The sequence below is a fragment of the Bemisia tabaci genome, chromosome 4 (genome assembly GCF_918797505.1).
Source record: "Bemisia tabaci chromosome 4, PGI_BMITA_v3".
In the NCBI taxonomy this organism is placed as follows: Eukaryota; Metazoa; Arthropoda; class Insecta; order Hemiptera; family Aleyrodidae; genus Bemisia; species Bemisia tabaci.
Genome location: NC_092796.1, coordinates 46,933,523 through 48,049,240, shown reverse-complemented (window position 1 = coordinate 48,049,240; position 1,115,718 = coordinate 46,933,523). Strand labels below are relative to the sequence as shown.

General features: G+C 39.5%; 34 protein-coding genes and 2 long non-coding RNA genes across 61 annotated transcripts; 18 read left to right on the top strand and 18 right to left on the bottom strand.

Moving 5' to 3' along the window:
- Window positions 1-5,976: 5,976 nt before the first annotated feature.
- hoka lies at window positions 5,977-13,939 on the top strand. Of its 2 annotated transcripts, none has more exons than XM_072299977.1 (3): window positions 5,977-6,166; window positions 10,799-10,886; window positions 12,805-13,939. In XM_072299977.1, the coding sequence occupies exons 1-3, from the start codon at window positions 6,121-6,123 to the stop codon at window positions 12,944-12,946; spliced, it is 276 nt and encodes a 91-aa protein (XP_072156078.1). In that variant the 5' UTR covers window positions 5,977-6,120; the 3' UTR covers window positions 12,947-13,939. The 2 variants fall into 2 exon arrangements, with proteins under 2 accessions (XP_072156078.1, XP_018916634.1); XM_019061089.2 differs by having other exon boundaries at window positions 5,986-6,166; window positions 10,799-10,882.
- Window positions 13,940-18,056: 4,117 nt separating this feature from the next.
- Window positions 18,057-35,191, top strand: LOC109043734 (uncharacterized). Of its 2 annotated transcripts, none has more exons than XM_019061025.2 (4): window positions 18,057-18,578; window positions 22,680-23,117; window positions 26,563-26,932; window positions 34,521-35,191. In XM_019061025.2, exons 1-4 carry the CDS (start codon window positions 18,531-18,533, stop codon window positions 34,637-34,639), a joined length of 975 nt encoding a protein of 324 aa, XP_018916570.2. In that variant the 5' UTR covers window positions 18,057-18,530; the 3' UTR covers window positions 34,640-35,191. The 2 variants fall into 2 exon arrangements, with proteins under 2 accessions (XP_018916570.2, XP_018916569.2); XM_019061024.2 differs by having other exon boundaries at window positions 26,563-27,155.
- Snr1 (SWI/SNF related, matrix associated, actin dependent regulator of chromatin, subfamily b, member 1) lies at window positions 35,157-48,160 on the bottom strand. Of its 4 annotated transcripts, none has more exons than XM_019061026.2 (8): window positions 47,943-48,160; window positions 47,362-47,476; window positions 46,273-46,402; window positions 45,117-45,379; window positions 44,630-44,796; window positions 43,663-43,853; window positions 42,217-42,348; window positions 35,157-36,885 (listed from the first exon to the last, which is right to left on the bottom strand). In XM_019061026.2, the coding sequence occupies exons 1-8, from the start codon at window positions 48,021-48,023 to the stop codon at window positions 36,837-36,839; spliced, it is 1,128 nt and encodes a 375-aa protein (XP_018916571.1). In that variant the 5' UTR covers window positions 48,024-48,160; the 3' UTR covers window positions 35,157-36,836. The 4 variants fall into 4 exon arrangements, with proteins under 4 accessions (XP_018916571.1, XP_018916573.1, XP_018916572.1 ...); XM_019061028.2 differs by having other exon boundaries at window positions 47,371-47,476; XM_019061027.2 differs by having other exon boundaries at window positions 35,157-36,746; window positions 47,943-48,158.
- Window positions 48,161-49,514: 1,354 nt separating this feature from the next.
- Window positions 49,515-66,592, top strand: Upf1 (Upf1 RNA helicase). The gene is made up of 15 exons (XM_019061023.2): window positions 49,515-49,907; window positions 50,887-50,994; window positions 51,933-52,082; window positions 52,769-52,941; window positions 53,516-53,728; window positions 54,257-54,429; window positions 55,221-55,428; window positions 55,702-55,861; window positions 56,685-56,879; window positions 57,761-57,849; window positions 58,405-58,769; window positions 59,430-60,056; window positions 60,452-60,832; window positions 61,765-62,069; window positions 63,021-66,592. The coding sequence occupies exons 1-15, from the start codon at window positions 49,728-49,730 to the stop codon at window positions 63,030-63,032; spliced, it is 3,339 nt and encodes a 1,112-aa protein (XP_018916568.1). The 5' UTR covers window positions 49,515-49,727; the 3' UTR covers window positions 63,033-66,592.
- A 1,957-nt stretch (window positions 66,593-68,549) lies between these two features.
- On the bottom strand, window positions 68,550-81,153 carry LOC109043731 (uncharacterized). Its single transcript, XM_019061022.2, has 6 exons — window positions 80,708-81,153; window positions 79,473-79,857; window positions 78,634-78,694; window positions 78,100-78,218; window positions 77,073-77,129; window positions 68,550-75,841 (listed from the first exon to the last, which is right to left on the bottom strand). The coding sequence occupies exons 1-6, from the start codon at window positions 80,882-80,884 to the stop codon at window positions 75,786-75,788; spliced, it is 855 nt and encodes a 284-aa protein (XP_018916567.2). The 5' UTR covers window positions 80,885-81,153; the 3' UTR covers window positions 68,550-75,785.
- Window positions 81,154-107,969: 26,816 nt separating this feature from the next.
- On the bottom strand, window positions 107,970-115,867 carry LOC109043774 (facilitated trehalose transporter Tret1). Of its 2 annotated transcripts, none has more exons than XM_019061086.2 (4): window positions 115,468-115,867; window positions 113,447-113,582; window positions 112,389-112,574; window positions 107,970-110,991 (listed from the first exon to the last, which is right to left on the bottom strand). In XM_019061086.2, the coding sequence occupies exons 1-4, from the start codon at window positions 115,468-115,470 to the stop codon at window positions 109,904-109,906; spliced, it is 1,413 nt and encodes a 470-aa protein (XP_018916631.2). In that variant the 5' UTR covers window positions 115,471-115,867; the 3' UTR covers window positions 107,970-109,903. The 2 variants fall into 2 exon arrangements, with proteins under 2 accessions (XP_018916631.2, XP_018916630.2); XM_019061085.2 differs by having other exon boundaries at window positions 115,473-115,757.
- Window positions 115,868-118,847: 2,980 nt separating this feature from the next.
- LOC109043725 (uncharacterized) lies at window positions 118,848-120,881 on the bottom strand. The gene has a single exon (XM_072299976.1). It carries the CDS (start codon window positions 120,879-120,881, stop codon window positions 119,613-119,615), a length of 1,269 nt encoding a protein of 422 aa, XP_072156077.1. The 3' UTR covers window positions 118,848-119,612.
- Window positions 120,882-121,985: 1,104 nt separating this feature from the next.
- LOC109043754 (facilitated trehalose transporter Tret1) lies at window positions 121,986-153,302 on the top strand. Of its 3 annotated transcripts, none has more exons than XM_072299975.1 (5): window positions 121,986-122,113; window positions 143,081-143,216; window positions 144,149-144,334; window positions 149,505-149,857; window positions 151,852-153,302. In XM_072299975.1, the coding sequence occupies exons 2-5, from the start codon at window positions 143,081-143,083 to the stop codon at window positions 152,566-152,568; spliced, it is 1,392 nt and encodes a 463-aa protein (XP_072156076.1). In that variant the 5' UTR covers window positions 121,986-122,113; the 3' UTR covers window positions 152,569-153,302. The 3 variants fall into 3 exon arrangements, with proteins under 3 accessions (XP_072156076.1, XP_018916605.2, XP_018916604.2); XM_019061060.2 differs by lacking the exon at window positions 121,986-122,113 and adding an exon at window positions 135,787-137,369; XM_019061059.2 differs by lacking the exon at window positions 121,986-122,113 and adding an exon at window positions 140,574-140,942.
- On the bottom strand, window positions 124,091-139,373 carry LOC109043756 (cathepsin F). The gene is made up of 8 exons (XM_019061061.2): window positions 139,237-139,373; window positions 135,539-135,746; window positions 133,105-133,259; window positions 132,771-132,867; window positions 131,939-132,207; window positions 126,429-126,528; window positions 125,467-125,546; window positions 124,091-124,289 (listed from the first exon to the last, which is right to left on the bottom strand). Exons 1-8 carry the CDS (start codon window positions 139,342-139,344, stop codon window positions 124,215-124,217), a joined length of 1,092 nt encoding a protein of 363 aa, XP_018916606.2. The 5' UTR covers window positions 139,345-139,373; the 3' UTR covers window positions 124,091-124,214.
- A 1,837-nt stretch (window positions 153,303-155,139) lies between the features above and the next one.
- LOC109043770 (facilitated trehalose transporter Tret1) lies at window positions 155,140-163,281 on the top strand. Its single transcript, XM_072299637.1, has 3 exons — window positions 155,140-156,508; window positions 161,001-161,353; window positions 162,745-163,281. Exons 1-3 carry the CDS (start codon window positions 156,340-156,342, stop codon window positions 163,279-163,281), a joined length of 1,059 nt encoding a protein of 352 aa, XP_072155738.1. The 5' UTR covers window positions 155,140-156,339.
- A 3,796-nt stretch (window positions 163,282-167,077) lies between these two features.
- On the top strand, window positions 167,078-185,479 carry LOC109043765 (facilitated trehalose transporter Tret1). Of its 3 annotated transcripts, XR_011899798.1 has the most exons (7): window positions 167,080-167,748; window positions 168,625-168,760; window positions 169,485-169,670; window positions 174,724-175,076; window positions 176,378-176,806; window positions 180,511-180,891; window positions 184,712-185,479. XR_011899798.1 is itself a non-coding variant. In XM_072299974.1 (6 exons), the coding sequence occupies exons 1-6, from the start codon at window positions 167,714-167,716 to the stop codon at window positions 180,820-180,822; spliced, it is 1,437 nt and encodes a 478-aa protein (XP_072156075.1). In that variant the 5' UTR covers window positions 167,078-167,713; the 3' UTR covers window positions 180,823-185,479. The 3 variants fall into 3 exon arrangements, 2 of the variants coding, with proteins under 2 accessions (XP_072156075.1, XP_072156074.1); XM_072299974.1 differs by having other exon boundaries at window positions 167,078-167,748; window positions 168,639-168,760; window positions 180,511-185,479; XM_072299973.1 differs by having other exon boundaries at window positions 180,511-185,479.
- An 8,819-nt stretch (window positions 185,480-194,298) lies between these two features.
- On the bottom strand, window positions 194,299-222,730 carry LOC109043724 (chitin-binding domain protein thawb; the record flags this gene model as incomplete). The annotated part of the gene is given in 7 exon segments (XM_072299636.1): window positions 194,299-194,812; window positions 195,493-195,625; window positions 195,627-199,347; window positions 201,465-201,583; window positions 202,836-202,923; window positions 202,925-203,050; window positions 222,623-222,730. Coding segments are annotated over 7 exon segments (4,764 nt in total), but the record flags the coding sequence as incomplete, so codon positions are not given.
- A 54,744-nt stretch (window positions 222,731-277,474) lies between these two features.
- LOC140224527 (uncharacterized) lies at window positions 277,475-497,400 on the bottom strand. The gene is made up of 2 exons (XM_072299972.1): window positions 495,163-497,400; window positions 277,475-277,709 (listed from the first exon to the last, which is right to left on the bottom strand). Exon 1 carries the CDS (start codon window positions 497,008-497,010, stop codon window positions 496,246-496,248), a length of 765 nt encoding a protein of 254 aa, XP_072156073.1. The 5' UTR covers window positions 497,011-497,400; the 3' UTR covers window positions 277,475-277,709; window positions 495,163-496,245.
- Window positions 281,007-282,816, top strand: LOC109043730 (uncharacterized). Its single transcript, XM_019061021.2, has 2 exons — window positions 281,007-281,215; window positions 282,382-282,816. Exons 1-2 carry the CDS (start codon window positions 281,036-281,038, stop codon window positions 282,697-282,699), a joined length of 498 nt encoding a protein of 165 aa, XP_018916566.2. The 5' UTR covers window positions 281,007-281,035; the 3' UTR covers window positions 282,700-282,816.
- On the top strand, window positions 288,947-290,458 carry LOC140224478 (tigger transposable element-derived protein 6-like). The gene has a single exon (XM_072299635.1). The coding sequence runs from the start codon at window positions 288,947-288,949 to the stop codon at window positions 290,456-290,458; it is 1,512 nt and encodes a 503-aa protein (XP_072155736.1).
- On the bottom strand, window positions 412,867-427,151 carry LOC109043775 (gamma-glutamyl hydrolase). Its single transcript, XM_019061088.2, has 5 exons — window positions 426,856-427,151; window positions 419,385-419,611; window positions 418,469-418,580; window positions 416,860-417,086; window positions 412,867-414,930 (listed from the first exon to the last, which is right to left on the bottom strand). The coding sequence occupies exons 1-5, from the start codon at window positions 426,871-426,873 to the stop codon at window positions 414,516-414,518; spliced, it is 999 nt and encodes a 332-aa protein (XP_018916633.2). The 5' UTR covers window positions 426,874-427,151; the 3' UTR covers window positions 412,867-414,515.
- eIF2gamma (eukaryotic translation initiation factor 2 subunit gamma) lies at window positions 433,929-445,173 on the bottom strand. The gene is made up of 10 exons (XM_019061081.2): window positions 444,997-445,173; window positions 443,524-443,587; window positions 443,081-443,191; window positions 441,493-441,726; window positions 440,503-440,661; window positions 438,961-439,190; window positions 437,895-438,039; window positions 436,641-436,810; window positions 434,894-435,066; window positions 433,929-434,093 (listed from the first exon to the last, which is right to left on the bottom strand). The coding sequence occupies exons 1-10, from the start codon at window positions 445,039-445,041 to the stop codon at window positions 434,039-434,041; spliced, it is 1,386 nt and encodes a 461-aa protein (XP_018916626.1). The 5' UTR covers window positions 445,042-445,173; the 3' UTR covers window positions 433,929-434,038.
- Prp16 (ATP-dependent RNA helicase l(1)G0007) lies at window positions 463,658-492,211 on the bottom strand. Its single transcript, XM_019061044.2, has 22 exons — window positions 491,810-492,211; window positions 489,671-489,816; window positions 488,185-488,329; window positions 487,182-487,453; window positions 486,463-486,565; window positions 485,424-485,653; window positions 484,385-484,599; window positions 483,191-483,376; window positions 482,259-482,417; window positions 481,468-481,626; window positions 480,305-480,547; window positions 479,186-479,332; window positions 478,269-478,479; window positions 476,829-477,047; window positions 475,861-476,020; window positions 468,792-468,942; window positions 467,779-467,950; window positions 466,707-466,848; window positions 466,422-466,582; window positions 465,956-466,110; window positions 465,019-465,236; window positions 463,658-464,018 (listed from the first exon to the last, which is right to left on the bottom strand). Exons 2-22 carry the CDS (start codon window positions 489,807-489,809, stop codon window positions 463,937-463,939), a joined length of 3,669 nt encoding a protein of 1,222 aa, XP_018916589.2. The 5' UTR covers window positions 489,810-489,816; window positions 491,810-492,211; the 3' UTR covers window positions 463,658-463,936.
- On the top strand, window positions 470,466-475,835 carry LOC109043747 (uncharacterized). Of its 3 annotated transcripts, none has more exons than XM_019061045.2 (6): window positions 470,466-470,877; window positions 471,465-471,656; window positions 472,465-472,560; window positions 473,424-473,641; window positions 474,114-474,239; window positions 475,246-475,835. In XM_019061045.2, exons 1-6 carry the CDS (start codon window positions 470,815-470,817, stop codon window positions 475,325-475,327), a joined length of 777 nt encoding a protein of 258 aa, XP_018916590.2. In that variant the 5' UTR covers window positions 470,466-470,814; the 3' UTR covers window positions 475,328-475,835. The 3 variants fall into 3 exon arrangements, with proteins under 3 accessions (XP_018916590.2, XP_072156071.1, XP_072156072.1); XM_072299970.1 differs by having other exon boundaries at window positions 470,469-470,877; window positions 475,251-475,835; XM_072299971.1 differs by having other exon boundaries at window positions 470,477-470,877; window positions 474,114-474,271.
- Window positions 492,481-499,288, top strand: Glo1 (Glyoxalase 1). The gene is made up of 5 exons (XM_019061043.2): window positions 492,481-492,891; window positions 493,955-494,178; window positions 494,663-494,730; window positions 498,217-498,306; window positions 498,972-499,288. The coding sequence occupies exons 1-5, from the start codon at window positions 492,820-492,822 to the stop codon at window positions 499,058-499,060; spliced, it is 543 nt and encodes a 180-aa protein (XP_018916588.1). The 5' UTR covers window positions 492,481-492,819; the 3' UTR covers window positions 499,061-499,288.
- Window positions 499,289-499,867: 579 nt separating this feature from the next.
- Window positions 499,868-511,258, bottom strand: RsfS312 (ribosomal silencing factor RsfS-like protein, 312). 4 transcript variants are annotated; one of them, XM_019061041.2, is made up of 6 exons: window positions 510,999-511,258; window positions 510,266-510,582; window positions 508,560-508,820; window positions 507,024-507,228; window positions 502,153-502,179; window positions 499,868-499,980 (listed from the first exon to the last, which is right to left on the bottom strand). In XM_019061041.2, the coding sequence occupies exons 2-5, from the start codon at window positions 510,525-510,527 to the stop codon at window positions 502,173-502,175; spliced, it is 735 nt and encodes a 244-aa protein (XP_018916586.2). In that variant the 5' UTR covers window positions 510,528-510,582; window positions 510,999-511,258; the 3' UTR covers window positions 499,868-499,980; window positions 502,153-502,172. The 4 variants fall into 4 exon arrangements, with proteins under 4 accessions (XP_018916586.2, XP_018916583.2, XP_072156070.1 ...); XM_019061038.2 differs by having other exon boundaries at window positions 510,266-511,257; XM_072299969.1 differs by lacking the exon at window positions 499,868-499,980 and having other exon boundaries at window positions 501,362-502,179; window positions 510,266-511,257.
- Window positions 511,259-512,837: 1,579 nt separating this feature from the next.
- Window positions 512,838-562,850, bottom strand: stet (stem cell tumor). Of its 2 annotated transcripts, XM_072299967.1 has the most exons (12): window positions 562,680-562,850; window positions 557,767-558,082; window positions 555,491-556,040; window positions 554,252-554,275; window positions 552,614-552,778; window positions 530,102-530,214; window positions 524,635-524,752; window positions 522,980-523,122; window positions 521,800-521,912; window positions 518,877-518,977; window positions 518,372-518,426; window positions 512,838-517,137 (listed from the first exon to the last, which is right to left on the bottom strand). In XM_072299967.1, exons 3-12 carry the CDS (start codon window positions 555,752-555,754, stop codon window positions 516,875-516,877), a joined length of 1,359 nt encoding a protein of 452 aa, XP_072156068.1. In that variant the 5' UTR covers window positions 555,755-556,040; window positions 557,767-558,082; window positions 562,680-562,850; the 3' UTR covers window positions 512,838-516,874. The 2 variants fall into 2 exon arrangements, with proteins under 2 accessions (XP_072156068.1, XP_072156069.1); XM_072299968.1 differs by lacking the exons at window positions 552,614-552,778; window positions 554,252-554,275; window positions 555,491-556,040; window positions 557,767-558,082; window positions 562,680-562,850 and adding an exon at window positions 544,616-545,149.
- Window positions 562,851-565,385: 2,535 nt separating this feature from the next.
- LOC109043760 (lysophosphatidylserine lipase ABHD12) lies at window positions 565,386-608,415 on the bottom strand. 2 transcript variants are annotated; one of them, XM_019061068.2, is made up of 10 exons: window positions 608,115-608,415; window positions 603,435-603,507; window positions 580,741-580,859; window positions 574,669-574,774; window positions 573,901-574,109; window positions 573,123-573,255; window positions 572,313-572,430; window positions 571,196-571,357; window positions 568,987-569,108; window positions 565,386-568,113 (listed from the first exon to the last, which is right to left on the bottom strand). In XM_019061068.2, the coding sequence occupies exons 1-10, from the start codon at window positions 608,146-608,148 to the stop codon at window positions 568,065-568,067; spliced, it is 1,125 nt and encodes a 374-aa protein (XP_018916613.2). In that variant the 5' UTR covers window positions 608,149-608,415; the 3' UTR covers window positions 565,386-568,064. The 2 variants fall into 2 exon arrangements, with proteins under 2 accessions (XP_018916613.2, XP_018916614.2); XM_019061069.2 differs by lacking the exons at window positions 603,435-603,507; window positions 608,115-608,415 and adding an exon at window positions 599,926-600,163.
- Window positions 608,416-608,602: 187 nt separating this feature from the next.
- On the top strand, window positions 608,603-612,652 carry mRpL12 (mitochondrial ribosomal protein L12). Its single transcript, XM_019061070.2, has 4 exons — window positions 608,603-608,928; window positions 609,742-609,955; window positions 610,851-610,988; window positions 612,428-612,652. Exons 1-4 carry the CDS (start codon window positions 608,867-608,869, stop codon window positions 612,542-612,544), a joined length of 531 nt encoding a protein of 176 aa, XP_018916615.2. The 5' UTR covers window positions 608,603-608,866; the 3' UTR covers window positions 612,545-612,652.
- Window positions 612,653-614,428: 1,776 nt separating this feature from the next.
- Window positions 614,429-632,440, top strand: LOC109043736 (prominin-like protein; the record flags this gene model as incomplete). Its single annotated transcript, XM_019061030.2, is given in 17 exon segments — window positions 614,429-615,205; window positions 616,165-616,438; window positions 616,978-617,098; window positions 617,720-617,786; window positions 619,298-619,462; window positions 620,122-620,249; window positions 621,620-621,643; window positions 625,424-625,589; window positions 626,426-626,555; window positions 627,330-627,707; window positions 629,030-629,186; window positions 629,189-629,275; window positions 629,916-630,233; window positions 630,502-630,660; window positions 631,348-631,469; window positions 631,814-631,867; window positions 632,293-632,440. Coding segments are annotated over 17 exon segments (2,847 nt in total), but the record flags the coding sequence as incomplete, so codon positions are not given.
- A 12-nt stretch (window positions 632,441-632,452) lies between these two features.
- Window positions 632,453-637,377, top strand: LOC140224525 (uncharacterized). The gene is made up of 2 exons (XR_011899796.1): window positions 632,453-632,499; window positions 633,022-637,377. It is a non-coding gene; the product is annotated as an uncharacterized lncRNA (long non-coding RNA).
- Window positions 637,039-643,170, bottom strand: Fib (rRNA 2'-O-methyltransferase fibrillarin). The gene is made up of 6 exons (XM_019061035.2): window positions 643,012-643,170; window positions 641,442-641,636; window positions 640,617-640,759; window positions 639,347-639,517; window positions 638,080-638,325; window positions 637,039-637,632 (listed from the first exon to the last, which is right to left on the bottom strand). The coding sequence occupies exons 1-6, from the start codon at window positions 643,022-643,024 to the stop codon at window positions 637,465-637,467; spliced, it is 936 nt and encodes a 311-aa protein (XP_018916580.1). The 5' UTR covers window positions 643,025-643,170; the 3' UTR covers window positions 637,039-637,464.
- Window positions 643,171-644,141: 971 nt separating this feature from the next.
- On the top strand, window positions 644,142-646,033 carry Tim10 (translocase of inner membrane 10). Its single transcript, XM_072299966.1, has 2 exons — window positions 644,142-644,293; window positions 645,466-646,033. Exon 2 carries the CDS (start codon window positions 645,518-645,520, stop codon window positions 645,797-645,799), a length of 282 nt encoding a protein of 93 aa, XP_072156067.1. The 5' UTR covers window positions 644,142-644,293; window positions 645,466-645,517; the 3' UTR covers window positions 645,800-646,033.
- Window positions 646,034-646,592: 559 nt separating this feature from the next.
- Window positions 646,593-656,739, bottom strand: Rcc1 (Regulator of chromosome condensation 1). The gene is made up of 8 exons (XM_019061033.2): window positions 656,481-656,739; window positions 655,731-655,848; window positions 653,537-653,736; window positions 652,389-652,785; window positions 651,294-651,443; window positions 650,114-650,227; window positions 648,803-648,961; window positions 646,593-647,658 (listed from the first exon to the last, which is right to left on the bottom strand). Exons 1-8 carry the CDS (start codon window positions 656,481-656,483, stop codon window positions 647,492-647,494), a joined length of 1,308 nt encoding a protein of 435 aa, XP_018916578.1. The 5' UTR covers window positions 656,484-656,739; the 3' UTR covers window positions 646,593-647,491.
- A 309-nt stretch (window positions 656,740-657,048) lies between these two features.
- ArgRS-m (arginyl-tRNA synthetase, mitochondrial) lies at window positions 657,049-668,021 on the top strand. The gene is made up of 9 exons (XM_019061032.2): window positions 657,049-657,346; window positions 658,481-658,800; window positions 659,226-659,458; window positions 659,986-660,251; window positions 661,826-662,159; window positions 662,954-663,072; window positions 664,592-664,740; window positions 666,810-666,884; window positions 667,816-668,021. Exons 1-9 carry the CDS (start codon window positions 657,311-657,313, stop codon window positions 667,964-667,966), a joined length of 1,683 nt encoding a protein of 560 aa, XP_018916577.2. The 5' UTR covers window positions 657,049-657,310; the 3' UTR covers window positions 667,967-668,021.
- On the bottom strand, window positions 660,258-666,801 carry LOC140224526 (uncharacterized). Its single transcript, XR_011899797.1, has 3 exons — window positions 666,316-666,801; window positions 664,846-664,955; window positions 660,258-661,206 (listed from the first exon to the last, which is right to left on the bottom strand). It is a non-coding gene; the product is annotated as an uncharacterized lncRNA (long non-coding RNA).
- A 1,481-nt stretch (window positions 668,022-669,502) lies between the features above and the next one.
- LOC109043741 (1-acyl-sn-glycerol-3-phosphate acyltransferase beta) lies at window positions 669,503-683,610 on the bottom strand. The gene is made up of 6 exons (XM_019061036.2): window positions 683,186-683,610; window positions 673,534-673,721; window positions 672,841-672,974; window positions 671,802-671,983; window positions 671,036-671,201; window positions 669,503-670,295 (listed from the first exon to the last, which is right to left on the bottom strand). Exons 2-6 carry the CDS (start codon window positions 673,716-673,718, stop codon window positions 670,108-670,110), a joined length of 855 nt encoding a protein of 284 aa, XP_018916581.1. The 5' UTR covers window positions 673,719-673,721; window positions 683,186-683,610; the 3' UTR covers window positions 669,503-670,107.
- A 6,113-nt stretch (window positions 683,611-689,723) lies between these two features.
- Window positions 689,724-745,043, top strand: LOC109043751 (transcription factor HNF-4 homolog). 7 transcript variants are annotated; one of them, XM_072299962.1, is made up of 11 exons: window positions 703,401-703,620; window positions 706,998-707,252; window positions 726,895-727,120; window positions 728,448-728,542; window positions 729,889-730,022; window positions 730,580-730,717; window positions 731,765-731,885; window positions 733,154-733,291; window positions 734,920-735,156; window positions 742,283-742,527; window positions 742,568-745,043. In XM_072299962.1, exons 2-10 carry the CDS (start codon window positions 707,165-707,167, stop codon window positions 742,495-742,497), a joined length of 1,392 nt encoding a protein of 463 aa, XP_072156063.1. In that variant the 5' UTR covers window positions 703,401-703,620; window positions 706,998-707,164; the 3' UTR covers window positions 742,498-742,527; window positions 742,568-745,043. The 7 variants fall into 7 exon arrangements, with proteins under 7 accessions (XP_072156064.1, XP_072156061.1, XP_072156065.1 ...); XM_072299961.1 differs by having other exon boundaries at window positions 703,401-703,718; XM_072299963.1 differs by lacking the exons at window positions 703,401-703,620; window positions 706,998-707,252 and adding an exon at window positions 689,724-689,873.
- An 8,420-nt stretch (window positions 745,044-753,463) lies between these two features.
- Window positions 753,464-777,989, top strand: LOC109043749 (transcription factor HNF-4 homolog). Its single transcript, XM_019061046.2, has 9 exons — window positions 753,464-754,023; window positions 755,345-755,609; window positions 760,345-760,597; window positions 761,630-761,724; window positions 762,454-762,584; window positions 771,041-771,178; window positions 772,356-772,476; window positions 775,731-775,868; window positions 777,095-777,989. Exons 2-9 carry the CDS (start codon window positions 755,447-755,449, stop codon window positions 777,358-777,360), a joined length of 1,305 nt encoding a protein of 434 aa, XP_018916591.2. The 5' UTR covers window positions 753,464-754,023; window positions 755,345-755,446; the 3' UTR covers window positions 777,361-777,989.
- A 1,956-nt stretch (window positions 777,990-779,945) lies between these two features.
- On the bottom strand, window positions 779,946-1,090,645 carry LOC109043763 (cell adhesion molecule Dscam2). Of its 3 annotated transcripts, none has more exons than XM_019061073.2 (30): window positions 1,090,556-1,090,645; window positions 859,012-859,323; window positions 821,032-821,196; window positions 813,277-813,426; window positions 807,582-807,696; window positions 804,015-804,487; window positions 802,495-802,639; window positions 800,548-800,699; window positions 800,051-800,161; window positions 799,204-799,365; window positions 798,294-798,572; window positions 796,061-796,180; window positions 795,199-795,375; window positions 794,617-794,764; window positions 793,944-794,092; window positions 793,471-793,602; window positions 792,589-792,886; window positions 792,133-792,311; window positions 791,470-791,622; window positions 790,637-790,792; window positions 789,674-789,970; window positions 788,543-788,794; window positions 787,502-787,936; window positions 787,023-787,163; window positions 785,254-785,397; window positions 784,512-784,673; window positions 783,319-783,413; window positions 782,800-782,932; window positions 782,232-782,316; window positions 779,946-781,026 (listed from the first exon to the last, which is right to left on the bottom strand). In XM_019061073.2, the coding sequence occupies exons 1-30, from the start codon at window positions 1,090,635-1,090,637 to the stop codon at window positions 780,807-780,809; spliced, it is 5,622 nt and encodes a 1,873-aa protein (XP_018916618.2). In that variant the 5' UTR covers window positions 1,090,638-1,090,645; the 3' UTR covers window positions 779,946-780,806. The 3 variants fall into 3 exon arrangements, with proteins under 3 accessions (XP_018916618.2, XP_018916617.2, XP_018916619.2); XM_019061072.2 differs by lacking the exon at window positions 798,294-798,572 and adding an exon at window positions 797,760-798,041; XM_019061074.2 differs by lacking the exon at window positions 798,294-798,572 and adding an exon at window positions 797,760-798,041 and having other exon boundaries at window positions 780,848-781,026; window positions 782,225-782,316.
- Window positions 1,090,646-1,099,728: 9,083 nt separating this feature from the next.
- LOC140224477 (uncharacterized) lies at window positions 1,099,729-1,100,928 on the top strand. Its single transcript, XM_072299634.1, has one exon. The coding sequence runs from the start codon at window positions 1,099,729-1,099,731 to the stop codon at window positions 1,100,926-1,100,928; it is 1,200 nt and encodes a 399-aa protein (XP_072155735.1).
- The last annotated feature ends 14,790 nt before the right edge of the window (window positions 1,100,929-1,115,718 follow it).

Below are 1,115,718 nucleotides of genomic sequence, written 5' to 3'. Positions count from 1 at the left end.
TTGCCAATAGCTGATTTGGCTTGGTTCTTTTCTGTTTAGCACAGTCCATTTTTCTCGTCCCTTTCAGGAAATGTGAAGGATTCAGCAAAATTATTGCGTGATATTTCTTATATCTTTGATATTCTCTTTTAATAAGTTTTTCGGCAAGAACAGCGCAAAATTGCTCCTGAAACGTATGAGAATTTCCCCGGGGAGGCTTCCAGACCCCTTTCAATGCTGGGGAAACGCGAAGTCCAAGACAAAAAGGATTTTAGAGCCCTTCTCTAACGCTGGGGAAAAACGCCGTATGAACCTCCAAGCGTCGCCAAATTTCCTTGGATAAAACACGAATTAACTGGTAAACTTATGAATATTTTCCTTCTAATTTTTCAAGTAATTTTTTCCGCAATTTCACTTGAAGTTCGTGAACATTTCAAGGAAAAATATTTATAATTTTCCCCAGAAATAAACATTATATCGAAGGAAATTTGGCAACGCTCGAATGTTCATACTGCGTTCTTCCTTAGCACGGCAGTATAGGAAGGTAGGTAGAACTTATGCAGGATACCTTCGTAATTGGACGTATTTATGCTAAAAGGAACTATGTTACATGCGAATCCTAAGCACATAGTTCATTTTAGCACATACATACGTTCAATTTCGCTCCCCTGACGTGAGGGCCCTGGTAAAAATTGGCGATAGGAGCTGCGTTTCAAAATACCATAGGAGTTCTTATAGCCGACTGAAGAGGGCGATAGAAAATCATATAGATGGCTGTAGAAAGTGGAAAAAATCATACGGCCGGGCTAAACAAAGCGATAAAAAATTATACAGCCGGGCTATAGTTCCTGTCGCCGGGCTTTGCACTTTATCGCCTGGCTGTTGCTTTTTCGCCATCGGCTATAAAAGGCTATAAGAAATTGTGTAGAAATTCTTGTGCTTTGTAAATCCTAAGTTTGTACAGAATCACCTTAATATTTACAAAACGCACATTATATTTTCCTTTACCACAACTTTTTTTTCATCAATTAAAATGAGAATAATCCATACAGAGTGTGCAAATATTTCAAAGTCATGAGTTGAAAAACGCTGACTCCGCAAATATTAGAGCCTAACACAAAGCGGAGCGGCGGCGCACTGGCGCCTACAAACCTAACTGGGATACTTCACGCATTGCGCAATGCGCGAAGTATCCCAGTTAGGTCTGTAGGCGCCAATTCGCGTTCAGCTGGCTGCCCGCCCGCCGCGCCGCAGCATACCGCGGCGCTTGAAGCAACTATTTCACACCAGATGTGTTGCACAGTATCATACGAAATTGAAGGCGCTCCAACATATTAGGAATGGCAGGCATCCTTCAAAAGTATACGGAGCTTTCCTCGCAAAATAAATCAAGATACTGCGGCCCAAAAAGAGAGCGGTAGTCCAAAAACTCACTAAGTCCTAGCATCCGTAATTCGTAACGTTTAGCATACACTTTATCGCCAGGCTGTTGCTTAATCGCCATTGGCTATAAAAGGCTATAATAAATTGTGTTGCCGGCTATAGAAGCTATTGGAAATCTTACAGCCGGCTGTAGGTCTATGGTATTTTGGAGCACAGATTCTACTGCCAATTTTTACCAGGGAGGATATTGATATTTTTAAAGTTTTGTCAATTACTTCAACATTTTAACGACTGCACGGTCCGCCGGTTCCTGTTGCTCCCTACAGAAAATAGAGGCGTGAGTCGATGCCGAACAACCCTCTTTCAGACCTCCCTTGCGCATCGCATACAGGGTGTCCGGAAGTTAACGTACTTAACTTTCAGGATCGCTTTTTCGGCTCAAAATAAGACTTTTTTTTCCTATACACATATGCCCGAAAACGCTTCAAACGTGAGCTATGCGCTTACAAAGTTGCCATTATTTTTCGTTCAAATTAATATAGCTCCTCGTCATTTTTTCATAGGTGGCTGAAACTTTGCATAGGGGGGTATTTTTTAGCGCTCTATTCATGTTTTGTGTTTTCAAGGACGTACGTCTTCGAAAAATGACGTCACAAGCTTTCCCGAATTTGAAAATTGCGAAAACTTTTTTGGTAGATGATATTTCGAAAAACGGATTACGGCACGTGAAAGAGCGTAAAAAATCAAGGGGTCTAAGTACTGCACAAAATTTTCCAGAAACGCGTTATTTCGACGCAAAAGAACTTTGAAAAATTTTAAGATTTTCGAAGCTCCATTTGAAACCATGTTTTCGATAAGCCTCCAAGTATGATTTTTCGGTGGATATTTGATACCAAAAATATCGCCGCCTAACCGCGATTTTAGTAAGATGATGCTCGGGCCAGTCCCAAGCCTGGAAAAAGTGTGAGGGAAAGGTCAAGAGCCGTCTCAATAGCGTCGAGGTTTTCGAAGCCCCTTGCTCTGTAGGCAATTTTTCAATCCTTGCAGTAAAAATTGCCTACACAGCAAGGAGCTTCGAAAATCTTAAAATTTTTCAAAGTTCTTTTGCGTCGAAATAACGCGTTTCTGGAAAATTTTGTGCAGTACTTGGACCCCTTGATTTTTTACGCTCTTTCACGTGCCGTAATCCGTTTTTCGAAATATCATCTACCAAAAAAGTTTTCGCAATTTTCAAATCCGGGAAAGCTTGTGACGTCATTTTTCGAAGACGTACGTCCTTGAAAACACAAAACATGAATAGAGCGCTAAAAAATACCCCCCTATGCAAAGTTTCAGCCACCTATGAAAAAATGACGAGGAGCTATATTAATTTGAACGAAAAATAATGGCAACTTTGTAAGCGCATAGCTCACGTATGAAGCGTTTTCGCGCATATGTGTATAGGAAAAAAAGTCTTATTTTGAGCCGAAATAGCGATCCTGAAAGTTAAATACGTTAACTTCCGGACACCCTGTATATCAAGTGAAACCACTAAACAATAGGCCTTTGTGTGCGTTGCTCGAAAATTTCCTCTCCTATTTAATTTTTTCAAGACAATACTTAGGTACTGCTCAACATGTTTGTGCGCAATTTTCTCGGGCCAACTCGGATAACTAGGTTTTGGTTTTTTAACGGAAAACTCTTCAAGGTTCGACGGATTGGGTTGCGATCGGGTTTTTAAATGTTTTGTGCAATATAAAAAGACCCACAAGGAATATAAACGCGGAGTGTTCTGATCAATTCAAACTGACCTTACCCAATGTGAGCTAACTTCGTATAGCAGATTGCGGTATCCACTTAAGAAGTGAATGTACTTACTTACCCGAACAGATCAACAGTACCAATGGTGAATCATGTAATCTACATGTAAATAAAAACGGGAGCAATAAGTTGGGTGCATGAGTACCCTATACGGCGAACGTACAGCGTACACACACATGTACCTAAGTATTTATCTTAAACAATTTCTGAGGTGAACTGTAAGTGAGAATGGTGAACTAATAAGGGCAAGATAAAATAAGCTAAATAGGACGTTCGATCATTTGTAAGAAATAAGTGATCCTCCAAAACATGCTGACTTGGAGGATGTAGAAATCCGTTTCCTTCATTTATATATTAACTGGGACTTTAAAACCAAGAAATGGCGACACATTTTGATGAAAGGAGAGGGGCCTGAGCTGAGGAGCAAGGGATAGGTAAGAGCTGAATAAGTTGCTAACATATCCAGCAATTTCAGTGTCTCGCGGTTTAAAATATCAAGATGTAACGCATAAAACAGGTTTGATAACTGAGTAAACATGCCTTATTGAGAAAGTATAATACAAGCGAAAGAAACGGCGATGCAAGCGAAGAAAACAACGTTTCTCGTCAATGCACCCTCGTGTTGTAACGCAGCTTTTAACGACCCCTCCGCCTATTACGTCCTCGTAACTTTGGTCTAGACTCCTCTCCCTGCAGAGCGTTATGTATTTACACATACATATTTTATTTTACACATATAATACGCACGACAAAAAAGTCCATTAAGGTACCTATACTCTAGATAGGTACTCCAGAGGGAAATTGCAGGCCTGGGAGTTAACCATATCGAGATCGGCGGGAAATTAGAAAATATCTTCGAGCCTATATCTGAGGTTTATCTGGAGCCTTTTCATCTGTACTGTGCTTGTCTCCCACGTCCCTACCGGTAATCGAGAATTGCGCGAAAGGTGTACCTAAGAAAATATATGAGGATTGCGCGAAAAAGGCACAAGGATTGTGCGAGTAGAAAACTTAACATCTGCTTCAGGAATGCGCGAATTCAAAATGAAGTTAATTTAAGGTAGAAGTTCGGCAAAAAAGGAAACAGTTGGAAAATAAACGCATTTTTATGTTAACGCTAGTTTACGTTAGTTTGTTGACCAGTCATCGATGTCTTACCCTCTGATGATAAATGAAGTGAAAAGATTGAATAATGATCGTGGGTACAAAGAACTTTCCTAACTCTTCTTGGAAAAAAATATTTTATCGGGAGAAACGAGGCAACGTTGGAAATGCTGCGTCGAAATACAACATAGGCCTTTTAAGCTCTATAATTCGATGCCACGATTATTTAAACGGGAGTTCAAATAATCCCGCCAAACGCAGTGCGGCCGGCGTTAACCGTGTATTAGCGCCTGCAAGACTCTAGGAACACTTCACGCATTGCGCCAAACAGTGCGCGCCCATATCAGCGCCTACAAGACTGCATGAATACTTCTTGCATTGCGCCAAACGTAGTGCAGTCGGTCAGTTGGCGTGAAACACATATTATCGCTTACAAGACATATACGTGCAGTCTTTTTCATTTGTTAGCGGCCGCGTAGCGGCCACAGGCCCCTAGTTCACTTTTTAAATTTCTATAAAAGCTCTCTGGGTCATTCGTGCTGCGAGGGCATCGAGGAGAGACATGCCCGTAAGTGAGGAGGGAATGAACAGTCTTCCGCGATGTAGTTATCTACCACGAACTACTAAGGTTGCCAGATTGAAGCTTCCTCGTTGAATAATGAATATTCGTGCAAATAAACGAGTTTTTACTAACCATAACAATTCGCGCAATCCTATGCATCTCCAAAAAGGTAAAAAAAGGGGCATTCGCGCAATCCTATCACAGCCGTCCCCACGTGCTTATTGCAACGATTTCGTCCCTGCGGACTGCGGGGTCCTGAATTCGGGAGCTTCAAGCTGCCACAGCCTTGCTGCATAAGTTTATGCGTCGAGACGAGCATACCTAGAGTACCTGTATGCGGGAGAGTATTGCCGTCTCAATCCTTTTACCACAAAAAAAGTGTGCCGCTTCCTGACTGGTCGGCTATCATGGAGCCCCAAAGTTGGACCAATGCAAACAAACCCCAGCCCCAGCCCCTACGCTCCGCTCCTAGTTTGGCCCAATGGAAACAAACAAGATTGCGGAAAAATTCTATAAAGTTCTAGACGTGATTTTGGGTGTGATAGAAATTTCATATCCAACTTCTGAATTGAATTCGGATTGAACTTCGATGAATATTTTTGCCGAAAATTAAGCTTTGAGTGTGATTATCATTCATTTCTCAGCCGATGACACGTGTTCCTCTGGGTTGGGTTTGTTTCCATTGGTCCAACTTTGGAGCTCCATGATAGCGTAAAACTGATGAACCAATCAGAGAGCGGCACGGAGACAGTGATGCCAGGCGTACGGATTTATCCGTGCCGCGCGGACATTCCCTATACCGACACGGACCGCGTACGGACAAAAACCTTATGGGAAAAACGCTTCCCTATCTTAAAATATCCGTACGCGTGACGTCACAGAATGACGCTCAGCCAATAGCAGCACGGAGAACGGTAGAGCGTACGGATCTCGCACATTGAGCACCCCGGGAACACTGCACGGAGATGGCAATACTCTCCCGTATAGGTACAGGTACTCTAAGCATACCCACCTTTTGCCGGGTCTACCATGGTAAGAATGCCGTGGCTCCGACGGCGACGATCCACCGATTGAGCCACTTCTGAGGGATTAGGCGACGGCGCTATCTCGGGTGATAAGGATAGTAACCGGGCAACGGGCGCACCTCGGCGGGTAAATATTCGGGTGACGGCGCTCAAACGTCCCGCCTCGTCGATTCCCGTCATGTCACCTGGAGCCAAGATGCATTCGAGTAGACCGCGCTCTTCCTGACGACATCGCATCCGATTCGCTCCCCGACCCATTTTCGAACCATGGACAAAATGCGTAGATTCCTCGTCTATTTCGTCATCGTCACAAGTAAGTCGCAGGCATCCTACCATTCTCGGGTATCTAAGAGCTCTTACCAGAGAACGTCTTTTTCATGGGTAGACTAATTAATTGACGGAATATTCTATATAAAAATATCATGGAAACAATTACCGTATTGCCATCACAGAGATCCTTGTCATATTTGGACTACATTTCGCAAGAGGGAAGTACTATTTTTAACTCATTTTAGAAACAACATTTCTGTCAGTCTGCCTTTAGTTTCCCTGCGCAGGTAGGTGGTTTTAAATCAGAAATCTTGGTCCCTTGTTGTTAAATGCAGTCCATTTGTTCCACGGGACTCCACGAGGAGATTTAAGAAAGACGTTAAGTACATACATATACAGATATCCTACACTCTGGGGCTATCTCAGAATGACGATATTTCCATAACCGTAGGTAGGTATAACAATACTTAGATGCTCCCAACAAGGCAATCTAGCTTTAGCGTGGATAACAAGGATCTTCATTATGGTATAACAGGACTGTTTTTTCGTGCCGTTTGATTCACACAATGGTCGATGATAATTTTTCGTAAAAATTCTCAGATCGTTGAATTTAACATTTTCTCCTCTCGCAATGGATTTTTGAGTAGTTTGGAGGAACCGTTTAAATGAGACAAAATCGAAAATGTTTAAAAATAAAAATGCTTAAGTGTAGGTGCGAGTGAGATGTTTATTTCAAATGCTTAGTTTGTCACAACCCATTAATTGCGCGAGAACATGTTTTTTCTTCATAGGAAAGTCTCATAAACTGTCTCTACATAAAAAAGTGACAAGGATACCTTGATGACATATCGACGGTGAAACTACCAAACCACGTATCTCGGTTTGCGACGTCGCAGACTTCCTGTCATACTTTATTTTTTAAATGAAAAACTACTTAACATCCAGTCTTGAAAATTTCTGTGATTTTTCCTCTTTGTGAGGAGAAAATTCCGTGAAAATTTCAAGGAAAGATATTGATTTGGTCTACTTCAAAAAAATAAAATGTGAGCGTAGATTTTTAAACACCGCAAACGAGATACGTGGTTTGGTAGTTTCACCGTCGATATCCTTTTACCAGTCGGCTTTTCGATAAAAAAAAATATATGTTTGTATCTAATTGATTCCCTACCTGGAGAGAGGGTATTAGACATATTGCCTGTGCTTTCATTGCATCTTCTTTCTGGGTAAATTTTCGTGAGGAAAGCTCTATTGCGAGTTTCTTTTGTCCAAAATATAACTATTTCCTACCATTTACCACCTATATAGATTTCTTGCCGATTTACTCTAAAAATTCTGTTTCTGGCGTGGCTATTTCTTTATTAGAAAAATCGATCATAATGTTATTTAAAGGGAGAAGGGAGGAAACTGCACCTACTGAGGTGGATATAAACCTTGATCTAAAAGCCGGCTGTTTCTGCAAAATTATAAAAACGGTACAGAATAAAAAGGGTGCACTTTCGCGTATTCTCTGCCAAGGGATGGACGCATAAATATTAAGTAGGTAGTCCTAAATTTCAGCATCGCGAATTTTTTCCTAAGGAATCCCAATGCTATTCTGAAAATTTTATGTTTTGCGGAATAATATTTGGGAATTCGATCTTAGGAAAAATGTGGTCTCCTGCTGTATTACAAGTAAACAGTTGTAATATTTAATAACAATTAATCAAAGTAAATTCAATCTAAAAAAGCGCACACAATAGATTTTTATAAGCTTAATCACCACAGCACGACGTAAAAGTGACGAAATGAGATAAAAACGAATTCTAGTGTGAGTCATTTCGTCACAGCTCCACGAGAGGAGTGGCCTCTCATGCTGTGCTGCAGGGCCGGAACTCAGGAAGTATGAGTGCGATATCCATGCCAAACGTGTTGCGGAAATACGCACTTTAGGGATGAGTCGGAGCACTGGTAACAGTCAGGCGTTTGTACATTCGTGACCTTCGATGAAAACTGCACATGACTGAATTTCTCGTATCTTTTTTTTCTTTTTTCCCTCTTTTTTTAATTATTTTTTTTTTCCTGCAGACACATTTTGAAAGCCAGACGATGAGTTTCGATGAGGAGGCTGGTAAGGAGCCGTCCAAAACACGTAACGATCTAGGGAGAGAGACAGAAGGAGGGAGGGAGGGAGGGAGGGAGGAGGGGAGGGTTGTGTATGCGTTACCGGGAAGGGAGCGAAAGGTGGCCATTTTTCATCCCAAATTAATGAAAAACACTAATGTGGCGGGGAGGGGGATTCGCACTGAGCGTTTCGTAATTTTTTTGAGAGGTTTAGACCTGTTCCACGGATGTATTTAGAGGGGGAGAGGTGGAGTAAAAAAATCCGATTTTCAGCGTTACGTATGTTATGAACGGCCCCTGAACAAAACGATTTTCCCTTTACATTTTGAAATCTCTTCTATTTGTAAACTGAACCCTACGCTGAAAAAAAGAAGAAAATAGAGTAAGATTATTTACACGAGCGAAAGATTTGAGCATGCACGCAGGAGGTCAAACGACGAAATTAAAGTTTATCTGGATAAGCACTTCATCAGTGAAATGCGTCGAGGTACTGTAAACTTTACCTAAACAAAGAATGAAATTTTAAACGATTCCTCTTAGTTACTCAGGGATTTGTGAATGCTGGCGAATCGATTTTATGGATTAAATGGAAAATATTGATGCAACGAAAAAGAAAAATATTAAATATTAGCATCCAAAACAGAAATTTAACTTTTGAATTTTGACACCATGCTGCACTCGCTGAGAAATAAATTACGATCACCACGGGGACGGATTTTCGAGCGAATGTACAAATTTCGTAAACAACATGCTCTTTTAAGTCATCCTTAAATATATTGATCCAGATTTGCGGTATCTGTGTGTCCCTGAATTACTGTTCGAAATTAATACTTTTCTGAGAGGGTGCACGGAACTAACAAGGAAAAATTAGTGTGATAAAATAAAGAGGTATTAATGTAAGGGGATTAGATATTGTGTTATGATGTCGGCTTAAAGCTATGATCAACTATAAAGATGTACTGTCTACGTTGATCGTGTGGACTTTCACTTGAAAATGGATTAATCATTAAGTAGCTCACTCTCTACTTTAAAATGATAATCATAGTATATTACCTAGGAAATGCTTAAATGTAAACGGATTTTTTCATTCCTTGATAGTACCTATCAATCATTTTTTTTAACGTTTATATACCCCAGACTTTTTTCATATACGAGGTGCTAAATCAGGTCAAATTGAGCCGTGTGTAAATGAATTGATTTTGGCAGTTTTTGAAGTATCATTTTTGTTATGTCCATGTTTTTGAAGATAATAATTTTTTTTCACCTTTTTGGTGATATATTGACCCTTCTTCAGCCTCCTCCTCATCCGACATATGTAACTTCTCTAGATAGGAGAGATAGTAGGACCCGGCATGGGATTTCTTGGGGTATGCAGTCGTCAAAAAAAATTCCCAAACACGACACAACTCTTGCAAAAATATCAATTTTAGATGAGCGCCATTTAGGGCACTTCAGAGAGACTCCTAAACGTGTTTTTAGTCCATTTGTTTCTCCTTAAATTTTTTTATTGATTTGCACACATCGTAGTATATTTTGAGCAAACTCGACCTTAACTTTTCTCAAATAATTTAAAAAAGAAAAACCGCCCCTACGCGACTTGATGCCAGCGCAGAGATATAACTATTCGTGCTTGACGAATGCGTTTGAAGCATCACCACCATTAAAACAAACGAGAAAAAACGCAATATGGAAATAGGACGAGGGGAAGGATGCGCGTTGATGACGGCGTAGAGATACAACTATTCGTACTTGATGGATGTCCGTGTTGCGTCTGCAAAATTGAAGGCGCGATGACGCTAGGCGTGAACTCGCAATGCTCCGCTCTTGGTTGCTAATAAGGTGTTGCTCGGATTCGGGGAAAAAGTTAAAAAACGAGGCCCGATTTTGGCTGTGTCGACACGCAATTGTTGTTGTTTCTTTTTCAATTTGTCGTCTGCTTTTTTTTTTTTTTTTTTTTTTTTTTTTTTTTTTTAGATGTATTTGTAGACCTATATTTATAGTTCGTATAGTTTTCAGCAAGCCTCAGGTCAATATGACCAGGCTTGGTCATCTATGGGTTATTGTATCTCCATTGAAAATCATCAATTTTCAAGAAATTTACCTCTAGAATTTTAATGCCCTCTTGGCTCCCATAAAACGTAGATTCCCATAAACATATGTTCTTTTTGCATTGTTGATCCTACCTCCTCTATTATCACTCTTATCCTTGTTTTCGATCAAATTTTTACAATTTTGGTAGGTGCATTGGAGAGGTGTATCAAATTTAAATTTTCATTGTGGAGCTTAGATAGTTTTTTTGGATGTATGTATAAATTATGTCAGTGAAAATAAAATATTATTAACCTGAAACACGTGACAAACCAAAAACAAATGAAAAAACGAAGTTAAAACCAAGACAATTTTTTCTCAAAAAATTGAAAAACTAATTTTAAAAAGATACATTACCAAAAATAAATCATGGTAAGGAATGCAATTTATTGTAATGGAAATGCAAATTGATTCCCTCGCTGCTTGCATGTTTAATTTTTTAGGGTATATTTCCATGAATCTAGCATTGACATCTTTATAATTTCAGTTATCATGGCTGTCATGTTCACGGAGGTTGAAGGTAGACGCAAAATACTCCGTGGAAGAAAAACCATCACCAGAACGTATTACCGTAAGTACGTATTAAATACACTTTGGGTAGTAAGTTATGGTATCGGAAAATTTTAAACGTAGGTAGGTACCTCTGCAGGTAACAGCTAAGCACAAGAGCGGTGTATGAAACGCACAGGCTACTGGTGTATTTTTTCTTCCCTTTGTTTTCCACTGAAAATTCCTTGAGCCAACGAGCGGGCTGAAAATTTTGATGGAATACAGTCATGTATAGTGCTTACTCTTGCAAAATAATGTCTATTTAACCCAAGACATCCAGTCGCCGATAGAGAAAGCATTGGTACATATTCTCGTCCTTGCAACACCCGTCAAGACGCTTAGGATATACGGGACGCTTTTTTCAAGCTCCATATTATTATAGGATTTCATTCATTGCCTGAATTTGGTTAAATTCATCAAGTTCTTAAAGCCAGACTAAGAGCATATTCTAGTCACTGTTCAAAAAAGCCCTCCTGACAGTAGTTTTCCGATTTTTAAACGAGTAGAAATGGAAAAAGAAAAAAACCCATTCTGTGCGAGTTATTAAGAAACTATTATCATTGTTTTTACGACGAGCGTTAAAGAAAAACACATATTTAAATTATTTATATTGTCAATATTTATATCAAAATAAGCAACATTTGAAACAAATTATGCACGCATTATGAATCTAATTTGGTTTCACTTCGTTAAAATGATTATATGCCTGAAACACTATGGGAAGGCAACAATCTTGAGTTAAGAAATAATAAAAAAGGAATAAATGTATTAAAGCTTTTTTTTTCACTTTAATTCGATACTTTATTTTACTGGGTTGCGTCTGATTCTCAATCGCGTTTGGTTCCGATATCAACGAATTGATAGTTTGAGCGTAACTCAAATCCATTCATAGTGCAGCGGGCTCGCGGAAGTAACGAATCCTGGAACGCCTTCAAAGCCGGGCACTGCAACTCTAACAGCACAGCTACGATGCAGCTGTGAGGGATGGGCGGGGCGGGGAAGGGCGCGAGGATGCAGCGAGAGGGGCGAGGGGGATCGGGAGCCGGGTTCCTGGGATCGAGCGACCTGCTGACGGGCGCTGGTTTCCTGGGAGCGGAGTGCTCCCGATTCGTGGGCGGCTGCATATGTCGCGTGTCGTGTGTGGACGGTGTGGACACCGGGGCCGGGCGTGTGTGCTGTGAAAAGCGGCGGGGCGTGGAGCGAGGGGCGAGGGGTGGGCGCAGCCGCTGCAGGGGTGCCGCGGGAGGCGGAGGGTAGGGGTGGAGCGAGGGTCGAGCCAGGCCGCCATCGGGATCCTCCGCGCTGCATCGCGGGGCGCGAGACGCGGGAGGGGGGAGGGGGGAGGGGAGGGCTCAAGAAAAGCCGGCCAGACAACTTGTTGCCTTCGTTCCCGGCTTTAGTGCATGCTCATCGTAAATGCGCACGTAAATAGTTTGAGATTATTCTTTATCCTCAGCACGCCTCACTTCGGGTAATACTGCCGTGCTGAGGGAGAACGCCGTATGAACATTCGAGAGTTGCCAAAATCCCTCCGGTGAAATGTTTAGTTGAAGAGGGACGCAAACCCTTGAGATAACTATTGCTGCACGGATGATGTTTTTTGCCTATCCAAAAAATTGAAGGCGAAATAGCAATGAGCGCAATCTCGAAATACTTTTTTCGTGTCAATAGAACATTTTGGATTAGGTAAAGCACACTGTGCATGATTTAAAATGCCCAAATGCCCTGTTGAATGTCCTATTCAAAACGTTGATAGGTCCATTCAGAGACCTTTATATAAAAAAAAGAACAAACGTGAAAAACTTAACAGTTCTTCAGAATTGGATCACTATTAGACAAAATGCCTAGTAGGCCATAATCAGCGTACAACATTTGTTGAATGATATTGATATTGAGAAGTTCTTTATTATGATGATAATTTTGTGTGTATTTATCTGTTTGCAGGAAGTTTGGGAATCCCTTCGTGGGTGTTATTGACAATAATCGGCTTCGTTACGTTAGGTGTAAACGGTATTGTATATGCCGTGCTAAGAAAATTCATTTTGTCCGACGATGCGTATATGTTCAGCAGAGTAGTGGAGCATGAAGTTTAGCACAAACAGTTCCAGGAACCACTTAAAACGCACGCAGATTGGTTTGGGCGTAAGGAACCCCCTCCCACGCATTCTGTTTCTGTGTGCGCTCGCAGAACATTAAGCACAGTGTCATATCCACGAAAAACATGTGAACTTTAGAAGTCTTTTTTTCTTCATCATTCTTGACGTACTAAAACCTCACGCGCAGATCCTTCGTGATTGATCCAAGCCCCATTAGTGGTTGTCTCCTATTTGAAAGTAGGAGATACCGCCTCTAACGAATCACTTCTAGAAAAAAGGTTGTCAGATTTTGGAAGCAGAGATTTTTTTGGGTCAACATCAAAACGGAAAGCTTTCATTTTCTTTGACTTAATTCGCAAAAAAATCATCCTCTCAGGTTATAAAATGTATTAAGCACAGAATAGAATATTTAAATCAGTTTCTATAAAAAATTGCGATGTTGCAATTTTAGAAGATAATATCGACTTATTCAAATATAGTCAATTGAATTTTATCCTCAATTCATTTAAAATTAGGGACTCGAATCTATTTAAATGTAACGTGGATTGGTCCGTTTCGAATTGTGCCTCATCTTGTGAGACCATTCAGCATGGAAGCGAAAAAAATCACTTCTGAAAAATTCAACCACTTCTAGAGTAAATTTACGCAGCTTTGAATGTAGGTATTAGAACATACATCAGTGGAAAATATTGTACCTCACCCAGTACATCTAACCAACCGTTCCGATCATTTGTAAAAACTATTATGCATGCTTGTCGAATTACCTGTGTAGATTGTATCTGCATTACGATCTTATTTAAAATTTCCCAGGACCAATCATAACTAGCCACCCATTAAATTGATAATCCCGTAACCTTACTCTACCTAAATTTAAGGAAAAAGTATCAGCGATCTTACATGTATACATGTCTCCTTAGACTTAAGTTTTTATACAACAATATAATTTTAAAAAGAAAAAAGAAATACATTTGTTTTCAACTATTCTCTTATTGTATTTTTCTTCTATTCTGTTACTTTCGGTGAAGGTATTCATATATGAAAAAAATAAAAATAATAATACAATTGAGAAACCCCATAGTCGCACACGTCGTGAATTGCAAAGATTTTTTTTTTACCAACAGACCCGTGAAAAAATTGTAGATTGGACAAAAAAAAGAAATATAGGTGCCTCGCAATATTTTTTCAGAATATATAGCACGAAATTTAGCTCTCTCTTTCTCTCTCAACTATTTTTATCTCCTGACTCACGAATTTGTACGTAAAATTCTTGTAGAATGATCATTGATGACATTTTCATGAGATTTTTTCAAGTGTAACTTTTAAACTAAAAAAACTCATCAGTCTCTTATTTTTCCAATCATTTTTTAAGCTGTGCCGCTAGGGAAAAGTTCTGATTTTTTTCTTTCCTCTGCAGCGGACCTAGAATATTAATGATTGAAACTCGTTATTCAAATCTCGATAGTGCGAGTAAATATGCTGAAACTAGAAAAACAACGATACACACCGAGCACCCTTTTTGTGTTCTAAAAGTCAGTGCTCAGTTTTCGTTTTTCCTAGCAGCTACAATTTGACAAAATTCAATCTGAAAAACTTTCAATACCACTTCAATTCGGCTCAAAAAGCACCTTTTCCCTCCAGAAAAAAGGGTGGCTTTGCTCATGGTGATTGCATAAAAAAAGTATGTCATATAGGAGCACTTATCCATTTTTTGCCACACTTCAGTAAAAAGAAGCAAAAATTCAAAATCGTCGAAAATTTTGAAAAAAGTACAGACAGTTATTTCAGTTACGTTTGCTTGCAGCAAGAGCGTGAAAATAGATTTTCAGATAAGGTCAGCAGATTTATTCTTGAATTTGATAGACGCAGCGATTGACAAAGAAGTCAACAAGAAAATGGAGCAACCCTATTGGTTGAAACGGGTGGTTGTTGGCCTATACTCCTACCTTCCTTTGTCCATTGCGAACACCAGCGCTTCTATGCACCAACAGGATCACTTCATTTTCACTTCGTCTTTTTTGTCCACTGCTTCGTCTGTACCAATTTCAGTAATCTGCCCGCAGTCGTACATGCTGCCTTGCTAAGGAAAAACACCGCATGAATCTTCCGATGCAGCCAAATTCTTTGATAAAGGAAACATTTTTCGGAGAACTTGTTGATATTTTCCTCCAACTGTTTTGCAGCAAGTCTTACTTGTGGTTCAACCTAAAATATCTGAAAATTTCACAGAAAAAATTCACTTTTTTAAGTTTTTTTAAGTATGCTCCTGCGACGTTGCGTTCTTCCTCTAAACGGCAGCGTACCTATGACTTCACGTTTTTCGTGCCTCACGTAAAAACGGGGTTAGGCCTTTACGTCAGCAAAGCACGAAAATACAGTCAAGACTCGATCCGGAACTTTTTTGAATTTCCCTCACCCTATGACGCGCAACTGCTGACATGCAATACTTCGAAGCTACAGGACTAATTGATGTGGGGAAATGCGTCGTTCAGGGTGGAAAAAAAGACAGATTGGAGAAGGAAATAAATTGACGCTAATGGAGCAACGTAACGTGCTTAGATAACGTTGACAGGAAACATGCACTGTCGATTCCGTATCGAGGGAAACTAGCATAGAAATGATAATTTTCACACTACAGAGCAACCCTATGTAAATGGTTCATTTTTATTTTTTTAAAATGTTTTAATCTTTCAATTTTAAAACATTCCGCGATCAGGAATCACTATTTCTGGTTCACGTTAAAGAAAGAAAAAAATGAGGAAAAACCCGTAAGTGCGATTGAATTCTTTGTGTAAATAGACGATTTTATGGATGAGCCCGAAATATTGATCCCTCGTGGCAAAATGTAATCCTAATTTATGGGCCTTTCGAAGAACATTTCAGTCCGTCTATACTGAAAACACCTTTCCTCGAAATCGGAAATTGAAATTTAACAACTTCTGCCCTTCAAACGAGTCTCTTCGATACCGCACAGCCATATTAATGTTAAAACGTAGAAAAGCTGTAAATACTATATTGGTTATCATTAGTGGAATAGGTGAAATGAGTTATACCATTTTTATAATTAGATCAATTCGATGCAATGAGAGGAATAAGTAGACTGCACTTCCTATGAGGCTTTCGGGCTTATCTGGTAAAACCACTTTCTGCATGGGATAACTTATGGCACGTAAGGCACGTAAGTGCTCGTAAGAACTCATTGTCATAAAAGCATAAAGGAAGCTACAACAATAGTTTCTCTTTGCAGATCGTTACTTTCATGGATGACTTGTCGAGTTAACCAACTCTGGCAAGTCTTTCTCACTGCAAAATTTAGTCTGATTGCGAGTTTAATGAAGAGTTCCCACCTCTCACGCACAGTATAAAGCACTACGGAAAAACTGTACAACTTCGTTAGTATATGCGACAGACATAATTATAGTTCTTTTGTGTGATATTTTCGTGGAAAAAATGGTAGCTGTCTACAATCATTTGTACCACGTAGACATGTTCGGGCACAGTGATTTTTCCAAGAAAACGATCATAGTCAAGTTGGGATGAAAAATCAGATGTTTAAAGCCGATGATGAGGTGAAGGAGAAATGACCAAACAACGTATCTTGATTTACGACTTTACAAATCTCCTGTCACATTGCACTATCCAAAGGAGGCCTAGTTGTAGTTTTTTCCCAACATACTGTTTGTTTTTCTTCGTTTTCTGACAAAATATTGTCTAAACATTTAGCGCAAAAAAGTCGAGCAGTATACATGACAAAGTGATAAACGAGTTAAAATTTTTAAACCCAAAAATCTATGGCATTTGAGGTCAGCGATTCGATATTTTCGCCACCGTTGAGGTCACTGAGCACCGGCGCGGCGCAACTTGGTGCAAGCAAGAGAACCTAGGGCGCCTTCAAATTTTTCCATGCAACACGCGCATCCATGGAGTACGAATAGTTGCATCCAGGCGCTATGATCAACTTTAGACTCTTTTCGCGTATCTGTCGGCTGCAAAAGTGAGGGAAATGGAGAACGGATTGATGGTGAAGGTGAAATTACCATACCACGTATCTCGATTTGCGACTTTACATATCTCCTATCACATTTCACTATCTAAAGAAGGCCTAATTGAGGGGCTTGGAGGACATAAGTGAAGTTTTTGCTACTTCGAGAAATACGTGTTTGAAGTTTCGAAATTACATGGAGCCTTATGGCGGAAAGAAAGTTCATACTGACTTTTTAGTGCTTAAAAAGTAGAATTTGGGAGCGAATTATTCATAGGATATGCATTGAGACTAGTTTTACTTGAAATCAATGATATCTCAATTTTTCCAAGGACTGCACTTATGCGTCATGTCCTCCAAGCCCCTTAATTATCGTTTTCTCTGAATATTGATTAGTTTTTCTTTGTTCCTTGACGATATTTTCTAAAAATTTACCGCAAATATGTCGAGCAGTATTGTCATGAAAACAGGGAAAAAGTGAAGATTTTCAAACCGAAATACGTTCCGTATTAGAATTTCGTGGTTCGATTTTCAGCACTGTTGTTGTCGGTAAGCACTGGCGCGGCGCAACATGCACATTGCGAGTATTTCGTTGCGGACTTAGGGTCAATTTTCTTGCGGATCGTCACCAGTTCTGCCGTCAAATTTCTTCCGATAAAGTGTTTATTTTGAGGAACGTTGTGAACATTTAGCCTTGAAATTTTTACACTATTTGGATCAAATTACGAACAAAATTCTCTGAAAAATCGGAAGAAAAATATTTTTTAAATATTTCCATGAATTCTTGATTTATAAAGGGAATTTGGCAACGCTTAAAGGCTCATACGGCGTTCTTCCTTAGCACGGCAGAATGATTTTTCTTCTCCCTAATACATTACACACTGCTGAGACTATCAATCGTGCGTTTCTATTTTTACGGAAAAGAGGGGAAGTCAGAAGTGCGCGATTTGACATCCGGGTTAGGAAAAAAAAAAAAAAAAAAAACTTCAAAAGAGGCAGAGGAGTGAAGAGAGGTAAAAAAGGTTTGATGTCATTCAAGAGTCTACTCCGCAGCAATTTTCCGTTGACGACATTCGAATTTCGATATCCGCATACATACTGACGATAGAACTGACATTTTGAGAGCTCAAAAAACGCGCAGCTCATAAAAACTCCGGTCTTATAAAAGCGAAACCTTAAACTGATCTGATCGTTTAGAGGATCGCGCTCCTTTTAGTGCTCTTGAAATATTCTTTCTTATTTCTCAACGCGGCTTCAGCTTTTCAACCAGAATCTATACCATACCTTGCCATTTTTGCAGTGACTCATATATATCAGTAGGTAATCATAAGATAAGTACCAGAATATTATTCTTACATTGTCAGTGCGCATGTTTCGCTTACAATCAGTGTGAATTTAAGTCGGAGATAATCGTAAGGAAACAAATTCAGGCAGCTAAAGATTGACACGCGACATTGGTGGAGGAAAAGGGGGTTTTCAGAAATGGCAAGGAGTGCGAAATCGGGCTGCAGTGAAGCTCAGTGACACTGAAAGAAAAGCGTCACGACCAGAAAAAGTTAGGGGAGCTTCAACACGACACAACGGATCAGTCAACCATGTGGACCGTTTCTGTGATCTTCCTCGCGCTGGGTTTTGTTGCTTCGGTGAGTTGTTTTTAGAGACATCATTGATTGTAATAATGTCGGGCTAAAGGGTCCTTAAAAAAGAAATTCAGATTAATAAGTTCAGTGAAAAATCCAATTTGAGGCCAAATTTATGTTTTCAGTTTTCTTTGCCAACAATTACCTATAAGTACGTTGAGTCGGAATTTCAAACTATAATTAACCCTACTGAAGATCTTGATTCATTTATAAAGCCAACACTGCCGTGCTAAGGAAGAACGCCGTATGAACCTTCAGGCGTTGCCAAAATGCCTTTGATAAAACAGGAATTTCCTGGTAAACTTATGAATATTTGCCTTCCAATTTTTCGGATAATTTTGTTCGCAATTTTACCTGAAGTTCCTGAAAATTTCGAAGAAAAATATGCATACCTTATTCGCAAAAATAAAAATGTTATCGAAGGAAATTTGGCAACTCTCGAATGTTTATACGGTGTTCTTCCTTAGCACAGCAGAACACGGCACGATGGGAAAACTTGCGATCTGTTTATTTACTTATCTATTTCCATTTATAAATTCTCCGTTTATCGTCTTGGAATTCCTCTGGAAAGGGACAATTTTTAGATGTTCTTTGCGTCAAACGATGCAAACCCTGGTCAAAATTGGCGATAGGAGCTGCGTTTCAAAATACTATAAGAATTCTTATGGCCGGCCAAAGGAGGCGATAGAAAATCATATAGCTGGCTGTAGAAAGCGGAGAAAATCATAGAGCTGGGCTATACGAAGCGATAAAAAATTATGAAGGCGGGCTATAGTTCCTATCGCCGGATTATACACCTTATATCGCTATCTGCCATGAAAGGCTATAAGAAATTGTGTAGGAATTCGTGTGTTTTGAAAATCATTAAGTTTGATACGGAACCACTTTAATATTTACAAAACACACATTATATATTCCTTTGATACATATTTTTTTTAATCAATTAAAATGAGAATAATCCATACAGAGCGTGCAAACATTTCAAAATCATGAGTTGAAAAACGCTGACTCCGCCAGATTAAATATTAGAGCCTAACACAAAGCGGAGCGGCGACGCACTGGCGGCGCCTACAAACCTAACAGGGATGGTCACGTGAAAGTCACGCATTGCGCAACGCGTGAAGTATCCCTGTTAGGTTTGTAGGCGCCAATGCGCGTCTCGCGCTGGCTGCCCGCCTGCCGCGCCGCAGCGTGCCACGGCGCTTGAAGCAACTATTTCACACTAGAGGTATTGCACAGTATCATACGAAATTGAAGGCGCGCTAACATATTAGGAATGGCAGGCATCCATCAAAAGTACGGAGCTTTCCTCGCAAAATAAATCAACATACTACGGCCCAAAAAGAGAGCGGTAGTCCAAAAACTCACTAAGTCCTAGCATCCGTAATTAGTAACATTTAGTATACACTTTATCGCCTGGCTGTTGCTTAATCGCCATCGGCTATAAAAGGCTGTAAGAAATTGTGTAGCCAGCTATAGAAGCTATTGAAAATCTTACAGCTGGCTGTAGGTCTATGGTATTTTGGAACACAGATTCTACTGCAAATTTTTACCAGGAAAATTAACTCCTCAGAGCCATGCATAGTTTTCTCGTTTTATTTTTTTCCCACCTCAAGAGCCACCCTCTTGCCTCCGTTTGAAAGCATGAACACTCCAGGCCAGTGGTAGAGAGCTGTCAAATTTTTCAAGTTAAATACTTTTTTTTTCTCTTTCTCTCACCCACGCCAGGAACTTTCATTGCTGATTCGCGTCGCTTGCAAAGTATTTTACTACTACGTAACTGAATTTAATTCGCGAATTTTCCAATAGAAGCAATTTCAGTGGAAAAACTGCCTGAAGCATGCGAAAAGTAGAGACATTTTGAGATTTTGACCATCCTTGTGTATATTTGGGCTTCAAATAATGGTCCGGCAATACCTATCTCTCTTCATGCTTGTGCGAATCAAAGTTTTATGAGCTCCGAGAACTTACCAGTTTTGTACTCAGAGCAAGCGTTCTCAAGGAAAACCAGTAAAACCGCGGAGATTGGGAGGGAGGGTGGGGGTTTATGTCGTAATAGTAAAGAGCTTCAAGAAAATCAGCGCCTGCAAAGATCCTTTCGGAGAGGGTTACCGTAGCTGATTCACGGACGGGCAAGATACCGGTGGTGAAACTATCAAACCACTGATATTCATTGCTGCGTTTGAAAATTTTCGTCCTAATTTATGTCCACAATGGAATTCTGCTCGATATTTTTGCACGAAATTTCAAGATTACGTTATAGACATGGCGAGGAAAACCCCGAAGACACTGTGTGCAAAAAGGATAATGAGGCCCACCTTAGAAAATTAAAATGTGTTAGAAGATTTGCATGAATTCAAACCGAATTATGTGGTTTTGGCACTATAAGGATTGATTTTTCATTCTATATAGGGGAAAACAAGCAAATCTTGCGCTCGTAATCAAATTATATCGAGTCCGTCGAAAAATTAGAGAGTGAGAGTCGGGCGCGCGACGATAGGAGTAGACTCCTAACTTCGATCATCCAGTGCTACCTTCATTATGCGATACAACTGCTTAAAAACTGAATCAGAGTCCAAATGTCATGATGCTAAAAAATGAAATTTAACACGTAGAAACTTTTTGTTCGAGCATTTTTAATTTCAGGTCTACGAGAGGCCGTGATGGGCATTTGCCCTTTCGTTATTCCAATTTTACTGGAGTTTTTTGTTTCAAACGCAAAGAGCAAATCTCGACGATGCGGACATGATCCTGTCAAATGCTTTTGTATGCGCACTCATGGGAGTAATTGAGGGGGTGGGAGGGCGGGAGGGCCTTCTCCTCCCACAAATCTATTTGGCCTCTTCCAAAAATGGGAGGGGGTTTGCTGAAAGAATGCGTCACACTACTTTTATTTTTAAAATTGTAATTCGATCGATTTTTTGTCGAGCGAACCGCTCAAAATTGCCTCCGAGACGATTCAATTTCACAAATTTTTCCCGGGAGGAGATCTTGGCCCCTCTTCTGGAGCTAAAGAAAACCCCCGGATCCCCCTTAGGAGTTCGGAAAATCCCCCCAACCCTCCTTAAGAGCTAAAGGAGTCCTGATGACCCCTCTGATGGTGTGCTTTTTGATGCCACCTAGACTCCCTTTGATGAGGTGTCCCTTCGCCCCCCTCCCCCACAAAAAGTTAATAGTTCCACTCATGTACGCACTTGACACAGTAGCCAAAATCCGAAAGATTGGCGGCCTTTACATTGAAAACAATTATCAGATTTTACTGAAACTAGGGGGTAGGATACGCTCCCTGACCCTAGCGTTATTGGTTAGGATTTCAGGCGTTGCGGCTATCTGAACTTACCTCTTGTACAGTAAAAGCTCGTTAAGACGAAATACGGTTAAGACGAAAATCTGCTTAAGACGAAATTTTTTTCGGTCCCATGACACTTCCATAAGAGTCAATGTAAAAAAAATACGGATAAGACGAAATTTCGAAATTTTGACCCGTAACCAAAGCCGGTTGAGACGAAGAAAAATTTCCGATTTTTCTCCCTGAAATTGGGTAAAAACGACAAAAAAGAGCCAATTCTTAGGGGAAATAGACTTAGTTTTACGTACCTTGACATAAAAAGAGTAGGTTGAGAGTAGATCGTGGGTATCCTCTGTTTTGCTGAATGACTGAGATGCAATCGACAGTTCACGATAAACTAATTTGCGTATTTTAAAAAAATTCAAAATTTGGATTTCGTATTGTATAAAATTTAAAAATTTAAAACTGATAGATAATAATCTTTCAGAAAGTCATTCACTTAAGATAATCTTTAATTTTAGTTTGTGCGGATTTTGAAAGCTGTCCGGATATTAAAACTGCTTCCAAATTTTGGAGGCTGTTGAAAACTGTATCGTCCACGTCATTTTCCCGCTTATGCCGAAAAATTTCGTCTTAAGGGGAGAACGGTTAAGATGAAAAGCCGCTTATGACGAAATTTTTTTCGGTCCCTTCATTTTTCGTCTTAACGAGCTTTTACCGTATAGAGTAGATTGGCTTAGTTTTGACTCTACTCTTAATCTCTAAAATCGCACATATATTGAGACTATTGGTTTTCATCTCTCCTTTCCGAACAGACTCGCGGTCATCCAGCATCAGGGTCAATCGCTCGTCTTCCAGAAGCTCTCTCCATTGCCGGCGCTTGGACACCACAAACTCTCCCGGACGAAGATGCATTCGGCAACGACCCGCTAACCGTGGAACCGCCAACATCCGGAAACAAATCCGTCGCATCGGAAGCGGTAAAACATGAAACCGGGGAAGCATTGAGCAAGACGGGCGTACCTGCAATCGGAGGGCTGAAAGGAACCCTGGGGTTCTTAGTAGAACCCGAAAAAATCCAAGCGGAACCGGAGAGGGAGAGTTTGAAACCCACGGTTCCCCCGGAGCTGTGGACGGAGCAAACTGGTTGGCACCCTGGCAGAGGGGCAGCAACTGATACGATGACGTCTGTGGTTGGTCTGGTTGAGCAAGAAGACACCCGCTCGGAGCCGGAACCCAACAGCGATCTGAAGGTAATTTTGACCGAAAGGTTCGGTTCAGGGTTTGGTTCATACAGGGTGATCCAAAAGTCCCTTCCACCCCCTCTAACTTTTTACCTAATTGAGGTACAGATTTGAAACTTGGGGGATATTCCTAGGTAAAAGGGAGCTACTTTTTGGCCCCCCTAAAACTTTTAGGGGGCCCCCCTTGGGGGGCAACGGCCCCCAACTTTTAATTTTCAAATGGGAAGACCCCCTTTGTGATAGCTCGTTCGAAAGAGCATAAAAAAAGAAAACTTTTCGCGCAAACCCGAAGTCAATATCTCAAACCGTTTCAAAATGGCGGCCGGTTAAAGTTCAAAATGGCCGAAAATTCACACCGGTTATTTGTCGATGGATTTGCGCGAAAATCGGTATGTAGGGGTATTTTGACACGAGAAAAACGAATTTGACGTTAGATTTTCAAAAAAAACCGAAATTTCCAAAATGGCCGCCGGTTAAAGTTTAAAATGGCCAAAAATTGTCACCTCGGTTTTTTGCTGATGGATTTGCCTAAAACTTGGAATTTGAGAGTATTTTGGCATAAGATAAACAAATTTGAACTTAGATTTCTAAAAAAAAAAACAGTTTTTGGTCATTTTGAACTTTAGCCAGCGGCCATTTTGGAAATTCAGATTTTTTTTGAAAATCTAACGTCAAGTTCGTTTTTCTTGTGTCAAAATACCTCTAATTACTGGTTTTCGCGCAAATCCATCGACAAATAACCAGTGTGAATTTTCGGCCATTTTGAACTTTAACCGGCCGCCATTTTGAAACGGTTTGAGATATTGACTTCGGGTTTGCGCGAAAAGTTTTCTTTTTTTATGCTCTTTCGAACGAGCTATCACAAAGGGGGTCTTCCCATTTGAAAATTAAAAGTTGGGGGCCGTTGCCCCCCCAAGGGGGGCCCCCTGAAAATTTTAGGGGGGCCAAAAAGTAGCTCCCTTTTACCTAGGAATATCCCCCAAGTTTCAAATCTGTACCTCAATTAGGTAAAAAGTTAGAGGGGGTGGAAGGGACTTTTGGATCACCCTGTATATGGCATGTTCGTGCGAAGTTGAGGTCATACACTGAAAAATAATTCTCGGCGTTTTTACCACGGTCCGTTGGTACCTTTACCATCTCACTTTTTTACCAATTATTGGTAATTTCACCAAGACAGACCGGTAAGCTTACCTAAAAACCGGTATTTTTACTGTTTTTTTCAGGTAAGAATACCACTTGTATTGGTAATCGATTCCCGGTAACTTTACCATTTTATCTTGGTAATTCTACCACAGTCGATAAAAAATATTGGCATTATTACCAAGGTCCAGTAAAATTACCAAGAAAGTTCAATAATTTTACCGGAGATTTCTCGGTAAAATTACCAATTCCATAAACGGTAATTTTACCAAGAAAAAACTGGGATCGAATAGAACCCTGAATTCTAGGTAATTTAACCTTTTTCTTAGTAAATACACCGAGATTTTTTTTCCAGTGTATAGATCTCTGAAGTTTTCGGATCACGTATTTGAAAACTTGAGGTCCGGCTGCCGAAGTTCGGGTCAGACATCGAGGCACTTCGGTAAGTACCGGAGTACTTCCGATGTGTGACCCGAACCTTTCGGTATGTATCGAAGTACTTCAGATGTCTGACCCGAACTTCGGCAGCTGGACCTCAAGTTTTCAGTTACGTGATCCGAAACCTTCAGAGATCCATATGACCTCAACATCGGGTCCCATGCACGAACTTTTTTCTCCGTGTATATTTTCTTTCCAGGTGTAGAGAGTACGGAACTGGGTCCCACGAAAACTCTAAAGCCCGCAATTCAGACAGTCAAACTTTACATCAGACAAAAGCGGAGGAAAAGTTGGATGGAAGGTTGAAAGCAACACAATTTTATTCAATTATTGTTGCCATGGGCTGTGGAATATCGTCAAACGGTATCACAAATCCGGCTTGCCGAGGTTCAGCTTCGGCTAGTGTCGGTCGGAGGATTTCGTTCCAACTTTCCGTTCAACTTTCCACCCAATTGGCGCTATGATGTGCAGGACAAAAAAAGAGGATAAAGGGAAAATGGAGGGATTCTGATGGTTAAAATGGGTGGCTGTTGTAGACTACGGGGCCTCTGTGGGTCGTCGTTAGTTAGTCCATTACTTACCTCCTTTTTCCGATGCAACTTCCCGCTTCCACCGATAGGATTCCTCCATTTTTCTGTCTTCTTTGTATCTAGCTATATATCTTTATCTACCTACCAGTTTCAATAATCAGCCCGTGGATGAGTGTAATCTCGCTTCTTTAATTTTTTTCTCTAGAGCGTAATGTTAATCATCATTTTATGATATTTACGAATTATTCTGATGTTATGTAGTAGCTACTGCGGGTTAATTAAAGCGCTGGGTGCTGGAAGGGCATTTCTTGGTTGCAGTATGGCTCAAAATCTCCGCTAACGTTTCATCCATTATGATTAAAGCAAATTGATGTAATTTTTTGTAACTTTTACTGAATATATCCTTCATGATTTCACGGTGTTGAAACGTTATAAATTTCAGAAAATTCACGCCACAGTTTCCTCTGTAAAATAAAAATTAGCACTGGAGGGTCTGAAACACCGCAACCAAAAATGCCCTTTTTGCACCCAACGCATCAATTATTGAAGTTTTTGGACAAAGTAATAAAGCCTCTTCGTCAATCTTGTCTATCCATCGAGGGACTTGGAGGACAAGGTGCAGAGAGTACCTATATTGAGAGAGTATGGCCACTGGGCCCCATGGAGAGGCTTAGGACCCAAAAATGGCGGTGCTTTGTTTTGGTTTTTGTGGATTGGAGGGGGGTCATTGCCAACTTTTGACGGTTATCACCAACCGCACTTGCTGCCAACCTTACTACATCTAAGATAATTTTTCTCAAAAATTGCACACGATTAGCCTTAAAAATATGTAAAGATGTCGCAATAGTGCATTTGAGTAAATTTCTCGTTACGATAAGCAAAGAAAACTACATTTTGAGTCATTTTGCATTAGATTAATTTATGGCGTCCGCCATTTTTGGGTCCTAAGGGCTCCATTTAGCCTAAGATGGCTGAGCCAAACAGAGATGGTAACCCCAGTGGCCATACTCTCTCAATATACGTACTCTAAAGGTGCATAAGTGCAGTTGTTGAAAAAATTGAACTATTAAAGATTTTAAGTAAAATTAGTCTTGATGTATATCTGTGAAAAATTCGCTCGCAAATTCCAATTTTTAAGCATCAGAAAGTCAGTTTGAACTTTCTTTCCGCCATGAGGATCCGTGTAATTTCGAAACTTAAAACACGTACTCCTCGAAACAGCAAAACCTGCACTTATGCGCCTTGTCCTCCAAGCCCCTCAATTTCAATAATCAGCCCGCAGGTTGCTATGGAGGCTGATTTATATACGTTCACTACTGATTCTCTAACATTCCTCCTTTCTTCAGATGCGTATGAACGCTAGCCCGGTTCAACATGTCGGATTTACAATCGAGCGACAAAGGCTTGAGCTGAAGCCCGGAAAAACTCCAACTGCAACGGAGCAGGAGGGAGTCAGTCAGGAACCTGAGGCAGGACATCGTCTGGAACCGCGAGCAGCGAGCAGGACCGCCATCGTCCAAGTCCATATTCCCGTGCCCAACCTGAGCCCCGTGATACAACGCGTACATCAGGCTAGTAATAACCTGCAGCGAGACGCCCTAAACGGAATCACTAACGTAGCTACACACAAACCCGTGATAAACGGGCGTGTTCACGGGGGAAATGCCTTCTGGTTGCTCCATAGAGGGAAGAGATGGATTAAAAGGCTCTTAACCGGTAAGAAAGATCTCCGGCCGTACGACTATAATAAATTGGGGGTTGCGCCACCGAAAGAAACTCCATCGTTGGGAGCTTGGTACCTTCAACAGGCCCGGCTGCAGAAGCAGCAACTTCCGCCTCAGCAGCATCTTCCGCCTCAACAGCATCTTCCGCCTCAGCAGCAGTGGCAGTGGGGGTGGCCTCAACCGGCGCCTCCTCATGGCGTTTTTCATGGCAAACGGTAATCAAGCTCTCCAAGCAAATATTCGTTAGAGAAGAATATCAATGGCCAAACTCGGTAAACACGCACCTATCTCAAAAAGTCCACTTTACAAGGGGGGGGGGGGGGGGAGTCCTGGCCAGTGTTCGAAACTCGCAGGCGCCAACGCGCCAAATGCGCCTAAGAAATCGGGCATGGTGCCTAAAAAATGAAGGCTGTGCGCCAACGTGGCCCCTACAAACTGCCCCTATCCCCTCCTCCCCCAAAAATCCTAATTTATCTTTTTGATGAATTTTCGAAGTTTCCCCCAAGGTTACAGTTACTAGTTCTGTGACTGAAACATCTTGCGTCTAACTTTTCACTAAATGCGCCGTGATGTATGGGCAAAAAGTCAATCTATTGGCCCCTAAAAAATCTTCAATGGCCCCTAAAAATCGAGCTTGATGCGCCACATGGCTCCTAAAACTCAAAGGTGAGTTTCGAACTCTGGTCCTGGCCTTCGAACGAGACTTCCTTTTTTTTTTAATTTTTATTTTTATTTTTTTTTTTTATTTTTTTTTATAAATACCGACGTTGACTTTCGCTGAACTTCACACGACATTTTCGGCTCTGGAGATTCAAATTAAGTATGGGAATAAGCTCCTTGAAGTTGTTTGCACTCTAACCTGTAGCGAGGCGAACTTAGCGATGAATTGACTGATCTGTCATTCGAACCAACGGAAAAGAATCGGTTATCAGGGCGTGCGCGACGAACACCGTAATAATCGATTCTTTGGTGTGGCTTTAATTATAGGAAAATATCATTAGTCGATTATCACACTCCTGACTCTGTACTGGAATAGCACCGGCTTGAGTTGCCAAAGTCGGCACGTTGCTCTCGAGCAGATCACCCAAACTTTTTGTGAATGATCGATTATCGATACTTCCCCATTTGAATCCATGGTAAAGAATCGATTACTAAGGTGTTCGCTGCGAACACCCTGTTAATCGATCCTTTTCCATAGGTTTAAATGGCAGATTAATCGATAGATCGCGAATCGCGCCACGCCACTGAACTTGAGTCGTAATGTAAATGGGAGAGATGACACCATGTTCTGCTCGACGAGTTCCGAACCCGGTGTGCGCCGAGCTTCGGTCACTTTTTCGATACATGTTCGGTCTAAAATGGTGGTGTGGAATACGTGGTGATTCTTGCCTTCTTTGTTTACATCGGATGGCCGGGTACTCGTGTGTCGAAAACAATCGATCATGTATCGATAAAGTAACCCGGCGTCACACGGGAGTCTCGGAATTCGGGACCTGGAAATCGCTTGAAAGTGGCGCCAGCTCTATCACTTACACTACGACTTTATGTACTCTGTGGGTCCTCCAGACGTGGGCCAAACAGTTTGGCGACTTTAAAAAAATCCCTAAATTAACAACCCTAAAAATTGAAAACTTTGGCCTCGAAAAAGAGGAATGCATGCCTGCAGACTGCAGAGCTTACCACGACTCTGATCTGAGGGGAACCCGTTAAACGCGGTTTTATCGAGTGGATATGGTACGAGAACCTCGAGTTAGATACAAGTTAAAATCTCAACTTAACATTTTAATCAATAATCTATAACGATAAAAGAAAACTCAGTCTAATAATATTTGTACATCTTGAAAAGTATCACTTAAATCCATAGGTACCTAACTAAAAATGAATGAGCTGGAAAAAAATTCGCTACGTAAAAATAAGTGGATTGTACCGAGGGAATCATATATTCGGCTAACAGCAGATTCACAATTTAAGTAAAATAAGAGAAAATCCTGTATTACTAGGTATAAAAAATATATAATTAGTTATTTTTATTTTTCTTTAAACTAGGAACTGTAGTAACTAGTGGTACATTTTATTGTAGAACAAATAGGTAACATTTTTCTTATGATTTTGCGATTCTTACTATTATTATCTATTTTATTACTTTAATCTAGTGGTTTTCATAGTGTAAGTGTGTTAAGATTTGTTCAAAATTTTAATACGTTAGGAATATATTTAACTTCCATCAATAAAACAAAAAATATTATCATAGTTCTGTGTGAATCAAATTAGTTCAGCCACGGATTTTCTGATATTACAAGTGATGTTCTTTGGTTATTACTACATTTTCTAACGATCAAAATAAAGATATTCAATTTTTCAGTGTTTTCAATAAGTCTCCGAGGTAGTTTTTCATTTGCCTCTTAGGAGGCATCACTTCAAATTGCATCCATCGGATTGAAGGCGAACTTGATTTCTCGTTACTGTTTTTAGTTATTAGAATAGGAGCGCGAGAGAGGGCTACATTTTAACTTTTGCGACTCATCTCTATGTCAATAACAAAAAATCTTTTTTCTGAGAGGAGAATGGAGTAGAAGTTACAGAACGATCCGCTGCAACTAAACATTCGAAGATCGTAACGAAAGTCACTCCGTTGGATGTCCTCCGGACATCACGCTGAGCTAAAATGCGTGATACAACTATTTCAACTCCTGAGCCGCTCAAATTGCATTCATCGAGTTGAAGGCGAACTTAATCTCTCATTCCCGTTTCCGATTGTTCCGGAGCGTGTGAAAGGGTCTATATTCTAACTTTTGCAACCTATCTCGATGTCAGTTTTAAAAGAAATTTCTGTGGAGAGAATCGAGTAAAACCTATTAGACGTTTCGCTGCGATAGTCCATTAAACATTAACACGAAGATTACAACAGCCACTCGTCCCTGGACATCACACTGATTGTGAGCTAAAATGCGAGATATAACTATTTGATACTTGATTGAGCCGCTCAAATGCCATCCCAGGGTTGCAAGTTTAACCAAATTTCAAAATTTCCTGACTTTTCCCTGATATTCTCTATGACTTACTCATTGGATAAATTTGTAACCGACGGCGCTGAAATTCTTTGACGCATTTCCCTGACTTTTTTCAAATAAATAAGCAAAAGGTTCATCGAGGGGCTTGGAGGACAAGGCGCATAAGTGCAGTTTTTGGTGTACGTTTTGAAATATGTGTTTGAATTTTCGAAATTACACGTATCCTTATGGCGGAAAGAAATTTCAAACTGACTTTTTGATACTTAAACATCCCTGGTAAAAATTGCCAGTAGAATCTGTGTTCCAAAATATCATAGACCTACAGCCGGCTGTAAGATTTCCAATAGCTTCTATAGCCGGCAACACAATCTCTTATAGCCTTTTATAGCCGATGGCGATTAAGCAACAGCCTGGCGATAAAGTGTATCGACGGTGTAAGTCCGCAATCACATAACTCGTTTGCGGTGTCTGAAAATCTCCGCCTCTATGTTATTATTTTAAAGCAGAACAAATTGACATCATTCTTTGAAGTTTATGCAGAATTTTCTTCGCATAGAGAAGGAAAATCACGGCTGTTTTGAAGAATGGCCGCTGAGTAGTTTTCCGTTTAAAAAATAAAGTATGACAGGAAGTCTGCGACGTCGCAAACCGAGTTATGTGATTGCCGACTTACACCGTCGGTGTGCTAAACGTTACTAATTACGGATGCTAGGACTTAGTGAGTTTTTGGACTACCGCTCTTTTTTTGGGCCGCAGTATCTTGATTTAATTTGGGAGGAAAGCTCTGTACTTTTGAAGGATGCCTGCCATTCCTAATATGTTGGAGCGCCTTCAATTACGTATGATACTGTGCAATACTTCTGGTGTGAAATAGTTGCGGCGGACAGGCAGCCAGCGCTGAACGTGCATTGGCGCCTACAAACCAAACATAGATACTTCACGCATTGCGCAATGCGTGAAGTATCCCTGTTAGGTTTGTAGGCGCCAGTGCGCCGCCGCTCCGCTTTGTGTTAGGCTCTAATATTTAATCTCGCAGAGTCAGCGTTTTTCAACTCATGGCTTTGAAATGTTCGCACACTCTGTATGGATTATTCTCATTTTAAAAAGAGGAAAATATAATGTGCGTTTTGTAAATATTAAGGTGATTCCGTACAAACTTAAAGATTTACAAAGCGCATAAGAATTTCTACACAATTTCTTATAGCCTTTTATAGCCGATGGCGAAAAAGCAACAGCCAGGTGATAAAGTGTAAAGCCCGGCGATAGGAACTATAGCCCGGCTGTATAATTTTTTATCGCTTCGTGTAGCCCGGCCGTAGGATTTTTTCCACTTTCTACAGCCAGCTATATGATTTTCTATCGCCCTCTTCAGTCGTCTATAAGAACTCCTATGGTATTTTGAAACGCAGCTCCTATCGCCAATTTTTACCAGGGATTGGACTTTGGAAGCGAATATTTCACAGAGTATACCTTGAGACTAGTTTTACTTAAAATAATTAACATCTCAATTTTTTCGAAAACTGCAATTATGCCCCTTGTCCTCCGAGCCCTTCAATTAAAAAAGAAACAGCGACGCAAACTTTGAAGCACCGGAATCGTATGCCTGGAGTTGAAACTTGCAAATAACCCGGCTACGACAATATACAGACTGTTTAGAAATTTTGCAAAATACTTCACGCCAGAATTGGAAGAAAAGGTAGAAAAACTAATCAAGAACAGATCGGTGTTAATACTTATTTGCCAAGACAAAGCGTCGATATATTGAGATTACGATATTTTCGTATCGTAGAGACTGCCGCGGTAACGTTAAGTGTGCGATTATGGACCCACGTAGACCATTGCGTTTTCATGGGCGGGAGGTTTGAATTCACGCGTCGAGAAACATTAAATCGGCAGAGCACAGGAGAAGGAGAGCATTCCATGAGCCGCCCTGCGCCGTCTTCAACGCGCATGGCGCACGACTCGCCTTTCATTATTACACTTTAACTAGCGTTGAGAGTTCACTAATTACTTCACACGGCCAGCAGCCTGATTGTTGAAATTTTTTGTTTGTCGTGACGACATAGATGACATAGGTCAAAGGGCGGAACGTGATTGGTCGGCTATGTCTTATTGCTGCTTTGTCGTGCCTATGTCGCGTCGGGCTGAACTCGCGACAAGCTAACGGCTTCTCTTGAGTTTCCGACGGTATGTCGTCCATTCCACCTGACAAAGGCACGGCAAAGCAGCGATAAAGACATAGCCGACCAATCACGCTCCGCCTTTCAACCTATGTCGTCCCGACAAACAAAAAATTTCAACAATCAGGCTGCAGTGTGTAATTTTAAAAGTCGAAAATAAAAAGGAAAATTTACACGATATACGAGTTTCTCCGCCAGGGAGCTCTCCCCACAAGAAAGCGTTCAGCACCCGCCCGTTCGGGGCGCCGTGGGCGTGCTGCCAGCTAGTGCGGAACGCGCACTGGCCCCTACAAACCTGAGGGGATACTTCACGCATTGCGCAATGCTTGAAGTATCCCCTTAGGTTTGTAGGCGTCAGTGCGGGTTTCGAGCTGGCAGCGGCAGCACGCCGCGCCGCAGCGTGCCATAAACTTTCCGTCAGTTAATAATAGGTCAGGGTGTTAAAATGTAGGCAATTTGACATCAAATTCTAAATTAGCAACTCAAAACAATATAGGTTTGGAAACTTTCGTGATCTTTCAGTCGTTATCCGACTTATTTCTTCCTATTCTTGAGTTTTGGACCACAGTGCGCCGCGGGTTGGCGGCTGCTCATGAAATTCTCCCCTGTGCTCAGCCGACATTAAATATTTTGGTTAGGAGTCAATTTCAGTGATTTCCGCTGCACAAATCATATTCTACGTTAAATTATAATTTTAATTTAGAAATGTGTATCAAAATGCTTAACTTCGTACCTTGTCTAGTGGTTCATTTTGTTTCTATGTATACAAGAATTAGTATCTGTGTCACAAAAGCGTCACGAGGGTGAGCGTCGAAAGATCCTGAAATCGTACCGTGTTTTATAAACGGCCCGCCCTCACTCAAATTACGGTTATTATTTAAGTATGCTTTTTGAATTAAAGCGACATTTTTCTAAATGATGGCAATGCTCAGTACGGCACGATGACTGGATCGTCCACAGAGCTAACAGAGTGAAGATGTAGCATTTGCATACGAAAAAGTTAATTGAAGCGCGGTACCGATTAATTTTCAGCTCAACAATATCCCAAGTAGCGTTTCTCAACGGAGAAAATCGCTATATATTACGATTTTATCGGCGATAAAATCGCTAAGGGCCGAATTTTATCGGTCCTTCCATCGCACTTAAATATAAGATACTTAGGACGGGTCTCGACTGCACTTAAGTCCGGCTTAGCGCTTCTGATTGGCCGGTGGTGCGGTTTGAACTCATCGATGGATGTTGCACTCCGTGCGAAAGAGCCGACAAAATTCGGCCCCTGGATCGAGGATCATCACATCTGAGTGATTATCCGCGATCTTGCGCGATAATTATCGCGCTTTTATCGCCCGACAATAAATCGCGATATTTTCGAAATAAAAATCGCGATAAATGGCGATTAATCTCGATCTTATCGGCAAAAATTGATCACGATTTTATCGAACCAAAAATTGCGATGTGTAGCGATTTAATCGCCATATGTCGCAATTTTTAATGCTATAATATCTCAATATATTACCACCGATATAATCGCGATAACCAAACCGATAAAATCGCTATTTATCGCGATCACTGCTACTTGGTATGGAGATCAACGCAAATCAGACCCCACTTGCACCCTGTTAAGTCCGATTAAGACCTTTCATGCTCAGGGGTCAGGGTAGACATGATACAGGGTTATTCAAAAGTCACGCACCACTGGCCATAACTTGAGTTCTAATTTAGATATCGATATGCGGTTTGTGGCGTTTTTTCTCATATTGAAAGGCAAACTTTTTCAGGTACTTTCCAGTTTTGGAGCCCCTCAGGGGGAGGGAGGGGGGTGGGATGCAACTCAAAAATTTCAAATGGCCGCCCCTCTCATGGCCAGTGGTGCGTGACTTCTGAATAAGAATAACCATGAAGACCTATGAAGTCAATGAAAAAATTTAACTGGCACGGGATTCCTGCTGTTACATGTGCTTTGTCCTTCGGTCTTGAAACATAAAGCTCATAATGGATGAAAACTTTTATTGACTTTGAAAATTTCTCACTTGTTAAGAAGGTTAAACATAATTATTTCTTCGTTTTTTTACGAATTTTTAAGTCAAGTCCCTTAAAAGTGAATGAAATGCAAAATTTCGGTGCTTGGAGGCAGAAGCTGCTTTTCACAAACCTGCATTTGGTATACATAAAATAAGACATTTGCAGAAGAAGAAATTTTTAATTCATTTGTCTTGTTCTGATATTGATTTAGATTTTGATCAGACGAACTTTTGAGTAATATTTATTGAAGAATAAATTGATCACAAAAGAGTATAAAGAATGATCAAAACCTAGGGGTAAAATTTCGAGGTTCAATGAGAATATTATCTGAATTTCCACCACTGAATTAAATTCTCGATTTTTCCAGGTTTCGTCTTACTCTTCCAGCTCCAGTACAAGGGGCCCTCAAAACTGCCAAAGCTGCTCTTGAGATCATTTAATGAAATGTGGCAATATCATCTTGAACTTGGAGGGAGTGCAGCGTAACAGGTGGAGAGTATAGAAGAGGCGGCCACTTAAGCGGAAATCTGAATTTAACTCTCTCCGAGATCTGTCTTAATACAACCTACTAAACTAATTTTAAACTTGAATAATAAAGTAATATCTTCCTTATTAAGGAGCATTTACTTGAAGATAACCCTTTAGGCCCATTGGAAGTTTAAAGCACATCTATCCTCTGAAAACTATACCTTGTAACATTTGATTTGTTCTTTTAATCTGCAATTACAGATGTCTCAAATGTACCTCAGCCCTTCAGGGGCCATGTGGCAAAAGTATGTTCAATTGTAGTCAGTTATTTATTAACAAAAAAGGTTCCAAAATTTCACCAGCCTGACCATAGAAAAAATTCAATGCAGGTATTACTTACATGATTATTATTTTATGCAGTTATTATATAGTAAGTGGTGACCCTGCAGACTATGCACAAAGTTTTACTGTTGCAAAATTAGACTCTTATGCAAGAATCAGTAGGGTGCATAAAAAAGAGAAATAACAGGAAAAATTTGCATTGAAGCATTTATATTTTGTTGAAAAATTGAGAAAGAAAATAACAACGTATAGCTAGGAATCTGTACAAAAATTAACATGTAAATTTTGACTTTTATACAAATGTTCTATCTGCTAATGGTGACAAAGCAAACATCGATTTCATGTTGGAATATTTTTTTTTTTCAATACTCAGATTACAATGATATGTAGGACTGTTGACTGAATATTTTGAGTTTAAGTTACCCTCTTATTGGACAAGATCATGCTAAATTAAACTTTAATGGAGCATCAATAACTATTTTCATTCTGAATGATAAGGAATATAGGTTGGTTTTTGAATTTGTATCCTTTACACTGTCATTATATCCTGATCGTAAATGTTCATGGAAGATTAAATTTTTGTTAATTTTAGGTCTGTGGAAAGAGGATTTGAAAACTGTGTAATTAGTTTGATTTTCTCGGTGTTTAGAGTCAATTACTATTCAAAAAGTTACCCTGTCATTAACAGTTTTTGCAGATCTTATTGATTATTTAACACACAGAAATTTACCTGTAAACATTTACTTACATTTATGTTCTACCATTTTGAATTAATTATTTTTCCTGGTTTAGTGATAATCTTGTAGTTAAAAGACAATATTATTAATAATAATATTCTTTAATATTATTTCTGGAGACATTTTCCTTACAGTTATAGGTGCAGATCCTGAGTGCCTACTACTGAGGAAAATTGACTTTCAAAACTGAATAAATCAACAATACATCAGAGTCTTTTAGACATTGCAACTTTAAGAGGAAAATTTAATTTTGATCGCAGATTGGTCCCTGAAAACTTACGATTAGAATTGTACTAGAAACCCATTTTCAGGAGCTATTTTTTATTTCATTTTTAAAATTCTAGACAAGCAATTTCAAGTAAAAGTATGTCTTCAAAAGATTGAGAAATTAAAATTTTTTTACAATAATATCAATGACTGAAAACAGTTCCTTACGATTAAAACTACATGGAATTTTCTTAAAAAAAGTTGAGGTTCTCTGGAAATTTCTTCACAATTTAAGTGGCGAAAAGATGAGATGATCGAAGGATATTGCAGGTAACAGAGTTACTTATTTTTTTTTTTTATTTTGTGTTAAAAGTAAAAAAATTGCAAGGAGGCTTGGGGCACAAACACACTTTAACCTAAATACTCAGGCAAAAAATAAAGCTCTTTGCAAAGGATACCCTGAGATAAGTTTTACTTGAAATGCCCAATATCATATTCTTATTAAAATTGTTACTCAACTTTTATATCCTCACTACCCTTCAATCATTGAGGCTGATGCTTCCATTATTTAAATTTGACCATTAAACTACTCATATTGTAGCGGAATACAAGGTTAAAGTGTAAAATGGTTTAAAAGAAATAGCTTTGACTTCAGAATCATTACCTACTCCATGAGATATTCGATTGAATGAAAAAATTGATCAAACGACTGTAGGTGTGTGAAAAACTAAAAAATCCAACAGGTTCAAGCAACTTTGAGTTAAAACAACAACAATAAAGTTATCGGTGGGAATTCCACTCACCATCCTGATCCGGTGTTTGCCAGACGGCGCATTCGGCTGCAAAAGAGAAAAAATAGGAATGATCAATTTGTAGCGCTAGCTAGGAAAGAGCGAGATCAAAGGAAAAAATGAAATTAATCCTTTAAATTAAGGTTTTTTAAATCCCGGTGTGGTGTTAGCCAACCTTCGCATTCGGCTGAAAACAAAGAAAAAAACAATTATTAGCTCTTGAACGGAGAGGATTCTTTGATATCATGCAAAAGGAGAAATAGTGGAAGGCAACTACTTGCAGAATAACTTAAGTATTTTTCGAAGTGTTAGTTATTACTACATATTAGATATCAGTGACTCATCCTCAAGGCTTTTGAAGAGAGTGTGTTGCAATTCGATGGCAAAAACAACAAGACCATAAATCTTGGTTGAAAAAATTCAAAATTTCTGCCAACATTACTTTTTAACTAGAGAATGCCTGCTCAGTAAAAAAAGAAAAAAGTAAAAAATGGAAGGGTGCTGCCATAAACGATGTGTGAAAACATCGTTGCAACGTTTTCGCAAACGCTTTGCCTGGCAGTTAGATTATGATTTAAAATTATAACAGCATAGTCATAGAACGGTGAAGAAATAAAAGGGGAAATTTCAAGTAGGTGCAGGAATTTTGAAATTGTTCTAGTGTTATACTTGATTTTGAGGTTCCACCATCGAATATCTGCACAAAAGATATGTCGAGAGGAAGACAGGATTAGGCATGAAAAAAAAAAGTTACTGAATGAAATTAGACGTGAGTAAAAAAAAATATTGAAAGTGCTTGGAAAAAGTAAAAGATGTGAGGGATAAGTTACTCAGTTATTATTTGCAGGGATAAGCATTTAAGCTATTCATGTTAGTTGTAAGCATTATATAGTTGCATCTATTACATGATCTATCTATTAGAATCTCAGTTGCAATGATATTTGTGATGATGTTTATTTCCATTAGAAAAATTAACGAGATATTGATAGCTCATAATTCACGTAACCGAACTTTTTTTGCTCAATGCACAATGAGGACCCATTACCAACAGAGTACAAGACAAGATTGCTTCTGTTAATGTTTAATTATAAGGCGCACAATTATGAACTTTGAATTAGGAACTGAGAAAATCTTTAGGACACATCTGACATTCAAAAACAACTGTGGATGGATGTGGCCTGTGCATACCTCAACTTCAATAATCAGTATTGAGCTTGTATATCTTTGTAAAAATGCATAAATTTCTGAATAAATGTAACCAAGAACAGCTACTAAAATTAGCATTCATTAAAAAGAATTGCAGGTGTCCATCTACTACATTCAAAGCATTGTGTATTGTAAAATCATGCAGGAAAAAACACGCGAACAAGAAAAAAAGGAAGAACCAAGACAAATATGCTAAATATCCTTTCTTGAACTTACATGCAATAAAAATTAACTATTCAAGGAGACTGATAACAAATGGGAGAAGAAAGACACTCTCCAGGAGGTTTTTTTCCCCCAAAAATGCTGGAAAAAAAGCTTCAGAGCACCTTACAGGATTAATTCTATCATTAGTAATCAGAATTAAATCTGTTATTAGATATTTGCTTGTGTGAGAGTGTGTGAAGGATTCACAAGAATTAGGGGGGGGGGGGAATCCCTAGAATTTGAGGGTTTTTACTGACAAAAAAAAAAGAAGAGCTCTGATGTAAAATAATAGTACAAGAGAGAGAGAAAGAGGGGGGGGGGGAAGAAAGAAAAATGTCACAAATATAAAAAATTTCTCAGCGTTGAAGTTAGTTATAGACCCTCCGAGATCTTGTAGCAATATTATGTGAATTTCTACCATGTATTCAACCTTGAATAAATCCAATTAATGAAAAATAGATTGGTCACTGAATAAGGAGTAAATCAAATCATTATTTCCTGGGGAGATTTCTGAGGAATGACACAAAAAGAGAAATTAATCATTCCTGTGATGAAATGAGAGGAATTACTGAGACATGAGAGTAGGCTTCCCACTGCAATAGTGACATGCGTGAAAGGTCTCAAAAAAGGCGTGTCACTCCGTCTGTGAGGCACCTGATTGAAAAGATTTCTGTTATTTAAAGAATTTTAAGGCATGACAGGCAGTAAGGAAGTGTTTTATGTTATGCTCCTCTTAACACATCTTGTTCACACAGACACCGATACCAGAAAAGAGAAACTGCCCTTTCAAAATTATAAGACAGTATCATCGTTTTCCAAACGATATATAGGAAAATAACTACATTCTAACATCTCAAAACTAACCCAAGCAATACGAGAAAGACTGCAAAATTTTGCAAATCTTTGCGAATCATTGAAGGAAAAATCAATAAAATTTTCAGCTTAAAATGTCCGGTTTCCTGGTAAAAATACGATTTGTGATTGAAAATCTTACAGCTAAGAGATGTAGTTATTTTCATATATTTGAGAAACAATGATATATCACATTTAATTTTCAAGATTGTAAGCACTGAAAATTGTAGACATGCAAGGCAATGGGGGCCCAGGCACCTCGATAGTTATACTCTCGCCCAACACTCAACTAAGTTACTAAAAGTTTGTTTTTTTCTCTGTTGATTCCATTTTATACTACTCACGGAGTACAGTTTTTTAGATTGGCTATTATACAGCAAAAAAATCAGAAATGCAAAAGGCATCAAGATAGAGGCACAAAGACACCTAAATTGCTGATGCAGAATCAATCAAAATTAAAACAGACGAAACCTTTGAATACCATGAAAAATCTCTCGCAATAACACTGATTTTTACATGAACTCCAGAATCTGCCACTATTTTACCTGCGGGTGTACTAACTTTGATATGATTAGACAGAGTAAGAAAAAAAAATAAAGAGATTCTTAATCACCTCGAGAGATTATTCAAGGATCCTGAAAAAAGAAATTATAAAACTGCGCATTTACGAGGGGATGAAATGAGGGAAACAGTGTGTATTTCCATGTAGAGATTTCTGCAAAACTCCAACATGGATAGGTTGGCTAGTGACAAGTGAACAAAATGGAAATGGAAATAAAAGGAAAAATTGCGACAAATAATACATAGATTAAAACAATGATATCCAAGTAAATTTCCAGGCTGTGCGAATCATTTGAATACACTTAATGCCTTTAAGGAAGTTACAAATTAACCTCATCCATTAAGATCTGCAAAAAAGTTGAAATTACTGACATATGAAAATGAACAAAACACCAGATTTCATCCCCATTGTAAACCTGAATAAATTTTTAGAGAAGCATGCTTTTAAATGACTGTTTACAGGAAATAGTGCCTTCAGTAAGTTCTTTCTGTTAGTTTGTGTTCATTTTTTTTCATTGCCCTTAAAGGGCCTTAATGTTGGCAAACTAAAAATCGAGATACTTGAACCACTACTTGTGTAAGCTTTTTCACAACACTTCGGCACAAAAACCATCCAAAAATGTTAAACTCAATTGGATTTAGGATAGTTTGACGCTTGTAACTAAAATAATGGAGCTTTCAAAAAGGCTTTTTGAGGATAGAATCTGCCATTTTCTGGGCCAAAGTGATAGTGTGAACTTAAGCGCTCACTTGGCTTAAAAGAGAACAGAGCTGCTTACAATTGTTTTTTGAGGAACCAGGGAATTCCCATTATAAAGTCAATATTCAAATTTTAGATTTAAACAAAATTTCCATAAAGAAAAAAAAAAAAAAAAAAAAAAAAAAACGCAAAAAACCACAAAAAAACTCAGTACACTAAGGTCGTTTCCTCTGTAAACAGTCCTGTATTAAGGTCACACAAATTGGTACATTTTAAATATCTGTAATGCACCTACAGAAATAATAAAAATAGCATAAACATTAAAACGCTTGAAAAACACAACACAAGCTGCAGCTTTCCTCTGACTCCTGGATATTATGATGGCTTCAGAATCACATGAGATAAAGGTTTCGGAAAAAATCAATGTCATATTCCAATTCTGTGAAGACATGGCGAAAACCAGTTAATGTGAATCTTCAAAAACTCGTAGTAAGAAATTTTTCCATTCAGGGACACTACCACTATGTTGTGACTTTTGCGATAACGATGTTTGAGTTTACTAGGTATGAGTCCTTCAGTTAATGCAAAAATTAGAGGCAGTTTCGTTAAAATTGAAGAAATATAAGTTAGAGCTCTAGCAATTTTATTCCTTTTGACATCGAAAGAATAAGAAATGCTATCTTTGCAGCTCCAAAAAATTATCCCAGAAAAAACAGAGTTGAATGAAATGATCTTGATTTAAACATTCATGAGTCATCTCTCTTAGCAGAAATGGATATATTTATGGCACTCACACTCTTATAGAGTCCCTATAGAAAAACTGAGATTAATTTCTAGTCTTCACTGCTGAATGTTTGAAACTCGTCTTTAATTTTATATACAGATTCAGAGATGCGCTGCTAGAACTTGAAAGTATCAGATTCCAACAGATCTGTCATAATGTGAAAATAACCGCTACTTTTGGAGTCAGATTTTAGCAGTCAAGAAGGTTGTTTCTACCATATCCAACACTGAAGATTCACCTTAACTAATATTTCTTAAGCCATTTCTAAGTTCTGAGACTTCTTTCTTTGGGCGAGACATTTAATTAAAAATCTACTCGCACTTACAAAAAAGCATCAATCGTCCTTTCGTTCTCTTTTCGAAAAATGACAAAAAAAAAAAAAAAAAAAAAAAAAAAAAACTGGCAAGTTCCACCTTGTCCAGGACCTGACTATCGGTCAAACTTCTGTAAAACTAATTCGATGAGCCACATTCAGCTTAGCGAAAACTTTTTCCACTGAACAGCACAGTTGACAAAAAGTTTGACTGTCTGGATTCGCTTAGCTTGGTAGGAAAAAATTACAAAAATTAAAGGGACTAACAACTCTCTTCTTCGAATTGAAATATGACTTATCTGAAACTTTTTTTTGACTTTCCAAGGGCCAAACTCAGGGATGCAGAAACTTTTCAACCACACAGCCAGCAAGTGGCATACAAAAATGAGAAGGCCCTAGAAATGGGTTTTGAAAATTTGGAGACCTTTGAGGGGCAAAGACCTTGAAAATGGGAAGAACTGCTGACGTCAGCAGGGAAAATTACATCATTCTTGCAGCAATGCATGAACACAGGCAAGAAAGTTCCCTACTGAGAAAATTTTTGGAGAAAAAGGGAGTTTATACAATGGAAGGGACGATGAAAAAACTAGGAGGGCTAAGAACTTTCTGCATCCCTGGCCAAACTGATAACTTGAAGCATACGAGTCAAACAAAACCAATGAGAGAAAATAAAAGAAAACAACAAACACAAACAAAACAAATGAAGGCTAAGGATTTCCAGGTGCTTTCTCCACAAAGTACATACATCAGTCCTCAAGAAAATAAATTAAATAGCTGGGATTTACTAGCTTGGTTCACATGATTCAGGGGTATAGCTGCATCCTTTCACAATTTTTTTACCAGTCACAAAAGAAAGAACAGAAAAAAAAATATTATGTAAAATGACAAGAAAGCATACCGGGTGTTTCGGTCCTGATCACGAATTTTCTTTTCCATTTCTGCATCGGTGAGTGTTTCTAAGAATGGCGACCATTGGTCTGACTCTGATGGTGGTCTAAAGGGCACTTCAATGACCGGTAGTGGTGTTTCACTGTTGACAAAATTTGGAAAAAAACATGATACTTCAAATGATTATACTGGTGAAATTCTTTTCATCTGTTAGAAGAGAGTTTTCATCTTGAGAACTGGAGGCATTACACTGGGAATAAAAATCTTAAAGTGAAGGTTAAAATGAATTCCACGAACATACAGTTCTTCAAATTTTACCTTAACTTCTTTTTATTTTGGGGATTTCAAAAGGACCGTTTTCACAATTTCTGGAAACAGCAGAATAAGGAGAGGAAAAAAATGTGGAAATCGGTGCTTTTAACTGATGCTTTAAATATTTAAAAAAATATGAGGGATTTTCAGCATATTTTTCTTAATGGTCTATTTTCTGAAACTTTTTTTTGCCCAGAGAAGCCGCTTTGCTCATTTATTACATTATTGATCAATTTTTTATGATTTGCAAATCAATATGCTCTGAGTAAATCTGCTGTCACAAAATTTAGGCTCTTTGGGATTCCATAAATCAAAATTTCCAGCCAAGTTGGAATTGATACAAATCAAACAAATCTGATTGCACACGGCCCATGCCTATGACCATAGGTTCTATACTTTTTCAAACAAACTCTCAAACTTAGCTTGATAAAATTAGATTTTTTCAAGTGCTTATGCACATGGCTTAATTTGACAGCATAACCCAAACTCCTAATCCTGTAATCACTTTTTCAATTGTTCGACTTTCTCCTTCGACCTTGACCATGATTCTCGACTTCGCTGTAAATCTCTGACTTGTAATCCTGTACTTCATAAAATTGCAGCACTCAGATAGCTTCGTGTAGCGCTATCTCAAGTGCTGCTTGTTTGTTTGGGTTAAGACACAGATATCTAAAATTAATTACCAAATGTCTCGTAATGTCCAACATTACATGCAATGTACATAAAAAATTAATTGGCACTTTTCAGACCATGTTCGGTAACACCTGCTGCATTAAGAAGTCAAGTGCTTGTTGAATAATCTTGAACTTCAGAGGGTACAGTGCTGTTCCATTTTAAAAAACCCAAGCAAATGAAAACATTTTAACAAAAAAAAAAAAAGTATGGTGGATCATTCGTTAATCTTAAATTCTGTATTCTACTCAGTGAGCATGTCATATATTAAATATATCAATGGTAGAGCTCCCCAACTGGATATCTCGGTCAATCATTGGTGAAAATCCAGAGGGAGAGGAATTTGGTTGATTTCAATTACACCAGTTCATAAAAGAGGCTTCACAGCAATTTATAGATTTACACAATATAAATTGAGGAAAAGAGAACCTAGGATGAAAAAACGAAAAGAGAAGAGAAAATTTGGACCAACCTGAAGGCGTACGTTCTCTGGTGCCAGCTGAGTTGACCCCGTATAGAATAAGCAATTGCTGTGACGAATTCTCCTCCTAAACCAAGTTCCGCACATAACTTCAAAGCGAATTGTTCTGGAGAGTTTTCTTTCTCGCTCATGTCCCATTCAACTTGATCGACAAGAGAAGTGTTCCCAACATGGATGTTGAGCTGGAAAATATTAAGAAATAACTAATAATAAAATAGACACTTAAAGCAATGCCCTGAGAAAAAACTGTTTTCAGCAAACGAGAAAATGAAACCTTCAAAATGAGACTACCCTTTCATTCAATGCGTCTTTATTAAAATAATATCTATCAGATACACGACCAAGACTGTTTGGTTGAAGATAAAACCAAAACTGGACTGGACATTGACAAACAGACATTCAATTAAGAAACCAAAAGTTATTGTGATCATACGAGTAATTGATTTGAGAAAATAATCCAATATTTTTTGCTATGCTGGCTTTTTGATGTGCTTCACTTTGTAAACCATATTCCTATTTTTGTGGCTCACCTTGAAAAAAAGGATGAAAAGCGGATTAGAAAATTCCAGAAACATGCATTGTTTTTTAATTAGTAACACCTCCTCAAAGTCTGGGAAAATTCTAGTGAGTTCTGGAGAAGACACTAAATGGCCTCCTAAACTAACTGGGCACCACATTATGGTCTGTTGAAAGAGGAAAATCAGGAATTGGGAGGAAAGGTGGTATGACAAGGATAGAATGGTGCAGAAGAGGAAGCCAGGGGTAGAGCAAAAAATATAGGAAGGGCAACTAAAAGGCAGAAAAAATGAAAAGCAATAGTCAGTACAAGGTGAGGAGGAGACTGCCTCTGGGTCACACAAAGGAGGAAAATTTAAGGCCGCATATTCTTCAACACAACACCTCTTTTACAAATACGATGGGCAAGGCAGGAATATTTCCTGTCCATCAGAGTCTTTACCTTAATAACTACTCGTTGGTCAGACTGATTTTTAAAAATATTTTCTACTGGAAATGCATCAACTTGCTGCCTAATGGCTGCAGCTACAGCAGGTACAAACACCACAGGATTCAAATCAAGGTCGTCACATAGTACTTCAGCAAACTGCTCTGGTGTAATCAATGATTCTGTAAAAAAAGAAAAGAAATTCATGAAGACATATTTTCATCTTATTCTTCCTGAGATAAAGCTTCCATACCTTGCTACACCACACATCAACATTAAGTATTACCTTGGGGTACAAGAAGTTCTACGTCTTAGGATTTTTTGAGGCAGTACTCACATAGATTGTATCCGATACATCAAACAGGTGAGATTGAATTTATATCGATTGGTTAAACAGTAATGTCCCTATTTTGACCCAATAAATATGTAATTAAGGTAATGTATTTCAAGACGTCCATTGAAAATTCTACATGTATAAAGATTAAAAGAAGAAAATGAGTACCATTTTTATTCCATGTAAAAGTGTCTCTAAGTTTCTGGCCCTCGATCTCCATGTCAAGCCTTATCGGCACCAGTAGTTCCTGTTGCGTTGCATTCTCGTGGAAGGCGACCGGATCAGCATCGTCAAAACACAGTGGGAACGTGCGCACCTTTTTCATATTGACTCGATTGCGATTTATGGGTGTTGCTTGAGGTACAGCATCCAGATGAGAACTGTTCGGCAATGATGGTACCCATGGCGCTGATTTTTTGGCTTTATTATCTCTGCAAAAGATAAAGAAAATACATAAAAACTCTCTGGATATTAGGCCTAGCAAAGGAACAGTGTCAAGAAAAATGAAATAGATGATTAAAAGTTTCTGTCACTTTATTTTTCATTTCCTTCGATGGTGTTCGCAAGATGTATATTCTTTTCTTAGAGCGCCTGCAATTTTTATGACAGAAAAAATAATTTTTGGGAGAGTAAAGAAAAATTCTTTCTTTCAAAACATTACAAACTTTGCCACTTTTGAGGAAATCAGTCAAAGAAAGAATGTAAATTTGAACTCATGAAAAGTTCAGTGATAATTTAATAACAATTAAATTTAATTTACCTTTTAATGACTTCTTTCATTGCTTTTTTTCAACTTGCTCTAATTGTTTATTTTTAAAAATTGGATACATATAACAGATACACACATCCTACAAGGCCGTCTTTGAGAGAGGGAACCTCGGTACATGACAGTGCTATTGAAAGAAGAGCCATTTTTGCTACTTCGGGTTGAAAATTTGAATTCTGCTCACAACAGAATATACTCTTCAGTATTTCAAAGAGGCAGTTGAACATTTCAGTACATTTTGGTGCTAACGAAGGGCATCAATCTAAGAATTTTGAGCACCAAGCGTGTTAGATTAAAATTTTAAACAGCTATTTCTTGCAACTAGGTTTTTTAAACTATAAACTTTACATCACTATAATTCTGCTTACGCTTGAAACATTTAAGTCTTTCATGTAAAAATGTTTGTAAAGGCTTGAAGAGGACGTATCATGGAGTAGAAGTACTCCAAGATACCAATGCATTAATTTTTAAGTTGTGAGCAACAAGTGAGTTAAGCAGTAATCTTGTGGGAAACTGCTTAAATAGGATGTAATGAGAGTAAAAATTAATGTTAATTACCTTGGAACTAAAGGCTCTGAGGTATGAACAGAAACTGCTTTATATTTGTCATCATTTCCTTCTATTATGTCTTCAACCTCTGACGCGCGGAGCAAAGATACACTTGATGCGAGGCAGTGAGCACTTAATCCTTTATAAAAATACAAAAATATTAGGTAATGCAGAAAAAGACGGTATGAAAGGAAAGAATTGGTGGAGGAGTATTAAAAAGCTCAGTAAAAGATTAAAAAAAGAAAATTTGAGTAGTTAAACTGCTCATCTGGAGTTTTTTGAAATTTTACTCATAGTCCTTCATAAGCAGGAACAAACAGAAGTTTAACATTCAATTTAGGGCCAATTTTTTGAGATTCTCATTAGAAATGGCCTAGTTTTAAAATTCAGGGATGCGAATACTAAGGCCACCATTACTTATGAATACAGGAATCGAATGAGTGGCACAGATTTAAACTTCCAGATAATGAAAGAGTGCAAGGCCAGGGGCACGTCAATGGCCCAGAATATTCAATGCATGTACGTCAGCAATACTTGGCAGAAAGGTAGATAAATTGTATCCTCACACTGCATGAGGTCTTGCTCCTCATTGCATTCTTTATCTTAGATTGCACTTGGTTTGGTTGGCATACCTCTAAACAGCAAAGCATACTTAAAAGGAAAAAATATAATTAAAAGGGGAGAGAGTGACCACCTTAGGAAATTTTGTCTCATGTGTCAAATTGCTCGATTGTACAATATTTGGAAACATCTCAAACAAGTTTTTTTCCTCCTGCACATTTACTTCAGCATCAATGCAGCTTTGACTGATAAGTTTGAGAATAAAATCACTCAAAACAAGTAGAACAACTAATCAGGATAGAACCGGATAATACTGCTGTCCTGAGCAAAAGAGTTGAGTATTACCTACATTATGTTTAAAATCCATTACATTTACATTTTTAAAACTATTAAACTGCATCCTGCACAAATTCTTAATGTTCATACCATGAAAAAGATTCTATTTTGAATTTCAAAGGAGACTAAAAAATTGATAGCTTGAAATGAAATAATCACTCTTTTCTTTAGGACAGCAGTAAAATTCAGCAAAAATATTACCCGGACTACCTAGCTCTAACAATTTCTTCCTTTCTTCATTGGCGATGGTACGGCGGTACATGCCAGGGTATTTCTTGTACAAGGAACCCCGGAAGAGGCGGAGATAATTTCCAACCTGGGGAAGAAAAGACAAAGTTAGGATAAGAATAACAAAACCATTGCATTTTTCAATGTGGTTCAGATTGAATTCTAGTTTATTTGCGATTGAAATCTGCAGGTGGAACTTGCGTCTGATATGTAAGCAGTTGTTTACTTCTGGCTATCACCGGCGGTAGACCGAATTACAGTTCTTCGGTAGCAGTGACGCCTGTGGTCAATTCTTGACAGTTATTGGAGGTTTGCAACGAACTTACATGCAAAGGGAAAGAAAACAACTGTCAATTCATCTCATGCAAGTTCCAGTTATTGAACAGACGAACGCAATGTTTACAAGTTATTCTTTGTAAATTTTCGTTCAACACTTCATGAGTTGGACTTGCGATACATCTAATCTTTATGATAATAAGGCGTTTTCCTCTAAAATTTGAGGGAATCAAGTATATTAAAATGCACAAAATCTTGAGTTAGCAATGTATACAAACCTCAGAACCGATGCAGTAATACTCCCCATTTTCCTCGATTTGAAAACTAATCGGTTTATCTCCGTACGTGCGGACAGCCATATCGGCGATTTTTGGTCACTCCTAGCAAAAAATGTGGAAAATAATAACTGATAAACTATTAAATTATAGTGAGAAAAGCCGGGATGGCGAGTAATCAATTCACGTCAAATGGAATTTCTGAGAAACCAAAATGGCGGAGAACGACGCTTTGTTTACGTCCCACGCAGGGATGCTGATATTGAAACAGAATTGAAAATCAGTATCAACTATCCATTCTGCTAAATTTTGAAACACTTTAAAGAAGGTAATTAGAAAATTTCTGAGCAGTTTAAGCATGAAAATTGAGAAAAACTATCACTCGCATACAGAGAAAGTAAGAAAAATACGGAGATCAGCAGGAAAAAGTCCACTATGCCTTCCTCCTCTCTTGGAGAAAATTGGGAGAAACTGATTCGAGAGAGTAGCGCGAAATGCTCAAGTAGTTTAAAAATGCGGGGATTTTACATTTTTGTCAAATACTTAAAGCGTTACAATGCATAAGTGGCTTTGGTCCGGAAGACTTTTAAAATCCCCTCATGTTAGGGCCACAGGTGGCCTCCTTCATTTGTGTAAAACTGGCCCTGACGGCCCTGACCTCACACAGTTATAATTTAATTATAATGCTTCGTACCTAACCATTATTAGCTGCAAAAATGTACACCCTCAAAATGCCCATCTCTTGCATATTTTGACAATCATCGAAACATTTGAAGCTCGTGAAATATCATATATAGCTTAGACCTAAAGGAGCACGTGCCTGAAAATATTTTTACAAGTAAGGTCATGTCGAAACTATATTTTACTTACACTTTCAAGAACCGACCCAAGACAGAAAAAATCAAGAATCATATAAGGCATCTTGTTATATCAAGTTCTGCAAACAATAGTAATTGTGACTATTTAAAATTTGAAGAATATTCAAGATAAGTGTCCGCTCATTTTCCACAAATTTTAATACTCGAAAAAAAGGGAGAAAAGATCATCCCTTAAGTTTGAACTTGAAATGAGGAGGCAACTTGCATTATACCTTATGCTGAAAGTCGTTGATTCTTCTCTCTTTATCAGGGTGACACGATCAATTTTTTTTTTAAAAAAAATTAATATTACCGTAGAAATTTCCTTGCGTGTCATAGAAAAATGGGACCAAGACCTGAAACGAAGTTTGTTTTTATCCATACATTTATGCGCACGTTTATAGCCCTTATAAAAAGAAACCTCACTCGATCTATCACAGTTGCTCAGCAGATTTCAAGCAAATAATGATAGAAATAAACCTACTGAGTCCTCGTCCATTTCTGACTTGAAATGAGAGTTTAAGAGAAAAAACACAAAATAAAGTATTAAAAATTACACAAGAAAATCTCCAACTTTTATTAGTGCAGGGTTCACGGAACGCCGTGAATTACATAGATAGGCAACACGCTGTACAGTTTTGCGTAAGGCAGCTAATCGGTGTGGTGCAGCGCGAACCTTATTCTTCGCTGTTTTCGCTGCGTTTGTGTGGTGATAGTGTGAGGTTGTGTGCGTGTCGTGTGCTCGCTCGAAGTTAGTGTCGAAGTGCTATCATCATGGCGAATTGAGGCAAGTTCGTGTTCGTTCCCGTTTTACGCCGTGGCCTCTTTGTTCTTCGTCCTAAGTAAAAGGTTTTTCATCGATCAAAATTGTGCACCCTATGTGATTTCACTTTGAAGTGATCTCTTTCCCTGTGTTTTTGAGTCCCTCAAAATGAGTGTTGACGCGTACGGACCTAGTTCGCAAACCCTAACGTTTTTAGAAACCGAAGATGCCGACTTGATCGGAGCCGATACTCAGGGCTCCGAATTCGATTTCACGGACTTTACTCTTCCTTCCCAAAGCCAAACTCAAGCCTCACAGCTTGATTCAGCTCCCAACCAGAAAACTCAGGTTTGTACCATGCCATGTTTTTGGGCATTTCAGGTCGCTTCCTCCAACAGCTGGCCGAAGCGAGCCATGTGGACAACTTTTAGAAATTTTGAAAATTAAATTCCATAGCCATTAGTTAGCTGAGTAGCCTAAATATAATTTACCTCGAGCAGAGAGGACAATGGTACTTTCACCTCTCCGAAGGTTTGCTTCATGTTTTAGGTTAAGTCGTGTGTTGCACAACGAGAAAGTCACCTTGCTACCATTCTTATCTCCTTAATGGGGAGACATCAACTGAAGCTATCAAAATTATGTCACTTTTATTCCTCCCCAAGAATCGTGACTGGCATCTCACACTGTGTTCCTGGTGTTTTTGCCCGAATATTAGGTCTGTGAGGAGGCTCCTGGTTACCTTAGAAATAGCAGTCACCCGCATTGAAATGCATAACTATCGCGGTTATGTTTCGTTGATTCTGCTCTATTGCTTTCAAATCTGGTAGAAGAATTTTCTTCTTAGTTTTTTTTCAGTTGCAAAGTATACTATTTGCTGCATGAGAGATTTTCTCACATCATGCCGTGCTCAATTCTGAAAACCCTAGAGGATTGTTCCAAGGTAACAGTAAACGTACCTTTCGAAGTCAAACCTCTGTGCTCCAAACCTTCTTTCATTATTAACCGGGTCTTTAGTACCATTATTTATCCTTTAATGCCAGCTTTTCCCTTAGTGTGCTAAATTCCACACTTTTTACTGATTTTAATCCTTTGAAAATCTATTAAATTTGAGCACAGCAACTTTAAAGCTGATGTTAATCAAAAATTTATACTTAAATCAATTGAAATCAGGATAAAACTTACTCGCAGACTGGCATTTCAACACTGTCTCACTGGACATCTTATCAAGGTGTCGCTGGCGATTTTTAAGAGTAATTTTAATTGAAAAACCATTGTGTATACTGTCCTCTCCTTTCATATTTGAACATTCTTAAAAATTTTGTTGCAGATCAATGGTAAAATTAGCAGCGAGACTATCACATCAGTCAACGGTGTCGCAACCAAGCTCCGAGAACTGCAATTTGAAGAAGAGGAGGATGATGCCTTTTACAACAAGGTTAACCCTTACTTTCATTCTCTTGGAAAATTTTAAATTATTTTCCATCTAATTGTTGATCCATGCTGATGACCTCTATGTTTGTCGTAACGTTTTGATTCTATTTGCTAGCTGTTGCATAGCAATTTTGAAAGGGCAGTCCTAAGAGGTTCAGTTAGGAAATTTTAACAGTTAGACCTTTTTTAATATTATTGATGCAGGGAAACTGAGAATGATTAATTTTTCTGAGTAACTGCATGGCGAGGCTTTCTAATATAATCATTCTGAAACTTGCCTTCCAAGAAGTTGCAGTTGTAACCTTGCCATTTTTTATATTGAGGTACAAAATATGAAGTTCGGAACACTTCACTTCAATCTTGTCATCCAAGCATGTTAATAAAATGTTTTGCCGTAGGTATTCTTGCGAGGAGGTTTTTAATAAATGAGTGTCAGCTTTAAAATAACAAGTTAGCCCAGGAAACGGCCACTGTAAGATATTGATGGTTCAAAATATGTGGCGATATCATTTTTAATCAGAAAAATTGAAATTAAATATATCCTTAATCTGCTGTCATTGGGAGATCAAGACACAAACCTCTGGCTCAGTGTATTAATAATTTTGGATCAGCAATTCAATTTATTCAGTTTTTCCTGATTAAAATTGAGATTTTCTCACTTTTTGAAATGTCAATATTTTGCAGCAGCCTTTCCCTGGATTGGGTTATTATTTTACTGTGTGTTTTGGCTGATAGAGTGTCAGTACTGTCTCACTTTAAGCAAGTGACATAAGTTTCTCAATAGAAATTCACATTTTTCAGGATTGTCTCATTTAGCTCGGTAAGAAGTTACCAATGGAATTGAATTTTTTAAAGAAGAGATCTTCATTGAGAAATGCTTTCAAGGAGGTTTAGTAAATTTTTTGTTTGACGATAATTTTATTTTTTTTTAAAAAATTTCAGGAGCTCCCACCTTATGCATGTAAATATTGTGCCATTCATGACCCAAGCTGTGTCGTTATGTGCAACATTTGCAAGAAATGGTTCTGTAATGGACGTGGGAACACATCAGGCTCTCACATTATCAACCATCTTGTCCGAGCAAAGCATAAGGTAATCATTCATCCAATTAATACTTCCATTCACAGTGGGCTATTCGAAAAATAAGACCTTTTTATTTTTTACTAAACGCTGGCAACTAAGGAAAGCAGTAAACACACCAATCTGGCCCATCAGCTAGAATGTGGACGGTTGCGTCTTGCTCAACATGCGAAACAATGATCGCGGGCAAACAAACACGTTCCAGCTCCGCTCGGCTACGTTTGGCTCCTAGATAACAACCTTGCTCGAAAAGCAAGATTTCAGGCGGAGCAATGGGAGCTGGATGCCTCTGCCTCCCGCAGCTGCGCCATTGTTTGCGTAGTTTATCTTCCGCTTAGGGTTGCCATTTGAATTTTTAGGGAAGTTCTATCATTGAAAATTATAACTACTTTTCAGTTATTTAACGGATGCGTGGTAGATATGTAATTATACATGATTCACAAGATAAATATTGATCAGGAAGTTGTTTAAATGAGCAATGATTCTCCGTTCGTGATTTAGCCTTCAATTAGCAAGAATACTTCCCACGAAACATGGAATTCATCTGTTTTTTATGTCTTTCAAGCATTTAAGTAAAATTCTCTGTCAGACTCATTCTAATTTTTTCGTTTGAGATTCTAAGTAATCTTTTTTCTGCCCCCCCCCCCCCCCCCCCCCCCCCCGGGAGGTAAATCTTAATTTTCTTTTATCTTTTCCAGGAAGTAACTTTGCACAAAGATGGACCCCTGGGTGAAACAATCCTAGAATGCTACGCTTGCGGAGTGCGTAACGTTTTTGTTCTTGGTTTTATTCCTGCCAAAGCCGATTCTGTGGTAGTGCTCCTCTGCCGGCAGCCATGTGCATCTCAGAATTCTTTGAAGGACATGAACTGGTTTGTATTTATCAGCAAGTCATGCTCTACCTGGAAAATGATTGATAGTGTACGTGGTATGTTAGAAGCTAATGAAGACCTTGCAACGTCCCCAGTCAGCCCTTAAAGCAACTTGTCATTATGTGAAATTACATGAAATTGTTTCAAGCGTGAATTTTCTCAAAAAAGGTGATTTCAAGTTAGGGTATTTACAAGAATTAATCTGAAAAGTGAGCGTAATGTCTAATGAGAGAGAATTCATACCCTTGTTAGACAAGTATTGCTTCAACAGAAATTAGTGCACTCCATGCATATCCCTATTTTTGTATCATCAAAGGCAGCAAAAATCTGACAACAGTCCGTGTAAAAAGGAAATCTTGGTGATGGACAAAATGAGATAGTGAGGGAATTTTCCTAGATTTTTTTGAACAATAATGAACTTCAATAAATGAGCGCAAAGTCTGGTATTATATTTAATCTTTCCTCTTTGTTTTCTGAAGTTGGAGCATTTTTTAAAAGTTTATTTTACGCATGCTTATTTTTTTCTGAATCTGGAATATACTCTTCATTAATTTGATTTTTTCTCATCCTTCAGGGATCAAGAACAATGGAAGCCCCTGATTGCAGACCGTTGCTTTTTGTCATGGTTGGTGAAAATTCCAACAGACCAAGAGCAGTTAAGGGCTCGTCAAGTCTCGGCAACACAGATCGCCAAGTTGGAAGAACTTTGGAAGGATAATGTCGATGCAACGCTCACTGATCTGGAGAAACCAGGAATTGATGAAGAACCACAACAAGTTTTGCTGAGGTATTGATGAGTTTTAAAAAATAAAAAGTGTAATTTTAGATCATTGTAAGTAACAATTCAGTACCCACCTCTAGGATTAAAAAAAGTCCCAAGTCGCAGTTGCTTGCTGTAATGTAACAAAGTTTTCCAAACTGCGATGTGGTTTGACAGAGGGTAGTGGAGGTTAGGTGTTTTGGAAGGCCAGGGAGTGCTGTAAAGCGACTTACATACATACATTTCCAAAGGCTGTTTTTCTCAAAACGTTTGCTATACCTAATTTCCTAATTTCTGCCAAAATTCCCAAGTTTTTATATTTCATCTACTAGCTTATTGTGCTCTCTTCGTTCATTGCAATTCATGAATCATGAAGTTGAGCATACTCTACACCCATTGTGAACTCCTAACCGCAAATTTTCCCACATAAACCACAGTACATCTATTACTTTCCCATAAAATAAATTCAATTTTTCTCTTTTTTTTTATCCTGATTTCTGCCACATTTTCATACATCAAGAAAAATATAAAACATGTTTTATTGCTCTTGATTAGGTATGAAGATGGATACCAGTATCAGAATATCTTTGGCCCCCTGGTAAAACTGGAAGCTGATTATGACAAGCGTTTAAAGGAGTCCCAAACTCAAGAAGGCGTTGAAGTGCGCTGGGATGTTGGTCTGAACAAAAAGATCATCGCATACTTGAATCTTGCTAAAACTGATGGAGGTAAAATGCTACATGGTTCTGAAACTCTCAAATTTCTAATTTTTTGTTACTACTGATTACTGTATTGTAATAAACACAGCCAATTAGTTCATTCTACCTCACTGACAAGTGCGCATCAGTGAAGCTGTGAGGTAGATCGATAGTATCTAAGTAGACCTTATGAAAATTCTAAAAAAAAAAAAAAGTGCAATTAATAAATGATGGCTCTTGAAATTATTAGCCAGTGAGTTTGGATGCATTTTTGAAACGAAAATGTTTAAGCAGAAAAAAATGTAAAAAATTCTATACCCGGCACTCTCTTGCAATGCGTAATGAAGAATAATAGAGCTCTTTACAAATGGCTGACTTAAACAGTTGTTTTTTTTAATTGAAATTTCTGTTACAAATGTTTTTCTCTTAAGTTTTGAATATGAAAATTAGTCTACTGGCATAACTGTACTCTAGTGTAGAAAGATACCTGAAGAAAACCACAAAAGAAGTAATTATTAAACTCTTTTAATCCTGAAAAATTTTAATTCTTGTTAACCGAGTGATCAAGGACATCGAAAGAGAATGTATCTAAGACATGAACCAATTGTAGCCTATTTAGACCATGAAACACGCACTTCAAGGAATGCAGGAACTAATCAGATTTGTTTGTGAAATTGTTTTATTGCATAAGAAATTTTTTGACATGTCATTTATCTAACTCCATTGCATTCAAGGATGCATTCTGAACCCTATATAACATATTCGCATATCAATGTTTCAAATTGTAATTAATTTACACTGCAAACTGCTCTGTTAAACAGATATGCGTTTGATGCATGGTGATGAATTGAGACTGCGATATCTTGGCGAACAACATAAATCTTGGTCAGGTATCGGTCATGTCATCAAAATCCCTGACAATTTCGGAGAGGAGGTTGGTATTGAACTAAAGTCGTCCAGTGGTGCTCCGACAGAATGCACGTCTAATTTTGTTGTCGATTTCATATGGAAATCCACTTCCTTTGACAGGTGTGTAGTAATTGTTTGTAGTCTGTTTGGTAATTAGTAACAGTTCAACTATCGTCTGTTTTAATAATTTTATTCTAGTTAAACAATACAAATTATTGGTCGATTCTACTAAAAAACAATAGACTATTCCATGCTCTCCTCCTTTTTTCTAGAAGACAAAAAGGGGAGGGGATCGAGAGAAAGAGGAAACCCTAATAAGTTTTGCGACCAAATTTTCAATGACTGTTCCTCAACTTGTTCTGACCGCGTCTCTTTTGACTTGTATGTTACCAGGATGCAATTGGCATTGCGGAAATTTGCGGTTGATGAGAATTCCGTGTCACCTTACATCTATCACCGATTACTCGGCCATGATGTGGATGAGGTCTTATTCAGGTGCCATCTTCCAAAACATTTTTCTGCTCCCAACTTGCCTGACCTCAATAGATCACAAGTAAGTCCTACTCTTAAATTTTCCCTTAAAAATTCCTGATTGCCATTTTGGGATGCTTTGTACCGAAACTCTTCAAAAACATTAAAAACAACATCTTTGAATAGTCAAATAAGTAAGTAAGTAAGTAAGGCCGGGCTGACCGGTGAGGCGCCCTCAAGGGGCGAAGGCAACTGGCAGGAACCCTGCCATCGTACACCCCGAAGTTGGACCGTGCTCCTTAACCTCAAATCATTGACACATTGTGTATGCGCTATATTTTCGCTAGGCTCAGTGGCCCTCCAATAGCCAACGGTAGGTCTTATCAAAGACTGGCAGACGCTGCAGAGCACGGATTTTCGGAGCACGGCCATGCCTCCACCGAGTTGGACTGTGTTGTTGCAATTTCCACTGATAGTTAGCGTTGGGAGTCGCGCACACTACCAATGATCGCTGATCAGGGCCTATGTCCCTCCAGCATCCTGTTACCTCGAAGGGTCAGGTTATTGGAGTGGCATAGTCGTCCACGGTCACGATGGTCACCTCCGGGGATTGAACCTGGGACCTCAGTGTTGGCAGCAAACTGCCTTGACCACTACACCACTGAGGCTGACTGAACAACCAAATACCTATATTTTATTTTTTTAAAAATAGGCATAGTTAAGTAATTTTCCGCAACTTTAAGTCTACTCATATTTTTTGATATTTTAAAAAAAAATAATGTTTGAAATTTAGCACATCTACTCTGTAAATAAACATATTATATTTTATATCATAGAAGCACCTACAGTTGGTTTTCAGCGCTTTTCTATCATACATATTATTAACCCTCTGCATTATGGTATAGGTGTATGCGGTGAAACACGCATTGCAAAGACCCCTATCACTGATTCAAGGACCCCCAGGAACAGGAAAAACTGTAACATCAGCAACGATAGTTTACCAGTTGGTCAAACAAAGTGGTGGAGCTGTCTTGGTCTGCGCCCCCTCCAATATTGCCGTTGATCAGCTTACGGAAAAAATTCATCGCACTGGCCTGAAGGTATGATTAATTTTGTTGAAGGAGTCGATACATATTTTTTTGTAGTACTGTTGCTCGCTATAGGTAGATGCAATGATTGAAATAATGCAGTTCATCTTAAAATTATTGGAGCTTGAAACATTTATGTGGATTCAACTTATTTTTTTTCATGCAATTAACTCTCTCCCACAGATATTTGGATAACTCTGGTGCAGTTTCAACCCTTAAAGTGCCAGGTTAGGAATGTAGACACAGCACCTCTCAGCTAGGTCAGGAGTGAAAAATCACATGAGTTTTATTCTCTTAGCTTTCAACTTTTGTTGGATTGTAGCCCGCCAGAGTATACTGGCATTCCTGAACTTGTTTGAATTTTCGGCCACGGGTTTTAGCGGGAAATCTAAAAGACTCCAAAAATGCAAGTTTATTGAATGCTGCTCCTAGGAGCGGTTTCTCCACTAAATGCACTTTTGGCTGTAACAAGTAAAGGGTCAAGTAAAAATCAGGGTAATAGTTTAAAATCTTTTTTTGGTTGTTAGGTAAGTGGAAAGGCAAAAATACCTTTTCAATCATTTTCACCCTCACAAAATGCAGCGCAATCGTCAGTAGAAAATAATTAGAAAGAAAGAGAAATATGACTAATGAATGAACAATCTCATGTTACAAGTGTCTCACATGAACAAGAAATTAAATACTTAATGCTGCATCCTGATTCTAATTCATACATTTTATGTTATTTTTCCAAAGGTAAACAATAGACAAAAGCTCTTAGCATCTGCACGCCTTTTCAACTCAATAAAATTAGGATTTTTGTCATTCCAGTGTGCTTTTTTAACTCTCCTATTGTACCACTCTTTGTCTCATCCTGTAATATTAAGGAACTTACTTCACTTATTCTCTTGTAGGTCGTGAGAGTGTGTGCTAAATCGCGAGAAGCTATCGACTCACCTGTATCGTTCTTGGCCCTACACAATCAGATTCGCAATATGGATGTGTAAGTACTTCCTATTGTAAACTCTTTCATTATCCTTACTGTCATCCTCCTCAGAGTGTGGATAATTTGTATCTTTAGAGTCCACACTAAACAAGCTAACCACTTATAGAGTGCAAAAGAAGATCCACTATCTCGATTCTTGTATTCACTTTCAATGCCAAACTGAAGACATCTGATCTTCCGTTCCTCTCAAAAATTATGTAACATTATTCAGTGTGAACTCTGCCTATCTCAAGCCTTTTGTGAACTGAAAATGTTTGCCAAGTCCTGAAGGAATGTCTTTTATTTATTCTCTCTTCGTTTCTACGTTTCAACGATCTTAGGGATTTTATACTCATGTTAGCAATGAAATACCTTCTGAAGATACTTTGTGCTTGGTGAGTTAGTGAGCAAGAATTTTTACTTGATCTCGTTTTTCTTTCCGAACAACAGCAGAAATCTTTAAAAATAAACAAAAATGAAATTTTCAACCATTAAAATACGAAATTAATTAAATTTAATGCTTAAAGTTAGGCATTATTTGAGGTTAATTATTTCATCAATTTTTCTCCCCAGTAACTCTGAATTGCAAAAACTCCAACAACTGAAAGATGAAACTGGAGAGCTTTCGTCAGCGGACGAAAAACGTTACCGCATGCTCAAGAAGGCTGAAGAGAAAGAGCTATTGGACGCAGCAGATGTTGTCTGTTGTACCTGTGTCGGTGCCGGTGACCCTCGTCTCGCACGTCTCAAGTTCCACTCAATTCTCATTGATGAGTCGATGCAAGCCACGGAACCCGAGTGCATGGTGCCTGTCGTCCTCGGGGCCAAGCAACTCATCTTAGTCGGAGATCACTGCCAACTGGGACCTGTCGTCATGTGCAAAAAGGCGTCCAGGGCTGGACTCTCGCAGTCACTGTTTGAACGGCTTGTTGTTTTAGGTACTCATCTCTAATTGTTCACGCCACCTTTTTTCTAGTACCTTATCAGTTTTAATGATATCAAATATTTAAATCTTCCCGCTAGGACTCCTGATGGTTTGATAAGCCCTTGTACTTTGTGTTTAAAAATTTTACTTATGTACGAACGAGTCTTCAGTCACAACGCACTCAGATTTACTCTATTTTAATCAATTTTTTTGAAGTGTTTTACTTGGATCTGTGATGCCTCCTTTCCTTGATTGCAAAGTTGCTTTTATCACTTTGGTGTCATTACATAGTAACCATCAAGAAAAATTAAATAATTATCAAGAATTCTCGAAGACTAAACGCTCATCACCGAAAATTCAAGAAAGAATCAATTTTTTTTTTTGATCCAGAGCTCAGATAATCCGCTCATGATAGCATCAAAATTTCAGGAACTTTCTGAAAGAGAACCATTTTCAATTATGTCATTAGCAGATCTAGCTAATTGGAAAAGGAGGAACAAATCCTTCAAGCATCAACTGAAGAAATTTTTCTCCCCTCATCTCAATCCCTCCTCTCTCTACACTTTCCCTAACTTTTTTTGACAACTTGCAACCACTCTTTCTACCTTATCTGAGTAGTAGTTGTGTTTTCCATTTAAATGCAAATTACTAAATCTGCTTTTAATTGCTGCAGGTATTCGTCCATTCCGGCTGGAAGTACAGTACCGTATGCATCCAGAACTTTCTCGCTTCCCATCCAACTTCTTCTACGAAGGTTCACTTCAAAATGGTGTTTGTGCTGATGAGCGTAAACTTCCGAAAATCGAGTTCCCTTGGCCAGTCCCCGACAAACCCATGTTGTTCTATGTCACACAGGGCCAAGAAGAAATCGCCGGGTCCGGAACATCATATTTGAACAGAACAGAAGCTGTGAACGTGGAAAAAATGACAACCAGATTTTTGAAGTGTGGAGTGAAGCCAGAACAGATAGGTGTCATCACACCCTACGAAGGCCAGCGTGCATTTTTGGTACAGCACATGCAGTATCAAGGGGCTCTCCACTCGAAGTTGTATCAAGAAATCGAGGTTGCATCCGTGGATGCGTTCCAAGGGCGAGAGAAGGATTTGATTATCATGTCTTGTGTACGTTCAAACGAACATCAAGGTATCGGTTTTTTGAACGATCCAAGGCGTTTGAATGTAGCTTTAACGCGAGCTAAGTATGGAATTATAATTGTCGGCAATCCAAAGGTTTTGTCAAAGCAGCCCTTGTGGAACCACTTGCTAAACTTTTACAAGGAACAGAAGGTCCTCGTTGAAGGTAAGTGATCATTCATTTCTGGTTATTTGGATATTGCAAGTGACTAGGTTGTTTTCAAACAGGATTTGAGATTTGCAACAACCGTTTTTGACATAAGTCATGAAGAATCTAGTTGAGGTTTCTTATCCTGTTGATTAATTCAGTTTTAATAGTTCATTTAGTTCTTTTAATGTTAGTTTATCATTCATAGTTTAATAGCTCATTTAATAGTAATTCAGTTCAGTAATTATGTGCTTACATTCATGAAAATTATCATTACAATCATAAAAGAAAAAAAAATTGCAAGTAGCAGCAAGTAGCAGATTATACCTCACATCCTGTAAAATTTTAAATAAGGAAGTATTCTTTTAATTACCAACTCTTGCATTTTAACTAAGCATTTTTCTCACCTTCAGGTCCTTTGAACAATTTGAAAGAGTCCTTGATCCAGTTCTCAAAACCAAAGCAACTGGTCAACACAGTGAATCCTGGCAGCCACTTCATGTCGACCACTGTTTACGATGCTCGTGAAGCGTTGATACCAGGTAGCGTCTACGACCGCAGCGGAAATCACCCAGGACAAATGTTCCCCCGGCCAACCCTTGATATGTTTGCCCGCACGCATGATCCCATCGGATATATTTCCCCGGAAAGAGCACAAGCAGCCATGACCAATGTCCCTGTTCCAGTAGGCTTGCTCATGAATATGGCCCATATTCCACCACGATTCTATAATCAACAGCAACAGGCAATGCAAACACGAGACTCATCCAGGATGAACGGTAACTTGTCTCAAGGTTAGTTTGTAAATCCAAGTTACTCTTTTCTAAACCATGAATCTTTTTTGGGAAAAGAGGCTCTTGAGTCGCGAGAGAAGCCTTAAATTGGGTTAACCTGTTGGTTGTCCTCCAAAAATTTGAGGGTGGTGTCTCCCCGTTTCTTAGCATGAGTCATTCACTTCAAGCTTTTAAAATCAAGTTATCTCTTTAAAACGAAGTTTTTCAAGGCTGCCTATAAAAAGATAATGCATAGTCAATGAATTTTAAGGCCACAATGACCCTATTCCCACCTCAAGAGATCACTGAGAATTTAAAATAGTAAAATCTTCCAGGTAAAAATGATTCGACGACAAAAATTTCAAAACTAAGTTAAATTAGTTTTAGGGTTGGTAACTTCCATTTTTTTTTCAAAACATTTTAAATCTCTCATAAATTTATCGTTGAAGATTTTAGGTCAGCGGGGAAATAATGTATGTGTGGAGCTTCAATTGCTTGTATTTCCAAGACGAAAAAAGTGAAAACTTCACAACTTCACTCAACTTATTTGTAACAGCTTCAGAACATGAACCATAAATATTTTCAAAACAAAAAATTTTTTGTCTCTTTTTTTTTTTTTCACTTTCTCTCCTGTGAGTCGAGTTTTTTTTTTTTATATTTGGATTGAACAATTCAATTTTTACTAATCAATGATAACAATGATATCCTGGAATTTTCTCCATTATATTCCTTAATTTTCTGCTATGTGCAGTTGTTTATCTGTTGTCTATATCTCAGTGATCTGTAAATTTGGTTATGAAACCAAGTATCAACAATAATCAGCTCTTCATGAAAGAACAATCGTTAATAGTCTCAAGTACTGAAATAACTCGGCAGGTACTAAATCATTAATAATCATAGTTTAAAGTAAGTGTAAGCAATTTTATATCAGTTTTTCAACTTTATTTTCTCAGGTCGAATGAATCCTGTGGCTGGAAACCGGGCCCGCAAACCGCGCAATAAGCTTCAGTCGAACATGGTGAGCCAGAATTCCCAGGATCTTCCGCAGCCTTATTCACAGGGTATGTCGCAAGGAATGTCGCAGCCAGGCTTCAGTCTATCTCAACCAGGATTATCCCTGTCCCAACCAGAATTATCTCAGGACAGCTACATGGTTGGAGAGTTCCAGTCCCAGATGGATGGTCTCTTATCACAAGATTCAACTTACCAGGGTGATCGCTCAGCTTTCTTCAATCCACCACATCCACATTTCTCACAGGTTAGTTGCAATTTTTTTTTTTTGCCTCCTGTACTTAGTCTATTCATGTCCAGTCAATAAAGCTGGGAAGCACCTTTTTTTTCTTTTCTTTTTTCAACCGGTGTCAGTTCCAGTAGAATTGAGAATTGATCGACAAGTGGAATCAAGTGTCAATGAACCAGTTGAATCCTAACATGACTTATGATACAAGTATCTTACAATCGATGGATGACTAGTTTATTAACTGGCAGAAAGTCAGAGAAAGTCAGGGAACTTACAACAGCCTGAAAAAGACAGGGCATTTCCGGGGAAATGAGGGAATTTTTCCTTCAGGACATCAGCTCAGTGATTTCAGCCAGTGCCATCCATGAGAGTGCAAACAACGCCTGAGTGCCTATTTCCTTACTTCGAATCCCTAGAAGTGGAGATTGTTCTCAGTTTAGCAAAAGTCAGTGTAAACAAAAGTAAAACAATTTAGGTGGAGGTTTTAATGGAAGGGTGGGAAAAGTCAAGGAATTGGTCAATTTTGGAGTCTGAGAAAATCAAAAAAAGTCGGGGAAAGTTAAGGAATCAGAAAATGAAGTGTAAAGTGTTGCACCACTGATGATGGTGCGTACAGTCTGAAACACGCCTGGCTCTGTCATATCCTTGCCTGCAAGCAAGTCTTTAAACAACTTGAATTTACATTTTAAGATTCTATGTGCAGTCCAGCTCCCCTCCTGTTGATTGTATGAAAACCTTTCTTGTGTCACTTTTTACATTTTTAGCCTGACAGATCATCCTTATCATACAAAATTTTGTGGGATTTGTGTTCTTTTTTATGGAATATTTTCAGGAAACACTGGGAAAAAAAATCCTCAAAAAATCGAATAAGAGCAAATATTTTGAAATGCTCAAATGGAAAAACAGTTTCAGTGCAGCTGAAAGTAGACTTTGACAGTCTGTATAATTCTTGGTGTTTTTCTTTTTCAGCAACCATACTGAGAAGCCAAGGCGAATGAAACTTCTATTATGACCGCGGGAGCGTTATAATGGTGCCATTCACCAAGGCATGTTGGTCTTACGTTGAAGAAACTGGCTATCCGCCACAACTCGGGATTCACGGAGATTTAAGTCTAAAAAAACTCGATCAGCTCTGATCGAAACAGTCTACAACAGCAGTGGCACTGCTGTTTGGTCACGTTCATGCATTGTTCGTGTTCTCATCGACAACTGTATTCCTTTCGTACTCTTCTTCTTTATACTATTTTTTTTTTTTTTTTTTGTCCTCTTTCAAAGCTGTTGCTTCTATCTTTCTCCTCTGAAATCTTTTATTTTGTTCTTTTACTCGATTAAACTTCTTGTATTTAGATTTTGTGTAACCAAAGGTTCTATTTCAGGAGTACTGGCATGCTTTGTTACGTAATTTCATTTTTTAGTGTTGCCTCTAATGTGACTAAATTCATGATTTCACCCAAAATTATTTTAAATTTTTAAAAATCGAGCAAGTTTTTCTTTTCTTTTAAAATGCCTTCTTACTCATTTCATTTGAAACTCTTGTTGGAAAACTCTGGTGCCAATTCTTCTGAAATACTTCCATGTATAAGTACTTTTGTCATTTTTTCAAATCATCTTTTTTTAATTTTGTTCTCTTTATCATACTAATAGCTTTTGCTGTATTTAATTTCGGCATTTTAACACTAAGGAAAATTTTTGCAGAAGAGGACTGCAAGCATCTTTTTGGCGATTGCTTTTTTCATCATTTCTTTCACTACATCCTATTTTCTTCTTTTTACTTTTGACCCATTATCTTGAAGTGAGGAAACATTTGATCATTGTTTCTTTGATTACATTTGTGAAATTTAAAAGATTAAAAGGATGGAACTTTCAAGCAAGCAAAGTAGGTCTAATGATCAATTTTATGCTCATCATTATTGTATCAGGTGTTTGCATAAATTGAAGCATCTGTGATTTATCAAAGCAGTACATCTTCTCTCTGTAGTAGAAGTTAGAAAGATATCATGTCTCATTGGAAGATGGAGTGGTCTAAATTAGAGCTTTAAGTTTGCATCTTTTTTTTAATTTTTTTTTTTTTTTTTGATTGTCCAATAATTCAAGTCTTTTTAATGAAAAATGTCTCTTAGTGCTCTTCAGTGAGCTTTACTTGGAAGATATCAGAATGATTTTCAGCAAAAATATAATTATGGCCCCTGCTCAATTAAGTTTTGATGCAATAGGGAAAATTTTAAGCTTCTATCTTACGGGTTTTCTTGCCTCAGAGCGAAATACATCATTACAATCTCAATAGATAGCTCCAAACCAGCGCTGAGTATGCTCAAGCTTGCAAATTGTGCCAGCAGGAAGTGGAATAAGTGAAAAAGTTTAGTAATCAAAATATTAGAACCTTTTAGGGTATTAACTACGGTAACTAGTTCAGACCTTCTTCAGTGGCCCATTGCGCTAAAGGCAGAAATAGTAATGATTAAGTTACCCTTTTTGAAACTTGACCCAAGAAATTGTTAATTTCACTGACACCATGAAGTTATTGACCACTATCAATGTTTTTCTGATAGTATGTCCATGGAATTACATGATATTTAGAACTAGAATAAAGTGCTGAATTCCAATTCTTTTCACTGAAAAGCAAGGAGCAAAAGGTTGTCTCAAAAAGAATACACAATTCCACTCGCATCTCTTATCCTCCAGTTATCTAAAACTGAGTTTTGACTCAGAAATAATTTTTTTCTCTCTCATGTATGTGGTCAATTGAATGTGAGCCTTCAACTTTCTGCATGTTTGTACCATAGTAAGCCGAGCCGTCATATCATAAGACCCTCAGTAGAAATTGTTACGCGGCAAGTCAGAGAACCTATTCAGTATGGATGATGTATGGACACAGATAAGTCTTGTCCTTGTCTATTTTTGAGTCCTACAAATCATTAGATACAGCAAGCTCTTGCAGTTTCATTTAAGCTGTTGAGGGCTTTTTTTTGTTAGCATTTTCCACAATGTGTTGCTGACCGCAGTTGATGCTGTATTTTTTTTTTTATTCGGTGCAGCGCAGAGCGATTTATGGTGGGGCTCCCAATCCTGCGGTAAGCAGCTTTTACACATGCATTTTAAAGAAAATGGGTGTCATGGTTACTGCATTCCACACCATAAGGTTATTTTTCCATTGCATTAACAGATCCTCTGAGATATATGTATTTTAAAGTATATTGAAAATGGGTCAATGAAAGCTAACTCTGTACTACGATGTTGAAAACATTTGAAGTGCTCATCTTTTATTAAAATTACCTATCAAGTTAAAGGTTGAATTTAAAAGATTCAAAGCCCCTATAGAGAATTCTAATTCAATAATTTTCTCTTGGAGGACGAGAAGAAAGTGTTACTAAATAAAAGAAATTCTGTTTACAATGAACAAGTGCGTTTGAGTTCTCTTGAGTTTGAGAAACCGACTCATTGCAGTGTTTTAATTTTTGTTTTTTACGCAAATATTCATTTTCTGTCAAACTCAAGGATGTATTAATCTAAAGCCAGGCATTTTTAATATTAGTATTCTGTCCAGAGTATATCATAGAGGTAGATGAACCATGACTTTTCTCTCTCAATTATCTTGATTGATTAGGAGAATCGGTCATTTTTAAATGATGTCAGCTTATATCTTTCCAATGATAAGTTGAACTAAATCCTCATTCATCAGCAAAACTCTATTGTTTAAGCATAGCGAACAATATCATAGAAGTTATGGAAAGCTGTGTGCTGTCACTTTTGTTTTGTGCTGCAGCCTACGTTTAACACTAGTTTCCGCAAGAACTCAGTTTGTGTCAGTCATTTTTGCTGATTTTTAGGGAGTCAGTTTAATAAGATAGTCCGAGTATGAGAATATAAATAATTTTTCAAGGACAAAATTTTCCACCAAAATGAAAATAGCTGAATGCCACGTAAAGTAAAGAAAGTAACAAAAATTGAAACACCATTAAAATTCAGACAAACAGCTCCTTTTGTTCTGGGTGCTTTGAATCGTCTACACCATGACCATTACTAAATTTTCATTTAGCATCGTTCGAAAATGTCCTGATAATCGTTTTTCTCATTGATCATTCATCAGAATGATATCACACAGGTGGATGAACTCTACTTTTGCCTTTCTCTAAGGCGGAGGTATAAGTTCTTAGCAATAGGTACAGATTAATGCAGGAAATGAAAGTCTTGAAATGAATGTTAAAAATTACTCCGAATTAGATGAACAAAAGGAAATAATTTGAAGAACATCTGTGGCTTGGGTGTAACTTCTTTTAAGTGTACTTCATTTTTTGTTGATTATTTTGGGTAATGAGTCACCCTAAAATTCTAAGTGCTACTGTGTCTGTCATCAATGTTGATTTATCTTGTTTTTTTTCTCTTTCTTCTTATTCTTTTTTTTGTAAGGGAAGCTGTTTAATTTCTAATCTGGCCCGTTAATTTTTATCCCTGTTTATGTATTTTCTGTTAAAAGTACGCAGGTGTTTCATGCGTTTTATTTTTATAAGAAAAATGACTTAGTAAACTCGTTTCAAATCCTACCCCTTGAAGTTTTTCATGTATGTCTAGACACCGATCATTGGACTTTGGTATTCTCTATAATGCTGCTATTAACACAAGGAAATCAGCGTAGGCTGTGCTCCCATGGAAAGTTTGGCGAGAAAACTGAGAAGTAAAAACTTTTTATTTTTGAAGCAGAAACTCTTCTCTCCTCAAGAAATCTCAGTTTTGCCCATGTCAGCTTTGTTTGATTCTCCTGGAATTGAGGACACCGCACCAAGAACAGCCTATAGGCGTATAGGTCGTTATTACGCCCATCTGCTTTTCGGATTCTACGTACCCTGGACTATGCTGTGGTAGAACATAGATAGGTAACGGCTCAAGGTCGAAAAACCTTTTTTTTCCGAGTTAAGTCAGGCGTCTGGATCGATGGGTGCAGGAACAATCTATACGCGCGGCCTTATCATTCTCGGTTTGCGGGCATCGCCGCGGTGCGGCGATAGTGATGGCTCGATTTTTTTATCTAATTTTATAAAGATTTGGTTTTATTTCAGAAAAACGAGCTATTGAAGTAATTTATTCTCCTCTCAAAGTATCCATTCCTCCAAAAATGTATACTTCGCATATTGCAACCGAAATGACTGTTGCGCGTAAAACGGGCCTATAAGGTGCTAGTTACCCCTTTCTTTACTCAGTATCGATATTCTTTCATTTTGCGTTAATCATGCGTGATTAAAATTATTTATACTTCATATTGCCACCAAAATGACTGTTGGGCGTAATAATGGCTCTATAAACCACTTTTTTAAATCAAATATATTAGAAAGTAAACCCTAATTGTATCGCAAAATCTACCCGGCATCCTTCAATAGAAGGGTTCGGTCACCCAAAAACACCAAAACAGGGTGCCTGCATAGAAAAGTCTGCGCAGTACATCAAAAACAATCCTTTAAATCCGATTTTCTCGAAACGCGGTTTCCAGTTATAGGCTGTTCTTGCTGCGGTGTCCTCAATTGTTTTGCAATATACTGTTGATTTGAGTTCCTTTTATTATTTAGTTAAATTACTCCTGCTTCTTAATTTTTAATTACTCTGCAAAAAGCATCCCTCCATTTGCGAAATACAATCCTGGCTTTAGCGCCCTTAAACTACGGCCTGAACGGTCGAAACTGCAGTAGCGGCACTGGAAAACCGAAAAACCAAGCGGTGACGCTACTTCAATATTAAGCGTCCATCGCCTTGCTAAGGCGCAGGCATACAACTATTTGAACTCTCTGGAACGCGTGGGGTATCACGCCTCAATTGAAGGCGTTTTCGAATGTTTTGTATTTGCATGACGAGATTTCCCAAATTTATTATTACATTCAACTTTTTTAAACGTAGAAAAAAGTATTTTCTTTTTTTGATACATAGAAAAAAGTATCTTTTTCTAAACATAGAAAGTAGGAAAGAAGTTTTTTTTCTCTGAACACAAGAAAAAGTATCTATACTCTTTTTTTCTCTTTAAATAAAACTGATGATGATTCTCTTCTGATTCATTCTCATGAATTGCGTGATGCATAGTAGGCCGACAGGAAGATAATTCCCACTTAGAGACGATGTGGAAGATTTGAAACTGCTGAGAATGAATGCGACAATTGTGATCTTTGGTTTATCATCAACGGATCTTGTTTCGACAGGGAACAAAAAGAAGGTACCACGAAGCACTCGCTTTAAGTGACCATGAAATTTACTCTATCATAATTTTTTTATGAATAATCGTCACATGAAGAAATGAGTTCATAATTCAATACAGGATTTTGGAATAATCACCTGCAGTTGACCTCATGATTTTATAGGTTACATTCCGATATACTGCAGTTTTATTCTCGACTTGTAGATCCGCCTAGCATGTGGTCAGTTAAGAGACTGTTCAGCAGGTAATACTTATGAGTGGTTTTTCAGAAAACCATACCATATCTTCTTAACTGGTGTGTCAGGCGAATAAATCAAAAAAAATTGTAAAGAGAGGATAAAAATATATTCTTCAAAGTTAACAATACATGAATTACTAGAAGAAAATAAATAATTTTTAAAACTATAAAATCTTTCACGAGAAATTACAGAGAAAACTGACGGCTGAAAAAAAAGAGAGAATAATACAGAGTTAAAATCAATCTTGGAAATAATAAATATTGTTTCTATGTTTGTGGATAGAAATTTTAGGGAATTTAAACGTATTTTATTTCCAAAGATTAATAGATAAATCCTCGTCGACATAGTAAATATGTGAATTATACATATTTTTTTAAAAATTAAGTGTGCTGAATAACACATCTTTGAGATCTGTCTCTGAATATACTTTAGAAAAGCTGAAGACTGATGAGCAAGAATTGGAAGGCAGGAGAGGGAGTGTTTTGTTTCTGTCGGATACGAATTCTAAAATGTAAGGACTCACTATGTCGGGAGACAAATATTCCTTTTACAAATAGGATTTTAAGTGGATTTTCTATGCAACTACAAAGAAATTTGCCAAGACAGAAGACAAAAAGCTTAATCAGTCTCTAAAAACGATGGAATAATGTAGTGAATTTCCTTTGCAATTAAATAAACAATATGGCATGGCAAATTCCTTGTGTGAAACCTGACCTAATAAAAGTCCACTGTACTGCCGTGCTAAGGAAGAACGCTGTCTGAGCCCTCAAGAAGTTGCCTAATTTCTATTGAAAAAATATGAATTTTCAGGAAAATCAGTGAATATTTTTCCACCAATTTTTCAGAGAAATTTATTCGCAATTAGATCTAATTTACGAAACGATTTCAAGAGACAATTTTCAAAACATTCAACAATAAATTTTTTATTGGAGGAAATTTGGCAACTCTCGATCATATCTCGTTCATAAGTGTTTCCCCTAAGTATTGCAGTATAATAAAGCTGCAATTCAGACATTAATATTTCAATTGTGGGTAGCCAAAGAAAGCAAATTCAAGATTTCTTGGGTATCATCAGGCTCTCCGGTTGATTGAGACATTATCAATGATTATTGTGGCGTTACTTTAGAATTTGGTATACATTTCAGCCTAAAAAGACAAATAATGATTTCAACAAAGACTCTGCTTAAGCCTGAAAGCTGAGCGATGAAGAACACGTTAAACCATCCAAAAGGTGAGTCATGGATAAATTACCTCTCTGGAGTAGAAATTTTAATTGCTTGTCTTAAATTGCTTAGCTAAATTAGTACTACAAAATGGTAACAGCAAGATGAGGAGGAAAAGAGGAGGGAAAATTAAGTTTGAATAATGACGCATGTGTGAATAAAAAACTGATACCCATTTTTTGATCGTGGGCACAGTGGAGAATCTTATTCAATTTCTCAGGCAATATTAAGAAATGAACATCAATCTGTAGATTTTCGTGTTGAACAATTTGCAATTTAAAATAAGGTAACTGAAGAGGGAATTCTGTACCTGCGTACCTTTTGTGTCTTCATTACATGAGAGGCTGAAGTTCTCTCCAAAAAGAGGAAGAAAAATGGAAAACTTCAAGCTTGAAAGCATAGAAACTCTACCTAAAAAGTCAGGAGTTAAGTATTTATCTAGAATGGATCACAATTTAACATGAAGAGTGAAAAATAACGCAAGAGGTCTTGGATATGTCCACTCTTGTTTTCAGTGTCTGAACCTCCAAGATAAACATTCAAAATCTGCGATCACTCCACATTTCAGCACTACATTACATCAGAGAAATGTGTGTATTACAGATTTACTTTTTAGAGAGAGAAAAGTATAAGTATTATACACTAATTCTTTTACAATCGATTTTATCTAGGTATTTCCAACAGTTTAGCAAAAATAGACTAAATGATATAAAACAAAATCACAGAGAAGTAATATTTCACAACAAGGAGTAGTGCTCCTACGGTAAGAGCCTCGATTTTGAAACTCTTGACAGAATATTGTTGAATGACTCTCTCCTTGCTTCGTCTTCCCCTTTCTCTGGAACCTAAGAATATCCAACAAGGAATGAGAAAACTAAATTTTACTTCAAAACAATTTCTCGAAGCAGGGGAATCGGGAAAGGAAAGCACAAAAGTTTTAGCTATAATTTTTGAAAAAATATTCAATTAAGACTTTAAAATTTGCCTTCGTTCTGAGAGTTTAAATATTTTGTTGAAGCACACCTTTGAAACAATTGGCCAATAGATGAGATAAAATTTTGGAGACATTTTTTTCCTTGCTCTAAATTTAGTAGGATAAAAAATACCCATCTGAATAAGTTGGAGAAGTAACTCCTTCGAATTAAAGAAATGACTGATATATAAAAAAAAGGGTTAACCTTCAGACATTTCTATTTCTTCTATTGCGTTAACTCATAGTAGATTAACGAACATATTGATAGAACTTGGCTGATTCTGCTTAAACCTGTTCATTTGAATATATGAGGAATTATTTTACATTGGGTTGCGTTGTTACGTTCATGATAGCTTAATTTCAGTGGTGAGGCGTGAATGATCGATTATGGATATGTTTCCATTTGAAGCAATGGTAAAAAATCGATTACTAAGGTGCTTGTATCGAACACCCTATTCATTGATCCTTTTCCATACCTTTAAATGGCAGATCAATTGATAAATCACAAAGCACGCCACGCCACTGCTTTATTTGTAATTCTCAAGTGATTTCACTATCACCTTGGAATTTGAAAAAGAGGAGAATAAAATTTTGAAAATTTTGCAACACTCAGCTCGTTGAGTATTTTTGTAAAGAAGCACATCATGACTTAAAATGAAAAATGTTGTGATGATGTAAAATTTTAATAAAATGGATGCGATACATACATTGAACAGAGACACAATTTGAATTGAAATCCTATCTACTGGCCTGCTAAAAAACTATATATTAAGAGCAGCTATTCACTCGTTAAAATGTCTTCGCTATAAATTATGTCTCAAAGATTGGCTCTTAACCAAATAATTTTTGTGAGTGATAAAATTTCTGAACAAAACATAAAATTTATAATCAATAACAAATACTCTACGAAAAGGGAGATGCAATACACTCGAACCCTTCTTTTTCACTAAGTAAAAAAATTAAAATAATAAAATACATTTTGATATGCATCTACAAACAAAGAATTCTTTATAATTATACACTAAAAACTCTTAACATTCCGTAACAGTGAAATCATGTACAGCATAAAACAATGTTCTTAAAAACTATCCAAACAAATGTTATTTCATTAAAAAGAGGAAATAGGCTGCAATCAACTGGGGTGAATATAGCCTAGGACGAGTGCCTACACTGTAAAATTTTCATGATGATAGTGCAGGAATAAAAACTGAAGGACTTGCGCTTAAGGAGGACGATTCAGGATTAAGTAAAAAGATTTCAGAATTCAATCTGTCTAGGAAAAGTAAGACTTGTTTGCTAGTGTAATGTTTTATCTAAAGCAGTTTACCTTACAGGTTATAGCAGGAGGTTTTTATGTGATACCTGAAGTTTCAGGAAATATACATTCTTTTAATATTTTGACAACATTCATAAATGAAATCAAGTGAAAGTTGATATTTGGAAGATAATTTCAAGTGCTTTTCTCATTTTTAATCTAAAAAAAAAAGGAATGGCAAATTCATTCTGTGTGTATGTGTGTCGGTGAGAGGGGGATGGTATCAAACCTTTGATTCACCAAAATTAGTTAGTGTAGAATGCATATATCCAGAGACCTCCAAATTGAGTTTACCCATTTATTAAATTACAGTAAGTGCAAAACTTTTAGAAAACAGTGTAATTTAATGCATAAAGAATGCCATGGTTAAAGATGGGGGGGGGGGGGGGGGGGATAAATACTCTCAAACTTTGGGGCTAAATGCCTGGAAAAAAGAATCCATCAACATAGGTTCTGGAGAAAGGATCTGTTTAGGTTTGGGAAAAAAAGGATATGCCATACTGAGGTCTTATTTTCACTCGAAAGATGAACTCATAAAATTTTTTCCCATAATCTTGAATCACCCTGCTCATCGAGAGAAAAGAGGAATAATTGTTGATGCGCCTCTGCAAAACAAGAAATATTTTAAACCTTACAAAATTAAAGAGTGGTTTTTCTAATGTTTATTCATTGAAGGAAAATATCAAAACACACAAAAACTAGACATGCATGAGAGCAGAAGAAAGAGGAATTGAAATGGGAGACATGAACACGGGAGCAGAAATCCTCATTGATAACGAGAGAGACTTCTCAATTTCGATATGGAATTCATTCGCAAGAGAATGACTTTAGTGAGGTGTGCAGATGTAACTAACACATTGGTTTTTTCAAGAAAAGTGCTGAAGAACAAAGTATAATGTTGTGGAAAAGGAGAAGAAAACGTCTTAATATCATTCCCAAAAGTTGTTACAAAAACTTCATCGCCGAACAAGGTGAAGGGTTAAAACAAGTGTATCACACTGCATTGTAGGTTACAGGCTTATATCATCTATTACTAAGACCGAATCTTTGGAAATGAAGAAAGGACTCAGTCCGTCCTATCATCCATTGTAAGACAAGCTATTTTTTCCTGCTTCTAGGGGGCATAAAATACCCACTCTACTAATTAGATGAGAGAAAATGAAGGTGTCTGATAAATACAAACTCAATGAGAGTTGGAAACATTTCCTGGGTACAGTGCAGAATGCTCAAGAGACATTCATTTTCCATTTTAATCAGAAACAATTCGGAAAGAACGTAATAACATTTTTTCCTGTACACCAACGAGAAATAAAGGATAGCTGAAAAAAAATCAAGGCCCTGAGAAATGGCCAGAGAGGGTTATACATGGAGAAATCTCCCGCTTAAATGCATAAAATTCCGTCATAATTTGAGTTTCCTGTTTAAAATTAAAAGAAGCTTAATAAAGTTTAAAAAATATTAAGTCTGGTCTGCAAGATAATTGTACCTATTTTGAAACTTTTGATCTTCCGTTTTGTCCATTATGGGTGATGAAAAAATCTTGAGTAATAGAGTGCCGATAGATCCAGTCTAATAATATTTTGTTTGGATTTCCTTGGTTCAGATGCATTAATGTTCAAAGGTTAATAGAGGCGTGCATGAATCTTTTTACTGTGCCTGGGAAAAGCTGAACTTCACACAGGATACAGCTGATAAAATTGTATTACCAAACAAAGGAAAATATAATTACAAGACTTAAAATAATGAGCAATTGTTTTAAAAACACTCTAGTTTATGACTAGTTAGTTAGTACTGATACCCTTTACATTAAAGAAAAAAAAATTAAAAATAAAGTAACACTGCCAGAAAGGTATGATGAACCTGCTCTCTTTTTGGGGAAGTTATCAACTCTATAAGTCCAACACTTTTTTGAGAAGATCATTTGTGACAACCTTGTACCACTAGAGAAGGCATGGAGATCTCTTGAGTGAGAGAGGAGACCGCGCCATCTCATTAATAAGAAAGAAGCTGGATAAAATGAGCCATCTGTAGACCAGGCGAACTGTGTTACATTCTGAGGGCTTAATGTGCTCTGCAACGTGGCACGATTAGCAGAACTGCAAGCCCCTGACCATATTAAAATAAGAATACAATTCATGACTAACAAAGATTGCAAAAACAATTGGGGTTATTTTAGGGAGAAAATATTACAGCTGCATAATTTAGCATCCACTGACTGATGCTGTAAATACTTGCAATTCAGTAAGGGCAGGATACGATTGTTTTTGTTTGGTCTGGTTTGCTGTTATTTAAGAGGCTTTATCAATCTATATCTCAACACACATTGCCTGGTGCTTACATCTTGGCGCAAAAGTGTAAATACAAAGTTGACCGATAAGATGCATACTTTTATTGTTGATTGAGTGCTCACTCAAAAAGACTTCATTTCGGATGTGACCTTTCTCCTTAATTGTGACTCCTTTTTACCACCGTATTTGTCCTTAAGTGAGGGGAAGTAAAAAGACTCATGTAAGCAATGGAGATCAGCAAAAGTTTCTGCAGAACTTAGGAGCCGTTCATAAAATATGTGACGCTCTGAAGGAGGGGTCGAAAAGAGCGTAACAACATTTGTTTTTACATGATTAAGGACAGGACGTAAATAATAAAAGCGTTAAGGGTGGGAATGGGTGCTTCTTGAAAAATCCTAGATTGGGCATTACATATTTTATGAGTGGCTTCTGAACCAATGCTTGCAAATGACTGGTCAGGTTTGGTGCTATGAAATGAAAATAGAAAAATCCACTCAAGTGGCTTCACCAATCAAAAATAAAAGTAAGCCTATGCATTACACTTCGTTACTGCAGGACCAAAACAAAAAACAAAAAAAAGGGGGCAGTTAGTAGCCATGCAAAAAGTGGAACAACTGCGAACAAAAGAAAGAATGTATGAACTGGGAAATTTCCCAATTACACATAATTCTGTACGAAAAGCAAACTTTCAATGAAGTCAATAGCACAAAGTAGAAAGATACATAGGGATATTAACTGTCCGACAAACAGAGGGGAAATTTGCAAACTTTTAAAATTATGCTTATAAACAACTGTACAGAGTGTAAAAGTAGCGAAGACCACTGCTCTGAAAATTACAGTTTGAGATGGAACATCAAAAAATAAAAGAGATGTTAAACTGAGGTAGGTTGATGATTTTATCTCGATGAGAGATAATTTTACTTTCTCTCATAAAACATGAACATGAGAGAAGGTTTCCTTCCTTCTGAGAGAACAACACCTCAAATTTTGGTTTAGTGTTTCGTTTGATGAAGGTATAGGTTGGTCCCTTTTGACTGAGTTCAGTCCAATTACGTATACTACATCTGGAGAGGTTTTGTAACAATTACGCTGGAGGTAAAATAAAAAAAAAAATAGTTGAATCACCTCGACATGCAGTGGATCCTGTGTTCAAGAATGAACATCTGCCGAAATCTAACTGAAAAACCAAGCTACACTTTGCAAATTTCAGTTAGTTCAAATACCTAGTAGGATAATATATCCAACTAGGTTGTCACAGAACAGTGGTCCGTCGCCTTGCCCTCAAAAAACTAAAATCAACAAGACAGTCTTAGATGACTTGAAAAATAAAGTATCATCACATTAAACAGAATCGTAGATACATTTTTTATCACTATTAAAAATTCTAATTAAAAGAAATACGATTGAGATGAACAGCCAGCTCACCGGAAGAAGCTGAAAACACTTGCGGAGCTCTCGTAGATGCTGTCTTTAGTGAGGTTTTCTCCTCAAATGCCGGCTCCAACATTGATTCTTACTTCATCATTCTTTACGCACACGTTTCTTGATTGCTTTTTTTGATGGCTCTTTGAAAACCTCTGAAAAAGTCAGCAAATTAATTATGAGGATAACTAGGATTTTTTTTTTTTTTTTTTTTTTGAGTTTTTTTGATTTTGTGTGTGGTATTTCATCAGTACATTAGAAAAATTTGAGAGCTGCACACTTTGATTATTGTGGAAAGCAAGGAAATAAAATATTGTTTTCACTTTGAACTAAAAGGGTCAGAAAAAATGAAAACTAAAGAGTACTCCAAGAATAAAGATAGTCTCTTAATTTTGTGGTAAAATTGCATGTACATAGTCATTAAAATATGCAAATGCACAAGACACCTATGTAAAATGTACATACATGTCGCTGGCTCTACAGGAATACTTTTAGAAGCAAAGAAATAGTGATTATGCATTAAAAACAGTTAATGAAGGAAGCAAACAAGACTAAAGTTTTAAGAATAGATGAAAAGATCACCTTACTGCCAAAACTCAAGGAGACACAGCTTTATGAACTCAGGAATTCATTTATTTAAGTGTATCATTAGGAATTTATATCATTTATATAGTAGGAATATCAGCTTCAAAAGGGCCGACAGATACCAATATAGATTTCCTTGACGAAGTGTGAATCACACACAAGTAGGGGTGTTCAAACGAATTCTTGCCGGAACACTACCGACATCGTCTCTTATTGAAACTGGCGGCAGTACCGACAGTGGCCATGATATCGACAACAGCCGGCCTTATCGGAGTTTTGAGAGCTTGCACTCAATACATTGTTGCCCCGTGTGTCGGTTTATCAGATTGCCTGGCGCGGCGGCGCGTAAAATAGATGTACAATTGGCAACAGCTTATTTTCGCCAGCTCCGAAAACTCTGATCGCTATCGGCAAGAGCGCTCTTATCGTAACTTTTTCATAACGGAACTGTTTCGGTGGCTTACCGACAACCGATTGAACAGCCCTACACACAAGAGGAACCGTTTAAAAATGCACAGCCATTATAATATTCCTAAATTTTGTAGAGAATTTGTCGAAAGGGAACGCACAAGTGACCTGATCTGTGAAAAGGGAACTTATCTTCTGGGTGCAAAATTTTCCTTAACTTTTTGCAAATACTTAAACCACGTTTTTCTACAACTTAAAAATATTTGTCTTGAAACCTAAGAAGTGATATCTCCTTCAACTTTTGAGATTTTAAGATCAGATTGACTGGTCAAATCTTGAACTATGATTTTTTGCAATTTTTCCGACAGTATTTTAGTATTGAATTGAACATACCTGCAAACTCATCATAGACAGTTGAACTTCCCACTGGCGGTTCATCGGCAGAAGAAGCTGAAAAAAAAAATGAAAATATATCATATAGGTGCAAATTCCACTATATTTTGAGTTGCCAAAAACAAGGAAAAGACCATGGACTAATTGAGGACAAAAGCCTCATCAGCTTGAGAGAGAGATTAAGAGTTGACAGCATTGAAAATCAAAACAATGCTGATCATATTGTAACAACATTCATTTTTAAAATAGATAAAAATAAGAATTAGTATCTGCTTGAGGAAACATAGGATTTTAGTCTTATAAGAAAATTTGCCTAGACACAAAAAATAATCATAAAACAAATCTGCGAATTGCAGCAAATGGAAGGTAGGGCTTTGTATTTTTTTTCATACATCATGTCATATTCAAAAATAAGGAAAAACAAAAATATTCACATGAGGCAAAAATCTTGAGTTGAAAGGAAAGGTCGAAGTTCTGAAACTTTTGGTACCCCTAAAGGAAGTTAATGATAGGTACTGAATACGATACTTTTTTAGAATGATGTTGCAAATTGGAATGTAAAACTGTGGGTCAGAGACTTTATTCTGATTGGAGATTGAGAGAATGGAAATCTTTGAGATGAGGGATATTGAAAAATACTTTTAAGAGTCGGCCACAACAAAATTCATAATTCTGATGACCCATAACCCAGGTAATTCATTGGAATATAGCTGCACGGAGAGGCACAGCATTACAGCACTTTCCTTACGCAGTCGCTACCGATATAGGAGGCTCTTGATAAGACAACCGCCATCAAATTATGGTGTATTGTTGTCAAAGTGGGAATCAGTGCACTTGATATTAATTATGAAAATAACCATCAGTGGGCGGTAATTTTGAGACGCTCAAATGATGCGATGCTTTAGACTCAAAATCAGCTAATAATTTATGACCTTGAAAATAAAAGGCATTCGCGCATCCGCCAGCCGACCAAAATTTTGTGTTTTGGATCTGTTTTTCTATGATTTAGTCGAATATTGTAACTCACATTGGCTTTTCTTTGCTTCTACATTCTTCTTTGATGGTGCTGGTGCAACCACATTGTTGTCCAAGCTGGTGTTGTTTTTGTTGTTGGCTTCATCCGAGGCTCCTTTTAACGCACTAGATCTGCAAAAAAATTAAGACATCAGTGGGTAAAAGTGAGTTGAGTAAAGACTTCGATTTTACTGGAATCACAATATTGAGCCAAAAAATATCATGCTGAGATTTCACAACATTCTAGAACATTTTACTTCAAGGAAGATGATTAACTGTGTCCTACAGAAATTCAAACATTTTTTAATCCTCCTCCCTTCTCCATCCACACAGATCTTAACTCTTCTTGAAACATTACTCCATCTATAAGAGACCGATCATCCCCCAGTTTAAGGAAAAAAATAATATGTAAAATTGAATAAGACTATGCTGCCTTCATTGCTATAATACGTCTCAAACTCAATCTACAGTTAAGTAAAATACAATATTAAAGACGAAAACTGAGATATTAAAATATAAAAAAATGCAACTGGAAATATATACTCACTTGGATGATTCCTTATCCTTCTTGCTTCCTTTTTCCTCTGTTATCTTCGTAACGTTTCCATCTGTTGGCAAAAAATAAATACTTAAAGAATAAAAAGAAGAGAAGATTAAGACCGTTGTCTTCTTATTGATAAACCAAGGCCAGTCACAAAACCATGAGCAATGTAGATGCAGGAGACTAGGGGGTATTTATTGTACTATCGACCGATAAGAAATGCATAACAGAAACGGTTACAATAAGTTTACAGTGCTGCAAGGAGACATTTAACAGTCAGTTGATCAATTGACAATGGGCCTGCTGTAAATTTTTGCCAGAGCAAGAAGACACACCTTCCATACATAATTGCTCAAGACTTCCGATTAACGCATGCTAGACCAATCCACACTGGTCAGTTGTTCCTACGATCAAATTTAGACACCATATTGTACAGTAATGACGAGAAGTTTGTATGTAATGCATTTCTTACGCAGTCTTCTTGAGATGTGCCCATTTTTTGTTATACAGGTCACAACAGAGCAGAGGAGTTAGCACAACCAAACAAGCAGGGAATTAAAAAAAGCACAAACTTTTGGCGCAGTCTGTGAGGTAAGAAAAGAATTTTAGACTTTTCTCATACCCCTGTGTGATTTCCAAGTAATTTTAGAAGAGAAGCAACTTTTCTCTGCATTCTAGGTAGCTAGAGTTTTAGACAGGCCTATTTCTGAATTGAATATTTTTTTATAATAACTATGGAAGAGGGCCCTCCCTGGCAGCTGTGCGGTCCATCACACTGAGGCACAGTGCACCTTTTATGTGTGAGTTCAGAATACTTGCATACTTTTTCTCTTCTTATCACTTACCGGCATTGTAGTTGGCATTTGGGTCTTCAAGTAAGGCTTTGCGTGCTCGACGTTCTTTACGAGATATCGCTTGCTCCCAACCACCATTCTCTTCTTTGGATTTGAGAGGTAACAGCCTGATCAACCTTTTGTTTTTTCCCTCCACGTTTTCTTTGCCTTTGCCTGGAGACTTGGTTGCTTTTTCTTTCGGTGAATTGGTAGTTTCAGTTTTCTTGTCTTTGGCATTCACCTTCTCCTTCACAACTTTCTTCTCTGCAGGTTTCTCTTTCGGCTCATTCTGTTTCTTCTCACTCTTGGTCGGTGATTTTGGTGTTTCTTTCTTGGCATCTGACTTTGTCTGCTTTTCTACTGGCTTTTCAGTGACTGCATGACCATTTTGACTTTTCTGTGGACAGAGAAAAATTCAACTTAACATTTTTCAATTAAATAAATAATAATGATCGATTCATTTTGTTAGCGTTAAAAACTGTACTGCTAGATGACACTGAAGCAATTAGGAGGAAGTTTTCTGTAATGAAAGCAATCACAGGTTTTTACTAACACAAGATCCTCATGTCACAATGTTTACTTCTCGGTAATGAGTAAAAATAAATATAAACTATAGTACCTAGTTGCCAACCTGAAACAATCTCAGTATTTTAAAATAAAAAGGTGAAAGCAGCTCTCCTAACTGTGCATAAGCTGTAGAACAGTATCATAAGAGTACTCCGTCTTTAGGAAGTTCAAATCATCAACTGATGTTTTGAAAAGAATAATAACTTACCTCTGTAAAACAAGCATGGCTCATGAAAGTTATCCTGTACTGCACAACCAGACAGTGTATTTAATATCACACGATAAGAGAACTCTTGAAGTGGGCCAATCCTTGAAAATATGTTGGCTTGAGAAGATGAGAAAAAGCTGAGACCCATTCTAGCCATAGAGTCGATGGCATTCCCATGTCTTGTCGTGCAGATATGAAATTTCAGTGAATGACCTGCAGTGTACTGTCTTGTGGCATGAAATGCATCTTGCTTGCTCTTTCACACGAACTAACTTATACAGTTGTCGGGCAAAATCTAACCTAACAAGGCGCTAAGATAAGCCTCAAGATAGGCGCTAATGATATGGTAAGTTAAAGCTTTGGATAGCAGAATTGGAACAGCTTGACTTTAAAGAGTTCCACTCTGTGATTTCAGAACAATATGAGACAGGCTGCTGAATTCTTCTGGGTAAAATGTGTTAAACATACGTACCTTTTCTTTAGGTTGTTTTTTCTTCTTATTTGCTGACTTCTTCTCACTAAAAGGTGGTTCGCCAATATTTCTAAAACTAAAAACGAATACTAAGACTGCACTTAGAACTACGGTCGCTAATAAAACTGCGTGAAGCGCGTAAGGAGGTAAATAATTGATTATTTGGTAAAATTCCATTTTGACAACTAAACTGTAGTACCTAAATCTTAACTGAATTGCACTGAAAACTAAGCACTAAAGATTTTCATGCCAACTCAACGAAGAACTTGCTAGCATGTAAAATAAGGGCACTTCAGCAAAATTCCCCGAGGCTTTTTTTTCCTTTTCAAACAACGGGTCATACAAAAATTTAGAGTAATCAGGTAATCTTGACCCCGTAATAACACGTAACAATTTTTCAACGTAGTAAAATTGCGCAATTAAACAAAACATTCCACATTTAAAACTTGAATATCTTGCGGTGTATAGCGAAAGACCAGACCAAATAATTTTTTATTTGAATATTTTTATTTTTAGATCTAAATTTTTTCAGGAAAAAGCATTCTTTATATTTAAAAAAGATGAGAAAAAAATAGAATAAAATTCGACGACAAGACAACGGCGATTAGTTGAACGTCTGATGAGTGGTGAATTTTACTGGTGACGCAACAGAGCAACGTTGGCATATAAGATGTTGCAAAATGTTTCAATAAATTGATGCAAGAGCTGTTGCCGTTTGGAATATGTTTTTTTTAGCCTACCCAATGAATTGAAGGCGAAATAATAATGTGTGGCCAGCCTCCATAAGTATGTTCATTCTATTTCCGCTTTTTATGAAAAAATCAAAACCCATTCATTAAGTATACTCGGTGAGGAAAAAAGACAAAAAAAAAAAAAAAAAAAAAAAATTATTACCTATATAAAGAAATATATTGATCGTAAGAGATTGAAGACTGCATAGACTGCATACAGACAAAGTACAAACAAAAAATTATATGTATATAAATGAATAAATAAATAAAAAATACACACGAACCCTTGGCCGGATTCACGTAATTGTGGCCCCCATACGCGACTTATCGCCGCGAGGGTAGGGGGGAAGGGGGGGTTTATGCTTTTCATAAATTGCATACCCATCACTCTATTTTAGGCAGAGTTTCAGCTTCAGCCTCTCATCCCCTATTATTTCGACCTATACTGCCGTGCTTAGGAAGAACGCCGTATGAACATTCGAGAGTTGCCAAATTTCCTCTCTGAAAATATTCATTTTTTAAGACTAGGGTTATCAATATTTTTCCTTGAAATTTTCGATCAAATTGCAAACCAAACCTGAGACATTGGAGGAAAAATATTCACAAATTATCTCGAAAATTAGTGATTTTTCGAAGGAAATTTGGCAACGTCTGAAGGTTCATACGGCCTTTTTCCTTTGGACGGCAGTAAGTCGCATCATCTTGCATGGATTGAATCGCCACGTTGCCGCGCCGCCCTTCCGGCGACAGGACGTGGGCGTTTGCAGCGGCGCCAAATTTTCGTTTTCCTCCTCGTAAATTTTGCCGCCCTCCAAAATTTGCCGCTCCGGTCCAGGCCTCAACGATCTGTGTATAAATCCGGCCAGGCACAAACCAAACCACTTAGGCCACTTAATTATTTTCGGTATGGTGCATAAGTATATCATAAAATAATTCTCTGAAGATGTAGATGAATTAGTTTACAAATACCGCGTACAAGAGCAGGAATGAATGTGTTGTATAATACAAAATTATAGTTATTTGATGAACAATAAGTTCATTTCCAGCGACCGACTCGCCCTACGCTGCTTCTAGTTTCTTCTAAAGCGTAGCCAGAAATTTTCATATGGGGATATGGTATTCTTCGGTCTGAAAATTCTCGGGGAGGGGGGGGGGGAGATTGTAGAAAAATCCTGAAAATTGCGAAAAATAAGGTTTTGGCGGAAATTTTCCAGCAAAGGAGGATCCGCAGCCACAAAGAACAACCCCCCACCGGGCTATGCCACTGGTTTTTTCCCGGTTGCAAAATTTTAGTTTACTGAGTTAATATAAAAACTGAAAACTCTGATTTCACAGATTCATTAATTTTGAACTTTTTAAACAGTTTTAACGGTAATCGCCCTAATTTTCCATGAGAAAACGTACCTTACAGCACAGTCTTCCAGTTTTTGTCTCGTCTAGTGGTCGAGCATAGCTCAAATTTTAAAAGCTTTTTGGGAGCTTTGGAGATAAGCAAGACAAAACCAAGGCACAATTACGTTTCTAAAGAAATTTCACGCGAAAAGGACATTTCGTTTGATTTCAAATTCCTGACTTTGTCGGAAGAAGTTCCCTGCCTCCCTTTGTTCCTGTCATTACGCTCCCGCTCATGGGAGACAAATTTATTCAGTAATTTAATTGTTACGTCACGTCGCGTGAATTTTATGTCTATAGATGAAGGCAAGAAATGCCAGAGCGCCTTCAATATTTCCTCTATGCAACATTGGCAGCCATCGATCACGATAAGTTGCATCCATCAGCCCTAGTAAAAATTGGCAGTAGAATCTGTGTTCCAAAATACCATAGACCTAAAGCCGGCTGTAAGACTTCCAATAGCTTCTGTTGCCGGTTGTACAATTTCTTATAGCCTTTTATAGCCGATGGCGATTAAGTAACAGCCAGACGATAAAGTGTATGCTAAACGTTACTAATTACGGATGCTAGGACTTGGTGAGTTTTTTGAATACAGCTCTCTTTTTGGGCCGTAGTATCTTGATTTATTTTGCGAGGAAAGCTCCGTACTTTTGATGGATGCCTGCCATTACTAATATATTAGAGCGCCTTCAGTTTCGTATGATACTGTGCAATACCTCTGTTGTGTAATAGTTGCTTCAAGCGCCGTGGCAGGCGGGCAGCCAGCGCGAAACACGCATTGGCGCCTACAAACCTAACAGGGATAGTTACGCGTTGCGCAATGCGTGAAGTATCCCTGTTAGGTTTGTAGGCGCCAGTGCGTCGCCGCTCCGCTTTGTGTTAGGCTCTAATATTTAATCTGGCGGAGTCAGCATTATTCAACTCATGATTTTGAAATATTTGCACATCCTGTATGGATTATTCTCATTTTAATTGATGAAAAAAAATATGTATTAAAGGAAAATGTAATGTGTGTTTTGTAAATAATAAGGTGGTTCCGTATCAAACTTAATGATTTCCAAAGCACACGAATTTCTACACAATTTCTTATAGCCTTTTATAAACGATGGCGAAAAAGCAACAGCCAGGCGATAAAGTGTACAGCCCGGCGATAGGAACTATAGCCCAGCTGCATAATTTTGTATCACCTTGTATAGCCCGGCCGTATGATTTTATCCGCATTCTACAGCCAGCTATTTGATTTTCTGCAGCCTTCTTTTGCCGGCTATAAGAATTCCTATGGTATTTTGAAGCGCAGCTCTTATCGCCAATTTTTACCAGGGAGGAGTTATACTGCGATAGCGTTGTCTGCCGGTTACAATACTTAATTCTATCTGGCCAAGCTGACTTTTACAAGAAAGCACCAACTGACGTGTGAATTTAATTTGAGAAACGACATAACTGACTGTATTTTTCTGCATAGATAGAGGCTTTTGAAATGGTTTCTTCATTCTTTTTTCCATGTTTTTTTTCTTACTCCAGTGGCATATTTTAACTCAGGCTTTGTCTCCACGGGACGTTTTCATGGGATTTGTCCCAAGTTCAAATCGCAGGAATGGAACTTCTGGAATTTTTCCCAGTTACCGTCTCCACGGGACGGGGCTCATACAGTCCTGCGACTAGTTTGCGCGGGAAGATAAAGTAGTTAAAGTCGAGTACTTAACCGGGATTATAATAATAAATGCACTCAATCGACAATTAGACACATTATTTTAACTAAGCAAACATTAACAATGTAGTAATGAATAAAATATCGCACAATTCGTTTTCACTTCTTCTTCTTCTTCTCTCAGTAGGTCCTAGGGGTACAAGTACCATACTTGGTATTGGGAAAAATATTGATTAACTCAATATTTTTCCCAACTTCGAAAAATATTGATTAACTCAATATTTTTCCCAACTTCGTAAGTGGGATTTTTCCCTGGGACAAATCTCGTGAAACGGCTCGTGGAGACAAGGCCTCAGACTCTATTTGCCAGGTTTGATCCAAATGAAATACCTTAGTGCTATCCTTCGTAAGGTGTTAGGATAGGTACATGGATCATTCCAGCATTAAAGTCTGAAGATAGCTTTCAAGTTTTTGCTTCGACAAAAGGTTGGGGTTGATCAGAGGTGGTAGAGCTGGCTCTCGACAGAATGAGGGATGGTCCGATGGAAAATCCCTGGTGCATGCAAAAATTCTATTCTCAGTAGATACATACATTAAGTCGCTTTCACGGCGCCGCCTCGCGCTCTGCGACGCCCAATCGCCATTACCCCCTATCCTCCCAGAGATCATCAGGCAATGGGCCTGTTGCATGCAAGAGATACAGCCGCGCGAATAGACTTTTTAGAGGTTAAATGACACGAAAAGTACGATGGTCACATTAAAAAAGTCTGAAATACACTCCTTACTGCGCAATTTGCGTTGTTAGGAACGCGCTTTTTCAAATTTCCCGCGTCTGGGGGCAGTTTTCTAATCACCGGAAACGAGCAAACGGCGGGCTCGGTGATTTCCGGAAGATGCCGAGTCGTTGTTGTTGTTGTTGTTATTTTTTCCTTCAGTTTGTTTACAAGCCCAACGTGATCTCTTATAGTGGTCCATGTACGCTTTATGCGGTAACCAAATCGATCAACTTTTAAATATCCAACGCAATCCTTCTACATTTCATTTCACGATATCACGAGCTCCGATTTTTAGGTTATGTTGTCAGTTTTAGTTGACCGGAAATGCCGCGAGTTGCCGTTAATTGTTTCCGTTAGAAAACTGCCCTCAGACGCGGGAAATTTGAAAAAACGCGTCCCTAACAACGCAAATTGCGCAGTAAGGAGTGTATTTCAGACTTTTTTAATGTGACCATCGTAATTTTCGTGTCATTTAACCTCTTAAAAGTCTATTCGCACAGCTGTATCTCTTGCATGCAACAGGCCCATTGGCACTTTCTGATCTCCTCCTCAGCCCCTTGTCGCCAACCTTTTACAGGACGTCCACGCCGTCGCGTTCCGGGAGGAACCCAATCGAAAACCTACTTGGGCAACCGATCGTCTACCATCCTTCGCAAAATCGCAAAGTTCTTAATTTTTTTAGTTGTTTTTACAACTGCAAATCAATGGATAAATCCAGAAACCACGTATCTCAATTACAATGTTTCAAACTTTTATTGCATGTATCATTTTTTTGAAGACAAGTAGATTGACTCGGAAGTTCTAGGATCTATTCCTGTAAAAAGTATAATCAATATGGACATAGAGTTGAACAAGGACGAGACACATCAGCTACTTATTGCCATTTCATTGAACAATTTTTTTTTTTTTTTTTTTTTTTTTTTTTTTTTTTTTTTTTTAACAGGAGAACGGTTATACGGACTCTCTTGAGAAGTTCGGGGAATTTGCTTCACCGCGCCCTCCTCCCACTAAATTTTTAAAAGTATCCACTCTACCGATCTTCCGTGATAAAATGAACCATTCAATGAAATTTTGCAATAGCTGATATAATTGGGTCCTTTCTGCTCAATGCAGTTTAACTAGCAGTGCATTGAGGCCAGTGGCAAAATGGAAAATCTGAGGAAGTTAGGCAACACTTGCCTACAATACTGCCCAGCTAAGGAAAAACGCCGTATGAAAATTCGAGAGTTGCCAAATTTCCTTTGATGAAATGTTTACTTTCGAGAAAAATTATGGATATTTTTCTTTGAAATTGTCAGACTTTTTAGATCCAATTACGAATGGAATCCTCTGTAAAATTGGAAGAGAAATAATCACAAATTTTCCTTTAATTCGTGATTTGTCGGGGGAAATTTGGCAGCGCCTGATGGCTTATACGGCGTTTTTCCTTGGCTCGGCAGTAAAATACTTCCATGACCCGATGACTTGAGGACCTCACACTTTATAATCAGCATTGTGCTAGCGGCGCGACGTGAATGATCGATTATCGATATTTGCCCATTCGAAGCTATGGCAAAAAATCGATGATTAAAGGTGCTCGTCGCGAACTTCCTGTTTATCGATCCTTTTCTATAGGTTTAAATGGCAGAGCAATCGATACATCGCAAAGCAAGCGTCGCCAATGATTGTGCCAGTAGGCCTTAAATGACCAACAAAATCGGCTAATCCATTCAGAATCAATGTAAATGTCCCAAGCAATGTGTTGGTTCAGTCCGTTAGAGCGTCGCTCACTTTCCTGGGGCCTCTGACGGTCTCACAAAGTTTTTTCGATGGAGCAAGTTGGCGTGTGTATGCTTAAAGGCGGGATTGTGCACCGACCAATACAAATAACCTGCCATTTTCTGTTATAGAGTTATTCAATCCTATAAATCTACCAAAAACTGAGAAAATTTAATCATAAAGTGATATACTACATTTCAGGAGAGAGAGAGTAAAACACAATATATAGTTTTACTAATATAAGTCTTATATTTACGAAACTCTATGTATTGCGCTACAGTTCTTCGTTGCATATCGATGGTGAAATTGCCAGACCACTTATCTCGGTTTGCAACGTTGGAGACTTCAAATCATATTCCATTTTTTAAATAGAAAACCACTCAACGTTAATTCGTGAGAACTGCTGTGATTTTTATCCTCTGTGCGAAGATAATTCCGTGGAAACTTTGAGGGATGATACTGCTTATTTGTTTTCCTTTGAAGAAATAAATTGACGCCTTGAACGAGATAGGTACGTGGTCTGTTTATTCACCGTCGATATTAGAAAGCATATAGGGACGTGTATTTAGACTTCTGATGTTGCAGATATTTCTTGTCGTATTTCATTTTTTCGATAGACGAATGTTCATCGTTTTTGTTTAAAATTTTGTGAAATTCATCAGGACTGTTCAGTGTTGCAATTAGAATTTCAAAATTAGTTTTACCGAGGAAAAAAGCAAATCCAAATAGTGGGCTACTTATTACAGTAGGTTAAAGAGATCTGTACATATCATGCTCTGATATCTCATTATTTTGGGAACTCGAGGACCGGAAACATTATAATACTTTTAAGTAAAGCATTCCTCGGAAAATTGACAATGTCGCGATAAAAACCAGTAATGGTTTATTTTATAGGCACAATAGGCAACGCCGGAATCAAGTCACGGTATAAGAAAAATAATCGACGCCTCAGTTAGTGTCACATGCGACGGATACTAAGCGAATTGTATTATGACGCCTGAATGCAACTATTCGGGCTCCATGGATGTCCGTGTTGCATACACACCCAAGTGAAGGCGTTTTGACTTCAGACACCAATCGCCTCACTGCACAACAACAACAACAACCAAGATATTCTCTGAAAAGATTGTTTCACGGTGCGGCGGGCTTCATTGAAAAGATCTGAAAAGACAGTATCACAGTGTCAGAGTGTTCTTGATTCTTGATTTATACTTCGAAGACATCTCTTGCAAATGAATAGTGGCACTACAAATCATGTGCAGAAAATTGCGATGTTCGAATTGAAGCACAAAAGGCACTCACATCCTACGCCTGTGTGGAACTATTCTTGCCTAGGAGATATCTTTGAAGTAACGAAGAATTGAAATCGCTTTGCCATTTTGGGACTTCGCAGTAAAGCCCAGCGCGGGCCGTGGGGAAATGGCCTGTGCCTGGACAGTGAAAACGCCTTCATTTCCACGTGTATGCAACGTGGTCATTCATGAGGCCCGAATAGTTGCATCTAGAAATATGATAGGATGCGTCCCACTATGGAGAGTTTTTTGGCCCAAAAGATTTGAGATTCGTCGCATGATGATGATATGATGCCTTAGTGCAGACCCTAAAACATTAAGGAATATCCATATTATAGGAGAGTTAGTTTTTTATACTGCCATGCAACGGGGAACGTTTTATGAACATTCGGATGTTGCCAAATGGACGTATTTCTATCAAACGGAACTATGTGCATTAATACATGAGCCCTGAGACCCATAAGAATATTGTGCATAATAGGGCTCACGTCATAATGCACATAGTTCCGTTTGATAGAAATACGTCCAAATGTCTCTATATAAAGTACTATTTTACAAGACACTTATGAATATTTTTCCTTAACCCCCTCAGATGATTTCGATAAAATTACGAACAAACTTTTTTGAAAAATTGGAGAGCAATATTCCAAAATTACTCAGAAAATCTGTATTTTATCAAGGTAAATTTGTCAACACCCGCAGGTCCACACGGCGTTTTGCCAAAATAAGGATGATTTTAAATCGGACAAATCGAGGGCTGCAATCTTGTGAGATTAGACCGCTACAGACAGGACCAGGAACTAGGCAAGCATTTTGGACTTTATACCGACTAACAATTACTGATTTCACTTACCATTATTTTTTTGCCCCGCGAGTAGGAAGTTTAGATTCTCTGACTCTAAATCGAAAAAGTAAAGGTTGATCTTTCTCCTAGTATTGACTTGAATCATTATTAGTAGGTTTAACGTGTTCCGCATGAAATGATGATGGCATTTTTTGACTCGCGGGCTAACCATTGAAATTGACAGACAGGGTGATAGACAAAAGAGACAAAGGGGGAATCGAACCAAGCGATCTCATTGGTTAAAACGGGAAATAGCTATAGATTAAGGGACAAAATGATGGAATACTTTATGGCCTTGGGGGGGTTGCCGTTAGTTATCCTATGCCGTCATGTCGATGCAAAAGTGCGTATCTCGGTAGCAGTGTTTCAAGATCTCCGCCCCTACATTATTTTTTACAACGAGACCGAAGCAACATCATGGCTTGAAAATTTCGAAGAATATTCTTCACAAAGAGAAGAAAAATCAGCGAAGTTTTGAAGAAAAGCCGTTACTAAACGGGTTTTCTTCAAAACTTCGCTGATTTTTCTTTAAAATTTCGCTGATTTTAATTTAAAACTTTGCTGATTTTTCTTTAAAACTTCGCTGATTTTTCTTTAAAACTTCGCTGATTTTTCTTTGAACCTTCGCTGATTTTTCTTTAAAACTTCGCTGATTTTTCTTTCCACGTGGGAACTAAAATATGACGGGAAGTCTGCAACGCCGCAAACCGAGATACGCATTTCTGCAGTTTCACCATCGATGTACCTTCTTTGTTCATTGCAACCACCCGTTCACCCGCTCCACCAACAGGACAGCTTCTCTTTCTCTTTGTCATCTCGGTACATCTCTTTGTCTGCCAATTCCAATGATCAGCCAACTGGGGTGCTGCAATCCTTGTCCTGTCAGATGATCCATTGCCATTGCACTACATTTTTTACGGGCCCATCATTTTTTATCATGATATCCACTCCGTCTGCCCATATTTCTTGCGAGTCTGGGTTTGGACGGATCGGACAAGCTCCGAGACACGTCGACGGAACCTTCCCTGGACGACTTCGACTTAGACGGGATCCCGGTGATAGCTCGTTGATAATCTTTCTCTTCCTCTCTCTTATTCTGTTCGTGTTCCTCCTCGGTGGCGGGCCTGGAGTTTTTCCAATAGCGGACCCCGAACAGGGTCGTGTACTCGATGTGGATCCAGAGTGGGTCGCCAGGGTCCTCGTTAGCGGAGATTTTATAGAGCTTGCAACTTTTGCCCACCGGGAAGTAGGGGAAGTCGCGGAAGGACCCGCCCGGCTTTCCTGTGACCCAGTAGAAGACCCAGTGCTGGCAGGAACACGAGAGCCCGTGGTAGTAGACGACATGACGCCACCATCGGAAGGCCCGCTCGACAGCCTTAACTCCGTCGTAGCCGCCGCTGCCCAGGTTCAGGCACTTCTCGGTGTTGTAGCCCAGGTTGGTGGCTTCCTTCTTCACTATCTGCCCCCATCAAATTACAACAGGGTAATCAGTAAATAAAGGAGACAATTCGTCACCTTCCAGGCAAAGTATCACAAGCGCCATGCGACGTTTAAAAATTTCCGCCGCCATTATATTTTTTTACAGAGAAATTGTTCAACGAAGCTGTCCGAAAATTTCACTGAATTTCCTTTGTGCTGTCGATAAAATTTAGTGAAATTTCCAAACAGATTCAACCAACAATTTCTCAGTAAAGAAATAAATTGGCGGCGGAAATTTTTAAACGTCGCATGGCGCTTGTGATACTTTGCCTGGAAGGTGACGAATTCGTCTACTGGAAAGAAAAGCACATTGGATCTGGAGTCCAGACTCTTGAAAACATTGACAAAAAGATGGACTCTTGATTCAATCAGATTTAAGCTTAAATCAAAAAGAAATTCGCTCAAATCAAGAGGCTGGGTTCTTGATTTGAGCTGAAATCTGATTGAATCAAGAGTATTTTTTCTTCTCGATGTTTTTAAGAGTCTGGATTCTAGATCCAATGTGTTTTTTTTTCCTGAGTCGTTTCCCGCACGAAGGAACGTAACTGCATTTCAATGTTGCCATATTTCCTTGCGCAGATTGCATTTTTACCAGGAGGATTTTGGGCATTTCTGACTGAAAAATTCACTGATTTTTCTTCTGCTTTCATGCGAAAATCAGACCAATTCTCGACATAAATTGCACGGGTCTATTCTTGTTAAATTTTGAATTGTTTGAGTCAATTTAGCAACCTTGGAATGGAGTTACGTTCTTTCGTCCGGGGTGTCCGGACTTTTCGGCGCGACCGTTTCGGCGCCGGACTTTTCGGCGCGAGCGATTCGGCACAGGATTGTTCGGCGCAGGATTTTTCGGCGCGCGTGCTATACTTTTAAGAATACAAAAAGGGATTGCTTACCTTACTCTCCAGAACGATTTCCAGTCAAAATATTCCGGAGACAGGAGGACAAAGAAAGTGGAAGTTGTGGGTGTGGTTGACGAAAAATTCCAAAAATTTGCTACATAAATGGTTTCAGATAGTCAAGTCTTGGAAGTTTTCACCCCCTTTTTGCCTGATAAGTGTCCAAACAACGATGAGATAGGAAGGGAACGAGAGAAGGAGGAGAGGAAGGAGAAGGAATGAAACTTCACCAGCTCGGCCCACTAGCTGGACTTAATTGAATAGAAGGCCATGGAAGTGTAAAAAGTGTATTTATTCCTTGGCACTAAAAAATTGATAAATTCCTAAAAATTGCTAAAATTAGCTAAAGAGTGAAAAAAGCTAAAAAAAAAAAAAAAATAAAGACGAAACACCTATGTGTGTGAAACACCTATGAAATTATGAGCGACAGCCCGCCTCTGTCACTAAAAACAAAGACAAAACACCTAAAAAGTGAAATTATGAGCGATAGCCCGAAAGAAGTCAAGGGTTGGAGTGTCTGCAAATTCCTTACAAATAGCTTCAAGACGATTCGTGAGAAGGACATATTTTTTCCTCTGTGTCTGAATTTCTTTTTTAGAAACAAAGCCCTCAATTTTAACTCGAGTGAGGCCCTCTTATTTTTTAAAAGCGTTTATGAGCTTCCAAATGGTTGGATGAGCAGACATCAAGAGAGAATGAAGAGCATGATGCCACCCCTCGACACACATCGGTCCTAGGGAGACCAAAAATTCCGTTCGCCGAAAAGCCCTGTGCCGAAAAGCCCTGCGCCAAAAGCCCCCCGTGCCGAAACACCCGCGCTGGAAAGTCCGGCGCCGAAACGGTCGCGCCGAAAAGTCCGAGAACCCGTCCGGGAGACGACGAATTAGGACGCTTTTTACATGCGATCGAATCAAGAGGTATGTCGAGTTAAGTCGACGGTGAAAGTCGGCAATCACATGACTCGGTTTGCGACGTCGCAGACTACCTGTCAAACTTTATTTTTTAAACGGAAAACTACTCAACGGCAATTCTTTAAAACTGGCGTGATTTTTCTTCTCTGTGCGAAGAAACATGTTGCAAAAACTTAAAGTAATGATGTCAATTTGTTCTCCTTTTAAACAAATAATATAGCGGCGGAGATTTGGAGACACCGCAAACGAGAAATGTGATTGCGGACTTACGCCGTCGAAGTACAATTTGTACACCATATTAATAAAACATGCTAATATTTTGCAACTCTGCGCATGATTTCTAAGAGCAAAGCTAGAGGGGTCCCAGGGGAGGGGGCTGCCCCCCCCCCCCCGGAAGACTTGTACTTGTATTTGCATATATGGTTGCTCGGTATGCAGGCAGTATGTCTACAGAAAAAAGGGCTACAAAAAAAAGGGCTATCTTTTTTAGTCTACAGTCAAAACGTCTACATTAAAGTGCCTACTAAAATTATGTCTACAGTCAAATATGTCTACGCTATTAAAATGTCTACGGTTTGATTGCCCACTTAGAAAATGTCAAAATATTTATGTTTGCTACTAAAAATTTATAAATTTTATGTATAAAATAAAAAAAATAAATACAAAAATAAATAAAATGTATATAAAATATACATGTTTATATTTATAGGATCAATTATTCGCGAAATGTGACTCACAATTTTTACGTATCAGCTCCTGCAGCATCCGCAGCCTCAAATGAGTTCAACAGTTTAAATGAGAGTCTTATTAGACGACATAAATACGTACTTTGACATTTTTGGAGTAGGCAGTCAAACCGTAGACATTTTAATACCGCAGACATATTTTACTATAGACATTATTTTAATAGGCATTTTCATGTAGACATTTTGACTGTAGACCAAAAAAGGTAGCCCTTTTTTTTGTAGCCGTTTTTCTTGTAGACCTACTGTCCGTAAACCGGTTGCTCGGTGCCAATGGACTCCAGTGAGGGGTAATGGGCCCCTCGCCCCCTCCTCCCCAAAAAAATTTTGCCGCATCTATGATGATTTGGACTGTGTTTCTGGAAAAGGAACCAAGTGATATAATTTGCTGCCTTTGATGAAAAAATTTGTTCTTATTTTTCAATTAAAATTGGGTTGTACAAATTCTTCTGATAATTTTATGAAATTTTAAGTACGGAATTTTATCCGTGGCATAAAGCAAATTCCTTAATATTATGTAAAGAAATGATACAGCTTTTCTTCGGTTATAAAAAAGAGTTGACATGAGTACATTCGGCAACAGTTGATTTTACTCGGTCCCTTTTGGAGAAACACCTCTCGTTTTTGTAGCGAAAAAAATAAACACTTATACGATTAAGTCTGTGGGGAATATAAGTGAAAAAAGGACAATTTTAGCTAGCATTTTGCGTCGGCCCTCAGACAGCTCACCTGCACGTAGACTACATTTTGCAATAAGGAACTACAATTTCTGTCTTATCTGCACAGGCACCTATCTAAATAGGGAAATTACTGATAAATTTGCTGTTTTTAAAATCAGCTAGAAATATAGTAGCTCTTCTTCGCAAGATGTAGTCTGAGTGATGCACCGAGTCGTACACTCGTGTAGCAGCGCTGGAAAACTTTTACATGCTTGCTCTGCAAAAAACTCCTTGGTTATTATAGAAACTTAGGTGACGGATGGGTGATCACCAACACGGCGAAGGATGAGAAACGACAATAAAGAGAAATTTTACTGCCTTGCTAATAAAAAGTGCAATCAGATAAATTTCACAGGATATTATTAGAGAACGTTACAGCATGCATTGCTGGATCCATGCTGTTCTGAGGGAACACCAACCAAAATATACGAAAATAAAAATGAGTGCTTTCAGAGCTGTAAAGCTTGATTTCAAACTTACTAAGGGGAGTGGGAGTGTTCAGCTCACGATCAGACAGGTGCATTTGACATGTCTTACCGGGGTCACGCCAGCAAGCGTAGCACTCCACCCGTTTTTCTCTATTTAACAAATAGCAGCAAGTTATATCCAGGATCCTGGATGGATCCCCAGGTGCAAGCCTGAGGTGAATGCTCCCTGTCGCCACCCGTCCCCCGCCTTAATTTAAAGCCGTTTACAAGTTGGAGCCTTCAATGTAGAGCTTTAATTTTTAATTACTCTACTTTGCTGGAATTGTATCATCCTATGAAACAGAATATCGTGAGCTAATCGCCGTTCCTGCACCCTCTTGAACAGTTTTCGGATCAAAATTTGTCGTTTCCCAGACGAAAGAACGTAACTATATTACAACGTTGCAAAAAATCCATTCACAAATTATATTTTACTAAAAAATCATCGAGTCGTTTTAACTGAAACTTTCATTTATTTTTTTCTAACCCTGTTGATGTATTTGCATGTTCCCTGTGCATAGAGAGTTTGACCGGAAGTAGAGGCGGACTCTCAACATCCTCTCCACTATACGACCTCAACTTTTAGAGCTTTTTTGTGAGCTTGGGAGTTCCTTTTAGAGGAGACCAGAAGCACCATTGTGTTTCTCGCGGAATCAACTTAATGGGAAGCACTTAAATCAGACATTTTGGATGCATGCAAGACAGAGGCGGATCCAGCAATTCGGCAACACCCGGTTCCCTCCATTTAAACCTATGTCAAACAATCGATTCTTGTCGGAGCACCTGGTCCCTCTAAGAATCGCTACAGTTCCGTACGTTTAAATGGAGAAACACAATGTTGCCAATTTGCTGGATCCGCCAGTGATTGCAAGAGCTTGTCAAACCTAGAGTACCTATATAGGGAGTGTATGGACAAATCGAAATATGTAGCTCTTAGGGCCCAAAAGGGTAGGTAACCTTTGAAAACGAAAAATATCACTGTCAATCTTTAGACTCCAATATTAAACGAAAATGGACAAGAAAATTCATAAGTAAGCATTCTTCCGCAAAAATGAGTAAGTTTATGCAAAAATCAAGTCAAATATACGTACTTTGCTAACGACAGTTCCCAACAATGGACCATTAGACAAGGTACGAATTTAAACAATCTGATACATGTTTCTTAACAAGAATTTCACGTAGAACACGATTCACACAACGAAAATTACTGAAACCAACTCCTAACGAAGATATTAACGTTTTCATTTCACATTGGTTACGAGGAATTTGAACTGCCCGCTCACAAGAAACTCAATGCTCTACGTGAGTCAAATCGCGCGCTACAACGGTTTCAGCAAGCTTCTCAACCGAGCAATGTTCATTTCCCGCCATATGTTTTTCAAACGATAAGCAATTTGCTATAGCTGAGCCAAAGCGTCAAGATTGAGGTTGCCAGACTTTTATATCGCAGAGACTGTCATGATAACGCTTAGCGCGCGATGTGAATCACGTAGAGCATTGAGTTTTCATGAGCGGGTGGTTTGAATTCACGCATCAGGAATCATTAAATATCTTCGTAAGGAGTTGATTTCGGTAATTTTCGTTGTGCGTATTGTATTTTACGTGAAATTTTGGTTGAGTAACATACATCAGAATGCTGAAATTCGTACCTTGTCTAGTGGTCCATTGTGATTATAAATCTCTCTGGATAATTTGAGTTCATAGATTGCCTACCCTTTTGGGGTCTATGAGCTCCATCACCAAACCTCAAAATTTTTGACACGTCCATACTCTCTCTATTTAGGTACTCTAGTCAAACCTTCTAAATTAATTAATTTGTACAGCCCTTGTTTGTGGACCGGACTCCAGAGACCAGCCAAAAATGAAAAAGGGCAGTGACATACCTCGATAGCACCAACGTAATTCGTCTTGGGTGGGTTGGCGACGTGCATAAGTTCCCGATCATTGATGGCCATGAGCCAGTGCGGGATCCTGATGAAGGAGCCTAAGATGCGACCACTGAGCAAGCAAGCGACGATGTCACCTTTTTCTATTTCGAAGCTAGACATATCCACCCAGTTATGACTCTTGAAGTGCTTGTACTCGAGTGCGGGGTATCTTTTCATACTGTTCGTCGATATATCAGAACGGAAACTTCCCTCTCTGCTCAGACTGCATACCGATGATGCTGTTTTACGGACACTCCCTTTCGATCCTGAGTTACTGAGACTCCCTTTTTTGAAAATTTTCCTCGATATTACTTTATGGAAACTTCCGGGGGCCACAACCAGCATTGCCTCATGGAGTAGCAACATTGGCACGAGCAGGCCGGTCCTAGACAGAGACAGAAAGACATTTCAGAGACACACAAAGACCCTCAACTATAATTCTGCCGTGCCACAGTGGATCGAATCATTAGAAGAGGTCGGACAAAATTTGGACACTTTAAACGCTTATAACTCCGTTTATACACAACTTTAAGGTTCCAAAAGTGGTTTCATTGGTTTCATCGTGAAATTTTTTTTCAGAAGCAGCCCTTAAAATTTAAAATGTGACGAAGTAAACATCAAAATTCGCAGTTTTAGTCAAAAAATATATATCCGACCTCTTTGATTGACTCGATCCACTGTGCGTGCTTAGCAAAAACGCCATAAATCTATTACGATTTTCCTCCGTTTTTTGGAACTTAGCACTTTATGAAATAAAAACTGTTTTACCCATGCACCTCAAATTTTCATGTTAAATTCTTGATAGTATTCAAGAGAGAATTCTGTAAAAACACTGTCTCAAAGTACACAAGTTTTTCTGCTATGATACATTGTTTCCAAAAAATTCAAAATGGTGTTTACAGCGTTTTTGCGTTGCTCGGCAGAATTCAGGGAATGGTAGAAACGTTTATAAGAAGAGTATGACATGAGAATTAAGTTACACGGAGACCCTTAGGGTCCAAAACAAAGGTGGCGATCTGGGTTGGAGCGTGTGATGTTACCAGTCTTTGCCGTTTATCACCTACTCCATTCGTTATCAATCTTACCATGGGGAGGGTCCAAGTTTATCAAAAGATTTTTTCAAAGGCAATGCGCAAACTTGGTTTGAAAACTGAGGAAATAAACCCGCCTCCGAAAATAGCACAGTAGAACGAAAATATTTAAACACTTTTGCAGTTTAATGCAAGAAAATTGCAATTTTTTACCATGTCTCTACTTCATTTGGTTGGAAAATGCAAATTTTAACCTTCAAATGCCAAAGCTGGATTAAATTGACCCGAGGCTTACTAAAAAAGGCGGCTTGCGAGTTGTACGGGGCAAGGGTTGCACGAGTGAAATGAAAACTATGAAATATTGAAAATTTCCGTGAAACATTTCATGAAATTTCACAAAATTGTGAAAAATATGAAACATATTTTCAGAGACTGGGCATGCAACACACACAAAAAACACCAAAGAGCAAAAACCAGCCACCTTTCATTTAATTTTGCATTTAATTTCGAAAAATATTTTCCAATATTTTTCATATTTTTCAATATTTTTCATATTTTTCAATATTTTTCATACTTTTCAATATTTTTCATACTTTTCAACATTTTTCATATTTATCAATATTTTTCATGTTTTTCAATATTTTTCATATTTTTCAATATTTTTCATATTTTTCAATATTTTTCATATTTTTCAATATTTTTCATATTTTTCAATATTTTTCATCTTTTTCAATATTTTTCATATTTTTCTGAAAATTCAAGATTTTATTTTTCATTGAAAATTGCAACCCTGTACGGGGCCGGCTCATGCGAGCTCTGAAGCTTGTATTTGTAGACCTGTATCTTGAAATCGGTCTACGAATACGTCCATAAAAAAATAACCAGACATCTGATTCAAAAAAAAAGAAAAAACCGAGTGTCAACATAACCGAAGGTACAAAAGACGTGCTCGGGCCTTGTTTTTGAAATTTTCCTCTGGATCTCACAATCAGCGACACCTCATCGGCAGCATAGAACGGAGCATTACGAGTTCACGCCTCGTGTCATCGCACCCTCAATCTACGATAAATATCCTGACGTAAGGACGTATCTCGATTTCCACATGAACCCTGGAGGGCATGGATTTATATGGACAAGAGGGTCCTCGTGGAGATCAAGATATGCCCAACGTCAGAGGATACGAGAAATACGTCAGCGGAGTAACGATTTTTGTGTATTTTTTTTTTTTTTTTTTTTTTTTTTTTTTTTTTATGGATATGGCGCATTTGGTGGTTCTTGATATGAATTCAGTTGTCTTTCTTCTTTTCCAGGAAAGCCTTTTACTGTTCATAAATATCGTGCTCATACAGTGAAAGCTGACGACGGAGGCATGATCGATGTATCAATGCCGATACAAAAAAGAAAAAGTCCGCTAATGGACTTACGATGGAAAATACGTAAATCGTTCGTGTGGTAGACTTCCCGGAAAGGGGCGTTCTCTCAACATTAGGGTGATTCGATGGACGCCATATTTTGTGTCAATACGACATGCGATCTGTTCTTGACATGAATTTAGTTGTCTTTCTTCTTTTCCAGGAAAGCCTTTTACTGTTCATAGATATCGTGCTCATACAGTGAAAGCTGACGACGGAGGCATGATCGATGTATCAATGCCGATACAAAAAAGAAAAAGTCCGCTAATGGACTTACGATGGAAAATACGCAAATCGTTCGTGTGGTAGACTTCCCGGAAAGGGGCGTTCTCTCAACATTAGGGTGATTCGATGGACGCCATATTTTGTGTCAATACGACATGCGATCTGTTCTTGACATGAATTTAGTTGTCTTTCTTCTTTTCCAGGAAAGCCTTTTACTGTTCATAGATATCATACACTGAAAGCTGACGACGCAGGCATAATCAATGTATCAATGCCGATAAAAAATAAAAAAAAAAAAAATAAATAAAAAAAACCAGCAAATGGAACCAGCACGATGGAAAAAGCGCGAATCGTTCGTGTGGTAGTCTTCCCGGAAAGAGGCGTTCTCTCAACATTCAAGGTGATTCGTTGGACGCAATATTTTGTGTCAGAACGGCATGCGATATATCGCATCAATTAGTTCCATTTTTTCAGCTACTCGTCATTTTTCTCGAATTTTGAGATCGCAATTCTGTTTTCAGGAGACTAAGGCACTCACTTACCAATTTTACCAAAGAAATTCAATGTAACAAAGACGTGGTTTTTTTTAGAGAGAAAACATCGCATCCGATACTGATATCGGAACTGCACTTGAATGCGATATTTTCTCTCTCTAAAAAAAACACGCCTCTTTTACGTTGAATTTCTTTGGTAAAATTGGTAAGTGAGTGTTTTAGTCTCCTGACAACAGAATTGCGATCTCAAAATTCGAGAGAAATGACGAGTAGCTGAAAACATGGAACCAATTGATGCGATATATCGCATGCCGTTCTGACACAAAATATGGCGTCCATCGAATCACACCTTAATTGAAGATACGAATAAAAGAAAGTGCGTATTTTAGTTTTAAATTTTCATATTTCGTCATATAAATAGTTTGTATTGACGCCGCAATTCATGATTTTGAGGCTATCAGCAGTGTAACTCCTGAATGAGCCCGTTCTCTTAAAATGTTTAAAATATGACGCAGGGAGCGCCCAGCTTCGAGGGCGCGAAGCGTCCTCCGGGAGTTGGGCCACTTAGTGGCCACAGGGCGTACATCTATATTTGGAATTTATCACTAGGGAAGACTTGCATATGTCAGAGCAATCGCCGGCAATTTGCAAGTGGTTTGCGTCGTTTGTATAAATCACAATGATGCACATTCACGAAATGAAGATTTGATTAGTAATGGTCGTTGAAAGCGTAAACTCGGCTTGTAGCGCCTTCAATTGCCGCGATACTTCGCGGTCTGTCACGGAGTTAGTTTAGTTGCCTGTCCGATCCGAACCCAAGTAGGGTCTCGTATTTCACTAAACGCTCTACTGAGTGTGCCAGTTCCCACCATGTTATTACGAGGGAAAATTCATCTATTCCAATTAATGCAAAATGATCAATGTTCTCATTTTCCCCCTTTGTTCCTGAATTTTGTGTATTTCCATTCTTTGCAGGTGGCTTGCAAAATTCCGGTAATTGCTAATTCCCTGCGATACATACAATACACAATTGAATCCGGGGGTGCGAAAACCACTAATGTCCATTTTTCCAGTCTTATTTTTTGTTGGGTTTATAATAGTCGTATTTTGTTTGGAGACAACACTCGCAGCATGTTGTGAAAACAAGCAACAATCGCATTTTGTTCGAAGTTTTGCGTTGTAGTGGCGCGGCTTATTTTCGCGCGCAAAATTTGGGAACCCCTACAGAAACATTGTTGTACAACAACTGCAACGTGCTCAAAGCAGGTCATTTTTATTTTGTTCAAAAAAGCAACGCTGTTCTCTAACCTAAAAGTGGAAGTTGCTCTCTCATAGGTTGTTCAGAATCGCGTAAAGAAAAAACAAGAAAAAAAACGGAAACATTTTGTTGTTTCGAACAAAAGACGACTAATCCTTTACAACCGTAAAAGTGATGGAATAACTCGTTTTGGGATTAAGAAATCCCGAAGACGAGTTTTAACGCCACTTTCGTGGTTGCAACCAACTCCGAAAAGTATTATATGAGTTCCAAAAAACTTAAGACTGGAAAAATGGACATTAGCGGTTTTCGCACGTTTCGATTCAATTGCAAATCCTGAAAGAGAAACCCTGGTGCTGCACTGAGTATGTTCCCCAGTTACCTCGAAAATTGAAGGTAAAATGATAAAGTGCGTAACTTCCACACTTTTTTCATGTCAATTTGACATAGTTTTTGGTGCGTCAGAAAAACACCACCGTTAGTCGATCCTAAAATTCGGGATGGAAAGGAAAAAGGGAGATACACGATTGTTTAGTTCTATACGCAATTTTCCATCAGTACAAGTATTTGTCACAAATTTAATATTGAATTTTTTATGCACTGAAACAACGTTGAAGAATATTTTGATTATTTTGGAAACGCTATCAACGAAGCTAGTGGTGCAGGCAACAACAGAATCTCGAGAAATGACGTCTTCTGGTAGTTTTTCGCTCAATGCAGGAAAATACTCGCGTTGCGTCAAGAAAGCAACTATGTAAAATTCGAGTTCCGTGTCAAATAAACTTTGCCGTGACGAAATTTTTCCGGTTCTGTCGCAAATAAAATAAAAATAAGAAATCTTTTTTCGTGACGACTAAAAATTTACTCGGCGTTACGAATCACTTTTTCAACACAACGAGTACACCAATGGCTAATCTAAAAAAATTCATATTCTCGGTTGCGCCGTTACAAAGCTCCGTGCATACCTTTCTTTTTTTCTTAAAAGGTAGCACAGATTGAAAGTTTTTCTTCAAATCCGCGAATTTTCTCATTACATTTGGATATAAATAATTTCCCAGACATATTCTGGTCAATTTGCTTTGGAGAAAACCACACTCGATTGGATTTTGAAACATTGCAATTTTAGAGATACATATCTTTAGACTTCAGCTATTGATATTCTCTAGCGCTGGGAAAAACTACATGGGAACCGTATTCTTCCTTAGGCCCTGTCCACAGGAGCGTGGTTCGAGGAACTTATTCGACGAACTGCTCTGTTTCCCGCAACTTGTTCCTTAAAACGAGGCATGCTGTCCACAAGTGTTCGCGCGAACTGGAACCGGAACTTCAATATAAAACTATACAATTATTCCAAAATAATATATTACTACGGCCGCGAGAGTAACAAAAACAAACGTCAAGACAGTAAGAACGTGAAAAACAAAAGCAAAAAAAAAAGCAAAAAAAAAAGAGATACAGAAGATCGGAGTTCGGGGGAAGTTTCTGGGTTTGGAGGAATAAGTTTTAGCTCAGCTAAAACTTGTTCCGGGAACTAATTCCCCGAACTAAGTTCCGCGAACCGCGCTCGTGTGGACAGGGCCTTTAAAGTCTCTGCTTAAAATAAATATGATCTGTCTGGTGTGATCAAATAGCTCCTAAATGTTTGAAGGACGTTACTTACAACATTGACTATTTTACTAGCGAGAAACACAGATTGTATTTGAAGAATTTATTACTCACAAATTCGTATTTTTGAGCTTCATATTATAGAGTCCAGTCGATCCTAATTCTCACAGCGTCTCACTCCTGCAGCACATGAGTTCTCGTCATGTTTTACCTACTCCGCGATTCTGACACTTTGCGCGAGACCGAAATTCTGCCACACCACGTGTGATGGACCATTCCCGTTCGGGAATTTTCAGCGCTCACGGGTCGAGGATTCCCGGAGCAATTTATTTTAATTCACGATGAATGCGGAATGTATGTTGAAATGCCATGAGCGACGGATGAAAACTGGGATTTGCGCTGCGAGTGTTGCGTCTGACGTGCAATTTCCATTTAGTTCATTCGAGGCTAAAAGACAAAAATGACAGTGTTGCAAAATTTCGTACAAGAATCATTATCACTGTATGTTTTTTCCCCCAAATGCATACATTACACAACGAAGGACCTATCTTATATGCCAAAGATATTTTGAGCAGACAAAAAAAAAAAAAAAAAAAAAAAAAAAAAAAAAAAAAAAAAAAAAAAAAAAAAAAAAAAAAAAACTCCGCCATTTTTACCGCTTGAGTTTTTCCAGAATTATTCGAACACAGCTGCTGTGTTAAGGTACTTATGGAGCACACAAAAAAGGGTGTTACAGACATACATTGCGAATAAGCCGCATTTTTTTCCTCTTTCTAGGAACCTTGACATTTTACCAACCTACAGCTAGAATGATAAAAGTCTTTGGTAAAAATTTGAGCTTAGAAACGGTTTTAATGATACAGCATTGCAAATTTTACGATGTTTCGCACTGCAATATGCCTTTGAATATATGCTTAAAACTTAAACCTTGCCTGACTGTGTTACAAAACCTGGCTTTGAGCTCAGACTAAAAATTTCAACAGAGGCTTCTCTCATTACGTGGTTTTATTTTGACTCAATATGTCAAGCAATTCCCCGGGTGCTGGAAGAAGGGTCCAGAATAGGTGCCAGATCCCAGAGGATTTCATTTAACATCATTATAGCCTTCCTTGTTACGGTGTTTCATTCCTTGATATCTTGACCCGTCCTTCCATCCTGGGACAACCGAACTCCCAAGTATTTATAAGCCAAGCAGCCTCTAAATTGCTGCCCATCCTCCAACTCAATGCTTCACTGATCACCTCCCAGAGTCAGTTTCTCAGATTTGGATGTACTGACCTCCTAACCCCACTTTCGATACTCCTCCGTCGTACTAGCTTACGCATCATGTGCTCAGTGCGCAGTGTCATCTTTGATTATGAGCAATTACCACGCGATCATCAGCAAATCACAGAGTGAACAGAGTTTCAAAATTATCCAAGAGGACACTCATACTCTTTTCCACTCTTTTAGCACGCCTTTGAGATATAAAATACATCGATGATGACGGTGAAAAATAATCTCTGCATTGTCACGCGAGAATTGCGCAAGTAAAACCAGACGCAGCTGTAAATTCGACTTGCTGTATATAAAAAAGGATAAAATAAAGGACGAGGCTGCGAATGAAAAAGTGCGTGCTGGAGAAATTCATCCTCTCATGACCCTCGCACAGAGAATGACACTTTGACTAATGACAGAAAATTGTTAAATTTTCACAGTGAAGAATTCCATTAATTATAATAAATTTGATTCGCACATTTTTTTTCTTTTCATTCATCGGAAAAAAATATTGGGTATTTTTCCATATTAACGAAGACGGTAGTTAATTTCAGGAATGCAATTTTGAGAAAATTAGCCTCGCAGCGTCCGAACGGAACATTTTATTGAGCAAAAAAATCCTCCAATTTACGTAGGTAAAGCAATCCCAATCACGCAACTTCTATGGCTGCTTTTCTGGCGTTGTCCTGTTAATATGCCCATACCACACTAGCTGCTTCTGTGCTAAAGCATGAGCATGCGGAGGGGGGAGCACATTTGTCCGGTGCGCTTATATTGAATGATATGGACGAGTGTGTTGAACTGGATTGTGACAGATTTAAAAGGCAACCGTAAAATTGGCAACACCAGAGTAAAATAAAGCCTCGAAGCTAAATACGGTTAAAATGCAACTTATGACATTTCTAATTGATTTTTGAAAAGTTGTTATTATATCCATGCCTTAAGTTTGAAAATTTGAAAAGCAAAAAAAAAAAAAAAAAACAGAGAAACTGTTGATCCGGCATTTTCGGTCATTCTATTGTCTTTATTATTTTCATTAAAAAAAAAAAAAAAAAAAAAAAAAAAAAAAAAAAAAATTGAACATCTTCCGAGTTTCTGAGTCGCAGCAATTAAGATCAGAAGCGGACTGGCTCCACGTAGCAGCCCAGGAAATCATAGCAACAGACCAGTCCATCGCAGTGCCGCGGTGGACTCCCTCCGCCCCCTCCCATAATTTTTCGAGATTAGCCATAGGCGTACTTAGGTCATTTTGCAAAAATTTCCGAAGTTACGTTAGATTGCTAGAGCTTAATTTTGTGTGAATGTGATGCCGAAAATATCTCCCCGGAAATTTTTCCACATTTGTGTTAATAAATTCCTAAAACTCCCCCCCCCCCCCTGGAGGTTAAGTTAGTTCAGCGTTCACCGGACGATAGAACTTCACAGTATTTCAACCTCAAAAATGTCCACTCGTAAATTATATTTTCACCGGAAAAAATACAAGGATTGCAAAATCTTTACAATCCGATGATCCTCGGATTGCAAGCGCGCGGTGTGCACTAATCGGAAGTAGTACACCGTACGACATCAAGAAAATACGCCTTTTTCAACAATTTGAACGCGCACCGGCGCACCGTGCTGTACGCGCAATGCATGAAGTATCCTGCAGACTTGTAAGGCGCTATACTACGCGTCGCGCGCACCGTGCTGTACGCGCAATGCATGAAGTATCCTGCAGACTTGTAAGGCGCTACTCTACGCGTCGCGCGCACCGTGCTGTGCGCGTAATGCATGAAGTATCCTGCGATCTTGTAAGGCGCTATACGTTTCGAGCCGTGCGCGCCAGCCGCCACTGCCGCCAGCCTCGCGCCGGTCGCGCTGTGTTTGATGCGATTACTCAAACTTGCGGTGTCAGCGGCTTTCAACTTTAATAAAATTTGTTGGAATTCTTGTCATTACACATGATAAAACATTACAGGAACCAAACTAATTTTCTCCTCTACATTTACATATTTTTATAAAAAGAAGCCAGAATTTTGTATTATTTTTGTTCTTTTGACTTCGCCGTATGATTATTTCGCAAATCACGTGAATTTAAAAAGAGAAACACTGAATTAAATTACTCAAATAAAACAAAACGTCGGAGTCGTATCAACAACAATAAACATGAAGTTTTCTTTGACTCCAATGATTGCTTCACAAATTATCTAACGTCATGAATTTAGAAGGAAACACACCGAAATTTGTCGAATTAAATGAAACGTCCGAGTTGCGTTAAGAACAGTTAAAATATACTAACTAACTAACTAACTAACTAACTAACTAACTAACTAACTAACTGACTAACTAAGTAACTAACTAACTAACTAACTAACTAACTAACTAACTAACTAACTAACTAACTAACTAACTAACTAACTGAACAAAAAACAGCTGATGATGAGTGAGGTTTAGTTCTTCATTCATGCTCTGTGTCGACGCAGCCCGCGTTAATCGAGCGATGACATTGACGTGTTATATTTCTCATCTCCATAAAAGTTTCTAAGAATATTTTTGATTGAATAAAAAACAGTTATACAGATAGTTACTTTAAAAAAAAATCCAATATTGTTTTTTTTTTTTTTTCATGAAAATAAGACATGAGCAAAGATACCTGTAACGTCGCGACCGAAGATAAGCCTTTTTCAAATTCTGTCATCATACTTTAGAAACAAAATTATTGATTTATATGCTGATGCTCCCTTCATTCCAAAATACAGAAAATCACTTCATGACAGATTTTTAGTTTTATCATGCGGCATATGGAAATACCGCTGATGTACCGGGGGCCACCCCCAACGATGATACGTGACAAAAGATCAATTTACACTGACTCAGATTTGCAATCATCTGGCTTATGATAAAACCCATGCAGGGATAAAAAACCACGATAGTAAACAAAGATGAAGAGTTTATTGACAGAATATTTATAGAGTTGTTTGAGATGATTCGATATGGAGATCAGATTAGACTGCAAATCTCATACTAAGCGCTTACTCGAGGTAAGAATACATAAAATTCAATACAGTGACGAAAAAATCTTAATATCGCAGTGCGAATTATAAAGCTCTTTTTAATGTTCCATTAAGAGAGAGGTATAGTATAAGTATGAATTTCATCAGCCTTCTCTCTCTGCCACTACAATATTCTTTCTCATTGTCCGCTCACGGGCTGTGCGGTTGAGTTTCATATCTAGATAAATATTTTCCACCAGCAAAATATCCTCTAAATAAATATTAAATTATCTGAAAGACTGTAAATAGAAAAACACCTGAGAAAAACCGTGAAAACAGTCACGCTCTTCGGTTTAATCTCCTATACTACTCTATCACACAATGTTGCAAAATTCTTCTTACTTTTAGGGTTAAGTTTTCACTCTTCATTAATTGTTGAATAAACAGGTAAATTATCGCTACAATTGGCAACTCTCAGATCCTCGAGAGGCATCCTAACAGATTAAGAATATTTGCGCTCCTTTTGTTGTGTTTATACATCATAACTGACGGGGAAAGAGAGCCAAAAATCGGTGGTAGAGAATTATGACTGAAAGAAACACATTATAGGGGCTTGGAGGACAAGGCTCAAAAGTGCAGTTTTTGCTATCCCGAAAAATACGTGTTTGAAGTTTCGAAATTCTATGGATCTTTACGCAGTGAGAAATTTCAAACTGACTCTCTGATGCGTAAAAATTGGAATTTGGGAGCGAATTTTTTACAGAATATGTATTAAGACTTCCCAACTCTTGAGGAAACGGCTGCACGGTCATACGTACAACCGACAAGAAAAGACAGCTCTACGCCAACATGAAGATGAATTGGGGCACCATTTTGATTTCGATTCGCCCAAAATTTTGGCTGTTGAGTCCCGGGACTTTGCCAGAAGGTGTGTTGGAGATGATAAACATCGTCAAGAATAGAGGTGAACTATGCAACTTCAGAGCTGACATAAATGTATTGAGCGCATCCTATCACCAGTTTTTCTGTTTCCTCTTTTTAATTTTTACGTTTTTTAGCCTCTGTTCCAGTTGATAATGGGCATGTAATTGGTCCGGACGCTCTGGTTTGTTTGATTTCTCCTTAGCCGGGTATATACCCATTTGTTTTTTGTATTTTAATGTGTTTCTATTGTTGTCTGCATTTGGGTTATTGTGTCTCATATCTCTCTCCTCATTATGACTAGTTTCACTTGAATTTATCTCAATTATTGTATCTCAATTTTCTCCGAAACTGCACTTTTGCGCCTTGGCATCTAAGCCCGTCGTATGTAAGTGGTTGTGTATATTGGTAAGTTATGCAAATTGTAGTTGCGATAATCGAACGCATAAACCTCAGGGTACATGGATACGGAACTGAGATTGTAAAAAAAACAAGCATGTGTGAATAATTTGTTTTACAGCCTCAAGGGACATCTAAAATATTTGTTCTAAGTTTGTGAATAGGTGAGAAGTGAAAAAATAGAGCGAGATTACAAGAAAAATTGCGAAAAAAATATTCCTTCTTTTCTCGGGATTGTTCATCACCGTATTTTTTACATCGGAGTTTGACTAGAATAACAAACATTCATACAGAAACATTGCGAGATTAATTACTTTACATTTCCAGTCTGGATTAGTAGACGGTATGCATTTCTCGCCCGGAGAGCATTTCAACAACGGATTACAAACTAAGACGAGGATCTTATTGTTAATAAGAATTGAAGAACTTTAGTGCAGAATTTTTCATCAGAATTGCATGCAAAATACGGTGAGTACATTGGAAACTATAATAATCTGGATTTAAAAATGTATGTTCGTATTTTAAGGTAAATTAATCAATTCAAATCGACTTCAAGCAATCTAAAACGTCAGAATGCAAGGGGCATTTTACATCAAATGACGTCTACCTGCTCACAGTTATGATACATAAATATTTAACATTTTCTTTCACATAATGCCTAAAATTTCACGAAATTCATTGAATCAACTTTGAAAAGTTTGCGGACTTATAAACTATTGACAGATCTTACGAACAGTAATCTTGATGAAGACAGCAAAAATCACCAAAGTATTTGAGAAGTGACACTCATTAAGTAGTTTCTTAAATATTATCCAACAAATAAATACCCAATATCGATCGAGAAACGTGTCTTTAGGGTAAAAGCATCAGTTTAGACTCTCGTCCGTTTGTTAAAGTGCGGTAATAGTTAGAATTCGCTCAATTACATTAGACGTTGCTTAATTTCTACTAATATTTAATTTTTCTACAAGGAAACGAAGCGAATATTCTGCCTGAGCATTTTACGATCATATGTTTCACACACAGGGAGAAATTCAGGGGGAGTTAAGTAGGTGCATTTCTCTGAAAAAAAATAAGAAAGGGGAGAGAAAAAGGCAATTTTAAATGCATTTTGGCTGATTCTGTTTAGATTCCTCCCTTTGACACACTCGACATAAAGAATGAATGTTGGTGTTTGGACGTCAGTTATTGTCTCACAATTTTCATAAGCGGCGCTATGCTTAATGTCGATGTAACTAATAAAATAATCAGTCTATAATTATACGCACTGAAGGACAAAGAAGAACCCGTGCCTACATTGCTGTGCCAAGGAATAGCGCCGTATGAAAAGTCTCACGCTGCCAAATTCACCCAAATAAAACATTCACTCTACAGAAAAATGATGAACAATTCCCCTCAAAATTTTCAGACACTCTTAAGTAAAGTACCAATAACATTCTTGGAGGAATTTAATAACAGATGTTCACACGTTACCCCAAAAATTTACATTCAATGAAAGGAAACTTGATAACATCTGGAGGCTTATACGGCGGTCTCCCTCATCATGTCAGTGCGCCACACAGAGGGATCGAGTCAATAGGAGAGTTCGGACAAAGTTTGGAACCTTTAAACGCTTATAACTCCGTTATTCACAACTTTAGGGTTCTAAAAGTGGTTTCATTGGTTTCATCGCACTGGAAAAAAAAACGCATTGGATCTAGAGTTCAGACTCTTGAAAACATTGACAAGAAAAAGGACTCTTAATTCAATCAGATTTAAGCTTAAATCAAAAGGAAATCCGCTCAAATTAAGGGGCTTGGTCTTCATGTAAGCTTAAATCTGATTGAATCAAGAGTATTTTTTCTTGTCGATGTTTTTAAGAGTCTGGACTCTAGATTCAATGTGATTTTTTTTCCAGTGCGTGAAATTTTCTTAGAGTAGCACCCCTTGAACTTTAAAATGTGACGAAATAAACATAAAAATCCGCAGTTCTTGTCGCAAATTCCATGTCCGACCTCTCTAATTGACTCGATCCACCGTGCGCCAGGCCGGAATTTCAACCCTGACCAGACGCCATTTCCCTCTGAGCCTCTTCATTGATATCCGGTTTCTGGACTGTCCACTCAGTGGCGACCCTCTTACTCTTCGACATGAAACCCCGTTCTATCTCGTACAGCGTCTTGTTCTGCGTCTCGGGCAAGAAGAACGCCCCGAGGAAGATGCCGAGGAAGGACATGGCGGCGAAGGTGAAGAGCAAGCCGGACATCCCGAGGGCCTCGATGGACCAATCGTAGCTCTTGATGAAGACGAACATACTCCCAGTGGCAACGACGAAGACGGCGCCGGACATCGACCCGCGGACCCGGAGTGGGAACACCTCGCCCGACATCAACCACGGCAGCGTCGTCACGCCGATGATCCCGAAGATGATGTACAAGTTGAGGAGGACGATCGGGAACCACTCGTAGTTGCGGGCGCCGACCGGCGTGTCGCGGTAGACGTGCTCCCACACGCCCATCCCTATCAGGGACGCGCACATCCCCACGGACGAGATCACCGTCGCCAACCGCCGGCTCATCCGCGCCGTGATCCACATCCCCAGGGTAGCGTTGATCACGACCCGGATGACGGACAAGATAAGCGAGACGGTCAAGGGATCGTAGGTCGTTCCCAGCCGCTCGATGAAGTCGAGGGTGTAGTACATGAAGTGGTAGACGCCGGTTGCCGCCTGGAGGAAGTGGTAGAAGGACAGGATGAGGAAGGGCTTCCAGACGGTGGGCTCGAGGAAGACTCTGAGCTGGAACTTCTCGGACTGTTCCTTGGAGGAGAGGCGGAGCATTTCCAGCTCGCGGGCGATTCCCTCGGGACTCCGCCCGAGTTTCTGGAGGCTCCGGGTGGAGGCGTCGGGGCGGCCGCGTTTGTAGAGCCAGGCGGGGGACTCGGGCGCCAGGAGCTGGATGAGGAAGTTGAGGAAGCACATGAGGGAGAGGATGGCCGAGGCGATGTTCCACGGGAGGTAGCCGCCGACGACGTAGGCCAGGAGGACGCCGATGACGAAGGCAGCTGAAATGAAGGCCAGGAGAACGCTCCGTTGCTTCTTCGTGCAGGTCTCCGCTAAGTAGACCACCGCTACCACCTCCAAACCTGCAACCAAGATATGGTATAGGAGTTTTACTATGCAGGGGATCATTATCTATGACAAAAATAATACAACGAGAATATCACGAAGGAGCTCTACATGTGCGGATATCTGAATGCAAAGCTATATTTTCTGCAGCTATGGAAAGTGTAAGCTTTTTGTAATTTATTCGTATCACCATGTTTTATCCACGCCAAAAATAAGTGTCGCTGAACATCGAAAAATGCTCGGGCTTACAATACAATGAGAGGATCAATACATTTCAATTACAATTGTACTTACAGTACATTGAACGATTTTTATTTTTGGCCGAATGCTCATAGGTTCTGTCGGAACTTAATAAATGGTATTATTAAGTAATTATCCGTTGTCATTCCGTTGTCTTGTTGCCATTTGTATGATTTACTGTGTTTTTTCTCTAACAATCCTAATTTCCTCCATTCTCAATACGTGTTATTTCTGCTACAAACTGGTCTATTTCCCCCTTCAACGTGTACAATGTCAATAGTCCAAGATGAATTGCTGGGTGAGAGGAAACCTGTAGACCGGTAAAACTGATGCAAGTGATCGGCCCAATATTCTATACGAGTACTTTAACATTAATACATTTTGATGAATTATGCAAAATCAGCCTAACTGACTTTCCCGTCGTCAAATGTTCTCGAATATGTTATTTTTCAACAGAAAACTGTAAAATACAGGTGACACTTTGTAATTTTTTCTCGATTATCAAGGATACTTTCTCAAAAAGAAGGGTACTGATGAGGACCGTTCTTGGGTCCGCCCTGAATTTCCTGAACCATACGATTTTTTGCGCTTTTAAATTTTGCAGAATGCAGCAGGATTTTGTCATTTTTAGTCTCATTTGGGTTTAAACTGGCCTAAACATGAGTGATCTGTGGGTCGATTTTGGCCAAAAATGCGGGTTTGCGGTTTAATGCCGAAGAATCCGTATCTTTTTTTTTCCTTCCCGAAATTGGCCTTCAGGCCCAAGTTTGGGCCAGCATTGGACTGAAAAGAGACAAAAAATTATCAAATCATGCTGCTTTCCGTAAAGTATACACTTTCAATAAGCAAAACAGCGTGGAATTGAGAAAATTCAGCTAAGGTGGGCCCTAAAACGGCCCTTATAAATACCCCTCCGCCTCCATTTAAGTTAGAATGTCATTCGGTTTTCCGTAAAAAAAATCACAATATGAGAGAAAATTAGGCAACGTCTGACGTAATTAGGCAAATTCTTGTTACATTTGTCCAACTTTGCCATGTTAAGGAGGAACGCCGCAAGAGCCTTCAGACATTGCCAGATCTCTTTCGACAAATCACGAATTTTCTGGAAAATTTAAATAAATTTTTCTTCCAATTTTTCCAGGGAATTTCGCAAGTAATTTGGTCTAATACTCACCTAGAGCAAATCCGCATATGCAACGTCCCGCATAAATGTGCCAGACTTCGGTGGCAAAAGCGATGATGCCAAAACCCAGACCCATGCAGATGTGGAAACTCAACAGTCCTAATTTTCGTCCGAACACATCAACGATTGTTCCGATGAGTAAAGATGACACTGGAGATAACAGAATACCCAGACTTGCTGCAACATAAAATCAAAATCATGTACCAAATGTGTGCATCAAAGTATTAGAATAATACTTATCCTATGAGCTAATAACTTGAAACTAAAGAAAAACATACCAAGATGCAATTGGATTACATTTTGCAATAAGGAACTACTATCTCTGGCTCTTCCATAAAAACACCTTTCTGCATAGGGAAACCAATGGAACATACTCATTCATGCACCCTTCCAGGGACGGACTGGTAATCGAAAAGTTAGGAGGCGATCTAAACGTGGGGGGGCCCTTCTGTCGTTTGGGGGCCCCTCTAAGAAAGTTCGGGGGTTCCCCCCCGGGGAGGGGGGGAACTATGCAAAACGATTATCTGGATATCAGAACTTGGCTGTTTTTAAAACGCCTTCAAATGCGCCGTGATAACTCACGCATTCCGGAGAGTTCAAATAGTTGTAACATTGCGCCGTGAGAATGTGACGGAAGATTACAACTGAAATAGCCTTCATACACAATGGCTTTGTCGATTTCTTTTGACATTTTAGCAGTCGTGAATGCATAGTTGGAGTGCGCTCCAGCTAGAATTGTATTTAGCAAATGGGTGGTTTTTATACGAGGATTAAAAATAAATAAGTGATTCGGAATATAACAAAAGAATATGAACTATGCAAAACGATAATCCGGGTATCGGAACTTGGCTGTTTTGAAAACGCCTTCAAATGCGGCGTGATACCTCACGCATTCTGGGGAGTTCAAATAGTTGTATCATTGCGCCTTAGAAATGCAACGGAAGATTACAATTGAAATAGCCTTCATACACGCTGGCTTTGTCGATTTCCTTTGACATTTTAGCACCCTTCGATCAAAAATATTTGAGCTACGCCCATGAGCAACCCACCAATCCACGTCTCCTCCTCGGCAGTTACGGGAATCAAACTGTCTTTTTGCTTGAGTTGGGGCAGGAGCACAGCTGACTGTCCCTCAGTCGTTCCGTTAAAGATGAATACCATCATCGCTCCGTAACCGCACAACATCTGCAAAAAATTGAGCGGTGTTTGTAAACTATATTATCTCATCAGTCCACTCTACAAGGTACTTGACGGATGGCAATGAGACCCACAGATATTTAAAAATTATTTCAGATTTAAAGGAATAATACACGCGCTCCAAGAACCCCCATTGTTGCAGTTGAATTGCAAGGAATGTAATTGCTTTAATATCGAAAAGCAACTTTGTTTTAGAGAAACTGTTTAAAGAAATGTTCTCATTGAAAGCAAAAGTTGCTGCAATATCGCGAAAGCAAGTGAACAAAAATACAACGAACTGTGCATACATTTTCAACAAACTGGAGCGGTCAAACGAGTTTTAATGAAATTTTTTGTTCAGATTGAAGTCTAAAAATATTGTTAGATATAACGATCGAAAATGTCCCGGGAAGTCGCTGTTGGACGATGTTGGGCAATATTACCGGCAACCTTGCCAAAAATATTTCAGCAATGTTGCTATGCAATGTGTCGAAGTTTTTTTTTTTTTTTTTTTTTTTTTTTTTTTTTTTTTTTTAAAATATGTTGCCACATTGTTTTTGCAATATTATCATGCTATATTTCTATTAGATACTGCTAAGCAAAACTATATTTTACATCTAGAAATCCTCTTTGCAGGGTGGCTAGAATAATAATGGAATGCCATGAACGCAAACAACAGCAGAGCGATTTTTGTTCTATTGCCGGTTCTATTTGAAGTGACCAAAATCTAAATTTTTTCTAAGTTATTTGGCGTGAACTTTCCAATCATCACATCGATGACTGGAAACAGCAATATATATGTTCCGTATTTAGAATGCTTTAAAGTCTCTATGCATACCATATTTTTAAGCACATAGAAAAACCTATATCAAAACTTAAAATTTTCTCGGATATTTCATGTTTCTCCCTATCCGATAGTTATATACTGTATAAATATCAAGCCGTGATGTCGTTTATGTATGGTGAACACGACATTTTTTAACGCAGTAAATCAAATGCGTAGCTTTAGACTTCAGGCATCGGCATTCGCCACCTATAATTGAAGAACCGAGGTAAGTATTATGGTTTGTTTTTATGAATTAAACAAACTTATTTTCGGGACATTGTGAAAAAAATTCTCTGATCGCATCACCATTGGATTAATACCACGGGCAAATGTATGTTACATATCAAACATTAACTCTACATGGCAGTGAATAATACATTTGCCAGCTTAATAATCAAAATGATTCATAAAAAAAAATCAACATGAAAATTACAATTCTCATGATGATTGTGATAAAAAAATTGAGAAACTATATCAGGCTCTGTAAATGTGAAAATTTGTCTAAAACGACACAGTTTTCCATGCCTATTTTTAAAAAGCCACTAAAATAGATCAACCACCAAAATGAAACTTTTGAAACCAACTTAAAAACAAAGAATAAGTTCTAAAAAGAAATTACTTACTGTCACCCAAAGGAAATTTGAGTACATAAGTGACTTCATAATGACGTTCTCCTATAAAAGTGCGGTGATTTCAAATTTTTAAAAATATGACTGGCCCTAATGCAGGGTGTCTACAAGTCCGAAATTTCCGGAAAGTCCGGAAATAATGCTGATTTTTTAAGGGCGGTCCGGAAGTGCTGAAAAAGTGCGGAAATTCCAAAAGAAAGTCCGGAATGTGTTTTCATTATAGTTGCAATTTGAGCGAGAATTTAAAATTTTCGAATTTCGTCGAATGGAGGTACTGAGAAAGTACGGAATTTTTCTTTTAAGGAGGTACTGAATTTGATGGGAATGTACTGAAAAAGTACTGTGAAAGTACTGATTTTTGGCCAGCCTGTTTTAGTAGACTCCCTGTAATGGCATATTTTGAGTGATTTAAATTTCACATGACTAATGAAAATCATACCATACCGTTTTGAGCCAGCAGCTCCAGCTGACCTCTTCATCCTCCTCTTCTTTCTCCATCCTCGCCGAGACAGCCAGAATAAATCGTGGATCTCTCAGAAATAACACCGAGACGCTCCTCGCACAACGAAGCCGGCCGGCAACTCAGTGGCAGCCATAAGGCACGCACCTCGTGAAACAGTCAGAAACCCTCGCGAGGCCCTTCTCACTACATCAAATCGCGTGATTCGCGACCAATTACTCGAGTCAAGTATCCCTCCTCTTCAGAGCGATTCGAGAAGTAGTCAATAACTTAAATAAACGCGTCGAGACAAAATCCGAGGCACTCATTAATTAGCTCAGATTAATTGCTAGTCGCTGGGTTCCAACGACTGCGGCAGGAGCTTTATTTGTGAACTTTATACTAGAGCTTGCGATGGACCGCAGAACAGGGTAACAATAAGAATTAGGGCCGTATTCGTCGTTCTTTCTTAAACAGCTCCTCTCTGAAGGAGACCCCGTTATGATGAAATTAGTCATTTAATTAGATTACAATTTTAGTTGAGTTCCTTTATTTTTAATTATTTAAATTTTAAAATGATCAATTTTCTGTAAAAAAAAAAATAAAAATAATAATTTGCCTTTCCTCCTTATCACCCGGAAAAAGGCAACGGGGACGTTCCATGAAGGGGTGGCGGCAAGGCGTTGACGAAGAGATGTTGCGATATCGCCCGATTACGTCTGGGAAAATAGGCACATGTGGCGTTTGGGGGTCGCAGAACGCCAGAGAGTGTTATAGGAGCCAATTTTATGTTATGTAATAATTTTCTTTAGTTATCACCTTTGAGACTAATTTATCTTGTTTTCGTGCTTATCTTCTAAAAATAAACTATATGGTGAAATTCATGGTGAATTTTACTGCCGAATTTATGGTGATCAAGGGAGGCTTAAGGTGGTTTTTTTTACATTCCATCAAGTAAAGGATGAGCTCAATAACGAACCTCGGGTGAAATCAATCGGCATAACTCTGAAAATAGACTTTTGTGAGAAATTTCGAAGATTTGCTTCCATAAAAAATTAAAATTACAAAAAAATTTGCAGGGGAGGGTGGGCATTGAAAAATTTCGAGGGAGGTTCTCAGCTACCCTACAGTTTGTGAAAATCAGGAACTTTCTCCTCCCACATTTTTATTTCTTTGCAGTCGCAGCTTATTGTAATCTTTGCAAGGGTCCATTTACAAAGCTATAATGCTGGCTTTTACTTAAAATTTGTTCAAATTGTTCAGTTGATGCTTTGTCAAGGATTCCCTTAAATATCCCTTAATCACAATTTTCAACTAGCATTCGGGACCATTACGGCCCAAAAAGTTATACTATGTTCTTATAAGAAGTTTTTGCAAAATACCTTGAATATATCAATGTTCCCTAAATTAAGTCATAGGTGAAATATTAACCCTGTGGCTGGTAAAAAAGAAAAAAAAAATCAGCACTCACCAGGGGCGGACTGGCCATGGGGGCGGGGAGGCGATCCCCTCCTAACAATTTCGAATTTTTTTCAAGTCATCGTTTTTTTCCATGTAATGTTGTCATTTTCCTATCCTTTTCAGTCACTAAAATAACCCAAAATCCGTGAAAATTTGTCCCTAAGAAACATGAAAGGTCGCCTAATGCTTATGTGATGGAGGGGCCCCCGAAGAACCTTGAAAATGGGTTATTTTGAAGTTCAAATGCTGTAGAATTTAACTCCAATAATGCTTAAAATTGCGTTTATAAAGTGTGAAATTTTCAAAATTTTCCGGAGAGAGCCCCCGGACCTTCTTAGAGGGGCCTCCACATTTAGGTCGCCTCCTAACTTTTCGACTACCAGTCCGCCCCTGGCACTCACGGAAATCGATTCATTGAAAAAAGTTTACCGAAATCACCTGAATTGATACGGGGCCAGGTTAAAAAAATCACGGCACCTTAAAGCTGCAGTTCCTTGCCTCCTCTCTCTGATGCATACGCAACCATTGTTGCAAAACTTTTGGCACATGCATATCAGACGTTTGGCACATATTTGCAATGTATCTCTCGTTCCAGCATCTCATCATTGAAATGCCAAACTGTATAAACCGATAGCGATATCTGATCAACTCGGTCAGACATCAATTGATTAAGTGTCTTCTTAATTGGACTACATTTTGTAACAAGGAACCACTATCTCTGACTCATTTTTTCATGTTCTGCTAGTTACCCTATGCACACAGGTGCCTTTAGCCAGATTGGTACTTTTATGCAAAATATTGCCAAATTGTATTGTACGATCTGTCTATGACAGAGACGAGCTTTTCTGAAGTTGTCTGTACACCGTCATAATCTCAATGATTATAATGGTACCAGACTCATGTGCCTCTTGGATATCTTGTAATTTGCACGTGTAAACTCCTTGAGACCAACCTGGCTTTGAATGCCATGATTTTGTATAATTAAAGATAAAAGTAAGTTATATCCATATCATCGGAGCTCAGAAAAAACCATCAATGGTCAAATATTCAATAAATTTTTGTGTGTGTAAGATCACTCACTTCAAACGTTAGAAGCAGCAATAGAGAATTTGCATGTGTCTGAAATTTGATGAATTTCGTGTTTAAATGGAAACTACTGAGTGAACTGAACATGAGAATACCCTAGGTTCATGAATTGAACAATTATTGGAGAAGATATGACAAAATGATCTAATCTGCTAAAATACATGTGTTTAAATGAGAAATGCCGCCTGATGACGTCACTAGGCGGTGCATTTTTTCGCTTTTAAATCTATTTTTATACTTTTACCCATATCAGAAAAATATTATAGAAAATACGGTGAAATCAGCTCTTTAAGCACTCTCAGATGGAGCAATAAAAAATTTGCATGCAAATCCTCCATTAGTCGCATGACGCATGGATCCAGAATATAATTTTTTTTATTCGCTATTATAGGGTACAGTCCTTTTTTATAATTTTTTTTTAAGGGTCAAAAATTAATATAAAAGCATGAGGATAATAAAATGTGTACTCAATTGTACTTTTCGTTTATGCAACCGAGCCTTTTTGATAGTTTAGCATGGTTTGAAAGTTCGGTTGAACCAAGGATACGGTTCCTAGTGCCTAGAGAACCGTAACGTGACCCGATTAGCATGACTGATAAAGAACACCCTAATTACGGTTCAGATGATCAAACTATTTTTCTCGGTATACTCTAAAAAGGTAATGCACCGAAAAAAAGTGATGCTTTACATCTTGCTAGATTTACATCTTGACATTGCTGAAGTAACTGCTGTAATGGTTAATTCAACGTTTTTAGAATTCTCGCACACTTTTTTACATCCAGAATGTTGAATCAGCATCACTTTTTCTTCGGTGTGATGACACTTAAAACACATTTTTTTATAATTTGTATTGTTTTATTTATGATGAAACATGGCGTATTATAATTTCTACAGCAAATATGTTCCAGGATACCAAAATTGCAAATGAAATCGCAACACATTCAACAATAAATATTCTCAAAATGTTAATAACGTCGCCCTCCTTACATGAGGGTGTAAATACACCCTGCAATGAACTCTGTCTTCCCGTATAATTCAATGAATTCCTGGGCTCATCTCAATGTGTGATTATGCCCTTTTGGTAGCCGGGCGACGATATATCCTCACCTTCCGGCCAAAGTATCGCACGCTCCATGCGACGTTCAAAAATTTCCGCCGCCATTTTATTTTTTCCAGAGAAATTGTTCAACGAAGCTGTCCGAAAAGTTCACTGAATTTTTCTTGTGCTGCCGATAAAATTCAGTGAAATTTTCAAACAGATTCAACCAACAACTTCTCTGTAAAGAATAAAATGACGGCGGAAATTAAACGCCACACGGCATGGCGCTTGTGATACTCAAGTCGGAAGGTGACGATATTTGGACGTATTTCTGTCAAACGGAACTAAGCGCCAATTTGAGTTCCTTTTAAGGAATTTAGAATGCCGGATAACGCGTTCTGTAAAACGGAACTAAGCGCCATGGAAAAACATTGCGAGTATAGGACGGAATGAGCCTGACGCCATGTTCCGCCGCCAATCCAAAGCCCCCTCTACCTTCCTCCCCCTATGGCGCTTAGTTCCGTTTGACAGAAATACGTCCATTTCATAGTCGTATCGATTATTCATACTGAATGCTATTGATAAAGCTGAAATCAAATTGTTTATCGATCATGTGTTTTACAATTTCAACGACGTAACGAGTAGCCCGCTCGCCACCCCATCTCAACCGAAGCTCAATCAATTCCTCGACGGTGAAAGTCCACCACTTTTCCAACTCTTCCTCCTGCAACAGGATCGGTAGCCAGTAAGCAGCGTGGACGTACCCGTAAAGACCCCGCCTTTGAAAGTCCACAGTAACTTCCTCCAAGGAGGGGAAATCTCGGGGACCCAGATCGGGATTCGATCGCAGAGCCGAATGATAAATCGAGAGCATATCCTCCCAGAACTGAGATCTCAGGTCAGGCGAGGCATGAACGAGCAAGAAGAACGAAAGGTCGATGACGGGTGAAGCGTGACGGATCATACCGAAGTCGAAGAAAATCACGGCAGAGGGCGAGCCACTCGAGTCGTATCTGTAGAAAATGTTGTTGCAGCCCAAGTCACCGTGGCAGATGACGGCTAGAGGCTCTGCAGGTGTCACTATCTTCGCCATCGAGAGATCGGCTTCCTGGATGGCTGTGGAAATACCCTCTAATCTATCTCTATAGTTCGGGTCGTTCTGAAGAGGTAGGATTCCTCGTTTACCCTGCTCGACGTAAAACTTATCCCATCGCTCCAGGACCCTCCGTCTCGTCCAGAGCATCTCCTGGATTCTACCGCCGAGCTCCTGGAACTCTCTCGGGAATCTCTTCTTGCACACGTAAGACAGAGCGTGAAATCTCGCGGTCCATTCCAGAGTCAATTTGATGTGCTCGTAGTCGACGAAAACTTTCGCGTCGGCGTGTTTGAACCCGAGTTTTTGGACGTTCTCGATGATAATAATGTTGTCCACGGATGACCCTCCAGGTTTGATCGAGCCGTGAAAGAACTTTGGGAAGATTCTCGTGACCTCGCCGTCACGATCACATTTTCTGAGCAAAGGGAGGATTTCGGAATAGAAGAGGAGCTCATTCTGAAATTGGAGGTCAGTGTGCCTTTCCAACGACCATGCAACAGTCTCAGAGAGACGTTCAGGGAGGGTTTTGATCATCACGCTTTGGGTGGACGTGTCCCCGTTTTTCGTCTCCATGACGACGTTGCCAAAGTAGACACTCGATTGGTATTGTATTCCTGCACTTGTCGATTCGTCATTTTCGTACTCGATAAGTCTCACTTTGTCCGTTCCAAAAGTTCCGTTTCCGACCAGACGTGGCAGAACGTCAGATTTGAGGCTTTGAAGCACGGACATCGTTCAATCACCTCTTGAGATTGCGACTACTTCAGATCAAGATCGAATAGCTAATGCGGAACGAGTACGTGTATTATGCGTGGGAGATAACGATATCGGTTTCTCTATCTTCAAGAACGATGATGCACTAGTTTCTTTGATTTAATGTTTGGTGCTTGAAAATATTGCCGGAAGTTTACAAGCCTTTGAGTCTGATGCAATTATTTTCTGGTAAAATTGTCGCCAGATATCGTTCCTATCCGTATGATTTTCATAGCGACCGATGAAACTGATGACGTATCCACTGATTCACTCCTACAAGCAAGTATCTTATACGGGCGAGGCAAAAATACCGCACGGTTTATTGTTTTCATTCATTCAAAAACTATCACGTAAGAGTAATTTTAAAATTTGTGCATATTTTCACCTTTCAAGTACTGTCATAGAGCGCAATTCATTGTTTTCTGCACTTTGATTGAACCACTGAGCTTTTATTTGGCTAAGGGACAAAATGTTATATTGCTTCTTGTATTTATTTTGAAGTATCCGTTCGAGAAATATTGCAGGATCGCTAGATGAGGTTAGGAATTAACCATCATACATCGTATACATTGCACTCAATCAAAATTTGACATTTCTGTCCACTACTATAAAGACCAACGTAGTTTTTTTTTTTCGTGAGCGGGAATTTTGATTTGACTGATGTGATAATAAGAAAACCGCTAACCTCTCGCGTGTAGGTGATTTTGGAAATTGCATAAATATAATTATGGTGTTTCTGCATTAAAATTATCCGATGTAACATGTATTTTGATTATTCAAGTCTCACCCTGTCTTGTAAATGATGGACCATTGAGATCAATGCTTGGAAAAATAAATATTCCAGATCGTTTTTTCACATTTAAAGAAGGTCTCGCACAAATACGAATAACTGATTACGTGTAAGAACAGGAGGAGAGGGGGAGGAGAGACCGGTAACAAAATCAGCGATACGCACGAGACTAGGAGGAAAATAATAATTTTATAATCGATGGCGGCACACGAGATCACTAACGTTCCGCACTATTATTTACTTTTTGATTCGCAGAGCTTTGATACGAGCCGGCTTCACCGTCAACGATCACTGAGAATGCTCAGTGCAAAGAGTAGAGTAGAACTTAAAGGATAGTAAAGAGTTTTCTATCATTTTCAAAGTGCGCGCACCCGACAATGGAGGCGGATCGTATGCACGCTTCATTATCAATAATTGGAAGGTAGGTCAAGCCTCGGTCACACTATCAATATTCTCGTTGAAATCTCAAGGTCACGAAATCAGTGTAAGGTGGACGTAACGAATATCGATAACGAATAAGTAACGGTCCATCAATATTTAGCAAGCCGTTAAATATTGAATGCAGTGAATAGATATGACGTCATATGTTCAACGCGTAATCTCGAGATACTGACAAAAATATTGGTGGTGTGAACGAGGCTCAATTCAAATTCCGCGAAGACAGACGGAGAGAGCATTGTTGCCGGTCTCATACAATCCGTGCAAATGTCTGTACCTATCTCCATCACGGGTTAGTTAAATCGCTGAAAATGCCTAGAAAGCGCGAGAAGGTATGAGTGCTACACTTTGTGTAAACTATCAAATCTTGGGAAGATCAAATTTTTAAAATTCTAATTTCTAATTTAACGTCAAGCACCGGTTTATTTTCAACTTGAAAAATGTTTTATTCTCTTGCAAGTAGACAGAAAAATATAACATTGTAATTAGCAGCCGCATTTAAACGTGGATTCTATGATCTCTCAGCAATGAGCGTCAAGGAGAGATTGTAAGAAAAATAGCACAAAAATTACAAGATCTCAAATGATAATATTTCAGAAGGATGTCTTATTTTTCTACGTTAAAATCACTTAATATTGACTTGAAATATCCCAATTGAATCGATGTATGCGAAAACGTCCGATGTCTAAGACAGTGTTTCAGAATTTGAGTGGACAATTTCGTTGTAACTTAACGACTCAAGGTGGTTTAAGACGTTAGGAATGTAGAAACATTTTATGAATTCCCTAAGAGTAATTAAACGTTTACAAAAGAGATCGATCTTTCATCAATGTCGTAGGTCAAAAGAAGCCCACTGCAATTATGAAACCCTGTACTGGACAACGTACGTTTTTGCATACTTCGATTCAATTAGAGGCGGATATGAAGAGCACTAAACAAGATAGCGTCTGGATGCAACTATTCGGGCTCGGCGGATGTCCGGGTTGCATACGCACGGAATTGAAGGCGTTTTGATTCTCCACGTACTCACCGCTTCACCTGCGGCGGCGGCGGGCTTCACAGCGAGGATTCAAAATGTTAGAGCGCCTTCAATTCATTGTTAGCACTGCAAAGGCATCTCTTGGTCAGGAATAGTTGTGCACAGGCGTAGGATGTGCGCATCTTCTGTGATTCAGTTTTGATCCCGCGATGTGCTGAGGATAATTTGTTGAGCAACTGTTCGTGCTTAAGAGAAGTCTATGTGGTGTATACGGAAAATTGAATGGCTACCGCCATCAGTGTAAAACTTGAGGAGGGTATAGATTCGATCGAAAAATTTAAACGTGAATCGATCGACAGTGATTCAATCGACAAATTGTTAAAAAAACCGGTGTCGATTCGATCGACATGAATCGATCGACAAATGAAAACGAGAATCGATCGGCATGAATCGATCGACACCGATTCGATCGACAAATTATTGAAAAACCGGTGTCGATTATCTCGACATGAGTGGAAACTCATGACTCAAAACTTGAATCGATCGACAAACCTGTGAATCGATCGACAAATGCGTGAATCGATCGACAAACCCGTGAGTCGATCGACAAGCCCGTGAATCAATCGAATTTTGTCGATCAAATCGGTGTCGATTGATTCATGTCGATCGATTCAAATTTTCATTTTTCGATCGATTCATGTCGATCGAATTCATACCTTTCAAATTGGAGGGGTTATTTAGACGTATTTCAGCTTATTTTGCCTGATGATGTCTGGAAGGTTAGGCGGCAATGGCGATTGGGCATCGTCAAGCAAGAGGTTGCGCTGTGAAAGCGGCTTCATGTACCTATGTATTTCTGCTGAACGGATTGCTATGAACGAGTGAGAGAGATGGAGTATGGATTGTGCCTTGGAAAGCTGCATAAAGCATATGCATACCTTTTTAAAAAATAAATTGATTTCTGTGAATTAAAATCAAACATTCTTCCTGCAAAAGTTATTTTATTGATGTATTTCTAATTAATACAAATAGGCTTCTAGGAAGAAAATAAATGGTGATTTTCTGCAGCTATTTTCAGACTCTTTGGATCCTCCTCCGTCTTTTCTCACAGGAGGACAGCTGAGCTCGGGAGATTGGCCACTCCACACGTGTTATCACCTCTGTACACGTAGAAGTAGCCCTGCAATCAGGAATAAAACAAGTTATGAAATATGAACGTTTAAAAGCGTTTATCGTGTAAAAGAAGGGAAACAATTTACATACATATCCGACGGACATATTATTTCAGACTTCTGAATCCATGAAATTTGTATTTCTTTACCAGAGAAACAAGCAAAGTAAAATCTTAAAACTTCCGGAATTTTTGTCGGATTAGAAAGAATACACTCAATGTATAAGAGATTTAATTAGTTTTTTGTTGAAAAATTAAATGCTCAGAGTAAATTAGGCAAGGCACAGTTAAGCTGATTCTAGCTGAATGTTTTCAATATAATGAGAGGCAGGAATCCACAAGAGGGTTCTGAAATCATGCACATTGCTGTTTTGCCTTAAATTTTCGAGATGGCGGGACAGTGATTTAGATTAAAACTAAATTAATTATTTTGATGCCAACTCTATTTCTCTACTCATTCAATTTTCCAAGAATGATGATAAATAAAAATAACTGTACAATCTTAAATTTCTTTACACTGGAATGAATTCTTAAATTTGCTGCCAAAAATGTTTTTATCTTGAGTCAAGAAAAGCTGCTTAAATTGAGCTACTTTCAGCTTAACTCCAGCATTTTCTTCTTGTCCCAGGAGTAATTCAGCGTTATATGCAGTGTTCGAAACCCACAGGCGCCAACGCTCCAAATGCGCCTAAGAAATCGGTCTTGGCGCCTATAAAATGAAGGCTCCGCGCCAACGTTGCTCCTAAAAATTGCCCCCGTCTCCCCCCCCCCCCCCTCTCAAAAAAATCCTAATTTTTCTGTTTGGTGATTTTTCGAAATCTCCTGTAAGTTACAGCAATTTGTAACTAAAACATCTTGCGTCTAACTTTTCACTAAATCACGCCGTAATATGGACAAAAAGTTAATTTGGCCCCTAAAAAATCTTCAGTGGCCCCTAATTATCAAGCTTCGTGCGCCACACGGCTCCTAAAACTCAAAGGTGAGTTCTAAGCACTGGTTATATGTGACCAAAAAAAAAAAAAAAAAAAAAAAAAAAAAAAACTTCGCGGTGGAAAATTCATCTAGATTAGACTGAGCGCTTGTTTTTTCAGTGATTGGCAAAGCCGTTCTTCGCACCGTAAATGCAGGAGAGGAAATTTCGTGGAAAAAATAATTAGAGACAGAGCTAGATGTGACGTTAACTCACCTTGTCGCACAATTGCGTACCCCAGCTATTTTTCCCGATCCAGAATGGAGTGCGTTTGACTTTTCCTTGTACCTTATCCACTGCAAAAAGGAGTGAGAGCGAATGATTAAATTATTTCTACAAAGCTAGCTTGCTCTGTCAGAGAACCTGCTTTTCTATAAGAATATCCTCATGTTGGCACCCAGGCACCTACTTAAGGCAACTAAAACAATAGGTCAGTCGTGCCGGTCACAGAATCGCATTTGATGTTTGATCGGCTAAAAATAATAAGATCTGTACAAACAGCAACTCTCTGCGTTCATTATTAACCGAGGAATCGCGCATTGGCAAATTCGTTTAATGACGTCATCCACTCCGGTAGTGACACCCTTGGTTTCTTCCATCTTGCTTTTATCTATCAGGGAGACACACATTTTCAATTGTCACGTTACTTAACGTGAAATTCGAATGAAAGCAAGGTGGAAGGAACCAAGATGGTCACTACCGCGGTGGATGACATTTTAAACCGAATTTTTCAAAGTGCGATATCTCGGTTTATTGAACGCATAGAAAGTTGATATTTGAACGGATCTTATTATTTTTCGCTGATCTACAAGAATCAAAACAGGATTCTGTGACCAGCGCAACAGACCATTTTGCAACATTTCACAGTGCACGATAGTTGAAATCGCAGTTGCCGCAGTGAAACGTCGCATGGTGAGGCCACTATACTTAAGGCTCTAACCAACAAATTTTCATTGCTTGTCACAGTTCGTTTTATCGCTCTGTTGGGCCGCTTTCCATGCTTTTTGCGGCTTTTGGCAGGCCATAGTTCTTGGATGAGCCCGCTCTTTTCAGATTTTGGAGACTTAACTGAAGGGTAACCCGCATGCGGACTTCAGAGGGACTGATGCCCCGTCTTTGGACTGGGCCGCGTGGCTCCTTAGTCCCTACTATCCCTAAATCGATTAAAAGATACGTACCCTGTACTCCATAGCCGACAAATGCAATTCCATGGTCAGCTAATTTCAGGTCTTTGCTACAACCGCTTTCAGAAGGATGTGCAATCCCACCACGGTAGCCCTAGAATTGATAAAAAAGAAGTTGCGCCATGAAATATTGCATTTTACAAAAAAAGAAAGTGTCGACACGAGGAAATGTCTGAGTGCAGGATTTTAGTTACATGTATGATGAAACTAATAGTAGGAATGTGAGGCACGGGCAGTTTGAGGTGAAACAAGTAACATCCAATGATCACAAGCTCAATATGTGAGCCCGTATACCTAGTTTGCACCGTACCTAGTCCATTATTTTGAGAAAAAATGAACTAACACTATTCCTTAAAATTTTTACAGAGTATACAGAGCACAGTTTACCCAATGAAAGAGAATGAAAAAGAAAATCGGAGCTAGAGGTTTTCAAGAAATAACGTCGAGCAATTTTTCATTTAAAAAATTACGTGTGCAGCATGTCGCGTGCAAACCGCGGTACGCTTTGCGCCGTCCCACCGTCGATGTGCTGTAACATTTTTTTTGCAACAAATAGCATATTTCTTTGAGGACATGTTGTGCTTGAATAAGTTTTTTCCCTGCATTGCGCAGATTTTCAATTTTATGCTGGGAACGCACGATCAACGTTTCTGTGCAACTAACGTACGTAGAATCGTAATATGTTTGTATTCCATAATTGCAACTTATCCAAAAAAAAGGATCTGGTGGTAAGTGCAAAAAAAATTGCGATTATTCGGTTACGACGTTATCCGTTCCCCGAATTGTTCGGACTTCAGATATATCTGGCAAGAACGCACGATCGGGGTAAGTCAATTTGACGTATTTCTGCCAAACAGAACTATGTGCATAAAGACATGAGCCCCGAGACCCGTAAGAAGATATGCATAACAGGGCTCGCGTCATAATACACATAGTTCCGTTTGGCAGAAATACGTTCAATTTTGGACTTACCGGTACCAGTTTCGATTGAAATTTTCGGTACATTTGGATTCTGACTGAACTATAAGACTGGGAAAGGTGTTGTTGATTATTTGAATTTTTTCGTCATTCGGATCGGTACGGTTCTAATCAATATTCGCAACTCTTGCGTGCGCTGGAATGTTAATGGAATGATAAGAGCTTTCATTCGTGTTAAACTTTAGTGCAATATTAAGGATAGCTTAAAATTGACCACCCTGAAGAGTGAGTGAGGGGCGGGAGGCAGAGTTCCGTGTTGTGGCGTAGGTTAAATACTTGTAGCTTTTGGTGCATGAAAAATGAAGGAGCTGAGGATGGATTTGATATTGGACATATATGCATAATAAAAAATTGTGCAAAAGCAGCGTGTCTATTTATTTCATTTTTTTTATATTTTCATTTTTTAAACTCGTTTCATGGAACAGATTAATGATTTTGTTGTTGCGTGAAAGAAAAATTCCGGAGACTCGAAAAGGAAATTAAAATTTGGAACTCTAAAAAATGGATAAATAATCGTACTGAAAACTCGAAAAAAATTACGACATGCGATACAGGTGTGAAAGTATGCTTTTTTGTGAGGGGCGGGGGAGAGAACACGCAATGCTGTCCTGATTTTTAAAATGAGGCAGGAGCCCTTGTGAGCTTCTCTCAGATTTCATGCCCAATTGCATTATACCACGTGATGCCATATTTCATACGCACTGAAACGATTGTACATGTTTAAGTCTTTAAAAAAATAAGAATTAAACGCTAAACGTTTCACAAAAATAAGATGCCCATTGATAAATCATCGTTCCTTTTCAATTTTTCCTCAATCTCATCGAGTTGTTACTGTATGAGTCAACAGCGCAACAGTTATTGCTGCAACACCGTTCATATCATACAATAATGTTTTGAGTTTAGGTATGTGAAATACACTTTGTTTATTTGTGTCGTTGAAAAAAAGAAATCTCAAATGTAATACATTCTCGGCCGGAAGAAAATTACTCCCATGAAACATATGAAATCCTCAATTTGATTCACAGGTTCACTCAATTGTCAATGACGAGGCAAAAACACGCATGTAATATAACTTGACGTGAAAAATCGCAAATAGAAGCACATATTTTTTTTTTTTTTTTTTTTTTTTTTTTTTTTTTTTTTTTGCATTTCCTGATGGTGTTTGCCAGTTTTGTAATCATGGACAAAGAATATTTCTTGTTAGCCATAAGTTTTGGAGAGGAGGCATTTTTATCTCAATTTTTTGGCGTCTTTAATCTGCTATAGTTTTTTAAGGATTTTAGAAATGAAAGTGTACGAGGTACCTTGTTTTAGCCTTCGCTCTTTGCCTGTAAATGCCATGAAAACCTTTGTTGATGTTTCAAAGGGGTAGGAATCATGTGTGTGCATTCAATAAGAGAAAAATTCTGTTGGAATACCAAGCATTACGATCAGCACTTTCTGTCTTGGATTTTCATTTTAGAATGTTTACATTTTTATATTCAACACATATAGAATATAATTTTCCGGCGGCTCATAAAAGTTTACATGGAATACCTACTATTGGTTAAAAAATATCCTGGCTTAAAATTTCTTCACTAATCATACTTATGAGTGTGAAGTTGCTATGTTTGAAGAAGCGGGTTACTTGTTCCTGCGAAAAATAGTTTTTCATAACCCGCCATACAATGCTCTGGTTTCTAGCAATCGTGATTTTCAAATTTTGAAGATTTGACTGGAAAGAGTTACCCTAATACTACGTTTCACAAAAACCGACAGGAGCCGATATGACATTTTGGGCCACGGCCGCCATCTTGGGTTTACGAATTTTGGAAATTTGACTAGAAATTTGAGTTTCCCGTCGAAAAATACCCCGCGATACCGAGTTGCAGCGAACTCGAACGAAGAGGAACCGAGATAGCATATTAGGCCACGTCCGCCATCTTGGATTTGAGAATTTTCAAAAATCGACTAAAAATTCGAGTTTCCCGTCGAAAAGTACCCCTGATCCCGCGGTTCACACAGCTCTAACGAACAGAAACGGATGCCAGAACCGGGGCTCATTTTAGGCCACATCCAACATTTTGGAGTTGAGAATTTTAAAAAATTGACTAAAAATTCGAGTTTTCCGTTGAAAAATACCGTGTGATACCGCGTTTCACAAGACTCGAACAAACAGAAACCGAGATAGCATTTTAGCCCACGTCCGCCATCTTCAATTTGAGAATTTTAAAAAATGGACTAAAAATTCGAGTTTCCCGTCGAAAAATGCCTCCTGACACCGAATTTCAGAAAAATCTATCGAACAGGAGCCGAGATAGCATTTTAAGCCATTTCGGATTTTCGAATTTTGAATTTTTTGAATTTTGACAGATTTTGATTTAAAACGCGTGATCCCCAAAATCGAAGCTCAGATTCGGATTCCTCGTAAAAAATCGATGCGATTTCATGTATCATACCCTGACACCGAATTTCAGGAGAATCCATCGAACAGGAGCCGAGATGGCATTTTAAGCCACTTCAGTCATTTCGGATTTTTGAAGTTGAAAAATTTTACTTAAAACGCGTGATACCCAAAATCGAAGTTCAGATTCGGATTCCTCGTAAAAAATCGATGCGATTTCATGTATCATACCCGAGCATAGCGTGAAGGAAAGAGACGTAACGTAGACATACTGATTCGAGCATATGAATCCAACGTGGCAACATGGGTACTGCTCAGTAGATCAGCGGAGGAGGAAGAATAAGAATTTATCGTAAGGAATTCCTCGCGACGAAACTGAACGCTAGCGCCGGCCGGCGCCTCCCCGTTCGGTTTCACTCGGGCGACCCGCGCGGCGGCGTAGTTCAAACGGGTAGTACGACAGAATCTATACGCGTCGTTAAACCTTTTTCCTTCACGCTATTTTAACATATGATACATGATATCTCATCAATTTTTCACGAGGAATCCGAATCTGAGCTTAGATTTTGGATATTACGCGTTTTAATCTATTTAAAATTGTAAGAGAATTTACAGAATTGTCCTTGAAAATTGATCACACATTAGTGTTTTTTTACGACATTAAACCTCTTTCCTTCACGCTATTCTAACATATTATGCATAAAATCTCATCAATTTCTCACGAGGAATCCGAATCTGAGCTTAGATTTTGGATATTACGCGTTTTAATCTATTTAAAATTGTAAGAGAATTTACAGAATTGTCCTTGAAAATTGATCACACATTAGTGTTTTTTTTACGACATTAAACCTCTTTCCTTCACGCTATTCTAACATATTATGCATAAAATCTCATCAATTTTTCACGAGGAATCCGAATCTGAGCTTAGATTTTCGATATTACGCGTTTTAATCTATTTAAAATCGTAGGAGAATTTACAGAATTGTCCTTGAAAATTGATCACACATTAGTGTTTTTTTACGACATTAAACCTCTTTCCTTCACGCTATTCTAACATATTATGCATAAAATCTCATCAATTTTTCACGAGGAATCCGAATCTGAGCTTAGATTTTCGATATTACGCGTTTTAATCTATTTAAAATCGTAGGAGAAATTACAGAATTGTCCTTGAAAATTGATCACACATTAGTGATTTTTTACCCCGTTTTTCTTCTACGTTCACGTAATGAAATTAGATCAACAGTTGACTCACTGACTAGTCTAGCCTAACCCCCCAGAATCGGTCTAAAGGGCGAACGATTTTATCAGATAAGATTTGCGGTCCTAGTTTCCGGGCAATTGCGGTTTGATGGAAGCTGCGATGAGGAGAAACGGAAGATATGCGAAACTCGGGCGGATATTAAGTGAGAAACCAGGTAGGGGAAAGGCTTTCTTCCCGAAAAGTTAGTGCTCAGGGCCAACTTACATGGTCACTGGAGCATTGTATAGCAGGTTGTGGGAAACTATTTTTTTGCAGCAACAACCAATTGGATTGCATTTTGCAAAAATGAACTAAGAGCATTTCAATGTTGCTGGGATTGTGCAACTTAGGTACATTCTTTGCAAAAAGTAAACTTTGCGACGGTAATTTTCGTCTTGAATTCATAGTTTATTGGGAGTAGAGGTGAAACTAGTTTAGATGATCGTTAATGTTTGCAAGGTTAGCGACATTGGAATGCTCTTGCACAGGTACAAATTTGCACCATCAGAACTAAATTGGACGTATGTGTGCTAGAGGGAAGTATGTTGCACGTAAACCCCATGCACATAGTTCCTTTTATCATAAATATACGTCCATATTTCCAATTCCGATAAAATTTTATTTTTTTACTCAATATAACCACTAGGAATCCCGGGCAGAATTTTTTTTATCCAAAACTTTTTTTTTGTACTCGTAGTCATTCCTTATCTTTCTTTTCAAATCGAAAATATAGATAGCCATAGACGTTACGGCTATGTTCGTAACTACTACCACCAGATGGAACCTTTCTAATAATTTCAATCTAATGAACGACACACAAAACTTCAACAAAAGACAAAACTTTCAACAAACTTTCAACAACAACAACTTTCAACAAAATCTCACGCAAGGAGCACTCACCCACATTCCGAATGAATCAAGAGCGATAGAGATGGGCCCATTTTTGAAAAGATAAGCTGCCATTTTTTTTTCTTTCCGTGGGGGCAGCATAACGTTTTTCTTCACTTTGAGAACGGCCAGATTCTTGTCAAAACGGCATGTCTGGTCGCGGGCCACGTAGGGGTAGGTTGCGTTGAGCTGCAACCCGCCAGCATCTTTTATGTAGTTGACGGCGTCCTCCATAAAACCTCCCTTGCACCCATCCGACTTAGGATCACAGTCAACGAGTTCTGAACATATGCAAATTGTAAAATAAGATTACTTAGGTAAAGTTTTGGGAGTCGCTCGGCTTACACTACTGTCATAGTCGTTTCTTGGGCAGCTCCTTTCCTCAGGGAGGCCCTAAAAGGCTTACATTCTGATTTCAGAGGCTTTAAACTGAGCATCATAAATAGGTCAATATTTAGGATCTTGTATAAGCACGATTCAAAATAACTTTAAATAGGCCCTTTTAGGGATTATAATGATACGCCATTATAATACGTTCAAAACTCAAAAGGAAAATATTGCAAATTTGGAGATTTTAAGTTAGTTAGCGCTGCCTTACACTGGAAAAAAACACATTGGATCTAGAGTCCAGACTCTTAAAAATATCGACAAGAAAAAATACTCTTAATTCAATCGGATTTCTGCTTAAATCAAAAAGAAATCGGCTCAAATTAAGAGGCTTAGTTCTCGATTTAAGTAAAAATCCGATTGAATCAAGAGTATTTTTTCCTGTCAATGTTTTTAAGAGTCTGGACTCTAGATCCAAGCGACTTTTTTTTCAGTGTAGGACGAGAGGTAGACTTACGTTGTTCTGAAAAAGTTTCCAAAGTTTTGTACTTAATTTGGTACAGTCCTTCTAAGTTAGCCACTGTTGAGAAGGCCCAACACGAACCACACGATCCCTGCGGATGAAAGGAATAAGATTAATCAAATAGAAACAAAAATAAAAATAAAGGATGAATAGATTCGTATGGTCTAGTGTAAGAACAATGCTGAAAACCCTGTTTTCTTCTTTCTCTTCCTCTTTTTTAAACAGAAAAATCTGTTTGAAATTGAGAAATGAAGCGCAGGCTTTTGTTCTAAGCAAAAACTATACCGGTTTATTTTCTTGAAATGGTTTAAATGGAAATTACACAAACCTGAGCTTTGATCGGGGTCACAGCTCCTTTCTCTCTCCAGTCGAAGTTTTTAGGAGCTCTCACATTTTCGAGTGATGGATCGTCGTATGTTTCACTCACACCTTCCTTCAGCGCTTTCACATTTAACCTCGCCATTTTTTGCTTGAATTCTTCATCTTTGCGTAAAACGAAAAAGAAAGTAATTTAAAAGTTGTATACGATGATTTGTGTAAAAGCTATCATAATCCAAACATATAACACTATAGTTTAAAAAATAAATCGAGACTAAGATTTACCCGACTAGAAATCTTAATTTTATAACTTCACCCCTTTTGTGTCCTTTAATTCCGGGTTACTGAGATTAAATTGATCAAATGCGAAATAGATCAATTAAGATTTTAGGTTCAATTCACTATTTTTGTTAGAAAAAAATATGCGTTCAAGTAAAATTACTAATTTTTTGGTGTTAGGAAGATTGAATAAATGAATACGTATCAATAAAATCTTTATCAATTTGAAGGAACAGACTAGGTAATTATTTCCCATTAAAAGATTCCTTTTCAACAAACGATGCTAATTTAAATTACAACCTAGTTTAAGATACAAACTAGGTACAAGATTAAATCAAGAGTATATTTTACCACTTTGGTAAAGTTCCTCGTGGGAGATGAGGCAGGGATGTTACTATATAGGTAGAAAGAAAAGTCTAGTACAGCGAGAGTGAGCTTTAGAAGTTTGAAGTTCTCGTAGATTAGAAAGAATGATTTACCAGGGGTGTCAGATAACGGAGGATATATCGTGTTAGGTACAAGTTTTAATAGGAGATGCAGACCCTTTCGATCCCAGTCTTCTTAGTTACGTTACTACACTGAAAAAAATAATCGGTGGGATTTACCAGAGTTTGGGTGTTATTTACCATACTGTCTACTTGATTTTTTACACAGTGAAGCTGCAGCATAGTTACCAATATACCGGTATGGTAAATAACACGATACGGCTGACACTATGCGACACAGTGCCAGTGTGGCGTTCCCGACTGACTAGTATGGTAATTTCAAGCATCCAGATGCTGCGACAAACCTTGTAGATTCTAAAATCCACTCATCTTATATTATTAAATGCTTTTGATGAAAGTCGTGGATATTTTACTTACATCTTACTTTTAGAAATTCCGTTACATACACAATCAATGGCAGTTAAAGACAGTTTCAACGAGAAATAGCAGATAATTGCTTCACTGATTTCAAGTAAATGATACCAAAACCATACTTGTTATTCGCGTTAAGGTATCATTTACAGACTAAATCAGATCCACGGAAAATTTAATTGCATATAATAAATAGATAGTTCAAAATATACCCACAAAAAGACACTACATGAAAATCCAATCGCACGGTTCACGGTGGGGCAGAAGCTGCCAAATTTTGCTTAAAGTTACAGTTAAACATCAATCCCACGCACATTTGTCTCTTCATCTGAGTATGTTGAGCTTCGAAAATTTTAACAAGAATATAGATAGTACCTACGAACGAAGTATTCAAAAATCACTTCTAGTCGATTATTTTCAAATTACTTCCGCACTTTTATGTTTTCGAAATGACTTTACACAGAACCGATATTCACTGGATTGCAGAACAACTTTGCGAAGGTTTTCAAATTTTCAGGATTCCTTCACTTTGCAAGCCAGATTCATTGTAGCAACTCCTAACCTCCAGAAATTGGTCGATACGAATAACGAAAAAATCTCAGAAAATGTATGTGGCAGATCAATATAGATAGATTCGAAGAGAAGACGGTAGCTTTAGGGACAATTCGAACACAAATTTGGGCAAATTACGCGTGGATTCACATGGATTAATATGGATCAATAAAACACAGCCACGGACTCCGACCCTCAACGTGATAAATTTATAACTGACAAACAGACAAACGAAAAATGGCGGACCACAGACCGCAGCGCAGTCAAGCGGGAGCTCTCACCACGCTGACTATACCAGTATGGTAAATTTAACCTACCAACACCATGACCAGTCGCATACAGATGCCTACAGATATCAAACGCAAGTGTTACCATGTTATTCCATACTTTTAACTCATCGTATGGTAAAAAATACCCAGCTGATGGTGAGAAATACCTAAACGATGGACAGACACACCTAACTGATATTTACAATCCGGGTATGGTAATTTTTATATCGAGTATGATTCTCACTTTCATCTAGATGCTTAAATCGACCATTATTTGGCTTTTTATCACCATATTTTTTTTTACTATACCATTATGGTCAATCCCACTTCCACTTTTTTTTCAGTGTATGGACAGGACAGACAATAATTATAATTTGGTTTTCGCTACAAACTCCAAATCGCATGAATCTATGATCCATTATGTCTTATACACTGGTATACAGCAACTAGGTACAAGTAAATAGAATATGGTGAACTGGGTACTTACAAGTCCAATCGGAGAACTTGTCGATGCCATAGACGGCCGATCCTTTCTCTGCAGCATTCTTCGCGTCATACTGCTTTAAATTTTCTCTAAAAATTTCGAATCTCTTCTCCTTATGTGCCCGACTGACATATGATTTGCCATACTGGTCAGCAAAACTTTCGAAGAGCGATCTGGTGGCTTCCAGGCTGAGAGACCCATAGTGAACTCTCTGCAATGAAGATTTGCTTGTAAAGCTAAATATCAATACAAATACCTAGAACCTAGAATTAGGAAGTACCTAATTTTTATTTTGAGAAAAACCAAGAGAAAATGTGGTAGCCATTCTCACTCATTCCACTGTAAATCGGAATTTCGTTGTCATATCCGATAGGGGAGAGAGCGACGAAATTTCTTTCACATGAGGACCCTTTATCGAAAGGATCTCAAACGTCATTGACTCGTCATTACTCTGAAAATGAGAGGTAAGTACCTTTTCACCCTGGGGTATTGATTTTCAATCGTGCTTTTAAATGTTAATCCGCGTAGAATAAATTCATGAGTAATCACTCGCGGGATGAAAGAACGCAGTGAGTACGCCAAGCCAAATATTTCAGAGAGAAAATGATTGTCAAGTGATATTGAAATATCAGGATGAAGTTTCTTATGAAAAGCACTCTCTTGCGTGTTTCAAATAATGGCTTTCGAGCAATTTTGTTCATTTCTATTTTTTTTTTTTAAAAAAAAAAAGCTTTTTTGTTCTAAAGTTGAATTGTAATTCTGAGAATCGGTTAAAATTTTAAACGGCCATCTCTGAGTCATGCGTAGCTTGAACTTTATTTCCCAGGCTTCTTTTCCAGTCAAACGCTTAACATAATTTCCTCCAAGCAGCAGCACACATATTTCAATGGCTCTTAAGTCAAAAAGTGCCTGACTCTGAAAAAAAATTCCTCAAAAATGGAGAAGAATTGACAATCCTTAGAATTTGGATTTTATTCAGCTCCCAAACAGAGCTCCGTAGTCAAAAACATGAAACTTTTCGGTCTCTACACAACATAATTTGAGCGTTTTTAAACCTTGGAGTTGGGCTCATTGCGGAACTAACAGACATGCGTGCCTATCTTTTCAATGAAAAAAAGAGGGAGAAAAAAAAAATTCGTAGAATCCTAAAAAAAACTTTCCTGGAATAATGCATACCTTTCCGTTTTTTTCCAATTTGGGCAGTTTTCGAAGCAAGACATTCAATTTTGAGTTTTTCGGCAATGAGGTCCCTTTCTTTGTGAACGGCAACACAAGTAAAAAAAAAGAAGCCAGAGACAAAATGACAGGTCTATGCATGTTGCCGAAAATACTGCAATTGGACGTATTTCTGCCAAATGCAACCAGGTGCATTCAGACAAGAGCCCTGAGACCCATAAAAATATATGTCATAATGCACATAGTTCCGTTAGGCAGAAATACGTCCAATTCTTTTCCACATCACCGTGATTTATGGAACTTCCCCCGTAGCTTGAGTTTTCCAAGTGAGGCAGTCAAAGCTGTCATACGGGTCCTTAACTTTGAGCAATATTATACTGATGTGGTTTTGAAAGTTTGCCAACCGTAAACATTTACTTATCGCCGATAGCGAATGATGATTGAGAGCTTTCAACAATTTTCTCGTACTTTTAAACGCTGTCGGCAAGTTTGTCCTGCACACAGCGTGTTTCTATATTATTTTTAATGAGATATATAATTTCTTCATATTCTTACATTATTCTTGCCGGGAAATAAAATTTCTGTTATATGGTCAAAGGGAGGAAACCATTGTTGGAAAGTAAACTAGGCCTGTGTGAAATCAGCTCATTTTATAAAGGTAATCTCATTTTTATCTTGCTAATCTAAGAATAAGTACTTATATATACAAAACAAAAATGGAATCATGACGCAATTAACTTAGAAACTTTCATCAATATTTTGAGATTCACTCTCGGTAGTATGTGGTGGCGTGGCGTGCTTGGCGATATATCGATTGAACTGCCATTTGATCCTATGAAAAGGATCGGTAAGTAGGGTGCTGTCAACGAACTCTTTAATAATCGATTCCTTACCATAGCTCCAAATGGGGAAATATCAATATTCAATCATTCACGCCTCGCCGTAGTGGGTATTTTCAAAATCGATTAAAAACTGAAAGGATAAACTTCCTGTTTTTAAGCAACTTCGCAAATTATGAATCCTTGAAAGTTCAAGCTCTAACTTGTTTTGATTAACTTTGTTCGACATAAAGATATAGGTATCTCACAATTGGAGGATTTGTGACATTTTACCAAATTCGTTAGTTCTAACTCGACTAAAATACACTAAGATAAAAATTTTAGACACAAAATATTTCTTCAAGTAAATTAATTTGAAACTCTACCCATGCCAACCGCTTGCAACGAGCAGACTCTTTCTGCACCAATTAAGTTGGTTCCCTTCTACTAAACGCTCCTCAGTTAACGATTGTTTTTGTCACTGTGACAAATGTTCAAGGTGTTGAATTATCACCGCCCGACAATTTTCTCACAACGAAGATTGAGCGACAAATGTATCTTGCGATTCGAACCTCACGCATTGTTGCAAAACTCACCAAAGCTGGATCTACAATTTAGGCGCATTATAGATGTGCGCCTTGTGGTTCGCACCAAAAGGACCTGCGGGTTGATTATTGAAATTGATAGAGGAGACAATAGACAAAGAAGACAAAGAGAAAACGGAACGATCCAATTTGTGGAAGCGGGTGGTTGCAACGGACAAGGGCGGTAAACAGCAACTCACGAGAGACCCTATAGTTAGTCCATCATTTCCCCATTGTCTGTAAAAACTACCCGTTTCAACCAACAGGATCGCTCCATTTTCCCTTTGCATTCTTCGTCTATTGATTTGCCTATCAATTTCAATAATCAGTCATCTGGACTACAAAGTTGTTCACCCCTTCCCTTCGGAGATACAAATTTTTATAGAGCAGCCCGAGACAATAAATTGGACGTATTTCTGTCAAACGGAACTATGTGCATTATAACGTGAGCCCTGCTATGCATATATTCTCATGGGTCTCAGGGCTCATGTCTCAATGCACATAGTTCCATTTGACAGAAATACGTCCAATTGTAACAGAAGGAAAACAAGAGGGGGACGGGAAACAAGGCTAAAACACACAATTTAAAAAAAAAAAAAAAAAAAAAAAAAAAAAAAAAAAAAAAAACCGAGACGTTTCGACTCAAAACTGAGTCATTTTCAATGGGAAATGTTACGATGAAAATTTAAAAAAACGATTTAAAACCTGAGCCCTACATGGTGGTGGCCGGAATCTCAGAAAAATGACCCCCTCCCCTTTTCGACATGAGCTATTAAATTTTTTTAAGCCCAAATTATTACTTTTTTGTTTCTTATGGGCTTACAGTTTAGTCTGTAAGGAGCCCTCTCTCCTTTTAATAATCCTTTTAATATTCCTCCCTCCCTAACATTTTAAAATTTTCTGGAAAAGGCTCTCCAGAACCCTTCTCTTGGGTAAGGTCACAACACGGCTCCCTCATTATCATTAGTGATTATTATGATTATCATTAGATATTATCATTAGTGATTTTATATGATCTCTCATTATCATTAATACTTATCATTAGTGATAAGTATTTCCGGTAGCTTGCACAGAAAACTGCGCGCAAGTGTAAAAAAATCCCTAATTCGGCTCTGAGACTCACCTGGGGTTTCGAAATCGTGAACTCAGAATCCAAAATTCCACCACTCCCGAAATTCACGAGACACACGAGGAATAAAATCCCCCATAACAAGGAACTCACGGGAGACATTATAATTAAGTGGGGCGTTCAAACTGTCCTCGAGAATTAGCCTTACGGCGTTTAAATACGAGGTCCATGTCCCTATCTTGGACTATCTTGAGTAGTACCCTGAATTTCTGCAGTAGGTACCGGCGCTTCGGAGAATGCAGCGGCAAAGAATTGTGAATTAATCACGTTTGTTTACAATTTGTCTGATGCAAACGTAGCTTCAATAACGTTTCAGAGAAGCTATTGAACGTAAACTACGTTTCATTAAATGTTTAATTGGATAGTAAACGGTAAGTGATGAACTCATCTTGAGTACTTCATTTCAGCGTCTTCAAAAGTGGGAGAGCGATTTTAATTCGCTGAAAAAACTCTCCGTATCTGAGAACCGCAGGGCAGAATACATTGAACACACTAAACCACCAAAAATTAGCACTTGAGAGAGGAATAAGCGTTTAGTGATCACGCCACAGTTCGAAGATTTTAACTTCCGCTTGCGGAAAAAACCAAAGTCTCCTTGTTAAATTTGTTAGTGAAAACAAACTTACCTTTCGGGGAATAATTTGATTTTGGTTTCTTAAAAATATTTCTTCATTCTTTGAACATCAAGGAACTTGCTAAAAGGAGCCCGCACAAAGAAGACATTATTTAAGCAAAAGTCGGAAAATACGAAGGTAACTCCGATCGCGCATTTACTCATTCAAGAAAGTTCAGTCGAGAAAATTAACTAACAGTTTTCCTAAAAATATTCTATAAAATTAACTCACTCAAAAAAAATATTCACAAGAACATCCATGTATCGCCTTTTGCATAAAATGCATATGTATAGAAAATACAGTGATTGTTCATCCCTCTCCGTTTATCTCAAAATGAAAATGCTCATAATGACTTACATCCAACCGCAATGAATTGAAGGATCAGGCTTAGCTGATATCAGTGGCGTGGCGTGAATGATCGAGTATCGATATTTCCCCATTTGAAGCTGTGGTAAATAATCGATTATTAAGATGTTCGCTGCGAACACCCTATACATCGATCCTGTCCCAAATATTAAATGGCAGATCAATCGAGATATCGTAAAAGACGCCACGCCTCAGGTTGATATCTTTTAAACTGTGCTACTATCAGGCCATATCATTCTGTATCAAACTTATACTCCTCATTTTCATGAAAGAATAATTCGGCTTGTCGAAGAATACTTTTACTTCATAGCCTACAACCAGCAGCTACCAAAGTCTTGCCTTGTCTAAACAGTGTGCGAGGACAACATCGAGGATATGCCGTACATATGGCAGCATTGCGTTTGACTGATGTCTAAAAACCATTAAAAGTGTACGTGTGCGTTAAGAACGACTGGAGCCACGGTAAACATTTTTAGCACGACAGAGAGAGTTTTTTCTTTAGAAAAGTCATCGGCACAAGCTTCTAGCGTGAGTTTAGAGTACGTGTCTACGGGTAAAAACTGTTGTATCGTTCAGCGACTGTTTTGTTATTTGCGTCAAATTTCAATTTACTGCAGTGTCGTGTTTCATTCCCCGAAATGTGAACTTTTATCGATACAGTGAACGATGGAGAAAGATGACGAGGATGAGAAACTCAGCTGGAGCTGCTGGTTCCGAACGGTATGTCACCAACCACGCACTGCGCAGAGGAGTAATTATTAGTAATTAGGAGTAACTAGGGCAGGGAGACAATCAGGGACAATATATTTTAGACACCCCAAACTGTTATCATCCCGATCATGTAAAATTTATTTTTGAAGGTCAATTTTCAGGTCCGCTTAACCTGAGATGCCCAAGTCGGGTCAAATGGACCACTAGATAAGGTACGAATTTCAGCATTCTGATACATGTTTCTTCACCAAAATTTCACGTAAAACACGATGCACACAACGAAAATTACCGAAATTAACCCCTTACGAAGATATTTAATGATTCTTAATGCGTGAATTCAGACCACCCGCTCATGAAAACTCAATGCTCTACGTGATTCACATCGCGCGCTAAACGTTATCATGACAGTCTCTGCGATATAAAAATCTGGCAACCTTAATCTTGACGCTTTGGCTCAGTTATAGCAAATTGCTAATAGTTTGAACAACACATGATGGGAAATGAACATTACTCGATTGAGAAGCTTGTTGAAACCGTTAAAGTGTGCGATTTGACTCACGTAAAGCTTTGAGTTTCTTGTCAGCGGGCAGTTCAGATTCCTCGTAACCAATGTGAAATAGAAACATTAATATCTTCGTTTGGAGCTTGTTCCGTTAGTTTTCGTTGCGCGAATCGTGTTCAACGTGAAATTCCGGTTAAGAAACATGTATCAGAATGCTTAAATTCGTACCTTGTCTAGTGTTCCATTAGGAGTAATTAGGGCAGGGAGACGATCAGGGACAATATATTTTAGACGCCCCATACTGTTATCATCCCTATCATGTAAAAATTACTTTTGAGGGTCAATTTTCAGGTCCGCTTAACCGGAGATGCCCAAGTCGGGTCAAATTGACCCGCGGCTTCCCATAAACACGTGATCCGCGGGTTGCATGGGGCCGGCGCATACTAGTTTAAGATAAAGGTCTACAAATACATCCTAAAAAAAAAATCCAACATCACTAATTTAAAAAAAAGGAAATAATTCGAGTTTCAATACAGCCGAAGATAGGATAGACGTATTACAGCCTCGTTCTTTAACTTTTCTTTCGAATCTGAGCGACACCTTATTGGCAGCATGGAGCGGAGCATTGCAAGTTCACGCCTCGCGCACAGCGCCTTCAATTTTGTAAATTCAACACGGACATCCACCAAGCACGTATAGTTGTATCTCTGCGCCGTCATCAACGCGCGTCCTTTCCCTTTCTCTGTTTCCATTTTGTGTTCGCTGCGTCTGTCCGATTTGCCGTGGTGATCATTAGACAAACAGTAGCTTTGAAGCCCGGACTGAACTTTTGCTTCACTCGATCAGGTTGCTCACGAGTTTCACATAAGTTCAAAGTGAAGCTCAGAGTGTTGGATGTTTAGCCAAAAGTGGACATCGATCCAATCGATACCAAAATAGATTGGGCCGCTTGCTTTCCATTCTATTTTTCCTGCGCACATAACCACGCATGTCTTGACGATAGCATTACGAATGGAGACAACTAACGTCAATTGGACTGCATTTTGCAATTTGGAACTATAAATTCTGGCCCGGTTTAAAAATAGCGTATGTGCCATTAATTTTCCTACGCACATAAGTGTTTTTTCAAATGAGCCAGAATTTATAGTTCCAAATTGCAAAATGCAGTCCAATTGTTCGTCCATTCCGATTTTAATCGATGAAAGTAAGTCTTTGATTTAGCATTAAAAATCCCAATTTTCACATCTGGATTACGACTGGATTTGCAAGAAAAGCTTATGATACCGGAAAACCATTTTTCCTCATAGGCTCGGGACTGTGATTTGGCACCAGTGACAAAATTCAATATAGATCGGTGAACAAAACATAAAGGGACCAAATTCATTGAATAGGAATTCCTTAGTTCTTACTCTCACTTCTTACTACAGTCTTTTCCAATTTATTAAAAATCCTCCAGTATTTAGTGTAATTGTCTTTACATATATTGAGAGGTTGGAAGAAGAAGTGTTTTTTCCCAAGTTTTCAACTTGACTTCTGAGACCTTCTCGACCTTTATCCGTAGGTACATATATATACCAATGAGCTCGTTCATGTTTCAAGTTTTTAGTTGAAGTATAACATTTTGAATTTTCTTTTGCCTTTTTAGATGTTTGCCTGCAGTGGGGCGATGATGCTATTCGTTTTCACGGGTGTGACGGAGGCCCAATCGGCTGTGCTGCTGCCCCAACTTAAAGAGAGGGACAGCACAATTCACACCACACTGGAGGAAGAAACGTGGATAGGTGAGAACTAAGAATTTTAATGGAGTGCGTGACTTTATTGTGGTGAAACATGACTTATTCATGACCATGATCAAACGTTTAGCTCAGATTATGTTGATAAAATAGTGGAAGAAAGGCTGTCAAAGAATATATTTGATTGGTTTCTTCCTGATGGGATATGAAGAAGACGCTCAGTGAGAGGGTCGTAACAGGAGGTTGAAGAAGAAATGAAATAGTGCAAATTCACCGAAAGAACTTTAAGAAAGATAGGGAACTGTGCTACCCGTGCTGAGGAAAAACACCGTATGCGGTGAAAACGCAAGAAAAAAAACGCAACATTCGCATGTTGCCGAATTTCCTCTCAGCCAATATTTATCTTCGAAGAAAGTTATGAATATTTACCATCTCAATTTTCCGACTATTTATATCAAATTACGAACGAAATTGAATATCGGAGGAAAGATGTTTATAAATATCCCCGAAAATTCGTGATTTATCAAAGGAAAATGGCGATTGGGCGTCGCAGAGCGCGAGGCTGCGCGGCTTAATGCATGTATCAAAGGAAATTTGGCAACGCCTAAAGACTTGTACGTCATTTTTTCCATAGCACGGCAGTATGGGTGTAGGACGTCACGAGGCACTAGGGATCGATTTAAGAGCATCTCTAATGTGCGTATGTTGAGGCATGATTTTGCGTGATATATGTTAATTCTTCTCTCAAGAGGTTTTCAACATACGTCATACAATACCAGGTTCGGAAAAATTATCTTTCCTTAATTATAATTTCATTTTACTACATCATTTGCAAATTCTCTCCTTACAGGCTCAATATACTGACCATGGGCAAGCTGTTGAGTACCGATGTAGCGTATGTTATCGCCCCTTGGGGATATGCAACTTCCGTGAAGGGCAAAAACGGTTGTTTATCTGTACGCAAATCGTTTTCGTTTCAGCTAGTCTTGGTATTTTGCTGTCGCCTGTCTCAGGGGTCATCGTCGGGCCGACTATAGATGCAATCGGACGAAAAAAAGGACTTCTTTTCTTTTTTATCAATATGGGCCTTGGTTTTGGTATAATAGCTTGTGCAACGAAATTATGGCATCTGTACGTGGGCCGTTGTATCTGTTCATTTGCTGTCGGTAAGTACTTGTTCGTAAAAAAAAGTGTGTTTTTTTTTAGTGGAAAACAAAATGTTAGGAACAAACGTTCATTCAGAGCCTGGCTGCGAGTACAGCATCGTCCAATGATAAAAAACGTAGAGATCCGCAAAAGAGAGAGAGAGAGAGAGCAAAAAAATGAGGCCTGAGACAAAAAATAAAAAATATCATTCATTTTTGTTATTAACATGGCTGGAACGGACTAATCGAAAAAAACCTCAAACATTTTGGTTTTTCAAAGTTCCCAGCTTTTCCCTTTACGTATTCTATTAAAGGAATATTGGTAATTGTTGTGCAAAATATTGTGTAATTTTTCTTCCCTCCAAAAAAAAGACAAGAAAAAGAAAAAAAATCTAAAATTTAAAGTAGATTGGTCAGTTATTCTTTATAAATAATGAACGTAAATGCAGCTCAGGTCATTCTATATTAGTGGAAAAATAAACTAGACCAACCGCAACATGTTCCTTGGGATATTAGAGGGTTCGCTCCCCATCGAAAATTCAATCAGTAGACAATTTCAAACCTAACGTGATGTAATGACTGTCCTGAAAAATTGGCATCCAATCATCGCGTCGAGGTTTCTCCTGTCAAGGACCACCAAAAAAGTATGAAACAAGCGACCCGCTGTCAACACACTCGCGAATGTAATGAGGAAAATATGACAAACTGAAGCAGTGCTTAAAAACTAGAAATCAGAGATTCGTTTGCCTACATTTTCGGCAGGAAGGCAAAGTGCTTCCAAATTTAGAACTAAAGGTCAAAGGTTTCGACTTTAATCGCAAGTACTGAACATATGCGAGTATGGTCCATCAATTAAAGAATGAACATCACATAGGTAACACTTCTGAGAGTGATGAAGCTCAGTGATCATTTAATGTTTGACGAATTGGACTGCATTTTGCAATTTGGAACTATAAATTCTGGCTCATCTGAAAAAACACTTATGTGCATAGGGAAACTAACGACGCATACGTTGTTTTTAAACCGGGACAGAATTTATAGTTCCAAATTGCAAAATGTAGTCCAATTATCCACCGATGGCTTTCCATCCGGTCGTAGCTCGAAGTCGGGTAATTTAGAATTGAGTGCCGAGGTGGATTGATTTTGAACCGAAAGGTGTTATTCCATACATCGCATTTGGCTGTGGGTGGATTTAACCAGGATCAACAGCTTTTCACATTGCCTCAATCAGCATTGCCTAGTTTTTCTGTGTTTTATATATTTAACAAACAACTAAACTATACAACGCCTTGAATCTTTCTGTGAATTTACCCATGATTATAAAGAAGATTTCAAATGAAAATTTTGCTTAGTTTTCTGTTGAAAAAATTATACACGAAAGGAAATAAGGCACCGCCTCATGTAGTTAAGCTGGTTCGGGGGCTCCGTCGATGTTCTAATTGCTAATTGTGCTTTGCACTTAAGTGTCAAACACAAATGGACGTATTTCTATCAAACGGAACTAAGCGCCAATTTGAGTTCCTTTTGAGGAATTTAGAATCCCGGATAGCGCGTTCTGTCAAACGGACCTAAGCGTCATGGAAAAGCATTGCGAGTATAGGATGGAATAAGCCGGACGCCCGATTCCGCCGCTAATCTAACAATAAGCCCCCCTCTACCTTCCTCACCCTATGGCACTTAGGTCCATTTGATAGAAATACGTCCAAATGGGGTGAGCTCGTGAGTCGCCTAGAAATAGTTATAGCTAAACCTCAAATACGATCAGTTGATCCGAGTGCGATTGATCTGTCCACGATTTGGACTATCTGCAGATGATTCAGAGGGAATTTTTCACTTTAAAATAGGTATAAATGAGATTAATTAGTTGTAATCTCCAGGGCCCGATTTATCTACTTGCCGCCCATGGGCCGCCTGTATTTTGCCACCCCCTTCTCATCCGTTTTGAAACATCAATAAAAACCATCAAATGAACGTGCCAGCGGGGGAGGGGTGCATAAGACGCGTTTACTCGTATTGGAAGCATTTTTTGGGAAAGCCCCGTCGACACTACTATCAAAAGTTCACAAAACTTTGCGCGAAAGTTAAGTTTCGTGAACCTATCTCTGTGTGGACAAGGCCTTCCATTCCTAAGAAATGAACGAAAAAATTATGAAAGAACAAACATAAAATGTGGATTAATGATTTTAACTTCCGCCGCCGCGCCGCGCAGACAGCATTGTGTTTTACGCAATGCGTGAAGTATTCTCGCAGTCTTGAAGGCGCTATGCGTTTCACGCTGACCGCGCTGTGTTTAGCGCAATGCGTGAGGTATTCATGCATTCTTGTAGGCGCTATCCGTTTCACGCTGACCGCAATGACCGCACTGTGTTTGATGCAGTGCGTGAAGTATTCGTGCAGTCTTGTAGGCGCTAATATGTGTCACATGCCGATCGCCGCATCGAGGACTTCTCCTTTTCATCTCAAGTCCTCGTCATCATTTCTCTCTAAGTCGCGCCGTTCCAGGCCAAATTGCGTGTTTGGTTTCTCCCTTAACTCGACTAATTAAAGGTGCTGTCTCTTGTATCACTGAAAGACGACAAAATTAGAAATTACTATACTCTCAGGAAATAAGAGATTTGGTCGCCTTTTCTCGTCTGTATTTTTTTTTCTAAATCTGATTTTTTTTTTATACCTACATGTAAAAAAATTGCAAAATTTGCCGCCCCCTACTTTTGGAGCCATGGGCCGCGGCCCATGTGGCCACCCCCTTAATCCGGCCCTGGTAATCTTCAGATTCTGATATCACTCCGTCTGTATCAGAAAAATGTTACAGACCCCGCACCAATGTTCTCATGGTGCATACTGGTTTATTTCGGATAATTATGAAGGAGCAATATTTTTACAACACTGTAACTGCGCTGGTTCCTTTTTGCCAAATTCGATCCATTTTCTGAGATCTCATCTATACAATTTCTCACCTGTAAAAGAAAACTAATGATTTATATGTTGTTTTTAAAATGAAAGTAGTAGAGGAAAAAGAAGAAACTGTAGCTCCACATTGCTGAATGAAGACCATTCAGAGTTTTTTGAACAAATCACACAGGTCGCACAGAGACTTTTTAAATATCCACAATGTAGATAATACTGGAATACTTAACGCTTAACGCTATCAATTCGAAACCTGGTGGCTGGAGCTTGATGTCTTAAGCAGTCTGTAGGTATAGCGAATGGGATCTAAGTAGTCAAACTCTAGGCAAACCGCTCGACTCCTTAGTTTCAACTAAGCCGAGATGACTAAAGCTGCTCGTAAAAAAAAAACTGTTAATCTCCGCTTAACACTGTCACTTCATCCACCTACATTGCTTTGTTTGCTGGTGTGGAGTTTGTAAAACACTGTGTGCCGAGTGTGACTGATAACGATCACTCGAAATGTAATACTCTCAATTGAGTATGACATAAAGTTTATTTTAAACACAGAAGACAAAAGGAATGAGACTTTTCATGTTTCATTCTGATTATGAGTGTTAACATGCTCTATATCCTTGAATAAATTAGGAAAACACCTACTCCAATCGCGGTACCCATTACACTGAGACCCATGAAATCCATTACAATGCTTTAATAATTCGTTTTTTTCATAATCTTTGCAAATGTAAAGTAGCCATGCTTACATATTTTGTCATGTAATTTTAAAAAAATATTATTAGATAGATAAGGGTAAATTATACAAAGGCACCTATATAAAATTTGGAAAGTTTGGATTTTGAATGTTATAAGAGGGTGGAGGACTTGTTTGTCAAGAATCAGGCAAAGGCACACATGGAGCTACGGGTAGGTGTTCCTAGTTTCTCATACGTAGGACCCCATCTTATCTGTCACAGCTGAAAATACATACTTCAATTTTGTATAAGCAAAATAGAGGTACAAAATCGAAGATATATGCTTTGTAATTTTTTACATTTCCATATTTTGTCCACATAATTTCTCGAAGTCCGTGGGCCTGAGTTTCATCATTATTGAGGTATCTACAGGTGTTGTATGTAAGTGCATATACGCCATTTTTTTATCAAAATTTTTTTGGGCTCAAAATTCAATAGAATCATCTCTCCTCCAAAGAATTGCAGAAAACACTTACTTTCTTTCTCGCAAATCGGCAGAAATGGTTCATCGGGCAAGGTGCATGCGAGCTTGAGCAATTCGTCGCTTGGCTGGCATAAGAGCGTATCTACACATTGAGATGAGCCCTGAAAAACACTGAATTGTATGGAAGACAAGGTTCATGTCAGAGTGTAGTTACGCCCTTATGTCAGGTAGGCGACGAATTGAGCATTATGCTGTGTTTTCTCATCAAAACATGTGAAACGGCACAGAGTGTATCGAGTCAACGGGAAAGAATGGATATTAAATTTCAGACTTAAAACTGCCAATTTTGATGTTCATTATGTCATATTTTAAATTGTAAGAGATGTCTCGTTAAGAAAATTTCACGAGGAAACCGATGGAGCCACTTTTAGAACCTCAAATTTTCATCAAAATGGAGTTACAGGGTTTTTAAGTTTCCACATTTTCCGAACGACTCGATCCACATGTACGGCGGAAGCAAACGTAATGCAGCTGAAATTATTTAAGGTACCTCCTAACTAGGAGGGTAACGTTATAAAATGCCTAAATTCAAACTTCGGTAAAACCATAACTTGTGTTTAAATCGCACACCAGAGAGTAAACGTTACCGTACCGTAATCGTGTATTGTCCATTCTTTTGCCTTTCTATTTCTGTCCTCCGTTGAATCCTTCTTTGGCACTGACCTAACTCACATTTGGATGTATTTCTACCAAACAGACCTATGTGGAGGTGAGAAATATGGGGTGTGCTCGTTAGTTCTTTGGCCGTAAGAGTGAATAAGAATAATAAAGCGCCAGTGACGTCAGCGGCAATGATCGAGCTCCCGCGAGAGGGGGATATCGTCGTCGGGGCGCTGTAACTCATGAGCCCTGTCCACAACGCTCTCTTGCCATGCCCGCGGCTCATGAGTTCCGCATTCAGTTGGCACATAGGTCTGTTTGATAGAATGTAAAACCCCGGTTTTCCAATTCTTCAAAAGGAATCACGCCCACTTTTACATTGCTTCTTATGCAGCTTTCTAGAGCACACCCCATATTTCTCACCTGCACATAGGTCTGTTTGGTAGAAATACGTCCATTTCATTTACAGGTATGGAGGTAGCAGCCATAGTCTACCTGGCAGAGACCTGCACGAAGAAGCAGCGCAGTATGCTGCTGTCCATGGTAGCGGCCTCCTTTACAACTGGCTGCTCCATCACCTACGTCGTCGGCGGCTACCTCCCTTGGAACATCGCTTCGGCCATATTCGCACTGTGCTGCTTCCTTTACTTCCTCGTCCAGCTCCTGGCCCCCGAGTCCCCTGCCTGGCTCTACAAACAGGGTCGAATTGATGCCTCTACTCGGAGCCTCCAGAAACTCGGGCGGAGTCCCGAGGGAATCGCCCGCGAGCTGGAAATGCTCCGTCTCTCCTCCAAAGAACAGTCCGAGAAGTTCCAGCTCAAGGTTAGTCTGGAGGTTCACTGAAAAAAAAATCTCGGTGTATTTACTAAGAAAAGGGTAAAATTACCAAGAATTCAGGGTTCTATTTGATCCCAATTTTTTCTTGGTAAAATTACCATTTATGGAATTGGTAATTTTACCGAGAAATCTCGGTAAAATTATTGAACTTTCTCGGTAATTTTACTGGACCTTGGTAAAAACGCCAATATTTTTTGTCGACTGTGGTAGAATTACCGAGATGAAATGGCAAAGTTACCGGGAATTGATTACCAATAAAAGTGGTATTCTTATCTCGAAAAAACAGTAAAAATACCGGTTTTTAGGTAACCTTACAAGTCTGTCTTGGTAAAATTACCAATAATTGGTAAAAAATTGAGATGGTAATGGTACCAACGGACCTTGGTAAAAACGCCGAGAATTTTTTTTCAGTGTTTGTTAGGTATCTTGAACATGAAAAACCGAACAACTGGACTACATTTTGCAACGTGCAAATACTATTTCTGGCTTACCCATAAAACCCTTATCTGCATCAGTGGCGTGGCGTCCTTCGCGATATATGGTTTGATCCGTCATTTAAACCTATGGAATAGGATCGATAAATAGGGTGTTCGCAACGATCACCTTAATAATCAATTCTTCACCATAGCTTCAAAATGAGAAATATCGACGATCGATCGTTCACACCCCGCCACTGATCTGCATAGGGAAACTAGGGGAACACGCGTTGTTTCTGAAATAAGCCAGAATTAGTGGTTCTCGTTGCAAATTGGACGGGTTTTACTGGAATCAGCTTATTTACATTGCGTATTTTAACGACAGACCATGTTTCACGTTTCCTTTTCAAAATTTTACCAAGAGAACTATTTTTGCGACGGACAGGAGCGTTTTCTGCCTGAAAATTTAAAAGAAGTAAAATTGGCCCTGGAAGGATGTTGAAGTTACACACATTGCTGCTATGGCTTCATAGTCCAGGCAAATAAGCCATGAAAAGGGCTATAGCCTGCAAAAATCCCGGGTAGCAATGTTTTCATCGATTCCTGTGTAATTTTTGACACTGAATCCGAATTTCAACTTTGCGCCATTAAAGTCGGACCGGAAAGTTGCCAAATTTGGCAAAAATGGCCTAAAATCGGCCTTTTTTCTGGATTATGACCTGTAACTTGCTAATAATTGATCTGACGATAAAATTAGTTATTTTCAGAAAATAAAGCTCGTTAAATTTCCTGTAAAAATGTCCCATACATTTTTTTGCTCAATGCAAAATCAAGCGCGCTGGCGGGCTCCGAACTTTGAAAAATGAGCAAAAATTGTGTTTTTCGCGGTTTTTGCCCGATGTGTCCTGTTTTAATCGTCCGACGAGTAATTTCTGGACAAATTAAGTGAAGATGATAAAAATTACACTTAGTGAAATGAATTGATGTAAATAATAAGGATAACCCAACACATTACAGTATGCGCAATTTTCGCACATTTTACAAAGTTCGGAGCCCGCCAGCGCGCTTGATTTTAGGAGCTTTTTAGATTTTTAGCTTCCTATAGGAACTTTTTTATAGGAAATTTAACGAGCTTTACTTCTGAAAATAACTAATTTTATCGTCAGATCAATTTTTGGCAAGTTACAGGCCATAATCCGGAAAAAAGTCCGATTTTAGGCCATTTTTGCCAAATTTGGCAACTTTCCAGTCCGAATTTAATGGCGCAAAGTTGAAATTCGGATTCAGCGTCAAAAATTACATAAGAATCGATGAAAAAATTGCTACCCGGGATTTTTGCAGGCTCTTTTCCGTGTTTGCCTGGACTATCAATTTTTGAGGTGGGCAAGAACTCATCCACCGAGAGGCAATTACTCGAGGATTTGCGTTTGGTGTGGTATGCAAACCTTTTCTTACTGCAGCTGATTATATCAAACTCCACCTGACGACCTAGCTGTTGGCTCTGTTATCCTATACAAGTCTCTAATTGAACACTGATAGAACAAATCCCTCACTTTGTTTAAGGTCCTTCTTGAACCGACCGTCTGGAAACCGTTTATCATACTATGCACCTACCATTTCCTCCAGTGCGCAACGGGGGTTTTCCAAATCCTCTACTACACCCTGGACTTCATCGACCGCCTCGGCACATCCTACAACCCCCTACGCGTCTCGATCATCATCTCCATCGTCCGGGTGATCGCCAACAGCACCCTCGGCATATACGCCACCGCCTACGTCGGCCGAAAACCAGCGACGGTCACTTCAGGGATCCTGATGACGATCTCCTTCCTGGGCGCGGGCGCCTACGAGTACATCTACCGGACCACGCCCGTCGGACATCGACCCTGCGAGTGGGTGCCGATCGTCCTGCTCATCGTCAACATCGTCGGCGGGATCCTGGGCGTGTGCATCCTCCCGTGGTTGATGTCCGGCGAGGTGTTCCCACTCCGGGTCCGCGGGTCCATGTCAGGCGCCGTCTTCGTCGTCGGGTCTGCTATCATGTTCGTGTCCGTCAAGATCTACGCCGCGGCGATGGAGGTGCTTGCCATGTGGGGCATGCTTTTCGTTTATGCTGCTGCGTCGTTTCTGGCCGTGCTCTTGGGGGCCTTTTTCCTGCCCGAGACCCAGAATAAGACGTTGTATGAGATCGAGCGGGGGTTTCTGCCGAGGGATCGTAGGGATTCAAGGGTCCAGGCGACTGAGAGATCCGAGATCGAGAATGCTGAAAGAACAGTGTGAAGGGAGGTTAATGATCGACAGAACCCTGTTTTCCAGAGATAGGTAAGTACACATGAGGGTTGGTGAGCAATGAGTTTTTTCCTTCAATTAGGAGTCGCCAGTTCTTTCGACCTTTCAGTCCGACTCAGAAAAACCCTTTCAGTTCGGTTGACCGATATGGTTGGTTTTCGATGTCGGACTTTAAGGTCTAAGTTCATCAGTCTAAGTTTTAGATCGACGGTCATACTAAGACTTGAATTTTTATTCGAGACTGTATTTATTTGAACCGGAGTATATAATTCGGCTGCTTGAACCATGGAATCGAAGTATGGCTGTTGTAATCGTAGATTTTTCTTTGAGTATGACTTTAAAAATTGATGTCTGCTGTCCGTAGAGGGTACCGAGAGAGAATATCCTGTAGATTTTTGTCTCTCGGAGAGACAACTGAAGGACATTTGTCACATTCTAATCGATGTCAAGCTGTTTTGTGATATACCTCATTGTAAGCTCAATTTTGATACAATATAATTTGTACGTATCATGTACGTATTCTAGAGGGCGTAGCTAGTCCCCTGACCGCTTCGCGGTACAACCACCCGATGTTCGAAGCGCCTCGCAACTCAGGCGTTATGCGTCACGTGTTTCTCTCATGATTTTATAACATCGAGTAAGATTAGTATGTGTAAGTAATTAGTGCGTATGTGTGATTAGTAGTGTGTGTGTAAGATTAGTAAGATTAGTTCGTGAAAACTTGTTTTTTGTGCCATTCTAATTTCTTTTGTAACTTTAACTCTATATAGACGGTAAAACTCAACAGCCATGTATCCCAGTTTGCAACGTTGCAGACTTACTGTTAAACTTCATTTTTAAAAAGTAATGTACTCAAATTCTTAAAAACTTCCGCGATTTTTGTTTTCTGAGAAAAAATCCTTGAAAATTTTAAAAAATGATGTTGATTTATTTGCTTACAAAAAATTAACATAAAAGCGGAGATCTCTAAATACCCTAACGGGCTGCGCGGTTTGGAAGTTTCATTGTTGACAAACTGTTTGGGCTATATCACTCTTTATTGAAAAAACATTTTTTTCTCCCACAACAAATATTAGTCAATAAAAAATCACGAAAAATTGGAAACTGAGCCCTTTTTTTAAAATTTTAAAATGAGTCTTGTAGAGCCTCCCTCAGTTTCCAACGTTCTATTCGAGAGGATTTTTAATCGGCTGTGGGGTGAGAGATACTTTTTTATGGGATGAGTAAGAAAAGAAAGAAAAGCCCTGGTAAAAATTGGCCATAGGATCTGTGGTCCAAAATACCATAGACCTATAGCCCACCATAAAATTTCTTATAGCTTCTACATATAGCCGGCTAAAGAATTTCTTAAAGCCTTCTGTAGCCGGTGGCGATAAAGGTATTGCCCAGCAATAAATTGTGTAGCTCGGGTATATAATTTTTTATCGCTTCGCATAGCTTGACTGTATGATTTTCTTCGCTTTCCATAGCCAGTCATATGATTTTCTATAGCTTTCTATAGCCGGTTATAAGAATTCATATAGTATTTTGAAACACATCTCCGGCAGCCAATTTTTACCAGGGGGACGATAAAAAGTCCATTCCCTTTCAATATCATGTTGCATTTGAGTTAAGAGAATAAAATACCTACCTGAGGAGTTTGTCGGACAGAGAGTTCGCCTTCTACTCTGGAGATATGCAATTCTACATTCCTGTATTGAATTGCTGTTCCGCACAATTCCAATACGATGACGGGACAGAAAATAATAATTACATCGATGACTAAAACTTTAAAACGATATGTTTTAACTGCAAAAACTTGCATGTAGTTCATGGATCCACCGGTTGTTTTGTCGTTTTATTTCTGGGTATGCTATTTCGAGATGAACGCTTGCGAAATACAGAGTATACACATCCGATATGGGACAGACAATTTTCAGATAAGAAAGAGTTCAGTAGCAATTGGTGTCTAAGTGCCATGACGCAGTGCATGTGGTATTCACTATAGTTAAGTTTTTGGACGTCCATTTGAGCATTTGACTGTAATACATGTGACAGCTTCCGGATTTGGGGGATCCTATTTTGAGGTTCACAGTCTATTTTTCCTCATCATTTTTTTTTTACGTCAGCACCGAATAAAATGGAGCAAGAGGATGATGACAAACTTGGCTGTCGCTGCTGGGTACGCACGGTAAGATTCTGATTCATACTACCCGCCATTCCGTTTTCACTGAGTCTGACGCGGTCGAAAGAAAAAAAAATTATTTTTTGCTCCTCAAAAGTCAGAATAGGTGCGTGTCGGATTCTAAACCCGCAAAATGGCCGGAACAGCAAAAACAAGATTTGACGTTCGTTTGTAACGTGGTTGTCTCTCAGCGCCCCTAAAATAGGCCCAGACGTAAGAATAGGAAAAAAAGAAGAGAAAATTAAGCAACTTGGGAAAAAAGTAGAGCGAAAAAAGGCTAAATTTAATAATATCAAGTAAAATACGCAAAAAATCCGGTTCTCCGTCGTTTCCTTTTTTTTTTTTTTTTTTTTTTTTTTACTTCACCTTATTAAAACCAAACTACACCAATTTTTTGCTTAAAATTCTTGAACACTGATTGTGTACAAGTTTCTCTTTCTTTTTTTCCATTTCTGTAGAACTTTTGAACCTCAAAAATACCAATTTTACATACTTTTCACGATTTACTTACAAGCTGCGCTATATTCAGTGGTCTGGAAGCCATTTTTTACGTCATTGAATGATGAAATTTGAAATTGATGTTTACCCTAACACGTCTCATCTAGATTGAAAATATTGCGATTTAGAAGAAGACACATCGACGGAAAACTGCAAAAATACGCATCTCAATTGAAGTGTTTCAAAATTTCCGCTTCGTTCCCATTGTCCCAAAAATCCAATGACAACTCAAGCAATGCCTAATCTCACGCATTTAGACATTTGCCTACTTTTGGACTTATTTGTCTGCTGGACATTACTGATATTTGGCCTTTTGAGATTTTTGGGCATTTAGGGTTTGGACATTTTTTTTTGGGACATTTTGACCTATCACCTGCGTGAGTCAAATCGCACACTGGACGTTACCGTGGCAGTCTCTGCGATATAAAAATGGACTACATTTTGCAATTAGGAGCTCCATCATTGCTCCATCAGTAAAAACACACATGTGCATAGGGAAAATGATGGTGCACACGTCGTTTCTAAACTGAGCCAGATATTGTAGTTCCAAATTGCAAAGTGCAGTCCAAGTATAGTAGCCTCAATCATGACGCTTTGGCTCAGCTGTAGTAAATTGTTTACACTTTGAACAATAAAGGGTTGGAAAGGAACACTGCTCGATTGAGAAGCCTGTGAAATACCCTTAATGTAAGGCGCGATTTGACTCACGTAGAGTTTCGAGTTTCTTGTGACCGCGCGCTTCAAATTTCCCGTAGCCGATGCACAATAAAAACGTTAATATCTCAGTTAGAAGTTAATTTCAGTAATTTTCGGTGAGAGAATCTGGTTCTACGTGAGATTCTGGTTCAGTAACATGTAACAGAGTGCTTAAATTCGTACCTTGACCATTTGTCCATTGTCAGATTTGAAGGTAAAAAGGAGAGTAATTCCATCCCTCGCCCACCTATTAAACTATTGCTTCAAGTTAGGCACGCTCTCTTCTAGGTCGTCCCTACTCTTGAGTTGTCATATCGTTTAGGAAAACATATTTCAGATTAAGGTAAATCACCTATATGACATCGGATTCATGAATTTCCGTTTCAGCTAGTCTTGGCATCTTGATGGCACCAATCGCATCATTGGTCGTCGGCCCAACTATAGATCTGATTGGACGGAAAAAAGGGCTGCTGTTCTTCTACCTCGACATGGGTGTTGGTTTCAGCATAATTGCATGCGCCACGGAAGTGTGGCATATCTGCGTGGGTCGGTGTGTTTGCTCTTTTGCTATTGGTGAGTTGTTAAAGAGGTATCTCTCTTTTTTATCGCAGTTATAAGGGTGAGAAAAACTGGAGCGCGGTGACAATGCTCTAACCGAGAAAAGCTCGACAGCTGAAATATCGGTCTAATAACCAAAATTCGGTAATACTGCCAAAAACTAGCCGCAGACTACCAAAATTTCGCCATTTTGGAGGCCGGGGCCGAAAATCTCAGCTCTCCACGCCATGTGGGTGTGAGAATCGCCAAAAATTTCGTCACTGAGCAGCTTGCGTACGCACTCAAACATTTGAGTAAAATATGCAAAAGTTTTCTAAACTTACACTCGTTTGAACTTTGCAAAACATACTACTTCTCATTCTATTGTATCGTATTGTATTCTGATGCAAGTGGATTTTGTGGTATTGAAAAGTGAAAAAGTGTATGACTGAGTTGTTGACATTGACAGAAACATTGCAACCTACTTCTCTATTCCAGTAACTTAAAAACAAGCAGGAAGCTCCAACGCATTGGCGTCGGAGAGCGGCTCTGGGGGCAGTAGTTGTAGTCAAGAATGAGGGCCTAGACACATTTTGTCATTGATGTACAATCCGACAACTGTCGATTCATGTTTTGTAACTTAGCAGATTTACGTAGCCGGTGTATAAATGTGTATTGGGCTTTGATATGGCGAATACATGGCATTATCACTTGTTGTATACTTTTAATTTTGAAAGCTCTTTGGAGGTCCGCTTCCTAAAAAATCTCTGGTTGATAAGTCGTTTAGCGAGGTTGCAAAAAATTTGCATTTTTATATCTGAAAGTGTAGGTATTGGTTTTTTGTATAATTGTTTTTTTGGATTGCTGGAAAAGTAACGCATACTTCTATAATTTAGGACTGAGTCAGGGAAATATAAGGTTCGTTAAATAGTAAATATTCCTAGTACCGTGTGACACTATTGTTAACGAAAAGTTTTTGCAACTTGTCAAAGAGGTTGTTGAATGATCTTCGAATAACTTTTGATGAGCTAGAGGTAATGGTTCTATCTGCAGCTCGTGGACTTCTGTACGATATTGTCCAGAATCATCTGAATTTTCAAAAAGTGTCCGCTTGTTCGATACCCAATTTGCTCATTCATGCATACAAGGAGAAGCGCATGAAAGCTTTAGCAGACATTTTGGAGATGAATCAAGAATTAGATGAAGAATTTATGACTTAAATCACGGCACCTTAATCACGGGATGACCTTAATTACGGCAACTATTTATTGTCCATGAGATGCAGATGGTTCCATTTCCCTAGCTCATCAAAAGGTATTCGAAGATCAATTTCATCAGCCACCCGTACGAACCACGTTTCTAGTGACCCGTACTTGCTTCGCACGTATGAAACATACAATCAGAGAAAACAGAATTCATCTTACAATAATCAATAATCAGTAGGACATGAATCGTTGCGATGTATAATACGACATTATAATGCGGCATTACTATTGTAATTCATTTTAATGGATTAGGGGCATTATAAATCATTATTGCCACGTCGGAATGAAATGTTGTAGACTGAATTGAAAAGCATGTTGGCAAAATTTATTATAAAAATAGTATAACATGTAGGTACATAACATAAAGGTAATACAAATTAAATGATTAGAGCGTGTATATTTCATTACATTATAGGTATATTACAATCATTTTTGTCATTGTTGGAAATTTTGATAGTTTGAAATTTGATAGTTGATAGTTGATAGTTTGAGAGTTGAAAATTTGGTTATTTTATTTAGTTAAGGTGATTCGATAGACGCCATATTTTGTGTCAGAATGGCATGCGACATATCCCATCAATTGGTTCCATTTTTTCATTTACTCATCATTTTTCTCCAATTTTAAGTTTCGCAATTCTGTTTTCAGGAGACTAAAGCACTCACTTATCAATTTGTATATTTATATTGAGTTAAGGGTAGAGACGTATTCCTCACCGGAATTGAGGAATGGAGGTGTTACAGTAAGTCCGGCATTAGGTTCCATTTCGACATCAGCGACGATCAACGCTACGATACTGGAAGCCAGTCTTCCGATATTAAATCCCTAGCGGGGAAGAAAAAAAATGCCTAGATTTCGCTAAAAATCCCTAAATCCCCAGATTTGCTCAAATATACTTAAAAAATCCCTAGATTTTGCAAAAAGCGCCATTTTTAACGAAGAATCATGATGTCATTCGATGTAGCGATTTGCAATATTTAAATCTGATTGGCTCGTTTGAATTTTGGCGCTCTCTGAAAGCAGTGCTAATCCAGACCAATAAAATGAAAGAATATTAGTTGATTTCTTATTATTAACAGGTTGAATGCAGTTGAATGTCAAGTACATCGAAGGACGCAATCGTTTTAATTTCCGGCTTATTTGCGGGGAAAATAGTGTTGCCAAAAAGGCCTACAAAATATAGATGAAAAAATGTTTTCGATTGTCGAAGCTAGAATTGAGGTTAAAAAGTTGATTTTTGGTAACTTTACCTCATCAAAAAAAAATCCCTAGATTTCCTGAAAAATCCCTAAATCCCTGGAAATTCCGGAAAATCCCTAAATCTAGGGATAAACCCTTAGACATCGGATGGCTGTTGGAAGCATTAGAGTCAACATTTGAAACGCTGCTGCAGAATTTGCCGGGAGTATAATCGAGTGTTGAAAGTCAGTAGAATTGAACAATGTAATAATTGCTTTCCGAAATAAGCGTTATAATAAAAAAACCACGAATCTGAACTGTTAATACTGGAACACACCTTCTGTAAATGTACCTTGCGAGAGATAAGTAAAAAAATAGATGTACTGGAGGAGAAGTGCTTCTCCACAGAGTTTGAAGAAGGAAAAAAAATGCCCAAATTTACTTACTTCAGCATTTTCGGCAAAATCACTGCAATTTCCGAACCTTTTTCTGGCCAGGGGCCAAAATTAAATGATTATGAAGGGCCACTTAGATGTTGTAGATAAAAATAGGACTGTTGAAAAAGTCGCCGTTTTCAATAAATATGTTCCCGGAATGGAAAAAACAGCTCACAAATAAAAGCAAATTGCCATAGAAACTTCTTCACGAAATCACACACACAACGAAGAACGAGGCGCTACAGACGAGTCCGTCCAGGACAAGTTAAAAAATTCCCATGAGCCGAGTGCCGTAGGTTAAGGGCCCGTTCGCCAAAACTAATCGGAACTGTATGAATGAATTGCTCCTTTTAAAAATCAAAACAATATCGAATTGCGATATATTACACAGTTAAGATAGGGCTATGTCCTGTCGTAAGCGGCGACATACAGTCGATATCATTTCAATAATCGCCCCAATGGCCACGATAGTTGTTAGACGTTTACGGTTTCCCTGGTAACCTTTGTTTGCTATCAGCTGATATCGAGTAATTAACTAGGAAGCTCCAACCCAGTGGTTAAAGCTTCCTTAACCGCGAAAACTTTAAAATTCAAATTTTCAAATATTGAACGTAAAGTACATTTTTTCCATCACGAGATAAAAGCACAAACAAGTTTTGAATTATTGACTGTATCACCATGATTCCAAAAATACAATACACAACATAGCATTGACTAACAATAAAACAGTATGCAATAAAATAAAGTCATGACAAGGAACATAGCCGAAAATGGCGCCGATTCCCATCAACCAACGCGCGGTCTCTACAATGTAACATGCTGCATTGATACTCCCCAGCTGGGACCGTCCGGAATAGCAGCTCTAGTGCAAGCACCAGAGCCGCTAAAAGTGATGCTCCTTCAATTAGCAGATAGGCAGCACGCACGACACAAGGATGCGGCGCCTATAATTTTACACCATGTGATGCCGATGTACATATTGGAACCTTTAGGGCTTGCGTTTATCTTTCATATAGCTTAGTTTGCAGGTCAATCATATATCATAATCAGGATGAATACAAATCAGTGCTCCCATTTCATGTCCCTCAAAAGTTCCGGGATTCGGAACACTTTTATTCCAATTTCTACCACTCCATGGCCGTCAAAACTTCCGGGATTCCTTTTAGATTTTTTCAAAAGTTCCGAGAAAGTTCAAAATATTCGAAACACTTAGAGCACATATACAGGGAGAGTATGGACAGCTCGAATTAGGTAGCTCTTAGGGCCCAAAAGGGTAGGTAACCTTTGAAAGCGAAAAATGTCATTGTCAATCTTTAGACTCTAGTATCAAACGAAAATGGACAAGAAAATTCATAAGTAAGTATTCCTCCGCAATACGTGCTTTACCAACGACAGTTCCCAACAATTGTGATTATAAATCATGCACTCTGGATAATTTGAATTCATAGATTGCCTACCTTTTGGGGTCTGAGAGCTCTATCATCTAACCTCAAAATTTTCGACATGTCCATACTCTCGTTATATAGGTATTCTAGAGACACTTCGGGAATTTCAAAAGTTCCGGAATTCGGATCTAGCTCCGGGAAATGGGAGCACTGATACAAATGGGTTGTTGTTGTTGTTTTTTTACATGTTTATTTTAAATAAAGGTATGGAGGTGGCAGCGGTAGTCTACATCGCGGAGACGTGCACGAAGAAGCAGCGGAGCGTGCTGCTCTCGATCCTCACGGTGTCGTTCACGTTCGGGGTGTCCCTGACGTACTTCGTCGGCGGCTACCTCCCCTGGAAAGTCGCCTCGGGTGTCTTCGCCACTGGCTGCTACCTCTACTTCTTCATCCAGCTCTTCGTCCCGGAGTCCCCCGCCTGGCTCTACAAGAAGGGCGACGTCGACGCCTCCAAGCGGAGTCTCCAGAGACTCGGACGTAGTCCCGAAGGAACTGACCGGGAACTCGAGATACTCCGCCTCTCCGCAAAGGAGCTCTCCGAGAAATTTCGCTTCAAGGTAGAGTGATGACAGTGACACCTATACTGCCGTGCTAAGGAAGAACGGCGTAGGAACATTCGAGAGTTGCCAAATTTCCCGAATAAAACATGTATTTTTGAGGAAGCTGATGCATATTTTTCATTGATATTTTAAGATATTTTAGATAAAATTGAGAACAAAATTGCCTGAAAAACTGGAAGAGAAATATTAATAAACTTTCCCAATAATTCGTGATTTAACGAAGGAAATTTGGCAACGCCTGGAGGTTCATACGGCGTTCTTCCTCAGCACGGCAGTGCAGTATATTGGATCGCATTTAGCAAAAAGGAACCAGCAAGACGACAGTGCCTTAAAAATCGTGCAATTCCTCTTTCTTTTTAAATAATACTTAATACATGTACAGTATTAAAATTTACAAAATTATTTTCCTCTAAAATCAACAATTTTTTAGCGGTAAGCCAAAACTATTTGCTATTCTGGAAGAATTTTTGCATAATTATGAAGATGCAACATTTTTACAACACGGTAATCGCGCTGCTTCTTTTTTGCTTAGTGCGATCCAATTATAGCAGAATATCATGGAAGAAAATATTTGTTTGTGGCGGGTTTTCCTTTATGAGCAGGTCCATTTACATGAATTTGCTTTTATCAGAATCTTACGGAGAGATTACATTTTTTCATTCTTGGGTGAAGCGAGTGCCTCAGAGACTTCAAGAATTGGTCCAAAGATGGGCGACTGTTGCCTTTCTGGTAGTCGTTAATCCGTGGTTCGGTAAAACGATGGTTACGACTGATCAAAGACGGTACATGCGGGTTGATAATCTAAATTGATAGACAATATTCCTCTTCTCTTTCACAATCTTTTGTTCGTTTCACAATATGATTTGCCTTGATTTGAAGGCATTCTTGGGCTTTTTCCACACGAGCGCGGTTCGCGGAACTTAGTTCGAGAAACTTGTTCCCGGACCAAGTTTTAGCTGAGCTAAAACTTATTCCTCCAAAACCCGGAACATCCCCCGTACTCCGAGCTTCTACATATGCATGGTTTCTTTTGATGTGAATTTGTTTGTTTTTGTTTTTTACGTCCTTTGCATATCTTGACATTTATTTTTGTTACTTTGACGGCCGTAATAATCTATTATTTTGCAATAATTGTATAGTTTGATTGAAGTTCCGATTCCAGTTCGGGCGAACTCGTGTGGACAGCATGTCTCGTTTTAAGGAACAAGTTCCGGGAACTGAGCAGTTCGTCGAATAAGTTCCTCAAACCATGCTCGTATGGACAGGGCTTTTGAGCCGAACGTGTTGTGGAAACCACGTGAGAAAGCCCTGGGAGCCCCTCTTATACCTAATACCTCCTCGAAAATCTGTTGCTCACCTTGTAATAAATCATTCGCTTTATCCTGAAGGTATTCCTGGAGCCGACCGTGTGGAAGCCCTTCCTCATTATGTCCACCTTCCACCTCCTGCAGAACCTGTCCGGCGTCTTCCACATCATGAACTACACCCTAGACTTCATCGAGCGGCTTGGCACCTCCTACGATCCCCTGAGCATCTCGATCATCATCGCAGTGTCGAGGGTGATCACATGCTGCACGGCCGGCATGTACGCCACCGCCTCCGTCGGGCGGAAACCGGCCACCGTCGTCTCTAGCATCCTCATGACCCTCTCCTTCCTGGGTGCAGGCGTGTACGAGTACGTTTTCCGAGACACACCCGTCGGACAGAAACCCTTCGAGTGGGTGCCCATCGTCCTCCTTATCGTCAACATCATCAGCGGCAGCCTGGCTGTATCGATCCTCCCGTGGTTGATGTCCAGCGAGCTCTTTCCGCTTCAGGTGACTTTTTTACATAAAACGATGGAAGTATTCATAAATATAAACCTGGGGAGCGAGAGATCTATCGGCCAAAATCTACGGCGGGAGCCATGGACAAGCCACACATGAAAGAAGAATAGTTCACAGGATATTCTAGGTTAAACCTACTTCTCAGTTCGTGGTTACAATTTTACTAGGCATTGTGGTGACAAATAGTTTGGTGCCCGTGATAAAAATGATTTGGACCCGATGACAATAATGAAATTTTACCGGAACCGAGGCAATGGTAACCACAAAAGTAATAAAAGTGTAATCACAACTGGTCAAAATAAATATTGGTTACAACGGACATCAGGTATAACGACAGCAGTTAAAAAATGATCCCTTAAAATAATGTTGTTGTAACGCTATCCTCGTTGTGTTAGTGTTTTAATTTTCAACTGATAATTTTTTAATTAATAAATATGTATGTGACTTATTTAATACCTACCCGACACAATGTGGGCAGAGGCTGGTCCTTTTTTTTAAAAAAAAAATATCCAAATGTTTCCCTTCCATGCTATTTTTGTCTTTTTAAAAAAAATGTTCATATAACGCACTAAAGTTCTCGGCCCCGGCAACTGAATTTTTGACTAACAGCAACTTAAAATCAGCCCAGGTAAATAAATGTTCTGTTTACCTTACTAATGCACGTACTTATTACCGAATGATGCGCTTGTCTGAATCAAACTTTGGTTTCTGGGACCGAAAAATTCAGTTGCCCGACCTAAAAATTATAATCGAAGTTTTTTTCCGTTCCAAGGAAGGCAGATGTAGATACATACATATCAAGCCGCTACCTCGGCACTAGAGCGCCCTGCGACTCCAAATCGCCATCGGAATCGATCCTCCCACAAATCATCGGGCAGATTACACCGTCTGATCTCCCCCTCCACTCCCTCCTGCCAACCTTTTACTTTTACAGATGTAGATTAATTTAAATTTCTTGTGTGTTGTCAGGTCCGCGGATCGATGAACGGGGCTGTATACGTAGTTGGGACGTATCCATCAAGCTCTACGCCGTATGTTTGGAGGTCTTCCAGATGTGGGGGCTGCTTCTGGTGTATTCCTTGGGGTCCTTTTTGGCGGTTCTCTTCGGGACATTCGTCCTGCCTGAGACACAGAACAAGACTCTGCTCGGAGGTCGAGAGAAGTTTTCTGCCCAAAAATCGCAGGAACATCGCAAGTAGCCCGGATGCGGAAGCCACGAGGAATTCAGAGGATGCTGGTCAAATTGAAGCGGGGTCAGAAGGAGATAAAAGCAGAGAATAACGTGGCAAGGATGCACTGCGTCGCACTGCATGATGTGGACTGAATTCTGTGATAAGAATCTAAGATCTGGACGTATTAGTGCTAAGAGCTATGTGAAAATAAACTAAACCAAAAGGAACTATACTGAACGAAGATCTATGCGAATCATTCCTCTTAATTTAGTTCATTTTCACATGGTTCTTTTCGGTATAAATCCTTCCATTTCGGGCTACTTTTGATGTTACCATAAAAGTAACATCGTAACTTTCCATAGAGAAGGAGGTCGGATCGCAATCATTGGCGGATCCAGCAAAGTGGCAACATTATATCTCTCCTCCATTTAAACACATGAAAATGTATCGATTCTTGGAGGGGCCAGGTGCTCCGATAAGAATCGATATTTAGCATACCTAGGTTTCAATGGAGGAAATCCGGTGTTGTCAAATTGCTGGATCCGCCTCTGATCGCAATCGATAGCAAAGGATCTGATTTTAAAATGAGACCAACATGATTGTTCTAGCCCTACTTTAGTTTAATCAGGGCAGCATCAGTTTATCTCTTTTTGGCATAAGCTACGTATCTGATTGTTTATTTTAAGATTCACGAGGAACTAATTGAGATAATGATCGCCTAATGAATTAGCTGGCGTCCCCCAATGATGTCGATCAGCCAGCTGCTCCCGACAATCTTCCTGATATAAATATTGGTGGCAGAGGTCCCAAGTAGCAAGGATACCTATAGATGGACATAAAATCGTAGGAATGTTGCTATAATATATTTGCCATGCGTATTGCCTACTCCCTCATTTGAAGGCGCGGAAATTATTGCTATATTGTTGCTATGATGTAGCAATAAATTCCAATTATTGGTTGTGTCACCTGTTGCCAATCTGCTAATTGCAAGGCGCAAAAATTATCGCAATAATCTTGCTATTAAGTATGATAAAAAACTCCCGCGTGTTCCTTTCCGTAACTTGTTTTCAAATCTCTAGCATGAATGCAGGAATGTATCGCAACAATTTGATGAAACAACCATTTTTCCTCAATTTAGTCTTCTCGAAATAGCTCAAACTCGATAAATCTGAAACTTTAAAAATTTCAATGCTTTTTTAAAAGGCTTGAATTTCCAGTCAATCAAAATAAATATCGTCTACGCTTTTAACCAAGTTCTGGGAAATTTAATTTTACTTCTTTCATGCCTTTCTTTCCTCCTTTTATTTCGTTTCTGTTTTTGTTACTTTTAATTCTTTGAATTTTTTATTTCATGCAAATGCGCCGGTAAGGGTTTCGTTTCATGTCGGAGCTATATAATGTGTGAAAAGTGAGGCACCCGACAGGTAGCCTGGCTAGCCCAATCGGTAAAGGCGGCGCATGGCAGTAATCCGGAGGTTGCGCGTTCAAATCCCGCCTCGGACAGAAGAATTTAAAGGGTACTGGATGATTGAATCATAAATTTCCTGTCAATTCCGGCAAAATCGGATTTTCGAATGGATTCTGCAACGTTGTAAATATTAGGGTAGACTGATAAATTCCTCAATTTTCCTAAAACCATTTGGCACCGCCACAAATAGCAATGACATTGCTATTAAGTATAGATTTTTTTTATCGATCTGACCTGACGAAATCGGGAAAAATCGTCCAAATGTTGACTGAGAATTGCTATTTTATAGCTATATTATTGCAATATTTTTTACAACCTTATACCTATAAATTGAAACATTATATCAATTTTTACGTTGAAAAATGCTACTTGGGGTAGAGCATGTTTCAGAAGCTTGCTTATCACCCTCTTTGACCTTTGACACGTTGGTAGGGGGCACTGTACCCGTGGAGAGAAGGAGGTACAAATACATGCATTAAAGTTAGTGAAACCTGGGAACTCCGCGTACTTTGAATACGGGTCTAAAAAGGCTCCGGTTGGGAATTTGAGGGGTGGCAATGAATAAAAATTTCCCGTGGTAACAATTTTTTTTTTTTTAAGTTTTTTTTTTTTTTTCAAAACCGCGTTAGAATCCGATGCTAGAGAGGTTTTGTGGATCACAGCATAGTAGATGGAAAAATGGGTATTTGACGAACATTTTTATGAGCCACCGGGCCTGTTTTGACCTGTTTGATAAAGCTATACACTGGAAAAAAAAACACATTGGATCTAGAGTCCAGACTCTTAAAAACATCGACAAGAAAAAGCTCTTTTGATTCGATCAGAATATAGCTTGAATCAAGAACCAAGCCTCTTAATTTAAGCGAATTTCGTTTTGGTTCAAGAAAAAATCCGATTGAATCAAGAGTATTTTTTCTTGTCAATGTTTTCAAGAGTCTGGACTCTAGATCCAATGTGTTTTTTTTTCAGTGTATAGTTAAACTGCGAAAGAGAATCATTCGTAAGTTGTTGAGAGTTTCCCTGGAAATTTCGTGACACGCCCATTTTTCAGGAATCGACAAGGATCCAAAAATATCGATTTGCTTGAATGAATTTTGACAAGAAAAACTCTTCACGAAGTTCCAACCATCGAAAAAACTATTAATAGCTCCTATTTGCAGCGTGTGAACTCAGCATGTAGAAATTTCGCAACATTCTGATACTCATACAGTTTTATTTCTAGGCACGACAATCTTGAGGAGCACCGCAATGTTATAAATCGAGTGTATTGCTTAGATAGATTGTTTTTTGTAGAGCCTTAGTGTTGTTTACGCCGCCGAGAGGTTCGCGAAACGAGATCGGAGCGGTGCCCAAGGGAACACCGGGCGTCATGCCCCCGAAACTTTTTCCTTTAGATCTCAGTGGAGTGCTACAAAATAGTGGGTCTCTTGATAAACATTTTTTATCTTTACCGGCGAGAATGATGTGTAATCTGAATAGACAATTTTCTGGACCTAAAATTTAACGTATCCTCATACTCATACGGTTTTATTCTTAAGCACGACAATCTTGAAGAGCACCGTAATTTTATAAATTGAGTGAATTGCTTGGATAGATTGTTTTTTGAAGAGCATCAGTGTTGTTTACGCCGCGAAGGGGTTCGCGAAACTAGATCGGAGTGGTGCCCAAGGGTACACCGGCCGGCTCACGGTCATACTACCTCTGTCCGATTATTGTCTCTCATACCGTCTAATTATACATTGAATGTGTGGAATAATAATGTATATTGAGTAATAGTGATAATAGTTATATAGTGTATTTTAGTTCCGAGGGTGGAATATATCTATAGTCTCTCTATTAGTTTACATTTTAGTTTAATCGAGTAACTGAAAAATGAATAAAGAAGAGGAGGATGAGAAAATTACATGGAGCTGCTGGCTCCGAACGGTAAGTAAACCGACTTTTCGCCAAATATTATTCGAGAGAAGGACGAATACACATTGGACTGCATTTTGCAATTTGGAACTATAGATTCTGGCTCATCTGAAAAAAACACTTATGTGCATAGGGAAACCAATGGCACATACGTTGTTTTTAAACTAGGCCAGACCCTATAGTTCCAAATTGCAAAATGCAGTCCCATTCGTCCACACTTTACTTCGTACACAAACATCAAGGATGCATTTTTATGAATATTTTTAATACAATCAATGGTCTAAAGATCTTATTCATACACAATTTTCTCCAAGTGTTTGTTGGTATATTGCTTTAAAGTCATACAAATTAAAAACCAGCACAAATCATATGTTAATTGACATTTTTGGAAACAATGGACTTGTTTTTATCAATTGGAACTATCGCCATTGTCCATGAGTCCTGGCATACATGCATTCTTAAGAGTATAAGAGCTCAAGTCCCAATGGAGATAATTCCATTTGATCTCAATACGTCAAATTGAGAGATTGTTTATTTGTATATATGAGAGCAAATCATTAAGTGTTACAAGGAAAACATTTAAGAGCATCACATAATTATTTATCTCAAACCACTAGTTTTTCCAGAAGAGGTGACGAGTTTATTTTCGAATGATTTGTAGAGAATATTTCCTTACGCGCGAAGAAAATTCTTTCAAAATTTCACGGATGAAAAATGGTTGATTTTTCTTCATTAGATGCTGAATGGCGGTAAGTTTGAAAAAAAGCAAGCAAGGGACAGCCCAGGGTCTTAATTATTCACCATCGATATATGCGGAAAATAAGTAACATACATATTATTCATAGCAAATCATTTTTTCCTACAGACGGTTTTATTTTATATTTGTAGCTATTCGCCTGCAGCGGAGCGATGTTGTGCTTCATTTTTTCGGGAGTAACAGAGGCTCAATCATCTACTCTCTTGCCTCAACTCAAAGAAAAGGACAGTATAATCCATGCTACGCCAGAGGAGGAAACCTGGATAGGTAGGTGCCATCAAGGCATTTTTCACCCTTTGGTTAAGGTGATTCGTCAAGCTCAAGTGGCGTGGTCGAACTGGCATGCGATAAATCGCATCGATCAGGTCAAAATTCTCGGCTAATTTGGATTTTTTAGCGAATAAATGGACGATAGCCCAAGCCTACAGAATTATTCTAAACCCAAAAATTGGCAAAATTGAGAGAAATGAAAGCAAAATAAGGTTAGGATAAAAATCTCGCATTCGATACAGAAATCGAAAGCTGTATCGAATGCGTGGTTTTTTCCCTTTGCTTGCCCATTTGCCATTTGGGGTGCAAATCTTGGCACCTGAAGAGCCGAGATTTTGGCTGTAGCTGCGGAATTTCTAGAGTGTTGTTACCGCTAAAACCGTCTTACCATATAAATGTCTTGCATCGTTTTGTTAACGACTACAAAACAGAGGGTACACAACCAGGATAATGCAAATGCTCCTCCTAAAACTTGAGACTAAAGCTAAATCGCCTAAAAGGCATTTATTATTATCAGCTCGCAAACTATACCTCTATAGATCTTTATTAGTTTTTACTTTACAGGTTTATTCCTGATTGGTATCATCGTTTTTATCCCGCTAGATGAATCGATGGAAAATTCATAATAAATCGATGTCTTATCAGTCATGGATGGCTAGAAAAACACATCAGTTGAAGGTAAATCGCTCATTCGTCTTCACCCTCACAATTTTCGTTTCAGCTAGTCTTGGCATCTTGATGGCACCAATCGCATCAGTGGTTGTCGGTCCAACTATAGATCTGATTGGACGAAAAAAAGGGCTACTGTTCTTCTACCTCGATATGGGTGTTGGTTTCACCATAATAGCTTGCGCCACGGAAGTGTGGCATATTTACGTGGGTCGGTGTGTTTGCTCTTTTGCCATTGGTGAGTAGTCGTGAAGATATCTTCTGTCTCTTATTGCAGTTATACATGGTAACGGAACAAAGGTAAAAATTAAAAAAAAATGGCAATGTCCGTCCCGAAGAAAGATTTGCAGCTGGAGTCGAGATTCATCAGAGTTTGTCAAAATCTTGGCCAAGTGTACGCAAATTTTAACTATTTTACCGAATTTTGGCAGGCAGAACCAAGAAACCGAGAATCGTAGCTCCTCCTAAATTTAACGCCATTGTTAATCCTTTTTTTTCGTCTAGCGTGCAAAATATTTTATTTAGGTATAAAAAACTATTTGAATTTTAACTCTTACAAACTTTGAGAACAATCTTTCTCAGGACACACCTCCACGGAAACCTATTGACTTTATTTCGGTTCTTGCATATAAAATTTCTGTTTCAAGAGATCGTTATAGCCTTCAAAAGTGAGAAACAGTACAACTGTGATGTTGGCATTCATAGCATGCGAGCGGCAGGAGTGTACCTGAAAAAGCGCACTTCTGAATGGAGGAAAAAAAACCACTTGGAGACATTTGAAATTATGAAATTGTGTATCACTCCTCACAGAATAATGAGCTTTTATGCCTGGAACATGCAAAAAATACTTTTCAGAGACGAAAATAATTAACTTCGGGATGCATGATCCCAATAACAGTCGTGCAACATGCAGGGGTTTTTCACAGAAGATAAGGTTCCGAATAGATCAGTACTGCGTTTGTAAAATACAATAACTATAGTGAGCTCATTTTACTAAATTGATATGTGTCAGATCTTGAATTGTCTCTTGATTGCTTTGCAAGGGACTAATCCGGGTCAGAAATTGGATTCTTTCAAATACTTGATTTCTGCCATTTTAACTGAGTCTTATAAAGTAGGCATATGCAAGAAAACATAATGTCACGTGAGGTTAAATAACATTGTCCAAGAGTGTCTACACGAAGTTCAATCTTTAAATCCAAGAGAGGATAAGTGCGTGCCACACTCCCCCTAAAATGGTATCTCCAGGATTAGCATTGATTGTTTCATGTCAAGCACTTGGCAACGTTAGATACACTGCATGAACTTGACAAGCAGATATGTAGGCACACTTAAAGATACTATGTTGTGGAGTAGGTCTGGGACATGTTTATGGGCAAAAAATGTTTACTTAATGGATAGATTGAGAACAATTGTGTCATATGAGTTGGCACAGATAATGTGGCAGTCATTGCATAATATGATTATTGTATTCCGAGTTCATGATTATTTTCCGCTCTTGTATGGTTCATCAAAAGATTCAGCTATGACAGAGACACAGCCTAGGGGCAGAGTATCTCAGAAAGTCTGAGCTCCTTCGGCACTTTTCAGTTCATTTCAGGCCATTTTTTTCCATCCCTAAGCTCTCTTTCAAACTTTTGATCAAATGAACTTTACTGAGGAGCAGGGCCGGATTTAGGAGATGGCCACATGGGCAGCTGCCCATGGTGGCAAATTTTGCAATTTTCTTAAATGTAGGTATAAAAAAAATTGGATTGAGGAAAAAAAATTCAAAGAAAAAAGGCGACCAAATCTCTCATTTTCTGAGAGTATAGTAATTTCTAATTTTGTCGTCTTTCGGTGACACAAGAGAGAGCACCTTTAATTAGTCGAGTTAAAGGAGAAACCAAACACGCAACTTGGCCTGGAGCGACGCGACGCAGAGAGCAATGATGACGAGGACTTGAGATGAAAAGGAGAAGCCCTCGGCGCGGCGGTCGGCATGCAACACATATCAGCGCCTACAAGACTGCATGAATACTTCACGCATTGTGTCGTCAAACAGTGCGTTCAGCATCAGTCGGCTCGCGCTCGAACCCATAGCGCCTACAAGACTGCATGAATACTTCACGCATTGCGCCAAACAGTGCGGTCAGCGCGGCGCGGCGGCGGAAGTTAAAATTATCAAACCACAATTCTGTTTGTTCTTTCATAATATTTTATAAATGGAAGGCCTACACTAAGATAGGATTTCGGAACTTAAATTTTGCGCAAAGTTCCGTGAACTTTTGCTAGTAGTGTCGACAGGGCTTTCGCAAAACATGTGTCCAATACGAGTAAACGCGTCTTATTCAACCCCTCCAGTACATTCCTTTTATGTTTTTATTGATGAATCAAACCGAATGAGAAGGGGGCGGCAAAATACAAGCGGCCCATGGGTGGCAAGTAGGTAAATCCGGCCCTGCTTGGGTGTTCAGAGATTTCAAGTGTGCGAATTTTGAGGTTTAATGACACTGCACGCTGAGATTTGGTTGGATAGACTAGACAACATTGTAACTTCAAATGAAAATCAAGAGTGAGTTAACGTAGCACTCGAGAAGTGTAAAATTGTATCTGTATATCCGAGCATATGGACGTATTTCTATCAAACGGGATTAAAACATAAGCCCTGAGGTCCATAAGAATATATGCATTACAGGGTTCACGTCACAATCAACATAGTTCCGTTTGATGAAAATACGTCCATATCATGCCTTGACAAATGCTAAATTTGTAGGTGCCTTATCTGTTATGAAAGAAAATAAACAATGAGCACTTCACTTCAGAGCAGAGAGCCTGTGCTTGCAATCATGATCTATTTCCGAGTTCTCCCGGTGATTTTCCGATTTCTTCACCGCCTTTGCTTCGGCGCGATTTTTAAGTAGATTTTGCCGCCGACCCTTTCAATCATATAGCTAAAACCTTGGAAAAATTATTTGAAGGCATATTCTCACGCTTACTCGTATGAAAAGTTCTTCTGTATAGCGTTCATTAGTTTCCCAAGTGCTACAAACAAGTGGGCCTTTTGATGAAACATTGTTATCTTTTTCGGCGAGGATAGTGTGTAATCGGAATCGAAAAATATTTTCGACGTGCACTGGAAAAAAGAACACATTGGATTTAGAGTCCAGACTCTTAAAAACATCCACAAGAAAAAGTACTCAAGATTCAATCAGAATCTAGCTGAAATCGAGAACCAAGCCTCTTAATTTAAGAGGATTTCGTTTTGATTCAAGCAAAAATCCGATTGAATCAAGAGTATTTTTTCTTGTCAATGTTTTCAAGAGTCTGGACTCTAGATCCAATGTGTTTTTTTCCAGTCTGGAATTAGACGTATTTATGCCAATACAAACCCTTTGAAAAAGATTTAGATCAAAAGGTGCTATGTTAGATACAAATAACATACAAATATCGACGGTGTAAGTCCGCAAACACGTATCTCGGTTTGCGACTTCACAGACTTCCTGTTATACTTTATTTTTTGAACAAAAACTACTCAACGGCAATTCTTCAAAACTGCCGTGATTTTTCTTCTCTGTGTGGAGAAAATTCTGCAAAAACTTCAAGGAATGATGTCAATTTGTTCTCCTTTAAAAGAATAATATAGAGGCGGAGATTTTCAAACGCTGCAAACAAGATACGTCGTATGAAGTATGAGGTGAGATGCCTGTCTAAACCAAAAGTGTGTCATAACTACACTGCCGTGCTAAGGAAGAACGCAGTATGAACCTTCAGGTGCCCAATTTCCTTCGATAAAACGCGAATTTCCTGGTCAACTTATGAATACTTTCCTCCAAATTTTTCAAATAATCTTGTTCGCAATTTCACCTAAAGATTTTGAAAATTTAAAGGAAAAATATTCATAACTTTCCTCAAAAATGAACATTTTTATCGAAGGAAATTTGGCAACTCTCGAATTTTCAGGCGCCGACGCATTGGCCCCCCCCCTCCCCCATACTCGTGAAAAACGTTGAAGTTTTTCGTTTCTATACCCTCTACCTGTGCTTTGGAATATGAGAAAATTAATGAGTTTTCTCCTCCAAGTCACGTTATTCACGCTGATGACGCATTACGACTGAAAGGTGTAAGAGGGGTGACTTAGAGGTGTGACATGACCTCAGCATAAATTTATATTTAGCTGGAGGCCAGAACTTTTTTGAGCTTTCCAAGGTTAAACCTAATGAAAAATGGCCTAGAGAACATATCTTTTTATACTGCTGCTTCTTTACCAACATGTTTAACGACGCATCGTATGCAGTGCGTTCTGCTGCGTTCTTATGAGCCGAAATACGATGTACCACTTTGGCAAATTTTGATGAAAATGTAAAAATTTTGGCTGATTGTTATCAACCCTCTTTTTTCACTGTAAGATACCGATTAAACCACTTCGCACCCTCTCTCCCTTTTGACTTGAATCCCTACCCCAATGTTTCCAAAGAGTAACTATGTAAGAAAACATTATAAAATGCAAGAAAAAACATTGTTTTTATTTATATATTTGTTTTAAAGTGAAATCGTACGTATTCCTAAACATGAATTACCCTCCATCCCTGTAAGACTCCGTGATCTGAGCTCAGACCCCTTTCCTCTGAAAGGGACCAGCCGCGCCTGCGTTTGGCGCAATGCGTGAAGTATTCCTGCAGTCTCGTAGGCGCTAATATGCGTGAAGCGCCGACCGGCGGCCGCACTGTGTTTGGCGAGATCAGAAACGATGATACAGTATTACATATGAAATAAACTATAGAAACAGAGTGGATATACTATGCTTTGAAAATGGCTGGGTAAAATCGATGAAATAGTTCATGCAGAGTGCATGCAAAAGTATTTGAATAAAAGGTCTATCAAAAATTAAATAAAAACAACAAGAAGATGAATCTAACGAGCGACGACGACTAGGTCGTCAGTCTTCAACTCGTGAGCCCTGTGCACAACGCTCCTGTCACATGCCCACGGCTCACGAGTTAGCGCTCAGACCTTTTGGATTTAATACCAAATCCCGCTTTTCCATTTTCTCAAAAGGAACTATATCCACTTTTACATTGTCTCTTATGCAGCCTCCACGAGCACACCCCATCTTTCTACTTCCATATAGTTCCTTTTAGCATAAATACGTCCAATTGGATGTATTTCTGTCAAACGGAACTAAGTGCATTAACACATTAGCCCTGAGACCCATAAGAATACATGCATAACAGGGCTCACGTCATGATACACATAGTTCCGTTTGACAGAAAGGCGTCCACTTAAAAATCTACGTGTATGTTTTTCTAAAGGTATGGAGGTGGCAGCGGTAGTGTATTTCGCGGAGACGTGCACGAAAAAGCAACGGAGCGTGCTGCTCTCGATCATCTCGGCGTCGTTCACGTTCGGGGTGTCCCTGACGTACTTCGTCGGCGGCTACCTCCCCTGGAACGTCGCCTCGGGTGTCTTCGCTCTCGGCTGCTTCCTCTACTTCCTCATCCAGCTCCTCGCCCCGGAGTCACCCGCCTGGCTCTACAAACAGGGCGACGTCGACGCCTCCAAGCGGAGCCTCCAGAGGCTCGGGAGGAGCCCCTCCGGCATCCTCCGGGAACTGGAGATGCTCCGGCTATCCTCCAAGGAGCAGTCTGAAAAGTTCCAATTTAAGGTAGAGTAATGACAGTCACATAATTAAGACCCGCTCATCTCCGTTTGCGACGGCCGTTGAGATGAATCATCACAACGTGTGTGGCGTGTGGCGCGCATGGGGCGTGGGGCGTGGTACCCGTTAGAGTCCCTTTATACCCAGAGTTAAGACAACTCAATTATCAGCTGACTGGCAGTCGGCCTTGGCTGGCCATGGAGGCCAAAACGAGTGCACCCAAACGAACGATATTGAAGGATAAGGATCAGGAATCCTGCGATGTCTTCACACAAAAACAACAACATCAACAAATTGATCAATTAAAAAGAAAACGAGATTGGTTTGTGAATAATTTCTTAATCTATTTTCATTTTGGACCGATGGTAATAACAATTTACTTTTGATAAACCACAATTAGGTAATATTTTCATTATTCTTGTTCACATTCGAGGTACCGCCATCTTGGTGCACTTGTTTCGGCCTCCATGAGCGAGAGCCAATCAGAATTGGATTTTTTTGGGCCGCACTTTCAGCCCAACCAAAAGTGAGTTGTCTTAACTCTGGGTATAAAGGGACTCTAGTACCCGTGTAAGCAAGGGAAGCACTGCTTACCCTATCTCCTTTCAATACATATGGATGGTGAAACTGCAGAAATGCATCTCGGTTTTCGGAGTTGCAGACTTCCTGTCATACTGCATTTTCCACATGGGAAACTAAGTACTGAGCTCAATTTTTGAAAATTTCAATGATTTTTCTTCTCTTTATATGAATAATAAATAATATTCTGTAAAAATCTCGAGGCATGATGTTGGATGGGTCGGACTCCTTTAAAATATAAAATTGGAGCGAGATTTCGGGACACTGCAACCGGGATGCGCATTTTTACCGTTTCACCGTTAATATATTGTAAAGCTAATTACTTATATATTCCAAGTGCTGATACTATAAAAGACAGACAGAAGAAAGGATTAAGTCTAAGATTCGAAAAAACAATAAATAAATAAATAATAGAAATTTTAGTTATTTCACCTAAACTAGTCTCGGAGAATACCATTTGAAAAAAATGAGCTCCGGACTTCATTTTTTCTTCTTATTTGTAATGTTTTTTTGTGTCATACGGTGGACGGCACCCAAAAACTCAAAATTCCATAAGTGCAAACTTCAAAAGTGAGAAACACTTAGCCTCATAAATACATAGATAGAAATACAAAGATACAATTCACGCTGACGGAAGATCCAAAAAACCCTAACTCAGACCGCAGCAATCCCTTTATTTTCCATCACGCCACGCCTTTGTAAAACGATTCGTTCACTTTGATTTGAAGGTATTCCTGGAGCCGACCGTGTGGAAACCGTTCCTTATCATGTGCATCTTCCACATCCTCCTGAACCTATCAGGCGTCTTCCACATCATGTACTACACCCTGGACTTCATCGAGCGGCTGGGCACGAGCTACGACCCTCTCACCGTCTCGATCATCATCTCCGTGACGAGGGTGATCTCATGCAGCACGGTCGGCATTTACTCCACCGCTTACGTCGGGCGGAAACCGGCCACCATCGTCTCTAGCATCCTCATGACCCTCTCCTTCCTGAGTGCAGGCGTGTACGAGTACGTTTTCCGAGACACGCCCGTCGGAGAGAAACCCTTCGAGTGGGTGCCCATCGTCCTCCTCATCGTCAACATCATCAGCGGCATCCTGGCTGTGGCCATACTCCCGTGGCTCATTTCTGGAGAGCTCTTTCCGCTCCAGGTGAGTGGTACACTCGGAGCAGTTTTCGAAACTCACTGGCGCCAACGCGCCAAATGCGCCTAAAAAATGAAGGCTCTGCGCCAACGTGGCCCCTATAAATTGCCTCCTCTCTCCCCCCCCCCACCCTCATTTTTCTGTTTGGTGATTTTTGAAGCCTTTCTCTTCTTCAAAGACAGATCGCTTGATGGAGAGCTTAGGACCCAAAAGTGCAGCCACCCTTCTGAGCAACTTCTAGCACACGAAATTCCACTACCAGCCTACAGATTTCAAATCTAACCAAGATGGCCAAGAATGTACATAAATGAGCGTTCTGTCGCAAAAATAAGTAAAATTATGCAAAAAGTAAGCCAATCACATGCTTTATAAACGACGGTTCGTAAAAATTGTATTTGTAAATCACTCTGGACATTTGAAATTCATAGGTTGGCTGCATTTCTGGGCCCTAACTTTATTCGCGAAGGCATCGGTGAAGGCCTGGTGAATTTTCGGAGTTTCACATCTGTCTATACTCTCGCTATACAGGCACTCTAGGTATAGCTACTAGCTCTGCAACTAAAACATCTTGCGTCTAACTTTTCACTAAATGCGCCGTGATATATAGGCACAAAGTCAATTTGGTCCCTAAAAAATCTTCAATGGCCCCTAAAAATCGAGCTTGATGGGCCATATGAGTCCTGAAACTCAAAGGTGAGTTTTGAAAACTGACTCGGAGCCGATGAATTTTATAGACTCGTTGCTATTATCTTCATAGAGTACATTTACATAGAATCTTTATGTAAATAAAGGAGTTGGCGCCACTTCTAAGCATATTCCAGATCCCGAATTCCGAGACTCCTGTGTCACGCCGGGTCACTTTTTCGATACATTATCGAATGTTTTCGGTACACAGGGACCCGGTCATCAGATGGAAACAAAGAGGATAGGAATTACTACGTATTCTACATCGCCATTTTGGATCGAAGATGTATCGGAAAAGTGACCGAAGCTCGGCGCACACCAGGCTTGGAACTCGTCAGAACATGGCGCCAGCTCTCCCACTTACATTACGACTCTACCTTTTACGTAAAGGGTATCACTGAGAGGCAACTCTTAGATTCGTCAACTGATGACTCATGATGGTAAAAGTATTGAGCAACGGCTGCTGGGATACGTCCAAGTAAAGGTAATAGTACATAGATAGAACGTATTTATGCTAAAATACTTACGTATGGACTAAACCAAAAAGAACTACAGATCACGCAAATTCTGCGCACATAATTTCTTTGAATTTAATGTATTTAGGAATCTAGTTTTTCTCAGCTCAGGAACGTTTAACATACAAGGTGAGCGAAAAATTCATCATGAACACCCATACCTGAAAGTGAGTGTCGCGGAGATGCGAAACTAGATTTGCGAGGACGTAAACTTTGCGTTACAATGTACTGTCTCACAGAAACACTGATGAGCGCTATTTCTTGGAATTTTTACTGATTTACTTCCATTCTCTATATAGCACTCGGGGAAAATTTCAGACTATAATACTCATTCTTTTTTCTTTTCTTTTTTTTAAAAAAATCATGGGCCTGACGTTGCACGCAAGAGATAGGTGAAATACATGTTCTCTTTGCAGGTAAACTCGCACGAAAGTCACGTTATTCACGTCAAAGAAGTCTGAAATCCATTTCTCAGCGAGCAATCTACGTAGTTTGTATCGCACTTTTCCAAGTTCCCCGCGGCTGCAGGCAGTTTTTTTCCGGCACCGCTGACCAGCTTTACACAGGCAGATAAGTAAGAAGAATTATCTTACGTAAGCACAGGGTCGGACTGGCTCGCATCTGAGGGCGTAGACCCTTGGCTGGTTAAAGGGGCGTAATGTGATATTTCCTGGTAGGGCATTCCCTACGTGGAGAAGGGTTCAGAAAATTTAGGCAAATCAGCACAAGTTTACGCTATTTTCAGATTCAAAGTTTATTGATCGCACGAAGTAAAAATTGCAAAATTGAACGTGAAGCACTAGCATTGAGAGCTCACGGTTCGCGTCATCGCGCCTTCAATTTTTCAGATGCAGCACGGACGTCCATCAAGTACGAATAGTTGTATCTCTGCGCCGTCGTTCATTTCCCTCGCTTTATTTCCATATTGTGTTTGTTTGCGTTTGTCTTATTTGTAATGTTGCTTCAAACTAGAGCAGAGCATTGCGAGTTCACGACTCACGGCATCGCGTCTTACATTTTTCATATGCAATGTGGACATCCATCTTGCACGAATAGTTTTATCGCGTTTACATTTTAGATGTCTTTTATTTTTGATATTCGAGATAAATTAAGGTTAAGTTTGCTCGAGCTATGCTATGGTATATCCAAATCAATAGTCATTTGAAAAGGAGGAAATATGTTTAAAGGTCTCTTAAGAGGTCTATGAAGGATGCGTATGTCTAAAAATCGAACCGACCATCGCTTCTAAGGGAGTTACACATAGCGAAGAAGGAGGGGAATGATAAAGCGCCTGTATGTCAAGAAGAAGGTGAAAATTTCACAGAAAATTTTTTACGCTTCAGAACGTAGTTCTTGGACCTCTGTTCACCACTATCATGCGTTATAGCACCTTTCTTTACTCCTAACTCTCTTCTCTCCCGTTCATTTAAGAAATTTTTCTCACATATTCTCGGTCGTATTTTTTTTTTTTTTTTTTTTTTTTTTTATATTTTGCTATCTGTAAGAGGGGCGCGTATTCGGCGCGCAAAGGGGGCGTATCTGCCAATAGCAGATTGGCCTTATGGCCAGTCCGAGCCTGCGTAAGCAAACAATTTCACAAACGTTTTTTCTTGTATTATTTCAATTTTTCGTTCCCTTTTTCTTTCCTTATTTTGCAAAAACAAAAGCATTGAATCAATGAAAATCTTACGCAAGGAGATAGTTTAACAGTTCGCGAGATTGTTTGTTTATTTAGGTTAGGTCTCTCTCCGGGCAAACATGACTGCCGGCCACCAAGCGAAACTGCCCGCAAACGCGGTGAATTTGAAAAAGCGTGTTACAAACGTTTTGACGGCTAGGTGTCGCAGAGCGCTAGAGACCTCTATTAGAGCGACGTTATATGGATCGAATTTTGCAAAAAAGAACCAGAAGCTTTGCAATGTTGTTTAGATTGTGCGACCTGTTTATTGTCTTGGAAGAAAAATCTGACTATCTATAAACAGTTTATTTTTTCCTCTCTAAAAACTGTATATTTAAGACAAAAATTACCATGTAAACATCCTTCTTCAGGATTTCAGTAGTTTTATTGCATAGGATGAAGTTGCACAATCTTAGCAACATTGCAATGCTTCTGGTTCCTTTTTGCAAAATGCAATCCATATGTGTTATATCCGTACACATTGTATCCGTATATATAATTATATATCCGTATGTGTTACAAACTACGCAGATATCGCGCTAAGGAGTGGATTTCAGACTTTTTTTATGTACCCCCTTAATTTTACTCTTAAAAAGCGTACTCAGTTGGCTGTACCTCTTGCGTGCAACAGACCCGCTCCTTTGACGTAAGAGATAGAGTATCCACACGAGCCGCGAGAGGCATAGAGGTATACGGAGCGCAGGACTTACGTGGAAATTGAGTTACGCCCTTTTGTCAGAGGAGCGACGAAATAGGGGGAAAAGTAGTGATAAGTTTATCGAGAAAAGAAGTAACAAAAAGAGGGTAGAAATAACTTAATTTTGAATTTGCAGATCCGCGGATCGATGAACGGGGCTGTATACGTATTTGGGACGAGTCTCATGTTCGTATCCATCAAGCTCTACGCCGTGTGTTTGGAGGTCTTCCAGATGTGGGGACTGCTTCTGGTGTATTCCTTGGGGTCCTTTTTGGCGATTCTCTTCGGGATATTCGTCCTGCCTGAGACACAGAACAAGACTCTGCTGGAGGTCGAGAGAGGGTTCCTGCCCAAAAATCGCAGGAACATCGCACCTAGCCCGAATGCGGAAGCCACGAAGAATTGCGGGGATGCTAGTCAAAGCGAGGCGGGGTCGGAAAGGAGATGATGTTGCAAGGAATACAAAAATGCAGCACTGTGTCTCACTGCATTTGGATCAACTTAGCCGCTAGAATAGGTCTGAACTAGAAATTAAGTAATAGAATGATAGAACAGTGCTGGGCCTACACTATTCTGCGGGAAAATCGTCAAGACGAAAATTTTCAAAAATTAGCGTGGATTTCCCCGGAGAATATTGTGGATCCAATACCTATAGCACGTTTCTACCATCTTGTCACTCACATTATTTGGGTCACATTTTTAATGCTGTTTTGTTCTCCAGATATCAAGATTGCAGGTTTTCTTTTCAAAATATTACGTAGAAGATGACTCTGGGAACGAAAAGTTTCGAGATCAACCTCGAAACGAGACACTAACAAATATTTTCAACACAGATCAATTGAAAGGTGGATCATTCAACTGACGGGAAGGAGTTGAATTTAGGACTTTCCGCTGTGCGATTCGTTTTTCTCGGGAAATTTTGAAGAGAAAACATGTTGCTTGCCTCTTTAATTCTTATCTTTGTCTAGAGGCTAATTATTCAGTAAGGAACTGCTCGTCTGTACTGCCATGCTAAGGAAGAACGCCGTATGGCTCATAGGTCTGTTTGATAGAATGTAAAATCCCGCTTTTCCAATTCTTCAAAAGAAATCACGCCCACTTTTACATTGCTTCCTATGCAGCTTCCTAGAGCACACCCCATATTTCTCACCTCCACATAGGTCTGTTTGGTAGAAATACGTCCAATTGAGCCAGGAATGGTGATTCCGTTTCACTAAATTTGGTCCATTTTAAACAAGTTGTAAACAAACATGAGGAAAAAACATCAAATTAACAAAGATCACAGCTTGTGAAAATTACTCATTAAAAATGAAGAGCTGGTAATTCTTCCAAGTTGAAAATCACGCGTGAAAAAACTAGCTTGCGAAGAAAAACTAGCGTGCGCCAGAAAACTAACTCGCGACGCAAATACTAGTTTGCGAAGAAATAACTTCGAATACAAGCACTGAAATTCAGTTCATGGCACACCTAAATTTCGGTCCTTGTAACCGAAGACTTCGGTCCTAAGAACCAAATTTCAGTTCAGATATCCGAAATCTCTAGTGGTAAAAACGAGAACTAAAAACTGGCCAATGTGAAAATTCGATTACCTAGACTGAAGTTCCATTTTAGGACTGATAACTTCAGTTACATGGACTTACAAAAGCGTCCGTATGAACCCAATTTATTTCGCCGTGCAGGCACATAATGAGAAAGATAATTATTTGTGGAAAATTCGAAATGAGAACTGGATTTTTTTGCCTTTGTAAAAAATACTATACAGCATTCCCTTTCTTTTGGTTTTTTTTTACTTACTTTTTTTGCCTTTTTTTCTATTCCTCGTTGCATATCGACGGTGAAACTACCAAACCACGTATCTCGTTTGCGGTGTTTAAAAATCTACGCTCACATTTTATTTTTTTGAAGTAGACCAAATCAATATCATTCCTTGAAATTTTCACGGAATTTTCTCCGCACAAAGAGGAAAAATCACAGAAATTTTTAAGACTGTATGTTAAGTAGTTTTTCATTTAAAAAATAAAGTATGACAGGAAGTCTGCGACGTCGCAAACCGAGATACGTGGTTTGGTAGTTTCACCGTCGATATTTGATGCCGTGTTCTGCCTAGGAGAGCGAAAAAGAGGTGTGGACCTCTTTCGAAGAGGGCTTGTCGGGTAGAGCTTTTTAATGGAAATTCTGTGCCTTTTTGCGTCATTTTCATTTTAATGCGCATGCATTAAACAGCATGAAGTTTAGTTTCATTTTTACTCTCGTCTGTTCCATTTTTTCTGTCTGTTGTGCGATGCGGAGTCGGTATCCCGAAGTTGTGAGTATTGATCACGCAAAACTTTTGTGTAGTTGTTCCGAGCTTCGTCAGGATTTTAGTAACAAAAATATTCCATAAAAAATCGATAAACATACGAGGTAGAGATTTTAAAAGTAAAACGAAATCTAGTAGAGTAAAGTTTGAATATCTGTTCGGATTCCTCATTCCATCCTTCCTTTATCTTATGCTATTCGGACCGCGTTTGGCAGAAAGGAACCAAGTCACATCAACTACTGCCAACTTCAACCGGGCGAATTAATTTTTTACGAGAGAACGTTTGCGCAGGTTCTTTTGAAAAATTTAGAGAATTTGCATTTTACTATACAGAAAATTCACTAACATTTGCACAAAAATCCGCACGACCGTTTTCATGTAAAAAAATTCCGAGATCAACTTTTTGCTCCCAGCAAATGGTGACAATTAAATCGGTACTTCTGATGTAAACGTAGATTGCATTATATATAGGTATCAATGTCGCTTAGAAAGTAAGTTTCCCTCCAACTCTAGAAGAATAGAATTTTAAAACTGGACCAAACGAGGGGTAAGAAATGAGGCACAAGATAGATTCCTGATCACAATCTGATAGATTAGAATTACTACTACTGTTTTTGGCTCATTTTAAAAACTACATGCGTTGTATTGGTTTCCGTTGTATGGAGATTGATGATTTTTTAGATGTGGCGGAAATAAAAATTCATAGTTGCGAAATGTTTGGTCCAAATTACGTAGAGGACCTTTAAAGGGAGGGTATGCACGGCCATTGAAACATTCTATTTTTGATTAGCTTAGCCATCTTTCGCTGAAATTAATTAATGCCCCAGGGCAGTGCCGCCAGCGTGTCTTCCTCAAAGGTGGAATAGTTTTTAGCTAGTGAGCACAGGTGGATCGCATAAAGCAAAAAGGAACCAGCGTGATTACAGTGTTTTAAAAATGCTGCTTCCTCATGATTATCTAAAAAAATCTTTCTGAATAGGGAATATTTTTTTCTTCCCACCAAAAAAGTATTAATTTTAAAGGGAAATAACTGTGTGGGTTTGAATACCGACAAATACTAAGTATTTTTGAACAAAAAGAAGAAGAGGCACGATTTTGAAAATACTGTAATCACGCTGGTTCCTTTTTGCTAAATGTAACCTAGATCATCGTCGATCAACCCGGAGTCCAGCATAACCCCATACCCGGCGCGCAGTGGATTGAGTCAACAGGAGAGGTCGAACGAAATTTTGGAATCTTTAAACGCTTACAACTCCACTTATACAAAATTTTGAGGTTATCATAGCGGTTCCATTGGTTTTCTAGTGAAATTGCACTCAATAAGCACCCCTCGAAATTTAAAATGTGACGAAATAAACATCAAAATTTGCAGTTTTAGTCAAAAATTTCATGTCCGACCTCTCTAATTGACTCGATCCATTGTGCGGAGGGGTCTGCTACTCTTGCAACCTTTTTTTTTTTTTTTTTTTTTTTTTTTTTCTGCTGGTTTAATGGCTTCGTGTCTATTGCACCTTCAGCCAACTTTAGACAATGTTTAGGGTCCGTAGACATCAGGCTCCATGCTCCAGGCTTTTCTAATTTTCAGGGATTAGGGCCGAGGAGAATCTGTTTCAGCAGATCTACTCGTCAATTCCGTGAAAATAAGACGCCACCACCGGGATTCGAACCCGGGACCTACTCTTGCAACTTCGTATGACGGATTTGCCCCGGTTCAATAAACTCATCTCTTCCATCTCTCATTTCTCGCGTGTTTCGTTGTGGGGCGGGTAAAAATTTTCATCCTGAGTGTCTCCGTAAGAATCAGCTCTCCCTACAAAGGACCTTTGCGGCCAAGATACACTTGCGAGTTATAAGGGTTTGTTGAATGTGAAACACCAATAGGAAACCAGGGTTTCGATCGCTCGGTCGAGATCCTGGTCTCCAATTGGTGTTCCACTCTTAACAAGCGCTTGTAACTCGCAGGTGTATCTGCGTCTTTAGACTGAAAGAGTCAAATGCAGTGATGCTGCACACAGTTACCCCAAACTTGTTTTCTCAGGACAGGCAGAATTCGGCTACCCTCGAAGCGGCCAGAGAGAACATACGCAAAGTCAAAGAACCATGCTCATTTCGTTTCACGAGTGTCTTCTCCTTCAATTCTAGACGACGCAATCAGCAAAGCACCCCAAGCGCCGACACCAACAAAGCCTGCAGGGACGCCTTCAAGCTCCTGTCGCCATTTTCCATATATCAAATCGGTGAATGCGCCCATGCTAAAAACCCGCGTTGTATGTGGGCCGGCTGCGGCAAAAAATGTTACGCCGAATTCGAATTGACGTACACAGGAAGGGGAGAAAAGACTCTGATCGAATTCGCCGAGTGCGCTAGCAGGGCTATATATGGCTGGGCGGGTGCCACTTTCCCGCGAGATAGACCATCCTTCAATATGGACGACGTCGGACATTGAAAGTAAGCCCGTATTAAAGTTGGATGTTTCTTTTTTTTTTTTTTTTTTTTTTTTTTTTATCCTCGCGGGAAAGGGACTGCTGTCAACGGCATCAAACGGCTGGATTGAAAAGTTTAATTTTCATCTTTGGACAGAATAATCTATCCACCGTTATTAAGAATAAGTTTTGACATCATGTATTATATTAACTGGATATGGATAATGACCCTCACATTAAACATATTTTACACATACGATTTACTTTGGTGAAATGCTCGTAATTTGAATATGCTCGTTTCGGCTGGTTTTTTTTTACATGAAATATAATTATTTACATGATGTACACAAATAAGTGCAATAAAATTGAATCCTTGATAAAAATCGCATTATAATATTTATTTTTCTCCCTCTAAAAGAATTCGAATAAAATCTTCCCTATTATTCCACATATTCTTTTATTCATCTTTGAGAAAAATATATTTTTCCGTGAATTATTTCTTAGATCATTTAAAGTTTAAAAAAAAAAAAAAAAAAGAAAAAAAAAAAGAAAGAACGTGAAGTGATAAAGAAATGACGTGGCATTGATCGAGAGGAATACTTCATGATTTGGGTGAATTTGACGCTTGCCAATTAAACGTCTTAAGAGATGATCAGATGAGAAAGGAATTATTTGCTGCAACTATGCCTTGAGCTTTTTTTTATTTATTTGAATATTTCATTACAATATAAATTTACATAGAACTTAAAATATATTTACAAAGACATGTTTACGTAAGGTAAAGACCTTGAATGTTATGGTCAATAGTTGCAGTAAAAGGCATTGTCATTTTGTATTATGATATAAAATATAAATTCACAATTCATGAAGCTGAAAAGGGGTGATGTAAAACAGCTGATGTCAGACTGAGGATTTCAGACGTAAAAAAAATGGAAAATTGTAATGATAATATCAATAAGTACTCAGAGCCTCTGTCTATCGTGCGACAATAAAGGTGAACATTTCAGAGCGACAAGCCCATTTAAAGTTTTAGATTGACAATTTCACGGTTGAGGATAAATTCTTCACCCTCTCCAATTTTTCCTGCATACCTTTTTATTTTTTAATGTCTATATTTTGCGCTGAAAGAACTAATTGAACTTATTGTACATAAACGTGGAGATAATTAATCATGGCGATCTTCATCCCCAGGAACTTTGATCCTGCTAACAGTATGGTAATTATAATAGTATAGTAATGACAGGTAACCTTTTTTGACAGTTTTTATTGCGAATCATTGATTTGAATTACAAGTAAGTTGAACGAAAAATATCTGTGAATAGCACGCATTGATATATTTTCAAGGTTTTTAAATATGGTGAGAATTTATTGTTCACATTGAAAATCATGGTTTTTTGGAGCTTCAATTGAAGTGAATTTTTGACTGACACAATGGAGTAAGAGTTCACAGCCATGGAAAATGTCAAAATTTGGGTCTGATATGAAGTATAATGAAAGAGCTAATCAAGGTTGGAGTCAACAGACAAAAGCCCAACTGATGGTTTATCGAGGCAATTTTTTTTTCTTTTCTTTTTTTCAAATTGGCCTCCTTCTTGTTCCAATTGGAGTACTGCGTCGCGTTTAAAAGATTACTAAACGGCTTCATGTCTGAAATTTTACAGATTTTCGTTTCCTTTTAGGGTACAAACAAGTTTTAGAGACTGTGCGTGCCATGTGCAGTATCACAGTCGTGTGAGTATAAAATGACAAAAAAAAAAATGAATAAATGCAAGTATAAAAATGGTAAAACAAAACGGTACGATACGGTTGATTGGCTACAAATGGTATCGACGATGTCATATTATCAAAAATTGGCAATATTTCTTCCAGCCTACCAATCTTCGCATCATTAACTTTGGAGCAATGCAGATCTCAATTATACCTATAGTGCAAGATGCAATTGTGGTTCTTGGTAAAGTAAATATAATGAAAAATAGAACTAAATCAAATGGAAATAAAAATTGCAGGGGCCCATGAACAAAAATTTGTAAAGAAAAATATTAACAAGAAAAAAAAACATAAACTTTTCCTTTCTTTCTTAAAAAAGATGTGATAATTATGATTAATTACAGGCATTTTGAGATAAAGATTCCTGTGCTTTGCATAAATTGCAATTGCCGCTCCTGAGATAAGTAGAAGCTACTTACAAAATCTTTAACTGAAAAAAAAAATTTCATTGATCACGAGGGCAATTGTTGCGCATATTTGTGTATTATGCAGTCTAAAGTTTTAATACGCCAATTTTCTCAATACACAATATTTTTTGCGTCAAACTTCTCATTAATACATTTTATGAAAATATGCTTTTTTCATCCTTCGTAGACAGATTACGTCAACGATTCAGGATTAAAAAAAGAAATTCAATTTAACTTTAAAAAAAGAAACAAATTTATACATTGGCACAATGATAACTATATAACTCTGTTAGTTTCAGTCTAGATAAAATTTTGCCCACACCGATAAAAATTTGTCGGTTCTTTGGAATTATTGTGCGTGTTTTGGTAACATAACTTTCAAAATAGGTAATTCTTTTACAAACGAGTACAAGAGGCAGAATTTTTCATTCTTTTCTTCTCTCTTTCATACGATGGCCGACACTACGAAATTCCGTGCAGCTTTTCCGTCGATCCAAAAATTTTGTTTTTCTACCTACAAAATTTAGAGGAGGATACATTTAACAATTGACTAGCGAGTACCAACAATACTCTTCATGGGGATCGCTGCAAATGTAGCTTGTCATGGTCCGGATCTATCCCATTTCGATGGAAAAATAATGCAGCAGGGTTGTGATTACGAGATATTCTAGTAATAAATGAGCGGCATTTTTTTCACCAGACTTTCCGGAAGTTTCAAAATGTACGATATTAGGTTAATAATGTACTTCCGTTTAAAACTTAGTTCTGCACTGTGTAATTAAAAACTCTGATGCAGCAAAAGAAAAGCTGACAAGTTTGTCAGTTTTTTTGCCTATGAAAAACTAGATGAACTACCATACTTGCGATTCCTCGCAAACATTTCATTTAATGCAAAAAATGGCGCTAATCATATTAAAACAGAATCTCGTCTATAAGAGATTTTGACAAGACGTTGCTCACCAGACAGAGGTAATGATAAGGTTTCGAACCTGCAATTTTACCGGTTTAAAATATGCCTCAGTTTATGTTTCAAAATTTGGCATCAAAATAAAACCGGAAAGTAAGGTTGAGTAAATCTTATAGTCTTTGCATCTTGAGAATATGTTCTTAAAATTAGGCTGTTTTTTGAGTCAGATTTAAAATTTGCCGTACATTTAAACTAGAACATCCTAGTGCTATCACAATTGCTTTGAGGAGAGACATTTAAAGAATTGTCATTGAATTCACAAATTGGGTCTCGTCGAGCTTAAGATAGTCCGAGGTCTTCATGCGGGGCTAAGTTCGTTCAAAACACAGAAGGGCTTTGCAAAGAGCATAACAGCGGAAGTACAAAATTGAGTTTTACTTGCCTCTCTCTTCTCTTATCAAGCTCTTCTATGAATAAAGTCAAGCTCGATGGACTCATTTCAACAGACATAGGAATTAAAGGTGATAAAAAATATTGAATGAAATTGAGTTGTGGCTTGGTATCTCAAATTTTTTTGAATCAAAATGCAAGCATCCCCAAATTCAACTGATGACAAAAAATGCATGTCGACAGTGTAAGTCGGCAATCACATAATTCGGTTTGCGACGTCGCAAACTTCATGTCATACTTTATTTTTCAAACAGAAAACTACTCAACGGCAGGCAATTCTTTCAAACTGCGGTGATTTTTTTTCTCTGTGCGAAGTAAATTCTGCATAAACTTCAAGGAATGATGTCAATTTGTTCTCTTTTAAAAAAATAACAGAGAGGCGGAGATTTTCAGCCGCCGAAAACGAGTTTTGTGATTGCCGACTTACACCGTCGATGTGTGTGATATGCCCGGGAAGCTCCTAAGTCTCTCGGAAATACAGGGCCCAAATCTTGTTGGTTTACGCCCGCGACCGCAAGTTGAGAACCTAACATCAAAATCCAACTTTAAATTGCAATCATTATATTCTGAACTCAAGCTGTGCGCAAGTTGAGCTTTTTTCACAGCAAAGTAGAGCCATCCTTTGTTTCCCAACGGTGCAAACCATTAATCAGCGATCGAATAACAACATTCAGCATTCTTGCCTGAACTTGAGGCCGACCGTAACTCTGCCATAAAAATTCGGGAACATGAAAACAAGGTATAATTTCACGATGTGTCAAAGGGTTCAAGGATACATCGTACAGAATTTTCCGTGCCATCTGGTGCTACAGACATTCATACTCACATCACTCAGCACTTATCTCTGACATCTCTCTTTTCCTGCTTTCTCTCGTATCTCGCATTGGGACGAGTCGCAGACTCCGATAGAATGGGAAATGAGCGAATTCATTTTTGACACCACTTTGGGTCAGACTGAACCCAAAAAAAGAAAGAAAAAAAGTCACTCAACATCACAGTGTTCAGTGGAAAGATCGTGTTCAAACTAAAATGGTATTAGTGGCGAGGCGTGAACAATCGATTAGCGATATTTTCCCATTTAAAACTACTTTGAAGAATCGATTGCTGCGGTGTGCGCGGTGTTCGTTGCGAATACCCTGTTTATCGATCATTTTCCATGCGTTTAAATGGCAGATCGATCTATATATCGCAAAGCACGCCACGCCACTGAATGGTGTTTATCTGCAGCTCAGCAATCCGCCACTGAGAAATTTTCCGGTAGAATCAAGATGACATGACTCGGAAACTGTGCACACCGATTTGCGAGGTTGTAGATTTCTCGTAATATTTTTGCTTGAAAATGAAACACTCCTGCTCTGTTTGAAGAATATTCTGTCAAAAAGTCAAGTAATAAAGTTGCCTCGTTTCCTTTCAAAAAAATAAAATACGAGCAGAAATTTTGAACTAGATTCTTCTATCCGTGGATTCCAAGTTTAAAAATACACGCAAAAGAGGACGGGGAAAATAGCATTTTGAGATGGGAGAACGCTAAAAGCACATTTTACTTTTTCCCATTTCACTGTCACGTTCCGTGCAATCTCACGAAATGTCAAAGTTCGTGCGTTTCTCTCGCATGCCATTCTTTTCTTCTCCTTTCCTCATGGTAATGACATCTTTGCATCCACCGCTGAATTTTATGGTGCTCTGTAAAAAGGGGATTCTATTATGGAAGGAAGCGGGAAAATGATACTTTTTGCGACACCGCTGATTAAATATGGATGGTGAAACAACAGAAATGTGTACATCGGTTTGCAGCATCGCAAACTTCCTGCCGTACATTATTTTCTGGATGGCAAGCTACTAAATATCATTTCTTGAAAACCCTGGTAATTTTTCTATTTAGGTATATGAGTGATATTTTGTGAAAATTTCGAACCAATTTGTTGATTCTTTCTTCTCTAAAAAATAAAATAGGATCAGAGTTTTTGAAACACCGCAACCGAGAGACGCATTTTTGCAATTATACCGTCGATGAGGGTCTCAGTAACTTAAAAATCTGATGGAATGATTTAGATCAATTCGACTTGCAATTGTAGTTCGATAATTGTATATTGCAGAGTAGCAAAACATGAACAGACCAGTTCTAGTGCCCTCCCATTTACGCTATTAATATAGATACCCCCCTGCAAAAAATACAAATGATGACTTCCTCCGTATACTTGCGAACTGTGACACCATTCTTCTCTCCGAAAGCTCTGTTTCCTTGATCAAAATGGGGCATGGATGTGACAATTGATCGGTGTTCCCCATCAAAATTTTAAGGCGCCTCTCTTAGTTGATCTAAATATATTGCAAACTGAGGATAAAAATATGTCTTTTAATACTCTGTTCGCAATTTATATTGATTAAAAATATAGGCGAGGCGTCTCTGAATTGTGTCGGGTAACGCTCAGCTAGAGCATGAATGCGGCATCTCTCATTTTAAGAGCAAAGAAATGATTCGTCTCCTATTGTCTGACGGTTCCCACCGCAATTTTTAGGTCGGCTAGTGTCAAATGGTTTTGCTCTTAACGAGACGGTATTCGTCGCTATAAATAACTTCAAAAAAAGAGAGGCATTCAGAAAATTCAACAATCAATTTTTGGGGACACATGCGATGCTCTTTCTTTAAACTCCTCAAAATAGTGAACTGTGCGATGGATTTTGAGTGACAATTGCGCCATTGTTCATTATTTTAGGCATAGACAAATGGACTGAATTTTGCAATTTGGAGCTATAAATTCTGGCTCTTCTGGAAAAACATTTACGTGCATAGGGAAACTAATGGCACATACGTTGTTTTTAAGCCGGGCTAGAATTTATAGTTCCAAATTGCAACAAGTTGGATTTTGCAATCGCTAGCGATAGCAATATTCGTCATGGGAACGTTAGCTTCTGGGATATGAAAATGTTAAGGTACAGTTCGTTTGTAGTATCTTCTGAATTGAAGGGGCTATGTAATTTTGTGTTGACATCTCTTTTTTAACATTTTTAATTATTTTCTTTGCATACAAGAAAGCTGTTATGTACCAATTATTTATTTTCGTTGGATTATATATGGTTTTCGGAAGTTAACGCATTTAAGTTTCAGGTTCGCTTTTTCGGCGTAAAGTATACATAAGGTGTCCCAAAAGCACCGGGACTTGTTCTGTAACTTCGAAAGTAAGATAGATACAGACATGATCTTGATTTCATTTTAAAGATCAACTCAATACCTATCGATTAAAACCAAGATCAGCTCAATCGGATAAAAATTGACCGAGTTATGGCAATTTGAAATCAGCGAGGAAAGTTTACGCCTACGGTTTTTAAGGAAGATTCTTCATCGCCGTAAATCGAAAAGTCGGCCGATAAAGTGATGCTTATTGTGTTTTTTTTATTTTCGAGGTGTCATTTATCAACATTTTGTACCATCAAACACAACAGTTGACAGTGCGTATTATTGCAAAGTACTAAAGGAGTTGAGAATGCACATTTCCCGGAAACGGTCGGACTTGAAAGCTTCGTGGATACTCCATCAAGACAATGCGCGGCCTCACACATCGAGCTTAACACGTGAATTTATGAGTAAAAATGGAGTTGAAACAATCCCTCATCCCCCTTATAGCCCTGACTTGGCTCCATGTGATTTTTGGATGTTTCCTGCGCTTAAAAAGGAGCTTCGCGGACGAAGATTCGTATCGAAGACAAAAATCCAGAATGCAATTCAAAACTTCTTCAACTCCATCCCAGAGGAAGAATTCAGGAAAACAATGTTGGATAAGTGGCAAGAGCGCATGAAAAAGTGCATCCGGTTTGATGGACGGTACTTTGAAAAGCAAAAGGAAGTTATGGAAGATTCGGAGGAAAGTGGATACGAATATTAACTTTTTGAATCCTGGTAAGCGAAAAATCTTCCTAAAAACCGTAGGGGTAAACTTTCCTCACTAATTTCAAATTGTCATAACTCGGTCAATTTTTATTCGATTGAGCTGATCTTGGTTTTAATCGATAGGTATTGAGTTGATCTTTAAAATGAGACCAAAATCATGTCTGTATCTATCTTACTTTTGAAGTTACAGAACCAGTCCCGGTACTTTTGGGACACCCTACGTATGATATTTTTACTCTACACATATGCCCGAATACGCATCGTAAGGGACCTATGTGCTTCCTAAGTTGCCAAGTATTAATTATTGTTAGATGATTGGTCTAAAACATTCAATACAACCAGTAAAAATTAGCTGTCCCCTACGAGATTCGAACCCCCGCTCGCACAAAAAGTGACGCTCTCCCAGAATCAGAACAGTGGCGTAGCTAACTGAGCTATCTCACCGCTCGGATGATGATGGAGAAAAAGAGAACAGTTAAGTGATCTCGGACGCTGAGCGGGGCTTCACAAAAGACGTCCTTGAGATTTCAACGGTTCGGCCACTGGCGTGATAAGAGACAAATGGATCAAGCGCATTACTCTGTGAGACATTGTTTACCTATGCGGTCATGTGTCACAAGGTTCATCTCAGTATGCATTGCGATCGCGGCAGTAAGCTGAGGCAATATTTCTGTATTCATGGATTAAATCCATCAATCGAGTTCTGATTTTGGCTCATATATCCGTAACGGGTCCTCCAGAGCAATTTTCCACCTTGTACGATGGTTATTATTTCTTTACATCTATGTTTAAAATTTGAGGTGGGATAATGGCGGCTTCTCAAGAGCAACGAGGTAGGCGATCTTTTGCACCAACGAACAGAAAACTGATGGCGAAAAATAGCCAATGAAAACCTCCCAAAAAAAAGAATTTGCCTAAAAACGGAACTTCGTGGTTCTGCGCAGATTTACCAGTCAGACACGACATCTCAAAGTGGAAAAAAACTCGCTGAAAGCGAATTTTAGAAATCAACACAACTTGACGTAGAGACATGATTGGCTAAAAAATACAACGGTTTTTGATACATCGGAAAATCAACCAAAAATCGGAGACTGGGCGAAACGCTCAAGGTCGCAGACGTATAGGGAATCCCATAGCGAAAGCAACGGAACGATTGTAATATCATGGGGAACTCCGTTCCCATGACAAAATGTAGTTTAAATAATACAATCCGGACGCGCATAAGACGTGACTTTAGGTGGATGAAGGAAGACAGGTAGAGGGGTAAAGACACGCCTTTCACGTGACCCCACTGAAACCCGGCATACATGAAGAACCGCGATTGTATGTGCGCGGCCCTGCGTCTTTTTTGCCCAAAGGTGCAACTGGTTCCTCGAATTTGCCGGTAATTCATGCAATCCACGTAACCTACCTATCTTCTCACCAAGTAATCCGTATGCGCGGTCTAAATTGTCTTACATGACTTTGACTTTATTACCTATGACTCTTCCCTTCAGCCCTGCATACACGATCAAATTCCGAACCAATTCCGATCAAAGTAGACATGCTGATGACTGGTGGTCACCATCTACCATCAAATTTTGAAGGGCCGCACTTTTTTAAAGTAAGATCAGAACGGAGTGCCACCATTCATCATTTCCTGCCACAGGAAAAATTTCTGCCAAGTTTTCATTTTAAAATGAAGCAAATTAATGAGTTTAAGACTGATGACTCCCGACACTTTGATGATACTTTGATCGGAATTGGTTCGGGAATTTCATCGTCTATCGAAGCCTCTCCCGCGCAGATGACCCTTGGACTAGCTCAAACTCAACGTGGACTTGGGCCTCAGCCCCACCTAGCGGCGAGCGTATACAGGGACTTCAGCAGCTCGACGGCGCGTGAATCCGAGTCTGTTGCCAGATCGTTGGTCGACTGGTATTTGGCCCGGGGACTCGTCGTCGTGGTGGTCGTCGACGCCGTCCGCCTTGACGTCCGCGTCGACCAGGCGTCGCCGTTCGTCGTCGTCGGCCTCGGCGTCGTTGTCGTCGTCGTCGACGCCGGGCTGGGCGACTGGGCGTGGGTGGTGGCCGTGAATCGGGAGGTGGCCCGGGCCGTGAGCTCGTCTCGCCGGGGTTCTTTCCTGTGCTTCGTCTGTTTGTCGGAGGTTGACGGTGCCGCCACTTTGGGGTGGATGACCGAGGCTGAGGAGGACTTCTCCGAGGTCTTGAGCAGGGCCTCGATCAGCTGCGAGCGGGACTCTGTTGTTGTCTTCTTGTTTCGGCTGCCTTTGTCGTTCACCAGCAGGAGCACCAGTCTGAAACCCGAGGAAAATTAGTTAGGCATGTGGAATTCAAGTGATGGGGTTCCTCCTGAGAGGGTCCGCCCAGCAAAGGGTGATAAAGGGGCCCAGAAGAAAAGAGGGAGGGTAGGGGGACTATGGCGGTTTGGCGTCGCAGAGCGCTAGAAAGAGTTGTGACAGCGACTCTAATATATCGATGGCAAACGTGCGAAACCACGTATCTCCATTACGGTGTTTCAAAATTTCCATTCCTGTTTTACATTTTCGACGAGAGACAAGCCAACTTGAATGCTTGAAATGTATACAGAATATTCTGCTAACAGTGCAAAAAAATCAAGACAGTTACCAAGAGAGTACGTTGACTAGTTTTCCAGAGAAAGAATAAAGTAATCAGGAATACTGCAACGTTGCAAACAGAGATGCGTGATTTCGCATTTTTGCCATCGATATGTGCGTTGGATCCATGTTCGTAACTAGTAAAATTTCGAAGGGGACGCCAAGAGCACGAGCTCTTTTCACGAGGGTCTACCTCTACTGATTCTAACTGAGCGAGTACATACGATCACAACGTTTTTGGGAGAGCCAGAAACCTTTGGAGGAGGGGACGGGACCCCTCACTTGGGTCACTTACTTAGGTTACTTAAACATGATCCTGAGAGAAGTGTAACTAATCTACTACGAAAATGTTCCCTTACCTCCTCAATGTAACGTTTGACTCTGCTTGGTTCATCACATCCATCAGTCTATCAGCAGAAGTCTCGTTCAGGTTGCCGAACATCTCTTTGGCCTTGGCCTCGAAGCCGACGGAAGAGTTTGCGAAGCCTCGCGTAGTGGATGGCACGGGTGTGGAGGCAGACTGCGCCGTGGATGGCGCTAAAGTCGACTGCGTGTATCGCCTGAACGACGTGTGGACCATAATCAGGTTTAGCCGTCGCTGACACCCACCTGGTTGACTGTGTCTCGTAGTTCCTCGACGTGATTCTCGTCGACTGAGTGGCACTTGGCACACTATCGGACGGACGCGATGCTACGTTGGATATCCGCGGCGATCCACCCCCTTTAACCGTTACGGACATCCTCTGAGACTGAGTCATTCTGAGGACGGTAGTGGTTGGTGGGTGGTATGTGGTCGGTTGCACGGACGACGGCGTTGAGGACCAGAAGGTTGTCGGAGCCTCTGTAGCGTCCACGTCGTTGGCTGTTGGCGTGTAATACGACCGCAGTTCGTTGTTTATCCTGGCTGCGTTGATGGAGGGTGTCAGTGGAGAAGAGTAAGCGGGAGCTGCTGTGAAGTAAGTCTCAGGTTTCCTCTGTTGAGCACTCTTGTACCTTTGGTCTAATTCAGCTTCTTTGGGTAGTGTCCTGTACGTATTGGAGGGGCCTTGGAGTTGATTTCTCGGCTGCTGCTGCCCGAAGCCATTTTGATATTGCAGGTAGTTGTCTCTGGAGACGAACGACTGGCTACCTGATGCGATGAGGTTTTCATTTTTGCCACTAGGTGTTGCGCGCGTCGGTGAGGTTTCTGCCCCAGTGAAACCGGCGTTGTTATAGCTCGCGTAGTCGACATTTTGATCGTAATTGAAGTTCGATACCAGGTTGTTTACGTCTTGAGCGCCGACATAAGAATTAGGAGTGGCGGGGTAGGTAGTCTGAATCTCGGTTCCAGTTTCGGTGAAGTCCAGCATTGGGGAAACCGTGAATTGAGGGGTGGTTGCCTCAGATATGGGCTGACCCGTGCGCTGTTTGGCAACTCCAACTCCATATGGTGAATACGAGGGGGTGACTGGCGCCGAGTTGTTGTGGAAGCCACCGTAGCGTGGCCGGCTTTGGTCGCTTGCACCTCCAGCAGTGGGAAAATAAGAGGTTTCGGACGCTTCTCCTTGTCGAGACAAGTTGTCGTACTCTGGGCCTGTGGCAGAGACATTGCCGATAAAGTTATTAATATCCGAGGCAAAAAGAATGGGGGCCTCTGTGTCCGTCAGCGAGTTAGAGCCGTCATAGGAAACGAAAGGTGGGGTCAACTCATTAGATAGTTGTGGTATGGCTGTTTTGTTATTGTTCTCAAATTTGTAATTTCGTCCACTTTCACTTCTTGTACTATCTGAGTTTGTGCTTGCAAAATCTCCATAGACCGTTGGCGTGATCTCAGCAGTGGGCCTTTGAGGGAAGGATTTTGTGTCTTCGGAGAATGCCAATACTTCGTCCTCCGAGGAGGTCAGCTCGGCGGGAGTTACAAGGGTGGTGGGCTCGGTTGGCCGGACCTCAGACAAGACGCGTCGGAAATTCTCGGGATCCTCGAGGTATGCTGAAAGCGCGCGGCTGAAGACTTTCGCCAGCTCCCTCAAGTCTACCGAGTCTCTAATTTTGGCAGTCTCGGACGAGACTTTGTCCTCTGACGTATTGGGTGAGCCTCCCTGAACCAAACCGCGAGTTTCGCTGTACTCAAGTCCATTGTTCGACGGTTCTTTCAACGTTCGTACGGAATCTAAGTCACTCGCTGAGGAATTATAGGTGTTGTACGTGTTGTAAGGTGTTTCATACGTGCTATTATCTCGTTTGTTGAAAAGGTATGAATACGAGTCCTTCGTGGTTTTTGTCAGCAGGGGAGGTAAGTCATCTGCAGGAGTCAATTCCGTTGATGCCGCCGTTGTGCTATCAGTGGCAGTAGTTTGAGAGAAAACACCAGATATTGAAAGGCCATCACCGGGAAGATTAGTCGTAATTTCAGTTTTGACCCAACTGACAGTCGGTGGTGTATCGCCATCAGCGTTCGTATTTGCTGTTGCAAAGTACAGAGCTAATGAGTGCAGGAGTTTGGGATCCGATGGAGTTGGAGTCGGTTTCTTCCCCGTGTCATACAACAAAATATCGTCTGAGAAAGGCTGCAATCCATTGATCAAGGGGAGGTCGGTGTTGCTGACACCACTGGGCGTTGGATAGTAGTTAGGGTAGTCTAAGTTCAAATCGTCGACTAGACGTTGGTTGATCGCTGCTGGAAGATTGACCTGAGACGTCCTGGCCACGGTTGGCACGGAGGGCTTAAGGTCGAAACTGACTGAGGAGTCAGTGGGAGTGGCATTGAAGTGGTAGGTCCGATTTGGTGGGACGGTCCTCAGTAGTTCGACGAATGAATACTGTTCCTCCGGTAACACTTTTGCTGAGAAGACGGGTGTCTCTGTTGAGGCAGAGAAGTTGTCCGGTTCGTTGACGGAGTTGTGGTTTGTTGCATAACTGTAGTAGACGTTTCCAGATGGAGTGGTAGCACTGTCTCTTGAGGTGGATTTCAGCTTTTGTTGGTACACTCGACTGTAAGCGGAGCCACTGCTGCTAGCGAAGCCGGCTGTTTCTGCTAACTGTTGGTGCTCATTGATGTCGTTGAACTGGAATGTAGGCTCTGTTGTAGAAGAAACGTACTGTGACGAAGGGCTTGGAGGCGCAGGGGACGTGTAAGAGTTGTAAAGGGGCCCGTGGGTGGTGGAGACACTGTTCACTGGGTTTTGAGAGAACTGAGCCTGAGTGTGTGTCGGCACAGGGTGTGGACTCCTTGTTGAGAAAACATTCTGACTATTGGCACCGGGTTGTGGCTGCTGGACCAACGGAGCTGCGTACTGAGATTGAGCAACCGGTTGGGGTTGCTGGTTCAAAACGCCAATTTGTGGACTTAATACCTCGCCGGAGCCTATGGCAGATTTTGCTTCAAGAACGGGTTGCTGGTAATTTAGTTGGTTATTGTCCACAGCTTGTTGGTAATTGTTCCCTACTTGTTGGTGAGTCTGTAGATTATTCTTCTCCGATTGCTGGTAAGCGGGTTGGTTATTATTACTCGCTTGTTGGTATTGGTAGTTGCTTTGCGGAGTTTGAGATTGAGCAGGCTGGTTGTTGGTATTAACCTGCTGGTACTGGTAGTTGTTCTGCAGGTTTTGGGATTGAGTGGGTTGATTATTGCTACTAGCCTGCTGGTATTGATAGGTACTCTGCAGGTTTTGGGATTGAGCGGGTTGATTGCCTGGCTGGGCTGACTGTTGGTATTGGTAGTTTTCGGGGAGTCGTTGTGAATTCAGATGCGCAGCCATCTCTTGCGCAGATACCACGTGGATAGGTTTTGAGAAAGGCGACGGAGTCGAAGAGAAGTTCGCGATTTGCGATGTCTCTGAACTAGAGAATGGTGTTGTATTGCTTTTCACGAAACTCCGAGGTCGATATAAACCCGGGTTGTCAACGAAATATTGAGCCTGCTGTTTACTATCGTCACCGGCGTATTGGTCTGTTTGAGAGGTGTTTGACGGAGAACTTGCATCCGCCTGAATTGCTGGTGGGTCTGAGGGCTTCTGTCCACTGAGTTGATTCATAGCTTTGGCGATAGCTTCAGCACGTGCCTGGTAGATCTTTTGGTCAGCTGCCAGCTGTTCTGCGCTTTCCTCGTAGTGATCAATTGATCTTTCACACTCCACTTTGAACCACCAGTCACATATTAAATGGGACTGTCGAAAGATAGTTCCGTTAGGACATAGGAACGAGATCTTGCGACCACCGTCACAGATGTGGAAAACCTAGAAACAGAAAATCATAGTCGTAAACAAACAAATGTATTGAAATAAATATTTATCTCGTGTACTCACTTGTGACCAAGTTTAATTATTGCATAAATGTATTGATAATGACAAGAAAGTATAGGTACGCAAGTTAAAAAAAAAAAAAAAAAAAAAAAAAAAAAAAAAAAAAAAAAAAAAAAAAAAATCACCTCACTGATGTCTACTAAAAAAGACTGAAATGCTTGCCGGGAAGGGATTTAAAAAATAACTAAATTTTTTTAAGACAAGAGTTAGGAGTACCTACTCGATGAATCTTTGTTTCCGATGCAGAAAATTTGATGAGGAACTATTCAGTTACTGATGACATCTCAAATCAGCTATACCTAAATACACTGCATATTCACTCAGTCGACAATTTGCATGATTTAACTGTAGTTAACGTTCCTATCGCCTACCACGTTCCACGTTCCGGAGCAAATCGATGGCAAATGTGCGAAACCACGTATATCCATTGCGATGTTTCAAAATTTCTGATCTTATTTTATTTTTCAAAAAGAAACAAGCCAGCTTCATAACTTGAAATCTATACCTATTATTCTGGTAAGAGAATAGGAAAATCCAGGAAATTTTCAAGAACTTACGTTGACTAATTTTCCTGAGAAAAAGTAAAGTAAAATAGGAAGTCTACAACTTTGTAAACGACCATGCATGGTTTTGCACGTTAGCCATTGATATTGTTGAATCTCTCGCGCTTGAAGCGATCTTTGGGAGATTAATCGATAAAATTCTCATCAAAATACGAAAAGCTGTATATCTTAATTAGAAAAAACAATTCTCCCGACCAATTGAAATTCGTCGTTTTCCGCACGAAGGAACGTAACTCCATTCAAAGGTTTCAAAATTGATCCAAATCTTTCAATTTTTACGAAAAGAGGCCAGAATAGTTTTCGTTGTGTCAAAATTTGTCTGAATTTTCCATGGAATCAGAGGAAAAATTTGTGAAATTTTCATGTAGAAATCCCCAAAATTCCTGTGATAAAAATGCAATTTGCGCCAGTAAATTTTGCACATTGAAATGTAGACCCTGGTAAAAATTGGCGAAAAGAGCTGCGTTTCAAAATACCATAGGAATTCTTATAGCCGACTGAAGAAGGCTACAGAAAATCATATAGCTGGCTGTAGAATGCGGAGAAAATCATACGGCCGGGCTATACGAAGCGATAAAAAATTATGCAGCCGGGCTATAGTTCCTATCGCCGGGCTTTACACTTTATCGCCTGGCTATTGCTTTTTCGCCATCGATTATAGTAGACTAATAGAAATTCGTGTGCTTTGGAAATCATTAAGTTTGATACGGAACCACCTTAATATTTACAAAACACACATTATATTTTCCTTTAATACATATTTTTTTTTCCTCAATTAAAATGAGAATAATTCATACAGGATGTGCAAACATTTCAAAATCATGAGTTGAATAACGCTGACTCCGCCAGATTAAATATTAGAGCCTAACAAAAAGCGGAGCGGCGACGCACTGGCGCCTACAAACCTAACAGGGATACTTCCCGCATTGCGCAACGCGTGAAGTATTCCTGTTAGGTTTATAGGCGCCAATGCGCGTTTCGAGCTGGCTGCCCGCCTGCCGCGCCGCAGCGTGCCACCCACGGCGCTTGAAGCAACTATTTCACACCAGAGGTATTGCACAGTATCATACGAAACTGAAGGCGCTCTATAATATATTAGGAATGGCAGGCATCCATCAAAAGTACGGAGCTTTCCTCGCAAAATAAATCAAGATACTACGGCCCAAAAAGAGAGCAGTAGTCCAAAAACTCACTAAGTCCTAGCGTTCGTAATTAGTAACGTTTAGCATACACTTTATCGCGTGGCTGTTGCTTAATCGCCATCGGCAATAAAAGGCTATAAGAAATTGTGTAGCCGGCTATAGAAGCTATTGGAAATCTTACAGCCAGCTGTAGGTCTATGGTATTTTGGAACACAGATTCTACTGCCAATTTTTACCAGGGATACGTAAGAGAGACAACGAATGGCATGTCGACGCACGATGAGTATAAATAGGTATAGTTTGTACTACACCTTGTCCTCGGATCGTCGCCAGATTTATAACATACCTGACAATCTGTCGACAAGTCAGCATAGTACCCAGAACTCCTCACTTTGCGGCAGCTGAAATCCGTAATTGGTATACTTTGTAATACAGGAAAGTCAACTCCAGGTCGACCGATCACCCCTGAAAAAGCAGGAGATAAAATTATTTCAAAGTAATGTTATTTTTTGCTGAAGAAATGAAACTGTGCGGATATTATTACAATTTTAGAAGTAAGAAGATGCGTTTAGGTACTAAGTTTTGTAACAGAATTGTACAAATAAAATCTGATTTGTTTTTGAAAAATTTGGAGATAGACGGACAAAACCGACATAATTAGGCATAAAATCTGCACGCCAGGTCAGTCACGGTTGATGACGATTTTACCTTAAAAATGTACTTCGGTACTTTTGGACATGTTACCGGCTGCAACCGGTAACTATGTCCTCAGGAAATTCTTTCCGCATATGGTGACAATTTTTCTGTACCAATAGAGTCAAGTAGACTGTTGATGCAAATATAATTTAATTTCTTTTGTAACATAGTATATCGACGGTGAAACTCCCAAACCACGTATATCTCGTTTGCGGCCTTTCAAAATCTCCGCTCCTGTTTTACCTTTGAAAAGAGAGCAAGTCAATATCGTTCCTCGAAGTGTTCTCAGTATTTCCTTCACAAAAAGAAGAAAATTCACGGACGTTTCTAAATTTTGACGTTGAGTAGTTTTCTACTTACAAAATAAAGTATGACAGGAAATCTGCAACGTTGCGAACCGAGATACGGGGTTTCACGATAACTGGAATAGTTTTGTCGCCGAAATCGATAATACATTTTTTGGTCATATTTTTAGTAGTAGTGAAAATCACTCGAATTTGTTTGCATTAATATACACTGGGTTACATGTCATATCGCTTTTCAAAGATTTATCGCTCTATTTTTCAATTTTAATATATAAATGACCGAAAATGTGCTGTCTGTTACGCTGACTTTTTACCGCGTAACAGACAGCACATTTTCGGAATTTACATAATTAATGAGAATTAGAGCAATAAAACATTGGATCTAGAGTCCAGACTACTTAAAACCCATCGAAGATCAAGCGAAAAAATACTCGAGTGATTCAATCAGATTCCTATAGCTTAAATCAAGAACCGAAAAATGTGTAATCTGTTACGGCGACAAAACTATTCCAGTTATCTGAAACCACCCATACGCGGTTTGAAAGTTTCATCATTGACATGCTGAAATCGTCAAAAATCAAGTTGCTGAAGTTTCAGATTTTGACCGTGATTGAAAAGAATGTTTAGATGTGCAGTTGAAGAGCTCTCATTTGAAAACTTTTAAAACTTGATTATAATAAGAAAGCTCTCTGATATTGTTAGAGAGCGATGCAAACCTTGATATTCTTGGAGCTCTGTGCTGGCGTCCAATTCATCGGTGGTTCCTGTGGCGAGTTTCCTGATGACGCGTTTGGATCCAGACTCGGTCTCGCCATCCCCTTCCGACTTCTTCCCCTCCGCCATCGTCCAGAGACTCAACAAAAGAGGCAGCGCCCAATTCCTCAGCCACTAGCGGCAGCGTATCCTTCGTTGGCATCGCCAACCGAGCTCCCTGAAATCAAAATCGTAAAAATCGAGGGTATGGTCACACAGAAAGATTGTTTTGATCATTACAGAACACGATGCGAGGGTAGAAAACGACCCTTAAATTCTCAATGGAAGAGTCGTCTCCCAAAGAAGGGCGGCCTTCTGTAGTGGAATGGTTGTAGCATTGCCAGGGTGGCATGGAACATAAGAAGGATTGAAAGATTGGAAATTTCAGTGAAATATTTCATGAAATTTCACGAGGCTGTGAGATATTTCATATTTTTCAGGGGCTAGAGTATGCAACCCGCACTTAAACATACAAAAATGGAAGAAAGTCCCAATTTTTAAATTTGGCGAAACATGAAAAGGAACCGGTATTTTTCAATATCTTTCATAAATTTCTGAAATTTCATGAAATATTTCACGTGAAATTCCAAGATTTCATTTTTCATGAAATTTTGCAACTCTGAGCATTGCCTCTATGTTCAAGAGGTACGGGGATAGATTCCCGGCTAGGCGACTCAAGTTTGATGTTCTCAAACAACGGTTGCCTAGTGCTAGCTACGCAGTAGGAACTGAGACGAATGGGCCTTCAACTGCAAAAATGTGGGGGATTACCACTTGCGCGGTACATAAAGTAGTAAAAGAAGGCAAGTTTTTTTACTCCATTTTTTGGAAACCTAGAAATTGTATTAACTTATGGCTTAAAGTAACCTTAGCACGAGCAGAACTTGGAATTTTTGTAGGAGGAGGATACGGCGAGGCATCTTATTGAGGGCGTCTGGGAACCATAAATAGATATCCCACCAAGAGTAATTTATGAGGGCTCTCGCAGTTCCAAAGAGGACCGCTGAGAAAATATTGAAAATTAGACGCAGCGAGAGCAATTTTTAAGTGTTACGAAAAGGTTGATTTGAAATTTAATGTCAAAGATATAAGAAATGTCGCCTCTTATTTCGCAAAAAACCTTTCATTTTCTGGTGGAGAAAAATATTTCCCTCGCACCCTACTGCAACCTTTGGCTTTCTTCCCCTTCTTAGTTTCGTATGAAGTCATATTTGAGTTTCAATTCATAAACGTCACTTTAGATGTGGATTTTTTTCGTTTTTGTTTTCTAGATAAAAGTTTGAATCTAGCACTATTTAGACATCTGAGTTGGGTTTCAGGATAATTTGTCAACGATTTTTTGTCCGCGGCCCCTTTTTGTCCAGTAGTTTACGCCCACGCGTAAAATAAGCAACAGTGACTTGATCCAAGCGTTATATTTTAGTCGGTATGTAAAATTATATTGACAATATGGAAATGAGAAATTAAGAGAGAAGGAGGTGTTGTTATGGTTGCTCATTTTGTAAATGAAATTTTATTACTTTATCCTTTTGAATCATCATTTTAAATCGTCATTGGTGAATATTTGGTTTAATTTCTATCCTTAAAACATTACCTATAATGTGTACCGAATGGTATACCTTATATATGTTTACGTATTTTTTTTTTTAATTTTTATTTTTTCATTACAAAATTATTACTTCATTTTGAAAACATTTATATTTTTAAAACGTGACAAATATTTGTAAAACCTTTCCAAGCGACATTAATCTCGATGAGCCGCAGTTGTGCCGACAGAAACTGCAAAAATGAATAAAAGAGGGAAAAAACCAAGAAGCACGCAATCTTTAGTTTTAACCCATTTGTGCATCGATCTTTTAGAGTCAAATAGTCAAATTTTGAGCTTTCGTTGCGCGCACACCTCGCTGCAGCATAATAAAATCACTAAATGTAAAAGAAAAAATTAAAGTGCTTTGGAAATCATTAAATTTGACACGGAACCACCAATATTTAAAAAACACACATTATATTATTATTCTCCTTTGATAAATTGATACATATTTTTTTCCCATCAATTTAAATGAGAATAATCAATGCAGAGTGTGCTAACATTTCAAAATCATGAGTTAAGAAACGCTGACTATGCGAGTATAAATATTAAAGCCTAACAGAGCGGAGCGGCGTGCTGCCAGCGCGAGAGGCTTACTGGCGCCTACAAACCTAAGTGGATACTTCAGGCATTGCACAATGCTTGAAGTATCCACTTAGGTTTGTAGGCGCCAATGCGGCCGTACGCCCGCCGTGCGGCGGCGCCTGAAGCAACTATTTCACAACAGAGGTGTTGCACCGTACCTATTATACGAAATTAAACGTATTAAGAATGACAGGCATCCTCTAAAAGTACAGATCTTTTTTCGCAAAATAAATCAAGATACTTAGCGTACACTGGAAACATCTAAGAGCCTTTAGCTGAGGCAAATATAGAGAGGTTTATCCGGTTCAGATATAACAAGGTGGGAATTTCTTGAAAGATAATTACTTCCTGTTACACCAAAGAGGTGTAGAGAGTTTTAATGACTTTTGTCTCATGGAATTGATGCTCCCCCATTTTTACCAAAACTCAACTATGTATTATTCTCTGTTGGACCAAACAGACAAAACAAAAAAACAAGCAAACCCTCATTCTTCCAAGACATTATATATTTTCATCTAAAAACGTCGTGAGCAATTGTCGTTTGTATTTACATGTGGGCCAATTAATTTTGGGTCTCAACTGGCACGTGGACCAAAACTCCCGTGCCGAAAAAACGCGTGGACTTGAATTACTGGAAAAAACAGGTGCGCGGACAAAAGATCGTTGACGAAGTGTTCTATAACCTTGAGTTGGAGAAATATTCCGGCCATCACTTCAGGTTTTTGTATTTGAATAAAACAGTGATAAAATATGAAAATTTGGGCTTAAAGAATGAAAATTGTTAAAGAATGCACGCTGTGCTGCTTGCAACGAAGAAAATTCCCAGTCAATGAGGAGGAATAAAATAGAGTACCTATATTGAGGGAGTATAGCCACTGGGCCCCATGGAGAGACTTAGTTTGGTTTTTGTGGATGGGAGGGGGGTCATTGCCAACTTTTGACGGTTATCACCAACCGCACTTGCTGCCAACCTTACTACATCCAAGATAATTTTTCTCGAAAATTGCACACGGTTAGCCTTAAAAATATGTAAAGATGTCGCAATAGTGCATTTGGGTAAATTTCTCCTTACGATAAGCAAAGGAAACTATATTTTGGAGTCATTTTGCATTACATTTATTTATGGCGTCCGCCATTTTCGGGTCCTAAGGGCTCCATTCAGCCTAAGATGGCTGAGCCAATCAGAGGTGGTAACACCAGTGGCCATACTCTCTCAATATAGGTACTCTAGAATAAAAGGTAGGTTGAATCGACTTCGACTTAGGCGCTGGAAAACGTCGGGGAGGGATGTGACAAAAGTAGGACGACGCCGGGGCCGACAAAAGAGCGAACATCGAAGTTCGCACATCTCGGATCTGGCTCGGTTTCAGTTCTCATGGATTATCCGGGACCGGGGCCCGCCGTGACTCCAAAGTGCAACGAGGCCAAGGCTCAGGCTCTTCGTCCTGGGCCCCGACTGCCCCGGTTGTGTCACCCGGTCCCAGCGGCGACCGTCGACCGTCGTACGCGCCAACTTGCCGTTCCGTTTCCATCCTCATCCCAATTCGCCGGTTCCGACCCGAGACAATATATTCAACGGGATCAGCAGCACTTTCAGCCAGCATCACATGATCAAAAGCCCTGGATAAACGATCAAATTCCCGAACCAATTCCGATCAAAGTAGCATCAAAGTGTCGGGAGTCGTCAGTCTTAAACTCATTAATTTGCTTAATTTTAAAATGAATACTTAGCAGAAATGTTTCCTGAGGCAGGAAATGATGAATGGTGGCACTCTATTCTGATCTTACTTAGAAAGGCCTGCATAGACGATCAAATTCCCAACCAATTCCGATCAAAGTAGACATGCTGATGACTGGTGGTCACCATCTATCATCAAATTTTGACGAGCCGCACTATTTTGATCAAAGTAAGATCAGACCGGAGCACCACCATTCATCATTTCCTGCCACAGGAAACAATTCTGACAAGTTTTCATTTTAAAATGAAGCAAATTATTGAGTTTCAGACTGATGATTCCCGACACTTTGATGCTACTTTGATCGGAATTTTTTCGGGAATTTGATCGTCTATGCAGGCCTGAACAAAATAGTGCGGCTCGTCAAAATTTGATGGTAGATGGTGACCATCAGTCATCAGCATGTCTACTTTGATCGGAATTGGTTCGGAATTTGATCGTCTCTCCAGGGCTTTAAAGGTGAGGGATGGGTTCGGGACACATCATACATCTCATCTAAAAATTTTCATGAAGTGTTGTGCACAACTGACTGAGAAATTAAATGAAGCTCTACTTTAATCGTGTAATGCTGACCTTAGAGAACGACCCGATATTGATCGATTAACAGATTATGTCCGGATTTTATGACATTTCTTTAGAGCTTTTGGGCATCACATCACGCTGTAAAACGCCAGCGAGTTCTTTATTTAGATTAGACAAATTGATAGACAAAGAAGACAAAGAAAAATGGTGCGATCCCATTGGTTGATATGGGTGGTTGCTATAGACTAAAGGGGAAAATGATAGACTAACTAAAGGGCCGCTCGTGGGTTGCCGTTGGTTAGTCCATTATTTCCGTACTTCGCCCATCGCAACTACGTACTTCCACCAATAGGTTCGCTCCATTTGCCCTTTGTCTGTTTTGTCTATGGCTTTGTCTATTAATTTTATTAATCAGCCCGCAGGTATTTGCGCTTATAATTTGACAAGGAAGTGAATACTTCAAATCGGAAGATGAAACGATTTGTGATGTTCACTCGAGAGGTATTTTAGGAGTTATTTCGAGGAATTCGAAGATTAAATTTTGTGTGCGAGTACCTAACATACTTTAGCGGGACAAGATGCTGGGAAATTCTTAATAAATACACTAAAATCTAGACTTTATTCATTAATCACTTGACTATGAAATCGTCCCGGAAAGTGCCACAGGACCACCTAAAACTATTATCCTCTAGCTCCTCCTTGAACTTAAATATGTAAAATAAATGTAAATAATATGTGTAATAAAATCATCGGGGCCGTTTTTTTAAAAAAAAAACAAACAATAATTGGTTAAAAACAAACAAAACATTCGCTATTTCAGGCAATTATTTTTATAGATAAAGATGAAAATGCACGATTTTTGCGACACGGAAATCGATTTGTTACCCCAATACTGTTGAATGCAATCAATTTTGCCTCGCTCTATATCACATATCATCTCTCTTCGGCTCCCTCCAAACAATAAAGGTACCTCGAGTAAACGCCTATTTTAATTTGATGCTTCCCGACTATTATGGTAAAGGCACATCCCTCAAATAGACCATTACTTCCTCCGTCCGGAATAATGAAACGAAGTGAGCGTGCACGAGAGAATTCTTCTGAATTCAGACACCTCCGGTGAACTGGGATGAGCAAGACGGTCACGACGCGTGTCGCTAATAGAATGCTCTTGATTAATGAGGAGACTTTCGCTCAATGACCGTCCTCATGCACTACCATAGTCGCGTCGTGTCTAGACGAGTCAAAACACATAAAGAACACGTGTACACACATCTCTCTGGAAACCAACTGCAAAAATGAACACCTCAAGGGACTAATTTAGTGGCCGCGGCACGAATTCATGTTGGATCGAGGAATTTTAAGTTTAGTAATAACCGATTTAGATGGATTTTGGATTTAGCGTCAGGTGGATCTCTGCAGGAGGCTTACAGGGATTTCTAGATTCTAGAAGGGTCCAGTTCGTAATGATCGAGTACTTCCGACGGAAGATGACGTCATATTTGACGTCAAGACCAAACAGTTAGTCTGGTTTGGTCATGTTAATCGTATGACCGAGGAAGGCTGCCAAAAAGATGTTTGATCAGGATCTTCTTGGAGGATACGAAAAAGCCGCACAAGAAAATGGTAGTGACAAGAGGGTTATAGGACATTTTGTCAACGATTTTTTGTCCGCTTACCTGTTTTTTCCAGTAATGTACGTCCACGCGTTTTTTCGGCACGGAAGTTTTGGTCCACGTGCCAGTTGAGACCCAAAGTTAATTGTCCCACAAAAACGACAACGTTGTAAATACAAACGACAATTGCTCACGACGTTTTTTGATGAAAATGTATAATGTCTCGGAAGAATGAGGGTTTGCTTGTTTCTTTGTTTTGTCTGTTTGGTCCAACGGAGAATAATATATAGTTGAGAGTTTTGGTAAAAATGGGGAAGCGTCAATTCCATGAGAAAAAATTCACTAAAATTCTCTACACCTCTTTGGTGTAACAGGACTTAATTATCTTTCAAGAAATTTCCACCTTATTATACCTGAACCGGATAAACCTCTGTATTTGCCTCAGCTAAAGGCTCTTAGATTTTTCCTGTGTACGATAAGTATCTTGATTTATTTTGCGAAAAAAGATCTGTACTTTTAGAGGATGCCTGTCATTCTTAATACGTTTAATTTCGTATAATAGGTACGGTGCAACACCTCTGTTGTGAAATAGTTGCTTTAGGCGCCACCGCACGGCGGGCGGGCGGTCAGCGCGGAACGCGCATTGGCGCCTACAAACCTAAGTGGATACCTCAAGCATTGTGCAATGCGTGAAGTATCCACTTAGGTTTGTAGGCGCCAGTGAGCCTCTCGCGCTGGCAGCAGTGCACGCCGCGCAGCTTAGCTCTGTTAGGCTTTAACATTTATACTCGCATAGTCAGCGTTTTTTAACTCATGATTTTGAAACGTTTGCACACTCTGCATTGATTATTCTCATTTAAATTGATGGGGAAAAAATATGTATCAATTTATCAAAGGAGAATAATAATATAATGTGTGTTTTTTAAATATTGGTGGTTCCGTGTCAAATTTAATGATTTCCAAAACGCTTTAATTTTTACTTTTACATTTTGTGCTTTTATCGTGCTGCAGCGAGGTGTACGCACAACCAAACGCTCAAAATTTCACGTATTTTACTCTAATTGATCGATGTGCAAATGGGTTAAAACTAAAGATTGCGTGCTTCGTGGTTTTTTCCCCTCTTTTATTCATTTTTCCAGTTTCTGTCGGCACAACTGCGGCTCACTGAGATTAATGTCGCTTGGAAAAGGTTTTACAAATATTTGTCACGTTTTAAAAATATAATTTTTTTCAAAATGAAGTAATAATTTCGTAAAGAAAAAATTTAAAAAAGAAAAAAAAGTACTATAAATATATAAGGTATATTGTACATCGAATATTTTCAGGATAAAAATAAAACCAAATATTCACCAATGACAATTTAAAAAGATGATTCAAAAGGAGAAAGGAGCTCTGTCTTTATTATGTTGGATTTCTTTGTCAAATTTGATACATGAATTCATTAGTCTCATGACAACTGAGGTGCGATCTCAAATTCGAAAAAAATGACAAGTAGCTGACATTATGGAAAAAATCAATGCGATATATCGCACGTCGCTCTGACACAAAAAATGGCGTCCGTCGAATCACCTTAAGGGTGTATGTTTTCTCTTGAAAAGTTCATGTAAAACACGATGAAAACATAAACGATTCCAAATCCAGCTTTAAAAGTGAGAAATAAGTATTTCTGATACAAATTTACCATGACCACATGAGCAACGATTACTTTTCCTCCGCGTTTGTTCAGAAAGATGGTAACGCAAAAATTAATCGAGGGAGGAGTGAAATTTTCGGTCTAGTATTCTTAAAACCCTACAGTAAAATCTTGTGAAAAAAGAGGGTCAAAAACTTAACCTAACTCGAGGGTGTGTTCCAATTCAAGTTTAAAAAGAAGCGAACACTTATGAGAGTCAAAGGAACTAAGAAAATTCTCGGTAGGAAAGGCCAACGAGAAAAAAGGCACTCCGCACCTCACAAATTTAAAAGAACTCGACAAAACGAAGAGAGATAGCCTTTTCGCAGGGAAAATTTTCAGCAATGGAAGGATGTCTGTTCCGTGGATTACCTCAGTTACGGCGCTGAAAGTGACGCTAGGGACTTCAAGGCGCTATCTACGAAATAACTTCAATAACATGAGACTAAAATAGTCTACACGTTAGAGTAGTCAACACTCCTCTCCCGGACCAAAATAACGATGTGGTGGATCTTTATCAGTTTTTAAAAATTATATCGATACCCTCTTTAAAGCATGAGCCACGCGGAACACAACGCTGATTAGTTTTCATTATGACCCCCTTCCCACCAGGTAGTCGCGATCAAAATCGTGGGTTCAGCAACGTCATCAAGTGGAGAGCTATAGCAAGCTTGATAGAGAAACAGACCATTTTCAGGGTAACTTGTTCGAAAGAATAGAGAGATTGGCAACGCTCTTCGCATCTAGCCGGGCTGTAAAACTACAGGCAGATACTGAGGCTTCCTTCGCGTTGAGTGTCTGTTTGGGGGCGACAAAACTTTAAACTATCGGAGATAATCCGCGCCGTAAATGGACGGCGACACGTGTTAAACGATAGTAATGAACGCCGTAAAATCCTGTGTGTGGCGTGCTGAGCGGTAATGGGTAGTAATGGACGGATTCAGCGGCGCTGTAATGAAGCCGGTATACATTCCCCTGACACACGTCCGCTGGATTTGTTGGTGACTACACGGAGGGTAGACCTTTATCTAGATCCTCATGGTATAGTCGCGGTATTGAGACAACTAGGTAGTATAACTTCGTCGTTCTCCTTACGGAAGAACGTTACGTGGTTTCAACGTATTTCACCTTGCAAATTGCATTTCTACCAGAGGAATTTTGGGCATTTATAACTGAAAATTTCACGTGTTTTTTCTGATTTCATGCAAAAGCAGAAAAATTTTGTGGGCAAATTTCAGATACGTTCATGTCAGAAATGGAGGTGTTGCATGTGTGAGAAATTTGCGATTTGACTATTGATTCTTCTGTAAAAGTTCGCGAGAAACGCGATGGTGTCACTGGTTTTCTCTGACAATGAAATCAACTCCCAAGCTCAAAAAAAGCTCTCAATTTGGGGTCAAAATGGAGGAGATGTCCCACGCTGTCCTGAGAGTCCACCTCTACATCAAGACGAACTCTCCAGCATGCAAAGATAGGAAGCAAATATATTGACAGGGCTACCACTTTGTTTGGGGACTCTTAAACTGAAAACACGGCATCCCTGCAAATGTATTTGATCCCTATCTTTGCATGGAGAGTTCGTCTTGATGCAGAGGTGAACTCTCAGGACAGCGTGGGATATCCTCTCCATTTTGGCCTCAACTTGAGAGCTTTTTTTGAGCTTGGGAGTTGATTTTAGAGAAAACCAGTGGTACCATCGTGTTTCTCGCAAACTTTTACATAAGAATCAACAGTCAAATCGCAAATCCCTCACACATGCAACATATCCATTGAATGACATTGTTTGGCAGAAATACGTCCAATTGATCATCCAAAAATCCAAAAATTCGACAAATCGATTAATCGACTCATCGAAAAACTCCACCGAAGCTCCTTGCTAGGCGCAACCCGGGGTGGATGTCCCAGTAGCCGTCGAAGGATCTGATAGCCGGACCGGGGGGGGGGGGGGGGGGGAAGCGTCACCGAAATCGAAATCAGCGCTGATCCCTCTAATCCGCGTGGCGGGTCGGCGTCGGGGCGCTGACGCGGTGGCGTCGCGTCGCAATCCCGGAGCCCGGAGCCCGGTGCCCCGGCTCGGGAGGATGTACCATTGTTCCAGTCTTCCGGATTCTCACCGACCAACAATTGGTTAGCATCCCACTTGCCGGTGTTAATTACCACTCTCGTCCGATACGATAACTCTTACGTCACGCCCGCTACCGCCACCAACGAGGGATCTGGGTCACCGCGAGACAGGCCGAAGCCCCGCGCGCCTCATCCAGATGAAGCACCCGTCATGCAAAATGAGTCTATCGAAATTCCAGGTTTTAAGGAAATCCGTATCTGCGGGTCGATTATTGAAATTGATAGACAAAGAAGACAAAAGGGATTTGGAGGGATCCTATTGGTGGAAGCGGGTGGTTGTAATGGACAAAGGACGTGGGTGATAGACTAACTAACGGCAACCCACGAGAGACCCGATATTTGGACCACATTTTGCAATTTGGAACTACAATTTCTAGCTCTTCCGTAAGACACTTATGTGTAAAGGGAAAATAATGGTACATACGCTGCTTCTAAACTGAGCCAGAAATTATAGTTCCAAATTGCAAAATGTGGTCCAATTAGTCCATCATTTTCTCCCTTAGTCTATAAGAGCCACCCGTTTCCACTTGTATGATCGCTTCTTACTCTCTATGTCTTGTTTGTCAATCGCTTTGTCTATCAATTTCAATAATCAGTCCGCAGCTTGAGGGATGGGTTACTTCGTGGAGGCGGAAGCTGGAAGGTGGCGCCGAGCTTTTTGAGCAGGGGCCTGCCGAAGGGACAGGAGATTGACATTTTCGGATTGAAGAATGCGGATACTGGCTCGATATTTCCTACCCAGGGATGGACTTCCTTTTCAGATTGAGGTCTAAAGCTGGGTTGGGGCTTTTTGCCCAGGATCTTGCTAAAGAAATTGCTCAAATTGTTGGATACCAGTACGAAAATTGGCTCAGTGCTTCAAGTCGAAGCACTTGCTACGGCTGAGGGGATATATCAGATTTTAGGATTAAAGTTTGGGAGCTAGCTCAGTACTTTCTGCCCTAGCATGCTAGCCGACGGGATAGATTATGTTTTAGGATTCCAGTCTATGCGCTGGTTTCGAATAGACTGCCCAAGGGCTCCCCTAAAGGATGTCCATTATATTTTAGGATTGGAGGCTGGAAGCTGGCTCAAGGTTTCCTGCCCGAGGGCTACCATAAACTAAGGACGTAAACATTAAAAAAAAAAGCTTTACTTGTCCCTGAGCAAATGGAGGGTTTCCTACAAAAATCTCACGTAAAACGACTTCTTTGACGTAATACCGCTCAGTCAAGTACGCGTATTTAAGCGGCAGGGGGCCAAGGACTGGCAGATAAATCCCTTTTTCTGATAGTGGGAGAGGAAGAGGATATCTGACACTGGTTTAAGGTCGAGTAAAAATATCAGACATAAAGCCCAATGTCCCAACGTTATTCTTAAAAAACCCTCAAGTGCTTTGTGAATTATATTCTGCAGAAGGAATCTATCTGTGGTGTAATTTACCCCCAACCATCCTTGTAAATGAAAATTACTAAAGTCCGAAATCAAAGTACCTCGATTGGTCGAAAATCGAAACTGCGAATTCGGAGTATAACAAATAGGTATTGTTACACTTCCTGAATTGTTCTTGCGGACAGTTCGGGGTGTGGTTTTCTCCTTCTGGGAACCACGTAATGTAATCACTCCGAGTGACTTTCGTTTATCTGAAACGGTTTGAAGTCGGAGCCACTGCTTTGCTGGAAAAAGGAGGCACCTGGCGAGCGAAACACCTATTTCGTTGTCCGCTGATTGAGTGTTAGTATATCCAGCTCGGCTCGGACCCGCTTGACCCGCTGACCCATTGGTCATCCGTTTCTTTTCAAATAGTCACTTTCCGAGCTCTTTTTTCCTCTGTCCCACTTACGTCCCTCTGGACCTATTGCATAAAACTGAAAGCTGTGAAAAAATCGTCCCGCTTGTTTTTATCTGGTAAAAAAAGCGTGACGCTTCTGACCAAAAATAGCTCTTATCTTTACGCGGAATGGACGCTAAGGACCTATGAAATCAATACAAGAAAACATTTGCACGAATATTGTAAGTAGCCACCGTTTAATTTTTAGAAAGATGTGAGTTAACTCATAAGTTCTGCGGAGACATAGAATCGCGGTGTTCAAAGTAGAAAATTGTCAATCATTATTTTCCAAAGACCAATTTCTTTTTAAAAGGTAAACTTTTTTATAACTGGAATTTTGTTTTAAAAAAAAACTTGGTATTTCACTTGCTTTTATTTCAAAACGTTAATATTGCAGGAAATATTATAATTTTTTTTTGGCTGTGTAATTTCTCCAATTTGGTAATATTAATCTATGAGCTATGTTAAGTTTTTGAAATCTTTCCTAGGAGACAAATATAGGTATGTACTCGTAAATGACTAAAAATGTGTTTCTATTCGCGATATGTTTTAATAATTAATAGCTGACGTAGGTCACCAAGTTCACCAACGTATCTGATAATGAGGAAACAAAATAGAGATAATGGCTCTTATTGATTCCAAAAATCGCTCGGAATGCTAAAAGATATTGGCGTGAAGCAATTGGAAGTGTCAACTGACTCAAAATTAAAAGTCTACTCTTTGATGTTATTATTTATCATAAGCTTTCTTTTACGTTCGGCATTAATGATTAAGGATCCCAAAACTTCATCAAATGAACAAAACTATTGTTAGACATTTGCAAGTTTGATATTTATTAAGTGTTATTTGTGAGATCGAATCGAACTGTTACGCAGGTTGAGGACTACTTTACTTTAAAACATTAATTAATTTTTACCTAACATTATTGTATAATGAAACGAGAGAAAAGTACGAATGAAACGATTAAATGAAACGATTGGACTCTCTAGCTTCCGTAAGACTTGCCGCCCGTCTCAAATGATTGAATATGCTACGCCGGAAGTTTCTACGTTGAATGAAGGCGCTTTGAAATTGCATCGCCAAGAGCTCTGAACCGTGAGTCGGAAAACATAGATGATTATCGGACTCTTTTCATATAGGTAGAGACTGTTCGGAAAACAGATGAGCTTATTGATATGTGAGCATTTTTATTAATAATTGACTATTATCGATTAACTTTATTTATAGTATCTGATTATTAATATTTTACTACATGATTTAATTCCATAATTTTGCGGAGAGTGCGATTCACAAAATGAAAAGTTTTCGGATAAATTCGGGAAGGGATACTAGTTTCCATCGAGTATGAAATGTAAAAAATCAAATAAACTGGATCGCGTCCTGCTTAAAAATGTATTTGAAAAAATCGATCAGTATTGAAAGCGCGAGTTTCCTTACAACAAAAATTCAACAAAAATTTGCTCTCAGCCCTCATCTACATCAATTTACTTTAAACAACTAACTTGACCCACACGGCTTGTGAAATAAGGGGCTTGGAGAACAAGGCGCATAGGGACAATTTTTGAAAGAATTTGAGATATTAATGATTTCAAGTAAAACTAGTCTTAATGCATATTCTGTGAAAAGCTCTCTCCCAAATTCCAATTTTCAATAATCAAAAAGTCAATTTGAACTTTCTTTACGCCGCCGTAAGGATCCATGTAATTTCGAAACTTCAAAGTCGTATCCCTCAAAATAGCAAAAACTGCACCTATGGCCCTTGTCCTCCAAGCCCCTCAAACTCTGACTAGCAACGTCAACATGTACTTTGATTAGATGCTGACTTAAGAACGCGCTTCATTGTGAAAATCATATTTTGGACGGACCCTTATTAAGCGCTCAGCCGACAGGTGAGCGCTTCTTGTTTTCACTATGTTGTAGCATACTGCACAATTTTTAACATTTTATCGGCACTATGAACACTTATTTTCTGTACAAACTAAACTTTTTCAAAAACCGATCATAGTTGATGACCACCTGATGAGACCAGGGAGTCACCTGAACATGGGCAGCCTGCCCGAAATGGCCATTGTGCGTAAAGAATAATAAAAAAGTAAGTCATTTAACTATAATCAGTTTTCGAAAAAGTTTAATTTGTACAGAAAATAAGTCTTCTTGTTTTCGTTTTGCCACTTGAGTTCTCCTATGGTAGGGCGCTCAAGCGATTGAATGGCTCATTAACTCTACAAAACATGGCCGATGAGTTCCTCAGAATTTTTTTTACTAGCTAATAATACCCCCTATAATGTTATTAAACATAAATTAGCCGATGAAATAAATAAAATTCTCAAAATTTTCTTCACTAGGAAGTTTATAATTATTTTATTACTATGCCTGAAAGTCCAGTTACTGATTTCTTTTCATCAGAACTTTTTGCCACCGGTAATGACTTTTTCTGAACCTGTTAAAATTCGCCTCCATATGACACAGCTGTTTCGTCATCGTTACCATAAAAGGGCAGCTTTTGAGCCGCGTCCTTTTTTTCAATCCTGTCTTTGTGCTTTGTGTATCGTACTTTCCCCCAAAAAAATCTAACTACTGAGCGCCTCTCTAATACCTACTATTAGAGCTTTCCCACTGTTTTACAATGCTATGACAAAGACTATTTTACACAAGGATTCTCTGATGATGAAGTAACGTAAACATGGCGACGTTGAGATTCGTAAGGGGAGGCAAAGATCAGGCGACCCAGCTGCGGTCGCCGCTGAACTTCCGGAGCCGGTTGTGCCGCGGCCGGCCCACCGAGTGGTCCCCGTTCGTCCCCGTTCGTCGAGTTCGGGTTAGAGGTCACTGAAAATTAATATCCGGCCGCTTGCCATGCGGATCCCTCACCAGACTATTGTTTGGCTTCCTTATCAATGAGATTAGTCCGGTCCGCGTGCGCGAAGTCGTGGAGGCTTGCGTCGGAGACTCTCGAAAATCGCGGGTAAATAAATTGAACCGACCTCCTGCGCGCCTAATTACAAAAACGGACCCCTAGTTGCCATGTTAACGCACACTGGAAAAAAACACATTGGATCTAGAGTCCAGACTCTTAAAAACATCGACAATAAAAAATACTCTTGATTCAATCGGAATTTTGCTTGAATCAAGAACCAAGCCTCTTAATTTGAGCGGATTTCCTTTTGATTTAAGCTTAAATCTGATTGAATCAAGAGTCCTTTTTCTTGTCAATGTTTTCAAGAGTCTGGACTCTAGATTGGACTCTGGACTCTGCAACACCCAGCCGTCAAATCACCCTATCCTCCAAAAGCCCTTCAGGGAGTTGGCACTCTCCCATTTCCTCTAAAACCTCCTATCACCACCCTTTCACTGGGCGTCCTTTTCGTCTCCTCCCAGGAGGAACCCGATCAAGAATCTTTTTCGGCAGCCTTTCTCCCGAGAAGAGAGGCCGAGAAGAGAGCTTTACCGGCGAGTTGTCAAATGGCGCCCGGGGAAGGTGGGACACAGCCTCCCATATTACCGCAAAACGGTTACTTTTCCTTACCACGTGCTCCCGGAGCTAGACTACAATAATCTACCCTGTCCACTGGTCGATTCTCGCTGTCTGCAAGAACTAAGTTGGGCGGGGACAATGGCGATGGTGTGATTTTACGAAGCTGCAACGGCGCGGCGCAGTGTGGACTAGAGGTGAGAGGCAGCATAAATCTCATAAATTGAATTCTGTTGAGGGTCAGCGTGGTGGCGACGACGGCGGCGGGGCGCGGAGCGGAGGGCGATGTATCGGAATCGGAACCTGTTACGCGCTGCGACGAAGATGCGGTCACATGCTGCAGTGCCCAGTGTCCGCCCTGGCGTCCAACCCGGCGCCCCGGCTCCCAAGTACAACCTTGCCACATGAGCTCCACTTCAAATTTCCACTCTAGAATTTTTCGATCGCCAATTAGTAGATCGATGGATTGAATGTCTTTCGATTCGATTAAATAATCGATTCTTGAAATTTCGATTAATTAGTTGATAGTTAGTAGTAGTAGTATAGTTGATTATTAGTAGTTAGTTAATTAGATCAATTGTTTAAATCTCAATCAATTGCTCAATCGCTAATTCATACTACCGATTAATTAAAGGTTAACAATTAATGAAATCCCAAGGAAATTTCTATGAATCGGCAAAACTTTGTATAATTTTACGAATTACCTTTCTACTCTTTCGTTAGTCTCCGAGTAGCTTTGGAACGCCTTCACGTCTCCGTATACGCAACTTGGCTACTCACTAATGAGTTCACTACCGCACAGAGAGAGAAAAAAAACACGGTTATTCGACGGTTACCACGGTAATAATGTTCCACGGGATTCCACGGTAGTAGAACCGTGGATTTTGGTAATATTATTGATGAGCACAGTAGAATAGCCATGCTCATAATAGTATGTCTGTGCCCACAGTAATATTGCGGTGAACACGATCATCACCGTGCTCATTGTTACAAGAATCAAATACCACGGTTTTACTACCATGGAATCCCGTGTGACATTACTACCGTTGTAACGGTAGAACAACTGTGTTTCTTTTCTCGGTTGCACACATTGCAATGTGTTCACTACCAATTAACTGTTTAATCGTTTATTTACTACCGATTAATTGAAAGTTAACAATGAATAAATTCCAAGTCAAATCCTTACAATTCGCAAAAGTTTTTCTAATTTTACGAATTATGTTTCTACTTTTTCGTTAAAGTCTCCGCGTAGCTGTGGAACGCCTTCATGTCTCCGCATATGCAACTTGGCTACTCACTAAGGAGGTGAAAAAATAGACATAATCACTTTGTGAGCCTTCAATTGAATTCGCTATTTTAAAGTTTTGCATCTCGCTTTTAGTGTTAGGTATCATCACCGACTTGTTCAAGCATGTAGAGCCATTCCTTACCGAGCATATTTAGAGCGCAAACGACTCGATTACCTCAAAATATGTTAGTTGCGGCCCTGCTGCTTGAAACTACTGTATGTCTCAACTCGCTTAAGTTACTGCCTCTCATTCAACTCAACTCCCTTCTAAAGGAATTCACTGGGGAAAAAAACCACATTGGATCTAGAGTCCAGACTCTTAAAAACATTGACAAGAAAAAGTAATCTTGATTCAATCAGAATCTAACTTAAATCAAGAACAAAGCCTCTTAATTTAAGCGGATTTCGTTTTGATTCAAGCAAAAATCCGATTGAATGAAGAGTATTTCTTCTTATCAATGTTTTCAAGAGTCTTAACTGTGAATCCAATGTGTTTTTTTTTTCCAGTGTTCTAATTTCAATATTTACACATTCACCAGATCAATATGTGTTGTACATTTGGTGACGAAAAGTGGCAATGCCGGCAGAGGTCGTTACCGGCGATTATCAGTATCAGTAGGTGTTGAGGCGACTAAACGTGCCCCAAGCTCGCGTCGTCCCCCCGGTCGCCCCGCGAATAGTCACACTGTGTCCGGAACCGGTTTCAAACGAAAACGAAACCGATTTGCGACTTGTATTAGGCGATTCCATGTTACCCGAGTATTGGACTAATCCGGTGATTCCACGTGACTTTCTGAAACAAGATGCTGTGACGAACTTGCTCGCCATTTTGGAAGTCGCCGTGGGCCGGGAGTGAGGGGGAGGCGACTCAAGTTCGTATTTCTGCTGAAACTGACATGGTGTTCGTTCATGATAGGATCGGACTAGATCGAGGATTTAATTTTATCTAATTTTTCATGAATCATGTTTCTACGCATTCGTTAAAGTCCCCGCGTAACAGTGAAATGCCCTCAGAATTGCAATGCAACTTGGCTGGTCGCTGAGGAAGAATAGGTGCATCTAACTAAATTGATGAGTTTCTCTAATTTATCACAAACTATGTTCCTACTCTTTCGTTAAAGTCTCCGTATAGCTGTGGAACGCCTTCATGTTTCCGCGGATGCAACTTGGCTCACTGAGGAAGAATAGTTGCATCCAAGCATTGTTATCTACATTTCAACGTTGTGTTCTTTGGCACTGACACGAATTGAGCCATGTACCCTGTTCAAAGGGCGGACTGGCTCTATAAAAGCTAATTTCTCACTTGAGATCTCACATCGGAAATTTTCGAGATTCCACAGACTTGTATAAGTAAAGAACAAAAGGGACGACATTATTCCTGGTATTAATCAGTGGAAAGATACACATCTTCTAATGTCAGACGAAGAAAGTTGGCACTCGGGTATTCCGACAACTTGACCCAATGACTTTAATTTATTGTTATACTTATTGACCCTCTATGACTTAACCCCTTGAACCGCGAATGTGACACGCACAAATCAACATCGTCCTCGTTAAGGGATCGAGTCACAAGTCTCTACCCTCCCTTTGTTCCGCCGCACCGGCGCACAGTGGATCGAGTCAATAGGGGAGGTCGGACAGAATTTGGAAACTTTAAACGCTTATAACTCCGTTTATACAAAACTTCAGGGTTCTAAAAGTGGTTCCAATGGTTTCCTCATAAAATTATCTACTCAAAGCACCCCTTGAAATGTAAAATGTGACGGAATAAACACCAAAATTCGCAGTTTTGGTCAACAATTTCATGTCCGACCTCTATCATGGAATCGATCCACCGTGCGGCGGCTGAACTTGCAGTGTCAACACGTTCTACATATAATGAAGCACAGAACATAACCTCCCTCGCTTGGACTACAGGCGCCCATAACTCTTGACTGCGGGGAGACAACGGCCCGTTTTCCTGGCGTTACCCAACGCTGGAGCCCATCCAATGAGCACCCGGATGAAATGAGCGGCGTCCGATCGGCGTAAAACACCGCGTCTCTCTGCAAACAAATGCACTTCCTATCGTGCGAGTTGCGGCTTCGGGTCGCAACGACACTCTTCGCGCCGACGCACGAAGCGACGACGAAGCCGCAAGCGGAAAAATGGCCGAGTCACGCATAACGCGTCGCGTCATTTCAGCAAAACTGCACACAGTCACGCGAATGAAGTAATTGAAAAAGCCCCCCGCGCCATTGTTTTCTCTTTTCATCTCTGCTCCGTTGTGAGGTGTCGACAGGCATGATAGGTCCTGGGATTTAATAGGGGATTTTTCCGTTCCCGGAAACGAAAGCTTTTCTGGGAAATTTTCAACTTATATCTACTTCCCCGGGAAGCTATAGAGGGGAAACACTTACCCATGCAGATAATATATGGATTGCATTTTGCAAAAAGGAACCACTAGCATTGCAATGATTCTAAGATTGTGCAACCTTCATCTTTTGCAATAAAATTACGGAAATCGTGAAAAACTATGAAATTCAGATGGTAATTTCTGTCTTAAATTTACAGTTTTTAGCGAGTAAAATAGAAACTATTAATGGATAATCGGGTTTTTCCTCCAAGACAAAAGAGGTTGCACAATCTTAGCAACATTGCAATGCTAGTGGTTCCTTTTTGCAAAATGCAATCCATATAGCATTCACTCATACTTTGAAAAGCTACCAGGTGTAACCTAATACCTTCAGAGATCCAAATACAGTAAACCTAGGAGTATCCGAACTAATGTGGCGATCGGCCAGTTCGGATGACGGAATAACTTCGGATAATCCGGAGTCAGTCCTACTTCTCGTAGCATGAATGGAAAGTCGATGGAATCAATCAAACTACTTTAATTTTATACTTTGGCGTACACATATTTAGTAAACTTGTAAGTATGCAAAAGTCTGTTGGGTATTTTTGTTTTGGAGGGGGGAAAACAAAAAACAAATTGTCAGAAAAAAAGCTGAAAAAAACTAAGGGACAAGGGTTAGGTTTTGACTTTCTTGTTTCTGACATCAAAGCCTAGAGACTTTGGCTTCAAAGTGAACAGGCCCTCAGCCAAATTGACAATCAGATATTTTTCGGGCTTTTTTCTCCTTCTATGCATCTACTACTTCTTCTCTTCCTAAATCGTCGCTCCTCTGACATAAGGGCGTATCTTAATTTCCACGTGAGCCCTATTTTCCGTACAGCTCCATGCGTTCCGGGGCTCATGTGGAAACTGAGATAAGCCCTTACGTCAGAGAAGCGACGAAATGAGCGCACCTAATAGTGTAATTACATTTTTTACAAGAACTTAATATAAATGATTCCTTACCCGATGTTGTCTCCTTGCAGCATGACAGGGGATGGATACCAGAAGCAGACAAAATAAGCCTGAAAACAAAAATGTTAAAGGAAAATTAACAGACAAAGCATAGTGTTTTTTTCAAATTTCAAGAGGTAAGTTGCAAATTAAGTTTTGAAAAATTCAAATTTTCTAACAGGCAAGCGTTTGTAAAGATTTGCGAAGATCCGATCTCGGAGCACAGGATGAGGGTAAGATTAATCATCACACGTATGCACTGAATAAACATTGTCCAAGTGTGAACAGAGTTAACAGTGAAGACTTTAACGCACGGGTAGAAAAGTTGCGCAACATTTTTCAATCGGAAAGCATTATTTCCAGCTCATCCATGATATTTTTTATCCACATAGGGGAATGAATATTCCATGTATACGTTGTTTCTAAAACGAGCCCATAAAAAACAATTCCTTATTGCAAAATGACACTCTAAGGGCAGTGTATACGGGATTTATACATTTTAGGTTTAAATAACTTAAATTTGGAGTTTAGAAGCTGTTACTCCGATTACTTATTCTGGAACACTCGATAGCCTTTATGGGCACAAAAATGACCATTTGACGCTGATTTTCCCTTTTAATTAGGGCCTTAATAGCCTTTTTATTTCTAAACCAACAATTTCGTCAAATACTGGTGATATCTATGTATAATTAATTGTAAAACATGCGGCGCTGGTTTCTGAATGAATTTTAGTATTTTTTCGTATTAATACCCTGATATATGCGCAACGGCGCCGCATACCAACCGATTTTCAAGTCTATTGGTTACATTTAGGTTTTAACGACCCAAAACGGACGTAGAAAGTTCAAAATAATGATTCGATAGATTCTTCACGGGCCGAAAATTTTTTCGAGTGAAAGTAGCTCGATTTGAGCGTGCAGCGGGGGAGGAAATCACTCCTTACTATTACTGATTGGAAGGATTTACGGGGAGCTGAACGAGAGAACAGATTAGCCATTGACCAGGTCATGCGGGGCGTGAAATCAGCTGATCACTCGTCGACGAAAGGTGCTGGCTGTACAGACACAGACGCCGACGGAATGACGAATCCAGAACGCGGTTGCCAGGTTCAAAGCTCGTGGTGCTCAGACTATGGCCGTGTACAGGAAGCTCAATTTCTTGTTTCTCAAATAAACCACTTTTTTCGGTGTACCTTGGTGGTCATTTTATATTATGACGAAAACTAATAGGATCTATTCTGACGTTAGATTTTCATGTCTAGTTTTTGCGCCCTTCGAGAAATGCGATGACGTCATATACTTCAGCAGTGCATGTAACCGAAGTTTTCATCAGCCATATCAGGAATCATTCTTCACCGAAGTTCGGTTTCTCCAGCAAACTTTGGTTACATGAATTCAATGTGGAGGAGGCCGTAGCATGTTCATTCACGGTCGGTGACATAAAAACCATTATTCCCATAGGATAATATTCTCATTGGGATTTGAAGCATAATTAATTATATAGCATGGCGTTTGGACTAATTATGATATTACTGTCCACATCTCGAGAATTAATAACCAAAACAGGATTCCGTCACCAGCAAAACGACTCATCGAGATTCACAGAAGAAGCATAAGGATTCCGATGTTTTTCAGAGCTTTATCGGGGAAAATATGCTCTCAATACATATATGTAGAATAACATGAGAGGCAATGTCTACTGTTTCAAACTTGAGGCGATGTAGAGAGTTAAAGGCGCGTGTGACCCCCCGTGAAAATTGTATCTTGAAGAGAATTTTTTTTTAAATCCAAGTCGTGCATATTTGGATCAGGAAGTGCCTTGATTCTAAACTGTTTCCGCAACCATGTAAAGATACTGGGTGTAAAAAGAAGAAAATAAAAATGTAACAACTTCTGAATGCTGATTAACCTCCTGCACAACCTGCTTTGCTCACATCCGAGGGTATAAATTTTAAGGCCTGAGGTTCGAATTCAACCGTTGGTGTAGTTAATCAGCATTTGGGCGCTGTTGCAGTTTTTCAACATCCTAAATGTTCGAATAGAACGCAAATTCCCGATGTATCCATATTATTTTCTCTTTTTTTTGGCAACGTGGCTGTAGCGAACACTGGGTCCTCGCCCGATGGCGTCAATCAAAATGCCCCTTAAGTCGAAGCCGAGCTCCTTCTCGATCTATTTCCGACTCACCGGTGCGATTCATCACGAATTACTCAGCTTTGAACCCACGACCTTGTGATTACACTGCCGCCGAAAAGGATTTACCGGTTAGTAAGGTGGAGTAGGGTGGGGGAGGGGGAGCTCCTGGCGTGAAATGAAAGCAAGGATGCTGCCACGGGGCACCCAGCTCATCGATTCGATCCTCGCGGGACGAGGTGCGGTTTCATTCTGTTTCACTTTTGACGTTACGAGCAGGCCTGGATACTACCAGAGTCAAATAGTCTGCTTTGCTACAGAAGATATCAGTAACTTTAGAGATGATGTTTTGAGAGAATTAACTTACACTGGAAAATAAACACATTGGATCTAGAGTGCAGACTCTTAAAAACATCGAAAAGAAAAAATACTCTTGATTCAATCAGATTTAAGCTTAAATCAAGGACCAAGCCTCTTAATTTGAGCGGATTTCCTTTTGATTTAAGCTTAAATCTGATTGAATCAAGAGTCCTTTTTCTTGTGAATGTTTTCAAGAGTCTGGACTCTAGATCCAATGAGTTTTTTTCCCCAGTGTAACCAAATCTTTCAATTTTCATGAATATCATGACTTTAGCGTTAATATAGAAATAAGAGTGTCCGCATTCCTTCAGCAGGACACTTTTTTCATGCCCGAACGTCTCGAGTAACCAATGCGGTTTTTGTCGATTTAACTATGAATTTTGTCGTTCAATCAAGCCCTTTTGACTGACAAGGAGATTTTTAATCGTGCAGTGCATCAAATAGTGCTGTAGGCTTTGTTTGAAAGTATGCCCTACAAGTTTGCCGAAAAATCGCTCCATACCTCGTCCTCGTCATGCACGCATTCAAACGTGGCATTAAAGGTAATCTCAATGGTCGAGGGGTTGACCATCGACATGATAGTCAGAATATTATCGGTGAAACTTCACACCACGTTTGTGGTGTTCAAAATCTTCCGATCATTTTTTTAAAAAGAACAAACCAACATCATTCCTTGAGGTTTTCACATAATTTCCTTTGCATGGCGAAGAAAAATCACAGAAGTTCTTTTTTAAGAAGTGACGTTGAGTGGTTGCCATGTAAAAATAAACGATGACAGAATTTCTGTAATGTTTGAAACCGAGATAGATGGCCCGGGAGTTTCACCGTCTATCTAAGATTTAGACTTGATACGTAAAAATGGGCGAATTACACACAAGAGGACGACTAACGATTCAAAGCAGTACCATATCTACACAGCCATGGTAAGGAAGAACGCCGTATGAGCCATCAGACGTTGCCAAGTTTCCTCCGATAAAAACCGAATTTACTTGGAAAATATTAAGTACCTCTCTTCAAAGTTTCAGACAATTTTGTACGCAATTTACTCCAAAATATCTGATAATTTCGAGGAAAAATATGCATGAATGTTGTCAAAAATACATGATTTATCGAGGAAAATTTAGCAACTCTCGAATGTTCATACGGCATTTTTCCGTAGCACGGCAGTACTGCTAGTGTAATGCGAGGTGGTAACAATCAGCTTCCAGTCTCGTAATAATAAGAGATCGTTAATCAGTCAATCAGCGCCAATCTATTGCCGCGTTTCTTTGCCGCCGGTCATTCAGCGGAGCCATGAATGATCGATTATCGATATTTCCCCATTTGAAATTATGGCAAAGAATCGATTATTAAGGTGTTCGCTGCGAACACCCTGATTATTGATCCTTTTCCATAGATTTAAATGGCAGATCGATCGATACATCGCAAAGCACGCCACGTCACTGCGGTCATTATTCTCGACTTGTTAGTTTTGCTGATTTTTTCCCTCTTATAATTCAATGTGCCGTCGCAAAACTAAGTTGTCATACTGCTTTGAATACAATTTTCTTGTACGCAGATCGGTGAGAAACATTAGACAGCTTTTAACAAACCGGCGAGTATGCGTAGAAAGTGGAGGTAAGTTGACGACCCGTTCTAGTGGATTACACGAGCATCACTGACATCAGTTGCAACGAGAATTTGATTTAATTTACAAAGGGGAATTCATGTCATAACCCTAAAATGTTATCTCATCTTCCTTTCTTCGATGAAACATTTGATTTTTATTGAATTTTTATTGAATTTTTAAGTGAATTGCGTAGTGTAAATAAAAATGAATGTAAAGGGAAAAATCCCAAATCATTTGAACTAGTTTATAAAATTTCATTTTTAGCGTGCCTTACGTATTCATATGTAGGCTCGCTTTTGAGTTACTTTCGATGCAGAGTGTACAGCCTCCCCTGTTTCTATACTTTCAATGGGTTTCGTGCTGTGTTTTTTTTTTTTTTTTTTTTTTTTTTTTTTTTTTTTTAAGTTTAAAAATGGTTAGCTTATTGTAGAAAGAAATAAGTTACAATTTAGAAGTTCTGCCTCATGGTAGGATGTTTTAAAATTTTTACAGTCCAATCATTGGTTGTAGTCAGGAAATTATAACCGTCCAAGGAGGATCCATTTTTTCGTGGATACGTTGTTTTTTTTATTATTTTTTTTCGTCATTTTTTCTCTCTTTTTCAAACCCACATTAATTTTACGTGGTTTGAGTTTCTGAATCGATTCAATTAAGATTCATATTTTTCCTTCAATTAATCTTAACAACCAGGCAAAGAATTAGAAGTGCCAAACTGATGTCTAAGAAAATCAAAGAAAACGACCCGATATTTTTGTTTATACTACTTTCTTTATTATTTTCGTCCAAAAAAAAATAAATCGTCCGCAATTCTGAATCCCTGAATTAAGATCAGAAGGGGACTGGCTCATCGAAGCGGCCGGGGAAATTATATTTTCACCAGATCATACAGGATTACAAATCTCTACAATCCTTTGATCTTGGGAATGCAGGGTCGTGGTGTGCACTGTTCGGAAATTTTGTTCACCGGGGTAGGTTCGACACCAAGAAAATACGACTCTTCAAAAACTTGAGCGCGCACCGTGGTATACACGCAATGCTTGAAGTATCTTGCAGGCTTGTAAGGCGCTATGCATGTGCGGGTTCCGCGCGGCTTGCTCTACGCGTATTGCATGAAGTATCCTGCGGTCCTGTAAGGCGCTACCAAGTGTTTCGCGCCGTATGCGCTGCCCAGCCTCGCGCTGGCCGTGCCGTGTTTGATGCGATTATTCAAACTTGCGGCGTCAGCACGTTTTCAACTATGATTTTGAAGTTTATGTAAATTTTGTTGGAATTATTGTCGATATTGTTCGATAAAAATATCACTTACAACCCAACAAATTCTTTTGAATTTTTTTGAAATCAATGAACCCTTTTGAAACGTAAGGTATGGATTCGACGAAGCAAAGGGTATGGGTTTGATCGAAAAGTAAAAACCCGAATTGATCGAAAAACTCGTGAATCGATCGAATCGACGCCGGTATTTTAATAATTTGTCGGTTGAATTGGTGTCGATCGGTTCACGGCCATCAGTAAGGCAGTGAAGATTTGAAAATTTATTATTGTAACATTTTCTGCCGATTTTTTCTCGTTTGACAATCCAACATCTCAACAATCTCATTTTACAATTGTTTCCATAATTAATTATATTCATATGTGATTTTTAAGTGTTGTTTCATTTATAATCTTAAATTATTGAAAATGAAATAAAATACCAATTTTAGTAAAATAACTTTTCTCCTGGGAACGCTAATGTAACACTTATAATGTGTTGCAATTGACAACCTGTTCATTTTACCCTCACTTAAATCGATGAAATTTTGATTCATGGCCTTGACTAACGTTCGGTATTTTTCTCTTCAATGTAACTGTAGTGTACTTCGTGCATCCTATTTCCAAGTTTCACAGCCTTACTTGGATTGCATTTTGCAAAAAGGAACCACTAGCATTGCAATGATGCTAAGATTGTGCAACTTCATTTTTTGCAATAAAATTGCGGAAATCGTGAAAAACAATGAAATTTAGATGGTAATTTTAGTCTTAAATTTACAGTTTTTGGCGAGTAAAATAGAAACTATTAATGGATAATCGGGGTTTTCCTCCAAGATAAAAGAAGTTGCACAATCTTAGCAACATTGCAGTGCTAGTGGTTCCTTTTTGCAAAATGCAATCCACTTATCGTTTACATTCATTACCTTGCGATACAACTTATCTGTAACAATCTCTACGTTTCTGTCCTGTGTTCAAGTCACCAAAGCAATGCTGTGAAATCCTTACTGATTATTTGCTTGGGCATTGAGAGTATAACACACAATCAATGTAAAGGCGCCAATTTAAGGAACGGATTGAAACAAGGAAGAAAAAACCGATAATCACGATGTATTCCATGTATGAACGACCGTCTCAACAGTATTGTCACCCTGAAAACCCAAATGTACAAGTAACGCCTGAATGTTATGATATAATCCCGTGTCTTTAACAACGCCACGCTGTTGCGAAGATAACCACGTATTATTGTGATCAAGGGTTGGATCGTACTTTATGCATATTTCATTTTAAGCGAATTTAATGCCGTCCGTAAGAGTGCTCGCAAAACATTTGATTTAGTAGTTCCTGGGTCGATTGTGTGGGGGAAAACGGGAACCGCTCGGGTCATTCCATATGCACATATGTCATAACATACTTTTGGTTACCGGCTTTTACTTCTAAACCAATAGTGTTTTGAGGAAGCTCTACCAAACTTTTTAGCTTGGAAGTGCTGGTGGAAGCATGTTTTTCCTATTCCCGATGAGCGCCAACGATATCAGCGCTAAAATTCTTCTGCAAGCTCGTGCGGTGTTGCCTGACGTATCTAGAATCACTCTTTTTAAAATTACTCAATGGATGAACTCATTGCTCGGGCAAAATACGAGTAATAGACGGTAATTCGGTTAAAATTTGACCCATCAGTATTTTGTATGTGTTTTTCGGCTTTTACTGATTTTCATTGAATAGCCTCTGTTGAATGAGGGCATATGATTAGCGTGTTTTTAATAGGAAAAGCTGCAGTTCAGGTATCTGATTTTCCCTTACACTGAAAAAAATTGTAGCTTGGCTCAAGCATGATGATTCTCGAATTTGCCGCCAAGAATTTTTTTTATCTTGCTGTAAGCTGAATTATTCTTGATACAAGAAAAATGATGCTTGGGTTAAGCAGAAAAGTAGTTTATATTGATCAGAAAAATTCTTGATTTAAGAAGAAATACATCTTGGCGGCAAATTTAAGGGGTTTTTTTTTCAGTGTAAAAATCTGGCACTTTTTAAACACCACCTACTTTTCGAACTTTTCGCAATCTCTAGGCGACTAGTGTTTCAGCGAATCTAAAGACACTCAGAATTGCAATATATTTACCAAAATTCTATGTTCAGTTGAAATTTCTTAGGAGGTCTCTGATGAGTAGCTTCGTTAACTAAAACGTGAAGTAAATAATGCTGAAACATTGAAACCTTCCATGAAAAAATTGGGAAGAAAAAAAGAAAGAAAATGATCAAAATTTCGAAAGCCTCCTTAGTCATTTCTGAAAAGATACAATTAAAAAAGGTTATAATAAAAAATTCAAATAAAACAGTAAAAGGCCGACCTTTGGCTCGCCTTTAAAGTCCAGCTAAATCAGGGGCTGTGTCTGAAATTTCTAAAAGTTTAATCTAAAAAGCATCTTATCATGTCCTCCACCAGGAAATATTTAAAATTTAAAATTCGAAAGACATTGGTTCTGATTCCTGGTGGGGGCATATCCCATAAAATCCCAAAAATCTGGCAACGGGTCGATGAATGAGTATAAAGGAGGCGTTGGGGAGTGTGTAGAACAGTTCGGAAGCTGCTCTCTGCCGAACATACCTCGGTCCCTTTCCGTGTCACGACTGAAAGACAGACGAAACAATGAGAGGTTAAGGTGAGTGAGGTACATCCTTTGTGTATGATAAACGGCGTTAAAGTTTACGGTAAAGTCATCGTGCACAATACTATAAATGGAGCAAACTTCTCATCTCCTTTCATTCAATACCCGCTTGCCTAATTTCTTGCGTTTTCAGTCTTACCAAAAGATTTTTTTGGGTGAAGAAAGTAACATTCATTTCTCTCTTACAAACTTCATCCTTTCTTTGATAAAATTTCGTGAGTTTCCAACAGGTAGAAGGTAGATATTTTCTTCACTTCAAGATATCCCATCCTCTAATAGAATATTACCAGGAAATCTCGAATGTATAGAAAGTTAGGTTTATTGATCAGAGTTCTACTCAAACTTAGACTTCTGTTGACTAAAATAGCTGAATGTATAGACACGCTGTGTGTGTAATGAGGGGACCCTGAAGCAAGCTCATCATTAAATCTGGCTTCGTCCAATCGAAAACAACGCTTAAGCATATTTTAAGAATATGCCGAATAAAAGTTGTATAAAACAATAGAGCAAAAGGGTCGTCTTCATGCAATACCTATGAATGTTACGAAAGAGATCGACGACTCAAAACACCGCAGCACTCTCTTCCTCAAGCGGGCCAATGTTGATTCATAGCGACATATTTGACGACTACGGGCTGGGAAAGAAGATGACGCTTTTGCATGGGGAAGAGAAATGTGGCTAGGAAGGGAGTCCGACAGCCAAAGATTTACAGGCGACAACCGGGTCGCCAATATTCAACATGGATGCAAAATCATACGGAAATATGTTCGAGTATGATTTCATGCCACGTACCAAATTATCAGAATATGGGCCGTTGGACACGGTTAGAAATTAAGCATGGATTGTGATGATTTTCTTCGTCATCAAAATGGATCATTACGAAGATTCAGCGACAAAAATTACAGATCATGCTTTCTCATCAAAATTTCACTCGACACGCTGAAAGTATCGAATATTTTCAAAATCAACTTGTAAGAGAGAAATAAAAGTTCGTTATTCGCATTGTAAACACAAACTTCTCACTCACGAAAAATGTCTAATTTCCCATGTAATCTATAATTGATCGTTATAATTTCTTCATGATGAAATCGAAGTATCGTTCCCAAAATTCGAGATATGATCTCATTTGTACCTTGCATTATGACTTTCCATCTTTACCTACGATAAGATCGCTCAGATTCCTCAAGTTTTCATTTCTTGCCCGAGTTGCTTTGAGATCTCCCGGGCCGATTCCTGTGATTTTCGGCAAGTGTCTGCTAATGACCGTCAGCCAATCTTATTCTCCTCAAATGTTTGGTTGAATCGATTCTATCCACAGAGGCGTCAGTCCAATGGAACGTTTTACAATCGCACTAAAATTTACTTTTACATAGCTGGACACCTAAGAATGACTCGCGCTCTGAAGTTCATCAAGAAGGTTCCCAGTAACTTTGTCAGGATCTTTGAACTATGCCAGGGTATTAATATTTCAAAGATTACTTTCAATGCTTTCCGGGAAATACCTCTTCAAAACCCCTAAGGAGCTTTGTAAACCTCCCAAACCCTTCTTTGAGCTGAAGGCTCCCACAGATCCCCTTAGTGTGTCTTATGGTGCCTCATCAGGGTGGCATGAAACATAAGAAAGAAATGAAATATAGGAAATTTCAGTGAAATATTTCGTGAAATTTCACGAGGCTGTGAAATATTTCATATTTTAAGGGGCTCGAGTATGCAACCCGCACTCAAACACACAAAAATAGAAGAAAGTCACAATTTTTACATTTTGCGGAACATGAAGAGGAACTGGTATTTTTCAAGATCTTTCGTAGATATCTGAAATTTCATGAGATATTTCTCGTGGGATTTCATGATTTTATTTTTCATGAAGTTTTTCCACCATGTGCCTCAACTGTCACAACCCCGTCGATGCCACTGAAAAAAAAGTTACGGGCTATATAGACACATCGTACGTTTCGGGCTCAGAGACCGAAACTTCCGGGTGCTGGAGCCGTAGATTCGATTGCTCCGGATGCTTTGCCCGGAACTTTCGACCTCTGAGCCCGAAACGCGGACGGTATGTCTACAGAGCCCGTCAGTACGGCTTGCGGGGCCGGAGTTTTTTTTTCTGTGTGAGAAGCTCTTCAGCCGCAACCCCCTCCTCTCAAAAAGTTCACAGCTTATTCACTCAGACTCTTAAGCGTGCGAGGATATCCCGTCACAATTGGCAAGAGTGGCTCAAAGCTGAGGGCCTGAGTTATCCGGGGCCCGCGGCCGAGGCCAGGGGGCGGGGGTGTAGGGGGGGGGGGGGCGATGATCCGGCCGGCGAGCGGATTTATCGCGCCATCGCTCGATCGATGATCATCCCGCTCGGATTTAATGTTTTCGCGCTCGGCGTCCACGACTCCCCCGCGTCCCGCGGGCTCCTCCACCCCCAGCGGACACCCGCAACGCCTTTTACAGCGCCTCCGAGATCGTGAGGAAAGTGAGGTCGCATCGTCCCGCCACGCGCCACCCGCCACCCTCACATGCCTCCCGGGCACCGCACACCGGAAATGGATCACTATCGGATTCGCCGCTCCGCTCCGATCCCGGCCAACAGCTGTACTTGTGCTTGCACCGGCCCGAATTCGTTCCCGTTCGCCGTGACTCGCTTCTTCGGGGACAAAAAGGTAAGTGGTTCCGGAGCTGAATCTCGTCCGATGGCTTGGGGATCTGAATGGAATCGAATATTAAGATCATATGTATACGTGGAGAGTGGTGGAAAAAACATTTGTGCAACAACATAGAACTCCGAACGCGGGTCACATGGGAACACGGCAAAAATCGAAAGACAAAGAGGATGAAGATGGTGAAGACAAAGAAGATGAAGAAGAAGAAATAGAGAAGGAAGAAGATGAAGAAATTAATATATATGGACACCCCACACGAAGAAAAAAACTTCGTGCATGGGACCCGAAGTTGAGGTCATGTGGATCTCTGAAGTTTTCAGGTCTCGCATCCGAAAACTTGAGGTCCAGCTACCGAAGTTCGGGTCAGACATCTGACGTACTCAGATATGTACCGGATACTTTAGATGTGTGACCCGAACCCTTGGGTATGTACCTATGTGCTTTAGATGTCTGACCCGAACTTCGGCAGCTGGACCTCAAGTTTTCGGATGCGAGACCCGAAAACTTCAGAGATCCATGTTACTTCAACTTTCGGTCCCATGCACGAAGTTTTTTTCTCCGTGCAAATTTGCAGGACTTGGAATTCTAAACATATGTCCGATGGGAACGCAAGATAAAGCAGAAAAGGAAAAGGAAGAAGAAGAAGAAAAACAACTAATTATATTTAGGCACCCAAAATTTTCAGGTCTACCTTATCTTAACTCAGGCTTCATCCTAAATTATTGCTGAGAAAAATTAATCTTTTCGGACGAAATTGTGTCTTTTAAAGTCGATTGTCTACAGAGTAATTTTGTGTGATTTGAACCCTAAATGCCTTAAACTGAAACCTTTGGTTTTTTTTTGGTTACTTGACTTTAATGATATTTAAATAAATTGATGGATTAATCGACGGCGTAAGTCCGCAATCACATATCTCGTTTGTGGTGTTTGCAAATCACCGCCTCTATGTTATTTTTTAAAGGAGAACAAAGTGACATCATTCCTGGAAGTTTTTGCAGAATTTTCTTCGCACACAGAAGAAAAATCACGGCAGTTTTAAAGAATTGCCGTTGAGTAGTTTTCCGTTTAAAGAATAAGGTATGACAGGAAGTCTGCGACAACGTCGCAAACCGAGTTATGAGCCTGCCGATTTACACCGTCGTAATGTTACATTACGGTGGTCCAAGTCTGAAATATTTTGCTACAATTTCTTGGTATAGTAATTTATTTTTACATCAAATCTCACAGAATTCTCTTAACTTTTTAATTTTTGAAATTTCATGGAGATAGATGACACGAATGTCTTCACCAAATCAAAAGAAGGCACACCAGTAACGCTGTAAAAACAGATGCATATTGTGGTTCACTCTTTTTGTCATAACCGTTTCTTCCAAAGTTTTTCGGGAATCGTCCAAAGTTGTAGCTCCGATAGCGAGGAGAAACGGTACTTAGAATTTCTTTCACAAACTTCAGACCGCTCTGATACTGAATGTTAAAGGTTGGGCAAATTCTTGAGATCTCGAGAAGATTTCAATTAAAGACAGCTCAACATTCCAGCCGCCAACGACGAGATGCTTGACATTTTGATCCGGGGGAATAAAAGTTATGGAGCCAATTTCGCAAATCCGACTGAAAAATAAAAGGGATCGCTCGGAGGTGGCACCGAAAGAGGCTGCGGGGGGGAACGAAGTTTCACGGAACATTTGCTGTTCAAGTAAGCGAGGAGTCATAACAATTATGAAGCCACTTATTCTGCTATCCGCGGAGCTTCCAGGCTTGTTTTATGGTAGCACGCCACGTCTGTCTCGGCTGCTTTATGGCGATCCACTCGGCTGAATTCGCGATAATCTATTCGGGCTCAGATTGAAACTACGTACGTGTGTGTCAATCAAATCTCGAGTCTCATCGAGAGCACCCAACGCGGTTTCCGTGTCGATCTAATTTAATTATCGAGCGATTGACACACTCAATTTTTAACTGGATCAAACTTCGAGACCCAGAATTGGCGACTGGATAAAGTCTGATCTAGGAGAATGCGTCATACGTTCCCTCATCCGACTAGTCAAGTTGCATATACGGATTTATGAAGGCGTTCTACACCTGAGCGGAGACTTGAACGAAAGAGTAGAAACATGATTCATGAAACAATAGAAGTAATCTTCGACCTAATGGTATTAACAATTCTTCTCTGAATCTGTGAGTATGTCTGTGTCCAACTCTATATGTGATAAAATGGGCCAATATATGAGGTCTAAACTAGAGCAAAATTTTACATACTTCCGCTTCAAATTCTCACATAGAAAACGATTCATATGAAGTAGAAGTTATGTAAAGTTGCTAAGATCATACAATTTTTTGCTAGATTGCGACTAAACTGCATAAAAGCCCCTCTGAAATTCTCATCCCGAATTTCTACCCAATTTCAGTTGTTTGCTCTATAAAAGTAATTCACAGACAGATGTTTTTCATGTACTAGCGTGATATATTTTTTCATCTTTGACGACGTTGTAATTCGATTAATTTTATGGCTAGAACAGCCCATAATTACTCTTACCATAACTTAATTTTACAAAATTTTCCCGTAGAGGGCCCCTCTTGGAACTACATAAATCTCCCGATCACTCCTTTGGAGCTGAGAGAGTCTCACTGATCTCCCTTTGTGGGGTGATTTTTAGTGCCCTCCCCCCTCTCCCCCGGTTATGGTGCCCTTTCACCCCCGACTCCTCAAAAAGTTTACTGTCCCACTTATGAAAGAATGAGTGGTGGGATGAACGAGAGAGGGGGATTAATTATTACGTGCACTATCATGATATCTCGTGTCGAAGCGCTGTCAGGATGTATACTGCCGTGCTAAGGAAGAACGCCGTATGAGCATTCGAGGGTTGCCAAATGTCCGTCAATAAAATGTTGATTTTTGAGGAAAGATATAAACATTTTTCCTAGAATTTTTACCGGGACTTAAGGTTAAATTACGAACAAAATTATCTGAAAAATGGGAAGACAAATATTCATAAGTTTACCAGGAAACTCAGTTTCATATTGGTACGTATTAGAGTTCAAAAAATTTAATTTTGACTCTAATTTTAATTTTTGGAATTTCTTGGCTTTGTTTTCCCCACGAAATGGTGTGGACCCAGCGTCATTTCTCCACCTTGTTACATACAGTTCGGGCCACTTCTTGGTGTTTTTTTTTTTCATTTTTACCAGGAATTTTTTGCTTTATCAAAGGAAATTTGGCAACGCCTGAAGGTTCATACGGCGTTCTTCCTTAGCACGGCGGTATATACCGCGGCCGTGCGGTGCGTCGCATCCTCGCGATGCATCTCGAAGCACGGGCACGTAATGCCGAAAATTGCTTTCGGATTAGATTTAATTTCTCGCCTCGACCCGCGGGCCCCCGAGTCCTGGGTCTCGACCGCACGCGCGGTCTCGCATAATTAAGTGAGCGGGTTGCGGCCTCCAAGTCGCGATCCCCCGACGTCGTCGTCGTCGTGAGAGTTAACCCGCGCCCCCTCCCCGACCCCCTCGCCCGAGAGCTGAGAGGGACGATGTTTGCACTTCGAAAGCGGCAAATTGGTTTTTGACAATTTTCGTGTCTCTGGGTCGCCAATCTCGGGACATGACTAGGTTCGTTGCAAGGTGTACAATACGCACTCACGTGGGGCGCCAACCGCGGGGGCGCTAAGATTTCTCGCGTTTATTTTATGTCGAATGGAGATGTTGCATGTGTGAGGGATTTGAGATTTGACCATTGATTCTTATGTAATGGTTCGCGAGAAACACGATGGTGCCACTGATTTTCTCTGAAATCATCTCCCAAGCTCAAAAAAAGCTCTCAAGTTGAGGCCAAAATGGAGGAGATATCCCACGATATCCTGAGAGCCCACCTCTACATCAAGATGAACTCTCTATGCAAAGATAGGGAGCAAATACATTAGCAGGGTTGCCATGTTTTTAGTTTTGGAGTCCCCAAATAAAGTGGCAGCCCTGTCAATGTACTTGTTCCCTATCTTTGCATGGAGAGTTTGTCTTGATGTGGAGGTGGACTCTCAGGATAGCGTGGGATATCCCCTCCATTTTGGCCTCACTTTGAGACCTTTTTTTGAGCTTCGGAGATGATTTCAGAGAAAACCAGTAGCACCATCGTGTTTCTCGCAAACTTTTACATAAGAATCAATGGTCAAATCGAAAATCCCTCAAACATGCAACATCTCCATTGTCTCAGAGAATCCAATATATTCTTATCTTCTACTTCCTCTTTTCCCTGTTCTTCTCCTTTCCCTTGGTTCCTTATCCTTCCTCTTCTTTGTAATCATTTTCTCGCCTGTCTTTTCTTCTCCTCAATTCTTCCGATAAACAAATAGGCTCTTTTTAAAATTAAGAAAGCCTAAACTTGGTTCCCATAAAGATATGACTGATTTGCTCAATGCATAATGACGCGGCGTATCCAAAAAAATCTACCGTCAAAAACTTATCATTGGGAGGGCTCAATGGTAATAATTACCTAACAATCAGGGAAAAGGACCTCTTTTGGGCAAATCTGTCAGTCATTGGGGGCAGGTCCAGGGTATCTGGACTTCTCCACTGACTTAGCAACAGAGATAAAAGCTCCTCCACTGGTCTCTTGGTGACAAATGGAAACCTCTACTTCCGATGATTCAACACTTCCTCATGGACAATAATTATAAGGGAGCATCAACTATCACCCTTTTTTGGCTGTTGACCTACCCTCTAGGTGGATGACGCGCTTAGAGTGGCGTTATGAGCCAAAGAAGTTTCTCAAACCTCAGTTTGTTTGCAAAACGATACTCCCAACACGTTATTAACCATCGATCTAGTAGATATGTCAACAGTTGATTGCTGGAGTCCCGAAGGTAAAAGCTCCCACCATTAACATAATACCAATGGATGGTCTGTTGTCTCTGCTTAGCACATTACCGTCCACTAGAAAAAAAACACATTGGATCTAGGGTCCAGACTCTTAAAAACATCGACAAGAAAAAGTACTCTGGATTCAATCAGAATCTAGCTTGAATCAAGAACCAAGCCTCTTAATTTAAGCGGATTTCGTTTTGATTCAAGCAAAAATCCGATTGAATCAAGAGTATTTTTTCTTGTCAATGTTTTCAAGAGTCTGGGCTCCAGATCCAATGTGTTTTTTTCCCAGTGTCCAAATATACTCTTTTCGGGTGCAAGGATCCGATTTTTCCGTTTCCACTTTTCAGTTACCTCATTGTTAAGCTATATTCCATTAAGATTACAATTCAGTGTCGATGCTTGTCTAGCCTTATTAGCGGAGCCGAGTAGTGCGCGATGTCTAATCGTAAGGCGTTGCGGGGAAAAGCAGAAGGCCGCTCGCTCGTCGCCAGATTAGCATCTAGTTATTAGATATTATGAAATCGGAAGTGTCCAGCTCACTCATTCGGAGAACAAACTCGATTACCGCGCCCGGGCCGGTCACTGCCCGCCTCAATTCAGCGGGAACAAAGCGCCGGGCTTAATCATCGCTCCCGAAGCTACGCCCGAAATCTCCCGAAAGGGGTCGAACATCAATCTTACACTTCTTGCGCAGATAGAATGGAAAGGGTCAAAGATTTATTATTGACTCTGTACTCGGAGGCGGAAAAAATGTCGGTGATGTGAACCGATGAAGTGCAGTTGCCAATTTTTAATCCAGAAGAACCCTCACTGGAAAAAAAAAAACACATTAGATCTAGAGTCCAGACTCTTAAAAACATCGACAAGAAGAAGTACTCGTTATTCAATCAGAATCTAGCTTAAATCAAGAACCAAGCCTCTTAATTTAAGCGGATTTCGTTTTGATTCAAGAAAAAATCCGATTGAATTAAGAGTATTTTTACTTGTCAATGTTTTCAAGAGTCTGGGCTCTAGATCCAATGTGTGTGTTTTTTTTCTAGTACTTGATGTTTAGAGCGGAACACAATCTCCTCTTCTAGCGGACACAAATCGTCGTCCCTCGAATGGAGGAACCGATCATAGAGAGATATTTCAACACAAAGTTTTACGCTTCTGCAGTTGCCTTCCTGAATGGTCGTAACGAGTGTTGCACCAAATAGCGTATCTCTTTGAGGGAAAATTGTACTCGAATGAGCTTTTTCCCTCTGTATTGAGATTTCCAGTTTTCTTTCTTTTTAAACGTACATTGCTTAAAAAATTCCAACTTACTGTCTATAAAAGTTTGGTTGATACGGGAGGTAAAACACAAAATAACCTAGCCTCCGGTTGACAACCGACAAAAATGTTAGCTAATTTTCTTGAAGGACTTTAATTATAAAAACGAGTGGTGAATGCCAATGTTGCAATCAGAGGAATGCATTTTCCCAGCCTCTCCATTTTGGCTCGCTAAATTCACCTCAAACTGTGCCAAAATCAACACAAAATTTGTTTTGATTTGTTTATCACAACCTTCATTAACAAAAAGTAACACAAGAACACACATAATTTTATCAATGTATCGATTGCGGTTTTCAAGTGACACTTTTGACACACGCTCAAGTGACACACGCTTTCTCACTGACATTTTGTATTTTTTAAGGAGGAACTCAATGAGCTGTTGCTGTCCCATGAATTAGCCTGCAATTTCCAGATGTTAAAACCATCTACACAGTTCCAATGCATATGCAACTGATTTCACCGATCACTTCTTTTGCCTCACGTCGTTGAATCCAAACCCAGATTAGGAGAAAAAGCAAAAATGGAGAGTGTTCGGATTCCTCGAAATCTATACCAAAATCGGTGCATCCATCGAACGAAACTCTCGGTTATTTGAATGTCGCGGAAAAATGAAAGGAAAACAAGCTTCAAGCCTCGGATCATTGTTTGCATGTTGAACGCCAATTACGTGGACTGGACCGAACAGTGCAGTTTAGAAACCAATCTTGCCACATTTCATGTTACGTTTTCATGTTCAACTCTTAATTTTGTCAAAATTTAGGATGTACATACTACTCTACAACTTTTCAGAATTCAGGAAAGTGAGGATATCATGATGAATATATAGAGTTTAAGAGAGTGAGACCAAATTCGTGGACAAACAAGTCACACCCTTGTTAATTACTTAAAAAACGTCCGAGAGCAGCGGTATACAGTTGGTTATTTTCCTGATTTAATTTCACCTGTAGAAAATCTGAGGACAAATGTACTAGGCATTCAATTCCATTCCCGGATTGGTTTGGCCCTCTTTCAATTTAGAAAAGTGGGACCAGGAAGTGGGACTAGGAAGTTATTCAATATTCGAAAAAAAAATCATTTTTATTCAAAAAGTGAATGTCATGATCGGACATCAAGGATGAAAATACAAAATAAGTGTAATCTATTTGTGTTGATAAACAAACATATAGAAATTCAGAAGTAGATAAACAAGATGGGAACCGGAGAGTGCTGATTCTCCTGTTTGGGATTCAAACAGGCGTGTTTTCTTCTTCTGTCAGCCAGCACACTCGCGAGCGCGTATAGTGGAATTGGTGAACTTGGTTGGGTTTGGTTCGGGTAGGCAACTAAACTAACTGTATGGCAACGCGGAGAGTATGATTTGGATTTGAAGGCGCTCCAAGCCGTTGTCGTGGTTTGGAAGTTCTTAACCAATGAAACCTTTGCTATGCCGGCCGATACGAATTATGGAATTTGACAAGGTTCAATATGCATGCCGCATGAAAATATCCGGCGATCAGGTATGTCTATATACTTTGTGCCTTTTTTTCAGCAGTATTTCTAGTCGTAACTATTTAGAGGCGCAAATTCCCAAAAGCGCAAAAACGGTAGTCCATAAGCGCAAAAACGCAAACGCAAAACGCAAAAACAATGTTCCTTCGTTTGGGAGACGTTCATACCTTATCAATTATCGCTTTCCATCAACACCAGTGGTATCTTCTCCATGATTCCTTCTCCTTAACTTCTGCCTCTTCTCTCCTTTCTCCGTATCTCTATCCCGCATTAAAACCATACCACCATCAGCGCAAACGAGCCACCACCCAAAAGCGCATATGGACGATTTGCGCTTTTGGGTGTCTTCGATTTCCAGTAACATCAGCAATAGAACTGGAATCTCAGTCCCAGTAAGATTATTTGACTACCCGCCTAGGCGATAGAGGAAATTAGAGATTATGTTCCGGTGACATATTCGTCTCAGGAGTTCCATTTAAATTTGAAAATGATGTGATTTTCTGGTGGAAACGACAGCTATGCGCTTTGGCTGGCGAGGTGCGCTACGATTCGGCGGTGGAGGCAGGGAAAGGATTCATATGAATAGGGGACAAATTGATGACTTGATGAGGCCCCAAATTGATGCTTGGTGGACGACGAACCGACGACGACGCAGAAGGATCCGCTTCATCGGACTCATCAGTCATGGCTCGCTGAGTTATCGACCACTCGCGCCACACGCTGCTCATAAGGTCCTATTGACAAGAGTATTTTTATAGAGAGAGTATATGGCCACTAGGTCCCGTGAACACTCTCATGAACAAGAATAATAGAAACAAGCAAAATAACTCCAATACGTTTGCATTAGAGAAGCGCTTGGCTGTGTCAGTCTACGTAGGCGCGTTTTTCAGTTCCCCGAAGAGGATGAGCACCTTCAACTATCAATTTTGAGGAAACTACGCTACCACAAAAAAAAAAATTATTTTTGAAAAACGATTATCTTCTTCCGTGCTTTGACGTCAGAGGCACTAAATGAAGGAATCTATTCTAAATATTTTAGGTCCCTCTCCGCTTTCTTGTCGTTGAGCTGGTGCAATATTTGAACGCATTGCCACTAGTATACTAGAATTCTATAGAGGCGGGTTGAAATCAGGAAACTCCCCCTATCGGCAGAGCACTTAAAAGGCGGGGGTTCAAAGTTATATTATCAACTCTATGCTCGGAGTATAAAACGTTGGTTATGCGAAGCAGTGGAGCCGAATTTCCAATAATCGGTTCCTAGGGTGGAGCAGACTTGTTTCTTGGATGTCGTGACCCTTTTTTAGTGGAGACCTGACTTTAAATGTGCACGTATGGACACAGAGTCTTATGGATACATTTAGGAACCAAAATATATTGGCGAATATAGGTGCGGATAAGAGGGGGTTGTTATTAAAGCCTTTGAAGGTTATCACGTGCGCTCGACCGAGGGTTCAGGCCTCCAAATTAAGATACACCTACCAAATATATCGGTTCTTGTAACCAGATTTAGGCATCAAACGTGAATACTCTTTAAGACGATGTCAGAGTTTTAAAAGTAAAATATCGTAGAAAAGATCAATCAAAAATTTGCTAGGCACTTATTGACTTTACATGTACTTTTAAGCACAGGCGCTTTTTGCTCAAAACCCATCCATACTAAGAAATTCCGGACGTATAGTATATGTTTTGGGTTCAAGTTAGCGTTCTGCATCCATTGTGTCAACATGCCTTGGACCATTCATTTCATTTCGTTGAAACGGTTTCGTATATTCTCCTTGGGCACCCTGTGGCCAGTGCAAATACGTAAAATAATAGCTCTATTGTTTGTGCTTGACGTGTGCAAGCTTGTTAATTTTCTGTTGTTTTTTATTGCTTTTTCATTTATTTTTTCCCTTCGGTGGCGTGCCGACGCGAGTAATGACCTGTAATTTCAGCTCTCGATGCTTCTATCATACTTCCGGCTGAAAAGTAGCAGAGATGAGAGCTCCATGCAGACAGAATTACCTCGCAATACAATCACCTTTGCAATTCGAGTCGATGAGCCGCCCCTTTCATTCGCAAAAAAAGGGGACCATGATTGTAACACTTATTTTTTCAAGAGCTTTCCAAGAGGGTGTATTGTTCATTGTTGAAAGACAATAATGACTTGTTTTATTTTTTCCTATGGAAACTTATCATCAATTGGATTGCATTTTGCAAAGAGGAACCACTAGCATTGCAATGATGCTAAGATTGTGCATCTTCATCCTTTGCAATAAAATTGTGGAAACCATGAAAAACTATGAAATTTAGATAGTAATTTTTGTCTCAAATTCACAGTTTTTAGCGAGTAAAATAGAAACTATTAATGGATAATCGGGTTTTTCCTCCAAGACAAAAGAAGTTGCACAATCTTAGCAACATTGCAATGCTAGTGGTTCCTTTTTGCAAAATGCTGTTGGGATCTAGACTATGCTAGTGTCCCAAAACAAGAGAGAAAAAAAAAGGGTCCAACACGAAAGATGGATGTCTAAGAATAAATATATATATATTGAACTTGAATCAAACAATGCACAAAAAAATGACAGAACGGAAGAACCAAGAATTGCGCCTTGACTCGTGGTCGCGGGGTAACACAGGAGTAATCGCTAATGCTAGAACAATCTCTTTTAAATCGATCGATCTAATGAGCTTATGGGCCTAGGTGTTTGGGAGAAAATGAAGATGAGGTAATCATCTGCAAATAGGTAGCCGGACCCGGCTCATGGCCGGTCATTAGGCTGGGCCGCGAAGTGTCGTCAGACCGGACATGAACCGGATACGAACTGTATCAGGTGATATGACTGAGAATAGTCGTAAGATATAGGTGTAAGGTATGTTAGGTATGTTGGACGCACAACAATGCAATCCAATTGATCATTTCTGTAGGTTGCCTACCTATTGCTACCTCTAGTCTGATTTGTATGAAGAGAATTGGGGAAATATTAGAACATATACTGTAGAAACTGCTTATTTTTGAAGATAAAACTCCTTTTCCTCCACTCCTGGAATTAATGGACCAGTTTACATGAAAATTGTCATCTGAAGATGATTTTAAGAGCTTTCCTTACGAAGTTTCATGCATGAGGGACAAACTCTTCATTGAGGTTTTGTTATATTGAACATCAAAGAGGACAATAATGATAATTCTTGGGAAAAAAACCCTCCCCCAACAAAAAAATTTCAGTTATCAGCTTGCTGTGGATCTCTATAGAAAACCATAAAATTTGAGGGGTCAAAAGCCTATGTCTCTCGATCAACCCGTGCTATCAATACATCAAGTTCAAAAGCTTTGATCGGTCCAATAAGTCATCGAATAAGCCAATCACAACTCCTGGCCTTCATGTATATTGACAGCACGGTTTGATCGTGTGACATCAGCTAGAGAGCTTGTAAGTACATATGCTTCGGAAATCCAGGAGGAATGACGGAAAATATGACGTAAGGTGAACGCAAAGAGATCCTCAACTTTCAAACGTGAACAAGGAGTATTTAGCGGGAGGACGACAGGGGATCACTAAAAGGGCTGTCGTGAGGAGGAGCATTATGAAAGTTAACGACTGGTGGAAACAATACGGAAAGGCAGCGGGAGCGGGCAGGAAGCACACTGCCGTGCTGAGGAAGAACGCCGTATGGCCATTCGATAGTTGCCAAATTTCCTTCAGTAAAATGTTCATTTTTGAGGAAAGATACAAAATTTTTCCTGGAAATTTACAGGAACTTTAGGTGAAACTGCGAACAAAATTATCTGAAAAATTGGAAGAAAAATATTCATAAGTTTACCACACTGAAAAAAATTCTTGGCGTTTTCACCACGGTCCGTTGGTATACATTTACCATCTCACTTTTTTACCAACTATTGGTAATTTTACCAAGACAGACTGGTAAGCTTACCTAAAAATCGGTATTTTTACTGTTTTTTTCAGGTAAGAATACCACTTTTATTGGTAATCAATTCCCGGTAACTTTGCCATTTTATCTCGGTAATTCTACCACAGTCGATAAAAAATATTGGCGTTTTTACCGAGGTCCAGTAAAATTACCGAAAAAGTTCAATAATTTTACCGAGAAAAAACTGGGATCAAATAGAACCCTGAATTCCTGGTAATTTTACCCTTTTCTTAGTAAATACACCGAGATTTTTTTCAGTGTTTTTCCTAGAAATTTTCAGAGACTTTAAAGTTGCGAACAAAATTATCTGAAAAACTGGAAGAAAAATATTCATAAGTTTACTAGAAAATTCGTGTTTTATCAGAGGAAATTTGGCAACGCCTGGAGGTTCGTACGGCGTTTTTCCTTAGCACGGGAGACAGGGACCCAGGACCCCGGATCCGTCACGTTTAACTAGGAGTGAGCACTCGGTTGGGTGAGGATTATCCGTTGCGTCTTTGTCTTGTTTGCCGGATCCGAGAGTCCGAGGATTCGAGTGCATTAGCGATGGGTGTAATGACCACTGTCGATCGCTTTATGACGGATGATTGCGCTGCGCCTTGGCAGTGATCATTCCGTTTGACATTCAGACTGAGGAAGAGGGCAAGAGCAGACGGCTCGACGCGAAGACCCGAGCTAGAGGTCAGTATGAAGTTGAGGGCGGATCTGCCGATGTGGGAGGGTTCTTGATGGCTGACGAACAATACTGACTATTTGCAAACTGACGATTTTGCAGAACGAGGAGAAATCGCAATTTTTGTAATTTTAAGGTTGTATTTGTGATTTTCTCATATATTGCAGCGTCTTCAAGCGACTTTTATGTCGAGGTTCGGTACTACTTTGGCGCTCGAACCTCCGAGAGGCCATTTTATTTGAGTTCCGAACTTTCGATTCGGCGACTCAGGCCTTGTCCACATGAGCGCGGTTCGCGGAACTTAGTTCGAGGAACTTGTTCCCGGAACAAGTTTTAGCTGAGCTAAAAACTTATTCCTCCAAAACCCGGAACTTCCCCCGTACCCCGGAGATTCTACATATGCTTCTTTTGATGTAAATTTGTTTCTTTTTGTTTTTTACGTCCTTCACATGTTTTGACATTTATTTTTGATACTTTGGCGGCCGTAATAATCTATAATTTTGCAATAATTATATGTAGTTTTATTGAAGTTCCGGTTCCGGTTCGGGCGAGCTCGTGTGGACAGCATGCCACATCACACCACAATCATTGGATTCAGAGTTACAAAGTTATAGAAAACACCCATACTTGAAACATTTACAAAAACACAAAAAGAACTTACCAAGTCTGAAACCATAGACACAGCACAGCTTTGAAATTAATCGACGCTGAATCATCGTGCCTTGTCGAGTCTGTAAAAAAACAAGAAAGCAAAAGTTATTCAATCGCACAGAAATTTAAAATGTGAGACTGAATTAAGTAATGTTTCAATTATTAAAATCACAGAAAAACAACGATAAAACTTAACTGGAGCAAAAGATACCAATAAATTAGTTCAAATTAAACATTAGATTCTCTTATGATTTTTTTTTACAATTATGTCAATTAAGGTACATAAAAATAAGTCTGAAATTTACAAGAAACTTCATTGAAGGGTTTGGGGCTGAAGCAGTTGATGACACCGTACGAAAGCGCAACGATTCGTAAACGTGCCGATCAAGTAGGTCAAATCATTACTGAACAGCAAATTGTCTGTTAGACGTTATGCGTGAAAAATGGTAATGTTACGAAAAAATTTGAATCAATAACTTTCAAATTTTTCAATATTATAAAGAAGTAAATCGATAGCTACGTTGATTTGGAGAGTGCATATAAGAATAAAGGCGGGCATAGCGAAATAATATGTAAGTTCCCGAGAATGGATTTTTAAACGATTCACCCCCAAAAATATTTTTTTCATGCGAGTAAAAACTAAATATAGTGTTGATCATGCCGCATGTACTGACTACTTACAGGGATGAAGTTTTTCATAAAATTATAGATCATTTTACGAATGAAAAAAAAAATAATGTTACGTTTAAAACTGACACCCCTAAAAACTAATTTCATTTGAATGTAACTTCATTAAAAATAGAAGTAGACGAAGAAATCGCCGATTGATCTACTCCGGTTTTAAGCCAAAACACCAGATATCAAGCCATTAGTTGCGCACACCTCAGGCCTCGAGAGATTTCAATGACACTCTGCTATCCGTTTCTTCTTTTTACATATTGCCTCCTTCTGAGAGGAGATTGCCATCCTAAATGAGTATAATTACGGCGGCGCACAGTGCGGCAAGTTAATCGGAGAGGTCGGGCACGATGTAGAAACTTTAAAAGCTCATATCTCCGTCGATATGAAACGCAGAGTGTCAAAAGTGGTTTACTCGGAACATTTCATTTGAAACATTCCTTACCATATTACGAAAAAAGTATCAAAGTGTGTAATTTTAATAAAAGCTTTCATGGTCAACTTTTTTTGTTGATTCATTCCACTGTGCGGCGTCTCATCTCAATTGGTTCATAGTTCACGACGCGCTCCGTGTTTGCGTGTCAAGAGAAGGTTTCCAAATTCGATGGAACGCAACTCGTTCAGTGGCGTGGCGTGCTATTCGATATATCGATTGTTCTGCCATTAAAACCCATAGAAAATGATCGATTAAAAGGGTGTTCGCAGCGAAAACCTTGATAGTCGATGCTTTACCATAGGTTTAAATGACATAACAATCGATATATCGCAATTCACGCCACGCCACTGAACTCGTTATTACCAGTCAGAGGGGAAATTGACCGCTTATTCATAAATATAAGCCTAAGTATAAGCTTCAGCAGAGGTGCTGATTTTAATGGATGATACCGATTGGAGAATTTCCACGAAACTTCAATCCAAGGTTGCAAAATTGACCAAGACATTCCTCCTTTTAACAAAAATATAACGATGCAAAGTCTGTTCACAACTTCACTGATTTTTACGCCTAGAGGAGAAAATCAGTGAAATTATTCTAGTTGAAAATTTTCTACAGTCTCCTTTTAAGAATTAAATAAACCTTTCGAGTGGAAATTTAGCAACGTCAAAACATAGTTCTTTCCTCTGGAACGCAAGAAACACTATTGATTATTATAGAATTGTGCTGATTTTCAAACTCAAGAAGGAAACAAATTACATCCATCTACATAGACAATACTGCAAAAGAAATCATTTTACGGGCGGTTCTACGGTTTCCTTCACGAAAATTCGCTCAAAATCATTTTATTGAGTTAAGAATAGAAGGTTATACAAAAATTTCTCTTAAAGTATCCAAACCAAAGGTCACGAGGACGAAATGTAGACTACAAGGGTTGGATGCAACTATTTTGCCTTAGTAACCGGCCAAATTGCATATGCTGCAGCGTGAAGGCGTTTTAAAGCCGCGCGGAGACTTCAACGAAAGAGTAGAAACGAAACTCGTAAACAATAAAAATACTCCTCGATCGAGTGGCATTATTATTGTTCCCCTAACGACGATATAATTACTCGAAAATTACCGATACGTCTTCTCCTTTGATTTTATAAAATCTTAACTGTGCTTTGCCTGCAGACTTGGGGTAACAGGGTGCGATCACCCTGTAACTCCGTTCCAAAGGGTTACCCGTGCAACAAGGCACTTCCTCATTTGACACCTGCGGGCTGATTCTTAAAATTGATAGAGGAAGCAATAGAAAAAGAAGACATACGGAGCATGGAGTGATCTTATTGGTTAAAATGGGTGGTTCTTATAGACTAAGGGAGAAAACGATGGACGAACTAAATGGTCTCATCGTGGATTGCTGTTAGTTAGTCTATTACCTACCTTCTTCGTCCATTGCAACCGACCGCTTCCACCAATAGGATCCTTCCATATCTTTCTTGTCCTTTGTCTATCGCTTTGCCTAACAATCAACCTGCTGCTGTTCGGCGCGTGAAGTGGTTACGGTTTCTCTCCACCAGTGGTGCCCAACCCGGGTTTTTCATACGAGCAACTATTCACTTTTGAAATAGGGGGGGGGGGGGAGCTCTGGTTTTTTTCCCCCCAGAATTGTGACTTCCCCCTAGAATTTTGAATCCCCCCCTAGAGTTTTAACTTCCCCCCCAGGATTGTGACTTCGCCCCCTGGAATTTTCACTCCTCCCAGAATTTTGACTCCCCTCCCCTAGAATTTTCACTTCTCTCCCTAGAATTTTAACTGTCCCCCTAGAATTTCATACAAAAATAAACTGAATTGAAAATAAGCAGAATTTACATGAAAACCTGTAAGAAATGCCTCAAATTGCCCCCAAATAACATCAAAACTGTCAACATTTTCGGGGGAGGCCCCCCTTACCCCCCCCCTCAGATCGCCCGGTGGGGGGCGAAGAAATTCAGATTGGGGGGGGGGAACTCGTATGAATTCAAAATTTTTCAGGGGGGATGGGCACCACTGCTCTCCACTCCCTAAGATCCCCTCTTCGATGGGTGCTCTTCGAGGGTCCAAGATTCTCCGTTCCCGCACTCGAGGAAGCCGATTTCCTAATTCCTCGGGGGAATTTGTGAGTTTGTCAACGCTGCGTGGTGGCCGCAAGTCACGAGCGGTGCGGCTCATCCGACATGAACATCCCGCTGTTTTCTCCCAACGTGGTCCATCGCATCGCCAGCCACAGCCACACACGCTCCTGATAACACACGAGCCCCCCCCCCCCCCCCCATCTCCTTTCCCGCGCCACCCCCACCGCGGCCGGCCGAGCCCCAATTTTCCTTCCTCCCGACTCGCAACCACAGCACTCCCACGCCGCTAATCTATGTTTGTCCGGGAACATCGTGTAGTCTGTCACTTAGCTGATATTTGTTGCCCCGGCCGCCAGGAAACCGCCGTTGTCGCTTCGCCGGGAAATATCATATTTTGCGTGCATTTGTAGTGGAACCGAGGAAAAGAAAACTCAATTCGGCAATTTATCCTCTGCACTTGGATGAAGCGATCGGGACTAGCGAAAATGTGTGTGACCGGACAACCCTTAGGGAGATGATTACTTGAACGACCGCCTAAGAGATGGTCACGAAGCTAGCTCTCTTCTCCTGGGGGTCGATTATTGACATTGCCAGATAAAGCTATAGACAAAGAGGACAAAAGGGGTAAGGAGGGATCCTATTGGTGGAAGCGGGTGGTTGCAATGGCCAAAGGGGTTAGGATATAAACTAACTAACGGCAACCCACGAGAGACCCTATAGTTTGTCCATCATTTTTTCCTATAGAAACCACCCACTTCAACCAATAGGATTGCTCCGTACTCTGTATGTCTTCTTTGTCTATACCTTTGTCAATCAATTTCAATAATCAGCCCGCTGAGGATTTTATTGCTGTTTTATTGATTGACCGAGTCCTTTTTTTCTTTTTTTTTCTTAACCCCAGGGAAAACTCATACAGAGCCACAAAAAGTTACTATGTTGATTATTTTTCGGTCACAAAAAACACGGGAAAAAAAAATGGGTAGCATATACGATTCTCCGGTTAAAAACCGGCACAACCAGACGGTGTGGTAACTTCCACCAAATTGATTGTCACAATAAGGAAAAATCTTGTTACTCTCACATTAAATTTGATGAAAGATACCATGCTCTCTGGTTGAGCCATTAATTAACCAGAATATAATATGTGCTACCTACTTTTTTCCCGTGAAAGACGCATAAGAGAGGAAATTAGAAACGTGCTATATAGTTTGGCTGATTCTGGCTAAAATCTCTCATATGAGGACAAACTTTCCTCGTTAAAATCGATCCAATTTGTTCTCACAGATTATGCAGCACGAAGAATGGCGCCACCAGTATTGTCCGCTGCACAGGGGTACCGATCAAAACGCATCAATGCTAGAAATCACGGTTGTGGGTCATTTCTGAAGGCATATCAGCTATCTCTGCCGGATGATGGGCTGAGGCTTAAACCGGGGGTCACGATCTCCATCCGTTACGGGTGGCTTTCTCAACTCATCCATAACAACAAGAATGACATGATCTAGGTTACATATCATTGCTGAGAAGATTTCTTAAGATTATACTTTTTCCTGAAAAGTGCCCCCCCCCCCCCCCCATGTTTACTGAGGCCGACTTTCCGAGGGTTCAAGTTTTTTGTGGTGCTACTCATTTTTAATTATTGTATGTTTTCTTTGACTAAAATTTTACGAACACATTAACCCTTTGTTGCATGAGCTAATCGTTGATTTTGGAGAGAAAATCTACATTGTACAGTATTTTTTTGACACTAGAGTCGGTTGGAATCGATTTTTATGGTTTTTTCTAAGCAAGGAGATCAGACATATAATGTTCCCCAAAAGTGATTTCTTGCTTTGATTCAATTTAATACTCCAGCATAGAAATAAAGCTGAAAAACATTTGTTGCTTTCATGCAATAAAGGGTTAACATGATAAAAGCTTTTTTATGGGCTTTCATGTCAGGTAATGATCGTTGCACATGGAATCTGCAGTTGGTCGTATTTACGCTGAAAGGAATTCCGTGGACCGAATGAAATCACGATGAGCCATGATGCATGTATCTGCTAGAGCATAGTTCTCTTTGAGTTTGTTCAATTTCAGTTTCTATGAGCCTAAATGCGGCCAGTTCACTGAACAAAATACTGCAAAATAGTATTCTAATTCGTTCAAATAACGCTCCCCGAAAGTATGAAATCGATTACTTAGGAAAATATTGGATTCAGAACGTTCTTTTATAGTAGGTAGTGTATGTTAGAACCTCAACATGATGATCTATAAAAATAATGTTCATCTTTGCACTATGAAACATGCATTTTGTCACGACCAAATTTTATGAAAAGATCGAAACTTGACTATTCGTCAAGTATGGAATCATATTTAAAAATGAGATGTGTTAACTTTGGATGTATATATGCTGAAAAGAACTATGTTGCACAGGAGCCCTATTCGTATATTTCCTTACAGCAAGATTGAGTCCAATTAACGGCAAAAGCAACGATGAGTATAGACATCTGGTTCCCCTGCATTCCCATCCATGTTATATTTCTACCCTTTCGTTAAAGTCTCCGCGTTGCTGCACGTGCAAAGGCTGAGATTGAAGTTGCCATAGGGCATGGAGCTTTTAAGCAGAGACAAGAGACCCTCCACTGGCCTCTCGGCGACAAGTGGAAGCTTGTACTTTTGGGGACTCAACACTTCCTTGTGGACAAATATAAGGGAGCAACAGTTATTTGCAAACCACAGAGGCTGTTACAGGCCGTTCGGTTTGCGGTTTACTCTTTTTAACTCAAACTTCGTTTGGATCTGACTTTGTTAAACTATGTTTGGGACTTTGTTTGATGATGTTTGTTGGCTTTTCGTAAGTGCTTGACTCTGTTAAAATCTTTGTAACTCAAACGTGACTTCTCTTTTTGACTCAAGTTGATCATTTTCTTCTTTTTTTTCTTTTTTAGTGTAAGAAGTTTGAATTTATGCGTAAAAAAAGTTCATATCTCGGTTAGGAGTCACTTTCAATAGGTCGTACGGCAAATATCGTGTCTTACGTGATATTTCAATGAAAAAACATACAGGGTGTCCCAAAAGTCCGTACCCCCTGTAACTTTCGCAACTGATCTAGATAGACAAACAGAAATTTGGGAATGTTTTTATCTCAATGGGACATCTTCTAGAGGGTTTTCGGGATCCCTAGAGGATGGTCCCCTTTGAGATAAAAACATTCGTTTTTCTATCTCCAACCGTTCAAAAGTTACCAGGGGGAGGTACGGACTTTTGGGACACCCTGTATATTATCATGCTTAAATGCTGAAATTCGCATCATATCCAGTAGTCAATCAGTATATTTTTTGTCGTCGTTTAATTTTCAGAAGTCGTGGAGTGAACCAACAGTGAATACTGTGAACGAGAGTCCATTGGCTCGGAAGCGCGGGAAACCACAGGCGAAGAGCCGTCGGCGTCGGTGTCCTGCCGAAAGGCGTCGAAGCGTGCGCGCGAGGCCGAGGGCGGTGGGCGGCGCCGGCGTCGCGTCGGTAGGTGTGAGCTTCGCCTTGACCGTCGTGGCGTCGCGACGCGCGCAGACATTGCGGGAAGAAATTGTACAATTATCGCATATCGACGACATCATCACACGTTTGGCGCTGACTCGAGCCCGGGGAGAAAGCGGCGTGACTATTGACTGACCGCCCCCCCCCCCCCCCGCCTGGCCGCTGATCGTCTCTTTGCCTATTCGACGTATGCTCATGTTCCGCACTGGCTCCTTGTTGCCACCGCCCTCAACTAATCCGACGGCGGTCACTCAAGATCAAGAACGTTCCTTCCGGCCACTGAGGGTCGTCTTCGTAGATGTTCTTTAAGCAGGTTCTTACCTTAGGGGGTCGCTGCATGTTCCCATTGTGATTAGGGGAGGTGCGAGGAAATATTTTACAAAGCATCGTAAGAGAGAAAAGATGAAATTACGGGATGCAATTTACCAGATGACCTCTGGGTCGATAGACAAGAACGGCGGTTAGGTGTCGCAGAGCGCCCGGGCGCACTTTAAAAGCGATTTGTATGTATGAATCGTATGAAAAGACAACTTTTGTCAACTTTGAGTAAAATTCAGCAGTACAACTTTGAAAATGGTTTTTTTTGCAAGGGGTTACGAAAATGTGCCACTGCAACAAAGTAAAATATATGGAAGGAAAAATTCTATGATCGACAGACCTCAAGGTAGAAGCGAACCCACCCTAAATTTGACCTCAGAGAGAAACCTTTTGTAGGGGGAAATTTGGTGACGTCCGAATGTTCACACGACAGTTTTCCTTAGTATGGTTTATGGTATTTTGGGAACGGGGCCTACGAGGAGGGTGCGTGGAAGGAGAAAACAAACGCAGATTATCTAATTTAAAGATTGAGTAGCACCTCTCGCTGTTTCAAAGTGGGAAAACTGATCGTTAGATTTCTCTAAAAAAAAACATGAGCGAAGATTTGCAAAGTTGCAACAGAATGTATACGCATTTTCCGACTTTATTTATCGATGTAGGCATTTACTCGGCCTTCGAAGACACAATCTTGTGGTTCTCATGCGCAGAATATGCGTTGTTGCATGCAACTATCTTCGAGTGACAAGGCTTGAATGATAAATTATCGATATCTCCCATTTGAAGCTATGGCAAAGAATCAAATATTACGGTACGTGTATTAAAAATCCGGTATATCGGTGCTTTTGCGTAGATTTAAATAGCATATCAATCAATACATATATCACAAAGCACGCCACGCCAGTACCATCTTCATAATACGAAAAAAGAAACAAAACGAAAAAGAAAGTTACACAACAAATGGTCTTCATCTGGAAAGACCTTCATTTACCATGAGTTTCAACGGTGCACCTCAAAATTGTGTCTTTTGATTGATGTTGTATTTGCGCGTCGCGCTACTCGATATCACGTCGAGAGTCATTCGTCAAAAAGTTCGTTTGCATAATTTTATCGGTAATGTCAGCATGGTCAAAAAACGGATACTATCATAAATTGCCCAGGACATTTTCAGTGAGGACACTGAGAAAAAACTATGGCTTATAAACCTATTAGAGGTAAATATGGAACACCACTAATAGTAGTACCTCTACATATAATAATAGCACATATACCTTAGTTATGGTACGGGGTACCTTAATTAGGTACAGAGACCTTAGTATGGTTCACAGACCGAGAATCATTAGTTTATTTACGACTATTATAGGTGTTCCATATTTACCTCTAATAGGTTTATAAACCATAGTTTTTTCTCAGTGAGGATGACAAACACCTCGTCACAACAGACAAAGAGAGACTGGGTCAATATCTAGTTCATCTCACAAGCATTTTAATAGCCTTCATTGCATCGATTAGACAACCCGCGTCGCATCGGAAGATCGAGGCCCGAGATTATTCGGAGAGCCCAAAATCAATCGTGTCATCATCGAGCTCGCCGCAGAGATCGTGACCCCTACGACAGCGCTCAGCAAAAACCACTCATCAACATAGGTTTCCAATTGGAGATATGTCGTTTTTGCTTGGTGCGGTAGCCTCCGAGCTTGTCGCGTTGACTCAGCACACAGTAACAGGATTGTCCATATCTACAAAGGATTCCTCAATATTTGAATTATTCAAACCTGCTGAAAACAGATGGGTTCATGGATGAACTCTGACAACGCTGTTCTGTAAATGCAGTTATGCAAACGCACTGTTTGGTAAGTGAACATTGCGTTGCATATGGCACCAAGAAATAATTCCTCCATCATGTTCGTCCATATGGATCAAGATATGGGGTAGTGAAACTGGAATCTTTCTGAGATCAGAGGCTAGGATCGTGGTCGTCATCACTATACTTAAAATTCTAGGCATGGTCCTATTAAAAAGAAACAAATTAAAACTGAACGTCTGTGAGTGTTTCGAAATTATTTATTTTGGGATTTTTTCGAAGAGTTAATCTAAGTGGCAGATAATTTTTACCTACTAATTCCACGGAGGCTGAGTTGAGAGTAATTCTGGAGATCCATCACTGATAAATTAAGTTCGATTGTAGGGATAGAGCTTCGGTTCATGTTGAACTTCGAACTTCTCTGGTCACCTGAACAGAACTTTTTCTCCATGGCAAGCAGAGGCGAATCCAGCAATTTGGCAACACCGGATTTCCTCCATTTAAACCTATGCTAAATAATCGATTCTTGTCAGAGCACCTGGCACCTCCAAAAATCGATTCACTTCCTTAGGTTTAAATGGAGAAAAGACAATGTTGCCAATTTTCTGGATCCGCCAATGATGGCAAGTTGGATCATTTCCGTTCCTGGGAACGGCATCTTTCTATGGAAGTTCCCTGGGATTTTTTATGGAAATGTAAAAATCATAAAAGGGATTTTCTTGAACGTCAATGCTTGGACTGCCTTGTCACGTCATTTGCTAGCAAATTCCTTTCGCGATTTTAAGTTTCGTGCGTAATTTTACCAGTGCGGTTTTATGCTCCAATCGGGTTTTCTGAAGTTCCCAGCACTAATCTACGTTCCATGGAAACTTTGAGAGAGGAACATACACAAATGCACGGTGCACGGTATCCAATCACGTACACTTGGAGCAGCCATCGGAAGCGAGCCAGGGAGCTACTTCAGATAGTGCCGTTTAAAATCCGGCGCTAGTCTTTTCCGGAAAAATTTTCATCTCCTAGTGATTGAGCGAGCGCCTTGGTGCAAATTGAAGATCAAACGTTAAATACCCTGGATACTAGACTTTTGCAATTAGACAGTTTTTCTTTGATATTTTCTCAGATAGGTCGTCCAACTAAATGGTGCATAGGCGAGAATCGTATTCAACAAAGCAGATCTTTCTAAAAAAAATGAAGGTTGAAAAGAATCATCAAAGTGAATTTTGGAGTTAAATGAAATCTTGCATTTTGAATTCTCTTCTGGCCTCGAGCATTGTGAATTGTGTATTCCCTGATATTTATTGTTAGTACGAATTATTGGTTCCAAATAGATATACTTTTCTCAAAACGTGCGATTCCGGCGTTCGGGGGGCAGAGATAAATTTTTCACCATTCGATGGTAAAAACTTTGCGCATCATCTTGAACATCAACCGAGTGTATACGAGATGCATGATGAAAAAATAAACATAAAATGAACTCCAAGTATACACGTGCGCGAGATCCACCGTTCAGCGACTGCCGTGGAACCGTGCATGCTCTCCTCGCTTCATTATCTAATAAACAGAGTTACGTAGGTATGGTGTCTAGTGTCCGCAGTCCGCTAGGAATACGTAAATTTTGATGATTTTGGTCGGAATCACTGTTTTAGTGCTTTCGCTTTTTGATTGAGCATTATTTCACACGTAGAAGGGTTACATCATATGCACAAACAGGTAATGTACAAAAATGGCGTTTTGCTGCTACTTAATAGAGTCTTCGGCGATAGGTCAACATCTATAACTAATCTAGTGTTATTTAATTATTAGGGAGGGTGCTGTTTATTAATCAAGTAATAAGTGCTCAACTTTAAGCTTAATCAGACTATAAAATACAATGAATCGGTCTTTGCATGAGAGATACCTAAGTACCTAGATCGGATCATGAATTGCTGCTCATACCAAAATGAAAATGCAGCATATCTGGGGTTATATCCCAAAAGTTAAGAAGTAGTGGTTAAAGTAAAGAAATGCGTATCTTAAATTGCGAAGTTGTCAGTTTCCACTCATATTTTAAGTTTAATGAAAAACGAACCAAAAGTTCTTACAGAAATTCCCTCTGAATTGCCTTGACTCATTTCAAAAAATAAAAAAACACAGAATTGCGAGGAAATATTTTGATCAGGTAGCCCTGAATAAAATAAAACACAAACGAAGATTTTAAACGTTGCTATCGAGATATACATTTTTCGCATAGAAGCCATCCATATGTCAGTGTAATTAGCGAGGAACCATTGGAAATAACAATAAAATTTCACTTTCCAAGTTTTTTGGAAACAAAAGTTTTGTAAGAATTAAACTTTTTTTCCCCTTGTAAGAGGCTCCTTTTTTAAAGGTGTATTCAGAGCCGCGCATGACTTGATATTTTCTAGTTTTTGTTTTTTGCCTCGAAAACAAATCCTGAAAGGGACAAAAGAGGAAGCTGGGCAAGAGCCCGCGGTTGCTGTATTCTGTAAAAAAAAACACATATTGAAAGTCATCGTCTTACATTAATGCAGTTGCGCATACAGAAAAATCTGTTAATATTTACGTAATCAATAAAACAATGCTTCTTAACGGCCAGGGGCCTGAGCGCTGCGGGTATGACGCGGCGATCGAGAAGTTCGTCGGCCAACAAATCGGTCTTACGATCGCATCATTGCAGAAAACTTTTCATAACCGGGTTTGCCACATTGCGTCAATCAAATCAGATTTCTGAAGAATGATACGTCGTTTAAAACATCAATATAAAATGAAATCATCACCAAAAATTAGTTAGTTATATCCATTCCAGATGACAACTCTACAGTTATTGATCCATGATCTCTGTGTACTGCATGCAGTTATTATCTAAGTACCCTGGTGGCATTTCCCGGAACGCTGATGGTTCTAAGTTACGCACGTTGCTATTCCGCCTTCAAATTCCGAGGTAAGTCAAAGATCATCCTCCAAGCGGCAAAAAGTATCTATCCGAGAATTTATGTGCTTCGTGCTCTCCCTTAAAACACTCCCTCGCAGTATGCATAAGTCAAATTTCAATGTTTGCTCAGTATGCGCAGTCCAATGGACCACTAGACAAGGAACGAATTTCAGCATTCTGATGCATGTTTCTTAACCAAAATTTCACGTAAAATACGATACGCACAACGAAAATTACCGAAATCAACTCCTTACGAAGATATTTAATGATTCCTGATGCGTGAATTCAAACCACCCGCTCATGAAAACTCAATGCTCTACGTGATTCATATCGCGCGCTAAACGTTATCATGACAATGACAGTCTCTGCGATATACAAATCTGGCAACCTCAATCTTGACGCTTTGGCTCAGCTATAGCAAATTGCTTATCGTTTGAAAAACACATTGCGGGAAATTGCTCGGTTGAGACGCTTGCTGAAACCGTTGTAGTGCGCGATTTGACTCACGCAGAGCTTTGAGTTTCTTGTGAGCGGGCAGTTCAAATTTCTCGTAACCAATGTGAAATAAAAACGTTAATATCTTCGTTAGGGGTTGGTTTCAGTAATTTTCGTTGTGTGAATCGTGTTCTACGTGAAATTCTTGTTAAGAAACATGTATCAGATTGTTTAAATTCGTACCTTGTCTAGTGGTCCATTGCACATAATAGGTCTATTTTTCTGTGCAGGTCTCAATAACTGATAATATGAACAAAGAACATGAAGATTCGTTCTAAAATATTTTTGAGGAAGTATTGCTTCCTCAGTATACACACAGAATAAAAGACCACTGTATGCAGGATAAGTGATGTTCTGTTCCATTATATGAATCACCAATGGACCACTACTTACAGGTAGAACAGGAAAGTAACCACAATGCAAAACTTGCTCTCATCAAAATTTCGGGCAGTGCACGGTGGACTATGAACGTTTCCAAAATGAATGTCTAGGTCTCCGGTTTGAATTCACCGATTCTAATACATATACATTGATTTCGAACTTTTAAAATACGTATGACGTGTCCCGCACGGAAAAAAATAGATTGCTGATGTAACTATTAAATTGTTGAAAAATATGTCCGACATAAAGTGGAGAGGTAATTTAACCACGGGGGTGGTTAAATTAACATTTTTCATCGTAAAATCTACAATGAAACACGTCGGTCACTTTTCTTAACAACACAACTGTTAAATCAGTAGTATCATATTTTCCGTGCACAGGTGAAATTTTTAAGAGAAATTACTTACATTCCTAGGGGTGCCTTAGCCCATACTCTATCTAGTTGACAGTATCTTCAGTGCCCTTTAATATTCCTCATATTTAGATTTGATTCTTTTCTTCACCTCCTTTCTTTTCCGAATTCCATATTATTATTTTCACAAGAGGGATCTGACTTTTCAGCCGGGTCACCGAGCAAGGCAGAGTCTGAGGAGTAGAAGTTCAAAGAGCCACCTCGATCCAGTCGTGGTCGGTTATCGATCGTTCATATCTGTGAGAAAAAATAACGAAAAAACCCCCGGTGTGGTCTTCCCTGACACCCTGGCCCTCCTCCCCGAACCCCTCCGCAACAAAGTTAGAGCCAATCGGTTGCGCAACTCGGATCATCGATGAGTCTCGACCCATTTCGCGCCGTTTCGTGAGCGCTTCGTCGCCCGCTTTTTACGATATTAATTTAAGTGTCGCTGAAAAAAGAGTAACGCCAACATTCAATTATTTCCGCGGGAGAACGAGGACAGTTCTCGCCGTGCTAAGGAAAAACGCCGTATGAGAATTCTGCAGTTGTCAAATTTCCTTCGATAAAATATTTATTTTTCAGGAAAGTTATAGATTTTTTCCCTTCACATTATCAGATGTTTTAGATTAAATTCTGAACAAAATTGCCTGAACATTGGAGGGGAAATATTCAGAATTTTTCCAGCAATTCCGTGTTTTATTACAGGGAAATACGGCAACGTCCGAAGGCTCATACGGCGTTCTTCCTTGGCACGGCAGAGTTCTCGCCTCTCGCTGTTCTCACTCATTCCAGGACACACTCACCCTCCTGACTCCCAAGCACCTCACCGAGAAACAGTGGCGACCCTTGAAAGTTGGTAACTATTTTTTTCCTCCATTTAAATACATGTAAAACAATCGATTCTTCAAAGGCAAGATATGCTTCACCTAAAAGCGATATTTTTAATGGATTTAAATGGAAAAACAGTGATGCTATATCGAAATTCCGGTGAAACTGCGATGGCGATACGTGGCGGACGTGGCCATCCACAGTCATACGTGGCCCCTGGACAAGGTCTGAGCTAGAATAGTTTTCTCCTCAAAATCTCGCGTAAAAAACGAGTTACGGACGAAAAGGTTGAAAATAAACAACTGAACGAGAAATTATTGACACGCATTTGTAACAGGGACCAAATTGAAGTCAGATATCCATGGCGTAAGTGCAAAACCACGTATATTCATTTGCGAAGTTGCAGACTTCCCGTCATACTTAATTTTTTCTTAGAAAAGCTAATCAGCATAATAATTTGAAATCTTCTTTTATTTTTCTTCCCTATTATAGCAGAACATTTTGCATAAATTTCGAGCTATATATTCGGCTTCTTCCTCTTTCAAAAACATAAAATGTGCCTGGAAATTTTGAAACACCAGAATGGAGATGCGTGGTTTTACAGGTCAGGCACATTTGATGAGGAAGTGCAGCGCTCTTCTGACCAGAGTTCAGAGGTTGATCGCTCCCTAGCCCGATGAGTATATAGGTCCAAGTCTGCAGGCCAGGCCAAATTAAGTTATACTTACAAAATTAAAGAAGAGACACGCCGATGATTTACGTGTAGTTGGGTGAATTCAAATAAGGGTCAAATTCCAGGTTCTATTTCCTCCCAAAATTTTTTTGTGAATTTTTGGGCAAACCAAACTTTATTTTGACTATCATTAGGTGTAGACTTAGGAAATATAGCTCGTCGAGCTTAATAGTTGGGCTTAAACCCGAATTTCCACCGTCAAGTGTATCACTTCCCAAAATTTGCTCTAATTTTGCCTGATTTCCCAAATTTTCGTCCCAGAGGTGACATATGATACTTTTAATTGAAAATTGAACACAATTGTCATAAAAGCACCATCGAGCCTTAAATTAAAGCATAATTGAAAACATTTAACCCTTTCATATCTTGCAGAACCAAAAAAATTTAGGAAAAATCATCCGTCATGAAAGATATCTGGAGCTTATTCTGCTTGTCTTTTAGACAGTTCCGTCTGTTATCAAAATGCGCACTGTTTTCCTTTAACACGAGAAGAAGCTTTTATTTCTTGGAATATTGCAATACAAAATGGATCAAAAACATCGAATTTTAAAACTTCGAGTGGGCGTGTACCCGCTGAAGTGGAGATAAAGCCAGGAAAAGTTTGAGGACTAACACCGGTCAACTTTTTTCTTTTTTTTTTTTGATTTTCCGAAGATTTGCCAATGGTTTTGGAGTAGATTTTTGGCGCTGATTCTGAAGAACACCTCCATTTAACTGTATCAGTGCGATTTATCCTGGGAAAGTTCGGAATTTTTCCGGAGAAATCGGAATTTTCCTTAAAAATCTAGCTTTTCCAGTAGAGTCAATTTTCCGGAAGAATCTATGCACGATGGAAAAAACCCAGGAATTTTTCGATTTCGTAGCTTAAGATACATAAGAAACCCTATTGCACCCCTATTAAAATTTCCTTTCTTTTCCTAATACCAAGGTTTTCCGGTCCAGTTTCATTAAAATCAATTAGTTAGTCACCGAGATAGTGTTTTAAGCCACGACCACCATCTTAGATTTTCGAATCTTGGAAATTTGACTAAAATTCGAGTTCCCCATTCAAAAATACCCGCGGGTACCAAGTTTCGCGTAAATCGCTTGATTAGGCGCTGAGGTAGCATTTTAGGCCATGTCCGCCATCTTGGATTTTTGAATTTTGGAAATTCGACTAAAAATTCAAGTTCCCCATTGAAAAATACCCTCGGGTACCAAATTTCACTTTAATCGACTGATTAGGTGCTAAGATAGCATTTTAGGCCACGTCCGCCATCTTGGATTTTCGAATTTTGAAAATTCGACTAAAAATTCGAGTTTCCCATTTCAAAATACCCCCGGGTACCAAGTTTCGCGTAAATCGATTGATTAGGCGCTGAGATAGCATTTTAGGTCATGTCCGCCATCTTGGATTTTCGAATTTTGAAAATTCGACTAAAAATTCAAGTTCCCCATCAAAAAATACCCCCGTGTACCAAGTTTCACTTAAATCGGTCGAAAAGAGCGTCTACAGGGCTTAAACAAACAAGTCTCAGTTGATTAGGCGCTGCGATAGCATTTTCGGTCATGTCCGCCATCTTGGATTTTTGAATTTTCAAAATTCGACTAAAAATTCGAGTTCCCCGTTGAAAAATACCCCCGAGTACCAAGTTTCACTTAAATCGGTAGAAAAGAGCGCCTACAGGGCTTAAACAAGCAAGTCTCAGTTGTAACAGTTTTCCACTCTGTCCCACTTAACTGGGACATGGGACAGGATGGAAACATATGGGACAGGATGGAACGGGACAAGATGGAACGGGACAGGATGGAATAAGCTGTTTTTTAAGCTTATCTCTAACAGTAAAGACAATTTTGGTGTTTTTTTTCACGGAATATTTAGTAGCACATCCTAGAGGATCGGAATAAGAGAAAATTTTCCCTAACGCACACTTCGAAAGTATTTTACGAGCTGATATTAGTGTGTGTGTGTATGCTTGACGCCCTGTTAGTTATCGTGTATAGAATTCTGTTTGGCACCGTTAATGGCGTTAATCTTGCACAAAAATTTGCGAATTTCAGAATTTTTGCCATCTACGACGTGTGAACTATTCAATCAAAACAAAAAAAGTCGTTTTTGGAAAAACCTCAAGGTTACGGCAATCATTTAGAGCTTATTACATCGTTGCCATGTCTCTCCTGACTGTTGCTGACTGTTGCTCGGGACAATGATTCTAGGGCGTGAAAAAGTTATTGATGGAGCAAAAAAAAAATTGACATATTTTTTTTCTCAAATTCAAAAGCATTACCTATCATCTCCGATAAAGTTTTCTCAAATAATCACTCTGGTTATGCTGCAACATCGATTTAAAGTCAAGAACCAGGCACGGGGGACACGCAAATTTGGGACAAATATAGGCAATTTGCACATTCAAAGTTCTCCTAAATTTTTATTTCAGTCCAAATAAAGTGGGAAATAGCATGTAATAGTCAACAATAGTGTGGAAAATGAGAAAAAAAATTGATTTGCCCATGTTTCTCAGATTATGACGATTAAAACAGCTCGGGACACCAGATTAGACGCTTATTTGAACTCACCCAGTTATCCGTCGCCGTTAGTCGAGCAATAAAAACGCCACTCAATCGAGGGTTTTTTTTCTTTTGTTACTTTGTTATGTTTCTATACTCTATCGTTAAAGTCGCCGCGTGGCTTCAAAACGCCTTCATGCTTCAGCATTATGCTATTTGGCCAGTCACTAAGGCGAAATAGTTGCATCCAATCTCTGTAGTCTGCATTTTATCCTCGTGATCTTTGATTCGCATAATAATCTGAGAAAAAATGTTATACAACCTTTTATTCTAAACTCAATGAAATGATTTTTAACAAACTTTCATGAGGGATACCGTAATTGTCCGGAAAATGACTTCTTTCTTAGTGCTATCCATACATTGATGTAATTTGTTCCCTATTCTTGAATTTGAAATAATTAATACATTTCTTTTATGCTTATGATCATTCCTCTATAGTTTTTCAGAGGAAAGCTGATATTTAACTCTACAAAATTTTCACTCGAAAGTTATGTTCTTAAAAGGAGCCTGTTGGGAATTTGTTATTGAAATAAGCTCACTGATTTTTCTTCTAGTTAGAAGTAAAATTCAGCAAAGTTTCGACAGACGTTGCGCATCGTTATATTTTTGTGAAAATAAGGAATTGATTCCGTAAATTTTGCGACCTCGGATTATAGAGTTACGTTCCTACGTCCGGAAAACGATAAATTGACAGTGGAGACTAATTGCTTTTCTCTTTTGGTTACAGATAACCGTATTTTCACTGTTAAAAAGCATTAATGCTTGCGTTGAAGACAGAGAAAAGCCTCCTACTACCGAAATGTTGGTCGGGAACCTCTCACCAGCGCAATCCGATGGGCATAAATTTCACCAACAGCTATAAATATTCTTCATTGCCAACTGGGAGGGGGAAAACGGTAGCCTGTCATGTTCGAAGGCAAAACATAAGTCAAAAAAGGTGAATGAAGGTCTATTTTAGACACAATAAAACCGTACCTGTCCGTCAGTCGCGGAGACAAAAAATTGATTTTTTATGACAAAGTTCGTGTAAATGCGTTTTTACATTGTTTCCTCCCGAAGGTGCCGAAAAATCCGCGGAACGAGGGAATTTAGGAGGAAAATGGGAAAAATTTAAAACTGGGGCAAAAAATGTTTTACCTCCATTCCTGCACGCAACCATTATAAACCATCAGTTCGCGGAACGTCAGTCAACCGGGGTTGACCTCAATCACACAAAAAGTACATACCTTATAGGAACTAGCGGGAAATCGTACATTTCTCAAAAAGTTGGATCACTCACGGTTTGCCTCCCGCTAGAGCGTTATTTTTGATAAAGGAGAGGCTTTGCATTGAAAAAACGATTAACGATATAATCGAGTGAGGCAAGAGTTTTAGAGGTCAACGCTATTTTTCGGCTAATGATACTTGATGGGCAATTTGTTGAGCAAAATAACGAATAAAAAGCCCCCAAAGATTACCACTGAATGTTGAGGTGAGCACGTAAACAAATGTTTGCTAATTAGGTTAGAACTGCTAAACATTTTGCTCAATTTCTAGATCATCAGACATCACTGGAAGAATCTGTCCGGTGATCTAGAAAAGTAACTTAAACACTATTAGGTATGATAGCAGCGAGGGCTCTCCAAAATATATTGCCTCTGAGCCCATTGCACCAACTATAACTGGTGGTATGCTCGTAGTGTACATGAGACAACAGCGCTGAGCCTTAACACTTTAGGTAAAATAGCGCCATCTACAGGCTGTAGTAGAATTGAGCCTGTCAAGAACCTGTAGCCTGTGGTGCTGGACCATAAAGCTGTGTGGCTCAGCACTACTGCCTGTAGTTGGTGCTATTTTACCTAAAATGTTAGGGCTCAGCGCTAAGTTATTTTTTCCGCGCACAGCACCAAAGACGCTGAGAAAAAAAGTTCGGTCATATAAGCCGAATATCGGCGTTCAATATCGGTCATATTGTTCGGTTCATGGGCCCGTTCTTCCGGTTCTGGGAACCGTATCCTTGGTTCATGCAACCGAGCCTTTTCGTTAGCTCTGTTCTGTTTGAATGCTCGATTGCATGAACCGAGAGAGCGGTCACATTAACCGAAAAGTACGGCCGATATTGAGCACCGTGCATTCGGTCTATATGACTGAACTTTTTTTCTCATTGTAGGTATAGCTAAGTTAGCAGGACCAACTTTCTCTCCCGATGTATTTTCGGCGATGCGGAATTGGCGACACTCAGGCGTAATCATAGCCATATTTCAAAACCCACAAAACTTAATTCAGATTGGACACTTTTAAGGCTCAATCCATGTCACCGACGTATCGCGATGTCTATCTCGCGGAATGTTCTACGCGACTTTTATGTTCAAATCTCTTGAGCGAAAACTTGCGAAAGCCTCATTGTTGCTCGGCCCGAAGAGTAAAATCCGGCGAGGCTCTCCTGCGGTCGGATGCACTAGGTGACGCGAAGGAACCGGTGTTAGATGAGCGCCGTGTTTTATGGTGAATTCGACCGTAAAACTGGTCATAACCTCTCATCTTCCCATTTGCGGGATTTCGGCCGTGCTTCCGGGCTCGCTTCGTATCAGTCTGGCATTTCACGTCGCCTCACGCCTTCGCATCAGCCACTCTTACCGAATACCGAATGTCGGCTCAAGTCGCATTCTTAGCCTCGATTTTTGGTGTACGAATACTTTATTTTTTTCTGAAACTTGGGTTTAATTCAGAGGAGACATACATATGTAAGTTCATTTTTGTTCAAAATCAAGTAGAGTTGAAATCTGCGCTTAAAAAAAAAATAAGTATATTTTCCGAGGGTAAATACACTTGCCACACTGCCATTCTGCCGCGCTAAGGAAGAACATACATACATAAAGTCGCTTCTATAGCGCCGCCTCGCGCTCTGCGACGCCCAATCGCCATTGCCCCCTATCCTCCCAGAGATCATCAGGCAATTGGCACCTTCTGATCTCCTCCTCCACCCCTTGTCGCCAACCTTTCACAGGACGTCCACGCCGTCGCCTTCCGGGAGGAACCCAATCGAAGACCTGCTTGGGCAACCGATCATCTGCCATCCTTCGCACATGTCCATACCAGACCAACTGCTTGGACCTGATATCGTGCACGATGTCCTTCTCCACACCCATTATCTCGCGTACCTTTTCATTGCGGATACGCTCTCTTCTCGATATCCCAGCAGACCTTCGCCAAAAGTCCATCTCAGTTGCCCTAAGCATGTCTTCAGTTCTTTTCTTGAGTTGCCAGACCTCACTCCCGTAGGTTACGATACTCTTTACGATGACGTTGTAAATTTGTCTTATAGTCTCCTTGGAGATCCTCTGGTCCCAGAGAACCCCATTCAGCATCGCGATAGCTTTCCTGCCTTGCACTTTCCGCTCTTTAATAGCTCGATCCAAATTTCCGTCCTTAGTTAACAAAACTCCTAGATATTTATACTCTTCACAGTCCAGAATCTTCCGGCCATCCTCCAGTTCAATGCTTTGCTGATCACCACCGATAACCAACTTCTCCGTCTTAACCACATTTACTTCCATTCCCCACTTTCGGTATACTTCCACTAACTTACGCGTCATGTAATTCGCATCTTCTTCGTCCTGAGCTATTACCACCTGATCATCAGCAAAGCACAGAGTATAAAGGGTGCCATCTTCACGTAGCGGGACGCCCATTCCCGAAAAGCATCTTTTCCATTCTTTTAAAACTTCTTCCAGGTACACTTTAGATAAGGTTGGCGACAAACAACACCCTTGTTTCAGTCCTTTAGTAATTAAAAACCCCAACGATAACTCCCCATGCGATTTAACCCTTGAAAAAGCCCCACCATAAAATTCTAAGGGAGAACGCCGTATGAAATTCGAAAGTTACCTTTCCTTCGATAAAATGATCCTTTTAAGGAGAGTTATGAATAATTTCTCTTGGTATTTTGAGATAATTTAGATCTGATCGTAAATGAAATTCTCTGAAAAAGTGGAGGGAAAATATTCAGAAATTTCCCTGAAAATTCGCATTTTACCCAAGGAAATTTAGCAATGTCTGAAAGTTCATACTTCATTAGCACGGCAGCATTGGTGATGCCAATGGCATCTGGAGCATAGAGACAAAGTAAAGAGACGATCATAGTTGTACCTGATGCCTCAGACGTCATTAATACCGAAAAATCATAAAAAAATTTTGATTGGACAGGTTGTCATCTTGAAATTCTACTCCACCGCAACCAGAACGAAAGTACTTTCTCCATTTCAAGGACTGCTTGTTACGTTTTGCTAATTGCCTACAGTAAATGATTCGTAGCAAACCAGACGAACACATACAGGAATACTTTTACGGTAGATTAAACAAAAATGGGGTAGATTTTTGAAATGGAGATCTCAGAAGTCCTCGGTTATTCGTTAACTTAGCAGAAAGTTCCACTGTCCGCTCATACGCCATTTTAGAAAGAAATAACTCAAATGCTACTTGAGGTCACGCTAAGGGTGAAATATTTCGTTAAAATTATCCAGCGGAAGCAGCCAATCGGCGCCAGGTAATACACGAGATGCGCATTGTTTCGAAGAGTCCCTGGCACAGGTTACACTCTGAGGCAAATTTAATCCACTATTACAAGACGGGAATGATAATGCAAATGGGAATACACGTTTCCACCGGCAGAAACAGTGACCGCCCACGGATTACCGTTGGGATTAACATGGTAATTGGTAATCTCATAAAAGCGGGAGTAGGAACCCCCAGGCGGCGGGGGGGGGGGGGGCAGGGGGCACTGGGAAACGCAACTTCCTTCCGCGGAGAGCGATACTGCTATGGAGCTCGCATCTTCACTCGAGTGTAACACAATTACACGAATTCGAATTTCGGCGTGAGGCGCTTCGTTTGGCGCCTTGTTGCCTTACAGTGCTGGAAAATAAACTTGTTTCTATAATTTGCCACATGTAATATATCGGACAATTATCGCACGATCTGGGAACTTTGGTTTGGCGAGAAGGAGTCACAAGATTCAATTCTGAGAGGATCTTAAGTGTGAGAGATGGAGGGACCAAAGTAATATATATAGAATCCGCAAGAACAATAATTTGAAAATCTATGATCCCTGTTATGGATATCTTATGGCTTGAAAGATTTGGACCACATTTTGCAATTAGGAACTTTAGCTTCTGACTCATTTCACAAACAACAAATATAGTCAAGCTTTTCTACTCGTGCGTTGAAGAGTCAAAAGATAACCACTGTTCCAGGCCCGTGGGCACGAGGGTCGGATTAAGGGGGTGGCCACATGGGCCGCGGCCCATGGCGGCAAATTTAGGGGGCGGCAAATTTAGGGGGCGGCAAATTTTGCAGTTTTTTTTTAATGTAGGTATAAAAAAAATCGGATTCAGAAAAAAAAATTAGCAATGAGAAAAGGGGACAAAATCTCTCTTTCCTGAGAGTATAGTAATTTTGAATTTTTTCGTTTTTCGGTGATGCAAGAGACAGCATCTTTAATTAGTCGAGTTAAGAGAGGAACTAAACACGCAATTTGGCCTGGAGCTCAGCGCAGAGAGAAATGATGACGAGGACTTGAAAAGAAAAGGACAAGCCCTCAGCTCGGCGCGGCGGTCGGCATGTAACACATATTAGCGCCTACAAGTCTGCATGAATACTTCACACATTGCGTCAAACACAGTGCGGTTAGGAGCGGTTGGCGTGAAAAGCATAGCGCCTGCAAGACTGCAGGAATACTTCACGCATTGCGCCAAACACAGTGCTATCAGCGCTGCGCATTGGCGGCGGAATAAGTTAAAATTATTCAACCACATTCATGTTTGTTCTTTCATAATTTTTTGGTTCATTTCTTTTAAATGGAGGACCTTGTCCACATAGAGACAGGTTTATGGAACTTAACTTTCGCGCAAAGTTCCGTGAAATTTTACCAGTAGTGTTGACAGGGCTTTCGCAAAAAATGTATCCAACATGAGTAGGTAAACGCGTCTTATGCACCCCTCCCCCTCCGGCATGTTCACTTGATGGTTTTTATTGATGTTTCAAAATGAATGAGAAGGGTGCGGCAAGTAGGTAAATCCGGCCCTGCTGGGCACAATTGGACTACATTTTACAATGAGGAAATGATGTTTCTTGTTCTTTGTAGAAACAACGTACGTGCCATTATTTCTTCACATCAGATAAGTGCTTTTTGGATGAGCCAGAAATAGTAGTTCTGAATTGCAAAATGTAGTTGAAAATGGTGTAAATTTAAATACAGCTACTAAAATTCTTGGGAGGGGGGGAGAGAATATTTCTCCAAGACACCAAAAAAAACTCACCCCCCTCCTTTTTTCAAAGTTGAGGAGTAGTTCCTCAGAAAACCCCTCACTGGGCACCCCTGGCGCTTGGACTCTTTCGTAAATAAACGGTTTGCTCAACTTCGAGGACATGGTTGCTCTACAAGTCTTCAGATCGGTTTTCGAGGGCCCGATTTTGTCCATCATAACAGTGCATATTCCACGACCTCTCCTTCCTCCGGGGCTGACGCTTTAGAGATGATCGCGATGGAATCAGCGGTCTCACGGCCCTTCGACCCACATGCATCGCCCTGTGATCAGCGCTGATCGGCGCCATCAGATAGGAGCCCTTCTTTATCGACAGCATCATTTTTGACCCGGATAATTTTTCCACGTCGTGCAGGTCGGCGATGGGGTCTCCGGGGTCAACGAGCGAGCACCCCTGCCGATTAGCAGGTCCTCCGCTCCACCTGATTCACCTGATTGTGTCGCCGAAATCGCCGAAACCCGCCCGTCTTGACTAGTGTATTATAGGAAGCTGACGAGAAGACGCCGCGAATTATAATTTTAGTAGGTGTTTACAATATTGCCGCGCTCAGGAAAGTTACTTTTCAACTGCGTGATAGGATCCTCATGTAATTTGGCCACTCATAAACCTGCCCATTTTGCTGTATCTTTTTTGTAAGTCAAATTTACTGTTAATAAAAATAGTTGAAAAATTCAAAGAGCTCGACCACCCAATAGTTTTCCCAAAAATTCGTATCACCCCACTCTCGCATGGGCGAATCCAGACAATCCGAGCGATGGAGCGATTGGAGGGGGTGAGAGGCTCAAACTCCCAGAAACTTTTCGAAATTTTATTGCGCATCTAATAGCGTGAGTCAATTTCGTCATGAATAATTTCCAAATTCAAGCACGTTCTTCCTTCTTCTCTCCTCCATTCCTTCCTTCTTTCTTTCCTTTTCCACTCTCATTTCAGGATTGCCAAAGAGTTTGATAGATGACATTTCCTAAAATTTCCCTGATTTCCTTGCTATACATTTAAGTGAAATTTCCTGACAATTGGAGGTATGCCAGATGGTTAAAAAGACATAATTTGAAATAGCTTTCAGGCAAAATTTGTTGTTCAAAAAGTCAACCCCATTCTGAAAAGCAATTAGAGGTGAATTAAAGATTTTTCTCTCACACTATCATCATTTTCCCTGACATTTCCTGGTAATCCCTGACATTTCCAGGTTTTCTCTGACTTTTCCAGGTTTTCCCTGATTTTTTAAAATTCCCTGACATTTCCAGGTTTTCCTGGTATTCCCTGTCTGTGGCAACCCTGTCCTTTTTTCGGTGAGCGGGGAGGAGGCGTGCGTCACCCTGCTCGCATAGGCATCCCTTCTCGTGTGCGCATGCGCGTGAACGACTTCCAATCGCGGAAAAGCGAGACGTGCACGTACGTCCGTTAACCCGCGTGGGGAAGCGATGACTCGTCTGTGGTTCTCGGGGGCCCGGGTCGTCGACGGAAGCTTCCCTGTGAGAAATGCGGGTGTTGGGTGCCGGGATCGTGGCAGAGCACCCCGTTGGCGGTGATCCGCGTGGCGTTGATTAGTCTCGACTCCCCCGGGTCCCGGCTCCGGGTCTTCCTCGACATGATCACGTTTCGCCTTTTTCGTCGTCCCCGGCGACACTTCAACATCCGCCACAGAGCGCCACAGTGTCACAGTCACGATGACAACAACGCCGCGACTCCAACCCCGGCTGCCCGTTTGCAATTGAAATCCGCTATTTTTAAGAATTTTACCCACCTTGTAAAAGCGAATTTTATTTGAATACTGGAAAAAAAAACACATTGGATATTGGATCCAGAGTCCAGACTCTTGAAAACATTGACAAGAAAAAATACTCTTGATCCAATCGGATTTTTGCTTCAATCAAAACGAAATCCGCTTAAATTAAGAGGCTTGGTTCTTGATTTAAGCTAGATTCTGATTGAATCAAGAATACTTCTTCTTGTCGATGTTTTTAAGAGTCTGGAGTCTAGATCCAATGTGTTTTTTTTTTTTTCTCCAGTGAAGTTCCGAACCTCTTTGGGAAGTTCTATCCCGGTTCGTCTCATCAATCACCAACACCAGTGGACACCGTTATTACCAGATCCGACCAATTAGATCCGTTGGTCTTCGATGGGTCGAACCTTTTTTATGCCGCGATCACACGCTGAATATGGGAGCTGAATGTGGCTTGAATGTGGAAGACAGGCCCGATGCCTGAATTTTGCTCGTGTCGCGCAAAATTCAGAAACGATTCTCAGGGATCGGATAATGTCGGATTTGTCTGAACTATTCTAATAGATTTGATACACATTTGGATGACAGTAACTTGAATTAGCGAAATTTCAGCTGTTGAGCGATATACTGTTGACTTCCATATTCAGCTGCCATTAAGATCCAGTTACACGATCAAATTGAGCCATCAAATTGGGCCTCTCATTGGTCGCATCCTCACCTCAGGTGTTTTTCCACCAATCAGAGCTTCAATATGATGGCTCAATTTGATCGTGTAATTGAACCATTAGAACCACCTCGCGAGGTGGTACCAAAATTACACACCAACGTTGCGATTCGTTAGTTACTGAATCGGAAGTTCCGGAAATAAAATGGCAGCTCGGAGGTTCGGACACAAAAGTGGTGCCGAACCTCTAAATAAAATTTGCTCTAAAAGGTGATTATGCAAGTCCGGCGATCCGGCGCCTCTTGGATTCCTACAATGAAAAAAAAAAAACTCCGGCCTTGAAAACCGTGCTTGCGGGCTATATAGACATAACGTCCACGTGCCGGGCCGAGTGACTGAAAGTTCCGGGCGTAGCACCCGTGAGCACCCCGCAGAGCACCCCGTGTCTCCGAGCCCGGAACGGACGGTGTGTCTATATGGCCCGTAAATTTTTTTTCTAATTACAAAAGTGACGATTGTTCCTGAAAAAGCGATGCCTGTGGAAGTGATTTTGCTCTGTACGGATGGATTTATCACGTAAAAGGAAAAAAGAGGTCGGGATAAGGTCTCAACTTAGAAATTTCCAATTACTAGGCAATAAATTAGGCAAAAATAGGCATTCCCCAATAAATTAGGCAACTAGCCCATATGTTGCGTTACTATCCCGACTTGAGTTGCGGTACCACCAAAATTAATTGGGATATCTACATCATTCAACTAATTAGGGTAGTGCCAGGATTTTAGGGGATAGCTCCTGACACCTTTTTTTTCGAGTAATTTGAACAGTATCAACGGAGTTGAGTAGAATTATAAACAAATTACTTACATAGAAGGCGCTTTAACAGCGCTTTTTAGCGCTCTGCGACACCTAACCACCTCATTCCCCTATCTTCCCGAAGCTCTTCAGGAAGTTGTCACATATTTCGACAAGTCTCTAGTCTTCCTATATACATGCTCTAAGACAAACAACTTGGTGCATTAAAGTGCACGTATGATGCACACGGTGGGAGTTGGTGCGCAGTACCATCTAGTTATGGTATAATGCAGAGCAGTGGCGTGGCGTGCTTTGCGATATATCGATTGATCGGTCATTTAAACCTATGGAGAAGTATCGATTAACAGGGTGTTCGCAGCGAACACCTTATTAATCGATTATTTACCACAGCTTCAAAAGGGGAAATATCGATTGATCACAAAGCACACCACGCCACTGATGCAGAGATTTGATTGATGCACAGCAAGAACCAAATGGGAAGTAGCTGGCTCAGCAACGTTACATTTTTCTTTTTAGCATGCTTGACTCATTGCAAGTCGTCATCTCCAAAATTCCCTTCTCTTTCACTGGAAAAAAAACGCATTGGATCTAGAGTCCAGACTCTTGAAAACATCAACGAGAAAAAATACTCTTGATTCAATCAGATTTAAGCTTAAATCAAGAGCCAAGCCTCTTAATTTGAGCGAATTTCTTTTTGATTTAAGCTTGAATCTGATTGAATCAAGAGTCCTTTTTCTTGTCAATGTTTTCAAGAGTCTGGACTCTAGATCCAAAGTGGTGTTTTTTTTTCAATGCGTGTTTATTTTCCAATTTCTTTCCGCTTCATCTCCTTCGGAGCTGAGTTGCTTTCGAACTGGACATACTGAAAAAAAATTCTCGGCGGTTTTACCAAGGTCCGTTAGTACCTTTACCATCTTACTTTTTTTACCAATTATTGGTAATTTTACCAATACAGTCTGGTAAGCTTACCTAAAAACCGGTATTTTTACTGTTTTTTTTTTCAGGTAAGTATACCACTTTTATTGGTAATCAATTCCCGGTAACTTTGCCATTTTATCTCGGTAATTCTACCACAGTCGATAAAAAATATTGGCATTTTTACCAAGGTCCAGTAAAATTACCGAGAGAGTTCAATAACTTTACCGAGAAGACTCGGTAAAATTACCAATTCTATAAATGGTAATTTTACCCAGAAAAAACTGGGATCAAATAGAACCCTGAATTCTTGGTAATTTTACCCTTTTCTTGGTAAATATACCGAGATTTTTTTTTTTCAGTGAAATCCACCCATTCTTACAATTTCCTGACCTGGGGCTGAAGCCGGAGGAGCCACTATCACGTTCTGTTCCTTCAACAGTACAACACTGCAACCCAGGGTGCAGTAACTCGGCTGGTGCCGTGGACGCGCACGAGAACGAAACCGCGACAACACCCGCACCCGGGTCGCGTCGCGTCACCCGCGCCGCCACGGTTGCCAAAACGTCCGCCGAGAAACGGATCCTCGCATGGGAATCCCAATGATAGACGTTAAATCTGGCAGCTAGGTGTCGGTATTAGGGCTGTGGGAAGCCACTGTGGGACCTGGTTATTATTGGCACCGCCAATCGTCCATTTCCCGCATCCAGGCGCTCGGAGCATCCTCGCTCCCCGATTGAGCAATTCAATTTGTGAGCCGAGGAAAAGTGTAGTTTCACTGCCACGTTGCAGAGTTTTGAATGAAATCAAATGAACAGGTAATATTTTTTTGTGTAACGAAGCTCATTCAAACAATGGACCACTAGACAAGGCACGAATTTCCAGGCATTCTGATTACGATGGAAATATCGTAACTGAAATTTTCACGTATATAGAGCACGATAGCGCACATACATAGAAGGTATTCATGACGCCATGTGCAGAACGTCATATACGCATGGTTCCATTTTTCAGACTGCATTTCTCATTTGAGAACAGTGCGTGTCAGAGACTAAAGCACCACTCACCATTAACAAGAAATTCAACGTAATAAGCGTGGATTCTACATCGCGCGCAAACACGCATTCGATGACATCGAATGCCCTGCGATATGATAATCTTGCAAAACCACGCCTTAACACTTGAATTCTTTGTTAAAATTGGTAAGTGAGTGCTTAGTCTCTGACAACAGAATTGCGATCTCAAAATTGGAGAAAAATGACGAGTAACTGAAAAATGGAACCATTGATACGACTATCGTATCCGTTCTGACACAAAAGTGGCGTCGATCGACTCACCGTATCAGATTTTTCCGACAGTATGTCCTTGTGAGCCAGGGAGCAGCAGTTACAAATTCATCTTGTGAACTCAATGTGAAAGTAAAAAAGTTCATGTAATTGATGCATTAGTTATTTAGAGTTCGGTTATCACGCTAACTAGTTTCTTCCACGCAAGTAGTCGCAGACCGTATGACTTACCCGTGAAACGTTAATGGTAAGAAACCAATGTATCATCCTGCTTCGAACTTGGAAAATCCCTGAAACGTCTAGTGGAGCCATTTGATAAGTGACATTCCGCGGGGAAGGGGACCTTAGTTTTCAGTGGAGTGGCGTGATTTGCGATCTATCGATTGATCTGCCATTTAAATCTATGGAGAAGGATCGATAAACAGGGTGCTCGCGACGACCTCTTTCATGATCGATTCTTTACCACAGCTTTAAATGGGATGTTGTAATTTTGTCAAGGTTTTCGGGAAAATAATGTAGTTTGCCGTGTTTACCGCGTGACGAGGTGCGTCTGAAATGTCATGTCTGACGTTGTAGGTAGCTTTTTATAGATACGAGTGCACGAATATAACGGACTGGATTTAACTTTTCTCACAGAATAACTTTGCTTTCTTCTTTTTTTTACAAGTGAAGTCGTATAGGTATTACTTCAATCATACTGATGGAACGTATGTCTCGCGTGCTCACTCCGTAACTTCGAACGCAAATTCTGCGAAATTTCATCATAAACTTGGCATAAAAAACCTAGATTAATGTGACGCGCCGATGATTTTAAAATTTTAAAGGTCACGACTTTTTTTATACTGCGCACGAGTAATTTTTACAGCGCCTCAGGGCAAAAAGCAAATTCACGCCATTTTAGTCATTTAGATGCATCACAAAAAGAGTGCTCACTAATACTCCGATGTGAATTGCAATGTTTCGAAGTCCATATACCTCAGAACCTGTGCTAGATATGGCGGCTAATTCACATTATCAAACCAAGCTTATACCTAATTTCAAAGGGTGGAGGGGGGGGGGGGAGTTTGGCTACGATCGTGCCTTAAAAGTAAGGGAGAGTAGGGGGTCAAAAAGTAAGCAAAAATGGGCTACAAAATATTTGAATGACCCCCTATCTCAAAACATCCGACGAATAGGAAATTTTTTTGGTAGTCAAGTCGCAAAGTTTGATGATCTCCTTGATCCTTCGTTTAGAATAGGGGTCCTCGCTCGTGGCTGCGGAGAAAAAACTCTCTGTCCTCATCAGTGGCGAGGCGTGAGTGATCGATTATCGATAGCTCCGCGTTTGAAGCTGTGGTGAAGAATCGATTATTAAGGTGTTCGTTGCGAACCAGTAGCGTGGCGTAAATTGCGATTTATCGATTGCTATGCCATTTAAACCTATGGTAAAGAATCGATTATTAAGGTGTTCGCTGCGAACACCCTGTCTATCGATCCTTTTCCATAGGTTTAAATGGTAGATCAATCGATATATCGCAAAGCACGCAACGCCACTGTTGCGAACACTCTATTTATCGATCCATTTCCATGGGTTTCAATGGCAGATCAATCGATTTATCGCAAAGTGCGCCACGCCACTGGTCTCGTGCATTCAAGGTTGTTTCATGCATCGCATTTTCTCAGTCTATCGCTTTTCGTTCAACATTTCCGAGAAGCATAAAAGTTTGACACTAAACAATTGTCTTTTACAGTGAGGGTTTTTTCATATTTTTGAATTCGAAAATAAAATTGAATCTGCTTCAAAGAAAGCATTGCCGTGGAAATTTCCATCGCCAACGATTCCGACGCGGTACCCATCATTTTTTTTACACGCAGCACAAAAAATTCAGCGATCGTCCAGGAGCATGCCTTTTTTTTTCCCTCGGTCTCTGATGATAACTGTCTCGCACTCATTTTCAATTTCAGCTCTCGAGTTAGGGATGAGGTGTCATGATGTTAAGGATCTCCTTAGACCTTTCCCTAATCACTGTGCACACTATACATGAGGAGCTTGGAGGACAAGGCGCATAAGTGTAGTTTTCGCTACTTCGAGGAAAACGAATTTGAAGTTTCAAGATTACATGGATCCTTATGGCGGAAAGAAAGTTCAAACTGAATTTTTGATGCTTAAAAATTGGTATTTGGAAGCGAATTTTCCCCAAAATATGCATTAGGACTAGTTTTACTTGAAATCATTGATATCTCAATATTTGCAAAAACTGCACTTATGTGTCTTGTCCTCCAAGCCCCTCATAATAATACGACCTCTTAGGGAAATGAGTTGTTTAAGAAAGAACTTTGATTACGGTCCTCAGTCCTCCGAACCAAAAAACATCTCCTGAACTTTCCGGTCATATGATCGAGGTTTTTCCTCCGTGTAAAAAGTAGCTGGGCTGATTCAGCTTTAAATATATCTTATCGCCTAATGGACCACTAGATAAGGTACGAATTTCAGCATTCTGATACATGTTTCTTAACCAAAATTTTACGTAAAACACGATGCTCACAACGAAAATTACCGAAATTAACTCCTTACGAAGATATTTAATGATTCTTAATGCGTGAATTCAAACCACCCGCTCATGAAAACACAATGCTCTACGTGATTCACATCGCGCGCTAAACGCTATCATGACAGTCTCTGCGATATAAAAATCTGGCAACCTTAATCTTGAAGCTTTGGCTCAGTCATAGCAAATTGCTAATAGTTTGAACAACACATGATGGGAAATGAACATTGCTCGATTGAGAAGCTTGCTGAAACCGTTGTAGTGGGCGATTTGACTCACGTAGAGTTTTGAGTTTCTTGTGAGCGGGCAGTTCAAATTCCTCGTAACCGATGTGAAATAAAAACGTTAATATCTTCGTTAGGAGTTGGTTTCCGTAATTTTCATTGTGTGAATCGTTTTCCACGTGAAATTCTGGTTAAGAAACATGTATCAGATCGCTTAAATTCGTACCTTGTCTAGTGGTCCATTGTATTCGCACTTATGAAATTCTCGGTGGTGGATGATCTTCAAATGAAATGTGTTGAAGAAAATAAGCACAGGCCTCTCGGCTGTCTTCCTTCTCGGCGAGGTAACCACCTGACTGAATGTTTAATTAAGTTGTGTAAGAGGTTACAGTCACATCAAGACACGCAGAACATTCTCGGATCGGATGTCTGTTACTCTGGAGAGTCTGAGGGTGACGTCACAGCACCTCCGTCTCAATCGGCGTGTGATTGGCCCATTTAAATAATCCGGACGTGGAGAGATGATTCCATTGGCTATTCGGTGACCTCCGGCCATTTTTTTTATCATGTTTTTCAATGGACTACTAGACATGGTGTTCTCTCCAGCAGAGAACTTTAGGTTCAGGATATGGTTCTTTCATTGGAAAATTCGTGCAAAAAGTTGTATTGCTCCTTCGAAGAGTGCTTGGTGAGCTGAATTCGCAGTGTTCATTAAATTTTTTCTCTGGTGCGAGAAAAAATAGATTAAAAATGTTGGAAATATATCGCCGTATGTGATGTCATCGCGCGGCATTTCCCTCTTGAGCATATGATGTATCTTAGCAGAGTAGGTTTTTATATCTCCTTCAATAGTTGTTCAATTCAGAAACCAAAGAATTCATGTGCCCAGTTCACTCGGTAGTTTTCTTTTGAACATAAAAATTCGTAAATTTTTGGACACCTGCAGCCTGATCGATAAAATGTTATGTTTGTCGACCGGTTAAGGCAAGATTGAGGAGAATGAAGTCCTGTGATTGGTCGGTGCTCTAAGCCGTGAGCCTTGCCGTTCCGATTAAAGTGGATTTGAGAAGGATGAGATTTGGAAGGATGAACCCAGTATCGGCAACTTAAGAGGTAGGCCTTTCGTTGATAAGATCCTTTATTGGCACCACAAGACGTACATCTCAGAGCATCGACCAATCATATAACTCCATTTTCTTTGATCTTTTTTTACCCGGTTGACCAACGCAAAATTTCAACAGTCAGGTTGCTGGAAATTCTCCAAGGTTAGGGGTCGCTCTTAAAAAAAAGAAAAAAAACTTAGGTCAACCAAGTAATCTTCACGAAGTTTTACAGTTCGTTCATTATTACTCCAACGCTGGACTACAAGAAAGGGTAAAAACTTGAGAAGCACAGCACCTGGTGATTCCTATTGCAACTTAAGAAATTGTTACTACATGAAAACCTCCAAATTCAGATTGAAAATCAGGAATTAGCAGTAATGAATACTGAGTATACATGGTACTACCGACGTTTCTTGACCATTTTTCTGCTTGGATTTTTTACGGCTACACAAACGTGCAATAATATTGTAACTTGTGGGGAAAAATTCACTGTATACTTATATGTACACTTTTTTTTTTATTCAGTACTATATCAGGTTAAAATATAATACAATGATGTGATCAGACCCTGTATGTACAATGATAAAAATATTTGTGCTTTTGTGTTACTTTTGGTTAATATAGGAAGTGAAACATACAAACCAACAAAAATTCTGTGTTGATTTTGTTACGGTTTGCGGTGAATTTAGCGCAGAAAACAATAGAGATACTATGGGAAAATGCATTTCACCGATTGTGACGTTGGTATCCACGACTCATTTTTATTAAATTTCCTCATGAAAACTAGCTGGCATTTGCTCTAGAAATCGTCTACTGAAGGATAGGATTATTTTGTGTTTTACTTCCCAGGTTGACCAAAATTTTATGTTGACATTTCTCTCTGTGTATGAGGTATTCAGTGATCCTTGAAATCCCTTTAAAAAAAATCAATCATTAAAATGCGTTGACGGTGCAACGCAATCTATGTGAGTTATCCCAATGTTACTGAGTATATCGCACACTGTGCTCTATAAAATTTCAACGGTGAACATATTTTTCCATATAAAAATTAAATCCGTGTTTCCGCGAGGTCGAGTCGTGCTGTGAATGATCCAGGAATCTTTCCGATAATGCAGAATATTCCAATCGTTACACAATGCACATCTCACGGTGCGGGTGCTAACAATTAGAGTACCTGTATAGCGAGAGTATGGACAGATCGCTTCATGGAGGGCTTAGGGCCCAAAAGTGCAGCCACCCTTCTAACCTACTTCTAACGCACAAAATTTCACTGCCAGTCTGCAGGTTCCAATTCTAACCAAGATGGCCAAGAATGTACATAAATGAGCGTTCTTCCGCAAAATTGAGTAAATTTATGCAAAAACTGAGTCAAACACGTGCTTAATAAACGACAGTTCGTAACAATAGTATCAGTAAATCGTCCTTGATAATTGAAATTCATAGGTTGGCTGCATTTCTGGGCCCTAACTTTATTCGTGGAGGCATCGGTGAAGGCCTGATGGACTTTCGGAGTTTCACATCTGTCCATACTCTCGCTATACAGGTACTCTACTAACAATGGCATCCTCGGTGCGTTTTAGGATCGGTTGAATTCACCCAGAACCGAAGTCCGAGGTGCATTCCTTACTCACTCGGTGGGCACAAACAATAAATAATCCCGGAGATATCCGAGGAAACTAGGCGATTTTAAAAATGCCAACTCTATACACTCCGTCGGGTGACAAAATTCTCCATAATTTAAGGAGGCTTGAACAAAGATTTGAAGTCAGAGGCAAAAGAGGAGATACGGATTGGTGGACGTGAACGATCCTAAAGTGGTTATTTCGTTGTCGAATATAGACTCTCGCTTGCATATCGAATATTCCACGCAGATCTGCTCAGCCAAACCAGGGAAAACTTAGCACCGCGGAGGGGAAAAAAACCTTCTAACAAAAGGTCACTCATAATTCCTTTCTAACGTCATATTTTCACGCACTTTTCCTCAATTTTTGCACTTCTAGCAGTGATGAACAGCATTGCGAAGGAAAATAGGCGTGAAAGCTGTACCTAGCTAATGGGAAGGCAAAAAATATTAAACCATCGCGGCTAAAACACAGACAGACAACACAAAATTTTCCTCCTAGGTAGCTACACCTTTTTTTTTGGGGGCCGAAATGATGGAAAGTGCGCAAAAATTACCTCACGTGATAGAACATCTATGCTGGATCTTACGCGATAACGAGTCGGAATCATATTTTCATGTAGTTGACTTCCTCCATTCGGTGATGGCAGTCAAGCGGTGCTGCGTTATAATTTTGTTGGTGATCTTGCTCATGGCAATCCAGTGTTCGGAGGTAATATTTGAAATTGTGATATTTTTAAAATAAGCTCATTTTTCGTTTTTCCCCTTTCAATGGGCGAAATAACTGTTAAAACCAATTGGTTTGCTACTTCGCAACATAATGATGGTTTCCCCTTTTCTTCTAAAGCGGTAGTAGCGTAGACTCTGGATGAATTCGCCTCATACTTTTAAGTCGCATTTTCCAGAATGCAAACATATGCCAAAATGCGGAACCACGCGTCTCTACTTCGGCATTTCAAAATGTCCACTCCTATTTAATTTTATTTGATGAGAGACAAGCTAACTCTCCATCTCGAAATTGTTACGTAAAATTCTGTTGACATAGAAAAAAAAAATCAAGGAAGTTATCGATAAATTACGTTGACTATTTTTCCAAGGAAAAAAATATCTGAAAATTATACGGAAAAATATACATTAATTTTGTCAAAAATACAAGTTTTATCCGAGAAAATTTGGCAACTTTCGTGTGTTCATACCACTGAGTACATAGAGTCGTGTAATGTAAATATTGTAAATGGGAGAGCTGGCGCCATGTTCTGCTCGACGAGTTCCGAGCCCGGTGTGCGGGCCACTTTTTTGACACATATTCGATCCAAAATGGCGGTGTGGAATATGTAGTAATTCCATGGCCGGGTTCCCGTGTATCGCAAACAATCGATTATGTATCGAAAAAGTGACCCGGTTCCGCACAGGAGTCTCGGAATTCGGGAGCTGGATATTGCTTGAAAGTGGCGCCAGCTCTCCCACTTACATTACGACTCTATGTACTCTATGGTTCATATGGCGTTTTTCCTTAGCAACGCAGATTAGTTATATGTGTGAAGGGTAATCTAGTCAAACCGGGTAATGTCGACATTACCCGGGTAATGGCGGCAATAATTGACATTACCCAGGCCGTTTTGGTTAGGTTAGGTTAGGTTAGGTTAGGTCCAGCCGGTCCCGTCTGCGGCCCTCCCTGACGACTGAGGGGTGGGATGGCGGGTATTATAACCTAACCTAACCTAACCTAACCTAACCTAACCTAACCTAACCAAAACGGCCTGGGTAATGTCAATTATTGCCGACATTACCCGGTTTGACTAGATTACCCGTAACATACGCACCTTCAGACTCGTCACAATGCAGTTAACCCTTTCCATTTGATTTCTTTTATTTCAGTCACAAACAACACAGGAGATCTTGAATGAATATTTACAGTCGGATCCGTGTCGCAGAGGCCGCGGGTCACCATGTCTCGAGCCTCCAGAATTCTCTTTCCAAGGATGCGATGAGGCATTCTCGTCCATCATCACGCTAGCCCAGGCGGGAGCAGGGAATGTCCACGGGCACTGCAAGAGTGTGAAGTATTCTGCGTGTCGAAAGACAGTAGGGTGCTTATATGTTTATCACAAATGCACCGCCGAGGTCACTTTGTCTACCGGGACGAAGAAGTTGGTCGCTCTCAAAGACTGTATGAAATCGATAAGAGGGCAATGACGCTAAAAAGCTGTTAAAATAACTCTAAATGCTTTAATGCCGTTAGTATTAATGCCTGGTACTTGCTTAAATCAACGAGATAGATGACTTGAATGTTATGATACTCCTTTGTTTAATGTGTACCCTGATATCAATGAATTTAAAAAAAAAAGAAAAAAAAAAAAATTATCGAAAAACTTAAAAACATTCGTACGTGTTTTTTTTTCAAAAATGTCGATGAAACATTTCGAAAACTACTTTGAATCCTTTAGAAAAAAAGTTTTGATGACATTAATGCGTTTTCAATGTATTTTGAAGTCAATTTGTAGATCACTGAAAAAAAAGGTTTTAAATATTTTAAAAGCCATTAAAATACAATGAGAGATTTCAGGTCATTTTTATAGTCATCCTTTATACGTGGGTATCTAAAACTTTTTATGAAAATATGTTTTTGAATTATATATAAAGGTGATTATACCTTTATTCAATATTTGAATATGGTTTGAAATGAAACGCTTTCTGCAAAAATACAATACGTGAGCACATCTATAAGTGAACCTTGCCCACCGTCCACACTAGCGTAAAAATGCACCGGAGAGAGTCTTCGTCGGCCATTTTCAAAGTAGCTTTGGCGAGACCTGACACTTCAGATTTGCCCATTGTAGGCCAAATACAAATTAGAAGGTACGACTAAAAGCAAAATGTATTGAAATTACAAGATGTCAGAGCATTTTACTTTGCTTAAATGGCTCGGATGTGAGATGCACTTTTCTGTATTGTTCTACTTCTTTATTTTATTTGGGTGATTTTTGCGGGAAAAAAAAAAAAGTAAGGCGTTGCTCAGGTCAGGTAAGGCTCCGCGCCAAATAAATTTTCAAACTTTTAGACTGCGACAGAAGACTATTTGACATCTCTTTAGCATTGAGAGTAACCGAAAGAATCAAGATGGCATATCTTCTGTCGCAGTCTTGAAATGTGTAAAATCATTTTGAGTGGACTCTAATACGCGGTGTAAATTGAAAATAAAAAGACCGTGTTCAACGGAAAGGAACTATTCACATCAGTCATTACCAAATTTCATGGAGCAATTTATTTTATATACAGAAGAGCAATTGTATGGATTATTTTGAAAATATTATGGAATTCGCTTCACGTTGCAGAGGAAATCCTCTGAAAACAACAGAATTTACATTACCGTTCTCCTGTGAAATAATACACCGTCCGGCAAAACTTGGCAAAGGCTAATGTGACTTGGTTTCTGCTTTTCTGCTTAGGGCGGCCCAAGGAAAGCTCATAAGGTCTTGAGTTATGATGCAGGGTGGTTTTCACATTTGCCAACTCTTGCTGGATGAATAATTCGAGAGCCTTTATTCGTATATACCAGTTCAGAGTAGTCAAATTTAGTACGTAGATCATTATTTCCTCTTACATTTCAAGAGCGTGGTTCCTCTCTCCCAAATATAAAACGAGCCAAATTAATGCAAAGAGAGGAACCAGGTGCCGTGGTGCTCACTTGGTTCTCTCACGGATTCCCTAATTATTATAATTATGAAATTAATTCAAAGAAAGAGACCACCTACATCGTGATGCTTTTTGAGTCTTTCCAGTCAATAAATAAGGAACAAAGCAGACCCTTGTTCGCCAAAAATGTAAACGGTTTCTCACAACTAAACTCAGCCCGCTAATATCATGTTTTTGAAAGCCACCAAATGCTTAAGATAATGCCTCCAAAATCAAGGAACTTATGATCAAATTAGCGTTATTGTCTCACAAGCCCTGTATACTGTCTGTGATTGCTGGATCTATGGGATATTTGGCATACATTTAATAATAAGGAGCTACTACTTATGGACGTACAAAGGGGGCCAAGGGGGCCTGGCCCCCCTGAAAATATATTAATTGAAAGTAGTATCATCAGCCTCCCCCGGATATTCTGGATGGAGGGAAAAAACCGTCGTCGCATGGGTCCAAATACATTTAAAATTCCAAAAATTTTCCGGACGCGCTCCAAACTTTAGGGTTCTACACAGCAAAGCTCGCGAGGAAATAGGAAGACCTCAAATGTGGTTAATATCATGTTGCGAAAGTAGGAGGGGGACCAGGGCCGGATTTACCTACTTGCCGCCCATGGGCCGCCTGTATTTTGCCGCCCCCTTCTCATTCGTTTTGAAATACCAATAAAAACCATCAAGTAAGCGTGCCAGCGGGAGAGGGGTGCATAAGAATCGTTTACTCTTGTTGGACATATTTTTTGGGAAAGCCCTGTTAATACTACTAGCAAAAGTTCACGGAACTGTGCGCGAAAGTTAAGTTCCGTAAACCTATCTCTGTGTGGACAAGGCCTTCCATTCATAAGAAATGGACGAACAAATTATGAAAGAACAAACATAGATGTAGTTTAATGATTTTAACTTCCGCCGCCGCGCCGCGCGCGCAGACTGCACTGTGTTTGACGCAATGCGTGAAGTATTCACGCAGTCTTGTAGGCGCTAAGCGACTCTCGCTGACCGCACTGTCTTTGGCGCAATGCGTGAAATATTCATGCATTCTTGTAGGTGATATCCGTTTCACGCTGACCGCAGTGACCGCACTGTGTTTGATGCAAGGCGTGAAGTATTCGTGCAGTCTTGTAGGCGCTAATATATGTTACATGCCGACCGCCGCGCCGAGGGCTTCTCCTTTTCATCTCAAGTCCTCGTCATCATTTCTCTCTAAGTCGCGCCGTTCCAGGCCAAATTGCGTGTTCGGTTTCTCTCTTAACTCGATTAATGAAAGGTGATGTCTCTTTTATCACTACAAGACAACAAAATTAGAAATCACTATACTCTCAGGAAATGAGAGATTTTGTCACCTTTTCTCGTTTGTAATTTTTTTTCAAAATTCGATTTTTTTTTATAAAATTGCAAAATTTGCCGCCCCCTTGATTTGCCGCCATGGGCCGCGGCCCATGTGGCCACCGCCTTAATCCGGCCCTGAAGGGGACCGCTCTATAGTTTACAACGTCACGTGATTTAAGGCGGCCTCACATTCAGAACAATTTTCTATGAAATGGAAGAATCGTTATCCATCTCACTAAATCCCCACTGCCGTCATGTTTGAACTTGTACCTACTCTCGTTCTATTTTCGCAACTTCTTGCAGTGACTGACAGTATTGCGTCAGAGAAAAAGGTGTGAAAGCAATATTCAGTGACTGGAGAGGTAAAGGGGAATGTAAAAAATTAATAAAACCCTTAGGGCTAAAAAACTAACGGTATTCCAATACGTAATGCTTACCCACACTACTTTCCATATTGATGGCAAAACTGCGGAATTGCAAACTTTCTATCATGCTTTATATTTTACGTCCAAAAGCAATGAATTTCATTTCATGAAAAACCTTGGTCGTTTTTATTCTCGATGGGAAGAGAATTTTGTGGAAATTTTCGAGCCTCAATGTTGGTTCAGTCTCCGTTTAAAGAATGAAATAAGAGCCGTGCGAGATTTTGAGACAATGAAACCGAGATACGAAGCATTGCAGTTTCACAGTCAATATTTGCGTTGAACATTCCAGACACTGACAGTTTCCACTAAAGGTGGCAACACTTTTTTTAGGGAAAGATAATGGAAAATGTGGAGAAAGGACCTTCCATTGCGAAAAAACTATGATTTTACGTGCAAAAGTTTTAGGTTCATGTTTCCTGCAGTTGTATATCTCCATTCCGTCATGCAAGTCGAGCGGTGCTGCGTAACGATTGTGTTAGTGATTTTGCTCATGGTATTACAATGTTCGACAGCTCCTGAGGTAATGATGGACATTATGCTATTTTATTTTATTTCCCCCTTTTTATTGGTCGAAACAACTTTTAGAACCGATTGTTTGGCTGAATAATTAGAGACAATTTAATTTTTCATATAAAGAGGGACCAGCGCCCATTTCTGGAAATTTCACTTACTTTCAACTCGCAGTTCAAAGGATCTAAACATCCATCGATGAATTTGGTAAAAAAAAAAAAAAAAAAAAGCGTTATCTCCATTGCAAAATTTAAAAATTTTTTAATTGAATCACATATTGCAGAAAGGGCACTATTGCAGAAATTATAACTGTTCAGAAAATGCAAAAAAACTGATTTGAGTAAACTATAAGCTTTTGGAAAAAACATTTTCGAGGTTTTCTTTTGTCCCCCAAGTAGACTGACAATTTCCATAAAAAAATTTTACATGATACTCTTTCTGGGTTGTAAATAATGACACTTGAAGGAAGAGCATTAGTGCCCTTTCTGTAATACATGGGGGAAGGAGCCATAAAGAGTGATAGAATGAAGCCAGAAAATTATTTTAGCCCTTGTTTTTCATTTCAAATGTATGGCAATGATGCATGTCTATAGCGAAAGTTGGAAATTGTATATCTCCATTGCAACGTTTAAAAATGTCTGCTCTCTTTTTATACTACTTTTTTAAAGAGAACTAATAGAGATTTCCCCATGAAATTTTCAGAAAACAATCTTGATGAAGTGAAGAAAATTTACACAAAATTTCAATAGAGAATACTTAAGAACAAAAAAAGAAGACGAAATAAAATTGGCAATGTCGCAATTGATGGTATGCGATTTCGAACTTTCACCATGTGGTTTGCCCACAGCTCTGTAAATTCTAAAAATATTTCTGGCTTATTTCAAGTCAAGAAACTTTAAAAAAAAAAAAAAAAAAAAAAAAAAAAAAAAAAAAAAAAAAAAAAAAAAAAAATGTATCCTTTGAAGTTCAATAGCGTAGTAATCTTATACCTCCTTCCTCATCCAACCTGTTAAGGGCTCCTCTCAATTCCTACACTCAAGGTTCAATTCTCACTCCTTTCATTTTCAGCGTGAGTGAAGCGTGTAGCGTGATCACTGTCGTTTCGAAACGCAAAACTAACCTCTCAATCGTATCAAAACAAAACAAACGACGAGTTGCCGCTGCCGACGCGCGCGCACCCAGTGGGCATGTACTGCAGAAACGGCACTATATTGCTGCAACAGTGCCCTTTCTGTTCTACGTGAGGAACTTAACCCCTCTCAAAAACACATAAAAAATGCGAATATAGTGCCCTGTCTGCACTACAGGATGTGTCTACATACACTAATGCGAAAACCGCAAAAAACTCAATTTCGAAAAAAATGTCGATTGTGCCCTTTCTGTAATAGCTGATTCAATTATGCTTTATGAGAGAGAGAATATACATACATACTTTATTTTCCAAAAACACATAAAGTGAACATGGTAGTTTAAATGGAGGTGTAACTTACAACAATATCCAAGTTTAAAGGATATTATAATTTGTACATGATGGATAAAGAAGTTGAATACAATAAAATTCTAGACTTTGGTCTCTAAGGACCCGTAGGTAACAACTAGTGTTACCTTTTTACTTACTGGGGAAAAATAGTCAGGAAAACCCCAAACTGATAATTTAAAGTTAGATATTAGAGAGAGAGAAAAGAAACACCCATTAATGTATCTTCTTGAAATATTTTCAAATAAGTGAATGAAATTCAGAAAATTTGAAAAAAAAAACTGACGTTGCATGCAGATTATTCAGAAGTGTAGAAAACCAGGTTTTATTTGTTTCTATCATCGCCGCCTTTCTTCAAATTACAAGCTCATACATTTCTTAACTGAGTCCTGAGATCAATTTTGTGCATTTCATTGGAAAGATATTTTCGACCTAAACTTCTACTATTGCAATCTTGACAACAGACACAGCTAGTGATAAAGCGTCAAAGGTTAGCAATTACCTCTTTTTACTTAGAGGTGCCGTCTTTTTCTTCATTGCAAGGGTCTCCATGAAATCATTAAGATACCATGAACTTATCATGGGTCATTTCTACAAAAGTTTCTCTGCTCCATCAGAAATGGGCCGCTCACTTGGAGTTAAGTTCAATAATAGTACAGTCGAACCTCGATAACTCGAACCTCGATAACTCGAAAACCTCAATAACTCGAAGAAAATGTCCGTTCCCTTCCGCAGAAGGCCAAAATCCTCGATAACTCGAAAAATTTGTTCCGTTAACTCGAAGACATTTGAGGCTCATTTGTACCTCAGTAACTCGAAGGAATCGGCGGTTTACCTCTATAACTCGAAGGCAACTATCATGTGTCAAATATGTACCTCAGTAACTCGAAGGAATTGGAGAAAAACCTCTATAACTCGAAGGATGCTTCGGCCCAGATAATCTCAAGGCGGCCGCAGGCAATCAGCGGTGGCAGGTTAATCAGTTTATCATCAGTGAATGTTGTGACGCGTTAAAAAAAATGCGCAAGTGTTCCGCGTTGAGTGTCGCCCAAAAAGTGAGCATATTGGAGGCGGTGAAAAACAGAGGTGCGAAGACAAAGGAACAAATTGCTAAAGAGTTCGGTATCCCACCCAGCACCCTCTCAACGATATTAAAAAACGAGGAGAAGATCCTTGAACTTTCAAAAAGTGACGGGGCACGTGGCTGCAAAAGGAAACGGGAGAGTGAATTTTCTGATGTCGAAGAGTGCCTGGTTGTGTGGATTAAGCAGTGCCGGGACAAGAACGTGAGCATAGATGGTGCATTATTGAAAGAAAAAGCCACATTTTTTGCGGAATCACGAGGACATGCAAACTTTCGAGCAAGCAACGGTTGGATGGCTAATTTTAAGAAAAGGAGCGGTCTTACTTTCAAAAAAGTTTGCGGTGAGAGTGCAAGTGTTGACGATGGAATTTGCATTTCATGGAAGGGTGAGCTACGAAACCTTATTGCATCATATTCACCAGATAACGTATTCAATGCTGACGAAACAGGCCTTTTTTTTAAGTGTATGCCTGATAAAACTTTAACTTTTAAAGAAGAGAAATGCCACGGAGGTAAACATAGTAAAGAGCGAATAACGGTGTTATTAGCAGTAAACAGTACAGGCACTTACAAAGTTAAGCCTTTGATACTGGGGAAATCTAAGAAACCGCGTTGTTTTGCTGGTTGTAAGTCTTTGCCTACTGACTATGACTCAAACCGAAAAGCGTGGATGACGTCATCTCTGTTTTGCAACTGGCTGCATAAGTTGGATAAGCAAATGATAAGTGAGAAACGAAACATTCTGCTTTTAATCGATAACTGCACTGCTCATAATGTTATCCCCCCTCTTCAAGCTGTGAGAGTTGAGTTCTTACCCCCCAATACGACATCAAAACTTCAACCACTTGATCGAGGCATTATAAAAAATCTTAAAACATTGTACCGAAAAGAGGTTGTCCGTAGAATTTTGTCAGATATTGAATCAGGAGTCACAACTAATATTACTGTCCTAGATGCCATGAGAATGATTGATAAGTCTTGGAGGAATGTGAAGCAAAGCACCATTCGTAATTGTTTTAAAAGTTGCGGCTTTATCAGTGACGACAGTTCTGATTCTGAGCCAACGGGAGAAGACAATGAACTAGCGGAGTGGGACTCTCTGGGCACGCATTTCATGCTTGAAGGTTGTTCATTTGAAGATTTTGTCGCAATTGATAACGAAGTTGCAGTGACTGGTTTGCTGAGTGATGAGGATATACTTGCCTCTGTTTCGGCAGATAACAACGAAGAAATCGACGAAGAAGATGACGAGCCTCTTGTCACAAAACCAGTGGTGCCAAATAAGCAGGCAAAGAGCATACTTACTACACTCCGAGATTTTGTGGAGCAACTGCCTAATGTTAGTGATGATGTTTTTTCTGCTTTGGTAACACTTGAAAATGAGGTAGATAGACACCGTTTGCAACACTTGCAGCAGAGCAGAATAACTCAGTTTTTTAAAATTTAATTCTTGATCTTTGTGTACATATTTTTTCCAATAATAAACCATTGTCCTACCCCGATCAAAAAACGGTTTTTTTTCTAAATTGACCTAGCACCAACCTCGAACCTCCAACCTCGATAACTCGAATTTTTCATCTCCAAACCTTGTTAACTCGAAACCTCGATAATCTCGAAACCTCAATAACTCGAATTTTTCATCGCTTCCCTTCAGCTTCGAGTTATCGAGGTTCGACTGTATAAGTCGTGGGTCTACAGGTCCGAGTAAAATATTCGGATTATATGTGCAATACATAAAACACTTGAGGGAACTATGATCGTCTGTGAATAGTGTGCGACTAGAAGGGAGGGGAAGGGGACCTCCTTCACCGCGAGAGGTAAATCCTTCATTTGACTTTGTGCGATTGTTATTTGAACTTTTGAACTCGTACTGAACGGGGGATTAATGGACTAGGACTTATTGCCGGGTTTACCATATCGATGGCCAAAGTGCAGAACTAAATATTTTCACTGCGGTGTTTTAAAATTTCTGTTCTTTTTTTATTCTTTCGACGAGAACCGAGCTAACTTTATAGCTTGAGATTTATACATAGTATTTTGCTGACAGATAATAAAATCGAGAAAGTTATGTATAGATAACTTTGGTTACATTCAATATAGTACAATAAACATACTAGACAGTGCTTTAAATATAGATTTCCAAGGAGATAGTAAAGTGTGATAGGGAGTCTGCAAAATTTCGCAGACGGAGGAATGAGGTTTCGTACTTAGCAATCAATATAGGTGCACTCAGACACGCGCCCAGGGGCCCGCACCCCAAAGTTCCCCCCCCCCTTCCCTTGTGAACATAGACTTTTTACTTGTTTTCCGGCGAAGTTTTTTCCCGTGTTTCCATTTAGTCATTGGGGGCGCTCTCTTCAATTCGTCTCTCTCATAATGTCCTCATTTTGTGCTAAAGAGTTTCAAATTTCCTGTTTTTTATGGAAGGTTCCTCGGGCCCATAGAGTACATAGAGTCGTAATGTAAGTGGGGGAGCTGGCGCCACTTTTAAGCATGTTCCTGGTCCCGAATTCCGAGACTCCTGTGCGGAACCGGGTCACTTTTTCGATACATAATCGATTGTTTGCGATACACGGGTACCCGGCCATCTGATATAAACAAAGAAGATAGGAATCACCACGTATTCCATACCGCCATTTTGGATCGAACATGTATCGAAAAAGTGACCCGAACTCGGCGCACACCGGGCTCGGAACTCGTCGAGCAGAACATGGCGCCAGCCCTCCCATTTACATTACGACTCTATGTACTCTATGCTCGGGCCACTCTCTACTTACGAAGCTCATCACTAACCACCTCCTCCCCGCAGATTTATTTCTCAGGGACCCCTCCAACTACGCCTATGGGATCAAACATCCTATAGTCCGGTCTTACTAAGAGTAGTATTGAAATGAATTCCGAAATTTTCAACAATGCGACTAACCTTATCCGTTGAATTTACTTTATTACAGTCAGGACTAGAGCGGGCAAGAATTAACTTGAAAAATCGGCTGAATTCGGACCCGTGTCGTGGAGGCCGGGGATGTGCGTGTCTTCCTCGGCCAGAATTTCGAGTGAACGATTGCGAATCAGGATTCAGGTCCATTGCCACGCTAGCTACGTCAAATGCAAAGGATATCTACCCGGCTTGTAAGGAGTATAAGTTCCCCAACTGTCGATTTTCATTGTGGAGATTGCGATACAGATGCACCGCCGAGGTCAACTTCCCCTACGTTACCAGGAACGGACAACAGCGGACCAGACCGAGGTTGGTCGGACTCTCAGACTGTGTAGTAACACCCCTCTTAGACCATGCCGAGGCATACGTCTCTTCGGCTTCAACGCCTACTGGTTGAAAAAATGTAACATACTGCATGACAGGGATGTTCAAGGTTGTTTTTACAGGACGTTTGTAACGTATCTCCGAAGACAAAACAATGCTTCACAGATGTTTCATTACAGCCTGGGGTACCTTGAAGCCTGTAAAGAGATAAATTGTGGTGACGTTTGTGCGGTTTGATATATTTTAAGGTCATTAAAATGAATTCAAAATTTCAAAGTCATAGTGTTAATCATTTTCATATCTGAAAGAGGACGATCCATACACCAACAGAATACACCACTGTTAGGTTCGGTCCAGTTCCCTGTCCGAGCCGATGGACGAACCCCTTCCTCCTCTGTTCCTCTTTTTCTCTTTCTTTGATTGGCCCCAGAAAACGGGACTTCGCAGATGCATCTCCACACTCGAACCCGCCGCCCACAGAGATGCCGTCCGCGTCCGCATGCAAATTGAGACGTGTCGCAACCGCAACCGCGGCTAAAATCCGCGAGCCCAGAAATGGAAGTGGTCGTTCCTCGTTCGGACAATGATGATCCGTTTGAGTGATAAGAAACGAAATTAAACAATAGAAAATGGACCGGCGATGGACGAGTCAATGAGGACGCAGGATTTAGGAAGAGGAGGATGAGCGTGGGAAAAGCCCCGTAACGCGGAGCACGATCAGTTCGGACGTATCAATTCGATTTTATTCGTCAATAATGCCGCTGAACCGGGGAAAAACGTCGTATGTGCGATCCAACGTTGCCAAGCCTCTGTTAAGAAAAACTGAATTTTCACGGGGAATAGTGGTTATTTTTCTTTCATTTTTTTTAAGGAATTTTCCTTACCTAACTATCTAGAAATCCACAAAGAATGTTCATAGCATTTTTTGAAATAAGTATTTCGGAGGAGAAATTTGGCAACATCTGACAGTTCTTACGAGCTTTTCCCGTTGTAGAGCAGAATAGTCGCGGCCTCTACGGCTTCCGCGGACTAAAAATGAGGTCGATGGGTGAACTGCTGTGCTGAGGAAGAACGCCGTATGAACATTCGAGAGTTGCCAAATTGCCCTCGATAAAACGTTTATATATGGGGAAAGTTTTTCCTTGAAGTTTTCAAAAACTTCACGTAAAATTACGAACAAAATTGCCTAAAAAATTGGAAGATAAAAATTCATAAGTTGACCAGGAAATTTCTTATTTTATCAAAGGAAATTTGCGGCAACGTCTGATGGTTCATACGGCGTTTTTCCTTAGTAAGACAGTGAAGACCCCGACAGCTGTGATATATCTGAGTAAAATGAACACAGGTCAAATTCATGAAATACTCGACGTAACCCACATTTCAGGAGGGAAAGAGCAGAGCATAATATGTATAATTTTGACTAATGTATTTACCAGCTGACTGTATTGTGCTATAGTTCAGCCATTACACCTAGGAAATCATGTGCGTGTATTTAGACTATCTATCTCTGTTCCAAATATCGTGCAATTCATCGCGATTGTTGTTCAAATATGTTGTACATAATTGTCGAAATTAGTTTCCTCTAAGGCTAAAAAAACCAAACAAAAAGCATAACAACGGACGACTCAATAAAGTAGGTTGAAGGAAACTCTCTTCATGATATGCTCAAATACCTAAATTAATTTCTAGGCCGGCAACGTTTTATTACATTCAAATAATGCATCTCACGGAAAATTAACAATGTTGCGATGAAAATCAGAAGGTAATAGTTTAATTCACTGGCACAATAGGAAAAGCTGGAGACATAAGTTAAGGTTTACGGAGGAACAATCAAAATCAAAGCTTTAGTTAGTGCCGCATGGGGCAGATATAAAACGAATTTTATCACAACGCATTGATACAACTATTCGGGCTCCATGGATGCCCGTGTTGCATACGCAACCAAGTGAAGGTATTTGACTTGAGGCACTAACCGCCACCGCCACACCTGTGGCGCTCAGAGGACCGAGCAGATGAGAGGGGTCATAGAAAATGTGGAAACATAAAAAGCACACATCGATTTTAACACGAAATACAGGGGTTTCAAAAGTGGTTTCATTGATTTTCTAGTCCTTCAAGGAGCATCCCATGCAATTGATAATGTGAAGAAATCAACATCAAAATTTGTATTTAAGTCAAGAATTTCATTTCCAGCCTCTCTGAAAGGCTCGTTCCGTAGTGCGGTGGGATTTACTGCGAGAATCTAAAATGACTGAGTGCCTTTAATCCTGCATTCAAAATTTGAGGACATATTTTATTATAGGCGCAAATAGTTGCTCTACAAACTATGCCCAGCATATCGCGGTATCAAAGCTGAGACACAAAAGATACAAGCATCCTACTCCTGTATGCAACTATTTATCAAGGAGATATATTTATAGTATAAACGAAGAACTGAAAGCGTTCTACCATTTTTGATCCTTTCTATGAAACCTGCTGTTGGTGCCGCGCCGGCCGCGGACTGCGGGTCAGGTGGTGACTGCCTGGACTGTCAAAACGCCTTCACCCGCGTGCGTATGCAGCACGGACATCGATGGAGCCCGAATAGTTGTATCCAGGCGTTAAACTGAGTGTTCGTCGCATTTGATACTAACAAAAGGGGAAGTTGCCTGGTTTTCGTGCTCCGTAACTTAATTCTAGCGTTGCCTATGGTGCCAATGAAGTAAACTATCAGTGATTTTTTATCTCAGCACTTTCAATTTTTTGAATAATGCTTTGATTATTCAAAAACATAAAAACGGTGCAGTCCTAAAATGTTGGTTGTGCCCCTATCCTCTCTGAAAATTAAAGTGATCAGGGCATATAAGAGTGAACTCAGGTTGGCCTACCTGCGGTGGGAAGATGGGGAAGGAGTGGGGGTTCAAGGGACAGAACCCCTCTCCCTAGGATAATTTCCCCAATGTGTAATTTTTCTTGACTTTTAAGAATCGCTCTCCTATGAACTCCTCTTTTCCGCACATGTGAAGTTGTTGACCGTAGATTGCCCCCGTGAAATATTTCAAGCTACGCTACTGAAGAGCAGTAGCGTAGCTTGAATTACATTTTAAAATGAAAAACGTGGCAAGATAAAGAATTGTGTCTGAAAAGACTCCTTAAAATTAAGGCGAACAGAGCAAGCCATATTGCGGGTAAAAGCCGAGAGAAAATTCGAACGGGTTCGAAGAATCTATAATGAAAATGAATTTCGTAGAAACTTATGGTCTTTCTTTTTTATTTTCCAGATAACTTTTTTTTAGAGCAAACTAACGTGACTGGAAGTTTTGAGGAAAAGCGTAATAGCTTCTCTCAAAAGGGGAACATTAATTAAGGGATTTTTTTTGGAATTTTAATTGTTTATCGAAAAAAATCCCAAATTGCTCCTTTTGAACAAAAAAAATCTCCAGATTTCATTCAATTTTTTTCACAAACTGATACCTGCCTGAAATGAAGCGTGTAAAATTGATTGGGCGTAGAGTCGATTTTCCCATTTTCATAGAATCGAAAAAAAACTATACTTTATTTTCTGGCATGATGCTTTTTATAAGCCGAAGTTTTCAGTACAGCTCAGAACCATAGCGGGATGGGACTTTTATATACAGGGTGATCCAAAAGTCCCTTCCACCCCCTCTAACTTTTTACCTAATTGAGGTAAAGATTTGAAACTTGGGGAATATTCCTAGGTCAAAGGGAGCTACTTTTTGGCCCCCCTAAAATTTTCAGGGGGGCCAAAAAGTAGCTCCCTTTGACCTAGGAATATCCCCCAAGTTTCAAGTCTTTACCTCAATTAGGTAAAAAGTTAGAGGGGGTGGAAGGGACTTTTGGATCACCCTGTATATGCCGAAAGGCAAGGTCTATAACGAGGCATATTGCGCGGATTTCCTAGGAAGAGAAATGGTTGACCTTTATCCTGCCGTGTTAAGGAAAAACGCCGTATGAACCTTCAGGCGTTGCCAAATGTTCGTCAGTAAATAACGAATTTTCGGGAAAATTAGTTAATATTTTCCTTCCAATTTTTCAGATAATTTTGTTCACAATTGTACCTAAAGTTCCTGACAATTTCAAGGAAAAACATTCATAACTTTTCTTAAAAAATAAATCTTTTACCGAAGGAAATTTGGCAACTCTCGAATGTTCATACGGCGTTCTTCCTTAGCACTGCAGTATGGAGAGCCTTTATGGTCGTAACTTTTCAAAAGTCCTAAAGGATCACGCAGGACAACACAGGGTTTTCCCGAATTAAGAATAGTATACCGTGATTACCACATGTTTCTAAAAATGTTCAGGCGGTTCATGTAGGACCAAAATGACACAAAATGAGACTCTAACTTAGAAGAACATGAAGTCATTTAGAGTAGTGACTCTAACTGAATTACTACATTGGCTTTTTCACTAAATTTTAATTCTTCCGCTTTTGAAAAGTAGGGAATAGCGTAATCAGTCCATAGCTGCACGTATCATGAATCGGGACATGAGGAAACACGCAGTTGAAAGTGTGCTCTTAACGTGGGTAACGGATATTTTCGAACGCCATCTCGGCTTTCTCGGTAATCCGTATGTAAGAGCGGAGCTCAAAACACGCAACTTTGAACTAGTTTTTCGAGGAATATCTTTCGAAAAAAATCGGGAAAGTCCCTGTGAACTAAGCTCACTGATGAATGCTAAGCGCGCTTCAGCGCGCTGAGTGATGGTTTGAAAATGCGAAAATTGAAAATTTCTAACCGAGCTCACCGGAGATATTTTTGAATATTCGGAACATGAGGACATGAGGAAACATGCAGTTGAAAGTGTGCTTTTGACGTGACAGATATTTTCGAAACGCCATCTTGGCTTTCTCGGTAATCCGTATGTAAAAGCGGAGCTCAAAACACGCAACTTTGAACCATTTTTTCGAGGAATATCGTTCGAAAAAATTCGGGAAAATTCCTGTGAGCTAAGTGCACTATCGGTTGTTTGAGAATGCAAAAATTAATCATTTCTAGCCGAGCTCACCGGCGAATTTCTTGAATATTTGGAGTAAAATTCACTGGAATTAGGTCAAATTCAACCATATACCGTGAAGTCAAATAAGTTGACTTGATCATCTTCGGGGCGGGCACAGATATCATTGTCTATGACAGTGCGATCAATCGGTTTCCATAGATCTTGGCCCGTTCAAGTTTAGCTCTGAAAATTAATATCCTAAGCTGATTTTTTTATCCACAATACTCTACTGTTGCAGAGGTGCCTCGCTCGAAATCGACCGTTTAGCCCGCAATCGGTCAACGCGGGAGGCACCTATCACGAACTGAGGCCTGGCCGATATTTCTCGCGAACAAGGTTAGAGACTTCGGTGATTTCGTTGGTCAACTCGCTACACGTACCCGAGTGGGCACCCCCCCCCCCCCGATTGTCCCTCCTCCCCTGCTCCCTTTCTCTGGCGGATCACGTCCACTTGATCCCTTTCGGCCGATAACAAATCACCGGTCGCGACGGGACGAGACCGTTGTTGCCAGATAGTACTTACATACCTGAAATTTTCCCCATTTAACCCCGTGTAAACTATTTACATTATATAGCACCACTGGCAACCTGAGCGCGTATGCAACGACCTTGAGCCGAGTAGATAGGTCGCAACCTAACCTGGTCACTACTCCGATCTCGTGAGTGGCGTAAAAATGACCTCACTCTCCATCGTCCTCCTCGTCCACTTACGTCCGAGTGACGCGCATTGATGATGGTGGCGCTCTCTCCAGAAATGAAGATCAGACGGATAAGGGAAAACTACAAGATAGAGTTTAGAAAAAGTCAATGATGGGTAGATGACACCTATTTTTTAAAATCATTTTCCGAAAGTGGCCAAGAAAACTCGCGTTTTGAACATGGCAAAAATGAGACCCGTTTGAAAAGATATTGTTGGCGGGATCTGATGACGTAGCAAGGCGGGAAAACGGCCTCCGCCGATTGGCTGAACGCAGCTTCAGACACCGCCTTGCTACGTCAACTTTGATTGGTCCGGTTTTAATTAGCTTTTGATAGGTACTTTGGCCCTTCAGAAAGTTTTTTGAGCTACTTTACGATTTTTTTGGTTTATTACGGGCGGCTGCAACCCTAAAAGGAAATTTTTTTGGAAGAACAATATATGAGAAATTCGATTCTGAAAAGTTTCAGTGAACTTTGAGACACCCCGTATAAAATGTTTTTCGACTCCCGCAATCGCGAATACCTTTTAATTCTTGGAGCGCAATGTCGCTAATCGTCTCAACTTTTGACCAAGGATATTCTTTTGACCAGTTACTTTAAAGTTTATTTGCGACGATCTCCACAATATTTGAAAAAAAAGAAGTTATTTTGACTCAAAGAATAAGTTTCAGAAATCTTCCCATTTAATCCTGTATCAAACTGTGCTAATGAATGTGGAGGCGCATATCCACATGATGAACTTGGGAAGTTTGGGAGTCTTATAGCGGTAACGTATACTACCTTGCTAAGTAAGAACGCCGTATGAAAATTCGAGAGTTGCCAAATTTCCTTGGATAAAATGCTAATTATTGAGGAAAATTATGAGTATTTTTCCTTTAACTTTTCAGAATCTTTAGGTCAAATTGCGAAAAAAAAATCCTGAAAACTTGGAAGGAAAATATTCATTAGTTTGCCAGGAAATTCGTGTTTTATCAAAGGAAATTTGGCAACGCCAGCAGGCTGATTATTAAAATTGATAGAAAAAGCAATAGACAAAGAAGACAAAAAGGATTTGGAGGGATCCTATTGGTAGAAGCGGGTGGTTGCAATGGACGAGGGAGGTAGGTAATAGACTAACTAACGGCAAGCCACGAGAGACCCGACAGTTAGTCTATCATTTTCTCCCTTAGTCTATGAGAACCACCCATTTCAACCAATAGGATTGCTTTAAACCCCCTATGTCTTCTTTGTCTGTAGCTTTGTCTATCAATTTCAATAATTGGCCCGCTGATGGCTCATACGGTGTTCTTCCTTAGCACAGCAGTAAAGCCCTATGCTCTACCACGTGGCGCAATTATGTCGGGGGGGTCGAGGAGTCGGGGGATTGGGGGGTCGGGGGGGGGGGGGGGGAGGTCGGGGGAGCTGTGGCGTCTCCGTAGCGCCGCCGACAAGTTAGGAAATGTAATCGCTCGGATTCTCATCAGCCTGGAACATTGCTACGGGTCAGAATCAGCTGGCTGCCACTAGAGTCCCTTTATACTGAGAGTCAAGACAATGCGAATCCATTTCTGATTGGTTAACCGGATTTTAGGCCTTCACAGTGTCACAAACGGGAATAAAGATTACATTTTCACCCATTGCAAAGATTATAATCTGGAGTGGACCGAGGAATTTCGGGTTCGACAAGGAAAAAACGGAATGAGAGAAGGAACGGAGAAAGGAATTTAAGAATGAGCCGATCAAAGATTACGAAAAACGTTCAATTTCTGTAATCTTTATTCCCGTTTGTGACTCCATGAGGGGTCTTGTCTTGACTCTCAGTATAAAGGGACTCTAGCTGCCACTCATCTCTTGGCAGCGCACCGTGCAGCAATGCAGCATCCACGACTTGCAACGGACCAACGCGACGCGGCAACGCGTAAGATCCTCCGGTAGCGAAGCGTGAATGGTCGTTGACTATCGATTTTTCTCCATTTGAAGCTGTGGTAAAGAATCGATTATTAAGATGTTCGTTGCAAACGCCCTGTTTATCGATCCTTTTCCATTGGTTTAAATGACAGATCAATCACTGGAAGAAAACACTTTGGATATAGAGTCCAGACTCTTAAAAACATCGACAAGAAAAAGTATTCTTCATTCAATCAGAATCTAGCTTAAATCTTGAACCAAGCCTCCTAATTCAAGCGGATTTCGTTTTGATTCAAGCAAAAATCCGATTGAATCAAGAGTATTTTTTCTTGTCAATGTTTTCAAGAGTCTGGAATCTAGATCCAATGTGTTTTTTTTCCAGTGATCGGCAGCATACCGCGCCACCGATAAGGCCGACGCTAGAGTTAACAAAAAATCCAAGTAATGAAGAGATAAAGAGGGTGGAGTGGGAGGAGGCAGCTCCTCCAGAGGTTTTTAGAATGAAATTTCAACCCGAAACATTGATCTCAGAATTTGTTGGGAAACATTGAAATTTGACTCATTATATTTTTTCTTCAAAATTTCGAAGTTACTGCACACGAGTCCTACACGTTTCGTAACATACTTAGTCCATTACGAAGAGCTTCGAAAAATGTCATGAAATTTCAAATTTCAATTCATAAAGTTTCACGAGGCTTAATGGCATCACGTCCCCTGAAACCTTCTTATGACATCCAAGAGGTAATTAGTGAAAGTATCATTTGACTTTATCTAAGCAGAAACGATGATACAGAGTTTCTATCACCCGGAATTATTATGATCATGACAGAAAAAATTAAAAATGAAAAAAGGGGTGAAATGAGCCTAAAATATTAAAACACTAAAAAAGCAGGACATCTTTGAGAAGCCACGCCTAGGCGTGTTTGCATGTAAATTCCTACTTTTGTGGATGGGCTGGAAATTTTAGATCCTTATTGCGTAAGCCAATCCAACGTTCTAATCCGGCGTTATACTCCACTATTTTACCACTGTCGTATGGCCCTGTATATACTTGCAACAAGGATTGCTGTACATTTTGCAACAAGGATATACTATTTTTAGCTCATTCTAGAGACAGCGTATACGATTATTTTCCCTACGTTCCCTGCTTTTATGGATGAGCCAGAAGCAGTGGTTCCTAAATGCTAAAGTTAGTCTAACTTTCCTACTCGTGCATTCAAGTCTTCCGCGGTAACCACTTCTTCAGGCCTTTGAACACACTTGACTACATTTTACAATGGAGAACCGCTATTTCAGAAACAGCGTGTATGTCAGTCCTCACCTACGCGGTTTTTATGTTCCTTTCAGTCTTTTTCTCTTGAGGATTAGACTCATTAATTGGCCCTCTCCACAAAACTCATTCTACTAAAACTACTATTTTTCTTTTCTTTCTCTCTTTCTTTCTTTCTTTCTTTATGGCCTTAGATGCAAAAGAACCGCTTTAAATTAAACTTATATTACTACTACTACTACTACTACTACTACTACTACTACTACTACTACTACTACTAACTACTACTACTACTACTACTACTACTACTACTGCTGCTGCTACTTTCTTTCTTTCTTTCTTTCTTTCTTTCTTTTTTCCCCTTTTTCTCTTCAAAATTTCCATTAACTCGATTCCCTTCTCTTGAATGCAAAAATATCCAAAGTAATTATGAGAGAAGAACTAAATGCATAGTTGGTTTACTGTCCGATTTCCTGTCAATCCTAATCAATTAAGAACATAAAACCAACTGCTCGGCGACCCTAGTTCTTACGAGAATCAATCGAGCACTCTCCGTGACCATATACTCGATCCTATTTAAAAAAAAAAAAAAAAAAAAAAAAAAAAAAAAAAAAAAAAGTATCACTATCTAAACTTCTTAGTCCTCTTCATTTGTTTCCACTTCTTCTTTCTCCCTTCCTTCGTCATCCTCTTCCTTTTGTCTTTCGATTTCTACCGTGTTCACATCTGACCTTGTGAAGCAGGCAATTCTTCGCTAAAAAAGAGAAAAAAAGGGGGAGAAAAGTAAGAAATAAATATGTATATTCATTCATTCCCAATGGCAAACAGAGATGGAAAGTGAGCTTTTAAACTCGACTTGGCTCCACGTGAAGGATGGGAACGAGGCAAAAGCAGAGAGACGGATCCTCAAGAGAGGAGAGGGAGGATCACGGAAAGTTTTACGTTTACGAGCAAAGGTCTCGTGCATCTCACGATTATTCGCCGCGGTCGCGGCCGAGAGTCAGATCATAACCGCTACGCCCCCCCCCCCCCTCCCCTTCTGCCCCCCCCGCCCGGCTGCTCTCAGACGCACGAAGATGCGCCCATGCAAATAACGCAAGGTTCTTTCCCATCTCATTCCATCTCGTCTCTCGCGGCTCCTTCCGAAAAAAGGCAACCTCTGGGTGTTTTCTCTCATCGACTTGGACTACCCATGCATAGATTGATTTAATGGCTACGTCATGGGACGTGTCGATTCGCGATAAATTGGGCGAGGATTCAAACCAAAACAAACAAATACAACCTCACGGAAAAAATTAAATGTTGATTTAGCATTTATACTGTTAAAAAGATGTCCGACAAGTCTCAAATGCTGATTTTACAATACAAAAATGCGAACATAACATTTTAATTCGTACGTTTTGCAGTGGACGTAGTTACGTTAGCATTTGTTAAAATGTAAAATCTTGTCGGACATCTTTTTAACTGTATAAATGCTATATCAACATTTAATTTCTTCCCGTGCTTACGTCCAAATTCCGTGTAAGCTACTTACATCAATGCCTTAGAATATAGTCATTAAGAAAGCAAGTCATGACTCAAAGAACACAAGACGATTGAAAGAAACACTTTTAGAAGAGAAACAAGGACGCATTTTACCCCTATGGCGCGAGGGGCACGAATCAGAAAAAAGGTGTTGTGTTTGTTTACAATTAAACCATGGCGTAGCCACTAAATCAGTTGAATTCGACAACTTAACGGTGCCGACTAGAGTGTTAGCAAAGGCGCATCGCGCGTCCAGTTTCTGATCGTTATTATTGGGGTTTTTGGTCAGTTTTTGTACCGCTTCAGTCACAGCCGCGGCCTTTGATCCCTTTATTTTTTTACGGACGGTGCACGGAAAGGGATAGCCTTTTCGCCGACTTTCTCGGCCTTTGAATCCCTTCTGTGCTTGTAGGTGGTGAGAGGAAAGAAAGCCTAGCCGTATCCTGAATCTACGAATACTTTTGAACTGCCTTTTTGATCGATGTTTTATTCCTCACGGTTAACGCATTCAGAAAAAAAAAAAAAAAATTCAAACCCCTCGATGAGTAACGAAGAAAAATGGAATATTTTACTGTTTGTGATCGATCTCAAGAAACGGAATCTTATTAGTTCACAAGAACTCAAGATTATTTCAGTTGGTGTTGTTTTTGTATAGTTCATTATTGCAGCAAATGGTTATAGCGATCGTTGTTAGAGAATAGAAAGACGTTTATTGAACACTGTTTGAAGGAAATCGATAAACATGTTTGACCAAACCAGAGTTTTAGCGATTTGACATTTGAACATATTCATGCTTAAAGGACCTATTTTTATGAAGTTTACGTGCAATATAAAAATCTTTTTAGCATAGATAAATACGCTCATTTGCAGTTTAAAAAAAAAAAAAAAACACACGAACTTTCAAGGGAAAGCTATTTTAGATTCTAATTTGGTGTTTTCAAATTGAGGAATTACCGAATCATAATCTTTCTTACAAAAATAACATTTGGAACTACTATTTCTGAATCATGCCTGGAACAGCTAAAGTGCCATTCCTTGCCCTGTGTGGAGAGGTGCTTTTATAGATAAGCCAGAAATAGTGGCTCCTAATTTCAGGATGTAGTCTAACTTTCCTAATCGTGCGTTAAGGTCTCCAACGGTAACCAAGGTCTCCATGCACACTTGAACCACAATTATTTGCAACGAGGGTCTACATTTTCTGATTTATTTATAGAGACAACGTCTATGTCATTATCCTCTAAATTTTTTTATGAATGAATCAAAAATAGTTGTTCTGGCGCATCTGACAATCGGCAGCATGTGGCACCATGAATAACTGAGGATTCCGAATATATACCTCTCGCGTCGTTCAAGATGTCAAGGTGAAAAACAAAGTAGACAAAGAAATTCAGTCAAAATTTTCCGTCACTATCATCAGCTTTAGGAGCGATTTACTTAATATGCTTCCAACACTGTAAATAACGCAAACTATGGCTTAAAATTTTGACATGCAATGTTTCTGAGAAACTGAAAATTGATATTCTAAAGCTTGAATTTGCTTTTTACGCGCAGAAGTTTTAGTCAATAGCTTAGGAGGCTTCTTGCCTGATTTTGTCACATTTTTGCTGAATTTTCAATAAGGAACTACCATTGTAGAGACTATACGATGAAATGAATGAATATCCCACTACTTCCCGGTTTTCCATGTGGCTGAACGCTGCACAGTGGATCGAGTCAATTAGAGAGGTCGGACATAAAATTGTGAAAAAAAAACCTGCAAATTTTGATGCTTATTGCGTCACATTTTCAATTTCAAGGGGTATTTTGAGAAGAAAATTTGACAAGGAAACCAATGAAACCATTTTTAGAGTCTCAAATTTTTATATAAACAGAGTTATAAGTGTTTAAAGTTTCCAAATTTTGTTCGACCTCTCCTATTGCCTCGATCCACCGTGCGCCGCAGAAACCCTATTTTTCGACCCGACTTGACAAAATTGATTCTCCCGATCGAGATAAGCGGTTTTCTGGTTTCGCCATGGATATTCGTCATTTCGCCGAGCATCGATAGCCAAGTTACACCGAAGAGCGAAGCATCCCGCGCGAGGGCGGAGGGGCGGTTCTGGGGGGCGGGGGCGGGGGTGAGGGCAGGGGGCGGGGGGCGGGAGCGCGGTGACCTTCCGCGGCCGCGCTGCTCTTTCCGCGCTTTCTCGCCAAGAGTCGAAATTTGCATTTCAATCGCACATCTATCAACTTGTTATCGGGATGCGCCCAGGTTCCGGCTGCCTTTTCACACTGTTACGTATACTGCCGTCCCGAGGAAAAACGCAGTATGAACCTTCAGGCGTTGCCAAATATCATTTAGTATGTTGGTGTGCTGTATGGTGGTATGGTGTATGGATGGTGAAAATCAATAAATGAACGAGAACGGATCGAAATGAATGAACATATAAATCTATCAATCGGCGAGTACACTGGGAAAAAAAACACGTTGGATCTAGAGTCCAGACTCTTAAAATCATCGACAAGAAAAAATACTCTTGATTCAATCGGATTTTTGCTTCAATCAAGAACCAAGCCTCTTAATTTGAGCGGATTTCCTTTTGATTTAAGAAAAAATCTGATTGAATCAAGAGTATTTTTTCTTGTCAATGTTTTCAAGAGTCTGGACTCTAGATCCAATGTGTGTGTTTTTTTTTTTTTTTTTTTTTTTTTTTCCAGTGCATCGTGTTCGAGTTCGAGAGCCTAAAACACGAAGAACGGGTCATTTTAGATAGATCAGAGGGCTGGTTGGATCTAGAGTCCAGACTCTTGAAAACATTGACAAGAAAAAGGGCTCTTGATTCAATCACATTTAAGCTTAAATCAGAAGGAAATCCGCTTAAATTAAGAGGCTTGGTTCTTGATTTAAGCTTAAATCCGATTGAATCGAGAGTATTTTTTCTTGTCAGTGTTTTCAAGAGTCTGGACTCTAGATCCAATGTGTTTTTTTTTCCAGTGATGGTACACAGTGAGCGAGGATAATATACTAAAACTAACAGCGACATATGAGGCTATGTAGGAGCCGTCCCGAACCGGAGTCGTGGCCTGAGCGATGCGATGGCCAAAATCAGAGTGTCTGCTGGTTGCTCTCGTCAAAGGATGATCATCATCGTGGAAAGAAAGTCGGCGAAGAAAAAGGTAAGAGACAATCCGTGTCAGGCGCCGCGCCGTTGTTCGCAAGGTCGCGGAGTCGCCGACAAGGGTGCCGCCTGGCGCGGGGTTGAAAAGGTGAAAAGGTGCTAAAGGGAAAAGGTAAAAGATGAAAATGTGAGACAGGCGCCAGACTAAGGGACAGAGCTAGATATGAAAAGGAAACATGGCATTGTATCGTACTGAAGTATAGTTAGGGACGTTACAAGTAAATCACGAATTTTCGGGAAAATTTGTAAATATTTTTTTCTCCAATTTTGCTGATAATTTTGCTCACAATTTTACAAAAAGTTTTTAAACATTTCAGGGGAAAATACTCATAGCTTTCATAAAAAATAAACATTTTATTGAAGGAAATTTGGCAACTCTTGAATGTTCATACGGCGTTTTTCCTTAGCACGACAGTATGAACGCCCGACCCGAGACCCGCGCCAGACCAGGCAACCGCCAGAAACTATCGCCCGGGAAAAGTGAACGCAGGGCTGCGGGCTGATTATTGAAATTGATAGGCAAAGCTATGGACAAAAAGGACAAAGGGAAAACGGTGCGATCCTGTTGGTTGAATCGGGTGGTTTCTAGGATCTCGCATGCGTCACCGATGTGAACTGCCGTGGAGAGGAAAAGCGCCGTATGAGCATTCATATATTGCCAAATTTTCTTTAAGAAAATACGAATTTAAGATTTAGTTTTGAATATCTTTCCTTTTAATTTTCTGATACTTTAGATCAAATTACGAGTAATTTTCTCTAAAAATCGGAAGAATAATATTCACAACTTTTCTGGAAAACAAGTGGTTTGTCAAAGGAAATTTGGCAACGTTTGAAGACTCATACGGCGCTCTTCCTTAGCACGACAGTGTAGTCTAATACTTACCTTCATTGACCATTACAATCACTCGCTTCCACCACTTGGATCGCTGATTCTTTGCATTCTTTGTCTATAGCTTTTTCTATGAATTATTTCAATGAACGATCCGCAGTTTGAAAAGAAAGCATGTGAAGTTTTGTTCTAGTCCAGATCTCATCTGTTGAGTGTTGGCCCATTTCTACAGACATAGTGGTAGACACATTTAAAAACACAGAGCAGAGGAACAATAACTGGACTACATTTTGCAATTTGGAACTATAAATCTTATCCTGGTTTAAAAACAACGTATGTGCCATTAGTTTCCCTACGCATATGAGTGTTTTTCAGAAGAGCCAGAATTTATAGTTCCAAATTACAAAATGCAGTCCAACTATGCTACTATATGGAGGAATTTTTCTACTATTTTAAATATCATGTTTCTAATCTATTATTTACTCCTCCGCGTAGCGGTGAAATGCCTTTATGTATTCGCATATGCAACTTAACTAGTCAACGAGAAAGAATAGTTGCATTTTATGTATTCGCATATGCAACTTAACTAGTCAACGAGAAAGAATAGTTGCATCCTTTCAACGGTGAGAAAAGTTTGAAACTCAGGCCCTCATATTTTATATTTGACACCAGGAAGCCTCCTCCACACGTTTATGAACCACGAAAATTAAGTAGTTCTTCGGCCGAACTGACAAATTCTCCGAGACGACCCGGTTTGATCGAAATCAAGTGATCTACTTAAAAATTGGTACGAGTGTAATTTACGTGCTTGGTAATTTATGCTGCCCCCCCCCCCCCCTCCGCCTCCGTATTGGATCTGGCAAGTGGCATTTAATCTACTTCAATTAAATATCATCGGGATTTGGTAATGTTCGCTTCAACGAAATGATCTTTACTCGCCTTCATATTTTCCGCATGGTTGGTCGTTAGGCGACCGTTCCTTGATTGGCGCGAGAGCATCGATGATAACAGTGACACCGTTCTCCTGGTTATGGGGCGCTCGAAGGACCGTAAAAGCTGTTCTTATATCAGGAAGAAAAAAAACTCATAAAAGAGAATTTACTCGAGACTTTACTGCTTCATATCAATGGCGATATCGCCTATCTGCAAACTGAGATTTCGCAGAACGAAGTGAGAAAATTCGTCATTTTTGCAATTTTGAGGTTAGATTTAAAATTTTTCCATTCATTACGTCATCGAAGCATTCCCCTATAGGACTGCCCTGCTAAAAGTGTTACATGTAAAATTTTGCATGTAAATACAGTTTCATGGAAAATTCGGATGGAAATTTTTTCCATGAAAATATTTGGCATGGAAATTTTTTCCATGAAAATATTTGGCATGGAAATTTTTTCCATGAAAATATTTGGCATGGAATTTTTTCCCAGATATTTCCATGAAACTGTATTTACATGCAAAATTTGGCATGTAAATAAACCTGCACCATTTGACTCCACCTAAAATTTCTATGATTAATGCAAGAATTATAAAATTAAAGTCACCCTCAAAAATTGGTCGGACTTTGAGACCTTTATCTGACTGTACCCACTGGAAAGCAAGCGAGTGGAGGAGCTGGCTATTTTTCTTTGGCCCAATATGTTTACAGGGGATCTTACCCTTACCTTATTTCAGGCATTTCTGCTTGTTAAGTGCTGCAATCTACTTTTTCTCCCGCAGCCCTGCTAAAAATTTTTCATGGAATTCCGTGCTGGTTTTCCATGGAAAATTTCTCCACGGAAAGCACCACGGAAAATGTCACCATGGAAAATTTCTCCATGGAAAATTTCTCCACGGCAAATTCTCACCGTGGAAACCTGCCACAGCACTCACTGTGTCTCATGCAGGTTTCCACCATCAAGTTACCATGGTGTTGTTTCTTTAAGTCATCATAGAACTGTTCTACTCAATGTTTCTGGTTTTTTTAGTATTTAATTAGATAATTTACAAGTTTTCCTTGTAATCAATATAAATGAAAATGATACACTCACCAACTTGAAGACACATAGTACCAACTATACTTGACAGAGATGTAATAATTCTTTTAACAATTGAGAAACTACCGCACTGTACCTTCGCGTCACATACTGCACGCTCAACGTTTCAAATAAGATTTCATTCAGTTGACAATGTGAAAACATATTCAAATTATTTCACAATAAGCACGGAAAACAGCACCAAAAATTATCACAACACTATCCAAATTAGAGGCCAAGAGAGTGAAATATGAACTGTAGATTTTGGTTTCTGTCTGGGAAGCTTAATTGCATCTAGATGGTTTAAAGGTTGCCACTAATTCCCTGCGAATGGCTGTTCGATAAGATCAAAGGAACTGCCAGATGATAGGAAACAAATGGCGATTGCTGCAGCTGAACAAGGCAGGTAAATGTCTCGGTGTGTTTTTATGAAAGCTCTGAAAAATGAATAATGTACAGCGCATCAAAACCATGAGTACAACCAATGATCAGCACTAAATTGAAACAATCTCAAGGTGAAGCCAACCAACATTTCTTGAGAAGTTAAAATAAGTTCTGAGGATAGCCAAATAATTTTTAGTAATTGGACAAAATACTTGTGAAAAAGCATTGGTAAAATTGTGTGTAAAAGCAATTATTGCATTGGTAGCCATAAAAATAGGAAGTAAATTATTGGACATCTGATAATTCACTGAAACATCGTTGATAAGGATGTGATGTTTTAGCCCTCTAGAGTTAAAAGTTTAAGGCCTCATCTGTAACTTCAGATATATCTCTCACACTACTTACATTTCTGAATAAAAATACCAAGTAATAGCTAAGGCTCAATTCAGACGTCACTTTTCCTTCACTCATGTCAAATGAAAAGTTGGATCGTGTAATACAACACGAGAACACAACGATCATTTGAGAGGTTGAACAAAAATTTGAAAGTCAGGTCACACCAAGGTTTCCGTTCAACTTCTCAAACAAATGTTAGCGCTCGCGCATCATACATTGAGACAAACGTCAAAAGTATTGCTTAAGTCACCATTCACCAGTGGTGCCACCTGACTACATGAATTTACCTGTTGAGTGGTGCGAATTCAGAGCTAATCAGAGAGAAACATTTGTTTCAACATACGATGAGCGAGCTCTATGTTCTCATGTCCGTATAAAACGATCCAACTTTTCACTCTGTATAAGTGGAGGAAAGCTAGACTGTCTGAGGTGGGCTTTAGTTTCCATCACACAGCAAAAAAATCTAGAAGGGCCTGTATTTAAGGTTTCTTTTTCAGTCCTAAGTAGTTCTCACCTGTGAATTTTATTCACAGTCTATATGGGTTTCAGCAAACGATAGGAAATGGCAATCTCATATGATCTGACAGATATCTGATATTATCCCTGAGGAGGACGATGACATGAGCTGATGACGGCTGGGAATGGAATGCAGTTAGAATGTTAACCGTGTGCTGAAAACACGATAAGGGAGACTGTAACCAATATTCGATCACGGTTCATGTTCGGGGTGCAGACTCGGAGGAGCGACCAAGGAGAAGATAGAGAAAATGATGAGCACATACGAATCTACTATTCAACAAAGAATGTTAGAATAGTAACCCAAGAGGTGGTAATGCCTACATTCAGTAATAGAAATTGCTAATCATTGTTATTCATGACTTACCTAGATTCAGTTCAAGGCCCTTGCATTCAACTCAGATTTGGCGTGATGTAGCGAAAGCAGGAAGTCAAGAAATATATAAATTTCTGAGAATTACTGTATGGTTTGCGAGAGCTTCATTGAGCCTGACGATTCACGCCTCGTTGATAATCTAACCTCAAAATACCGACAGGGCAGGGCGAGGCAGGGCGAGGCAGGGCGGGGCGGCACATCTCCTGACTTGCCGAATTGAATTGAGGATTTTTTATTTAAATCTGCATGATCTATAAAAACTCATTCGCTTATTTATTACTGAAATGCGTAACGCCGATAATGTTTCATACTTCACACGCTTTAACATTTGCGTTCTATTCTTGCTTTTATTTTTATTTTTATTTTTATACAATATCAACATGAAACAGGGCAGGCCGGCAGGATTGCAACGCAGGTTTTGTTTTGGAGTCGGAACTGAATCACTTTGTAAACAACACAAGATGAGTTGTTGGTTATCACTGCCAGTAATGCAAATTTTAATTTTTTTATGTGATTTAATTAGTATCAGCTCGAATTCGAGTCTTCTTCGTTACGAAAGTAATGTTACCTCGAAGTTGGTGAATTTTGATTAACCTGAAAGTAAGCCAGCAGTGTATCGCAATGGACTCTTGGTAATCGATCTTCAAATTTTTATTTTGGCCATGCGTAGAAATAGAATGAAAAAATTCTGATAGATACAACTCAATTCTCATTGGTTTTGCTATTACCGCTATTCGGTTCTTTCTACAATTCAACGTTGGTTTCACACAGGAGATTTGGAAGTATGACGGTTGAGCTTCAGTAAAGGCGATCCTATTGAATAGTTAGTGTCCAAACTAATCTTGCAAAACACAGACGTTTGGTCTCTAATTGACAGACTTTAAAGCTGTACCTACAGGTTCGAAGAAGCTGCGTGTTTTCTGTTTTTTGACAAACTATTGCGGTTATTTCAGTTGTCTTAAACAGAGTATAAGCAGCAAATTATTATTACATCTCTGTCAACCATAGCAAATCTCTGAGTTAATCATATTTTAAATGAAAACATTCTCCGTACAGAAAGTAATTGCTACCTACTGGTACAATTATTAAATTATCGTTAAATAGTGGGCATTGTCTTGGGAATGCCATGGTTGTAGAAATTTCAGTGCACTAATGAAGACTTATTCTGTGATAACTGATGACATGAAACATTTTAGTGGCCCTCACTTGTGAACTTCGGTGAGTAATTCAACTTAATTCTATGATGCATAACGAAACAGCAAATAGTTGCTGATTGTCAATAAATATATAATAATAATATCTTTATTTGTTTTTTTGGCTTGCACATGGCTTCTACAAATGCGTCGAATTTTTCTAAACAAGAAACAAGAATAAATATATGTATATAAAAAAAAAAATAAATAAAAAAAAAAAAAAAAAAAAAAAAAAAAAACGACAATGATATCAACCTGTCCCATTTATAAAGTCGTTGATTGAATAGGGACATTGCTTAATGGTTGCTCAATGATCAAAGGCTTACAGATTACCATGTTTATTCTTGTGGTGGTCTCTAGTGTTTCGCGGTGTTCCAATGCATGTTCTCTGCTATTCCGTTACGCTCCCTTGAAATTCCATGTAGCCACCACGGAATCTCCTGCTGCCACCATGGAATCCCATGCTGTCTCCACGGAAACCCAAGGAGTCACCATGGAGTTCCGTGCCTCCTCCATGGAGTCTTCATGGAGTCTCCATGGAGTTCCGTGTCTTCACCATGGGATTCCATGAGAAACAGCACGGAATACCATGGAATTCCATGAAAAATTTTTAGCAGGGAAATCATCAGTAATAGGACACCCTTAAGTTTAATATGAAACATTTGTACCTACTTTAAAACTGTTCTTTTATCTTAAATTAACAAGGATCTTACAGAGAGCACATTTAGTCCAAATTTCTGAGCATTTTACACTCCGAAAGCCACAAGAATAGAAGATAGAGTAGTAGGGTGTCTATCACTGGTGACTTCATCTTAGTCAGTCAACTTATTTTGAGTTCAGTATATGGCACCTAGAGACCTAATTTTTTTTTAAAATTATCATTATTTTTTTTCTCTTCTTTTTTCTCTTTTTTTTTAAAATTATCTGAAACCTATCTAGGTGTTGGCTCTACCAAACAGGACAAAATTATTTTTTTTACAAATTAAATTTAAGCAGGGCCAGCATGCATGCAGGAATCTACAAAAATTTGAACCCCCCCCCCCCTCCTCCTCGTAGGTGCCGTATACCGAAACGTCTATGAAAACACAATTTAGGCCAATTAGGGAAATCAATTTCATTTGGATGAACGTCAGTAATATAGGCACGGTTGCCACAGTTAGGAAAAACCGGGAAATGTACCATGCAGGGAATTTTAAAAAGTCAGGAAATACCGGGAAATGTGGAAATATGGGAAAATTTGTTAAAACGCCTTCATTTGCTTTCTAATGTGGGTTTCAGATTTTGAACAGGAAATTTTGCCTGATAACTATTTTCAATTATGCCTTCTTAACCATCCGTCACATCTTCAATTGTCAGGGAATTTCACCAAAATGTGTCAGGGAAATCAGGGAAATGTCAGGGAATTTCATTTTCTAAATTCTGTGGCAACCCTGCATAGGTCATTAAATGAAATGAAATAAATAATATGCGCACCACTGACGGACCCAATGTTTCCATGCACTTGGGAGGCACCAGCTATGTTTCATGCGATCGGCGTGGAAACTGGAACATTTCCATCCAACTTGCATGTAAACCATACTTTTCCATGCAGTATAGTTTTCACGTTGCATGGCAATTACTTTATTTACATGCAAGTTGGATGGAAGTGGTCAGGATTTCCATGCCAGCCTCATGGAAACGTCTCGCCTTCCATGCGTTACACCCCGATTTCCATGCCAAATCTCATGGAAGTTGGCTATTTACATGCCAAATCTCATGGAAATCGTCCATTTACATGCCATTCTTCATGTAACACTTTTAGCAGGGTGGAAAAAATTTAAAATCATCAGCTTGTACTGTATCAGCATATACTGTAGAGTGTTTCAAAGTCGCTGACTCGTTTTTGTCAAAATGTTAGGCAGTATTGTTCGTTAGCCCTCGGATATGAAATTGCTTGATGAGCTGAGCTCACGTATTTTTTAATAATTTATTTTCGAAACGGATAATCGGAGCAAAACACGTTTTAAAATGAGGTATTCACCTCTCTGTAAAAAAGCCCGGTTTCTCCCATCACAAAACGAAAAATTTAGCAAATTAGATCATTTTGTCATGATTTTTTCAATATTTTTTCAATTTAAAAATGAAGGATTTTCTAGTTCTCAGCTCACTAAGTAGTTTTTATCGATAAATGAACTCAGTGCAAATTCTTCGGGCACTTTTTAATCCTGGTAGCGAATTGTAATGTAGGCGGTCATTGAAACGTGTTTGGGGGTTATTAAAACATCTAGATTAGGGGGAAGGGAGAGATGAATGATGATGAGGAGGGAGTCCTTTCAACGTGTGTTGTACCTTCGAAGATGTCATTGAGTACAGAAAGGCCTTAGGCGTTGTGAATAAAAAATTTTCAGCATAATTACAGGAAATTTTTATTTCTTTTCAATTTTTTTAGACCTAACACACGGATTTCCAGCATGAAGTCAGCCGTTCTAGTGGTGTAGTTCGTTGCCATTGCACTGAAAAAAAAGTATCACAATCTCAACTATACTTCCAACTGAATTTGGCGCGAGCCATGAGAGTAGCTGCACCAGGTGAAAGTGTAAAGGCACCATCTAGCGGTGTACTTAATCCAACCATACTTATGATGACTGCGAGGGCGCGAGCTAAAGGTATGGTCGATCCAAACACAATTTCAGCTGACTTAACCACACCTCTGGATTGTGCAACTACTCTAATATCTGGCGCCAAAATCAGCTAGGAGTATACTGCCGTGCTAAGGAAAAACACCGCATGAACCTTCCAGGCGTTGCCAAATTTCCTTGGGAAAATCACTAATTTTCAGGAAAATTTTTGAATATTTTTCCGCCAATTTCTCAGATCATTTGTTTGTAATTTGATCTAGAGTGTCTGAAAATTTCAAGAAAAATTTTCATAATTTTCCTCAAAAATAAACATTTTATCCGAGGAAATTTGGTAACTCTCGAATGTTCATACGGCGTTCTTCCTTAGCACGGCAGTATAGTTCGGGTTGTGTTACTCTTTCTTTCGGTGTGCTTAATCGACGTGCATAATTTTCCACTCAACTCCAGACAGAACGAAGCAGGTTCTGCGACATCTGAGGAACGGAGAGAAAGAGAGGAAGAAGGAAGACGGCACTTAATGAACGGAGCGACATGAACGAGGGGGAGGCAGAGACTCGCGTCAGTCATGACCGAGATGCGTTAGCGCCGTTAGCCGGGCAGAAATTAATTATTTGAATATATTTCAACTCGGCGGCAGGCCCGGGCTCTCCCGTGAAATGGGATATTAACGCGGATTCGGGCCGAAAAACTCACGCGAAAATGAGGCCACCGCGCTGAGCCGTTGGCCCGAGCAATGTACGCCGCGCCGCCGTGCAAAAATTGCATCACTCGCGATGCGAGCATCAAAGTCGACGGATATTCCGCCATGCTAAGGAAAAACGCCGTATGAACATTCGAGAGTTGCCTTTCCTTCGATAAAATTTTGTTTTTAGAAGAAAGTTGCGCTTATTTTTCCTAGAAACTTTCAGATATTTAAGATTAATCTGCGAACAATGTTGCCTGAAAAGTTGGAAGAAAAATATTCACACACTGGAAAAAAAAAAAAAAAAACACACACACACACATTGGATCTAGGGTCCAGACTCTTAAAAACATCGACAAGAAAAAATACTCTTGATTTAATCGGATTTTTTCTAAAATCAAGAACCAAGCCTCTTAATTTGAGCGGATTTCCTTTTGATTCAAGCAAAAATCCGATTGAATCAAGAGAATTTTTTTCTTGTCAATGTTTTCAAGAGTCTGGACTCTAGATACAATGTGTTTTTTTTTCCTGTGTAAGGAAAAACGTCTTATGAACATTCGAAAGTTGCCCTTCCTTCGATAAAATTTTGTTTTTAGAAGAAAGTTGCGCTTATCTTTCCTAGAAACTTTCAGATATTTAAGAATAATCTGCGAACAATGCTGTCTGAAAAGTTGGAAGAAAAATATTCACAACTTTCCCAGTAAGTTCGTATTTTATCAGAGGCAACCTGGCAACGCTTGAGGGCCCATACGGCGTTCTTTCTTACACTGGAAAAAAAAAAAACACATTGGATCCAGAGTCCGGACTCTTGAAAACATCGACAAGAAAAAATACTCTTGATTCAATCGGATTTTAGCTTAAATCAAGAACCAAGCCTCTTAATTTGAGCGGATTTCCTTTTGATTTAAGCAAAAATCTGATTGAATCAATAGTATTTTTTCTTGTCAATGCTTTCAAGAGTCTGGACTCTAGATCCAATGTGTTTTTTTTTTTTTTTTTTTTTTTTTTTTTTTTTTTCCAGTGTAGCACGGCAGTATTCTTCACCCGAAGATCCATCCCCTGCCAGTCCGCTTTTCATTCCTGGAGACAGCACTAAAAACAGGTCTGATATTGACCTTTTTCAGACACTGAAAGAGGGACTTTTGAGGGTAACATTTTGGAACAAAACAGTCTTATTTTTGTTTCAAAAATTGACTCTGAAAAGATTTGCGTTTAACTTGCGGACATCATATACATTTTAATTTGACAAAGGTTTCATTTTTCGAGTCGGAAGCTTGAAAAAGGTCAAATTTTTATGCCCCCCCTCTCTCCCCTTCTCCAAGGGGAGACCACAAACCTCATTTCTTCTGGAGTGCCGTTTTTAATGTAGAGATAAGGAAAAAATGCAAAAGAATTAGCCGATTGAGAAGAATAAAAAAACAAAGGTAAAAAAGTAAAAGGAAGAGACGAGAGACGCAAAATAAAATAATGAAACAGGAGGAGATAAAGCACAAAGAGAAAACAAATGAAAAGGTGAAGAAAGCAGGCGTCTAGAATGCGATTATTTATTCTGAAGAAATATTTTACTTTATTTTATTTTTAAAGTTTTTGGATTTTAGTTGTGGCGACGAATGATTCCCAGTTGTTGAGGGAATTTTTCTGATGGTCGTCGGAATTGTAAAATTATCATCGTGATGAGGCATCTTATGCGATAATCGCTAAAATTTTGCCCAAAACTAAAAAATGCGCAGAGCAAGCGAACCGGCGCGGAAACTGACAACGAGGTCGGCGCGTTATCCAACTCCTAAAATTATGCGAACGCGTGAGCTTTGGAATTGTCTCAGAGCGGTAATTGACAACAATCCATCAGGGCTCTCATTTCCACTCTCTCCTCGTCTTCCCCTCTTTAATCTACTTTTCCAGCCGGCCTCCTTTGAGAGGATTTTTGGGCGAGCTAATTCGGCGACTTTGATGGACGGAAACTGACTGGTCCAGTTCAAAACTCATTTGGTCATCATTAAATTTTTTCTCTATTGTTCAAATGAACGCCGTCGCGCCGCGCGGAATTACTAGAGTACCCGACACCCGTGACGCAAGATTACTGCCGCGCTAAGGAAAAACGCCGTATGAACCTTCAAGCGTTGCCAAAATTCCTCCAATAAAATAGGAATTTATCGGAGAAGTTGTAAATATCTTTCTTCAAAATTTCCTGACTATTTTGCCCGCACTTTAAGCTAAAATATCTGAAAATTTCAAGGAGATGTATCCATAAATTTCGTCATAAATATCTGTTTTACCGGGGGTGTTTGGCAAATCTCGAATGTTCATACGGCGTTCTTCAGGAACACGGCAGATTAAGCCTCGAGTGAGTAAGGAATTAAGGTGAACCGACTGACTCTATGAAACGACCTACCGCGAGAGGACGCGACGATTCGATTAATGGATAATGTTATACCTACTCTCTTAAATAAAGATATTATAATAATCTCGCTGTTTCGTAACTTTTTGAGCCCATCGTTGGTGTTTGTTGCAAAAGTATTCGCTCGTTGGAAAAAAAATTCGTTATTTAAATTCTAAGGTGAATCTTCAGAGACTATTAGTGAGATTCTCTGCGTTTCAAAGTAATTTTTTCTCCTCCAACGAGGGCGCTATTGCTGTATTCTGATTTTTGTGAGCCTTTGCTGCTCACCGTGACTAGTGTAGTCCTTCACCTAATGCTCCTTCGACCAACATAATAATTAGATAGATATCGCAATTCGAATTTCGGGCCTCTCAGAATTGCGCAATCAACTTTGTTAAACTTTGTTTATCAAACTGCAGTTTTAGGCGGGTCTGTTACTTTAAGTCAGTTCGATGTTTGGGAATTCGTGTGCCCAAATGTTTACAAAATGCTCCTTCAAACATAAGTAATAGTAACTCCATTTTCAATTCAACAGCAGTATAGGTAGTCCCTTTCATCGTGGCCTCAATTTTTTTTCAAGTGCCCTCACCCCCATGAGCTACCACTATGTTTACTCATCCATAAAAGCACCTATCTGCATACGGAACAAACTACCAATTCGTTGTATCCACAGCGTGTCAAAATTAACAGTCTCTTTGTTGCAAGTACATGTACTTGTACAAGTGTGTACAGAGTCCCGATATCGTTGTTAACCACGGAGACTTTAACGCTGGAGTATAAAAGTTAGACTACATTTGCAATCAAGCACCACTGTTTCTGACTCATCTGTAAAAGCACCTATCCTGATGGGGTGGAAGGAGTGACACATTCGTTGTTTCTATAATAAGTCAGATACAGTTGTTTTTTATTCAGAATGCAGTCTAGTTAAAAGTCTCTATTACTGGGTAATTAAACGTTAATATGTAAATTTAATAAAAAGCTCACCTCGGGGATAAAAAGGGGAAAGATATACATGATACTGACGCAAATTATATACTCTTTTATATATCATACAAGAGGAGCAGAAATAGAAAACCGCGAAAAAAATGGTAAGGTGTCAAATAATGAAAATTCTATAAAATTGAATTTTTTGAGCGAAACGTCATGCAACACTGATCATATTTTTTTATTTCCAGATTGTACCACTCAGTGTTTGCAAAAATACTGAGAAATGAATGAATTTTCCTTAAAGAGATATTTGAGAAATGTGGTTCAAATATGTTCAATCCACATCAATTGACGAGAAACAATTAGTACTCACCAGAGTGGAGTTTTATTAGTTGCAATCAGGTCCCATAGGTCTTCAAATTTTTGTCCTAAAAAAGAAAAATTGAAACCATTTAGTACATTTGGGCAAAAAAGTAGATTAAAATAAAATCAAAGCAAGACATTCAGCTTCATTTAACATCTTTCTATGTAACTATACCCGGCGAAAGGAACCCCCCCCCCCCCCTTCCAGGAGCCTGGGCCACACGATCATACTACCTCGAGGTTACTGCGTGGTGGGTTGTTGTGCACCAATCAGAGATCAGTTCCATCAAATAATCACGGTGTGTAGTAATGTGACGGCGTAGAGATCTCTGATTGGTATACCAGAACCAATCAGAGCCCCGGAAATCTGACCATGTAAAATTGATAGGCTCAGTTCGAACGCGTGATTCAGGCTACGGACTGGAGTTTCCGTTCGGTGACGTCACACAGTGGATAGCGTCAATCAGAGAGGTCGGACATATTATTTTTCACTAAAACTGCAAATTTTTATGTTTATTCCGACATATTATTAATTTTAAGGAGTGTCTAAAGGAGAAAATTTCTCAATGAAACCAATAGAACCGTTGTCAGAACTTCAAAATTTTGTATAAACAGACACGGGAAAAAAGTGTTAGGGGTTATCCCCTAAAATTGTGGTACTACCACAATTTGTTCGATGATACGGACATTTCTAATTAATTGTGGTAGAATCGCAACTCAAGTTAGGGTAGTACCGCAACATTTGGGTTAGTAACCTAATTTATTGCGGTACGACCTACGACCACGATTAATTCGTGTACTACGACAATTAATTGGAAATGTCCATATCACACAACAAACTCGTGCTTTTTTTATCCGTGGAGTTATAAGCGTTTAAAGTTTCCAAATTTTGTCCGACCTCTCTTATTAACTCGATCCACCGTGCGCCGACGGGCAAGGCCGAAGAAATTGGTGGAAAGCCCGCTCGCGGTTTCCTCGGAGCCCGACGGGCAGCTCGTGTGGAGCGACGGGATTATGTCAGACTTCCGAGGTCGGGGCACGGTCGGCCACGGAGTCGTCCGGTCGTCTGTCGCGAGCCGCGGCATTTCCTGAGCCATCTGCTCCCCGGGCCCCCGGCCCCCCTCCTTTGGGCCCCCCTGGTCCGAATCAGGAAGAGACGCCTGATTCGTCAGCTCTGATTCCTCATTGACTCCACGTCAACTCCACACTCCGCTGCCGCCCCCTCTTCACCCTTCCCCGCCCACGCTGACCCATCGGGCTCCTTCCGATCGGACATTCTGTATCCATGCTGCCAATCTCCCTTCACCCAACATTTCAGGATTCCATTCTTTTTTCCTTGGGTTTTTCTCCTAACCAGTAATCTTAAGAGAAAAACACAAAGAAATGGCCCGAACTGTATGTAACATGGTGAAGAAATGGTGCACACCATTTCGCGGGGGAAATAGACCAAATAGTCTTAAAAATTTCAATTAGAGTCAAGCAAAAATTTTTTGAGCTCTAATGAGTACCAGTAGTCTTATATAGACCTGATTTAACTAGTCTTAAATTGAAAAACAGAAAATTCCAAAATTCCTGTTTTGGATAATCTGTATCATCCAACGTTACTTTGTTTTCTAATACCTTCGTAAATCAATGCGTGTAGATAGGAACAATGCATGTATATTTGTGGTTGTTGCTACATTTTTGAATAAAAATTGGTAAAATAAAGGGGAGAATTTCAAAAGGTCGTGTGAAAACTTTTGAGTACGGATCAGATTTATAGTTATAGCACACCAAAAAACGTGTTTGCTGTAAAATTGTTAATTTTTGTCCTTGAGAAACAGATGCTAAGGAAAAAAATTCGAAACAATTTTAGAAAAAAACTTGGGCATCCTTCGTTTTGATTAACCTTTTTAGATGCGAAAAAATGTTTTTTGGGTGTGATATTAAAAATAAGAAATAAGTTTTTTTGACATTTGTTTTTAAGGAGCCCACTTGTAAAAACACGTTGAAATCGTAATGGAAGAAAAATATATGATGGCCGTCCGCAATTCCAAGAACATTTTCGTAGAACTTTTTAGAATGCTTCTTAGACGATTATAAGTTGTTTTAAAAGAATCGAAAAATTACTTTAAAACATATTCAAATGCATTATGTCACAATGATTTATCTCATAAATCGTTTAGGAGGCATTTCTTAAATATTTTGTTTTCTCCACGCTTTTAATTCCTAACCATCTGTGAAACACTTTTCCATTTTTAGATGTATTTTAATAACACTCTTCTAACTTCATTGTGCCATTATGAGGTATAGTTCCAATTTCTTTTCGTGGGCTAGTTACCGCCCGTGAAAAGCTCCAATTTAAGAATGTCCAAAATTCTATGAAACGGCAACACTGTTTTACGTTTAGCCGATCCGTGCGACACTGAGGGAACCGTTCCTGAATCACGTAATGCCCCTAGGGAGGAGGTGGTCAAATTGATTCTGTGGCGATAGTAAGGGAGGAGAGTGGGGGCTTTAGAAGGAAATCCTTACGGATGATTTTATCTGGGTATCAAATTAGCAGGGTTAAGTGAGACTGTCGACTATCGACCTAAGATACTAAGATTACTATGATACAAATAAAAATATGCTAAAAATATGATAACTTTAATTCACGAATTTTCAGGAGAATTTGCGAATATTTCTCATCCAATTTTTCAGACGATGTTGTTCATAATTCGATCTAAAAGGTCTGAAAATGTTAAGGAAAAATATTCATAATTTCCTTCAAAAGTACATATTTTCCGAGAGCAATTTGGCAACGTTCGAATGCTCATACGTCGTTTATACTTAGCACGGCAGAATGGATGGGCGCCGTTGTCGGGCTGCAACCCGCAATGTGAGCACTAATGGACTGTCACCGTGTCGCGACGCCCGCGCGGCTCACAGTGGATCGAGTAAATTAGAGAGGTCGAACATGAAATTCTTGACTAAAACGGCAAATTTTGATGTTTATTTCGTCACATTGAAAATTTCAAGGGGTGCTTTTAGAAGGAAATACCAGGAGGAAACCAACAGAACTTTTTTTAGAAACTCAAAGTTTTGTATAAACGGAGTTATAACCGATTAAAGCTTAAAAAATCTGTCCGACCTCTCCTATTGACTCGATCCACTGTGCGCTGTGCCGAGTCCGGCATAATATGCTCTCTACGATGGATGGTGGCGCGTCTACGCTCTTGCTTACTTCCCACTCGGTGTTGCCAAAAATTTCCCGAATCCCGGAGTCTTTCCCATAAGCTTCTGAATCAATCTTACGTTCAGTAGAAAATGCAAAAAATTAAACAAACAATTTTGCCCCTATTCGCTTAACTAACAGTCGATAAACTAACAGTCCTGGCGACTGCGCGCCTCAAGAGGACCCAAAAGAACCCCCAAAAATGAAGGTTGGATGGTTGGGTTGGACTTTTAAGTTGTGAATGAACTCACTGAAAAAAAGTTACGGGATATATGGATACATCGTGCGTTCCGGGCTCAGAGGTCGAAAGTTCCGGGTACTGGTGACGTAGCTTTGACCACTCCGGGTACTGCACCCGGAACTTTCGGCCTGAGCACGGACGGCGGACGGTATGTCTAAACAGCCCGTAAGTACGGCCTCCACGGCCGGAGTTTTTTTTTTTTTTTCAGTGTTTGAATGTGAGTAAGTGTATATTTGGTGACCTCGAATAAACAGAAAACACATGCAGTGATCGGACAGCACCAAAAATAGGAACGATGGCAAATAACAAGGCAAACAAACGTGAAGGACCATTGAAAAAACCTGTGCATCGGTGCCCCAATCGACCCTTTTTGGAAGCCACCCCTTCGCGGAACTTACGCTGTTAATGCTTGGTTGGGACAGGCCCTTTCTAAAGCATTTGATAATGATGCCGTTTTTAATTCTCTTGGCTTTTTTAACTTGATATATTAATTGGGGTCTCTTAATGTGAGTTTACTCACTCACGCGGGTTTACCTGCGCGCCTCCACTTTTCCAAGAAGATTCCTTGTCACTTGCAAGAATTCGGGAAGAATAAAAGAAACAAAAAAGAGAGCGCAGGTGTACCCTGAGTTTCTGATTTTTATTGCCCCTTTCAGTGTGTGCGATGCAACTCTCACATCAGCTCGGCCCTTTCCTTTTGCAGTGTTGCCTATTTATCTTATTTATTCCCTGGACAATATAGGTACAGGCCAAAAATTAGAGACAATGTATATATTTTAGAGTACCTGCATCAAAAATCTAGCGATGTAATCGAGTGAGACAAAAGTTAAGTTTGAAGGTGAACGCTATTTTTCGCTACATATCATGTAATGCTCTGAAAAAAGATCATTTACATTAATCGAGTCCGATACATGTACTTGTTAAAGAATTTGAAAAAATCGTGTTCCGGTCTTTTTGGGTAACCTTAAGAAGTACTTGTTGATTGAAAAAAAAAAATTTAAGTTGAAAAAGAGGAAATGACCACCATTAACAATTTATGAGACATAAAAGATATATTTCCGTTAAAAAAATATGCAAACTTTCACCTTCATTCTTAATTTCCTGAAAATCTTAAAAAAAATGCGTTTCAGGGTCGTGTACTGAGCACTTCATTTGAAATAAGCGGCGGTACATTTTGATACTTAAGTTTGGCGCAGTGCAATTATTTCATCTGTCGTTTGACCTTCAGCAAGCAATCCTTGAGTGGGAGGGGGGAGCCAAGCCCTCGTCAAAATGCACTATATGTTAGATCCCGTTTTTTTGGTGCATCCGATGTTGCAAAATACAAATAATTAATGTGGATTTTCCACGAAAGTAAATACTAACTGGCTGGTTTCGGGGTGAAATCCGACAACATCTCATTATCGCCGTGCTAAGGAAGAACGCCGTATGAACATTCGAGAGTTACCGAATTTCCCTTGATAAAACAAGTATTTTTGACGACATTCATGCATGTTTTTCCTTGAAATTTTCAGATATTTCAGATTAAATTGCGTGCAAAATTGTGTGGAAATATTGGAATAAAATATTCACAATTTTCCAAATAAATTCGGTTTTTATCGAAGCAAACTTGGAAGCGTCTGAGGGCTCATATGTGCTATTCCTTGGCACGGCAAAATACCGCCATGCCAAGGAAAAACGCCGTATGAACATTCAAGAGTTGCCAAATTTTCCTCGATAAAATGTTCATTTTTGAGGAAAGTTATGAATATTTTTCCTTGAAATTTTTAGGAACTTTAGGTAAAATTGCAAGCAAAATTATCTTAAAAATTGGAAAGAAAATATTCATAAGTTTACCAGGAAATTCGTGTTTTATCAAGGGAAATTTGGCAACGCCTGGAGGTTCATACGTCGTTTTTCCTTAGCACGACAGAATACTAGTTTATTCGCGCGGTGTCGGAACCCGCCGACTCGTGATGACGGAGCCACGAACTCGAGGTGAGAAACGGATCAATTAAGAACTTCCCGGTCCTGACACCCGACCCCCCCCCCCCCAACCCCCAACCCCCTACCCCACCCTGACCCTCCTCCCACTGAAAAAATCATCGGAAGTCGAAGCTTCCGTGCCATCAAATCAACTATCTTTGAGGGTAGGAGAGATTGACTCGTCGATTCAATCAAGTTCACGTTTGCACAGTGAAAGTATTTTCGGAGTTCGGGATGTGCGCATCGGATGATCGATTGGTGATAGATACGTTCATGAAAGGAGATGCACGCATGGAAGAAAATAATTGAACATGCCGCGATGTTTCTACTCGGACAAGCTGGATTTGTTTTGGGATCTCCGTTGTTCACTGGATCACTGGAAATGACAGAACTCCCAAATTCATATGTATAACTATAGCAATGTAAAATCTTACTCTTCTGAAAGAAAAAAAAAAGAAAGAAAAAGAAAGAAAAAAGTTCAATACAGCAATTGGGTTCGAATTGACCGAGCCGTTGTGTTTTCAACGCGATGATCAAGTTTGTGTAATCAAATCCAACATTTAATTAGAATACTAGTATGGAAAAAGTTCGGTTGGGAAATCAACCCAACTTTATAGAATCTAATAGGACCCATGAAAGAGGATCCGTTACGGGAGCTTTAAAAAATTGAACTTTTCCTGAAAGTCTAATTTTAAAACAAAATCTCAAATTTTCCAGCTAACTCGTCCTATTCCGGTCAAAAGAACTTAACTGTAATCCACGGTTACCAATACCGACACTCTTAGATTCGACGATAAACACTTCCCAACGATAGCGTTGCGACTTGGATTAGAAATTCAGGTAGGGCCAAACCCTAGACGTATTAAAAAGTTTGCTGAAACTCCGGTGAAAATTGCTGTTTTTAAGTTTCGACCAAGTCATTCGAAAATAAACTCGACGCAAGTTCTTGAAATGAAATTTGATGTAATAATACTACTCCGCTCATTCATCGTCATTAATTTCGTATGATGAGAAGGAGAGGCACTATTTCACAAATATCGACCAAAAACATTTAAAAGCAATTTGAATTTATACCGCAGTGATACGCTTCAGGATCAAGCCAGATATATTTATCACTGAACAAAAATTAAAGGGAATTGCAATCATCTTCTAAAATTTCACAATGCATATGATCAGCACACCCAAGAATCCGCGAGGGGTGATTAAACACAAATTCAGAGCGGAAAATGGGTCGTTTGAGACATGAATGCTGCTGAAATTGCGCGTATTCTCAAGCACTATATGCCCTAGAAAAAAGCACGCAGTGGTTTTAGACCATTGTAAATTTCCCTTGTTCCTGGACTAGTGTGCGATTTGCATAACTCACGCGCGGGGTATATGGTTTCCGTGTCGGCACGGGATTGCTAACGCGGTGTCAAAATTTCTACAACCTCTCCTGCCGTGCTGGTGAAGATAAGAACGTGCCTAGACTAGGCTTTTCAACATTTAGAGGAAAACGGAGATCGGAGAAGCCTCTTGTACAGAGTTTTTCAATTGGCGATTAAATAATCCATTGATCGAATGTCTTTCAATTCGATTGAGAAATCAATTAGTACCTGCATATAACTCATTTTTACGAAAGGCCGCTCATTTATGAACATTCTAAACTATTTTAATTTGATATTGCATTCTGAAGGTGGCAGTGACATTTTTTGTGTTATAGAGAGTTGGGTACCCTGGGCACTAGGAGCTCCATATTTCGAGATGTCTTTTCCCTCCTATGCAAGTGCTCACAGGACGGGAAGGTCAAAATGCCAGATTCTGAACCTCCATCTTCACATTTCCATTCAAAGAACCATCTTGGGATCTGGATGATTTTTCTTGGAATAAAGCTAGTTGCGTGCTGTGGTCCAGTACTGCCGTGCTAAGGAAAAATGCCGTATGAACATTCGAGAGTTGCCTGAATTCCTCCAATAAAATGTTCATCTTTGAGCAATGTTATGAATATTTTCTATTCAAATTTGCAGATGATATAGATCTGATTACGAAAAAAATTCTCCGAAAAATTGAACGGAAAATATCGGAAGTTTTCCTATAAATTCGTATTTGATCAAAGGAAATTCGGCGATGTTAGGAACATGTGCCGTTATTTCCCCTACTTGATAGGTACTTTGACTACTTGATACATTTGATAGGTACTTTTGTGGATGAATTTTGTGCAAAAAGTTATGAATATTTTCTCTTCAAATTTTCAGATGATATAGATCCGATTACGAAAAAATTTCTCTGAAAATATCCACAGGTTTTCCTATAAATTCGTATTTGATCAAAGGAAATTTGGCAACTGACGAAGGTTCATACGGTGTTTTTTCTTAGCAGAGTACGGCTCGTCAGCTCGACCGGGTGGCATAATCGATGCGAGCATCCATCAATGACAACCGATGGTCTTTGGAAAAATGATAAAAAAAAAAATCGGATGGAGCCTGTCGGTCGTGGGACGTTTTCGCGAATTCCTTTCGGATCGGGTCGTGCGCCGTAAATCCAGGCGACGTGACACTGTGGCCATGAAACGGCTCAAAAAAAGCCACGCGGCCTGAGAAGTGCATCGTGAAATCCACCAGTCTCGTCCCGACAGCGGTGCCGCGCTTTTGATGGTTTTTTTCTTGGAGGAAGGAACTATGAGTAGCCCATGACAGAAGTGCAAGGCGATGAGAACGAGGCGAAAAAGAGGGAATGAAGGATGACAAAAAAGCAATTGCGTGGCGTGAATGATCGATTATCGATATTACCCCATTTGAATCCGTGGTAAATAATCGAATATTAAGGTGTTCGCTGCGAACACCCTGTTAATCGATCCTTTTCCATGGGTTTAAATGACAGATCAATCGATAAATCGCAAAGCACGCCTCGCCACTGCAAAAAAGGTGATAAGAGCCCGGAACGTTTCGGTCCATTATCAATTGGAAAATACCTACTTCGGACGCTCAACACATACATTCAGAAAAAAATTATTTTCTCCCTACTCACAGCTTTCGCTTGATTTTTACTTTTTGAAATTTGTTCCATTTTTTGAATGATAATTCTCAGAATGACCATTCAATTCATAGAAACTTTCGAGTTCCTACCTGTTAGACTTTTTTTCACATTTTAGCTTTGTTTTAATCGTACCGTAAATGGGAGAAAGAGAATCTTTAATTTTTGCTAAAGAATGTATGAACCGTTAGCCTCGAAAAATGCAAAATTCGGAAATAATGAAAAGTTTGTTTAATAGTGGAAATTTATTTTAGGGTCAATGCAATTTTTTCTGAGTTTGGTCGTTTTCTTTCTGCCTCGTCCAGATAGGATAAAATTTTGTTTGTTTTAAAAAGAGCCCAACTCCAAGGTTTGAAAATATCCATATTTTAATATTGAATAACCTTTGTCGCATTTTTCGTCACGGGGACTGAATAACATACACTAATGACATTTTTTATAAACCAAAAACTATCGTCTACATTAGGTTTTTTTCTTTGGATCTTTGCATTTTCTTTTCGGATTTAAGCACTTTTTGAAACAAATGATCCGAGTGTACTTTGTGACTGCCGATCAGACGAGGGATATTAGTGTTAAAAAAATTATTGAAGTTTCAGAATATTTGGTGGGAAAACCTCTAAACACATGAATCTCATTTTGCAATAAAAAACTAAGGGAGGAATGATAAACACGTTGTTTCTAAAATGAGCCAGAAACAGAAAATTTAGTCCAAGTGTGTACAGAGACCTGAAACTTTAATTAACGGTGGAGACTTTAACGCATGAGTAGAAAAGTTGAATTATATTTTGCACAAAGGAACCACTCTCTCTGACTCATCCACAAAAGTACCTATCACCATCGAGGAAACAATGGCACATGTTCCTAAAATGAGCCAGAATTAATAGTTTCTTATGCAAAATCTAGTCCAATAAATATCACATCAAACTTGAGTTACAGCGGTTTTGAAGTATGCAGATAATGAAAAATATTTTATAAGAAAATGGATGCAAACAGCCTATTAGTTCGTGATTCCTATCATTAATTCATGGTATACTGAGGAAGTTAAAACTGGGTTATTGGAACCGCACGTAGGCTTTTTCTACTTTTATTTTTAAAAGGTTCTACATAAAATATGAATAGAGACTTATTTGCTAAAAAGCTATATTTAAATAAGATTAAGTTAAAACTCTGCGAATTCAAGTCCACGCTAACAAACGAATCAAAAAGTTGAAATGAAGATTCATCATAATCGAATGGAATATTTCGTACGTATACAGAGGCCAATTTTTTTCGTGGGAAACTTGACACCTCAATTTAGATTGTAATGAATAAAACTTCGCCGAATTATTCTGAGCGAGCTAATTTTAGAATTTTTCCCATGAGTCTCTGAATAAAGCTTAGTGAAACATGCAAAAAATTAAAAAAAACGATGTCTCCGATCCGTTTTTAAAATAAGGCTCAAAACATCGCAACAATATTTTAAGTGAACGTAAAGAAAGAAGCCCTACGAAATCTACACGACGTAATCGGGTTAGTTAAGCTCTAAAGTTAAGTTCTGAGGTTCACGCTACTTTTCGCCGAATGGTAATTGATGAGCAACTTTTTTAGCAAAGAATGAAATAAAATTTGCCCATTGATGAGTGATGAATGTCAAAGCGCGTTCTTTGCTGGGTAATTTATTTTTGTAATTCAGGCTGAGATTACCAAACCAATTGCTCAACTCTACAGCATTAGTCATAATGAGGCAAATTTGAGTGTTGACTGCCGAAAGTAAATATTTCCACAATAGAGAAGATTGCAGTGCGAAGTTTCTAAAAATATTATCCCGCTCAAGAGATATGAAACTAGACAACCCTGTGCTGGACCATCCGGAGCACTCCGGGAATCGATTTCACGAACGCTTTCCGATTTTGCTCTTTACGTTCAATCAAGGCCTTCTCAATTAAAGGTGCTTTACCCAACTGTTGTATCTTTCAAAAGAGAAAAAAGTGCCGATAAATCATTCTTGCGATTTTGAAGACACAAATGCCACCACTATTCTTAGAAGAACAATTTAAATTCTGCAATTTTTATTCTAAACTTTTGCTAGCTGTTTACGAGATTGCGAAAAGTCGCACAACTAAGCAACGTAATAAGTCAATTGTCATTTTTTACAGTGAGATTGCAAAGGTACATCAAAGAACTAAAGCAAGTTGACAAATGAACTTAGGTAAATTTTAGAGAATATAGTCTTCAATACGACGTGTCTTTTTCTGCTTTTTTTGTAAACTGGATCGACGATATCAAAAGTGCGTTTCAAGGCAAATTTTGGACAACCCGGGATTGATGAATCCTTTCCAAAAAATAGATTTGAAAAGAATCAACTGTATTCGATGCAGTGTGAAGAAATTAATACTCAAAAAAATGGTAGAGTGAGTTCTACTAAATAGCCGTCCGCCAAAATTTCAAAAAAGAAACTCAAAACGAATTAATGTCCTTTTGAGAAATACAATGTATCGGTCAGCATTATATACACATGAAAATTCTCAGTAAGAGACCAGGTTTTCCTGAGATTGATTGAGACCAAACATTTTCCCAAAAAGGGCAGTCCAAAAGTCAAAATTACCCATGACGTCCGAAAAATGGCTTTATTGTGAAGCCATTTCCAGCTTGAAAGTTAATGATTTCAGAGCTTGCAGAGCCAATGGTATCTCTTTTCCCGAGGGCGATCACATATCGTACCCCTCTGGCGTATAAGGGCGTATCTCGACTCCAACATGAGCCCTGAAAAGCATGGAATTTTATGGAGAGTAGGGCTCAACTCAAGAACCAGTCACGCCATTGCGTCAGAGGAGCGACGATATGAAGAGATAGTCAATGCGATAATCCCTGTTGCATCGAAGAACTTCATCTTCGTTTTGTCAGTGAGAGTGATACGTAACGTAACTTTGCGAAGCAATGATCGTAAAGGAGTAAAATCGCAGGAAAGCGAATTGAATGAACCCACAATTAAGTAAAAATCCCGGCTACATACTACGAATAACGGCAACTCTGGTAAACACGACGGTAAACAGCCGTTACCGGAGAGTTTGGCTCGGAACGAACAATTAATCACCATAAATCAGCCTGCGCCCCCGCTTCCCCCGCCTTCGGTTCCCGGTTCAACGGCAGTCACTTTTACGCTACGTCATTAACATTTGTAATTCGAGGATTCGCGATTCTGTATGCCGATTTAATTTCTCTCGTGTTTGGATGTAAACTCATCAGCCGAGTATTAGCAGTCATCCCTGGAGGACGGCCGCTTCCGTCGTCGGACGTAAATATGATGGTTTTAGTGATTGCAGTCGTAAAGAGCTTCGCTGAGGAATGAATCGACAAGAGCTTCCTCATTTGCATTATTAACCGGGCCTGCCTCTATTGTTGCTTTCAGTTGGATGGAAGAAATGCGGGAAGGTGCTTTCAGGTTAAATCCTATGGTGAAACGTACTCTGCAAGGCTTAACAATTTACGATGAAATAACACATTGGATTTCTTGCTCGATTGACCTGATCATTTTTCTCTTGTTCCAGGAATGCCTTGAGAGAAAAAATTTATCACCACAAATGCATCGAATTAAGCACGCACATATATTATACTATCGCTCTAATTTGTATAACAATATACAGGGTTATTCAAAAGTCACGCACCGCTGGCCATGAGGAGAGTGGCCATTTGAAATTTTTGAGGCACCCCCCGCCCCCTTCCCCCGAGAAGATCAAAAACTGGAAAGTACCTAAAAAAGTTTCCTCCTCGATTTGAGGAAAAACGTCTTAAACCGCAAATCGATATCATAATTGGACGTATTTCTGTCAAACAGAACCAAGCGCTAATTTGAGTTCCTTTTGAGGAGTTTAGAATCCCGGATAGCGCGTTCTGTCAAACGGAACTAAGCGCCATGGAAAAGCATTGCGAGTATAGGAACGAATGAGCCCGACGCCCGGTTCCGCCGCCAATCCAATCCAAGCCCCCCCCCTCTACCTTCCTACCCCGATGGCGCTTAGTTCCGTTTGACAGAAATACGTCCAATTAGAACTAAAGTTATGGCAGTGGTGCGAGACTGTTGAATAACCCTGTATAATCTTACTTTTGGACAAAAATACAAAACAAGTGTACACTAGGAGACTTCAACGCGTGGTTAGGAAAACAAAGGTTGAATATCCGACGATACATATTTAACAGACATACCCTCTCTTAGCCATTGGATATACCATACTAGTTCATGCCTAGAGAAAGATTACCTACACACATAACGCAGGATTTTAGCTTTTAAAATCCCTCTGTGTGAATGCATGTCAATGACATCAACTGGACGTATACGTACTTAAATGTAGAAGAACATTTCTCCGGCGATAAGTCTCACTCAACCGTAAAGGTTACTCAGGCACGTCATGGCCTTGCTTTGATATTCTTTCAAAGCTTTAATTCTTTGTTTTGACGGATTACTTCATAATCGTCATCAAAGTTGGTGATGGCCAGTATCATATCTCCGAAATTAATCAATTCTCATTAAACATAATTCCCTCGAGTTTCCATTATTAACAAAGTCTCATCAATGAAACGCCGATTTTTTATTCATAATTTTATACGGATTTTTTCTCTCTCTCTCCTCAGCTTGGATCAAATACCCTCCTCTGTAGACGTATGATTTTTTTCTTTTTTCATCACCTTCTTGCAATTGCCAGCCGCTAAATTCTCAGTGAGCAAAACAATGCTTATTATCCGGTAGACATCTACACCTACACTCTTTCGTAGGAGAGCTACTTGCCCATAAACAGAGGTGAGAGACACACGTTAGCATAGGCAAGTATGTGAAAAATTATCCATTGTTGTCAAATTCACAGACGCCGCAAGAAAATATTCGATAATAAGTTAATGTCAAGTATGTCAACAATATTTATTTTCATTAGATTTTTAACCTTACTTACACCAAAAAACATGTCATTTTCTTTTTTGATACGAAAATATGAATGAGCTTTGTTAATTCTGTCTCTTGTTGTTTCATTCAGATGACGAAGTGGAACAAATTTCAGATGCTTGTATGTACACTTAAGCAGTGTAAATTAGTAAGCATGTAGAAACGATCGAGCAGCTAGAGAACTAAATCAATCATTGCTATTCATGTTTCATTATTAGAAACCAAAAAATGTGATACCTATGTTAATCCTATATTTAGGTCTTAAATAGAAATGATCGTAATTAGTAGGCTCGTTTAATTCTGATAATCAATTATTTAAAAAAAAAGAAGCATAAGAAGAGAAAAGTTGGGTCGTCTCCGAATGGAACGATTCCATGTCTCTGGTTGGTACACAGAGGAAAATACTTCACACAACACCGAATTTTCCGCTCCAGGTAACCGAAAATTCGGCCGAGACTATGAAACACCCTTCAGTGGTATCTTGACAATGATGCAAGTAATTATTTTCGGGACCATAACATTAAACGTTTGATCTACCTACTAGGTGGATGTTTGACAATGTAGGTATTGAGAATTTTTCAGCAAATAAGCCGGAGTTTAGTAAACAAGTTTGACACATTACATCTTTCAAAACTCATCAGCAATGTAAAGCGCAGGTCAACAGCTGATAAAAATGATGACTGTCGCTGCCTTATAATTGTCCATGATGAAGTTTTGAATCCCCGAGGGTAAATTTTTTCACCTGTCGCCACAAGATTAGTGAGGAGCCTCACCTCCTCTTTGGATTTTGATCATGGGAACTAAACCGCGGTTTAGGCTACCAAACTTTTTTTACTCATATTGGAATTCGTATTCCTCACCAAAGACAAGGTTTCTTGAACTCACATTCGGTTACGATAATCGAAAGCTCAGTTAATTAGACAAAATATCACAAGACTCGAAGTTCAACGGGCTGATTACTGAAATTGATAGACAACGTGACGGAAAAATGGAAGGATCCTGTTGGTTGAAACGGGTGATTGTAATAGGCTAAGAGGTAAACTATTGGACTAACTATAAGGCCTCTCGTGGAAGTCCACCGTGGCCTTACCACTGTAAGTCCATTGCATCCGCTTCCACCAATAGGATCACTCCATTTTCGCTCGTCTCTTTGTCTATAGCTTTGTCCATAAATTTCAATAATCAGTCCTCGATCCTTGTATCCGAAGTTTCTTTCCCCGCATATGAACTTTTTTCTAAGACGGAAGAATGGCAACGCACGAAGCTCATACGTTTCGAAGGTGGCTTTGTTGACATATGTGAATCAGGGCCGGAAATTTCCCAGTGAGCAAGGAACGGCAGTCTGGGCGCTATCGAGGATCGATGATGCAAGTAGCGGTGGCGGTGGTGTCGGTAGCGGTGGCGGTGGTAAGGTATCATAATAATTAGACATAATCTCGGGGGACGGGGTGAGTGGGGGGGGGGGCGGGGACACCGAGATGATTTAACACGCGCCGGCGCTCCATGCTCGCCGCGCACGAAATCGATTGTTGCGCGCGCTAGATCGGGTTTTTCACACGTAGCGCGTCGCGCACGCATGACTGTCGCGCCGTCGCAGACGCCGCCGTCGTCGCGTCGAGCGCATGCGCGGTTTCATGGGGATGAGCATGACCTACACCCGCTCCACGGCACCCCGACCCGCAAACCCCGTTCTTTTTTCCACCGGGCTACCTTTACCGCCTTCCTCTTCGCAGAGCCGTTGAGAATTCTGCCATGCAACGCAAAAACGCCGTAAACGCCATTTTACATTTTTTTGGAAACGACGTATCATGGCAGAAACACATGTTTACCTTGGAACAATCTTTTTACAGAATTCTTTCGCAAATATTATCAAGAGAAAATTTGAGGTGCATGGGTAAAACAGTTTTTATTTCATAAAGTGTTAAGTTCCAAAAAACGCGGGAAAATCTTGATGGATTTACGGCGTTATTGCTTAGCACGGCAGAATTCGAGGCAGAAACTCAATGGTCGCGGAGCATAAAACCCAATTTTGCGCTCAATTTTTTTAATTCATTTTCTAGAAGTGTACGTCGCTCTGAGCACAATGCATTTTTCCCATAATTTTTGGACCCCTCGAACACCCCAAAAAGCTCATTAAAGTTCGAAAAATTCTCTGATTTTGACAAATCTAGAAGCTTTGAAAATCAAAACATGATTATATTAGCGTTCCTATCTCACCACACACCTACCAAATACCTTCTCCAGAGTTCGAATAGTTGCGTGATTGGTGTCCGCTTTGACCAGTGTTGATTCATAAAACATTTTCGTGGAAACTTTCATGAACATTCTAAAAATATACAGTCCATCCAGCGGTTTTGCAAGGAAAGAAATTAAAAAAAAAATTGACGTTCATCTCAATATTGCGGCAATGCAGGATTTTTCCGGCAATTACTCAATTATTTCCAGCGGTTTTGTGAAAACAGAAGTAATTACGCAATTTTCCATGAATATAGCGGCATTTCTAAACGTCGGTAACTCAACACAACAGGCACATCCAACACGTGGTGTTGGAAAAGCGTGCCGGAGAATATATCTATGTTATCACACTCAGTTTTGATGCTTTTGTTCCAAGTTTCCTAATGAAACGTAAGCGCCTTTAATAACATCATCGTAGATTCAGTTAAAGGGTACGTAAGTTTTATATCTGGACACATATTTTCAAATAATCCGTTCAAATCTGGATGAAAATCCGGGAACAGTGAAGGCGCGTTCAGAAGGCATGTCGAGCTCCACAAGATAAATGCATAGCGCATTATATGGACTGCATTTTGCAATTTGGAACTACAAATTCTGGCTCTTCTGGAAAAACACTTATGTGCATAGGGAAACTAATGGCACATACGTTGTTTTTAAACCGGGCTAGAATTTATAGTTCCAAATTGCAAAATGTAGTCCATATCACCAATGCGATCCAGGTTCAAGCCTGGCGGCTCGCGCTTGGATGGATGGTTCCAGAAATGTCTAATGCATACAGTGTATGTCTTTCATAAATTTATGTCAAGGTGATATTTCCTGTGATACTTGACAACGTGCCTTAAATCCACCGTATCACAAAATGCTTTTTTACCTGCGTGTATATCAATATACTCGATATTTGTGTTCAAATTTGAATCACACTGTATAAACCTCATCGAAGATCTACGTCCTCCTCTGCAAAATCTCCCGTTCAAAGTTGAATGGTGCGCATTATTTTGCGCATCCCACGGAGTTGATCAAACACGATTGCACAAGATGCAAACCGTCGAACTGCTTCGCGCCCTCGTTCGTTTCTGGGTCCTCCTTTGGCAATGCGAAAACAAGATGAGAGTCTAATCAAAGCAGGGAATAAGCCAAAACCTTACAAGAGACGACAATCGTGCACAAAATTGTGTCAAAAATCCTGAGGCTGAGTTTACGGTCAATCTAATCAAATTTTGCAATTTTTTTAAATGTAGGTATAAAAGAAAATCGGTTTTAGAAAAAAAAAATTACAAACGAGAGAAGGCGACAAAATCTCTCATTTCCTGAGAGTATAATAATTTCTAATTTTGTCGTCTTTCAGAGATACAAGAGACAGCACCTTTAATTATTCAAGTTAAGAGAGAAACCAAATAGTTAAAACACGCAATTTGGCCCGGGACGGCGCGACTTAGAGAGAAATGATGACGAGGACTTGAGATGAAAAGGATGAAGCCCTCGGCGCGGCGATCGGCATGTAACACATATTAGCGCCTACAAGACTGCACGAATACTTCACGCATTGCATCAAACAGAGTGCGGTCATTGCGGTCAGCGTAAAACGGATAGCGCCTACAAGACTGCGTGGATACTTCACGCATTGCGTCAAACACAGTGCGTTCAGCAGCGGTCGGCGTGAAACTCACAGCGCCTACAAGACTGTCGGAATACTTCACGCATTGCGCCAAACACGGTGCGGTCAGCGCGGCGCGGCGGCGGAAGTTAAAATCATTGATCCACATTTATGTTTGTTTTTTCATAATTTTTTCGTTCATTTCTTATAAATGGAAGGCCTTGTCCACACAGAGATAGGTTTACGAAACTTAACTTTCGCACAAAGTTCCGTGAACTTTTGCTAGTAGTGTTGACAGGGCTTTCGCAAAAAATGTGTCCAACACGAGTAAACGCGTCTTATGCACCCCTCCCCCGCTGGCACGTTCATTTGATGGTTTTTATTGATGTTTCAAAACTAATGAGAGGGGGCGGCAAAATACAGGCGGCCCATGGGCGGCAAGTAGGTAAATCCGGCCCTGCTGCTATTTAAACCTATGGTAAAGAATCGATTTTTAAGGTGTTCGCTGCGAACACCCTGTTTATCGATCCTTTTCCATAGGTTTAAATGGCATAACAATCGATACATCGCAAAGCACGCCACGCCACTGTTCTTCTTGAAATATTCTCTCAGATGTAATGCAATGAACAATTGCAAAACCGTATGAGGGGAATGTGTTTCCGTGATATCTGTGGACCCACGGCCCGCGACCGACCAAAAGTATTTCAAAATGAAAGGAAAGAGAAATGCGTACTCAGTTGAAGAGAATACAGCTTCGATCATGGAGGAAATTGAGGACAAATCAGACATTCAAAGTATGCGTGCGCTAAGTAGTCTGACAGTTTGTGTCACGATACACGACTGTAAAAAGCTCAATTCCAAAATATTCACAAAAAAAGGCCTCTTTATCGTGCTCTGACGCTTAGCTGCAATGCCAATCATACCAGGAAGGCCGTTCTCTGCTACACATTCCGCGTTCCTTGATGCTCCATCAAGAGTCGTGATTTATACTAAAAAAATGGAAAAAAATCGAGGTAAACCTGGCAACAATTTTTTTAGTAGGTAATGCAGGGCAAACAAATACCTACACCCTGCATGACCGAGTGGAGTCCGAGACGACTTCACTGTTTGTGAAAGAGGTTTTTGGACGTACGTCAGTGGGTGATGAGTATACCAATCATAAAGGTGGGTGAGTATACCGACTCATGAATAATAACTTACTTATTACTATATACGTATGAGTTCACACTATATATGTACTCTGAGAGAAATATTCAAGCTCTTGCATTATTTGTGGTTGATATGAGAAACGAGTCACAAACTTATCAAAGTTTGTGTTGATATTGACACAATTTGTGTCCATTGGCATAAAAAAAACGATGGGAAAACCTGGTCAACCCATGCATATCCGTAGCTGAGAGCTTGTGGTATTTTGTGTTCCATTTTCCATATCTTTACCATATTCTTGTGTGTTTGTTTTTTTTTTTCCTTCTCTCTCTTTCATTCTAATGTATGGAATAAAAAATTGATCCTGGAAAAAAAGAGACTTCTACAAATTTCGACACCGGATTCTACATTCAACAACCATTCTTAATGCCACAGAAAAAAACAGAAGTATTTATACTGCCATATACGAGAAGTATTTAATTGAATTTAAGGAGTTCTCATGTAGGTATACCGATACTCCAAACTTCAATCAGCAGCCTCGCAACATCTTTCTAACTCCAACAGTACAATGCAGGAATACGGAACCAAGTAAGCGTGTTGTCTTTTTATTCCATATGTTTCATCTTGACACTGTACAATATGTTGCCTTTCAGAAAAACTTTATATTCTGAAATGCAGTCGCATCAAATCTTTTAATACTGAGTCAACTTCCGTTTCGGTAAATAATGTCACCGAATCGTCGCGTGTGAGTTAAAGGTGGTGTTTATGCATCAATCTCTCAACAAAATTGTCGATACATTTTTCGCTGCAGCCTTGGTTACAGCTGAAATATGACGATTTCATAATCCATTGTTCCCCTCGCCACCAATCATGACTTTGTGTGCAAGCGTCAATTTCGTGGTCAACGGAATAGTGATGCAACATTTTCAGTCGAGACGCTAACTTGCGATGAGGTCTCAGTGATGTTTCGATGACGTAGACTAGTTAGATCAATTTTAGCAGGAGGGTACTTGATGTTTCGAAAAAAGGGTGTGATTGTTGAAACGGGTGGTTGCTATATGTTTAGAGCAAGGAGGAACATGATGAGACTAAGTATAGAGCCTCCAGTTGGCTGCTGTTAGTCATTCTATTATACCTACTTACCTGATTAGTAAATGTATGGGCGGTTGCAATGGCAACCGCCCGTACATTTACTAATCCGCCTACAGAATTGCTTTATTTCCCTTTCGAGGGCTAAGGAACAATTTCAACTAACTAAAATTTTGGCGGAAATGAGCCAGCAACTTTTTATCGATATTTCCCCATTTGAATCCGTGGTAAAGAATCGATTATTAAGGTGTTCGCTGCGAACACCCTGTTAATCGATCCTCTTCCATAGGTTTAAATGACAGATTAATTGATATATCGCAAAGCACGCCACGCCACTGCTCTGCAGTAATATTAAACGTATATTCTTCATAGTCTAGGGTGAATTCACAAAGGGATTAAAAGCGTTAAATAGTTTAATCCTCTATGACAAAAAAAAATTTTAAAAAAAATTGGAATAATTAGGGAACGGGAGGTAGAGTTAGGTTGATTCCAATTAAATCTAATTCGTGTATAATAACTTTTAGCGTAAATACGCCCAGTTACATTGTGTACCTAACACAATTTTAAGTTTTCAATAAATCGCAAGGCCGAGAACCTTGCAAGAGCACCATGAGGAGAATGATCACCGCGGCGGAACTGCCGAAATTTCACCGTTTAAACTATTTTCCATCTGCTAGCTTCGAACCGGGACCCCGCCGTGCGTTAAATCCGAAAATCATAACTTTCCTCCTCGAATAAAGAAAGCGCGGATCGCGGACGGAGTGGCGAAGGCTGTCTAATGAAATGTGTTATCTTGTGAGGGAGCTCCAGTTCCCACAAACAAACATACTCCTCCGTTTCCTCACGACTAGGTCTACTAATTGCGAGCGGTACCCCCAGCGCCCCCCCCCCCCCGACTGTGGTCCCGTGTGGGGAGGGGGGGCGCGGGGGCAGTTCACTTTGATCCCGGAAAGTCGGTGGCGCCCGATGACCGCGCCGCCAGATGGGCGAGGAATTCCCATTGCCATGCTCAGTACCACAACGATGATACTCGTTAATACAACAGTCTGATAACTATGATTTTCATGTCTATCATTTGTCTATGATTTGATTGTGTGAACAGTCACTGAAATTTGGACGGACCGAAAGTAGAGTCAGTCAACTGTGATACACGTTGTGTAAATTCATGCACCGAGAAAAATTACACTGTAAAAAAAGTATATTGGATTCGGAGTCCGGACTCTTTAAACATTTGACAAGAAAAAATACTCTTGACTCAATCAGGGTGGCAAAATTTCATGAAAAATAAAATCTTGAAATTTCACGTGAAATATTTCATGAAATTTCAGAAATTTATGAAAGATGTTGAAAAATACCGGCTCCTTTTCATGTTTCGCAAAATGTAAAAATTGTGACTTTCTTCTATTTGTGTGTGTTTGAGTGCGGGTTGTATACTCCAGCCCCTGAAACATATGAAATATTTCACAGCCTCGTAAATTTCATGAATTATTTCACTGCGAAATTTCTAATCTTTCGTTTCATTCTTACGTCTCATGCCACCTTGGATTCAATGGGATTTGTTCTTGAATCAAAATGAAATCCGTTTAAATTAAGAGGCCTGGCTCTCGATTCAAGCAATGATCCGATTAAAGAGTATTTTTTCTTATTGCTCCATTTTTAAAGAGTCTGGACTCTAGATCCGAGATACTTTTTTTTCCAGGGTATGTTGTTTACTAAACAAGAGTAGTTCCGTTGGTATAGCTTTCCTGGAACGCCAAAAAGAAAGATTTCCATTACTCCGATGTTTGGTCATGGTGCAATGTAACAGTACACAACATTTTGTGAGATATTTCAAAACACCATATAACGAATTAATGAAGCCTTCGCAAACTTTTCTGAGAGAGAGATTATTCGAAACGATCCGAGAGATTGATATGATGACGTTTAGATCTTCAGAGCAAACAAAGGTTTGCGGGTTGCGTTCTAAGATAAGGTAATATCTCAAAGAGCTAGGTGACATGTAAGGCTGTAATTTTACGGAAAGATTGATGCAAAAACGTGCCGTAGTTGCAGGTGTCGGATAAAACCGTCGATTTTTTATTCATAAACGGAGTTGTAAAAGGAAACATCATCTTTCAAAAGCTGAAGAATAGATGCTAGACAGTACCTCATCATGAGGAAACATAAATGAACAAGCATAGTGTTTGCTCCTTTGAAGTCTCAACTTTAGAACTTCCTGCTTGGTTTCGATGGTAATAATCTCTGACAGTTCTGTATGGGAGTCCTAGGAAAAAATCATACGGTAAGAGTAGCAATGTTAAAACGCCACAGCCTTTTTGTTTTTTTCATAGATTCGAAGTCAATTTACTTTGAAAATTTGCCTTGGAGAACTTCCCGCACTGAAGATGTCTCCATTTTGATGTTGATGAACTCCCTTCGTTCCAAAACGTCAAAAGCATCTTTTCAGGAGAAGATTTTCGTCCGTTTGCACTAAAGAATTGGGGTTTGAAATGTCTAGAGATAAAACTCTTTAGTTTCCTAAAAAAAGTAAGTCGTGAAAGCTTTACAGCTTTCATTTACTGCCAAATACATGACGCAAAATTGCATTATAATTCTTTAGTATTGAGCCCTAGTCATGGGGGGAGGGGGGGGTTAAAATTTTATATAACTTCTTCTCAAATCTCTGTCTCAGTAACAGCATATTTTGAACCCTCATAAACCGTGATTTGGTTTCATATTTCGAAGCGTTTTTAATATAACGGATCCGGTACACTCGTGACGTCACGGTACATGACAAACCCAGAGACAAGAGACCCTCCACTGGTATCTTGTCAACGATGGAAGTTTTTACTTTCGGGACTTCAGCATTCTACTGTTGACTTACCTACATGATTGATGTTTAACAACGTGTTGGCAGTTTCGTTTTGCAAACAAGCCAAAAGTGGCCGAAGTTTGGGAAACTCGTTTGGCTCATGACGTCAACCGAAGCTGATCATCCACCATGTAGGTAGGTCAACAGCCGAAAATAGGGTGATGACTGTTGCTCCCTTATAATTGTCCATAAAGAATTGTTGAATCCCCAAAAGTAAAAGCTTCCGCCTGTCGCCAAGAAGCCAGTGGAGGGTCTCTTGTCTCTGGACGAAACCTGGTCTCTTTATCAAGCGGCTGCCAATTCCTAATGGAAGAATACATTGTAAACGATGAGGAGACCAGGTTTGTCATGTACTGTGACGTCACGAGTGTACCGGATCCATTCCCGCGTAAAAGTGACCGTTTTAAAAATCCGAATTTTGGGGAGTTCTGAAGTTGATTTTTTGGGGTTCCGGTGGTCAAAAAACTCCGGAAAAATGCTGTGACATTGGGATCCTTAGTTCTTTCGGTTTGCGATACACTGTGACGTCACGAGTGTACCGGATCCGTTCCCGCGTAAAAGTGACCGTTTTGAAAATCCGAATTTTTACGAGGTTTGAAGTTGATTTTTTGAGGGGGTTTGTTTCAAATTTTTCATTACACGTTCTCTTTCCCTGTGGAAAGTAACATTTCAAGTTCATGGTAATCGTAAGAGGCGACAGAGAGTCGGCATTTCGGCAACAGAGGGTATGCGCTTCATCACGATTGCCGAATAACTGAGCGTAATTGCTGCGATAACGTCGGACGCCGGGGGAGCCGCGGTCACAGTTGTGCCGCGCCGGCCGCGCGCCGCCGGTGAAAAGCAAAAGCTTATTAAAATTTATTAAACGGCGACATTTTTGCTCGTCACTATCTGAAATCGAAATGAAAGTTCCCTCCCCAGCCCGCGCCACGGCCGCGCCGGGATCCCAAATCCTCTTTATGAGCCGCAGTTTCACGAAAACACCGCCTTAATGCTGTCCTTTTCTCAGGTTCGATACGAATAGTTTCCATCTCCTTCGATGTTCCCTCCGAATCTCATAAATCTCTCTCTATCTAAATCTTTCTTTCTTTTCCTTTTTTTTGCGCCGGTTGAATATGCGGTTGTAACACCGCGAAACGTCCCGGATTTTTAATTTTATGTTTTTCCGGCCTCAGTCCCATTTTAAGGTGATTTTGTAATCTTCATTAATATAGTGTGTCCTACGCCCTTGAACACAGTGTCTTTTGTCCTCGTCTAATTGGACGCATTTCAATCAAACGGAACTAAGCGCCATGGAAAAGCATTGCGAGTGTGGGAACGAATGAGCCCGATGGACGGTACCGCCGCCAAACTAAGCCCCCTTCTATCGTCTTACGCCGATGGCACTTAGTTCCGTTTGACAGAAATACGTCCAATTAAGGTTGCAATCCTTTTTTTACTACTTTTTACCCGTGGTCAAGGGTCGAATCCTCCCTGTTGACCAGAGACATCTAGTGACGCTCACATTCTTCTACACCATTCGCTTCTGTCTTGTTTAACACCAAGCTGAAAAAAGCTCTCAAGTTGAGGCCAAAATGGAGGGATATCCACGCCATTCTGAGAGTCCACCTCTACAAGCGTATTTGGTTGATGATCGGTCGAGCAAAAGTGCCGCGGTCGAGCAAACAGGGCGTTGTTGTTGGTGAAAGCAGTCGTCAGAATCCGACCAATCAGAGATGAGTTGCGAAGAGTTGCCCGGATCATAAGAAAATACGAAAAGTCATCCGGTTGTCGTGCTCATAATTAAACCAGACTAGAAATTATTATTTTAATTATTAACACAAAAAAATTAACGTTTAAACTAACAAATGACAGGTTTGGCGTTTGGCGGTCTTTCTAATATATTAGAGGTAGCATTCGGCATTGATGCTTGTTGAATGCCATCATTCACATCGGGGTTACTCATGATCCTACTGTGTGTAGGTTCACTTTTGGCTCCAACGTTTGCAAGAATTCACCGTCCATCTGTCTGGTGAGTCCCGAAAAAGTTTGATCGCGTCAAGCAAAATACGAAAATAGCATGATCCACCATTTGGTCGACGATCATCACCAAAATACGCTTTACATCAAGACAAATTCTCCATGCAAAGATACGGAGCAAATACATTAGCAGGGTTGCCGTGTTTTCAGTTTAGAGTCTCCAAATAAAGTGGCAGCCCTGTCAATGTATTTGCTCCCTATCTTTGCATGGAGATATTGTCTTGATGTAGAGATGGACTCTCAGAATGGCGTGGGATATCCCCTCCATTTTGGCCTCAACTTGAGAGCTTTTTTTGAGCTTGGAGTTGATTTCAGAGAAAACCAGTGGCACCATCGTGTTTCTCGCGAACTTTTACAGAAGAATCAATAGTCAAATCGCAAATTCCTCACACATGCAACATCTCCATTGTCAATCCCCTACAGATGCAAGAACTCCATCTTCTTCAACCGAGGTTCTTTCTTCCGTGGACGGCAACATATTTAAGGAATATTTAGCCGGTAAAAAAAAATCTAGCAACATCGGAATGTTGATGGCCAGGAGAGGAGTGGATTGGTGGACGAGGCGTCGACGTGGCAAGACGGCGGCGGCCGGGAAAAATTGGAGGCGTGGGAGCTGATGGCGGGACAACTGAAACACGCGTTAACTGGACCTGGCGCTCGCGTTCTCGGGGCTAATTCGCGGGCCGGGGTCCGGGGTTCGGGGTCCGGCACGCCACGGGGCCGCGGGACGCCAACGAGGAGGCGATTGGCCGCCGATGACGTCACACCCGATCGGCGGCGACGAGACCTTTCGATCCGGGTGATTGGACCACGTCAACGGCGACTCATCCCGCACCGCCGCCGCTGGAGCCAGTGACGAGTGTCACAATCCGAGTGCAACCAGGGGTCAACGCATCGCAATTTGTAACTCCGCCTCCCAAGCCCCACATCAACACGCTACGTGCGCCGACAAGAATGCTCGCTCCGAACCCTCGCACCCATTGGCGGATCCAGCAAAGTGGCAACATTGTTTTTTCTCTGTTTGAACCTATGGAAATGTATCGATTCTTGGAGGGGCTAGGTGCGCTGACAAGAATCGATTATTTAGCATGGGTTTAAATGGAGGAAATCCGGTGTTGCCAAACTGCGGGATCCACCTCTACCCGCACCGCCTCCCTGGATCGGCCGCTATTTTCGTCCCCGGAGCTTGGATGTGAGGATGGAGATGTATAGAATGAAATTTTGCGAATAGAATTTTATGTAATCTAATTTTGCTGAGAATTGAAACTTCATCTTCAGTGAAATTTCAACGATTTTGTGGGGGGCTGCGTATGGAGCGCGCAAGAAAGATCCGATAAGCCGATAAGAAACTGCAAAATTTTACTGATGATATTTTTCTCAAAATTTCAAAATTAAGTTTTAAATATTTCATTTTTTAAAGTTCCTAGAAATTTTGCATCTCTGAGTGAGGACCATCATCAGAATTTCCGCAGTTTGTTGACCATTTTTCAAACTTCAACCGACGGGCAGACTCCTCCTATTCGTCTTTCAATGTGAAACACGGGGAGGAAGAAGGAAAAGAAAAAGCAATAGACTAAGAAGAAGAGAAGGAGAAAAATAAACTCTTTCTCTCTCCATTTCATTCTCCTTCTATTTTTATTCTCATTCGTGGTTTTCTTTTTCTTCTTATTATTATTAGTACCCTCCTCTTCTTTACCTTTAATCTAGCACGTTATAAGCACGAGTAAATAGAGGAAAAATCTCCTCATCTAAATCGTAATTACACTGGCTACGGTCCTATTGAGACCACACATTGATATCCTTCTTCGTTTTTTGGAACTTCGATCACTGGTTATATCTGAGAAGCTAGATCTCCCTAGTTCGTCAATTCCTAGTCAAAAAAACCTAAAATTCCCGTTCGCAAATGTTTATTTACAAAAAAATACGGTTGAGCGTTTCGAACTTAAAATTAAACGAACTGTTTTTCTGAAAAAAATCAGAAAACTTTCAAACAAGAATTGCGTAATCAAAGTCTTGGAAGAAATTAACTTGCTTGAGTCAATTTTGCAACCCTGGAGTTGAATTACATCCATTCCCCTGCAAAAGAACACATTGTCTCTTCATAAAATGTATTTTTACCCGCAATGACAAGTAATCAAGAGGTTATTGAAAAAAGAGGAAAATACTCGTAAGACACATGGAGGCTCACATGACTTTATCCGTCTCCTATCTCCTCCTTCTCCCCCCCCCCAAAAAAAAATCGCAGATTTTCAATATCACCGGTTTCCTCATGCATATGATCCGGCATATCAAGATTCTCCTGGCGGCATGTAAATAAAAAATCCGATGCCTTCGAGACGGTTCGGTGCCGGTACTGTGTTATGCTTTTAATTGCAGGAGTCACATGCATCTTAGTTAATGGTCAAGGAAAGTCCGTCATGCCTCAGAAGAACCGCTTATCTGACTCTGTATCCCCGGTGGAGTTAGGAGGTTCTTCAGCATTGCAGAAATGCGGTGCCTTTAGCGCGAAAGAGCGGCGGCGGCGGCGGGACAGATTCGCGGAGGCCGCTTAATGAATGCGTGCAAAAGGCCCAGAGACTTAAACGCCCGGTGAAGAAAGTAAAAGTTGCACGACGGGCATGCACCATGATGCACCATGCACCAACACCGGCACCGGCCGCGCGAGCTCGAAACTTGAACTTTGCACACTCGCGGCCTTGCGAGTTTATTCATCTGTGGTGATTCTAGTTGAAATCCTCCTTCCCATTCCGTTCTCCTAGTTCCTCTTCGATAAGAAAATCGCCGACATCTTTCCTCTTTTCAAAAATATCACTCCACCGCACTGAGGAAACTGTTCCTATCGAACATACCGCGACAGAAATTGTCGTAAGCCCAATTGGCAATCTCTTCAGAGGGACGTCAGGCTGAGAATTCATATATATAAGGGATTACTCAAATTGATAGACAAAGTGGTAGACAAAGCGGTAACCAACGAAGATGAAGGGAACACTGAGCGATCCTAGTGGTAAGTAAGTAGCGGGTGGTTGTGAATGGGCAAAGGAGTTAAGTAATAGACCAACTAAGAGACCTTACAATTAGTCCACCGTTTTCCCCTTAGTTCAAAACAACCACCTATCTCACCATAGTCTACACCCATAGTCGTCAGACTTTAAAAAAAAAAACTAAACATTTCACTCACTTTTATTTTTGGACAGTTGTTTAGAAACTTCGCACCATCTCCAGGTCTTATCACGACTGACATGCACATATGATGAGCGATCAAACACGTAAAAAAAATTCAGATTCAAAAATAAAAGGGTTGAGAGCTTAGCTGATCAAAATGGTCGTTTTTATTTGAATCTGTAAAAGATACCGCAACGGTGGACCGGGGAAATATTGAGTGAAAAATCTTTGCCTGAATGAAAGCTGGGTTTTCAGACTTCTCTTGGTTCCCTTTTCACCGCAACAGTCACAACTAATTTAAACTTGTCATTCGGAGGGAAAAGTAAGGCATACAATCTGGCTGCGGTTAAGAGGATTGTAACTTTCGCGTTAATGTTTCATGCGGATTGAGGACTGTGTCGCTGTTTCAAAGTGAAACAGTCAATTTTCAAGATGCTCTAATATCGCGTACCGCTTATTGAGAACTTTACGCAGTGCTAACCGAAAATTTTGCTTCCACATTAAAGTTTCTTAAATGTAACTTTAGGTATCTCATTGGATTCCTCACCATGGCTATTGAATTGCACTCAAAATCAAAAGCTGAATTTTGAGTTTATCTGAAAGGGTCTCCTTTTAACTAAACAATCAAAAACATCACCGAACGTGATCTTGTAGACAAGGCACGGAATGTTCGATCAACACGCGCATGTAATCAAAGTTTTAAGCAGAAAACCTTGCACACATCAGAAATGGTCAAATTTAACTCGTAAATGAGGAGTCAGGGCATCCGTGCTCATTGAATCAAACCTCCCGCTGGCCCAGAAACCGAAAAGAAGCACTTGCATTCACTAAACTAATTTCAGTGTTCTTTACGATGACGAAATATTCTCTGCGTGCTGAATTTTTCGAAGAAAGTATCTATGCACAGTGTACACAAAAGAGAAAGAAAATTGTGTAACGTTCAACATCAGTTAGTTTAGCTTTATTATGATGAGCTTCATTTTGAAGGCTGATGTGAACCTACTTTGAATTTGGATTTTCCCTCAGTGGAAAGTCTGAATTTTCTCATCCTTCTGTAAACTGTTGTGTCGATTATGGACTTCCTCAAACATTTCAACTTTTTCTGCGAAGAGGAAACTTATCTCGCAGTGGTTCAAGTCGGATTCTGTCCAGTGGCTTCTGTAAGAATACAATGGAGATGTTGCATGTGTGAGGAATTTGCAATTTGACTGTTGATTCTTATGTAAAGGTTCGCAAGAAACACGATGTAGCCACTGGTTTTCTCTGATATTAACTCACAAGCTCAAAAAAAGCTCTCAAGTTGAGGCCAAAATGGCGGGGATATCCCATGCCATTCTGAGAGTCCACCTCTACATCAAGACAAACTCTCCATGCAAAGATAGAGAGCAAATACATTGACAGGGCTGCCACTTTATTTGGGGACTCCAAAACTGAAAACACGGCATCACTGCTAATGTATTTGCTCCCTATCTTTGCATGGAGAGTTTGTCTTGATGTAGAGGTGGACTCTCAGGATAGCGTGGGATATCCTCTCCATTTTGGCCTCAACTTGAGAGCTTTTTTTGAGCTTGGGAGATGATTTCAGAGAAAACCAGTGGTACCATCACCGTGTTTCTCGCGAACTTTTAAATGAGAATCAACGGTCAAATCGCAAATTCCTCACACATGCAACATCTCCATTATCCAAAAAAGGAGGATCTGATGTTATATTTCTGCGTTACATTCTGCTCTACTGGCAACGTGGGTTAGGAGGCGGTAGAATTCATTAACGGCCGCAATTGAACTCGTCTCGGCAGTTATCACTTAATCGATCCCAAGTTTCTGATTCCTGTACGTCCTCTCACTCGCTCGCTGGGACACTGTTGCCATAGTTTTGACATATTTCTCCAAAGCTCTCCTACGATGAAGTTCATCAGCAGGTATGGAAACTCAAGCACCTATGTCACAAAAGCTTAGAGACCAAACATGACAGTAAATGTTTGAGGTTGTTTATAAAATACGTAACGTTATAGGCAAAAGGGAATTTGACTATGAGCCTCCTTTACAGGTGCGTTACAGGAGAGAGTAGAGAACTGCGTTAGGTAACTATAGAATGGACGCGTATCGCGGATTTTTCCAAAAATCTAAGATGAAAAGTCAACGTTGCATCTAAAATTTATCATATAACGCTAATTTGTGGAAGGCTGAATCGAATCGTTGCGTTTTCTTTTTTTTTATTTTAGGAGTGCAGACCTTTGTTTGGGATGGCTTACGAGAGGAGAGGGGTAAATAGTGCGATTTTAAGCGCTATTTATTTTATGAACGGCCTCTGACCGGAGCCTTCTGGCAGACACAGTTGCGGTCCCGCGTCGCAAAATGTAGTCAAAGTGTGCACCAAGACTTTAAACAGTACTTGACCAAGGAGACTTTAACGCATGAGTAGAAAAATTAGACTACATTTTTCAATGAGAAAATACTTTTTATGGCTCATAATAAATTCACCTCCCTACGAACTACTCAGTAAAACTAGTGGCACTCGTGGTGTTTCTGTAATGAGTCAGAAAGAGTAGTTTATATTTTTGCAAAATGAAGTCGAAATGGTAGATACATGCAAAACGAGATCATCACCGACGCAGCGTGGTTCAATATCTTCTACGGCTCCAAGGGCCACTACTCAGCCCTCAACAAAACGTTCCTATGTTCTACCGTCCACCTGCAAAGCAACTCTAGCGCCACTATAACCTGACCTTGCCAGGGTCCTTGCCCTCAACATGCAAAACCTCGAGGGTAGCTTTCAGTTTATCCAAAAAGAAATGATGCGCGAAGTTTGGCCACCATGAGAAATAACAACATAGGCCGACATGCTACACAGTGGAACGAACCTCTAGAAGAGATCGAACACGAAGTTTTGACGAAAACTGAAAATTTTGATGGTTATTTTGTCTTGTGATAAACATTATGGGGTAGTTCTCGAAAACAAATTTACGAAAAAATCAATGGAATCACTTTTGAACCTCTCGATCGTTCATCCAAAGTTAAGCTGTTAAAGTGTCCACATCATGTCCAACCTCTCCCATTGACTACTTCCACTGTATGTTGGTACCTGCGTGCCGTACGGCAAGACGTCTTGCAACGCCCGTCTGTACGTGGAGTACTTGGCCCACGTCCACACCACCGCGTCGCGGATTTCCTGCCCCGTATTCGCGCATACGGGGAGGAACCGTCTTAAGGAGGAACCGCTAGACTGCAATATCGTTATCTATTGGGACTTGTCTCCGCAAAACGATTCATGGGATTTGTCCCAAGGAAAAATCTCACTTGCGAAAGTTGGGAAAAATATTGAGTTAGTCAATACTGATCACAGTGCCAGCTAAGAGTCATTGTCGAGTCCCAGGAACTACTTCAAAAGAAGAAGAAGAAGAAATTGTGTTGCGTTGTTTAACGGGGAAAAAGCCCAAAAGTTTCATTCCTGCGATTTGAACTTGGAAAAAATCCCGTGAAACGTCCCGTGAAGACAGGGCCTTTCTTTGTCGGTAAAGATTTTCAAAGTTGTAGTTGCGCCCTCTCCTCCAATCTGCCAGAGAATCGTCGTTTCGTTCTGATTTTTGGCGATGGTTTTGCACAAGAACTCATTGAAATAATTGCAAATTGATACATTATTGATACATCCATGGCCTCAAAAATACATAAATCTTGAGTTAAGAAAAATAAATCAAAATTTTCTATATTTCAGAGGGTCGCAGAGGATTTTGAGGAATAATTTGGTTCTATACTGGCAGTTCAAACGCGGAATTATTGAAATCTAATCCTTAAAGAAAAAATTCAACGATGTATATTGAGAGAGCATTGTACGCAAAGTGTAATAGGGCCGGACAATATCACTTTCGTTGGCTTAGAATCTGCATTCAATCTAATGATGAATTTGCGTTCTCCGCGGCCTCAGAACACAAATGCATGGACGACAAGACCACCAAGGGCAACATAATGCATGGAGACACGTTATTTGTGCGGGGCATATGGAAGTCATAATGGCCTGACGCACTTTCCTCAACAAACGCATTTAGTGCATTAGCCCACCGACGCATTAGAAGTTTCATGGTCCTAAACTCTCGCGATTTCCGCTCCGTGCTAATATATATGAGAAGATTAGTTGAGAGTTTGTCCTGGCTTTTACCTCAGGTTGAGGGATTTCAAGTACAATGAATTAAGAGTGGATGGTGGGAGAGACGAGAAGTGCAGTCAAAATAAATGGCGCTGTTACTCGCTCAGCTCAGCGTGGCTACAAGAATGATACAGATCCCTCACACTATCGTCACAACGTGTTAAGTTCTCAGTCGTCGTGTTGCCAGCAGAGAGAGCAGTGCAAGTGAAAATGAAGTTTTGAGGAAATGGACCTGGCAGCGTTTGAGGGGAAAATATAACTGAGCCAATCCCCTATTCTTCGTGAAACCAGCAATGAGGTCAAAAACTCACCGGAATTGTTTGAATTACCAAAAAACCAACAAATTTTAGTTTCCACAATTAAAAAAGGCTTTTTTCCATTTCATTGAAGGCAAGACAGCAATATATGCTCGTTCTGCATGGATGTAAGGGTGACGTTTTAGAAATACAACGAGTGCATTAAAAGGTTAATTATTGACAGTTAGAGTATCATTTTACTCGAGACAGCAGAAGATGCAGTCTTCTTGCAAAATTGTGTGCATTTACTGCTGTTTTGTCAGAATAGTCGTCAATTTTTGCACACTTACTGCTTTTCCATGAAGATCGTTATTTCATATTAGTAAAAAAGACAAATTTTGCTATTTTAACTGAATCAATCAGTTCATATAAAAATATATTAAATGAATTTTGAAGGATACTTGAATTTCGATTTTTCAAACTACCCTGCGTGTATAAGAAACTCGTTGGTGCCCGGTGCCACCGGTTTTCTGTGAAATAAGCTTCCTCTGTAATATGTAAGAGGAAGAAAAATCGGGAAAAGAAGAAAAATAAGAAAAGGAAGAGAAGGAAAGAAAAAAGAAAGACAGGAGAAAGAAATTAAAGGAATGAGAAGTGGTAGAAGGAGAGAATTAAGAGATGGAAAAGAAGACGAAGAAGAAGGAAAAAGAGAAACTAGGAAGTATAATTGAGGAGCTTTCCGGAAAAAGGGCACATAGCAAAAAGTAGCGTTTGAGAAAAATGCATTTTCAGTTTCCATCATTAATTCCGGCCACTGATAGTACCTTTCATCGCAGCTTGGACTCCCGATTCGAACGAAAAGTCACTGTTAGTAGCCAAAGAGTAATGATCAAAATTTTAAATACATTTCTCTCGAACGCAATTTTTTGCTATGTGCCCTTTTTCCGAAAAGCTCCTCAATTATAGATGAAAAGGAAAGCAAGGAGATAGAGGAACGGAAAAGGAGGAAGATTAAGATAAAGAGGGAACAGAGAGAGAAGAGCATTGATACGCACCTGTCTGAAAAGGAATTTTTAATAATAGCACATACGTTGTTTCTCAAATGAGCTAAAAGCATTGTAAAATTTAGTCAATTTCATTAGTCGAACTATCTTTCTCAATGCATGTAAGATGGGATCCTCTCCTCATAAACGCGTCCAGTTTTGGAACACGTTCAGCGGGGTTTCCGGGGAGTTTTCGGCGGGAGGAAGCTGGATCCGCGGCACGATCTGGAAACGGCGGGGGAGTTTAGCAAGACGCGGAAACTCGGAGTCCGGCCGGATCGGGGATCGGCGTCGGGCGTCGGCGGCGTCGGCGGCGTCGGTCATAGTCGGAGCAGGAGTGAGTGGCGGGTTGCGGGTGCTGGAAAACAAAGCCACTCCGATCCGCCGTTTCCCATGATCATCTTCAGCTCCTCAGTTTCAGTTCAGTTGTTCACCCGAGGAGTCACCATTCACAGCCCCCCCCCCCCCCCGCCCCTGCGGCCGGGGCTATCGCCGCCGACCCACATAGATCACTATCGCGCCACTCTGTCTATACTCTATCATACCTTACCCGCGTTGCCGACTTACCATCGGGTTCTTCCGAAACGGGAGATTTGCTCATAAACTCTGGATTCTTACGTAAAATGCGAGGAACATGATGGTGTTTTCGGTCTCTGGCTCGTTTAAAGCCTTCTAAGTTGAATCAGTGAGAACGAAAACACACCAACTCGAAAAATTGAAAATAATCACACTGGGAAAAAAAACACATTGGATCTAGAGTCCAGACTCTTAAAAACATCGACAAGAAAAAATACTCTTGATTCAATCGAATTTTTGCTAAAATCAAGAGCCAAGCCTCTTAATTTGAGCAGATTTCCTTTTGATTTAAGCAAAAATCTGATTGAATCAAGAGCATTTTTTCTTGTCAATGTTTTCAAGAGTCTGGACTCTAGATCTAATGTGTTTTTTCCCAGTGCAAGACACACACAAAACTCCATATTAGGTGAAGAAGTTAGTCTAAGAGAAAGATTTTTGGTGCCTAAAAGCAAGTATTTAAGGAAACTTTAAATATCTTAGTTGGCAGAGATACGGTAACTTCAATGACCTTTAAGAAAATTGTCTGTCCTTCGTGAATAGAGAGCATTTTCGAGGTACCGAGTTGGTGTGTTTTCGTTCTCACTGATTCAGTTACAGCCGCAATGAAGTGGCACGAGACAAGATCGAAGAAGAGTCGTTACGCGGCATGTAGCAGTATGTGCTACGGACGAAGCCTATAGGTTTTCAACTCCTCTAATACTTAAAACCAGGATGATCGATCAACTGAATTTCTGGCTGATTTTGGTGCGGCCCATAGGTGTAGTTACATTTATAAGAGGTATGCTTGAGTCAGCCAGAAATGTAGTTGAGTTAACTATTCCTTTGGCTGGTCCGATCAGACTTTAATTGACAGGCGCCGAAATCAGCCAGGAAAAAACATGATCGATCAATTGTATGGAATTTATAATTCTGTTTTTCGTGCGGATGACATACATTGCAAGATTTTTTCATGGGCAAGTTGCAACTTGTCCACTTTCGTCCACAAAATATTAAAACATCTGCTTTTTCACTACATAGGTGGTATTCTTTGAAAAATTTAGAGTGAAAATGAAAAATTTTGCACTTAAAATCATTTTGGGGCGAATCTCCGAAGCCATTTGATGTCTCCGCACAGAGATGGGACTAATCCGTGCAGTATTGCATGGTTGTTGGCTAAAAGCTACCATTTCGACTTTTGCAGCCTTCAGACGAATTATGGCTTCTGTGCTCATATGGCTTCAGCTTTATTTCGGGAAAGAGACTTTAGTTCATTACAAAGATGAGCTCTTTAATAAATGTCTTTTGTAGAGCTATCACAGTCTTAACTCTAAGAGCTTTTTAAGCGGTTAAGGAATTGTTTTTGACAAAAAAGAGGCACCGCCGTCATTTTCGCTCCTAAATTTTAAAGAGGGAAAATATCATTTAAATTTAGTAACAGTGAAAACACCCCACCCTTACGGAAATTCTTTCGATTTTCATCCGGAAAAAGGTTTAACGGCAGGGAATGAGGCTCAAAGCGGAAATTTTCTCGTTCCCAGGAAAGGAAACATTTCCGGAAACTTTCCAGTGCGTTCTTGCGACTAAAAACCATTTTCCTGATATACTTAGACGCAGAAATTCTCGCATTCTCATACACATGGTGATCACTCTCACACCGTGAAAAACCAACGGGAAGTGTTTCCCAGGTTGTACCCAGGAATATTTCCGGGATCGGGATCAAATTTTACCCAGGAATTTTCCTTCCCATTCCTGGCATCTGACTTATCCGGGAGACTTTGATCTTAAGTTTCGGGTAAAATGGATATTTGCAGTGCGTGGGTAAATGCCCCCTAACAGCGCAACCTAACGCAACGCTAGGAAATCTCTCTGCCATCGAGAGAATTTATTACACTTGTTAAATAACCAAGAGAGAATTCCTAATCGTGCACATCTTTACATTGCTCCATGCAAAAAGTGTTAATTTAAATAATTTATTTTGTTAAAAACTTGAAATGTTTGATCAGAATTCCTCATCCGAATTCAAAATAAGTTTAGGAAATTAACAGAATAAAAAAAATAATAATCCTCATAAAAAATTGTATTAAATAAAACATTTTTTTTTCAAACAAAACCAAACATTAGGTCAAAGATTTTTCTATAAATAAAAGACGGTTATTTTTCAAATTATCAGCAGTTTTTTAACCCTTTTTTTTTCCCTGAAACCATCGGTAGCTGCTTTAAGTACTGTTCCGTCACTGTCACGCTCGGTCTGCAAAGGCCACGCAGCATATCAAAGGTACGTTTGATCACGGTGAGTTCTAACTTTTTTCGTTGCATCATTGATAGGTTTAAAACTCCGCGGGGCTGGTGAAATATTACACCGATGACCTTTGATGTACATCATTCAAGTAACAAGCAAGCGACATCGACGGACTAAGCCCTTTTTCTCGCACACCCAATTAAATCATTAGAAATACTCTGAGCGTGGCGAATAAAGCGTCGGAATTGCTAACATAAAAAGGGGAAAAAAGGAGGGTAAAGCTCTCTTCGACGTTGTTGGACGCACTGTGCTAGTGTGCTTACTTTAAACGGGTGCTCCAGTTAAGATACTTAAAACGCCTGGAACATCAACAGCCCGTGCGTGCAGCAACACTTTGAACTTAATTGAACCGAGATTCCGAAACCGACAAGCTATCTGTGCAACGCGTTGCAATTTTTTGCAGAATTAAATGTTTGACAGTTACCGCTAAAATTAACGGAGCTAAACGGTGCGATAAGGAAAACATAGTCAAAAAAATTTTTCGACGGAATAACACTTGGGAGGTCGTTAACGCAGAATATGTCATTGGAGCATACGTGCGACCACACAATAATTTTATAACGCACATAGAATTTTCGGTAAAAAAAATTCGGCATGCTCACCTTTTAATTAAAAGCATGATTGATCCCAAAAACTGTAAACGGTTGTCCTGTCTCATGGTTGATTACTCCGATTGAAAAACTGATAAAATAAATTTGTGTGAAGAGGAAAAGAGTTAAAATGGGGTCAAAAATTATTTTAAAAAATGAGGAAACTTAAAACTTAAAAAACGCGAGCGCTTAGAGACGTCGATAAAAAAAGGAGAGAAAAAATTGCGGGGAAAATCAATGGAGCGTTGATTATCGGATTTAACAAAAAATCCGAAAGAAAGGAAAAGTTTGAGGATAGTACCAACGAAGCGAAGTGCATACATATTTAATATGCGAACACCGCATTTCTAAAAGTGAGCAATTTTTCCTCATGGATAAGCGTGTATAGGCCTGATACATTGCTTGCCGACGGAGACTTTAACGCACGTGTAGAAAAGTTGGACTAGATTTTGCACTTAAAAAATCACTAATTCTGGCTCATTCAATGAAGCACCTATCCGCAAAGGGGAAGAAATGGCACATACCCTGTTTCTAAAAGATTTTCTAATTTCTAAAATTCCCTGTTTCGTCTTTTTATTTTTCATTATTCTGCCGTGTTCATATTTTTGGGCACAAGAAAGTTTAGATAAAATCACTTTTTTTTAAAAGATACCTTCACTGACCGTTTCTTAAATGTAATTATAAGGTATTGCAGGCAAAGATGCAAAATTTTGTGAGACTTCATGAAATAAAATTTGAAATGTCACGGTATTTTTTGTAACTATTCCGCGATGGACTCAGCACGTGATCGAATAAGGACAGTAAAATCTCCATTTTTAAGAAAAAAATATAATTCGAAAAACTGCGATGTTTCATTACAAATTATGAGATAATTGTTGCGAGCTGTACGCAGCCCCTAGAATTCGTTGGAATTTGAATCGGAAACACAAGTGAATCCATGCAGAAAGCGTACGCCCCACATCCCCTCCCCAGTTCGTCCGTTGAAAGGAGTACGAAATAGGAAATAAAGAAAAGAGGGAATAAACGGAGGAGAGAAGAAGAAATGGCACTTATGTAGTACTTATTCATGAAAAAATTGACTCAAACCGCGCATAAAAAATGCTTTAAAATGTCGACGATTTTCTGGGAAAGCCCCCTGAACTCCCTCCCCCCCCCCCCCCGTTTGAGGTGTGTGGATCCGCCTATGATCGAAAATGAACTTTCATGAAATTTTATCCCGTAAAATATTATTTTACATCTCTGGAGGGAGACCCCACACCTCTCTCCCCCTCTGCTCGCACAGCAACGCGGCAGCGCGGCCTGGAGATTGCTCATCCTTCGAATGCAGCGTCATTGTTCATAACCTAACCTAATTCCGTCCCCCTTTCCTCCTCCCCCTCCCCCCTCTGCGGAGCGGCCGGCTAAAATATGAAGCACGAGGTTGGCTCCGGTTATAATTATTCGCCGAATCGCGGTCACAATAGACGAGACGATTGCTCGGCAGTTCACACCGCCTAACCGAGCAGTAACCGCCAACATTTAGCCGAGTATCCACCGGCGCGGCGCTTAAGTCCGGCTTAAGGACCGATTCCATTGCGTCATTTTCATTATCCCTGTCGCTTGGCCCTTCGTTTCTGCGACGGCTTCTTGCAATGCTGCCGTGCCGGGGAAAAAAGCCGTATGAACATTCGAACGTTTCAAAATTCCCCCTCCAGAGACATGAATTTTTGAGAGAAATTATGAATATATCTACTTGAAATTTTCAGACACCTTGAATGACATTGCGAAGATAATTTTCTGAAAAATTGGAAGAAATATGTTCACAAGTTTTCCTAAAAATTAGTGTTTTATCAACGAAAATTTGACAACATAAGAAGGTTCATACGACGTTTTCCCTCAACACGATAGAACGAGTCGTGTAGAAATCACTGAGCTCCTTGTGACGATTCGTCGCTCGGTATTAAATGGTATAATACAGCGAGAATCTTGATATGAGTATTGGCGCGTTTTTCAAGTTTAACTCAGCATCGTTGGACCTGTCGATGTTCAGAACTTTTTAATGACATCATGTTTCTTAGCTTTACTCTTGACACACACAGCGAGTGTTTCAACACTCATCCGTATTGGAGTTTTTCGATTAATTGATTAATCGAATACGATTTAGATCTCCACGGAATGGAATCAAATGGAATCAAAATTAATCAATCGATTAATCGATTAATGTGCATGTCATTGAACGGTACATTTTCTTAATAGCAACGTGCACCCTGGAATGGTTGGTTGGTTGACAAATTTACATACAGGTGTCTCAACTTTAAATAGTCATTAACACCTTAGAAAAGAGAGGTCACCTGAGTTCAAAAGTATAAATAAGCATTTGAGCAGAATCTGGAGATCAAAAATCAGGAGCGCTGAAGATTTCCGATTATCGAAAATTGTTTTTGATAATGTGGAAAATGTTAGCACAATTTTCCCCGTAATTCCTCCCAGAATCCTAGTTTTTTTCAATAAATATTTATACTTGGGGTGGTATTTTTCGAGGTTTTACGGTATAATTTTAAAAAAAATTGACCAAATTTTTTAATATCCGATTGATAGATGCTAAATTATCTATGAAACAGCTTAGCAAAATTTTGAACATTGAATCAATCGAATTGTAAGACGGCACATTAATTGATAAATTAATCGATACTCAAAAACCTATGATTCATACATGAGGAACCACGAAAAAATGATACGTATGTCCATTTAGCGTTGCTACACTGTTAAGGATTCCCCTGTTTACGGTTGCTTTGGGTTACTTTTTTCCCGGTCAGATCAACCAAAAAGACTTGATTGATCGACCAAATTTTCTGTCATATCGATCAAAACCGTAGGTTACTCTGAGACTTCTGGGGATGAAGAGAGTGTCCTGCTGAATGAACGTACTCTTGTCCCTCTGTATGTCACTCGAAGATTGCGTCTTTCGATTTGTGGGGAAGCGATCTTTAATTGAGGGAACGAGTCTCCAAAACATGCCAAAATGTCATTCAACCTACCAATAATGCCCGAAAAAAGATAAAGTTAGACTTTAGGGGGAGAGGGGGATAATCACCTTAATGCCCACCTTGATTCGCACATCTGATGCTAGACTCTCGAGCTCATTGGTATTACAAGTTTGTCATCGGAGGCGAATCCAGCAATTTGGCAAAACCGAATTTTCTCCATTTAAACCTAAGCTAAAACATCTATTACTGTCAGAGCACCTGGTCCCTCCAAGAATCGATACATTTGTATGGGTTTATATGGAGGAAAGATAATGTTGCCAACTTGTTGGATCCGCCAATGTTTGCCATCGGCACGAGCTGGAAGGGGATATGAAATGACGTTTCGCAGTAAGGGAGAAGAAGGGTCGAAAGCCAACCCTCAAAATAGTTGGAGACTTTCATCTTCTTATAGGAGTCATATCAGCTTACTTTGAACTAAAAATATCCGAAAATATAGACCGAAAGTGCTACGATTTTGATAGCGTATCATTTTCATTGTGTTTAATGAGGAAATAGGTCTCAATTTCTTCTTCCTGATAAACAAATATTAAAGTTAATGTAGGTATTCTTATAATTTTCCGACTCAGTCAGATAATATTAGCCTATATTTAGCTACGGGCTTTTGTTGCATAATTCCTGTCAGAGAATTTTTTTTCTTTTGGCTCGTAAGTTCCCATAAAAACCAACGAAGGAGGACTGTCCGTCATAAATAAGTTTACATACGATCTGGTTTCATAATATTATCCACGTATAATAGGCGAGACTGTAAATCAAATCGCAAAATCAACCGATTCTTTGGGCTTGGTAAAACCATCGCGAAAAGAATTTTATGAAAAAAAAAAAATATTCATTCAAAATCACAATCACGAGATGAATGACTTTAAAAACTAGAGTCACACTGGCTACTCGAAGATTCATGGCAAAAGTACTGATGTCACCCGGATGAAATTGGTTAAATTACTTTTTAATCGAGCTTTCACATCCATCTGTTTGCGTTGTTAGAAATATTTGGAAATAATTTTCCTTGCGCACAACTCTGTCTCTACTGCAGAAAAAAATAGTGGAAAACCCCGTTAACACTTTAATCCGAAAAACAATTCTGTCGCTGGAAATCACACGTTGAAAACGTGAAAGCGAAATGCTCACTTCAAAAGTACCGAAAACCGCTGACTCCAGTGAATTTTTCGAGACAATTTTTGCGTCATTTAAATTAATGAAATATGTAGGGTTTGTTTTTTACAGGTGGATAAATTCTAGTACTAAATTCTAATACTTGTTAAAGCTCACCGTATCACACACGTAACTCAAAACGTTCACAAAGTTCTGCAACATGTAATGTAAAAAACCACCAGAGACTCAAGTCTCTCCTTCTCATTGAGCGCTTATTATTTTCCACGGTAACTCATTTTTACTTTTTTTTCATGTTTTCAACTTAATGGACTGAATTTTAGAAACGCAAACAACAAACAAAAAAATTTTATAATGTACCTAATGAGCACATTAAAGGTCGGCTGATGGAAACAGAATGAGTCAAGACTGGTAAATGTATTCTAATTTTCATAGACGCATATGAGGATCTCAACGCAAGAAAGGATTGGGAATAAAACGAGGAAGTGACATAAAAGTGTGTCTAGTCCTTTTGTATTGACAAGAAGCTACGTATATGGCGATTAAAAGAAGTATTTTTTCCCCTCAAAAAACGAGGAAGAAAGCAAACACTCTCTATTGACTATTCTACTGTGGCCATTATTTTACGAGTCTTCATTTTAATCTTAATATTTTGTCGAATTTCAATCTATTAATTTTTATAATATTTTATTATATCTCCGACAAAATGATTCAATAAATGTTGCTGTCAGCTAAGTTTCCTTCACGTAAAGTTGATGAAACTTTTGAAATTTCGAAAAAATCATAATGTACTTTTATTAAGAGCCCATCGTTAGCCTTAAAATAAAGTGATGAGAGGAAAACATTATGAGGAATTTAGTAATCGCCAAAAATGCCATTAAATTCACCTAAAGTAAAAAAAGTCCACGTGCCGATGAAAGTTGAATTTGCTCTTTCTGGAGTCACATCGTGCGTAAAAGAACTATGGGTCCTCCAGGGTTCTCGAAACCATACCGGACCAATTAATGTTAGTGCTACCATAAATTTTGATTTTGCCTAGTGAAATAGAAATGTGACCCTCTGCAAGACAGGAGAGGAGACCTACAGGTCAAAAATTTAACTTAAGATAATAGTGTCACTACCGAAAAGAGTGCTTTTACAAGCGTTCAGCGAAAGAGACAAAATGACTTGAATAAAAAAAAAAAAACCAAAAATATCAAACTAAATCAGACTTGTGACGGTGTAAAGGTTATTGTTTGGCAGCATAAAGTTTTGTTAAAAAATTGATTTTTAAGTTTCAATCCCCCATGCTTGAATCTTTAAATTGTCAGATTAAGATGAAATTTTATTAATCGTAACGGGACAGAAATTATCCACGCCTCTTTGAAACGCATTCCTTGGAATTATCTCTTCATTTGATTAGTTTTTCGTAAGAAAATCAAGCCTTGACTTTTTAATGAAAATCAATGAAAAACATTCACTGAAAACATTTTCGTCGGTGCACTTGAACTATGGTCTCTTGTTCCGCTGACGCTCATAAAAACGGAATGTATCATCCTGCGAAAAATTAGCGGTCAAAATGATGGAGGGAGCGATATCTTGTAAAGTCGTTCGGGCTACAGCTCATAATTTTTTTTTACTCTTGCAGAGCAACGTGTTGCGTGCGCAATATAAACATTAGAAATCTGCGGATTTATTCAAAATCTTGATCCACAGGTAGACCCTGGGCCCGTTAAGTTTTACATGCTCGTCGGACCCCGCAAAACGCTTCTTGAAGGCAAAAAAACCATACTTTAGTAATTTTTTACAACATGCAATATTGTTAACGTAAACGTAATTTTGAATAAATATTCGCGTGCAAAAAAGTTCAAATGTAAAGTAATCTCTTTCGCCACACGAAGAATTTAGAGCAACTTCTTACCTCAACAATGTGTACTCCTAAAAAATCCAACTGAGCGTGTCATCCGCGAACACCTTATTCCGGGAAAAAAAATGAAAAATTCGGCCGCGGCTATAATGTTCACACGAACAGCACGAAAAAATCACCCTATACCTGAGTCAAAACCACTCAAAGATTTACGAGCGCTTTTCACGTTTCACGAGATAGCCAGAACCACGCACTTATCACAGGAGAATATTTAAATGAATCTCGGGTGAGAGGTTAGAAGCGACTCGATGCGAATATTTCCGACATCACATTTCAACTTTTCGCGCGGGAAATCGAGCACAGCACGGGGTTGGAACACTGAGTCGATTCGAAGAGGTTCGAACTGATGATAGTATAAGAAAAAGAGATAAATAGAGATAGAACTTTACGGGAAAATAGTCTTGAGTAGAGGAAGCGCGTCGCGATAAAAGGGTACGATCGGTGCCCTGATGCGGAATGAGGAGTCTGAAGCATCTTCGGAGCGTCGGGACGCTTGAGACGCCGCTCGGGTCCCGGGAAGGGAAGGGGGGGGGGGGTCGACGATGGGCCGCGGACTAGACGAGACGCCCCGGACGCGCCGCGACGCTGCGATATGCAAAACAGTCGAGGATTCGAGGATCCCAAGGAATCGTCGCGACGTCTAGACATACGCGGAGAGGCATGAAAGGAGAGAAATTGGAAATTCCCTGGAAATATTGCAAAACTTCGAACACTTTACACTTTCAAATTTTTCAAAAATATATGAAACAGTCATTTCAGGGGTGGGATATGCAACCCGCGATGAAAAAAATAGATGCAAATTTTTAGGAGCAGCCCGAGACGATGATAATAGTGGAAAAACAAGGGAGAGAAACGGGAAACAAGGCAAAAATACACAATTACACTTGGGGGGGGGGGGGGGGGGGAAACACATTGGATCTAGAGTCCAGACTCTTAAAAACATCGACAAGAAAAAGTACTCTAGATTCAATCCGAATCTAGCTTAAATCAAGAACCAAGCCTCTTAATTTAAGCGGATTTCCTTTTGATTCAAGCAAAAATCCGATTGAATCGAGAGTACCTATTTTTCTTGTCAATGTTTTCAAGAGTCTGGACTCTATATCCAATGTGTTTTTTTCCAGTGTACCTAATAAAAACCGAGACGTTTCGACTCAAAACTGAGTCATTTTCAGTCTAAAATACAATAAAAAATTAGGAAAAAAAAACGATGAAAACCTAAGCCCTACATAATGGTGGTCGGGATCTGAGAAAAAAAGAAAAAAAGAAAAAAAAGTATGCGCAAAAAATCCTGGCATTGTTAATCTAACTCTGGATTTTAAAAGAGTTTTTACATCGCTCTCTGGCTCAGGTGTCTAGCTTATAAAACATGACTGGTCTTGTTGCATTAACGGACTGACATTGTTTCCAAAGCAAAATGGGTCTTTATTGGCAGACTAGAAGTCTTGTTCTTGACTCTAGACAGGATTAAGGGGTTGGTCTTATTTTTTCACGATTCCTCGATACTTTGTGAATTCGGCAGATATACGGATTTTCCTACGTGAGCTGTATTTATGAGCGAAAAGAAGAGTTTATAATGAGGTTTTTTTTTTTACTATTAAAAAATCCGAGAGTATATTGAGCGCTCCTCAACCCCGAAAGCAGCACTTTTTAATCAATAAGTACAGAGGTTTTTGCGTACCCCATTTGATTCTTTCTCAAACCGATTGCATAATTCATACCCGGCGGCGACCGAAGACATGTTTCAAACCGTGGGGTTGAGCTCATTCGTCAACGAATGAAGAGCTTCCAAATATCAATTTTCAGTTTCAATACTGAACGCCTCCCGATTCTTTAAAAAACATTAGGTCAAAGTTTCAAGCTACAGATCGCGTCTTTTGCAATGCTCAAAGCATTTTAAGGAAATCTTTTCTAAGACTGGTGATGGGGACGGCAAACTTTGGTTGCTTTTTTTTCGCCCGCTTTGTTTTTCATCCTGAAATTTGGAACGACGAGAGAAGGGTAAATACTTACAATCTGAAGGCATTCACGTCGCCACATTTTGCCAAATGTCTGACGCGGAGTGATGCGCCAGAACAATTATGTGTGGCTCATCTATAAAAGCACCGATTCGCATAGAGGAGACAATGACACATACGTTGTTTTTACATGGATTAGAAAATGTAGTTCCTTGTTGCATTTTGTAGTTCAAGTCTGCGCGGAGACCGCGGTCTTCGTTGGTGACTTTAACGCACGAGTAGGAAAGTTAGACTATACTCCCTGCATTAGGGGCCACTATTTCTGGCTTATCCATAAAAGTACCTCTCCAAAGAGGAAAGAAATGGCACTTGTGCTGATCAAGGCATGAGTCTGAAATAGAGGTTCCACATACTATTTTGTAAGAGACTAGGGGGTCCGCCCCCTGGCCGCTTCTTACTCTTAATACTCCCCTTCCTCACCCCGTCCATCTGGCGTCTTAACAATGATTTTTTTAGAATTTTCCTACTCACGGACTTTGAAATCCTGCCCATCGACCGTCTTACTCCCCTTCCTCACCCTGTCCATCGAGCGTCTTAAAAATGATTTTGTCAGAATAGAGAGGATATTATGATTCGGTAATTCCTTATTTTGGAAACGCTGCATTAGAATCAAAAATAGGTTTTCCTCGAAACTCTTGCATAGGAGTAGGAATGGCACATATTTCGTTTCTAACCGAGTCAGAAATAGTAGTTTTTCTCTTCGCAACACTGGAAAAAAACACATTGGATCTAGAGTCAAGACTCTTCAAAACATCGACAAGAAAAAGTACCATTGATTCAATCAGCATCTAACTTAAATCAAGAACCTAGCCTCTTAATTTAAGCGGATTTCGTTTTGATTCAAGCAAAAATCCGATTGAATAAAAAGTATTTTTTCTTGTCAATGTTTTCAAGAGTCTGGACTCTAGATCCAATGTGTTTTGGCGCGTATACGTAGTATACCGCCTTTGCGATCGTTTCGAACCTTGCTCGATACAATAACCGAGTCCCTTAGTTCCTTACCGAAAAGTGACTACCGCGAACTTCTGAGATTTTCCAAAGCGTGTAAAAAGTTTATTTATCCGTCAATAATTATGATTTAAAGTTGTTTCTCATTCTGGGGCTCTCTAGTTTATGTGCAGTGAATACCAAGAGTCTACGTTACTTGGTTTTCTTAAAAAAAGCCTAAGAGTACGACGCGCTGATTTAAAATATGCATATATAAGCAGAATCAAGCGAATTGATTCGAGGATGGCTGAGCAGGTCGGCACTCTCGGAATGAGAATTTAACTCCTCCGCTTTGTTCAGAACGTTGCTTTGACAGATCTCCAAACCTCTGTTATACTTTTCAAAAGTTGGTACCCGTGCTCTGATAGTGCTGTTCATCTGACAACAATGTCAGTGTCAGCTGATAATAATATTTTTATCATATGAGGTTAATAAAAAGTTTTCAGTCAGTCTTTGACATCCTGAATAATTGTCTTGGTATTTATTTACTAATTTTACAGAATTATATTTTATTTCTTATTAAAACTAAGAAATACAGTGCAATCTGTGTAAGTGCAATCTGTGATGAGCCTCGAGACTCATTAGACCATTAGCTAAACGTGGCTCATACAGGAATCCACTTACCCCTCTCTTCCCCACGCTCCTGATCACTGCGTCGGCGCGGCGTCTCGACGAACAATAGCTAATGACGGTCGCCAAGCTAGGCCGGGATCCTCAGCTCCTCGCCCAATTACTTACGCTTCATTAACCATTTCACCGTCACGCTAGGATTCGCCCAATTTTCGAAAAAATTATTTCGCGAGTTTTTAGCAATTTTTTCCTTACTCTCCGTTGAAACACGAATTAAAAGAGGTCTCATTCATAAAAATCGGCCAAATAGAAGAGAAGTTACAGTATTCGAAATCCGAAGAAATCAACAAAACTTCTCCAAACAAAAAATAAAATGAAGGGGAAAAAAAAGAAATGTATAAATTACAATTTAATATGATTGACCTCAGAATGTGACAAGCAATTCAATTATAAAAAGGAGAAAAAATTGAGTGAAATTACAAAAAATTAGCCTCTTGCAAGGGGCTTCCTTGTATGAGTTTTGACCTGAAGACAAGTAAATCCCGTTACATTATTAAAACGAAATTGACTCCATAGTTTAATGCCTTAGTTTCTTGAATACGATTATTTTAAGCTCTCGAAAATTTATACCAGCAATTTTACCCATGGGGTGATTTCCTGAGAGCTGATAATATCACGAATTTCTCATAGAGCCCTTCAAAAATGGCTTGCTTTTTGGGCAGCCGATTCGGCCATCAAACCGGGGTTTAAATGGAAGCTGATAATAACACAAAGCTCTGAGAAAAATTTTGAGATGAGTATAGGAACGGTTTGTAAATTACGAGGAGAGGCGGGCGTTCTGTTCAGCATATCGATACATAAGTATTTTCACACGTAGAATTTAATTTTCACGTCAGGGAGTCGACATATTTTGATTTTTTCGATTTTATACGGAAAATGTGTATGGTTTTTCGGGATTGAAATTACTTACAATTGTTTCATGAAAAATGAATGCACCCAAAATGACTATAGCATTTTGACTTTCACATACGTGCACTCACTAAATCGATTGGTAAATTCAAAGAGTGGGTACATCGACCTGATATATCAAGTTTCTGCAATTTTTCACGGCAAATCGGTAGATTTTCGGGATGTGGATTGCTTACATTCAATTCATGAATGAATACAGCATGGACATGGTTAAGCTTCTTTGCATGAAAAGACGTTTAAAATAAAAAAATCAAGACATATTTAATACAATTGCATTTATATCGAGTATAAATCTCTTTTCAATAATATAACGGGATTTATAATACCGGTGATTTGGGTATTTTAGCCCAAAAATACCTTTAAATCGACTTTATCTTCTAGGAGTTCGACAGAATTTTTCCTTTCTTCGCTTAAATTTTTCCGTAGCACTTTTCTTCAAGAATCTGATAAGATTTTGCTTAAGGCAGATCAAAAAACTTAAATTTGTTCGAATAGCTTTCTAGATTTACAATACACGGTCTCGTCAAGGTGCCTCGTTGACCTTGCACTGTTGGATCGTTAATTCTCTTGTTGTGCTGCTTGCCTTTTTTGAAATCTCTGTAAACGAAAACTAAAGGGGTTGATATGTGCGAGTTAATGACGCGCCTTATCAACACATTGTGTTGGAGTTCACTGCTTGTTTTTTTTTCCAGTGAAAATGTTGTTCAAGTGTGCACAGAGGCCTAGAACAGTGGTTACCTTGGAGACTTCAACGCACGAGTAGAAAAGTTAGACTACATGCACTTCGAAGCCCATGGGTACAAAATAATCAGCCAGAGTGAATTCGCTCGCAGAGCACCTCCACCACACCCAAGAATTTCCGGTTTCCGTCTTTTTGGAAAAGCATGCTCCTCATCTCAGTCATCTCTTAGCCCTCCACGACTCACGGTAAAGCTTTCAGTCACGGGCTTCTTGCTATAATTGTCATACTACAACAAAATTCCTTGTAGGCCCCTTACATACATTTTGGTATCCCTCACCGTTTCATCTTTTTAGTGCCATCAACCCGCAAGGTTGTCGCGAAAGCTACCTTAAGGATGAATCGAGAGCGAAATCGCAGATTTTAAAAACAGGACGCAGGTAAGACGCATTCTTTGATCTTCAGACGAGTTTTGAAAGAGAAGTGACAAAAGTAGGGATCAATGTTACTTGGTGACGGATCACACAGACCCCAGCGAGGGCACTGTCGGCGCCGGTCAGCGATAATAAGGACAGGTAATATTTTTCAAATTTTATTACACGGGGTTCGCGATAATGCGAACAAAACCGTGGTGCATCCAGTTTGAATCCATTTCTCGGAAGGGACGCCTCTATGTTGAAAGGGCAGGTTACCGCGCCAAGGAAAAACCACGGAAGTGTGTAAGATTTTCCTTAAAGTTAAGCGGGTCCTTATAGGAGGGCAATGTTGCCATCGGCTTCATCTAATAACATGGATCCTTTCCTTAGTTTTTGGGCCGCGCCGACGCCATAAACCGTTTCATTCTTCTGGCGCCCGTTGTCCCTGCGCGATCCTTCGAGCGGTCAGTTTGTTGAGAGCCTCGAAGTGAGTCGATTGTAAACGAAATCTGTCCTTCTCTTGGGTGAAGATCAACACATATCACAGTTTGTAATTTTGGACGGAAGTGTCTTACAGTGCGTGTCTTCTGCGGTCATCCTGAGAACTACTGGACCGGAGTTGGAAGAGGCTCTCTCTGCGAAGATTCGAATGCCTGATTTTGCAGCACATGAACGTTCTTCCAGGAAAATTGGCGTCGAAAGAAGGTATTTTTTCATGGCTGATTTTTAAAAATTTAGAAGACAACAACAACCCACAACTGTTTGGGATACAAACTTACACCTCCCGAAGGTTTTGCTTCATTTCGTCTCCGCCCTGAAAAAAATGCCGTGATCCCATTTTATGTGAGTCAATTGAGTCAAATGGTGATTTCCAACCGCTGAATTTCTTTCATCCATTAAGAGATTAGATGAAGCAGTCTGTGCGATAAAAATCGATTATTTTACTCGTATTTAAATAGATGAAAGCCGGTATCATTGATTTGTAAGTCAGCAGAATGTCAATTTATTGTTCATTTTTTAAAATTTCAAAAAAGTATAAATTAACTGATTATGTTAGGCTGGTTGTGTTTACTTTAGTCAATAGTGTACTATTTGCCATTCTCCTTCTTTTATCATACTGAAATTAACACATTTCAAGTATTTTACGAGTTGTGAAAATATTTGCACGCACAACCAAAACGGTGTATTTAAAATTTGAAAATTAATTCTACGATTCAAAAACAAACTCATTTATATTGGTTTGCGACGTCGACAATTTTGTAAGTACATTTTTTCGTTTCGAAAGTATGGAACTACTGCTACTGGCTCCTTTTAAAAACAACCTCTATGTCATAGTTTCCCTACGAGTATAGGTGATTTTGTCGGTGGGCCATTCGTAGTAGTTTGTAAAATGCAGTCGACTTTGTAGTTACGCTACTGTTATTTGTTGTTACTACACAAATATTCGAATGACTTTCTTCTTTGCATTTCCATGAATATACCCAGAAATTTTTCGTACACAAACGTTAGTATTCACTGGAAAATAACACATTTGATCTAGAGTCCAGACTCTTGAAAACATTGACAAGAAAAAATACTCTTTACTCAATCAGATTTAAGCTTAAATCAAAAGGAAATCTGCTCAAATTAAGAGGCTTGGTTCTTGATTTAAGCTTAAATCTGATTGATTCAAGAGTATTTTTTCTTGCCGATGTTTTTAAGAGTCTGGAATCTAGATCCAATGTGTTTTTTTCCAGTGTTCCTTTAAGAAATATGGAGCGAAGGCGGAAATTTTATTTTGCCGCAATCGATGCATACATGTTTCCGCGATTTCGCCGCCGATTTTTAGCGTAACTACAGATAAATTTGACCGCATTTTACGAACTACTATGAATGGCTTACCGACAAAATCACCTATGCACGTAGGGAAAACAACGTTGCAGGTGTTGTTTTTAAAATGAGCCAGCGGCAGTAGTTCCATATTGCGAAATTTAGTCCAATTTTAAAGCTGTGAACAATATTGCTCGCCGCCGCGATCGACGCATCATTCCCAATCCCAGGAGTCTCATCACGTTTGTTCTCGTGCACGAATTCCGATCCGCAGTGAATATGCTCCAAATTACATCCAACCCAGTTCTCACTTTAATTTTTTTGACCGTTCAGTGAGAAAAAAATTCCGTCTGCGGGTACATTACAAAATCTATTCCGACGAGAAAACGCCTCCAAGGCGTGTTGAATTCGCGAAATCCTTTCTCTAATGGATTTTCGCACCGCTCCTTTATTTTTCTATGGATTTTAAAATGAACTGATAGTACTATGCAACAACTGGAAGAGAGGTAACAAATTCGCTCATATTGACAAACATAACTTCTTCACTCCTTGATTTTTTTAATGGAAGAGGTGCGATTCTGTTGACTCCGAGTTAAGAGCCAATGGCATTACTTGTTGAGCCAGTTTTATCCAGGGACGTGACTTGCTTTGCGGTGTATCGATCGATCTGCCATTTAAGCCTATGGGAATAGGGATCAAAAACGGGTGTCCACAACGGACACCTTAATAATCGATTCTTTACCATAGCCTCAGAAGGGGAATATCGATAATTGCCTCGCCACCGGTTTCTATCGTTGCGGATTTTTTCTTCTCTCCCATCCATGGCTCCATATGTAATTTTGAAACTTCAAAGACGTATTTCTTAAAATAGAAAAAAACTGCACTTATGCGCTTTGTTCTCCGAGACCCTCAATTCTGATTTCATCGCACTTTTACCGTACTCTTACCTCATTTCCGTGGCGAACTAATTTTTTTCACATTTTGAATTTACGGCGTTTTTTTACGTTCGACAGCAAACTGGAAACAAAACACATTGGATCTAGAGTCCAGACTCTTGAAAACATTGACAAGAAAAAATTCTCTTGATTCAATCAGATTTTTGCTTCGATCAAAAGGAAATCCGCTCAAATTAAGAGGTTTGGATCTTGATTTAAGCAAAAATCCGATTGAATCAAGAGTATTTTTTCTTGTCGATGTTTTTAAGAGTCTGGACTCTAGATACAATGTGTTTTTTTTCCATCGCACAGATTAACATTAGAGCGCGTAACTCGACGTCACGCCAGTCGTCGAATACGATGGAAAACTGGGGTGAACCACGTTCAACGACAGTCAATCGTATCGTTTTTAAGTCGATGCGGAGCGTTCGCGTTTTTCTAAGATCGAGTCCTCCTGAAAACGAGATCCGTCGATATTTTCTCTACCAAAAGTAGAACTTAAAATCATCAGAATCCAAAAGTGCACATGCGCAAAAAAGACGGTGGAAAAGCGCACATTTTCGAAAATGGAGGCCACTGAGAGTTTAGTCCAAAATTGCAAAGACAATGGACGGAAGCACCGTCTAAAAGCCAACGGAAATAGTAAATGGTATTTTAAATCTTGCCGGGGGTGGGGGAGTGTCTCCTAATTTCTGACGGGTCGAGAAATGCAAAAGCAAAAAAAAAAATTTCAACCAATCATATTTTTGTGATTGGTGTCCAAGCCCCGATCGGCATCAGCTGATGGAGCCTTGAAGAGGGAGGAGTTTTTGAAAAAGTTGTTAACCTAAAAGTTTGTTGCAAAAAAGTTGGTCTTGGATTCATCGTGCTCTTTCGTTTTCATCCAATGAGAAAAGCTTTGTTCTTTTTCCAAAAGTGAGTATTCTCTCTCCTGCGGTTCCTTTAAGGTTCCTGATCCCCAATATTCTTCATGGTCCCTCGGGCCGGATATGAACCAGCGACCTATGGATAACAGACCCGGCTGAGTTTTCCCAGACCCTGATGGGCATGTAAGGGTGGCTGAGGTAATGACTGCCACGGGAATGCTCAGGAGGCCTGTAATCAAATTGTACCCGTTGCCAATAATGTCCCCTTAACCTTGACTTTCTATAATGGAGAGAAAAGGGTTTCTGTCCCTCCCGACCCCCTCAAAAGATGACCTCTCCCTCCCGACCCCCTCAAAGGATGATCTCTCCCTCCCGCCCCCTTTAAAGGATGATCCCCCCTTTCCGACCGGCTCGAAGGATGACTTCCCTCTACCTGCCCTGTCAAGACAACCGGGACAACCCCCCGTCCCCAACCCCTCCGAAAATGAACTTCACAAATCTGGTCCTGATGAGGTTGAGGGTCCAACTCCCCTCGGCAATAAGGAAAACGATCCGAATGCTAAGTACCGAGGCCTGGAGAGACATTCAAATTTTGCATTAACTGCTACACTGGCATTTGATGATCTGTACTACAGAAGTCATTTTACCATTAGGAAAAATATAGATCGTGAAAAAAGGGAATAAAAACAAAAACCCCTTCTCCCATTTCCCACTCCTTCCCCCGAAAATTTTAGCAAAAGTTTTATCCCAATCTAACCCTCGTTTTCTTCGGGAACTGTTTCAGCATGCAGCGACCACAGTCAGAACCCGTAAGGAATGACAGCTTGGAGGCGCTGTCTGTCGTTGCTCTATCGGAGAGGATCGAAGCAATCGAGTTAACTTTGCCTAGATATTTATGGGTAGCACGACTGAACCCAGGAGGAGAGGCTATCTTGACGTAAGTTAGGTTGCTCCCCCTGGTTCGGTTCTAATATCCTCCCTTTCTGGGCTCTTCAGGATGGTGCCTGGTAGGGTGTGGACGTATGTCTTGGTCTGAACCCCTAAGGGGGTTCAGGGCGGGCTGGATGTCCAAGCCCCGATCGGCATCAGCTGATGGAGCCTTGAAGAGGGAGGAGTTTTTGAAAAAGCTGTTAACCTAAAAGTTTGTTGCAAAAAAGTTGGTCTTGGATTCATTGTGCTCCTTCGTTTTCATCCAATGAGAAAAGCTTTGTTCTTTTTCCAAAAGTGAGTATTCCCTCTCCTGCGGTTCCTTTAAGGTTCCTGATCCCCAATATTCTTCAATTGGCCGTATTGATAGTCTTGCTTAAGATGCAAATTGCGATTTTTTCTGAACCATGACAGGCTCAAATGAAAACGGCAGCACATAATTGTCTTTTTGACTCCAGCCAAGAAAAGCAGTACATCGAAAAAAAAATTGAAGTTAATTTAACATTCTGGATGTAAAAAAAGTGTGCGAGAACTTACAAAATGCTAAAATACCTGCCACAGCAGTTACTTCAGCAATGCCAAGATGTAAAATTAAGTGCTGTGGCGGGTGATTCAGCATTTATAAGTTCTCGCACACTTTTTTTACATTCAGAATGTTAATTTAACTTCCCTTTTTTTTTCGGTGTAGCTCAGAAACGCACAACATCCCCATTTGGGCTGAGTCCAAAAGCGCACATATTTCTGGTGCGTTTCTGGATTGTGCGCTTTTGGACTGCAGCCCTTAAAATCGCAGCGAATAATCCAGCACCTCTATCAAATATCGATAGAGCCGGCAATCGATAGAGATGGGTCTAAGTCTAAGACTCGAGTCTGCGGTAGGTAGCTCATGCGACGACGACGTCTCAGTCGGACATTCCAGTCGGAGTCCTACCGCGACCTGCTCAACGAGGGGTGACGAAACCCACTATACAAAACAGTGCGAAAACAAATGACCGATCTCCAGTTGCAAAACCTAATTACAACCCATTAAACCGGACCGGGGAACACAAAGGTGACTCCCCCCCGCACCCTTTTTCGGGGGGAGGCGGGGGGCTAATATAATTCGAGGATTGCTCATCCTCCGCATCAATTATACCCGGTTGCATCCGAAGCGAGACGCGGTCTTTGTTGGTAATTAAAGTTTAGCAGCTTTGCCTTCGACTCCTTTTCCTCTCCGTTTGACTATTTTTTCCTCGAGTTTTTAATCGATACGTTTCATCACGGGATTCCCGCTGCACGCCACGCCATGAAGAGTCGCGACGAAGTCCAAGTTCACCTCCGTCCGAGAGGTTAGCGCCCGAAACTGCGGGTTTCGCCACACGGCCCGAATCCAGCTTGTCCGTCCGGCAGGGAGTTTTTCGATTAGTCGATTGGTCGATCTTTCGGCTGATCGGAAATTCAGCAATTGTTCAGTAATTGTTGTTTGTTAATCGAATTGAATCAGTCATCCGATCGATTAATGCGTATATTGTGAAACAGTAACACTGGAAAAAAAACACATTGGATCTAGAGTCCGGACTCTTAAAAACATCGACCAGAAAAAGTACTCTTGATTCAATCAGAATCTAGCTTAAATCGAGAACCAAGCCTCTAAATTAAAGCGGATTTCGTTTTGATTCAAGCAAAAATCCAATTGAATCAAGAGTACCTACTTTTTCTTGTCAATGTTTTCAAGAGTCTGGACTCTAGATCCAATGTGTAATTTTTCAAGCGTGAAACAGTAAATTTTCAAACTAATACCCTCTACCCTGGCACTCTGGGATACCTGCCGAGGTTCCCAGATGTTAATCAGCATATTTATGCTGAATTTGAGGTTAAAAATTCATGTGTGCTGAACATTTTTCTATGATAATTTTGCAAATTTCCTTATTTTCACCTGAAATCCTATTTTTCCGATAAATATCAGTCTTTAATTTGTGTTTTCCCTCTGAGGAAATTTTTGCGATATTTCAGAGTTTATCTTCTTAAAATTTACACAGTATCTAAACATTTCCACGACAGACTTGCTAAAAAATACCTAATATTAATGCACTTTCCTCAAAAATAAAAATTTTGTCGGTGGAAATTTGGCAACTCTCGAATATTCGTACGCATTCTTACTCATACTGAAAAAAAATTCTCGGCGTTTCTACCAAGGTCCGTTGGTACCTTTACCATCTCACTATACTAAGACAGACTGGTAAGCTTACCTATAAACCGGTATTTTTACTGTTTTTTCAGGTAAGAATACCGTCACTTTTATTGGTAATCAATTCCCGGTAGCTTTGCCATTTCATCTCGGTAGTTCTACCACAGTCGATGATAAAAAATATCGGCGTTTTTACCAAGGTCCAGTAAAAAACGGAGAAAGCTCAATAATTTTACCGAGATTCCTCGGTAAAATTACCAATTCCATAAATGGTAATTTTACCCAGAAAAAACTGGGATCAAATAGAACCCTGAATTCTTGGTAATTTTACCCTTTTCTCAGTAAATACACCGAGATTTTTTTCTCATTGCAGCATGGCAGAACCGCACCTTTAACTTTTGAGGACGTCTGATTAACCGGTCGAGCTTTGAACAGCCTTTACTCTAAGACTGCAGCGCGTGCAGTTGCAGGTGCACTCTGCACTGGATTTGCATCCAATCCTATCCTCTCGGTCGGTGGTTCCTTGTGCACCTGTTACTGCGGCGGACTCACAATACCCTCCTAATTCCAATCGGATCGGACCGGGAGCGCGATTGGGGGGGGGGGGGGGGGGGGTTCGGCCAATTCATGACTGCATCGCATCGGCTCCCGATTAATCAAATCCGGCTATTCTAATCCCGCCCGGAGCCCCGGCTCCGAGAGCCCTGCTTATGACTTTTCATTATACTCGTGCGCGTACGTGCGACTAATAAGCTCATTACCATACGATAATGTTCGCTTGCATAATTTCCCCTCCCCCTCCCCCTTCCCCGCCCGCCCCGGGTCCGACTCCCCCGGGTTCCGTGTCCACAGCGGTGTCTTGCCCGGCGACCCCGCTGTCCGTCCCGCGAACGCATTCTTGCCCAATTACGTCCGCTCATTTTCTCGCGAACATCCGAATTGTGAGAGGGCGCGTTTTTCGCACGGATGCAAGGTCAAAAGTAGGGAACGAGAGGGCTTGGCCTTCCAGAAATGTGATTACCTGGACGTATTTCTGATAAATAGAACTAGCGGCAGGTGGGTAAGAAGGGGTGTCGTTAGTCGAGGGTCGTAAGAATGAACGGGGATTGTAAAGTGCCAGTGACGTCAGCGGCGACGAAGCCGCCGCACAATGAAGCGAATCAATTGGAGAAGTCGGACAAAATTTGGAAACTTTAAACGCTTATAACTCCGTTCATACGAGACTTTGGGGTTCTAAAAGTGGCTCCATTGGTTTCTTCGTGAAATTTTCTTCTGGAGGCACCTCTTCTAATTCTAATTGTGACGAAAGAACATCAAAATTTGCAGTTTTAGTCAAAAATTTCATGTCCGACCTCTCTAAGCGACTCGATCCACTGTGCGCCGCCACGCTCGTTCGTCGTCTGCTTTAACTCATGAGCCCTGTTCACAAGGCTCTTTTGCCATGCCTACGGCTCATGAGTGCCGCATTCAGTTGGCGCTTAATGCCGTTTGGTAGAATATAAAATCCCGCTTTTCCATTTTCCCAAAGGGTAACAGGCCCACTTTTACATTGTTGCTTACGCAGCTTTCCAGAGCACACCCCCATCTTCCCCACTCGTCTACCGTTCCGTTTAGCAGAAATGCGTCCAAATCTGATTTCATTTCAGAAAATATTTAAATGATTTTGCCGTCTTTCTAGATTCCGTCAAAGAGGTTTTAACAAGCTTCTAATAACCGCGTAATATTTATTTCATATTGAAATTGGACCGCGTTCAGCAGAAAGGAACCAAGCCACGTCAGCTATTGCCAAATTTCATCGGGCAATTTAATTTTTTGCATTGAAACGGTTTTGCCGATTTTTGTGCAAATTTCAGTCGATTTTCTGCATGGCACAAAGCAAATTCCTCAAAATTTTCAAATGAATCTGCATACAAACGCTCTCTCGCAAAAAATTAGATTGTCCAGTTTGATTTGTCAATAGCTGATGTGGCCTGGTACCTTCTGCTATACACTGTCGAATTATACTTCAATCCACTTTCTGGTGGATACATTGCAGAGTTGTTCTCAAGACGTCTTAGATTTCGACACTTGCGCAGTAGGGTCGCTCGGGCTCTTCTTTTGAACTTAGAGAACACCGGTGGACACACTTTGACTGAGCCAAGATTTTAAAACTCCGGATGGCATTTTTTCCAGAAATCAGAGGGGAAACGCGCTCATGGTTTTAAAAAATAGAGGCGCAAGCGTCATCGATGGAGAGCAAGACATAATTTTGCTGTACTAGTGGGAAAAACCGCGTGACAACTCGAGCGTTGCCCATTTTCCTCAGATAAACTACGAAGTTCTTAAAATCTTGTGAATTTTTCACTCGATTTACTTCACTATCCCGGAAAATTTCGCGAATCTTGAATTGTTTCGAAAGTCATCATTTCAGCGGGAAAAATTTGACGTACACCCGACCGTTTGTTCGACGTTCCTCCATAGCACGGCAAGGCATCTCGAGAGCAATTTCAAATAGATTAGGTCTCTTTGGGTAGAATCGAGTGGTGCGTTTATGAGTGGCGCCGGAGGAAGGAGCAATTGGGATTGAGGCGAGGGTGAGGCAATGAGCGGTCCATCCAGCATCCAACGGCGGAAACAATGGGTCGTCAGGGAGAAAGGGAGCCCTGCATAGAGCAGGAGTGCGTAAAAGGTCAAGCCGGTAGCCAAGCTCCGGCCGTGCAGGAGGCGGCAGGGCAGCGGCCGGCCCGGCAGGGTTTCGAGGTGAGGAGCAGAGGCCCCTAAAATGGAGCAGGAAGGAGCCGCCGTTTCGCGCGCGATCCTGGCGCGTGTGTGAAATAAGAGCCGTTTGTTTCTGCTTTGTAGTAAATCCAGCCGCCGCCACGAGTCTTACAGTGTGCCTCTGAAGTTTACCTCACCCCTATCTTGGTGAAATTGTGGGCGGAAGTAGAGTACCTATATAGCGAGAGTAGGGCCGAATTAAGGGAGTGGCCACATGGGCCGCGGCCCATGGCGGCAAATTTTGCAATTTTTTTGATTGTAGGTATAAAACAAGCGGGAAAGTTCTAATACTGTCGTATTAGAAAAGCGCTCAGGTGTTAGTAAATGTATTTAATGAAGAAAGGACGTATAAACTCCGTCGACTTGGCTGGGAAATGGAAATAACACATCAGCTAATAGCAAACAAAGGTTACCAAGGAAACCGTAAACGCATATTTTTGTTTCCCGAAAATGAGCTCACCGTTGAGCTCATCAGGCGCGTTTTTTTTGGCTTCATTTGAGTTCAACGATCAATTTCGATAAGAATTACTCTACCGCTAAGAAATTTTCTCATAGACAAACGATCGAAACTACCTGCGCATTATACGTTAAAAGCATAAAATACAGTTTTCACAGCTTTATTTATTTTAAAAATGGACCCCCCCCCCCCCCCAAAAAGCCTACACATCGATGAGCTGGTGCGCCATTTAAACGCATTAGCACTAGTATACTAGTACTCAGAGGCAAGTCGAAATCAAAAAGCGCTGCCTATCGGCTGAGCGCTTAAAAAATCGGATTCAGGAAAAAAAAATTATCATTGAGAAAAGGGGACAAAATCTCTCCTTCCTGAGAGTATAGCAATTTCGAATTGTTTCGTTTTTCGGTGATACAAGAGACAGCATCTTTAATTAGTCGAGTTAAGAGAGGCACTGAACACGCAATTTGGCCTGGGGCTCAGCGCAGAGAGGAATGATGACGAGGACTTGAAAAGTAAAGGACAAGCCCTCGGCGCGGCGGTCGGCATGTAACACATATTAGCACCTACAAGACTGCATGAATACTTCACGCATTGCGCCAAATGTCAAACTTTGGAAAACAATTTTCCTGGACTTTACACGGCTTCTTCATGTTTTATACGACTTTCAAAGAACTTTCCATCTAAATCTACGTATCTTACATTTTCTCACATGCTCTATGTATCCTGGTATTAGTAGGAACTTCACTTTTCCGATGATACAACTTTCTTACTTTGCCTTCACCAAGGTTGTTGAACTACATGTCATGCAGTCTGCCCAACAAGTTTCCAGCAAAACGGCTTAGGTGCCAAAGAAATGGACCACTAGACAAGATACGAATTTAAGCATTCTGATACATGTTTCTTAACCAGAATTACACGTAGAACACGATTCGCGCAACTAAAATTATTGAAACCAACTCCTAACGGTGATATTAACATTTTAATTTTACATTGGTTACGAGTGAATTTGAACTGCCCGCTCACAAGAAACTCAAAGCTCTACGTGAATCAAATCGCGCACTACAACGGTTTCAGCAGTCTTCTCAATCGAGCAATGTTCATTTCCCCCCCACGTGTTTTTCAAACAATAAGCAATTTGCTATAGCTGAGCCGAAGCGTCAAGATTGAGGTTGCCAGATTTTTATATCGCAGAGACTGTCATGATAATTGTTTAGCGCGCGATGTGAATCACGTAGAGCATTGAGTTTTCATGAGCGGGTGGTTTGAATTCACGCATCAAGAATCATTGAATATCTTCGTATGGAGTTGATTTCGGTAATTTTCGTTGTGCGCATCGTGTTCTACGTGAAATTTTGGTTAAGAAGTATGTATCAGAATGCTGAAATTCGTACTTTATCTAGGGGTCCATTGGTCAGAACACCGATCGATAAATTCGCGTAGCGACAAATGCTTTCCGCTAGGTTTTTGTTTGTTTCCAAAAGACGGGATTCGAATTGAGCAATCGAAGCGCCGATGAATGAAGAGCTAACTAACATAAAAATTATGAAAGAAAAAGAAAGACTCCTTTCTCTCGTTCGGTTAACGGCTGCGTAAACTGCGTTTGCAGACTATTTACGCGGGTTTAACGAGCGTTGCAGAGCCGCGCGGGCAATTTGGAAGTCTACTCTGTAGTTATACGCAGAGGTGCGAGAGCAGAAACAGTATCGGCGTTCGCAGGAAAAACGTCTTAGGGACGTCAAAACGCTGCTACATTTTTCAGTTAATATGTTTATTTTCGAGAAAACGTCGCGAACATTTCTCTAGGACGATTTCAGATACTTTAAATTGAAATGCGAACACTGGGGAAAAAAACACATTGGATCTAAAGCCCAGACTCTTGAAAACATTGACAAGAAAAAATACTCTTGGTTCCATCAGATTTAAGCTTAAATCAAAAGGAAATCCGCTCAAATTAAGAGGCTTGGTTCTTGATCTAAACAAAAATCCGTTTGAATCAAGAGTATTTTTTCTTGTCCATGTTTTTAAGAGTCTGGACTCTAGATCCAATGTGTTTTTTTTCCAGTGTAGGTTTATTTTTGAGAGAATGTCACGGACATTTCTCCAGGACGATTTCAGATACTTAAAATTGAAATGCGAACGAAATTCTCCGAAAAACTAGAATAAAATATTTCGCAAGTTCCCTGGAAAATTTGCAATTTATCGGAGGTAATTTGGCAACGTCAGGAGGCTCATACGGCGTTCTTACTTAACACGGTGGGATAAATCTTTAGCTCAGGATTTCCCGCTAATCTGGGTGCGATCGAACGGATTTACGAGTTTTCAATGCCGCGGGTGCCATCGATGGGGGGGGGGGGGGGGGGGGGGTTTACCGGAAACGGTCTTGCCGTAGCGGAAACAGGGACAGCGGCCACGGAGCGATTGAAAATGTCACGCGGTAATAATTACAGTTTCGGATTCGTCCAATTTGTCGTCGTCGTCGGCGACCAAAGAGCCAGGAGTGACACGCGGCGAAGAGAGGGAGATTTATGGTCCAGTTCCGTTTCCACGCTGTTGCCGTTCGACTGGACTCGCCTGGTATCTCGCGTTTGGTTCTTCGCGGAAAGTTGCAGAGCTTTTCCGATTTTTTCCTTTCTCGTGTTTTTTTCCATGTATCGGCATACCGATGACTGAAACTGGGAGATACGTGCTTCAATCGAAAGGAGTCATGATGTTTGAAAGTTTGCAAAAAAACCTAATGTTAATCACTGGGAAAAAACACATTGGATCTAGAGTCCAGCCTCTTGAAAACATTGACAAGAAAAAATACTCTTGATTCAATCAGATTTTTGCTTAAATAAAAAAAAAATCCGCTCAAAAAAAGGCTTGGTTCTTGATTTAAGTAAAAATCCGATTGAGTCAAGAGTATTTTTTCTTGTCGATGTTTTTAAGAGTCTGCACTCTAGATCCAATGTGTTTTTTTTCCAGTGATGAAAAGCTATTTGAATCTGTGAGAACACACACAAAACTGCATACTAGGTGAAGAAGTTTCTAAGAGAAAGATTTTCGGTGCCTAAAAGCAAGTACTTAAGGAAATTTTAAATTTATGTCCAAGTTGGAACAGATACGGTAACTTTAATGACCTTCATGAAAATTGACTGTCCTTAGTGAGAAGTGAGCATTTACGAGATACCGAGTTGGTGTGATTTCGTTTTCACTGATTCATTTAAGGGGCTTGGAGGACAAGGCGCATAAGTGCAGTTTTTTGAAAAAATTTAGATATTAGTGATTTCAAGTGACACTAGTCTTAATGCACATGCTGTGAAAAACTCGCTCCCAAATTCCAATTTTTAAGCATCAAAAAGTCAGTTTGAATTTTTTTCCTCCATAAGGATCCATGTAATTTCAAAACTTCAAACGCGCATTCCTCAAAATAGCAAAAACTGCACTTATGCGCCTTGTCCTCCAGGCCCCTCATTTAAAATGATTACTATTTGTGAATATGACTAAATGGATCTTTACACAAATTGATGAAATATCCTACGTAGTCTTAGAGGCGGAATGTCAGAAATCTTAGTGAAAGCGAACAGTAAGAGTGGGTAAGATGTTTGTTGTGAGAAAAAAAGCAATCATAATCCTGCGATCCAGGAGGTAGGCAAACACCGCGACTTCCTGCGGAGCCGAGAGACTTGAACGCTTGGTTAGGAAAGACGAGGGACTCAATTTCGAACTGACAGTCTTAGTAGTTCGGCGGCATCTTTCTAGTTTCGTTTTCTTCGAAAGATCGTATCATTTTTGAAGTTCGGTCTATTTGTTCATTTTTATATTGAAAAAAAGGATCTTACTTTCATAAAACCACTGATCTTTTAACGATGGGGAAGTTTCAATGGCGAGCACAAAAAACGTATCTCACACTCATCATACGGATTTGGAAATTATCAAAAGTGGACAACTAAATTCTTAGCTGAAACGTGTAAATGTATCAATTATATTCCCCGGGGAATTCTAATGCATAATGAAACAATGAAATGTCATTTCAATACTAATATCAGGCTGTTAATCAATGAAGCGTTTCCTCCGTGGTAATATATAGTTGAATCAAATAAAACCGTACCGCTTCTTACCGCAAACTAACCGCTCGTTTGATGGTTCCCTTGCAGTTTCAATTGTTCACAATGGTGAAGTGTTTTAAGTAAAAACTATCTAAGGAATTAATTCATTTGAGAGAGTGTGCAGGAAAGAGTGTTTTAAGTACCTATGAACTATCTAAAAAATAATTCAATTGAAAGAGTGTTTTCAATTGTTTTCAATTGAGCAGTTTGAATTGTTCACAATGGTAAAGTTGTTTAAGTAAAAACTATCTTCAGAATTACTTCATTTGGGAGAGTGTAATAAAGAGGGCAACTATATAAGTTACGGGTTCTAAAAGTTCATCATTGGAAGCCGCGTGACCTTTTCCTTCTCATTTCTTTTCGTTCGATGAAATGACGAAATTTCTTCCATAATTTCTCACGTATGAGTTCACTTTCCGTTTAATTTTGTCTCATTTTTGCAATAATTTATAAGGACTACGCCACAACTAATTTGCACAAAATTACAAAATATGGCGGATTGCTTTCAAGTTGGCGGTTATGGGGGCGTATCTGACTACGCGCCAATTTTCAACTTAGTGTAATACCTGACGCTTGAAAGGAATTAATAATGAGACGAATAAAGAAACCACATTTAATTACAAAGAGGAGTGTTTTAAAAACTTTCTCCGGTCCACGTGTAAACTTGAGTATTATTAATAACTTGTTCGCACCAATATGATTGCTGTTTACAACACCATGAATTTGATAAATAAGCGACTAATTCAATAGGTAAATATCACTCCACTGCCTCCATTGCTCAGGGAGACGATGTTGATGTTACATCTTTACTCTTGGTTAATATTTTGCGGTTGTTAGGTTCTTAAAATGCCTACCTGCTAACGTTCGAGTATTCTTAGAACACTACTTATTCCATTTAATTGTACAGTTCCCTGTCTGTCTTTAAATTTGACGTTTTTCTGAAAATGTTTTATTTTTCTTGTCAGTGGTGGCTATTACTATGGTTGCGATCGAAAAAACCTGGAATCAGTTACATACCCCATCTACGGGTTCACTATACCCTTCGGTTGGTCCAACGAGACTTTTCACGGAATTTGCTACCCTATGTGGGTGATTTCACGATAACAGGAATAGTTAAAATGTGAAATACCTTAGAAATAAAAGTGCACCAATTTTAACAGGATTTCATTACCTCATTTTAAAGGTATTAAACTTCCTTTTTCCAGCTTTGGCACGCTCTATTTTGATTCAGTGCAAAGTTAAAGTGATTGATAAACAAGCCATTGAATCAGGTATCAGCGCTTCCCGCGGGACTGCTGGAGGTCCACGCAAACATGGCGGCCCTGCCAAATTGTGTCGGTTACGTAACAGACACAGCGTAACCGACACTCAAAAATGTGAGATTAAAGATGATACAAAAGATGAAACTTGGCAATTCTTGAGTTATGAGGTGGAATTAATGCTGCCTTAAAAGTTTTCTAAACTTTGGAGACTTCCTTTTAGTTTAATACTATTAAATTGAGGTTTTTGCGTAGTGAGGAATTAGTGCTACACACGTAAAAATCACTGGTTTTCATAATAATTAAAGTTTTCATTGTAAAAAAAACTGACTTATTAGTAATAGTTTTGTCAGGAAGACTTCAGCAAACAATTTGATGGCACTTTTGAAACTCCTGACTCCATCTGGCGAGATAAACACTGCACTTTATACAACTGCAAAAATTTGTTGCCAAATGTGGCGACACCTCTTTCTTACGACTTTTCTCGCTCAATAATAAACATTTCAGTTCAAACTGGCAATTTTCTTGAACACTAGAGTCTCTTTTCAGCAAATATTGCCATAGAGTTCATGATCAGTACTGATTTGTTACCGCAAATTGCTCTTTTGCTTCAAAATCGGGGTTGGCGACGCGTAACCGACCGGACATTTTCGGCCTTTTAAGTCTCATATTATTAAATATAATAATAATTCATCATATTTTTTAGCATGGATAGGTTCAGGGACATCATTCCTATTGATTAATTAATTTGGTTTTCAATCGTTTTGCCCTATGTCGTTCAAAACCCACGGCGACACGACTATTCCTATTATCGTGAAATCACCCATGTGTGGATTCCCGTAACCATTTTCAGGAGTTACATAGCCTCTGACGCGGATAATGGAACCCTTAACGGGTGTTCCCACCGTATCCATGGGGTCTGCTACCCTACTAACGGATACACTTATCCGTATTGCGGGCTCTTGAACCTGGAAGTCCGGGTGCTTTTAGGGTGCATGTAATTCTAATTAGAGTTCTTGAACCCCTAATACGCACTAGTGGCTGCTGTAGGGGGTAGGGGTAAAAAAATTTTGAAAGATGTTTCCCAAATTGCACCTTGATGGGGGTAATTTGGGAAATAGCACTAAAGCCATATGTTATGAGCTGGTATCAAATAACCTCATACAGGGGGCTATTTGGGAAGGTAAACCAAAGAGCTTGATGCAAAAACGGCTTTTTTCGCCCCCCCTCTGGAAGTTCTTCAGACTTTGCCTATTGATTACTCATACTTGAGCGCTTCTTTTCCCAAATTTTCAGACTCCCAAAAAATTTTGGGGGGGGGGAGCTAGGGGGGGTGGAAGTCAAAACCTGTGAACCTCGATATCTCTTGAACAAAGAAAGATATCGAGGTCCGGTTTGGACGAAAAATCGTCTAAAATTGCATACTTTAAGATTCTAAAGGTCGAAATCACGATATCACATTTTTAAGTCAACATATGTGCTTTTTTCCAGTTTTTAGGTCTAGAAAATTTCTTTTAAACGAAAAATTTACAAAGATCTCAATTTTTTATTTGAACCAAAACCAGTTTTTTAAATTGTTCGTCTTTTTCCGCATCCAACGAGTGGTCCATTAAGCTGGGGAATCAAACGGTTCCGGAGTTATGATCGATTGAAGTTTCCGCTCAACGCGCGCCGACCGATTTTCGCGCGCAAAAAAGTCGGATTTGACTGTTATTAGATCAGATTGAATGTTCAAACTGAGCAAAATGCTTTATTAGGGACTCTTGAGGGTCGCTGAGTTCAGAAATTACAGATACTTCCAAATAATTTACGTTTTTAAAATTACAGCTCCGCAGCGCTATTTTAGAGGCCCACTGAGCGCCGACCGGTCGCTCAGTGGTCCTGTCCGAAGCTGCAATTTTAAAAACGTAAATTATTTGGAAGTATCTGTAATTTCTGAACTCAGCGACCCTCAAGAGTCCCTAATAAAGCATTTTGCTCAGTTTGAACATTCAATCTGATCTAATAACAGTCAAATCCGACTTTTTTGCGCGCGAAAATCGGTCGGCGCGCGTTGAGCGGAAACTTCAATCGATCATAACTCCGGAACCGTTTGATTCCCCAGCTTAATGGACCACTCGTTGGATGCGGAAAAAAGACGAACAATTTAAAAAACTGGTTTTGGTTCAAATAAAAAATTGAGATCTTTGTAAATTTTTCGTTTAAAAGAAATTTTCTAGACCTAAAAACTGGAAAAAAAGCACATATGTTGACTTAAAAATGTGATATCGTGATTTTGACCTTTAGAATCTTAAAGTATGCAATTTTAGACGATTTTTCGTCCAAATCGGACCTCGATATCTTTCTTTGTTCAAGAGATATCGAGGTTCACAGGTTTTGACTTCCACCCCCCCCCCCTAGTTCCCCCCCCCCCCAAAGTTTTTTGGGAGTCTGAAAATTTGGGAAAAGAAGCGCTCAAGTATGAGTAATCAATAGGCAAAGTCTGAAGAACTTCCAGAGGAGGGGCGAAAAAAGCCGTTTTTGCATCAAGCTCTTTTTAAAAAATGTATTTGGATACAAAAACTGAAAAATTTCATGAAAATATTTAATTTTTTTTATAAAGTAACACAGGGTACTGACAAAATTTAAAATCCCTCAAGAAAATGTACATTAAGTTCCCGAAAATATATTCGAATATCTAAAATGAATAAACAAATGAATGATAAGATTCTATAGACGCATTTAGTGTGACATCACATCTCGATTTAATTTCGATATCTCGAAAGTTGAAACGTGCCCCAACAAACGAACATATAGGAATCTGCGGAATTTAGGCAGGGGGGGTAGGGGGATTCGCTTTATGACTGTCACTGATATTACGAGGCACTAAGGCCAAGCCCTCATACGGGCGAATCTATAAACAATAAACAATACACAAAATAACTCAACTTCACGCTGGTTGGCTCATCATATATGTATTTTCGATTTCCATTCTATAACCTAGATTCCACCAAGTATCTCATTTTAGAATTATATGTATCATAAAATATAACTAGTCTTTTTTTTAAAAAATTATAACCTTTGTAATTTTGTGAATAAAATGATCCGACTCCGGTTGTAGTCATCACAACTGTTAAATCGTCATATGTGATTGAATTTTGCAACCCTTTCCTCTGCCCTCCTAAGGAAAAACACCGTATGAACATTCGAGAGTTGTCAAAGTTCCTTCAATGAAATGTTTGTTTAAGAATATTTGTTTTTGGTGTTGGGTCCCAAATGGTATTTCGTCTAAACTAGGTTTGTTAATTGCCTTCAATTCTTAAGCTGGCAATTTTCGTTTCATGTTTGACTGCTTTTCCCGATTTATTAACAATAATACAACACTCGATTACATTTTAATTGTCCTTGGTTACAGAAATTCACTTACATTTTTTCCAATATCTCTCGGAATAACTTCAGCCGTTCGATGCATACTCTCTTCTCCGTGTTGTTGTCTTTTTACGAAGTATGCTACTTTAAACGCTTTGCCGTTGGCAATGCATGGGCCTGACCAGGGTGCATCTAACTTAGACTTGCCTCGCCTTAATTATGGGTCTAACACTAGACCCTTATCACCAATTTCAAAAGTTGGCATTGTCCTTTTTTTGTTTCTATAACGTAGATTTGCTTTCTTTCGTTTAATGACATGAGTTCGAGCAACTTGGCGCGCTGCTCTCATTCGGTGTTTTACCTGTTGTACATAATCTTCTCGCTCATAATTTAATTCTGGTGGCTCACGTATTGCTTGTGGTGTGGTAGCAAGAACTCACGTCCTAGCATCAAATACATCGGTGTAAACTTTGAAACTATACTCGGACAGGAATTTAATGCCGCGCAGACGGAATTTACTCCTTCGTTTTGTTTAAAATGTTGCTTTGACAGATCTCCACACCCCTGTTATGCTTTTCAAAATTTGGTACATCTACTCTGATAGCCAGGGCCAGCCAGGACAGCCATAAGTGCAGTCTGTGATGAGCCTCGATGCTCATTAGACCATCTCGCAGTGTTGGATCGTGAATTCTCTTGTTGTGCTGCTTGCCTATTTTGAAATCTCTGTAAATGAAGACTAAAGGGGTTGATATGTGCGAGTTAATGACGCGCCTTATCAACACATTGTGTTGGAGTTCACTGCTTGTTTTTATATTTTTTTCTGATGTTGATCTTCACGGAATTAAGTGGCTTTCTTTTTTTTTCCCCATTTTTGTTTTAGAAAAAGAAAATGCACGGACATGCCCTGGAAATTAAACTCAAGAAGCATTTCTGTTTAAGAGAGTGTACTGTAAAGTTGGAGAAGTGGAACCCAACAGTTCGAAGATCCCGCAGGTCACTTGGTCTTTCCCCGTGGGTGCATTGGATTTGAGTGAGTAATGTTTAAGAATATTTTTTTTGGTGTCGGGTCGCAAATTCAGGTTTATTTTTGTAAAAAATGTGTTCATAAGCGAGTCCGAATGAAATTCGAGATAGAAGGATAGCAGGACAGAGGCTCGGAGGTCCATTTCACCAACCCTCCCCCCCCCCAATTTCGTAACTCAATTTTTAAGGGGAATACGGCTCCCGAAAATTTGGGGCCAACCCCCCTCCCCCCACTATGCGATCGAAAAATTCCGACAACAATAATGTTTCGTAAGTGTTTTGTATGTTCTGTCAGTCCAAAAATAAATTTTGCAATTCAATTTTTAGGGAGGATACGGCTACTCAAAATTTACACGAAGAGGGATCCTACGCCTACTTTCTTTGCCTCCGTCTAAAACATACCGGTCTGCTCATCTCATCAGTATTGTCAAAGGTAATTTTTTGGCGCGTATACGTAGTATACCGCCTTTGCGATCGTTTCGAACCCTGCTCGATACAATAACCGAGTCCCTTAGTTCCTTACCGAAAAGTGACTACCGCGAACTTTTGAGATTTTCCAAAGCGTGTAAAAAGTTTATTTATCCATCAATAATTATGATTTAAAGTTGTTTCTCATTCTGGGGGTCGCTAGTTTATGTGCAGTGAATACCAAGAGTCTACGTTACTTGGTTTTTTTAAAAAAAGCCTAAGAATGCGACGCGCTGATTTAAAATATGCATATATAAGCAGAATCAAGCGAATTGATTCGAGGATGGCTGAGCAGGTCGGCACTCTCGGAATGAGAATCTAACTCCTCCGTTTTGTTCAAAACGTTGCTTTGACAGATCTGTAACCTCGGTTATACTTTTCAAAAGTTGGTACCCGTGCTCTGAAAAACCCAAATAAGCCAAGTTCGTGTAACTATGGTGTCATTGCCTCGACCGGGCTGTGCTGTGTTGCCAATTGTTGGAGGATAGGTTACTTGCCCGGTGGTGGCTACCGCCACTCATGATAGTGCAATCTGTGTAAGTGCAATCTGTGGTGAGCCTCGAGACTCATTAGACCATTAGCTAAACGTGGCTCATACAGGAATCCACTTACCCCTCTCTTCCTCACGCTCCTGATCACTGCGTCGGCGTCTCGACGAACAATAGCTAATGACGGTCGCCAAGCGAGGCCGGGATCCTCAGCCCCTCGCCCAATTACTTACGCTTCATTAACCATTTCACCGTCACGCTAGGATTCGTCCAATTTTAAAAAAAAATTGTTTCGCGAGTTTTTAGCAATTTTGTCCTTACTTTCCGTTAAAACACGAATTAAAAGAGGTCTCATTCATAAAAATCGGCCAAATAGAAGAGAAGTTACAGTATTCGAAATCCGAAGAAATCAACAAAACTTCTCCAAACAAAAAATAAAATGAAGGGGGAAAAAAAGAAATGTATAAATTACAATTTAATATGATTGACCTCAGAATGTGACAAGCAATTCAATTATAAAAAGGAGAAAAAATTGAGTGAAATTACAAAAAATTAGCCTCTTGCAGGGGGCTTTCTTGTATGAGTTTTGACCTGAAGACAAGTAAATCCCGTTATATTATTAAAACGAAATTGACTCCATAGTTTAATGCCTTAGTTTCTTGAATACGATTATTTTAAGCACTCGAAAATTTATACCAGCAATTTTACCCATGGGGTGATTTCCTGAGAGCTGATAATATCACGAATTTCTCACAGAGCCCTTCAAAAATGGCTTGCTTTTTGGGCAGCCGATTCGGCCATCAAACCGGGGTTTAAATGGAAGCTGATAATAACACAAAGCTCTGAGAAAAATTTTGAGATGAGTATAGGAACGGTTTGTAAATTACGAGGAGAGGCAGGCATTCTGTTCAGCATATCGATACATAAGTATTTTCACACGTAGAATTTAATTTTCACGTCAGGGAGTCGACATATTTTGATTTTTTTTATTTTATACGGAAAATTTATGGTTTTTCGGGATTGAAATTACTTACAATTGTTTCATGAAAAATGAATGCACCCAAAATGACTATAGCATTTTGACTTTCACATACGTGCACTCACTAAATTGATTGGTAAATTCAAAGAGTGGGTACATCGACCTGGTATATCAAGTTTCTGCGATTTTTTACGGCAAATCGGTAGATTTTCGGGATGTGGATTGCTTACTTTCAATTCATGAATGAATAAAGCATGGACATGGTTGAGCTTCTTTGCATGAAAAGACGTTTAAAATAACAAAATCAAGACATATTTAAGACAATTGCATTTATATCGAGTCAATTTCTTTTCAATAATATAACGGGATTTATAATACCGGTGATTTGGGTATTTTAGCCCCAAAATACCTTTAAATCGACTTTATCTTCTAGGAGTTCGACAGAATTTTTCCTTTCTTCGCTTAAATTTTTCCGTAGCACTTTTCTTCAAGAATCTGAAAAGATTTTGCTTGAGGCAGATCAAAAAACTTAAATTTGTTCGAATAGCTTTCTAGATTCACAATACAAGGTCTCGTGAAGGTGCGTCGTTGACCTTGCAGTGTTGGATCGTGAATTCTCTTGTTGTGCTGCTTGCCTTTTTTTAAATCTCTGTAAATGAAAACTAAAGGGGTTGATATGTGCGAGTTAATGACGCGCCTTATCAACACATTGTGTTGGAGTTCACTGCTTGTTTTTTATTATCAATGATTGATATAATTTCGGTGTTTTCAGCGAAACATTGAAGGGTGAAATATTAAGAAATAGGTAACAACTGAACTCGTTACATCCCGGTTTGAGCGTTGGACTGCCGGAGTTATGTGTATATACGAGTTTTTTACGCTTGCTCGAATAAATGGGTTGGTAGTTCACTCTTGACAGGTTGTATGTCCGATGGTAAAAAACACATCTATGATACATACCTATCTTATGTGTATACGCGGTTTTGTTCCTTACATTGTTTTCAGATTGTGCAAAATATTCGGATTTTCGGACTTGTCAAATTTTTGGGATCAATACACCATATCCTCCAGCATGGGCCTGGTATCGGAGACTGGTGAGTAGGGTCTGATTCGGGAAATTAAAAAATTTTCGGAAAATTACCCTCCTCCGATCCGTCCCGGACCGATGCGATTCTTTTACACTATGGAAGATCGGAAAACCGTACAGACCGAATTTTGATACGACTTTTAGTTTTCGAGAAAATCCAACTTTCACCTAAGTCGCATGCGTATCTTATATGTATATACGAGCTTTTTTATGCTTGTTTGAATAAATGGATTCTTGAGTTTTACTATTCACCGTTTGTATGTCTGATGTCATAAACACGTCTATGACACATACCTATCTTATGTGTATACGCGGTTTTCTTCGTGGCCTTCGTAGACTGCGGTCCTCGCTCCGTCCAGAGCTCAAAATTCATCGTGAAATAGTTGTGTGTTCATGGATCGCACAACGATGTGACGACTGGCTCTTAGTTTCTACGGATCAAGGGTATCAGAAAAAACTTAAAATTTCATTGCGGGCAGCCTAGGGTGCGTCAAAAAAAATGAAAGTCTGAAATGTTCCGCTCCCCAGGCGGCAATCGATGACGTTTGGTAAAAAAACATGTTTGCCAAAATTTGGGCCAATTTCAATCATTTTAAATGGTGCCAAAGGTCAATTTTGTGATGAAATTATGATATTTTGGTTTAGACCTCGATTTCGTACAAAAAACTCGATTTTACGCTGAAATCGTGCGTTTACGAGAAAAATGTCAAAGAACTCGACTTGTAGAGGATGAAATTTTACACTAGGAGGACGTCTTTGTAACCGATAAAAATCAAATTGAACTAGAAAAACTCAACTCGGTATTTATTTTTTTGGTCCTCAGAATTTCCGAGGTCTTACTAAGTAGAGGTTTAAAAGACTCATTTTTCACGAAAATAAGTCGAAAGAGGGTATAAATGAACTGCAGGCAAGTGTTGAGGATGCAAATGTCATCAGAACTTCCTCAGTTTCAAAAAAAGTTCCAACTATTTTGCACAATCCTCCAAAAAGTGTACAACTCGAGAAGCAGGATCTTGCTATAATACTAGGGGAAAGTGCGGTTTGACCGGGAAAAATTGCGTACCAAACTTTCCCTATGTAATCGTCATCAGTAGGTCCCCCTGAACAACTTCCTAAAAGTTAAAAATGGCCCGACCCCGGAATATCCCTCAAAAAAGTTAAAATTGAAAATGGCGGCCGTAATGAGAAGGTCCGGGAAATCGGTATTTTAAAATGCTCATTCTGTCTCAATATGTGAGGTATCATTTCCTATGTAATTTAGGTCGTAGATTTCATAAATGAGTTCCGCAAGGCCCCTTCTGAGCTTACGTTTCTCTCGGTAGTCGTATGTTTCCTTTAATTTCCTTTATTAAATACATTTATAACATCAAATTTAAGTTTCTTGGCCATAAATACACGGAAATAAAGACACTTCACTTTCCTTGTTCCTTCGGTGAATATTTAAAAAAATGCAACCTCCTGCCTTTCACATTTGGCCGCCATCTTTGATTTGGAGCGCCCCTTTTGGCCGGAGGGCCTTGCGGAATTTATTTATGAAATCTACGACCAAAATTACAAAGGAAATGATACCTCACATGATGAGACAGAATGAGCATTTTAAAATACCGATTTCCCGGACCTTCTCATTACGGCCGCCATTTTCAATTTTAACTTTTTTGAGGGGTATTCCGGGGTCGGGCCATTTTTAACTTTTAGGAAGTTGTTCAGGGGGACCTACTGATGACGATTACATAGGGAAAGTTTGGTACGCAATTTTTCCCGGTCAAACCGCACTTTCCCCTAGTATTATAGCAAGATCCTGCTTCTCGAGTTGTACACTTTTTGGAGGATTGTGCAAAATAGTTGGAACTTTTTTTGAAACTGAGGAAGTTCTGATGACATTTGCATCCTCAACACTTGCCTGCAGTTCATTTATACCCTCTTTCGACTTATTTTCGTGAAAAATGAGTCTTTTAAACCTCTACTTAGTAAGACCTCGGAAATTCTGAGGACCAAAAAAATAAATACCGAGTTGAGTTTTTCTAGTTCAATTTGATTTTTATCGGTTACAAAGACGTCCTCCTAGTGTAAAATTTCATCCTCTACAAGTCGAGTTCTTTGACATTTTTCTCGTAAACGCACGATTTCAGCGTAAAATCGAGTTTTTTGTACGAAATCGAGGTCTAAACCAAAATATCATAATTTCATCACAAAATTGACCTTTGGCACCATTTAAAATGATTGAAATTGGCCCAAATTTTGGCAAACATGTTTTTTTACCAAACGTCATCGATTGCCGCCTGGGGAGCGGAACATTTCAGACTTTCATTTTTTTTGACGCACCCTAGGGCAGCCCCCCTCGCGAACGGTATGTTTAGGAAACTTCAGCACAAGCCTACGGGTCCTCACTCTATACGTCCCGAAATCAATGTTCAACGTGAAATATCCGTTGGTTCATGGGTCGCAGAATGATCTGAGGACTCTAATTCACTTGTATGGATCAAGGGTGTCAGAAAAACTTAAAATTTCATTGCGGGCAGCCCCCCTCGCGAACGGTATGTTTAGGAAACTTCAATATTTCATCCTCAGCATTTTATTTTTATATATATTTCTAATTTCCTTTGTTGGTCTATTTTAATGAAATTTAACTTTTAAAAGTCGATCTTTTATGTTTTATTCTAGTTTCGATTGAACGATGATGTCCGGAGGACGGAAAATTACTGGAGCAAATCAAAGACAAAGTGGAAACCCAGGGAAAAAGATTTCTTAACGATGCTTAGCACGATTTCATTTCACTTAACTTTTTAGTTTCGACAAATCGAAATATCAATAAGGATTCTATTTTGAAATTAAAAGAAAAGACGTCCATAATAATGGGATTGGTATGTAACATTTGAGTTGAATAAAAAACGAAACTCAAGTTAAAAACCTATACCGTCAATCAGGGCTATTTGGGAAATTTTTTGCAGTTTCTTAGAATTTTTAACTAGAAATCTCGAATAATTTCAAAACGATAGGACATTTTGGAAAGTTCTGACCCCAAAGCATAAGAAATTATGGTTGACTTATTTTACCTCCCCTTTTTTTTTGGGGGGGGGGGGGGGGGGGGGGGGGGGGGGCCGTGTGCAACTTTCTGAAAAAAGTTGGTGAGTGGTATCAATCTCTTCGTTATGATGTCTAGAATCAGAATTTGGATGGTGATAACCTTGAAAATCGTGCAGGAAGCGCCTAAAGCCCAAAAACAAAATGGCGGCCGCTCGGTAGGCCTTATTTTTGAAAATTCCGTATTATGGCATGTGAGGTATCGATTCCTATGTTTTTTGGGTCGTAAAATCCGAATATGATGTTTAAAATACCCTCCGATCAAAAAAAATGTCGCAAATCCAACATGGCGGCTGAAAATACCCACCCGGCGCGAAAATCGCTGAGTTCTCATTTGGCCGTCTAGTAAGGCGGCCAATGATTGTATTGTGTGGTCCCAGGTTTCAAAACAGAGTTACAACTCACTGTACGGCCCATAAAAAAAAAACCAAAATCCAATATGGCGGCCAAAATGGCCGCCGATCGAAACCTGTATTTTTGGTATCGGCGTATGGCGTCGAGTGGGGTATCGTTTCTGATGTATTTTGGGTCGCACATTACGAATATGAAGTCAAAAATTACTCTTGGCCAATATTGAAGCTCGTAAATTCATCATGGCGGCTAAAATGGCAGGCATGGATAGAATAAAAGCAATTACACACAGCGGTAGTCCTGATTTAATACATTTGTGGGGCCTCTCAAACCAAATTCAAAGTTAAAATTCATCTGATCACACGTATACGCCTTTGCCATCCACTTTGACACTATAAATGGCTGCTACAATAGCCGATCTTAAATGATAAAATAACCACGTAAAATGTGGATGTCGAGGTAAGTAGTGATACCATGCATCCTCGGGACGGCTATCAAATTTTAGGGTGTACTTACCTTTTGCGAAGTTTCTTATCGGAGTATCGAGGAGAATTTGTCTGCAAAGTCTGCTAATCGGCCGCGAATAAAAATAAAAGTACAAAATACTCACAAAAGTCTAAAACTGGACCCGACAAGCCAGTAAGACTTAACACTGTTAGAAGATTTTATGTGTGTTTGGGCAAATAAATAATAAGCAAAGTAGATGAATCATGTTTTTCGATGTATTTCCTTCAATGATTACAAAAATGTATTTTCAATTTAAAAGTTGTGTTATATAGATTTTGCCTCAAATTGCCCAAAATCATTAAATACCTTCACATATTACCATGCCATACCGTCTTACCTTACAATATTACCATGCCATACAATATTACCTTACCATAGTACCATGCCACACTATATGACCATGCCATACCCTAGTACCTTACCAATTACCATGTTACCTTGCCAATTTTTCCTTAACATATTAACATTTTAAGTATAGAAGCTCTGAGAAAATATCTTGAGTTCTGATTGATTTACTCATCACAACTGTCGCTGTATTCATCAATGGCCTCTTCGTCTTCTCCCTCATCATCGGAGGATTCTATGTGTCACAATTTGAAGCATCACCTTCACATTTGCACATTTCTGTGCATTTTAACCCTTGTGACCTACAGACGCAAGGTAAAGTGCAGCGCTTTTTAACACAGTTGCATCGGCAAAGTTCCCAGACCAAGTCTGGAATGCAAGGAATAGTTGAGGTTATCGGCTCATATTTGTCCTCAACTTTTTGCCATCCAAAATTGATAGGTGAAGGGGTTTCAGGGAATTGAACCAGATCCTGATTCCAAACTAAAGCTTGTAAGTGTGCTCTCAGAAGAGCTGGATTTAAGGCTGCTTTTGTGGGAGGCAGATTTTCATCTTGGCATTGCTTTTTGGAGAACAGCCACCATCTTACATCGCCTATATCTGTTAATGTGGTCTTTGGAAGGTACAGCTGACAAACACATTTCTCTAGCTGTGCTCTAACGTCTTCAGGTAGGAGCGATGTTTTCCCAAGCTGTACTAATGCTTCCAATAATTCATTATCTGCGGACTGAAAGGTTTTCCACCATTTTGGTTTCCCCTTATGTGCAAAGGATCCTGTAATGTCAGCGCCTGTCAGCGCATGCAAGCCTACAAGAGCAGATGCTTTAAGAGGTCCAAGGGCGTTGTAAATTGGAAGTAGGTCAATAAACTTTTTCATACCCTGCCCTATAAACATTCCAACTTCAGCGGTGAGCATGGGGATGCGTCGCAAAGCTAAAATTACCACATCTGTATCAGGTGAATATATGTGTGTGCTAATTACTCCTTTTGTAGCGACAAAAACACCGTGTAGAATCATTTTTGTCAGCTTCCTCTTGCGTTGTTTGAAGGCACTGCACATCGGAGCCATCCGAAGATTGCACGTTGTTTCTCCAACTCACAATAAATTTCAACTTCTTAATCTTTGCTGACTTCAAAATTTGAATAGAAAGGAAGTTAGTCAAATCATCCTTCGTTTTGTCATGGGCCAGAAGTTTTCCCATTGAAATAGATGCAATTTTCATGTCTGCTGATATTTTGTAATGAATTGGTTTATTACCTTGCTGACGGCGTACTCTTGTGTCATTTTTCAGAGAATTAGCTTGGTAAGTATCAAAAACAATATGAGTTTCATCGTAACAGCTGAATTTTTTAATCAACCAGTTGGAAAAATCCTTTGCGAGATCCTCGCACGTCTTGAGCCCTGCTGGCTTGAAGTAGCAGTGTAAAAGAGCCATACCGTCTATTATGGCTGCTTTTTTTCCACTCAAGTCTGGCGATTCATTAGTGACTGATGAGGAATTTCCTTCATCTGCTTGTTGTATTGAAGTTCCTGGTAGAGATTCCAAAATGGACAGGAGTTTCGATTTATTTGTGCAGTGAAGCATTCTGCCGTCGGACCAAATAATGATTTAGGCAACGCGGAGAACTCGTATGTGCTGATGTTAAATTTTACATCGACATCAGGCCGACGTCGCGATGCAATTAACAATCTTGAAATTAAAGAAAAATCCGTTTTCATGACAATTAGACGGTCTTTGTGGCATACTTTTATCTTTTTTGATGCCGATGCAAATGAATTATCTTTAATTTTTGTCATACGAGACCAAAACGGAGTGGTTTTTTTTTCAATTCTTTCAGAAAAAAATTGTTTCTCAGCAGTTTTGCCAATTTCTGCAACATTATTGACAAAATTGCAGACCTCTTTCGGAAAAACGCGATTCGTGAGAATATGGGTTAGCTCTGAATTCTTGCACTGGAAAGGATTCGTCGTATTCTCAAATTCTGCTTTAATCTTTAGGACGTTTTCATCTTGGCGCTTTTGAATTTTTGTAGAAAGCTCGTGATGCTTCGACGAAAGTTGATTTTCTCTCCCTAGTAACTTTTCCGTCTCGCTCGCAATTCTATCTAATTCAGGATACACAAGGAAAAATCTGTTTCGAGCATTATCATTCAGCGTGATTCCGATGAGACCGCCGAGTACTTTCAGTTTCTTGTTTATGTGTTCAAGTGCTTCTATGTGAAAAAAACGGGAATGTTTGATTTTTGCAATATCCAATTATCGATTACAGAGATACCAGTAAAATATGTGTAATCCGACGAAAAAAAAAACATGATTTTTCAGTCATTATATCTAGTTTGCACGCCTAACAGAGTGCTTCCTAGATTCAAGACTGCTTTAAGAGCAGTCATTCATTGTGTCAAAATGGATGGCAAAGGCGCATACGTGTGATCAGATGAATTTTAACTTTGAATTTGGTTTGAGAGGCCCCACAAATGTATTAAATCAGGACTACCGCTGTGTGTAATTGCTTTTATTCTATCCATGCCTGCCATTTTAGCCGCCATGTTGAATTTACGAGCTTCAATATTGGCCAAGAGTAATTTTTGACTTCATATTCGTAATGTGCGACCCAAAATACATCAGAAACGATACCCCACTCGACGCCATACGCCGATACCAAAATACAGGTTTCGATCGGCGGCCATTTTGGCCGCCATATTGGATTTTGGTTTTTTTTTATGGGCCGTACAGTGAGTTGTAACTCTGTTTTGAAACCTGGGACCACACAATACAATCATTGGCCGCCTTACTAGACGGCCAAATGAGAACTCAGCGATTTTCGCGCCGGGGTGGGTATTTTCAGCCGCCATGTTGGATTTGCGACATTTTTTTTGATCGGAGGGTATTTTAAACATCATATTCGGATTTTACGACCCAAAAAAATAGGAATCGATACCTCACATGCCATAATACGGAATTTTCAAAAATAAGGCCTACCGAGCGGCCGCCATTTTGTTTTTGGGCTTTAGGCGCTTCCTGCACGATTTTCAAGGTTATCACCATCCAAATTCTGATTCTAGACATCATAACGAAGAGATTGATACCACTCGCCAACTTTTTTCAGAAAGTTGCACACGGGACTGGATTTTTGTACATATGAGAACAGACATAATTTTAAAGTCCATGGAGCAATTTTTTATACTAGCAATACTAGCACTCATGAAAACATCGGATTCGATATTTGGCGACGTAGAGGTACTATCTAAACCATGCAGACAGCGCCACCATACGCGAATAGTTTTATGAGACAGTTGGATTGCACAGCATTGCCAACAATTATTTTTATCTGCTAATTCCCAAATAGCCCCGATTGACGGTACACAGATCACAACTTAGTTGTAAATTTATGTGCAGTATCATCTTCGATGAATAAAATTTTTTTAAACTTGACATGTAACGATAACAACAAATTATCTACTCTATAAAATATATTTTTTCATAAACGATAGAATCAAAGACACAGTTTCTTTAACAAATATCGAATTCGCCTAATTTTTTTAGAATTGGTCTACACAACCTCTGTACTTCCTTTTTTTTAATATTGAGTAAACTATACCTTTTTTTGTTTTTGTACAGACATGCACATTGTTACCATGTGGATATGCAGAGGTAATTGAACATTTTCCTAAAAGCGGACAGTGTCCCATTATTTCAAATTGGCTCAGAAAGGTACAAAAGGACGAAAACGGTAACGAATACATTACTGATGTGGAGGACCCACTGCTACTAAATGTCGCAGGAGTAAGTGTGTCTTTAATCGCATAGTTAGTATTTTATTTAAAAATTGCATGTAACATTTTTTCCGCAAAAAAAAGCAATACTAAAATGACCATTATCATAACAGAGATGCGATACATAAATCAAATTGATATTAGTGCTTGCTGAAATTATCTCTTGGATATTGAATGGAATATGTGAATCGCGCTCAAGAAAGAAAAAAGCATTACCTTCTCCGCAGGAAATGGCTAATTTGATTATAAGCATGGTTTATTTTGCCCGAATAAGTCTTCGTCTTAAATGTGAGCACTCGCTTATACCATGTCTAATAGTCGGGCAATTGATAATTGGACGTATTTCTACGAAACAGACCTACGTGGCGGTTAGAAATATGGGGTGTGCTCGTCGAAGCTACATAAGAAGCAATGTAAGAGTGGGTGTGATTCCTTTTGTAGAATTGGAAAAGCGGGATATTGCATTCTATCAAAGAGACCTATGTGCCAACTGAATGCGGAACTCATGAGCCGCGGGCATGGCAAGAGAGCCTTGTGGACAGGGCTCATGAGTTAAGGACTCCCTCCAACGATCTCCCCGTTGTGCCGGCGCTCGTTCGTTGCCGCTGACGTCACTGGCGCTTTATTATTCTCATTCACTCTTACGCAAAGAGAACTAAAGATCACGCCCCATATTTCTCACTTCCACATAGGTCTGTTTCGTAGAACTAGGTACGTCCGATTAAAAATCGAAAGTTACTTTTAAATATTCTTTTTTTCCCCCAATAATCAAAGTATCAATACATTAGAAAATGAATTTGAAATATGGGCTCTAAAACAGGCTCAAAATGACATAAAATCTGACTTTACGTTCCCCATTCAAATTTTTTTGCAGCTCAAGCAATTGACTCCGAAAACTTAGTGTCTCATGAAAAGACTCATGAAAAGAACCCGATAAACTCATTCGCTTGGTGCAATACGTTCCTCATTAGGATTTGAAAAAAATATAGACTGAAAGTTTTCCATAAAATATATAATCTAGAAGAAGATATACATTCTAATTGATTTTTTTCTTTTTTCAGGATTTTGGTGTCGACGGATTTATTACTGATAAGGAAAATTTGTTCAATCAAATACGTATGCATGTAAAAAAAAGATATTAATCATTAGCAATAGAGAAGGAGAGGTAGAATAATACATATATTAATCATTAGCAATAGAGAAGGAGAGGTAGAATAATATACATATAAGTATACATACTTCGGAGCTAGAAGAGCCGAGTTTCCTCCTCATGAAGAGGATAGGGGAGCATACTCGGTCAATTTCCTCATCGCACTATCGCAGGGGCAATTAAATCGTGGTAAGTGTTTACAACCGAAACGGCACTTTTAACCTGATAAGTTTCATTAAGTTATTCAATTAGATTCAGCTGAAAACGAGATTCTCAAAAACTAGTCGAAGAATTAAAGTTTTATTTGGCTCCGCGAAAAATGCGATGGAAATTTTCTTGACTAAAATATTCTCACACTAAAAGTATCGAACTATAACCCTTTTTAAGCATAATGCTGGTTCTCCTAGTGGGAGCGATGGATGGACAACGAAGACTTCTCGCATTTAATATACATCTTAGAAATTTATTTCGCCTCCACTTCCTCGATTTATAAGAATTCGCTTCCTCTTAAGAAATATCTCTCTTTTTTAGGATGGCTCCAGCTGTAAATTCAAATTTACTCCACAACATTGTGAGAGAGGCGAACCCCGTCGAAGCAGTATGCCCTAATTATCTTGCGCACAAACGGGTAATCATCCCGATAAAATATTTATTTCAGATGGAAATCCCAATATGTGGTAAGTTGTTTTGATTTCCTCTCCTTTACTCATTTTTCCCCCATTTGCCGATGTACAAGGATTCTAAACTATATTAAAAACTTCCATTTTCAAAAAATAATAAAATCGCCTCATTAAAGTAAGTAGGTGTTTATAAAAAATGGGTCGACGTCGTGTTAGATATTCATAAATATTGAAATAAAATTGGCGCTCTTATTCGAAAATCAATTTTCTTCTTGGATCCGTAAAGCTCCTTTATTGAGATCCTTTTGCGTAAAGAGATCTAGTGGACGTATTTCTACCAAACAGACCTATGTGAAGGTGAGAAATATGGGGCGTGCTCGTTAGTTCTCTTTGCGTAAGAGTGAATGAGAATAATAAAGCGCCAGTGACGTCAGCGGCAACGAACGAGCGCCGGCACAACGGGGAGATCGTTGGAGGGAGTCCTTAACTCATGAGCCCTGTCCACAAGGCTCTCTTGCCATGCCCGCGGCTCATATATCCCGCACTCAATGGACCACTAGACAGGGTACGAATTTAAGCATTCTAATACATGTTTCTTGACCAAAATTTCACGTAGAACACGATTCGCGCAACAAAAGTTACTGAAACCAACTGCTAACGAAGATATTAATGTTTTTATTTCACATTGGTTACGAGGAATTTGAACTGCCCGCTGACAAGAAACTCAAAGCTCTACGTGAGTCAAATCGCGCACTACAACGGTTTCAGCAAGCTTCTCAATCGAGCAATGTTCATTTCCTACCACGTGGTGTTCAAACTATGAGCAATTTGCTATAGCTGAGCCAAAGCGTCATAATTGAGGCTGCCAGATTTTTAAATCGCAGATACTGTCATGATAACGTTTAGCGCGCGATGTGAATCACGTAGAGCATTGAGTTTTCATGAGCGGGTGGTTTGAATTCACGCATCAAGAATCATTAAATATCTTCGTAAGGAGTTAATTTCAGTAATTTTCGTTGTGCACATCGTATTTTACGTAAAATTTTGATTAAGAAACTTGCATCAGAATGCTGAATTTCGTCCTTTGTCTAGTGGTCCATTGGCACATAGGTCTCTTTGATAGAATGTAAAATCCTGCTTTTCCAATTCTTCAAAAGGAATCACGCCCTCTTTTACATTGCTTCTTATGCAGCTCTCTAGAGCACACCCCATATTCCTCACTTCCACATCGGTCTGTTTGGTAAAAATACGTCCTATTATGCCTTTAACAAGAGGTATATTTTTTTTGAGTCGGATCACGTCATACGCAATTGGAACTTGGACTCAAATATCAGCAAGATAGGAAAGCTCTTTGTGATGGAAATCAAGATGACGTCCACTCATCTTCTTTAAAAGCAAATTAAGTGGGAGAACATCCTAATCCATTACACTGTTAGAAATTTTGGAGTTAAATCAGCTCTTTTCCTGTTGAATCCCGTGGTCATAATATATCATCGGAAACCCCCGGAGTTCAGTGCGGCCAGAGTTAAAAGTAAAATACTTAAGTGAACTCCGGTCCCCAGTGACTTCCCGTTCTGAACTCCCGTTTAAGCGAGTTAAGGTGATTCGATGGACGCCATATTTTGTGTCAGAACAACGTGCGATATATCGCATCAATTGGTTCAATTTTTTCAGCTACTCGTAATTTTTTTCAAATTTTGAGATCGCAATTCTGTTGTCAGGAGACTAAAGCACTCACTTACCAATTTTAACAAAGAAATTCAACGTAATAAAGGCGTGGTTTTTTCAGGGAGAAAACATCGCATTCGATACTGATATCGAAACTACACTCGAATGCGATTAGATCAACCCATTTCAATTTTAAATTCGTATTAATACTCAAAGCTAATATTCTTAGCTTAGTGTCACTCAATTGCAGTGCCTATCAACTCCTAAAAAGACTGATGCAACTTGGCGAGCTCTCGAGTTGTGTGTTCCAACAACTCTTTTAACTCACTAAAAAGAATTCATTTCCATTGAAATTTTTGATAGGTATTGCAGCGAGTAGCAATTATAAATACGATTCTTCATACATATAATATTTTTTATTAATTCGATGAAGTCACCATACTTTTAACATAATATGTTCTTTTTCTGTACTTAGAGCTGGTTTTGATTGGGAAGAACGGGTACATAAAAAATTATTGGCGTGCGCCGGAGGAAGATGCTCAGCACGTTTGAAAATTAACCCAACTTCAGAGCCAATCCCACACCCAGCACCTGAGCCTGTGGCAACAACAAGTAGTCAGGAAACTCTACCTAAAAACCAGAGAGAATGTTGGATTTGTAAAATGCCAGCCATCAGGGGAACGAAGCGTCTGCCATTGTGTCATCCTCATTACATGAAGAAGATAAACGAAGAAATTAAGAACAGAGTAATTATTTGCGTTTATTTATAATTTAATTAGAAAATGAGTCACAAAATAAATCATCACGTTGACTTCCTTCATCTCTGAAAGGGTAAAGGGGGAGAGATGTCCATAACGTAGCCGTTTGCGTCAAAATATTTGCCTATTTCGCTTAATTTGTGTTGCATAGAGATTAAGAAATTAACTCTTAATAAAATACCTTCCATCAATACTCATAGATGTGTGTAAAACTGCAATTTACAAATTTCGCCTCGTACTTTTTGTTATCAGTCGTCGTAGGGAGAAGGGGGTAAAACTTCATCGATATGACCGTTCTCATCAACGCCGTTTAATTGGCGATTTTTCCCTATTTGCTCGGGCCGTCCATACAGATATGGGCTATGTGGACCTTTTTCTTGTGCGAAAATGGGACGTTGCGTTCGTAAAAAAAATTGTGACCCAGTTCTGTGTGTTGGGGGAGTACGCTCCCCAATCCGTCGTTGGCCATTTTGGCCAACGCCTCATAGGGTTCCGGGAGGTCACCCTGTGCTCTTATTACAAGCCCGGCCTAGACCCGGACGTCGATGTCCCTTCGGGGGCTCTTGTGTTTTTACAAGTTGACTTGTTCTCTACCATTGAGGTCTTCGGTGGCAGTATAACCCTCAACGGGTTCTGTTATCATTTACATGAGGGGTCCTGGCCTGACGGATGCTATTCCCTCTATGAGTACCTGCGTCGTCCATTCGTTGAAACCGAAAGAGGTTCGTTTAATTTTCGTAGTTTTTCCTTTTTTTTTCATAAGAAAACCTATTTTCTCCTTGTCTCTCTCTCTCTTTTCATTTTTTTCGAAACTAAGGGTTTTTTTTTTTTCGATAGAGTTTAGTTTTGTTGTCTAATTTTACGAGTTTTAAGAAATAAAAATAAGAAAAGGAAAGAAACCGAATTTTTTTCAATGTTCCACTCCCTATTCTACCTTAAAGGAAATTCCAAATTTGAACTTTGTTTCCTATTTAAGAGACAACTTTATTTACAAAAAAAAATTATTTTTAGGTTTTGCCGAATTCCAAAATCGGCTCTCTTGGTTCATAAAGAGTTTTTCTCGAATAGTATAAAGCCAGACTCAACTAACACCACAGAAAAAAAACTATTCTAACACTTATTTTAATAATTGATTCCTTTTTACTTCTGTCGAGCCATGGTTGGCTTGATTTTTAAAGAACGACCAAAAAAAGAAAGAAATCTAGTCCTTCATCTGAACTCCAAAGTATATATTATTCTCTAATTCAAAGTATATATATTAGTAAGTGGGATGTCATGTTCATAAAAAAGTTCATCACCCAATTTTGCGTTTTGGGCGACGTGGCCCCCCAAGCCGTCGTTGGCCATTTTCGCCAACATCTCATCGGGATCCGGGATGTGGCCCTCTGCTCATACTACGCGCCCAACCGGGACCCGGACTCCGATCTCCCGTCCGGGGTCCTTGTGTTTCTGGAGGTAGATTTGTATTCTACCATTGATGTTTTTCCCGCCTGCATCAAACTCAATAACTTTTGCTACCATCTTCACGAGGGACCTTGGCCGGAAACGTGCTTCTCGTTGTTTGAGTTTCTGCGTCGTCCATTTGTCGAAATTGAAAGAGGTTCGTTTAATTTTCGTATTTTCCCTTTTTTTTTCATAAAAAAAACCTTTTTTTTCTTTTTGCTTGACTCTCTGTCTCTCTTCCTTTTTTTTTTTTTTTTTGAAACTAAGGTTTTTTTTTTTTTTGTGTTACAGTGGACTTTTCCGAGCTCCCGGACGAGTGGTATTCTGAAAAAATGAGGTTTTTGCGTCCTGGTTGAAATATTTTTTTTTTTTTTTTTTTTTTGAGTTTTAGTGTTGTTATTTACTTTTAAGATTTTTTTTTTTCTTCGAAAATAAATAAGAAAGAAAAAAAAAACTGTGAATTTTAAATTTTTCAATGTTTAACTCCCTATTCTACCCTAAAGGAAATTCCAAATTTTTCACTTTGTTTCATACTTAAGAGAGAACTTTACTTACAAGAGACAACTTTATTTACAAAAAAAAAATTATTTTTAGTATCTTAGTTCCTAAAGAGTTTATCTCGAATAGTATAAAGTCCGACTCAACTAACACCACAGCAAAAACTATTCTAACACTTATCTTAATAATTGATTCCTTTTTTTACTTCTGCCGAGCTATAGTCAGCTTTATTATAAGATAGAAAGAAATCTAGACCTCTATCCGAACTCCAAAGTATATATTTATTCTCTAATTCAAAGTATATATTTTATTCTATATATTCAAGGTATATAATACATATTATGCTCTAATTAAATTACTTACTTCTAAAAAGTATTGAAGAGAGAAAGAAAATTATCAACAATTCTACTTCACCGACAAGTGCAGTCTTGTCGTTACATTACTTATCCGAATATTTCGCGGCTTTGGCCGAGATTTGCGATTTCTTGGGTATTTAGCTGATTTCCAAGGAAGCATTGCTTTTTGTGACATTTTTCATTTGTGCCATTCCGCGTACCCGAGCCTTGGATTTCTTACCGTCCTACTGTTATGTAAATTATTCCTAGTAAGTATAAATCATGTTATATTTCTACGCTTAACGATAATTTTCTTATGTCTACCTGTACATTGGTGTTGGACCGCGAAGGATCCTATTTTCGCATTCGGCAACTGCGCGTGGCTTCTCTTCGAATGGGTTTTTAGCTGCTAGGTCCGCAAGGTCGCTGTTGTTCCCTTGTGGTGGAGGCTTCTGCCCCATCACCCCTCTACGGTCTTTGACGCTCGGATTTGTCGAATCTCCGCCATAAATAAAAGATTTAATTCGTCAACTTTTCGCTAAACTCTGTAACCGCGCGTTAAATTCTCCGCTGAGATCACTGATCGCTTGACTCTCCGCAGAAACCATTCACCTTGCGTTCAAGTCTCTGTTAAAATTTTTAACCTTGCGTTAAAGTCTCCAAACCTTGCGTTAAAGTCTCCGTAAACCTTGCGTTAAAGTCTCTGTTAAAATCTGTAACCTTGCGTTAAAGTCTCCGTACGCGAAAAAAAAAAATTTCTCTCTACAACTTGCCTAAACTTTTAACCATATTTCTGGCGACGCTCCTCTGAGCTTTTCCACCAGCGAGTCCTTCCCTTGGTGCACTTAGAATTTCTCGATGACGGACCTTCCGTAAGGTTTTGTTCTAGACAAACTTCACATGAATTCTTTGTGTCCCGGCCGGGAACTTTTCAAAACACAAAACTGGGAATTCTTCGGGCCCCAAGAAACCCTTCGCTAACTTCTCAAAACGGAACTTCACAAGAAACTTCACAAAACTGGGAATTAATAGGCCCACGAAACCTTTTTTAATAACCTCTCTCAACAAAACTTCACAAGGAAATTACACACAAAAAAAAACTTCGCAAGAGACTTTATCAACGATTTCGCAAGGAAATTTTTCGGAACTCCTTTTATACCATTTGATTCCTATTTGATATCCATATGACACCTATTTGATATCTATTTGGTACCTATATGACAATTGATATTCGTTCGATATTCATTTGATATGCATTTGATACCCATTTGATACACATTTGATACACGTTTGATATCCATTTGATACACGTTTGATATCCATTTTATTAATTGTGTTGCTGTTAGTCGCAGTGCGCCTGCTCTTTGAGTCTGTGACTTCATATTACTTTACAGGACTTAATTGGTTATGAATTCCTATATTATTCCTAAAAATTATTATTTACGCTTACTGCTCCACTAATTATCTATCAGCTTCCGAAATGGTAGCAATGGCCTAATTACGTTTTTTACATTTAATACACATTGTATTTACATTTAATATGTACTCAATTTACATCTATTTTTCAACATGTTCGTTCAGTCTTAACGTTCGCAAAACGGTTTCAAGTGGTCTGCGTGCACGTTCAGCGACTTCCGCCCTTTCTTCATCTCAAAGTTTACAGGACCGGTGCGATTGATGATTTTATAGGGTCCAACATACTGACTATCGAGTTTCTTAGATCTTCCTCGTTTGACCGTGGGGTCATGAAGTAAGACTAAATCTCCTATATTTTAAACTTTGGAAAGCCTTTTGTCTCATTGGCTTTTTCTACTCGCTTTATTTTCTTTTTCAAAACATTGCTCCGAGCGAGTTGCCAAGTCGTCCTCATGCGCGTTTTCATTTCCTGAATGTAATCCTCCTCAGCGTGATGCAAAGTTGGGGGCCGCATCATTGTGCGCGGCATCTCGAATGACCTGTCGAACATCAGTTCGAACGGAGAATAATTGGAACTGGCGTTTGGCAATATGTTCAAGCAAGCTCTCGCTAATGGGAGCCACTCATCCCAGTCGGATTTGTAATGGGCAATGGGGGAAAATCTGGGATGATATGGAAAAAATATAAGTCCGGGAATATGGTAGATCAAATGTAATGTGTAGAAAAAAATGTGAACAGCGGCGAACAAAGTCAAAAAAAAAAAAATCAGGAAAATACAAAAAAAAAGTGGCGAAATCAGGGAACTCAGAAAAAAAAATATATCAAGATCAAAATAGAGCAGAATAAAAATCGACAGTCAGAGCAAGTCTCCAAAAAAAAAGAAATCTGTCTCCTAGGAGAGTCGCGGCGAGAGTCCCGTGGCCTCCTCTTTCGGGGAGGCCCCGGACTCCTATCGTCCTCCCTTTTGCCATTTTCGCCGGACAACCCCCAAAGTTGGCCATTGGTTGTCTTAGGTCAGGGGAGAGGGATGCTGCGGCACGGCGCACAGTGGATCGAGTCAATTGGAGAGGTTGGACATGAAATTTTGGACTAAAACTGCAAATTTTGATGTTTATTTCGTCACATTTTAAATTTCAAGGGGTGTTCCTAGGAGACAATTCCACAAGAAAACCAATGGAACCACTTTTAGAACCTCAAAATCTTGTATAAACGAAGTTATAAGCGTTTGAAGTTTCCAACTTTTGTCCGACCTTTCCTATTGACTCGATCCACAGTGCGGCGTTGCAACCTCGGGAACGCTGTGGTCGTAGACCAGGCGGGTTGGCCCCTGGTCGAGCGGCTGATTTGGGGCCCCCGCAAGGGCGCGGTTTTTGACTGGTCAGTTTGGGCTGACCAGTGTGGGCCCCGTAGCTCGAAAGAGCCTAAAAGCCTCTCTGCCCCCCCCCCCCCCCTCCGTGGTTTTGGAAGCGAGGATGCACGGTGCAGCGGGACAGTGATAACGGCCCATAAAAAAACTCGGGCGGCTATGAGAAGAATTTGGGGTGGTTTGGCCGATGGGCGAGTGACCACTTGTCTTTCTTTCTCATGTCCGGTCATGCTGCAGGCATCCTCGCCGGCCGCCCTTGGTATGTGCTTTCCCGTGTTGCAAACGCCATATCATTACATTCCTCAGCACGGCAGAGCATATTCAACGACGGACGCGGAGGTCTCCGGGTGCGTAATCTGCGCTGAGAATCGGGCAGTAATATCGTCGCTCCTCTGGCGTAAGGGCGTACCTCGATTTCCTCATGAGCCACAGAAAGCATGGATTTATAAGTAAAACAGGGCTCACACGTACATTGAGATACGCTCTTACGTCAGAGGAGCGACGATACGCGGCACTACGCTTTACGGGCTATTCATAACTGCCATGCAGCGGCGTGGCGTGAATTGCGATATATTGATTGTTATGCCATTTAACCTATGGTAAAGAATCGATTATTAAGGCGTTCGCTGCGAACACCCTATTTATCGATCCTTTTCCATAGGTTTAAATGGCATAACAATCGATATATCGTAATTCACGCCGCGCCACTGAGCTGCCATGCCATCAGGACCCGGATAGGGGTCAGTGGTGCCTCTCGAAATTCGACAACACTGTTCTCCCTCCATTCAAACGTATGCAAAGCAATCGATCCTGGGCGAGTTGACTAGGATCGATATTTTTCGTGGATTTAAATGGGGCTCGACCAACGTTGCCAACTGGCGAGCAACGTCACTGATCGAGGTCAAGATTAGTGTGTTGCCGCTGCCGCGCGTAATCCGGGGCCCGGCCGCGTTGGGCCACTCTCATTTGCATCCAAGGCGCGGGGACAGCTGGGGGGGGGGGGGGGGGGGGGGTGTCCGAAACAATTGAATCCCCCGATCGATCTCCCGAGGAGTCACCGGCTTGCGTCAGAGGAATTTGACGCTCCGTTTCCCGCCCCCGCCGGAAGTGTTATATATACGCCGGGAACCCGGCAAATATCCATGTCCGGTCGTCCGCGACGGCGGCGTGCTCCGCGATGGACCAATACTATCCGAGGTGCATTTATAGCGAGAGTTCGGACGTTTGACATGGCCGGATTTACCATATAGTCGCGCGTCATGTCAGGTCGTCACTGAAAAAAAATTCTCGGCGTTCTTACCAAGGTCCGTTGGTACCTTTACCATCTCACTTTTTTTACCAATTATTAGTAATTTTACCAAGACAGACTGGTAAACTTACCTAAAAAGCGGTATTTTTACTGTTTTTTTTTCAGGTAAGAATACCACTTTTATTGGTGATCGATTCCCGGTAACTTTGCCATTTTATCTCGGTAATTCTACCATAGTCGATGAAAAATATTGGCGTTTTTACCAAGGTCCAGTAAAATTACCGAGAAAGTTCAATAATTGTACCGAGATTTCTCGGTAAAATTACCATTTATGGAATTGGTAATTTTACCGAGAAAAAACTGGGATCAAATAGAACCCTGAATTCTTGGTAATTGTACCCTTTTCTTAGTAAATACACCGAGATTTTATAGGTCGATATTCTAAGTACGGAACCACGTATCTCCGTTTACGATTTTTCGAATCGTTGCCATCCTTGCTGAAAATATATGACGAGTAGGTTGCTCAAAATTCGCCAACTCACATGAGTAGAGCTTCCTACTTATGTGAGTAGAAATCCTACTTATATGAGTAGAAATACTACTCATAATAGAAGAAATTCTACTCATATCACTAGAATATTCTACTCATGAGAGTAGATAAGTTCAACTCATATGAATTCAATTTTTTTCATTTTTCAGAAGTACTGTTTCTGACCAGCAGGAGACACCGACGTAGTGTGTAAATTTTAAAAATAAAAACATTTTGTTCTTATGATTTTTTCGATGCGGTGACTCTAGTTTCTGAGATATCGGACACGGTAGATTCAACGCTGAACTCGTGTGAGTTGAAATCTCTAGTCATATGATTTGGAATCTCTAGTCTTAGAAGTTGGCGAAAACTGTTTAGAGATATTCTGCTCATATGAGTTAAATTCTATTCATATGACTCTGATTTTCCACTCATTTGTACTCACCATTTTTAGCAGGGCAGGGATGCCATGGGGGGGGGGGCGAAGCCGGGCAAACCGCTGAACACAACGGAAAAGGGGACGAAAAAGCGGACAAGTGTCAGACGGAGCCTGCAAGACGCGTGTTTACCGTTTTCGAGCAGGAAAAAAAACTTCGCCACTTTTTTGCCCGTCCCTCCCTCTAATAACCTGAAATGGCGCCCCTGATCGTTGCAAGTGCCGCACTTTTTAAGGGTCGAAGGCAGGCTTTCAGGTAGTGGCTTGCATTTAAAATCCGATGAATGCAATCTGAAGTTAAGAGCAATTTACACCGGTAATCATCTTGATATCACTGATATCATCTTAAAATTACGATAAAATGTCTTTATGAGACCGCCAAACACAGTTAATGAAGCTAGACTCCATAAAGAAAAGCTAGTCATTTCTAGCAAATTGGCGCGAGTAAGTGATACCAACCACTTTAATTCGTTATTAATGGGTGGATAATGCGCTTATAAAGATTCCAACGATATTGGACTACTATAACTGGCTGATCAGAGGATAAAAGGACTGCTGCCGGCATTTGTACGTAACGTGATCGATTGTCACGCAAGAGTAAGAGGAGTCTGAGCCATGCAAGTACCTACCTACTTATCTGCCCAAAGCTATGTAATATTCATGATTAACCATACGTGACCGTTGATGAGAATCGGAATATTTTATTGATACGTTAACCTACTAACTTCGTTCTGACTTAAATGAGAGGCATTGCGGTAGCTTCCTCTGACTCAGGCTCGGACAAGCCATTAGGCCAATCTGCCATTGGCAGATACGCCCCCTTGGCGCGCCAAAAACGCGCCCTTCTGACAGATAGCAAAATAAGAAAAGAAAAAAAAATACAACCGAGAGTATATGCGGAAAATTTCTAAAATAAGCGGAAGAAGAGAGAGTTAGAAGTGAAGAGAGGTGCTTTTACGCATAGTGGTGAACAGAGGTCCAAGAACTAATTTTTGAAGCGTGAACACTTTTCCGTGAAATTGTCACCCTTTTGTTGACATACAGGCGCTTCATCATCGCCCTCCTTCATTCAATATGTGTAACTCCCGTAGAAGCGATAGCCGGTTCGATGTTCAGACATACGCACACTTTACAGACCTCTTGAGAGACCTTTAAACATAATTCTTCCTTTTCAAAGTGACTATTGATTTGGACTTATCATAGCATATCTCGGGCAAACTTAACCTTAATTTATTTCGAAATTCAAAAGTAAGAGACATCTAAAATGTAAACGAGATAGAACTATTCTCGCAAGATGGATATCCGCCTTGCAGAAGAAAAATGTAAGACGCGATGGCGTGACTTGTGAACTAGCAATGCTCTGCTCTAGTTTAAAGCAACATTACAAATAAGACAAACGCAAACAAACACAATATGGAAATAAAGCGAGGGAAAGGATGCGCGTTAACGACGGCGCAGAGATACAACTATTTGTACTTGATGGACGTCCGTGCTGCATCTGAAAAATTGAAGGCGCGATGACGTGAAGCGTGAGTTCTCAATGCTTTGCTATATGCTACCATTGAGGTGTCGTTCAGATTCGGGAGAAAATTTAAAAAATAGGCCCGAATACGTCTTCCTTGTGGTTGGCTGTGTTGATACTCGTTCTTTCTTCTTTTTTCAGGTTCTTGGCTTATTCTTTTTTAGGATGGATTTTTAGACCCACGTCTTAAGCTCGTGGAAACCGCTGCACTGACACGGTTCTTATGGAAATATATGGAAAACGACACTTAATTGGCCTCTTGTCTCCACTTTATCTTATCAAATGCTACCAGACCCATACTGGAGGAGACGGTCTTTCGAAGCCGAAAATTTTTCCAAGTCCGAAAATCCGAATTTTTCTGCACAAATTTCAACCCCCATTTCACCCCATTTTCACCCTACTAATATCACATTACGCCCCTTTAACCAGCCAAGGGTCTACGCCCTCAGATGCGAGCCAGTCCGACCTTGCGTCTGGCTGCAGCTTTCTGATGAATGATCGTGACGAGTGACATTTGCAATGAACCACTAGACAAGGTACGAATTTCAGCATTCTGATACATGTTTCTCAACCAAAATTTCACGTAGAACACGATACGCACAACGAAAATTACCAAAATCAACTCCTGACGAAGATATTTAATGATTCTTGATGCGTGAATTCAAACCACCCGCTCATGAAAACTCAAATGCTCTACGTGATTCACATCGCGCGCTAAATGTTTATCATGACAGTCTCTGCGATGTAAAAATCTTCAACTTCAATCTTGACACTTTGGCTCAGCTATAGCAAATTACCAATAGTTTGAACAACACATGGTGGAAAATGAACATTGCTCGATTGAGAAGCTTGCTGAAACCGTTGTAGTGCGCGATTTGACTCACGTAGAGCTTTGAGTTTCTTGTGAGCGGGCAGTTCAAATTCCTCGTAATCAGTGCGAAATAAAAACGTTAATATCTTCGTTAGAAGTTGATTTCGGTAATTTTCGTAGTTTGAATCGTGTTTTACGTGAAATTCTGGTTAAGAAACATGTATCAGATTGCTTAAATTCGTACCTTGTCTAGTGGTCCATTTGGGGGAAACGTGTTTTGAATTTGAACATTTCTTCTTAGGTAGCCTTGTATTGAGTCCCGTCGACTAAGATTCCTTCAAAAAAGTTCCTCTCCGACAATCTTCGTATTCTTCATATTGCGTGTTACGCAACGTTCTCCTAAGTTTGCCCCGAGACAGATTTTTCGTCTATCCTTTTCCCACTCTTTTCTTCTGTCTCTCTTCTTGTTTCTTCATGTCAAGCATTTCAGGCCTTAAGCCAATGCTTTTATGCAATCAGACGCACCATCACATTTATTTAATATCTTTTTTATCCGTGCACCGGACGTCTGATATAATAGAGCCTGAAAGTAGCTTTTCTGGCCCTACGTGCCCTGGGGTGGCAGCGAGAAAACTTACTTCGAGTTGACCATCCTCTACGACTATACGTCTCTCTTTCAGCTCTGCTCAAGTCATATTTTACCAAGTGCAGAATTTCCATCTCTTGCAATTCGGCATAGTGAATAAAATGCACACCGTGTTCATTCAATGGAATTCAAGGGTTATCCTTCCAAAACCGCTATCTTAAAAACTAATTTCAACGCTTTGCTCTCCCACAGTTGTAAGACTCATTGCTATTTCGAGTGATTTTTCATATAGTGCCGTTTAGTACGTTATTCAACACATAGATGGAATATAGTGCATTTGCTGCATCGACACTTCAGAAACCCCTTCCTCGAAAAACCCCTGCCCCCCCCCCCCTTCGCCATCTAAAAACGACACCGATAGTCTGCCACATCTTTGTAAGCTGGTGCGCAATATTTAGGTCAGCAATTTTTTTTTAAATCATCACGTGACGGATCGCGATGATTTTTTATCGGCCCCCTCGATTGGATTACATTTTGTAATAAGGAGCCACTGTCTCTGGCGCTTCCATAAAAGCACATATCTGCATAGGGAAACCGATGACATGTACGTTGTTTCTGGAATAGGCCAGAAATAGTGGTTCCTTATTGCAAAATGTAATCCAACTGACGAAATTCCTCGCGAATAATTTCGCCGCGAAATCCTGCATCTTGAGCAAGGCAGGGTTCTGATATGAACCCCTCGGTTTTCTTCGCCTCCGCTTGGCGCTATCGTTGCATCGTGTAAGCTCCTGCATCTTGTTATGACTTTTTTCTACTTTTACGTAACTTATGCGATGAGTGAATGGATGGATGGCTGGAATAGGGATCCGAGCGTCGCGTCGCGTCCCCGGCTGCAACTCTCGGCCCGTGTGAAGCACTCAAGAGTCTCCATTTTTACGGTGACCCCGTTAATCATCTTCGAACTCATGGGAACTCCCATTTCTTAGTTCAACAGTGAAGAGCCTGCTTCTCTTCCTTCATTCGGCCGAAATCAAATAATCAAGGAAAAGAGTGTTTGGTTCCTTTATAAACTCTCTTGCATCTCTCATTTGAAAGTCATGTAGAGCAAGATTTTTTTTATTATTTATTTTTTAACATTATTCATTGGGCATATGTTTGTATGTAAAAAAAAAACACTGTATAAAGGGCAAAAAACGGTGGTATATCGAGCTACAAACCAAAAAAAAACAAGAGATGCAATGTATTAAATTACATACATGTATTAAATTACACGATGCTACATAATGTAGCATCATGTAATTTAATACATTGCATCTCTTGTTTTTTTTTTTTATTTTTTTATTTTGTTTGTAGCTCGATGTATCATCGATTGTTTTCCTTCTTTGAAAGTATAGCCAGCCAAAGGCATTCCAATGTGTTTGGCACTATATCTATACTTAAAATAGACTGGAAAAAGCGGAGACGAGGCTGAAAAAAATCACATTAATTACAAATCACGGAACGTTTCGACCGGTCTCCCGGTAGTTATCGAACGTCAAAAAGAATTGAAAAATCTAAAATAAACAAAAGCTAAAAACAATGTTACCGGTCCCTACTCATGGCGGATAGAAGGCCAACTAAACTTAAACTAAGTAACTTAAGCATAGTTCTAAGACTAAATTCTCCAAGCAATTACCTAACTTAAATTAAGAAAAATTTTACGAAATGACATGTTAAAAACTGTGCACACAGCGACATAAATATGAGATAAAACAAGTGCATACAGAAAATAAAAAGGCTTACGCATACCGACGGTGAAACTGCCAAACCACGTATCTCGTTTGCGGTGTTTAAAAATCTACGCTCACATTTTATTTTTTTGAAGTAGACCGAATCAATATTATTCCTTGAAATTTTCACAGAACTTTCTCCGCACGAAGAGGAAAAATCACAGAAATTTTCAGGACTGGACGTTAAGTAGTTTTTTATTTAAAAAATAAAGTATGATAGGAAGTCTGCGACGTCGTAAACCGAGATACGTGGGTTGGTAGTTTCACCGTCGATACGTCTCTTAAGTCTAACGCATGCAGAACCTAGAAGTTGCCAAGGAGGGCGATTGTTCCGATATTGGAGTGGAAAACTAAACGACGCTCATAATTTTTCAATTAGATCCCGAATGTGTTCCTTCATTGACACGATACCTAAGTTCTTGTGTACGTCAGAATGTCTGACATACCACTTGGCATTAAACAACTGTTTAAGGGTCACATTACTCTGGCAAGTTTGGATGTGTTTGATGTGGCTATCTGCCGCACATCCCCAAAACATGCTGGCATAGCTCCAAAAAAGTCTAAACATCCATTTATAAAACAGATCTTATTGTCAACTGAGAGTAAAGATTGACGTCCAATTAGCAAGTACATTTTTTTCACATTTTGCTTTAATTTCTTTAGCTCAGAGCCTCAGACTTTATGTGAGCCCCTTACTTGAGCTTTTTATCGAGAGTTGTACCCAGATATCTGGATCAATCACAAGGTGTTATAGGTTTCAGTTTTGTGCCTAGGAAGACTGGCTTCCGACCAACCATCCTTTTGGAGATTACAAGACGGTGCCACCTCAGGTCTTTCAGGTCTGTCTGCATACGTTCCCAAGTCAGTACCTGGATTGACTCGACTGGTATAGGCATACGCAAGTGGATAGATGTTACTGGACCAGTGGTCTCAGTACACTCTCCTGAGGAACGAACCCCGTGCACATATTTTTGAATAGGAGGAAGTGCCAAAAAAACGTATGCGACCAAAAAGAAACTAATTACCAAGGATAAAAAAAACCTCTCTGCGTCAGGTATTGGTTATTTTTTTAAAAAGAAGAATGCTTGAGTTTTTGATAATGATATAAAGTCTACACATCTAAAACAGGGATGACTAGAAAGACGTTTGAACTATAATGATAGTAGCAATAGATAGTCGAAGCCTATTTTAGTTTAATTAGGGGGTCAAAAAGTATGGTGGCACTTCTCCTGAACCCTCCGTCTTGAACAAGTACATCTCCGTGTAGCTCAAATTGTATGCCCCTGAAAAAGTTGGATGGTAGTTAAAAATTAGTGATCGCAACTCATCATGATACGAAACAAAAGACTGATCGTTCAATTTGGATTGCTCGACGAGCCAATTAAAAAAATATCTTCCGGCTTCAATTGCCTCTGGAGTATGGAGATAGTGTTTGTTCTCTCTCCACTCATAAGCGTGCTTCTCGGGATGAAACTGGACACCCACGATCGGAAACTTCTTGTGCTCTATAGTGGATACGAACGGAGACCGTAATTGGTCGAAACTAGTAGTGAGGATCTTCCAGTCAACATTACTTTGAGAGTTCTTGAAGTCCTCCGAGTAAATACACCATCTGTAACCAGACACAAAGCGTGCTACTTAATAAAGTTAGTTTACGTACTAGTTTCTCATTTATCGTTGGTCTGTAAAGGATAGAATGATTTTCTTGGTACAGAATTGATACATGGAATTTTTAGCAGCAAAAATAAATGTCGACGGTTAAACTACCAAACCACGTATCTCGGTTTGCGCCGTCGCAGACTTCCTGTCATACTTTATTTTTTAAATGGAAAACTACTCAACGTCAATTCTTGAAACCCTCCGGGATTTTTCCTCTTCGTACGGAGAAACCTCTGCAAAAATTTCAAGGAATGATATTGATTCGGTCTCCTTCAAAAAAATAAAATGAGAGCGGTGATTATTAAACAGCGCAAATACGAGATAAGTGGTCTGGTGATTTAACCATCGATATATCTCAGCGTTTAAGGAAGAGAAGAGATTAATTTTTCCTGAGCGATCCCGTCATTTTGTCTGTGTAATTGGATTTTATTTTGCAAAGAGAAACCAGAAGGCATTACATTACATTATCGCTAAGATTGTGCAACTTTCTTTACCTTCCAAATATGAACTGATCATCTATACGAGTTTTTATCTTTACTCTCAATAAACTATGAATTCAAGATGAAAATTACCTTTGTAAATTTGATTTTTTGCATTACTTCACTCGTTTTGTTACGAAGGATGTAAGTTGCAATATTCTAGCATCATTGGAATGCTCTTGGTTCCTTTTTGCAAAATGCAATCCGATCAGAAGACAGATGAGTGCATAAATAGTTTTTTTAAAGAAAAAAATAAGAAAAAGGAAAATTGACAGTCCGGTATCCCTGGTAAAATTGGCGATAGGAGCTGCGTTTCAAAATACCATAAGAGTTCTTATAGCCGACTGAAGAGGGCTATTGAAAATCATATAGCTGGCTGTAGAAAGCAGAGCAAATCATATAGCCGGTCTATACGAAGCTATAAAAAAGTATACAGTCGGGCTACAGTTCCTATCGCCGGGCTTTACACTTTATCGCCATTGGCTATAAAAGGCTATAAGAAATTGCGTAGAAATTTGTGTGCTTTGGAAATCATTAAGTTTGATACGGAATTACAATAATTACAATATTTACAAAACACATATTATAATTTCCTTTAAAACATATTTTTTTTCATCAATTAAAATGAGAATAATCCATACAGAGTGTGCAAACATTTCAAAATAATGAGTTCAAAAAACGCCGACTCCGCGAGATTGAATATTGGAACCTAACACAAAGCGGAGCGGCGACGCACTGGCGCCTACAAACCTAACAGGGATACTTCACGCATTGCGCAATGCGTGAAGTATCCCTGTTAGGTTTGCAGGCGCCAATGCGCGTTTCGCGCTCTCTGCCCGCCCACCGCGCCGCAGCGTGCCACGGCGTCTGAAGCAACTATTTCACACCAGAGGTATTGCACAGTATCATAAGAAATTGAAGGCGCTCCAACATATTAAGAATGACAGGCATCCTTCAAAAGTACGGAGCTTTCTTCGCAAAATAAATCAAGATACTACGGCACAAAAAGAGAGCGGGAGTCCAAAAACTAACTAAGTCTTAGTTTCCGTATTTAGTAACGTTTAGCATAAACTTTATCGTCTGGCTGTTGCTTAATCGCCATCGTCTATAAAAGGCTATAAAAAATTGTACAACCGGCTACAGAAGCTATTGGAAATCTTACAGCCGGCTTTAGGTCTATGGTATTTTGGGACACAGATTCTACTGCCAATTTTCACCAGGGATGCAAATTACTGTCGTGAAATGGAAGGATCTTCGTCGAAAAAGTAGAAAACCAAGAGTAATTTCCAATCGAAAAAATTACTTGAATGGGAAATTCGTAAATGCAGGAGGTACACTTGCGTTAAGGCACAGGAGTAAAGCGTAAAAAAATGTAGAAAGTAATCAATATTGTCCTTCATTACATGTGATAATTATATGGTACGTTGCTTCTGAGGGTACTTGTAATCCGTCTGGGCGCATTTCGGAAGAGAGAGGAGCTTTTAGATTTTTTCGTGAAATGCAGAGGAACATTCACATCTATTAAACCATCGCATCGCTTGCGAATTTCTTGTTCGTTATTAGCAAGATGCACCAGAAGCTCAAATCCCAAACAAATTGCTAAAATCGGAAAATGCATACGATCGTTGGCCTGGTAAACATATAAATTATTAATAAATTAGCTGTTTGATAATCTATTGAAAAGAAGTGAACGTGGTGAGTATATGCGGTATACGTTTAGAGAGGGATGAAAAGAGATTTTCTAACAGCAACGGCGGAAGGTCGATATATTCCCGACTCTTTCTTTAAAAGTGTAACTTACTTTTATACTTCACTCATCGCGGCGGTCCGAAAGAAAGGAAAACGGATAATTATAAAACTCAAAAAGTGAACGTACAAGAATCCATCTGGCTGTTCACAGGGCCGGATTTTTCTACTTGCCGCCCATGGGCCGCCTGTATTTTGCCGCCCCCTTCTCATTCGTTTTGAAACATCAATAAAAACCATCAAGTGAACGTGCCAGCGGGGGAGGGGTGCATAAGACGCGTTTACTCGTGTTGAACACATTTTTTGGGAAAGCCCTATCAACACTACAAGCAAAAGGTCACGGAACTTCGCGCAAAAGTCAAGTTTCGTAAACCTATCTCTAATGGACAAGACCTTCCATTCATAAGAAATGAATGAAAAAAGTATGAAAAAACAAACACAAAATTTGGTTTAATGAGTTCAACTTCCGCCGCTGCGCCGCACCGTGTTTGGCGCAATGCGTGAAGTTTTCACGCAGTGTTGTAAGCGCTATGTGTTTCACGCTGACCGCACTGTGTTTGGTGCGATGCATGAAGTATTCATGCATTCTTGTAGGCGCTATCCGTTCCACGCTGACCACAATAACCACACTGTGTTTGATGTAATGTGTAAAGTATTCGTGCAGTCTTGTAGGCGCTAATATGTGTTGCATGCCGATTGCCGCGCCGAGGGCTTCTCCTTTTCATCTCAAGTCCTCGTCATCATTTCTCCCTAGGTCGCGCCCAAAATTTGCCGCCCCCTAGATTTGCCGCCATAGGCCGCGGCCCATGTGGCCACCCCCTTAATCCGGCCCTGCCTGTTCATAAGAATTGATTATAAGAAATCAAAATACTACATCTTCAATTTGATAATGTCCGTGAGAATAAAATAAATGAAGAAAACGAATTCTGTGGATACTCAATTTACTCATTACCTATCATTTCGTTTGGCCATGAAACATAAGCATTAATGAGGCGTTGGGTGCAGAAAGGGCATTTCTTAGTTTTACTGTTTCAGAATCTTCAGTGCTAATATTTGTTTTAGAGAGGAAATTATTGGTTGAATCTTCTGAAATTTTACGTTTTCAGCATTGCAAAATCATAAACAATATTCAGTAAAAGTTACTACAATTACATGCATAATCATAATGGATGAACGATGACGGAGATTTTGAGACACTGCAACCAAGAAGTGCCCTTTTTGCACCCAGTGCTCCAATTAGAGACTACACGTCAGTTTGAAAATTACCTGCATTGCTAGCTGGACGAGGAGCCTACTGGCAGTGAAGAAATTGTCCGTGCCGTTAAAAAAAGTATTGCCTCCTGGTATCAGCAATCCATTTATAGAATTGAACATCCTCCTTACATTGTTATGGAAAAAATAGAAAAAGGGATGAGTAAAAGTAGGTCACCGAGAGAAGAGTCCGGATGAAATGATATCACTTTCTTCAGTTTACTGAATTGTAACGCAAATTGTACCAACTTTCTGTCTACTCTCCCTTAGCTTTCTTAGGGTTGAAAAAAACAGACAAGCATACTTTATACTTTCCAGGGTTTAATCTATGGATGATTTTCAAAATGAATAATAGTCTTTGAATGGACGTTCAGGATCATATAATAGCAGTCCGGACTTTCTTTGGAACAATTTGTTTTCCCTCCAGTTGACTCATGGACAAATAAGAAATAGAACTTCCAAGTACTACGCCCCAAGTAGCAGTGATTTAGATAAGTTGGGATTTGATCGGAGAATGCATCGCGGTTTCACTGCCATCGATTCATTGCAGTACTATCGGATAAAAAATTTCGATTTCATCACATAAATTTGCAATAAAATAGCGATTTTTCCGACGCTGATTTATCGCAATATTATCGAACAAAGAATCGTTATAGATTGAGATAAAATTCGATACAGAGATAAAACTGCGCCAAGATCGAAGATAATCGCTCAGATGTTGATAATATTAGCGAGTTTATCGCCAAAAAATCGTAAAAAAATAGCAACTTAATTTCAAAATATCGCGATTTTCCCGTCCAAATATGACACTTGAGATCTGTGGTGATTTACAGCAAATGTAAGGACTCCAATAATGATTATAAACCATTAACTTGTTAAAGTAACTCACAACTTTTGGCCGTATCAATAATTACGCTTTGATGGCACCGACCTGTAATACTCCTCGCTCTGTCCGATTTTAACGGGCACAACTCGTCCTCCAGAGCTTTCGATGGCTTTCACGTAGGATGCGGCAATATACGCGTCATGGAGGGGAAACTTGGTTTTCAGGATACCCGTAAGCTCAAGTGACACCACGCCTACTATAGGCCGATCAGAAGCGAGTACAAAGCTGTCCTTCTCGTGAAATGACCACAAAACAATAACGATCCAAACCGACTGTAAAAAAATGACGGTGATTCAGCTGAATTCTCGCATGCCACTTTCAAAAATTATATGAAACTGATAAGATGACAGAAAATCCTGAAAAATTTCAAAGTGGAAAAGTAAAAAAGTAAGAAAATACCAGTCGAGAATAATTATGAGGCGTGGTCCCAGTTTAGCGTCGCTATTAGCGCCGCGCCACCCAACACTGGGCACACCACGATCGCTTCATCGTCGCGGTGTGACGCGCCTTCAATTCAACCCAGCGGCAATACGGGCATCACCCGTGGTCGAATAGTTACATTACAAACGCCTTCCTCGAATGATATCAAATATCGATGGCCGAACGCAAATAAGGAAACCTATTTATATTTGATTGAAACTGTGCACATCTCCACTCGTGTTTTATGTATATTTTGCTTTTTTAAAAAACTGAGCAACTCTATTTCTCATTTAATTGTTTAGCGATTTTCACCTCATTCATTTCAAATACTGGCACAAAAAATTTAAACTAGGGAAAACTTTTTTGGCGTGTTCTATTAGAGAGAAAGTACAATTATTTCCAGCTTTGGAGGAAATTCACTCCAATGAATGCATTTAATCAGTGATATTTGTGGGAAAACAATTATACTTCGAGGATGATTCTTATGTAAACTTATTTTTTTGTTACGGCGCGCTATTCTTGCAGAAAAAAACTATTCTTATATTAGAAGTACGGTTATTCAACGGTAAATATTGACAACTTAAGATTTTTGTGAGAAAAAAAAGAAAGCATGAAGAAAAAGAATCCGATCGGTTATGAACTTTCCAGGATTTTTTTTTTTTTTTTTCATGACACCTATTTGAAACCGGGGAGCTGAAATTTTCAAACTTTTTTTTCAGCACGCAAATAAGCTACACTCTCCTGAACACTCTCCCCCAAGTATCCCCCAGATCATCTCACCGACGAGTTTTGGGACACTCGTGTCAAAACCCTCGCGCAAGTGAGTATTCATTCCACCCTTCAATAATCCTAATCAGCTTCATTTAGAATTCTCCAGCAGAGCATGAAATAATGTCAACATTAGATTTAAGGAAAAATAAGGAACCGCATTCATTCCGTCTAAGTAACAGAAAGGGGCAGTATCAAATTTTGCTAGAGCAAAATGGAGTGTTGACTCTTACATAAAATTACGCAGAAAAACTAATGAGCGCATGTTCGAGTCATCAAATCCACTAATAAGCAACGAAGTTCAGTTTAAAAATACGCTAAATTCGTATTTCGAGGGAGGAAAATGATTTAACACGATTCTGCGATCATGAAGGAAGTAACGCGCAGAAGGATCGCTCAGCACTAGTATGCACCAGGCATTCGCTGAGTTTTGTTTTTCCGCTCGACGCGCTCATATAATATGAGATTCGTTTCTTTCTTGAAAAGCTGAAGATAAGTGGAGTTTTTTTTTTTTTTTTTTTTGCATTGCACTTAAGTAGTGTTGTTGAAAATGTTTTAAGGATGATAGCATGAATCAACAGTTTAGGTACACGCTGCCGCTGCGAAACCCCTCTGAGGATTAGTTGCTCCATGATCAGAGTTGCTGAAAGAAATTTCATCGAATGAAATTTCACTGAAAAAAAAATCTCGGTGTATTTACTAGGAAAAGGGTAAAATTACCAAGAATTCAGGGTTCTATTTGATCCCAGTTTTTTCTTGGTAAAATTACCATTTATGGAATTGGTAATTTTACCGAGAAATCTCGGTAAAATTATTGAACTCTCTCGGTAATTTTACTGGACCTTGGTAAAAGTGCCAATATTTTTTATCGACTGTGGTAAAATTACCGCGATAAAATGGCAAAGTTACCGGGAATTGATTACCAACAAAAGTGGTATTCTTACCTGAGAAAAACAGTAAAAATACCGGTTTTTAGGTAAGCTTACCAGTCTATCTTGGTAAAAATACCAATAATTGGTAAAAAAAGTGAGATGGTAAAGGTACCAACGGACCTTGGTAAAAACGCCGAGAATTTTTTTTCAGTGTTCGTGAAATTTCACAAGAAATTTCATGAAATTTTTTTTCCCCAATGAAATTTCTTTTTCCCCCATAAAATTTCTTAAATTTCATGAGATTTCTTTTTTCCCCATGAAATTTCTTCTTATAATCTTTCACGAAATTTCTTAACTCTGTCCATGATCCTAGTATCGTGTCACGTCGATTTCCGCCGGTTATTATGACTCTAAAGTATTTCGTAACTCAACTTGTGAGCTTCTCAGTGGATTTTATGACTCGAGCGTGCTCTCGTCGGTTTTCTCGTGTTATTTTTACTCGAGAGCCAACACCCCTTTTTCCTCTAGCAAAAGTGCGTTACTTACTGCACGCCGCATTTGCGACAAAAGAAAAAGAGGAGAAAAAAGAATAGAGAAAAAAAAATGGATGTGTAACGCATTCAGAAAGCAACACATCTACCGAACAGTACTTCCTACGTTTCCCTACTGGAAACAATTTGATTTCCTACAACCTCAACCTGAAATGATGCGATCAATTACCTACGAAAGTCTTGACAATAATAGGTACCACGATAGAACATGATGAAGGATGAGCACAGCAGGAAACCCTACTGTGAGTGTCTGTGTACTGATACAGGGTTATTCAAAGGTCACGCACCACTGGCCATAACTTTAGTTCTAATTATGATATCGATTTGCGGTTTAAGGCGTTCTTCCTCATATCGAGGGGGAAACTTTTTTGGGTACTTTCCAGGTTTTGATCCCCTCGGGGGAAGGGGGGCGGGGAGCAACTCAAAAATTTCAAATGACCGTCCCCCTCATGGCCAGTGGTGCGTGACTTTTGAATAACCCTGTATCATCAATGTGACGTGGTAATTTCTGTTTTTTTCAGAAGTTCGAGTTGGAGCACCGGAGAGCGAGGAGCAGCCTGGCCGTTACTCACTTGTCAGTGACAGAGGTCCCGAAACCACCCTACGGGAATATATAATTACAAACAGTTGTGCCAGAAGGTCTTACCACGGAGGGGTTGGACGATTACTACTGGGGTGAGATCATTCCCGGGAAACTGAGCCCACTATATTATGTCGTCGACCTCGAAGAGGAGGAGGTGTCTAAGGGCAGCGTGAGTAGGTATACGAGCATTCCCATTTCTGTTGTTAGCCTAATACAGGTATTTGAAGATTCACAACGGTTAAAATCCATATTCGTTAATTTTACTCATGGTTATGAGGTTTTTGCCACTTTTCCCACAAGGAGGAACCACTGTGCGCCGCGCCAAGCCAAATTGCGTGTTTGGTTTCTCTCTCAACTAGACTAATGAACTTTAACTCTCAGGAAATGAGAGATTTTGTCGCCTTTTCTCGATCTTAATTTTTTTTCTGAATCCAATTTCTTTTTTTTTTTTTTTTTTTGATGCCTACATTTGAAAAATTGCAGCATTTGCCGCCCCCTAAATTTGCCGCCATGAGCCGCGGCCCATGTGGCCACCCCCGAAATCCGGCCCTGCTGGTCGGAAATCAAAAAAAAATTTTTTTTTCATTTTCAGACTTATGCTTCCTCAGACTTATTCAATCTTTTAAATAGTCTCTGATCAAGTTAGATGCCTTTTCTCAACTTCTTATGTTCAACAACTTATGTTCCAGCTCTCACCATGGACTCGGACGAGGATATACCGGACTTAAAGAATTTTGCCCGCCTTAGACAGAGAATTTTGGAAAAAGTTCAAAATCGGAGAATACCAAAGGAACTCTAGAGTTGGTACAATATTTTGACTTTGCCCAAACACCCGCAGATACTCAAGAAACACGTTAGCCTCCACCGAAACCCAAAGGGAACCTCTCTCTCTCTCTCGGCTAGGGACCGTCAAAGGCTTGAAGAACATCTGAGCAACATCCAAGCGCTTCTCGGCCAGCAGCGCCAGACGACCACCAGAAGTGCTTCGCGTGGCTTTAATGGACCACTAGACAAGGTACGAATTTCAGCATTCTGATACATGTTTCTTAACCAAAATTTCACGCAAAACACGGTACGCACAACGAAAATTACCGAAATTAACTCCTTACGAAGATATTTAATGATTCTTGATGCGTGAATTCAAACCACCCACTCATGAAAACTCAATGCTCTACGTGATTCACATCGTGCGCTAAACGTTATCATGGACGTCTCAGCGATATTAAAATCTGGCAACCGAAGTCTTGACGCTTTGGCTCAGCTATAGCGAATTGCTTACACCGAAAAAAATAATATGCTGTTTTAGCATCCAGGGTGTCAAAAATGTGGCTGATGATCCCAAGATGCTGCTTTTACTGCCCCCGCAGTTAATTTTACATCCTGTGAATGCAAATTCAACTGCGGGAGCAGTAAAGGCAGCATCTTGGGATCACCAGACACATTTTTGACATCCTAGATGCTAAAACAGCATATTATTTTTTTCAGTGTATAGTTTGAACAACACATGGTGGGAAATGAACATTGCTCGATTGAGAAGCTTGCTGAAACCATTGTAGTGGGCGATTTGACTCACGTAGAGCTTTGAGTTTCTTGTGAGCGGGCAGTTCAAATTCCTCGTAACCAATGTGAAATAAAAAGGTTAATATCTTAGTTTGGAGTTGGTTTAAGTAATTTTCGTTGCGCGAATCGTGTTCTACGTGAAATTTTGGTAAAGAAACATGTATTAGAATTCTTAAATTCGTATCCTGTCTAGTGGTCCATTGTAAGTCTCGATCAAAAGCCAGAGACAACAAGCAGCGCACTTCCACCATAGGAGCCGAAACTCAAGCAGTTTCCCTCCTCGCCCGGCCTACAGCGTGGGTCCGCCCGAATTCAGAAAAGGGACGCACTTCTTCCATCAGCAGCCACCGTGAACTCTATGGCCCACACACCCCACACATCCGTTGTCCACGAAGCTATTCCACGCCAAGTTGCACCAATCCAACCTCAACCGCAGGAATTATCTACCAGCATGCCCTCGGACCTTTCTCGTCGCCACCTGAGCGGGCCGATTATTGAAACTATGATAGACAAAGCGATAGACAAAGAAGACATAGGGAGTATAGAGCGATCCTATTGGTTGACATGGTTGGTTCTTATAGACTAAGGAAGAAATTGATGGACTAACTGTCGGGTCTTTGGTGGGTTGCCGTTAGTTAGTCCATTAACTACCTCCTATGTCCATTGCCACCACCCGCTTCCACCAATAGGATCCCTCCAAATCCCTTTTTCGTCTTTGTCTATAGCTTTGTCTATCAGTTTCAATAATCGGCCTGCTGGATGAACTCGAATCCCTGAGCTCTTGACCAACAGTCCCTAGGGAGAATCAGTCGAATTGATTCCAATTTAGCTGCGCGTAAAATTGGCGGAAGTTCACCTGGGCCGAGCTATGAGCCCAACCCAGAGGTCATTGCCTGGGCGTCTTGTCGCCACGCACTAGAAAAAAAACACATTGGATCTAGAGTCCAGACTCTTAAAAACATCGACAAGAAAAAATACTCTTGATTCAATCGGATTTTTGCTTAAATCAAGAACCAAGCCTCTTAATTTAAGCGGATTTCGTTTTGATTCAAGCACAAATCCGATTGAATCGAGAGTATTTTTTCTTGTCAATGTTTTCAAGAGTCTGGACTCTAGATCCAATGTGTTTTTCCTTCCAGTGCAGCGCGACGCAAAACGGATCGAGTCAGTAGGAGAGGTCGGACAAAATTTGATAATTTTCAACGCTTGTAACTTCGTTTATACAAAACTTTGAGGTTCTAAAAGTGGTTCCATTGGTTTCCTCGTGAAATTTACTTCAAGACACACCCCTTAAAATTTAAAATGTGACGAAATAAACATCAAAATTTGTAGTCTTGGTCAAACATTTCGTGTCCGGGCTGTCTGAGTGACTCGATCCACTGTGCGGCGCGACGCGACGCGTGGGGAACTCGCGAGAGTCGCGGAGACACGGGCGCAGTTTGATTGGCGATGGCGCAACCGCCGCACAGTGGATCGAGTCAATTAGAGAAGTCGGACATGAAATTCTTTACTTAAACTGCAAATTTTGGGGTTTATTTCGTCACATTTTACGTTTCAAGGGATGCTCTACGTAAACAATTTTACGAAGAAACCAATGGAACCACTTTTAGAGCCTCAAAGTTTTGTATTAACGGAGTTATACTGCCGTGCTAAGGTAAAACGCCGTATGAACATCCGAGAGTTGCCAAATTTCCTTCGATAAAATGTTCATTTTTTAGGAAAGTTATGAATATTTTTCCTCAAAATTTTCAGAAACTTTGGATGAAATTGCGAGCAAGAGTATCTGAAAAATTGGAAAGAAAATATTCATAAGTTTACCGGGAAATTTGTGTTTTATCGAAGGTAACTTGGCAACGCCTGGAGGTTCATACGGCGTTTTTCCTTAGCACGGCAGTATAGGCGTCTAAAGTTTCCAAATTTTGTCCGACCTCTCCTATTGACTCGATCCATTGCGTGCGCCGGCACGTTGATAAGAAAGCTGCCGTCCGGAAAACTGTACCTGTTGGTGGCGCGAAAATTGTCCAGCCCACGGACTGAGCAAATTGTTTTCCCCGTCCGCAAACTGTGCCCTATGTGTCGTAATTTTTATTATTTTTACTTTTTACACACGTGCATTGTATTTTCAACACGGAATCTCATGTTAAATGTGTACAATTTTTCTTTATTTGTACAATATTACGTTAAGCATATTTCTTCGACGTTTGCTACTATGAGAAAATAATGGTATCGTCAAACATGACGTGAAATTTTGCCGATCAATTTTGATCAATTTTGAGAGTTAGTCTATTATGTGTGACACTGGTTTTCCCCCGTCTTATCGAACATTTTCCTATTCTTATTCTTCTTGCTTCCTTGCATTGATACTTCCTCTTACAGTATTTTTGCTATGTAGAAAAGCTAAAGACAAACACGCTGATCCGAAATGAGCCGGTAAAATTCGTTCCTTGTAGCAAAAATATTCATGTTTTCATCGTTTGATTTAGTTGGTGTACCTATTTTTTTCCAGACTTTGGCAATAACATTGTACGTACTTTACACTGTTGGAATTTTGTAGACGATACTTTTAACTTATGTAACACTATGCACAGACATGTAAACGAACGCAGATATATCACCAGCATTAGAGAAATTACAAGATTAACGTGATGTGAAAACATAATTAATGGAGGCGAGAAGAACTTTTAGAAAAGACAGGCGCATTTTTGCGACAAAAATACTAAAAAATAGAAAGGAGGAGAATGAGCTTCATTTGAATGACTCACCATCGTTTTATAGAACATTCCGCGTGCTCGTGTATTCAAAATCTCCACTCTACTTCAGATATGATCGTGACAGTAACTTGCTGACGTGATGATATGATTGAGCTTAAATCGACGAGGAACAGTTTCGTTGACCAAATGATGATAGAACTGAGCTTAAATCGATGAGGAGAGGAACAGTTTCGCTGACCGACTGATATTTAGAGGAGTCGCGGTATGCTTGCAAGCAGCTTTGATGCATAAGCACGATCCTGGATACAAGAGCATATCTAATCAAACCGTCGTAGTCGTGTCTAGCACAAACTTCTGAAATGCACTTGACTTCTGAAGATTGGAAATCGAAAACATGCTCAGCGCTATCAGATGTTCAGATTGTGAATAGGTAATGTTCCTCTCGGTAAAAGAACCTATACGGCTTGGCCCTTGCGCCATGAACTTCTTAGGCGCCGTTCCTACTTAACGCCGTAACGCCCTTGAGGAGGGGGGAAGGGGGGAAGGGGGAGGTGGACGAAGAGAGCGTTACGCTTTTCCATTTTTACGTGTTAAAGGACGGGGGCCTACGTTACAACATTCTCACAAGAAGGAGGTGAAAAATGCCAAAAAAGTAAATTACCTACTTTAAGGACGGCTCCTTGCTGGATTTGTCTCTTAAATTTCATCCTATTTTTAGGATGATAATTTTTATCATGGCGCTTAGAGGCCATTCATAAAATGCGTATAGCTATAATAAATAATCGGACTTTTTGACCTTATCCCTTCCCCCGTAACGCACCCGTAATGCAGGTCTACCCCCCCCCCCCCCCCCCCTCCCCCGAGAAAAGGAATAAACGCTCAGTTTGACCCCACTTATATTAGCGATATTGGAGATTTGGCGACCGTGGTCAAAGTGAGAGCGCCTGCAGGTAAAGTTACCATTGACGTGTGAACTTTTAGTAAACTTTGCGGTGTAATTGACGGACTCAGTGTTTGGGTCGCTGTAATAGTATGAACCATTAGTATGGGAGTAAAGGTAGGAATTAGGGTTCGGTACGGAGAAACCGTATAGTCTCGGTGACTGCAACGGTGCGAACTTTGGTAGTACTACAAGGAATTGGTCGTGGGGCTATGCAAGGGTGTCGCCGAATGGATAGCTTTCCGGTATTGTGTTTGTCTGGAGAATTGCAGCTCTGGTTTTTTTGGGCAAGACATGTCTCTTCGGGAGCAGTTTTTTGCAAAATAAAACTCAGGCAGATTTTGAAAAGTCGGCTCGAGCCACGAATTATTGGACTGAGTGTATCTTTTTTTGTGTTTCGTCTTCTCTTTTTGTGCAGTAGTATCTTGCTTTATTTTTCTTATAGCCTTTTATAGACGATGGCGATTAAGCAACAGCCAGACGATAAAGTTTATGCTAAACGTTACTAAATACGGAAACTAGGACTTAGTTAGTTTTTGGACTCCCGCTCTCTTTTTGTGCCGCAGTATCTTGATTTAATTTGCGAGGAAAGCTCCGTACTTTTGAAGGATGCCTGACATTCCTAATATATTAGAGCGCCTTCAGTTTCGTATGAAACTGTGCAATACCTCTGGTGTGAAATAGTTGCTTCAAGCGCCGCGCCGTGGGTGGCACGCTGCGGCGCGGCAGGCGGGCAGCCAGCTCGAAACGCGCATTGGCGCCTACAAACCTAACAGGATACTTCACGCGTTGCGCAATGCGGGAAGTATCCCTGTTAGGTTTGTAGGCGCCAGTGCGTCGCCGCTCCGCTTTGTGTTAGGCTCTAATATTTAATCTGGCGGAGTCAGCGTTATTCAACTCATGATTTTGAAATGTTTGCACATCCTGTATGGATTATTCTCATTTTAAGTGAGGAAAAAAAATATGTAGTAAAGGAAAATATAATGTAAGTTTTGTAAATATTGTAATTATTGTAAGCGCCTACAAACCTAATAGGGATACTGTGCGGGATACCTAATGCGGGAGCATTGCGCAACGCGTGAAGTATTCCTGTTAGGTTTGTAGGCGCCAATTCGCGTTTCGAGCTGGCTGCCCGCCTGTCGCGCTGCAACGTGCCATCCACGGCGCTTGAAGCAACTATTTCACACCAGAGGTATTGCACAGTATCATGCGAAACTGAAGGCGCTCTAATATATTAGGAATGGCAGGCATCCATCAAATGACAGACGAACTACCTACCACATTTAACTAATGACTCATTTTTCTAACCGAGTCATGTCCGATTTTTCGCCGTTCCAAGATTATCATATCTCCATGCATACCTATGAATGTTATTTCCAGAGGCCTGTGTTTGGCAACATGGCATTAAAATCACACTAAAAGATTGTTCACGTATCTTGTTCCCAAATGCACGATAGCCAAAATGTTCCCATATACTTAAATTACTCAATTTAAAATCCTATTATCAGTCCTGTCTCATTCCGCCGCCTGTTTTTCCTTTTAATTATTCACCAGGATGAGAAAATTTCTGTAAAAATGTAAAGGTAATTTTATTTTGTAGGTATTATCTGTATCATATAAATCCTGTCATTCCTCAATACACACAGTCGAAATACTTTGAACTTACTGAGTCTGACTCTTTATTTAACTCCTTGAATTTTTGCCTAGAATAAGTTAGGACAGAGGGTGAAAGCTATTTTGGTTGCTTAAACAAATATTCTTCTTTGTTTTACTAGTAAACAGAAGGAATATTCAAAGTACATTCCACATTGCGAAGAGCGCCAAAATGACTCCTCACATCGCGTGACCAGGCCCGCCACATCCCATCTCGGGCCCTGGTACCAGTTTTAAGATCCGGGCCCCAAGCACGGGGGGGGGGGGGGTCCGAGGGGCATCCCCCAGAAATTTTAGAATTTATACGACTAATCGGACGCATTTTGAAGCTTCCATAAAGAATTTTTCTATCAATTTCTGCGGAATAATTATGTTTTTTTTTTTTTTTTTTTTTTTTTTTTTTTATACTTTTAGCACAAAATATTTGCAAATTGTTGCATTCAAAACATCTGGAAAATTTTTATTTTTTGGGGGGGGAGGGGGGCATATGATGCTATTTTCAGTTCTAAGAGGGCCAGGCCCCCTGGACTCCCCCTTCGATTGTCTATGGCAAGGGAGTCGAGCCATGAGCCATTGAAGTCGAGGATGCCCAGACTGGAGACTCTCAGCATCTGACGATGGAAGAAAATGAAACGCAGTTACTAAAAATATCCCTCTGTACTGAAAATCTTGAAAATAGATAGAAATTTTCCGAGAAATATACTTCTTTGAAAATTTAAGAAGAATTCTACAGTGCCCCAGCGTGTTTCTGAAAATCTATTCACCTTTTGCGAAATTTTTAGGGTAAATTTTTCACTTTTTCTTACGAAACAAGGGTTCCATGTGAATTCGTAGTGGTTTTTCACGGGTAACACGGGCCCCTCCGGGACCCGGACCCGGTACCAGGGACCCAGTATCCCCCCCTTGTGACGGGCCTGCCTTCATGCACGCTGGCTTGTCGATTTCCTTTGACATTTTCGCAGTGGTGAATGCATAGCTGAAGTGCGCTACAGCTAGAATTGTATATAGCAAATGGGTAATTTTTATTGGAGGATTATAAATAAACAAGTGGTTGGAAATGGACACAAAATAATATGAACTATGCAAAACGACTATTCCGATAACGGAACTTGGCTGTTTTGAATACGCCTTCAAATGCGGCGTGATACCTCACGCATTCCGAAGAGTTCAAATAGTCGTATCATTGCGCCTTAGAAATGCGACGGAAGATAAAAATTGAAATAGCCTTCATGCACGCTGGCCTATTCGATTTCCAATAACATTTTTGCAGTCATGAATGCGCTTATGTGCGCTTCAGCTAGAATTGTATTTAGCAAATGGGTGGTTTTTATAGGAGGATTATAATTAAACAAGTGGTTAGAAATGGAAATAAAATACGATGAACTATGCAAATCGATTATTCAGATATCGGAACTTGGCTGTTTTGAAAACGCCTTCAAATGGGCGTGATACCGCACGCATTCCGGAGAGTTCAAATAGTTGTATCATTGCGCCGTAAGACTGTGACGGAAGATTTAAATGGAAAGAGCCTCCATGCACGCTGGGCGAGTCGTTTTTTTTTTTGACATTATTGCAGTAGCGAATGCGTTGCCGAAGTGAGCTCTAGCTAGAATTGTATTTACAAATGAGTGGTTTTTCTACGAGGATCAAAAATAAACAATTGGCACGGAATATAACAAAAGAATATGAATATCCACGTCTATGATTTTCTAGGTATAATGGCGAAACTAGAGCACGATGAAGTCTGGTAAATATATTGGTGAAAATTATACGTGTTCTGCTCTTTCCCTCCTGAAATGTTGTCTGTGTATATGGTCTTCAGATTATTTTTTGTGAGGGTAGGAAATAAGTGGGTGTTACCTACATGAGGCTAAGTACGAAAAATTTGGGTGTACGGCCATATATCCACATTTTTCTGATATAACTTGAGGAAAAAGCGGAAATGTCAGAAAAATGTGAGTACATGACCTTACAGCTGCATCTCTATAACATCACCCGGGAAAAGTGGAAAGTCCACAAAAGAAGTGGGTGTATGTTTGGCCATTGGTATACCCTTATTTCTCTGGAATCATCCCTCATTCATCATCTACTTCTTCCCTTCCCTGACCTAAATTGATCTTCGGATGCCTGTAAGCTTTAGGCTCCTGTCCTACGTAGGTAACAAATATATGTAAAGATCGAAAAGTGACGAGGAAACATGTAAATTTTGAAGTGTTTCAGTTCTCACGGATATAGGATGTAATGGTTATTTAATGAAACGTGTTTAAAAAGTTCAAAAATCAACTGATGAGAGAAATTAGAATTTACAGTTTACACTGGAATCAAATGGTTGACAAATTAAAACGCTCAATCAATGAGAGTCACGTCGACCTTTGGAATCAAAAGTACAAAATTTATGATGATATTGTATGTATAATGTATCATCTGACAAATAGATAATATTGTAAATAACGTGTTAAATTTCTGACATTAAGATCAACTGGCGACTTCAAAAAGACTAAGTAGTATTTCTATGAATCCTCTAAAAATATTTTTGGAGATCATGGGCATTTTGATGTCTAATACCGAATCAAAAAAGCGGATCAGTGCAGTTAATGAAAATTGTTTTTATTTCTGAGTTCGACCCACTCCAAACGCAAATAGCAATACCTTATACCTATCAACCTTCTTGTAATAGTGAATATTTAATCTAGTGTCATCAACACGAACTTGAACCAAAATTTTAATCAAGCACTTGAAATTAGAAGCTGAGTCTTTAAATGGGATCAGTCAAGTGTTTGGAAAGTGTTTGCCTGAGACATTGAGGTGATGCCAAATTTGTTCTGAGACAGGCATTTCTTTTCAGAATAGTTATCAGTAGGTATTTTTCCATGAAATTTTTAAGTGTTCTAAAGTAAATACAGAGCATATTTTTGGAAAAATTCAAACTCACAAAAAAATCTTTCAGAGAATTTATGTTTTATCAGAGAAAAGCTGGCAATGTCTGAATGGTCAAGCTGTACTCACCTACCTTCAGCCCAGCAGCATTAAGAGTGTAACTGGACTTTGTACACAATCAGATGCTCATCTATCAAATGGGCTCCATTATTTCTGGCTCCATTTACGAACAGCTTGCGCAGATAGATGCCTTTACTAATAAGCCAGAGATAGGCGGTTCTATATTACGAAACGAAGTGAAGGTAGAGCAAGCACAAACTCTAGTTTCCTATAGTTTTGGTCTAGGTGTACAAAAATGTTAAAAGCAATACGGAAAATATTTAAAAGCACTTTTGATTCGACCTGAACTGTTGAGCTACTTAGACTGAAACACTTGATTTCGAACGCAAAAAGTCAAGATATTGCCTACTAACGCACAGTGAAGGCAAGCATATTAAGATGCTGAGAACACCGCGCCCACTAGTTACGAGTTGGTCAAAAATAATTTAAAGAGGACAAACTTTTGATTCACAAAATTACGACTGTTGAGCAACAACCAATGAATCCGATTTTTGGCTCTCATTTTCAGTATGTAAATTTAGTATTAATTATCGTTCATGTAGATTGCTTTTAAGCTTTGTTGCTCTGAGCACCTCATAACTTCAAGAGGAATGCATTTTTTCTATCGAAAGTAAAATTATTCTGCATCAGATAGAATTCATAGCATTTTTGTAAATATCTGGAGATTGATGACTCATTAACTTTAATTCAAAAAAATTTAATGAATAAAGATATTCAACATCTTGGGACAGCCCTATTGGATCACAAAAAAAATGATGAAAAATAGTTTCTGATAGTTTGAGAGTGATCCAACCTAAAATTGCATTATTTCAAGTAGAGAGAAACTGAGGAACATCGGCTATTGACTTTCATTGGACGAATTCTATTTTAACTTGAGAACGGTTATAAGGATTTTTTTAAAATTTTAGAGAGTTTGCTTCCCATCACAGAGGAAATTTTCTGAAATTTTAAAGAGGATACAGACTAAATTTTTCCCATGAAAAAATAAATCATCTTGATGCAATTTGGCAATGACTGATGTATTTTAGTTTTGGTCCGCTTGGTGCAGTCCAATTGTTAATTGAGAAGGATCTCTCCATTACTTTAATGAATAAGACATATTTCTGCTAAACGGAACCTAAGACACATGGGAAAGAAGGGGTATGCTTGTTATTCGAGGGTTGTAAGAATGAATGGGAATTATAAAGCGCCACTGACATGAGCAACGATGAAGCTGCCGTCGTAATAGACGACATCCGTAATTACTCATGAGCCCTGTTCACAACGCTCCTTTCCAATGTCCATGGCTCATGAGTGCCGCATGCAGTTGGCATTTAGTTCCATTTGGTAGAATGTAAAATCCCCCGTTACCATTTCTCCAAGGAGAGTCACGTCCACTTTTAAATTGTTTCTTACAGAGCACACCCCATCTTTTCCACTCAAATATATGTAGTTCTGTCTAGCAGAAATTTGTCCAATTACACCTGGAAAAATCAGACAAGACTAGTGAGAGATAGACGGTTGTTGTGTTAAAAAATCCTTCAACTAACAGCCATTGAGTAAAATTTTAACTTTATTTATTTTAACGTACCAAACTGTACAAAAAATACAATCCAGAGCTATCATAAGGAAATACCAATAGTGCGGTGACCAGTATCTTTTGACTTAGACGGTCGGTTCAATCGTCACCCCTCCTCGGATCTGACCCCAGCCGATTAACCTGAATAAAAAATATGAAGCATTAGTACAACAATTAGCTACGGTCAAAGGAAGACACCATGAGGGACATTTTAAAATTATTTTCTAAGATCCTGGATATTTAAACAGAATGAAAAAACCCTAATACACGCTTCTAAAACAAAGACACGAAATGTTTTATGGACAGAGCAAAATTAAAGTAAAATAGCCATAAACAATAAGAAAAAGTGTAAAGAAGTGTTAGGTACATGCCTGAACATCCGAACGAGACAATTATCTAAATGTGCCGGGAAGTTGAAGTGTCAGCAGAGCAAATTATGTCTAAGTAGGTGAAAAAGTGAGGATTTGAGTTTCAAACGAAAAACACGTAACTCGTATCTCTAACATTTTGGGGAGTTTTATTGTGCCAAAATGTTTGTAAAACGCTCCTCCATGCAATACTGTCAATATTTCAAATAGAAGCGTCTCAACATGAAGGCTCTTTTCATGTGGATGGTAAAATACAGATTAATAAGCGATCTTGAACACTTTGGTGTGCTTAGCTAACATTCTTTCATGCTTCACTTTTCTTTAGCAACATATCATGCTGCACAAGAAGACGCAAAAAAGTACGCCTGTCTAGGCTGGGGAAGAAGGCCGGAAAATCGACCAAAAAGCAACTGAAAAGCTCCACCCTAATTAACTACATAATATCTTTCAAAATAAGTTTTAACAAAAAGAGGTGTAAAAACTGAAGATCAAAATTTCATAAAAGATGACCAATTTAAAAAAAAAAAAAACCGTTTTAGAAAAATATGAAATTAAATAAGCTAAAAAACTCACCGCCAATGTTTTTCAACACGCCGACTGAGAGCGATCTTTTCTCCCATCTCTGTGCAAACAGGATTTGTTAAGCTAATTTTGGCTAAATCAAGTTTTGTCGCTATTACACGACCACCAGTCGACAGAGAGCCAATGTTCACTAAAAGCACTTCGTTCCTCGATAATTTTTGGACCTGTTGAGTAATAGAGTTTTTTGTGACTTTCATAAAATAATAAAATAACAGTCTGCAAACCTTTAATTCAATACAATTTACACTTTTTTTTACTTTAACAAATGATTATAAACTTTGAAAATGAAAATTAACAAAAAATGAGTCATATCAAAAACTCTAACTTTCAAATTACCTTGATTTTAACAAAAAGGAAACTTATCCTTTTTGTTAAAATCAAGGTAATTTGAAAGTTAGAGTTTTTGATACAACTCGTTATTTTTAGTTAACGATTTACACTATTTAAAAATTTAGCTACTAAGATTAATTGGATATGGAATCTATACTATCCAGCCTTTGGGTTGAAATTAAGATTTAGACTGTAAAAATACCAGAGGAAAAAACGTTCAATGATTTTTCAAAAGAAAACTATTAAATCCTTGATTAAAATTTTCTTCCTCATTTCATCTCTACCTCAGTCAGTAGACGATACAAGTCCTAATAAGAGAAGTTTATTAAAAAGAGCAAATAATCAAGGACTGTCAGGTCCACTGGGATAATTTACTAAATTGAGGATGCTGAAAAATTAGAGGAAAAAAGTTCAAGATCAATGAAAGGTATTTTAATATTAAAAAACTATGCAAGCCATCACAGGCCGTGTTTATCAGCATTACAACACTGAAATACCTCCACTTAATTACAGAAAAAAGGAAAATAGTATAACTACTTTTAATTGTATCTGAATTGATACTTTTATTGTTGAGGCTACTGTTTCCTTTTTTTTAAATGCAGGAAAGAGTCTTAGTATATGGCTGCTAGCAAAGGCTTATGTTATTATTTGGTGGAGGATGCTCTACTGACGTTAGCGACACACAAAAAATGATAAAGGAGTATTTTGATAATACATACGAATAAGAATGTGCCTAAATACAGGAAACTTTTGTTAATTAAAATTAAATGAACACACATCAATGCATTGCGTGCTGCCTTGCGCCATCTTCAGGGCATTTACTAACATACAAAATTCACAAAAAACCATAATATTACATGATATTATGATTTTAAAGAGTTGAATATTAATTAAGGACTTCTTTGGTAAATAGGTGAAAGAGGCTTCTGATGCTGCTGAGATTCTCTGCAACAAAATTCTCTTTAATTACGAGTAACCCGCCCAAAATTGCAATGAATCTTTCTCTGAATCTGCTCCGAATGATTTTTCACTTTCAAGTGGAAATAAATTGACCGTAAATCAATTTCATTCGCTGCAAATGCTGTTAAAAATTGCACAATCATGGCAGCATTGAAAGCTTTATAATGTATCAATTACGAAGAAACTGTAACTGTAAAATGTAATTAGTTGCATATTTGTTTTTAAATTGTAACACCGTGTAGTGTAGTGGTTTTTTAAGTGAATTTTACAAGTTTGTAAATATCCTGAAGATGGTGAGTGACACTGAAATGCATTGTTATGTGTTTCTTTAGTTTTTTTTATTATTAGAAAATACCTGCATCACATCCGCATTAGTATCATTTAATTGCTAATGGATGCAATATGCTAACCAATACAAAACTAAAAAGTAAATTAAAAATTTTCTTACCCTGGCTCCCTTCTTGTCTCCTTCCATTCTGACTCCAAGTAGACGCTTTAGCAAATAATATGAGACTTCTAGCTCAATAAATATTTTTGGCAGGGCTCCAACGGCACCTAATACTTGTCCAACCAAACGATCAGCACGGCATAGCGTTGGTTCGATTTTTGTGCCAACACCTGAAATCCAACACAAATTCATACCTTCTATGATGGATGAACATATTGATGTATTTAGATCAAAAAGATTTATCTGAATTGTAGCATGGGCTGGCTCTGTCATGCATGTTTTCTTGTGAAGCTTGAGTCAAAATGCAGATAGTTCTATTTTTCATTTAAATACCTTCAAATAATGACGGACAGAAAAGTAATCTTATGATTTGTCAAAACAAGAGTATTAGATGATTGGCCTTGGATGATTGATTTTCTATGCAAAAAGTTAACATCAAGACTAATTTTCATCTTCAATATCTGTGGTTAGAGAGCAATAAGTGCAATAGGAGGAGGATTTTTGGGTATAGCATAGTCAGAGTAAGTACATTGCACGGTATAAGAATTTGAAAAGTTTGCTTTGTCTTGTGTTGATGTTAAACTAAGTTGTCATTCCCAATAACCTTTTGATAATGGTGGTGGAGTTTGGAGAATCAATTTTTTTCTCATTTGAAATCTCAGTTAAGGAGCTATATTGAAACCAAAATAAATGTTCAATAAATGAGAAAAACAGTAAAAGTGACAATCTGGGAAAAAATTGGATTTACAATTTTTTGTATCGATATCTTTGGTTCAAAGATGATGTATCTGCCTCTCATTTTCCATCTGCAGAAAGGTGCATTTAGGAATGAGTAACAAATCTTGGTTTCTTTTGGCGTAATATTGTTTGACTGGTGTTGATGCAGTTCTAAGGATTTAAAAATATGTAAAAAAAATATGATTTGAATGTCAGTTGAAACCAGAAATAGTTAGGTTTTTTATCAGAATTAAAAATTAACTAATAGAAGTATTCTTCTCAAATTTAAAAATGATGAGGAATTTGCAATAAGACGCTACATCAGGATAAAAGAAAGTATTATTGCAGCAACTTCTTAACGTGAATGCTCGCCTACATCATGAACAATAGCCAAAACCGAAATATATACACCATCAATGTATTTCAGGCTTTCTTTCCTCAGAGGAAAAATTTAAGTTTTAGACCCTTTTAAAAATTTAGTTCATTAGACTGGTTTGCCTTAAAGTAGGATTTAATCAAATGAGTCAGCATACGTACCAATGAGGCCACCAGGGACAGCAAACTGGAGTTCATTCTGTTCAGCATAAAGAGAGACTATTCTGGAGAAGATGGGTTTACAAGTGAGTTTGCCTTCACTGTCTTTTGAGACTAAACCAGGTCTCACTTCAATCTCCATGCCAACCTGTTAAAAACATGAAAAATAATTTAGATATTGTTCTATTCCAAAAATATAAATATAAAAAAAAAAAACCGGATTACCATGATATTTTCTGATCATGACACATTTTAATATTGCACATTTTTCTGATCATGTTTGTAAACATTATTTGAAAGATTCAAAATTAAAATTCATTATTGTAAAACTAAGACATGAGTGCCTATTGTGAACTAAGTATGTTCACCAAGAGACTCAAAATGCATAAAGTTACGCAAAAATATTTTTGTTTGATTCTTTTCCTTATTTGTCTTAAAATGAAATAAGAAAATGGCCCCAGAATTGAAAGATGGGAAATTCCTCATTTTAATCTGTGCTTCTCTAGAGAATTCGCTGAGATCTCTTGTATCTTAATGAATAATGATGATTTCTAATTTCTCCGAGTTCTGCACACCTTGACACACATTTGATTCATCACTGAGTGATTTCTTTGATACTGAACACAACGATGAATCATCAACCGTAACATGCAAGTAGTTTACGATGATTATAATTTAGAGAGCATAAGCCTATCTCCGTAAGTTTTTGAGTAAAATGTTACGTTGCAGAGAATTTTACACAAAAGCTATCCTTTTGAGAACCTTGAGATAAATTGAAATGACATGGCCAAATTTTTCTACTGTTAATTTTCAACAAGGTGATCTGGAATGAGGAGAATTCTTATTGGGGAAATCCCAACTGCTGTAATATAAAACTACCGAGTTTCATACACAAAAAATTTGGTGAGGACTGTCAAAAAAACTGTCAAAAAAATTTCCAACACTTGTTACTTGTTGAAGTTTCATCCTGCAAATTCTTCAGTAGGCTCAACACATTTCTGAAAAAAGATGAGTAAACATCGGTAAAAGAGCTCTTTATCTGCCTGTGAGAAAGAAATGAAAATCTTACCGTTAGTACACCTCTGAGAATACTTCCACCAGCAACACCACCTTTAAGATCGTCAACCTCACAACCAGGCTTGTTCACATCAAAAGACCGAATGACTATCAGACGTGGTGGGGACATGAAATCTCTTGTTGGAATCGGGATTTTTTTAGAGATGTACTCACACAAGACCTCGATGTTGTATTTCAGTTGAGCAGAAATCGGTATCACAGGAGCTCCTTCTGCGACTGTGCCTGTTGTAAACAAACAGCAATACAATATAATCAATTATCGTTTCAATTGCTCCGCAACAAAAGTAAAGGATAGTAATGCTTGACAATAATGAGATGCACTGACTATCCTTGGGCCCGACCCAGAGATTCGATTTTAGATCAAGCATTGCACAGCAACTAGGTAACATTTATCAGCAGCAATAATTTCCATCTTGGATCACCCAGACATACTGCCAGCAAAGAAACTATCATGGACTGCGTATGTTAACCATTGAAACAACATTTTTGACTTCCTGAGAGCATCATTAGCACATGGTAAAAAAAAAATATTTAAAAAGCACAATTATACAAAAATTGCAATCGATACTTCAATTACTATGCATGATCTACATATTTATATTATGCATTTAGTATAATTGAGTTCAACGGCTTTTAACTTTGAAATTTTAGCTTTTTTGGGGGTGCACTAAGTCCTTGGGCTTCCCATTTTAAAAACCCTTCTTTCTTCAAAAATTTTGAAAAGATGACTTTTTTTATGGCTCTGTGCATGCAAAATTGCTGCAAAGCACATGATTTATACAGCGATTTTACAGAAGACAAAAGATTTTTGCTGCGGTTTTGCAAGAATGATGGCAATTTTGCCAGCTTTCCCATTACAAAATACCATTTTTGGGGGCCTTCCAATTTTTGCATGCGAATGATCAAGACCCACCCGATCGCAAGATCAAGAAGTTTTTGCACCTCTACATAAGCTGGCTACATTAATTTTTTTAAAAAGTTTTTCGACAGTGAGCCAAAAAAAGAGCATCTCTTAGTTAGCACTATCCCTGATTTTCTTACGAACTCCACTTTTCTGAAGGATCATTACCATTACTTGATTTTGCGAGATTATGCTTTGAACTTCCAAGAATATTCTCCTACATATTTAAACAATATTAATTGATACTCTCTCCAAAAATAGGGGGGAAATTTTAGAACAAAGAATAAAATGAAATAAGAGAGAATAAAAATGATAAAATCAGAATGTATGCCAATTTTCAGATTTTCAGTTGTTTTTTTTTTAGAATTAACGACAGGTACCTAATTCATTTTCGACAAGGCTGTTTACTCTCCATTAGAGATTGATCCTGATTCATAAAAGATTAAACACCAAAAAATTAAGTGAGTGAATTTTCAGGAAAACTTTGAGTTGGAGGCATATCTCTAGGGATCCAACTTTTGCATAGCTTTCACTCATGGATCAAACTTCCAATATCTTCCAAAATTTTTACAATTAGCTTTAACTTTCATAGGAAAAATAATAAAGAAAAATTTTCATAAAGAAAAATTTTACCTTGGACAAACTTTAAGATTTGTTCATATTGCTCTTTAGCCTGCCCCTCTTTTACAAGATCTATTTTGTTTTGCAGGATGATGATGTGTTTCAGTTTCATGATTTCGATGGCGGCTAAATGTTCTGAAGTTTGAGGCTGTGGACACGATTCATTGCCCGCTGCAAAACAAAAACAGAATTATCATAAATGCCAGAAGTAGAAAATTAGAAAATGAAGACGAGCTAAATCATACATAACGACAAACGAAAGAATCTTGAAATGAGACGGAACATAGAGCCTTTCTCTTTGGAGATTTTCTTTCTGTTTAGCTTATATCTTCCAATTTGAAAAGATTAATCAAATCAGTACCTGTTAGGCATGTTCTCAGTTTTGAAATGATCGGAGGATTTTGAAAATTGGTTTGATGGGACTTTGGTGAGAAAACTCATGAATACTAAGGTCATCTGGTTCATAGAAAATTCAGATTTTTTGATAAGGTCTACTTTGGGGCACATGTAAATGCAATTTCAGGTAACATACATTGGAAAATTGTTCCTCCTTCAGGATAGCTAATGTTCAAAGCTTTCCAAAAATTAAGGAAAACATTTCTGGGAGTGAATTTATGTTAATTTTCAGAAATAACACCTACAGGCGGATTTTAACATTAGGATTATGTACTCGATTTAAGGAGTGCTCGGAGGTGAACATGCGCAAAAGAAGCAAGTCTTATCAGAAAAACTTATTTGCTTCCTGATGAGTTAATAAGAATGTCAAATCAATAAACCACATTGAATCTCAAAATAGGATGCTCAAAAAAAAACATCGGTATCAACTTTGCTGTCAGCACTCTACACTTTTAATGAAAAATTTGAGGAAATTCAAAGCCATAAATCACTGTAAGGTTTCCAACTATTTCCTACTACCAATTTATGTGCTTGCAAATAGAGCAATCACAGTATCTGTGCGAATACATGAGGAGGGTTGACTTAAACAAAACAGCTTCTACTCACCTATTAACAATAAAGCTGCATCCATGACAGCGGCTCCGTTCAACATGGTTGCCATAAGAATGTCGTGACCAGGGCAATCCACAAAGGAGACATGGCGAATGATCTGAAAGTGTCCACTGCAGTTCGGCCGCAAACATGGAAATGTGTCATCTTTTGAAGAGCCTCCAGAAATGTAGCAGACAGGACGCGGACACTTGGGGTTATCACATTTGTAAATTTTTGCGTTGGCATAACCTGTAACAAAATCACTATATGTGAGCTTTGATTTTTTGAATACTCTAATGGTTGTACTGATATTGCCAGGGATCTCCAGCAGACTTCCAAATCTCCTACTTTGTCCTGCAATTTTCCAGCATTCCTTATTTTATTTGGTTTTGTATGAAATACAGGAAAATCATATTGAAATTCACACTTAAGCAATGGTTTGAAAAACCTTTTTTTATTTTAATGGAAAACTGCACTGATAGGAATTTTAAATTTGCTTTGCCTACTTAAAGACGGGAAGGAACATTTTTAAAATTTGTTGCTCAAAAATGATGTCAGAATACTTTCTAACCCTTGTCGCCTCAGCAGAATGTCAGCATCTGCAAATTGTTGGTCCTAAAATGTAATTTGGGTCTATTTTTGGGGATATGTATCATAATTAGGCATTGTTTTAGGATAATAGTGATGGAGATATTGTTTTTCATTATTATCAACCAAAAAATTAAGTAACATTCTATAAGTACCTCAAAAAACTTTGGCATTTTTACCAAATTTCCAGCATGCCTTTAAAATTTCAGGCTTTTACCAAACTATCTCTGGCTTTTCTTCTAGTGACTATACTAACTTGGCCTACTCACATCAGTCACGTCATTGCAAAATACAATAAATTGCCAGAAACACTTACAAGGTAGACACTTGTTATCACTAGTTTTATACGGATAACAGGGCTCTGTATACCTGAAAATTACGCTGCATAATTGAAGAAAATAGCAAACTGAATAGTTCCTGAGCCTCTACTGCCAATGGTCGTTCGACAAAGATTTCAAAATTTCTCTTCGTTTGCAAAAGAGTATCCAATCTTGTAGAATGGCTTTCAGCGATAAGATAAGAATCCAAAAATCTTGACTTCTAGGCAGAAGTGACTTTACAGGGTGTGGAGGAGCTGAAGGGTTATAAGGGCCGAGTTCATCAGAACGGAACCAACCCACCTTTTCGAAAAAATTGAGTTAAGAATGTTTTTGAGTTCTTCTACTCATATATGTTCCCTTGGCAAAAACTTCAAGTCAAAAAAAATTAGTCTGTGTTGAGAGGGGTTAAAGGTTACTTTCTACATTGAGCCTCATGGAGGAATAAAATTTCAAACCTCTTTTTCTCAGTTTCAACTTCATGTGGCTCGGTTCCTTTCTGTTAAACTCGGTCCATTAAGACTGATAAAATATCAACCTTACACTTAAATTGTTTTCTTGAATATGCAAACTTGCAAAGTTCTTACATTTCTGCTGAGTCCAAGAATCATTTTTGTCTCCCTCCATGAAGTCTTTTATAAGACTTTGAACATTTTTCTTCCCAATGTCAAAGACCGGAATGTAACAATGAGACTTACCTAGCTTAATGGTGATATTCCTTTCTAATTCATTCTTGAAACGGACAGTTTGTACACCTGACACGGCCTTCACCACAGTTGATTTACCATGGGCTACGTGACCAATTGTACCTGAGTGAAAAAAAATTTTAACACCTTTAATGACTACTTGAAAAAATTGCTACCTTATTAGAAGGAAAAATCGTAAGCAAATATATCTTGCAGAAGCAGGAATGGTTGATAACAGATTTGTTGGGAGAATAATATTCGCAAGAGGAACATTACGAGTATTGCGATTACAGACATTTTCTGCACATCTGATATGGACTTTAATTTAATAACAACGTGTGAGAGCAATGAGAGCAATTTTGATGTAAAGAACGAATAATTGAGCTTAAGTATTCTGAAAATAACAAGCAAAAAAAATTAGTTAAAAGATTTTCTTGGTAGTCAAAACTTCTTACCGATATTGATGGTGGCTTGTTTACTTATCACTTCAGGAGATAAAGCTGTTAATTTTGAGATATCCTGCAAGAGAAAATTAAAAGATTAGTTACTGCGCAAATAAATTTTACATCTCCGTAGAACATAATTAGTCAACTTTTGAGGACTAGTACCAAGGAAAACTAAATTTCTGCAGGACCTAATTCAGAGAAGTCGCAATAAGTTTTAGACTGAAGTGTATCAGTTCTGAAACGATGTACTGTCTTTTCAACTGAGAAATAAATGACTATAAGGAAGTTCCTAAGAAAATTAGTGCTAGAAGGCATGAAATATAAATTCTGGAACTACGAGACAAACCTAGTCCCTTGTCTACATTCACTCTGCATAGACAGCACTAAATACTTAACTTAAACGTTAATTTAGTGGAGCAAATGGCTGAAGAGGTTGGTCCTATATACTATTTGCATTATTGGGTTTTGAACCAATGCACAATTGGACCACATTTTGCAATGAGGAACCACTATTTTTGGTTCATTTTAGAAACAACATATTAATCATCGGTTTCCCTATGCAGAAAAGTGTTTTTATGGAAGAGCCAAAGATTGTAGTTCCTTATTGCAAAATGTAATCCAATTGTAATTGTGCAATGGGTAAGCATTATGTGCTTATTAACTTAGATACACTCATAACAATTTTAAATTTGCCGACAAGACAACACAATAACAACTAAGCCTACTGTGCTTCAAGCTCCACGGACAATTATAGCAGAAGACCAAATCTAATTTACAGTAGTGAAGCTTGGAGACTCAAATCAATGCTTCAACTGTAAATATTTAATCATGTTTGAACTGAGCGCATCAAATTCCTCATCAAATTGAGAACCAGCCAAGCTTCTTGATAACTACAGCCCTTGACAGACTAATTGTAACTAAGTATCAGATGAAAGGCCGAACTAAAAAATGTACCCACTTTCAAAGTGAGACAGATGATTTGTCATGTTCATTGATTGATGTACTTCTGATACTAGGTGGAAGACTGCTAGTCGTCTATCATCCCCTGCAGTTGCGTGGACTTATTTGGCATGATCTTTACAGCTATGAGATAAGAGGGGCAGTTTAGGTAAATGATTGTTTCCTTATGTGAGAAAAACTTCAAGTTCATTATTGACTAAAATAAAAAAAAATGTCCGATGCTTTGAATGGGTGGAACAGATAATAGATATCAATATCAACTTGTCGTCAACTGCCCAAAGCACCGAGACAGCTGGCTGCGGTTTCATAGAAACTGGGAGTGAGAGGCTTCGTTAAAATTTTTATCGCTGGATACTAATCACAGACGGTGGCTGGCATAAGACATCTGTAAATTTCAGAGTCTTATGACTCTTAAAGGCATTCAATTTGGGAAATGTGGAAGAAACAAGGCGCGCATGAAAGTGAGGTTAGACAATTTGACGGCTGTGTTTCCCGAGGGAAACAGAAAGTACAGAGACTTACTAGTTTGGAAAGGTCCTGGACCCGATTCACTTTAGGAGCCGCCATCAGTGCGGAATTTGAAGATCTTCAAGTAAAAATTCAGGCCGAAACCTCACAAAACTGTCAAGGTGTCACTTCAGTTTACAAAATTATCGCCCGTCCATGCCCGAAAGCGACAACGTTGAGTATCGGGGATTCACCGACCACCGGTTACACGCAGATGTTGCATCAGCCTCTTACTGTTCGAAATGTGGCCCGCGAAATAACTTCCGCACAGTTATGGCGGGACTCAATTATTCAGCGATATTGCATATAAACTATCAAACCACGACTCTTGGTTTGTGATTGCGGCAATTGTGAAAGTTCCAGTCAAAATTATTTACTTGTCATGTTAATGACGAATCCAAGTTGCTGCCCTCTCTCAATGGGCACACGGATAAATTAAAGCGATTGCTAACTAAGTATATAGGTAGGTACATTCTTTAGGAAGGACCCTGTGCGAGTTTTCCGTCGAATACTAATTCGTGGATTTTTCAATTCCTAACTCGGAAAGAGATTCGCTTTGCTGAAAATATTGTGAGCTGAAAACTGAAGTACCTATCTTTCCTCATGGACGATCTTCATTAGGAGCGCGCCAGAATTGCATCAAGAATGAATCGAGAAAGAGGTTTGGAGTCTCTTCTCTGAATAAGACGACCCAATATTACGGACAAAATTTAACAACTAAGCATTTTCGCTCCAAAATATTTTTTCTCAATTATATATGAATTATATTGACAGGAGAGAATTTACGATTGATATAATGCAAGCCCCATTTTCCTTTAAAATGCGACTAGGTGCGTTTCTGTTAAACTTACAATATAGTCCATATGACACGAAACGACTTGAGTGCGCTAGAAAGCGCCCGAGAAGTTTTTAAAATATTAAATCCTGACATCGCAAATCAATGGAAAGTGACAAAACTGGCATATTTTGTTGAGCGACTGTGGCGGCATCTCTTTAAAAATAAAAACATTTTAAGAGCTTTATGGGTGGTTCCAACTTAAAATTCTGGAGGGTCCTCTCGTCTCTTTATTTCATTTAAAATGTTTGTCTGAAAAATTAATTTTTACTTTATTTTATAAAAATAGTTAATTTTTAATCTCACCTTTTATTCTAACTTTAAATAAAAAAAGTAATTGATCTTGCTACATTTACTTTACGGAGCAGGATACATCGACAATTTTTTCCCATAAGCTAAGTTTTTATAGCCTTTTTACACGTATCTAAGTAGTTAATTTTCGGAAGGAAATACACTATTTTGATGATACAGAATTCTGATAAGGCAGAAAATACAAACATCAGGAACACTTTTGGAATTGAAATATTGAATGTACGCTGACGAATCCGATGAAAGACGAAAAAAATCGTTATTCTTACCTAGAACTCCGATGGTTCATATAGTTTTTCCCAGAAAAATCATGGCAAGGTGGGAGAAAGTTTTTTGATTCCTTGTCAGGGAATGAGCTTCTGAAAATCAGGGAATTAGCATAGCTAAGATTCTTAGCCGCGCTAATTGCTAACTCCATTGCTCGTTCAAAGTCGCGATTAAGACTCTGACGAGTATGGGCATAAAAAGGAGGAGCGGCGACATATTTGAAAAAGATATCGATTGCTTTCATCTTTCTAGCTAATAATTTTTATAGTAATTTTTATAGTATTAAGCTCCTCCGTTTTATAGGAATTCTACAGCTCCAAATGAAAAAAAATCATAGACATAAAAAAGATGTCTTTCCTGATTCTCTTATGTCTATCTTTCCTTCTACATATTAGCAACCGTTCCTCATCGAAGATTTGTTGGACTCTGCATCGCTATTTTTCGAACGGTTCGCCGCGCCGTACCCGGCACGCGTTGCCTATGGGCAAAGAAAGCCAAAACGCCTTCATTTTTGGTACGTGCAACAATTGCAACACGGACATACTGGGCACACTTAGACGCACCCAGGTGCAACATTCCGATAAAGTTACGCTCGCTTCTTTCCTCCCGACATACTTGACATCTAAGAGAACTGGGTGCCAGATTCATGATTTTTTTCTTTTTCGTGATACTAGATTGATTGATTGATTGATTGATTGATTGATTGATTAAAACGACTTTCCCACGCTCGTCGCTCCTAGATCAGAGAAGCTGGAGGCGCAGCCCACATTTTATAGGACGGCAACGTTTTTATACATGTATACGATCAATGCATTATTCAGATAATTGACAATGTCGCAAAAAGTCAGAAATAGTCTACTTCATCGGTACAATAGGAAACGCTGGAATTTATTTACTACGTACGAGAAACAAGAAAAAGCGCCCTTAGCGCCGCATGCGACAAACGCTGTACAACATTTTAACTCCTGGATGCAACTATTCGGGCTCTACGGATGTCCGTGTTGCTTACGAATAGAATTGAAGGCGTTTTGACTGCCCCGGCTCTCACCATTGCACCCGCGGCCTGCGGCGTTGCGCCAACGGCGGGCTTTACTGCGAGAAGCCTCTTTCACAGAGCGCTTACAATTCGTCGTATATTCTACAAAACTACAAAGATATCACCTAGGCTCAAATAGTTGCATGCGTAAGGTGTGAGTATCTTCTATCCTTCAGTTTTGATATCGTGGTGTGCTTAGGATGATTTGTAGAACAACAATTCTTATCTAAAAGATATCTAGGAGAAGTATAAATGAAGAATTGAAGGCACTCTGTCAGTTAAGATGCAGTTAGGATACCGCAGAATAAAATGAGGTTAAAATTTCATTGCAATTCATCATTTTCTGCAAATTTATAGGTTAGTTTTTTCACATTATAAATTGTATGGGGTGCCTCTTGCGCCCTACACGTAGACCGCCAACGGCACCGAGACAGTTGGCTGCAATATCATTGAAACTGGAGGCAGGTATAGGTAGCTACATTAAAATCAAATGTGAAACTATCAAATCATGGACTTCATTTTGCGACATCGGCGTAGCAGATTTCTCACCACAATTTAATTTTTAGAGAATATTGGCGAACCCCGGTTACTGCCGTCGCTCTGTCAGCATAAATGAACTGAACCAATCTCAAATCGTTATTTGAGACTTTATGAAGAGACCTTTCCTTTAATAGAGATGCTCTGTTTATGATTTACATTTTGCTGCAGGCAAGCCTTGTTTTTGGAATTTTGGATGGTGCGCCCAGATTTTTCGATGGGTTTCCGATTCCAAAATGATTGAGATGTCAATGAGAAAATTGCGAAAGCTAATGCAGCTAACCTCATCCTAAAGTGGGTTCAAAGTTCACAGTATGATTTTCTGACGCAGGGAGAGCAAAAAAGGATGCTGTTTTTGCATTATATATAGTTGTTTTGAACGTGCGTCACCACAGATTTGCGTATCGTAAGTCGGCAATCACATAACTCGGTTTGCGACATCGCGGGACTTCCTGTCATGCTTCATTTTTTTGACGGAAAACTACCCAACGGCAATTCTTTAAAACTGCCGTGATTTTTCTTCTTTGTGCGAAGAAAATGCTGCAAAAACTTCAAGGAATGATGTCAATTTGTTCCCCTTTAAAAAATAACACAGAAGCGGAGATTTGCAGACACCTCAAACGAGATGTGTGATTGCGGATACTTACGCCTTCGATAATAATTGCATGCAATAACGTACAGCTGCGCCGTCGATATTCTGAAAATCCTCTTCCGGCCTCACAAGTAAAACCGGTAAAATTCTGACTTTTCCTTATCAAATTGACTTTTTTCTCCAATGCTGATTTTTTTTTATCTGTACGTTGGAGCCCAAAAAGGGGATTTGCGATTTAAGTACATAATTAGAGGAAATATTTTGCGAGGAACACGTAACATACTGTCAAGCATAGGGGAACAAGCAAAAAAATGCTAAAAACCTGTGCATATTGAAGTTGGTTCCAATGTTACGGTGTAACCTTAGTAAAGAGCAAAGTTGCTCGAAAGAGCAAACACATGCTTTCAGGGCCGAATTAAGGGGGTGGCCACACGGGCCGCGGCCCATGGCGGCAAAATTTAGGGGCGGCAAATTTTGCAATCTTTTTGAATGTAGGTATCAAAAAATTAGAGAAAACAATCGGATTCAGAAAATGAAGTACAAACGAGAAAATGCGACAAAATCTCTCATTTCTTGAGAGAAAAAGTATAATAATTTCTAATTTTGTCGACTTTCGGTGATACTAAGAGACCTTTACTTTATTACCTTTGCTACCTTTAATTAGTCGAGTTATGAGAGAAACCAAACACGCAATTTGACCTGGAACGGAGCGGCGCGGCGGTCGGCAAGTAACACATAGCGCCTACAAGACTGCATGAATACTTCACGCATTGCGTCAAACACACTGCGGTCAGCAGCAGTCGGCGTGAAACGCATAGCGCCTACAAGACTACATGAATACTTCACGCATTGCGCCGAACAGTGTGGTCAGCAGCGATCGCATCGGCGTGAAACGCATAGTGCCTACAAGACTGCATGAATACCTCACGCATTGCGCCAACACAGTGCGATCGGCGCGGCGGTGGAAGTTAAAAGTGTTAACCACATTTATGTTTGTTCTTTCATAATTTTTTCGTGCTTTTTTATAAATGGAAGGCCTTGTCCAAACAGGGATGGGTTTACGGAACTGAACTTTTATTAGTGTTCATGACAGGGTTTTTACAAAAAAATGTGCCCAACACGAGAAAACGCGTCTTATACACCCCTCCCCCCCACCGGCACGTTCACTTGATAGTTTTTATAGATCGTACTCGACAGATCACACAGGTGAGATTATATTGATATCGATTGGTTAAATTTGTAACCAAAGCCTCAAAAGTTAATTTAGAAATCTGAGGTAACGGGTCTTATGTGATCGAATTTTTATTCTCTCGAGTACCAAATGGCAATGAAAAGTGAAATTGTTAGGAATGTTCTCATCTTCAGCTTTTCCAAATTAAATCCTAAAATTTTTGTTTGAGGTTATGTTCTATTGTATTGAGCCAAAACATACATCGAACCACTGTCGAATACGATCTTTTGATGTTTCAAAACAAATAGGAAGGGGGCGGAAAAATACAAGCGGCCCATGGGCGGCATGTGGGTAAATCCGGCCCTGCATGCTCCAGCTCCAAGGAGCATGCATACAATGTTAGGGGCTGTTTAAATATTAAGTAAGCCAATGTGACCCCCTCCTTCTGTAAGATATCCTTTCACCTATTTTTAAAATACCTAATGCTGGCCCGACCCTCCCCCCCGTCCGCCCCTAATTTTACTGAAAACAACAAATGAAACCTGAACAAAAACTCATCATCAGATAACATGCATCATTTGTTCCAAACAGGAGGCTCTCGTGAGGCTAAGCCTCGCACTGGAAAAAAAACACATTGGATATAGAGTCCAGACTCTTAAAAACATCGACAAGAAAAAGTACTCTTGATTCAATCAGAATCTAGCTTAAATCAAGAACCAAACCTCTTAATTTGAGCGGATTTCGTTTTAATTCAAGCAAAAATCCGATTGAATCAAGAGTACTTTTCTTGTCAATGTTTCCAAGAGTCTGGACTCTAGATCCAATGTGTTTTTTTCTCCAGTGCGTGGAAAAAGTCAACTGATACAAGCTGTTGCTTTACAGGATATTTTCCGTATTTTGGCACCTAATTGGAAACCGGGAAGCTGAACTTTTCCGACTTTTTTTTAGCATACAAATAAGCCGCCCCCTAATGGCACAGGCATTAGCAATTTTTCTGCTCAGAGATTTTCGTGCGAATGGTGTATAAAACAGGATGTGAGTTCTGCTCTGACTTAGTTCTGACTTGATACTCCGCTCAACGACTCATCCCCCGAAAGTTTTAAATTTTTCGGACTCAGGCGTGTAAGTTTATTCATTTCGTATCACCGCCATACCTCATAATGTTATGTCGTCTTTTTCTTGCATAGTACATTTATTTTCCTATTTTTTACGGGTTTAACTTCTCTCGCCTTGTATTTTACCAAAATACGTGATGATTCCGAGGCTAATTGTACCTATACGAGATATATCGATGGTGGAAGTCGGCAATCACATAACTGGGTTTGCGACGTCGCAGATTTCCTGTCATACTTACTTCATTTTTTAAATGGAAAACTACTCAACGGCAATTCTTTAAAACTGTCATGATTTTTCTTCTCAATGCGAAGAAAATTCTGCAAAAACTTCAAGAAATAATATCAATTTGTTCTCCTTTATAAAAATGACGTAGAGGCGGAGATTTTCAGACACCGCAAACGAGTTATGTGATTGCCGACTTTCACCGTCGATATGTTTCATTGATGAAGTTAAATTCACTAAGTATAATTGGCGGGAAAAAGTTACTTTAACTTTTCAAAGCTATTTGAGAACAATTGAGAATTGCTCACCACAAGGGATATTTAGAGGGCGATACCGGCTTTGTAAATAAAAAGTTTAACTTTAAGCTTTTAGAAAAAGCTGTTTATACATCTATTCTTCGTGTCCATATAGTTTGTCATTAAAAGCGTTGGAAATGGTAAACGGGCATGCTCTTCTTTCAAAATGTGGGCCGCTTATTTCGTTCACGCTTGGTGTTCAATTAATGCGCCATTAAATAGCTGGAGTATTTCACTATTTCAGTTTTTGACATCAGACAAACTGAGAGCATAAAGCGCTCGTTATGAGCCCTGAGTGATTATGAATCCATGACTTTTGACTCTCTACCTATCAATAACTCAGATGTAAAAATTGACTCAACCCTAATAAAATTTGACAGAAAGTTGGTTGAAGAGGGTTAAAGAGGGTTGGAGAAGGTTTCTACATCTACATGGAATCTGATTTTTGCAGAAAAATTCAAAAATTTATTTCACCCAAAACGCCCTTTTTATTCGGTAGTTGTTCCAGGCAAAGGCATGAGAAATCAATTTCAAATACCGGAAAGGGAAATATATTCTTGATGTCATGATGCTTAATTTTCAGGATTTCTGAATGCAGTTCTCAAGTAGCATTATTCGACGGGAAAATCGCGATGTGTAGAAATTATGTTGCGTTTTATTTACGAGTTCCTGGATATAAAATCTCTAGGATCATCAACATCTGAACCATTGTCTTCGATAAAATTGCGATAAATCACCATCGATATAATCGCGATTTTATTGCAAATTTTTGTGATGAAATTGCAATTCATCCCAATATCTCATCTGATAATATTGCAATAAATCAATGTCGATAAAATTGCGATAGCTTTTCCGATCAAACTCCAACTTATCGCGATCACTTGGCCACTTGACTTGTGAGATTTTTAATTATGAAGGCCGCCTGTCCCACCCAAATTACTTGAATGCCTCTTTTTTCTCACAGTTCTGGGTTGAATTACAAAACTCTTAGCAGGTCTGCATTCAATGTTCTACACAGATTGGTAAAATGAATGTGATGGCATCTCTCTTGGTTTGGACAACGGTGTTGTGGGTTATGATACCGTACGGAGTGGGAATGTATCCGAGCGGACAATCGGAGATTGAGTTGACTCCATCAACTCCCAGAGGAACGCCTCCCAGAAATGGGTCAGGTCGTTCTTCCCCTGCTGCGCTTGAGAAGGAAGAGAAACTAAACTGGTTTCAGAGGAGGAAACAGAAGAAGAAACAAGAGAAAGAGGAAAAGGAAAAGGCCGCCGCGAAGAAGAAAAAACCCGCGAATACCGGGAAGGAAGTCATGTATTATGGCGATGTAAGTGCAATAGCGTAAACTTCCACCAACAATTTTCGCGAAGCTCATGAAGTAGTTTTATTTTTGTCTTCTACTTTCCCATGTTGGGGAAAAATCGATGTCTTGTTTTGAAAATTGCCCAAAGCGGGAAAAACGAAAATTCCGCGGCCGTTATATTGCGGGGAGACGGTTCTTAGGACACCATATGTTACTTTTATTTTTACCCAATTTTGTTTTCTTTCCTGTTTCATATTTTACATTATAAAAATAGGCGCGGATGTTTATTTCAAGGCTCCAAGGTTTAAGGACGTGTAGGTACATCATCATTAAAGGACCAAGACGATCCATATTTGAGGGACGGAATCAAAATTGGACGGTCCAATTTTGATCAAAGGAGAATGTGGCACGGTAACCAATCGCCATCAAATGGTTTATTTTGATCGGAATTGGTTCAGAATTTGATCGTCTATGGAGTCCTTTTGATAATACACGAGGGCGAATGATGATACGAGTGGGGAAGAAGTTTTGTGGCCGGGAGATTCTTGTCTCTATTACTAGACAATAGTGCGTGAAAAATTTAAAAAGTCATAGCTGATGCCGCACAGCAGGTCGAGTCAATGGGAGAGGTCGGACACAATTTGGAAACTTTAAACGCTTATAACTCCATTTATACAAACTTTGAGGATCAAAAATTGGTTTCATTGATTTTTTCGTGGGGTTTTCTTCCAGGAACAACCCTTGAAATTTAATTTGTGACAAAATAAACATCAAAATTTGCAGTTTTAGTCAAAAATATAATGTCCGACCTCCTTGATTGACTCGGTCCACTGTGTGCCGTAGCCTGGCCAATTTTTCACACCTCTTTTGACATAAGCCAATCAAAATTTGGTTTCAATGCAACAAAAATTCCTCGGTGAACCATCTCGCCGTGCGACAGAAAAGAAAAGAGGAAGCACATATTTTGGCTGATCGACGTGCACCTATTCCTGTGATAATGACAAAGCTACTGCGAGGAACTATTCGTGCTTATAAGGCACTCAAATTGCCGTCACGGTTATTGAAGGCGCACTAGACCAAATGAGAGGCACGAGCGGCCAGTAATCACATGTGTTTAGCAGCTTCTTACGAACGGTTATTCGTTCTTTCATTTACTCATCATTATTATTTGGGATTGAGTGATTAAAAAATGAACTGAAAGAGAAACTGTGTTAAAAGAAAAAATTGTTTGTCTCCTTGACCAGGTTTCCACCGTAGACGCAACCTGCTATAGCCAAATGATTCGAAGTATAATCAAGAACGACCCGTGTACAGATGGTAAAACTAACGCTAACGCTTACTGCAAGATGGTGACTGGGCACTTGAACAAACTCAGACCCGATAATCGGAGCCCCGACTGTCCCCACGTGACGAACGGAAGATGTGCCGAAATTAATGGCCAGAAAGTGTGCGCAGTCGACACATACACGGGGATGCCATATTGCGGATGCTTTACTAACAGGAAAACTGAGAAGACACTCTTGAAGTTCAGGGAGTGTGTTGGCTCGCTCGATTACTGAGGGGTCATATTCGGACATAGAGAAAAAAAAGGGTCTCGGGTATCTTGAATTTTTTTAATGACGTATTTCGGTAGTTTTTTAATTAGAATAAGTAGTGTTCATCCATAGATGCCTGGACGTTTTGAAAAGGTGACAACAAAAACCTCCCTTGGAGAGTGGCATATTTTAGGGGGTCACAGTAGGATTGCATTAAACAGGAGAAAACCAATTCGATTTTTATAGAGAATTTGAATTATGGTTGATCTAAATGGACCTTGTTATTTACTTAAATGCATTGAAAGAATTTTCGTCCAGAATGATTGATTTATAACCTGAAATATTGAATTTATAATGAGCTTGTTAACCTGTTTCTAATTCTTGCATTTTCAGAAACTACATTGTCTCCTGGTCACGCAGTAATTTTTTCAGATTTTTCCGAGCCGTTTTTCCCTCCGAAAACGACTTTTGAAGTTCGAAATTTTAAAATGCCGCGTTTGTCCGCGCTCTAGCGGCAATTCAATATGGCGCCGGAATTACCCCCTGGCTTCTTGCCACACATTCGACCGGGCGCCGTCAGCGGGACCTCTACGCGTTCGAACATCGAGGCTAAATCAAAACAACCAACTGGCTGTTATCAATTTCACCTTTTGACAAAGATTTCTCTAGTTTTTGGCATATTTTCTGAACTGTTATTCGTTCAACTAAAATATCTAACCCTGCTTTACAAATATCTCGACCTGCAATCTCCTTGAAACGTTGGAAAATCCGGAAATAGCTTCCAAAACTGTGTTAGTTATACATATGTGTGTGTCCCTATCACTTAAGTATCTAAAGGCTTTTTTTTCAGTTGAAATCGCCGTGTTTTCGATGTTGGGAATTTGGGATTAACATTTTACACGACTTTTACAGTGTTCATGTTAGTCAAAATATACTTTTAAGTGTTCTTCTAATGATACATTTTCTGCGGTTATACATAGATTCTTGCACTTGCAACCATTGGGTATGCAAACAATCTTCACATTGGAGGGGCATTATGCTGCTAGAACATCTGATACCAAGCACTTACTCTACGATTTTTCCTCCTTTCTTGAGTGTTAAAGTCAGTAATCTGTATATTTGCTCATGACCAACTCCCTTTGAAGTCTGATAGTGCAGTAAATTAAGCTTCAGTTATCTGAGCATTTATTTACTAAAAAATCAGTTCAAAGGAATTTCCTTCGACATGGATCTCCACTCTACCCTGGAACTGTGTGTGCCGGCACCAACAGACCCTTCGGCAAAAGCCGTTAAATCCTGAAATTGAAAGGTACGTACCAATAATGTTCAAACTAGAACGGAAGTAAATTTGCTCCAACATGCACATGACTTGTTTTGAATACTTTGGAACATATGTGGTTTTCTCATAAAAAATGTTTGTGGTGTGCAATGAATGTAATATCCAGTAATTGAAAATCATAAAAATGTAGCAAGTGTTAATTCGAAGGCACACCAAGGTACTCTCTTATCACTGGATTGACATGGAAACCTGAGGTCTCCATTTCACAGCAGAAATGTCAAGGTACTGATCAAAATATAAGTCAAAGAAAATTTGTCTAGATTTTCCTTCAGTATACCCAGGGAAACCCTTAAAATCAATTATGCAGATGGATACGCTAGACTCCAGCCACCTAATTCATGTGATTGCAATAATGTGAAGTGGATGCCTACAGTTGGTAGATTTTCTCACCTCATTTTACTGTCATCGATATCTTTTTTTTGTCTCAGTTTTTAAACTCAGTTGCTTTTTCATAGTGATATTTCTATGATATAGAGCCTTGTGTATTTCATTTCAATAAATAATTTGCAAGAAAGAGGGAAGAACAACTACGAGGATCGTCCAGAGATGAGTTTACCTGTTCAATATATCCTAAACTGAGACAGGTACTTCGAGAAAATCTATAATAAACTTTAAAAAAGCCACCATTCAGGGCTCTCTAACGCGCCATAGATTTTTAAATTTGGCTTGATAGAACTCTAGAAAAGTGGGTTTTTCTAAATCCACCTCCTCTCCGCACAGGTCCAAAATTTTACAGAGCCTCATTCGCAAATGAGCCACTGTGTCTATCGCTCATGGCAAAAAAGTGGCTTAGGGGTGGTTGAAACACATGTAAGACATTTAACACATTTTTTTAAGGACATTTTCCCGTATTTTGAAGTAAACACGGCTAATCCTGCTAATTCCTTGTTGGAAACAAGGAATACTCCTTACTTATGTTTCACACGTATTTCAATCACCTTTAAGTCACTTTCTTGCCATAAGCGAAAGACAGGAAGGCTCACTTGCGAATTAAGCTCCGTAAAATTTTGAACCCATGCGGAGAGGAGGTGGGTTCAGAGAATCCCACGTTTTTAGAGTTCTATCAAGCCAAATTTAAAAATCTACGGCGTAATAGAGAACCAGGGACGGTAGTGACTTTTCAAAACTTATTACAGATTTTCTCTACCTACCTTCGTTTAGGAAATATTAAACAGGTAAACTTACTTTCTGGACGACTCTTATTATCCGCCATTAGAAACCATACAGGTAATCGAAATTGAGAAGGGAACTTACAAAGTAGTTAGCTACTCACCTTTCATCTTCAGGATTTTTAATAACATCCATTTATTCAGAGTCAGGGCATGCATCTTCACAAAATTTATGTGTAGTTCCATGTCGAAGAATGTAACTTAAAGCTGACTTTCTGGTAAAACGTTCAGCATAGTGAGCCATTATTTACCAAAAAAAAATCAGGTTCAAAGTGAATTGAAATCATGTGGAGGATGTGATCGATTACATAAAATATGAGTGGATGAGAAATGGAGATTAAATCACTGATGTTATATCTCGCATTGAAACAAACTATCAAAGAATGGCACACACTAGCAGTGCACAATATACCTGTTGATAATTATGGAACACTGAACAGTTTAATAAGTTAACGGTCCCAGAATAGAAAATTGTCGAAGGCTATTTAGTCTTGGGTGGCTTCCTAAGAGTAAACAAGTGATACATGTAATATATTGTGGATATTTCTTTAAAGAGAGCCATTGAGGGAAGGACATTCGATTACTGATTCTATTTAGATTGCTGTAAATGAGAAGTAGGAAGTTTTCTCCAAAATATTTACTTTCCGAAACAAAGAACAAGGCTTCGCATCATGAAGTTTCGGCATGGTCAGTAACAGTGTCAGGATTTAATCGGCCAATCTGTTGTTGTTTCTGAAGTTTAACCAAAAGATACTGCAAAAACATATGCACTCAACATTTTCAAGAAGAATTATTCCCAAATTCACTTCACTACCATGGAAACTCAGTAACTCAGTGTACTGAAATGACTGAGTAAACTAGCACAAATTTGGACAATATTTTCAGATTTTCCAACGTTCAAAGGAGATTGCAGGTCGAGATATTTGTAAAGCAGGGTTAGATATTTAGTTGAACGAATAACAGTTCAGAAAATATGCCAAAAACTAGAGAAATCTTTGTCTAAAGGTGAAATTGATAACAGCCAGTTGGTTGTTTTGATTTAGCCTCGATGTTCGAACGCGTAGAGGTCCCGCTGACGGCGCCCGGTCGAATGTGTGGCAAGAAGCCAGGGGGTAATTCCGGCGCCATATTGAATTGCCGCTAAAGCGCGGGCAAACGCAGCATTTTAAAATTTCGAACTTCAAAAGTCGTTTTCGGAGGGAAAAACGGCTCGGAAAAATCTGAAAAAATTACTGCGTGACCAGGAGACAATGTAGTTTCTGAAAATGCAAGAATTAGAAACAGGTTAACAAGCTCATTGGGATTAGTTTTTTGACAACCATTTTTGGCACGGAACCACCTTCATATTTGCAAAAAAAAAAAAAAAAAAAAAAAAAAAAAAAAAAAACGGTACACTCTCCTTCATAACATGATTTTCTTATCATTTTAAATGGCAATCAAGGCTGCAAACATTTCGTAACCATGAGTGGAAGAACGCTGACTCCGTGAGTAAGAATATTTAGCGCCTATCTCAATGTTGCCAGAGCGACAGTCTTATTAGCGCCTACAAGACTGCATGGATACTTCAAGCATTGCGCATGAGCACCGTGAGGTACGCGCAATGCGTGAAGTATCACTGCAGTCGGTGTGCGCCCGTACACGCAATGCGTGAAGTATCCACGCAGTCTTGTAGGCACTATTCCATACTTCGCGCTGGCCGCACACCATTAGAGTGTATTTCGCAATGAAGGAAGATTTGTAGTTTATGGATGAAAACTATGCAACCTTGCTGAGAGAAAATGCCGTATGAACCATCGCGTCTCTCGCCAAATTTCCTTTGATACAAGGCAGATTTCCTGAGCTGAGAATCGAGAGTGTTCTGACTCTTTTGATAATTTACTCTCAGGCTTTATCTGTAACTCAGTGAGTACTGAGGGAGAGGTACTTTCAAGTAGCAAAGTTTTATCCGATCCTCCTAATTGTGAGAAAAAAAGGAACATTTTAGACGTGAAAATCAGACTTGTGGCAACATTTTACACTGGCCTGGCTCACTTTTCAGGCAAATCTGAGAACTACGGTTTTTATTGCAGATTTTTGTAAAACTTATTATGAAATCATTTTTGCAAATTTTTCGGAATTTTGCAAATCTCAAGGAAAGAGCCTCCCAAAATGAGAACTGATTTTCGCCCCTTTTTCGGTATTCGATTCGACCATCGAACCAAGGCTTAAATGGAAGCTTATAATAACAGAAAACTCCGGAAAAAATTTCAAAATGAGTAAAGGAACCGTTTTTGAGTTACGGGTGGGCAAAGGGGTCGAACTCCGGCCCTACTCTTCACTATTTTCTTGTAGAATTGATGTGTCTATGGGGTTGTTGTCGTTGTTTACACATGTTATGCAGACCGCTTCCTACGTATCTTTACACGCATAATCGAGTTTTAATATTGACGAGTCGATGTATCGATCGGTTATATCGATTTTTTAAGATTCTTTACGGAATATCGACGATTTGCTTGAGATTGAAATTGTTCATTTTTGACTCATGGATGACTAAATACACCTAATATGACTGTAATACACCGAGACCTACGTATTATTTCTTGGAAAATCGATTTTTAACGTTAATGCATCATATATATTAATCGTATATATCGAATTTTTGCGATTTTTTTAGAAAAATCAATGATTTATTGGTATTGAAATTGGTTATTCTCCATCCGAGAACAAGCAAATTTTGGGTTGGAACACCTTCCCGGTCGTATCGAATTCCAGTTGAGTCAATTTTTCGATTGGAGCACATTTCGGTCGAGTAGAAATTAAGATTTTCAATTTCCGGTCAAGTGAAATTTCGGGTGTATAACGAATCCCAATGATTGTGGTTTCCGGTCGGTCAGATTTCCAGGTGCCAGGTGCGCAGCCCCCGGCTTTGGATCCGTAGGTGCCAGGGGGGCGGCCCCCGGCTTTGACTCCTTAGTTGCCAGGTGGGTGGCCCCAGGCTTTTGCTCCTCCCGACTTTCTCCCTAATGCGGTAATTCGTAACCCGTTGCCTGAAGTCAATGTTTCGCCTTCAAATAGGCGGGTATGCAAAATGACTGCCGTGACGCACGAATAGTGGTATCAGAATTTTGCATTATGTTTACGGATTGATTTGAAGGCACTCTTCTGTATCCATTGTGAGTGGCCTTGTACAACGATGTTGACCAAAAAGTTTGTAATTTTGGGTTTTCAATCGAGTTGCATATTCGAAAAATTCCGTGGAATATTTTTTTGAAAAAATAATAAGATTGTCTTGGTCTCTCCGTCTTATTTCAAAGAGGAGAGCGCAGACGGCTGGATTAGATGGTGTATTTTAAGTCCCTTGGTTCGGTCATCGTGTTCTGAAGCGAAACTGAAAGAGTCGCCGTTTCCAAGATCGCAACTTACTCAAATGCGGCTGTGAATTCAAAAAGTTTCGCATGGATAAAATGAGCTTTTGTTGATTAACTGTGAATAATCAAAATTGAAGAAAAGGTACTTTGTCCACTGGGCCATTAGGAAAGCGTAAAGCATGGATGGACAGTGCATCGATGACCAACTAAATCTTATCTGATAAGGAATTTTAAGTGTGAAACCCTTTTTTCAGTCTTTAAATGATCCAAATCCACCAACAAGTTTAAAACACTAATGGCAAAAATGCGTATCTCCTGATGAAGTGTCGATTCTTAGTGCCAAAAACGCGAATTTCGGCATTTCTGCCGTAGTTTCTAACAGTTCGAGAAATTATTGAAACTGCATGCTGATGAAGTTTGAAAAAACATCTTATTCTTGCTATCCTCAAGAATTATTACCCTTCTACCGACAATAAAGAGGAATGCAGACAGTTTTTTTTTACTCTCCTGGAAAATCGTGTTTTCCGGGATTCGCACTTCTGCACTTTTACCATCGATAAAGTGCTTTAGTATTGTTTAATTAACATTTGCACAGGCAGTGATTGTGATTGTTCAGTCAGTAATTTTTTTTCTCATTAATTTCTTCACAAACATTCTTAGGTATATATGATGCAGGCAATTAGCAATCGCCGGCAAATTGCAATCTATTCGTGTTTAATCAACAAATTAAATCGTTTTAAAGTGAAAAAACGAGATTGGAGAAAGGGATTATTATGCTTCGAGATCAAACATACGTTAGCCCCTTCTTCTTGGATACCTACATGGTGCCAGCTAGCACATTATTGCGATTTCGTGAAATGTCATCAATAATGTGTTAGGTTCGGTTAAGCAACTAAACTAACTCCTTGGCAAAGCGGAGAGTATCGCTGGATTTGAAGGCGTTCCAAGCTGAGGCCGTGCCTTGAATTTCTCCGCTAAAGAAACCTATACTATATCGATGTTATCGTAATTGCAATTTGACGAATTGACAAGTACGGAGCTTGCAAATTGCCGACAATTGCTGACTGCCTGCGACATATACACTGATAAAGATTTCAGAGATATTTATTTCCATCTTCAAGTTTACATGTACTTTTCTCTTTTCTAATCAGCATGTGTTTTTCTTTTAAGCGCTCAGCCGATAGGCGGCGCTTTTTGATTTCGATTTGCCACTAGAGCTCTAGTATAGTAGGGCGCTCAAGCGGTCAAATGGCGCACCAACTCATCGATGCACGGAACGTCATTTAGGAAAATTTATTTTTTGATTACCTCATAATAGCTCTGTGAATACGATTAAATGCAAATTAGCGTGAGAAATAAATAACAGTCCTAAAACTCTCTTCGCTATGCGGTTTATAGTTATTCTATAATTACTTTCGAAAGTTCAAGATGCGCGTTCTGATTTCCGAAAACTTTTCCACCGGTGATAACTTTATTCGGAGACCTTAGTAGAATTCGCTTACATCTAGGTTATGTGTCTTTGACTTATTTGTCTTTGGCTCTGGCGACGGTAGGTAGTTGTTACGCGTTTACGGTTTCCTTGGTAACCTTTGTTTGCTATCAGCTGATGTCGAGTAGTATGACTATAGGAAGCTCCAACCACGGCATTCTTCGAAAAAAGCGCGAAAACTTATAGATTTGAATTTTCAAATTTTAAGAAAAAAAAATTCTATTTAAGAAAGCTTTAATTTAGTTTCTGTAATTTAGTTTTTAATAAAAATTCTGAAATAAAGTAAATATATATTGGTTTAAAAGTTGAATATTTCTTCACTTCAGGCAGACCCTCAATGCTGAGCGCTTCTCTAATACCAACGTATTAGAGCTTTCCCGCTTGTTTTGTTTCTGGTGCATCCCTCGGAATTCTTGGATTCAACAATCGATGATCTCCCTGGACAACGCAAATCGTCAATTAAAAAATTGGGATCGTTCAATTAAACGGGACACTTGATTCACTTGACTGAATCTTTAAATTAACTGGAAACTCAAATTCACCACAAATCCTACTCAACCGAAAACCTGATCTAACCCTGCTAACCAAAACTTTACTCAAACCGGTGATCTTACCCACCGGAAACTCTAATCAATCGACCAATCGTCCGGCCGAATTTTACTTAACCGGAAATCGACAACCGTAAACTCTGCTCGACCGGAAACGTGCTCCAATCGAAAACTTGACTCAACTGGAAATTCGATCCAACCTGAAAACTGACCCATCCCAAAATTCCAATTCAGTGGAACCGTAATCCATCCGTATTTGACGTGACCGCAAATTAACCAAACTGGAAACTGTTTCCAATCGGTAACGTGTCCCTGTCAAAAATTTGACTCGACTGAAAATTTGATTCGATCGGAAATCTGACCGACCCGAAACCACAGTCAACGGGATTCGTTATCCACCCGAAATTTCACTTGACCGGAAATCGAAAATCTTAATTTCTACTCGACCGGAAATGTGCCCCAATCGAAAACTTGACTCAACTGAAAATCGACCCGACCGAAAATGTGTTCCAACCCAAAATTTGGTCGTTCTCGGATGGAGAATAACCAATTTCAATACCAATATATCATTGATTTTCCTAAAAAATCGCAAAAATTCGATAGAAGCGATTGATATATCGACTCGTAAACGTTAAAATTCGATTCTACAAGAAAAAATACGTAGGTTTTGGTGTACTACAGTCATATTAGGTGCATTTAGTCGTCCATTGATCAAAAATGAACGATTTCAATCTCAATAAATCGTCGATTTTCCGTAAAGAATCTTATAAAATCGATATAACCAATCGATATCGACTCGTCAACATTAAAACTCGATTTTGCGTGTAAAAATACATAGGAACCGATGTGTATAACATGTGTGAACAACGATAAAAACCCTGTAGCCACATCAATTCAACAAGAAAATAGCGAAAAATAAGGCTGGAGTTTGACCCCTTTGCCCCCCCGTAACTCGAAAACGGCTCCTATACTCATCTTGAAATTTTTTCCTGAGTTTTCTGTTATTATAAGCTTCCACTTAAACCTTGGTTCGATGGTCGAATCGAATGCCGGAAAAGGGGCGAAATTTTGGGAGGCTCTTTCTATTGCATGACTTTGGAAATATCGCTTTGGTGAGTATGATAATGATTTCCCATTCTCAAAAATACATTATTAATACAATACATAAGGAACTCCACGTTGTTGATCAATTTTATGACAAGTATAGAACTACCTACCTGAGAATTTTCAAATCTTATGTTTTTTCTTTCATGGCTTTCATTTTTTATATTGGCACATAATTGAAATCTTTTGAAAGGATCTATTTCCGAACTGATTGTTTTGAATTTAACTTGAAGTTTGTGAACATCGTTTTTTTAATGATGTTACATGATAGGTTTCCTTTAAATTCCCCTGAATTATATTGTAAATCATTCGGTGTCTGAGGGGAAAAGCTCTTTTTGAAAGACAACAATGAATGCAGCTGTCACTTACAGTAACTTATGATTTGTTTCAGGATCCATCTTTAAATACTTCCTTTCAATTGTATTATATTTTTGAAAGTACATAAATTTATAACACTCTTCAATGGCAAAATAAACCTATATTTTAAAAATTTACAAAAATCCGACAAAAGTCAATTAACAGTTATTTTACAATATTACAAGAGCATGGGCAAAAATTGCACACAACAAGCATTACCATAGCATTGCAAAGCAAGAAGTTGGTGTGGCTAGAGGATATCAACAGAAAATAAGAATGACTAGTTACATTGTCTAGGGCGATGTAAGTGGATGTTTCATTTATTTCGACTCAGGAGAGAATGAAAATCAATGAAACTGCTCGATAGAGATCATCAAATTCTAGAGACCAAAACGAGCTGGGGTCCTGCGTGGAGTTGCACCTCCTTTAGAATCCATTAGACCTGGAGTCACGATTTCAGTCCTGAAACACAAAATATTGTGTTACACCGATATTTTTTTTTTTTCAGATGTACAATAAAATCAAGAGCCTGTTAAAAAAGTTATAGGAAGTTATTGAAATTTAATTTTCTTCAATCAATTGCAAACTAAGTCTTAATCACGTATTACATCTTCAAGACAGGCCATTGCAGCTATTTATCTTCTTTACCTGTTAAATTTACCGTTCTAAAACATGTTTTGTCTTTTACTTTAGGTTATCTCTTTTATTTTAATAATTAACTACCTAAGTTTTATTATTGTCTAATTTGTTGGACAGGCAAAATGAATACTCCTTAGACTAAACAGCCATGTATGTTACTATGTGATAATTTTTGGCAAAAAAATTTGAATTTGATAGATAATTTATTGGAATCTGCAAGGTGAAGCAAAAGTAGACATTAGTTATTGGTCAGTTGAATCAACTGATCCATTTATCCAGCCTTCATAAGATCCGATTATCAATAAGTTGTGGATTGGTACAATCAAAACAATGGAATGAAATGATATGACCAGCCTACTTCACTCACTGACTTGCAGTTAGAGATATGTGCACTCAGAGTGTTGTAAGTAGGCAAACTGAGGGGCTTTCATTATCCATGGATTGCACAGAACTAGATGAACCAGACTACCTGCGGTTTGAAGCAGCTTAACAGTGTTCAGAGTAAAAAAATATTCAAATTGAGGAATGTTTTTTATTGAAGAAAAACTTAGGCTAGAAAAAAATCCAGAAAAAGGATGGCTAGGAAATGAGCAATCGTATTCTTCCATAAACAAATGGATTACATTTTGCAATGGGGAACCTCTATCTCTGGCTCTCCCATGAAAGCACACATTTGCATAGGGAAACCAATGACATGTATGTTGTTTCCAAAGTGGGCCAGAAATAGTGGTTCCTTATTGCAAAATGTAATCAAAATTATGTTTGGCCCTTCATGTCTAATAAGCTGTACATTATACAGAAGTACAGATCATTCACAATATACCTTCTGACACTGCTGGCCTCTTTGAGTTCCATTTCTTTCTTCCGAGCTTCGATCTCTTCGTGCGCAGCTTTCATCTGCCCTTCCATCTCCTGAAGGTGTTCTAGCGCCTGCTTCCGTTTGGCAGATCCAGATCGGCCCGTTTCTTTCACAGAGAAGAACATTGGTCCAAGCTCTGCCAACCAATGTCCATCCACTGCAGTCACGCATTGCATGTACTCCTGAAACAATGAATGCAGATATTTAAACAAGTCTAAAAATAAAAAGCAAGAACTTTAATGTCAGCTTTTTATTATGCCAGTTATTTAATCGTGATTTAATGGTTTAGATTTAAAAATTAGCATAATATAATGAAGGCTGTCAAAATGTAGAGTTTATACATCCAGTAATAACTGAGGTATCTCTCTTCAAAAAACACATCCTAGACATCATCCAGTGCAGTAGTGAATAATATGGTTTCTTATACCTGAGGTTTATAAATCAATGCAGCAAACACTTTGACTAGTTGCTTTACATGCCTCATTGATGATCTTGAGGTAGAATTCTCATAGTGAGCATTCACCTTGTTGATTTATTTTGCATTTTGAAGTTAATATTCGAAGCAGAGCTCAGCACCAAGGTGGTTTTCTGCTAGTCTAAAATCTTTAATCATTAAAACACAGTTCTATAACTGGTGCAACTGACCTATTGTAATTTACCATTTTAAATTGATAATTTGTGCATTACACTTTTTCTTGCATTGCCCTTGGTTGAAATTACAGATGGTGGTAAAAAGATCTGAGAATCAGTATTTATATACTCTCCCTTTCAAGGTCATAGCACGTTGCTTTCTTTTATTAAGCACTGCCCAATTGATACGTTACAACGCACTTTAAGTACAATGAATAGATATAATTTGAAAATGAGCTGTTAAACGATTAATGGATGACTAATAAGTTACCTTCGCAGTCATGACCAGTTCGTGATAAATGACGTAGTCTGGCGTGAAACCCATACCAAAAAGCGCCGAGGTGGGGTGCAGGTAACACGGCATCCCTGTCCGACAATTGACATACTCGCCGATCCCTTTGAGCCTTGCAGCTTGATGGAAGTAAGCTGCAAAAAAATGAATGATACATGTACCTTGATTTTTCATCATTGCAGTTGGGTGAGGAACACAATTGAACAAGTAGGTTAAACGATATCGAAAATTGAACTGGAGCCGTTAAATGGACTGAGAGAAACTAATGAGTATGATGATGATATCAATGTTTATATGCTCATATAAACATTGATGAGAACACGGTCTAATCAGAGAAACATCAATAAATCAAAAATATCAATTCAAAGTCGACCAACCGCTCTGAATTGTAATGTTAAATCAATGGGTTAAAGCAGGTTAATAAATGATACAGTGAAGAATTTACCGGAGCAAATGCATTTGCGAATGATGTCCCAATCAGTTCCACAGGATGCAATTTCCAACTTCTGTTGAACCATGATATCTTTCAACTGTTGACGGACCTCTCGTACTTTTCGCATTGCTTTGATGTGGATGAAATGTTCATTACACCAGTTGGCTGAGTAGCTGTAAAATAAAAGAAAGAAAACAATTCATGACTGAATTTCAGAATGTCTTGACTGGGAAACTAGGACAACATAAGATATTAAAAACTAATGAGTTAGTTACTAGATCAGACAAATTAGCTTACTTGTTCTGTTTCCACTGATTATAAACATTCAAATAAGTTAGATGATCAGACTCAGGTACTTGAAACTTCTCCCGCACAGAATCAGCTTCCTCTTCCCTGCCCTTAGGGCGATAGAATATGGACGGAACGGATAACATTGAAACTGCAAAACAAAAAAAAAAACAGAGAAAATAAATAAAATGCGGTTGAGACTCTTTGAGAGGATACATTTTCTTCAAAGAAAAAGATCATGAATCTATCATAAGACGAACTTAAATTATTATTTCTCCGGGAAAGTACATGTCCTGAAAATGCAAATAATAAATGCACATTTGCAAAATTGTTTCTTTTTTTTAAATGAAGAGTTCTGTCCTAGAAATAACTCACAAAATCTAACGTAAAGAATCATCATTCTTGCTGATAGTGACAGTGCTTGTGCCCGACTGATAAGCAGCAACAAAGCTTGCTGTACTTTTTAAAATTTGCAAGAAAAAAAAGACTTATAATGACATGCTTGAAAACTTTTAGAACTAGACTATTCCATCAATTTCAAATAATTCAGGTTCGATTTAATAACAGACTCCTAAGAGACAGAAATTACTAACTTTACAAGGGATAAAAACAAGGAAAAACATGCACAGCATTTGCAAGCCATAAAACCTACAAAAGGACAGTTTTGGACTCTTCGTCCGTAGTATGTGCCTTAGAGAAGAATCTAATGGGTGATTTTTTCGGGATTTTTTCCACAGAACATTGCAGAATCATGAAGAACATTAGGTAAAAATTTCAATGTAATACATGCATTCCTAACAATGAATGAAATATTAACAAATTCTGAAACACCACAACCAAAAAGTCCCCTCCTCTCACCCAGCACCTCAATTGAGGATTGACTAAACGACAACTCTGCTATGTGCAGATATTTTAAACAGTCTACTGTACATGACAGTTAAAAGTTAACACATATCACCTTCTCTGATGCGAGTTCTAATACAGAAAGAGGGACCAGGCTTCTTTCATTTTTTTGGCAAAATGTTCTGCAAAAGAAAACTTCTTTTTTACTCAGAGGTTAGGGTATAAAAAATGGAGTTACCTATGATGAGAACATCTGCTGAACACTTCATTTGGGTTGAGACTATGAGCATTTGACATTGCGGAGGGTCTAATGGGAACTCTGCCATTTGCCTGCCTAACGCAGTCAGTGTTCCAGTGTGGTCTAACGCCCCCAAAATCCAAAGTTGGTATAGGGAATTTAGAATGTTGTCCTGAAAAAAGAGCAGTAGGTACAGGTAGGATACAAAACAAAGGTGCATACACGGGACGAAACAAATAGACAAAATGCATTTGAAAGTTTCACTTGAGGTTACACCTTTACAACATAATATTGGTCCATTTTGATGCATAAGACTTTTTTTTTCCTTTCAGAACTTTCTTTTTTCATGAAATTCAAAAGTGTAAAATCCATTTTCTTGGATAAATATTTTGAAATCTGTTACTGCACATGACAGGGAATATTTATTCGTCATCTACCAGCTAATTGAATTGAGTCCTGATCAAACTGCTGCCAAAATTTGGTACTGAAAATTCTGATAATATGTAGCTAGGTTGGATGTTGCTCGATCTCATTAGTTGCCTCCTGCATCCTTCCCCAAAAGAGACCTTGGAAATTCTTATTTGAAAATGATTCATAACATTCCTCTGCGGACCTTTGAATGTGCTTCGTCCCTCATTTACTGAGTCTTATAGATCTACAGATGATGCGCAACATTTTAAGATTATAGAAAAGGCCACCTTTGGAGACCTGAAAAATTAATTTTTCAATGCTTCATCTAGCATGAAATACATTTCTGAATACGCTTGAGGTCAATTGGGCTTCTTGGAAAATATGTAACTCTAAAATTTAGGTTATTTTGACCTGCAGAAAAGTAGAAGCAGACAACACTTAGCATTGGAACCGTCTCCACTGTAACTCACCTATAACACAGGCTACGACCCCCAAGACATACACGATACACAAAGTGAATAATTTACGAAAGGCCTGAGAAGGAGGCCGAGCAGTTACAATAATTAGGTAATGACGAGGAAATTTAAAGCGGAAAAACTAACCTGTGGAGGTGGGTCCATAAAATGGAACTGTAGTAAATCTTGGACACCAAGGGATTTAAGTAGCAGAACCGTGTTTGCCAAGTTCGTTCGTTGGATTTCAGGCACTGTCGTCACCAGTAGTTCGTCTTTGAACTGCTTCTCCGTGTACATCCTAAAGAGACAAAGAGAAAAAAAAAAAGAAGTCCAACATTTTGAAATTTTCATGGAAGTTTAAACAACACTTAATCTTAAATTACTTGATAAAAACACTTGAAAATAAGATTAATCAAGGTCTAAGAAAAATTCCTTTTAAAATGGTATCTCTTTGTGGCGGCATCTATGAATGGGAGCCATCTCCTCCAAAAATAAAACATCTGATACTCGTACATTGGTAAATTTCACAGGGAGGGTAGAACAAATTTTACTCAAACAAAATTTTTCATGGGGCAACTTCAAAAGTAAATACATATAATGTTGATGTAGAAAAGGCTTTAGAATTTTTCCAAAAGCATAGATTAATATCAGATTGAGCATTCATCTTATCAAACCTTTAAATGATAAAGATGGAGATGAGGAGAAAGGGTTGGAAAGAAAATGCAAAAGGAAAAGTGAGAATGAAATCAATTACATTAGTTACTAGGTAAAAGGACCAGCAAATACGTATTGGGAGGTAAGTTTTCACAATTTTCGTTGAGATAGTTTGCTTGGATGTTTCATTTTTTTTACTGAAAAGACTGATCAGATTTTACTATCCATTAATTTTAATAAAAAATTCGAGCACCTTTAAGCCATGCAAAAGGAAGGAGAGGTGCTTTGATAAATACAAATTGGTCCTGATTATGAGATTTTTTTTTTTGTGGAAAACTACTAGGCTTAAAAATCAACTTGTGTTTGAACTGCTCAAATATAAAGGATTTTGAATATATTATTGTGACATAGAAAGTTTAGGGGCCAAAGATTCATATTTGACATTGTTTGCGATGTAATTAACAACTTGAGACACTCATTATCCTTACTGCTACAATATATACAAATGAGGTGTCCTTACAAGATTTTTGTTAGTATGAATACGTAACTAAATTTTAACAAAATGTTATTGACAATCGACGGAGTTTGCTGCTTTTGCTCTAAAAACAGGTGATATAAGGTCAGTATGTGATGCATTTTTCCTACTTGTCCCCCCCCCCCTTATCCTCCACTACCTCTCATGCAACGGGAAATGATGCAGCCTCGGACCTCCATAATAAATTATGAAATCTTGTGTGGACCTCCCTCTTCCATGATTTCTTAAAAAAACAAAAAACAAAAAACAGAGAAAAAATTCAAATGAGAATTAGATAAAATATGGGGTATTAAGCTTAAAATTCAAATAAAATACAGTGAAAAAATGAGGCCACAAAAAAAAATATGGTGACTTAATTAAAAAACTTTTAGGCTAAAATTTATTTCCAACATTCTAGCATTTTTGGGAAGGCTGAAAAGGTTCTGTAACGCTATGCTAAACCCCTCCTCCCTCCTGGTAACATAGCGTAAAGTAAGCCCAGAATCTCATTCCTGGCATAAGTATCATATAATACAAATACACTTCCTGGGTTGATAGAAAAAATACATATTATTTGGGTCAAAAAGAAATACACCTCCTAATAGAGAATGTGAGATAAATAATGTATAATGTTACCCTTAGGAAGTTCCTATGGTAACCCAAAAATTGAGACATTCAGAAGCTCATCAAAAAGTACTAAAATACTGTGTTCATATACATTTAAATAACTCAGCTGAGCAGAAAATGAGGTTAAGAGATGAAAATAAATTATGAATTAAAAAACTAGGTTTCCTCAAAGGTAAAACAAATTAGAAAAGATCTGAAAAGTGCTGACTTTAGATTAAACGCAGGTCAAATGAGAAAAAAAATTTCAGATGGTGCATGAAAATTTGAAGTTCTCAGTAGAGGTTGATAAGCTGTAGGAGTGAGAATAATTAGACCGACAAAATGTTTTAGAATGCATCAAGATTGCTTTCAGTATCAACAACCAAGAAATTCAGGATGCATCCTCTCCTGAAGCAGGCAGAGAAGGTTGAAAGCTGGCTTCAATATATTTTTGAACTTGTGAGTCGTTACATTTGCAAAATACAAAAAATAAATTTTAAGTTAGAAAAAGCAGTACGTTGAATTTTCGGGAAAGAGAAGAAAATAAAAAAGATAGGATCTTATAAGTTTCGGTGGAAATGAAGAAAAAAGGATGACAAGCCCTTTTAAATTTTATCTTACTCAAACTTAAACCTCCGAATTTCCCAACTTGTCTACAGTCAATTTTTAGACTTCAAATTTAAGAATTTTATTGACTAAAATTATTTTGCTTTGTACATTTTTGGACACTTGAATGGAAAACATTTGGTCAGGGTCTTGGTGCACCTATGATCTCAAAATTTTATGGGTCATCTAAACCACTCAGTTTTAAGTTTAAAAGGAGGTCAGTAATTTTTTACAAGCCAAAATGATCACTTCGTCTTAACGTTAAACCTAACAGTCAATGCTACTGGGGTAAGAGGTTCAAGAATTTCAGAACATGTAAATGATGAGTTAGCTACAGTCTCCTTTCTTTGGTGCGAATGGACTGGATTTAAACGTTATTATCAATACCCTGAGTTGGAATTTTTGCTAAACATTCATACTGAGTGATTTTGTTTCTGCAGGTTAGTAGGAATGAGAATTTGACAACAATCATAAGTTGTATAGTAATAGTTTACCAGAGCGACAAAGTATGGCGGAGTGGAATTTTCAGTTTCCCTGGTTTTCTTTTCGCATGGCCGCTTGCAAACCTTTTTCACTATTCACTCAATCAACAGTGTTGCCCAAATAATCTCAGGCTTAACTTCACTTTTACGGTTTGTTTCCCCTCCCTTTAATGTATTCCTAACATTTCATCCTCTTTTATCTAGCTGCTACTCCACCGTGTTTTCAAGTGCGTGGATGAGCAGCATTTAGCAAAAGAGAACCAACTGACAACAGCCAATGCTTGATTCCGTTGGAAAATTTACTTATTTACGGGAAAATAATTGAACCGACTCTTTTGAAAATTTCAGAAAGTTGATTCATGCCAGAGCAAGAATTCCACAAAACTTTGAGAAGATCTGCCGAGCATTCTTTTGTAGGAAAATAAATTATCCTGTGAAATTTGGCAATAAAAATTGAAAACAACTGGTTCATTTTTGCTACATGCAGTCCAAATTAAAATTTTGGTAAAATTTATTGGCATTTCTGCAGAAAATCAGCTGCAAAAAATGTTCATTTTCTCAAAAATTGGGATTTTAAGAGTGAGCCTCTTACACAACCACATTACATGCCAATACTGCATTTGCTTTTAATACTAGGGGAAATCTTGTCAGGAACACGTTCTTTAATTGAAAATTAATAAATAAAACAGTAATATAATAATCAATAAAATAATGCAAGCTGCACATGTTTCAAAATCAGCTTATAGCATTTAAAAAAACAACAAATTATCAGCCTGCAATGGCAATCTAAATCCACTGGAAAAACACAAAGTAAGGCCTCATTTTCATCTCATTATGAGTTGACCAAACACTTGAGTGATCAAGCTTATTTTTTTGATTTTGTAGAATATAATCTTATTCCAACCCCCCCATATAACTTTTGTTGAAAAGCTCTGATTTTCATTTTTTTTTTTCACAGCTAATTTACACTTTCATAATTCTTTCGTCATCTACAAATTCTTGGTTGTATCTGCAAGAACTCTTTTACCGCAAGCTGCAAGCATTCACAATTGAGGTATGCTCTTTTACATTTAAACCAATGATAAGCAAATACATTTTAACAATATCCTATTTTAGTGGAACTGTCTATGAATCATTGAGAACTCTTCCTAAGAGTTTACTCATGCTCATTCAAGTGTCATTGAGACTGAACATTTGATAAAAAGCTATGAAATAATTCAGAACTTCTACAATTAGATGAGCCTCAGAAGTTGGTCGATGTTCCACCTGTGTCTATGTACAGCACTGCTATCATTGAGAGTACGGAATGCAAAATATGGATTCTTTTATTGTGGAACGATTAATGAATAATGGTGGTATATTTATCTCCTTTGAGCACAGAGGCGTTTGATATAATGTAGGCAAAAGTTCAATGATCATCTGATTTAAGGCGTTTATCAAGTGATACGATTGGAATAGCAAATGATTAATGATTAAAATAATGCTGCAATCCGACATTAAATTTTCACAATCCAATTCCTCAATTTCCTCAAACTTTTGTAAAAATTCGCCAAAAATTCCTCATTTATCTCACTGTCAATTTGCTTTTTAATTTTTCATTTAATTTGAATAACTATCAGTTCGATAAGTAGGTTAAATTTTTATCAGATCAATAAGTGCAATGCAATGGAGGATTGATGACTTTGGTCAGTGGCCCATCAGTTAAACTGCCCATATCAAAAGTGCTTGCTCTTCCGAGATTAAAAAAAAAGACCTCCAAAGTTACTGGAACATTGCCTTTCGATAATTTCTTCAAGTTGCTCAGTATGCTCACATTTGCCATGATACATTTAGCATAAGATTGCTTATTCTGTCATTCCATGCAAACTTTACCTTTTCCTAAGCCTCATTAAAAGGAAGATTAAAATATCATTTTAGGGCCAGCTGTCTCAAATTAACTATTATGATCCACATTACTGGATTCTGCGATTACAAATGATGACTAGCACGTCACCAACATTTTTCCTCACAGAACAGACAGCAGCAAGAATAAGCACTGCTGTCAGCACCCTGTTCGCCCTTATTTTTTTAATTGGTCTACGTTTCTATCATGGCTTGTCAATAGAGCGAATTCCTTTTTACGAAGCAACGCCTGAGTAAGTAACCTTTTTTTTACCTCACTAAGCTTTCAATCCCCTTCCTGCACATGGACAAAATGATCATCGCTTTAAGGAGATCTGTCCCAGGTTCTTAGCGTGGTAACACTTGCGTGCAATATATTGCATCAATTGAGTGGAGACTCTCACGAGATTTTGACTTTTTAACGAAAATAAGGAAAATAGCCCCTGCACATGAACCTAAAATATCATTCTCAACCAAAAACATTCTGGGAAAACCCTGAAATTAAGCGTTACGTATTAATGAACAACAACTTGCTGCCAAAAAGGCACTATACTGGTGTAAAAGCCTAAATTTCTCAGAGCAACGTGAGTTTTACATGTTACGATTTCACCACCATCTTAATTTGAAGCTAAAAAGAAGGAACGAAAGCAAAAGTTTTGTAGGTAATTTCCTTTTAAAAAATGATTGCGGCAAAATCTGAAAAATGTGGTCAATTTCTGTTTTCAGAAGTGTGTTTGAACTGGAAAATTGTATGGGTGATTGCTTGATAAACAAACGCAGCATGAAAGTCCGCCAGAGACAAAAAAACAGTCTAACCACCAATCGAATCAAATCAATGAGAAACAAAATTTTGTGAGTCAATGAGACCTGCCTTAAAAGAAATTGTGAGAGGCTGTGCTAAGTACACATACAACATTTAAAGCATAAAATTGAAGTTAATGTGTACAGCAAAGTGTTTTTTATTTAAAAATTACACTCTCATAATTTCTGATAGAAATGACCCTCCCTACTGCTGAAAATCTCATTGAGTATCAATTCTGCTACAAAGCAGAGTATTACAAAGAAAAAGAAAAAAAAAATTGGTGTGAAAAACACTCAAAACCAAACTTTTGACAGCTTAAATTAAAAAAAAATGGTAGCACTCAAAGAGAACGAAGTTATATCTAAGGAAAATTAAATGAGGAATGGTTTTGAGCTTATCCAGAAGTATATTTTCTTCCTCCGATAATGTAAAGTTAGTCAAAACATATTTAGAGAGGGAGAAAAGACTTTCAGTTTTAGGGGTACTAAAATTTCCAAAGGATCGACTGTTTGCTGCAATTCAGCTGTCTTGCCTCACAGCAAAAAGTTAGATTTGCCTCATAAAAAAATGTCCAATTTAATGGAAAAATGCCGAATTTCACTAAAAATGAGCGATTTGCCCCAATTGAAAAAAATAATCTGTTTTCGAAATTGCCCGACAATCTTGCCTCTTTGAATTGCCTCTTGTTTGCAACTATCTGCAAATCACAGGATTAGACATTTTTCGCACCCCTGTTAAGTTTTTCATTAAATTAAGCTTCAGAGAGGCAAGAAACGTAAACTTATTTTCTCATGGTCGAGTCCATGTTGCTTCCTCATCACGCTACCTAGTCTTAATACACCATGTTTCGAACTCAAAACTATGAGATTAAATTTTAAATCGATACCACTTTTCAACAGACCGATGAGCTGAACAGCTGATGTCTTACTCACGATCAGTCAAAGAAAAAATAATTTTCCATCAAGAACTCAATTACTGATTTTTTTTCTGTATGATCTGATCAAAATCGCTCTGCTGGGTAATTTGCTCTCAGTAATTAAAGTCTCTTTTCCCTAGGACAGTAACATTAAAAATGGATGCCTTCATGCAAAATAAGCCCATCTACAATGGAAGATTTAAGAAAAAACTTATCTGCTGATTGGATAGATCAGATTTTAAGATTGGAGCTCAGAAACTGGTTCAGAGTTAGTTTTCTGCACAAAGACTTCCATGAACAGAGGACGATGATCCGAAAAAACATGAATCAGCTTTAAGGTGGTAGAGTTTTCCTCAAAAGTCTCATATGGTTATGCTCGTTTTACATAGTGCTGCTTCAGGTGGAAATTAATTATGCAAAAGAGTTCTTACTGCAAAAGAGTTGAAAACTCCTAGCTGCCTCTGATTTTTTGATGGATTCCTGGCTGGTTCTTGCAAGCGCTCATTAACATGAATGTCAACACATTTTCGCTCTATCTCTTCTAAAGTTGTAGGCTGCATCCCTAATTCCCTACCTAGGAAATGTTAGCAGTTCTAAACTATTCCACATGTGTCTTTTTTCAAAACTTTTGACACAAATAGACTTTATTCCTTAAATGCACCCAAAAGAACATATTTATGCTAAAAGGAACTATGCGTATAGGGTTTGTGTTCGACATAGTTCCTTGTAGTATAAATACATCCAAATGATCTTACCTGAAGCACTGACCAGGTCCTGTTCGACCTGCTCTGCCTGAACGTTGATTAGCATTGGCTTGACTTATAGGATAGATCTGAAGAGCGTCCATACCGATACGGGGGTTGTATACTTTCAATTTGCAGTATCCTGAGTCAACGACGTACATGATTCCATCCACTGAAACATGGATAAAACGCATGTTTACATCAAGAAATTTAAAATTTTCTAAAAAATATACCCTCACATGCACTAAAATAAAACTTTGTATCCAGACACATTCCAACCCTTAAATGCCTGGCCATCATCAGCCACTGAGGGACTAGCCAGGCAATGAACGGCCGAAACTTGTTCGGACATAAATTTTTATTTCACTGCATGTGAGGGAATACTTCTTAGAATGTTTTACGCTACTTGAAAAATCCTCCTTCTTATTTTTATACAAATTATATATCGTGAGACCACCATACGAAAACTAAGAATACGGCTTATTCAAGGCATAGCCATTTTCCGGTGTCTTCTGGAAACGTCCTGATTGAAATGCCCTCTGGAGACCACCTGATTAAGGTGCCATTGAGAAAAAAACCTCCTATGGCAAGTTGATCATAATGCTCATGAAGAACAAAATTAACTGCCTAAGTACTTGTGATGTTATTGGAGATACACATGAAAAATATTTTGGTGGGTAACACAACATTTTTTCTCCTTACTTTCAAATCTATTATGAATGTCATTGAACATACGTCACAACATTTCTCCTTTAACGTTTTCTTTTTAAGGAAAACAGTTAAGATCAAGTGATATGACAAAACAACTATCATTGATCTGAATCCCGTGACTATCACTTGTTCCGATTGACTTGACGATTGACGAAACGTAATGCGAGTTAACTCGTCCGTAGCGCTGGGAGATTGCTTTCTCACCGCCAGTTAACTCGTCCGTAGCAGCGGGAGGGTTAAATTAATTTATGCAGTGCCACTAAGTATACCTGTGAGAGAGGTTTCTGCAATGTTGGTAGCCACGACGCACTTTCTGAGTCCTTCTGATGACTTTTGGAAAATCTTGGCTTGCAAATCAGAAGGCAGCTGTGAGTATATGGGGAGAATGAGGAGATCAGGCGCTGAGTCAATTTCTTGGAGCCTCTCCGCCAAGACTTCGCACGTCACTTCAATGTCCTCTTGTCCCGGCATGAAAATTAAAATATCACCTACAAAAATAAAACAATATAAACAGGTTTGAAGGAACTTCAAAATGAAAACTGTCCTTGAATAGAATATAGGGTGATCCGAAAGTCCCACAACACCCTTATAACTCCTAAAGTTCTTGCTCCTTTTTAGGGTGATCTCTTTAAATTTTGGGGGTTCCCGAAAGTTGTTTCTTCTGGCCTTAGAACTCACAAAATTTCAACTCCCAATCTTAATTTGTTCAGTAGTTACAGAGGTGATGTTTCATACTGCTGGTACAGGATTTTTGGATCACCCTGTAGAGATTATAAAATGAAGTATCATCAAGGTTGCTAGGCTGGACGATAAAATGTGGATACATATTTCATATGGGTTTAAGTGGGGAAAAGCTAATTTTCATCACTAGCTAGCAACAATGAATATCATCAACTGGACTAAATTTTGCAACAAAGAAGGACTATTTCTAACTCATTTTAGAAACAACGTACAAGCTATTAGTCTCTTAAAGCATATCAGTACTTTTAAAAATGAGCCTGATACAGTAGTTCTTCATGGCTAAATATAGTCTCTTTGATAGCAGGTGTTCTGCAAAAGTCGAAAAAATCAATTTGACAGAGATTGAAGCATTTTAAAATTTCATACCTAATCTTCCGTTCTTAAAAAGTCTATTACCTATCAATAACCTCACCAATGACAGATAAATGGACGTATTTCTATCAAACGGACCTAAGCGCCACAGGGTGAGGAAGGTAGAGGGGGGCTTGGATTGGCAGCAGAATCGGGCGTCCGGCTTATTCCGTCCTATACTCGCAATGTTTTTCCACGGCGCTTAGGTCCGTTTGACAGAACACGCTATCCGGCATTCTAAATTCCTCAAAAGGAACTCAAATTGACGCTTAGTTCTGTTTGATAGAAATACGTCCAAATAATGTTATTGGTGTTTTCAGGTAGGTAAATAAAAATGAGATTTTATCTCACCCATGATAATACCAATGAATAGTGCTGTTGATAATGCTTTAATTGAAGTTGCATAAAGCAAAATAAGGGGTTCTCAAAAGCCAGTTTTTTATAGTTAAGCCATATCAATCATAGCTCACAGTGAGAAACGAGCATAAAAAGAGAGAGAATCGAAGGCATAGCAAGCCTTCTCACTTTGCACTGTACTATTTAAAGGAAAAGTAGCCCTGAAACCGATTTCTAAAGATTAAAAGCGTGAAATGTTAATTTTTTGTCAGAAAAATTACCTTCAGTTGGCTGGAGATGAATCTGCACCGCTTGTTTAACGGCAGAATCAACATAGTCCTCGACACCATTCTTGGCAAAGAACAAATCCACAGGGAATGTTCGGCCAGGAATTGTAAAGGTAGGAACATTCCCGAAGAAAGTTGCAAATTTAGTTGCGTCCATTGTTGCTGAGGTTACAATCAGTTTTAGATCGTGCCTTTTTGCAACAACCTGAAACACATTTCAATTTTGAAAAGACATTATGAGAACCGTTTCAGAATGGGGAAATACCTTTTTGATCTTGCTTGGCTGGCAAGCTGCACATGAGAGTTATACAGCTCTGAGTTGCTGATCTCTTTAAATTTAATAGTCCATGCAAAAAAAGAATTCAGCCATTTAAAGTATATTTTATAGGAGAGCGGTTCTTGTTGAAAAATACATAAATATTTAAGTTTACGGAGGAGAAACTTTCGATTGCTTCTTCTCAAAAATAAAGTTTTTGAACTGCTGCGTTGAAAAACCATTACCCTGGTTGGGTTCAATAATTTCCATTAATTTCACACCCTTTTCAAATAAATAATCAACAATGGAGCAATGACTGAAATTTGGGTTTTTAGAGCTAAGGTCCTCCGAGCCTCCCATAGAGTAATAAACCAACAAAAGCGTATAAATGATCAACTCATGCGTGACTAGATTGAGTAAATAGTTTACAAAAAGAAAATATTTTCAGTTTGCAGTATTTTCTTATAATTGACAGCCAAAATCAAATTGTTGAAAAGATTTACTCGTGGCAATACACAGACACGCCTATCTTTTCAACTCAATGATAAAAGTTTCTACCTGCCAGACCTTAAAATTAAAGCATTATATAATTGAAACAAATTGAGGTAAACAACTAATATGTCATTGAAAAGTGTAGAGAAAGAAGTCAGCAAACCTCTCGAAGCAGACCAAAAAGAACATCAGTACTGAGTGAGCGTTCATGGGCTTCATCCATGATGATAGCACTGTAGTTATCCAGTTCTGCCTCTCGTAAAGATTCTCGTAATAAAATACCATCAGTCATATATTTTATCACAGTTTTCTGAAAGGTGAAGAAAAGCATACGTCAAAAAAAAAAAAAAAAGATGGTGTCGGATTTTTACCTGTGTCAAACAGGAAAGCAGACAAAATTGGAGAACAAAAGATGCAACAAGAGGTACTCAATGTGATGTACCTCATGTAGACAGGTCTATTAACTAAATGTAATTCTTGTTTCTGCACCATTTAGGGGAATAGACCTATCTGCAAAAATACTGAAAGATAAACATTCTGTCACCCTAAGCCACCTTCTCTCCTTTTAAATGAATAGACTTTAATTTACAGAGGGGTTTGATCACATAATTACCCCAAACCCAGTCATCATACAACTAAATCAAGTCAAAGCAGCCCACTACATAGACAGGTCTTTTTTAAAAAAGCCTAATTAGCACACTGCGTGTCACAGAATTTTGGGTACATATTTCCTTACATGGGGTTACTTGGGTACATATTTAGCTGGCTTGGTGCTGGCAGAACCCTTCTGATCAATATGACCGGCATTGCAGGCAATATATTCAGACCGTTCTATACCACTTAATGATGCCAAATCTATTTTCCATAAATAAACTTTGGCAAATGCGAAATTAAAGTTTGTTCAATACTATCTAATATTTTCAAGGATAAATCAAGTTTTCATTTGTACTGCCATGCTAAGAAAGAATGCTGTACGTACATGAAAGAGTTGTTGTAGTTCTTCGGTTAGAAAAATGTATTTGTGATGTAAGTTGTGTATGTTTTTCCTTGAAATTTTCAGATATTTTAGATATAATTGCATACAATGTTGCCTAAAAGATTGGGAGAAAAATATTCACAATTTTCCCAGTTCCGTTTTTATATCGAAGGAAGAACAGCAACGCCTGAAGGCTCATATGGCGTTTTTCCTTAGCACGGCAGTGTCCTGGATAGATGTTTAAGAGGGAAGAAAACCAGTAGGAAGGAACAAATTGAAAAATGGTGCTTCCTTTCGACACTTTACCTCAGACGTGCAATCTTCAAATCGGATTGTGTAACCGACATCATCTCCCAACGTTGTGTTCATTTCATCAGAGACACGTTTGGCTACTGACATGGCTGCCACTCGCCGCGGCTGTGTGCATCCAATCATTCCGTATTTACTGTAACCGTCTTCGTGCAAGTACTGTGTCAGTTGTGTTGTTTTTCCACTACCAGTTTCTCCAATAATTATCACAATATTATTTTCTCGAATAACATTCAACAGCTAGAAAAATAAAGATTTTCATGTTTTAAAATTCATTTAACATCAAATGATTTAAATGCCTCCAAGGCTTGAGGGGTAAAATTAATTTGTAATCAGATCTGTGAAAAGGGACCTGATCTTCAGGAGGAATTTCCTGCCACTTTTTGCAAAACCTTAAACCACATTTTTCTATGACCAAAGACCGTTTGTCTTGAAACTTCAGAACTCCTACGTCCTTCGATTTTTGAGCTTTCAGCGTCAAGTTTGCACTAATGTTCCAGGAATTTTTTTCTTCCATGCATTTGCAAAAAGTTAAGGAAAACTTTATCCTCAAAGATAGGGCCTTTTTTCACAGATCTGCTCATATTAATTCTTCGCGTCCCTTTATCAGTCTTTTGGTCTGCCACAAACAAGCAGGTTTCTCTCAACTTTCTTCAGTGTTTCTCCTCCATTATTTTCCTCAGGTAGGGCTATTGTTGACACTATCAATAAGTTCATTAATTCGGATCCAAGTGTTCCAACTAAAAATTCTGGAAAAATTTTCTAATTAGGATTGATTACTAAGGATAAAGTGGGGCATTGAGACAAACAGAAAGTTGGCTAGTCAAACAATTTTCTTGTGTCTACATAATTCCTTGCATTGATCTGATGAAACAGAGATTGATTGTCAGATTGTGGAAGAGAAAGAAGTTGACAAAAAGCCTGTAACACTGAAGTAGGATTGGCAGATCCAGGAAGTTGACAACATTGTTTTACCTCCATTTAAACCTAGAGAAGTGAATCCATTTTTGGAGCACCCAGGTGCTTCAACAGGAATTGATTGTTCAACACAAGATTTAAATGAAGGAAAGTCAGAGTTGCCTATCTGCTGGATCCATCTCTGTGGAGTAGCATGCTTCTATTGCATTTTATCAGAAAGAGGAATGATTGTTTGCACTTACTTCTTGCCGCACTGCAAAGACAGGTAAATACCTCCGCTGTTCTGTAATAGTCTTCTTTTTTGCAAAATCACTACTTGCATTGGACGAATCTCTCATGTGATCTGCAAATTTTTGGTCGGTTTTGTAGTCTGTTTCACCATCCTTACCTTGTTTCGAGTCCTAAAACAGAGAAAGAAAATAGAATTTATACAGAAACATGATGTTTTAAGAGGAGCAGGAAATGCCCTGTCGTGCGATCCGAAGATCAAAACAAATAAGGAGTTGGCCAAGTGATTTGAAGAGATTTTCAAAAAGGGAGAACCGTTTAGTAGAAACACAGTAATTTTTGGGGGAAATTTGAGGCATTTGGGGAATTCTGGCGAAAATAAACTGGAAGTTGGAAAATACAGCTGAGATAAAGTAGTGGCAGACTGTGACAAGCAGTGAGGATTTTAGAACTTCCTGCGTCCAGGGTTTTAAAACTTTTTTATGAGGATTTGCAGAGGAAGTAATTTAAACGCTGGGGCAAAAGATTATCAAATTAAAGTGATAGAAACAATTTATTTGCATCCACTGATGTGAGAATCACAGAAAGTTTGTTACAAGACAACCCTGTCATGATTTGAACTATCTATACGTGTTCTATAACATTAATGCAGCCTTCTTGAAGATAGCAAAATTTGGACAGTCATGGAAACATTTGAGAAAATTAGAGCTCTAGAACACTCACGTTGTTATTGCAAGTGCATGAACTGCTGGCTTCTTTTAACTAAAGTTCTACATACATAGTAGGTAAGACATGAGAAAAATACCTCTTCATCCTTCTTCTCGATTCCCATGATGTTACCGAGTGAAGTGCCAGCTAGTTCCCAATGCTTTTTCTGTGCTTTCCGCCTCTCTTTCTGCTCACGATAAACTCTGACTAACCTAGATCCTTTGCGAGCAACTAGAGCCATATCGGAACTTGGATCCTGAAAGAAAAATACTCTTCATAAAGTAACACAAATAGACAAATAGACAAATAGACTAGGTATATTTAATAGATACAAAAACAAAGAATAGTTGCGATAATTATTCTCATAAAGTTTGGAATGGCTCACCACTGCGAACACTACTTTACACTGGTAAATCACATGAAGCCACCCTCTTGCGAAAACCCATTAGTTGTGTAATTTTCATAATCTCAAATATTTCTAAGTAGTTTTGTTGCTTGCTGTGCTTCAGCATCGACCTTATAATTTAGGACTTCAAAAATAATTTGAAAATACCGTTGGAATGCATGATTTAGAAAACTCTTTTCAGTATCTTATGAAATGTTCTGAGAATTTGAGTTTAAAAATATCAAAAACAAATTAAAATACAAAACAATTTTCTGAATTTCAAATTTCTTTACGATTTCTTCCTCTTTGAAATTTAAAAGTTATTTTAGCTATTCTCCTCAAACAGTAAATGCTTCTAAGGTTGCATTTTGAGAAATTTATTGGAAGAAGAAATCTGAAATCTGGGGAAATCCTGCTAATTAATTGCTGTTTTGGACAGCAGAACTCATTTTTCTTATTTCCTGATTGGTAAATATCAAATTCTGTTATCAAAGCAAAAAAGTCTCCAAGGAATAAATTAGAACAATAGTGATTTGGTAGACAAAATTAAGAGGCACTCAATCATCTACTTCAAAGAATGGCTGTGTCATGCATGAAACTGTTAGTTCATTTAACTAAAAAAAAGGAGAAAACTTTGGGCATACTTTGACAGGAATGACAGGTTCTGGCTGCTTAGTGAAGACAATACGACCATCCAAGAAAGGAGGAACTATGTTGTGGACGAGGAGATGAACTCGGTCAATGTTTTCTTCATCGAAATCGTCATCGACATTGATGGACTGAACAACTCCACTGGTCAACATTCGATTCCTCTCCCACAGTTCATTGTCCTGAACACAGAGAGAAACTGGGTTAGAAATTATGAAATTAAAATATAAATTAAATTCTAACTTAATCAGAAGCAATGCGCCAAAAATCGGATTTTATGCTTAATAATGAGGGACCCTGCACCAATCTAGCCACCTAAAATATTCTGATTTCTACTATGACCTAACAACTTGGAAATTTTCCTCTTCTATTGTCAAAAATGCTATGGACTCCAAAAAATTAGTAGAGAGGAAACTGCAGATGGCCCCTAAAAATTAGAAATCCTGAAATCCGGCTCCCATTTTGAGATAAAGTGAGAACATTAATTTTGACAATGGAGTAGCTTCTGAAGTTCCTACTGCAAGAAGATAGATATTTTACAATAAATATGAGAAAAGATAGAAGTTCCAAGGATGCAGATGGTTAAATGCAAAACAGGCGTACTTCAATTCCAACAAATAAAAATATTTGATTACGATTTATTCTCTTCCCGGAAAACTAATCAAAATGTTTCCTTGCAATTCTGTTTGATCCTCATAGAATGAAGGAACAGAATTTGCAGATGACTTCAATAGAAACTGTTAGTTAGTTTCCTTTAAAAAAAATAAAACATGAGCGGAGGCTTACAACGTCGCAATCTGAGGTACACATTTTTTCGACTTCAGCCATCCATATACAGACATTCAATCTATCAAAGTAACAATGTAGTGGTTACGGGTTACATAACTGATGCAATGACACAATAAAACTATTAGACATTGATGAAACATCAAAAGGAGTAAGTTAAAACCATGGTGTCTAGGATTCATGAATTGTTTCATTTCCTGATATTTCTTGATTATAAGGCAAATCACTAATGAAAACATGGAGTTTCCACTCATTTTTCCCCCTGATTCTCTACAAAAAACCGGATTTTCTTCTAAAGATAATGGCAAGTTCATCAATTCTCTATCTATGCATTAAATCTTTACCGCTGATACCATGTGAATCAACGAATCAAAAAAAAAAAATACACATCATGGACTACAAACTTTGCTAATTTGCCGTTGTTGGGCAGACATGCGTTTCTTTTTCCTTTGTTCAAGTTGAAGTTCTTTTTTCTTGACATATTCTTCACTAAGATTTGAAAACGGATTGTTCTCTTCGGCAACACCATCATCCATACCATACCACTCCCGATCAAGACGTTTCTGCTCCTCTTCCCAAGCTTCGCGGTCTTCAGGACTTCCCCATTCCACATCTCCCTCTGAAACAAACAATGAGAGCATTGTTTTCAAGTGAAAAAACCAAAAATACCAATGAAATTTGTTGACTCCTGGACCCAAGAGTGTATCTAGATTGCACTGCTTCAGTATTTCTAACCAATATTAAATTTTTTTACAGGTAAATCGTGTCATGACTTTGTTTGAAATTTCCATTAAAGTTTCCTTACATATTTGGGAAACAATTCTAAATTTTTCAGACAAATTTGTGCAACACTCCTTTCATGAAAAAATAATGTTTCCTTAAAAATACAGAAACAGCGTAATTGAGATGCATTTTTTTCTCTGAGAGATAACAAACTCTGCCGTCCTAAGCAAGAACGCCGTAAATCCATCAAGATTTTCCCTTGTTTTTTGGATCTTAACACGAAATAAAAACTGTTTTACCCATGCAACTCAAATTTTCAGGTTAAGTTCTTGATAATTTTTGCGAAAAAATTCTGTAATAAAATTGTCTCAAGGTAAACAAGTTTTTCTGCTATGATACATTGTTTCCAAAAAATGTAAAATGGTGTTTACGGCATTTTTGCGTTGCACGGCAGAACTGAGGTGTCAATCATTTCAGAATTTTGAATTTTTTCATGTCTTTTTCCCTGAAATTTGGTAAATTCAAGACAGTGTTTGTGAAAAGTTTTCCAATTATCATTGATCTAGAAACAAGGATTAAATGGGGATTTTTTTCATTACGAAGCCACAAAAAAGCCAATAGAAACTCAGATTCACACAATTTTGAAACCTGCAAAAAATAGTACACAATTATATCTCTAGGAAAGGGGGCGGATGTATGATTGAATAGGAAATTAAAAACCTTTTCCTGGAAGTGGTGTAGCACCAGTTCTTCGTCTTTCTTTGGCCCAAACATTATATTTGTGTGCTGGCGTGGGACGCGGAGTGTCGTCATACATCCTGTGAGATCTTTCTTCGCGTTTATAGGACCAATCAGACTGTGAACCATCTTTAAGGGCAAAGTTCTTGGGCGTGGGATAGTCCCAACTTGATTTTCTTAAAGGTGTTCCACTGTCATCATCCCAATTCGTTCTGAAAAAAAGAAAGAAAAAAAAAACTTTTAAAACGCTGACAACCCTCCTTATTGAAACTGTTACACTGACGCTTCAAGTTTTTGATAACTTTTTTATCAATGAAAAAGACAGTTTTGACAGTTCAAATTTTTGCAGATGTAAATTTCTCCTTTCATCTTACAGATAACAATTTCACTACTTTCAGATGAAGATGAGACAGAGATACTTGTCTGAGAAAAAATGTTATGACCTGACTTAAATATTTTTGAAAAGATACAGTACTTTTTCTTTAGAGCAGAGCAGACATTAAGGAACTATGTAATTCATCTACTACATATAGTAAGATCCGTTAAGCAGACAAGAAAGTGCATGTATTTAATGTAAAAAGAGACCAGAGAATTTATACAGTAAAATGATTGAAATTCAGTTACGGAGAGTTTTCCATTACAGATGGGCTATTAAAGAGAAAGAGCTGTATCTTTATCTGTATCTGAGGAGAGTACCATATCTTTATTTGGGAAATACAGTTCTACAGAAACACAAAAAGGGTCAGCTCCAGCTAAGTGGTAATTTCACCTTCACAGACAACATAAGTTCTCCAAATGAGGCATTACATTGTTTCATAATCTCAATTTGAAACATTTAGCTTTTAGTTTTTAATATTTCAAAATACTAACAAACTTGACCAGGATTGAGCATTGAGTTTTAAGGTTTATAAGAACTAAAATACCGATTTGTAAAAATAATAACCGAGTTGGAACAAAAAAAAAAAAAAAAAGGATTAACAAAAATATTAATTAGAGTGAATTCGTATTCATGACTGCTTACTTTGATGGTGAGTCTTTTACACGATAGCGCGGCGTTGGGTACTCATCTTTGACTCGGAATCTTCTCTCCGATGTGTCGTCATGTCTCCTGTATTCATCGCGATCTGAAATCAAACACCAATCGTGAGGCATAATTGCAGGAGAGATTGCTAAAGAACTCTTATACAGTGTCATTAACAGTCTGGGAATTTTAAGCTATGCTTAAGAGCAAAAAACTTGGTTTGAAGCTTGTTACATGAAAGCTGTATTTTTACAGTCAAAAGCATTGATAGAGTGTAGATGGTGGCGAAGCAGCTATCTTGAGATTTGGCCATCAGAAAATAACCGACAGTTAAACTCCGACGTGCAGAAAATGTCCTATCATATGCCTGCCCAGGCGCATGAAAAACGTCATCTTTTTTTCGTATTGGTGGGTAAATTTGTGGAAAACTGATAAGAAAAATGTGGAAAGCTGGCCAGCGGGCGCGGGAAAATGTGAAAGCTTGGAAGATTCTGCACCCCTGGTTTTACTTAAAATTTCCTGAGAATTTTTTTCACTCATTCAAAAACATTCTCAAAAAATTTTAGGAGATATTTTTTTTGGTTTCCTTTTAAAAAAGTAAAATACTGGTGATAGAAATTTTTCAAAAGAGATACTAAGTAATTTGTCGCCTATAATTATCAAAATGATGAAAAGAGTGTGCCGCACATTATTAATATAAGGTTTTAGAAGAAGCTTACCTCTGCTCCTTCGCTCCTGTTTGAACTCCTTCCTGTCCCGATGGCTGCGACTGTGATCTCTATCTCTGCTTCTATGTCTATCATCACGACCTCTCAAACTTCGCCTTTCCTCTCTGTCCTCTGCCTCTCGCTCACGTTTCCTCTTTTCAGATGTTGATACGTAGATTCCTCTCTCACGCTCTTTCCTCAGTCGGTTTTCCAGGCGTTCCTTGGCCTCCTGTGAGATACCACCTGTGTGTGTTGGTGTTTCATCTAATGCAGGCCGATAGTGCCTAAAATAAATAAAAAACTTTTACTAAATAAAGATCAGCTTTTCATCTGGAACCATGTTATTAAATTGAAACTGCATTGTCATACTTCAGTCTGATATTTTTCTAGAAATTTACACACAGAAACTTTGGGCAGATGCTGAAGATTGACTTTTTCAAGTTGACTTTTTTTGTGAAATTTACAATAGGTAGTACAAGTTCTGTTTACGACCACTAATAACTCAATTTTTACAAAAATTTCATTCATCTCCTTCATAAATCCTTAGTTTTAATTAACACCAATACCTTGGATTATCTCAGCTAATGTGGCGCTGGGATAATGAGGAGTTCAAAAAAAGAGGAGGTCATTACAATGAACTTAATTTGACATTCAAAAAACTTGATGGATAAACACAAATTTGAAATCAAATGCTGTATTAAATATTTACAAATATGTCACACAATAAAATAAATTAAATCGGATCACATAAAATGGGTTTGCTCTACTTGCCAAAAGAAAATATAAACAATAAAGAAAAAATCAGTCCTTCCTAAAATTAGCTATCGAGTTTTAATTTGATTTAAAATTAAATTTATAATTTTATGGAAGATTCGTGTGGAACACAGAATTTGGTGTCTTGGTGACCTTGGTGTCTAGAAGTTTAGTTGCACCAAGTGCAAATAATTTCCAACTCACAAATGGGCAACTATGAAGGTGATAGGAGACTGATCTTTTGAAATGCCAGTTTACTGACCTTTTTTCATCCTTTTTTGGAATGCTATGAGGAGATGGACTTGCTTCAATATCTTGCCCTTCATCATCCGAGTCAGCATAAGATTTTAATTTGGACTTTTTTTCTGCATCTTTGATTAGACTTTCTCTTTCTTTGCGTTTTACATCTGGAAACAAAGTAGACAACATTAGACATCAAGCAATCATTTTTCTTCATAATAATTGTTTCTGCTCTTCTTTAGATACCCGGTGAAACTAAAAATCAGTGTCATCAGAAATTGAGTCTAGGGGAAAAAAGATTATCTAAAGAAAAATATCTGACTTCATGTTAGTTCAAAAGAAGAAAAAAGAGCTATGATGCTAAGATGCTGAACTAAGATGCTAAAAGTTTCTACTTGAAGTTAGTTACACCAGTAGGAGCAGAAAAATTTTCCCTCCTAACTTATTTGGGAGCTGAGGATTAGCTGCCCTAGAAACTAATTGAACCGATATCTTTCTTAAGGACCAAAATGCCAGAATCCAAGTGTGGGAAAAACGGGGAAAAATTTCCCATTCTGCCTAAGTTCAAGCTTTTGAGTTCAATTTCAATAGGTATTCTTCAGACATACTTTTTTGTCAAATGGCACGGTTTTCTCGGTTTTTCTTGAAACTCGGAATTCGATGCTTCGGCCTGTAAGAAAAATATCCATTCAATTTTCAGGAGGGTTCGCAAAAAGGTGAAAAGTAACAATAATTGAAAATCAACAAATATTTCAACACTTTCAAATTCTTCAAAACATTAAAAAGTTAGAAGACTTTTAGAAAATCAAATAAAGAGAAAAAGTAGAAATAATATAAGTAGAATCAAATAAGTAGAAAATCAATATTTTTTTTATCTATTTAAGTAAGTAGTCAGGAAATCCTCATGAGTAAATCGCATGGTAGCAATTGCAAAATTTTGATTGAATTTGTAGAACTCTCTGATGAGGTGGTGATATGTTTGCAAGATCAATTTTCCAAATTTGCTTGTTAGATAGAGAAAAAAAAGGCTGTGGCTTCCGTAATAATTCTTACTTTTCCTGGCACAGCTAGCAATCCTGCATGCCTATTGTTGTAAATCTATTCTTGTTGAATATTGGGAGAACTTGAGCATTACAATTAAGGTTTTTTTTTCTTTCTTTTTTTTCAGTTTTTAACAGAAAATTAAGCAGACCTTAGATGTAGATGAATCTGATAATAATTCAAGACTCCATTTTGAAAAGAAAAAGTCTGCATTGAGCATTTTCAAAATAAACGTTTTAACTGACAAAAATCCATCAAGATTCAAAACTTAACCTCCATCTAAAATGTATCTAATCCTAAATTTTTCCAAGTAAAAACAATATTGGTTCCCTAGTCTGATTGACACTGTCTATGAGAACTTTTGGACTACCTCGGTAGATGACAAGTAAGCCTGTTCCTTCTTAAAACCACCTGAGCGCCTAATAGCTCTTCGGAAATTTTTGAATGGGCCCAAAAAGGTAATTTACCTGCAAGTCTGTCAAGACCTAACAGAGATGTTTGTGGTACTTTGAACTTAAATGTGGCATTTGGATCTGGTTTCTTCTTGATAATGAGTCCACCTTTTTCTTCATTGTTTCCTTCAAGGCGATAAATGTCTTCCGCCATACTTAAACTGAAATAAATAAAGAAAAGAAAAAATTAATGCTCATTAAATAATAAATAGTGAGCTAGAAATTAACTTTAAATTACTTACCCTAACACCCATGAACAACTACAACTCACTTACCTATGATATGGATGTTCAGATAAAAGTTATAACTTGTGCGTGTTGTTGAAGTAAACTGTCTGGGGTCATTTGGAAACAGAATTTCCTGATGCCAAGCGATTAGTTTTGTTCACCTCAGTTCATGGCAACTATTGACTTGCGTTTACACATTGTGCCCTATACTTTTACACAATGCTCAACGATCTTTCGAGGTCCATAGCCTGAATCGCACGATGAAACTGAAGCTATCAGACTAGCAAAGTTACTGAGCAGTGGGTTTCCACGATCCAATTGGAGATCAAAGCTACGAAATAACTGCAGCGTGCAGTAATTTGATGCCATAAAGATGGTTTGGTTAAAGACTAATTGGTACACATGGAACTAATCATTAAAATTAATGTCATATAATCTGGCGGCAGATCAAACTTCATCAATTGTTATCATCATTAAACTTATCAAAGTTTTAGATGTTTAAAATTAAACTGTTGCCTATGTTAGCGGACAAACCCGATTTCAGGACAAACTAGTTTGGCCTAGTTACCGCAGGCCCTACTAGAATTTCCTGGGCCAAACTACTTTATCCTACAGCACGTAGGCGAAACTAGTTTGGGCCTAGGCCGAACTAGTTTTTCCTAAAACACGTAGGCAAAACTAGTTCCGGTTCAGGTGCTGGGAAAGATGCTGCTACTATTGACGAAGAATAAAATGTACAAAACAATACGGGTAAACTAAAAATTAAAGCAATTAATTTACATTGAAGAATTTAAAATAATCTTCCTATCATTTCCTTACTTTACCCCGTCTAACCATGTTGAAAAAAATAAAATTTTAACTTGAGGTTTTTCCTAAAGCACCTAGGACAAACTACTCTGGCCTAGGACAAACTAGTTTATACTAAATTACTCAGGACAAACTAGTTCCGGCCTAGGCCAAACTACTTTATCCTAGGTGCTTAGGCCGAATGAGATTTCTTCCGGCAAACGAGTTTGTCCTAGGAAATTCTAGTTTGTCCTAAAATCGGGTTTGTCCGCTAACACCTACAAGAATGACTACCTAGACTGACCTAAATGACCTACCTGAATGACTGACCTAGTGACTACTTTTCTGTGACATCTCGCTATTGGATGAAACTCAGCCGCGGTATAACATGTGCTCTTATGGGAGGATGTACGATGCGTTCTTCTTACGTACCATTATCTTTTCAGGGGTTTATCGGATGCAAAAATTGATAAGAACTCTCGAGTTGAGGAGTTTTCGAGTTATTTTCCCGAGGATGAAATTTCACTTTTAGAAAACTAACTAGTCCATAAATGATGCTATCTGATAATGTGGAAAATGGAAGCCAGGTACCGAAAATCATTACTTCACTGAGATTCAAACGCTACGCTCACGCAACTTTCGCCGATCGAGGGCCACTCTGATTGGTCTATGCAGTGACTGCCTAGCTAATCAATGCTCCGATGACCCGGAAATGATTGTTGTTATCAGTAAATATTCGCCAGTTTGATGTCACCAAACTGAGAGTAACAGCCTCTTCATTCTCATAGGCAACGATTAAACAATAGGACAGAGCGGACGCATCGTATGTTGAGACAAAAGTCAAGTATTGTCTAGGTCATCACTCATCAGTGGTGCCATCTGACTGCATGTATTAACCTGTTGAGTGAGGCTGATTCAGAGGTAGTCAGAGATTGACATTTGTCTCAACATACGATGCGTCCGCTCTAATGACGTTTTGAATCCTTGAAATTGCCAAACTTTAGGATAGATATTGTCCAGTGAAATGGCTCCCTCCTTCTCTGTCCTTCGAAAATTTGAGCAATTTTCCATTTGATTTTAGATGGCTGATTGCACAACATAAAAGGATTGGAGAAGAAGATTACAAGATGCTTTTACATACCTTCAGATTCAAGAGAGAATAGTGAAGTTGGCGCGCGTCATGGATGACAGTGTAGGACGATATAGTATGGTGAGTCGATTTTAAAACAAACTGAAAAGATCCTATGTCATTGGAGACATCAGCAAAAATCCATAAAATATTTCCTTAATATAACGCTGAAAAATGACAGAAGAAAAAGGAGCGAAATACGCACAGACTTTGTCTCCTAATCAAGCGCATGCTACACACGAACGAGAATTTTCGCTAAAAGAGAGATACCTGATGAAGTACCATTGGGAGTAAGAATTAAGAAGACCACAAGAGAGTGCACTAAAATATTTTAAGCTCACTTTACCGGATAGTTTCTAGGAGAGAGCGTTTTTCAACGCAAACGCGGGTGTTGTGTTATTGTTTGGAGGAGAGAGGAGGTTATGTTTACAGTTACTGTTAGATGTTGTAATATCGTGCGGAGTTAGTGATTAATTAGACAAGAAATGTAAAAATAAAGTTATTTCTGATTACGTAGCTCGAGTGCGAATATAATGTATTATTAGAAATGGTTTATGGCTGAAATGTTCCAGTTTTTTCGAAAAGAACTCGAATTTCAACTAATCAGCGATCTCTTAAAATTCTGTAGTCTCGGCAACAATGTCAATTCCGAGCGGCTTTCTGGTGATAACAGCGAGGAAAAAAACATTGATAAGGATTCATGATGTGAAACGTGAATAATGCATCTCGAATCGTACATTTTTGTTAATTAAACCTGTTGTATCTCGATAGTTTTCCGTTCATCCGAGATCTGCCCCTGGTGCTCTAGTGCTGCTACGGTTGCATGGTTCTGTAGTACTCCTCTTACGTGTTTTCTACCACGCACCTTTTTTCCCGAACGAAGTTTTCCCTAGTAACGGTCATTGTAATTTCCATTACTCTACGTAATCTCAAGTTTGTTATTAACTTCACTGACCTACAGCAAAGAAGAAGTTCTTCTCTCTTGATCATCATATTTTGGTACATTTTACTTACTGGAAATCATGGCTGAACCCACTGGTCTGTCCCATGAAGAGGCCAAAAAACACTGCATTCCTCAAGACCCTGCCACCAAAGTAAGAATACCAGTTACTTTTCCCCCCGCCTTGAAGACACCAATGACCTAGATGGTCTGTAGCTCAACCTACAGGCAGAGTAACTATTGTAATTTTGTGTTTTTCTGCATGACAAGACAAGAATAAGGTGGATCAGAGTTACGTGTTACGTAATCGGTTGATGCCAGTTTTTTGTGCGCACTTCCCTCTCTCTCTCTCAGGTCCAACAACGGTCCACCTCAAGACATTTCTTTAGTGACTGAAAACTTGCCTAGTATTCCACCCCACCAAGTCACCAAAAAGACACCGCGGTGCGCACTAGAATGACAGCATCAACCTGTCACCTAACTCCATTCCGCCTATGTCGTGTCTTTGGAACAAACACAAAATTTCAATCAGTAACTTATTTCCAAGCACAATTGCTTTCTCAGCACTTTTCCCAAATACTTTTATTTGGAATGGCAATGCCATCCACTTTCATTACATGCTGGACGAAACGTCAACCTTCGGAATAGTGGCAGGAAGATCTCAGTTTATGCACCTGCCCATGATAAATTACCAATGCCTAATGTCCATTGCATCAGAACATCTGAAAATGCTGTCAAATTAAATGGAATTGTCCATAAGAGTCCAAATGTTGAATGTGTCAGGAGCGATGACCCTGCCCTTGAGAGATTGGCCTCGGAGATTGACTAATTTCAATCGGCACCCCTATAGCTGTATCAGATCCCACCTAGTTAGCTACAGCCAACACTACCAAGAATGGCTGCTGTAGGAGAAAAGAAAATGATCAGCTGGTACCATTGCATGAGGTTCGATACATCCTAATGACTTTCCCTAAAACATACACTAAGTAAATGTAGGTCTTGAATGAAGCAATACAGGTACTAGCTTGCCAAATCTTAGAAAGTGGATCTAGTTGGTTGCTTTGCTTGGCTCATTGCGTACAACTTTTTGTGATTTGGACCAAGTATAGCAAATGTATTAACTTGGAAGGGGAGATGAACCGTAATATTCAAGTAGTAATCAAATCTGTGACTTTGTTACTTTTTGAATTTTTGAAAACGATTCATTTTCATTGCAGGATTTTATAATGCAGCAAACAATGTACAGAATTAAGGATCCTAAAAGATCGTTAGAATTCTACACAGGAGTTCTGGGGATGACATTGCTTCAGAAATTAGATTTCCCACCCATGAAGTTCTCTCTCTATTTTATGGGATATGAAAACCCAGCAGACATACCGACGGATCCAGCCAAGCACATTGAGTGGACTTTCTCACGCAAAGCAACTATTGAACTAACACAGTAAGTATATATTGCTTCCAAAATGTTTTAATGTTGGAGGTGTTCTAGTTCCGACACACTGGTATCAAAGTAAGATGCATTACCAGCACTAAGTATAAGCAATGAAGTTTTAGTAATACTTAAATGATGAAAGTGGATTTACCAGAAGTAACAGGTCGATTCCCCCTTATTAAGGCTTATCATTGTGAGTCATAGATGATTCATTGATGTAATTTTAGCTGCTACCCAAAAAACTTAAGAGTTTACTGACAGAGTTGCTCTTTTGAATATTCAGTTTGTGATTTACAAAAAATGTATCAACAAGAAATGACTGTTGAGTGTATTACAATGGGACATTTTAATTTTTATACCTATATTGTCGTCTCATCTCCTTGAGCAGGAATTAGGGATTCTGATCTAGCCAAGCTGCCATCACCACTTTCTTAGTGATATTTTTTACCTGACAAGTGTATTCAATGCTTAATATTTTTCTTTAATATTGCAGCAACTGGGGTGATGAAGAGAAGGCAGATTTTCAGTACCACAATGGCAATTCGGAGCCAAAAGGCTTTGGTAAGTTTGAGTTAAACCTCACCCAATCATCAAATGGAAGAATGAAAAATTTTAGGTCAATTTTAGATCTTCTAAAGGGTGAATGTAATTGACGGAGGTCCTCAAAAAAGTCAAAAACTGTAAGGAATAGAGCTCTCGCATGCGTCAGAGATATTATTGCGAACCAAGCACATATCCAGTGTAAAGTTTTGCAAGAAACACATTGGTGCCACTAGTTTTCTCTGAAATGAGCTCTCAAGTTCTCAAAAGCCCTCAAAGTTGAGATCCTTATGGAAGGGGACCCCTCCATTGCATTCTGAGAGTCCCCCTCTACATCTAGTCAAACTCCTCATGCATAACTAGGGAGCAAATATATTAGCAGGGTTGCTCTGCCATGCTAAGGAAAAACGCCATATGAACCTTCAGGCGTTGCCAAATTTCCTTTGATAAAACAGGGTTCATGCAGCCTCAGTGCTAAAAATTCAAGCACTTTTCAAGCACATTTTTCTGAATTTTCAAGCACTTTTCAAGCACTTTCAAGAGCCTTTTGGAAGCAGTTTTGCGCGAGATTCAAGAAATTTTTCCACAGGACCTTTGACATAAAAACTCCTAATAGCGAGACAGATATCAACAACCAACTAAAATGAGTATTTTCCTCTAATTAAAAAATACACGGATGTATAAATGAAAGACCATCCCAAGTGTCAGTACCAATACTGACAACCCAGTAAGTAAATACCTCTAAATTCTAAGCAAAAAAAAGTAAAATCCTGGCTCACCGCATGAGTTTTCGACCAACTACCCATCCATACTTACACCTGAATGTTTTATTCCAATTTATTCAAAACGTTGGTTTAAAAATAAAAAGAAAAATAAATGATAATAATAAATAAATATCTTACTTTCATATTCATTGAGACAACGTTAATCATTAAGAAGTGATGGATATCGATAGGTATAAGATGGGCTGAAGATGGTGCAACTTATGAAAGAGTTGATAGAAAATCTGCATGCTATCCGATGGGTTAAATCCGATGGATATCGATAGGTATAAGATGGGCTGAAGATGGTGCAACTTATGGAAGAGTTAATAGAAAATCTGCATGCTACCCGATGGATTAAATTCATGAGAATAGTAGGGTACTTGGACAAGAAGCTCAAAATTGAAGATTCATTCTTGATAAAGCTGAAGCAAGATGTTTTCTGATAGTCTTTCACTATTGTAAAAATATTTGAATTTTAAAAGTGGGATTTCTTAATTTGAAGCTACACGTAAGGAGTATGTCTGGAGTATGGAACGGCACATCATTTGAAAAAAGAGTCTTTATGAACACTAAAAAACCGGACGAAAGAAGAAAAAAAAACACTTTCAAGAAGATAATGGACCCACATCATTGAAAAAAAATAAGGTAAAAAAACCAGAAGTAAAAAGAAAAAAATGTTAATGTGAAATTAAATAAATGTAGGTATGAAGAAAAATGTTTTTACAAGCAGTTTAAAAAGTTATAGATTTTAACCGAGACTTATGGTTCTTTTTCACAACTGTTTGGAGAGTTTCGAAATTTCTCCTTCAACGATTGCTAACTCTTCTTTTTTTCTTTTGGCACTTTGGCGGAAACTATTGGACTTAACAATTAATGAGAGATCTTGCTTCTTTTCAGCTTGTTCTGCCAGGTCGTCTGCACCTTTTTCTAAGGTCTTTACATCTTCACATAAGCGTCTTTTTCTCTCTTGTAGAGATTTTGTTTTTTCTGACTTTTCATTTTTAATAGCTGTGAGAGCCTTGATTTTCTTTTCTTCCTCTAAATAGGTAGCATATCTACTGCGAGCACCTGATACACTTTGTCTTAACTCTTTGGTTATTACCATACTGGATAAGCTCTCCATTTCATCGGTAAACTCATGTACATAACGCTGTGCTATGTAGGACTGCTCCTTTAAATTTTCTACTTCTAGGTTTTTATTTACACTAAAACCTCTCTCCACTGATGCTTGTCCATGACTTAAGAGTAGAGTTATTTTGACAACTTTCCATAAATTTTTGTATTCATCCTTGTCCATAAAGTTAATATAAAACTCATCAACTCTTGACTTCTCTTTATAAGGCTCATAGTGTGCAAAGGTGACAGCTTTCTTTAAGACAACGTTTTGATAAAATGAATCAAATTCATCAAGAATAATATCAACTTTACCAGCTACGACTATTTTACAATCACACAATGTATTTAAGACAGACCTCATTTTCTTCTTGCAAACAGCTGACCGACTAACAGGAGAAGAATCTGCATCTAGGTGAATCATACTTCTCGGATCCAAACAGGACAAATTTCGAACTAAGGCATGTGATATTGGAGATTTTTCTAAAATTTTTGACAAGACATTCTTGTAAAATCTAATAGCGCCAGTAATTAGATCAAAATTATCTTTTTCAGCCACTTTCAGCAGCGACGAAAGACTGAGCAGGCAACTCAGCAGAGTAGTTCTCGTTTCAATTTCAACACGTTTTAATACTTTCCAGCGTACGTCTGAAAAGTCGAATGCTTTCTCATTTGACCTCCGAAAAGTGGATCTGAGAAATTCAAGCACGTTTTCAAGCACTTTCCAAAAAATCAAGCACTTTCAAGGCCTTGAATTTTTTTTTTAAAATCAAGCACTTTTCAAGCACTTTTCAAGCTTGCATGAACCCTGTAAAACACGAATTTCCTGGTAAACTTATAAATATTATCCTTCCAATTTTTCAGATAATTTTATTCCCAAATTCAACTAAAGTCCCTGAAAATTTCAAGGAAAAATATTTATAATTTTTCTCCAAAATAAACAGTTTATTGAAGGAAATTTGGCATTTCTCAAATGTTCATACGGCATTCTTCCTTAGTACGACAGTGCCATGGCTCTAGCCCTGGAGATTCCAAACGAAGTGGCAACCTGGCTAAAGTATTACTGGATATAAAGGTGAACTCTCAGGGCTCGGGAATCGCCTTTAACATTTTTACAGAATAATGAGTAGATACTTAAACTGCAAAACTCTAATGCAGGTCAATCCTAGTAGAAACTTCAAAACTCAGAGATGAAAATTTATTTTTCACATAACTAACTATAACAGAACTATAGTATGATGAAATTCTACTCTTTCTTCTGTCAAATTACAAACAAAATTTGAAATGCTTTTCGCAGTTACTTTTCCAACATCAGCCTTTTCTGTGCATCCTAATGGTAGCTTATGATGACTTCTTACTCCAGACAAGATTAATATGGTACAGCGGTTGCTTCTAATTTTTTTTTTTTTTTTTTTTAAAAAAAAAAAAATTACTATAATGATGCGATATTTTCTTTTTTTTATTAGAAATATCTTGTGTGTGCCCCATTTAGCATTTGCAATGAAGAATCATGTCGTCAAGGGTATACCTAGAGAGTTACAACATATTTTATCTAAAAATAAGCATGTACTTAGTATGTTCGACTGAGTTTACTGATTTCCTTGATGAGATATTTTAATATTTTTTGCAGGTCATATCGGGTTGGCAGTTCCTGATGTAGACAAAGCATGCGAGCGTTTTGAACAGTTAAATGTGGAATTTGTAAAAAAGCCCAACGACGGTGAGTAACTCCTTCTTTATAGGCGTTTGATACCATTGAGTCAAATTATCTCAGAATTTGACCAAAAATGTTTAAAATCATCCGACGAAAATTTTCTTTTTCTGATCGTCAGTATCAGAAATCTTTCCATTCTTAAGTATACCCAGCATCTTCATAAAAACTTGTGAGTTAGATTTTTTTACATAGTCTTGTCTTGGCGATGGATATTTTGTTCATTGTATCTGACATTCTCACTTGATGCATATAGCTGATTCTGAGTACTCACTTAGTGACACTTCATCGCATCCACATAATGCAGACCTTGACTTGACTAAAATTATTCAAATGAGAAAGTGGACAACGTAACAAGAACTAGCCAAAGTGACTACTTAAGACACTGTCAAATTTTCCTTCTGTTCTTTTCCTTAAAGAAAATGAGGCAAAATTGAACCTCTAAATTTTCAGAGTATGTATTTCAAATGTATCAATTTTGAATTCATAAATCTGAAAAAAAAATGTTGCCAGATTGTCAGGGAAAATTGTGAAACAGATAAAAAAAAGCTGCTGACTAGAAAGAGTTAGTGAGTACATGTATAAAACATAACTCAATAATCAATATTTTAATAGTATTTCAGTACTACAAACTGTTAAAAAGCCGCTCTTCAATATGATTTTTATATTTACAGGTAAAATGAAAGGCATTGCATTCATCAAAGATCCGGATGGGTACTGGATTGAAATTTTCACTCCATACAGGCTACCTGAAATAATTTGAAAACTTCAACATTTCAAGCTTTTTTAACCACCCAGAAACATACCTTCTACATACTAAGTTGTAAAATTGTGTGAGAGCATCCTCTCACTAGTGAGACATTTTTTTTTATCCGTCAATTAATACACTTAGAACTTTTAAACATGGTCACAATCATTTACATTTTTTGAAAATATGTTAAGTTATGTAAAAAAAAAATTAAAAAAATAAATCTATTTTTTATCATACCTAGTTTGTGAGAGTTAAATTTGAAAACTGCACCAGTTCAAATTCTTTGCTGGATAGTGTAGCCGACAAGAGGACTGTGAATAATGTATTCTTAGAAAAAGGGAGTTGGGCGGAAGGGCCTTAGTTTTTTGTTCCTCTGCATTATGAGGGGAGAGAGGTCACATTGAGGCATGCTCGAGACATCAAATTTGATTAGAAGGTACAAAAATTTAGCAACATTAATACAAAGGCTCCTTTTTCCATTATTGCCAGAAGTGTCATCTCTTTCCTGGTTTTCTTGGCTTGCAAATCGCTGCACCTTTGACAGCAAGTTCTGCCAGCTCCACCGGATCATCTGGTATTCCTTTGCGTCCTTGAGATTGCAGTCCAAGGTTAATCAACTTGAGAGCGAGGGCAACTGTACTGTAGTATGGCATATTTGGTGCCATCTGTTTTGCAACTTTATAAGCATTCCCAAATCCCTTCTTGAATGCTTTTGATTTAGTTATCTTCCCAATTTGACCAGTGGTCATCTTTCCATGGCAGAATTTATTGGCTGCTTTGGCCATTTGATTCACGTTCTTTCTAATTACTTTCATGGATCTTTTGAATTGATTTGGTTGCTTGCGCGCCTCATTCACCACTTTTTGTCCAGCGTTCTGATATTGTTTCCCAATTTCCTGCCCAATGGCCTGGAAGTTCGGAGGTTTGACAGGCTGTAAAATACAATTACGACAGAAAGGTATCAGAGGAGAAATCTGTAACCAAATTCGCTTGGGAAGAGGGTTCTTAATTTTGACGTCACTCCTAATCCATGATTAAGTTAGATCAAAATCAAATCATGCGCTGTGACTCAATACTCTAAGCTAGAGTACCTTTATAGGGAGAGTATGGACTTCTGAAACTCAAAAAATCCATCAGGTCTCCAGCGATACCTCCGCCAATTAGTTAGGACCCATAAAGGCAGCCAACCTATGTCTTAACATTACCTGTCGTTATTACCTGTAAATGCAAAATTAAGTTCATACAGGATAGTATTTTCATACGTTTCAATGGTATCAATAAATATTGTCATCTGTTATCTTGGAACTTCAAATGTAAACGACAAAGGGCATTTCCTAAGTTTCTGATCTGAATGTGAAAGCTGACAACGTCTGCTTCGGATTTTTCGTTTTAGAAAGTTGGCTGCCCTTTGGGACCCCGAAGCCTCCATGAAACGATCTGCCCATAATCTCCCTAGAAAGGTACACTACTCTAAACTCTAGACTTAATCTGCTGTGCTCTTGAATGGCTCAACTTGTTTAATCACAGAGATTGGTCTTTCATTAATATGTTTGTTCTCCAGGGTATCTTCTTTTAGTTTGAGTATTTACCTCAACTATTGAACGTTTCATAAACTCTTTGGAAAGAGAAAAGGAAATTTCAATATCATTCAGTTTCTTTAAGGATGCACTCACTAATATAGAATCAGGAGGATGGAAGGACGTCCTGCAAAATTGTACAAGATAGAGTACAGATGAAAAATACTCATGAATGTGGAAAATAATTTTCAGGATATTTTTCTTCAAATTTTTTGGAAAAACTGAGGAAAATGAAGGGTAAAAGTGCAGAGCAGTTGTAAAAGAAGACTAACATTGTGGGTTAGGTAGCATGAGTTTCATGTGAGACATTCTACTGTGAATTGAATAAACCAACATAAAGGCACCTTGGCCCTCTATGGCATGAATTAATTTAGGGACATGGCTTCGAAGAGACACAAACCTATGTTGTAGCTTTCGAGAACAGTATGAGTCCCACTTTTGTTTCACAAATTGGCAATCATCTTTTCAAAAAAACAAAGCATTAATGAAAACATGCCATAGTGGAAAGATTCAATTTTTAAGAGACCAAAAAATGTGTTAAAAAACAATATGCCACAGAAGGTTCAAGATTGATGAATCTACTATCAATTGGTAAAGTTCCATTGAAATTTTTCTTTAAAATTTATTATCGGTGGAAATAACTTTTGTTCAATGATGAAAACAAAGGAGATGAGGGAAGGTCTACAAATAAAATTGATTTAATTAGATCCTCATTGAAATAATAAGAGATATGTGCGCTGATAAGTAATTTAATAGTCTTAATGTATCAAGTCTCTTCATAAGAGATATTTGTTACAAGGGTGTTCCATAGCACAAGAAGCATAGCATTAGAAAGCATTGATTGGTCTAAAGTGTATCTATAGATCTACTTTCTAATTTTTCCCTGTTAAGTCTGAAATGACTAATGATCCCTGAATTTGATTTAAACGAACGTAATTTTTCAGAAATAAGCTACTTTTAGTGTTAATCATAAACTGTGATCCCCAAAGTTTAAGGTCATGCTTTGGATGCATGGGCGTGGCAGCAGGGGTCTCTCTTCTGAGACTAATCATTCTACATTGGCGTTCTGGCAATAGCATATCCCTTTCATGATAGTTATGCTCAGAATCAGAATTGATATAACATTACACATTATCCAAATCAGAAGTGATAAAGAGCTTCTAACCTTGTGACCACTAATCTATATTAACCCCAAGGCTCAGAATTTCTTGAGGCCCTCTTCCGAGTTAAAAAAAAAAAAATGGGCGATTATAAGCAAATAGAAATAAGATCTTTTTGTTGTTAGGGCATTATTAATGAATCGCGCCTTGTACTGCTTAAACCGAATATGAGGGCAACCCAGAGAGAGAAGCTCCGGAGTCTTTGAGTGAGTAGCGGAGCAAGAGTAGCAAGTCTGAGAGGGATTTGTCATCTTGGACCATTTTCAAAGTATGTCTACGCAGCAGCTTCAATGTGGATCATGGTTTTTATCACACTTATCTCAGTTTGAATCTAACAATAATCGATAATTTTTAGGCTGAGACTTACGAGTTTAATGCCATTGATATTCACCAGCTGAAACAAAAAAGGACAAAGCGAATTTGGAACAAATGAAACTTTATTAAGCACACATTTCATAGAGTTCAAGTCAAAAGTGAATTGAACTAGAGATGAACCTAGAACTAATACACATGCAACAATTTCTAGGATGTTCAGTTGCACATGTCAGCTATGTTAAAAAATTGGTCTTTTTTCAAGGTAAGAAAATCATACCAAACACTGAGATGATCAAAATTGAAACAAAATGCAAATTGCCGTTCTTTTCCAGTAAATTACACATACAAATAAAGAACCTCATTTAACAGTCAAAGTCATAGTATGCAGAGATTGAATAGGTATGTTCGGCATTTTAATTGAGTATTCACAAGGCCTAAAAACTTAAATAATTTATAATCCAACAATTCAGTGGAAATGCTAGAGGATGAGGAAAGAAGATGAAAAGGCTCAAATAGAAGTTCCCTTGGATAGGTCAGTTGCATGCAAGAGATACAGCTTTACAAATCGACTTTTCACAGATGAAATCACACACAAATTAAAAATGGACACACGCGAGTCTGAAATCCACTCTTTAGCGCACTGTGTAACACAATTTTTCAAACTCCCAGCGTCCCCAGGCAATAATTTCTTGGATGTCCATGACTAACTTTGCCAGGAAAGGGACGTAGAAAAACTTAAACTTGATGAACAAATTATCTCGCTTATTTTTTCTTGCATATGATTTCAATCGTTTTTAAGCCCTTGTTTCCTCCTTATTTCTTTCTGTTGCAAGAAGAAGAGCTCTAGATCAACTGGTAAGAATTATTTGTAACAATTCTTAAGATTGCTTGTTTATTTATATCAGATTTTCTTACGTCTTTCTCTCGCGAACCTGATTGCCTAGGATGCCCAACTGCCACCAGATGCGGGAAATTAAAAAAAGCCTGTTACAAACTACACAAATTGCACACTAAGGAGTGGATTTCAGACTTTTTTGCTGTGCTCATTAGTAATTTTGTGAAATTTTACCCAATGAAAGTTCCTCATTTGGATCTTTCTCTTAGCGAGCGACCCATTTCCGGTAGACCAAATATACAACATTTTAAATAACTTCACCATTTCCACATTTTTTTCGAAGGACTAATTTATATTAATTGGACTGGATTCAAGGTACACTCTACTACAGGTATGGACAAATGGGGTGCCGAAGTGGCAGCGCTGAGAAAATGGGCAATCGAGTGACGTATGAAGTCGTACCGTCCATTTGCCGCGCAGGTTTTCGCAGTCGTACTCTCGATGCTGTCAAATCTACGCGTTTTGACGACTTTCTAAAATTCCATTTGTCCATACCTGTAGTAGAGTGTACCTTGGACTGGATTCCTCCGATAAGGAACTACTATTTGGACCACATTTTGCAATTGGGAACCATAATTTCTAGCTCAATTTAAAAACAAAGTATGTGTCATTAGTTTCCCTATGGGCATAAGTGTTTTCACAGATGAGCTAGAAGTTATGGTTTCGAATTGCAAAATGTAGTCCATTTGTGGCTCATTGTGTAAACAACAAATAAGACATCAGTTTTCCTTACACATATACCTTTGCCTTCCTGACATACAAACAGAACTACACTTGGCAATAAGCTCTGTCGCCCATGTAATTGAACACTTTTGTAGTTACACCCTTTTGTCAGCCAGACAACGATATACGTCCTTATGAATGAGCCAAAAATAATAGGTCCTTGATGCAGAATTCAGTTCAATTCTTCAACATTAGTATTAAATTAATCAGAGGCACCCTCGGACGTGAGTCCAACTGCTAGAAGTAGAATAATTTCTTGACTCTGCAATGATAATTCAACTCAGCATTCAGGAAGTAAAGAGGTCATCTTGGTTCATTCTCTTACCTGAAAAATTAAAAATGTTGAATTAGACATTTCAATGGATACATTTTGAACAAAAGAATCAATTTTTTGCTCTAATGACACCACAAAAACGTCTTTGATTACATCAGCTTGTCTCAAATGCTTGACCATGGTTTACAACAGCTTCTCAAAACCAGAAAAAATGGAGGAGCCTTGAAAAAGCTTCAAATGGTAAAATTGAAGAATATTAGAGAACGCCCGATACATTTACCCAAAAATCAGCTTAGTTGTTTTTTTTCTTTTCTTTTTTTCTGGACCGTTTTACATTTTAAAATATTTATAGCATACAGAAAACAGGGGCTTAAGTTTTGTTTGCGAAGTCATAGTGCATAAAAAAAAATTCTGTTTCCAGTCAGCTAGCACTATTTAGTTTTTTGTGAAAATCTCTGAAAACGAGGAAAATTTTGGAGCTTCTTGGGAATTCCTTGTAAATTTTGAGAGACACTTTTTCTACATCTCTTAGGTATATAACAATGAAATTTTTAAGTTAACTGGCCCTCAGCCCTCATTAGGAAAAAGCGTATAAAAATCAGGTTTGATAGGCGTATAAAAATCAGGTTTCAAGGCGGTGCTTTAAAAATTGGTGAAACTCTTATTCTTGGTGTTTTCTTACTCATCATAAAATTTAAGGAGGAAATTAGAGCATTACCTGCTCAACATACTTATGTGCGCCCATAAGTATCTGTTACTAAATAGAACATGGTAATATTTTAGAAGAAATCAAATTAATCAAGCTCTATTTAATGCAAGGTCTGTTCTGAACAAAACTTTACTTCCACCAATTGTTTTGAGACCAGAGAGCCATCTAATGCAATAATTCAGTTCGAAAAGAAAAAACCAATAGGACATATCGACAATGGAACTGGAAAACTATGTTTACAACAAACTACAATCATTAGAACAATATTACTGTGAATTCTTTTAATAATAATTTTCAGAAAATATTCTGTATATGAACTTTAAATTTTAAATTTGAAGAGAAACAACACAAAATTTTGTGCAGCAATAATGATTGGATGAAGGACAGTATAAAAGCAAAAAAAAAATAAATAATAAAAATAAATAAATAAATAATTTAGAAATTTTAATGTATAAAAGCAAACAGGAAGTCTGAAACATAGCAGCTGGAGATACGTGGTTTCATGATTATATCATCCACACTTTTTTCTCAGGCTGACTCCTAGTTTTTAGGGAAATAGAGGGGGTCATATTTTATATTCTGAAAGGAGATTTTTTACTTAAAAATTTCTTTTACCTGAGTAACAACAACCACAGCGAAAGTGGATAAAAAGAAGAGCTTGATTTCCATTTTTGCACCATACTAAAAATTTTAAAAAAACTAGGGCATAGTGGCCGAAGAGGCTTGATGCACAATGACGTTATGATCAAAGCACAACGTCACTAAATCGTACCCCAACAATATTTACTCAGCTGATTCGTTCATTCACGCGGACAGGAGCCAACAGAAGTTGCCAAATAAAAAAAAAGAGAGATAAATGGAATTAAACTTGTTTCCATTCTTTCCTTCCATTCACACAAATTTCTAGAATTACTATATAGGAGTAATACTGGAATCACTACTGTTGGATGGGATCGAAGATTGTTCCTCATATTGTGCGTTATATTTCCATCTCTTCTGGAGCAACAGAGAAAAATTAAATGAGAATGCTTCAATCTTAATTTATTAACTCGATTTGAGTTTTTAAACTTTACATCCTATGGTGAGCTCATCTCTCCAAGAAACTTCTTCTTTTTTTCTCTCATTATTTTTCAACAGTCTCATAGTTGGCAAAAGCTCGAAAGATAAAACAAAACAAGAGATCATGCATATATAAAAGTTGCTCCTACAAAGCTCTCTGGTGCTCAACAACACCCAAACGCCACATGTGTCTGTCTTCCCGTAGTTTATCAGGCAACTGACAATAAAACATCTCTTCGTAAATGCCATCCCTTCATGGACCGTTCCCGTTGTCTTTTTCCAGGTGATGCCCAATTCAAAACTTGTTTGGGCAGCCTCTCTACCGACATTTCTTGCACATGTCCATTCCACACTTACTGCCTGAATATCACGTCGTTCATGATATCATTTTTAGCCTTCATCAACCTTGTTTCAGTCCTTTTGTGACAATGAAACCTCCAGACAATTTCCTGTAAGATTTAACTCTTGCTATTGTCCCATTATAAAATGCTATAATTGCCCCCACAAGTCCTTTGCTAGAACCAATTTTTTCCAAGGCATCCCCAAGCCTCACAAACGGCATGCTGTCATAAGCTTTCTGAAGATCTACAAACACCAAGTGCAGCTCCTGGCCGACCGCCATTTTCTTCTTAATGACCTGGATGATGGTGAACTAATGGTCGGAAGTGGACCTGTTGGCTCTAAATCCAGCCTGTTCTTCGGCTTCCTGGTTGCTTGAAACCTCTTCGACCTTTGCCTTGAGGATTTTACCGTAGGCCTTACTCAAGGTTCCCGTGACTGATATACCTCTGTAGTTATCGTAATCTTGTTTATTGCCCTTCTTATGATTAGGAATAATCCAAGATTCCTTCCAGTCCTTTGGAATTTCAGAACCATGCTAACAGTCTTGCATAAGTTTCCTCAAATGTTTGAACGGCTTATCGGTGCCACACTTTATAAGCTCCTCCGGTATACCCTGAGGCCCAAGAGCTCTGCCATTTTTTACCTCCCGCACAGCCCTCACTACATCTTGAAACTATAACTCCACGTTAGAATCTTCCTCAGTGCTTATGACTCCACCTTGAAACTCGGGTCCCCTCTCCATCAATAATTCTTTAAAATGGTCCTCTTGCTTGTTAATTGGTATCAGAGATATGATGTCACGCATTCAAAAATTCAAGCAACAAGAGATAAACAATACCTTAATTTTAAATCTTTCAACATCGGGGTCTCTTGAATGATCATATATTGTGATTGTTCAAAACATAGAAACCAGTTTCTTACCGTGACTGTTGTTTGGTTGAAGGATCTTTTCTGGGGTCCATTGGTTGGAAATCAGACAAATTGATAGTGTGTTCTTCCAGAAGTGCAACCAATGGATCATCTGGATCATTGATTTTGCTATCATGTTCGGGACCGACCGACCACAGACATTCCAGATCGTAAAATTTCCGCGCCTTATGAGACATTATGTGAAGAATTATGTTACCTGGAAACATGCAAATTTCAGAATTTGAGTTTTCGAGTGCTTTATTATGGTAATGGATGATAAAAAATTAAGAGTTAAACCTACCAGGACTAGGCCAATGATAAGAAAGCTTTTCTGCTGTGCATAGTTTCCTTGTAGGATAAATAATTTTGACTGAATCCGAGTGAATAAGACTCGATCAAAACTTATGTGCAGCAAAAAAAATAGAGCCTAAAGTCAAGTATATTAAATCTCTTTATAAAATCCTCACGAACACTGAGTTCAAATTGATGCACTGGGTGTAAGAAGGACACTTCTTAATTGCCATGTTTCAGAATCTCTGTTACAAAGTAATTTATGTCTTATTGTTAAAGAAGAATCTGATGGGTGATTTTTCAAGATTTTTTTTGCAGAACATTGTAGAATAATGAAAGATATTCAGTCAAAATTTCAGTGAAATGCATGCATTCTATTTCCTTCAGATGAATGAATTATTGGCAGAGATCCTGGAACAGAGCAGTGCACTTCTTGCACCTAACACCTCAATTTCAAATTATTTGCATTATAAAAAACACTGATACTGTTTGAAATGGACTATGTACATTTAAAACTGGCAATAGTGCAGCACCACCATGCTCAGTTGAGCAGTATCAACAGTTTGCTTGTGCGTGAGGACAAGATTATGAATTACGATCACTCTTTCAGAATAAACATTGGATTTAAAAGTATATTTAAGCTCCATGAAAAATGTTGAGGATTTATGAGCAGGTGTTTTTTTTATTTTGGTATTGAAACAACTGTCATTTTCCTCACAGAGCTTGATTCTAATACGTCATTCTGTAATCTGCCTTGGATGACGGCCCATGTTCAGAGTGTCTTTGACTGGTACAGATCACATGATTCACTAACATTTCAAGGTCTAGTTCCTGCCCGTGCAGCAATGTTGCCAAGTGGTAAACTTTGAAAATCAATATCTTTGGAAGAAAAACATAGAAGCGTGATTCATTCTAAATCTTCTTTCTTCTATAAGTTACGTACCAACAGATTGTATTAAAACTCCAACAGATGGATTGATTTAAACATGCACCGTTGTCGTTTTTTCTAATTATTCATTTTATTTTTCATTGAAGAAAAACTTTAAAAGTGTGTTTTTCATTCAACTACATACACTTGTTCTTTTTGTTCTTCATCTTTTTTTAAACATACTTTTGTACGACCAGAAATGAAGTCTCACAATTTTTATACTTGGTTGAAACGATATTCCTTGTTTATAACTTATTTCATTTTAATATTATACCTGTGTATGCATTACATACGCTAAACCAACTTTTCACCACAACTCTACTCCTTACCTAAATCCAAAGCCAGCCAGTCATAAGATGTTTGTCCCTCAAGGTGGGGGATTGGTCCCTGGGATTTGACCTTCATTTTGTAGACTTTGCGGACGAATGTTGCAATAGCATCCATATGCTTTTTCGATTTGCCCGAAACAATAACAATGTAAGTAGCATACTGGAGTTCTTCAGGTAGTGTAGCTACAAATATTGACTCCGCATTATTAACTTTGAGCACATGTATCAGATCATCTATGTCAAAAACTCCTTCCTTTCCACCTGAAGAAAAAAGTAAGTATGAGTCAAACAGAAAATCTGAGATTTCCTCCATTTTTGGATAGGAGCCGTCCCAAAATTACGTAACACTATTATGCGGTTTTTTGACCCCTCTCCTTGACCCCCCTGTAATACTTTATAACCTTGTTCTAGACACCCCCCCCCCCCTAAAAAATTACGTAGCGCTTGCCCAGACCCCCCTCCCCCCATCTCAATAAAAAATCATATAAATATCACCTCACTTCACTGAACAGATTGGCATTTCTATTTACCTAGGTAATAAGGAAAAGTGTAAGTAATGCAGAGAAAAGTTTCGAGATTCTTCAAGACTTTTACACATGATCAACAAAAAATTCTATGGAAACTTGAAAAAAATCACAAAAACTAGTTTTGTAACACTTTGATTTATATGCCATACCTGGTACCGCCGCATAACGCTGACAAAGACCATCCCCCCCCCTTGGAGCGTTACGTAATTTAGGGACGGCCTCATACACATAAAACTCTCATTTAATTTTTTCAAATCTGTTCTTTAGAATTCTATAAATTTTGATACAGCTGCAAATAGTGATGGGTCTCCGTTACAAAGAGGTTTATACAACTTAATTACCGTCTTAATAGGATGACTTAGCGTGTCTTAGTTGGTGACTTAGCGCAAAAAGACCAGTACAGTTCACTGACTGTTCAGTAAGTACTAATACTGAACTGCACTCAGAATTTTTTTTAACATTTTAGTCCTATTAACATTTTTATACTTCAGTCTTCTTCGCACAGAACATGTTGGACGCTATTTCTGTTCTACAAGAGTTAATGCAGCTAATTTCCAGAGTTGAATTCTAATTAAATTTGTTCATTGAGATGCACCTGTTTAAAACTGACCGCATCTTAGATAATACAACAAAAAGTAAGGGCAAAAAAATTAGCCTCATTGGTAGAGATACCTCTTTGGTGGAAAGTACACCTCCATCGTTCGTTTAGTTATCATGTTAAAATCTGGCTTGATTGTGAATTACCTTACCTGAATGTATGTAAAATGTCTATAGCTAGGTAAATGAGAAAACTGTGTTTGTATATGAAGCACTGTTTACAAATCTCTGACCATGTTTTATTTTCCCTCAGGAAAATCAGTCCTTGCAATTTCGTTGGATGATTTCAGGATGACTAGAGAAAATTCATAGAAAATTTCAATAGAAACTATTGCTTACTTTTCTTCTCAAAAAATAAAATTAGATCAGGGGCTTGCAACAACTCAATCTAAGAGACACAAATTTAAGGCTTTGGCCGTTGATATGCTGGATTCATCTGAAACTAGTGATTAGCACCCAACAATAATGGCCCGAATGGTGTGTCTACATCTGGAATCAGATTTCACCCAACGGCAGTCAGACATTTGCCCGCCAGCAACAAATTTTTCACTCACTTGGATGGTTAGAAAGGAAGATACTTACGCTCCAAGTTGATTCCTTCGAAATAATCCGTTTCTTCTTTCTCTTTCTCTTTCAGTTCGCGCCGGAAACCTTGGGCCTTCAGGGCTCTCTCTTCATCAACATCCAAGATGATATCAGCATCTTCGTCCTTAAAGACTGTGTACTTTCCGGCTAAGTGTACCTTGTTTTGATCATTATTGTCCTCTTTGTTTAGATCATTATCGTCCTCTTTGTTTAGATCTGGTGGCAACCAATCAAAGCCTTTTCTTTTGCTCATGGCCATACACTGTCCCGTAAAGATTGGTGTGGATCGCCGTGTTATCAGGGGCTTTGTAGCACTGAAAATTTTAGGGACTGCACAGGTTAAGCGTGTCAGAGCTGATAAGGACTGCATGTCGGAGGATTGGAATACTAGAGAGGACTCACACGGCAGCAAGCGTTGGTAGTGAGGTGGGTTTAGTGACACGCCTAAGGTGGCAAGCAATCACATGATGGATAATTCTCTGATTGGAAACAAATAATTTCATGAAAAAAACAATGACTTGAAGGGAGCTAAGACCAGGGTCACGGATGGCACAAACAAACTAGGAGCAAGAATGATGCACTTTGTAATTATAGATTATTGACTGAATATTGACACTAAATGAAATAAGTACTATTCAAGTACTTACAAAGATTATTCTTACTTGATCTGTTGGGAGACTTACTGTACATGCATGAAGTTATAGCGTATTCAAAGAATTGGATTGATTACCTACTGCAGTAACAATGTGCAGATGTTATAAAAGTGAGGTTAGGCCGTTAGGCTCTTATCACATGTGTTGATTCCTGAATCCAGGACCTGCTTTATGCTGCTTGATCCATGTTTGTTCTTCCTGTGGTAAAGAGTAAGTTGCTGAGCAAATTGAGAAAATCAGCATACAGAAAGTACATTTAATTTTATGGACCGTACTATCAGCACCTGATTAATAAAAACACATCTGTCAGTACTTTAATTCAATGATACTTTTCACATACACTACGCTTAACGCCTTCAAAAAAGAAGATATGTATACTCAACGCATAAAGAACGACAATTGCCTTACAGCATATTGAAGGCGAAATAAAAGTGGCTGCGGAGTATTACTTAATGCTGAGCTAATGAGCACCCATTATTTCAGAATTCGGATAGGCTTTACCGCTTCACTGAAATAAATTTGTTTACCATTGGCCTTCATAAAAAGTCTATCTTGACTTCGATCTCACAAATATGAATTGATAGTTAACTCGGTTGACCAATTGTCTAGTTGACCAAATCTAAGAAAGAGTGCCCCTCCTATCTTCAAGCTTTTCAGAGACTAATTTCTTAAATGTGTCAAATGAAACATTGCCACTGTACCTGCTCACAGATTCTGCACAAAAAATGTAGGTACCTATGTCAGTAATTTCTTACATTTTGTATTTAGCAGTGGATATAGATACAGCTGTTATAGATGCAGACAGTCTGACATTTGGGTCTGAAATAATACTCCACAAGTCCAGTACCTCTCAGAATTAACAAATCAGCGAAACAAGTCCAAAATGAGCATTCATAATAGCCAAAAATACCTGTTTCTTAGCATAGGAAGTCCTACGAAGCCTTGGGTTTCGCACCATCGATTTTATGCCCTAATTTGCAAATGATTAAGGGGCTATCATGAAATTATTTTTCCGAGTCCAAAATCAAGAAAAATCCTAGGGGATTGATGTAGGTACATCATTCATATGAATCGTAATTGCTGGAGTAAAATCAAAAGCTCTAAAATGAAGCTGAAATGAAGAGCTTGAAAGACAAGTGGGATGAGTACAGTTTTTGAAAAAATTGAGGTATTGATAATTTCAACTAAAACTAGTCTTGATATCTATGTTAAGAAAACTTCACTACTAAAATCCAATTTTTAAGCATCAAAAAGTGTGTTTGAACTTTCTTCCACTATGAGGCTCTGTTTAGTTTTGAAACGTTCAACACATATTTCTTGAATTAGCAAGGCTGCTTTTGTCCCCCTTTTCCTCCAAACCGCTCCCCTCCCCCACCCCCAAATCAAGTGACTTCCCTATGAAATGACACAAGGAGACTGATTCTTTCATTTAAAATTCCCCATGAGTCGACTGGTTCTCGCTATTACCATATCAACAGAATGGGTTAAAATTCAGCACTTGTATATTCGACAACATTCAAAGCTTCCTTTTATTCGGTTTAGGAAACTCTGTGGAGTGAGCAGTTGGCACCTCTGGACGCCAGAAATGCATTTAACAGCGAAGTATTTTTAAATGATTTCCCAACTCAAAGATAATATTCTTTTATTAATTTGGAAACATGACAGAAAATTCTTTACTCTTGATTGTTCTAAATTTTTTAACAGTGCCACATACTGGGTAGTTCTAAAAAATTGGAAGAAAAGAGAAATTTCATTTTTGGTTTCATTGTGCAACACTTGAGGCCAACTATTTCAATTCTTCAAGGATTGACTTCAGCAGCTTGTATTCTATTACGTTTGATCACTGAAGTTTCATTTTGGTTTTCAAAAGTTTTCGGAGGGATACTAATATCATAAGTCAGGAAGTGCACACCAAGTTACTGAAGTGAAATTTTTTTATTAGTAAAATACATAGTGTGAGTTAAACACCTAATCTTAGAGCACTGAAAATAAATAAATATAAATAAATAAATAAAAATATAAAACAGAGAAAAATAATTTAACACAACGACTTGCAATGAAATCAGAAAACAATACGATTAAGAATAGGAAAACAAATTACTTTACATGAAATATACAGAGTCAAACTTCTTGTGGCTATCAAACGGAGAGCCCGGAAAAATAAATCGCAAAAACTTGGGACGAGGAAACATTACAAAGAGACGCGTTCACTACAGACTAGTATAAAAAAATCACTGACAAAAATATAAGAGGTTTTTCAAACATAGACGAACCTATGGCAGCACAATAGACCTAGTACTTTCATCACTCCTATCACGGCAGCTTATCATTGGGCAACTGAAGAACTAAGAGTCTTTGAGAGAGGCTGAGTTGAAAAGGCCATTTCCAGAGGACTTGATTGATGAAATAAATTGCTATCTCATAGAATTTAATAGAATGTACAGAATGAGATAGAGGACAGGTATAAACGAATCAGCTTATATGAAACAGTTTGTTGTGCACAATGAGGAAACCATAAAAGGGCACCACGCCCTTAAATTTCAGCATGAATGTATAAATTGCAAAAAGTACATAATATGAAAGTTGGAAAAAGTACACAGTGCGATTGAATGATTTCTGAGTGCCAGAAATTTTAACATTGCTCTCCTATTATTCAGATTTAAAAAGAAAACCAGACATCATACATAATCTCATGGCAAAAATCTATTATGTATCGCTGCTATTGATGTGCAGCTGCTCTGCCATTAATTTCTACATTGAGAATAGATCATTAATAAAACGCAGAGTCCGAGTATAATAGAGTCCACACCACATAAGTTTACTCACTATTAGACTGCGACAAAAGATTGTATGTTGTCAGTTCAGCGTTGAAAGGAAATTCAAGAATTAAGATGATGGATCTCCTGTTGCAGTCTGCAAGTGCGAATACTTATTTAGCAAGGCCTCTACTGAAGTCTCTCCGGAGCCCAACTTTGTGTCTATACACATAGCGATTAATAGGAGAGAAAAAAAAAGAAGTAAAGAGTAGGAGTGTTATGCTGATTTCTGATCTTGGAAAACTAAAATTCTAACACTCTAGAGATTCAACTGGAATCTTCAGCAGTATAGTTAAAGTACATTTAGAAGTAAAGAAATTTGGATTTTAAACTGGAATGAGATCTTATATTTAGTAAATGAAAGCTTAGATAATAATCAATCGGGTGATTGATCGAACATTTTCTCTCAAAGCTGTAGAGACCTTTCTTATTCAAATTAAACTTAGTAGAATATCTTCTAAGGACTCCGCTTCCTACTTATGACATGAGAGCATATTACTAAAATTTCGGAACATTCCTTGATATATCCTCTATCTAAAACTCTCTTCAGGACACCTCTGATATAGAGAGCCCTTTAACATGAAAAACGGAGGTACATTCAGAGTTGAGAATACTTGATGTTAAGACCTTAGAGGATAGCAAGATGCACAAATTACTGTATAAAAATTGGAGTTGGAAAATTTGTAAAATTCTAGCTAGGTAATTAAAGCTGATAATAAAATAGTAAGGTAATTAGAGTTCATAATACAGTGCTGCCAATAATTTATAAAATAAAGAAAAAACATGAATGAAGGCACTAATGACTTACAGTTTCAGTTTGTGGGGCTAAATGCATCCAAAAGGCAAATGAAAAAAAAAAATGATGATAATTCAAACAAGTTTGTGTTTTATATAACGATTGGCAGTGGGCGACATAAAAGAGAGCTAAGAGTGATTTCAAAAAATAATACAATCCTTAGATCTTAACTCATTTCTGGTGATTCAAGTTTTCTTTTAAGATAGGTAACACAATTCGGTAATTGCATTCAAAATTTTAATTCAGAAGCTACACACACATACAGAATCTAATGAGTATTCTTCATTACATTAGCATTGCAGGTATGAAAAAAATCAGAGATGGGTCAGTTAACCTAGGGAGGAATTTACCTGCAAATTGTTGATTTCCACAGTTTGATGTATGGGAAAAATGATGCCCACAGTTAAATTGCACCAAATATCATCCCCACAAGGAAATAACACTTGCTTCTTTATTAGGTTAAAACATTAGAACTTTCTTAAATAAGTAATCTGGGCGAATGCAGCTTAGGGGAAATCCGATAAGGACATTAGCAGACAGCTGAACTTGTCGAAGTGCTTGGCCTTAATAACCTCCTGCTGATCAACAAAAAACAGCAATGTTGCAGTGTATTTTTTTATTGCGGATTCCTCCGCCATATTGATTGTGATTAAATTATCGCAAAATCGACAATCATGAATTCAAAAACAAAAAGTGCGCCTTTCAAACCCTATTTTCGGTAACCCTAATTTTTTGCACTGTCACATGGACTTTTCTATTGGTTGCCGTTATCAAAAAAAAGGTGGGAAAAAATATTCGCTAAGTTCACTTAATACTTTCGAATAACTTAATACTTTTAAATAACATAATAAAAAATTTGCCAATTGACCACTGATCAATAAAATTTAAAGCCTTAGCATGATAAACAAAAAGAGGACCAATATTGCCATGGCTATTGAGATAAAAAAAAGTTCCTAGGATGAAAAATCAAATCAAGTCTCCACCCCTTCAGTTGAGATTATGTGAATTTAATTAATCACACTTAAACAGCGCAAAGCCAATTATTTTATGTAAAAGTTGTAAATGATAAAGAGTGTACGCAGAAATAAGTTCATTCATTGCAGATCCACTTTTCTGAAAGTGAGCAGACGACATTTATAGTAAAAGATATCATAAAACTTAACTTAATGCTGTAGGCAAGGATCTTGCTCCTTACTTGCAATAACAAACATGAAAAAATTACCCGTTATTCGATAATTAGCTACCGAAATGAAGAAGAAATTCTGTAAAAATTTGATCTAAAATTCTTAAGATGTATACTTACACATGCTTTACATTGAACGAAAAATGCGCAGCTAATTTTAATTACAGTTGAACCTCAGGTAACCAGCACTTCAATTATCTGGCAGACATCCCTTGGTCATTTATAGGACACATTTTCAATCCTAAGGTCAGTTTTTAAAGTTAATTTCTAATTATCTGACATATTCAAAGGATTTTCAATTATCAGGAAATTTTGACACTCATCTAGCACAGCTCTCCGTTTTATGTTGCTGGATATCTGAGGTTCAACTGTACAAGTAAACGCCTCTTTGTGTTCTTGGATGAACGAATGAGTTTGATGAAAAATAATACAAAATAGAGCGAGAATCTTAATTACAAATGACTAGCAAATTTTCTGAGTTTAAATGGGCACTTAAAAACTGCTGCTCCCATTTTCAAAGCTTCATACTGCTTAGCTTAAATAATAGCTGCTAGAACAAAAGTTTGTCTCATAAAGCTGGAAGTTTCACTTCAAAGGTTAAAATCCTGACATGAGCTTTAAAAAAGATCTTCACAGATTTTAATACTCAACTTTTGGATACAATTTAAGAACTCTTAGTTTCGTGTTCATGATTAAAAAATGAGAGAAACTGACAGAACTTCTTGTAAAGAAATTCTGAAAGTTGGTGCAACAGCGATCTTTTGCTTGTAAAAAAAATATTTTTCTGCTGCTGCACTCAAAAGTTTGAGCAAATGAAAACATCAAACTAAAAATAAGTTTGAGAGCACTCAAAAAATAGAGTGGCTAGAGTCACCGATGACAAAAAGAATCACTTGTCAGTATAAGAAAAGAGGGCTTAAATTAAACCTGAGGATAAAAGCAAGATTATTAAGCTAAAATTTAAATTTGAAAGTTTCCTACATTCTCTTCTGTGACGTCACATAATCTCAGAGAGAGTGCTCGGAGCGAGTTGGATGAGATGCATCAGCCACTCTTCAAACAGTTTATTATAATATATGAGACAACTTTTTCTTCATCCACAAGATGAAGATATGGGAACCTGAGAAAAACTTAGAGCGAAGCTGAATAGCAGTGATTTCACGGATCGGCATACGAGGGACTGCAGATATTGAAAAGGATGGCGAAGATGGTACAGGCCGCATAGACGCCTAGTGCAATCCACCAGATTAATTGTTCATGGAGCTTCTGTTCAAAGTTTTTAAGGACTAGAAGGCCTATGGTGAGCCCGGCTAGAGCACCCGTCAGATGGGCGACATAGCTCACTGGGTGGCAGCCCACTGAAGTATCTAGCATTTCCGCAGCATGTCGATCATAAACAGCAAAACCAACATCGGCACTCACTGAAAAATACAAATTAAATTTGAATAATGCACAACTTTGGAAAAACAGAATCGTGGAATAAGAAAGAAATTTAAAAGATGAAAATGAATTTCTTCTACTTTTAAGTCAACCGTCTTGCACAATAAGTGCAAAGAAGCATCTTAACATAACTGACAATGTGCTTTCAGGAGAAAAATTTTCAGTTCAAATTAATTGCAGAAACTTAAAAAATTATGAAATTGTAACTATCCGCAGGGAAAAAAAACTTAGGCGCACAAAGGAAAATTTAAAACCAATCAGGTCGAATGTGATTTTTCTACAGAGAGCAAACTCCTATCCCAAGAAATAAGTTTTGAGCATTTCAGCTTATTTTTTTTTAATAAGAGGAGTAGTCGAAATGGTAGGAGTAGTAGTAATAGTGGCATTAGGGCCAGGCTGACTAGAGAGGTGCTTCGGAACAAGACAGTGCTCTGCCCATAATGCACCCCAAAGTTAACCTGTGCTCTTGAACTAAGTTTCATCATACAAGTCATAATGCTACAAGGTTCAGCAAAAATCTGATAAGCCAATGGCAGGCCTCTCTGGTGACTTAGGGAAACGCTACCAAGCATAGACATGCGGAGCATGGTCATGCCCTCACAAAATTTGACTCGGTTGTTGAAGTTGTCTCAACGACTGACAGGTGGCACTAGCAGTTACCCACACTGTAAGTTATTCAGGATTTAAACACAACACTGTCATACAAAACGGAATGACTGATGTCAGATGGGCATGTCTCTCTCCTACCCTGTCACCTGATATAGAGAGAAGAACAGAATATCAGAGTGGCATGGCCATAAACGATCTTGCTGATGAATTTTTCAGTATCCTCAAAAACGTGTCACCACCAGGGTTTCAATCATGAACCTACGTTCTACCAGCCAACTGCCTTGTACTACCAAATCTGGCCTGCTTCCGGTGACAATCAAGGGTGAAAATTTGAATTTTATACAGACAATTTTGGGCCCAACGCAAAGTTGATTATTCTTTTTTACACAGCTGCATTTCTTGAACTTGAACCCTAGCTTTAGTTGTCATGGCTCGTGTTTGGTTTGAAATTTGTGAGCAGTTCCTGTGCCCCAGATGGGGTAACAACACATAATTTTAAGTTTCACATCCAGACCTTTCACTCTTGTATTCAAGATGTTTTGAAACAAACTGCTCAACATGATACCGTGTCGAATAACTAGTTATACAGATAAAGAGACAACTCACCTATTACAAAGATGCCTAATAGTCGGATCACACCAAATTCCATATTGTTGAAATTCTGCACAAAAAAAAGATAAGTTTGGTGAAACACACATAAAACTAAATTACAACCAAATGATTGAGCAGTTGGGTAGAAAAACTAAGTATCCCACTGCACAGCCTAAAAAAAATACTAGGTATTATTTCAATTCTGGAGTCCAAATCTACAATATTTAGATGCTGAATTTGTTCTCAATTTTGAGCTCAAATATTAGAAAATTTACCAAACCTTAATGTAGGAAGAGGCATTGGCTTTCGGCCGGAGGACGGTTCTTCAACGGTTCCGCAAATTGGTTACACAGCAGATTAGAGGCAATAGGTTTTTTAGGAACTTAAACAAGAAATAAGACAAGCAAAAATATCTGTTCTTTTGCTTAATTTTCTCAAAATGAAAGAGCAATAAACCTGATCTCAACCAGAAAGTCTAGTTTATTATTAATAATATGAAAAGACAAAAAAGTAGTTTTACCAGTAAAATATTTGCTAAATGTGCAGCAAGTAGGGCATAAACACCACCAGATGCCCCGACAAGATACACCTCTGTATCAAAAACAGACGTTCCCAGCGATCCTGTAAGCATTAGACCCACTTCGATTACAACATTATACGGGTAAGAAATCATGATTGTAACAAATGTGAGGTGATAGAAAAAAAAAAAATTGGGTGTCATAAAACCACATTAAGTAATTACAGAATGAAGATTCAGTAAAAAATTTCGAAGAAAAACTATCACAATCACTCGTTCCTCATTACATAAATGATCAAAGTAAAATAATTTCACAAAATCAATCAGAGTCTGGTGAATTTCACTTAATTCCTAGCGTTAATGACCATGATAGACATACATTAAGCTGTTACAAATATCAAGAGCATGTGTCCAAGTAGTGTGTGTTTTTCCATTATTTGTTCAAAGGAACTTGAGCTGACTTTTCAAAATCCACCAATGCATAAACGGAACACAACGTTCCATTCCAGTACCACACCTGTGTGTTCCCTGGAGTGCTTCGCAGTGGACAGAGGGCTCCCTCTCCTGAGATGACAGGGGGGCTTACTGGAATGGAACTTTGCAACAATGTTTTGCTTACCCAATTGTGGATGACAGGAACCCTAATCCTATGTTCCTTTGGACAGATAACCAAAATGAACACAATGGTGTGTTAGGATATTGTTAACAGTGATAAAACCTCCATTTAACACGGACAAATTTTAGAAGAGGAATTTTTACCTGATTACGTCAAGAAAATGCAATTGCATTCAAGAATTTGGAGCCCTGAACAAGACCAAGTTCAAAATCGTTTCTTCGAAACTACATAACTTTTGGAAGATAAAAAATGCAAACTACCATAGCTCTAATAAGGGTTTTAGGGTATTTGGACTCTTTGGCGCAAATTGTTCGCAAGATAACCCTGATAAGCAAGTTGGGAATTTTTAGGATCTCAAGTCTCTGTAGTTCAAGATACAGGGTTATTCAAAAGTTACGCACCACTGGCCATAACTTTAGTTCTAATTATGATATCGATTTGCGGTTTGTGGCGTCCTTCCTCATATCGAGGGGGAAACTTTTTGAGGTACTTTTCAGTTCTTCACCCCCCCAGGGGGAGGGGGGGCGGGGGGCAACTCAAAAATTTCAAATGGCAACCCCCATCATGTGATACATCGTTAGAAAGAGCATGAAAAAAGAAAATTTTTGGCGCAAACCGGAAGTCGATCTGACCCCCCTGTCAAAAGTTAGGGGGGTCCAAAGGTTATTTAGGGGGTCCGTACCTTCATTTTTTAGAGTAGCTTCGGCGGCTCTTGGACATACCGTTTCTCTTTTCAAAGAGTCCTCGAATACTCCAAGTCTGATACCGAAGTCATCATATTGCCCCCGGGCCACCACAGCCCCCCCCCCCCCCCGGTAGGGGGGGATGGGCCTGTTACGATGAAACATTGCATTAAAATGCGAAAAGTCACAGAAGAGCTTCAAACTTAGCATCAAATCCGAGTGGAACTTCTTGCCAATGTTAACGCAAACGCAGCCTGCGACTTTAAAGTGAGTTTTCAAAACTCTTAGCCCCCTGCCCCCCCTCATTTTTGGTTGCAGAGCGGGTAAAGACCGGGAAATTCACTACAAATAATGCCCGAAACTAATGTCCAACTTGAGGAGGACCCTTGAAACGTTGCGATCAGTCGGAGCATTGAAATACAAGGACTGCCACCCCCTTAAAGTACGGAAACATCCAAAACACCCCGCTGCCCCCCTCATTTTTCGTTACGGAGCGGGTAAAAACCGGGAAAATCGCCAGAAATGATGCCCGAAACCATTTTAGAACTTGACGAGAACCCTTGAAACGTTGCGCTCCGTCGGAGAACTGCAACACAGGAACTGCCGCCCACTTTAAGGACGGAAACATCCATAAAACCCCCGCTGCCCCCCTCTTTTTTCGTTGCAGAGCTGGTAAGAACCAGGGCATCATTTCTGGCGACTTTCCCGGTTTTTACCCGCTCCGTAACGAAAAATGAGGGGGGCAGCGGGGGTGTTTTGGATGTTTCCGTACTTTAAGGGGGTGACAGTCCTTGTATTTCAATGCTCCGACTGATCGCAACGTTTCAAGGGTCCTCCTCAAGTTGGACATTAGTTTCGGGCATTATTTGTAGTGAATTTCCCGGTCTTTACCCGCTCTGCAACCAAAAATGAGGGGGGGCAGGGGGCTAAGAGTTTTGAAAACTCACTTTAAAGTCGCAGGCTGCGTTTGCGTTAACATTGGCAAGAAGTTCCACTCGGATTTGATGCTAAGTTTGAAGCTCTTCTGTGACTTTTCGCATTTTAATGCAATGTTTCATCGTAACAGGCCCATCCCCCCCTACGGGGGGGGGGGGGGGGGCTGTGGTGGCCCGGGGGCAATATGATGACTTCGGTATCAGACTTGGAGTATTCGAGGACTCTTTGAAAAGAGAAACGGTATGTCCAAGAGCCGCCGAAGCTACTCTAAAAAATGAAGGTACGGACCCCCTAAATAACCTTTGGACCCCCCTAACTTTTGACAGGGGGGTCAGATCGACTTCCGGTTTGCGCCAAAAATTTTCTTTTTTCATGCTCTTTCTAACGATGTATCACATGATGGGGGTTGCCATTTGAAATTTTTGAGTTGCCCCCCGCCCCCCTCCCCCTGGGGGGGTGAAGAACTGAAAAGTACCTCAAAAAGTTTCCCCCTCGATATGAGGAAGGACGCCACAAACCGCAAATCGATATCATAATTAGAACTAAAGTTATGGCCAGTGGTGCGTAACTTTTGAATAACCCTGTATCAAATTTGCATTTAAGATGAAGCAAACTGATGATATTTTGAAGTTGACACCAACGACCCTAAACATATGAAAAACTAGAGACCTGATGGATCTAAAAAACTCACCAGCAAGGACTCCTGCCATGTAAACGATGCCTATCCTGAAAGATCCATGCACCATCTCTAACGGAAGTCCAACTAAGACTTGTACCAGCAAGTTGAACAATAAATGGAGCCATCTGGAAAAAAATGTAAAAAATCAAGTTTACAGAAGTGGCCGTGGATCTATGTAACTACAGATCCCTTTCTCTGAAATTAAGGAAAAAATTATAAAATTTGAACAGTATTTCTTTCAAATATGGTTTAAAATTTGAGTATAATTGGACGGATTTGGCTGAAATCAACCAAACTACTTCAGACATTGCCTGATTTTCTGTCATGATTTCTTTTTTCCAGAGAAAAGTAATCATCATTCTGACTTGAAATTTTGTGTTCATATTATACATAAGTTAGAGAAAATGTACAGCAAAGCTCAAGGCATATGTTGTTTGGTTCTCTGATAAGAGAAATAAAAATTCAAAAGAAATTAGGCAACGAGAAAATAAATGCTGTTGGGCTAGTTCTAGTTGAATCCGTCCACTTTGAAGTTGTAACAAAATTATAGGCAAAACTGCTCTGATAGTATTAAGAGGGCGTTCCAGATTTTGAATTTCACCATTTAGGTGGGCCAATTTACTAAAGTATCTATAAATTTTCCGCAGAGCAAGAATTATTTTACCCAAAATGTTACCTATCTCAACATCTTAGGAATAATACTGTTACCTTTCTCCAGGCATGATTAAAACCTCTGAAATCTCACTGAAACGAATTTAAACGAGGCCTTACAACCTAATTCCACTGGCATAATGATATTTTCAGTAAATACTCTGATGAGTTTTTAGAAGCAAGTAAAGCAGGCGAGTACTTCGATATTTGGGTGACGAGTTTTCTTGGATTTCGGGACTCCCCGACTTCCGTAACTTTCCAGGGTTTTTGAACTTAAAATTCCCCAACTCTTTTTTTTTCTTACATAATTTCTCATGACAATTATTTTTACAAAAAAATTGTACTGCTAAGTCTCTTGAAATTTAAAGAATACAATTTTTTGGCTGGAAGAAAAAAACAACGCTATGCGACAAAATTCCCTAACTTTTCGTGTTGGGCATGATCCTGACTTTTTCAGGCTTTCCTTAACTTTTCGAGAACCTGCCACCTGAGCATCAGAAAAAAGAAAAAAAAGGGCAGCGACTAAGGATGAAGATCTTACCCTGCATGAAGAACCATGTAGAAGACGAACCTCCAAACCTGCAATCGCTTGTCTGGCCTGTATATGAAAATGCTGTCGGTGGGCACAGGTCGAGATGGATTCATCTCTCCTGTCATTAGCGTATAATATGTGAAAAAACATAACTGAAACAAACAAAACAAAATATTCGTCCTGAATTTACTTGAAGAATAACACTGGCCGACACAGCAAGACAGCAGAGGAAATTATTTCACTTCAGCTCTGGAACACTTTTCTAGATCCCGTGTATTACAAAAAGCTTTACTATCTCAGCGCCGAATATCAAAGCGCGACAGTTTCAAAGCCCTTTTTTTTAAAAGACTTTACAATAAAAATACCCAGCAATGCTGATATTGAGCTCTACTGATGCTGCACCTGCAATTTCACTGTACCGAAGATTTTTCCCGCCTTGATACAGAGACTTAAATGCCGCAGTAAAATTGTCCCGTCATTCTCAGCTTGATCCCTGAATTCCCTCATCTTTCGTAACAAACCATTCAACACGATCGAAGCCCCCCCCCCCCACCCGCTCCCCGACATGCAAAATTTCATGAAAGGAAAGGTATTGATAAAAGCCAATTTTGGGGCCATCCTGGCTGGATTTCCTCAACTCGACATTTTTTTTTGTTCATTGAAGGTCTATATTTCACGTAATACATCATGATCTGACCATTTCCAGTTTGCTTTTCAAGTCGCTGGGTCTAAAAATGGGTCTGAAGGGCGATTTCGGCGAAAATTGCGGGTGTGCGCTCAAATGCAGAAAAATTCGCATTTTTTCGCCAAAATCTGCCTTCAGACACACAATGAGACCATTCGACCCGCGAAGAGATAAAAAAAAAACCAAATCATGATGCATTCCATAACATAGAGACTTTCAATGAGCAAAAAATCGTCGAGTTGGGGAAATTCAGCTGGGGGGGGGGGGGGGCCTCAATTACGGCAAATATCGATACCCCTCCTTTCATTTTGCATCCCTCACGCTCGCTTTGTTACGTCTCACAATGGATCGATTCAATAGGAGAGGTCGGACAAAATTCGGAAACTTTAAACGCTTATAACTCCGTTTACACAAAACTCAGAGGTTCTAAAAGTGAATCCATTGGTTTCCTCGTGAAATTTTCTTGTGATAGCATCCCTTAAAATTTAAAATGTGACGAAATAAACATCAAAATTTACAGTTTTAGTCAGCAATTTCATGTCCGACCTCTCTAATTGACTCGCTCTTACGAACGGTCCCTGTATGCTGCAGTGGTATGGTAATCTATAGTATTAATGGATTTAATGGAGTAGTAACAGTGTTGCCAACTTTCAAAATCGCCACTGCAGGGGGATTTCCCCGATTTAATAGATCCGAGGAATTGTCAACGGACTAATAGATGCCAGGGTGGATCCACCTAAGAGTCGGAATTTCTCACGACCGGGGCTAATGATCGCGGATTATCGATCAATGATTATGTAATGCGAATGACCTCAGAATCACCCTGTTCATTCCCTAATTCTCACAGGAGCAGTGGCCAATTTCGCAAGTTGGCAACACTGTGCTATTCCCGTCATTGTTGCTTCTAAAAAAACCGCACAAAGGTTTTTAAAAAAGAGACTTTTTTCTTTTTATTTGACTGATTAGATTGGGATATTACCTCTACGAGGGTGATGGTGATGATGAAGAAAGGTGGTGGCCAGCACGTATAGTGATCTGCGTAGTACTTTCTGTCCCTCTCGTCCGTCAGGAACTCATTCGCTATCACATGCACCATCCTGTACACACACAAATAACACACGAGTTGAGAACAACAAAAATAAGTTCATATTTTAACGGTCGAAAAACATTATCACTATTTTCCCGTCGGAAAATCACTCACTGGAAAAAAAAGACACATTGGATCTAGAGTCCAGACTCCTGAAAACATCGACAAGAAAAAATACTCTTGATTCAATCGGATTTTTGCTTAATTAAGAACCAAGTCTCGTAATTTGAGCGGATTTCCTATTGATTTAAGCAAAAATCTGATAGAAACAAGAGTATTTTTTCTTGTCAATGTTTTCAAGAGTCCGGACTCAAGATCCAATGTGTTTTTTTTTTTTTTCCAGTGCTGTTTTATAAAGTGAACCCAGGGAGTTCGCTCCCTGACCGTTTCGTGGTCCAACCCCCGAAGCGCTTCGCGCCTTAGGCGCAGGCGTTATACGTTTCCCTTATGATTTTAATACCATGGAGTGATGAATGAAGTCAAAGAATGCATGCACCGGTGCGACATATCAGTGGCGTGGCGTGAGTTGCGATATATCGATTGTTATACCATTTAAATCTACGGGAAAGGATCGATAAACAGGGTGTCCGCAGCGAACACCTTAATAATCGATTCTTTACCATAGGTTTAAATGGCATAACAATCGATATATCGCAATTCACGCCACGCCACTGCGACATATACAAAGTCCCGAATATGTTTTATTTTTTTGAGGAGAAAACAAAATAAGTATACCTCCTAAACTTTTTGATGAGTGTTTTTATTTCAGCGAAGAAAGAAAAACGAAGAGAAAAATGATTCTGGCACGATTTCAAGAGAAAATGCCGGCTGATTTCTTCCTTCGGATTGTTACTTCGAAAAAAAGATTACCCAAGTGGAGATTTGCGACGTCGCACAGTAAACCGAGTCAAGCAGAGAGGTCGGACATGAAATTTTTAACTAAAACTGCAAATTTTGAGGTTTGTATCGCCATATTTTAAATTTTGAGGGATGCTGGCAGAAGAAAATTTCACGAGAAAACTGATGGTACCACTTTTACGATCTCAAAGCTTTATATAAACGATAAACGTTTAAAGTCTCTGAATTTTGTCCGACATCTCCTACTGGCTCGATCCACTGTACGTCGCAATCGAAGCCGCAGTCGAAGAAACGCATCTTTTACGGTAGCCTTCTAACGTCAGGCACGTTACGTTAACGCTTGATAAACGTAGGTAACGCAAGTGACCACTAAAACCTGCATTCGACCTTCTTTTGGAAACGAATTGATTATTCATTTCGGGAACCACCTGCCTAGATTGCGATTTCTCAAAACTGTTGTCTCTACTTTATTTTTCCGAGAGGAAAACAGCCAACTTCAGAGCTGAAATTGGGACAGAATACTCTCCGAACAAAGGAAAATAAATAACGGACATTGTCAAGAAATCGCATGGATTAATTTACTGATTAAAAAATACGGTATGACGAGAAGTCTGCAGAATCGTAAAGCGAGATACGTGCTTTCGGAGCATAGCCCATCGCACAATGGAACAAGCACTGGAAAAAAAAAACACATTGGATTTAGAGTCCAGACTCTTGAAAACATTGAAAAGAAAAAATACTCTTGATTCAATCGGATTTTTGCTTGAATCAAATCGAAATCAGCTTAAATTAAGAAACTTGGTTCTTGATATAAGCTAGATTCTGATTGAATCAAGAGTACTTTTTCTTGTCGATGTTTTTAAGAGTCTGGACTCTAGATCCAATCTTTTTTTTTTTTTTTTTTTTTTTTCTTTTTTTTTCCAGTGAGTTATTTGGAGAAATGGAGCATGGATTTCATTCTTGTAAATTATGTTTACCTATTTCGCAACGTCATAAATTTGAAGGGATACTACAGGAAGGAAATTTTACGAGAAAAGAAATGGAGCCACTTTTGATCCTTAACGTTTTGTACGCTTGTACGAGGATGTAAACTCTAAAAGTTGCCACACCGTTCATTGCCCAATCGCAAGCTCTCCTTGCTCCACTGTGTGTCGGTAGATTCTTCGGTTGATTGTCCTCGGTGATGACTGAACAAATTCAGCGAAAACGAGCCGAGTCACTTTAAATTAAAACCCGGGAAAAACACGTCGAGAGTTTCCTATTCACGAGGCTCGACATAAAATATGAACGGTGAGTCCATTCTTTTATATCCCGATCCATCCCATCTTTTTGGCGACCCCTGGTAAAAATTGGCGATAAGAGCTGCGTTTCAAAATACCATAGGAATTCTTATAGCCGGCTAAAGAAGGCTACGGAAAATCACATAGCGGGCTGTAGAATGTGGAGAAAATCATACGGCCGGGCTATACGAAGCGATAAAAAATTATGCAGCCGGGCTATAGTTCCTATCGCCTGGCTTTACACTTTATCGCCTAGCTGTTGCTTTTTCGCCATCAATTATAAAAGGCTATAAGAAATTGTGTAGAAAGTCGTGTGCTTTGGAAATAATTAAGTTTGATACGGAACCACCTTAATATTTACAAAACACACATTATATTTTCCTTTAATACATCTTTTTTTCATCAATTAAAATGAGAATAATCCATACAGGATGTGAAAACATTTCAAAGTCATGAGTTGAATAACGCTGACTCCGCCCGATTAAATGTTAGAGCCTAACACAAAACGGAGCAGCGACGCACTGGCGCCTACAAACCTAACAGGGATACTTCACGCATTGCGCAACGCGTGAAGTATCCCTGTTAGGTTTGTAGGCGCCAATGCGTGTTTCGCGCTGGCTGCGCGCCTGCCACGGCGCTTGAAGCAACTATTTCACACCAGAGGTATTGCACAGTATCATAAGAAACTGACGGCGCTCTAATATATTAGTAATGGCAGGCATCCATCAAAAGTACGGAGCTTTCCTCGCAAAAAATCAAGATACTACGGCCCAAAAAGAGAGCAGTATTCCAAAAACTCACTGAGTCCTAGCATCCGTAATTAGTAACGTTTAGCATACACTTTATCGCCTGGCTGTTGCTTAGTCGCCATCGGCTATAAAAGACTATAAGAAATTGTGTAGCCGGCAATAAAAGCTATTGGAAATCTTATAGCCGGCTGTAGGTCTATGGTATTTTGAAACACACATTCTACAGCCAATTTTTACCAGGGACGACTGTTGAAAAAACTTTGAAAAAACTCTTCAACTCTAAAAAGACTTATCTAAAAAATTGTTAAAATATCCGTTTTAGAAACCCTTCTTGGATATTTTTTACGTCAAATTTCCGGGGGGTTATTTAAGTGAAGTTTATGTAAAATAGAGTTAAAAACTCATGACTGTTGTTTTTCAACGCTAAAAACGTTTGAAAAAAATTTAGTCATTTTATTTCATGGGCTCCTTCACGTAATTTCAAGAAGAGTTAGATTTTACTTAAAGATCAGTCAACGAGGAATTCTTTTTTTAAAAAAACAACATTCTAGCAGTTTTCTTAAGAGTTTTTAAAACTTGCTTTTGGAAGGTCATTGCTACAGGGGATACTGAACGTTCTTCATGGTTTTGGATTTATGACTTATGGAACTGGTCGAGCTTGAACCCAAAACTATTTTTTTTCCCCCCTTTTTTTCAAAATGCGATTCGGTCATTTTCAACTAATCTCAATCCAATTAGATACGCAATTTCGGAGAAAAGAATACTAAATTTCGAGGACGTCGAAGTGATTAAAGAGCCCATTATTTTCATAAAAAACTCGGGTAAGGAGACTCGATCCGGGGGCTAACGAAGCGGAGTGGGATAGAAAGATCTGGATTGCACAACAGAGGAATATTTCCGCTCCGGTGATTCGATTCAGTGACTAATTGTAAGACGGGTTCATCATCAAACGGAGCAGAGGTGAGCTACCGGAGACGACGCGACCAGCGACCTCCGTGCTGCAGGAAGAACGCCGTATGTACATTCAAGAGTTGCCAAATGTCTCCAAATAAAATATGAATTTTACGGGAGAGTTGTGCATAGTTTTCCTTGAAATTTTGGGATAATTTAGATTCAAGTGTGTACAAAATTGTCTGAAATTTTTGAGGAAAAATATCCAGGAGTTTCCTTGAAAATTCGTATTTTATTGGAGGAAATTTGGCAACGCCTGGTGGCTCATACGGCGTTCTTCCTTAGCACGGCAGCGTGGCCAGACGGCCGCGACAAGGCCAGATGCCACGAGGGAGGGCCTCATCACTTGAAATATTACACCGTCCTCAAGCTAGAGTACCTTTGTAGAAGGAGTGGACACCGGGTACCGAGGATACTTTTAACAACTAAAAAAGTGGCCAAGACGCGGGATGGGCGGGGATTGTTGCCGACCTACGACGCTGATCACCTATTTTACATCACCGTTAAAAATCATGAGAGAAGTCAGGGTGTCCAGTTTTTTTATCTTGGAAAATCCTGATTTTTCCTGGTTTTTGACTATGCTAAATCCTGATTTCATAATTTTTTCAAATCCAGATCAAATCCTGATTTTTTGCGGGAAAAAAATTAAAATTTCTGGATAAGCGCATGCGAAAGCACAGAAAATCCGATCGAACGGCTGACTTTTCTCAAATCCTGATTTTACGACCGACTTTTCTAAAATCCTGATTTTACGACCGACTTTTCCTTAAATCCTGATGAAATTGGGATTAAATCCTGATTGACCTCAAATCCCGATGGAATCCGGGAAATCCTGATGGAATCGGGAAAATCCTGATGCTAGACACCCTGTAAGTACTCCGTTCTCGAATTGAGGATATGATGGAGTCTAATTCTAACTCCTTTGAAAATTTTAAGGAATTTGCTTTGTACTATGGAGAAAATTCGCTGAAATTGGCACAACCGTTTTCATGTAAAAAAGTGAATTGCCAAATTTGGTTTTCTGTTTAACGCGATCCAAATGTGACGAGGTTTTTTTCTGCTTGACGCGGTCCAGCGTCACTCTACTGACATAAAGGCGTAACTACACTTTGAGATGAGCCCGGGAAAGCATCGAATTATAGGGACAACAGGGATCTTCGCCAAGTGTATAGTTATGTCCTTTCGTCGGGAAGGCGGGGCGACGATATGTCTACACCTTCGACTGTATCTCAATTTTGTGCGCATTTAACCTATTCTGCCATACTAAGGAAGAACGCCGTATGAACCTTCAGGCGTTGCCAAATTTCCTTTGATTAAACACGAATTTCCTGGTAAACTTAAGAATATTTTCCCCCAATTTCAGATAATTTTCCTCGCAGTTCTACCAACAAAATTTCAAGGGAAAATATAGGTAACTTTCCTCAGAAATGTCCATTTTATCGAGGGAAATTTGGCAACTCTCGAATGTTCATACGGCGTTCTTCTTTAGCATGGCAGTATTTGAAGGGTGTCGTTGATTACCTTGAGAAGATGGGTGGCTGTTTGAAGATGATGTGGAAGTCGTTCTGGCTGCTGACGAGACCGTCTCTTGAGTGGAGGGCGCATTTGAAGCTGCGGCGCCGCTTATCTGTCATCTGAAACAGGCGAAACCGCAAAAAATCATTATAGAATCTACCTACAAAACGAGAAATTTTGACATCGGACACGAGGAAAGAATGGATCAACGCGGGATTCGCACTCGCAGGTCAACAACCTGTAACCAGAGACCGCAGCAGAGACAAAATGATCCACGGGCACGACTATGCAAACAATGAGTGCGGAGGTATCAAAATTATTCGTCGAATCCTTCACTTCGAGATCAACTTAAATCTTCAGGGAAAATAGTGCAAAAATTGAAAAAAGAATCCTCGCAATACGTCGTTTTCTAGACGAACAGGCGTGACTATATTTCGAAGTCGCAAAATTGAAAAAATCAATTCGATTTTTTGACGAAAGTATAAAAAATCGAATTTTATCCGAAATTAGGCTGTGTAAAATGCAAAGTCCGTAACATTTTCAGTGAAAAACGCCAGGAAAATTTCTACAAAAAGTATTATTTGCGCGTGAAAATTTTACGACGTTGAAATGTGCGTACGTTAAAAGACCAATCTAGAGACTATTTCCATTTCCAAAAACAATCCACTTACTGGTTAATATTTGAAAAACAGCAATCGTTTATACCCAGAATGCATTGCGCCAAACTGAGCCTCCACCTTCATCGAAGACTGAATCCGTGCAAAAGCTTTCGAGAGAAAATTTTCCGTGACTTTTTACAAAAGTCTAAGTAAACCACGTTTTTCTACAAATTAAGAATTTTTTTCTTGGGAACTCTAGGACTCAATTCTCCTTCACTTTAAGAGCTTTCAGGGTCAATCTTGCGCCAAGAATTCCAGATTTTCTTCTTCCATGCATCTAAAAAGTAAAGGGAAATTATCTCCCAGAGGACAAGGCCCCTTTTTTAATTCGTTATTTCCTTCACAAACGAACGTAACTGAATTTTAATGTTGCCAAATTTTCCCTTACAAATTGTATTGTTACCAGGAGAATCTTGGACATTAAAGATTTGAACTAAAAATTTCCTTGATTTTCTCTCTGGTCTCATGCAAAAATCAGAAAAAAATTGAAAAACAATTGCATAGGTATATTCTTGCAAAAATTGAATTATGACACCATTACGTAACTTTCGATGCGCACTTGTACTAAAATTGTTGAAATTTAACTTTTTCTAGCGACTGACCAATTAGGTCAATTCTGTCCGAATTTCCCTACTACGCTACTTTGTTGCGATGACCGTTTCGAGTATTGCTCTCATCGTCAGGTACACTAACATTTATCACATGTTTAACTATTTCAGTATATCTGCAGACTATGGGAGCTATACCCGAAAGGGCCATCGCAATATGGTGAAGTAGTCGGAAAATTCGGACTGAATTAATTGGTACGTCGCTAGAAAAAGTTAATTTCCAACAATTTTGGTAAGTATTGAATTGTTTGAGTCAATTTTGCAACCTTGGAACAGAGTTACGTTCCTTCGTGCGGGAAGTGACGGATTTTAGAGTGTCGTGATACGGAGCACGGCACTACCCGCGAGGTTCCGTGGTTCGCCTTCATTTCCACGAAATGCGGCTAAACTTAGCGCTCATTTTGTGCTTTGCTCAGCGTGCATGGAGGATTGATGAGGGATCGTGGTCGGACATTATAAACTAATGCGGAAACCCTAAAAATAGCGAGAGGAGGGTTCCGAGGTGAGGTTGACGACGGTTGATGGCGGCTCATCCCTTCAAAGCGATCGCCGCACCACCGCACCGCGCCGATTCAACTCCGAATGTGATGTGTCTACACTCCGTGCTATGGAAAAACGCCGTATGAGCTTTCAGACATTGCCACATTTCCGTCAATATAAACAGCATTCACTGAGAAAATTCTAGATGTTTTTCCTCAAATTTTTCAGACACTTTTGTTCCCGATTTTATCGAAAACATCTGAAACTTTTAGAGAAAAATATGCGTAACTTTCCAGAAAAATTAACATTTTATCGAGGCAAATTCGGCAACCCTCGAATGTTCATACGGCGTTTTTCCTTAGCACGGCAGTACATCAAGGTTCAGGTTTCATTCACGATAAGCCACGCTGAGTTTCCGTGCTGAGTTTTCCACCGCTTTTCATTCAGTTCTGCTCGTCACGCAACACTCTTGTATTCGTGCACTTTCATATGAAGTTTTCGTCATGAGACCGTGACTATCCAAAAAGGAAATTTTTTAGTCTTCGCGGTTTAAAGAAAAAAAGTTTGTAAAATCATAGGAGATTCAAACTTGCTATAACTTTTCTTTGAATTTTCCAAAGAAAGTGTGTCTTAAGAGACTTGGATGGAAAAATGAGCGGAATTTTCCCGATTTTCTCTGACCAAAATTACCAAAATTTCTTGGTTTTTCACGCCGACGATTTGCACACGTAGAACTGAAAATGGACTTAAAAAATTTTTTTAAAAAAAATAATAATTTCAAAGCAAAGACACGTGAACTTTCTTCCTTCAGATATGGATTATTCAAGCGACTAAAAAATTATGCTCCTCAATGAAATCAATTCCATTGATTCTGAGTGAAACACAGAGCATTGAGCCTCGAACTTGGACAGTGGCGTGGCGTAAATGATCGATTATCGATATCTCGCCATTTGAAGCTATAGTAAAGAATCGATTACTAAGGTGTTCGCTGCGAACACCCTGATAATCGATCTTTTTTCATGGGTTTGAGTGGCATATCAATCGATACATCGCAAAAAGCACGCCACGCCATTGAACTTGACTGACGCTCACATTGATTGCATAGACATTGTGCGTTATTCCGGATTTTAAATTTCTTGAAGTCTTTTCCACATAATTCCCTGAATTCACCATGATTGCTCTGATCTGATCAAATTCCCCGACAATTCTGGTTTTCTAGATCTGCAGACACCCTCGGAAAATTTGACTCGTGATTTAAAGTAAGTAATGTCTCTAAAAATTACGAGGAAGAACCACGACTTCCCTCCAAATTAAATGCTCAATCGAATGAAATTCGTCAACGTTGGAATTCCCATACGGCGCTGTTCCTGAGGACGGGAGGCCTGAATTGAGTGAATTAACCGGAGCCCGGATGCAGCGGCACGAGTCTTCACCTTAACAAAGGAAACTCCAGGGAAGGCGGGGGTGGAGCGGGGGCGGGAATGAAGGGGGGTGTCACCCTCCTCCCTCCTCCAAGTCGGAAGGGGATAGGATCCTCGGTGGAAACTTATCCCCGAAAACGCGGAGGAAAGGCGGGTGGATGCGTTGTTCGTACGTGCAGGGATTGGGTTACTCGCGGCGCGGCGCACAGAGGACCGAGGCAATCAGAGAGGTCGGACATGAAATTGTTGACTAAAACTGCAAATGGAGAATTTGCAGGTGTCTTAAATTTTGAAAATTTCATGCTTAGAATTATACTTCTAGAAAAACGTTGTACGAGGACACCCTTGGTTTTGAAATTGAAAAATTATCGGAGAAAATAGGACAAAATAGCGGCATCTGCCAATATGAATGTGTTTCAGTGGAAAATGCCGCCTGATGACGTAATAATGCGGCACATTTTCTCACTTTTAAATCTATTTTTCTCCAATTTCCCATGTCAGAAAAAAATTATGAAAAATACTACGAACTCAGCTCATTTAAGCACTCTCAGAGGAAGCAATAAAATTTGTGCGTGCAAATTCTCCATATTTCGTCACATTTTTAATTTTGAGGGGAGCATACAGAAAACAATTTCACACGGAAACCAATGTAACCACTTTTTGAACCTCAAAGTTTTGTATAAACGGAGTTATAAACTTTCAAAGTTTCCAAAGTTTGTCCGACCTCTTCCATTGACTGGACCCACTGTGCGGCGCGGCCGTGGGTCGCGTGCTCCTGCAATCCCTCGCCTTGGCGTGCAGTCCTGATGCAATCGCGAGGGACAGGGCCCGCGAGAGGGATTGCGAAGCCGCCAATCGATGCGATGCGATGCCATTGCCGGCCCCGATTATTACGCTTGCCTCCTCCTCGACCCCCGCGCCCCGGGCCGGGCCAAAAATAAGCTCAAGAGCAAGACGAACGTGCATCTTCATGGCTCTCGTTCTTACGCTGGCGCTGGAACTTACGCCGCACGTGCGCTTGAAAGTTAGCAACACTGGTTTCTCGCCATTTAAAAGTATGTGAAACAATCGATCCTTGGCGAGGCAGCTTGCCTCGCCGGGAATCGATATTTTTAAAGGATTTGAATGGAGCGAGAACAGCGTTGCCACTCGCAAAATCGATTTTTCCCGTAGTTTCGTAAAAAATATACACTGGTAAAAAAAAGTAGCTTGGATCTAGAGTCCAGACTCTTAAAAACATTGACAAGAAAAAATACTCTTGATTCAAATGGAAATCCGCCTAAATTAAGAGGCTTGGCTCTTCGATTCAAGGAAAAATCCGATTGAATCAAGAGTATTTTTTTTGTCAATGTTTTTAAGAGTCTGGACTCTTGATCCAATCTACTTTTTTAACAGTGTACCTACATATGAAAATTACACCTAAATTTACCCCGATATAACGGAAAATACGCAATCTCTTCAGTGGTAATATTAACAAAAAAGAGTTTACGAGTTTTCGCCGTACATTCGCAGCATTCATAAACGTCGGTAGTTCGCGGATGGCAAAAAGCTAAGATTTTCCTTCAATGGGCCTGTTGCATGCAAGAGATACAGCCGTGCGAATAGACTTTTCAGAGGTTAAATGACACGAAAATTACGATGGTCACATTAAAAAAGTCTGAAATACACTCCTTACTGCGCAATTTGCGTTGTTAGGAACGCGCTTTTTCAAATTTCCCGCGTCTGGGGGCAGTTTTCTAACGGAAACAATTAACGGCAACTCGCGGCTATTTCCGGTCAACTAAAACTGACAACATAACCTAAAAATCGGAGCTCGTGATATCGTGAAATGAAATGTAGGAGGATTGCGTTGGATATTTAAAAGTTGATCGATTTGGTTAGCGCATAAAGCGTATATGGACCACTATAAGAGATCACGTTGGGTTTGTAAACAAACTGAAGGAAACAATAACAACAACAACAACGACTCGGCATCTTCCGGAAATCACCGAGCCCGCCGTTTGCTCGTTTCCGGTGATTAGAAAACTGCCCCCAGACGCGGGGAATTTGAAAAAGCGCGTTCCTAACAACGCAAATTGCGCAGTAAGGAGTGTATTTCAGACTTTTTTAATGTGACCAACGTAATTTTCGTGTCATTTAACCTTTAAAAAGTCTATTCGCGCGGCTGTATCTCTTGCATGCAACAGGCCCATTGCGTGTGATACCACAAAACTACTCCGGAGTTCGAATAGTTGCGCGCTTGGCGTCCGCTTTGACTAGTGTCATAAACGTCGGTAATTCGCGGATGGCAAAAAGCTAAGATTTTCCTTCAATTTCGTGTGATACCACAAAACTACTCCGGAGTTCGAATAGTTGCGCGCTTGGCGCCCGCCTTGACCAGTGGGCAGATTGTTGAAATTGGTAGACAAAGCAATAGACAAAAACAACAGAAAGGATACGAAGAGATCTAATTGGTGGAAGCAGGTGGTAGCAATGGACAAAGGCGATAGGTATTGGACTAACGAAAGGCAACCCACGAGAGATCCTTTGGTTAGTCCATCATCCTTTTCATTTCATGTCATTTTCTCCCTTAATCCTTAGTCAACAAGAACCACCCATTTCAACCAATAGGTTCCCTCCATACTCCTTATGTCTGATTTGTCTATAGCTTTGTCTATGAATTCCAACAATCAGCCCGCTGCGTTGATTCACTTTCCGTTAACATTCCAAAAACACGCGATGCAATCTTGGAATGAAGTGCGTTCTTTCGCCCGGGAAGCGACGAATTGTCACTCCTATTTATTCCGTCGAAATTCGTTTTAGAAAGGAGCTTTGCGAAGAAAACTCGGGAAAGTGGCGTGTTTTGAAGGGAGATATTCCCCCAAAATTAAGTGCAGGCAACTCGCTCGTAACGGAACTGAAGTAACTTCTCCTGTCTGCGTTCTCCACGTGGAAGCCGAGCGACAGATGCCGCGGTAAATTGCCACATCCGTTTCCTCTTTTAACGGACTTGCATGTTGCCAATTTCAAGATGATTATCGTGAAAAATATTTTTAAAAAAGGATCCACAACTTGCGCGCTTTTTGTCTACCTTTTTTTATGATATGCAAGGCACGGAGCAGACTAGATGCCCGGCACAGACGATCATAACAGTAAGAACCTGGACGAAATGTACGTGTAACGGATTTAACGTCATCAGCGGCGGTGTTGCGGTTACGATGCGCTCTTGGTTTTCCGCGGCTATGCCTACTTTTTTACGGCACTTCGGTGGTTTGGTGAATTTTAGCATTTTTTTTTTTCGATTCCTTAATTGGACGGCATGACTTCACCAGAATCAGCTTACTTAACTACATCAACAGTTGCCTGATTTCTTTGCGTCATTCATTTTTTTTCCAGGAAAACTCATAACAATTCTGATTTAAAATTTCGCCAGCAAGTATGTTCTTTAGAAACCGTACAGAATAAGTTTGGTTAGATCATGTTCTTTAATTTTCTTTTAGAAAGAGAGAAAGCGAGAAAAAGTTAGGCGACATGAAACATTGTTCGATGCAGATATATCGATCTTTCTGAACAATCGCAGTGCGATTTTAACCGAGCAGTACTGAGTCCCATAAAACAGTGAGCACTAGGCTTTCACATCAGTGCTAGATTGTTACTGTGATTTGTATGCAAGGGACTGAAAAGTGAACATCTACACAGTTATTTTTCACTTAAAATCTTCCCTTAGTCGAAAGTTTCAGCCATGGAGTTTAATCCCCGGAAGTAAATCTTATGAGGAACACGAATTTGCCTTCATTTTCACGTGATACCCTATGCTTCACCCCGGAGTTAGTTTAGTTGCCCGGCCGGCCAAACCCAACTGCGGGGCCAGCGCAGCGGGCCAGCAGAAGTGTTCATCGACTTCCTTCGAAATATGATCATCATTCTGTTACTGTTGGAACGCGAAATCTTTCACATTACCACTAGATTACTTCTCGCGCTTTCTTTACTTTCACTATTTTGTTTCGTTTTGAAAAGTGAATCTATCAATAGAAAAGGATTGAATATTTTCTTGTCCTGGTCCTTGTAAGCACTTGTCCTATTTTTAAATCTGAAAAAAGATTTCTCGCAATCTAAGAAGTTTTTAAATTGCAATTTTGAGATTTAAATGGACTCCAGACAGGTCAAAATTAAAATTGCGCCCACTCGTCCAGAAAATATTTGAAATTTCGCGTAAATTATGCTAAGCTTATAGAATTTCACAGTGGCATTTCATGACATCAATCAAGTTTTCGACTTGCAACTAGGACCGGATTGATTTACACATTCTCCTGGTATCAAAACTTAGTTTACCAGCCTAGAAAAAACCCATGCTAAATTCCGAAAATTATCACGGGGATGAATTCCACGGGATTAAAAAGGGTCTCAACTTGTAATTTGGGCTATATTGATGTAAATCGACTTTAAACAAGTCCCGAGTGAAAACCGACGAAACCCCACCCCTATAAACAAAAATTCAAAATATCGCAGGGTGTCTACTAAAATAGGCTGGCCAAAAATCAGTACGTTTTCAGCAAACTCCCATGAAATTCAGTGCCTCCTTGACGGAAAAATTCAATACTTTTTCAGTACCTCCTATTGACGAAATTGGAAAAATTTCAAAAATTTGAATTTTTCGCTCGAAATGCATCAAAAATGAAAACAATTCCAGACCTCCTTGCGGATTTTCCGCACTTTTTCGGTACTTCCGGACCGCCCTCAAAAAAGCAGTACTATTTCCGGACTTTCCGGAAATTCCGGACTTGTAGACACCCTGTACCGTGAAATTTCAGGAAAATTCTCCACCTCTCGACTCGAAACGGGACAGACGGCAACGCGGTGGGCTCTTCCTCGGAGCCTGAGTGGGCCACAACATTGCCAGATAGTGCTGAAAATCCAAATCCCCTCCATTCAAACCTACGTAAAATCCTTATTCCACCGCACAACGTAGCAACTTTACGCGGACGATCCGCGATCCGCATCCGGCGGAGGCGGCTGCGCCTTGGGTGTCTCGGAGGACCGACGAGGCGCAGCTGCTCGTCCTTTCGCAAAAACCACCTAACTCCCCACGGGAACCGGCGGGAGTTGCGTCGTTTGGACCCGCCTCGGCTCCATCCGCTGGCCGTCTCCTTCGTCCTGAGCATGTGCCCCGTTCGGTTCGGTTCGCTCGTGCCCCGGCCCCGACCATCTGCCCCCCCCCCCCCCCCCGCCGCGGCCGCTTTCCGTTTCCGCCGCTTTGTGCCCGTTCGGTTCGCCGTTTGCACCCGACACTTTTCCGCTCCTATTCCGCTGGCGCCTCCTCCGTCTTGCCCTCGTCGCACGCGCCTGCGCTCTGATAGGCGAGCTTTGTCGCTTCCACCGTCGGAACTTCATACATGCGCCTCGTTAGCGGGGTCATTACGGACAATGCCGGCTGATTATTGGAATTGATAGCAAAGAAGATATGATGATATGGATAAATACGTATATGGTATATATGGAAGATATATGATATGGCTAATAAGAAGATGTGGATAAAGAAGACGAAGAAAAAATGGAGCGATCTGATTGTTCTTGACGGAAGGGGAAAACGACTTGGAGATTTTAACGCAGAGTAGAAAAGCTGGATGGAGCGAAACGCGTGGTGCGACTGTTTCGACTTGCAAGAAGGTAAAATTGCATGTCCACGAAGTGAAGGAGAATATACCCTGGCACAAATTGGCAATACCTCGGAGCTACGTTTCAAAATACCATCGGAATTCTTATAGCCGGCTGTAGAAAGCGAAGAAAATCATACAGCCGGGTTATAGTTCCTATCGCTGGGCTATACAGTTTATCGCTAGACTGTAGCTTTATCGCCATCGGCTATAAAAGGCTCTAAGAAATTGTATAGCCGGCTATAGAAGCTATAGGATATCTAACAGACGGCTTTAAATCTACAGTATTTTGGAAAACAGATCGTAATGCCAATTTTTGCCGGGGTAAACTCTTCTCGGCTGACTCTGTGACTATAACGCAGAGTAGAAAAGTTGGATGGGGCGAAACAACGGAGAACATGGGGTTCTACATCAGCTCAAGTAAGTATTCACTATTCGGTTCGTCAAATACATATAACTTTCAGTTCAAGTAACCGAACTGTCAGTTCGTATAGCTGAACTTATGAGGTTAATCGGTTATTTTGTAGAGAGAACGCTTAACGCACTATGCTTCTACGAATACTTGCGAAAATTAAAAATGTTGATAGTTTGCCTTTAGTGCGAACGCACTGATTTTTACAAAACTAGTGCGAGGACGTTGAATTTTTGAGAAAATTACCGCTCGGATGTAAAATTTTGAAAATATTACAGTACAGTAGACTCTGGATTATCCGGCTTCGTATTATCCGGACTCTGGATTATCCGGATCGATTTTGCAACCATGTGACTACGTACGCATTCCGATAAGTGAGCGGATCCGCGGAGAAGCGGTTGCAAGGCATATTGGCGCCTGCAAGGCTGAAGGAATACTTCACGCATTGCGCCAAACTGTGAGGTCGGCGTGGAACGCATTAGCGCCTACTAGATTGCATAAATACTTCTCGCACTACGCCAAACGCAGTGCAGTCGGTTAGTTAGCCTAAAACGCACGTTAGCGACTACAAGACTGCATGAATACTTCACGCATTGCGCGCTTTAATCGTTGCATTGTAATTTTTCGTTGTCGGCTACCAGTCATGATCTAAATTGAGTCGTTCAGTTTGGCGTTAACATTTTAAATTCGTGTTGGTATGTGCATGATGTATACATAATAAGAATACTGTGGTGTTGGTTGGTGGTGTTTGTGTTTACTATTATTATCCGGATTTCTTTTTCATACGGATCGGGCCCGGCACCAATTTATCCGAATAATCCAGAGTCTTCTGTCGAAAAAGCGTTACATTTCTTGAAAATTAATGTGACCGCGTCTGATTTTTAGAGTTTTTGTGAAAACACTATTTTCGAGTGCAAATTACTTCGAACATGCGGTGTCATAGTGCGTGGGCTGTATCCTTGGTTGCTCGAAACTGCGTGTACCCAGGAACTTACAGCACTCCCCTGGTCCTGATCGCACCGCTAAGCTATTCTGCCGCGCTAAGGAAAAACGCCGTACGAACATTCGAGAGTTGCCTAATTTCCCCGAATAAAACATGCATTTTTGAGGCAAGTTCCACATGACTTTCCTTAAAATTTTCAGATATTTTAGATTAAATAGTGAACAAAATTGACTGAAAAATTTGAAGACAAATATTCAACATTTTCTCAGTAAATGAGGTTTTTCTTGAAGGAAATATGGCAACGTCTGAAGGCTCATACGGCGTTTTTCCTTGGCACGGCAGTACTACACTCATAAAATTACTCTTCCCGTGAGGAAAAATCTGCACACACACAGCAGCCTGGCGATGTCCCTCTTGATTCAAAAGTGAGTTGCGCGCTTCGTTTTTCCAACGCAAGATTTTAAGAGGGAAAAGCCACTTGCTGACGAGTGACGAGTCAACCTGAAGTATGCATGATGCAGAAGTTGCCGTGGAAATGGCACGTTCTCGCCACTTTCTCAACGCACGGAACCTCCACCTCCTCCCATTCGATGTCAAGACCTATCAACCCTATTTTTTTACGAGCCTTGGATTCCACAAGAATACTGTATTTTAGAGATCATTTGATCTTCGACGTGTTTGTTTTTGAACTCTCTCGGTTCATTTATTAATTGGCACTGGCGACTAGCCGGCTCGTCCCGATCCAAGCTTTGTGCTCTGACGTCCTCAGGGAAAATCAACATTCTCGCGTTGCCAAATTTCAATGAAAGGCCAATTTCCTGGGAAAATGACCATTTACTCCTTCGGAATTCTGCACAGAATCATATTCGCAGTCGATCTACTGAATGGGAAACGTCCATGAATCCTGTGGAGGAGATGTCTAAATGTGATTGTACTATGGAGGTGTATACTATTCAATATTTTTTGCTTATGATAAACTTCCAAAAGCTCTTCGAGTTCAAATTTTTGATGATTTTACAACTACTTAGTCCAATAACTGGATCATAAAACTGCTAATTTCCTCAATGCACTTGTTATTCGCTTTCGTTGAGTACCTATATTGTTTGTTTTTTTTTTTCTATGATGATTGGATTGATTGATGATTGATGTAATGTAACATTCACCAATATACACTCATGATGTTTAAAACAGAGTTATTCGTTTCAGCATTATTCCTCGATAAGGTATCCGTTTTTCTCTAAGAGGAGGGAAAGGGGAGGCAAACTTGCCTTGCGGGCGCTTTACAGAGAGGGAGAGGACCTAAAAATTAGACGAGGTGACTTACGTGATTTATGGGCTGCCCCTGACCAATAAACAAAGCACTGTTTATTTTGGAGGAAAGGTATAAATATTTCCATAACTTTCCTCAAGTCGAATATGATGAAAAGTGTTGGACGGAGCATAAATATTTTCATACCTTTCCTCTCGGATAAATATATTTGATCTCGGGGAATAATTTGGCAAGATCCGAGCGCCGATACGCCCTGCCCCTCGTTACGGAGTCCAGCGGGTCGTTGGTCCAATCGATCGATCGCCAAAGCCCCATCTCAGCGACGTTATCTATCGATCAAGGTCGATTCACGGATCGAGGCGCTGGTCCAATCGATCGATCGACAAAGCCCCATCTCGGCGACGTTATCTATCGATCAAGGTCGATTCACGGATCGAGGCGCTGGTCCAATCGATCGATCGCCAAAGCCCCATCTCAGCAACGTTATCTATCGATCAAGGTCGATTCACGGTTCGAGGCGCTGGTCCCATCGATCGATCGACAAGGCCCCATCTGAGCAATGTTATCTATCGATCAAGGTCGATCCACGGATCGAGGCGCTGGTCCGATTAGGCCGAGGCGGGCGGCCGTGGGAGCCGTAGGTTGGCCGGCGGGGTCCTGGACGGGCCCTGGCAGAGGCCCCGACGGACCACCGGCCGAGAAGTTGGGGGGCCTGGCCGCCTCCCCCCTCCTCCTCCCCCGCCTAAGCCGGGGCTCCGGACTCCGGTCGACTAATACTAATCCGCCCATCATTCTCCACCTAATTGAGCCATCATTCCGCGGCTCCTCCATACTCCGATTCCACTCCCGACTCGCCGTATCAAGATGCAAGCCCGATTCACTTCCCGACGATGCATCGCCGCTCGTTCGCCGAGCCCCATCCGAAATTTTATTACCCGATCGACGGGTTTAAGAGGCGAATTTCAGCGATTGGTTTTGGTTCACTTTTGGGATCCTTCAACCGGACATTTTTCTTCAACCAAATATATTAGTCTGTTCAGCTCACCAGCAATAATTGAACTTCATATTGCAATTGGACGTATTTCTGCCCAACGGAACTATGTGCATTAAGCCATGAGCCCTGAGATCCATACGGATATATGCATGACAGGGCTCACGTCATGATGTACATAGTTCCGTTTGGCAGAAATACATCTAATTAGGAACTACAATTTCCGACTAATCCGTAAAAACTTTTATGCGCATAGGGAAACTAATGATTGAGTGTCGGTCTGGCTCAAAAATTGTTGAGGTGCTGATAAGCTTTCTGGGGCCCTCCTCTCGATAGGGGCCCCCTAAAACTGACAAAAAGTCCATCTTTATATGGGATTATTGAGTTTTCTCTGCGCCACCCGTCAGAACTTATGGGGTGCCCAAGCACCTTTAGCCAGACTGCCCCTACATCCTGCATGTTGTTTCTAATCTTGAGCCAGAAATTGTTGCTCCAAATTGCAAAATAAAGTCCGATTGGTGTCTGAACCAGGGGTCAATAATCTTCCAGATCGCGCGAAAGCTTGGAAACCCCGAAAAATCTCGAAAAGTTGCCCCCCCCCCAAAAAAAAAAAAAATCGCCATAACATTCCAGTGCAATTATAATTTGGTCCCTCGCACATTTCGCCAAATCGTACAGAATTTTGTCTTCGTGCCCTCAGGAAAGGGAGGCATCCAAGTTTATTAGAGGGTTTTCAAAATCATTTCACAAAAACAAAGTCATCACTTTCTTTTTGAGGTGCTGAACCCTGATCAAGCATTCCTGGGAAAGCTTGGAAGATTATAAACTCCTGGTTTAAACCAAATTCAAAATGTCTCAACTCACCTATGGAGGTGATAATCTATCAAAGAAAAAATTTAAACGATGATCGACTGATGGATCTAGCTATTTTTGCTACAAACTAGCTTGGTATTAGAGTCCAGTTGCTATGATCTAAATATTTCGATGCAGCTTGCATTGGTTTAAGATGGAAAGAAAAGCTTATCATCCTCACACTACCAAGCCACCTATTTTGGAGCAGTTTCTCCGCATCAGTATTTTATTAATCTGACCTTCAAATATTCGAAACTCTTGGAAGAATAAAAAAGAAAGTTGAGTGATTGCAAAATTCAAAACAATCTGCACCTCTAAGACCTCCATGATGAGAAAAAGCCTCAATTAATAAAATTAATAGGTATACATTTACAGAATGTCCTCTGATTTAACTGCACGCTCCCTGCTAGAGCTCTGTTGCACCTCCTTAGGTGGGCAGAGTTTCGACGGGTGTAATGGAAGGATATGACTGGTCACGTTAGACTCTTTAGAATTTCCATGTTCTGAGCTTTGTCCCTCACAATTTAGATCTCGACTAATCTAACCGCACACTCTAGCAATATTGCCAAAGGACATTAAGTTATCGTCTTTAGAGCAGCATTGAGAAGAAGAAGGATGTATCCTAACCTTACAGAATTTTTTTCCTGACACAGTCAACGTCTGAATATCTCTTCGATGGGTATACCAAATTTTTTGCAGCATTAATGTCGTATGCATTCATTGTACGTACATGAAGTTGCAATATGCATTGAAAATATTGACAAACCAGCAGCGTAAGTGTGAATATTTGCGTAAACTTTGATATGTTTACGTACAATAAACATAACCTAAAAGTGAAAGTTAATCTCAATGATTACTTATCTCACAATGAAGTACATAACTTACAGAAGTAAACCATGATGAAGAGAGCTAGAATTAAGTACTGCAGGCATCTAGAGATCAAAATTTGGGGATAAGCACATACAACTGAGCATCTATCACCATCAAAATGTGGAGCATTGGGATATAGCTTCCTAAATACTGTTTCTACGTCGATAGAACTACCGATTTCGATGTAAAATTACTAGAAAACCGATTGCAGCTAGTTTCCTGAGTATGTACGATTGCTGGCAGACAATCATAGCACCGTTCTGCATAAATGCTGTGGAAAAATTCAACTAGTTCATGCTGCAAAATCATCAAGGTCTCTGTTGACGATAAACCTGGCCCACTTCCTAAATTAGAAAGGAATGAATGGAAACGTAGACTCACCAATGCAAGCGAATAAAAGTAACATCCGATATCTACAGAACAGCATTATTTGATTATCCAAATACTAACGAAGTAGCAAGATATGAACAAGACCGAACACTTTGTTTACAGCAATACACAACAGATCAAGGAATCAGATTCAGCGACTAAACGCGCTTGAACTCGTTAAAGCGACACACAATGGATTTGCTATAACACTATACCACGCATACTATTACTCTACGATTCAAATTCTACGATTAGGACAACTTGCAGCACGCGAAAGAGCGTAAACACGGATTGGAATTTTGAGCATGAGTCGAGCTGTGATGGTGCAGTTGCTAGGAGATGAAACCTCGTCACTAGGAATTCCGCGACGTCTGGTGGGATCAATTCGCCGCGGCATCACAAAAACGAGGGTAAAATTATGCGAAAAACACAAATTGCATAGAAATCGGGGAGTAGTTACTGCTGATACCACGTGTGATAACACAGAGAGGACGTAAAGTGCGCACGCTTCGGTTTCTCGCCGACGACTGAATTCTGAATGAACAGGAACCGAGGATGACGAGTCCCTTCGCGACTGGGAATTTCTACGCGCTGTTGCCGCTCTGCTGTCCTATCTTTGAAGCGCTGTTGTCAGCCGTTGGAAAATACGGAAAAATAACGACCCTGCCCAGGGTAAAGGGACTCTAGCCCAGGGATGCGAAATTAGATTTCACCGTGAATTTAAATTTCCCGATGAGTGAAATTTTGTGAGATATTTTGCTGAAAAATAAGATTTCATTTTCTATGAAATTTCAACGCTCTTTGTGGCGCTGCGTGTGCAACCCGTGATAGTTATTAGAACATTCGTCAGTAAACTATGAGATTTTACTCATATTTTCTTAAAAATTTTCAAAAATAAGATTTAAGGTCCGTTCCTATAATATTCATGGCATACTGAGTTCATTGAAATTTTTTTGAAAAAATGAAGATATATTGGAAATTTATTATTTACATTGTAATGTCTAAATAATCACCAATCAGACTTAAGTAATAAAAATAGGTTTGACAAAATTTTCTACGAGACAAGATTTGATGCCAACACACGGCAAAAATCCTCGTGCAGATTAACGGATAAGTATAATTGCACTGAATATGTTGTCCGGCGTTTGGCCTATTCCAAAAATTGAAGGCGAACCAGCAATGTACGGAGCCTTATTACCTAGTCCGTTTAATAGTCTGACATCCACCGTCCGTCCGACCAAATATTTTAATGCGCATTTGAGTGTTTTATGCACTTTAAATTTTACCCTTTTGCTCCTCTCGTGTTAATTATGATGACATTCTTATGCTTTATTTGTGGAGAGATGACACAACTTGACACCATGGCTTAGGGAGCTGTTCTTCTCTTGACGGATCAGGAAATTTAAAACGAGGGGCAAGAGCAGAAGCGACCAGAAGCGTGACTGCTCAACGTGACGGAACTTAATAATCCGCCGAAAATTGACTGTCCCGCGTTGCCCACTCACCACCTGTCACCTGCCACCTGCCTCTTCGTAATTAACCAGAAAAGAAAATAAGAACCCATGTTGAACAAGGGACCGTGACACCCCGAGTTTCCCGCGTTCAGGGCTGATTATTGAAATTGATAGACAAAGCCACAGACCACGAGGACGTCAAAGGTAAAATGAAGAGATCCTGTTGGTTGAAATGAGTACCTAACTATTTTATGACCGAGGGGGAAATGATAGATTTACAGTGGGGGATCTCGTGGGTCGCCGCCGTTAGATAGTCTAAAACTCACCTCCTTTGTACATTTCAATCACTTTCTTAGAACCTCCAATATTGGAATGCTCGATTTTCTCTTTGTCCTCTTTGCTTATCGCTTTGTCCATCAAATTTAATTATCAGCCTGCCGATAGAAATCAAAATTTGAAGCCATTTGCAAAGGAAAACACGCTTACTATTAGGTACACAAAAGATTTTGCTTTCCTACCTCTGCGTTAAAGTCTCTCGAAGATTTTCTATTCTGAAATTTTAAAAAATTCAACTATAAAATCTTGATTTTTGAATTTTCACTTTTCTTCAATCTTGGATTGAAAATTTTCACTAAAGAGTTTTGGTACGGAAATACGGAGTAAAAGTTTGAAGTTCAAAAGCTTTAAGGAGCTACGCACTAATGCATAAACAACTTTTGACAAAATCCACCTACGGAACTTCCTAATAGGCTCGTGTAACACTGATTATTTTTTTTTTTTTAAAAATGGTTTCCGAACATGGGAAAAACTTAAAAAAATTATTAAAATATCTGATTAAGAGACTCTTGCTATTCTTCTATACGTTAAAATGCCGCCTTGCACCTTCGAGGGTTTTTAAATTAATTTTAGTAGACGTCAACAAAAATTTCTTTGTTTTATGTTGCATATTTTCCAGTTAATTTTGTGTCTAGTGTCAATATGAGTGGTTTTTATACATACATTACAGTCGCTTTACAGCGCGCTCGGGCGCTCTGCGACACCTAATCGCCATCCTTGCCTATCGATCCAGAGGTCATCTGGTAGATGGCATCTTGTAATCTCATCTTGAATGCCACCAATCCACGATTTTGCTGGGCGTCCCCTACGTCTTCTCCCAGGAGGAACCCAATCTAGCACCTTCTTAGGCAACCTATCATCCGCCATTCGTTGAACATGACCATACCAGACAAGCTGTTTGGTTTTTATACTTTAACAAAATATTGCTGCTAACCATTTTCATAACCCTTTTCTTAACGAAAAATTCACTCTCTAACTTTGAAGAAAACAAGAACGTGCTTCCGATCGGGTTGTAAATTTTTAAAAACAATTTACTTTTTTTCCCTTTTTTTAAAAAAAAATCCCAAAACAGTCAATACTACTACGGTGTAGATTGTCCTTACTCTCTCCTACACTGGAAAAAAAAACACATTGAATCTAGAGTCCAGATTCTTAAAAACATCGCCAAGAAAAAGTACTCTTGATGCAATCAGAATCTAGCTTAAATTAAGAACCAAGCTTTTTAATTTAAGGGGATTTCCTTTTGATTCAAGCAAAAATCCGATTGAATCAAGAGTATTTTTTCTTGCCAATGTTTTCTAGAGTCTGGACTCTAGATCCAATGTGTTTTTTTTTTTTTTTTTTTTTTTTTTTTTTTCCAGTGTATGCGAGACGAAAAACGGGTCTTCATTCCCTAACTCAATGCGGGCTCCTCTTTGCCCCATAAATGACGTATTTAAAGCGTGAATTTGGCAAGAATGAAATTTGCAAAGTGCGACGACCACGACACGCTCACGCACTGCACCATTTCCCCGCCCCCGCGATCGCGGCTTCACCCTCCCGAGACGAAACCGCGCAACTGCAACGCTCACCCCTCGCGGATCCGCGGTTAATACTCAGCGCCGCAGTAGTATGGGCGGGGGGAGGGGAGAGGGGCGGCCGTGGCAGTGGCGACGACGACGTTCTGTTGTCAATTTTGTATCGATCTGGGGGAAAAAACGAGCGGGCATGGATGGTAGCCACCAGTGGCGTGGTGTGCTTTGAAATATATCGATTGATCTGCCATTTGAACCTATGGAAAAAGGTCGATAAACAGGGTGTTCGCAACGAATACCTTAATAATCGATTCTTAGCCGTGGCTTCAAATGGGGAAATATCGATAATTGATCATTCGCGATTCGCTACTACTGGTAGCCACTTTCGCTTCTTTCGGCTAATGTGGCCTTTGACACAACATAATAGAGTTAAATTCGGAAAACGCGTATGTTGGCGCGAGACGTTGTATACGTAGATTTACGGTCAAACTTTGTAAAATTTAGGTAGATCTTCAGCAGTTTAAAGTACAATTCAATGATCGATCGAGAGGCGTTCATAAAATACTTAAGTCGGACTTTTTGATCCCTCCTCCCTCGTAACGCTCACCTAACGCATGTTTCCCGCATATATGTAGAAAAGTAGCGGATAAACCTCAGTTTTTAGCTTCTTCTGTTATATTCGTGGGAGAGAATAAATGCAGGCAAAAATCAGGGAATAAAATAAAGCAAGGTGTCCACTAAGACAGGCTGGCCAAAAATCAGTACTCTCACAGTGCTTTTTCAGTAAATTCCCAAGAAATTCAGTACCTCCTCAACAGAAAAATTCAGTACTTTTTCAGTACCTCCCATCGACGTAATTCGTTAAATTTCAAAAATTTGAATATTCCGCTCAAATTGCGACAGAAGTGACGAAAAAATGAAAAAATCCCGGACCTTCTTGCGGGATTCCGCACTTTTTCAGTACTTCCGGACCGCCCTTAAAAATCAGTACTACCCTGGTAAAAAGTGGCAGTAGAATCTGTGTTCCAAAATACCATAGACCTACAGCCGGCTGTAAGATTTATCCAATAGCTTCTATAGCCGGCAACACAATTTCTTACAGCCTTTCATAGCCGATGGCGATAAAGCCTGGCGATAAAGTGTTTGCTAAACGTTACTAATTACGGATGCTAGGACTTAGTGAGTTTTTGGACTACCGCTCTCTTTTTGGGCCGTAGTATCTTGATTTATTTTGCGAGGAAAGCTCCGTACTTTTGAAGGATGCCTGCCATTCCTAATATGTTGGAGCGCCTTCAATTTCGTATGATACTGTGCAATACCTCTGGTGTGAAATAGTTGCTTCAAGCGCCGTGGTACGCTGCGGCGCGGCGCGGCGCGGCGGGCGGGCAGCCAGCACGAAACGCGCATTGGCGCCTACAAACCTAACAAGGATACTTCACGCATTGCAATGCGTGAAGTATCCCTGTTAAGTTTGTAGGCGCCAGTGCGCCGCCGCTCTGCTTTGTGTTAGGCTCTTCATCGATACATGCGATTATCGATACATGTGATAATCCATGTGTATCGCAGTTTGATGTGTAAATCAACATGTTAGGGAGAATGCTTCTTTTAAGGAATTAATTTAATGAATTACATTTTGAATTAAATTAAAAATCTTTTTCTTTAATTTCACTCGTCGTTTTTCGGTTATTTCTCTTCGTTGAACATTAACCAGTGTGCAGCAGCTTTTTTCAACTCATGACTTTGAATTCTCATTTTAATTGACGAAAAAAAAATGTAGTAAAGGAAAATATAATGTGCGTTTTGTAAACATTAATGTGATTCCGTACAAAATTTAGGATTTATAAAGCACACAAATTTCTACACAATTTCTTATAGCCTTTTATAGCCGATGGCGAAAAAGCAACAGCCAGGCGATAAAGTTTAAAGCCCGGCGATAGGAACTATAGCCCGGCTGTATAATTTTTTATCTCTTCTTATAGCCCGGACGTATGATTTTTTCCACTTTCTACAGCCAGCGATATGATTTTCTATCGCTTTCTTCAGTCGGCTATAAGAACTCCTATGGTATTTTGAAACGCAGCTCCTATCGCCAATTTTTACCGGGGTATTTCCTTACTTTCCGGAAATCCTGGACTTGTGGACACCCTGGTTATTTCGAACAAAAGCATGAAATATTCTCGGAGAATTCAAGTTTTCGATGTTGTCTCGAAACTTGACTTTTGGCAATTACGCCCCTCTTAGAATACCCCTTTCGACTATAAGACCCTTTCTCCCGTGGACAATCGCATTTACTTTCATGAGCGGACCCCTCCGAGTGGGTTCCCGAGGGAACCCACCTCAGCTTTGGCTAAACGTTGCCCACGTGAACAATGGCATTCGCGATGTAGCCTGGCCGGCGTGGATGGAGCTTCCGGAGGAGGGTTAGCACTAAAAGGGAGACTGAAGGAAGGGGTGCCGGCGGTGAATGCATTCCATTCTCGGGTGGCAAAATGTGCGAGCTCGCTGGCGCTGGCGCTGCGTAGGTAGATCCTACCGGGGAGAATGAATGAGTCAGCCGGATCGACGTGATCCAAGTGGATTCCCGAGTCTTACGACCTATACAGCCCGCCGCCGTGCCGTGCAGGAACGGAAATGCCCAAATGCGTCATGTCCTGCTCCTGCACTCCTCAATAACTACATCTCAAGGCCACTCCTTGTAGTCCTGGAGCTGAATAGCTGAGCGGGAGCGGGAGGGGGTTGGCCGATAGGTCAGCTGCGCTGATCACGGATTGGATAAGTATCGAAATCGAAAGTGAAAATTCTTTCTCTGCCACTTCACAGTCACATATATTCGTTATTTGTGATTTAATGATTGAGGGGCTTGGAGGACAAGGCGCATGAGGGCAGTTTCTGCTATTTCGAGAAATGCGTGTTCGAAGCATCGAAATTACCTGGATCCATGGGGCGGAAAGAAAGTTCAAACGGCCTTTAAACCCATAAAAATTGGAATTTGGGAGCGAATTTTTTTCAAAATATGCAATAAGACTAATTTTACTTGAAATCATTGTACACTCATTTTTTTCAAAAATTGCACTTATGCGCCTTGTCTTCCAAGTTCTTTACCTTTCTTTCTTTCAGCCAGTGACAGCATCGGTGCATTGAAAAAAATGTTAAACTATACGCGCTTTTAAGCAAAATTAGCCCAGGCCATCTGTATTTTACGTTGCCTGAATTCTCTAAGTCAACCAGAATACACTGCTCTAGAGGAGCTGGATGAAATTTGGCTTACCCAAAAATACCATGGAATTTTACACATAAAATTTCTCAGGAACAAATTATATGATATTTTCCACCGAATAAAACTTCAAAAAATTTCAAACAAAGTTTCAAAAAATACGCACGATGCCGATGCAACGGAGAAAGTATATAATTTAAGACATCAAGTAGAGCAGAGCTTGAACTTGCATAGATTGGAGGAGTTGCATAGCTGCTGCATCGGGGTGTTGAGCATGCTGCCTATCTACCAATTGAAGGAGCTCCTCGCATCGACAATTATTGCGTTAATAAAACGATTGAAAATAGTAGTATTTTTCTCAGAATGGCAAAGCGCCTATATTTCTAATTTGTGGAACTCATTTTATCGATCTTGAAAATCGACATGCATTTATGGACCAATTAAGAGACTTGAAAATGTTGCAATCTTAGAGTAAACAATTGCGATTTTATTTCCCTGAAATGCGACTTTATTTCAATTTTTTGCTACGTCGCACTAGTATAAACCAAGTCCACTCGCTTCAAATGTGAACTGAAATAGGGAAGGGGGGGGCATCCCTAGTTACTAGACACAGTTCTTTTTCGTAAATTCGAGGGGTTTTTTCTGCGACTTATTTGTGTGACATGAATGACGTTCATGGTAAAACAAACGAGTAAAAACTTATTTTCTGGCATTTTGAATCACACGAATGCCTAGCCCGCCATTTGTTTTTATATTTCAAATTAAGGGCCTCCTAAGGCACTAAATGACCAAATATCCTCTGATGCCCATACACTCACTTTAAAGGTACTTTACATTTGCGTGTGAACATGGCACACGTGTTTTAGGGCCGAACAGTGGCGATTCCAGCAAGTTGGCGACACTGATAATATTGCTCTATTTAAAATCATTGAATACATCGATTCCGGGTAACCTAGAATCGATTGTTTCACATAGGTTTAAATGGAAAAAAACAGCATTGCCAACTCACGAGAATCGGCACTGGGCAGGAACCATTCGACTCATTGGGTTATAATGCAGCAGGAATAGGACCGCGCTTAGCAAAAAGGAACCAAGCCATATCAGCAGTTGCCAAATGTTATTGGGCAATTTAATGTTTTACGTGAAAACGGTTGTTCGGATTTGTGTGCAAACGTCAGTGAATTTCCTGCATAATAAGAAGCAAATTACTTAAAATTTTAAAAATTACATCACACTTGGATTGCATTTTGCAATAAGGAACCACTATTTCTGGCTCTCCTATAAAAGCACATATCTGCATAGGGAAATCAATGGCATGTATGTTGTTTCTAAAACGGGCTAGAAATAGTGATTCCTTATTGCAAAATGTGGTCCACTTGTTCTTTCGTAAAAAGTTAAATAGCCCAGTTAAATTTAACGAAAGCTGATGCGGCTTGGTTCGCCTTTCTGCTGAACGTGGTCCGATAATTCATTAACAATGTGTTCTACTTACGACGTTAACGAAGTCCTGGAAGGTAATAGCGGTGGTCTTCCTTTCGTAAGCCTTCTCAGCGAGCATCTCCCTCTTGTTCGGGCAAACTTGGGCGATGAAATCCGGCATGACCAGTGCGCGCAGCAGATCATCCCACGGGATCTCGCCGTAGCCCTCCACATCGTACTACCAATAGCAAACAAACAAACCGACCATGAGACATTGAAAACTAATGACGTTTTGAGGTGGTTCGTCCTGGTTTCTGCCGTGATCTAACCGGAGAGCGATAAATCGCATTGATTACGTAAAAAATCTTGGCAGATTTTGAATTTTTAGAAAAAAAAAAAAAAAAAAAAAAAAAAAAAAAAAAAAAAAAAGGCGACAGCCCCTACGCATGAGCTTAAGGAATCATCTTCAACCAGCAAAATTGAAAAATCCAGAGAAATATGAAGGCAAGAGCCTTTATGGATAAGAACCTCGCATTTGAAACAGAAGTCGATGATTGTGTGGAATACGAGGCTGTTTTCCAAAAAGAATCCTGCTTTCATTGCTCTCAATGTTGCTACTTTGTTGATTGAGAATGATTTTTTCGGCTCGTGCGAAGGAGGCTATCGTCCTTTTGAAAAAATTCCCTTGGACAAAAATTCAAAATCTGCCGAGCAGATTTACTCAATTGATGCGACATGCTTATATCGCACGCCAGTTCGACCACGCAAAAATCTGGGACGAATTGCCTTTAGATTTTTGCTCATACTTTGTTTTTCTATTCCTGAAAGAAAAACAAACCCATCTTGCTTTTGATGCTAGGAAAAATGTCTTTTTGTTCTTTTCAGGAAAATGTTCTTAGACAAAGGAAATAAGTCTCTCATTGACAAATTCAGAACAGGGGCGTATCAATAGCAACCGTAATATGTGTCGCCGCAGTTCGCCACGCGGGCTTCATTCTTGACATGTACATCCCAGCTTCTCAGCGCCTGGCTACGCTACCACTATTTCGACTCTTGGGAGAGCGTATTGCATATTTGGCAAAAATGAAGGCGCACGCCGCCGTTAAGTGGGAATGTCGCTGCTCTCCGTTGGACTAGCACTTTCAGTTCCTCCCGAAGGAACGTAATTATATACTAAGGTTGCAAAATTGACTAGAATTTGATTTTAACAAGAATATGCCTGTGCAATTTTTGTCCAATTGTTTTCCGATTTTTGCATGAGGTCAAAAGAAAAATCAGGAAAATCGACAGTATTGGAAATTTTCAAGATTCTCCCGGTAAAAATGTAATTTGCGTTGGGAAATGTTGCAAAATTGACATGTATTTTCGTGAGGAAAACCATATGGTTTGACGTACATGCAGGCCAGGATGGGCCGACATGTACGTCAAACCATATCGTTTTCCTCCAATACCAAACCATACCAAACCATACCGTCTACCGTCTCACTGTACCGTCTTCTCATGGGAGAAGAAACATTATTTTCTATGGTGACCCATGAAGAATTTTCTGACGCTAGATATTGTCCCAGAATTGGGAGGCATCTTTCTTTTTTACCCTCCTCTTGGGGAGAAAGGTCGTTGCACATCTTTTGCATCGTTTTTACACAAAAATTTTGCTTTGATCAAAGAAATAGTGCGCTGTAAAGTTCAACAGGGTTAACTTAGTACATACCTTATCAAAAAGTTGCCTCCATTTCTGTGAACAAAAAAGAAGAGAAACATACAAATGATGGTCATTAGTTTTGAATTTTAAAAAAACTAATTCGACTTTAAGAAAAAGCTATATCTGACGAGCATCAGAGAAGAAAGGCAGATTTGCGACAAATGTCGACGATTTCATCATGTTTAATGTACATACATAAGCCTTTATAGAGGAAGGGTGGTGAAATAACGATTTGCTAAGAAGTCAAATTAAGTATACATTTGAACTTTGATGGTAAAAACTTTCTCCAGACAATGAAGCAAAAATATTTATCGAGTTTTTTTAAAAAAAACTTTTTTATAGCAGTTGAGATTAAAAAAAGCCTTGTCATGTGTAGAACTCTGACGTCATCTGTCTACCTAGGTCCAAAAGAAGGAGCCAATGGAAGGACTGGAATGGCAATTCTCTCCCGATGACGTATATATCGAAAAAATGTTTGTCAACAGGGTCGTCTTTGGTAGATATTGTATCCGTCAGGAGTTGGCGATCGGATCGACCTCCTGCGGGCTGATTATTGAAATTGATGTACAGAGCCGTAGACATAGAAAACAAAGGGGAAATGGAGCGATCCTATTGGTTGAAACGGGTGGTTGTCACTAAGTAAGGTGGGAAATTATGGACTACCTATAGGATCTCTCGTGGGTTGCCATCAGTTAGTGTGTCACTTACCTATTTTGTGTATTGCAACCACCTGCTTCCACCAATAGGATCGCTCCATTTTCTCATTGCCTCCTGCTTTGTCTATCGCTTTGTCCATAGCTTTGTCTATCGCTTTGTATATTGATTTCAATAATAGGCCCGCTGGTATTGGATCGCCGACAGCCGCCGAATCCAATCGCCGTGCCAGTTCGTCTCGGTTTTATAGACGCCGTTGTTTTAACAATCGTTTTAGAAGTGTAGGTAAACTGGATTGCATTTTGCAAAAAGGAACCACTAGCATTGCAATGATGCTAAGATTGTGCAACTTCATCTTTTGCAATAAAATTGCGGAAATCGTGAAAAACTATGAAATTTAGATGGTAATTTTTGTCTTAAATTTACAGTTTTTAGCGAGTAAATTAGAAACTATTTATGGATAATCGGGGTTTTCCTCCAAGACAATAGAAGTTGCACAATCTTAGCAACATTGCAATGCTAGTGGTTCCTTTTTGCAAAATGCAATCCAACTCATTCGCGGCCTCTGGTTTTGATAAATATTGAAAATCTTACGTCATAGAGGATGGCTCTCTTGAGATCCTCGTCGTCGGAGCTGTTCTCGTAGTCCGGCGGCGGCGAGTCGAGCGAGTGGGCGGCCAGGGTCTTGGCCGGCGAGAGGGAGAGGGTGCCCGTCGTGACGCGGTCTTGCGAGCGGGAGCCGCTGCCCCCGGACAGGGTGACGCTGGCCGTCAGGGGGGCCCCCGCCCCGGGGATGGGGGGCCAAGCCCGGGCCCCGGTCCCAACCCCTCCACGGCACGGTGACAGCGGGATGACCATCGCCGGCCCACACCCACGCCCGGATCCGCTACCCTCATCCACCGCGCGTCACTCACCGGGGTCCCGGATCGTCGGGATTCCTCCAGTTGTTCACGTCGGAACCGAGTGATTTCTCTACCGTCGGGTTCTTGAAGGTTAGTTCGCTTGTTGATACCGAAGCAGAAATGTTGCAGGGTTCATCAGGCGATGTAGCATCAAATGTGGACTATTTTGTTCCTGGGCGGTATTTGAAAGCTGGCCTCGAAGGCTGGAGAGAACCCGATTGGATGTGAACGAAAAAGGAGACCTGGAACAGAGAAAGAAAGTAAAATTTAGGTCGAAAAAAAATTTAGGTCAGTAAGTCTACACGGGTTTGAGTACTCTGTCTGGTACTGACATTTTGTTGATATTATTTGACTCTGTCTTTATTTAACTGTTTCTTCACGGAGGTCTTGGAAAGGACTATTTAAACATCATCGCACATTTGCATTGACAAGATTTTTACATGGAGAAAAAGCTTTAGAATGTACAAGATTTTCATGATTTTTGGCGTACCCTTGAGAAATTTTAAGAATTCCGTGTTATGGCCGATTTGGCTTAAAAATAGTAAGCCCCATCAGGGCCGGATTTACCTACATGCCGCCCATGGGCCGCCTGTGTTATTCCGCTTCCTTCTTATTTGTTTTGAAACATCAAAAGATCGTATTCGACAGTGGTTCGATGTGTCGTTTGGTTCAAAGCAATAGAACATAGCCTCAAACGAAAATTTTAGGATTTAATTTGGAAAAGCTGAAAATGAAAAAATTCCTAACAATTTCACTTTTCATTGCCATTTGGTACCTACTCGAGAGAATAAAAATTCGATCACATAAGACCCGTTACCTCAGATTTCTAAATTGACTTTTGAGGCTGTGGTTACATATTGAACCAATCGATATCAATATAATCTCACCTGTGTGATCTGTCGAATACGATCTATAAAAACCATCAAGTGAACGTGCCGGTGGGGGAGGGGCGTATGGGACGCGTTTCTTCGTGCTGAGCACATTTTTTGTGAAAGCCCTTTCAACACTGACAAAAGTTCAGTTCCGTAAACCCATCCCTGTTTGGACAAGGCCCTCCATTTATAAAAAAGGACGAAAAAATTATGAAAGAACCAACATACTTCCACCGCCGCGCCGACAGCACTGTGTTGGCGCAATGCGTGAGGTATTCATGCAGTCTTGTAGGCGCTATGCGTTTCACGCCAACCGCTGCGGACCGCGCTGTTTGGCGCGATGCGTGAAGTATTCATGTAGTCTTGTAGGCGCTATGCGTTTCAAGCCGACTGCTGCTGACCGCAGAGTGTTTGAAGCAATGCGTGAAGTATTCATGCAGTCTTGTAGGTGCTATGTGTTTCATGCCGACCGCCACGCCGCTCCGTTCCAGGTCAAATTGCGTGTTTGGTTTCTCTCTTAACTCGACTAATTAAAGGTGTTGTCTCTTGTATCACCGAAAGACGACAAAATTAGAAATTACCATACTTTTACTCTCAGGAAATGAGAGATTTTGTCGGATTTTTTCGTATGTAATTTATTCTCTGAATCAGATTTTTTTTTCTCTCTTTTTTTGATACGTACATTCAAAATGATTGCAAAATTTGCCGGCCCCTAAATTTTGCCGCCATGGGCCGCGGCCCATGTGGCCACCCCCTTAATCCGGCCCTGAGCTCCATTCATAGAATCTCTGGAAATTGTACGAAACTTCATGGGAATAATTGAGGGGTTTGGAAGACAAGGCACATATTGTGCAGTTTTTGAAAACATTGTGTTATCAATAATTTCAAGTAATCCTAGTCGGAATGCATATTCTGTGAAAAATTCGCTCCCAAATTCAAATTTTTAAGCATCAAAAAGGTAGTTAGTCCCTCCTTTCCGCCGCAAGGATCCGTGTAATTCCGGAACTGCAAACACGTATTTTTCGAAATAGCAAAAACTGCACTTATGCGCCTTGTCCTTCAGCCGCTCAATTATCATAAAATTAACCATATCTACCTTGAACGAGCCCATTCTCAGAGTCAAAAAGACGACGGTAGCTCATGGGAGGGCGCCGATTCAAAGTTGCTCTCATTCCTGTTCCATAGGACTTGACTGCGACAGTGTCTCATGACTGATGAGGCGGTGATACCAGCGGACGCAGCGCGTTGGCCCATCAGTGTTTCTGCCCGTCACCAAATTACTAGCAATCAGCCTCGATTGTCACTGGCGATGGAGGGGGGGGGGGGGGGGGGGGGGGGCTTCCTAAGCCGAGGGAGTCTCACGCTGGATTACGGTTGTTAGAGAGTTCCGTGATTATCTACGCCACCATCACCTGTCGTCAATGATCACAGTTAAAGATTAAAACTTGAAACACAACAATGAACAAATTCACTTCTAAAATATTTCAGTTTAAGACCTGATCGAAACACATCTACTTAATGTGATGGTAAAAATATTTTTCAACCTTTGTGACCTTCACGCTAGGTGCAGAGAGGGCATTTTCCTGGTTGCGGTGTCTCAGGATTCCTTTAACGTTTCATCCACTATAACTGAAGCAAATACATGGAATTGGTTTAAACTTTTACTACATTTTCTATGTAATTTTACAATGCTGAAAAGTAAAAATTTCAGAAAATCGCCAATAGTTCCCGCTCTAAAATGTACGTTATTAGCAGTGGAGATTCTGCAACATCGCAACCAAGAGATGTTCTTTCTACTTCCAGCTCCAGCCAGGGCCTCGATTTTGTTGAGCACGGACTAGAGGTATGTTCTTTGGCCTACTTCGGAATTGAAGGCGAAATAGTTATGTGCGGCTTCTTACACACCTTGTGTCCATTCTGTTCTCTGTAAAATTATATCGGTAAGGGAACGCTACTGGTCGCTCCTCACATGTATACTGCCGTGCTAAGGAAGAACGCCGTATGAACATTCGAGAGTTTTAAATTTCCTCGCAGAAAATATTTAATTTTGAAGAAAATTGTTAATATTTGACCTTGCAATTTTTAGATTTTTAAGATCAAATTACGAACAAAATCCTCTGTAAAATTGGAAGAAAAATATTTACAAATTTGCCCGAAAATTAATGATTTGTCAAAGGAGGTTTGGCAACGTCTGAGGGCTCATACGGCGTTTTTCCTTGGCATGGCAGTATACCGACGGCCATAGTGCAAAACCACGTATCTCCATTGTGGTGTTTCAAAATTTCCGCTCCCAGTTTATTTTTTTTAAAAGAAACAAGCCTACTTCGTAGCTTGAAATTTAGACAGGGTGTTCTACCGATAGGGAAGAAAAATGGGCGTTATTATTCTAAAAGGAACTAAGTTGCACGCGAATCCTGTGCACATAGTTCCTTTTAGCATAAATACGTACAAATTATGGAGGTTTTTGTGAATTTACGTTGACTAGTTCTCCGAGGAAAAAAAAAGTATGGCAGGAAATCGCTGCAACATTGTAAATGGAGATACGTGGTTTCGCGCCGTCGCACAATGGGTCGAGTCAATAGGAGAGGTCGGACAAAATTTGGAAACTTTAATTACTTTAAACGCTCATAACTCCGTTTATACAAAACTTACAAGGGGAGCTTCCCAAGTGTAACCGGAATTTCGAGTTGAAATTTCGCATGAAGATACTAGAGATGATTTTAGGGATGCCGTATTTTTTCGTTTTTTCGAATGGGGTCGGGAAAGCCCTCAAAAAAAGGGCTAAAGATGCGGAAAAAACGCGTGCGTTAGCGGCACAAGGTAAACGTAGGTGATAGAGGCTCTGAACCCTTATTAGTACTGCGTGGCCAAACGGTAGCGCGCTCGCCTCGCAGGCGGGAGGTCCTAGGATCGGATCCTGATTACAGCTCGTAATTTTATTTTACTTTATGCTTGTTTCTTTTTCACTTACTTTATTTTGCACCATTCGCTCCGCAAACCGACTTACGAAGTAGAACAGTAGTGACTGAAGATTTTTTACATAACTATGCTGATAAAAACTCGAAGTTTCTCTTGGATTGAAACGTTATATATAATTGAATAAACAAAACACTCTAAAACCCACCAAATTTCGTTGCCAAGCTGAATTTCCGGAGTATCAGTCAGATACAGATACAGATTCGACTGATACTCCGGAAATTCAGCTTGGCAACGAAATTTGGTGGGTTTTAGAGTGTTTTGTTTATTCAATTATATATAACGTTTCAATCCAAGAGAAACTTCGAGTTTTTATCAGCATAGTTATGTAAAAAATCTTCAGTCACTACTGTTCTACTTCGTAAGTCGGTTTGCGGAGCGAATGGTGCAAAATAAAGTAAAAGAAAAAGAAACAAGCATAAAGTAAAATAAAATTACGAGCTGTAATCAGGATCCGATCCTAGGACCTCCCGCCTGCGAGGCGAGCGCGCTACCGTTTGGCCACGCAGTACTAATAAGGATTTAGAGCCTCTATCACCTACGTTTACCTTGTGCCGCTAGCGCACGCGTTTTTTCCGCATCTTTAGCCCTTTTTTTGAGGGCTTTCCCGACCCCATTCGAAAAAACGAAAAAATACGGCATCCCTAAAATCATCTCCAGTATCTTCATGCGAAATTTCAACTCGAAATTCCGGTTACACTTGGGAAGCTCCCCTTGTTAGAGATTCTAAAAGTAGTCTCAATGTTTTCCTCGTAAAATTTTCTTCCAAAAGCACCCATGAAAGTTTAAAATGTGACGAAATAAACATCAAAATTTGCAGTTTTAAACGAAAATTTCATGTGCGACCTCTTTCACTGACTCGACCCACTGTGCATCGATATGGCTCTATCTCTGTATAAGTGCATACTGCATATTTTCATGCTCGAATATTCGCAAAGACCAATTGGAACACATCTATCCGGAATCAGTCTATGACTGCATTTCACGTTGTCTATATACTTTTTCTTGTTCCATTTTTTCATGAATCCATCTTCAACATTCCGACTTGACATTTTGTGAGTTCATTCTGGAAGGGGGGGGGGGGGGGGGATTCACAGAAAGGTTTGTCAAAGCACCATATTACTTGGATTTTGTTAAAATAATAAAGACGACGTGAAATTCAGTTAGGCTTATTCTCGTAGAATGAATCCATTCAATACTTAAGCAAGGCTCAAGAATATAAGATCCCATAACGGATGCAAAAATGGAGGGAAAGTTATCACGGTATCAGCCAATACTATGGAGTAAAGAGGATAAACAATGGAGAGGAGAGATTGCGATTGGACGGTTGTGCCGCGGGCCGCGCGCGATCGGATGAATGACGTAAATAGCTCAAGGTCATTAGATTTCAAAACACGCGCGCTGCGCGCGTGTTTCATTCATGCTGGTTTTCGCTTTCGCTGCAGTAATGGACCACAGGCAAGATATCGACGGTGAAACTACCAAACCACGTATCTCGGTTTGCGACGTCGCTGACTTCCTGTCATACTTTATTTTTTAAATGAAAAACTACTTAACGTCCAGTCTTGAAAATTTCTGTGATTTTTCCTCTTCGTGCGGAGAAAATTCTGTGAAAATTTCAAGGAATGATATTGATTTGGTCTACTTCAAAAAAATAAAATGCGAGCGTAGATTTTTAAACACTGCAAACGAGATACGTGGTTTGGTAGTTTCACCGTCGATATCTCCCTTCGACAGAGAGTTTTGCGGAAACATCTGAAGAGATTTTTAAAACTTCGAACAAAAGTTATGTTGAGCTTTTGGTAGCGATAAGGTTTTCTTATTCCTATACTTAACAATTTTATTTCATCAATGAAATTAGTAGGTAACATCGTGTTGCCATTTGAATTTTTTTATGGGGGGAAAATTTGCATACACTTTTTTTGGTGGCAATAATAGCTCGGTCAAATCAGTATGTCAAAATGTATTTTTAAAACCAAGGTACTGGTGAAAAAAGGACATTGGTTACGCCAAAAAGAAAGATTAAATAAAAAATAAAATCAATCAATCAATTAAAGTAAATGGAGCCCAAAAATCAAACATGAAAAAGTTTTTTTTCTATTACGTATTTAATTTTTTACTTTTTTCTTTTTTTCAGGTAAAATGTTACCCTTTTTCAGGATTAAAGAATACATTGTGTTGATTCAGAAGATTTAAGTACCTTTTTTGACGATCTCGACCTGATGCAAAATTCTTGGTATCTTTGACTTCATTTCATATCGATAGCCAAGTCGGAAAAAGCGTACCTATCTACAATGCAACGTTTAAAGATCATACTCCATAGTATAAAACCATAAGAGTAACGCATATCGCATAACGCATAGGTAAGCATAATGCAAAACGCTTGAGGCGCGAAGCACTGGGGGTTGGACCGCGAAGCGGTCAGAGGGCGTACCCCTAATCTCTGATAATGTTTTACTTTTTAGAGATAAAAAAATTATCGCCACGGAAATTTATGTTTTGTTTAAAATGAATTAATACTATTGGTTACCTATTACTTTTCTAAATCATATAAATAGTAAGACATAAAGCGGAGACTTGCAACGCAGCAATCGTCGACAAAAACATTTTTTGAAAACAACTATCGACTTTTTTTTTCTTACAAATGTTTAGTCAGATAAATGTCTGATTTTTCCATTCCAATCGCTTTATATTGAAACAACTTTTATATGGAACAAAACTCATAAGAACGACCTTATCACCCAACATAATATCGATTTTACAAGTATTAAAAAGGCTTTCCTCATAAGAATTTAATCGGGCACGAAATCCACCTACTTTCAAAATCACGATATAAACGGAGACGAGGTGAAGGGACGAATGACAGGGATGATAACCCGAGTGAACCCGTAACCCTGAGGGATCGGACGCTTGTCGTTGTCATGACTCACGAACTCACGATGCGTGAGCGCACGCCATGCCAAACTGACGTCTGTTATCACTGTGCCTCCAATGATAAGGACCCACGCAAAAGTTTACCGGAAAAAGACGTACCGCTACACGAAGATGCTGTCGAATCGCGTCCTATCCTTGCGTTTCCAGATGTTGCGATTGGGTGTTAATATCCTGCGACAGGAACAGGAACGCGAGATGGGAGCCGAGGGCTCGGAAACCACAACAACACGTGGACGCGCACACACTGACGCACCAGGACGCACACCTAATTTCACGAGCTGCGCTCATGGTGACTCCACGTCACTCACCCGCGAAGGGACGTCGAGAGAGGGGGGGGGGGGGGGGGCGCGATTGCGCACAATTTCGTGGGCCGCGCGCCCGTCCGTAGCGGCCGCACAGTGGGGCCCCTGGAGTCCGTCTCGGCACTCGATAAAAACCATCAAATGAACGTGCTAGCGGGGGACGGGTGCATTTACTCGTGTTGAACACGTTTTTTTGGAAAAGCCCTGTCAACACTACGAGCAAAAGTTCACGAAACTTTGCGCGGAAGTTAAGTTCCGTATACCATCTCTGTGTGGACAAGGCCTTCCATTCATAAGAGATGAGCGAAAAAATTATGAAAGAACAAACGTAAATGTGGTTCAATGATTTTAACTTCCGCCGCGGCGCCGCGCAGACCGCACCGTGTTGGACGCAATGCATGAAGTATTCACGCAGTCTTGTAGGCGCTATGCGTTTCACGCTGACCGCACTGTGTTTGGCGCAATGCGCGAAGTATTCGTGCAGTCTTGTAGGCGCTAATATGTGTTACATGCCGATCGCTGCGCCGAGGGCTTCTTCTTTTCATCTCAAGTCCTCGTTATCATTTCTCCCTAAGTCGCGCCGTTCTGGGCCAAATTGCGTGTTTGGTCTCTCTCTTAACTCGACAAAATTAGAAATTACTATTCTCTCAGGAAATGAGAGATTTTGTCGCCTTTTCTCGTTTGTAATTTTGTTTTTATAAATCCGATCTTTTTTTATACCTAGACTTTAAAAAATTGCAAATTTTTGCCGCCCCTTAGATATTATGCCGCCATGGGCCGCGGCCCATGTGACCACCCCCTTAATCCGGCCCTGCTTTAAGCGTTTTAAGGCATCCTGAGTTCATTGTGAAAGTGTTTAAAAACAAAAAAAATCATAATTTTTAAATTTATTAAGTTTTATGATTGCTATTTCTTTTGTCTATATATCTTTGCGCCTCTCTTGCCGTCCCACTGTGCGTCGAGGCGCGTCGCAACGCAGAGTTCTCTCCCTTCTCAGAAGCGTCGCGACGACTACGAGTGCGAGTGCTGCGCTGCGCGGGCCCTCCAAGTTGAGATCATCCCTTCTCGCGTTTCCCCTCCCCCGCTCCCCCCTGCACCGCAGTCACCACCCTCGCATCCACCCTCAAGTTCCTGCTCCTCCCGTAAGCTTCCAACTGCAGTGCTGCCGCGCTAAGGAAAAACGCCGTATCCACAATCGGACGTTGCCACATTGCATCCAATAAAATACGAATTTTCCGGAAACTTTGAGAACATTTGTCTTTAAATTTTTCTAAGCTTCCAACTGCAGTGCTGCCGCGCTAAGGAAAAACGCCGTATCCACAATCGAACGTTGCCACATTGCATCCGATTAAATACGAATTTTCCGGAAACTTTGAAAATATTTTTCTTTTAATTTTTCCTAAGACTTTTATTCGCTCTTCCTTTTTCCACACCTAAAAATTTCAAGGCGGGATACTTACTGCTAGGCTGCCGTACTAAGGAAGAACGCGGGTGCACCTTCATGCGTTGCCGAATTTCCCTTGATAAAATACGAATTTTAAGGGAAATTCGGGAATGTTTTTCCATCGATTTTTCTAATGAGTTCATTTGCAATTTAATCAACAGTATCCGAAAATTTAGGTAAAGGAATATTCATAAATTTCTTCAAAAATTAATGTTTCTCGGCGGGGGATATGACGACATATGAATGTTTATACGGCGTTTTTCCTTAGCTCGGCAGTACGGGACTTCTTTCAAAGATCACATTTTATCGGGAGATATGTGGCAACGTTCGAATGTTCAAATGACGATCTTTCTTAGCACGGCCGTGGGCCGAGTAACAGAGATGAATTTAACACACTGCATTACAAGACGAGGATCTTATCTGGTTCATCTGTAAAAGCACCCATCTGAATTGGAAAACCTGTGGCGTTTATGTTGTTTCTAAAATGCGCAAAAAATTGTGGTAAAAAAAAAAGTTTTTCTTTCATTGGACGAATGGCAGAACTTTCAATTAAAACTGCAACCCCTTCTTTTTTAATTTCTTATTATGAAGACGATTAAGTTGTTCGATTAGAGGCACCGAGGGCATGCTATCCCTGAGTTGCATAAGTTAAGAATGACACTTGGCAGTAGTGTTTCTCAGGGATAATGTTAGGCAGCAAATCTAATGGATTTACAGTATTCTCATTTTAAAACAGGAAAAATAATAACACTGCATACTTTAAGATTGAAAGAGAAGCAAAAATGAGTCCTTCGGATAATCTGATCACAATAATATAAGTGACTTGTATGAAAAGGATTGTCTTATGAATTTTTAGCATTTTGAAGAAGAAGTTGTTGACATAATTTAAATTCTATATAATTTATTCTTCAGGGCATCATCCTTGAAAAAATTTGAAAATGAAATCATCTGAGTATCTTATTATCTCCAAAAAACATGTAAAACTAGGTATCTTTTTCCTCAAGAATAAATATTAAAATGAAGGAAAGGTCTTATTCAAAAGAAGAGAAAAAACCAAACTATATAAAATGTAAAATTTATTAAACTAACAAATGGTACAAGTAAACGCAAAGTAACAGATTGTTGGGAAATTAAAAACATAAAAGCTACATTTCAGTGTACAAACGATTCAACTCCTGCACTAAGGAGTGCAGAAAATTCCAACTAGCTCACTTGCCATGAGAGATTGCTTTAGATAAAAATTCACTTTAATTTCATGGGTAATCACACTTTTATCAAAGGCAGCAAATGACGAAGATTTTAATTCTTAAATTTTTTGGTCATTCTACATTTTCACATCATAGTTCTCTGCATTCCCTTGAGAATGGGCTGTTTCTAAATAGGAAAACTTTTATTTTTTAAATGCACCCAAACATTCTATTGGGCTTACATATCCTAGGGTTCGTCTGAAAATCATTTATGTTTTCTTTAGAAAGGAGGAAGGCATAGCACCAAAGTCTGCAAGTAGCGATAAAGATTTCTTTGTTTTTTTGTGAATCCTAAAATGAGATAAGGGGATCTTGCAACACACCCAGAGAGAGTAGTTGTTTTAAGAGCCTCGAAATGATGATACATTTGTTTTTTAAGTTTAAAAATTTAGTAACAAATCATTAAAAGGATTTCTCGTGCGTGCAGAAAAGCAGTGCGGGAAGAGAAAACAGAGAAAATTGTTGCCCGCTTTTTAAATTTCAGTTTCCGGGACACAATCATCAAAAAAATGTAAATCATTGTGAGAGTGGTGGAATTAAAGTGCGACAGTCAGAAAAATTAAAGAAAATGAAACATAGAATTATCAATTTCTAGAATTTGTAGGTACAACACATGGAAAGTGTTTTCTGGAGAAAATTGTGTAAACCTGTATTCTCATGAATCACTATGAATTTTCTTATGAATTAAATAAAAAAAATCTGTAATTTATTGACCCTATGCTAAAAATTAGAACAATTTTTAACCATGCGAGTAACAGGTAGATCTTCTTTTTCAAACAAACTTGAGAGTTTTGATTGATTATTGCTTTGATTTAATTTGACTCGTGAGGTAAATGGTTCATTCTACACCTTACACGGGTCTATTTTTGCAGAACTTCCTATAAGAATCCTCACAAGTCAAAAAACATGATTATCTAATATAGCACATGAGAATATTAAGTGAACTGTGTTAAAAACATTTTCTAGCTGTTTATTTGATACAAAAAATTACAAAAATAATTAACTCAAAACCGTAAAATTTAAAAGTATGGCCTGCACTGGGGCTTGAAGCGCACGCCAGTTTAATTAAAGTACTCACATCACAATTACAGAAAATCTCATTTTACATGAGAAGAGACTTGACCATCTACCTTAAATAAAAAATGCCGACTTAAGGGAGGCCCAGACTCCACTGATCTAACAGGAATGTGCATTTGGCCGGGCTTAAAAGAAATGCGTTTTTCTTATTTTTACCCTATTTCATTAGGAGCGAATGTACTGTTACTTCTCTCCTCACTTGTCTCAGTTTGCTTGGCTACATAGTTGATCAAACACGATCCAACAAGATTAATGCGAGCCTATTTAGACAAAATAATTTTTTTTTTTCCTGATTTTAGTAAAAACTTATTTTATTGTGCTTTGTGTCATTTTAAAGATTCTGCAACAGAAAGAAATTTTTGTTAAAAACAGTTTCTCTCAAAAGAAAGAGTGATGCAAGATTTAGGGCATTTTTTTAAATGGAGGCAATCAAGCTGAAACACACAAAGAAGGTCCGACTTTTTAAATAACTGACTAAAAACACTGAACTAAAACCATCTCCATACCTCGGTCGCCGAAAAAATCACAGAGAACAAATGAAGGCGAGCCAGATCAGGGCTTTTTATGCAGCTCCCAATTTGTTGCAAAGTGATGTTAGAGAAATGTGAAATCTCAATTTCACAAAATATATATTTTTTTTCATTTTTGGTTCTAAAAAATTCTTTGAGGATCTTACCAGCCACAATTATTGTCGATTTCTGATGAATGAAATTAATAAAATGTAGAAGCTCTTTAGAAATTTTAAAAATAATCTAGGATGAGCAAATGATCACATTCAATGCGAACTGAAATCAAACAGAAAATATAACAGCTGCTAAAACATATCAAAAATGATAATTGAGATAATTCTTAGTTTCTTATGACAACTATCCAAATGCGCAAATTTGATAAGATTTTAAAATAGAAATGCTCATTTCTCATTATTTGAGGGTAACTAAATCAAGGCATTAATTAAGTGGTTTCCAGAAGCAAGCTGCCCTTTTAATAATGCAAAATAACTCTCTTCAATCATGTGATCAATATCAGAAAGACATGAGCAAGGCCCGGGGAAAGGAGGTAGTAACTTAAGGACTTCCGTTCCTCGCATTATCAGATTTGCACTTTTGGATGGCTTTAGCTTCTAATCGCTGACAAATCACTTCCACCCACAAGATAAGGGGGAAAACAATGCTGCCGGAGAGACTATTACCCACAGCCATCTATTTTTCAGTCCAAAGACTGATGAATGTCTTACAAGGATGAGTGATCACGACGGCCAATTTTACAGCTAAAATATTGACACCGAAAGAAGAGCATAACAACTTAGCAACAAAACGAAATTTTTGACTAGGTGCATGGATGATGATCCATCAAATATGTCTTCCCGGCTCAGTCTTGAAAAATGCTTCAAAAGCTCTGGAGTTTTTGATGAGTATTAGCTGATTCTATTCTTGAAATTATTCATTGATGCTGTCTTGAAGTTCCTGAGAAAAAAAAGAAGAGAAAAAAAATTAGTTATTTAGAAAATCCTTTAAAAATTCCCTCCTTTTAGTAAATAAATATTCCTTTTGCAAGGAGTAGCCATAGAAAGTTGCAATTACACTTGTGAATAATATCACTTTTATTGATGGCAATTTACTGTAAAATTGAAAGAATTAAAAGTTGGCATGTATTGCAAGAAAATTGCTTCTTTTGCAATACATACTTTTGGCAATAATGTCAGGGAAAGAATGTAATAAATTGAGATCAAAAAGCAATTTCAACAAGATACAATTGAGCAAAACTCTTCAATTTTGATGATCCAGGAAATTATAAATATGAGATAAAAAGGTAATAAACTCGAAATTTTCCAGTTGAAAAAGGCTACTTGGGTGTTGGTAATTTTGAACAAAACTTGAATCAACGAAAAATTTGCTAAAAAATTCAATTTTCAGCCTAGGAACATCACTTTGAACTTCGTTGGAGCTGCAAAACTTCATTTTATTTTCAAATTTAGAACTCCTCTTGCTCCAAATCACATAATTGTTACTAACCTCTATTGTTCACTAGAGATTTAAATTCTTTGATGACACCTTCGGTGGTTGGATATCAACATTTGGTCTCAACAATGACATTGTTGACTCAATATGTAAAACATTTAATTTTTAAAGCAAATGTCATCTCTAGGACAATTGAGAGGCTTCAAAATTTGAAGTTTATGATTTATTTCACAAAGCCATTACACTTTCTGTTTTTGCAGCCTTTAAAAACAATTTTCACAGCTATATTCTGTCTCGAAGTGACAAGGATGAAACTAAGGAACTTAATTTGGCACTACTAAGCAACTATTCATTAAAGGTGATAATAGTTTTGCTTACTCAATGAGTTCTGGTAGCTCAGGAGCTCGACAAATGAATTTGTGACCGTAATGATGCTTTGCAGGAAAAGTCTTCATATCTGAGATGTATTTATCTCCTCTCTTTCGAACAGCTTCATGTAACTGAAAAAATATTTAAGATTATCAAAATTTGAAAATAACAAATATAATTATGTTGAGAGATAGTTAAAATGTTTTCTCTTCGAATTATCGTAATGATTCTAAAATTCTGAGAGCTCTATTAAAATTCTGTTTCCCATAAACTTGGTGGATGAATGACCTTCAACTTAACTTATTCCTTGCCGAGCTAAGAACAGTGTGCTGCAGTGAACAGAGGCTTGCACAGTTGCAGTTAATGCGAGAGGGGGAAATAGGGAAAAATAAACAAGTTGCGCAAAATTAGAGTTCTCGGCATTGTTCACAGCACTGGTGTCATGGAACATGAAAATATTTGAGCAAGGTGATGGAAAAGTTAAGGAGGTCAACTAGACTTGAAATTCTATGGAAATTATTGTACTGAAGTAGTATTACTAGAGTTGGGCCGGGTATCCGGCGATTATCCGGATTGCCGGATTATCCGGCCGGATACCGGATATCCGGCTCCGGCCGGATACGATTTTCGCGAGTATCCGGATCCGGCCGGATAATCGCGCTATCCGGTTTTTGGACCCGCCGAATAGTGCTTTTTTGGCCCTGAAAATTTCGATAAATTTTTGGTGGTATTCTTTCTTTTTTCTTCCCTATCAATACAATTTTCTGAATTTTTTCCTGAAACTTTTGACTTTTTTTCAGTCATGGTAATTGTTCGACCTTTATTACCGGAATAACGCACATGTTCTGCTAATTGACGCGATCGCAACGTAAATTCCTTTAGTCCGCGACCCGCGTGTTTCACTATGGAACGCCGTTAGTGTCAAAACCCTTTTCTTGCGCGCGCGGAATTTTTTTTGGCGCGCGGAATATTTTTCCGGCGCGCGGAATTTTTTTTCAGCGCGCGGAAAGAAAAAACCCGTTTTCGATGAAAATCTCTGAATTTCCGGATTCCGCGCCGGTTTTCGATATATTTGCGCCGTTTGTGTCAAAACTATTTTTGTCGGCGCGCCGCTTCAAATCTGTTCCGCGCGCGGAATTTTCGATATATCGATTCCTGCTCGCCGTTTGTGTCAAAACTATTTTTTCCGGCGCGACGCTCCAAATCTGTTCCGCGCGCAGAATTTTCGATATATCGATTCCTGCTCGCCGATCGTGTCAAAACTGTTTTTTCCGGCGCTGCACCAGAAAATAATTCCGCGCGCCACTTTTCCGATATATCGATTTTTCTGCGCGCGGAGAATACATATTCTCCGCGCGGCGCGGAACAGATTTGGAGCGTCGCGCCGGAAAAAATAGTTTTGACACAAACGGCGAGCAGGAATCGATATATCGAAAATTCCGCGCGCGGAACAGATTTGAAGCGGCGCGCCGACAAAAATAGTTTTGACACAAACGGCGCAAATATATCGAAAACCGGCGCGGAATCCGGAAATTCAGAGATTTTCATCGAAAACTGGTTTTTTCTTTCCGCGCGCCGGAAAAATATTCCGCGCGCCAGAAAAAATTCCGCGCGCGCAAGAAAAGGGTTTTGACACTAACGGCGTTCCATAGTTTCACTTTCATAGATGCAGGTGGAAATTCAAGGCCCGAATTTTGTTAGCTACGACCGATCGTGAGTCGAGTAAACTTAACCTCAAAAATCGCGACATTTTTCGCGCGAAAAAAGCACTATCCGGATCCGGTACTATCCGGATCCGGCCGGATACTTTTTTGAATTATCCGGTATCCGGATCCGGCCGGATACAAAAAACCGATATCCGGATCCGGTTCCGGTGACGCGAAAATTCCATTTCGGCCCAACTCTAAGTATTACTGTATACTTAAGAATGTTGACGTTTAGTTTGAAATGTATAAAATTAAAGAACATTTATGTTGATTTTTTTTCTTTTTTGAGTTATTTTTGGTTATTATTTTGAGTTATTGTTTGAGCACTCTGACAATGGTATGAAAGAGGGCCGAGGAGCATTTTCTGTAAATTGAGCACAACTTTAAGGCGCGAGAGCTCAGTATGGCTTCGAAACATTAGTTATCATTTCGTACCTACACTTTCAATTTTTGAATATTTATTACTATTTATGTCAAAACTGACATAAAAAACAGGGAGAGCATTAACTTACCAGTTTTCCTAATTTTAATGGGATAATTTTGTCATCTTCCGCATGGAGGATCAATATGGGAACTGTAGTTTTTAATAGATTTTTATCCGATGCAAAATATAAACCATGATCAGCAAGGGAGTCCAAGAAGCAGTAGTCAAAGTATGGAAGAAAACGGAACATCTGAGAATAAAAAGAACAAAGATGACTATCACATAGATTTCTTTAAAATAAGACACAGTGGATTATAACTATTCTAAAATTATATAGGGTTGAAGATAAAGATACTGGATTACTCAATGCTACATTGAAGATGCTAATTAAGCACTTGCGCTACGTTCTATGCGCTTGAAAATGTGAGTCTTCAGTAAATATGCAAGATCGTCCATTTAGTATTCCAACTTAAGGGTAAAATTTTAGGAGCCATGGCTGGCAATCCTGATTTTTGGGAGTCATCTACAAAACTTTTGGGGTAAAACTGAGTTATTTCAAATGTGGGCATGATGCGCTATCACAACTTCAAAAATTTGCTACAGATTGCGTCTGACTTTTTTTGGCATCTCATCTGGTTAGTGCTTCAAGTTTTTAGGCGCCAAAGCCTTATTACAAGATGCATTTTGAGCAAGGTGCTCAATGAAGTTAGGACACTGTGTCCACAGAAGTAGGAATCTTTCCAAGATTCTGTAATGCTAATCTCACCATTACTTGGGTCAAGAAAGGCTCAATTCGATGGGGATTAGTTAACTCCAAAGATGCAAAAAATTCCTTACATCAGGGCTTGTGAAAAAAAAGATAGTCTGTACCGTTGCAAGGAAACTCATCAACAAAGAAAGGTAGTAGAATTAGGATAGGCTGACAGAGAAAATTTCGGAAAGTTTTTTTTTGAGAATTTTTAGTGTGTGGTGTGTGGTGTGTGATCAAACATTTTAAGTGGTCTTCATTCTTTTCTTTACGCTTCAGAATTAATTCTGGATTTCTAATGTTCACCTTGGAAAATCCAGAAATTAATTCTAAAGCATAAAGAAAAGAATGGAGACCACATAAAATGTTTGATCACACACCACACACTAAAAATTCTCAAAAAACAATGAGCTCATATGAACTCTCAGAAGAGGGTACCTAATGTGAGAAATAATACCTGTGTTAGTGGGAACTCCCGTACTTCATCACGAATATTATTGAAAGGAGCTTCCAACATCAATCCAGCAGCAAGGATACCTTCTTCTTCCAACTCTGATACAAAATGACTAGATACTCTGTAAAAAAACAGGGCAAAAAATATAGGAAACTCCAGTCACTAAAGCATTATTCTTCGGTTCAGCAATTTGATTCATTGAAATAAATCACTTGGTTTTGAATTCTCATATTCAAAGACTTCGCCCCATGTTTTGGCCGTTCGAAACTGATTGGATTAGAACTGAAATGAACAGGTCTATTTTTAAGGTTAACAAAAACTCCAAAATTCAAAAACAAAAAAATACTTCCATCATAGATTACTGCCTTTCTACATGAAAAGGAACCTTAAATCACAGAGGAAAATTATTTAGTAGAGTGATCTAGTTTAGTTACGTCCAGAAATCAGGATTTAAGATTTCAACCGAGAACCTTCTCCCGTGTCCCAAAAAGTAAGTTGTGAATGACGCCAATGAACAAGAAGTTTAGTTCATTGAACATGACAAATTAAAGAATTTTAAATATATTTTTCACAAACTGATCCTTTGGATTAAAAACTTCACATTGCCATAGCTCTGATTTAGTTTGAAATTTTTGGGTATTCTTATTTCCTGAATATTTAAAGACTCCTCTGAGCAATGGTGTCAATAATTCGATGTTGAGTATTAATGGACAAAGGTTCTTTTCCTATAAATGTCGCTTTTTAGTGTTCAAGTGGAATTTTGTGATATATTTGTCTCAGATAATGAAAATATCATATTTTGTGGCTACTCACCCTGTTCCTAAGGAGTGACCCCAAACAAACAGCCTGTCGTTTTGGACTCTTTGGTGGAAGTATTTGAAAACGGCTTTTCCATCTGTCACAGTTGTATTCTCACTTAACTCTTCACCAATAGAGTCTGCGTAAGCTGTAAACAAAAAAGAAAAAGGCACGAAATAAATGAAAAGAAAATAAGTCAACGACTACAGGAAAAGATGGTTTACTAAACGTATGATACCTATTGTGAAGGCCTTGTGAACTTATTGCCTAATACCTTGCACAAAAATACAGAAGAGAGGGGCAAAAACAAGCATCCTTCAGGTGATAAATAAATTCAGCGTTTAAAATTTTCATTGTGTGATGTCAATATCAGCAGGACTAAGAGCCAATTTTATTCTGGAGCAAACTTCATGGGTAGATTTAGGAAAAGTTGTTACACAGGGGTAACGAGTTTCTCGTAAGTTTACAATGTCATAACTTTTCAAGGACTTTAGTTGCAAATCTTTTTTTTCAAGCCGAACCTAGAGCAAAATTTGAGCTTTGCTGATGAGATGCTTAGATAAGATTAGAGCCTTTCAGAAGTTTCAACAGGAGAAATTCCTCCTTAACAAAATTTTCAGATTTTTCATAGCCTGTCTTTGCACCAACTTTCGAACTGAAAAATTTCCTCTTAAAATCTGACACGGCAGCGGGGCAACATTCTTGGAAGCAGAAACCGTAAACATTACTTAAAAGTATGAAAAACTCAAATGCGTCTGTGTGGAAAATAAGTGGATTTGGGTGGCATACTTACTTCTATAGTCTACAGCTACTACATGGAAATTCAGTTTCTGGAACACTTTATAGAGATCAACACGATGAGAGGCAGCTCGTGTTCCTGAGTTGCCATGCATATAAAGAACTACAGGGTCCCCGTTTCTGACCCATTCATCAAAACGGTCTTTCTTCTCTAGTTTTGATAATTTATCCCCTTCTTCCGCCAAGTGCTGCGGAAGAATGTGCCTGTCAAAAACAAAAAACAATTAATATTGAGGTGACTAGTGAGGAGGAGGGTTAGAGGTGGTACATTAGGCTGTAAGGAATTACCGCGTCCTTGCCATTGCATTGATTGAAATTTTTTATTCCCCTTCGGTGGTTTTTTTTTTCAGTTGATAATAAGGCCTCAGTGTGCCAGAATGTCCAGAGTTTTCATTTCTTTCTTTCATCAATTTTAGCAATGACACCAATTTTTTTTTTTTTTTTTTTTTTTTTTTTTTTTTTTTTTTTTTTTTTTTTTTTTGGGGGGGGCGTAATACCAAAGAGATTTAAAAAATAAAATGTTTAGCTGCCAATGTTTTCATATTCAGAAAGGATACTAACACAGCAGAAAAAGGTGGATAATTTAGGAGAATCTATTATACTTTCTGAGCTTAGAAACTGTTTATAATTGATCACGTTATAAATGACCAGAGTGCAGAAAATTGGATTCAAGATTTACGTGTCACCTCCATAACACGACGATATTTTGAAAAAAAAAAAAAGAAATAATGATGCAAAAAGGGGGGAATGGTCTTGGTCTTACCAAGTGCCAAGCCGAGCACCATCCTCAGTGTCAATGTAAAAGTTCATGCCACCTTTAATGCCTGCTTGTGAAGGCTTTGCCAAGTCTACATTGTACGGATATCGAACTGTAAAATAGAAAAGAAAAAATAAAATTATGAGATGAAAAAATCAATTTCCAGAGTCCAGAGTGACTGAAATGAGAACCTCTTGCATTTGAATACAAATGCTTAGTCATACGAATAGACTTGAATGAAGCATTAAAATTATACTTCTCTTCTTATCTCGGAAAATCACGGCAGATTTCAAAAAGTTCGTGTTGGTTTATCATCGTAAAATAGGCAGTAAAAAACTTGTAACGTCAGAAATTGAGGTATGAATAAACCTAGTTTACGGATACTACGATGATAAGAAAATGTGGAACTGCGCACGCGTTACAGTGCGATATCAGCGGCAATCGTGATCTTCTGCCATCAAATCGAAGCGATACTGTAGAAGGCGCTCTGAGCAACTATTCCGCCACAGAGGTATTGCACAGTATCAGACGAAAATGAAGGCGCACTAACGTGTGTCGTTCACCACCGTGTAGGGAGACCAACTGATCCTACGAATCCTACGATAGGCGGCACCTCTTCGATCGAATTTTGAGGAGCTTGGCGCCAGAGGGTATTTACTGACGGGAGACTTGAATTTCAAATCAAATTTTCAAAATTCGAAAATTCAAGATGGCGGAACTGACCGAAAATAATGGCGTTTAGAATTCTTGACCATGCTAATTACCTGATTTTCCTTTAACTTTCTCTGATTTTATGGAGCTCATTTTCTGATGTGAAACCGAAGTTATCTCTCACTTCTTTGGGTTTGTCCTCGGGAAAACTGTACAGTTCTACAAAGTTCCAGACATGAATACCGATTTTTTTTCAAACAATTATTTGGCGCACATTCAAATGTTATATTCCAAAAGCGTTCCCGATGTTTTTATTATCTGGTCGATGAAAGCTCCTCCAGTATTTTGTTTCTGATTCAAAAATGTTTTTCAAAAGGTCAATACTGGCGGCGAAATTTGAAAACAAAAGCGTCTCTAATCGGTAGAAGAAGAGATTCCCGGTTTTTAAAGCAGATTCCCAGATTTTTTCCTTGACTTCCTCTGAAATTTTTCATTCCCTGATGATTCCCAGGTTTCCCCAGTCCTAAACACCATGATCTCTGAGGACTTTGCTCCGTGAGCGTTCAGTAATTTTGGAAACGGCTAGTTTTAAACCCCCTCCCCTCATAACCAGGAGTTATTTACGGGTAGGAAAAAGTTGTACTGTTACTCTTTGGAAAAACGCAGTAAGAACAGTTGAAAGTTTCCGAATTTCCTCCGATTAAATATTAGCTATTGAGAAAAGTTACGGATATCTTTCCTTAAAATTCCGAGTCGTCCCGGATGAAATTGCGAATAAATTACCCTAGGAAAATTCAAAAGAAAATGGTCGCTATTTTGTTCTTAAGAGAACTTGTACTTCATCAGAAGGATATGCAACGTCTGAGGATTCAACAGCGTTTTTCCTTGGCTCAACAATATATAAACTGTGCACCACGACTGAATTTAGCGAGGGTTGATCATATATTATTGAATTCGACATTGTTTTTAACGTCGCGTCACCAATGCTATTTGTTCTCAAGGTCGTTCAACACCGATTTCTACTCGGTAAAATCGCGGCCGGTTACCGGACTACTCGCTGCTTGGTAGAAAATTCACATGCGACATGCGACTGGTTTTCGGCTCGAAAGTGATTGTGAGCTGCGCATTCAGGGGTCAGGTTGGCAGCGACAAAGAAAAAATGGCTAGCATTATATAAAGAGTAACTACTGTTATTGGATCATTTAATAGAATCAGCTCAGTTACAATCCTTTCAAAACTGTGCATTTTTTTTAGTTTTTTTGCTTCAAAAGATACTAAAAAGGTGTGTGTGGTAAAAAAATTCACATGAACATTTACAACTTTTTTCGTAGAAAATCTACGAATATTTTCTATTCTAGGGATTTTCATATAGATACCTACACATTAAGGTGCAAAATTTTTACGACACTGTAATCGAGCTTGTTCCCTTCATTCTGATGGATGCTATCAAATTGGCTAATCCATAAAAGCATTTATCTGCCTGGGAAAACTAATAACAATATGATATTCCTAAGATGTCAGAAATGGCAGTGGCTCATGAAAAATATAGTTCAAATGGACTGCCAAACTCAAAAAAGGACACTATGTCTGACTCATACTAGAAACAACATATGTGCCATTGGTTTCCTTGAGTCTACGACATTCAACGAAGTGCCGTTGATGAACTGGACTCTTCCTAGAGAGTGCGGCGTCAAAACGATCGATATCAAAACCGCTCATTTCTTCTGGATGGAACCATCGAATATATCAAAATTCAAATACCTTAGTCAGTAAATCAGTCTATTTTTTCGCGTGATCAGTGCTCGCAAAAATTAAGGAGCGAGGGGGAGGGCGATCCTAATTACCCATGCCTGTCCTAATGTAACCCGCATGCCCGTGCGTTTTGCACCCCTGAAGTCTTGATCTCCTTTGTTATTTGTTTTTTTTTTTTCTTTCTTTTTTTTTTCTTTTTCTTTGACTAAACAAAACAAAAACCGGTCATCATTAAGGCGCCGTCAATGTAATCCCCGAAATTAATTTTTCTCGTTCGAGGTGGGTAGCGCGGAAAATCATTACTGCCCGGTTTCCAAGATGCTACTCCTCCGGTGCTCTTCGGATCGCGAACGGGAAGCTCGTTTGCTCGAAACTGATGAGCTCCTCGCAATCATTTTTTTAATCACTACTAGCGGCGTTACACGTTACGCTGCCGCCCGCCCGCGGCAAAAACCCTCATCCGCAAGGGGATAGCGTTGGCGTTGAGTGGTTCTTCCTCGACATACCACGACACTTAAATCGAACCTCGCGATACTGATAAACGGGGGGGGGGGGGGGGTGCGGTTGAACTTGGCATTGCGCAACGCCTATCGTCTCTTCCTCAAATCCTCGAGTTTCCTCGGATCCGCGAGTGGTAATTACGGCGTTACTCGCTAAAAGGGCGTAAGGCGCGTTGCTAATGAGGATATCTTCATGAAATAATGTCGTCGAGCACAAGAAATAGATATAATAGGAATAATAGGATGGATTTCGAGAAAATCAGCCTAACTGCTTTCCACGTTGCCTAATTTTCTCTCGTGATTTATCTTTCCGACGGAGAACTAAGCAATATACCTCCTCGATTATTTATCTGATTTTTTTTTTTTTTTTTTCAGATACCAAAGAGTATAAACTATAAACTAAATTTTAATAAAAAAAAAAAAAAAAAAAAAAAAAAAAAAAAAAAAAAAAAAAAATCTGATTTTGGTTAAGTGCATTTAATAGACCACTAGACAAGGTACGAATTTAAGTAATCTGGTACATGTTTCTTTACCAGAATTTCACGTAGAACACGATGCATACAATGGAAATTACTGAGACTAACTCATAACGGAGATATTAACGTTTTTATTTCACATTGGTTACGAGGAATTTGAACTGCCCGCTCACAAGAAACTCAAAGCTCTACGTGAGTCAAATCGCGCACTACAATGGTTTCAGCAAGCTTCTCAATCGAGCAATGTCCATTTCCCCCATGTGTTGTTCAAACTATTAGCAATTTGCTATAGCTGAGCCAAAGCGTCATGATTGAGGTTGCCAGATTTTTACATCGCAGAGACTGTCATGATAACGTTCAGCGCGCGATGTGAATAACGTAGAGCATTGAGTTTTCATGAGCGGGTGGTTTCAATTCACGCATCAAGAATAATTTAATTTCTTCATAAGGAGTTGCTTTCGGTAATTTTTGTTGTGCGCATCGTATTCTACGTGAAATTTCGGTGAAGAAACCTGTATCAGAATGCTGAAATTCGTACCTTGTCTAGTGGCCCATTACGGCGTTATTCGCGAAAAGGGCGTAAGGCGCGTTGCTAATGAGGATATCTCCATGAAATAATGTCGTCGAGCACAAGAAATAGATATAATAGGAATAATAGGATGGATTTCGAGAAAACCAGCCTAACTGCATTCCACGTTGCCTAATTTTCTCTCGTGTTTTATCTTTCCGACGGAGAACTAAGGTTTCAGGACATTTTGTCAACGATTTTTTGTCTGCGCACCTTTTTTGTCCAGTAGTTTACACCCACACGTAAAATAAGCAACGGTGACTTGGTTCAAGCGTTATATTTTAGGCGGTATGTAAAATTATATTGACAATATGGAAATGAGAAATTGAGAGAGAAGGAGGTATTTTTATGGTTGCTCGTTTTCTAAATGAAATGTTATTACTTTCTCCTTTTGAATCGTCTTATTAATTTGTCATTGGTGAATATTTGGTTTTATTTCTATCCTTAAAATATTTGACGTACAATATACCTTATATATGTATAGGTACTTTTTTATTTTTTCTTTACGAAATTATTACTTCATTTTGAAAACATTTATATTTTTAAAACGTGAAAAATATTTGTAAAACCTTTTCCAAGCGACATTAATCTCAACAAGCCGCAGTTGTGCCGACAGAAACTGCAAAAATTAATAAAAGAGGAAAAAAACCAAGAAGCACGCAATCTTTAGTTTTAACCCATTTGTACATCGATCTTTTAGAGTCAAATACGTTAAATTTTGAGCGTTTGGTTGCGCGTACACCTCGCTGCAGCATAATAAAAGCATAAAATGTAAAAGAAAAAATTAAAGTGCTTTGGAAATCATTAAAGACACGGAACCACCACTATTTAAAAAACACACATTATATTATTATTCTCCTTTGATAAATTGATATATATTTTTCCCCCATCAATTTAAAAGAGAATAATCAATGCAGAGTGTGCAAACATTTCAAAATCCTGATTTAAAAAACGCTGACTATGCGAGTATAAATATTAAAGCCTAACAGAGCGGAGCGGCGTGCTGCCAGCGCGAGAGGCTCACTGGCGCCTACAAACCTAAGTAGATACTCCACGCATTGCACAATGCTTGAAGTATCCACTTAGGTTTGTAGGCGCCAATGCGCGTTACGCGCTGGCCGCCCGCCCGCCGGCCGTGCGGCGGCGCCTGAAGCAACTATTTCACAACAGAGGTGTTGCACAGTATTATACGAAATTGAACGTATTAAGAATGACAGGCATCCATGCGCGGACAAGAAATCGTTGACGAAATGTCCTATAACTAGAACTAAGCAATATACTACCTCGATTTTTAATCCGAGTTGTTTTTTCAGATTACAAAAAGTATAATACTATAAACTACATTTTAATGAGAAAAAAAAATCTGATTTTGGTTAAATGCATCTAATTACGATGTTTCTTTAGCTCTTTCTAAAGAGATTCGATGGTCCATTGATTAATAATCGATTATTTCTGGGTCTCAGGACATGCTCCCAAAAAGCCCTGAACATTGCATCGGGACATAGGGCCTAAATCCTAATGACAATGCGCATATCTATTAGCGGACAGCTCCGTTTGAGATCCGCCTTCAATTTTACCACTTAGGCAACAAACATGCCGCATAGAGCGAAAAGTTATCTATTCGAAAAATACATATTTTTATCAATCCATTACCGTTGATTACTTAACTCGATGAACGATGTTGTTAACCAATTGGTATCGTCCATCAGGAGCTCACCTTCAATCCCAATCGCTTCCAATGCGGTTGATGCCAGCGTTCGAGTTTGACGCTTATCACCTTCTTTACATGGTGACAATTTTTCTATCGTAAAGGTCTATGTTAAAACAAATTCCTTTTAAATTTGATTTAAATACGCCTAACCAACTACCTTAAGTAACTTTTACAGCGACGCAAGCAAGTAAAATCTTATTTTCTAACATTTTCAACCATTTGCACGCGATTTCTGGCATTTTCTTTAATTTCTCACGGCTTTATGAGATCCCAGGTAGCTGAACCAATCAGAGATGAATCCTAAATGAAGGTCACCTATGAAGTATGAAGGTACTACAGTGTCATAGTCGGGTCACATTTTACTGACCGTTCTCCCGTTAATCAACCCGAGAAAAATCTGTGGCGAAAGGATCAACTTACCAAAATTAAGGAAGAGGAACATCCGTTGCATGGTGTATGATGTCTTCCATAGTATTGGAACGACAACAAACAATAGAAAAAGAAGCGTCAAAATGACGTACAGCGTGATCAGACTCCATCTGAAACAAACGGATACATGTTTCTTTAGTGTTGAATCAAACATAAGAAGGTAAAACCACTTATGCCCCTGACAGGGCCGGATTTACATACTTGCCGCACATGGGCCGCCTGTATTTTGCCGCCCCCTTCTCATTCGTTTCGAAACAGCAATAAAAACCATCAAGTAAACGTGCCGGAGGGGGAGGGGACGGAGGGGCACATAAGACGCGGTTTCTCGTGTTGGACACATTTTTTGCGGAAGCCCTGTCAACAGTACTAACAAACTATCTCTGTGTGAACAAGGGCTCTCATGTGTAAGAAATGAACGAAAAAAGTATACAAGAACAAACATAAATAATGATTTTAACTTTCGCCGCGCCGCGCTGACCGCACTGTGTTTGGCGCAATGCTTGAAGTATTCATGCGGTCTTGTAGGCGCTGTGCGTTTCAAGCGGACCGCTGCTTACCGCACTGTGTTTGACGCAATGCGTGAAGTCCCCGCTTGCCCCCCAAAAACGAAGCCAGAAACAGGGAAAGGGGGAAAAAGGAAGTAACGAAGAAAAGGAGAAGGAGAGACGCTTAAATTTGGTAATTATTCACGATGAAATTGACTCAAATTGCATATTACTTAGATGCTTCAAAAATTCGATAATTTTCGGGGGAGGCCCACGGACCCCCCTCCCGTCCAAGATGTCCAGTTCCGCCAATGCAAAGAGTTCTCTTGGTGACTTACGCGCCGTTTCCCAAAACACAGCTGCTTCAAAGCCTAAACCAGTTTATCATACTTATTCGACACTTTCCTCGTGCATAATGCATCAACTTAGTTTCCTGACGTAGATAGGTACTTGTGTAACACGCACGAAAGCGCCCTAGATAGTGGCTCCTCATCGCGAACTGTAGTCCACTTGACAACGCGGTCGGTGCGATGCGATGAGAAGATCCATCGCTTCCTGGTGGCAAATTGAGTTTTTACGAAAATGCGGCGGCGACAATGAAGGCGATCGCGCTGGAGATGCGCGAGCGATCGGACGCGTCGCGATACGTGCTTCATGCTCGCGGCGGCGGCGCGGGAAAACGCGGTAATAGTCCAGTCATTCTAGCCAAAAAAAGGGCCTAACCTCGGACAAATTAGCACAAACTTCTCTTGTGCTTTAAAGCGCTCCAAAACATGTCTGGAGCCCCCCAAAAAAAGTTTACCATTAGCCCCCCTCGGGAACACAGTCAAAATTGCTTATAACAAAATGGCGGCCGACTGAAATTACGTGTAAATTGATTGTTGACTTCGTCAGCGTTTCCCCAATTTTGCGTGATTCTAGTGCATCCAGTGAAAAAAATCATTCTTGTCATTTTTTTAGAGTATAAAATTCTGCTTACAAACATGTATAAGTTTTTTTAATTTTGACTTGTTGGTGCCGAGCTACGAGGTCAGACACCGAAAAAAAAGGCTAGAATTTTCTTGAAATTTCAAGTTTGGTTTGTAACTTTTAAGATACAGTTTTGGCAGAATTTTTTCTCTCAAAACTGTTGGCACCAATGGAAAGAGCGTGAAATTTTCTTTTCAAAACACATATTACATCAAAATTTTACTGAAGGTATAAGACCTTTATAGGGCCTTTATGGAATTGTGTCAAATTCGACATTTTTTACTTTTTGTAAATTTTGGCTTGAATTTCGATTAATGTGACCCTTTTTCACGTATATTCGACTATTTTTGAAATAAATTGTGTTATTAATTTAATAGTCATGGTACATAGTAAAGGAAGAAGCACCTTAGAGCAAGGATGGTCGACCGGGGGGGGGGGGGGGGGGGGGGCATATCTTATCCGTTCACTGTTTGGACTATCGCAGCTAAAGATTCTAAGAAAAAAACGGCAAAACACCTATTTGTCGGCAGATTTTCATGAAATTTGGTGTACCCCGGTATGTCGATCTAGGAAATTCGAATTTGACAAATTCAAGATGGCGGAAAAAAGATGGCGGCAATAATTTGTTAGATACCTGTTTATCGACTGATTTGCATGAAACTTAGTATAACCCTGTATTTAGCCCTAGAGAATTTGAATTTGATGTCGAATTTAACCAGAATTAAAATCAAAGATGGTGGGAAGAAGGTGGTGGCTATAATTTTTTAAAATTAAAGATGGCGGGTACAATTTGAAAACTACCCATTTATCGGCAGATTTTCATGAAACTCGGTGTATCCTGGTATTTTGATCTGGTAAATTCGAATTTGACGTTACTTTCAGTCTGAATCAAATTCAAGATGGTGGAAAAAAGATGGCGGCCTTAATTTTTAAAATATCTGTTTATCGGCTAATTTTCATGACATTGAATATTACCTAGTATTTTGACCAAAGTTTGTCAGTTTCGGTTTAAAAATTTATAATATAAGGTAATAAGACAGGGTAAAAAAGTAATTGTGGGGCTCGGAGGACAAGGCGCCCAAGTGCAGGTTTCGAAAAATATGACACATTTTAGTGGTTCCAACTAATTCTGGGTTTGAAATAAAGTTGTGAAAAATTCACCGGAAGCATCCAATGCTTAAGCATCAAGATGTGAGTTTGAACTCTCTTCCTGCCATAAGAATGTGTATAATAGTTAGCAACTTTAAACATGTTTTTCTCGTAATAGCACTTATGCGCCTCGTCCTCCAAGCTGTTTAATTGAGAGTATAAGTGTTAAAATGCAATTGTTTTAGTATCGTCGAATATTTAACTGACAAAGATTAAGAAATACAAAGCCGAGTAATGAAATAAAAGCTCTGCTAATTTTTTACTCGGTCTATTGAAAGCTAAATAATATTAAATAATGTGCGAAATGTCGCATATTCGGCTGACAAGATGCCAAGGGCAGTAAAATTTTAATGTTTTTATTATTTTCCTTCTTATTTACTTACAATTAGATACCCTCATTTCACACGAGCCTGCGGTACGTCACGTAAAGCATAGGTGCATACCCCTCTTTCCTGTTGACAACCCCGCCCCCCACTGACATCTGTACTTTCGTTATAATCCTTGTTCGCGCTTACGCTACAGTTGGCCGCCCAAAAGTTCCAAACCTTCAATGGTGTATTGATTTTATCATAATAATTATTAGTTCTACTATTAATTCCTCCGACGCAAAAACACCCGCTCCCCGAGCTGCCGCCATTACACAGCCCAATCCCTCACGTAAAGCGCTTCGCGGCGCGGCGGCTGTGCTCGCATCGTAATAACTTCCCTCATATGTGAGATGTCCCATTCCGCAATGTTTTTAAAAATCCTTGAATGTGCCGATTTCGCCAAGCTCTGTCCTATTCGTATATTTTTATGTGAGAGTATGCATAAATACGATGAAAATTGTCTTCACTTTGTATGCGTGAAGTATCCGTTAGTTCCGTACTGGCGGTCATATATCCATTAGCGCTCTTTGTAGAAAGCAGGGAGGAAGAGGTGGGTCAGTTTCCCCTCCTATTATTTATTTTATAATACGTTAATTCATTTTTGCTCTCCAGAAATGATTTAAATAACTTCTCACGATTGATGGAATATTTGCTGTATTGATATGACCTTTTCAGGGATGGTGTTTTGCATAGAAACTCAATTTTCTGTAAATATTGCCATTTTTTACAATTTTAAATAAAGCCGTGTCAAACCCAAAAATGATGGAAATTTTTGGAACAAGGTACCCTCTCTTATTGTAAATTTTATGTACTTTTACGTGATCACAGTGGTTTTTTGATCAAACACTTTTAAAAGGCTTAAAAATTAGGAAAATCGAGCTAAAAACGGTCTTTTTTAAAAAAAATGTCATTTTTGATCCCAGAAGAAATTATCCTACCGGCAAATATAATTACTTTAAAGGATGTTAAACACACTATTCTAGACCAAAATTTAACGTACTTTTCAGTTACATCATTTATTTTAACTTTAAAGCTCACTTTAAAGCGGTAAAATCTCAAAAATAACTAAAAAATTACATTTCATCATTTTTTTAAAAACTTTTTTTAAACCGAAATTCAGTGATAAGACCCCTCAAAAAGGTTTTACGGCAACTTTCAATTGTCCTATGTTATAGGAAATTTCATGAACTTTTCATCTCGCACCTTGTTTTCTTTCTTAAATTCCTTTTAACACGTGAAAAATAAGAAAAACAGCGGGAAAATTTTTTTCGGGTAAATTGCAATTTTTCTCAACATTGCCTCTGCATTTTCACGAGAGACGCCAAAAATACAAATAAAGGTACATTTCTTACATAAAATTTTACCAGCTTTTTGCTGATTACCATGGTTTGATGAATAAAATTGTTTGCAGCCATGAAAAACCACAGAAACCTGAGACAAAGCCTTGTTATTGAATAATTTGTAAATTTTTACCATCTCAAAAATTGGCTTCTAAGTACACTTAAATACCTTCAAAAATTTATTCATTGACATTTTTTTCTCTTTCATATGCCATTACATTGGTACCATAAAGTTTACTTCAAACAAAAATTACTAAACTTGAAAATTTTGGGTATATGTTAAGAAAAATGTTCGTAACCGAGCAGCTGGGTTTTCCAATAGACAACTTTAACGTCATATCTAACCCTCTTTAAAAAATTCGAAACAGTAATTTTAGGTATGCAATTTTTGGGAAATTTTATGCACTAAACGATTATTACCATCGTTGAATCGTATTCTCAGTTTTTAGCTGTGAAGAAGTCGAAAATTGTTGAAATTCTGAAATTTCTAGAGAAATCAGTTTTCAGCGTAATTCCCTTAAATACGCTTTTCAGGTACATGTTGTAAAATTTAAAGGAAAAACAGTGTGTTATTCGTCTTGAAAATTTTATCACCTTTCTAAAAAGTATATATAAGTTATACTTTTGTCGAAAAATAATTCATCGAAAGCGCTGGAAACGGAAAAAAACAACTGTATTTGTTGTTAAATATTGACTTCATACTTTTGAATGATTCGTCTCACAATGAGGTCATATAAGATGAAAAGGTAAAATGAATGAGTATACTTACGTAAAATTTAGCGTACTTTTCAGTGGTGCCGTTGTTTTTAACCTTAAATTAATTATTTTGACCTAAAATTGGTGAAGAACGCGAAAAATCGTGAATTTTCAGCAGATTTTGCCGGTTGTTGTTTTTAAATATTAAAATTCGGAAAGAAAAAAATAAGAAAAGCCTAAGTTTTGTATATGATTCTTAATCAAAATTTTATGATCTTTCAAACTGATGTGTTGCAATTTTTTGTTTGACGCATTATTTTTGAGTTATAAAGGGAAATCCGTATGTACGTCCTCTTTGAAAATCGCCGTAAGCCGCCATTTTGAAAAACTGCGATTTGACCACTTTCCCGGTGGAATTTTTTGGTAAACTTTTTTTTCTGTCTTATTGGGTACCTAGAGACCCTATATCCCAAAGGAAAAGTTTGTGCTAATTTGTCCGAGGTAAAAAGCTAGAATGACTGGACTATAACGCGGTTAGCGCCGGCGCGCGCGCCAAGTCTCGCCCAATGTCACGGAATATGCTTCGCGAATACCCGATGCGGATAGCGAATACCCAATGCGAATACGAATGCGAGCAAATCATACGGGAAGTCGCTTTACATTTTCCACTTCCCACTCCATCTCATTCGTCACGATAAGAATTCCACCGCTACCCGGCCCCTGCCGTGTCCGACTATCCGAGCCAATGAGTCATCTTACGCTGGGTGGGTCACTCACAGCTGTTTCTGCCGGTCAAGCGTCCAGATATTGACACGAGAAGATCCTCGAGTACCGCTATGGAGAGCACTTGGACACCAGATCTGCCGTGCTGAAGAAAAACGCCGTATGAACCTTCAGGCGTTGCCAAATTTCCTATGATGAGACACGGATTTCCAGGTAAACTTATGAATATTTTCCTTCGGAGTTTTTAGATAATTTTGTTCGCAATTTCATCTTAAATTCCTGAAAATCTCAAGGAAAAAGATTCATAACTTTCCTCAAAATGAAAGTTTTATTGAAGGAAATTTGGCAACTCTCGAATGGTCATACGGCGTTCTTCCTTAGCACGGCAGAGATGGTCCATTATCCCTCCGTTAAGGCATAAGTGGATCCGGACACCTCTAAAGGGAGGGGCGGATTTTTTCTAGGCCCCACTCCATCCACCGGGGGGAGGGGGGGGGGGGGGGGTTATTAGGTGGGTATGGATCACATCTTACGTCAAAAGGTGGGCCCGGATGGCTTCTCCCAGATATACATCAGAATTTTTAAGTATCTCATTATGCAGTTTCTGTCAATTTCGACGTGAAAAAATTGCCAAGTTTAAGCGCCCTTCTTTCCTTTTTCCTCCGTTTTTTCCTTTCTTCCTTCTTTATTTTGGGCAAATGGATCCTCCCGGATCTTTCTATGCGTTAAGGTACTTTCTGTCCTTGTGTTGAAGGATTCACCGCGAAGAGTCCTAATACGTCTACTTACGGACTAAATTACAAGCAGGACTTCTGCTGAGGTTAATGGGAAAGTTTACAGAGAACATCCCGCACAGCAATTCATTTAGGAACAACTGGAATCACCGTTACGACAACGAGGACTCCAACTTTCAAGATCAGAATTCTTGCATGGAACGAGAATTTTCTATTAACTCATTTTATTGTAATCCCAGGTGGAGACCGCTGCGCTAGTGAGTACACTATCATATCACGCTGCGTGGGAATGTCATATCACATCATAATACTGACAATGAATCATTGTGTTGTGTAGAAATAAAGATAAAGCCTTCAGGTGAAAGAGTTTCTCTCTCTCGAACCCTCGCCTCGGCAAACTCACGATAATTAGCCTAGGTCTGTGTGTACGATGGGAATGATAGTTGATCGTTCAAAGGTCGGTCTGGTGACCTTTGAACAGCAATCAATACACGCATTTTGCTGGTAATTTCGAAATTATTCCTTTCCTCTTCGCTCTTCGCTCGCCGAAGAGAGTACACCGGCGTTTAGATAAAAAGTTTAGTAATCTCCAAAACCAGGAAGTCGAGTCCCAAACCAGACCAAGACTCACAATGTCAGATCAGTTCAATCGAACCGCCCCACGCCGCCCGTACGCGTAAGCTGCGGTGTTGGTAGTTCAGGAGTTCAAAACCGCTGCGAAAATTACGGAATTTTTATTTTCGAGCTCTGTGAAACCAGTTAAAATATGTGTACGTCGATATTCTCATTAAAAATGTATGAGCATGATTTATGCAGATTTTCAACGGTTTCAGCTGAAAATCTCAGTCTTGACGCACGCAGGACAGCTCCGCGCACGAGATGAGATTGACGTCATCGTGGGTGGAACTGTAGGATTCTTTTTGGCGGGAAGGCAGAAGAGCACCTCACCAAAGGGTGTTTGGGGAAAATTTCTCAGCTCCAAAAGGGGGTCCAAGGGCCTCCTCGGATGTATTTTGAAAATTGAGACGTCCTACGCTGCCGTGTCAAGGAAGAACGCCGTATGAGCCATCTGACGTTGCCAAATTTCCTTCGGTAAATCACGAATTCTCGAGGAAATTTTTCAATATTTTTCCTCCTATTTTTCAAATAATTTTGTTCGTAATTTCACCGTGAAAGTTCTTAAAAATTTCATAGCGAAATATTCATAGCTTTCCTCAAAAACAAATATTGTATCGAAGGAAATTTGGCAACTCTCGAATGTTCATACGGCGTTTTACCTTAGCACGCGGTAGTACGGGAGCATACATAAATACACCCTCGCGTGGTAATCATTCACTTTTTCGAGAGCCATTGGGAACGTTCCCAGGAATTCCCATTTCCCATTACTGGCAGTAGCGTATCCCGGGAAGGAGGAATGTTATGGGGGTTTGAACCCCATAATGAAACCTTTTCCCCCAAAAAGCGTCATCGTGATTTCAGGAATCGTTTGCATTTTAACTCTCCCCCGTCCCCATGATTTTTTTACCTTGAACCCTTTCCTCCATGAAAAATGTCAATTTTTCCCAGTTTTTACTTTCTCGAAAACTTTGATCGCTGAAGGGCTACAGGTAAACGAATTTTGGTGCTTAAACCGGTGCAGCAGATAAAGTTATTTCCTTAGTATTTAACTCAAGATCAAGACGATTACCTCAGTCACACAAATAGACATTCATTACAGCATTCAGTTAGATGATTATTGTTCCAAGCCCTCAATCTCTAGAGATACTAATTGAATCGAGGTATGCGAAAACGTCCGATGTCCATTTTTTTGGATTTTGAGTTTTTTGGCTTAACGTCATCTTCGAGGGTAGGCGCATCTATGTGTAGACGGATTTGACCTGTTTTTTGTTTTTTCACCCCCATTTAGGGGGTTGAACCTCAAAAGTATGCGAAAACGTCCGATGTCCATTTACGAGGGTCATCCAATGTGGTTCCCTACCTCTTATCTTCCAAACGGAAAGAGATAAATCAAATCGGTAAAAAAGCTCTTATAAAGCATACTCTAAGCTTTAAAAGAAGCTCAAGTTTTTGAAAATTGGTCGAGGGGTTCGCGAGGAAACTTAATTTTACTGCGACAACTTCCTGTCGCCGCGCGCCCACCTTCGGAGTCTGGATGCGCGGAGAGTTGATTATTTCAGACTTGGGTTTTCGCCGCTGAGCATCATATCAAAAAGAAATTTGAAGGTTTTTATTGAGTAGACCTTACCTTACTTTTTGACGTAGTCTCCGCCTCTGTTTTGACATTTCTGGTGTCAATATTGCAGCTTCTTGATGCCTTCCGCGTAGAGGCTGGCTCTTGTCTTGGCACCGGAATCCGTCATTGACAGCGCTCTGTACTTCCGAATCATTCGGATTCCGCTTTCCTTCGAGGAAGTTTTTCAGCTCAGTGAACAGACGAAAGTCACATGAGGCTGAATCGTAAGAGTACGGAAGATGGAGGGAAATTTTCTTATGCAAAGCAACTGATTCGGAAGTGTAGAGGGCTTGTCAATGACTGGTTTCGGTCCCAAGACAAGAGCCAGCTTCTACGCGGAGGGCATCATGAAGCTGCAATATTGATACCAGAAATGTCAAAACAGAGGCAGGGACTTCGTCAAAAAGTAAGGTAAGGTCTACTTAATAAAAATCTTCAAATTTCTTTTTGATATGATGCTTAGCGGCGAAAACCCAAGTCTGAAATAATCGACTCTCCGCGCATCCAAACTCCGAAGGTGGGCGCGCGGCGACAGGAAGTTGTCGCAGTAAAATTAAGTTTCCTCGCGAACCCCTCGACCAATTTTCAAAAACTTGAGCTTCTGTTAAAGCTTAGAGTATGCCTTATAAGAGCTTTTTTACCGATTTGATTTATCTCTTTCCGTTTGGAAGATAAGAGGTAGGGAACCTCATTGGATGACCCTTTAAATTCTGCGAAAACGGTACATGATAGCCCATGATTTTTGTTTAACAACCTGTATAAGTAATCGAAACTTTCCCAATCTTTTTTCAATTTTTAACTTGTTTAAGACGCATTTCAAAACCATTTTACTGACTGTAATTTTTTTATAGATGGAAAGTCATGATTAATGCTAAAGTTTCCGTCCGGTAAATGTATTACTCCAGTATTTGTCTTGTTCTTTCTCCTTAGCATGAGTTTTCCTGTTAAAAAGTTCACACTTTATTTTGTTTAACATCGATTCACCCTACTATATATAATTACACTCGATTTTATGCATTCTAGGCAATCCTAGAGTAGAGCAAAAGAGTGGAGTGGTTGCGCGGACTGCACCGCCCCGGAAAATCCATTTTGAGACGGTAACTTTTGCAACGCTGGGGTGCCGTCTCGTTACGCTCTAAGGACAAGCTTGATACACGAATTTGTAGCATTTTGAATCTACATTCATTTGAAAGGATCTACTTACTTTAAAGAATAGCTGAACAACAGTTACAAGCAAAAAACCATTAAAAAACGAAATTTTGAAAATTTTGGGCTATCTATGAGAACCCTGTAATGACCGCAATTTTCATCAGAAAAATTTCAAAACCGGGTTAAATAAGACCGAATTTTTATCTGCTTTCATGTGAGATCCACAAACTCTGTCTTAAAATCAACGGCTTTGGCGATAATAGCCGTTAAAACGAGAGAATAACCTATTTTTGACCGTTTTTTATCGGGGGGGGGGGGGGGGCTTAGAGGGGTCCCCATGATTGTTCGAGGGGGCAATTTTGGATTCTCGTTGAGGTCCCGCTATAGATGAGAAATTAAATGAGAAAAAAAGTTCTGCTCCCAAAACATGCGATGGTAGCCGAAAAACGAGAGAAAATAACCGATTTTTGACAGTTGTTTCGATTATGGAGGGGTTTTTGGGGGGATCCCCATGATTGGTCGAGAGGTCAAATTTGGATTCTCGTTAAGAACTCCCTATAGATGAGAAATTATATGAGAAAAAAATTTCTGCTCTCAAAACGTGCTCTAGTAGCAGAACAACGAGAGAAAATAACCAATTTATGACTGTTTTTTTGATGTTGGGGGTTTTCGGGGGGGTTCCCATGATTTGTCGAGGGGGTAAATTTGGATTCTCGTTCAGGACCCTCTGAAGATGAATAATTTCACCCTACTTTATATAATTCTAATCGATTTCATGCATTCTAGGCAATCCTGAACACATATCTTGAGGGGCAATCTCAAAGTATGCGAAAACGTCCGATGTCCATTAATTTTCTTCTTCCGCCGTCACGTAACTTTCACTGAAGCCTCGAAGAAAAGAGAAATATTTTTTTTTGTGTTACTGGAGGTCTGACATTATGTTTTACTCTAGTTCAAAGGTTTTTGGAGAGGTCAAAAATAATGGTTTTTGGGCAGATTTTTGCAATGTATGCGAAAACGTCCGATGTCCAAAGCCCTTTTTTTAAAATTACTCAGCACTGATTGGGAGTTGGAATGGGACACAGTTGTGTGCCTTTTCTACAACCCTTTACTAAGAAACACATGCCTTGATTTTCTTCAAAACGCCGATTCTAAAGGCCTCCACAGTTTTTTGCGGTTTACCAAAAGTTGATTTTTTGGACATCGGACGTTTTCGCATACCTCGATTCAATTGGAACGTGGATTGAGTAATGCAGGCATCCGGAGTTCCAGGTAAGTATACGTATCACGGGTGAGCATGAGCAATTATTGATCCAATGATCATAAGACCTGACAAGTAGGCGTCCATATTAGAGATGGGGGACGGGAAGTAGGGTTACATTTATAAGATACAGAACTGCAGTACCGCCCAAAATGAAGCATTGGAGCGCTTGAACTTGATACCACACTACCGCGCAAAGGATAAACGCTTTAAAAGCATTCAAATGTTGCTATTCTTCCTCACATATGATGAATTTGTTGGGGACAACATCAATTTTTCCCCTTTAATTATGCACAGAATTGTATTTGCAATCTTCGGTAGCACAATGACGTAAATTTTACAAACCAAAACATTGTAAAAACCTCGTAAAAAAAATAGTAAAATAGACCAAAAACGAAATGCCTGCGAGGTATTTTTTACGAAGAAAGTTATAAAAAGTACGAATTGCCTTACTTACTTTACCTTTTACGTCACAAATGTTTTAAAGTGAAATTCTTGACCTCTGACTGTTTACGACTTCTTTACTGAGCTTTTCACCGTAAAAATTTCAAAGTTTTACATTTTTCCCCGATTTATTTTAGAAGGTGTGCTACTAAGGATTTAGGGTTGCATATCTCAGAATTTTAGACGAATGTGCTTATACTCATCTCAATCATAAATATTATGCGAAGAGATTTTTGGCAACGTTTAAACGTTCATACGGCGTTTTTCCTTAGCTCGGAAATGAGTACAAATCAGCACCATAATACATTAATACATGTTTCCGCAGTCAAAGTTCACGCAAAACACAGCTTACGCATTGAAGAGAAAAGGGTGTACATAAAGGTCTTTTATGGTCCTGATTTTGGTAAAAAATTAGAGTGCTGAGAAAAGAGCTTTACATGACGACTTTTACTTCTACTCATCAGTACATCAGAGCAGTTACTTAACATTGGCATATTGAGAGCATAACAATACCGCCTTACTGACAATTTTGGCAAATGGGAGTTAGCGATTCGCCGTATTTTACAGTATATAATGCGCAAGCGATAATTTTAGTTTGTTTCTGATTCTGTTTTGGGACGCTTCAATGACGCTGCAATTTATGAAAAAATTGTAAATCGAACCTTTAAGTGACAAAAATAGCGAAGTTTTCTCTTCGTTTTGCAAAACTGTCGGTTTGAAAATAGGCTGTATTGTTCGTCAGCCATCGATATGGATCCTTGCATTTCATTTACCTTGAGCATGCTTACTTTTTCAAAGGTTGACGCATCACAGAGCAGTTTAAGATTGAGACTCTGACGGCCATTTAACAGATCCGACAGTCACCGAGAGTAGTTAAAGTCGGAACAAAGTGGTCACTGTCGAACGGTCAACGCTTGTGAACCTCAAACATGGAGTGACACAGTCGTCGTAAAGATACAAACAGAGACATGAGCATCAATACATTAACACTTCGCGACAGCAGTGTCAAGGTATAATGGTAGGTTGAACTTGTTTATTGTTTCGATAGTAGCAAGTCAGTAGAAACGTTCATTATTGTAATAAGGTCTCAGGAAATGTAGAAGTAAAAAAATGTTTTAAAAAATATTTAAATATGCTTTCTTTTTGGCGCAAAGAACAGCACACAATTTTGAGTATTGAACCTTTATAAAGAGCGTTTCAAAGATTTAAAAACAATAAACACTGAATTGGAGGAAAATGCAAGTGACATTTGCCGGCCCTGTTGCAAAGTTCAGAAAAGATTCCTTTTTAAACGTTTATATACCATCAATCAAATATGTTTTTCTCAAAACTACCTTGATCTGGCTACAAATTTTAAACTGATATTGTAAATACGGCTTGGTTTGACATTTATTATTTTGGTCGTTTTTAGTGCTTATATTTTTGTTACACGTTCCTCTGCGTTGCGGAATCGGTGCCTCAATTCAAAGTGCTTACTACCAATTAATGCAAGTTGGCAACATTGCTTTTCCTTTATTAAAAACCATAGTCAATACTCGATCCCGAGTGAGGAAATCTTTCCCAGTTAATACGCGTCGATCTTCATGCGTCGTCGTACGGAATTTTCAGGAAAAAAGGAGAGATTTTTCGTTGAATTCGGTATGCACAATATTAGAGATCATTTTTCACTTGTATGATTCAATGAATTAAATTTGCATAATATTCTGGATTTTAAAGTTACATCGAACGCTTGCCATCCTGCGAGAACCCGTAATCTTATGGCTTTAATGACTCAGGCACTCAGGTGGACTATGGGAGACTCGCGAGGTTTAGGTTGGCAACGCCGGGTTTCGTCCATTTAATTTAAATTTATGCAAAACAATCGATATTTATCGAGACGGGCTGCGTCATCAAGGATCGATTAATCATAATATACTTAAATTAAGGAAACACAGCGTCACCAATTTACAATACTCGTCACAGGGAAATCCTCTTCGGCGGGCGCGCGTCAATGCATATTTTTCCACTGCTGCATTTTTTTTCTTTTTTTTACGCGACCGACTTCAAATTCGCGTTCTCAGTTATGAATGAAAATTTGAGACGAGTCTGGACGATTACGACCGGTAGCGTAACGCACCGGAAAACGCCGTAAAAGCATTTGGACGTTACCGCATTTCTTGCCAAAAATACGAATTTTTACAATAACTTTTCAATTTTTGCCCGCGGTATTTTTGGAGAATTGTATTCGCAATTTAATACGATGCACCTGAACATTTATGACATTTCTTAGAAATTAATTGTGTTTTATTCGGAGAGATTTGGCAACATTCGAGTTCGGTTAGAATGTTAAAGTCTGAGCAAAATATTTTGTTACATTAACGAAGTAAACGTTCGTTATATTAACATTGATACAAGCCTTCATTGTTTTCACATTTTGTCCGACCCCTCTCGTCTGTTCATTCAATTGAGCGTCGCTGATAAGGTGGTCTGTGTCTGAAGTCAAAATGCCTTCACGTGGGTGCGTATGCAACACTGACATCCACGGAGCCCGAATAGTTGCATCCAGGCGTTATCATGAAATTCGTTCTGCATCTGTCGTATGCGAGACTATCTGAAGCTTCGATTAGTTTTCTTTCACCTTAACTTAATTCCAGCGTTGCCTTATGGGTCGATCGAGTAAACCAATGCTGATTTTTGTCATAACGACATTGTTAATTTCCGAGAAATTCATTATTTAAATATTATCCACTGTTGCCGGCCCTCGAAGTCGCAAAAATTAGCCCTGGTAAAAATCGGCGATAAGAGCTGCGTTTCAAAATACCATAGGAATTCTTATAGCCGGCTAAAGAAGGCTACAGAAAATCATAAAGCTGGCTGTAAAATGCGGAGAAAAGCATACGGCCGGGCTGTACGAAGCGATAAAAAATTATGCAGCCGGGCTATAGTTCCTATCGCCGGGCTTTACACTTAATCGCCTGGCTGTTGCTTTTTCGCCATCGATTATAAAAGGCCATAAGAAATTGTGTAGAAATTCGTACGCTTTGGAAATCATTAAGTTTGATACGGAACCACCTTAATATTTACAAAACACACATTATATTTTCCTTTAATTCATATTTTTTTTCATCAATTAAAATGAGAATAATCCATACAGGATGTGCAAACATTTCAAAATCACGAGTTGAATAACCCTGACTCCGCCAGATTAAATATTAGAGCCTAACACAAAGCGGAGCGGCGACGCACTGGCGCCTACAAACCTAACAGGGATACTCCACGCATGGCGCAACGCGTGAAGTATCCCTGTTAGGTTTGTAGGCGCCAATGCGTGTTTCGCGCTGGCTGCCCGCCTGCCACGGCGCTTGAAGCAACTATTTCACACCAGAAATATTGCACAGTATCATACGAAACTGAAGGCGCTCTAATATATTAGTAATGGCAGGCATCCATCAAAAGTACGGAGCTTTCCTCGCAAAATAAATCAAGATACTACGGCCCAAAAAGAGAGCAGTAGTCCAAAAACTCACTAAGTCCTAGCATCCGTACTTAGTAACGTTTAGCATACACTTTATCGCCTGGCTGTTGCTTAATCAAGCCATCGGCTAAAAAAGGCTATAAGAAATTGTGTAGCCGGCTATAGAAGCTATTGGAAATCTTAAACCCGGCTGTAGGTCTATGGTATTTTGGAACACAGATTCTACTGCCAATTTTTATCAGGGAGGTGTTAGAGCATTATACGTAGAGTTTCCTTAAACCTACTTCAGTCGGAGATCTACTAAGTCGTTCTTTGTTTGGATTTGTTTTTTCTTTCATAAGGGAAACTAATTTCGACTTTAAAATGCGAAATTCTCAAAGAATAATCCTGATGAGTTACACGGGATTTGGAACAAAAACGATGACCATTGGTTTTTCGAAAAAACAAAATGCAACAGGAAATCTGTAACATCACAAGCCTAGATACACGAATACGATTTCCTAGGTGCAATTGCGAAACTAGCACAATACATTCTGATAAAAATATTGGGGACAATTTATTATATGCATTACATTTTGCAATAAGGAGCTACTGTCTCTGGCTCTTCCATAAAATCACCTTTCCGCATGGGGAAACCAATGACATATATGTTGTTTCAAAAATGAGAAATAGTGACTCATAATAGCAAACTATGCTCCATATTATCTTCTGCACCTTCCCTCCTGAAAAATGGGCTGCGTCTAGTAATATATTTATCATTGGCAGTAGCTATGAATTGGCCTTCTTCAATTTTCAGAGCTTTTAAAGTCTATCGCAAAAAAGTTCTCTTAAAAGTTATACAACAAATTATCGCACCAACTTGCCAAAGTGGTGCGGACCCAGCAACATTTCTCCACCTTGTTGCATGCAGGAAGATTCATACATCATCAAAAGTAATTTGGCGAGGTCCAAAGGCTCATACGGCGTTCTTCCTTAGCATGGCACTGTACTTGTCCCGAAACGCGGCTGAAGTTCAGTGACTTAGGTACCCCTGGTACCCTAACACACTCAAACATGACTCAACGCGACAGGTTATGTAAATCGGTGACTGATCCCCCCCCACCCCCCCCCCCCCCCCCCCGGCGAGCTTATTTCACGCTGGTTCGAATCGAACCATGACCCTCACTTAACCTTCGCAGGATTCCGCCGGCAAGTCCCGTTTAATTGTTACGTTTCATTTTCATCTCTTTTTTTTATACGGTTTTTTTTTTTTAATTCTTCTTTTTTTCGCGTGGAAAATAAAACGAAGGCGCAGGGCTGTTGGAAATTTCCGATTTTCAACGAAACGGGAGCGGTATGGGTGGAGTTTGCGAGCGGGGGAGCGAGCGCGCGGTGTTTATTTTTAGATTTCTGGCGATTTCGACTTTGGACACCTGATTGTCGCTAAATATCAGCAAGCCGCGACCACGACCGCCGCAATAGATAAGTGGGAATGTTCCCGCAGAAACGATTCCGTTGGGAATTTCCCCGGGAACACGAGCACGGAAAAAAACAACTTCGTGCTCGTACCTATGGAGGTAACTCAAATTGTACTACCTAGATTTTGGGCATAGAGAAAAAAAAGGAGGTGTTTGCATTTCGGGCATCTTGGAATTTTTTTGATGATTTGATGACGTAGGTCGGTACAGCGACGCTTATCCTGTCGATTTCCTTGGAAATGGTGTAATTTAAGGAAAAAAGTAATTCTATAAAAAGTGCTTGAAATTATATGATGAATTGATTTAAGTAAAAAAATCGGACATTGTGGTCCGTTTTTCATATTTCGAATTCCGGATTTCGCTGGCCAGGTTGTGACGACCTACGTCACGGGGTAAACGAACCTCGAAGATGCAAACACCTCCTTTTTTTTCTCTATGGATTTTGGGTAAGCAATACCTACTAGGTATAAGACCTGGGACGTAGGGACTTATCGATCGCGCAACCGGCGCACAGTGAATCGAGTCAATGAGAGAGGTCGGACATAATGTAGAAACTTTAAACGCTTTTAACTCCGTCAATACAAAACTTTAAGGTTTTGAAAGTGGTTCCAGTGGTTTTCTCGTGAAATTTTCTTTAAGACGCACCCCTTAAAATTTAAAGTGTGACGAAATAAACATCAAAATTTGCAGTTTTAGTCAACAATTTCATGTCCGACCGCCCTAATTGACTCGATCCACTGTGAGACGGGTCGTGATCGGTCGCGTGCAGGGATAGAACTTGGAGTATCCCTAGGACCACTTTGCCAAGAACACTATACCCGATTTTGCGAGCCGGTAGGCCTGGTACCTACTCAAAATAGGTGATGCCATTTAACCTACCCTCTAGACAAGAGCACTAAACTGACTTGCGACCGGAGATGCAAAATGAAATTTTGCATGAAGAACTTTTATTGTGAATTTAATGAAGTTTCTTTTTGCCAAGAGAGTTTCAAAATATAAAATGTTTAAGAGACTGAGAATGGAACCCACGATGAATTCAAAAGCATTGAAGAACTTTTACTGTAAATTTAATGGATTTTCTTTTCGCCAAGAGAGTTTCAAAACATAAAATTTTTAAGGGACTGAGAATGGAACCCACAATGAATTCAAAAGCATTGGACGCGGAGCTCTGAAATTCGACTCTTGATCACTTCGTTTTTACTTTATTTCCTCTCAAAATTCTCTACATGAAGTTTTTACTTCTTCTCGGCATTTCAGCAACCACCAGAGTGTTACTAGGTACAAAAATGTTGAGCAAATTTCACAGAAAATTGTGGAATTGTGATTTAGCAATCCATAATACGTCACGAGATTTTGCATCTCTGGTTGTGGCCGTCTGTGAGAGAAGCGGGCGTTCCCCTACTTCTCAAGGATTTTGGTTGTAATAAAGCGTTTTACGAGACAAAACAAATGCGAAGTTCTGATGAATGGCCCCATGAGCATCAATCAAAGACATGCAAAAATATAAAAATGAATTGCATTTCAGAAAGAGAGGGTACAAAAAAGGGAATTCGAGAAACGCTGTTAAAGTTTGTTCGCACTGTTGCCAGCTACAAAACGATTCACTTCTAACGCTTGAAACACGAGTAATATTTCATGTTAAGAATGACTTGAAATTTTGATTGAACGTTCTTAACACGAGTGCAATATTGAAAACTGAAATGAGAATTGACATATTTTAAGTCAAAATCAGTTTTTCCGCGATACCGAACAATTTAAGTTTTTACTTTAAGTGTCATATCGTCAGACTTCATCAGAAAAATAGATTAGATTATAAAAGAGATCAGTGGATGACACTTTTCTGAGCCGCTGTAGATTAAAAATTTGTTGATTTCTTTCAATATTTTCTTTCACAAAGATGGTTTTTAGGGTTAACTGGTCAATGCGCCTGTTTATCATCATTTCTGTAGGTAAACAATGGATGTTAGGGGTAAAATAGTTGACTAATACGTATGGCATGGAGGAGGTAGAGATATAACTAAAGTCATTTCGGATGAAACTCGTCATGTATAAAAAAGTAAACTGAAGAACTAGAGACGCGATTTAAGAACTGGTTGAATAATTCGAACCGGATATGTTTTCAACTCTTTTCTTTTGTGATACTCGAGTTCAAACTTGACTTGAGTCATAAACTTTCAAGTGCTTTTTCAACTTAAGACGTGCTTTTCTAGAAATCACCAATAGTTCTCTTAATTCATAGCTCTTCACGCAGTTACGCAGAATACGTCTTCCAATCATGTTGTTTTTCCTTCATTGAACATCAAGCTAATTTTCGATCGTTAAATTCAACAGTTGCTTAATTAGGTGTTTATGTCCATACAATCAGGTGACAAGCTTTCGCTAAACTCCCAACATAACCTCTAGACCAACATTAAGTTCACAAACGTGGTCCCGTTAATTGATGACGAAAATTAATAAATTATCGTTTAATTACGGGCGATGTTGCTTGAGACTAGGCCGCGCCCCTTTTATGACGAACGAATAGCGAAAATGTTTTCGTTACGTATTTCGTCAACCATTGACAAGATTCGGTAATGAGTTAACGGACGAAAATTAGCTTCTTGTTGTCCCGCACTTAAGATTCGCTCTAAAATCCATCACACCGCCAACACAATCTGATCATCGCCCACGGCACACGGAAAGAGAGAGAGAGGGGTAAAATCACGGATACTCACAGTTGGAAGTAGTAGAGGCTGGAGACAAAAGCAAAGGCGAGAAAAAAATAAACGCCGGGGAGCGGGTAAGCACTCATGTTGGCTGGTAACCACTGAATGAGAGCGACTCAAGGACTGGTCCGAACCATCGGGCGGCAAGGGCGACTGGTTTCCTGATCGCGCTGGCTGGCTGCTGGAGCCGGGGTCTCGGCCGCGAGTTGAGTGTCCGATGAGATCGGTGAATGAGGAGATTTCGGCGGCGACCGAGTCACAAACTCACAACTCGACGGACGCGGGAATCTAATCTCGATCTCCCGTGCGAAAAGTGAAATAAATGAACGGAAGCCACGCGAATATCACGATCAAAACAAAGTGCCGGACAACACAACGAACGAGAGCGAGAAATCAGCGGCCGATGCGGAAAGTTGATAAGGCGGACGATCGGACTGGCGCCCAACTTTCGGCGAATTCCGGATTTCCACGCGACCGCGCGCGAGGATTCGCGCGTCGGGTCCAAAAACGGTGGACTGATAAAAGTTGTAGATAGGACTATGACCCTGAGTCTTTCATAGTTCCATTTGTATTGGGTGTGGAAATAATTCAGGCGATTTTAAAACCTATCAAGCATACGAAAGTCGAATTTAAAGGGCGAAAAAAGTTTCACTCAATGGGAAAAGTATCAGCATTCAGATGAACTCGCCAAGGCCGTTTGCAAGATTCCAAGAGAATTAAAGTAACTGCATTTCACGTTGAAAAATTTCCTCTATTTTTCTGGGAAATAGAAGCTTTCCCTCACTTTTCGCAAGCTTTTTCGTATATAGGGTCCAAATATGTAAAAAAATGGAGATAGGACCATGACCCTGAGTCTTTCATAGTTCCATTTGTATAAGGCGTGGATATAATTCAGGCGATTTTAAAACCTATTAAGCATACGAAAGTCGAATTTAACGAGCGAAAAAAGTTTTACTAAATGGGAAAAGCTCAGATGAACTCGTCAAGGCCGTTTGCAAGATTCCAAGAGAATTAGTGTAACTGCATTTCACGTTGAAAAATTTCCTCTATTTTTCTGAGAAGCTTTCCCTCACTTTTCGCAAGCTTTCTCGTAAATAGGGTCCAAAAGCGGCGGACTGATAAAAGTTGGAGATAGGACCATGACCCTGAGTCTTTCATAGTTCCATTTGGACCGCGTTGAACAGAAAGGAACCAAGCCACATCAGCCACTGCCAAATTTAATCGGCTAATTAAATTTTTTACATGAAAACAGTTGTGCGGATTTTCGTGCAAATTTCAGTGAATTTTCTCCATAGTACGAAGCAAATTCCTTAAAATTTTCAAATGGATCCGCACAAACGTTTTCTCGTAAAAAATTAAATTGCCCAGTTAAAATTGGCAATAGCTGATGTGGCTTGGTTCCTTTCTGTTAAACGCGGTCCATTTGTATTGGGTGTGGAAATAATTCAGGCGATTTTAAAACCTATCAAGCATACGAAAGTCGAATTTAACGGGCGAAAAAAGTTTTACTCAATGGGAAAAGTTCAGATGAACTCGTCAAGGCCGTTTGAAAGATTCAAAGAGAATTAGTGTAACTGCATTTCACGTTGAAAAATTTCCTCTGTTTTTCTGGGAAATAGAAGCTTTCCCGCACTTTTCGCAAGCTTTCTCGTAAATATTTTTGGATGGTCTTTGGAGAGACACAAAACTGTTCGCTCATTGTAGGCGCTGATTTTGACGAGATTTCCGCCCCTCGGAATCTCCAGAGGTTAAAGGAAACAAGATGACATTTTACCATGAAAACGCCCATTTATGGCGTTTTACGGGAACCTAAATTTCAAAAATTTTCTAGCAAAGTACCCCCGGATTCTCCTAGGATGGGAGAACCCCCTGACTCCTTTATCACGTTTCTTCACATCTATGGCCTACATTATGACTAACTCGAGGTTCTGCTAACGAGCCGCCAAAGGAGATATGAGCATGCTACAAAAAATACGGATGACATTTCCGGATTGAGATAGGAAAAGGTCCATCACAAATAAATTTTCCTCTTTGTTCTTAGAATCCCCCACCTGAATAATATAAATCTTATACTTTTTTTGCGGCTACCAGTGGGTTAAAAATGCTGCTAAAAGCCTGATCTTGCCTGGAAACCAGTGCTTTATTATAAAAAAGGCAATACCCGAATGCTCGTACGGGATTCTTCCTTGACATGGAAGAATGATAGTGGTGCTGCTTCGCACCCTATGAAAGAATTAATGTTGGGTTTTGATGAACAAATGGCAATGCCGCATACCTAACTTGCTCTTATCTATTGTTCGAGACGTCTGACGACGCGACGCGACGGCCTGACGGTCACTGATCTTTCAACTGGGCGGCCGGCCGGGCGTTTTGACCGTTTTCACTTTCAGCCAACGATGCTTATGGAAAAAGAGCTGAGTATGGCTCTTATGAAAATCAATGGCAAGGGGGTGTGCGTTTTTACTGCGTGAACTTAACAACTTAATTTCCCGATATTGAACAGGAAAAAATTCTAATAATTCCCGAAAATTCATCATAATTGATCAACTTGAATACAGCAACTTCACCTAGAACCCTTACGATTAACTCGCCAACAAAAAATTCCGAAAGATACAGATTTTTCACGAGTTTTTTTACCGCCAAGGGAACTTATAAAAATATTGCACAATTATTTTGTACTTAAAGTTTCATTACAAGTGCGTTTTAGCCCGTGAGAAAGTTATAAAATGCGTCGTAATCCGTCAACTAACACTGAAATGACACGCAATACGTGAGGTATTCATGCAGTCTTGTAGGCGCTATGCGTTTCACGCCAATCGCTGCTGACCGCAGTGTGTTTGACGCAATGCGTGAAGTATTCATGCAGTCTTGTAGGCGCTATGTGTTTCATGCCGACCGCCGCGCCGCTCCGCTCCAGGTCAAATTGCGTGTTTGGTTCCTCTCATAACTCGACTAATTAAAGGTGTTGTCTCTTGTATCACCGAAAGACGACAAAATTAGAAATTACTATACTTTTGCTCTGAGGAAATGAGAGATTTTGTCGCCTTTTCTCGTTTGTACTTTATTTTCTGGATCCGATTGTTTCCTCTCATTTTTTGATACCTACATTCAAAAAGATTGCAAAATTTGCCGCCCCCTAAATTTTGCCGTCATGGGCCGCGGCCCATGTGGCCACCCCCTTAGTACGACCCTGAGCCACATCAGCAACTGCCAAATAAACTGGGCAATTTAATTTTTTACAAGAAAACGTTTGTGCAGATTCCGTTGGAAAAAAAAAAAAAAAAAAAAAATTACTTAGTACTATGCAGAATATTCACTAAAAGTTGCACACAAATCCGCACAACCGTTTTCATGAAAAAAATATTAAATTGCCCAATTAAATTCGGCAGTCGCTGATGTGGCTTAAAGCCTTCCTGCAAAACGCGGTCCAAATATGTTTCGCTTCCGTTCGAACCCGAACAAAAGTGCCGTTGTTTCGATATGATGTTAATAACATGACTTAAATTAAATACAATTACCTTTTCAAGCAACCCCGACAGGAAGATCCTGTTGAGGACTCGGACTTCTTTTGCTCCCGAGAGGCATCATCGCCTGCAACATACAAAGACACAGTTATTACAATATGAAGAGTTCGATCCAATGGACCACTGGACAAGGTACGAATTTAAGCAATCTGACACATGTTCCTTAACCAAAATTTTACGTAAAACACGATCCGCGCAATGAAAATTAATGAAACCAACTTTTAACGAAGATATTAGCGTTTTTATTTCACACTGGTTACGAGGAATTTGAACTGCCCGCTCACAAGAAACTCAAAGCTCTACGTGAGTCAAATCGCGCACTACAACGGTTCTAGTTTCAGCAAGCTTCTCAATCGAGCAATGTTCATTTCCCACCATGAGTTGTTAAAACTATAAGCAATTTGCTATAGCTGAGCCAAAGCGTCAAGATCGAGGTTGCCAGATTTTTATATCGCAGAGACTGTCATGATAACGTTTAGCGTGCGATGTGAATCACGCAGAGCATTGAGTTTTCATGAACGGGTGGTTTGAATTCACGCATCAAGAATCATTAAATATCTGTGGAAGGAGTTAATTTCGGTAATTTTCGTTGTAAGAATCGTGTTTTACGTAAAATTTTGGTTTAGGAACATGTATCAGAATGCTGAAATTCGTACCTTGTCTAGTGGTCCATTCTCTGACCCTGGAAGACTCGGGTCTTATGATTCCTAACACATTGTCGCTCCACTGTCGTATGGGCGCCCCTCTCTCTTCGCATGAACACTAGAAAGCATGGATTTATGTGTAAAAAAAAGGGCTCACGTAGAAATTTAGATAAGCCTTTGAGTTAGGGAGGAAACAGTATGTCCCACGAGGACGCATTGAAAATTGGAAGAAAAGTAATTCGAAAACCACACGATAATCTCGTTCCATAAATGGACTACATAAAGCAGGAAGGAACTAAGCTACATCAGCCGTTGCCAAATTTAACAGGACGATTTAGTTTTATATATGAAAATGGTTGTGTGGGTTTTTTTTTTATTTTTATTTACTTTATTTTTTTGTTGCAAATTTTAGTGAATTTTCTGCGTAGTACGAAGCAAATTCCAACTATCATGAAAAATCCGCACAAACGTTCTCTTGTAAACAATTAAATAGCTCCATTGAATTTGGCAATAGCTGATGTGGCTTGATTCCTATCTGCTAAAGAGAACACAATTAAGCTACACCGATAAACTATGCGTAAACCTAAAGACAGAATCGTCCATATGAGGTTCGCCTTCAATTTTGCCGCATAGGCAACAAACATGTCGAGGAGCACGCATGGCTTCAATTTCACCTGCGGACCGATTATTGAAATTTAAACCAGCCCGGTAAGACATCGAATTGCGATATATTGCATGGTTAAGATAGGGCTATGTCTTGTCGTGTCGGGCTGACATAGTTTCAATAATCGGGCTGCTGATAGGTAACAAACACACCGGCAGGAGTGCAGAATTTTCACGGATGCGGAGTGCGGACCAACGACAAGTGGGTCGCTCGCGAACTGTGTCAGCGGTGGGAAAATTGCGTGGGCTACGGCCTTGAATAATGGATGATACAACATTTTTAAGTCTGATCAAAATGCGCTCCATTTTTTCGTACACCTTACGAAAATGTGTATGCGCCTTGCCCTGCCCCCTGCGCATTTTCAAAAAGCGTGTGCATCTCAAAATCAGAACTTGAAGCGATTTGCGAGTCAAGATCGAGACTAGAGATCGGAGATCGGGGAGACGCGCGACGGCGCAATGCTTGAAGTATCCTAACAGTTTTGCAGGCGCTTCCCGCGATCGTTTTTTGCGCAAAGTAAGGGTTTCCGAAATTTTCTTTCGGAAGATGAGGTTCTTTTTCACGTTTTCACATAACCAGTCACAATTATGAAGCAACAAAACTTTCTCGCATATCCTTGGCAGTGAAAAAGAGCTTGGATTCTTTTCCATTAACTGAGAGTTTGACGCGGAGTAGAACAGTTGGATGATGCGCAACGCGTGATACAACTATTGCGTCTTGCAAGTGGGTAAAAATGCATAACCACGAAATGAAGGAGAACTTAAACTCTTTTCTACTCACTCGGAGACTTCAACGCTGACAGTGAGTGAAAAAGTTGGATGGGGCGAAACGCGTAACAACTCTTTTGCCTTCGAGGAAGAGAACATTGCACGAATACCTAAATTCTTAAGCACTCAGATACATGATTCTAGACCAAAATTTCACGCAGAATACGATTCGCGCAACGAAAATCATTGAAACTAACACCTGACTGAGATATATAACGATTTAGATGCGCAAATTAAAACCTCCCGCTCATGGAATAGCAGTAGTTTACGTAAGTTAAATCACGCACTAAACATTACCGTTACTAGTCTCTGCGGTACTAAAAAGACAACCCCAGTCTCGGTGCTTCGTTTAGCTGCTTCACGATCTTAAAACTTTGAACGACAAAAAGCGGGGAGGGAACATGGCTCGATTAAGCAACCTGCCAAAACCGCCGTAGGGCGCGATTATTTCACAACACCAATGTGAAATAAAAACGTCAATTTCTTAGCTAAAATTTTTTTTCACTGGAGTTTTCGCGGCGCCAATCGTCTTCTCCATGAAATTTTTGTTATAAAATATGTATCATAATGATTGAAATCCGTATCTTGTCTGATGGTACATTACTTATACTTAATGTTCAGCGTCAGGAGAGAGCTTTAAGTACTTCGTTTCTATTTTTTGTCAGGGTTGCAAGTTTAATCCAATTTCAAAACTACCTGACCACTGGCTCTGAATTACCCTGACTCTTTTCTGACTTTTTACGAAGAAAATAGAGTTTCTATGGAGCTGAAAATTGCAAAAACCCGGATGCGACGATTTACATGCTGCCCGGAAATGATAGAAATTATTATAATATGCTTGAACAAGAAAAATTGGAAGAAAAGGCATATTCTGGATTGAATCGCCACGTTGCCACGCCGCTTTCTAGCGGCAGGACGATTGCGGCTGCGCCCTAATTTCGTTTTTATCCATGTACATTTTTCGCCCCCCCCCCCCAAATTACCAAAAAAAGATGACAATACTTCCTCTACCCGCGAGGAGAGCGAGAAAGTAAAAATAGCCGCTCCAAACCGCGACCTCGACGGCCTGTGTATAAATCCGGTCATGTATGGGAAGCGCCTGCAAAACCGTAGGTACACTTCAAGCATTGCGTTACCAGATTTGAAATATCTAGGTAGTCAATGAGTAAATTCTAATTATTAATAATTCAGATTTTTACGAGTTAGGTACTAAAAATGAATACATTAAATTCGAAGTTTATGACTAAATTTGGGAGAATGTACACTTTAGAAACTCGATTCTTGGGGGGAAAATACATCAAAAAAGGTTTGAAATTTGTTCCCTCCAAGAAGTTGTACTTCTGGTGTGACTGGGAAGCGGAATGTTGTAATAGAGCCTAACTTCCCCTTCCTGATTTTTAGTGCTTTGACTACAGATCCTCCTTCTGCCTTGTGAAGTAGTGCAGGTTATGTAATAGGTGCTTGAATACTTCAATGGCAGAACGTGTTCATTTCTAGTGCAGAGTCAAGTTTCATTTAATGGCTAACAATAAGTACTGAGTCATTTCATGGCATCATTACAGTACTGATCTATGACACCATGCAGCACACAGCAATATTATGCAACCATATTATTTTGCAAAAAAATTGGAGAGATAATGTTAGGTCTTTTAGGGGCCAGCTATGAATGCTGTAAGAGGCTACTTATTTTTCCTTTCTCTCCCCCTCCCCCCCTCATGTCAGGTCCCCTCTCTTCCTTCAACCCACCTTTTAGAGGTGTGTGTAAGGCAATCCTGGCCCCCCTCTGACCTTATGTCATCTATCGACGGCCCATTATATGACAGGTGTAGGCACCTGTGAAGGGGGACAAGGATTAAGCCAAACAATATGGGGAAGGGCACGTTGACCCAGCAAAATATTGCACAAAAAAAAACTGAAGTATCAAATTTTTTCCGAAACAACCGAACGAAGGATGGTTATTGCATAAACATCAGCCAAAAATACTACTTTTTAATCTAAGTATCGGAGGAAATGGGAGTTGTTCAGCAAGGCAGGACATGACTTTTAGGGGGAGAAGATTCTTATCTGCTTGAGGGGTTCCGTCAGAAGGCAAAGGAACCTAAATTCTAAACTTTAGTGTTATGCAATCTAGAAAACTCTCTTAACACAATTAACTTCAATGGCGATAGAATTTCATGCTATACCTATTTCGCTCACTGAATTTATCAGTCACTGACAGTTAAGATTAAAGTGAAAAACACAGGAATCCCGACAGCTTCAAATATATTTGAAATATTTGTAGTCAGAGCCTCCGAAATCTCTTTCATCATGTGAGGTGAGCATTTTCTTCTTGGGTTCAACTTTTGGATAAGAACCGATAATGGACAACCTTCATAAATTTTTCTCTATTTTTTTAGCACGAATGTAAAGTTACATAAGAAAACTAAAGTCTGCATCTCGATGGTTTCCTTTGAAAAATGGAGATGAAATTTGGCTAAATTTAGATCGGAGAGTAATCGTGCAATTTGTCGATAATTATGACATGATCCTGGTCGACTGGTGCTGCAAGCGTTAGAAAGTCACATTTGAAAGTAATTTAATGAAGACGACTTGTATTTACCTCTGGGCGGATCAACTAAGCTGTATGAAGTCATCGAGGATGGTGCATTCTCTACTGATAACAAGAGTTGATAATGTCGATAAGGAGCGCGGAGTGTCGAAAAACACGGTGAGTTGCAGAATAAACACAGCGACGCGGCGAAGACACACGCGATTGAACTCGCTCGGTAAAACAAATAATGAGATCTGATCCGGTCCTTAATGAATCGTGACGACTCTGAGATTCAGAAATAAGCGGTGGGTACGGAGAGGAAAATGCTAATCATGAGAAACGACGGCAGTCCGATCAGCACATGGAAATTTTTTTCAAGGCAGACTTCGTTGATCAGGAGAGGGCGTAAACAAAACATGAAAAAAGATGGCGGTTTCCCCGATGACGACAGTGACAACACATTGACGTATAATACAATTGTATTATACGTCAATGTGACAACAGCAGCTTTCGCAAATGACGTAATCACTAATCAGCAGCAAAGCCGCGGCCGCCCTCTTGTTGCTACCACGCCGCTTTGAGGTTAGAATCGCTGAAAAACTCTTGTCCACTGATAAAAGTTCAAAGCCTTCCATACTTTGTATACTCTAAATTCTAATTACCCGTGTCAAAGTGAGGTATTTGTGAATTTTTCAATTGTATAATTTTCCTCCTGTCCATCGCATTCAATTATTTGGTCGTTAATTTTGCAGGAAAGCCACCCAGTTCATCGATCATTTTCCTACCTCAGTGAGCCGCTATCCGTCTGACCAATTTTAAAAATGAACGGGATCAGGAGAATGAGATGCTTGAACTCCACTTTATGGAAAAGCTTCTCCAGCAGGTAAGCATGCTTATCCTCTTTTTCAAGTTTCAATCTTTTTCAAAATGGATTTCAAAACTTAGTTTTCTACGCATTGTCACGCTAGACAACACTTTTATTCATGCTCGGATTTTCTGGAAAAAATCACCAAAGCTCTTATCTCGATGTACTTTGTAGTCTTTTTCAGTTTGTAGGAGTGAATCCTCACAGTAGAATGTGCGCCTTCTGCACCTGAGTCCCTGGTCGGACCCCCAGGGGTCAAGTTCTTAGCCTATGCCAAGTTTCATAAATTATCCAGCAAAGATACTTTGTTAATAAATGGTTATAAACTTGCGAGTGTTTGAAAGATCTATTTTGAAACACACAGCTAAAACTGATCATTTATCATATAGAAAATTGTTGAGAACCCGCCATGGGCCATCAAACGAGGTATAAATCATAGCCCCATGCTACATTTTTTCGGCACAAGAGTTCCCAAGGAAAACGAATCACACAACAGGAAGCCTGTTATCTAACTCCCAAATAAGATATAAATGTTTAACAGTCATCATTGGTCACTTAATTGGCCACAGTACAAGTGATAACTTTTGCCTGATCAAACTTTCGATATGTCACTTGGTAATAAATTTTGAATACTACATAACTTATGTTACCATGTATGAATATATTAAAAATTCTTATTATTATCCCATTCAAGAGTCAAGTTTCACATTATGGGTCATGGGATTCTGGCCTTGAATTTGTAATCTGATACTTTTTTGTTGGCAAGTGCTTATTTATTTCTTTGATAAAGCATTTAAGCTGTATCAATTTCTTCCTTTTTTTCCATTGTAGTTCAACTCAATACAGTGCAGCAGCAGCCATCCCAGTTCCAAAACTAGAAAGCGATGAAAGTGTTTCCCCAAAAATAGAAAAGTTAGTGTCTGAGATCTCCCAGTTAAATCTACTTGAAGTTTCGGAGCTCAGTGGAGCATTGAAGAAGCGCCTGAATTTACCTGATGCCCCGATGATGCCAGTTGGTATGATGGCACAAGCTGCTGCGCCAAAGGTAAACCTCGTACTCTTTGAATGTTTGTAGTCTTTAACTAAATGATTTAAATAAATGATCATTTGAGGTTTAAATTGTTCCTCGGTGGACCAGAGCAGAGGTTCAAAAATGCCTGAAGTCGCAATTAGTGGTTCCAGGCAAACAGAAGCCAAATTTTTGGTAGGTAGTGAAGCAATTTTCAAAAGTGATGATTTCTTTTCTCTCCATTATTCTATGTGCTTATCTTTTTGAATGATTAAGATGAGTCAGTTGGAAAGGACTACCAAATACTGAGTTATTTGGCGCCTGCTATTTTTTGATACCATTTTCTATAATGTTCCCAACAGCCTCCCAAGCACATTGAGGTTTTAAAATGGAACTTCCTATGTAACAATCTCGAGAGTAGAGGGGCTGAAAAGTGAATTTTTCAGTACTTTTACATGCAATATCTGCTAGAACTGTTGCAACATCTTAGTGGTGATTGAGGAAAGTTCTTGTTTTTTCGCAGACTAGGAAAATAAGAATGATGATGAAAAAAAAAATTCCTCTGAGTGATGATGACATGGGGCACAGCATCCACCATGTGCACAGCAACAAGTCTATATCTCCACCAGAAAAAAGGCAGTGAAAGTGCACTTTTCAGCCTTGCTTTTCTTTACAATGGCACATTGAAGCATCAAACTTTAAGGCTCAGAAGGTTGTAAGGAACATCATATCAAATACCTAGAATCAAAATTAAGCCGGCACCAAATTTTTTCTGAGCTAGTTCCTTATTGCAGCTTGAAATTTAAATGAAATTTCGATTTCCTCTTTCTGGAATTTTTGCAGAATATCCCATGATATTCTGCTCCCTTACCGTCTGTGTCAAATATATTCTATTTTCAAACCTCTAATGCTATTTTCTTACTTGTTACAGGAAGAAGAAGAGGAAGACGCACCTGTTGAAACAAAGCAGATGCTATTCAAAGTTAAATTGGTGAAGTATGATGAGAAGCAGAAAGTATCCCTAATCAAAGAAATAAAATCACTTCTAGAAGGAATGAACTTAGTCCAGGTCAGTCAGTTCATTTTTTCTCCCAATAGATATGGAAATTCGAAAGTCAGGTCTACAGTGCTTGAGCTTGAAGGGGTGTTGCTACATTTTTAAATTAAGGGTATCCCGTCGGTTTTCAATAAGCTATCAAAACTATTCTGTGAACAAAAAGGAATGATAAGAAGACCCTTACTAATAGCTATTGAAATTTTTGAAGCTAGCAAAAGTGAGCTGGTGTCATGTATGTGTATCAGTTTTACAGGCAAAGCAGCCCTAGAGAATAACATAGGAAACATTTTTTAAAAAAAAAAATAATTTTAGTTATGTTTCTTTGCTCAAGCTGATGGTGTAAAAGGTGGCGATATTGATTCTAATGGTTAGTGAGTCAAAATGCTGTACATTTCTGCTTTCTTAAATGGTACTAAATTTGCTGATGTTTAAGTTAATAGTCTCAAGCGCTGATTGAAAGTGTTCTTATCCCAAAGAGGGGAGACAGACCAATCACTTCAAGTTCTAATTAGTTCAAATGGAAAACAAAAGCCATTGACATGTAAGCAACTGTGGTACATTTAAATCATCTATACCACACTTTCATCTGCCGCTTCTCCAAATTTTCTAGTCATTTTAGAGATCTATCAAGGCCCAAAGAAAATAAGACTGGGGGGCGCTGACTCCACCGGGGCCAGAGTCGGGATCTGCCGCTGAGGAGTGCTTTAGGGACAGCCAATGGAAGAATAGAGTGCCAAACAAGCAACACTTGTGTAGGATGTGACGTGGAGAGGTTGTTAAGTGAGGCAGGACACTGCAGCGTCTACCAACCCCACATAACCGGATTATAGCAGCCTTGGAGACTGGGTCGATTAAGGGTTGCCCTGGCGGCCATTCACCAGCTAATGGCTGCTACGGTGCTGGTATACGATGGGATGTCTCTCATGGGGTGGTTCTTCGGCACCTCTCCTGATGGGTGGCACTTAAAGCGAATTTTTTCCCTTAGAAAAAAAAGAAAAAAACGGGAAATATAGTTTCATTATTGGTTGAGTAAAAAGAATTCACCATCTATCAAACTTTGTCAGTGAAGGGTTGTTTTTCTAAAATTTTCAATCTGGTGTAACAAGTTTGCTATGTCGGTCACGAAAATTAAAAACCAAAGAACGCAGGTACATGTACTGCCTCTTTTCAATGACAAAACCATTTAAAGTAAATCAGTGAAATAGTATTCAAGATAGGAGGTGAACATCAAAAAAGGGCCGTAGTATTTTAAACTTATAATTTTGGCTCTTTTTCCCTTTTAAAATTGAGTCCGACAAGACTTTTCAATGTCTTAAGTGTAGGGGGTTAGGAAGTTTTGAAAGAAAGGTTCTCATTTGCACTGAAAACTTTTTTTGTATTTTTAATTTTTTCTCCATTGACTTTTTTTGTCAAAGATTAATGTTTCCTTTTTTTTTTTACTTCTGTTAAAGGCCAAGAAATTTGTGGAATCAGCACCTGCGGTCGTTAAAGCAGACCTTCCAAAAGAAGATGCTGAGAAATTGAAAGAAGCCCTCCAGAAAGTTGGTGCTGAAGTAGCAATAGAATAGTTGTTTGTTACTGATTTTTTACTTTTTAAGTTTTATGTACAGTTAGTTTTTTAGTCAAGAAAAATTTCTTACCTTTTGAAAAATGAAATAAACTTATCCAAGTGTCAAGAGCGTCTTTTTAATGATCTTTTAATAAATACATTAGAGTTACTTGGTAACTAATGGATAAAAACAGATTAGAAAATATTACCCAGATATTTTAAAGAATGAAGGGACAATTAAGTAAAAATGCTAACTAGGTAGTTAATGTATCAATTTCATAAATTATGTATGCCTCATCCGCGGAGAATAAGTATCAGTAACTCTGCTCTCTTAAAATTATAAACTGCGTAATTTTGATCACTCATATTGTTGTAAATGGATGGAAAAACATCTTTTCATTTTGTGGTCCCAGAAATTATTAGCCACTGTAGCAACAGCAAATTCAAAGCAAAACATGACTCCAGTAACTGTTTGATGAAAATTTTAATGCTAGTTTGAAAGACTTGAGGTTGATCTTTGTTAGTCCTTAGAGCTCCTAACACATGTCAGATAAGAATGCATTATAAAGAGAAGAGGAAATAACAGAGGAACAGGAATTAAAGGAAGAGAATTAAGATGAAGAAAAAGAGAATTTAGAGGAAAAAGGCAAATTTATTTTTCTTCCTCCTCTCATCAGAGATGTTGTAAAAAAGTCGAGTCAGTTCTACCTAGAGGTATAGGTTTGATTTCTATTTCCAGAGGATAATTTTTAACAATGCATAGCTACTCATCGATCATGAAAGTTTCACCATGTTGCTGGGTTATTATCAGACATTACAAGAGGTACACAATCAAGGAAAAAGTATCCCCTTAGTCAGCAAGGCACTGGCCAAGTTTGCACCAATGAGCCTGTTCCGTAATTTGTAATTCTTGCATTTTTGAACTTGTATTTCGTAATTTAATATTGCTTCAAAAAATTGGGGAAAATTCCTGTGAACTATGTGCATTCTCTAGTTTTTAAAAATGCAAGAATTACAAATTACTATAAACAAGCTCTTTTAAGGATTTTTAGTATAATTTTCTTTGTCATAAACATGAAAAGTAATAAGAGAGTTCAAAATGCTGAAACAATTAGTAAAATTTCAGTTTTTAATCTCTGTTTGGGTTGAGTGAAAATAACTTATGTTCAATAACTACCCTTTTTCTTTCTTTTTTTTTCATCATGCAGACTGGAGAACCTCAAGGTTGTAATTTTTCATGGAAAATAAAATCTTGAAATTTAATGTGAAATATTTAATGAAATTTAAAAAATATGAGTGATTTTGAGAAATTATCTTTCCAAATCAAATGCAAAATTAAAGGCAAGGCGAGTGGTATTTGCTCTTTGGTGTTTTTTGTCGCATGTTGCATACCCACCCTTTGAAAATATGTTTCATATTTTTCACAACTTTGCTCTTCATGAAGTATTGCACGGAAATATCCAATCATTCATATTTTTCATTTCACTTATACAACCCCGGCAACCTAGGGTTTGATTAAAAAAATTAAGGCAGTTTAGAGGGGAGGGGGTGATATAAACCTCGTCTAGAATCAACCTAAAATTCTCTGCTGGAGAAGAATTTTGCGGGCAAATTTTTGGTTTCATGTTTTACAGCATCCTCCTTTAATGAATCAATCTTTGATATGTATCAAAACTCGACTGAGTAAATTTCCATTAGGGCTTGTCCTGAATACATATTCACATAGCAACCCACTAGGCAATACACTCGTTGATACACTCTCGATTGGAAGAGCCAGCTGACTCTCATGTGACGTCATCACGGCAAGCAAGTATTTCAATAACGTCATGAAGATGGTGTCCTTGTTATCTTGCTTTCGTCTTGTTTCATATCCCTGATTTGCTTTGTGTTCATGATTCATTGGTGTTGGTGATTCGCGAGGCCCCCTGTCCCCCTTCCCTCGTCTCCGAATAACAGTACATAATATTATTAATTATTTCTTTGTTATTGGGGCGAATGTAGTCAAATGTAGGGATTGTGCCAATTTCTCGGGAGGTACTTTTGTCGCGATGTGAGTGATCGACGGACTTTCGATTGAAAGCTTCGGGCACGGATGATAAGTGGTCGCTCCTAAAGCTGTGTTTTGTTTTGTTTGGCCGTGATGTTACCTCAAAAATTCGATAAGCTGCATGTTTCGCGACGGTGATCACAATGTCGGAACGCGATTCACCCTTATTCCTACCCAAGATTTTCTGAGTTTTGCGTCTTTCTCCGCAACCTAGTGCAAATTTCCTTCTTTTTTTTTTCGGAAGCGAGCAATATTACTTATGTTAGATTCAAGTTGTGCTATTCATGGCTGTGTTAAATTTTAGTGCCCCTTGGTTACAAGGTAAAGGGAAAATGATTTCATATGTCATTTTTATTCTCGGTGTTGTATCATCACCCTCGGATTGTGTGGTTAGACAAAGTCAGCAAAGTTGGGTACCTTTGAAAGATCCAACAGTCTCGCAGTCTTCGGAAAATGGGGTCTCCGAATCGCTCCACAACATCATGCCGTACGAAGAGGTGCAATACAGCGTTGCAAATGTTTCGAGTAACTATCACAGCTCTACAAAGTTCTACGCCAAAGGAATGGGTCATCTGTATTATCTGACGAATCTAATCATCAACACTATTCAGGAAGATCAAGCATTCCCAGAAGGTGAGATAACACTCGTGCTATTCTTTATGAACCACACATAGTAAGGAAACCTTGACAGGAAATATATTCACCAAATAATACACGTAATAAGAGCCAAATTAGAACGGATTGAATGAATAATCAGGCTAATTATTTAGCCATGCTAAATTTGTAACGAGGATTGACCCCGTTAATTGACGCGCGTGGAGTTACCGGACTGGAGTTACGAACTGCTCCCTGGAGATTGTGCTCAGTTGAATCCATTGAATCTGTTGATCCCTTTGATATTTTCACTATTTTCTTGCTGAAATTTTGTAAAATTGTCTGTCTTATATACCTTTCCCGAGAAGACGCAATTACTTCCTTGCGAAACCCAATAATACGGTGGAACAGCTAGCAGTCTATCAGAACTGCTGGGTGAAAATTTTGTCATGTTGAATCATCTTGTAACTCAAAGGAAACTCACATGATCATTTAAAACCCTGATTGATCATTAATGGACAGTCGCACAAATCATCGTAAATAATTGGCGAAGTCCAAAGAAAAAATGCCACATTTTCAAGGCAGTCTGTCCCTCTCTTCTCGAGAATTCCAGAACTTGAGAAGGATACAGGAGTCTCTGAAATAATCTGGTCAGGATATGTTTCTACATTAAGTGCGTTATGAGTAAATTATTCTAAACTGACAAAGTAATGTTTCGTAGTCCTCAAATGAAGTAAATTAGCAGGAATCTACTTTCTGTCTGGAAGTGCCTGCTCTGCTATCATCTAATATTGATTGAAGATTGACTGCTGGCAATGATACTGTTCTAAGCAAGTAAAATGGTTCTTTGTGCATGACAGTCAAAAGTAAACAACTGCTAACATACTTACTTGATTCAAGTTTCACCCTGCTCAATCAGTCTACTTTGTTGCTCAGGTTTTGCGGTTGTTGATTATTTTGCCTATCATTTTATTTGTATAATTTTCTTTATCATCTAGGATTGATCTCTGTGAGCGAGGATGGCCGCTCAATTCAAGTGGCAGATGCTCGGAAAGAATGGAAGACATTGTTGACACACTATGGACCAGTGCTGGGAGTAATACTTGGTGCTCTCGTGTTTATTATCGTCATGCCCATCGCTGGACTTCTATTCTGTTGTTGCCGCTGCGCTGGCAAGTGCGGCTCTCGCTCACAGCCATTTGAGAAACGCTATGATCCATGTCGCAGGCATTCTTACGGCATACTGCTGGCTGGAATAACTGTCTTGATTTCGTAAGTACCCCATAACTGTTTTTCTTCTTCTTATCTACGGCAAAATCTCATGTAAAAAAATTTGTTTACATAATGTATAAAATATTATCTGTTATGAAGCTCAATGAGTACTCGCCATGAACTTTAACCTACCCGAGTCCTATGCATTAACTGTTAAAAAAGTAAGACATACTTATATGAATGACACTGCATTTTTTAAATTTATTGGGACCCAACCAAAAATGAGTTTTGTGAAATATAATTTTTTTTTTTTTTCTAGGAAAATTGCTCACTTACAAGCAATTATTTTTATCGTAACTTTACACTCCCCATTTGCCAAATAATGAACAATACTACTTACTTACTAGCTACTTTTTCTATGGGTCACTAGAGAGAAACTGAAATTTAGAACTGCCAACTCAACTTAACGAAAATTGCTCTTTAGTTCAAATTGCTTGCAGTACCTATCTGTAAATGATTTGCACCAGCTCATGTACATTACATATCTATGATGCTAACAATCATCCATATTTTAAACTGACGAAATTTTTTCTCCTCAGGTTTGGTGTTGTTTGCGCATTCGTCACGAATGAATTCTTCCAAGATGGTTTGAAAAATCTCCCGAGAAACGTTCGCACATCTCTAGACGATGTAGACTTGTACATTAACAACACAAAATTGGTAATTATGTTTTTCAGAATTGTTGCATCCTTGCCTCCCTGAAAAGGAATTCATTCACAGAGGAAATATTACGCTGACAATCAGCAGTTTCTATTAATGACCTCTCTAAAAATTCTGGATTGTTACACATGTTTTTATTCATTTATCTATTTCAGAAAAGCACAGGTATAGCTCAACAGGATACTAATAAATTATACTCAAGAATACAAAAGCAGCAATATCAAATTTACTAAATATGTAACACAAAAACCACGACTAGAAAAAGGAGTGGGATCAAACAAAACTGCAAACCAGAATTAAAATTGAAGATCAATAGTAGATCTAAATGTGTGATTGTTTTTGTGGAAAGGAATCCTATCTTCTAAGAGAGAATTTCCCTTAACTTTTTGCATAAACTTAAACTTTTACATACGAATCAATTGTCAAATTGCAAATCCCTCACACATGCAACATCTCCATTGAAATATCAGAAGTGTTGTCAGTTGTGGCTAAACGTTTCTACTCTTCGGTTCTAGATAAATGACGCGTTTTGCCTGATGAGAATATACCCGCTATCAAAGTTGATGACACCTTGCTCGTTTTGCCCAATAATTAATTCAAGTTGTGTTTTTTTGCTTGCAGGAAATCAACAATTTGCTTATAGTGAATTTCAATGAGCTGGACCATACCTTGAATAATATTTTGCAGGGTTAGTGGTCTCCATTTGTTAACTTTTGCCAAAGTTTGCCCTTTAAATATTTTCTTCCTCTTACTTTCACTTTTTTTCGAATTTTATACAGTTTAAGATAAAGAGAAGCCCAGAAGGGTGGTTTGACATATTTTTTTTCTTGTCTTGACTGTAATATATCAAAAATCATGCATCAAATGCAATAAAATACATGTGTATAAAATTTCAGACCACTCTTTCACCAATTTAAAGTTCTGGAATTTTAAAGCAATAAAAATCAAAGTAAGCAATTTCTGTAAAAGTTGATCAACAAATAATTCAAAGAGTTACTTATGACCCTTTGACCCAAAATTCCAATTGTTTTGACGTTCAGAAGCAGGAATATGTTGATAACAACCATTGTTGCCTTGTTGTGGGAAGAATTTGACAAATTTTACACAAATGACACCCACCCTATTCCTCATGAAGTCTACAAGTTGTGGTGTCAAGTGCAAAAATTTTATTAGGTTTAATATATCTGAAAATGTTTAGCAACAAATCACAAATATAAATTGCACAAAGGTCAGGCAGCATTGCTGTTACAGGCACACTACTGAGCCGAACTGCTGAAAGTGCTGCCACAATAAGACATTAATGACAACTCCATGGCAGTTTTGCGGCTGGAAGCATGACCTCTGCGCCATCTTAATTTGTGAATTGTGGCAAAATATTCAAAATACGCCAAAACTGATGAACTTGTTTGGCCTTGCGGAAGCAACTTATTGATTTAATGAGGAATGGAGCATCATATCAACATAACTCATCCATATCCAAAAAAAATTCCATTAGGTGGCATGAAGAGCTGTTTTAAGGGCAAAAAATCATTATTCTCAACTTATTCCCTTTTTTGTATAAGTAACAAGTTGAAATATGTACCACCCAAAATTCTGCAACTTCTCAAGCTCCTTGTGGATTTTTTTCAAATTTTCCAAAAAATGAGCATCGTGATTTAATCTGAAGTGCCTGGGAATTTATGTCAGAGTTGGCACAGAGATTTGAAATTTTATGAGTGAGGAGCCTATTTACTATCATGCCTGTTCATAGCTCATTATTGATGCTTCATTTCGGTTAAAACACAAAAAAAGATTGTTTTTATCCACCCTGAGGTGCAGATTATTCAAATGTCTAAAATCTCTATCTCTATTTTTTTCTGTGAAGTAAATTGGTAAAAGGGCTTAGGAAATTCTTACTTGTACTTAAGTCTTCATTTTGTTACCATCCCTCGCTACTATAGTTTTTTTTGCTCATTTCTTAGCCAAATGAACAATTAGGAGGGATAATGGGTGATTTTGAATGGAGACTCTTGATCTGAGAGGAAATTTAAACAGCATTTTAAGGGATTCATAATGTGAGTTTGAGAAAAAATGAGGTTATCGGTGGTAAGTTACATTGGCTATATTGTAAAGACTATATTTAGACCGTATTTGTAAGACTAATGTTTATGTAAGGCTATATTTGTGTCAGACTTTAAAATTTTTTTTTATTTTTTTCAGCGAGCGGACAAATAGTGAAAGACAAACTTGGAAAGGTGTCAAAAGCTAGTGTGCTCGTAAATTTAACCAACATTGTCTCTGGCTTGGGCATCATAAAGAATGATCTGAGGGAAATCGATAATTTAACGAAAGCCTTGCAGGACAATGCGCTTCAACTTGATCAAGGTAAATTGCCTTCTTGCCTCTTTGTTTTTTTTTTTAATGCTTTATTTTTGTTTTACAGTAAAGCATCATGAAAATTCTATACTTAATTGACCATCATAATTATACTTCCCTTATTCTCAAGATGGAATGTGGTTAAAGGCTGATCTTGGTGAAAGGATTGGTCTTAAAAGTTCAATTTAAACTTGGTGTAACCAAGCTTTAAAATTTTAATTTGATGTCCTCAGTAGCTTTCCCCATCTGCAGGTGGGCGATTAATAAAAAATTGAAAAAAATCATTATTTTTGTGCCTATATAGGGCCAACTAACTCTATGATCAGCTTATTATCTCGAATTTTGTTGTTGCTCAGTGTACAGCTGCATAGAAGTTTTGATGCCTCCTACATTTTTTTTTATTTAAACTTGGTGGAGAAATTGGCCAATTGCTTTTATGTGTATCAATGATAAGTTATCTTGCAAAAAGCAAAATGTGATGGAAACTCTGAAATGTTGAAAAATGTTGGTGTTCTATGTCACTTTATCGTAATTTTTACTATGTCTTACAGTTTCTTTATGTATGATTGTACACAATAAACAGCTTGCTAAATAAAAAAATAAAAAAGTTTATGTCACTTTATCAGAGTACTCGAATTGTTTCTAATATCAGTATTTATGATACACAGCTCTGAAGGAAACCAGGTCAAACATTATTGAGAAGCTCCAACAATGCAAATCGGAAAGAGTCTGCCGTGAGTTTTTGAAGAAGTATCATGACTTACATGACCTGACCTTGGAGGCCAATTTCACTCAGGTAATTTTTCAGCTTTATCTTTTCTCCTCATGATTGTGCATACAGACAGTGATAGAGAAAGAGGAGTGATTTCAGTGACTACTAGTTCCATAATTATCTTTCAAGTATACTTATGACAAATTTGTAAAGCAGTATAATGTAAATGTGGAGTCCTCAATCTAGGGTTACAACAATTAATCGTTCCGGCGCTGTCGCCACCCATCAGTCACAAACTTGTGCTAACTGGACCACGTTTAACAGATAGGAACCAAGCCACATCAGCTATTGCCAAATTTAACTGGGCAATTTAATTTTTTACATGAGAACGTTTGTACGGATTCCTTTGAAAATTTTAAGGAATTTGCCTCGCACTAAGAAAAAAATTCACTGAAATTTGCACACAAATCCGCACAACCACGTTCATGTATGAAATTAAATTGCCCAATTAAATTTGGCAATAGTTGATGTGGCTTGGTTCCTTTCTGTCAAACGCAGTCCAACTAGTACTCAAAAATGAGTTCCATGGATGCTAACAGTGCCTCTATTGTACAGCAGCATGATGAAAACCTGTTGCACATAACATGGGTTACTCAGATCAATGATGGCTTTGGCCTGGGGTAGCCAGAGAAAAATGGTCACTATGAATGGCTTGGCAGTAAACTTGTTATAGATTAAATACAGGGTGTCTGAACGTCTAGAAAACGGAGATTGTCAAGGAATTTCATATGGTCAGGGAAATCAGGGAAAAGTCAGGGAATTTCAGATAAAAGACTGGAAATGTGAAAACCTGAAAAAAGTCAGTGCTGTCCACCTAACTAAACAGGACCAGGGTTCCATGATGTAATTTACACTTTGAAAATGAACGGAGGGATAGTTTTCAATGAAGAATTGCAATTTTAGTCAATTGAATTATTAATACCTGGAGAAAAAAAGGATAACTTGTTTCTGTCATTTGCAGTGATATTTATACCAAACATCCTCAATTGTTAGCTCTATGTAAGTGAATCGGCTATCAGAAAAATCAGGGAATTTTCAAAATTTTAATCAGAAAAAACCTGGAAAAGTCAAGGAAATGTTTGTTACCAATTTTGTAGACAACTTGAATTATTACTTTCTCTTAAGCATCTGAAATGGCAAAGAATGGTTCTCTGGCAGCTTCTATTGAGATATTTTCCTTTTTTCTTATATTTATTTATGTATGAATTTTGGCAATTGAATTTTATGTAATGAAAATGTGTCAGATTTTCAAGAGTTCAAACTGTTTCAGATGAATTCAATCTTTATTGCATTTTCAGTATAGTCTCTCGTCAAAAGTTCAGTTTGTAATTTCTCATACTTTTTTTACATTAATGTGTTTCTAATTTTCTAAACTTGTTTTTGTTTCATTCTAGCTTTTGGATAAATATTTGCCAAAGGTATTCTTTTCGATTAGAATTTGCTTGAATGTTCAGTCGTGAATCTTAACTTATTTTCGTTGAATGAGCTACTACTTTAATTCTTGCAAGCATTTTTAGTAGTTGACAGTTTGATCTTTTGTCATTATTATTTTTCTCAGTTTTTACTTCAACACTTGCAATTTTTTCACTGTATTTTAATTGTCTTGAGAACATAAAATGTTGCTTTTCATGTAACAAAGCACTGGATTTTTGCAGCAGCGCATAAGCAAACCGCCAAAACGAAGTCTAAAAATTTCTTGTTTATTGTTTTTTTTATTCCAAACCGCCGACCACTAGCGGCAATCCGGTTCTGGTTTTTGCCTCATGATCAAATGTCTAATCTAATAACAAAATGCCTACCCGTACAGTAAAATGTGCAATTCTCCTCCCTTTTGAAAATATTAAACCTCTTTCTTAACAAATCATGATTAGCTTCATGTTTGCCACAATCCTAGGATCACAAGAGTGGGCATATTCTGCATCCTTGACTCAGTGCTTGATCAAAGTTAGCTCTTATGTTTTACTCCCTCTTTTTTATGCGGGTACAAAAATAGGGGCAATCGGTTAGTGGAAAAAAACTGGTTAACAGTGGAATGAAAAACACTTAATACTTTCAACGTGTATTGTTCAGGCAAACTCAATTTAATTCTTGCTTTTTTTTTAAGTCCAATGACCTTTATATAATACTGAAAATAAAAGTTAGATGGACTATGTCATTGAGGCAGACTTCATTGAAAACAACAAATGGGATAATGTCCATTATCATTTGGATTATGATGATAATCCTTTAATATATTTGCAGGATCATTTCAAAACTGTTTATATACGTGTTTAACCTATAGTTTACAGAAACTGAATTTAAAATGAATAGTATCACTGTATCCCTTACAAGGGGAACTTCCCAAGCTGCCGCCTCCGATCGGGCTGAAAAAATTCATACGAATTCTTTGGATGAATTTATTTGACCCGTATTTTTTTGTTTTTTCCAACGCCCCCTAGAAACCCCCCAAAAAAATTCCGGAAAGTCTTGCTTTGAGCGCTCGAGTTTTTATACGTAGTATAGCGACCAGTTTTTAAAGTCGGCGGTGGCTCTACGGTAGCGCGCTTGACCGGTGTTTCAGCGGTTCCGGGTTCGAATCCCGGGCGCCGCGCCTATTTTTTACGACCGAATTTTATATTCTCACAAATTTTCACATCGAATCCCATTTCATACAGTGGAACTTAAAACATCAATTAATTTACAACCATCATCAAACACAAATTGATCTACGATCAATAACTTCTTCAATTTGAAGTATAGATTTTTTTTTGGGAGGGGGGGGGGGTACGCGCGCGATTATCTCGCCAATCACTGTACTTTTACATTAGCCGACGACCCGCTCCGCCCCCTCACATCAACATATTTCTCCCGAGATAATCGCGCGCGTATCTCCCCCCCCCCCCCCCCTCCCAAAAAAAATCTATACTTCAAATTGAAGAAGTTATTGATCGTAGATCAATTTGTGTTTGATGATGGTTGTAAATTAATTGATGTTTTAAGTTCCACTGTATTAAATGGGATTCGATGTGAAAATGTGTGAGAATATAAAATTCGGTCGTAAAAAATAGGCGCGGCGCCCGGGCTTCGAACCCGGGACTGCTGTGACACCGGGCAAGCGCGCTACCGTAGAGCCACCGCCGACTGATAATTGATGGTTGCTATACTACGTATATACACTTGAGCGCTCAAAGCAAGACTTTCCGGAATTTTTTTGGGGGGTTTCTAGGGGGCGTTGGAAAAAACAAAAAAATACGGGTCAAATAAATTCATCCAAAGAGTTCGTATGAATTTTTTCAGCCCGATCGGAGGCGGCAGCTTGGGAAGTTCCCCTTGTTAGTGCAAGAAGAGCAAAAATAACATTACCTCTCCAATTTTATCAAAGTTAGGCTTAACACCCATTGAAATGTCAAATTTCATTATGAATTTAGAGGGGAGATGACCTTTCAATAATCAAAAATTAGTTTGCAGCTATGAAGGGTATTTCAAAAGCATCTCCTGCTTTTTCTTTTCTAAAATCCCTCCTGAAAGGCCTGTACCAAATAACATATGCAGATAATACTCACACAGCTTGATAGATTGCGCCGTTGAGATTTGTTTAACTCATTAAGTTGCTGTAGTTTTGTTGTTCTATTTTATTTATGCATTTAATTGTTGTTTATCACAGAATAATCGTAGAATTAGAATAAGTATAATTTAAATATCCTCGCCAAATTAACCTATCTGCACTAGCGTTACTACCAATCTGGTTCTGTTAAAACATTTTTTTTTTGTAAAATGGTAGTTAAAACAAAGCTGTAATGCTATTATAATAGTAAGACGGAGATAAACAACGTGAGTAATGATCTATGGGAAAAGAGACCTGAGTCCCAATAAAGTCAAATTTGAGTTGTCCATAATGGAGCTTGGAGGAGTTTTCTACAAACATGTAGACTCAAAAATGCTTAAAAATGACAAGCCAAATAGGAGTTATTTTTAAGTTTGATGTTCAAAAAATGAAGTTCCGGGGAAAAGCCATTTGAGATTCTGATCTTGCATTTTCCTGCAAAAGTTCCTGATTGTGATGGAACAGTACGCAGGCCTGTTGTCAAACAAACTAAGAATACGTCCTACTTGGACAAAATTTGCCCTACTACAAAGTCGGTCTTGGTTGACTAAAGTCCCTTTTAACAAGAACTGTCACATATCAAAGGTGAAATTGCAGAAACGCACATCTTAAATTGCGAAATTTCAGACTTCCTGTCATATTTTATTTTTAAAATGAAAAAATAGTCAACATTATTTCTTGTCTTGGAAACTTCCGCGGATTTTCATATCATATGAGAGGCTTGGAGGACAAGGCACATAAGTGTAGTCTTTGAAAAAATTGAGTTATCAATGATGTCAAGTAAAACTAATCTTATTGCATATTCTGTGAAAAATTCGCTCCCAAATTCCAATTTTTAAGCATCTAAAAGTCAGTTTGAACTTTCTCTCTGTCATAAGGATCCAAGTAACTTAGGAACTTCAAACACATTTTTCTCGAAATAGTAAAAACTACACTTATGTGCTTCTCCTCTAAGCCCCTCGTATGAAGAATATTCTCTGAAACTGTCAAACTACAGCGTTTGTTTGTTCCCTTTTGATGAAACGGACTGGGAGCAGAGTTTTGAAAGATAGCAATTAAGATCAGCATTCTTGCAGTTTCATCATCAAAATACACTTAAACATCTGATTCTAAAGAATTGCAAAATAATGTCTATGGAAATGTCGTAAAGTTGTTGTATGTTCTCAACTTTACTTTTTGGAAAGTTCTCAATGTGTCGAAATTGGTAGATTTATTTTACTTTCAGCCAACACTATGTTCCAATTTCAAATTTTGCCAGCACAAGCAACTTACAAATGAAATAGGTATAACCTAAAAATTAGCAGAATCAGTTAATCAGAGATCTCACTCAAGACTGTACAGGCAGCTTAAGTAATCTGCAATCCACAGAAGATGACCGACAGAATTTGACTCTTGATAAATATTCAAGGAAAATACCCAGGAAAGCATGAAATGAGCGAATTTTGCATGCGTATTTACAAATATCCTCAGCTGGTAGGATAATTTTTTAATTTTTTTTATTGTAATGAGCCGTGTAATAGTATTTCATGAAAAGTTCGGCTGTGTATGCCTTTCTTAAATTATTAGAGTTTCCGTTTTTCTTATCTAATGAATGTTTGTTTGGCGTTTGTTTTAGCTTCCGGATGTAACTGCCAGTCTACAAAACGTTTCAGAGCTGATGAAGGATGACATCGAACATGAAGTCCTAAAAGGAAAAAGAGAGTTTGAAAAAATACAGGTTTCCATTCAGAATGAAGTCCAAAGCACGATACCCCAAATCTCCGACAATATTCGAAGAGCAGGTAAGGTTTTCAAGAAACAGTCAGTAGAATCGATTATCATCACCAGGCCCTTGATAGTTATGACTAATTGCCTTATCATCATCCTCTCCTCATCGAATCAATTTTTAATTGAATTATAGTAATTTGACTTTGCAAGAACAGCGAAAGAACATGGCTTGAAGTTTCTATAAACTGGCGTAAACTTTGCGCTCGTTTATTTGTATTCTCATATGGTGGTCGTATTTTGAATTTTATTTTGTGTAACAATCAAAACGTTAAGGGTCAGGGTGTAACATTTCTACCGTGTTTGAATGTCACTGACTGTTTATAGGCTGAACACAAATTTTTGCACCATGCTCCAACGTTGTCAGAACATTTACTTTGCAAAAATCGGAATGTGTTCTTACCAGATGTCAAGATTCTTACCAAAATTATTGCAGGCTTAACCTCACTTTCCTTGATCGCTCTCTCATTTGTAAGAAGGAAGTAACATGTCTATCCATTTGAATGCACTCTAAAAGCAGGAGCCTCTGTTTGCAGCTTTATTTTTAAAACAGCCTTTGTGCCATTAGTTTTCCCATGCAAATATGTGCTTTTATGGCTGAGCTAAAAATATAAGTATTTTGGGAGAAATGCAATACCAGTAATGTATATCTTTCATGTGTATATTTCGAGAACTAATTCTGAAAATTTTGAATTGTCTCATTTAATACTGCTTAGTTTGCGCCACATGAATACTGTTATTGCCTCTCTTTTCTTTCCCTGACATATTACTCAGGATGTTGGAATTCAATTTGTAAAATTGATTTGTGATCAAAATTTAATTTATTACTTAAATTTCTTTTTTTTGGCAATAGGAGATGCAATCAAAAGGGCAGCAGACAAAATAACGCAGCTGTTGGACCGATTTCGAACTGAGATACACACTCATACTCCTCAACACGTGAACAAAGGAGAGTTTTATATCACTGAATATGGAGAGTACAAGTAAGTCAATCACCATCAACAATTCTAGTCTACCTTGAGAAACCTGTTATTCTGGTTTCGAACTCAGAAAAATTCTTAAAAATCTTGTATCTTGATTTCGAAAAGCTACATTGAACTGTATCGTAAAATTTCAAAAAATCTTTGAGAATATTGATTGTCGGAGATCTGTAATACAAGGCTTCTGTTTCTAATAAATAGGCTCAAAAAATGAATGACCCTCTCACAAAAGCTCAAGAAATCATGTTCAGTTTAAGAATATGTAAGTGTTTCAAAGAATCCTCTCGATATGTTAGCGTCCATGGGAAAAGGATTTTCTTGGTATTGAAAAACTCAAAGTCAAAATATCAGCACTATTTTACAGGGAAATTTTTTCCAATAGATTGACATAAAACATTTCCGAATGAATTATGAATTCAAATCAGAGTTTCATCGTTTAAAATTGCTTGTTTGAAAAATATGGTTTCGAGGAGAAGTATTTGAAAACAAATTAAATCATAGTATTAGAGAAACAGAAGGTGTAGGTTTTTTCCTGCCGCAACATTCTGCATTAAAAATGAGCTTTGACTTTATTTTTTCAATATCACAAATTATTTGAGGGCTTTGATTTTTGTGGCAAATCAATGCAATGTTCTTGTCGGCACAGATAATTTGCTCTTTTTGAAAATTCTTGCCGGTTCTTTTCATCTATATCTCAGTTAAAATCTTTTTGCTTTCTGGGTTTACTCATCACATATTTTTTCCTGTAAAAGTACATTGAATCTGTTTTTGTGGCAGGTATTACTTGGGTCTTGGTGTGAGCGTCGCTTTACTGATGGTTCTGATGAGTCTTACGATGGGATTGTTCTGTGGTTTCTGCGGAGCCCGCCCTGATGGAGGCTACCAGGACGATTGTTGTAACAAAGGCTCTGGCGCACGCTGCCTCATGCTGGGCGTCTGGCTCATGTTCCTCTCATCAGCAGTTTTAATGGCCATCCCACCTCGCCCATTTTCATGGACCGGAATCACGGTTCAAAAAACTGTCTGCGAGCCCCTTCATGCTCCAGACAACTCAAGGATCTTTGCTTTGTTTGATAAAATCCTCAACGTCAAAGACATCTACCCACGCAGGCCTGATGAGTTGACACCGCACTTAAACATCAGCACTGTAATTCGGTATGCACGGTCATTGCTCAAATGACATTAATTTATGTTCAATATTTTAAGACAAGTTCTTGAAGTGTACAAACTGTGTAGGTACAGTCTCTTTACCTTCATCAAAAATTCATGTTCTGTATCTAATACTACGATTATTTCATCATCCAGGATGCATGTTTGTCATTTCTTTCTGAATGAAAAAATGGCTCACACCATTAAATGAAATAATCCCAACAGAACTCTAATCGGTCAGCAGACAGGGTGAAACTTATTTCTAATATATTGAAAATATGGCTTATTTCTGGAGGCCATTTTTTATATGAAATGACTGTATTATGGAGTTATAAAAACCTGCACAGCCTGAATGAATGCAGAAACACAAATTACATGAAAATTTGGAGATGATGCTGCAAATAATTCAAAAGAAAAAAAAATAGCTCAGAACGCTCAAGTCTGTCTCCTCTGCCATTATCGATGAAAAAGAAAAACCTGGGAAAATTAAATCTTAAGACAGGACTAGCAGTGACAAGTCGACGGTGCAAATATGGCAATCACATAACTCGGTTTGCGACGTCGCAGACTTCCTGTCATACTTTATTTTTTACACGGAAAACTACTCAACGGCAAATCTTTAAATCTGCCGTGATTTTTCTTCTCTGTGTGAAGAAAATCCTGCAAAAACTTCAAGGAATGATGTCAATTTGTTCTCCTTTAAAAAAAAAAACTTAGAGGCAAAGATTTTCAACACCGCAAACGAGTTACGCGATTGCTGACTTACACCGTCAAAGTGCCCTCTCTCTCCATTCAAAAGCGATGGACATATTATTGGTTTTGCATTCTTTCTAACAGAGAAAAGCATGTAATACTGGAATTAGGTTATTCTTGTTGGTAAATAAATAAATAATCTGATATGCCTTGTCTCATACTTTAAGTAAAGGCATATCATGAACAGGATAATACATATCAAGATGAAGGAAGTCAAAAACAACTTTCTCTGCAATAGATAAATTATTAATTAATTTAGCCAGTCTTCTGTATCAAGGCAAACAAAATGTCAGTTTTAAAAGTAAGTCTCATCAGTTCAATGGCCCTCTACCAGAGGAGACTGGACTAACAAAAGTGGGATATTGCAAAATCGGCATTTTCTTTATAACTCCCTGCTAAAGCTGAAACTGAACAAATATAATTGAGCATATTGTCAAGTGCTTTTCAAGAATTGCGTGATTTCAAGTGCTTGAATAGGGGAAGAGTATAACTTCGTTTCACTTACCCTTGTGTGGACAGCCATCATATCTCATCACCAAGTCAGTGTAATAAATGGTTTTTTTTTTTTTTTGTAGAAGTTGCCACCGCAATGAAAGTATTTACCAAGTGCTGGATTTGGAGGGACTGGTAGACATGGAACAAGTTCGACACTATGCTGAAAAGTTTGAAATCATGCGGAAAATTCAAGATCTGACTACCCAGATCAGACTGAACAACAAAATTAACATCCGGGGATGCTACAGACGGCGCGACTATTGACGCAACTTGTGACGGCGCATTCACCATTGTCGAACATTGATTTCCCTGCATACACACATGTTGTAAGTTTTGCTACTTGTAATATTCACTTCTTTCAGAGACAAAAATAGATCCGAAGCATGTAATTTATACATTATTTTGAGAATGATTGTGAACTACTGAATACTGAAGTAGGGATTTTTCTTTATTAGTGTAATTTTCCGTGTGTAATTCTTGAATAATTTAACAAAGAAATTTTCCAAAGACTTGAGCTGAACTCTTATAGAATTTACAAGGTTTACTTAACAGACTCTATAAAATCTGCAGCCAGTTTTGAGAAAGAGATTTATAATTTTAACTTTACTCTCTTCCTAGGCCTAAAAATGAATGAAGCCTGCAATTTATGTTTTAGGACTCTTCAAAACATTTTCCGGCAAAAGCTCAAATTTTCTGTGAACTTTACATTTCATTTTCCTACAAATCAGTTATTGCCAGATGCTCCTAAAATTTTAACCAGTATCGTTTTGGTCATTAGGTCTTGTTTTCCAACAATCAGCATACTTAGTAGATTCCCATAAATTATTTACGAATAATTGTTCAATAATTATATGGCTTAAAAGAGGTATGAACTTTGGAGTTTCCTGAAAGCTATTACTCTTCAAAATTGCTTCTTCAAGCTCCTTCTAGATTCCTGTAATTTGTTTGTCTGTTTTTTGCCTACAGCTTGGAGAAAAAATCACTTCGATTGACTTGATGCAATTAGCAGGAGCGCTGAATGAGACATCAACAAAGCTGCCAGACTCGCATGCTGAAGTGAAGCGTTTTCTGCGAAATCAGGTTATGTACCTGCACTTGCATCAAAGCCAGCATGTAGCCAGCATGCTGCAGCTGTCAAAACAATTGGAAGCGACGGCTCATCAGCTCAGCGTCCACCTGAAGTTCAATCACACCTCCCTCAAGGACGCCATCGAACACCTCATGCTGGATGTAGAAGACGCACAGACATTCCTGGATAACGAAGGACCATCCATAGTTCAAAAGGTATTTCAGTCTGATTTTAACTCTTTCCCTTATCATTTATTTTTGCCACCTGTTCTCAGCTGAAGTATTCAATTTCGTTAAAATCAGTAACTTTGAATACTGCTGAATAACATCACATCACATCATTGCACACAAAATACACTCTGTCAGAAAGCAACAAAAAACTACAGCCAGGAGCTATTATATTGCGTATTTAGACAGTTGTCAGAATGAAGGATGAATGAGATGGTCTACATTTCTGATAATACAATATTTTGATCTTTTTCAGCTGGCCAAAGACTTTGGGGAGGAATTCACACGGCATATTAATCAGTATTTAGAGAGAGTTGTCACTTTGACTACGAAGGAAATAGGACACTGCTGGCCTTTGTCACAAGTCTACAATGCAACAATTGTCTCCGGATGCAACAAAATGCTTCTTCCATTCGTGAGTATTGGCTTTTTTTCAATTTCTGTATCTGACTCTTCTTCCTTGTACATAGGAGTATAAAATGCAAAAATCCACCAACCATCGCTCTTTGTCGACTTGTGAATGAGGGGAAATGATCCAAGATATTCTAGAAGAAAGGGGAAGAGTACTATATGTACTAAATACTAAATGATTATTCCTCACTCACTGCGATGTCATTGATGATTTCACTTTGTTTCGACCATTTGTTTTTAAGAGAAGACTCCCATATGAGTACTATCCAAGAGCTTGAAAGTGGAATCGTGCTTTTTTTTGTGCAAATAAGAAGGAGGAGCTTCCGATCCCACTTATTGCCATTCCAATTTTTGTCTAGTCTTGTATGTTGCATCAATCGCTATTTATGTTTTACATCACTGTGAGTGATTTTGATAATTTGGCAATGATACCAACTTTTTTTTCATAATTATTTTTTGTCACTACCTTTTGCAAACATATTAAGTAAGAAATTCAACAAAAAGTTTTCCGATTGTTCACACTTTTTAACATTTTTATATTTCATTTTTAAATCTAACTTCAACTGTCAATGGTTCTTCCGCTCGGATCTCTCACAGTCTCACCACCCTCTTTAATCCGTAGGAGGCTTAAAAAAATTCCTACCCTTGTTATCTATCACTTATTCTGACATGTATATTTTGCTCTGTGCAGAATGGGTTTTGGGTGTCCTCCGGCTCCATTTTGCTTCTGTTCATCCCTGCAATAATTTTGAGTGTGATCTTGGCCTCTCTGTATCAGAAGTCTGACCCGTATCCAGGACCTTTGGTTGAAGCGTAAGTATTAAAATTTTCTTCTTCCTTGTACTGGTAACCTTTTGTAAGCATTTAACATGGTCATCATCAGTTGAGTGGTTAGAAAAAATACGGCCGTTCTTGTGAGCTGTGCATTCGTTTTAACAGCCATGCCAGGCGTGCAAGCCTGGCGTTTATTTTTTCATGTTCTGCTTTGAATTCAAAACGAACAATAATGTTGATATGGCCATTGAAGTGTGTGAACCAAGCTTTGATCTGTAACTAGCCACACAAAAGAAAATGAATTTGTCTGCAAGAAAACCCTAGCAGATTTTGATCAGTCAAACCTTTAGCAAGTTACTATTTTAATTTTCTTTTTGTTGCAGAGAATACTTGTATGATGCATACAGTGATCATAGAGAAAACATTCCCCTTGCCCAGTAAGTATTATTCTTTTAATTTAGCATCAAACATTTGACCATAAGTTATGAGGTTTTTATCCTTTTAGTGATCTCTTTTGGCAGAAAATGCCTATCACAAAAAATAATTAAATTCAATTTATCATTCATTTTTATGGGTCAGTTGGAAATTTTCAATTATTGGAACTCAACGGCTTCAGGCAAGACCCTCCAAAGAGTCGAATAAGATGAAAAAATTTATCTTTCATCGAATATGATGCGTTTTTGTATTACGCTAACTATGTCTCTAGGCCTTAAGTGTGTCTATTGACCCACTGAGTCGACTTCCTACTTTAAAGAGGGGAAAAAAGAGAAGAAACTCTGTTGTTACACAACAGTTCAAGGGAATGGGAAACTTGGCTGTCCATTCACATCCTCACTTTCATCACATTTTCATAATTTTACAGCGTGCGTGAGAAGAAGAAAAAGAAGACCAAAAGAAGCAATCATGAAACATATGACAATGGTGCAGCCGCTGACTACTCTGCGCATTTGGGCCGTGGCTCCAGGGCAGACAATCGCACAAGCAATGTCTCAATTACATCAGCCAGTCCCCTGGTAAGTCTACCAAACTCAGCGCCGGATAGTCGTTTCGCTGGAGATATGGCTCCAAAGTATGTCTTAATTCCCTTTGCACAATGCAAATCAAAATCTGTAGCTCCACAGAAATTGACTTGTAGTATTTTAGAAATTCATGAGAATGCTTCTGAAAGTTTTTGTCACTTTCTAAATGAACAGCTTCGACCACAATCTACCTAACTGAAGTGCGCTCTGTCTAAGTTATACCAAATTGTGACATTGCAAATCTTCTCTAGTATTGTATATTATAAGAGGCAAACAATTTTTTGTTATTTATTGAAGACATTTTCTTTGACTCTTCTTCAACCTGTCAAAATTTGTTTACCGTCATTACTATGGTTTGATTTGAAATATTTAAATGCATGTCTTTTTCACTCAAGATTCACTAAAATGTATTTTTGAGCAATTGAAGAAGGCAGAAATCTAATAAGGTAAATTTAGAATTCACCAAAGGATCCCGCATCTTATGAAAAAATGTCAATACTCAATAGGTAGAAGCGCAAACGCTCTTCGTTCACATTTAATTTATACTGATCATTTTGATGTTTTTTTTTCAGACATTGGGACTTCCCAAACAGTGCACTACCGCACTACACAACTCCACCCCCAATGGGGACAGAGTACGAGCGACCTCCGCCGTATTACTACCCAGGTCCTGTTCCAGTCACCGCGCCGCCAGCCAAATAATCACATTTGATTAAACTATCCAAAGCTTTGTATAAGTCTCTACTTCTTTCAGTGTATCTGTTCTAGTGATGAACTAAGCGTGACAGTACTGTCAAGATTTGTGGCCTCCTTCGCATGCGGGTTTTTGGTAATGAAGACCCAGCGAACCGCTTCTGAAAAGATATCAGATAACATTTTATTTTTACGTATTTAATGAATCGGGTAGATTGCCAAGTGACAGGGTTCTCGTTTGGAATTTTTTTTATTGATCCTTTTTAACCAGCTAACAGACAGCACCAAATGCTAAAAACAGTAACTTGTTAATGAATTATGTCTCGCTGTTTAAGAAGAATGATCTCCCTCAGAATTTCAGCACACAAGTAAATTGTATGTACTTGCTATAGGATGTCACCATTGTAACTGCAGTCCACTTTGCTAGCAAGTGACGTTTGAAATTAGAGGGTTTCTCTTTAGCTTTCATTTTGTCACGAGAGGAAAAAAGTGCCAAAATACTGGACCAGCAAATGTGTTTTGAAAAAGTGTCAATACTTCTAATGCCATTCGTTTCATCAATCTGAGACTAATGAAATTCAAAGTAGCATGGAGATTGATTTTTTTTCTATGCAGACAACTTTTCAGTGTTTTTTCTGGAGGAAACACCGTATTTTTTTTCTCACTCCGTTTTCCAGTCAAAGTACCTTTGGAAACAAAATGTCTAAGAAAATTATGAAATTGACATTCCTAAAATGAGAGCTCTGTATCATGGCAGTAGCAATTACTGGCAATCTGTTTCTCAACTTCAAAGCAGAAGCTAAATTCGTTTTTTGCGACTCGCTTCAAAGGAGAGCGCTTGTAGCATCTGTATATATGAATACTTTGTTGTAATCTTCCTTTTATTTGGTTTAGAGGTAGACATTTATAACTATCCACTGATCGTTTCTTAGAGTGCTTTGTGGTTTTCCGTGACCATTTAAATGAAGGTTGGTTATTTTCTCTGTACGTTTCGGGACTTGAGCATGGAATTGAAGATTTCAGCTCAACCTACGGTTAAGGGAAAAGTATTGCGGTTCAGGTGAACATGACTGATTTAAATTGTGTGAAACGAATCTGCAGTGCACAAGAAAATTAACAAAATTTCAAGTCTTGTGGAATGATGGTTCAACTGCAGATGGTGGTATTCCGTTTCTTTTGCGTCACATATTTACGATTCTCTAGAAATTTGAAATCTTTTGCTCCTATTTTACTTACTATTTTTGCAACATTTTGTTCAGCATAATTGATTTATTTTCTCTTCAATTTTACCATCAATTTATCGTTGAAGCTGAATCAAACTCAGTCATCCTTCTTCATTCATTATTCTTAGCTTTTGCCCACTGATACTTAAACATTTTATTTTATAATGTTCAACCTATTTCATTACAACATTATAATCCAAGCAGTTCTGCTGCAGTTTTACTAATCAGCAAGTTCTAACATACATTCCTATTTATCCACCATTAGGTCTTCCTCGATCAAATTTTGATTTAAGATTTTATCTTGCGGTTTGTTCCTTTACTCACCTCTTTTTTAAAGCTCTGAAAAAATACTCAAACATGGCAATTAATAAGTGTTAGCCATCTTTAATTCCCTAATATTCAAATCTTAATTTATTTGTGTGGTTGTGGTTTGCCTTCTTATTTTTAAGGGCACTTAAACGACCAAATTTTTAACTTGCGACTTGATACCTTCATGTGAGCCAAAATTTCGAAATGGGGATTTTAATGCCCAGACAGTAAAAAATTTGTAGGAGTTTACTGAGTGCATACGTAATTGAATCCAGCCTGCAAGAGTCCTTTGCTTGAAGTTTTGGCTCATTTAGGACATGATATCCAGCTTGTGCATTGTTCGTTATGGCAAATGTAGCTGGCTTTTAATATGTGAGTGGAAAAGAACATTAAAGAATGTTGGTGTAATGTACAATGTGTGGGTCACAAGAATGACTTTGTTTAATTTGAGTCGAGCAGCATGACGAATTTTTAACCTGAATAAACCTGTCATAATCTTGGCTGTAAATGAACAAATTAATTCTAGGAGGATGCTAACTTTAACTCACAATCACTATGTTTTTTTTTTTTTTTTTTCAGTTGCTCAAAATCTTTAGTCACATGAATTTGGTTTTGGAAACAAATAGGACTTAAATTCTGTTGTCATTATGTTTATAATTGCAAACTAATTTTAGAGTATCGATAGCTTGAACATTTCAGAGTCTATATTGCTTTTAGTTCGGTTGTATCCCCCCCAGTTAAGCATTTATAACCTTCAACCTTGGGAACTCGACTCAATGGTTTACAAGGAAGCTATCACTCGAGACGTCAAGTTGAAGACTTAAAACTTGTCATGAAACGGAAAAACTGAATGCATGATTTCTCCGACTTGTAAAAGAGGGCTCTCGTAACCTCTAAATTCCAAAAAAGCTTAAAGAATGTCTTCATTGGTTGCGTTTGAATCTGTTAGTAACTTAACTTGAGTGATTAAAAAGATCTCAAATTAAAATAAGTATTTAAAAACTGCCATAGATCAAGCGTTTAGTGATCTATATGATCCTCATAAAAATTTGAGTACTGGAAATCTGTCCTCAACTGTTGTGGCACGATTTCTGTGTAAGTACTAAGTATTAGAATAATGGGAGATAACTTCCCATTTTAGTGTCTGATCTTTCGACTGTTTTATTTAGATTATTTTGTTAGACGAATTTAACTATTTCCACCCCCCTCATCCACATTATTAGTTTTTTATTATTTTCCATTTATCTCAACGCTTGGCTTAGTTTTAAGGAGCAGACTGATAGTAAGTCTTCTTTCTTTATTTTTATTCCTAGGATTTAGCAGGAAATTACTCTCATTTTTCATTGTATCTCCTTGCGATCGATAAAGTGTCATGATTCTGTATCATTAATCTCGACTTTGATTGATGTCATCTAAAAATTTTCCTTTTAATGATATAATTTTCAAAGACTAGCTGAAGACATGGGGTATTTTACCCTTGAAACAAACTATTTTTGACAAAGATGATATCTAAGTAAATCCTTGTCTTCAGCTCTCCAAAGCTGTCATAGACAAAAAAGGGTTTCCTGCTTTCCATTTTCTGGATGTTGCTTTCTGAGTCAAAAGACATTTAACCTTGACTTGGGTTTGATTTTCCATGAAGATCCAACAATTTTGAATTCGTCTCAACGAGTTTCAAAGTTTTGCATCCAAAAAAATCATTGTATGGAAGCATTTCAATGTTTGCGGCTCAGATAGATTGAGTTCGAAGAAAAGAACAAGCTCACTTCAACCCACCTCGATCATATTTCATGGTAAAAATTTCATTATCAGAGTACACGTGTACCATGTATCAAATGATTTGGTTTCAGGAAGAGGTGGGTCGGTTCCTTTATGTTTAATTTGAATCAAATAGTGGAACTATGTTCATTTTTCCTTTTTGCAAGTACATAATTATGTTTAACTCCCTTGTTTTTTACTTGAGTTAGCTTGACATCGCTGTTTATGTTTAATTATTTGTCTGTCGTTTCATTTTTCTCCCTTCCTCACTGTACATGAAGCTGATTATCTTTTTGAAAAATAAATATTTTTCCTCCTGATCATTTTCTCTTTTTTAATCTCAATTCCTGATCGTAGGGAGTAGGATTTCTTCGGAACTCATTAAGTATGGCAGCGTTTTTTGTTGGAAAGCAAGATGGTACAAGCTAAACAGATGTATCCACAATGGGAATTTTAGAGAACAACATAGATCCAAATGGAGTGTTTCAGAAGATACAAGTTTTTAAAAACTCCCTTAGTTGATTGATAGGTCAATTGTCTTGATAATGTCCAATTAGACTGCATGGATAGAAAAAAGGGAAGAATTAAGAAACTGAAGAGACTCGATTCATGGAATAAATTTATTAAAAATTCCAAGAGATTAACACAGTGAAAATGTATAAAAAATATTTCATGTCTTCAAAAGTTTCCAACACTATCTGACTCATACTTGAAGTCATCTCGACAGCAAATAGAAATACTTCCTATTAAATTCTGATACAAAAATTACCTCAATAAGAGATTAGTAGATTCTTAGGTTCTTGGGGCTTACTTCATGTGTCAAAGACCTTCATTGGATGGTAGTTTTAATTGAGGTTATCCGTAAAGGTAGCTTTCAAATTATGCAATTATCCAGTTCAGAGATAAGTCACTATTGAATTAGTGACAATTTTTTTTTTTTATAAACATTAAACATGGTAGTCAAAACTTAAAAAAATAAAATACCCTTGATATTTTGAGAAAATAAGATTCCTATACACTAATACTTAAAGACTACTTGTTTTTCGGTGGGGGCCTGTAAATACCGACTACTACTGCATGATCTCGCTCGTAAGGTTCCAATGTTAGCTGTTCCTGGGGTTTCATCTTTTCTGATTGTAACTTTTTCACTTCTCCTGCAAAGACAGCTTCGGGTTGTGCTGTTGAGTCAATGCAATTTGCCTAGAAATAGAGAAAAAATATTAAGTTGAAATAAAATCTCTTCAATTCCACACAAAAATTTTGACTTTCGTAAAAATCTACCAATGATTTTTTCGTTTGATGTTAAGATAAAGTATTGATTATTGAGGTGTTTGTAGCAAACACCCTAGTGATCAAGTCTTTTCCATAGTTTTAAGGGATAGATTACTGAATTTATCGTGAAGGATGCCTCGACACTTACATTTCGTGGGTCTACCACGAAGCTTATTGTGAAGAGAGTATGATGCACTCAACAGAGGTATTGTAGTAACTTCAAAACGATTCCCATGGTTGTTCACAGCAATCAAATTTCATTTCAACTTGACATATTATTTTTTCCTGGCAAGAACACATGCACAGGGACACAATAATAGAGGCTTTTCTCAGATATCTTGCTTTACTTTCCTGTATCAAGTAATTTGAACTCACCTTGATAGAGATGACGAAATGGCCACCATTCTTGAGGAAACTGTGGGCGTTGATTGCTACAATCCTAGCTTGATCTGGCTGAGCAACATCAGCAAAAATTGTGTCCACCATTCCAACAAGCATACGATACTTGTGTGGGTGTCTAGCATCCTCGATGATTGGAATGATATTAGTCCTTTTCTTGGCTACATTTAAAAGATCTCGGCCGGACCGATGAGAGAACTCTACAGCATAAACTAAACCTTCCTGAGAAAAAGAGGACAGTTTCATGGTAAGTCAACATGGAAGAGAGGAAATCATTTGCTTGGCCCGATTTTGGGGTTTCAAGATTAAGCTGGGATTTTTTCTTAATCAGCATGTTGCTGTGCCAGTAACCATTTGATTTTAATTAATATATGGATTGTAGCTTCAGTGTCAACTGATAACCAACCGATCGATAACCATAACTTCTGACATGGGCTCTTGTGGAAACTGGCACTGTTAACCCAAACAGTGAGAATTTAGAGGAAATTGCAGCTTTAGATTACTTATCGATTTTGGAGCTTTGAGAAGATCACGGTTTTAAAGTCACGGTTTGCAACAATACAGACTTACTGACAATTTTCACTTCAAGGATACAAGGACACAAGGATAATTGAATCAAATTCTGTTAGATAGACGTTAGACCAATAATTCATGAGCCCTGGCTTTCGTTGATCTTGCAGGGCCCTAGGGCTCATGAGTTTTTGGACCTCCGTCCATCTAACCAAAACCGATTAAATTTATCATCATCATGGCTCAAATTTGGTGTGATTTTTCCTTTTTGGAGAATGTTTTTTAATTTTTTTTTAAAGAAAACAAAAATAAATTACATACATAATATTATTAGAGAGAAAAAAATGAGTTAGGAAGGAAACAGAGCTGTCAAGATCTCTGTGGTTTCCCTACAGACAATTTGTGCAGACTCAGGGACTAGAAAAAGCAACTTATTTTGGCACATGTGCGTACAACACAAGATATTATAGAATTTACTTGTTGATAAATTAATTTCTTCATCATTCTGGTTCAAGATCCACCATTAAGAAGAATATAGTTAAGTGACTGAAATTGTACCTTGAATCCCCTAGAAGAGGATCTCCAATCCTTAAAGATTCTCATGACCAATTTTATGCTAGTTTGTCACAGAAAATGTTCAGCTGCCATCAAATTGTTCTCTCTAGTTGAACTAGAAAGACAGGTCTCAAATTATATTCCCTTCTCTCCCTGATAATTCAAAGTGTAAACTTACTGGCCCAACAACATCTGAAACGTGGGAAACAGTTGTGCCGGATGCAGCACCCAAGTATAGCACCTTACTTCCTGGAGGCATGTGAATTTGGTCCACACCACCAAGAATGGCGGCAGCTAATTTCGATCTGAAAGGGTTCCATACTCTGTATTCGATTTTTTCACCATTTTCCTGCAAAACATAAGAAGAACATTGGTAGAAATTTTATCATTGATTTCTTTATATCGTTCTGTGACATTTTGGCTTATAAAACTTACCTAAGGAGCCATGATTCATGTCTACAATAGAAAAGCTCATACATTTAATAAAAAATAACAAAATTCCCACATTTGGGTTAAGTTCACAGCGATTTTCGGTCACATAAAATGAGTAAAACGCATCATTTCACCTACACCGGAATATTGACAGGTTCTTACAGAATATCCAGAGTTATTTCTCATCATCGACTGCTCGGACAAGCTGACTCTCCTATCTTACAGAGGAAGATTTTTGTTAGAGTGTTTAGTTTGCCAAAAACTTCAACAGTTTGAAAATCATCGATGGGCCTGTTGCAAACTTTTGCTAGAGCCCAAGAAGAGTTGTTTCCCATAGATAATGCCTCAAAAATCACGATGAGCGCATTGGCAAAGTCTGAAATGCACTCATAAATTCACAATCTGCGTAAGAAATTTGCGTTATTTTGAGCTTCCCGCTTCAAAAATGATACTACTGCACAGGTGAACATTTTGTTAGAGGAGTCGCTCCATCGTCGGCAATATTCATCATGGCCGACGCTTGCGCAGTTCCTCGCGTAATTCGAGGAGAACTCAAGGTCAATTAAGGCGGGCGAGGAAAATATGAACGTAAACACGCCGATTGTTATCTGGTTTAATCCTGTTCAGGTGTTATCTCGTCCCATCAAACGTGTTTTGGCGGACTGGCGTCGGCCATGATGAGTATTGCCGCCAATGGAACGACTCCTCTAACAAAATGTTCACCTGTACCGTAGTATCGTTTTCGAAGCGGGAAGCTCAAAAAATCGCAAATTTCTTACGCAGATTGTGAAGTTATGAGTGCATTTCAGACTTTGCCGATGCGCTCATCAGGATTTAGGAGGCATTATCTATAGGAAACAACTCTTAGTTTTGCTCTAGCAAAAGTTTGCAACAGGCCCATTCAATTCATGATCTTAATTAAAGATATCGAAAATCAAAATTAGCTCCTAAAATTATGATAATTATTTACCAAATTAGAAGAGACTCTGAGCTGATCAATTGTGAATTCTGCCTACCTCAACTGAAATCCTTTTTTCACCGTAGACAGCATCACCAGGAACCATATTCTTTGTGACTAGAGCATCTTCTTTCCCACGAGCAATGAAGACACCTGGATGTCTATGCGGTTCGATGATAACAGTTTTACCTCCCTTAAATCCTGAAACACACCAGAGTAAAAATAAAATTGATCATGGAGGACTGTATGAAAAGGACATCCTCATTCCTCTTTCATCAGTTTTATTTCAAGAGTATTTATGGATACATGTGTGACAATTTACGGCAAGATGGACTTCAGAATAGAGAAACTCTTTGACTAATCACTAAACAGCACTTCAGGACTAGTTTTCTCATCAAATTTCAAGCATTATGCAAACTAAATATCTCCAAAATTGACACATGAGAGAGAAATAAGCAATTATTGTTCACATTCAAGCAAGAGAATGCACTTCTTTTTCACAGAAATAACCAAAATCAACGTATGTCAAGTTGGTCATTAAGTTCAAATGCACCCTTTAGCAAGAAGGCCTTTGCTCAACAAGCTTTTCTTCCCTCTTCGCTACATTTGAGTTATAAAATTTTCAGAAAAAGATCCCGCACAAAGAAAATTTTTTTTTGTTATAGAACTCACTGAGGTTAGGATGAGTCTCCAATTTAATTGCAGTAGGTAAACTTTACTTCCCTCAACGAGGGGAATATTTTAATTAAGTATTCAGTCAGAAAACATTGGATAATCACTTCTAAGTTGAAATTGAAGATTTTTAAGCCCATCATGAATACCTACAGGCTCATGGCAGTCAAAGACAGCCACTATTTAGAACAGTCTAATAAAGAATTTTAACCTCCTCCTCCTCCGCCGCGACCACCACGGCCACCTCCACGACCTCCACCCCTACCGCCTGGGCTTTTGAATCCACCTCCTCGGCCTCCACCACGGCCTCCAAAACCACCGCGACCTCCTCCTCGGCCGCCTCCAAAACCACCGCGGCCTCCTCCTCCTCCACCACCTCGTCCTCCTCTACCACCGGGTGAAAATGCTGGAAACAAAGAACAGACAAACTAAGATTCAGTACAAGAATTTTTGAGTGTTGACGGGTTGGAAGCTCTTAAATATCAAAGAACATTCATGAAACATTTAAGAGAAAATCTTTGATTAATTTAAATCTGAAAACAATAGAACATTAGCAAAGAATAGCAATGTCCCAAACAAAGGTACGCATTTTCCAACTTCAGCTACTAACAACATAAACAAGACTGGAAATTTTGATGCTTGATCATGAATTTTTGTGTAAGACTGACGCTAGGGTGAAAATGTCAGGTAACTGAATCATTGTTCTTATTCTGGACTTTAGGTACAATAGAGTAATGAGAAAAGCACTATGGATTCTCTTAGATCCTCTTCACATGATCCCACTATACAGTAATTTACACCAGTAGGCTAAAGGTAGAAATTTTGGATTTTCTGTCTCCAAAAGAAAGACAAAGGTGAAATATAGTGGTATGATTGGCAAACTTTGATAGTTGTTTCAGCGATTGTGCCTTAGTATGTCAGGTGAAATCCGCTACAAGCTGGCAGCAACTTCAAGGGTTGTTTTGGCTTGTCATTAATTCAGCAAGGAAAACGTTACATAAAATCCTAGCTCGCCTTAAAAAGACGAACACAAAATTTAGATAATTGACTCAGGGATGCAGAAAGTTCTGCCCTTCACGTTTTTTGAGGTTGCCTTTACTCTTTCCTTGACAGTGAAGACTAGCGCGCGTCACTGTTTCCTTCACATAAATGAGTGGGTTTAACTGTTTTCTTCAATAAGAAGAGCGCGTTACACAGTTTCCTTCGCCTTTGACCTTCGCATTTTGTTACCCTTTTAAAGCTTTCACATTAGCTCCGCGAACAGTCTGCGCTCAGCCGATCAATTTTTGCACCCCTGTGATTGACCCACAGGACTCGGTGCCATCATGACAGGAAAGCATAAATCTACGCTATGATTACTCCTCGGGAAGATTAAGATGCTGATCACGAGTAAAACACTTTGCAATAATAAAATCGTCAGTTTCTATCCCCTTGATGCTATGGAGGAAAGAGAGCAAAACAGAATGTACCTAGGATTGCCCTTCTTAATTTAAGGTTGCGTTGGGTATTAGCCTTGACTGTAATGGAGTGGGTGAAAATTGCACAGATACAACAAATTGATGAAAAGTGCAGATAAATTTCTGAGAGAAAATTGAGAAAATTAAGAAGTAAGAAAATAAGGTTCAAATTTTAAATAAAGAATGTCATTTCAGAGAGATGCCTCGTGACAGGCTACGAAAACACGTGCTCCGGGCTGCGCCGTTTCAAAAGCCGCGTGAGTTCAGGAGCAATTTCAAAAATTGAAATTGTTGGTGGAAAAAGAGACAAACTAGCCGACTTACATGGAAATCCCATATTGCGAGCGGTAAATTAGTTCACACACAAGAATTTATCACGCAAATTCCGACAGCCTGCAAGCGGAGGACCTCAGAGTTGAATTGCAGTTTTGCAGGTTAGGAATGAAGCGTGTAAACAACTTGTATGGAGCATGGAGCATAGAGAGTAAAAAATTCTTAGAAGGGGTCAGGGAGTCTCCCACTTCGAGACTTCTCTCGAGACGTAGAACACATCAGTAACCAATTGTGATGCTCAGATTGACAATCAGCCAATCAGGGACAGCTAGGGGACAACCAATTTCTTCACACGAACTCAAAAATATGACCACACTGTATTTACTTGTCTCTGGTATTTATTAAGGTTTTCCGGTTTTCAGCGTTTTTAGCACATAACCTCTGCAGTCAGCATTGAAAGTCTGAATTCGGGCTGAAAGGAAACCTTCTCTTCATCAAAAATTTGGTGAACAAGTTTGATAATTAGTGATAACACTGCCGCAATTTAGCACATCATCTTGCTTTCCACGAAATTTTGCTGAAGTTGTAAACTCTTTCATAATATCCTCTAAACTTTCAGTGATGAAGTCATGAGCTTCCGGAGAATTATAAATAACATTACCGTGAGTCCCTCCGCTAAAATTTTAATTGGATGGTGAGTCGAATTCTTTTTTCCTTCATTGTGTAGTCTTTCAATTACCCAGGTTTTTGGGGTTTTGCACCCTCTCTAAGCTTTTCCTTTATCTATTAGTGTCCATGATCAACCATAAAGTGTTGACAGGCCAAAAGCAAACGAGATTCTGGTTTAAGTTAGGTCCAGATCTTCCCATATCTCTGTTTTTTTTTGTTATTTTTTTAAGCTGGGCCTTCTGTTGAGGAGCCTTCTAGTTTGCCACAAAAACTCTCAAAAAGTAAATTTTTGTATCTTGATCCGACTATTTGTCTTCGAAGGCACCATGACGCAACTCTTAGGAAGTACGCTAGGAGTTGTACAACATTGTCGCATGACGTCTCTCCCAACAGTTGTTTCTCTAAGATAAGTTGCTGGTACTTAAGTGAAGCTTTTTCCTTGAATCTAGCTACATCCATTCCTGCAGTATATTATTCATTGCCACATGAATATTTTTTCCAGGACTGTCGTCATCGGGTTAGGAATTGAAGCCTTCATTCTAGCCAAAGATTCAATTGAAGCCAATCGTAAAAAGGCTATGCTGAGTAGGCAGCGCATGCAAGAGTCAAACGCTGAAGATTTCGAAAGTAACACTCAACGCACCCATTGGTGACAAATTCTAAGGTTTGCATCAATTTAATAACTCAATTTATTAAGGAATTAGGCCCATCAATTGACTTTACTGTGATACAGGAATTGCATTGACCATCCAAACTTAAATCGACATGTTTATGTACTAATGAGGGCCAGGATTTTGTCACAAGACTTTCTGGTGGGTTTTCATAGTTTTGTTTTAAAACATATTTTTCGTAGAATTTACTTATCTCTGCTATTTTTCTGATGCTTTTCTCTCTATAATTTACACTCTCTGTATCAATATTTATTCATCCTTTAACTTTAGTCTTTTATTTAATGGGTTTAGTCAGCTGCTAACTGAAATATTAGCTCATTATGTTTTCAAACAGACCGAGAAGTAGATAGATAGAGTGGTCTATAGGAAATCCAGAACTTTTGCTTTGTAAGGGGTGGGGCCCATCAAAATTTTCTCATCAGGTTTAAGTATGCCAATATGATTAATTCCCTTGACGGATAGGAAAGGACCCTTAAGAAGAATTTTTGATTAATGAAGAGTCGGAAATGTTGGTAATTTAATTGGAAAGGCAGTGTTCACTCATAAAATTTTTCTGTACATGATCTGGCATCTGTACAAGACTTCAGTACAGTTGGCTAATATAGGTACATCTTTTATGCTTGACTGCACTTGTACAGCATGTCTAGACGTAGCAACCAGTCGCAAAATGCGTATGCAAATTGATTAACTGTACAGGACAGGCAAAAGTAATCATCCGTCAAATTATCTGATGTGAGCTTTTTACAGTCCAAGAAGAGAATTGGCTGAAAGTAGAACATCATCTGAGGTGTACGTTTCACCACATGATAGCTGAAACACGGAGGAATGATTTTTTCCCTCCTACTCCATGCTTGATTTTTGACTGTGCCTTTGAAGTGTCTATTCATAAATCGGAGGAAAAATCTTTCACAACATTCTAAAATAATATATAAGATAGATTAAAATTGTAGATAAATGAAATGCCTGTCTAGTCTTGGATTTTTCCTTTCTTCGATAATTTTCAAGGAAGAAAGAAAGGAAAAGAAGCAAGGGGGAGGGGGAGGAAAAGTGAACTTAATTTCAAATCCACCTTAGTACTATGAAAACCAAGCGGATTCATAATGTTTGGAGCATCAACCTGGTGCAATTTTAGAAAGGGAAAAATGAATGTATCTTGTTTTTTCAGGCTCTTTTGCGTTGAAGTAAATTGAGGACCAGAATTTCCCTTACATAGAAAAATGGCGCAGCCCAGCCCAGATGATCTAGCCAAGCTGCAACTAGTCCAAGACCTTGAAATTGAAATGATGGCGGACATGTACAACCGAATGACGACTGCCTGTCACAAGAAATGCATTGCGCCCAAATACAAGGAGGCGGAATTGGGCAAGGGAGAGGCCGTCTGCATCGATAGATGTGTTGCCAAGTACCTAGAGATCCACGAACGGGTAGGCAAGAAACTGACGGCGCTTTCGATGCAAGATGAAGAGTTTCTCAAAAAGCAGGCAGAGGCCTCTAAATAGCAGTTAGCAGTCGTTTAATTCTAGTGGTTTTCTTTATTTCTAACTGTTTTTGTTGTTGGGATTCTTATTTTTTAATTTGTTGCCCCTCTGTAAATACCCTGATCTACTTTTAAGCTCTGTTTTTTCTTCTTTTTTTTTCATAAAACATGAGGTTTTAAGCCGGCATTGTAGTGTTTTTTATTGAAGCAGTATCATCTAAGTTCTTAAATAAATGTTTATTTTGCTTCAAGGTCATGCTCTCTCTATTATTTTATACCTATGCCCCCAGACAAGGGTGTCAATTCTTTAGAATGTAGCCCTATGCAGATTGGTTTTTGTGAATACTGTTATTTCTGTGGGAGGCTGTCTAGTAAAGACGGCAAAATCAGGTAAAGGGGCCATTCAAGAATATGCAAGCACTGCCAGGGTGGGAGGGGATCTGAGCCTGCCTCTCAGGGGGATTATAAAACTAGTCATACAAGCCTCCCACTTTTTTGGGCTTCATTTTTTTTATAAAATAATTATAAATATTTTTTTAATTTTTCCAAGGTTTTTTTAGCAGGAAGTTAGAATTTGAGTATTAAAAAACATTAATATGTATCTTGATAAGGAGTTACTTTCAAAAAATTTTTTTACACAATTCTTTTTCTATGAGAAATTTTGTTGAGAAAACATCTATCATGATGCTTAAATTTACGCCTTGTCTAAAGTCAGGGATCTCTCCGGGATCAGTATTAAATATAAAGTGGGACGTCTTATGCGGATATTTTTGTTTCTCAACAGGCAAAAGAAGGAAATTATTGAAAGGAAAATAATTATTTGTTTTTTACATTTTTATTTTAAAAAAAGGGGAGAAAAAATCAGTTTCTTATAAATAAAAACACACAAGTTAAAAAAAAAAAACTAATACAGTTGGGTATGTCACACTATAAATATGATTATCCAATCTTCCTTCAGTTTATGTAACAGACCCATTTATACTAAAAGAAAAATTTAGAAGGATGGCCGAGGGTTAGATTTCAGTGCAGGTAAAATTACCTTTCTGATTCACAATTAAAAATCAATCAATTGAACAAGAGCAAAATTTATCTTAAACTTGTAACCAGGGGGCAAATGATATTCAACACCTGCAGCATAAAAACTGAGAGTTTGAAGATAAAAATTCACGATTGTTAGGTCACCCTCTTATACCCACAGCTTTGTTTGAATTCATACCTTTAAGCTTAGTTGCACAATGTGCAGGGCAAATTGCCGACTAAAATGTCCTTTAAAAACAGCTTGACTAAGAAATAGCCTCTCTCAATATCGAAACCTGAATACAGCAGACCAGTTGCACTCTGTAAGTAAGCATTACACAAATTATGTTGATGATCAAACTCGGAAACTTTGTATCTTAGTTATTGTGTTTCAACATTTCTGCAATTTATTTTTGCAAAAGAATTAAATTTTCATGAAATTGCGCTGATTTCCTATTGAAAGTAAAGCACGACGGGAAGTCTGCAAAGATACAAATCAAGATACACGGCCCCCTGGTTGAGCCATCGAATAATTGTGAAGCTGGAATCACAAAAAATTGTGGTATCAGATGATTTGAAGTCTGAATTTACAGGTTTGATTAGCAGGCTTCCTGGGTACAGGGTAAATTATACAGTAAAAATTGGTTAATCTTAAAATGTAAAGGTGAATAAAAAAAGGAGGTAGGGCAGGCATTTATCACTTGTTTTTGGCCAAAAGGACCGTATGTTGGCCACCAGCCGACACTTGAAGCACTGATCGCGTTTCTAGCTGTTTGCCACTGATCTTCGTTGGGATGAGCAGGTCCTCGTCATCACCGGTACCAAGCTGATTGTTAGTTCCCATACCCCAACCCCAAACTTCACCTGTTAAACAGAAAAGAGATTATTTTTAAACAGACTCCTCACAATTAATGATTAGATCACCGTAAGAGTTCCTTTTCTATATATTAGAGATGTCAAGTATCTCAGACTAAAGAGAGGAGTGGTACATATTTCTGTGACAGACAAAGTTTAAAAATTATACAGAAGCTTAAGACAAAACTAAACTGTAAACTTGAATTTTATGAGTAAAGCAAATAAATGAGTTTCAATTATTTCACTAAGAATAACCTGAAGAAACTTTTTCTCAAAATTACTAGTAAATCAATTTTCCAAGAAATGTCACTTAATTCCTTTATCCCTGAAACTCTTTGAAAATGTACTTCGAATTCAATACTCTGGAGCCTTTAGTCATAGGTCCTCACAGTAAAATTGGCTTTCCGCTACTGCCTAGCTGAGGAAAAATACCGTATGAGCATTCAAATATTGCTAAATTTTCCCCACCAAGATATTTACTTTAAAAGAAAGTTATGCATATTTTTCCTTGAAAGTTCCAGATTAAATTGCAAACAATACTGCCTGAAAAAAATCCAGAATTTTCCTAGTAAAATCGTGATTTTTCGAAAGAAATTTGGCATCATTTGAAGGGCACAATGAACCACAGGCAGGGTAAGAATCAAACTTTCAGAAGGTATTAATCCTCATCAAAATTTCCCGCAGAACATGTAGAATGCATTACAAACTTTTAATATTAGGCTGTAGGCAAAGAATTAACATTTATAGTTTTCTTGTAAATAGTAAATTCAAACTTTTGATCGGCACGAGACTTTATGTAATCACCGGCAGTCTAACCAGCCATTAAAAAACAACCTATACATTAGGCAAATGACTGGAGCATGGTTTCACACATATTTCCTTTTTCTTTTGAGAAAAGGCACTTTTGATTTTGTCCAACAAATTGCAGCACATAGGAAAATTCTTCTGCCACAAAAAGGAGCTAGAATTAGTTGAATACTTGATTGGACTCAAATAAACTTAGGTTGTTTGTGAACAGGCAATGTGAACTGACAAATACAAAAACTACAATTTTCTCTTTCACTACTTGAATTCAGAAATTTTCAATGCTTTTATCGTATTTTGTGTGGAATTTTGGTACAGAAACACTTATTGCAGATATTAGTGTGCTTACCATCATCTGACACAGCAAACGACACTGCGCTTCCACTTGCAATATTGACTACATTTTTGTCTTTTAATGTTGGAATAACGGTGGGAACTAGAGCATCTTCATCAATGTCGCCCAGTCCTAGACGACCGTACTCTTTTCTTCCGATTGCATATGTCACACCTGAAAGTCCAAACCGCCATGATACATTACAAAATACTTAATAATTGGTCCGGTAATCAAACTAAAAAAAAAAAAAAATTAGATCTAAGTGCAGAAACTGCCACATTGGCACAGGTTGTTTAATGAATACGTCTTAAACAGTAGTTCCTTATTTCAAAATATAGTCCAATTTGTGGGTATAATGACTTAAAATTTTGTTAAACTTTCAAATATATTATAAAGAATTTACTAAAACAAATTACCTCTAAGCAGAATGTTACTCAGGTTTTTGTGATAAAAAAAAAAAAAAAAAAAAAAAAAAAAAAAAAAAAAAACCAGAGTGGCAATGAAGCAATGTATAATGTAGTGAGGTTGATTCTGGTCGAAGTTACCTGATAAAAGATTTAAAATGATTTGGAGATTTAGTATTTCAATGGTGAAGTGAGTTCCAGAACATTGACTGTTTGCCGCAATCTGGCATTTTCGCCGAACGTACAGTTTTCCATTCAGATTATCAACTTTTCGCACAGCTTATACTTCTAACCAATAAAAAAAAAAAAAAAAAAAAGAACGAAAACAGACAAACTCTTTTGAAAATTGACTAAAAGCGCATTCACAGGGCTTGCTGAGCTGCTGATTCGTCTTGACAGGTCGCTCGATGAACTCTCTGCCTAGACCTCAGTCAAAAGTGCTCGACAGTCACGGGCCAAAAGAATAAATATTTACTCTCCTGTTTATTCTGATTCATTATATTTATTTTCTTGTTCCAAGTTACAGTGATGATAGGGAGCAGCTCAGCAATCTGTTTGAACACGCCTTAACGTCTTCTGCAATCCTAATAACATGATCCGGAATTTTCTGCACCCCTAGGGTGATCAAAGATCACCAAGAGGCACACAAACTGCATCATCTTGTTGAAGATATGTGACATATCTTGACCCTCACTATGCTTCAATAATCAGTGTGCTCAGTGTCATGAGAAAATGCTTAGAAGGGAGAAAGATATCTTTGTTTCTTCATTTATTGCTCTTTATTCAAATTTAAGCAGCTAGTGAGGCCCACGAACATAGGAATCCAATGAGACTTCATTGCTTCTTCTGTAAGTTTTCTTACCGAGCCAAGAAATTTCCTCTAATGCAGGATGCAAACATATGAACTGATAAATAAACATACCATCATTGTCTAAAGCTATAGTGTGGTGTTGGCCTCCGCTGATTTGATTCCACTTTTTGCAGCTAAGAGACTCTGACACGAGGGGGTGAAAATGATTTTTTGTGTTTTTCAAACCTAAAAAATAAAATGAAAATAGGTGATTCTTAGAGCTTTTCCAAAATTCAAATACATGTGCTTTTCAAGACTTTTAAAATTATCGATTAGTAATTCAAGATCTTTCAGGGCATTCTTGGAAACAAAGAGAAAATAAGCGACTGTTTGAGGGCAAAGGGATCTTGCTTCCCAAATTTTAAATTAATTTACCAACATTTTACCCAATAAAAAAAAACCAAAGTCCCGGAGTAATGAGCGTGATAGACCGCAATTAACTGTTTTTTTGTTTTTACAGATCCCTGGGCACAGTATAAACCTTTTACTGGAATGCATAGAAGGGGGGGGGGGGGGGGGGGCATGAACTTCTCTTCCAGCTTTATCGTCCCCCTGCTACATAAAATTCTAACCTCAAACCAATTATAATTAATTAAGTTTTCGTGTAATGACAAGAAATTTCCCATTTAAAATATTTCTTCCACCAAGAGCACCGATGAACCAGAACCACTCTGCATTGCAGATCACCTGGTTCATTGCGTTTCATGCAGTTCACAGATAGACAAGAACCCCTATACTTAATGGCACAAAAAAGCTGCAACTTAATTTTCAGGACTCCATGGAGAAATTTTCTGTTAAATAGTCACCATCCAATTTTCGTCTCAATTTGATAATAATTACCCAATTGAGAATTTCACCCCTGCGGGCCAAGGTCCCTGATTTCTTTGGATTTTGGAATCTATTGAATGTGTTTGCAATTTTTCATTTTGGCCGGTTCTTTTTCTTCAGTTTCAAAACAAGGATAATAAAATATGTACCTACATTTACAACCGGTTAAGTGTACAAAAAAATGATGACAGGAAAAACTACTTCAATTTAGGAATGAGGTTTTTGAATCTGGTTGTTATGTTTTCATAAGTTATTTCTGCTCCTACCAGCAAAATCAGGCATATTTTACAAAATTTTGTTACTGGGACTGATACGGGAGTTAAAAGGAAGGTTCTTTAAAGGCCTTGTTGAACTCATCAGCAAAGTGTTAGGCAGAAGATCATATGAATTCATTTTGATAAGATCGGAGCGGAAGTTTGCTTACCAAGTTGATTGTAATTGTTCAGTCCAAATGCATACACCTTGCTCTTCTTCTTTTCCCTAGCAAAAGTGCAATAAGCTCCAGTCCATACCTCATCAAACTCTAATTTCAATCTTGGATGAAAGGAGACAATCGCAGGCGTTAACAGTTGAACTGGAAAAAAAAGAGTGTATAAAGCGAATAGGACATCTCTAATTTGGTGGTAAAATATTTGGGATACAACCGATCGTTGGGGTCAGAATGAGACTTTATTCACCACTAAGAATGTCCTAAAAATCAAATCACTCTGACAGAACATTGCCAAGTTTCAAAAAAAAAAAATAATAATCTTTTGTCATTTGATCCTAAGGGATGGATTATGAAATTTGGTTTTCATTGCTAATTCACATTAAGAATTTGAACTTTATTTGTAAAAGTAATGAATGTGAGATAATTTAACATTTTCGAAGATTTCAGGTCATAGACTTATAGGAAGATACCTAGATTTGTTGCTTCCCTTTAAGAGAGATCACAAATCAACACTCCTCTATCACTTATTTATTTATTTATTTATTTATCTATCTATCTATTTTTTTTTTATTGTTTTTTTTTTTTTTTTTACAGAAAACAAACTAACATGAAGGTTCAAAAACGTATGCAGATTCTAAAAACACACAAATTTCCAAGATATAACATTCAAGTAGTTTTCCAGTTAAAAAATTGTATGATGAAGTCTGCAACATTGCAATCCTAGCCACGCATTTCCGTACTTCCACTATCAAAATGTGATTGTAGATTTAGAATAGGGGTAAGCAAATAAAAAGGATAATTCACTGCACTTTGAGGGAGAAGTCCATTCTTTGGAGGTTGGGACTCTCGGTGCACTAAGGAAAAAATGTGCTCAATTAGTATCTCTCATCGTTACAGATAATGGCAGAATAATCAATTAGTGAATTGGCTGTCGATGGCTTCTAGTACCCAATCTACAATAATGCCTTACTGAGTTACTGTGCTGAAGTTGACATACAAGGTTATCCTTTGAGCTTTCAACTGTAGTCCCTGCTGCACCTATAGCTGTTAAAAATGAGGAATATTTCTTTGGAAACGAAGAGGACCTACCAATGCCAAGTCGATTGTTTCTTTGAGCGCTACGTTCAGGGAGGCGGCCAAGCTGACCCTGTTCTCCACAGCCACAGGTGTAGACTTGTCCGTCAACTGTTAGAAGAGCAAGATGATCTGCCCCAGAGGCTAGCTTGAGGACGCGTGTCGGAAGAACCAACTCTACAGGCACTTTTTGGATTCCGCTTGGCGTGAGGCCCATTGTTCCATGAGAATCCCTAAACGAACCCCAAGCAAACACACGTCCAGACTCCAACAATGCAGCTGAGTGAGAGTCACCTGCGGTTATGATGACCGCCTTCTCTGGAAGGTCCACTTTTCCTGGTTCCGTTTCACTTCCTTCTTCTGTCGTTTCTCGCCCCAAAGCGCCTTCGTCATTGCAGCCCCAAGTGATTACCTATCCAAACATTTAATACATTGACTCAGTGGAATTTTAGAAGTACAAAAGGTGTTGGTGGCACATTGCGGAGTGAAAAGGGGGTTACGGAACTTTTGAGTTTCCTATCGCAGGGTAACAGGATATTGGTACCAAGCTAGCCCTCAAAAACCTTGCTCCATTTGCAGAATCTAAGTTAAGTGGTTTAAAATGGATGAAAGTAATATTGTTGCTTTATTATTTTGCCATATTGGTACCAAGCTAGCCCTCAAAGATCTTGCTCCATTTGCAGAATCTAAGTTAAGTGGTTTAAAATGGATGAAAGTAATAGTATTGCTTTCAGCATGTAGTTAAAGGTATTTTTGCTTACAATCACTCACTGGCATGGAAATATTTTTGTTCCTGTCGTTCATCAGCAACTGACATAAGCATTTTAGGAATTAATTGAAGACTAAAAGCTCTTATAAATAAATAAAAGAATATATGAATGATAATACATTAAGAATGAAAAGTAGTGTAAGATAATGTGTAGTGTAGTGTAGTTATAGTGTAGTAATGTGTAGTAACGTAGTGTGGTAATGATATAAGCTTCAACCAAGTATTTCCATTTCTAATGTTTTGTTCTTCCAAATTGCAAAAATGTTACTTAACTCCTTCATACTTGACATCCTTTAATTTAGAGCCTGTTTAAAATTAGTTCTTGGACATGGAGTCATTTTATTTAAAAGGAGTACATAATAAAAAATACAGGGGAACAGAAGATTGCAATTACTTCTCCATCAGCGGTAAGACAGACAGTGTGCATGCCACCAGCATAGATGTCAATGATATTGTCCACATCCGGTACAACAGCTGGTTTGTTTTTTTCGAAAATATCTGGTCCGAGCCCCAACTGACCCACTTCACCTTGTCCAAAAGCCAACACCAATCCAGGACCTCTGGAATGCCGAGGAACTGGTTTCACAAAATCCACTGCAAAGAAGAGAACAATTATACGTCTTAAGGAGTTCTTATTAAAAAAAGATACAGAGAGAAACTTGACTCATGTGTGCACAAGAAACTACTACAAATTATTTTCAGAATTTTTGGTGTCCTAACTTTCTGATTAATTATAGACAGTCATGTAAAAATTGCATGGCTTGCAGACAGAAAAGAAAGTAAAATGAAATAAAAAAAGCATTGCAGCTTTGAGTCTGCAATAGCAATGGGATATTGGCTTATGTTAAGTTCTTGGCGTCTCCGAGATTTTTCTTTGAAAAGTCCACCTTAAAATTTAAGATAACTACGTACACTGAAAAGGTAATGATTAGAGTTTGGGAAAGAAAAAATTAGACAAAAGTCACAAAAGGAAACAGCATCATTCAACAGAAATTCACATGCTTAATATTGCCTATCTGTTAATAATACACTTCAGGTTAATGTGACATTTGCCCTTTTTTTCCCCATGATTCTAATTCATCTAGACTAAGCAATTACACAGCGATTTCAGAGTGTGGATTTTCCTCTCATTGGTTACGAAAATTTAGGGGTTGTGAAAACACACTTTTCTGCTACGCTGCAACATCAAGCAGCCTAAAAGCCCCTATTTAGGACAATGTAAAATGCCGCTTGTCATTTAAACAAAGTCAGAACTGGCTTTTGCTTTAAAAGAGTATCAAGTAAAGTTGTTCCTAAACTTCATCTGGGGCAAAACAACTACCATTACAATCTGACGTACATTTCTGACTAAATCTTATTCTTGAAAGAAAAAGGATGAATCTGTGACATGCACACTCTTGAAGATATGAAAACTGGTCAAGAATATCAATTCAGGACTTACGACACGTCTTGACCCGTTTTCTTAGGAGCTTTAACCCACACAAACGACCACTTCGTGTAAATACACATTCAAATGACTTTTTCTCTTGAATTTCTTTTCGTTTCGAAGCTGGATGGTTCAAGCGCCAAAACTGCAAGAGAGACTTCCTCCGCGGGACTGGCGATCTTTCACGCTGGCAAATATAAACCCCATCACATCTCGCACACGATCTTTCTTCCCCTTGATTGGAGTAACCTTGCTGTGAAGGTAGACCCTCATTTTTCAACTTTTTAGCCAGCTCCAGCACCTCCGAGAGGGACCTCTTATTTTCTTGGAGTAGTTTCTCTCGGATGTATCTGTTCTGGGGGAGTAGACCACAGATAAAAATATCTCGAACGATCTCTTCGCGCAACTGTTGAAGGCCACAGTTGATACTCATGTAGTTAAGTTCTGTTACGTATTGGTCAAGTGACTCATAAGGAAGCTGTCGCCGAGAGAACAATTTATTACGCTCGATTGTTACGGTATTTTTGCCGCATGTATGGTTATCAATTTGGATAATTTGATCGTAGCAAAAGGCTTCTTCCACATTCTGAGTGATTGACATCAACATTGTATTAGGCAAGAAAGAGGAGAGAATTTGATTTGTAGCTACAACTGGGCAATACAATGCTCCTTGATTCCATTTCCATTAATTCACAAGAAATTCAGGTACCTCCATGATAGCTTCATGTTTTTGAGATAGAGCTTGAAAGAAGAGATAGAATAGTTATGAGTAAATCATTGCTGTCTTCTCATTAGAGAGAGAAATGAGGAGAGCATATCAACTATCACTATTGGTCAGAAACCATGAAAAAATTACTAAAAGTACCGAGCACTAATGAGGATACAATGTGGTCCCCGAGTGAATAAGTATGACCCTTTGCTTGAGGGTCAGAATTATGTTTGTTCCTCTCTTCTTCTTCACTAAAGATAACGATTATAAGTAGAAGAGAATCTGGTCATGAAAATACAGTGGGACCTTGATTTGCCAAACTTCTCGTCCATGAATTTCTGTTTTCAGTGCAATAATGATTCCTAAATCCAATTCCTTCTTCAACTAAAGATATACCACAGGGTGTGAGAGCTGAGAAACTTTCAGAAAGAAAAACTCAAAACTGAAACTCACAAGAGTGCAGAAACTTTTTGGTGGATACTCCTGTTATTGGTCCTGAGTTTTGTCTCTTCAAACCTTTCCGAACTTCTGTATTTGGTACAGGCATCGTGCGTTTTGATTTAGGTTCAGTCTGCCATGAAAAATACAATAAAATTAGTCTTAGATAAACATATACTATATAACTACTTTGGCTCTGACACAAAATATGGCGTCCATCGAATCACCTTAATATTGATAAATTCAATATTTAACCAACTGAGCACGTAAGATTTTTCTCTGGAACAAATCCCAAGAACCATCCTGAGGGGACAGAGCCTTAGAAATCTGAACTAATCAATGAAGGGAAGTAGGATTTTAACGTTTCCAAAACTTGGATCAAACAGTAATCATTAAAATTTATATGGTTGATTACACAAAACCGTCTTGTCAAATATGGGCAATCCATTGGAAAGAAAGGGAAAAGCCTTGGGCAGAGGAATTCTAGATTGCGCACGATTTTTGGTAACTTTACAGTGCCGAACAATTCTAGTACTGGAGTCTCAATCAAGGGATAAGTTTGACTGGTCTATCAAGTCGCACACTTATTCCGGGGCCATGCGCATGTGTTTTCACAGCCATTTGACAGTAAAGAATACATCACAATTGGGGGTAGGATATGAATGCCGCGAGTCCACGCAGAAAATACATAGATGATGCAGTGAACTGAGTTCGTGAAAACTTCGCAGGATAAGTTAAGTGTGCGTAATTTGGAGGGAAACTTACCATAAAGAGATGAAGCAACAGATCCTACGTGAACTTTCACGGTTTGGCACAGGGCAATGCTGTAAAAGTTCAAAATTAAAATGAGCTACGACACCAAAAAGAACTCAGTTCAACTTTTACTAATGCTTGCTTAATGTCTCTTACCCTTCTCACTTGGAAATCGTGCCTGAAACCGAAAATCTTAGATAATGAAATAAATTACGGCTGAAATGCGACCGTTTCTGGATAACCTCTTGCACAGATTATGTTGCAGCGCTTCAAGGACCCTCCACATAATCAACTGCCCAACATACTCAGAGGGTAGGCAACCTGCTTTGATTTGGAGTATCAGTGCACCAGACAGAAAAGTTTTTATTTATTACATTAAGTTTTACTCTTTTTTGGGGTGGAATGACAATATGGTAAATACTGAGTTCTGCTAGTTTCAAGCGTAATGTTTGGGTTAGATAATTACTGGATCGCCGGTGTCCTGAAAGTCTGCCAAGAGCCTGTAATTTCAAATTTCGCGCCGTAAGCTCTGTTATCACAAAATATTATAGCCAATCAGCTGCTTTGTTTTGTTTTGGCGAGGCAAGTCGTGAAAAGTTTGAGGCTAGGTCTTCATTTTAGAGTTTAGTTACGATAAATTAATTATTTTGTAGAAACTATGATGTGTATACCAATAATTTTATCAGCTAAACTTATGCGTACCTAAATCACATCTTCAGTCATTACTTAAGGTCGTATGTTTGTTTGTTTTGTTATTTTATCAAGAAATCAAGCGCGTCCAAAAGTTGAAAAGTGATCGGCAGGGATGATATTTGTCGGTTTCATTGACGCAGAACTGAAAAATGGGAATGAGGATAAAAAATCACATCGTAATGAAGGTAAGAATGTGTTTCGCGTCCTTCATAACCTAGCCTCGAAATTTCAAAGGAGTTTTTGTGGAAAACTAATCTTCTATAGTCCTTAAAACATTAGTAAAAGTATTTAAAGTCAACGCAAATTTGGAAAAAAAAGAAAAAACATGTCTGCATTCTTAACAAATTGCAAATAGACAACACCCTCAATGTAGTATAGTAGTGTGTCTTAGACTTTGTTTAATAGAATACTAAGTATCAAACAGACAAGATTAAGTACAAAACTGTAGCATTGGACTAGGGAAACTAATGTAATTGGGAAAGACCTGCACTCTCCTCATGCGGAAGTATACCCTGTTAGATTTTTAATTGTTTTATTTTATCAAATCCGTCTATAGATGCTGACCAAATGTTATCATTGCACCAAATTTCTAAGAAGCACCGTTTTCGTACAATACGCGGTTGAAGTTTCCATAATTCGGCAATGAAGCGTTTAAACGATCCCTCTCTCCTTCAGAATTTGAGAACAGGCCTGCTGAGAACAAGGAAAACTCCAATGCGTTCATGCTGAGTGTCAGTCATATCTCAGATTTCGCACGCCCTTTTGCTTCAGCAAAAATACGAGAGCAAGAGGGAGATGGATAGAGTAGGCAGGAACAGATAAGAGGGCAGATATGCGATAAGTTTTTCCTTGTATTCAGGGGGCCTGTTCTTGTGTGCTGAAAGAAAAAGGGATCTTGTTGACTCTTTATCGCCAAACCATTGAAACTTCAACTGCAGATTGTGCGAAAACGGTGCTTCGTAGAAAGTCGGTGTAATGGTTACTTCTGGACAGCATCCATAGACATGTTTGATGCAATATAAAAATTGAAAATCGAACAGGATCTTGGAGTGTGTGGGGTCCTTTTACTTAAAGCCAACTGCTCGATTTCTGTTTGCCAGTTCTGTCTGGAAGCATCAAATTTTGTAATGTAAGTTCTGCATACCCTAAGGTGTTAATGAACAGATAATGTTTGAGTATCAAATGTTGTCTCCTAAAAAAGCCTTGAACATGGAGGTAAGTATACTTGCAAAGAGCTGTTTGTATAATTAAATTAAATAGTCTTTAAATTTTTGTTCGAAAATTTTGTGTGTTAATAATTCTTTTTGTGATCTTTGCAGGTATTGGATTATATAAAGGAGGCAGGTTGCAAAGATGTCAATCACAAACACATCTACGAAAATCTCCGAGTTTTTCCATGCAATGAATCAGATATCAAAGTTACCTTACAGGTGTCTCCCTTATCATGCAAATTTGTGAAACCTTATGAGCTTAGAAATATCAAAAGAGACAGTATTATTCAAGATATTTTCAGAGAGCCGAAAGGAAGCAATGTTTCATTTTTGGTCGAGAAGTCACAGTTTATTTCTAGCTGCTTACAGGAGATTCAAACTCTCAGTTTCCCGACAATTCCTAAAGAGCGCATTGTCATTGATTTCAGGTTTGTTGGCTCCTACTTATTTAACTCCGAGTGAACGTCAAAAGGTCTCTAATTTTTTGCATTTATTTAGCTTGAGGACAAACTGGACGAATCAAAATTTCATTTTTCTCTGAGAATTGTTGGACCTAGATATGTAGATTATTTTGTGTGGTTTTGACCCATTTATAAGTTTTTAAACTCATAAAAGTTCTTACCCTGCTTGCCAATTGGTGACCCTGACAGGAAAAAAGATTTTAGCCTATAGAGGCAAAATTCTCAGGATAGCGAGTTTCATCACGTCTGGTCAAAAAATCGGATATTTCCATCAAAGACAATGGATACAAGTGGAGAGTAGAATGTGAAGGGCTAAAAGTGTCATGAGGCTGTTAAAACTAAAGGTTATTGATCCAATCAATCACATCAAATGTGCTTATTCACTTTTTCAGCTCGCCCAATATTGCAAAACCTTTCCACATTGGGCATTTTCGTTCAACCATAATCGGCAATTTCATAGCAAATCTTTGCTGTTTCTTGGGAAACGATGTGACGCGGCTGAACTATCTTGGAGACTGGGGTACCCAGTTTGGCCTCTTGAGAATCGGGTTAAAATTTTTAGAAATCTCGGAGGAGCAGCTGAAAGAGAATCCAGTTCAGAAGTTGTATGATGCATATGTCAAAGGTGAGATTGCATATCCTCCTGAAATTTTTGTTTGACTTTCCAGTAAAAAAACTTCTAATAACAATAATTATCATCTCGTTATCTTTTATTATAATGTTCCTCACGATTCCCTGAGTAAGATGAGCTTTTAAAATTGAACTTCCTGTGTGCCAATCTCGAGAACATTGAGCCAGAAAATTAAATGCAGTTATACTTGCATTATCATACGGAAAAACACAGAATCAAGAAGTGAGCTCCCCTTGTCTCATCTTGTGTCGGCTGGGGAATTAAGACGGTGTGTCAACTCAGTCCAGAACAAACAGTTCTCAGCAGATTCAGCAATGGTGCCACTTCTTCGCACGATAACACCTGTCATATTGCCGAAAAATGCACTTTTCAGTAGAATACATGGTAGATTCCATGACGTATGAGTTTTTTAACGGAACGTAGCTCTTTTTTGCTACAGCATCTAGTGAGTGTGATAGTTATTTCCAACCTTTGTGCCAATGATTTTCAAACCATTTTGAGTGTGTAAATTTCTTTTAAAGGCAACGCTCTGGCAGATAATAGTTTAGCATTGTACCAAAAAGCAAAAGAGGAATTCACCAGCTTGGAACGAGGCAGCAATCCGGAAATCATGGCCTCGTGGGCAATGTTTAAACAGTACACAATAGATGATCTTGCCAAGACGTACAAGCGGTTGAATGTGAACTTTGACCAATACTCGTGGGAATCAGACTACGCAGCTTTCAAGATACAGCATGTACTCAGTCGTCTCATTCCCTTGGCCAGCGAAAGAGACAATGGTCTTCAGGTCAATATTTTTACTTCTTTTCAATCACCCCCTGGGAAAATTTTTTCATAGTAATGCAATCTGGTCACCAAAGAGCACAATGCAAAAACAGTAAAAAACTGGGCAGTCATAAAAATAAATATATTGATCTCACTAGGTAAAATTTTGTCAAGGAGCAGTATTACCAATCAAGAGATTTTTTAAAACACCGTGCAGGTAGTACCTATTTTTCATGAAAACCCTAATCAGTTTCGCATCATGGTGTACTAAAAAATTATTTGCTGAGCAATTGTAGTGCTATCAGTCCAAAAGCTCCTCAGAAAATTCTTCACTAATGCTTATTTTTTTCAAAAACTGCCAGCACTCAAATTCTCATCCCTCATACCGTTTACCATTATTGTCAGAGATATTTTATTGAAGTTACTCGCTCAAAAACTTTAAATCATAGTCACAGCTAATTGAGAGCCTAAGAAAAACTGCCACTTGTGAAAATTTAATGAAAATGATCAGCCATTACTTCATTTTGCATTATATTTCATTTCTCATTGAACCATGATAAATACGATCATCAATAAGTTATTTGTAAAATTTTTACACTGTCTTCTCTGGATAATTTATATGTAATTATTAGCAATTATGGTAATTTATTATTTTTCCTTAATACGTTCACAAACAAATAGTACTAATTTTATTTTTCACAATAATGGGGCTCAGAGACCCTCTTGAGCTTTGAATTCTTCGATGAATTAGAAAACAAAGGTAATCCTTTTCTGTATTTATGATTTCTTGATGCTGCAGCACATCAACAGTGAAACTACCAGATGATATCTCCGTTTGTGACGTTGCAGACTTTCTGTCAAACTTTACTTCTTAACTGTAGAACCACTTATCGTCAATTCTTAAAAACGTCCATAATTTTTCTTCCCTCCGAAGCAAATTCTAGAAGAACTTCAAGGAATGATGTTGGCTTGTTCTCCTGTAAAAAAATAAAATAAGAGCGGAGATTTTTAAACACAGCAAAGGAGATTTGTGGTTTGGGAGTTTCACTATCAACTTGTCAGTAGCTGTTACACATGACTCGTTTGTGCACTGTATTTATAAAGAAATGACTAGTGGGAAATAGCTCAAAATTATTCAATGTCCCATTATTCGCAGCATCCAAGAGCAGTGATGAAAAAACTATTTTTTGTTATCTCCTAAAAATTGGGTCATTGAATAACGGTCTTTTTGTCGTGCAAATGAATTTAGGAATTTGTATGATCAATTCCTAAAAAAATTAATAATAATCTTCCCGCAATGCCATAAAATCGGATCTGCAGAATTGGCCATTTCTGTACAATCAGGAGCAAAAAGTAGCGGGTTCTGTCTGTGTGAGTAACTTTGCCGAACATCTGGAAACAGAAAGTAGTAACATCAGCTGAATTTTCCTCTTTTTTATTGTGACTGTCGGGAAAAAGAGGGAATCCCTATGGGAATTTGTTTGTTTAAGCCCCCCTCGTCTCCTGCCCATTTTGCTCTATTGTTCACAGGCAAGTAATTGATGTCCTCTTTTTGTGTTGGAAGACTATTGTATGATGGTAATTTCTGTCTGATAGGTAGTGGTATTGGACAATGGGAAAGAGGCTCCAATACTCAAAAGTGATGATTCCACATTGTACCTCACACGTGACATAGCTGCAGCAATAGATCGCTATGAGAAGTACAATTTCTCTGCCATGTTGTACGTAGTGGATAGAAATCAGGCAGAACATTTTGGTTCATTGTTCAAAATTCTGGAAAAGCTTGACTACCCTTGGGCCAAAAATCTGGTGCATGTGCAGTTCGGTCGTGTCAGGAAAATGAGCACCCGCAAAGGAGAAGTTGTCTTCTTGACAGATATTTTGGATCAGGCAAAGGAACTTATGATCCAAAGACAGAAACAAACTTCCAGTCAGTATACATGTCCAATTGATTCAATTAGATTTTTCTTTATATTCGGGTTAGATCCTTGCTTTCCCATCATGCAAATAGTTCTCACATTACATGGAATTTTTGTGGGCAGGCTTAGTGAGAGTCAAAGAACGTGCTTAAAATTTTTCTTCACAGAGAGGCTATATCGACGGTGTAAGTCGGCAATCACATAACTTGGCTTGCGACGTCGCAGACTTCCTTTATACTTTATTTTTTAAACGGAAAACTACTCAACAGCAATTCTTTAAAACTGCCATGATTTTTCTTCTCTGTGCGAAGAAATTTCTGCAAAAACTTCAAGGAATGATGTTAATTTGTTCTCCTTTAAAAATATAAGATAGAGGCGGAGATTTTCAGACACCGCAAACGAGATATGTGATTGCCGACTTACACTGTCGATATGTATGTTGAAGGACTTAGCGCAAAATTATGGGTTCAACAATTTTCCTCATAAACATCAGTGCACAAAAAAGTTTTCAGTGCAATATTTCTACCAGATATTGCTTGTGAAAATGCCAAAAGATTCTTTTCCAGCCCTGCAATATTCTTATTCCATTTTTAACGTGTTTAATATTTCAGTTAAAAACCGAGGAAGGAAGATTTGGAAGTTAGTATACAATTTTTGGAGCTTTTCATAAGAGTTTCTAATTTTACCTTCCGCGAACCCATTCTTTTATTCTAGCATCATTATTATCATTTTCTGCTTGTCTCTTGTGTAAGAGAAGAAGTACGATGATAGTATCTCACTAATGTTCGTATTTTTGTGTTTCCAGCAACCAAAGATTTATCTTTTTCAAATTCTGATGATCTGGGGATTTCAGCACTTATTGTACATGACCTGAAGCATAAACGTAATGCCGACTTCGATTTTAAATGGAGTGAAGTCTTAAAAGTAATTTAATAATTTTTGTTTTTTAAATTCCTAAAACTAAATTGACATGTTTATCTTTGCTGAGAGGAGTATTTTTCGAAGATTCTGTCTCATAGTGCACCCAAAAATGTTGAACATGGAGAGGAGCTATAATATTTTGAAGCTTGTAATTCAAGAAATGCTTTTGAGTAAAAATTATTTATAATTTTGATCCGCTATGCTCAGGATTTTAAACCCTCCACTGGTCCAAAAATAAGTCAAAATGATTGTCTTGTTTTTGGGTTAAGAGAGTTTTTGGGTTAATAAGAGTTTTCTCCTTGGCGAACTCAAATTTAATTTTTTTACCTTACTTGACAGCCATTGAGCTCCCAGGTTTGCCTTCTCTTGTGGTCAGTCATATTCTTATTTTAGCCTATTTGCACTTTTTATCTCCTGATATCTTTGACAGCAAAAAGAATGAACTGCGTAAGACTTTGCAAGCGAAAATAACTTGCATGACATCAAGCCTCGATGTTTTGTTGCCTGATTTGGGCTCTTATGAGAGTTTGCTATACTTCAGAAAATCTACTAAATGGTCTTGTGTCTGAAGACAGGCAATACCGCCTGGAACATTTTTCGTGTTTGCACCAAAGGTAGCTGTATCAGTGGATTTCCTGAGAAATGACCAACATTCTCTGTTTTCAGGTGATCAGGAATTATTGGTTGTTTGCTAAATCAATAATTAGTTTATATCACTTTCACCTATTAATAATCGACTAGCCTCAAAAATATTAAAATACTAATAAATTTAATCGAGGAGAAATTCTTTTAAATATGCCAAAATGTACAAATTACACATTTTTTTAACATAAAAATGTCTCTTGTACTTTCATGAGTGATGCATATCTTTTATGTTCATTTTTAGAGTTGTATTTTTCAAACGTTCAATTTTACCCTGCATATTTCATCTTTTTGAGCGAGTTTGGCTTTTACCTCTTTCTCTTACTCTCAAACCAAGTTTCTAAGCATTGCCAAGAGACCGTTGAGACCTAATAACTTTTATCGTGCCTAATTAATGTATGTTAGGCCTTGTCTCCACGGGATGTTTTCATGGGATTTGTTCCAAGTTCGAATTGGAGGAATGAAACTTCTGGGATTTTTCCCGGTTACCGTCTCCACGGGACGGGGCTCATACAGTCCTGCGACTAGTTTGCGCGGGAAGATAAAGTAGTTTAAGTTGAGTATTTAACCGGTATCATAATAATAAATGCACTCAATTGACAATTAGACACATTATTTTAACTAAACAAACATTAACAATGTAGTAATGAATAAAATATCGCACAATTCGTTTTCACTTCTTCTTCTTCTCTCAGTGGGCCCTAGGGGTACAAGTACCATACATGGTACTGGGAAAAATATTGATTAACTCAATATTTTTCCCAACTTCGCAAGTGGGATTTTTCCCTGGGACAAATCTCGTGAAACGGCTCGTGGAGACAAGGCCTAGATGTTCAATTGTCACGAGTCCTAACATCTGTTTATCTTGTCACTTATTCAGTTTGAAGGAGATGGTGGATTGAAACTGCAATACACGCATTGTCGCTTGGTTAGTCTCAGAGAAAAAGTAGACCTCTCTCTGCCCTCACAGTGTGATCCCTCAGTTCTAACCGAACCAGAAGCGGTAGCACTTGTAGCTCAAATTGCTGCGTAAGTATCATATCACCTCTGCTTTTTGAACTAAAAAAATAAAACGTTAACAAAGTTATGAAGGCTTTTTTCCCATTATAATTGAACGATATTCTACATACTGACCAAGTTAAATGGAAGCACACCAAGTCGAATTTCGAAAAAATTAAGTTAGGAGTAGTTTTGAATAGTCGTAAATTTTCTTTCGTTGAAAATTCCAAGTCAAGAATCAATACCTGGAACATGAAAATATTTGTTCAATTTTGTCCCCAGCATCCAGTCTCTCGTAGGAATAAAACCTAAAATCTCTTTTTCTCTGTTCAACTTTGACGTAACTTGATAAGTTTCTATTGAGCTCATTAATGTTAATACATTAAAAGGGGTAAATGTTCAAATATAGTGATTGATATTTCTTAAAAAAAACTTGAGGCATTCATTATTTCAAGTAGAGCTTGTTTGAAAGTAACACAGATGAAAAATGTAATATGAGAGCTCAATACTCGTTTTGGATAAGAAATCACCATGCTTTGCAGGTTGCGCTTCTAAAATTAGATTCTGGAATCAGTGATCATTTTTATAGTATGGCAGGTAAATTAAGAGCTGACACTCCAAAGCATTAGCGGCATACCTCCAGATTTTATAGAAGACAAATGAGCATTTAAAGTTCTGTATTGAAGACTATAAATCAATATTACGCTTTTAGGACTCAATGAAGATGCAGGATATACCTATAATGCTCAATGGGTGTGCTATAGTTGCTGTGAGAAATTATTCATGATTGGTTCGAACAAGGCTATTTCACTTACACCTATTTTTCTATATTGTACGAGTTGACAGCTTCTGATAGCATTATTTTTAGTTGCTTAAGGGCGAATTGAAAAAAATTAACACTAGCTACAGTGTTTTCTTAATTTTTAACAGAATATTCCATAATTTTCACATTAATGTCCTGGACTCATGATAAGTTTTGAAGAATCTGATAGTGTACCTAATGGACCACTAGACAAGGTAAGAATTTGAGCATTCTGATCCATGTTTCTTAATTAAAATTCCACGTAGCATACGACGCGCACAACGAAAATCACCGAAATTAACTCCTTTCACAGATATTTAATGATTCTTGATGCGTGATTTCAAACCACCCGCTTATGAAAACTCAATGCTCTACATGATTCACATCGTGCGCGAAATGTTATAATGACAGTCTCTGCAATTTGAAAATCTGGCAACCTTAATCTTGACCCCGTGGCTCAGCTGTAGCAAATTGCTTACAGTTTGAACAACACATGGTGGAAAATGAACATTACTCGATTGAGAAGCTTGTTGAAACCGTTGTAGTGCGCGATTTCACTCACGTAGAGCTTTGAGTTTCTTGTCAGCAGGCAGTTCAAATTCCTCATAACCAATGTGAAATAAAAACGTTAATATCTTCATTTGAAGTTTGTCTCATTAGTTTTCATCGCGCGAATCGTGCTCTACATGAAATTCTGGTTAAGAAACATGTATTAGAATGCTTAAATTCGTACCTTATATAGTGATCCATCGTTGAATCAAATCACAGCAGTGGTTCCCCTGTGTGGTAAAATTTCTTATTACGTTGCATTGAAGTTACACCTCACTCAGTCTTGCAACACCAGTTTCAAATATCCTCAGGCTGTGAGGCCTTGTTTAGTCGGCATCAACATATGGATTAAAGCACTACACAGTAAGTTTTCTTTTTAAAATTACTCAAGAAAAACTAATCTCACAATGGAAAATCTGGAAATCAACTCCTAAAAATGACACAAATGTTAACAATTAATATTGCTTAAATCATAAAAATACAAATAACATAATTTCTATCATCTAAGTCCTCTTCATCCATGTCAAAAGTAATTGCCGTTATCCCCTTCAGGAGTTGATTTCCAAATCTCCCGTCTTGTGAGTTGTTTTCTTAGTGAGATTTTTTCTAGTTCAGACCTTATCTAGTGGCCCATCATCTGACCTCTTTTTCTTCAAATCTCAAAACTGATGTTTTTTCGATGGACTCATGAATTAAGTAATTTTTTAAATGTTTCTTTTATCTTTTCCTTTTTCTGTGGAATTTTCAGGTTTGATGATGCTATCATCAGGGCATATTATAGTCTAGAAGCGAACGTTCTTGTGCATTATCTATTTCAACTTAGGTGAGTCAACTAAAATAGTCAACTGTTCCAAAATACCACTTCTCATTACGCTTCATTTACCCTTTTTCCTCCTTTGTGAGTGTATTGATCTTCATGTTCAGGAAGTTAACGGTATTTACTGTGCCGTAGGATTGAAGAATCCAGCACGTTTCAAGCTCATGTTGAAAAATGATCATACGGTTCTTTTGTCTTGCTATTTGATTGTCTATATAGAGTGCAAATGGTCGTATACTTCTCTAGGCTCCTCGATTTTTGCATATTTTCATTCTCTGGAGATAACCAAAGAGATAGTATGTAAAATGTTCTCTGATTTCATTTTACATGCACTAAAATTGTGGTGCTTACTAAAGTTGTAGCCTTGCATGCCAGGGAAATAAGAAATTAATAAGTTCCTCTCTGCCACTCTAAGCCCACTTTGCTTCCGGCACCAAAATCCACTAGAGATTCTTTTCGTGGATTTTTCTCATCATCAAGTGAAAGCGCCAGAAAAAGACCGCTATATATAACCCTGTCCCTCTAAAGTGTTATTTTCTATAATGTCAATATCCCAGATTTAGCTTGCATTGTCCTTTTTCAAAGATAATGAGTACTCCTTAAATACGAATAATACGAAAACAGAATTCGAAAATGTGGGTTAACTCAAATTTGCTGACTGTATAAGCCTTGTTAAGATTTTTTGAGGCTCCTCTACAGAATACGAAAATGTGGGTTGACTCAAATTTGCTGACTGTATAAGCCTTGTTAAGATTTTTTGAGGCCTTGAAAAAATATCAAAATCAAGTTTTTTTTAAATACCTTTAAGGATAAATTAATCTTTGTTATGGACAGCATTTTATTATGAAAGCATTTCAATTAGAATTCAACTAACTTCTGAGACAGCCATAAATTGAAACCTTAAACTGTGAATCTAATGCTAATTTTTTTCCCCCAGTAATTGCACCAATAGATGTCTGAAAGTTTTGCGGGTGAAAGATGAGCCGCCAGATATTGCCTGCCAACGTCTACTTCTGTTCCACACTGCCGAACTAGTCTTAAAACAAGGAATGAAATTACTGGGCCTCAAACCACTTGACTGCATGTAAAATAAGTTATCTTAAGAAAACGGAAGGGTTGAAATAAATAGCTGTTTCGACCATTCTTTTTTTTCTTTAATTTCTGTCTCATCTTTTAAGAATCAGAGATCGATTGGATGGAGTTACGCAGTGGGAACACAATTCTATTGAGTGTTTTGAAACAAGACTCGTATACAGTGGTGTAGGACTGCTAACTTGTGTAAAATAGGAATGTATAAAAAACTAGAGGCAGGCAGTCGACAATATTGACAGCATCAGCAGGAGAAGCAGGGGGAGCGTGCAACAACCACCCAAGATTCCAATAAACCCCACAGTCAATTAGGCGTTTTTAACCCTCCTGATCTGACGATGTGTTTTGTTTGCTCAACTTGTTTGAGTTCCTGCTAACTAGGTTCAGGAGTACAGACCTATTTGCAAAAATTTAAAGGAATGTAACAGTCCTATCTACTCTAGTCCTTCTCGGCGCTCAACTTCTGTGTTTGGCACTTAAAGCTTGTCTTCAATTTGCCACAGGACTTTATTAGTCCCAGCCTCCTTATGACTAAATTTTAGACAAATTCATCTTCTCAATATATGATTATTTTTTTTCGACAAAAGGCCAGGGGGTTGATTACTGAAATCGATAGACAAAGAAGACGAGAAGAAAATGGAACTATCCTATTGGTGGAAGCGGATGGTTGCAATGGACAAAGGAGGTAAGTAATAGACTAACTGACAGCAACGACGCACGTGAGATCCTAAAGTTGGTCCCTTGTTCCCTTACTCTATAACAACCACCTGTTTCAACCAATAGTGTCACTCCATTTTCCCTTTGTCTTCTTTGTCTATCGTTTTGTTTATCAATTTCAGTAATTAGCCTGCTGACAGATGTGTCAGCATAACTCCATCCAACCACCGGAGTATTAAATAAATGAATGCTGAAAGCAGGTTGCACTATAACAAGAAAGAAACGTTGATGCATTGATTTAAATCTGAATTTATTGTGCATTGAGATTTTTACACAGAGAGGTGATTTAAAAAAAAAAACTATGTCCTTTAGAAACTTAGAGATTTAAAGGCACATAAGACTGCAAGCACCCTATCAACAAGTATAACAGACAAAACATCAAGGAAAAATGAAAATAATTTTAAATTATTCCCATCACTTATAAAAAAAAAACATTCTCAATGCATCTATGATCACCAGCGGTATCAAAAAAATTTAAAAAATTTGAAAAAACTTGTTTTTTGTGCAAAAAAAGTCACAATGCTGTTACAAAGCTACATTTTTGGCTTAAATTGAGGAACAGAAAATTTTGTACAAATTTTCCTGTATCTTTTTTTTTTAAATTTTCAAACATAGTAAGAAACCAAGAATCATTGTTTCTAATCAAAATAATGGCGTACAGTTTTTTGTAAAAAAACCCTAAGGATGGGTGCTCATTGCATCGTAACCCATACCATCATTAGTGATTCAACTTAAGTAACTGATCTCAAAAAGTCAACGTCCATTTTACTCTTTTCCAGAGGAAATATTGTGTATTCTTGGAGCTTCGTCCTTTAAAGTTTGGTGTTTTTTTTTTTTTTTTTAATAAATGCGTAAGAAATATTTGAATTATTCGGAAAAATTTGGGGACTGCTCCTCTTAAAATGAAAAAAGTAGTGATTGTAATTTAAGGTAACCAAAATTTTAAAACTAATGGTAATTCTTAGAAAAAATTTTGAAAGACTGCAAAATCTATGCTTGCAATGCAAGTAAGGGTATAAAATAAAAGACACATAGTATTTGAGAACTAAATCAGCTTTCTACATACTACTTGATGCTTCTTTATGGTGAGTTTTGCCGTAAAACAGCTTTGTTCGTTTATCATCAACATCTTAAGTATTCCTTGGTGGTCAAAATATATCAAGAAATCCTTTTTATTACCATTTATTAATATGGTAAATGGCTCCAAATATTACTTTGATACTTTTTCCAGTAAATGCAAAAAAAAGAAAGAAAATAAATTAACATTATAAATGTGCAACAGCCCATTGTATTAACTCTATACAAAGGAACTTTTTTACACTCGAAAACTTAAAAACAAGTCTCTTTTGGTGCATGGTTTGAATAAAAATTGTAAAAAAGAAAACATCAAAACAAAAACAGTTACAAAAAGAAATTCGTAAGGTTACGATTTGGTGCTATCACTAGTGTCAATGTTATTAATACTACTATCACAATTTGAGGTAACTTGCTGCGTTAGTTTCTTGTATGCGTTGTTCATTACTGTGCGTGTCTTCTCTATTAGTTCGCCGATATCGTTTTTGGTTAGGCCGGCTGTTGGAATCGCAGGCAGAATTTCTATCACGCTTTTTCCTGGAATCAGATAAAAGTGACCATGAGATTTAATTGTCAACTTTCAAACAAGCAGCGAGTGCGAACTAAAACTTCAATTGCAATCAAAATGAAAAGACGAATTTCAGGAATCTTCTTGAGAATCAACAACATGAAGAGATGGTAAAGTTCATTGAGTAGATCGAGGAGGTCTAAAATCAAATAATAAGAGAGCATTGAAAATTAAAATCAGAGTCAGCAAATCAGAACTCCTGACTTCCAAAGAAAAACAAACATCAACATAGATCAGACTGAGCAATAAACACAAACCTCTACATTTAGGAAATAAATATACTTTGTTTCAGCAAATTTAAATTCTTTTGTCAAGGAAAATTGAACCACCAAGTGAACCATTCTTCTTTGCAAAGAGAACAAAAATAGACTAATGTCCGATTTGGTTTCAGTAGACTTGGGTTTTTTAGTAAGCAGGGCTGTAGAATGTAGAAAACGCTTCTTTCTCGCTTGTTCGTCGAATTTGGAAATGATTTATAAAATTTTGGTTAGATTTCCACTTAATTTTTTATCCCGTATTCTGGAGGTCCATTTCATATAACTGAGCAGTAATAGATCCACAGCTAATTTTAAAAACTTGTTTTGAGGTATGCAGATTTCTTTGAGAGTTTGGGCAATTCCCTTGACGCTCACTCCAGAGAAATCATGCTTATCAGTGATTAGAGTAAGTTCAAAAGTTTTTCAAGGAAGGTGATCAACTTTTGGTTTACCTGCATCAAATTTATAGGTCTTGGAATCCAAAAAGTAGTAGCGGGAAACAACAATAGGTTGGATTGGCGTCTGGGATGCAATTGCAACATGGAAAGCGCCCTTCTTGAATGGTAACAATTCATCACCAATGTGCCGCGTTCCTTCAGGAAACATTGCCAATTTTGCCTGAAACAAAGAGAATAAAGATGTTTAGATACAACTCAAATCACTGATACTGCTTTCTGCTAAAGCACTATTTAATGGATGGTCAACTAGTATTTTGAAGGCTTACAATAATAAAGTATGACTGAAAATAGAGTGATGTTAGTAAGGAATCCAGAATAACGGTGATTTGGAACAATACTTGTTTCATGGTTACTTTTGTAAACAATTGACTACAAACACTCTATTTTCAGCAGAACAACATCATTTCAACTGTACAAAAGACATGAAAATCAATGTAGGTTATTGTTTTTTTTTCTAATTTATTTTCTTGGTATCGCTGGAATGTTAGTTACCTCCTTCATTTGACAGAGATTTAAACTATGTACTCAACCATTCAAAAGGGACGGGAGCTTTGTGCAAAAACTGTCCAACCATCACATTCCATACCTTGCCTCTCAGGAGAGCAGCCCAGCTCAGAAAAAGGTGTGCGAGAGCAGCTATGCTATTATTACCACTACTACTGCTTCAAATACTTAGGTATGCATAATCTCATGGATCATGATTTTTAGATTCTACTGTGCTTAAGAAAATGATCTTGTAGGAAAATGAACTTGAACTTACTTTATTATTTCGAATAGTGTCTCCGGTCTTATTTATGGTGCTTTGAGCTTTTTCTACATTTAGTCGATCAATGAAAATAGTGCCCCAGAGCCAAGCTGCTAAACCAAACGGCCACAAGTAGAATATCTCCCGCTTTGAAATAACAGTGCATCGCCCCATTATTGGCCAAATGTTTGCAAGGACTGAAAACAAGGATTACAAAAATTGAGCCACTAGAAAAAAATTTAAAGAGGATTTTTGAGGAATAGATTAACTAGAGATGAAGTAGGAGGAATGCAAGGATTTGAAACTTCTTTGTGCTCAATTATCATTGTACTGATACCAAGTATCTTGGGACAAGACAGTTGCCGGAGAATTTTTTTTTTTTTCATGCTTTAATTGACCCCTTTCCCCAATCTTCAAATAATCAACTGAAGAGGTTTTGCTTTAAGAGAAGTGATTAACATTTTGGTTGCTGAACTAACCACTACCTAGACTATAAGGCAAAAATCAGTATTAAATTAATATTATATAAGCTCTCTGACCCTCTAAATTTTCATATTTGGTCACATCGTGTTCTCTCGTTCTACAGGGCCAATGTCCATGATTTTTGCTGCTATCAGCAGTACATTATTCCTAGATGAGCCAATTTTATTCAGATTTTGGAAATATGACCCAGGTTTTTCAATATTATACCATAAAGTTCTGAATTTCCCCATTTGAAAAATATAACTGTCCATTGTTTTGTCTCGGTTCATTCTGAAGATCTACAGAGCAGATTTCCATGATTTCGGCGGATATGAACCAGTTCTGTTTAAATACATTAACTTAAGGGGGCCCACGAACCAGGCCTGAAAGGGTGGGAAACGTCTTATGGGGTCAGGCCGCATACCCCTAATATATTACCTATAGCTGCTGAAAAGAACTAAAGAGGAATAAAACTGCCGTAAGGTATTTCCTCCTTACTTTTTTTCTGCTTCCTTTTTTGGTGTTGCAAAGTCATTTTTTTTTAAATAAAAAAGAGGAAAAGAACAATGAAAAATTGACAAGAATGTCTTACCGATTAAATCTACAGCACTTTGATGATTTATCAAAATGACACAGCCTGTGTCCTGTACAATGTTTTCTGTGCCACGTACAGACCATTTCAGTCCTAGACATTTTGAAATTTGCCTGGCTCCCCATGACGGTAATCTGAAACAAGGTTTACACGGATTCACAGATCTCATTGGAAACAAAAATTGAAGGTGATTTTTGATACATTTTAATATGAGAAGGTTTGCAAGTGTGATGAATGGATGATGGATGGATTAAACATAACTTGTAGGGACTCATGACAAAATTAAGTGCGACCTTTTTTTTTCAGAACAGTTCAAAAGGATGCTAATTTTACATTCACCTCTGAGATGTAGAATTTGAGTCAAGCGAACAAGATTTATAGTTAGTGTCAGACAAGGATAGTGTGGATAGTCCATTTTTTTTTCAGATGATTGCTTCTCCAAGTAAGACTGACGTGCAAGTAAGTACCCACAAATATTTTAAGTTGCTACTTAAAATACTTGCATCGAGAACAATAAATATCTGAGTTAAAGAATCTATTTATTAGAGAGGACATGACAGATGTGAGACACCATCGAATGTGGAAGCTCAACTTAAAACTTTACTTTTACAAAGAGAAAGGAGTGAGGCTCTAATCTGACTTACAATCTATGATAACTGATGATAAGGGTTGTAAAGAAAAAAAAAAACTTACAGTCCATTTCTATAATCACGGGGCCGTAATAACATGACAGGAATAAAAATTGAGGCAGCAATGCACGCTCCAATACAGAAGAATACCCATTTGGTGTAATAGCGAAATACTTTGCTTGCACTGAAGAGTGCATAGCCAGCAACGAGGAGGATAGCTCCTCCAAGCATTTCACTGGAGACATTCATGTTCTGCAAATAAAAAACAAAGCAATTATGTTTTAATAATCAGAAATGTTAAGTTGAACGAGTAGCGATAGTGCTGTTCAGGAAAATTCAAATTTATTTGTCGACTAAATTGTATCACTTATTTTATGTGTTGATATGACTCTAAATATGCAACTTTTCTAGGTATTTGATTTAAAGATGGCCATCAAGCCGAAAAGCCTCAGCTTATAATGAAGTTTAAAATTGTAACAACGCCTTGGTTTATTTTTAATTTAATTCGAAATAATGATGTCATTCAACTTCAATCATTTAAAACCATTATGTTTGTCTCCATAAATCAGTTAGTCAGTATGCACACAAATATTCAAGAATACAGAAATTCGTCCAGAATTAATTACTCAGTTAAGACTATTACGATGCAAAAGACAAAAAATTACATTTTGGAAAAAATTTGAAGTGATAAAATTACATGAGAGGAGGGGCTGTAAGGAGTTGATCAAAAGAAAGAAATTCATCAAATTACAGGTATATGGGACAGCTACGGGTTGGAAGCGTAAATCCGTCTTTTATGCGGAGGAAACAATTAAAAATTGAACTTTAAGAGGGCAAAATTTTTAAATTTGACAAAGCTTATGAAATAGGTATTGATGGCTGAGGCAAAAGGAAAATAAAATGCGCTCTTTCTCATAAGATTTCATGAGGATCCGCTTTCTTAGGAGTGCGCACTGTAACAAACAGTTTTTCTTCAAATTTTTTGTGTAAGTATTGCCTTTTCATTCAAAAATATCCACAGAAAGTTTCAAAAAAATAATTTGGTTAGTTCCATTTTTAAACAAATTTGCCTTAGGTAATTGGCGGTTTTGAAATGTGGCGATAGAGATACACATTCTTCTACTTTAGCCATCAAAAAGAAACTTAATGATTTTTTCAATCCAGAACCAATGGCGTATCATGAGAAGAGGGGGGGGGGGGGGGTGGAGAAGCAGAGTAGATAATTTTGCCCTGCCTCACACTGAAACAGAACGTTTTTCAAGGTAACTGAATGGCGTTTTTGGCTTGAAACTAAGCTTAAAGCACAATGCAACGTCTCCAAAATTGCCAAGGATATTTTATCTTTCTTGCGCGAAGCAACGAATGAGCGAATATCCTGGGGAAAAAATGGAAAAAAACGGAGAGCTAGTCTATTCCATGCTCCCGACTGATTCAAATAACTCTCATGGACGATTGTCTCGAAGGCGAATCCGTGCAAAAATAAACTGTTTGCGTTGATTTCGAAGTGAATCAATGAACTAATGTCCGGTTCAAAAAAAAAAAAAAAAAAAAAAAAAAAAAAAAAAAAAAAAAAAAAAAAACTGATTCAATTTTGGACAATTTTAATACATTTTTTTTTCGTTTGCATTTGAGTTCCATGCTCTCTCTTCCTCTCTCCCCCTCTCTCTCCCCCTTCCTACAGCAAATCCCCGTCATCCTTTAGATTCGAGTAAAACATCGTTCTATCGATAGATTTCGAATTAGACATGGACGTCACGACGCGTAAGGAACTAAAAATGGCAAGAATAAGCTCTGCAAAAATTCATCAGCTGCGTAATGAATGATACGCGACGACGCACGGTGGAACGAACTGATAGAAGAGGTCGGATATAAAATTGTTGACTAAAATTTCAAATTTTGATTTTATTCCGTCACAAATTCAATTTCAAAGGGTATTTCTGAAAGAAAATTTCACGGGAAAACCAACAAAACTACTCTTAAAATTTTTTGTTTCATATTTTTGCAAATATAAGCTTTCAAAGTTTCTATATTTTGACCGACTTCTTCTATTGACTCTGTCCACTGTGCGACGACGTGATTGCTGCTGCTTTTCACACTCTCGCCGCCTGCTCTTGTCGAATCGGTTTCGCTATCAAGGTGACCTTCCTTCCGAATGCGATGCCTACCTTCCTATTTAATTATTATGATACTCATCACTCCCCCCCCCCACCCCCCTCCCTTTATTGATAAGAGCCACCGAGCTCAACTCGGCAATCGAGCAGCTTTTCCGCAATCGAGGGGCTATTTAAATAATAAGCGAAAACGTCAGGCTAAGAAGGAGTCTTCGTCTATGTGGACTGCATTTTGCAAAAAGGAACCACTAGCATTACAATGATGCTAAGATTGTGCAACTCCATCCTTTGCAATAAAATTGCGGAAATCGTGAAAAACTATGAAATTTAGGTAGTAATTTTTGTCTTAAAATTCACAGTTTTTAGTGAGTAAAATAGAAACTATTAGTGCATAATCGGGTTTTTCCTCCAAGACAAAAGAAGTTGCACAATCTTTGCAACATTGCAATGCTAGTGGTTCCCTTTAGTGTATTTTCCGAAGGAAAGATACACTATTTTTGCAAAATGCAATCCATGTTATAGTTAGGTCCCTACACAGGGTGTCTGGTTTTTTCCATTTTGGGAAATTCTGATGAAATCCTGGTTTTTCCTGATTTTTGACTGTTAAATCCTGATTTCCCATGGGAAATCAGGATTAATTATTTGGATTAATTATTTGGATAAATTGCAATTTATCCAATTCCTGATCAAATCCTGATTTTTTGGGGAGGAAAATTAACGGACGCGGATAGCGGATAATTAACGAAAAATAAGCGGACGGCCGACTTTCTCAAATCCTGCTTTTACGACCGATTTTCCCTCAAATCCTGATGAAAGCGGGATTATATCCTGATTGGCCTCAAATTCTGATGGATCGGGAAAATCCTGATGATAGACACGCTGCACAGTTACGTAGGGCCAAATCAATCGTCAGGCGGGTTTTTGAGCGAGTCGGGCATTTATTCGAAGAAAAGCCCTTTGAAAAAAAGTTTGAAGTCAGCGGGAAGAACGGACGCGCAGCGGTGATGGCGCACAATGGAACGGGTCAATGGGAGAAGTCGGCTTAAATTTAGACACTTTGAAGACTTATAACTCCGTCATTACAAAACTTAGAGGTTTTGAAATCGGTTTTCTCGTAAAGTTTTCTAAATGGAGCGCATCCATTGAAGTTGAAAATTTGACAAATATGACATAAAAATTTGCAGTTACCGACGGTGAAAAAATTCATGTCCAACCTCCACCGATAACTCGATCCACAGCGATAGAGAACTTTCAGGTTTTGAAATTCGTCTCATTGGTTTTCTCGCAAAATCTCCAATGAGCACCCCTTGAAATTGAAAACTTGACGAAAATAACATAAAATTTGCAATGAAGATGTTGCATGTGTGAGGAATTTGCGATTTGACTGTTGATTCTTTTGTAAAAGTTCGCGAGAAACACGATGGTGCCACTGGTTTTCTCTCAAATCAACTCCCAAGCTCAAAAAAAGCTCTCAAGTTGAGGCCAAAATGGAGGGGATATCCCACGCTATCCTGAGATCGCTATCTTAGCAGTGATGCCGTGTTTTCAGTTTTAGAGTCCCCAAATAAAGTGGCAGCCCTGTCAATGTATTTGCTCCGTATCTTTGCATGGAGAGTTCGTCTTGATGTAGAGGGGGACTCTTAGGATAGCGTGGGATATCCCCTCCATTTTGGCCTCAACTTGAGAGCTTTTTTTGAGCTTGGGAGATGATTTGAGAGAAAACCACCATCATGTTTTTCGCGAACTTTTGCATAAGAACCAACAGGCAATTCGCAAATTTCTCACACATGCAACATCTCCACTGAAGTGAAAAAAATCATATCCGACCTCTACCGATAGCTCGATCTACTGTGCGGCGCATGAGTTAAAACTTCGGGCGGGCGAATTTTGGAACAACGAGGTTGGGGGGGGGGAGTACATAAGATCCCCTCTTCCCTCCCCCTCCCCCAAAAAACAAAACAAATCAGATAAAGGTTTATTTCACAATTACTTAGACCAGGAATATATCGTTTTATGAATAAAATTGCGAAACAATATCTACTACTGAATTTACCTATATTGGAGAATTTCCCAAAGTAATTATTTTTCACTTCTCGGGGTGCATTTGATACAGTTTGAGCCGTGAGAAATCTAAAAATGTTACCTACAGGCTGTGGCAAAGTGAAACACAACATTAATAATGAATTTCTGATAATAATGATCCAGCTTAACCTTTTTTTGCATTATTTTTATTTACAAACTGACCGACTGTACAAACTACTAAGATTCTTCGTAAGGTCTCGATTTACTTTTTCTTCGAGACAAATGCCTTGACTTTCAAAACTTTTTAAGAAAATTCCTTGATTTTTTTTCTGGTTTCCACGTCGGAAATCCCCCTGACAATTCCAGGTTTTCATGCCAGCTGGGAATTTGTCTCTTTGATTTGTGAGTAGGTACTGTCAAACTTCTATACTTAATCTAATTTTTTTTTCCCTACACAGAAAAAAACCACTGTGGAAACTTCCAACTTTGGAAAATTTCATGATTATAGGCACGTTTGAAAACCTGAAGTGGACGAGAAAATCGTCATCATAAGCACGAGCCGCACACTGGAGCCAACTTTAGCATTGAATTTTTTCTAGAAGGACAAGTTCGCATTTTGCCTCGAGCCAATCTCGCCTTAAACATGACTCGGCAGTGCAATATTTGCCACTCCTACGTCTTACGTAGGTAGTGATTACCTCTGTGTATAGCTTCTCTAAAATCATACCTATTTCTTGACGAATCATTCAATAAACCCACTTACTTTGAGTTAAGTTCTGCCCGTTATACTTTCATGAAAGAATTAAAGCGTTGTCCGACAGCCTCACTGACTTAACATATTACTACGAATCAAATAAACGGTGGAGAAGAATCGGTGTTCTTACAATCCTTATAATGGATTTCAGGTCCCACCTACTTTTCTAGTCGTAGTTCCAATGTTACTTTCGTGCTGCCTAACAGTGCGATTCCGATAACAATGCTGAATTGTTACCAGCTCAAAATATTTATTACCACAATAAGATTGGAGCCACAACTACATGCACCAGAACAGCATGAGCGTAAAATGTTGGGGGGGGGGGGGGCAGGGCCAGATTTAAGGGGTGGCCACATGGGCCGCGGCCCATGGCGGCAAACTTTGCATTTATTTTACATGTACGTATATAAAAAATCGGATTCAGAAACAAAATTACGAACGAGAAAAGGCGACAAAATCTCTCATTTTCTGAGAAATTTATAATTTGTCGTTTTTCGGTGATACAAGAGACAGCACCTTCAATAAGTCGAGTTAAGAGAGAAACCAAACACGCAATTTGGCCTGGAGCGGCGCCGCGCAGAGAGCAATGATGACGAAGACTTGAGACGAATAGGAGAAGCCCTTCCTCGGCGCGGCGGACGGCATTTAACACATATTCGCGCCTGCCAGACTGCATGAATACTCCACGCATTGCGTCAAAGACAGTGCAGTCAGCGTGAAACGCATAGCGCCTACAAGACTGCATGAATACTTCATGCATTGCGCCAAACACAGTGCGGTCACCGCGGTGCGGAGGCGGAAGTTGAAATTATTAAACCACATTTATGTTTGTTCTTCCATAATATTTTTGTTAGTTTCTTATAAATGGAAGGCCTTGTCTGCACAGAGGTAGGCTTATGGAATTTAACTTTCGCGCAAAGTTCCACGAACTTTTGCTAGTAGTGTTGATAGGGCTTTCGCAAAAAAAAGTGTCCAACACGAGTCCTTTCCCCCTAAAGTCGGCGCTCGTAAAAGATTTTCTCTCGAAGGATAAAGTCCCTCCTTTTTCACAGATCGTGTCACAAATAGATTTAAAATTGAAGAAATTCATCGCCTTGTGACAGCAGGAGGCGGGATTTCTCGTTTAAGAAGCGAGGATATGCTCATTTCACTCAGTGACTTCGATTTATAAATGAAATTCGGACCGAGTTTATCAGGAAGGAACCAACCCACATTTTCGAAAAAATTGAGTTAGGAATGTTTTTGAGTTCCTTTCATATTTTCTCCTGCCAAAAACTGAAAGACGAAAAACAGAAATTAGTATGTGAAAAGAGGAGTTAAAGTTTATTTTCTACATTGAGCCTTATGGGGGAATAAAACTTCAAACCTCTTTCTCTCAGTTTCAACTTAATGTGGGTTGGTTCCAGTGTTCGAAACTCACCGTTGAGTTTTAGGAGCCATGTGGCGCATCAAGCCCGATTTTTAGGCACCATTGTAGATTTTTTAGGGGCCAAATTGACTTTTTGCCCATATATTACGGCGCATTTAGTGAAAAGTTACACGCAAGATATTTTCGTAACAGAACTAGTAAGAAGCTGTAACTTGGGGAAGACAAAAGCACTAAGGATAAAATCGTGAAGAATAGAAAAAGCTCTCCCTTATTGTAGTGCTGAAAATTTCAAATAATCCCCTAATATGAAAATTCGGATTTTTAGGGGCCATGTTGGCGCAGAGCCTTCATTTTTTAGGCGCCATGGCCGATGTTTTAGGCGCATTTGGCGCGTTGGCGCCTGTGAGTTTCGAACACTGGTTGGTTCCTTTCGCATGGACTCTGTCCATTTATCGACAAGTCTCACGACGCATGCGACACCTGCAAGTTCTCTGTAATGCGGAGATCAGATGCAAGGAGTCAACAGCCGATTAATGAATGAATAATGCAGAGGATTACGTTAAAATTCGGACCCGAGGCTTATTGAGATGAATGGAATCGGGCCACGGGCGCAGTTGCACTTCCCGCGCAGCTCCTGAGTGAGTGAATGGTCAGTGTCAATGACTCGTACGGTAGCTTCCGTTATTACCCATATTATGATAATTCAGTTGTAAACCAACCGGTTTTCAAACGTGGGCGCCGGTTTAAGCTTGACATCAGATGAGTCGATAAGACAAAAGAGTCTTCCGAAGAGGATGTTTTTTTTGCCTTTTACTTAACTCAAAGAACCTATTTTATCGCCATGTGACTAGATGAAACCTTATGATACTCAATACAAGCGTGTGATAAAAGTTTTGGCTTGAGTTTAGAGATGGTTTTAGTGACACAGCATTGCTGCTTTTACGTTGTTGGCACACATACATACGTGCAGGTATATTTTATTGTTAACCGGCGAGCTTTTGCAACGCCGTGAGTGGCAATTCTTGAACAGAAATTCACCACAAAATGCCAATTAGAGAGGGAGGGGGGGGGGTTGGTAGAAAAGAGCGCTACGCAATTTCAGGGCAAACGCTAAGATACAGGTGCGGCACGACAGGAGGGGGGGGGGGAGAGAGAAATTCGTTTGAACGGTTCCTAATTACACGAATTTTCTTCGGCAAGACTGCGGAAAGTTAATTTAAAAATAAATTACTGATCAACTGAAGTCTTCAACATGTTAGAAATGTTTCCTTGTCCGCGTACTTACGTTGCAGTTCTACTATGGTTGTTTGTGCTGTTTCATAAATTCGTTTAGATACACTTAAATTCCATTTAGATATAATAGATCATTAGATCCTGTCTTATAATTTAGGTACTTTTTTGATGAGGGGAGGGCAAAAAAGTACGTCAACTTGCACGAAATATTTCATGAAGAATGGGAGGGGTGGGGGGGGGGGTCAGAGCAAGCTTTCTACAGGAAATCGGACTATCTACCGAAAGTTTAGGTAAAAGCAACCAGGTAACCAATCCAACCATAGATATTTGTTGGCGATTTCGAAGGCCGCCAACGTTGTAATACATTTAAATAATGCATTCCTCGGAAAATCAACAGTGTCGCGATGAAATCAATAATGTTTACTTCATCGGCACGATAGACAGAGAGACAATCAAAGTTTCAGTCAGTGTCGCATCATGCGGCGGATATTTTACGAATTTCATTATAACGCCTGAATGCAAATATTCGGGCTCCATGGATGACCGTGTTGCATACGCACAAAAGTGAAGGCGTTTTGACTTCCGACACTAACCGCCTCAACAGCGGCGCTCAGTGGAGCAAGTCAGTGAGATAAGTATACAAAATGTGGAAATATTAAGAGCTCAGGTTGATGTTACTACGGTACATAGAGGTTTTATAGAAGTGGTTTCATAGATTTTCTCGTAAAATTTCCTTCATCATGCATCCCATATGATTTATAATGTGAAGAAATGTAATCAAAAGCAGATTTAGTAAAAAAATTAATGTCCAACCTCTTTGAAAGGTTAATAAGGTTTGATTGGAACAACACCATTTTAATTTGTAGATTTGAATAAGAACCAAAGTGTTGATTGCAAAATTTATTAACTTCTGAGGCACCTTTCGGCTTACGCCATCTTCGCCGGCTTATGCCTTCTCTTTGAAAGGCTCATTCATTCAGCAGCGGGTTTCACTGCGAGGATCTAAAAAGACCGAGTGCCACTAACTCTTCATTTATACTTCAAAGACATCTCTCAGACATGAATCAATGCTTTACAAATCATGCTTAGCACATCAGGATATCAAAGGAGATTTACTTGGAAATAAAATAAAAAAGCGTCTGAAATTCACTCATTTCCAGCGATGTTTTCAAAAGGCAGACACTAACATGAATTGAACACTACTTGCTGAAAACTTCTCACAGACTTACCAGATTTATCCAAATAAACCTGATGAAAATTTTAATCCTGCAAAATGAGTAAACTGCAGAGTTCCAGAAGAAAATCTTATGACCTGATACAGAAAATTTGGAGGGTTCCAAAAAGAAAAAGAATTAAGAGGATTTTGAAGTCTTGAGATTTAAGCAAATAATTTTTTTGAAAATTCCCCAAAAAATTCAGAATTGATATTTTTCGAAATAAGTTGGTGAAAATTCAACAAATAAAACAAAAAGTAAGGAGAGAAAAATGCATACGTCTCCATACTTTTAAACAACTTAATTTTTCACAGACTGGAATATAATTTTTCTGCGCGCCCCCCTCCCCCGCTCCGCATGTGCTGATAGAGTAAACTTGGCACATATTGATAAGATGGTACACATCCTACGACTACGTTTCTCGATTGGATGGTGACAACAATGAGCTACATTTACCTACTTCAAGGTCAGTGGTAAGATTTTGATTAATTAATCTGCGTAGAAGGTTATAGTGAGTGGAAAGGCACCTACTTGGTGAAATTAATCGACATTAGTAGAAGTTTTTGGTTCATACCTAAAAAAGCCCCCAACCCCCTCCCCTCCCACATTGAAGCTCCTGCCCTTATGTAGACAAGTTGTCGAATCAATTTTCTCTAATCGCTGCTGCTTCATGTGTACGCAAGAAAAATAAAAATAAAAAAAATTAATAATTTTGTAAAGATAGAGAAAAACCTTAAAACTGTAGACGCTAATTAAGAATTTCCGCTCTAATAAAAGAGAAGTGCCTAGTTAGGTACTTACATATTTAAATTTCCTTGACTCATCTTTCGAAGGGAATGAATCAACAGTTGAGGAACCAATGATCAGGCACCTGTCAGTTAATTTCAGATATACATCCTAATTAATTAGCACAAATCACATGCTTCGGGAGCTGATGAACAAATGGACAAAGAGAGGAAGTATGAAAAGGTACTTGTTGAAGGTAGGAAATAAATGTTATGATAAATACTTACATTTTATTTCCAAGGCTACGATTGAACAACCATGATCCAGAGACAGAGAAAATTCATCAAAGCTCAGCTGAACTTTACATTGAACTACTCGCAGCTTGAAAAATCAACATCACCGTACATCATTCTTTGATTCATTCGAAAAATAAAATTACGCTGCACAAATACTCAAGATTTTAACTTTGAAGGTGATAACACATGATAACAACAAAGCTCTGACTGTTTGAGAAAAAGTGCGCGTAATACCACTCTGACTTACTAAACGCACTTTCAATTGTGTCACTCCAGAACGAAAGAGAATTCCAAATGTAGACCGTAACGAAAAATTGAATAATTTGAAGACAGAATTACATTACAAAAAGCATGAATGCTAATGAGTCGATCGTGATATCATGATAACAACAAGGGAGTATAGATTGACATTGACGGCATTGACCACACCGAGAAGTGTCTCTAAGTGAATAAACCGAGGCTGAGCATAGACATCCTTGACGCCATCATAATGACGTACTCATGTGTAATCTTTTAGCGCGAAGTTCGAAAATACGCTCTAGTTCCTAAGCATGCGCCTTCCTAAATTTTGTAGTGCGTCACAGTTTTTCACGCACGCACTATAGCTTGTAAATCGCATATCATACCAGAGGATGTTTTGTTCAATATTATGATTGGTACCGTCGTTAACCATTTAAGTGTCAGTCGTTTTTCCAAATTCTACGCTTGAAATTCAAGAGAGTGCAAAAAGATGCTGTCAGTTACTTGTAAGATACACTTTATTCTTTAGAGAAGTTTTACGACAAATTCTCAAATCTTCGTATCTGATTCTGATAGTGCCCAAGTTCCCTAGAGAATACTTTTTCAACAATCAAAAATCAAACCATCGATCAACGACTCCTAAAAATGGCTGCTGTGTCACAAATTCAATAATATTTTAAACTTTGGGTAAATGCGTCGAAAAAATGTTGCAATACGATAATCCGGGTATCGGAATTTGGCTGTTTTGAAAACGCCTTCAAATGCGGCGTGATACCTCACGCATTCCGGAGAGTTCAAATAGTTGTATCATTGCGCCGTAAGAATGTGACGGAAGATTTAAATGGAAATAGCCTCCATGCACGCTGGGCGTGTCGATTTCCTTTGATATTTTTGCGCTTAAGTGCGCTTCAGCTAGAATTGTATTTACAAATGGGTGGTTTTTCTACGAGGATTAAAAATAAACGAGTGGTACGGAATATAACAAAAGAATATGAACTATGCAAAACGATAATCCGGGTATCAGAACTTGGCTGTTTTGAAAACGCCTTCAAATGCGGCGTGATACCTCACGCATTCCGGAGAGTTCAAATAGTTGTATCATTGCGCCGTATGAATGTGACGGAAGATTTAAATGGAAATAGCCTTCATAGTGGGACCACATTTTTCGCTTATTTTAGAGAGGATGTATCCGTACTTGATATCTCCATGCACAGGTAGGCTCTATTAAAACGTGTTTACAAACATGGTTCCTTTCAGTGGCAATTTTCATGGATCAGTTACTTAATTTAGATCCTTCTTTGCTAGAGTGGGCTCTAGGGAATACTGGATCCCGCAGAGATCCTAGGGACCAATGGTTGCGACGCTGAATGAGAAGGGACAAAACCTTTAACGGTTATCATCTGCTTTACTTGTTGTCAATCTTGACATAGTTACGGCTAGTGTTCGAGAGACTATTTCGAATATAATACATGAAATTGGTTTAGAAAGGGGTAAATTGAGTTTTTACAGCGATTGAAGCTATTAAAACCCTATTTTTTATTTTGAATAATATTGGTGGATAAAGTACAAAACCACATTATCTCCATCGCGGTGTCTCAAAATGTCCGCAGCTATTTCATTTTTTGAAGACAAACAGGTCAAATGTATAGCTCGAAATTGTCAGGTGCAGAATATTCCAATAACAGAGTAAAAATCAGGAGAGTTTCCAATAAATTAAAATGACTAGTTTCTCAAAGAAAAAAATAAAGCGCGACAGGAAGGCTGCTCTGTCGCAAACAGAGATACGTGGTTTCGCACTTTAGTCATAAGTGGACCACATTTTGCCATTAGGAACTATAAATTTCGGCCCGGTTTAAAAACAACGTATGTGCCATTAGTTTCCCTATGCACCTAAGTGTTTTTTTTTTCAGATGAGACAGAATTTATAGTCTCAAATTGCAAAATGCAGTCCAAATATGCATGCAACGCCTGCAATTTTTTGCGTGCTGAAGGCTTTACCAAAAGTTTTAGATAGTCGAGCCAATCATACTCAATCGGAAATTTGACCTTGGGCAGATCGGAATAATATTGTGGCAACCTTAGCGAGATTGTGAGCATATTTCAACAGTAAGGTTGGCCTGAGAATCTTGGTACAATATACCATCAATACTGGATATATAACCTTAGTATTTTAATATTGCACCAATATTAGCAACATTAGAACTCCAAGGTCAGGTGGTGCTCGGTGATTCCAAGATTGTCACAATGTTGTCACAATATTGGTTATACAATATTGGTAAACTAATACTGTCGTAGAGTTATGTTTTCAATATTGCAGTAATATGTTAGTTTTAACATTGGCACATTATTAAAAAAAAATACTGAACATAGGCTTCTGCTTATAATATTGACACAATATTAGGAAAACAAAATTGCTAAAATAATATCGAGACGATGTTATCTCTGTGATACTGCGGTATTGTTATTAGGTTAACATTCAATTAACGTTAGAACAACAAACATTTTAGGCTTCTGTTCGTAATATTGTCATAATATTGACACAATATTGGATATCTAAAACTGCTGAATTGATATTATGCTAACATTATTTTTACAACATTATGGTAATATTCGCACTTTAACATTGTCACAAGATTAAGAAAATAAACATTTTAGGCTTCTGTTTCTAATATTGTCATAAGATTAACACAATATTGTGCGCTGTGAGCACAATTCGACCGCGTTTGCTATTTCCTCCACCAGGGCGCGCTCGCCGCGGATCTGCCGTTGCGGTCCCTTTAAAGGCAAATTAAAGGGCAAAAACTGCGACCTTTCGCTTTTTGACGTAATAGGCACATGATCCATAGGCGTCTAACCCATCTTACCGATATTCTTAGGCCAAGGGCTCAAATGGAGCTTTTTGGCAACGGTCCGCGCGCGGCCGCCCCGTCAATGGGGCTGGTTCTGGTTTCGCCTGGGCAGTGCCCGTTACAAGTGGGATCCAAGTTGAATAATGCAGCCAGTGCAAGCAGCTAAGAATATAGCTGACTTGAGAAGGTTCCTCGGCACTCCAATGTTCCGTGTGCCTACATCAGGCATTGCGACGCTATGAAAATTCTTCCGCGAGGACGGCAGGTAATTCGGCGTTCTAGCGCCTACCTTGCCTCAGAGGTAAGATTGGAAATCCAAGCTTGTCCCAGAGGTATAATAAATATCCTGCCAATACTATGGCAATATCATGATCACAATATCCGCTGAACAAGCTTGGAGCAACATTATTAACACAACGTTGTCACAATATTGAATATTCAAGTTTGTCTCGGAAGTAAAATAATGTCCCACCAATATTGTGGCAATATTGTCAGGATAGGCTTGGAGCAGTCTTACAAACCTAACCTTGGCACAATCTTTGAGCTCAAGCTTGTCCCAGAGGTAAAATAAATGTCCTGCTAACATTGTGGGAACATTAGCAAGATAAGCTTGGCAACTCTATTCAAATGTGAAAAAATGTCATACTAAGCTTGTACCAAGGTCAAATTTCCGATTGGGATATGGACCCTCTACTGGATCCATACTGTCACTCTACAAAGCGAAAAATACTCAAAATGAGAGCTGTTTCCTCGAAATGCGTCACAATTTATTGAAGGGACGGAATCGTCCTCGAAAGAAGAGCCAAGAAAGACCGGAGAATCAAATTAGGTCGGAAGTTCCGGAAATTGGAGCTAAAGAAGCCCTGCTAAAACCCTGACCGCGAGTGGAGACGAAGAAATCGCTGCGCGTAGCAGGAATTGCGTCTGCGAGGAATGAAGGGGCGGCGTCAGTGCCGAGCGACCGGCCAGGGATCCGGTCTCATCGTTGGACGTGGGGATCATGAGCATGACAGGAACCAGAAGTGATCTTCAGTGACTGGGTTGACCTCGCGACCTTTGAACCGTCAGTGCAACGGTGATGAGCCGTTACCAGGTAAATAGTTTGCTCCTGTCCGCAATGCTACCGCCGTCATTGTGCAGAGCGCGTCCACCCACGGTGCGTTCCATCCAAAAGGTATTCCATTTATCTAATGTGATGGAGCCGGCAAAAGGGCTCTTCAGATGGAAACTCTAACTGTTCAGTGAGAGAAACCTACCGATTTGGAGTTGAATATATTAATTTTAGGTGCCGACAGTTTCTAGACACACTTGAATACCATATCGGGACAAAAGGTATTATTATTCTCCCGTACAACGCAAAAACGCCGTAAACGCCATTTCAAATTTTTTGGAAATAATGTATCATAGCAGAAAACTTGTGAACCTTAGGAAAATGTTTTTACGGAATTATTTTGCAAATACTATCAAGAACTTAACTTCAAAATTTGAGGTGTATAGGGAAAACAGTTTTAATTTTACGAAGTGTTAAATTCCGAAAAAACGCGGGAAAATCTTGATGGATTTACGGCGTTCCTGCTTAGCACGGCAGGTTATCGATGATGTCAAAACCGTTTGATATAAATCGTTCATAAAATTAAGAACAGCACTGGTAAACTTCATCTGGGTTCACATAAAAATTGCAATTTATCGCTCTCCAACTTTGAAATACGCTCAAAGGATTAATTTTCGAGTGCACGCTTTTTTGCGCGAAATCACGCTGAAGTAATTTAACTCTAAACTGTGAAATCCTCTAGCCTGATTAACACAGTGGAACGAAAATACTAAAATTCTTTTTCAATTCTTTTTTACTATACAATTGCAATATTTTTATATCACTCGGTCGATAAATGACGAGTTTACACAATCAAAAGAATGAGTTGCATATGTGGAAGAAAGGCAGGCAATTTATAATGCATAACAATTCGCAACTTATTTAAATTTCATTGCATTGAATTTCAATAAGAGGAGCCCCTTCAATTGGTGAATAGACAACATGCACAACAATTCGACATTACATAGCAACAATTTCAATACGTGATTGCAATTTTTTGCAATATGTGAAGAGTAGGAGTTACCGCGTTTGATTTTTCTCCATCCTAAGAGCTCTTTTGTCTGACTCTATCACGAATCATGTATCTAATGGTATCTAGAAGATACTGACTCAAAGCTTCAAATTTCGTCTTTTCCTGGACCAAGGAATGAAACATAATTCCAAAATTGCAAAACTGACTCAAACAACTCAATTTATTATAAGAATGTACCCATGCAATTTTTATCAGAAATATTTGTAATTTTTACATAAGATGAGCGGCCTGATGAATCAGTAAAATTTTCAATGAGAAATGCCCAAGATTCTTCTCCGGTAACAATAATGCGATTCGCAAGGGGAAAATCGGTAACATTGAAATGAAGTTACGTTCCTTCGTGAGGGCAACGATGATTTGTACTGCATTTTTCAATAAGGAACTAACATTCCTGGCTCGTAGAAAAAAACACCTATCTGCATGAGAGAACTAATGGCACATATGTTGTTTCTAAAATGAGACAGAGATTTTAAGGTTCCTAATTGGAACATGTGGGTACATATTTTGCATACAAGAGACACAGCCGACTAGGTTGACTACTCGGTAAACTTGTAGAAGAATCGCTCGTGAAGCAGTCTAAATGCTGAAATTTTGGATCACGGCCGAAAATAAGGGGACGAACATTGGATCGAGTCAATTAGAGAGATCGGACATGAAATGTTTTACTAAAACTGCAAATTTTGATGGTTATCTCGTCACGTTTTAACTTGTAAGGGGTGCCCGTAGAGGAACACCGAAAAAAATAATATGCTGTTTTAGCATCTAGGATGTCAAAAATGTGTCTGGTGATCCCAAGATGCTGCCTTTACTGCCCCTGCAGTTGAATTTGCATTCACAGGATGTAAAATTAACTGCGGGGGCAGTAAAGGCAGCATCTTGGGATCACCAGACACATTTTTGACATCCTAGATACTAAAACAGCATATTATTTTTTTCGGTGAAAATTTCACGAAGAAACCGGTGGAACCCCTTCTCGAACCTCAAAATTTCGTATAAACGGAGTTATAAGCCAAATTTTGTCCGACCTCTCCTGTTAACTCGATCTACTGTGGAGCGGGGTGGGAGACCCCTCAGTAAGCTGTTGACTCCGCTGAAAAAATTTCGATCGATCTTCGGCCCGTGTAGAGAAAATGGGATCCTGGCTCTTGACAAATTTAATAGCAATGCTTGCTTTTAAGATGCAAGATTTAAGGTCGAAATTTAATTGGTCGCTATAATTTATTTTTTGTTTCCTTCTCGCTGATATTCGATCACGAGTGTGTTGCCGGGAGGGGGGTCTGTTCCCAAGTACTGTTTCTAACCACTTGGACCAAGTGCTGAAATTCAGTCTTTCTGAGTGTCGCTCTTGCCGACAGGTGGCTGTCGATTAGCTCGCCCGCCCGCCCGATAGGTTTTGGTTTTCGTGATTTGCCCTGGTCAGAAATCCGGCCAAAATGAAGCTAGACGAGTCCGTATTTTTTTATTTCGGTAAGTCCCTTCTCGTTTTTATTTCGGAGGAAATTTTTTTAGATATTGAAACTTTCTAAGCACCGTAAAAAAATGGAATTTGGAACCGTGTAATGACAAAAACTGGAATCGTCACAATAACAAAGAAAACAGATTCCTCGGCAGTGTAAGCTTAGACAATTATGTACCGTCTGCGTCTACCCTGATAAAAATACTAAGTTTTACTACAACGCAGAGACAGCAGAAACGCGTATCTTATTTGCGGTGTTTCCAAATTTCTGCTCCCTTTTTTTCTTTTATTAGAGTACAACAACTCACCCTCTATTGCTTGATGGATTTTCCCTACTTAGAGATGAAAAATTAGGGAAATTTTCAAGAAATGACGTTGCGTTTTTTAAATGTAGAAAATGCGGTATTTCAGGAAGTCTGCAACGTCGCAAAATGAGAGACGCGTTCCTGCGGTCTCACCGTCAACTTGCTTTTGGAACTTAACAATGGGCCTGTTGCAAACTTTTGCTAGAGCAAAAATAAGAGTTGTTTCTTATAGATAATGCCTCAAAAATCACGATGAGCGCATCGGCAAAGTCTGAAATGCACTCATAATTTCACAATCTGCGTAAGAAATTTGCGTTTTTTCAAGCTTCCCGCTTCAAAAACGATACTACGGCACAAGTGAACATTTTGTTAGAGGAGTCGCTCCATCGTCGGCGATATTCATCATGGCCGACGCTTGCACGCAGTTCCGCGCGTAATTCAAGGAGAGTTCAAGGTCAATCCATTCGGGCGTGGAAAATATGAACGTTAAAACACGCCAATTGTTATCTGGTCTAATCCAGTTCAGGTGTTATCTCGACCCATCACACGTGTTTTGGCGGATTGGCGTCGGCCATGATGAGTATTGCCGACGATGGAACGACTCCTTTTACAAAATGTTCACCTGTGCCGTAGTATCGCTTTTGAAGCGGGAAGCTCAAAAAACCGCAAATTTCTTACGCAGACTGTGAAGTTATGAGTGCATTTCAGACTTTGCCGATGCGCTCATCGTGATTTTTGAGGCATTATCTAGAGGAAACAACTCTTATTTTTGCTCTAGCAAAAGTTTGCAACAGGCCCATTGGATCGCAAATAATGCTAAGGCTAACGTATTAGTCTCTACCTACTAGTGTCAGCTTAGTGCGTACGAGTTCTGATCTCAATAATCAGCAATGATATTCGTCTTTATGAGCACTGAGCTGACACTGATTAAAACTGATCTTGGTAGTATCTTGCACTGGTCCTCACTATTCTTTGACACCAAAATAAGTGTTATTACGACGGTGTAAGTCCCCAACCACGTACGTAGATTTGCGACGTTGCGGACATCCTTTCATATACTTTATTTTTTAAATTGAAAACTGCTCAAGGGCAACTCTTAAAAAAACTTCCGTGATTTTTCTCCTCGAGGCGAAAAAAATTCTGCGAAAACTTCAAGGAATGATGTCGATTTGTGATCCTTTAAAAAAGTAAAATAGGAGCGGAGATTTTCAAACCTCGCAAACGAGATACGTGGTTGTGGACTCACACCGTCGATTGGGCGCTGACCTCAGTGGATGAAAGCTGTTCCAGAGGCAAATTGTGTTTTTGCAATTTGTAGTAGGCGATTAAGGACGTGATTTCTCATGCAAAGTGTAACATATTTCCCATGGAAATGAGGATTTCCCCCTGACAATGAATTTTTTCTAGTTTCGACAACTAAGAACAATTCGTTACTACAAAGCAATTCTTGTTTTCACAAATAAAAATTCAGTTGACATGACACATCGCCTTGACGCAACGGTCATCCTTCTCAGCAGAACTAAAAAACCCCCGGTGGCGATTCTTGAGAGTTTGCAGCACTCTTTTTCCTCCATTTAAATGCATGTAAAACAATCGATCCTTAGTGAGGCAGCATATCTCATCTAAAATCGAAATTTTAATGGATTTAAATGGAGGAAAAACAGTGTTGCCAATCTGCAAAATCGCTACTGGCACTCGCCAGGCCGTTCTTGAAAGTGCACTTCAACGTGTAGTTTCGGAGCACATGTTTAGCTACCGTTCTCAAGGCAGCACGCGATACGAAGCTGGCCGAATAACTGTGCTATGTTTTCAAATATGTCTGTTGCTGCTTTTAAGACGATTCGCGTAACTCACGTCTGCAACAACAACATTTTAGCTACTTCCCATGAACTAGTCTCTGAGGATACCACGTGAAAGAAGTTAGTTTCAGGGCTTACTTTTTTCTCTCTCATTTGTAAAGTTAATTCGCGTCATTTGATGGGCGGTGTCAAAGCTATTTAAGCTTCAACCTGATATGTCTCCGTGGTAACAGAGTTCTATATACATACGCATTGTAATGCTATAAACCCGTGTGAATAAAGTCATATCCACAGCATTTTTATGAATATTGTTATTATAAAAGTGAATACTTATTCAATAGTTCTGATTGTTGCTAAATGTACGCAACAGGCGGTACCCAACTCGCAAAATTTCGCGCAAACTTCAAAAGAAAGAAATATATAGCCTAAAAGATCAAAGGGAGAGTGTCGAGACTCACCCCCAAAGGTGTAAATCCCTGACATGAGACGAAACATTTACATGAGTTTTGTTGACACCCAAACTAGGGTTTTATGAGAGGAACTATAGGCCTATTATTATAAGAACTATAGGAATTTTGAGGATTGTTCTTTAAAAATTTCGCAGTAAACGTCAAAAGTATTTTTCCAAAAGGGGGAAAAACACAAAAAAAGGACTACTTGTTAATGCACGTCGAGGGAAAATACAAATCTTGCTCAGATCCATAATTTTTTGGATTTTGAGGACCAGTAACGTTGTGATACATGTATACAATTAATGCATTGACCGTAGAAAATTGACCATGTCGCGATAAAAATCAGTAATGGTTCACTTCATCGGTGCAATGGATGACGCTGATATTGAGTTGAGGCATAAGAGGAACAAGCTAAGCGCCCTGAGTTAGTTTCACATGTGACAAACCCTAAGCGAATTTCGCTATAACGCCGGGATGCAACTATTCGGGCTCTACGGATGTCTGTGTTGCATACGCACGGAGGTGAAGGCGTTTCGGCTCTCCGGACACTCACCGCTTCGTTAGCGCAGGGGAAGACTGTAATGCGAAGATTTAAAATGATAGAGCGTCTTCAATTTTTCGTGTATATTACGAAGATATCTCCTAGGCATGAACAGTCGCTCCAAAAATCATGCTCAGCACATCGCTAAATCAAAAGTGAAGCACAAAATGGACCGCATTAAACTGAAAGGAACCAAGCCACATCTGCTATTGCCAAATTTAATCGGGCAATTTAATTTTTCACATGAAAACGGTTGTGCGGATTTGTGAGCAAATTTCAGTGAATTTTCTCCATAATACGAAGCAATTCATTCAAATTTGCAAAGGAATCTGCACAGACGTTCTTTCGTTTAAAAATGTAATTTCCCTGTTAAATTTGGCAATAGCTGGTGTGGCTTGGTTCCTTCCTGTTTAACGCGGTCCAAATATACTCACATTTTACGCTTGGGTGCAACTATTTGTGAGTAGTGGATTTTTTTGTAAAATGAACGAGGTATCGAAGGCGCTCTGTAGTTTTGGATTCTTGCAGTATAACCAACTGCACGGCCGCGAGTGAAGTAGTAAGTGGCGAGTGCCTGGAGAATCAAAACGCCTTCAACTACGTGTGTATGCAACACGGACATCCGTAGAGCTCGAATAGTTGCATCCAGGAGTTATGGTAGGATTCGCTCATAGTTCGTTGCATGCGATACTAACTGAGGACTGAGGGTGGTTTGCTTCTTTCTCTCACATCTCAACTTATTTCCAGCGTCGCCCATTGCACCAATAAAGTAAATTATCGCTGATTTTTATCGTAACATCGTTAATTTTCTGACAAATGCATTAATTCTTCAAATGTATTACAAAGTAGAGTCCTTTCATACTGAGAGTCAAGTCAACCCCCCTCATGGAGTAACAAACAGAAATAAAGATTACACAAATTGTCAGTTTTTCGTAATCTTTGATCGGAGATCGCAGCATCCCTTTTTATTTTTCGTCACGTCACGCGTCACACATGCCACTGGTCTCGATTAAGCTGCGTTAACTCTAATCGATTCTTAGCGGTTTTTTTCGATAAATATCGATTGTTTTTCATACTTTTAAGCAAATGAACTTCATTGTTGCCAATTTGTGAAAAGCCGACCGTTTGGACAACGAGCTGCGGAGGAAAAGCTTTCGGTCTGACAACATCGCATTTCCCTACGGCACCCATGTTCTAGCAGCATGTTTGGCGCATGCTCCATTTTTCTTTACTTGATGCTCCCAACTTGCGCCGTCGGCGATTATTTCTTTTTTCCCAGGAAGAACAATGGTTCCCCTCCCCCGCTGACTAGAAGTCGGCCGCAAATCAGGCTTTGGCTATCGTTGCCATTTTCACCACTATAATTATGTTATGAAAAATCAGATTTTTCTTTAACCTTGCTCCAATTGAGAAAGAATTCTGCTTATAGTTATAAAATCGTGTTTGATATTGCGAATTACCCGCGAGCGATGGATTCATCTTCGCCAAGTTTCCACGGCTACCGTTATATTCCGATCGAAATTTAGACCAAAAATAATTTCTTTGCTCCATTTTGGTCCTTCTCTAGATGTGTTGCGTAAAGGAGTTTCTGCGGCAGAAAATAGTTAATTTCCATTTCTCTATCTAAATTAGAAAGCCTTTGGAAATATACATTGAAGTTGGGAGGATCTACATGAAAGTTCTGATTTTCCCTCTAGCCCCTCCGAAAAAATGAATTTTTGCAACTGCTTCAGTCTCCTTGATAAGATGTATCTAGAAAACTCATCTCTGCATATATCTTCCTGAGATGTTGTTAGTTAGTTGTTTTTAAGACATCGCGACTCAGGCTATTAAGTCTTTAAATATTTGCAACAAGTGGAGCAGAACGACGTATGTAATTCCATTTGAGGAGCTTGGAGGACAAGGCGCATAAGTGCAGTTTTTGCTACTTATTTCGAGAAACACTTGTTTGAAGTTTCGAAATTACATGAATCCTTAAGGCGGAAAGAAAGTTCAAATTGACTTTTGGATGCTTAAAAATTGCAATTTGGGAGCGAATTTTTCGCAGAATATGCATTCAGACTAATTTTACTTGAAAGCATTAATATCTCAATTTTTTCAAAAACTGCACGAATGAGCCTTGTCCTCCAAGCTCCTCATTTGTAGATGTCGCCGGCTTGAATTTCCGATCGCTTCTAAATCCAGCTCACAGGCAACAACTCCACCTGAGAGTGCAAAAAATTATCAATTTTAAACTTAAAGTAATCTTTCTTTATGGACTTACCTATAATTAATACTTACACAATACGTGAACTTTTCGTGCTAGATATCGTCCACTTGAGGTTCCCCTTCAATTTTGCCTCATAGGCAACAAACATACTGTGGTATAAAAAATACTGCGGAATGCTCTCTCAGCACTCTCAGATGAAACAGTAAAAAATGTGCGAGCAAATTCTCTATCGGTAGGTATCGTCTATCGGAAGTTCGCCTTCAATTTGCTGCATAGGCAACAAGTCTACTGAGGAGCGTGAATCTATTCGAAAAACACAAAGCGATCTCGCTCCATAAACGTTGATAAAATCAATAAACCTTGCGTAAACTTTCGTTCATTTGAGGTTGCCTTCAATTTTTCCGCATGGGTAACATAATATATACAATGGAGCAATCCTATTGGTTGAAACAGGTGGTCATTATGGACTGAGAGGAGAAATGATGGGTGAACTATCTCTCGTGGGTTGCCGTTAGTTATTCTAATCCTTACCTCTTTTCGTTGCTCTCCTGACGTAAGCACGCATCTTGATTTCCACATGCGCCCCGGAAAGCACTGAAGTATATGGACAATAGGGTTCACGTGGAAATGGAGTTACGTCCTTACGTCAAAGGAGCGACATTTTGCCCATTGCAACGACCTGCTTCCACCAATAGGCTCGCTCAATTTTCCCTTTGTCTGTTTTGCCCATAACTCGGCCAATCAATTGGACTACATTTTGCAATTTGGAACTATAAATTCTAGCCCGGTTTAAAAACAACGTATGTGCCATTAGTTTCTCTATACACATACGTGTTTTTCCAGAAGAGACGGAATCTATAGTTCCAAATTGCAAAATGCAGTCCAATTTCAATAATGAGCCCGTTGAGAAATGTGGAACCAACTGCATCGTGATGCATACGGAGTTCTTCCGGAAAACATCCCTTGTCTGCCGAAATACTTTGTCCCTTTCTGTGAGACTGGATAGCTCCATTTACGAGTTAAGATTCATCCCCTTTGCCATTCGTGGACAGACTCCAGTTACCATAAAAAAAAGACGTTGACATACAGATTCCTAAAATCGTACGATTATTTAATTCCGCCGCCTATTGTTAGCTCTTCCGATCTCGTTTTAACAGCAACCGCAGAGACGTTAAGAGTGTCTTGGTCTATTATAAGTATAGGTAAAGCACTCGTTTCGCCATGATAATAACCCGACACTCGTACTTGAGCACTTTTATTTCTTGTCCAGATAAGCAGATTGAGAAAGCCAAGTGTTGTTATCGTATAAAAACATGACTTCTTGTGAGTGCCGAGGGTTGTCAAGTCTTCCATCGGGTCGTTTATTTCTATTGGTCGTTGATCACCTCGCGGATATTCGCACGGATTTTAGCGTACTTATTCGCCTTCCAGTGAGCACAAAGTTTGCATCTCGTGCTAAAACTCAAGACTAAGACCGTTCATGGGGAATTAAACGTAAGATTACGAAGGAAAAGAAGAGCGATTACTGTAGAGTTTGGTCGAAAAATTGGATTTTGAGATTTAAGTGAAATAAATAGCGGTACACGTACGTCCGTGGTCGGTCAAATCTAGACTAAACTAGTCAGCAGGGGTGATTATTGAAATTGATCGACAAAGCGATAGACAAAGAAAACATTTGGAGCTATCCTCTTGGTTGAAATGGGTAGTTTTCATAGACTAAGGGAGAAAATGAAGGACTAACTATCGGGTCCCTCATGGGTTTCCGTTACTTAGTCTATTACCTACCTCCTTTGTCCATTGCAACCACCCGCTTCCACCAATGGGACGACTCCATAACTCTTTTGTCTTCTTCGTCTATAGCTTTGTCTATCAAGTTCAATAATCGATCCGCAGACCTAGGTCTGATAAATGGATCGTTGGTCAGACCCAGGTTTAACCGGGAGAAAATTATGCTTGTAGGTAAACGAATGGGATAGCTCCATTTTCTTATCGTCGTCTTTTTTTATAATTTTGTCTCTCAATTTCAATAATCAGCCCGCAGAAAGACTTACAAAATGACAACTAGACGAGAAATCAAGAAATAAGATCGTGCTCTCTCAAATGACACACGAGTTAATTTCTGCGTTACGCCTTCATTTTAGAGGGTATACTACTAAAAACCTCGGTGCGACAATAGTTATCTGTTCGATTAAGTAGGCGTCGGCGTCGCTTCGTCTGCATTCGCGTGTCTAAAATTCATATCGGCCCAAGAGAATTTTGTGAATTAATTCACTTGTACGAGATCGGTTCACATGAAGATTTTGTGCGGTTCTTTGAATACTAAAAATACATGTTTTTGGGGAGAAATTCTGTGCGTAAAAATGAATCGATTACGTCAGCTTATGAGAAAAGCAATGCCATTTTTTTGGACCGAAAATTATAAGGAAGCAGAATTGACGCAAAAAGGGGTAGGTATGTCATTCATACTCAGTACGTACATTGTTGTCAATATGTGCACGTACAACTCAATTTTTAGGGCCAGTTAATTAAAAGTAAAATGAGAGTCATTTTAAATCCACACAGACCCTTTAATTCGCGCACAGTCATTTTAAATTTATTTGTTTTGTTTTTTTAAATTACAGGGATTATACTATTCCGCATATTTTACGTCAAGGGAATTTCATCATTTTATCTCCTCATCTCATTTCTCACAATCAGTTTTCTTCCTTTCATGGAAACGAAGCTATTAGAAAGCAGGAACAATTACACTACAAAAACAGGTGCCTCCGACACCGAGTTAAATCATGTTTGCTCCTCCTACGTGGTCTGTCCGGAAAGTATCAGGACTTTTTAGATTTTGAGAAATCGAGCTTACCTATGACATTGTGGCTTTAATTTCCTTCGAAGTACTCTCCGTAAGACACAATGCACTTGTTCCAGCGATTTTTGAGCTTTTCAAAACAGTCCAAAAAGCACTCCTTTGGGATGTCCTTCAGCGCTCTCGTCGTATTCTCTTTGATGTCATTGATGGAGTCAAATCGAGTCCCTTTCATTGGAGATTTCAGCTTTGGGAACAGCCAGAAGTCGCAAGGAGCTAAGTCTGGACTGTATGGAGGATGTGGAACCAGAGGAATACCGTGCTTTGCCAAAAACTGTTGCACAAGACAGGAGGAATGAGCCGGAGCGTTTGCACAAATTTCGCTGCCACTCTACGGAGCCCGAGTTTTTCAGTAAAAATTTCCGCAACGATGGTCTTCGGGATATTTAGCTGCTTTTCCAGTTCCCGCACGGTTAACCGACTGTCTTGGGCAATAGCTTCCCGAACTTTTTCCACGTTATCGGGAGAATTCGTCGACGAAGGTCTCCCGGACCGCGGATCACTAGCGACTGTTTCACGACCCGATTTAAAGCGATTATACCACTCATAAATATTGCTCTTGCTCATAGAATCAGTGCCGAAAGCTTTCCGAATCATTTCCATGGTCTCCTTGGCAGTTTTTTCTAGATTAAAGCAAAATTTAATACAAATTCTCTGATCTTCACGCTCGGTCATTTCACGAGAAAAAAAAACGCGACGATAGCACTTGACACACACACTTTGATCAGTTGATTGCAATCGACTGATTAAAGGTGTGAAAGCCCGATTGTGTGGCTGCATTAGAGAGGGCATGGGCAAAGTCCAACCCAAATTTCAGCTCATTATCTGCATTACATTCCGAGATAATCAAAAAGTCCTGATACTTTCCGGACAGACCACGTATGTCTTGAAAGTTTAGCACTGGAAATTTTTCGCGAAATTTTCAGGGAATCTTTTCAACAGCTGATAGATAAAAGCAAGAAATTGTTCACGATTACGATGATCAACCTTCCGTCAAAAATGTAAAATGGAATAGATAAGCGGCAACGTCACAAACCGGAAAACACGGTTTCTTAGTTTTACCATTGATAGGTCGTTTTAAGGTGATTCGTCAAGCTCAAAAGAAGTGGTCGAACTGGCATGCGATATATCGCATCTTTTAGGTCAAAAATCTCGGCAGATTTTGAATTTTCAGTAAAGAAAAGGACGATAGCCCCTGCGCATGAGCCTAAAGAATCATTCTAAACCTTAAAATCGGCAAAATTCAGAGAAATGAAAGCAGGATAGTGTTTGGAAAAAAACCTCGCATTCGATTCAGCTATCGATTTCGGTATCGAATGCGAGGTTTTTTTCCAAACACTATCCTGTTTTCATTTCTCTGAATTTTGCCGATTTTTGGGTTTAGAATGATTCTTCAGGCTCATGCGCAGGGGCTATCGTCCTTTTTTTTGCTGAAAATTCAAAATCTGCCGAGATTTTTTACCTAAAAGATGCGATATATCGCATGCCAGTTCGACCACGTCACTTGAGCTTGACGAATCACCTTAAGTCCGTTGTAAAATTTTAACATTTCCACGGACTATTTAAAATATTATTATTATTATTTTTTCTTTTTTACAAAATAAGACCCGTGCCTTTGTCGATGATAATACAAGATATCTTGCCTACAAGTGAGGAAAAATTTACTATAAACTAAGAAAAATTAATTGAACATGTCGCACAAGAACACACCGTTTCATGGACGGTTTTCGTTTTACCAAAGAAAATATTAATTGCGTTCCGAAAGCAACTCATTGCCCCAAGTTTTTTAGTTGTGACAACGATTGCTTTCTAGTTACTACGACGGATCGCTTTTCGCAATTTTTTCAGTCGCGAAGACCTGAAATATTTCCGTTATCACAAGTAAAATTTTTCGTTGTGCAGGAAGTCGTTGCCTTGAGTCCTCGTCGTAACGGGTATCTCTCTTGGTATCGGAATATGTACTGAGGAAATGGTTTTCGTTGTTGTGATGGACTCGGTGTTTATCATCGGTGTAATTTTCACAACAATAAGACAAACCACATCTCTGCCGTGAAAATATGAAATAAGCAGAGAAATTTTAAAACGTCGCAATATTCACACACTCAAGCTCTCGATAGGTGATTGTCAGATTCACTTTTCACTCCTGTTAACCCCCCCCCCCCCTTTCAATCTTAGGTGGGGAACCGCACGGCATGAAAACACCGAACCAGTTAAGCGCAGTTATCGCAGATAGTAATCGCTTATCAAAACGGGAGACAACCTCCAGCCTGCCTCGGCTCACAACCCGGGGCCGACAATCGAATCGATGAATGCTACAACCGACTATGTCCATTATCTGATGAGCCCTAGAAATCAGGCATTCATACGGAGCTGACGGCTTATCAGACTTCGTTCATCTGCGACTTGTTACGTTATAATATAGACGGATTCAATCAGGAATCAGCTCCCTGACTCCGCGTGGAAACATCTTAATAATCACTGGCTCCCCTCCTTACAAGACACTTTCCACTCCCCTCCTCGCCGCGCGGTATCTAATTCTCGTTTTCTCCGTCTTATCAGTGCATACACATTTTCTGTATTCCTCTGCACCATTTCGGCAGTTATACTGGACTCGCGTGGGTTCGTGCGCAAACTTCTCTCTCTTTTCGTTTTTTAACCCCCGCGGTTTTTTTTCCCGGATTTTGAGGGGGCGCGAGCTGGAGTATTTTTCGATGTGCGCGAGGACTTTTTCGGGTTGAGTGACGTTGCGCGAGGATCGGGACGGAGTGACGGATGAAGGCGGAAGCGGAAATCAGTATCTTTAAGGTGGAGAAGCCGGAAGCGCAAATGATCGAGAAGTACTTCGAGTCGTTCACCCACGACGAGGGGTCCGAGTCGATGGCCATCAAGGAGGAGGTCCTCTACGGCAACCCCATCATGTTCACAGGTAACCTCTCCGAGCCACTTGCCGGTCACCTTTCGAGGGGCGTTGCCCCATCGGGGCTCAAGTCATGACGTCAGCCGATGACGTAGCTGGGGGAGGGGGAGGTGTTCACTGTTCAGGGCAAAAAGCGTAATTCTCTGTGATTTTCAGGAATTTTTTATGCGAGAATTGCTGGCTACACTGGAAAAAAAACCACATTGGATCTAGAGTCCAGACTCTTGAAAACATTGACAAGAAAAAATACTCTTGATTCAATCGGATTTTTGCTTGAATCAAAACAAAATCCGCTTAAAGTCTAAGAGGCTTGGTTCTTGATTTAAGCTAGATTCTGATTGAATCAAGAGTACTTTTTCTTGTCGATGTTTTTAAGAGTCTGGACTCTAGATCCAATGAGTTTTTTTGAGGCAGTAGGTTATTCCTGAAAAATGTATTGATAGTAGACAGAATACACTTCGCTGAAGTGGAAGTACGGACACCCTTATGTTAGGATGGATGACAGAATGTGCAAAATAACCGCCGATGCATGATGTATGAACCATTACTCTGCATGTTTCCCAAAGCAATGTAGGTGCACGCATTGATTAGCTGAGGGTTACGCAAACTGGCATTGCGCCTTCAAGTTTCGAGGTAGGCCATGAAATATCCGCCGTGCAGCAACAGCTGCCGCTGCCCCTTCAAACATGAATGTCTTCTGTTATCTACAAATCTTGCCTCGCAGTAAATTATAAACTGCAGCTTATGATTTCAATGTACCCTCCCGTTTTTCTCTTCAAATCTTCATAATGAAGCACGGTATAAAAGGAATAATTTACTCACAAATTTCCTGGGGGTAGCTGTGCTTGTCTAGGATATACACACGAAATATCATAACCATTATAGGTCTCACCGTGCTTTTGTGCGGTCATTCTGAGTAGTTGGTATACGTCTATAGATCAAGGTATCCCAAGGATATTTTTTTTTTTTACTACTTCAAATAGCCCACAAGGGCTTATCCTGCGCTTTAGTCCCGTCCCCCTCCGTCCCTAACATCCAGTCCCAGGCAACCATTGTTTGAGACCATCAAACTCACAGACAGAATTACGAGAGAATTCCAAGGAATTTTCGGTAATGTTCCCGAAAATTCTCGGGAAAGTCCCCAGGAATACTCAGGAAGTTCTCGGGAACATTCCGAGGAGCGCTCCCGGTGGCTCCTCAGAAGTAGAGCGATAACATTGTATACGAGTATGTGTTCGATTTTTTGTAAAAGTTTCTCGGAAATTAGATTTAAGCCGGGAATTCCTAAGAGTTTTCAGGACAGTTATTAAAGCTCATGTTTTTTAGAGAGTGCAATGGGTAAACATGCGGAGGAATGCAGGGAAACCCGGGTGAAAATCAAGTCTCATTTTCTGGCGTTGCGCAGCGTGTCCAGTGTTGGCTATTTGCCATAGAATTCGACTTCATTTTGCCATGTGGAACTACTATTTCGGCCTCATCTTGGATCAACCGTATCGCTGGCCAAAATGCGAAACCGTACGCATGTCTGTTCGGGATGTTACAGCCTTCCTGTCATCAAATATTTTTTCTTTGGAAAACGAGTCAACGTAATTTCTTGAAAACTTTCTCGATTTTATTTTCCCCCCTTAGCAGGATACTCTGTATTGATTTCAAACTATGAGGTTGGCTTCTTTCCCCTTCGAAAAACAAATTATGAGCGGAAATTGTATAACATCGCAATGGAGATACGTGGTTTCGCACTTTGGTCACCGCTGCAAGAAGCGTGGAAATTCAAAAGATGGTAAACACCATTAAGCGTTGCAAAAAATTAATAAGTAAACAAATTTTAACAGTCTGTTTTAGAGTTCTTGAAAATTATTTTTTGACGGTCATCGTTAATCAGCGGAGATTTTTGAAAGTTGGCAACACTGTTTTTCGTCAATTTAGTTATATGTATAGTATGCATGGTTGGTTGGTAGATACGTTTATTTGGTGCTTTTAACATCTGAGCCATTTAACACCCTAGAGGAGAGATCAAAATAGTGTAGTACAGAATTTAAAAAATTTAAAAAGTAGGGGTCACAAAAGGGTAGTACACAAAATTAAAAGATAGGACAAGGAAAGAATACATTAAATTTGGAGATTAATCCGTTTGAAAAAGAGAGGGATCTCATGAAAAAACTTTGAATGTATGGTATTGAGATCAGAAAGTGGAGGCCATTTTAAATGCATGTAAAGTATGTCCTTGTAGCTCTGACCCTTTCAATTCATGGGCGTTTCTCTGCACCAACATTTTCCCCGCAAAATCGTAATAAGAGAATCTGGTTACCTCGCAAATTCCAACGCCCCCCCAGAGAACTTAATTCCTCGTCGTTCTTTACGAGACTTACTCAAAAACTGCCGAATACTCATGCAAAAGTGGCTACATTGGGCGAGTCGTTAAGGCACAACCGCTGAGTAGGCCCGAATTTGTTTTCGCACGGAAAAGTGAAAAATGCCGCGCCGTACAATTTTGTCGGCAATTTCCACTCACATCGCGGTGTCGCTCATTCGGATGTCTTTTCCGTTCGTTTCCGAAGCGCCGATTCGAATACATTTTCCTGTTGTGTTCGTGAGAAAATCAGTGGTTCGCAACGTTTAAGTAAAGTGCGGGTGTGCGGTGGCCCCCAGTAAAAACGCGGAAGTTTTGGAAATCCGAAGTATATAAGTTGTTCTTTATGTGTTAGGGATTTAAGGGAGTAAAACTAGAAAAACGTGTATTTCGTTTCGCAACGTTGCTAACTCCTTATAAATACAAGTATTCATAGTATTATTCACCATAGATAAGGCGAGATAAACGTAAAAATGTCTCCACCGATGAGACGGTCGACGGGAGGAAACTTAAAGGTTTTGGAACTTTCCCCCCTCCTCTCGGAATATTTCAGGGGAAAATTCAGAAACCACGAAACTCTACAAAAACATTTGAAAATTTTAGCTCGCACATTTTTTCTTACGAGGAAAGCAAATCAACATTATCACTTGAATTTGCCTTCATTCTTTCTCGGCACTCTTCAGTCATCTTGTAAAAATCTCAAGCCGAAATGTTGCTTTGAGTTTCCTCTAAAGAATAATGTGTGGGCAGAAATTTTGAAAAGTTAGCTGTCACTAGGTAGTCATGAAGTTTTGGATTTTGCCACTCTATATCTGGTTATGCCACTACTCATACTTGCGTCATTTTTTTTAATGAATATGAACATGGCATTTTAGAGGCTGTAATGGTTTGAAATCTGGAATGGGCAGGGGAGGAATTTTAATTATTGATGTAGTGTATTTTTTATTCGTATAAAAAGAAGCTCTCATTGAATATTTTTCTTGGAATAATACCGATTGTTTCTTTATAAATATAGTTTAAAAAAAAAGAAAGAAAAGAAAAAAACATAATGGAGAAGTGTCCGGAAATTAAAAAATCAATGCAAAAACAATTGGAATTTTTTTCAAAAGAACCGAAGTTCTTTTTCAAATAACGGGAATTATTTAACCGGATTTATTCAGTGGGCAGTCTTTTTGATTCAAATATATATTTTTCTATACATATGCCAGCATTCATACTTGTCAAATTTTTTCTCAGGCATGAATAAAGTTTGGTATAATATTTTGTCACAATTCCACAAACTTAAAGAAAAACCAGAATCAGTTAGAATTTCTTGAGAATTTCTGGCAATTTTGAAAATAATACCGAGCACAAATGGTTAGAAACTAAAGTAAATTTCAACGTTGGCATACAATCCTAATTTCCGTTTGTTGATTGATCTTTCCTCCAGAGTTCAATTTACCATTTGCAGTTTTATTACTAAAATAAGCATTGTGGGAGAATAGAAAGTAAAAATTCTACCTTACTTCAAATTTTACTATTTCCGGACCTATTTAAATTACAAGTAAAAAACTAACTTAAATACGCATTTAAAGACGCTAAGTTTCCTGTTCGTTAGTTACGTTTTGAAAAAATTGAAGGTGTGTAATTAAAGTAGTCTTACAACAAATGAGGCACATGTTTGTCTAGTTTCACAAGAATCACGTGATTCGTCGAGATAAAATTATTTATAATTTTCAAATCAATCTGTTTCCCATGAAACGACGCCATTCAGTTGAAATCAAACTTCAGCGAGGAGAGGAAATCCGAGGGAAAGTTTATCAAATTATATGTGCGTCTCTCTGACTTATTTTTAAAAATATGTGCAAAAAAGCTCACATTCTTTATTTTGATCGAGGTAAAGTTGAAAATAAGAGCTCCAGTTCATGACAGATCTCTGAAAAATCCATCCGAGACGAGATTTTGATAAGAGCTGAAGATATGTGTAGAATAATAGGTACAAGTCGCATCCTTGCAATGAATCAGTTTTCATATGGATACGCGTCATAAATTCTTTGATCGATGTTTAGGTCTTTCAATTTTCAATTTTAAAAGCTGACATTTTAAAGTATAGCTTGCTACATTTAAAGGATACTATTTTCAAAATTTTTGAATATATAATTAAAATTTCTCCTATGGCGATTGGTTAAAGATTCACTTTATTCAGTTTTCGTAACACTGACCTAAATTTCTCTCAACACATGTTAACGGAGAAAATTATTTTTGAAAAACACAGTAGCTGACGTCATTCACCGCGGCAGAGCATTCCATAGTCTCGCCCATCTTGGTTTTATCAGTGTTGAAAGTGCAGTAATTAGTGCAAATGCTTACATAACTGATTGATGAATGTGAGGTGGAAGAAGCCACTGTATGATCTTCTGGGGTGCATGACGTCGGTCACAGTATTTTTCAATAGGTGATAAATCTGTTAAAATTGAACATGGAAAATTCTGAGTTAGGCGGGTCTTATGATAGTTTAGAGCTTTGTAAGTTGCGTATTCAAAATATATTTTGTGCCCAGTAGAACTGAAATTTTACACCATTTGTAACCGTCTACAGGAAAAGGGACCTTTTCACCGAAAAAATACACTAAGAAATATACTCAAAATCAAGATACTCGCACCACCGTTCAGAGGAATGTTTTGCGAAAATCATGGTATCGAAACATGACCAAAAATGTCAAACCAAACCGAGGTCATAAAACTTGAAAGCAGTTGTAAGAAAGGGGGAAAAACAAAAGCGAGAAATCTATCTGGACTACATTTTGCAATTAGGAGCTATAAGTTCTGGTCCGGTTTAAAAACGGCGCATGTGCCATTATTTTCCCTATGCACATGAGTGCTTTTTCAGATGAGCCGGAATTTATAGCTCCAAATTGCAAAATGTAGTCCATCTGAAGTTTCAATTTGTATGATGTTCGAAATTCAAAATAATTGGACTACATTTTGCAATTTGGACCTATAAATTCCGGCCCAGTTTTAAAACAACGTATGTGCCATTAGTTTACCTATGCTTATAAGTGTTTTTTCAGATGAGCCAGAATTTATAGGTTCAAATTGCAAAATGCAGTCCAATTGTTGCACGAAAATGCATATTTACGCCGTCTATCGGCATTTAAATGGACGTATTCATGCTAAATGGAACTATGTGCAAATCGAAAGATGAAGAGTGCTTATTAGTTGAGGGCCATAAGGATGAATGGGAATTTAAAAGCGCCAGTGACGTCAGCGGCAACAAACGAGGAGGCACGACAGGGAGATCGGTGGCGGGACTCTTTAAATGGTCTACATTTTGCGATTTGGAGGTAAAAATTCTAGCCCGGTTTAAAAACAACGTATGTGCCATTTGTTTCCCCATGTACATAAGTGTTTTTCCAGAAGAGACAAAATGTATAGTTCCAAATTGCAAATTGCAGTCCAAATCATGAGCCCTGTCCACAAGGCTCTTTTCACATGTCCACAGCTCACGAGTTAGCGCTCACAATCAGTCAGAAAATAATGTGTGTACACGTAAGGAAATTAGGCAACGTGAAATGCTGTTAGGTTTTCTGTAGTTAAGACAGTTCGTTTATAAAGCTTGTGGCAATACCTCGATGCGACAGCAAAGCCTTACAGCAGATGTAACCGCGGTTAAAAATAAAATAGCATACCATTGGGTCATGCTTAAACAATTCTTTTATTATTGTAGATAATTTTATCGCCGGGCTACACTCACATCGGAAGTGAGTGATATGTTGTAGACAGAGACAATACACGCGACTCGCAATCCGACCGAATAATATTGAATGGTCCACGTGCGGTTGAAAAAAATTAACGCTCGCCGGAGTGGATTCGCAAGTTTTTGGACGGTTGTTCATGATGGCCATCATGCACATTGACGGAGAGGGCACCAAGCCCACCAAGGTCGCCAAAGGATCCTCCAACCTTAAACAAGAAATTAAAAGTGAGTATAGTACTTTGAATCCACGTTTACTTATTGCGTCTCACAAGAATTCGCCCCTCGGTTGGTCGGCTCATTGTCAAATTCTGTCGTTCTAAGGAGAAACGCTGCATCACCCTGGTAAAAATTGGCGAGAAGAGCTGCGTTTCAAAATACCATAGGAATTCTTATAGCCGGCTAAAGAAGGCTACAGATAATCACATAGCTGGCTGTAGAATGCGGAGAAAATCATACGGCCGGGCTATACGAAGCGATAAAAAATTATGCAGCCGGGCTGCAGTCCCTATAGCCGGGCTTTACAATTTATCACCCGGCTGTTGCTTTTTCGCCATCGATTATGAAAGGCAATTATAAGGTATATATTATAAGGCAATTATTATATGGTAATTGTGTAGAAATTCGTGTGCTTTGGAAATCATTAAGTTTGATACGGAACCACCTCAATATTTACAAAACACACATTATATTTTCCATTAATACATATTTTTTTTCATCAATTAAAATGAGAATAATCCATATGATGTGCAAACATTTCAAAATCATGAGTTGAATAACGCTGACTCCGCCAGATTAAATATTGGAGCCTAACACAAAGCGGAGCGGCGACGCACCGGCGCCTACAAACCTAACAGGGATACTTCACGCATTGCGCAACGCGTGAAGTATCCCTGTTAGGTTTGTAGGCGCCAATGCGCGTTTCACGCTGGCTGCCCGCCTGCCGCACCGCAGCGTGCCACGGCGCTTGAAGCAACTATTTCACACCAGAGGTATTGCACAATATCATACGAAACTGAAGGCGCTCTAATATATTAAGAATGGCAGGCATTCATCAAAAGTACGGAACTTTCCTCGCAAAATAAATCAAGATACTACGGCCCAAAAAGAGAGCTTTGGTCCAAAAACTCACTAAGTCCTAGCATCCGTAATTGGTGGCGTTTAGCATACACTTTATCGCCTGGCTGTGAGCTAGCTCAATCGCCATCGGCTATAAAAGGCTATAAGAAGTTGTGTAGCCGGCTGTAGAAGCTATTGGAAATCTTACAGCCGGTCGTAGGTCTATGGTATTTTGGAACACAGATTCTACTGCCAATTTTTGCCAAGGCAACTTTGGGTGTTATAAACATGTTTTCAATGGGGGTTGGGGAAAGTGCCGTGCATGAAATACGTACTTAACGCTCTTTTTTTTTGGGGGGGGGGGAGGTCTGAGCATCCAGCATAGGTGCGTTATTGCAGCGGGAGGGGCGCGCGTTAAAGTCTACGTTACGTGACGCTATGATGGGTGGAAAGCGCCGATTTTTCGAAAATCTAAGCTGAGAAAATCAACATTTAGGTGGAATTTCTCACCCTGTATTCATTACTAAATGCTGATATGAAGGGAGTAGGTGTCGAACTGGGCATAACGCGATATTTTTTAGGGGGACCCAGACTTATGGTACGAGTGCTGTGGGAGTATGGTTGGAAAAAGGGGGAGGGAATCAGACCTCAGCAGCATTACGTATTTTCTGGCCCTTGAGAGCCTGAGGTTCTTCATCATAGCGCCACGTTGCAAAGGCTCATTTGATATTTTGTATAAAGCGAAATTTTGCAAATTTCGTTTTAAATTTTATTGTGAATTCTCCTCTCGATTTGACGGAAACTCTGTGAAAAAAACTGTAAATCGAAGACCCGTTCATGAATAAGAAATTTTGTGTCAATCAACTGGAACACAACGTCGCGATGGAATGAAGCCCTTTCGACATTGACACGTTAAAATTAAAATCGAAGTCCCTGGGAAACTTCTGAAATTTTTTTTTTAAATGTAAAAGGATTTCATTCTGAATTTTGTATTAAGCACCTAAACATGTGGGAAGACCGAGCTTTATGGCGATTAGGCGTCGTAAAGCGCCAAAGAGCGCTATAAAAGCGACTCATATATACCTAAACATGTCACGAGGTAATATCCGTAATTTTTCTTTGAAAGAAATTAAGAAATAAGTTTTGAAACGAATACTTTATAGTACCGTGCGGGTGAAAAAAAGATTAAACTTCGATTTTTTTCTGGTTATCAAAGAGAATTAATAGAGCTCTCTCATCGTGCAGGCGAAGAAAAGTCCAGCCAAAAAGAGGTAAATTTACCCAGGAATGTCAGGAGAAAAAAAGCTAGTTTCGGGCGGAAAAAAACTTCTTTTCAATAAAACAGCGACCAAATATGTGTCGCAACGTCTCTGATTAACCTGATCTTGGACTTAAACTCTTTCTTTTGATACGTCTGATAAAATGATGGCTTGTTCATAATCAGACCAATTTTATCACCTCGATAGGTACATGTATCTTTACTATTGCTCTTATATTTGTATTTTTTGGAGAGAAACGAAGACTTGCATCGCTTTTATTGTCACTTCGCAGAATGATGTTCGGGAGGGAAAGTTGTTCACGTAACAAACTTTGAAAAAATCCCAGATAACTAAAAGAAATCCGAAAGTTTCTATGGATGGAAACTTTTTTACGCATTTGATTTAGTCCCTGTAGTAAAAATATGAGTTTTGGTCGATCAGTTTCCCTCAGCGGACAAATGTTTTTATGGATACTAAAAATAAGAAATAGTAGTTCCTAATTGAACAATGAAGTCTAAATAGCAAAAATTCAATGTTGCCAGCTTTCTAAAATGGCCAGAGAGATAGAGTAGCAGAGGAGCGAAAATTTTGAATCACCGCAATTAAACCCTAATTTATCCAATTTAAGCCATTTGAAACATTTATAAATGTTCATTGTTGTAGGTTATGTTTTCGAGATTAGCTATATCGCATTATATGGTACGAATGTATGGAAGTGCACGAATAATCGAGATCCTCTTCGGTAAAAGGCAGTGGCATGGCGTGAATTGCGATGTATCGATTGTTATGCCATTTAAACCAATGGAAAAGGATCGATAAACAGGGTGTTCGCAGCGAATACCTTAACAATCGATTCTTTATCATAGGTTTAAATGGCATAACAATCGATACATCGCAATTCACGCCACGCCACTGGTAAAAGGGCGTATGAGACTTGCAACACTGCTAGGAATAGACAATTTTTAATAGCGTTCGCAGCAACTGCAACTCTGTCACAGTCGATTTACTTCCACAAAATGGTGGGGGAAAATTCATGACAGAAGCCTCAGATAGGTTCCTTGTTAAAAAGCTGCGTTGCACAATCTTAGCAGGATTGAAAGCCTCTTATGTCTTTTTACCGAAAAATTCCTGAATCTGTGCGAATGCGTTCAAAACTCCAAGAATGCTGGAAGTATTTCATTATTCTTAAAAATATGCTCCCAGAGACGTCTCACATTGAAGACACGCTTACTCTTATAAATCGACTGAAGAATCATTAGCTGGCACCTAATCAGTGCGCCTTCGCAGGTTTATCGTTATGCTTTGACCTTATAGAGTTTTTTTTACTCTTTCATCCCGTTCTTTTCTCACCTCCCCCTCCTCCGTGATTCCCTCTGCTCTGGTTGGAATTCTCGGAGCTCTTCCGCCGAGAACCACGTGAGTGTCTTCCGAGTTTTTTAATATGCGCACAACTCAGCATTCGATGCGTGTTTGTGCCTTTTTACACCTGCTGGCTGATAATTGAAATTGATAGACAAAGATGACAAAGAGAAAATGGGGCGATCCTATTGGTGGTTGCAATGAAAACAATAGGACTCTTGATTCAATCAGATTTAAGCTTAAATCAAAAGAAAATCCGCTCAAATTAAGAGGCTTGGTTCTTGATTTAAGCTTAAATCTGATTGAATCAAGAGTATTTTTTCTTGTCGATGTTTTTAAGAGTCTGGATTCTAGATCCAATGTGTTTTTTTTTTGTTTTTTTCCAGTGTATGGTTAGTCCATCATTTTCCCCCGTAGTCTGTAATAATCACCTGTTTCAACTAATAAAATCGCTACATTTTCCCTTTGTCTGTAGCTTTGTCTATCAATTTCAACAATCAGCTCAATGGATAGTATTGGGTCTGTTGCAAACTTCCCAAATAGTACAAAACGCAATAAATGGCGAATATACTATAACTTATTACTATTCTATCGGAGTGTTGTGTATGTTGCCTAATCACTAATTGAAGGGGCTCCCCTTGTTGGAATTTATTCAACTAAAATAGGTATTGATTAAGTTGCAGCTTTTTTTCTTACCTTGCAAATTACTCACTTTCCTCATGCACGGGTCTCATTTTGTTGATCGTTTGACATCGGAATTTATTTGATCAAATTTTTTAAAAATCTCGCAATTTCAATGGAACTTCATTTCGATAGTTTCATAGCATTGCGTGCTACTAAATCATTATCCAACTACCGCAGTATCGCTCCAATATCTCCACCAGAAGTATGACTATTACTGTCAGGAATTCGGAACTTGTTAAATTAGATTCCCCGGAAATCAAATGGTCCGAGAGTCCGATCCCCACCACCAAACATCTTCCGCATTTGAAAAGCGAGAATATTTAGATGTCTTTTGAAGGTTTACACCATCGTTGACTATTTCTTATAAAAAAGGCACGCATAGTTTAAAATGAACTAGAAGAGACGGTGAGAACACCTATAAGCACCGCAAGACATGGCTTTTGCATTGAAATTTCAAGCAGAGCACGTGAAAAATACTAAAAATACACAAAATCAACACAAAAGACAGATATTAGCGTTTATTTTCCCGATATCTATTGCAAAGAGCTTCAAATCAATGTGCGGCAGCCAGTCTGACATTACCTCTCTGAATGCTTAGCCGCCGCGCAGTGAAAGAGATTAGACATGAAATTTTTTTGTATTAAGAAATGCCTTTCGTACTGTATATTTTGCCACATTTCAAAAACAGAGTACTCCCGGGTGAAATTTATGGGGAAATCAATTGTACCCTTTTTAAAACCCATTCGAAAGGTACGAGCATTTGGAATTCCTAAATATGTCCGACTTTTCCCATCGAATCGCCCCACCGGGCGCTGTATGACCCAACTCGTGAACTCATCCCCCGTGCACGCAGCCAAGTACGGAGTAACAACGGATGCGCAATGCATTTTAAACGAAACACAGTTGTTTTTACGTAAAAGGCTCCGTATGTATATATATAGTCGCGCTGTGCCGTGATAAAACACTCCAGCTCGATAAGATTCTTAAATACCTTTCTAATTTTTTCCTCGTTTGAGGATTTTCCTCGCGACTGACAATGAGTTATCTGCTCGAAGCTGAACTATATTTCATTCGAATCACGGAAAAATGCTGTTAGGCCAGGGCCTTAATCATCGGTTGAAGCCGGTGTTCCATGTTGAAACCAAACTTCGATGAGCCCTGAATTGTGAGATTCTCGTGAAGCTGTGTGATTATTAAAACATTGACTTGTGAGGTTTTGACATCGACGGATTCGAGTTGCAGCACTGGTACACTCGCTCGTTGATAGACTCCCGCAGTGCATTCTTCAGCTAATTTTTTGTTTGATTTGCTGACAATGGCGAACGAGGCGCCGCTTTTCTTTTGTTCTTCCTTGGAGATCACGTGTTCAGAGCGCTGGCACGGTGAAACGCGAAACGGTTCTGCGGTCTTGGGCTCAAAACTAATTTACTTGTTACGCCAGGCTTGAGGAGATGTGTAATGCAGTTTGCGGAAGTGAATTGATTTCCAGAATTTATACATGTTAAATCAACTTTACTTTTTTTCCGATGAATGGTCGGGGCTCTACCGGCGGGCTGATTATTGAAATTGATGGAAAGCTATGGAAAAATAAGACACACGAAAAATGGAGCCGATCTGCCCAAGTAGCACAGTGCAACGAAAATATTGAAATAACTTTGCAATTGCATGGAAATAACTGCAATTTAATACCATGAATGCAGTATTTTTACATCATGTGGTCAAGGGGCGCCGCGCCGATTTTAAACGATCAATGAAATAAGACCCATAGGTGAGAAAGGTAGGCAGTTGGCGAGAAAGGAAATATCGCAACTTACTCCAATTTTATTGCGAGAAACTCATACGTTTCAACCGGTCCATTTTCTCTGAGTTTTCTTTGTCTACAGTTTTCTTTATTATAACTTCAATAATCAGCCCTGAGACAGGAAAAGTATTGAAGCACCACAAAAATGTTTAGTCATGGAAGTCCCATGAGGGACACGTTGGAAGTATTGACAATTTCCAAGATTACAAAACACAAATCCTCGAAAAGATAACTATTGCTGCACGGGGGTGGGTCTTCTGGCCTACCTTCAACATTGAAGGCGGAATAACATTGTATGCATGTCCTGTCCATACTCTCCTCATGTGACGATTTTGCTTTCTCTGAATTTGTGTCAAAAATTCAATTGATTGCACGGGAGAGTGTCTTATGAACATTTTGGTAAGAAAAGTACTCAAAAATGTCTTCAAAATTTGCTAGTTTCATAGTGGCCTGATGTTTGCAATTTAGATAACGCAGTTTTAAGAAATATCAATTTACAGTTCTATCGTGTATGAAACTCGTCCGGTTGGTTGTCAGATTATAATGCATCTCTGTTCTATGACAAAATATGAGCTAAACTATTGACAAATTATTATTTGAGATATCTGAAAATGTTTTTCATCGCAAATCCAGAAAGCGAATTTTCGACTTCGGCTGGCAAAAAATGCCTCTGATGAAGAAGGTCCTGCTTCCTGTGGGCGATTACACCCGCATACATTGGTACAATGATTTGATATTGAATATCATAAAATCATTGTTAAGAAGTTACATACGGAATGGATATAAGTTCGGAGTCTAATATCTCCGACAGTTAATTTTCGGCAATTAAATTTCGTGTTTTTTTTGTTAAAAACGCTAAAAAACGACTTCTCCCGGGGATTCGGTAAAATATTCAGGAGATCTAAAATACCTAATCTGCAGCTTCACTCACTTCCTAAATTCTTATCAAAATAAAGAAACTGGTTGTTATCAATTGTCAGAAACTTGCGACAGACTATAAAATTAACTTTAAGATTATGTAATGAAAACGGCGCGGCCTCATGACTTCATCAGAACAAAATATTGCAGATGAAACCATTATTGAAAATATAAGTTTTAAGATAGATTTATTTCTCAAAGTCATCGATTAGTTTGTTCTCCATATCCCCCTTCGAATTCATAATAGGTCAAAAAAGTGACCGAAAATCGCCTCAATAACTGGCAATAGTTTTAATAGGTGACGGAATGCGAACTTGCGGCTCGCATAAAAACATTTGACCACTGTGTTTATAAACATTTCTTTCCATTTCATTGGTGGGCAAACCAAATAGACACTTTTAAGTGTTTCCATTTGCACTTCACAGTGAATTGCTGCTGCAGGAATATTTGGATTTCAGTCTTCCCGAATACTTGCTTTCCCAAGAAGCAGTGATCGCAATTAGTTGCGATTTGATCGGAGAATGTATCGCGATTTTATCCACGTCAATTTATATTGTAATACTGTCAAACTAAAATCGTGATTAATTGAAAAAAAAAAATTAGATTTTATCAAACTCTATTTTGAATGGAGATAAAATTGCGACGAGATCGAGGCAATTACCGTAACCGTAAACTTCCGACAAAAACTCTGTGTAGATTCGTGGCCACTGCTTTGGACGATCGAACAAAACTCCTTCATTTTACTGACTATGCAATTCCTGACAGTAGTGCACGAATAGTTGCTCACTCTACTCTGCTGAGTAAGCTCCGTGTAACTTTTATAGAAACGCAATGAAGATTCACGGCTTTTCTGTCACGCTGGATGGAATCAAACGCACTTGTTAAGCTAAGAATGCAATCTATCACGGTGGATCTTGAATAGTTACCTATCACGACTCAATAGACAAAAACCAAGTCAATCCAAATCCAATCAGATCCAACTGTAACGATTTGAAAAGATACTCTACGTCTAACAACATGTAAAATAAAGAGAACGATGATCCTTGATCGGCTGAATCTGCGAGCTTATTAAATGCTCTTGCTTCCTAGCTGTTGGTTTTATGGTCGTTCATAAAACACACAATGCCCTAAGGGGAGGGCGGTCCGAGCTTGCGTTACGAGTGCGTTACAGGGGATGAGGACGATCCGAGCTGCGTTACACAACACTAGAACTAGGAGCGTTGCGCTGATTTTTCGAGAATTCAAGTTGTAAAATTGAAGAGGGGCGGGAATTGATCATGCACAATGCCACTAAAAACGCTAATTTGCGAGAAAAGACTAGGTTGAACAAAGCTTTATGTGATTTTTTATGACTACTCCGTTATTCGTCTCTCATCGGTCAATTTTTGGCAGACTCTATAAGATACAACTTTTCTATAAATGCCCTTTTCTATAATTAGCCATTCATTTCTGTACACAAAATCATCTACCTCCTTATGTATTCCACGGATCTGGAATGAGAGAATAAAATATGTCGTCGTAATGTTATGATCGACGCCCTGTGGGCCACATGTCTAGACCCCCTCCTGCCCACACCGACACAAGATGGGTGAATGTGTTTACGGTCCGAAGTCCATTCGTAACCGAATCAAGAGAATCGGTCCTTGTCTGTTCGTGTCTACGATAACATGTTTTCGTTTGTTTACCGGCTTGCTCTTTTCATTTTCCTCCGCTTGCAACATTGGCCGCAAAATTAGCTGTAGCTTTAAATTGCACAGTATCTGGAAAAAATAATTAACAATATTTTTCTGCTGTTGGAGATAGAACGGTTAGTCTGAATAAACTCCACATATACATTGAAATTGTCAGTTAGAAAATGACCGAAATTGCTGTTTTTGCGACTTTTATTAGATTTTGCCCATAAATAATTTTTTTCGAAGTCACGTCAAGATATCACCAAACGGATTCGTCCTTTTTTCTTGCAGGAAGTACCCGAGGTAAACGAGGGATTAGATGATCAGATTAAAAACGACGTATCTCGCCTTGGATTTTATTTCAATTTCGATTAAAACGATCAATCTAATCAAACACAATAGATTTTCATTTTTTGTCCAATTTTATTTTCTCTAAAATTGATCAGTTTGTAAATGACTCGGCTTAAAGGTGTTAAATTTTTCTTTTTCCGATCGCGAATAGACATTCTCATACTGGAAGGAAGTTGTATAATGAATGAATTAAATAAACAAAAAAAACCTGCAAATCCTTCGCACCGAGTTCATGTTCATTTAATTTATTCGCACGTAACTCCTTTTAGCATGAGGACGTTCAAATATAGGTGTCGTTAATTGCAAATGGTAGCCGGTTATAGTAAGTCCTTCTGCACATGTTTATCTAGCAGCTTCTTCAAACTTCCTAACTTGACTTTTCCGGATGTCATGCATTTTTCGAATTTCATTTCTGGACTGAAAGATTCACTTGGACCACATTTTGCAAAAAGGAACAACTATTTTTAGCTCATTTTAGAAACAGCATATATCGACGGTGAAACTACCAAACCACGTATCTCGGTTTGCGACGTCGCAGACTTCCTGTCATACTTTATTTTTTAAATGAAAAACTACTCAACATCCAGTCTTGAAAATTTCTGTGATTTTTCCTCTTCGTGCGGAGAAAATTCCGTGAAAATCTCAAAGAATGATATTGATTTGGTCTACTTCAAAAAAATAAAATGTGAGCGTAGATTTTTAAACACCGCAAACGAGATACGTAGTTTGGTAGTTTCACCGTCGATATGTCATTGGCTTCCCTTTACAGGAAGGCGCTTTTATGGAAGAGCCAGAGATAGTGGCTCCTTATTGCAAAATGCAATCCACTTATACTTCGTGCTTGAAATTTAAATCTTCAAAAGTATTCATAGACGTGTGGTATCAGAGAACGATGACATATATTTTTGCATAATTTTCATAGAGTAAATGATGCGCAAGGGAATAGCATTGCTTTTCCCAATATGGGAATGAGTTATTCTTCATTTATACAGGGTGTTCCACAATATCTGTACCAGGGGTTTTTTGTGCGGTTATTAAGGGTCGGACGAGGAAATCGACCTCAAGGAATCCGGATTCTATCTCACCCCCTTGAGAATTATAAAAAGGGCCCTGATTTTGAAAATCGGAATCCTTGGGGGTCAATTCCCTATTCGTCTCCGCGGCACTTGCTTTCGTCCGACCAATAATATCCGAGAAGAACGTGGTATGGGTGGTTAGGACACCCTATATCATATGTCTTGAACAGCAAGATAGGAAAAGGATAAAATTTTACGGCGGAGTTTTCATCATTTACTGCAAAGCAAGATTTGTAAACACAAGACAAAAATCTGCAAATTTATAAATATTGCCACACGATTAATGCATTCTGGTCTACCTCGAAAATTGAAGGCGAAGTAGCTAGTTGCGTAAATCAATCAGCGTTCAACCCTACAACTTCCGAAATAAACATCGTCCTCTTGTTAGTAGCTGCCTCAGTAAATGTTTAAATTACGCTACCTCTGAAGGTTAAACGCTCGACAAAACTGTTGAAGTGTTGACCCACAAATAGGCTTGATCTTTTTACGATAAGATACGAAATCAAACGTCCATTTTCCGAGTTTTGCTCTGCAATATTATGTCAATATGCTCGAATTGTAGAATATGGCTGAAAATTAATCTTGTCACAACATTGACACAATCTTGGCTGCCGATATTCTTCAATGTGGCAATATTTGCCATAACATTAGTTTGCAAGGTGCGTCGAGTCACATCACATCACCTAGAATCAAATTGGCTCAAAGGCTATGGAGCGCCTTCAAACATGACGGGTAGGCCAACTGTGACCGTCGAGTACGAACAGTTGCTCCAGTGCGCCTAATGAAGTGGTTATACACCCAAAGAGACTTAATCCTTGAAATGCAACGTTCAAAGTTTTACCTGACTACACATTACTTTATTCATCAATGGGTGCAAGTTTCATGCTTATTTCAGAGAATTTTGGAATTTCGTAAAAACAATTAGGTCTAAGAAAATGTTCAACCGTTTTAAAGAAAGTAAACAATAATATTTTCAAGTCAAACGATTAAATATCGCAAGGTGATCATAGGACTGTTTAATTTGACCCATTTTATTAGCTGTCTGAAAAAAGCTCGTTAAGTCTTCACAAAAATTAGTGTTTTTTGTCCCGCACTTTATACTTGAGTATGATCAATGACGTTTTGGCTTTGGAGGTAGAACTACCAAATCACTGATCTAAAGTGCGGTGTATAACTTTCCCGAGAATGATGTGTTAGTAGATATTTGATGGTGAGTAACGAAATAAAATTAATTTTTCTCTGCTGAGAGAGACATTCCTGACTGAATGAGATGGCTCGAGCATAATTTCAAGGGAAGTCTATACGGTTATCTCGTGCATAAAATAATGCGCTGCGCTATATTCGATTACATAATGGAAATCTGGGTCCCAGTCAATTTTATAGAGCAGGATTCTGATAGCTGTTTACACGTGTTACGCATATCGATGTATACGTATATACATTCACGCGGAAACTCGATTTTCTGGGGTAGATCAGTGGATTTGATTTTTTCCATTGTTTTTTCTTGTCCACATTCTCCCATTTATAATAATTATACATAGAATTATGATGGATAGTAATCATTTTGATCTCGTGGAAGAAAAGGATATTGTGTTGGACGCAATTGCTCGGCAGTTAGGTATATCGGCACCGATCGTATGTAATGGTTATAGCATCATATTTTACGTTTTTCACCAATTTCAGAATTTTTGTCATTTCATAACAGGGGTTTGGAAGACAAGACTCAAGGTGAATTTTTTACCATTTCGAGAAATTCATATCAGAAATTTTGAAATTACGCGGGTCCTTATGGCAGAGAGAAAATTCAAACTAATTTTTTGATGCTGAAAAATTGGAATTTGGGAGCGAATTTTCACAAAATATGGATTAAATCTAGTTCTACGTTCTAGTTCTAGTTCTAGTTCTAGTTCTGGAACCACTAATATATCAATTTTTTTCAAAATCTACATTTAGGCGCCTTGCCCTCCAAGCCCCTCATATTTCATTCCGACTTTTAAGGACGAGCACAGTGCTCGAAAAGCTTTTACGTATGATACCATTCAAATTAAGGTATAATTTTTATCTAATTTGAACACTGGGTCCGTGGTCAACACCTACATCTAATTATTGTCAGCTGTTTATTGAGTAGATATCTCTATAATCAGTGATATATTATAGAGAATACGTGAATTCGAGAGAGCTTGTTTGATCATAGCGGAGCCGGGTTGATGCGCCACACCGGCCGCACAGTGGAACAATCATTCGGAGGAGGTCGAACATGAAATATCAAGCTAAAATCTCAAATCTGCATGTTTATATCGTCACAATTCCAACTTCAGAAGATGTTTTACAAAGGAGAAAAACCACTTGAATTACTTAATATAACTTTTCCGTTTCATTTTCTTAAAAATGAGAGCTTTCAAAGTTTCCAAATATTGTCCGACCTCTCTCGTTGACTCATCCTACTGTGCGCCGTCGCTGGTGAGTTGCTTACTGTTTACCCCCATTACAACGGATCGTCCGTGCCGATTCCAAAGTCCACGCAACACAATTTGCGACTCGCACGCTACGAGCCGTAATACAATTTGAGTCGATTTGCATCAACGAAATACAAGTTTATCCTCACTAATAATGGTTCTCATGCCGATTTACTTCCAACTGAACTCTAAAATAATATGAGACTTTAAATGGAAAACGGGACTCCACATGAGGAGCTAGGAGGACAGGGTACATAAGTACAGGTTTGGCTATTTCGAGAAGTACGTGTTTGAAGTTTCAGAATTACATAGATCCTCATGGCGGAAAGAAAGTTCAAACTGACTTTTTGATGCTTAAAAATTGGAATTTGGAAATGAATTTTTCACAGAATATGCATTAAAACTAGTTTTACTTGAACGCATTAATACCTCAATTTTTTCAAAAACTGCACTTATGCGCTGTCCTCCAAGCTCCTCATATGGTATTTTTATGAAGAGTTGAGGCCCCCTACACTTCCTATTGTAATTTGAAGAAAATTCACGGCGATAAAAGCAGATAAAACCTCACGTTTTGTCACTTTCAATCATTTGCATACGAGTGTACCATTTTCTTGGATTAAAAAGAGCTCCATGAAGCCTAAGATAGCTGAGTCAATCAGAAATGGTCACTCCATTATCTATACTCTCACTTTATAAAGAGAGTTTAGGAAGGACTTGTAAAACTACTAAAGCCTAGAGGAATAGAGGCTCATGCACCACTAACTATAAAATTCACGGTAGCCGAATTAACGGTTCAAATCTAAATCGCGAATTTGACATTTACGATCAAACTGCCGCTAGGCACTGTTTTGCGGGTGGCCAATGTCAGAAATCACGACAAGTGAAACTTTGCAACATGGCAATGCTTTTAAGCCCATGTAGCTTTTACCTTATCATTTACTAAGTCTTTTTATTCAGACATCTTTAAACCTAAGGGAGCATTTTCACGAAATTACGTTGATTAGTACTCCATTTAAAACATAAAGTATTATGAGAAACCTGCAGCGCCACAAAGAAAGATATGCGGTTTCTGAGTTTGGTCACCGAGACTTGACCAATCAGTCACTGTATTCCGAATGCATTTATGCCGCAAGTGTTTTGTTTCTATCTCCAGTTTCCTGGACCTCTTATCCTACCTTGAGAAAATTCAGGTGTTGAAATTCTGCTGTAGATATTATCGAAGTAGGAAAGTATGCATGCACGATCCCAGCATTTTTTTATTTTATTTTTTATGTATGAATGACTGCGATTGCAATTATTCATTGGGATTTATCAATCTGGGGCTAGCCAACGGATCAAAGTTCAAATGAACTTAAAATGCTCCTAGAGCGAAATAAAGCTGAGTCACCAGACGATAAATTGGCTTTTCCTGTTGCTGAAAACTTTCCACACATTCTTGGAGTCGACCCTCGGTTCTTGGGAATTTTTAGTGGTACGCGGAAAGAGGAAGTTATTTCAAGCGGAAAAGAAATGGAGAGAGAGCTTACGTTGGGATAAATAAAAAAATGTGAACAACGAAAAATTAACAGTATTTTCCCAGCAACGCTTTTTCGGGACAGAAACAACTGGACTACATTTTGCAGTTAGGAGCTATGAGTTCTGGTCCGGTTTAAAAACGGCGTATGTACCATTATTTTTCCTATGCACATAAGTGTTTTTTTTTTCAGATGAGCCGGAATTTACAGCTCCAAATTGCAAAATGTAGTCCAACTATGACTAAATTTTAAATTGCCCTTATATCAAACTATATTTATTTCTTGAAGATTGACGGCTGATCGAATACTGCAGCATTCTTATGAAATGTGGGTTTTTTATTGATAAAAGTTGAAAAAATAAACAATTTCAATGAAGCCTTTAAATGAAAATCAAGAAAAATCTATCACCGTGCACTTATTTGGCATGTATTTCCAGATAATATGGTATCATCGGTTAGAAACGAGTGTGCTCCTTTTTGTAGAAACCATACTGTATGTTTGGCATTTCTTCGTTTCATTCAGGGATATCTAATTTTCCCGACTGTCTCTCGAATAGGTAACGCGTAAATAGATTCCTATTGCATAATGAAATTAATAGGTAACAATCAATAAATACGAAAAAATGCGAATCGCGTGATCTGCACGTGACTTTGAAGGCCATCAGTGTTTAAACTGAGTTAGGGTAAGCGGAAAACAAAAAAACCTATTTCTGTTGCTGATTATTGTCATTTTTCACAGGGCACTAATTCAGTTTTTCCTCGAATTCCACTACTTCACATTAAGTGCCTTGGAATTTTGCTGCAAAATAAAGCTTTTGTTAGCCGTAGAGTCTTCATGCATATTTTTGTTATATTACGATAAAACGGGCGGGTATACCCTCATAACTCCTCTCATCAATGACGCTTCCTGACTAAAAATTTAGAGGAGGGTAGATTCATTGATAAGAAGAGGGCATGGAGGTTACTCATACATTCCTGTTTCCCCTTCAATTCCCGAAGCAGGCCAAGGAAATCTCGGTTCCAAAATTGCGAAATATTTTGGGATTAACGTATCGTACTATCCACAAATCTCGTCTAAGCTTCAAATGAATATTCTGATGCCAGCTCTGTTTTTTTTATTCAAGTCTCAATAATTAAAAATTGACACACGCGGTCTTTTTTTCTTGGTCCCAACCGCTTCCAACTTTCTTTTTGCGCCAATCGACCGATCAATCGGTTCTTCGAGGAATGGTAAATAGATGGCTCTACACTAAATCATCCTCACAGAGGAAGCGACATTCTCGGCTGAAATAATATTTGAAGGGACCTGAAAGGGGGGCTTTTTAAGGAGGTAGTTGAACTTTTTTTAAACGATAAAAATTAAAACACTCTAATCGCATTTTGAAGAACTTCAAGGAGAACACAATAACTTTGTGGAGGTGGGAGGCAAGCAAGGGCCTATCTACTCTTTACAGGCGTTTAATGGTTTTCAGCAGCTACATACGGTCACATCTTGAGTTGAGGGGGAGGAGATGCCACAAGTCTTTGAAATGGGGCACAGTGGATCGAGTCAATAGGGGAGGTCGGACAAAATTTGGAAACTTTAAACGCTTCTAACTCCGGTTATACAAAACTTTGAGGTTCTAAAAGTGGTTCCATTAGTTTTCTCGTGAAATTTTCTTTTAAAAACACCCCTCAAAATTTAAAATGTAACGAATAAATCATCAAAACTTGCAGTTTTAGTCAAAAATTTCATGTCCGACCTTGCGTATTGACTCGATCCACTGTACGAGGGGGCGCCGGAACCCTGTTAACGCTCACGATGATCATTTTAAGTAAATTATGTCGTCTTGTCAAACATATTCTCTGAAAATTTCGTTCAAAATGACAAGTATTCCTCTTTTTTTTAAAAAATAAAAATGTATTCACAAAAATTATGTTGAGACACCTTAGTAAGATAGGTACGTGATTTCGCAATGTCATTACTGATTTGACTTTACTTCCCCTAAATATATGTGTCCTACCTGTTCTTACGGTCCAACACTAAGTCTTTGCTGACCGCATTCGTTATCGGATGTTTGGTGTGACATCACCAGCAAAAGTTCCGGTTGAATAGATAGGTTCTTTCCAAAAAGCTCGAACTTTTACAACCGAGGTCCAGAGTCTTAAATGTCTTCGGATAATGTCAGTTTACTTACATTCGCATCTAACCGCCTCACGCAATAAATAAACGTCACACTGTCAATCGAGTGGAATCCGTCAAAGATAAACCATGACAACGAATCGCAACATAGGTATAGCTCGACGAACTGACGTAGGACGTAGGTGTTCGTGTAGTATTTAGGCACTCTGCCTCGTTAAGAAAAAACAGTGTATGAACGTTATGGCATCGTCAAATTTCATCAAATATATTGCAAATTCCCGGCGAAATCATGTATTTTTGTATTCGTTAAAAACTTGCCACCAAAATAAGTATTTAATTGCTACAAATTTGGCAACATTAGAATGTTGCATATGACGTTTTACCTTTAACAGGGCAGTGCTGCACAAGAATTACGAGCAATGAGCCTTTACACGAGACAATTTTGTAATCTATCTCTATCGTTTGTGTCTCGTTATCGGGTCCGCGTGGACTTTGGTCTTTTGTATTTCATGGAACCAGTGCAAAGGCTACTCCGAAAACCGGACATCTGCTCCAGTCAAACGTCTGCTCAGGTTTTACGTGCGCATGATTTGCAACCCCGGTCACGTTAACCCCGTAGTGTACCCTCAAAAAACTAAAAAAAAAAACTTGTGCTTTGAAAGGCGATAGATTTTTCCAATTTAGGATCAAAAAGAGACCGTAAAATCGACTTTTTCTTTCTCCACCATTATTCAACCACACGCACCGAATTTCATGTATCTGTGTTGTACCAGGACAATTTATCACTTTAACGCCTTTTTTTTTTAAAAAAAAATTCCAACTCGAAGACTCGTTTGCGGTTTTTTCTAATTTCGATGTTGCCAATTCTGTGATCAGAATCGTTGCATTAATAATGCATGAAGAAACGCAGAATGTGTGCATTTTGAACGTAACCTCATAGCGTGCTTAGATAACGATACATACGTTTGATCAGAGTGAACTAACACTAATTGAATTCTATACTCATTGGAGTATTTGCAGTGTTGCCGGTTTGCTTAATTATTTTTTTTTTTTAAAAAAAAGTGCAACAGTCGTTTCAAATGGCAATATGTAATGGCGATCTTAACTATACCTCCAATGCTGAAAGAGGTTTGTGAATCTGCTAATGGAGATTTTAAAGTGAGTGATGCTTCGTAGTGAAGATTTGGTTTTGATATTGAAGAATTATAAGACGCGGACGTTTTCTGTAAGATCAGGACGATATAATGTCAGACCTTTTCGCCTGCTTAATTCGGGATTTTGTGAAGTGGTGAGTCTTCTCTCTGCGGCCTCCATTCACGTCTCAGTGCAAGAAACGCCCAGTCGTCAATTCGCAGTGCATTTTTATGTGCTCAGGTCAGAAATTTTCCCCATTATAAAAGAAGAAATAGGGTGTTGAAAAAAGCCGATCTTGCATTTTATTTGTTATTATTTGTGATGGAGATCAGGCAAAATGTGTCTTTAAACGGCAACTCTAATTGGACTGCATTTTGCAACTTAGAACTATAAATTCTGGCTTTTCTGGAAAAACACTTACGTGCATAGGGAAACTAATGACAAATACGTTGTTTTTAAACCGGGCTAGAATTTATAGTTCCAAATTGCAAAATGTAGTTCAATTAATTGTTCATCGTAGCGAAAGAAAACCGAATTTGAGTAAAAAATATCAGTTAGGTATCGGTTTTCGCTGCTGCATGTTTTCTAATACTCTCGAAAAAAGCAGGTCAAACTTTCAAGTTATGAATTTCAGTATATAAGTAATGTTATACGCGTTTGAAGTTTTGGTTTCGAAGTTGGCAACGGTGTCAGAAACTGTAACTCGCTTAATTCACAAATGCGCGATTTATCTCTTTTCGACTTTAGAAATACTGAAAAAAAAAACTCCGGTTGTGAAAGCTGCACTTACGGGTTGTGTAGAATACCGTCCGATCTGGGCTCAGAGGCTGACATTTCCGGATGTGGCACCCGTCACTCTGGCCAGTGAACCCAGAGCAGTCGAAGCTATGGCTTCAGCACCCGAAACTTTCAGCCTCTGAATCCAGATCTATATAGCCTGTAACTTTGATTTCTGTGAATGCGCATAAATTGTCAATTATTGAGGGTTTCCACAAGCCATATATTACTCAAAATCAATACTTACATGCTATGGTGTAATCACTTCATTTTTCCAAAACCGGAAGCCCATCTTGCCTGAATCTAACATATTTGAATTTATTTTATGTATCATCTTGATAGTGATGATTTCTCATTAAAAATTTGGAGGAAGCAGAATCTATACAGAGGGGGTAACAGGGTTACGCGCATTGATATTTTTCCATAATTCATGTCACTTCCACGCCTTCCATTTTCGAGGTAGGGTAAAGAGTACCCAACTTGCAGTAATAGTTACCTATACTAAAGGATTCGTGTTTTACATTTGCGACGCAGTGAATTATGTCTAACTCCAACCTGACGATTTTGAGGCTTGATCAGTTCTGCCAGCAATTACAATATTAGCGTCTTTAATCAGCACTGATCACAAAAAATTAGAATTTCTCGCTTACAAGAAACAGCAAAGTTACTTGAATCAAATTGCGCAGTGCGCACTACAAGATTTTAGCAAGCTCCTTTACAGAACTGTGTTACTTCTCTGCTCTGTGTTGTTCAAAGTGTAAACAACGTGCAACAGCTGAGCCAAAGCATCGATATTCAGGTTGTCATATTTTCATACCGCAGAGACTGTCGCTGTAATGTTTAAAATGTGCGATTTAACTTGAATAGATTATTGTTTTCCCTACGAATCCCCACCTTGTCTTCATGAAAAATAACTCCGGCCGTGGAAGCTGTACTTACGAACTGTATGAACATCTCGTCTGTTCCGGGCTTAGAAACCGAAAGTTCCGGTTGTAGCACTCGTTGCTCCGGCTTTTAAACCCAAAGCAGTCGAAGCTACGGCTCCAACTTCCAGAACTTTCGGCCTCTAAACCCGGAACGGACGATGTGTTCATATGGCCCGTAAGCCCGGCTGACACGGCTGGAGTTTTGTTTTAGTGTAGACGAAGTGGGAAAATAAGCATTAAGATAGATGTTTTCTCACGAAGTACACAATTTTGCACGACGATAAAATCGAAAGGAAATAATCCGACTACATCAAGGTTTTCATGGCAGACTTTTATTTCTTTTTTTTCAGGTTAGTGCATAGAGTACATAGAGTCGTAATGTAAGTGGGTGAGCTGGCGCCACTTTTAAGCATTTTCCAGGTCCCAAATTCCGAGACTCCTGTGTGACGCCGGGTCACTTTTTCGATACATAATCGATTGTTTGCGATACACGGCCATCCGATGTAAACAAAGAAGATAGGAATCACCACGTATTCCACACCGCCATTTTGAAGCGAACATGTATCGAAAAAGTGACCCAAACTCGGCGCACACTGGGCTCGGAACTCGTCTAGCAGAACATTGCGCCAGCTCTCCCATTTACATTACGACTCTATGTGCTCTATGGGTTAGTGGCTCATTCAGGGGGGTATCCTGGTTTTATGTAGATTTAAACTGAATGAATGTGGACATTGATTTGATATGTTTTGTTTTGTTTTTCAGCGGAGCCGGTGGAGCTGCAGATGTCGACAGAGCAGCGGGAGCGGGCCGAGGTGCAGAGTTCCCTGGGGAACTCCCTGGACGGGGGCTCCGGGGCGGCGATGATGAGTCAGTTCTGCTCGATATGCGGTGACCGCGCCACCGGCAAACACTACGGCGCTGCCTCCTGCGACGGCTGCAAGGGCTTCTTCAGGCGATCGGTCCGCAAGAACCACATCTATGCCTGCAGGTACACCACCGCCCTTCACTTTGCTCAACTCCAGTTTCACAAACTCATATTGACCTGGTTGCATACGCTCAAATTTCCGTCAAATATTCCGATCAAAATGATGACCAAGATGGCGGTCGAGAATTATCTAGATTGATGAGCAAAATTAATTAAAACAGCGTGTTGATTGAAATAAGCATGAAAGAAGCACGGTTGTGTGGAAATCAGATGAAGGCTGAGCCCCACAGCTCCATCATCTATCATCAAATTTTTGCAGGCCACAGAAATTTGATGGTAGATGGTGCGCACCAGTCACCATTTGATCGAAAATTGATGGAAATTTGAGCGTGTAACCAGCACATAGCGTGGTACTCTTAATATACAGTAGATGAGGTTGCATTACTCATCAGAAAGAGAAGATGTAAAAGCAGAGAAAGTAGACAGATAGGAGGAAGAGGAGGGACATGAAAAGAGAATAGAGACAGGGGAACGAAGAAAAAGAAAGAGGGGATATGAGAAGAAAAGGAAAAGAATGAAAAAGGGGAGAGAGAAGTATTTTCTTTTCAGAGAATTGAGAAGAAGAGGAAGGATAATAGTTGAAGAGTGTCTTTATCTTCGTCTACTTCTTTCTGTTTTTCCTCCTCCTCTTCTTCTATCTAATTTCCTTCTTCTTCTCCTTATACTTCTTCTATTTATTTTTTTCTGCCCCCACTCCATCTCCATTTGCATGTCTCTGCACCTGCACCTGCATCTGCATCTCAAACTCCCCCTTATTCTCCATCTCTATCTCCACCCCCATCCCCACCTTCATCTTCATCTACATCTACATCTGCAGTTGCATAGTTGCATCTCTATCTGCATCTGCATCTACGGATCCATCTTCACCCCCAGTTCCATCTTCTTCTTCAATTTTTTTACATTCTCCCTTCGATTTTTAATGCGCGCCTACCTCGCATATGCTAGGATTTTTAAGCTACCAGCACGGGTATGCTTTTCCAAAAATCCGCACTTTGGACATGATTGCTTGATTCCTGCAATCGAGTCTTAAAGACCCCTGACAGTCAGTTTACGATTAAATGGACGAATTTATACTAAAAAAATAAACTGAGTATGAGTGACTAAAATGCAAAGGAACCATAATTTCTTCCGGAAAAATGAACATGTCAGATAAAAAATCGGATCAAAACACTGAAGTGTAATCAAGATTTCACCGCCACGAAGGTCAAATTTGTGATGTATCCAACCCTCCATCCAAAAGTGGCATGATGAAGTTGCGAAAGTCATTATTCAAATTTTGAAATCAAGACGTTGATTTTTAGTTGATTTGAAGAATTTCTCTTTTTTTCAGATTTGGCAGGAATTGCGTAGTAGATAAGGACAAAAGAAATCAATGTAGATATTGTAGACTGAGAAAATGTTTTAAAGCTGGCATGAAAAAGGAAGGTAAGTTTTCAAGTTTTATTTTCCAACGGCTAATTTTTCAGACGGAAATGGTTCTACTTCACATTAAAAACTTGATGGTTTTTACAAACTTAAAAACATTAAAAACTTGATCATTTTATAATGAAATTCCCTTATAGAACCAATGATGGCGATTATGTTGGATTGGAGCATCAAAACTTGAATTTGGGTAAAAAATAAATTAAGGAGGAAGTGCAAGTCTTACATTGGAAATACTCCGACTCGCAACCATCTTGATTTTCAATTTTCTTTAATATTTGTAAGTACCTAAAAGCACCTACCCGGGAAAGTTTTCAGAAGATACTTCTTACAGGTAACTCAGACGGCCATCGACTCAAACTAAATTTTTACATTTAGAAATATAAAAATTTCAAAATTTTTCGTGAGTGTATCTTATGGCTAATAACCATGTTCTCCTTCATCTCGCGGACAAGCAATCATCTTCTTAGGAGTCAAAATATTTGCATCACGTGTTTCGCGCCTCATTTAAATTTTCTACTCTGCGTTGAAAACTCTGAGTTAGCTGAAAGGAGGTCACATTCTCCCTCATTTCTTTGAGAAACAATTTTACCTCCGTGGAAGTGAAGTTGTATCATGCGTTTCGCCCCATCCGACTTTTCTACTCTGCGTTAAACTCCCTAGATGGGAAAAAGAACAAGCTCTTTTCGAATGTTGGTTACAAGCTAGAAAGTTTTGTTGTTTAATAATTGTAACCAAATCTGTGAAAAGGGACCTCATTTTCCGAATGAAAATTTCCAAAACTTTGAACCTCTGAGCGGAAAGCGCCTGCAAAACTGTAGGAATACTTCAAGCATTGCACCGTATCCCCGAGCGCGTGGGTACTCTGTTTGGAAATGCGCAGGGCAGCCAGAGAGTGTACTTAATTCAGACGACCGATCGCTCGTTGGTTTGTGAACATTCTGCACCCCCGAAAAAGACCACCGTAGGTTGTTTTAAGAGTTTTTTTTTTATTTCATTTTGTAGGTAATACTCTTTTCAAATATTCATAGTGTCAAAAAATAACAATAGATCTTTTACGATTTTTTTTTTTTTCAATTTTTTTTACCTAAACCTACTTCACCTTTTAATTTTACTTTAAAAATTCCATCTTTTCTAGTGCGCATATTTCAACGGTCTTCTTTAAAATGATCTTTGTTTTTGTTGTTTTTTTTTTTGAGGGGAAGGAGATGAAATTTACAATTTTTTCAAAAGTTTTTCTCACGCACCTGCTGCTATTCGGGAAAGTATAAGTGTTATTATGTAGGTGTAACATACTACCTTGTTATGAGGTCCTAGAGCTAATCAAGTTTTTGTCGTTTTGGGAACAGCAGTTCAGAACGAGAGGGACCGGATAAGTTGTCGAAGGCCGAGCTACGAGGAGCAGTCAAACAACAATGGTCTCTCAGCCAATTCACTACTCAACGCTGAAATGCTCTCCCGACAGAGTGGCGCCGCCCTTGAAGTAAGTCATTCCAGCAAAATCGCAAATTAGCAATATTTCAGTATTATTTTTAAGGAATGGTCTAGATTGCCAAGATTGATAACAGTATTATTGCGAACATGTTATTAAGCTTATCTGCTTACATACTGATGACCATATTAGTTCAAAGATATTCTAAGAATATTTGTACAAAATGTTCAACAACGTGTTAAAAATCGATGACTAAAGTCAAAAACAATGTATTCCTATTGCAACCTTTAAAATATGTTTTATTTTTTTGAAGAAAATCATGTATCCTCGAAATTTTTGGGAATATAATTGAATGAGAGAAAATTCAAAGAACATTTGAGGGGCTTGGCGGACAAGGCGCACAAGTGCGGTTGTTGCTCTTTCGAGAGATACGTGTTGGAAGTTGCGAAATTACATGGATCCTTAGGGCAGAAAGAAAGTTCAAACTGACTTTTTGATGCTTAAAAATTGGAATCTGGGAGCGAATTTTTCACAAAATATGCAATAATACTGGTTTCACTTGAGGACATTAATATCTCGATTTTTTCAAAACATCTTTTCATTCGCAGGTCAACGACTATGACCTATCCAATAAGCGAATCGCCAACATAAACGACGTTTGCGATTCGATGAAACAGCAGCTCCTCTTCCTGGTTGAATGGGCCAAATACATCCCGGCTTTCACAGAACTCCCCCTTGATGACCAGGTAATGCTTTAACGTATCAGCCTCTAAAAGTCTGATCCTTTTGACGATTTGAGACAACTCAAAAAGTTACTACTTGAGTTTCTTGCTAACCTTCAGTGCAAAAGCATTTTTAGAGTTTGTAATCGGTGATTTCAGACCAAAAGCGAATAAAAAAAAGAGTCGACCTTGCTTTTCCTCCATTTAAAGCTCGTCCGAATGAATTCGGACGTAACCCATTGCTGCCAGTTTGTCAGAAATGTTACCATTTCAAATAAAACCAATGACTCCATCGTGTTGTACATGACATTGTCCATGAGCCAAAAAGGCAAGTTCATTGTTGTACCTTGAACAGTTTCTTCCCTAAGGGAACCCCTATATACTTTAAATTTTGATTAGGGCCAACACAGAAAAAAATGGATGGTGCTGACGACAGAACCTTTTGTTCATACGGCTCCCACAGTTTCTTTGTTACACTTACAGAACTTTTCTGTTGTGAGAACAGAACTTCTGTCGTGGGAACAGAGTACTCTGTTCCCACGACAGAAAGTTCTGTAAGTGTAACAAAAAAACTGTGGGAGCCGTATGAACAAAAGGTTCTGTCGCCAGCACCATCCATTTTTTTCTGTGAAGGAGATATATAATGTAGCATCATAACAAGGACAATTTTTACGCATTTTCTTTGTCATAGTCAATGGTAACACTCTTGTAAGAGATCCTTGCGATGGATCTCAATGATTTGTCACTGCTAAATACACAAATGAATTTGTTTATGATTTTAACAATTTTCCAAGATGAGAACGAGAGTTTACCTATTTTAAATTTTGCGAATCGACTGACTTAACACGACTTAAGGGCCTTTTTATGTCTTAAAATTGGTCGAAAATAAGAGGTGCTCAAAAAAGTTTTCACACGGAAAATTATATAGGTTTTATTTTTATGAAATCGTAAAGTAATCATTCGTGCATGAGCCTCTTTGCCTCCACCTGATTTAGGGGGCGATTTCTCTGCTCGCCGAATGTTTTGGATCAAGAGGATGAGCCAGGATCTAGCTGCGTTATTCTGTTGCAGGTGGCGCTATTACGAGCGCATGCTGGAGAGCACTTACTTCTTGGCCTAGCCCGGCGATCCATGCACCTTAAGGACGTCCTGTTACTCGGCAATAATTGTGTCATCACGAGGTATTGCCCCGGTAAGTTATACTAGTCCAATCACAAGTCAAATTGAAAAATGACCTTAAATGTTGTTAGAGCCTTCAAAATATCCGCCCACGACCCTGTATCATAGAGTAATAGAGTCGTAATGTAAGTGGGAGAGCTGGCGCCACATTTTAGCGATTTCCAGGTCCCAGACTCCTGTGCGGCGGCGTGTCACTTTTTCGATACATGATCCATTGTTTGCGATACACAGGGACCCAGCCATGGAATTACTACGTATTCCACACCGCCATTTTGGATCGAATATGTATCGAAAAAGTGACCCGCACATCGGGCTCGGAACTCGTCGAGCAGAACATGGCGCCAGCTCTCCCATTTACATTACGACTCTATGTATTCTATGCCCTGTATACGTTGCTCATGACCGAACTTTCTGCGTGATGTGTTTAGCTGCGCGGAGGAATTTTGCGGGAAAGGCACAGCGTGGCACAATGATATCCTGTGGGCTGATTATTGAAATTGATAGACAAAGCAATAGGAAAAGAAGGTAAGGGAAAATGAAGCGATCCAATTGGTGGGAGGAGGTGGTTGCAATGGACAAAAGAGGTAAGTGATAGAATGGCAGCTAACGGGACACCCTTCCGTTAGTCTATCACTTTCCCCCTTGGTCTATACTACAACAACCCCTTATTTCAACCAATAGCAATAGGATCGCTCCATTTCCCCTTTGTTTCATTTGTTTATCGCTTTGTCTATAAATTCCAATAATGAGCCCGCAGTGCCTTTTCGAAAAAAAAAGGAAAACTCAACTTGCTTGTTTTCAAAATTTTGTCGGAACGCCATGCGGACCTGGACGGGCAGGAAAAAGCCTTTTCCCCGACCTTTATTATGTTTCACATATTATTATCCCTAGTGTGTTGTGTTCATCCAATTAAACTTTGTTACACGATTAAAGAGTCACTACATATATTTTCGGCTCATCCAAAGAAGCACCTATCTGCATAGCGAATTTAATGGTTAATATAGTTTTTCTAAAATGAGCTATAAATTGTACCTAATTCCTTATTTCAAAATGTAGTTAAATTCCAGCTGCACTACTAAAGAACCAAAAAGTTCCATGTTTTTGGCGAGGAGCTCTTTTAGAGGGGTAAATGACACGCACAATAGAATATTTTCTATTGGCCGAAAATTTCAATCCAATTTTGTTTTTTTGTTCTCTGGAATTCTATTTATTTCAGAGTTGGACACTTTTCAAAGAAGCTATTCAATTTTAACAGAGATGAATTATTTATGAATTTTTCAGACTCACAGATCGCGCCAGACTTGGACATCAGTCGGATAGGTACCCGTGTCATGAATGAGATCGTGAAAGACCTCAACGAAGTCGGTATCGATGATACGGAGTTCGCCTGCCTCAAAGCAATCGTCTTCTTCGATCCAAGTGAGTATAATAATTCTCACCCTAATGAACGAACTTAATCGAAAAATGAAGGAAATCATCGATTAAAGACATAATTACGCATACATACGTACATAAAAGTCGCTCCTACAACGCGCTTTGGCGTTCTGCGACACCCAAACGCCACACGTGCCCATCTGCTCCGAGGTTATCGGGCAACTGACAACGCAACATTTCTTCGTCCACGCCCTGCCGCCATCCCTTCATAGGACGGCGGACCCTACCTCGATGTTTTTTAAAATCGTATAATTTTTTCTTTCATGGCCATTTTGTACATTTTGCAGCAGTAAATCATTCCTTGCGAGGACCCATTTCCAAAGTTACATCGCTGGATTTTAGTTGAGGTTTGCAAAAATTGTCTTTTTATGATGCTATTTTGTGGAATTTTTTAAACCTCCCTAAATCGTCACCTTCCGGCCAAAGTATGACAAGCGCCATGCGGTATTTAAAAATTTCCGCCTCCATTTTATTTTCTTACTGAGAAATCGTCCAACGAAGTTGTCTGGAAATTTCACTGAATTCTTTGTGCTGCCGATGAAATTCAGTCAAATTCTCAAACAGATTCAACCAACAATTTCTCTGTATGAAAATAAAATGGCGGCGGAAATTTTGAAACGTCGCATGGCGCTTGTGATACTTTGGCCGAAAGGTAACGAAATCACTATGGGGTCTCTTAAGAAAAGGAGATGTTTAATGAGCGACTGTAAGTACAGCCCCAACACAACGGGGTCTCTGTATGTCGCAGACAATCGGCAATCGCTGGCAATTTACAAGCCAGTGGTAAATAAATATAGAAAATCATAAAATTCAACAATAAAAGAACAAAGATTAGAGTGCTGATTATGTTGCCTATAATGTGAACAGACACTTTTACATCCTTAAAAACGTGGCAGAAATATATACATACTCAGAAGACCGTGCAGTGAACTCCGTGACATTAGTTGGGTTGAGATCGGACAGGCAACTATACGAACATCGTCACAAAGCGTAGAGTATCACAAAAAATGAAGGCGCCTCAAGCCGAGCTCATACTTTTGAAGATCATAACCCTTTTAAAAATTGCATTTTGCCGATGCGATTTATTGAAACAACGTGTGAACCGCTTGCAAATTGCCGGCGATTGCTAATGGAGATGTTGCATGTGTGAGGAATTTGCGATTTGACTGTTGATTCCTATGTAAAATTTTGCGAGAAACACGATGGTGCCACTGGTTTTCTCTGAAATCAATTCCCAAGCTCAAAAACAGCTCTCAAGTTGAGGCCAAAATGGAGGGGATAAGGAGCATTAGCAGGGATGCCGTGTTTTCAATTTTAGAGTCCCTAAATAAAGTGGCAGCCCTGTCAATGTATTTGCTCCCTATTTTTGCATGGAGAGTTTGTCTTGATGTAGAGGTGGACTCTCAGGATAGCGTGGGATATCCCCTCCATTTTGGCCTTAACTCGAGAGCGTTTTTTGAGTTTCGGAGTTGATTTGAGAGAAAACCAGTGGCACCATCGTGTTTCTCGCGAACTTTTACAAAAGAATCAGCAGTCAAATCGCAAATTCCTCACACATGCAACATCTCCATTGTCTTATGCATGAAGTTGTTACTTGGTTTTTTGCTGTGCAGAGGCAAAGGGGTTGAGTGATATGAACCGGATCGGAGCTTTGCAGCATCAGATCCAGATCAACCTGCAGAACTACATGAGCGACCGGCAGTACGACTCCCAAGGGCGCTTCGGGAAGCTCTTGCTCATGCTGCCGGCCCTCCAGTCCATCTCCTGGCAGATGATCGAGCAGATCCAGTTCGCCAAGCTCTTCGGCGTCGCCCACATCGACAGTCTCCTCCAGGAAATGCTCCTCGGAGGTAAGTCCTTTCTGCCCTTCCCCCAACGTCCATACTACGTCACCCTCACACCAAAGTATCACAAGCGCCAATTGAGCCTTTGTCTCCGTAAGATCAATGTAAAACGGGAAAAATGACCAGGGCTCACCAAAAAAAAGTGAAGTTGATATAATTCTGAATGTAAAACAAGTGTGCGAGAACTTAAGAAATGCTGGATTTCCCGCTACAGCAGTTACTTCAGCGATGCCAATCTGTAAAACTGACTGCGGGTTGATTATTGAAATTGATAGACAAAGTGATGGACAAAAAGGACACAGGGAGTATAAAGCGATCCTATTGGTTGAAATGTGTGGTTTCCATAGACTAAGGGAAAAAATGATGGACTAACTGTCGGATTTCTCGTGGGTTGTCTTTAGTTAGTCTATTACCTACTGCCTTCGTCCATTTCAACCACCCGCTTCCACCAATAGGATCCCTCCATACCCCTTTTGTCTTCTTTGTCTATAGCTTTGTTCATCAACTTCAATAATCGGCCCGCTGCTGTGGTGCGGGTAATTCAGCATTTTATAAGTTCTCGCAAGCCTTTTACATACATTGTAGCCGCTTTTACAGCGCTCTTTAGCGGTCTGCGACTCCCAGCTGCCAAAGTCCCTTATTCTTCCAGAGTCCTTTGGGGAGTTGGCACTCTCCCATTTCCTCTAAAACCCCCCGTCGCCACCCTTTCAATGGGCGTCCGTTTCGTCTCCTTCGATTGTCGATGTTCGACGATTCGTCTCGTCGATGTTAAATCAACTTCACTTTTTTTTCGGTGCCATTATAAACACAACAGAGACGTAAAATTTTAAATACATGTTCACAATCACTTTTCTATCTCGTTTAAATAAAATTTGAGGAGAAAAGTGAGGTTAAGTATCCATTATTGCGCTAGTGATACCCTGTTCTGAGGCTCTATGGCGCTTGTGATATAAATGTCTTTTATTTCTGTAGCAAATTTTTAGAAAAAACAAGAGACCAAAAATCGGTCTCTTGTGTTGCAGTAAATGTAGCGATGGTTCTTTCACCAGGAGGTCCCGGGTTCGATTCCCGCCTATAGGCAACCCGAGTTCGATGGTCTCAAACAACGTTTGCTGCGGGCTGGTTGTATATTAGGGAGTGAGGGGGGTGGCGCTCTGTCTGAAAGCGCAAGATTACCACTTGTGTGGTATTTGAAGTGGTTAAAAAAAAAGAAAAATAAGATGAATCTTGAAAAGTTAAAAATTATAATTCTTACCAGCTGAATCGTTATTTTTAACCCAGAAAAATCCTGAACCCCAAAAGTCTCTTTATTCATATTTGCCAACACAAGCGCTTGTGATAATTTGGCCAGTAGGTGATGACTGGGGTTTTTGGCTTGTATGTAGATTAACTAATCGGTTGATCAAATGTCTTTCAATTCGATAAATTATTTGATTTTTAAAATTTTGATGAACTGTTTAATCAGCTATTTACTACCAAAAAGCAAATACTTCCCAGTCCAAAGTTCGAAAAATCAATACAAACCTCCAAAAATTTCAGCTCAAAGCCCCAAAGTGCTGATATTTAATGGGAAAAGGGAGCCCCAGCACAAACGTTCATGTAAAGTTTTATACTGCATATTGCATTAATTATTCATTTTAATTTATTGTGTTTTTGTTGATTTCAAAGATGAATATGGGTACTTCCTCTTAAAATAAAATACTTCATCCAAGGGCGTGAGGCAACAATTAAGTGCTTTTACGCTTTTACGGCTTTCTTCCTTTCCATGGCAAGATAAAAGATTCGCCACAAAGCATTCAGTAGAAACGAGCTTTCATGCAATTTTTAACAAAAGAAAATGACGAATATTTGACTTAAACTGACGAATATTTTTCCATAGTTTTTTCGACCTATTCCCTGACAAGCACATAATTATTATGAAAAAAAACTACGCTAAACGATTGGTAAATCGAAATACTTAAGCGAGTGTTGAGTGAGTAAATATACTTTAAGTAAAATTTAACAGGAGGTTTGCATCTTTGCAAAATGAGATTTCTCTCACCTACTTTTATCATTAGTACCTATTGACTGTAGGCAGAATATTCTCAAGCCATGGTCAACGATCCTACTCATCCATTATTACGAGCACACATCATACCTATTCCCTAAAGAAGCAGTGTGATGGAAATTTTCCCAAAATATTGCTTTTTCTAAATAAATTCAAGACAATACAAGCTTCCGCTAAAATCACGTTTAATCCGTTTAGCAGCTGGAAGTACGTTAATTGTTCTTCTGAACCGAATATTTATGATCAGATACGCTTATAATTGAGTAATAATTTAGTCTCGTCCCTATAAGAATGCCATCTACTGGAGAGAATGTCAGCACCGGTGACAGATAATTTTTCAATTTCTGTTCCTGAAGAAAGCAATACTTCTTGCGTCGATCCATAAATCCCGCTGGTTCAAAATACTCGAAATAATTTAATTTCGGACACGAGATCTAAGAAGTACAGTTGCAATAAATTGAGATTACTTGGTGAAATTATTGCCACCGCATCAGAGAGTTGTGCATGGTGCCTATCGACTAATTTAAACGGCTCTTCGAACTAAAATACGTTGTGATAAAATTGAAATGATTGCAATCTTCCTTTGCATCGCAAATTGCATATCATTCGTCGGATCGTTCAAAATCGGCATTTATCGACCAAATGACGTGAGAAAATTGCAATTTTACGGTAAAAAATTGGAAATTTATTTCAATATTTTAGCCGCAAAGTGATATTTGAGGACGATCTACTAAACCTCATAGATTTTGGAAGAGCTCCAATTTGTTTATTTCCCTTTTTCTCGATTTCATGAGACATGAGCAATATTTGTTGAACCCTGTTATGCCTCCGATTTTGCTTGTAGACTCTTGGCTGGGAACGACAGACGCTCTTAAGATGGTCCTATGCACTAGTAAAATATATGCGAATGAATGGAAATTATCAGAAAGTTGAGTCAGTCGAATCAAGCTGTGAGAGGACCTTGTAGTAGGTATGTGCATTCAGGAATTTTGACCTAGTCATGGATTCATTCAGCTTTATTCATATTTATTCTTCACGAAAGCTTGAGATGGTTTGTGACTAAGGAAGCCCAAGGCTTCGTTTTTTCAGACTTTAAACCATAACATGGGACATACATGGCACCTAGCCTTTGTTATAGGAGATATTTTAAATAGAGGTTGGAGTATCTTTACAGTTAGAGTACCTGGCACCTCATGAAGGTACTTGGGACTCAAAAATGATCGGAGGTACAAGTATGATATAGATTCATGTTACTTTAAATTCGATATTCGAGCATGAAGCAACGTGAATTTTACTTATTGTTAGATTAAATAATAAGAATTATCTCCACAATTTAAAAAAAAAATAAATTATTCGGTATGATTAGTGACTAACCTAACTAGTGTCACAGGCATAAATCATTCAAATTTGGCGAGATCCTTTTCCTCATTAATAGAAAATCGTCGTTGTTTTTGAGTTCCAAATTGCATTCATGAAAGAAGGACAGGGTAGAGACATTAGCATGCTTTCTCTATGAGGATATCCTAACTGAGGCACGCTCTTACATTTATTTATAAAATTCTTCTTGTGAACCTCCTGGGAATTTTTCAAGATTCAATAATATACATGATAAAATTTGAAGTATTTTAGTGCCATATCATCTACAATTTTCTAAATTTTTTCTATAAAAAAAAAAACCTGGGTAATTTGAATTTCCTTCATTCGCTGCTTCTTTTTTCCTCCTCAAGAAAGTATTGTTTAAAATTCTGATCGGCTTTCTTTGCTCCCAAGGAGTAACTCGCGGCCCAAGAGGATTTAACCCAAGAGCTCCCAAGGAGTAACTTACAATTAGCCCAAGAGAATTTAACCCAGAAATGTACGACATTTTTGGATCCGAGATAACTTACCATAGAGTGAAGCTATACATGCAGTATTGATTCATTGCCGTCAATTTCTCACTAAATACATCCACGCATGGATTGAAATAGCATGTATTGCATGAAAATGTACGCATGAAATTGGATTTTGGAATTTTCTTTACAAAATATGATCATAATTTCCGCTCCGGACAACAAAATGTAATGATAAACTCCTTGCTAATTGATTCGGTAGAATTTTACATTCATTTTTAGAGAGACCATTTTTATGAGAAATTTCTGATTGTATTGAGGTATGGCATTTAATTTATGAGGTAGAAAGTACATTTTGTAAAAAAAATGCACAGGCTGCAAAATTTGTTTACGTGACATGGTTCTCTATAAATTCACACAGACATCTAGAAGAAATCTACTGCCGGTCACCGCACACGCGACGTTTTCCCCCAAATATTAGGTCTCTTTCTCTTCAGTGTAGCCCATGATTTCCGCTCTCTCAATTTCCCTGCCAAACGATTGGCTTACTTTCCCACGCTCACAGCCGATTGGACGTAGTTTACACTCCGCATCGAGTCCTAGCCAATGAGCGACGAGCGCGGGAAAATAATTCGCTCTTTCAAAGACTAAACGCGACAACCCTATGGAATGCTCTACGTGTGAAGTGCGCTGCAGAGCAGGCAGTTCTAAACTATCCTGTCGTCTTATCGAAGAGAGCAGATTTGCAACTTCATTTTCAAAATCTAGTTTTTTTTTTTTTAAACTCCTATAAATCTTGCGTAAATGTGCGGAACGTCTTCGCTAGCAGCAAAATTGGCATTATGTATTCCAAAAAAAAAAAAAAAAAAAAAAGAAAAAAGGAGAAAATGAAGCAACGTGAAATGCACTCAAACTCTTCATTTCTAAGTTACTGTTACTGTCGGTAACATAGCAGTATTCTATCGTGCTCAGGAAAAACATCGTATAAACCTTCAGGGGTCACAAAAGTTTTCTTTGATAAAATACAACTTTATTAGGAAAGTTCTAAATATTTTTCCTGGATTTTTCAAACAGTTTTATTCCCCTTTTCATTCGAAATACCTGCAAATTTCACAGGAATAATATGCATTACTCGTTCTTAAATTAATGTTATACTCAGGGGAATTTTGGCATCATTCGAATGTTTATACGGCCTTTTTCCTCAGCACGGCAGTATTGCACATTAGCCTCCTCCCCATACTTTCAATGTACAGGGTGTTCGTAAAGTCCCCTCCCCCCCCTCTAACTTTTGACCTAATTGAGGTAGAGATTTGAAACTTGGAGGGTGTTCCTAGATCAAAGGGAGCTACTTTTTGACCCCCCAAAATTTTGGGGGGCCCCATTTTGGGGGGGTTACGGACCCTAACTTTTAATTTTCAAATGAGAAGACCCCCTTTGTGATACCTCGTTCGAAAGAGCATAAAAAAAGAAAATTTTTCGCGCAAACCGGAAGTCATTATCTCAAACCGTTTCAAAATGGCGGCCGGTCAAAGTTCCAAATGGCCGAAAATTGGCACCTCTGCTATTTGCACATGGATTTGCTTGAAACTCGGTATCTGGGGGTATTTTGGCACGAGAAAAACGAATTTAACGTTAGATTTTCAAAAAAACCCTAATTTTTCAAAATGGCGACCCGTTTAGGCTCAAAAAGGCCGAAAATTTGACAAACTCGATTTTTTTGCCAATGGATTCACCTGAAATTCGGTATCTGGGGGTATTTTGACCCGAGAATAACGAATTCAACGTTAGTTTTTTAAACAAACCCTAATTTTTCAAAATGGCCGCCGATTAAAGTTCAAAATGGTCAACAATTGGCAACCTCGACTTTTTGCCGATAGATTCGCCTCAAACTCGGTGTTTGAGGGTATCTGGGTGGGAAACAAACGAATTCGACGTTATTTCACCGAGTTTCAGGCGAATATATCGGCAAAAAGTCGAGGTTGCCAATTGTTGACCATTTTGAACTTTAATCGGCGGCCATTTTGAAAAATTAGGGTTTGTTTAAAAATCTAACGTTGAATTCGTTATTCTCGGGTCAAAATACCCCCAGATACCGAATTTCAGGTGAATCCATTGGCAAAAAAATCGAGTTTGTCAAATTTTCGGCCTTTTTGAGCCTAAACGGGTCGCCATTTTGAAAAATTAGGGTTTTTTTTGAAAATCTAACGTTAAATTCGTTTTTCTCGTGCCAAAATACCCCCAGATACCGAGTTTCAAGCAAATCCATGTGCAAATAGCAGAGGTGCCAATTTTCGGCCATTTGGAACTTTGACCGGCCGCCATTTTGAAACGGTTTGAGATAATGACTTCCGGTTTGCGCGAAAAATTTTCTTTTTTTATGCTCTTTCGAACGAGGTATCACAAAGGGGGTCTTCTCATTTGAAAATTAAAAGTTAGGGTCCGTAACCCCCCCAAAATGGGGCCCCCCCAAAATTTTGGGGGGGTCAAAAAGTAGCTCCCTTTGATCTAGGAACACCCTCCAAGTTTCAAATCTCTACCTCGATTAGGTCAAAAGTTAGAGGGGGGGGGAGGGGACTTTACGAACACCCTGTATAATTAGACCACATTTTGCAATAAGGAGCCACTATTTCTGGCTCATTTTAGAAAAAAAAAAACACACGTATAATGGTTTCCCTATGCAGAAAAGTGCTTTTATGTAAGAGCCAGAGATAGTGGTTCCTTATATTTTTGTGGAAAGTTGTTCAGCCGCAGGATGCATCTATATATATAATGATAAATGATAAAAAGGTGAGCCAAATATGCATATTTTTCAATCTGAAAATGTTTCAAATTTTCGATATTTTTCAGTTATGCGTATTTTACAATTTGAAAAATTTTCAATATTTATCAAATTGAAAAACATACATCTTTGGCTTAGCTTTTTATCATTTATTGGTTCCTTATCACACTGGGAAAGAACACATTGGATAGAGTCCAGACTCTTAAAAACATCGACAAGAAGAAGTACTTTTGATTCAATCAGAATCTAGCTTAAATCAAGAACCAAGCCTCTTAATTTAAGCGGATTTCGTTTTGATTCAAGCAAAAATCCGATTGAATCAAGAGTATTTTTTCTCGTCAATGTTTTCAAGAGTCTGGACTCTAGATCCAATGTTTTTTTTCCAGTTTGCAAAATGTAATCTTGGTCATGAATTATTTATAGTTCCCCAGAATTCGGATTAGTGTGATTGAAACCGGTTCATGTTGACTGTTGCAGGTGCGATGATAGACACCTCGAGTAGCAGCGGGGGAGCGGGGCAAGGAGCCGGCTCGGGGGCGGGGGCGCAGGGTAGCCAGGGGGACGGGCAGGGGGCCAGCAACGGAGGCGGCATGAACGGGCACAGCCACGCTCACGAGAACTACCCCAGTTCCGGCTCTGGTTCAGGCTCCTCGGACAGCGAGTATGGCCGCCTCACCAGCTCACCTCAGTAGACCATGGACCAACCAACCGAGGACCACCAGGTCCAACCGAGGACCACCTGGTCCGACCGAGGACCACCAGGTCCACCCGAGGATCAACTCCAGACCACGTCACTACCAACCCCCACCACCCACACCTATAGCCGCAGGAACTCCAAGAGTAAATAGTTACCACATCCAATACCACTGCCACAAAGAAATTTTTTAAAATCTTCCTCGGAATTTTCTGGGACCTGAAAAGTAAGTTTCCCGCACTGGAAAAAAAAAAAACACATTGGATCTAGAGTCCAGACTCTTAAAAACATCGACAAGAAAAAATACTCTTGATTCAATCGGAGTTAAGTTTAAATCAAGAACCCAGCTTCTTAAATTGAGCGGATATCCTTTTGATTTGCGCTTAAATCTGATTGAATCAAGAGTATTTCTTCTTTTCAATGTTTTCAAGAACCTGGACTCTAGGTCCAATGTGTTTTTTTCCAGTGCGAAAACTGAACTGAACTGTTTTGAGATTGACAGACAGAGGGATAGAAAAAGGATACAAAGAGAAAACAGAAGGATCTTATTGGTGGAACCGATTGCTCTAACCGATAAGGGTCGTTCTAATTTCCCGTCGTCCTCTCTGTTTATCTTTTTATCTATCAATCTTAATAATCAGCTCTCTGGAGAGTCGCAGGTCGAAATCTCAATATCTCAACGACTCTCGTACGTGCAGCGAACCCAGGCCCCGCTGGTCAGTTTTGGGGCGGGTCTGTATTTATAACCGCTTAAATTTGGCATCAATGCCACAAAAATACTGGTACGTACCCATGAGTACGTACAAAAATCCCCGACGGAAATTAGTCCTGTAAACTATCTCCCTTGGACCTATCTTATCCTGGAAATAATAACTAGCCGTTTTTGCACTGCTCATTCATACCCCAAGAGACTCAAACGCACAGTTAGAAAAGTGGCGATATACGATAGTCATTCCTAAAACACCGTACTGCTGAATTGGACCTTCCTTGTTCAGTGCAAAAGCAGCAGTTAGAATCTACTTGTTCAAAGCGTGTCAGTCCGTTATTCGTGTTTTGATTTACTAATTTTTCATTTCCTCAACTTTTTGACCGCATTTGTTTTCCTCAAGAGAGAGTGGGATATTAAGCATATCCTGGCTCGCTAACTTTGATGTACTTACTTCCAAGGTAGCATTTTTTTCATTGTCAATTTTTGTTTTGTTTGATTTTTTTTTTTAATTTGACCTTTTTATTTGTTGGTTTTTATTAATTTGAAAAGTCAATGTTTGCCATTGTCAGTTTGTCATGTTTTGTCTTTACCAAAGTACTCTATCTATTTATTAAGTATTGAATTACCCGATAAAATAATTCAAACCTGGAAATCATCTACTTACAGAAGTTTTTAGAGAATCTAGGAGGAAAGAGAACAGATCGAGACCTCGGTAGAGCCTGAGACAGATTTACGAGATATTTTGCCCTCGATTTATTTGGAAACCATAAACCGATAACCATGAATCGATATATTCATGTCTCCCCATTGTATTGGGGATGTACTCTCCTTAGTCGATAATTTTGATTTTGTGCGAGGGGTGGATCCCTCCCCCTTGCTTAAGGAAAAAGACATAGAGTCAGAATTTTCAACGTCCTGTTTCTTCTTTAGTTCTTGGAGTTATTTATCACAGAATAATTGTTTATTTTTCATTTATTGGTGAAAGTTATTTAACTTTTTTTCCTAAAAGAGAATACGAAAAATCCAAATGCTTATTTATTTGTATATTTTGGTGTCCCGTCACTTTTTGTTGTTTTCCATACATTTTATTTGAATTAGAATCTGTTGTTTCATCATAAATCCTCTTTTATAATCCAGACTGTGTGGAACATATCGAGACATTTTCTAAAACCTGTACCCAGGAATCTACATACGATATACCTACTTATGCTGACTATAGGATTAAAATTCTAGCAGGCAGTAAGTGTATGAAAAAAAATGAAGTCAATTCGTGAGACAGTGGTGCATTTTTCCAAATTTCATGAAGGAATTCATAAAAAAAGAAATAGAAAATGACCAAAACTCATTAGGTACCGATACTCTTACCTATGCTGATCATTGTTTTATAAAATGAAAAAATCCAAAAACATGTTCGTTTGTAATTTTTCATAGAAATTAAGCTATATTTGCAATCGGGGTAAGCAAGTAAGGGATGTTCCGATTTTCTACTGACTGTGGAGAAACGTTCATTTAGGTCATTGTTTTCAGTCCATGGCATGAAACTCAGTTTCGTGGTGGAAAATCAATGAGTATCAAAGGCCTAGAATAAGTGCATTCTACTACCCAAACTAGACTGAAGGAATTCAACGTTCTCACAACCTTTGTTCACATAATGTAAAAAGCTCTAACCTTAAAAAAAGTACTTAATTTAAGTTAGATAATTTGCGAATTCAAAGAACTTTTTGACCTGTTATAATTTTAAAGAGCCGTTTACTTTTCTAAGATTTTTATTTTTTATTATAAGGTTTATCTCATAAACGTATGCTGTACTTAAAATATACTAAAATCTGTTCACATACTCTGTTTGCTTTTTTCCCTCTTAGATCCTTAGCCAAAGCGTCTTCAGTTTACCATGAAGTACTTTGGTAGCAAGGAACCAATACCTTGAAAGAAAGGAATAAAATTTCGCGTACTCACTTGCGCTATTTAAATACGAATGGACCTATTTTGCGAAGTAGAATAATGTTAGTAGAACAATGGATGAAAAATACTTGCATGAAGAGCATACCTTGAGTTCAATGGATCCAAGTCTGATAGGTTAGAATGAAAGAACACATGAAAATAACATTTTTTACATTTAATTATTCGTCGACCAAAAAAAAAAAAACCGATAAAAAATGGTGAATAACACATGAAGCAACTCTTCGGCAGCCTTTTTTCCATCATTCTGTTACCATGACCATACCAGACAAATGTTTCCTAATTTTTTTCCTATCAAAAATTCAGAGTCGAAAAAAGTATTTTCAACTAAAACATATTTTTTTAAAACTCTCCTTACATCGAGTCTTTTGGTGACTATAAAACTTCAAACTTCTTTTTCTAGGCTCTAACTTGATGCGACTTGAAGCGTTCCTGTTCAGTGGCGAGGCGTGAATGATCTATTATCGATATTTCCCCATTTGAAACTATAGTAAAGAATCGATTATTAAGATGTTCGTTGTGGACACCCTTTTAACCGATCCTTTTCTATAGGTTTAGATGGCCGCTCAATCGATTTATCGCAAAGCACGCCACGCCACCGTTTCCAGTCAACTGTCAATCCGTCGAACTAAGTTTAACTTAGTTCGAAATCATTTACGCTTGAATATCGCAATGATGATACCATATTAAGGGATGAGAGCCAGAGGGGCTTAATTGTATCCAACGTTGCCAGGTTTTACATGACAATTTATTTCTTCATTTACTAAAGAGTGTATATGTTTCACATCGAAAATTTCAGGGAATATTTATCAGACCGCAAAGAAAATGTCAACAAACAATATTCGCAATCGTCCCCAAGTTAATTAATAAATTGTTAAATGAAACTTCGCAACGCTGTAATGCAATTTATGCCCTCTGGCTTTCCTCGCTTCATGTACCCATTATCTTATTCACCGAAAATATTCTGCAAATAATTTGCAACGCGGCAACAGAGGAAGGAATTGTACTTTCGAACCCACCCTCTTCATTGCCGGTAGGGATGACTCTCTCCCGGCTGTCGGGAGCGAATAAACAACCCTTAATCAAAACGGAGATGGACTTTGTGACTCTTGTTGTCCTTGCTTCTGATACTTCATGCTGACTTGATACAGTGAAATAAATGAACTTGACATGTTCATAAATGTCTATCTACTCGCGCAAATGCAACAAGTGCGGAACAAAAATACCCATGACAAATGTTTAGTAGAGATATAAGCCCGAGTTGGATGATTATATGGACAACGTTTTGCAATTAGGAACTATAATTTCTGGCTCAGTTGAGAAACAACGTATGTACCATCAGTTTCCTTATGCACATACGTGTTTTTACAGATAAGCTAGAAATTATAGTTCCGAATTGCAAAATGTAGTCCATCTAAAACCATATCGACGGTGAAACTACCAAACCACGTATCTCAGTTTGCGGCGTCGCAGACTTCCTGTCATACTTCATTATTTAAATAGAAAACTACTCAACGTCAATTCGTGAAAACTTCTGTGATTTTTCCTCTTTGTGCGGAGAAAAATCTGTGAAAATTGTAAGGAATGAAATTGATTTGATCTCCATCAAAAAAATAAAATGTGAGTGGAGATTTTTAAACACAGCAAACGAGATACGTGGTCTGGTAGTTTCACCGTCGATATAATATGTCCATATATGTTGTCTATAGGAACCATGCATTTCAACCAATAGGAACGCTCCATCTATCTTATACTATAAGCTCCGAGACCTCCTAATTTTGCGAAACTGGTGACGCTTAGTTCCAGCGTTCTACCGGGCCGATTTTCATAATTTTTGCGGCTATTGACGGGCAATTGTCTCTAAATAAGCCAACTCTTTTCAGATTTTGAAAATATGGCCCAGGTTTTTTTATATTACGTGGTAAAGTTGCGAATTCTCCCATATAAACAATGTAAATTTATGTGTTTTGTCATAGTTCGTTTGAGCATTCTACTGGGCCGATTTCCATGATTTTTGCGTAAATCGACAGGTAATAGGCTCTAGATGAGCCCGCTCTAATCAGATTTTGGAAAAAGGACCCAGGTTTTTTTAAAATCACGTTATTAAAGTGAGTGAATTTACAGAGTGCTCCGGGACTGCCACCGCTATGCGCGGGAGGATGCGCAGTGGTCGAGGAGGTTGCGCAGTAGGTGTGTAGCCTGCGCATCAGCTCTACACTTCTACACAAGATTTCCGCCGATTACCTCAAGACGAGCGGTGGCCGAGTCGTCTACGACGACGGAAGTGTTCACATTGATCAAGGTGTGGTTTCGATCCCCGCCTCCAGAGATACTTAATTATCCGATTTAAACAGATCGTTGTTTTACTGTAATATTTCATCAAGCAGTCATTCCAAAACGCGTCCTTTAGACTTCAAAATTTTTTTTTTCTTTATTCATCAAAACCAAAAATTATTTCATTCTATTAAGTATACCTCATATCGAATTTTTTTAGGGGAAAAATAAAACTAATACTAATAGGAGGGTAAAAATAGGGCCGCGAAGCGGCCCATTGATGGCGCGGAGCGCCTTCGGGGGGTTGGGACGCGTAGCGGCCAGGGGGCGTAGCCCCCTAGTACTCCCTATGTCTTCATTGCCTATCGCTTTGTCTATCAATTTCAATAATCAGACCGCAGAAGGTGCTCCCCCTTGCAATATTATGAGTATTGATTTTTTTTTTTTTTTTTTATTATTTGCACATAATATTATACTGCACAATTTAACACTTTTAGACAAAATTTTTGTCTTTTAAAAGCTTAATTTAACTATTAAGTTTAATACTTAACTACTAATACTACAAATTATAAAGTACATACTATCTCTAATGCATTGAGAAGCTAATAAGGCACAATCAATTCAAATTAAAAATGTCTTTTTGTTTTAATTGTTGGATTTTGGCGACCGGACTCGGTCAAAGGCCAAGAACCTCCGATCACGTCCTAAGAGCGTAGAGAGGCACGATGATTAATATTATGAGAATTTTGAGAACCCCTGGATTCCAAGCTCATGGGGCTTGCGACGTTTTAATCGGCGGAGGCATCGGTCCCATTCCAAGAGCGCGAGCGCTTCAGGGTTGGGGTGCCGATGCAACCTGCTCTCATATGCGGTGTACATCTTGGTGATGTAGTCCTCCACAAAATCAATGTCGAGGTCTGCCCGGATATCGACATTCCTCTCGTACCAACGAGCTTTAGCTATGCTTCTCAGGATTTTCATTTGTATTACTTCTATCTTATCTAAATTTGTTTTGGCTGCACAACCCCACAATTGGCAGCCATAGCTCCAAACAGGCCTCAACATTGACTTGTAGAGGAGTAACTTGATATTTAAAGGTAACCGTGACTTTCGTCCGACGAGCCACTGCATATTAGAGAACTTTAAACGTAGCTGGGCTACTTTCTTTTTAATATGGGTGCCCCACCTGAGCCTGGAATCCAGGTGAAGTCCGAGATATTTGGCAGTTGTGTCATGTGGAATTATATCGTTCCCTAGGGAAAGTGGAATGTGTTTATAAGGGCGATTTGTAAAGATTACTTCTACCGATTTTGTGGCATTTAACTTTGTTTTATCTCTCAAAGTCCACTTGTTGATTTTATTCAAGTGTTGTTGAGTTGTATGACGTGCCTCTCTATAGCTCTTAGACGAAGCCAACACGAGAGTATCATCGGCGTAAACTCCCAACTTACCCCTCCTCCCGGACTGTGGGATATCCGCTGTAAAGAGAGAGTAAAGAAGGGGGGACAAGCAAGAACCCTGAGGAACTCCTGCTCTAATGGGTCTGAAACCAGAGGTTGAGTTTTCGTAACGAACTCGAAATTGTCTCCCTGTGAGAAAAGAAGACAGGAGCTCCACATGGTTACAAGGGAGCATTGAGAAAAGCTTTCCAATGAGACGCTCGTGCCAGACACGATCGAACGCTTGTGCGACATCAAGAAAAACCGCCACACAATATTCCCCCTTTTCAAGGGCGTCCTCAATGAATTTTGTGATGCGATGTAATTGATCAAACTGTCGAATGCTGAGCTCGAAAGCCAAATTGTGCATCGATAATTAAATTATTTTGTTTGACTATTTCATTGAGACGTTTTATGTACAACTTTTCAAACAGTTTTCCCAGAACTGGCAACAAAGAAATTGGCCGGTACGATGCAGATTCTGCAGGCGGTTTATCTGGTTTGAGCAGAGTGATAATTTCTGCCATTTTCCATTGTGTGGGAATGTATTTAAATCGTAGAACAGCATTGAAGATACCGACCAATTTCATTATTGCCTTATTTGGGAGATTTTTTAGAATAAGACCGGAGATTTTATCAAAGCCGGGGGCTTTTTTTGGCTTTGATCTTTCCTTTAATCTCCTTTATAATCTCAGAAGGAGATATGGATTTGATTTTGACTGGTGGGATTTTCTTGACTTTTTTTGGTTTCAATGCGGACACCTCCCCCTGTCCTTGCGGGTCCGAGTCGGAGCTATCAGCGGAAGATGAGCCTTCTGAATCTGAGTAAGGAAGTTCAATGTTCTCGTGGGGCTGAAAAACAGCCTCGAAATGGTCAGCGAGCACTTCAGCCTTTTCTAAATCGCTATTAGCCCAAGTGTTATCTTTTTTACGAATAGGAAATTTCAGTTGCTTGGGGCGTTTTAAGTATTTAGTGGCAGCCCAAAGGGAATAATTTTTATCTGCCATGGGGGAAAGCGAACTGATGAAATTTTCGAATTTTTTGTTTAAAAATTCTTCTGTTCGTTTTTTTACAATTTTATTTAACCTGTTAGAGTGAGAAATGTCTTCTGGATAGTGGGTATTATCTGAAATGCGTTTTGCTTTGCGTTTGTATCTGATAAGTTTGAGGAGGTCTTTTGGGATAGAATAAGGCCGAATTTTGTTTGTGGCCACCGGAGTATTAGATATGGCGCATTTTTGTATTTGTTCCACCAACAGCTCCGTCTCTCTGTCGATATCTGCAGGGGAGGCGATTGGAACGTTATTTTCAATTAAAGATTCAAGATCAGAACGAAACTGGTCCCAATTTGTCCTTTTAGAACATATGACTGGGGGGCGATCTGCTAAAATGGGATTTGTGAATATGGACATGATAATCTGTGCATGTCCTGCTAGTTTCTTCATTGCGATTGTGTCACAAGAAGTGCGATCGATCAGATTTAAATTTTTGTACACAAAGAAATCAATCAAATCCGCCTGATGGCCAGGAATAGTGGGGAAGTTTGTAGGTTTTCCGGGTGTGATGAAATTACCCCCGGCTTTATTTACAGCCTCCAGTAGGGATTCACCTTTTGGGTTTACAATCCTGGATCCCCAACGAGGATTTTTAGCATTCCAATCGCCTCCCACAAGATAAGTGGGACCCAGTTCATCCAGAAAACTGGTATAATCGGCTGTTGAAAGTACATTTTTTGGAGGAGTATAGATTGAGGCGACATTAAAAACGCCGAGTTCGGTGTGAACACTGATAACGGCCGTTTGAAATGCTTGGGATTCAATTACTTTAATGAGATTATGTTGAATGGATTCTTTGATTAGAACGGAAGAGCCGCCTCTGTGTTTGTTTGCTGGGTGAAGAGCATTATAAATTTTATATCCTGTAAAATACCTCTTATAATCAGTTCTGGTGAACCAGGTCTCTGACAGGAGGGCTATGTCCACATTGAAATCTCTTAGCGCAACGTTGAATTCCTCAGCCTTTGCCCGAGTCAGGCCACCGCAATTCCATGCTAAAAAGTTTAGTGAATTAATCGAATTTCGAGCAGGGAGATTAGTCATATTGTCAAAATCAATTGCGCCATCTTCCAGCTCCGTATGAGTCATGTTAGAAACAGACAAAGAGACATTATTAGTACATGAATTGATATTTACACTCATAAGAAAAAAGATGAAACATTATTTTGCCGGACGTGATTCCAAACGGCTAATTTTTTCATTTAGAAGTTTAATTTGTTCATTTAATGATTGAATGGTAGCGAGAAGCGCATTGATTAAACCAGCGTTGCCGGTAAGACCGGGTGACGCAGAATTGTTTGACGAATTGCCTGATAGTGCTTGCGAAAAAGACTTATCAAGCGCCTTTGGTTTTGAGGCAGGACGGGGTTTATCTTTTCCAAGATTAGGGAAATTTTTCCCATCATTTTGAGGGGGGGATTTCTTTGCTTTTAATTGTTTTTTTCGGGCTGCTTGAATTTCTTTAGCGAAAGGACAACCCCTATAACTAGCGGGATGCCCGATCGTGCCACAATTTACACATTTAGGATTCTGGATCCTTCCGGGAGTGGGACAGCTTGCCGTCAGGTGTTTCCCTGAGCACTTACAGCAGCGGGGGGATTTTTGGCAGTAGTTACTGGTATGTGCCCACCCACAGCAGCGTTTGCAAATAGGGACGACCGAAGGGTCGACCTTAACTGGCTCTATCCGTACTACAGTGTGTGCAATACCTTTAATTGCAAAGATCCGCTCAGTAGATTCCGAGTGGTCAAAGTCCAGTTGATGCACTGGAATTTTTACCAGTTCATACTCAGGTATTTCCTTAACAGGGGTCTGAGTTGCCGTAGCAACTTGAGTTTGCTCGGCGGGGGTGGATGCAGCTGGTGTAGGTGGCGGTTTTGCCTTAGGTTTAATGACACGTTTTCGCATACATACTGCAGACTTAATTTTAAAGTCTTTTGCAAGTAAATCTTGCACAATTTCCTCCTCAGAAATTGAAGGGGGAAGCCCTTTGCACAATACCTTGATATTCCTCGTGTTTTTATTTGAGTGGGAGTACCACTGCACACTCTGCGCTGAGAGCGCCTCGGTTATTAGACGATACGCGTCATCCGTGGAAGGGTTAACCTTCCAGACTTCGTTATTCAAAAACTTCATAGAATATTCTTCCGTAGGGGAAGCTACTTTTAAAAGAGTTTTAATCTCATCATAAGTTTTAATCCCTAAGACCTTGATGGGAGGGGGAGGTAGTATCTTAAGCTTAGATTTATTACTAGTACTTTTAATATCACTAGACTTATCCTTAGAAGTAGAAGCGTCCGAGGGTGCGGGGGCGTCCTTGTCTCTAGAGTTGGTTTGCTTACGCTTCTTCTTGAGCTGCTTACGGTAAGCGAGTCGTTTTTTCCCTGAATTCAGGGTCCGAGAAGTCATCTTCCGTGACAGACACATCATCAGTGAGGCTGGGCTCCTCCTCGTGGGTGTCCATCTGAATCGGTTCTAGCGATGCGAATTTATTTCCTGTAGGAATCGGGGATGGGGTAGGTGCAATTTGAACCTTACGGCCTGTGGGGGTCGGGGAGTTCTTTCCCTGGGGACCTTGGAACTGCGTAATTTTAAGCTGTCCCTGTGCATTACGCTGAGGTTTGGTCTTGGTTGATTTGAGTTCATTTATTTCGGCCTGCATAGCTTTGCTATCACTTTGTAGCTTATTCATGAGGGCCTGTTGCTCTTGAATAAAATTTTTTGAGAGGATATTCTCATCTTGAAGTGATTTAACAACAGCAATCGACTGTAGAATAAATGATTTTGCCGTTTCAGTTAGTGAAGGGTCCTCCTTAACTTTTTCCGGATCTGTGGTTATAATTGCTTCCGCTACTTTTTTGATTTCTTCCTCCTTCGTAATTGAACTGCAATCGTCGTTAATTACCGGCTCCGTATTTGTGGGTCGTGGAGGAGATCTGGCTATTCTTGATTTCCTCTGAAAAGGATCAGAGTTTTCTGAACTCATTTTTGAGCTACTTGGCAGCAGCTTGTTTCCAGAGAAAGCTGCGTTTCTGGCGGTCAAATTTAGAAGTTTTCCTTTATTAAGACACTTGTGGCATCCGAGAAAAACATTGTTCACGTAATAGCACTGTATCCCGTGTTTACATACCTCCGCTGGTACGGACTGCATGAATGTTTATTGTTTATAGGTGGACTTTGCCCACTCGCACTTGCACTTAGTCGCGAGATTCGCGCCGCGTACTGAATAGACACTCGCGAGTTCACATGTTTTGATTTTTCTCAATACTAGCTGACGAAACTTTTTCTCACGGAGCGCGCACCGAATCGTGTCCGCCTCGTATGAGATATCAACGACGACTGATGAGTATTGATGTAGACATCTCTATCTCTCTCCACCTTACAGGAGCCTCGCATACAATCTTGATCTCGTTATCATATCATACCCGGTTACAGACACCTATAGCCATAATCAGGTACGCGAAATGGCAGTTAATTCCTTATGTTGACAAAATTCCGTATCTCTACTCCGAGTCGGGCTTGACAAGAGGATCACGGAATCATGCGGAATGACACAAGTCAATGATCCAAAACGACAGTGTAAACAACGAACACGACGTAGTCCATCCATGTGCCTGTCCACGCCTAATAAAGTGATTTCAGTGGTTTTCGAATCCCGTCAAGTGCTCATCCCGAATTTCCCTTAGATATATTTTCCCGGTTTAATTGACGCAGGGTGTGAATTCTCGCTTTTCCGGGCTACGTCGTAGGGCATCTTTTCGATAGGCCTTTCCCGTTGTGTCAATGTGCGAGGCTTCTGTTATTGCTGAGGGCCGCGAATATCCCACCCCACTCGGGCTTCGACCCCCCGCAACACGCCTTAATATTAAGGGTAGTTTTCGAGCGAGATAATCGCACGCCCTAAAAATTTCAAGACAAAGTGCCACACTCGTCACGAGCAGTTTTCTATCTGCCGTATTATATGTAAAGCTTTAAACAGTGATTATTCACATGAGGTTTTTTCGGTTTTCTGAAATGTTTACAGTTAAAGACTATGAATGCAACGAAATGACGTCATAAAGTTGTGTCATTTAAGCTGGAAAATGAGGTAGGAATCAAACGAGGCTCGTTTTTGGTTAAGGTAGGATTGGAAGTGTGTTAAAATTTGTTTGAATCGTTTTTCCTTTTGAGACTTGGATCATTTTTGATCAGAAAAAATAGGTTATTTCTTCGATTTCAACTCTTTATAGGGTCCAGTTGAAGGAATGAAGGGGATAAAATGGCACAGAACAGTTGCGAAGTTTTACCTTGCAGCTGACTTTTCTATACGTTTATGGATGGATGCTTTTTTCTGAGAATCTCATAGGGAATCCCTGGTAAAAATTGGCAATAAGAGCTGCGTTTCAAAATACCATAGAAATTCTTTTAGCTGGTTATAGAAGGCGATAGAAAATCATGTAGCTGGCTGTGAAAGCGAAGAAAATCGTACAGCCGGGCTATGCGAAAGCAATGAAAAATTATGCAGGCGGTCTATTTATAGTATCTATCGCCGGGCTTTACCATGTATCAACTGGCTGTAGCTTTATCGCCATTGGCAATGAAAGGCGACACGGAATTATTGTGTAGCCGGCTGTAGAGGCTAATTTTTCCCAGGGACTCCCTAATAAAACAAATATAATATTCCAAACGAATTTTAAAAGAAAATTAGCTACCATTCTTTAAGAAATACATTTTTAAAAAAGAATTTTCAACGTTGCAAATCAGGTATAACATCCTCCACCTCTGAACCCTCCAAAAATTGTCCCTATTTTCATCGGTTTTTCAAGTTCATTTTTCAAGAGTCATTTCTACTTTTTCAAGTCGTTATTCGTCCATTAAAGTTAGGCAAGAGATTGGTAAAAACTTTACAGTATGATGTACAAGGGGTAAGAATTTTTAATTTTTTTCAGATTGACGAAGATTGAGAGACAAAGGAGGAATTATCCGAAAATTAGATGTACCTCGAAAAAAAAGTAGCTTGGATCTAGAGTCCAGACTTTTAATAACATTGAGAAGCAAAATACACTTGATTCAATGAGATATTTCCTTGAATCGAAGAGCCGAGCCTCTTGATTTCGGCGGATTTCCTTTTGATTCAAGCAAAAAGTCCGATTGAAATTTTTTCTTGTCAATATTAGTAAGAGTCTGGACTCTAGATCCAAGCTACTTTTTTTCTAGTGCACTCTAATCTCTCACGTCTCTTGGATTTTTTCAGTTGCTAAATGACCAGCTAAACCCCCCCAATTGCATTAGTCTTAACGTAGACCATCTACTAACCAAAATGGTGGGTGGAGTTTTGTATATCCAGAGTGAGGCCAATTCCGCCCCCTTAAAAAACACTTTCTTTTACCTCTATGAAAGATTGGATACCTACGATTGTCTTTTTGCAGCACATAAAACTCACCAAAGAAAAATAAGTTACCGAAGGAAGCTAGGAATTAGACTCTGGAAGCACGTTTTTTGGACGAAAGTTCAGGATTGAGTGGTCCAGTATGAAGGAGGAGACATACGATGAGGATTACAATGCCGAGTTCTACATTTTTCCGGCCGATCTGTATGACGTCAACGCCGATTTTGACCTCCGGGCCTCAGCTCCCGACTTTGCCGCCGATTTTTTCGATACGCCACCGCAGTACTTTCCAACCGAAAATTATGGTGAGTTCCTCTAGTTCCTCTGAATCCGTCCAAGTGTCACTCAAAGTTCCTCCTTGCGCTAATTTTCAATTTGTATGTATTAGTTGATTTTACAGCGCACTAAGGCGGCTATGCGGCTCCTAACCGCGATATGAGTCTTTCCCCAAGTAGCAGAGGTTGCAACAACTTGCAACAAAACCGTTTGATTCTTGCAACTAATAGATTGATGTGCAGATTGCCTACTCTCTCCCCTGGTTGCCTATCTTTAGATTTTAAACAACTTTCGTGAAGCAATTTTGCAATCTCAGCAGGTTGTAACTTTGTCTTCCGATCAGATCGCCGAAAATCGGCACTTATCGACCAAAAGTTGACCGAAAGTTGCAACTTTGTTGTAACTAATACCAACATTGTTTCAACTTTTTGCAACTTTCACAATGAAAAATGCTACTTGGGTCATGGTATTTCCGGAGGATCTCTTCTTCCGGAATAGCTAGACGCCTTATCCGACGTCCACCACTCCAAAACCTTTTTTGGCAACCTTTCATCGGCCATCCTCATGCTCATGGCCATACCATACTAATCGTATGCTCGTGTTATTGTGCACAATACCAATACCAGTGAGGCAGTCCCAATTTTTAATATCAGTAAAATATCAGTCGGGTGTTTCCAAGAAGCAGTGATCGCGATAAGTTGCGATTTGATCGAAGAATTTATCATTTTATCGACATCGATATATTGTAATATTTTTGGATAAAACATTGCGATAAATTGCGAGTTTATCACATAACCTTGCAATAAAATCGCAATTTCATCGATGGCTGTCGTTACAATATTATCGGAAAAAAATTGGTGATAAATTGAGATAAATTTTCGGTTTTATCGAATGGGATTTTATACAGATAACATTGCGACAAGATCGAGGACAATTGCTCAGATGTTGATGATCCTAGCGATTTTATCACCAAAAAGTCGCAAGTTAATTTCACATCATCAAGATTTTTCCGTTTAAAAAATGACATTTGAGATGCCAGGGAAAGTCGAATAACCGAAATTATTGGGTACTCCAATCATACCTACTCGAGGGTTGTAAGCTATCACCAGGATATTCGCAAGGGAATTCTTTGTATAGATAAGGGTGGCGCCACACTTAAGGTGCCCTCCGTCTGTCCTCCGATCAACTCTTAAGATTGAATAACGAACACCTACCCCTTCCCAGTCTCTTCATCCCTCCCACCACGGTTGCTCATCAAAGTGAGTCTCACAGAGGGATGCAAACCTAATCTCCGTTTAGTCTCATCTCGCATTGCTTGTGTCGCGATTGTACAAGTGCAGGATTACTCACCTGAATTTCATGAGTGTTTTTGGATCAGCGCTGAATTTAAATTACCATCTCTTCACCTTCCACCCTGTTTTTAGATTTAAGTAATCGGTGTTTCATTACGTCTCGTTGGTTAGAACCAGTGCGTTTTGATTCTTTATTTTTCGTGCCAGAATGAATTGTTTCTTCTAAGATTTGTGGAAGTGCGTAGGTATGATATACACAGACATGTTTTTTGAGAAGGTGGAAATTTTTGATTTAGAAAATGATGTGATCATCGAAACTGATGACATTCTCGGTGAGTCTCGTAATAAAAATAATTTATTAAACCGTAGTAGCCCAAATGGCACAGGTTGTATTAACTTTGCAACGTGGTGAATTTATTGATACACATCGGAGTGTTGTGTATGTTGCCTATTTACTAATTGAAGGGGCTATTGTAATTGAAATGGACCACTAGACAAGGTACGAATTTAAGCGATCTGATACATGTTTCTTAACCAGAATTTCACGTAGAAAACGATTCACACAACGAAAATTACGGAAACCAACCCCTAACGAAGATATTAACGTTTTTATTTCACATTGGTTACGAGGAATTTGAACTGCCCGCTCACAAGAAACTCAAAACTCTACGTGAGTCAAATCGCCCACTACAACGGTTTCAGCAAGCTTCTCAATCGAGCAATGTTCATTTCCCATCATGTGTTGTTCAAACTATTAGCAATTTGCTATAACTGAGCCAAAGCGTCAAGATTGAGGTTGCCAGATTTTTATACCGCAGAGACTGTCATGATAACGTTTAGCGCGCGATGTGAATCACGTAGAGCATTGAGTTTTCATGAGCGGGTGGTTTGAATTCACGCATTAAGAATCATTAAATATCTTCGTAAGGAGTTAATTTCGGTAATTTTCGTTGTGTGCATCGTGTTTTACGTAAAATTTTTGTTAAGAAAATGTATCAGAATGCTGAAATTCGTACCTTATCTAGTGGTCCATTGCGATGAAATTAAAATTAGATGCAATTTATCTTCGCATCTTACCCCAATATTTTTTACACATATAAGTCATTCTATTGATCTTTTAAATGCCAATTTTTTTACCGAATTATGTAAAAATATTGAAAATTTCACCGTAAACCATGTGCAATTTTAACGCAACTTTATTTTCATTTTTTCACTGCATCAAGCTACTCGGGAAACGAGATTAGATTTTTTCCATTTTTTTTTTAAAATTTATTTTCTAAAAATATCAAGAAATTCTGATGGTGGTTTGTAATAAAATTGAGTGCTATTGTGAAATCAGTTTCGTGAACTTCGTCATGTGAACTTTTTTTTTTCTAAAACGATTATGGGTCGGTGGGGCTTATTGCGCTCATTTTTTCCTCTTAACTTATGGTTGGTGTAAATTATAGACCTGTAAACTACATGAAATTTCACCAAAATGCAAAAGAAAGGTTTAGTTATAGTATCAAAACCTTCAAAAGGCATAAGTTAGATTAGAAACAAAATGCGCTAAGAGTAGATTTTAGCCTTTTGAATTTTCTTGTTTACAAATCCATGTGCTATATCACGTCAGAATTTCGGACATGGCCGCGTACACATTTCCCGTTCAAATTCTGTCACTATTACAATTTTGCATTCTTAGAAATGAATTTTGTACCACACAACTATAATCTGCTTGTCCAATGGTAAACTTCTCTTCTCCAATAAGATTGCAAATAATTTATTTCTGTTCACCATTTTTTGATTACTTTTTAAATACTCTGGGAGCCCGTCATTGTGATGTATAATTCCTCTCTCCAGACCTCCTTCTCCCATGCTTAGAAAATGCGCATAAACGACTTAACTCAGGAAACATGCATCTTAAAATGAGACGTTGAAAATTGCTTTCGGTGTTTTATTTTTTAAAAGAAAAAAATCGTTATTATTTTATGAAAGTTTCTTTGATTTTTCTCTCCGGTCTCTATTTGGGTTTAATTTTGGACTTGACATGAGTCTGAAGGCCGATTTTGGCAAAGAATGAGGTTTTTTTGGCATTTGACTACAATCCCGCAAAAATTGTAGTTTTCACCAAAATCCGCCTTGGGACGCAGATTTAGGCCAAAATCAAACCCAAAAAGGCTGGCCCCAATGACCAAATCATGATGAGAAAAATCGTAGAGATGAGGAAATTCAGAATGGTACCAAAAACGGCCCTTATCGACATGTCGCAGGCAGTCAGCAATCGCCGGCAATTTGCAAGCTCCGTACTTGTCAACTCGTCAAATTGCAATTACAATAACATCGATTTAGTAAAAGTTTCTTTAGCGAAGAAGTTCAAGGCACGACCTCAGCTTGGAACGCCTTCAAATCCAGCGATACATTCCGCTTTGCCTCGGAGTTAGTTTAGTTGCTTAACCAAACCAAACCCAACGCGAGTGTGCCAGCTGGTACCATGCATTCAAGAAGAAGGGGATCACGTATGTTTGAATTCAAAGCATAATAATCACTACTTCCTATCTCGTTTTTTCACTTTGAAAGTTTTTAATTTGTTGATTCAACACGAATAGATTGCGATTTGCCGGCGATTGCTAATTGCCTGCGACATATATCTCTCCTTTGTGACATATATTGACGGTGAAACTACCACACCACGTATCTTGGTTTGCGACGTTGTAGATTTCCTATTATACTTTATTTTTGAAATAAAAACCAATCGAAGTCAATTCTTGAAAACTTCCGTGTTTTCCCCTCTCTCCACGAAGAGAGCTCTGTGAAAATTATTTCAAGAAATGATAATATTGAATTGTTCTCCTTCCTAAAAATGAAACTGGAGCGGAGATTTTTAAACACCGCAAACGAGATCCGTGGTCTGGTAGTTTCACCGTCGATATACACTGCCGTGAGAAGGAAGAACATCGTATGAACATTCAAGAGTTGCCAAATTTCCCTCGATAAAACATATGTTTTTGACAACATTCACGCATATTTATCCTCGAAACTTCCGGATATTTTAGATTAATTGTGTACAAAACTGACTGAAAATTTTGGAAAATAATACTCACGATTTTCCTAGTAATTTCACTGGAAAAAAAAAAACACATTGGATCTAGAGTCCAGACTCTTGAAAACATTGACAAGAGAAAATACTTTTGATTCAATCGGATTTTTGCTTGAATCAAAACGAAATCCGCGTAAATTAAAAGGCTTGGTTCTTAATTTAAGCTAGATTCTGATTGAATCAAGAGTACTTTTTCTTGTCAATGTTTTTAAGAGTCTGGACTCTAGATCCGATGTGTTTTTTTTTTTCAGTGTTCGGTTTTTATCGGAGGAAACTTGGCAACGTGTGAAGGCTCAAACGTCACTCTTCCTTAGCGCGGCAGTATAGTATACATGCTTCATTATTGAGAAAATTTTACGTGCGCGACTGGATGGTTGATTCGATGTTTTCTCTCAGGACAAGTGACAACAGACGAGTCTGGAAGCTCTGACGCCTCGTCGACTCGGACGACGACTCCACCGCTCCCAGCGGCCCTGCCGTTGACGTTGACCACGACTGAAGAAGGGGTGGCGGCAGACGCGGGGCTGAGCCCTTTTTGTGCCGTGTGCGGGGACAAGTCCACCGGGAAACACTACGGTGCCCCCTGCTGCGATGGCTGTAAAGGATTTTTCCGCCGTTCCATCCGCAAGGACTACAATTACGCCTGCAGGTAAGCACTGATCTCTTCAGGCAATGCACCACCAACGGGCTTCTTCTCGAAATTGATAGACAAAGCGATAGACAAAGAAGACATAGAGAGTATGGAGTGATCCTATTGGTTAGAAATGGTTTGCTCCTACACTGGAAAAAAAAGAATCTTAAATTTGCCGCCAAGAAGTATTTCTTCTTAAATTAAGAATTTTTCTGGTTAATATAAGCTACTTTTTTGCTTAACCCAAGCATTATTTTTTTTGTATCAAGAAAAAGTCAGCTTAAAGCAAGAAAATAAAATTCTCGGCGGCAAATTCAAGAATCATCATGCTTGATCCAAGCTACTTTTTTTTCAGTGTATAGACTAAGGGTATAGAGAAAAAAGGGAGGTGTTCGCATTTCGGGCATCTTGAAATTTTTTTTGCAAATATTAGCATATATAGCATAAGCAAATATTTCGCCGTACCATTGATTCTGTCCGTAGCAATTCTACATTAGCCGTGATATCTCCCATTTGAGCTCACTACTGCACGGTCACGAATTGCCACCGATCGTCCCACGTGCCACGTGCGCGTTATTCATGTGTGCATCGAACGTGTTCTTCAAAGAGCAGTGGTTTTAAACATTTGACATTTATATAATTTTCCAATAATCTGTGTGTCATAATTAATTGTTCAAACACAATTTCGTGATCCGCACAATAATTAAGTGAGCCCCCCTTAGCAAATTTGATCAAACAAATAAGTGTATACTAATAGACGCCATCAGTATTACGTAACACCAAGTATGAATGTTATGCAAGAGGTATAGATTTCTCATAAAAAGGCTGCTTGTTTAATTAAATCCAGTTTGATAAAATCGTTAATATCGATCCCGACTGTATCAAATTGTTTTCAAACAGGTAGATAATTAACCTCTTCTAATTCTATCGGTAAAAACAAATCAAACTTTCGATATTTGGCGTGACTTAGTACTAATAGCGTCTATTGTAGGTAGATTCCAAGCCGATAGCTTTGAAATGAGCACTATGTAATCCTTCATAATTTTGCAGGTTTGATCGACAATGTGTTGTCGATGTGAGCCAGCGGAATCGGTGCAGATTTTGTCGGCTCAAGAAGTGCCTCAAAGTCGGTATGAACAAAGACGGTAAGTTATCGATGAAATCAAATAGTTTATTGCATCGCTTGGTCATCAAATTAAAAAAAAGAGATAACAGTTCTATCACCTCGCGTTCGCCTTCATTTGGACGCGTACGCAACGCGCGTTCCTAGAAGTTAGAATAGTGGTATCAACATTCACGTCGCTTCTGAAGTATCTCAACCGCACAACCGCGGACTTCACGGATGGTTTAATACGATTTGTTCTTATGAAAAACACTGGAGCATTGACCTAACTTTAACGAACAAGGTTTGAGGATACATCGTAGCATCTAAGATGTCAGTACCTGTTAGTACTTAACATTATTTGGAGAGTTATACCCAAATTTATTTTTCTGTTTTTAAGACAAGCGGTGTTAATCGAAGTCATTGATTAGGGGCTAACCATCGCTCCTTTTGCCTCTTATTCCAGTTGGACCAAAGGTCAATATTTTTTTTACCAAAATCTTTCATCACAGCCGAAAATTTCACTTGAACTTTGATATAATCTTTCGTATTTAGAAGCCTTAAATTGGAGAGAGTATGAACACTGAGTTACATAAAGGCGCCTGTCGCGGAGATCAGTGGAAACCTTCGTCGGAATTCCGATGACGATTTCCACCGCATTCCATTCTCGTCGGTTTTTGCACGATTCCACTCCGGTTCCACGAAAAGATTTTATCAAAATTAAGTCGGCAGTATTTCCCCTGCATTTTTTATCTCAATTTTCTTCTTGCAGCGGTTCAGAACGAGAGGGACCGAATTACAAGGAGATCCATGCGAACGGAAGAACTTGACGCAAATGGACTATCGACGACATTACTTCTTACCACAGAGAATCTAGTTCAGATGAACACCTTGACCGTTGAGGTAAATCTCAACTGTAAATTTAGTTTTAAAAACCATGTGCGGTCCGATACGCCGAAGCGGACAGTTGTCGTAGCTCCCGTGCTCTCTTATCTGATTTTGTGATAACGTTGTGCGCTGTAAATACGAGGCCGGAGTGGCCTATTTCTATTCGAAGTGCCACACTCTAATTTTTCTGTTTCGTTAGTAATAATACACCCCTCTTGCGGGTAGCTCGTCCTCCCCACAGATCCACCTATCGTTAAAGTAAATAATATCTACCCCTGCTATGGCGGGGGTAGCTTCGGGTCCTCCCCCACAGGATCCACCTACAAACAGTGATGTGATTACTGCCCGTTCCCTTTCGGAAGACATTCTTAATGCGGACCTTCGTCCTATTCTTACTGACTCCCGAACGCACGAGTCCATTAAAACTTATATGGCCAAGGCCCAAACTGTAGTGAGTGAACTCAATAAAATTGTGTTAAAACAGCGGGAAGAAAAACAAGCCTTAAAGGCACAGTTTTCTCAGTCGCAGTTAGAAACAAATAAACTCTTATCTAGCCTGCAAACTCAAATTGACACTCTAAAAGCGGCTCCGTCGCAAAACCATTCTGCTCCGGCGAATACTAATGTAAATGTTTCTTCTAAGAAACAAAAAACTGTTCAATCGAAGTTAAGTTTTCAATCTCAACTTTCCCGGAAGAAACCTGCACCGACTTCAGAACCAAATCAGCCAGGTACTCCTACTCATAATAAATACGCTCAATTGGACGATGATGTGGAAAACTCCAACTCCGATACTGATGGATCGGAATCCTCGGATGCCTTTGTTGATTACAACTCGGATCCTGAATATACAACCAAACGTAAAGCAGTTCTCACTCAGATGAAGAAGAAGCGGAAACGTGGTACCACTTCCAATTCCAGTGGTGATGATATCAGGGATCCTGCCTCAAAACGTGCAGCGGGTGAGATCAATCCATCTTCTACCCCTCTAAATAAAGATAAGAAGAAAAATATTCTTCCCCCTCCTCCCATCAAAGTAATTGGTGTCGATAACTACTCTACTCTCATGGAGTTACTGGTGCAAAAAACCATTAAAAAATCAGACATTCAGACTCGTATCGTGAACAATGAAGTGTGGCATGTCAATCCAAAAGACGACGAGACAGCCAAGCTTATCTTGGAATCTCTTCGTAACGCTAACTCAGTGAATCCAAAAATTCAGTTTTACACCCACTGTAATAAAAATATTAGGGACCTTAAGGTCATTATCAGGGGGCTTCACCCTACGTTAGATCAGGAGGAGATACTTGAAGATCTCCGTAATAAAGGATTTAAGCCCAAACGGGTCATCTGTTTATTGAAAAGAGTACCTCTCACTGAAGCTGAACTTAAGGCCTTACGCTCCGTTACTGTTCCCCCCAAGGATACTCAGGCTCCAACTCAGGAGCAAGCTAATAAGGTTTCACAAACTCAGAATAGTACCTCTGCCGTTTCTGCCCCTGGCACTGATACTGCCATGGACACAACTGGTCAGGGCGAACAAATCTTGGATACCGATAATACCCCTCTATTTAGTGAGGATAAGGAGTATGTTAGTAAGACAAAACTCATTAAAATTCCCGTCCACCAAGTGGACTTTGATCATGATGATGATATTGAAAAAATTTATAAGATCTTAGGTATTTGCTCTATGCGAGTTAAAGTAGAACCAATCAAAGTATCATCCGCGAGGATAATCCAATGCAAACGTTGTCAAAATTTTGGACATTCATTTAACTTTTGTGGTAAGCAGGCTAGATGTGTCCGTTGTGCAGGGAAACACCTATCCTCTGACTGTGAGTGGCCTAAGAGGGTCATCAATCCCAAGTGTGTAAATTGTGGGGCCTGGGGCCACCCAGCTAGCTATAGAGGATGCCCTTTCGCGAAAGCCATGCAACAAGAGCGTTCGCAAGCTCTAAAAAAGAATGGTCCAAAAAAATCGGGTCCGGGGGATAAAAAGAATGGTCCAAAAAAATCGGGTCCGGGGGGTAATTTTCCACCTCTCCCCAAAAAACCCGCGTTAAAATACAAATCTCAAGCTGCTTCCAATGCAACGCCGGTTAAAAACGCCCGGGCCGCTCTGCAACCCGGCGTGACGTTCGCAGATGCGGCAAACGGGGCTAATCAAAAAGACGACTTGATAAGTCAACTTCTCGCTACGATTGAGTCACTGCGGAAACAGCTTGACGAGATGTCCAAACGACAGGAAAAGTACGAACAACTTATTCTCGGCCGTCTTATCGGCTCCCCCGCTACTGCTCGACTACCGTGAAATGTCGGGTGACTCCAAGGAAAGCATTCTAAACTTTCTTGCATGGAATGCAAATGGCTTATCTCCAGCAAAATTACTGGCGTTCAGCGCAACAATGGAGAGATTACGCTCTGATGTTATCCTATTTTCAGAGACCCACTATGCGCGTGAATCTCGGAGTTATGTAAAAGGATACAGGATGTATCATTCTAGGCATCCGTCCAATAAGGCTCGCGGGGGCGCCTCTATAGCTATCAGGGAGTGTATAAAGCACTCCATCATTAAGGTGATTGAGACGGAGAGATTCCAAGCTGTTATCATACAAATCGAATCATCGATGGGGCCATTTGCCGTTGGTGCAGTTTACGCGCCGCCTCGACATTGTTGTATCACGGCTAATTATACTGAATTGTTTGAAAGTTTGGGTCCCCGATTTATTATCGGGGGCGATTGGAATGCTAAGAATGTCAGGTGGGCGTCTAGACTCACCAACGGCAAAGGTTTTTGTTTAGAAAAAGCGGTGGATCTAATTGGCGGGGACTTTATCACTCCTGGTAAGCCCACGTTCTACCCGGCCGATGAGACCAAGGAACCCGACCTGCTCGATTTTTTTGTGTTTAATAACTTAACTTTGAATAATAAGACTGTTTGTGATGTCTTACTGCCTAAAAAAGACATACGCCCAAAAGACCATGTGCCTGTTACTCCCTCTATTTTTGCTACCCCTGTTCTCATTAAAAGACCCCCATGTTTAATTTCCGCTCAAACTGACTGGGAAAAATTTCGTGCCATTTTGACCGATAAAATTGATAATTCACTTGTAATTAATGGCCTTACTCGGCCAAGTTATCAACAAAAATTCTCGCAACTAATGTGATGAATCACAACAAGACTGAAAGTATTTTAAATATTATTACTTGGAATGCTAACGGCCTTACTCCCGTTAAAGCCCTAGCCTTTAGTGAAACCATGTCTCAACTGAGAACCGATATCGCTCTTTTTTCGGAAACTCATTTTGCAAACGAAAATAGAGGATTCATAAAAGGTTTCAGATTTTATAATGCTCGTCACCCTTCCAATAAGGCGAGAGGGGGGGCCTCTGTAGCTATAAGGGAATGCATAAAACATTCAGTGATCGATATCATTGAAACGGAGCGATTTCAAGTTGTGATTGTGCAGGTTGAATCATCGCTCGGTTCTTTTAACGTCGGAGCAATTTATGCACCGCCAGGTATACGCTGCCAAACAACTCATTATTCTGAATTATTAGAAAGAATGGGTCCACGATTTATCCTCGGCGGGGACTTTAATTCTAAAAATCTTAGGTGGGGATCTCGCCTCACCAATCCTAAAGGAGTTGGCCTAGAAACAGCAGTAAATCTAATTGGTGGAGATTTCATAACTCCGGGTAAGCCTACCTTCTATCCGGCTGATGGTATTAAAGAACCAGACATACTTGATTTTTTTGTGTTTAATAATCTTTCTTTAAACAATAAAACTGTTTGTGACGTTTTGGAATGCAAGAAAGGACAAAAACCTAAAGATCATATTCCAGTTAAATTATCCATTCTTGCTACTCCCACTTTGACGAAAAGACCCCCTTGCCTCTTTTCGGCCCAAACCAACTGGAATAAATTTAGAGAATTACTTACATCTAGAATTGATAATTCATCCCAAATAAATAATTACGAAACTCTCAATAAAGAGGCAGAAGCGATAACTTCATTAATCCAGGAGGCTGCCAAAAGTTCTACTCCTGTTGCAAGAAATAATACAAATTTTTACCCCAAGTGTACTTTACCCGAAGAAATCTTAAAACTCATAGACCACAAAAAAGGAGCTGCGCGGAGGAAAAAGACTACCCATTTCCCTGCAGACAAAGCCTATTATAACCAGCTAAATAAAGTCGTTTCAAAAAGAATAAACGCTTATAGGAATGAACAATTCGAAAAATTTATTAAAAATCTAAGCGCTAGTGAGACAAACGACTACTCACTATGGAAAGCAACAAAAGGCTTAAAACGTCCCTTCCAAGCTAGTTTTCCGATTAAAATGGATAATGGCGATTGGGCTACTAGCAGCCAAGATAAGGCGCATACCATCGCTGCCCATTTGGAATCTGTTTTTCAGCCCAATCCAAGTTCAAGCCCTGAAAAAGAAAGAGAATTAGAAGCTGAAGTAGAGAATTTAGAATTTCTTCCAGACGAAAAAATCAAAAAAATTACTTACGAGGATGTATTTAACGAAATTAAATACAAAACAAAAATTAAAAAAAGCCCAGGATATGACTTGATATCAGCAGTAGTTTTAAAACAACTTCCCCCGGCCGCTTTAAAAAAATTAACAGCTATTTTTAATGCTGTAATTAAGTTAAAATACATACCTCTGCAATGGAAAAAAGCGGAAGTTATTGTAATCCTCAAATCGGGCAAACCTGCTTCAGCTCCTAGCTCCTACAGACCTATTTCCCTCCTTCCGCTAATCTGCAAACTCTTCGAAAAATTGTATATAAAGAGAATTTTTAGTATAGTTAGAAAGAAAAATCTACTCCCAGACGAACAGTTTGGTTTTAGGCCTGGGCACAGTACGATTGAACAATTACACAGAATATCCGCCTATATTGAAAAAGCGTTAGAAGAAAAACAATACTGCAATGTCGTGTTTCTGGATGTCGCCCAGGCTTTCGATAGGGTGTGGCATCAGAAACTGGCATTTAAACTTTCCAAAATACTACCGGGCAACCATGTTCAGCTGCTGATGTCATACATCTCTGACCGTTTCTTTCGGGTTCGCTTCGAGGATTCTTACTCAGATTTTAAAAAGATTAGAGCAGGAGTACCGCAGGGGTCGGTACTCTCCCCCCTTCTTTATAGCCTTTTTACGGCCAATATTCCAAAGCCCAAAAAGGGCAAATTGGGTATTTTCGCTGACGATACAGCCGTAGCGTCTTCAGCTCCCACATATGATGAAACGGTCAGAAATCTGCAAGAAAGCCTGGACGACATCCAGGAATGGACAGATAACGATCGTACTGTGCTCAACGCCACTAAATCGGTCAACGTGGTATTTACTTTACGCCCCTACGTTCACACACCTCTGATCCTAAAGAATACTGCTATCCCCCATTCTTCAAAGGCTACTTATCTTGGCCTTATCATGGATAGTAAATTATCATGGAAAGAACATATCCTAACTAAACGTAAGCAAATCGAACTTAAGCATAGAAAAATGTTATGGCTTCTAGGTAAGCGTTCAAAATTAAAATTAAATAATAAAATTCTCCTATATAAATCCATGATAAGGCCAATCTGGGCATACGGCAGCCAGATGTGGGCCTGCGCAGCAAACTCTAACCTAAACCAAATTGAGATAACACAAAATAAAATCTTGCGCCAAATGACCGGGGCCAGATGGTACGAGCGTAACGCCGATATTAGAGGCGAGCTCGGGATAGAATCCATGGAAGTCTATATCTCTAGACTTTACTTGAACTATGAGGATCGGCTGGGTAGACACTCCAATCCGGAAGCGATATCGCTCTTAGATTGGTCTGCTGCCCCGCGACGCTTAAAAAGACGTAAAACGTTTGAGCTGAGCTCGCCCCTTTTCCGCCGGTGTTAGGCTCTTGCCTCTGACCCCTGATGGCCTATGTCGGCTGAAGGGGTACACGCTTGCTAAAGGCAAAAGTTCTCACGTTACCCGTGAGGCTTGACATAGCTAAACTTAGTTATTTTCCTGCTTTTCTTATCATTCTTAAACTTCAGTAATCTACCGTACTTACCTTTCAATAATTTTCGTAACCTAGTAATTTCATTTTCTTGCAGTTTTCACTTCGGGCCACCTGGCCTGATTACCACAAAGCATTCTACGTTGTTCTTCTTTGCCTTAATACCCCCTTTTCTGATTTTTCTAATTTTCACTTATTCTGATTTTTCTACATTTCTGATTTTCTGATTCCCCTTGTTACCATATAACCATGTAAAAGCAGTTGTTTATTTATACTTAGTATATAAGTTAAAGTTAAGATTTAAAAGACCACACAGGTCTAAAATCTCTTTGTGTATATCGTTATTGTGATTACATAAATAAAAAAAAAAAAAAAAAAAAAAAAAAAAGTTTTAAAAACAAAAGTCGTTGAGGTAAATCTCGACTGAAAATTTAGTTTGAACGACAAGAGCACGTAGCCTCCTTTCTATTGTTGCATTTTTCTTGATAATTTGATTTTTGAAGGAACAGTTCGTAGGTCGACACACGAACTCTTTTTAAGAAAGTTCGACAATTTGTAGCTTTAAAGTTGAGGAGTTGAGTGAAGTAGAAGGAATAAAGTCATAATTATTAAACACCACATGTTTTCAGGAATTGTTTCACTACTGTCATAGGAGGAAAGAAATCCAAACAGGGCACTCATATGTATCCCCTTTGAATTTAAAGACGTCAAATTTTAGGTTTCTCCCTAAAGTTAAAAAAAAAACCAATAAATAAAAAAACAGAGGCACGCATTAAAAATTATTCGCCTCAATTTTTTGTATTTCCTTTCTCCCTCAGCAAGATAATCTCGTTATCATGGACGCCAGGCTCGGACTGGCCAAAGAGGAGGGCCAATCTGCCATTTGCAGATACGCCCCCTTGGCGCGCCAAAAACGCGTCCCTCTGACAGATAGCAGAATAAGAAGAGAATAAAAATTACGACCGAGAATATATGCGGAAAATTTCTTAAATGAACGGAAGAAGAGAGAGTTAGGAGTAAAGAGAGGTGCTCTTACGCATAGCGGTGAACAGAGGTCCAAGAACTACTTCCTGAAGAAACACTTTTCTGTGAAATTGTCACCTTTTTGTTGACATACAGGCGCTTTATCATCCCCCTCTTTCATTCTCTATGTGTAACTCCCTTAGGAGCGATAGCCGGTGCAATTTTTAGACATACGCACACTTTACAGACCTCTTGAGAGACCTTTAAACATATTTCTTCCTTTTCAGAATGACTATTGATTTGGACATATCAAAGCATATCTGGGGCAAACTTAACCTTTATAATTTATTTCGAAATTCAAAAGTAAGAGACATCTAAAGTGTAAACGCGATACAACTATTCTCGCAAGATGAATGTCCACATTGCATATGAAAAATGTAAGATGCGATGACGTGAGTCGTGAACTCGCAATGCTCTGCTCTAGTTTAAATCAACATTACGAATAAGACAAACGCAAACAAATACAATATTTATAGAAATAAAGCGAGGGAAGAATGCGCGTTAACGACGGCGCAGAGATACAACTATTCGTACTTGATGGACGTCCGTGCTGCATCTGAAAATTGAAGGCGCGATGACGCGAAGCGTGAGTTCTCAATGATCTGCTATATGCCGCCAATGAGGTGTCCCTCAGATTCGGGAGAAAAGTTAAAAAAGAGGCCCGAACACATCTCTCCTACCTTCGGCTGTGTTATTCACGTAGTGCTTGAAGCACCATTACGAATAAGACAAACGCAAACAAACACAATATGGAAATTAAGCGAGGGAAAGGATGAGTGTTAACGACGGCGCAGAGATACAACTATTCGTACTTGATGGACGTCCGGGCTGTATCTGAAAAATTGAAGGCGCGATGACGCGAAGCGTGACTTCTCAATGCTCTGCTATATGCTGCCAATGAGGTGTCGCTCAGATTCGGGAGAAAAGTTAAAAAAAGAGACCCGAATACGTCTCTCTTTTCGTCGGCTGTGTTGATACTCGTTCTTTCTTTTTTTTTCAGGTTCTTGCCTGATTCTTTTTTTGGATGGATTTTTAGACCCACGTCTTAAGCTCGTGTAAACCGCAGCACTGACACGGTTTTTATGGAAATAATGGTGCTTGGATGCGTCTAGTGGCTTTAATTTTTTTTTGTTTTCTTTAATTTCAGAGGTTCAGTCGGTCACCTCAATAGTGTAATTTTACAATTTTTTCTCTGCACGATTAATAAACTTCGAACCTGAAAAGAGCGTAAACTTGTGCTAGTTTGCCAAAATTTTCTGAACCCCTCTCCACGACGGGGATTCCCCATCAGGAAATATCACATTACGCTCCTTTAACCAGCGAAGGGTCCACACCCTCAGATGTGAGCCAGTGCGACCCCGATGGACGCTAGGCGGTAGAGAATAAACTGAAAATTTTTTCACTTTCTGATTGCCGTGCGATCTGTTTCAGAGCGATGAGGTGGACATGAGTTTCAAGCGAGTCGCCAACGTCGTAGACATTTGTGATTCGATGAGACAACAGCTCATCAATTTGGTCGAATGGTCCAAACACATCGAGGCATTCAGGCAGCTCGTCTTCGATGATCAGGTGAGTGTCATCGTCGACCTCTATAGTTTAACGACGCTTCGTTTTTTCCATTTAAATGTATGTAAAAAAATCGATTTTTATCGAGGTAGGTTACCTCGCCTAAACTGACCATAATATTCAACATCTGCATCAGACAAAGTTTTTACTGAAGCCACTCTCACCCAGCCAGGCCATTATTTTGAATTGTGTGCTCGCGTAGACAGGGTTATCCAGGGTTAAATGGCCAGACTGCAGGAGCGTGTTCTGTGGGTCAAAATGAGACTTTTTTTGTGTCAAGTTCTTTCCAAAAGTGCCCCCAGTCGGAGCTATGGCCCCCAAAATTTCGGAAAGTAAATTGTTTTTCCTAAATTTTGACAACTGGTTGTGAACTAAATCTCATGAAAATTTGTACTTCTCTGTACTTTTATACCCTGAATTCCTAAATGATCTAAAAAAAATCAAAATCTCAATTTTAAGAGGTGGTTTGGGGGTGTTTCGGCTCCTGCAGTCTGGCCGTTTACCCCAGGATCACCCTGGAGTATCCTTTTCAATTCCTTCAGAACAAGAATAAACCACAATGCTGAATGATGAGGGCATATTTACCTTTAGACTGTGTCCTTTTCACACCTTTATCGCAAATTCTAAAAAAATCCTATCATAGTGTGATACCTACTGTGAAACTGACGAGAGAACGACGACTGGAAAAAAAATTGAACGGAAAGTTGGAACGAAATCTTTTGACCGACATGAACCGAAGCTGCATCTTTGCGAACCGCAGGCTAATGACGATACCGTACCGCAACGGTAATTAAATCAAATTTTTTTGCGGTCAACTCTCCATCCAATTTTTCGTTCAATCATGTTGGATGAAAGGTTTGATAGTGTGAATTGGGCTTAAGATGCCCAGATCGCGTTTCTCGATTGCCGCGTTTCAAAATTTTGGCTCCTAATTTTCCTCTTAATAGCATACGAATCATCATCATTTTTTTACATTTTCACAAAAAATTCTTCAGACGGAGAGCAACAGTTTTCATGGAACAACGTTATGCAATTTTTGACCAAAATAATAAAATATGACAGGTAGCCCGAATCCGCAACATTGCAAACTGATGCGAGATATTTGGTTTCGGATTTCACCGTCGATATGTCATTGGTCAAATGGGAATCTTTCATGTCAGAATGTTCGTGTATGTTATAGGTTGCACTCCTGAGATCGTATGCTAGTAAGCATTTGCTTTTGACGGTGGCGCGAAGGTCGCAGCATCTGAAGGACGTACTACTTCTTGGCAACGATTGCATCATCAGTAGATATGTTTCAGGTACATGCTCACAAGTGGTGATTTTTAAAGTTGACAACCAGTGGCGATTCTTGGAAGTTGGCAGTACTGATTTTGCTCTATTTAAAGTAAAACAATCGATATCCATTGAAGCTGGCTCTCTCTCCTGGAATCGATATTTATAATGAATTTAAATGGAAGGTAAACAGTGTTGCGAACTTGCGAGAATAACCACTGAGCAATACTGGGCAACATTTTTGGCTCATCTATAAAAGCACCTTCCTGCGTAAAAAAACTGATAGCACGTGTGTCGTTTTTGTAATGAGATAGAAATAGTAGTTTATAATGGAAAAAATGTTGTCCAATTAGTATTCCTAATGGATTTGAATGGGAAAGAGTGAAATATATGTATTGCACCGATGGTCCCTTTCAAAGTCGGACTGGCCATGAAGCCATTCTGCCATTGGCAGATAAGCCCCCTTGGAGCGCCGAAAACTCGCCCCTCTGACAGATAGCAAAATAAGAAGAGAAAAAAAATTACGACCGAGAATAAATGCGGAAAATTTCTTAAATGAACGGAAGAAGAGAGAGTTAGGAGCAAAGAAAGGTGCCTTTACGCATGATAGTGGTGAACAGAGGTCCAAGAACTACTTTCTGAAGCGTAAACATTTTTTTCTGAACTTTTCACCTTTTTGTTGACATGCGGGCGCTTTATCATCCCCCTCCTTCATTCGCTATGTGTCACTCCCGTAACAGCAATGGCCGATTCGATTTTTAGATATACGCGTCCTTTATAGACCTCTTGAGAGACCTTTAAACAAATTTATTCCTTGTCAAAATTACTATTGATTTAGACATACCATAGCATATCTTGGGCAAAAAAACCTGTATTTACCTCGAAATGAAAAAATAAGAGGCATCAAAAGTGTAAACGCGATATAACTATTCGCGCTAGATAGATGTCCACATTGCATTTGAAAAATGTAAGACGCGATGACGTGAGTCGCGAACTCACAATGCTCTGCTCTATGCTACTAGTTTGAAGCACCATAACGAATAAGACAAACGCGAACAAACACAATATGGAAATTAAGCGAGGGAAAGGATGAGTGTTAACGACGGCGCAGAGATACAACTATTCGTACTTGATGAACGTCCGTGCTGCATCTGAAAAATTGAAGGCGCGATGACGCGAAGCGTGAGCTCTCAATGCTCCGCTATATGCTGTCAATGAGGTGTCGCTCAGCTTCGGGAGAAAAGTTAAAAAAGAGGGCCGAACTCATCTCTCCTACCTTTGGCTGTGTTACTCACGTGGTGGTTGAAGCACCTTTACGAATAAGACAAACGCAAACAAACACAATATGGAAATAGAGGCAGGGAAAGGATGCGCGTTTACGACGGCGCAGAGATACAACTATTCGTATTTGATGGACGTCCGTGCTGCATCTGAAAAATTGAAGGCGCGATGACGCGAAGCGTGAGCTCTCAATGCTCTGCTATATGCTGTCAATGAGGTGTCGCTCAGCTTCGGGAGAAAAGTTAAAAAAGAGGGCCGAACTCATCTCTCCTACTGTTGGGCTGTGTTGATACTCGTTCATTCTTTTTTTTTCCCCAGGTTCTTGTCTGATTCCTTTTTAGGATGGATTCGCAGACCCACGTCTTAAGCTTGTGAAAACTGCAGCACTGGCTCGGTTTTTTTTGGAAAGAATGGTGCTTAGAAGCGCCTAGTGGCTTTAATTTTTTATGTTTTCTTGAATTTCGGAAGTCTGTTGGTTACTTCGATACGTTTAATTTTGCAATTTTTACTCCGTGCGATTAATAAACTTTGATCCTAAAAATAGCGTAAACTTGTGCCGCTTTGCCAACATTTTCTGAACCCCTCTCCTTAGGATGCCCTACCGGGAAACATTACATTACGCCTCTTTAACCAGCCAAGGGTCGACGCCCTCAGATGCGAGCCAGTCCGACCCTGGTCCCTTTCCCCTTTCAGGAGGTAAAAGGGAAGTCATGACCTTAAAAGTTCGGGTTCCCTTCAAAGTTTTTAAATTATTCCGTCAGACTCAGAAATTACTGGAAATTCTACCCTCAATTGTATGAGGTAGAGGCTCAGCAAAAAGATATCCTTTTCGGGCATTGACCGCTAGGAATCCATATTTGATAGTATAGAAGCCTCCCAAACATTTTCTGATGTGCTCCAGCAGACACCTAAACTTGGAAAATGTACAAAATTTCAGACCCTCCTCTGTATTACATGAGGAAATGTTCGTGGGTCCTCAGGATTGTCAAATTCGCATTTCTGGTAGTCGATTACCTGGGAAAATATGGTTTTTCTGAGCCTCTGCGCCAGTTTAGCGATATTGAATGTTGGAAAGGGGCAGAAGGGGGGCAACTTATCAGGGTACCGGGAAACGTTCCACCAAGAGAGGTCTGGAGGGCTCCTCTAGCTTCATAGGAGCCAAATGGGGTCCGCAGGGCTTCTTAGGTGAAATTTTAAAACGTTGAGACATCTCAGGGACAATTTTGAGTTGTTATTGGAGATGTTGCATGTGCGAGGAATTTGCAATTTGATAATTGATTCTTATGTGAAAGTTCGCGAACAACACGATAATGCCACTGGTTTTCTCTGAAATCAACTTCCAAGCTCAGAAAAAGCTCTCAAGTTGAGGCCAAAATGGAGGGGATATCCCACGCTATCCTGAAAGTCCACCTCTACATCAAGACAAACTCTCCATGCGAAGATAGGAGCAAATGCATTAGCAGGGTTGCCGTGATTTCAGTTTTGGAGTCCCCAAATAGGGTGACAGCCCTGTCAATGTATTTGTTCCCTATCTTTGCATGGAGAGTTTGTCTTGGTGTAGATAGGAGGACTTTCAGGATAGCGTGGGATATCCCCTCCATTTTGGCCTCAACTTGAGAGCTTTTTCTGAGCTTAGGAGTTGATTTCAGAGAAAACCAGTGGCACCATCGTGTTTCTCGCGAACTTTCACATAAGAATCAACAGTCAAATCGCAAATTCCTCACACATGCAACATCTCCATTGTTCTTACCCACTGAAATATATATTGAAATACAAATAAGACGACGAAAATAGAACACTTTCATTCCGCAAAATCCCCCACATTTCCTAAGAGGGACCGAGTAGATTCTAGAGGACCACCCCCTTCCCCCTTCCCCCGGGTTTCACCCATGGCAGGATGACAAGCAAATTAGAGCATTCACACTTGAAGCGCATTTTGAGGGATAGGTAAAATTCGGAGACTTGCGCGCATCGTCCATAAAACGCTTCATTGTTTCAGATCCAACCGCTGAGAACGAACTAGATATCAGCAACATCGGAGCTTCGGTCATGGATAAAATCGTGAAGAATCTCAACAAACTGAACATTGATGAGGCCGAGTTCGCCTGCCTGAAAGCCATTCTATTTTTTAACCCAGGTTAGTGTTGGAAGCCTAAGAAAATAGGGAGTCACCTCCTTATATTTAAGTCACCGGACCCCCGGAGGGCGCTTCAAAATGTCAGAACATTTCGTTCTTCAGTTTTTTTTTGTTGCTCAGCTTTCGCTGCACTGCTCTTTTAACTTTGTTTCTCACTCGTTCAAACAAGTTCGCCTTCAATATCTCGATAGGCAATGTGAGCGGCTCGGGAGCAGAAATAGTTTTTTGCAGCATTTCGGCCTCGTTCATTTATTTGCTGAAGCAGCTTAATACTTCATTCACATTTTTTCCAACTTTCTCTGACTAGTTCGCCTTCAATATTTCGACAGGCAACCTGAGAGGCTTGAGATAAGTGATATTTGCATGCAGCATTTCGGCCACATTCATTCATTGCTGAAGCAGCTTATACTTCATTCACATTGTTTCTAACTTTTCCCGACCAGTTCGCCTTCAATATCTCGACAGGCAACCTGAGTGGCTTGAGAGTAGTGATATTTGCCGGCAGCATTTTGGCCACGTTCACTAGGATGCTTTAGCGGTTCAATAATTCACTCTTTCTCACTCGCTGCGACCAGTTTGCCTTCAATATCTTGTTAGGCAATATGAGTGGCTAGGGAGCAGTAATTGTTGCTTGCAGCAGTTGTGTCATGTTCATTCATTGGTATCAATTATAGCATTAGCTGAGGCGATTCCGAACACCGAGACCGAGAGGTGCCTCTGACAGATATGCAAAATGAAATTTCGTGGAATGAAATTGTATGTAAGTTTACCTGAAATTTCATTTTGCTGTAAAGTGAAATATTTCACATGAAATTTCAACGATTTTTCAGGGGCTGCGTATGCAACCCGCAACGATTATTCAATAATGAGATACGAAATTTCAAAATTCAACTCATTAAGGTTTTTTTCTTCTTTTTTTTTTCCTTTTAATTGCAAAAATCTTGGCATACCGAGTCCATGGCAGGAATTCATACAGCTTTACAAAATTACATTTCATAAAGTTTCGTGAAATCTTGTATTTGGCCCCGCTCGCTCCCAGCACCTCAATGATAGGAAACCTCAAGTCTAGACTAAGGGTTTAGACTAAGGTCTAGGCTCCATTTCTGTACCTTGTTACCTAGTTTAGGGTCATTTTCTTAGTGTTTTTTCTCTCTAGACTAAGGGTTGGGTTGGATAAATCGTATTAATTTTCCATTAACTCACGAGACTCTTGATTTTAATTTCAGAAGCTGATGGCCTGATTGACGAGGAAAAAGTGCAAGCGTTCCGGACGGAGATCGAGGTGAACTTGGAGCAGTACATCTCGGAGCGAGCTGACAGTGCGGGACGAGCAATGAACATCCTGTGCTGTATCCTCCCGGGCCTCCAGTCCATCTCGGACCAAATGGTCGTCCAGATCAGGGTCGCCAATCTCTGCAATTTGGCCCACATCGATAGCCTCATCCAGGATCTACTCCTTGGAGGCTGTCAGACCGTTAAGGCTCAACCCTGATTGATCACTGCGTTTTCCTCAGGAAATACAGAAAAAAGTACTAAAAAATGTTTGAAACAAATTTTTCCTTTTTTTCGACCAAAAAATATTACAAACACTGAAAAAAATATTGTTTTATAGAAATATTAATAGAAGATAAAAATTTAATATTTAAAACCATACTTCCTTTGGTTTATAGAAAAGTTTTCTGGCTCTAAATAAAATATTTCTTTGATATTTAAAGAAAGGTTCCTGTGACATATTTATTTATTTTTAATTATTTTACTTATATTTGCTCGCTGGAGCAATTTTTATTTTCTGCTCATTATAATTAGGTCTTTGTAAAATAGATGTAAGAAAACCCTCACATGTGGACAGAAGTCTTCGATGACAAATTGAATTTTGTATGAATAATAATAACAAAAAATGGGTTGTGCTAAAGATACGTAAGTGAAAAAATGTTCTTCAAATCAGAATGACTTCTTCATAAGCAGAAAAAACCAAGATGAACATCCTTTTAAATCAGAAAATGTTTTTTAAACACTTATTTAGTGATCAATAGGTTGCAAGTGGACAGTCAAATGAGACGAAATGCGTGAAAATGCCTGGGTGGATACTTCATTTGTGAGGACTTGTCCGGTTTTGCATTTTTTTTAAATAAATAAATAAAAAAAAAAAAAAATTAAACGTTTTTCAGTATTATGGTAGGAGTATTGATCAAAGTACAATTTTTCTTCTTAGCAATTAGAATTATTTACGTCAATTTTTGTTCGTAAACTTTTGAGCTGAATGCTCTATTAGAGCACTGGAAATCCTTCAGACTGCGTTATACACTCTATCTGCTACAATTGTTCATGTGTCCTTGAAAATGTTGTCAGGTTAGGTACCCTGATGGTATGAGCATACAGATATCAAGTCAATTTAAATCGGTTAATTCTTTGTACTTTAGTTCGTTTATATCTTGTAAATAAATAAATAAATAAATAGAAAATAAATAAATAAATAAAAATAGATGATAATAATAAATAAATAATAATAACAAGCACCTACAAGAATCATTAATTGTCCTTGCTTTTCTGAAATTATGAAAACTTGATAAATTTAGCCTGTATATGTAATAAATGATGCTTATGCCCTTTGGCGGAGTCTGTGGTGCAGGCTGCAAGCGCCCCCAAAGTGCGTATGGAGTGATTCTCCGGACAATTTTATATTCATCATTTTATGGGGGGTGGACAAAAAAAATTTCAGGGGAGGGAAGCATGTTAATTGAATGAGGGGTAAGGATATTTTAAAAAATTTTCCTTGCTCCCAAGGTTTGTAGTTCTCATTTGGAAACAATGCAGAGTCTCTTTACAAAGGTAAAAGGTAAGTTGTTTCTCTCTATTCAAAATTTGGCAACAGCGGCATATGTTGGTTAATATATCTGAAAAATTGGGATAAAAAAATTAAAATTTCATCAAATTATACATGTTCTACTGAAAATAAGGCTAACCCTCTGAATTATCTAGGTTTACCTTTGGCTAGGTAATCTTGGCATATCACCAAAAAACGTGAGGTGGGCTTTACAAGGATAAATAAAGAGAAAATTGTCAGTAAAAAATATAAAATAGATTTATTAATAAAAAAAATTTAAAGAGGTACAAATAAATCAATATATGCAACAATACTGTACATAATTCCCTGGTCTAATTTTTTATTTTTTAAAAAAATTTAAAAATGTCTTATACCTATTGATAGGTAAACAATAAGTTAAAACATGAAAAATTTTACAAAACTGAACTAAAGAGAGTATTTAACCAATCAAATTAGTGCATTGACTCTACACAAGATCTCAAACGAAAAACGTATAAAAATGAGCAATTAAGTTCATAAGAAAGTAAAATTGCATCAGTATTAGAAGTATTTGTGGATTGGTTTTTGTGATATTTTGAAACATCAAAATTCAGATGCTTTGAATCAGTCTTAAGGGCAGTGCAAGGCGTGTATTTACATGCTCAGAGAAATACATTTTGATACTGATATCCACATTTTGAAATAGCTTGAGCATGGAGTCGATGTAGATAAAGGCATATTGGTTTCTCTTGACACTTAGAAATTTTTAGATGACATGTCATTAAACTGAGGGGAAAATACTCATTAAATGATCTTTCATACTGTCATTTTCATAACAGAATAAACGGTAACCTCTGGTCAGATAATTTAAGCCCTTCGTTACAAATAGACTACAAGACAATGTGCAATTTTAAGCATTCTGGTACTTGATTCCTCACCAAAATTTCATGTGGAACCCCGGTCTTGCGACAAAAATTACCAAAAACAACTTTTACATACTTAAGATATTATCATTTTTAGTTTACATTGACTATGGAAATTTTGAATCCTGCACTCACATGAAAAACTAGGTCTATTTGAATCAAATTGCACACTCAGGTAAAATTTCTTTGCACAACTACCCCTAAAAGCAACTTTTGAGTCAAGGTAAAGTATAATTATTTTGATTAAATGACTAGAAAATCTGTGAAAAATCAAAAGTTCTTGATTTGATGACTGAAACATGAAAAGTGCTAGCTTTATTCCAGCTATCTGCTATATTATGAATGTTCATCACCACAAACAATAAAAGCAAGAAAAAAAGGAGGAGGAGGATTTTTATTCCTCATTAAATTCAAATTTACTAATGAAAAAAGAAGAAGAAGAAAAAAACACATAAAAGTAAGATATAACTGAAACAAATATCTACTAGGAACCATTTTAAGCGTATTTTGATAAGTTTATCCTATCAATAAAATTTAACAAAGTTTAACATTTAAAAAGAGACAGACAATTTGTATCCAAATCACCAGTGATAAAGCATCAGTGCAGAGTGGCAATCCATCTTCAAAATGGTTAAAATAAACTCATTCCAAAGACCTGTTTTGTTTTAACAACTAAAATCAGATGTCCCATTTTACTTTGCTTGTTGGTATTCCGAAGTGAAAAGTTAATTTTCCTTTTAAGTTCTAATGATGGTGAGCCAACGATTTTCTAAAGACGCATGATATTTAATTATTTTTGCAAATGCACATTTTCATGATTGAATGTTTGGCAAGTTGTCAGTTGAAGCTGGAATTTTTGAACAAAAAATAGTAGCTAATCAATTCCGAAGTGAAAAGTTAATTTTCCTTTTAAGTTGTAATGATGGTGAGCCAAAGATTTTCTAAAGACGCATGATATTCAATTCTTTTTGCAAATGCACATTTTCATGATTGAATGTTCGGCAAGTTGTCAGTTAAAGCTGGAATTTTTGAACAAAAAATAGTGACTAATCAATTAGGTGTTTGGCAAAAATTGATATGTAGATCAGAAATTAACTCATAAAAAACCCTACTGTTGCAACATCAGCGGTGTTTGAATTGGAGACAAAAATGGAAGGCGGCAGAAAAATAAAATAGTTTGATACAAATCCCAAAGAGCAACTGTTCATCTAACTATACAGCAATAGTAAAATTGTGCTCTTCGGTCGAGAACAGAGGTTTTTGACTAGATAGAGAGCTTTTACTTGAGCGATGGATCTTCTTTTTGAAGACCTTCAGTTTCCCCACGGTAGAAATATCACATTCTGCCTCACTGTGCTCGTTCATATCTGTAAATCCACACGGAGGAGGGGCTAAGTGAGCAGACAGAGAAAAGTCAGAACTTTCGTCACGCCTGTAACATAGAAATGAAAAGTCAGCAGATTAAAATTTAATGCAAAAAGAAGAGGAAGAGAGGCAAGCTAGAAAAAGTCATTGAATTAATGAGTGATCAGAGCTCCTGTGATTAAAAGAAGCTATGCCAGGTGTAATATCCGTTACAACCTTTGGCCAGTTTTGACATTGCATCTACTTATGATATAGTTTAGAACTTCATCAATATCATCAAAATGAAAGGAGGAAGGGAAATAGTGACAAGCTTTGCAAACTAAGTTACACAGTATCCAGTTATGAAGAATTTTAGGAGTGGTTAAGGGGTCTCAAAATGAGAGTGAGTGAAAATGGGTAGAGAATGAGTTGTAAAATGACAAGCACGACTCATTGTTACAAACATGTTGTAATAATGCAAGAGGAACCATGCAGGGTAGCTGGCGCTAAGCAAGGAGACTTATAATCGGTTCATTGTAATTTTCACGGTAGGAGGAAGACAAAGTAGTCGTAAAAACATCACAGGGAGAACCTGAATAGAACACTTGAGGCGGTTCAACCAAAAATAGACTTCCTCAAGATGTTAAAAGAGTCCACAGGGCAAGATGATTAATGCCTTGTTGGAAGGGAATATTACTACTGGAAAAAGGAGATTGCAAATAATAAGAAAGTAGAGATGATACAAGCCCCATAAAAAAAAATTGCAGCAAGAATTAAGCAGAGATCAACATGGATACGACATACTAACACGCAAAACAAAATATGTAGGAGGCAAAACAGTATTAACGAGTCTCTTGAAAATTATTTAAAATGAAACAATTGAGTTTCATAGAAGAATATGTGCGACTAATTTATATCAAAACTACTCCAAACTAATATTCATCAAAAATGCAACTTGGCGCAAGGCGCGTTTTTGTTAAATTTTGTCCAATTAAATAGCTCGCCGGAACACATTTCTGATGGCTAGGAAAATATTTGAAATTATTAAGATGAGATAAAAAATTTGAGATGAGAGATGCTATGGCTGCATTTGACCAAAATTGTAACCTAAAAGTTCCTGACTCCCTCCTCTCAAGAAAGCTAACATAGCGTGCTCCAGAAATGGTCCACATCCCAGACTCCTACAATTTTATGATGACCGGCATTGCTTTACCTAAGGTAAAATTATGTTTGTTTGGTAATTATTTTCTGATCTTGAATAAGGACATACATAACATTTGGCTTACTTTTTACCTAACATGAGGTTTTGACCAACGGCTCCGCCTTTCCATCAGTGGGGATGGCTCAGGAGATGAACTTGATTCTGGATATGTAATGGCTGAAAAGACGGAAGAAGAAAACACAATTTGATAATTCCTGTTCTATTTAAACATTCATTAAGAATAGAATTAGTTGAAATAAAAAGTATCAGAGGATCAAAAAGTGACTAAAGAGGCACTAAAGTGGCAAAAGAGAATTTAAAGGACGGAGGAAAATTTTTTAGAGACTTTTTTTTGCCAATTTCTATAAAATATCAGAAATTAATTTCTGAATGGAACATTCTTTCTGGTATCTAAAAAGATAAGTTATGAGTCCTTCATTTAATTTCCAAGCTCAGAGTGGGTGTAAAGATGCCATTTGATTAAACAATTTTGAACCCTGAGCATGACGATTTAAAACTTGAAATCTCTTTTTCCCCTAAAAGCGTTTTTTTTTTTTTATTATTATTATTTATAACAAATCTGGTTTCATGGTCTTTGGAACCTATATTTTGTGCCTGGTTTCATAACTAATGGATATCTCTGGAGCATGTAATACTTACTTTGGGGTATTCTATCCCTGGTATTGACACCAAGCTCCGAGTACTGATCCGTTGTTGATCCTGAGTAGTCAGGTTCGCTGCCATTGTATTTCCCTCCTTTAATCCTTGCGTACTCCCTTTCTCCACGATTTGACTGCAGCCAACAGAAAGAAGGATAATTTCAATTTCCATCAAATACTTGGTACAAAAATTAGGTGCTTGAACAACTTTTACTGCGAGAGTTAAAATTTTACACTAATTTAGAAAGAAAAAAAATCACAGAAAAATGATTTATCTTCCAAGTTATTTTTTTTACTTGACTAGCATGTGAGATGAATGAAGGATTAGATCAATTGTCGAGTGAAATTTCTTCATTCTTTCTGTTTTTTTTTTTTTTTTTTTGGGGGGGGGGGGGGAATAAATAATGCCTTGGCATCAGTTCAGAGGATCATAGGATCTCAAAAAGAACCTAGGAACTACAGATCAGGTTGAAATCATCATACTCATTTACTGGAGAGGAAAGAAGAAATAATAACATACACTTTTCAGCTGCAATGTCTCCATGTTTGCCAACCTATGGTCTGGGTACAGAAAACTTTCCATATATGCTGGTGATGATATTCTGTCCCGCACAACTTAAAAAAGAAAAATACGTACACATCAATTATATACTTTTTTTTACCATTCTACAAATGAATCATGTTTAAATATATTGCAAAGAGGAATTTTCAGGTGTCTGAAATTCTTTAAATTTGACTTATAAATGGAAACTCCCATATGATAATGTGCTAGGTTTTAAATTGGACAATTATTTGAGAGGATATGATGGCGTGATCAAATCCGCTGAAATGGAAAATGCCGCTCAATGACATTCCAAGGCAGTAAAATTTCCTCACTTTTAAATCTATTGCCTTATGATTTCCCGTGATATTTTCAACTCAGCTTATCAAGCACTCTTGCATACATATAATGCTGTAAAGATTCTTCTGCAAATTTTCCATTGTCTCAATTTACAGGTGAATTTACTTGCGGCTGAAACATTCATGCTTGGGACTTTTATCCACCTTTCAGACTGAAGCTACTCTCCAGAGTTCTAACTTGACTAAAACTGCTAAGTGAGTACTAATATTAAGTAAATTCTAAAATTTAAATATGCCAGAATGCTAAGGAGAAGCTGTTCAAGAGGTGTCAAATATTTCTGGAAATGCTAGATTGATTGTTAGAGTTAATTTCTTGTATGCATTAATTTTGAATTGAAAAGCACTCTACTACAAAATCAATTTAATTTAGATTTATAGGATAGAATAATAGCTAAGTTGAGGCTAAAATCAGGGATGTAATTAAATTCTTGCTCCAAATTTAAAATGCCTACATTTTGGAGCTTGTAAAATATTTAAAACTTTCTGCTACTTACATGAGATTTTAATGCCTACCCAAAATTCTCTGTCAAAAAATATCTTCCTGGTACAAAGTGCCATAAAGATCTCTCTGCACTTAGACAGCTCCATTTGTTTGAAGATTTTACAATTAATTATCGAGAGAAAAATTAGCTCTGGATTGCACTTCCAAATACAACCACTGGAAGACCAGCTTACTCACAGGGTAATAGCGACCACCTGCAGGCCATAGTGACTTTCAGATGAGTAAACTTTCCTTCTTACACTTAAAATGATTGCAATATACGTAAGATTCTAAAGTATAATCAGAGCTGTGTTGACCGTGATAAAAATTACCTGGTAGTCTTTCCATGCTCTGAAGATCCCGGCCAGGAGAGAGACCTTTACGTATAGCAGCATAATACTGCTCTCTCTGGGACATATTTTGTTTGTTCTCCAGAATATCTGATGTGTGTGAAGTTGAGTGTCTTCTATGCATATCCCCTTCATGAACTCTTTCTGAAAATTAAATACAAATGTGTGACGTCACATAAAATAATTTTTTTAACGTCTTGGTTACTGTAAAAATTTAAAAGGAAAACTCTGAACTTTGAAACTGTTGATGTACCAATAAAATTAAAATTGAGAATAGCCAAGAAATGATATCCAAAGTATTGCCATGACCACAAGCTTGAAATTGAAATATTTCAAACTTTTGAACCTCCTATCTAGGCAAGCATAAATGTTCAGAGCAATTAAGGGAAGCTGAAGTCAAGCTGAAGTCTGTCCACTAGCAGAATAATTTTAGAACTTTCCCACCTGGTCAAGATTAATATTTAAATATTCTTTCCTTTTTCTTTCAACTCTCATAATCAAAATTTATTTAAATTGCAAAACAAAAAGTACTTCGCACATCAATAAATTTTGAAAAATTGTACTTTTCAGTTTTCTGACTGCAAAATTTGCATGGAGTAAAACTTATGTTATTTAGCCACATAAGAAAAAGAACATACAAATAAGCTCAAAAACTACAGCAATCAAGTCAAGAACTAAAATTATATCGGGCTGGAGAACTTCCATGAAACAAAATGGGACATACTTCTATGAAGGCACAGAGCAATGGAGGCAGCAAATACGGTGAATACCACAGCGCAAAGAAAAACAGGAAGTAGAGAGCCAAACTCCATGGAAAAATTTGATCCATCCTGTGTGTTATACCGGACTGAGTCAGGGCTGAATGTTCCTGGAAAGGTGAAATTCATCATAGTTCGGTGCAAAGAATAAATCAAAAGTACCAAGCCTTGTCAGCAAAATGTATCAGATCGTACCCCCCCCCCCCCCATGGCTAAAATACTGTAAGGATGCCAACTTAGAACACTTGGAAATGGTATTTGAACATTACCTCCTGCTGCAAGAGGTTAAAAGTACTTTCTACTGGCGGTTCACAATGCTTGTAAGGTTTATATATTTTAAGAACTCATGTGAACAGATTGTCAAATGTTTGTAGATGTAGGTATTTCTGACATATATGAAGTTCTACATGAATATTAAGAGAGAAATAAGTATAACAGTGCTATACACTGAGTCTTTTGGTCCATTCAGGAGGCAATAAATTGAAAAATTAATTTTTTAGTGTATTTTCCCTCTGAAGCCAAACTACACTAATTGCATTCTCCCATGATGTCGGACCCAGACCTGAGACATTGTGAAGAGCACCGATCACGGGTCGTAGATCACGAAAATATATGCTATTCAAATTCATGTGTATATATATATATGTATGTATGTATATATGTATGTATATGTATTTCCGCCTTTTGAAGATTTTTCGATTTTTGAGTGGTTATATCTTTCTTACGTTGATAGATATTTTGACCAATTTTTTTGCATTTTGTAGAGACTCATTAGGACTACTATTCTGCGAAAAAAAATTGAAATTTGAGGCAATAGATTTTGAGGGGTGGGGCTCGAAAGTGGGGGGAGGTGAAATCTTGTCCACTCGATAACTCGAGCGAAAATGAATATTTTGAGCTGAAATTTTTACGGGTGGTAGTTCTCCCCTAGGACTGGTTTGGTATTGAATTTGAGCTAAATCGGCCGAGCCGTTTAAAAATGGCGAGCTTTGAAAGTTTTAGGCGAGGGGTGCGCGGCATGAGGGGAGCCGGCCGGAGCAGGGCCGCACAGTGGGTCGGGGGAGAAAGTTTTTGGACAAGCTGATCGTCGCACAGTGGGTCAGGGGAGAGAAGTTTTTGGACAAACTTTTCGTCGCACAGTGGGTCAGGGGAAGGAAGATTCTGGACAAATTGTTCGTCGCACAGTGGGTCAGGTTAAATGATCTGTTCTTGAACAAAATCTCACCATTTAACCGTCACAACCTTTCGCAGCGCGTTCGCTGGCAACGTACGCAACTACTATTTTGTGCTATTGCTTTCTGGTGACTGCCGGTGGGTATGTTGCTGCCGGACCGCCTCCACGTAGGCAATTTCTCGTACATCGTCCGTCCGCAACTCTCGCCTCTGGTCAATCAGCGCAGTAGTGGGATTCCCGCTCGCCGCGCACTCTCGCGACAAGGTACGCAACTTCTTGCTCACAACGTGCTCACCTGCTCACAACTCAACTTCTGTTTCAATTCTTAATTTATTCCCTTACAGATTGACCCCCCCCCCCCCTTCGGAAATACACTCTTCCCGCGGTGGACGCGCGGGTCGCTTAAGAAGACAGAACAACTGGAATGGACACTCAAACTAAAAAGCGCGCGCGAAGCGCGCGTCCTGGGGGGGCTTGGGGGGGCGAAGCCCCCCCAAAAAACCGGCGCGGAGCGAAGCGGAGCGCCCGGTTTTTTTTAATGATACTTCTTTAGGCACATACCACCAAGCGTAGACAGGGTGCTAACTGAGTATTCTGCCAAGGTCATTCCTGCACTGTTTTCAGCTGTTACCCTCAGATGGTACAGAGTTCCAGGCCAAAGGTTTGGAATGGTGACTGTATTCATACCAACATGACTTCCCACTGTAAAAAATAAAGCAGAGTGAAAAAATTAATCTCAATTTTACTCATCTAGGAACATGAACGAACAAACAAAATTAGAAATTGTGTGAAATGAAAAATGCACAGCGATTTGTTTCATGAATACTTGATGTTAGTGTTTCTATCTCCTTCATTCACACTTTGTGCACTCAAATGTACAGTGAAAATATGGATCACTTGATTTCTATCTTTTTACTGCATGCAAGAAAAAAAATTTATAATCCGAAACATGTTCCGACAATCAGACCCAGGTATCGACTAACCTAATTTTTTAGAAATAACGGTCAAATTTGAGATATTATGAGGGAATTCACACGCACCTGTCATCCAGTCGGAATGAACTGGCTCTTTATACTCGATCTTGAAGTTTACAATCGGGCAGCCGTTGGGATTCCAAGCTTTCAGATACAAAGTGACTGAAGTTGTATTCGCATCGATAAACTCCACATGACTTGGCTTGACCGGCTTCCAACCATCTGTTTTTGCTGTCAGCACTGGACATGGCTTCCCCTGACCAATGTTATTGTAAGCGAGTAATTGCAGTTGATATTCAACGCCGCACTGAAGGGAGTCCAATTGATATGAATTTGCGTCTCTTGAAATGTAAACCTCTGATGCTTCACCTAATCCTTCTTGGCGATACGTCAAGATAAACCCCCTGATAGCACTACCACCAGTGTCTGCTACACTCCACTCGATTTGAATCCAAGATGTTCCCGAACTTCTCACTCGAATTTCTGGGGCTGATGGGGGAACTAAAAATATTTAAAAATAAAACATTTTGCGGTAAAACTAATAAACCCATAATTAAAAGGAGTTGAATATTTATGGACTAAAATATTGGATCGTACTTTTATTTAAAATAAAAAAATTAAAATAAATGTTTTGGTGAGAATTATTCTCCCTAATTTTCTTTACATATTACTTACTTACTTCTACTGGCGCTACAGCCCGGGAGGGCTTTGGCTCCTTTCTTGGTTTCGTAGCTTATGTTTTTTTAACTTGGTAGGGTTGCTAGCCCTACGCACAACCCGCCTCTTTTCTGGGTTGGGACCAGCAAGAGGATAAAAACAACTCTCTCTAGGCGGTTTATCTTTACCATATGATTATTATTCAAACAGTTTCTCACTGCTTCTCTACGGAATCCTCCTAACTTTCTTTTTGACTCCAATTTTCCTCATCAACTCGGTACAATGCACCTCACTTTATTCGATTACCTTTTTCATTTAAATAATATGTATAAAAATTTCTGAAGATTTCTGGGTTTTCATCGATTAGTTTTAAATACTGGGGAAAAATGAAGGAGGAAAAAACGAGAACCATATTCTAGGATGGTGGTATATTATTTTCAATTGACTTACCCAAGATATGAAGACTGTAAGTAATCCTGTCTGAGCCATCAACATTAAAAGCTGAACAAGTATAATTGCCTTGATGGTGCTTCTGCGCTTGAGATATTTCAAAAAAATCTTCATTTTCTAAGGTGGAGGATCCATCTGGTTTCAACCAGCTGCGTTTGGGAGCAGGAATACCAACCGCAATGCAAGGAAGACGAACAAGGCTGTGGATTTTTGAATGTACATTTTTTCCGAAAGACACAATACCCGCGGGAACTGTAGGAGAAAAAAAATAAATAGCTTTATTCAGTAAAAAAGGGAATACCTGCAATAATTGGGAGATACGTCAATTAGTGAGTGAGATGATAACATTGCAGGCAAAAGTGTGTACAGCAATTACGACTCACGTATGAGTTGATAAAGAATCTCTATCTGGATACCCTCTGTCACTCTACTTTCATGAGCTTTTTTGTGTAGTAAGGAAAGAATGTAGTATACTTGGGTTGTTCCACTAACATACAAAAATTGTCCAGCAAAAAGACCCTTGCACGTCCATTCAAATTTTCTGAGGCTTGGCATCTGTTTGGCTTACATCAATAGCAACGCAAGGCCAATGCAGCAGAGTGAGATGTCATTATATAGTCCATTACATGGTCTACCATTATAAGCCAGCATAATGCTTGGTGTTTTTGGATTAAATCAACAAAATTAACACCCGGAATTCAGGATTTGGACGAATAACATGTCACATATGATTAGAAGGAAATCAATCAATTTATTATTTTCTTTTCGCCCATCATACCGATTTTGAGCATCACTTTTTTGACAAAATTAAAAAGAAAGGTTCTTGGCTATTGACAATCGCGTATAGAGCCTGACTAAATTTACCTTCATTATTTATTAAAATAGTACACAGCTGGTATAGACTACGGAGTTACGCACTTACCATCCACAATTTTGGTACACACTGGTACCCAAGATATGGACACTAAATTAGGAGTGTATGCACATTTGGATGCATATATTTAGGAGACTTGTTTTGCAAAAATACATCCATTTAGCAAAAATAGCAACAAGATTTTTTGCGATGCTGCTTGTCTTCAGCCGAACGACATTACAAACAAAATGAAAATATTAAAACTGAAATATTCATACCTTTATTTGAGACAGATCCATAGACAGCTTGAGTGCTTTGCCCTTCACCAACTTTGGTAAATGCTGTCACCCAGAACTCATACGTCAGTCCAGCTTTGAAATCATGAAATTGATAAAAAGTATGAGTCGGAGGAAATCTTCTTTTTAGTGAGTCAATTTCATGCCCCGATGACAAAATCCTGTAGTAAACTGTGTAACTGGTCAATTTCCCATTTGCTTTCTGAGGGGCAGCCCAACTTAATGTCAGAGATGTTGAAGAGCTTGGGAGAACTTTTACACCGCTCGGAGCTTCTGGAACTAAAAATTAACAAAAATATCTTAGGACTGATAACTACAATTGAAGATTGTTACATGAGTAGGTTCCTTCTTAACAATTTACGTATAAAATTTTTAGAGAATGTTGCGCTCTATTACAGCATTGTGAGTTCTATTTATGACAAAATGATTCAACAGTTATCAGTTTAACAGTTACGGTGATTCAGAGTTATCATTAACTTATTAGCATCTCCTCAATATAGAATCAGCGACATTATTTTCTGCTGATTACAGGGATACCAGATTATACTTATACTTACAGCCTCATCTAGTAGCAAATAGTTCACTCAAATTTGGACAGTAAAAACACAACCAGTGGGTAAACCACCAAACTAAAAACAAATTAATTGTTCTGAAACCTACTGAAAGATGGCACCTGTGTTGCGGCAAAATTTAGTTAAAGCATAAATCACCAATGATAAAGGCTGGTAACCATTGGAGAACCATGAGTTACCCTGGAATAAATAGACATAATTAAGTATTTGTCGGCACACTGAAATCAATGATCTTTATAATTCAGATTGCATTTACAGCTCTAAGAAACCGATATTGCTAAATTAATAAAAGGTATGTAGGAGGATGGTGAACATTGGTGAACCTTGTTCAGTAAAATAAGAATATATGTATTAAATTGGTTGTTTGATGTACCATCTTCATTTGTGAAGCAGAAAACTTGTTTACTGCGAACACCATCGCCAATTTTTGTGAAAGCCCAAACTTGAATACTGTAATTGGTATACTTTTGCAAATTATGTATTTCTGCTGATGTTGCTGTGAGCTGCAAAGTTTCTGCCTCAATGTGACCTGTGAACAAGCGGAAAAACATTACTCATGATTACTCTTAAATTCATGATCGTTCCTTGTAATTAATTTCAGAAAATGAGAAGCTTTCAGACTAGTGCAATTGGATAAAGATTTGAAACATCAAGGTTGCACTGGGCTTCATTACTACTTTAATGTCTTTCAATCTATTCTTTCTTTTCACAGTTGCAAAATACTGTTTGAAGATCAAATTACGAGAAAACTGTATGGTAATCAAAGATTCGCAGTAGCACTCTCGGCAAATGACAGTGTTTAAATTTGATTTTGGAGATAGCAAAAGCAAAAAATAAGTACACATCTAAAGGGCAACATTTAAAAATTTCCGATAGTATAATATGTTATTTTCTTCAAGAAGATCTAATCAAAATTGTTTTACTGATAATTTTGCAAGGATATTTTTAAAATAAATGAGGAAAGTAAAAAAAAAATTTCAATAGAAACTGCTCGTTAGTTTTACTTTAATAAGAATAAAGCATAAGTGGAGACATACAACAGCGCAATATAAGATGTATATTTTTCAACTTTAGCCATCCATGTTTTGTGAGTTGAAAACTTTTAGAGTTACTTACTCATATAAGTAAGTGCAGCTACTAACAGCACTACAATTATTTATCGTAAAACACTTCAATAAAGAAACACTGTGCAGAAGTAAGACAAACCTGGCATTGGAGGTTCTTCCATGCTTTCGTAATATAACTTGTAGCCTTGAATATGACCATTTTGAAATAACTGCGGAGGAGGTCGCCACTGAATAGCGATACTTTGCGAACTGAGTGACTCACAACTGATGTCATCTGGGGGGGCAGATGGAACTGAAACAACCAATCATTGAGAAATTTACACAAAAGACTCTCAAGATAAGAAAAACAGATACAGACTAGGCATGAACAATTAATTTCGGCTTTGTTGCCACTTACGAGAAAAGGAATCTTAGCATTAAAAAACTCAAAATCAGTACATTAGTACCACATCATATAGAAGGATTTTACACACATTTTGGCACAAGAAGTGCTTAAAACTATCAAAAGTAAACCAGCACCATGACATAGGGTTACAGTTTATAATACAATTTTTTTTAAAAAAAGAGCCACTTAGAACTTAAATTTGACTTTTTAAGGACTTAAAATTTTCACATTATAATGCAACTTTTTACTTCGGCGACAACAAACTAAACTATTAGCAACTTGTTCTTCAAGATAAAACAAAAAGCTTTTTGCCGAAAACTGTACATCAAATTTCCACAATTAACTTGAAAAAATATTTTTCCCAAAAACTTTATTTGAGCTACTAATACTGTGAAAAATATTCTGTGAGTCACTTACCATCTTCTAGGGTTTGAGCAAGAACTTCACTTGACATTGGGCCCGGGCCTTTTTCATTGAATGCTTGGACGACGACACCATACTTCCGAAATTTCTTAAGGCCAGACAGAACTGCAGAACTAGTTGAACCGTACACTGCTGGAATAGTTGTGAAATTGTAACTTGAAGGTCGTCCAAATCTAGGGCAGAAAAATTAATCAGATGAGTAAGGAATCAGATGCTGTAGGTGGGTAATGCAGTTCGTAGATGAGTCAGTATGAATACAGCAAAACAAATCAAAGCCAAAGAGCTTCAATAAAAATGGAGATGAATCCCTACTTCAAAAATTCACACCAAAAGAGTTTTAGCGCAGCAAAATTTCGGATTTTACCGATACTCGTCAATCTGGACCTAAAAAAAAATAAAAATTCGAAAATATTCGAACCAAAAATCCCAATTGAATACATCCATACATACCCATATTCTCTATATCCGACGTAGTATCCGAGAATTTCTCCATTCCACAACTCTCTTTCTGGAGCTGTCCATGTTAGTTTCAGCTTGTCAGAAGCAACAGCCTCCACCCTGATGTCCTGGGGCTCTTTGGCGGGAGGTTCTGCTTCTGTTTTCACAGTGATGATTTCACTGGGCTCTCCCGCTCCAAGCTCATTCTCCGCAACAATTTTCACGGAGTAAACTACGGCAGGGTTCAAGTTTTGAATGGTAACACTGAGCTCACTGTTCACTGACTGGCTAATCCATTCATCGTCTGTGCCTGAAATAAAAGATAAGTATTTCGGTTTGAAGGAAGAGGTTGACAAAAATATCCTCAAATTGTAAACTCAAAAATTACTTGCTTGGCTTTGAATTTTTTGCTAATTGGTTGGAAAGGCAGACCATAGGTTTCCAGCACAAAGAACTCTTTTACAGGCGATAGACTGAGTTGCAAACAATGTAAACCACTTTTGAACCGATAGAGAAAGTATTTACGTACTTTTTGAATCTGACAGTTTAAAGTCACAAATATGCAAGCTTAAGAGCCGTACTCATAGTTGCTCCTTTCTTTAGGGAGGCTCTAAATAGTTTTCATTGTTACTTGGGGAGGATTGAGGAGGCTTCTAATACAGCATCACAAGAAGGGCACTTTTTCTAAACCTGAAGAGAAATTCAAGCTTAAAACTTTGGAAATAGATCCTTGCAATAGATTAAAATGATTAACCACCAGAGCGAAATATTCCATAGTTTTCCATGGTTTTCACAAACTTTAAGGTACCTCCGGATCTACCATAATAATTGCAAATGAGTTTTAGAACATACTATGTTCCAACAAGAATCTGGATTTTACAATCACCTTAATACCTTGTTCTTTGCGATAGAGTACGGTGTACTGCAGAGCTATTGTTTGACTGTCCAGAGGCGGAGACCACGATATTTTAAGGTTCCTACTGTCTGATTGAACAACATGTACATCACGAGGTCGTCCGGGTGCATCTTTAACGAGAAAAATTAAAAAATTAAAGCAGATTGGAAAAAAATTTAAAAAAGGAAACAGAATAGGAAATTGAAGCAGAAAAATTTGAACAGTGACAGAAATGTATTTTAGAATTAAGGATTGAATAGAAATATTGAGCAAGCATTTTAGTTGGAATTAGAGAATAAGATAGAGAATTTGAATCCATTAATTTTCTATTTCTATCCATATACATAACTGTACCTATCATAGTTTCATCATTTGCTGAATTCAGAGAAGGTTGGAGAAAATGATTTAAATTTTATGATTTTTGGAAGGTTATCAAATTATAAAGAATTAATACACTAAAAGAGAGTAGCACCTTGAACTTGTAGATGAATGGTTCTTTGAGATCGACCATACGGATTGCTAGCAGTGCATAAAAAAGTGCCTGCATCCGCCTTTGTTGTTCCATCAATTACAAGATCTGAAACTGTGCCTCCTTTGACTTTTTCTTCCTTCACCTCGTACCTGCATTTAATGGCAATTTAAAGTCAAAATAAGATAAAAAAAAATTAAATCTTACAGCAGAAAAATTAAAAACTCTGGTCGGAGATGATTTATTAGCCGATGTCAGTTAAATTCAGTATAGTCTTAAACAATACATTCTCATTATATCTCTTTATTCATTAATGTTTGAGTGATTTGCTTATGAATCAGCATACTTGTCCTACCTGTTAGATGTAGTCAACTTTCCTAAAGTTAAATCAATACAGGAACTCTAAGTAATCTATTACTAAATAGTATGGAAATATGTTGAATAGGTGCAAAAATAGAACAAGAGAATAATTTTATTGGACTCTTTGTACTTTAATTGTTGTTTCTTAATATTTTGGGTTCAATTCCGTACACACATCCCAGATTGTGCAAAAAAAAGAGATCTTCATCAAAGACCGCCTGTGGCAGCTTTAAACTTCAATTTGTCCACTTTTCTTGATGCTATCTCCAAATAAAACTGTTTAACCCTGCATTATATAAAAGCAAGAGAGATGCACCTTGGATTAAACTGAAGATGAGGGAGGGCATTATCACGTGACCAAGTAATTGTTAGAGGCTGGTCTCCGTGTGCATGACATTGCAAAGTTTGAGGAGCGCCACGTCGTGCACTAACTTGAGATGATTGTAACGAGAACTGTGGAGGATCTGGAAAAGAATTCATAAGTCAAGTAACAACTCGGCTGACCCAGAAGATTGTCTATATTTAGGTAAAGAATATTTTAAAGATTGCTTTATGAGCAAAAATAGTGATTTTTTAAATTAATAGCTCCTCAACCCTGACATTTTTACGCAAATATTCTACAAAATTAAACAACTTTACGGCCCTGTGGGTCAAATTATGACCTATAATTAGAGTACTGGCATTCTCAAGGATGCAAAAAGTTCCCAAATATTCTATGATCAGATGTTTTTGCTTTGAGAGACAATTTTTAATTTGCACCAGTAAAATGTGCCCAAAATTTCCAATTTGCGCAACATTTTCATACTGAGATTGTTACTCTTTAAAAAAGAAGGAGGAGAAGAAGAAAAAAGTTTGCTTGTGAGTACCTAATGAAATTGTATTAAAAAATGACACTTACTATGAATAATAAGAGAGATGGTTGCACTTATTCCAGCACCGATTCCATTGACTGCTTCACATAAATAAAGGCCTTGGTGCTCCGGGAGGGTTTGCCGGATGTATAATGTCCCATTACCTAACAGCTCAATGCCTCTACTTCTTACGGACAAATCTTGGTATTCGCCTGGTTGGTTGCCTGCAGAAAAAACAAATTTTGTGAAATACTCAATGACTGATATAAAAGGAACTATCCTGCCATTATACTCAAGAGGAAATTTTAAACTTCTTACTTTTACACAGAATTAATAGGGAAAAAGGAATTTATTAGTTCGCTAAATGACATATAACAGAGGGTTGTGTTTAAATTTGGAATGTTGCAGATTTTTCTTAAAATTGTAGTATTTTAATGAATGATTGATAATTATTAAAATCCAAAAAATGTTGTGCGACTTTCCTCTGCTTTCTAAATAACATTCACTAAGAATTTTGTAAGAAAAAGCCTCGAATCAATCTCTCCACAAAATCAAGAAAAAGTTGAAATTTTAAAATGGCATACTCAAATAGGTGTTTTGTATTTTTAAGGAAGAAGATAAAGTATACGTTAATTAGTGCTGATATGAATGTTCAATTGACTTGGTAAAATTCATACAACCAGCTAGTTGATGCAACAACATACAATATAATAGCTGATACAATAGTTGATGCAGCTAGAATTTCCGCTGGTTTTTTAGAGATTCCTCAGAGAGTGCCTCATTTGTCTGCATATTGCTTGTATTTTTCGATTTTTTACCTTACTGGGTGGGTGAGATTTTTGGTAATCATGAAAATTATGTACAAAGCTTGCAATGTCATTTTATGAAGCGATATCATTGAATGATTACCTAAGACTTTCCTCCAAGTTGATGTTGGGGTTGGGAAACCCTCTGCTTGACAGTCAAGGACAGCCGGACTTCCCCGGGTCACATTTAAATCTCTTGGCTCCAACAACCATCGTGGAGGAACTGAGAGGGAAAAAACAACCGCTTGTCAAAAAATCCGAAATGAGATAATACACATGATCAACCTGAGGGATACCTTTAATTTGCAGCATTTCAAACACATTTATTTTTCATCACTTTGAATAAAACCACAATTTTAAAAAATACACTGCAAACAATTGTATTCGGAATTTCTAAGAAGACTATTAAATGAAAAATTGAATTATATGATCATTGTGCTCTTTCTCAAACATTTGGTTGCTGATGATTATAAAGCAGTTAACAGGTTCCAGATTACATACTAAAATTGTTTTAAACCTATTTTGGTTGACATAAAATCTAGACTAGCTAGTAAGCTCTGTTTCAATTTTCAGCTGTGGAACGATAATTACAGCCAAACAGAAATAATTATTTCTAGTTGTATTTTGTTTTTTTGTTTGTTTGTTTGTTTGTTTGTTTGTTTGTTTGTTTGAGTGTTTGTTATTCTTGTTAAGACATAGCTTTCAAGACTGAAAATTTCCATTGGTGTTATTTTTTACTTGATATACAAAAGTTTGCCACTAAATCATTTGCTATTGAAAGGAATATAAGAACTTTTTACTTAAGCAGATCGAACATATATTCGAGATTTCAGCGAGTTCACAGAGAAAGAAACAGAGGAAAAAGTAAAATGGTTTCCCTGCAGTGGCAATGATCACCATTTACAAGTGAACAAGATAAAATGTTAAAATCGTGAGAGACATGAAACAGATTTGGTGCAGATTTTGCGAATTGGTGCAAGATAGCAAAGGCGCAAAATTTTGTGAGATTCAGAACTGCAAGAGACTGACCTATGTTACCTAGGAGCGATTTTTGGTAAAATACAGGCCAAAGCCAGTCCATAGCAAAACAATTTTAAAGAGCACAAGAATTTGTACTTTGACAAACCAAGAAACCAGTGTAAACCAAACTTTTCTTGATTAATTTATTGTAATTCATAAAAAAAATATTGGTGTAAACGACTAGAGTGAAAGACGAGAGACTTTTTTGGGCTTGTGATACATTTAATAGGACTTATCAAAGTTCATTCAAGATTAATCTATGACTTCAACTTTCAATGAGTTCTTGGCCCCCGTTAGAAAAATCAGTTTCCTGCAGTCCTGTGTTCAGTGCGGCTACAACAATCATAAATAAAATGAAAATAATAGGTCCGGAAGAAAGTGCGAGTGCTTTGCGGAAAATAAAAATTGCGGTGCAGTCAAGTGCGGTGCGATGCAGAGTGATAAAGCGGCGCAGATAATAAATCTTCTCCTGCAAGACGATCGAACTGTTGCTTGTCTTGCCTTGGCAAGAAGCCAATGTTAAGTTTCCTTTGAGTTTTTTGAACAATTTATTGACAAAATGTGAGTAGATCAATATTTGATAGAGATACTTCTGTGAACTTTTCTTTTTAAGTTCACACCATTGAGGTTGAGATACTGTGACTTCACCCCGGTAAAATCCTATTTCTTGCAGCTGTTTTCAAAGAGATGGCAACAGATGCGTGCTGTTCAAATTGTGCGCCGAATTAGAGCAGGTGCAAAACAATGAGCCAAGACGTCATGCCGAGGATAAAATAATTTACCGCTCACAACTAAACTTGCGAGTACGCTTGATGATTTTCCTGGGTTGCTAGCGACACACGTGTAATTCCCTGAGTGTTCTCGACCAACCTTTGGGATGATTAGAGAACTAGAATACTCGTCATCTTTTCTGATTTGGATATTGAGCTGTAACGGAATAGGCTGATCATCTTTTAGCCACTGAATTGACAGTGGCAGGTCACCTGATTGTATGACGCAAGGCACTTGAGTTCGCACTCCTTCAACGACTTCACCAAAATTAATAGGCCCAATCTTAGGAGGCGCTGAAACATGGTGGAAGAAAAGTTAGCTTGCATCTGAATAAAGCCGTAGCACTTGATCCGAGCTCCCCCTCTATCCTCAATAAATAAATAATAGTAAGATACAAGGATGAATGTATTTACAATCATAAAGTTAATGCTTAAGGAAACTTCCCCTGAATAGGGCCACCTCAAAAAGCCTCAAAAGGCTCCAATTTACAAAGGAGAATGGGAACTCTGACCAAGTGCTGACTGGAAAAATCTACACAAAATTACCATTTACGAGTAAAGTCGCAGTGTGCTTCGTTGAGGCTGCAACATTTGAGGCGATACAAGTGTAGTTGCCAGTGTGGTGAAGTGTCAAAGATTGAATCGATAGAGAACTTGTAAATTCACCCTGCTGACGGATTTCAGCCCCTTGACTCAGACTAGCACCATCTTTGAGCCACAAAATTGTCAGGGGCAGATCCCCTTTTGTAATGAAACACTGAACTCCAGCTCGGTCCCCAAGGTGCAGGTCCGACTCAAAGAAAAAAGGCGCTATTTTTGGTGGCACTGCAAACACACACTATGGGGTTATTCTGTTACATACTACTTATAAGAATGTCAGGCAGGACTTTTTTCCTGGCTCTTGTACATTAGAGGTATAGGAGATAAGAAAATAAGATAAGAAAGGGAGGCGAGAGTTCTTAAAGGCAGATACCTCAAAAAAAGATCATTTTACCTATGTTTTCTATCATTCTCAGGCACTAGACAGTGGTTGTTTTAAAAAGAGGAGGAAACTACATTTCAATTTTACAAGGATACCTCCTTATTCATTTCTGGCGTTGTGTATACATTTTGGAGTAAATACTCAGAGACCTTCTGACATACGTTATTTTCTAATTAGACGACTACTGGGTGTCTTTCCTTGAAAACTTCTATGATTTTTCTTCTTTAAATGAAAAGTGTCCAGTGAAGATTTTGAACCACGACCTTCAAAAAATGAAAATGGATCCTGGGCTTTGCAATATCGCATCCAAGATACACTTTTTAGCAGTTTCACTGTCAATGTAAGGTGATAATTGCACTAATAAGTACCAAGAAAGCAACTAATACTGTTATTTACTCAAGCACTTTAAGGATCCATAAGCACATATTTTTTATGAACATCCACAAAAAATAAATGAATAATGCAGAACAATACCTATCACATTCATATATAAACTCTCTGAACTTGAACGGCCTTGTTTATTTTCTGCTGTACAGCTGTAAAACCCCTTGTCAGCTTCTCTTTGAACATTTTTTATCATGAGAGTTCCATTGCTAAATACATGTTGTCTTCTATTTAGTGGCAATTTTTTTCCTTCTGCAAAATAAAGAGGAAAACATTAATGTGATTTGCACCTTATTCATCCTAGAGTAGTGGTAAGGAGTAGGTAACGGAGAAAAAACGAATGATTAAAGACATGTAAGAGGTGAGGTATTTTAATATCTTCTAGGGTAGGTATGGATTCTTGATCTTGAGTAATGTGAGTCTTTTCATGAATCTTACCCTCAACCACTACGAGAAAGACAAACAAGTTTTGACAGTGGCAAGAAGCTATTGTTGGCATAAATAGATATTCTACCATCAAACGTACACTTCCGCTAAATGTTGAAGTCTTTCTTTATCAATGATCTCTGGCAGCTACGATGAAACTTGGTCTCAATTTTTTTTATCTTTTTGTTGTTTTAGGGCTAAATGGTGGATAGTTTTTCTCCCTTTTATGTAACATGGCAAAGTATCAGACGATGAAAGAAGATAGAGCTGGGGAAAGAAAAGATCAGACAAAAGCCGCATTAACCTGAATGCACCAATCATCAGTCAGCCCGTGGGTTAGCACATAAATTTCTGTTGAATGGTGCCATTTGCTGATGTGACCTTTGTCCAATCTTTTCTTTTCCCAGGTCTAATAATTTAAAAGGATAGGACGTCCTTTTCAAATGGATTAGGTCTAAAATTAGACTTGACAGGCAATTCTCAACTGTATGAGCAGTGATTGTTTTGTTACCTTTCTCCCATGTAATAGAGTCTATCGGATAACCGGCAACAGGACACGCAATGAATAGCGGTTCTTCTGCAACAGCGGATATGTTGGGCATGGGTCGAACAAATGGCAGCCCTGCGAGTAGAAATAAAAAACATAAAATGTTGGTGTTGCACATGAGGGTTTATACAAAATTAGGATAAATTCCTAAGATTAAACTTAAATTGATAGGAAAAGAGCTCTTCAATTTGATTTATGAAAGCATAGAAATTGAGGATTACTGTAAAATCCATTAAGATGTCTCAAAGGCCCATGGAGTAAAAATCCTTTGATGCTCACGCAGGAGGAAATAACAAATTTATGAACAGCAACAGCTATGGAAAGTTGGATTTAGCGACCAATCTGGGGTTGAAAACTACTCCAAGGAAATTTTGGGCTTTTGAATTCCGTCATGCTTACTATAGGCAAGCTTCATTTAGAAAAGATGGCATTCCAAAGATCTCAGCTTGGATATTACGTACCATAAACTCTCATTTCTGCCGAGTGTGATATTTCTCCAACTTTGTTCACAGCAGTGCATTGATAGATTCCACCATCCTGAACTTGCACACTGCTGATATTGACATGACTTATCACATCCCCATGCAAACTGACATACTGTCCCATCACAAACCTGGAAGATGATTCAAAATAATTAAACTGATTTAAGAAACTCGCATTTTACATTAAAAACATGATTATAAAGATGAACTTTTTCAAAATATAACCACAACATGTGCACATGTTTTTGTTTACATTATTGAGACGACGCTGACGCTGCACAGCGAACACAACTGTAAACTTCCCTGCCGCGAGATTTGAAAATTGCGCGGGAAATTCGGATTGACGCTTCTGAAAAAAAGATGCGCTAACTGCGAAAAGAGACATATCTTCGCCGGATGGAGGAATCCACTTCCTTGTGCTTGTTTAGGGCATGTCTCATTTTAAATAATAGATTACCGAGCTTTTTTTACTCAGATATCTGAGCCAACTGGCTGAAAATATTCTATCTCGACCTATTTCTCGTTCACAGTATTTCTCTGAACGCGACAAAGTTCACCTCACTAACTATATTAAAAAGTCCAAGAGAGTAGGTCTTTGCCTCGCTGTGTTAATTACAGCGACAGAGCACAGGGGAGAATTACATGAGTCGCCCTGCGCCGTCCGTAGCACGCATGGCGCACGACCTGCCTTTATTCATCTAGCGTTGAGAGTTCATTTGTTAACTTCACACAACCAGTGTGTAATTTTAAAAGCCGAAAATTTAAAAAAAATTACACCTAACCTGACTCGAGTTTCTCCGCCAGGGAGCTCTCGACGCAAGAAATCGCCCAACACCCGCCCGCCGAGAGAGCCGCGGGCCGCGGCGTACTGCCAGCCCGAAACGCGCACTGACGCCTACAAACCTAAAGGGCTACTTCATGCATTGCGCAATGCTTGAAGTATCCACTTAGGTTTGTAGGCGTCAGTATGCATTCCGAGCTAGTAGCGGCAGCACGCCGCGCAGCAGCGTGCTATAAACTTGTCCACAACAAAGGTCAGGGTGTCAAAATGTAGGCAATTTGACATCAAATGCGAAATTAGCGACTCATAAAAACATCAGTTACGAAACTTTCGTAATCTTTCAGTCATTATCCGGCTTATTTCTTCCTATTCTTGAGTTTTGGACCATAGTGCGCAGCGGGCGGCGGCGCTCAACAAATTCTCCCCTGTACTCAATCGTAGTTACAGTCTTATTTCGATGGGTTGAAAATTTCCCGCTCTTTTAAGTCCAACTTGAAGTTGGCTCAATGATTACTGGTAATGGACAGGTTATCAACGCACGCGCGTGTTTGTCAACTTTGATGGAAATTTAATCAAGTGGTAAAAAAATTTCTTCGCTGACGGACTTAACATGCTTTACCTCCCTTTCAGCAGTAGCCAGTGGCATGTACAAACATTTGCTGAAAGACTCTTTAATTTTGAGGAGTTTAATTTGTAAAAAGTTAAATAATTTAAAAGCTGCCAAATTTGCTAATTCGGAAATCCTTTTTCGGGTAAAATTAATACCTGGCATTTTTAGGTGCGAGGGATTACTTCTTTTCCCTCTGGAGAATAGCATCGCGTGTACTCATCAGACTCAGTAAGATAAATGAACTGTCATGCCGCTCTAAATTTCACTGCGTGGATGTGAGATGCTCCTTAATTGTAAATTGATACAAACCATTAACGAATGAGTCCTGAATAATCCTGCATTATATTAATGAATATTAATTAAATTTTGGTCCTTCTCTATCGCTTCGTCGGGAAGGGCGCGGAGGGGAAGGGGGGAATGCAGCAAAAAATTTTCAGTCAATAAAAATGTATTTTGATTGAGCACTTCACAACCTTACTTCGGCTTCCTACCTCTACCTATCATCTTCAGTTTTTACTGCCTTTAATCAGCTTACCTCTCTGTTTGTGGCAGTGGAAAGCCGTCTAACTTCCACGTGATCTGCGGAGTTGGATTTCCAGAGGCTATGCACTTCAGTGATACAGGTGGTCCTGGCTGTAAAGTTTGCTGAATAAATTTGTATAGGAGCTGAGGCTGAGCCGCTGAAAAAATACACACATACACTTCATTTTGCGAACAGGTAAGGTTTCTCTTCGGATTTTTTAGGGTGATCATTTACAGTTTTGTTAATGAAATTTCTTGAAAAGTCCATTTTTCGACCGTTAAAAAAAGATCAAATCACATCTATGTTATAAGATTCGATTAATCGTGTAAATATAGATTTTTTTTCCTCAAATCGAAAATTCCAATTTTCGCCCTCTCGAATTTAGTAAATCGGCACGTGACTGATTTTTGGACCATAATTTTATAGCAAACTTCTTAAAAATCGTCATTTTATTTTTTTAGAAGTGGGAATTATGAGCCATTATAATCTCCGAATTTTGGGAGTCCATTTTCCGGACAAACAAATCACTCTTACAGTGCTTCTGTGCGCTCTATGATACCCAACCGCCACTGATAGCGTTCCTGCCAGAGCTCCTCCGGCATATCGCATCTCCTCATTTCCTGCCTTATTCCCTACAATGAACGACTGATTATCGAACTGGAGGTGCAACATTGGAACGTGATACATATGTGTGAAGCACCGAGCAAGACAAAGCTATCTGTATTTCGGAATGATGCCTCGACCTCAGAAAAAGATAGAAGAAGGAAGGGCAAAATGTCTTGAATACGTAAAAAAGGGTCAATAGCATAAGAATTTTTGATGCTCAAAGCCTGTTACAGGATTTAAAAATCTGGTTGAAAGGATAATATCGAGGAAAGAGATGGTTATATTTGGATTACATTTTGCAATAAGGAACCACTATTTCTGGCCCATTTTAGAAACAACATACGTGCCATTGGTTTCCCTATGCAGATATGAGTTTTTATTGGAGAGCCAAAGATAGTGGCTCCTTATTGCAAAATGTAATCCATTTTAACATTGTCTTTGACACGTAATAAAAAAAGGAAGTACCGCACTTTGAAGTGGCGAACGAGCCTAATTTTCTTTCAAAGAGAAGGATTTGAAAGCATACGGTACTCTCAAGTACACAGGAAGTCTTCCAAGCTTACTCTGACTTTGGCAGATCAATTTGACCCGAGGAAAATCGATTTTATCATCACTGTTTAAACGAGATTCACTGGGGAAAAAAAGAAAAAAAAAACACACATGGGATCTGGAGTCTTGACTCTTAAAAACATCGACAAGAAAAAAAACTCTTGATTCAGTCGGATTTTTGCTGAAATCAAGAACAGAGCCTCTTAATTTGAGCGGATTTCCTTTTGATATAAGCAAAAATCCGATTGAATAAAGAGTATTTTTTCTTGTCAATGTTTTCAAGAGTCTGGGCTCTAGATCCAATGTGTTTTTTTTTTTTTTTTTTTTTTTTTTTTTTTTTTTTTTTTTTTTTCCCAGTGAAGGGGATTCTGTCTCACCTCCGAGCATGAGTTGGACGGCAGCCTGGGCGCTCTCCTCGTCGGTCTTGGCGACGCACTGGTACATGCCGGCGTCCTCCTTCTTGACCCGCTCGACGACGAGGGTGTCCTGGGTGGCGGCGACGTGCGGGGCCGTGGCCGGGCCGACGGCCTGCCCGTTGCGGAGCCACGTCCGGGACAGGTGCCCGCGCCCGCCGCCCACGAGGCAGCGCACGGCCAGCCGCGAGCCCACGTCCACGGTCACCTCCCCGCCCGGGCTCAACGTCACCGCCAGCGGCGTCCGCACCACCAGCGCCACCCGGAGCTGCTCCACCACCCCGGAGGCCCCCGGCCCGGAGCCCGAGGTCCCGTTCACCTCGCAGATCCACACCCCGTCGTCCTCCGCCTCCACGTGCTGGATGATGAGCCGCTCCTCGATCTGCAGGATCCGGTCGTCTTTCGGCCCTCGGTCCGGGCTGTCCTCACGAAACCACCTGTCCGACCAACAGAGAAACTTAGTTATGTCCAAGGTCAATGAAAACAAGGGTTCCCACACTGGGAAAAAAACACATTGGATCTAGAGTCCAGACTCTTGAAAACATTGACAAAGAAAAGGACTCATGATTCAATCAGATTTAAGCTAAAATCAAAAGGAAATCCGCTCAAATTAAGAGGCTTGGTTCTTGATTTAAGCTTAAATCTGATTGAATCAAGAGTATTTTTTCTTGTCGATGTTTTTAAGAGTCTGGACTCTAGAGCAAATGTGTTTTTTTTCCAGTGCACGAAATTTAGATGATGACATTTCCCTGACTTCCTTAAGACATTTTGGTAACATTCCCTGACACTTATGGACATGCAAGATGATTTGGATGGAGTTGAACAGAAAGGAACCAAGCCACATCGGGATCGAACCGAGTAAAAGAGGTTTAAAGTTTGGCTCCTGCATAAGACTCGAAGTAAAAGGTAAACTTAAAGTTCAATTTCTGCAAAATTTGCTCCAACAAAAACTTTGAATTTTTGGCGATGGATAGTAGAGCAGTGGTTGAGTTCAAAACCACTCACACTGGGAAAAAAAACACATTGGATCTAGAGTCTTGACTCTTGAAAACATTGACAAGAAAAGATACTCTTGATTCGATCAGATTTTTGCTTAAATCAAGAACCAAACCTCTTAATTTGAGCGGATTTCCTTTTGATGATTTAAGCTTAAATCTGATTGAATCAAGAGTATTTTTTCTTGTCAATGTTTTCAAGAGTCTGGACTCTAGATCCGATGTGTTTTTTTTTCCCAGTGCATGACTCAATTTTTTCCAAAATGTGGATTGGTTACTTTCTGCTTAACTCACTCATTTGTTTTTAGTGAGATGCCTCTTTTCTCGTCTTTATCAAAAGCAGACATTCATATTTGCTTTCGACCAAGGCTCGACAGAGCACACGGGAGAATTTCATGACGGGCACCGCGCCGTCCGCAGCGCGCATGGCGCACGACCTGCCTTCATTCATCTAGCGTTGAGAGTTCACTTATTACTTTACACGACTAGCGTGTAATTTTGAAAGTTGAAAATTAAAAAAAAAAAAAAAAAAAAAAAAAAAAAAAAAAAAAAAAAAAATTACACGACATACGATTTTCTCGGCCAGGGAACTCTCATCGCAATCGTTCACCACCCGCCCGCCATGTCGGGAGCGTCGCGCCGCGGCCGGCGTGCTGCCAGCGCGGAACGCGCACCGACGCCTACAAACCTAAAGGGATACTTCACGCATTGCGTAATGCTTGAAGTATCCCTTTAGGTTTGTAGGCGTCAGTGTGCATTTCGAGCTGGCAGCGCGCGGCAGCGTGTCATAAACTTGCCTACAATGAATAGATCAGGGTGTTAAAATGTAGGCAATTTGACATCAAATTTGAAATTTGCGACTCAAAAAAACACCAATTACGAAACGTTCGTGATCTTTCAGTCATTATCCTACACTGAAAAAAAAACATATTGGATCTAGAGTCTAGACTCTTGAAAACATTGACAAGACAAAATACTCTTGATTCAATCGGATTTTTGCTTGAATCAAAACGAAATCCGCTTAAATTAAGAGGCTTGGTTCTTGATTTAAGCTAGATTCTGATTGAATCAAGAGTACTTTTTCTTGTCGATGTTTTTAAGAGTCTGGACTCTAGATCCAATGTGTTGGTTTTTTTTTCCAGTGTACTTGTTTCTTCCTATCCTTGAGTTTTGGACCAAATTCTCCCCTGTGCTCAGTCGGACAAGACTAAATAGTTGTTGAAAATCGCAAATTTCGCGCCATAGCTCCATCGGCAGGTACCGAAAGCCGAGTTTTGGCCGAAAGGGTCGGCAATAGCACACCCTCCGACCCTACGTTTCCCATACATTAATTTAGTTGTTCTGCGTAAAATCAATATCGATGATGAAACTGCAAAAACGCCTATCTCGTTTGCGATGTTTAAAAATCTTTGCACTTATATTCATATATTGAAGAAGTGCGAACCAACACTAACGCTTTTGAAAAAATAACGTTGAGTATTTTGGCATGTGAAAAAAGGATTTAAACATAAAATCCGCAGCGGCGCAAATCTATAGATAAGTATGCGTTTTTGCAGTTTCAACTTTAATATACAGTGTGTCCCAAGACTAAACGGCCAGACAGTTCTATGGGTCAAATTGAGAATTTTTTTTTTGCAGTTATTTTTGTTTCTGCTTCTTCTCAAAAACGACACCAGACGGATCGCTTGCCCCCAAATTTTTAGAAAATCATAGCTTTCTTCTGAATTTCGGTGACGATTATGGATCAAAACTCATGAGACAGGTTTGCTCCCCGAGAGAACACCTCGCTCTGTCCATCAATAGTCTCAAAAATATCGAAATCTCAAGTTAAGTGGGGAGTTCAGAAAGTACCAGGAAACCTTGGATTTTCCAGATATTTTGTCCATTCCATGAATTTCTCAACAAAGACCCGGAGAAAAAAAACACTCATAGTGTTTTCCGAGGTCATTTTGAACCCGCTGGAATGATGCCCTGGAAACCATTACTTTTTAATGAAAATTTTATTGTAATTGAATGCAATTTGCTTTTTAATTTAATTACCATTACAAACTCTTTGATTGTGGCAGAAAAACCAATTTTGATCCGCTTCGAAATATTTAAGACCCCTTGTATGAAAAAGAAATTATCGACGGTGTAAGTTGACAATCACATAACTCGGTTTGCGACGTCGCAGACTTCCCGTCATACTTTATTTTTTTAACGGAAAACAACTCAACGGCAATTCTTTAAAACTGCCGTGATTTTTCATCTCTGTGCGAAGAAAATTCTGCAAAAAGCATAGAGACGGAGATTTTCAGACACCGCACACGAGATTTGTGATTGCCGACTTGCTCCGTCGATCTGCAGAGGCGGAGATTTTCAGACACAGCAAACGAGGTATGTGATTGCGGACTTACGCCGTCGTTATGTTTTTTGAGCTAGTTCATATTACAGGAACGTGCTTGGCTAGGTATCATATATATTTCGACACACATAAACAATCATAAATCTGGAAATAAAATCGAGGGACCTATAGAGTGTTAGTATGAAAACCTACCGATATGTTGGTGAGACGAATCCTTCAGAGAAACAAGGCAAGACGGTGGGCTGATCTTTTCGGGCGTAAATGGTCGTTGATCTCCTCGGACTTCGTGGCAGTGAGAGACCAACATCTGAACGAATAAAGCGATACCCAATTATTAAGAGTAAGAGAGGAAAATACGGGAAAAAAGGAAGAATGAATACATAATGAAACATAATTCATGATTACATAATTCACACATAAGACCGAGATTCGAGATTCTTACAGAATTTTATAATGAAAAGATACCAACTTTGAAAAATGAAATTGATCACACGGAGAAAAAAACTTCGTGCGTGGGACCCAAAGTTGAGGTCATATGGATCTCTGAAGTTTTCGGATCACGCATCCGAAAACTTAAGGTCCAGCTGCCGAAGTTCGGGTCACACATCTGAAGTACTCCGGTACGTACCGAAGTGCCTCGATGTCTGACCCGAACTTCGGCAGCTCGACCTCAAGTTTTCGGATGCGTGATCAGAAAACTTCAGAGATCCATATGACCTCAACTTCGGGTCCCATGCACGAAGTTTTTTTCTCCGTGCTAGAGACAAAAAACTGCACAAAAAGTGAGGAAGTTACTTCAAGAAAAAGCTTGTTGGTGCTGAGGGACGGGTACTTAAAGACACTTTAAGGGCCCACTTTCAAACAGATAAAACATTTTTAATGAAGTTTTGAAAATTGGGGATGTCCAATGAACATTGGGCATTTTAAAGCTGCCGAGCTGATGTGTTTCCATTCATACTGATTCAAATCAGTTCTTGCGCCATATTGTTTTCCAGTGCAGATTTTTCTGGTTTTGGGACTAGTTAAGGCTCTGATTCAGCAAGATCAGTTGTATTGCTATCATACATGGGCACTAATCCCTCGTAGTTGCCAACTGGAAGTCCCGTCTACCCCCCCCCCCCCTTTCTTTTCGAATTTGGAGAATCAATAATAAAATTCTTGCTTGAGCCGAGCATTTTATTTTCAAAGTATCCAAGTCTATTTACTTTTTAACACATTGATAGCACTGGGTAAAGATAACGAAACTTCTGGTAGAACTGGTGGGCTAGTGGTGGAGTCTGGAGTTAGGTAGACTTCTACTAAGATTCCGATTTTTGCCACTATGAAGTCTGTTGTTGGTTACTATACTCAAATCATTGCACGGGTATCCGGATTTTTATGTGACTCAATTCCTGTCGAGTCACAGTGCTATTGGTAGTTATCTCGAAAAGAGACGATTTATCTCGAAAAAAGACGACTAATAGACGCTCCTCCATATAGTTGCAGCAAAATCAACACGCCAGAACATACTTCTTTTAATGTAAATTAAATAGTGAAAATATAGAGGGCAGTAAAATAATTGAAACAACTAATAGGTACATAAAACATAATATATTAGATTTAATGCTAGGTAACAGACATAACTGGTTTATATGTATAAGTACATGAAGAAAAAATTAGAATTTAAGATTAAAATGTATAATATAAACAGCAAAAATGTAAATAACTCTATGCCCAAACCAACTCTCCCGAACCGATGCCCTCAGGCGATACCGGAGATTTATTAAGTTTAATTTAGTATGTCTTCATAGCTCCTAGCATATTAGACCCTTCGTATTTGTCTAAAATCTTGTACGTAACATAGCCCATTTACTTAATAAATATATATTAAAAAAAAAAAAAAAAAAAAAAAAAAAAAAAAAAACTCAAATTACTGTGTCAATTTTTTCATCAGCAAGTGTTTTAATGGTTGAAAATGCTTTTTATCTGCCTGAAATAGGCAGTGAGGTCATCGCTTCATCGCTTAACTTATTTCCTGAATCAACAGAGGTCATTCGATACACTGTTCATTGACATTGTTTAATTCAGCTTTTTTTCCTTTTTGGCGTCGAAAAGACATCCATCACACTCGGTTCCGGCCCCTCTTACATAGGGAATCTTGAAATCTTATTAGGAATTTTACAATGACCGAGTGTCGGAAGTAATCAAACAGAAGCTCGCCAACAAAAGCGAGGAAACTTATGAACAAGCCAACGCTAAGACCAATGAATGCCGATTGTAAATCATTAAAATCAAACGCTCGTGGCTCTGGACTATTTTCAGCGTAAGGCACGCCCAACTTCATATCGTTCCTTAAAACAGTCTCCAAAATTCCTCTGGCGAGTCCAGTTTCAGAATATTGAGCCATTATCTGGTTTAATTTTTCGAAGAGAAAAGAATGCTTCGCAAATGCAAAGATCAACGGATAAGTCAAGAGGCATTCAGCAATTACATGATACTCACACCATTGTTTAAGGAAAAAGTCTCTGATGAGGATATTTTCTTTGGGCTTCGATGAGAAAGGTACACTCACCAATACGGCGTCCGTCTCTGATATCGATAGCAAATTTTTCTGAACCTCTTCAATCGCATTCCCGATGTATTTATGCAGAAGCAAAAAGTTATTCGTGAGCTCAGTTTCATTTATAAAGCCTTCGTCATAATATTTTCTAGTAAATGTAAATACCTCTGCACCCACCTGAGAGGTGTAAAAATGTAAGCTGCCTACCAGTTTTTCTCGCAGTGCCTCAGACTGGTTCAAATGGTGAAAAAAATTCATTTCAGCTTTTGGATCCTCAAAAGTTTGAATGATCATGTTAGATTCCTCTAGACTTTTTAGGGAGTCCACTTCTGGATACAAAACTCTGTCACTGAGCAAAGTCGTCATTCCGCTTAAGAAAACTGTGGAAATAATACTCGTAGAAAAGCTGAAAATTAAAAAGAGGCCCTTCCCTGTAAACAAGCGACCGAGTCGTAAAGACGGTGGGCTACCACAAATAAAATAAGCGTAGACAGTCAACAGGGAAGAAGTCTCTCTATAATAATCCACCTCTGCCTCTGTGTAGAGACGGTGGAATAATGTGCACTGCAAGTACTGGAAGTAATATTGGATTACTATAAGAGTGGCAATCGTTACAGAGATGAAAATCCAAACAATCGGTGAAAAACTCTTGAAAATCACCAGACCTTGCGACATGTAACCGGTGTGCGGTGTGGCGATGCACAGAGCACTCGTCTCAACACTAACAGAAAAATCGAGATTGGGATAATCAGACCCGTCTAAAATAATTCCAGTTTCATACAAGAGCAAATCAACGTCGTGTCTCAGAGCATCCTCTTCTTCAAAATTGTCTGCGACGAAGTTCGAGTCATACTTCAGAGTGAAGTTCAGTGTGTTTTTCAAATGTTCAAGCACGGTTAAAAAGAAGGTATACCAATCACTCCAACTTGCATCGTTAAGTGTTCGCATACCTTTACGTCTGGAAAAGTCCACCAAGTACTGTATTGGTTTTCTATGCATGTTTGTCCGAGGAAAGTCAAAAAAATCCTCATCAATCTCGCTCCAGTCCTGATAAAAAATTAGGTTCTCTGCGAACGGGTCGTATCTCACGCAACCATCTGGGTGGCATATGACACTTTTCTGGCTTTTGAAGAAGCGCCAAAAGAATTTGAAACAAAATAATAAGGTAAGATCCTTGTTTGTTTCGAAATTCGAAAAATTTGTGTTGCTGAGTGCCTTCGGTGCGAACTCTCTGGTATTTTGACCGACATTTTTCACAAGGAAAATTAGATGGTTCCCAAAATTCCAAATTTTGTTGCGATAGAAACCGCGAGTTGCATTGAAAACCGAATCACTCAGAGAAGAACAATCAGCTAGTTCGGGGTATGGTATGTTTATTTCTTTACTGCACCCTTCTTGTGTCCACAGGTGATAAATTTCATCAATTTTAATGCAATAACGAGGTAAAGTTCCATCCATTGGATTTTTCCTGCCGTTTGCGCTATGTCCCGGATCTTTCTCTACTTCATGGTTCAGTCTTGGATGTTCTGATTGAGATATAGTGTGGAAAATAAAGTTGAACAGCTCACCAACGTCTTGGAAATTAAATATCATATTTATCCTTTGATCGGTGACAATTGACTCAGTCATTTTGTTGGGGTGGGATATTGAAATGGTCTGAATTGAATTCTCATGCAGGTCTTGAATGAGATGCTGAAATGATGGATCTGAATTCAAATCTGTCGCGTAAAATAGCTTCAGTTCGGTTCTGTTCGCTATGTTAAGGCACACGCTAAATGCTAATGAATGCAAAGACTCACGTCTGTCTTCCGTAGGCTGTTGAAGGGCGGGAATGCTCCAAACAGGGAGTATAATTACAGAAATGAATAGAAGAATCAAATTGGAATACTTAACTATCAGCCCGAAGAATACAACCATAGTTGTTTTTCAATAAAAAGGACAATATAAGAGATCTAATCGTAAAATATGCCCTTCTTTACCTAAAAATAACGAGAGACCAACACGAAGTGAATCCAGAGCGATTTCAATTTCGAAAACGTTTTTATTTGCGATCTTCCCATTTTAAATCAGCGAAGTCAAACCACGTTACAAGTCTGAACAAGTGAGTTGAAATCGGTCTAAAACTCCATAGGGAAAGGTGACTTTCAGCTTTTACTGTTATGACCTTCAACTATTGATTCTGTTTATTGAAAACAGGAAAACGACAATATTTATATTAATGTGACTCGTCGTGAGTTGCCGTAAGAACGAGAGACCAACACGAAGTGAATCCAAAGCGATTTCAATTTCGAAAACGTTTTTACTTTGCGATCTTCCCATTTAAAATCACTTAAGTCAAAACACGTTACAAGTCCGAACAAGTCACTTGAAATCGGTCTAAAACTCCGTAGGAAAAGGTGACTTTCAGCTTCGACCTTAAACTATTGATTCTGTTTGTTGGAAACAGGAAAACGACAATATTTACATTTATGTAACTCCTTCTGAGTGTGCTCTCTGTTTTGCTAGGGTACTTTCCATCTTTCAGAAAGCATCGCTTTAAAATACGATTTTTTATTTTCAGCCAGTTCCCTGATAAAAGAAGTTAGTACACTATAAAATCAATTTTTGAATAGGCTACTGCTTTTATCGCTCAAAAAACAGAAAGTAGCAAGTGTTCTTTACGGTCGGAGCAAATGGCAATAGAGCTGAAACGGAACATCACATTTTTTCCTGACATCTTCTTTCTCAATTCAATGATTAGCCCAAAAATTTAAGATATCATTTTAAAAAAACCGAGGCTTTCTTATCATTTAACATAACATCTCGTTTTATTTTACAAAACCTGACTACATAATATCTCGGAAGGTATACATACTGCAATCAGGGAATGCAAAAGAGAAAGCTAAAACGACGCGCGACATCCTTGCGGATAGAAAGCTTTCCGAGCAAGTTCAAGCGATTGTTTTTCAAATTAGTACCCTATCGCAACACAGTGGCGATTCTTGAAAGCTGGCAACACTGTTTTTTCTCCATTCAAATGTATGTAAAACAATCGATTCTTGGTGAGCCACTCACATAAAATCGATATTTACAATGATTTCAAGTGGGGGAACTGCCACATGCAAAATCACCACTGTCGCAATATCTGCATTGGTGCAAGGTTATTTCAGTTCAAGCACTTTAGTAAACATGTCTGACAATTCAGAAATGATCACTCTTTGACCATGTGAAATGCTGAGTTACATTCTATACGTGCGAACCAATCAATGAATCCTATTTCTTGCGGGGAAATGAAGGAGTGATTGCGCTGATGATTTTTCAGAGCAAAACATATAGAAATACTTCAGATAGGCAATGGATTCAACTTACCCGTGACAGTGAAACGAGCTGTGTTGGAACTAACGAGCGAAACGCCGCTGAGCTTGTTGACACCTCTACATTGGTATTCTTTATACCTGTCTGCGTCTGTAATTTTCCGAATTAAAAGTTCTCCACTTGGCAGCATATGATATTTTCCATCTGTTCAAAAAAAAAAAGAGAAAAAAGAGGAATTAAGATACCTCTCATAAGGGGGTGGTGCGCAACTTTCGTTCAACCAAGTCGCACTAGAATGTAACGAGAGTGCGTGCTAAATGTCGACAACAGTTAGCCAAAGTGGACATCGGTCAAAATGGGAAATGTGAGGCAAAAATGTTGGAAAAGGGGGAGGAACATAGAAAAACTAATCAGCCAATCATCGAGAATACAGGTCATAAATTGGAGTGATCTTCCTCCTCCTTTCTGTGTGACAAAATTATATTCTTTCGAGGGTAGCTAGGGAAAGGAAAAAAAGGAAAGAATCCCATTGATATTTTGGATTAAAAAACATTGTATGAATACAGTTTAGGCTGACCTCTCACAGACTTTTCCTCTCGAAAGATTCGAAGCCAAAAGAAAAAAGTTTTGAGTGCGTGGCAATATTATTGAACTTCATCTTAAACGCTGAGGCGCAAGGAGAAATGGACATATTTATGCTGAAAGGAACTACACGCAAACCCTGTGCACATAGTTCCTTTTAGCATAAATACATCCAAATATAACTTCAAAACGGCGCATAACGTTCCCGAACGCAAAATTTACCGATATAACGTTTCCGTAAAATTCTCGCCAATATCAACTTCACACATGTTAACCGGTAACGTTTTTGTGCGATATGAATCACACAATTTCAGATTGATTGAATGAGAATGACTTTGAAAAGGTGAAATGGGAGACTGGGAATAAAATCACATAGGTAAGCGCCTTAAAAAATATAACGTCCTACTTATTTACTAAAATGCATTAGCTATGCTCGTCTCTTTCTTTGTTTTTTTGGTTACTTATTCGAATCGCCGTTCATTTGTGTAACGACAACCTGCAAATGCAACAACGTTGCTTAATTGCGTCACAACCTCACAACGGGTTGGAAAAATTGAAGGTGCTTCAGTATTTTTCAGTAATATTGTATGGATGCAGCTATTCGTGCTTACGGGATATCCGTGTTGCATCCAAAAAATTGCAGGCGCTATAGCTTACTTAATCACAACATCCAACCCTCTTTCTCAATCAATCAATCGAACTTCTTTCCAACTGAACTCCAAACCTTTACGTACAAATAGAATGTAATTAAAATCACGATTTGATGAGAAAATTCAATTTTCAAGTGGGTGCTTCAAATGCAAGCCCTAAATTCGCGACGCCCTAGTAGCTTTTTCTGAGAGTTAACTGTTCTGCAGGGAAGAGGGGAATCTTTTTCGCATGGGGTTACGGATATTTTTATATTTTTCACTCAAAATAAATAACCCTTAGTGACACTTTGAAGTGTCAAAATGTAATTTCCGTGGCCAAAAAAAAAAAAAAAAAAAAAAAAAAAATCCGATTACGGTTGGAGCCGCCAACAGCGTTGGCGCGAAAAGGAAGGAGCAAGACGCCGACGTTGTGTTGCGGGTTGCCCGCTTGACGGAGCACAGGCGCTCCGAGGCGGCTATCGCATCCCCCGCCACCCCCGGGCGGCGTGTAAGTGTGAGTATGCTTAAACGACGCACCCGGCCGGAGTAAATGGGATAACCCTAGTAGCAGAGTTATATAAAAAATTTGTTTTTAAAAGTATAAACCGTAAATAACCACAAGCTAAAGAATATTCATTGTTTATGTAATGGATGTAAAGTTTTTTAGTTAAAAGTTTACATTATCAATACGCTTCTTATGTGACCCTTAGTATAAAAGTTATATAACCAAATTCAAACAGTGTATAAAATGAATTTTCATTATTCTTCCTGGCTGGTAGCGCACTCTAGTTATGAAGTGTGCAAGTTTTCATATGCGATACTACCAGGTGGTGGATCATCGTAGAGTTGTGACTTACCTTAAATCCGCGGCGTCCTAGTCGGGATTAGAACCCACACCTCGGGATGGAGTTGCAATCCGAAGTCCAGTACTTTACCACCAGACCAGCCAGGCTTGATATGGATGGGCCCCTAAATTCAATCTCTTAACTATCGCAGGCCTCTGAGTCCGTAATATGTTTGTTTATTGACGGATTCTTATGATATTTTACCAGACTTTATTATTTATTATTATTTATCTATTGTTTTTTATTTAATGATGTAATTTTTTCATTTTCATTTTTTTTAACTCTCTGTCATTTTTTTAGCTCTCTCTTTTTTTTAACTATCATGTTTTTTAACTATCATTTTTTCTAACTCTCTCTATTTTTTTTAACTCTCATTTTTTAACTCTCTCTCTCTCTATTTTTTTTAACTTTATAATTGCGTCTTTTTCCAGTTTTAATTATTTGGGCCTTTTTCTAGTTTGAATTTATGTCGATGTATTTATGTTATTTATTTATTATTATTTTCATTTCCTTTTTTCTTTTAAATTTTTATAATATTAATTTAAACATTTTAAAAAAAATTAAAATTTTTAAAATAATATTTAATAATATGTTTAAAATATTAACAAAAATAATTATGATATACTTTAAAAATATTATAAAATATTATTTTAAAAATTTTAATTTTTTATATTTTTAATATATTTTTAAAATGTTTTAAAAATATTCATTGATTGTATTTCAAAAGTATTTTTGAAAATATTTTAAAAATACATGAAAAACATTTTAAAAATATATTAAATTTCAATATTTTTAAAATATTTTTAAAATATTGCTGTCTAACTGGGCAGGGTTATGAGCCAGACACGCTACCAACTGAGGTAACAGGGCTCCTCGGATTGTGTGCCGAAATATCCCCTTTTAACTCGTCTCGGAGCCACTAATACCTCTAATAATACCTATCCCACGCAGTCTGAGAGTCGAGGGTGTTCATTGAAATGAGATCATCATCATCATTCATGAAAATGAGATAGGTTTACGTTAAAGTCATTCAGGTCATTTATATAACAGTTATATTAAGCAAATTAAGCAAAAGGATACTATGCGTATAAAGAAAATTTATAAAAACCCTTCCTCAATTATATGAATTTTATATAAACGTTATCTTCTGAAAATATGAATAATTATTTTCATGGGCATTTTATATAAAACTTATATACACGATACATAAACTTTAGTTAAAATGGTGCTTATATAACCGGTATTAATTCCTTATACGTTTGTTAGGAAGGGGAAAGTGAATCATGCTACTAGGGAACAAAGACCCCGAAGAGGGGGCTTTATCGTCCCCGTCCGACTCGGGGGGGCTCCTTTGTGACTCGACCGGGGGCTGACACCCCATCACTCCGCTCTCTCGCTTCCAAGAAAGAACCCCAGACGAGTCGTCAACCCTCGCCGTTGGCACATTGCTCTGCCGACCGCTTGATCGGAGATCTAAGGGATGATCCTTGGATTCCGCCGTGAAAAAAGACTCGTAGCTCATCCTGTCTAAAGGATGCGATTCTCGGTCAGGCAGAATCGACACTGGAAAAAAGTCGCTTGGATCTAGTCTAGAGTCCAGACTCTTAAGAACATTGACAAGAAAAAATACTCTTGATTCAATCGGATTTTTGCTTGAATCGAGAGCCAAGCCTCTTAATTTGAGCAGATTTCCTTTTGATTTAAGCAAAAATCCGATTGAATCAAGAGAATTTTTTCTTGTCAATGTTTTTAAGAGTCTGGACTCTAGATCCAAGCGACTTTTTCTCCAGGGGATGCGATTCGGAGATTGGGTTTTTAGAATCCATTTTTTGGGGAATCGATTCAACAATGACTTTCTCCATCGATTCAAATCTTCAGAACTACGATAAGCCGGCTGATTATTGAAAATTATTGACAAAATAATGGAAAAAGAAGACAAAAGGATAATGAAGTAATACTAATGGTGGGAACGAGTGGTTGCAATGAACAAAAACTACGGTGGTGTGTAATAGACTATTCGTGACTAACTTCAACCCACAAGAAACCCTATAATTAGCCCATTATTTCCCCCCTTAGTCCGTAACAACCACCCGTTTCAACCGATAGGATCGCTCCATTTCCCTTTGTCTCCTTTGTCTATAGATTTGTCCATCGCAACTTGAATGATCAGCCCGATGAACATGAGTGTCGCTACAAAAAGTATTGGACTGATAGGAATTTGATGTTTAAGGTTAAAGGTAAATGATTATTCCTGCGTAACTTCTACGTTTCCAATTATTATTCTTGCGTATAACTTGTAAGTCTCGAGCATCATAGCATGAATTGTGCGCGCAAATATGACTCAATTCATACACAAAAAGTCAGACTTGCGTTATTCAGCTGATACAAAAATAGAAACGGACTCAAAACAGCGCTAACATTTTACTATAATGGGAGGGGGGGGGAGAGCAATCCTGGCCACAACAGCCTTTGAAAAGAAACTTACACGTTAGATAATGACTTCCTCTTACAAGACCTTCCTTCTCTAATTTACGGACTACGCAAACCTCTGAGTGTTTCAAGGGGCTAAACATATTTCTGCCTGTCTAAAGCGCATTGTAAATATTTTGGTACTTAATTTGATTCGAGTGTGTTTCGGCAAGCGCAAAGCTTGAATTTACGTGCGCACAAAACGACATTTACTTACTGATGAGTTAAGATTTGAAACTTGAAATGTTTTGACTGTGCTCCACGCAAAATATCAATGGAGAAACATGTGACACAATACTGAACCCGATGTATCGGTTCACGTCAGGAATTTTACGATGCTGTTTTTATGAGGCTCGCACAAATGTCTTATTGACACACTGTTCACCAGAACAAAAACCTCTTGGTACTAAAAAATTCAGGAGTTCAAATTGGCGTACATCAAAAGCAGTGCGAAAACGGCCCGAAGGCACACGTGGGGGGCTTCGGACTGGTGCACGATGCTCTTCGTTTGAAATTCTTTTGTGCATTCAAGATGAAAGACATGACGCGCCGCTCGCCCTGCGGAAGATCTGAGACGTGAAATTCTTTTCCATATTCTATAAAATACGAACAAGGCCTCATTTCTTCTCCGTGAGCCGCACAGGCACTTCTCAGAATCATCACGAGGCCTTTCAGATTCTTCGGATCGAGACATGTCGATAGGTTGAGAAAACAGATATCGACGGTGAAACTACTAAACCACGTATCTCGGTTTGCGACGTCGCAGACTTCCTGTCATACTTTATTTTTTAAATGAAAAACTACTTAACATCCAGTCTTGAAAATTTCTGTGATTTTTCCTCTTTGTGCGGAGAAAATTCCGTGAAAATTTCAAGGAATGATATTGATTTGGTCTACTTCAAAAAATAAAATGTGAGCAAACGAGATACGTGGTTTGGTAGTTTCACCGTCGATATGCGTTTGGTAACTTTTTTGTCCGGGGCAAAGAAAGATAATGTTATATTTGTTGAAAATCTAGTTTCGGCAATAGCATGGGAAAGTTAATAACTATTGATATATACTGGAACTTTTTAAAACGACCTAACATTGACCGATTCGACGAGTTTGGAATAAAGCTCTACAGATGGTTTGAAAAAATAGTGTATTTTCTTCGGAAAATACACTAAAAAAGAAAAATTTCAAAAATTGGGTACATTGAGAGTTCTGAGTTAGAAAAGAACGTAATTGTAGATTTGAGTGTCTTACAGATGAACTGTTGGGTTAAATCAGACCATAATGAAACCCAAGGCCGAAAATATACATTTTGGCTCCCTTGAATACATATACGATGAAAATTACCTGGGGTCCGGTCCCTCTATAAAGATATAGCACAAATCAGAGGATCGGAAAAATCCGGACATTTAGGATTTCAAAACTTTGACGCAAGTTTTTCGCGTGTCAAGTTTTTAGAGGCCGTATCTTATGTTAGGAACGAGAAGTAGCGAGCCCTGAAATTAAACTGCCAACTACAGCACACAGATTTGCAGATACGATTATGTTATCCCTAGGTGACCTCCCTCGATTTCTGACACGGCTGAATATGTAACTGAGACTTTTTACCCCTATACTGCAAGAAAACGAATTGTGTGTGTTCAGACACAAATGTACTTCCGCGCGTATTTTTCAATGCTGTATGCCGAGCGTGCGACAAGTTGTTCATTTGGAAAATAAAAATGTTCGTCTCGCATTAGAACGAGCTGTTACTTTGAAAATAAATCAGATGGAAGAAACATTGTGATCCGCGAGCATCTTTCAAGAGGAGAGGAAAAAGTGACATCGCGAGGAGGAGAAGAAGCGAAAACAAGTGAGTCTCTAAAATCGCCTAGGGCGATTTTTCATGCAACTGTCATTTAAAGAAATGACAGTTCAACACACAGATCAACACAGATCAACACACACTCTCATTCTGGCACCGTAGGCTACAACAAGGATATTTCATTGCAATGTTGCATTATTTACGCTTTTATTTTATGACGTAGAAGCTTACACTGGAGAAAAAAACACATTGGATCTAGAGTCCAGACTCTTAAAAACATCGACAAGAAAAAGTACTCTTGATTCAATCAGAATCTAGCTTAAATCAAGAACCAAGCCTCTTAATTTGAGCGGATTTCGTTTTGATTCAGGCAAAAATCCGATTGAAGCAAGAGTACTTTTTCTTGTCAATGTTTTCAAGAGTCTGGACTCTAGATCCAATGTTTTTTTTTCCAGTGTACACTAAGAGAAACGTTTCCGTTTCCAGGTATACTAATTCCCAGTAATATAGGATGGGAAATGAGAAATAACCCATCCAAATGTTGTGCTGTTCTCGGCATACTTTGCGTTAATTTCGACATGCAAAACATCTGAATTCGGAAAAATAGGAGAACCTCAAAATCACCAAAGATGTGTAATACTTTATGTTCATTTCATCAAATCAACCGAAGCTTCGAATTTTTCCCCTCCACGATTAAAAAAAGGCTTCTTGATGTGAATAATCATTACTTTAGCCAGTACAAGGCTGAAGAAAACCGAATCGCTAATGATTTAAAGGTTAACTGCGGGCGGATCAGTGAAATTCATGGACATAGCTGTAGACAAAAAGACAGAGAGAAAATGGAGCAATCCTATTGACGAAGGCGGGTGATTGTTATGGACTAAGCGGGAAAATGATGGACTAACTGAACTAATAGGGTCTCTCGTAGATTACTGTTACCTTACAGTCTCTTACGTACCTCCTTTGCCCATTGCAACAACCCGAATCACCCAATGGAGAATTTGCGAGCAAATTTTTTAGTGCTTCATCTGAAAATGCTTAAAGAGATGATTTCACAGTATTTTTTTCTAATATAGAAAATAGTCTAAAAGTAGATTTAAAAGTGAGAAAATGCACCACCTAATGACGTCATCTGGTGGCATTTCCCATTTAAACGCACGTATTTTAGCAGATTAGATCATTTTGTCATATCTTCTCCAATAATTGTTCAATTCATGGAGCAAGGGTATCCTCGTGTTCAGTTCACTCAGTAGTTTCCACTTAGACACGAAATTCATCGAATGTCTGACACCTGCAAATTCTCTTTAGGATCGCTCAATTTTCCCTTTGAAGCCAAAAGAAAAGAAGTCTTTGCCCATCACTTTTTAAATCAATTCCGATAATCTTCCTGCTGGATGGATTTAACCAGTAGCAGCCAAACTGCATTTCATGTTGCCTAGTTTCTTGATGTCTCACGAGGTATTCACTTATGAAGACAAAAATGACTCACCTCCTTTAATTGATGGGTATATGTTGAAGGCAGAGTCTTGGACCCAGGAGGTTATTGTGATAAAGTCTCTAACAAAAGAGGGCGCTGTGCACCGAAGGAAGACTGTGGACCCGCGTACCGCCGTGTTGCTGTACTCAACCATGAGTTCGTACGCCTGCAGCACCACTGTAACATACACAAGAGAAAAATAAATAATTGTTCATTCGTCTATGTGTTGTAATTTTTGGATTAAACCAGGGACAAACATATAATTTTAACGTAACCGAAGATGGAGCTCATTACATAGTAGGAGCCTTGTCTGGGTCGCATTTAGCAAAAAGGAACTAGCGTTATTTGGTACAGTGTTGAAAAAATGTTGTTTCTTAAAATTATCTGATAAATCTCCCAGAATAGCGAAAAGCTTTTGCTTCCCACCAAAAATTTGATAATTTTAAGGGCATGTTGGCCATGTTGCATATACAAAAAATCGAAGGCGCTCTGGCATTCCTCACGCTTTACCATGCTACGGCAACGCGATGAAGCGCGTGGGCGAATTATTCCAATTTGGCGGCGATACTTCACACTGATTAGCGAGCAGGGGAAGGGAAAGAGGGGGCAGGGGGCCGTCGGCCGAGGGGATCCCTTTAGTACCCTTCTTATCGCGCCGCCCTTTCAGCGACACAACCCGCTGCACTCTAACCTCCAATGGGTAATTACATAACAGGTGTTCGGGGGCCGTATCAAAGTTCAACAGGCGTCCTAATTTGTACCAGGAATCAGATACGGCGAACCTGAGTGATGCAAAGACGAGAACCGCATGCCATTACGCGGATTCAAGACCGGTGTCTAGGGGGGAAAATTAATTAATTCGCTGAAAAAAAAATATGGTAGATTTTACCATACTCTGACACAGTGATATGAGTACGATAATAAACACCAGACTCTATGGTAGCATTTACCATATAATGGTAAGTATCAGCAGAGTTCTGATGAATACTACCATAATTCTGGTCATGTTTACTAAATAGTATCACTGTGTAAAAAATCAAGAAGACTTATAGTAGATTTTACCATTCTTTTTTTTTCAGTGATGACTTGGATCTTAGGAAAGTACCGAACCATGACGTGGAATACATTCTGAATAATATGATATCAAATTTTTTAAGGTAAACCGAATATTGTTTTCGAAAAGTTGGAAAACGGGAATAGCACCGTAAAGTAATAAGAAAGAGAGAAGTACCTTTTTGGATACCTCATGTTTACACATTAAGTCAAAAACCAATGTTTGTTTCCCTAATTTTACAAATAAATATTTTTCATTGCATCTTCGTCAAACGCATTCTTATATGCTGCACATTATGCTGCACTTTTCTCTGTTCACTCGTAAGTTACGATAATTACTCCTTTTTCGAAGAAACCGGTGGCGCAATATCACGCGGATCGGATTTCTCCGAAAAACCAATTTAAATCAATGGCGAGGCGTGCTTTGCGATGTATATCGATTGATCTACCGTTTAAAACTGTGGAAAAGGATCGATTTTCAAGATATTCGCAACGAACACCTTAATAATCGATTCTTTATCAAAGCTTCAAATGGGGAAATTCGATATATATCGAAGCACGCCACGCCACTAATTTAAATATGCTTCATAAGTTCCTCCAAAGCTGTCTTACATCTTTAACTTTCCGAATATTGCAAGTTCCCAGGATGTACTTATATAGCAAAATATATAGCGCCAAGTTTCGAGAAAATACTTCAATTTCTGCAATAAAGATGTGAGAGACCTTGTGGTGATTTGACTCCTCGAGTCAGATATTTTCAATTACAAAGCACGGTATCTAAAATTCCGTGTATCCAATTATATTATGTTACGTGTTATGAATTATTTCATGATACAGCCGTCATTATTTTTCTTTGCGCAATAACCGTTGAAGAAAGAAATAGGAAATGATTGGCCGGGAGATATTGCCAATGATTCAAATACGAAACAATGCTTCCCTCATTATAATTCCGTTCTGACCTCATAAATTGTCGCACCTTTCATTCGCAGAAGTCGTACAAATAGGGAAAAGGGACCAAACCGGCATTACAGACATGAGAAATCGATTTCAAATACTTTATTTCCAGCAGAATTTTTATTTTATTGCCACAGCGAAAAGTTTTAGCGTCTCCATTTTTTCCTCGATCGGGAGAAATTAGCACTGCTCTGATATCAGACCCCAATTTTGTTGCGTTACGATCCGATTCCAATCTTTTCAATTTTCATTCGTTCCTATCCATTTCATTCCGTATCGTTCCATAACAGTATGTTCTAGTATTATCCGTTCCGTTCCATTCTGAAACAATCCTTTCCGTTACTATCTGTTCCACGCGATTACAGTCTGTTCTGTCCTACTCCGCGCCTGTTTTTAAAGGTGTTTTCCGTTAAACAAAGCGGTAGGCAAGACAATGTGGCCACTCATATCAAAAGTCGGAATAAACATATACAACAAATAAAAAGTGTTCTTGTTCAGGAAGAGATGTATCCCATGTGAGAAGTGTGGAGGTTGTCCCCACAAAGTTCTGAGATTTTTCCATCTTTAAAGAAAAAAAAGAAGAAAAAATCCTTAAAGGAAGCAGTGTACGCATCGAAATGAATGAAAATGACACATGGTGAGTGCACGATAGTATACTAGATTCCAGATTACTAAAGTATGCTCTCTAGGAAATTTAATAGCCAGTGTGAGATCTCTGAAAGTGCGCTCATCACGTGTCTGATAAACGTAACTATAGGTGATAAACACCGATCGAAATCAACCAATGTCTACTAGATTTCCAGCAGCGAGTATGCGATCACTAATATAGTAAGCACAATCATCCTTCTGCATTCGTGCATTTCTGTGCAGCGTGCACACAGGAAACGAAACCAGACTGCCGGGGCGGGAATGAGATATACGGCGAGAAAAATTCGCGGGAAATTTTCTGGTTTGGTGACCTCATGCGGGAGATAGCTCGCAGTGCTCGGCATCGAGAGACGGGATCGTGGGGTTGAGAACGTTAGCATCTTTATAACGACTCCGAGTAGGTTTCTATCGCGCGGTAAACGAAGGGGAACGGTAATAATTGGAGCTTCCAGTGCGAGCTCTTGAGCTGGAAAATTCGTCTTGATGCTTTCTCTCCGACCCTCTCGCTTGCAGTCTCCGCTCCTCCTCGATGACATACGGAGAAACATACACATGTATAAATTGAAGCATCTCGAAGCAGACGTTTGAACGCATGAAGTTGCATTTTAATCCGATAAGTTCTTCCTCTAAACAAGGTGGATTAGAGTCAGTGGCGTGGCGTGCTTTGCGATGTATCGATTGTTCTGCCATTTAAACCTATGGAAAAGGATCGATAAACAGGGTATTCGCAGCGAACACCTTAATAATCGATTCTTTACCATAGGTTTAAATGGCAGAACAATCGATACATCGCAATTCTCGCCACGCCACTGATTAGAGTTTGAAACGGCTTTCTCTTGATACTACAGTTTTTGGTCTGCAAACTTCAAATCACCATAACTCCGATTTGGATTAAGATTGTAACGTATTTTCATGGATGGGCCAAACTAGAGGGAACCGAGCGAAAGCGGACCGATTGTTGAAATTGATAGACGAAGCTATACACAAAAAAGACAAAACAGATATGGACCGGTCCTATTGGTGAAAGAAAGAGGTTGTGATAGACAGAGGAGGTAGGTATTAGACGAACTAACTGATGCTAACTAATGGCAACTCACGAGAGACCCGATAGTTAGTCCACCTTCTTCTCCCTCAATCTATAAGAACTACCCAAATTGACCGATAGGATCGCTCCATACTCCCTACGTCTTCTTTGTCTATCGCTTTGTCTATCAATTTCAACAATCAGCTCACTGCTCCCACCTCCCCAAGAATTCCTCTTGACCCCTCTCAAACAATGTGAGATATTCTGCTAAATAAGTGCTTAACGTGTCGTTCGTCTTTAAGGTTGTAATTCAATCAATTTTTCGGTAAGAACAGCTAGAAATTGCTCCGGAGACGACTCACTTTTCCAAAATTAGCCCGGAAAGGCCTCCCTTATTGGAGCTGATAAAATCCCCCGAACCCTCTTTTAAGACTAGGAACTCCCACAGGTCTCCCTTGCTGGAATATCGTTTAGTCTCCCCTTTTCATGAAATACCCCCCTCACAATAAGGTCGTAGTTCCGCTCATACGTGTTTGTCGTACAAAATTATTTATAGAACACTCCTTAGGCTCTGGTATCAATAACTTAACCTCTAATGTTTTTGGACTAACACCTTTTCTTAAACGTACGGTCACAAATACTGAGAAATAATTTGCTGTTGTAAGAGGCAACCTACAGTTTCCTCTACTGTTAGACTAAGGTGGCCGTCCCGCCATCGAAGTCACTCTCATGAACACCACACCATCCATTTGAACGAGAATATGCCATTTTCAACTTTTCATTGGAGCTTGTTTTGCAAGATTCATTTGCATTTTGTAACCAACCGACAGATTTCTAGAATCTTTGGCTATTATTTCAAAACTGACGAGTTTCTCAGACGGTATGTTCTATTAAAATTTCTTTAAATTCGTTATAAGACTAGAAGGTTAGCATATGGGACATAATTAGAAATCCGTGATTTTGAAATGCCGCGGATAAGACGGAAAATATCATCTTTTGGTTCCTCGCTCCTGTTCGATCGGTTTTTGTAAAACTTGGTGTTAAAGAATTTTGTTTGACGTCCAGAGAATGGCCTCGACACGAGAAAAAAATTTTCGGCATAAAGAATTCAGACTTTCATAATTTGTATAAAATAAAGTATTAACTTACCTAACCTAACCTAACCTAACCTGAAACGTCATTTTAGGCCTTCGTAACAATAATATATGCAAATTACTCATCATTTTGCATTCGACGTATGCAGCGCAAACAGCGCTCAAAGTCAACACATCAAGACTCTCTTCGTAGGTCGCGGTCGGACCAATATAAAACGCCTTCAATTGCGTGTGATACTGTGCAACACACCAAGGTTTAAATAGTTGTATTCTTAGGTTGGAACCTAACTCAAGTGAGCTGCTCAATCAAATAATGCATGCCAACCTATTAATTGCTGCATTTCACGTTATGCTTCGCATGTTTTATAACCATTATTGCTCGTGACAAAAATTTAAGCCTCAATTGATTTAAAAGGAAAGAACGATCATTATTAATACGGCTAACTAAAGAGGCTCACCTGATGAAATACCTGTTCTTGAGACTTCAATAGAATTTGATCGCGCCCGTGATGTACCGGGGGGTATTTCTAGACGAGGCATTCAAATTTTCAGTTGTATTTTTTAAATTAGAGAATACAAAATGCCAGATGTGGCCTAGAATTTTACTTCGCCTGCTGTTGGATTGATTTTGTGGAACTCGGTATCAGGGGGTAGTTTTTGACCAGAAACTCGAATTATTAGACGAATTTTCAAATTCCAAAATCTAAGATAGCAAACGTGGCCTATATTGACTTTTTCAAAAGTATATCTATCCTATCAATCAAGCAGTGTTTTTACTTTTGGTTCATTTTCAAAGTCAATTCACCCGCAGGTAGTAGACCTTGATATAGACGCGATTTTCAACACTAAAGTGTCAAAACTGCTTGTTTGATTCTTCATGCCCTCGACCTCAAATTTTTTAAAATTTAAAAAAAACTGTATTCTGAGTTTTACGTAAAGGTAAACCAAAATTCATCGCTAATTTTAGCACGAATCATAATTAAATTGTGGAATAAACACAATTTGTAGCATTTATCAGAAAACTTAGTTTTACTCAAAATTTGATTGATTCGACCATTAGTTTCGGTTACACAAACAAAATCAAGAAGGAATACGCTCACATTACTCTTGCCGTTTATTTTTCTAAGTATATCAAAATAAGCATTAGCGTCTGGACGTATTGACGAAATATAGTTCAACTTATTGCAAAGAATTTAAAGTTTTCAAGAAAGCATTAGCTGGGCTCATCGTATTGTAGCATCTATTCCCTGGAAAAACACTTTACTTCCGTACTGTTATTCCACAAATTCTTTTTCGATCTCGATAGGAAACCTTGTTATAATTTTTATCGAGATCTTGTTTTTTTTTGCACCATGCTCTAAAAAAGAAGAACCTAATCTCTAGCGTTTCCTTAATCAGCTCCTTCTCTCTCTCCTCCCAACCCCACTTTTGCGCCTTGCGTGCTATCTTTCTCCCTTGTTCCTCCTCATTCACGTTCGATCATCGTCTGTGTATCGCGTTGCGCGGATATAACTGCCTGGTAGCATTTTAGAATCATACTCCTCGCCGCACAATGTAACGAGATATGGAAAAGGTCGGACATAAATTTTTTTGACAAAAACTACTAATTTTTATTTAGTTATTTATGCAAGTTTTGAAAGATGCTCATTTTGAAAAATTTTATTAGAAAACCAAAGGGATCACTTCTTAACCTCAACATTTTGTATCGACAAAAAATTAAGCTTTTGAAGTTTCCGAATCAAGTCCGACTTCTCTAATTGACTCACTCTACTGTGCGCCGGGTCGAGAGAAGAATGCAACGACTCGATGGCTTGTTAAACCGCTTTCTTGAGGGGGTGCAACTAGGGGGGAGGGGAGAGGGGGCGGAAGAAACAGCGGGAGAAAGATGAGAAATAACAATTTTACGCGCCATCCCGGGAGAGGACACGGGCGAAAAATCGCGAAGAAGGGAAAAATCTGGAGATAAATTAAAACAAGATACCCCCCGCGAAGCAGCGGTTATGCTTTCTTAAAGAAGTTACGGTCTGCACGAGCGCTTGGTACGGAGACCGCTAATGCTCTGCATTTTCAGCGCAATTTAACGCGCTTAAAACGGCACCGGAAATGAACATACTTGGCAGATTTTTCTCTCGACTTTATCTCCGAATTCTCCGTCGGGCAAAAGCGCGTATCTTCATTTCTTCACGAGTACCGGAAAAATAATGAAATTTAAGGGCTAGATGGCTCGGCTCAATGTAGTAGTTACGCTTGTAGGTCGGAGAGCCTTGTCTCTTCCTCGAGGGGATTCTGAGGACAAACGAACCGTTTATTTTCGAAAGGACACAAACGCCGAAAACTGGGCTCTGGAGAGCGGGATGGATACGGGAAACGAAGGGCACGTCGCTTGGGTTCTTTTATAAATAAACGGTTCAGACGAGAGCGCGACATCGTAACGGACATTTGTGATAAGGAACGCAGGGGTTCGGATGCAGATTGTGCAAGTTGAGATGCGTTCATTGGAACGGATGATTCTTCTGAGGGAAACAAGGGACTGATGAGAAGGGACTGAGGCGCGGTTGGCAGAATCAATGAGGAGCTCTGCCAAAGAGTTAACGGGCAAAAGGCCGTCTTTTTCGGTTTTGGTTGATTGATGGATTTTATACTTCAAAAGTGGGGGGAAAATGCCGTGGTGAAACCAGAAAACTGATGCTCAGCTCCGAAATAATACATTTCAGTGACTGTACGCTTTTTTGTGACAGAGAGTGGTCTCACACTACAGCTCGAGTAACATGTCCGATTATGTGCCTACAGATTGTGGCCCCACATAACAGCACAAATGGATTGCATTTTGCAAAAAGGAACCAGAAGCATTGCAATGGTGCTAAGATTGTGCACCTTCATTCTTTGCAATAAAATTACTGAAACCATAATAAAATATGAAATTTTCATGATAATTTTTGTTTTAAATTTACAGTTTTCAGCGAGTAAAATAGAAAGTATTAATGGATAATCAGGTTTTTCTTCGAAGACAAAAGAAGTTGCACGAATTCAGCAACATTGCAATGATCCTGGTTCCTTTTTGAAAATGCAATCCAAATGATAAGCACGGGGATTGCCAAATGTTTTGCTCCAAGAAACCGAAATATGGTTCAGCTGATTAAAATTCGGTTCTAATGATGATCGGCTACCTGAACAAAAAAAGTTCTGTGTCCAAAATGGCTTGTAGTTCTGAATCTGTAACCTAAGCTTTTTCTCACTCAAAGTTACATTACTACGCTGCCGCGCTAAGGTAAAACGCCGAAGGAACATTCGAATGTTGCCAAATTCTCCCGCAATAAAATATTTATTTCTGAGAAACCGGATGAAAATCCTCCCTTAAAATTCTCGGTTACTTCAGATCAAATCGCGGATAGCAGTTTCTACAAAATTGAAAGGGAACGTTCACAATTTTTACAGAAAATTCCCATTTTGACAGAGGATATTTGAAAACTCCCGAGGGCTCATATCGTCGCTCCCCGTGCGAAGGAACCGAACTTTCTTCCAATGGTGAAATATTGATGCAAACAATTTCATTTTTTTATACGAGAACTAAACTGTATAATTTTCGCTGTAATTCTGTCTGATTCTTGCATGAGATCAGAAGATAAATTGAATCAGTGAGAACGAAAACACACCAACTCGGTAACCCAAAAATACTCAATTTTCATTGAAGAGAGTCAGTTTTCATAAAGGCCATTGAAATTAACGCATCTGTTCCAACTTGGACCTTTAAAGTGTCCTTAAATACTCGTCTTTCGGCACCAAAACTATTTTTCTTGTGCTAACTTCCTCAACTACAATGCAATTATGCGTGTGTTTTGATTATTTTTATTTTTTCGAGTTGGTGTGTTTTCGTTCTCACTAATTCAATAAGTGAAATTTTCTAATTGAAATTTTAAAAATTCTCCACTTAAAAATGCAATATGCGCGTAAAAGCTGGCAACATTGGAATGTAGTTACGTTTTCGATAAAATAAACGACGATACGGCGTTCTCCTCTAGAATAGCTTGGTATTTGGAGTGTAGCCGAGTGCTAGAAATAATGTAAAATTTTCTTTAAAAAACTTACATTTTATTAACCAACTTTGTAAACGTATGTATACATTGACAATGTTTTGATTATTGAGAGTGTTTTGATCTAATAGCTTGTTATCAATTGTTACCACTGGAATCTGTCACCTTATTTGAAATTAAATTATGGCCTTTGTGATATCGATTTTGTGACCCTGACGATGAAGCGTTTGCTTCGAAAAGCTTCGGTCAAAGTTTGTTAATAAAATGTAAGTTTTTTAAAGAAAATTGTACATTATTTCTAGCACTTGGCTACACTCCAAATACCAATATATTCAGTGCTACTACCTGTCAGACATTGTATTACAATGTTCGCTGATTTTGATTTAGAATAGCAGTGCGAGTTTGGAAAAATGTCGAATACCATCCAAAGATCGGCATCATCGTTGGAATTATGATTCCCTCCTCGGCGTTCTCGTTTCGGCTCTCATGATTTGCCCGGAACAAACGTCTCGGATTTTCACCTCCGCCGGCGGGGGTGAGGGGGGGGGCGGCCAGCGACGGTCCGGTCCAGGAGCTGATTTAAGGCCGGACCCGCGGCCGCAGCACCTCCGAGCTGGGAGCGGCGACGCCGGGCACACGGGCGTGGGATACGGGGGAGGAATCAATTTCGCGAGTCAATAAAATATTTTCCGAGCCCCATCCATCAGCCCTCGTTTTATGTTCCGCCCCGGCCACCGTTACAAAAGGAGTCGCCGAAGCAGCGTCCCGAGACCCGCACAAGTAATATAATACCACCGTCCTCAGAAAAACGCCGTATCGATATGAGCTGAGCACCTTGCCAAAAGTCTACCCTTAAAAATAGAGTTTTTCCAGGATGCACGTGAATGGGACCGTTCACAGGAGAAAGGACATTCGTACACAAAAGAAATATGCTCAGCAGAGTGAATTTTTTTCGAACTGGGTGCGGGAAACCGAATTTCGAGATTTTGACGCAAACCTCTTCTTCATAGTCTGCGGGCTGATTTTTGAAATTGATAGAAAAAGCGATAGACAAAGAGGGCGAATGGAAAATAAAGCAATCCTATTGGCTGAAACGGGGTACAATTGGGTGCGGAAAATCGGATTTTGAGATATTGATGCAAACCTCTTGCTCATGGTGTGCGGGCTGGTTATTGAAATTGATAAAAAAAAAAACGATGGACAAAGAGGACGCACGGAAAATAAAGCAATCTTATTGGCTGAAACGGGGTGAAATTGGGTGCGGAAAATCGGATTTTGATGCAAACCTCTTGCCCATGGTGTGCGGGCTGATTATTGAAATTGATAAAAAAAAAAGCGATGGACAAAGAAGACGAATGTAAAAAAAAGCAATCCTATTACTTGAAACGGGGGGAGGGGGGTCGTTGAAATCAAACTAATTATGAAATTAATCTAAGGGTTCTCTCGTGAGCTGCCGTTCTTTAGTCTTTTACATACCACCTTCGACCATTGCAACCATACGCTTTCACCACCAATAGGATTGCTCCATTTTCCTTTTGGCTTCTTTCTCTATCGTTTTGTCTATGCATTTTAATAATCGACCCCCTAAAGAGTAAGTTGCGAACATTTTAGTTTATTTTAGTCAGTTAGAAGGGAAGTGTCATTATAATCCAGCAATTTTGTACCGCACACATGACAGATTAAAATTCCGAAAGGTTCTTCCTCGAAACTGCGATTTTTCAACTGCAAACTTCAAACCACCGTGACTCCACTCAAGTTTGACGAACCAAACGTCGCGTTGTTTTGGCCGAAGATATTCGAGGTGTTCACATGCTCCTGCATCAATAACTAGATTTTGAATGTTTATAGACGGTTATATATGAGCTTCCTGACGCCCCCCTCCCATCAACTTTCATAGTTTGTCATGATTCGTTTTAAAAGGTGATTGAGCCGATCTCTACAGCTTTCGCAACTGTAAGTGTTTTTTCTTTGACTTAGATAAGCCAGACCTCCTTAAAGAGCTATTTGAAATAAAGCACAAGAAGCGGCCTTTTAAGGGTGCGGTGCAAGGCGTCACGTCGATTGTCGTTTCCGCGTAAAGGCCCGAGGGTGAAGCGTAATTTTCAGTTCATGTATTATATTCTTTGAATTTTTCGTAGAATTTTACCCACTATCGAAAGGAATTGTGCGAAAACGATGCGCGCAACTTCGTTGAAACACTTGAAAAAAGACCTGAACTTTTCCAAGAACTTGAGCATAAAATTTTCTGAAACCCAGCCTCCATTCTACTGAATTCGGGTCAAATTCATCTGTCATATTATGTAAAGATAGGCTCTTCTGGCGGTTAAAGTACCCAGCCACGTATCTCGGTTTGCGACGTTGCAAACTTCTACTATTACTTTATTTCTTGAGCGAAAAATTGCTCAACGTCAGTTCTTTGAAACTTCTACGATTTTCTTCTCTATGCGGAAAAAATTCTGTGAAAACCTCAAGGAATGATCAAGATTTGTTCTCCTATAAAAACTGAAACGTGACTGGAGATTTTTAAATACCGCAAACGAGATATTCACGAGACTTAGTGGTTTTATCGTAAATGAACACTCCGAGGACTTTCAACAGTCACAACTTTTCTTAGAAATCAACATTTCATCGAAGGAAATCCGACAACGCTCCGATGTTTATACGACGTTTTGCCATAGAACGGAAATAATAAAGCAAGGGAAATAAATTATCATTCATCCTTTGTCTCATGCTTTCCGTCTTCTCCTTCCGCCTCCTCCGATCCACCGCACAGAGGAACGAGACAACCGGTGGGGTCGGACAGTAAATTTCTCACGAAAACTGTTAATTTGCGTGTTCATTTCGTCACAATTCAAAGAGATGCTTTTTTAAAAATTGAGGAAAAAAACAATAAAGCCACTTTTAAACTTCTGAGTTTCACATTTACGAAGAAACAAGCTTTTAAAATCTCAACATAATCATTGGCGGATCCAGCAAATTGGCAACATTGCATCTATCTGTAATGCATCTGTAATGCATCTATCCTTGAAGGGGCAAGGTGCTCCGAGAAGAATCGATTATTTAACATAGTTTTAAATGGAGGAAATCCGGTGTCGCCAAATTGCTGGATCCGCCTCTGAACATAATTTCCGACCCAGTGCTCCCATTCCATGACCGTCAAAAGTTCCGGAAAATGCAAAAGATCCGGAACCTTCCGGGAATTTCAAAAGTTCCGGGAAAAAGTCAGAAAAATTTAAAAAATTCCGAAATTTGGAACTAGTTCCGGGAAATGGGAGCGCTGGCCCGACCATTCTAACTGACTCGCTGTCACTGTGCGGCGAGCCCGCGACGATATTCTTCATATTTTCTTTCTCTTAACCTTTTCTGAGTCGGAATTTAAAATTATAATTAGGCGGATGCTGCAATATATTTATTAGGTTCTTTTTTTCCGGATCCGGGGGCTTGGAGGGGGACGAGGGTCCGGCCCCTGCAGTCAGTAATTGGTTTCCTTTTCGCTCCACCGTAGTCTTCTCGCTTTACTTTATGCACATTTTTCTCTCTACTCTCGTTCCGCGGTGTCTCTTGTTTCCCTCGTTTAATTTTCAACCTTCTTTCGTGCGGTTTTATATTGATGAAGAGCTCTGTTGATGAGTTGCTCTCCTGTTAGATGTGAGCATTTTCTATCGCTTGTGATGCGTTCACGGACAAGGTAAGGGTCTACACCAGCGGGCTGATTATTTTAATTTATAAACAAAGAAGCCCTTTAAAGGGGTAATGGAGCAATCCTACTGGTTGAAAATGGTGCGGTTGTTAGAGACAAGGGGAGAACATGATGGGCAAAGCATAGGGTCTCTCGTGGGTTGAGTTGTTATCACTAACCTTATTTGGACGTATTTCTATCAAACAGTACTATGTGCATTAAGACATGAGCCCTGAGACTCATAAGAATACATGCATAACAGGGCTCACGTCATAATGCACATGGTTCCGTTTGACAGAAATACGTCCATTTGTCTCTTGCAACCGCCCGCTTCCACCGATACTGCTGTGCTAAGGAAAAACGCCGTATAAACCTGTAAGCGTTGCCAACTTTCCTTTGGCAAATCACGAATTTTCGGGAAAATGTAAGTATTTTTCTTTCAATTTTCCGGATAATTTTGTTCGCCATTTTACCTAAATTTCCTGAAAATTTCAAGGAAAAATATTTACAACTTTCCTCAAAAATAGACATTTTATCGAAGGAAATTTGGCAACTCTCGAGAGTTTATATAGCGTTTTTTCCTTTACATGGCAGAGTAGGATCACTCCCTTATCTCTTTGTCTAAAGCTTTGTCTATCAATTTCAGTAATCAGCCGGTTGGAATATTTAGTCTATGGTCCATGAAGGCAGTTCACACGACAACCCTCCGACATTTTATCGAAGGAAATTTGGCAACTCTTGAATTCATACGGGTTTTTTTCCTTTACATGGCAGAGTAGGATCACTCCCTTATCTCTTTGTCTGAAGCTTTGTCTATCAATTCCAGTAATCAGCCGGTTGGAATATCTAGTCTACGGTCCGTAAAGGCAGTTCACACGACAACCCTCCGAGAGGCATTCCGCTCCAAAGGCTCAACCTACAAAGGGCAACTTCGACGAAAAGCCTCCATAAACAAGACCCGATCGAAGCGCGGGGTCTCCCGGTGAAGTTCTCGGCCGATACTCAGGGAAAATAAATAGGGTTCGATTTGATTGGCCCGATTGGAAACAGGAAGCTGCTCTCAAGGAAGCGCGGCCCGACTTTTGCGAGGGATAAAATATTCATCAAGGGGCGAACAGAGTCGCCAGACCGAGAGAGGTTTCCGTTCCTACCGACGCGCTGACCGAAAACCACGTATATCCAAAGGCTTTGCATCGAGGTTACGGGGTTTTTGATAATTAGGGAAAAAGCTCCGACGCGAAATCTGAATTTTTGTGGGAATTTGGCAACGGGGGGTTTCCTCCTGCATTCCGAGCGGCGTTGGCCATTAAACCGGGCGGAATTCGCAATTTACAAGTTTTGTTTTCCCGCGCCGGGCTCCTGTCGCCGTGCCCCGCTGCCCCGTCAAAAATTCTTCGGCTAATCAAAATCGAGCTGATCGCTGGCGCGGGATTGATTGGCCGTGCCGCCAACTTTAACTCCGCGGAGTTGCGTTTGGTATCTATACGGTAACTGGCGGAAAAATTGGGCGCGAAATGCTGCACGACTGGACGAGTTGCTTCTCCGAATTTTTCAGAATGAGTGGCCACTTCGAGGGAAAAGAATCTTTGGTTCACGGAAACTTTTAATTCCTTGATACGTAAATTAAAGGCGCTTTCACAGCGCTCTGGATGGCACTCTGCGATACCTGGCTGCCACTGCCGTACGGCTCTTTTTCTCTTTAAAATATGATACCTTTTTCTTAGAAAAAAAGAAGAAGAAAAAAGAAGGAAGAAAATTGAAATTCAGACATCAAGACTCTACTCTCCGCAGGTCGCGGTCGGGCCAATATAAAACGCCTTCAATTGCGTGTGATGTTGTGCAACACACCAAGGTTGAAATAGTTGTATTCTTAGGTTGGAACCTAACTCAAGTGAGTTACTCTATCAAATATTGCATGCCAACCTATTAACTGCTGCATTTTAGGTTATACCTCGCATGTTTTATAACCATTATTGCTCGTGACAAAAATTTAAGGTATTTAAGGTGTCAGAACGGCATGCGATATATCGCATCGATAGGGTTCCATTTTTTCAGCTTTCAGCAGAGAATGGAGATCGCCCCTCTTAAAATTAAGAAGGTCCGTTGGCAAAATTCTCGTACAAAACGCTCAAGTTAGAAAAATGGGCTATCTGAAGAGAGAAACTAAGCTAGGAGAGTATTTTTGCAATTTCTTACTGCCCACCTTCTTAATTTTTCAGTCATTTTGTTTAATTTATCACTTCATTTACTTTCGCGATTTCCAATTTTTTACCTCCGCTCAAAACCATCAATCACGATCCTCTCCGACCACTCTTCGCACGGAGCCACCAAACCTCACTGAGATATAATAATTTCCTCACTTTTCTGTACGAAAAAGCTTCATAGAAGTTAGCGAAGAGGAGTTTAAAATTATTCCCCTTCTCTATGTTTATGATCAGTCATCAGAAATAGCAATTAATTGACAAAAAATTAGCAGTTATGGGGGACGATCATTATTTGTAGGTGGGGAAACAATTCGAAATATGGACACAATCGTGTGAGACGAGTCTGTAAACTGCAGAAAAATTGAAGGAAGATCGCATAAGACACCTATAACCACGCTAAAGTATTAATTAACATGTCTCAAGAAGTACGTTGGAAAAGTCACTGCTCTCAAAGAGTTTTAAATGTTGTCACTCTAGTTGTATAGTTCATGAAAAATTGAAAAAGAAAAGGAAAAACATGCAGGTGCCTTTGACTCTGTTCCAAGCATCCCGGTTAGTAAGAATCTTGTTGTATGTGACGTATGCGAGTCCTTGAACGTAAGTCTGGATGCATTTACTTAACGTTGCACTGCATTTTGCAGTGAGGAATTGCTATTTCTGGATCATTTTAAATACAGTCTATGTGCCATTGGTTACCCTCAGAGTCCATTTAGAGAGTTGAGACAACGCAGCTTATGGATGTCACAAACGGGAATAAAGATTACAAAAATCGGACGTGTTTTGGTAATCTTTGATCAACCCATTTTTGAATTCCTGTCTCCGTTCCCTCTCTCATTCCATTTGTTCCTTGCCGTACCCTCCGTTTCCCAATCCATCCCAGTTTATAATCTTTGCAATTGGTGAAAATGTAATCTTTATTCCCGTTTGTGACACTGTGAAGGCTTAAAATACGGAAACCAATCAGAAATGGATTCGCATTGTCTTTACTCTCAGTATAAAGGTACCCTAGTTACCCTATGCAGATAGGTGCTTTTGATAATGAACCAAAAATAGTAGATTTTTGTTCAAATATGGATATGCATGTTGGATTTAGCTAAAATAAAGGCGCGTTGACGTATTCGTTAATTCTTCATTTGGCTCATTCACGGTTATCAAATAATGTCATGTAGAAAGAACGCATCTTTGCATCTCTGCATTTGCATGCAGAGATGCAAATACACGCTTATTTCTTTATTTTGTTTTTTAGAAGAGAAGTATGGGATAGTTTCTCTTAAAGTTTCCTGCAAACTATCTTCAATCATTTAACATTTTTCAAAGAAAATTCAAAAAGAGAAATTGTCATTAGTTTTCCTTTAAAAGAATTTATGAAACTGAAAATTTTCGATAGAAAGCTGATTTGGATCTAAGTGAAGATTTTGAATTGAATGCTGTATTGAAGATAGACATTTTTTACTGTAGCCACCAGAATGGTGCCACCAATCATGATCTAATTTTTTTTTTTTTTTTAAAAAAAAAAAGAGAGAGAGAAAAGGAAGCACATGAAACAGAAACAGCAGGGCGTTTTAATTTGTAAATTGATGGAAAGTGTCCATTTTATATCGAAGGAAAACAGCAAGAGAGGTCAATGCATCTCCAGTTTAGACTTGAACTAAATTATATGGCGAGCTGTAACTAATGCTGAACTTAACTTACTTTCAATGCCTAAACTTTTTACTTTTCTGATTAGCGCATTTCTTTTGGCGGAAAATAACATCACAAAGGAACTAAATCTTCTTCTCTCCCCGAACAGTTCGCGTACAGCATTAGTTTCTGTGAGAGAAAGTATTTGCAATGGGCCTGTTGCATGCGAGAGATACAGCCGTGCGAATAGAATTTTTAGAGGTTAAATGACACAAAAATTACGATGGTCACATTAAAAAAGTCTGAAATACACTCCTTACTGCACAATTTGTGTTGTTAGGAACGCGCTTTTTCAAATTTCCCGCGTCTGGGGGCAGTTTTCTAACGGAAACAATTAACGGCAACTCGCGGCTATTTCCGGTCAACTAAAACTGACAACATAACCTAAAAATCGGAGCTCGTGACATCGTGAAATGAAATGTAGAAGGATTGCGTTGAATATTTAAAAGTTGATCGATTTGGTTACCGCATAAAGCGTATATGGACCACTATAGGAGATCACGTCGGGTTTGTAAACAAACTGAAGGAAAAAATAACGACAACAACAACGACTCGGCATCTTCCGGAAATCACCGAGCCCGCCGTTTGCTCGTTTCCGGTGATTAGAAAACTGCCCCCAGACGCGGGAAATTTGAAAAAGCGCGTTCCTAACAACGCAAATTGCGCAGTAAGGAGTGTACTTCAGACTTTTTTAATGTGACCATCGTAATTTTCGTGTCATTTAACCTCTAAAAAGTGTATTCGCGCGGCTGTATCTCTTGCATGCAACAGGCCCATTCAACTATTTACTCTTCCGTACGATTTTGTGAATAAGATCCGTTATTTACTACTTAAATTAATGCCCAAGCTCATAAAACGTCTTAAGCGTTGTAATTGAAAAACGTCTCGTTGAGAAAGGAAATTCTATTCCCCTAGCCCAGTCAAATAATTTAAGACTCAAGAATTTGACATTAATAACCAGGGCCATAATAACCATAAATGACCAAGGTTACCTAAAATGTGAGCTTTGGTACTCTAGTTTGACAAATGCCAATATTGCGGTCCGTTATAAAATTTTTTCAGTAAAACTAAAAATTTCCGATTTTCGCAAGGATCCTTACTTGGGGCCACTCACGAAAAAACCACTTACAGGTCTACGGCGCGCGGCGGTGAAGTCTGCGGCGCGGAGCGCTTTCTTTCGAGTCGCCTCGAAAAATCAGATAGTTAAATTGCAACGGAAAACTCTTTTTAGTGGCCTAAAGAATAAGTTGCGAGAGGTTTAGTCCATTTTTGTGTCAAAAGAGCTTAGGGCGTTAAAATGCATTATAATCTCGTCATGGACTTCCGTACCTTGGACATGAGAAGTAGAATATTTAACAGTTCTTTCTTAAAACTACAATTTCTGAATTTCAAAGAGGTTGTTCCAAAAACGCCGATTTTGGCCCCCCCCCTGTATTTGGCCCAAACTTCGCTCAGATGTTGTACTAAGTGTCCCCGATGCTTGGGCAAAATTTCAGCCCCCTCGGATAATTAGGGGGGAGGGGGCAGGGGGGCAAAGTTGCAATTTTTTTAAAACTTTAAAAATCGATATCTCGCGAACGGTTTGAGTGTAAGTGTTGCGGTTTGCGCTAAAAAACGTCAAAAAATATTCTCTACAAGAATATTAATGCTGTTTGCAAGGTTGCGTAATTTATCGCGGTCATAAATCGATTTTTTCGATTTTGAAGGTTCGACTTTTTTTCGTTTTTCGTCTCTCCTCTCTTTGGAATCGTTGCTACGTGAATAAAAACCTGTTGAGGTGATTCTCCATGAAATTCTGCATCTACCACACTTTGTTTGATCTTGGGGAAACGATTCGTTCGTGAGTTATAGCGATTTTTCTGCGCGTTATCGGTTACGCGCGGGCGGCTTATCGGCGGCGCTCCATCCCGCGCGGGCAAGGCAGAGGTTGTTTCACCGCTAGGGCCTTATATTCATGCTGTAGGCTGTAATTATCGATATTTTCTCCTCCCCCCACCCTTCCCCTGCAATAAATATTTGTTTAATACTTCGTTATACAGGGTATCCCAGACCACCCGTAACAGGTCTTTTTCTCGGTTGGTTTAGGTAGTACGAAGTGGGGGGCCGCGGGATTGAATAGGGAATTGACCCCAAGGAATCCGAATTTCATGGTCCCGATGCCCCCCTAGCCACCCTCGGGGGGTAAAAGGGGGAGGCACAATGTCTCCCGACTTTGGGGATCGTGACCCCCTCTTTACCTCACAAGGGGGGCATGGGGGGTTTCGGGACCGTGAAATTCGGATTCCTTGGGGTCAATTCCCTATTCAATCCCGCGGCCCCCCACTTCGTACTACCTAAACCAACCGAGAAAAAGACCTGTTACGGGTGGTCTGGGATACCCTGTATAACGAAGTATTAAACAAATATTTATTGCAGGGGAAGGGTGGGGGGAGGAGAAAATATCGATAATTACAGCCTACAGCATGAATATAAGGCCCTAGCGGTGAAACAACCTCTGCCTTGCCCGCGCGGGATGGAGCGCCGCCGATAAGCCGCCCGCGCGTAACCGATAACGCGCAGAAAAATCGCTATAACTCACGAACGAATCGTTTCCCCAAGATCAAACAAAGTGTGGTAGATGCAGAATTTCATGGAGAATCACCTCAACAGGTTTTTATTCACGTAGCAACGATTCCAAAGAGAGGAGAGACGAAAAACGAAAAAAAGTCGAACCTTCAAAATCGAAAAAATCGATTTATGACCGCGATAAATTACGCAACCTTGCAAACAGCATTAATATTCTTGTAGAGAATATTTTTTGACGTTTTTTAGCGCAAACCGCAACACTTACACTCAAACCGTTCGCGAGATATCGATTTTTAAAGTTTTAAAAAAATTGCAACTTTGCCCCCCTGCCCCCTCCCCCCTAATTATCCGAGGGGGCTGAAATTTTGCCCAAGCATCGGGGACACTTAGTACAACATCTGAGCGAAGTTTGGGCCAAATACAGGGGGGGGGCCAAAATCGGCGTTTTTGGAACAACCTCTTTTAAACCATGTCAACTTCGGTTTGACTTGGCATGTGTGTGTGTGTGAATTTTGGCCCAAAATTTTCGAGGAAAATTACTCTATAGTAGGCAGCTTGTAGTGACTTAATTTTTAATTTTATTCATTAAGATCCTCCTTCCGTCCTTTTAAACAACTTAACATGGAATGAGAGAATTTTAAACAGCTTTTCCTCAAAGCTGCTATCATTGAACCTCAAACCACCACGACTCTAATTTAGTTTGACACTTGTCGTGCGTTTTCGGACGCAAACGTAGATCATTTTTCAATGCTAAGTTATTAGTAACTGAAATTCAAGTTATTATGGATCAAGGTATTTTACCCGTCATTTAAACAACCTCAACATGGACAGAAAAAAATTATATTGCTGATTCAACAATTTTTTAGTTAAGTGTCCGACATGTTTCAATGTAGATTTTACGATGAAAAAATGCTAATTTAACCACCCCCGAAGTTGAATTAGCTTTCTAGTAATGTAGAATGTTCATTTGAAACATGTCAGACAAAGTTTTTAACAATTTAATTGTTAAATCAGCAATCCACTTTTTTCCGTGTCGATTTTCAATGGTTTTTCTTCAATAGTATGTTTTTTGAGTTTAAGACCACAAACATCCATGACTTGTTCTATTTGACACTTTTGGTGCGTTTGCAGACCCGCAAAATATTCGTTGAACTTTCTCGCGGCTGATCTAACAATATAACGCAATTCCGGAAAGAAAGGAAATCCTTTTTCTGTGGATGAGCAGTCACAGTCTCTTTGTTCCAATAAAACACAGAAAAATTTTCAAAGGGGGAAAAAGAATTCAATTTTTCCGAGGCATTTCCGGAAGAATTTTCCGGAAAACTGACAACCGAACCTCGGATGCGTGTAGGTAAATAACGCAATTACGGAAAGAAATAAAGAAATCATTTTTCTGTGGATGGGCAGTCACAGTTTCGTTGTTCCAATAAAATGCAGAAAAATTTTCAAAGGGGGGGGGGGGGGGAAAGAATTCAGTTTTTCCGAGGCATTTCCGGAAGAATTTTCCGGAAAACTGACAACCGAACCTCGGATGCGTGTAGGTAAAATGCGCCGAGTTTTTCAGAAGCTCCTCGACGCGCCGAAAATGAACTCGCGGCAGCTATTTGTCTTAATCTTCCCGTTTCCCGCCCGCCCTCGCAGCTCTCTCAATCACGATCTTCTTTTTCTTTTTTCTTCCAAGTCTTAATTTTTCCCCGTCTCCTCCGCTCGGGAACCGGCGTTGCTAAAACGCGCAATTTCATACAATGTCGAGATTCTACAACTGTTAATAACTCTGATAAAAACTCTGTTTAAACTTGGCAACGTGGTATTTGGGTTTGTTTTCCGCAGCTCATCGACGGGTGCCTGCTGCGTGTTTTAATTGCTTCCCGATTTTTTAGAACAGTAATTGATTGCCGTCTCACGAGATCGCTTCGCGATTTATCAATTGATCTGCCATAAAAACTTATAGAAAAGGATCGATAGACAGGGCGTTCGCAACGAACTCTGTATCAATCGATTCTTTACCATAGCTTCAATGGGGAAATATCGATAATCAATCATTCATTCTTCGCCACCGCGAAAAACTAGGATCCGTGAAAGGATAATTAAAACTGATAAAGATTTACAACCGGAGCTTAATTATTTTGCAGCAAATTTTTTTTCTAATTTGGGACGGGTATCGATAAGGGTCAAGATCTGCCTAAAATTAGAATACTGCATTTTGCTCTTGATTACGTATATTTCTCAGAGGTATTTGGGTTTTGGTGGTACTCAAATTTATCGCCATAGAAATGGAGGCCTTAACTTGGGTCTGACGGCTGGAATCGGTAAAAAGGTGTTTTTTTCCCAATCTACCTCAGAATTTATGCTGGGCCCAAAGATGACAATTGACTTTCTTCTCATACTTTACACCTCAAGTGGCTCACAACGTATCCAAAGCACATACCTAAACTACGGTTACTTTTGGGTCCAACATAAAATCTGAAGTGTAGCAATAAAACACAATAATTTTTGCCGATTTCAAGCATAGAGCCCACGCGTTAGGCCCTTGTTTTGGAGCCAAAAAATGTACCTATAGTCAAAACTAAAGTATTTTTGAAAAATATACTTCACTACCTACAAAATATATAGATATAAAATAGGACGGGAAAAGATGGGGAAGAGGCTGAAAAACACAATAATTTACAAAACTCGGGACGTTTTGACCGGCCTCTCGGGCACTATAAACCGTCGAAAGAGAAAAAATAAAAAAAAAATCTAAAAAAGTTTAAAGACAAAAACCAGGATTCTGATGTTGGGTTCATTCAATCAGTACTTCCTGGACGGACCTAGGTCCTAACTCAGTCAAGGTGGTATTGATTGATTTTAGCCCTCACTGGAAAAAAAAAAGTCGATTGGATCTAGAGTCCAGACTCTTAAAAACATTAACAAGAAAAAATACTCTTGATTCAATCGGACTTTTTGCTTAAATCAAAAGGAAATCCGCCTAAATCAAGAGGCTCGGCTCTCCGATTCAAGGAAAAATCGGATTGAATCATGAGTATTTTTTCTTGTCAATGTTTTTAAGAGTCTGGACTGTAGATCCAAGCGTCTTTTTTTTCCAGTGATTTTCCGGACGTATTTATACTGAAAGGGACTAAGTTGCACGCAAACTCTTTGTGCATGTTTCCTTTAAGCATAAATATGTACATCTATGATCCCCTCCATATCTGTTGCGGCTCATTATGACTAGAGCTTGCCATCTGCGAGTCCTGCAATTTGCTTACATGCCATAAAAAAGCACAGTCGAAAGAGGAAGAATCCTGGGAATGAGAGTGAACCTCGAGGGTTATTTATCTTTCTTCAAGACTATTTAGTACCGGTGAGCATTTAAAATGATGAGGCAGTCGGAGCTTGTAGAAACAGTGGTGGAGAAGAAGGGTAGAAATAATGCGCTCTGTTGCCAAGATAACTTTGATCCATGTTTTTTTTTCCATAAACCGCTCGCCATTTATTGAAATCTGTAGTTTATTCCTCTGATTATAAATTTCTGTATATGTACACTGGACACGGTGTCACACAACACGGAAAATAGAGTGTCAGGGGTTATATCCTAAGATTGTGGTACTACTCCAATTTGTTGGATGATATGGACATTTCTAAATAATTGTGGTAGTACCGCAACATTTGGGTTAGTTACCTAATTTATTGGGGTACTACCATAATTAATTGGGGTGCTACCGTATTAAATTGGGGTGCCACCATAATTAATTAAGGTACTACCACAATCAATTGGAAATGTCCGTATCATCCAACAACCTCGTGCTCTTTTTTCCATGTCCTCACTAAACAGTTTTGTTTAAAAAGATTAGGGTTTCTGTTAACGGTGTTTTCGGGTTTTCATCCTAAGATTAACAGTTTTCACTGAGTAAATGCCGCTGGACTAGGAATTTCAGTGGGAATTGTTAGGGGAAAATTTGACAGAAACACACGCACGTGCACACGGTAATGAATGACATTCGGAACCGTCACCGGGGAAGTTTCTGGGAATTTTCGAGGGATTTTTTCGGTTTCGGCACCTGACTTTCCTCGGAAACTTAGATCCCCACGCTGACCAGGGTACTTTAAGAATTAAATCACAAGCTACGGTTTTTCATCAAAAGTTCACGCAGTACATGTTGAACATGTTGAGGAGTTAAAAATCAACAGATCGATACGAATATCCTTGTGAAGTAACTCATAGCTTCTCTTCGGGTGTAAATTCAGAATTATTTGACAAGGGTCAAATGTGATGATACAAACCCCGACCCCAGGTGGGTCTTCCAATGCATTTGAAAGCCATGACCCCTTTAAATTGGCAACTTTGGCCAGTTCAGAGAGAGTTTGAAAAAGGATGGGGGAAAGAGACCGGGGGTAGATTAAGTCGGAGCTGTACCCGGAGGGGAGGAGGGGATTTGCGTTCGCTCGATAGCGCGCCAAGTTAAATACCATCGTAAACGTTATTCACTTTTCTCCGTGTAAAATCAAAGCTTAATGGACTCACAAATTATAAAAAGCACATTCTGCCCGTTGTTTGTTTTGCCTCGTCGGGGTCCGACTGACCCCCCCCCCCTTCCCCCGGCGCGCCTTTTACAACCTAGCGTGCGACCCGACTCATGCTTACTCCCACCCTTACTTTTTTTGAGAACGAGGGCTAGAATTCCTTTAGAGGGAAAGTATGACCATCAAATTCCACCATTTTCTAATATTCTGGCGCAGCCATCTTAGTCTCCATGGAACCTTTACAACGAAAAGAAATGATAGACCTTGATTGAAAATCAATATTTATGCTAAAAGGAACTATAGAGACGTGTGGGAAAGATGGGGTGTGCTCGTGCAAGCTGCACTGGAAAAAAAAACACATTGGATCTAGAGTCCAGACTCTTGAAAACATTGAAAAGAAAAAGGACTCTTGATTCAATCAGATTTAAGCTTAAAGCAAAAGGAAATCCGCTCAAATTAAGAGGCTTGGTTCTTGATTTTAAATCTGATTGAATCAAGAGTATTTTTTCTTGTCGATGTTTTTAAGAGTCTGGACTATAGCTCTAATGTGTTTTTTTTCCAGTGTGCAAAAGAAGCTATGTGAAAGTGGGCGAGATTCCTTTTGGTAAAATGGAAAAGGGCGATTTTACATTGAATCAAAAGGAACTAAGCCCTAAAGTATGCTAACTCATGAGCCGTGGGCACGTGACAAGAGCGTTGTGGACAAGTGTCATGAGTTAAAGAGCGTTCCCGTCCCCGTGCGGGTCCCCGTCGTCGATGCGACGTCACTGGCGTTTTATAATTCCAATTCATGCTTACGGCCCTTATTTGGCGAGCACACTCCTTCTTCCCCACCCGTCTCTCGTTCCTTTTAGCATGAATATGTTAATTATCCGAAAATTTGTTGGGAAACCTCGGAATTTGACTCATGATAATTTTTTTCCAAAATTAAAATTTTCCTGTTTTTATGCGTTTCACGGAGTAATGAGTCCAATGCGGAAGTTTTAGTAAAATGCATATCATAAAAAGTCATGAAATTCTGCGTTTCTGCTCATGTCACGTACAAGACACAACGACAAAGTTCCGGCGCGGCGCGAGCGAGAGGCAAGTTAAAACGCCTTCAATATCATGCACATACAACATTAACATCCGTGAAACACGAATAGTTGTATCTTGCGTTCAGCCGCTACCATTGATGTCAGGGTGTCTACAAAAAGAGGCTGGCCAAAAAGCAGTACTTTTGCAGTACTTTTCAGTACATTCTCAAGAAATTCCGTACCTCGTCGACAGAAAAATTCAGTACTTTTTCAGTACCTTTATTTGACGAAATTCACAATATTTCAGAAATTTGAATATCTCGCTAAAATTGCGACAAAAATGACAAAAATTCCGAACCTTCTTTCGGAATTTCCGCACTTTTTCAGTAATTCTGGACCGCCCTTAAAAATTCAGTACTACTTCCGGAATTTCCGAAAATTCAGGACTTGTAGACACCCTGGATACGACATAACGCCTATCTTCGGGCTGTCGAGAAGTTCTTCCACTCCTAGTCCTCCTCTCTTCATAAATTTCTAAGAAAACCTCCACAAGACTCATCAAAAAATCAAAAAAAGTAGCTCAGTGCGGTTTATATTCGACTTGGTAACTTCTGTTGCGCGTTATTGCTGAGCCGCCGGGCGATGAAAACAAACCACCTATACTTACGACGGCTACTCATTAAAAACTCACCAACATAATTTGCAGACGATGAATAACTCTGTCTGAGATTAATGCCTAACATCTGTTTACGGCGCCGAGCGCGGACGGGAGACGCTTTGCATAAAAAAACGCGCTTCAACTTCCCGACGAAACATCGATCTCCACCACCGCTGTCAGATTTTCATGCCGGCTCGTTTGCTGAACCGCTCGAGTAAAGTTGAGGACATCAACGGATCTTCTGAGAAAGTCTTAAAATATTGCCAAGAGCTTCTCCAAATGTACGAAAACAAAAAGACTATGAGTTTTGAAATACGGAACCCATTATTTCTGGCTCATTTATAAAAGGACTTATCTATATTAAAAAAGTGACAAGGTAGAAACACTGGAAAAAAACACATTGGATCTAGAGCCCAGACTCTTGAAAATATTGACAAGAAAAAATACTCTTGATTCAGTCGGATTTTTGCTTGAATCAAAACAAAATCCGCTTAAATTAAGAGGTTTGGTTCTTGATTTAAGCTAGATTCTGAATGGATCAAGAGTACTTTTTCTTGTCGATGTTTTTAAGAGTCTGGACTCTAGATCCAATGTGTTTTTTTTCCAGTAAAGGAGAACAAGAGTAAGAAAAACAAGAAGAGGAGGAAGAAAAAGAAGGAGAAGAGAAATAAAAAGAGAAAAAAACAAGGAGAAAAGAAAAGAGAAGAAAAGGAAGAAGAAGGAAAGAAGAAAAGAGGAAAAAGATAAGAGAGAGAGAGGAAAAGAAAAAATAGGTGGAAGGAGAGAAGGAAAATTATGAAAAACAGAAGAGGAAGAGGCGGACGAAGAAGAAGAGAAATAAAAATAGGAAAAAGAATAAGAGGAGAAAAAAATAGAGAAAAGATGAGGAGAGGAAGAAGAAAAAAACGAGGAAGAATATAAGAGTAGAGAGAGGAAGAAAAGCAAGGAGAGGATGAAAGAGGAGGAGAAGGAAAATCGAGAGAAATTGGAAAAGAAGAAAGAGAGGAAGCAAAAGAAGAGGAAGCACCTGGCTGAACAGGAAAATTAATTACGCTGATGTTGTGACAAGTTAACGGTTTGAGGATTTTTTCTTAGAATTTGTAAGTTCATGTTGACTTAGGTTTTTTGCATCCCTCTCTTAGCAAACTTCACTGCCACCGACATAGAGAAAAGTGTCCTGCGGAAGTGGGGAATTTGAAAGTACACGATACAGACCGACCAAATTGGAATGCCGAAGAAGAAGCGCAAAAATCTCACACGTATTACGAAATTAGAAGTGAAGTTCCGACTTTTCCGATGCGTTCAATAACGCTCGACCCATTTTCCGGAAGAGAGAGCTCCTCTTCTTGCCACCGGCGAAAGTTTGCGAGGGACCCATCGTCAATTTCCGAGGATGGCGGCAACGTGGGTCTCAACTTTAACATGCATCAGTTTTTGTTTACGCGGCCGGCAACAAAAATACAGCTGTCGGGCGCGACTCAAGTTTTTCAATTTCGCCCGGCGGAGCCGCGGCAAAAAACGCGGAACAATCCGCGTTTTGTGAATGTGCCGCGATGCGCGCGCGGCTGCGGGGTCCTCCGACCGACCCCCTCCCCCTTCCTCCGCAAGACGCAGTCAGATAAAGCTCGGAAAAAGTTTTAAACTTGTTACGGCTTCGCAAAGTTCCCAGGCACGGGGCTTAGTTATCTTAAAAAGGTTGCCGCATCGAAAATCATATGCGTAATGTAATTGAAAAGCATTTCTGCCGTGCTACGCAAGAACGCCGTATGAACATTCGAGGGTTGCCAAATTTCCCGCGATGAAATGTTCATTTAGGAGGAAACTTATGCATTATTTCCATTGAAATTTTCAGGACTTTTTGGTGGAATTACGAGCATAATTATCTAAAAAATTTGCGGAAAAACATTTATAAGTTTACCAAAATTCGTATTTTATCAAAAGAAATTCGGCAACGCCTGAGGGTTCATACGGCGTTCTTCCTTAGTACGGCAGATTAGAGGGAATTATCACCTAAATGCTACGCGGCCAAATCCCTAAGGGGCGCGACGCGCCCTCAGAAAACTCTTTGCAGCTGTTAAATACACCTGAATAGTTGATACAGGGTGTGATACATTTGTGTGCGGCTTACAGATACCTTGTAAATCAATACATTTTCCGGAAAAAGTCTGTTTAGACGGACGGCAACGCGGCAAGGTAAGAGCTCAACTGGGCGGAGGGGATGCCTCTGCGAGGATCCGACGGTGCTGCTCAAGTGTCGCACTCTGACTTTCACTCGGCAACTACACACGGATCAAGTGGAGCGCTGAATGATTTATGAATTGCGTCTAAAGAGTCTGAAGAGTCTAAAAGACCCGAATCCTCGGCTAACTTTATTTGAGCCGCTTGTCGGGGCTCAGCGTTGGTTATGCCCCGGAATTGCCTCATTTATTATGAACTCGGTGCATAGACGCATTAGACGCCTCACTCCTGACGCGACCGACTCGGAAACGCTCGGCGCCCGTCAACTTATGCAATCAGCGAGGCTTCATACCTCCCAGCTCGCAGACAATCGTCGTAAGCGTCATCGCGGTCAAAATCCGCGTGAACTTATTCAGTAAATTTATTCGGGAAAGAAACGGTTTCAAAGTTTCCGGATGTTTTTAAAAGTTTAACTCGGATTTCTTAGGGTTGAGACTCTCATTAAAATAAGTCTTGAAGCCGCGAAGAAACGAACTTTAAAAAGGTAAATTTGAATTGCATAGAGCTTAGTCGATCGGGACGAAGTTTTTTGGGAAACAAGTTGTCTGCTTCTTGTAGATTTTATTTTTAGTTTTTCATAAAGAAAGGCTTTTTTCAAAATTTTTATTTCTATAAAATGCAAATAGTTTGGTTGTTTGTATCGGACTTAAAAAATCAAACCTGCAGGAAATATAATTATGCTTTATGTACCGTTAATAACTTAGCTAATCCTAAAGAATACAAAAACAGAGAAATCAATCCAGAGGAACACAAATTACAGTTGAAAACCTCTCAGCGGGCTAATTATCGAATGTGATGGACGAGACGATAGATGAAGGATACAAAGGGAAAATGGAGCAATTTTATTGGTGGAAGCGGATGGTTGCATAATCCATAGAGGAGAACAGAAATATATCAACTAACGGCAACCCACAAGAGACCCTATAGTTATAGTTGATCATTTTCTCTCTAAGTCTGTTACGAGCGTCCCTTTGAACCGATAGGATCGCTACATTATCTATTTGTCTCTTTGTCTGTCGCTTTGTCTAGCAATTTCAATAATCAGGCTGGAGATAATTTTTTACGAAAGTCGCTTTCCAACAGTCACGAGGACGAAAGTTAAAATTTCAAGGCATGATAATATGCCTTCAAGAAATGTGCAAGTTGCAAAATAAAATATACGCCCATGGTAAATATACTCCAACATATATTTTACCTGCCCACCTCTCAAACGGCACCAATGAATTCAAAGGTTACATGCAGTTTAGCAGTTAGAAAAGGCAAAAAGTTATAAATTTGCCACGATCCCCAAAATGAATGAATCATAAATAGATAAATGCATAAGAACAGAAGAGCGTAACTCAGACTCCGGAATAAAGACCTAGGACTTCGAACTGATAGATGTCAGTGGCGTGGCGTGCTTTGCGATATATCGATTGATCTGCCATTTAAACCTATGGAAAAGGATCGATGAACAGGGTGTTCGCAGCGAACACCTTAATAATCGATTCTTTACTATAGGTTTAAATGGCATAACAATCGATACATCGCAATTCACGCCACGCCACTGATAGATGTGAGGGAGGGGCTAGGCAGACTAATTTATTTCAAGCTCGCAAAAAGAGGAAAAATCAGCAAGACGAACAATGGACTTTGAAATTGACTTTTTCGAGCACAACAAATCACGGTAAATGGAGTGACTATTTTTACAGCGAGAGATAAAACGTGGAAGTTCCGGCTAAACCTTGAACTCCCTGAGTTTAAGTCGCCATAATTCCGAGTCTCTTCCAGTAAGTACCGTCATTATTCAAATTTTCTTGGGGACTTACGATTGCTTTCACTTCATCAACTCATTGCCGACGCTCTCCGAATGGAAATGGAGCTTCTGCGAGAGGTGAAGATCATAGATTCAACGGATTATTGTGCCAAATTCCACGAGAGGCACATTGACGCCATTGGCTCTGGACAAGGCAATGACAAAAGAACTCTCGTATGCCACGTGGAATTACGATTTGAGCATAGGTTATGCCATCTAAAATTTGCGAGAGACAAAATAATGCTACGAGTTTCCTCTAATGCAAACTCCCAAACTCAAAAAAAGTTTTTAAAGTTGAGTCAATTAGTGGAGGATATCCTCTAATTGTAAGTTATGAAAGAGTTCACCGCAACTCTCTATCTGGTTAAACTCCCAACGCACAAATATGGAACAAAAAAGTGACGAGGTTTCCAGTGTGAAGAAAACTGAAAGGCGGCTGCTATGGCTATCTTACTAATGTATTCGTTCCCTATCTCTGCATGAAGTTTGACCGGATAAAGAGGTAGACTCATCATAAATTGAGCTAGGAACTGTAGAATGTAGCGAATGACCACTGAACAAAGTTCATGAAATCAACCTTTAAATGCCCACGGCGGGTCAAATTGATCAAAAGCTTGCTAAAAGCACGTGCCTTGTAGGTTGTATGGGACCGGTACACACGAGTTTAAGAAAAAGGAAAAATGCATCCGATAAAATGAATCGGACGTCAAATCGAAAAAAATAAAGAACAAAAAAATTGAGTGACAACACAGCCGAAGATAGGTAAGACAAATTTGGGCCTCTTTTTTAAACTTTTCTCCTGTCTCTGAAATACAATTCATTGGCGGCATAGAGCGAAGCGGTGTGATTTCACGCCTCCCGCCATCGCGCCTTCAATTCCGCAGATGCAACACGGACATCCACCAAGCACGAATAGTTGTATCTCTGCGCCGTCATCATCGCCCGTCGTTTCCCTTGCTCTCTTTCCAAAGTGTGTGTGTTTCCGTTTGTCTTGTACGTAGTGGTGACTCAAGAGGCAATTGAGCAACCCAACCGAGGATAGGAGAAACGTAATCGGGCCTCCGTTATTTAGTAAGAATATCTCTTATATCTACTGAATTGTTAACGCATGTTTAAAAAATTACCAATACTCTGTCAAGTAGATTATTACTATGTTGTAGCATACTGCACAATTTTTGACACTTTATCGGCACTATGAACACTTAATTTCTGTACAAATAAAACTTTTTCGACAACCAATTATAGTTAGATGACTTACTTTTTTATTATTCTTTACGCACAATGGCCATTTCGGGCAGGCCGCCCATCTCGATCTTCAGGCCTGAAGATGGTGCCTGCCGAAGATGGCCATTGTGCGTAAAGAATAATAAAAAAGTAAGTCATCTAACTATCATCGGTTGTCGAAAAAGCTTTATTTGTACAGAAATTAAGTAGATTATTGTTTCTTCTTGGAGCGAGAAGTTCAAATTGATGGCTCTAAAAACATTACTATTTTGGTCCAGAGTTCCTTTCAATCATTTTCGTTGTACAAACCGTAATCTATAGGAGCGTGGCATTTTGGCGAGCAATTAAAATAGATCATAATGCTAGGATTCGCACCTTGTCTAGTGGCCCACTGTAAGAAAAGCTCGGTTGCACGAGCCGAAGATACGGTCACATGCATCGAATGGCACGGCTAATAATGCTGATATGAAACACCACGCAACAGTGCGGTGTGCTTTTGACCATTTTTTTCTTCATTATCGGAGAGCAAGCGACAACCCTGTCGCCGCTCTCATCTTGTCAAGATTGGCTGTAAGCTCTCGAAGAGCCAACAGTGGCGGATAAAAGAGTTATAAATCTGCCTTATCTGTCGTCTGCCGTGGACATAGATTCTAATTAGAGGTAGATTTTCTTGGGTTAGAATGGTGCTCCTTGCAGTTTCCGTACAGGGTGTCTAAAACCACCGGGCCACAAAATAAAGTTAGTCTCCCATCAAACAGCAGTTATGGTTTATGACAGCTTTTAAGAACCACACCTAGAAAGAAACACGGTTATTTTACGGTTTCTTGGTTGTAATGTCACGCGGTAGTATTCCTACAGAACCGAGAGACCTTTGATAAGATTATTGATACCATCCATGGAGAGACTAAGGTCGGCTATATGAACCAGAATATAGTGTTCTATGTAGGCCGCATTATTCGGTTAATATAACCGTGCTTTCGTCTCTCATTACCGCATCCGCAGTTCTTGTAACCGCATTCTTTTGTCATGGGAACGGAGTTCCCCATGATATTACAATCGTTCCGTTGCTTTCGCTATGGGATTCCCTATACCTCTGCGACCTTGAGCGTTTCGCCCAGTCTTCGATTTTTGGTTGATTTTCCGATGTATCAAAAACCGTTGTATTTTTTAGCCAATCATGTCTCTACGTCAAGTTGTGTTGAGATCTAAAATTCGCTTTCAGCGAGTTTTTTTCCACCTTGAGATGTCGTGTCTGACTGGTAAATCTGCGCAGAACCACGAAGTTCCGATTTTGGGCAAATTCTTTTTTTTGGGAGGTTCTGATTGGTTATTTTTCGCCATCAGTTTTCTGTTCGTTGGTGCAAAAGATCGCCTACCTCGTTGCTCTTGAGAAGCCGCCATTATCCCACCTCAAATTTGAAAAATAGAAGTAAAGAAATAATAACCATCGTACAAGGTGGAAAATTGTTCTGGAGGACTCGTCACGGACAAAGAAGTCAAAATCAGAGCTCGATTGATTGATTTAATTCATGGATAAACAAATATCGCCTCAGCTTACTGCCGCGATGACAAATGCATGTTGAGATGAACCCTGGGAGACATGAAAACAGTGCGAACCATGGCTCCTACAGCAATGCGCTTAGGTCATTTCTCTCAGCAACAAAGCGTGGAGGTCTCTTGTGATAAGTCCCGCCCATTGCCCGAGTCTTTTGTATGCTATTTTTACTCACTCACTCGCCGATCCGTTATCGCCTAGTTGACTAAACTGCCTCATGTTTTTGATTAGGTGCGGGCAATGGGCGATCGGGAGTTCGATACCCGACGATGGGTGTTACTTTTTAATGGTTGTATTGAATGTTTTAGACTAATCATCAAAAAATAATTAATACTAGATGATAAATGTACGAACATTTTCTCGTGAATTAATATGTTAAACAAAAATACTGGAATATACCTCCTTCATATAATCAGCCACATGTTCCCCCAAATTAATGACGTTATTTTCTTTTTTCAATAAAGTTAATTTGCATTCAACGTTCGTAAGTTAAGCAAAAAGTACCTACCGATACAAATAGAAAGACATGAAAATAGTATGTCTAACATTTCAGTTGTTTTTTTTATTTATTTTTTGTTTTTTTGTTTTTTCAATAAAACAAATTGACTGGGACTAGAATCATTGTATCTCTGAAGACAAAAGCTAAGTTTTTTGATACAGAAATACTAATATATTCATCCTTTATATAATCAGGGAGATGTTGACCCAAATATTGATGTATATTTTCTCTGTTCGCCCAAATTAATGATGGTATTTTCTTTTTTCAATAAAATTAATTTACATTCCACGTTCTTAAAGCAATATTTTCTCCAAAATTCAGCAAAAAATAACAATTTATACCAACGCAAAAAGTAAATAAATAAATAAATAGATAAATAAATAAATAAAGCAATGACATGAAAGTAGTATAGGTAGTACACATCTAACATTTCAGTTACATCTATTTGAATGAAAAAAATGGCAACTTAGGAAGCACATAGGTCACTTATGATGCGTATTCGGGCATATGCGTAGAGTAAAAATATCATACTTTACGCCGAAAAAACGAAACTGAAAGTTAAATGCGTTAACTTCCGAAAACCATACATAATCCAACGAAAATAAATAATTGGTAAATAACAGTTTTCTTGTATGCAAAGAAAAAAAATTAAAAATGTTAAAAAAGAGATGTCGACACAAAATTACATAGCCCCTTCAATTCTGAAGATACTACAAACGAACTGTACCTTAACATTTTCATATCCCAGAAGCAAAAGTTCCCATGACGAATATTGCTATCGCTAGCGATTGCAAAAACCAACTTGTTTACAATTCGCTTCGATTCGATTCGAAAGTTCGGTTGTACATAACTGAAGTATAGTTCTATGAACGGAAAAGTACGATTGTAAGTACTAAGTACTAAGCAAAAATCCGATTGAATCAAGAGTATTTTTTCTTGTCAATGTTTTCAAGAGTCTGGACTCTAGATCCAAGCGAATTTTTTCCAGTGTTTATTTTCTACGGATTTTCAAAGGCTTAACGCAATCAAATAAGGTCTCGTCGGATGTTTCAGACCTCTCATCGAGACTCGAAAGAGAAAATCGTCTCACGGTTTTGAACATCCTGTATATGATCACATTTCATGGATAGAGCCGTCGCGTATGCAGTTTATTACAGTCCGATCGATGTGACTTTCGACATTATCCGTCCGAGATGGTTCCATGTTGGTGGACGAAGATTTTGATGAATTCTGTTCACATAAACCTGACCCCGGGACTCGCCTACTTCTCTCCATTCGTAATATTCCTTCGAAAGCCGACATTATCCTCAATTTTCATCTTCCACCCTAATCTTCCTGACAATACATCCCAGTATCGAGGAGTTGCAGCGAAACTAAAAAATTGAAACCCTCAAAATTAAATATTTTATTCAAAATGCGAATTATTTTGTTGCTGATTTGCTCTTGCATACGAATTTGTTACGATTGCACCAGGGGTATAGGTGCGCCCAATAGCGGCGACGCTGTTGAGTCCCCGGAGGACTTTTAGGACCCCTACAAACACTGGAAAAAAAACACATTGGATCTAGAGTCCGGACTCTTAAAAACATCGACAAGAAAAAGTACTCTTGATTCAATCAGAATCTAGCTTGAGTCAAGAACCAAGCCTCTTAATTTAAGCGGATTTCGTTTTGATTCAAGCAAAAATCCGATTGAATCAAGAGTAATTTTTCTTGTCAATGTTTTCAAGAGTCTGGACTCTAGATACAATGTGTTTTTTTTCCCAGTGAAGCCCCTGTCATAAGTGTTTCTGGACCTGTATGTATGTGGGTGGTAAGAGAACCTTGGTCATTTATAACGCCAGGGTTCACTCTCATAATTTGTCAACGCTGTTTCACCTCCATTTCTGAGGATATAAGTTTAAATACGTTATAGAAACGCCACGGAGCAAGATCTTAAATTTAGAATTTTGTTCTTTATTCGAAAATATATGTAGAATAAGCCACACACTGAAAAAAAAAGTTCAGTATTCCATATCATCTCAAGTAACTCGGTTTGTCAAACTGAATTTTCGGTTTATCAAACCGAACTTCGGGTGACCGAACTTGTGCGGTAAAGTGAACTAACGAACAAAGTTTGGTCATATATATGCCGAACGTTCGGCTACGCGAACTGAAAGTTCAGTTTGACAAACCGAATATTTCGGATGATACGAACCACCGCACGTTCGGTTCACATGACCGAATTTTTATTTCAGTGCAGAGCAAAATCTTGGATCTAAAATTTTGTTCTTTGTTCGACAAATGATTTTCGGCTCACTTCTGATAAACTGGTCTGTAATCTTGTAATCTGTTAACTCTATAATCTTAATTACTATTCATTTAAGTTGCTAAAAGACCTTAATTATGGTCTGCGCAAAAACTTGTACTGATGTAATATACCAAAAAAAAAAAAAAAAAAAAAAAAAAATTCTGATAAAATAAGACACGGTTTTTCAAAAGAAAATTTCGCGTACATGGATCCTCACTAACTGGTAATTCTTCAGATCCTTTCGCTTGGCGAATGCCGCAAAATTGAGTAACAGGCTTGGCTTGAATGCCTATGGTGGGAATAAAATAAATTCCAAAAGTTCGCATATGGAGCAAATTGAACCCATCCAGGTAGATATCATAAAGAGAATCGTGTTTCCACGATTTTGAACTCAATTTTGCAAACCTGGAAGTCGTGTCGTGTGTCTAGCCGCGTGTACGGTTCCTATATTGCCGAAGTAAGATTAATGAATTCTCCTGCTCGCCGCTCCGCCCGGCCCAGGTGAGCCTCGTGTGTGCTCCTACATTGCGTGGAAACTCATCGCTTCGACGTATCCTCCGAGTTAAACTCCGTCGTTAACTTCGAGAAAAGTTGTCAGCAAATAAAACTGTGCGGTTTTCAGGCTCGAGCTCGAGCATTTCAGGCACGGAAAGGATGGGGCACTAGACACGGGGCAAACTAAAGCACCTCGTCGCGTCGCGTGTTGTCCATTAAAAATTTTACGTAGGAAACTGTTAACAGAACATAAAGTTCGGAATACAGCTTCTAAAGAAGATATAAGTATTCATAGTTTATTCGTATGCATATTATTAAATTCATTAGTCTGTTAAAGAGCAAAAACACATGTGAGACCTGCCACAGGAAAAGGGGGAAGTCCTCAGTTCGCAAAGATTTAAAATGCGAGTTACTGATACCAGAGGATGGGAAAGTATTTCACAAACACTCTGAGACAAAAAACAATCAAAATTATTGAATCAAACCAGAGCTATAGCGGTTTGAAGTTCGCAGTTCAAGAAACTTACAAGAGCTGTTTAAAACTCGTATCTGTCATGTTCAGAGTATGAGACAACCATTTTACAGTGCAACATGCCGTCCTTAGAGTTAAACAAAAATGGATTGAGCCGCTCGCAATTTATTTAGAAGGACTAGAGTGCGTTTTCTGTCATGATTTCAAAATGCGATTTTTCGAGCCAATTCGACAAAAAAGTCCTATCGAAAACTACGCCTTCGTGGACTGAAGTTCCGTTCCCTTGGACGTTTACGTTCGATGACATTTACATGACCGGTATTCCATTTGATCAATATTAGGTGTGAGTAGCTGCTATGATATAATATAGCGTCCTATGATAGGAGTCGATTTCGAGACTCACAGTTGGGCAAATAGTTTTCTGCGTAAAAATTTGAGGAGGATTGTTTTTTGTCGCCATCTAAAAAAAATGAAATTGTTTTTCATCGTTCTCCGTTGGTTTTCTGCATCATATAAATGAGATTCATTACAAAACTCAGCCTGCAATATTGGTCTCTTCCAAACGGCAACAGATCACTGTCAAATGATAAAAATAGTCAATTTATTCAACTCGATTATTCCATTGGTGAATCAAGTTATACGCTGTCATGACGTAAAGATTTTTATTCTGTATGGTGTGGCACACTAGAAGAACCTGATGACGTGGAAAAGTAATCTAAACCTCATCTCTACCTTCCGAGCGAGCTGGTAGAATTAAATCCCACCCAATTATTTTGATTGGTCTCAGAGCGCCAATAAAATGGAAAACTTTATCAGCTCAGCGGTGGAGAGGCGATTTGTGATTATCAGTCCGACAGGAAGCTACGGTGACAATTTTGAGAAAAAAGAAGGAAGCATTCTCACTCATACACCATTTCCGATTCTTCTTTACATGATGTCAGCTTCAACGATTATATTTCAGTCAACTCCACCAATGGATTCTTGATCAATCATGAAAATAATCATGATCTATATTTCAATGCACCTTCAAAAAAGTTATACTCAAAACACGAGAGCATACGAGGCACCTTGGAGGGTGTTGTTTGCTATTCGATGTTAATACCATAGCGCCTTATTTATATAAGACTCTTGAAATATATAATTAATAATATTTCGATTAACAGTTTTCAATTCAAAATCTATTTAAGATCTATCTCTTACTATTATTCGCGGTTACAGGTACACGAATTCGCTGTGAGTAAATTTTATGGAAAGTTCCATCTTTCACTGGATCGTTCTACCTTTTCTGAGAGCATATACAAGAGCAAGACGTTGTCCTCTAATGTGAGTTAATGACAGACTAATTCTGAGTTCATATACTTTGGAAGCAACTATACTAACTCCCGCGTTGATAAAATTGCATAATCTATTATTTGAAGGAATTATGCTTCCTTTGCAACGATATGCAGTGGAGGAGTGGCATTTCAGAGCAGAGCAAACTCTATGAGTGACGAATAAACATGTCAACAGCACTGAAGCATTGAAGCAACTATTTCGATTGTCAGATAAGGAAGAGGAGGGAAAGATCGGAGAGGGAGAAGAAGAAAAACGGTGAAAGAAGAGGACGAAGAGGAAAAGTACTTTTCCTACATATTTACATCTTCTTCTTCTACCTCTTATTCTTCTCATTTCCCTCTCCAATCTTTCTCCGTTCTTCTTTTCCTTTATCCTCCCCCTGCTAAAAATGACGAGTAGGCTATTCAGCATTCGCCAACTCACATGAGTAGAACTTCCTACTTATATGAGCAGAAATCCTTCTCATATCACTGGAATATTCTGCTCATAAGAGTAGAAAAGTTCAACTCATATGAATTCAATTTTTTTTAATTGTTTAGCAGTGCTGTTTCTGACCAGGAGACACCGACACAGTATGTAAATTTGAAAAATAAAAACATTTCGTTCTTATATAATTTTTTGATGCGGTGATTAGTTTCTAAGATATCGGACACGGTAGATTCAACGCTGAACTTATGTGAGTTGGAACCTCCAGTCATATGAGTTGGAATCTCTAGTCATGTGAGTTGGCGAAAACTGAATAGAGACATTCTGCTCATATGAGTTAAATTCTATTCATATGAGATGAAATTCTATTCATGTGAATTGAGATTCTATTCATATGACTTTGATTTTCTCTCATTCGTACTCACCATTTTTAGCAGAGCTCTCTTCTTTTTGCCTCTTCGTCTTCATTTTCCTGAATAAATTCCAGCAAATCCCTGGTTTTTTAGGCCCGAGTCAGTGAGGATAAAATAAAAGAAATTGATGAAATGGACTGACCTGCTCTGACGCGGACATCGCGGCTGACGATGCGTCCGACGAGGTTGGCGGCCTGGCAGCGGTAGGTGTTGGAGTGGACGTCGATGCGGTAGCTGCTCGGGGCGAACGGGAGGAAGTGGATGGAGCCGTTGGGGAGGAGCTCGAGGATCTGCGGGATCGGGTTCACCGGCTTCCCGTCGCCGTAGAGCCACGAGACCGAGGGCACCGGGCTCCCGCCGGCCGCGCAGTCCAGCCGCACCCCCGTGTCGTTGGCGAAGTCCGCCTGCGGCGGCGGCTCCTTGAAGAAGGACGGACCGATGTACAGCAGTGAACCTGGATACAAGAGAACGTCACATCTTAGAATACAATGTCTAAAATACAAATATGAGATACTAAGACAGTGGTGGATCCAGGGGAGGGGGTGGAGAATGAAAAAAGGAGGAAAGGGAGAAAAAGAGGGAGAGGGGAAAAGAGGGAGAGGGGGATAGGAGGGAGAGGGGAAAAGAGGGAGAGGGGAAAAGAGGGAGAGGGGAAAAGAGGGAGAGGAAAAAGTGCTCCTAAAAGTTACTAAAATTCTAAGACTAAAGTCCTAAAATTTACTGAAATTAATAATGTCAAGATAGAACTCCAGAGCTATCTATCAAAGTTTACTGAACCAAAAGTTACCCGATTAAGGATTGACGTACATCAGTGAACCTGGACACAAGAGAATGTCACATCTTAGAATACAATATAACAAACATTCAAATATGAGATACTAAGGGTGCCAGGGCTAAGTATGTGGAACTTGATAAAGCACCCTGCAGAGGCCTGGGCATCGCTTTAAAGCGCCTTCAAGTTTTGGTCAAGCAATATGGATACCCGTAAACCACGAATAGTTACATCAAGGCGTTGAATTACAGGACCGGTGGATGTAGTAAGGATCGTGGTCGTATCAATCCGTTAGTTAACAGTTCCTCTCCTTGGGAGGCCCCGTGTGGTATACATTGTGATTAAGGAAGGTTCAAGGAGATCCTTATCAAAGCATATTATAAAGACAATCATCGCTAATCGAGAAATATCATTCATTTTCACGACGCGACGTGGCACAGAACGCGCCCACATAAAGAAAATTCATGTGTATGAGCAAAAGAGTCCGAATATATTGATAATTGATAATTTTGAGACATTTATGCCTAGATTTCGACGATCCATCTACCATTATTTCTAGATAACGTGATGACTGGGTATTTGAAAAATAAATATATCTGCGGAAAAATTTTGTTGTTATTTCTTGAAATACTTTTTTTGTTTTGTTCGATTTAAACCCGATTACCCTGATTACCCTCGAATGAGACTTTCAGCGCAGGGTGGCAGAACCATAATCTTTCAGGGTAAACGATTCTTGCGTCAAACTGCGTTAACTGCGAGCTGATTGTTGAAATTGGTAGACAAAGCAATAGAAAAAGAAGACAACAGGGATATGGAGGGATCCTATTGGTGGAAGGGAGTGATTGTAATAGACAAAGGAGGAAGGTAATAGATTAACTAACGGCAACCCACGAGAGATCCTTTAGTTAATCCATCATTTTCTTCCTTAGTCTACAGGAACCACCCAATTCAACCAATAGGATCGCTCCGCACTCCTTATAGCTTCTTTGTCTATAGCTTTGTCTACATAAATTTTAACAATCAGCTCGCTGTTCATGGCATGAAGTACAGAGCGACTCGATGAAGATTGGTGTACGTCTAGGTAAACTCTAGCCGGAGTCTACGGTCAAACTTCACTTTCCAAACTGAAATGCAGCTCCCGGTAAGTTTTGTATCTTAGTTGGCTGATGCATGGCCTCGACTTCTCAAACGAGCAGATAAAAGTTGAAAATTTGCTCCAGCTTTTTTTGAATAAAGTTTTTATCTCGGACTCGATAGTTTCCAATCGTGCTCGCCATTCAATGAGAACGATTAAACGTCAAACGTCGGAGGAGGGAAGATGCCCCGAAGCAAGCTCAGACGGGCATTAATGCCACTACGACGTTGCCATTTTACACGTGGAATTTTCTGATCTGACATCGCTTCCTGGGGAGAATTCAGGGATTTTCCACGACCGCGGCAACAGTGGGCACGATCGTTGAAAGATTAGTTGTAAACATCACGACTTGAAGTCCCTCAATAAATCATCGCCGTGACTGAATGAATACAAAGCGCGGAATCCAGGGATGAAGTTTTATTCATTCCTTCAGTCCTTTCCGTGTTCGTCAAATCGCAGGCAGCTTCAAAGCGAAATTCTATCGAGCACTGCAAGCGCTCCTTGCATTTTATGCGAAGATTCTTACAAAACTGGACTTCGTCCATTAAAACACACGTGAAACGAGTTTTTGTTCCGTATGGAAAAACGTATAAAAATAATAAATTAGGAGCGGAGACTTTGAAACACCTTCAGCGAGATGCGCAATTTTGCAGCATCACCGTTGATACGCTTTGGTGTCAATACGCGGAATAAATAGATATGGGTTGTTGAATGATACGGGCATTTCCGATAAATCGTGGTAGTGCCCCAATAAATAGTTACTGATCCAAATATTGCGGTATTACTAGTGCCGCAACATCAGGCGCTCCAAGCAACTATTTTAACCCTCCGGAGCGCTCGTTGCCTATTCGACTCGATTGAAGGCGCCTTTAATACCTTGCCAATTTCGATTCCTACAAGTTGCGCATCGCACGGTACTACTCAACCTGAGTTATAGTGCTACAGCAAATAATTGAAAATGCCCATATCATCAAACAAAGTGGGGTAGTGCAACAATTTTAGGGGTTAATCCCTAACACTTTATTTTCCGTGTAGCTTGTTTTGAGTCTTTTTTCCCATAGAGAAAATTTGTACTTTGAATTAATTTGCAAATCTTCACTCCGTAAAACCGAAGCTCATTGCAAGCTATTTTCTCGTACGCTTCTGTTGTAATGTGCTACGTTGCCAGAGTAAATTTCAGATAATATCTAAACCCTACGCCTCCTTGTACTCCAAACGTTGCCAATGTCAAATTAAAAACTGGGCAACCATGTAAAAAATGCCTAAAATAACCAGGCTCCATAGCTGAAGCTCGAATTAGTTCAAAGAGAAAGTCCAAGTTATGTAAGCTGAGAGGAACGATAAAAAAGTAAAAACATTTACTCCAACTTCGACGCTGAAAGTTTTTCGGGCAGATAACCGAACTTTTCCACCGCTCGAAGGTTTAAGTTTCGCAGGGCTTTCGTACTTTGCGAGTTTTTATCGTGAATTCTCGTTCGTTGGGAACAACCATTATCCTAATTTCGATAGTTCGTCGTTCCTCTGACTAAAGGGCGTATCTCTATTTTCGCATGAGCCGCGGAAAACATAAAGTTATATGGAAAGCAGGGCTTACGCGGATATTGAAATATGGCCTTACGTCCGTAGCGATGAGTTGTTTTAGAGAGAGCTTACACGTTTAGAGCGGGAGTAGTTTTGACCACAGATCAATACATCATCATCATACCGTAGAATACATTAAAGTTCCGTCTGTATATTTTTTAAGGTATAAGCATTTATTAGAGATATATTTCACTGACTGAATCACGTATCAAAAAAAAAAAAAAAAAAAAAAAAATGAAAAATGAAAATGAACACTTTTCATGGAGACTTTTTGCGTTTGAGCGAATATTATTTTACAGGGCTTCTGGCGGCCAAAGAAACGAGAATCATACGGAAAATTTAGAGAATTCAATTCAGTAGGAAAGAAAGATGAAAACCATGGAAACTTGAGAAATCCTCGGTAAAACCCATGGAATTTTAGCTTTTTTACAGTAATGATGGTTGAAAATTTGAAATTTTGTCTTTCTAAATGATTTTATTGTTGAATCTTACATTTTACCCTTCTACCTACCGAAGAAAACACGAGAAATTGGGAATTTTCAGAATACCGAATAAGAACCTTGAATATTTACGTCTATCATGTGATCCACAGGCAACTAAAACTATTGTACAGTTAGCGCTACACAATAGTGAAAATAAATAGTCCTACCAATGCTCATCCTCGAAGGATGCTTTATTTTCAATGTGGATACTGACCTGTCCCAATTGATTTCATTGTACGTATTCTGGGACAGACGTTACAGAACTTCCAAAATAGAACAAGATGCATGGAGTGAAGCATAAAAGTTGAAGACAATGAGCAAGCAGATAGAAGGAACAAACCCTCGGAACGACTGAGCATAGGACCCACATTTTGCGATAAGGACCTACTATTTCTGGCTCACTTTAGAAACAACATATGTGCCATTGGTTTCCCTATGCATATAAGTGCTTCCACGGAGGATCTCGAGATGACGGCTCCTTATTGCAAAATGTAATCCAACTTGTCGGCGGCAATTTGCGATGAGCCAGACGATGCGTCGGTCGCGTCGCGGCGCGGCGCGGCGTGGGTGGAAGAATATTGTTCATTTCAGACACGCGTCGAGGGAACTCGTAACTCGTAAGATGCGGTTATTGAATTAGTCGTTAAAATTAACTACACCCAGACTCGCTCCTGCGCTGACGAATGCACTGAGAGTGTCACTCAGCGTCTGTTACCGTCACTGCTGCAGAACTCAGCTCCTGTAATATTTTTTCGAGGGAAATTAATTACAAGAACGTCACCCGGGAAGTAAGAAGGATGACGTTTGACTCTTAGCTCTCTCAGTCTTCGCTAAGGCTTTGCTAGTCAGTTTTAAAACGTTTTTCAAGAATTTTAAAAGCTTGTAACCCCTCTTCCAACCTATCTAAGCATACTTGAATCGCTCAGTTCGGAATCGACCCTATACTCCAGCGGGAAAAAAAGTCAAATGCGAACGCAAAAAACTGATTGGAGGCACAAGTTATTACTGATTTGAATTTTGTTCTGGTGCAAATTATCTAATGTCATACGATCAAACCTAGCTATCAAAATATCAAGAGCAGGTGCTGTGATTGGCTTATTCGATGACTTGGGCCAATCATAGAGCTCCACCTAGATATATTGACGGCACGGTCTGATCGAGAGACATCAGCGACAAGAGCGGATCCAGCGATTTGGCAACACGGGATTTCCTAAATTTACACCAATGTTAAATAATCGATTCTTATTGGAGCACTCGGCCCCTTCAAGAATCGATACATTTTCATAGGTTTAAATGGAGAAAAAACAACGTTGCCAATTTGCTGGATCCACCAATGCAGCGAATGTTAACGTATTATTAAGAATCGTCACTGTGTTATGGAGCTGACACCCCCCCCCCCTCCCCCCATTTTTAGAGTAATATGTGCATCCACCCGGCAAATAAAATAAGTATTCTGAGTTGACTGCGGTGTGTCACGACCAACTAAAACCTCATCCCTAACAAAAACTCGCGAATCCGCAAGTATCTGTTAATCTCACTCCTTCCTCATTCACAGAGCTCTGACAGCAATGTTGCCAGTTTCCTGTTGAATCCGTCTTTGCTGTCCTCTCAAGTGGATCACCTCTGACAATACTCTGCAAATTGACGACATTGTTTGAGAGAACAGCTCATGAAGAGACCCGTGGGGTTGAACACGACAACTTTCTAGTGTTGCCACGCACCGCGTATTATACGATTTTAAAGTTATTTCCTCACCTTTCTAAAAATTGACGAGAAGAAGTTTTCAAGCTTTCTTCCAGAAATGTTCGCATCATATATTGGAAAACCGACGAAAAGACAGATATAACTGCTTCAAAAGGATTTCGTCGAAGAATTTTCGTAAAAACCCCACCAAAATGAAAATTAAAGTATAAAAATGGTTGACCAAGGCCCTGTTGGGAATTAAAGTTTGGGACGTACCTATTTTAACCCTACAGGTACGTTCTAAACTTTGATTTCCAACAATGCCTTGCAACAATGCCCTTCTCAATCAATTTTAAACTTTAAACGATGGCCTCATCAAACGCTCCAACTTCACAAACAGTTTAAGCACATAACTGTTTAGAACCATGTAAAATGGAGTCTTCTTTCGTAAACCCTAGCGCTGTAATTGATTGTTCTGTTACCATGTTAGCTTAGTGGCGCGTCTTCATTGTAAAATTTAAAATTAAAATCATGGAAAATTAAATTTTTATAACTTAAACCGAGAATTATCTTTCGCGGGTTATTCATCCAAAATACATCAGGAAAAATTACTTTCGAAAGAACACATAATAGAGGTTTACGGCGCAGCTTTTCAAAACTAAAATTGAAAAAAGAAAAAAAATGTTACGAACTACGCAGATTGCGCGCTAAGGAGTGGATTTCAGACTTGTTTGATGTGCCATACCGTGATTTTCGAGCGTTTTTACTCTTAGAAAGTATGTATGCAGTTGGCTGTATCTCTCGCGTGCACCAGACCCAATATACAATACGCTGAAAAATAAAAAAAACGAGAGTTTCCTCCACCAGCTTTGATGCGAGAAGCGTGGCATTTGACACGCAGCGTTTAAATCGCTAATCCTCATCAAACGTACCCAAAGCTTCATTCTCCACGATAATCACACTTTTTTAATCAAGAGCACGATGTCCCTAAAGTGACCAGGTATATGAATGTTTTTTCTATCTGTATTTCTTGTCGTCGTCACGTTCATTGGAGAGACAGCTCTTCACTACATAATTTTTAAACAGGTCACTGATTTAAATAGCAGCGTCTGACGCTGAAGATAATAGACATTTCAATGGCTGAAGTCAAATGATGTTCGTGATAATTGCTCTCTCCGAAAAATATTGATTAGGGAATTTTTCTGTAAATTTCATTAATTGATCTGAAACGTGAAAGTAGTACCATCTTCGGCAGATTGCAAAGACAGTGGTTCCTTCATGCTTAGAGTCCGCGTATATACTGAGAGATGAGACTTGTTGAATCAATCACCAGATGGTCCCCTTCTTTTAGAATCCCGCAATGTGACAAGCCGTCATAAATGATACATTTTTACCGGTTGCAAAGATAATGAATTAAAGGACCACGGGATTGAGAGCACGTCAAGAAAGAAATAGAATAAAAGAAAGGAATGGAAGAGAGGAATTTTGGGAGAAACACAGAGAATATATTTTAGAGACCCTGCACTGCTATCTTCCCTGTGGTAAAAAAGTTATACTTTCGGAGGTCACGCCCGAGTACGCCAAATGATGACTGATGACGGTTTCAGGACATTTCGTCAACGATTTTTTTGTCCGCGTGCCTGTTTTGTCCAGTAGTTTACGTCCACGCGTAAAATAAGAGTTGTGTTGAAATAAACTATACAAAAATGAATATAAAAGGGGAAAAAACCAAAAGATAAAAGAAATAATTAAAGTGTTTTGGGGATCATTAAATTTGACACGGAATCACCTTAATATTTACAAAACACACTTTATATTTTCCTATGATACATTTTTTTTCATCAATTTAAATGAGGAAAATCCATAGTAAAAATTTCAAAATCATGAGCTGAAAAACGCCGACTCCGCGATTTTAAATATTAGAGCTGAACACAGAGCGGAGCGGCGTGCTATCGGCACGAAACGCGCACTAACGCCTTCAAACCAAAGGGAAGACTTTACGTATTGTGCAATGCTTGAAGTATCCCCTTAGGTTTGTAGGCGTCAATGCGCGTTGGGAGTTGGCCACTTGGCCAGCCGCCCGCCACGCCGCAGCGTGCCACGGCGCTTCAAGCAACTATTTCACAACAGAGGTGTTGCACAGTATCAAACGAAATTGAAGGCACTCCAACATTTTAAGAATGATAGGCATCCTCCAAGAGTACGGAGCTTTCCTCGCAAAATAAATCAAGGTACTATGGCAACTCCCCTGCCGAAAAAACGCGTGGACATAAACTACTGGAAGAACCAGGTGTGCGGACAAAAAATCGGTGTCGAAATGTCATTAAACCACTGTTGACCAAAGAGTCAAGTATTTGGTTTGGCAATTCTAACCTAATTTACAAAACAGGCCCAACGAATTGCTCATTCTGACATTCATCAATCGTCATCCAGCAAATTTTATGTTAAACATGTCGCTTTATCAATCATCACTCGGAAAAAAAAAGTGTTGACCTCCGATATAAACTGTTGCCTCATATCCGAATACATTGCTCAGATTGTGAGTGCGTGATCTCTAAAATATTTTTTCTCTAGAGAAAGAATTCGCAGTTTGTGACATCAAGACCCGAGCAGTCCTGCTTCTCCATTTGAAGGAACTCTACTATCGCAAAATGCAGTCCAACTGACCCTCGCGAGGTACGAAGTGTCCATTTCCTGCGGAAAGAGCACGTATACGACCAATCCAATAGCCCCATCCGGGCAACTGCGCCTCAGAACCAGCAGACATAAAATATAAAGTGGCAAACTGCGGAATGTAAGGTGAAAAATAGCGAAGAATTGTAGACGCAGCTCCGCAGCGAAACTGCCAGATCTTCCTGAGAAATTCCGCATTTTGACCCCGGCGAGTGTGGGAACAAGTAATTTCATGGAAAGGTTGGCAGCCCCAAGGCCGGGGTAAAATATAAAGCTTCCGGTTTGAAGGGAACCGTTTTTATCCATCCTCCACCTACATCCTCCAACCCTCCGCTTGATTTGTTACGCAGTCTTATTTATTTTTTCCCTCACCTATCCTCCTGGCCGCCTTCCGGTAGGCTTCGTTTCGTTCGTCCAACTAGGAGTCCTAGGATTCCTCTATAGAGAAAGTATTACCATGTCTGTAACGCTCTCTAATTGGTTCACTAGTTTTTGCCTTTCCTGGGGATTCTAGTTCTTAATGTAAACACACTTGATCCAGAAAAATGCGCATTTTCCAGAATGAACGTTATAAAACTTTAACTTGACCAAAAAGAGCACGTTGCATTCATAACAACTTCACTGGAAAAAAAACACATTGGATCTAGAGTGCAGACTCTTGAAAACATTGACAAGAAAAAATACTATTGATTCAATCAGATTTAAGCTTAAATCAAAAGGAAATCCGCTCAAATTAAGGCTTGGTTCTTGATTTCAGATTAAATCTGATTGAATCAAGAGTATTTTTTCTTGTCGCTGTTTTTAAGAGTCTAAACTCTAGATCCAATGTGTTTTTTTTCTCCAGTGTTTCCAAATGATAACGCGTCAGTGAGAAATTATCGATTGTTGTTAATATTAAAATCAGTCAATTCAACAGATTACGCTTGCAGGTATTCGTCTACACTTGTTCTGGAGGAAAGTAATGAAATACTTTTCTTGACATCTTGCTCTACAATCAGAACATTAAGCTCTCTGACTCCCATAATTTTTATTTTTAGTCACAGTTCGTTCTATCCCCAACCCTCCAACACAACAATTATTAGGATAATTATTAAGAAAATTTCCGTAATTTTTGCGGTGGTAATGACCCCCAGATAAGCCCGTTCTATTCAAATTTTGGCGATAGGACCCAGGTTTCTTTACTTTATTAGATGAAAGTTCCCAATTAATCAATGGAAATGTTCATCTTTTTAGGAACTAAAAAGATGAACATTTATAGAATCAAACTAGATTAAATTGCAAACATAGTCTCCAAAATCTAACAGGAATATCACAAGTTTTTTCGAAATTCGTACGAAATCAAGATAAACTTGGCAATATCCGAGTGTTTAAACAGCATTTTTGCTCAACTCGGCAGATTTTCTGTGTAAATTATCGATTCATCGCACGGAATATCGTTTCCGTCCTTGTAGAGGAAGCTAACATTCCAGAGCTTACTACTCGGCCGAGTGCATAAACTTATCGCTCTTTTATTTCCTCCATTCTGGTTTTATGACAGATTGACACAAATAAAATTAAAATACAGCCGAATTCAGTTTTGTTACCGCGGAGAGAATCGATTACCTGAGTGTTTCCCTCCGCGGAGAGAAATCGATTACCTGGAAGTGTTTTCCCTTCCATAAAGTTTTCATTTTACCACTCGTCGAGAGAGGAATGTGCTGAATTGCGGACAAATACGTTTTTTTCCGGTATGCCTGCTTTTGAATTACCTACTTACGTGCGTACAAAGTAAAAGATTACACTCTTCTGGGTGACTTTTATTTTACTCGGCTCCTTTTAAATCGATGCATTTTAATTCGACTTCTGTGCGTTCAAAAGAAAACGTGTCGGGAGTATTTTCAATTAGATCATCATTCCGCATGCAAAATTTAGCGAGTAAAACGAAACAACACTGCAGACTGATCATCGATACTATGCCAGCAAACCAAGAAAAAGTAAGGTTCCATCTATACCCTACAACAGCCAACCAAAAATGGACCAATTAATGAGGGGTGCATTTTGGCCGTAAAAGTAATAATGTGCTCCTCTATAGCGTAGGTAAAAACTGGACAAAATAATGAATAAATAATACAAAATAAAGGCAAAATGCTTCAACAAATGGATGCATTAAACCCGTATTCGAAGAGACACTTTGAGTTTTTTTTTGCGTTTTTCTTTAACCATTTAATAAATAATAACAAAACACAGAAATGGAGAAACAAATTACCAAGACTTGAAAACAACATTAAAAGAAAAAAGTAAAATTCGCTCCTCCGAAATTTTACATACGTACAATACTTGAAATTTTTAGTTCAAAATCGAGATAACCCATTACATCGCAATATTTCGTGTGCATTGGTGGCAATGAATAATTGGAGTTTAGCGTGGCATTTTGGCGTTGCAGGAGTAAGTCAGGGGAAAGTCGCGGGTTGAGAGTCTGAATTGGAAACGGCTGAGTTCACCGTTCGCCAGGAGGATCGGCGAGACATGCTTTTGGCAGGACTCTTGCCGAGGCTGCTGTTTCAGCGAATGTCGGCAGCGAAGCCAAATTCATTAGAAGGAGCAAAGAGGAAACACCTTCTGCTTTTGAGGCGATTCGTCTTCGATGACAGTTCTCGCCAATTTACCGGTCGGTTGATACCCAAATTTGTAACTTTTATAAGGGATAACACAGTGGTTTTCTCGCGGTGAAAAAACTCTAAAAAAAAAAAGTATCAGAAACCCCAAACATAGCTTCTTGGGAAATTTTTAGAAGAAAGACGAGTGAAAAGTCCCTTCTTTTATCGGATGTGAGAAATAATTGCGATGAATTCTAGTCACTAAAGCGCTTAGCCGTGGTAAAGAAGAACACCGTATAAGCCATCAAGCGCTGCCAAAAATTCGCCGACAAATCACGAATTGTTAGGGAAATGTGGGAATATGTCTCTTCCAATTTTTCACGGGATTTCGTTCGTAATTTGATCTAAAATCTCTGTAAATTTCAAGGAAACATATTCATATCTTTCTTCAGAAAATAATTTCTGAGAGGAAATTCGGCAAAATTTGAATGCTCATACGGTGCTTTCTCTTGGCACGTCAGCGCTACTGTCAACTGCATTTTAAGATTTTCAGAGGAGTCTTAAGTATCATGACATTGACACTTGTTACCGATAATTATTTTCAAAAAATTCCCGCAAACCGTTTTTGGAAGTTTTCAACGCGTACACTGGAAAAAAAAATAAAAAAAATATAAAATACAAATCCGGCCGTGGAAGCTACGTTACGGTCTATCGTTGACGTGCCGTCTGCGTTCCAGGCTCAGAGGCCGAAAGTTCCGGGCGTGGCTCCCGGATCAATCAAAGCTACGGCTCAAGCACCCGGAGCTTTCGGCCTTTCAACCCGGAACGGACGGTACGTCTGTATCGCCCGTAAATTTTTTTTCAGTGTACATTTTCCTTTGTTCTCCTTATTATTTCACCATGAATGTTATGCACCAACACCCATGTTATTTTAAGTTGGGGCATTTTACTCCGGCAAGAGTTTTCAACAATTGAAACATTCTTCGGTAAAAGGGAGGATGAGGCTTGAAATGCTCCTAGGATTGTGCAACGTATTTCTATAGTTGTGAGTAACTTATCCGTCAGTTCTACTACGATTCGTTCCCTGAGTTTGCTCCGAGTTTTTTCTCACTATTGGAAGGATTAGGATCACTATTTCTCACTTTCTCACTTTACATTGGATCTAGAGTCCAGACTATTAAAAACATCGACAAGAAAAAATACTCTTGATTTAATCAGATTTAAGCTTAAATCAAGAACCAAGCCTCTTAATTTGAGCGGATTTCCTTTTGATTTAAGCTTAAATCTGATTAGATCAAGAGTCCTTTTTCTTGTCAATATTTTCATAAGTCTGGACTCTAGATCCAATGTGTTTTTTTTCCAGTACATCTACCGCAAACGCCGTAAAAAAGTGCACAATTTCAGCAGCATTGCAAGCCTTTGCACCCTTTCACCGAAAAAGACCTCAATTTATGCGCGATTTGAAAACGCGGCCCCGAACCGGGACTGTAACGAGCGTCAAATTCGTTTCGCTTATTCTTAATTCAGGCTCCGGGTACGGCGAGGATCCGCGGATGTCACACGAGCTGACTCGATTAATTAGTCGAATTCGGCGACATTAAAATTAATGAACTCCCAAGTTGCAGGTGCATCGAGAGGTTTCAATTCTGGGCGCTGCGTCTAATAAGCAGCACTGCGGATTTCGGCGCAGTCGCGGGGAAGGAAGGGGTGAGGCGACAAGAGCCGCGTTTTCAGCCCGGGCTCCTTAGACCTGTTTTCGGAGGGAGCGTTCAGTTTCGACTCCTCGAAGTTGGTGCTAGCTAATGAGTCCCCGGGAAAAACTTCGCGAGGTTTAATTTTCCTCGAATTTTACGTAATTGCATTCTACTGTTCGGTTCTGAAACGCAGGAATAGAGAAGCGGGTCGGAGACAAAATACTCTTGAAACCTCGGACTGATGCTGTCAGTGGCGTGGCGTGTTTTGCGATAAATCGATTGGTATGCCATTTAAACGTATGGAAAAGAATCGATAAACAGGGTGTTCGCGACGAACACTTTAAGAAACGCTTCTTTACCACAGCTTCAAATGGGGATACACGATACATCGATAATCGACCATTCACGCCACGTCACTGGATGCTGTTGGAGTTATTTCCGAAGCTATTTTTCGTTATTTTTGCTCATCTTTGCTTGATGACTGTCCGTCAGCAAATAAGATCAAGTTAAGCTGATTCTTTCTGCTCTTTGTTTCATTTCGCTGGCTTGAACGAATCGTCTGGTTCAACGGCGACCCAATTCGAAAAGATTAATACACACACACAAATATAAACTAAAATAGATAATTAAAAAAATAAAAATAAAAACTAATAAATCAAGGACGCCGGACAGACGGACATACATTTTTTTAGTATGATTTTTTAAAACGCCTAAAAATGATCGATTTTGTTATCTTCTTTTTTACGCGATGACAATACATCGTCTACCTGCAAGGGAGCGAGAAAGTAAAAAATACAGCATTAGAAGTTACGTAACCCCTTTTCCCCACCCTCCCGCAGTATCGCAGGATCAGAGCTAGAGAGTTACGTATTATATGAATGATCCTCCTGCTAGAGGATCGGAAATTTTAATTGGAATAATTCTACATTCACACTGATGAACTACAATAGAACTCGTAGAAACTCATGGTTAGTTCCACAAGTCCGGTTAAAAATCAGTCCATCAATCGAAATCAAACGAAATGTAAGAGAATTTCGCCTTTCTACTTCCCTACATCTTCCGGTCTATCTTTACACGTTTCGCCGGCCGTATTGGCAACTCGCCACTCATTTTTTTCCTCTTGGATTGATCACTCCTTCGTTCCGGCTTCCCGGCGTTGCAAGATCAGGGCGATTTAGTTTGTTATTTAAAAAAGACAGCGAAGGAATTCTTAGCCAACGGAGAAAAAAATGACCGGTTCCTGTCGAGTTATGTCAATAAACAGGATTTTCAGATTTCGACAGAAAACATACTCTTGCATCTTGAAGAATAAATTGGAAGTGGTTAAGTTCAGTTTCCTGCCTCTAGAAGACCTTAAATCGCATTATAATCCAGTAATTAAAACAAAGCAGATTGAAATTTTTAGGAACTTTTCCTCGGAACTACGCTTTTTGAACTTGGAGCTTTGAACTACCTTCCCTCCAGTTTGGTTTGTTTTTCAGCGTTCCCTGTCCCAAAATATTTGTAGAACACTCTTTTTGAGTTCTGATTTCAATGACTCATTTTTGAGTTTGAGCAGTGGAGTGGATCCCTTTTCCCGTCGACGGTTATAAATATATCGGCGTATGTCGATTTCCACATGAGCCATAGAAAGCATGATTTTATACGTAATACAGAGGTCACTTGGAAACTGAAATACGCCCTCACGTTAGAATGACGACGATATCTTCGATGTAAAAATTAAAAGACTGCTTGTATAACTACGATCGGCAGAAAGGGTCAGATGCGCAGCGCATCACCTAGCCAAAAATTTGCGCATGATTCCTTTGAGCATAAAATGGTCAAATTGATCAGTTTAACTGAGAACGAAGTTATACTTTAGGAGATGATTTCTTCGAGCATAAAAGGGTCAAATTGATTAGTTTAACTGAGAATGAAGTTATACTTTAGGAGATGAATCTTCAACGTAATCAAAACATGATAAAATCAATTTTCGGATGTTAAGTTTTTACTTCTAAATTCAGTGAAAACAACCATTCACTGAATGGATTGCATTTTGCAAAATGGAAACGAGAGCATTCCAGTGTCGCCAGTATTGTGCAGCATTTTTTTCCTTGCAAATATCAACTGATCGTCTAAATAAGTTTTATCTTTACTCCGATAAATTATAAATTAAATACGAAAATTACCTTGGTGAATTTAATATTTTGCATGATTTCAGCAACTTTATCGCGAAGAACGTAAGTTGCACAATTCCAGCACCATTGGAATATACTCTTGGTTCCTTATCGCAAAATGCAATCCAAATATTTTGAGGGGTGACGATCTTGTATTAATGTATAAAGCTGGTTATTACAATAATACGATAATTTATTTATTGACTTTCTGCGACTGTCAAGGCACGGTACTTTGACAATGAGGACAGAATCATGTTCCGTATGTTACTCGATCATCAAAGGTACAATTTTGAAAACGGTTTTTCCAACTTTTCTGAATCAACGAGATGAAGAAAACGGTTCACCGAGCAATCTGGCAACCCCGCTTTTCGTATCTTCGGTCTTTTCTCACAGACTCGCTTCCTTCTCTCCCTACCGAGTCTGTCAACCCCTAGGAAATCCGTCAGCCAGGTTATTTTTCCTCTGCGAGTCCAATTTCCATTTTTCTAGACCGTGCTCTATTGATCTCTGTCGCTGAGGCAGGCTGAGCATGGACGGCTTTTCAATGTTGCATGAAAATTATTTTTGAGCTTGTAAAAGCGAGCTAATCTGCAGCGAGTTGTAAAAATACGCTGGGTCAAACAGCACGCTAAGGGGACTTAAGTTGTTGAAATGAGGTAAACCTGAATATTTATAGGAGACGGCGACAGGTCCAAACTTTTCAAAAAAGGCCTCAAACCTAATAAAAATTGACCAATTCCGGTCAATCTTGGTCAATCTCTGATGTAATCAAAATTGGTAACGTTGGTTTTTAGCGTAAAAATATTCACTCGTCATCGATCATCTTAAATTCGACCAGTTTGTGAAAAAATTGGTCAATTTCGATAAACTTCGGGACTTATTTCAAAGTTTTTGGAAGTTATGCTCCCCGTTTTACACAAGCTTTGCTGGTTATAGGACATTTCGTCAACGATTTTTTGTCCGAGCACTTGTTTTTTCCAGTAGTTTAAGTCCACGCGTTTTTACGGCAGAGGAGTTTTGGTCCACTTATCAATTATTGAGACCCAAAGTTAATCGGTCGACATGTAAATACAAACAACATTTGCTTACGACGTTTTTGGATGAAATGTGTAATGTCTTGGAGGAATGTGGGTTTGCTCGTTTTTTGTTTGGCCAAGCGGGAACAAATATATAATTGATTATTTTGGCGTCAATTCCATGAGGGAAAATTCACCAAAACTCTCTACACCTCTTTGGTGCAACAGGACTTAATTATCTTTCAAGAGAATCCCATCCTCTTACACCTGAACGGATGAACCTTTTGATTTTCCTCAGCTAAAGGCTCTTAGATTTTTCCTGTGTACTATAACTTCGCGACAGCGCCGGCGTGCCGCGGCGCTTCAAACTACTATTTCGCCATGAAGGTGTTGCACAGTATCATATAAGATTGAGGGCACCCCAACGTATCATGATTGATGGCATCTTTCAAAAGCACGAAGCTCCCTTGCAAATTAAATCGAGTGACGATGAAAAAAAGAGAGCTGTACTAAACTTGCTAAGTCCTAGTATCTGGATCCAGTAATGTTTAGCATGGTTTTTGAACTTAATTAGAGGAAAAATTGACGTGATTTAAGCAGAAATATGCTCAAATTTACCGCCGAAAAGATTTCCTTATAAATCAATAAAGAAAATAATGCCTGTTTAGAGAAAAAAGGATGCTTAAATAAAAAGAAAAGTCACTTAGATCAAGCAGAAACCCGCTTTCATTCAGCTATTTTATTCTTGATTCAAAATAAAATCTTCTTGACGGCATACTCAATAATTTGTCTGCCTAAATTGAGTCACATTTTTCTCTAATGAAATTAAAAAATTATGCTAAAAGTTACGGATGCTAGGACTAAGTGAGTTTTTTAGATTACCGCTTTCTTTTTGTAACGTAGTATCATGATTTATTTTGCAAGGAAAGCTGTGTACCCTTAAAGGAAGCTTGTCATTCTTGATACGTTGGACCGCCTTCAATCTCGTATGATACTGTGCAGCACCTATGTCGCGAAACAGTTGCTTGAAACGCCGTAGCACTCCGCGCCGCGCCGGGCGACCAGCGTGACACGCGCATAGGCGCCTACAAACCTAACAGGGATACTCCACGCATTGCGCAACGCGTGAAGTATCCCGTTAGGTTTGTAGGCGCCAGTGCGCATTTCGCTCTGTGTTAGGCTCTAATATTTAAACTCGCGGATTCAGCGTTTTTCAACTCATTATTTTGAAATGTTTGCCTGCTCTGAACGGATTATTCTCATTTAAATTGATGAAAAAAAAAAAAAAAATGTATTAAAGGAAAATATAACGTGTGTTTTGAAAGTATTAAGGTGGTCCCGTTTCTAAATTAATGATTTCCAACGCTTTTCAATTTTTCCTTTATGTTTTGTGCTTTTACTGTGCTGCAGCGTGGTGTATTCGCAACCAGACGCTCAAACTTGGACGTGTTTGACTGTAAAAGATCGATTTAAAAGTGGGTTAAAACCAAAGACTGCGTCCTCCTTGGTTTTTTCTCTCTTTTTTATTTTTGTATAGTTTCTTTCAACACAAATACGGCTCACTGAGATTAATATCGATGACATCGCTTGGAAAAGGTTTTACAAATATTTGCCATGTTTTAAAAATATAATGTTTTTAAAATGAAGAAGAAAGTAACATTTCATTTAAAAAAAGGAGCTACCATAACAACACCTTCTTCTCTCTCAATTTTCTAATTCGATATTGGCAATATAATTTTACATGCGGACTGGAATATAACCTTTGGACCAGGTCACTGTTTCTTATTTTAAGCGTGGACGTAAATTACTGGACTAAACAGGTGCCCGGACAAGAAATCGTTGACGGAATGTCCTGAAACCGATTTGCTTCCCTTCCTAAAATTTATTTGGAAAATCCATATTCATAGCTGATTTTGGCGCCAACCAAAAAATATGATTAAATCGACCAAACTCCTGGCGGAGAGTCAATTTTTAAGCTACTTTGATAATAAAGATGGCAAATTCAATTGCGTTTCTTGAGTGGCTTCAAAAACAGCTGGAGAAGAATTTCAACCAAGATTTCTTCTTTTTCTGTGCGACTCATGCATGAAGTCCCTGCTGGATCACCCTGTATTTTTAGCAGGCTGTGATTCCCACCATAATTAGGCCGCCCCGATGCTCAACTTGAGATCGACATCAAAAGATTTGCATCCGAATGGTGAATACGTCTTGACGCGCAGCTCCGAGTGATTAGACCAGACGACATGCAACAATTGAAACATGATCCTCAATCCTCGTGCGGTGTGCTGAATCGAACACCAGGGATGCTGCAATTTGCATCCCTCCTCGTGGCTTCGTTGTCACGTTGCACTCAGATCTCAACCCCCAAAATACCGCGGCAGCCATGCTCAGAAACCGCGTGGCTCAATGGAGTCAAAGACAAAAAGACGGACGGAGCACTCGTATCTAGTAACACGGGGGCGAGGTGAAGCCACCCTGGGCCCTGGCGCTCTCCGTTTGTGATGAGTGCGGGAATCCAGGGCGGCGAGCGGAATTCGATTTGGACTCGTCCTCTTGATTTTTGCACTTTTCTTGCTCTGAACTCGTTTTAAATGCCGAAAACGAACAAATCAATAAAGTATCCTCCCCTCCCCCTTTTACCGAGCGTTTCCTCCCAGGAGGAACCGAAAAAAGCATCTTCTTTGGCAGCCTTTTCTTTATTCGGCAAGCACGTCCATACCAGACGAACTCATTGGTCACTACGCCAAATAAAAAATCATTTTTGACTCCAATGATTTAACCCATTCTATCACGGAGAAAAAAAGCTCGTGCGTGGGACCCGGAGTTTAGGTCTTATGGATTTCTGAGGTTTTTGGATTGAGCATCTGAACACTTTAGGTCTAGCTGTCGATGTTCGGATCACACATCTGAAACTTCAGTTCTTGCATATGAAGTACTTCAGATGTGAAAACCGAAGTTTTTCGGATGTGAGAACCGAAGTTTTTTGGATGTGAGAACCGAAGTTTTTCGGATGGGAAAACCGAAGTACTTCAGATGTAAGAACTGAAGTTCCAGATGTGTGGTCCAAACCTCAGCAGCTGGACCTTAAGTGTTCGGATGCTCAATCCGAAAACTTCAGAGATCCATATGACCTAAACTTTGGGTCCCACGCACGAAGTTTTTTTCTCCGTGTATCATCACTACTTTTCGCACATACTGTTGTTTCCCGGGTACGGCACGGAAACAGCCATTTCACGAGGATCCGGCAACAAGGATCGAAATGCAGATATAGGCTGTCGTGGCAGTCCTTTGAATCTGTAATTCGAATACCCCACCGCGAGATTCATTAGTTTGCGGGTCAGATTTATGCAACAACACTCCGGTCCTGCCAATCCACGACCGCCTCCCGGGGGCCCCGGGGAAACAGCGCACATCGTGGCAACGCTGCTCGGACCTGTAATTAGCGGGCAGTTCCGGCTCCGGGGCCCCCGAACCCTCGGCTCAAATACCTCGGCTCAAAATTCGAAGTTTCGATCTGACGAGACTAATCTGATTGATTCGGATATTTGATGAATGGCTCGGAAAAGCATAACAGCGATCCTGTATTCAAAACCGACCGGGCTCCGGATCAATGGAACGAGTTCAACGGGTAGCGTTTAAATGGGGGCGAATCATGGCGGAGCGTTAGTTTCACGGAAAAAGTTTCAGCGAAGCAATCGAGATTCTCTCAGGTGCACTCGGAATGGCTTCGGAAGATTCAGGAAGTTGTTGCGTTGAATAATGGGGCTGGGTTTGAGAGATAGAAATCAGAAACATTTTCGAGGAAAATGAATTATGAGTGATTTTAAGCTCTGCAATTGCATTCCATTTTCCTGCACTTCCTCCTTTTTATGCGGGGAATTTCAATTTGCAATGAGGAACTATTAATTCATCCATTCCTACGCACAAAGCAACAAATGGCACTAACGTTGTTTTTAAATCGAGTTCAAAATGGTACTTCATTATGTAAAAATGGAGTCTAAAATGTCCCCCAGTCTTGAACTTAGTATATCTTAACATAAAATGCGGGTTATTTTCAGCCAAAATGTGCCAGACATGCCAGTCTGTAGTAAACGGATATCGCGTCAATCCATGAGATACAACTATTCGTGTTCTGGTGCGCGCGAGGAAGTATCAGAGAAATTGAAGGAGTTTTCGGGCGTTTCCGGCCGTCGCGCTACAAGAAGACGAATAGCGATGTGTTCACGCTACCTCATTTTAAGAGGTGAACTTTTACACTAAGGCCTGAGACTGAAACGTCTTTTTTTCTTTATTTTTACAATATTCTTTAGCAATATTCACGGCTATGATTACATCAGTTTTTTTTATAATTATTTATATATCACCCGGTGTCCCGATGATCTTGCTGTGAATGTTTATTTATTATACATATTCGGTATTTTCATACCGATTGAGTATTATTATGGTGTTATTCAAAAAATTGTAAAAAAGAAGCGAGCTCATAACGTGTTTATTACATGCCGTTATTAGCAATAGTTATGGAACTCAGGTAAGTCCATCTCTGGAACGAAATATGGTCAAAAAATGGAAACTTGGAGTGTGGGAAAGCTTATATGTATTATAATTATGACTAAAGTCGAAATGCGTATTTCAGATTGCAACGCTGAAGGTCTTTTTCTGCGAATTTTTCCCCTCATTCTAAAACACACACACATAAAACTGCTAATAGGCAGCTGACTACTTTTTCTGGAGGAAAATAAAACTTAATTAGAGACTTTAAAACGTTCCAAATTTTTCAAGTTTTACGACGTTGGAGGTCTACGCTCATATGCTGTTTTTCAGAGGAAAACGAAGAAACAGTTTCTACCGATGTATTCCGTGAATTTTCTTCATTATTCCAAAAAAACACCCACACGCACACAATTTCTGGGAGATATTTTCATTAGTTTTCCCCGAGGAGAAAAAAACATGATTGGAGGTTTTTACACGTCGCAATGGTGATACGCATTTTTCGAAATCACCGGCGGATCCAGAAAATTGGCAATGTTGTTTTTCTCCTTTTAAACCTACGTGAATGAATCGATTCCTGGAGGGGCCAGGTGCTCCGACAGTAATCGATTCTTAAAAATAGGTTTAAATGGAAGTCCAGTGTTGCAAAATTGCTGGATCCGCTTCTATTCGCAATCGGTACGATACTGCTTGAATATTGTTGGGTCTACATTACCTGTTATCCCCAGGAACCCTCTAACCATTGGCGTGACATGCTTTGCGATATATCGATTGATCTACCATTTAAACCTATGGGAAAGGATCGATTATTAACCACAACTCAAATGAGGAAATACACTGAAAAAAAATCTCGGTGTATTTACTGAGAAAATGGTAAAATTACCAAGAATTCAGGGTTCTATTTGATCCCAGTTTTTTCTTGGTAAAATTAACATTTATGGAATTGGTGATTTTACCGAGAAATCTCGGTAAAATTATTGACTTTCTCGGTAATGTTACTGGACCCCGGTAAAAACGCCAATATCTTTATCGACTGTGGTAGAATTACCGAGATAAAATGGCAAAGTTACCGGGAATTGATTACCAATAAAAGTGGTATTCTTACCTGAAAAAAACAGTAAAAATGCCGGTTTTTAGGTAAGCTTACCAGTCTGTCTTGGTAAAATTACCAATAATTCGTAAAAAAAATGAGATGATAAAGGTACCGACGGACCTTGGTAAAAACGCCGAGAATTTTTTTTCAGTGTATCGATAATGGATCATTCACGCCACGCCACTGCCTCTAACTCATCGCACTGCGTGTCGGGACCGTGGGAGCGCATCTACCTTCGACTGAAATCGATGCATTTTACACTCGGAACCGGATTTTTACGCTTCAGAAACGATCTGGAGCACTGCGCTCGGAGGAAGATCAAACATGAAACCCTCCATCACCACTTAACCATCGGTCCGAGGCGGAGGTAACGTCGACCGTCGAGTTTATTTGCCCCGGAAAGGATATGCATTGGTTCCAACCCCCAACCCCCCCCCCCACCCCCCGCGACGTGATGGTCCTCTTTGAGCCCCGATCCATTTCTTTCCGCTTCGGCCGCCTTTGATTCCCACTTACATCGTTACAGTAAGGCACTCTCTCAGCGCCGCCGCGCACTCCCTGGAAAGAACAGCGTATCTCCAATTGAAAACGCCGGGCAGTTGCGCGGTTTTGAGCCGCGGATCGTGACCCGCGGATGAACTGCGGAGTAATGAACTCGCGGGGGAGGGGGTGGGGGGGGGAACGGGAGCCTTCAATCGCGTCTCGCACTCACGCCGATTGAGGGAACGTTGCCGAGGAGTGCGGATTAGTCGGGTACAGGGTGTCCTGAAATTACGACACAAATACGGAGCGTATCGATGGTGGAACTATACCAGCCCACGTATCTCGGTTTACGGTGATGCAGACTTCCTGTCATACTTCGTTTTTTTAAATGGAACACTACTCAACGTCAATGGACCACTAGACAAGGTATACGAATTTCAGCATTCTGATACATGTGTCTTAACCAAAATTTCACGTAAAATACGATGCGCACAACGAAAATCACCGAAATCAACTCCTCCCGAAGATATTTAATGATCCTTAGTGCGTGAATTGAAACCACCCGCTCATGAAAACTCAATGCTCTACGTCATTCACATCGCGCGCTAAACATTATCATGAACGTCTTTGCGATAAAAAAAACTGGCAACCTCAATCTTGACGCTTTGGCTCAACTATAGCGAATCGCTTATTGTTTGAAAAACACATGGTGGGAAATGAACATTGCTCCATTGAGAAGCTTGCTGAAACCGTCGTAGCGCGCGATTTGACTCACTTAGAGCTTTGAGTTTCTTGTGAGCGGGCAGTTCAAATTCCTCGTAACCAATGTGAAATAAAAACGTCAATATCGTCGTTAGGAGTTGGTTTAAGTAATTTTCGTTGTGCAAATCGTGCTCTAAGTGAAATTCTGATTAGAAAACATGTATCAGAATGCTTAAATTCGTAACTTGTCTAGTGGTCCATTCTATACAACTTCCGTGATGATTTTTCTTCGCTGTGCAAAGAAAACTAGGCGAAAACTTCAAGGAATGATATGGGCCTATTCTCATTATTTTCGTGGAGGATAGTCCCTTAATGAACCTCACTGTTTTCCGCGTGATGATCTTCCAATTTTACTTTCTCTCCATCTGCCATTCATCTTTTTTTAAGCGTGCCAGTAGGGCTCGCTTTTTGAAATCACTCGGATGTACCATAGTACAGCACACAGATCAACCAATGCTATTCAACGGGTCGTCCAAATACTTTTTTCCTCGCACCCGTTTCTTTGTCTTTGAACCATTACACTGTCAAGCCCTGATGGTCTTTTACCAAAAAATCTAATGAACTGCTAATTGGAAACCCTTGAGAACATTTTTCTGTCAAAACCGTATTATTCAATTTGACAGAAACCTCATAGGAGCTTTCTTACGCTCGGAGGACTCAACTCTAGAACCTTCTTTCCCGCCAAAACTCTATAGCCAATGAGCGTTTTGCACTGTAAGTGCAATCTGTGATGAGCCTCGTGACTCATTATACTATGTACTAACCATGGCCCCTGCCGAAATCCACTTAAACCACTACAGTTATCTCGCGATATAGCTTTGGGTGTCCGGTTTCGAGCAAGGCAATAAAAGACGGCGAGGCGATTAACCGATTAACCATTCACCGTGATGCCAGGATCCACCAAATTTTCTCAAAAATTGTTTTCCGTCTATTTAGCGAGTTTTTCTTTACTTTCCGTTGAAGTACAAATAAAAAGAGACCTCATTTGTACAAATCGGCCGAATAGGAGAGAAGTTACAGTTCGAAATCCAAAGAGATTAACTGAACGCGATTTCGATGCACGGCAGTTCGCCCAAATCACGGTCGTGCGCAAATGCCGCATATCAGCTTAAAATCAAGATAATTGGACGGAATCTTTAAAATTAATTTACATTCAACGTTCATGAATCAATATTTTCTCCCAAATTTAGCAAAAAGTACCAATTGATGCAAAAAGCAAAGACGTGAAAATAAGAGGTATTTGTCCAACATTTCAGTTATTTGGCACGCTTTTCCAACATACTCATGTTGGATTTTTTCTTCTTGTTTATATTTAGTTCTTTGACTCAATGGAGCCTAAAGTGAATTTTAGTTTTAGAAAAAACCCAGAAAAGCCCTAAAAGTTAAAAGAAGATAAGGCCGATGAAAATACTTCGGGTTCACCTCCGATAGTTCAACGCAAGGCAACATCGGGACCACGTCAGTAGATAAACTGACTGATTTTTCAGGAATTTCGGCAACTGAGGGTTTGATGAAGAGTAGTTCACATACAAACGCTCATAGAAAAACCAGGTCTTACGTAGGTGCACAGAATCCATCTCTTCATTTTTTTCTCGCATTGAGGATAGGTCACTGGAAAAAAAAAACACATTGGATCTAGAGTCCAGACTCTTGAAAACATTGACAAGAAAATGGACTCTTGATTCAATCAGATTTAAGCTTAAATCGAAAGGAAATCCGCTTAAATTAAGAGGCTTGGTTCTTGATTTAAGCTTAAATCTGATTGAATCAAGAGTCCATTTTCTTGTCGATGTTTTTAAGAGTCTGGACTCTAGATCCTATGTGTTTTATTTTCCAGTGGTAAGTTAGGTCACCCTGTATTCTAAGCGAGATCACATACGATGCGGGGGAAGAAGCGGCAATGCCGAATTGAGACGCACCCGCAACCGCCTTTGAAGGGGTCTTCACCGCTGTCACCAGCACTTTTATCCGTTAAGTTTATTCGTCAATTTCTACGACGACGTCCTTTGACGTCTGCGGAACGTTGACAGGTGCTCCGAGAGATGGAGCTTTTCTCAGCGGCTCCTGAGACATAAGATGGCAAGAGTCGGGAAATTACATCACACTGGACACCTTGACAGGCTAATCAAGTATTGCAAGATATAATTCCTCGTAAAAATGCAGGATGTCCATAATTTCTTCATGTTTTCATTCCCCTGGGTTGTTTTGCTTTTCCTGACATCAACGTTTCTGGACTTTCTCTGACCTTCGATAAAACTTCCACTTAAACTTCTTCCCTTGTGAAAATATGTTGACTTCTGCTAAACTTTGGGAAACATTTCTTACTCACAATTTCAAAATGTATGATGCGGAGAAAGCGTTCAGCAGACTAATTATTGAAATTGATGGACAAACCGATAGACGAAAGTGATAAAATTGAAGTGATGATCCAATTGGTTGAAACGGGTGGTTCTTACAGACTAAATGGGAAAATGATGGAATAACTATAGGGACTCTCGTAAGTAGCCGATAGTTCGTCAATTCCTCATTTCCTTCGTCCATCGCAACCATCCTTTCCTATCTATAGCATCTCTATTTTCTAATTTCTCCTTTGTCTATCGCTTTTTCTATCAATTTCAATAATCGGCACGCAAGAGTCATTTACGCTTTGTTGAATCGCACGCACAGAAGCTGCAGATGCCACGCCCGCAAAAATTATCTGATTTTCATAGCGAATTCGCTGATTTTCACTACTTTTTCCAGCCAATTCAAATTCTCCATGACATTCCCGCTTTCCAAGATCGTAGAAACCCCTGAACTTCACGCAGAGCACGTTGGTTCTACTGAAAATTAACTCATAAGTATAAAAGATGAACGTTTATTTTTCAAACTGAAATCAGGAGGTTGGTCGCGTTCAACAAGAAGAAAAGTAAAGAATAAAAGTTAGCATGTTTTCTCATCAAAGCTTAAAAATAAGGGATAAATTACGGATAAAGGCCATATCGTCCGTATAACTATACCCATCAGGGCTCTAGTCAAATTGAAGACACGTTTTTACGTCAAATTAACGATAAATTGCGAGAATCGGCGGAATCAACGCACTTGAATATGCTTTGTCAAGGTGCTTTCTTGTTACGGTAATTTATAAGGACCCGATTTGTATGGAACCACAGTCGTCATGACTTCAAAGCAGACTGTATTTGAATATGCAAATAAGTTCTTTTATCATTTTCCTAGAATACAGACGACCAAGTCTTAACTTAAAGACTGCAGGATCGATGAGAAGGTGTGACGGGGGTATTGCAAACATCGTCTGGAAAATACCCGGAAAAAACAACTCTTGTGCTGGGTTCAGGTGTCCTTGGATGGCATCACCTACTTTTAGCGTTGGCCAACCCTACATGATTGCAGGATGCTTATCCAAAAGCTAGTTCATGCCATTGAATCTACCTCTCTAGGCATGAGCAAAAAATCGTCATTTCCGTGTATTTTACTCTTGAATAGGCTGGGAAAATGAATAGAAAAGAACTATGAGTAAAGGATCAGTGTCGCCCATTTTTTCATATTGATTTTATGAAAGTAAGGAGTGAACTAAGCTTCTAGAAATTTGTCAGATTTTTTTTAACCCTAACTGGCAAAGAGATATCGTTCCGAAAATTCAAAAAATGGAATCCGTTGAAAACTATATATTTTCGACGGGCGCTGATTGCGTAGCCAAGCGGGGAACACGGCGTTTGCTGATTGGCTAAATTATTCATCCTCAGGTATCGCCTTGCTATACTGCCGTGCTAAGGAAAAACGCCGTAGGAGCCTTCAAACGCTGTCAAGTTTCTTTTAATAAAAACCGATAAACTGGAAAAATTTTGAATATTTTTCCCCAAAATTTTCAGACAATTTTGTGCGCAATTTTATCTATAATATCTGAATTTCAAGGGAAAATATGCATAAATTTTGTCACAAATTCATGTTATATCAAGGAAAATTTGGCAACTCTCGAATGTTCATACGGTGTTTTTCCTCAGCACGGCAGTAAAGTCAACTCGACTGTCGGCGATTGATTGATCGGATTTTGATTAGCTTGATACCCTGGATGAGCTTTCGGGTTTCCACAAGATTCCACGGTCAAAAACTAGACTAAAATCTGGCAAAAATACCTTGCCACTAGTTCATTATCAATCTTCATGAATGCTTATTGGGGAACAGTGCCAGATGATATCCCAGCATTGCACTTCGAAATTGACAACTGTACTCCGGATTTCACCGAGATTTTAGACAGTGCGGTGGACACTCAGAAGAACGATATAAAATGACGACACTTCTCTGGAGCATCCATTTTTTGACATTTTATACGCTCAAAGGGAGGAGAGAAATTGAAAGAGCAGGTTGTCACTCCACCACCTCCACAATAAGCAAATAATGCAATTCTCCATCGAGTTTCCATGGATGCTATGCAGTGGCGTGGCGTGAACTGCGATGTATCGATTTTTATGCCATTTAAACCTACAAAAAAGGATCGATAAACAGGGTGTTCGCAGCGAACACCTTAATAATCGATTCTTTACCATACGTTTAAATGGCATAATAATCGATACATCGCAATTCACGCCACGCCACTGATACTATGCATTTTCCCCTCAACACGACAGATGAGCAAAGTATTCAATTTCTGGGCCTTGCGAATGCAAAGATGTATCCCGCCCGCACGAATGAAATCTATCCAATTATCTCGCCGGGTTCTATTATGGAACTCGAATTCAATTAAGACAGCGAATTTTTTCCTTCCTCCTTCCGACACCGACACCGATGAACCCGGATTTATTTCATTTTTATCGGTTACGCCCTCGCGAAACTTTGAACTTTCCTTTCCGTCCCGTTTACGAACTCGAGTCGAATTAGTCTCCTTCAAAAATCAATTATCCGGGGACGCCTGCCCGAGAAAGCGCTTTTTAAGATTACATCGTCTTTTTATGTGGTTGGCGCGACGCGACCGATAACTTTAATGGTCGGAATGATTATTCTGGTCGCTTGCCAATGAGGATACGAACTTATTTTTGTTCTTGGTGAAAAATCGGGTCGCCTAATTATAATGAAGGATAAGCTGGAAGGGAATGGATTTAAAATTAAAATTGAGTATTCTAATATTTGCTTCCTTAGTCCCTACTGGGTCATCAACAGGCCCCTGATTGGCATTTGAAAGTTACGACAAGCATAAAGGCTAAGCGGCCACTGAAAAAAAATTCTCGGCGTTTTTACCAAGGTCCGTTGGTACCTTTAACATCTCACTTTTTTTTACCTATTAGTGGTAATTTTACCAAGACAGACTGGTAAGCTTACATAAAAACCGGTATTTTTACTGTTTTTTTCAGGTAGGAATACCACTTTTATTGGTAATCAATTCCCGGTAACTTCGCCATTTTATCTCGGTTATTCTACCATAGTCGATGAAAAATATTGGGAGTAGTAAAATTACCAAGAAAGTCAATAATTTTACCGAGATTTCTCGGTAAAATTACCAATTCTATAAATGGTAATTTTACCAAGAAAAAACTGAGATCAAATACAACCTTGAATTCCTGGTAATTTTACCCTTTTTTTTCAGTGTAAAGGACAAATTTCGCCCTCGCAGGGTCTTTTTTTTGGGTCGCTCATATTTAGAAAAAATGAAAAGATCAGGCTTATTTACAGGTCATCATAAAATCACATAATATGAAAAAACAGGACGACTGTAAACCTTTTCCCTGGTATTTTTTGTCCTCGAAGCACCGTCAACTTTTCGCGATTAAATAAAGTACTTGATGAATCAGGAAGCAAAGATGCAGTTTAGACGGAGCTATGGATTTCAGATTGAAGTCAAGCTTTTTACAGTGGCGAGGCGTAAAAATCGATTATGGATACCTCCCCATTTGAAGAGCTATGGTAAAGAATCGATTACTAAGGTGTTCGTTGCGACCATCCTGTCTATCGATCCTTTTCCATGGGTATAAATGACAGATCAGTCGATATATTGCAAAACACGCCACGCGACTGGCTTTTTAATGCTGGGTAGGTCATCTCCTCTCTGAGGAGCATCCACGAATGGAGATGTTGCATGTGTAAGGAATTTGCAGTTTGACTCTTGATTCTTATGAAAAAGTTCGCGAGAAACACGATGGTGCCACTGGTTTTCTCTGAAATCACCTCCCAAGCTCCTAAAAAGCTCTCAAGTTGAGGCCAAAATGGAGGGGATATCCCACGCTATCTTGAGAGTCCTTTCTTTTCCGCTCCCGGAGCCGGCCCCGGGAATTTTAAATGAAAAAACTTCGCCCCGCCCCACATTCCCCGCCTCGGAATGTTGCGTCCTAGTTTCCTGCTTCATCAACTATTTCATTTAAACGCGAAAAGTTAACCCCGTTTCGAGGACAAGAAATATGCCGGAAGACGTTAACAGTTGTCCTGGCTTCTTTGATATCATGATTTTATAATGGAGATGTTGCGTGTGTGAGGAATTTGCGATTTGACTGTGATTCTTCTGTAAAAGTTCGCGAGAAACACGATGGTGCCACTGGTTTTCTCTGAAATCAACTCCCAAGCTCAAAAAAAGCTCTCAAGTTGAGGCCAAAATGGAGGGGATATCCCACGCTATCCTGAGAGTCCACCTCTACATCAAGACGAACTCTCCATGCAAAGATAGGGAACAAATAAATTACCAGTGATGCCGTGTTTTTAGTTATAGAGTCCCCATTTAAAGTGGCAGCCCTGTCAATGTATTTGCTCTTTATCTTTGCATGGAGAGTTTGTCTTGATGTAGAGGTGGACTCTCAGGATAGCGTGGGATATCCCCTCCATTTTCGCCTCAACTTGAGAGCTTTTTTTGAGCTTGGGAGTTGATTTCAGAGAAAACCAGTGGCACCATCGTGTTTCTCGCGAACTTTTACAGAAGAATCACAGTCAAATCGCAAATTCCTCACACACGCAACATCTCCATTATAAAATCATGATATCAAAGAAGCCAGGACAACTGTTAACGTCTTCCGGCATATTTCTTGTCCTCGAAACAGGGTTAACTTTTCGCGTTTAAATGAAATAGTTGATGAAGCAGGAAGCTAGGATGCAACATTCCGAGGCGGGGAACGCGGGGCGGGGCGAAGTTTTTTTATTTAAAATTCCCGGGGCCGGCTCCGGGAGCGGAAAAGAAAGGCCGCTCACCCGGAAAGCGATTACGCGGCTGCGACCGGGGCAAAGCTCCTTACGGTAATCGCTCGAAACAGTGTGATCAAACTTTAAATCTTGAAGGATTTAACTTTTGCAGCGGGAGCCGTGGTGGCGGCGGCGGCGGCGGCGGCGGCGGCGACTATCTGCATTCGAGGAACCCGTGCCTTTTTTCCCCCTCGCCGAGGAGGACTTACTTATCTGCTTTTGTTTATTGGTCTCGTTCCGAGGTCGTAAGCAAGAAGCCGAGGAAAACAGTTCCGGGTATTTTGTAGCGACATCGATTTCGAATTACTTCATCTGCGCAGAAGTGAGTTTTTCAACCTACACTGGAATAAAAAACACATTGGATCTTGAGCCCAGACTCTTGAAAACATTGACGAGACAAAATACTCATGATTCAATCAGATTTAAGCTTAAATCAAAAGGAAATCCGCTCAAATTAAGAGGCTTGGTTCTTGATTCAAGCAAAAATCCGATTGAATCATTTTTTCTTGTCGATGTTTTTAAGAGTCTGGCCTCTAGATCCAATGTGTTTTTTTCCAGTGTACAGATTTAATTTGCTGAGAACGACTGGACCAATTTAACCTTAGGGACAATGCAGGAAACACTGAAAGCTCCTTCAATTCCTCCTGACACTTCACCGCACGCATCAGAGCGCGAATAATGGGCCTGTTGCAAACTTTTGCTAGAGCAAAAATAAGAGTTGTTTCTTATAGATAATGCCTCGAAAATCACGATGAGCGCATCAGCAAAGTCTGAAATGCACTCATAACTTCACAGTCTGCGTAAGAAATTTGCGGTTTTTTGAGCTTCCCGCTGCAAAAACGATACTACGGCACAGGTGAACATTTTGTAAGAGGAGTCGTTCCATCGTCGGCAATAATCATCATGGCCGACGCCAATCCGCCAAAACACGTTTGATGGGACGAGATAACACCTGATTTGGATTAGACCAGATAACAATCGGTGTGTTAACGTTCATATTTTCCACGCCCGAATTGATTGACCTTGAACTCTCCTCGAATTACGCGCGGAACTGCGCGCAAGCGTCGGCCATGATGAATATCGCCGACGATGGAGCGACTCCTCTAACAAAATGTTCACCTGTGCCGTAGTATCGTTTTTGAAGCGGGAAGCTTAAAAAAACGCAAATTTCTTACGCAGATTGTGAAGTTATGAGTGCATTTCAGACTTTGCCGATGCGCTCATCGTGATTTTTGAGGCATTATCTACAAGAAACAACTCTTATTTTTGCTCTAGCAAAAGTTTGCAACAGGTCCATTGTATCGTGGGGATTGACCCAACATACTGTCGTGCTAAGGAAAAACGCCATATGTTCATGCGTTGCCAAATCACTCTAGATAAAATACGAATTTTCAAGGAAATAGGTGACTTTTTTCTTCTCCAAAATTTCGGACAATTTTGTACGCACTTTAATCCAAATCATCTGAAAATTTCAAGGAAAAATATGGATAACTTTTCTCCAAAATGCATATTTCAACCGGGAAAATTAGACAACTCTCGAATTTTCATACAGCGTTTTTCCTCAGCATGGCACCATAGTTGTTACACATTGACATTATCAACTCTCTCTTTACGCCACTGTCAAACTTTGAGAGTTTCCTTTCAGAATATGGTTAATTTTCGCACTCGTGAAATTCGTTGCTCACGAGAAGAGTGCACGCAAGCTTTCGTCGTTGGTCGAGATTTTTACAGTTCTATCATCAATTGTTGTCCCTCTCTTCATCACTTATACAAATCCTATAATTACTCAAAGCAGTGCGTTTCACACTTTGTTCTGGAATGAGTCCACCTTCTGCCAATTTTTGAATTCAGGCCCAGGAGGTAGGCTCGGGATGTTGGACCGTGTATATTCAGAACGAGGCGCAGACCAGTGCTCCCATTCCATTCCCGTCGAAATTTCCGGCATTCAGAACTTTTTTGTTACAATTTCTACCACTCCGTAGCCTTCAAAAGTTCCGGGACTCCTTTGAGATTTGTTTTAAAGTTTCATGAAAGTTCCGGAAAATACAAAAGATCCGGAACATTTGGGGAACTTCAAAAATTCCGGGGAAAATTCATGAAAATCTCAACATTTCCGGAACTCGGAACTAGTTCCGGGAAATGGGAGCACTGGCGCTTACACTCCATCCGAGCCATGATTCTTTTGAGATTTGCTCTAAAGTTCTAAGAAAGTTCCGGAAAATACAAAACATCCGGAACATTTAGGGTATTTCAAAAATTCCGGGAAGAATTCATGAAAATCTCAACATTTCCGGAACTCGGAACTAGTTCCGGGAAATGGGAGCACTGGCGCTCACACTCCATCCGAGCCATGATTCTTTTGAGATTTGCTCTAAAGTTCTAAGAAAGTTCCGGAAAATACAAAACATCCGGAACATTTAGGGTATTTCAAAAATTCCGGGAAGAATTCATGAAAATCTCAACATTTCCGGAACTCGGAACTAGTTCCGGGAAATGGGAGCACTGGCGCTTACACTCCATCCGAGCCATGATTCTTTTGAGATTTGCTCTAAAGTTCTAAGAAAGTTCCGGAAAATACAAAACATCCGGAACATTTAGGGTATTTCAAAAATTCCGGGAAGAATTCATGAAAATCTCAACATTTCCGGAACTCGGAACTAGTTCCGGGAAATGGGAGCACTGGCGCTCACACTCCATCCGAGCCATGATTCTTTTGAGATTTGCTCTAAAGTTCTAAGAAAGTTCCGGAAAATACAAAACATCCGGAACATTTAGGGTATTTCAAAAATTCCGGGAAGAATTCATGAAAATCTCAACATTTCCGGAACTCGGAACTAGTTCCGGGAAATGGGAGCACTGGCGCTTACACTCCATCCGAGCCATGATTCTTTTGAGATTTGCTCTAAAGTTCTAAGAAAGTTCCGGAAAATACAAAACATCCGGAACATTTAGGGTATTTCAAAAATTCCGGGAAGAATTCATGAAAATCTCAACATTTCCGGAACTCGGAACTAGTTCCGGGAAATGGGAGCCCTGGCGCTCACACTCCATCCGAGCCATGATTCTTTTGAGATTTGCTCTAAAGTTCTAAGAAAGTTCCGGAAAATACAAAACATCCGGAACATTTAGGGTATTTCAAAAATTCCGGGAAGAATTCATGAAAATCTCAACATTTCCGGAACTCGGAACTAGTTCCGGGAAATGGGGGCACTGGCGCTCACACTCCATCCGAGCCATGATTCTTTTGAGATTTGCTCTAAAGTTCTAAGAAAGTTCCGGAAAATACAAAACATCCGGAACATTTAGGGTATTTCAAAAATTCCGGGAAGAATTCATGAAAATCTCAACATTTCCGGAACTCGGAACTAGTTCCGGGAAATGGGAGCACTGGCGCTTACACTCCATCCGAGCCATGATTCTTTTGAGATTTGCTCTAAAGTTCTAAGAAAGTTCCGGAAAATACAAAACATCCGGAACATTTAGGGTATTTCAAAAATTCCGGGAAGAATTCATGAAAATCTCAACATTTCCGGAACTCGGAACTAGTTCCGGGAAATGGGAGCACTGGCGCTTACACTCCATCCGAGCCATGATTCTTTTGAGATTTGCTCTAAAGTTCTAAGAAAGTTCCGGAAAATACAAAACATCCGGAACATTTAGGGTATTTCAAAAATTCCGGGAAGAATTCAGGAAAATCTCAACATTTTCGGAACTCGGAACTAGTTCCGGGAAATGGGAGCACTGGCGCTCACACTCCATCCGAGCCATGATTCTTTTGAGATTTGCTCTAAAGTTCTAAGAAAGTTCCGGAAAATACAAAACATCCGGAACATTTAGGGTATTTCAAAAATTCCGGGAAAAAGTCATGAAAATCTCAACATTTTCGGAACTCGGAACTAGTTCCGGGAAATGGGAGCATTGGCGCTCACACTCCATCCGAGCCAGGGGTCCAGGTTCACGGCGGTTAATAACTCAAGTCTGGAGCGATTCGCGATAGCGTAGGGCCGCAGGAGGAGAGGATCCAGGAGCATTAACGTCCTAATGCGATAATAAAAGACAGGAGGATAACACGAGTAGCCCAAAGAGCCACTCTCCGCGCCGCTTTTGTCTGTCTTGCACCACTCCCGGCCTCCACGTGCTCCGCACAATGAAAGCGTCTTTTTCCACCCCCTTGATACCCCCCGCAGAGTTCACATCTTCCGCGCACCCTCCCCCGCGAATCTGGAGCCATCGCACACGGATGTGTAATTACGCCGTTCCATAGACTAATCGCTCCGTCCAGAATGCGAGCAGTGGCGTGGCGTTCTTGGCGATATATCGATTGATCTGCCATATAAACCTGTGGATGAGGATCGATTTATAAGGTGTTCGAAACGAAGACCTTAATGATCGATTCTTTACCACAGCTTCAAATGGGGAGACATCGATACTCGATCATTCACGCCTCGCCACTGAATGCGAGGGATCTTGATGGAGACGGATAGTAATGTTTGTTCGTGATACACCGAGATCAGGATTCCACCACACGCTTGGTTGCGATTGCGTGTTTCGTCGTCAGCGACGGATGAAGCAAATTGGCAACATTGTCTCTTCTCCATTTAAACCAATGGAAACGTATCGATTCTTGAGGGCGGGGGGGGGGTCCACTCCGACAAGAATCAATTATTTAGCATAGGTTTAAATGGTGGAAATCCGGTGTTGGATTATTAAAAACTTTATCTAACGTGTTTTAAATGAACCTTTCACATTACCAGAAAGCTAATTCAACCACGAGGGTGGTAAAATTATCATTTTTAATTGTAATATCTACATTGAAACATGTCTGACACTTTCTTGAACTACAAAATTGTTGAATCAGCAATATCATTTTTTCCGTGAGTAATGAAGATTTGTCCTCGGAATTTGCAGACACTTCAGATCAAGCTCCGAACAAAACCCTCTAAAAAATTGGATGAAACATACATAAAGCACGTTTCCTCAGAAATTCGAGATTCGTCTAAGGAAAGTTGGCAACGTCTGAAGGCTTATACGGCGTTCTTCCTCAGCACGGCAGTGAGGCCGTGTCGTTGGCGGATTTCGCACCGCGGAGTGATCCGTCGTCGTCGTCGTCGATATCAGATATTTTAACGCTGTCGTCGAGTGGCCAGCTCGTCAAGGGGCCATACCACCCCCCACAATCCCCCTCTCACAACCCCCCGTTTGTTCGACGTCTCGGGAAGCCCTTTTATTTGCGCTTTTCACACCCCACTTCACCGTCTCCGAATCTTGGGAAAGAAAGGATACCCATCATAGGATCCCGCCTCGAAATTTATACCGCCCCCCCCCTTCGCCCCTCGCCTGAGGTCAGCTCTATCGCCTTTTGAGGATAAGAAGAGGACGTTGTTCCGTCTCCGGGATTCAGCGGTCTGTTAAGCTTTGTAATTTTAAGCGCTCTCGTTTAATCGAAGCGTTATGGGGGGAGGGGGCGGCGATCTTGAGGCATGATATTTTTATAACACGTCGCGTTTCGTTGGTGTGAGTTAAAAAAGTGAATCTCGGATTGCGGAGCTGCAGGATGATAGGAATCTCGGAGAGAGATACAAAAGGCATTTCACTGCGGCAGAACTATTCCGCTGAAAAAAAAAAAAAAAAAAAAAAAAAACAAGCAGTGAACTCCAACACAATGTGTTGATAAGGCGCGTCATTAACTCGCACATATCAAACCCTTTAGTTTTCATTTACAGAGATTTCAAAAAAGGCAAGCAGCACAACAAGAGAATTCACGATCCAACACTGGAAGGTCAACGACGCACCTTGACGAGACCGTGTATTGTGAATCTAGAAAGCTATTCGAACAAATTTAAGTTTTTTGATCTGCCTCAAGCAAAATCTTATCAGATTCTTGAAGAAAAGTGCTACGGAAAAATTTAAGCGAAGAAAGGAAAAATTCTGTCGAACTCCTAGAAGATAAAGTCGATTTAAAGGTATTTTGGGGCTAAAATACCCAAATCACCGGTATTATAAATCCCTATTATTGAAAAGAAATTGACTCGATATAAATGCAATTGTATTAAATATGTCTTGATTTTGTTATTTTAAACGCCTTTTCATGCAAAGAAGCTCAACCATGTCCATGCTTTATTCATTCATGAATTGAATGTAAGCAATCCACATCCCGAAAATCTACCGATTTGCCGTAAAAAATCGCAGAAACTTGATATACCAGGTCGATGTACCCACTCTTTGAATTTACCAATCAATTTAGTGAGTGCACGTATGTGAAAGTCAAAATGCTTTAGTCATTTTGGGTGCATTCATTATTCATGAAACAATTGTTAGTAATTTCAATCCCGAAAAAACCATAAATTTTCCGTATAAAATCGAAAAAATCAAAATATGTCGACTCCCTGACGTGAAAATTAAATTCTACGTGTGAAAATACTTATGTATCGATATGCTGAACAAAATGCTCGCATCTCCTCGTAATTTACATACCGTTCCTATACTCATCTCAAAATTTTTCTCAGAGCTTTGTGTTGTAATCAGCTTCCATTTAAACTCCGGTTTGATGGCCGAATCGGCTGCCCAAAAAGCAAGCCATTATTGAAGGGCTCTCTGAGAAATTCGTGATATTATCAGCTCTTAGGAAATCACCCCATGGGTAAAATTGCTGGTATAAATTTTCGAGTGCTTAAAATAATTGTATTCAAGAAACTAAGGCATTAAACTATGGAGTCAATTTCGTTTTAATAATATAACGGGATTTACTTGTCTTCAGGTCAAAACTCATACAAGGAAGCCCCGTGCAAGAGGCTAATTTTTTGTAATTTCACTCAATTTTTTCTCCTTTTTATAATTGAATTGCTTGTCACATTCTGAGGTCAATCATATTAAATTGTAATTTATACATTTCTTTTTTCCCCCTTCATTTTATTTTTTGTTTGGAGAAGTTTTGTTGATTTCTTCGGATTTCGAATACTGTAACTTCTCTTCTATTTGGCCGATTTTTATGAATGAGACCTCTTTTAATTCGTGTTTTAACGGAGAGGAAGGAAAAAATTGCTAAAAACTCGCTAGACAATTTTTTTTGAAAATTGGACGAATCCTAGCGTGACGGTGAAATGGTTAATGAAGCGTAAGTAATTGGGCGAGGGGCTGAGGATCGTCGCTTGGCGACCGTCATTAGCTATTGTTCGTCGAGACGCCGACGCAGTGAGCAGGAGCGTGGGGAAGAGAAGGGTAAGTGGATTCCTGTATGAGCCACGTTTAGCTAATGGTCTAATGAGTCTCGAGGCTCATCACAGATTGCACTTACACAGATTGCACTATCAGAGCACGGGTACCAACTTTTGAAAAGTATAACCGAGGTTACAGATCTGTCAAAGCAACGTTTTGAACAAAACGGAGGAGTTAAATTCTCATTCCGAGAGTGCCGACCTGCTCAGCCATCCTCGAATCAATTCGCTTGATTCTTCTTATATACTAGCCGTTCTGGGCGCGCTTCGCGCGCCCGTCACGCCTAGCCGGGGGCTACGCCCCCTGGACCCCCGGTCACTCGCTACGCGAGTGACATTCGGCTCGCTTCGCGAGCCAATTTTGTAGTAGTTGCAAATTTTTTATCACTATATTTTGAAGATTTCATAGAAAACATTATGAAATTCTCACTCCACAATTAACTTGTAGAATAATAATGGCAGGGCAAGAAATAGACTATATCTTAAAATGGACGGTTCCCACTTAGTAAAAACAGCCAACACCACGTGAAGGTGAGGAACCATCGTTAGCCACTTTTTTTTTTCTTTTCTTTTCTGAAAAAAATTTACTGAAATTTTAGTTGCGTCCCCTAAAAGGAAACACGGAGAAAAAAATTTGTGCATGGAACCCGAAGCTGAGATCATATGGATCTCTGAAGTTTTCGGATCACGCATCCGAAAAGTTAAGGTCCATCTGCCGAAGTTCGGGTCAGACAATTGAAGTAGTTCGGTATATACCGAAGATTTCAGGTCACACATCTGAAGTACTCGGTGCATACCGAAGTGCTTCAGATTTCTGACTCAGAGATTTAGGAAAAACACAGTAGAGAACCAAGGAAATCACAGTAGAACAGAGAAAAAAATACAGTCGAATAAATAAAGAAAACTATTATCGAAGAAATTCTAATTATTAGAAAGTAATTAGCTGGCGTAATCAATGCGTAGCTGCATAGGAGCATGAGCGAGATTTATCATCAACTGACCGCTGGCCGCTATGTACCTGGGTGGGCGAGCGACAATACGTAAGCGGTGGCATATGGTTCGATTGACAGAGGAGTGGGGAACGGTCAGACGTAGGGGAAAGGTTCAGGCTGAACCGTTCAGCACAGCGCAGCGTCAGTCACCGGGTGGGGAAGAGAGTCCGGGAGGGGACACTTCCCCTCGAGTGAAATAGAAAAAGGCAGAATCCTTCGAAGTTTATATTAATGATGCATATTTTAAATCAGCGCGTCGCATTCTTAGGCTTTTTTAAAAAAACCAAGTAACGTAGACTCTTGGTATTCACTGCACATAAACTAGAGACCCCCAGAATGAGAAACAACTTTAAATCATAATTATTGATGGATAAATAAACTTTTTACACGCTTTGGAAAATCTCAGAAGTTCGCGGTAGTCACTTTTCGGTAAGGAACTAAGGGACTCGGTTATTGTATCGAGCAGGGTTCGAAACGATCGCAAAGGCGGTATACTACGTATACGCGCCAAAAAAAAGAACCGAATGGTGTAGATCGAGTCGAATCCGTTACGTATAAGCGGAATTAACTCCGAAAAAAGAGTTGACTCTGCTTTGAATGAGTGGAATTTACTCGCAATCAGGAAAAGTATATATTTCGTTCCGCATTTATACCACTTCCTCTGTTTTGAAACAGACTAAGCCGCAGTCCGATATTTTTAGCAGTGCAGATTTCCCGATATAGGTCAATCATCTGTCCGAAATTGAGAATTGCCTCTTGTGATTCTGCTCTGTCGTTTGTTTTATGATGACAAAAGAATGCTACGTAGAAATTTTGGGCTGGCACATTTGAACCCGTTTATTACAATGAAAAAAGGGATAGATTTGCAAATGTTGTAGCAAAATGGAGTGGTAATGGTGCTGGGTCCACACCATTTCGCGGGTAAATCAAAGCCAAGAAGTTCCAAAAATTATAAGTAGAGTCAGAAGTAAATCTTTTTCACTCTAATGAGTACCAGTAAAAAACTGGGGGGGGGGGGGTGTTCAGCTCAAGCAGTTCGCATTGGAATATTAAGTTGGAGTCACGGCGAGAGATCTATACTGGTTTGGGCCTTTTTAGACCTCATCAGCAGATCGCACACTCGTCAGTGAACTGGTACTCACTTGTACTGGTATTCATCAGAGTTAAAAAGATTTATTTTTTACTCTGATTATAATTTTTGGAACTTCTTGGCTTTGATTTACCCGCGAAATGGCGTGAACCCAGCACCATTTCTCCACCTAGTTACACACAGTATTCGGGCCACTTCTTGGTGTTTTTTTCTCATTTGCAAATTTTGTAACCCAACAACTGAAATGAACGTTTCTAAACTTTCACGAACCATGAATACAGACGTATGTAACAAAATTGAGATATTAATGTAAATGCTTGAGGAAGAGTTTTACGAACATTTCAATGTGAAAACGCCCAAGAATGACCAATCAAACGGAAGTTGTAGCGGTTTATTTGCGTTTCAAAAAAGCAGTTTTGGGGGGAAAGTTATTTATAACTTAAGTCTGACGTAGGCTGTGGAGTGGATTGGGCTCAAAATTATCAGGCCTTTATGTAACTTTACTCGACTATATTTTCAGCATTCCCCGTTTGAAACTCTGGTCGTCCTTCCGTCAATAATTTATTAAAATTTTCGTCAAGCTGTGAGATTGTTATCGGAGATATAATGTCCCGTTTCATGTCCCTTCTTAGGCCTTTGATCAGCTTCCAGCTCTCAGCACTCTTCCTTCCCCCCAGGTATGTGTCAATCCTTGAGCAGTTGGTCTCCCAAGACTCGTTTTTCTTCCTGGTGATTAAAAGACGAACCCTCGCCTGGGCTTTCCTATACGCGCCGCGGGTGTCTGCAGTCCTAGAAGCCAGATAGTCATGGTACTTCCTACGCTTTTCTTCAATTACCTCCTCTACCTCTTTGTCCCACCAGTAGGGTTTCTGTACATCCTTGCTCTCATTACACATACCCAGGGCTTCTTTCGCAGCTGAATGTATGCAACTTTTGATGAACTGGCACAACTCTTCCGCAGTATCAAAAATTTCTACTCCCAGTTTCTCATCCAGCCGCTTCCTGTAGAGCGCTTTCACGCTTTCATGCTGTAAGCTATCGATGTTGTAGTGCACTTGTTCGATCTTCGTTCCTTGTGGCTGGCACTTCTGATGTTGCAAGGTATTCCTCTGCAGCCCATACTTAACCGGAAATGCAATCTCCGCCAAATATAGTCGAGGATCACTCAATGGAAATTCGAGTTGAGGAGGTGGTCAAAGCAATCAGGGAATTGATGAATGGAAGAGCTCCTGGGCCAGGAAACATTCCAGCCGAGTTAATTAAATGTGGGACTGGCAAGTTGGTTAACCATCTCAGGGATTTGCTGCAGAAGTGCATCGACGGTGATGACATCCCGAAAGAATGGAAAGAGGCCTGGATAACAGCGTCGCATAAAAAAGGAAGGAAGGATGACTGTGGGAACTACAGAGGGTTAGCGGTGACAGGAACGATAAGTAAAATTTATGGAAAAGTGTTGAAAGCGAAGATCGAAGAGGAGTGGACCCCGTTCGAGGCGGAGGAGCAAGCAGGTTTTAGGGCTGGTCGGTCTACCGCTGATCATCTGTTCTGTGTTACCCAGTTAACCGAAAAGAAGAGAATTGTTGGCCAGGAGCTTCATTTAGTGTTTTTGGATATTGAAAAGGCTTATGATAGTATTCCTCTTGTGAAACTCTGGGAAGTCCTAGAAGAAACTGGTTTTAGTAAAGGACTTATTGGGGCAGTCAAGCAGTTTTATCGGGGGGCTTTTGCTAGAATTAAGTGCCAAGGAAGGCTTTCAGACGGTTTTTTTGTCACCAAGGGGCTTAAGCAGGGATGTTGTCTGTCACCGACGCTGTTTAAGATATATCTAGAGCACGTTCTGAAGGAATGGAAAAGAAAGTGTGCCGGCATGGGCGTCCCTCTAAATGACCAAGAAACACTGTTCACGCTATGCTTTGCTGACGACCAGGTTGTCATAAGTCAAGATCACGATGACGCGGAGTATATGACCCGAAAGTTGGTGGAGAAGTACCGGAAATGGGGCCTCGAGGTTAGTGTCCGTAAGACAAAAAAGATGTCAGTCGGAGGTGCTCAGCAAAGCATAGTCCTGGAGGATGGTCAACATATAGAAAGTTGCGAACAATACAAGTACCTGGGGGTGAACCTGACTTCGGATGGGAAGCTGGATCAGGCCATTCGGGACCGTAATCTTCTAGGAAGGAAAGCCATCGCCATGCTTAATGGGATCCTTTGGGACCAAAGGATTTCCAAAGACAACAAGAAGAGGATTTATAACTCGGTTGTCAAGCCTATTATCACCTATGGCAGTGAAGTGTGGCAGTTGAAGATGCGGACCCAAGAAATGCTCAAGGCGACCGAGATGGATTTCTGGCGACGATCGGCTGGAATCTCGAGGAGAGAACGTGTCAGGAATGAACGTGTCCGAGAGATAATGGGCGTTGAGGGGACGATTGTGCACGATATCATGACCAAGCAATTGGTATGGTATGGGCATGTGCAGAGAATGGCTGATACCAGGTTGCCGAAGAAGGTGTTGGAGTGGGTCCCCCCAGGTAGGCGACGGAGAGGGCGTCCAGCCAAACGGTGGGTAGAGGGCATCCATGAAGAGATGGAGAGATGCCACCTTCCGGAGGATCTCTACCATGACAGATTCCTGTGGAGAATAGGCGTCGCAGAGCGCCCTAGCGCGCCGTAAAAGCGGCTCATACATACATACATGTAACTTTACGCCCACTGTCGGGACGAAAATCGATTAAACTTCTTGTGATATTCTTTGAAGTATATTTAAAACGGTCCTTTTTCAAAAACTCAAAGTCTGATTCCCGGACCCATTAGAGAATTCTTCTATTCCTGAAATATTTGCCTTCGTTGACTTCGATCCACACGACCGTTGAAGCTGGTATACAGAGTTATTTAAAAGTCACGCACCACTGGCCATGAGGGGGGTGGCCATTTGAAATTTTTGAGGTACCCCCCGCCCTCCTTCCCCGAGGGGATCAAAAACTGGAAATGACCTAAAAAGGTTTCCCTCTCGATATGGGGAAAAACGTCACGAACCACAAATCGATATCTCAATTAGAACTAAAGTTACGGCCAGTGGTGCGTGACTTTTAAATAACCCTGTATACTCCATGATCAGTTTTACTAAAATAAAAGTCAAATTCAAAGTCTCCTGGTTTATGGTAATAATATTCATTTTTCAAAATCCTACAGACTCATTTCTAAAGAGATCTTCCCTCTTTGACCCACCTTCCTTTCAATTCTTTTTCCCTTTCGTGAAAAATGTTGGCCTCAAGAATTATTCATTTATTATAATGAAAGTTGATTGAAAATGCTGACAGTATGAATTTTGGTAAACCGACTTCCGACACAACTTCTTTAGGGTACGAATTTGGGTTTCCTTTTTTGAAATGACAAAAACCCTACCTGGAAAGCATGGACGGGAGAGCGGCAAAATTAAATAATCTAATGAAACTCCTTCCGACAAAATTAAATTATGACGGCTTATTTTTTTAGGTCCATTCCATCCTCCCTCTTTTTAAGAAATCGACGCAACTTGCAGAGTTGCCATAGTCTCGTGGTGGATATAATTTATGAAGTTCCATTGTACTGATTATCTCAATAATTTAAAACTCCAAGTTACCTGGTTTCTAAGGGGTTTATTGCAATTTTTTTTGAGCAAAGAAAGGAGTCCTCGTGAACACGGAAAATGGTTAAAAATTCTTGAGAAGCACATCGAAAAAGTATGAAATTCACTTTTAACTTCTAGATAAGTGTGGAAAATTTGCAATTATTAAACTTCTCGCTTGACAAAGTAGCATACACATGTAGGTATAAGAGGATCCAAATGAGTTCTCGGTTTCACAACTCCATACCAAATTCAGAATGACTAATATCACGTGCCACAGTTCATAGAATGGACCACTAGACAAGGTGCAAATTTCAGCATTTTGATGCATGTTTCTCAATCAACATTTCACGTAAAACACGATGCGCACAACGAAAATTACCAAAATCACATCCTTACGAGATATTCAATAATTCTTGATGCGTGAATTCAAACCACCCGCTCATGAAAACTCAATGCTCTACGTGATTCACATTGCGCGCTAAACGTTTATCATGACAGTCTCTGAGATATATAGATCTGGCAACCTCAATCTTGACGCTCTGGCTCAGCTGTAGCAAATTGCTTATAGTATGAACAACACATGGTGGGAAACGAACATTGCTCAATTGAGAAGATTGCTGAAACGGTTGTAGTGCGCGATTTGACTCACGTAGAGCTTTGAGTTTCTTGTGAGCGGGCAGTTCAAATTCCTCGTAACCAATGTGGCATAAAAATGTTAATATCTCCGTTAGGAGTTGGTTTCAGTAATTTTCGTTGCGCGAATCGTGTTCTACGTGAAATTCTGGTTCAGAAGCATGTATCAGAATGCTAAAATTCGTACCTTGTCTAGTAGTCCATTACAGTCGCGTGGCGTGCTTTGCGATATATCGATTGTTATGCCATTTAAACCCATGGTAAAGAATCGATTATTAAGGTGTTCGCTGCGAACACCCTGTTTATCGATCCTTTTTCATAGGTTTAAATGGCCGATCAATCGATATATCGCAAAGCACGCCACGCCACTGGTCCATTAGCACGGAAAGTTGCCGAACTCGGTCCAATCTTTCTCCATAATTTGAAATCATATGATTAACGCGTATAACGCATAACACCTGAGGGTTGTACCGCAAAGCGGTTGGGGGCCGTACCCTCTAGTTCCTTTAAAAACGGGCAACATTGGTCCGAGAGTGCTGACACAATTTCTCGTTCAATTCAGCATAAGCTCAGCGAGATCAAACATCCGAATTTTTTTCCTTTTCTCAGAAAAAAGGAGAATCCGTAAAGAAACTCTCAAGAAAAAAAGCTAAATTTCCGCCGTTCTAAAACGGAGAGTAAACGAAGAGAATCGATTTTCGGTCCTGTTGCCTCCATCTTCATAAAACTCAATTTCGCTTGGGCTGCAGACGAGTAGGAACAAAGTAAACAATCTGAAGTCCATAGCGGACCGTTAACTGAACGATATTATTAAATAATTTCAGCGGAAAGAAGAAAAGACCGTGCTGCCATATTGGATGCGGATATTTTTCTGTATTAGCGGGGTTCGGTCGTATGCAGGGATGTAATATTACAAACATTTAAGAGTCACAAATTCAATGACTCATCTATGAAAAAAAGAGAGAAAGAATATTAAAATGCAAAGTAATCCTGAGAATAATTCAAAGTAAGAGTATGTAAATTCGTCAAATCTTTCTCCGCTTTGATGCATATCAAGGATTGTTTCGGTCGCCTGTAATTCCCCCCTCCTCTTAGACGCGCCATGATAGAAACAGAATGATTCTTCGGGAAATTCTTCGCTGAGTTTTCCCTGTCGGAAGAATTCGAGAAACGCTGTTCTCTATTTATTAGGAACTGTTTCGCCCGCCTCTCCTCACACTTTCGATATAAGGGAATGCTGTTGATATTTCTTTTTTTTTTTTCATACTCCGCTTACTCGAGAGAACAAGTCACTGTTATATTTGGATGAATAATCTATAGAATCTATGTAATCCGGCACAATTCGTACGAATTCATCGGTCAACGAACAGGTCGGTGGAAAATCTTTTTGTTAGGCTTTTGTCTGTTACAGAACGCACACAAAGAACACTGGTTTCTCTCTATCTTACGGAAAGTGCATGCATCAAGAAGACAGTGGAGGTTGAAAGCTCTCTCCTCACAGCCCGATGATAATTTCGGACAGATCAAGAGAATGCGTCAAAACTGAATTGCAATCATAGGAGTGTGACAGGTTATAGGACATGTCGTCAACGATTTTTTGTCCGCGCACCTGTTTTTCCCAGTAATTTACGTCCACGCGTTTTTTCGGCACGGAGGTTTTGGTCCTCGTACCAGTTGAGACCCAAAGTAAATTGGTCCATATGAAAATACAAACGACAATTGCTCACGAAGTTTCTGGATTAAACTGTATAATGTCTTGGAAGAATGAGAGTTTGCTTGGTTTGTTAGTTTGTTTTTTTTCTCTCTATTTTTTTGGGGTTGTTTGATACGACGGAGAATAATATATAATTGAGATTTTTGGTAAAAATGAGGGAGCGTCAATTCCATTGGACAAAATTCACTAAAACTCTCTACACCTCTTTGGTGCAACAGGACTTACATATCTTTCAAGAAATTCCCACCTTGTTATACCTGAACCGGATGAACCTCTTGATTTGCCTCAGCTAAAGGCTCTTAGATTTTTCCTGTGTACGATAAGTATCTTGTTTCATTTTGCCTGTCATTCTTAATACGTTCAATTTCGTATAATACTATGCAACACCTCTGTTGTGAAATAGTTGCTTCAGGCGCCGCCGCACGGCGGGCGGGCGGTCAGCGCGAAACGCGCATTGGCGCCTACAAACCTAAGTGGATACTTCAAGCATTGTGCAATGCGTGGGGTATCCACTTAGGTTTGTAGGCGCCAGTGATTCTCTCGCGCTGGCAGCATGCCGCTCCGCTCTGTTAGGCTCTAATATTTATACTCGCATAGTCAGCGTTTTTTAACTGATGTTTTTGAAATGTTTGCACACTCTGCATTGATTAAACTCATTTAAATTAATGAAAAAAAAAGGAAAAATGTGTATCAATTTATTAAAGGAGAGTAATGATATAATGTGTTTTTTAAATATTGGTGGTTCCGTGTCAAATTTAATGATTTCTAAGGCAATTCAATTTTTTATTTTACATTTTGTGCTTTTATTGTGCTGCAGCGAGGTGTACGCGCAACCAAACGGCCAAAATTTGACGTAGTTGACTCTGAAAGATCGATGTAAAAATTGGTTAAAAGTAAACATTGCGTGCTTTTTGGTCTTTTTCTCTCTTTTATTCATTTTTGCAGTTTCTTTCGGCAGAACTGTGGCTCATTGAGATTAATTTCGATGCCATCGCTTGGAAAAGGTTTTACAAATATTTGCCACGTTGTAAAATATAAATGTTTACAAAATGAAGTCGTAAAAAAAAATTTAAAAAATAAAAAAAAAGTACCTATACATATGTAAGGTATATTGTACATCGAATAGTTTAAGGATAGAAATAAAACCATAAATTCACCAATGACAATTTAAAAAGATTAATCAAAAGGAGAAAGTATAATTTCATATAGAAAATGAGCAACCATACATAACAACACCCCCTTCTCTCTCAATTTCATATTGTTAATATAATTTTACATACCGACTAAAATATAACGCTTGGACCAAGTCACTGGGCGTAAACCACTGGACAAAAAAGGTGCGCGGACAAAATCGTTGACAAAATGTCCTGAAACCGTGTGGAATCTTATTTGGGAGTAGAGTTGCATACTTGTATAAAACACTCATAGTGAGCTTTTTGAAAGTGCCACGACGTTGAGGCCTTGTAAGAGTAATAATAATATCCATTCAGACGGAGGAAAAAAACTTCGGTCACACAAACCAATAAATTCAGTAAAGTTAAATTCCCTGGAAAACCTTCATACGTTTAACATTAAAATCTGGACTTGTTTTGCAGCTTGAAGTATGCCACTTTACCGATTTAACTCATCTCTTTGCATTTAAAAGAAACGAAATTGGAACCTCCCTTTACGGAAAAACTTCGCACGCATACATGAACATCGTACTTCGGAAAGTGGAGAGTTTCTACTAACAACTAGAATTGAATAGTAACTAGTGGTCTATCAGAACTTATTAAAGGGAAACGAGAGATTTATCAAGGGTAACGCTTTCATAGGTGCAAAAGTTCTGCTCAGTTCTCTCGTGACACACTTTCGCCTGCACTCAACTCGAGGGAACTTTCCACGACTTCGGATGTTGTCTAGGCCTGTCGTATTAGAAACAGCAACGTTTATCCTCCGTTCTTCCGACAGTAGTGCAGGTATTTTTACATTTTTCATTCCGCTTCATAATTTTCTTACACTGCAGTTTCTTACGCTCTTCAGCGCCGGAACGACCCCCCCCCCCCCCCCCCACGGGTACCTCGGAGTCTCGTCTGAAGGAATTATTCTTTTTGTTTTCCTCCCATCTTCGGCTTAGGGAGAATATATAATAAACTCGGAGGTTTTATTTACACTGGTGGTTTTTATATTTACAATTTATTTTTTACGTTTCCTCCGGCTTGAGCATCTTTGTGCGCGGTCTGGAATTACCTCGCAAAATTGAGATGAATATTATAAAAAAGTCATCATTTTTGCCGGTATCGTCGTTTATCCGACTTTAAGCGGGGAAATGCTCAGGTCTCTTTGCGGAATTCAAGACTCCTCGTTGGTGGCTCTCGCAGTGCGCGGCGGAACGATACCCTCTCGTACACTCAAAAAAAAAACTACGGCCCTGTGACCCGGTTGCTCTGGACACTGGTGATCCCGGCGTTAACGCGCTGTGCGCCAGCTAGTACTGGACCCAGCGGCCGGTGTCCCGTGGACCCCGCGCGGCCTTCATGGCCGTAAGACCGGTTAGGAGCCGAGCGTAAGTTACGGGTTTCAGGATCGGAGCCAACCGCTTCCACGGCCGTTGGCAGTGAGGTGAGATTCAGTTTTCGGAAAATGGCGTCACCATCAGATTAAAATTGAGACGGCTACGTGTATATTCGCAGAAAATTATAATATTTTACGTCAATGTTATTCAGTGCGTGAATTTAAAGTTGCCGCCAGCCTTGAACATTTTCGGGAGCGATCGCAGCCACCACTCAGCGTTGTTTATTGAGGTTAGAATCTAGTAAATTGCTTGCAGAGACAAATAGAGACCGAGCACGTTGGGTTTTCAGTGAGGCACATCTAATTCTCGGGGATCCAACGGAACAACAGTCATGTATTTTCTGATTTCGCCTAAAGTTGACTGATGCTACTCGGCTGTTGGCATTATGGCGGCTTGTTTACATTCTTCCTAATCAATTGCAAAGCGGAAAATTTTCCAATTTTTCATTTGAAACTCTTCCAAATTGTCATAAAATGACCTATTAGAAGGTAAAAAATTAATTCGCCCCTTTTAATCAACATTTGTGATACTTTCGGTGGTTTCACTTTATGTAGTGAGAAGCAGATTCCTCGAGACTCTGAGCCTGGTCCGCAGATTGTTCAACTTCATAATGGATAATTTTAGTTATCGAACTTTCTTTTGACTTTAAATGGTGTATAATTTTTTCTAGACTGTATCAATACCTTGTGATCAAATTCTCAATCTATTAACCTCCATATCATGTCGCAGGATAGAGATATTTTAGCTATTTGAGATCTGTCAAGAACCTGATCACAGCAGCACTGCCAGTCTTACAGATACACTGTATTGAAATTTGACGAAAAAAAATTTACTGTCTATGTCATAAGCTGCTCACTATGATAAGTATTAATCGTGGATCAAATGCTTGATGTCTCCAACATCCTATCTCTAAGCCTGATGAAGTGCGTTGAAAGCGGAGTGTTATGGCTGCGAAGCGTCGATATTTGTTGTTAAGGAGGCGTGTAAATGAAACGTTTGGATAAGCTCGCAAGCTGTACGAATTCTTTTGTGTGTGGAAAATAACTGAATGTCCAGAATTCTAAACATCTGACTGTATCTCAAGTACCTAAAAGAAATGTTGGTCAGGTCAGAGTTTGTGAATCCTTGGCAGCAGTTAATGCAATTCTTCTACTTATTTTAGGCCTTCGCTCATCAAAGTTAGGTAAGTAAGAGACCGCTCAGATATATCATATTATGCTTGTCAGTATTAGCCCATAACTCCATAGTGTAAAAATCCTTGGAGGGTGAAGTGCCCATCATCTGATGGAGTTCCTGAGATTTGTTTAAGAACTTTTCTTCCTGATTATTCTCTCAATTTTACCAGAATTGTCTCTTCCACCACCATCATAAAGTATTTCAACCTTGCATTAAATGAGAAATGATGTATACGCTATTAGAATTCCTAAAATTGGGAGTCGTGAAACAAATAAAGTAGCTTCACCGTAAACATTTGCTAGCTCAGTTGGCAGTAAAACTCTCATTAATTCGGTGAAAATAAAAGTAAATGTTTTTTCTTCGCTCATTTCGATGAGGAAACACATTGAATACATATAAATTGTGATACTGGATGCAACTAATACTACTTCCTGTAAAATTGGAAAATGTGTAACTCGAAAAAAGGAAAGAGGATCTCACCAGAGTGCTCTCTTACAACTTATAGATCAAAATTCGTGATATTTCGGCCCTTAAAGGTTCTTTCATCATTCAGAAATAAAGAAATTAAATTTAGTTTGAACAGGCATCTTTCAAGAAAGAAATGTGACAGCTTATTTGCAGTTTTTAGCTTTTTCATAATGCGTCAAATCTACCTCTTGACGAGAACAGGCGAAGATTCAATCCGCGCACTACTTATTGTTGGTTTACATTTCTCACTTACCAAACTTTAATGAGCAAAGTTGTTAAGTACGTAGGAGAATTTCAGTAACTGCTGCCAAGGATTCACAAACTCTGACCTGACCAACATTTCCTTCAGGTACTTGAGATACGGTCAGATGTTTAGAATTCTGGACATTCAGTTATTTTTCACACACAAAAGAAATTGTACTGCTTACAGGCTTATCCAACCGTTTCATTTACACAGCTCCTTAAAGACACATATCGACTCTTCAGTCGAAATGCTCCGCATTCAATGCATTACATCAGGCTTCGGGATAGGATTTTGGAAACAGAATTATTTACAGAGAATTATCTTGAAAAAATTACACACCATTTACAGTCAAAGAACATTTCGATTGCTAAAATAATTATCCATATGGTATATGGAAGTTGAACAATCTGAGGACCAGGCTGTCTCGAGGAATCTGTTTCTCACTGCAAGAAGTGAAACCACCGAAAGTATCACAAATGTTGAGTAGAAGGGGTGAATTAATTATTTACTTGGTAAAAAGTCATTTTATGACAAATTCGGAGAGTTTCAAAGGAAAAATTGGAAAATTTTCCGCTTTGCAAGTGATAAGGAAGAATGTAAACAAATCGCCATATTACCAAAAGCTCACCAGATGCGACTAGCACCAGTCAACTTTAGGCGAAATCAGAAAAATGATGACCGTTGTTTTGTTGAATCCGCGAGAATTAGATGTGCCTCACTCAAAATACATTGGCGGAATAGGGCGTGCTCGGTCTCTATTTGTCTCTGATTGCTTGTCATTGTTGGTCATTGCTCATTACGTGTGTTCGTTTTTCGTTTAATTTTGGAGGTTTTCGATATATTTTCTTGATTCTGTGCGGTGCACGATTGATTCTAAAGTTCTGTGTGATAACGCTTGTCAAATACTTTCGGAAATGCGACGAGAGTTAAGTGAAAATTGTCAGTTTTACCTACACACTGAGCTCATATCCTCTCCTCCTGTAAGTTCGTTTGCAATTCACTTATTTTCCCCCTACTAAGGGAAAGAACTTAAATCCAAGAAAAGCAATCAATTACCTGCCACGCATCTTCCCACAGAGTAAATTACCGCCACACTAAAATACTGATAATGTAGACACAAGAATGTCTATTTACCGATTGCAACTTCATTGTGCCACCTTTGCTTGCTCATAAGATTGGGTTGATTTTTTATTCCATTTCAATCTAATCTCTGGCTTATACTTAAATGTTTTCAATTGAGAGTAGGTAGTATTTCACTCTCCGACATCCAACACCTCCCTTCTCTGTTGCCAAAATAGCTGTCCGCCAGCGGAAGCTATAAGCCAATCTTGCCTGCGTTGATTATCCGATAAGAGCCAGTGCAAACATTGTTGCTGTGAATATCTCTCTGATTCCATATCCCAATTCTAGGGAGCTCAGTGTACTGTAATAGTGGTAAAATTTTGTGTGAATCGCGCTTCAGTTTGCTGAAGGGAAGATCTACAATTTTAACAAGTGTGACAATTTTCGGTGGTATATTTCTTCGCTAATATTTTGTGGAAATTGTATCCGGTAGTTATTGCGGAGAGTTATATCTTGAAGTTTTGTCAACTTTTACTACTGAATTTACACTTTGAAATATTCTCAACCTCATTTTCAAGATTCTGAAGCTTTTCTAGTCGTAAGGAGTAAAAATCTGTAAGTACCTAGACCTACGCCTGTGCTTTTCCTTTGTTAATCATTTGGGTGATTTCCTACTTTGCATTCGTATTTTTTATTGAGGGATGAACCAGGTTTTGTTTTTGACAAATGCTGAATTCTCATTGAGTGAAAGTAATTACATTTATTGAGAACGGGCTGCCAAGTGATAAAAATGATTTTTCAATTTACATTTTTCGCTGCAATGAGTTTTAGCAATTTATCATACCTTGGACAGTCTGTTCTACATTTAAAATAGGTAGCATGAATTTTTGATCTATCTACATTTGTTCCTTCCAGTGCTTCCCCAGTGCTTTATTTATTTCTACGAAGGCTTGCAACATTAAAGTTAGGTTTTTGAAAATTTCTCTTGATATCTCTACACGATGAATAAGCTAACATTCATATGCTGATTTTCTTTCTCAATAAGCATCATCTCTTCTCTAAGATTCATCTCTTTTCTCAAATTGACTTGCTGAACTATCAGCCAAGGAGTTCAAATCTCTCTTGATATCTGAAACATGATCAACAAGCTAACGTTCATATGCTCTTTTTCTTTCTTAGACATTGAATTATCCATCACTTTCCTGAAACTAAATTGTTATGAACTATCAACAAAGAAATATATACCTATTTTAAAAAGAAGGAAAGAAAAAAAATCTTGTTCAGAAATTGACACAAGATAATTCACTCAATGTTTAAAACTTTGCTGGAAAGTTTTTCTTTTCTAAGTATGTACTTTAATGGTGAATTTTCAGCTGTAGTTCCGAAAAAATCCACCACGTCGCGGACAGCGGCGGCGCGCAGAGCTCCGGCCGTCCAGCCCGTAAGTAGCGCCTAGAGCGCAAGCTGCCTATGCCGCTCGAGGCCGCGACTTACGGTTTTCATGTCCGTAGGACTCCGCATCGTCCCCGCACGTAGCAATCCGGCCGTCAGGCGCGTAGGCGAACGGTAGTGCCATATAGCCCATCCAGTCCGTGCTCCAGGTCCGCTGCTTATGGCCTCCACGGCCGGAGCTTTTTTTGAGTGTAGGGAAATATTATCATTTAATAAAAAAACAGGAGATAAATTTGATAGAGTAATAATATTAAGTGTGCCTCCGTGTTCCTCAACGAGGCAGTCTACGACATGATGGGAACAAAGGTTGGTTCGAGGACTGGTCATCAAATTATACAATTCCTCGGAGGAAATTGGAGCTGGCGACAAAGCTGTCTACGTCGAGAAACATAGATATATCAACACAATGATTTATAACTTGTATATGATTGCGAGTTTGATGCAGAGGTCCAAAAAAGGACCAAAAGAAGAATGATTAATTTTTCAATTATTGGCTTCAGTAACGAAATTGATGAATAAAGTCAAAAGACGCGTATCAGTATCATCATGGCAACGGTCTCCGAAATCTCCGTCTATGTTCAATTTTCTTCATGAAAAACATTTTTTGTGAATGCTTTTGAGTAAATGAGGCAAATTTAATGGTCAACTCTCTTAGGAAAAATAAAAAAGATGATTTGCAACGTCGCGATTTTCGACGCATTTCTCGACTTCTGCCATCGATATGTTTTTTTTTTGTTAGGAACGAACAAAATAAGACTATTTTGTTGACAATTTTTTTTCCAAAAGTGCCCCCAATCGGAGCTACGACCCCCCCCCCCCCTCCAAAAAAAAAATCGATAAGTAAATCGTTTTCCCGGACTTTTAGCAACGGTTGAGAACAAATATCATGAAAATTTGTACTCTCCTGTGCTTTTATGCCCTCAATTCATAAATGATCTAAAAAAAATTCGAAAACTCAATTTAAAGAGGGGGTTTGGGGGTGTTTCGGCTCCTGCAGTCTGGCCGTTCAGTCCTGAATCACCCTGTATTGCCTCTGTGTCTACCGCTTTACTGTGCATTTTTTCCTGTACAGGTTGTAAAAAGTCCTTGAAGATGGGGGATTTCCTTCACTCTGAGAGAACCGAGAGAAAAGTTTCGGAGGATAGTCCGTAAGGATAGCTTGATGCAATTTCACCTTGGTCCCCGGATGAAAAAGGAGCTGCATGGGCGACTGCGTCAAGCCAAGCGCGGCCGCTACTCGGTCACCCAAGTGCAGTAACTCGACAAAATTACTCACGAGCGAAGCTGAAGTTGAGCAAGAGACTGAGTCATAGCATCCAACACGGCTTAAGCACTCACCTGCACAGAAGAGAAAAAAAGAGAAATTAGAACATGGTAAAGCGGAGAAAGTGTAGCCTGTAGCGGAGGCGAGAGTAATTCCATGATAAATGAACTAATAATGAGATTTTCCCGCCTTCCCGCGACCCGACTCAAGGCGCCGCGCGAAGTAGAAAATGACAGATTCGGGCCACTTAAAAGCTTGGAATTTGAAACATCGGGACAAAATTCTAAGTCGAGACCTCGGATGAATCGCAATTTTTAAATGATTTTTACAGGGCGGCTATAGTGGCTACATATTAGCTAATGTCACACGATCAAACATTGCTATCAATATATCGAGGTCCAATGATGTGATTGGTCCAAGTCATCGAATAAGCCAATCGCAACACGCTTCACCTTGATGTATTGATAGCGCGATTTGATCGTGTGACAGTAGCTTTTGAAATTAGAATAAGCCATTGAGCAGGGTCTGAGCTACGCTGGAAAAAAGAGATTGATGTAAGGGCTGAAATCCCCACTTACATTTTCATTTCATTGTAGAAGTAGGTACCCCAACTGATTGCGATAGATTACCCCGATAAATAGGGTTACTAACCCAAATGTTGCGGTGGTACATCAAATTAGGTTGCGTTACTACCAAAATGAATTGGAATTGTCCATATCACCAAACATATCGCCGCCGCATTGGCGCCTACAAACCTAAGTGGATACTTCAAGCATTGTGCAATGCGTGAAGTATCCACTAAGGTTTGTAGGCGCCAGTGAGCCTCTTGCGCTGGCAGCACGCCGCTCCGCTCTGTTAGGATTAATATTTAGACTCGCATAGTCAGCGTTAATTAACTCATGATTTTGAAATTTTTGCACACTCTGCATTGGTTATTCTCATTTAAATTTATGGGGAAAAATATGCATAAATTTGTCAAAGGAATAATATAATGTGTTTTTTAAATATTGGTGGTTCCGTGTCAAATTTAATGATTTCCAAAGCACTTTAATTTTTTCTTTTACATTTTGTGCTTTTATTGTGCTGCAGCGAGGTGTACGCGCAACCAAACACTCAAAATTTGACGTATTGACTCTATAAGATTGATGCACAAATGGGTTAAAACTAAAGATTGCGTGCTTCTTGGTTTTTTTCCTCTTTTATTCATTGCTTCCCTTAAAAAATAACTTCGGTTGCATTTTTCGTTTTCAACTGAAAATCTACGAAACACGACAGCGGTCATTCTCAGCCTCGTGTGGAGTTGTGAAACTAGGAGTGTTTCATCTGTATCAAATTATGTCTTTGCGGTAGTAAATTTTTGAAGCAGAAAGCTTAAAACGCTCGAATTTCTTACGCAGATGATGAGATAAGGAGAAAATTTCAGATTTTTCTGATTAGTTCATGGATGCTTCCGAGCCTGTTTCCATGAGAAACAACTCCTCTCTTCGCTCCAGCAAAAAAAATTAATAAGCCCATTCCTTCCTCTAGCAAGAACTCTATTCTGCTGTGCTAAGGAAGAACGCCGTATGACCCTTCAGACGCTGCCAAGTTTCCTTCAATAAAAACCGCATTTGATAGGAAAATTGTGTATATTTTTTTCTAAGATTTTTAGACAATTTGGCACGCTATTTAATATAATGGTATCTGAAAATTTCAAAGAAAAATATGCATGAATGTCGTCAGACATGAGTGTTTTATCAAAGGAAATTTGGCAACCCTCAAATGTTCCGTTCAGATTTTTCTGATTAGTTCATGGATGCTTCTGAGCCTGTTTTCATGAAAAACAACTCCTCTCTTAGCTCCGGCAAAAAATTGTAATGGGCATTCCTTCCTATAGCAAGAACTCTATTCTGCCGTGCTAGGGAAAAACGCCGTGTGAACATTCGAAAGTTGCCAAATTGCCCCGGATAAAACATGTATTTTAGAGGAAAGTTGGGCACATTTTTCCTTTGAAATTTTCAGATATTTTAGATCAAATTGCGAACAAAATTGCCTGCAAAATTTGAAGAAAAATATTCAAAATTTTCCCAATACATTCGTCTTATTTTGAAGGAAATATGACAACGCCTGAAGGCTCATACGGCGTTTTTCCTTAGCACGGCAGTATTAGTGTGTGGTCTCTGTAACATTTTATCTTCGGCAACCCCGGAGACACTCAATACCCGGGCGCGCTCGGCGGTCGTCGTGTTTACAGCGAGGTCCTCTCTTTAATGAAACAAAACGTAATTCCCGGATGATTAACACGCGCAGTTGAATGCAGTTATGATTCCAAGCACGTGTTCCTAACGGGCTGTTATGGGGTGTTATATATCAGGGGGGGTCACTGTCTTGCGCAGCGGTGCGGCGTGCGGGGAATATGCTAGTTAACTCCGATCCTCGCCACTTGGGGCGCTCTGCACTGCCTCGTAATACAGCGCTGCCATGCAAGGAGAAAACACATCAATCCTGGTAGCAACTACTCTTACAATTCTTAAGAAAGAAAAACTGATTAATTTCAAAAAGACAACTCTTGACAACATTTTTAAAATTGATGTATCGGGCAGTCCATTTTGGGTACCTACGTTCAAAATTGAAACCAACGAGAAGTAATAATATCTGAGATAAAAAAGAGTGAAAAAACACTTTGACGGACAGTATTTTTTTAAAGACTTTTCTGCGTAAATACTTTGAAAAAATATAGGAAAAACATGACACGATTCAAAATTTTCAAGAGGCGCTTTGAAGAGTTTTCGAGGAGTACCTTTAAACGATCATCAGTAAATAAGATGTAATAAAAGTTGCAAAAAATGTCGGATAGAATTATCAAATTTGGTGGGTATTTTTTCTTTAAATTCTCTCCTAACGAAATTAGGAACAAACTTCAACTAGAAATAATTTTGAGGAAAATAATTCTCTTCCTCTATCGAATGAAATCTGACAAAGTTGGATTATTTGTCGGGCAATTTTTTCACCCTGCCCTCCCTCATTTCAAGTCCCTTCCGACTCTGATTTAAAGGGATTTGTTGAGCAAACCCATATCCTCCCCCTCCTGAGTAAATGACCGTACGCATTCTCATGCAAAGCGACACAAGCTGAAATCAGCAAACTCTATGACACGACATTCAACAAACCTTATATTTCAAATATTACTACTGCGTTGTGGAAGAGAGTTATGAATACCTGAAAATAATTCCCACTCCACCAATTTCCCTAAAAACCACTAAAATATCTTATCTCCAACCGAAACGTCAGTTCGTACTTAGCGTACTTCTTCATAACGAATATTTATGCCGTGTCTAAACTCTGCCTTAGAAGAGACAGAGAAGAGCATTCGAGGGGGGGGGGGGGGGGCTAAGATGGGAGACGAGCAAAAGAGGGGAGGGGGGTGATTGAGTGGGGCGAAAAAAGAGGTTCTTTATTCCCTCCTTGGTTTGGTCTTAACGAGCGGCTAATGAACTCCATAAAGGCCATTAAGTTTGATGAATTTCGGCGCGAGGAAACGCGGTCTCGGAGCGCAACAACTCCCGCAACAGGGCGAGCAGAAAAACTTTGTTCAACACTCTTCCAAACGGGCTACATGTTTTCAGCAGGTGAGTTCCGAGCAAATTAACCGAGTTTTCACTCCAAAAAGTGAGGCGTGGAAAAGTGGCGTCTCCCGTTTTTTTTTCTTTTTTTCCTTTCTTCCTTTCTTTTTTTACCGCGCGTTGACGGAGAAGTTGTGGACGGGACTCGCTCCGCATTGGCATATTGCGAACGAACTTGACGGATTTTAACCAGTGAAGTGGCGTGAATCGCGATATATCGATTGTTATGCCATTTAAACCCATGAAAAAAGATCGATTATCAGAGTGCTCGCAACGAACACCTTAGTAATCGATTCTTTACCATAGCTTCAAATGGCGAGATATCGATAATCGATCACTCACGCCACGCCACTGGATTTAACCAAGATCAGTCTAGCTGCACTTCACGGGGCCTAATTTTATGTCTAGTTTTAAGTTTTTAAGGAGAAACTCGACAACATTTTGTAATTGGCCTGTTGCAAACTTTTACAAGAGCAGGAGTAAGAGTTATTTCTTTTAGAAAATGGGACAAAAATCACGATGAGCGCATCGGCAAAGTCTGAAATGCACTCCTAACTTCACAATCTGCGTCAAAAATTCACGCTTTTTTGAGTTTCCTGCTTCAAAAACGATACTACGGTACAGGTGAACATTCCGTTAGAGGAGTTGTCCCTTCCAACCTCTGTGCTGTAGGATACTGCACAATATTTAACATGGCCGACGCAAATCCGCCAAAATTGGCCGAAACTCATGTGCCGGGACGAAATTCTAACCATTTGTTAACAAACTGGCGTGTTCACATTCACGTTTTCCTCGCGTTGATAAAGATCCGTCTTGACAACGTCGGTTATGTTGAGTATTGCAAAACATTCTAGTGCGCAAGGATTGAATGGAACGACTTTTCTAACGAAATTTTCACCTGGGCGGCCTGTGCCGTGGTGTCGATTTTTAAGCTGGAAGCTCAAAAAAGACGGGAATTCCTTACGGAAATTAAGAAGTGAGTTAAGAGTGCATTCCAGACTTTGTCGATGCGCTCATCGTGATTTTTTATCCATTTTCTATAAAAAACAACTCTTATTCTTGCTCTAGCAAAAGTTCGCAACGGGCCCATTAGGAACTTCAATCTCTGGCTCATTTTACATACTCCTTTCTTTTCGAAATGGGGAATCGAAACCGAAGGGAAAATTTCAAAACACCGTAATCAGGGAACATAGCTTCCGGGTTTTAGCCATCACAGGAGTTTCTGCGCACGGCGGCGGTGTGGATTTAAATTCGCGAAAAATGACCCTGCATCCCCGTCGGTTTCGTGAAACCGTCTCGGGTCGGCGCAGCGTGTCCTGACGAGACGGGACCGCCAACCCTCGAGGAGACTTAAGTGGATTATTTTAGAGTTGAGAAACAAGAAAAGTGGCGACTAATTGATTTAACAGCCCCAGCTCCAAAGCGCCGGCAAAATCCTCCGTTTCCCGGGCGTGAAAACGAGGGATATCTCGCCCGACGTGGCAACGACGCTGGAGGGATTATCGCGGGAAAGGCGCTCTTATTTTTTAGAAGTGGCGAAGGAGTTAATTAAAGCAATTAAGCAGCATTGTTGGGGAACGGCTCTCCCGCTCGCAACGGAGCAGGCTCATCGCGGCCACTCGGCTTGTCGTACCTGCTACGAAAACAATGACGATACGAGATAAAATTATTGTCGCCGGCTAATTCTGAGCCCGTTGACACATATCCTTCTCTTGCAAGTCAAACATTGGCCAGCATTTGGACCGCGCTTAACAGAAAGCAACCAAGTCACATCATCGACACTGGAAAAAAAAACACATTGGATCTAGGGTCCAGACTCTTGAAAACATTGACAAGAAAAAATAATCTTGATTCAAATAAATTTCAGCTTAAATTAAAAGGAAATCCGCTCAAATTAAGAGGCTTGGTTCTTGATTTAAGCAAAAATCCGGTTGAATCAAGAGTATTTTTTCTTGTCGATGTTTTTTGAGGGTCTGGACTCTAAATCCAATAGGTTCCTTTTTCCAGTGTATTGCCAAATTTAACTGGGCAATTTATCTTTTTATGAGAGAACGTATTGGGCGGATTTCTTTGAAAATGTTAAGGAATTTGCTTCGTACTGTGGAGAAAATTCAGTGAAATTTGCACAAAAATCCGCACAACCGTTTACATGTATAAAATTCAATAGCTTAATCAAATTTGACAACAGCTGATGTGGCTTGGTTCCTTTCTTTTAAACGCGGTCCATTTATCTCTGCAAACCTGAATGCCGTGTTTGAAGACTCAAGCAGTTTCTTCCAATAGGAAGGCCCCATTTGGTTTTCATTGTGACTAAGAGAGGTTGGAGGTAGGAGGATGCCTCCATCACGGCATCGTAAAAACGACGATTTTTCCAAACTTTGAGTAAAATTCTAGGGCATAACTTTGGAGATAGATCCTTGTAATAACTTAAAATGATTTGTCATCACATATAGTGAAGGAGGTCCTAACCTACCTTGAAGTCTCAAAAAAACTGAAATGTTTCCCTTCGTTTTCTGAATTTAAAAATGACTGAAAACATACCATGTTTTCACAAATTCCAAGATAGATCCGTACCAACCTCAATATTTGCAAAAGTTCTATATTTTCACCTCTGCCCTGTGTGAATCTTGTACTAACGAATCATTTTTACCATTCGGTTTTCAATAATTCCTAGTTCTAAATTTATTTTGGTTGGTCAAATATAATATTGTTGTTACGTTTTTTATCATTTGTATGATAGTTTTTATTCTTCTATAATCCTTTTTCGTTGTTTTTATTGTGCGTGACAGAGAGTAGTTAAAAGATTCTATCAATGGATGCATACATGTATGTATTTATAAGCGGACGAAACATGTCAAAAGATTCGAAAAGAACTATAATGGGGAAAAAGACGCAACTGACACAATCAAGATCCGCATAAGGGGTAAATCTGTGCGGGTGAATGAACACTCTCGCTTTTCTGGAAGTCACGCCTGATTCAAATCTCAGCCTGATGTGAACAGGCGCTCTTCGTTGAAAAAGAACTCTTTTCATTTCCATCACAAGCAGCATCACTGTGAATCTTAAAAGCTCAAAGCAGACACTGAAGCATGCTCACAATGGTGCTTTTTTTTTTTATTGTTTATTGTCGCAATAAATTACACAGTTATGAAATACACTTACAGTAAAAGTGCGTAATATATAGATATTAAAGAAAACAATAATGATTTGGACTATAATACAAATTAAGGGGAAAGTTTTGCTGAATAAATAAAATAGAATAAGAAATAAGTGGTAATGAAAATTACTGGAGTCAGCAAGGGTTATTGTTAGCGACGCCGGAATCCGCCAGTTGGCATGCATCAGCAAATATCTGTTTATCTATTATTTCTTTTTTGTTTGTGAGGACGGTTTTAATATATGTACAAATTTTGGACCAATTTTCCTTGGAATCTAATAAACATTTTTGAAAATTTACGGTGGTGAATGTCTTTTTAATTTCTGTCTCAAGAAGATCTCTCTCTGAATTAAATTTATTACACAAGAAAATAGAGTGCTCTGGAGTATCGAGAGCATCAGGGCAGTACGGGCAGAAGGGGGATGGCGATATTTTCATACGGTGAAGGTAGCTGTTGAAAGCGCCGTGTCCAGTTAGAACCTGCGTTAGGAAGAAATTTAAGTCGCCAAATTTCCTGGTAAGCCATTCTTCCGGGTCCACAATAAGTTTCTTTAGCCAGGTATCTTTAGAAGGGCCCTGTTGCCATTCCGTGATCCATTCTTCTCTGATCGCAGCTTTGATGGTGGGTTTGTCCGCTTCACGATGGTAGAGGCTGAGTCTTTCCTTAATTAAATGGTTTATAGGAGGGATACCACTTATCATATCGATGGCTGTGTTCGAGGCTGTCCTGTATGCCATGCATATACGCAGCTTGAGAGGACGAATGGTTTTTGTAAGAAGCTTCTTGTTTTTGTTTGACACTCCTCCTGCGGCCCAGACATTAACAGCGTAAAAAATGATCGAGAGAATAGCCGAAGCGATAAGCTTCCTCTTCATAAACGAGGGTCCGTCTATGTTCGGAAGAATGCAGCTGAAGGATTTGATAGCATTGGCGGCTTTCTCCGATATTTTCTTGAAGTGCGTGTTTAGAGATCCGTCTTCGTCGAGCCATACACCTAGCCATTATCATTACATTCTACTTAAAATTTTAGACAAGAGTATATGTAGATAAAAAACCCGAATTTCTGAACCTACACAAAATATTTATTTCGGTCACATACAATGAGAGGGGTGAGAAAAAAACCAGAGCTTATTCATTTTTAAAGTGGGAGCTAAAACTTTTCGGGGGGGGGGGGGGAGGATGGAAAACAAGAGGAAACTCAAGATACATCTCATCTGAGCGGCATGATGCGATGGTCACGTATCTTCCTGATCCCCTCTTACAGGCTTAATCCACACTAAACGGTGTTGCCAGGCTGTTACAAATACGCTCGTAATAATATTGTTAGCACATGTTAACAACGGTAACTTGTGCAAATGTTACCGGCAAACCCCAGGCAAATTAGGTTTGCCTGAACATTTTAGGCAAGCTTAGGTTTGCCAAACGCCATTTTAGGCAAACCTAAGTTTGCTAAACCTCAGGAAAACCCCGATTTTGTTTTTTTCCGCAAATATGACGTATCGCTTAACTTTTGTTTTTTTTACCGCAAATGTAAAGCTGGTGGGCGGATTGTGGAGAAAAAATTTTTACAGATTGAAGTAGACTTTATTTCAGGAACACACACGACACTGAGAAACGCAACAAGTAAAGAGGGAAATACCATAGAAAATTGATAATTGAATAAGTGCTGTACAAAACGTCTTGAAAATGTGTAAAAAAAGTAATAAGGTGAAGATTACTTGATTACTTGCTGTTGCAGCTGGTGCTAACGTGACATAAACACCCAAAAAAAGTTAAGCGATACCGTTATATTTGCGGTAAAAAAAAGTTAAGTAGTACGGTTATATTTGCGGTAAAAAAACAAAATCAAGGTTTTCCTTTAAAAGCGTTCGGCAAATTAAGGTTTGCTTAGGTAAAGCTATGTAAAATCTAGGACTGCCTAGGTGAACCTGGGTTTGCCGGTAACATACTTAATGATGCTTTGATTAGTTTTCCGAAGTTGAAATTTTCAAAAAATCAACTTGCTGACATTTTAAAGCAATGATAGAAACTGCATCTGGAGGCCATAATCTTCTTTCGTTTTCTCGTGATTTTTTATACAATTTATCTAAAAGGATTGTAGTTTTGTCTGTGGAATTTTCTAAAGTTGGGTAATTTATGAAAAATACTGACAAATATACTTTTTTTTACGGCGCGACGTGTGTATCAATGTTTTTTTTTTTTTATTCAAGCTATAAGATATTGTGCTTATGATGTGTAAACAAGATATAACAGCGGTTTTGCCGTCAAGTTTTACGCCCCGAACAGCTGGCGGTGAGGAGCACTAAGCCAAGTTAGGTTCGGTTAGGTTAAGCAACTAAACTAACTCCGCGGTGAAGCTGAGGGTATCAAGCAAGATTGAAGGCGCTTCGCTGCGTTCTCGTAGGCGAACAATGAGACGGCGATAACGCGTTCCTCATTCACGATGTTCTCACTATCCACGCTTCGATTATGAGAAGGAAAAGGAACCGAAAAAACTTTATTGCTTGAAATTTTCATAGAATATTCTTCGCACATTAAAAAAAAAAAAAAAAATCAAGAAAGTTTTTAAGAAATGACGATGAGCCCTTTTCTCTTATGAAAGTAAATTAAGACAGGAAGCCTGCAACGTCACGAACCAACATGAAAGTCTTTGTAGTTTCATGATCGATACATACCATTTAAATGTCGTCTAATGCTGAAAATATATCTGCTTACGAGGACAGTTTGAAATACAACATATTAGGCGTCATTATCCTTACGAAAATACGATCCCTGACCAAAAATATGATAAAGACGCACTTTCTTTAAAAAAAAAGATAAAAAAACAAAAAATTTAAAAGTTTCATTTTCCTTGAATGATTGACGAGCATGATATTTTTTTTTTGGTTCCAAAAATCATCAAAGACGAAACTTAATCATATTTTCCGAGCGAATGTATATAAAAAGCCAAGGAGGCGATTTGACTGATATTTTTTGTAAATATTTTATCGTTTTTTGGTTGTGTCTAACTTCTAGAATTGAAGATCTGAATTTTCACGCCAGGAAATACATGACACCTGTCACCGTGCTAATCAAATTTTCTGAAAATGGCGTATATTCCGAACGGCAATCATTCACAGAAGTAATTTGAATAGGTTTTATTGATTAGTAAGCAAGCTCCATGCCTGTAAATACCAAATTTAAGTCGGAAAATATTAAAATCCATTAAAATCAGTTGTTTGAGTCTACTATAATTTTAACATTCCGCATGTTCTTACAGGCAAGGGAAGATTGTAAAAAATTTAAAACTCGGCCAACTGGAAAATGACAAGCTTGCTAACTGCTCAATTTGACGTTTATGAGTGAACATCAAGCAAAGAGCATACTCATCATTCATCAATCGGTGTGAAAAAGTCTCGATCTTAAACTTTCCTTTTCCCTCAACCGTCGGCATTCATTACACAGCGAGATCTCAAAAATATCATGTCTCAGGTTTGGAAGTTATATCAATTATGAGAGCCACTTCCTAACTTTAAACTCAGATATGAACGTATTTAAATCAAAAGAGCCCAGCTATAATGTGACCTGAGCCCTGAGACTCATAAAAGTGTATGCATGCCAGGGCCCGTGTCACAATCAAAATAGTTCCTTTCGGTGTAAATAAAATGCGTCCATGTTGAAAATGCTAACTTCATATTCGAGCCCCTATTCACTCTCCGCTGAGTGAGGCTTCCCGCAGGATTCGATTCGGAAAAATTATGGGAAGCTTTGAATACTTCCATTTGCATCATTTTCCCTCATTACAACTCGAGAATCCCGGCAAAGTCCTCTCAACTTCAGAGCGATCCTTTGAGTTGTCTCCCTGCGGGAGGAGTTCACGAGTCAACAGAGTGCTCCATCGTTACCATGTTGGGCTGAAAAAAGTGATTTTAAAGTTGACGTTATTAAGTCAAACCAGTTGGTTCCTAAAGTAAACAAGCATTGCTTGCAGTGATATCAATTCGTGATGAAAATTCACGTGCTTATAGTGAGGTGGCTCATTTTCCATTTTTAACAAAAGCAGACTGTCGTGTTTGTTTTCGGTCAAGACTGCAAAAAAGGTATAAAAATTCGGCTCTGCCAGCGGGAACAAGAAAATCTACGTTTCGGCCAAATGGGTCGGGAAGAGCATACCTACGTTTCACAATACCCTAGTTTCCGCTCTGCATTCACCGAAGGCGACCTAAACGCTCAGTCCGGCACCGCAGCGAGCTTCAATTTTTATCACTCCAAACACAATAAACGTGAAGTGCAATCAACGTCTATTTATCGCGCGGGGGCGAGAGCAGCGAAAGGAAAAACCAGGGTCGCGGGTGACGACTCGCAGAAAAGTTGAAGCCATTGATGACGAGAGCGCGGGCTCTTCAGCTACACCGCCGTGCTAAGGAAAAACGCCGTATGCACATTCGGGAGTTGCCAAATTGCCCTTGACAAAACATGTATTCTTGACAACATTCACGCATATTTCCCCTTGAGATTTTCAGATATTTCAGGTTAAATTGCGTATAAAATTGTCTGAAAATTTTGGGGGAAAATATCCACAATTTTCCCAGCGAATTCGGTATTTATCGAAGGAAATTTGGCAACGTCTGAAGGTTCATACGGCGTCCTTTCTTAGCCCTGCAGTACACCTCGCTGCTTCGAAATTCCACCGCCACCGACGCCACAGGAAAACCACAGACGAGCAACTCACGAGAATAAAATTATCACGTTTGCGTGCCCCGCACCAGCCCCCTCCACCCCCCCCCTTCCGCGGTCTCGGGGAGGGGGGAGGAATCATATTTGGAACTCGTGAAAGTTCCGTAATATGCACCTGAGCTAGAGGTGAGGGGATGAGGGGGAAAGGTTTGACCCTCTGACCGAACTTTACTGGTAGTTTTGCCCTCGTGGGGGATCAAGGTAGTTGTAGCACAGGTATTTTCCGATGAGAGGCTTATGTATTCAGCTAAAATTAATCAGGGAAAAGAACTTGCCATTTTCCGTTCCTCGTACTAAAATTGTAACCATGAGACGATTTAACCGAAGTGAACCTACCTCAATTGCACGTTGCCTGACAGCCGGGCATATTTTATCTGAGAGTGCGGATACGATGAAATATGGAGCTCTTAGGATCCAAGAGGGCAGCCAGCCCTCTAATACGAAAAATGTCGTTACCCATCTTCGAACTACAATATCAAACCAAGATGGCCAAGAATCTTCAAAAATTAGTGTTCTTTCGCAAAAATGAGTACAATGGAAAAACTAAGTCGAATACGTGTTTTCACAAACGTCGGGTCGTAACAATGGTATAATAATTAATCACTCTGGATGATTCAATGGGACCAGGGTGTTCAGTACAACAGGCTGGCTAAAAATCAGTGCTTTTACGGCGCTTTTTCAGTACATTTCCAAGAAATTTTGTACTTTCTCAACAAAAAAGTTCAGTACTTTTTCAGTACCTCCATTTGACGAAATTCGAAAAATTTAAAAAATTTGATTTTCTCGCTTAGTGTGCGACAAAAATGGCAAAAAATTAAGTAAATTCCAGATCTTCTCGCGGAATTTCCGCACTTTTTCAGTACTTCCGGACCGCCCTTAAGAAATCAGTACTATTTCCTGACTTTCCAGGAATTCCAGACTTGTAGACACCCTGTGGACGTATTGATGCTAAATGGCACTGGAGACGTGTGAGAAAAATGGGATGTGCTAGTGCAAGCTACATGAGAAACAATCCTGAGAAACAAGCGGGCTCATCCGCGGTCGATCTTCTCGTCATGCTTGAGCTCGGTCGTCGCCGCTGACGTCACTGGCGTTTTACAATTCCCATTCATTCTTTTCGGCCCTCAACTAACAAGCACTCCTCTGCTTTCTCAGCCGTCTCTGGTTCCTTTCAGCATAAATACGTCCAATTCATAGGTTGGCTGGTCTTTTGGGCCCTGCAAGCTCCTTGACCTACCCTCAAAAATTGCGACGAGTCTATACTCTACTGTGAAGCACAGCATCTCCGGATGTTACAGTCAGTGATCGGTTCGGCTGGAAGACGCTGGCTTCCCGATGAGGCAAACCTCGGCGGCACTTTATCTACTCGCCGGATGTTTCGGAGCGAGGCAATGACGGCCGGGAGGTCGCAGTGGGACACTAGTCGCAATCACCCGACAAATTGAGAAGATTTAAATCGCCGCCGGATTCACATCCTCGTTCGGATAACTCTCGCGCCCGGCCCGGGCCGGCGGGGCGCCAGGTTTTAATTTATCAGGGAAAACTTTCCCGCGGATCGAAACTCGATATTTCACGGGGACCGGGAACGAGCTCGCTTTTTGCCTCCGGATCCCGAGGGACTCCCAACTCGGTGACTCGGTCAAACACCACCGTGTCCCGAGTCCTCGTTGCCAGATCGCAGAGGAGTATCAAATTTTCTCATCCGTGTCGCAACTCCTCTTAAATCTTCCACAAATAAATGGGCAATTTTTTTTTTAGATAATTGGACGTATTTATGCTAAAAGGAGATATGTGGAAGTGGAAAGATGGGGTGTGCTCGTTAGTTGGGCCATAAGAAACAATGTAAAAGTGGATATAGCTCCTTTTGAGAAAATTGAAAAGCGGGATTTGACATTAAATCAAAAGGAGCTAAGCGCCAAAATATGCTAACTCATGCGCCGCGGGCATGGCAAGAGAGCGTTGTGGACAGGGCTCATGAGTTAAAGACACGGATCCGCGGCTCGGAGTCTCCATCGACGCCGCTGACGTCACTGGCGCTTTATATTCCCCATTCATTCTTATGGCCCGACCACTAACGAGCACACCCCATCTTTCCACTTCCACATATCTCCTTTTCGCATAAATACGTCCAATTGTGATTAACAATAAACACTTTCTTTCATTTAATTCGATTTAATTTACACTTAATCGATTTCAACAAGATAAATTCTAATTTATTCAACATATGATCACGGAAAAAAAGTGTTGGGGGTCATCCCCTAAAATTGCGGTACAACCCCATTTCGTCGGATGATATAGACACTTCCAATTAATTTATGTAGTACCGCAAAATTTGGGCGAGGGGGCTAATTTATTGGGGTACCACCACAATTAATTTGAAATGTCCGAGTTGGGACTTGACCGCTACCTCTTTTCCCCGTGCCTCATAGCTAGATATATACCGAGCTTAACATTTCTTAATTGCAACGGATAAATGTGACGGTAGTATCTCGTTGCAAACCCTCAAATTATCGCCGCGAACGGAGCAGACGACATTACTGCCGTGCTGAGGAAGAACACCATATGAACATTTGAGAGTTGCCAAATTTCCTTCGATAAAATGTTTATTTTTGAGGAAAATTATGAGTTTTTCTCCTTTAAATTATCAGGCGTTTTAGGTCAAATTAAAAACACAATTATCTGAGAAATTGGTAGACAAATATTCAAAAATTGTCCTGAAAATTAGTGATTTGCCAGGGGAAATTTGGCAACGCGTGAAGGCTCATACGGCGTTTTTCCTCAGCAAGGCAGATTAGGACTCCTCGGACGAATTAGCCTGCCGTGCTGAGGAAGAACACTATATAAACATTGAGAGTTGCCAAATTTCCTTCGATAAAATGTTTATTTTTGAGGATAATTGTGAATATTCCTCCTTTAAATTTTCAGACGTTTTAGATGAATTACGAACAAAATTATCTGAGAAATTAGTATAGACAAATTTCCAAAACTTTTCCTGAAAATTAGTGGTTTGCCAGGGGAAATTTGGCAATGCCTGAAGGCTTATACGGCGTTTTTCCTCAGCACGGCAGATTAGGACTCCTCGGACGAATTAGCCGGGGTCCGAGTCGCGGGGGCGAAAGACGCGGAGAAAATGAATTCCAAGAATGCGTTGACGGTGTCGTTGGGAACACGCGGTGCGGCGGGTCGGTCCGTCTCGGCGCGGGCCGCGGCCGGACATTAAAAGCCCCGAGCAAACACTCTCCGACACTTAGGAGCAGTGACAGTTCCTCGGTCAGTTTACAAATGGTGCAGTCATTAAAACGCCTGAAATTTACTGCTCCCGCCCCCACCCACACCCCCCGTCGTGGATTCGCAATGAGAAAACTTCGCAATTTAAGGGCGTTCAGGTTTTACCCCTTTTGCTCCCTCCCAGAGCAGCGTTGCCGACCGAATGTGAAAAATTTCAAAGGGTGCCGAATTGATGGGGTAATTTTCTGAAGAACAAATTCACGAGAAAGATTATTTTCTAGTTTCGTCGTAAACTGCATAATGTGGTTAAATAAAGCACAATAAAGATGTTGCATGTGTGAAGAATTTGCGATTTGACAATTGATGATGGTTCCACTGGTTTCCTCTGAAATCAACTCCCAAGCTTAAAAAAAGCTCTCAAGTTGAGGCCAAAATGGAGGGGATATCCCACGCTATCCTGAGAGTCCACCTCTACATCAAGACGAACTCTCAATGCAAAGATAGGGAGCAAATACATTGACAGGGTTGCCGTGATTTCAGTTTTAGAGTCCCCAAATAAGGTGACAGCCCTGTCAATGTATTTTCTCCCTATCTTTGCATGGAGAGTTTGTCTTGGTGTAGAGGTGGACTCTCAGGATAGCGTGGGATATCCCCTCCATTTTCGCCTCAACTTGAGAGCTTTTTTGAACTCGGGAGCTGATTTCAGAGAAAACCAGTGAAACCATCGTGTTTCCGCGAACTTTTATATAAGAATCAATGGTCAAAACGCAAATCCCTCACACATGCAACATCTCCATTGATCCATATAGAGGAAATAATATGGTGCCAACTATTGAAAATCGTCATTAAAATTAAGCCAAGGAACCTACTCGATTTAGCTACAGAAAAACGTCACGTGAATGGAAAAGACATACCTGCAACAAAAAAACGGAAACATTTTAGGCAAAAATTTATAAAAATGATTACTTCTATTGTTAAATTGTGTTAACGTCATACGACTTCATGATTTTTATACTAACTATACCAGTGGAACCATCGTGTTTCTCGCGAACTTTCACAATAGAATCACCAACATCTCCATTTTCTGGCGAACAGATTCGCGTGAAAAATTGTTTTCAGTTTCGTCGTAAATTGCATCGTGAGGTTAAATAAAGCACAATTGAAGGGCTTGGAGGACAAGGCGCGTCAGAGCAGTTTTTGCTATTTGGATGTATTCAGGGTGATCCAAAAGTCCCTTCCACCCCCTCTAACTTTTTACCTAATTGAGGTAAAGATTTGAAACTTGGGGGATATTCCTAGGTCAAAGGGAGCTACTTTTTGGCCCCCCCTAAAATTTTCAGGGGGGCCCCCCTTGGGGGGCAACGGCCCCCAACTTTTAATTTTCAAATAGGAAGACCCCCTTTGTGATAGCTCGTTCGAAAGAGCATAAAAAAAGAAAACTTTTCGCGCAAACCCGAAGTCTATATCTCAAACCGTTTCAAAATGGCGGCCGGTTAAAGTTCAAAATGGCCGAAAATTCACACCGGTTATTTGTCGATGGATTTGCGCGAAAATAGGTATGTAGGGGTATTTTGACACGAGAAAAACAAATTTGACGTTAGATTTTCAAAAAAACCGAAATTTCCAAAATGGCCGCCGGTTAAAGTTTAAAATGGCCGAAAATTTTCACCTCGGTTTTTTCCTGATGGATTTGCCTAAAACATGGAATGTGAGAGTATTTTGGCATAAGATAAACAAATTTGAACTTAGATTTCTAAAAAAATCAATTTTTGGTCATTTTGAACTTTAACCGGCGGCCATTTTGAAAATTTCGGTTTTTTTGAAAATCTAACGTCAAATTCGTTTTTCTCGTGTCAAAATACCCCTACATACCTATTTTCGCGCAAATCCATCGACAAATAACCGGTGTGAATTTTCGGCCATTTTGAACTTTAACCGGCCGCTATTTTAAAACGGTTTGAGATATTGACTTCGGGCTTGCGCGAAAAGTTTTCTTTTTTTATGCTCTTTCGAACGAGCTATCACAAAGGGGGTCTTCCCATTTGAAAATTAAAAGTTGGGGGCCGTTGCCCCCCAAAGGGGGCCCCCCTGAAAATTTTAGGGGGGCCAAAAAGTAGCTCTCTTTGACCTAGGAATATCCCCCAAGTTTCAAATCTTTACCTCAATTAGGTAAAAAGTTAGAGGGGGTGGAAGGGACTTTTGGATCACCCTGTTTATGCTGAAAGGAACTATGTACTTAGGATTTGCGTGAAATATAGTTTCTACTAGCATAAATACGTCCATTCCGATGAGAAATACGTGTTTGAAGTTTCGAAATTACGGATCCTTATGGCGGAAAGAAAATTCAAACTGACTTGACAATGCTAAAAAATTGGAATTTGGGAGTGAATCTTTTACAGAACATGCATTAAGAGAACGGTTTTTTACTGCGTAAGTCATTAACCGCCCCCCTGTATTGGGGTGGGTTCAAAACATGGGGGGTTATGGGGGTGGGTGCTGGGGGGGGGGTGAGGGGTTCGTTTGGGGGAATCTCCTGTCATGTGTTAGGAGTCTCCTTGTTGTTGTGGGAACGATTGGGAAATGGTCGAAGAAGATGGGGGGGGTTTAAGAGACGGGGGGGGGGTCAGGGGTTCGAAGTACAGATCAGAAGTTTTATGATGGAGGATTTGCACTGCGACTTTGGTGCGCATAGAGTAGCGGCATTTTGCGGGCTGGGGGAGGAAGGGGATCACTGTCCCTAAAGAGGAGGACTTTTTGGTGGCATGGGGTGATGAGGGGTGAAAGGGGGTCATATGATGGGTGATCGGCGGCGAGTGGATTGATACCGGCAACACCTTAGGATACAACTATTCGTGTTCTACGAATGTGCGTGTTGGCATACGAATAAAAAATGAAGGCGTTTTGGCAGCGCCGATCGTTCTTTGAATGCACGCGGGCGACGCGACGCAAGTACTGCTGAACGAATGGGACCTCTTTAGATGTTTGAAGGGAAAAGGTTCAACATTCTACGGCGTATTCATTAAGCAGCATCCCCTTTCTAATTTTATGGTGTCGCTGGAAAATCTCTAAGAGACGGATGAACAGATTGCGTTCGGAATGTTCCGTCTTGCAAATTTAAAAAAATGGTCATCTATGTCCAAAGAACATGGTTTTGAGACCAAAACCAACAAAGATATTTTATTTTTATTTTTTTATTTTCATTTTTTTTAAAAAAAGATTTGTTTTATTGTTGCTATATAAAAGTTCCCAATACAGGAAATATGTACAATTAGCTTAAATTATAAGTAATGTACGCAGAAATAACAACAGATTAATTACTTAATACCATAAGAGTGACAAAGATATCACCGCCTCAATTGAACAGAGAAAGTGACAAAAACGCGAAGAGCGAAATAACTAGAGCAGAGGCTCACATCAATGCCGCGTTTAGTCAATGTTATGACGTTTCGCAAATCGCAACCATGGGAATATACATGAAATCGTGAGCAATCTTGAAACCCTGTAGGTTTTTAGTTGCCTGCATGGCCGTGAGCTGAAAATGAATTAAATTACGCGTGTTAAAAGAATACAGTGGTGCAGGTCAAGTTGGACAGCATCAGTAAGCACCATGGCCAACTTGCACGGGGCTTCAGATTTACTCACTATTCTGTGGGATGAAAAATAAATGACAAATTCTCGCTCGAGCTGGCAGCGTTTCCTTGCATCGGTCATTCGGATGTAATGAGCCGAGATCAAGACTCTTGCTCGGGTCGGGACTAAATGTACGGTTGTCGGAGAGGGACTTGTCTTTTGTCATTGCATCGTGTGTTATCCTGAAGCGTACATTGTCGCACGGACAAATTAATGGTAGTAATTACGCTGGTGGCTCTACGAAAATTTTTTCCAACGAGTTCCGTTAAGCGGATGCTCCTTCAGAGGTTGGAAAATATAGATAGAAATCTTTCGAGAGCGTGTTCAAGTGTTGCCTAATTTCGAGTAGAAACGTGCACTGGAAAAAAAAAACACATTGGATCTAGAGTCAAGATTCTTAAAAACGTCGACAAGAAAATGTACTTTTGATTCAATCAGATTTAAGCTTAAATCAAGAACCAAGCCTCTTAATTTGAGCGGATTTCCGTTTGATTTAAGCTTAAATCTGATTGAATCAAGAGTTCTTTTTCTTGTCAATGTTTTCAAGAGTCTGGACTTTAGATCCAATGTGGTTTTTTTCCGGTGCGCTCAGTTATAGCATCTTTTTCTTGGAGGATGTAATCGTGTAGTACCAAACATTTTATTGAATATAGGATCCTCATTTGGACCAAGTTTAACAGAAACGCACCAAGATGCAAGAGGTTCGAACCGAAAAAAAGATCAGATAAATCTGAAAATGTTTAATGTGTCTATTGCACTTTACACAAAGTTTTGATGAAGAGACACAAATGTATATGGGTGCTTATTGTCTTGGTCCATTCACCGATAGTTGACCTAAAATATTCGACAAAGTAATGTTGATTGCAAAGACGAAGAGAAAATTATTTCCAAATTTCTCTCTACTTTGTGAACTACTCTGTTGTTGACACAGTGGTTAATGAGTCACGAAAGCGCTTGAGGTTGTTAGTATCAAAATTAGCCAACTTCGACTAACGACGACTCACAATTAATGTGTTTGGTGAATTCGTCACGCTCTTGAGAGAACGCTAAGATTACATTTTCACGTGATCCGTGGAAGAGATTGAATTCTAGGGATAGAAAAGCTCATTTGGGAGAGTAGTTAGACCTTTTCGTTGGATTTTCAGCTAGGTTTCAACCTAACCGGGGGTAGAAATTAAGTTCTCGTAAATGTTAAGGCGAATCATTCATAGATTCTCGTTAAAATGTAGCCGAAATTTCAACGACTCACGACTTTGTTGTCGGTACGAAAATCGAATCCCGACTCAGGAGTGCCCTCTTTCCAATTTGTTTTTACGCCTACTTCACCTCGGATTCTACAAGCTCAGCACCACGAACGAGGACGTTACTTTCAGACGCTTATCCTCACCGGGGCGGGGGACTTAGTTAAGTCCCGCTTAATAACTGTTTACCGAAGCAGAGCCGGAGAGAGCGGAAGTCACTTTCAAAGTTTATTTTTTGCTTTCAAAGAATTTATCCTCCTTCGCAGCATCAACCATCAAGACCCACTCCATCAAATCCCCTTCGAAAAAATTAAATGAAGCAGCGTTGCGAGATTTAGCTCGATTATGTACAAAATGTATTGTGATTTAGGTGAAATCAAGGTTTAGTCTCAGAATTTGGAACTGCAGAAATCTCCGTAAAATCTTGGAGGGGTTAAATCATCAAGCTATCGTAAATTCGCTAAAAAATCGTCAATTTTCCATCAAATGAGCTCCACTTTGTCTTGTTTTAAAGCTGATTGTGAGAAGTCGATCCAAAGCCTCCCATAAACCACAAGTCGATCTCTTATAAATTCCAAGAACGAGGTCGATATGGACAGTAGTTTATATCCTGAACTCCCCCTGAGAAAATTTGTTTGATATTTCATTCACATTTTATTAATGGTAACATGCGGATAAACATTTAAAATTAATATCTAAAAACATTTCGAGGTCCCGGATTTTCATTAAGTTAAATATCAATTTCCGAGGGAGGGTAAAAAATTACCAAATCCCCTAAAAGAAAATTTTACAAACGTAGAAAACTGCGAAATTTTCTTGATCGATTAAAAGAATATTGGATCCACGATCCTCTTTATGAAATCCTAGAGTCCTCTCATTTAATGCCGAACTAATGCTCTTTTTTCGTTAACCCCCCTCCTTTTTCGCTCAGATAGAATTATCACTGGTCAAGTATCTAAACCATACTACCACATGTGCCACCGTACTACATGTACTTCAGCTCATACATTAATAAAAATGTTACGTGGCTCTTTGTTCCTGCAGTGACTGAATAACTAAACGAATCATTGGCGAAATCCCAGGCTGCAGCGCGGCAACGCGGCCCTGAAATCCCTCCGGGAGAGAAAAATATTTATCGAAGCCTGACTCTACTTGCGGGGATTAACATCTTACGGAGGTTAACCGGCCTTAATTGGGGGCTGAAAAAACTCCTTGCGGTCGCGAACCCGGGGTCCAGAGCCGGGACATTACTCGCGGTCAAACCGCCCCCCCCCCCTCCCCCGGCCCCTCTGCTTGACCAAATAACCAGTTGATGAAGTAAATCGTTAAACAAGCATTAGTGCACCGAACTCGACGGGACGAACGAGGGACTCTTGAAAAGTTCAGCCTCAAAGCCGGAGTCGGTCCCGCGTCCGGTAGCCGAGTTCTCGCTCTTTGAGGAGGGATTTTTGATTTGACTGCCATCGCAATTGAAAAGGGATCGGCGAGCTCGTGACAGTCGCACTGTGAGACGCCGATAGTCGACCGCGGGACTTACTTGCTTAAAATTCGAACATTTCAGTCAGAGGCGGATCCAGCAATTAGGCAACATCGGATTTTCTCAATTGAATCAGTGAGATCGAAAACACACCAAATCGGTAACTCAAAAATGCGCAACTTTCATTTAAGACGGTCAATTTATATTAATGTAGTTGAAGTTAGCGCATCTGTTCCAGCTTGAGCCTTTAAAATGTCCATAAGTGCTTGTCTTTCGGCAGTAAAAAAGCTTTTTCTCAGACTAATTTCTTCATCTATTGTGCAGTTTTGTGTGCGTCTTGATTTCTTTCATTTTCCGAGTTGGTGTGTTTTTGTTCTCACTGATTCAATTTAAACCTGTGGTAAATAATCGATTCGTGTCGGAGCGCAGCCCCTCCAAGAAGCGATACATTTCCATAGGTTTAAATGGAGGAAATCCAGTGTTATCAAATTTCTGGATCCGCTAATGGGTGAGAATCATGTATTCCTCAAAATGTTTGGTTGATGGCACGATTTTATTCTCCATGGACAAAATGTCATTAACTGAACACGTTCTTACTCGAAATGGAGATGTTGCATGTGTGAGGGATTTGCGATTTGACTGTTGATTCTTACGTAAAAGTTAGCGAGAAACACGATGGTGCCACTGGTTTTCTCTGAAATCAACTTCCAAGCTCAAAAAAAGCTCTCAAAGTTAAGGCAAAATTGAGGGGATATCCCACGCTATCTTGAGGGTTCACCTCTACATCAAGACAAAATCTCCATGCAAAGATAGGGAGCAAATACATTGATAGGGCTGCCACTTTGTTTGGGGGCTCAACACACATCATCACTGCTAATGTATTTGCTCCCTATCTTCGCATGGAGAGTTTGTCTTGATGTAGAGGAGGACTCTCAGGATAGCGTGGGATATTCCCTCTATTTTGGTCTCAACTTTTGCTTTTTTTTGAGCTTGGGAGTTGATTTCAGAGAAAACCAGGCACCATCGTGTTTCTCGCGAACTTTTACATAAGAATCAATTGTCAATCGCAAATCCCTCACACATGCAACATCTCCATTAGGCTTCAATGATATCAGTCAAAGCAGAACGAGTTCGACTTGAAAGAGCGCGGAACGGGGCTCGCGCATCGCTTCGCAGCGCCTTCAATATTTGATCATGCAACATGGATATCCGCAGATCTCGAATAGTTGCGTCCGGGCGTTGATGTACAGGACTGGTGGACACAGTAAGACTCAAAGTGCGACAAGGAAAGTTACCTCATCAAAATTTTACAGTGGACATGATAAAATGTCCAAAATTGATCATGAGAAAACTTCAACGTTAACATTTTTGAATTTTCGGCTATTGGCAAAACCAAACTCAACTTAAGCTAAGTTAAATCGGCAATTTCCGCGTCGAGAAAATTGATAACGTTCTACGAATGATTAACAATAGCTTTCCTTAAAAATTTACTTTTGAGAACGAAAGTTATTTCCAAAATTCGGTTGTGTGTCGATGGTCAAATTTGAAAAGGACTATAGTGCTCCAAAGCGTGACGTAACAGATATTCTGTCATATTTTATTGTCTCAAAGGTAAACCATTTGACGTATTGAGGCAAAAAGAACTATATGTGGGTGTGTGAATGAATTGAATAAAAGGAGACAATGAAGCATGTAAATCTAATGCACATGATTCCTTTTAATTTAATTCATTGTTACGGAATTCCTTCCAGAATAAATGCATCCGAAAGAAAATTTCATCATGTTATTACTAATTGGATTACATTTAGCAATAAGGAACCACTTACTCAGACTCTCTATAAAAGCACGTATCTGCATGCGGAAATCAATGGCATGTATGTTGTTTCTAAAACGAACCAGAAATAGTGGTTCCTTATTGCAAAATGTAATCCAATTTTAATTCATTTCTAGCAAAATATATTCGGCCAAAATTCCAAAAATCTTCTTACATTCGTTTTCCTTTCAACAAATGAAGGTACGCGGGGGAAATTGCGAACTGTCGAAATCGAGGTATGTGCTCTTTGACTAGCACCATAGATGTGTCTTTGGTCGAAAATATTCCAGATCTGCAGAGAGCCTACTTCATTTCAATTTGTGACCACGGTGCGGCGCTGCGAGCTCGGCGGCTCGTAATTACTTTGCTGAAGAGCCTCCGTTTGATATTCCAGACTTTCTTCCACGCGTCAAAAACTGCAAGAAGCCCTCTCTCCGCCCTCCTTGCCACGATTTTAGTCCCTGAAATCGCAAACGACGCTCCCTTCCAAGGTTGTTCAATTTCGTAATAAAGAAGCACAGAGTTTTATGGGAGAATACATGACTTTCAGCGCAATCTGGCAAGCATGCTTCCGCCTCCGATCGGCAATAACGCTCTTCTGCGTGGGAATGCAAATGCAAGCTGAAAGGACGTCTTTTTTCGCCTTAAAAAGGACGCTTGATAGTTCTTAATTGGACGTTTTCCCGATAAAAAGAAGGAGCGGTGTCTCTTCCCTCCTTTCCTTTCGACTCCTAATGAGGGTGGCCCGTGATTCCGGAGCCAGATCTTACGAATTGATGAGTCGATCAGCATGACTGCCTCGGTAAAAAAAAGTCCTATGAGCATTCAAACGTCGCCAAATTTTCCTGAATAAAAAAGTTAATTTTTGAAAACGTTGTACACGTCCTTTCTTGAGGTTTTCGGATGCACTAGATGAACTCGCGAATGAAGACCTGCCATAAGACGTGGCAACAAGCTCAAGTTTTCCATAGCATTCCGACTTTATGAAAAGAAATTTGGCAACGTCTGAACGTATTTTTTTCCTTACCACAGTCGAGAAAGAGTCAGCAGCCGAAAACGCTCCGCAAACTATTTGAGCGATAACGTTTTCCCTCATCCGGTGAATACGATTTTCTTTTCGCTGATTACTTCAAACGCAGAACAATATGATGCCATAAAGTTCGCTAAGAGTTGAAAGATTCTGAGCTTTTGACGACTGTGTTCTAGATTTTCCCCGGGAAGTATTCCATTCTACTTTGGTGTGCATTTTATTCTACAAGTTTAAAATAAACATTTTCTGGGAGAGCCGCTCTTCCTTGATGAACGTAAGTCGTGACGTTAGATTGTTAGACAAACTTTTCCCTACAAATCACTCCATTTTAGGTCACAAAAATACCTGCAGATCATTAACTTTGATGAACACGTTCATAATTTTCGATCAAGAATTTTCATGTTGTAAGTCATACGTTCCTGCCGCTAAAACATTGCACAAAAATAGTTTTGATCCAAATTACTATTTTCAAAAATTCAAGTTGGGTAAAATGGATGACGATTTTGATCAAAATCATCATAACTAAACGAAACGATGACTAATTCTGTTTGAAGTTTCATTTTTAGCACTGAACACTGGGAAAAAAATGGATCTAGAGTCCAGACTCTTGAAAACATTGACAAGAAAAAATACTCTTGATTCAATCAGATTTAAGCTTAAACCATCAAAAGGAAATCCGCTCAAATTAAGAGGCTTGATTCTCGATTGAAGCAAAAATCCGATTGAATCAAGAGTATTTTTTCTGTTCGATGTTTTTAAGAGTCTGGACTTAAGATCCAATGTGTTTTTTTCCAGTGAAACTTGAACTCATTTGAAGGTATTCCTGATAATTCAGGGTGAATTCATAGAGAGTTTGAAGGCGTAAGTAATTCAGTTCTCTGTTCAAGAAATAAGACACAAGGGAAAATGAGGCAACGTGAAATGCAATTATAGTATGATTCCGGTCAAATTCATCTATTTATTTTCAGAAAAAATCCACTTTCTTACTCTGCGAGTTCCTCGGTAGCTCGTATCTCATTGGTTCAATAGCCACGCGAGTTTACTCAGGACCGGAAACTGCGTTGTAAGGCGGAATTTCCGCTTTGGACGCGAACTCGACTAAATATTCCTGCTCTCACGTGGAGTACGGAGGCCGGAGTCTCGGGAAATGGTGCGTGTAATTTCCTGTTGACAAGAACTACCTTTTTTCCGCCAGATCCAACGTACGTCTACTTGACGTGAGACTCGATCGATCACGCGGTGACTAAACCTCGATTAGAGCCGGTGCGATTAGGCCAAGATTCAATCAACTTGCAAGGCTTCCGCAGCTGCCTGTGTTGCCGCATTTGAAAAGTTTGAGGCAGTCTTGAAGCTGCGCGTGCTTAGGAAAAGGGCTGTATTCATGTAAGATATGTTTGATGCTCCGCAACCCGTGACAAGCTATTAAACAACTAGGGGGCTACGCCCCCTGGCCGCTACGCGGCCCAACCCCCTGTAGGCGCTCCGCGCCATCAATGGGCCGCTTCGCGGCCCTATTTTTACCCTCCTAGCAGTGTTAGTTTAATTTTTCCCCTAAAAAATTACGATATGAGGTATACTTCAATTTTAAACTTTACTTAAAATTACTTTAAAATTAAAAGGACGCGTGTTGAAATGACTGCTTGATGAAATATTGCAGTAAAACAATGAATAATCATAGTGAGGTATTAATTAGGACCTCATGAGTCGGGGATCGAACCTACACCGAGTTCATAGTGGACGCATACGACGTCTTGGACGACTCGGCCACCGCTCGACATGTGATTACCGGCGCAAATCTTGTGTAGATAAGTGTAGAGCTGATGCGCAGGCTACACAGCTACTGCGCAACCTCCTTGACCACTGCGCATCCTCCCGCGCATAGCGGTAGCAGTACCGGAGCATTCTTTAAACTCACTCACTTTTATAACGTGATTTTAAAAAAACCTGGGTCCTTTTTCCAAAATTCGATTACAGCGGGCTCATCTAGGGCCCATTACCTGTCGATTTACGCAAAAATCATGGAAATCGGCCCGGTAGAACGCTCAAACGAACTATGACAAGAAGTATAAATTTACATTGTTTAAATGGGAGAATTCGCAACTTTACCACGTAATATAAAAAAACCAGGGCCATATTTTGAAAATCTGAAAAGAGTTGACTTATTTAGAGACAATTGCCCGTCGATAGCCGCAAAAATCATGAAAATCGGCCCGGTAGAACGCTGGAACTAAGCGTTACCAGTTTCGCAAAATTAGGAGGTCTTGGAGCTTATAGTATAGAGATACCACGCGAGGATGCAACTATTCGTGGTCTGCGGATGTACGTGTTGCGTGCACAAAAATTGAAGGAGTTTTCCTTGCGCTTGCGGTTAGCGCGGTCACCGTGCAAACGCTAATTTCTTACTTTCAAGTTGATTTCTGACATTTTGTGGTGATTTTTCTCGGATTTTCGTCACGGTCAAACTGGCTTGCATCGATTAAGCCAAATAATCTTGGCATCTCTTGATATTTCAGCCCAAAAAAAGTAATAAAGCCCCTGCGAATCATGTGTAAGAATCAGCCTCAAAGAAAGAAAGAAGAAGAAGAAGAAGAATTGTCTGTGTTTGAGGCCTCAGCAACCACAGTGTAGAATCAAATGTATAGAGCATCCATACGAATAAAGTTGCTGTTTAAGAAACGACTGTATAAATACAATAATAACAATTTAAACAGCTGGTAACAGGGCTAATTTCACATTAATACCACCAAAACGTTTTGGCTGAAGGCTCAGCCTTCCTCAGTTGGATAGGAACTGTAAAGAATTTAAAAATCTAAAATTTTAGTGCTTGGTTGTATCTTTCAAAGCGAGAAAAATGTTGTTAACAGATAACACCATATACAGCAACAGCATAGATAACAACTTTTTTCTCGCTTTTGAAAGGTACAACCAAGCACTAAAGTTTTAGATTTTTAAATTTTTTACAGTTTTTATTCAACTGAGGTAGGCCAAGTTTTCAGCCAAAACGTTTTGGTGGTATTTATGTGAAAATTAGCCTTGTTAGGTACCTGATGTTTAAATTGTTATTATTGTATTGTTGTATAGCTTTGTCACTTATGCTGTATCTGATGGTGTTATCTGTTAACAACATTTTTCTCGCTTTGAAAGGTACAGCCAAGTACTAGGTTTTTAGATTTTTCAGTTTTTTACTGTTTTTATCCAACTGAGGAAGGAGCTGAGTTTTCAGCCAAAACTTTTTGGTGGTATTCATGTGAAATTAGCCCTGTTACCAACTGTTTAAATTGTTATTATTGTATTTATATAGTCGTTTCTTAAACAGCAACTTCATTCCTATGGATGCTCTATACATATGAGTCTACACTGTGATTATGGATGCCTCAAACACATACACATTTTAGAGTTTCTAAGAGTCCGGACTCTGATGGATCCGATGTGTTTTTTTTTTCCAGTGTAAATATTGATTTTGTAACTCAATGAAACCTCTTAGGTTTAAAATATCAGTAAGAATATGCTTAATTCCAAATTCCGAAATTAGAATTTTACTGTTAATTTAAATTATTTACTGATGCACCTCCAGAAAACCTCATAAGGTTTTGAATTTCACTCCTGGAATGACTGAGACGAGTGCGGCAGGTGGCAACGTCACAACTACTTGATCCTATCGAATCTAGCGTTCTCATCCTGGCGTCGGATCCCCGTTGAGAAGGCACCCGAGCTGCGGCTCCGACATGCGAGCGACGCACGAGGATAATAAGATGCACACCCTCGACCTGAGCGTCGCGGCGCCTCGCCTCGGATTGAAAACAAATTATCACTTTTTATTCGCCAGAGTCAAATTCTGTCCTAACTCAATGCACCTCCAGCAAACCGCCTTTCCTCCTCGACTCTCAAACCCCTCTCCGCGCCGCGCCGTGGGCTCAATCGCCACGTCTCCTTACTCAATTTCAACTTCTTCGAACGTCTCCATTTTCACACGGAGAAAAAAACCTCGTGCGTGGGACCCGAAGTTTAGGTCACATGGATCTCTGAAGTTTTCGGATTGAGCATCTGAACACTTTAGGTCTAGCTGTCGAGGTTCGGATCACGCATCTGAAACTTCAGTTCCTATACATCTGAAGTACTTCAGATGGGAGAACCAAAGTTTTTCGGATGTGAAAACCGAAGCACTTTAGATGTAAGAACTGAAGTTTCAGATGTGTGGTCCGAACCTCAGCAGCTGGCCCTAAAGTGTTCAGTTGCTCAATCCGAAGACTTCAGAGATCCATATGACCTAAACTTCGAGTCCCACGCACGAAGTTCTTTCTCCGTGCATGCTAAGGAAGAACGCCGTATGGGCTTTTAAACGTTTAAAATTTCCTTCACTATAAAACGACCCGTCGTTTCTAAAGTATGTATTTGACTCGAGAAAAAAGCATGTCACGTGGTGCTTTAATTCATACCTTGGCTAGAGACTCATTAGAAAGGAAACGCAGACGTAACTGCATAGAAGCTTCATTCCCATAAGCAGGTTTGGACCATGTTATATTGTCTGCATGTGAAATATGTTTTTTAGAAGTCTAATCATCCGGTGTTCCATTCTCACAAAACTGTGCGCGGGTACAATGATGTAGATTCAATACACCTGCATCATAAGAGAACTCAATTATTGTGAAAATGTAGCAACGGGCGCGCTTTGACTGAAGTACGTTCAGGAAGAACGTGATTCTCTTCTGATTGGCTGGCTTTCGGGAACTTTCGAGAGGCCTCGCGCTGCTTCTCTTCAGACTCGGAATTGGGTGAGGTGAGGTTATTACCACTTAATGGAATTCTGTTGATGGATCTCGTGGATGAGTTCAACGTTCCGCTGATTCAGAATACTCATATTTTACTCAAACGTGTTGCTTCTTAAGAGCCCGGTTTGAGGGTGGGAAAGTCGAAGGACACAACTGCGAATGCTGCGAATACTGATTATGCTGCGCGCGGAACTACAGAAGCTTTGAGAAAAGCCATAAATTGATTAGACTCCTAGATTTTAGATAAAAATCTAGGTGCATCTCTTCAGGCATACACGTATATTAAGCCGCTTTTATAGCGCAGCCTCGCGCTCTGCGACGCCCAATCGCCATTGTCCCCTATCTTCCCAGAGATCATCAGGCAATTGGCACCTTCTGATTCCTCCTCCACCCCTTGTCGCGAACCTTTCACAGGACGTCCACGCCGTCGCCTACCAGGAGGAACCCAATCGAAAACCTGCTTGGGCACCGATCGTCTGCCATCCTTCGCACATGTCCATACCAGATCAACTGCTTGGACCTGATATCGTGCACGATATCCTTCTCCACACCTATTATCTCGCGCACTTTTTCATTGCGGAGGCATACTCTCATTATATTTTTACCCCTCCCCCAGGCTTGTGCTTTAAATAGAGTGGCAGAACTTTGGCGCCGACATTCCGTAATTTCTCCATATTTTACCAAAAAAAAAAACTACAAAATAATCTGATTTTTTAGACAGTTAAAGACAATGAAGGACAATTTTAAGATTTATCGATCTGTCAAAGAGACGAGCCTAGATTATATGATCTGAGGATAATTTTTTACGAGTTTTTGAATAATTTTGTCCCTTCTTTTGGAGTAAATTAATTTAGTTTTGACAAGAATAGGGACCTTATAGCCATGATCCCCATAAACTTGCCCTGGAATACTAGACTCAAACCCCCGAATTCAATCCCCCTATTATAAGTCAATCTGTCGAACGGCACACAATCGTAAAATATTATGACCAATATTCTTCGAGAGTGGTCTTTGAAAACTCTAAAAAGCCCGAAGCTCGGCGGTCGAGGAACTCCGGCGCTGGAGAGAGATCGAAGAGTTAAAATGGCATTCAAAAACACATGGAATGTCTGTTCTTTCGCCCCCAGCCCGCAGAGTGAGTAATAGTTCGCAGATTGAATACTTGATTAGTTTTCAGAATCATCTTGCCGTTCTACCGCGCTCCGCAGAAACCGCGGACCTGCATACGGATTTCATCAGAGTTAGGCGGTTTCTTCTTAGGCGGGAACTTTTGAGTGCCGCTGCGGGTTGGTTACGGGAGGGGGAGAGCACAAAAGTTTGAGATATTGCGGAAGTGCTGTGCGCATCCCGCAACTCTATCTTATTGAAATTTAAACGCGCGTGACAAAATCTCCGGCGTTTCTGAAATCACCAACTTTCAAGGCGCGCGCCGCATTGACTAATTTTATTGCTACCTAGTCTTGAATCCCTCGCATTTTGTTGGTGAGTTTTTGAGGCATTTATTTTGAGTTGGCAATGCTGTTTTTTATCCATCTAATTCAATTATAAATATCAATTTTGGTTAGCTAGTTAATTATTTATGAACGAGAAAGTGAATGGATCCTGTTGGAAGGAAGAATGTGAAACAATTAAACTAAAAACCCTCATGTTTTAATAGCTCTGAAAAAGAAGGCAGAGAATTTTACGGTTCCTGTTGTTTTTTTTAGATAATCATCGTGTTATCTAACGTTACCCTGTAAATTTAATGCTATTCGTTTAGTTTTAGTTTTAAACCATGTAGATAGATACAAAGAAATACTTGTAGTAGTTACGTTATATTTAAATAAAATTCCTTCGAATTTCCCCCGGGAATAATCCCCGACAGTGAAAGTTTCCACCTGTCGCCGAAAGGCCAGGGGAGGGTCACTTACCTTTGAGGGAAATGCACATAAACGAGTGACGTCGTCCGGTCATGCTGCGTCAATAAAAAGGCTAGAATATCGTCACAGTACGATGACCAGACCGTACGTACGCGGTATTCAAAGCGCCTTCAAAAAGTTATGTATGCAATTAGGCCGCATAGGAGTTAAAATAGTTGCTCAAATGAGTCCGAGAAGTTTGCGACAATCATTAGCATCTTCTCCGTTTGTGTGATGTACCTGTTCTTTTCATGGAATTGAAACAACCGACTTCTTTCCTTCATATGAATATAGATTTTCTTACATCATGTTCAAACGCGCGAATCTCAACGATGCTAACTTGTGAATATCACTACTGGCAGCGTTCCGTAATGGCATCATGCGGTGTCCCCATTAAGTGAAATCCCCATAATCCTGTCAGACGTGAAATTATCCGTGCGCTAACCATGAGCGCAACACGCCGAGCTTGAAATTTGACACTTGTCCCGCATAATATAACCCGCAGCAAGTTCGTGGGAGAGAGACTCTTTGAACATGCACTGCGAGGTGCTTCAGCTTTGCATGTTTCTTGTTTATCGGTCGATATATCAGCATATTGACGACATACCTAAAGAGGCAGCCATGAGTAGGAAACTATAATGCTGTTAGGATCACGCAACGCCTTGGATTACAATAAATGAATTGAGAACAGATAGAAAAATTGAAATTTACAGGATCTCCTCGTTATCGTTTTCTTTGTTGCACAAATGGTGACTTTCAAAATCACTATTTATTGCCGGCGAGCTAAAAGAATTTGCAGAGAGTTCCTAATTTCTAAACCTAGTCCAAATGTTGAGTGATGCAAGTGGCTGAACCTATGGGAGCGGGGACGGGATCCCCCCCACCCAAAAAAAAAATCTTCTTGGATCCGAGCGGAGACAAGGTGAGACCCTCCAATGGCGTCTTGGCAATGGTGGAAGCTTTCAATTTCGGGACTCCAACATTCAACTGTTGACCAACCTACTAGGTGGATGTTTACAACAACATGTAGAGTATTATTCCGTTTCGCGAAGAAACCTACGTTGGAAAACTAGCGTGCGTGGCTCATGAAGTTACACAAGGTGTGGCTCAACATTCACCAGGTACCACTAGAAAAAGTCTCTTGGATCTAGAGTCAAGACCTTTATTAAAATTCGAAAAGAAAACTTCTTCTGTACCATGCGAATTTTGCTTAAATCGCGCCCAGTAGTAAATAAAGCCCAGTCTCTGAATTTCGGCGGATTCCTTTTGATTCGAGCAAAAAACCGGTTGAATCAAGAGTAGTTTACCTTATCAAATTTTGTGAGAGTCGAAGCAAGTGTCGAGATTCAAGTGAGTTTTCTCCAGAGTTGTATGATGACCGTGCTACCTCACAATGAATTGTTCATACGGTAAGTGTAGAGTCCCCGAAAGTTAAATTCTACCAGCTAAGTTGAAGTTAAGTTAAATTCTACACTGGAAAAAAAACACATTAGATCTAGAGTCCAGACTCTTGAAAACATTGACAAGAAAAAATAATCTTGACTCAATCAGACTTAAGCTTAAATCAAAAGGAAATCCGCTCAAATTAAGAGGCTTGGTTCTTGATTTAAGCTAGATTCTGATTGAATCAAGAGTATTTTTTCTTGTCGATGTTTTTAAGAGTCTAGACTCTAGATCCAATGTGTTCTTTTTTCCAGTGTACCTGTTAGGTAAAAGTCAAAATTACCTGTTACCAAGAGATCAGTGGAGGGGGGGGGGGTCTCTTTTTACCTCCGGTATGAGTACGATCGGCAATAATTGTGTCTACTCAAATTTCCCCGAATCGAACGGCAACTGCGGTCGTCCGCGAGAGGCGAGGCCGGGATTGAGATTAAAACGGTGGAACGGTGTGGTGTGTTTGTAGAGGGGATTGCAAGGAGGAGGCGCCTCGACGACTCCGTCACCGCATACGAAATCCACGCTCGCTGCCTCGGCCTCGCTCGGTGCGTCGCGTCGTAATTATTTGCTCTTTTGTTAACAAAGACAAACACGCGGCGGAGCTAGATCCGCGACCCGCCACAACTCATCTCGGGAATAGATTCATCAACTGCCAGCCACAAACAAGTCGCACACCGTGTGGAAACACAGACTCCTGCCCGACGATAGGATTTGAAAATTTAACCCACGAAATGGCAGTTTTACACGAAATTGATCACCAGGCACACTGGAAAAAAACACATTGGATCTCGAGTCCAGACTCTTAAAAACATCGACAATCGGCGTGGGGCAAAACGCATACTAGCGCCTTACAAGACCGCAGGATACTTCATGCATTGCGCGTACAGCACGGTGCGCGCGGGGCATAGTAGCGCCTTACAAGTCTGAAGGATGCTTCATGTATTGCGCGTATATCACGGTACCACGGTGCGCCGTACTTTCTTTGTGTCTGACCTACACCGGTGTACACCATTTCCGAACGGTGCACACCGCGAGCTCGCAACGCTAGGACCACACGATTGTGATATTTTGCAATCCTGTATGATAGATCTCTCTACGGTGGTCCATCTAAGTGGTCCATAATGTATAAGGAGTTATTTTGAAAAAGGTTCCTTGCCCATAAGACATTAAGTTCTTGAGGCTCTGTTAGACTATAGCGAAATCCGCATTGATCATTGAGACATCAAGAAATGATTTCAGATTATATTCGAAGCCCGAATGGGGTATAGAAAGAAGCAGAGAGAGTTACAATTAGATTTTTGAAGATGATAGCCATCTTAATTTCCGATTCGGTATTTTAAATTGAAGATCCAGACTCAAATTATGTCTATTTCGGAGACGGCCGGCCCCAATGGAGATGTTGCATGTGTGAGGAATTTGCGATTTGAGTATCGACTTATATGCAAAAGTTCGCGAGAAACACGATGGGGCCACTGGTTTTCTCTGAAATCAACTCCCAAGCTCAAAAAAGCTCTCAAGTTGAGGCCAAAATGGAGGGAATATCCCACGCTATCCTGAGAGTCCACCTCTACATCAAGACAAACTCTCCATGCAAAGATAGGGAGCAAATACATTGACAGGGTTGATGTGTTTTCAGTTTTAGAGTCCCCAAATAAAGTGGCAGCCTTGTCAATGTATTTACTCCCTATCTTTGCATGGAGAGTTCGTCTTGATGTAGAGGGGAACTCTCAGGATAGCGTGGAATATCCCCTCCATTTTGGCCTCAACTTAAGAGCTTTTTTTGAGCTTGGGAGTTGATTTCAGAGAAAACCAGTGGCACCATCGTGTTTCTCGCGAACTTTTACGTAAGAATAAACAGTCAAATCGCAAATTCCTCACACATGCAACATCTCCATTGAATGACTCAATATATTTATATCGTACCTTTTAAATTTTAAAATTTCATCTTTTGGCTATGGAGATCTCTGGGGATACGAGTATAACATGCGCCCAAGAAATTCCTCGATTAACAAAAAATGTCGTATTGCAGTCTCTTCCGTACTCCGGATTTTTTCCTTTCCCTTTGACCTGTTTTTTTCGAGGTGAGCTTCTCCCTGCAATACGAGATTCGATTACTCGCCTGAAGCTCACGCAAGAAAATTTCATCCAATAATAAAACATCCCACCTCGGGATGAGGCGATCCGACCCGCAAGGAGGGTGGCTCGGTCTCCTCGCGAGGCACGCGCGGAGGAGCGAGAGCGCCTGATTGGATTAAATTGATTGAGACCGAAGTTAAGATTAATGTATTCGTCGTCTTGATGAATCGAGCAAATTAGATTGATCGGCTGAAAAATTAGCCGGCTCGCAGCTTCGTTCCGTTCTATTAATTCCCTCCAGTCAATAATAGTTAAACCTCCATTACGCTCCGACTGTTCCCGGCGTAATAATTCGCCTCCTCAGTGGTGGAGAGGAAAAATCTAATTTTAAACGCACCGTAAATCTGAGGGTCGGTCCTTTCTTGACAGCAACAGGGAAAAAATTGAGGCCTCCGGTGACAGAAGAAAATTCGGCATTTTAACGAATTAAAATGAATGACTGGGATGGTCATGTTCAGAGAAAGACAGGAGACGGGTTGATGAAGCAGGTCTTAGATTGCGGTCCTCCTACAAGAAGGCGCCAGTGACGTGGTGTGCTTTGCGATATACCGATTGATCTGCCACTGATCGATTGAGCACCCTAATAATCGATTCTTTACCACAGCTTAAATGGGGAAATATCAATGGATCGATCATTCACGCCCCGCCACTGAAGGGCGCCCCGCCCAATGAGGAGGTGGAGGAATGGAATTGAAGCAGATATGTTAAGGTGCTCGATGCCCGTAGGGTTGTGGTTCAATTGGGGGCAGTGGCGGTTAGGTGTCGATGAGCTCAAGGGAGTGCTATAAAGCGACATGCACACAAAAAATGAATGACTTTCAATGAAAAAAAAGAGACCTGAATCAACAAAAACTCAAAAACCAACTACCATGACCAGATGAGTGTGCCGGCCGTTATGAGGTCCAACCCCAAACATTTTGAGAAGACCTATGCTTTTTTCCTCAATTTTCGACTGTTTTGGACTGGTGAAAAATGGCGATATGCTTTCCCCTTATTTTCAACGCTGGGTATATCCATGGCATCAAAAACAGAAATCTCAAATTGAAGGAGGACGAATCCAGAGAAGGGGGGGTGGGGTTTACCACATTTTTCACCCTAAAAGATCGAAGGCTGCATGAAATCCCCTTTCATCTCAAGACCGATATTTTTAAGGCAATGAGTGCATTAAATTTAAGGAGTCAGCCACTTTTCATAAGTTTCCATCCAATACCATCGCCTGAATTCTGAAAAAAAAGAGAATTTTTCCATAAATTTGAGGGGAGGGGGAGCAGTCATAGCTCCGACTAGGGTCACTTTCGGAAGAAAAAAAAAACTTTACGGTATAGCGATAAATGCCAGTTTGGTCATTTAAGTACGCTCCTGTATAACAGCGGATTAAATCCCTGGACATCACCTTAAAAACAATTAGTCAATATTTCTCTCAACAAACAGACCCACTTTACGCCTTAAAAGTTGGTTTTCTACAGCCAAATGCTACCCATTCGACCGTTCTAAAAGTTTTTCCGCTCCACACCCAAAAGCACGAGAACTTAATACGAACGCTACCGTTCCCCAGCAAAAACGCTGAAAATCCATTCAAGATTTTACACTTTCCTTCCCGACATAATTCTCCATTACAAAGAATCCTGACAGCCATCATGTGTTTCATCTCATCAATTTAAGTTCTCTGTAGTTTGTCACCGTTATTCGGAACATCATTAATATAAACTTCGAAGGATTCTGCCTTTTTCTATTTCACTCGAGGGGAAGTGTCCCCTCCCCGCCTCTCTTCCCCACCCGGTGACTGACGCTGCGCTGTGCTGAACGGTTCAGCCTGAACCTTTCCCCTACGTCGGACCGTTCCCCACTCCTCTCTCAATCGAACCATACCACCGCTTACGTATTGTCATTTGTCTCTCGCCCACCCAGGGACCTAGCGGCCAGCGCCCCCAGCGGTCAGTTGATGATAAATCTCGCTCATGCTCCTACGCAGCTACGCATTGATTACGCCAGCTAATTACTTTCCGAATAATTAGAATTTCTTCAATAATAGTTTTCTTTATTTATTCGACTGTATTTTTTTCTCTGTTCTACTGTGATTTCCTTGGTTCTCTACTGTTTTTTTCCTAAATTTCTTCGGTGTTTTTATTTTATCGTGCTCATGCTCTTTGTTGTTTTTCTGAATTGTTTTCTCTGTTATGCTGTGTTTTTCTTGAATCTCTTCTGCGTTTGTCTCGGTATATACCAAACTACTTCAATTGTCTGACCCGAACTTCGGCAGGTGGACCTTAACTTTTCGGATGCGTGATCCGAAAACTTCAGAGATCCATATGATCTCAGCTTCGGGTTCCATGCACAAATTTTTTTCTCCGTGTTGCCTTTTAGGGAACGCAACTAAAATTTCAGTAAATTTTTTCAGAAAAGTAAAAAGAAAAAAGTGGCTAACGATGGTTCCTCACCTTCTCGTGGTGTTGGCTGTTTTTACTAATTGTAAGTGGGAACCGTCCATTTTAAGATATAGTCTATTTCTTGCCCTGCCATTATTATTCTACAAGTTAATTGTGGAGTGAAAATTTGATAATGTTTTTTATGAAATCTTCAAAATATAGTGATAACATATTTGCAACTACTACAAAATCGGCTCGCGAGGCGAGCCGAATGTCACTCGCGTAGCGAGTGACCGGGGGTCCAGGGGGCGCAGCCCCCGGCTAGGCGTGACGGGCGCGCGAAGCGCGCCCAGAACGGCTAGTATGAAGGATAAGTGTGCACGTTGATTTTCCTGCGATGAAACATTTCACCAAGGAAACTGAAAAAAAATCTAGCCTGGAATTACAGTGTTCTTGCTTCGGACGGTAAAACGACTAAGAGATCTTCAGAACACTCTGTACATCGCAACGACTTAACTTGCCGCACACAGAGAATGAGGGGAGCAAGCAGAGGAGAAAAGAGTCCGAACAAGTCCATGCACCGTGCCACAGAAAACAGCAGTAACTCCACTCTGTCGAGGGCCTCAAAGCGCATAAGATCATGAGCAAACCGTGGCCCACGTGAGATTGGAGTTACTGCTGTCTTCCGTAGTACGGCAGAAGTAAAGCGGAGAGCCGCATCCGGGGAGCGAACAATGGCTTTTTTTACAGTTTCAGATACGTCAACAGCCCCGAACAATGGGGGTCTCGCGAACAACAAACCATAATCGGAGAAGACCCGATTTAAATCCGGCCACCCTAATCAATAGTTTCGAGCTTCGACAGTTTTCCTTCCCACCAAGAAAAGCTGCTCCTCTTTACCGGAGTGTGAATTTTCTCGCTCGGCTAACGAAAGAGCGTGAGAAAATTGTCAATACATAGCTCCTTTACATTGACCGCTGCCTCCATTTTAAAACCTATAGTGCCAAATGAATGATATTGGTCTCACTTGGAGATCAAATTTCCGGATATAGATGGCCAAGGTACGAAACCACATTCGTTTTCAAAAGTTTCACATTTCCTGAATACTTTGCAGTCAACACGATTTCTTGAAAACTACTGTGATTTTTCATGTTTTAGGAAAATATTCTGTTCGAATTTCAAATGATGTGTTCAAATTGTGTTGACTGCTTTATAAAATAATGTAAGAGCAAAAATTGTGAAACACTTCAATTGAAATACGTGGTTTTGCACTTTTGTCATCGATGTACAGTTCGGTTAAACCCCAGAAATATCACATAGTATCCCTTTTTTCACAGTGGGGATTTGAGGTTATCCAGATGAACTTTAATTTATTGAAGTAGATTGAATAATCGATAATCGATTCTTCATAATTGATCCATATGGAGGAAATAATATGGTGACAACTATTGAAAATCGTCATTAAAATTAAGCCAGGGAACTTACTCGATTTAGCTACGGAAAAACGTCACGTGAATGGAAAAGACATACCTGCAACAAAAAAAACGGAAACATGTTAGGCACAAATTTATAAAAATGATTACTTCTATTGTTCAATTGTGTTAACGTCATACGACTTCGTGATTTTTATATTAAATATATTGATTATATTGATTCGACGGAGGCTGGTAAAAGCTGCCTTGATGTAAAAATTTTAAGTGCACAGTACAGCGTTAAAACCAGTTTAGGGAACGATAAATGTGGAGTTTGAGTAAAAGTTTCAAGCCATAATTTACATGTTTGATGATGTTAAGAGCGCTTAAGGAGAATCGCTCGTTCGACTGGCAATTGGACAACATTTTGCGATTAGGAGCTACAATTTGCAGCTCATTCGTAAAAACACGTATCTCTTTAGGAACACTATTAGTACAGACTTTGTATTAAAACTGAGCCAGATATTGTAGTTCTAAATTCCAAAAGTAGTTCAATTAACAGTGCCGGAAAGATTAACGGCTGATTTTCGAAGTCCCTGTTTTCTGTCTTAAAACTTTATATTAGATATTGCAGACAAAGAATTCATTTCTGGATTGTCCGACTGTTCATTGCGCCGAACGATGTAGCATTAACCTTCATGTGCTGCGATGTGTTCTTGTCTTACTTTTGGTTAATATAGGAAGTGAAACATAAACAATCACAAATTTTTTGTTGATTTTGATACAGTTTACGGTGAATTTATCGCAGGAAACAATGAGAGACTGGGAAAATGCATTCCTCCGATTGTGACGTTGATATTTACCACTGGTTTTTTTATTAAATATCGTCAAGAAATAAGAAAACTTGCTGGCATTTTCTCTTAGAAATCGTCAACCGTAGGCTAGGGTTATTTTGTGTTTTACTTCCCATAATAACCGAACTTATGTGTTGAAATTTCTCTCTGTGTAGTTGCTTTTTCTTTTAATTTCACGGCACCAGAATTCAGCAACAGCGCACCGGGTGGGAAATGTCGTCTGAATGAAAGCGCTCAGCATTCAGGCCTTCACCCAAGATGTTCAACTCACGCTTAGTGACTTCCGCTCCAGAGTGCAACTCGCTCCGTAGATGAGTGTGCGAGCTCTTCTATTCCTCCACATAAGACAGTTCAAATGTAATTTATTTTTGTTGAACTTGTCACCCATTAGCATTCTGGAGTTGTTTGTGACGTCTGCGTCACGATTATTCGTGCCTACGAAAGCACGACGAATTCCACGATGTTGCTCGGGGAAACGCGAAACGTAGATGATTTTGGGGCACAATCATGGAACTTACAGAGACTGAACGTTGGCAGTAACTGTGATAATGATAATTCAGCAGCCAACGACATAGTTTCAGTGATGGGCATTGCAACAACATGCTTTTTCTCAGAACCGCATGCTGATGATGGTATGCTTGACGGTATCACACTCTCAAATGCAGGCCGTTTCAAAAATAAATTGGCGAGATATTGTCACGAAAAATAATTTCAAAAAAGTCCAAATAAGGTAAATTCAATTTCGATTGAAGCAGCGTTGCTTTTAGACTGATGACGGTCTCAGCCGAAGGTCCAGCTACAAACAAGGACAAACACAATATAATTTGGCCCGAACTGTAAATGAATCAGTGAGAACGAAAGCACACTAACTCGGTAACTCGAAAATACTCAATTTTCATTAAAGACAGTTAATTTACATAAAGGTCACTGAAGTTAGCGCGTCTGTTCAAACTTGGACCTTTAGCGTGGTCGTAAGTATGCTTGTCTTTCGGCAGCAGAAATCTTTTTCTGAAACTAACTTTTTCACCTACTGTGCGGTGTGTGTGTCTTAATTATTTTCATTTTTCAGAGTTGGTGTGTTTCCGTTCTCACTGATTCATATATCAAGGTGTTATGATAGTGCGGACGCACCATTATTTTACCACCAGTTCATCCAACCACGTTAATATACCTTAAATTCTTGAGGTTCAAGTAATGTAAAAACGTATAAAAAAAATAATTAAGACACACAAAATTGCACAGTAGGCGAAGAAGTTAGTTTAAGAAAAAGATTTTTGCTGCCGAAAGACAAGCATACTTACGGCCACTCTAAAGGTCCAAGTTGGAACATGACACTCATGTATACATAAACCTCCTTTTCTCGGCGATTCATTGCTTCTCATGTATGCTTGGCGGATTGAGGACAACTCATATACTTGGTAGCTTTCGTGATATGAAAGGAAAACCGTTGCAAAAGCGTGCTTCAATTTTTGGGAATTTCCTGTAGAGTGCGGGGAATAAATTCCACTTGTTTTCACCACCCGTGAAAAACTTTTTTTTAGAGGTCCTTACAATAGGGAATAGTGGTGCGCGACGTATTTGAATAGTCTCTGTCCTGCTCCTGATCACTGGTTTAACGACTTAAAAGAAATAATTTCTTACGTGCGATTAGAAAAAAATGGTTATTTGCCCATTATACAGCATTACAACCGCTTTTACAGCGCTCACTGACGCTCTGCGATACTTCGGCCCCACATTCCCTTCTCCTATCCTCCCACAGGCTCCTCGGGGATTTGATACCTCCTCATTTTATATCAAATCGTCTGTCGCTACCCTTTCACTTGACGTCCCCTTTTTATCATCCCCAGAGGAATCCAAATCAAGAATCTTCTTCGGCAGCCTTCCCTCCGTCATACTCCCACTTTTACCATTCTCTTCAAAACACGCCGGAGAATCGATTTTTGAAATTTTGACGGCTGAATTTGTCCTTGAAGTCCATTTCACCGTGAAGAAAAGTCCATGCTGTTTACCGTAAGGGTTAAAAGGTTGAGCTCCGACCGCAATTGGCGGGAGCCATCTGCCAATCAGAGACGACTCGCCTTACTCCTTTGAAATTAGGGATTAACCATGCGGCCCGTAATTTAAATTAAGACTCTCGCTGTATCTTCGTTCAATACTTCCGTGATATAAAGAGACATCATAAGAGCCTACAAGCGTTGCCAAATCCTTTCATTAAATACGAAAATTCAAGAAATTCGTGAAAACTTTTCTTGCGTTGTTTTGAAACATATTATTTGCAGGCGAATCTAACGGGCCTGAGGATAAGGGGGAAATAACAAAAATTTTCTTTCAAAATATATATTTTATTGAGGTAAATTTTGTGACATTTGAGAGCAAATACACACTGAAAAAAATAGTAGAGCCGTAGAGACAAGATAAACTTGTTAAACCTGCCTTGTCTCAGGGGCAAGACTTTTAGTCTGCCAAACAATTCAGTTTGTTTGGGAAACAATACCCGTTTGTTAATGCAACAAGACCAGTCTTGTTTTATATGCTAGGTTTCTGAGCCACCGGACTCGATAGTCTTCTCACTGTGACAAGATTATCTGCTCACCACGAGTAATGGTCAAATTCAAAGAGAGCGTATAGTTTTACATATTTTGAAAGAGTATTTTAAGAACTACGCTTAATAATTTTTCCCCTAAAATTTTTCTGGATGTTTAATGAAAAGGTAAAAACAATAAGTTTATAATTTTTTTTAAAAAATAAATCGCTCATGCGTAAGGTTTTAAAATCAAATGTATCTAATTATATAATTATTTTTTTAACGTTTGATTTATTTATATATTATTAATTATTATCATGATATAAAATAAAAATAAAAATTAGAATCAGAAACATGGAACAAAGGAAACAAAGTTGCTTGAAGAAACACATTTTTTCGGCCTAAATTGTCCATTTTTATCAGATGTAGAATGTAAATTCCTTTTCGTAAACAGTAAATGGTAAAAAAGAAAAAAACCAAACAATCTGATGCTCTACGCATTCCACAGACTTGAGATAGCAACAAAGTGAAAAAGTAAATCTGTGGGCTGTACTTATACTTAAAATTCGGCCCTCCAAAATAACTAGCTCGGAAAGCTCAGTCAGTAGAACACTCGGTCCGTTAACAGATGGTCCCGCGTTTAAATCCCGATCAGGCCGGTAAAATTTGAAAGGTCGGATGGGACAATTCCGGTGTAAAAGGAGTGAAGGAAGTAGAGAACAGTCAAATTTTCACAAAAATCTTGCAATTCATATAAATTTGTGACATTTTTTTGCAATTTTAATTTCTTCCAAATACTGTGACAAGACAAGTCTTGTTCCCAGAACTAGACATTTTTGTTACCGTGACTAGACTTTTGACTTATGCAACAAGGAAGTCTTGTTCCCTGAACAAGACTGTATGGGTCCCATGAACTAGAATACCTTGTGGATCAAATATAACAAGACGGTCTTGTCTGGAAGACTAGAATCCTTGTTTCTCGGACAAGGCACTTTTTTCAGTGCAGTGGTATTTCTTCGCACGACTGAATCCTTAATAATCTCAACAACTCGGCATCGTAGCTTTTGCGGATGGCCCGTTCATACCGTCACTTCAGTGATATAAGGACGCAAGTGCATTTAGAGATGAGTTCTATCATTCCTATAACTCCATGCTTCCTCGGCCTCGAGTGAAAATGGAGTGATACGCCTCTAAGTCGGAGGGAAAGCGATATGAGCCATTCGGAACCCACTTCTGTCACATGCGCGGGTGGATATTAAAACGGAACATGTATACATTACCCGATAAACTCCAGAATACAGTCATTCGAACGGATCTCGGAGTGCGTGAAAAAACGGACTTATTAGGTTTCGACTTGTACGTCCGCGAGGAAAGCGGAAGGTACCCGGCGCTTTTTCGGCCGTCGGCCCCGGGGAAAACGGGCGCAACGACCGTCCGGAGACGAAATTGATTTTCCATCGGAGCGCGGCGGACGACAAATTTCGTCGCCCCCGCCCCCTTGCACCGAAAATGATATCGGAAGCCGACGATGATGTTTTCTCTGCTCGACACTTCCCCGGATTCGAACGCAATAATGCAAGGCAATGAGAAAAAGCGCGGGCAGATACTCCGTTCGTATCCTCGTTACGGGAGGCAAACGAGCTCCTCCGCCCTCCCGTTGTCGGATCGAGGACGAAAACAATTTTTTCCTCCCTCCGCGAGATGACCTCCCTTGCAAATGGGAAAATTCTGTATGGTTGAGTACTTGTACATATAACGAGAGTATAGACAGGTGTGAAACTCCGACAATCCACACGGAGAAAAAAACCTCGTGCGTGGGACCCGAAGTTTAGGTCATATGGATCTCTGAAGTTTTCGGATTGAGCATCTGAACTCTTTAGGTCTAGCTGTCGCGGTTCGGATCACAAATCTGAAACTTCAGTTCTTACTTCTGAAGTACTTCAGTTCTCACATTTGAAGTACTTCAGATGTGAGAACCGAAGTCTTTCGGATGTGAAAACCGAAGTACTTCGGATGTAAGAACTGAAGTTTCAGATGTGTAATCCGAACCTCGACAGCTAGATCTAAAGTGTACAGATGCGCAATCCGAAAACTTCAGAAATCTAATGCCCTAAACTTCGGGTCCCACGCACGAATTTTTTTTCTCCGTGCATCAGGCCTTCGCCGATGCTTCCGCGAATAAAGTCAGGGCCCAAAAGGGCTCTAAATTTATGAATTAAAATTAACCACAGCGATTTACTATAGAAATTGTTACACGCAAAAAAATTGTCGGTGCTGATGACACATCCTTCTGTTCACAGGGCTCCTGGACTTCCTTTGTTATACTTACAGAGGTTTTTTGTTGTGAGAATAGAACTTCGGTCGTGAGCACAGAGTATTCTGTCCTCTGACGGAAACTTCTGTAGATATAAGAAAGAAAGTGCAGGAGCCCTATGAACAAAACTATTTTTTTTTCTTTCAGTGTACGACCCGTCGTTTGTATTTGACTTAGTTTTTGCATTAATTCATTCATTTTTGCGGAGGAGCGCTCATTAATGGACATTCTTAGCCGTCTTGGTTCGCTACTGAAATCTAAAGATTGGAAGTGAAATTGTGTGTGTTAGCCCTCCCCGAAGCGAGCTGCCCATATTCACTCATCGCGCGTATACTTCCGCTAATTTTAGTCAGACGAAGTGAGTTCTAGGAACTTTTTTTACCACTCATCGTGCGTATACTTCCGCTAATTTTAGTCAGACGAAGTGAGTTCTAGGAACTTTTTTTACAAGTTTCTCTTTCCTTCAGGTTGGGGCATCTTGTGACAAATTTTTTCTCCCAGTTCTGGCAACGACGAGGCTTAGTTCCCTCTCTAGCGAATGGAAAATGAGGAAGAGAGTAGGTTCCAGCCCTGGCATACTCCATAGTCATAAAATTTGACAGCGATAGATTTTATGACGATAATTGACAAAAAAGGGGAAGAGCAGAGGTTATTGCAACCGTTTAACGAACTGCCGACAGGAGGCGCGCCTCCACTCTAAAACTGTTGTTGCCAAGTAGAATCATATCGACGGTGAAACTACCGAACCACGTTTCTCGGTTTGCAGCAACGTTGTAGACTTCCTGTCATACTTTATTTTTTAAATGGAAAACTACTCAACGTCAATTCTTGAAATAACTTCCGTTATTTTCCCTTTCCGCGCGAAGAAAACTCTGGGGCAAACTTGAAGAATTGATTTTGATTTGTTCTCTTCGAAAATTAATAAAATGGGAGCAGAGATTTTTAAACACCGCAAATGAGATACGTGCTTTGGTAGTTTCACCGTAGATATAACCGCTTATTTAAACCAATCATACGTAACCGAACGAGAGCAATTTGAAAAAAAATAACAATTATACGCAAATAATAGGTGCATGCCGGCGAAGTTGAGTGAAATTTTTGGAAAAATGAGATTTTAGTTACTTCAAAACATAACTCTCCTCACAGTTTACTTTCTGGGGAAAAAATGGACGTGAAAGCTTTCATTTTTGCTTCACTCCTTGCTTGGTATCATAAAGGTACATAAATACAAACAATAGCAAGGCGTTAATGATCGATTATCGATATTTCTCTATTTGCAGCTATGGTAAAGAAACGATTATTGACACCTTGTTTATCGGTACTTTTTCATAGGTTGAATCGGCAGATCAATCGATGACAAAAACAACTCTCGATACGCTATCAAACTTTGATCAAAATGAGAGGAAATGTGTGGAAGGCATCAGTAATTCTTAAACCGCTTTGCCAGAAATTATCCTGGCGGTAACCCGCCCAACACGGAAATATTTTAAAAATATTGCTGAAATATTGTCAAAACATTTTAACAATATTTTAACAATATCGAAATAATATTGCTGCAATAGTTGTTGTCCGCCCCCTGACAATATTGCAGCAATATTGTCAAGGTAATATTGATAATATATTTTAAAAATATTTACTTGCGATGAGGTTATCATATTCCATATCCGTGTGCGCGCACTCTAGGAGACGTCTTTGGTACTAATTTTCTTTCTAATGTACACATACGTCCAGGTTGTGGATCGTAGAGTTGTGTTACTGACCTTAAAATCCGCGCCGTCCTAGTCGGGATTAGAACCCACGCCTCGGGGTGGAGTTGATATCCGAAGTCCAGTACTTTACCACCAGACCAGCCAGGCTTGATGTAGATGGGCCCGTAAATTCAATCTCTTAACTATCGCAGGCCTCTGAGTCCGTAATATGTTTGTTTATTGACGGATTCTTATAATATTTTACCAGAATTTATTATTTATTATTTATTTATTATTTTTTATTTCATCCTGTAATTTGTGTTTCAAATTCTTTATTAATTGTACTCAACATATTCCTATTCATGTATTACAAATTTTCGTTTTTTTTAACTCTCTCTCATTTTTTTCTTTACCAAATTACTGTTTTTTATAATTGCGTCTTTTTCCAGTTTTAATTATTTGAGCTTTTTCCTAGTTTGAATTTATGTCGATGTATTTATGTTATGTTATTTATTTTTTTCCCTTCTGGACAGCATTTCATAAAAATGGAAATAACGTAGTCTTAAAATTTTCCGCAATGGTCCTGGTATGCTCGATCATCGTACTTAAACACGTTTGAAGGATCAAACACTCTCAACGAGGTCTGAAACAAAGGGGCGAGAAGCCAGCCACTCTCCCTCGAACCGCCGCCCCGCCCAACACGGAAATATTTTAAAAATATTGCTGAAATATTTATAAAATATTTTTAACATAATATTAAACAAATATTTTTAAACTAATATTTCTAAAATAATTTTAAAATATTTTGTAAATATATTTTACAAACTGTTTTAGAAGTAATTACATAAATATATTTTGTAAATATATTTAAAACATTTTTATAAATATATTGTTACAATATTGTCATGAAATATTTTAGCAATATTGTCAACATATTTCTGCAGTGTATTTAAGGAAATATTTACATGACAATATTGTTTCAATATTGACAATATTGCTGCAATATTGCTGCAATATTTCGTGTTGGGCGGGAAGGAACGATTGTTACTGAATGTTAATTATTTGTATGGTTACGATTTGTTCTTCGTCTTAGTACTCCGTTTTTCTTGGACTTTTATTACCTCACGTATTGTTTTATTATTTCTTTAATTTTGCTATTTGATGCATTATGAATATGTACTGCTTGCCCAGTGTAATGTAAAGATTCACTCATGATTATAATTAGTTCTTAAAAGACTTCCTTTCAAAGGTTCGTTTCTATCACTTTCCTCCATTTACGTCATCCCTGCAAAATGCCTAAAAACGATCAACGGTGGCACTTCGTTTTACTTCATAGTCAAAATTTGCCTAGCCGGCCGCCAAATTTTAAAGAATAAGAATATTGCATGGTTACCAACAGTCATCAAACTTGTGACTGGATGGAGTTAAACAGAAAGGAATCACGCCACATCGGGATCGAACCGAGAATAAGAGGTTTAAAGTTTGGCTCCTGCATAAGACTCAATGTGAAAGATAAACTTCAAGTTCAATTTCTGCAAAATTTGCTCCAACAAAAACTTTGAATTTTCGGCGATAGATAGTAGAGCAGTGGTTGAGTTCAAAACCACTCATAACTCAATGTTTACCAAAATGTGGGTTGGTTCCTTTCTGCATAACACAGTCCAATTGATCTTACATCAAAAAATGATTACCAGAAATCATTCAGAATGCACAAGAACTGGCAGCGTCCTTCAAATTTGCCTGCATACCATCGTCTCGGGCCTCGCTTAAGGCGTGCCACTCGTCAGAATGCGAATTCTTTCGCTCATTTCTTTCCAAGAAAATATCCTCCCACTTTCTTTCTTCATCTCTTGTTCCTTTACATTCATTTTTCTTTTCCACTACTTCTCTCGTTTGCTGCTGGAAAAAGAAGGATCATTCGTTTAAGGAATCCCGCCCCACGCATACGCCCTTTAGTGGTAACTTTCACAGCAGGCGATAAGATCGTTGCTTGTGGCTCCCGAAAAAAAAAGGACTCGTTACAATAAAATAATTTAGTGAATAGGCCTTTCAATGCCTCTCCATTAGACGGCTCAACTCCAAGGAGTTCAATCCGTTGAGAGAATAGATTGCGCTCCGCACTCATATATCAGAGGGCTGATTATTGAAATTGATGGACAGAGAGGACAACGAGAAAATGGAGCGATCCTATTTGCTGAAAAGGGAGCGAATAAGGAGGTAAGTAACAGACTAAATAACTGCAACTCACGAGAGACCCTATAGTTAGTCTATCATCCTCTCCTTAGTGTACACAAGCCACCGTTTTAACCAATGCGATCAATTCGTAGTTTCCCCCTGTCATCGTTGTCCAATGGGCCTGTTGCATGCAAGAGATACAGCCGTGCGAATAGACTTTTTAAAGGTTAAATGACACGAAAATTACGATGGTCATATTAAAAAAGTCTGAAATACACTCCTTACTGCGCAATTTGCGTTGTTAGGAACGCGCTTTTTCAAATTTCCCGCGCCTGGGGGCAGTTTTCTAACGGAAACAATTAACGGCAACTCGCGGCTATTTCCGGTCAACTAAAACTGACAACATAACCTAAAAATCGGAGCTCGTGATATCATGAAATGAAATGTAGAAGGATTGCGTTGGATATTTAAAAGTTGATCGATTTGATTACCGCATAAAGCGTATATGGACCACTATAAGAGATCAATTGGGTTTGTAAACAAACTGAAGGAAAAAATAACAACAACAACAACGACTCGGCATCTTCCGGAAATCACCGAGCCCGCCGCTTGCTCGTTTCCGGTGATTAGAAAACTGCCCCCAGACGCGGGAAATTTGAAAAAGCGCGTTCCTAACAACGCAAATTGCGCAGTAAGGAGTGTATTTCAGACTTTTTTAATGTGACCATCGTAATTTTCGTGTCATTTAACTTCTAAAAAGTCTATTCGCGCGGCTGTATCTCTTGCATGCAACAGGCCCATTTTAGTGATCAGCTCACAGTATGGTTGTTCGGGAGAAATATAAGCTCCGGAGTAAAAAACATTCCAACTTTTCCTCGAAGATTTTCAACACTGTACACTGGAAAAAAAACACACTGGAATCTAGGAGTCCAGACTCATAAAAACATCGACAAGAAAAAATACTCTTGATTCAATCGGATTTTAACTTAAATCAAGAACCAAGCCTCTTAAATTGAGCGGTTTTCCTTTTGATTTAAGCAAAAATCTGGATGAATCAAGAGTATTTTTTCTTGTCAATGTTTTCAAGAGTCTGGACTCTAGATCCAATGTGTTTTCTTTTTCCAGTGTAACAGTTAAATAAAAAAATTACGGTCTATAGGTCATACTTTCGCCTCATTATTTGAGTTCAGAGATCGTATCGGAAGCCTTCACGTGGTATTTCAACTTTAATGTTTGCATTTTCTTGGTTTTGAGTTGAATTCGACTTTCCTTCGTCCCCGATACCCTTCAAATGCAAAAAGCGACACTTACCGCTGCGCCGTGCTGGGGAAAAAACAGGAAAAACTCTGTTTGGGCATTCAAACGTTGCATGATTTCTTTCGAGAAAGTATTAATTTACAAGAAAATTCGAAAATATTTATCCTCCAAATTTTCAAGAAAATTAGATTACATTTAAAATAATATTCCCAGATAATTTCAAAAGGGCAATCACAAAACTGACCAAGAAAATTCGGTTTTAACCAAGAAAAATTTGGCAACGCTTGGATATCCACACGACGCACCGTGTGTCAAAACCCCAATCTAGCTGCTCAAAACCCCCCTTATATCAAGTCAACAAATGGTGTTATTTATGGTCAGAGTGGGTCCACAGGCACCCACTGGTTACGTATCTATCATGGTTATCACAAAAATAAATTTTTTGGTCGCTAAAATGATAGGGATTGCAGCCGGTAAACCTCCAGCCTCAATCTCGCCATCAGGAGTGGTGCCACTGTATTGCTTTTTTTTAGAGTACTTCGTGGCGAAAAAGGGTCATTTCTGGATGAAACGAGATGCCAAAGGCCAGAGAAAGGAAATATGACCGTTGATTTCTCCAAAATCATTATTTAAGTATTATAATTGCTCATTGAAAACAGTGCCCAAGACCGTTTACTTTTCCTGGCTTTAATAGAGCCGCAAAAGCGCGGAACTACACGGAACACCATGAAACTTATATGAGAGTGTTCAGAAAACTATCTAGATTTGAAATGTCTTTAGTTTTACTGCTACCTTCCGCAACCTTGAGAATAAGAGCACATTTTGTTCGGCGATTCCTAGTGTAAAAGCGTGCGGGCGGCGTTTTGCGATCTCCCCCTACAGGCTGTCACAGGTGAAGTGAGACGGAGGCAGCATCTCACCACGCGCGCTCGGTCCCCTGATTTGAGTGAGCCTTATCATGAGGCTTTTCACCGGATCAGATAAGACAGTGTGGTGGCTCAGTTGATTGCTTCTTTCATTATTACTTGCATGATCGGGGTTCAAATCCCGAGCAGATCAATTTTTTGAAATTTTATTTTCTATTTCATTACGATTTTCCCATTATCTATACTGTCATGGAAGGGGGAGGGGGGTCCTCATAAATACAAAGTTGCATCGTATTTTTAACAAGTTTCTTGTATGATTTGAAACAGACTTTCTTATTTATTTCTAATGAGGAAAGGTTTCGGACATGGTTTATGAAACGTAGGAAAATGAAAAGGGGGGGGGGGGGGGGGGCTCGCCGAAATTTTCCTTTACTGGCAAACATTTTGAAAATATTATCTTTGACTTATCACTTAGAGTTGCCGAAACGTATCATTTTAATAATATGGAATTCATATTTCTTTGGATGGCCAAATGAGAAATTCGCCATTTTGAAGTGGAATGCATAAGCCCAAGACATCCTCCAGGACTTATTTTGGATCGGAAAACACAATTTGACTAATTTTTGGGGTTCATCAGGTCACATAAGGCGCCTAAAACTTAGTTGGAATTTTACGATTTTTACATGAGTTGAACAGGATTTTTAGATGGCCGCCATTTTGAAAATTTTGATGACTAAGTTTTGAAATTTTAGGTGAACCTTCTTCAAGCTTACACTAATGCCTGTGCGAAATTTGGTGGTTATCCGACCAAATTTAGAGACGTGAAGAGGTTTTGAGCAGCTAGATTGGGGTTTTGACACACTGTGCGACGTATATCTATAGTAGGACAGCGTGCGCATCCTTCACTACGCGGCGCATGCAGCCACTAGAAAAGCAGCTTTGTTTCGGCATCAAAGAGTCTTGTTCGAGAGCCGCCACGAGGTGGTACGATCGCCAAATTGTACAAAAAATCATCAACTTTTCCCATAAGAGTCACTGTAAATTTAAATGCCACCATTATCTCATAATTTGGCAGCCTGGGAGTCGGCGACCGGGGGCTCGCGCCGTTTACATGCGAGTCACATCCCCATCGTACTTTGCATGCGTAAGTTTCCTCATTCAAGGGTCGCTTGCCCTCCCCCTACCGCCCCTCCCACCGCACGATCTCTCATCCCTCGAATTTTTTTGTTCGTCCGTAATGAAGATATTATTTGTTTTGTACCCTCCTTGTTGGAAATATTCCAGCTTGCTAGGGATTGACCGGGAGGGGGAGGCGGGGGTTTACGAGAAAGGTTAAACTTTAAAGGTGGAGAATTTGATCAGCGGTTGACCGGAGGATATTTGAGAAAAAAGACAGTGCTCGATGTTTGGAAGAAGATTAATTTTAACGTCGCGAAATCCGAATATTTTTTCTTTAGAGTTATTTTTCAATGTTTCATGATACTTCCTTTCTCGTTCTAGGAATGAATTTGAAAAGCTCTGTCCTGGCCTGCTTTGGTTTCGAAAAATATTGGCTGGCGAATGGGCTTTTTGAATGATTATCCCTTGTTTGGTGGTCATTGTATTTTGTCAATTTTTTCACTTTTTCTGATGAATGTTTTGAGAAACGTCATGTGAAAAAAGACGAAAGAATCTTAAAAGCAGGAGTGTCTACAGAAAAAGGCAGAGATTATTTCTCATTCGATGATAATTACACTTAATCGATTCATCACTTTTTCTGATAACTTTTTGAGGTAGGTCATGTGAAAAAAGACAAAAGAATTATAAAAGCAGCAAGATCTACAGAAAAAGGCAGGATTGAGTGGTTAGATTGCAACCTCCTAATAATTTCAGGTTGACCTCTTTCTGGGGAAATTTTGGTCATATTACAACGCGTTCCTTATCTTCATGCCACAGATTATAAAAACTACTGCATTCCTCACAAATACTTTAGATTTACTCATTCCAATGAAGTGAATAAATATAACTGGGTATGACTCTTCCCCCTTTTTTACTCGAAGCATGCAACTGAAAAGCACAAATTACCCGGTAAAAATTCATTAAATTACCCTCAGGGAGTAATAATGACCCCCTTTCCCGCGTTCTCGTTTCACCAACCTCGAGTTGACGCAAGATTGAGTGCAGACCCTCCAAACTGCTGTATCGATCAAAATTGAATCGGCTCGTGCGAAAACCGCTAATGTCCATTTTTTTCAATTTTGAGATTTTTGGGTTAAAATACTCTCGGAGGTCAGACACACTCATTAATGTAGTGAAAATATTTGTTCCTTAGGTTTGAAGCCCTTTTCAGGGGGGGCCGTGGTCCGAATCATGCGAAAACCGCTAATGTCCATCTTTCGTTATATGCCTCATAATACTGTACAACAAACCGAAATAAAAAATGTCTCCTGGACGACATTAGATGATCTTTATGCATTTTAAGGCGCTAAATCCGAATATGAACTCCGTTTTTTTCCATCACCCTCCAATTTTCCGGAAAAGCCGATTTTACTCGGAAAAATGATCATTTTTGGGCATTTTCGGTGTTTTTCCGACTGTTATCCCAACTGTAAAATTGGAGGGTGATGGAAAAAAACGGAGGTCATATTCGGATTCAGCGCCTTAAAATACGTAAGGATAACCTTATTATGCCCGAAAGGCATACTGAAAAATATGCGTTTTCGATGATTTAGAACCGACCATGCACGAATCATGCGAAAACCGCTAATGTCCAGTTCATTGCAGGTAGTCCCGTGATGAAACTTGCTTTAAGTGCCGCAATTGTCAAGAATTTTAGTTTTTCAACTTTATTTGAATAATAATCTACCGTTTTAATATCTTTAGAATGAATTTTGAAAGTATCAAACGGCTCCAAAACTCGGCGATTTTTACGAATCATGCGAAAACCGCTAATGTCCAGAGTCCTTTTTTTTTAATTACTCCATCCCAGACTGAAGAGGAGCTGGAAACTGTTAGGGATCCTTTTCTACAATCCACTCTTGTAATAATCAACTTCTGAACATTTTTTAATCCCGCATTTGAAAAGGCTTCTACAGTTTTTTGCAGTTTACTCAAAATGAGAGAAAATGGACATTAGCGGTTTTCGCACGAGCCGATTCAATTGAAATTCACAGCGGAAAGCTGTTGCAAGATTTATTCATTTATAAATAAATCATTGTATGCCATTGACTATTGTTTTGAGAGATCTAGGAGGAAATCGCAACGGTTGAAATCATACGTGATTTTCTTTTATAAGTGCACATTGCGATGGGCAACTTGCGACAATGATACACAAAATTTTTACTGATCCCCAACTAAACTGGTGTAACGTGAAACTTGCGATGAGAGGCGTATATTCCTTTTGGTTCTGATAAGTACATAGTTTCTTATTTTATTGTATACACTTTTATTTATTTATTTATTTATTTATTTATGAAAGCAAAAATGTTCTTTGATACTTGGTATCACGCAATGAGAAAAAATGTTGATCAACAAGAGCCGGGAGGCTTAAAACAGTAGGTACTTCTCGGTTCAAAGGACTGGGCCAAACCAAACTTCTTTAGGTGACGAGACCGAACTTCAGTTCGTCTGAGCTAAAGTATCGCTTCAACAAACCGAAAGGCGTTTGCTCAAATAGGCTAAATTGAAAAGAAACGGACTTCCAGACTTATGTCAAAATTTCAAAGTCGCAAAACAATATTTGTACTGTGGAGATATGCGTTGAACTTTGTCTCGAACATTCAGTCGTGACGACGAATAAAAGTCAAACCTCTTTTTCTGAATTCGACCATAGTGCAGCTTGATTCGTTCCTTCATACTAGGGGTGTTCAAACGAATTCTTGCCGGAACACTATCGACATTGTCTCTTATTGAAACTGGCGGCAGTACCGACAGTGGCCATGATATCGACAACAGCCGGCCTTATCGGAGTTTTGAGAGCTCGCACTCAATACATTGTTGTCCCGTGTGTCAGTTTATCAGATTGCCTGGCGCGGCGGGCGCGTAAAATAGATGTACAATTGGCAACAGCTTATTTTCGCCAGCTCCGAAAACTCTGATCGCTATCGGTAAGAGCGCTCTTATCGTAAACTTTTTCTTAACGGAAACTGTTTCGGTGGCTTGCCGACAACCGATTGAACAGCCCTACTTCATACTAGGTTCATTTGTTGGTCTGGCACTCGAGTCCAATAAGTCAACGCCTGAATGCAACTATTCGTGGTCTGCGGATGTCCGTGTTGCATACACAAAAATTGAAGGCGTTTTCCGTGCGCTAGCGGTCAGCGCGCTGCGCAGCGCAGTCACCATGCAAACGTTACTCCTAAAGTTACTAAGTAAACGTTACTGAACTTTTGAGATTTTCCTGAATTTCTCCCGGAACTTTTGAAATTCTCAAAACCTCTTTCCGAAACGGGAACTTTCTTCCCAGAACGGGAGAAAATTACGGATCTTTGGACTTTTCCGGAACTTTCGATAAACATCTGAAAGGGATCCCGGATCTTTTCGACGGTCAAGAAGTGGGAGAAATTGGAGCAAAAAAGTGCCGGAATCCCGGAACTTTTGACAGACATGGAATGGGAGCTCTGGGTTTTTTCCTTGAAACTCGGCAACGTCTCGACTAAAATCCCGGGATCGGCGGCCAAATAAATGCAGCGCAGATTTTGCGAGGGCACGGCGCTGGGTGGCGGCGGCGCGGCTGCGGTGGCGAGGTAAGTGGTGGAGTTATGCAAAATGCGGGGAATTACTGAAATTAGCGTGAAATGAAGCGCGAGGGCGATGGCGGCGGCGAGGGAAAAATCCGCCCGAGCCGGGACTCGATTCGACGAGGGAGCCCCGGCTCCGGCCCCCTTTCAAAGAATATTTATTGCGTAAAGATTGCCAATTACCTTCCCGAGCCCCGATAAATCGCCGCCGAGACCCGCCACGCGAAAATATCCTCGAAAATTGGGGTCGCCGCCCCGGCCCCGACGTCTGACCCGCGGGAACCCGGAAACGGGACTTAATCGCTCTTGTCGTCATCTATTCGGCGAATATGAACGGTCATCAAGAGGAAAACATAAGGCCTTGGCTCCACGGGATGTTTCATCGGTTTTGTTCCTAGGAAAAATGAATCGGTGAGTAGTTTATGTCCGCGCATTTTTCCGGCAGAGGAGTTTAGGTCCACCTACTAATTGAGAACCAAAGTTAATTGGTCCACTCGTAAATATTCACATCACTTACATCAAGCAAAAGCCCGCTTTCATTCAGCTATTTCATTCTTGTTTCAAAATAAAACTTCTTAATGGCATACTCAAGAGTGTTTCTGCCTAAATTGAGTCACTTCTTTCTCTAATGAAATTCAAAAAATTATGCTAAACGTTATTAAATACGGATAACTAGAACTTGGTGAGTTTTTGGACTCTCTTCTTGTACGTGTAACATCTTAATTTATTTTGCAAAAATCATAAAGGATGCCTGTCATTCTTAATACGTTGGAGCGCCTTCAATTTCGTATGATACTGTGCAACACTTCTGTTGTGAAATAGTTGCTTGAGGCGCCGTGGTACGCTGCGGCACGGCGGGCGGGCGGCCAACGCCTACAAACCTAAGTGGATACTTCAAGCATTGCGCAATGCGTGAAGTATCCCCTTAGGTTTGTAGGGGCCTGTGCGCGTTACGCGCTGGCAGCACGCCGCTTCTGTTTGGTTCTAATATTTAAACTCGCGGAGTCAGCATTTTTCAGCTCATGATTTTGAAATGTTTGCACACCGTGCATGGATTATTCTCATTTAATTTGATGGGAAAAAAAACATGTAATAAAGGAAAACATAATGTGTTTTGTAACTATTAAGGTGGTTCCGTGTCAATTAAGATTCCCAAAGCACTTAAATATTTTCTTTTATATTTTGTGCTGTTACTGTGCTGCAACATGGTGTATGCGCAACCAAATGCTCAAAATTGGACAAACTTGACTCTAAAAGATCGATGTACAAATGGGCTAAAACCAAAGATTGCGTGTTTCTTGGTTTATTTTCCTCTTTTATTCATTTTTGTATAGTTTCTTTCAACACAACTACGGCTCATTGGGATTGATATCGATGCCATCGCTTTGAAAAGGTTTTACAAATATTTGCCAAGTTTTAAAAATGTTCTTTGAATGAAGTACTATTTTCATTTAAAAAAGGAAAAAGAAGAAGAGAGAGAAAAGGAAAAAAAGGGTATATATAAGGCTTATTTTGTGTTGAAAATTTTTAGGATAGAAATAAAACCAAATATTCACCAATGACAATTTGAAAAGATAAATCAAAAGAAGAAAGTAACATTTCATTTAAAAAATGAATTACCGTAACAACACCTCAATCCCTCTCAATTTGCTCATTTCGATATGGCAATATAATTTTACATTCGGACTAAAATATAACACTTGGACCACGTCACTGTTGCTTATTTTACAAGTGAACGTAAACTACGAGACAAAACAGGTGCGCAGACTAAAAATCGTTGACGGAATGTCCTGAAACCTTGAATCAGTGAGAACGAAAACACACCAACTCGAATATATCAAAATAATCTAGACACACGCAAAACTGCACAGTAGTTAAAGAAGTTAGCACAAAAAAAAAGATTATTGGTGACGGAAGACAAACAGTCGAGACGCAGTAATTATCAAAGTACACACTACAAATCCTGCAATTTTCTAGTTGTGAAATGTGCTTCCTCATGTTTTACCTAAAATTCAACCACCTACGAGTCGCTTTTTTGCTCTGTAAGCGATATACTCAGTAGGGCACTCGTAGTTGACGCTCCATGAATTTGGATCCGTGCGGAGAGGAGAGGGCTACAGAATTACTTATATTTCTAGAGTTCTATTGAACAAAAAAAAAGCAAAAAAAAAAAAAAAAAAAAAAAAAAACGTATAGCGCGCTAGAAAGCTGAGATAATAAAGTAACATTTTGAGCTTTTCTAGCGCGCGCTATTCGTTTTTTTTTTTTTTTTTTTTTGGTTCAATAGAACTCTAGAAATATAAGTAATTCTGTAGCCCTCTCCACTCCGCACGGATCCGAAATTTCATGGAGCGTCATCCACGAGTGCGCTACTGAGTATATCGCTTACAGAGCAGCAAAAAAGCGACTCGTAGATGGTTGAATTTTAGGTAAAACAAGAGCAAGCACATTTCACAACTAGAAAATTGCGGGATGTGTAGTGTGTACTTTGATAATTACTGCGTCTGGACTGCAGTGCATGGAAAGGTTGAGCTGCATTTTGTAAAATTGTGAAGTTGTAACGCTTAAATTAATCAGACATGATCAGACTTCAGTTAGATGAGGTGATCAGTTTGACCACAGGATGTCTAGTTTATTTTTCATTTTGGGAAATCCTGCCTGATGAAATTCTGATTTTCACTGCTAAATCCTAATTTCATAATTTCATCAAATCCTGATTTTATGCGGTGAAAAATTAAAATTTCTGCATGAGCGTATGCGAAAACATAAAAAGAATCCGATCGGACAGCCGACTATTCTCAGATCCTGATTTTACGGCCGATTTTTCTTCCAATCTTGATGAAATCGGGATTAAATCAAAATTGATCTCAAATCTTGATAGAATCGGGAAAATCCTGATGCTTGACACCCTGGACCAGGTAAAATTCCGCACATTTCGTAAAAAGCTTTTCCCTCACGTCATAAATTTAGATAAAGGAGAAGAATCATGAAACCAAATTCAGCGAGGGGTAGACATGGAAATTCCTGGAGCTCTAATTAGGTCTGCGGACATCGGTGGATATATTTTTCGTAAAAAGCTTTTCCCTTACGTCATAAATTTAGATAAAGGAGAAGAATCATGAAACCAAATTCAGCGAGGGGTAGACATGGAAATTTCTGGAGCCCTAATTAGGTCTGCGGACATCGGTGGATATATTTTTCGTAAAAAGCTTTTCCCTTACGTCATAAATTTAGATAAAGGAGAAGAATCATGAAACCAAATTCAGCGAGGGGTAGACATGGAAATTTCTGGAGCCCTAATTAGGTCTGCGGACATCGGTGGATACATTTTTCGTAAAAAGCTTCTCCCTTACGTCATAAATTTAGATAAAGGAGAAGAATCATGAAACCAAATTCAGCTAGGGGTAGACATGGAAATTTCTGGAGCCCTAATTAGGTCTGCGGACATCGGTGGATACATTTTTCGTAAAAAGCTTTTCCCTTACGTCATACATTTAGATAAAGGAGAAGAATCATGAAACCAAATTCAGCGAGGGGTAGACATGGAAATTTCTGGAGCCCTAATTAGGTCTGCGGACATCGGTGGATACATTTTTCGTAAAAAGCTTTTCCCTTACGTCATACATTTAGATAAAGGAGAAGAATCATGAAACCAAATTCAGCGAGGGGGAGACTAGGAAATTTCGGACCCTAATTAGGTCTGCGGACATCGGTGGATACATTTTTCGTAAAAAGCTTTTCCCTTACGTTATAAATTTAGATAAAGGAGAAGAAGCATGAAACCAAATTCAGCGAGGGGTAGACTAGGAAATTTCGGACCCCAATTAGGTCTGCGGACATCGGTGGAAACATTCAAGCGATCCTACCAATAATTCACAGGGACCGGACCCTCATTCGGCGGATCCCCGAAAAGTCCCCGGAAGCGGGATAAAGTTTAACTCTTGGCGGGGCGGGCCCGCATCCTAACCTCCTTCAGCGGGAGCGGGCTTTTCGAGTGGGACAATAAAGATGCGGAGTTGCGAGGTTGGGAGACCGCCGCGAGACACGGGCTTAATTGAATCAGCGACGGGGACGCGACGCGGTATTTTTGCGACGGATCCCGAGCCGAGGGCGCAGCGCGGGCGGCGTAACGAGAGGCGCGTCGCGACGCCCCGGCCGACGCCGAGGATATCACTGAGGAATTAATTATGTGCTTGAGCTGAGGGCCGCCGGAGGAGGCTCCGGGCGGATATCACTCCCGCCCGAGCGCGAGGTGCTCCGAATATCCTATCGGAGCGCGCCGCCCCGCGCCATGAGAAATCCCTCGCCGCTCACTGGGTTCTCTTATTCCATCGCACGTGGACAAAATCACACGATACAAAATTTCCCCCTTTTTTTCCTAATTCAAGTATACCGCACAATGGACCACCAGACAAGGTACGAATTTAAGCATTCTGAAACATGTTTCTTGACCAGAATTTCACGTAGAGCACGATTCGCGCAACGAAAACTAATGAAACAAACTCTAAACGAAAATATTAACGTTTTTACTTCACATTGGTTACGAGGAATTTGAACTGCCTGCTGACAGGATACTCGAAGCTCTACGTGAGTCAAATCGCGCACTACAACGGTTTCAACAAGCTCCTCAATCAAGTAATGTTCAATATGATCATTTCCCACCATGTGTTGTTCCAACTATAAACTAATTTGCTACAGCTGAGCCAAAGCGTCAAGACTGAGGTTGCCAGATTTTTACATCGCAGAGACTGACATTCGTCATTCACTGTCATTCGTGTTCTACTTCCCATTATCTCCAAATCTCTACCAAAACTCTCCAATTAGTACAGATCTGCCTTCGAGAAAAGTTATCAGTATACTCCTGGTTTTCCCATATTCTAGGTTCAATGGCGTACAAAATTTCTACTACTACTGATACTACTACTACTACGACTACTACCACTAAGAAGTCACTCTTACAGCGCTTCTGTGCGCTCTGTGACACCCAACCGCCACTGATAGCGATTCTGCCAGAGCTCCTCCGGCAGAGAGGAAAATAAAATTTTTAGATATGAGATAAAACAGTTCAGATAAATTCAGATGAAATCTCAAAATATGAGTAACCTCGGGGAGGAAAAAAAACGAGTTTCCCAGAAAATTTAAGAAATTTGGCAACGTTTGAAGATTTGTAAGGGGTTTTTCTAAGCACCGTATAATTGGGCCTAAAACGGCGAGCTTTTGCTCCACGGTGCGACGTCACTCACGGGGATGAAGCGGTGCTTTATTTAATAGCCGCGACTTTACATGAGCCCTCTGCGCGACCCGCTTCGACCCCCCTTCCCGCCCCCTATCCAACCCCCCCTCTCACCCCCTCTCGTAGCTCATGAGCGACCGCGGCTCTTGATGCGATAAAGTATTCAAATATTTGTTCGGCTCGCGCCTACAGCCCGGCTCACTGCGATTATGATGCTTTAAATTTTAACTAACCTTTTAACATCAATTGTTCGAATTAATATTTCTACGCCGCGCTTTAACCGGCCTCCGCTAAATGGGCGGAAGCCCGACTTTTGGTGACCGTTTATTATTGAAAGCATCTATGAGAGAGGTGTGCAACGTAAACATTAAGATGGGTAGAGTTTTTCTAATGAAGAGATTCGTTTGCACTCACCAGCTGTAGATGTGAATGCATGCTGAATATTTAAGTTTACAACGGATACGGCATTCTTACCTGAAACAAACAATAAAAACAGACTCATGAATAACACTTCAGTAAAACTGCGCTGGAAAAAAAAAACACATTGCATCTGGAGTCCAGACTCTTGAAAACATTGACAAGAAAAAAGACTCTTGATTCAATCAGATTCTAGCTCAAATCAAAAGGAAATCCGCTCAAATTAAGAGGCTTGGTTCTTGATTTAAGCAAAAATCCGATTGAATCAAGAGTATTTTTTCTTGTCGATGTTTTTAAGAGTCTGGACTCTAGATTCAATGTGTTTTTTTTTTCAGTGTTGCCGTCAAAATTTCAAAGTTGAGTTTTTATTTAAAAGTATACATATAATGTAAATGAGTATATTATTGAATGTTTTCAATAGTTTCATAAAATATGACAGTGAAAATTAATTGTAGAAAAAAAATTAATTTTCAAAATTCCCTCTTAGACGGTCATAATAGTAAATAATTCGGTTACAGGATTTAAGGTCCGAATGTCCCTATTTTCGAGGACAGTCACGGACTTACGTAAATAAGTTTTCATATTTTGAACATAGGGTCTCTAATATGGGCAATACACGCCTAGAGACTCTCATCGAGGAAACTCAATTCTCATTTCGTCGCCCCTCTAACCTTAACTGATTTTGAAGTTGAGCTCCAGTGTCTACATAATTCCATAATTTTCACAGCTCAACCGGAAGTTGAGATACCGCCCTATTTTCGAGAAGCAACAATTCTAGAGACCTTTGATTCATCGTATGCTGACAACTTAGTAGTAGCAACTTTGCAAGGTTTCAAGAATCGCCACTGCAGCTAAGGCCTCTTTTTTAGTAACAAAGGAAGATGGCAAAAACGTGTTTTAATCTAGCTACAGTTGCGCTGTGGGCTGAATTCCAGTTTCGAAATATCTGCGAATGACATGCCGAGTATCTAAATCCTCGCATTATACAGACGTCGGGAGCTAACCGACAAAAACGATTATCCAGACCGGAATTGGGCGAATGGGTCACTAAACCTTGTTTATTTTATTGAATATTCTGAAAGTACTATTTGAGTAGATAACGTGGTGATTTTTCCGTATTTTTATGGAGCCAAAATCGCGGAGAAAACCGCTTTTGAGAAATCTAAAAACTGCAGGACATTTCAAACGCACCCGAATGGCGGGAAACTGACGGTCTTGATGTACTGCGGTAGTCATGTCGCAGTCTTCTCTCATATTCCTCTGATGTTTGTTAAAATAAGACGTATTTCAATGTGGAATTGTTGCTTGTTTATTGCAGCTAACATATGAATGAGATTCGAGTTTTGAATTCAAAAGATATAATTTTGACTTTAGTATTGTTCTCATGTACGAAGAGTAGATAGACATTTGACTGACGTCGTGGAAAGCCGTGCCCGCCTCTGATTGGTGCCGGATGACATCATTTGGTGCGGCGCGAAACCGGGGCGTTTTAAATTTGCGTATAAGTTGAGCGATTTGAACTGCGCATTTCTCGGTTATTGAGTTAATTTTTTGCGTTTTTAATGTGCGCATCGTGTTCTATGCGTCATTTTCCTTCAGAAAACTATATTCGCAAGTCAAAATTCGTTCATGGTTTAGTGACCCATTGACGGAACGATTCCGCTTGCCGAGATCGCAAGAATGCAAACTCGGAATACCTTGTCGGCGTTCGTGGAATACCTCTTTTGGAAGTAGAATATATCTCCTTTTAGTCGTTTCTATCTTTCGTCGTTCGTGGAAATAATTGTTCCGGCATTGCCATTCATTTTTTGAGATTTTAACCATATCGAACCTCGAACGTTGCATAATCTTTCTGTCGATACTTCATAGAAATTTTGTGACAATATTTTGTAAAGAGTTCTTCCTTAGCACGGCAGTGCTATGCTCATTAGCGCACCTGCATACGGGAGAGTATTACCATATCTCAATCCTTTTACTACAGAAAAAGCGTGCCGCATGCCGCTGCCGCTCTCTGATTGGTCGGCTATAATGGAGCCCCAAAGTTGGACCGATGTAAGCAAACCTCAACCCCTCCGCTCCTAGTTTAATCCAGTATTAACGAAGAAGATGGCGGCAAAGTTCTACAAAGTTCTAGACGTTATTTTGGATTTGATAGAAATTTTGTGATCAACTTCTGAATTGAGTTCAGATCGACCTTTAATCGATATTTCTGCCGAAAATTCACCTTTGAGTGTGATTATTATTCATTTCTCAGCCGATAATACGTGCTCCTCTGGGTCGAGTATGTTTACATTGGTCCAACTTTGGAGCTCAATTGGACCACGTTTAGCAGAAAGGAACCAAGCCACATCAGCTATTGCCAAATTTAAGAGAGCAATTTGATTCTTAACGTGAAAACGGGTATGCGGATTTATTTTGCAAATTTCAGTGAATTTTATAAATAGTACGAAGCAAATTTCTTAAAATTTTCAAAGAAATCCGCACAAACGTTCTCTTGTGAAATATTAAACTGCCCGGTTAAATTTTGCAATGGCTGATGTGGTTTGGTTCCTTCTAGAGTCCCTTTATACTGAGGAGAGTCAAGACAACACCCCCTCGTTAAGTCACAAACGGGAATAAAGATTACACAAATTGAACGTTTTACGTAATCTTTGATCGACCCATTCTCAAATTCCTCTCTCCGTTCCTTCTCTCATTCCGTTTGTTCCTTATCGAACCCGCAATTCCTCGGTCCATCCCAGATTATAATCTTTGCACTCGGTAAAAATGTAATCTTTATTCCCGTACGAGACACCGTGGAGGCCTGAAATACGGGAACCAATCAGAAATGGATTCACATTGTCTTGACTCTCAGTATAGAGGGACTCTATAGTTCCTTTCTGCTTACCGCGGTCCAATTATAGCCTAAAACTGATGAGTCAATCAGAGAGCGGCACAGAGATGGCAATACTCTCCCGTATACAGGAACTCTAGTGCTCATACTTAGTAAAGTACCTGTATAGCGAGAGTATGGACAGATGTGAAACTCCAAAAATCCATCAGGCCTTCACCGATGCTTCTGCGAATAAAGTTAGGGCCCAGAAATGCAGCCAACCTATGAATTTCAAGTATCCAGAGCGATTTACTAATACTATTGTTACGAACCGTCGTTTATTAGGCACGTGTTTGACTCAGTTTTTGCATAAATTTACTCAATTTCGCGGAAGAACGCTCATTTCTGTACATTCTTGGCTACCTTGATTAAAATTGGAATCTGCAGACTGGCAGTGAAATTTTGTGCGTTAGAAGTTGGTTAGAAGGGTGGCTGCACTTTTGGGCCCTAAACCCTCCATGAAGCGATCTGTCCATACTCTCGCTATATAGGTACTCTAATACTTAGCAAGTGAGCGCGGCAGCATAGGAGCTGGCTTGCCAAAAATCAATCGGAGACGTCAGATCGGAATTCGAAGCCCGGGCCTTGCGCGACCCACCTGTCAGCGACGGCGGCGGCGGAGAAGTCAGCTGCAAGCACTTTTCATGTCCCGGATTCGGATCCCGCCTTCGCCGCAAACGTCTGAGTTTCCGTCGAGAGCGAGTGCTCGTGACAGTCTCATACGAGAATAAAACGCGGCTCCAGAACGAGGCATCCTCGTGACTTATTTCGCGTCCCGCATCCTCCCCCCGCCCCCCACCCCGAAAAACCTCCCCCCGCTCGCTGCTGGGTGCCCCTATCCCCGTCCCGTCGAGGTTCGTCTGCAACGACGAAATCTGACGGAATCCGAAATGTAGAGTACAAATATAAGGTAAGTAGTGTCATCTCAATCCTGTTATCACAGGAAAAGTGTGCGCCACTCTCTGATTGGTCAGGAATCGAACTAAAATAGGTTCGCTCTAGAGACACAGAGAGAGCCTCTTGGCGACAGGTGAGAACTTTTACTTTCGAGGACTCAGCACTTCTCCATAGCCCGTGCCTTTTCATATTGATCGGCAACACTCATCGGCACATCAGTGATCGGCATATCAGTCGCATAATATGATTTATTTCGAAAATTTTCGAATTCTGAAGTTTTGACAAAACAACTTTCGAAACAACCATCATAGCCTGATCACTTGCGCGATGTGCATTGAAATGAATTTAAAATCTTACTCACACGGGGTAAATTTAGACGCACACTACCTCAATACTTGTAGAGCACGCTGTTCACTTTTGGAAACAAGAAAAATTTCCCTTAATCCCTTCGTTTGAAGAATTCTTTTCGGATCAACTGGGATTCTTCAAAAGAATTGGACAATCCTTTGCTTCATTTCAGAACAATTGTATACTTCTTTTGCCGGAATATTTGATGAATTTTCCTTCTTATGCGAATATAATTCTCTCTCAGTGTACATCACGAATACGAAGAAAATAACTTTTTTCTTTTCATCAAATTAAATGAGAATAATCCATGCACGGTGTGCAAACATTTCAAAATCATGAGCTGAAAAATGCTGACTCTGGGAGTTTAGAACCAAACAGAAGCGGCGTGCTGCCAGCGCGTAACGCGCACAGGCCCCTACAAACCTAAGGGGATACTTCACGCATTGCGCAATGCTTGAAGTATCCACTTAGGTTTGTAGGCGTTGGCGCAATGTGCATTGAAATGAATTTAAAATCATTCTCACACGGAGTAATAGACGCACAATACTTCAATACTTATAGAGCACGCTGTTTACTTTTGGAAACAAGTAAAATGTCCCGTGAATCCCTTCACTCGAATAATTTTTCTCGGATCAACTGGAATTTTTCAAAAGAATTGGACAGTTCTTTGCTTCATTTCAGAACAATTGTAATTCTTTCGCCGGAATAGTTGATGAATGTTCCTTCTTGTGCGAATATGCTTCTCTCTCAGTGTACATCACAAATACGGTAAAAATAACTCCGGTTATATCCATTCCAAGGAACTTACAACTGGCATACGATGAATATTTTTTTCAAGCGAAAGCTAGTTTAGCAGGTAAGTTTCGCCGTCAAGAAAGTTTATATTCGGTAGCGCAGCACATGTTTCTAACTTGGATGGGCAATCTAAGGGCGATTATTTTCCGGAGGGTAGTGCTTTGGATGGCACCCTTGGCGCAGGGTGGCGGGGCGGCTTCGAGCAAGATCGTTCTCTTCCGTAATCAAAACACACGCTCTCGAACACACGCGCATCGATCGGATGCTCCAAGTCTCTTCCAATTTCCTCTCAATTGCCGCACTGGCGTGAGATTTAGCTAAACAACTTGGGGCGCAGTGGGAAGAAATAATTAAGCAAAGGGGAAAAGAACGCGTCAGTTGCACTGGTCGTAGAATTGAGGGACTTGGAGGACAAGGCGCACAAGTGCCGTTTTTGCTATTTCGAGATATACGCGTTTGAAGTTTCGAAATTACATGGATCCTTATGGAGGAAAGAAAGTTCAAACTGACTTTTTGGTGTTTCAAATTAGAATTTGAATTTTGATTAATGATTTTCGGGCTGATTTTTGAAATTGATAGACAAAGCTATAGACAAACAGGGCAAAGATAAAAAAGAACGATCTTATTGTTGGAGACGAGTGGTCGCAATAACTGACTTACGGCAACTCACGACGGACACTATGATCTCATTATACTTAGTCCATCATGTTTCCCTTCTATACTGCCGTGCTGAGGAAGAACGACGTATGAACCTTCAAGCGTTGCCAAATGTCCTTCGATAAAACATGAATTTCCTGGTAAACCTGTGAATACAGTCCTTCCAATTTTTCAGGTAATTTTGTTCGCCATTTCATCTAAAGCGCCCGAAAATTGCAAGGAGAAATATTCATAACTTTCCTAAAAAATAAACATTTTATCGAAAGATATCTGGCGACTCTCGAATGTTCATACGGCGTTTTTCCTTAGCACGGCAGTATACCAATTGGAAATTGACCCAAAACGTCCTGATTGTTTTATGTCTCCTCTAGCCTTGTGTACCCATTTGTTTTTTGTATTTTAGTGTGTTTTTATTGTTGCCAACCACCTGTTTCAATCAATAGGATCGCTCCATTTTCCATTTGTCTTCTTTGCCTATAAATTTAAATTATCAGCTCGTGGGAGTCTTGCGGTAACTTTTTAAGACCCGTGTGCGGCGCTTTGGTGCTAATGCGTGCGCCCGCCGATATTGGATTACAATGCATCGGGAAAACGACTGGAATTACGGGCTGCCTGGATTGGATTTAATCACGGGCAGAGGCGCCTCCGAATGTTGTGTGGTTCGGAGTCTTGGGTTTACGCCTGTTGTGTTCATTACGGCCGGATCTCCTCTAGGCGCGCTGTTAGTCGAAATTCAAACGAAAGCCAGAGCTAAATCGTGCACCGATTCAGGGTAAACGGATTAACTAGTCTAAAGGTCAGCTGTGTCGTAGTATTTGTAGTGAATCGGAACCTGACGATTGTGGGCCATGAGAACACAGAGAAAAAACTTAAGGTGATTCGATGGATGCCATATTTTGTGTCAGAACGGCATGCGATATATCGCATCAATTGGTTCCATTTTTTCAGCTACCCGTCATTTCTCTCCATTTCGAGATCGCAATTCTGTTGTCAGGAGACTAAAGCACTCACTTACCAATTTTAACAAAGAAATTCAACGTAATAAAGGCGTGGTTTTTAAAGAGAGAAAACATCGCATTCGATACTGATATCGAAACTGCACTTGAATGCTATATTTTCTCCCTAAAAAAACCACGCCTTTATTACGTTGAATTTCTTTGTTAAAATTGGTAAGTGAGTGCTTTGGTCTCCTGACAACAGAATTGCGATCTCAAAATTGGAGAGAAATGACGAGTAGCTGAAAAAATGGAACCAATTGATGCGATATATCGCATGCCGTTCTGACACAAAATATGGCGTCCATCGAATCACCTTAAGGTGATTCGACGGTTGCCATTTTTGTGTCAGAGTGACGTGCGATATATCGCATCAAGTCGTTCCATAATTTCAGCTACTTGTCATTTTTTTCGAATTTTGAGATCGCACTTCTGTTGTCATGAGACTAAAGAATGAAAGTACCAAGTTAACGAAGAAATTGAACGTATTAAAGGCAGGGTTATTTCAGAGGAAAAATATTGCATTCGAGTGCAGTTTCGATATCAGTATCGAATGCGATATTTTTCCTCTGGAAAACCCTGCCTTTCTTACGTTGAATTTCTTTGTCTTTGGTACATGAATTCTTTAGTTTTGAGACAACAGGAGTGCGATCTCAAAATTCGAGAAAAATGACAAGTAACTGAAATTGTGGAACGAATTAATGCGATATCTCGCACGTCACTTTGACACAAAAAATGTCAACCGTCGAACCACCTTAACACAAAAGTTTGGTTAATACGGTTGGTAAAACACAGAATAACCCAAGCTTTCGGGTGACCCTGGGGTTTTCAAGTCTTTCCATTGTTGTCTATAGTTATGATTTGTTTACATGTGCTGGGCTGTTCAAATAAAAGGACCCAATTTCATCAGCAGAAGAAACGCAACAACCTAATAACGGTTCACAATCAAGGCAGCTGGAGAAAAAACATTGGTTTCTGACAGGAAGAGAGCTCATTTTTTCATGTACGTGATTTCGAATTCAACCAAGGGACGGTTGAAAATTAAATACGGTTTGGACTGGAAAGGATTATAAATTTTCAGATGGTCTGCGAAAGACGTCAACTCGTAAAAACTAAGAGCACAAACTCTCGGCAGCTAATTCCCGGCGAGTGTCTCAAACGCGAAAAATTGAAGTTTCCGTTTGAAGACAGAAAGAACCACGTCGTCTGGGGATTATTGTTTTCATTTTTTTTTTTTGCTGTTTGTTTTTTTTTCTTTCTAATTACTGCTTTGTCTTTCTTTATTCTTTGCAATATGCAAAAAAGTATGGAGAAGGAAGACGCTTTCTTCCAATCAAGGTAACGATGGACATAAATATAATTATCTATAAAAATAATTATACTAATAATTTATTATATAAATAATTATTAGGGTGGATCTTTGGCGCTTTCAAGAACAATCCGAAAATCGGTCTATTAATTGATAATTTCTGATAGACGGTTCTTTAAAATGTCCTAAAAAGGTACATACGATGTAGAATGCACGTCTTGAACTGCGAATACAAACAGGGTTTGATCGCAGAAAACTTTAAAAACTCCGTCGATAGGTCCTCAAATAATGTTTTAACCCTTAGATGGCGGGTCAAAATTGACCCAGATTGAATTCCTAAATGCACGTGCACCGCGGGCTGTATGGAGCTGTGACAAACGAGCTTTAAAAATAGGTCTACAACACGGTGTATAGAATTCTTGACCACGCTCATTCCTCGATTTTTCCCTGATTTTCAGGAACTCATTCCCTGCTGATGAGGAATGTCAGGAATTTTTTTTTTTACTGATTCCCCTTGAGATCCCAAGCCGGGTCAAATTGACCCAACCATTGGCGGATCCAGCAATTTGGCAATACCTGATTCCCTCCTTTCAAACCTATGGAAATGTATCGATTCTTGGCGGTGCCAGGTGCTCCGACAAGAATCGATTATTTAGCATAGGTTTAAATGGAGGAAATCCGATGTTGCCAAACTGCTGGATCCGCCTCTGGACCCGACTATCTCCTCAGAAGGAGTTATGGTACCGTGCGTACGAGCATTAGATATAGATCTACATATAAATCTTAAAACGATTATTAGACATCAAATTGAAAAAAAAAATCGTGTGTCAACACAGGCGAAGATAGGCGAGACGTATTCTGGCCTCGTTTTTTTACCATTTACCGCCGCAATCTGAACGACACCTCACTAGCAGCGTAGAGCGGAGCATTGCGAGTTCACGCCTCGCGCCGAGCCATAGCGCCTTCAATTCTACAGATACAACACGCACATCCATCAAGCACGAATAGTTGTATCTCTGCGCCGTCATCAACGCGCGTCCGTTCCAAAGCTATATTTCCATTTTGTTGTGGCTCACATTGTCTTATTTTCATAGTCGTGCTTCAAGAGCCACGTGAGCAACGAGGTCGAAGATAGGACAGACTTAAATACGGAATGATGCATTTTTCTGCTGAGTTTAGAAAGAAAATATGTTCCTCATATTTTCCTTTTCATTTTTTTTAAGTTGCCACGCGGAACACTGAATTCGAAAATAAGATGATCTCAGATCGAAAAACTAAAAAAATCAGTTTTTGACATAAAATCCTTCGTAAATTCCATGAATTTTCCTGATACTAATCGTGCACAGATAATTACAGACATTTTAACGGTTTACAAAGTCCCAAACACTGATTTCGCGTGAAATATGGCCTTTTATCATTAATATAAACTTCGAAGGATTCTGCCTTTTTCTATTTCACTCGAGGGGAAGTGTCCCCTCCCGGACTCTCTTCCCCACCCGGTGACTGACGCTGCGCTGCTGTGCTGAACGGTTCAGCCTGAACCTTTCCCCTACGTCTGACCGTTCCCCACTCCTCTGTCAATCGAACCATATGCCACCGCTTACGTATCGTCGCTCGCCCACCCAGGTACTTAACGGCCAGCGGTCAGTTGTTGATAAATCTCGCTCATGCTCCTATGCAGCTACGCATTGATTACGCCAGCTAATTACTTTCTAATAATTAGAATTTCTTCGATAATAGTTTTCTTTATTTATTCGACCGTATTTTTTTTCTCTGTTCTACTGTGATTTCCTTGGTTCTCTACTGTGTTTTTCCTAAATCTCTGAGTCAGAAATCTGAAGCGCTTCGGTATGCACCGAGTACTTCAGATGTGTGACCTGAAACCTTCGGTATGTACCGAACTACTTCAATTGTCTGACCCGAAATTCGGCAGATGGACCTTAACTTTTCGGATGCGTGATCCGAAAACTTCAGAGATCCATATGATCTCAGCTTCGGGTTCCATGCACAAATTTTTTTCTCCGTGTTTCCTTTTAGGGGACGCAACTAATATTTCAGTAAATTTTTTCAGAAAAGTAAAGAAAAAAAAGAAAAAAAACAGCAGTGAACTCCAACACAATGTGTTGATAAGGCGCGTCATTAACTCGCACATATCAACCCCTTTAGTTTTCATTTACAGAGATTTCAAAAAAGGCAAGCAGCACAACAAGAGAATTCACGATCCAACACTGCAAGGTCAACAACGCACCTTCACGAGACCGTGTATTGTGAATCTAGAAAGCTATTCGAACAAATTTAAGTTTTTTGATCTGCCTCAAGCAAAATCTTATCAGATTCTTGAAGAAAAGTGCTACGGAAAAATTTAAGCGAAGAAAGGAAAAATTCTGTCGAACTCCTAGAAGATAAAGTCGATTTAAAGGTATTTTGGGGCTAAAATACCCAAATTACCGGTATTATAAATACCGTTATATTATTGAAAAGAAATTGACTCGATATAAATGCAATTGTATTAAATATGTCTTGATTTTGTTATTTTAAACGTCTTTTCATGCAAAGAAGCTCAACCATGTCCATGCTTTATTCATTCATGAATTGAAAGTGAGCAATCCACATCCCGAAAATCTACCGATTTGCCGTAAAAAATCGCAGAAACTTGATATACCAGGTCGATGTACCCACTCTTTGAATTAACTTCACACAACAGTATGATTAGTTCTTTTCTAGATTTTGAGAAAAGAATCACGTCGGGGTCACCACTTTGTTGAGCTCAGAAAAAAGGTCAACAATATTAGGTATAGATAAATAAACACATTTTTATTAATAATACCTTTTTAAGGATAAATTATGACTGGAAGAATCATACAAGCAGGACTTCTTTTTTCATATATATTAGGTTAAGATGAAGAGAAAAAGTGGTCGCCACGGAGACCATTTAGCATAGCATATGCTTCAACAGGTACCAACTTTTGAAAAGTATAACCGAGGTTACAGATCTGTCAAAGCAACGTTTTGAACAAAACGAAGGAGTTAAATTCTCATTCCGAGAGTGCCGACCTGCTCAGCCATCCTCGAATCAGTTCGCTTGATTCTGCTTATATATGCATATTTTAAATCAGCGCGTCGCATTCTTACGCTTTTTTTAAAAAAACCAAGTAACGTAGACTCTTGGTATTCACTGCACATAAACTAGCGACCCCCAGAATGAGAAACAACTTTAAATCATAATTATTGTTGGATAAATAAACTTTTTACACGCTTTGGAAAATCTCAGAAGTTCGCGGTAGTCACTTTTCGGTAAGGAACTAAGGGACTCGGTTATTGTATCGAGCAGGGTTCGAAACGATCGCAAAGGCGGTATACTACGTATACGCGCCAAAAAGTGGCTAACGATGGTTCCTTACCTTCACGTGGTGTTGGCTGTTTTTACTAAGTGGGAACCGTCCATTTTAAGATATAGTCTATTTCTTGCCCTGCCATTATTATTCTACAAGTTAATTGTGGAGTGAGAATTTCATAATGTTTTCTATGAAATCTTCAAAATATAGTGATAAAAAATTTGCAACTTCTACAAAATCGGCTCGCGAAGCGAGCCGAATGTCACTCCGCGTAGCGAGTGACCGGGGGTCCAGGGGGCGTAGCCCCCGGCTAGGCGTGACGGGCGCGCGAAGCGCGCCCAGAACGGCTAGTATACAATATCTCTCGTGCTGCGGTTAAAAAATAATTTTTCACCATCTGGCGACACTTGAGGAAACCAAGCTGTCATACCGTCGAATAAAATGAGTAGAGTACATTTTATATCAAAATTAGTGGGTGTCGCTTTCACAGCACCGTTTGGCAGATTAGGTCCATGAATTACAACGTATTGCGGGTTGCCGGTTGCAGGGTTGTGGGCGCCAGTTAATTATTCTGTCATTCGCGAACAGGAGTTCACCGAGCGTTGTCAATTCGTGACCACTTCGTACTATTCCGCACGGTGCACTGTAAAATATGCGCGATTTTTAGACGAGAATCGACCATGAGGCACGACAACTTGCCTTTAACAAACAGTAGAGATACTGAGCAAACAGATGTTTGATTACAGTCTGCGTTTGACCGATTCTAATAAATTCATCTTCCGCCGCGTAAGGAGCGAATGGGCCGCAGACGCAGAAATAATCGGAAGAGGAAGATTAGACTACCTTTTATTCTCAGGGTAAACGTGCGAGAATGTGCAAATTTTTATGTGAAATTCATACGACATCAGAAAGAATGAGCCCAGGAATTTCTTAATTATTTGCCCAATGTCTAACAATAACTTTGAAAAAAATGGATCTCAATTCACTATTTTTGCCCATTTGAATGTCTGCCCGTCAAAAAAATAAATCCGACAATTTCCTGAGTAAACTGCTCATCAAAATTAAATAATTACGTAATTTTTACAGCGTGCTGAATTTTTCTTGACCATTATAAATTATGTATGAAAGAAATACGCTTCTTGACGCTTGCAGCCAGCGCGGTCACCATACAAACACTAATCGCTTACTTCCGGGTTAATTTTGGACTTTTTGTTTTGTTTAACAATTGAAGTCACTTTTACAGCGCACTTTTACTAAGCAACATGCGCATGTTTAATAACACCAATGAAATAAGTGAATTTAGACATCCCACTATCAAAATAATCAAGACCAAAACTTATATCGGTCATTGAAAATCAAGACGTGAGTTTGGCTAACGAGAATATTGCGATCTCAAAAAAATCACTTTTTAATTATATATACTGCGCATGTTGTCTTTTCAAGATAAAATCAGCAGACTGAAAATTATGTCATCGCAAAGTAGACTAAATTCATGTTTTGGCCTGTTTTGGCTCAAGCAGACTTCGGTTTCTGGGTGCATGCTGGAAGTTAGAAAATACAAATGCAGAAAACGTTAATTCCTCAGATATGAGTCGAATTTGGACATTACAGTTGTTTCCAATGTGTCATTTTTGAAATTTAGATGAGGAGCCAAATGCATATTTTGTATTCTTTCTTTCTAATTTTTTCAGATTAAACTTGAACTTAAGACTATAGCGAGCTCTAACCCAGACATTACTAATTTCATTGGGAAGGGGGAGGGGGGTAAATAATATAAGCCTTTTGATCTTTTTCCATCCATTGTATGTGTCCCTTAAATTTCGACGAAATGTAAGGTTTGCTCCGAGGGACACAGCTATGACTTACACAGGATAACAAACAAGCAAAAGAAGCTTCTATCTATGCGAATTAAGAACGAAAACTCGGAAGTTCTTTTGGGAATGCTCAAGCTGCGAGATGAGATAACAAACAGCGAACGAACAACGATCTTGAGGAACTCTCGTGGCTGTCGAAAGGAGCGTGCTGTTGCAGCTCAGAAATACTTCGAGCTTTTAATATTTCAACGCTGAGAAGTAAAGGGAACGTTGGAATTCAAAACGTGAGAATTCTGTCTACCCTAGCCGTTGTTCGTCTTTATTTGATAATATATTTTAATCCGAGGGAACTATTCGAAGATTATCTCATTTTTAGAGTCAGTTAGGAAATTCCCGATTGAGTCCTGGAAGTATCTCCCGTTTCTTGATGGAGATTCGAACAGAAAACTCAACCTTCTTAATTTTCAATTTTTTAATAAAATGATTCAGGATTCTTGATTAATCTTCTTCTTGAAAAATCTTTATTCGGTTCGTGTTTTTATTACTGTCCTATTCATTGAAGAGTTCGACAATTTTTACGATATATTCTCTCTACTTTTGAGGAAATCATTATTATTTCGAAATTTTCGACTCCATAAATTAGACTCTAAACTTTAGACTCCCTATAAAAGACCCGAAACGCGTCTGCAGTTGCCTTCCTGAATGGTCGTAACTAGTGTTGCACCAAACAGCGTATCTCTTTGAGGGAGAATTTTGCTTGGATGAGCTTTTCCCCTCTGTATTGAGATTTTATTGTAACGCACGTTGCCTACGTTTCCAACTCACTGACCACCATTATTGCTTGAAATTATCACATAATATTCACCACAGAGTAAGTGAGAAAAAAAATCCCCGAAATTAAAAAAAATTACGTCCGTAGTTTTCAAATAGAAAATAAAGTATGACATGAAGTCTGCAACGCCGCAAACCGAGAAACGTATTTCTGCATATTCACCATCGATGCACGGATTGTGCTATGTCTGAAACACACGCAAAAAGTTGCTTCTAGAGATCGAATGGACGTATTTCTGTCAAACAGAACTATGTGCATTGAGGCATGAGCCCTGTTATGCACACATTCTTATGGATCTCAGGGCTCATGTCTTAATGCACTTAGTTCCGTTTGGAAGAAACACGTCCAAATGAGTGATTTGGCGACGAGGCTCCCGCATGATACCTGCGCGCGCGTTGTCGGGGTTCTCGCGTTCAGCGGCGACTTTTATTTTAACCTGCGAAGCTGAACTTTCTTCATTAGAGGAATCTTCATATTTCAAACGCTCTGCGGTCGAGCGCAACGAAAACTTCTCGCTTTCAACCGGAATCCGCGGCAACTTTACGCCAACTTCATCTGCAACTGTAGCCTGCATGCATAAATAGTTGAAGTATTGAAATGCGGTTAGGATCCAACTGGAGCCGGTGGAATTCAGCGCCAAGGACTGATACTCTCGCAGAAAATGTTCCTTCTTTGTTTCGAATGGACCACCACGCAGAGTGATTTGGACGTATTCAATGAAAAAGGAACGATATTCATTCGGACATGAGCCCTGAGAGCCATTAGAATACGCGCAGGACGGGGCTCATGTCACATAGGATATAGTTCCTTTTCATTTGAATAAGTTCAGTTAGACGTGACGTCACGCTGCATCAGAGCACTCCAGTATAACCGGAGAGAGTTGTAACTCCAGAATAAACGGACTTACAGGACAAGGCGCATAAGTGTGGTTTTAGAAAAAAATTGAGATACGAGTGTTACAACTAAAACTATTCTTACAATTGGACCGCGTTAAACAGAAAGGAACCAAGCCACATCAGCTATTGCCAAATTTAATTGGGCGAATTAATTTTTTACATGAAAACGGTTGGGCGGATTTTGGTTCAAATTTCAGTGAATTTTCTCCATAATATACGAAGCAAATTCCTTAAAATTTTCAAAGGAATCCGCACAAACGTTCTCTCGTAAAAAATTGACTTACCCAGTTAAATTTAGCAATAGCTGATGTGGCTTGGTTCCTTTCTGTTAAACGCGGTCCAATTAGAATATAGTCTGTAAAGAATTCACTTCTAAAATCAAATTTTTAAGCATCAGGAAGTGAATTTGCTACTCATTGTTCCGTGCAATGTTAAAACTTCGAACACGTTTTTTTTTTAATAGGGAGGACTGCACTTATGCACCTTGTCCTCCAAGCCCTTTAATTAAAGTACTGAGCAAATATACCTAGTAGTGACTGAGTGGAAAACAGTATTGAAATCATGGAATCCTCCATTTTTCGTAAAATTGTTAATTATCATACAAAAAAAAACTCCAATATGACCAAAAAACCAATAGAATCGCTCCATTTTCCATTTGTCTTCTTTGTCTATCGCTTTGTCTATCTCAATGATTGGTTCGCTGAGACTTTCCGGATGTTTTAGTTCTTTCCGCTCTACAACTCGAATACTCAAACTTTTCGCTTCCTGCAGAAACCCTGAGAACGACTTAGGGAGTGATTTATCCTCCCCAGAAGTAGAGGAAAACCGTGTTCTTTAAACCGAGTAGGTTCGCAATTCGAGAGAGATGTTATCGTCTGAAGTAACGTTTGCCAACAGGGGGCGTAGCGGCGGCGTGAGAGAGTGGCGAAAGCGCTTTGAGATGTTACGAATTAAACATCGCAAATGAATAGACCTGACGCTTGCTTCCTTCTTTTTTCTCAGTCGTTCACAGAATGAACTAGGTCCTAAGCGAAATGAAAGATTGCCAAGCTTGTGTAAAAACAGAATATTTTACAAGGTCCCGCACTGTTAACTTGCCGGCAGTGCAAAAGTTACTTTCGGAAGTTAACGCTCTGAATCCCCTAATCATGACTCATTACCAGTGAAGAATTGGTTTAGCAATCCTAATCTAATTTGCAAAACTTCGCCTTGAAAAAAGCCTACCAAAACATTCATCAATTATCATTAGGCGAATTTTATTCGATTTTAGGTCCAATAAATTGCTCATTAACCATCATTGGGCAAGGACGAATGGTAACCTCCGAATTAAACTTTTGCCACACTTGATTATATGAATTTAGATTTTTGGTGTGGGACCTCAAAAATAAATGGCCTCTATTTAAAATACAGTTATCGAGGCAATTCTCTCTAATTTGCTTTATTTTCGTTTGTTTTTAGGAACGACATGGGAAAGAAGATCAATGAATATTCTTTAATTGGACCATCTATTGAAAAAGGACCTTGGTTTACGGACGTAATATTTTCAGTGAAACCATTTTTTCGAGTTGGATAAAAGATCAAATTTTGATACCTATTTCGACGGCAAACTCTCTCTTACACTCTCACAGAATGAGCTCCGCTGAGTTCAAATAGCTTTTTCACGGTTGGAGAGAGTGAATTTTTATCATACGAATAATTAACAAGTAGCAATTGTGTACTCCCAACATGACAAATTTGACTTTCACATAAGCTTAAATTACAGCCAGAATTCGGATCTGGAAACCTCAAACCACCGTAACTCAAGTTTGATTACTCGCAGATGTTTTGGGCAAGATTTTGTTCCAAAATGTTACGAAAACAAGATTCGTGTTTTCATAGTTATATCGTCAACCTCAACATCCATACATCTTCTTATGAATAGAGTTCATTTTAACGCGGATAGAAAATAAGTATCCAAATTTGGAAAAAATTCAGTTGAAACGGGTTTTAGATAGAAAAGTGGACGTACCCGAGTTGGCTCCCAAACGTCCGAATCGGCTCCCGTTTGAAAAAGGGTCCCCTCCCCTAAGGGTCGAGTTGGCTCCCGTTAGAAAAAGGGTCCCCTCCCCTAAGGGTCGAGTTGGCTCCCGTTTGAAATGAGTGGCGTGTGCGACGCGCCGCGCGTAAAGCGGCGGACACTAGGTGCGAAATGCATGAGATAAGTCTGAGAAATTAAGAGTGCTGAGGAGAAATCAGTTATCAGCAGTAACACTCACGCCCAAACAATGATTAGGTATTCGGCACTGGACGTTGTCACTTTGAAAAGCAACTGATTATTTTCAATGGAGAAAAAACTTGGAATTTTTTCGATGGAAAAAAGTATAAAATTAAAAAAAAAAAAAACTTTCCCTTCACACTTAATCCAGGCTTAGGACTGGCCAAAGAGTGTAGCGTACTCAAAGGGCGTGTTTAAAAAGTTTTTTTTTTTAATTTTATTTTGTTTGTTTATATCGTCTCTCTCCGGACAATGGGTATTAAAATGTAGGGAATGGAAATGATTAAAAACAGGTTATTAATTTTCACCTGCTACGGCCAATTAGCAGGACTTGTCATTGGAACATGGCCATGGAGTAGGATACTTATAATCGGGAAGGCAGGAATTTAAAAGAGACTCGTTTCACAAATTCGAACCGTGAGTATTCGTAGGTTTTTAATTTCAACATACAACGCTCAATGTACTCCCGTTTCAATCTATTTTTCTTACTTGGTTTTGGTACTTGGTTTTGATACTTAAAGTTTGGGAATGGCACAACCAATCGTTACATCGTGGGCAAATACGAGAGTCGTCCAGAGAGTAAGTTTACGTGCCAACTCGACCCACCAAAAAAGACCAATTTTCAAACGGGAGCCAACTCGACCCATAGGGGAGGGGACCCCCCTTTTCAAACGGGAGCCAACTCGACCCACCTAAAAATGGACGGGAGCCAACTCGGCAACTTCCGAAAAGTTTCGTAAAATCAAGTTCACGAAACAGGGCTGTAAAATCAAAATTTACGCAAATTAACATTGTACACGGATAAAATTAAATGTTGATTTAGCATTTATAGTGTTAAAAAGATGTCCGACAAGTTTCAAATGCTGATTTTACAGTACAAAAATGCTAACATAACATTTTAATTTGTACGTTTTGCAGTGGGCGTAGTTGCGTTAGCATTTCTTAAAATGTAAAATCAGCATTTGAAACTTTTCTGACATCTTTTTAACAGTATAAATGCTAAATCAACATTTAATTTCTTTCCGTGTATCAGGACTCATTACTCTTTCAAATCAACTTGATAAGGATCAAGTGCTGAGCCGGGACTTAACCGGAGGGAATTTAGCGAGGCTTGGCAATTCCGAGAGGAGGAAAGAACTGGACGTCGGAAGGAGCCAAAACAAACACAATGCGCTGACTAACCTCACCCTTGTCTGCTCCGCAAAGAGCTTCTCGTTTTATTTGTAAATCACAGAGAAAAGTCTTGCCAACTCAGACGAGGGACAAGGGTCGGGGATGCTGCGTGCTCTCCGAGTTCGGATGACCTCCTTCATGTCCTCATAGGAGTTCTGATGTTTCCTCCTACGTGACGACGACGTGACGTCTCCGGACAATGACCGCTTTGAGCTCAAGTCGGTCCCCTCTGTTTTAGTTACGCAAGACATCGCCTCTCGAGCCACGAAATCGTGGACAGAGTGGTAGAGGTGGTGACCACGCTTTTCACTCGTAAAACGACTACTATTTTGTGCGGATTTCTCGTATCCGAGACCTAGTACAAACCCAATAAACCAGGGCCGGATTTAGGGGGTGGCAACGTGGACCTCGGCCCGTGGCGGCAAATTTTGCAATTTTTTTTTTTTAAAATCGAATTTTGAAAAAAAAATTACAAACGAGAAAAGGCGACAAAATCTCTCATTTTCTGAGAGTGTAGTAATTTCGAAATTTGTCGTCTCTTAGTGATACAAGAGACAGCACCTTTCATTAATCGAGTTGGTGCGCAAGAGTTGGATGGAACGACTCCTCTTTCGAAATGTTCACCTGCGCCGAGGTATTGCTTTTGAATCGAGAGGCTTAGAAAAAGCATATTTCTCACGCACAATATGTGAAGTTAGGAGTGAATTTGAACCCCGTTAAACAGTAATGAACCAAGCCACGTCACACTGGAAAAAAAAACACATTGGATCTAGAGTCCAGACTCTTGAAAACATTGACAAGAAAAAATACTCTTGATTCAATCGGATTTTTGCTTGAATCAAAACGAAATCCACTTAAATTAAGAGGCTTGGTTCTTGATTTAAGCTAGATTCTGATTGAATCAAGAGTACTTTTTCTTGTCGATGTTTTCAAGAGTCTGGACTCTAGATCCAATGTGTTTTTTTTTTCCAGTGCAGGTATTGTCACATTCTATTGGGCTACTGATTTTTTACATGGATATTCGCACAAAGTATCTCTTGTAAAAAATTAGATTGATCAGTTAAATATGACTATAGCTGATGTGGCTTGGTTCTTTTCTGTTAAACGCGGTCCATTCAAGACTTTCCCGATGCACTCATTGTGACTTTTAAGCCATTTTCCGAAAGAAACAACCCTTCTTGTTGCTCTAAGTGAAGTTTACAAGAGGCGGATTGCGTGATACTTATTTTCATCTGAAAAATCGCAAATCCCGCTTGTTAAACCTGGAACATCCTGTAAATTATGCCTTTGTGCGAGAATATGATGGCTCGTCGTGTGAAACCACGAAACAGCAACAAAAGGCCTCGGAGGACCGCGTCCCATTGCAAGGATGCGAGCGAACCGCATGGAATTAAGGAGGACAACATTCGGTGGATAAAAAGCCGCCATGAAGCACTAAATAACCAGAATTGTCTAAAATATTGTAAAACTGCCTCCGAGGGAAACCGCGCAGCTCTCTCTAGAACATCCGAGTCATTTAATCCCTGTTGGGGGATTACCGCGACTTTAGTCCTGAGCCTCTTTTGCAGCGATGCCTCTCCGGACAATAATTACCCGATTTTCATCCAAGGTCTAGAAATGGATTGTATGCAGGATACGTTATCATTTTGCAACGTTCTCAACAGTTCACTCACGGACTTGAAATTCTTCATGCTTAAACTTAACACACCGATCACTAAATCTTTGCGACCGTGTAGACACGATTGTAGGAATGTTATAAGCACTTCGTTCATTGAGCTTTTCAACATTTTTGGTCTGCTTTTACACTATTTCCTCTCCAACATATGTTATTCGTTAAAAATAAGTCAGCAAATTTCATTTTATTTCATACTCATCAACCATCATCAGGAGAAAGACAGCGTTGGTCTCCGAATTTAACATGTGCCCGACTCGATCACATCGCTTTGACTGTTAGTGCCGGGTCTCTCAAATGTATGGTCTCTGGGCGTGTATTAGTTAAAGTCTTCAGAATATAATACATACATTGTGTAACATAACTTCATTTTGTGACGAGAAACTACTTTCACTAGCTCATTCTAGAAAAAGTTGTTTTCTTTTCACTTAAAAAGTTAAAAGATTTTAAAAACGTTAAAAATTGCCGGGCATAAAAAAATTTAAAAACTAAGAGCTAACTTGCATCGCAGTACCCAAGAACATTACTAAATTTATCAAAGTACGAACGTTTAGGAGATTAAGAAGTAAAACTGGCGCAATAAGGCCTCGGGAGATCCTGTAATTGATTCATCATTTTCCCCTTCAGTCTAAAAGAACCCTCCGTTTCAACCAATGGGTTCTTTCCATTTTCCCTTCGTTTTCTTAGTCGATTAAGTTCAATAATCAGCCCGTAGGTTACCGCAAAAAATTTGTTCATAGCAACTAAACTGCGGTTCATATGACGAAACTTACTGCTAATTATAATAAAACTTATATTTCTCATACTTCACTGGAAAAAAGAAGAAGAAAAAAAAAAAAAAAAAACCACATTGGATCTAGAGTCCAGACTCTTAAAAACATCGACAAGAAAAGGCATTCTTGATTCAATCAGAATCTAGCTTAAATCAAGAAGCAAGCCTCTTAATTTTAGCGGATTTTGTTTTAATTCAAGCAAAAATCCGATCGAATCAAGAGTATTTTTTCTTGTCAATGTTTTCAAGAGTCTGGACTCTAGATCCAATGTGTTTTTTCTTCCAGTGTACGGTTATTTAAACAGAAATTTGGATTTTATGACTTAAAACAACGGTTGCTCGGATCGATAACTTTGATGCTCCCACGAACCAAAGTTAAGTCTAAACCGAACCGCTGAGTTTTTTACTCCGTGTGGTGAGATCAGAGTATACTAAGATCAAATAGGGATTGAGGGACCAGGGGGCTGCAGTGAAATTCCAAGGGCATAGAAAAGGATAACGAACAATGAGAATGCCTCCGATCGATGGGCACATAAATTACCTTCCCATGAGCACGGCCGACTCGGAGAAACTATTTCAGATGGAGGGAAAAAAGGTGGAAAAAGCGGGACTGCGCGGGAATTAATAAGATTAATCGGGGGTCGGATAAAAGATTAAATTGTTGAGCGGCGGTGGCCCGCTATCTGTGCGCTGTGGTGGCCGACAATTAAACTATTTCAAAAGTTACTGTAACGGCAGCCGAACCAGCTCCATCCTCGTCTCCCCCTACCGCACGCCCCAAATTTCCGAGGAAATTTCATTTTGAGACTCGGGAAAGAGGTCTTTCATACCTAGATAGCTTGAAAATTATACGATTCCCTGATACCACGTAACCCAAATTCATTGGTCCGCTCCTTAAGAGGAGACATCTTGTTTGGACTACATTTTGCAATTTGGAACTATAAATTCTAGCCCAGTTTAAAAACAACGTATGTGCCATTAGTTTCCCTATGCCCGAAAGTTTTTTTCCAGAGGAGCCAAAATTTACAGTTCCAAATAGCAAAATGTAGTCCACTTTTGCAATGCTTCCGTTCCATGTCCGTCAAAAGTTCCTGAATCCGGAACTTCTTTATTCAAATTTCTTCGACTATACTATGACCGTCAGAAGTTCCGAAATTCTTTCCCGATGTTTCCAACAGTTCCGAGAAAGCTCCGGAAAATGCAAAAGGTCCAGGGCATTTCGGGAATTTCAGGAAATCCAGGAAAATTCAGGAAAATTTCAGAGGTTCTGGAATTAGGAACTAGTTCCGGGAAATAGGAGCACTGATTTTGTGCAGCATTTTTCAAGCGTGTATACGCCTACGGGTAGTAAAAATCTAAACATTCCTACTGGTATTTTGAGCACGACAATTTTAAAACCACCTGGAATCTCTCGAAAACGTTGCAAAATGTTAAAAGATCCAAAAAATCTACGTCTCAATGGAAGGAAGATCAAGGAAAATTGGGTAATTATTCTCCAGATTTCTGACACTGCAAAAGACCTTCATTCAATAGAACTCTTTTCAAAAAGAGCAATTCAACGTGCCACCGGTATTATCACCCCCGCGTTACGAACGCATTTGTTTAACCGGACTGATTGAGCCTTCCGTAGCAGATCTTCCTTCGTGAGGCAGTAAATTGCTTAATCGAATCATGCAATTACTTAGGACAAAAAAACTCACGAGTTCCTTGATTACAAAGAGATAGCTGAGTATCTATGCGGGTTCTTACCTGGAATCAAAAATTAAACAAAACATTATTAACGATCAGAACCTAATTCTGTTCACATATCACATTTTAAAACACAATAAGAAGATCAAATAGATTTCAATTTTATTATATTGATAGATAAGGGACGTAATAGACTAAAAGTAAGACGGAATGGATCATTCGTCAGTTTCCTGTATCGTTATTTTTGAGCACTGTGTGTCTCAGAAATTTTTATATCCGAGAGGCTTTCCCTGAGCATTATTCAATTTTAAAGGGAAGAAACATATACGATCGTGAAAGTGTTTTCGTACGTCAATTTTTGGCCTTATATCAATTTAGTACATATTTCATTACTTGCGCTCATGGGCTGGTCTCACATAACTGATCCCTACATATCTTACACAAATTTAACACACTTTTGAAGAAAAAATCTGATTCATTACGACAGTGAAAAACGCTTCCTTGGCAGTTACTTGTTGTATTATGGAAGCGATTCATTCAGCCATCAGAATTTTCCTCTCAAGATTTTTGAATGAATGGTCTCCACAATTAAAAACAAGCGGGAAAGTTCTTACTGTCGTATTAGAAAAGCGCTCAGGTGTTAGTAAGTAGTAGTAGTAAAATAATTTTATTTTAAAGCGGTGCTTTAGCATCTAAGGCCATTTACACCTCTAAAGAGGGCAGTAACAGTAATAAATTTACATAAAGAAGAAGAGAGTAGTAGTAGTAAAATAATTTTATTTTAAAGCGGTGCTTTAGCATCTAAGGCCATTTACACCTCTAAAGAGGGCAGTAACAATAATAAATTTACATGGAAATATATGTATTTAGTGAAGAAAGGAAGTCCGTCGACTTGGCTGGGAAATGGAAATAAAACATCAGCTGATAGCAAACGAAGGTTACCAAGGAAACCGTAAACGTAAACATTTTTGTTTCCCGAAAATGAGCTCACCGTTGAGCTCATCAGGCGCGTTTTTTTTAGGCTTCAGTTGAGTTCAACGATCAATTTCGATAAGAATTACTCTACCGCTAAGGAATTTTCTTAAAGACAAACGATCTAAACTACCTGCGCATTACGTTAAAAGCATAAAATACAGTTTTCACAGCTTTATTTATTTTAAAAATGGACCCCCCAAAAAGCCTACACATCGATGAGCTGGTGCGCCATTTAAACGCATTAGCACTAGTATACTAGTACTCAGAGGCAAGTCGAAATCAAAAAGCGCTGCCTATCGGCTGAGCGCTTAAAATTCATCGTCACAAGGGATCTCTCACTGTCAAACTTATAATTATAATTGACGTGATAGTCAATTCCTTGGCGCATGCAACTTGTAATGACCGAGGAAGCTATTTTTTCGTCGTGGCTATCAAGGTCACTCAAATTTCTTTTGGATACAGGGTGCAATGTGAATACTTGGATTGGATTTATTACAACAAGGTAAAAAACTGTCTCGACGTTTTTTGATAAACTGAAGAAGAAACGCTTAAGGTCAAAGAAACCTTGCTGTGCCAGGTTTTTAGTTGCATTAAAAAAAGTTCCTATCACAAAGAAACATTTGGATTACATTTTGTAATAAGGAACCACTATTTCTGGCCCATTTTAGAAACAACATACATATTGGTTTCCCTGTGCAGATATGTGATTTTATGAAAGAGCCAGTGATAGTGGTTCCTTACTGCAAAATGAAATCCATTTATAGTTGTAGTAACCAGTAAAAACCAACTTCCAAAGGTTAATCTTGCATCCTTGATATTTTTTAGGGCGCTCACGGTTTTTTAACCAGAGAAAAGCGACGACAATAGTTCGCGACAATAGTTCTGATTCTGAGTAAGCCGGAGTTGGAAAACTATTCATATCTCGCTCGTTTCTGTTAGTTTGAGGTGGTAACAAGTGCGCTTGGAATTTCAAAAACCCGACCTAACCGAAAGGCGTCTGGGAAACCAGGCTGGTGACGCGAATCCAAAGACCTAAAACAAAAGATTAAAACATTCGTTCGTGCAACGCGGACGAACTATCGGTGAATTATTGTTGGAGAGCGAAAATACTAATGAATGGGAGTTGCTGGCTCGAATCTGTCCCGGATTCAATTCGCCCCTGCCCCCCCCCCCCCTCCAACCATTCACTGTAGCTCCCTCGTGTACCGTTCTACGACGACTAATTTTCGAATTAGCTTAACATTTTGTTCCACCTCCTCCCACCCTCAATCCTCATGAAACTTCTTCATATTACGATCCGTATTTTACCCCGTGCAAAGTGTCTCTTCATTGATTTAAGCGCTCAGCCGAACCTTTGGGCCTTCTAGTTTCCAATGCACGTATACGCGTTCGAGTTGGGAAAAGTTTCCCTTGCTTCTATTTATATCCCTAATTGGTTACTCATTTGGTTCGGGGGGATCAATGCCTGACATTAGTATCATATGCAGAGTGACTAATTGAAGGACGATGACAGGATGATTATGACGGTGAAGAGGATGAGGAAGAGGAGGAGGAGGAGGAGGATGGAGAGGAGGAGGATGGAGAGGAGGAGGAGGAAGAAGAGGAGGAGGAAGAAGAGAAGGAGGAGGAAGAGGAGGAGGAAGAGGAGGATGAAGAAGAGGATGAAGAAGAGGAGGAAGAGGAAGAGGAGGAGGAGGAGGAGAAGGCGAAGGAAGAGGAGGAGGAGGAGGAGGAGAAGGCGAAGGAAGAGGAGGAGGAGGAGCATAAAAATACGAACACGATACCTACATGAAAGGTATTTTGTACCTTAGCTGAGATGACATGAATACAGCTATTCACAACGACGAATACAACTACATTCGCAACTGACTAGATACGTACAACTACTCAAGCTCACAGGCTGTAAGTATATTGCCTCCTCCAAAAAATACAGGTTCGCTGAATTTCATTATGCTCCAATACAACAATTTCCAATTCCATAAAACGCTGTCACTACTGCCTTCCCCCCCCCCCCCCCAAGAGTTTCCTGGATTTAGGCAAAGGTTTTATTATTTTATTTGACTACGTATGACATGATTCAGCTTAGCTTCGTCTCACAGACTGTTCATAAAATGCTTGACTCCTTAGGGGGAGGAGATAGGTCTACGCCTACGTTACAGGGACGCTTAGGTCTGCGTTAACGCTGAAATCGGCACATGCTGATTTTTCGAAAATTTTGGGTGACAAAATCGACGCGAGTTGGTAATTTTCCTGTAGTATTCATTATAACATAGCCACTACTATACAGACCTATGTCACAGGTGCGTTGAGGGGGGGAGGAGGGTCGGGCAAAAAATCCTATTTTCAGCGTTACGTACTTTCCAAACGCCCACTTGGTGTCTAACGCCACTCTTCTCTTAAAATCATCAAATTTTGTATTAGAAACTCGGGTGAAATTGAACACGATTGATGGATGATCCAAAGTCTTAGGACGGCTAAAAATAAACTGCCGATGCTAAGGAGGAATTAACAAGGTGCGGTGGTATTTCTCACAAATGTGGCATCGCGAGTCTATAGCCGAGAGTAATCAATCAACCACAAATTAACCTCGGAAGACGTGTTTCCTCTAGATCCTGTTTGGTACTTAAGGCTTGCGTACCTTTTGTTACTTTCAATTTTATCCTCCTCCTGCCTTCCGCCAGTTTAATTAGTTAAGTTTCAGGATGTTCAATTAATTATGAAGGTATAGCAGAAGAGGGGAAAAATTGATTACACTTACGAAGAAAGCTATGTCTACAATTGAATCAATGAGAACGAAAACACACCAACTCTGAAAAATGAAAATAATTAAGACACACACTAAACTGCAAAGTAGGTGAAGCAGTTAGTTTAAGAAATAGATTTTTGCTGCCGAAATACAAGTACTAACGGCCACTTTAAAGGTCCAAGTTGGAACAGACGCGATAACTTCACTGACCTTTGTGTAAATTAACTGTCTTTATGCCTTCCAATGTCCACTCAGTGATTACTAAACATTTTTTCTTTTTTTGTCACTTTTCGTAATTCGGGCTTTGGGAGATCCAAGAATCTAAAGGGCCCCAAGGCTCTTGGGGGCCCTTTGATTCTGGGGCCTACGCCCCTCTGTAAATCCTTGGGCCTGGGCTGGGCCCCTGCCACCCTTTAGATCCTTGATCCTTTAGGGGCCCCATTTAATCGGGTAAGGGATCCGGGACGGTGAGGGGTGAGGCATTCCAAGTCCGTGATTTGAGATGTCTCTCTCGGGCAAAAAAATGGGAAGGGGCGGGAGGGGGGGGGAATAATTTTGGAATTTTATCGACATGGGGGGGGGGGGGCTAGAAAGAATTTTGCGGGGGGGGCCCAGCGGAAGTCCGTTACGCCACTGGACTGGAGGCAAGATTGTCAAAATATTATTAAAAGAACAAAGCATGGAGAGATTCTGCTACAAACCGTTCAAATAAAAGTATTCTAACTCGCGTTATTTGATGAGAGTTTGTTTGTAATGTTTTTAGGGAATATCAATAATTTGATTACATAGACGGTCGATTTTGATCTGTAAAAATTATCGATACCTTACATTGTGAAAGTAACCGCTCGATTTTTTTCTCATGTTTAATCAAATTAGACTGTCGTAGCATATTTTTAGAAATGCATTACAGTTGCTCTTAATAATGAACATTTTAATGGTTCTTCCCTCGATTTATTACTTTTTTTTATGATGCGTTGGCGTATTTACAATTTCAGAACTATCGGTCAAGTACTGTAATGTAATCAATTCATCTCAAATTCAGTATTTTAAAATAGTGATTTGTCCTCAGTTAGAATGAAAAAACTCACAACGATTAACTGAAAATAAAATTGATAAATTTCCAAATTGACAGTAGTCATATACAAATAAAACATTCCGACTCTAAATTTTTTAGTCAAGTACTTTTTTTCAACATGTGCTAGTTTTTGGTCGTTCGTTCGTTGCCCCATCCTTATAGTTAAATTGAATCAGTGAGAATGAAAACACTCCAACTAGGTAACTCGAAAATATTCAATTTTCATTATGTTAAATAGCATCATGATTCAAGGACGGACAGAATTTAGTTAAAATGGAAAAGGTCTCAAGAGAGAATAAATGTGGGATGACAGAAGGACCGAGTCAAAGACTCAAAAAGTATAAATGAAAATCGGATGAATGAAAATAGACTTCCGAGCAGACACCCTCAACCTACGCGTGTAAGTTGGAGCAGTTGGTCTTGTCACGTTTCTAACAGAGGAAAACATTCGTTCTTAGAGACGATTTCCTTTCACTACGTTGACAACTTACTTCAGCAAAAACGGAAGAGAACTGAACATGATAAAAAACATGGTTATTCGGAAAGATTTTCTTCCTAAATCAGTCCGCTAACTTCACGTAAATTTAGCCTAAGTTATGAGGAATAGGTTCGTAACAAACGCTAAATAAGAACGATTGGTTTGGAATCAATTTCAGTAATTTTTGTTACGCACATCGTGTTCTATGTGAAGTTTGGAAGAGGGAATGAATAAATTCGTTCCTTGTTAAGGGGTCCATTAAGCACGGGAAGCAGCGGCGTGGCATGAATTGCGATGTATCGATTGTTATGCCATTTAAACCTATAGTAAATAATCGATTATTAAGGTGTTTGCTGCGAACACCCTGTTTATCGATCCCCTTCCATAGGTTTAAATGGCATAACAATCGATAAATCGCAATTAATGCCACGCCACTGACGGGAAGAAATTAGGCAACGTCTAACGTATAGTTAGGATGAATTCGGTTAATGCCGTCCAATGGAGAATTTGCACGCAATTTTTTTATTGCTTCATCTGAAAGTGCCTAATGAGCTGAGTTCGCAACATTTTTCATAATTTTTTTCTGACATGGGAAATTGGAGAAAAATTGATTTAAAAGTGAGAAAATGTGCCGCCTTGTGACGTCATCTGGCGGCATTTCCCATTTAAACACATGTATTTTAGCAGAATCGGTTATTTTGTCATATCTCCTCTAATAATTGCTCAATTTATGAATCAAGGGTATCTTCGTGTTCAGTTCACTCAGAGGATTCCACTTAAACAGGAAATTCATCAAATTTCAGACCCTTGCAAATTCTCCATTATCGTCTTCGGAAAGTTAATGAATGCGAGGGATTTCGGTGGGGATCAAGATAAAATTATCAGATCAACTTGCTCGGACCCAAAAATCCACCGGGACGGAAATAACGTCACGACTGTCAAAGAGCCCACACAGGAGCCGAAACGCTGCCGGAAAGCCCTCATAAATTGCAAAGAGGAAACCTCCTCATTCAATTCCGGGACAAAAAACTCCTCAGAAGAGGGATCAAAGTTATGCGAGAAGATTCGCGCACCGAACTTGGGTCCTTGAACGTGTGGATTCTGAGAATCGCGAGAGGTAGCCGAGACTATTCTTGCCCGCGGGGGTGGACACGTTGCCGCTCTGCTCAGAAAATAGATCATTATGAGGGAAACCTGAAAGCGGATAAATGGACCACTAGACAAGGTACGAATTTAAGCAATCTGATACATGTTTCTTAACCAGAATTTCACGTAAAACACGATTCACACTACGAAAATAACCAAAATCAATTTCTAACGAAGATATTAACGTTTTTATTTCGCACTGATTACGAGGAATTTGAACTGCCCGCTCACAAGAAACTCAAAGCTCAGCGTGAGTCAATCGCGCACTACAACGGTTTCAGCAAGCTTCTCAATCGAGCAATGTTCATTTTCCACCATGTGTTGTTCCAACTATTGGTAATTTGCTATAGCTGAGCCAAAGTGTCAAGATTGAAGTTGAAGATTTTTACATCGCAGAGACTGTCATGATAAACATGTAGCGCGCGATGTAAATCACGTAGAGCATTGAGTTTTCATGAGCGGGTGTTTGAATTCACGCATCAAGAATCATTAAATATCTTCGTCAGAGTTGATTTTGGTAATTTTCGTTGTGCGTATCGTGTTCTACGTGAAATTTTGGTTGAGAAACATGTATCAGAATGCTGAAATTCGTACCTTGTCTAGTGGTCCATTGTGAATATTGAATCACAGGCGAAAAAGGTATCGAGGAATATGCAAAATTAAGGGTGGGAGGAAACAGCAAGATGGATGTAAAAGGCTCAACTTAGCAGCACGACCCTATGAGGGCAAAGCCACACACGAGGCAATACTACGTCCTGCGTCGGCCGTATACCAGCACTGGAAAAAAAACACATTGGATCCAGAGTCCAGACTCTTGAAAACATTGACAAGAAAAAATACTCTTGACTCAATCGGATTTTTGCTTGAATCAAAACGAAATCCACTTAAATTAAGAGGCTTGGTTTTTTATTTAAGCTAGACTCTGATTGAATCAAGAGTACTTTTTCTTGTCGATGTTTTTGAGTCTGGATTCTAGGTCCAACATGTTTTTTTTTTTTTTCCAGTGAGTTCTCTGATCCGTTCCAGTTGCATGCAGTTTGCAGAATCTTGGCAACCAGTGAATACTTAATTTTCGTGCCGGTTTGTGACACCAAGTAAGCCGGAAAAAGTGGCCCTTAACCGAAGCTACATTTAGGACCTTCTAAAATCTTTCTCCATCACAATATAAATCATATTCTCGTCTAAATATACCTGAAGAAAGAACCTGTTTGAAGAACGACTATGCTGCAGGGTGAAACAAAGCCGAATTTTCAATTTTTTTCCCCTGACTGAGTATTCAATTGCAGGGAAACTGAAGTGCATTCATCTCCCAGAATGGGTCAGTTGCGCTGATCGCGTGTTTTGATGCTTGATTCTTATGGATCAGCTATAAATAGTAAGATCCGTCCGAAAAGCAACTTGCCACGTTCACTATTTACTGAGATATTGCGATTTGAAAAACTCGATTTATGCCGTCATCAACCGAAGTTTTGTATACATTGGTACATACTACCAAGGTGTATGACAGCCTAAATTGAGTTTTTCAAAGCGCGATATCTCAGTTAATATTGAACGTATAAAGTTGCTGTTGGGTCATATCTTATTGTTTTTACCTGATCTACAAGAAGCAAGCATCCAAACACGATTCTGTGACCAGCGCAACCGACCCAAACCGACCCAATCTAGAGTGCTTGTGGCACACGACTGAGAATGTAGACGGAAAAATTGGAACAGAATAGTGATCAGGTTTTCTCGTAGTAAACCGGTTTGGGTAGAAAAAATACAAAATCTGAGTTGAAATTACGGCGTTTTAACCGTAGACAACAGTATGAATACAGTCCAAGTCCATTTCAATTTCATTCCGGCAACCCGGGTTAAATCGTGCAATTTTTCCTCCGAAAACTACTCCCAGCAGCATACGTTCTCGTCTCGCTCAGCTCACTTTCTTCCACGTAAATCAACGACTTCCCGCACAGCGTTGCCAAATTGAGCACAGACGACTGAAAATTCCGATTTCAACTCAAACGACGCCGTGCACGTTCGGCACCATCGTCGATGCCACGAGATCGTTCCGAGCGCTACTTTCCTCCCTAAATTGTACTACATTTCGCAGTAAAAAGTCGCTTTAAAAACAACGCATGTGCTACTGGCTTTCTTATACAGATACGTGCTGTATGGATGAGCCAGAAATGGCGGCTCCTTATTGCAAAACGAAGTCCAATTGTAAGCTCATCTCCTCGCTGATGCACCTGTATCCTTCCGCGCGCTAAAATTCTCGTGGATGAACCGAGTTGGTGCTCGATGGTTTTTTGATGGAGACAAAGACTTACGGCATCCGAATCCGACTCTGATTGGCTTGCCGGATGTTGGGTGAGCCAACGAAATGCGATCAGAGACCGAACTTTCTCTCACTCAAATCGACGAATGGAGACAATATTCGCGTGGAATCTGGATACGGCGCGTCGTCGTTCCGTCAACCTCAGCCGCGTGCTTTAAAAAGGTTTTCGTAAATGTTAAATCCAGCCCTGCTGCGAAATGAGTTTGCGGAATCAACCCCTAAACCGCAGATAAAATACCTCCTAGATAGTATGGAGGTGAATCAAGAATCTTGAGATTGTCTCAGAACGTGGGCATGAACACCACCTTTCAGCCAATGAGAATCAGACTGCGGTACACAAAATATCGAAAACTGCGTACCTTCATTGCAACTTTTCAAATCTCTGGTTATAAATTATTTTTTTTTTTCAAATCTCTGGTTATAAATTTTTTTACAAAGAACGCTAACAAAGTTATCTCCAGGAAATTCTCTGTGAAATTTTGAAATCAAAGTGGGAAATATTTATTCGAAGATTTTTCGGTTTTGCTCCTAACGCTGTTCCTAACAAGATACAAATATAATAGTGCCTATTAGCATGGAGAGATTTGTACAGAAAACAAGCTGATGGTATACATGAGTTGGCTGCTTGATACGTCCCACAAACAGCAGATCCACGCTATTTAGGTTTGGTTAGGTTACGCAACTAAACTAACTTTGCTGTAACGTGTATAGTATCTTCCCCTTTTGAAGGCGCGATACGCTGCGTCCTTCCAGATTCTTTTCACAACTTTCTACACACGTACCTCAACACCCAGTGAGATGGTAAGATGAATGTTTCTTCCAGAGAGCTACTCATAATGATGAAAACAAAAGTTGAGATAATAGCCGATTTTTTAAGGTAAAATCTATGTAAATATACCTAACATCCTCTTGTGCATTATTTTATTTCATTGAAGCATGACCTGACTCGCATTCATTGCTTATATGTATTTGAAAGATCGGCTAATAGCTCAGCTTTTGTTTATTCGAAGATACCTGTCTTCATGAAAAACTGTTTGCTGGTTTTTCTTTTTTAAAAAAACCCAATACGGTATTTGTAGCGATTTACGAAGTCACGATGGGACATTAATGGTGAAACTGCAAAAACGCGTATCTTCTTTGTAGTATCTGACAACAGTGATTGGGGGCAAGTAGGTCAAAGTAAAGACCTCCTCCCCGTAAACGCTCACATTTGAATTTTAATCAGTGAAGATGAATTAAAATCGCTAGGACTTTTCCGTTTATTAAAGATGGACAATTCTTTCTTCAAATAACGACTAAATATTGAGAAACAAAAGACGTAAACAAAAGAGTGATGCACTCCACTTATAGTAGAAACAGGGTCAACACGGTTGCATTATCAAGAGAAAGCGAAAGAAAATGTACTATGGTGTAACGATTTTTTCCTCTGTTTCTTTGAAAAGATTTGCGAGAGGGAGGAAAAAAATGTAAATAAACGAGGTAAACAAAAGAGAAAAGAATAAAAAGAGAACTTGAGGATGAAGCGTGGGGCTGGAGAGCGAAGAACCAAGAACTAACTAAATGGACGAGGTTCTTAATTGAATGCTGAGAAATTATTTACCTAATTTCATATTGAAATAAAAACTAGCGCTCCTGGTGCTGAGGAGCGGAAAATAGAATTATGTCTGTCTGAACGGAGATTCCCTCTCGGGCACTTTTCTTTGGTTTGAAGAGCGTCTAATAACTGTCTCAGTTCTCTCGCACTAAGACACGTCTCCGTTTAGCTCGCTGATGCCACGACGCACTTCAGAGGTAAATTTTACAGAGTTGCTGAACTCTATGCATTCGGAGGTACCCTCTAAGCAAAATAAAAGTTGAAGAAATATCCGCTCAGTTTTGAAATCATAACAAAACGAATAGCGTGAAGAAGATCCATTACTTCACAACTTTCTTGTGAAGTTTGAACAAACTTCACGAACTTGATTCTGATTCGCCGTTCTCTTTGAGTGCTGAGGGCTCTTTTCCAAAAACTTACATTAAATAGACCGGCCAGAGCACTGCCGTGGTGAGGAAAAACGCAGTATGAACCTTCAGACGTTCCCATTTTCCTTTCGTAAGATATGAATTATAAGGGAAATCTGTAAATATTTGTCTTCAAATTTTTCAGAGAATTTTGTTCGCGATTGATTCCAAATTATTTGCAAATTTTGAGAGGAAATATTCATGACCCTCATTAAGAACGAGCATTTTACTGAAGGAAATTTGGCAACTCTCAGATGTTCACACAGCGTTTTTCCTCAGCACGGCAGCAAAACGTATCATAATTTGCAACGACACTGGGACAACTATACATTCTTCGTTTTCTTCTTCTGAGCACTCGTTGGAATTTTCGAGAGAAAGAGGTGTTGAGAAAGGGATCAAGACTTGATCTCCATTACTGGTACGGATTTATAATCAAAAACAAATTGACGCGAAAGCATGTTGCATAATTTCTAATTTCACTTTACTTTTAACTAAAGAAATATTACCGGACATACTTGTGAGGAATTTTTAGAGAATTTTTTCGAGGAAACTACAAAAAATCCCAGTCTTTTCTTTTCCTAATTTGACTGAATTCTGCATTAAAGAATCACTGACATTGCTATGATGCTAAGATTTTACGACTTAGACGATTACAATCACTTTGTCGAATTCCGTTTCGCATTAAGGAGCTACTATTTTTGGCTCATTCATAAAAGCACCTACCCAAATAGGGAAAATAATGCATGGCACAAACGCTGTTCCTAACAAGATACAAATGTAATAGTTCCTAATTGCATGGAGAGATTTGTACTGAAAACCAGCTGATGGTATACGTGAGTTGGCTGCTTGACACGTCCCACAAACAGTAGATCCACGCTACTTAGGTTTGGTTAGGTTACGCAACTAAACTAACCTTGCAGTAGCGTGTAGAGTATCTTCCGCTTTTGAAGGCGCGATACGCTGCGTCCTTCCAGATTCTTTTCACTACTATCTTCACGCGTACCTCAACAAGTCAACACCCGGTGAGATGGTAAGATGAATGTTTCTTCCACAGAATTTTCCTCTTCAGACAAAATATGTACAGGAGATCGCTTAAACTTATTTCGAAAACTTGTTTTACTTATATTTTACCCATCATAAATTGAGGAGCTTTCCGGAAAAAGGGCACATAGCAAGAAATAGCGTTTGAGAAAAATACATTTTAAGTTTCCATCATTAATTTCTGGCCACTGATGGTACCTTTCATCGCAGCTTGGACTCCCGATTTCGAACGAAAGTCACTGTTAGTGGCCATAGAGTAATGATCAAAACTTCAAATGCATTTCTCTCGAACGTAATGTTTTGCTATGTGCCCTTTTCCGGAAAGCTCCTCAATTGCACTTCAAAGATGACTAAAATGACTTTCCTTCTGCGGAAATTTAACTGATGTTTTCTTTCTTTCTCTCTTCTCTAGAAAATAAATCTATTCTACTTTCTACTAATATATTACAACTAATACTACTACTTCTATTTTCTTCCTTTCTTCCCCCTTTTGTAACCAATTCTGTATTTTAATTGCAAGGATACGAATGGCCGAAGTTGCGAAGGCACCTCCATGAAGTAAGTATGTGTACTAATGCCTACCATTACGTTTTTCCTTTTTCAATTTTATTTTAAGAGCTGGATGAAATATAATGTACTATGACCTACTAATACTACTCTTTTCTTCCACTATCAATTTTATTTTAAAAACCAGAGAATATTCCATTACAGAGTACACATTTTTTAAACGAATCGGTTAAATTTTGCCACTCTCATCTCCGCGCACTTGCAACAGAGCTGCTCCAAACCGACTTGAGAGCTGAGTCAGCATCTCGAAGGTACAGTGACCTGGAGCGACAAAGAGACCTCCTCGGTGACTTATCCTACGAGAGTTGCCGACTTTCGGAAGACTCCTCATTCCTCGTACGGAATGAACGCAAAATACACTTTAAAAAAAGCAAAAATCGGCAACATCGCCCGCGAGTCTCGCTCTACAAATCGCCCGCCCCGACTCAAAAATATTTGAACTGTGAAATGTATTTACGCTCAAGGTGCGCTCTCGGTGTCGTCACGACGAGTATCAAAAGATGAACTACTCCGCGGCATTGAGTATAAACCGCGTATTTCCATACGGTTGCAAGTGCGAGTTGCGCGTTTCTTGCTTCGTTCCCTGGCTGCGGTCTGAAGGAGATACGGACGCTCAGTCACCCGTGACACCCCCTCGCTGAAACGGGAAAGTTTCTACTCACGTCGTGCGGGCGGCGCGGCGGGTAAAAAATAAACTTTTTTGCCATTTTTTTTAAAAAGTGAATTATTCGATAAAGCTCATATGCTACACTGGAAAAGAAAAAACATTGGATCTAGAGTCCAGACTCTTGAAAACATTGACAAGAAAAAATACTCTTGATTCAATCGGATTTTTGCTTGAATCAAAATAAAATCCGCTAAAATTAAGAGGCTTGGTTCTTGATTTAAGCTAGATTCTGATTGAATCAAGATTACTTTTTCTTGTCGATGTTTTTAAGAGTCTGGACTATAGATCCAGTGGGTTTTTTTTCCAGTGTACCAGAAATTGTTGATATTTTTGTCAACCAACTCTGGAAAAAAAACATATTGGATCCAGAGTCCAGACTCTTAAAAACATCGACAAGAAAAAATACTCTTGATTCAATCAGATTTAAGCTTAAACCAAGATCCAAGCCTCTTAATTTGAGTGGATTTCCTCTTGAATTAAGCTTAAATCTGATTGAATGAAGAGTCCTTTTTCTTGTCCATGTTTTCAAGAGTCTGGACTCAAGATCCAATGTGTTTTTTCTTTTCCAGTGTTTGATTGCGGACTTACTCCGTCGAAATGATGTAGGCGCACCGTCGCGTCGCTCGGAGAGAATTTCGTTTTGTCGTGACGGAGGTTGGCAGTAAGTTGAAAACTTCAATCAAATCCACCCGCACAAAGTCGCGTAACGATAAGCCTAAAAGTGCGATGAGCCAATCAGACAGCGGCGAGACATGGCAGTGCTCTCTCAATACGGGGACACTAGAAGGACCCACTTCCTGTCCGATACAGGGCATCGGCCGAGCTCCGGATGCGGAAACTGTTAGGGAGGAATAATTCATACAAGGAAAGCGGCGGCGACCGTGGAGTTGGCGGGGTTAATAATGGATTGCACCTTTGCCGAGGCGACCGCTTCCAATCCAGGGCGAAGTGACCCACTCTTCCCGGGGAAACCACACAATAAGAACATTATTCACAATACACGGAGGATGTACCAACAACAAGAGGTATACATTTTCCACGGCTCCTTGCTTTTTTCTCCCTTGAAATTCGGTTTCTTCTGCTGAAAATTTCAATCCGCAGTAACTCTCGTTCGATTTGAAATGAAGATGTTGTATGTGTGAGGAATTTGAGAATTTGACACTTGATTCTTATGCAAAAGTTCGCGAGAAACACGATGGTGCCACAGGCTTTCTCTGATGAAATCATCTCCCAACCTCAAAACAAGCAGGAAGCTCCAACGCATTGGCGTCGGAGAGCGGCTCTGGGGGCAGTAGTTGTAGTCAAGAATGAGGGCCTAGACACATTTTGTCATTGATGTACAATCCGACAACTGTCGATTCATGTTTTGTAACTTAGCAGATTTACGTAGCCGGTGTATAAATGTGTATTGGGCTTTGATATGGCGAATACATGGCATTATCACTTGTTGTATACTTTTAATTTTGAAAGCTCTTTGGAGGTCCGCTTCCTAAAAAATCTCTGGTTGATAAGTCGTTTAGCGAGGCTGCAAAAAATTTGCATTTTTATATCTGAAAGTGTAGGTATTGGTTTTTTGTATAATTGTTTTTTTGGATTGCTGGAAAAGTAACGCATACTTCTATAATTTAGGACTGAGTCAGGGAAATATAAGGTTCGTTAAATAGTAAATATTCCTAGTACCGTGTGACACTATTGTTAACGAAAAGTTTTTGCAACTTGTCAAAGAGGTTGTTGAATGATCTTCGAATAACTTTTGATGAGCTAGAGGTAATGGTTCTATCTGCAGCTCGTGGACTTCTGTACGATATTGTCCAGAATCATCTAAATTTTCAAAAAGTGTCCGCTTGTTCGATACCCAATTTGCTCATTCATGCATACAAGGAGAAGCGCATGAAAGCTTTAGCAGACATTTTGGAGATGAATCAAGAATTAGATGAAGAATTTATGACTTAAATCACGGCACCTTAATCACGGGATGACCTTAATTACGGCAACTATTTATTGTCCATGAGATGCAGATGGTTCCATTTCCCTAGCTCATCAAAAGGTATTCGAAGATCAATTTCATCAGCCACCCGTACGAACCACGTTTCTAGTGACCCGTACTTGCTTCGCACGTATGAAACATACAATCAGAGAAAACAGAATTCATCTTACAATAATCAATAATCAGTAGGACATGAATCGTTGCGATGTATAATACGACATTATAATGCGGCATTACTATTGTAATTCATTTTAATGTTTAGGGGCATTATAAATCATTATTGCCACGTCGGAATGAAATGTTGTAGACTGAATTGAAAAGCATGTTGGCAAAATTTATTATAAAAATAGTATAACATGTAGGTACATAACATAAAGGTAATACAAATTAAATGATTAGAGCGTGTATATTTCATTACATTATAGGTATATTACAATCATTTTTGTCATTGTTGGAAATTTTGATAGTTTGAATTTTGATAGTTGATAGTTGATAGTTTGAGAGTTGAAAATTTGGTTATTTTATTTAGTTAAGGTGATTCGATAGACGCCATATTTTGTGTCAGAATGGCATGCGACATATCCCATCAATTGGTTCCATTTTTTCATTTACTCATCATTTTTCTCCAATTTTAAGTTTCGCAATTCTGTTTTCAGGAGACTAAAGCACTCACTTATCAATTTGTATATTTATATTGAGTTAAGGGTAGAGACGTATTCCTCACCGGAATTGAGGAATGGAGGTGTTACAGTAAGTCCGGCATTAGGTTCCATTTCGACATCAGCGACGATCAACGCTACGATACTGGAAGCCAGTCTTCCGATATTAAATCCCTAGCGGGGAAGAAAAAAAATGCCTAGATTTCGCTAAAAATCCCTAAATCCCCAGATTTGCTCAAATATACTTAAAAAATCCCTAGATTTTGCAAAAAGCGCCATTTTTTTATGAAGAATCATGATGTCATTCGATGTAGCGATTTGCAATATTTAAATCTGATTGGCTCGTTTGAATTTTGGCGCTCTCTGAAAGCAGTGCTAATCCAGACCAATAAAATGAAAGAATATTAGTTGATTTCTTATTATTAACAGGTTGAATGCAGTTGAATGTCAAGTACATCGAAGGACGCAATCGTTTTAATTTCCGGCTTATTTGCGGGGAAAATAGTGTTGCCAAAAAGGCCTACAAAATATAGATGAAAAAATGTTTTCGATTGTCGAAGCTAGAATTGAGGTTAAAAAGTTGATTTTTGGTAACTTTACCTCATCAAAAAAAAATCCCTAGATTTCCTGAAAAATCCCTAAATCCCTGGAAATTCCGGAAAATCCCTAAATCTAGGAATAAACTCTTAGACATCGGATGGCTGTTGGAAGCATTAGAGTCAACATTTGAAACGCTGCTGCAGAATTTGCCGGGAGTATAATCGAGTGTTGAAAGTCAGTAGAATTGAACAATGTAATAATTGCTTTCCGAAATAAGCGTTATAATAAAAAAACAACGAATCTGAACTGTTAATACTGGAACACACCTTCTGTAAATGTACCTTGCGAGAGATAAGTAAAAAAATAGATGTACTGGAGGAGAAGTGCTTCTCCACAGAGTTTGAAGAAGGAAAAAAAATGCCCAAATTTACTTACTTCAGCATTTTCGGCAAAATCACTGCAATTTCCGAACCTTTTTCTGGCCAGGGGCCAAAATTAAATGATTATGAAGGGCCACTTAGATGTTGTAGATAAAAATAGGACTGTTGAAAAAGTCGCCGTTTTCAATAAATATGTACCCGGAATGGAAGACATCTAGGGGAAAATTGTTACGATTTTCCGATGCAAATATTTTCCTACAATCTATTTTCCTGCGTTTTGGGATTATACGTACTAAGCAGGCTAAGGGCCCGTTCGCCAAAACTAATCGGAACTGTATGAATGAATTGCTCCTTTTAAAAATCAAAACAATATCGAATTGCGATATATTACACAGTTAAGATAGGGCTATGTCCTGTCGTAAGCGGCGACATAAAGTCGATATCATTTCAATAATCGCCCCAATGGCCACGATAGTTGTTAGACGTTTACGGTTTCCCTGGTAACCTTTGTTTGCTATCAGCTGATATCGAGTAAATGACTAGGAAGCTCCAACCCAGTGGTTAAAGCTTCCTTAACCGCGAAAACTTTAAAATTCAAATTTTCAAATTTTGAACGTAAAGTACATTTTTTCCATCACGAGATAAAAGCACAAACAAGTTTTGAATTGTTGACTGTATCACCATGATTCCAAAAATACAATACACAACATAGCATTGACTAACAATAAAACAGTATGCAATAAAATAAAGTCATGACAAGGAACATAGCCGAAAATGGCGCCGATTCCCATCAACCAACGCGCGGTCTCTACAATGTAACATGCTGCATTGATACTCCCCAGCTGGGACCGTCCGGAATAGCAGCTCTAGTGCAAGCACCAGAGCCGCTAAAAAGCTCTCAAAGTGAGGCCAAAATGGAGGGGATATCCCAACCTACCCTGAGAGTCCACCTCTACATCAAAACAGTCTCTCCATGCAAAGATAGGGAGCAAATACATTAGCAGGGTTGCCACTTTATTTGGGGACTATAAAACTGAAAACACGGCATCACTGCAATGTACTTGCTCCCTTTCCCTCTCTTTGCATGGAGAGTTTGTCTTGATGTAGAGGTACTCTTAGGATAGCGTGGGATATCCCTTCCATTTTGGCATCAACTTGAGAGCTTTTTTTGAGCTTGAGAGGTGATTTCAGAGGAAACCAGTGGCATCATTGTGTTTCTCGCGAACTTTTACAGAAGAATCAATTATCGCAAATTCCTCACACATGCAACATCTTCATTTAAATTAAAAGAAAAACTCACTTGCACGTTCCTTATACTAGTCGTATACATAATCGTCTCTTAAAAGAACTTAAAAGCAAGTGAGTTCACTTTTTAATGATTTTCTCATCATTATCTTTCTTCCAGTCAGAAGAGTCCCTGAAAAATTCCTGGACTTTTTCCCGTTACCCAAATTCCGATTTCATCCGATCTAAATTTTCCGGACCTGTATGAAAACACCCTGTAAACTTGAAGCGGGGGCGCGTCCTCGCGATAAAAATATTGTCAGAGCCCAGCGCGGCGACCTCACAAAAAAATCACGCGACAAGTCCGCCCGCGGCTCACCGCGAAAAATTCCTCCCTCTCGACCGCAATGCCCGAGCATTTTAATATCGGGCCTCCGGTGCGCCGAAAGACGAGGAGGCTAAAAAACTGACCCGCTTGAGAAACACAAAGCCCTCCAACACCTCGTTCGATCTACCGATCGATTCTCGAGTCGAACATCACGATCCATTCCTTCACGTTCGCTTCACTTCCGACGGGGCACGGGAAGAGTTAACAGGAAGGGTCGACCCGTCTCCCTCCCGCGTTAGTACCGTGGATCTTCGATAGATATCGCCCGGGGTCGTTCGCGGCCCAGCCTACATTTTTCATGGCCCATTATTGCGGATTCGCCGCTTGCAACGTGTGCACTCGTAAAAAGCCGGCCTTTTCGGGGATGGCTGGGGGCGGTGGCGGGGGACAGGGGGATAAGGGGGGGGGGGGCTCACGTCGGCTCCTTTTTAATGGGGGCCATGCCGAGAATTCCGAAACAAGCTTTCTCCGGGCCGGGGCGGGACGTAACAAGCTTTGCTCTTCTTCCCCGCAATTATTCGGCCCGGGAAACGCGCGCCGCAGTCGCTCCGCATTGTTGGCCGCCGCCGCGCGTCTTCTCAAGGAAAACGACGTATGAACCTTCCAACGTTGCCGAATCCCTTCCGAAAATAAACGAATTTTCTGGTGAACGTTTGGTTTCTTTTTCCTTCGGGATTTTAGGGGTATTTACTAGAGGACCTATATAGGGAGAGTATGGACAACTCGAAATATGTAGCTATCAGGAAACAAAAGGGTAGGTAACCTTTGAAAACGAAAAATGTCACTGTCAATCTTTAGACTCCAATATCAAACGAAAATGGACAAGAAAATTCATGAGAAACCATTCTTCAGCAAAAATAAGTAAGTTAATGCAAAAACCAAGTCAAATATGTGCTTTTCCAACGACGGTTCGCAACAACTGTGATTATAAATCACTCTGGATAATTTGAATTCATAGATTGCCTACCCTTTTGGGGTCTAAGAGCTCCATCACCTAACCTCAAAATTTTCGACAAGTCCATACTCTCTATAGGTACTCTAATATTTACTAGCGATGTCATCAAGAGCAGTTCCTTAAAATTCGGAGGGAAGTTGTCTTATTTTTGGTGAAAAATTATTAAGTTATTCTGGCATGCTAAGGAAAAACGCCTTATGAGCCTCCAGGCGTTGCCAAGTTTCTTCAGACAAATCACTAATTTTCAGGAAAATTTGTGAATATTTTTCTTCCAATTTCCCTGATAATTTTATTTATAATTTGATCTACAGTGTGTGAAAATTTAAAGGAAATATATTCATAACTCTCCTAAAAAATAAACATTTTATCGTTCGAAATTTGGCAACTCTCGAATGTTCATAAGGCGTTCTTACTTGGCACGGCAGTATTGGACATAACCTGGAGACGGTTGAATTCTCATGCGGCGTTCTTCCCTAGCGCAGTGGTCTTCGGTTCGCTCCTCGCTTGGAATTGGGCTTATTTTGCTTTCATACGTTTTCTTCCCGTTAGGATGTTAAAATGGGCACTGGAAAAAAAACACATTGGATCTAGAGTCCAGACTCTTGAAAACATCGACAAGAAAAAGTTATCTTGATTCAATCAGAATCTAGCTTGAATCAAGAAGAATCAAGCCCCTTAATTTAAGCAGATTTCGTTTTGATTCACGCAAAAATCCGATTGAATCAAGAGTATTTTTTCTTGTCAATGTTTTCAAGAGTCTGGACTCTAGATCCAATGTGTTTTTTTTTTCCAGTGGGTCGAATACAGCGAAGCAGTATCAAGCTTTTGGAAAAATGGGTCTGCATACTGCAGAAGTTCTCTTTTTAATTTGAAACAAAAATGTTCAGTTTCAAAATTATAATTTTAATAATTATAAACCGCATTTTTCAAATGTGTGTGAGATCCGATCAGGCCGTGCTTAAATCGTCATGTGGAATATTTAGAAAGGGACTTTCTAGAATCCGCCTGTAACATTCTGTGGAAAATAAAAATGGTTTCTTGCTATCGATCGCTTTATATTTGTTGCGAAAAACGAAATCCAAGTTTCAGAAAAGGCCTCTGGTTTTTAGAGATTTTAGTCATCTTCTTTTAGAAGAGGCTCTAGCAATCCTAGAACGAAGTTGCGAAAAACGAAATCCAAGTTTCGGAAAAGACCTCTGGTTTTTAGAGGTTTTAGTCATCTTCTTTTAGAAGAGGCTCTAGCAATCCTAGAACGAAGTTGCGAAAAACGAAATCCAAGTTTCGGAAAAGACGTCGCAGGTTTTTGGAGGTTTTAATCAGTTTCTTTTAGAAGAGGCTCTAGCAATCCCCTCGGTAATGAAACACACAAAGTAAGTCGTGCAGCTCTAGAAACATGCTCAACAGGCACATTCCGATACATGAGTAAAACCGTATGCAAAGGCTCATATTGCATTCCCCATGCCAACGCATGTTCAAAGGGCCGAAAATCGAAACGGCGAAACCGAACTCCGCTGGTGATTTTGTGTTCGGTTGTGATGAATGCGCTCAAACGCACAGAGGGAACATACCTATTCGAATTGGACTAAATCTAGCATTTTAATGAAATCACTATTTCTGGCTCATTTTAAAAAACAACGTACGGCCATTAGCCTTTCTATGCAAGTAAGCTGTGTTTACTGACGATCCAGAAACAGGGGGTTCCCGAAACATTACGACCGAACGAAGAAAAACGATTGTATCTCTCTTAGAACGAAAGATTGACTTCTACAACTATAAATCGCCTTCAACTACGTGTGTATGTAATTTCAGCGGCATGAGAGGTTGAATAATTGCTCTGTTAGTGAGACGGCTTCCCGCATCTAACTCTAATTTTAGTGCAAAACCTATAGAATATATTGTCTCTGACAAGCTAAAACTACTCGCGGACGCAGTAAATTTTTAAGAAAAAAAATCTGAGAGGAATCACGCGAGTTGAGTACTAATGAGTAAATTTTTGACATTTCTGATGTGCTCGTGAGATTTTCGTAAAATTTTCCGTGTACGCAAAGTAGGTTCTCAATATGCTGTATGTTTTGCGTACAACATACTTATTTCTATGGTGATATTTTTGAGTCAAATCTCGATAAAAATTCATGTAATTGAAGTTTGTTTTACCTGATACTACATAATTGACACCCTTGTGATCGAAAACGCGCTCTCTGACCGAAATTAGCATGAATCTATTCGTTTGAATTTACATTCCTCCCCACTGTAGGTTCGAACCTTCCACCACTCGATCAAGTTGGTCCTGATATCGAGGAGCAGTGCATACGGCAGGCTGCACTCCTCAAGCCTCGACCGGGATGCCCAGCGTTGCCGAACTTTCAATAAAATGTAATTTCCACATTAGAACAATGTGCAGAGAGTGCTTTTCGACGTGAAATCTGCCGACTTCGGATGCTGCATGCGGCCAGGTTAAGGGCCCCGACGTCTCCTCACATCCAATTTCCGCATCAATCTATCTTGCTCGGCTCGGCTTGCGCAAAGCAATGTTGCCAATTTTACACTTTGACGTCCGGGCCCTGTTTATGTGAGGAGAACACGTGATGGTTTGTGGTCGATAGTTGGCAATCATGGCGTGGCCCTCTCAAGCACTTTTAATTATGGTTCCGCTCATTTGTCGTCGTGCAACTAGCAACCCATGGCTAGCCTTGGTATCCCTCGTGGTTGTCAGATCATGAGAAAACCACCCCTCCTCTTGCAGTGCTCCCATTCCATGTCCGTCAAAAGTTCCGGGACTCGGAACTTTTTTGTTCCAATGTCTCCCACTTCATGGCCATCAGAAGTTCCGGGATTTCTGTTGGATTTTTTCAAGAGCTCCGAAAAAGTTCCGGAAAATAGAAGAGATTCGGAGCATTTCGGGAATTTCAAAATTTCCGGGAAAAATTCAGGAAATTCTTAAAAGTTCCGAGAAACATTGAGGAAATTCTCAAAAGTTCCGGAATTCGAAACGAGTTCCGGAAATGGGAGCACTATGCCCTCTTGTTACCTACCCTTTTTAATGTGGCAATCCTCGGGAGGGTGGACCTTAGTCCCCGAACATGTGTTTTTAGAAGCGGACGGTTTTTGTCGGGTCGGTCGGGTTAGTATCGAGTATTTTCGAATTTCACCGGATTACAGATAATCTTTCTAATACTCCGAAAAACGATTGATTTTTGTGCGAATTCAAGAGTTAAAATTGTAAATTGCGTAAGGATCAAGTGTCAAACTTGTAAGTACGTACATTGTATTTTAATTCACGCATGGAAGCTTCATTTCTAAGTTTAAAGTTTTTGAAACGCCAGAAATCGTTGAAACGGCCCTAAAATGGTATGAAAGTTTAGAAAGGTTCCTCCAAACATATATACAGCATATTGGGTCAAATATTGGGGAAAAGATGGGAATGAAAAGACAGCGATTAAATATACCGTCTACTTTGGAAAATCGGGCATTTGACACGATGTCAGAATATTGACTATTCACGTTTAACAACAATGCTCAACGATGCTGTGCCAAAGTTGCATTAAAAATATATTAATCTTACTCTATCGTATAAAATTGTGAGAGTAACACGTAACGCATAGCGCCAGAGACGCGAAGCGCTTTGAAGGATTATACCGCGGAGCGGTCATGGGGAGCAGAGTCCTAGTTACTTTTGAAAGTAACATAGCAGATTTGAAAATTGTGCGATTAAAGGTAGGTTTCGAACTATGAGAACCATGAAAATTGTGAGAATACGCATGGATTTCTGTTTACCTCTGATTTTTATTTAAAAATAACATGACAGTGTCGCCTTCGGGAAAAGAAAAATTCGAGGTTGTGGTGACAGGATCAGGTTATAAAATAAGAGTGATGAAACGGGAAAGACTCTGAGCAAGACTCGGAAGTATGAAATAAAAAGTGGTGAGAAAAAGGGAGGCAAGACAAAATAGACGAATAAAAGTTGGGCCTCACAAAACTCATATGCTCGTAGCTTATATTAATACGGGACAGATATTGAGCTTAAAAAGGCATCTCCGTCTATTGCTGTTGGCTCTATGGAAGATAGCTCAAAACAATCTTTTCACATCTTCTGAAGACAATAGAAAAAGAGAAGAGCGTCTCACAGTGGGAAATATTCCAAATTCAGAAGCCAAAAAATAATAATGGGAAAAGCGTATTTTGCTTGCGGTTAATGAAGTTAAAATAACAATGAAATGTCTTGCCTTAACACGCTTATTTTGTTGTTGGCTGGTGGTGTTTGGTGTTTGCGAAGTATGTACATTTCGAACTACAGATCCATCATCACCATTAAAATTTCACAGTGCTAAGAACAAAACATCGCACTATTAGGATAGCATTAAGGCAAACGAGAATTTTTGTTCTTGGCTCTGTAAAATTTTGGTGCTGATGATATACTCGTTGTCCAAAATGTACATGCAAAAAAAAATCTTAGATTTTCGAAAAATCGGCGCTCCGTGCCCATTGTAGTGATAATAACGCTGCCCTAAACTCCTCCTACTCCTGTAACGGGCCCCTAAGGCAAGCTCAGACCCTCTCCTTCTCTCTGGAGCCTCCAGGTGTTTCTTGCAATCGAAATATCTTGTGTTCAATAAATTATTAGTTGATTTGTGACTCATCAATTAAAATTTCAATGAATTAACGCACATGACTCACATTAAATTTGAACATGGGGTTTTCTGTTTCTTTATTTGGCTTGAAACATCGCAAATCGACAGTTCGTTATTGCAAGAAGAACGCATAGCCTCTAAACCAGCCTATTTAATATCCAGTAGTTATTGTAGTTCTCGTTGGCATGTTCAATCGAGAAACGAAGATTTTGTAGACCGCATTCTTTCCCAATTCCTAGGTGTCAACCCTCAGCCTCGAAAACTCATGTTTCATCCACTGCGTAGACCCAGCCGCTGAGTATAGTTCCATAAGGAGGAATGTGATAAAATAAACGGTGATGAAGGGGTCGGAAAATCGATTTCGGGCGTAATTTTTTGCTGCCGAGCCGGCGGAAGCGGATTATCGGCGAGACGAAAAATTCTCCGGGTGGTTGAAAAGACGCACAAGAGAGTGATTTCATTCGTTAAATATGCCAATAAAAAGATAGGTCGCTCCTATTATGGGACGCGGCGGATAAGAGGATTCAGTTCCCGGCCACCGAAAGAGGGAGCGAACGCCCCGTTTCAGGACCTGACCTCCGCCTTTCTCCTTATGTGGGAATTTGGTTTATGGCTCCCGTTGTGGTTGCCAATTCGTCGCTCCTCTCTGCCGTGCTAGGGAAGAACGCCGTACGAAAATTAGAGAGTTGCCAAATTTCCCTGGATAAAACATGTTTTTTAGAAAACACTCATGCATATTTTCCCTTGAAATTTTCAGATATTTTAGACTAAATTGCGTACAAAATTGTCTAAAAATTTTGGGGGAAAATATTCACAATTTTCTCAGTAAATTCGGTTTTTATCGAAGGAATCTTGGCAATGCCTGAAGGCTCATACGGCATTTTTCCCTAGCACGGCAGCTCTGACGTAAGTGCGTATCTCTATTCTCACATGAGACCCGGAAAACATGGAGTTATATGGGGACAGGGCTCATGTGGAAATCGAGGTACGCCCTTACGTCAGGGGAGGGACATATTTTGAGCCGGATATCCTCGGAAGGGCCCCGAATAATTTTTGTGGGCGAATGGGCCTGACGCAACAAGCCTACAAAGAAAGTGCCCCTATTTTAGGAAATATAAGCAGTTCAATCAAGTGTGGGTTCAAAGAATCCTTATAACGAGAAAAAACACTAAAAAATGGACCGAAACTGTATGTAAGAAAGTGGAGAAATGGTGCTGGGTCCACACCATTTCGCGGGGAAGTTATTATATTTTTTTTATTGCTTTTAATTTTTGGACTTTCTCGGCTCTGATTTCCCCGCGAACTGTAAGGACCCAGAACCATTTCTCCACCTCTTTACGAATCCTTATAAAGAGACAATATTTCTGCGAAAAATTTGGCTTGAGTTCAAAAGCTCGTTATGACGATAAAGCATGGCAATGGCAACGTTTAGATGGTCTACCATTGGATTCCAATGGGCGACGGTGACGAGGCGTGAATCATCGACTGTCGAATTATCCCCATTTGAAGCTATGGTAAAGAATCGATTATTAAGGTGTTCGTTGTGAACACCCTGTTTCTCGATCCTTTTCCATTGGTTTAAATGGCAGACTAATCGATAAATCGCAAAGCACGCCACGCTACTACTTGGAAAATGCTTCATCAGTTGATGTATGCTTCAAAAGAGAAAAAGGGCTATTTCAATCGAGGCACTTCAAAGTTTTAGAAACCCTAAATTAAGGTAATAACTCCTAAATTAGGAGGTTACAGGACATTTCGTCAACGATTTTTTGTCCGCGCACCTGCACTCAAAAAAAAAAATGTTACTTTAAGCTTGAGCAAGCTTGATTCAGCATGACGGGCGTCTTAAAAACGGGTACAAGCTTACAGCATGTTACGGGAACATAATCAAAAATGTTGAAGAAACATGATAGCCGTCATTTTAAATCAACATGACTGTCGTCACGTTGACTTAACATGCTGTCGTGTTGATTTAACAAGACAATCATGTTGATTTAACATGACAATCATGTTGATATACGAGTACGTCAAATGCTACAAATTAAAATAAATTACGTTATTTTTATGAAAATTGAATCGTATTTTAATGTAGTTATACTTCCGATATTACTCTCAACCCAGAATCATCCCATCCGACCTATCAAATTTTTCCGACTTTTTCGGGATTTGAACGCGGGACCTACCTATTATAAGCGGAGTGTTCTACCAACCGAGCCATCCGGGCTTGTGGTTCCAAAAGACGAATTTTAAGTGTTTCCATATCCCACTGAATTACTTTTTCCTTTTTTTGCCGTCTAAGTTGTGTGAAATGCATACCGCATCAGATTGTTAGGTTTTTCTTTTTTTCCATTCACTATTTACGAAAAGGAATTTACATTATGCACCATATAAAAATTAACAATTTATCACGAACTATTTTTTTCTCCTCCAACAACGATGTTCACTTTCTTCAGTGTTTACGATTGTCATTTTTATTCTTATTTTATATCATAATAATAATTAATAATATAAATAAATCAAACATTGAAAATAAAAAATATAATCAAATAATTAGAAACGTATGATTCTAAGAGCTTTAACCACACGAGCGAAAATGTTTTTGAACGAAGAATAATAAACTATCATCAACTTAAAAGTAATTCTTTTTGTTTCATGTGTAAGTATTATTACCATATTACCATTTATTTGTCATGGTGAGCGTTAATAGCGTTATTCGAGTCGATTTATTTTGTTTCCGAAAGTGTCTCAATTGTGTTTTTACCTTATCAATTGGGTATCCAGAAATTTTTTTAAGTAAATACTTTGGGACGTATTTCTTAAGAGACTTTTTCAGAATGTACCAACGAATGGTTTGAAAAGAGTAATAGTACCAGTTCTCTGAATAAAAAATAGGTACGCTATTTTTAATTTGAACGTTACTCGCAGTGAGTAGACAATCTTGTCTAAGTGTCAAGACTATCGAGTCAGGTGGCTTAGATGTCTAGCTTATGAAACGAAATCATGAATGGAGGGAGGGGGAGGGAGGTGGAGGGAGGGGGAGGGAGATGAGGAGGAGGGAGATGAGGAGGAGGGAGATGAGGAGGAGAACACGCCATCCCCCTTTTCAGTACGTAGATGATGTTTCAAGAGCACCACGGTACTCCTGAAACAATATGAAAGCAAATGGTAACATAACACTGCATATGCTAATTCAACAAAATGTTAATGTTCTTTCAACCAAAGGAATGGTAAAACAACATGTGTAATGCAGTTTCAGTCTGACATAATGCTAAATTTACATGAATTTGGTTGAATTAACATGCGTAATGTTACTCGAATATTACCGTCATGTTGATTCAACATGACAGGTAGAAGCATTCTCGGTCATGTTGATTCAACATGACGGCAAATGTAGAATTAAGTCAAACCATGTTGGGTTACGGGGAGTGCAGCCTATATCAACATAATTTTTGTGATGTCATTTCAACATGGCGGTTAATGCTACTTCGACATTTCCTTTTTTTTGAGTGTGTTTTTTCCAGTAGTTTACGTCCACGCGTTTTTTCGGAAGGAAAGTTTTGGTCCACGTACCACTTGAGACCCAAAGTCAAAACCGCCGAGAAGATTTCCTTATGAGTTAATAAAGAAAATAATGTTTTCTGAAAGAAGAAAATATGCTTTTATGAAAAGAAAAGTCACTTACACCAAGCAGAACCCCGATTTTGTTCACATATTTTATTCTTGATTCAAAATGAAATCTTCTTGACGGCATACTAAAGAATGTTCCTTTATCTCTCTTATCTCGTCTTATTTTGCAAGGAAAGTTCCGTACCCTTAAAGGATGCCTGTCATTCTTATTGTTGGTATGTTGGAGTGCCTTCAATTTCGTATAATACTGTACAGCACCTCTATTGTGAAATAGTGAAGCGCCGCGCCGTGGTACGTGGCACGCTGCGGCGCGGCCAGCCAGCCAGCACGGAACGGGCATTGGCGCCTACAAACCTAAGGGATACCTCAAGCATTGCGCAATGCGTGAAGTATCTGCTTAGGTTTGTAGGCGCCAGTGCGCAATGCGTGAAGTATCTGCTTAGGTTTGTAGGCGCCGGTGCGCGTTTCGTGCTGGCAACACTTCGCATCACTCCGCTTTATGATTGGGCCTATTATTTAAACTCGCGGAGTCAGCGTTATTCAACTCATAATTTTTATATGTTTGCACACTCTGCATGGATTACTTTAATTTAAATTGATAGAAAAAAATATATATATGAAAGGAAAATTTAATGCGTGTGTTTGTAAATGTTAAGGTGTTTCCTTGTCGTATTTAATGATTTTCGAAGCACATTAATTTTTTTCTTTTTTATTTTGTGCTTTTACTGTTCTGCAGCGTGGTGTGAAAGCAACCAAACGCTCAAAATAGGACGTATTTGACTCTGAAACATCCATGTACAAATGGAAACCGAAGATTGCGTGCTTCTCGGTTTTTTCCCTCTTTTATTCATTTGTGCATAGTTTCTTCCGACACGACCACTGCTCATTGACTTTAATATCGATGCCATCGCTTGGAAAAAGTTTTACAAATATTTGCCACGTTTTAAAAATGTAAATGTTTTTAAAATAAAGTAATATTTTCATTAACATAAAAGTATTCATAAAGTTTATTTTTCATCGAAAATTTTAAGGATGGAAATAAAACAAAATATTCACCCATGACAATTTAAAAAGATTGATCAAAAAGGGAAATAACATTTCATTTAAAAAATGAATTACCACAACAACTCTTCCGTCTCTCTCAATTTTCGCATTTCATTATTGTCAATATAATTTTACATACGGACTAAAATACGACACTTGGACCGAGCCACTGTTGCTTCTTTCGCGCGTGGACGTAAATTACTGGACAAAACAGGTGTGCGGACAAAAAATCTTTGACGGAATGCCCTGAAACCGAATTGGGGTGCTATAGGGTTTTTAGGGTTGGTTGCCAAATTGAGCTTTGGTCTCGAGAAAAACTTTTTATAGCATATAGCAATTGTTCTATTTTTCCATCATCTCCTGTGTCCATCGCTTTGTCTATCGATTTCAATTATCAGCCCGCAGCTGTATGAAAAATCGTAACCACTACCGTAGTTCGAGCCCGGAACCCACTGACGTGGATCAGTGGCGTGGCGTGTTTTGCATTATATCGATTGTTATGCCATTTAAACCTATGGAAAAGGATCGATAGACAGGGTGTTCGCAGCGAACACCTTAATTATCGATTTTTTACCATAGGTTTAAATGGCAGAACAATCGATACATCGCAATTCACGCCACGCCACTGACGTGGATTCAGACACGCTGACCGCTTAGCCAACATGGCCGGCTCGCTAAGTTAAATTAGCTCACACTGACATCAGTCCTTCCGAGACACAAGCAATAAATACGCTCAAAGAGCCCCATTAGTTGCCTCCTTTCCTATGTGCTCGGTAGTGCGGTGGGAAAAAGGAGAGGGGTAAAACCATCTCGTTTATCACTAGCGAAGGCTTGCGTTGGCGGTCCACTGGTAAGTTGAGAACAAAAGCAGCAGATTTGCTTCAAGAGAGCGTCTTCTCAACTGAAAAAGTTCGCGAATGAATAGTGGCACAGATGACGGCCGCAAATTTTTGACAGTGATTCTCATGCTACGGGAGTTGACTGCTGATCTAACGAACATGTTGAAATGAATTTTAAGAAAAGCAACTCTTTTTAACTAATTTCACTTTAGAACGTCCTGTGAAAGTATAGTCAGAGTACATACATTCAACGTTTCGTAACCAATGCTGAATAAAAACGAAAATGTCTTGGCTCGGAGTCAATTTAAGAAGTTTACGTTAAGCGAATCGTGTTTTAGGTAAAATTTCTAAGAGGACCTTTTGCCCTCGCGGAATAAAAGTGTTTGATGAGGTTATCCCATAAAATTGTGGTACACCCAAATTTGTTGGGTGACATGGATATTTCCAATATGATGAACATTTGTGCCGCAACTCAAGTTGGGGAAGTACCGCAACATTTAGTTTAGAAACCTAATTTTTGGGGGGAACTACCACAATTAATGGGTCAGTTGCGCTGGTCACAGAATCGTGTTAGCTTGATTCTAGTAGATACGCAAAAAACAATATGATCGGTCTAAACAGCAATTTTCTGCGTTGAATATTGACCGAGATATCGCGCTTTGAAAAATTCGGTTTTTGACGTCATCCACCGCGGTAGTGACACCCTTAGTTTCTTTCATCCGAGTTTCGCGTTGAGTAACCAGTGCAAATGTGTGTCTCACTGACTGATGAAAGCAAGGTGGAAGAAACCAATGGTGTCACTATGCGGTTGATGACGTCATAAATCCGATTTTTCACAGCGCGATATCTCGGTTAGTATTGAACGTAGAAAGTTGCTGTTTGGACGGATATTATTATATTTAGCTAATCTACAAGAATCAAGCACCAAAACACGACTCTGTGACCAGCTTAACGGACCCACTGGAAATGCCCATATCATTCAACAACCCCTACCTCTTTTTCCGTATTCTCAAAAGGTCAGATTTTCAAATGGATAAATTGGACTACATTTTGCAATTCGGAACTATAATTTCTGGCTCAGTCTAGAAACAGCGTACGTACCATTAGTTTCCCTAAGCACAAGAGTGTTTTTACAGATGAGCCGGAAATTATAGTTCCGAATTGTAAAATGTAGTCCAATTCTTCTTGTCGCTCTGACGAAAGAAATGCTACGAAGGACCCATTGCTGATGATGGATGGAGACAAGCGCTGTCGATCAGAATCGTTTGTCAAGATTGGATGGTCCGAGGGAAAAAAGGGAGATTTATTCTGAAAAAGCTCGGAGCGCAAAACTCTTTCCCGTAGCTCGTTGGGAACCCCTAAGCGTAGTATGACGCCGCGGCGCGCGAAGAAAGTCGACGGGGGACGCGGGGGCGGGGAGGGTCGGAGGACGCCCCACGCCGCGCCGCCGAGCGAAAATCGCGGTATTAAAAAGATGCTACTTAAATTAAAAGTTGAATAAAGAGTCATAATTAAAACAACCTCAACATCCCGAGCACAAAGGGGGAGGATCTTGGTCCGCGGTGTAGTTTCGTTCTTGCGTGAAAAAAGAGGGGCGGTGTTCCACCCTCCGCCCCCGCCATCACTCTTCGCTTCACTACTCGCCCTCGACGGCTGAAAGCGGCGATGCCGAATTTCGCGAAATTTCGCACTGTGCCCCACGATCCACGCTGCCGTTTATCGGAAAACAGGAATATCGAAGTTCTTGGCCTTGATTTTTTTCAAAATGGGCACAGAACTTGGGAACTCTCTTTTCCTCGAGAATTGCAAAATGACGACCCTTTCACTGGTTAAAAAAACCTCTTGGTTCAAGAGTGCAGTTTCTTCTCGCCGGATTCAAGAGTCTGGACTCTTGTTTCAATGCAAAATCCGCTTGAAACAAGAGTTCAAGACTCTTAAATCCGGCGACAAGAAACTGCATTCTTGAGTCAATGTAATGCGGCATTGGTCCAAGAGGTTTTTTTTTTACCAGTGTTATTTTCTCTGAATGCGGTTTTGCAGAGGACGCATATTCAGGCAATCTTCATTGTGGGGACTGCTCCAAAATTGGTTTCAATCGTTTAAGTATCTCTGCGGACTGATTATTGAAATAGATAGACAAAGCTATGGACAAGAAGACAACAATAGACTAGAGCGATCCTATAGGTTGGAACGGTTGGTAGTTATAGATTAAGGGGAAATGATGGGCTAGCTACAGGGTCCCTCGCGGGTCGCCGTTAGTTAGTCCATTTCTTTCCCCCTTAGTCCGTTCCAACCGCTCGCTTCCAGCGATAGAATTGCTCCCATTTTCTATTTTATCTTTTTTTAATACATTTTTGTCTATTCATTTCAATAATGAGCCATGCATGAGCCATCTCAGGGAACTGGATCAAACTGAGCCCAAACACACCTCAATACAGGAACTGGTCCACATTGGATTCAAACTCAAACTATAGAGTCAAATCTTCTGTTCCAGTCAACACAGGCCCCAAGTAAATTTGACTGAGTTGTCATATTAGACAAATCCATAAAAAAAAACACGGCAAACATAAGCGGAGCGATCCTATTATTGGTGAAAGCGGGTAGTTGCAATGGACATAGGAGGTTAGTGATAGACTGACTGCCGGCATCCCACAAGATAATATCCTCTAGTTAGTCCATTATTTTTCCCCTTAATCTGTAACAACCACCCGTTTCACCCGATAGGACCGTTTTACGTTTCTTGTCTTCTTTGTCCATCGCTTTATTTATCAATTTCGGGTGGTTGCAATGAACCCAGGAGATTAGTAATAGACTAACTAACGTTTCATTACTCCCCCATAGTCAGTAACAACCACCCAACAACGACCTAACAGGGTCGTTCCTCGTTCCCCTTGACTTCTTTGTTAGCTTCATCTATCAATTTCGGGTGGTTTCCATGGACCCTGAGGGTAAGTAATAGACTATCAAACGGCATCCCACGAGAAATCCTCTAGTTAATCTATTATTTCCCCCTTTAGTCTGTATCAACCACCCGTTTCACCCGATAGAACCGTTCTACGTTCCTTGTCTCCTTTGTCTATCGCTTTATCTATCAATTTCCGGTGGTTGCAATGAACCCAGGAGGTTAGTAATAGACTAACCAACGGCATCTCACGAGATACCCTTTACTTATTCCATTATTTGCCCCTTTAGTCTTTAACAACCACCCTTCTCACCCGATAGGGTCGTTCTTCGCTCCCCTTGACTTCTCTATCTATCGCTTTATCTATCAATTTCCAGTGGTTGCAATGAACCCAAGATACCTACTCCATTATTTGCCCCTTTATAGTCTGTAACAACCACCCATCTCACCCGACAGGGTCGCTCTTCGTTCCCCTTGACTTCTCTATCCTATCGCTTATCTATCAATTTAAAACATGGGCCGGCTGAGGTTTTGCGGGCATCCGACAACCGCGACGCGGGACGCGGGCTCCGAACGCTAACGTGTCGTCGTTTTATCGTGTCTCCGTTTCCGCCGCCGCCCCCGCCGGGTCCCGTGACCGCAGTTTTCAAAGATATGATATAAAAAGGGGGTTCCGGCTCCCGGTGCTCCCGGCTAATCCAGTGCTTCATTCCGCCTTGTTCCGCCGTCCCCGGCCCCGGCCCCGTCCGCGTAGACCGAGTCGTCGTGCTCCCATCCGTGCTCTAGCTCCGAGTGGGACACGCTCCCGGTTACCCGCTCAACCGACTCCCAACTTCGCTTCCACCAGGAAATAACCACGTACCACCATTCCCACATTGCCGAGGTTTTCCGAAAAAATACCGATTTTCCGAAAAACTTAGGGTCGTCCATAAATGAATCAGTGAGAACGAAAACACATACCAACTTGGAAAAATGAAAGTAATCAAGACACACACAAAACTGCACAGTAGATGAAGAAATTAGTCAAAGAAAAGAATTTTGGTGCCGAAATACAAGCACTTAAGGACGTTTTAAAGGTCCACGTTGGAACAGATGCGCTAACTTCAATGACCTTCGTAAAGATTAACCGTCTTTAATGAAAATTGAGCATTTTTGAGTTACCGAGTTGGTGTGTTTTCGATCTCACTAATTCAAATGGGTCAGTTGCGCTGGTTACAGAATCGTGTTTTGGTGCTAGATTCTTGAAGATTAGCTAAAAATAATGATATCCGCCCAAACAACAACTTTCTAAGTTCAATACTAACCGAGATATCGCCCTTTGAAAAGTTGTGTTTCTGACGTCATCCACCGCGGTAGTGACACCCTTGGTTTCTTCCACCTTGCTTTCATCAGTCGGTGTGACGCACATTTACGCTGGTTATTCTACGTGAAACTGATGAAAGCAAAGTGAAAGTAACCAAAGGGTGCTACTACCGCGGTGGATGACGTCAAAACCCGAGTTTCCAATGGGCGATATCTCGGTTCATATTATTGAACGTAGAAGGTTGCTGTTTGGACGGATAATATTATTTTTTGTTAATCTACAAAAATCGAGCACCGAAACACAACTCTGTAGCCAATGCAACTGACCCATTACGTAACGCACTTTTTCAGCATTTTTCCCCACCCTTGTGAGGATTTTGTGACGTAACACGTAAAAACAAAATGGCGCGACGCTCTCTATGACCCCTTCTCCCCCCTATAACTTTACGTAATTTATTGACGGTCCCTTATTTACTTTTTTTTTTACTCGGTGGGATTATTGCGTGCAGCGGCGTATTTTTCATGGATTCATTCTTACCAGATTGTGCAGAAAATTCAGCACATTTCCCCATTCAATGCAATGTAAAATCTAAAGGTTTTTCACCGGTGTTCGAAACTCACAAGCGCCAACGCGTCAAATGCGCCTAAAAAATCGGCCATGGCGCCTGAAAAATGAAGGCTCAGCGCCAACATGGCCCCTTAAAATCTGAATTTTCATAGGAAGTTAAATAAAGTAAGAAAAATAAATCTATTTGAATTGAAAAAACTCAGAATTTTCAACACAAGTGAAAGCTTTTTCTACTCTTCACGATTTTATTCTTAGTGCTTTTGTCTTCCCCAAGTTACAGCTACTTACTAGTTCTGTTACGAAGACATCTTGCGTCTAACTTTTCACTAAATGCGCCGTATTATCTAGGCAAAAAGTCAATTTGGCCCCTAAAAAATCTTCAATGGTGCCTACAAATCGGGCTTGATGCGCCACATGGCTCCAAGTCAAAGAAGAGTTTCGATCACTGTTTTTCACACCATCTGGCAACCTCGCATGGATTATTTTACCGCAGAGGTGCAGAATCTTTCAAGCTTCCATGTTTTTACGAGCCCACTAGCCGGCCGGCTTTCCCCATTTTCCTTATCGGCTTTTCAAAAATTCTCTTGGATACAACATATAGGACATTTTCCCTCTTGATTCCTGTGATTTTCGACTTTTAACCGCTAAAAATTGCCGATCGTTGCTCATTTTTAAGACCCTTTCCGTATATTTTTACGCGCCTGCGATCCAGCATTTTCTGCACTCCCGTTCCACTACTCCCCGGACAAACGTAACAAAATTGCAATGCAGCAAGATTTCTTTTTTGCACAAATTGCATCTTTACGAGGAATTTGTAGGGCGTTTCTGAGTAAAAATTACACCAATTTTCTTGTGGATCACACCACAACAATCAGGAGAATTTTAAACAATATTTGTAGTTTTATTCTTGTGACTTTAAGATTTGTGATCCCCCAAGATTGTGGTTTAAAAGAGAGCAGTGGAGGTTAGGAGTCGTAGAGCGCGAGGGAGTACTGTAAAGCGACTTACATGTATGTACTATAAGATTTGAGTCAATTATGCATCTTCATGTAAGGCTAAGCACATTGGAAAAAAAAACACACATTGGATCTAGAGTCCAGACCCTTAAAAACATCGACAAGAAAAAATGCTCTGGATTCAATCGGAATTTTGCTTAAATCAAGAGCCAAGCCTCTTAGTTTGAGCGGATTCCCTTTTGATTTAAGCTTAAATCTGATTGAATCAAGAGTATTTTTTCTTGTCAATGTTTTCAAGAGTCTGGACTCTAGATCCAATGTGTTTTTTTTTCCAGTGTACCTCAACTAAAACTTATGACTAGTGACTGAAACATCCGTTCTCGTTTTTACGGAACTTCTAAAGCGAAAAAACTTTAAAAAAAAAAAAAAAAAAAAAAAAAAAAAAAAAAAAAAAAAAAAACAGCCATTATGTTGGAAATTTAGCAACAATCCGGTGTTCTTACTAGGTAGGTGCAGCAGAGTTAGTTACCCTGTACCAAGTCATGTGTTAAAAAGAGTTATTGTACAGTAATAACTAAATAAGCGGGAGGGTCGAATGGTAAGGTGAACTTGCACTAACCCGAGGGTCTTTATTACAAGATCAAGTTACGAACGAACTAAGAGGGTTATAGATGACTCAAATGCACTCCTGGACAATTGGAGGGTCAAGGATGTCATCGAGGACCCCTAAGTTTGTTCCTCGTAATTCGACCATGATTACAATGAGAGCCTATTATGGAAATGGCTTGCTCTAGGAAAGAAAGGGAGTAGTTCCTTCCGTAAATAATACGCAGGGTGAGAATGCTAAGCTATCATTGGCTATACACGTAGATAATACGTGGAAATTGGACAGCATTTTGCAGAAAAGATCAATGAACATCGAAATTTTGAGAAATGGCGTAAGTTCCGTAGTCAGGGTGTCTACTAAAACAGGCTAGTCAAAAATAAGTACTTTTACAGTACATTCTCAAGAAATTCAGTACCTCCTCAAACAGAAAAATCCCGTACTTTTTCAGAAGCTTCAGTTGATGAAATTAAAAAAATATCAAAAATTTGAAATCGCGACAAAAATGACAAAATTTTTTAAAAAAATCCGGACCTTTTTGCGTAATTTCCGCACTTCTTCAGTACTTCCGGACCGCCGTTAAAAAATCAGTATTATTTCCGGACTTTCCGGATTTGTAGACACCCTGGTAGTTTAGGACTGGTAACACGGCTTAAATTGGGGCTATATCGACGGCGAATAAGAGGATGTCTCTTGCGGAACGAAAAAAAACGAATATATCATCAGCAAAAGCCTTCCAAGACTCCATTGAAATCCAAAGTCACTTTACATTAAGTTTGAACGGCCCCTATCAGCGACAAGGCTTAATGCGTAAAGTTAGCTCAATCGATATAAATCACTAATCTTCGGACCATGTGATCAATTTTTCTCGTGGATTTCTTCGTAAAGGCCTAGATACACACGGCGATTAATCGCCGCGAGTGAAAAACGGAAGCGAATTAGGAGCCTTGGTTTTGATCCATTGACGTCGATATATCGAAATCAAGACTCTCCAATGGCTTCCGTCTTTCACTCGCGGCGATTAATCGCCGTGTGTATCTAGGCCTTAAGCTGCTGCATGATAGGAGAGACGCCGCACACTGGACTGAGTCAATAGGAAAAGTTGGACAAAGTATGGAAACTTAGAAAGATTATTTTTTCCAAACATGATACAAAAAAGTTCAAGAGTGGTTTTATTGGGTTTTCAGTGAAATTTGCTGTCAGATACACCCCTTGAAATTGAATTTGTAACGAAATTAAAATCAAAATTTGAAATATCAGCAATAAGATCCATGTCCGACCTCTTCTATCGGCTCGTTCCTCTACGGGCCGTCAAATAATTTTTATTAAATTCCCGATGAAATTCTCAATTTCGTGAAAAGTTTTGAGTATTTTTCCTAGAAATTTTCATATACTCCAGCTTAGGTAGTTTTATTGGGTTTTCAGTGAAATTTCCTGTCAGATACACCCCTTGAAATTGAATTTGTAACGAAATTAAAATCAAAATTTGAAATATCAGCAATAAGATCCATGTCCGACCTCTTCTATCGGCTCGTTCCTCTACGGGCCGTCAAAAAAGTGTTTATTAAATTCCCGATGAAATTTTCATTTTCGTGAAAAGTTTTGAATCGGTATTTTTCCTAGAAATTTTCAGATACTCCAGCTTAAATTGCGAATAAAAGTCGGTGGAAAATTCGACGAAGACAAAATTAACACGTTCTTCATTAATATCGTGTTTCATCTCACTCGAATATTCACACGGCGTTTTTCCTCGGCACGGAAGAACGGTTTCTCAAAGAAAATTACACTCTCTCGCCCTTGCACTGTTCAGCCAGTCGCTTTGGGTCATGGGGTCCTTTGTTTCCTCAAGCCAATTCAATCGCCGAAGCCGTGCGGAGCTCCTGGCGATAGCGCTTCGATACGTAACTTTTTCCCCATAAAGAAGTGTTGGATTTATGGATCCCCGAAACAAAGCACGGGCTTCCAGAACAAACAAACGAATACAGAAATTGATGTACTCATTTCCAGGAATTGCCTCGACGTTTTTCCTCGTAGCGCGAGGCGCTATGTATCGATATATTCTATTCGTGCGTAGTGATTTCGATTTAAATTACGATTCTCCTGGGGATAAAATTGTAGGTATCGATTCCGTGCCGATCGATCCGCGTTCGTTCGCTTCGTTTGCATATTTACGACGGTGGGTTTCACCCGAAGTAAAGGAAGTTATAATGACTCGGTTAAAGTTGGCGAATGGAAACGATTCAATCAACGTAAGTCTGCCGTGCATCCCGTGAGTGGGTTGCAATACCCCGCGGCAAGTCGGCGGTGCTTCCATGTGCACACGTCGGGGCGGATTGGAATCATTGGATTTCCTATCAACTGTGGAGGCAGTTTTGTAAGTTGGAGTATAAATTCGTTGCGAGAGGAGGAACCCCCGGTTTTGGAACTTCTTATTTCCTTGCCGCGTACGTTAATAGATCGCTTCGCAGATTGCGAATTTAAGCATCCTTATATTCCTCATACATGTATTCTTATACCTAAAGGAATTGTGCGTACAATCCGATGAGAGGAGCGACGATTTATCCTACTACCCCTCACCTCCCATTAGGGCGGATTCACCTACTTGCCGCCCATGGGCCGCCTATATTTTGCCGGCCCCTTCTCATTCGTTTTGAAACTCGAAAAAAACCATCGAATGAACGTGCCAGCGGGGGAGGGGTGCATAAGACGCATTTACTCGTAATGAACACATTTTTTGGGAAAGCCCTGTCAACAGCACTACTAGCAAAAGTTCACAAACTTTGCGCGAAAGTTAAGTTCCGTAAACCTATCTCTGTGTGGACAAGGCCTTCCATCCATAAGAAATGAACGAAAAAATTATGAAAGAACAAACATACGCAGACAAACATACGCGCAGACCGCACCGTGTTGGACGCAATGCGTGAAGTATTCACGCAGTCTTGTAGGCGCTTTGCGTTTCACGCTGATTGCACTGTGTTTGGCGCAATGCGTGAAGTATTCATGCATTCTTGAAGGCGCTATCCGTTTCGCACTGACCGCAATGACCGCATCGCACTGTGCGTTGATGCAATGCATGAAGTATTCGTGCAGCCTTGTAGGCGCTAATATGTGTTACGTGCCGATCGCCGCGCCGAGGGCTTCTCCGTTTCATCTCAAGTCCTCGTTATCATTTCTCTCTAAGTCTCGCGTTCTAGGCCAAATTGCGTGTTTGGTTTCTCTCGTAACTCGACTTATTGAGGGTGCTGTCTCTTGTATCACTAGGGACGACAAAATTAGAAATTACTATACTCTCAGGAAATGAGAGATTTTGTCGCCGTTTCTCGTTTGCAATTTTGTTTTCATAAATCCGATTTTGAATCCGCCCCTGCCTCCCATGCCCTTGTTTCACTACAAATCTCATTTTCGTGATCATTCGCGATTGTATATTCTACATCCAATACTTCAAGAAATTCTCGTTAGATCACATGAAAAATTCATCAAATATTTCGAAGGAAAATTTGCCACCATTCTTGAGTAGAACATTTTTATAGAGCAGCCCGAGACAATGGTAACAGTAGAAAATCAAGGGGAAAAACGGGAAACAAGGCTAAAATACACAAATTAAACAAAAACCGAGACGTTTCGACTCAAAACTGAGTCATTTTCAGTCGGAAATACAATAAAAAATTTTAAAAAACGATGAAAACCTGAGCCCTACATGTTGGTGGCCAGGATCTGAGAAAAATGATAAAAAAAACAAGGCCAAATGTTTTTTCCAAAAGATTTTTTTTAAATTTATTATTGTATTTCCGACTGAAAATGACTCAGTTTTGAGTCGAAACGTTTCGGTTTTTTAATTGTGTATTTTAGCCTTGTTTCCCGTTTTCCCCCTTGTTTTTCTACTATTCTTGAGTAACCGACAACATATTCAAATGAAATTATTGCAACGTCGCTATGTAATTAAGCCCCTCTACTCTAGCCCTTGGTCTTCATTTTTTATAAACACTGATACGTGAAATTTCATTTTATACGGGTCTCTTTTGATTTACATCGCCCGGTCACAGCTGAAGAAGACCTACTTAAATACTAAGGAAAATTACTTCGGAAAAAATGGCAGCATTTCAATGCAATTCCAACTTTGCCACGTAGTGTGGCAGTGTAAGCCTTCCTGCAGCTACTTATGGTAACGCTTTCATTGTTACGAGCAAAATAAAAACTTACGGGCGGCGATCCTTCGTACAACAAGAAGAATTTAACGAGAAGAAAACAGGACTCACCTGAAAGCAAACGATAAAAGAAAAATTAGAATCTTTTTACGACAAAGGATAGTAAGGAAAGAGAAACATAAAAAACTGACAGACAAATTGCGGTTTGTGAACATTTTACCCTCAAAGACATAGTAGGCAGGACAGGTCTGATTTTGAAACCCAGAGGAGTGTTCCTGGAAACAAATACTCTTAACCGAGTAACTCGACGATCTGCACGGAACTGTTCTGACTAAAGTGCTCGTAAGTCCTCAGATTGGAGAAGCATTATGCAAAAAAGATTTCGGGGCTTAGCATAACGATGCTGAAAGTTCAACAACATTTCTCCTCGAAATATCTCATGATTTTCTTCTGCTTTCCTTGGAACACCGCACAAAGTCCGATTTCTTTACATTTTTAATAGGACCCAAGTTTCCTAACAATACGTGCTGGCATTGTAAGAAATTTAAACAGTGTAAATGGAGATGTTGCATGTAAGAGGAATTTGCGATTTGACTATTGATTCTTATGTAAAAGTTCGCAAGAAACACGATGGTGCCACTGGTTTTCTCTGAAATCAACTCCCAAGCTCAAAAAAAGCTCTCAAGTTGAGGCCAAAATGGAGGGGATATCCCACGCTATCCTGAGAGTCCACGTCTACATCAAGATGAACTCTCCATGCAAAGATAGGGAGCAAATACATTGACAGGGCTGCCACTTTCTTTGGGGACTCCAAAACTGAAAACACGGCAACCCTGCTAATGTATTTGCTCCCTATCTTTGCATGGAGAGTTTGTCTTGATGTAGAGGTGGACTCTCAGGATAGCGTGGGATATCCCCTCCATTTTGGCCTCAACTTGAGAGCTTTTTTTGAGCTTGGGAGTTGATTTCAGAGAAAACCAGTGGCCCAATCGTGTTTCTCGCGAACTTTTACATTAGAATCAATAGTCAAATCGCAAATTCCTCACACATGCAACATCTCCATTTTAATTCATTTTTTGGCAAAGTTTATTCTAGAAAATTGGGCGTATCTTTATGATTTTAGCGACCATCCATAGGTAATAGTAATATAGTCTCTTGATGAGCTCATTTCCTTTAAATTTTTGAAAAATGGCTCAGGGAGCAATCCATAGAAGGTGCTCTGGAGTTGGACCGCGTAGAGGCCACTTGGCATACCCCCCAGTATTTTTATAAAATCCATCTCAGACATTTCAATTTTTCATCAAAGAAATCTCATTTATCTTTCTACCGTATTACTTTCGTATTTGAAGAACATCCGTTCCGTCCACTTCCTGATCAAAATATTTCCCTCCCAGGAGATTAGTTGCTCTCGCGTTTCGAGCCTCAAAGTGGGCGGTAAATTCCCGTCGGTCGGAAATTTAATTTTGCAAAGATATTCTTCAGCACAAACAGCTCCACATAAAAGGACGGAACCTCTTGTTTGCGGGTATATTTCAGCGATGAAAGGAATTCCGGCTTCAAAAGGAAAATACACGGAACTAATTTATGAAGAATAAACATGGCGCAAAAGGGAACCCGCAAGAAGAGCGTAAAAGTAATAACAGCGGATAAGATGGTGAAGGAAAAGGCTGAGCATACCTTCGAGAAAGGTGGATGGATGGCTAAGTTACGAATTCAAACTAATTTTAAGAAGGAGGCTTATGATAAGTTGAAAAAATTGTATTGGGATATTCAGCAAGTACGTCGAAAACATCACTGCTGTGAGCCTTAAACCATCTAATAAGTTTCTTGTTAACTCTTTATTGAGACGGTGCGATTAAAATGAAATGTAAGCAACTAATACTAAGACTATGAAAGATCGAACGAATGCTGATCATAAAGGAACATCCCACATTTTTGCAATCTAAAGTTATTTAGCCCCATCAATCTGTCAAAAACTGGAGATCCCAACTAAAATGTCATAGAATTTAATTAAGTAATGAAATCCATCAGGCTTCTTCATTTCATTAGATGTGACCGAATTAGTGAGAGACCTCTTTTTTCGAAAGAAAATTTTCCTGAACTTTTTGCAAATGCATACAGGCAAGAAAATCTGGAAATTTTGGCGCAAGTTTGACCCTGTGCTGTTAGCCATACGTCTTTTTTAAAAACTCACCGTACGTACGTTCGGATCTTCTTACCACTATCCAACAAAGCAAGGAAACTGCGAAAGTTCCCCGACCTGGCAATGCACTCAGGTGAGATCCCGGTGTCTAGGGGAGAGCCCGCAAAGGGAGAAACGGGGGAGGGGAAAGAACAGAATAGAACAACAGGGAGCCCACGGTAAGACTCGACGGATCTTGTCGAACCGCCCCCCCCCCCCCCCCCGAGCATCTCCAAGCCGCGAACTTCTTTTACCGTAGTCTCGTATTGTTTCGCCGACCCCCGACCCCTCCAAAGCCCCCCTTCTTTCACCCTCAAATTTTCCTCGCAGCTCAGTATTTACGCCGGCGAACCTGTTAAGACACATTTGATCAATACGGTCCTGTGCTCTTTACGCACTTCCAATTTTCCCGAAACGTCTGCTCCTACCCCCCCCCCCCCCCGTCCTCGCCCCCGGGTGTGCGCTCATGAGCCCCTATCACCCGGAGGATCCGGTCTATTTTACGTCCGTGCATTTTTCTATCTTTGCGCTCCGCTCTCGGTCGCGCCGAGAGCTGTTTTCTCTCGCGAGAACAGCGAGCCTTGCGACGGGGAAGCTATTTCCCTCGTTATTTCGGATTTTGCTCGCCTCCGGTGTCTACGGTCTACCTCCGGGCTCACAGTTTGGAATTATCGGACATGAGGAAGAAATATGTGTTGCAAGTTTTCTCTGTAAAACTTTCCACACGTTCGTCAGCTATGCGGTAGTTACTGGTAATAGATATCAGCGATGAAGGAGTTACGTGCCTTCATCAATTAGCTCGCTCTCTTAAGGATGAGTTTTCAACCATAGAAGGTAGAGGTGAAGAATGGGAAGTAAGTAGGGTGAGTAGAGACGCAGATTTTGTGGCAATTTTCAAATTTACGATAAAATGACACAGGGTTATTCAAAAGTCACGTACCACTGGCCATAACTTTAGTTCTTGCTGTTTCAGATGTTTTTCCTCATATCGAGGGGAAACTTTCTTAGGTACTTTTCAGTTTTTGATTCCTTCGGGGGGAGGGGGCGGGGGGCAACTCAAACATTTCAAATAGCCACCCCCCTCATGCCCAGTGGTGCGTAACTTTTGAATAACCCTGTATCTAAAATTGCTCACAGGCGGATTCGCCTTCATTTGACGGTGCAGGCAAAACGTGCTCCGCTAAGCTCGAATAGTGGTATGTAACTTGGCTATTACCTCGTTTAAGATTAACATAGTTGTGAAGTTACAGCATAATGGAGGCAGATCAATCGATACATCGCAAAGTACGCCACGCCACCGTTAGAAGCACACATCGCAGATTGCCACGAAGTAATCCTCCGCTTATGTTTTGTTTTTTAAAAGAAAACAAGTCAACAGACACTACTGAACTTTTTTTCAACTTTTTCTCCTCATTTTAAAAAAATTACAAAAGATTGCAACGAATAATTTGTATTAGTTTTCCTTGCGGAAAATAAAACAAAAATGAAGATTTTTAATTTTTACAATTGAGTTATACGTATTTTTCGGATTCAGCTATTGGTGCAAAATGTCAATTTTCTTTCGCAAGACAGCATTCTATATGCCAGTGCTCCTATTTTTCGGAACTAGTTCCGAATTTCGGAGCTTATGAGATTTTCCTGAATTTTTCCCCGGAACTTTTGAAATTCCTGAAATACCTATTTCGGATCTTTTTCATTTTCCGGAACTTTCTCAGGACTTTTGAAAAAATGTAAAAGAAATCCCGGAACTTTTGACGGTCATGGAGTGGGAGAAATAGAAACAAAAAAATTCCGAATCCCGGAACTTTTAACGGACATGGAATGAGAGAACTGCCCCATACATTCCACGGACAGAAGGGAGTTTTAAAGATTCCATATCTCCCGGGACCTCGGACGAGACGGAAAAAAACCCTGGTGGAGAAAGAAATCGACGACGTGGCTACGAATCCGGAGCCGGATCCGATAATGCGCGGCACTTTGATCACGGCTCCAGCGATCGGGTCGCGAGAGTAGCGAAGAAGAAAGTCAAACAAGACGGGGCGAAATTAAGGCGACTCGCAAAGGAAACGATTTAATGACTTCATTTCAATCAGAGACAATTTGTATTGACTCGGGTCATGCGCAACATTCAGATTTCCCCGACTCTGGCGGGATAAAGGGAGCGGATTACGACCCCCGCGACGCAATGGACCGCGAACCGGCGGCCGGGAAGAAGAAAAAGAACCGGGAGCGCCAAGGAGGAGGAAGGGGTGGAATTAAAAATGCACCCGCAGGAGTCGCCCCCGCCCCGCCGCCAAGTCGCAGCTCCCGGAGGAGGTCAGTATTCAAAGCTCAACTCACAGAGGGATGAATCGGGGGGAGCGGGGGGGGGTATGATAGAGTAAGACAAGTCTGTTGCCGGAACTAAAAGAAGAGCTGTCTCTTGAATAGAAAAAATGAAGAAACACATACAGCCAGAAATATCATAAACAAAATTTTTACTAATGAAAAAAAACCACCAATAAGTGCAAATCGTGCGTGAAGGGTTTAAAAAACACAAAAAAATTAATCACTTCAGTATCAACACAGTATCAACTTAATCAGTGTAAAATCATCGGTATTCCTTTCCAAGTCTTGAAACATGACTGAAACAAATAGAACTGAACTACGGAAATTGTGTGCTTCTATAATCTGAGGATCTCAGGCGGAGTAATAACTTAATCACAACATACCACTATTCGAGCATAACGGAGTTGGTTTTGCCTATATGGTTAAATGAAGGCGAATCGGTCTGTGCCCGCATTTTGAGCGATGCCTGATTATTGCTCATCTAAAACAGCTCAAAAAATCTTTGAGTCTCTCTACTGTTCTGCTGTGTTAAGGAAGAACGCCGTATGGGCCTTCAGGCGTTGCCAGGTTTCTTCCGATAAAAACTGAATTTACTGGGAAAATTGCGAATATTATTTTCCAAAATTTTCAGATAATTTTGTACACAATTTAATCTAAAATATCTGAAAATTTCAAGGAAAAATGTGCACGAATGCTGTCAAAAATACGTGTTTTATCGAGGGAAATTTGGAGAATCTTGAATGTTCGTACGGCGTTCTTCCTTAGCACGGCAGTGTTCTTCCTCTATCCTATTCTTCTGTGCGATTTGATTTAAATGACCTATGATTTTCGTGTGAACGGGATATTCAAATCGTAACCACTGCTAAATAGAAAAATTATTATCTTGCTTGAGAGATAATGCCAGACTTTTCGTTGCGCTAATCGTGCCTCCATGAAATTTTGATGCAGAAAAATATATCAGAATGCTTAAATTCGTTCTTTGACTGGTGGCCCACTCAAGTGTTTCACTCTCTACACCAGCAATAGAGCATTCGCACTTTGTAGGTGTATGAAATTTAATGAATTTCGAGTTTAAGTGGAAACTATTGAGTGAACTGAAGACGAGGATACCATTGGTTCATGAATTGATCAATTATTGGAGAAGATATGTCAAAATGATCAAATCTGCTAAAATACGCGTGTTTAAATGGGAAATGCCGCTAGATGACGTCACTTGGCGGTGAATTTTCTCAATTTTAAAGCTACTTTTATGCTATTTCCATTATCAGAAAAAAACTATTAAAAAAATACAGTGAATCAGCTTTTAGCACTTTCAGATTAAGCAATAAAAAATTGCATGCTAATTCTCCATTCAAGTCGCATTTCAGAGCACGATCTTTCAACAGGGTGCGAAACATCAGAAATTCCAGATTTCTATCCCACGTCCGACAACCGGGGCTCAGAGAACCGGAAGCCGAGGAGAGCACTTGAGGAAGCGCTTCCGAAACGGTTTTGAAATGCGCGAATGACGACCCCTTATTGTTTCAGGGGTCAACGGGGTAGTTGGGAAAAGAAAAGACTCGTTTTCGTTTTGATTCCTCCCCTGCCTTGGGGGTTTTACGAGTTCCTGCAGACTGCGCGCCGGTGTTTACCGTGACTCAAGAATGAATACTCCCCGCTATCCGCTGGATACCCCGGAAAATGAAATAACCATCATGGCCTCCCGGGCCGTGCCGCGTACCAGTGGCTTGGCGTGAAATGCGATAAATCGATTGTCATGTCATTTAAACCTATGGTAAAGAATCGATTATTCAGATGTCCGCTGCGAACACTCTGTTAATCGATCCTTTTCCATAGGTTGAAATAGCAGATCAATCGATATAAGTATCACAAAACACGCCACGCCACTGCCGCGTACCGGAGCCCTGGTAAGATTTTTTTTCTTTCAGAAAAATGTCACACGGTAACACTGAGTAACCATAATTATGTGTTACCATGGGAAGTAGAACAAAAAATAACATGCACTTTCGATTTAATTATTTGGGTTGGTTTTTCTTTCGGTTACTTTAACAAGTTTGAATAAGTTCCAAGGAGTTTGAACACTTCCCTGTTCACTGATATCAATTCTTGTTCATGAATTTTTAGTACTAAGGTACCTTTTCCGAGTGTACGTAATTTTTATGAGTCCTTTTCTGAAAAATCCTCTGTACAGCGTATTCATGTAAAATTTTAAAGGAAAGACGTGTAATCTATGCTGCCGTGTTGAGGAAAAAACGCCGTACGTACCTTTAGACATTGCCAAATTTCTTAGGGAACGTGGGAATAGTTTTCTTCTAATTTTTTTCATCCGAAATTTAATGTAAAGTAAGTATAAGGAAATTTACAGGCAAAATACTCTAAACTTTCCTCAAAAATAAATGGATTGCATTTTGCAAAAAGGAACCAAGAGCATTCCAGTGTCGCTAAGATTGTGCAGCTTTCTTCACCCTGCAAGTATAAACCGATCAACGATACAAGTTTTGTCTTTACCCTCAATAAACTATGAATTCAAGATGAAAATCATTGTAAATCCGATTTTTTTCCATAATTTTAGTAATTTTATTGCAGAGCATGTACGTTGCACAATCCCAGCAACATTGAAATGATATTGGTTCCTTTTTCCAAAATGCAATCCAAATATTTCATCGGGTTTGAATTGGTTAAGTGCAAATGTTTGTATAGCATTTTTGACGCGTGAAACAGAGTACACTGGAAAAAAAATATTCCAGTTAGTAGACCCATTCTGAAATTAAAATGGACCCAGTAAAAAACTTCATTAAGTTATTAAGATCACATAAGAATACTGTGGTGTTGGTTGGTGGTGTTTGTTTTTCCTATTATTATCCGGATCGGTCCCGGCACCAATTAATCCGGATAATTCAGAGTCCACTGTAGCTTAGATCTAGAATCCGGACTCTTGAAAAATTTGACAAGAAAAAATACTCTTGCAGATTCAATCGGTTTTTTGCTCAAATATAAAACGGGAATCCGCTTGAATTAAGAACCCTGGTTCTCGATTCAAGCAAATATCCGATCGCATCTTTTTCAGAGTCTGGACTCTAGATCTAAGAGACTTTTCCCCCGTAACTTTTTAGTGGCACACTGAAATAATATTCACGTGTAAACGAAAATTCTCGACCAATCGGACAGCAGAGCGCGGAGCACAGGAACACGAGCGTCCGGTATCAGCGTGATTCCTGGTCACTCATCCCTGAAACGACCACGACAATCTCGGTTTTCACACTTAATTCTTTTTCCACGTGTCACACGAGGAGGACGTTTAAATCTGATGGTATTACTCCGCGCCACCTAACTGCCGTCGCTTTCAAGCGGGTCCATTTTCTTTTATTGAGAGCGAACATGCTCCGCTAGTAAGGGGTTGTAACGCCAAGCGCAGCGAGGGGCGGGGGAGGGGGATTAAATTGTTGGTGGCTAGTTGTCCGCGGTTTAATCCCATTACACACTGACTTCCTTTGCCGAACGCCCGATTCGACGGGATTTCAGGTGTTTTTACGTCTAATTGCGGTCTCGTCAAATAAAACCGAGGGGATTTCGAGGTTGAGACTGGTAACTATGATGTGCGGTGTTATGAGCTGTTTGTGATCTCCGGGGGCCTTAGTTTTACAGAGACGTCATTTCGACAGGGCGACGGTAGGGGCGATTCTTCTCCACCCTCCTGTATTTTATAAGTTGACCTATTTTGAGGTACTTGTGGTCAATTTTGAGATTATGTAGCATCGCGTCCAAGATATTGGACTCCATGCTCATCCTTGATATACTTACCTGCTCATCTCGTCCAAAATCTTGGACTCCATGCTCATCGCTAAACGTCTCACTTCTTTGCTTGAGCATGGAGTCCAAAAGCAAGTAGACCTCCCTTAGTTTTAAGGTTCATCATTATAGAAAATCGTATACTTCGCTTAACTAATCTAACCTGAACTAACCTAACCTAACCTAACCTAACCTAACCTAACCTAACCTAACCTTACCTAACCTTACCTAACCCAACCGAAGCAATGCACAATTTTTTTCGAGAACATATTTTTTTGTCTTTATTTCACACAAATTGTCGTAATAAATTTTTGGACCCCATGCTCCTATATTGTCGGAGAATACCTGCGTCCCACAATTTTGGACGCTATGCTCACACCGATTTTTCGAAAAAATTATCCCTAATTAAAGTGAGCATGGAGTCCAAGATCTTGAACGTGATGAGCAACCGAATATCATATAGCTGAGCATGGAGTCCAATATCATGGACGCGATGCTACATTACCAATTTTGATCAGTCGCACGACGAGATATTTTGCGATATAAATAACTTCAATTACTAGCTCAAATTCGGGAACAAAATCAGGGTTGTCACAGTATTTGCAGGGCAATTAAATTCCCTGAGACATTTTGGTGAAATTCCCTGGCAATTGAACAAATGCCAGATTTTTTAAAAGACCTATGTAGTTAGGAATAGTTTTTAGGCGAGATTTGTTGTTCGAAACGTCAAATCCACTCGAGAAAGCAAAAAAAGGTGACTTGACGATTTATCCCTGACTTTTTCGTCATTTCCCCAGACATTTCCAGGGTTTCTCTGACTTTTCAAAATTCCCTGAAATTTTCCGGTTTTCCCGTATTCCCTGACCGGCAACCCTGAAATTATGTGTAATTAGTCTCTTTTTGAGATTTTTAAGAAGTAAGATTTTTAACAGAGTAATTACGGTGGAATTTGAATATTTTGAGACTCTCTTTAACGAGAACGAGTTGGATTGTTTCACGGTTGTCGTTGAAAAACTCTATTCAAGATGCGGAAAGCAATCATGACTGGAACCAGAGTGATCTTCATCATACTCCTCTGTTGGTTCTGAAAGGAGGAATCTATTACATACGCGAGAGAAGGGATTCTTGATGAGAGGAAAGTCCATTCGTGGACGGAGCATCATTCGCGCCTCATCCGCGTTAATAAGCAGCATTCATCGAGATCCCGACGATCACCGACCGCCGAAGTGGTTAAGACCATGTTGCTTGGTTCGGACGCCGAGTGCTCCGACTCCGAAGTGCTCGGTGGATACGTTGCACTTCACTTGACGACACTACCCCATCGCCGCGGCGTCCAGGTCGTCCGGACGCAGAGTAGCCGGGTCGAATCGAAAATTTGTAGAAGAGACCGTGGAAAATATTCATCCCCATTCACATAGAATGGGGGAGGGGGGATGACCATACACTGGAAAAAAAAACACATTGGATCTAGAGTCCAGATTCTTAATAACATCGACAAGAAAAAATACCCTTGATTCAATCAGATTCAAGCTTAAATCAAGGACCAAGCCTCTTAATTTGAGCGGCTTTCCTTTTGATTTAAGCTTAAATCTGATTGAGTCAAGAGTCCTTTTTCTTGTCAATGTTTACAAGAGTCTGGACTCTAGATCCAATGTGTTTTTTTTCTCAGTGTATGTTATGTATTCTTGAATCGGTATTTATTGGGATTACTAAAGTTGGACTTCTAAAAATTGAACTTTTGGAGGCAGTTAGTGAAGATGGAGAAGGGATGACTCGACAGAAAAAACTAATAAAATTTGTCGTCGCTGTAACCAACCTTCGCGACAGTTCAGTTTAAAGCATTAGCTATGCGAATTATGACTTACAACTTGACATAACGTTCTTCAGGGCGTGAAAGGTACTTCCTCCTTTTAAGTGAAATTCTCGATGTATTTAAGAGTATTACGGAGAGCTAAGCATCGAAAATTAAAGATAGCTGTCCTTCACCCCAAGGTGATTTTTACGCTATAGAAACGGAAGAATTTGAGTTCGGACCTTATTGAGGCATATTTTGCCTCACTCCATCCGATTTACGGTTCCTCTACAAAACACCCGAGTCTTGTTTCGATAATTTTTGAAGAGAAGCACAAGCTCCAATTATTTTCACTTCAATGTTTTGATACGTTTATTAGACCTTGCCGAAATTTTCATTTTGGGAAAAGGATAGCTCTGCTAGGGTAACGGCGATGGGAACGTAAACCAGGCAGTCGATACCAAGGGTCGTCCGAGCAATACTGCCGTGCTAAGGAAGAACGCCGTATGAACATCCGAGAGTTGCCAAATTTCCCTTGATAAAACATGTAATTCCGACAACATTCATGCATATTTTAGCTCTGTGTCCACTCGTCAAAATGGCGTCAAAATGGAAGCTCAAAGCTAATCGATAAATACGATCTGTTCGCGATTGTTGATGAAAAAAAGGGTCGCGCTGCTCTTATGAGTTGCAACACTCATCAATCGCATCAATTCCCGACTTTGAGCCACTTATCTTCGAAATCGATTCACTTTGAGCTTCCATTTTGACGAGTAGAGCCAGCGCTTTTTCCTTGAAATTTTCAGATATTTTAGATTAAATTGCGTACAAAATTGTCTGAAAATTTGGGAAAGTAATATTCGCGATTTTCCAAGTAAATTCGTTTTTATCGGAGGAAACTCGGCAACGTCCGGAGGCTCATAGGGCGTTCTTCCTTAGCACGGCAGAATACGAATCCGATGGAAACTGGGCACCGCGAATTGCTCCTAAGCAAGGGCCGAGCCCACGGAGGGCAGGGGGAGTGGGAAGAGGCTGGAACACTACTCAAGGGATAAAATCCAGCTCGGTATGCGAAATCCAAGAGGGTTTCAGCCCCCGAGTGCCTCCCGCACCCCCCCCCCCCCCCGCGACGTCCTGTTTCGTCGTCCGCCGCCGACCCTATGGTTTCCGCGTCGGCCCCCGCCGCTACCCCCTCACGTCCCTCACGTAGCGCCCATTTGAACAATTAACTCGGCGCCCCGGACCGCAGCGATCAGTGTCACACTTGTATCAAATGTACAGTTAATGTTCGACCCGATCCGCTGCGTCGCTCTGCTGCCGAAATGCCCGCTCCAGACGAGGTTCTTGGGGAGGGAACTAGGTACTCAAGGGTCAACTCATAGTCGTTCTTCGAGGTGATTCGTCACAGTTTCCGGCGCGGTCGAACTGGCGTGCGATATATCGCGTCGATTATTCCAAAAATCTCGGCGAGGATGTAAAGTTTTTTTTTCATTTTGGGAAATCCTGATTTTTTGCGGAGAAAAATTAGTATTTCTGCATAAACGTATGAGAAAGCACACTGGAAAAAAAACAAGCAGAAAAATCCAACATGAATTTGTTGGAAAAGCGTGCCGAATAACTAAAATGTTGGACACATACCTACTATTTTCACGTCTTTGTTATTTGCATCAATTGGTACTTTTTGCTAAATTTGGGAGAAAATATTGATTCATGAACGTTGAAGGTAAATTGATTTTAAAGATTCCGTCCAATTATCTTGATTTTAAGCTGATATGCGGCATTTCGCACGACCGTGATTTCGGCGAACTGCCGTGCATCGAAATCGCGTTGAGTTAATCTCTTTGGATTTCGAACTGTAACTTCTCTCCTATTCGGCCGATTTTTACAAATGAGGTCTCTTTTTATTTGTACTTTAACAGAAAGTAAGGAAAAACTCGCTAAATAGACGGAAAACAATTTTTGTGAAAATTTGGTGGATCCTGGCGTCACGGTGAATGGTTAATCGGGCGTGGAAGATAACAGGTTCGACGAGGCGACCCTCTCCTCGCCGTCTTTTATTGCCTCGCTCGAAACCTGACACCCAAAGCTATATCGGGAGATAACTGCAGTGGTTTGAGTGGATTTCTGCAGGGGCCACGGTTAGTACATGGTATAAAGAGTCACGAGGCTCATCACAGATTGCACTTGCAGTGCAAGACGCTCATTGGCTAAACAGTTTTGGCGGGAAAGAAGGTTCTAGAGTTGAGTCCTCCGAGCGTAAGAAAGCTTCTATGAGGTTTTTGTCAAATGAAATAATACGGTTTTGACAGGAAAATGTTCTCAAGGGTTCCCAATTAGCAGTTCATTAGATTTTTTGGTAAGAGACCATCAGGGCTTGACAGTATAATGGTTCAAAGACAAGAAAACGGGTCCGGGGAAAAAAATATTTGGACGGCCCGTTGAATAGCATTGGTTGATCGGTGTGCTGTACTATGGTACATCCGAGTGATTTCAAAAAGCGAGCCCTACTGGCACGCTTAAAAACAAATTGGATCTAGAGTCCAGACTCTTAAATACATCGACAAGAAAAAGTACTCTTGATTCAATCAGAATCTAGTTTAAATCAAGAACCAAGACTCTTAATTTAAGCGGATTTCCTTTTGATTCCGGCAAAAATCCGATTGAATCAAGAGTATTTTTTCTTGTCAATGTTTTCAAGAGTCTAGACTCTAGATCCAATGGGGTTTTTTGACAGTGCATACACAAATCCAATCGGACAGCCGACTTTTATCAAATCCTGAGTTTGCGACCGATTTTCCCTCACATCCTGATTAAATCGGGATTAAATCCTGATTGACCTCAAATCCTGATAGGATCGGTGCGATCGAGAAAATCCTGATGCTAGACACCCTGTCTGTGGATTTTGCATTTTTTGCCATAAAACCCATGAAAAGCCCATCATGACCCATGCGCATGAGGGCAATGATATGAGAGGTCCCGCTCTGCAATCTTACCCATATTGTCGTAATAGCGAAGAGAGCGGAAACTCTCAAATTTTCGAAATCCAGTTTCCTTCAAAATTCGTCAAATCTCTTTTGAATGAAAACTCTGAAACATCTAAGGCAGCACAATTCTTCGTATTTGTATAAAAACGAGATACATGAGAAAGCCGTAAGTGCGCGAGAATTGACGTTGCTTCAGGCAAAACAGCCATAAGACGCATTATTCCGCCAGCGAGACATGAAATGCCGCGGTTTTCTGGCAATTTCGAACCCGAAAATGTGTCTGTTGTACGTCCGAATCGCAACCGCAAAAGCATGCAGAAGATAGCACTTACGGCTGTCTTGCCTAACACTGGCCTAGCATGAAAATGAAAAAGACCCAGGTTACAAAGTTGAAAGTAAAATTCATCGATTTTTGATCATCAAATCGATTTCTTCGAGTCTTTTGGATTATGGGTGGCAATTTAACAAAGAACGGTGGCTTTCTATGATAAAATTTTCCGCTAGACGCTAGTAAGCCCATTTTCTCAAAACTAAATTTCTGCACTTACGGTGGGCTTTCTTCAACATCGCGGCAGTGCAGCATGAAAGTTACTCTTACCTAATGATGCCCGATGACCAGAGAGTCGACCAGTTAGTTCGGTAATGGAGATGTTGCATGTGTGAGGAATTTGCGATTTGACTGTTGCCACTTTATTTGGGGACTCCAAAACTGAAAACATGGCAACCCTCCTAATGTATTTGCTCCCTATCTTTGCATGGAGAGTTTGTCTTGATATAGAGGTGGGCTCTCAGGATAGCGAGGGATATCCCCTCCACTTTGGCCTCGACTTGAGAGCTTTTTTTAAGCTTGGAAGTTAATTTTAGAGAAAACCAGAGGCACCATCGTGTTTCTCGCGAACTTGTTTACAAGAATCAACAGTCAAATCGCAACTTCCTCACACATGCAACATCTCCATTCTGACCGAGCGTGCAAAAATTCACCTGGCAGAGTGCTCCCTCAACTTTCATCGGTCATCAGTTGGCGAATTTTATTTGATTAACACTCAACAAGTATCTCATCAATCATCATTAGGCGAAAGGAGCGTTTCCTGCTAGATTCACTCATGCCACTTTCTCATGAGCGCAAAACAGCATTGGACCCCTCACGGATTATCCCCTCAAGATTACGCAAATCTGCCACTTTTTTCATTCATTTAACGGCTTCATCCCTTCTCGGGACCATCACCACACTCCAGACGGCAATCCACGCTCGCGGAGGATAAAAGATTTGCCGCAGATAAGCGAGGCTCCTTAAAACTTTACATCACCTCAACAAACAGGCATTATAAGCGAATGAATCGGCGGGGCGCCTCTGAAATATTCATACACGTGCGAAGTCGCTTCATCTTTGAAAACGAGCCAACCCCTTCAGCGCAAATAATAGCAACCCTGCCTCATTAATTTAAGCCGCACGCATTAATTTAGCGTTGCCAAAATGGGGAAGCTAATGTGGGATTTACGTGGGTCTTCGTTAGAAAATTTTCATGATGCTTTAAGAGAAAGCTTGAAATCCTGCAACGAAGGAAGCTTTCCCTGAATATAGAATATTTCCCTGGCTGGCCCCATGAATGGAAACTCTATAAACCGTTGATATCATGACATTTGAATGGATTTTCGATGAAAGAAAATGCTGTCGCACTGAGACAAGGTGACGAATTTTTGTAGATATAGCATTTTCCGATATTTTTAAGTATTTACAATGTAGTTTTCACAAAATTTGGAGGGGCTGGGCATGGTAATAGGGAGTGGATTACGTTTATATTTTTCACATAAAAAAAAGTTTAAATTCGAGGACATCGGGGGCAGCGGATACGTGTTTGCTTATGATCCACAACATCAGAAACATAAACGGATATGACACAATACATTATTTTTTTCGGTTTTGTCCAAACTTTCCGCAGATTCTGGGACGTTTTCTTTACCTGATGTCAAAAAATTCCCTGAAAATTCCGGGTATTGCCGATTTTCGAATTGCTGGGCACCCTGAATATTAACCTCAGGCGAACCAAAAAATATGGTTTAGAGGGGAAAAATTACAGGTGATTCGATGGACGCCATATTTTGTGTCAGAACGACATGCGATATATATCAGCTACTCGTCATTTTTCTCAAATTTTGAGATCGCCATTCTGTTGTCAGAGGACCAAAGAATCCACCTGCCAATTTGGACAAGCAAATTCAACGTATTACAGGCGTGGTGTTTTTAGAGGAAAATTATCGCATTCGATACTGATATCGAAACTGCACTCGAATGCGATATTTTTCCTCTGAACAAACCACGTCTGTACTACGTTGAATTTGTTTGTCAAAATTGGTAAGTAGATTCTTTAATCTCCCGACAACCGAATTGCGATCTCAAAATTCGAAAAAATGACGAGTAGCTGAAAAAATGGAACCAATCGATGCGATATATCGCATGTCGTTCTGACACAAAATATGGTTTCCATCGAATCACCTTATAAAAACCCGCTTTTCTGCCACGAGACGAACTTTTGAAATATTCGGAGTTGGGTTGTTTTCAGACTAATCGATACGATTTTTCTCAGCTCATCATTTCCTGAGCATGCGGCATCGTAGCTCCTTCCTATAATTACTCTTTGATTCAATTTTTCCCTCGAGTCTTAATTACTATCCGCGGTATCAAAAACGCGTCGAGATCCCGATTTTTCAAGGCGGGAGAATGGAATCAAGATGGGATCTTGAATGCGCCTGAAACGCGAATCCTTTTCAGCTCCCCCGTTTTTTTCAAAACCGACGGACAAAGAAAGCTCCCCTTGTTTCTGCGCGGAGCGTCGCTTTGTGCCGTTCCGGCTGTAATTAAGAGTGGATTGTGTCGAAAGCAAATCGTATTCAGATGCAGTCGCGCTATCCTACGCCCTTCACCGCAAGCACCAATGCCACCTCGCGAGAAAAACTCAACAGATTTCTAATGGAAGTCAATGAAATTTAGGCGAATTTTAAGGCACAAGCCGGCAAATTACACTGCGTGATTGCCGAATGGCAGTTCGACCGCAGAACTCGAGCTCAGCGTAAAAATTCCGCTAGTTTCCGATAGTTTCGACGGAAACGCATTAACAATGAATCGCATCGCGTTTGAACCAAGAAAAAAGAGGTTTGAATGTTTATTCCTCCATTACATACATCAAACCGCTTTTACAGCGCAGCCTCGCGCTCTGCGACGCCCAACCGCCATTGCCTCCTATCCTCCCAGAGATCGTCAGGCAATTCTGCCGTGCTAGGGATGAACGCCGTGTGAACATTCGAGAGTTGCCACATTTTCCCAAATGAAACATTTATTTTTGACAACATTTATGCATATTTGACCTTGAAATTTTAAGATATTTTAGATTAAATTGCGCACGAAATCGTCTGGAAATTTTGGGAAATAATATTCGCAATTTTCCTTGTAAATTCGGTTTCTATCGCAGGAAACTTGGCAACGTCTGAAGGCTCATACGACGTTCTTCCTTAGCACGACAGAATTGACACATCCTGATCTCCTCCTCCACTCCTTTCCGCCAACCTTTCTCAGGACGACTTTCACTTTTCTCCATTAGATTCGATGTTAAAAAAGTTTAACAACTATTTTCACAATAAAAATTTCTCGGTTCAGAATTAGAGATAGGAGCATCGCTAATTCAAAATTAATCAAGTTCAAAACCGAGCATCCCTCAAGGCATCAAGGATATAATTGAATAATTCCGGGATTTAACATCTCAGTATGACTTTTTTGAGCATTTATTTAGGGCGGAAACTGACGTAATAATGATCCACTCGCTCGAAACCACAAGTCATCGGACGTGAGTTCAAAAACTTGCGTAGTTCGTGGAACTATGAGTATTCGTAATTGATATTTTTTAGTCTTAATTCTTACAGTCTGTTATTGGAATTTGAAGAATATACGTGTTGGCGGAAAAAAAAAAAAAAAGAAGAAAAAAAAAAAAAAAATTCTCACTCAAAATTGCATATATTCTACGGATTCGTTTGCACTCACCAGCTGTAGACGTCAATGCATGCTGAATATTTAAGTGTACAACGGAAACGGCATTCTTACCTGAAACAAATAATAAAAACAGACTCATAAATAACACTTCAATAAAATTGCACTGGAAAAAAAACACATTGGATCTAGAGTCCAGAGTCTTGAAAACATTGAAAAGAAAAAATACTCTTGATTCAATCAGATTTTTGCTTACATCCAAAGGAAATCCGCTCAAATTAAGAGGCTTGGTTCTTGATTTAAGCAAAAATCCGATTGAACAATAGTATTTTTTCTTGTCGATATTTTTGAGAGTCTGGACTCTAGATCCAATGTGTTTTTTTTTCCAGTGAGACAAAATAAAGCTTTCAAACTGTTAAAAAATAAAAGTTTTCTTTGACCAGAATAATTAGAAAGTTTTTTTTTCTTTCGAACTTGAAATGGAGTGAAAACCTTTTGTATGGAAAAAGACGCAGTAGACACCTTCTTAGTTCGAGTGATTTATTTTGTTTCCGTATCGTGTTGAAATTCCCTCTAAAATACCACAAAATTGTATGGTTCTCAATGATACTATTCCTTTTAATCATACGCTAATTCCACATTTAGTCATTGATACAGATATGATTCTTTGCATGTCGTCGCTGTCAATGATTTGAATTAGATTTTAATTCTTGAAAAAGCTAAGAATCGGATAAAATATCTCCTCTACGGAAATATATCTTGGAAAACTGAACGGGAGTAATATGTCGGAGAGCCTCGCAGCAACAAACTGCTGTTTTTAAATAAAGTGCTTTGCGGAAGAACAAAAACAAAACAAAAAGCATCAAAGCATTGCCTGGGCGCTTGATTTTAATTACTCGCTTGTTCAGCTTTTTAGTATAATAACGCTTGTTTAAACGCTGGCATTTGCAAACGTCGGGCAGAATCTAGTCAGAACATCAAGAGGATATGGAGAGCAGCTTTTCGTTTCCACTATTCATAAAAAAAAAGAGAATGGCATGTCGTGGATCCTACAGTGCATAATTCAAGCGTTTGCACCTTCGAAGCTTTTTAAGTCAGAAGTTGTATGTCCCTTAGATTTAATTATCTTCTAATTATATTCGTACAATGAAAAATGCACTCAGTTCATCTTGAACACACGGCGAGGAGAAAGAAGCTTTTGTCCTCCCTGCATGAAATAACTTTTTCACATGTTAACATGCACGGTTGAGTGAAAATTCATCCATTATTATAAAAGTGCATGACACCCCTCGTAACTTACAAAAATGGATATCAAAGCTAATTTCCGGCCAAAGCTCTGAAATAACAAGGGTCAAATTCTTTGACAAAGAACAATTAAGAGGATCGCAAGCTAACCTACGCGTTTTCATCGTTTAGCCACGGTAAACAAACGTCTTGTGAGTTTTTCAGGTTAAAAGTCTACTAGGTAGGTAGTACCATACATTCTAAGTGCCAAATCATCGTGCGTTTAAAATCGGTCATTGTTCCGGATTTGAAGATGCATTGATAAAAATAATTTTGTATCAAAACTCAAAAAATCATGATCTCTCGAGGCTGGGATGCCCCCATAATCTACCATTTGCATAATAACGAGTTATTTGTACTTCCACAAATAATCAATTCCATCGTAAATCGCGATATAATTCTAGTAGGATTCAGTATTTTCGAAAAAGTCCACCTGCGTGTTAGCCTAAAAACCCGTTCGGTTCCTACACTGAGAAATAACAGTTCGGTCAGAAGAACCGAATGTACGGTGTTCAATGTCGACCGTATTGTTCGGTTCATGGGACCGCTTTCTCCATCACTGGAAAAAAACACATTGGATCTAGAGTCCAGACTCTTAAAAACATCGACAAGAAAAAGTACTCTTGATTCAATCAGAATCTGGCTTAAATCAAGAACCAAGCCTCTTAATTTAAGCGGATTTCCTTTTGATTTAAGCTTAAATCTGATTGAATCAAGAGTATTTTTTCTTGTCAATGTTTTCAAGAGTCTGGACTCTAGATGCAATGTGTTTTCTTTTTACCAGTGTGGGAGTTTCCTACCTGGTTTCAAGAAAAAAGTGCAAGTTCGGTTCCGTTACGTTACGAAGAGATGAGGAATGGTACGAAACGAGAAATTACGTAGCGATTTAGAATGCATTTTTACGGTTTTTTGAAGTGACTTCGTCCAAAGTCAAAAATAATTGTCCTTCATTGCAAAATTTATTTCAACTCATGCTTGCGGTAGAGATACAATCCTATTCGAGGTAACAACCATTCAAAAGTCTCAAGCAAACGATCCACACAGACAAGCGTGGTCTAAGAGGAAATTCGTTATTCTTCCCGTTTAGAAAACAGAAGCAAGATTGTGAGTACAAACGAGGCTCGCCTCATTGAGATAATGGGCGCGGCATGGCATTGAGTGGGAGTGTGCTCCAGGAGTGGATGCTGTTGTTAACTTCATTAGCCGTCGAGGAAGGTGGGGAAAATGCCAATTTAGAAAAGTGAGCCCATGTTAATGCCAGACAGAAAATCTCGCTCCAGATTGCCCCGCTCTCGACATCAAAGGCAAAGAGGTGATTGTACGCATCCTTTGCCATGAAACCGTGGCTTGTGACAAAGTTGAGCGGCGAGCAAACTGCCCATCGAGACCACGAGGTAATCTTAAGAGGAAACACTTTTGAAATTACTGATACTCCGGATCAGTACCTGTGCGAGACACGCACACAAATTAAGGACATTTTGAGAAACTCAGATCTTTAACACAGGAATGGGTCTATGAAGCCTAATATGAGATAGTAGAGGAAAATTGATAAACTTTCAGGTGGTAAAACCGCCAAAAATAACGAGGAGTGCGTCAAAACAACATAAAATCCACCTTATGGCGCCCAAATTGCATTCGGATTTCCAAAAGTTCGCATCCGTGAACATATTTTCTTTGTCATTGGCAACCAGGTTGGCATGGTAAGGAAAATTAGCAAATGAACATGTAAAGTGAAAACTTAGTAGGTAAGCAAGGGCACTTAACCTAGATGTAGAAACAAATCTTGCAAACTGTCATCAGTTTTTCTCTCGTATGATTTTTGTCCTCATACCTAGAGCATTTGTTTTCTCCTTTTAAGAAAAAAACACGAATAAATGCTTCAAAACGACAGAAATTAAACGGTGAGAAAGATTGGTGACATTTTGCAAGATTGTACGCACAGTTATTGAGATTAGATTATGTTAATTGTTTCTCTTGGTATAAACCTGGTTGCCGATATACCAAAGATGTGTCCCTCGCAGATGGGGGGAAATTTGAAAATGTCTAATTCAAACTAATCAAATTATGTGTTCAGCAGTGAACGTTATTTTAGAAGCTGATAATAATTGTTGCGAAGTTTTACCGTTTAACAGTCCATTTATTCATATGTATCTTTCGTATGCAAAAAACTCATTGCTGCATCGAAGAACTTTCTACTTTCCCACTTTGATATCCCTGACGTTCTACTCTACATAGGTGTAGAAAACACAAAGGTGCGAGAGTCACACAGAGTGAACTAAATTACCTTATAAGGAACACCAAAGTGTCCAGTGCAGTTAACCGAAGTTTTCGATTACAGAAACTGAACTTCGGTTCAGATAACTAAAATTTACAATAAAAAGTACGGGTAAAAACTTATGCTGCTCAAAAACTTTGGTTATCTGAACCAAAGTTCAGTCCCTCTCACTGAATACTATACTTTTTTACTGGCTGATTATTGAAATTGATAGACAAAGCGTTAAACTATGTAGACAAAGGAAAATTGGAGCGACCCTTTCCTTATAGACTGAGGGCTAAAATGATGAAGTACCTAAAGGGTTCAATTGAGGGCTGCTCTTCACATAAAAAAAAGCACAGGGTTGTTGGATTATATGGACATTTTCAAATAGTTTGTGGTAGTACCCCAATAAAGCAGATTGCTGACCCAAATGTTGCTGTACTACCACAATTACTTGGAAATGTAAAAATCATCAAACTAATTTGGGCAGTAGAGGAAAACCTCCTTTTAACTAGTTATCGGTGTTAGTTAGCAGCCTGCTTATACCTCCTGTGTAAAATGCAGTTGCCACCCGCTTTCACCGACAGTAGCATAATTCTTGAAATTCATGTCGGCACGATAAGAATCAAAAATCGATGTGACGGCGAAGATAGGGCTATGACATGGACCAAGAGAATTTTTGGTTTAGAAAAAAATTCTCTTGGTCCATGGCTATGTCTTGTCTTATTGATCTGACATAGCCAGGAAAAGTTTCAACGATCCGGCCGGCTGCACACTGAAAAAAATTCTCGGCGTTTTTACCAAGGTCCGTTGGTACCTTTACCATCTCACTTTTTTTTTACCAATTATTGGTAATTTTACCAAGACAGACTGGTAAGCTTACCTAAAAACCGGTATTTTCACTGTTTTTTTTTTCAGGTAAGAATACCACTTTTATTGGTAATCAATTCCCGGTAACTTTGCCATTTAATCTCGGTAATTCTACCACAGTCGATAAAAAATATTGGCGTTTTTACCGGAATCCAGTAAAATTACCGAGAAAGTCAATAATTTTACCGAGATTTCTCGGTAAAATTACCAATTCCATAAATGGTAATTTTACCAAGAAAAAACTGGGATCAAATAGAACTCTGAATTCTTGGTAATTTTACCCTTTTCTTAGTAAATACACCGAGATTTTTTTTTCAGGGCAGGATCGCCCCATTTTCCGTTCGAATACTTTGTCGATCGCTTCGTCTATCGATTTCAACTATCAGCCCGCAGAGGTCGCTGAAGCCAAGGGGATGCGAGTCAGTCCCTCGTGATACAATCCATCGTATACGGCCTAGTTTGACAACAGAGAGCTATCTCCCATCCTCGTGATAATATAATATCCAGCGTGCGCGACTTTATGCGAGAGAGACAGGAGCGCCAAAGTATATTTAAACACGGAGTCATGAAAGAAAAACTAGGGGGGAGCCGCGGCGCGGCGGGCGGGGGAGGAGACAAGTTCGCTGCTCGTAGATTTCTTCATCTCCACTCAAATATTTCTTCCATTATTATTGAATGAATAAACATATTATGCTTAAACCCTGCATGCACAAGCGCTATTTTCATTCCGCTCTGAAAGAAACGTTCACGCAAAAATTCCTCCCGTCGCCGCCGTCGCCATCGTCCCCGCCTCGGGCAGCTTTCAAAGTGCAGCTTTGAACGCGTCCTCCCTCGTACAGTTCCAAGGAAAATGCTTCGCCATCGAGTTACGGAACTCGGCGTCGCGCAAGGGTGGGGTCTGTTTAATTTTATTGTAAGATACCATCCTCGTGGCGAACGCACTAAGGGACCGTTCAAGTATTACGTAACGCACTTAGAGGGGCAAAGAGAGTAAGACCTCACACTGGAAAAAAAACACATTGGATCTAGAGTCCAGACTCTTAAAAATAGTGCGGGGGCATACGTGATCCCGTGTGCAGATTTGTGAAGGCATATTGTGTGATACGTCAATCTCTTCGTTTTGATGTCTAGAAAAAGAAAATCGATGATGGCCATCTCAAATTTCATACAAACCCCCCCCAAAATCAAGATGGCGGCCAAAATGGCGGTTTTGGGGTAAAAAAATTTAAAGTTTGCAAATACGTCGTGTCGGGTATCGATTCTTATGTATTTTTGATCGTAGAGTCCGAATTTTTAGTCAAAAGTTAGCTCAAAGGTCATTTTCAGGCCAAAATCCAAGATGGCGTCCAAAAATACCTCTTACGGGTGATAATTTGCCTATTCGGGTCTACATGCATTGTGAGGTATCAATTATTAGGTTTTCAGGGTTGTAGAGTCCGAAAATGAGGTCCATTTTCCGCTGCGGCTCTCAAGAAGCCCTAAAATCAAAGATGGCGCCCAAAATGGCCGCCGGTCTTACGGATGAAACTCCCATTTAGCGCAGCTGGAACAAAAAATACGTTCAAAATTATGTTTCTTGGGTCAAGAAGTTCGAATAAGAGATCAAATGTTTACTCCCACCAAAAATTAAGCCTCCGAATCGAAAATCGCTGCCGACATTGTTGCCAGTTAAAGGCGCAGACCGGTAAATGTACTGATATTAAGAGATTTGCCGAAGGAGGGGTTTCGATAAGGGCCGTTGTTGGGCCCATACCCTGAAATTCTTCAATTTTACGATTGTTTGCTCATTTAAAGTCTAAAGTTTGCGGAATATATCATGATTTGGTCATTTCCGGTCTATTTAGGGGTCTAATACCGGCCTAAACATGAGACTAAAGGCCGATTTTGGCGAAAAATGCGGGTTTTTTACATTCGACGTGACGCTGTTTCTTAACGATCCCATCATCGGAGGAGATTGTTGTCCTTCAAGTACGTTCATTAAGGATGTAAGATAGTCACTTTGCCCAATTTTCGTTGATGGCAAACCTTGCGCTCAGAGTTAAAACGATCTTCTTAGAATTTTCTTGTTTTTTATCATTATTTAAAATGGCATAAAAGGGCGACTCATCTTAAACCAGAAATAGATTCATTGGTGGAAAATGTACGCAGCTGGTCATAACTGTCCTCCAAAAAATTAATGGATTAAAGCCTCCCCCCCCCCCCCAAAAAAAAGGAAAACCTGTGTTGCCATATTTTATTGCCTAACATCACAGAAAACCGCGTGATTATTTCAGTATTTGGAGGCTGTTCTTCGTAGAGCACATTTAGCAAAGCTCAAAACCCTTGATTTTTCATACGTTACGATTTTTGATTATATAAATGCAATAATCCATCATTATTTTGTTTATTACATGTATGTATCTATAGTGACTCTTATCGTGGCGCGGCATTCCTACATATCATCGGTAAAAATCGAGAAAAATGCAACATTGAAACGGAAATGAGAATTCTACTATCATCGCGCTGAGAATGTTAGCCTTATCCAAAACTAAAAATTCATTGCAATAAAATGTGTAATATTGGTTGAAAGGCAAAACGTTGGCAAAGGCAAAGGTTGCCATATTTTATTGCCTAACATCACAGAAAACCGCGTGATTATTTCAGTATTTGGAGGCTGTTCTTCGTAGAGCACACTTAGCAAAGCTCAAAACCCTTGATTTTTCATACGTTACGATCGCATGATTAATGATTATATAAATGCAATGGAGATGTTGCATGTGTGAGGAATTTGCAATTTGACTATGGATTCTTTTGTAGAAGTTCGCGAGAAACTCGACGGTGCCAATGGCTTTCTCTGAAATCAACTTCCAAGCTCAAAAAAAGCTCTTAAGTTGAGACCAAAATGGAGGGGATATTCCGCGCTATCCTGAGAGTCCACCTGTACATCAAGACAAACTCTCCATGCAAAGATAGGGAGCAAATACATTAGCAAGGTTGCTGTGTTTTCTGTTGTGGAGTCCCCAAATAAAGTGGTAGCCCTGTGAATGTACTTGCTCCTTACCTTTGCATAGAGAGTGTGTCTTGATTAAGGGTGGACTCTCAGGATAGTGTGGGATATCCCCTCCATATCGGGCTCAACTTGAGACCTTTTTTTGAGCTTGAGAGTTGATTTCAGAGAAAACCAGTGGCACCATCGTGTTTCTCCCGAACTTTTACGTAAGAATCAACAGTCAAATCGCAAATTCCTCACATATGCGAAATCTCCATTATCCATCATTATTTTGTTTATTACATGTAAGTATCTGTAGAGGTTCCCATCGTGGCGCGGCATTCGCACATATCATCGGTAAAAATCGAGAAAAATCCTATAGTTGGCCGAGGATTTCAGCCACTTTCTCGGAATATGCGCATTTTGAAATAAATATGTAAGACTCGAATTACAGGATTCAGAGATGCAAGTAGATTATATTTTGTGTTAGTGATAATTGCTTTAAAATTTTGGGCTTGTAGGTGGCCTATTATCTTACGAATTTTGTACACGATATTTACAAACGAAGGTGCAACTTTGAATCATTGACCGTGATCTGAGATCCGAAAAAAAAGTAAGCCATGTGTCAGAATCACGAGTGCTTAATGCTGATTTTTCACCACCCTGACAATCCCTGCCCCCCGCCATTCTTATTGCCGGCGATCGATCAGAATTCTGCTTCCTAAAAATAATTTGAAACCCTGGTTTCCATCACTTCTGCCCAGCCACCGAACAGCTTCCTCATCAGTTGCTTCTTCATCAGGTTCCCTGTCTCCTGCATCAAACCTCTTGTTTGGAGCTGCCATGTCATAATTTTAGAGAAATGACGCATGCATGTTAATCTAGAAAACGCTTACTTTTTCTGGCTCAGACTTATGTCTGTAATGAGTGAGGCACCAAATGAGAGATGCAATATGAGCTCAGCAGTTGACGACTCTATCGCCCACTTTGCACAGGTAATACCACCCGGATAAGAACATGTTCTATGTCGTTTTGCCTTTCAACCAATATTACACATTTTATTGCAATGAATTTTTAGTTTTGGATAAGGCTAACATTCTCAGCGCGATGATAGTAGAATTCTCATTTCCGTTTCAATGTTGCATTTTTCTCGATTTTTACCGATGATATGTAGGAATGCCGCGCCACGATAAGAGTCACTATAGATACATACATGTAATAAACAAAATAATGATGGATTATTGCATTTATATAATCAAAAATCGTAACGTATGAAAAATCAAGGGTTTTGAGCTTTGCTAAATGTGCTCTACGAAGAACAGCCTCCAAATACTGAAATAATCACGCGGTTTTCTGTGATGTTAGGCAATAAAATATGGCAACACAGGTTTTCCTTTTTTTTGGGGGGGGGGGGAGGCTTTAATCCATTAATTTTTTGGAGGACAGTTATGACCAGCTGCGTACATTTTCCACCAATGAATCTATTTCTGGTTTAAGATGAGTCGCCCTTTTATGCCATTTTAAATAATGATGAAAAACAAGAAAATTCTAAGAAGATCGTTTTAACTCTGAGCGCAAGGTTTGCCATCAACGAAAATTGGGCAAAGTGACTATCTTACATCCTTAATGAACGTACTTGAAGGACAACAATCTCCTCCGATGATGGGATCGTTAAGAAACAGCGTCACGTCGAATGTAAAAAACCCGCATTTTTCGCCAAAATCGGCCTTTAGTCTCATGTTTAGGCCGGTATTAGACCCCTAAATAGACCGGAAATGACCAAATCATGATATATTCCGCAAACTTTAGACTTTAAATGAGCAAACAATCGTGAAATTGAAGAATTTCAGGGTATGGGCCCAACAACGGCCCTTATCGAAACCCCTCCTTCGGCAAATCTCTTAATATCAGTCATTTACCGGTCTGCGCCTTTAACTGGCAACAATGTCGGCAGCGATTTTCGATTCGGAGGCTTAATTTTTGGTGGGAGTAAACATTTGATCTCTTATTCGAACTTCTTGACCCAAGAAACATAATTTTGAACGTATTTTTTGTTCCAGCTGCGCTAAATGGGAGTTTCATCCGTAAGACCGGCGGCCATTTTGGGCGCCATCTTTGATTTTAGGGCTTCTTGAGAGCCGCAGCGGAAAATGGACCTCATTTTCGGACTCTACAACCCTGAAAACCTAATAATTGATACCTCACAATGCATGTAGACCCGAATAGGCAAATTATCACCCGTAAGAGGTATTTTTGGACGCCATCTTGGATTTTGGCCTGAAAATGACCTTTGAGCTAACTTTTGACTAAAAATTCGGACTCTACGATCAAAAATACATAAGAATCGATACCCGACACGACGTATTTGCAAACTTTAAATTTTTTTACCCCAAAACCGCCATTTTGGCCGCCATCTTGATTTTGGGGGGGTTTGTATGAAATTTGAGATGGCCATCATCGATTTTCTTTTTCTAGACATCAAAACGAAGAGATTGACGTATCACACAATATGCCTTCACAAACCTGCACACGGGACATATGTTTTGTTACGTATGCCCCCGCACTAAAACATCGACAAGAAAAAATACTCTTGATTCAATCGGATTTAAGCTTAAATCAAGAACCAAGCCTCTTAATTTGAGCGGATTTCCTTTTGATTCAAGCGAAAATCCGATTGAATCAAGAGTATTTTTTCTTGTCAATGTTTTCAAGAGTCTGGACTCTAGATCTAACGTGTTCTTTTTTTCCAGTGCACGTTACGTAACAAATCCGAGTCGGGGGAAAAGGAAAAACTTTGAAAAGAATGTGCAAAAATTGAAAATCCCGCCCTTCCCGAATGAATATTTTCGAAAAATTTGGGAAGCAGGCCAGCGTTACGTAATTCAAAAGGGGGATGTAGGGCTGCGTTCCAGGTACGTTAGAAGGAGTAAGGGGGGGGGGAGTCGTTACGTAACAAATCCAAGTTGGGGGAAAAGGAAAAACTTCGAAAAAAACGTGCAAAAACTCGAAAATCCCGCCTTACCGAAATGAATCGTTTCGGAAAATGGGGAAGGGGAGGGAGTAAAACCGGCATTACGTAATTCAAAAGGGGGTGTATGCTAAGTTACGGGTGCGTTACAAGGGGGAAGGGGGGTCAATAAATCGGAAAAAGTGCGTTACGTAAGACTTGAACGGCCCCTGCGGAATTTTCGCGAGTGGATTTGGTTAAAGTTCTCGATCAAATCCTAATGAAGAGCGCCTTCTTCCCCACCCAGTCCACTATTCTGTTGAGCTCATCAGCAAACGGTGTCTGAACCAAATCCAAAATTTCTCGACCCACATCCGGAGGTAGGACGATAAGTGGATGGCAGTAAACGGTTTCACCAGAAACCTCGAAAAGCAACAATTTCTCCAAAAAGGGCGGTATTCTGTGCGACGAAAACTACAACTGTACAATAATCGCGGTGAAGTGGTGGTATGGTAAATTGTCGTATAAAGAGAACATATTTTTGAATATTTGTTTTTTAATATATTTTAACTCGTAGAATATGTCGTGTTGCATTGGCCGATTGGCGCGCTTTTTTCGGCCTAATCAGGAATTCGACTCCTTTTCTTCGGGTTTTGGTTGAAAATTAGAGGACCGATTCTGATTGGTCCAAATCTCGAGGGTCAGGGAAATCTCAGGGAGAGTCTCAGGGGAATCTAAACAGTCAACTATACAAAAAAATTAACTGAATTCGAAATAATTTCCCCGATTTCTATATGGGGGAAAAAACAGCAAAAAAAAACCGAGACTGCGTTTCTTGGCTACGTGCTTTTAAAACCTCAACACTCAAAACCACACGCATAAACTGAGTGGCATCCACTCGTTCAGAGGAGCCTTTCATTTTCCTGAAAATAAAAAAGCACGGTACTCCGCTCGCAAACGAGGAAAATATGCACACGAATAAAGACATTATCTATGATAATCCTAAAAACCCAGGCATATAAAATGAATAATCCAAGCGTGTTATTCTAAATCCCGCGATACGATTCCACCGCGGGAACATGTCACGAAGAAGTAAAAACTCTTCCCACCAACCCACCGCCCTTGGTGGCGTACCTTGACAACCACTCTCGTCGAAAACCTAACGCGGTAAAGTTCATTTTTTAGGGGCACTAGGAATGGGATAATGCACGGTTGTCAAATTTAAAGGTAACCTCGCAACTCGTTCGTATACGTTCACGTCGATTTTTTTGCACGTGTGTCATAACTCAGGCTGGAGCAACCCGGATCAGATGAAGCTACGGCTCTAGCACCCGGAACTTTCGGCTTCTGAGCCCAGAATAGACGGTGTGTCTATAAAGCACAAACTGATTGCGGTAGACACACGAGTCCTTTAGACAATAACTTTAAATTTGTTAGCAAACATGCGTTAAAAATCAAGAAAACTGGAAATCTCAATGCAGAGGGGAAAAACGTCTTTCAAGCATAATTTTCTCTCAAAGCGATACGCTGATCGATGCAACACTAGTTACGACCATTCAGGAAGGCAACTGCAGACGCGATTCGGGTGATGTAATTGAACCCATCATCGGTACAGTTTTCTGGATTTTTAACGCTCGTTGGCTAAAAAAATTCCAACTTAATGTCTGATATATATTTCTATATAGTCCGTTACTTATTTTTCCGGTGCAATTTTACGGAGACATGCCCAGTAGAAATAAACGCTATTAGTGGTGACGCCACCCTGGGGATTCTTCATTCCATCGAATTGGGCTCATCAGTAACAATGACACAACCTCTCCCAAAGCTACCGAAGAGAACAAATTCGATATATTTCGCTTTTCAGTGACGTAACGCTAATAAAGCCCATCTCGTGGTGAGATCTTACACTACGACGGCCGACTCTTTGCGGACAAGCATGGGTGTCTACTAAAACGAGCTGGCCAAAAATCAGTACTTTTACAGTGCTTTCTTAGTACATTCCAAAGAAATTCAGTACCTCCCCAACGTAAATAATAAGGACTGTTTTAGTACCTCCAACAATTGACGAAATTCAAAAATGTTGGTTTCTCGCTCAAATTGCGACAAAAATGTCAAAATAATGAAAAAATTCTGGACTTTCTTGCGGAATTTCTGCACTTTTTCAGTACTTACGGATCGCCCTTAAAAACTAAGAATCATTTACGAACTTTCCAAAAATTCCGGATTTGTGGACACTCAAGGACAAGTTACGGGACATAACTGGATAAATTTTCATTTGTTCATGTTTCAAAAAATGTGAGTTACGTTCCTTCTTGTCTGCACGTGGGAAATCTTTGGTTACACGAGTCGTGACTTTTATTTGAATTTCTCGCTCAAATTGCGACAAAAATGACGAAAAAATGAAAAAAAATCCGGACTTTCTTGCGGAATTTCCCCACTTTTTCAGTACTTCCGGATCGCCCTTAAAAACTCAGTACTATTTTCGTACTTGTAGACACCCTATTTGCGGACACGTTACGGGACGTGACGGCAACGCGGGGTTGGCGTGTAAGCCGACCATTGCGTCGGCGGGGCGAGCGTCGCCGTCGTCTCGGGAACGAAGTTAGGAAAAAAGCTGTTCCATAAGTTAGTCCGCGAGGCAGGAGAGGCGAGGCAGAAGGGAAGAAGCCCGACAGTAATGATAAAGGAAAAGCTTTTATGAGGAGCGCGGCCTGCCTCCGCCTTCCGGAGAAGTTTACACCAATTTTCACCCGGTTTTTATGATAATACATCGCGCAGGGCCACCGCCGCGGAGATCCCGGGTAGCGGGGACTGCGGGGGCGGGAGGGGCGGCCAAATTTGCGTAACCGTAATTAATGACCCGATTGCGGGCGCAGTCAAAGCGTTTATTAGCATTTTTTCCATTTAGCTTCTCCGCGCGCGTCTCACTTCATTTATTCATGGGCTGCGCCCATCAAACAGGCGGCTCCGAATGGGGTTAAACCGGCCGAAATGGATAAATGTTCATAGCATCTTTCAAAAAATGTGAGTTACGTTCCTTCATCTCTGCACGTGGGAAATCTTTCACTGGAAAAAAAAAACACATTGGATCTAGAGTCCAGGCTCTTAAAAACATCGACAGGGAAAAGTGCTTTTGATTCAATCAGAATCTAGCTTAGTCAAGAACCAAGCCTCTTAATTTAGGCGGATTTCCTTTAGTTTCAAGCAAAAATTCGATTGAATCAAGAGTATTTTTTCTTGTCAATGTTTTCGAGAGTCTGGACTAAGATCCTATGTGTTTTTTTCCAGTGTTGGCTACACGAATCGTGTATTTTTTGATAATTTAATACCTCGAAGCACAGTCGAGAGCGACTAACTCACATGTTTTGAAAAATCAGGTTGGGTTCTATTTGGACCGCGTTAAGCAGAAAGGAACCAAGCCACATCACCTATTGCCAAATTTAATTGGGCAGTTTGATTTTTTAAATAAAAACGGTTGGGCGGATTTTCGTGGAAATTTTAGTGAATATTTTCCATAGTACGAAGAAAAGTCCTTAAAATTTTCAAAGGAATCCGCACAAGCGTTCTCTCGCAAAATATTAAAGTGCCCAGTTAAATTTGGCAACAGCTGATGTGGCTTCGGCCCTTTCTACTTAACGCGGTCCATTTGTGATGGTGTCAGGCAGAATGTGCCTCAAGGTGATAAGGTGATTCTATGCCACGCCAGCGGTGACTTCCGGTGACTTAACACACCAGGAGCAAAAATTAGGTCAGGAAGAGGATAGTCGGTTTCCATAGTTTCTTAAAGAAGTGTTATTGAATAAGGCATTTAGTCCTTTATCAAATTCAAAACCACTGTTTGAAAATCCCTGACTAGATATGAAACCAAGCCATTTTTAAGCGAGTTCACGATAAAAATTTCTATGCTAGATCATTCATTGGAAAAATGCCCGTAAGATCTCGTGTTATGGGGTTATAGCGTCGAGAACAGTAATTGGACAGCTCTACTCCCCGCCCGCCTATCAAACGACCTCTCCATGTATGTTACGTTTCTTTGTAGGCCACCGCCAATCTACAGTTTCTATATAGTTGGTGAATACTTAAATTAATGTTCAGTAAGATACAGCAAAAAAACCGGATCAGGTTAAAAGCAAAGGATTTTCAGTTTTCGATGCTGAATACTTTCTAGTCGACGGTAAAACTCCCATATCACATCTTTAAGACTTTGAGTGTTTCCTGTCACGCTTTACTTTATAAACGGAAAACTGCTCAACGTCAATTCTTTAAAACTTTAGTGATTGGCCTGCTCTGTGCAAAGACAATTCTGTAAAAATTTCGATCGATTTGTTCTCCTTCAGAAAAATAAAATGGGTGGAGAGGTTTTAAAACAACGCAAACGAGATACGTGGTTAGGAAATTTCACCACCATAATATTCTCAATGACATCCAGTCAAAATTTTAGGCTTTAATTCGGATTATTAATGGCCGATTAAACTGAATCGTTTCGAGAGGTGGCAACAGCTGCGGCGAATTTTGATAGCATTTTCCTCGAATTCAATCGGAATCAAATTACGAACGGATCTCTAATTATTGAAATGATGTTTCCACGCTCACTAGCCAATCAAAAACGAATCAAAGTTGACTAACTGCTGACTACTCTAAAACCTGTTGCACCTCCCGAGGCAATGATTTAAAAGCAGCAAAAATGTTGCAGGGCCCCGACTATCTGCGAGTCCTAAAAGTTAAAATTCCTTCTATTTTTCCTTGTTCATCTATCTTAACCAAAGCAGGGAAAGAGAACGAAGCAAACTGGAAAAAAATATCGGGTGAATTTACAATGGTCATACAGCATTTTGCACATATTCATTCCGTTTCATGTAGCCTCTCTCTGATTGGTCACTGTCGAGTTTTCCGTTCCCATTGTGTATTATCTCATTTTTTTATAATTTAGGTTTAAAATTTAGATTTCCTATTAGACTATGAGCGGCCAAGATTTGTTCCGCGATGCCTTCAGTCCCAGTAATCGTGAATATCCGGGGTCAACTATAAAGTATGGACATACTGAAAAAATTTAAAAAAAAATTAATTACTTAATTAAATTAATTCGAAAATTAACGCGACACACTTCGGGAATTGCTTTTTGGGTAAACTCTTTTTCAGTGTACTCTTAAAAATAATCCTGAAACTCTATTTGCACCAACATCATTTTGGTTTGAAAAAGAGTTGTGGACAAAAAACCCCGCACAGACCTTATGGGAAATGGCTCTCTCTACAATCTGATGAAACTTGGATATGTTGCTCAGCTAGTCATTCTGATCAAAAGTTCTCGTGGGCCAGCATATCCAAGCTGAGCGACATATCCAAGTTTCATCAGATTGTAGAGAGAGACATTTCCCCTTAGGGCCTGTGCGGGGTTCTTTCCGGGGGAAATCCACACCGCTGACAGGCTGTGATAATGGAGCATTTATGATAAATTTTCATAGGACAAGTTCATACATTGACCCAAGAAGTTGAAGCCCTAAACGTGAGGCAATAACCTTTGGAACACTGTAAATTGAATGATGAAAAATGGGGGAAGGATGAAAATATTCAGAATTTTCAACGGCCGAGGTTCTCTTGTTTGGGCGAATGTGCGTCTTTTCCATGGGTCGCAGCAGCTGCAAGGTTTCCCGCGTCTTTTGTCGTTCCCTTGACGTAAGGGCGTACCTCGATTTCCGAGAGAGCCCTGATCTTCGTATGACGCATGCTTTCCCGGGCTCATGTGGTAATAGAGATACGCCCTCACGTCAGGGGGGCGACGTTTCCTACGGATCGGAAATAAATAATTTCGAGGGGGATTCAATTACCCTGTTCCTCGGATGCATATCGCGGTTGGCGAGGATCCCGAACTTCAACGTGTGCCCGCCTTCCTTGTTTTTATTTATCGCTCCCATTGTTCCTTGAATTTCTCCACAACGTGTGCGGAGCCTTACGCCGCACAGTAGATCGAGTCAATTGGAGAGGTCGGGCATTATAGTTTTTACTAAAACTGCTGATTTTGATGTTTACAGTGGAAGAAACAAGGAGGAAAAACGGGAGACAAGGCTAAAAATACACAATTAATAAAACCCGAGACGTTTCGACTGTGCCTTGTTCGTTAGCAATTTTCTCTTTTTCTCAGATCCCGGCCACCACCATGTAGGGCTCAGGTTTTTTATCGTTTTTTTTTAAAAAAAATTTATTGTTTCCGACTGTAAATGACTCAGTTTTGAGTCGAAACGTCTCGGGTTTTATTAATTGTGTATTTTTAGCCTTGTTTCCCGTTTTTCCCCCTTGATTTGTTACTGTTACCATTGTCTCGGGCTGCTCTTAAAAATGTGTATCATTTGATGTTTATATAGTCACGTTTTAAATATTTAGGGGTGCTTCCAGCAGAAAATTTTCCGAGGAAACCAGAGGAATCATTTTTAAAACCTCAAAAATTGGTATAAGCGGAGTTATGAGCTTGTAACATTTCCAAACTTTGTCCGACCTCTCCTGTTGACTCGTTCCTCTGTGCGCCGAAAGCGCTGAGGGTTGTATTCATTGCCACTCCAACAGCTCATTTCCTTAGGCTAAATATGGTAAATATCGTGATTAAGGAAGGTTCGAGGAGATCCTTAGGATAGCATCATGTAAAATGAACAATAGAGGTATTTTTCGGTAAAAGGCGTAGGAGACTTCCAATACTGCTGAAATTGTGCGACGTAGTTTTGTAGTTGTAAGTAATTTATCCGGCGGTTCTGTTATGAATTTTTCCGTAGGTCTACTCCGAGTTTTTCCTCGCTATTGTAGGGAAGTAAGTCGATGAATTGTATGGTCCGCAAAAGTTTTAAAAAATCGCACAAACTTAGCAGCATTAGAAGCTTCATACGCGCCCTTTTGTCGAAAAAGACCTCAATTTTTGCAAACCTCGTGTAAAATGCAGCAGTATAGATAACTTGAGAAGAGAAATAGGTCCTTGTCTCTTTGTCTATCAATTTTAATAATCAGCCCGCTGAGTCCAAAACGTCTGATTCAGTGGCAAGGCGTGAATTATCAACCATCGATACTATCCTTTGAAGCTTCGGCAGGAGTCGATTTGTTTAAGGTATGCGCATTGCGAGCACCCTGATAACCGATCCTTTTCCATAGGTTAAATGGCAAATCAATGGATTCATCCCAAAGAACAACATGGCCCGACCCGAGTTCTATTTCCACAAAATGTGCGTTTGTCTAACAATTTTAATATTCAGCCCGCTGAGTCCAAAACGTCCGATTCAGTGGCGAGGCGTGAATCAATACTACTAAAACCATCGATACTATCCTTTGAAGCTTCGGTAAGAATCGATTGTAAGGTGCGCATTGCGAGCACCCTGATAACCGATCCTTTCCCGTAGGTTAAATGGCAGAACAATCGATTCATCGCAAAGAACAACATGACCTGACCAGAGTCCAATTTCCACAAAATGTGCGTTTATCTATGGCTTCGTCTATCAATTTTAATAATCAGCCCGCAGCGTCCAAAACGTCCGATTCAGAGGCAAGGCGTGAATTATCAACCATCGATACTATCTTATTAGAAGCTTTGATAAGAATCGATTGTAAGGTGCGCGTTGCGAGCACCCTGATGATAACCGATCATTTTCCATATGTGAAATGGCAAATCAATCGATCGATCGCAAAGAACAACATGGCCCGACCCGAGTCCTATTTCCACGAAATGTGCGTGGAAACCGCTACGATCCGGCGTGGCTAGGGCTGAGGGCGAAGTTGCGGGAGCGGCGAGGCATCGGCGGTGGAACCCACCCCGATGTGAGGGATGTTGGGGGAGGGGGGCGGACGGTCCCGCGTACCCTCTTAAATTAGCCTCGTATTACCTTACAAGTTACGGGCGGGGGCTGCCGTTCCGAAAGTTTGAAATTTCAGCAGCAGATACGGTTTAAAACACACTTCAACTTGCCTGGAAATAATTTCCGCGCAACTTTTCCGCACTGCGCTGGTGAGTGAAAGCGACTCCCAGGTTATCGGATTCCAGCGTCCGAAGTTGCCTTCGATGCTCTCGATTCTGTCGATGTATGGAAACGCCACCAGCTCCAACAGCCCAATACTCTGCCGTGCTAAGGAAAAACGCCGTATGAACCTTCAGGCCAAATTTCCACTAATGAAACACGAATTTCCTGGTAAAATTATGAATATTTTTCTTTCAATTTTTCATGTAACTTTGTTCGAAATTTCACCTAAAGTTCCTGAAAATTTCGAGGAAAAATGTTCATAACTTTCTTCAAAAATGAACATTTTATCGATGGAAATTTGGCAACCCTCGAATGTTCATACGGCGTTCTTCCTTAGCACGGCAGTACTGCGCCGTGCTGAAGAAAAACGCCGTATGAACATTCGAGAGTTACAAAATTTCCATCGATAAAATGTTAATTTTTGAAGAGAGTCATGAATATTTCCTTTTGAAGTTTCCAGATAATTTAGGTCTAATTACGAAGAATATTCTCTGAAGAATTGAACGAAACATTTTCACACGCTTTCCTGAAAATCCGTATTAAATTGAAGGAAATTTGGCAACTAACGAACGTTCATACGGCGTTTTTCCTTAGCATGGCAGAATACTCATCCACGCCTTATTGCGTCTATGATGTATTCATTGGGAGTTGAGTTTTTCGATTAGCGATTAATTCATCAGTATTGGTCGAACGTCTTTCGATTTGATTATTCATCGATTGTTAAGATTTCGATCAATTTATTGTTTAGTTTATTTTTTACTACCGAATAATCGAAAATGAAAAGCTGCTCGATTCGTCCGTTCGTCCTGCAAACAATAGATAAGTTGGGTTAGGTTGGGTTAAGCAACTAAACCAGCCTTGCGGTAACGCGTAGAGTATTTTTCGGTATTGAAGGCGCGATACGCTGAGTCCTCACAGATGCTTTTCACTACTTTCTTAATACGTAACTATACACCCAACTGGTTACATAGATGAGTGTGCCTTCCAACGGGAAACGTATGAATGAAAAAATCAGAAGCTGCCGCCGATATGATACCACATAAGAACTCAGTAAATCCCCCTTCATGATGAAAAGTCGGTCCTTCTAAAGTGCAATGAGAGATATGATAGCCATAGATTAATATTAGAGTCTGGTATGCTTGTATAACAAGTTAAGCTTTTGATGTTGTCAAGGTACGACATTTAGATAATAGCGCTTTGTAAATTTGTGACTTTTACCCGAAAGTTCAGCTACGTTTGTTACTCATCTAGGTTGCTATTTCACGCGCAGGCAAGTGAACTGGGTGGACAGATAGGAAGTAGGTGTACAAGAGATCGTTTACGATTGGTTCAAGACTTGTTTTACTTATGATATACTGCTCATACATTTTGCTTTAACAATAACCACAATGGCTGTCCTTCTTCAGAAATTTTAAGAGTTGTTTTTCTTTCTTTTTTTCTTTTTTCGATCTTATTTTAAGCACTGGGTGTGAAAGTATTTCAAGATATTAGGTTCATTTGTTTTATCAAATTAAATCAAACATTAATGCAACAGTTAAATCTTGCCATTTGCATCTCTGTATTTTGCAAAAGAACTGGCTGACAAGCTTGAGAGGTGAGCCGTGAGCCAGCGTCTTGAGGTCCAGTGATCTGGATCCACAAAGAGACCTCCATGGCGAGTAATGCCGATTTCCGGAAACTTCTTCGTTTCTTCTAAGGTGATAATGCAAAATACATTAAAAAATTGAAAACTCGTCAAAATCTACCGCTAGTCTCGCTCTGTTGTTGTTGTTGTTTATAAAATAAGCCAGAAATTGTAGTTCTTGATTGCATAATGTAGTTCAACTTGAACTGCAAACAAAATCCTCTGGAGCTCTTAACCAAAAACATTCAAGAATTTGACAAAAAATTGTTATATTACTGCAAGAAATTCTGTCATGTGGTAGAGTTCATACGAGCTTTTCCGCTAGCAAAACAGGGCAGCACTTGGTATGTGCCGCATGCTGAGCGCGCATCGCAAGTGATAAATATGACAGCAGGAGGTTAAGCTTTCTCAGAAATAACCGCGAGGCTGGGGTTGAAGAAATGAAAAAACAGCGGAGTCATTTTGTTAGGGGGCAATAATCGCGTAATGCAAATAAATCGCTTAATGGTGATTTATGGCGCTATCGTCACGACCCGAGGCACGCTCCTTGCAGCGTTGCCGATTTCCACTGTGAAACTCGACGATTCACTGTCGCATTGTGCGGGGAAACTCGGGTGATGACAACAGAAACGGCAACGCGGTAATTTAGCAAAAGTTCCGATTTCTAAGAGACATTGTTCACTTCGCAAAAAGTTCAATAGTCGATTGAGTGATCGGAGAAAAAAATTCGGTTCAGACAGCCACGGGATGAAACATTTTCAAAAAAAATCAACATCGTAAAATTTTACGGTTGAATATTTTCAAACATTTCCAGATATTATGAAATATGCGTTTTAGACACATTTGAAGAGAATCAGCCCAAACAAGTTTTACCGTAAACTAAGCAAAATTCAAAGACTTGAAATTTTGTTCGTATATTCTTCATGATCTGAGAAAATTCATTGAAATTCGTTCTCTCTTTCAAAATGAAGCATCAGAGGAACTTTTTGTCAAATGATTCGTTTTCCTCGAGAAACTTTGAAGAGGTGACTGATGACAAGAGCTTTAATTTAAATATACCTTGTCAAAAGGCTTATTTAAAAGAGAACAGGCTTGTTCACCATGAGTACCTGCCATAAAAATCATCAGCACAATACATATATAGAACGTTAGGAATTTTAGGGAGAGAAAGGGTCCGAAGTGAAGGAGAACATCAGGTTAAAGAGGTCGAATATGACATCGTTTCAACCTCATAACCGAATATCGGCAAATCTGGTGTAGCCGTGCTGACAGAATAACAGAAGAAAGTCTGGCAAAGAAAACGCTTGATTAGGTTCCTTCCGGGGGAAACGAAGCGAAATGGCGGCGACAGGGGGGGGGGGGGTGAAAAATATGAGGGAATAGCAACTCTCCTAGGGGCTGTGAGAGGACAGGGTAATGTGGCGGTTAGCTGTCACAGAACGCCACAGAGCGCTGTGATTGCGGCTCTTATGTAATAAGAATATCTAGGATGACCTGCGACAAACACAAATATTGGTAGCCAGAGAGCTGATGATGCCACCTTACGTTACGAACAAGATTTAAGTCCGCTTCCATTATGTGAGAGTACAAGATTGTAGCACCTTAGACGAGAGCACTGAAGCCTCCAAATATGATAGGTGAAAATTTTTTCAGCCCCAAAATTTGCCTTTTCACTCGAATCAGACAATAATACCATTCAAAGCCGAGCTATACAAGCCTCAGAAACGCTGAAAATGTATGATCCTTCCAATAGTGTGGCGTGAATTGCTGTATATCAATTGTTATGCCATTTAAACCTACGGTGAAGAATCGATTATTAAGGTGTTCGCTGCGAACACCCTGTGTATCGATCCTTTTCCATTGGTTTAAAGGCAAAACAATCGATACATCGCAAAGCACGCCACGCCACTGGATCCTTCTCGGACCTGGCCCCGTTTCTCTCTCCTTCTTTCTTCTCTCTTTCTCTCCTTCCCCACTTTCAGCAAGGTGGAGAGCCGATATAGCAGAGAAATGAAATTAATAATTACACAGTCACTGGCTTTGTACGTTCGGTCCTCTTAGATGTAATAATTACTGAGAGCAGTGTCTCCACATAGCGGTTTCGACTACTTCCGAGTTTATACTACGTGCCAAGAGCCACGGAAGACTTGGAAATCAGATAAACAGTGAAACCACTCGAGGTTTCTTCCTTCTTTTAACCCGCAGGTTAAGTTAGCGAAATTTGGAACGAAGAGCATTTTAGTCCTGAGAATAACATTTACTCTTAATAGGTCCTCAGCCTCTCTTTAAAAGGTTCACTGGTCACCAGCCCCGTTCAGAAATTTAAAGCGAGCCGCCACTCAACCAAGCAAAGTAATGTCACCTTCGTCTTCAAAACCTATAACAATCCGCCTCGAAGCACCGGACCATCTATGCAGGACTTTATTAGAACCTGGTCATGAATCTCATCCCCGTTCAAATGCCAACAGCCCTCAAAAGATCACGCTTAAAGATCTATTAAACCTGGAAACGACTAAGGTACCCAACAACGGAGTTGCCACTGTGAACATTTACAAGTTCTCGGTTCCCGGTTGAGTTCTGTCGAATATTGATTGAAAGGGGTTGGCGTAATACGTTCTGCTTTGGGGAAAAGTGGCTCGATCTAAGTGAAAATATGTTTGAATTTGCCACTGAGAAAATTTCTTCTTCAAGAATAAAAGAAACGATGATTTTATCAAGAAGAAAGTCGATCATATCAAGCAAACACCTGTTTGATCTGAGCGAATTTACGTTCTAGATTCGATATGAAATCTTCTTGACAGGCAATTTAAGAATATTTCTGCTTGAATCAAGTCATTTTTTCCAAAGTTGCACGATTTTCGTTTCTTACACGCGCATTACGTTTCTTCTGCTCAAAAATTTGCTCTTCGATCATCATTTAGCGAAAAGCAGCGCTGACCTCCGAAATAAATTTTTGCCTCGCCCTGTTACATTACTTCGGTTTTTGGTGCGGTTATTTGAATTTTCATTGGCGGATCCGGCAAATTGGCAACATTATTTTTCTCAATTTAGAGCCTATGGAAATGTATCGATTCTTGGAAGGGACAGATCTTCCGACAAGAATCGATTATTTAACATAGGTTCAAATGGAGGGAATCCGGTGTTGCCAAATTTTTGTATCCACTTCTGTGAATTTTACTATTCATAACCCCAACCTCCAAGAGAATGCTCGTATTCTAGGACTCATCGGATAATGTGCATGTTTAATTTCAAAACAGACTCATTCGATATCGGACTGATGAATAATCTGACTGCTCGTCTCTGAACCATTTTCCCAACCGAAAAATTCCACTTTTCCAACCTGGCGGCCCCGCTGCAAAATCTAGCTTATTAAACTGCAGCAATGAAATTTTGGACGGAGTTCTGGAGCGCCCTTTGATGCCCACCCGTACGACGCTCACCGATGGAGGCGCAGTTGCCGAACGGTCGTTTAAATCCGCCAATTAACCTCAGCCTCGACAGGAGTATCCTCACGACGTCCGTTCGAAATGGCAACCCGACTCCAGGGACTATCGCGCGAAGCTCAGGTTTTAATTTTCGCTTTATAGAACGGAGGAGCATTAAAATAATTGGTCGAGATAACGGGGCTAATATAGAGGGAGGGGAAGGGGGCAAGAACAGATTGGCATCGTAAAACACTGCGTTTACGGTTGGGTCGTAAAATCAAACGCCGAAAAAGCTGCTCCGATCTCTCGATGTAGAGCGCGACATAGACGTCGAGACGCCATGTTTCCTCCTTGGCGAGCCGTGAAAGGAAAAACACCGTACGGGCATTTGGGAATTGGAAATTTCCTTTGATAAAACACCATTTTTTAGGCTAACTTGTAAGTATTTTCCCTCTAATTTTCAGGCATATCAATACGCGATTCAATCGGAAGAGTCTGAAAATTTTGGAGAGAAATAATCATTTTCGTCAACAAAAAAAATATTTTACCTATCGGAGGATTTGGCAACATTCGGATGATCGTACGGAGTTCTTCTTTGGCATGGTAGTTATATCGAAAGCCTGAAAACTCAACTCGGAAACGTTGCGAGTTCGAGATGAATTTTCGATAGTGAGCTTTGCTCTAAGCGTCTGCTATCGTACTTTTTCAACTAAACGCAAGCAGGATGTCTAGTTTTTTTCGTTTTGGGAAATCCTGATGAAATCCAGATTTTTCCTGATTTTTGACTGCTAAATCCTGATACCATAGTTTTTCCAAATCCTGATGAAATCCTGATTTTTGGCGGAGAAAAATTAGAATCTCTGCATAAGCGTATGCGAAAGCATAAAGAAGTCCGATCGGACAGGCGACTTTTCTCAAATCCTGATTTTACGACCAATTTTTCCTCAAACCCTGATGAAATCGAGATTTAATCCTGAGTGATCTCAAATCCTGATAGAATGGGGAAAATCCTGATGCTAGACACCCTGGCAAGACACCCTTTGAATTCATAGTGATGGATAAAAGTGATGTTTCCAAAGCTCGCTCACTTCCGAACTTGGGAAAAAAAACCAAAAAGAGGGGCAGTTGTGATGACAATAACAAGTGTAAAAAGACGACCCCTCTCTCTCCCTCTAACCATCCTCTCGCTCCCTGGGAGGGTAAAGACACTTCGGGGTGGTGATTGAGACTGCACTCACCCGCGAGAGGTTCATAGAACTCTTCTGGGGTGGAAATTCAATCTCTAAAATTTACGCTGCTCGCTTCAACTAAAATGAATTCTCGTTTTTGCTTGTGCATTGAGGTGAGCAAAGGAAGATACGCCTCTTTGTTGCCTCTCTGGCGTAAAGACGTATCCCGATATCCGCATGAGCTCTACTTTGAGTAAAAACCCATGCTTTCTAGGGCTCATTCGAAAATCGAGGTACACGCCCTTACGTCAGAGGAACGACGCCTTGAGGCACCGACTAGCCCCTTGTGGTAGATGGAAAGTAGATAAGTGTCAAATTTCCGGCAAAAAACAGACGAAACGCTTGGCGGAGATGTCAAAAAAAGAAGTCCAAGGAAATAAGACGGAAACTAAAGAAATTTAGTGGCTGCATAACCGCGACCTTAATTAGTTTTTGCGAGGCTTGATGCGATGAGATTGGTACGCCCCATCTCAGAGAATTAGAATTTCCATCTGCTATCGCAGATAACCTGATATCATCACAGGTACCTGCGCAAAAAAAAAAAAAAAAAAAATGACATAGCATATTCCGAAGTGGGGAGCGGACAAAAATGAAGGCGCTTTCTAAATGGCGACGCTTGGATGCAACTATTCGTGCTTCAAGGATGTCTGCGTTGCACACACAAATAATTGAAGGCGCTCGGGTTTCTTTATCACAATGCCTACCAAATATTTGAGTTCACGGGATGTCTGACGTCTATGTCGCATTCAAAATCACGTTAACTATCACTAACTTCGGAATGCGGACGAGCAAAATAATCCCAATGATGGTGCGGAAACGTTAACGTCTTCGATAAAAACAGAAACTTCAAACAACCTAGGAAGACTCGTTCGACATTATATTGGTATGTTCATACATCGGGGAACCTGATTAACCAGGATGTGTATTTTTTTTTTCATTCTGGGAAATCCTGATTTTTCCTGATTTTTGACTGCTGAATCCTAATTTCATAATTTCTCCAAATCCTGATTTCATAATGTATCCAAATCCTGATTTTTTGCGGAGAAAAATTACGGAGAAAAACTTCATACAAGGCAAGTAACTTCGCAAAAATTGCTGGATAAAAAAATCCGATCGGACGGCCGACTTTTCTCAAATCCTGATTTTACGATCGATTTTTCCTCAAATCCTGATTGACCTCAAATCTTGATAGAACCGGTAAAATCGGAAAAATCCTGTTGCTAGACACCCTGTCAAATGACTGATATGCCATCCGAACGGACGGCCGACTTTTCTCAAATCCTGATTTTACGACCGATTTTTCCTCAAATCCTGATAGAATCGGTAAAATCGGAAAAATCCTGTTGCTAGACACCCTGTTAAATGACTGATATGCCTATTCCTGAAATAAAGCAAAGTCTGAAGTTTCACAGATCGGTGTTCCTTAGCGCGGCAGCGTTTGGGCATAGTTGAACAAAGACGCACCAAGTCCCAAAATAAGGTTTGAAGGTGTCTTCCTCCATAAGACTCACTGTAAATGTTAAGGTCAAAATTTGTCGACTATTATTACGCTCAAATTATTTTCTCTCAACTTTAATTTCTGACAGGAGATTTATTAAGACTAATCAAAATCGAAACTACTCCCAACTCATTTTCTCCAAATCGCAATCTTTTAGTAAAGCTCGACCCAAATCAAGTTCGGCGCTGCAAAATTTCTAAAAAATTACTTTGCTCGGACGGCGAGAGATCTCCAGCTAGGTCAGATGACGTCACGCTATCATTCAGCATGGCGTTGCTCTTGTTCGCCTCCCTTTGAATAGTGAATAGTGACGTCAGTCCTAGACGTGTCCGCTAGGTGCCTGTGGGTTCTCCACCAAGATTTCGCGGGACGCGGGAGGGGGAGGGGTAACCGCAAGCTACGGCCGAAGGGTGCGAGCATAAATTCCTGATAACTAGTCGAAGCGTGATTGAGCGGCCCTCGGGGGTGAAATTGAGGGTTTCGGGAGGAGGGAGGGTGGGGGGAAGGGTCTGAGCTTCAAGCCACCAGCGTGAGATGGCAAACACTTGGCCCTGTCGCTTTGTCTCCTCGTCGTCTTGCCACTCAGCAGTAATCGCAATTTTCGAGCGGAAATCCGGTTGAAATTTAGTTGAAGATTCTTTGAGGCCATCGCTGATTCCAAATTAATCAAGTTCAAAACCGAGCATCCCTCGCGGCATCAAGGATATAATTGAATAATTGCGGGATTTAACATCTCAGTGACTTTTTTGAGCATTATTTTGGGGCAGAAACTGAGTGATAATGATCCACTCACTCGAAGTTAGATACCTCTATAGACAGAGTATGGCCATTTCTGTTCCGGTTTTTCATTGGTCGCGTGAAAATAGGCTGACACGATGTTCTTACGGCCGTAAATAAACAAACAAGATGGCTGTTATCAGCAAGCAAGATTGAGGTCATGCACATCTTACATCCTCCTGTGATAAAGGTGAAAGGCGATTTAACAATGTTTTCATGCGTTTTTCGTGTGTTATTCGTAGATATACTCGTTTAAATTGTTACTGCCGCATAATTGAAATTTTTGTCAGATATAGCTTCTTATCGATGTTACGGTGAGCCGCCATCTTGTTTGTTTATTTACGGCCGTAAGAGAATCATGAAGCCTAAAAACTCGTTGACCAATCAAAAAACGGAACAGTTTTCCTACAGTAAAAAGATACGAATGGCCATACTCTGTCTGTAAAGGTACACTACTCGAAACCACAGGTCATCGGACGTGAGTTCAAAAACTTGCGTAGTTCGTAGAAGTATGAGTGAATCTTCGTAATTAATATTTTTTAGTCTTAATTCTTACAGCCTGTTATTGGAATTTAAAAAATGTACGTGTTCGAAAAAAAAAAAAAAAAAAAAAAAAAAAAAAAAGCTGAACATGAACTTTTCTGCATGCTCAGCATTTCTCCGAGCTCTCATATCTCTCACTCAAAATTACACATGTTCCTCAGATTCGTTTGCACTCACCAGCTGTAGATGTCAATGCATGCTGAATATTTAAGTTTACAACGGATGCGGCATTCTTACCTGAAACAAACAATAAAAACAGACTCATGAATAACACTTCAATAAAACTGCACTGGAAAAAAAAACACATTGGATCTAGAGTCCAGACTCGTGAAAACATTGACAAGAAACAATACTCTTGATTCAATCAGATTTTTGCTTAAATCAAAAGGAAATCCGCTACAATTAAGAGGCTTGGTTCTTGATTTAAGCAAAAATCCCATTGAATCAAGAGAATGTATTCTTGTCGCCGTTTTAAGAGTCTGGACTCAAGATCCAATATGTTTTTTTCCCAGTGTGATGGGCTGATAAATGGACTGCGTACAGAAAAATGAACAATTTTCTTCCTTAAAATAAGAAATACATGTGTGCTTTTAAGCTTCTTAAGCAGAAGTACGCTTTTCGAAAAGAGCCAGAAAATTTGAATCCTTTTTGCGTATTTGCAGTCGACTCATGCGGAAAGGTATCAACCCACATGTAATTAATCCACTTTGACAGGCAAGTTCATAAATTTCTATCAGATTAATGAGACTCAACGGAGAATTGAGTGCATTGGCAAGGCGTAAATGATCGATTATCGATATTTCCTCATTTGAAGCTCTGGCAAAGAATCGATTATTAAGGTGTTTGTTGCGAACACCCTGTTCATCGATCCTTTTCCATAGGTTTAAAGGGCAGATCGGTCGATATATCGCGAGGCACGCCACGCCACTGATTGAATATGAAATTCAACAGTGCTGTGTTAAAAAAACTTTTATTATTTGTTTTAAAAGGTTCATTTTTTTCAAAAAAGATGTTACAATATTATTTACGATCTTTTAAAAAAAAACCTCTTTTCCTGTGCAAAGAGAAGGGTCGGTTTCAATGCCAGAGAGAAAACCATTTCTCCAGCAGGTTCTCGTTGCGCTGAGGAAAATAATAACGGTTGCGCCAATAAAACTTTAGTCACGACAATGGAAATCCTCTAGTCATAAATAATTTATTATAGTCCTCAACAACCAGAATTTCGTTATGGCAAGGAGTTTTTCGTCTTATCTAATAGTACCCCGAGTTTCAGGAACGAGTTGATGGTGAAACTGCAGAAATGTACTACCTTCATCACGATGTTAACCCTATGGAGCTTTCTCCAAGAGAAAGGAGCCGCTTCAGGAACGAATTGATGGTGAAACTGCAGAAATGTACATCTCGGTTTCCGGCGTTGCAACCTTTCTATCATACTTTATTTTCTACACGGAAAACTGCTAAACGTTATTACTTTAAACTTTCAGCGATTTTTCTTCTCTTCACGAAGAATATTCAGCGGGCATGATGAATACTCCCCTCAGTATTCTGTACCAAAATTACCCACTAAGCTTGCGGGTTCTTTTCTCCTCGCAAGAGAAAGGTTCCCTCATTGTCATGAATCTGATTTTCCATAGCGAACTGATTCTGAACTAATCTTTGGCCGAAGTTTAATCCGGCAACTAAGTGCATCTCTGGGCGAGGCGCGCCAATATTTTGTTTTGTCGGAGCTACTTAAAATCGTCTTTGAGGAGCGAATATTTTAAAAGCTTTTAAAGGAGCTTTCCGAGCTCGGGGAAGGCGCCGCCCTCCATAGATCGGCCGGAACACGCGAGTGCTTGCTTACCTGCCGGTCGATTGTCGAATCGACTTATCCCTATCTTAGTAATGCACTTTATCGAATGGTATCGTTCGGCAACGATTTGATAATCGATTCAAGTTCGATTAAGCCACGCTGCAAGCACTCTCGAGTGTGACACTCAGCGCTCGGCGATCTTGCCACCGGGTCGAGAAGTTTCCGAGCGCCCACCCGGCAGTGGCGTGGCGTGCTTTGCGATGGATCGATTGTTATGACATTTAAACCTATGGAAAAGTATCGATATACAGGGTGTTCGCAGCGAACACCTTAAGATTCGATTATTTAATACAGCTTCAAATGGGGAAATATCGATAGATCGCAAAGCACGCCACGCCACTACCACCCGGGTTCATTTTCAATTGCGAATCTAGCCACTCCTAGGTTTCAACTTATAGATCTCTTAAGCGAAAACGCCGGGGGAAGGAACACGGAAAAGGGCCGCGAGAACAGAGCGACTGAAAATCAAGACAAAGGTGGAGGATTTTTATGAACGCTTGATGAACCTCCATTGCATGGTTAAAAATTTTCGTGTTTTTACACTGAAAGAATGGTTATGTAGCGAGAGACCATACCGCTTGGAAAATCTGAGGTATGAACTGCTTGTACACACGGTCTAGCTTTCACGACTTTATCAACGGTGCAAGTCGGCAATCACATATCTCGTTTGCGGTGTCTGAAAATCTCCGCCTCTATGTTATTTTTTTAAAGGAGAACAAATTGACAACATTCCTTGACGTTTTTGTAGAATTTTCTTCGCACAGAGAAGAAAAATCATGGCAATTTTAAAGAATTGCCGTTGAGTAGTTTTCCGTCTAAAAAATAAAGTATGACAGGAAGTCTGCGACGTCGCAAACCGAGTTATGTGATTGCCGACTTACACCGTCGATATACTGCCATGCTAAGGAAGAACGCCGTATGAGCCTTCAAGCGTTGCAAAATTTCTTCCAATACAAAAAAAATTTACTGGAAAAATTTTGATTATTTTTCTTTAAATTTTTCGGACGATTTTGTTCGCAATTTAATCTAACATATCTGAAAATGTCATGAGAGAGTGTGCATACCTTTCCTCAAAAATACATGTTTCATCCGGGAAAAAAACTGTCATATCTTCGATAAGATTCGCCACTTTTTCTCCCGGCAGAACTTCAAAAAAAAAAAAAAAAAAAAAAAAATCCGGGAAAATTTGGCGACTAGGTATCGAATGTTCATACGACGTTCTTCCTTAGCATGGCAGTACAGCAGATATCTGCCGTAAACATGTCGTGTATGGAAAAGCAGGTGTATGAACTTATTGATCGTATGGTATGGACTCGGAGTCCGCATACTAAAGGTCCAGTTACACGATCAAATTGAGCCATCAAATTGGGCCTCTCATTGGTCGCATCCTCACCTCAGGTCTTTTTCCACCAATCAGAGCTTCAGTTTGATGGCTCAATTTGATCGTGTAACTGAACCTTAAAATTTAATAATAAACATATCCACAGTAAAAGGATAAATTCGATTAAACATACGTCCATTTATAATATTGTGGACATTTTGGAACAACAAAACCAAGACAAGTGGTTATCAAGTTCAGCCATCGAGTTCTCGTCCGTGGAATGCGTATCATGATGTGTCTTGTATCATGCCGCTTGGATTTACGTGATGAGTGAGCTTGTCTTCTTTATGGCCGGCGCGGCGCGCTGATTGGCAGAGAAAAATTTGGCAACTCCAATCGGATTCCTATGCGAAGGTGGACTGGTCGGAATAAACATCCATAGTTGGGCACAACACAGTGAATAATAGAGGATGCTAATATTTTTTTCATCGTGACCCTCTTCCGTCTCTTTCTCCTGCCGTATCAATCTGTGTACTTTTGTCCCGCTTCCTCTCTTCACTGTCCCTCGGGAGGAAAACCGGCTTCTCTGCTCGGTAGGGTACTCCTTTCGAACTTCTACTTGGAGCTCCTGGAAGCAGTCGCTTAAAACGCACACAAGCGGGTTCGACTCGAGTTTATTCAGAGAAGCTCCAGCCTCGAGAGGTCTCGCGGGAATATGATGGAAATCTGCCGTTTGACGAGAGAATTGTCATGCCGGTGGTTTATCGAGGCTTCCGTTGAGGATTTACGGCGGGAGCGTTGGGTTTGATTAAGTAAGTAATGAAAATGAACAATCCGTGGAGGTAATGGCGGGAAAAACTCAAGTGTTGATTCAGATACCCAAATCTATTCTTTCGGAGTGGGGACAAGTTGTTCAAAAGTCAGGCAAAGCAGGAATTGACACATTTAAGGTGATTCGATGGACGCTATATTTTGTGTCAGAGCGACATGCGATGCGATGTATCGCATCGATTGGTTCCATTTTTTCAGCTACTCGTCATTTTTCTCGAATTTTGAGAACGCAATCCTGTTGTCACGGGACTCAAGAATTTACTCACCAATTTTGACAGACAAAGCCAACGTAATAAAGGCGTGGTTTTTTTAGAGGAAAAATCACGCCTATAGTACGTTGACTTTGTCTGTCAAAATTGGTAAGTGAATTCTTCAGTCTCATGACAACAGAAATGCGATCTCAAAATTCGAGGAAAACGACGAGTAGCTATCGTTCTGACACAAAATATAACGTCCATAGAATCACCTTAAGAGGCAGAATCATCAGACGTACTCAGCCTGAAGCAACCTATAACTACATTCTATGTCACCTAATTCTCTCTCATGTATTATTGTTTCAACAAAGAGCAAAACGTTCCAACACCTTTACGGTGGCTCTTCAGTTGATGCGCAGTACATTCTGAGAACGGTCGATGCATTTCAAATTTTAACCAGTGGGTTGATTATTTTGGGGAAATCGAAATTTCAGTCCGTGGACCAATCATTCAGGAATACCTATTCGTGCCAAAAATTCTCTTCCAAAATCTTAAAACAAAGTCAAAAGTACTGTTTGCAATTGATATTAACTCCTATGCATGGAAATTCCTTAATGGTTGATCTTACCTACTGACTAAAGTTTTGATTTACCAAAAATAAATCATCGAAAGTTTTAAGTTTGAAATACATCGATCGTACCCAGAATGCATTGCGCAAAAACTGAAGATCCACATCAGACTTCCTGTGAGTGTAACCTAAGCTATGAAAAGCATATGCACAAAATTTCAAGTTCCATTGTTCTTCACTTTTCCGTTTAGTTAATAAAGCATCGGAGAGAAAATTCTTCATTAAATCGTCTTTTTACTGATCGTTTCCAGCAAATCGAATTGCTGCACATCGGTTTTGGAAGCATCATACCTCTGAAAAACGCGGGCATCACTTTCAAGATGAGTGGATACAGGTGAATTTCTAGCTTCTAGTTGGACACCGATTTTAAAACCCTATCAAAACTATTCACAGATTGAAACCGAGCTCTGGTTAGGGTCCATTTTATTGAGCAACTAAACTAACGTTGCGGTGACGCGTGGAGTATCATGTTGGAATGAAGGCGCGTGGATATCAGTGGCAAACGATGCGAGAGGAGAAAAATCAGACTATCTACGAATATCAAACCTACTTCTGCGGAGCTGAGAACGTTTTCTTCACATACTATTCCGTCCTTTTTGAGAAATATTGACGAAACTTCAATAAGCAGAAACTTCAAACTAAAGGTGAGAGAACGATTCTAAAATTATCTCGCGTTGACTTTGAACGGGGTGTAGATTCAACAAGCTCAACATGATTTTCATCGACTCCTCAAAGCTTATCATGTGCCTATAGTAAGCACAATAGATGCAAAAATAATAATCATTACCACTCAAACGTTGACCACCAACATCATTTCCTCTTTTTGACTAAAATAATGTGGCTTCCTACTGCGATTATTAATTGTACGTTGTAATTGACTAACTGGCGACAACTCACGAGGGACCCTCCTGGACCCGTTCATGAATTATGTAACGCTCTGAGAGAAAGTAAGTCGAGGCACGGGAAAAAAAACACATTGGATCTAGAGTCCAGACTCTTAAAAACATCGACAAGAGAAAGTACTCCTGATTCAATTAGAATCTAGCTTAAATCAAGAACCAAGCCTCTTAATTTGAGCGGATTTTGTTTTGATTCAAGCAAAAATCCGATTGAATCAAGAGTATTTTTTCTCGTCAATGTTTTCAGGAGTCTGGACTCTAGATCCAATGTGTTTTTTTTTCCAGTGGGCGAACGTTACACCATTTTTTTAACGTGTGAAAGGATAGCGTTCTGCGTCACAAAAACATTACAAGGAGAGAGGGGAGTTAAAAATTCCGAAAAAGTGCGTAACTTGATTTTAGGAATGCTTCCATAGTTAGTACGTCATTTCATAGTTGGTCCCATGAGTTAGGTTATAGTTCTTTTAGTTCCTAGCAACCAAGCAACCAACCAATAAAACTAATTGTATCTGTGAATTATCCCGTTGTCTTCATAATTTAATAATTAGCCCGCATTCCCTTTATCGAATGGACCGGGTTTATCAGAAAGGAACCAACCCACATAAAGTTGAAACTGAGAAAAAGAGTGTTGAAGTTTTATTTTTCTATTAAGCTGAAGTTAGAAAATAAACTTAACCCCTCTTAACACAGACTAATCTTTTTTCTCTCGACTTGGAGTTTTTGGCAGGGGAATGTATACGACTAGTGGCGCTCAAAAACATTATTGACTCAATTTTTTCGGAAATGTGGGTTGGTTCCTTTCTAATGAACCCCGTCCAAAAACTGGCAAACACGGTAGGAAAAAAAAACAAGAAAAAAAACCAACGAAAAACAAGAACAAGAACAACGCTAATAAAAAAGGGGCTCGAAGTCGACCGACTGAAAAAATTGATACTTTCAAGAAGAGATACTTCGATTCCGAATGCTTTCTCCGTCTGATTTCCCGTGAGATGAGTACAATGTGATAAGTTTGGCCGCGTGCGCCTCGTATCCCTTCTTCTGATAGAGTGCATTCCCGAGTTTTGAATAGAAAAATCCATTTTCCATTTAGGCTCCGTGACTTACAAGGAAAGTTCTGTTCCTTTTTCTTCCAGGCTAAGAAAAAAGCCGTAAGAGCCTTCAGACGTTGCCAAATTTCCATCGACAACTCACGAATGGACCACTAGACAAGGTACGAATTTAAGCAATCTGATACATGTTTCTTAATCAGAATTTTACGTAAAACACGATTCTTACAACGAAAATTACTGAAACCTTTAACGAAGATATTAACGTTTTTATTACACATTGGTTACGAGGAATTTGAACTGCCCGCTCACAAGAAACTCAAAGCTCTACGTGAGTAAAATCGCGCACTACGACGGTTTCAGCAAGCTTCTCAATCGAGCAATGTTCATTTCCCACTATGTGTTGTTCAAACTATAAGCAATTTGCTATAGCTGAGTCAAAGCGTCAAGATCGAGGTTGCCAGATTTTTATATAGCAGAGACTGTCATGATAACGTTTAGCGCTCGATGTGAATCACGTAGAGCATTGAGATTTCATGAGCGGGTGGTTTGAATTCTCGCATTAAGAATCATTAAATATCTTCTTAAGGTATTAATTTCGGTACTTTTCGTTGAGCGCATCGTGTTTTACGTGAAATTTTGGTTAAGGAACATGTATCAGAATGCTGAAATTCGTACTTTGTCTAGTGGTCCATTCCCAAAGAAAATTTTCATCCTCGCGAGACCTAGAAGAAAAATGAATAAGAGCGAAAGCTCACGTCCTCTCTTCCACTCCCAGTAGAAAGCACAAAAGTTGTCAAACCAAAACTTGGACTGAATAAAAATAGAGCGGCGCGGAGGGAGAAGAAGCACACTCATGCGCAATATCTCCGCGGTGGAAATTAATTCGTCCCTGTTCTTCAAAACTGTCTCTAGCGTCCCGGTCTCAAGACGCGAGAACACCTTTCAAAATATGGAAAAATAAGACGTTGGATTGTGCCAACCTGTCTTCTTGTCAATTACTTTCGTTTTATCTGAATTGAATTTCACAACTGGGAATCCTTTTCTCCCTTGTCTACTGTCCCGCGGCCCTGTGTTCGGTTACCTTTTTGCTCGAACCTTCGCTAACCATTTTTCTTACTTTCCTACCCTTTTACACCAACCTGACAATTTTTTCGAGAACTAAGAGACCTAGAAAAATTACGTCGCTCAAAAGAGTTTTTTTGTCGCATCAGCAAGTTAGCAACTTCACTGCAGAGGATAATATCATCAGATCCTCAATGACCATTGACCAGAAAAAGGAGCTTTAAATCGGTGATCAGACTGCAAAAATGCGTACCTCTGTTGCAGTGTTCCGAAATCTCCGCTATTTTAGTTTTGAAAAGGAAACCACAGTAGTAGTAAACCTCAGATGGTAAGAAATATTTTTAAAATAACCAACTCCACTTCTAATATACTATAATGATATGGTGTAGACAGTATCTGTCACTTCTGTAATTTATCACCTCTAACCATCAAACACGTACTTATGGACTGCTCTGCCCTCAGATATCTCCAATCACAGATCTACTCCCCTACTATCAACAGAAGTACAAACCCACTTTCATGCGATGAACCCAATATTACTATCAAAATTCTGAAACTCTTCACCTCTCTTAATTTAAAGAACTAAATTTTCGTAAATACTCCCATTTTCAACATTCTCTATAAAGACGTTAATAGCCTGTGACGCTGAATGTCTTAAAATATACTAACTAACTAACTATCTTTTCGAAAAGGCGTTGACACCGATTGTTAATGGAAACAACGTTTCGTGAGCGACTTGCAATAGTTCTGCGGGCAAGCGTCGCGTCAGTACAAAGAGCTGGAAACTACCAGCGCAAACCAAAGCGCCTTCATTTTTGACGCAAGCAACACGCCCATCCTTTGTGCACGAATAGTTGCATCCAGGCGCTACTACGAATATCAACGGAATCACCACGAAAAGAGAGCCCGACTTGCTTTGCTTTATCTTCGCCCATCGTGCATATATCACTACGATCTTCGCCCGATTTAACACGATAGTCCTTGAGACACGAACTATTTTCAATTCACTGGAAAAAAAAAACATCGGATCTTGAGTCCAGACTCTTGAAAACATTGACAAGAAAAAATACTCATGATTCAATCAGATTTTTGCTTAAATCAAAAGGAAATCCACTCAAATTAAGAGGCTTGATTCTTGATTTAAGCAAAAATCCGATTGAATCAAGAGTAATTTTTCTTGTCGATGTTTTTAAGAGTCTGGACTCTAGATCCAATGTGTTTTTTCCAGTGTTTAATTGCACACTTAAAAAGGTTGAATCGTCTGAGTCGGATACTTGGTGTCCCATATAGATCGGACTGTTCGATTTGTCAACGCGGAATGTCGGTTTGTGACAAAAGAATTTTGGTTCGAGTGGCAGGACTTACTCTATGCTCTACTTCATGGGTAAATACGCACTTGATCTTTTTGGATCTGGATCTTCTGATTTAATTTGATTAAAAACGTTTAAAAATTGTATCCTAGAAATTTGTAGCTACCCTCCATATCGTCCTCCAAGTGCTGAAAGAGCGTAACTACATATTGACGTGAGCCCGAAAAAGCATAAAACTGAATGGGACGACAGGGTTCATTGTAGAATGTTTTTCCGCCCGTATGCCAAGAAGGCGACAATATGTGGCACCGGAACCAAAAAGAGCAATTTGTAGAACCGTTATCGGTAAAAACGAGCGGAATCACGAAATATCGTAGAATCATCGCTGTTTGCAGAGCGACAAGATATCTTGAATTAAAAAATGCCCTGACTTTTTAGATATTCTGAACATAAAAATCCCTGACTTTTCCCTGTCTTTTCGGAGTTATTTTGGGAAGGTATCTGATAAAAGCCCGAAGGCGACGGCATGGACGTCCTGTGAAAGGTTGGCGACAAGGGGTGGAGGAGGAGATCAGAAGGTGCCAATCGCCTGATGGTCTCTGGAAGGATAGGGGGCAATGGCGATTGGGCGTCGCAGAGCGCGAGGCTGCGTTATAAAAGCGGCTTAATGTATAAATCTGATAAATCTCTATTACGAGCAATTGACGGCTTCTTCGGTAAAAGAGGGTATGAATTTTGCTATGCTGTTGAGATTGTGCAATTTTTACAGTGTTTGCGGTGGATAAAATTCATTCACGGTAGACTTACTTCCCTACAATAGTGAGGAAAAACTCAGAGCAGTTAGGAAAAGATTCATAGCAGAACTGTCAGATAGGTTACTTACAACTACAAAACTACGTTGCACAATCTTAGCAGCATTAGAAGTCTAATATACGACCTTTTACCGAAAAATGCCTCAATTCTGAGCGTGAGGTACTTATCCTTGAAAGCGAAAACGTGCAATGTTTTAGCTGCAGAAAAAATTTCGGCAACAGAATTCCCGAAATTTTCTTGACTTATCAGAGTTCGGTAAAATTCTTTCTTCGTAAGAAATGATTTTCAATTCTACCACTCACTTTCGGACTCCTTCTACATCAAAATACATGTATTTGATTCCTTTATCCTTGACACTAACAAAACGGAGAGTGGTGAGAGGACGAAAAACTTTTCAAGCTCCTACCGGTAAAGCTTTGGAGCTTTTTTTTACGTCTTGTCTTTTTAAGTCAGAAATGAGAGGAAATGCCAATAGCTTTCGGACCAATTCTACACTAAAAAAAGTGGTCTCTTTTCACTTAAAAAACAATTCAAATGCAGGGAGGTAGATTAAAGTGAAACCATTAAAAGCTCCTGTCGATCAAACTTTGGTGCTTCCTTCATATTTTTCCTTTATTAGTATGAAATTATATTAATTCTACCGATCTTTTCCAGACCCCTTAAACATAAAGGTCGCTCCTTCATCCTAAACGGAGGGAGATATGGGGCACCCGAAACTACTAAAAGCTCCTATCGGTTAAACTTTGGTTATTCTTTAAATTTGTTCTTCCGCGATGAGGACCTAGGACCTATCTTAAATTCTACCAAACACTTTTAGAACCCTTCTGAATCATAAAGTTGGCTCCTATCCTACATCCTTGAAAATGACCAAACGGAGAGAGTTATGAGGACATGAGACAGTTAAATGCTTTTAACGATTAAACTTTAGAGCTTTCTTTAAAATACTTCGTTTGAAGTAAGAAATTACGTGGAATTCTACAACTGCTTTCAGACTGCTTCTACAAAAAAAAAGTTGGTACCCTTATCCTTAACAGATGCAGATAGGAGAAAGAGAAACTCATTCCGGTTATAGCTCATACCGGCTTGCATTCGATGGTTTCTTTGAATTCATCCCGTTTTCGTAAGAAATAATGGTAAATTCTATTCATCACATTCAAACCCCTTCTATACCAATTAAGTTCCCTCTCACTGAAATCTATGTCAAGTTAGGTGAAAAAGTTGAAGCCCTTATCCTCAACAGAGGCAGGTAAGGAGATGAGAAACCTCATATGTTCGTCGCTCATGCCGGCTTTTCGATGGTTTGTTTAAATTTTTCCCGTTTCAGGAAGAAATAATACGAAATTCTATTCATCACTTTCAGACCCCTTCTACAACATAAAGTTCCTCATCACTAAAAACTATGCAAATGCAGGTGGGTGGACAGAGGGTGAAATTGTAAAAGTTTCTATCGGTTAAACTTTGGTAGTTTCCTCAACTTTCTTCATTCGCTCATACCGGCTTTTTGATGGTTTCATTACAATTTTTCCGTTTCAGGAAAAAATAATACGAAATGCTATTCATCACTTTCAGACCCCTTCTACAGCAAAAAGTTCCTCATCACTAAAAACTGTGCACGTGCAGGTGGGTAGACAGAGGGTAAAAATTGTAAAAGTTCCTATCGGTTAAGCTTTGGTAGTTTCTTCAACTTTCTTCATTCTTACAAAGTAAGAAATTGGGTGGAATTTCAATTGTCACTCTCGGATTCCTTCTAGATCAAAAAAATTGGCTCGTTGTCTTTAAAAATAATCGAACGGTGGGAGGTAGGGCAGAGGGTGAAAATAGTAAAAATTTCTATCGGTTAAACTTTGGTAGTTTCTTCAACTTTCTTCATTCTTGCAAGGAAGAAATTGAGTGGAATTTCAATCGTCACTCTTAGATTCCTTCTAGATCAAAAAAATTGGCTCGTTGTCCTAAAAAACAAATCGAACGGTGAGAGGTAAGAGGACGTGAAAGAGTTGAAAGCTCTTACCGGCTAAACTTTTGATGTAGAGGAGAACGAGGAGGAACGTGGCGCGAGAGAGGTTAGTCGGCGACACGCTAGCGGTCGACATGACTGCTGAGAACCAACTGAGGTGGGCGGCGGGCTGAGATGCAACCCGGCTTCAGATCCCCGCCCTCATCTCGCCCCGTCCCCCGTCCGACGCGGGGTGCTGCGCCCCGTCTTGCCACCCCCACACCCCACACTCACACCTTCTCCCGCTCACCATCTTGTGGTGGCAAAACAGATAATCGCTCCTTCGGCCCCCGCCGCACAAGGGGTCGCGGTCGCCGCGCGCCGCATCGCGCCGCGCCGCTCGCTGGGCTATCGCGCGTCCCGATCGCAATGAGTAACTCACGGAAAAAAATTAAATCGCTGATTTAACAATTCAATTGCTAAACAGAAGCGACTGCAGTATTTCAATGTAGATATTTTAACAAAAAAATGCTACTTAAACCATCCTCAAGGTTAAATTAGCTTACACGTGGAAAACTAATTCAGGTTGTCTAGTTGTTGTTTTTTTCATGTTGGGAAATCCTTATTTTTGACTAATAAATCCTGATTTTATGATTTTTCAAAATCCTGATTGTCACAGGTACTGAATTACCTATAACTTTCTTTTTCCTAAACTTAAAAACTTTTCTTGTAAACTCAATCTAGGTAGTCATTAGGTATGGCTGGATCTCGTCCACTTTTCTCTTTTTCACTCCTATCTCCCAGCCATCACCTATAATCACCTATAAATTAAATTACTGAACTTGCAACTGATTACTCCACTGATTATAGCCAGCAAATAGCGTATAGACTTGCTGTCTCACCACTCGTGACGTCATTAAGTCTATAAAAGCTTGTGCTGCCAGTTTCTCATGGTCCTTTACCATCTGACCCGTACTAGTACGTATGTGCCCTCTCTAGCCCTTCTGGCACAAGTGTGACTTTTCCATCAACTGCAATTCTATTCCAAATTCGATATAATACAATCTCTCTTTTATTCAACTATTTCGTTCAATTCTGCAGGCTCTCCCACAACTCCACTATTTTTAGTGCGCGTATGAAGGATTTTAGATGATTTCAGTCCGTCTAAACCTCAGCCTAACCCTTCATCGTGACACTGATCAAATCCTGATTTTTGGCGGAGAAAAATATAAATTTCTGCACAAGCGTATGCGAAAGCATAAATAAATGCGATCGGACAATCGACTTTTCTCAAATCCAGATTTTACGACAGATTTTTCCTCAAAATCCTGATGAATCGGGATTGTGTCGTGATCCTAGGTGCCCTGCAATTTAACCACGGGGGTGATTAAGGTAGCATTTTTTTTTGTGTGTGTGTAAAATCTACTGTGAAACATTGCTGTCACTTATCTTTAGCAATTGAATTTTTTACGTGTACATGGGTTGTTATCAAGACTGCCGTGCTAGCGGAGAGCCGTAACTCTCAAATTTATGAGATCGATTTTCCTTCAAAGTTCTTTTTTAGATGAAATCACTAAAATATCCGAAACAGTCTTATTTAATGAGCCAAATTTATTAAGATATTCATAATAAAATTGGTGTTTGTGGAGTAACATAGTTGGCGGATTGAACATGCTAATTTAAGATCTTTGTCCGTGGTGTGCATGGACTGTAGGTAGAATGAAACGTTACCCTTATTTGTGGGATATCGGGACATATGAAAGCCGTAAAATCGCAAAAATTTACGTTGTTTTAGGCGAAACAGTCGTAAGGCGCATTATCCGCCAAAAAAACTATGAGAGCAGTACTTGTAAGTAAAATGCCGCCGTTTCCTGACAATTTCTATCGTGAAAATTTGTTTCTTGTGTATCCAAAACGCAGTAGAGGGGAAATGGCGACTTGCAAACACCTGAGATGTCGAAATGTAACCTAACCTAAGTTCAGTGTTGCCGTGTGACCTAACCCAAGTACAGCGTTGCCGTGTGACCTAACCCAAGTACAGCGTTGCCGTGTGACCTAACCTAACCTAACCCAACCTAACCTAACCCAACCTAACCTAACCCAACCTAACCTAACCTAACCCAACCTAACCTAACCTAACCTAACCAACCTAACCGAAGTGGGTGGTTGTCGAACGACCCAATTTCAATTGCGGGTTGCGTGTCTCGCCGACTTAAGGTGCAGATATGCGGGTTGCATACCTTACGGACGGAAGGCGTCCTATGTTGGTCGCGCACCTCGCCGACGATCAGCGATAATTTGTGATGTGCATTCCTCACGAACCCATGAAATGCTGGTTGCATACCTTACGGACGGGAGGCGTCCTATGTTGGTCGCGCACCTCGCCGGTGGTCAGGGATAATTTGTGAATTGCATTCCTTACGATCCTCTTGAAATGCGGGTTGCATACCTTACGGGAGTAAGGCGTTAACATGCGGGTTGCATACCTTACGGAAGTAAGGCGCTTGTATATGGGTTGCATACCTTACGAGAGGACGGCGTTTACCTAGCTTAACCTCTACACCCCCTCAAATGGATGACGTCATCCCACCCGCACTTTGATGTTCCCGCGCCGATTCAGGTGATCCTCTGTCAACTCCTCCTCCGGCCGCCGTTCAGGGTGCGACCAAGTTTAAAGTCCAGTGGCGTGGCGTGCTTTGCGATTTATCGATTGATCTGTCATTTAAACCTATGAAAAAAGATCGATGCGTGGCCCGCTTCGCGATTTATCGATTGATCTGTCATTTAGACCTATGAAAAAAGATCGATTATCAGGGTGCTCGCAGCGAACACCTTACTAATCGATTCTTTACCATAGCTTCAAATGGCGAGATATCGACAATCGATCATTCACGCCACGCCACCGGTTTAAACCTGCATCAAAGGCGCAGATCCGCGCTCGGATCGAACGCTGTCCGAACGAGTCTGAGCCTGTCGGGACAAGTCTGAACCTGTTCGGGTCTCTTTTCCCTCGTGCGACCGGGAACAAGTTCCGAACCTGCCCGACGTTGCCACCTCGTGACTCCTTCATGTCTGCGACGTTGCCGCTCCGTTCAGCCCCCCGGATGTAATTTCACGGTTTTCCAAAATAAATAAAAATATAAATAAAAATGAAAAATAAAAAATTAATAAAATGATAAATAAATGAAAAATGAAAAAATAATTGAATTAAAAAATTAAATCTAAAAAATAAAAACAAATAAAAAATAAAAAATAAATGAAATGTAAAAAATAAAAAAAATAAAAATAAGAAATGAATAAAAAAATAGATAAATAAAATGAAAAAACTGAAAATATACTTTTTTGTCTTAATGGACGAGACCCCGTTAAAATTCATGAATAAAATTTCGAAAACTTAAAGATAGACTCGCCCGTCTTAAGAATCGAACCCGGACCGTTCTGATAAGAACTCGATTAGAAATCCGGGCCTCTACCGACCGAGCAAGTCTATCTTCGGAAACGTAACGGTGAAAATAATCCTACAAATAATTCCCTACCCACCGGTGTTGGAGCTTTAGACACCACCCCTAACCTTAAATCGACCCAGTTGAACAGATAAATAAACGTAAAAACAAAGTGTTCCGTTTGCAATTTTTATTTCTAAAACAAAAAAGATTACATGGATTTAGCTAAAAGTAAATGATAAACATTTTAAATTCGTGGAAATTATAAACTTACATTCGTTAACGTATTGAAGTCGTGAAATTATAAACTTACATTCATTAACTTATTAAAGTCTCGAAAATTATAAATTTACATTCATTATAGGTTACACGAATCCAAATAATAGTCTTTACATCAGATCTGGGAGGGATGAGAGTGACAGAGAGAGCGGTGGAGTGGGACGACAGCGTCCTAGAGGAGGCTCGCGGTACACTTGTTCAGCAGCCGGTCAAATTTTACATGAATCACCACAGGAACGGAGCAGAAGCAAGGGTTCCATTTCTTCTCACTGACTGGCTTGCATCACTGCTTGTCGTACGTTTTAATATCCGGCACTGTATCCATCACTACTGAATATTCATCTCGAGCCGATGGAGCGGTTTCAGGAACCTCCAGAATTTTCAATTCATCCCTGGATCTCAAGTCGGTCAATAGAGTTTCACGCGACTTCTCGATGCTAGCCTCGACCCGTTTCTCTAGCTCGTAGAGGCGTTTGTTCAGCCAAGACAGGTTGACGGCGTCGGACTCTTCCTCGGGATCCGCGACCATCTTGATGCGTTTCTTGAGCGCCGTGTAGTTTTTGTCCGAGTCCAATCGTATTCCCTCGAGTACGGGAAGGCTTTTTCCGGTACCGAGGGCTGACTGCGGTAACGGTCTGCCGAATTTATCCACGGACCCCATGTTGACCTAGCGGATGTAGCCTGCTTCACGTAGCTCCTCCTCGATACTTAGAATCTCTCGCTCCACACCAGTGTTCCCGGCGTTTCTAGAAGCGACCAACAATAGGAGGCGTTCGACCAACTCGTTCGGGTCGTCCCAGTAGACGTAAGTGCGTTTAGACTCCAACGGGACGAAGATTCCGGAGCCGGTTTGTAAATTTGTAGTTTTGGGATAAAGTTTTTTGATGATGTCTTTGTACTTTTTCGCTCTCGTCCCTCGTACCGGGTTGCTCGCGACGTAAGATCTTCTGTGAGCGTTTGTCAGATCGAGAACTTTTTTATACTGTTCCAAGTCGTCGGTGCTGTACTCTTGCGGTGAACGTTTGAAAATGAGGTCGAAAAGACCCTTGGACGGAGCGAACGTTTGGTCGCCGATCAACATATTATCATCCTTATCGAACCGGATCGATTTGTCACCCAGCATCCATTCACCGTTTTGACCCACTCTGACTCCGTTGACGTGATCGAAACTGTCAACGTTCAAAATCATGTCACGAAAATACGACGAGGATATAGGCCCGAAATTAGATCCAACGTACGAGTCCAGAAGCTTGGTATCATCGAGACCCTTGTTATCTTCCGGATCGTCCTCACGAGCATCTTCCCAATCTGATCCTTCCTCCATGTCACTGGCTGAATCAGTATCGGTCGTATCTTCTTCCTCCGCCTTTTGGTCGCTTGTTTCTTCTTTCGAATGGCCTGGCAGGTCTTCTATTTCGGGGTCTTCTATTTTTTCTTTCTTCACCGGTGGTTCCATTTCCTCTTCTTTCTTGATCGGTAGTAACGATGTTTGCATCGGTGAGTCTTTCATTCGCAGGATAGCTTTGAGTGGGTCAGCGATCGGTTTGAACGTTTTCTCTAACGCGTTCGATGTCTCCTCCTCGCCGCGACGCAAGGCGTTGTATTTGCGCTTGATGATCTCGCGCGAGCGTATAATATCGTCCATATGCTCCATGATGATAACTGGCACTGACCGATCGAGGATGGATCACCTCCTTATATAGGTGTCGAAACCTCTCCTATACCGTCCGTTATCTATATCGCTGTCTTTGGATATTACCAGAAAACCGTACTTGTCTTTTCGCCAACAGAGGGCGCACATCTTCTTGAACTCATCGAAGGTCATATCTGTGTTTACGTGGTCATCGTAGACATGTTTCAAGTTCATTTCGTCTTGTCGAAAGAGAACGATTACATTGGCATTGTCCCGAATCAGCTGTTTTGGGATACGGCTGTACGTTTGACACAGGTAAAAACTATCGACCGAGCTATGACGACCCATACTGAAATATTCTCGCATGGTGTTCTGCTTATCACAGGCCACATCGTCGAAAATAAAGATGGAGTCTGTAGCCGCGTCTCTGGGTTTCATGATTTCTGTATTGTCCGAAAAGACGAAGAAACCCATTCCCTCAACATCGCCTAGAATCTGACCTAATGTTTCGTATTTCGGCTGGAATGGAGTTTTCGAGTAGAGGTAGACGTTTCGGAAGCGCAGTCCGTTAGGCTCGAGAAGGAGACACACCATGACGTTGGTTTTTCCACAATTCGATGGTCCGCAAATGATACACCTAATCGAGTCGGGCAGGAGGTCACTGTGCCGATGTTGCCGATTCGCCATGCTGCCCGAGTGCGGATCGACATTTTTCACCCAGAGGCGCTGACTTTGCTGTTCGAGCCTCATTGCAAGACTGATACCGGACCTGCGTTTGGAGTCGTATTTATATATCCTCGGATAGGAAGGTGACCTAACCGGACGGTATCTCGGTTTTGAACAGGTGTTTTGGGGTTCCCAAGTTGGTTTTTGCGGTTTTAAACCTGGTTTCAGTAATTCGAAACATGGTTTTCCGGTTTTCAATGTGGTTTTTGCGGTTTTAAACCTGGTTTCAGTGGTTTAAAACAGGGTTATCCGGTTTTCAATGTGGTTTTGTGGTTTTAAACCTGGTTTCAGTGGTTTAAAACAGGGTTTTCCGGTTTTCAACGTGGTTTTTGTGGTTTTAAACCTGGTTTCAGTGGTTTCAAACAGGGTTTTCCGGTTTTCAATGTGGTTTTTCTCGTTTTGAACAAGGTTCTACCGGTTATGATTGTGGTGTTTCTGGTTTGAATCAGTGTTCCTTCGGTTTCAAATGTGGTTATATTGCCTCCTTGACTCGGGTTTTGGAGATTAAACTGGATTAAAGTGGTTTCAAAGGGGGATATTCTCGGTTCTGAACTGGAGTTTGTCGGTTTCCAATGTGGTTCTTCTGGTTTTTAACAAGGTTCCGGAGATGACAATCGTGTTTAATGGTTTTAACCTCGGGTTTTCTGGTTCTGAACAGAGATTCTCCGGTTTGGAATCTGGTTATATAGGTTTTGGACTCAGTTTAAGGGGGTTTTAAACTGAAATATGGTGGTTCCTAAATATATTTTGTGGTTTAAAACTCGGTTTCATTGGTTTTAAACCTGGTTTCAGTGGTTTTAAACCTTATTTCAGTGGTTTTAAACCTGCTTTCATTGGATTTAAACCTGGTTTCGGTGCTTTAACCCGGTTTCAGTTGTTTTAAACCTGGTTTCAGTGGTTTTAAACTTGGTTTCAGTGCTTTAACCCGGTTTCAGTGGTTTTAAACCTGGTTTCAGTGGTTTTAAACTTGGTTTCAGTGGTTTTAAACTTGGGTTTTCAAAGTGGTTTTCCTAGTTTGAAACAGGGTTCCTTCGGTTTCAAATTTGGTTATTTTGGTTTTTTATTTCGGTTTTTGAGGTTTAAACTCGATTACTGTGATTCCAAAGTGCAGTTTGGCGGTTTTAGACTTGGGTTTCCCGGTTATAAACTGGGTTTTTCCGTTTGGATTCCGCTTCTGATTTTCAACTTTGTGAACGGGTTCACATAAGTGTTTTAAAGAGTCTCCTGACCAATCAGAGCTCAGTCGAGGAACGGTATATAAGAAGTCGCTCGTGTTGTGCGAAACTTAGTTGACATCATGGCGTTGAAGAGGAAACACGGGAAGGGTGTGTTGAACAAGCTCATCAACTTGCTCCCGATCGAGGCGCACATTCCGGGAGGGTACCGATACTGCGGGCCTGGAACGAAACTGGAGAAGCGTCTGGCTCGTGGAGATGCTCCGATCAACGGACTGGATGCTGCTTGCAAGGAACACGACATGTTTTATAGCAAGAACACTGACACAGCCGAAAGGAACAAAGCGGATCTGGAGTTGGCCGACAAAGCCTGGCAACGCGTCACAGCGGGAGATTCTTCACTCGGAGAACGTGCCGCTGCGTATGCCGTCACCAACGCCATGAAACTAAAAGCGAAAATGGGAATGGGAAGTCCCAAGAACAAGACCAAGAAGAAAAATACACCGATCGTCGGTTCGTGCATTTCGAAGGATGCCAAAACACCTCCCAAGCGAAAGAAAGTCACTACCCGTGTGATTCCACTACCGAAAGAGGGAGATGCAGGTGTGAAAGTGGTGTTGAAGCAACTCGGCGTGAAGCCTGATTCTATCGATCCGACGTCCAAGAAAATAAAGTCTACCATCGCCAAAAAATCGAAGGAGGTTCGTGTCGGCAAAGGTCTCTATCTCGCGCCTTACCGGTCCGGATACGGACTCTACCTGAGACCCTGGGCTCCTGATTTAAACTAATCAACGAGCTACCACTGAAACCGTTGACCGATATCGAGTTGAAACGTGTGGCGAAGAAACTCAAAATCCCACATTTTCGGGGTGTTTTTATGCGCGATCAACTGATCAACATGAAACCCGAAGAAAACGAGTGTGCAATCATCAATTTGGATTCTAGTAAAGGATCTGGAACACATTGGGTCGCCTACAGCAAAAGAGGCTCTCGTACCCTCTACTACAATAGTTTTGGTGATGTTGCGCCACCATCGGAACTCACTCGATACCTCGGTGGTAGCTCGTTAATCGAGTACAATTTCAGCGCAGAACAGGCTTACGGAACCGTCATTTGCGGCCATCTTTGTCTCTCGTTTCTTATAAAAGCAGCGCGTCACTGGGATCCGACGTCACAATGAGTGAGACTATCCTGCTGAGTGGAAGGAGCAACGTGCTCGAAAATGTTTTCTCACCACCTCTGGTGCTGGATCCCGGCAAAACCCATTATGTTGGACTCGTCGAGTTTGTCGCTTACAACGCGATACCGAACGTGGACCATACGAATCAAAAGTTTCGTTACGGGGCTGACAAGGAAGAGATCGTCATACCTCGTGGAGCCTACGAAATCACAGCTATAGAAGAATACCTGAAAGAGAAGTTGGGCGCCGACAATCTCACGCTGAAAGCCAACAACAATACTCTAAAGTGCTCCCTCAAATGTGCATACGAAGTGGATTTCAATAATGAAGCTTCGATAGGTCGATTGTTGGGATTCGAGAAGAAAGTTTACGAAGCAAATACGTGGCACGAGTCTGCATTGCCTATCGATATTTTCACCATCAACACGATCACGGTCGAATGCAATATCGCGACAGGATGTTATATGAACGGATCCATCGCTCATACGATTTTCGCCTTTAGCCCCAATGTCCCACCCGGCTACAAGATGGCGCTGTCTCCGCGGACAATCATTTACAATCGTATAAATACTTCGACGATCGATCGATTGAGTATCAGTATTGTCGATCAAGACGATAAGCCGGTCGATTTCGGAGGAGAAGTGGTGACTGTTCGGCTGCATATCAAATCAGATGGGTAAGCGAAGAGGCTTAAATAGGTCGTGCGCTTTGCATCTCAAGCTCAGTCCGAGACAGACGCGCAAGCGCTTAACACCTTACTTCAGAAGTGCTCTCCAGCAACTCGGATACATTGTTATCGATTGATTCTCGCCATGGATCGTTTCAAGGACATCAAGTATTATCAGGATCATAAATATCACCCGTACATCTCCAGTTTCCGGAACACCGACGAGATCCGGATTCCGATCAATAGCCAGGATTTGTATACCGTGCCCGGTGATTCCAAAATCTACATTGAAGGAACTCTGACCTACACGCCAAAGAGGGCTGACGCGGCTGCTGACGATGGCAAGACTGTACTTTTATCCAACAACGCCTTCGCCTTCTTATTCGATCAAGTGCGTTACGAGTTGGACGGCAAGGAAGTGGATCGAGCCAAGAACGTGGGCATCTCCAGTACCGTCCGCACCCTGCTGACTTGCACCAAGGATGAAGTTGCGGGACTTGAAAACGCCGGTTGGGGCTCACCTGTTGTCAACGTGAGCGACAAGTCGTTCAGCGCTCTCATTCCGCTGAGTCTCTTCCTGGGCTTTGCTCACGATTACAAGGGCGCCATTTTCCGTCAGAAACAAGAACTCGTGCTCATCCGTGCTCGCACCGATAAGAACGCATATACGCTGAAGGAAGGTGCCGAATCTGATGCTGCATCCCTCAATCTCACCAAAGTTCAATGGCTCATGCCGCAAATCAAGTACAATTTGAGTGTGGAGAAAGCCATTCTGGACGAGATCAGACGTGACACTTCTTATCCGTTGTCGTTCCGCAGCTGGGAATTGCACGAGTACCCTCAATTGCCGACCAATCAAAGGGAGACTTGGAAGCTCATGACGACCAGCAATGTGGAGGCTCCGTCATTCATCGTTCTAGTATTCCAGACCAACAGATCCGACAACGAGAAGGTGGATGCCAGTAAATTCGACCATATTAAGCTGCGCTCTTTCAAAGTCCATTTGAACAACAATTCTATCCCGTACGAGAATCTGAACGAGGATTTTGACAACGACAAGTTTGCTTTCTTCTATCAGAACTACCTCAACTTTATAACGGACTTTTCACAAGAGGAAAAGCTGTGCGAACCTCCTCTCTCCAAGAAGAAGTTCAAAGAAGAGAATCCGATGTTCGTGATGCGATGCTTGTACGAAGATGTCCTGAAACCGGGCCCCCTGGATATTCAAATCGATTTGGAAGCACACGAAAATATCCCACAAGGAACATCCGCTTACGCTATTCTGGTTCACAACGTAACATTCTCTTATCAATCACTTTCAGGAACTGTAAAGAAAATCTACTGACTTTTCGTGTCTTTAATATTTCCTCGAATTTTCAATTTTCTTTGAAATTTGTATTACTTAGTTTGTAAGATTTTCAAGAAGCGTCTGTACGATTAGGATGTAAGATTCACGATATTTCATTCTAATGCATTTTATGTAACGCTTTCTTTTTAACGGTAATAAAACACCAATAAACCGAACCCTCTGTTTCTTACTTTATTTTCCTGTTATCAGCATGGGTCGGGGGGTGCGAACGATGGTGTAAAAGCATTAAATTATAACCGGGGGGAGCGGCAACGTCGCAGAGATGAAGGAGTCACGAGGTGGCAACGTCGGGCAGGTTCGGAACTTGTTCCCGGTCGCACGAAGGAAAAGAGACCCGAACAGGTTCAGACTTGTCCCGACAGGCTCAGACTCGTTCGGACAGCGTTCGATCCGAGCGCGGATCTGCGCCTTTGATGCAGGTTTAAACCGGTGGCGTGGCGTGAATGATCGATTGTCGATATCTCGCCATTTGAAGCTATGGTAAAGAATCGATTAGTAAGGTGTTCGCTGCGAGCACCCTGATAATCGATCTTTTTTCATAGGTCTAAATGACAGATCAATCGATAAATCGCGAAGCGGGCCACGCATCGATCTTTTTTCATAGGTTTAAATGACAGATCAATCGATAAATCGCAAAGCACGCCACGCCACTGGACTTTAAACTTGGTCGCACCCTGAACGGCGGCCGGAGGAGGAGTTGACAGAGGATCACCTGAATCGGCGCGGGAACATCAAAGTACGGGTGGGATGACGTCATCCATTTGAGGGGGTGTAGAGGTTAGGCTAGGTAAACGCCGTCCTCTCGTAAGGTATGCAACCCGCGTATTAGCGCCTTACTTCCGTAAGGTATGCAACCCGCATGTTAACACCTTACTCCCGTAAGGTATGCAACCCGCATTTCAGGAGGATCGTAAGGAATGCGATTCACAAATTATCCCTGACCACCGGCGAGGTGCGTGACCAACATAGAACGCCTCCAGTCCGTAAGGTATGCAACCAGCATTTCATGGGTTCGTGAGGAATGCACATCACAAATTATCGCTGATCGTCGGCGAGGTGCGCGACCAACATAGGACGCCTTCCGTCCGTAAGGTATGCAACCCGCATATCTGCACCTTAAGTCGGCGAGACACGCAACCCGCAATTGAAATTGGGTCGTTCGACAACCACCCACTTCGGTTAGGTTAGGTTAGGTTAGGTTGGGTTAGGTTGGGTTAGGTTAGGTTGGGTTAGGTTAGGTTGGGTTAGGTTAGGTTAGGTCACACGGCAACGCTGTACTTGGGTTAGGTCACACGGCAACGCTGTACTTGGGTTAGGTCACACGGCAACACTGAACTTAGGTTAGGTTACATTTCGACATCTCAGGTGTTTGCAAGTCGCCATTTCCCCTCTACTAAACGCAACCACAAAGACACGCAGAAGATAGCTCTAACAGCTGTGTTGCCTAACACTGCAGCATAACATGAAAATCAAAGGGACCCTTCGTAATTCAGCAGTTTACTTAAGGAAATGGGTCCTTGAAGGAATTACCATGATTATTACGACTGACTACGAAAAACACAAAATGTGAAAGAAATATATTGCGAGTTTTGTAGATTCCCCTCTAGATTCGTATCTACTTTCTTATCACAATTATAGAATTTTATCGTCCGTATTTTGTACTTTTTGCAATGACTAATCATTGTAATCCCTTGGAAAAATCTACTTCCAAAGTTATACTGCTATTTTACTCGAAGTTAGATTGGACTCTAGCAGTGGCGTAGCGTGCTTTGCGATATATCGATTGATACGCCACTCAAACCTATGAAAAAAGATCGAGCATAAGGGTGTTTGCAGCGAACACCTTAGTAATCGATTCTTTACCATAGCTTCAAATGGCGAGATATCGATAATCGATCATTTACGCCACGCCACTGGACTCGAGGTTATATGGATGATCCAAAAATAATAGTTTCTCATTGCAACGTGTAGTCCATATGGCACATGTTTCTTCTTTCGCGCTTAATCTACCTTTAATCATGTACAAACTACGTACTTTCAGGTGATCATCTTATGGAGTCACAGTAACCTTTCTCCGCGCAAAAACGGCGTAAGCCGCTGTGCGCCTTTTTCCCGAGAAAATTCTTAACTAAAGTACTCACTCAAAGCTGAAAAAAGCACAAGCGCCAGGTATAATTGGCAATCTGTACGTTTGCTAGCTTTTTTTTCTATTCTTGCGTTTGAGTCTCTCATTGCCGAGGACCGCACTTTTACTGAAGCATGGTAAAAAACACGTATCTGCGTAAAAAGAAATGGCACATTTGATGATTCTAAAAAGAGCCAGTGCTTGTGGCTCGTTATTTTGTCCAAGGTCCAATTGGTTTTGGTAAAAGTCCAAAGCCGATGTGAATTTGACTGAAAAGTTAGCGCGATCGAAGTACTTTAAAGAAAGAGAAAAAATAGGGGCAATCTAGGAAATATCAACAAAATATTAGCACAGCTGCCAGTAATTCACACGAAATTTCCATTAATTTTAATTAACTGACGCCTTCGGATCCAAATTATCACGAGAAATGAAAGCTACGCCGCGCGCCGCATGTAACGCCTTTCACATCGTAGAGATACTTCAAACGCTCCACGTTACGCACACGATCCTATGTGCAAATTGCCTATACTGCGCCTGCTAGAGTGTGCAGACGTACAGACAGATGTTATGGAGGTGGAGGTGTACCTACATAGGTACACCGTCCACCCGAAATCCACGGAACATGCTATCGACACATTATGCGACATTTATGCACGCTTGCATATTTCTTCATGCATAACTGGGAGCATATTTAAAAGTTCTGGAAATTTTCCTTAAACCACAAAAAGATATAGACAAATAATTTTTGGCGACATTAAAGGAACGGTTTTAAATGAGTCGCTCTTAAATGAACGCTCTTAATTGTCGAGTGAAGTTGCATAACGCTGCGATGCAAAACCCTACAACCTCTTGCATTTTTATGCTACCGTCCAGGGAAAAAGAAACCTCAGTGCGAAAAAGCAACATTCAGCACCTGAGCCCCTGAGGCTACAGGACTTTTGGTCCATTAATTTTTTCGTCCAATGTATTTTTTCCATTGATTTTCGCCCTTGAAATCTTGTCCTAGTAACATTCGTCCTAGTACATAGTTAGTCACACGCTGTCGTTCGTCCAGCGTTTTTAAGTCACATTTTTGGTGTCCAGTAAGATCATACATCCACTTAAATTTCATATGTCCACCACTTTATTGTGTGGTTGACGCATGGATTGCATTTTGCAAAAAGGAACTAGATGCATTGCCATGCTGCTAAGATTGTGGGACTTCACCCTTTGCAATAAAACTACTGTAATCATGCAAAAATATGAAATTTACATGGTAATTTTGGTCTTAAATTTACAGTTTTTAGCGTGTGAAATAGAAAATGTGTATAGATGACCAGGTTTTTCTTCCAAGACAAGAGAAGTTGCACAATCTTAGCGACATTGCAATGCTCTTGGTTCCTTTTTGCAAAATGCAGTACACATGATGTAGGTTTATTAAAAATCAGCCAATGATTGGCAACACTGTCAGAATTTACAAACATTACAAAGAAACAGTCTCAGTAAAGAAGTACCTCCGCGCTTGTGCACCTCAAGCTGCGTATGCCACGCGCAGATCCAACACACTCAGACGAAGACTGAGTTGAGTTGAAAGATTCTTAAACATTTTAGATGCATGTTTCTCCCTTTCTACTCGCTTTTGGACCTAGTTTTTTTTGGCGCGTATACGTAGTATACCGCCTTTGCGATCGTTTCGAACCCTGCTCGATACAATAACCGAGTCCCTTAGTTCCTTACCGAAAAGTGACTACCGCGAACTTCTGAGATTTTCCAAAGCTTGTAAAAAGTTTATTTATCCATCAATAATTATGATTTAAAGTTGTTTCTCATTCTGGGGCTCATTAGTTTATGTGCAGTGAATACCAAGAGTCTACGTTACTTGGTTTTTTCAAAAAAAGCCTAAGAATGCGACGCGCTGATTTAAATTATGCATATATAAGCAGAATCAAGCGAATTGATTCGAGGATGGCTGAGCAGGTCGGCACTCTCGAAATGAGAATTTAACTCCTCCGTTTTGTTCAAAACGTTGCTTTGACAGATCTATAACCTCGATTATACTTTTCAAAAGTTGGTACCCGTGCTCTGATAGTGCTGTTCATCTGACAACATTGTCAGTGTCAGCTGATAAAATGTATATTTTCACAGTGCAATCTGTGTAAGTGCAATCTGTGATGAGCCTCGAGACTCATTAGACCATTAGCTAAACGTGGCTCATACAGGAATCCACTTACCCCTCTCTTTCCCACGCTCCTGCTCACTGCGTCGGCGTCTCGACGAACAATAGCTAATGACGGTTGCCAAGCGATGCCGGGATCCTCAGCCCCTCGCCCAATTACTTACGCTTCATTAACCATTTCACCGTCACGCTAGGATTCGTCCAATTTTCAAAAAAAATTGTTTCGCGAGTTTTTAGCAATTTTTTCCTTACTCTCCGTTAAAACACGAATTAAAAGAGGTCTCATTCATAAAAATCGGCCAAATAGAAGAGAAGTTACAGTATTCGAAATCCGAAGAAATCAACAAAACTTCTCCAAACAAAAAATAAAATGAAGGGGAGGGGGGGAATGTATAAATTACAATTTAATATGATTGACCTCAGAATGTGACAAGCAATTCAATTATAAAAAGGAGAAAAAATTGAGTGAAATTACAAAAAATTAGCCTCTTGCAAGGGGCTTCCTTGTATGAGTTTTGACCTGAAGACAAGTAAATCCCGTTATATTATTAAAACGAAATTGACTCCATAGTTTAATGCCTTAGTTTCTTGAATACGATTATTTTAAGCACTCGATTTATATCAGCAATTTTACCCATGAGGTGATTTCCTGAGAGCTGATAATATCACGAATTTCTCATAGAGCCCTTCAAAAATGGCTTGCTTTTTGGGCAGCCGATTCGGCCATCAAACCGAGGTTTAAATGGAAGCTGATAATAACACAAAGCTCTGAGAACAATTTTAAGATGAGAATAGGAACGGTTTGTAAATAACGAGGAGAGGCGGGCATTCTGTTCAGCATATCGATACATAAGTATTTTCACACGTAGAATTCAATTTTCACGTCAGGGAGTCGACATATTTTGATTTTTTCGATTTTATACGGGAAATTTATGGTTTTTCGGGATTGAAATTACTTACAATTGTTTCATGAAAAATGAATGCACCCAAAATGACTATAGCATTTTGACTTTCACATACCTACGTGCACTCACTAAATTGATTGGTAAATTCAAAGAGTGGGTACATCGACCTGGTATATCAAGTTTCTGCGATTTTTTACGGCAAATCGGTAGATTTTCGGGATGTTGGATTGCTTACTTTCAATTCATGAATGAATAAAGCATGGACATGGTTGAGCTTCTTTGCATGAAAAGACGTTTAAAATAACAAAATCAAGACATATTTAATACAATTGCATTTATATCGAGTCAATTTCTTTTCAATAATATAACGGGATTTATAATACCGGTGATTTGGGTATTTTAGCCCCAAAATACCTTTAAATCGACTTTATCTTCTAGGAATTCGACAGAATTTTTCCTTTCTTCGCTTAAATTTTTCCGTACCACTTTTCTTCAAGAATCTGATAAGATTTTGCTTGAGGCGGATCAAAAAACTTAAATTTGTTCGAATAGCTTTCTAGGTTCACAATACACGGTCTCGTCAAGGTGCGTCGTTGACCTTGCAGTGTTGGATCGTGAATTCTCTTGTTGTGCTGCTTGCCTTTTTTGAAATCTCTGTAAATGAAAACTAAAGGGGTTGATATGTGCGAGTTAATGACGCGCCTTATCAACACATTGTGTTGGAGTTCACTGCTTGTTTTACCTTACTGGACTGCAAAAATGTGACAAAAAAACGCTGGACAAACGAGAGCGTAGGACTAAGTATTTAGTGGGACGAATTTCACCTGGAAAAGATTTCGAGGGCGAAAATCCGTAGACAAAATAATAATTGGACAAAAAAGTTCATGGACATAAAAAATTGAACCAAAAGTCCTAAAAGCAAGTCCTGAGTAGGCAGAGAGATCTTTGTAGTTTCTGTCGAAAAATCGGATCGGAAAGATCATTTCATATGAGAAAAATCGAATCGGAAAGATCATTTCATATAAGAAAAATCGAATCGGAAAGATCATTTCATAAAAGAAAAAATTAGTGGGTTTCGTTCATATGTGTGCCAAAGGAGGCCGTTAACTTGCTGACATTCTATGATTAGGACTGAATTTTGACATTAGGAACTATTCTTTCTATAGCTCATGTAAGAAACAGCATATGTGCCATGAGTTTCCCTAGATGCAGATAGGTGTTTTAACGAATGAGCCAGAAATTGTGGTTCCAAAATGCAACATGTAGTCCATTTCATAACCCAAAAGTAGCAGATTAAAGCTATAGTTGTTTTCTCAAAACTTCGTTTTTTAACTGCAAACTACGAACCGCTGCTATAGTTCCGGTTTTGTTTTCACTTATTTGGACTAAATTTTTCATTAGAGACTAGTGTTTCTGGCTCATCCATAAAAACCCCTACTTGCATGAGAAAACAAATGGCACATACATATGCACTGTTTCAAGAATTAACCGGAAATAATAGTTCCTTAATGCAAAATGTAGTCAAATTGGCATTTTGGCAGAAAATGTCTGTGGGTAGATACTCCATGTATGCTGGTGTCAATAAATTACTCAAGTTTGAGCTCATGTGGACTAACAGTGAGTTAACGCATTTAGTATGCACATAACATAACAGGGGGCCTCCGATAACCTTATAAGCCTTGGACATGGCGGGGACTCAGGGACTGCTCCTTAAATTTTCAAGTACCCTTAAATAAGGTATGTTTTGACTGCAGATTTGGCTTTGCCGCAAAAAGGGGGGAGAGAAATCTTAAACTGTAGAGCTTAGTAGCAAGAGAGAAAAAAAATCCCTTTTGAAAAATCCAAAAATAATTAATGGATTTTAATGGACTTTTTAAGAATCCTTTGTCCTTTGTCGGTATCAAGTCGTGCAATACATGATTTTACTACTATTGTTATTTTTGTTTTTGCTTTAAATTGAATATCTTTGACTTAGTTCCAAAAAAACTGAGAGCTTAAAAAACATATGCATAAAGCCGCATTCGTATTCTGATAATCAAAAAGCTATAAGCCTATGGTGGTCTGAAAAATAATATCTGCGAGGAATCTCGTCCGTCTCATTCATGACCACAATCTGTCATTGACAAGGACTTTTACAGGATATTTCTGGTGCCGAGCACCACGTGTAATAAAATGAATCAATGTGGTTTTCTGAAGCCACGCACGGTTTACGGAGGACGGATAAGGATGCTAAAACGCCTTCAACTATCGGGGTATGTGACACGCGTGCCGTCTGAACGCGTCTCCGGCCGGCCTTCAGTCATACAAGGAATGCACTGCATTCCTCGTATTGAAACATTCCTTAAACTGGGCAGTTACTGGGATAATTTTCCAGACCAATACACGTGGGAAGAACTACTTGAGTCTTTGAATATTTAGGGTGTCACAAAATTGAAACATGCTGAAATTTTCTACGTGTCATTCAAATACGATTACATACCTTGTCAGCGGTTCGTAGACGTTCGTAACACACAAGTTAGGACGCAGGAAAATCTGAAAAAGAAGAAAAAAAGAAATATAATAGTTATTGTGATGTATCAAGAGGATTAGAGCTTTGAACTGCAGCAAAGACAGGACGTCACGCAGTTTAGAGCTGGAGGAACATGAGTTAGTGAGTAAGTTAGTTTAGTTACTTAATTTGTTGTATGTGTAAAAGATTAAGTATGTATAGTATAGGAGCCATCCAGTCAAGAGAACTTTTCAAATTTAAACACGCAATTAAAATTTAAATTTGAAAAGTTCTTTTGACTGGATGTCTCCCATACTGTACATACTTAGGTAACAGTCATTTCTTTACTTTTCAAGTGATTAAGTATACTAACGTTCCTACTTCAAAAATACAAATACAGCCTCAGGACGGTGCGGATGCGCAAGGGGAGAAAATGAATAATTTATCGACAGGAGAGAGGCGATCTCAGAGACTTGATAATGGGTCAGTTGCGCAGGTAACAGAATCGTGTTTTGATGCTTGATTCTTGTAGATTAGCTAAAAATAAGATCTGTCCGAACAGAAACTTTCTACGTTCAATATGAACCGAGATATCGTCTTTGAAAAACTCAATTTATGACATCATCCACCGCGGTAGTACATACCATGTTATGCTACTACCGCGGTGGATGACATAAAAAAGCCGACTTTTCAAAGGACGATATCTCGGTTAATATCGGACGTAGGTAGAAAGTTTCTGTTTGGACAGTTCTTATTTTTAGGTAATCTACAGGAATCAAGCATCAAAACACGATTATGTTACCTGCGCAACTGGCCTATTAAAAAGTAAAAAATTACAACGAAAATCTTAACAAACGGTAATTTTTTCATCTCAATATCGCGGCGAATACGGGAATTTTAATATTGATGCGAGCTAAGTATTCATAGACGTCGGTAACTGCAGAGCGGCAAAAACCTGCGATTCTCCTTCAATTTCGAATGATACCACATACCTACTCCGAAGTTCGAATGGTTGCTCCCTTGATTTCCGCGCGAGAAAAAGTAGGAAATGACGCGAGTTTCATCTTGAATCGCGCGAGATGCGCGAAATTTCCAGCGAAACCGTTAACGCAAATTCAATTACACGCTTTGCATTTTAGAGTCTGTGGAAATGCGCGGCTTTCCGACCATTTTCCCAACCATATTGTAAAATTTGTCGCGTTTTCACTTAGATACCGCGGCAAACCCGTGAAATTCCCAGCGGACGGTTACGTTAAAAAAAGTAAGACGATTTTCACCTCAATACCGGCGGGCATACGGGATTTTCATATCAACGCAAGCAAATTATTCATAAACATTAGTGACTTCGGATCGGCGAAAACCTACGATAATCCTTCATTTCCGCGTGATACCACATCAAGTACCTCCTTCGGAAACCGAAAAGTTGCCCGCTAGATTTCCTCACTCAACGGTGCGATTATAATAACTGCATTCATTAACGTCAGCGATTCGAGACAGCCGAAAAGCTAACATTTTCCTACAAAGCGGCACGATACAACGAATCATACCAAAGCCGGAGTTTCAAGTAAAGTTGCGCGCTGGATTTCGGGAATTAAGAGTGAGAGCACCATGCCTACATTCATAACTTTAGTAATCTGAGACTGGTGAAAGCTAAGATTTTCCTTCGAAGTGGCGTGATACCACGTCCGATACCAACGCTGCAATTTCAGTATTCAAGCCCTGGATTTTAACAGTTAACGATGGGAGCCCTCACGCCTACATTTTAATTTTAAGTAATTTTAGATACGTAAAAAGCTAATATTTTCCTTCATTTCCGCATCACGGACCTACTCCGGAGTCGAACAGTCGCGCGCTTAATTCCGGTATTGAACGATGTAAGCATTTTTATTTTTAATTTATTTTTATTTTTATTTTTTACATAACATACATAAAGCCACCATATGGGGCTATTGTACTAGTCAACATGGTATTTAGTTACAAAAAAGACGTTAAAACAAATTTATCTTATAATAAATTTATAACCTGCAATAACAGCAAGTTGGAAAACAGAGAGAGTGAATACCGTGAGTTATCAATACTAGAACATTAAGTTAGGAAGTTAAGCAGTGGTGAAAAACTCAGAGAGATCTTGAAAGGATTCAGCCAAAAGAAACGATTTCAAATGTGAAAAAAATTTGCTGATCTCTGAATTCTTAAAGTGAAGTCTAATATTTAGAGGGAGAGCATTGAACAGCTGAATAGAAGCAAACTTAACACTGTTTTCAGAAATTTTGTACTTGGTGGAATTGTTGGGGATGAAGAAGTGTCTGCTGTTGTAGTTGTGTGTGGGAAATAGATCAGCCGGCTTTATTATTTCTCCTTCTACTGCATATTTAATACATTCATAGATGTATAAAGAGGTCACTGTAAACAGTCTCTCTGATGACATTATTTCTTTACAGTCACTTCCATATGGTTTGTTGTACATAATTCTAATGATCTTGAGGTGTTCTTTGGAAACACGTTTTGTAAAGCTACTCCTGCCCCATACAGCGATTCCATAGCGGATGTGAGACATTACATTAGCATGGTAATATAGGAGAGCAGAACTGAGAGAGGCAACTTTCACAAGATTTCTTATTGCCCATTTGCTCTTTTGGAGTTTTCTAATTATATTATCAATGTGGGATTCCCATGTACGGTTTTCAATTCATAGCTTTAGTAATTTGAAACAGGCGCAAAGCTGAGATTTTCCTTCGAAGCGGCGTGATATTACATCACATACCAACGACGCGGTCCCAGTATTTACGCGCCTGATTTCAGAATGGACCATTAGACAAGGTATTAATTTAAATTTTCTGATGCATGTTCCTTGGCCAGAAATGTAGGTAAAACACGATTTTGGCGTTTAAAATTACTGAATTCAATTCAAGTCCTAACTTAGATATTTAAATTCTTATTTTACATTGGTAACGGGAAATTTGAATTGCCCGGTCACAAGAAACGTAATACTTTGCTCGAGTTAAATCTCGCCTTACAACGGTTTTGGCAGTCTTCTCAATCGACCATTGTTCCTTATATCTACCCATCATTGTTTAAAGTGTGACCAATTTGACATAGCGAAACCAAAGCGTTAAGATTGAGGTTGCCGTATTGTAGTATCACGAAGACTGCCACAGTAACTAGTGGCGTTCGATTTGACTAACGTAGACGCGTTTTCATGAGCTGGAGGTTTGAATCCATGCGTCAAGAAACATTAAGTATTTTGGTAAGGAGTTATTTCAGTTATTTTCGTTGCGTGAATCGTATTTTACACGAAATTTTAGTACACAAACATGTATCACAATACTCAAATTCACACATTGTCTTGTGGTCTATTACACGATGTGAGTATACTGCCTACATTCATAAACGTCAGGAATTTATTTAAGGCAGGTGAAAAGCCAAGATTTGCTTTCAAAGCGGCGTGACGCTGTAAGCTATATGTATTACATACCAACGGCTTAATTCCGATAGTTGCGCGCTCGATTTCAGAATTAGAGGATGTGAGCGTTATAATTTCAGTTATTCGAGACAAGTGAAAAAGCTAAGATTCTCCTTTAAAGCGGCGCGATACACATGTTAGTTTCAGAATTTAACGTTGGGAGCATTATGCATACATTCATAAAGTCAGTAGTGTGTAAGATGTGACAAGTGGAACGCCAACATTTCCTTCATTTCCGCACGATACCACATCACGTACTTACTCCGGAGTCCGAAAAGAGAAGTTACCTTCAAATCGGCGTGATACCACATCCCATTCCAACTCTGCTTTCCAATATTTAAACGCTGGATCTCGGAATTTTACGTTGGGAGCATTGTGCATACATTCATAAAGTCAGTAATGTGTGACAATGGAAGGCCAAAAATTTCCTTCATTTCCGCGCGATACCACATCATATATCAACTCCAGGGTTCCAGAATTTAACGTTGGGAGCATTATGCATACATTCATAAAGTCAGTAGTGTGTGACAGTGTGACAAGTGGAACGTCAAAAATTTTCTTCATTTCCGCGCGATACCACATCACGTACTTACTCTGGAGTCCAAAAAGACGAGTTTCCTTCAAAGCGGCGTGATACCACATCCCATTCCAACTCCGCTCTCCAATATTTAAACGCTGGATCTCAGAATTTAACGTTGGGAGCATTGTGCATACATTCATAAAGTCAGTATGTATGACAATGGAAGGCCAACAATTTCCTTCATTTCCCCGCGATACCACATCACGTACTTACTCCGGAGTCCGAAAAGACGAGTTTCCTTCAAAGAGGCGTGATACCACATCCCATACAAACTCCGCTCTCCAATATTATAACGCTGAATTTTGGAATTTAACGTTGGGAGCATTGTGCATACATGCATAAAGTCAGTAATGTGTGACAATGGAAGGCCAAAAATTTCCTTCATTTCCGCGCGATACCACATCACGTACTTACTCCGGAGTCCGAAAAGACGAGTTTCCTTCAAAGCGGCGTGATACCACATCCCATACCAACTCCGCTCTCCAATATTTAAACGTTGGATTTCGGAATTTAACGTCGAAAAGACGAGTTTCCTTCAAAGCAGCGTGATACCACATCCCATACCAACTCCGCTCTCCAATATTTAAACGCTGGATTTCGGAATTTAACGTTGGGAGCATTGTCCATACATTCATAAAGTCAGTAATGTGCGACAATGGAAGGCCAGAAATTTCCTTCATTTCCGCGCGATACCACCTCACTTACTATGGTGATGGGTGTTCACGGAGGATGAAAAGTTACGAAAGACAAAAATTTTAAGGAAAATCGTGTTTTTCACCGACTATCTCCATGTGAATAATAGTTTGGATGATATTAAACCTGAAACTTTACCTACTTCATTGACGACCGTCGTAACAATCATTAAATGCATTTTTGTTTCACCAGTAACTCCTTTCCGCGCCCACCGTATCATGCGGAGTTTAAGAATGATAACAATGGGCCAGTCCCCCTAGTCACAGAATCGCATGCTGATTATTTAAGCTCATAGATTAGCAAAAACTAAACTACGTTAACATCTTTTCGAACATCATGTTTCTACGTTCATTATAGATATTGCCCATCGGAAAATACGGTGTATAACGTCATACACCGCGTTGGTGCATATCATGGTTTCTTTCCCCTTAATTTCATCAAGCAGTGATTTACATACACATTTGCACTGGTTAGTGTTTTTTTTTCCTCTCGCTATTTATTTAGCTCGTATTCTTTAAGGACAGTATGCACTTCCTTGGTGGATGATGTTAGACACCATGTTTTTTGATGGGCGATATTTCTGTTATTACTGAACGTGAAAAATTGGCGATTGGACACACTTTGTCCATTCAATGAATGATAAATGAGCTTACACCATCAACATACGATTCTGTCTAGCGTAACTGACCCATGTATGCTGCAAAATTTCAACTTCAGCGGGATAGAGGATAAAATTTAATGACAAGAAAGGATGAACTGTTAGATACGTACCAGAGGAGAGTTATCCAATTGCCCGACGCCAAGCTGTAAGCACTCACGACACCACACTTTCACTGGAATCGAACGGCGCAATAACAAAATTGACCACGAAAAGGTCGTTAGGATAGAAATAGTTTAAAAAAATTACAGATTCACCAGGAAATGAATCATGTGTGCTTAAACTTACTTCAATTCTGCTCAGATAAGGCGTTTACAATAATACATGACATAAAAACAAGATAGGAAAAATCATGAAAATAAAATGATGATAATGATAATAAAAGGCGTATCTTGAAACCAGACTGATACAACCAAGAGGTAATTTGCTTGTCGATAATCAAAAACCGAAAAACGGGAAGAAGAAACCGAACATAATTAATGTAAGTTCTTCCAAATCCACTATATTTAAGCACAGACGCAGATGAAACAATATTCAATAATTATTTTTGTTCTGATTGATCTGTTTGCGTTATAAGTCCCAAGACATTAACGTATGCTTCGTTTTTGTACACCTGGTAAAACATAAATTGAAAAGTGTAACGAAAACATAAATTGAAAAGTGTAACGTTAAACCAGTATCGTTGCGATGCAAGCCATGAGTCACATTAGCGCTTATAATTTATCATTCAGCTCGGGAACATTAATACCTAAGAGAGTTGAATTTTACTTCAATGACGAACTCTCGTAAGATTTTGATTACGAAGCGAAAATCTTGAATTACAAGAGGGGAAACCTACCGACATAATTATGGCTGTTAAGTTCGTTGTTTGAATTTCAAACTTACTGAGGCAATGAAGACTGAGGAGTCGACAACTATTTCAAGGAATGCTACAAGAAGCAAGATTTTTTTCCAAAAAAAGGGCGGGTGGGAAAAAGGAGTAAGAGGGAAACTGGTATCGTCGGGACACACTGAAAAGTGCCGTCACTGTAGGCATATTTTCTTAAATCTAAAATTCGAGGACTCAAAGACGGAAGTTTTGATCTTCCTCCACAGAGCGTGTAAGTGCGGTGCAGGACAGTGGTTTTTACCTTTCTCAATCGCAAGAAATAATTTCGAAGTTCCGCAGCGATAATCACTGACTTTTCATTGTTGGGTGAATTTCCCTGACTTTCCCAGGTTTTCAACGACGTATCAAGAACTATTCACCGTGGGATCTACATCATTATCAGGGCTGCCGATGCTCCTACGTTTCGCGAATTCATCACCCACCGCTACGCACAGTCATAAATTTTACTCACTTGCTACTCACCGTTATAAATTTTACTCACTTGCTACTCACGGTAATAAATATTGCTCACTTGCTACTCGCCGTTATTTTTACTCACTTGCTACTCACCGTTATTTTTACTCACTTGCTACTCACCGTTGTAAATATTACTCACTTGCTCCTCACTGTTACAAATTTTACTCACTTGCTACTCACTGTTATAAATTTTACTCACTTGCTACTCACCGCTATTTTTGCTCATTTGCTACTCAACGTTCTCCATTTGACTCACTTGCTACTCACAGTTATAAATTTTACTCACTTACTACTCGCCGCTGTTTTTGCTCATTTGCTACTCAACGTTCTCCATTTGACTCAGTTGCTACTCAC

Bases quoted from the DNA above. Each gene is read 5' to 3' on its own strand.
- Tim10 (XM_072299966.1), top strand. From the start codon at position 645,518: ATGGCGCAGCCCAGCCCAGATGATCTAGCCAAGCTGCAACTAGTCCAA.
- LOC109043731 (XM_019061022.2), bottom strand. From the start codon at position 80,884: ATGGAATTTTACCAAATAATCAATTATTTACCTCCTTACGCGCTTCAC. The intron at 78,219-78,633 runs GTGAGTATATAT...ATTTTTTTGCAG, and splicing joins AAGGATAAGGAATCATCCAA to ATCTAGTGCGTTAAAAGGAG. The intron at 77,130-78,099 runs GTGAGTTACAAT...TTTTTTTTTCAG, and splicing joins AGAAGCAAAGAAAAGCCAAT to CTTCTTCTGCCGATGAACCG.
- LOC109043765 (XM_072299973.1), top strand. From the start codon at position 167,695: ATGAATAAAGAAGAGGAGGATGAGAAAATTACATGGAGCTGCTGGCTC. The intron at 175,077-176,377 runs GTAGAGTAATGA...TTTGATTTGAAG, and splicing joins CTGAAAAGTTCCAATTTAAG to GTATTCCTGGAGCCGACCGT. The intron at 176,807-180,510 runs GTGAGTGGTACA...TTGAATTTGCAG, and splicing joins GAGAGCTCTTTCCGCTCCAG to ATCCGCGGATCGATGAACGG.
- LOC109043734 (XM_019061024.2), top strand. From the start codon at position 18,531: ATGTGGACCGTTTCTGTGATCTTCCTCGCGCTGGGTTTTGTTGCTTCG. The intron at 23,118-26,562 runs GTAATTTTGACC...TCCTTTCTTCAG, and splicing joins AACCCAACAGCGATCTGAAG to ATGCGTATGAACGCTAGCCC. The intron at 27,156-34,520 runs GTAATCAAGCTC...CGATTTTTCCAG, and splicing joins GGCGTTTTTCATGGCAAACG to GTTTCGTCTTACTCTTCCAG.
- LOC109043756 (XM_019061061.2), bottom strand. From the start codon at position 139,344: ATGTCTCCCGTGAGTTCCTTGTTATGGGGGATTTTATTCCTCGTGTGT. The intron at 132,868-133,104 runs GTTTGTGTAATT...TTTCATCCGCAG, and splicing joins TGACCCCGATCAAAGCTCAG to GGATCGTGTGGTTCGTGTTG. The intron at 125,547-126,428 runs GTACGTATCTTT...TCCTTTTTGCAG, and splicing joins TGTCGGCTATGGAGTACAGG to TGGATAAGGTACAAGGAAAA.
- LOC109043747 (XM_019061045.2), top strand. From the start codon at position 470,815: ATGCATCCTCTCCTGAAGCAGGCAGAGAAGGTTGAAAGCTGGCTTCAA. The intron at 473,642-474,113 runs GTAAGTAACCTT...TTCTGTTTTCAG, and splicing joins TTTTACGAAGCAACGCCTGA to AAGTGTGTTTGAACTGGAAA. The intron at 474,240-475,245 runs GTGAGTCAATGA...TCTTTTCCCTAG, and splicing joins TCAATGAGAAACAAAATTTT to GACAGTAACATTAAAAATGG.
- Glo1 (XM_019061043.2), top strand. From the start codon at position 492,820: ATGGCTGAACCCACTGGTCTGTCCCATGAAGAGGCCAAAAAACACTGC. The intron at 492,892-493,954 runs GTAAGAATACCA...TTTTCATTGCAG, and splicing joins CTCAAGACCCTGCCACCAAA to GATTTTATAATGCAGCAAAC. The intron at 498,307-498,971 runs GTGAGTAACTCC...TTATATTTACAG, and splicing joins TGTAAAAAAGCCCAACGACG to GTAAAATGAAAGGCATTGCA.
- RsfS312 (XM_019061038.2), bottom strand. From the start codon at position 510,638: ATGCAGTCCTTATCAGCTCTGACACGCTTAACCTGTGCAGTCCCTAAA. The intron at 508,821-510,265 runs GTAAGTATCTTC...TTTTTTCTTCAG, and splicing joins CGAAGGAATCAACTTGGAGC to GTGGAAAGGAAGGAGTTTTT. The intron at 507,229-508,559 runs GTAAGGAGTAGA...GCATGTTTCCAG, and splicing joins CTGGCTGGCTTTGGATTTAG to GTAACATAATTCTTCACATA.
- LOC140224527 (XM_072299972.1), bottom strand. From the start codon at position 497,010: ATGATTCACCTAGATGCAGATTCTTCTCCTGTTAGTCGGTCAGCTGTT.
- LOC109043774 (XM_019061085.2), bottom strand. From the start codon at position 115,526: ATGGAGAAAGAAGAGGAGGATGAAGAGGTCAGCTGGAGCTGCTGGCTC. The intron at 113,583-115,472 runs GTATGGTATGAT...AATTTTTTGCAG, and splicing joins GGAGCTGCTGGCTCAAAACG to ATGTTGTGCGGTTACGGAGC. The intron at 112,575-113,446 runs GTGGGTTGCTCA...TTTATGTTGCAG, and splicing joins CGAGGAGGAGACGTGGATTG to CAAGTCTGGGTATTCTGTTA.
- LOC109043763 (XM_019061072.2), bottom strand. From the start codon at position 1,090,637: ATGTCGACCGCTAGCGTGTCGCCGACTAACCTCTCTCGCGCCACGTTC. The intron at 799,366-800,050 runs GTAACAAAACAA...TTTATTTTGCAG, and splicing joins CTCTATTACATGGGAGAAAG to AAGGAAAAAAATTGCCACTA. The intron at 781,027-782,231 runs GTAAAAAGTAAG...TCTATGTTACAG, and splicing joins TGGTCAAAACCTCATGTTAG to GCGTGACGAAAGTTCTGACT.
- hoka (XM_019061089.2), top strand. From the start codon at position 6,121: ATGGACAAAATGCGTAGATTCCTCGTCTATTTCGTCATCGTCACAA. The intron at 6,167-10,798 runs GTAAGTCGCAGG...TTATAATTTCAG, and splicing joins CTATTTCGTCATCGTCACAA to TTATCATGGCTGTCATGTTC. The intron at 10,883-12,804 runs GTAAGTACGTAT...ATCTGTTTGCAG, and splicing joins CATCACCAGAACGTATTACC to GAAGTTTGGGAATCCCTTCG.
- LOC109043775 (XM_019061088.2), bottom strand. The intron at 418,581-419,384 runs GTCGGTGCCATC...TAACAATGTAAG, and splicing joins CAGAGCGAGGAGTATTACAG to GAGGATGTTCAATTCTATAA. The intron at 414,931-416,859 runs GTAATGAAGGAC...GTCTGGTTACAG, and splicing joins GTACCATATAATTATCACAT to ATGGTGTATTTACTCGGAGG.
- ArgRS-m (XM_019061032.2), top strand. From the start codon at position 657,311: ATGGGAATGAGGATAAAAAATCACATCGTAATGAAG. The intron at 663,073-664,591 runs GTAATTTAATAA...TCACTTATTCAG, and splicing joins AATGGAGTGAAGTCTTAAAA to TTTGAAGGAGATGGTGGATT. The intron at 666,885-667,815 runs GTGAGTCAACTA...TTTTTCCCCCAG, and splicing joins CATTATCTATTTCAACTTAG to TAATTGCACCAATAGATGTC.
- LOC109043749 (XM_019061046.2), top strand. From the start codon at position 755,447: ATGAAGGAGGAGACATACGATGAGGATTACAATGCCGAGTTCTACATT. The intron at 760,598-761,629 runs GTAAGCACTGAT...ATAATTTTGCAG, and splicing joins GACTACAATTACGCCTGCAG to GTTTGATCGACAATGTGTTG. The intron at 762,585-771,040 runs GTAAATCTCAAC...GATCTGTTTCAG, and splicing joins TGAACACCTTGACCGTTGAG to AGCGATGAGGTGGACATGAG.
- stet (XM_072299967.1), bottom strand. From the start codon at position 555,754: ATGGTCATCCCGCTGTCACCGTGCCGTGGAGGGGTTGGGACCGGGGCC. The intron at 530,215-552,613 runs GTAAGTAGAACA...CGCCTGTTTCAG, and splicing joins TCCAGGACTTCGTTAACGTC to ATGACAGATAAGCGGCGCCG. The intron at 518,427-518,876 runs GTAAAACTACTT...TTTTTTGTGCAG, and splicing joins ATTTAGCAAATATTTTACTG to AATTTCAACAATATGGAATT.
- mRpL12 (XM_019061070.2), top strand. From the start codon at position 608,867: ATGAACGGGATCAGGAGAATGAGATGCTTGAACTCCACTTTATGGAAA. The intron at 608,929-609,741 runs GTAAGCATGCTT...TTTCCATTGTAG, and splicing joins TGGAAAAGCTTCTCCAGCAG to TTCAACTCAATACAGTGCAG. The intron at 610,989-612,427 runs GTCAGTCAGTTC...CTTCTGTTAAAG, and splicing joins AAGGAATGAACTTAGTCCAG to GCCAAGAAATTTGTGGAATC.
- Upf1 (XM_019061023.2), top strand. From the start codon at position 49,728: ATGAGTGTTGACGCGTACGGACCTAGTTCGCAAACCCTAACGTTTTTA. The intron at 52,942-53,515 runs GTTTGTATTTAT...CTCATCCTTCAG, and splicing joins TCTTTGAAGGACATGAACTG to GGATCAAGAACAATGGAAGC. The intron at 55,429-55,701 runs GTGTGTAGTAAT...GTATGTTACCAG, and splicing joins AAATCCACTTCCTTTGACAG to GATGCAATTGGCATTGCGGA.
- LOC140224478 (XM_072299635.1), top strand. From the start codon at position 288,947: ATGCGCAAGTGTTCCGCGTTGAGTGTCGCCCAAAAAGTGAGCATATTG.
- LOC109043754 (XM_019061059.2), top strand. From the start codon at position 140,889: ATGGAGAAAGATGACGAGGATGAGAAACTCAGCTGGAGCTGCTGGTTC. The intron at 140,943-143,080 runs GTATGTCACCAA...TTGCCTTTTTAG, and splicing joins GGAGCTGCTGGTTCCGAACG to ATGTTTGCCTGCAGTGGGGC. The intron at 144,335-149,504 runs GTAAGTACTTGT...TTTCATTTACAG, and splicing joins TATCTGTTCATTTGCTGTCG to GTATGGAGGTAGCAGCCATA.
- Snr1 (XM_019061026.2), bottom strand. From the start codon at position 48,023: ATGGCTGTCCGCACGTACGGAGATAAACCGATTAGTTTTCAAATCGAG. The intron at 44,797-45,116 runs GTACTCATTTTC...CTTTTTTTACAG, and splicing joins TTTTACATGGAATAAAAATG to AATCATTGATTACACCAGAG. The intron at 36,886-42,216 runs GTATGCTTTCTT...CTTTGTTTTCAG, and splicing joins GATCAGGACCGAAACACCCG to CCGAATGCGAAGGTTGGCTA.
- LOC109043741 (XM_019061036.2), bottom strand. From the start codon at position 673,718: ATGAATGTCTCCAGTGAAATGCTTGGAGGAGCTATCCTCCTCGTTGCT. The intron at 671,202-671,801 runs GTAAGTTCAAGT...TCTTTGTTTCAG, and splicing joins ACACTATTCGAAATAATAAA to GCAAAATTGGCAATGTTTCC. The intron at 670,296-671,035 runs GTAAACCAAAAG...ATCTGATTCCAG, and splicing joins GACCTATAAATTTGATGCAG to GAAAAAGCGTGATAGAAATT.
- Rcc1 (XM_019061033.2), bottom strand. The intron at 651,444-652,388 runs GTAGGTCCTCTT...TTTTTTTTCCAG, and splicing joins AAACAATCGACTTGGCATTG to TTCAACTGTTAACGCCTGCG. The intron at 648,962-650,113 runs GTATGTTTATTT...TTGGACTTTCAG, and splicing joins TATAGCTTTAGACAATGATG to GTGTGACATATGCAATCGGA.
- Fib (XM_019061035.2), bottom strand. The intron at 639,518-640,616 runs GTAGGCAGAATT...TATGTTTTGCAG, and splicing joins AAAAAAGGATTTCAGTTGAG to GAAAATGGTGAAAAAATCGA. The intron at 637,633-638,079 runs GTGAGTTCAAAT...CTCTATTTCTAG, and splicing joins ATTTCGTCATCTCTATCAAG to GCAAATTGCATTGACTCAAC.
- LOC109043730 (XM_019061021.2), top strand. From the start codon at position 281,036: ATGATGGAAAGTGCGCAAAAATTACCTCACGTGATAGAACATCTATGC. The intron at 281,216-282,381 runs GTAATATTTGAA...CTTTTATTTCAG, and splicing joins TGGCAATCCAGTGTTCGGAG to TCACAAACAACACAGGAGAT.
- LOC109043725 (XM_072299976.1), bottom strand. From the start codon at position 120,881: ATGTCCGTGCTTCAAAGCCTCAAATCTGACGTTCTGCCACGTCTGGTC.
- eIF2gamma (XM_019061081.2), bottom strand. From the start codon at position 445,041: ATGGCGGCTCCTAAAGTGAATCGGGTCCAGGACCTTTCCAAACTA. The intron at 443,588-444,996 runs GTAAGTCTCTGT...TTTCTCTTGCAG, and splicing joins TCCAGGACCTTTCCAAACTA to GATATCTCAAAATTAACAGC. The intron at 436,811-437,894 runs GTACGTATGCTG...GTTGGATTTCAG, and splicing joins TGTCCCTGGTGGCCTCATTG to GTGTTGGCACAAAAATCGAA.
- Prp16 (XM_019061044.2), bottom strand. From the start codon at position 489,809: ATGGCGGAAGACATTTATCGCCTTGAAGGAAACAATGAAGAAAAAGGT. The intron at 486,566-487,181 runs GTAAGCTTCTTC...GTTTGATTTCAG, and splicing joins ACAGGAGCGAAGGAGCAGAG to ATCGCGATGAATACAGGAGA. The intron at 485,654-486,462 runs GTAAGCAGTCAT...TCTTTTTTTCAG, and splicing joins GTAAAAGACTCACCATCAAA to AACGAATTGGGATGATGACA.
- LOC109043760 (XM_019061068.2), bottom strand. From the start codon at position 608,148: ATGACTTCATACAGCTTAGTTGATCCGCCCAGAG. The intron at 580,860-603,434 runs GTAATTGTATTT...CGTTTGTTTCAG, and splicing joins TGTCGGGGTTGCTTGAAAAG to ATGGAGTCTGATCACGCTGT. The intron at 573,256-573,900 runs GTAAGTATGCCA...TTTTGTTTACAG, and splicing joins AGTAGCTGTAGACTATAGAA to CTTACGCAGACTCTATTGGT.
- LOC109043770 (XM_072299637.1), top strand. From the start codon at position 156,340: ATGGCACCAATCGCATCATTGGTCGTCGGCCCAACTATAGATCTGATT. The intron at 156,509-161,000 runs GTGAGTTGTTAA...TTTTAAATAAAG, and splicing joins TGTTTGCTCTTTTGCTATTG to GTATGGAGGTGGCAGCGGTA. The intron at 161,354-162,744 runs GTAGAGTGATGA...TTTATCCTGAAG, and splicing joins CCGAGAAATTTCGCTTCAAG to GTATTCCTGGAGCCGACCGT.
- LOC109043751 (XM_072299959.1), top strand. From the start codon at position 700,798: ATGAAGGCGGAAGCGGAAATCAGTATCTTTAAGGTGGAGAAGCCGGAA. The intron at 728,543-729,888 runs GTAAGTTTTCAA...TTTTGGGAACAG, and splicing joins AGCTGGCATGAAAAAGGAAG to CAGTTCAGAACGAGAGGGAC. The intron at 731,886-733,153 runs GTAAGTTATACT...TGAATTTTTCAG, and splicing joins CATCACGAGGTATTGCCCCG to ACTCACAGATCGCGCCAGAC.
- LOC140224477 (XM_072299634.1), top strand. From the start codon at position 1,099,729: ATGGATCGTTTCAAGGACATCAAGTATTATCAGGATCATAAATATCAC.